Source organism: Pseudophryne corroboree, chromosome 1 (assembly GCF_028390025.1).
Source record: "Pseudophryne corroboree isolate aPseCor3 chromosome 1, aPseCor3.hap2, whole genome shotgun sequence".
Taxonomy (NCBI): domain Eukaryota; kingdom Metazoa; phylum Chordata; class Amphibia; order Anura; family Myobatrachidae; genus Pseudophryne; species Pseudophryne corroboree.
In genome coordinates, this window is record NC_086444.1 from 313,151,450 (window position 1) to 314,304,882 (window position 1,153,433).

The 1,153,433-nt window shown below is 46.6% G+C and overlaps 4 protein-coding genes and 1 pseudogene across 34 annotated transcripts; 2 read left to right on the forward strand and 3 right to left on the reverse strand.

The window, feature by feature from the left end:
* Window positions 1-40,301: 40,301 nt before the first annotated feature.
* On the forward strand, window positions 40,302-71,488 carry LOC134935425 (uncharacterized). Its single transcript, XM_063930519.1, has 3 exons — window positions 40,302-40,709; window positions 40,789-41,246; window positions 71,428-71,488. The coding sequence occupies exons 1-3, from the start codon at window positions 40,302-40,304 to the stop codon at window positions 71,486-71,488; spliced, it is 927 nt and encodes a 308-aa protein (XP_063786589.1).
* On the forward strand, window positions 44,863-590,215 carry PITPNM2 (phosphatidylinositol transfer protein membrane associated 2). Of its 26 annotated transcripts, XM_063964522.1 has the most exons (31): window positions 52,904-53,279; window positions 157,008-157,094; window positions 180,406-180,558; window positions 242,857-242,896; window positions 249,833-249,910; window positions 292,266-292,449; window positions 364,573-364,787; window positions 365,211-365,332; window positions 393,229-393,462; window positions 434,152-434,481; window positions 439,011-439,106; window positions 461,876-461,980; window positions 464,650-464,717; window positions 472,355-472,447; window positions 491,764-492,008; window positions 494,402-494,591; window positions 498,218-498,337; window positions 504,728-504,939; window positions 511,679-511,854; window positions 517,439-517,609; window positions 523,120-523,269; window positions 526,521-526,685; window positions 530,049-530,261; window positions 531,879-532,027; window positions 537,381-537,497; window positions 538,850-538,966; window positions 576,782-576,930; window positions 582,750-582,899; window positions 583,150-583,333; window positions 584,254-584,382; window positions 586,453-590,215. In XM_063964522.1, exons 6-31 carry the CDS (start codon window positions 292,372-292,374, stop codon window positions 586,789-586,791), a joined length of 4,317 nt encoding a protein of 1,438 aa, XP_063820592.1. In that variant the 5' UTR covers window positions 52,904-53,279; window positions 157,008-157,094; window positions 180,406-180,558; window positions 242,857-242,896; window positions 249,833-249,910; window positions 292,266-292,371; the 3' UTR covers window positions 586,792-590,215. The 26 variants fall into 26 exon arrangements, with proteins under 26 accessions (XP_063820595.1, XP_063820593.1, XP_063820597.1 ...); XM_063964521.1 differs by lacking the exon at window positions 180,406-180,558; XM_063964524.1 differs by lacking the exons at window positions 180,406-180,558; window positions 249,833-249,910.
* A 33,157-nt stretch (window positions 590,216-623,372) lies between these two features.
* On the reverse strand, window positions 623,373-725,382 carry ARL6IP4 (ADP ribosylation factor like GTPase 6 interacting protein 4). Of its 5 annotated transcripts, none has more exons than XM_063964550.1 (6): window positions 725,289-725,382; window positions 724,101-724,291; window positions 671,916-672,272; window positions 669,555-669,672; window positions 647,564-647,684; window positions 623,373-623,708 (listed from the first exon to the last, which is right to left on the reverse strand). In XM_063964550.1, the coding sequence occupies exons 2-6, from the start codon at window positions 724,267-724,269 to the stop codon at window positions 623,655-623,657; spliced, it is 819 nt and encodes a 272-aa protein (XP_063820620.1). In that variant the 5' UTR covers window positions 724,270-724,291; window positions 725,289-725,382; the 3' UTR covers window positions 623,373-623,654. The 5 variants fall into 5 exon arrangements, with proteins under 5 accessions (XP_063820620.1, XP_063820619.1, XP_063820618.1 ...); XM_063964549.1 differs by lacking the exon at window positions 725,289-725,382 and adding an exon at window positions 725,136-725,253; XM_063964548.1 differs by lacking the exon at window positions 725,289-725,382 and adding an exon at window positions 724,924-725,113.
* Window positions 725,383-835,843: 110,461 nt separating this feature from the next.
* On the reverse strand, window positions 835,844-991,047 carry OGFOD2 (2-oxoglutarate and iron dependent oxygenase domain containing 2). 2 transcript variants are annotated; one of them, XM_063964554.1, is made up of 7 exons: window positions 990,802-991,047; window positions 931,740-931,796; window positions 906,835-906,945; window positions 899,235-899,334; window positions 878,322-878,446; window positions 849,140-849,397; window positions 835,844-839,053 (listed from the first exon to the last, which is right to left on the reverse strand). In XM_063964554.1, exons 1-7 carry the CDS (start codon window positions 990,955-990,957, stop codon window positions 838,778-838,780), a joined length of 1,083 nt encoding a protein of 360 aa, XP_063820624.1. In that variant the 5' UTR covers window positions 990,958-991,047; the 3' UTR covers window positions 835,844-838,777. The 2 variants fall into 2 exon arrangements, with proteins under 2 accessions (XP_063820624.1, XP_063820623.1); XM_063964553.1 differs by lacking the exons at window positions 878,322-878,446; window positions 899,235-899,334; window positions 906,835-906,945; window positions 931,740-931,796; window positions 990,802-991,047 and adding an exon at window positions 877,190-877,242.
* Window positions 952,405-952,523, reverse strand: LOC134948520 (5S ribosomal RNA; annotated as a pseudogene).
* Window positions 991,048-1,153,433: the final 162,386 nt, after the last annotated feature.

A 1,153,433-nucleotide genomic window follows, 5' to 3' on the forward strand; every position in this document is an offset into this window, starting at 1 on the left:
GTTTGCAGGAAATATAGGAATTAACCTAGTTGAAATTCTTCCGTGGAGCCTTCCTGGCCTCACACCATGGAACATATTTTCACCTAAACTGTGATAATGTTGTGCGGTCACCTCCTTCCTGGCTCTGACCAGGGTAGGGATGACCTCTTCCGGAATGCCTTTTTCCCTTAGGATCCGGCGTTCACCCGCCCCTGCGTCAACGCAGCTGCGGTAAGTCTTGGAACAGACATGATTCTTGCTGAATCAAGACCCTTCTTATCTCTTGAAGTTCCGGTTACCAAGTCCTTCTTGGCCAAACCGGAGCCACGAGTATAATTCTTACTCCTCTCCTTCCTATAATTCTCAATACCCTGGGTATGAGAGGCAGAGGAGGGAACACATACCCGACTGGTACACCCACGGTGTTACCAGAGCGACCCAGCTATTGCCTGAGGGTCTCTTGACCTGGCGCTTCAGGTGGGACGCCATCTTATGACCACCTTTGGTCTTTCCCACGGTTTACAATCATGTGGAAACTTCCAGATGAAGTTCCCACTTTTCCGAGTGGAATTCATTCCTGCTGAGGAAATTCAGTTTTCCACTCCCGGAATGAACACTGCTGACAGTGTTATCACATGATTTTTTTTTTTTTTTTGCTCAGCGAAAAGTTCTTGCTGTCATTGCCCTCCTGCTTCTTGTGCCGCCCCGTCTGTTTACGTGGGCGACTGCCATGATGATGTCCGACCAGATCAGCACCGACTGACTTTGAAGCAGAGGTCTTCCTAGGCTCAGAGCATTGGAAATTGCTCTTAGCTCCAGTATATTCATGTGGAGAAAAGTCTCCAGACTTGACCACATTCCTTGGAAATTTCTTCCCTGTGTGACTGCTTCCCAGCCTCTCAGGCTGGCATCCGTGGTCACCAGAACACAGTCCTGAATGCTGAATGTGCTGTCCTCTAGAAGATGAGCACTCTGCAGCCCCCACAGAAGAGACACCCTTGTCCTTGGAGACAGGATTATCTGCTGATGCATCTGAAGATGCGATCCGGACCATTCGTCCAGCAAATCCCCCTGAAAATTTTTTGCGTGAGATCTGCCTAATGGAATTGCTTCGTAAGAAGCCACCATTTTTCCCAGGACTCCTGTGCATTGATGCACTGATACTTGGCCTGGTTTTAGGAGGTTTCTGACTAGTTCGGATAGCTCCCTGGCTTTCTCCTCCAGGAGAAACACCTTTTTCTGGACTATGCCCAGAATCATTCCTAGGAACAGCAGACGTATCGTCGGAAAAACGCTGCGATTTTTGGAATATTTAGAATCCACTCGTGCTGTCATAGAACTACTTTAGATAGTGCTATTCCGACCTCCAACTGTTCTCTGGATCTTTCCCTTTTCAGGATATCGTCCAAGTAAGGGATAATTAAGATGCCCTTTTCTTTGAAGAGAATCATCTTTTCGGCCATTACCTTGGTAAAGGCCCGGGGTGCCGTGGATAATTCAACGGCAGCGTCAGAAACTGATATTGACAGTTCTGTACCACGAACCATAGGTACCCTTGTTGATAAGGGCAAATTTGGACATTGAGGTAATCCTTGATGTCCAGGGACACCATATAGTCCCCTTTTTTCCGGTTCGCTATCACTGTTCTGAGTGACTCCATCTTGATTTGAACCTTTGTATGTAAGTGTTCAAAAATTTCAGATTTAGAATATGTCTCACCAAGCCGTCTGGCTTCAGTACCACAATATAGTGTGGAAGACTAATACCCTTTTCCTAGATTGTAGGAGGGGTACTTTGATTATCACCTGCTGGAAATACAGCTTGTGAATTTTTTTCCCAATACTGCCTCCCTGTCGGAGGGAGCCTTTGGTAAAGCAGACTTCAGGAACCTGCGAGGAAAAGATGTCTCGAATCTCCAAACTGTACCCCTGGGATAATACTTTGTACGATCTAGGGGTCAACTTGCGAGTGATCCCACTGCACGCTGAGACTCTTGAGACGACCCCCCACCTCACCTGAGTCAGCTTGCACGGCCCCAGCGTCCTGCTGAGGACTTGGCAGACTCGGTGTAGGGCTTCTGTTCCTGGAAAGGGGCTGCCTTCTGCAGTCTACTTCCCTTTCCTCTATGTCTGGGCAGATATGACTGGCCTTTTGCCCGCATGCCCTTATGGGAACGGAAGGATTGAGGCTGAAAAGACAGTGTCTTTTTCTGCTGAGATGTGACTTGAGGTAAAAAGGTTGGATTTCCCAGCTGTTGCCGTGGCCCCCAGGTCCGATGGACCGACCCCAAGTACCTACTCTCCTTTATACGACCATACTTTCATGTGCCGTATGGGATCTGCATCACCTGACCACTGTCGTGTCCATAACATCTTCTGGCAGATATGGACAACGCACTTATCTTGATGCCAGAGTGCAAATATCCCTCTGTGCATCTCGCATATATATATATATATATATATATATAGACTGCATCCTATTAAATGCTCTATATCACTAAAATATTTTCAGTCAGGGAATCCGACCAAGCCAACCCAGCACTGCATTTCCAGGCTGAGGCGATCGCTGGTCGCAGTATAACCACCGTATGTGTGTATATACTTTTTAGGATATTACTCCAGCTTCATATCAGCTGGCTCCTTGAGGGCGGCCGTATCTGGAGACGGTAACGCCACATGATAAGCGTGTGAGCGCCTTATCCACCCTAAGGGGTGTTTCCCAACGCGCCCTAACTTCTGGCGGGAAAAGGTATAACGCCAATATTTGCTATCGGGGTAAACCCACGCCTCATCACACACTTCATTTTATTTTATCTGATTCAGGAAAAACTACGGTAGTTTTTTCACTCCCACATAATACCCATCTTTGTGGTACTTGTAGTATCAGAAATATGTAACACCTCCTTCATTGCCCTTAACGTGTGGCCCTAATGAGGAATACGTTTGTTTATTCACCGTCGACACTGGATTCAGTGTCCGTGTCTGTGTCTGTGTCGACCGACTAAGGTAAACGGGCGTTTTAAACCCCTGACGGTGTTTTTGAGACGTCTGGACCGGTACTAATTGTTTGTCGGCCGTCTCATGTCGTCAACCGACCTTGCAGCGTGTTGACATTATCACGTAATTCCCTAAATAAGCCATCCATTCCGGTGTCGACTCCCTAGAGAGTGACATCACCATTACAGGCAATTGCTCCGCCTCCTCACCAACATCGTCCTCATACATGTCGACACACACGTACCGACACACAGCACACACACAGGGAATGCTCTGATAGAGGACAGGACCCACTAGCCCTTTGGAGAGACAGAGGGAGAGTTTGCCAGCACACACCAAAAACGCTATAATTATATAGGGACAACCTTATATAAGTGTTTTCCCTTATAGCATCTTTATATATATGTCTATCGCCAAATTAGTGCCCCCCCTCTCTGTTTTAACCCTGTTTCTGTAGTGCAGTGCAGGGGAGAGCCTGGGAGCCTTCCCTCCAGCCTTTCTGTGAGGGAAAATGGCGCTGTGTGCTGAGGAGATAGGCCCCGCCCCCTTTTCGGCGGGCTCGTCTCCCGCTCTTCAACGGATTCTGGCAGGGGTTAAATATCTCCATATAGCCCCCGGAGGCTATATGTGAGGTATTTTTTGCCAAATAACAAGTTTCCATTGCTGCCCAGGGCGCCCCCCCCCAGCGCCCTGCACCCTCAGTGACTGCCGTGTGAAGTGTGCTGAGAGCAATGGCGCACAGCTGCAGTGCTGTGCGCTACCTTAAGAAGACTGAAGAGTCTTCTGCCGCCGATTTCTGGACCTCTTCTCTTTTCGGCATCTGCAAGGGGGCCGGCGGCGCGGCTCCGGTGACCCATCCAGGCTGTACCTGTGATCGTCCCTCTGGAGCTAATGTCCAGTAGCCTAAGAAGCCAATCCATCCTGCACGCAGGTGAGTTCACTTCTTCTCCCCTAAGTCCCTCGATGCAGTGATCCTGTTGCCAGCAGGACTCACTGTAAAATAAAAAACCTAAAACTAAACTTTTCTAAGCAGCTCTTTAGGAGAGCCACCTAGATTGCACCCTTCTCGGCCGGGCACAAAAACCTAACTGAGGCTTGGAGGAGGGTCATAGGGGGAGGAGCCAGTGCACACCACCTGATCCTAAAGCTTAACTTTTGTGCCCTGTCTCCTGCGGAGCCGCTATTCCCCATGGTCATTTCAGGAACCCCAGCATCCACTAGGACGATAGAGAAAATTCCTTATATCCGCTCATAAAGACAGAGAATAAAATATAGAGAAAAATGTTATTATTATTTATTCTTTGTATTACTCTACCATCAGAGTCCAAACACAAAAATTCAAAAATTAGAAAATTAAAAAATAAAATAGTCTCAAAAATGTGAATTCTTTACCTCAATATATTAACAACAAGATCTTAATATATGAATGGTTATTTACTAGAGAGAGCTCTAGACAGAAATCAATTGAAATCGGTTGTTAGTTTTTAAACCTCATAGGGCCAAAGCTAGGGAAACTCATTTACCGGATGACTTATATTACACAGTTGAGTTCTACTGACTCATTCAGGCCTGCAGGAAATATGCTGTTCATTTTCAGCATCCAGAAGACTTCTTGTTTACAAAGAGTCTTATATCGATCACCTCCTCGTATAATTTTTTGGATTAATTCTAGACCTGTTACGTTCAGGCATTTTGGGTCCCCATTATGATGGTCTGCATAATGTTTAGACACACTATGTGTTTGAATCTTTTTCAGAATGTTCCTGCGATGCTCAATAAATCTTGTTTTGAGCGGGCAGGTAGTCCTCCCCTCCCAATATATTCCAAATCGCATCCACAGGTCAGCATATAAATTACATAAGAGGTGTTGCAATTTATGTGAGTTTTTATCTCATAAAGTTCCCCGCCCCCCCTCCATCTATAGTGACCTTTAAAGTGAGGTTAGCTGTATAGTTACATGTTAAGCATCTATTCTGTTATGCACACCAGTGCTAACAGGAGTATACCGGTGTATGAACAGAGAGGGATGCGAGGCAAAACGAACTCACAGACAGTATAACACAACATACACAGGAGGTGATGGAATAACTAATACAAAATGAACGGGGAAGCCCAAAGGCTCAGGAATTGGGTGTCTCCCTAGTGTCAGGAATGCTCAGATGAAATAGAGCGGACAATGAAGCGAGATGTAGTGATTTAACATGTGGAGCACCCAAAATGATGTTGCTAAGAGCAACAGGAAAAACCCCAAAGGGTTACCAACGGGTGTGGGAATAAACTCCTTGGTCAGAGATAGAAACATAGACACAAGGAGAGTATCCACAATCCTAACCCCCACTTGCAGGGCACAGGTTCAGCTTACTGCCACTAAACTGACACCTGGACGCCCTGCACAGTGAGGGAGGATTAAGCAAGCAGGTCTGAGAGTACAGCCGCAAACCTGCTGGGTCCCAGAATAGCAAAAGAACCCCAGCAGGTTAAACAACTGACTCCAGTCTTACTGCTAGGTCCGGATTGGCAGAATGAAGTACCGAATCCCAAGGCCTATTCGCAGTAAGCAACAAGTAAATACAAAGTCACACAGTACTAGCTAACTCTCTGGAACTGACTAACAAACAAAGATTCAGCAGCATTTGCCTAGCCTGAGAGGATGGTTTATATAGCAGGTGCTGTCCACGCCCCACTCAGACCTCACAGACTGTGAGCACAAAACCAGCGCCGGATTCCCTGCCGTGCACAGAGCCTGTAACCACTACACAGTAAAAACCCGGACCGGAGTATCAGCTGCGCTCAGGTTACTTCGCTAACACTTGCCTCCCGGTTGCCATGGCGACGTGGCAGTACAGAACAGGAGATCCTAACAATTTCCTCCACATTTATAGAATCCTTTTATTTTAACACTCTGCTGTGTCAGCCAATTTGTTCCTTTTTGGGTTTCCATAGACCCATTTTCCACCTCAATATTTTTGAGATAACTGGGTGCTAGTAAATTTTTGAGGGATTTATTTTTACGAAAAATAAAAGTAGGTTCCCTTGGGAGGATATTGACTATTATATTGTCTTGCTTTAAGATGTTATAATTCTTTGATATAATTTTTCTTACGTCAGTATGGCAACTGTTATAGGTCGAAATAAACAATATATCATTATCTAATCCATGCACTCATCATCTCTCGCATTTATTATTGTAATAGTCTCCTTACTGGTCTTCCCAAACATAGGCTCTCACCACTTCAATCCATTTTAAATGCAGCTGCGAGGCTAATCTTCCTCGCCAGACGTTCTTCATCTGCTGATCCGCTCTGTCAGTCCCTCCATTGGTTACCGGTATTCTACCGTGTCAAATATAAAATATTTTTACTTACATACAAGGCTATTAACCAAACTGCACCATCATACATCTCCTCACTCATCTCAAAATAAAATATCTCCCTACCAGACCCCTCCGCTCTGCACAAGACCTGCGTCTCTCATCCAGATGTATTACCTGTTCCCACTCAAAATTACAGGACTTTACCCGGGCTTCACCCACTCTGTGGAATGCCCTCCCACGCATAATAAGACTCTCCACTAGTCTCCAAACCTTTAAACGTTCCCTGAAAACTCATATCTTCAGACAAGCCTACCAAATTCATGACCCACACACATAACCTTCAATGCTTCCCTATCCAGTTACATCCCCTCTGTACAGTCCCCATAACCTCACATTTTGTCTTCCAACATTGCTGGGTGATCATATCATACAACCCACTAAGAACCTAGCAATCTGTGGAACCATTATGTAACAGGTTGCATCTATCCTTGTGTATCAATACCTATTTCCCTCTAGATTGTAAGCTTGCGAGCAGGGCCTTCCCACCGCTATGTCTGTCTTTGCCCTGTTATGTTCTATAACTGTTGTTCTAATTGTAAAGCGCAACGGAATATGCTGAGCTATATAAGAAACTGCTAATAAATAAAATAAATAAAATTATTTGAATTCTCATTTCTTTTTCTCTGTTCACCCTTCAAAGGAATTAGAAGTTGTTCCCTCTCTATATTTCTTACCTCATTCAATGCATTTTATACTAAATAACTTGGATACCCTCTGTCTAAAAAGGAATCTGTCATAATATTCGCTTGTTTATTAAAAGAAACCATATCTGAACAGTTTCTCCGTATACGAAGTAATTGACTTTTGGGGATGCTTTTCTTCCATGATGAGTGATATGCACTCTTGAAATGTAAATAGGCATTAGTGCCTGTTTCTTTTATATAATTGCATGTAGAGCTCTTATCATCTTTAACCTCTACCGAGACGTCCAAAAAACTAATACAGGAAGTATTGAATGAATGTGTGAATGTGAGGTTGTAGGGGTTACTATTAAGGTAAGTGACAAATGAAAGTGCTGAGGTATAATCCCCATCCCAAATAATAAATAAATCATCTATATAATGGCCATAGAGGACCAGGTGCGTGCCGAACCCCCCCACCCCCACCCCCTCCACACACACACACGAGCTGGTCTTCAACTTCGCCCATGTAAAAGTTGGCGTAGCTCAGCGAGATCCTGGTCCCCATGGCCGTTCCCATCACTTGTAAATAAAAAGTGTTCAAAAATAAAAAATAGAGATACAACATCAGATAGCCCTAGAAATTATAGAAATAGAGGGAGACAACAGAACCGACCTCAATTTCTTTTTCATCCACTAGGGGTCACTGGAGTACTCTAGGGATAAGGACGGTTCCACAGGAACTAGGCACTGAATAATTAAAATTTGAGACTACATCCCCCCTCCATATCCCAGAGTACCTCAGTGTTTTTTCGGTGCTCACCGAGCAACTAGGCTTGTGGAAGTTGGTCCACAATTATTATTTTTTTATTTTTTTTGTTTGAAGCCACATCCCTTTCCCCCTTCCAGGAAGGCGAGGGTCTGGGATAGTGAAAGCTGCAGAAGCAGCTGTGGGTGTCGGACCTCTCTAGAAGAGCTCCCTCACTACCACATGCAGGACTCCTGCAGTAAAAGGCTGACAGTGCTTACAAAGAAGCCCCGTCATTGCCCTCACCACAGGGTCCAGGTATGTTGAACGGGGCGGTCAGCTCACGCTGCCGCCCCGCTGTGTGGGATACTGTGTGTGTGTGGCCACCAGCCGCTGCCTTCAGCCGCCCGCCGCCGCTTCCAGCGCCGCTGTTTATGCTGTGTCCTCCGCCGCTCTTAGCCGCGCTGGCCACGTTGATTTACGCATAGGCCGCTTCACGGCTCTATGCAGCGCGCTCCCCGGCCCTCGATGCCGCTTCCGGCTCCCTCTCCACCATAGCCCGGCTCCGTGTATAGAGAACGGTACACGGAGCACAGGGGGAGAGGGGGGGGGGGGGGGGGCACACAGGCTCCATAGCCTAGTGAGTAATTTTGCTGCCACAGTGATGTTCCCTGCACACAGAATGTCAGGGTCACTGGATAAAATCTCATGTTCAACTCTTGTTGATAAAAGAAAGTATGTTTACTAGAATACAGCAGCGCTGCATATGTATTACAATAGGCTATTAAGTCTTTGTTAAACAGGATACATGTTATATGTGCAGGTTTGAATGCAACATAGTATGTTTATTAAATCTGCTTACATAATTATAAGTCTGCACTTTGTGTTATACTGTGAGCATGAGGCCATATTTAACCATGCTTCCTGTTGTTTTTCCTGTTGTATTTCCAGAACTTCCTGTATTACATCTCTCCTCCCTTGAAGGCACGGGGGTGTTAAGGGGAATTTGGGATCAGGCATATTGCTGGCGTGCACTGCACTTGGCCAGATATATATTTATAGAGACACCTTAGTGCTATTTACTGGGTCGCGCAAGTTGTATTTTTTGTATTGTCTGTCTGCATAATGAGTAAGACACCAGCAAAGACTAAAAAAGCAGTTTCTCTACCATGTCTGTAACAGTGTATTCATGGATCTACACTCACTTCTCTTACTATTATTCTTATCATAACTGTTTATAATGATATTATCCCAAAGACTGTAAATCTGAATCATGGCTGTGGTCAGCCAAATACTGGCTTTGTTCACTGTTGTAAAGTAAGATGTGTTATACAATTGGTCAGCACATGGTGATTATAAAACAGTATCTGTGGAGCTCTGCAAGCATTGTGAGTTCAGGCTCACCTGCAGCAGCTTTGCTTAAATCACTTAGCCACACCACAATTGAATACGCCCGATCTCATCTGATCTTGGAAGCTAAGCAGTGTTGGGCCTGGTTAGCCACCTGGGAATACAAGGTGCTGTAGGTATTTTTAAATCTACAGCCACACCACACTGGATACGGGACCCATTAACTAAGCTGCGGTTAAGCAGCAGACATCTCAGGTTTTTAAGCCTGTGAGTGGTCACATTTAGTTTTAGACTTCTAAGAATTATTATACCTCTGAATCAGGATATATCTGGATATATGTATATGGGTATATAATATATGTGTGTATGTGTGTATGTATGCATATATGAAATATATATATATTTATAAGGTCTGAGTATGTGTGAATATACATTGTTGTATATGTATGTATATATATATATATATATATATATATATAATATGCTGACATTAAAAATCTATTTTGCAATAAGCAAGACTACAGTGGCGCAGTTGGTCGGCACACAGTGCTTATTAAACAGTATCTGTTGAGCACTGCAAACATTGTGAGTTCAGGCCTCACCTCCCCAGATCCCCAGTGGCCTAATGGATAGGACACTGCCCTCCTAAACCAGGGATTGTGGGTTCAGGTACCATCTGGATTGCAAGTCACTACAGCAACCATTTCATCACCAGAGTTGATGTTTAAACAGCAGCTTTGCTTATTATTTTTACAGGTGTCTCTGTAGCCAAGTGGTTAGGCTTCCCGCCCACAGTGAACATTGTGATTGCATGGACACTGGTTCAGATCCTGGTTTAACAGGTGTAATATAAAAATAAAATAAAACAATAAATGAAATAAAAACATGGTAGGACACCATTTTTAACGTTACTTCCTGGTTCTTTGCCAGAGGTTGCTGCCCTACAACACTCAGCCTCTGGGAGAGCGAGGGGGTTGTTAGGAATTTAATTTATTAATTGTTTTTGACAGCGTGTCTCTACAGGAAGATTCACTATTGCTGGTAACCACATGCACGGTAATGCAGGTTTATACACAGATTACTTCCGTGGTGTACTTACTGGTCGGGGTACATGATCACTAAGTCTAATGCATAATCAAACAAGCAGCTTTGCTGCAGAGTCGGTCACACAGCGTGTCGGACAAATACGACTGCACAGACAGACCCTTACCGGTCCTCTTTGGGGGGAATGCGGGCGCATATACTGCCTGGGAAAAAAAAAAAACATTTTTTTTTTTTTACTGTTTCAGCTAGATTGTTGCGGTCGATTCTCCACCAACCCTCATAGCACCAGGCCAGTACGTCAGTTTCTCAGCGAAGGCTGAACAATTTCCAATGAGAGCCAATTGCAATTATTGGGCGTTTAACTACCTATCGGAGTGTACCCTACACAGCAGTAGGGCTGTTGCTTCGTCCTGCTTTGGTAAGGGTTTGAGGTAACAAGGCTGTGGTGCCAGGGCATTCCAGTTCAGGTTTGCCCTAAATAAAGACCACCTTACACTTCTTGTTGCCTACAGCTTCTGTGACGTTGGCAGATTGGTTCTTGCGTTTCAGCTTCGCTAGTGGTGCACAACGTCCACTTTGGCTACGTTCCAAACGAGAATAGATCGCAGACCAAGTGGGGGGGAAATCTGATTTCCTACCATTGTCTGCGCGATTTCCTGAATGATTCCGTCTCAACGACTTCAATTCCTAGGTATGTTTCTCGATACGGTAAATCAAAGAATTTACCTACCCGAACAGAAGTACAGGTCATTTGTCATCTGGTACAATTAGTGCTCAAGCCACGCACAGTCTCGGTTCATTTGTGCATTCGCCTATTAGACACAATGGTGGCGGCTTTCGAAGAGCTTCAGTTCGGAAGACTTCACTCACGTCCTTTTTAACTGGATGTGCTCGCACAATGGTCGGGCTCGCTTCTGCAGATTCACCGCAGGGTGAGGTGGTCTCCAAGGGCCAGGGTGTCTCTACTCTGGTGGCTCAAAGTACAGAATCTAACCGCAGGGGAACGGTTCAGCGCCTGGAATTGGATTATTCTCACGGCGGACGCGAGTCTCAGAGGTTGGGGAGCTGTAGTTCAAAATTTTCAGCTCCAGGGTCTCTGGGCGGATCACGAAAGATTGCTGTCTATAAATGTCCTGGAACTCCGGGCAATTTACAATGCGCTACGACAAGCAGTGCACATGCTGCAGGCTCAGGCCGTCCAGGTGCAGTCAGACAATACGACGGTGGTCGCATACATCAACAAACAAGGAGGAACGAAAAGCCGCATGGCAATGCGGGAAGTAGCTCGAGTCCTCAATTGGGCCAAGGTGATTTTCCGGGAGTGGACAACTGGGAGGCAGATTATCTCAACTGTCGGGATTTTTATCCAGGATGTGCATTAAATCCAGAAGTGTTTCACACGCTGGTCCAGAAGTAGGGTTACCCGCAAGTGGACCTGATGGCATCTCGCCACAATTATCAAACGCCCCAGTTCGTGTCCAGAACGAGAGATCCAAAGGCAGTGGCGGTGGATGCTCTCACAATCACGTGGCCATACAGTCTCGTGTATCTGTTCCACCGTTTTCCGCTGCTCCCTCTGTTGCTAAAACGGATCAAAAGAGAGTCCGTCACAGTCATACTAGTGGCGCCTCATTGGCCTCGGAGAGCTTGGTTTTCGGATCTCCGCGGTCTACTCGCGGACGTTCCTTGGCTGCTCCCACTGCGTCAGGACCTGTTACAACAGGGTCCGTTCTTTTTCTCCGATTTAGCGCGGCTGCGTTTGACGGAGTGGCTGTTGAGACAGCCCTCTTAAAAAGAGAGGGCATTCCAGAATAGGTTATACCAACCATGTTACGAGCTAGGAAGCCGGTTACTTCAGCTAATTATTACAGAATTTGGTGTGCCTATATAGGTTGGTGTGAAGTTCGGAAGTTTCCGACATCATCTTTCAAGTTATCCCGTCTTTTGTTATGTCTACAGATGGGGTTAGATGGAGGTCGGCGTTTATCCACACTAAAGGTGCAGATATCTGCGTTGTCAATTTATTTAAAAAAAAAGATTGGCTCTATTGCCGTCGGTACACACCTTTATGCAGGGTGTCCTCAAAGTACAGCCTCCATTTCACTCCACTTACTGCGCCATGGGACTTGAATCTGGTTTAGATTTCTTATAGTATTTTTATTTCGGACCCTTACAACAAGTGGACATTAAGTTTCTCACTTGGGAAACAATTTCTCTCCTAGTCTTAGCTTCGGCAGGGCGGGTTTCAGATTTGGGTGCCTTGTCATGCAAGCCACCGTATTTAGTGTTTCATAATGACAGAGCGGAACTTTGGACGAATCCCGCTTTCCTACCAAAAGTAGGGTCCTCTTTTCACATCAATCATCCAATAGTAGTTCCTGTGTTAACAGGAGATTCTGGAATTTTGGTTGTGGTACGCGCATTATGCGTTTATGTATTCCGAACGTCTACAGTTCCTAAGACGGATACGTTGTTATCCTCTATGATGCGACCAGGATGGGTTGGCCACCTTCTAAGCAGACCTTATCCAGATGGATAAAACTGACCATACGTCAGGCTTACCTTCATGCTAGGTTACAGCCGCCTACATCAGTAACAGCTCATTCCACACGTTCTCCGAGAATGTCATGGGCAGCTGGTCGTGGAGTTCTACGACACAGCTTTGTAGTGCAGCTACATGGTCTTCAGTGCACATGTTTGTGCGCTTTTACAAGTTTGATACTTTTGCGGCATCAGCATCTAGCTTTGGCCGTCTAGTGTTACAGGTGCCAAACAGCTCTCCCGCCCACGGGGGGAAACTTTGGTACGTCCCTAGAGTACTCCAGTGACCCCTAGTGGATGAAAAAGAAAATAGGATTTTGGTACTTACCAGGTAAATCCTTTTCTTTGAATCCATAGGGGGCACTGGACGCCCACCCAGAGCAGTTTTACCTGGCTTGTCGTAAGTTCAGGGGATCTTATGGTAACACACTCTCACCGACTGGTTCAAATTAGCAAGTTTATAGGGTTGGTGTCAACTGAAAGTTGTCAGTAACGTTATGTGTCAACTTTATTGTTGTCCGTTTGTTATATGTAATTCTCCATTAACCTCTATAGCTCCTGTTCGGCTCAGTAAAAAAACACTGAGGTACTCTGGGATATGGAGGGGGGATGTAGTCTCTAATTTTAATTATTCAGTGCCTAGTTCCTGTGGAACCGTCCATATCCCTAGAGTACTCCAGTGCCCCCTATGGATTTAAAGAAAAGGATTTATCTGGTAAGTACAAAATCCTATTATTTCAATAGAGAACGAACACTAGAGAAAGGAAACAAAGTTGAAGCAACAGATCAGAAAAGAACATTAGAACTAGGAGCAAGGCCGAAATCAAAAGACCTAGTTCTATCACATACTACAGAGAATTTTTTAGAACTGCGAAGACAGGGAACCCCAAGGTAAAAAAGCGGTATATAAGAGAATAAAAGATTCAAACACATAGTGTGTCTAAACATTATGCAGACCATCATAATGGGGACCCAAAATGCCTGAAAGTGACAAGTCTAGAATTCATCCAAAAAAACGATACGAGGAGGTGATCGATATAAGACTCTTTGTAAACAAGAAGTCTTCTGTATGCTGAAAATGAACAGCATATTTCCTGCAGGCCTGAATGAGTCAGTAGAACTCAACTGTGTAATATAAGTAATCCGGTAAATGAGTTTCCCTAGCTTTGGCCCTATGAGGTTTAAAAACTAACAACCGATTTCAATTGATTTCTGTCTAGAGCTCTGGTATCCGGACTCCAGGTCGACAACAAAAAGGTCGACACACCTTAGGTCGACGCCAATCGGTCGACACACATTAGGTCGACATGGACAAAAGGTCGACATGGACAAACGGTCGACAGGAACAAGGTCGACATGGAAAAAGGTCGACATGAGTTTTTCACAATTTTTTTCTTTTTTGGAACTTTTTCATACTTAACGATCAACGTGGACTACGATTGGAACGGTAAAGTGTGCCGAGCGAAGCGGTAGCGGAGCGAAGGCACCATGCCCGAAGCATGGCGAGCGAAGCGAGCCATGCGAGGGGACGTGGTGCACTAATTGGGGTTCCCGGTCACTCTACGAAGAAAACGACACAAAATAAAAATAAAAAACTCATGTCGACCTTTTTCCACGTCGACCTTGTTCCTGTCGACCTTTTGTCCATGTCGACCTTTTGTCCATGTCGACCTAAGGTGTGTCGACAAATTGGCGTCGACCTAAGGTGTGTCGACCTTTTTGTTGTCGACCTGGAGTCCCAGACCCAGAGCTCTCTCTAGTAAATAACCATTCATATATTAAGATCTTGTTAATATACTGAGGTATATAATTCTCATTTTTTAGACTATTTTATTTTTTAATTTTCTAATTTTTTTATTTTTGTGTTTGGATTCTGATGGTAGAGTAATACAAAGAATAAATAATAATAAAAAACTTTTTATATTCTCTGTCTTTATGAGCGGATATAAGGAATTGTACATTCATAATGCTGATTAATTGTGTGATGATACTTACCTGATGTACTATAATGACTTTGTAATTGAAATTATAAGGATGTGAATATGAAGGTTTAATAGAACACTAGAAGGGGAAAAGTATCTGTTTCAAAGATAAATTATCACCTAACCCGATCACATGATCGCGTCTAGATATTAACATATCCAAGGGTAGTTCTGCCCATCTGTAAATGGATTGGATGACGTGGATCATGTAATATAGTAGTCACGCAGAACGTCACCCACTAGAAGGGATTGACGTTTGGCGATGCAAGATGTTGGTCACGGAACGCCGGTCACGTGTTCCCGCCTGCACAGATAGATTGGAGGAGAATCAGGGCCACTAATAAACATCTCTATAGTAGGAAAGCATTAAATGCAGTTCACAGACCGGAAGTTTGGGAAGTCCGCGTGCGTTCCAGCACCCGCGGTCTGGGTATACTCGGAATACTTATTGATAAAAGGTACTAAATATATTAAATATAGAAAATTGACATATAGTTTTGCCTCTGAGTCTGTTTATATTAAATACAATGAGGATTTTTAAAAGTATTTCATATTCAAAGAGATGGATTGTCTAACCATGTGTAATGAATTGAGTAATTAACTCAGGTATAAATACACTGCTAGTTGAGATATGTGGTCACCTTTGAAAAAGCAGCAGTTCAGCTGTGAAACGCGTCAGGTGTATGCCTCTTTGCCACCCTTATCTACCACTACACTCATCATTGCCTGAACCACTGTGGACCCTGCAATATCAAATTGGACATTTTCCACTGATTAAGGATCGGACTTTCTCCAAAGCCACGCACTACTGGTGAGGACTTTCCTGTTTTTTTGCAATATCAAATTGGAATTGATAATCCTCCAGCGTTGGAATCTCCAATACCGGTCCAGGGACTGTGCAACAGCCCCAGGAGAATGGACACTCAGCTTATGCAGTTTTAAGGTCCTATGGAAAAAATTGGAACAGGCAAGATATGATAAAATCATATGGTGACTAGAGGCTTATATGTTGCAGTGTAATAATATTATGACTGAATTTTAATCTTAATTTTAAACGTTGTTTATATGAATTTTATTAAAAGTATTGATATTAAAATAATCCATCTCATCTAGCGCTGTCTTATTGTTGTTTTGTATGTATCTAATAATATAGGTGTGACTAACCTATTCCAGGCAGCTGCTTATACACATAATTGGAAACACACCCCTAGCGCCCCTTTCTAACTTAGGTTGGTACATCTCCTTTTTTGCAACAATGCACAAGTTGGAATATAATCAAAACACAATCACTATACACATGCAACAATGTACAGGGTGTAATGAACAACAAGAGTGTAAGTACAAATTATTTCAAAATGCATCATTGCACAAGGCGGATAAAATAAAGAAATGCAGGTAAGACCTGACAATGCTAAATTCCTTTGTCGTATAAACAACCCTTTATGAAGTCTAAGAACACTGTACGCTGTTTGCTTAAGAAGTACCGTAATGGTACGCTAGTTGCGTAACGATCGCTCAGCCGTAGGCGAGACGCTCAAGCGTCACGTTCGCTCACGGCCCAGTGATCACAGGACACGTTATTGGCTATGACTAGAGTAACGATTCGCTATGGCGTGGCTTACGCTCAAGACCACGAGGTCACCAGCGGCGCAGACGCTCACAATGCTATACCTTTATGTCTAAACCTTATACCAATGAAATACACAGAATACCTTAATGTGAATACAGGGTGTACGTGCAACCTTGTGTAACCTGACTAACTACAAAGCTGCTTGAGCGTCACCGACGCTCAAGTGAACACTTAACACTATAGAAAATACACAGATACTGGTTTAGGGTCCGAAGCCTATTAACTGTATTATATCTAATATACTTGTAAAAAGGGGATAACAGTACAAATGATACACTACAATATAACAAAGACTTCCTAACCACAGAACTAAACAATAAATACAAAAAGACAATACTACACTGACCTAAATGCAATACAATACAATGCTATAATACTATGAGAGATATAAGAGAAAAGAGGAGAGAGAGAGAGAGACGGAGAGAGATGAGAGAAATTGGCTCACAGTAAGACAATGATTACGGAGAGAAAACTTACGCACAAAGGGTATGATCGCATGCGCCTCGATATCCAGCTCCCGGCTATCAGCAGATAACCGTTGATGAGAGAGTGAGAGTTGGATATGGTCGGCCTGCCTATTTATGCCCCACACACAATGCAATCTCATGGTCCTACAATCCCATTGTCCATTGGCCGAAGGAATTCGGCCCTGCATCATAACAAAAGGTCATAGGGTGATTCATACAGGTGGGCTGTGACGATTTCCAACAGCTCAGGTGGGTGGGAAACTGTGTTTCCCGCCGCATACCTGAGTATGTGTAAATAATAGAAATGGACATAAACTTCTTATGTCCATAACTATTCGCACGAGCGATTAATACGCTCCAAACCAACACCGGAATATTACTAATTAAATACTCTTCCGATGGGTACCAAACACGGCTGTATGATTCCTGTCAGACCCTTCGTACAATACAAAGAGGGATTCCTTTAAACAGGGACCTTCTATTTTAACCAAACTTTCAGAATCTATCAAGGGGACCATGATCTACAAACTACATTAATTGTGAACATTTGTAACGAATGAGTCGCACGCTACGACTACATAAACTCTACCGCAAATACGCATACCGCGCCTGCGAGTGCACGCTATCGCGGGTATGCGCCTTCACGGGAGAGCGTACGCATGCGCAGCGCGGACCAGTGTGCGGTGCAAATATGGCAACGTGCATAGAGACATTTTTCTGACTTTGACAGTCCACCCTTTGGCAGTCAATAATAACTGCCACCTTCTACAATATTTAAGGAGAAAAATGTAAGTCAGGGGTTAATTGATTTCCATGGTTGGGTAGGGGAGAAGAGTGGAGTAGGTGTGAAGAGGGTATGACCTAGTGAGAAAGCAGAAGCATGTGTGTATGAGTCCATGTTTGGAGGGTCATGTATCATCGTGCCGTACGTGTGGTAAATCAAGCTTCGAGGTATTGCGAAGTATACATTTGAATTCCTTCTTATCCTGTGGTACAGGTCTGTGGATGGGCTGTCAAACTCTACCGAGCTCATTTCGGCTGTGGTTGTAACAAAATGGGGATGCACATTTTAGTTGATGATACATGAATGGGGGAGGTATGTGGTTGCTGATATCTGTGCCTGTATTCCCTATCGTCTATGTGTGTCGTTACCTGAGGGTTGTAGAGATGAAGATAAAGAACACTTACGAAAAATGCAATGATATTCTATGTCAGGGAAATGTACATCTGTTGTTGAAGTTGTGTTCGGTATCTGTTGAGAGTCGTCTTCTTTGCGCTGTTTTGCTCCTTAGGCATGAGCAACAAGCTTTGTCAGTGCCATCAGATTTACAAAAATGTTGGGCTAGCGTGAGTTTAAAAATACTAGGGAAACTGGGGATCCATGGCAAAGTTCATCAAGTGTCCATATTTAAAGTTGTCAAATCTTCTTCTTTGGTGCTTGTCTGTTGTCTGTATAGCGTCTCGTCAACTTCCTCGTCCAAGGGGGTCTTTGTATCTTGGAGAAAAGCAGAAAAACAGGTGAAAGAAACGGACCGTATAATCGCATTTTCATCACATTCTGGTTTCTATCATTGGGTCATAAATCAAATCCAGGTTAATTACAGTTTCCTCGCTCCTCAAGCTCATCACTTTTGTACTTTGTTTGCACCTCATTAAAGCCTGCCCGCATCTAAATATCAATCCAATCGATATAATGACACCCAAGATACATAGTAGAAACTTTCCAACATCCATTATGACTCCTTGAGCCCAGTCTCCTAAACCGGAGAACCAATTTCGCGGGTTCAACCATGACACCCAACCAGTCAGCTCATTACCCACAGCAGCAAGGGTGAGATTGTGTTTTCGACGAAATTCCCACTTCAATTGGAGAATATCGTCCATCTTTTGGTCTATGACCTCTACCGGATCCTCGGTGCTATTTGTGATATACGTGCAACACTTTATGCCGTACTGTGTTGCCAATGTAACACAATATCCGCCTGTTACTGCTGTAAGATAATTAAGAACCATCCTATGCTGAACTAGTTCTGTTTTGTAAGCTTGAAGTTCTCTTCCAGTGTATCTAAACGTGTCATCATACATTTCAGTGATATTATCTAACAAATTGGCGAGTGCGGAAATGTATCTATAATTCATCACACCTCGAGCGGTGCGAGTGAAATCTAACGCTACCAGAACCTGAATCCCGGTGGATTCATGGATAAGATCAGAGGCCGGATGCTCTAACCTTTCTGACAGTTGTCTTTTAACTCGGTGCTCGTAATGAGTGTGAGTATAAGGAGCTTGGGCACCACGGTGTATGTCCTTCATTTTGTCATGTGTAACAGTCATCACTTCAGGCAATACTTTTCCAATATAACACAATCCTTCAGAGTTTGGGGCAAGCCACTTGTACGCCTTTCTCCCGCATATGAAATATGCATCATCGGGGAGAACATAAGGGACGGAGAAGGACATGACCATGTTACAAACCTTCCAGGTGAAATCTCCTGACCCTAATTCTTCCATCTGCTTAATGCACGTATCAGTTTGTACGATATGTGCACAGTATCCTGGTGATACCTCTCCAACTCTAGTAATCCTATTTCCTAAGGTATATCGATACCGAAAAGATTTTCCTCTACTGGCTATATGGCGTACGAGCTCTGTATCTGTAGGCATTCTATCTGCTCTGTGTGAAAAGGTCATGGTAAAGTTGCTCCATGACACTTCCCAATTTCCCGGTTTTCTGGGATTGGAGATGTTAAAACATATGAGGGACCTATCCACATGGTATTGGTGGAGCTTCAAACTAGGAGGGCTGGAGATGTTAAACCTCCGGTCCACCGGTCTCCCACCACTTAGCTCAAGTACCTCCCCTAACGTTAAAGGAAATGGTACTAGCCCTGATTTGCTGTGACCCTGAGGTACTTGAGAGCATACCCAACAATCTGTTTGGTTTAACACGTTACCCACTAAGGAGTGATAGTCACTCAATGGATGCCGGTCCATATGGATATTAAAACTGGATTGGCATTTCTTTATGCACCCATCTTCAACCAGATTATCACAGAGCCTACAGATACAATTTTCTTCAGCTAACAATCCATCACAATTTCTTCTATCGGATCGTTTTCTGATACTCGCCTTTGCTTGTTGGTTTGGTTGATCTTGGAAAACTACGCCTCCATCATCATAATCGGAACCCATTCCAGAACCTCTTTCGACCTCTATGGTACTCTCGCCGGAACAGACTGCTCTGGTCAACATCATGGTTAACATCAAAATCCGGATCACAGTCTCTTGGGGCAAGTCCATCTTTGAGGAGGAAATAGAGAAGAATGAGAAGGGGGAAAAAGAAATTTTAAGGGAGAGGGGCTGGGAAGTGGAGAAAAACAATAAAAGGGAGAAGGGAGTCGACAACTGCTTTCGGTCTTCAAGGCTCAGGTGCCACCTCAGTCCTCCTGGAACAGACACTCCAGTGATACAACCTCTACCGTCTGTTCCTTATCACGGGACTTCTCTGGATCAGCAACCTTTTTGCAGTGGGATGAATGGACCCAAGTCTCTCTCTCAGCAACCTTCAATGCTGTGGTGCTAGTCAATAAGACCTGGTATGGTCCTTCCCATCTATCAATAAGACAACCTGAGCGTAGAAAATTTCGTATCATTACATAATCCCCAGGTTCAATGTCATGACAATTACTACCTGGTAAATCAGGAATCACCAACTTCAGATTATCATTTTGACTCCTCAACTGCTTACTCATGTTAATCAAGTACTTTACAGTTACTTCATTGTTACATTTCAAATCATCCTGAGGGTTAATCATGACATGCGGTTGTCGACCAAACAAGATTTCAAAAGGAGACAGATTAAGGGGGGACCTGGGAGTGGTTCTGATGCTATACAAAACAATGGGTAAAGCTTCTGGCCACGTCAATCCTGTCTCTGTCATTACTTTACTCAATTTATTTTTAATAGTGCTGTTCACTCTTTCGACCTTCGCACTCGCCTGTGGACGGTACGGAGTGTGCAGCTTACTATCAATTCCCATCAACTTACACATTCCTTGAAAGACATCACCTGTAAAATGGGTACCCCTATCACTTTCAATGATTCTAGGGATACCATATCTACATACAAATTCCTGCACAATTTTCTTAGCTGTAAACATGGCAGTATTTGTAGCTGCTGGAAATGCTTCGACCCAATTCGAGAAAACATCTATACAGACAAGTACATATTTCAAATTTCGACATGGGGGTAATTGAATGAAGTCAATTTGTATTACCTGGAAAGGGCCGCCGGCAGGTGGGATATGGGATGGTTCTGTAGGTATTGCTTTTCCAATATTCTTTCTCAGACAGGTAAGGCATGACATTGCTCTTTTACTCGCATGAGAGGAGAATCCTGGGGCGCACCAGTATGCTCTTACCAATTTGCACATCCCCTCCTTGCCTAGATGAGTCAGCCCGTGAGCTGCTTCAGCCAGACATGGAAGGTATGCCCTGGGGGCCACTGGTTTACCATGTCCATCCGTCCAGAGCCCTGAGGACTCCTGGCCATATCCCTTTGCCCTCCAGACTGCTCTTTCCTGTGTGGAACACAAATTCTGCATCTCACACAACTTCTGTGTGTTGATGGTATTAAATACCATCAGTTGTGTGGTGTCTGTCCGTATGGGGGTAGCAGCTGCAAGCTTTCCGGCCTCGTCTGCTCGGCTGTTACCAAGGGATACTGGGTCTTGGCTATATGTATGTGCTTTACATTTGATAACAGCCACTCTGTCGGGTTCCTGTATCGCTGTTAGAAGCCTTTTTATATAAGCTGCATGCGCTATCGGTGTACCAGCCGCCGTCATGAAATTTCTGAGCCGCCATAAGGCTCCGAAATCATGTACTACCCCGAAGGCGTATCTAGAATCGGTGTAGATATTGGCTGACTTACCCTTAGCCAATTCACATGCTCTGGTTAGGGCGACCAGTTCAGCAACCTGGGCTGAGTGAGGTGGGCCTAGCGGTTCCGCTTCTATGGTGCCTTGGTCATCTACGACTGCGTATCCAGTACACAAGTCTCCCGAGTCTGACTGTCTATGACAACTACCGTCCGTGTAGAACGTGAGTTCTGCATCTTCCAGTGGATTGTCACTGATGTCAGGCCTTGCGGTAAAATTTTGGGTCAAATATTCCATACAATCATGTGTATCTTCCTTTGCATTAAATCCTCCTTCCCCATCACTCTCACCTCCCACCCTTTGTGCCTGACCAGGCACACCTGGGAGAAATGTTGCAGGGTTTAATGCGCTGCATCTCCTTATGGTGATGTTTACTGGGGCCATTAATGCCAATTCCCATCTTGTAAACCTTGCTGATGAGACGTGTCTGGTTTGGGCAGAATTCAATAAGGCAGATACCGCATGCGGTGTATGGATTGTGAGGTTGTGGCCTAGCACGACATCTTCGCTTTTTGTCACTAGCAATGCTATCGCCGCAACGCTACGCAAGCATGTGGGGAGGGATCGCGCTACCGTGTCTAGCTGGGCGCTGTAGTATGCAATTGGCCTGCTGGCGTCACCGTGTTTTTGTGTTAGTACACCTGCTGCGCACCCAGCACTTTCTGTTCCGTATAGTTCAAAGGGTTTCCCATAGTCTGGCATACCTAGTGCTGGTGCCTGCGTTAGACACTGTTTGAGTCTCTCAAATGCTGTTTCGGATTCGTCTGTATGCGAAATCCGATCAGGTTTGTTTGAAGAGACCATTTCCTGCAAAGGTAGCGCCAATATGGAAAACCCTGGGATCCAATTACGGCAATACCCACACATTCCTAGAAACGTCCTGATCTGTTGCTGGGTTTGTGGCAGTGTCATGTCTCTAATGGCTTGGATTCTATCAGCGGTCAGGTGTCTCAGTCCTTGTGTTAGACAGTGTCCCAAATATTTTACCTTAGTTTGGCATAATTGCAACTTGTCTTTGGAAACCTTGTGACCTGTGTCTGAAAGATGAAACAGGAGCTGTTTCGTATCTTTCAGAGAAGCTTCCAATGAATCAGAACACAGTAGTAGATCATCCACGTACTGTATCAACACTGATCCACTCTCCGGTTGGAAAGACTGTAAACAATCATGCAAAGCCTGAGAAAATATACTTGGACTATCTATGAAACCTTGGGGTAACCGAGTCCACGTGTATTGGACTCCTCTGTATGTGAATGCAAACAAATATTGGCTGTCAGGGTGCAGAGGTACCGAAAAGAATGCGGAGCAGAGGTCAATAACAGTGAAAAATTTGGCAGTGGGAGGAATTTGCATTAGGATGACAGCTGGATTAGGCACTACGGGGAACTGACTCTCAACTATTTTGTTAATCCCCCTTAGATCCTGCACTAGCCTGTAACCCCTCCCCCCACTCTTTTTAACAGGGAAGATGGGACTATTTGCTGTGCTGGACGTTCTTACTAGAATGCCCTGTTGTAGCAAGCGCTCTATTACTGGGAAAACTCCTAACTCCACCTCTGGCTTCAGAGGATACTGTGGGATTTTTGGAGCTATCCTACCATCTTTTACTTGTACAACTACTGGAGCTACGTTTGCCATTAATCCAGTGTCCTGTCCATCTTTTGTCCAAAGTGACTCTGGTATCTGAGATGTCATCTCTTCTACTTGGGATGGGTTCCTATTTGTCATAATGGAATGTGACATTAATTTTGATGGGGAGTCTAACATGTCTCGTACTTCCTGAGCGTGATTCTCAGGGATGTCCAAGAATACACCTTCAGGAGTACAATAAATGACGCAACCCATTTTACATAGTAAGTCTCTTCCCAGGAGATTAGTTGGTGCCGATGCAGCCAGCAAAAAGGAATGCTTGGTATGCAAAGGCCCTATTGTAATCTCGGCTGGTTTGCTAACAGGGTAGTGCTGGACTACTCCTGTTACTCCCATGGCTGGAATTGTCCTACCAGTGGTTCTCATGCCCACTGTCGAATTTATCACTGACTTGGCCGCCCCTGTGTCTACAAGAAAGTTTAAAGTTTTACCAGCTACATTGATTGCAATCTCTGGTTCGCTTCCAAGACTAGCAATCAACTTAACTGGGTGCAGATTACAGGTATGGCCACACCCCTATTGGGTATGCTGACCTCCCTGAATCCTGCTGGCAGCGACTACTTGTGCGGGGGTTAGCTGGGAACTACCAGAGGCATGCCAATCTCTGTTCGGGGGATATCTTTTTGTTTCCCCTGTATGTGGCTCAAAACTCCGCCTCTGTGGACCCTGCTCCCAATGTTGTGTGTCGTGTCGTTGTCTAGGGGGTTGAAAAGATCTTTGTACATTCTTTGTTCTACATTCTCGTGCAAAGTGTCCCGGTCTGTTACAAGAAAAACATGTTATTACACTTGCCTTACCCACAGGATTCGGTGGTACATACGCAGGCTGCCTTGTGGTCAGCGCCTGTATACTTACGGACATCAACTTATCACTTTGCGACTCCCTGTGCCTAGTGATGTTTCTGTCGTGATCAATAGCAGCCTCTCTCAATGTGGACACTGACAGACCTCGCCAGCATGGTTGCGTGGTCTGTACCCTAGCTTTTAATGTTTCTTTCAAACCATCCATCAGTACAGATACTGCTACTTCTCGATGGTTTGGGTTGGTCTTAATGTCTTCTATACCAGTGTACTTTGCCATTTCTAATAGTGCCCGGTGAAAATATTCTGTTGCCGTTTCGGACTCCTTTTGCTTAATGGAAAATATTTTATTCCATTTAACAACGGCTGGGAAATACTCCTTTAGCTGTAAATTTATCCTTTTTACATTATCCTTGTTGTACACGTCTGTAAGCGGTACATCTTTATCCAATGCACAGTCAGCTAAAAATTGAGTTGCGTCAACATTGGAAGGTAAACAAGCTCTTAGCAGTATCTGCCAATCCTTGTTGTTGGGTTCTACAGTGTTACCTAGATCCCTGATGTATTTTTGGCTAGCAACTAAGTCCTTTCTGGGGTCAGGAAATTCGGACACTATTGTTCTTAATTCCATTCTGGAAAATGGAGTGTACATGGCAATGTTCCTTATGGGAGTGGTTCCAGACACATCTGTTTTTCCATTGGGAACTGCTATCACCCTTACAGGAGCAATTCTAACAGCCTCTTCCTGTGTAGATTCTACTGCTTGTTGTGGTACAATTGTTTCAGTGTAGTGCATGGTGCCGTACTTACCCGTTGACACGACCTCACCTATCCCTCCGCTAGGGGCTTTCACTAATCTCGTGGGTGTCGCTGTGCCTACTGTGGTCTCTGCTATGGTGGCTGCAAGAGAGAGAGCTGAAATTGTTGCTGAATCGTCTTCTTGATCACACTCCTGAGGAAGGTTCAAAACAGGGTACATCTTGCACGGGTTAATACTTGCATGAGTTATTTGGTTAACATCATTAACATTTACAAGGTTACTAAGAGTTTTTGTTTTATAACCCAGTGCGTTTCTCTCCGTAATCAACTTCTCTCCTGCAATGTATGGTGGAGGAGGAGCTGTGGCTATCAGCTTCCTGACTGCCCCAGATCCTGCCGCCAGAGCCAAACCTCTCTGTATCTCACCTTCCTGGTGCCATAACTGTAAATAATCATGATGCTGAATTCGTCTCTTTGCTGATTTTACGAGACATATCCTCCTCCTTAAATTTTGTAACACTTCTGGACTAAAGCTACCTATTCTTGGGAATTTGTCCCTGTCTTGTACAGTCATTCTCTCCCATTCATCACATAAAGATTCGGTGTGACTTCCATATTTTTCACACATTACATATCGTGCCGACCCAACTGGTCGGTTCACAGAATCAACCTGAACCAAGGTTGATCACCCCCTACCTGAGCAACTGGCCCCCATAGTCTGCAGGTGTTGCTTAGTCCTCCTTGGATTTCTGTATCAAGGTTTTCAGCAAGCCTTTACAGACAACCAAATTACTCCACAGTAGGCCGGCGGTGGCGGTTTACCGAGTACCCCACTCACTCGCCCACCTCGACCAATACGACCTGATCACACCGACGTGGTGCTGGCGTACTCGATACAGGGCCCTACCAAAAACCTTCTGTTTACTGGAACATATGAGGGTTACCCGCAGGACACTTACTCTTTCCAGTAAAGGTGGGGTTGTTAGATAGTTCCTGAGTGACCAGCGAACTTCCCTTCCAAAAATAAAAAATTACACAAATCACGTCAGAATGTACAAATAGCGTTTGTGACCACTTTACTCTAATGGTATTAGGTCAGATTACTAACTACTGCACACAATTACGTGCGGTCCAATCGTTCAGTACATAAGCACTACTTGTTATGTACTGAAAGATCAATGGAATCGATGTTTCCGGCCGCGATTCCTTCAGCAAGAGCTTATGGCCTATATGGGTTCTGCACCAACACCCCAGGCGTTGTGCCTCTTGTACCTTTATAGCGGACCTTTTAGTACCTTGTGACCTCCTGGTCTTGTTACCTTATGACCTCCTGGTCTTGTTACCTTATGGTCCGCTATACTCTAATGCTCAAATATTATTTAACCAGGGATGCCTCCCTAGCCACCGTATATGTCACTTACACGTATGTCCCTTGACGAGTACCCGACTTTCCTTTTGGTTCCACCTTAAAGTTGTATAAACTTATGTATAAAAAACACACTCACTCAACACATGTACACTTTTGTTTCTATATCTATTTCTGCGCAGAAATTGTCTTCAGTCCAACAGTGTTACCAATTAGGAGCAGGATCTGTTAAACTAAATTTCAGATTTTTTTCCAAAAATAGATTTGCGTTATTTACCGCTTCGCGTTATCTACCGCGGTGCGTTACTTATCGCCTTTGCGCTAATTCTCGCTTTGCGCTGACTTGAGCTACGTGGGCGTAACCGGACGCTACGTTGCGTAGTGAACGCTGCGTGCGTCTGCCTTTTGGATTGCGTACGCTAGTCTTTGTTAGCGACACGTGTACGCAATGCAAAGATCCACCGTAACACAATATATACTTTTATCAATGTAAATGATCCCTGATCATCTACCGCAATCCACACTGACTGCCTTGTCTCCTAGACAAATCGTGTGTTGTTCTATACTTTAACTATTACCTTTACTATGAAATAACAGCAAATCTCTTTTTAGCACTTTCTATCAACTATAAAAATTGGCAAACAGGAATAGTGATATACGAAATTGAAAAAGCAATGCAGATATATGTATGCGTGCGTGTATACGCAAGACAGAAGAGAAATAAAACAGTTTTAAAAGACACAAGCGTTTTGTTCTTACTTCCGGTTCCCGGATTCCTTCAGCACTCTTTATCTAAGCGAAGCAGACGCTTATCCCGTCAGCACTGGGAGACAACCTCCCACCCTTTGCTGGGGGGATAATGTCTGCTGATCTACCTAGTGCAGATATGAGAAGGATAGGACGAGTCCCCAATTGTCAATGCTAAATTCCTTTGTCGTATAAACAACCCTTTATGAAGTCTAAGAACACTGTACGCTGTTTGCTTAAGAAGTACCGTAATGGTACGCTAGTTGCGTAACGATCGCTCAGCCGTAGGCGAGACGCTCAAGCGTCACGTTCGCTCACGGCCCAGTGATCACAGGACACGTTATTGGCTATGACTAGAGTAACGATTCGCTATGGCGTGGCTTACGCTCAAGACCACGAGGTCACCAGCGGCGCAGACGCTCACAATGCTATACCTTTATGTCTAAACCTTATACCAATGAAATACACAGAATACCTTAATGTGAATACAGGGTGTACGTGCAACCTTGTGTAACCTGACTAACTACAAAGCTGCTTGAGCGTCACCGACGCTCAAGTGAACACTTAACACTATAGAAAATACACAGATACTGGTTTAGGGTCCGAAGCCTATTAACTGTATTATATCTAATATACTTGTAAAAAGGGGATAACAGTACAAATGATACACTACAATATAACAAAGACTTCCTAACCACAGAACTAAACAATAAATACAAAAAGACAATACTACACTGACCTAAATGCAATACAATACAATGCTATAATACTATGAGAGATATAAGAGAAAAGAGGAGAGAGAGAGAGAGACGGAGAGAGATGAGAGAAATTGGCTCACAGTAAGACAATGATTACGGAGAGAAAACTTACGCACAAAGGGTATGATCGCATGCGCCTCGATATCCAGCTCCCGGCTATCAGCAGATAACCGTTGATGAGAGAGTGAGAGTTGGATATGGTCGGCCTGCCTATTTATGCCCCACACACAATGCAATCTCATGGTCCTACAATCCCATTGTCCATTGGCCGAAGGAATTCGGCCCTGCATCATAACAAAAGGTCATAGGGTGATTCATACAGGTGGGCTGTGACGATTTCCAACAGCTCAGGTGGGTGGGAAACTGTGTTTCCCGCCGCATACCTGAGTATGTGTAAATAATAGAAATGGACATAAACTTCTTATGTCCATAACTATTCGCACGAGCGATTAATACGCTCCAAACCAACACCGGAATATTACTAATTAAATACTCTTCCGATGGGTACCAAACACGGCTGTATGATTCCTGTCAGACCCTTCGTACAATACAAAGAGGGATTCCTTTAAACAGGGACCTTCTATTTTAACCAAACTTTCAGAATCTATCAAGGGGACCATGATCTACAAACTACATTAATTGTGAACATTTGTAACGAATGAGTCGCACGCTACGACTACATAAACTCTACCGCAAATACGCATACCGCGCCTGCGAGTGCACGCTATCGCGGGTATGCGCCTTCACGGGAGAGCGTACGCATGCGCAGCGCGGACCAGTGTGCGGTGCAAATATGGCAACGTGCATAGAGACATTTTTCTGACTTTGACAGACCGTGCCTGTGTGGAAACCCCACACCAAAACCTGAATACAAGGCTTGCTGGATCAGATCAGGAAGTCAGTCAGACAGGGTCTCAGAATCACAGGCTTGACAGGTTCTCACAGGAGCTGACAGGTTCTCACAAGAAGAACTATCACCAGTGATTTGGGAGAGGCCAGGAAGGGAATATAAATGGTGCTGCACCAATAGAACCCATGAGTCTTAATAAATAAACTCTATGCAGCTGCTCTGCTGCACGTACCTAGAGCTACAGCTGAGTTACTAATTACCCAGCAACGGGGATTGCCGTCTGCCTCTGGCATCCCCATTGCTAAAAGTCCAGCGGCTCCCAGCGCCTGATGTCAGCCTGTTGCTATGCACCTGGTGAACCAGAAGGCCGTTGCTAGGCGCCGGGCGGGGGTTAGCGTGAGGTGCGGCGTCCCGGCTCCTAAGCAATGGCCGGGACGCGCGCCTCCCGGCTCTAACAGTACTCCCCCTTGAAAAGGGATTCAGAAACCCCTAGAACCTGGTTTCTGGGAAAATCTCTTGAAGAAACCTTTTTTTAGTTCAGGAGCATAGAGGAACTTCCCAGGCACCCATGCTCTCTCCTCAGGACCGTAGCCTTTCCAATGAACTAAGTAATGTACTTGACCCTGCACAAACTTGGAGTCCAGGATTCGTTCAACAACAAACTCTTAATGTCCCCGAATCTCCTGAAACCTCTTACTTTAAATTTCTTAGAAACAAATGCTGGTTTAAATAGATAACAATGGAAGGTATTATTGGTTCTCAAAGATCTGGGCAATTGCAGATGGAAAGCAACAAGATTGATTTTCTAGATCAGGGGTGTCAAACTCAAATTCATCGGGGGCCGCATCAGCAGTTTGGTCCCCATCAAAGGGCCGGTTGTATCTGTAGGTCTATCCAAAATTTACCGCTCCACCTGCCTTATATGTGCCCAGCCATCTGCCCCCTTTTAAAGTGCCCAGCCATGTGCCCCCTTTTATAGTGCCCAGCCATGTGCCCCCTTTTATAGTGCACAGGTCCCCATTTTACACATTGCAGCAGGCACAGGTCCCCATTTTACACATTGCGGCAGGCACAGGTCCCCATTTTACACATAGCGGCAGGTACAGGTCCCCATTTTACACATTGTGGCAGGCACAGGTCCCCATTTTACACATTGTGGCAGGCACAGGTCCCCATTTTACACATAGCGGCAGGTACAGGTCCCCATTTTACACATAGCGGCAGGTACAGGTCCCCATTTTACACATTGTGGCAGGTGGTGGAAGGAGGGAGAGAGAGAGAAAGAGAGGAAGGGAGAGGGGCTGACTTACATTTGAAGCGGTTCTCGCCGCTCTTCAGCCGCCTCTCCCTCCTCGTCTACGCGGCTCCCTTCTCCCTCCTCCGACGGGGTTTCGTTGAATGACGCGTTTGCGCCGTGACGTCACGACGCAATCGCGTCATTCCGCGAAACCCCGCCCCCCCCGAGCTGGGCACTCGGGAGAAGGGGGTTTCATGGCGGCGGCACCGCGGGCCATCAGACGAGGTCTGGCGGGCCGGATTTGGCCCGCGGGCCTTGTCTTTGACACCCCTGTTCTAGATGATTTAAAATAGTCCAATGAAACGAGGACCAAATTTCTGAGATGTCTGGCGGAGCTTGATGTTTCGGGCAGATAACCAGACCATCTAGGGTATTCAATTATCTGCAAATTCGTGGCAATTTTTCACCCGAAAATTTTTCGCGCCAATCGGCCAAAAATTGCAGCGAAAACGCTCCGTTTTTCAACCTATTTAATTCCAAACGGGTTTCACGTGAAAATTCTTGCAATGAAAAGTGCAGGTGAAAATGAGGAAATCAGCCTGTACCCCAAAAAATGCTAAACTAACATAGGAAAACAGAAGAGAAGTGTGTTAGAGATCACATTAGGGAGTTTTTGGGGACTTAAATTGTGTGAAATGGCTGTTATATGCATTTTTAAAAAATGCAAAAAAATGATAGAAAGCAAGTTTTTTTGAGCAAAATAAATGCTCTCATTAAATTTGGGGTACATGAAAATGGGTATAAGTATATATTTGGGTCATTTTAGGGTACTTTGAAAAAATAAGAATTTACTTACCGATAATTCTATTTCTCGGAGTCTGTAGTGGATGCTGGGGTTCCTGAAAGGACCATGGGGAATAGCGGCTCCGCAGGAGACAGGGCACAAAAAGTAAAGCTTTAGGATCAGGTGGTGTGCACTGGCTCCTCCCCCCATGACCCTCCTCCAAGCCTCAGTTAGGATACTGTGCCCGGACGAGCGTACACAATAAGGAAGGATTTTGAATCCCGGGTAAGACTCATACCAGCCACACCAATCACACTGTACAACCTGTGATCTGAACCCAGTTAACAGTATGATAACAGCGGAGCCTCTGAAAAGATGGCTCACAACAATAATAACCCGATTTTTGTAACTATGTACAAGTAATGCAGATAATCCGCACTTGGGATGGGCGCCCAGCATCCACTACGGACTCCGAGAAATAGAATTATCGGTAAGTAAATTCTTATTTTCTCTATCGTCCTAGTGGATGCTGGGGTTCCTGAAAGGACCATGGGGATTATACCAAAGCTCCCAAACGGGCGGGAGAGTGCGGATGACTCTGCAGCACCGAATGAGAGAACTCCAGGTCCTCCTTAGCCAGGGTATCAAATTTGTAGGATTTTACAAACGTGTTTGCCCCTGACTAAATAGCCGCTCTGCAAAGTTGTAAAGCCGAGACCCCTCGGGCAGCCGCCCAAGATGAGCCCACCTTCCTTGTGGAATGGGCATTTACATATTTTGGCTGTGGCAGGCCTGCCACAGAATGTGCAAGCTGAATTGTATTACACATCCAACTAGCAATAGTCTGCTTAGAAGCAAGAGCACCCAGTTTGTTGGGTGCATACAGGATAACAGCAAGTCAGTTTTCCTGACTCCAGCCGTCCTGGAACCTATACTTTCAGGGCCCTGACAACATCCAACAACTTGGAGTCCTCCAAGTCCCTAGTAGGCGCAAGGCACCACAATAAGCTGGTTCAGGTGAAACACTGACACCACCTTAGGGAGAGAACTGGGGACGAGTCCGCAGCTCTGCCCTGTCCGAATGGACAAACAGATATGGGCTTTTTGAGAAAAAACCCACCAATTTGACACTCGCCTGGCCCTGGCCAGGGCCAAGAGCATGGTCACTTTTCATGTGAGATGCTTCAAATCCACAGATTTGACTGGTTTTAAACCAATGTGATTTGAGGAATCCCAGAACTACGTTAAGATCCCACAGTGCCACTGGAGGCACAAAAGGGGGTTGTATATGCAATACTCCCTTGACAAACTTCTGGACTTCAGGAACTGAAGCCAATTCTTTCTGGAAGAAAATCGACAGGGCCGAAATTTGAACCTTAATGGGCCCCAATTTGAGGCCCATAGACACTCCTGTTTGCAGGAAATGCAGGAATCGACCGAGTTGAAATTTCTTCGTGGGGCCTTCCTGGCCTCACACCACGCAACATATTTTCGCCACATGTGGTGATAATGTTGTGCGGTCACCTCCTTCCTGGCTTTGACCAGGGTAGGAATGACCTCTTCCGGAATGCCTTTTTCCCTTAGGATCCGGCGTTCCACCGCCATGCCGTCAAACGCAGCTGCGGTAAGTCTTGGAACAGACATGGTACTTGCTGAAGCAAATCCCTTCTTAGCGGCAGAGGCCATAAGTCCTCTGTGAGCATCTCTTGAAGTTCCGGGTACCAAGTCCTTCTTGGCCAATCCGGAGCCATGAGTATAGTTCTTACTCCTCTACGTCTTATAATTCTCAGTACCTTAGGTATGAGAAGCAGAGGAGGGAACACATACACCGACTGGTACACCCACGGTGTTACCAGAACGTCCACAGCTATTGCCTGAGTGTCTCTTGACCTGGCGCAATACCTGTCCCGTTTTTTGTTCAGACGGGACGCCATCATGTCCACCTTTGGTATTTCCCAACGGTTCACAATCATGTGGAAAAACTTCCCGATGAAGTTTCCACTCTCCCGGGTGGAGGTCGTGCCTGCTGAGGAAGTCTGATTTCCCAGTTTCCACTCCCGGAATGAAACACTGCTGACAGTGCTATCACATGATTTTCCGCCCAGTGAAAAGTCCATTGCCCTCCTGCTTCTTGTGCCGCCCTGTCTGTTTACGTGGGCGACTGCCGTGATGTTTTTCCCACTGGATCAATACCGGCTGACCTTGAAGCAGAGGTCTTGCTAAGCTTAGAGCATTATAAATTTACCCTTAGCTCCAGTATATTTATGTGGAGAAAAGTCTCCAGACTTGATCACACTCCCTGGAAATTTTTTCCTTGTGTGACTGCTCCCCAACCTCTCGGGCTGGCCTCCGTGGTCACCAGCATCCAATCCTGAATGCCGAATCTGCGGCCCTCTAGAAGATGAGCACTCTGTAACCACCACAGGAGAGACACCCTTGTCCTTGGATATAGGGTTATCCGCTGATGCATCTGAAGATGCGATCCGGACCATTTGTCCAGCAGATCCCACTGAAAAGTTCTTGCGTGAAATCTGCCGAATGGAATTGCTTCGTAGGAAGCCACCATTTTTACCAGGACCCTTGTGCAATGATGCACTGACACTTTTCCTGGTTTTAGGAGGTTCTTGACTAGCTCGGATAACTCCCTGGCTTTCTCTTCCGGGAGAAACACCTTTTTCTGGACTGTGTCCAGAATCATCCCTAGGCACAGCAGACGTGTCGTCAGGATCAGCTGCGATTTTGGAATATTTAGAATCCATCCGTGCTGTTGTAGCAGTATCCGAGATAGTGCTACTACCACGAACCTGAGGTACCCTTAGTGAGAAGGGCAAATTTGGGACATGGAGGTAAGCATCCCTGATGTCCCGGGACACTATATAGTCCCCTTCTTCCTGGTTCGTTATCACTGCTCTGAGTGACTCCATCTTGATTTGAACCTTTGTAAGTGTTCAAATTTTTTTAGATTTAGAATAGGTCTCACCTAGCCTTCTGGCTTCAGTACCACAATATAGTGTGGAATAATACCCCTTTCCTTGTTGTAGGAGGGGTAATTTGATTATCACCTGCTGGGAATACAGCTTGTGAATTTTTTCCCATACTGCCTCCTTGTCGGAGGGATACCTTGGTAAAGCAGACTTCAGGAGCCTGCGAGGGGGAAACGTTTCGACATTCCAATCTGTACCCCTGGGATACTACTTGTAGGATCCAGGGGTCCTGTACGGTCCCAGCGTCATGCTGAGAGCTTGGCAGAAGCGGTGGAAGGCTTCTGTTCCTGGGAATGGGCTGCCTGCTGCAGTCTTCTTCCCTTTCCTCTATCCCTGGGCAAATATGACTCTTATAGGGACGAAAGGACTGAGGCTGAAAAGACGGTGTCTTTTTCTGCAGAGATGTGACTTAGGGTAAAAACGGTGGATTTTCCAGCAGTTGCCGTGGCCACCAGGTCCGATGGACCGACCCCAAATAACTCCTCTTCCTTTATACGGCAATACACCTTTGTGCCGTTTGGAATCTGCATCACCTGACCACTGTCGTGTCCATAAACATCTTCTGGCAGATATGGACATCGCACTTACTCTTGATGCCAGAGTGCAAATATCCCTCTGTGCATCTCGCATATATAGAAATGCATCCTTTAAATGCTCTATAGTCAATAAAATACTGTCCCTGTCAAGGGTATCAATATTTTTAGTCAGGGAATCCGACCAAGCCACCCCAGCTCTGCACATCCAGGCTGAGGCGATCGCTGGTCGCAGTATAACACCAGTATGTGTGTATATACTTTTTATGATATTTTCCAGCCTCCTGTCAGCTGGCTCCTTGAGGACGGCCCTATCTATAGACGGTACCGCCACTTGTTCTGATAAGCGTGTGAGCGCCTTATCCACCCTAAGGTGTGTTTCCCAACGCGCCCTAACTTCTGGCGGGAAAGGGTATACCGCCCATATTTTCTATCGGGGGGAACCCACGCATCATCACACACTTCATTTAATTTATCTGATTCAGGAAAAACTACGGTAGTTTTTTCACATCCCACATAATACCCTCTTTTGTGGTACTTGTAGTATCAGAAATATGTAACACCTCCTTCATTGCCCTTAACGTGTGGCCCTAATAAGGAATACGTTTGTTTATTCACCGTCGACACTGGATTCAGTGTCCCTGTCTGTGTCTGTGTCGACCGACTAAAGTAAACGGGCGTTTTAAAACCCCTGACGGTGTTTTTGAAACGTCTGGACCGGTACTAATTGTTTGTCGGCCGTCTCATGTCGTCAACCGACCTTGCCGCGTGTTGACATTATCACGTAATTCCCTAAATAAGCCATCCATTCCGGTGTCGACTCCCTAGAGAGTGACATCACCATTACAGGCAATTTCTCCGCCTCCTCACCAACATCGTCCTCATACATGTCGACACACACGTACCGACACACAGCACACACACAGGGAATGCTCTGATAGAGGACAGGACCTACTAGCCCTTTGGAGAGACAGAGGGAGAGTTTGCCAGCACACACCAAAAACGCTATAATTATATAGGGACAACCTTATATAAGTGTTTTCCCTTATAGCATCTTTTTTTTTTTTTTTTATATATTTCTAACGCCAAATTAGTGCTCCCCCTCTCTGTTTTAACCCTGTTTCTGTAGTGCAGTGCAGGGGAGAGCCTGGGAGCCTTCCCTCCAGCCTTTCTGTGAGGGAAAATGGCGCTGTGTGCTGAGGAGATAGGCCCCGCCCCTTTTTCGGCGGCCTCGTCTCCCGCTCTTAACGGATTCTGGCAGGGGTTAAATATCTCCATATAGCCCCCGGAGGCTATATGTGAGGTATTTTTAGCCAAAAATAGGTTTTCATTGCCTCCCAGGGCGCCCCCCTCCCAGCGCCCTGCACCCTCAGTGACTGCCGTGTGAAGTGTGCTGAGAGGAAATGGCGCACAGCTGCAGTGCTGTGCGCTACCTTAAGAAGACTAAGGAGTCTTCATGCCGCCGATTCTGGACCTTCTTCTTGTTTCAGCATCTGCAAGGGGGCCGGCGGCGAGGCTCCGGTGACCATCCAGGCTGTACCTGTGATCGTCCCTCTGGAGCTAATGTCCAGTAGCCAAAGAAGCCAATCCATCCTGCACGCAGGTGAGTTCACTTCTTCTCCCCTAAGTCCCTCGTTGCAGTGATCCTGTTGCCAGCAGGACTCACTGTAAAATAAAAAACCTAAGCTAAACTTTTCTAAGCAGCTCTTTAGGAGAGCCACCTAGATTGCACCCTTCTCGGCCGGGCACAAAAATCTAACTGAGGCTTGGAGGAGGGTCATGGGGGGAGGAGCCAGTGCACACCACCTGATCCTAAAGCTTTACTTTTTGTGCCCTGTCTCCTGCGGAGCCGCTATTCCCCATGGTCCTTTCAGGAACCCCAGCATCCACTAGGACGATAGAGAAAAAGTGGAAACAGACCGATTACTCCCATCTGCAAGCCTAAAAACATCTGTCCCACTCATAAAGCACCCCAATATACCTGTCCCATACCTTGAATCCCAATTTCCATCACTTTATACTTTTTCACCCCAAAAATGACATGTCATTATTGGCCAATTAAAAATAATTAAAAACTTCAACGTGCCTAATTAGTCATTAAGGGGGGTGTCCCAGGAGTTCTGTACCATATCCAAACATTTTTACCTTAAAATAGTGACTTTTTCCAACTTTTCACCTGCTTCAGAATAGGTGAAGTGAAATTAGTGAAAAAATGATAACCGATAAATTTTCCCGAAAAAATTGAATAGGCTGTAATTGCGTTTTGCGGGAAAAGTCCGGTTTTTCGCGCGAAAACCGGACTTTTCACGCAAAAAGTTCGTTATCGCTCCTACTTTGAAAAAACAGGGTTTCCAAAATCTGTCAGCAAATCTCTTAAGGTGTGTACACACGGTAAGATATTTTCTTCCGATTCTGACTATATAGTCAGAATCGGAAGAAAATATAGTGCAGATCGCAAGGTGACAGTCACCTTGCGATCTGTATCCGATCCCGATGCGCGTCCCCGCGCGGTCGGCATCGCAAGAAAAGATAGACCGAGCTGGCAAGTCAATCCTTGCTAGATCGGTGTCCTATCTAGTTCATATCGCAAGTGTTTCTAGTACCTTGCGATATGAGCTTGCGATGCCGATCAGCGTCATGTGGCCACTCCCCGCCGGTCTATTCTCTTCACAGCGCGGAGGAAGGAAGAAAGAAGAAGCAGCAGCAGCGGCAGCACGTGGAGGAGAAAATCCAAGGACACGTAAGTATATCCAGCGGGGTTGGGGGGCAGCACTGGGGACTGTGGGGCACTGGCACTGTGGGGCAATGTAACCTGGCACTGAGGGGCATATCTGGCACCGTGGGGCAATGTAACCTGGCACTGGGGGTCATATCTGGCACTGTGGGGCAAAACTGGCACTGAGGGGCATATCTGGCACCGTGGGGCAATGTAACCTGGCACTGGGGGTCATATCTGGCACTGTGGGGAAAACTGGCACTGAGGGGCATATCTGGCACCGTGGGGCAATGTAACCTGGCACTGGGGGTCATATCTGGCACTGTGGGTCAAAACTGGCACTGAGGGGCATATCTGGCACAGTGGGGCAATGTAACCTGGCACTGGGGGTCATATCTGGCACTGTGGGGCAAAACTGGCACTGGGGGGGCATATCTGGCACCGTGGGGCAATGTAACCTGGCACTGGGGGTCATATCTGGCACTGTGGGGAAAACTGGCACTGAGGGGCATATCTGGCACCGTGGGGCAATGTAACCTGGCACTGGGGGTCATATCTGGCACTGTGGGTCAAAACTGGCACTGAGGGGCATATCTGGCACAGTGGGGCAATGTAACCTGGCACTGGGGGTCATATCTGGCACTGTGGGGCAAAACTGGCACTGGGGGGGCATATCTGGCACCGTGGGGCAATGTAACCTGGCACTGGGGGTCATATCTGGCACTGTGGGGCAAAACTGGCACTGGGGGGGCATATCTGGCACTGTGGGGCAATGTAACCTGGCACTGGGGGTCATATCTGGCACTGTGGGGCAAAACTGGCACTGAGGGGCATATCTGGCACCGTGGGGCAATGTAACCTGGCACTGGGGGTCATATCTGGCACTGTGGGGAAAACTGGCACTGAGGGGCATATCTGGCACCGTGGGGCAATGTAACCTGGCACTGGGGGTCATATCTGGCACTGTGGGGCAAAACTGGCACTGGGGGGGCATATCTGGCACCGTGGGGCAATGTAACCTGGCACTGGGGGTCATATCTGGCACTGTGGGGAAAACTGGCACTGAGGGGCATATCTGGCACCGTGGGGCAATGTAACCTGGCACTGGGGGTCATATCTGGCACTGTGGGTCAAAACTGGCACTGAGGGGCATATCTGGCACAGTGGGGCAATGTAACCTGGCACTGGGGGTCATATCTGGCACTGTGGGGCAAAACTGGCACTGGGGGGGCATATCTGGCACTGTGGGGCAATGTAACCTGGCACTGGGGGTCATATCTGGCACTGTGGGGCAAAACTGGCACTGAGGGGCATATCTGGCACTGTGGGGCAATTTTTCTGGCACTAGGGGGGCACCGTATCTGGCACTGGGGGGGCACCGTATCTGGCACCGTGGGGCAATGTATCTGGCACTGTGGGGGCTCTCCCACATGCGGCTCTCCCCCCTCCTCCGCCGGCTCCGTCCTCCCACTGACAGGAGCAGCGGCATGGCCCTGCAGTGTATGCGGCTCTCCCCAGCAGCAGCAGGTTAGTCTCTCTCTCTCTCTCTCTCTCTCTCTCTCTCTCTCCTGTGGATGTGTGATGTGTTAAGTTTTTTTTGGATTTTTTTACAGGTACCCCTACCCTATTGGATTCTACTGGACAAGTGGACGTGACCGGCGTGGGATGTAGGTAAGTAATCTGTCTCTCATTTTTACAGGTACCCTATTGGATTCTACTGGACAAGTGGACGTGACCGGCGTGGGATGTAGGTAAGTATGTGTGACTGTGTAAGTGTGTTTTAATAAATGTTTACTGTCACGGTGTGCGAGTTGTGTTTTTATTTGGGTATTTTTTTTGTTGTAGACCTACAGGTACCAGCGAACCCGTTATTTCCCTGCATGCTGGTACTTGAGGTTCTCCAAGTACCAGCGAGCGGGGGAGGCTTGCTGGGCCTTGTAGTTCCACAACAAAAGACAATATTCTCTTCTTTAAACACATGACTATCAGCCTCCCATCCACCGCCCACGGATGGGGGGGACAGCCTCGGGCTTCACCCCTGGTCCTTGGGTGCCTGGAGGGGGGGTGACCCCTTGATTTAAGGGGTCCCCACTCCTAAAGGGAACCCCGGCCAGGGGTGACTAGTTGGGGGGGTAATGCCACGGCCGCAGGGACCTCCATAAATGGTCCCCCGGCTGTGGCATTATGTCCCTGGCTAGTGGAGCCCGGTGCTGGTTTTAAAAATATGGGGGACCCCTACATCTTTTGTCCCCCGTATTTTTGGAACCAGGCCCGGACTAAGAGCCCGGTGCTGGTTGTCGAAATACGGGGAACCTCTGTCCATTTTTTTCCCAGTATTTTAACAACCAGGACTGGCTCAAAGAGCCCGAGGCTGGTTATACTTAGGAGGGGGGACCCCACGCATTTTTTTTTTGAACTTTTTTAACACATTCAGACCCTTCTCCATTAAGTTAATGGAATCCCTGGACAACAAAATTGCATTCATGTCCTCCTCCCACTCCCTTCCCATACAGTAATTGTTATTGTTTCTATAAAAATGTACAATATATTACAAGTATGATGAGCAGGCAGGCCTGGAGATGCAAATTAGTGGCGGAGGGCTGGGTCAGTTGATGGTGGGCGACTTCGTAAGCCATTGGTGGTGGCAGCAGGCATTGGCTCATAGGCAGTAGTGGGCATTGGCTCGGCGGCGGTAGGGGTCATCTGCAGGATTCGTCGAACATTATGGCTGTAGTGCCTCACCAGCCACTGACCTCACCGCACGCCACTGGTAAAAAGTGGACTCTTGCCTGTCGTGATGTATAAAATGGGGACAATTGCCTGCAGTAATGTATAAAATGGACATTCTGCCCTGATGTATAAAATGGGGACACGTGCCTGCCATAATGTGTAAAAAGGGGGACACTTGCCTGCAGTAATGTATAAAATGTGGACTCTTGCCTGCCATAATGTGTAAAATGCGGACTCTTGCCTGCCGTAATGTGGGGATTTCATGTATCAAGGGCATTGCGGAGTGTGGCTTAATATGGTGCAGGGGGCATTACTGTGTGGGGCTTAAGATGGTTGAATTTTTATTTCCCTATGGTGGGCGTGATCTGTTGGTACACGGTCAAATACTGGGGTTTGAGGTAGTTTTTTCAGATGAGGCACGCCCATTAAAATGAGGCCAGCACATTCAAATAATGAGGACACGAACCCTTGCCGGGGGGGATGCTGGCGACACATTAAGGGATGCATTTTTGGGGTAGATAGATACATATATATATATATATATATATATATAGAGAGAGCGAGAGAGATAGATATAGATATATAGAGATAGATATATAGAGATAGATAGATAGATAGATAGATAGATAGATAGATATATAAATAGTATTTTTAGGCTTTTTGTATGTGACGGTTGTATTTTGTCGGCTAATTGTGTTATTTTATTTTCAACCAGCAATGTCATCTGCGGAGTACCGCCAATTCTGGTCAGGATTCATTGATCTGTACCGTCAGAACGAGTGCCTGTGGCGTGTCAGGAGCCCGGACTATGCCAACAGAATCAAGCGGAATCGGGCATATCAGCAGCTTATTGAGTACAGTAGAGGCAAAAACTCTGATGTTGATGTCGATTGGGTGAAGAAAAAAATTTCAAATTTCCGAACAGTGTTCGTGAAGGAACGCAAGAAGGTGCAAGATTCACAGCGATCCGGAGCCGGGACTGATGAGGTCTATAAACCGACGCTGTGGTACTATGACCAAATTCAGTTCATTATAGAGCAAGAGGCGCGGGTAAGGTCACGGGACGCTCTAGATCCAGAGTCTCCAGTTCTTGTCGAAGAGGAGGCCCAGGAGAGTCTGGATCTGGTAAGTACACACACATTTGTTTCATATGCCACCCACCAATTTTGACATAGACCTAATTTTTGTTTTTCTTATATTGCAGGATGCTACCCCGGAGCTGGAGGTGGAGCCTACCACAGGCCAAGGGGCAGAAGTGGAGGAGCCGGTAGCGGAGCCGGTAGCGGAGCCGGTGGCACCCCCACAGGCGCGCCCAGGAAGACCGAGGCGCACGGCAAGGAGGACCACTTCTGCAGCCTATAGCACCCCCTCTGGCTCCCAGCAGTTTTTTCAACGCGCTGAGGAGGTTTTGCATAGGCCCCCGGATGCCGAACAACAATTTGGCAATTTTATTGCATCGGAAATGCGCCTGATGACGGATGATCAAAAATTCATCGTCCAACGGTTAGTCAATGAGATTGTCTCACGTGGCAGGCGCCAAACACTGGTGTCGGCGTGTGAGATAGTGCCAACTGACCCTTGGTATCACCCAAATTTGTCCCGTCCCCCCTTCCCAAACAACCCCCCCATGGAGCATGCGCCGGTAAACCCCCCTCAGCAACCGTACTTTTTTCCGTCGGGAGCCACACAGCCCAGCCCCTCCCTCCAATCTAGCACCTCGTCCAGTGGCATGTACTCTGACATGCAGAGTACACAGTCCTCTGTGCTGGGCGACCCACGCTTTTTTCATTTATAATTAGTTTTTTGGACCCGGTTTTTTAGTTTTGTTAGAAAAATCTGCTGGTGACCTTATCCTACGCTCTTGCTCAAAGTGAACTGTATTGAGGTCATTAGTACTGCAGCGTCGGTTTTGTGTCCTCACTGTCCCGGACTACGGATCGTTGTAAAGACTGCACTTCTTGTGTTCCTTCCAGACTGTTTGGAAATTTGATGATGTTCTTCACCCAAGGCAAAATTGCACTGTTTACCTCTACTGTACTCGGATATGCCCGTTTCCTGTTCTGTTGGCATAGTCCCTGTCCAAAGGCACTCGTTCTCATGGTACAGCTTATGAATCCTGGCCAGAGTTGGCGTTGGCATTTAATATTTTTATAAATTTTACGAAAAAACAAACTGTGTGGTGTATTTTTTTTAAAAAAGGTAAAGGGGTTTATATTGTGTTATCGGCAGGTAGTAAAAACTACATGTCCCAGCAAGCCTCCCCACATGCTGGTACTTGGAGAACCACAAGTACCAGCATGTAGAGAATTAAAAGGCCTGCTGGTACCTATAGTTCCACAACAAAAGAAATACCCCAAGAAAGACAAAACACACACACCGTGAAGGTAAAAGTTTATTGACACACACACTAACACACTCGCACATACTTACCTAGTGTCCCACGCAGCCCCTCGGTCCTCTTGTCCATGTAGAATCCATAGGTTCACTGGAAAAAAATGTCAACAAAAATCAGCCACAGAGCAGAAATGCACTGTTTTAAAAATGGCTGACAGTCGAAAAAGACACTCCCCCCAACCCTGTAATGCCATCCCACTATTATAATGAGATAGTCAAAATCTCACATAAGCCGAAATCTCACATAAGCCAAAATCTCACATAAGCCAAAATCTTAAGCACACAAACACAGATCTCAAGAAAAGTTAGTCAAAATCTGTCCTATCTGGCCTCCGGGGAGTTCAAGGGAAATCTCAAGAAAAAATAGGACATAGCAAGGATCTCACCGTGTGTACACACCTTTAGACCGGGCTGCCGCATCCTCCAAGGCTTGATGTACTTCCCTCCAAATCCTCCTGAGGCGACACATGGGAGAAAAAGAAGAACTAGACTGTTGTGAAGGAGTGAAAGTATTAAATTTAGGATGAATACTGGAAACACACAAGAAAGGAGACATAGAAGTTGAAGAATGTTCAGAATTATTATACGCAAATTCTGCAAAGGGTAGGTGGTCAAGTCAATCATCCTGGTATTTAGAGATATAACATCGTTGATATTGATATTGATCCAACGATTGTTTAACCCATTCTGTCTGACCATTGGACAGTGGCTGATACCCTGACGAGAGACTGATATTGATCCCCAGTTCCGCACAAAAAAATCTCCAGAAACGGGCTACGAATTGAGAGCCTCTATCCAAGACAATGTCTTGTGGTAGGTCATGAATACGGAATATGTGTTGAATGAACAATGAGGCAAGGTCCTTAGCATTAGGCAGTTTAGACAGGGGAATGAAATGAGCCATTTTACTAAAATGATCAATTACTACCCAGATGACCGAGCATTTGGAAGATCTTGGCAGGTCCACAATAAAATCCACTGACAAATGGGTCCATGGCTTGGAGGGTACAGACAGAGGAAGTAATTGTCCAGAAGGTCAAGAACATGAGGAGACTTGTTTTTGGCACAGGCATGACAGGCCCTAACAAACTCCTGAACATCTATCTTGATGGTTGGTCACCATACTGAGCCAGAGAGAAGGTGCAAAGTCTTATTAACCCCTGGATGTCCTGAGGTCTTGTTGGAATGGAACTCAGATAACACGACTGATCTGAGTTTCTCTGGAATGAACAGAAGTCCTGAAGGAGTCTCAGATAGGGCCTGTGTCTGTGCTGACTAGACTTGAGAGGCAAGATTCATGGTTAGACCAACAAGAATGCATCCTGGGGTAAGAATCGGCTCCGGACGCTTAGGGACTTCATGGTAAGACAGAAAACTCAGGGATAAAGCATCAGCTTTGAGGTTTTTGGAGCCGGCCTATAGGTAATTACCCACACTCCCTTCCTCCATCCCTACATTCCTCCTTCCCTGTGACCCCCACACCCACTCTCCCTATCTCTCTCCCTCTTACAACACATCCTCCCTCTTCCCTCCGTCCCGACAGTTACACCAAATCTGACATCACAAAGGCTGTTTGTGATTTAAGTCTGCAACATGATCAGATTACCAAACAATGGCTAAAGGGGGGTACTCACGGAGCGACATTCTAAGCAATCTGACTAGATTGCTTAGAATTTCAGCATTATCGCTCCGTGTGTACTCCCTACAGCGATAGCAATGCGCAGCCCCGCGCATCGCTATCGCTGCTGCTAGATTGGCCTGCATGCACGTCTCCCCCCGCACGCTCAGCACACATCGCGCTGTGCTGAGCGGCGGGAGAGATGTGTGCTGAGCGGTTCGCTCAGCACACATCTCTCCTGCATCAGCCCGTCTATATGGGCCTTTACACAGTAAAGCTGTGACATCACAATGGCAGTTTACAGAGACCAATTTATTGCCATCCCTCAGCATACTGCCCCTCTACTGCTCACACTGCCCTCATCAATTCTCATCTCACTGCTCTCCCCCCTACAGTTTACTACCCCACTACTGATCACACTGCTTCCATCAAACTCACACTGCTCCATCACCCCCACGGGTCACTGCCCCCCTACTGCTCTCACAGCCCTACTTACACCACACACTGCTCCCCTCAGGCCTCACATGCCCTATACACACACACACACACACACACACACACACACACACACACAACATGATTCATCCCCAACACACACACACACACACAGACCCCTTCACCCCTTCACTCCCATAGACTGATTACCTTACAAGCAGCAAAGTAGTTCTCTCTGGTGGGCCGAGGATCTGCCTCACATGCTTAGTGGGAAATCTGCCACTGGCATTTTTATAGTGTAAGCCTGTCACTAGGGATGGCCATCGACCATCGATGATTCAAAATAATCGATGATTCAAAATCATGGATGGTCTATGGCCGATGTTGAATACTTTTACCATTGATGTGGGAGAACCAGATGGTTTTCTGCCATCGATGGTTCAGTGCTACTGAATTATTTTTTTTTTCTGAAAGTGTCAGGGCACGGAGCTTAGCCCCACCCCCTGACACCCACTAAGGCATGCACCCGGACCCTGATTGGCCTGCATTTTATTACAAAGCAATGCAGGGATGACCATCAATGGGTAAAACCATTGATGGATCCCTTGCAGGTAGTTTTACACCATCAATGTTATCCATCAATGGTATCATTGATGGGGACCATTGATGGATAACCCACCGATGGCCATCCCTACCTGTCAGTCACATGATTGTAACACCCCGTTATTTGAGGTAATATGCTGACACTGTAAATTTCCAGCAGCCTCGGCAGCTGCTTAAGAGGTCAGGAGACGGTCACATGGCCAGTGTGAGGGGTGAGGCCAGTGACAGTTGGAGGGGAGCAGTTGGTCAGATATGTGAGGGAAACGGCTCACGCTCAGTGGAGTCTTACCTCAGGAACAAATGGGCCCCTGCTGGCTGAGGTAGTGAGATGAGCCGCTCCAGCGCTGTATGTGAGGAAACAGATGAAGGCCATGGAACAGGTATTTGTTCCAGCCCTCTGCTCCACACTTAACTGCTCTGTCACAGTCACTGATTTGGTAAGAGAAATCAAGCCCCTGCTTATCCCGGCTATATTACTGAATCAGTGGCTAGCCTTCAACTCCGCCCCAGGGACTGACTGTAAATGTGGCTCAGCTCCACCACAGATTGTTATAAAAATACAAGTTCCCCATAGATGTCTCTGACATATAATACCCCTTTCACATTGCAAAAATAACCCGGTATCGACCCGGAAATATGGGTCAGTGTGTGATGTGAAAGGGCCCCATGAGAATTCCTGGGGCGCCTGACCCGGTAAATTCAACGCGGGTAATAAGAAGGGTTATTCCCGGGTTGAATACCAGGTCAGTGGCAGCTTAAACGGATTTCACCTGGTTACTACATAGGGAAAGGCGGCGCGGAGATGAGCTCATCTCCCAGCGCCGCCTCCACCCCCACTGCCGGCTCCGTTCCCCCCCACTATGGCAACTGACCTGGCATATTGCTGGGTCGGAAAGCCAGAGCAGAGGTTCCAATGCCGGATCCCGGGAAGGACCCGTTTCCAATACCCGAGTGGGATCCGGCACTGGAGATCTGAAAGGGGTATAAGTGGTACTACAGCACAGCCTTAAGCTCCGTTCCTGCTGCTGGCTATAGGGGGTTATTCCGAGTTGATCGCTAGCTGAAAATGTTCGCTGCGCAGCGATGAGGCTAAAAAATGGCACTTCTGCGAATGCGTATGCGGCGCAATGCGCACGCGCAACGTATTTTCACAACGGCAGATGTAGTTTCACACAAGGTCTAGCGAAGCTTTTCAGGCGCACTGCTGACCGCAGAGTGATTGACATGAAGTGGGTGTTTCTGGGTGTCAACTGACCGTTTTCAGGGAGTGTTCGTTAAAACGCAGACATGGCTGGGCGAACGCAGGGCGTGTTCGTGACGTCAAAACAGGAACTGAACAGTCTGAAGTCATCGCAAGCGCTGAGTAGGTCTGAAACTACTCTGAAACTGCACAAAATTATTTTGTAGCCGCTGCGCGATCCTTTCGTTCGCACTTCTGCTAAGCTAAAATACACTCCCAGTGGGAGGCGGCATAGCGTTTGCAGGGCTGCTAAAAACAGCTAGCGAGCGAACAACTCAGAATGACCCCCACAGAACACAGTTCTTCTCAGCTCTTTGAGGTAAGTGTATGGTACCCACACTTATCATGTGGGAATAACGCTTCGTGCTTCCCCTCTTTACGGAGGCAAAGCAGGACGCAGCAGTGCCGAGATATATCTTCAATGGAAAATATTGGCTGCCGAAGTGGGGGAGTGAAAACTCCCCCTCCGGCGATCGCTGTCAGTTCCCTACAGCACAACAGCAGCTGTGTATCTCCCCCAGCCGGCTCCAGTGAGCGAGTGAGTTCTCACAACTCACACGAGATCTCACATGCAGCCTGGAGCCATCAGCAGCTGCAGCCAGGGACAACGCTGTCCCTGGCTGTGGTGTATGGCCAACAACACCCGCAGCTGTCGAAAACGATAGCTGCAGGTGTTGGAACAGATAGCAGCACCGATAATGACAGGGGTGCATAGCGCCCCTGTCACTCAGCACACACCGCCGCTGTCATGCATGGGGGAGAATCGGTATCAGTGCACATAGGTGGGTGAAAAGTGGTATCAGTGCACACAGGGCCGGCTCCAAGCCTACTAGCACCCTGTGCGAGAAAATGTAAAAGCGCCCCCCAACCCCTATGCGCGCTTCGGGAAAAGTGGGTGTGGCCTCCTGGGAAAGTGGGTGTGGCCTCGTAACTTCATATTATTAAACTATAAATAAATATATTTTTTCACACCCCCTCTATGCACACAATTAGCAGCCTTATGCAGAACAGCCACAGTAGTGTTCCTTACACACAATGTCTCCAGTGTAGTGCCAGCTACACATGACATGCCCCGCAGCAGTGCCAGCAACACATGACATGCCCCGCAGCAGTGCCAGCTACACATGACATGCCCCGCAGCAGTGTCAGCTACACATGACATGCCCCGCAGCAGTGCCAGCTACACATGACATGCCCCTCAACAGTGCCAGCTACACACAATAGACCCCCAGCAGTGCCAGCTACACATGATAGTGTTCACGTTTTAGGGCAGGGTGCTGATCACAAGGAGGGCACATTTTTAAGTAAGGAGGGCAAAATGATGTACATACTGTAATGCTTGGTGCTCCTCCACCCACATGCTGAAGCAGGGACAGTGCGCGCCGAAGGCGCGCAGCAAAAATTTAGGGCCGTTGATTCGTGGGGAAGGTGCATGACCACAGAGTAGTGGCAATTCGCATTACACCACATAGTAGTGCAGCTAATACACATTGCACCAGGTAGAACCTCCTATACACTTTGCGCCAGGCAGAGCACGTTAGACACTTTGCGCCAGGCAGAGCACGATAGACACTTTGCGCCAGGCAGAGCACGATAGACACTTTGCGCCAGGCAGCGCACGATAGACACTTTGCGCCAGGCAGCGCACGATAGACACATTGCCTAGCCACAGACGCCTAGTAGATACACTACATGATATGCCCCCCAGCAGTGCCAGCTACACGTGACATGCCCCCCAGCAATGCCAGCTACACGTGACATACCCCCCAGCAGTGCCAGCTACACGTGACATGCCCCCCAGCAGTGCCAGATACATAAATGGCCACACAGTGCAGATATGCCCCCAGTGCCAGATACATAAATGCCCCCACAATGCCAGATACATAAATGACCACACAATGCCAGATACATAAGTGCCCCCACAGTGCCAGATGCATCAACAGGGCCGAAACTAGGGGGGGGCTAGGGGGGCAGGCGACCTGGGCGCCGGATTGGAGGGGGCGCCGAGACCCCCTAACACCCGCCGCGGCACTTTTATAACGTTGAAACCCCCTTCTCCCGAGTGCCCAGCTCGGGGGGCGGGGTTTCGCGGAATGACGCGATTGCGTCGTGACGTCACGGCGCAAACGCGTCATTCCACGAAACCCCGCCGGAGGAGGGAGAAGGGGGAGCCACGCAGACCGGACGAGGAGGGAGAGGCGGCTGAAGAGCGGCGAGAACCGCTTCAAATGTAAGTCAGCCCCTCTCCCTTCCTCTCTCTCTCTCTCCCTCCACCACCGTCCTGCCGCAATGTGTAAAATGGGGACCTGTGCCTGCCGCAATGTGTAAAATGGGGACACTTTTTCCTGCCGCAATGTGTAAAATGGGGACCTGTGCCTGCCGCAATGTGTAAAATGGGGACACTTTTTCCTGCCGCAATGTGTAAAATGGTGACACTTTTTCCTGCCGCAATGTGTAAAATGGGGACACTTGCCAGCGTACTGTGTAAAATGGGGACACGTGCCTGCCGCAATGTGTCAAATGGGGACACTTTTTCCTGCCGCAATGTGTAAAATGGGGACACTTGCCAGCGTACTGTGTAAAATGGGGACACGTGCCTGCCGCAATGTGTAAAATGGGGACACTTTTTCCTGCCGCAATGTGTAAAATGGGGACACCTGTCTGCCGCAATGTGTAAAATGGGGTCACCTGTCTGCCGCAATGTGTAAAATGGGGACACTTTTTCCTGCCGCAATGTGTAAAATGGGGACACCTGTCTGCCGCAATGTGTAAAATGGGGTCACCTGTCTGCCGCAATGTGTAAAATGGGGAATGGGGACACTTGCCTGTCGTACTGTGTAAAATGGGGACACTTTTTCCTGGATATGAAATTCATGTTAGAAAAGGCAATTTTTCAGGTAAAAAAGTTCTGAAAGAGATATATATATATATATATATATATATATATATATATATATATATATAATATTTTTATTCATGTATTTATTTATTTTAATTCTTTTTATTATTATTTTTATTTATTTATTGTAAAAGAATTTTTTTTTATTGCCGGGGGGGGGGGGGGGGGTCAAATGACTACCTTGCCCCGGGTGACAAAAATCCTAGTTTCGGCCCTGGCATCAATGACCCCACAGTGCCAGATACATAAGTGCCAGATACATAAATGCCCCCAGTGCCACAAAACATAAATGCCCCCACAGTGCCAGATAAATAAATGCCCGCCGTGCCACAAACCATAAAAGCCCCCACAGTGCAGATATGCCCCCACAGTGCCAGATACATAAATGCCCCCAGTGCCAGAAACATAAATGCCCCCACAGTGCAGATATGCCCCCACAGTGCCAGAAAAATAATGCCCCCACAGTGCAGATATGCCCCCACAGTGCCAGAAAAATAATGCCCCCACAGTGCAGATATGCCCCCACAGTGCCAGAAAAATAATGCCCCCACAGTGCAGATATGCCCCCACAGTGCCAGAAAAATAATGCCCCCACAGTGCAGATATGCCCCCACAGTGCCAGAAAAATAATGCCCACAGTGCAGATATGCCCCCACAGTGCCAGAAAAATAATGCCCCCACAGTGCCAGAAAAATAATGCCCCCACAGTGCAGATATGCCCCCACAGTGCCAGAAAAATAATGCCCCCACAGTGCCAGAAACATAATGCCCCCACAGTGCAGATATGCCCCCACAGTGCCAGAAAAATAATGCCCCCACAGTGCAGATATGCCCCCACAGTGCCAGAAAAATAATGCCCCCACAGTGCAGATATGCCCCCACAGTGCCAGAAAAACAATGCCCCCACAGTGCAGATATGCCCCCACAGTGCCAGAAAAATAATGCCCCCACAGTGCCAGAAAAATAAACGGCCCCACACAGTGCCAGACAGATTTTAACTTACCTGTCTGTCACTGACACTGCGGTGCTGCTGGGAGCCGGGAATACTGCTGTGGGCGGGCCGCGGACGGAGGAACAAAACTGTGTGCGCGCTATGCACGCTGCGCGGCGCCGGCGTCCAACGTCAGACGCCGGCGCCGCACAGCGCGCTGCATAGCGCGCACACAAGCGGCCGGGAGTCGGAGTCGGACACACAGAGGCTGGCTCCAGGCAGGAAAATGGCGGCCGCAGCGTGCGGCGCCCTGTAAGAGTGGCGCCCCGCGCGGCCGCTCTAGTCGAACATGCCTGGAGCCGGCCCTGAGTGCACATACGTGGGTGAGAAGCGGTATCAGTGCACATAACGTGGGGGAGAAGCGGTATCAGGGCACATAACATGAGGGAGAAGCGGTATCAGTGGACATACAGTAATGTGGGGGAGAAGCGGTATCAGTGCACATAACATGGGGGAGAAGCGGTATCAGTGCACATAGAGTGGGGGAGAAGTGGTATCAGTGCACATAACATGGGGGAGAAGCGATATTAGTGCACATAACGTGGAGGGTTTTGCCCAACTGCTAACAAAATTGCTGCTGCGATCAACTCAGAATTAGGCCCATAGGGGGTAATTCCAAGTTGATCGCAGCAGGACATTTTTTAGTAGTTGGGCAAAACCATGTACACTGCACGGGGCAGATATAACATTTGCAGAGAGAGTTAGATTTGGGTGGGTTATTTTGTTTCTGTGCAGGGTAAATACTGGTTGCTTTACTTTTACACTGTAAATTAGATTGCAGATTTAACTCACCACACCCAAATCTATCTCTCTCTGCACATGTTATATCTGCCTCCCCTGCAGTGCACATGGTTTTGCCCAACTGCTAACAAAAATCCTGCTGCGATCAACTCAGAATTACCCCCAATAAACTTCCTCTTATAGCAGATATATGCGCCATGTGGGGGAATGTAATAGGGTGTGAAAATCAGGAAGTGAGAGATTTGGTGAGCGTTCTCCTGTGTTTTTTTTTTAAAGTAGCAATAATTTGCACCAGATTGATTTTGCCATGTAAAGGATTGCCACATTTTGTGCACAACCAGGCCCGGCGCTACCCGCTCAGCAAAGGGAAGCAGTGCAGGTAGGCGCCAGGGAGGAGAGGCGCTTTCCCTGCACTGCATCCCCGCTGCTGCGCCGTCCTGTTCCCCCTGCTGCCAGATGCTGTGCCTATCACTGTATGACAGGCAGCGGCGCCGGCAGATTAAAGCCTCCTCTCCTCTCCCTTTGACATTCTCTACGGTAACAGTTGTCCTCCCCCAGGCGGCGCTGCCATACGCTACCCATTGTTTTCTCCCCGGGCCTCCCCTCGCTGGAATTACACTTGCTCCGCCTCTTTTCCACCGCGGCCACTCAGACATCCCGAGCTGTGGCATGTGCGCATGCACATGAAAATAGCAAAGGGGGAGCGCGGCATCAGCGACGCTGAGACCTGAGTTGCCGTGGCGGAGCAAGTGTAATACCAGCAAGGGGAAGCCCGGGGAGGAGCAGGAGGGTGGGTGTAGGAAGCAGTGGGAGGGTGGGTGTGTAGTGAGCATGTAAGGTACAGGAAGGGAAGGTGCCGGTGGGTGTAGCGAGCAGAGGGAGGATGTCAGGAGCAGAGAGTGTGGGTGTAGGTAGCAAAGATAAACACTTACTACTTACGGGCGGGCCGCGGGCACCAGCCATGGACACACACACACTAACCGCGTTGGCAGCATTTCAAACGTAGCGCTGGCCGCCAGCCAGTCAGAACTGGCAGTCCGGCAGCCAATCAGGGGCAGCGGCTACTGCCGCTTCCCTGATTGGCTACCGGTCTGCCAGCTCTGATTGGCTGGCGGCCGGCGCTACGTTTGAAATGCCGCCAGCGTGGTCAGTATGTGTGTGTCCATAGCTGATGTAACTCCCTCGCTGACAGCCGGGCAGTGCTGAGCTATAGTGCTCAGCGCTGTCCGGCAAAACTGCGCATGCGCACTCTAATCCCGTGAATCCCGGGATTGGAGGCTCCAATCCCGGGATTCAAATCCCGGCATTTTTGGGTCCAAATCCCGGGATCCCGCCGATCCCGATCCCGGGATTGGCCTCCCTACTGCGTAATGTGTAAAATGGGGACTCTCGTCTGCGTAATGTGTAAAATGGGGACACTTGCCTGCCGTACTGTGTAAAATGGGGACTCTCACCTGCATAATGTGTAAAATGGGGACACTTGCCTGCCGTACTGTGTAAAATGGGGACTCGCGCCTGCGTAATGTGTAAAATGGGGACTCTTGCCTGCCGTACTGTGTAAAATGGGGACACTTGCCTGCTGTACTGTGTAAAATGGGGACTCTTGCCTGACGTAATGTGTAAAATGGGGACTTTTGATGTTTGTTTTTTTTCCCCTGTGGTGGCTGTGATGATATCAGATGAGACCACGCCCATTTTAATGAGACCACGCCCATATCAATGAGGCCATGCCCCCTTGCCGGGAGCGCGCCCATGCTTTTTATTTTTATAGCTATGGGGGGGGGGGGGGCGCTTTTTTATGTAAGGGGGGGGGGGGCGCATTTTGAAATCTCGCACTGGGAGCCAAATTGGCTAGAGACAGCCCTGGACCAAATCCTTTTATTCAACGGCGCTGTCCCTTTGTAAAGTATGGGAGGGCGCAAATTGTAGTTTGCAGGGGGGCGCCGAACACCCTAGCACCGGCCCTGCGCACAGCATCTATTCACCGCTGCTCTGAACTAAGCAGAGCAGCACGTGATAGGGAGCCTACCAACTGCATTCCCAAGGCCCCCCCCCCCCCCCCCCAGCCCGCGGGAGGGAAAGCAGAACAGACCCAAAAGAAAAGACCTGTCCCACAAATATCGGGACGATTGGCAGGTATGATACCCCGTTCTCTCGACTTCTCCTATGACGATAAGTTTAAGATAAATTTTTATATTTCTTTTATGTAACAGAACTAAATAGTAGGTAGATTATATATCGTTACCATATATGAGTTAAAAGGAGATAGCTTATTTTGTAGTATATCATGTTGCAGCCTCGTTTTGTCGCCAATAGGTGATGAGCTGACAGAAGCAGTCACTGCAGTACCAGGTTTCGCTCAGTAGATGTCGCTGTAACTCCATCCATCCCGCCCATGTGCTCCGCACCCCTCCCTGCCTCAGTGAGGGAATGTGATGCAGACTCCGTGTCAGCACTGTGGGCCAGGCTTCCTATTCATACCGAAGCTGTCAAACCAGTCCCCAGTGCCCGAATAAACCGCGCTTCCTCTCCCCAAAACACGGCGGCAAGGGGTTAGGTAGCCGGGGACTGCCATTGCTTTGCAATGCGAGCCTTTTCCGGCAGGAGGAAGCGTGCACTGCTGGAAGACGGCGCTGTGTAGCTGGTGCTGCGGGATGGGGTGCACGGATCTCCCGGGGGTGCCCACACCGTGTGTCCACTGAGCGCCCTGCACGGTGTAGGCCTGTGTGTTGCTTGCTAGGACGGGCAGGAGCGGTTCCCGCTGGCAGAGCGAGGTAGGTGCATCACTGCCCGCACACCGTGCACGTACCCTGCTGCTGCGCCGCCGTGTACCCACTGCACCGGGCACCCTCCCCTCACTCCCGTGCATGTACACAGCATCCATGGCACCATGTCTGGTACAGACCTTTCCATCTGTGGTGTGACATGATGCAGCATGCCTGTCACAGGGGCTGCTGTGGTAGTGCAGCCATGTCTGCCACAGACTCCTCTCCAGTGTGTGTCATCACTACATGCCATGCAGTGTTATCATTTAGCACCATCATGAATAATGTTATATAGCCTCCCCTATGTAGGAATCCAATCCATATGTGTCATGAGATGCATCCCTGACAGAGATTGTGGTATGGGGATTCAGAGATGTACATTTAATTCATTCTCCATGGATCTGGGGGCCGGCATTCCCTAGTATGTACACATCAGACAATAAAATGAGGATTTTCAGTATGTACTGCTAATAATGCAGGATATGTATGTATGTCCCTTCACATCCTCATTGGTGGCATCTGTGGTGTTAGCTGTGCCCCTGGTGTATTTATGTCTATAATCCACATTTCAAGATTTTGTGTAGTTTAAAATAATAAGCAGAGGTGCCCAGTATTTTTCTTTGTGATTTGTAAGTGAGAGAGAACCTTTATCGTCTTTATCAAATCTTTTTTTATTTGCATTTTTTTTATTGCTTTAATTAAAAATAGAGCATTGCATTGTGATTTGTCATAGAGAGAATATTCTTGTATCCTTGCTCTTGTTGTTGACTAACAATTCATCTTTTCCTTCAAAGTATACTGTGTGTGAAGATTTTCCATGTCACCTAGACTAAAGCTTTGGCCACTTGATGCTGCTGCCAGGCACTTACTGACCTGCTTTATTTCATTGTGTAATATTTTCCTTTGTGGTTTTAATGTGTTCATAATTTACAACAAAATGAAACAAGAAGATTGCTTACATAGTTAAGGAGTCAGAGCTGTGACCCTCACTCTCTTGCTGGGTATGAGCAGAATGTTGTATACTGTGTTACTGGAGAAAGGAAGCAAGTTATGTCATGTTAAGTACATATACTGCATCCAAATGACTGGCTCCAAAATATGTTTGTTTTTGCTTGTTTTGTGGATGGCTGGTAGCTCAGTGTATTTGCTCATCAGACTAAAAGTAGGTTGAAGCTTGTAAATTATATATTTACTTTAAATAAGGTATAATATATATAATGTTTCCCATTTTGCATTACGTTGGATTTGTGTTAGCCATTAAACAATGGGTAAGATTGTCAACAGTCTGGATATCCAATTTGGTAAATATGGGCGGTAGCCACTTATGGTTGGTCTATAGAGCCATTCAGTTCTGTACATTTTCTTAATCTGAGGGTCTGACAGGCAATATTTATTGGGTGTGTAGTCTGCAATCAATATGTTTTCATAATATGTGGATCTCACAAAATATGTCCCGCTCCACTTCATTTGTTGAGATCATGGGATGTACAAATTCTATTGATTGCACAGGTATGCAGTAGGCTGGCTTTTCCTGGCAGATTTTACATACTGGGGATGTTCACAGTGGCCAAATAGCTTGTAAAATTGAGATTGTATGGGTTTGTTTTATTAACATATATTCTTCATACAGCAACATCATATTTCACACTGTTTTACAGCTAGGCATCAATCTCTAGATCAGTGGTTCTCAATTTTCCACCTGAGAACCCCCTGGCAGTCTATTTGTGTTCTCTTGGTCCTCAATATTTACATATAATTGATATTAGATAAAATATTTAGGTGTTGCACTATATAAAAGCAATAAATGTGCTATAAATAAGAATTAGAAAAAAAGAAATAATAGAATGAATTTTACATATGTATAGTTGACAATAAAACTATAGTACACGTATGCTTTCTTTTACAAGGATACAGGGATAGAGCGTCATTTCTGTGATGCATGGGGCTAGAGATCCCTAGGATGTTGCTTTCCCAGTTTGTTGTATTATCACCTGGATGCCTCGCCTTGCCATTACAGAAAAGTTATTCGGAATATCACATGGAGTATTCCAGGTAATACTGGTACTAGTACTCCAGGTTGAGAATCGCTGCTCCTGAGTAACCTTTCCTTCCTTGTTACATAGGCTGTGTGTGTAAAACTCCACCCAAAACAGAGATGGCCATCGAGGTGTTTACCATCGATGGTTACCATAGATTGTGAATTGGTAAGTAACCATAAATGGTTGCGATCTATTCAATGGCTGTCCATTGATGGTTTCACCAACTGATGGTCATCCCGATTCTTTCAATGACTTGCCCATGGGCCAATCAAAACATTGGGCGTGGCTTTGCAAGTGTTGGGGGATGAGCTATGCTCTGTGTCTTGGCACCTTGTAAAAAAAATATTGGGTGATTCTGTACATTGATGGTGAAAAACCATCTGGTTCTCACCCATCGATGGCAAAAGTACTCAATATCGTCCACAAACCATCAATGATTTGAAATAGTTGATTGTCATCCCTAACCCACCCATGACCCATGCAAGATTAAAAAACAAAAAAACAAACACAAAACCCATTAGGCTCTGTTACAGCAAGTGGCACCCCTAGACAACTGCCTTAAGAGCCTAGTGGGAAGTCCACCCTTGCTTTTAGGCAAAAGTTCAACTATCATTGCATCTGCGCAACTTCTGAAATGACCGAGAACTCGCGCTTTTGTGGGATAGGAGGCAAGCTGAGTCCACTCCCTCTTAACAAAACTGTCACTAAAAATGTGTCCTCTACAACCCTTTTACTTAAGTAATTTCAGCAAAATCCATGCTCTGTAAAACTAGGACTACTTGCATTTTTGATTACATAAGTAACTTTTGCTGCCAAATTCTTGACCTGATGTTGTCATAGAAACATAGAATTTGACGGCAGATAAGAACCACTTGGCCCATCTAGTCTGCCCCTTTTTTTTATCCTTTAGGCCAGGGCTGGCCAAACCGGTCCTCGAGATCTACCAACAGTTCATGTTTTCCAGGCCTCCTGGAGATCTGTAGAATTGTCAGTTAGGAATGAATGCAGCACATCTTAATTAGTAATGACTACACCTGTGCACCAGCTAGGTGGTCTGGAAAATGTGAACTGTTGGTAGATCTCGAGGACCGGTTTGGCCAGCCCTGCTTTAGGCAATTTCAACCCTTTTTGAACCTTAATTCCTTGTAAGGCTATTTTTATGCCTATACCAAGCATGTTTAAATTGCTCTACGGTCTTAGCCTCTACCACCTCTGATGGGAGGCTATTCCACTTATCCACTACCCTTTCTGTGAAGTAATTTTTCCTTAAATTTCCCCTGAACCTCCCCCCCCCCCCCCCCCCCCTCCAGTCTCAGTGTATGTCCTCAAGTTCTAATACTTCTCTTCCTTTGAAGAATGTTTCCCTCCTGAACTTTAAGACCCTTGATATATTTGAAAGTGTCTATCATGTCCCCCCTTTCCCTTTTCTCCTCCAAACTATACATGTTAAGATCTTTTAGCCTTTCCGGGTAAGTTTTGTGATGTAGGCCATGCGCCATTTTAGTTGCCCTTCTTTGTACGCTCTCTAATGTATTTATATCCTTCTGGAGATATGGTCTCCAGAACTGGACACAGTATTCCAGATGGGGCCGTACCAATGACCTATACAGTGGCATTATCACTTCTTTTTTCCTGCTACTGATTCCTCTCCCTATGCAACCAAGCATCTGACTTGCCTTTCTCATTGCTTTGTTGCATTGCTTTCCTGCCTTCAAGTCACTTGAAATAGTGACTCCTAAATCCCTTTCCTCCTCAGTAGTTTCTACTATAGTACCCTTGATACTATATTTAGCCTTTGGGTTTTTGAGACCCAAGTGCATGATTGTGCATTTTTTTAGCAATAAACTGTAGTTGCCACGTTCTTGACCATTTCTCAAGCCTACCTAGGTCATCAATCATTTGTTTTACCTAGTGTTTGAAGATCAGCCCATACCACTTCAGTTATATAACCCAGTGGACACTAGTAGAAAATATCTACACATCAAGTTTCAATTAATTGATTAGGACCCTTAGTAATGATGGTCTGTAGATTGGGGGGAATATATAAGTTCATGAATTGATCTGTTGTTCATCGAATCATGGTTGTTTAATTGAATATTTTAATTTTTTGTTCTGTGCTGCAGCATATATATGTAAGAATTGAGCTTTTTTAAAAATAAATCATATGTAATTTTTATTGATATATTGATGTGGTCTCCATTGATTGGTGCAGACAGCGCCCCTCTTTATTTGCAAGGGGTTTTCTCCTATGCAAATTAGTGTGTTTTTTGGTGGAATATAAGGAATACAATTATCCTTATAATTGGGGCGGCAGCCTGCACCATCATTTAACCTCCATTTCTCGGTCAGTACCAGCGCTTGGGAGTGTACACCCTTGTTCACACAGTAGGTGGGACAGGAGTGTATACATTTGGTATTCCACTTATCCACTACCCTTTCTGTGAAGTAATTTTTCCTTAAATTTCCCCTGAACCTCCCCCCCCCCCCCCCCCCCTCCAGTCTCAGTGTATGTCCTCAAGTTCTAATACTTCTCTTCCTTTGAAGAATGTTTCCCTCCTGAACTTTAAGACCCTTGATATATTTGAAAGTGTCTATCATGTCCCCCCTTTCCCTTTTCTCCTCCAAACTATACATGTTAAGATCTTTTAGCCTTTCCGGGTAAGTTTTGTGATGTAGGCCATGCGCCATTTTAGTTGCCCTTCTTTGTACGCTCTCTAATGTATTTATATCCTTCTGGAGATATGGTCTCCAGAACTGGACACAGTATTCCAGATGGGGCCGTACCAATGACCTATACAGTGGCATTATCACTTCTTTTTTCCTGCTACTGATTCCTCTCCCTATGCAACCAAGCATCTGACTTGCCTTTCTCATTGCTTTGTTGCATTGCTTTCCTGCCTTCAAGTCACTTGAAATAGTGACTCCTAAATCCCTTTCCTCCTCAGTAGTTTCTACTATAGTACCCTTGATACTATATTTAGCCTTTGGGTTTTTGAGACCCAAGTGCATGATTGTGCATTTTTTAGCAATAAACTGTAGTTGCCACGTTCTTGACCATTTCTCAAGCCTACCTAGGTCATCAATCATTTGTTTTACCCCTCCTGTTGTGTCTACCCTGTTGCATATCTTTGTATCATCTGCAAAAAGGCATACTTTCCCTTCAATACCATTTGGAATGTCATCAACAAAGATATTAAAGAGAACTGGACCAAATACAGATTCCTGGGGTACTCCTCTGGTAACATTTCCCTCCATAGATTGCACTCCATTTACTACAACTGTCTGTTTCCTATCCTGCAACCAGGTTCTTATCCATTTAACTGTTTTAGAATCCACCCCCACACTTTCAAGTTTATTTAGCAGTCTGCGATGTGGGACAGTGTCAAATGCCTTACTAAAGTCTAGATATGCTACATCTACAGCTCCCCCTTGTTCTATCAAAAATTGTTTGGCATGATCTCCCACCAGTAAATCCATGCTGTTTTGGATCCTGTAAGTTGTTTGATTTAAGATATTCCACAACTCTTTCTTTGAATAGTTTTTCCATTACTTTCCCTACTACTGATGTAAGGCTTACTGGTCTGTAGTTACTTGCTTCTTCCTTGCTTACACTGTTGTGCAGTGGAACTACATTTGCTCTTTTCCAGTCCTCTGGAATGGAACCTGTATTTAGTGACTGGTTAAATCATTCTGTTAAAGGTGTAACCAGCACAACTTTTAGCTCTTTTTGTATCCTTGGGTGTATCCCATCTAGCCCCATTGATTTATCCACTTTTAGTTTTGAAAGTTCTGTTAGGACCTTCTCCTCTGTAAATGTACTTTCATCTACCTTATTTTTATGACTGTCCTTGCAACTTAACTGTGGCCCTTCCCCTTCTCCTTCAGTAGAAAATACTTGTTTAGGTGATCTGCTACTGCCTTGTCTCCCTCCACCAAATGCTCAATCTCTGTCTTAAGTCTTATTATTCCTCCATTTGATTTTCTCCTTTCACTTATATACTTAAAAAAAGTTTTGCTCCCTTTATCTACTGACTGGGCCATTTTCTCCTCAGCTTCTGCCGTTGCACGTCTGATCACTTTCTTAGTATCCTTCCCTCTGTCAAGATACACCTCTTTGTCGTTATTATTTGGAGTCTGTGTGTATTTCCTTAAAGCCATCTTTTTTGCTTTCACACTAGTTGATACTTCTTTTGTGAACCACACTGGCTTCCTTTCTAAGTTCTGTTGCACTTAGTATTGCACTTTTCAGTTTTCCTACCTCTCCTGCACTCCTTCCAAGTTCCTCCAGTCCGCCAATGAATCACTTAAACATCTCCCCATTTTTGCAAAGTCAGCATTTCTAAAATCCAACACCTTTGTTTTTATGTGACAGGAGTTGGATTCTGTCTTTATATTAAACCATACTGCTTGATGATCACTGGATTCCAGGTACTCGCCCACATATATGTCAGAGTACATGCTACAATAATATGTACTCCTAACAATGAGAATTTTTTGACCCCTTTTCAGTGTTGCCTTGTGCACCATAGACATGTGCACATAACGCCCACTCACCATCAGAAGAACGTGCGTTGGTACTTTGTCCTCCACACCTACTTCAATGTAGCTATGTATTTTAAGTAAAATATGTTTTCTCTAACGTCCTAGTGGATGCTGGGGACTCCGTCAGGACCATGGGGAATAGCGGCTCCGCAGGAGACAGGGCACAAAAGCAAGCTTTTAGGATCACATGGTGTGTACTGGCTCCTCCCCCCATGACCCTCCTCCAAGCCTCAGTTAGGTTTTTGTGCCCGGCCGAGAAGGGTGCAATCTAGGTGGCTCTCTTAAAGAGTTACTTAGAAAAAGTTTTTAGGTTCTTTATTTTCAGTGAGTCCTGCTGGCAACAGGCTCACTGCATCGAGGGACTTAGGGGAGAGATTTTCAACTCACCTGCGTGCAGGATGGATTGGATTCTTAGGCTACTGGACATAGCTCCAGAGGGAGTCGGAACACAGGGCTCGCCCTGGGGTTCGTCCCGGAGCCGCGCCGCCGACCCCCCTTGCAGACGCTGAAGATGAAGAGGTCCGGAACCAGGCGGCAGAAGACTCTCAGTCTTCATCAGGTAGCGCACAGCACTGCAGCTGTGCGCCATTGTTGTCAGCACACTTCACACAGCGGTCACGGAGGGTGCAGGGCGCTGGGGGGGGGGCGCCCTGGGCAGCAATGTATAATACCTGTATGGCGAAAAATACATCACATATAGCCCTTGAGGCTATATGGATGTATTTAACCCCTGCCAGATATCTAAAACTCCGGAGAAGAAGCCCGCCGAAAAGGGGGCGGGGCCTATTCTCCTCAGCACACAGCGCCATTTTCCCTCACAGAAAGGCTGGTGGGAAGGCTCCCATGATCTCCCCTGCACTGCACTACAGAAACAGGGTTAAAACAGAGAGGGGGGGCACTGATTTGGCGATATGTATATATATTAAAATGCTATAAAAGGAACACTTATATAAAGGTTGTCCCTGGATAATTATAGCGTTTTGGTGTGTGCTGGCAAACTCTCCCTCTGTCTCCCCAAAGGGCTAGTGGGTCCTGTCCTCTATCAGAGCATTCCCTATGTGTGTGCTGTATGTCGGTACGTGTGTGTCGACATGTATGAGGAAAATATTGGTGAGGAGGCGGAGCAAATTGCCTGTAATGGTGATGTCACTCTCTAGGGAGTCGACACCGGAATGGATGGCTTATTTATGGAAATTACGTGACAATGTCAACACGCTGCAAGCCGGTTGACGACATGAGAGGGCCGGCGAACAAATTAGTATCTGTCCAGGCGTCTCAAACACCGTCAGGGGCTGTAAAATGCCCATTTACCTCAGTCGGTCGACACAGACCCAGACACGGACACTGATTTCAGTGTCGACGGTGAAGAAACAAACGTATTTTCTTTTAGGGCCACACGTTAAGGGCAATGAAGGAGGTGTTACATATTTCTGATACTCCAAGTACCACAAAAAAGGGTATTATGTGTGAGGTGAAAAAACTACCTGTAGTTTTTCCTGAATCAGATAAATTAAATGAAGTGTGTGATGATGCGTGGGTTTCCCCCGATAGAAAATTATTGGCGGTATACCCTTTCCCGCCAGAAGTTAAGGCGCGGTGGGAAACACCCCTCAGGGTTGATAAGGCGCTCACACGCTTATCAGAACAAGTGGCGGTACCATCTACGGATAGGGCCGTACTTAAGGAGCCAGCTGATAGGAGGCTGAAAAATATCCTAAAAAGTATACACACACATGCTGGTGTTATACTGCGACCAGCGATCGCCTCAGCCTGGATGTGCAGAGCTGAGGTGGCTTGGTCGGATTCCCTGACTAAAAATATTGATACCTTTGACAGGGACAGTATTTTATTGACTATAGAGCATTTAAAGGATGCATTTCTATATATGCGAGATGCGCAGAGGGATATTTGCACTCTGGCATCAAGAGTAAATGCGATGTCCATATCTGCAAGAAGATGTTTATGGACACGACAGTGGTCAGGTGATGCAGATTCCAAACGGCACAAAGATGTATTGCCGTATAAAGGGGAGGAGTTATTTGGGGTTGGTCCATGGGACCTGGTGGCCAGGGCAACTGCTGGAAAATCCACCGTTTTTTACCCTAAGTCACATCTCTGCAGAAAAAGACACCGTCTTTTCAGCCTCAGTCCTTTCGTCCCTATAAGAGTCATATCTGCCCAGGGATAGAGGAAAGGGAAGAAGACTGCAGCAGGCAGCCCATTCCCAGGAACAGAAGCCCTCCACCGCTTCTACCAAGTTCTCAGCATGACGCTGGGACCGTACAGGACCCCTGGATCCTACAAGTAGTATCCAAGGGGGTACAGATTGGAATGTCGAGAGGTTTCCCCCCTCGCAGGTTCCTGTAGTCTGCTGTACCAATGTCTCCCTCCGACAGGGAGGCAGTATTGAAAACAATTCACAAGCTGTATTCCCAGCAGGTGATAATAAAATTACCCCTCCGACAACAAGGAAAGGGGTATTACTCCACACTATATGGTGGTACTGAAGGCTAGGTGAGACCTATTCTAAATCTGAAAAATTTGAACACTTACAAGGGTTCAAATCCAGATGGAGTCACTCAGAGCAGTGATAGCAAAGAACAAGGGGACTATATGGTGTCCCGGGACATCAGGGATGCTTACCTCCATGTCCCAAAATTTGCCTTTTCTCACCAAGGGTACCTCAGGTTCGTGGTACAGAACTGTCACTATCAGTTTCAAGACGATGCCGTTGGATTGTCCAAGGCACCCCGGGTCCTTACCAAGGTAATGACCGAAAGGAGGATTCGTCTTCAAAGAAAATGGACGACCTCCTGATAAGAACAAGGTCCAGAGAACAGTTGGAGGTCGGAGTAGCACTATCTCAAGTAGTTCTACGACAGCACGGGTGGATTCTAAATATTCCAAAACCGCAGTTGTTCCGACGACACGTCTGCTGGTCCTAGGGATGATTCTGGACACAGTCCAGGAAAAGGTGTTTCTCCCAGAGGAGAAAGCCAGGGAGTTATCCGAGCTAATCGGGATCCTCCTAAAACCAGGAAAAGTGTCAGTGCATCATTGCACAAGAGTCCTGGTAAAAATGGTGGCTTATTACGAAGCGCTTCCATTCGGCAGATTTCACGCAAGAACTCTTCAGTGGGATCTGCTGGACAAATGGTCCGGATCGCATCTTCAGATGCATCAGCGGATAACCCTATATCCAAGGACAAGGGTGTCTCTCCTGTGGTGATTACAGAGTGCTCATCTTCTAGAGGGCCGCAGATTCGGCATTCAGGATTGGATGCTCGTGACCACGGAGGCCAGCCTGAGAGGCTGGGGAGCAGTCACACAAGGAGTGTGATCAAGTCTGGAGAATTCTCTCCACATAAATAAACTGGAGCTAAGAACAAATTTATAATGCTCTAAGCTTAGCAAGACCTCTGCTTCAAGGTCAGCCGGTATTGATCCAGTGGGATAACATCACGGCAGTCGCCCACGTAAACAGAAAGGGCGGCACAAGAAGCAGGAGGGCAGTGGCAAAACTGCAAGGATTTTTCGCTAGGCGGAAAATCATGTGATAGCACTGTCAGCAGTGTTCATTCCGGGAGTGGACGACTGGGAAGCAGACTTCCTCAGCAGGCACGACCTCCACCCGGGAGAGTGGGAACTTCATCGGGAAGTTTTCCGCATGATTGTGAACCGTTGGGAAAGACCAAAGGTGGACATGATGGCGTCCCGCCCGAACAAAAAATGGGACAGGTATTGCGCCAGGTCACGAGACCTTCAGGCGATAGCTGTGGACGTCCTGGTAACACCGTGGGTGTAACAGTCGGTGTATGTGTTCCCTCCTCTGCTTCTCATAACCAAGGTATTGAGAATTATAAGACATAGAGGAGTAAGAACTATACTCGTGGCTCCGGATTGGCCAAGAGGGACTTGGTAACCGGAACTTCAAGAGATGCTCACAGAGGACTAATGGCCTCGGGAGCTAAGAAGGGATTTGCTTTCAGCAAGTACCATGTCTGTTCCAAGAGGAACCGTGGCATCGGCCTTTAAGAAAGGACCTGCTCCAGCAGGGACCTTGTCTGTTCCAAGACTTACCGCGACTGCGTTTGACGGCATGGCGGTTTGAACGCCGGATCCTAAGGGAAAAGGCATTCCGGAAGAGGTCATACCTACCCTGGTCAAAGCCAGGAAGGAGGTGACCGCACAACGTTATCACCACATGTGGTAAAAATATGTTGCGTGGGTGAGGCCAGGAAGGCCCCACGAAAAAATTTCAACTAGGTCGATTTCTGCACTTCCTGCAAACAGGAGTGTCTATGAGCCTCAAATTGGGGTCCATTAAGGTTCAAGTTTCGGCCCTATAGATTTTCTTCCAGAAAGAATTGGCTTCAGTTCCTGAAGTCCAGACGTTTGTCAAGGGAGTATTGCATATACAGCCCTTGTGTGCCTCCAGTGGCACCGTGGGATCTCAACGTAGTGTTGGGATTCCTCAAATCATATTGGTTTGAACCACTCAAATCTGTGGATTTGAAATATCTCACATGGAAAGTGACCATGCTGTTGGCCCTGGCCTCGGCCAGGCGATTGTCAAAATTGGCGGCTTTGTCTTACAAAAGCCCATATTTGATTTTCCATTCGGACAGGGCAGAACTGCGGACTCGTCCCCAGTTTCTTCCTAAGGTGGTGTCAGCGTTTCACCTGAAACAACCTATTGTGGTGCCTGCGGCTACTAGGGACTTGGAGGACTCCAAGTTGCTAGACGTTGTCAGGGCCCTGAAAATATATATATATATATAATTCCAGGACGGCTGGAGTCAGAAAGTCTGACTTGCTGTTTATATTGTAGGCACCCAAAAAGCTGGGTGCTCCTGCTTCTAAGCAGACTATTGCTCGTTGGATTTGTAGTACAATTCAGCTTGCACATTCTGTGGCAGGCCTGCCACAGCCAAAATCTGTAAATGCCCATTCCACAAGGAAGGTGGGCTCATCTTGGGCGGCTGCCCGAGGGGTCTCGGCTTTACAACTTTGCCGAGCAGCTACTTGGTCAGGGGCAAACACGTTTACTAAATTCTACAAATTTGATACCCTGGCTGAGGAGGACCTGGAGTTCTCTCATTCGGTGCTGCAGAGTCATCCGCACTCTCCCGCCCGTTTGGGAGCTTTGGTATAATCCCCATGGTCCTGACGGAGTCCCCAGCATCCACTAGGACGTTAGAGAAAATAAGATTTTACTTACCGATAAATCTATTTCTCATAGTCCGTAGTGGATGCTGGGCGCCCATCCCAAGTGCGGATTGTCTGCATTACTTGTACATAGTTATTGTTACAAAAAAAAAAAAATCGGGTTATTATTGTTGTGAGCCATCTTTTTTAGAGGCTACTTCATTGTTATCATACTGTTAACTGGGTTCAAATCACAAGTTGTACGGTGTGATTGGTGTGGCTGGTATGAGTCTTACCCGGGATTCAAGATCCTTCCTTATTGTGTACGCTCGTCCGGGCACGGTACCTAACTGAGGCTTGGAGGAGGGTCATGGAGGGAGGAGCCAGTACACACCATGTGATCCTAAAAGCTTGCTTTTGTGCCCTGTCTCCTGCGGAGCCGCTATTCCCCATGGTCCTGACGGAGTCCCCAGCATCCACTACGGACTATGAGAAATAGATTTATCGGTAAGTAAAATCTTATTATAATAATACAAATATATATACTAATACATGATCTTGTCAATCATCATTAAATCCAGAAAAGTATTAGGGATCCTTAACCAGACCCAAACTTGTGTTAACTTTTTAGTGCAAAAATAAGTAGTATATTTGGCATAACCTATATCAGTGATGGCTAACCTTGACACTCCAGCTGTTGCTGAACTACACATCCCAGCATGCCCTGCTACAGTTTTGCTATTTGGCCATGCTAAATCTGATGCAGGGCATGCTGGGATGTGTAGTTCAACAACAGCTGGCGTGTCAAGGTTAGCCATCACTGACCTATATACTTCATTGATGTCACAGGAGCCGAAATGGCCATGCTCTTGGCTTCTTTAACCCTCCGTCAGGCGCACCTCTGGGACTCCCGGGCTCAGGCGCAGTGCGCCTGACAGGTGCCTGTTAGAAAATAGTCATTAGCATCTAATTAACTAAATTCTAACGCTCTTAAAGTGATCAATGACCTTCATTAGGACGTACAAAGAGAGAAATTGTAGGTTTTATGGGCCATATCTGCAGGAAATCTGAAGCAAAAAAGAGAAACACGAACATGAGTATAAGTTTGGGCGCAGTGTGCCTGAGAGGCCCCCCTGGACAAACCTACATACTTCCGCAAAATATCCACAACCTTTGTAATTTTCATTCATAAAATGAGCAAAATAAACAATAGATGAAAATAAAAGGAAAAAACGAGCCTTCAAAAGTCGGAGGAGTTTGGGCGCAGTGTGCCTGAGAGGCCAGGAGGGTCACTACTGCACTCCACGCAGGCGGCAGGAAAACTGACTAGGGAGGTTTAGAACAGCACCTAGAGATAGGAAGGTACTAGGAGGGACAGGCCCCTGCGCCCCCTTGGGACAGAGAGGGAAGCGAGAACAGTTTTGCGGCGCCTGTCAGGCCAGCTGTGCCTGGCTGAGGGTTAACTGCATTCAATTCTAGTAGGACACTTTCCCCAAAAGTGTCAGAGAAGAAGCATTAGCTGCAATGTTTTCATTAGCTATGTATATAAATAATACTCTCTCTCACCGCGCGGGCATTGAAATCAGGTATTCAGCGTACCTTCTTAAAGTTTGCTATGCTATTTAATGCTGATAGTCCAAAAATGTGTCTGTGAATAAACCTCTACAACCCCCCCCGCCCCACCCCACCCCACCCTTTCAAATAAGCGTTCCATTTGTTTCTTTTTGCAGCTGTCATAAGCATTAACACTCAATATTTAATACACTTTACTGCATGGAGGTTTTAAGAACATTCTGTTGAAAGCGAGAATAAAGCAAGCACATTGTTTTGCTTTGGCTTTTAACAGGCATTTTTCTTATTTCAATGCCTGTGTATACAGTTCCTAACACAGCTTCAGTGGAATTTCAGCATATAACCTAAACAACGTATTTTACATTCAGAGTTCACGTCACAAGATTTCAATTGGGAGATTATGTATATACAATATGCATTTGACTAGGGGCAGAGCAGTTTCTGCTCAGTGTTGGAGCTTGTTCACACGTGTGCTCTGGTGAAAATGTTTAAAAACTTATGAAAAATACTGTGCTTTATGCATGTTTTAATGTTGCATTTACAGCGTGTCTTCTATGTGTTGTCTGTGCATCGTGCTACCACTGCAGATTCTGTTTGTAGCAGTACACTCATTTTAGTCTGAACTCAGAATATTTGGACCTAGAATTCAAAAATTTTGAATGCAGTGGTGGGAGCATTGTCACGAGGGGTGGTCTTCAGTATGCCGACTGACGGGATCCCGGCGCACAGTATACCGGCGCCGGGATCCCGACAGCCGGCATACCGACACTTATTCTCCCTCGTGGGGGTCCACGTCACGAGAAACCATCCAGTGTTTGTCATGTGGTTTCTAAGTATTAATTAGTGGCTGGAAACTATCAAACCGTGCAATGTTGCATTATATGTAGGTATAGTTGCAGTAGAGCTTGCACAAACCAGTTACTGAAGTAAATTTATGCAGATTACTTTAAATGAACAAACTTTTATAATCATCACAAACGTACATAAATGTCCTCTTTCCTCAGCTTGCACATTTCTCCCCAGCATGCAATGGCAGCTATGCTGTTCTACCATTTGGGATGTGTAGGCTAGCATTAAAGGTTACTGACTTGAGTTTCCTTTTAATAGCTGGATGAGGAATTTGTATATATAAATGCAGGTATGTGTAGAAAGTAAACATTGAATGCATTCTTTACCCACCATGTAGGGAACCTCAATCCCTAATTATAAAAACTATGATTTGTCTAATGCAGGGCTTGACAAATCCCAGGGGCCAGGTAGCCATGGCCCCTAGATTTTGCTGCCTGGCTACCAGATTTTGGAGGGAGGAAGGAAGCATTTCTTGCACAAGAGTGCATGTGCTGAGTGTCTGTCCCGGCCTGCGCTGACTGCTGTGCCTGTCTTTCCCACCCTGCTCTTTCTGCTGTCTCCAAACTCTGGCTGCATAGATATCTCCAATAAGAGGGTCTATGCGTGGCCAGGGATTTCTGGCTTCGGAGGGTTAATGATGTGGCCACAGGGTAGGAGGGATTGTTTACCTGGGGGAGGCTGCGGAGTGGTTGTTTGCCTGCAAGTACCCCCTTGTTTGTGTTGCCATGGGGTTGGTTGCCCGTGCGGGTTAGCTACTCATGAATATGGCTTCGGAGGGGGGGGGGGGGGGGTTGTTGATTACCTGGGGGGTAGCTGCACTGCAGTGTGGATGCGGAGGGCTGGTATGCCACAGGATATCCCCTTGGTTGTATGGCCTTGGCAGTTGGTTTGCCTGGGGGAGGAGTGGGGGAAACTGCTCAGTAATATGGCTCGGGGTGTGTTTGTGTTTAGTTTTGAGGGGGGTAGGGAGTTGTCGTGGTCAGGCCCCTATACTTTCATCCTGGCTCTTAGATTTTAGAAACATTTGTCAAGCCCTAGTCTAATGTGTTTAAAAAATATGTCCATGGAAAGGTTTTCGATGGTTATGTTGTTTGTGAGTTGCTGGTAGACTGAAATGATATATTAATAGTTACTTATACTGCGCTAGCACATTCCGTTGTGCTTTACAATTGGGGTTAAAGGTGACTCCAAATATTGTCACTTTGGTTTCAACTATTATAACCAAAATTTGTCTCGCTGTTTCTGTTTAGAGCAGTGTTTCCCAACCTCTGTCCTTAAAGCACACAAGCAGTCCAGGTTTTAGTGATGCTCATATGGTTAAATCAAAATATCTGAGGCACAAACTAAGTCACCTGTGCTCATGTATCGCTATCCTTAAAACCTGGGCTGGTAGTGTACCTTGAAGGCCATGGTTGGGAAACTGGTTTATAAGGTCTCCCTTCTTGTTGTCCCTCAAGTCCACTCACTGCCGAGTGTAATCTTTGCTCCTACCCTCTCCTTCACCCCCTCACAATCAAAATGTCTCTCACAGTGGGGAAGGCATGACTGTAAAAGCAATGGGAGACTTTCTGCCATGCTGACCATTCAGCCATTGGGCTCTGTCAACTATGGATGGATGATAGTTACTTTAAAATGTCATCTGGCAACATGTCTACATTGACAGAATGTCAACAGTAGGGTTAGCCTGCAGGGGGAGGGTATGGTTAGGCTGCGGGCATTGGGGGCTGGTTGGGGTAATAACAAATACCAGAATGCCGGAGGGCTGGAAGTGACGGTCACGTAACTGCTGAGATTCGGATTCGGAAGTCGCGATGCAGCCGCCAGAAGCAGGTATATCACACCCAAACGGGATGAAATGTCAATTTTCAATCAGTGTCTACATGATGAATATCTAAATTATATGGTCAATAGCAACATTATGACTATGTCCACATACAGTATATCACCCCCACCCCCCCTCCCAGATGAAAACACATCACAGGACCCTGTTCAGATTCAAACTCATGACTCTGGCACATTGAAGCAGCAATGCTAACCATTGCGACACCATGATGCCCCTTAAGATGAAACAAAATAATGCATCAGAACATAGAGATATGACTACATTGTTTCTATGCGTCGGGCATGTGTGACTAGTGGTCAGGAGACCGCCGGTCACATAAACGTATCCCGTTTCTATAAATATGTATGTATCAGTATTAAACGTACAGTGTTATATTTTTAGTTTACACAGTTTATTAATCTGTAGCATTTCAGAGTTTATTAATCTGGTAGAGTCGATAAACTTTAATGATCGATGCCATGGATGCGCTAATAAACTCATCTGAAACATTATGCAATTATTCTGGCAAACACTTGTCCCTGCAAGATTAGCAGATGTATCAGGGCTATTTGACTGTTCCTAAAAACACAGGCAGCATTTGCAATATATGTTGTAAAACAGGATACATCGGTCAGGCTATGCTCAAGGAACCATACTTATTGCAAAACACCCATAACAGATTGTTGCTGTGCAGCTTTCACTTTACGAAAAGGAAAGCCTTATTATTTGTATTAGTTATACACTAATGTACCTGAGTGAGTTGCATGGTTTTACATAGTGACAGATAATTTAACCTTTTAATTGTTGCAGAGAAGACAACTAGTAAAAAGGGACATTATGGACCTTGTTAAACAGACAGGATGGAAACAAATCCTATTAAGCTCCATGTGTGATAAACCAAATTTAAAATGCAGCTAATTGCATGGGATTAGCTTTAACGTTTAAATAAAACCTCACATGCATGAAAGGCCATATATAGTGATTCAAAACAGAAGTCATTTTTCATTATGATGCCGCTGTTTTTTCCAATGCTTTGTTAGTGTTGAGTAAAATATCCATGACAAATTTTCTGCAGCACTCCCTTTAGGGTTGCAAAGGGATAAATATTCTATTTATCGTGTGTATGGAACCCACAATTAAAAAAACAAAACAAAAAAACCTGTTGTAAATAAAACAAATAATAATTATTTATTTACTAACTTTTTAGCCAGATTGGGTGGGCAGGAAGTGACAGTAGCTTGCTTATATTATGTGAACAGTGGAGCAGACATTTTATTTAATAGTTTGAAACAATTTTATGAAATCAGCGTCTATAAAATCCACAGGGACTTGGTTGCATTACTGTTGCATGGGTATGGTGCACTGCGTTCCTCATTTTCCCCAGTAATTGTTAGTTCTTAGTAAATTAATTAGAGGAGAGTACAGACTCTGGGGTCAGGGGCTGGAGAAGGTACTGACTGGTGGGTAAAAGGTGGGTAGGTGCCAGACAGTAGAATAGGAGGCAGAGGACAGATAATGTATATGGTGCACAGAAAGAGAAACAAAAGTAAATTAAAGATGGGGGTGATACACGATGGTATGATATGTTGACAGTCAGAATGTCAACGTGGGAATGTCAACTTGATCATAATGTTGACAATTCACCATGTCTACATTCATCATGAAGACACTGATGAAGTCTTGACATGTTAAAATGCTGAAATATCATCCCTGGGCGCAGTAGTGACTTACCTGCTCCAGCGGCGTCTTCCGAGTTCCAGTTGTCATGAGAGAGTGACTTCCTGTGTAGACCTCTGACAGAGTGGTGGTTTCGTTGAATATTCTCTTCTAATCCATAACTATAACCCTCCCCATCTAGTGCATAACCCTAGCCACCTCCCCCCTCCCAGCCTAACCCTAAGCTCCCGTTAGAGCCTAAACCCTAACCCTCCTGTCCCGCAGCCTAACACTAATGTCGACATTTCACATGTCAACATTCTGAGAATGTTGTAAGGTTTTGAGTGGATATTTTTACAAAGTCAGCATTGTGACAGTCAACATTGTGTTGCCAACATGGTTAATGTTGACCTAATGACTACATCCCATACAAGTAGCAGAAAAAAAGGGAACTGAAGAGCAACACAGGTGCGAAGAAGAAGGGGAGGGAAATTTATATACATCCCATTTTTTGGCTATATTATTAAAGAAAAAGGGTGAGGGCAAAGCCAGGTGATGATGGGCAGAAGGATCAAAGTAGGAAGAAGTAAGGCAAATTAATCTTCTGAGACCAGCAGATAGAAAAGGGAAGATGGAGGTAGTCCTGTCCGGGTGAGACAAGCGGGCAGAAGATTAAAGTGTAATAAATCCAGAAACTTGCTTGTAACAGTGCTCAGGTTCTGTACCTACGAGGTAGAAGGCATCAGAAGATACATAGAGACAATGATCAGACGTGAGGCAGAGTAGCCAATGATGACCAAGGAATCGGAAAGCAGTTCAGATATAAATAACATGAGGTGTTTCAAATGTGGGAGTGTCCAGGCGAAACTAGGATGGGTGGATATGGGACAAATGGGAAATAAGGTAAGAGATGGAGGACAAACACTGGAGACCGCCATGCTGTAAGAAGCTGGAGCATATATCACTTTGGAAGAGACAAACCATATGAGAGGCATAATTATGTGTGCCTGGTGTTGTGGTGCTTATTAGAATACAGATTGTGCCAGAGAAGAAGCAGTAGGATCGTGTGATCATGTTTGATACAATGCACAGGAGTTGTCTCCATGATATTGTTCATACCAGAATTTCTCTGACGTCCTAGTGGATGCTGGGGACTCCGTAAGGACCATGGGGATAGACGGGCTCCGCAGGAGACATGGGCACTTTAAGAAAGAATTTAGGTTCTGGTGTGCACTGGCTCCTCCCTCTATGCCCCTCCTCCAGACCTCAGTTTGATACTGTACCCAGACGAGCTGGGTGCTTTTCAGTGAGCTCTCCTGAGTTCGCTGAGAGAAAGTATTTTGTTGGGTTTTTTATTTTCAGGGAGCTCTGCTGGCAACAGACTCCCTGCATCGTGGGACAGAGGGGAGAGAAGCAGCCCTACTCTCTGAAGCTAGGTCCTGCTTCTTAGGCTACTGGACACCATTAGCTCCAGAGGGATCGTACGCAGGATCTCACCCTCGCCGTCCGATCCCAGAGCCGCGCCGCCGTCCCCCTCGCAGAGCCGGAAGACAGAAGCCGGGTGAGTATGAGAAGCAAGAAGACTTCAAATCGGCGGCAGAAGACTCCGTTCTTCACTGAGGTAACGCACAGCACTGCAGCTGTGCGCTATTGCTCCCACACACCTCACATACTCCGGTCACTGTAAGGGTGCAGGGTGCAGGGGGGGGGCGCCCTGGGCAGCATTTGGATCCTCTTTTTGGCAAAAGTAAACACATATACAGTTGGGCACTGTATATATGTATGAGCCCCCGCCAAGAAAATGCATATTTAAGCGGGACAGAAGCCCGCCGTCGAGGGGGCGGGGCTTCTTCTTCAGCACTCACCAGCACCATTTTTTCTCCACAGCTCCGCTGAGAGGAAGCTCCCCAGGCTCTCCCCTGCAGATTCACGGTAGAAGAGGGTAAAAAGAGAGGGGGGGGCACATAAATTAGGCGCAAAAAACACAATATAAACAGCAGCTACTGGGTTAACATTAAGTTACTGTGTTATTCCTGGGTTATAGCGCTGGGGTGTGTGCTGGCATACTCTCTCTCTGTCTCTCCAAAGGGCCTTGTGGAGGAACTGTCTTCAAAAAGGGCATTCCCTGTGTGTGTGGTGTGTCGGTACGCTTGTGTCGACATGTCTGATGAGGAAGGCTATGTGGAAGCAGAGCGGGAGCAAGTGAATGTGGTATCTCCGCCGACGGCGCCGACACCTGATTGGATGGATATGTGGAAGGTTTTAAATGATAATGTTAATTCCTTGCATAAGAGGTTAGATAAAGCTGAAGCCTCAGGACAGTCAGGGTCCCAACCCGTGCCTGATCCTATGTCACAGAGGCCGTCAGGGTCTCAGAAGCGCCCACTATCCCAAATTGTTGACACAGATACCGACATGGATTCTGACTCCAGTGTCGATGACGATGATGCAAAGTTACAGCCAAAGTTGGCTAAATCACTCCGATATATGATTATAGCAATTAAGGATGTTTTGCACATCAAAGAGGAAACTCCTGTCCCTGACACAAGGGTTTATATGTATAAGGGAAAGAAACCTGAGGTAACTTTCCCCCCCTCACACGAACTGAATGAGTTATGTGAAAAAGCTTGGGAATCTCCAGATAAAAAAATGCAGATTTCCAAACGGATTCTTATGGCGTATCCTTTCCCGCCAACGGACAGGTTACGATGGGAATCCTCCCCTAGGGTGGACACAGCTTTAACACGCTTATCCAAAAAGGTAGCCCTGCCGTCCCAGGATACGGCTACCCTCAAGGATGCTGCTGATCGCAAACAGGAGGGTACCCTGAAGTCCATTTATACACATTCAGGTACCTTGCTCAGACCGGCAATCGCGTCGGCCTGGGTCTGTAGTGCAGTCGCGGCATGGACTGATACCTTATCAGAGGAGTTGGATACCCCAGATAGGGATACTGTTTTATTGACCCTGGGGCATATTAAAGACGCTGTCCTTTATATGAGAGATGCTCAAAGAGACATTAGTCTACTGGGTTCTAGAATAAATGCTATGTCAATTTCTGCCAGAAGGGTCCTGTGGACTCGGCAATGGACAGGTGATGCCGACTCAAAAAGGCATATGGAGGTTTTACCTTACAAGGGTGAGGAATTGTTTGGGGAGGGTCTCTCGGACCTGGTCTCCACAGCTACTGCTGGAAAGTCAATTTTTTTGCCATATGTTTCCTCACTGCCTAATAGAGCACCGTATTATCAAATGCAGTCCTTTCGATCACAGAAAAACAAGAAAGTCCGAGGTGCGTCCTTTCTTGCCAGAGGCAGGGGCAGAGGAAAGAAGCTGCACAACACAGCTAGATCCCAGGAACAAAAGTCCTCCCCGGCCTCTGCAAAATCCACCGCATGACGCTGGGGCTCCACAGGCGGAGCTAGGCCCGGTGGGGGCACGTCTTCGAAATTTCAGCCACAAGTGGGTTCACTCCCAGTTGGATCCCTGGGCAATAGATATTGTGTCTCAGGGATACAAGCTGGAATTCGAGGAGATGCCCCCTCACCGATACCTCAAATCGGCCCTGCCAGCTTCCCCCCACGAGATGGAAATAGTGTTAACTGCAATTCACAAATTGTATCTTCAACAGGTGGTGGTCAGGGTTCCCCTCCTTCAACAAGGAAGGGGTTATTATTCGACCATGTTTGTAGTCCCGAAACCGGACGGTTCGGTCAGACCCATATTGAATTTAAAATCCCTGAACATATACCTGAAAAGGTTCAAGTTCAAGATGGAATCGCTGAGAGCGGTCATCGCAAGCCTGGAAGGGGGGGATTTTATGGTGTCTCTGGACATAAAGGATGCATACCTTCATGTCCCCATTTATCCACCTCATCAGGCGTACCTCAGATTTGTGGTACAGGATTGTCATTACCAATTTCAGATGTTGCCGTTTGGTCTCTCCACGGCACCGAGAATATTTACCAAGGTAATGGCGGAAATGATGGTACTCATGCGGAAGCAAGGAGTCACAATTATCCCATACTTGGACGATCTCCTCATAAAAGCGAGATCAAGAGAGCAGTTGCTGATCAGCGTAGCACTTTCTCTGGAAGTGTTACGGCAACACGGCTGGATTCTAAATATTCCAAAGTCGCAGTTGGTTCCTACGACTCGTCTGCCTTTCCTGGGCATGATTCTAGACACAGACCAGAAAAGGGTTTATCTCCCGATGGAGAAAGCTCAGGAACTCATGACACTGGTCAGGAACCTATTAAAACCAAAACAGGTGTCAGTGCATCACTGCACTCGTGTCCTGGGAAAGATGGTGGCATCATACAAGGCCATTCCCTTCGGCAGGTTCCATGCAAGGACTTTTCAATGGGACTTACTGGACAAGTGGTCCGGATCACATCTTCAGATGCATCGGTTAATCACCCTATCCCCCAGGGCCAGGGTGTCACTCCTGTGGTGGCTGCAGAGTGCTCACCTTCTCGAGGGCCGCAGATTCGGCATTCAGGACTGGGTCCTGGTGACCACGGACGCAAGCCTCCGAGGTTGGGGTGCAGTCACACAGGGAAGAAATTTCCAAGATCTGTGGTCAAGTCAAGAGACTTGCCTTCACATCAACATCCTGGAACTAAGGGCCATATACAACGCCCTACGTCAAGCGGAGACCCTGCTTCGCGACCAACCGGTTCTGATTCAGTCAGACAACATCACCGCAGTGGCTCATGAGTGGCGATGGCGGAAGCCACCAGAATTCTTCGCTGGGCGGAGAATCACGTAAGCGCACTGTCAGCAGTGTTCATCCCGGGAGTGGACAACTGGGAAGCAGACTTCCTCAGCAGACACGACCTCCACCCGGGAGAGTGGGGACTTCATCAGGAAGTCTTCGCACAGATTACAAGTCGGTGGGAACTGCCACAGGTGGACATGATGGCATCCCGCCTCAACAAAAAGCTACAGAGGTATTGCGCCAGGTCAAGAGACCCTCAGGCGATAGCTGTAGACGCCCTGGTGACACCGTGGGTGTTCCAGTCGGTCTATGTATTTCCTCCTCTTCCTCTCATACCCAAGGTGCCGAGGATAATAAGAAAAAGAGGAGTGAGAACAATACTCATTGTTCCAGATTGGCCACGAAGGACTTGGTATCCAGATCTGCAAGAAATGCTCACAGAGGACCCGTGGCCTCTTCCTCTAAGACAGGACTTGTTGCAACAGGGGCCCTGTCTGTTCCAAGACTTACCACGGCTGCGTTTGACGGCATGGCGGTTGAACGCCGGATCCTAGCAGAGAAAGGCATTCCGGATGAGGTCATTCCTACGCTGATAAAGGCTAGGAAGGACGTGACAGCTCAACATTATCACCGTATATGGCAAAAATATGTTGCTTGGTGTGAGGCCAGGAATGCTCCTACGGAGGAGTTCCAGCTGGGCCGTTTCCTTCACTTCCTACAGCCCGGAGTGAATTTGGGCCTAAAATTGGGTTCCATTAAGGTCCAGATTTCGGCCCTATCCATTTTCTTTCAAAAGGAGTTGGCTTCTGTACCTGATGTTCAGACGTTTGTAAAGGGAGAGCTGCATATTCAGCCCCCTGTTGTGCCTCCAGTGGCACCTTGGGATCTTAACTTGGTGTTGAGTTTCCTGAAATCCCACTGGTTTGAACCACTCAAAACGGTGGAGTTGAAATATCTCACGTGGAAGGTGGTCATGCTATTAGCCTTGGCTTCGGCTAGGCGTGTGTCAGAGTTGGCGGCTATGTCACATAAAAGCCCCTATCTGGTTTTCCATGCGGATAGAGCAGAATTGCGGACCCGTCCACAATTTCTGCCGAAAGTGGTTTCATCCTTTCATATAAACCAACCTATTGTGGTGCCTGTGGCTACTACTGACTTGGAGGATTCCGAGTTACTTGATGTGGTCAGGGCTTTGAAGGTTTATGTAGCCAGAATGGCTAGGGTCAGGAAAACAGAGTCTTTGTTTATCCTGTATGCTTCCAACAAGCTTGGTGCTCCTGCTTCAAAGCAAACTATTGCTCGCTGGATCTGTAACACGATTCAGCAGGCTCATTCTGCGGCTGGATTGCCGCTGCCGAAATCAGTTAAGGCCCATTCCACTAGGAAGGTGGGCTCTTCTTGGGCGGCTGCCGGAGGGGTCTCGGCATTACAGCTTTGCCGAGCGGCTACTTGGTCAGGTTCAAACACTTTTGCAAAGTTCTACAAGTTTGATACCCTGGCTGAGGAGGACCTTGTGTTTGCTCAATCGGTGCTGCAGAGTCATCCGCACTCTCCCGCCCGTTTGGGAGCTTTGGTATAATCCCCATGGTCCTTACGGAGTCCCCAGCATCCACTAGGACGTTAGAGAAAATAAGATTTTACTTACCGGTAAATCTATTTCTCGTAGTCCGTAGTGGATGCTGGGCGCCTTCTGCAATACTTGTATATAGTTATTGCTTCAATAAGGGTTAAGTTATGGTTGCATCAGGGTTTGACCGGATGCTCTGTTATTTGTCATACTGTTAACTGGTTGTTATCACATGTTATACGGTGTGATTGGTGTGGCTGGTATGAATCTTGCCCTGGATTACCAAAATCCCTTCCTTGTACTGTCAGCTCTTCTGGGCACAGTTTCTCTAACTGAGGTCTGGAGGAGGGGCATAGAGGGAGGAACCAGTGCACACCAGAACCTAAATTCTTTCTTAAAGTGCCCATGTCTCCTGCGGAGCCCGTCTATCCCCATGGTCCTTACGGAGTCCCCAGCATCCACTACGGACTACGAGAAATAGATTTACCGGTAAGTAAAATCTTATTTTTTCATCAAAAATTTGTGTTTCACTTTACTTTTGATTAATATCATTGGAACTCCATTCAGTTGAATGTGATTAGAAAGAAACACAATATGCTTTATTATAAATCACAAAGATGAATTTGGCTATTAGTCAGTGTTTTTTGTTTTACTGCATTTTTCATTTGCTTTGCTTATATCCAAAATGCCTGCGAACTATGTGAGAACTACATAAGTACTTGTGAATGGGCCAAGGGCACTGCTCGTTGTGCATACTGTTGCCTGCCCTCCGCTGGGATTTAGGGTTTTATCTGCGGAGAAGGTTTATAGTCCCCTACAGTAGTTCTGTAATTGGGCAATTATTCTGAGTGGAGAAGAATGCTGCACGTTTACTCAGAACAGAATAGTAATTGTGTAATTAAAATTAATTTTCAGTTGATTGTCTGCCTTGCTTTCCAAGTGTGGCTCAGGATTATATTTTGTAATGCCAGAATAAGCCTTCTTTATTTACTGTATAGTTTTTCACGTAGACTTATATTAATTATATTAAATCTTTTTTTTTTTTTTCTATTTTATTTATTCAGGGGGATGGGGCTTGTTTTTCCCGCAGCTGCAGAGCTGACAGTCTGTTTTTTTTTTTTTTTTTTTTTTTAATACTTGGCTAATTTTTAAACACACTAGTAATCATTTGTGATCACTAGTGTGCTACAGGTCTCCCTTATCGCCACAAATTAAGATGAGCAGAGTACTTTCTCAGTTTTCTTTTTAATGTGCAGCACATACTCACAGTATGCAGTCCTATTAGCCAGGTTATTGAAATAATTTTACAACAGACTTTGTCAAATGGACAGCACGATTGATTTCTGGCATTTTACCTCAGGCATCCTTATTTCAGTCGTTCTATTAGAAAAATAAAATAATATGACTGAACACATTAAAAAGACAGAAATATATCCGCATAATAAATGACCGTATATATTTGGGCACAGATGTTTCCTATGCCTATCCTTTTTGCGCATATGGTGGGAGGCACCTGGCGTGATTCCCCTGCTGTGAACTTTTTCCTAAATGTTACTATTTTTTTGGGTGAATTTTGCACCTTAGTTCACATAGTGTACTAGGTCGCAGAGGAATTAGTATAAAGTCGCCTATAAAGCATAATGATGCATATAGTACAGGTTACTCATATCGGACCGGTCTTTTGCCTTATTATACAGCCTGAATACTTTTTCCTCAATTTTGCTCCTGTTTCCGCAGTTTTGATACTTTTTCCTCACTTTTGCCTTTTATCTCGCTTAGGGCGGAATCCTATTACATGCAGTGATTTACCGCACGTTAATAACAGGCTTTTCAGCCTGATAATGCTGTCGGGCTATCCAGTTACAGCAAGTTTTTACCGTGCTGTGAATCACCTGTTATTGGGCGATAAAACATTGGATCTGTGATAAGATCGTGGGTCCATGTGTTACCGTCCGAAAACTGGTCTCCTGGGGCTGGTTATCAGGGTTTCTGATTTGCCAGCCTGAGGCACGAGATTAGCCCCAATAAGCTGGCTCGAGACGTGGTTTATCTGGGATTTTGTTTCACCTGCCTCAGGCAGGCAAAGCAAAATCCCCGAAAACGGGGATGTCTCTACCAAAAACACACAGGTTTCACTGAACCTGTGTGTTTTCGGGTGCAAAGGTTTTATTCAGGTAACCTAATTGGATATGGCAAAAAAAATAAAAGAAACGCCTGGAAAAATCGCAGGTTTTCCACTCATGATGCTTTTTCGTGGGTAATTTAATACCCCCCTTTGTCTTCAAAACAGCAGGGAGGTTGTTCCAAACATCTTTGAGAACTAACCATAGATCTTCTGTGGATGTAGGCTTGCTCAAATCCTTCTCTCTTCATGTTATCCCAGGCAGACTCGATGTTGAGATCAGGGCTCTGTGGGGGCCATATCATCACTTCCAGGACTCCTTGTTCTTCTTTACGCTGAAAATAGTTCTTAATGACATTGTCTGTATGTTTAGGGTTGTTTCCTGCTGCAGAATAAATTTGGAGCTAATCAGACACCTCCTTGATGGTATGGCATGATGGATAAGTACCTGCCTGTATTTTTTTAGCATTAAGGATACTATTAATCCTGACCAAATCCCCAACTCCATTTGCTGAAATGCATCCCATAATTTGCAAGGAACCTCCAGCCATTCTTCACTGTTGCCTGCAGACACTCGTTGTTGTACTGCTCTCCAGCCTTTCGGTGAACAAACTGCTTTCTGCTACAGCTAAATATTTCATATTTTGACTCATCAGTCCAGAGCACCTGCTGCCATTTTTCTGCACCCCAGTCCCTGTGTTTTCGTGCATAGTTGAGTCGCTTGGCCTTGTTTCCACGTCGAAGGTATGGCTTTTTTGCCACAATTCTTCCTGGCCAAACTTTTCCGAACAGTAGCTGGGTGTACCTGGGTTCCAATGGCTTCTGCCAGTTCTGAGGTGATGGCACTGCTGGACATCTTCTATTTTCAAAGGGAAGTAAGCATGATGTGTCTTTCATCTGATGCACTAAGTTTCCTTGGCTGACCACTGCGTCTATGGTCCTCAATGTTGCCCGTTTCTTTGTGCTTCTTCAAAAGAGCTTGCCCAGCACATCTTAAAACCCTGGTCTGCTTTGAAGTCTTTGCCTGGTAGAGACTTTGCTGATGCAGTATAACTACCTTGTGTCTTGTTGCTGTGCTCAGTCTTGCCGTGGTGTATGACCTATGACATAAACTGTATTCTACAACCTTACCTTTGTAGCAGAGTTTGGCTGTTCCTCACCCAGGTTTAAACCTCCTACACAGCTGTTTGCGTCTGTTTCAACCTACATATGAAAATGACCTGTTTGGAATAATTAGTTAGTCATACACTTGATTATAATCTTACAAAATCCCTGACTTTGTGTAAGTGTACCTAGAAGAATTGATGCTATTTTGAAGGGAAAGGTGGTCATACTAAATTTTGACTTTAATCAGATTTCTTCTCTGTTCATTCACTTTGCATTCTGTTAGTTCATAAAAATAAACTATTAAGGGGTAATTCAGTTAGCTGCGGTAAATTAGCCGGCAGCTTTGGGGATTTCTTTTCTCCTGTCTGAAAAATAACCCATTTTAGTGGCCGCGAACGCGAAAATAAATTGAATTGCCCGATGCCGTGATCGGGCAAAATATCACAGTAAAGTCCTGTTTGTTTTTATCGCGGATGTGCTTACCTTATGTAATTGAATTCCCCCCTATCTTCTATGTTTTAATCGCTTAATTTACAATTTTTCCCTTGAAAACCATTCATAAAATTATTATTTAAATTTTTTTTTTACATTTAATATCATTTTAAAAAATAATTTTCTCCAAATATTTAAATATTATTTCTCATACGTCCTAGAGGATGCTGGGGATGCTTCAAGAGCCATGGGGTATAGACGGGATCCGCAGGAGACATGGGCACACTATAAGACTTTGAATGGGTGTGAACTGGCTCCTCCCTCTATGCCCCTCCTCCAGACTCCAGTTAGATTCTGTGCCCAGTGAGACTGGATGTACACTGAGGAGCTCTCCAGAGTTTCTCAGAAAAAAGACTTAGTTAGGTTTATTATTTTCAGGGAGACCTGCTGGCAACAGGCTCCCTGCATCGTGGGACTGAGGGGAGAGAAGCAGACCTACTTCTTTGAGTTCAGAGGCTCTGCTTCTTAGGCTACTGGACACCATTAGCTCCAGACGGTTCGATCACTTGGTGCGCCTAACTGCTTGTTCCTGGAGCTGCGCCGTCACCCCCTCACAGAGCCAGAAGACAGAAGCCGGGTGAGTAAAGGAAGATCAGAAGACTTCAGTGACGGCAGAAGACGGCTTTTGAGGTAACGTGCTGCGCGCCATGCTCCCACATGAGAACGGCACTGCAGGGCGGGGGGGGGGGGGGGCGCCCTGGGCAGCATAGGACCCTCAAATAGCACTGGCAGATGTGTAAACAGTGCCTAGGCACTAATTACGGACCCCCACCAGTATAAATATGTAATTTAAGCGGGACTGAAGCGCGCCATTAAGGGGGCGTGGCTTAGCCCTCACAGCTCTGACCAGCGCCATTTTCTCTTCACAGAAGCTGCAGAGAACACTGAGCCTGGCCTCCCACACTACTGTACAAGTAACAGGGTGCAAAATGGGGGGGGGGGGCACAAGAAATTGGGTGCTGATTATTTACATAAAAAAGCGCTAACAGGTCTGGACAGTCTTTTACTCGCTTCAGTACCGGGATAGGCGCTGGGTTGTGAGCTGGCAGAACTCCCTCTGTGCTCTCTTACAGGCTTTGTTGTGGGTCTGTCTCCTATAGCCCAGTGTGGTTGTGGGTGTCGGTACGTGTGTGTCTACATGTCTGAGACTTAGTGCTCTTCCCAGGAGGAGGCTGGAGTGGGGACAGAAAAGACCGTGAGAGTGACCGTGTCGGCACCGCCGATGGATGATTGGGTAAATATGTTGGGTGTTCTGAATGCAAATGTGGCTCGGTTGTCTAAGAGATTTGATAAATCTGTGTCTAAGATCCAGACATGGAGAAAATCCATGGAGGATGCATTGCCACAAGCTCAGACCCCTTCGGGGTCACAGAAACGTGCTTTTACCCAGATACAGATACCGACACGGACTCTGATTCCAGAGTCGACTATAGTGATGCCAGATTGAATCCAAAACTGGCTAAGAGCATTCAGTACATGATTGTGGCAATAAAAGAAGTGTTGCATATAACAGAGGACCCTGCTGTTCCTGATACTAGGGTCTGTATGTATAAAGGAAAGAAACCTGAGGTAATGTTTCCTCCCTCTCATGAGCTGAATGTTCTTTTTGAAAAGGCTTGGGAAAATCCTGACAAGAAGATACAGGTTCCCAAAAGAATTCCAGTGGCATATCCGTTTCCATTTGGGGACAGGGAAAAGTGGGAGTCAACCCCCACGGTAGACAAAGCTTTATCGCGTCTATCCAAAAAGGTGGCGCTTCCGTCTCCTGACACGTCAGCCCTGAAGGATCCTGCGGATCATAAGCAGGAAAATACACTAAAATCCATTTATGTCACTACAGGTTCGTTGCTTCGGTGTGGGTGAGTGGCGCTATTGAAAAGTGGGCAGATAACTTGTCATCTGAGATACCCTAGACAGAGATAGCGTGCTTTTGACTCTGGGTCATATCAGGGACGCTGCAGCATATTTAAAAGAAGCTGTAAGGGATATTGGCCTTTTGGGGTCAAGGGCCAATGCCATGGCAGTCTCGGCTATGAGGGCATTGTGGATTCATCAATGGAATGCTGATGCTGACTCTAAGAAGGCTATGGAGTCGTTACCATTTGACGGTAGTGTCTTGTTTGGTGACAGCCTCACTGACCTGGTATCTACGGCTACCGCGGGTAAGTCGTCATTTTTACCTTATGTTTCGGCCCAATAAATACAAGAAAGGACGAGGGTCCTCCTTCCTTGCTGCGAGAGGAAGAGGAAGGGGAAAAAGGTCACAGGCTGTGGCAAGTTTCCAAGAGCAGAAGTCCTCTCCGGCTTCTACCAAATCCACCGCATGACGCTGGGGCTCCTCTGTGGGAGTCCGCACCGGTGGGGGCACATCTGAAACTCTTCAGTCAGGTCTGGGTGCACTCGGACCTGGATCCTTGGATATTAGAAATAGTAGACCAGGGGTACAAATTAGAGTTTCAGGACGTGCCCCCTCACAATTTTTCAAATCGGCCTTGTCAGCTTCTCTTCCAGAAAGAGAGGTTGTATGCGCTGCGATACTAAAGCTGTGTCAAAATCAAGTCATTGTCACGGTACCCCCGTCACAACAAGGGGAGGGTTTTTATTCGAGTCTGTTCGTGGTACCAAAGCCGGATGGCTCGGTCAGACCGATTCTGAACCTAAAATCCCTCAATTTCTTTCTAAAAAAAAAAAAAATATTCAAATTCAAGATGGAATCTCTCCGAGCAGTGATCTCCAGTCTGGAGGATGGCGATTTTATGGTGTCGGTCGACATAAAGGATGCCTACTTACACGTTCCCATATATCCTCCACATCAGGCATACCTGAGGTTTGCTGTTCAGGATTGTCATTACCAATTTCAGACGTTGCCGTTTGGTCTGTCCACGGCTCCGAGGATTTTCACCAAGGTTATGGCGGAAATGATGGTTCTCCTGCGCAAGCAGGGAGTCACAATTATCCCGTACTTGGACGATCTCCTGATAAAGGCGAGATCCAAGGAACAATTGCTAAAAAACGTTGCACTCTCTCTGACGATTCTGCAACAACATGGTTGGCTCCTAAACTTGCCAGAATCACAGTTGGTTCCAACGACACGTTGTCGTTCCTGGGTATGATTCTGGATACAGAATTACAGAGAGTTTTTCTTCCAGTGGAAAAGGCTCTGGAAATACAGAACATGGTAAAACAAATTCTGAAACCGGCAAGAGTGTCGATTCTTCAATGCACTCGGTTGCTGGGGAAGATGGTGGCGGCCTACGAGGCCATTCAGTATGGCAGGTTCCATGCCAGGGTGTTTCAGTGGGACCTGCTGGACAAGTGGTCCGGGTCTCACCTGGACATGCACCGGAAAATACTCCTATCTTCCAGGACCAGGATCTCCCTTCTGTGGTGGCTGCACAGTTCTCACCTTCTGGAGGGACGCAGGTTCGGGATTCAGGATTGGATCCTGGTGACCACAGATGCAAGTCTCCGAGGCTGGGGAGCAGTCACATGGGGAAATTTTCAGGGAAAATGGTCAAGCCAGGAAGCTTGTCTGCACATAAACATTCTGGAATTAAGGGCCATTTACAACGGCATTCTGCAAGCGGATCATCTTCTTCGCGGTCTGCCCGTCTTCATTCAGTCAGACAACATAACAGCAGTGGCGTGCATAAACCGCCAGGGCGGAACAAGAAGCAGAGCGGCAATGGCCAAGGCCACGAGAATTCTTCGCTGGGCGGAGAAACATGCGAGCGTTCTGTCAGCAGTCTTCATTCCAGGAGTGGACAACTGGGAAGCAGACTTCCTCAGCAGACACGATCTCCATCCAGGAGAGTGGGGTCTTCATCAAGAGGTCTTTGCAGAAGTGACAAGTCGTTGGGGAATTCCTCAAATAGACATGATGGCGTCCCGCCTCAACAAGAAACTTCAGAGATATTGTTCCAGGTCAAGGGACCCTCAAGCGATGGTGGTGGACGCCCTAGTGACACAGTGGGTGTTTCCGTCAGTATATGTGTTCCCTCCACTTCCACTCATTCCAAAGGTGATAAAGATGATAAGAAGAACAAGGGTTCAGGCGATCCTCATTGTTCCAGACTGGCCAAGGAGGGCCTGGTATCCCGATCTTCAGGAATTACTCATAGAAGATCCCTGGCCTCTTCCTCTATGAGAGGACCTGTTACAACAAGGACTGTGCGTGTATCAGGACTTACCGCGGCTGCGTTTGACGGCATGGCGGTTGAGCGCCAAATACTAGCCCGGAAGGGTATTCCCAGTGAAGTCATTCCCACACTTCTTCAGGCTAGAAAAGAAGTAACGGCAAAGCATTACCACCGTATTTGGAGGAAACATGTGTCTTGGCGTGAATCCAAGAAGGCTCCTGCGGAGGAATTTTAGCTGGGGCGTTTGCTCCATTTTTTGCAAGCTGGTGTGGATGCGGGCCTAAAGTTGGGCTCAATTAAAGTATAAATTTCGGCCTTATCAATTTTCTTTTAGAAAGATTTGGCCTCCATTCCAGAAGTTCAGATCTTCGTGAAAGGCGTACTGCACATCCAACCTCCCTTTGTGCCCCCAGTGGCGCCATGGGATCTGAATGTGGTGTTGCAGTTCCTGCAATCTCATTGGTTTGAACCTTTGCGTAAGGTTGAGTTAAAATTCCTTACTTGAAAAGTGGTCATGTTGTTGGCCTTGGCTTCCGCAAGGCGGGTATCTCAATTGGCGGCTTTGTCTCACAAAAGCCCCTATTTAATCTTCCATGCTGATAGAGCGGAGTTGAGAACTCGTCAGCAATTTCTGCCAAAAGTGGTTTCATCGTTTCACGTAAACCAGCCTATTGTGGTGCCAGTGACTACTGACGCTTTGGCGGAATCGAAGTCTCTCGATGTGGTCAGAGCTTTAAAAATCTATGTCGCCAGAACGGCTCAAATTAGGAAAACAGAGGCTCTGTTTGTCCTGTGGGCTTCCAACAAGATTGGGGCTCCTGCTTCCAAGCAGACTATTGCACGTTGGATCTGTAATACGATTCAGCAAGCTCATTCTACGGTAGGATTGCCATTACCGAAATCTGTGAAGGCCCATTCTACCAGAAATGTGGGCTCATCCAGGGCGGCTACCCGAGGGGTCTTGGCATTACAGCTTTGCCGAGCTGCTACTTGGTCGGGATCAAACACTTTTGCGAAGTTTTACAAGTTTGATACCCTGGCTGAGGAGGACCTCTTGTTTGGTCAATCGGTGCTGCAGAGTCATCCGCACTTTCCCGCCCGTTCTAGAGCTTTGGTATAAACCCCATGGTTCTTGAAGCATCCCCAGCATCCTCTAGGACGTATGAGAAAATAGGATTTTAATACCTACCGGTAAATCCTTTTCTCTTAGTCCGTAGAGGATGCTGGGCGACCGTCCCAGTGCGGGCTGTGTCTGCAGTTTGGTTATGGTTACGCTCATGTTGAGTTAAGTTCAGTCAGTCTGTGACTGATGTTGGTCATGCCGTTGCATGCGTTGTTGTTGAATGCCATGTTGTACGGCGTGTTTGAGGTGTGAGCTGGTATGTATCTCACCTTAGTTTAAAAAACATTAGATAAATCCTTTTCCTCGAAATGTCCGTCTCCCTGGGCACAGTTCCTATAACTGGAGTCTGGAGGAGGGGCATAGAAGGAGGAGCCAGTTCACACCCATTCAAAGTTTTATAGTGTGCCCATGTCTCCTGCGGATCCCGTCTATACCCCATGGTTCTTGAAGCATCCCCAGCATCCTCTACGGACTAAGAGAAAAGGATTTACCGGTAGGTATTAAATATTATGCACATCTGCAGACTTTATCTCTTTGTCAAAAACTGGGGAAGCCAGTGGGGTGGCTCGGATGTGATCTGACCATGCCGTTTAAGTGATTAAAGCATTCATACTTTGCAGCACTTCCGTGTTGCAGGTCCATAATTTTTTTCACACCTGCCTGTAACTTTTACACGGTATAGTCTATATATATATATATATATATATATATATATATATATATATATATATAATGTTTTTTTTTTCTCTATTGCTAAATAATGATTGTTAATGTTTTGCTGTATGACAGCTTCACGCTGGCCTATTAACTCAGCATGCTGCTCCATAAAGTTTTATGTTCAAATTGATAAGTGGTAATGTGTGCAGCTATCTTATCAGAGCTTAATTGCCCCAGCTCACTTCTTGCTTCTGTACGTTTCCTGTGTTTGTGAGCTTTATATTTGACAACTGCAATTCTAATGTTACTTGGAGACTGATTTATGTTCCATTGTTGACTATTTTTCTCATTAGATTTGAAAGTCTTTTAGGAATGCTTTTTCTTCCTGATTTAGCATGAACCTGTTACCATTAGGTAAAAAAATTTTCATTGTGTAATTCATTTTATATTTCTCTAACGTCCTAAGTGGATGCTGGGGACTCCGTAAGGACCATGGGGAATAGCGGCTCCGCAGGAGACTGGGCACATCTAAAGAAAGCTTTAGGACTATCTGGTGTGCACTGGCTCCTCCCCCTATGACCCTCCTCCAAGCCTCAGTTAGATCTCAGTGCCCGAACGAGAAGGGTGCACACTAGGGGCTCTCCTGAGCTTCTTAGTGAAAGTTTTAGTTTAGGTTTTTTATTTTCAGTGAGACCTGCTGGCAACAGGCTCACTGCATCGAGGGACTAAGGGGAGAAGAAGCGAACTCACCTGCGTGCAGAGTGGATTGGGCTTCTTAGGCTACTGGACATTAGCTCCAGAGGGACGATCACAGGCCCAGCTTGGATGGGTCCCAGAGCCGCGCCGCCGGCCCCCTTACAGAGCCAGAAGGCAGAAGAGGTCCGGAAAATCGGCGGCAGAAGACGTCCTGTCTTCAACAAGGTAGCGCACAGCACTGCAGCTGTGCGCCATTGCTCTCAGCACACTTCACACTCCGGTCACTAAGGGTGCAGGGCGCTGGGGGGGGGGCGCCCTGAGACGCAATAATAAACACCTTGGATGGCAAAAAATGCATCACATATAGCTCCTGGGCTATATGGATGCATTTAACCCCTGCCAAAATACATAAAAAAACGGGTGATAAGGCCTCCTCAGCACACTGGCGCCATTTTCCCTCACAGCTCCGTTGGAGGGAAGCTCCCTGACTCTCCCCTGCAGTCACTACACTACAGAAAGGGTTAAAAAAGAGAGGGGGGCACAAATTAGGCGCAGTATTAACTATACAGCAGCTATAAGGGGAAAAACACTTATATAAGGTTATCCCTGTATATATATAGCGCTCTGGTGTGTGCTGGCAAACTCTCCCTCTGTCTCCCCAAAGGGCTAGTGGGGTCCTGTCCTCTATCGGAGCATTCCCTGTGTGTGTGCTGTATGTCGGTACTTTTGTGTCGACATGTATGAGGAGAAAAATGATGTGGAGACGGAGCAGATTGCCTGTAATAGTGATGTCACCCCCTAGGGGGTCGACACCTGAGTGGATGAACTGTTGGAAGAAATTACGTGACAGTGTCAGCTCTGTATAAAAGACAGTGGTTGACATGAGACAGCCGGCTACTCAGCTTGTGCCTGTCCAGACGTCTCATAGGCCGTCAGGGGCTCTAAAGCGCCCGTTACCTCAGATGGCAGATATAGATGCCGACACGGATACTGACTCCAGTTTCGACGGTGAAGAGACAAATGTGACTTCCAGTAGGGCCACACGTTACATGATTGAGGCAATGAAAAATGTTTTACACATTTCTGATAATACGAGTACCACCAAAAAGGGGTATTATGTTCGGTGAGGAAAAACTACCTGTAGTTTTCCTGAATCTGAGAAATTAAATAAGGTGTGTGATGATGTGTGGGTTTCCCCCGATAACAACTGATAATTTCTAAAATGTTATTGGCATTATATCCTTTCCCGCCAGAGGTTAGGGTGCGTTGGGAAACACCCCCTAGGGTGGATAAAGCGCTCACACGCTTGTAAGGGTTCTATCCTCTCCTGAGATGGCCGCCCTTAAGGATCCTGCTGATAGAAAGCAGGAGGGTATCCTAAAATGTATTTACACACATACTGGTGTTATACTGCGACCAGCAATCGCCTCAGCCTGGATGTGCAGTGCTGGGTTGGCGTGGTCGGATTCCCTGACTGAAAATATTGACACCCTAGATAGGGACAGTATATTTTTGCCTATAGAGCATTTGAAAGATGCATTTCTATATATGCGTGATGCACAGCGGAATATTTGCCGACTGGCATCAAGTCTAAGTGCGTTGTCCATTTCTACCAGTAGAGGGTTATGGACACGTCAGTGGTCAGGTGATGCGTATTCCAAACGGCATTTGGAAGTATTGCCTTATTAAGGGGAGGAGTTATTTGGGGTCGGTCTTTCAGACCTGGTGGCCACGGCAACAGCTGGGAAATCCACGTTTGTACCCCAGGTCGCCTCTCAACATGAGAAGACGCCGTATTATCAGGCGCATTCTTTTCGTGGATAAGCGGGCAAAAGGTTCCTCATGTGTGCCCCGTGACAGAGGGAGAGGAAAAAGGATGCAGAAATCAGCCAGTTCCCAGGAACAGAAACCCTCTCCCGCCTCTGCCAAGCCCTCAGTATACGCTGGGGCTTTACAAGCAGAATCAGGCACGGTGGGGGGCCCGTCTCAATGAATTTCAGCGCGCAGTGGGCTCACTCGCAAGTGGACCCCTTGATCCTGCAGGTAGTATCACAGGGGTACAAATTGGAATTCGAGACGTCTCCCCCTCGCCGGTTCCTGAAGTCTGCTCTACCAACGTCTCCCTCCGACAGGGAGGCAGTATTGGAAGCTATTCACAAGCTGTATTCCCAGCAGGTGATAATCAAGGTACCCCTCCTACAACAGGGAAAGGGGTATTATTCCACGCTGTTTGTGGTACCGAAGCCGGACGGCTCGGTGAGACCAATTTTAAATCTAAAATCTTTGAACACTTACATAAAAAGGTTCAAATTCAAGATGGAGTCACTCAGAGCAGTGATAGCGAACCTGGAAGAAGGGGACTATATGGTATCTCTAGACATCAAGGATGCTTATCTCCATGTCCTAATCTACCCTTCTCACCAAGGGTACCTCAGGTTTGTGATACAAAACTGTCATTATCAGTTTCAGACGCTGCCGTTTGGATTGTCCACGGCACCACGGGTCTTTACCAAGGTAATGGCCGAAATGATGATTCTTCTTCGAAGAAAAGGCGTATTAATTATCCCTTACTTGGACGATCTCCTGATAAGGGCAAGGTCCAGGGAACAGTTAGAGGTCGGAGTAGCACTATCTCAGGTAGTGCTACGTCAGCACGGGTGGATTCTAAATATCCCAAAATCACAGCTGATTCCAACAACACGTCTACTGTTCCTAGGGATGATTCTGGACACAGTCCAGAAAAAGGTGTTTCTCCCGGAGGAGAAGGCCAGGGAGTTATCCGAGCTAGTCAGGAACCTCCTGAAACCAGGACAAGTGTCAGTGCATCAGTGCACGAGAGTCCTGGGAAAAATGGTGGCTTCTTACGAAGCGATTCCATTCGGAAGATTCCATGCAAGAACTTTTCAGTGGGATCTGCTGGACAAATGGTCCGGATCGCATCTTCAGATGCATCAGCGGATAACCCTATCTCCAAGGACAAGGGTATCTCTCCTGTGGTGGTTACAGAAGGCTCATCTTCTAGAGGGCCGCAGATTCGGCATTCAGGATTGGATGCTGGTAACCACAGATGCCAGCCTGAGAGGCTGGGGAGCAGTCACACAGGGAAGAAATTTCCAGGGCTTGTGGTCAAGCATGGAAACGTCTCTTCACATAAATATCCTAGAGCTAAGGGCCATTTACAATGCCCTAAGTCAAGCAAGGCCTCTGCTTCAGGGTCAACCGGTATTGATCCAGTCGGACAACATCACGGCTGTCGCCCACGTAAACAGACAGGGCGGCACAAGAAGCAGGAGGGCAATGGCAGAAGCTGCAAGGATTCTCCGCTGGGCGGAAAATCATGTGATAGCACTGTCAGCAGTGTTCATTCCGGGAGTGGACAACTGGGAAGCAGACTTCCTCAGCAGACACGACCTCCACTCGGGGGAGTGGGGACTTCATCCAGAAGTCTTCCAAGTGATTGTAAACCGTTGGGAAAAACCAAAGGTGGACATGATGGCGTCCCGTCTCAACAAGAAACTGGACAGATATTGCGCCAGGTCAAGGGACCCTCAGGCAATAGCGGTGGACGCTCTGGTAACTCCGTGGGTGTTCCAGTCGGTATATGTGTTCCCTCCTCTTCCTCTCATACCAAAAGTACTGAGAATCATAAGAAGGAGAGGAGTAAGAACGATACTCGTGGCTCCGGATTGGCCAAGAAGAACTTGGTACCCGGAGCTGCAAGAGATGCTCACGGAGGACCCGTGGCCTCTACCTCTAAGGAAGGACCTGCTCCAGCAGGGACCTTGTCTGTTCCAAGACTTACCGCGGCTGCGTTTGACGGCATGGCGGTTGAACGCCGGATCCTGAAGGAAAAAGGCATTCCAGATGAAGTCATCCCTACCCTGATCAAGGCCAGGAAGGATGTAACTGCAAAACATTATCATCGCATTTGGCGAAAATATGTTGCGTGGTGTGAGGCCAAGAAGGCCCCTACGGAGGAATTTCAACTGGGTCGTTTCCTACATTTCCTGCAAGCAGGATTGTCTATGGGCCTAAAATTAGGATCCATTAAGGTTCAAATTTCGGCCCTGTCGATCTTCTTCCAGAAAGAACTGGCTTCAGTGCCTGAAGTTCAGACGTTTGTCAAAGGGGTACTGCATATACAGCCTCCTTTTGTGCCTCCAGTGGCACCTTGGGATCTCAATGTAGTTTTAGGGTTCCTAAAATCACATTGGTTTGAACCACTTGCCACAGTGGATTTGAAATATCTCACATGGAAAGTGGTAATGCTGTTGGCCCTGGCTTCAGCCAGGCGCGTATCAGAATTGGCGGCTTTATCCTATAAAAGCCCTTACCTGATATTTCATTCGGATAGGGCGGAATTGAGGACTCGTCCTCAATTTCTCCCTAAGGTGGTTTCAGCGTTTCACATGAATCAACCTATTGTGGTACCTGTGGCTACTAGGGACTTGGAGGACTCCAAGTTGCTGGACGTAGTCAGGGCCCTGAAAATATATGTTTCCAGGACGGCTGGAGTCAGAAAATCTGACTCGCTGTTTATACTGTATGCACCCAACAAGCTGGGTGCTCCTGCTTCTAAGCAGACGATTGCTCGTTGGATTTGTAGTACAATTCAACTTGCACATTCTGTGGCAGGCCTGCCACAGCCAAAATCTGTAAAAGCCCATTCCACAAGGAAGGTGGGCTCATCTTGGGCGGCTGCCCGAGGGGTCTCGGCTTTACAACTTTGCCGAGCAGCTACTTGGTCAGGGGCAAACACGTTTGCTAAATTCTACAAATTTGTGACCCTGGCTGAGGAGGACCTGGAGTTCTCTCATTCGGTGCTGCAGAGTCATCCGCACTCTCCCGCCCGTTTGGGAGCTTTGGTATAATCCCCATGGTCCTTACGGAGTTCCCAGCATCCACTAGGACGTCAGAGAAAATAAGAATTTACTTACCGATAATTCTATTTCTCATAGTCCGTAGTGGATGCTGGGCGCCCATCCCAAGTGCGGATTGTCTGCAATACTTGTATATAGTTATTGTTACAAACAAATCGGGTTGTTTATTGTTGGAAGCCATCTTTTCAGAGGCTCCTACGGTTATCATACTGTTAACTGGGTTCAGATCACGAGTTGTACGGTGTGATTGGTGTGGCTGGTATGAGTCTTACCCGGGATTCAAGATCCTTCCTTATTATGTACGCTCGTCCGGGCACAGTATCTTAACTGAGGCTTGGAGGAGGGTCATAGGGGGAGGAGCCAGTGCACACCAGCTAGTCTAAAGCTTTTACTTTTTGTGCCCAGTCTCCTGCGGAGCCGCTATTCCCCATGGTCCTTACGGAGTTCCCAGCATCCACTACGGACTATGAGAAATAGAATTATCGGTAAGTAAATTCTTATTGTTTCCAGGAGGGCTGGAGTCAGGAAATCTGACTCGCTGTTTATCCTGTATGCACCCAACAAGCTGGGTGCTCCTGCTTCTAAGCAGACTATTGCTCGTTGGATTTGTAGTATAATTCAGCTTGCACATTCTGTGGCAGGCCTGCCACAGCCAAAAATCTGTAAATGCCCACTCCACAAGGAAGGTGGGCTCATCTTGGGCGGCTGCCCGAGGGGTCTCGGCTTTACAACTTTGCCGAGCAGCTACTTGGTCAGGAGCAAATGCGTTTGTAAAATTATACAAAATTGATACCCTGGCTGAGGAGGACCTGGAGTTCTCTCATTTGGTGCTGCAGAGTCATCCGCACTCTCCCGCCCGTTTGGGAGCTTTGGTATAATCCCCATGGTCCTTACGGAGTCCCCAGCATCCACTTAGGACGTTAGAGAAAATAAGAATTTACTTACCGATAATTCTATTTCTCATAGTCCGTAGTGGATGCTGGGCGCCCATCCCAAGTGCGGATTGTCTGCAATACTTGTACATAGTTATTGTTACAAAAATCGGGTTATTATTGTTGTGAACCATCTTTCAGAGGCTCCTCTGTTATCATGCTGTTAACTGGGTTCAGATCACAGGTTATACGGTGTGATTGGTGTGGCTGGTATGAGTCTTACCCGGGATTCAAAATCCTTCCTTATTGTGTACGCTCATCCGGGCACAGTATCCTAACTGAGGCTTGGAGGAGGGTCATAGGGGGAGGAGCCAGTGCACACCAGATAGTCCTAAAGCTTTCTTTAGATGTGCCCAGTCTCCTGCGGAGCCGCTATTCCCCATGGTCCTTACGGAGTCCCCAGCATCCACTACGGACTATGAGAAATAGAATTATCGGTAAGTAAATTCTTATTTTTTATTGTCTTGGTTATTTATTTAGTATGATCTATGATCCTTCTCTGGTGTTAAGGCTGCTACACACGGGGTTGTGTGCCCAGAGATGTGTGCTGAGCGATCTAGCACGAACGCACAGCACACATCTCTCCCCCCACTCAGCGCGATATGTGTTGAGCAAGGGGGGACCGCTCCAAATTTAGAGGCGGCGTTAGCGACGCGCGGGACTGAGCATCGCTGTCGCCGGCACCCTTCACACGGAGAGATCCATGCTGTAATTCTAAGCAATCTAGTCAGATTGCTTAGAATTTCTGCATGGATCTCTCCGTGTGTATCCCCTTTAGGTGCTCACTGATATTAGAGCTGACAAGAAATGAGAATAAAGGGGGGTACACACTAGGTGATTTCAGCCTCAAAAAACAAACGATAACAACATAAATGTCATTATTGTTAATTTTTAGGCTTATATCGTCCAATGTGTATGGGAGTATTATTGGTGAATGATGAACGATGCGCGCTCCCGCACGCCGTTCAGCGATCACCAATATTGAGCTGACATGCAGCTCAAACCGTCAATATCGGGCTGAGCTGCATGTTTGGGAATGCCGGCGGTGACGTCACTGAACGTTATCGTTGAACGATAACGTTCAGTGTGTATGCACTATCTCGTTGAACACTACATTGTTCAACGATATAAATGTTCACCGCCGGCAATTCCCCGTCGCATAGTGTGTACCCGCCTTAAGGATGCAGATTTGTCCAAAGGGGATCTGGTCAGGAACCCGGCAGTCAAAATATTGATACCGGAATCCTGACACCACTCGGAATGCCGATGAATGGCGGTAAGGGTTAGGCTGGTGGGAGGGAGGGTTAGGTACCCCCGGGGAAGGCTATGGTTAGACTTTGGGTGTGGATGGGTTAGGTGTAGGCTGCGGGGAGGGAGGGTTAGGCACACCCGGGAAGGGTTAGGATGGGGGGAAGGGAGGGTTAGGTACCCCGGGGACGACTGTAAGGGCTAAGCTTTGGGTGTGGGAGGGTTAGATTTAGGCTGCGGGGAGAGAGGGTTACGGTTAGGCTGTGTGTGTGTGGGGGGGGGGTAGGTTTAGGCTGTTAGAAAGGTGGGTTAGGGATCAGGGTTAGCTTAGTTAATTAGTTTGTGTTTATGTTGGTATTTTAGACATCGGGATGCCGTTGTTGGTATTTTATTGATCAGTTACCCAAACACAACTGGTGGCAGCTGTATTACGGACTGAACTAATATTAATGATACATATATCAATTCATTTGGAGCTAGTGACTACACTGAGATATAGTAAAGACACTTTGTGCATTATGCCTTAGTGACGTTGATTGTTCCTAGTGAATAGATAAATGTCTGTGTAAGTGATGGGTACATATTAAACTGATAATATCACATACGTTTTTATCCCTTTTAAATAGCAAGTTGATCACCTTCTTACACATGTATCTGATAGTCATTGTTCTTATCTATACTTCTACAGATCATTATCTCCTTTTAAATATATCTGGAAGGTAAACAATAATGTATATGAAACGGTCATAACTCTCAGCATGTAATGTGACGGCAAAGGGAGGAGAAGTAGGGGGAGGATGTCATAGTGCACAGAGCACACCTAAAACACACTGGCCCTCATTCAGCTTCAGTAGCAGTTTTGCTAAAAAAAAAAGCAAACCTGCTACTGCTTACAATCGCATGCTGGGGGGCGCCCAGCACAGGGCGGGGCCGTCCAGCATGTTAATCGCCACCCAGCAATATGATCACAATTCAATATGAAATCGCCAATTAGTGGTAGCCCCCTGCATATGCAGCCAAGCTGCGTATGCAGGCACCCCACTGTCATGTTTCTTGTCACAGGAAACGTAGGCAACATCTTCGGGCGGGATCAAAGTAAAGAAATCGAGTAACTTCACTCCTTGGCATAACTATGTTGCACTCCAGGTGGTGCAGATTTAAAATGGGATCAGTATGATTTGCTGATGGCTGGGATGCCAGCGGTCAGTATATCAACAGCGGCATTCTGTCCATCAAAATCATGTTAGCCCCCCAGGAAGCCCCCAAACCCTCACCTTTTCCCTACCCTAACCCTCCCTTGTGGTGCCTAACCCTAACCCTCACTGCTTGGTCCCTAACCCTCACTTCCCCGCTGCCTAAACCTAACCCTAACCTCTCTTTCTATGTGCCTACTCCTAACCCTCCCCCCATGGGTGCCTAACTCTAACCTTTCCAGTGCTGCAGCCTAACCCTAACCACCCTTCTGCAGCCTAAACCTACGGCAGTGCGTCCCGCGCTCAGGACGATCGGTATGCTGGCTGTCGGTATTTTGACGCATTTGGTGTCGGTATAGTGATTCCTTGTTTCTGTCCGCCCTCAGGATCCCGGTGTCTGTATATTGACCGGCGGGATCGCGTTTGTCGGGAAGATATCTGCTTCCCTTTAAAATATGTAGAGATTTGGATTTGGGAGATGAGTGCCTTCACTCAAATCTAAATTGAAAATGTAAAAAGCAGGCCGTATTCACACACCTGTCATACGATATATCTAATACTATCCTGCCAACGGGGAGGCTGCCGGGAGGTTGGAGGATATCTTATATGACATGACGGACTGCCATGTTGTATAAGTGTATGGGGCCCTTAAGGCTAGACTACTAGGCTAGGCTAGGACATGTGGGGCCCTACTATAAGATACTCTGGAAAATCTGAATTCTCAATAGCAGTCTGAAGAAACAAACCAAGGTAAAAAGGTAATTCCCAAGAGTATATGGCTTCTTTAAAAACTTGATAATATTGACAGCAACAAAACAGTTACTTTCTAATTTGCTTTTTAAAGAATGTCCTCCAGTGCATTTTTTAATGCACACTTCATTTTGTCTTTTTTTTGTAAGTAATATAATCCTTGTGTTTTATTGTATTGCTTTAAAAGTAATCGTATTCAATTTTTCTCTTACATCCTAGAGGGTGCTGGGGACTCTGTAAGGACCATGGGGTATAGACAGGCTCCGCAGGAGACATGGGCACTATAAAGAACTTTAGAATGGGTGTGCACTGGCTCCTCCCTCTATGCCCCTCCTCCAGACCTCAGTTAGATCCTGTGCCCAGTGGAGACTGGGTGCATTACAGGGGAGCTCTCCTGAGTTTCTCTGAAAAAAGAATTTTGTTAGGTTTTTTTATTTTCAGGGAGCACTGCTGGCAACAGGCTCCCTGCATCGTGGGACTGAGGAGAGAGAAGCAGACCTACTTAAGTGATAGGCTCTGCTTCTTAGGCTACTGGACACCATTAGCTCCAGAGGGTCGGAACGCAGGTCTCACCCAATCCGTTAGTCCCGGAGCCGCACCGCCTTCCTCCACGCAGAGCCGGAAGATAGAAGCCGGGTGAGTATTAGAAGAAAGAAGACTTCAAAGGCGGCAGAAGACTTCAGTTCTTCTCTGAGGTATTGGTCCCACACACAACACACACTGCAGGCACGGATGGGTGAAGGGCGCAGGGTGGGGCGCCCTGGGCAGCAATAATAAACCTCTAGGACTGGCTAATATATTATATAGGCTGCGGAGGCAGTAGATATACAATCCCCCGCCAGTGTTTGTAAATTTGAGCGGGGCCGAAGCCCGCCGCTGAGGGGGGCGGAGCTTGGTACCACAGCACTAACCAGCGCCATTTTCTCCACAGTACACTACAGAGACGCTGGCTCCCCGGACTCTCCCCTGTTGAACACAGTGGTAGAGGGCATAAAGAGGGGGGGGCACTTATAATTGGCGCAGTGAGTGTATATTGTTATATATATATATATATATATATATATATAAAAGCGCTGTTTATCTGGGAATTGTTTCCAGTGTCAGTTGGCGCTGGGTGTGTGCTGGCATACTCTCTCTCTGTCTCTCCAAAGGGCCTTATTGGAGAACTGTCTCCAGATAGAAATTTTCCTGAGTGTGTGGGGGTGTCGGAACGTGTGTGTCGGCATGTCTGAAGCGGAAGGCTCTTCTAGGTAGGAGGTGGAGCAGATGATTGTGGTGTCTCCGTCGGCAACGCCGACACCTGACTGGTTGGATATGTGGAATGTTTTAAATGCAAATGTGGCTTTATTACATAAGAGGTTGGACAAAGCAGAGTCCAGAGATAAAGCAGGGAGTCAATCCATGGCGTTAACTGTGTCACAGGGCCCTTCTGGGTCTCAGAAACGCCCACTGTCCCAAGTAGCAGACACTGATACCGACACAGAGTCTGACTCCAGTGTCGACTACGATGATGCTAGGTTACACCCAAGGGTGGCCAAAAGTATTCATTATATGATTATTGCAATTAAAGATGTTTTGCATATCACAGATGACCCCTCTGTCCCTGACACAAGGGTACACATGTTTAAAGAAAAGAAACCTGAGGTAACTTTCCCCCCATCTCATGAGCTGAATGAGTTATTTGAAAAAGCTTGGGAGACTGCAGATTCCCAAGAGAATTCTTATGGCGTATCCTTTCCCGGCTAAGGACAGGGTACGGTGGGAATCCTCGCCAAGAGTAGACAAGGCGTTAACGCGCTTGTCCAGATACAGCAGCCCTCAGGGATTCTGCTGTTCGCAGGCAGGAAACTACTTTGAAGTCAATTTATATACATACGGGTGCCTTGCTCAGACCGGCAATAGCGTTGGCTTGGGTTTGTAGCGCTGTAGCAGCTTGGACAGATACCTTGTCAGCTGACATTGATACCCTGGATAGGGATACCATTTTATTGACCTTGGGTCACATTAAAGACGCAGTCCTATATATGAGAGATGCTCAGAGAGACGTTGGCCTGCTGGGTTCGAGAGCCAACGCCATGGCGATTTCTGCCAGGCGACCCCTGTGGACCCGCCAATGGACGGGTGATGCCGACTCAGAGGCATATGGAGGTTTTGCCTTACAAGGGTGAGGACTTATTTGGAGAAGGTCTCACGGACCTGGTTTCCACGGCTACTGCAGGTAAATCTACTTTTTTACCTTATGTTTCCTCACAGCAAACGAAAACGCCACAATATCAGATGCAGTCCTTTCGGCCGCATAAGTCCAGAAGAGGTCGGGGATCTTCCTTTCTCGCCAGAGGTAAGGGTAGAGGGAAAAGACTGCCTGCTACGGCTAGTTCCCAGGAGCAGAAGTTCTCCCCGGCTTCTACTAAATCCACCGCATGACGCTGGGGCTCCACTGAGGGAGTCCGCCCCGGTGGGGGCATGTCTTCAACTCTTCAGCCACGTCTGGGTTCAATCAGAGTTGGATCCCTGGGCAATGGAAATTGTATCCCAGGGTTACAAGCTGGAATTCGAAGACGTGCCTCCTCACCGGTTTTTCAAATCTGCCTTACCAGCTTCTTCCCCAGAAAGGGAGGTAGTTTTAGCTGCAATTCAAAAACTGTGTCATCAACAAGTGGTTGTCAAGGTTCCCCTACTTCAACAGGGGAAGGGGTACTATTCAACCCTGTTTGTGGTTCCGAAACCGGATGGCTCGGTCAGACCCATTCTGAATTTAAAATCCCTAAACCTGTACTTGAAAAGGTTCAAATTCAAGATGGAATCGCTCAGGGCAGTTATCGCCAGCCTGGAAGGGGGGGATTTTATGGTATCACTAGACATAAAGGATGCATACCTTCATGTCCCCATATATCCGCCTCATCAGGCGTACCTGAGATTCGCTGTACAGGACTGTCATTACCAGTTTCAGACGTTGCCGTTTGGGCTTTCCCCGGCCCCGAGGATTTTCACCAAGGTAATGGCGAAAATGATGGTGCTCCTGCGCAAGCAGGGAGTCACAATTATCCCGTACTTGGACGATCTCCTGATAAAAGCAAGATGGAGAGAACAATTGCTGAAAAGCGTGTCGCTCTCCCTAAGCGTGCTGCAGCAACACGGCTGGATTCTCAATCTACCAAAGTCACAGTTGGTTCCAACGACCCGGTTGACTTTCTTGGGCATGATTCTAGACACGGAACAAAAGAGGGTTTTTCTCCAGGTGGAAAAAGCCCAGGAACTCCAGAACTTGGTCAGGGACCTGTTGAAACCGAAACGTGTGTCGGTCCATTACTGCACGCGAGTTCTGGGGAAATTGGTGGCGTCTTCCGAGGCCATTCCCTTCGGCAGGTTCCATGCGAGGACTTTTCAGTGGGACCTTCTGGACAAGTGGTCCGGGTCCCATCTACACATTCATCAAAAGATCCGTCTGTCCCCCCGGGCCAGGGTGTCTCTCCTGTGGTGGCTGCAGAGTGCTCACCTTCTAGAGGGTCGCAGGTTCGGCATTCAGGACTGGGTTCTGGTGACCACGGACGCGAGCCTCCGAGGATGGGGAGCAGTCACACAAGGTAGAAACTTCCAGGGACTATGGTCAAGCCAGGAGGCTTGTCTACACATCAACGTACTGGAATTGAGGGCCATATACAACGGCCTGCGTCAGGCGGAGAATCTTCTTCGCGACCTACCGGTTCTGATTCAGTCAGACAACGTCACAGCCGTGGCTCATGTAAACCGCCAAGGCGGAACAAGAAGCAGAGTGGCAATGGCGGAAGCCACCAGGATTCTTCGCTGGGTGGAAAATCATGTAAGCGCTTTGACAGCAGTCTTCATTCCGGGAGTGGACAACTGGGAAGCAGATTTCCTCAGCAGACATGATCTCCATCCAGGGGAGTGGGGACTTCATCAAGAAGTCTTTGCAGAGATAACAAGTCTGTGGGGGCTTCCGCAAATAGACATGATGGCGTCACGTCTCAACAAGAAGCTTCGGAGGTATTGTGCTAGGTCAAGGGACCCTCAGGCAGTAGCAGTGGACGCCCTGGTGACACCGTGGGTGTTTCAGTCGGTCTATGTGTTCCCTCCTCTTCCACTCATCTCAAAGATATTGAGAATCATAAGAAAAAAAAGAGTGCAGACAATACTCATTGTTCCAGATTGGCCTCGAAGGGCCTGGTATTCGGATCTTCAGGAAATGCTCACAGACGATCCGTGGCCTCTTCCTCTCAGAGAGGACCTGTTGCAACAGGGGCCCTGTCTGTTACAAGACTTACCGCGGCTGTGTTTGACGGCATGGCGGTTGAACGCCGAATCCTAGCTGGGAAGGGCATTCCGGAAGAAGTCATCCCTACTCTGATAAGGGCTAGGAAGGAGGTGACGGCGAAGCATTATCACCGTATCTGGAGGAAGTACGTTTCTTGGTGTGAAACCAAGAATGCTCCTGCGGAAGTTTTCCATCTGGGCCGTTTCCTCCACTTTCTGCAGACAGGAGTGGATATGGACCTAAAATTAGGCTCCATTAAGGTACAGATTACGGCCCTATCAATTTTCTTTCAGAAGGAATTGGCTTCTCTCCCAGAAGTCCAGACTTTTGTAAAGGGAGTGCTGCACATACAGCCTCCTTTTGTGCCTCCAGTGGCACCATGGGACCTTAACGTGGTGTTACAGTTCCTGAAATCTCACTGGTTTGAGCCACTTCAAACGGTGGAATTAAAATTTCTCACTTGGAAGGTGGTCGTGTTGTTGGCCTTGGCATCTGCAAGGCGGGTGTCTGAGTTGGCGGCTTTGTCTCACAAAAGCCCCTATCTGATTTTTCATGTGGATAGAGCGAAATTGCGGACTCGTCCTCAATTTTTGCCTAAGGTGGATTCATCGTTTCATATGAACCAACCTATTGTGGTGCCTGTGGCTACGGGGGACTTGGAGGATTCCAATCAAAAATGTTTAATTAAAAAAAGACTAAATTTACATTCCAAGCTCCACCCTGATTTGGTTCTTTGGTTTCATTACTTGTCACATGGTATTGACAACCATGTTACTACTCTTGAGCATAGCTGTGAAGTCGTTACTTGTGTTTAGATTTTCAGCTATAGTAATTGTGAGAATGTTATCTATAAACTGTCCTCTTATTTCATGGTGGCCACATTGTGATTGATCTCTCCTACTAGCCTGTCTTTCTAATGATACTTGTGACCCCGCACAGCGATGTGTACATGGTTTATTGATTATGGTCATTGCAAGGCTACTTATACAAATCTTTTTGTAGTTGTGCTCAAAGCCAAACTTGCCATATTTTATCTGTTACACTGACCTGCATTGCCTTTACCATGCATGGGCTTTAACGCTCCTCATTAATTTTTAGGAATTGACTGTAAATATATAAAATATGTTCCTAATGTTAGTCTATCGGCTACTGGTATTTAGTCTTACAGTCTGAGATAGGAAAGTTCACCTCACCCTTTCTTGATGTGCACATTATACAGTATTCCTCTGTACACCTTATTTGTATTGATGGCCAATATTTTATTAATAGATCTTAAGGCGCCTGCAGCTGTTGATCCTATATGTCACTGTAGAACACAATAGAAATCCCATAGCTAAACCTGTGGCATTTTCTATGCACAGTCCGCTATATGTACTCATCTTATGTCTCTTCCATATATTCTCTTGGAAAATATGCATTTTGAAAGCCTGAATGATAATGACATTATAATAAATCTTATTGAAGCTTTTCATTTTCCTGTCTTTATCCCATAATTAAAAAAAAAAAAAAAAGTGGTACTTTATTCTCCCAAATTGCTTCTGAGATTCCAGATGAGATTGTTTCAGATTCTTAATAATAGGTGGAATAATACATTATTAAAATGACCAAATTTTTTTCCAACATGCCTACTTCTCTTGATGAGACTCCATTTTGTCTTTTTAAGTTTTATCATTTATAAGTTTATTCTTCTATTTGTCAGTGTGTGTGGGAAATACATACCATTATCTGGCATAATAAAACATTTCAATGTTTTATATCGGCAAATATCTTTATTGACTTTGTTTTCCATTATAATCCCCCCCCCCCCCCTCCCCTCACACTTCCTTCCAAGTCGATGTAATTGTATTTAATTGAAACTATTAGGAACATTTTGAGGACAATGCATTACTTATTGAAATGTGCATCTTACTAATTTGGGATACATTTAAAAAGATCGTTAAAACCAAAAGAAGTTTCTTTATCTCAGAGGATTTGAAGAGCTGAAAATTTTTGAGGTAATGGATTGAGGAGATATTGTAGGAAGATTTCCCTTCTGCAATCAGGAATTGTTAGGTTGCACCAGTTTGTGCTCTGTACTCGGGAAGCTTGCAGTTGTCCGTGTACCATGAGCAATAATACCAGCACATTAATGTTAGTTGCTCAGTGGCTTTTAAAAAATATATATAGACAAAAATAAATAAAACCCATACCCACTAGCGTTGGCCTCCACAAATCCCAGGGGCCAGGTTGCCATGGTCCCTAGATTTTTGCTGCCTGGAGACCAGATTATGCACGGAGGAAGGAAGCAGATCCTCGTCGGCCCCAGCGGAGATTTGTGGACGTGTCTGTATTGCAGTGGCTGTTTCATGTATAGGAGTGCATGTGCTGAGTGTCCGTCCCGGCCTGCACTGACTGCTGTTCCTATCCGTCCCAGCCTCCGCTGACTGCTGTTGTCTGTTTCAACCTGCCCTGTTTGCTGTCTCCAGACTCTGGCTGCATAGAGTTAGAGGGGGTAGTTAAATGGCCACAGGGGCGGGGATTGTTTGCATAGGGGACTGGTTACGGAGGATTGGCTTGCCTGGGGGTACCCCCTCAGTTGTGGGGGTTGGTAGCCCGGGGGGAGGGGTGTTAGCTGCTCATTAATTTTCCCGGGGAGTTGGGGGGGGGGGGGGGTTGTTTGCTAGTGGGTTAGTTGCACAGCAATGTGGCTGTGGGGGAAGGGGTTGTTCATTTTTATTTTTCATTTGGGGGGGGGGGGTATGCGGTATGGTGGTCTGGCTCCTAGCACTGCATTCTGGCACTTTCATTCTGACTCCTAGGTTTTAAGATAAAATTGGATTTTAATTACCTACCAGTAGATCCTGTTCTCTAAGTGCGTAGAGGATACTGGGAGTCCATTTAGTACCATGGGGTATAGACGGCGCCACTAGGAGCCTTGGGCACTTTAAGAATTTGATAGTGTGGGCTGGCTCTTCCCTCTGTGCCCCTCCTACCAGACCAGTGTCGGACTGGGGCATGAAGGGCCCACCGGGGGCATGCTGCTGCTTTAAAGATGTAGCCAGGTTCCACAGACGCTGACTGACAGGGACGCACAGCTCCTCCGGAGAGATTCTAGATTACCTCAGCGGTACCAGTGGGTCATAGGGGGAAAGCGCTCACTAGTGTACTAAGTCCCCAAGCATAACATCCCATTACTTTATGGCACTGGAAACAGATTATTGAAATGTTAAAGGCTCAAATGAAAACACAAACTACGCATCTTTTTTAATACTAAAAATAATCATAAATTACCAAAATACGGGCCTTATTCCAGTTTTTAGCAAACCAAATAGGTAAGCAATTGGGCAAAACCATGTTGCACTGCAGGTGGGGCAGATGTAACATGTGCAGGGAGAGTTAGATTTGGGTGGGGTGAATTCAAACTGAAATCTGAATTGCAGTGTAGAAATTAAACAGCCAGTATTTACCTTGCACAGAAACAATATAACCCACCCAAATCTAAATTTCTCTGCACATGTTACATCTGCCCGACTTGCAGTGCAACATGGTTTTGCCCAATTGCTTACTTTTTTAGTTTGCTAAGAAACCTAAATAACCCCCTACATCTATTACCTAGTTATGATTGGTGGTCAACAATTTAGTAAGGGAGGGGGGATAGTAGTTTATCAGTATACCAAACAAAGGGGGTGATTCAGTTCAGCGTGATGCGATTGACCAGTTAAAAATTATCTCCAGTCAATTTTGGAATGCAATGCCAATCTCTCCGAATAAGTTTCACAGCAAATTTGCATTTTTTCCCTCACTCCCATTCTCTGCAGGGAAAAAGGTTGAGAAAATCTTTTTTTTTTCTTTAAAGTCAAAATGCTGGGACACAGTGCAGAACCTCTGGTACATCTCTGATACTTAATAATAAGGTACTTGGAGGCATTTAAATAGCATAATATAGCCAGTACTGACATGACAGTTTTCAGGTGAATTTTTCTTAAATGCTCAAACATGGGGTACCGGTTTGTGGAGGTGTTTGTGAACTTGCAGGTGTGAGATTTTTCCAACAATTTGCAAACTTAAAATTCTGAAAAAGACATTAAATAACATTTTCTGTACCCCAAGATACTGTATTCAGGGGCGATCGACTGGTCAACCGTGGACATGCAACCAGTCGATCGCGATCCGCTGCCCATCCACAGAGGTGAGGAGAGTGCTGCGCGCGCCTCTCCGGCGGTGACGGCAGAGTGTATATATCAAATCAGGCGCCAGTTCATTAGACAATCCGAGCTCGCTGACGGGCTCCTGATTTGAGATATGCAGGCTGCCGTCACAGCCGGAGACCAGACTGAGGGCCCAGGGCAGGACGGCAGGCAGGAGAGGTGCACACTGCGCTCTCCTCATTACAGCAGCAAAACGGTGAGCAGCACTATGGGGGCATATGTGGCACTGTGGGAGCATATGTGGCACTGTGGGGTTATATCTGGCACTGTGGGCACATGGCACTGTGGGGGGCATATCTGGCACTGTGGGGGGCATATCTGGCACTGTGGGGGGCATATCTGGCACTGTGGGGGCATATGTGGCACTGTGGGGACATATCTGGTACTGTGGGCACATGGCACTGTGGGGGCATATGTGTATCTGGCACTGTGGGGGCATGTGTATCTGGCACTGTGGGGGCATATGTGTTTGAGGCTTTTACCTGTGGAGGCCAATGCGTAATTTCGTGCGAGACAGTCATTATACCCTGTGCAGCAAGGCTACACCCCTTTTTTGTTATACCATGCCCCCTTTTTGTTATATCACGCCCCTTTTTTGGTCGCTATTATCCCACCTAGGTAGATCACAAAAGCTTTTCAGCTTTCAAAGTAGATCACCGACTCAAATAGTCTGGCCACCCCTGCGTGTATTTAAGTTGCGGACAAACACTTGCTGCCTACCTTGAGTCCTGTTGGAGAAAGTGCGCTATATATATATATATATATATATATATATATATATAAAAATTACTTTTATTATTATTATTATTATTATTATTATTTTTCCCCATTACTAAAAATGTTTAAAAATCAACCATTTGATACTGTTGGCCACTTTTGTGGTTAGGGTGATGCAAATGCCAAATTGCTTTCTCACAAATATTTAAAATGCCCGCTCTAATATATATTGTAAACGCCTGCACCTCTTATTACCATGTGCCATGAATGTACACTATACATAACAAAACAGTGCATCCCATAAGAGAAAACAATACACCCACACATTATCTAAGTTCCAAAGCTCATTGATGTATATATACATTTGTTATCAAAAGGATATGGATTCAAAATATATTACAATGTACAGTATACACAGTTACATGGATACAATAGCACAGTCATCAGTTAATACAAAATACATACAGTTACATACAGTTACAGGCCAGCATACAATACCATTCCCTCAATGCATCTTATAGCTCTCTCTCTCTCTCTGTAAAATCATGCAGGAACTGGTCTGCCAGTAACTCCATCATCCTCTGGTACCAAACAGCAATTGCCTTCCTGTGTGATCAGCAATGTGTTATCTAGTTTGGGGGAGGGGACTTTCTCATTCATGATGAGTCACTGGTTTGTTCGTATGTAAAACAGGTGCAGCCTTGGGAACGTCTGAGGGGCTGGCCTGAGCTTCCTGTCCACTACCTGTTTGGAATATCTATTGTTTTAATAAAAGTGATTTTAGCTTTTATACATTTAATCATAATTATTTGTTGCAATGTCCTACAACTTAATAACAAGTGTCAAATGAATCTACACATTAATCTGGTTGCTTTAATAGTAAATATGACAGGTCTATCTTGCTTCGTTCAAATAATACACATACATGACATTACTTCATTATATAATTTTAAATTATCATGATGTCTGGCGCTTGATATTATTATAATTATGTACTGCATGAAAATAAGTGTCGAATCCATCTCTGTGGCATGTCCGTGTAAATGCGTGTGTTACCATATATTGCTGTGCTCGCTGCGCGTATTTGCAAGTATAGCGACTCATAATGTGTGTAGTTTGTATGTTCTTTTTATGTAATATTTTTGACTTCGACAGTCCACCCTTTGGCAGTAAACAATAACTGCCATCAATTATTAACATAAGAAAAAAAAATATTTCATACAATAATCGGTGACCTAGACACAAGTATGTATTTATTTCGCAAATCAGACACTTGACTATATTTGGGGAAGACAGGGAGGAGGACGAGACATCCTCTATATGCACTCGGCGGTCACAGGACCACTGGTTGGGTGTGGGACAACATTCAACCTATAAGAGTATGCTGGGACAGTGCTTTGGCCTATAATGTCTGATTTGCGACGAACATTTCACACATACATGTACCTACGTCTTTGTACACTGATGTTTGGATTCGATTGAGGTTCTGCTGGGTAGATGAAGAAGACACAAACAAATCGTGACAGTGACATATAAAATTTTCATGATCTACATATTCCTATCATTTTCTGAACATTGTTTCCATTTCTGGAACGTATGCTAGGTCTGTTTAATAATTGAACAAGGGTTATAAGTAGTGTCCTTCCTAAATAACATAAACCTTCTGAGTTCGGGGAGAGCCACTCATAAACCTTTCTTCCACATATATTAATGAGCTCTTTATCTGCAATGTGTGAATAGCCATTGTCTGATTGTTCCTGATTACCTCTGAACTCCATAACTACTAGACCTTTGATTTTTGTCTGATTTTAACAAACTGATCGGCTAATCCTGGGATCCTATAAGGAAATCACTCCTTCCTCCAGAACCAGTTCCAGTCCCACACTCGACTCCTCATAAAAAAACCTCGCAAAAATAGAATATCCTGGAAAAAAAATTTTGTCAGCGGGAAAGAGAGAAAAGAGAAATAGAACAAAACAACTCTTGTTCATAACAAATCAATTACAATGTCTTGTCTTTCTGCAATCCTTTAGTACGCTCAGGTAGTGTTCAACAGTGCCGCCTCTCAGTCTTCACGGAACATAGTCTCTGGTGATACTTTTGCGATCTCACTCAATTTACGAGTTCATTGCGGATTACCGACTTTCCTGCAGTGGGAATCGTGGACCCATGTCTCTCTCTCGGCTACTTTCACTGGGATAGTGCTGTCAACAAAACTTGGTATGGTCCTTCCCACCTGTCTATTAGGCAACCTGAGCGTAAGAACAGTCACACAGTCTCTTGGTTCACAATCAAGACAGTTAGTATTTGGCATACCAGCAATCAACAGTTTAAAGTTCTTTTGTCAAGTTCTCAAATGCTGGCTCATCTCAATAAGGTACTGTACTGTCACCTCATTGGTGTATTTCTGATCATTGTGCGGATCAATCATGACATGAGGTTGGTTTCCAAAAACAACCAAAAAGACACAAATACCAAAACAAAAACAAATTTTAAAGAGGGTGATTCGTCAAGTGAAGATTTGGGAGTGGTTCTGATGCTACATAATACTAGTGGCAGTATCTATGATCACAATAGTACAATTTCAAGCTTTGCTCCTACTTCTAGGGGTACCATTATCTACACACAAATTTCTGCGCAATTTTTCTTTGCTGTAAACACAGCAGCATCCATGGCGGCAGGAAATGCCTCTACCCAGTTTGAGAAAACCTCAGTGCACACCAATACATAACAATAATTCCTAAAGGGTGTTAACTGTACGACGTCGATTTGTATTTCCTGAAAAGATCCGTCTGCAGGAGGGATATGGGACGGCTCTGTTGGTATTGCTTTACCAATATTCTTACCTGCATGAGAATAGAATCCTGGCGCACACCAGTAGGCTCTCATCAGCCTGCACTGCTCTTTGCCTAGATGAGTCAGACCGTGTGCCACCTCAGCTAGACTTGGAAGGTATGCTCTGGGGGCTACTGGCTTACCGTGTCCACCTGTCCACAGTCCTGAGGACTCCTGGCCATACCCCTTTGTCCTCCAGACTGCCTTTTCCTGTAGGGAACACAATTTTTTTAATTTTAATTTACTATTGTGTGTTTGCAATGTAGAGTACCATGAGCATAACTCAAAAAATAAAAATAAAAAACATCTCTAGAGGAGAGAAAGAAGAAGAAAATGAAAAAGAAAATGTCAGGTTTGCCATTCACCAACAGGCATATCAGTGTCTATACAAAATTTCCCTTCACCAGTATTCCCATTCTCCACCCTTTGTGCATGACAAGGCACACTGCAGTAATACTGGTGTCATCGTGCTGTTGAGATATACTGGGTTTGGGCAGAACTCTGAAGAACCTAGGCATGTGGAGTTTGAACTGTACTTGGGTCCATGTATTGTACCACCCTGTGTGAATGCAAAAGATGAAGAGGAAACTGTAGAGAAACAGAATAGAGGTTGGTGACAGATGAGTTTGTAGAGGTGAAGAAGATTTTTTAAAAATTTGACAACTGGATTGGGCACTACGGGGAAGTGATTCTCTACTTGGTCTACTCCCCTTAAAAAAAAATTCTGTGTTTGTCGTATCGCTATTGGGACTATCCCAGCCATCAATCCAGTGTCCTGTCCATCCTAAGTTCATAGGGAACCCGGTATCTGTGAGATAATTTCCTCTACCTGTGATGGACATGAATCTAGAACCATGAAATGTAATATTAGTCTTCGTGGGTGTCTAACATACTTTGTACTTCCTGAGCGGGAGCACAGTATATGTATATCATATCTAACAAAATTAAGTTAATCAGGGGCCATTTCTGCTAGGAAAAAGAAGCAAAAGTTTAGAGGCCCCATCTTAACCCCAGCAAGTTTTGTCAAAGGGTAATGTTGCATTTATTTTGTTCTTCCCATTAGCCGAATCTGTGTTTTCTATATGGCTTATGATTCCTTACTATATGTCCCTTGGTCCCGTCTATGTGTTTAATAATGTGGCTTGTGTTTTCTGTCTAGGGGATCTATATTGACTATGTGTCCTACTACTCCTACAATCTCTGGCAAAATGCCCTTCCTTCTTACAAGTGTAACATATTATTGACCATTAGGGATCTGGGGTTTGGACTGATGGGTCTTTCCTGTATGTGCCAGTATACTTACCGTCCTCAACCTCTCCACCTGTTGTTCTCTGCGCCTCGCACTATTCTTATGATGTTCAATAGCACACTTATCTAAGATTAGCTACTGTGACCCCTTTCCAGTTTTGCAAAGAAGTCTACACCCTGACACTCAATGCCTTATTGAGCCCGTCCATTTGCACAGAGACAGCCACCTCCCATTTGCCGAATTAGTGTTTACCAGTGATCTTATCCAGATGGAGAGTTTTCTATTACTGCAAGAGACAAAAAAAAAAAAGAAAAAAGTTTAACAAGCTTCTAGGTCATGCGAAGTATTCATTCAATCCTTCTCATCCCGTATTAAGGGTCTGTACATGGTCCAACAAACATTTCCGAGCTCATCTTGACTAGGGGCATTACTAGGAATGAATACTTCTTATATGGTAACTGAAAGAAATACCCTGGGGTTACCTTGTCTCTGTCCGCTTTCCTACTGGCAAATACTAATGTGTGGCAGGTTTTTCTCCATTTCTGACGTTACTTTCTTGATTTTTTTTTTGTTTTATATTTTTTTGGGGGGGTTTTACTATATATGTACACGAATGATACCATACTTACCTGTTCCACTGGTCTCAGCCACTTCCCCCACAGGCTACTGCTCTTCTTTTACCGGTTGGATACTCCTCTGGGTGCGTGAGAAATGGCTGAAAACAATCAGGTCACCTTCTCCTAAATAAAACTTCAATATTCATTAGTACATATATAGGTTACAGTCATATTTTTCATATTTTTATTACTTTCTATAGTTTGCTGGCCGTAACTGCTTCCACATCTACATATGGCGGTGTACTTGCATTCTCTCTTTTTTTTTTTACTTGTTTATTGTTGCTACAAGTTCAAACAGTTCTTATATTTCCATTCTTGTCTTATATGACTTTGGTTAGACATACCACCTGCAATACCTTAGGATCAAACTCACCAACCCCTCTTGCTGCCACAGGTTTAAACACCTTGTATGTCTGACCCTTTGTTTTCTGGATTTTATCAGACATATCCTTATCCTTAAGTTCTGCAGTACCTCCGGTTCAAAGCTGCCCACCTTAGGGAATGGTACCCTATCTTTGTCAGTCATACGTAACCATCCATTTCAAAAAGCCTCTGTGTGTGAACCATATTTTTCACACATAATAAACCTTGCTGACCCTCTCGTTCGCAATTCTGACCTTTTCGGTCCCATTTCAGCCTGAACCCTAGCTACCAAACGCCCACTGCTTGTGCAATTGGATCCCATTGCAGACTTTTTGCCAATAAACGCAATCCCCAATGCACACCGCAGATAGACGGTGAAAGACACCTAGCGCTTTCACTCGCTCCTTCTCCGCTGAGTACCACGACTCACTCCAATAGTGAACACCGCGTACCCAGTGAGGCCCTATTGGTTTCTATTTACTGGAAGTGTTAGGAGTGACTTACCTTTTCCAGTAAATATCCGCCGCTGGAGATTTTTCTGAGAGAGACCAGCGAAAACTCCCTATACACTTATACACAAATCACGCTTGCGTATGCTCTATACAGCGCTAATGATACCGCGATTCTACGCAAAAAGCTCGTAAAAAGGGTATCACGTTGCGCTATATATCGCACCCACAAACGCGCGGTCCAATCGCACAGCGTATAGGTACTTGTTACCTATCTGCTGTACAACCACGGGTCGATGTACAAACTGCGACCCTCAGCTCGGAGCGTAACAAAAAACCTTTTTACTTCAATACTACACAATGCACAATTCCCTATTACGCTCCTCTGCAAATTTCACGATTTGCGTATTTAAATCTATATTAACGTGAGTAGCCGCCTCACACCACCAAGCCTCCACTTACTTGGTGTAACACGGGACCCGATTTCCGGGGTTCAAATCCACTCACTCCTACATTCGCTCACTCAAATACACTTTGTTTTTTTCTGTACAGAAAATTTTAATTCATTTAGATAGGCAGCTTTACCCCAGAGGTAATACAGTGTAAGCAAAAGTTTTATACTAATCTGCTTTAGAAACCGAGTATTTTTATGCTATTGTATTAAATGTCTACTATCCCACCTTTGAACTAAACGACACTATTGTGTAATTTGTACTTGGCGCCCGCACTCTTACGCACTTTGCGTAAACACGCGACCGTGTGTGTCTCTTACGCTGCGTGCGCAGTCCTGTACTTTGTCCGAGACACGTGTACAAAACCCTGCGTCCGCAATAAAACAAATCACACAGCTCTATAAATGTGAACAATACAAATTACTATTGCCCACTAGACACAACTTGTTCTGTATAAACTTTTATGCAGACCTGCGTTTGTGTCTTTACACTAACTTCCTTAAAATACTGTTATTTCAAATTTACCTATATAGCAACAAATGTATCCTATTTCACACAGATCTATAATGACTCTAGCAATAATCAATAATTTAAATGATATGATTCAGATTAGATAGCCATCTTGCAGAACATACACTGATATAAATATACACATAATTATAATAATATTATATATATATATGTAGTGTTCATTCTAGCACCCTGCACCTTTCAAAATCTGTGCAGTTCCACTGTCCTGCCTGGGGTGTCACTCTATGCTGTGGTGCTTCTCAGCACACTCTGATCTGTTACTCAGTGCTGTGATACAGACCTGTGTGTGCTGAGAAGCACCACAGCAGAGAGCGACACCTCAGGCAGGAAAGAGGAACTGCACAGGATTTGAAAGGTGCAGGGTGCTAGAATGAACGCTATATATGTATCATTCACTAGCCTTCTATGTGACTCATTTACCCATTCAGTGCTTCTAATTTGCATATCAAAGCTATTTGGTTTTCACTGCTAAGAAAAAACAGTTACACAGGTTAATTTGCATTTCAGTGGCTATCCTCCCTGTAAGCAGATTCTACAAGTCTTGGAAGGAAAAAAAACAAAACCAACTCTTTCTTTCCTTTTTCTATCTGTGTGCAACCCCCTCACTTGATGTAAAGTAATTACGCACAGACAAGAAGGACAGGAAAAAAAAACTTATCTCACCATTTACTCTCACTAGGCCCAACTGAAACTATTTGTAATTGACTATGGCATGGGTTAAATAAATGCATTGGTAACTCATAAATTGTGCTTGATGTGACCAAGGAAACTGATTGTTCTGAGCAGACTGAAAATCAGCTATTTAGAAATCGACCTTCCTAAAATGGCCACTGCTCCTCCCCCTTCCACATCCATGAGGTTTACACAAAATGGTGGACAGGCCATGTGGTTAGTCTAAAATGGAGGACAGACCATGCGGCTTCCTTTGTCACAAAGAAATCACACATTATACAAGCACCAGAAGTTATTTTAGGCCTGAGTTAAAAAAAAAAAAAACGATATCAAGGCTATGCAGCAACTTTTAAATGTACTTTTAAACCTACTTAACAGATAAACAATCCAATCTGAATCAAACACAATATGACATATTTGAACTTTGTTTTGCAACAATAAAAAGACATTTTAGCATCTTAAATATTATGAGAAACGCATTTTCCCTTGAAATTCCATATCATTGGCTTACTGATAACACAACAATACACGTGGATGTTATTCATCAGCGTCGCAATGCGTCCATCGGAGCCAGTCGATCACAGCCGCGTTTGTAATGTGCAGTGCATCATTAAGACCATGATATCCCGTAAGAGCCCTCATCTGTAAATGCCAAATTGCTTTCTCACAAATATTTAAAATGCCCGCTCTCATATATATTGTAAACGCCTGCACCTCTTATTACCATGTGCCATGAATGTGCACTATACATAGCAAAACACTGCATCCCGTAAGAGAAAACAATACACCCACACATTATCTGAGTTCCAAAGCTCATTGATGTGTATATATATATATATATATATATATATTTGTTATTAAAAGGATATGGATTCAAAATATATTACAATGTACAGTATACACATAGTTACATGGATACAATAGCACAGTAATCAGTTAATACAAAATACATACAGTTACATACAGTTACAGTTACAGGCCAGCATACAATACCATTCCCTCAATGCATCTTATGGGGTATATGCAATTAGCGGCGAATCGCGGCAATTTTTTGCCCGTTTTTTAATTCGACACAATTCGACCGTCGAATTCCGGCATATTCAATAAAAAACGTATTCGACAGTCCCGCTGTCGAAAAACGGCCGATTTGACGGATTTTGATCCGATTTTTTTAAAAAAACGGAAAAAAAATTGCGTGGGGTCCCCCCTCCAAAGCACAACCAGCCTCGGGCTCTTCGAGCCGGTCCTGGTTCTAAAAATCCGGGGGAAAAAATGACAGGGGATCCCCCGTATTTTTAAAACCAGCACCGGGCTCTGCGCTTGGTGCTGGTGCAAAAAATACCTTTCTGTGACAGCAGTCACGGGGGGGTCTCTGCATTCGGGGAAAGTGGTCCCATGTGTAAACATGGGACCCCTTTCAGTCCGTTTGGTCCGGGTGTTCGTTTTTTTTTTTGTGCCAAATACGTGGATTATAATCTGGACACTGGATCAGGTGAGTATAATTTTATTCACAGGTACACGTGGATTCTACTTGGACAAGTGGACAGAGGTCGGCGTGTGAACATAGGTAAGTATGTATGTGTCGACGTGTGAAATAAAGTTTTACTGTCACGGTGTGCGTGTCCTGTTTTTATTTGGGTATTTTTTTCCCAGTAGAACTACAGGTACCAGCGGGCACGTTTTTCTCCCGCATGCTGGTACTTGTGGTTCTCCAAGTACCAGCTTGCGGGGGAGGCTTGCTGGGACTTGTAGTACTACTGGAAAAAACAATATTCTTTCAATTTTCTCAAGGCTATCAACCCCCCATCCGCAGCCCTTGGATGGGGGGGACAGCCTCGGGCTTCACCCCTGGCCCTTGGGTGGCTGGGGGGACGACCCCTTGATTGAAGAGGTCCCCACTCCCCCAGGGTACCCCGGCCAGGGGTGACTAGTTGGATATTTAATGCCACGGCCGCAGGGCGCTGTATAAAAGTGACCCCCGGCTGTGGCATTATCTGTCCAGCTAGTGGAGCCCGATGCTGGTGTAAAAAATACGGGGGACCCCTACTCTTTTTGTCCCCCGTATTTTTTGCACCAGCACCAGGCGCAGAGCCCGGTGCTGGTTTTAAAAATACGGGGGATCCCCTGTCATTTCCCCCCCCGGATTTTTAGAACCAGGACCGGCTCGAAGAGCCCGAGGCTGGTTATGCTTAGGAGGGGGGACCCCACGCAATTTTTTTTCTGATTTTTACCATTCCATTTAAAAAATAAATAAAAAATAATAATTTTAAAAATATATCAATAATACTTGTGCCTCCAAAAACAAATTAAGTACCTAATCCCTTCTAATATAAATAGATATGCTATTACCAATAAAAAAAACACCAAAAAAAACATGTTTTTAAATTTTTTTATTAAATTCCGCAACCAAAGTGTGGCGGATTGAAAATGACTAATTTAGTGTCTAAAAGCACTGTTGTCGAATTTCCAAACTTCAATTGAATATACTTTTGGCGAATTGCCGCATTTGTACCATTGCAAAAATGTCGAATTTGACAAATGTCGAATTTCAAAAAGTCGAATTTGGAAAGTCCGTTTTTTTGACGGAAAGTACTGAATTGCATTGTCGATTTATTTATTTTTGGCGAAAATGTCCCGTTTTTCGACATTTTCGGGAATTCAACCGCAATTGCATATACCCCTATATCTCTCTCTCTGTAAAATCATGCAGGAACTGGTCTGCCATTAACTCCATCATCCTCTGGTACAAAACAGCAATTGCCTTCCTGTGTGATCAGCAATGTGTTATCTAGTTTGGGGGAGGGGACTTTCTCATTCATGATAAGTCACTGGTTTGTTCGTATGTTAAACAGGTGCAGCCTTGGGGACGTCTGAGGGGCTGGCCTGAGCTTCCTGTCCACTACCTGTTTGGAATATCTATTGTTTTAATAAAAGTGATTTTAGCTTTTATACATTTAATCATAATTATTTGTTGCAATGTCCTACAACTTAATAACAAGTATCAAATGAATCTACACATTAATCTGGTTGCTTTAATAGTAAATATGACAGGTCTATCTTGCTTCGTTCAAATAATACACATACATGACATTACTTCATTATATAATTTTAAATCATCATGCTGTCTGGCGCTTGATATTATAATTATGTACTGCATGAAAATAAGTGTCGAATCCATCTCTGTGGCATGTCCGTGTAAATGCGTGTGTTACCATATATTGCTGTGCTCGCTGCGCGTATTTGCAAGTATAGCGACTCATAATGTGTGTAGTTTGTATGTCCATTTTTTGTAATATTTTTGACTTCGACAGTGATTTCCCCACTATTTTTATCCACTCAATGATCGCACATTATAAATTACCATGGATAATGGATCCCCCGGAGGCTATCCAATTATCCTTGACAAAGCTGGCATTTATGGGGGTGGGCTGGGTTGTTTTGCCTCACGCAAAGCAAATTCCTGTATAACCAGCCCTTGGAGACCCCCTTTTTTTTGTAAAAAACACATTGGAACGGGAATCTGTATCCCGGATCCCTTGTGTTTTCGGCCGTAAGAAATTGTATAGCCCAATAACGACCATCGGGCTAAAATTGTGATATTAGTCTTTTTTTTTTATTTTTGCCCCAAAATTACCGCTGCTAATAGGATACCCTTTTTAGAATGTTAAACATAAATAGGCAAATGGCTTCGGAGATTAGGGAGGCCATACATTTAAATTACTGTTTTAGTCAGTCAATTTAATCCACTTATTTTCTTTACATATTTAAATGGAAAAGAGACACTGTTTTTGTATTCATTTTGTTACCTGTCTGCAGTCTATACTTTCTAGTAACACTATGGAAGGGAGCAAAAATCATATCTGCTGCTTCAAGGAGGAACACTTGTTGATAAATTCCTGGGTTTCCTGGCATACTTGCCTACCTGACCCTCTCCATGAGGGAGAAAATGCTCTGTTCCTGGACTTTCCTGGTAATGTATGATTGCCATCACCTGTGGTGAAACACCTTTCTTATCAATTAACTAGCTTACCACAGGTGATGGCAATCATACATTACCAGGAAAGTCCAGGAACAGAGCATTTTCTCCCTCATGGAGAGGGTCAGGTAGGCAAGTATGTTTCCTGGTTTAAATTCCACGTCAAAATTTGTACTTAAAATGAAGTGGTAAATAGGTACATTAATAATATCCTGCATCAAACCTATTCTGAAGTTTTGATGGAATAGAATACAACCTATCATTTTAAAGGGATTGAGGTCAGGTGACCGGCGGGAGGGATCCCGGTGGTAAGCATATTGACATCGGGATCCCAGCCGCCAGGATGCCGTCAGGGGGACGAGTGCAATGAAGCCCCTTGTGTGTTCTCGCCACGCTGCGGGCTCTGGACACCCATTAGTGGGAATAGCCCTGGGCCCCCTATGGCATCCTGGTTGCCGGGATCCCGGCGTCTGTATGCTGACCGCCGGTCACCTGACTACATCCTATTGTAAAGGCTGTTATTTTACTATTGAGTATTTTGACAGTCTTTCTCCCTGCTGGTGGACCAGGAATTCTTGGGCCTGCTCAAATCCATTTTCAAGGAATTCATATGCCTCGGAGTAGAAGATTGCTTGGCAATCAATAGCAAGTTAAGGGATGAGATCATAGCTTTTGAAAGGGCCCACAACAACAGTGAGACTTAAGCTGTGCCAGGGGTCTGGCAATGTGTGCTCCGAGTGACATGTATGCAAATATTCAAAGGAGCTCAAACTTCTGTTGCAGCTGCCCCATGAAGTATAACTATGTATCATGTGATCTCCAAGCGCTGCCCTCGTCGCGTCACTGGCAACGTCACCAACCCGGCAATATGCCGGGATGGTGACACCGGTGTAAAAGGGGGCTGACGCTGGTCGCAGCCGGGTAGCTCCCGTGTCAGGGCTCCCGGCTGCGACCCGCTTTCTTTGGTCTAAAAGCGGTATTAGTTGCAGTGTGGTTACCATGTGCTTTATGCATTTGCGTAATGGTTCCTGATGCATTTAGAACTTACTGATTGTGAGGAGTGATTAAATATGAACTGAATTGTTTCCCCCTCTGTGGCTAGAAACATGTAATTCCCAACACATTTAGTTCTGCAAACCGTGTGGTAGATGTGATGATATTCCTTTTAAGGCAGTGCACATAAACAGCACTGACCTTTAGGGAAGAATGTGAATTAGGCAAAGTGCTTATCCAGATACAGCAATACTGCAACTTCCTTTTGTTTCCAAAAAAGATTAGATTTTCTAAATATCATGGAATGCAAATCCTAAAATATATGTAAAATGGATTGGATCACTGCACTAATTTTTCTGTGTACAAAGTATGTTCAAGTATCTGTTGCCATCATGTCAGTCAAGCTGTAAATGCTCAGCTCCATTTTAATAATGACCATTACTTTGCTGTGTCTCATCAGGAAGGATATTCTAGACCATGTTTCCTGTTTAGTCAGACATTTCTCTGCCCCTATTGAAATTAGAGCAGTTTATTGGTGCTTAGGGAAAAGGATCATTAACCTGTTGCTGCCTGGTATACATCTGTGCGCACTGCACAGGACATAACCCAGTATTCTTCTACAGTGTTTTAAAATGACCTATTGCTAACTGGGGCAGTGAAGCTCCATTTATACAAAGCAACTGCATAGAGTAGACACAGCCATGTTTGAGAAGTTTATTAGCTACACAAACAGTAGCACTAAATGTAGATTGCTCATGTACATTGCTGCTTATTCCACTTGGCAAACACACAGACGGGGAGAGTGGGAGATGGAGGAGGAAATAAAGCAGAAAATACAGTGACTAAATTTGGAAATTTCAGTGGTTTACTTTCAAATATATTTTCAAACGTATTTCTGTCATTGCGGTAAAATATTTAATAAAAGTCTAGAGCTGACTTATACTGCCTATATTGCTTTCTGTGGATTGCTATAGGCCAGAGTTTCCCAAATTCCGCCATTACCAGGTCTTAAGGATATCCATGCTTAAGTCCAGATAGTTAAATCAAATTGACTGAGGTACTGATTGTCACCAGTGCTCAAGCATGGTTATCCCTAAAACATGGACTGTAATGGCGTAGTTTGAGAAAGTCTGCCATATGATGAGGATCCAAACCTGATTAGCCTAATGGCGTCTACCTGGCTAAGGACACACCCCACACTCACATGTCTGGCATTCACTGATACAGGTAATGAGAACCATGTGCTTTTACCCCCCAATATGCCCCTCTTCAGTAGGGACAGAATGCTCTGCTCCTGGACTTCCCTCTTAATTTATGATTGCCATCACCTGTGCTGAAACACCTTTCTTATCCATTAACCTGTTCAACATAGGTGTCTGCAATCATAAATTAAGAGAAAAGTCCAGAAGCAGAGCATTTTGTCCATCATGGAGAGGGTCATGTTGGGAGGTATGCATGTGCTGACCCTAGGTGACTGCATGCTTCTCATCGCCTGTATTAGTGAATGATAGACATAGGGGTGTAAGGGAGGGGGAGGGGTGTGTCCTTAGCCAGGTGGACGCCATTAGGTTAATCTGGTTTGGATCATGGCTGTGTAGTTCTATATGCCATCCAAATATTGCACTGCAAATATGGTGGATGTCTATGCCCATATAGACATATATTACATCATGCATACACTATACCCAGGATAGAAGTCATTATACTGACATGTTATCTGTGCAACTCTGGATAGAAAAATGTTAGAATGAGCCATTTTTATTGCACAGAATGTAGTGTGACCACTATGTTCCCTGCAGAAGAGTGGACTTAAATAAGCTTTCCTACGGAAGGCTGTGTATTTAATGTTTTGCTCTTTTTATTATTATTATATTTATAGGGCGCCACAAAAGGTACTCTGTACATTAGAACAATGCACAACATTACATTACAGTAACCAAAACTAAAATGGAGCACAAATTATTTAGCACCACAACTCTCAATGTATAATACAGTTGGGATGTTAGGTAAGCAAAGGAGTAAGCAGCGTATTACTAGGGGCGTATAGCTGTTGGGAGCAATGAATGGCTATGATCGAGAGGAGATGGGGGTTAGATGGTCTCTGAGTAGGTGAGGGCTGTGCGAGAGAAGAGGGCTGTGAGAATAGGAAGGAAGAGGGCCCTGTTCCAGGGAGCTTGCAATCTAGAGGAAGAGGGGAGACAGACAGATGACATGAGGTGCGAGCAAGGAAGGGGGTCTGGGGGCAGGAAGTAAGCAGCAAAGATGACCAAGACACAAGACAGGGGGTGGGAAAAGCGACCTTGAGACTTGGTTATGTGGAGGAAGGGTACGCTTTGAGGAACAGGGGGGTAGTCAGTGCCCATTTGATGCTTTGAGGGCGGGAGCTTGTTCCAGTGAAGTGGTGCGTGAGCTTGACTTAGGACACACGGTTTGATAGGTCTACCTCTCAGGTAGGACAGAAACCTGCGGAAAGTAAGTGTGTGAGTACGTATGTATATATAATATACCCCTTTTCCACTAGCTCTAAATACCCGTGTTTTTTTCTAGTGGAAACTGCCCCCCTGCAATTCTCGGATCAAGTGATCTGGGAATCCTACCCGGGTAGCTTGCCAGGTTGAACACCGTGTTCAACCCGGTAAGCTGTGTAGTGTAAACGGAAGCCATGTCGATGTGACACGGCTCCCGTTCACACTCTATGGAAGGGCGGCGCTGGGAGATCATGTGATCTCCCAGCGCCGCCCCTGCCACATCACCAGCGGCGTCACCAACCCGGCAATATGCCGGGTTGGTGAGCACAGTGTAGAAGGGGACTCTAGCACGGGTGCAGCTCCTCAGGCTCCCAACAGCGACCCGTGCTAGATAGTGGAAAAGGGGTATTAGAGAGAGAAGGTGAAGGTCCGGCACTCTTATAATCCACAATATAGGTGCCCAGGTGCCTTTCAGTGAAAATTCACAACAGAGGAGAGAGAGGGAATGGCACTCACGGGTTTTCAATAAACTGGTAAGTATAGTCAGCACGACTGTGGAGCAATCTGTCAACGTTTCATTAATACAAAATTTTGTATTAAATTAAACGTTGACAGATTGCTCCGCAGTCGTGCTGACTATACTTACCAGTTTATTGAAGACCCGTCTCTCTCACACACACACACACACACACACACACACACACACACACACACACACACACACACGCCAATCCCGGGTATCGGGATTGAAAAATGGTCAATCCCGGGATTGGCTTTCAACTGTTTCCGGCCATCCCCCACGCCCCTCCCCACCTGCCCCGCAGACATTAAAAAAAGTACAAACCTGCACAGCTGGGTAGCTGGTGAGGAGGCGGCGGCAGGGGAGTGCAGGGGAGCCGGTGGTTGAGTGCAGGGAAGCCGGGAGGAGGCGGCGGGTAAGTGCAGGAGGAGCCGGCAGGAGGAGGCGGGTAAGTGTAGGGGGAGCCGGGAGGAGGCGGCGGGTGAATACCGCCGTACCTTCCTGCTCTGCGGCTGCTGACAGCGCAGCGTGACCTCACAGGCACAGGTCACGCTGCGCAGGGGGAGCCGAGAGGAGGGAGCCGGGCAGTGTTTGAGCGTCCTGAGGACGCTCAACGCTGATCCCTCAATCCCCGGGATTGGAGCCTTCAATCCCGGGATTGAATCCCGTCCATTTCTCTAACGTCCTAAGTGGATGCTGGGGACTCCGTAAGGACCATGGGGAATAGCGGCTCCGCAGGAGACTGGGCACAAAAGTAAAGCTTTAGAACTACCTGGTGTGCACTGGCTCCTCCCCCTATGACCCTCCTCCAAGCCTCAGTTAGATTTTTGTGCCCGAACGAGAAGGGTGCACACTAGGTGGCTCTCCTGAGCTGCTTAGTGAAAAGTTTAGTTTTAGGTTTTTTATTTTCAGTGAGACCTGCTGGCAACAGGCTCACTGCATCGAGGGACTAAGGGGAGAAGAAGCGAACTCACCTGCGTGCAGAGTGGATTGGGCTTCTTAGGCTACTGGACATTAGCTCCAGAGGGACGATCACAGGCCCAGCCATGGATGGGTCCCAGAGCCGCGCCGCCGGCCCCCTTACAGAGCCAGAAGACAGAAGAGGTCCGGAAAATCGGCGGCAGAAGACGTCCTGTCTTCAACAAGGTAGCGCACAGCACTGCAGCTGTGCGCCATTGCTCTCAGCACACTTCACACTCCGGTCACTGAGGGTGCAGGGCGCTGGGGGGGGGGCGCCCTGAGACGCAATAAAAAACACCTTGGATGGCAAAAAATGCATCACATATAGCTCCTGGGCTATATGGATGCATTTAACCCCTGCCAGAATACATAGAAAAACGGGAGATAAGGCCGCCGATAAGGGGGCGGAGCCTATCTCCTCAGCACACTGGCGCCATTTTCCCTCACAGCTCCGTTGGAGGGAAGCTCCCTGGCTCTCCCCTGCAGTCACTACACTACAGAAAGGGTTAAAAAAGAGAGGGGGGGGCACTAATTACGCGCAGTATTAAAGATACAGCAGCTATAAGGGGAAAAACACTTATATAAGGTTATCCCTGTATATATATAGCGCTCTGGTGTGTGCTGGCAAACTCTCCCTCTGTCTCCCCAAAGGGCTAGTGGGGTCCTGTCCTCTATCAGAGCATTCCCTGTGTGTGTGCTGTATGTCGGTACGTTTGTGTCGACATGTATGAGGAGAAAAATGATGTGGAGACGGAGCAGATTGCCTGTAATAGTGATGTCACCCCCTAGGGGGTCGACACCTGAGTGGATGAACTGTTGGAAGAATTACGTGACAGTGTCAGCTCTGTATAAAAGACAGTGGTTGACATGAGACAGCCGGCTACTCAGCTTGTGCCTGTCCAGACGTCTCATAGGCCGTCAGGGGCTCTAAAGCGCCCGTTACCTCAGATGGCAGATATAGACGCCGACACGGATACTGACTCCAGTGTCGACGGTGAAGAGACAAATGTGACTTCCAGTAGGGCCACACGTTACATGATGGAGGCAATGAAAAATGTTTTACACATTTCTGATAATACGAGTACCACCAAAAAGGGGTATTATGTTCGGTGAGGAAAAACTACCTGTAGTTTTCCTGAATCTGAGAAATTAAATGAGGTGTGTGATGATGCGTGGGTTTCCCCCGATAACAACTGATAATTTCTAAAATGTTATTGGCATTATATCCTTTCCCGCCAGAGGTTAGGGTGCGTTGGGAAACACCCCCTAGGGTGGATAAAGCGCTCACACGCTTGTAAGGGCTCTACCCTCTCCTGAGATGGCCGCCCTTAAGGATCCTGCTGATAGAAAGCAGGAGGGTATCCTAAAATGTATTTACACACATACTGGTGTTATACTGCGACCAGCAATCGCCTCAGCCTGGATGTGCAGTGCTGGGTTGGCGTGGTCGGATTCCCTGACTGAAAATATTGATACCCTAGATAGGGACAGTATATTTTTGCCTATAGAGCATTTAAAAGATGCATTTCTATATATGCATGATGCACAGCGGAATATTTGCCGACTGGCATCAAGTCTAAGTGCGTTGTCCATTTCTACCAGTAGAGGGTTATGGACACGACAGTGGTCAGGTGATGCGGATTTCAAACGGCATTTGTAAGTATTGCCTTATTAAGGGGAGGAGTTATTTGGGGTCGGTCTTTCAGACCTGGTGGCCACGGCAACAGCTGGGAAATCCACGTTTGTACCCCAGGTCGCCTCTCAACATGAGAAGACGCCGTATTATCAGGCGCAGTCTTTTCGTGGACAAGCGGGCAAAAGGTTCCTCATTTCTGCCCCGTGACAGAGGGAGAGGAAAAAGGCTGCAGAAATCAGCCAGTTCCCAGGAACAGAAACCCTCTCCCGCCTCTGCCAAGCCCTCAGTATGACGCTGGGGCTTTACAAGCAGAATCGGGCACGGTGGGGGGCCCGTCTCAATGAATTTCAGCGCGCAGTGGGCTCACTCGCAAGTAGACCCCTGGATCCTTCAGGTGATATCTCAGGGGTACAAATTGGAATTCGAGACGTCTCCCCCTCGCCGTTTCCTAAAGTCGGCTTTACCGATGTCTTCTTCTGACAGGGAGACAGTTTTGGAAGCCATTCACAAGCTGTATTCCCAGCAGGTGATAATCAAGATACCCCTCCTGCAACAGGGAACGGGGTATTATTCCACACTGTTGTGGTACCGAAGCCGGACGGCTCGGTGAGACCGATTCTAAATCTAAAATCTTTGAACACTTACATACAGAGGTTCAAATTCAAGATTGAGTCACTCAGAGCAGTGATTGCGAACCTGGAAGAAGGGGACTACATGATGTCTCGGGACATCAAGGATGCTTACCTTCATGTCCAAATTTACCCTTCTCACCAAGGGTACCTCAGGTTTATGGTACAGAACTGTCACTATCAGTTCAGACGCTGCCGTATGGATGGTCCACGGCACCCCGGGTCTTTACCAAGGTAATGGCCGAAATGATGATATTCCTTCGAAGGAAGGGAATTTTAGTTATCCCTTACTTGGACGATTCCCTGATAAGGGTAAGATCCAGGGAACAGTTGGAGGTCGGTGTAGCACTATCTCAGGTAGTGTTGCGGCAGCACGATTGGATTCTCAATATTCCAAAATCGCAGCTGGTTCCGACGACTCGTCTTCTGTTCCTAGGGATGATCCTGGACACAGTCCAGAAAAAGGTGTTTCTCCCGGAGGAGAAAGCCAGGGAGTTATCCGAGCTAGTCAGGAACCTCCTAAAACCGAGCCAAGTCTCAGTGCATCAATGCACAAGGGTTCTGGGTAAAATGGTGGCTTCCTACGAAGCAATCCCATTCGGCAGATTCCACGCAAGAACTTTCCAGTGGGACCTGCTGGACAAATGGTCCGGGTCGCATCTTCAGATGCATCAGCGGATAACCCTGTCACCAAGAACAAGGGTGTCCCTCCTGTGGTGGTTGCAGAGTGCTCATCTTCTAGAGGGCCGCAGATTCGGCATTCAGGACTGGGTCCTGGTGACCACGGATGCCAGCCTGCGAGGCTGGGGAGCAGTCACACAGGGAAGGAATTTCCAGGGCTTATGGTCAAGCCTGGAGACATCACTTCACATAAATATCCTGAAGCTAAGGGCCATTTACAATGCTCTAAGCTTAGCAAGACCTCTGCTTCAAGGTCAGCCGGTGTTGATCCAGTCGGACAACATCACGGCAGTCACCCACATAAACAGACAGGGTGGCACAAGAAGCAGGAGGGCAATGGCAGAAGCTGCAAGGATTCTTCGCTGGGCGGAAAATCATGTGATAGCACTGTCAGCAATTCCGGGAGTGGACAACTGGGAAGCAGACTTCCTCAGCAGACACGACCTCCACCTGGGAGAGTGGGGACTTCACCCAGAAGTCTTCCACATGATTATAAACCGTTGGGAAAAACTCGACAGGTATTGCGCCAGGTCAAGGGACCCTCAGGCAATAGCTGTAGACGCTCTGGTAACACCGTGGGTGTACCAGTCAGTGTATGTGTTCCCTCATCTGCCTCTCATACCCAAGGTACTGAGATTGATAAGATGGAGAGGAGTAAGCACTATATTCGTGGCTCCGGATTGGCCAAGAAGGACTTGGTAACCGGAACTTCAAGAGATGCTCACGGAGGATCCGTGGCCTCTACCTCTAAGAAGGGACCTGCTCCAGCAAGGACCCTGTCTGTTCCAAGACTTACCGCGGCTGCGTTTGACGGCATGGCGGTTGAACGCCGGATCCTGAAGGAAAAAAGGCATTCCGGATGAAGTCATCCCTATCCTGATCAAAGCCAGGAAGGATGTAACCGCAAAACATTATCACCGCATTTGGCGAAAATATGTTGCGTGGTGCGAGGCCAGTAAGGCCCGACGGAGGAAATTCAACTGGGTCGATTCCTACATTTCCTGCAAACAGGAGTGTCTATGGGCCTGAAATTGGGGTCCATTAAGGTTCAAATTTCGGCCCTGTCAATTTTCTTCCAAAAAGAACTAGCTTCAGTCCCTGAAGTTCAGACGTTGTAAAAGGGGTACTGCATATACAGCCTCCTTTTGTGCCTCCAGTGGCACCTTGGGATCTCAATGTAGTTTTTTGGGTTCCAAAGGTCACATTGGTTTGAACCACTTAAATCTGTGGAGTTAAAATATCTCACATGGAAAGTGTTCATGCTGTTGGCCCTGGCCTGGGCCAGGCGCGTGTCAGAATTGGCGGCTTTATCCTGTAAAAGCCCTTATCTGATTTTCCATTCGGACAGGGCGGAATTGAGGACTCGTCCTCAGTTTCTCCCTAAGGTGGTTTCAGCGTTTCACCTGAACCAACCTATTGTGGTGCCTGCGGCTACTAGGGACTTGGAGGACTCCAAGTTGCTAGACGTTGTCAGGGCCCTGAAAATATATGTTTCCAGGACGGCTGGAGTCAGAAAATCTGACTCGCTGTTTATCCTGTATGCACCCAACAAGCTGGGTGCTCCTGCTTCTAAGCAGACTATTGCTCGTTGGATTTGTAGTACAATTCAGCTTGCACATTCTGTGGCAGGCCTGCCACAGCCAAAAATCTGTAAATGCCCACTCCACAAGGAAGATGGGCTCATCTTGGGCGGCTGCCCGAGGGGTCTCGGCTTTACAACTTTGCCGAGCAGCTACTTGGTCAGGAGCAAATTTGTTTGTAAAATTCTACAAAATTGATACCCTGGCTGAGGAGGACCTGGAGTTCTCTCATTTGGTGCTGCAGAGTCATCCGCACTCTCCCGCCCGTTTGGGAGCTTTGGTATAATCCCCATGGTCCTTACGGAGTCCCCAGCATCCACTTAGGACGTTAGAGAAAATAAGAATTTACTTACCGATAATTCTATTTCTCGTAGTCCGTAGTGGATGCTGGGCGCCCATCCCAAGTGCGGATTGTCTGCAATACTGGTACATAGTTATTGTTACCAAAAAATCGGGTTATTGCTGTAGTGAGCCATCTTTTCTAGAGGCTCCTCTGTTATCATGCTGTTAACTGGGTTTAGATCACGAGTTGTACGGTGTGATTGGTGTGGCTGGTATGAGTCTTACCCGGGATTCAAAATCCTTCCTTATTGTGTACGCTTGTCCGGGCACAGTATCCTAACTGAGGCTTGGAGGAGGGTCATAGGGGGAGGAGCCAGTGCACACCAGGTAGTTCTAAAGCTTTACTTTTGTGCCCAGTCTCCTGCGGAGCCGCTATTCCCCATGGTCCTTACGGAGTCCCCAGCATCCACTACGGACTACGAGAAATAGAATTATCGGTAAGTTAATTCTTATTTCTTGGGCCTAAATCCCGGGATCCCGCCAATCCCGATCCCGGGATTGGCCTACACACACACACACACACACACACACACACACACACACACACACACACACACACACACACACACACACACACACACACACACACACACACACACACACACACACACACACACACACACACACACACACACACACACACACACGAAAATTGGCTCACACTGACTGTGTTTGCAAGAATATTGGGGTAGATGTATTAACCCGGAGAAGGGATAAAGCAGTGATAAGTGCAGGGTGATAACGTGCTAGCCAATCATTACAGGTTTGAAAAAAGACAGGAGCTGACTGGCTGGTGCGTTATCATCTTGCACTTATCACTGCTTTATCACTTCTCCAGGCTTACTTCATCTGCCTCATCGGTTGTAAGCTCCATTGGGGAGGGACTGATGTGAATGGCCAAATATTCTCTGTAAAGCGCTGCGGAATATGTGTGCGCTATATAAATAACTGGTAATAAATAATTTATATATGAATGTGAGTTATAATGTCTGTCTGTCCACAATAATAGTGACATTTGTCTCTAGGCCCGCACAGAAAAAGAAAAACATGCCAAGATTATAGCACAGCCACTGCCAAAGATGGGACTTGGAAGTCTGACAATCATGGGATACTGTTCAGATCACTAAAACTATTAAAGCGATTTTTGAAGAAGGATACTTGTAATAAGAAATATGATCAGTTATTAAGCACAATATTTGCTAAGAGACTTAACTGGGATAAGCTAATCTCAGGGAGACTTAACTATGTAACATTGTAAATTTTCTTATTCTTTCCCTTTAGTTCTCTATTCTAAAACAACACTTGTGGTTTTCCATAATTCCCTCCACTCCCCTCATCCCCAGGCTCACCCTTTACATAAGCAAGGTGTCAGCATTGAAGGTGGGTAATAAGTGCTTGGCGTTGCCGTTGCTATAGGGATCCCATGTGGTGTTACTGTTACATTTGCTCATGACTTGTCTACATGACCTCATGCAGTTAAGATAACAATAAAGAGGGTACAGATAAGCAAGTTCTGGTTTATGTCACTACAATGCTTGTGTTGCCAAAAATAGCCATAGTTTATTTCTGGTGAGGGAGGAATTCCTTTAACATATGATATTGCTCTGTCTTCTCCTTGACTCTAAGCAGATTTTCTTCAACCACACAAATGAAGTACTAAATCAGACACAGATGTTTTTATGGCCTGCTACCACATGGTGAACGTATTCAGGGCTGTGCAGCACCTTCTATGCAGATTGCGGTCGTGGACTTTTTGACAGTGACGACCTAAAAAAGAAAATATATTTTCTCTTACGTCCTAGAGGATGCTGGAGTCCACATTAGTACCATGGGGTATAGACGGGTCCACTAGGAGCCACTGGCACTTTAAGAGTTTGAGAGTGTGGGCTGGCTCCTCCCTCTATGCCCCTCCTACCAGACTCAGTGTAGAAAATGTGCCCGGAGGAACTGGTCACAGCTCGGGGAGCTCCATAGGAGTTCTTTAAGTTTTATTATTTTAATTAGAGTTTAGGCACAGGGAGACTGCTGGCAACAGCCTCCCTGCTTCGTGGGACTAAGGGGGGGGGGGGGGATGTAGTGTCCGCCCTGCGGGGTCTGAGCCACTAGCAGGACAGCTCCTGAGGGGATCGAACGTTCCCCGCCACAGGGGATCGCTTACCCCAGCAGCATGCCGCCACCCCCTTACAGAGCCAGAAGATCAGTGGCGAGTTAGTCACCGCCCCCCCTAGCAAGCGGGGAGCCAGTGTGAAGATGGCGGCAACAGGGTATGGAGCGCAGTACTAACTGCGCTCCGGGGCTCAGCGGTACATAGTGAGGGGCGTCCTCAGCCAGCGCCTACACCCTACACTGACCGCCAAGCCTGTCAGGGTCCCAGGATCGCTTCCAGTACATTTCCTCAGGCCAGTATAATCTTCAGAAGAGCGGGAAGACAGCGCCATGTAAGGGGGCGGAGCGTCTCAGAGCGGACCCAGCAGCGTTCAGCGCCATTTTCCTGCCTGCAGAAGCGTTGTCAGTGAGAGCTGTCCCTCCAAATCAACTCCAGCTATCTTTTTACGGTACGAGGGGGTTGTAGAAGGGGGGGAGGCTGTGTACAGACTGTGTAACCTATTAAGGTGCACAGTCAGCTCTGGTTAGGTGTCTCCCTATCTATTAGCGCTGTGTGCGGGGTGGCTCCAATCTCTGTGTCTCTCTTGTCATTCTTAGGGGGGAAACTGTCTGCCCCTTCCCTGTGTGTTTGTGGAGTGTCTGTGGTCTCCATTGAGCTATGTCCAGGGACTCTGTGTCATATGCTGATGAGGATATGTCCTCTCAGTATGATCCCATTCCATGTAATCAGGATTGCACTGTGTTAGCGCAGGTCCCAGCAAGGGAGCCTGAGTGGTTAGCCTCTATTAAAACTATGATTTCTCAGATTTCTACTAGGGTTGCACAGAATGAGTCTGCAACTCAGGTTTTACAGAACTCTATGGCAGTTTGGTCCGGTTCTGTTACCTCAGGGCCCCCCTCTGTATGTTCCCACAAACGTCCTCTTGCCCAGATTATGCAAGATGACACGGATACCGATTCTGACACAGCAGACGGTGATGGGGATGTGCTGCGGGGGGCGGCATCTCTTGCAAAAGGGGTGCAGTTGATGATAGAGACCATTAGAGATGTGTTGAATATTGCTGATACAACACCTGAGCAGGTTGAGGAGGCTTACTTCACTGACAATAAGAAAGCCTTGCTAACCTTCCCTGCATCTATGGAATTAAATGCTATATTTGAGAGCCTGGGAAAACCTGGAGAAAAAATTTCAGCTCTCTAGAAAGGTTCTGGTTGCTTTCCCTTTCCCTGAGGAGGATAGGATAAAAAAATGGGAAAACCCACCCATAGTTGACGCGTCTGTATCCAGACTCTCAAAGAAGGTGGTTTTACCTGTTCCAGGATCTACCGCGTTACACTATGCTCAAATCCATATACACGGCTTCAGTGGCGATACTCCGTCCTACTATTGCCTGTGCATGGATTTCCAAAGCTATAGTAAAGTGGTCAGACACATTACTTGAAGGTTTGGATACAATGGATAAAAGTAACGTGTTGTTTTTACGTAACATTCAGGATTCTGCAGGATTTATGGTGGAATCCATGAAGGACCTGGGTTTCATGGCTGCAGGGATATCTTCCATGTCTGTCTCAGCTCGTAGAGGACTTTGGCTGCGCCAGTGGTCTACCGACGTGGAATCCAGGAGAGGTGTGGGGACCCTACACTACACAGATCAGGCTCTCTTTGGGGATGCGTGGATTTCTACGGCTACAGCGGGTAAGTCACCTTTTCTTCCCTCAGCTGCACCTGCCATGAAGAAACATTTTTCTTCAGCTGCATCTCAATCCTTTCGGGCTGCTAAAAGAAGAAAGGCCAAGCCGTCCAACACCTTCTTTAGAGGTGGTCGGCCAAAATCCAAGAAACCTGCTGCTGCGGGTTCCCAGGAACAGAAGCCTGCTTCAGGTACGCCAAAGTCCTCAGCATGACAGTGGTCCGCGCGGCCTGGAGGTGGGGCCTGTGGGGGCGAGTCATTTCAGTCACGTCTGGGTGTCGTCCGGTCTGGATTCCTGGGTGCAAGATATTGTGTCCCAGAGGTACAGGCTGGAGTTTCAAGATCTCCCTCCTCACCAATTCTTCAAATCAGGCTTGCCAGCATCGCTGGCGGACAGGGCTATCCTACAGGAAGCCATCCAGAAGTTGGTGTAGCCACAGGTCATTGTACCAGTTCCACACCATTTGCAAAACAAAGGTTACTATTCGAACCTTTTCGTGGTACCGAAACCGGATAGTTCAGTCAGGCCCATTCTGAACTTAAAATCGCTAAACCCCTTTCTGAGGGAGTTCAAGTTCAAAATGGAGTCTCTGAGGGCGGTGATATCAGGTCTGGATGAGGGGTATTCCTGGTATCCCTGGATATCAAAGATGCGTACCTCCACATTCCGATTTGGCCGCCGCATCAAGCTTTTCTCCGATTCGCACTGTTAGACAGTCACTATCAGTTTCAGGCACTGCCATTCGGCCTCTCCACAGCACTGAGGGTCTTCACCAAGGTGATGGCGGAGATGATGGTTCTCCTCCGCAGACAGGGGGTGAACATAATTCCATATCTGGACGATCTGCTGATAAAGGTATCGTCCAAGGAGAAGCTGTTGCAGTCTACGACCCATCTACTCAGGGAACACGGTTGGATCCTGAATCTTCCAAAATCACATTTGGAGCCGATCAGGAGGTTGTCCTTTCTGGGAATGATCCTTGACACGGAAATGCAGAGGGCGTTTCTTCTGGAGGAGAAAGCGTTGGTGATACAAACAATGGTCTGGGATGTCCTGAAGCCAGCCCGGGTGTCAGTTCATCAGTGCATTCGCCTTCTGGGGAAGATGGTGGCCTCTTACGAGGCTCTGCAGTATGGGAGGTTTCATGCTCGGCCCTTCCAACTGGATCTACTGGACAGGTGGTCGGGATCTCATCTACACATGCACCAGAGAATACGTCTGTCGCCAAAGGCCAGGATTTCACTCCTCTGGTGGCTGCAATTACCTCACCTTCTGGAGGGCTGCAGGTTTGGGATTCAGGACTGGATCCTTCTAACCACGGATGCAAGTCTCCGGGGCTGGGGCGCAGTCACTCAAGGGGAGACCTTCCAAGGAAGGTGGTCAAGTCTTGAAGCCGGCCTACCAATAAACATTCTGGAACTAAGAGCCGTCTACAACGGTCTTTCCCAAGCGGCCCATCTTCTGCAAGATCGGGCCATTCAAGTGCAGTCGGACAATGTAACGACAGTAGCTTACATCAATCGACAGGGCAGAACAAAGAGCAGAGCTGCAATGTCAGAGGTAACAAGAATCATCTTCTGGGCAGAAAAACACGCGTTGGCGCTGTCAGCAGTCTTCATTCCAGGAGTAGACATCTGGGAAGCAGACTTCCTCAGCAGATACGATCTCCATCCGGGAGAGTGGGGACTCCATCCGGAGGTGTTCAAGGAGGTAACAGATCTGTGGGGTGTACCTCAAATAGACATGATGGCCTCTCGTCTCAACAAGAAGCTTCGGCGGTATTGTTCCAGGTCGAGGGACCCGCAAGCCATGGCGGTGGACGCCCAGTGACTCAGTGTTGTACGTGTTTCCTCCACTTCCACTTATTCCAAGAGTTCTAAAACTCGTAAGGAAAACAAGAGTTCAGGCGATCCTCATTGCTCAGGACTGGCCAAGGAGGGCTTGGTACGCGGATCTTCTGGATCTACTGCTAGAAGAGCAAAGGCCTCTTCCTCTTCGGGAGGACCGTCTGCAGCAGGGGCCGTTCGCTTATCAAGACTTACCGTGGCTACGTTTGACAGCATGGAGGTTGAACGCCAGATATTAGCTCGGAAAGGCATTCCGAACAAGGTTATTCCTACCCTTATACAGGCTAGGGAAGGAGTATCTTGGTGTGAGTCCAAGAAGTTTTCTATGGTGGAGTTTCAACAGGGATGATTTCTCCTCTTCCTGCAAGCAGTTGTGGATATGGGCCTGAGGTTGGGATCAGTAAAGGTCCAGATTTCGGCCCTATCCATTTTCTTCCAGAAACAGTTGGCTTCCCTTCCTGAGGTTCAGACTTTTCTGAAAGAAATTTTGCACATCCAGCCTCCCTATGTGCCGCCCAGGGCCGGCGCTTCCACTAGGCAGCTGCCTATGGGCGGCGGTACCTGAGGGCGGCCTGCTACAGCTGCCTAGAAGAAAAAAATCTCTGAAATAGCTTTCTATTGGCGGCAGGAGCAGTGTATGTGACCACACAGCTCCTCAGGGAGTCAGGCACAAGTGACTCCCAGCCTACAAATCAGCACCAGGGAGAGAGGGTGCAGCGCTGACAGCCTCAGTCACAGGCACCAAAGGAGGGCAGAGCATCTGTACCCGCCCGTCGATGTCAGCTCCTGGAGAGGCGCAAGTTTGCAGTGTTCTCGCCGCCGGCCGGAGGAAAAGAAACTCAGCCGAGGTGAGGGAAGATACCGTCGCTGACGCCCGCCGCCGCCAAGAATCCACCGCCACCCCCCCCCCCCCCGGCTCGTACAGCGCAAGAGACAGCAGTTCGGTATACTGTGGCCCCCTATTCTGCGGCCCCCCTTCTCCCCGATTTTCCCCAGGTCCTCTGTTACCTCCCCTCATGTCCCCAGGTTGTGTGACACTGACAACCTGTGTTCCTCCTCCCCCTCTCCACCCCGTCATGTTCCCATGATCCGGGATGCTCCCCCCCTCATGTACCCAGGTCATGTGTTTCTCCTCCCCCTCATGTCCCGTGGCACCCCCTCCCCCCTGATGTGCCCAGCTCCTGTGTCCCTTCTCCCCTCTCCACCCTTATGTCTAGTGTCACGCTCCCTCTCACCCCTCATGTCCCTATGTTCTGTGACACCCCCTTCCCCCCTCAGGTGCCCAGGTCCTGTGCCCCCCCCCCCCCTTAAAGTCCCCAGGTCATGTGTCCCTCCTCGCCCTCTCCACCCCCCTCATGTCCCCATGTCCAGTGACACCCCCTTAGGTGCCCAGCTCCTCTGTCACCCCCCCCCCCCTCAAGTCCCCAGGTCCTGTGTCCCCCCTCCCACTCTCCACCCCCTCATGTCCCATGACACCACCTCCCCCTCAGGTGCCCAGGTCCTGTGTCACCCCCCCTTTAAGTCCCAAGGTCATGTGACACCCCCTTCCCCCCTCCAATGCCCAGGTCCTTGGTCAACCCCCCTCAAGTCCCCAGGTCATGTGTCCCTCCTCACCCTCTCCACCCCCCTCATGTCCCGTGACACCCCCTTCCCCCGACTCAGGTGCCCAGCTCCTCTGTCACCCCCCCTCAAGTCCCCAGGTCCTGTGTCCCCCCTCCCCCTCTCCACCCCCTCATGTCCCATGACACCCCCTCCCCCCTCAGGTGCCCAGGTCCTGTGTCACCCCCCCCCCCCTCAAGTCCCCAGGTCATGTGTCCCCCCTTCCCCTCTCCACCCCCTCATATCCCCATGTCCTGTGACACCCCCTCCCCCCTCATGTCCCCAGGTCCTGTGTCCCAACTCCCCCTCTCCACCCCTCTCATGTGCCATGGCCCTGTGTCAATACCCTTAATCCTGTGTCCCTCATGTCCCCAGGTCTTGTGTCCCTCATGCCTCCAGGTCTTGTGCCCACACACCCCATTATCCGTGTCAACCTCTCCCCCTCATATGCACAGGTCCTGTGTCTCTCCTCGCCTTCCCCCCTCATGTGCCAAGGTCCTGGGCCACACCCACTCATGTTCAGTGTCCCTCTTCCCAACTCCCCATCGCCCTCATGCAGGGCCGTAACTAGGTGTGTACTAGTGGTGTGTTGCACACAGCGCATCTGCACTGTGGGCGCATCCGCTGGCACAAACACAGGGCCGGCTGCATCAGTAACGGATTCACCTCTAAGCAATTTAAGCATGTGCTGTCCGCTGACAGGGCTGTTTGTTGCTGCCTGCGGTGTGGCTAGGTGCCGGCATCCTCTCCCCTGCATCCTCCCATGTATACCCGCCACGTCCCTGCCGCCGCATCCCTCTCCCCTCCCCAGCGTCAAGAGTCAGACCCTGGCCCCAATACCCGGAAGCAGCGCGGACTGCTGCTTACCAGGCTGGAGATGCGCGGCACACAATTAAGCACCCCGCGGTGCTGATCATATGCACTTAACCCCTGGACGGTACTGCAGCTCAGCGCTGTCTTACAGCTCGGGACCTGCTCAGGAGGTCGCCGGGCTGCTAGCTGCAGAAGAGGAGCCTGGTAAGTATGAGGCTGCCATGTCTCTCTCTCAACATTTCTCCCCCCTCGCTTTCTCTCTTACATGCCTCTTCCCTCCCCATGTCTCTTCCCCTCCCCTTCCCTCACCTCTTCCCCCCCATGCCTCTCCTCCCTCCCCATGCCGTAATGTGTTAAAAGGGGGACGCAGTCTGCCGTAATGTGTAAAAAGGGGGCGCTGTCTGATGTAATGTGTAAAAAAAAGGGACGCTGTCTGTCATAATGTGTAAAAAGGGGACGCTGTCTGCCGTAATGTGTAGAAAAGGGGACGCTGTCGACCGTAATGTGTAAAAAGGGGACTCAGTCTGCCCTTATGTGTAAAAAGGGGATGCAGTCTCCCGTTATGTGTAAAAAGGGGGGCGTTGTCTGCCGTAATGTGTAAAAAGGGGATGCTGTCTGCCGTAATGTGTAAAAAGGGGACGTTGTCTGCCGCTATGTGTAAAAAGGGGACGTTGTCTGCCGTAATGTGTAAAAAGGGGACGCAGTCTGCCGTTATGTGTAAAAAGGGGACGTTGTCTGCCGTAATGTGTAAAAAGCGGGACGTTGTCTGCCGTAATGTGTAAAAAGGGGATGCTGTCTGCCGTAATGTGTAAAAAGGGCACGCTGTCTGACGTAATGTGTAAAAAGGGGACGTTGTCTGCCGTAATGTGTAAAAAGGGGATGCGCCCTGCCATAATGTGTAAACGGGGCTCTACCTGGTGTAGTGGCGCTACAGTGCATCGTAATTTGAATGATGGCGACTACTGTAATATGTAATATGAATTGGTATTATTGTGTGGCCACACCCCTTCCCCATGAAGCCACGCCCCTATATTTTTTTGAGCGCGCCTATGGCGCGCACTGCACCTGTTTTGCATAGACGGGGGGGGGGGGGGGGGGGCTGATGACCTACCTTGCACACAGCGCTAAAATGTCTAGTTACGGCACTACCCTCATGTCCGCATATCCCGTGTCATTCCCCCTCGTACCCAGGTCCTGTGTCCCTCCTCCCTCTCCCACCACCCCGCTGATGCCCCAAGGTCTTGTGTCCCTCTCCCCCTTCATGTGCCCAGATCCTGTGTCACAGCTTCACCAGCTTATCCATCCCTGCGACTCCTTGTGGAAGCATGGGCAACCAACAGGAGACCCACTAACAACAGAGTCCCTGAGCAGAACCATATGGACTCAGGTTAGTGTGATTGTGACTGTACTGGTCACACTGAGTGCGTCCTCCCCTGTGGCTGGAGCCTGGTCTGGTGGGGGTACTGCCGACTCTAGAAACGATTAATATTAACAGGGGACTATGGACTGTATGTATGCCATTGTTTCCCATGCAGGACACCAGTAGTGACTGCAGGTACCAGACACACGCACACAGCATTCCAGGATGACAGCACTACACAGCATCGGCACTGTCGGCAGTGCCTGGCTGAAAAATAAGTATGGGGGAGAAGGCGGGCAGGAGGCTGAAGTTTTGCCTAGGGTGCTAAGAAACCTTGCACCGGCCCTGGTGCCGCCTACGGCACCCTGGGATCTTAACGTGGTTTTGCAGTTTCTCCAATCGGATTGGTTTGAACCTCTGCCGGAGGTTGAGGTCAAGTTTCTCATGTGGAAGACTGTCACTTTGTTGGCCTTAGCTTCTGCTAGACGTGTGTCGGAGTTGGGGGCTTTATCTTGTAAGAGCCCCTACTTGATCTTCCATGAAGATAGAGCTGAGCTCCGGACACGTCAGCAGTTTCTTCCAAAGGTTGTGTCGGCATTTCATATCAACCAACCTTTTGTGGTGCCAGTGGCTACTGACTCCTCAATTTCATCAAAGTCCTTGGATGTTGTAAGGGTTCTGAAAATCTATGTGAAGAGGACTGCTCGTCACAGAAAGTCGGACTCTCTGTTCGTCCTGTATGATCCCAAGAAACTTGGGTGTCCTGCTTCTAAGCAGTCAATATCTTGCTGGATCAGGTTCACTATCCAGCATGCGTATTCTACGGCGGGATTGCCGTGTCCTACGTCTGTTAAGGCCCACTCTACTCGTAAGGTGGGTTCTTCCTGGGTGGCTGCCCGGGGTGTCTCGGCTTTACAGCTTTGCTGAGCGGCTACGTGGTCTGGGACGAACACGTTTGCAAAGTTCTACAAGTTCAATACTTTGGCCTCTGAAGACCTGAAGTTTGGTCAATCAGTTCTGCAGGAGCCTCCGCGCTCTCCCTCCCGTTCTGGGAGCTTTGGTACATCCCCATGGTACTAATGTGGACCCCAGCATCCTCTAGGACGTAAGAGAAAATAGGATTTTAATTACCTACCGGTAAATCCTTTTCTCGTAGTCCGTAGAGGATGCTGGGCGTGATCCTGCAGTGGTTACTTAGTTCAGTACTGCTTAGTTCTTGGTTAAGTACTGTTTTGTTACTTGGTAAGTAATAATCGTTCAGACGTTGCTGATGTTTCAAGCTAGTTAGCTTGGTTTGCCTTGTGTGTGAGCTGGTGTGAATCTCGCCACTATCTGTGTAAAATCCTTCTCTCGAAGTTGTCCGTCTCCTCTGGCACATTTTCTACACTGAGTCTGGTAGGAGGGGCATAGAGGGAGGAGCCAGCCCACACTCTCAAACTCTTAAAGTGCCAATGGCTCCTAGTGGACCCGTCTATACCCCATGGTACTAATGTGGACTCCATTATCCTCTACGGACTACGAGAAAAGGATTTACCGGTAGGTAATTAAAATCCTATTTTTTTACTCCAGTAAACAACTCCTAATCTGTGTTGACGTTTCGCTGAATTGCACACATTTGTGTACCTGTGTGGGTTTATCTACGAGCTAGCCTCATGGGATCAGTACGTAATCCCGCTGGACGGGATCCCGGAGGTCGAAATACCGACGCCGGAATCCCGACCACACAATCCCGACAGGGGTGGCGAGCGGAACGCAGCCCCTTGCGGGCCCGCTTCGCTCGCCACGCTGCGGGCACGGTGCCTCGCTACGCTCGGCACACTATTATATTCTCCCTCTATGGGTGTCGTGGACACCCACGGAGGGAGAATATGTCGGGATTGTGGCGGTCGGGATTCCGGCGTCGGTATTTCGACCGCCGGGATGTTGACCGCATCCCAGTCTCATTGTGCTTTACAGAACATTCCAGTAATAGCAGTCAACCTGTAAAAGCCTAGCTCTCAAGATCATTGTCTGAAGGAGCTGCAGGAATAAAACGCCAGGCTTGTTTTGTGCAAATACAGACTTAGAGCTAGGATATCAACAGTCGCCATTCTGCTGTGTTGTGGCTGGGATTGGAATGGGATCCTTTAAGGCCAAATACTGCTGGCAAAATGCTACATGCCAAATGTCTAACAAGTTAAATATTTTGTAGAACAGTTTTGAAAATGACACTGATTTCTAGTGACTACATTTTACACTGTGCTGTATGATTAGCATTAAACGTGTAACAACAGGCAGAGATTTTAGAGACTCTAGAAGAGATATATAGAGAAGATGCAGTGTTAGTAAACAATTGGCAATGAAGATACCTCCGCCTGTCTCATTCATTGTATGGAAGCAGTCACATTATGTTTAAGGAAGGCTGATTAGCAGAGAGTAACAGCAGGGTAGATATGCTGTACGGTTACATACAGTTTTTATATACTGGGCAGCCTCCCAATAGATAGGGTGGAGAAATATGCAGTAAAATAATAAAAAAACGTGTAAGGCAAACATAGCTATTTGGACTGATGCAGTTAAATGTAATCCACCTGTGGGGAGTATCCTGTGTGTAATCGCACTGCGCAAGATTTGCTTGGGACTCTTTGTAAGGAATCATAAATGTTCCCCCAGCTCTCACAATATCTAAAAACTTGAAATAAAATGCTGGGGGACTGGAGACAATGACTAGGTTCTTCTCTACTTTGCTTTATACAGCTAAAGCCAACATTGAACATATGTAATCAATAAAGGCAATAAAACAAAAAAAACTTTATCTGGGCGTTTGAGACTTGGACCTGTACAAAGCATCTTTTCAGGAGTCTGAAAATGTAGATGATGGCAATCATCGTTTCATATTGTCCAATTTGAGCCACCTGCAGATATTCAATCAATTTTGGTCCATTTTACGACCACATATCATGCTTTTTATTGTGTTACTGTCACAAGAAGAGTGCACCCTGTGCTGCCTTGCAGTGCACTCTCTCACCTCTCCCACTCCGTCCCGGCACGTCAGCGTTCCCATGGTGGTGGCTGCTGGTTTCTGTCCATCTGTAACCTTGGCAGCCGCGCTGGTCGGCTTCCCAGGTGGAGCAGGCGCTACCATCTCAGTCTCTATCATATGACTTGTGGGAGCACCAATGGAATCTGGTTGGAAGCAGCATCAGCAGTGCGCAGCCAATTGCCTGAGACCCAGGAGTATAAAGTCCCTTCAGATGCACTTCCTGTTATCAGTGCTTTGTTGTCTGTGACGTGCTGAGACCTACACTGAGTATCTCTCTGGCTAATGTTCAGCTGTTTGACTCTAGTGCGCCTATCACCCTCCAGTGTCCCTGCATAGCTGGTACTGCAGCATCCCATTGCTCCTGCTTATCTGGTGCTGCAGCATCTTAGTAATCCTACATAGCTGGTACTGCAACATCCCAGTTCTCCTGCTTAGCTGGTACTGCAGCAGCCTAGTAATCCTACATAGCTGGTAATGCAACATTCCAGTGCTTTGGCTTATCTGGTACTGCAACAACCCAGTAACCCTGCATAGCTGGTACTGCAGCATCCCAGCATCAAAGTCTAAGTAGCCGTTGCTGCTCCGCATCCCGGCAATCCTGCATAGCTGGTCCTGCTCCACATTCCAACATCAGTCTAAGTAGCCAGTACCAGTGGCGTCAAAAGCTGGGTGCGCCCCCAACCCGGGTGTCACCAGCCAATGGGTGACACCACAGTGCCGGCTCCTGCTCAGTGACAGGAGCCAGTTGCTGCACTGTAACATTATGTGCAGCACTCTGCTTCTGTTACTGTATGGGAGCCGGTACTGCAGCCACAGCACTTCCCGGGGGCAGCCTGCACTTCCCGAATCCCCAGAGTGACAGAAAACGGGGGTTGGGACTTGAAGCCCTACCCCTTTTTTGCCGCTGCATTGTGTATCACTGTGGCAAGTGACGCATCTAGCCAGTACTGATCTGCATCCCGGCAATCCTGTATAACATCTACTGTTTCGCATGCCAGCATCAGATTTTAAGTAGCTTATTGTAACCCGACAACCTTGTATAGCTGGTACTGCTCCACATCCCACCATCCAAGTCTCAGTTGCTGGTCGTTTTCCAGTTATCCAGCATAGCTGGTTCTGTTCTACATTCTAGCATCAAGTAATTACAAAGTCACTTCATCTCTCACTACACTCCCATGTTGCATGAGGAGAAATTATATCAAGCCATCTAGTTTTCTAGCCAAACTTCCACACTCCACTCCCACGGCAACTCCTAGTCTGAATCCACAAATCAGACTAAACTTGGGAGTTACCGTCTGCACACTGGTGTCTATGGACTTGATTCAATTCAGCACAACTTGAATAGCTACGGGAAGGTGGTCCCGGAGCTATTCAATTCAACGTGCCGCTATGTTGGAGAATGCTGGTTTTCTCGTCTTAGACATTGGGCGGTATTCAATTTGTTCCGCCCCCTTCCACACCCGTTCTGTTTCTGCTGACGGGTGAGGTATAATCATTTCAGCTCGCTGCACCCGATGTAGCGAGGCGCCCTAACCCTTTATGCAGCTAAACCAGATTACTATGGGCGCGAAATGTGGGTTAACGGGGATCACTACAGAAAAGAGATTGGGCGTGATATATCATTTGAATACCGCCCTTTGTGTTTAGTCATGAGAGCCGGCAAAACCAGTACTTTTGTTGGATTTCTGCTCGCACCCCAGAAGTGGTGCGAGAAGAAATCCTCTAGTCAGGCATGACGTTGCGCTGAATTGAATAGCTCTGAGTGCTCCTTCCCGGCGCTATTCAATTAGCGCTAAATTGAATCAAGCCCTTTGAACAGCAGGGGTTAACACACTAGGGGGTCTAACCTATTAGCAGCGGTCATTTTTTCCACTTAGAAAAAAACAGTGTTTTATCTGCATTTTTTACCCGATGGTCATTATCAGGCTATACAATGCCCATTTTTGCCGTGAAATGCTTGACAGACGCATTTTATCTGACAGCCTGACACCCATGTAGATTTAATGGGCATACAGTGTGAGATATATCACAATGTATTGCCACCATACAGTATTTGGGTTCTTTGCCTGGGGAAGAGAGATTTAATGTTCCTCCACTGTGAAAGAACAGGGGAAATGGTTGTCATTGACAGTGTATATACTTCTTGATGCAGCCGATTTGCAACTTTAAAAATATTGCTTCCGACGGCAATGCTGAATGATTCGGCATGTCTGGCCAGATATTACCATATCGGTCACACACATACAAGGTACAATTATCTGGTCGATCTGTTGATATCAGGCGAATCACTCAGATAATTGTAAAATATATGCCCACATTCGCAACACACCAGGCTTATTTTTTCAGTCTGTGGTGGTTTCCTCGTTAAATATTCTCTCATAGAAAACTCAGTGGTTATTTTTTCTTCCCACCATTCTGCTTTTCCAGTGGTTGTTTAGTATGCCTGCCAATGCCTTCAGTCAGTCAGGGTTAGCCGAACAGGTGATGGGATTTTCATGTGGATAACAACTAACACTCCTGGTTTAGTAACTTGGATGGTATCTTAATTTTTACCCTTTACCTGACCCAAATGGATTGGCTTGTGGACTAAGCCGGTGCTCCTTCGACTATACCCTAACAAAAATGGCTGCCGCATATCCTCCACTTTGTTTAGGAGATAAGTATTAAGTATTGGATTGTAAATTCTGTTTTATATAAATGGCATGAATCTTACCTATGAGCAGCTGTCACTGAGTCATGCAGATCCATAGTTCAGCCAGTTTCAAGCTAAGCCTTGTCACATGCAGCAGATACATTATATTTAACTGGAAGTATCAGAAGGTTAGGTATTGTAATAGCTGGATTTCTATTCCCACACGAGAGCCTTCGTTCCAGTACAGACGCAAAAGTCATGTAGAAAATATTGGTGTCTGACTATATTTAGCTTTTGTGTCTATTGCTGGAAAGGCAGTTAGAGGGGAAAAAAACTGCTATCTTGCTCATGCTATGAGGTCACTGGTCCCATTGGGTTAGTAGCGCTCTGCAGAATTATCCCAGAGGGCCTATGCTGGGAATACTCTCTCTGCTCCCTTTAACCTACTATTCTCTCTGCAGTGTCCCTGTAAAGAATGTCTAATATTAGTATGCTGTCATTTTCTTTAATTTTTTTATTATACGTCTCAATTTCTATGCAAAACATACAAAAAAAAATTTTTTCTTTTTTTTTTAATCTAGTTTTCTTCCTTCAGAGAAAGCAGCCAGATGGCTCCAAGCTTTGGTTTTAGCACAGAGCTGAAAGGGATGAGACGCCAACTCAGTCAAATCAGTTAGTGTGCTGCCTGAGCAGATGTTAGTTTATGTGAGGGTCAAGGGGGAAAACGTGTTTATTTCTGTTATCGGGTAGAAAAAGCTGCCTGCTAACAAAATAAAAGCAAATTTTACTAAAGCTAAAATTGACTTTTTAAATACCTCTTTTAAATATCATTGCCTCACACAACCAGAAATATTTAATCCTTATATAAGGAATGATGGCTGCCGACATGCAAGTTGTGCAGCTCTGCATCTATGACGTGTTGATTTGATTTCGAGAGGTAATTCTGTTTTAAAGCAGACATCTTTCTTAAGGGGATTGCCTTCATTTATTTGTACAGAATGCGGTTAATATACAGCCTGTCTGGATCCTGGCACTCAGGATACCGACGCTGGAATCCCTACAGCTGGGGAAATGCTGGCGGTCAGAATACCGACCGTAGCCCGGTATTTCCACTCGGGTGGTGGGTCCGCGCCACCACCCGAGTGGGAATATAACCGGTCCTGAATCGTGGCGAGCCAACTCACTGCTGGGGTTCCGGCTGTCGGTACACTGACAGCCGGCATCCAGTATACTGGTTTCCCGTATGTATTCCATTTGCACTAGAGAGCTTTTGAGTTCCTTTTAGCCCACCTCACTCTTATTTTAATGGTTATTCTATATTGGTTGTTTTGCTGATTCTCCAATGTCTAAATCAAATGTGTGTAACTGGACCTTTTTCAAAATAAAATGCAAGCCGTGTTTTGTATTTGTTAATATTGTTGGGAGCCATTTTTTGGATGATTATATGTCTGTAATCTCTATGAGCTTGAAGTCCTTTTGTATGTACCATTGTCCTATAATGTGTTACAATAACGTCTGTTTTTCTATTTGTCCCGCTACTAATATTCCTTCCTATGCAGTCAGGTTCTGCTGATTAGATGGGTACTGGTGAATGGTGTTCTGTTTAGACTTCAGTGATCTATAAAAACAGCAACAAATAATAAAGAATAGGCCAGTGTCAGTTTGCGATTGTTCCGGAATATGTAGAGTCTTGGTTATTGTCCATGTTTTTACATGACCCTTGGGGTACTTAGTATACCCTTCCCCTTAAGGTTATGATGAAAAATAAATAGAGCAGTGGTAATATTCTTTCCATGGCTTGGAGTCATTAATATGGGTGCTGAGAAATTGCAGGATGGAGGGACAGTTCCTTCCTGTCTGAGAACATACATTTTTTAGTTTGTTCCACTGTACCAGCAATCTGCGTATTCATTTCCATGCTGTCAGAGTCGCATGATGGACTTCCTGTCTGTCTATTAACACCCAGTGACTGATGGTCACTACATGTCTTTTCTCTCTTACACACATTTGATTCTACATCTTTATTTATGAGAACTAAACTTAGCATAGCTTCTGTGCATTTTAATGCTCAAACTAACTGCAAGAATGTACTCCTGACTGATTTAACAGTTGACGGGTTCCAGTCCATGTCAGGCATACAGTGGTCCCCTAACCTTTGATTGACGTCTCACTGGTTTTCTCTACTAATCATCTCTACAATTACACCTTTTAATACTCTTACACCTAAGTGTCCTGTGTTAAATATGTTTTTCCACCATTCTATGCATATAAAGCAATCTCACCTCCTTTTTATCCCGGCTGTCGGGATCCTGTCAGTCAGAATACAGATTCCGGAATCCCGACACTATACAGAATGCCAACACTGGCATCCAGAATAGGTTCACCATGCTGGCACTGGAATCCCGACAGCCAAGATGCCTAATGACAATCCACCGGGATGCAGGACAGGTAAGCCAGAGGGGGATGGGGGGGGGGGGGGGGGGGGGGGGTTGGGGGAGTGTTTAGGCATAGGCTGCGGTCTTGAGGGCTAGGGTAGACTGCAGGGGGGGGGGGGAGGGGTTTAGGTTTAGCCGCCACCGCCAAGGGTTAGGTTTAGGCTGCGGGTAAGGGGGATTAGGGGGCCAGGGGAAAGGTAAGTATACTTATCTTCCCCTGTCGGGTATCCAATCTCTGTTTTGCCGTGGTTGGTATTCTCACCGCTGGCATCCCACATTCCGGCAAATCAAATCTAACCCCTTTTTCTCTGACGTCCTAGTGGATGCTGGGAACTCCGTAAGGACCATGGGGAATAGCGGCTCCGCAGGAGACTGGGCACAAAAAGAAAGCTTTAGGACTACCTGGTGTGCACTGGCTCCTCCCCCTATGACCCTCCTCCAAGCCTCAGTTAGATTTTTGTGCCCGACCGAGCAGGGTGCAATCTAGGGGGCTCTCCTGAGCTTCTTAGGAAAAGTTAGTTTTAGGTTTTTTATTTTCAGTGAGACCTGCTGGCAACAGGCTCACTGCATCGAGGGACTAAGGGGAGAAGAAGCGAACCTGCCTGCTTGCAGCCAGCTTGGGCTTCTTAGGCTACTGGACACCATTAGCTCCAGAGGGATCGAACACGGGCCCAGCCTCGGAGTCCGGTCCCAGAGCCGCGCTGCCGGCCCCCTTACAGAGCCAGAAGCAAGAAGAGGTCCGGAAAATCGGCGGCAGAAGACATCAGTCTTCATCAAGGTAGCGCACAGCACTGCAGCTGTGCGCCATTGCTCCTCATGCACACCTCACACTGCGGTCACTGATGGGTGCAGGGCGCTGGGGGGGGGGGCGCCCTGAGCAGCAATATTAACACCTTGGCTGGCAAAAATACATCACATATAACCCCCAGGGCTATATGGATGTACATTAACCCCTGCCAGAATCCATAAAAATGCGGGAGAAAAGTCAGTGAAAAAGGGGCGGAGCTATCTCCTTCAGCACACTGGCGCCATTTTTCCCTCACAGCTCCGTTGGAGGGAAGCTCCCTGGCTCTCCCCTGCAGTTAATACACTACAGAAAGGGTTAAAAAGAGAGGGGGGGCACAATTTAGGCGCAGTATACAATATATGCAGCTATAAGGGAAAAAACTTTTTTATAGGTGCTATCCCTGTGATATATAGCGCCCTGGTGTGTGCTGGCATACTCTCCCTCTGTCTCCCCAAAGGGCTTTGTGGGGTCCTGTCCTCTATCAGAGCATTCCCTGTGTGTGTGCTGTGTGTCGGTACGGCTGTGTCGACAGGTATGTGGAGGATAATGAGGTGGAGGCGGAGCGAATGCCTGTAAATATGTTGTCACCCCCTGCGGGGTCGACCCCGGTGTGGTTGAACTTATGGAAGGATTACGTGAAAGTGTCAACTCCTTACATAAAAGGTCGACGACACAGAACAGCCGGCTACTCAGCTTGTGCCTGTTCCAGCGTCTCAAATGTCATGGGGGGCTCTAAAATCGCCCGCTACCTCAGATAACAGACACAGATGTCGACACGGATACTGACTCCAGTGTCGACATCGATGAGACTGGTGTACCCTCCCAATAGGTCCACCCGTTACAGGATTGAGGCGATGAAAAATGTATTACACATTTATGATTATACCCCAGGTACCACATAAAAGGGTATTGTGTTTGGTGAGAGAAAACTATTAGTAGTTTTTCCTGCATCTGAGAAATTAAATGAGGTGTGTGAGGAAGAGTGGTCTTCCCCCGGTAAGAAATTGATAATTTCTAAAACAGTTCTTGGCAGCGTACCCTTTCCCGCCAGAGGATAGGTCACGCGGGGAAACACCCCATAGGGTAGATACAGCGCTTACACGCTTATCAGAAAAGGTGGCACTACCGTCTCCGGATAGGGCCGCCCTGAAGGAACCTGCTGATAGAAAGCAGGAGGTTACCCTATAAGATATAGTCACACACTAGGGCATCATATTGCGACCAGCCGTTGCTTCGGCATGGATGTGCAGTGCTCCCGCTGCGTGGTCAGATTCCCTGTCGGAAAATAACTATGGATAGGGACAATATTTTGCTGAAAATAGAGCATATAAAAGACGTGGTCTTATACATGCGTGATGCACAGAGAGATATTTGCCGGCTGGCATCAAAAATAAGCGCTAGGTCCATTGCCGCCAGACGGCGGTTATGGACTTGGCAATGGTCAGGCGATGCCGACTCGAATCGGCACATGGAAGTTGCCCTATAAGGGGGTAAAACTGTTTGGGGATGATCTTTCAGACCTCGTTTCCACAGCTACTGCTGGGAAATCAATTTTTTTGCCACAGGCTACCCCACAACAAAAGAAAGCACCGTATCATCAAGTACAGTCCTTTCGGCCCCAGAAAAGCAAGAGGGCTAGAGGCTCATCTTTTCTGCCAAGAGGCAAAGGTAGAGGAAAAGGCTGCAACACACAGCTAGTTCCCAAGAGCAGAAGTCCTCCCTGCGTCCGGTAGGTCCACAGCATGGTGCTGGGGCTGCTCAGGCGGACCCGGGTACGGTGGGGGCCCGTCTCAGATATTTCAGCGGACAGTGGGCTTTCTCACATGGATCCCTGGGTCCTTCAAGTAGTATCTCAGGGGCACAGGCTGGAGTTCGAGACGTTCTTCCCCCCGCCGTTTCCTAAAATCTGCCTTACCGGCACCTCCCTCTGCCAGGGAGACGGTGTTGGTGGATATTCAACACTATAATCACAACAAGTGATTGTCAAGGTGCCCCTCCTTCAGCAAGGAAGGGGTTACTATTCCACAGTGGTTGTGGTACCGAAACGGTTCGGTGAGACCCATCTTGAAATGAAAATACTTGAACTTTTATATCAGAAGATTCAAGTTCAAGATGGAATCGCTCAGGGCGGTTATTACGAGCCTGGACGAGGGGGATTACAGGGTCTCCCTGGACATCAAGGATGCGTACCTGCATGTCCCCATTTACCCTCCTCACCAGGGGTACCTCAGATATGTGGTACAGGACTGTCACTATCAGTTCCAGACGCGGCCGTTGGAGTTGTCCACGGCACCGAAGGTCTTTACCTAGGTAATGGCCGAAGTGACGATACTCCTTCGCAAGAAGGAAGTTTTTATTATCCCGTACTTGGACGATCTCCTGATAAAGGCGAGGTCCAAAGAGCAGTTGGTAGTGGGGGTAGCACTCTCTCGGGAAGTGCTACAACAGCACGACTGGATTCTCAATATTCCAAAGTCACAGCTGGTCCCGACGACACGTCTTCTGTTCCTGGGAATGTTTCTGAACGCAGACCAGAAAAGAGTGTTTCTTCCAGTGGAAAAAGCCGAGGAGTTGTCATCTCTAGTCAGAGACATCCTAAAACCAGGACAGGTGTCGGTACATCAATGCACACGAGTCCTGGGAAAAATGGTAGCTTCGTACGAAGCATAATTCCATTCGGAAGACTCCACGCAAGGACGTTCCAGTGGGACCTGTGGGACTAATGGTCCGGGTCCCATCTACAGATACAACAGCGGATAACCCTGTCAGCAAGAAGCAGGGTGTCGCTGCTGTGGTGGCTGCAGAGGGCTCATCTACTAGAGGGCCGCAGATTCGGAATACAGAACTGGGTCCTGGTGACCAAGGATGCCAGCCTTCGGGGCTGGGGTGCAGTCACACAGGGAAGAAATTTCCAAGGAGATTTCGCTTCACATAAATATTCTGCAGCTAAGGGCCATTTACAATGCCCTAAGCCAAGCAAGGCCCCTGCTTCAGAACCAGCCGGTACTGATCCAATCAGACGACATCACAGCGGTCGCCCATGTAAACAGACAGGGCGGCACAAGAAGCAGGATGGCGATGACAGAAGCCACAAGGATTCTCCAATGAGCGACCTACACCCAGGAGAATGGGGACTTCATCAGAAGTTTTCCAAATGCGGTTAAACCGTTGGGAATGACCACGGGTGGACATGATGGCGTCCCGCCTCAACAAGAAGTTGAAAAGATATTGCGCCAGGTCAAGGGACCCTCAGGCGATCGCTGGGGACGCTCTAGTGACACCGTGGGTGTACCAGTCGGTTTATGTGTCTCCTCTTCTACCTCTCATACCCAAGGTACTGAGAATAATAAGAAGGCGAGGAGTGAAAACCATACTCTGGGTTCCGGATTGGCCATGAAGAGCTTGGTACCCGGAACTTCAAGAGATGCTGGCAGAGGACCCTTGGCCTCTGCCGCTCAGACAAGGCCTGCTGCAGCAGGGACCCTGTCTGTTCCAAGACTTGCTGCGTTTGACGGCATGGCGGTAGAACACCGGATCCTAAAGGAAAAGGGTATTCCGAAGGAAGTCATCCCTACCCTGATCATAGCCAGGAAGGATGTCACCGCAAGACATTATCGCCGCGTTTGGCGAAAATTTGTTGCTTGGTGGGAGGCCATGAAGGCCCGACGGAGGAATTTCAACTATGTCGATTCCTGCACTTCCTGCAAGCAGGGGTGACGTTTGGACCTCAAATTGGGGTCCATCAAGGTCCAGATTTCGGCTCTGTCGATTTTCTTCCAGAAAGAACTGGCTTCACTGCCTGAAGTTCAGACTTTGGTTAAAGGAGTACTACATATTCAGCCTCCTTTTGTGCCTCCTGTGGCACTTTTTGGATCTCAACGTGGTGTTGGATTTCCTAAAGTCGCATTGGTTGAGCCACTTAAAACCATGGAGCTAAAGTATCTCGCGTGGAAAGTGGTCATGCTGTTGGCCTTGGCCTTGGCCAGGCGTGTGTCAGAATTGGCGGCTTTGTCATGTAAAAGCCCTTATCTGATTTTCTATATGGATAGGGCAGAGTTGAGGACTCGTCCTCAGTTTCTCCCGAAGGTGGTCTCAGGTTTTCACTTGAACCAACCTATTGTGGTGCCTGCGGCTACTAGGGACTTGGAGGATTCCAAGTTGCTGGACGTAGTCAGGGCCCTGAAAATTTTATTTTTCCAGGACGGCTGGAGTCAGGAAAACTGACTCGCTGTTTATCCTGATGGCACCCAACAAGCTGGGTGCTCCTGCTTCTAAGCAGTCTATTGCGCGCTGGATTTGTAGCACTATTCAGCTGGCGCATTCTGCGGTAGGATTACCGCAGCCTAAATCAATAAAAGCCCATTCCACAAGGAAGGTGGGCTCATCTTGGGCGGCTGCCCGAGGGGTCTCGGCTTTACAACTTTGCCGAGCTGCTACTTGGTCAGGAGCAAACAGGTTTGCAAAATTCTATGAATTTGATACCCTGGCTGAGGAGGACCTGGAGTTCTCTCATTCGGTGCTGCAGAGTCATCCGCACTCTCCCGCCCGTTTGGGAGCTTTGGTATAATCCCCATGGTCCTTACGGAGTTCCCAGCATCCACTAGGACGTCAGAGAAAATAAGAATTTACTTACCGATAATTCTATTTCTCGTAGTCCGTAGTGGATGCTGGGCGCCCATCCCAAGTGCGGATTGTCTGCAATACTTGTACATAGTTATTGTTAACTAATCGGGTTCTTGTTGTGAGCCATCTATTCAGAGGCTCCTCTGTTATCATGCTGTTAACTGGGTTTCATATCACAAGTTGTACGGTGTGATTGGTGTGGCTGGTATGAGTCTTACCCGGGATTCAGAATCCTTCCTTATTGTGTACGCTCGTCCGGGCACAATATCCTAACTGAGGCTTGGAGGAGGGTCATAGGGGGAGGAGCCAGTGCACACCAGGTAGTCCTAAAGCTTTCTTTTTGATCCCAGTCTCCTGCGGAGCCGCTATTCCCCATGGTCCTTACGGAGTTCCCAGCATCCACTACGGACTACGAGAAATAGAATTATCGGTAAGTAAATTCTTATTTTTTTTTACAACTGTCTTGTCTAAACTATGTTTAACTGAATAATTATGTTTCAGTCATAATTATCATTGTGACACCAATTTGTAATACTGTAGCTACAAGCTCTAAACTGTCGCTATATAATGAGGGCTGTCACTGTATATCAATCAAATGTACATTACCTATTAAGCCTGTGATACTAAAAGGAATACCAGTGTTGTTGGTGCTGCTAGACTGTCCCCCCTCCCCTTACCCAGGTATTAAGTTTAGAGGTGTCTCTACCTATGATTAAGATGTTATCGTCCTCATACCCCACACTATTGTTTGTCAGTAACAGAAGATCGTAAATAAGGAATCTAGACTTCCTCACTCACCAATTGGGCTCTGAACTCCAGTGCAGCTGGTGAGTAACCAACCTTCAATTTGGCTTTCCTCATATGATTGGAGGCACTGCTGTGTGACATGCTATGGTTGGGTGCCCTGCTGTTTTGCTTACTATGGATTAGAGGCCCTACTTTGAGATATACTATCAATCGGAGGCGCTCTTTACCTGGGCCCAGGCCTGTTGGAGGTGCCCACAGGGGTTCTTGGTCTCGCTGCCGCCATCTTCCCACTTTGTATACAGCAGCACTCGGGTGGGAAGAGAGAGGAGCAGTACACAGCAGCCTCTCTCCCCAGCCCAGCAAACACGCTGCTGTGTACTGCGTTGGGGAGAGAGGCAGCTCCTCTCTCTCCCCTCCCAGAAGCAGTCACTTCTCTCTCATCCTGCAGGATGTGTGGGGTGGGGGGATTCGGGGTGAGCGTTCACACCTAATCGCTCGCCTGTGCAGCGCATGGCCGTACAAAGACTAATATTTCGGACGTTTCCTAAGGAAGGGGGCTGGCCGCACCTCACTGCATTAGCCACGTCCTCTCCCAGTACCTGGGCCCAGCACAGCTGTTGGCACCCCTGTCTCCGCCCATTTCCTGGCCACAGCTAATCCTCTGCAGGCTGTGGGTTTACAAAGCAGGAAGTTCATGCTGTCTTTGCCTGATTATTGTGTTCAATCCTTTGATAAAACCTTCAGTTAGTGTTTTTTTTATTGGATTTCCTGTACTGATGTCCCTTGCTATGTTCTTGACTACATCTCTGCTTAATATTTTGGTTATTTACCTGTTTGCAACTCTGCCTGACCAAAGTTCTAATCTGAATTTGGAGCTTAGCCCTGTTAAACCCATAGCTACCATTCATTGGGATTGCAGCAGAGAGTCATATCTTTCTGATGCAGACATGATCAAGAACCATGTCTTTCTGATAGACTTGATCGAGACAACTGTCTTTAGTACTGTATGTTAAAATATAATTTCATTAGCCATTGATTTGTATGGTAAAATGCAAATAGTTTCATTGTTAAACCTGAAATAAGCCTAAAACATATTTCTGATTACTTGTAATAGAACATAAGCTATACTAATTTTTAAAACAATGACATATTCTAAATAAATAAATGTATTTGAATCTATTAGATGTGTTCATGGCATGCTACAGTATTTTCTTGACAGTCTGTCCTACACCAGGTCAATAGCTTTGATCAAAAAATAATGTACCCTGTTAACTGTGTTCTGATGCTCATTTTTATTAAGACATACGAAACCTTGAAGCTGTATTCATTTTTATTTTTGGTGTATGCTCTCTGTATCCTTTCTGTTTTTATTAACATGGAATCGCTTGTGAATTTGTATGTAAACTAGTGCACGGATTGCAACCGATCAGATTAAAGCAATCTTTTTTTAGTATAGTTTAGAACAAGTTAGACCTTGTTGTAGTGGTAGATTGTGTTATATCGTTTTCCCATGCCTTCTGAAATGTTCTACGTGTGCTATAATGTACCTTTCTCATAGCTTGTAAGTAATTTCTTTTGTTTCAAGAGAGCGATTAAATTTGACGCGAGAGAGGGGCAAGTTGCCATTGTAGAAATGCTGCCAGCGCCACCACAACTCACCCCCGGCTTGCCACGGAATTGTGGATTTTTGTACGCAGCCCTATGGGGCTGCAAAAAAAATTCTACAAGTCCTGAGGTATTGTCGGTGCAGCATACAGCCACGCATCTTTGCAGCCATGAGTAATTTGCGGCTAATTTAATCAACACCTCATAATCTGCTTTATCCAACAATTAAAGCTAATATGTGATTATGACATTACCTATTATTTTGCATAACTATTACCCTTACAAGGCTAAAGGTGCCTATAAAACAGACCGATCTGTCCATTCAGCCCAAGAGCCTAACCATGTCCGTTTTGCGCATACATACAGTGGTGCTTGAAAGTTTGTGAACCCTTCAGAATTTTCTGTATTTCTGCTGAAATTTGGCCTAAAACTACCTCAGATTTTCACACAAGTCCTAAAAGTAGGTAAAAATTTTCTTGAGGAAAATGATCCCATATCACATATCTGTAAGGTGCAAAAGTATGTGAACCTTTGCTTTCAGTATCTGGTATGACCCCCTTGTGCAGAAATAACTGCATGTAAAAGTTACTGTTAATTGATTAGTCCTAAACATCGGCTTGGAAGAACTTTGCTCCATTCCTCTGTACAAAACTGCTTTAACTCTGTTATGTTGGTGGGCTTCCTTCCATGAACTGCTCGTTTCAGGTCCTTCCACAGTATTTTTAATGGATTAAGCTCAGGACTTTGACTTGGCCACTCCAAAACTTTACATTTATTCTTCTTTAACCATTCCTTGGTCTACTGACTTGTGTGCTTTGGGTTATTGTCTTGCAGCTCATGGACAGATGTCTTGAATATTCTGGCATAATTGAGAATTTATTGTCCCATCAGTGATGGCAAGTCGTCCTGGGCTAGATGTAGAAAAACAGGGCAAAACCATGATACCACCACCACGTTGTTTCACAGATGTTATGAGGTTTTTTATTCTGGGAAGCAGTGCTCTCCTTTCTCCAAACATAACACTTCTCATTTAAACCAAAAAGCTCTATTTTGGACTCATCTGTCCACAAAATAATGTTCCAATAGATTTCTGGGTTGTCCATGTGATCTTTAACAAACTGCAGACGGGCAGCAAAGTTCTTTTTGGAGAGCAGTAGCTTTTTCCTTGCATCCTGCCATGCACACTGTTGTTGTTCAGTATCCTCCTGATGATGGACTCATGAACATTTACATTAGCTAATGTGAGAAAGGCCTTTAGTTGCTTAGAGGTTACCTTGGGTTCCTTTGTGACCTTGCAAACTATTAAACGCCTTGCTGTTGGCGTGATCTTTGTTGGTTGACCACTTCTGGGGAGGGTAATAATGGACTGGAATTTCCTCCATTTTGTACACAATCTCTCTGACTGTTGATTGGTGGAGTCCAAACTCTTTTTAGAGATGGTTTTGTAACCTTTTCCAGCCTGATGAGTATCAACAAATATTCTTCTGAGGTCCTCAGAAATCTTCTTTGTTCTAGACATGAAACACTTACACAGACATGTGTTGTGAACATCAGACTTTAATAGATACCTGTTCTTTTAAAAAGACAGGTTGTTCAGTCACACCTGACTGTCATCCCATAGATTGAAAATACCTGGCTCTAATTTCACCTTCAAAATATCTGCTAAGCCTAAAGTTTCACATACTTTTGCCACTCACAGATATGTGATCTTGGATCATTTTCCTCAAAAAATAAATAAAAAAAATGAGCACATGTAAAATGTTTTGTGACATTTGTTTGATTCGGTTCTTTTTTTAATCTACTTTTAGGACATGTGCGAAAATCTGAGGTAGTTTTAGGCCAAATTTCAGCAGAAATTTAGAAAATTCTGAAGGTTCACAAATTTTCAAGCACCACTGTATGTATGGAGATGTCTGATGGGCTTGCTGCTTGGGCTTGATTTCTATGGGCATGATAAGACATGGTCATAGTTAAATTATCTTATTAAGATCTGAAAGACCCCAGTGAAATGCTGAATCAGGGATGTCGGTCACAGGCACACTATGATTTGCAGATAGTTGGGTCAGAATTGTGTTGTTTTTTTAAAGAGACAAAAACAGCAGCTGTACCTTGAAGAACCATTCATCACGGTAAAGTCAGATAATCTTGTTGAATACAGCTATTGTCTGCACTGGAAAGTAGTCCTGTGGTTAAAGTAATACCTTAAGGCCCATACACAATGGGCGATTTTGAGCTGAAAGCAGCTTACTTTTGGTTTGTTGAGCTGTTTTCAGCTCAAAGCTGCCCAGTGAGTATGGACAAGCGATGAGCAGTGAGCGCTGATGCACGCTCCCGCATCATCGCTGGCGGCCGCCGTTCATCTATTGGTATTACCATCTACTGGTATTACTTATGGAAAGCCGCTCACCCCCGCTGACATTACTGGGCAGCGGGGAAAAGCGCTCAGTGTACACACTGAGCGCTTTTCAGCCCAGCAATGTCAGCGATCATCGCTGTTCATACACACTGGGCAAAAACGCTCAGTGTGTATGGACCTTAAATCAATATTGTGAGTGATTTTAGTATTGAGGCTGTAGTCTGTTCTGTTGTGTGCAGATAGCATTTTTTTTTTTTTTTACAAAAGTCAAAATGTTTCTTCATTGAATAGTTCCTCCTTCAGTCACAATGGTTTGTCACGTTCCATTTTGATTCTAACATGTTTCCACATTATCACTAATTAAATGACATTGTTGCCTAATTGAGCGGCACACAAGATCTCTCTAGGTGTGACACCATGCAATACAGTGCTGTTGCAAGACACAGTGGATCCACACAAGGACATTCCAAGACAATACAGTGGAGGGAAACATGAACTTTGTAATTATTCTACTGTGATTATGTGTCCACTTAAAAACAGTATTGCAAAGAACAAAATGAAGAGGGCATAGGCTTTATCTCTTCCAGGCCCTCCTTGTAGCTGTTCCTGCTTCCTTCCTTCGCAATATTCAAAAAGCCCTTGTTAACTTTATTTGGAACCCACGTATTGCTGCCAACATCTTGAAAAGACCGGTCTCCGTCGGCGGCAGGGGTCTCCCTGATATTAAACTCTACTATCTGGACTCTAATTTCTCCCATATCGTAACATCCTACGCTACCTCTGGCTCTGTTTTCTGGCTGGATATTGAATCCGCCTACCTTAACCCCCCAGATCTGACCCCCATGTGGGGTCTATCCTCCACATCCTGACCCCCAGCATCCAAACTACTTCCCATCATCAAATTTAACCTTAGAGTCTGGGACTGTTACTCTGTGAAGATGAACCTTACCTCCTTTCCCTCACCCTTGACCCCTATTCGGCAGAATCCCCTGTTTCTCCCTGGATCCTCGGTTATGAGATTCCATACTTGGACTCAGCTTGGCTTTAAATTCCCAGCTGATTTTTCCAACCAGGGCCAGTGGTTATCCCTGTCTAATCCTCAACAGAAAACCCCTTCAAGAACACTCAACACCTTTGAATTACTACAAATTCGACACTTTTTATGCTCTTTACCCTCACTCACAGTACTTCGTGACCTTACCCCCTTTGAAAATATTTGTAAAAAATGCCACCTCTCCAAAGGCTTAATCTCCCAGCTTTATGCCCTCCTAGATTCCAGCCTTCCCTCTTCCAGTCCCCATGAAACTGCCTGGGAACGAGATCTAGGACCTCCCCCTGGAAGTTGAGGATTGGGACGACATGAGACTGGGGATAGCTAAAAGCTCTATTGTAACCAGTATCAAAGAGGCAGCATACAAGATTTATTATCGCTGGTATTATACTCCTGACAGACTCCGTAAACTTTTCCCGTCCTCTTCTCCGAATTGTTGGAGGGACTGTTGTTGCAGAGGTACTATGCTCCAAATATGGTGGACCTGTTCGATCATCGTCTCCTTTTGGAACTTGGTCCATACCCTCCTGAATTTCCTTCTGGAACCCCCTGTGCCAAAAGATCCCTGGATTTTTCTACTCTGTTACCCCCCCCCCCCCCCCCCCCCCACATATTACAGTACCTCCATGACAGAGGTCACGCTTTTGATCATGTTTGGGCTCCTTGGTTGCTTGCAGAGTGTAGGTCATCACCCCACCCCCTCTTGTTGTTCATTTTCACCGTGGACGTCAACTTCTGCTTAATCTCCTTCTTCTTGCTTCTGCTTCTGCTTCCCTTACGGTTATCTCCTATTTCTACTTTCTACCTTTTTCTCTTCTCCTTTTTTTTTTCTTATTTGAAAGATTTCTGTACATTTGTCAATGTGAGACTGTATCGTGGTCCCCCCCCCCTCCCTCCTCCCTCCTATTCCTCCTCACCCTCCTTTTCCCCTCTCTTTACATTTGATACTTTACTGATGTTCTTTTGTTTATACTTTACCTTACAAATAACATGGTCAATATTGGGCTTTGGTTGCCCAACTGTTTTTTCTTTTCCTTTTTGTATTATCTCTCCATTTTGTCTGACCATATAAAATAAAGAATTATAAACAAAAATGAACAGGGAATTGGGATCTTGTAAAAAAATATTTATAAATGAATACATTTTGTAAAAAATACTTCTAGTAACATACAGTATACTGTATCGGATTGGTGTGCTTTTTGTGTGTGTGTCTTGTTGGGAAACAGAATGAACAGATATTAGTGTATGTGGTATCAGTATATATATTATCAGCAATGTTAATGGTGGACAGGTTTTATGAGGTAGGGCTGTGCCAGTTTGACTAGTCTTTGTCCAGCCATTTGGCTAGTTTTTACAATCTAGGAACAAGGGTGCAGGTGCACCACACACCATTAAATTATAATTATAACAACCATCATATCCGAGGTTCTTGACATCAACTGATTGGGTGTTTACCTTTTTTTTTGCCTTCCTTTTTCTTTCCTATTTTCTTTTTTTTTCTTCTTTATCTTACTCAGGCAAATAAAGAAACATGCTAACATGCGTTTATTTCTTATGTACTGAAAATAGGTACCTTGATACTAATGCATGTTTGCTTGGTATAAACATATGGTAAATTAAATTCTGTATCCAGCCATAAATTGCATTTTAAAAATGTTCTTCTGTTTTTTTTTTCCAGCAGAGTGAGGACAACATGAAGGAAATTCTTATGTTGGTGATTTCTCCAGATGCCCTCTGCACCTAAAGAGTAGGAGGAGCCTATTGGGTAAATTGCTATTAAACACTATATTTATGCCTTGAAGATTGTATGTCAACACATATCCCCAGTCCTTTCCTGTTCTTTTTCTGTCTTATGCTGTATCTTGCCTGTGCAGCTGGACATGTTCTGTAACCAGATTACATCCATTTGGTATGATATTTCCAGATATTCCTCTGCTGCCTCCTGCAGAGCCTGTTATATGTCAATCATGCGCTGTTTATTTTCGGAGAATTTCACGATAATTATATTTAATTAAATTTCCCTTGTGTTGAAATCTATTTTTGATTGCAAGGTCACAGTGGACAGCTACTGCTGTATAGTTATCTGTTATCTGTGTATCTTCTGCTGGAAGGTATGCAAGAACAACACATAACAGCAACGAACCAAAACCCACCTAAAACCTATGTGTGTATATACAGGTGAGTGTGTGTGTGTGTGTGTGTGTGTGTGTGTATATATATATATATATATATATATATATATATATATATATATATTTCTCTGACGTCCTAGTAGATGCTGGGTACTCCGTAAGGACCATGGGGAATAGACGGGCTCCGCAGGAGACTGGGCACTCTTTAAAGAAAGATTAGGTACTACATCTGGTGTGCACTGGTGTGCACCCTCTATGCCCCTCCTCCAGAACTCAGTTAGAATCTGTGCCCGGCCAGAGCTGGATGCACTTAGTGGGCTCTCCTGAGTTCACTATAAAGAAAGTATTTGTTAGGTTTTTTATTTTCAGTGAGATCTGCTGGCAACAGACTCACTGCTACGTGGGACTTAGGGGAGAGAAGCAAACCTACCTACCTGCTTGCAGCTAGCTTGTGCTTCTAAGGCTACTGGACACTCTAAGTTATGCTTTTGCCTTCAAGAAGCACTCTCCTCAAAGGTTTTTCTCTGACGTCCTAGTGGATACTGGGAACTCCGTAAGGACCATGGTGAATAGATGGGCTCCGCAGGAGACTGGGCACTCTAAAAGAAAGATTAGGTACTATCTGGTGTGCACTGGCTCCTCCCTCTATGCCCCTCCTCCAGACCTCAGTTAGAATCTGTGCCCGGCCAGAGCTGGATGCACCTAGTGGGCTCTCCTGAGCTTGCTAGAAAGAAAGTATTTGTTAGGTCTTTTATTTTCAGTGAGATCTGCTGGCAACAGACTCACTGCTACGTGGGACTGAGGGAAGAGAAGCAAACCTACCTGCGTGCAGCTAGCTTGTGCTTCTTAGGCTACTGGACACCATAAGCTCCAGAGGGATCGAACACAGGGCCGACCTCGATCGTCCGTTCCCGGAGCCGCGCCGCCATCCCCCTTGCAGAGCCAGAAGACGGAAGATTCCGGAGAAAATCGGCGGCTGAAGACTCCGGTCTTCAATAAGGTAGCGCACAGCACTGCAGCTGTGCGCCATTGCTCCCACAGCACACCACACGCTCCGGTCACTGGTGGGTGCAGGGCGCTGGGGAAGGGCGCCCTGGGCTGCAATTAGTATACCTTGAGTGGCAAAATGCACATAATACAGTTCTAAACTGTATATGTGCCTAATCCCCCGCCATAATTATTATTAAAAAAGCGGGAGAAGCCCGCCGCTGAAGGGGCGGGGCTATTTTCCTCAGCACAGCCAGCGCCATTTTCTCTTCACAGCTCCGCTGGAAGGACGCTCCCCAGGCTCTCCCCTGCAGTATACACTACAGAAAGGGTAAAAAAGAGAATGGGGGCGCATAAATTTAGGCGCAAATTGTGATATAAGCAGCTTTTGGGGGAAAATTCACTTTGTGTATAGTGTAAATCCCTCTGTTATATAGTGCTCTGGTGTGTGCTGGCATACTCTCTCTCTCTGTCTCTCCAAAGGACTTTGTGGGGTCCTGTCCTCAGTCAGAGCATTCCCTGTGTGTGTGTGCGGTGTGTCGGTACGGCTGTGTCGACATGTTTGATGAGGACGCTTACGTGGAGGCGGAGCAGGTGCCGATAAGTGTGATGTCGCCCCCTGTGGGGCCGACACCAGAGTGGATGGATATGTGGAAGGTATTAACCGACAGTGTCAACTCCTTGCATAAAAGATTCGATGACGCAGCTTTGGGACAGCCGGCATCTCAGCCCGCGCCTGCCCAGGCATCTCAGAGGCCATCAGGGGCTCAAAAACGCCCGCTACCTCAGATGGCAGACACAGATGTCGACACGGAGTCTGACTCCAGTGTCGATGAGGATGAGACAAATGTACAATCCACAAGGGCCATCCGATGCATGATTACGGCAATGAAAAATGTGTTGCACATTTCTGACATTAACCCGGTTACCACAAAAAAAGGTATTATGTTTGGGGAGAAAAAGCAGGCAGTGACTTTTCCCCCATCTGATGAGCTAAATGAATTGTGTGAAGAAGCGTGGGGTTCCCCAGATAAGAAACTAGTGATTTCTAAGCGGTTACTAATGGCGTATCCTTTCCCGCCAATGGATAGGTTACGCTGGGAGACATCCCCTAAGGTGGACAAGGCGCTCACACGCTTATCAAAAAAGGTGGCACTGCCTTCTCAGGATACGGCCGCCTTAAAGGAGCCTGCAGATAGAAAGCAGGAGGCTATCCTGAAGTCTGTGTATACACACTCGGGTACTATACTGAGACCTGCAATTGCTTCAGCATGGATGTGTAGTGCTGCAGCAGCGTGGTCTGATTCCCTGTCTGATAACATTGATTCCCTTGACAGGGACACTATTTTGCTAACCGTAGAGCATATTAAAGACGTAGTCTTATATATGAGGGATGCACAGAGGGACATTTGCCGTCTGGCATCTAGAATTAATGCAATGTCCATTTCTGCCAGGAGAGTATTATGGACTCGGCAGTGGACAGGTGATGCTGATTCTAAAAGGCACATGGAAGTTTTGCCTTATAAGGGTGAGGAAGCTGGGAAGTCGACTTTTTTACCTCCGGTTCCCTGACAGCCTAAGAAAGCACCGTATTATCAAGTACAGTCCTTTAGGCCTCAGAAAGGCAAGCGGGTTAGAGGCGCGTCCTTTCTGCCCAGAGGCAGGGGTAGAGGGAAAAAGCTGCACCAGACAGCCAGTTCCCAGGAACAAAAATCCTCCCCTGCTTCCACTAAGTCCACCGCATGACGCTGGGGCTCCACAGGTGGAGCCAGGTGCGGTGGGGGCCCGTCTCCGGAACTTCTGCGACCAGTGGGTTCGCTCACAGGTTGATCTCTGGGTTCTACAAGTGGTATCTCAGGGATACAAGCTGGAGTTCGAGACGTCTCCCCCTCGTCGTTACCTCAAATCAGCCTTGCCAGCTACTCCCAAGGACAGGGAGGTAGTACTGGCGGCAATTCACAAGCTGTACCTCCAGCAGGTGATAATCAAAGTTCCCCTCCTTCAACAGGGACGGGGTTACTATTCCACAATGTTTGTGGTACCGAAACCAGACGGTTCGGTGAGACCCATTCTAAATTTGAAATCCTTGAACACTTATATAAGGAAGTTCAAGTTCAAAATGGAATCGCTCAGGGCGGTTATTGCAAGCCTGGAAGAGGGGGATTATATGGTATCACTGGACATCAAGGATGCTTACCTACATGTCCCCATTTACCCACATCACCAGGAGTACCTCCGATTTGTGGTACAGAACTGCCATTACCAATTCCAGACGTTGCCGTTTGGTCTGTCCACGGCACCGAGGGTATTTACCAAGGTAATGGCCGAAATAATGATAATCCTTCGAAAGAAGGGAGTTATAATTATCCCGTACTTGGACGATCTCCTTATAAAGGCGAGGTCCATGGAGCAGTTGTTGGTCGGAGTAGCACTATCTCAGGAAGTGCTGCAACAGCATGGCTGGATTCTGAATATCCCAATGTCGCAGCTGGTTCCTACGACGCGTCTGCTGTTCTTGGGTATGATTCTGGACACAGAACAGAAGAAGGTGTTTCTCCCGGAGGAGAAGGCCAAGGAGTTGTCATCTCTGGTCAGAGACCTCCTGAAACCAAAACAGGTGTCGGTGCATCACTGCACGCGAGTCCTGGGAAAGATGGTAGCTTCTTACGAAGCAATTCCCTTCGGCAGGTTCCATGCAAGGTTCTTTCAGTGGGATCTGTTAGACAAGTGGTCCGGATCGCATCTTCAGATGCATCGGCTGATCACCCTGTCCCCGAGGGCCAGGGTGTCTCTGCTGTGGTGGCTGCAGAGTGCTCATCTTCTCGAGGGCCGCAGATTCGGCATACAGGACTGGGTCCTGGTGACCACGGATGCATGCCTCCGAGGTTGGGGGGCAGTCACTCAGGGAAGAAACTTCCAGGGACAATGGTCGAGTCAGGAGACTTCCCTACACATAAATATTCTGGAACTAAGGGCCATTTACAATGCCCTAAGTCAAGCAAAACCCCTGCTTCAAAACCAGCCGGTGCTGATTCAGTCAGACAACATCACGGCGGTCGCCCATGTAAAGCGACAGGGCGGCACAAGAAGCAGGATGGCAATGGCAGAAGCCACAAGGATTCTCCGATGGGCGGAAAATCACGTGATAGCACTGTCAGCAGTGTTCATTCCGGGAGTGGACAACTGGGAAGCAGACTTCCTCAGCAGGCACGACCTCCACCCGGGAGAGTGGGGACTTCATCCAGAAGTCTTCCAGCTGATTGTAAATCGTTGGGAAAGGCCACAGGTGGACATGATGGCGTCCCGCCTCAACAAAAAGCTAAAAAGATATTGCGCCTGGTCAAGGGACCCTCAGGCGATAGCTGTGGACGCTCTAGTGACACCGTGGGTGTACCAGTCGGTTTATGTGTTCCCTCCTCTTCCTCTCATACCAAAGGTACTGAGGATAATAAGAAAGAGAGGAATAAGAACTATACTCATCGTTCCGGATTGGCCAAGAAGAGCTTGGTACCCGGAACTACAAGAAATGATCTCAGAGGACCCTTGGCCTCTGCAGCTCCGACAGGACCTGCTACAGCAGGGGCCCTGTCTGTTCCAAGACTTACCGCGGCTGCGTTTGACGGCATGGCGGTTGAACGCCGGATCCTGATGGAAAAGGGCATTCCGGTTGAAGTCATTCCTACGCTGATAAAAGCTAGGAAGGATGTGGCAGCTAAACATTATCACCGCATATGGCGAAAATATGTTGCTTGGTGTGAGGCTATGAAGGCCCCAACAGAGGAATTTCAGCTGGGTCGATTTCTGCACTTCCTACAGTCAGGAGTGACTATGGGCCTAAAATTGGGATCCATAAAAGTCCAGATTTCGGCCCTGTCTATTTTCTTTCAAAAAGAACTGGCTTCACTACCTGAAGTTCAGACGTTTGTTAAGGGAGTGCTGCATTTTCAGCCCCCTTTTGTGCCTCCAGTGGCACCTTGGGATCTCAACGTTGTGTTGGATTTCCTAAAATCACATTGGTTTGAGCCACTTCAGACCGTGGAGTTGAAATATCTCACGTGGAAAGTGGTCATGCTTTTGGCCTTGGCATCGGCTAGGCATGTGTCAGAATTGGCAGCTTTGTCATGTAAAAGCCCCTATCTGATCTTCCATATGGACAGGGCAGAAATGAGGACTCGTCCCCAATTTCTCCCTAAGGTGGTATCAGCGTTTCATTTGAACCAACCTATTGTGGTGCCTGCGGCTACTCGGGACTTAGAGGCTTCCAAGTTGCTGGACGTAGTCCGGGCCCTGAAAATCTATGTTTCCAGGACGGCTAGAATCAGAAAAACTGACTCGCTGTTTATCCTGCTTGCACCCAACAAGCTGAGTGCTCCTGCTTCTAAGCAGACTATTGCTTGCTGGATCTGTAGCACGATTCAACTTGCACATTCTGCGGCTGGACTGCCGCATCCTAAATCAGTAAAAGCCCATTCCACGAGGAAGGTGGGCTCTTCTTGGGCGGCTGCCCGAGGGGTCTCGGCTTTACAACTTTGCCGAGCTGCTACCTGGTCGGGATCAAACACGTTTGCAAAATTCTACAAGTTTGATACCCTGGCTGAGGAGGACCTAGAGTTTGCTCATTCGGTGCTGCAGAGTCATCCGCACTCTCCCGCCCGTTTGGGAGCTTTGGTATAATCCCCATGGTCCTTACGGAGTACCCAGCATCCACTAGGACGTCAGAGAAAATAAGAATTTACTCACCGGTAATTCTATTTTTTGTAGTCCGTAGTGGATGCTGGGAGCCCGTCCCAAGTGCGGACTTATGCAATACTTGTATATAGTTATTGCTTAACTATAGGGTTATTGTTCTGAGCCATCTGTTTAATGAGGCTCAGCTGTTGTTCATACTGTTAACTGGGTATAGTTATCACAAGTTGTACGGTGTGATTGGTGTGGCTGGTATGAGTCTTACCCTGGATTCCAAATCCTTTCCTAGTAATGTCAGCTCTTCCGGGCACAGTTTCCCTAACTGAGGTCTGGAGGAGGGGCATAGAGGGAGGAGCCAGTGCACACCAGATGTAGTACCTAATCTTTCTTTAAAGAGTGCCCAGTCTCCTGCGGAGCCCGTCTATTCCCCATGGTCCTTACGGAGTACCCAGCATCCACTACGGACTACGAGAAATAGAATTACCGGTGAGTAAATTCTTATTTATATATATATATATATATATATATATATATATATATATATATATATATATATATATATGTGTGTGTGTTTGTATACATTACATTATATATATATATATATATATATATATATAAAATGTAATTTACATAAAATTTTCATGAATTCACCATGTGATCCACTGAACACTCTACGAGATGCAATAGTATATCCAAGATGATTCTATGAAAGCATTGGAGGTGGGAATATGTAGCCCCGAGAAGCATTGTGGGCGAAAGGTGTCAGTTGTGCAGTGGTGTTGGAACACTAGCAATGGCACAGCATCTCGCATCCACTGTTGCCATGCTAAAGCTGGGCATACACTATATAGTAATCTGGCAGATCATATGCCAGATCTGGCCGGTTGGAATGAAAATCTGGTAATGGATGAGTGCAATTGACAACTGACCATTTGTTCCCAAACACTAGAAAATGGACGAAAACTATTCTTCATACAATTTGGTTAAATCACAATCACAAATTGGTTTAATTCAAACTAGCGTGTGCAAGCTCTGGGATGCCCACTTTCAGCACTGGGTACGCAGTAGCACCGACTGTGGTTCCAGACAGTCCACCCTCACATCTAGCATCGACACTTGTTAGGCGCTGTGTCAACCAGCACTTTGCCTCTCTATCTCTGATACCAACGCCTCCATACAGAACAGCAACTTTGTGCGTACAGTCTGGGTAATGCATGAGCCATAGGGGTTTTCAGAAAAACAAAATTGTGCATGCAGAGTATCAAATAATCATTCAAATACACAAATATCGGCATTGCTTACAGTTCACATCTGAATCAGGCCCAATGTGGAGAAGTTGCCCAAAGCAACCAATCATATTTTAACTCATGTCAAAGACTGTGCTAGATAAATGACAGAAGCTTATTGGTAGCTTTGAGCAACTTCTCCATTTAATCTCTCTCCGAAGCTTGATACATCTCCCCCTAAATGTATTCTACATTATAGCCCGCAGTGTATACCCAGCTGGTTATGTAAACTAGCACAAACACCACAACGATGATTCTTGTTTATATAGCTTTGCATATTTTGCTGTGCTTTTTTCTGAGAATATTTCATAGGCCCTCATTCCGAGTTGTTTGCTCGCTGCTAATTTTAGCAGAATTGCTAATAGGCTAAAATCCGGCAGTTCTGCGCATGCGTATGCACAGCAGGGCGCACACGCTAAGCAATTTGACACAAAACTATGCTATTTTACTCACGGGCGAACAAAGGTTTTCAATCGCTCTGCTGATCGTAGTGTGATTGACAGGAAGTGGGTGTTTCTGGGCGGAAACTGGCCGTTTTCAGGGAGTGTGCTAAAAAACGCAGGCGTGCCAGGTAAAAACGCAGGAGTGGCTGGAGAAACGGAGGAGTGGCTGGCCGGACGCAGGGCGTGTTTGTGACGTCAAACCAGGAACTAAACGGACTGAGGTGATCGCAATCTAGGAGTAGGTCTGGAGCTACTCAGAAACTGCAAGGAAATACTTAATAGCAGAATTGCTAATCTTTCGTTAGCAATTCTGCTATGCTAAGATACACTCCCAGAGGAGGGCGGCGGCCTAGCGTGTGCAATGCTGCTAAAAGTAGCTAGCGAGCGAACAACTCAGAATGAGGGCCATAGTTCAGTAGGAATTCATACCCAATTGAAGGCTACAGTTTATGGGGGTCATTCCGAGTTGATCGCTCGCTAGCAGTTTTTAGCAGCCGTGCAAACGCTATGCCGCCGCCCATTGGGGAGTGCATTTTAGCTTAGCAGAAGTGCGAACGCATGTGCAGCCGAGCTCTGCAAAAACAGTTTGTGCAGTTTCAGAGTAGCTCTGAACCTACTCAGCGCTTGCGATCACTTTAGCATATTCGTGTCCAGATTTGACGTCATACACCCACCTAGCGAACGGCCAGCCACTCCTGTGTTTTTTTGGGCACGCCTGTGTTTTTGCAAACACTCCCTGAAAACGGGCAGTTGACACCCAGTAACGCCCTCTTCCTGTCAATCTTCTAACGGCCACCAGTGCGAAGAAAAACTTCACTAGAACCTCAGCACAACCACAAAGGGCTTTATACCCGTGCATTGCGCGTGCGCATTGCGGGGCATGCGCATAAATGCCGTTTCTCTAACGTCCTAGTGGATGCTGGGGACTCCGTCAGGACCATGGGGAATAGCGGCTCCGCAGGAGACAGGGCACAAAAGCAAGCTTTTAGGATCACATGGTGTGTACTGGCTCCTCCCCCTATGACCCTCCTCCAAGCCTCAGTTAGGTTTTTGTGCCCGTCCGAGAAGGGTGCAATCTAGGTGGCACTCTTAAAGAGTTGCTTAGAAAAAGTTTTTAGGTTCTTTATTTTCAGTGAGTCCTGCTGGCAACAGGCTCACTGCATCGAGGGACTTAGGGGAGAGAATTTCAACTCACCTGCGTGCAGGATGGATTGGATTCTTAGGCTACTGGACACCATTAGCTTCAGAGGGAGTCGGAACACAGGTCTCGCCCTGGGGTTCGTCCCGGAGCCGCGCCGCCGACCCCCTTGCAGATGCTGAAGATTGAAGAGGTCCGGAACCAGGCGGCAGAAGACTTTTCAGTCTTCCTCAGGTAGCGCACAGCACTGCAGCTGTGCGCCATTGTCTGTCAGCACACTTCCCACAGCGATCACGGAGGGTGCAGGGCGCGGGGGGGGGCGCCCTGGCAGCAATGTAGAATACCTGTATGGCGAAAAATACATCACATATAGCCCTTGAGGCTATATGGATGTATTTAACCCCTGCCAGACTTCACAATCTCCGGAGAAGAAGCCCGCCGAAAAGGGGGCGGGGCCTATTCTCCTCAGCACACAGCGCTATTTTCCCTCACAGAAAGGCTGAGGGGAAGGCTCCCAGGCTCTCCCCTGCACTGCACTACAGAAACAGGGTTAAAACAGAGAGGGGGGGCACTGATTTGGCGATATACATATATATTAAATGCTATATGGGAGGAACACTTATATAAGGGTTGTCCCTGTATAATTATAGCATTTTGGTGTGTGCTGGCAAACTCTCCCTCTGTCTCCCCAAAGGGCTAGTGGGTCCTGTCCTCTATCAGAGCATTCCCTATGTGTGTGCTGTATGTCGGTACGTGTGTGTCGACATGTATGAGGAAAATGTTGGTGAGGAGGCGGAGCAAATTGCCTGTAATGGTGATGTCACTCTCTAGGGAGTCGACACCGGAATGGATGGCTTACTTATGGAATTACGTGATAATGTCAACACGCTGCAAGTGGGTTGACGACATGAGACGGCCGGCGAACAAATTAGTACCGGTCCAGGCGTCTCAGACACCGTCAGGGGCTTGTAAAAACGCCCATTTACCTCAGTCGGTCGACATAGACCCAGACACGGACACTGATTTCAGTGTCGACGGTGAAGAAACAAACGTATTTTCCTTTAGGGCCACATGTTAAGGGCAATGAAGGAGGTGTTACATATTTCTGATACTCCAAGTACCACAAAGAAGGGTATTATGTGTGAGGTGAAAAAACTACCTGTAGTTTTTCCTGAATCAGATAAATTAAATGAAGTGTGTGATGATGCGTGGGTTTCCCCCGATAGAAAATTATTGGCGGTATACCCTTTCCCGCCAGAAGTTAAGGCGCATTGGGAAACACCCCTCAGGGTGGATAAGGCGCTCACATGCTTATCAGAAAAATATCCTAAAAAGTATACACACACATGCTGGTGTTATACTGTGACCAGCGATCGCCTCAGCCTGGATGTGCAGAGCTGAGGTGGCTTGGTCGGATTCCCTGACTAAAAATATTGATACCCTTGACAGGGACAGTATTTTATTGACTATAGAGCATTTAAAGGATGCATTTCTATATATACGAGATGCGCAGAGGGATATTTGCACTCTGGCATCAAGAGTAAATGCGATGTCCATATCTGCAAGAAGATGTTTATGGACACGACAGTGGTCAGGGGATGCAGATTCCAAACGGCACAAAGATGTATTGCCGTATAAAAGGGGAGGAGTTATTTGGGGTCGGTCCATGGGACCTGGTGGCCACGGCAACTGCTGGAAGATCCACCGTTTTTTACCCTAAGTCACATCTCTGCAGAAAAAGACACCGTCTTTTCAGCCTCAGTCTTTTCGTCCCTATAAGATATCTGCCCAGGGATAGAGGAAAGGGAAGAAGACTGCAGCAGGCAGCCCATTCCCAGTAACAGAAGCCCTCCACCGCTTCTACTAAGTTCTCAGCATGACGCTGGGACCGTACAGGACCCCTGGATCCTACAAGTAGTATCAAAGGGGCACAGATTGGAATGTCGAGGCGTTTCCCCCCTCGCAGGTTCCTGTAGTCTGCTGTACCAATGTCCCCCTCCGACAGGGAGGCAGTATTGAAAACAATTCACAAGCTGTATTCCCAGCAGGTGATAATAAAATTACCCCTCCTACAACAAGGAAAGGGGTATTGTTCCACACTATAGGGTGGTACTGAAGCCAGAAGGCTAGGTGAGACCGATTCTAAATCTGAAAAATTTGAACACTTACAAGGGTTCAAATCCAGATGGAGTCACTCAGAGCAGTGATAGCGAACTGGGAACAAGGGGACTATATGGTGTCCCGGGACATCAGGGATGCTTACCTCCATGTCCCAAAATTTGCTTTTCTCACCAAGGGTACCTCAGGTTCGTGGTACAGAACTGTCACTATCAGTTTCAGACGATGCCGTTGGAGTGTCCAAGGCACCCCGGGTCTTTACCAAGGTAATGACCGAAATGAGGATTCGTCTTCAAAGAAAATGGACGACCTCCTGATAAGAACAAGGTCCAGAGAACAGTTGGAGGTCGGAGTAGCACTATCTCAAGTAGTTCTACGACAGCACGGGTGGATTCTAAATATTCCAAAACCGCAGTTGTTCCGACGACACGTCTGCTGGTCCTAGGGATGATTCTGGACACAGTCCAGGAAAAGGGTGTTTCTCCCAGAGGAGAAAGCCAGGGAGTTATCCGAGCTAATCGGGATCCTCCTAAAACCAGGAAAAGTGTCAGTGCATCATTGCACAAGAGTCCTGGTAAAAAATGGTGGCTTATTACGAAGCGCTTCCATTCGGCAGATTTCACGCAAGAACTCTTCAGTGGGATCTGCTGGACAAATGGTCCGGATCGCATCTTCAGATGCATCAGCGGATAACCCTATATCCAAGGACAAGGGTGTCTCTCCTGTGGTGATTACAGAGTGCTCATCTTCTAGAGGGCCGCAGATTCGGCATTCAGGATTGGATGCTGGTATCCACGGAGGCCAGCCTGAGAGGCTGGGGAGCAGTCACACAGGGAAAAAATTTCCAGGGAGTGTGATCAAGTCTGGAGAATTCTCTCCACATAAATATACTGGAGCTAAGAGCAAATTTGTAATGCTATAAGCTTAGCAAGGCCTCTGCTTCAAGGTCAGCCGGTATTGATCCAGTGGGATAACATCACGGCAGTCGCCCACGTAAACAGATAGGGCGGCACAAGAAGCAGGAGGGCAGTGGTCAAAACTGCAAGGATTTTTCGCTAGACGGAAAATCATGTGATAGCACTGTCAGCAGTGTTCATTCCGGGAGTGGACGACTGGGAAGCAGACTTCCTCAGCAGGCACGACCTCCACCCGGGAGAGTGGGAACTTCATCGGGAAGTTTTCCGCATGATTGTGAACCGTTGGGAAAGACCAAAGGTGGAAATGATGGCGTCCCGCCCGAACAAAAAACGGGACAGGTATTGCGCCAGGTCACGAGACCTTCAGGCGATAGCTGTGGACGTCCTGGTAACACCGTGGGTGTAACAGTCGGTGTATGTGTTCCCTCTTCTGCTTCTCATAACCAAGGTATTGAGAATTATAAGACGTAGAGGAGTAAGAACTATACTCGTGGCTCCGGATTGGCCAAGAGGGACTTGGTACCCGGAACTTCAAGAGATGCTCACAGAGGACTAATGGCCTCGGGAGCTAAGATGGGATTTGCTTTCAGCAAGAACCATGTCTGTTCCAAGAGGAACCGTGGCATCTGCCTCTAAGAAAGGACCTGCTCCAGCAGGGACCTTGTCTGTTCCAAGACTTACCGCGACTGCGTTTGACGGCATGGCGGTTGAACGCCGGATCCTAAGGGAAAAGGCATTCCGGAAGAGGTCATACCTACCCTGGTCAAAGCCAGGAAGGAGGTGACCGCACAACGTTCTCACCACATGTGGTGAAAATATGTTGCGTGGGTGAGGCCAGGAAGGCCCCACGAAAAAATTTCAACTAGGTCGATTTCTGCACTTCCTGAAAACAGGAGTGTCTATGAGCCTCAAATTGGGGTCCATTAAGGTTCAAGTTTCGGCCCTGTAGATTTTCTTCCAGAAAAAATTGGCTTCAATTCCTGAAGTCCAGACGTTTGTCAAGGGAGTATTGCATATACAGCCCCTTGTGTGCCTCCAGTGGCACCGTGGGATCTCAACGTAGTGTTGGGATTCCTCAAATCATATTGGTTTGAACCGATCAAATCTGTGGATTTGAAATATCTCACATGGAAAGGGACCATGTTGTGGCCCTGGCCTCGGCCAGGCGATTGTCAGAATTGGGGGCTTTGTCTTAAAAAAAAAAAGCTCATATTTGTTTTTCCATTCGGACAGGGCAGAACTGCGGACTCGTCCCCAGTTTCTTCCTAAGGTGGTGTCAGCGTTTCGCCTGAAACAACATATTGTGGTGCCTGCGGCTACTAGGGACTTGGAGGACTCCAAGTTGCTAGACGTTGTCGGGGCCCTAAAAATATATATATATATATATATATATTTCCAGGACGGCTGGAGTCAGAAAGTCTGACTTGCTGTTTATATTGTATGCACCCCAAAAGATGGGTGCTCCTGCTTCTAAGCAGACTATTGCTCGTTGGATTTGTAGTACAATTCAGCTTGCACAGTCTGTGGCAGGCCTGCCACAGCCAAAATCTGTCAATGCCCATTCCACAAGGAAGGTGGGCTCATCTTGGGCGGATGCCCGAGGGGGTCTCGGCTTTAAAATTTTGCCGAGCAGCTACATGGTCAGGGGGGAACACGTTTGTAAAATTCTACAAATTTGATACCCTGGCTGAGGAGGACCTGGAGTTCTCTCATTCGGTGCTGCAGAGACACCCGCACTCTCCCGCCCGTTTGGGAGCTTTGGTATAATCCCCATGGTCCTGACGGAGTCCCCAGCATCCACTAGGACGTTAGAGAAAATAAGATTTTACTTACCGATAAATCTATTTCTCGTAGTCCGTAGTGGATGCTGGGCGCCCATCCCAAGTGCGGATTGTCTGCATTACTTGTACATAGTTATTGTTACAAAAATCGGGTTATTATTGTTGTGAGCCATCTTTTTTAGAGGCTACTTCATTGTTATCATACTGTTAACTGGGTTCAGATCACAAGTTGTACGGTGTGATTGGTGTGGCTGGTTTGGGTCTTACCCGGGATTCAAGATCCTTCCTTATTGTGTACGCTCGTCCGGGCACAGTACCTAACCGAGGCTTGGAGGAGGGTCATAGGGGGAGGAGCCAGTACACACCATGTGATCCTAAAGCTTGCTTTTGTGCCCTGTCTCCTGCGGAGCCGCTATTCCCCATGGTCCTGACGGAGTCCCCAGCATCCACTACGGACTACGAGAAATAGATTTATCGGTAAGTAAAATCTTATTTTTTTTCACCTGATCGCTGCGCTGTGAAAATCGGCAGCGAGCTATCAACTCGCAATGACCCCCTAAATTCTATACCACAGAAACAATAAGGTCTATTTTGTCAGCAGACAATTTACAGTATGTTTTTGGACTGTAGAAGAAAACCGGAGCACCGAGAGGAAATGAATACCATCTACACACAGATTGTGCCCTAGTCAGAATAGTATCTAGGGCCCCAGCATTGTGAGGCAGTAATACTAGCCACTGTAATCAGTATACAAGTGCCAGTTACTGCAAATACTAGCCTTTCTCTGGCAGGGTCCACAGGTTATCCACAGGATAACAATGGGATATGATGAAGCGACAGCGGATTTGCACCAATCGGTCAAAGCTTTTCCGGCCTCCCAGCATGCAACGGGCCCGTCCATATATCCCGGTCTCCTTGCTCAGGCAAATCAGTTTTTTGTTTGGTGCGGCAGGATCCGGACCATGGTCAGAGGGCTGCTGGTTTTTAGCAGCCCTAAGCTTTCTTATTTTATTTTTATAGTCTTACTATTTTTTTGAGTGATCTTTCTAAACCTCGTCTTATACGTACCTTAGAAAGAGTCGCTGCAACAACTCTCTGCCGGGTCGCGACAACGCTTACCCACGAGTACAGTGCTGTTTCGGCGGACGTCTGTGTCGGATATACTAGCAGGTCCAGCAGACGTTACCAAGCTGTGGCCGGAGCACGGGGAGAAGTTAAGGCATCGGTTCCGCTTAGAAGGGCAATACGTACACAGCCGCACTGTTTTGGGAGGAGACCACCAAACAGTCGCTGACGCGGCTGCCACCTCGGGTGCACCAGCGCTAGGTCTTAGGGATCAGAGGCTCCAGGAATAGTATGAAGCCGCGATCCCTTGGGTTGGTGTCTGCAGTGGGGAGCAGAAGCTCTCCTGGTCGCCCCTCCCCCCGGTTCATGGCCAGTTTACTCTGAGTCTCCTGCCATGAACTGTTTCCCGCTTCCGTCTCAGACGCCGTACACGTAGGGGACCCAGTCGCAGCATAGGCGGCAGTGTGACCGGTGCGTCTGTGTTCACAATAGGTTCATGGAGCGGCAGTGTACAATAGTAGCGTCTGGATCCACTCAGCGTTTGCTAACGTATTGATCGGTCCTGGAAGCAAGGTGATTCTCCCTGTATCCCACTCTACTGAGTACGGGTTATACAGCACTAGGGCCCTCATTCCGAGTTGTTCGCTCGCTAGCTTCTTTTAGCAGCAGTGCAAACGCTAAGCCACCGTCCTCTGGGAGTGTATCTTAGCTTAGCAGAAGTACGAACAAAAGGATCGCAGCGCTGCTACAAAAAAATCTGTGCAGTTTCAGAGTAGCTCGAGACCTACTCCTAGCTTGCGATCACTTCAGACTGTTTAGTTCCTGTTTTGACGTCACAAACATGCCCTGCATTCGGCCAGCCACGCCTCCGTTTCCCTAGCCACTCCTGCGTTTTTATCTGGCACGCTTGCGTTTTTACTAACACTCCCCGAAAACGGTCTGTAACCACCCAGAAACACCCACTTCCTGTCAACCACTCTGCGGTCAGCAGTGCGACTGAAAAGCGTCGCTAGACCCTGTGTAAAACTGCAATGACTTTTGTGAAAGTTCGACGCGCGTGCGCACTGCGTACCATACGCATGTGCAGAAGTGCCGATTTTTAGCCTGATCGCTGCGCTGCGAACAACGGCAGCTAGCGATCAACTCGGAATGACCTCCTAAGTCTCTATTTACCCTTTGAGTACAAATAGTTAGATAAGTGCCTATTGCATTTGAGTCTGTATACATTTACTGTTGTTTCTTTCGAATTGCGTCTGAATGTGTTAGATCTGTTTAAACATGATGCAGTAATATGTTCTCCTACATACTTAAAATATAGTTGTAGTTTATGATGTGCTCATATTGCTTATTATACTAATGTATAACGTGACTGACTGCTAGTGTGATTGCTGACTTTACTATATTTCTGTCAGTTTGTTTATTCTGATCCTCAATGCTGGTGCATGGGTAGGGTCAGATTGTATGTCACTTTAAGAAAAAAGTAAAGTGATTACAGTCACAAATTATGTAGTACACTGTGGAAGTGTTGATTATTTATCATGTCTTAGAGCGGCATAAGGCCAGCCATGGCTTCAGCTTGGATGGCAAAGGCAGTGGCTGCCTGGGCTGATGCATTGGAGGGGGATTTGTCAATAGCTTTTAGAGAACAAAAATCCCATATAGCTCATATAAAACAGGCTGCAATGTTCCTGGAAGAAGCAGCATTGGATATGGGTACTATTGCCTCCAGGGCATCAGCTTCAACAATAGCTGCTCGCAGAGTAGTTTGGCTACGTACGTGGAAAGCTGATTCAGAATCTAAGAAGGTTTTTCAATCATTGCCCTTTTCTGGAAATATTCTTTTTGGTAAAGAATTGACAGATATTTTGGAGTCAGAAGCAGACTTCAAGAAGGTCAAGTTTCCTTCCACGTACAATTTCAAACCTAAAGTTCCGGCTTTTCGGCCCTTTCGGTCTCAAGGAAAAGCTAAAGGAAAAAGTGATGGCAAGCAGGCCCAATACAACAAGTCTGGTAAGACTAAAAAGCATTGGGCTACCAGAGGACCGGTTGGGAAAACAGATAATAAACCATCAACCTGATGGTGCGGGCCTCCACCTGGGGGACCCCAGGGTGGGGGGCCGACTTCTTTAGTTTGCACAGATCTGGCAGCAGTTTAAAACAGATGCCTGGGTGCAGGACGCGGTATCTCTAAGTTATGCTTTTGCCTTCAAGAAGCACTCTCCTCAAAGGTTTTTTTGTAGAGACGAAGGCCAGGGCTTTGTTAGAAGCAGTTCAGAAATTTCTTCAGTCAGGAGTAGTCATTCCAGTTCCTCCTGCACAACGAGGACAGGGTTTTTACTCCAATCTGTTTTTAGTTCAGAAGCCAAATGGGTCATTTCGGCCCATTCTCAATCTTAAAGTACTGAACAGATACATTTGTGTACCTCCGTTTCATATGGAGACATTACGTTCCATTAGTTTGGCCATGGAGCCAGGGGATTATATGGTATCCCTGGATATACAGGATGCTTACCTACATGTTCCTATAGCACTGTCCCATCAGTGCTATCAGGTTCGCTATCCTCCAACAGCATTTTCAGTTCCAGTCCTTACCTTTTGGGTTATCCACAGCTCCCAGAGTATTTACCAAGATTATGGCGGTAATGGCAGGTTATCTTCGCCAGCAGGGGATAAGAATATTTTCATACCTCGATGATCTTTTATTCATGGCATAGACGCAGGATTTGCTCTTATGTTATCTACAACAGACAACGTGTCTGCAGAACCACGGGTGGCTCATAAATTGGGCAAAATCGTCTCTGGTTCCGTCACAACGGATGACTCACTTGGAGGCTGTACAGGATTCAAGTCTTCAGCGAGTAATAGGAACAAGATATCAAAGGTCCAGTCAAGGATTCAGCACTTGTTACACAGTCAAAAGGTACCATTTCCTCAGCAATGCGCGTGATGGGTTTGATGGTGTTAGCGTTCGACATGGTGGAGTATGCACAATTCCACTCGAGGCCTCTGCAGCGTCTGATTCTTACCAAATGGAATGGGTTGCATCAGACAGTAAAAACACAGACTATGTTTCTTATGATAGAAGTAAGAAGGTCATTAGCCTGGTGGCTAAAGACATCCCATCTGGACAAGGGGAGACCCCTTTGGATATCAGATTGGGAAATTATGACGACAGCCGCCAGTCTCCAGGGCTGGGGAAGCAGTATCAGGAAGGTTGTATTTTTTCAGAGGCAATGGACCAAGGAAGAAAGTTGCCTGCCAATAAACATATTGGAACTTCGGGCCATATACATGGCACTGATTCAGGCAAAGGACATTCTTCGGGGAAAACCAGTCCAGATCCACTAGGACAATGCGATGACAGTAGCGTACCTCAACCATCAGGAAGGAACTCGCAGCCGAAAAGCGATGAAGGAGGTAAGTCACATACTAAAGTGGGCAGAACTTCATCATCCAGCCTTGTCCGCAATGTTCATTCCGGGAGTTCTAAACTGGGAAGCGGACTTTCTCAGTCGACACGCCATTCAGGCAAGCAAATGGGCTTTACACCCGGAGGTCTTCCAGACTCTAGTAGACAAGTGGGGGTTGCCAGAGATAGATCTCATGGCGTCCCAGCTGAACAACAAAGTGCTTGCATATGTGTCAAGAACAAAGGATCCCAGAGCGATCTTTGTGGATGCCCTGTCGGTGAGATGGAATTTTCATCTGGCTTATGTGTTTCCTCCAATCACCCTATTACCCAGGGTGGTGAGAAAGATAAAGCAAGGAAAAGGTGCCGTGATACTAATAGCTCCGGCTTGGCCCAGTAGACATTGGTACACAGATCTGCAAAGGATGTCGATGGATGTTCCACTTCTGCTCCCTCAACGTCCAGATCTACTGATGCAGGGTCCTTGTTATCACAGAGATCTGGATCAACTGTCTTTGACAGCGTGGCTCTTGAAACCTCTATCCTGAAGTCAAGAGGATTCTCACAACAGGTAATTCAAACTATGCTCAGAGCAAGGAAACCTTCATCTCGCATTTATCACCGAATATGGCAAACCTATATTCATTGGTGCAGTGAACGGAAAATGGACCCTAAGTATTTCAGAGTTTCCAGGGTCTTAGCATTCCTTCAGGCAGGAATGAATAAAGGTTTGAAGGTTGAGAGTGCAAGTGTCTGTATGGTTCCAAAAGAAAATTGCCAATTTACAGGATATGCATATTTTTTTCCAGGGAATGCTGCGCATTCAACCTCCTTTTGTTCCTCCTACAGTGCCTTGGGACTTAAGTCTAGTCCTGAAAGCCCTTCAAGTTGCCCCGTTTGAACCACTTAATAAAGTGGATCTTAAATGGTTGACAGCTAAAGTTTTCTTTCTAATGGCTATGGCATCAGCTAGAAGAGTATCAGATTTAGGGGCATTATCATGTCATTCCCCATTTCTGATTTTTTTTATCCAGATAAAGTAGTTCTCAGAACTAGATCTGGGTATCTTCCGAAGGTGGTGTCTAAATTCCACCTTAATGAAGAAATTGTAGTCCCGGCTTTCCAGATGCATCGCTGGACGTGGTCCGTGCATTAAGGATCTACGTGGATCGCACCAGTGCCATCAGAAAGACAGATTCTCTCTTCATTCTCTACGGATTTCACAAGAGAGGATGGCCTGCTGATAAGCAGACACTGGCAAGATGGCTTCGGATTAGGATTTCAGAAGCATATTCTCAGGCCGATCTCCCGGTTCCGGATAATGTCTCTGCTCACTCTACTTGTAAGGTAGGTCCATCATGGGCAGCACAACGTGGTGCTTCAGCAGAACAGATATGTAAGGCAGCCACATGGTCTTCCATTAACACATTCAATAGACATTATGCCTTGGATACCTTTGCCTCTCATGACGCCGAATTCGGGCGAAGGATTCTCCTGTCCAATCAGGAACATCCCCATCACTAAATTGCTTTGGGAAATCGCATTGTTATCCTGTGGATAACCTGTGGACCCTGCCGGAGAATTATACGTTATGGTAAGAACTTACCATTGATAACGGTATTTCTCCTAAGTCCACAGGGATCCCACCCTGACGCACCTGATTTGAGGATCCTTTTACTCACTAACCTCTTCCTCCTTGTACGGAAGGGTGTGCATATGTGTTCTTATTGCCTGATTAGGGCAATCTATGATGCTCCTGCCTTGAGCTTTGGAATACAACTGATTTGCCTGAGTAAGGAGGCGGGGATATATGGACGGGCCCGATGCATACTGGGAGGCCAGAAAAGCTTTGACCATTTGGTGCAAATCCGCTGTCGCTTCATTATATCCCATTGTTATCCTGTGGGCTTAGGAGAAATACCGTTATCAACGGTAAGTTCTTACCATAACGTATATTTTCCCACACAGTATGATACAACCAGTCCATCTTCATGTATCTGCAGCTTATCTCTTCAGGTCATCTAGTGCCTCGAACATACACTACTTCAGCATACTCTAGATGACCTGAAGAGAGATGCTGACAATACATGAATAAGACTTGTGTGGGCAAAGGATGGTGAATAGCTATAGTGCTTTAAAGCTATAGCTCTCTGTTATGAGGCATTTCAGAGATTGCTTATCTGTAGTGTCGTTCAGTAAAGGTAAACATAAGAGCATCTGCTATGATCCCAACTTTACCACAATTATCTTCTGTTTTTAGTACTTCCTGAACCTTTTCATTATATAGTTGTCAAAAATATTACATCATACGTGGTATTTGTAATTACTTTTGTCAGCTTTATATAGGGCAACTTTTATGTTTCGTAGTCTTCTAATGTCAAATATACTGAACAAGTGTTACGTCTAGGTTATCCCTAAAACATTGTACTTATGAAGTATACTAGTCTCTTTTGTTTATTTAAACAAAGTTTTATTTGTTTGGCTTTTCATTTATTTATATAAATTCGCCAATTAAAATCCAAGCAAAACATGGGGAGAACATATAAGCTTCACACTGATATGGTCCTGATCAGGAATCGAACTCATTAACTTAGGGGGTCATTCCGAGTTGATCGCTAGCTGCATTTGTTCGCAGCGCAGCGATCAGGCTAAAAAATTGCATTTCTGCGTATGCGGCGCAATGCGCATGCGCAACGTACGGGCACAACGAACGATGTAGTTTTGCACAGGGTCTAGCGATGCATTTCAGTCGCACTGCTTGCCGCAGAGTGATTGACATTAAGTGGGCGTTTCTGGGTGGCAACTGACCGTTTTCAGGGAGTGTGCGGAAACACGCAGGCGTGCCAGGAAAAACGCAGGCGTGGCTGGGCGAACGCAGGGAGGGTTTGTGACGTCAAATCCGGAACTGAATAGTCTGAAGTGATCGCAAGCGCTGAGTAGGTTTTGAGCTACTCTGAAACTAAACATACATTTTTTATAGCCGCTCTGCGATACAACCGTTTGCACTTCTGCTAAGCAAAAATACACTCCCAGTGGGCGACGGCATAGCTTTTGCACGGCTGCTAAAAACTGCTAGTGAGCGATCAACTCGGAATGACCCCTTAGTGCTGTGAGGCAGCAATGCTAACAACTGTGCTGTCCATGCTGCCCGTGTAAAACCTAGCTGCATAGCTCACATACTTTATTTATTTATTTATTGTTAACAGTTACTTATATAGCGCAGGTATTTTCTGTTGAACTTTACAATTAGGAACAAATAGTAATAAAACAATAGCGTGCAAGAATAGACAGACAAAGAAATTAGGGCAAGCTTACAATCTATAGGGCGATTCTCCAGGCAGTGAACATAAAGTGCCGTGCATCACACGCTTTTATTTTTTAATTTTTACTTTTAAACTGGTCTGTTAAGACATTGTTGTTATATGAAAACTTAATTGCTTAGTAGCAATACCTTACCCTATAATTAAGACCCACTAAAATCTTGGTATTTTGGAGAAGTATGTCATTTGAATTTGTGTAGCTGTCCCGTGCATCACGGAGAATCGCCCTATAAGGAAATAGACATTGACACACAAGTGCTACATATTGCATATTGGTCCAATTAGATTGCAGAGGTTCTTGTTGGGCTGTATAATCCAGACACACAGGAATGCTGACCTATGGTCAACATGATGTAAACGTTAAAGAGAAAATATGTCAAATTATGTGTGGACTGTATAGAGGGAATGGAACTGGGTAGGATAGCTTCTGGAAGTTATGTGGGCAGTTGAGGAATTTGATCTGCGTGCCTGAAGAGGTGAGGTTTGGTTTGGAGACCTGTGGAAAGTCTCATTGTGCGTGGGAGAGCATTCCGCAGGATAGGTGCAGCCGATAAAAGTCCTGTAACCGCGAATGGGTGCAGGTATTGTGTGTGGGAGATAGACGCAGATCTTATGCTGATCAGAGAGGTTGAGCTGGGAGATACTTATAGATAAGTGAAAAGATACACTGTATGTTTGTAAAGTTTTGTGTAAAATAATTTTCTATTGAATTCAGTAGAGTACAGATAAGCAATGACGGGCAGGGCAGAGCAGTAGACGATGAATGGTTAGCAAGGAAGACCAGCCTCGCTGCTGCATTTAAAATGGATTGTGGTGGTGAAAGTCTGTTTTGGGGAAGACCTGTAAGGAGACTATTGCAGTAATCAATGCTGGAGATAATAGGAGCATGAATTCGAGTTTTTGCAGTGTCGTGTAAGATACGGGTATATTCCGAATAGGTTTTTTTAGATGTATGTAACTATTTGTAAACAGATTGAATGTGGGGAACAAAGGACAGTTCAGAGTCAAGAATGACAGCTAGGCAGTGAGCTTATGAACAGTGATAGAGATATCAGGTTGTTAAGTACTATTAGATGGTGGAAATATTATTAATTCTGGTTTTGAAAGATTAAGTTTGAGGTGTCTATATGACATCCAAGATGAAGTGAAAGAAAGACAATTCAGTAACACGTACTAATACAGATGGTGACAAGTCTGGAGAGGATTGGTAGACTTGAGTATCATCCGCATACACATGATACTGATAACTTTGCTAAGAGATGTGTAAAGATTGAGAAAAGCAGAGGACTTAGGACATAGCTTTGCAGTACTCCAAGTGATAGAGGTAGCAAAAAGGAGATGGAATCCGAGAAACAAACACAAAACATGATTAGATATGTAGGCTGAGAACAGGATTGGGTTGTGCTCTGAAGACCTAGGGATTGCAGTGTTTGTATGAAAAGAGAGTGGGCAACATTGTCAAATTCAGCACTGACTTCCCTCACTTGACTGCATCAAGCAAGGGATGACACCTCCTAATATGAATATACATTATAATATTTAATATGTATAGTTGTACCTACATTTGTCTAGCTGTATTACCGTAATTTTTACCTTTGCATTCTCTGTTTTGAAAGAAATGTATCTTAAGAGCCTGTGCTGATCGCTCTAAAGTATACAGAGGTTTTAAAGTTTAAACCTCTTAATTATACTTTCGATTGGATTTTAAAGGGTTTTGTTGATGGGCTTGCTTTAATTGCCTGCTGAATAATTCACATGTACCTTTTTTATCCCTGCTGTAAATTAACTATGAAGTCGGTGCTCTGTGCACATGTTGTGCAGACCAGAGTGAGCAGGGTGCTGTTGACACAGGTGCCCAGGTTATCAGACATTGATGGTCTAGTCTAACACGGAACAACAGGCATACACAGCCTCCTTCCTGAAGCTGGCACTTGTTCTGTATACCCAGTAAGTAATGGTGTATTAACTCTCATTTTTGTAGTTGTCATTTTAAAACAGAATAAGGAATGTTCAGACTACTGTAGCCTGCAGATTTATGCTTTGTGGTTAGAGTATTTGTAGCTAATCCCCTCCTAATTTATTATGTGATCAACTACTCTTGAACAGCTGGCGTTGTGAATATGCCATCTATGGATTGGAAGGATGAATATCAAAAACCATTAACATATACAATTAGTTTGAAGTTAAGTTTCCACCAGCGTTATTGAATGGATTAACCTACATTTCATTCTGTTACAGGAAGTGGTTTCATTCTCGTCACAAATACTTTACTTTTAAGAGTTTTAAATACTTTCCATTTTTGTTTTATTTTTCAAAACAACTGTTTGTCTGTGATCACACTTGCTCAATAACCATCTGTACTAATCGTCGCTAATAATAATTACTATATAACAACATTATTATTATTTTTTTTGGTCTTTTCCTGTATTTCTTTTTGTATTGGTTAATTTTCCTCTGTGCTTGTGGTGTAAAACAGCTTTGTATAATGTTTACACATAAGCGTGGCTGCCTTACAGTGTATCATAATAACAGAATAACGAAAGCTGGCTCCATCTGTCACCAGTAACGCTTCATGTGACATTGGTTTTGTTACGTTCTAAGGCTGTAATTAAATTGCTAAGTATAATAGAGTATTATGCGTTTTCAGGTCAGTCCGTGCAAATTTTCTTTTTGTACAAGTATGTTTTGTTGTGTTGGTATTAAGTATTTTTGAGAGATCACTGTCTTTGGTTGTTACTGAAGTTTATGTAAATATATTGTCTACATTGAGCGCAGCAGAGTGGATTTTGGCAGTGTTGTATTTACTGTTTATACAAGCTAGAGTCATGTCTTTGGAGCTCTGTTCTGGGATCAGCTGGAAATGGGTTTATGCAAATTGTATTTTTTGTCCTTTTCCTTTTGATACATGATCTTGTCAACCACCTATTTTTCTAAGATAAGTAGCATGTCTGTTGGAGAGGGCATAGACAGGTATATATGTACTGACGGGTCTAGATTAAACTAAAAAAGCTGGGCATAAACTATACAATTATCTGGCAGGTCATCTGCCAGATCTAGCTGGTTGGAATGAAAATCTGGTAATGGATAAGAGCAAATAATCGTTCATTTGCTCCAAACACTGACAAACTGTCATTCATACATATTGGTTAAATCACAGGGCCTAATTCAGAGTTGATCGCAGCAGCACATTTGTTAGCAGTTGGGCAAAACCATGTGCACTGCAGGGGAGGGGGGGGGGGGGGGCAGATATAACATGTACAGAGAGAGTTAGATTTGGGTGGGGTGTGTTCAAACTGAATTCTAAATTGCAGTGTAAAAATAAAGCAGACAGTATTTACCCTGCACAGAAACAAAATAACCCACCTAAATCTAACTCTCTTTGCAAATGTTCTATCTGCCTCTCCTGCAGTGCACATGGTTTTGCCCAACTGCTAACAAATTTGCTGCTGCAATCAACTGTGAATTATCCCCACAGATCAAACCAATTTGTCTGAATGACCGTTTTTGTCCATTTCCCAGTGTTTCGGAGCAAATGGTCGATTGTCATTTGCTTTCGTTCATTACCAGATATTCGTTCCAACCAGCCAGATCTGGCAGATGATCTGCCAGATAATTGAATAGTGTATACCCAGTTTAACGTTTTAATACATGCATAGCAGTGATTGGGCTGAACCCAAAAAAAAGTATGTTCCAGGGACCCCTCACTTTTAAAAATTGGGGTCCTACCTGTCCTTTTCTGGGTCCCATCGGAATGAAGGTTTTAATTAGTATTATTAATGATTCAAATGTAAAAACACAGAATTGATTTGGACACTAGAAAAGTTTTGGAAGGGGAGGATTGGGTGACAATGCTGCTGTGCTGTGTAGCATACAGGACACTCTGCACCAAGCTGTAACTAGTCATTTTGGCGCCCTTTGGCAGAAAGTGAATTAGTGCTCCCCCACCCACACTGAAAATCAGTGACCGTGTGTGGCGAAAGCGTGCAGCAAAAAATTAGGGGCATGGCTTTGTTGGGAAGGGGCGTGGTCACATAATAGTACCAATTCACATTACACCACACAGTAGTGCCGCTTAGCTTATACACATTGCACCAGGTAGAACCTCCTATTCACACTGAGCCAGGTAGAGCACGTTATACAAATTGCGCCAGGTAGAGCACGTTATACACATTGCACCACACATTGCGCCAGGTAGAGCATGTTATACACATTGCGCCAGGTAGAGCACGTTATACACATTGCGCCAGGTAGAGCACGTTATACACATTGCGCCAGGTAGAGCATGTTATACACATTGCGCCAGGTAGAGCACGTTGTACACATTGCGCCAGGTAGAGCACGTTATACACATTGCGCCAGGTAGAGCACGTTATACACATTGCGCCAGGTAGAGCATGTTATACACATTGCGCCAGGTAGAGCATGTTGTACACATTGCGCCAGGTACAGCACGTTATACACATTGCACCAGGTAGAGCACGTTATACACATTGCGCCAGGTAGAGCACGTTGTACACATTGCGCCAGGTACAGCACGTTATACACATTGCACCAGGTAGAGCACGTTATACACATTGCGCCAGGTAGCAATTATATGATTAAAAAACAGGACAACATTATTAAATTCATTTTATATATGTAATAGTTTTATGGTGCTGCTATAATAGGAGCCCCAGACTGGATTTAGACACTACAAAAGTGTTGTGGGGGAGGGGGCGAGAGGGTGACAATGCTGCTGGGCTGTTATCATACCGGAAGTATGCGTTCAGGATCCTGGCTATCGGGATCCCAGCAGCCATAATAACGACGCTGGCATCCCGAGGAGATCAGGATCCCGACGACAATATCCTGACAGTCAGGATCCCGAAGGTAAGTATGCACTGCCGCCGCAGGTTTAGCGTGCGGGAGGGGGGCTTAGGATATGGTGTTGAGGAGGTTAGGCTGCACAGAGGAGGGATAAGGGTTAGGCACTAAGAGTGGAGGGTTAGGTTTAGGCTGCTGGAAAGGGAGGGTTAGGAGGGTAGGGTACCCTCTGCACCCTTGTCGGCATTGCTGCGATCAGGATGCTGATGTCGGTATACTGAACGCTGGCATCCCGATCGCCGACTTTTTTGACACTTGGTACAGCCACTGGATTCGAGTCATGCTGCCTGTAATTTATGTGCTGAATGATCTGTGCTGGCTGTCTTTGCAGTAACCAACAAAGATAACCAGCACGGTGAGTGTCACTGAAGTTGATTACTCAGCACATAAATTACAGGCAGCATGACTCGAATCCAATGACTGTACCGAGTGTCTTGTATGCTGCGCAGACCAGCAGCATTGTCACCCTCTCGCTCACCCCCACCCCGTGCAAAATTTTTGTACTGTTTAACAACCCGTTTTCTGGTGCCATGCAGCCCCCATCTCCGCCTTCCCACCATCGGATGTCACCGATATGAGCAGCCGCCACCGCAAGTCCAGTCACCCGCTACTAGGCCGCTCACCCTTCCTCACAGCACTTACAGTACGCGGTCACGGCGCTCTTATTCCCCCCCCCCGCGCAGCAAAGTGTAGCGATGCAGAGACGTCTTCACTCTCTGCCCGGCCCCTGTGAAGCCGCAGCACGTGATCAGGAGGGGTGGCCGCCGCCAGAGAACTGTTAAGGCTCCACCTTCGTCCTCTCTTTACAGGAAGCTTAAAGACAGCGAGTGATTTGCTGCAGTGGAACATGTCCCCGGGGACCCACAGAGTTCAGAAAAGTGAGTCCCTAGCCCACAGAACTGGGTAAAATACGCGCTATAGCGCATATTTGCGAACACTGCATAGGCTTTGGCACTCCTTAGAATGAGTACTGAGCAATCTTATGAGAAGGGAGGTGTATTAAACCTCTACGATAGGGGGCTGGCAGTGGTACTCGTCAATCATGTGTTGTAGCCTATGGGGTGTATTCAATAAGTGTCGGAAGCTGCCGTCTTGTCGGAAAGACGGCAGCTTCCGACAGATTTAGGTTGAAAGGTGTTTAGACCTATTCATTAGAGGCTGTTTTTTTCTGACAAGTCAGGAATTCCCGACTTGTCGGAAAACACGTGGATCGGCGGAATAACTGCGGATCCATGTGCTTTTGTCGGAAACAAGGCCAAATCCGACAGGTTTTGTCCTGTTTCCGACAACCTCAATCCGACTGTTAAAAACGTCGGATTGAGGTGAGGTGACGGGAGCAGGGCGAGGGAGAGAGAGTGCTTATCGGCGGGAGCAGCTTGCGCAGCGGACGCTGGAAGACACGACTACTCTCTGACGTCCCCCCGGCCAGGCACCTCTCTCCCGGCAGCACTCTGTGTGGCTATCTGCAGCTGTCCCCCCGGCCAGGCACCTCTCTCCCGGCAGCGCTGTGTGTGGCTATCTGCAGCTGTCCCCCCGGCCAGGCACCTCTCTCCCGGCAGCGATCTGTGTGGCTGTCTGCAGCAGCTCCCTGTGATCTCACACAGACGGGAGGGAATGGCCAAATCCGACAGTCGGATTAGGCTCAAATACGACAGTCGGATTTGGCCACTCTATTGAATAGGGGTTGTCGGACACATTCCGACAAATGCATGTCGGAATGGATCCGACTCTTATTGAATACACCCCTATGGCTGGCAGGGGACGTGTTAGTAAGAAAAAGGTATCTAAGGTGCTGTTTGTGTAGGACAAATTCTCTTTGTCCGGGTTTCTCACCCTCCCTACCCTTAGTTTAGGTTTGCGTAGCTTCATTGTGGAACAAAAAAAACGGCAGTTTCACCAGTCCGTGTGCAGACGGTTATTTGAGGTGCACCCCCTCCCATGACTAGTAGTTAGCTGTACCACTCTGACGGAGGGAGGGGGGGGGGGGGCAGTATCACCACCTGACAGGTGAGTAGTCAAGTCGAGTCGATACCTTCTTGTTTGATTGTACTTGTGTTATATATGCACACTGGGTGATATACTCGTGCAATGCTTGTTTTGTTGTGGTCTGAGCATTGCAGACTGGAGATTTCTGGCAGTGCTTTCTTTGCCACCATACATCTTTAATACATCTCTAATACAAAAAATTATTTAATGCCTTAAATAAATTTGCTAACAGTTTCTCTGGCAAATCTATGTCTCCGTGTCTTATTTTACAAGAGTTTGGGTTATTGATTGATGCACCAATGACACACCTCAGCCAGTAGAAGGTTTATGTGTGGTGTGTTGCCTACTTTGTTTCAATTTTCTTTACTATGCTATATAGACAACATACTTTTATCACTAGAAAGCTGGCTTGATCCCCACGTCAAAACTGCAAATAAACTCCTATGACCCTTGTAACGTCTTAGATTTTGACTATCGTAGGCCTTCCATTAATGAACTTTGCAAGCGTTTCTAATGGGCCCTACACACTGGCAGATTTCACTGAACGATATGAACGTTCTCGTTCATTAATGAACGTGAACTAGTTCATATCATTCAGTGTGGAGGCAGCAACGATGAACGATGCACGGCCCCACGCTCGTTCATCATTGGTGCCCCGTCGCTTATGCATGCACGCCAACATGGACAATCTTGTCCATATTAGCATGCACTGCTATGATTCCGGGTGACGGGGGGAGTAAAGAAACTTTACCCCCCCCATCGCAGGGGGGCGTCGGGCACCTCGGCGGCACATCGCCATATGTGTAGGGCCCTTTAGGCAGTCTGATATTGCTGTCTGTACGGCTCACACAGCTCCTTGCATGGGAAAACCATCACTCTTACTAAGGGTGAGGTGACATTTCAGATTTGTATAATTTATTTACTTTGTACTGATCTGGAATATAATCTAAATACTTTTGTATGTGTTTATGCAAATCCTTTCATTTTCACATTATGAATAAATTATACATTATATTAGACCCGTTTTGGCCAAAGCAGGAGCCGTGATGTATCACAGAGCATATTTCCTTCTGTGGATCTATGGATAGGTGACTGTGAATCGTGTGAACAAACTGACAGCTGCTGATTGAGAGACTCTGCTTGCTGAAGTGCAATACATGATTAGGAGCAGATTCTAGCCTAGTAAATTAGTATATTGATCACAGACTGCGTCCTGCAGAACAGCTTTTCTATCTAGCAAGTTTGCTGCAAATACTCCTCATAATTACATCACAGCCTCTTGTAAGACTGCAACAATTAACCACCACAAATGTCATGCAATCAATTAATGCTCCCAATTAGATTATATACTAATGTTGAAACATTTATAGTGCATTATGTAAGTACAGTCTTTTGTCACCGTATTGGTGCTTACCAGCACTGAATGAGTTAAATGGGACATAAGTAACTCTTAAGGGCTTATTTATGAAACAGAGAAAAGTGTGGAGAAGTGAGCCAGTGGAGAAGTTGCCCATGGCAACCAATCAGTGCTCCATATAATTTTATAGAATGCACTTTATAAATTTTGCCTCAACACTGATTGGTTGCCATGGGCAACTTCTCCACTGGCTCACTTCTCCACTCTTTTTATCACTGCTTCATAAATCGACCCCTTAGCTTTAAAAGTTTTTCCTAAACTATTCATGCATGAAGATTAGCACCCTAGGTGAGATTAGTACACATCAGCCTTTCGATTTTCCAATGTATTATACATAATCACATTTTCAATGGTACAGATTTATTTTTTGTTCCATGTGATAATCTCTAGATTATATATACTGCGGTTGCTCCGGTTTCTTCCCACAATCCAAAAATAGACTGTCCTGCTAATTTGCTCATGACAAAAAAATTGACCCTAAATATGTGTTTGTAAATGTGGTAGGGAATATAGAATAACTGGGGCAGGAACTGTTGTTAATGGCCAAATATTCTCTGTAATGTGCTGCACAATATGTATACATATGTGACACTTCTGGTGTTTTAGTAGAGTGGAATTGTGCCAAACAGGCTATTCTGAATAAAGCTAAAACTGGGCTTAAAGAGTTCTGGTGGTACTGCAGATGGGCATAGCCCATACTGGAAAAGAGAATCTTATCTGCTGCAGGTCTGCAGCCCTTGGCTCTGTATTATGCTGCGGCATAGTTGTATTATAGGAAGACTAGGTGAATCATTGCGCCTTACGGGCGCTCTTCACACCGTCGTAAGGGGCTACCCTTAACCCTTGTACGCCCTTGAGGTGTGCATTATTTGTATTATATGGAGTATTACCTCCAATCATAATTGAGTGATTAAATATTGCACGGACAAAGGGCGTGTGATGGTTAAGGGGTCATGGCCCTTTGCAACGGCGTGAACAGCGCACGCAGGGCCTGATGAATCACCTAGTAGGTACTGTGGTTGGGGGAATGGCGGATGGGTGAGGGGGCACGGGGGTGCCACGGGTGGGGGAGGGGTGGATGCGGGGGTGCCGTGGGTGCAGTGGTGCCACAGGTGGGGGCGGGTGCGTGAGTGCCACAGGTGGGGGAGGGGCGGGTGCGTGGGTGCCGCGGGTGGAGGTCCGGAGCCACCGCTGGTGCTGCGGGTGGGGGAGTGGCCGGGGTGCTGCGGGTGGGGGAGGTGGTCTGGAGCCGCCAGGGAGTGTGTGGGGGTGCCCGCGGATGGGGCCCGGAGGAACTGCGAGTGGGGGAGGGGCGGGTAATGCTTCTCCTGCTGGAAGCAGCTAAACTGCTGTCCGCCCTTTGGCAGTGGCTCTCCCGGAGACTCGCACAGCAGCCAAGCATCCAGTCACTATTGTTAGCGCCGGTGTCCCAACGCGCCGCATTACAGGGAAGAAGATGCACTCAATAAACTACAGCTCCCAGCAGGCCTTAGCGCTAAGGGTTGCTGGGAGCTGTAGTTTATTTAGTGCGTGTACTTTCCTGTAATGCGGCGCGTTAGGACATCGGCGCTAACAATAGTGACTGACTCGCTGAATCAATGTAAAAGGTGAGAGTGCTGTGCAGTGTCAGTGACACTGCACACCCACTGCACTGCACAGCACTGTCACCTTTTACATTGATTCAGCGTCCAGACATTACCCTCCGCGATATCACCCACTCTATCCGTTACATTAGCCATCTCGGGGCTTCCAGGCCGGCAGCCCAGGTGCTGTGTTGCGGAGTCAGGGCCTCTGTGGATCTGGGCGCGGCTGTGGCGGGGAGGCACTTCTGTGACATCACGCACAGAGGTGGCTCAGAGAGTATGCGTCGCAGGTAGGGCTTTGAAAGCCTTCCGCTGCGCCGCTTTCATACACATCTATGCCTGTGCCTGCAGCAGCTTTTGTTCCACCTGCGCCGAGGCTAGGGAGTGGGGATTGTTGATGCCGGAGGGGGCAGGCGGACTGGCAGCAGGATAAAGGACGCTGCAGTAAAAGTCCCCCCCCCCCCCCCCCCCCCCCCTTATCTACAGCGCAGAGACTTGCTGCAGATGCAGTGGCATACCCTCCCAACTGTCTATACCGATTTTTGGCTCTCCCAACTTCTATTGAAAGTATAGGAAAAGGGGCGTGACCATGCCACTTTACCCATGGTCACTCCCCCTTTTCGAATTTGTAGCGATTTTTATGTGTAAATTGTTGGAGGGTATGTTGCTGCAGATGCAGTGGGCCTATTTTGGGGTGTGGACCTGGAGCTGCAGCTCCATCAGCCCCATTGTTAGCTGCTCTGGGAACACACAGCAGCAAAGGGCAGAGCCTTCCATTGGATGTAACCTGTGTGGGAGGGCGTTTCTCGCCCAATCAGCTGTGGACCTAGTGTGATAGACCTGCTGCTAACCCAATGAGAGCTCCTAGCCATGCCCAGCGTTATCCACACAGTCACAGAGTGACAGATCTGGGCTATTATATAGGAGATGTTACACCCCAAGAAATGGCAAGCAGGAATGTGTATAGAGTTTCTGCATTCTGTAGCACAGCTCATGTTATATGTTGTTTCTACGTCTTTGTTGTAATGCAAAGTAACTAACTTTTTAAATTTACATATACATAATTTACATCATATACAGCATTAGTTTTCTTCTAATAACTGTTATTTATGTACATCCTTCTCCTTAGGCAATAGGGGTAAAGAATATTCTGTAATACTTCCTGTTTGCTTATTAGGATTAAATAGGAAGCATATCAATATCATACATTTGTTACTGGATGTGGAGGTGTATTTTGCTTGTTCTAGCTTCTCCAAATAACACCGGCTTTGCATAGCACAGGTGGCTGTTTTGTCTGTGTTTACACGGCGCAGTGACAGCTTATGAGAAGCAATATTTGCTCTAATTGAAAAAACCGCATTGTTTTTTAAGACTACATACACTTTGCATTAGCTGGAATTGATAATTAATGTGTTAATAATTCAGGAGCCAGCAAGAACAAACAAACTAAGAACATCCTTTGTGTCCACTCAAATGATCATCTTCTTCCTATGGCAGGAAGTTTGCATTTCACTCACTTAAAAAACTATCCTGGCCTAAAATGCCTGGTCTGACGTTATAATAAAGCAGTGCGACAGAGCATTTATGAAAACTTGTGCAGTTATCGGAACACAAAAGTGTGCTGCATGTCTTTGTATCAGCAGTAGCCTATGCAATAAAGATTGCACACAAAAAAATATAGCAATATGAAAATTTGCCTGCCATTCACACAGCGTAGGGATGGTGTTACAGGAAAAGTAAGAACTGGCTCATAACATGCTGTTATTGTAAGCTGTTACTGTCCTGAGTCAAGTAAGTCCGTACACAGAGGGGTAGATGTATGAAACAGTGGTTGCTGATACCGCTTCTCCCCCATGTATGATGGAAGAGATGTGTGGTACATGATCGGGGTGCTATGTGCCCTTATCATTATTGGTGCTGCTGTATTTAAGATAGCATGCCGATGTGCCCTCCAATGTATAAACGGTCAGTGGAACTGACCGCTCCGACTCCTGCAGGTGGTGTTACTCCATCACCACAGTATGGATAGCACTGTCCCTGGCTGCGGGGTCTCCGGGCTGCATGGGAGATCTCGCAATAATAGTGAGGGATCATTTAACAGAACCACTATGTCTAATTGCAAACATTCTACTTGCTGAGTCCTTCTAATACCCAAATAATTTCTCTAAGTAGCATTGTTTGTGTTTTTACATTTATGTATTTTGGGTATTGTAGAGATAGACTATTTTGTCATATGGTTTTGTCCTTGGGGATCTCTGGGGTTTGATTGTAATTAGTGCTGGGATTAGGGTATTATTTTCTTCAAAGCACTAATTAATTGCTGAAACTTTTTGGGGTTTAAATGGGAAAAGAAAACTGAAATGGTATGAAAAATGGAAATGTTTATTTCTACATCAAAATAGTTTCTGGTTTAATGGTTTTAATGGTTTAAAAAGTTTAATGGTTTAAAATCTATGGGGTATATGCAATTGCGGTCGAATTCCCGAAATTGTCGAAAAACGGGACTTTTCCGCCAAAAAAAAAAATTCGACAATGCAATTTGTCCGTCAAAAAAACGGACTTTCAAAATTCGACTTTTTGAAATTCGACATTTGTCAAATTCGACTTTTCTGCAATGGTACAAATGCGGCAATTCGACAAAAGTATATTCAATTGAAGTTTGGAAATTCGACAACAGTGCTTTTAGACAGTAAATTCGTCATTTTCAATCCGCCACACTTTGGTGGGTGAATCTAATAAAAAAAATTTAAAACATGTTTTTTTTTGGTGTTTTTTTTATTGGTAATAGCATATCTATTTATATTAGAAGGGATTAGGTACTTGGTTTGTCTTTTTGGGAGGCACAAGTATTATTTATATATTTTTAAAAATATATATATTTTTTATTTTTATTTTTTTAGATGGAATGGTAAAATCCCAGAAAAAAATGGCGTGGGGTCCCCCCTCCAAAGCATAACCAGCCTCTGGCTCTTCGAGCCGGTCCTGGTTCTAAAAATCCGGGGGAAAAATGGACAGGGGATCCCCCGTATTTTTAAAACCAGCACCGGGCTCTGCGCCTGGTGCTGGTGCAAAAAATACGGGGGACAAAAAGAGTAGGGGTCCCCCGTATTTTTTACACCAGCATCGGGCTCCACTAGCTGGACAGATAATGCCACAGCAGGGGGTCACTTTTATACAGCGCCCTGCGGCCGTAGCATTAAATATCCAACTAGTCACCCCTGGCCGGGGTACCCTGGGGGAGTGGGGACCCCTTCAATCAAGGGGTCCCCCCCAGCCATCCAAGGGCCAGGGGTGAAGCCCGAGGCTGTTCCCCCCCATCCAAGGGCTGTGGATGGGGGGCTGATAGCCTTGAGAAAATGACAAGAATATTGTTTTTTTCCTGTAGTACTACAAGTCCCAGCAAGCCTCCCCCGCAAGCTGGTACTTGGAGAACCACAAGTACCAGCATGCGGGAGAAAAACGGGCCCGCTGGTACCTGTAGTACTACTGGGGAAAAAATACCCAAATAAAAACAGGAGACACACACCTTGAGAGTAAAACTTTATTTCACACCTGCCGACACACACATACTTACCTATGTTGACCCGCCGACTGCCACGTCTCCTGATCCGACGATCCGGGGTACCTGTGAATAAAATTATACTCACCTCAATCCAGTGTCCAGATATAAATCCTCGTACTTGGCAAAACAAATAAACGAACACCCGACCAAGCGGACTGAAAGGGGTCCCATGTTACACATGGGACCCCTTTCCCCGAATGCAGAGACCCCCCCCCCCCCCCGTGACTGCTGTCACAGAAAGGTCTCTTAAGCCAATCAGCGAGCGCAACGTCCGGGCACTCTGCTGATTGGCTGCACGTCTGAGCTGTCAGACAGCGCATCGCAAAGCCTCTCCATTATACTCAATGGTGGGAACTTTGCGTCAGCGGTGAGGTAACCCCACCGCTGACGGCAAAGTTCCCACCATTGAAAGTAATGGAGGGAGCTGTGCGATGCGCTGTCTGAGCTCACACGCGCATACAGCCAATCAGGTGAGTGCAACGAAGTAGCGCTTCCTGATTGGCTGAAGGGACCTCTGTGACAGGAGTCGCGTGGGGTCCCGGCATTCGGGGAAAGGGTAAACATGTGTAAACATGGGACCCCTTTCAGTCCGCTGGTCCGGGTGTTCGTTTATTTGTTTTGCCAAGTACGAGGATTTATATCTGGACACTGGATTGAGGTGAGTATAATTTTATTCACAGGTACCCCGGATCGTCGGATCAGGAGACGTGGCAGTCGGCGGGTCAACATAGGTAAGTATGTGTGTGTCGGCAGGTGTGAAATAAAGTTTTACTCTCAAGGTGTGTGTCTCCTGTTTTTACTTGGGTATTTTTTTTCCAGTAGTACTACAGGTACCAGCGGGCCCGTTTTTCTCCCGCAAGCTGGTACTTGTGGTTCTCCAAGTACCAGCTTGCGGGGGAGGCTTGCTGGGACTTGTAGTACTACAGGAAAAAACAATATTCTTGTCATTTTCTCAAGGCTATCAGCCCCCCATCCGCAGCCCTTGGATGGGGGGGACAGCCTCGGGCTTCACCCCTGGCCCTTGGGTGGCTGGGGGGGACCCCTTGATTGAAGGGGTTCCCACTCCCCCAGGGTACCCCGGCCAGGGGTGACTAGTTGGATATTTAATGCCACGGCCGCAGGGCGCTGTATAAAAGTGACCCCCGGCTGTGGCATTATCTGTCCAGCTAGTGGAGCCCGATGCTGGTGTAAAAAATACAGGGGACCCCTACTCTTTTTGTCCCCCGTATTTTTTGCACCAGGCGCAGAGCCCGGTGCTGGTTTTAAAAATACGGGGGATCCCCTGTCCATTTTCCCCCCGGATTTTTAGAACCAGGACCAGCTCAAAGAGCCCGAGGCTGGTTATGCTTTGGAGGGGGGACCCCACGCAATTTTTTTTCGTGTTTTTTCCCGTTTTTACCCGTTTTTTAAAAATCGGAACAAAATCCGTCAAATCGGCCGTTTTTCGTCAGCGGGACTGTCGAATCCGTTTTTTATTGAATATGGTCAATTTCGGCACCCACTTGCCGAAATTAGACGGTCGAATTAAAAAACGGCCGAAAAATTGCCGCGATTCGCCGCTAATTGCATATACCCCTATGAATCTACAGTATAATGTCACTATTTTTTGACCATTAGAAAAGGGGGTCAAACCAAACCTACTTGTAGGAAGAGAGGTGTGAAATGACAGTTTTTCTGTCGTAAACAAGAGTTCAGTGTCTGCAACTGTTTTTGTTGAATTGGGTTTAAAACTTCCAAGCTCCCAATTGATAGACCATTGTGTCTGGTCTGGAATTGCATAGGTTAATGTGTTTCAAACTAGCCTCCAGACTGCTTTAAATATCCTTGTTGAAATACAGTATGTCACCATTGCAAATTTCATGCAAAATGTTCTATATTTGGTGCTGTAACATTTAATCTTTCATTCCCCAGTATGTCTAGTGATGAGTTCCAGGCTTTTAAAGTTGAAATTAATATTTCAGCATCCCCATAGCCCTCCCTACTTTGCAGAGATCTGAGACAATGCTGAATATAACTGTTCCCACGACAAGCACCCAATGCAGATCAATAGAATCTTTCCAGTCATGTTGGAATTAAGGAAGGTAGAGAAATCCTAATTACTGGCATAGAATGGTCTGTTCTGCATTATCATCAATATAGTTTGGCCCTCTGATATTCCAATATAGATATACTGTAAATACAGGCCAGCATTGGACAGGAAAGTCTAATAACAAGTATTAACTGGAAGCTTTTATCTTACAGGCTGACCAGTCATGTTATATTTGCGTATCTTAAAACCAGTGCATGTACTGTATATTGTAGAGCTGAAGAATACAGTTTATTTGCTCAAAATGCTGATGTTAAGTGTATAAAAAATATATTAATAAGTTACAGGTCTTCCTTAACTCTAATGATATACAGTATACATGTATACACATGCTTCCACATAATAAAAATATATTTTATTATTTCTCTGACGTCCTAGTGGATGCTGGGTACTCCGTAAGGACCATGGGGAATAGACGGGCTCCGCAGGAGACTGGGCACTCTAAAAGAAAGATTAGGTACTATCTGGTGTGCACTGGCTCCTCCCTCTATGCCCCTCCTCCAGACCTCAGTTAGAATCTGTGCCCGGCTCGAGCTGGTTGCACACTAGGGGCTCTCCTGAGCTTCTAGTAAAGAAAGTATTTGTTAGGTTTTTTATTTTCAGTGAGATCTGCTGGCAACAGACTCATTGCTACGAGGGACTTAGGGGAGAGAAGCGAACCTACCTGCTTGCAGCTAGCTTGGGCTTCTAGGCTACTGGACACCATTAGCTCCAGAGGGATCGAACACAGGCCCAGCCTCGGTCGTCCGGTCCCGGAGCCGCGCCGCCGTCCCCCTTGCAGAGCCAGAAGCAAGAAGAACATCCTGGAAATCGGCGGCTGAAGACTCCGGTCTTCATTAAGGTAGCGCACAGCACTGCAGCTGTGCGCCATTGCTCCCTATGCACACCACATACTCCGGTCACTGATGGGTGCAGGGCGCTGGGGGGGGGGGGCGCCCTGGGCTGCAATTAGAGTACCTTACTTTGGCAAACAGCAAATAATATAGTCTAAAAAACTATATATGTGCAAAAATCCCCTGCCATAACATAAATATAAGAGCGGGAGAAGTCCGCCGAGAAGGGGGCGGGGCTATCTCCCTCAGCACACTGGCGCCATTTCTTCTTCACAGCTCCGCTGGAAGACAGCTCCCCAGGCTCTCCCCTGCAGTTTCCAGGCTCAAAGGGTAAAAAAGAGAGGGGGGGGCACTAAATTTAGGCGCAAACTGTAATGTAAAGCGGCTATAGGGAAAAATCACTTTGTGTTAGTGTAAATCCCTGATTATATAGCGCTGTGGTGTGTGCTGGCATACTCTCTCTCTGTCTCCCCAAAGGACTTGGTGGGGTCCTGTCCTCAGTCAGAGCATTCCCTGTGTGTGTGCGGTGTGTCGGTACGGCTGTGTCGACATGTTTGATGAGGAGGCTTATATTGGAGGCGGAGCAGGTGCCGATAAGTGTGATGTCACCCCCTGCGGGGTCGACACCAGAGTGGATGGATATGTGGAAGGTATTAACCGACAGGGTCAACTCCTTACATAAAAGGCTGGATGACGTAACAGCCGTGGGACAGCCGGCTTCTCAGCCCGTGCCTGCCCAGGCATCTCAAAGACCATCAGGGGCTCACAAACGCCCGCTACCTCAGATGGCAGTCACAGATGTCGACACGGAGTCTGACTCCAGTGTCGACGAGGATGAGACATATACACAATCCACAAGGGGCATCCGTTGCATGATTACGGCAATGAAAAATGTGTTACACATTTCTGACATTAACCCAGGTACCACTAAAAAGGGTATTATGTTTGGGGAGAAAAAGCAGCCAGTGTTTTTTCCCCCATCAGATGAGTTGAATGAAGTGTGTGAAGAAGCGCGGGGTTCCCCCGATAAGAAACTGGTAATTTCTAAAAAGTTACTGATGGCGTACCCTTTCCCGCCAGAGGATAGGTCACGTTGGGAGATATCTCCTAGGGTGGATAAGGCGCTCACACGCTTGTCAAAAAAGGTGGCACTGCCGCCTCAGGACACGGCCGCCTTGAAGGAGCCTGCTGATAGAAAGCAGGAGGCTATCCTGAAGTCTGTATATACACACTCAGGTACTATACTGAGACCTGCAATTGCTTCAGCATGGATGTGTAGTGCTGCTGCAGCGTGGTCTGATAACCTGTCAGATAATATTGATACCCTCGACAGGGATACTATTTTGCTAACCATAGAGCATATTAAAGACGTCGTCTTATATATGAGGGATGCACAGAGGGATATTTGCCGGCTGGCATCTAGAATTAATGCAATGTCCATTTCTGCCAGGAGGGTATTATGGACCCGGCAGTGGACAGGTGATGCTGATTCTAAAAGGCACATGGAGGTTTTGCCTTATAAGGGTGAGGAATTGTTTGGGGATGGTCTCTCGGACCTCGTATCCACAGCAACAGCTGGGAAATCGACATTTTTACCTCAGGCTCCCTCAAAACCTAAGAAAGCACCGTACTATCAGGTACAGTCCTTTCGGCCTCAGAAAGGCAAGCGGATCAAAGGTGCTTCCTTTCTGCCCAGAGGCAGGGGGAGAGGGAAAAAGCTGCACCAGACAGCCAGTTCCCAGGAACAAAAATCCTCCCCTGCTTCTACTAAGTCCACCGCATGACGCTGGGGCTCCACAGACGGAGCCAGGTGCGGTGGGGGCGCGTCTCCGGAACTTCAGCGACCAGTGGGTTCGCTCACAGGTGGATCTCTGGGTTCTACAAGTGGTATCTCAGGGATACAAGCTGGAATTCGAGGCGTCTCCCCCTCGCCGTTACCTCAAATCAGCCTTGCCAGCTACTCCCCAGGACTGGGAGGTAGTACTGGCAGCAATTCACAAGCTGTACCTCCAGCAGGTGAAAATAAAAGTTCCCCTCCTTCAACAGGGACGGGGTTACTATTCCACAATGTTTGTGGTACCGAAACCAGACGGTTCGGTGAGACCCATTCTAAATTTGAAATCCTTGAACACTTATATAAGGAAGTTCAAGTTCAAAATGGAATCGCTCAGGGCGGTTATTGCAAGCCTGGAAGAGGGGGGATTACATGGTATCACTGGACATCAAGGATGCTTACCTACATGTCCCCATTTACCCACCTCACCAGGTGTACCTCCGTTTTGTGGTACAGGACTGCCATTACCAATTCCAGACGTTGCCGTTTGGTCTGTCCACGGCACCGAGGGTGTATTCCAAGGTAATGGCCAAAATGATGATACTCCTTCGAAAGAAGGGAGTTATAATTATCCCGTACTTGGACGATCTCCTTATAAAGGCGAGGTCCAAGGAGCAGTCGTTGATCGGAGTAACACTATATCAGGAAGTGCTACAACAGCACGACTGGATTCTGAATATCCCAAAGTCGCAGCTGGTTCCTACGACGCGTCTGCTGATATTGGGCATGTTTCTGGACACAGAACAGAAGAAGGTGTTTCTCCCGGAGGAGAAGGCCAAGGAGTTGTCATCTCTGGTCAGAGACCTCCTGAAACCAAAACAGGTGTCGGTGCATCATTGCACGCGAGTCCTGGAAAAGATGGTAGCTTCTTACGAAGCAATTCCCTTCGGCAGGTTCCATGCAAGCAACTTTCAGTGGGAACTGTTAGACAAGTGAGGATCGCATCTTCAGATGCATCGGCTGATCACCCTGTCCCCGAGGGCCAGGGTGACTCTGCTGTGGTGGCTGCAGAGTGCTCATCTTCTCGAGGGCCGCAGATTCGACATTCAGGACTGGGTCCTGGTGACCACGGATGCAAGCCTCCGAGGTTGGGGAGCAGTCACTCAGGGAAGAAATTTCCAAGGACGATGGTCGAGTCAGGAGACTTCCCTACACATAAATATTCTGGACCTAAGGGCCATTTACAATGCTCTAAGGCAAGCAGAACCCCTGCTTCAAAACCAGCCGGTGCTGATTCAGTCAGACAACATCACGGCTGTCGCCCATGTAAACCGACAAGGCGGTACAAGAAGCAGGATGGCGTTGGCAGAAGCCACAAGGATTCTCCGATGGGCGGAGTATCACGTGCTAACACTGTCAGCAGTGTTCATTCCGGGTGTGGAAAACTAGGAAGCAGACTTCCTCAGCAGGCACGACCTCCACCCGGGAGAGTGGGGACTTCATCCAGAAGTCTTCACGCAGATTGTGAACCGTTGGGAACGGCGCAGGTGGACATGATGGCGTCCCGCCTCTACAAAAAGCTAAAAAAGTTTTGCGCCAGGTCATGAGACCATCAGGCGATAGCTGTGGACGCACTAGTGACACCGTGGGTGTACCAGTCGGTTTATGTGTTCCCTCCTCTTCCTCTCATACCCAAGGTACTGAGGATAGTAAGTAAGAGAGGTGTAAGAACTATACTCGTAGTTCCGGATTGGCCAAGAAGAACTTGGTACCAAGAACTACAAGAAATGATCTCGGAGGACCCATGGCCTCTGTCTCTCAGACAGGACCTGTTACTGCAGGGGCCCTGTCTGTTCCAAGACTTACCGCGGCTGCGTTTGAAGGCTTGGCGGTTGAACGCCGAATCCTAACGGAAAAGGGCGTTCCAGATGAAGTGATTCCTACGCTGTTAAAGGCTTGGAAAGACGCTGCCTGAAGTTCAGACGTTGTTAAGGGAGTGCTGCATATTCAGCCCCCTTTTGTGCCTCCAGGGGCACCTTGGGATCTCAACGTAGTGTTGGATTTCCTAAAATCACATTGTTTTGAGCCACTTCAGAACGTGGAGTTGAAGTATCTCACGTGGAAAGTGGTCATATATATATTTGGCCTTGGCTTCGGCTAGGCGTGTGTCAGAATTAGCGGCTTTGTCATGTGAAAGCCCTTATCTGATCTTCCATAGGGACAGGGCAGAATTGAGGACTCGTCCCCAATTTCTCCCTAAGGTGGTATCAGCGTTCCATTTGAACCAACCTATTGTGGTGCCTGCGGCTACTCGGGACTTGGAGGCCTCCAAGTTGCTGGATGTAGTCCGGTCCCTGAAAATCTATGTTTCCAGGACGGCTAGAGTCAGAAATTCTGACTCGCTGTTATCCTGCATGCACCCAACAAGCTGGGTGCTCCTGCTTCTAAGCAGACTATTGCTCGCTGGATCTGTAGCACGATTCAACTTGCACATTCTGCGGCTGGACTGCCGCATCCTAAATCAGTAAAAGCCCATTCCACGAGGAAGGGGGCTCTTCTTGGGCGGCTGCCCAAGGGGTCTCGGCATTACAACTTTGCCGAGCTGCTACCTGGTCGGGGTCAAACACGTTTGCAAAATTCTTCAAGTTTGATACCCTGGCTGAGGAGGACCTTGAGTTTTCTCATGCGGTGCTGCAGAGTCATCCGCACTCTCCCGCCCGTTTGGGAGCTTTGGTATAATCCCCATGGTCCTTACGGAGTACCCAGCATCCACTAGGACGTCAGAGAAAATAAGAATTTACTCACCGGTAATTCTATTTCTCGTAGTCCATAGTGGATGCTGGGAGCCCGTCCCAAGTGCGGACTCTCTGCAATACGTGTATATAGTTATTGCTTAACTAAAGGGTTATTGTTATGAGCCATCTGTTAATGAGGCTCATTTGTTGTTCATACTGTTAACTGGGTATAGTTATCACAAGTTGTACGGTGTGATTGGTGTGGCTGGTATGAGTCTTACCCTGGATTCCAAATCCTTTCCTTGTAGTGTCAGCTCTTCCGGGCACAGTTTCCCTAACTGAGGTCTGGAGGAGGGGCATAGAGGGAGGAGCCAGTGCACACCAGATAGTACCTAATCTTTCTTTTAGAGTGCCCAGTCTCCTGCGGAGCCCGTCTATTCCTCATGGTCCTTACGGAGTACCCAGCATCCACTATGGACTACGAGAAATAGAATTACCGGTGAGTAAATTCTTATTTTTACACTTAAACATATTTATAAACAGGCTACTACTATTTGTAATGATTAGGATAACAGAACATAAGGCATTTTCCATTATTCGATGTACCATGCCTATAATATATGGTAGGACCCAACCTTTTCCAACGTAGTCCCTGGCAATCTGCTCTCGTTATCTGTTGACATGTCTGGGGTATTACATTATCACAACAGCAACATTTAGATTTTTTTCTTTGTTTTCTCACTTTTCAGGATAAAACAAGCCCCCTGTACTGCATATGTCTAAAATTTAGTAAAATGCGATATCGATCAATCAAGTCGAAGCTAGGAACTAGGTTATACTACGTACAAAAGTAAAACAATAAATACAGTATTAAAATATATCTTTAAAAATCTAGTGAATGATCTCAGATATTTTATATACAGCAACCTATACTTTAGGAATAATAATAATTTTATTTATATAGCGCTCTTTCTCCAACAGGACTCAAGGCGCTTAACAGATACATAGCATAATATAGTACAGAAAATAATGAAGTACATTTTCATAAAATACAGAAGCATGAAGATACTAAAAGGGACATTATGGAAATGCTTGAGTAAACAGGAAAGTCTTGAGTCTACTTTTGAAGGATTCTATAGTTGGGGCCTCTCGCACTGTGCGAGGAAGTGAGTTCCATAGAGTCGGAGCCGCATGACTAAAAGCTCGACCCCCAGATGAATTATGGGAGATTCTAGGTACTGCTAGACTGTTTAGCGGGGCAGATGTATTAACCTGGAGAAGGGATAAAGAAGTGATAAACCACTCATAAGCATAAGGTGATAATGCACCAGTCAATCATTATGGAATTGAAAAAAGACAGGAGGAAGTACTATTTGTAATATACACTGCAATGACATAGTTGTGTGTTTAGTTGACTTCACATACATCTATAAAGCTATTTTTATCATAAAATGCTGCATATTTAGCGTTTGAAGGTATCCGGATGATAGTTCGACCCTAATTAGGTCAACATGGTCAATAGGTTGACAGTGCTCATGGTTAACAGGTTCAAATAGTCAACACACAATTTTTTTGTTTTTAAACAAAATTCAACTTTTCCATACTTTGCCATACACGCAGACTATGATTGGTAATAGTAACCTGCTTGAAGCATGGCGAGCAATTTGATACACTAATTGGGGTTCCATGTACTTTGACAGAGAAAATTACACCAATATTTTTTTCTTTTAAATGTTATGTCGACCATTTTTCATGGTGTTCTTTTCATGTGTCGATCTTTTGTACCTGTTTCCTTTCCAGTTTCTAGCTTTTTACCTGTCAACCAAATGACCCTGTGCGACCTTTACCATGTTGCCCTTATAGGGTCAGCTTATTGACTGTCGACCTAATTAGGGTTGACCTAATGATCCCTACCTTCTTTGATGTAGACATTTAGATTTGCATGTTCTTGCTGTCCTTTTTGTGCTCATAGCTAGTACACACACTTTTTTTAATGGGTACATATAGATGATCACATATACTGTATCTGCAGTGTAGTGCATTCTCTCCGTCAGTGTTATTGATGCTTGTTCTTCAGATGGTGTACAATACTCTAGTGAACACTTCTTGTCTTTCTACGTAAAGTGTAGATCATGCGCATGTGAGTTGATCAGACCCCTTGTGCGTTTAGTTATTTAATTTCCTTTCAGTTCCTTCATGTCAGAATTTAATGTCATGTGCATAAAGCCTGTTTGTGTTTTCCTAATGAAGAAGAGAGTGCTTAATGACACAATGGCACGGCATTTACAGTCTGATGACTCCACTGTGCCCAGATGAATAGCTGTAATATATCTATTATTGGAAAATTATTCTAATCATGAATTTGCGGGAAGAGTGACCATGGTTCAGAAAGACAATAATGCTGATGACATAAAGGGATTAATAGAGAGTTGGGGGTCTATTTACTAAGCTTTGGATGGAGATAAAGTTCATGGAGATAAAGTACCAGCCAATCAGCAAATACCTGACATGTCACAGACTGCGTTTGAAATATGACAGTTAGGAGCTGGTTGGTTTTTACTTTATCTCCATCCAAGGCTTAGTAAATAGACCCCTATTTCACAAACTGGGCACGTGTTATGCTTTAAATAATGGACAGATTGTTTAAGCCCATACATTATGCTGAAGCGTACACATGCGGGCTGGTTGGCACCAGTAGACTATATACAACTGGTTTATTTCGGGCATAGAGTATTCCCCATGCTCTAAAACCTAAGTTTTTAACTATGGTTTGCTTGCATATTATACATTTACATTAGCCATCAATAAAACGCAAAAATACTCCCTAATACTGCAGAAACAGCGCTACGTCTCATGTACAACTTTTTTTTTTTATGCTCACAAAACATAATCTATGCTTGAGCAACAAAAGAAGCAGCTATCAGTGGTGCATTTGCAGTCAGCCAGTCGCAGGCTCTCATCTATCATCATCTGGTACAGTATTTGCACCTGACCCTATCCACCTGCAAGTAGTACAACTTTCCCAAGCATATGTATATGCATCTGTGTCCTGGTCTGCACAATTGTGCAAACATGCCTGTAGTGTACTCTACTTACGCTAGGACGCTCCTACCCAACTATTTACGGTCAGCCAGGTGCAAGTGTCAGAATCGTAATCTGCGTAGGCTCATATGTAAGATGTAATATACAACGCAGGCTGGCATTTAGATCCTAAGGATCAAATTATTTTTACAGTATTTCTCTATCGTCCTAGAGGATGCTGGGGACTCTGTAAGGACCATGGGGATAGACGGGCTCCGCAGGAGACATGGGGACTTTAAGAACGTTTTTAGACCTGGGTGTGCACTGGCTCCTCCCTCTATGCCCCTCCTCCAGACCTCAGTTTGATACTGTGCCCAGAGGAGCTGGGTGCTTTTCAGTGAGCTCTCTTGAGTTTGCTGATAGAAAGTATTTTGTTAGGTTTTTTATTTTCAGGGAGCTCTGCTGGCAACAGACTCCCTGCATCGAGGGACTGAGGGGAGAGAAGCAGCCCTACTCTCTGAGTGCAGGTCCTGCTTCTTAGGCTACTGGACACCATTAGCTCCAGAGGGATTGGTACGCAGGATCTCACCCTAGCCGCCCGTCCCAGAGCCGCGCCGTCGTCCCCCTCGCAGAGCCGGAAGATAGAAGCCGGGTGAGTATGAGAAGAAAAGAAGACTTCAGAGGCAGCAGAAGACTTCATGATCTTCACTGAGGTAACGCACAGCACTGCAGCTGTGCGCCATTGCTCCCACACACCTCACATACTCCGGTCACTGTAAGGGTGCAGGGCGCAGGGGGGGGGGCGCCCTGGGCAGCAATATAAACCTCTTATTTGGCAAAAGGAGCATATATACAGCTGGACACTGTATATATGCAGGAGCCCCCGCCAATTTTACACTTTTAGCGGGACAGAAGCCCGCCGTCGAGGGGGCGGGGCTTCTCCCTCAGCACTCACCAGCGCCATGTTTTTCTCCACAGCACCGCTGAGAGGAAGCTCCCCGGACTCTCCCCTGCTTATACCACGGTAGAAGAGAGGGTTTTAAAGAAGAGGGGGGGGGGCACATAATTCGGCGCAGATAATAACAGCGCTACTGGGTAAACATTAAATTGCTGTGTTTTTTCCTGGGTCATATAGCGCTGGGGTGTGTGCTGGCATACTCTTTCTCTGTCTCTCCAAAGGGCCTTGTGGGGGAATTATCTTCAGATGAGCATTCCCTGAGTGTGTGGTGTGTCGGTACGTGTGTGTCGACATGTCTGAGGTAAAAGGATCTCCTAAGGAGGAGATGGAGCAAATGTGTGTGTGAGTGGTGTCTCCGTCGACAACGCCGACACCTGATTGGATATGTGAAATTAAGTGCTAAGGTAAATTTATTGCACAAAAGATTAGAGAACAGACGGTGAATCTACACATGTCTGTCCCTGTGTTGCAGAGACCTTCAGAGTCTCAAAACGCTCACTATCCAAAATAATAGACACTGATATCGACACAGAGTCTGACTCCAGTGTTGACTACGATAATGCAAAGTACAGCCAAAACTGGCAGCAAAGTATTCAATATATGATTATTGTAATAAAAGATGTTTTGCATATCACTGATGACTCATCTGTCCCTGACACGAGGGTACACATGTTTAAGGGGAAGAAAGCTGAGGTAAATTTCCCTCCTCTCATGAAGAAAAAGAGCGGGAATCTCCAGACAAGAAGCTGCAGCTTCCCAAAAAGAATTCTCAGGGAGTATCCTTTCCCTAATGGGGCCAGGATACGATGGGAATCTTCCCCTAGGGTGTACAAGGCATTGACACGTTTACCCAAAAAGGGTAGCGCTGACTTTACAGCTATCCTCAGGGATCCTGCAGATAGCATGCAGTAAAAGTACTTTGAAGTCCATTTACACACATTCTGGTACACTACTCAGACCGGCGATTGTGTCGGCATGGGTTTATAGCGCTGTAGCAGCGTAGACAGATACCTTATCAGCGGAGATTGAAACCCTAGATAAGTATACCATGTTATTGTCCCTAATGTATCTATTTATATATATATATATATATATATATATATATGTGTAAAAGATGTTGTCTTTTATTTATATATATATATATATATATATATAAGACATGCCCAAAGAGACGTTAGTCTACTGGGTTCTAGAGTCAACGCTATGTCGATTTCTGCTAGACGTGTCCTGGGGAACATGCAATGGACAGGTGATGCCGACTAAAAGAGGCATATGGAAGGTTTACCTTACAAGGCTGAGGAATTGTGTGGAGAAGGGCTCTCGGACCTGGTCTCCACAGCTATAGCTGGTAATTCTGATCTTTTGCCTTATATTCCCTCACAGCCTAAGAAAGCACGACATTATCAAATGCAGTCCTTTCGGTCGCAGAATAACAAGAAAGTACGAGGAGCGTCCTTTCTTACCAGAGGTAAGGGCACAGCTAGTTCCCAGGAACAGAAGTCCTCGCCGGCCTCTACTACATCCACCGCATGACGCTGGAGCTCCACTAAGGGAGTCCGTCCCAGTGGGAGCACGTCTTCGACTCTTCAGCCACATCTGAGTTCACTCACAGGTGGATCCCGGGGCAATAAAAATTGTTTCTCAGGGTTACAAGCTGGAATTCGAAAGGTGCCTCCTCGCCGGTTTTTCCTTATCGGACCTACCGGCTTCTCCCCCAGAAAGGGAGATAATATTAAATACAACTCACACATTGTATCTACAACAGTTGGTGCTCAAGGTTCCCCTCCTGCAACAAGGAAGGCGATATGACTCAACCTTGGCTGTAGTCCCAAAACCGTACGGTTCGGTCAGACCTATTTTAAAATTAAAATCTCTGAACCTATACGGGAAAAGGTTCAAATTTAAAGTGGAATCGCCCAGAGCGATCATCGCCAGCCTGGAAGGGGGGGGATTTGATGGTGTATCTAGACATAAAGGCTGCATACCTTCATGTTCCCATTTATCCACCCCATCAGGCGTACCTGACAATTGCGGTACAGGATTGTCATTACCAATTTCAGGGTAATTGGCGGAAATAATGGTGCTCCTACGCAAGCAAGGAGTCACAGTTATCCCATACTTGGATGATCTCCTAATAAGGGCGAGATCAAAAGAGCAGTTGTTGAACAGCTTGTCACTTTCGCTGAAGGTGTCACAGCAACACGGCTGGATTCTCAATTTCCAGAGGTCACAGTTGGTTCCTATAACTCATCTGTCCTTCTTGGGTATGATTCTGGATACAGACCAGAAATGGGTTTACCTTCAGATAGAGAAGGCCCAGGAACTCATGACTCTAGTCAGGGACCTATTGAAACCAAGAACGGTGTCAGTGCATCACTGCACTCGAGTCCTGGGAAAAACATTCCCTTCGGCAGGTTCCATGCGAGGACTTCAAATGGGACCTACTGGACAAGTGGTCCGGGTCACATCTACAGATTCATCAGTTGATCACCCTATCCCCCAGGGCCAGGGTATCTCTCCTGTGGTGGCTGCAGAGTGCTCACCTTCTAGAGGGCCGCAGATTCGGCATTCAGGACTGGATCCTGGTGACCACGGACGCGAGCCTCCGAGGCTGGTGAGCAGTCACACAGGGAAGAAATTTCCAAGGTCTTTGGTCAAGTCAAGAGACTTGTCTTCACATCAACATATTGGAACTAAGGGCCATATACAACGCCCTACGTCAAGCGGAGACCTTTCTTCGCGACCAACCGGTTCTGATCCAGTCAGACAACGTCACCGCAGTAGCTCATGTAAACCGTCAAGGCGGCACAAGGAGCAGAGTGGCGATGGCGGAAGCCACCAGAATTCTTCGCTGGGCGGAGAATCATGTAAGAGCACTGTCAACAGTGTTCATTCCAGAAGTGAACAACTGGGAAGCAGACTTCCTCACCAGACATACGTCCTGGAGAGTGGAGACTTCATCAGGAAGTCTTCACACAGATTGCAGTTCGGTGGGGACTGCCACAGATAGACATGATGGCGTCCCGCCTCAACAAAAAGCTGCAGAGTTATTGCGCCTGGTCAAGAGACCCTCAGGCAGTAGCGGTAGACGCCCTAGTGACAACCGTGGGTGTTCCAGTCAGTCTATGTATTTCCTCCTCTTCCTCTCATACCCAAGGGTTGAGAATAATAAGAAAAAGGAGGAGTGAGAACAATCCTCATTGTTCCAGATTGGCCACGAAGGATCTGGTATCCGGATCTACAGGAAATGCTTACAGAAGATCCGTGGCCTCTTCCTCTAAGGCAGGACCTGTTGCAACAGGGCCCATGTCTGTTCCAAGACTTACCGCGGCTGCGTTTGACGGCATGGCGGTTGAACGCCGGATCCTAGCGGAAAAAGGCATTCCGGATGAGGTCATTCCTACACTGATAAAGGCTAGGAAGGACGTGACATCTAAACATTATCACCGTATATGGCGAAAATATGTTTCTTGGTGTGAGGCCAGGAATGCTCCTATGGAAGAATTCCATCTGGGCCGTTTCCTTCACTTCCTACAAACTGGAGTGAATTTGGGCCTAAAACTTAGGCTCCATTAAGGTTCAGATTTCGGCCCTATCCATTTTCTTTCAAAAAGAATTGGCTTCTCTCCCAGAAGTTCAGACTTTTGTGAAGGGAGTGCTGCATTTTCAGCCTCCTTTTGTACTTCTGGTGGAGCCCTGGGACCTTAAGTCACACTGGTTTACTTTGAACCACCTAAAACGGTAGAGTTAAAATATCTCACTTGGAAGGTGGTCATGTTATTAGCCTTGGCTTCGGCTAGGCAAGTGTCGGAATTGGCGGCTTTGTCTCATAAAAGCCCCTATCTGGTTTTCCATGTCGATAGAGCGGAGTTGCGGACACGTCCTCAATTCCTGCCTAAGGTGGTATCATCCTTTCATATGAACCAGCCTATTGTGGTGCTTGTGGTTACGCGTGTCTTGGAGGACTCCCAAGTCCCTGGATGTGGTCAGGGCTTTGAAAATTTACGTAGCCAGAACGGCTAGAGTCAGAAAAACAGAATCACTGTTTGTCCTGTATGCTGCCAACAAGCTTGGCGCTCCTTCAAATCAGACTATTGCCCGCTGGATTTGTAACACCATTCAGCAGGCTCATTCTACGGCTGGATTGCCGTTGCCTAAATCGGTTAGGGCCCATTCCACTAGGAAGGTGGGCTCTTCTTGGGCGGCTGCCCGAGGGGTCTCGGCATTACAGTTGTGCTGAGCTGCTACTTGGTCAGGTTCAAACACTTTTGCTAAGTTCTAAAAGTTTGATACCCTGGCTGATGAGGACCTCATGTTTGCTCAATCGGTGCTACAGAGTCATCCGCACTCTCCCGCCCGTTTGGGAGCTTTGGTATAATCCCCATGGTCCTTACGGAGTCCCCAGCATCCTCTAGGACGTTAGTGAAAATAAGATTTTAAACCTACCGGTAAATCTTTTTCTCGTAGTCCGTAGAGGATGCTGGGCGCCCGTCCCAAGTGCGGACTACTTCTGCAATACTTGTATATAGTTATTGCTTCAATAAGGGTTATGTTATAGTTGCATCGGTCCTGAACTGATGATATGTTGGTTTCATACTGTTAACTGGGTAGTTATCACAAGTTATACGGTGTGATTGGTGTGGCTGGTATGAATCTTGCCCTTGGATTAACAAAATCCTTTCCTCGTACTGTCCGTCTCCTGGGCACAGTTTCTCTAACTGAGGTCTGGAGGAGGGGCATAGAGGGAGGAGCCAGTGCACACCCAGGTCTAAAGACTTTCTTAAAGTGCCCATGTCTCCTGCGGAGCCCGTCTATCCCCATGGTCCTTACGGAGTCCCCAGCATCCTCTACGGACTACGAGAAAAAGATTTACCGGTAGGTTTAAAATCTTATTATTTAACAATGGTCAAAACTACTTTTTCTTTATTGAAATATAAAAGTACAAAGAAAAAATACAGTGATGCAAATCAGACCAATTCTTTCTGAAGACACAAAAGTGCTTTTCTCAAAAGAGTGAGGTGGGTTGTATTCATAGCTGCAGAATACACTTTTTGGCTACAGTCGACACAGCTAATAACAATTTGCGTGCCCCCTGCACAACTCGTGTGCCCTCAGGTAGAATACCAAAAATATACCACCTAGGGGAGAGAGGTAGAAAGTTGGGAATGGTATCGGAATCCCTGCAGTCAGAATCTCTACAGTTGGAATGGCGACAGCGGCATCCTGACATTCAGAATCCCGACGGATCCTGGTAAGTATTTTAACCCTATCCCTAATCCTAACTGACTCCTCCCGCAGCCTAACCCTAACAGCCCCCGCCCCCCCCCCCCCCCCCCCCCTACTTGCAGCAGCCTAACCCTCCCCCTAGTGCCTAACCCTAACCCAAGTACTTGTAGGGATGGCTGCATTACAGATAATTAATCAAGTGGCAGTTAACATAACTAAACACTTGAGCCCAAGTATTTCAGAAGAAAGTATCACGGACATCCCCAGAGACTGTGCATCAAGTTGGCTCTTAGAGACCCATATCTGGGACAGGAGTGATCCTCTGCCAGTCCTATCAAGTATCTGTGGTGGAGCAGAAAGATAAGTCCTATGAAATATATCGAGAAAAAGTTCTACATATGACGTTGCTGGGATTACTTTAACAGCAGTAGCCAATGTCCGCAACAACGTATGTGTAATATATATGTAATGTATGTGTGGTTAGGGACGGGAATTGATCTCTCCCCTGTGCTGCTAATCCTGTTTTTAATGTGTCATATTGTAGTGGAGTGTGGAGGAAGGAGTAATGCACAGATATGGCTTTGTGAGAAGGATTTCCAGTCAATAATAGTCGGTCTAGCGGATTGTTGCGGTCATCTGAGGACAGCACGCAGTTTCAGGACTTCTGCCTGTGACACAGCAAAATATATGAAGTCACCTATGCATTATTAAATTAACCCAGAAAACGTGAATTGTTGGTGGGTGCTTGAGGACTGGAGTTTATAACCTCTAGTGTAAGGGTTAGACACAGATTTAGTTTGATAGACCCAACAGCAAAGAGTAGTGACATGAGGTTCCTGTCAACTTGTTACATGAAGGTTGTCATGTGAAATGTTCATACAGCTGTATTTGTTTCATGGTTTGTTTGTTTTAAGCTAATAGTTATTTGGGTATTTTTTTCCAGTAGAACTACAGGTACCAGCGGGCCCGTTTTTCTCCCGCATGCTGGTGGTACTTGTGGTTTTCCAAGTACCAGCTTGCGGGGGAGGCTTGCTGGGACTTGTAGTACTACTGGAAAAAACAATATTCTTTCAAATTTCTCAAAGCTATCAGCCCCCCATCCGCAGCCCTTGGATGGGGGGGACAGCCTCGGGCTTCACCCCTGGCCCTTGGGTGGCTGGGTGGGGGGACCCCTTGATTGAAGGGGTCCCCACTCCCCCAGGGTACCCCGGCCAGGGGTGACTAGTTGGGTATTTAATGCCACGGCCGCAGGGCGCTGTATAAAAGTGACCCCCGGCTGTGGCATTATCTGTCCAGCTAGTGGAGCCCGATGCTGGTGTAAAAAATACGGGGGACCCCTACGCTTTTTGTCCCCCGTATTTTTTGCACCAGGCGCAGAGCCCGGTGCCGGTTTTAAAAATATGGGGGATCCCCTTTCATTTTCCCCCCGGATTTTTAGAACCAGGACCGGCTCGAAGAGCCCGAGGCTGGTTATGCTTTGGAGGGGGGACCCCACGTCATTTTTTTTCGGGATTTTACCATTCCATTTAAAAAAAAAAAAAAAAAAAATATTTTTAAAAATATATAAATAATACTTGTGCCTCCAAAATAGACAAACCAATTACCTAATCCCTTCTAATATAAATAGATATGCTATTACCAATAAAAAAAAAACAAAAAAAAACATGTTTTAAATTTTTTTTATTAGATTCCCCCACCAAAGTGTTGCGGATTGAAAATGACGAATTTACTGTCTAAAAGCACTGTTGTCGAATTTCCAAACTTCAATTGAATATACTTTTGGCGAATTGCTGCATTTGTACCATTGCAGAAATGTCGAAATTGACAAATGTCGAATTTCAAAAAGTCGAATTTTGAAAGTCCGTTTTTTTGACGGAAAGTACTGAATTGCACTGTCGATTTTTTTTTTTTGGGGCGAAAAAGTCCAGTTTTTCGACAATTTCGGGAATTCGACCGCAATTGCATAATACCCCATTGTCCTCACCTGGTAAAACAGTTAATAGATGAACAATAGGATAATACTCTGTATACATTGCTACTGAACCCTGGTTCTAAAGGTCTGTGCAGATGTGTTTCTTTCAAAGTTTTTTTAAAATTTTATTAGACCAACCTAACCATACAGCAACTATGACTGCAATCTTACAGGTTTTTCAAATTATATTATTAAAGTAAAACCTTGGTGGTCTTGGCTAAATAACTACTGCCAACCTTCTATGTGAAGATTGTTCTAAAGATTACACAATGCTCTCTCTCTCTGATAACTGTGCCAAAATGTTTCTAGTCAAGCTGACTATTTTTATGTTACAATAAAGTTTTTGGGAAAAACATTTCCTAGATTACAACATGCATGGACCATCTTTCGGTTTATTGGCCCTGATAATATGCATGCATGCATGTCAAACAAACTTTATTTGGGAGTCTGCCAGTGCAGCTTTTGAAGGCGAGCCAAGCTGAACACTTTAGATTCATTTTTGCTTCACGTTCTTTCAAGTGGGGATTGGCAGGCTGGTTTATTGGAATTACTTTATTATTTAACCCCGTCATTACATCAAGCTAGAAAGGATAGTTCTAAACATACAGATATTTTCCTCCTCTCAAACTACAAGCAATGCCATGACTTTATTTGCACAAAAGTAAACTACCACTAAGCAGAAGAATGAGTGCTTCTCTTTTTTTCCCCATTTTGCTTATGCAGTGTGTATAAAATAGAGTTATACCAATATGCTAGTCAAATGTAAACAGGTCTGCTCAGGAAGGGGTTAAATATGTGCCATGACTCAATATGCAAAGCAATGTTTTGATTGTAAATGGGTTCTATTTTCACTTTAGCAGGGATATACTCTCGAGTACTTAACCTAAAACTTCCAGTCTGCCAAAAGCTGGTAGATGTTTCTCAATAGGAGCTGTGGAATCGCTAATTGCCTGCTGCTGGGTCAAGAAGTCTTTATCTTTCAGTTCTGTCCTGATGAAAGGAGATTTGTTTAGCCTTTTGTAGTGTTTTTTTATTTTTTACATTTATAGTCACTTTTATTTAAAAAAAATAAAATAAAATCCAGAAGTGTTACGTACAATAAAACATTCTTTTTGTTTAAAGAAAAAAAAAAAAGCTTTTCTTATTATACAGTGATTATCTATTGAGGCACTTCCTGTGAGCCAGCATATTCCTGCGCGTTTCACCCCAGCAGTTGCTATGTATTTAGCACACAGCTGGTGCTATGCACTTAAAAGACTGAAATAAAATCCCACACGGTGGAGAAAATAATTAAGGGGCGTGCACTATACCTGTCTCTCTGCTCTTGTCACGGCCTGGCCATTAGGATTCAGAGGTACTGTAATTGCTTGAACTTACCAGCTGCAATATAAATATCACAGAGCTGCATGCCTTGTAATCGGCTTAGGTGCGTAGGAAGAGGAGATGGGAGAGAAGGGGGAAGTTTGTGGATGGAAAAGTGCTATAGATACAGCTGCATCAAATGAGAAGACTAGAGGGAAGGATTCATTTATGAAGATGTGGAGTTATCATGTAAGAGATCAAAGCACAGTATTCTATTTATAGGTGTGTAATAAGGTGCAGGAAATGTATGGGTCAATTTTTATGTATATACACAGTACTCCTTATACAGATGCCATTTTATTGAAAGGGTGCTTCAGTTAGTGGTAGAATAATTAACCATGTAGTTGCTGAGTGGGAGCAGGGGTTAATAATACACCAGTCACAGCTTGACTTCTTATTGTTAAAGGATAATGGTGATTGGCAAGCAGGTCATTATGGGAGCTATACATCCAACAGATGCTTTGGAAAATGTGGTCATTATAGTATCATGAGGATGGACTGTTTTTTCTTTGTTGTTTTTTTTTTTTTTTAAATTTAGTTGTTTGTTTTTTAACTTCCCTGTATTTGCTAATTAGTACATAGTTACCAATATTTTAAAATCCTTTCCGGAGTCACTTTGTGCTGAGCAGAGGTACAGTATTTAAGCGTGACATACACTGTACTGACTCAGGTGACCTTTGGGGCATATAGTGCCCATCATTTTATTGCATTTTAAATACTCATCGTCATCACACATTTAACAATTAAAATTGTACGATAAAAATAGATTGTAAAAATGGTATTAAATACAGAGTAATAGTAGTAACATTGTAAATTTGATCAGAATAAAATTAAATTGAACAAATGTTTACAATCTGAGACTGTCTCTGGCATTTGAGAACAAAGGTGATTATAGTGTTTACGGATATCGTTTGCCCTTCTTAAAGCTGGCCACACACGAGGCAACTCGCAAACGAGGCAATGTCGTTAACGATTTATCTTGAACTCCCCCGGCAGCTTCCCGGCAGTACTGGACAAACAATCTCGTGCACAAAGTGTTTATTATTGACAAATGACTTAACGAGATATACCAGTCAGAGCTGATCTGTTTCTAACGAAAATTGACAGATTTTCCCTGCGGTAGGGAAGATCTGAAGATACGACCAATTTCCGTGGGACCGTTATCGTTCGTAGATACTGCACGATTTTGAACAATTTATTGTTCCGATGCGTCAAAGTCTTGCAAATCGTTCAGAAAATCGCCTTGTGTGTGGTGAGAGCGGAAATCTGTGAGATGCCACCTTTATATACATATGCCTAAATTAGGGTTTTGGTGGTGTGTTGTTCTTGTATTCACCACGACATGACATGGCTTTTCTTGCTATGTTCACACGGGCATGGCATCTTTTTCTCCCTTGTGTTATCTGGCGAAATAAACTGGCAGACTAACTACAGTACTGCCTTTTTTCTGTGTGTTGTTTAGCACCACACAATTAGAACATCCCTTTTTCCAGCCACTAAAACCGTGTTTTTATGAGTCATGATGTTAGGGTCCCCAAAAAGAGGACACTCATATCTCAAGAAAGAGCTATATAAAGGTCTTCAAAGCTCTTGTAGTCCATTAGTTATATATTATAGCTGACATCTGTAACGGAAGCGCCTGATTGAATAGCGGCTACGATGACCAGTCAGATACATCACAATCTCTCCACTGAGCGCGGTCTATGTTCAAAGTTCTGCTACTTTTATACCAGCGCTAAGCGGCAATACGCACACTGTAGCTCTTCAACTACAAAAGGTAGCTGTGGAAATTTTACATTCAGATATTTTTAATACATCACTTAATCCAGTGCACTGTTTAATATATACAGTATAATAATAATTGATGCCTCATTTTAAATTATTCTGCACATTTAATGATCTTCTCCTAAACACTGTAATTTACGCCATGATATCACTGTAGGTCACTAGACGACCTAGGAAGGTGCATGTAATAAAGTATGATGAGACCCTTTCTGATCACATCAATGCTCATTGTTAATTACTGATTCCTAAGGCCACAGTCTGTATTTTAGGAGCCAACAAGTTCCAGCAGTCTAATTTATTGTAGTAGATATCTTCATAAATTCAGATTGTTATTCAGACTAGAAGTGTTAATAAAGAAAGCTACATTCATTTATTGCTTACTGCTGTGAAAATGAATAATTAAGCTTTGCTTTCCACGTTATTCTTTTTAAGTGATATATTTTTTTTCCTTAAAATTTTGTTTCATAGCTCTTCCAAACTCCAGTGCCATGATGTCCAGGTAGTGTTCCAAAAAATGGGCACACTATACAAAGTCATTAACCCAATATGTACATCCAGTATGGCCTATGATTATTATTATTATTATTATTATTATTATTATCATTTATACATCACCAGCATATTTCATTACACTATGCAAATGAGAACTAAGCAATAATAAAATGAACCTGGGTAAATAACATACCAAATGAGAGGTAAGAAGGCCCGGCTTGCAAGTTTACAATTTATAGGCGAAATTCACCAAGCCATTGAGTTTACCAATGTCTGACTTACTTGCGGAAGAAGTGTGTTGCATCACCTCTGCACACGTCGCCATACTTGATGGTGGTAGAAAACGCTGTTCTTTACACTACTGAGCTCACAGCTGAGTGTTGCCGGATTGATGAGTAATTTATGCACTGCAGCCTAACTATGGGGGATATTTATCGAAGCTTGGAGAGAGAGAAAGTTACAGAAAAATGACAGGAGCTGATTGGTACTTTATTTCTCTCCACGTTATCTCCCTCCAAGCTTTGATAAATATCCCCTTATATCCCTGCCCATTAATCACTACTAGCTGAAATTTACGGTTGCCTGTTTTGCCATGTACGTTCAAAGAATATGCAGGTAATGGAATTATGGATTATGCACTTCCACACCCTGTTTATACATCTGTGTTTGCATCACTTTGTGTATATATACACAAACTGTATAGGATGTTTCGTGTATAACAGCATTTATTATTAGTGGTCATTCCCATTGTGCTGTGAAGAAGGTATGGCAGTATGGATGGTGTAATGATTAGCATTACTCACAGCACTGAGGTCATGGGTTCAGTTCCCATCATGGCCCTATCGTGTGTGGAGTTTGTATATTCTCCCCGTACTTGCGTGGAATTCCTCCGTGTACTCTGGTTTCCTCACAATCCAAAAATATACTGGTAGGTTAATTGGCTCCCAACTAAATTAACCCTAGTATGAATGTGTACATGTGATAGGGAATATAGATTGTAAGCTCCACTGGAGCAGGGACTGATGTGAATGGGCAAAATATTCTCTGTAAAGCGCTACGGAATATGTGTGCGCTATATAAGTTACTGGTAATAAATAGTAATAATAAATTCCCTCTTTGGTACTACGCTTTGGTGACCTCTTCTATTGAACAGAGCGGTTAGGTAGCCGTATTCCACATCCATCTGATATTTGTCACTGTGTCCACAATCTCTACCTTGCATCACTTCTCAGGATATGTTTGATGGCTGCTGTGTAACTCCGTGTTATACCCGCATCTCCAGCCTAGTCTCTTTCTCCATGGCAACTTAGCTCTATGATTTTCTGGAGAGAAAAGAATCTATTTTTTTCTTTCTCTATTTTTGAACATGGCTCTTACATCCTCAGTAGCATGCATGGTTTGTTATTCCCCTCACGACTGATGAGCACGAAGGGTAAGGATGACAAGTGATGACGGGGAAGCCTAAAGCAGAGGAGGGGGCAAACTCTGTGTGGTGCATTAGCCTGCCAAACACAAGGTAATGTATTGCTAACTTCAGATTAAGCATGCTTGGTGCTGAATAAGCAGCGTTCCATCGTCTCTGGCACAATGTTAATCCATGTAGAGCTAGGAGTAGCCTGCTTGAAAAATGTATCTCTGTGTGTTGGCCTGTCACGAGTAAGTTGGTTTATTGAATATTTTAACCCTTTATTTGCAGCTCTGACAGCCCAAATTATATTTACTCTCCTCCGGCCATTGTAACCATTGCAGTGAATGATTCAGTTATGTGTACTTCATTGCTTTGAAACAGCAGATTGAAAACGTGTATGCTACCAGAGCAATAAGCTCCAGGCGTGTGTACCAGCTTCAGGGTCCTTTAAAACCCAACCCAATGAACACATAAAGGACGGTTCTTGCTGTTGCTTTTGCTTTCACCCTGTTTTATGTTCATGTGTTTGAGTGCATACAGAGCCTAAAGCATAGTGTATTCTACATCTTCATCTCTTGATTTGCTATGTGTGCCTTTTGAATTTGCATATATTTTCTTTGGTTGCGATGCTGATTGTATTTTCCTAATTATTAGTATTGTTTGTTTATTTATTTATTTATTTGGGGGGGGGGTGATTACTTATAAAAGCTGATTGGCTGGTACTTTATCTCCGTCCACTTTGTCACTCTTCAAGGTTTAGTACATAGGCCTCTATGTGTACAGTCTCGTCAGACAGTTCTCAGACTAATGCTAGTTACACATACCATGATGTGGCACCCTATGGAACAGTGTTGTGCCAGAAAACAACCGTTATGCCCAGTCATTATCCATTTTGTAATCTAGTACCTAGAGTTGTTTTTGTTTATTTGCTACAGATGCTCCTGATTTCCACCCTCTTTGGGGGGTATCCTATTAGCCCTAATAATTTTTTTTATGAAAAAAATGGGCTGATATCATGATTTTAGCCAGATGGTAATAATTGGGCTATCTTATTACAGACTGTTTTGTTAGCCTGAAAAATGTGCAGTGATCGCCCGCTAACACATGGGATCCAGGATTAGTTCCCGGACCCATGTATTTTCACAGGTCTGAATGGCTGCCTATCGGGGGGGGGGGGCGCTCATTTCACCCAGCGGGTGAAATGAGCAACCAGCTAGATTGCCAGGCCAATCTAGCACCAGTGGGGCCGCACATCGCTATCACTGTGGGGGGGTACACATGGACAGATCATGCTTAAAATATAAACAATCTAGTCAGATTGCTTAGATTTAATTGTGCATACACTGTTCAAGTATCACCACAATCAGCAGATAAACAGCTGGTCTGGCTGATAATTGAACAGTGTATTGCCGTGACTGAGGTGTCCTTATCGGACATGCTAAATTTGTCCAGCATCAGATCTAATGATTGGTTGGCAGCATCGGGCAGTGTATGAGCTGCTGCAGCCGACTTCCTCCCATTCTACTTTGTGCCTCCACAGGGGAGGAACATACATATCGTGACCATACAATGTGAAATATCTTGGTGTATGGCAATGTTATCTAATGGTATCAGCAGTCGGGATGTAATGAAGTCCAAGTTCGGCGGCCGTGCGGGGTTACCGGACAAACGCAGACTTTATTTTAAAGGGGCAATGATTTAAAAATCATGGTTTAGTCTTGTCAATTATTTCCCCCACGGCCGTCGAACTCTGACTTCATTACATTCTGACAATTTATCTCACAATCATTGGACCAGATGTACTAAGCCTTGAAAGTGATAAAATGGAGAGTGATAAAATACCAACCAATCAGCTCCTAACTGCCATGTTACAGGCTGTGTTTGAAAAATGACAGGAGCTGGTTGCCCAGTATAACCACCAACTATGGTCTGTAAATACCAAAACACATGATTTTGCTTTCTCTTTTGGATGAAAAGGTTTCCAGACATCCCTGGGAACAATATACTGGAAGTGCAAAAGAATCTGGAAGTATAACAAGAAGACCTAAGTAACTTCACTTCTATTGCACAGACACTACAGTAACAATACAGCTTTGTGTTGAAAATATAGTGGTCACAATTTTTTAAACAAAGAACCTTTTACATATGGATTTGTGGAATTTATAATATACTAAGAAAACTAGAATTTTGGAAAGAGTTCAGGCTCGGCAAGTCTGGACTCCCATGGAAATTACACCCATTGGATTCACATTGTTTCCCACTCAGAATCCTCATATTTGGAATACTCCAAGAATCATTGTTCCTGATTCAGAGATATACACTAATGCATTCGCAGCTGTGATCCCGTACACAGCGGATGTGCGAAAATATGCTAATGCTGCAGCCGCTTGGAAATGGATTGTGATGCCCACTAGTGGCCTCTCAAATCTCAGCATCTGTGTACAGACACTCAGGGGTAGCCGCATATCCTCTGTTAAGCGACCATTCTAGTAACCCTATGGTTACGCAGAATGGCCGTGGGAACTGAGTCATTGGTGTCTGCAGATACAGGCTAGACATAGACCGAAACTGTTGTGACACATCTGCGTTTTTGCTGCCGCTCCCCTTAACCACCCTAAATGTCCCCTAACTGCTGATTACTATGTAAATTCCTCACTGCAAGCAGCATCACTAAGGTACCTTGGTGTGTGACTGTGACGCATGCTCAGTCAGCTGTTAATTGCTCAACTGCGTAAATATCTGCATTGCGTACAGTTCTGTATCAGGTAGAGTTGAGGGTTGTTTTTTGTTGTTTGCAGAAGAGAGAGAGAATGTACAAGCTTCACACACTTAAGGCCTTATTGGGAATTTGAGACAGTAATGCTAACCATTACACCAACCATGCTGCTGAGTAACTTGTGCATCAGCCCTTAAATATGCTTATCTGTACAGGCATCTCCAAACCCTAAAGTTTTTACATAATTGGACCCATGCTGAATTGAGCCTCATGCTACATTGGCGTTCAATTATGCACTTTATAAGTGTTATTATTAACCTTTACATAGCGCCAGTATATTTCATTTACAATTGGGAATACCATAATAAAACAAAACTGGGTATTAACAGAGAGGTAAAATGGCGCTGTTCACAGGTTTTCAAGCTATAGGGAATTTAGGGCTTCTTTCAGTATGGATTGCAGTTGCTACTGGATGTACACTGATTGCGATTGCCTCTAGCCAAACCCACAATCTCATCTGCGTACATTCTCTCAAAATTATGAGACAAAACACATCTCTTATATATCGATATCAGCACAAAACTTGTATGGTTTGTTTCTTTTTCAGTCAGAATAATGTTAGGCAGGCATTAAGGGTCATAGGGGCAGATGTATTAACCTGGAGAAGGCATAAGGAAGTGATAAACCAGTGATAAGTGCAACAGCCAATCAGCTCTAATATGCAAATTGGCAGGAGCTGACTGGCTGGTGCGCTTATCATCTTGCACTTATCACTGGTTTATCACTTCCTTATGCCTTCTCCAGGTTAATACATCTGCCCCATAGTGTAAACACAATACATGCATCTAAAATGTTAAAGCAAGCTACTTACAATTGTAATAACCACACTGTGCTAAAATGAGCATACACATGACAACATACATACCTAAAGGAAAATATATTTTTGTAGATTTAAAAAAACCTTATTTAGTTAGTTAGGCATGCTGCACACTAAACCTCATCCCCTGCATCACTGAAAACACCATCGGCTGCCTGCGATTTTACAATCATTAACTTGACCATCTGAACTTTTGCTGCTGCCTTCGGTATTTCCACTGCGGTGATCTCAAGTTAGTCAGTCTGTGCTGTCGAAGCGTTTGCGATTTTTGCAATATGTTTAGCATATATTGCGAATGCAACGTCCATGACACACTATTTCATGCCCCTCATAGCAGAAATTACGTACCTATCCCACTGACACGCCTCCACAACTCTTTTTTTTTTTAGTTGCTTAACGCGAACGCTACTGTGTTCGCAGATACCTAGGTAGGAATAAGGAAATCAGATTTGGAGCATGCGCACTGTCTTCTGTTGGTTGTGTACGCATGCGCGGTGTGCGCAGTTATTCACATTTGCAACTGATGTTGAATGTGGGCCTTAATACATTAGGTCAAGCATTCCCAACCACGGTCCTCAAGGCACACCAACAGAGCAGGTTTTAGTGATATCCAGGCTTCAGCACAGATGGTTTAATCAAAATAACTGAGGTACTAATTAAGTCACTTGTGTTCAAGCCTGGATATCACTAAAACCAGGACTGTTAGTGTGCCTTGAGGACCGCGGTTGGGAAACACTGCATTAGGTGCTACCTACTGCACACTTGGTGTTCACTGTAGGATTTTTTGGTCAAGGTGCTGATCGCTGCAGATTTTAGTTTTGAAGTGCAAAGTTTTGTATACAACATGTCGCTACAGCGATGTGGCATATTTTAAATTTTAGGTACTAGTTAGTGGCATAGTATTATATATACAGTATATAATATTAAATCCTACCCATTCCAACTCGTACATGTCCCTTCAATGCCCATTAGACCACCTCACATGTCTCTCAGCCCACGTCACATGCCCCTGCAATGCCCATCATACCACGCTACATGTACTTTCAGTTCCCATCAGTTCTCCCCTTATTCCATCAGACCAAATCACATCTCCTCCAATCCGTCAGATGACGTTACCCCGACTGCAACATTGTGACGTTAACACAGTGTATTGCTCATGCTGAAAGAAAGCCAGTCTGTCAGTCACAGAGGTCGGGCCTGATCTTGTGGTTCTTGGAGAGGTGGCAATACTTCGGGCTACACTATACGGCTCTATGTACCGCCTGTTGGTGTAGTCTTGTTTATGGATTTGTATAGTAGTAGAAGTATAGGTAGCCAATATGAGAACTGACAGAGCGGAGCATCAGTAGAAGAACTCTACGAGAATAATCAGTCTAGCTGTTGCATTCAAAATAGAGTGTAGGGTGTTTCTTTATGAAGAGTATGTAAAACGCGACACTTCTGAGCGTGTTTATGCCCGATATTTAAAAGGGCAATGCTTTTACTAGCTGTGTCTTGATAATAAAAGCAGTGCCTTTTAAAAACCAGGCGTAAATATGCTTGTAAGTCAAGTTTTACCAACAGACTCTTCATAAATAAACCTCAGGGGTTGAAAGTCTCCTATGGGTAGGACCAGTTAAGAGGCTATTGCAGTGGTCAATGCGTATGGCAATGCGAGCATGGATTAAAGTTTTTGCAGTGTCTTGTGTGAGTTGTTGAGTATAAGAATACTGTATTTGCGTTTCCACATAAAAAAAAACTAAGTTGTGCACATACTGTACACAGAGTTGGATGATTTTCAAGATGCGTGAAGCTCTGCATGAGTAGCAGAAGGCTAGAGAAAATGGAAATTGCTCAATCAGTTTATAAGTGACATCAGGTGCTACAAGGAGAGGGATTATCTAGAAAAGGTATACACACAGAAAATTCCCCTAGGAACCTGCTGTGAACCAGTAAAAAAAAAAAGAAAACATGTTGCTATTGTAATTGTAAATAAAATGCAGCCACAGCTATGGAGATGCTGCAAATTTATGGTGCTCATAGTGCTTAAATGCTGCCTTTGCAAGAAAATCATGGAATGAGTGAAGATCGATAAGGAGGCAGGGGAACAAGAATAGGTAAAAGGATTGGGAGTGGATTTTTACAATCTTCATTTATTAATGAATCTAAACAATTACTCTACAAAATGTACTGAAGCGTATTCACAAAGAGGGATGGGCACTGTTTGAGGCAATTTGCCATCTAAAATAGGGTGGTAAGAGGGAAAGAAAGCACGTTTTTTGGAGTCATCTGGGGGTTTCTGCTGCCATGTGTTGATATGGGGTTGATGCTTATGTGGCTAAACACACATTTATACTTTGTGGAGTGATGGAGGTAGATGAAGGATTTACAGAATGGAGGTACAATGATGCCGTAAGCTTGTTACTGTGATAATTAGATCACATACTGCTTACTGAAATATACAGGCCTGTCTCAACGACATTTTTCCAAATTACCCTAAATTCCCAATTGCTGTCTTTACAGTACAAGTCCTTTCTCTGTTAAGAATGACTGACTATTATAGCAGTGTCTATAAAACCCAGTGATATGTGAGAGCACATACTCTCGATATACCTCCCTTTCCATCGCCACATCTGCATGTTTACGCCTGCTTTTCACAGCTTGCTGTGCATTATGATAAAAACACTTTTTTTGTTTTTAATGACTGATGCAAATTAGTGTAACAACTTAATTAATTAGTCTCGTAAAGTGTTTGTAGTTTTGCTGACGGATGTCTATTCCCTATCTCACGTGTGGCTCACTGCCTTTAATAACTAGATATTCACATATTTGTAATAAATATATGTAAGATTTTGATAAAAAATACAGATAACAAGAAAAATAAATAGCCCCTGGCTGAGTACTAACCCTTTTTCAGGTCTGTAGTGTTCAACCTGGCAACCAGATGAAGCAATATCAGAAAATATCTGGAGAATCGAGACAAAATGGATTGAATTTAAATTAAGAGTACATTGGACATCCCCCTCTCTCTGAAGAAATGGACTGGAATCCTTCAGAAAGGAAGGTTATATTATTTATGTGTGAGCTATAAAGAAGTAGCTGTTGTCCCTTATTGAGTATTTTCTTTTTCCTACTCTCTCACTTCAGCACCCCCCCCCCCCCCCTTTCTATTTCTGTTTTTCTCACTTTGACACACTTACAGGTATATGCAATTCACGGCGAATCGCGGCAATTTTTCGCCGTTTTTTAATTCGACTTAATTCGACAGGTGAATTCCGGAAGGTGGCTGCCGGAATTCACCATATTCAATGAAAAACGGATTCGCCAGAACCGCGGGCGAAAATCGGCCGATTTGGCGGATTTTGCCGCGATTTTAAAAAACGGGAAAAAACGTGAAAAACCCGGAAAAAAAAATGGCGTGGGGTCCCCCCTCCAAAGCATAACCAGCCTCGGGCTCTTCGAGCTGGTCCTGGTTCTAAAAATGCGGGGAAAAATTGGGCAGGGATCCCCCGTATTTTTAAAACCAGCACCGGGCTCTGCGCCTGGTGCTGGTGCCAAAAATACGGGGGACAAAAAGAGTAGGGGTCCCCCGTATTTTTAACACCAGCATCGGGCTCCACTAGCTGGACAGATAATGCCACAGCCGGGGGTCACTTTTATACAGTGCCCTGCGGCCGTGGCATCAAATATCCAACTAGTCACCCCTGGCCGGGGTACCCTGGGGGAGTGGGGACCCCTTCAATCAAGGGGTCCCCCCCCCCAGCCACCCAAGGGCCAGGGGTGAAGCCCGAGGCTGTCCCCCCCCCATCCAATGGGCTGTGGATGGGGGGGCTGATAGCCTTTTGTGATAATGAAAAGAATATTGTTTTTTCCAGCAGTACTACAAGTCCCAGCAAGCCTCCCCCGCAAGCTGGTACTTGGAGAACCACAAGTACCAGCATGCGGGAGAAAAACGGGCCCGCTGGTACCTGTAGTACTACTGGAAAAAAAATACCCAAATAAAAACAGTACACAGACACCTTGATAGTAAAACTTTATTACACACTACCGACACACACATACTTACCTATGTTGACACGCCGACTGCCACGGTCTCCGACGATCCGAGGGTACCTGTGAAAAAATTATACTCACCTTCCAGCGTCCAGAGGTACATCCACGTCCAGAGTATAATCCACGTACTTGTTAAAAAAACAAACCGCAAATACCCGCTCCATACCGGACTGAAAGGGGTCCCATGCTGACACATCAGACCCCTTTCTCCCGAATGCCGGGACATCACGTGACTCCTGTCACTGAAGTCCCTTCAGCCAATCAGGAAGCGCTACTTCCGTGGCGCTCACCTGATTGGCTGTGCGCTGTCTGTGCTGTGACAGCGCATCGCAAAGCCGCTCCATTAGTTTCAATGGTGGGAACTTAGCGGCTAGCCGGGGGGTTACCCGCGGTCAGCCGCTGACCGGCGGGTGACCTCACCGCTAGCCGCTAAGTTCCCACCATTGAATATAATGGACGGGGCTGTGCGATGCGCTGTCACAGCACAGACAGCGCACAGCCAATCAGGTGAGCGCAACGAAGTTGCGCTTCCTGATTGGCTTTAGAGACCTTTGTGTGACAGCTGTCACTGACAGGTCTCATTCGGGGTAAGGGGTCTCATGTGTCAGCATGGGACCCCTTTCAGTCCGGTGGTCCGTGTGTCCGTTTTCTTTTTTTGCCAAGTCCGTGGATTTATCTCTGGACCCTGGCTGAGGTGAGTATATTGATCTTTTCTTTTCAGGTATCCGTGGATTCTACATGGAGAAGAGGACCGATGTCGGCGTGTGAACATAGGTAAGTATGTGTGTGTCGGCAGTGTGTAATAAAGTTTTACTTGTCACGGTGTGTGTGTACTGTTTTTATTTGGGTATTTTTTTTCCAGTAGTACTACAGGTACCAGCGGGCCCGTTTTTCTCCCGCATGCTGGTACTTGTGGTTCTCCAAGTACCAGCTTGCGGGGGAGGCTTGCTGGGACTTGTAGTACTGCTGGAAAAAACAATATTCTTTTCATTATCACAAAAGGCTATCAGCCCCCCCATCCGCAGCCCATTGGATGGGGGGGGACAGCCTCGGGCTTCACCCCTGGCCCTTGGGTGGCTGGGGGGGGGGACCCCTTGATTGAAGGGGTCCCCACTCCCCCAGGGTACCCCGGCCAGGGGTGACTAGTTGGATATTTAATGCCACGGCCGCAGGGCACGGCATAAAAGTGACCCCCGGCTGTGGCATTATCTGTCCAGCTAGTGGAGCCCGATGCTGGTGTTAAAAATACGGGGGACCCCTACTCTTTTTGTCCCCCGTATTTTTGGCACCAGCACCAGGCGCAGAGCCCGGTGCTGGTTTTAAAAATACGGGGGATCCCCTGTCAATTTTTTCCCCGCATTTTTAGAACCAGGACCAGCTCGAAGAGCCCGAGGCTGGTTATGCTTTGGAGGGGGGACCCCACGCCATTTCTTTTTAGGATTTTACCGTTCCAGCAATAAAAAATAAAAATAAAAAAAAATAATATTTTTAAAAATATATAAATTATATTTGTGCCTCCAAAAAAAAAAAAAAAAGTACCTAATCCCTTCTAATATAAATAGATATGCTATTCCTAAAAAAAAAACACCAAAAAAAACATGTTTAAAATTTTTTTTATTGTTTTCACCCTCCAAAGTGTGGCGGATTGAAAATGACGAATTTGCTGTCTAAAAGCACTGCTGTCGAATTTCCAAACTTGAATTGAATATGCTTTGGTCGAATTGCAGCACTTGTATCATTGCAAAAATTCGAATTTCAAAAAGTCGAATTTTGAAAGTCCGTTTTTTGGTCGGAAAGCACTGAATTGCATAGGCGAATTTTTTTTTTTGGGCGAAAATGACCCGAAATTCGACAATTTCGGGAATTCGACCGCAATTGCATATACCCCTTAGAACCTTATTCCGCTTCAGTTGCAGTTTTTCGTTTTTAGCAAAATTGCAACTGGCTGTGATTGCGTGCTGGGGTCTGCCCAGCACAGAGCAAGGCCGCTCAGCATGCAAATACCTGGCAGCGATGTGATCGCAACAGCAGGCTGGGCATGTTTTTACTTGCAGTAGGTGCTCGTGATGTCACGCGGCCTCTCCGAAAACTGTGACGCCCTACCCCCGTTTTCCCCGCCTTGCTCCCGCACCACCGAGTCGACGCCCACCCGCCAATGTCAGTCATGTTGCGGTTGTATCGTGCCGGAATATGACCGCAATATACCAGCCCATGCACACACATTGCTGCCAAAGCACATGCGCACTACAGCACGGGTTGGGAGAATGCGAACGCAACGCATCTCCGACCCGTGCTGATTAAGTCCCTTAGGCCAGAATTCTAATAGCCGTGGTAGATTACTGCAGGCTTACTGATCCCCCTAGGTTATTCAGTTAGCTCCCAAGCCAGGAGTTATTGGGGATTTTGATTCACCTGCCTCAGCGGGTCAGAAAAAAAAAATCTCCAATAACTAATGAGTTACTGGTGCCGCAACCCTTTTTAATGCATAAAACTCTTCACGGATTCTATGTGTTAAAATTCGTCAACCTGTGTTAACATGCTACTTTAATAAGCGTTAACAAGGCTATTAGCTGCAAAAAGTGAGTGCAATTGAATAACCTCAGGTGTTAAAGCCTGAGTCTACCTCCCTTTTTCACTCGTTGTGAATTACGGCTTCTGCGGGGAAATCAATTACCGGTGAAAATGCTTTTTCACTGTAATAAGATGCGAAATTACGGCAAATCGCCGTACATTTGCCAAACGCGTATTCAGTTGTCTGCAAAAAACGTTTTCGCAGTAAATTTACTGCGTACTTCAATTCATCAGCTGAGCAGGTGATAAACTTGGGAAATCCCTATTTTAAGTTAAAAATGTTGGGATTTGGTTCTGAACTCCTGGGACAACCCCCTGATTGACTAATTAGGCACTTAGAAGTTCGGGATCCTGGCGTCAAAATACAGATGCCAGAAATCCCAAACACTCTTCTTGCAGGATGCGCTCACATCCTGCCACGGGAGGTGGGAGGTTAGGTTTAGGCATTAGAAGGGGGTGTTAGGGTTAGTGTGCAGGGATGGGAAGGAGGCGGTTAAGGTACCGGGGTTAGGGTTAGGCACTTACAATGGGATGTTAGGGTTAGGCACAACCGGGCAGGGTTAGGGTTGGGCACCCACAAGAGAGGGTTAGGGTAGGGGCAGGGGAGGATTTATGGTACTTTTTGGGGGCCTGTTGATAGTCTGATTGTTGGGATCTCACTGCCGGTATTCTGTCCATTGGAATATCATACCGAATCCGCACCTCTGTCTCGCTCTATTTCCTTCTCGCTCTCCGGCTTCTGTTTTTCGCTCTTCTCCCCACTCTGTTTCTTACAGTACAGTCCCTCCTCCCAGGCTCCTGTCTTCATCTAGCTGTCAAGTAAAAAGTGTCCCACAATGGCGCAACCAGAAATTCCAGTCCAAGAAGCACCCCAAAGTTCCAGAAAAAGTCTTTTACTCTTTAATTTTGGTTCTTATGCAAGGAGATAGATTTTTTTTCTCTCTCAATTTCTGTTAGGGTAAAATGGATTCACTTTGTGAGACGTGAAGTTTTAAAATGCACAATAAACCGTCTTCAATATCTACTCTCAAAAGCAAACAGAAGAAAAGCAAGAGTTTTTCCCTAATATATTTTTTGTTTTGTAATACTTACTATATGCTAATCACCATTCATTGATTCCTAGTTGCATATAAGATGACTAAAGGTGGGTACACACTAATAGATATATCTGCAGATCAATTGATCTGCAGATATATCTATGGACGGATCGGGCAGTGTGTTGTGCATACACACTGCCCGATCCGTCTGGGACTGATGCCAGTTCAGCTGTCAATCACCGCCGGCCGCCGCAGCATGTGTACGGGCGGTCACCCGACCGCCCCGTACACACACAGCGACGCGCCAATATATCGGTAGATATATTGGCCATCGGCTGTGCTGCGTGGCCGACGCGATACGTCTGTGAACGACGGAGTTCACAGACGTATCGGTCGTACACACTGGCCGGCGGTTCTGCGATATATCGGCCGTTCAAGAGAACGGCCGATATATCGACCAGTGTGTACGGGCCTTTAGACTCACTAATAAATCATAGGAGAAGAGGAGGCTAGTACCGATGAAATTAAAAAAAAAACACAACTTCCCCCCCCAAAAAATACAAAAACAAACAAAAAAACAACAAACCCCAAACCCAGTGACAAATAAAGATTGTGGCGGATGATCCATCTACAGAGCATCCTGCGCTCGTTGCAGCGGCACAGACTGCACTAACCTAGTTAGGTAACATTTCCAAAATAGCTAAAAACTATTTCAGGACAACAGCAAGTATTTATACATATACATTCTACAGATGCAAGGCTTCACGAGGAACAAAACATGTTTTTAATGAACTGTTTTAGGCCATGACCAGACTTGACAGGAATGCGCACATACCTAGAACAGAATGAAAAGTCTCTACTAAATTATTTTTCAACTCAACACAGAATTTCAGTCACATTAGTATGGTCATATTCAATGCAACAAAAGCAATTAATGTGTTTGTTGTTACAGTTATGGATTTTATTTCTAGTATTGACTATTGCACATCTGGCAGTTAAGCATGCGTTACTGCACAAACATTAGATACATTTAGATAGCATTAACGTAACATTCTTGTCTGTTGTATTAATGTCATGTAAGTTTTTACCCCCTTTATTTTAGGGGGAAAATACATTAATGCATAAATAGCGATTCCTCCATTTTGTACAGTAATTAAAGGTTGTTTTGTTGAATGCAAATCTAGCCCTTTCATACCCCTTTAACACCAAGCTTTTGACCCACATTATTACTGGGGCAATCCAGGTCCTGGCTCGCTGTGAAAGAGTAAACCCGAGTTGTATTACTCATAAATCCAACCCTGGTCGCGACCCTGCACTGACCCAGATAGCCAGCTATATGAGCGGTGCGACCTGGGTCACTCTCTAAAATGAACAGAGAAGCGGATCACCGGCGCTAGGAGATAATGTCATCTCCAAGCTCCGGCAATATCCAGCCTGCAGTGTGAACACTGTCATGCAGCTATGACACGTCTTGAAACAGTGTTCAATAACCTGGGTCAGGCCCGGGATTGTGAAGGCAAAGGGGTATCAGTGAGCTGTCTCTTTAATAATTTTTACCTTTAAATGATATGTGAAACTTATACCCCTTTCACACCGCCATTGCCGGATCCCACCCGGGAATTGGAAACTGCTCCGGTGGTATCCGGCACTGGACACTGCTGCTGGCTTCCCCAACCTGGCAATATGCCGGGCAGGTTGCTATAGCAGCTGGGGGTGGAGCCGGCAGCGGAGGCGGCGCTAGGAGATGAGATCATCTCCGCGCTCCTCTCCCTGTTGTAGTAAACGGGTGGGAGCCCGTTTACGCTGCCAATGACCCGGTATTCAACCCATGTATAACACTGCTTTATTCCCGTGTTGAATTGCCGGGTCAGGCGACCCGCGATTTCGGCTATGCCCCTTTCACACCACATGCCGACCCATGTCGACCCGGCAATATGCTGTGTCGATACCGGGTTATTTGTGCGATGTGAAAGGGGTATTAGTATCTTGTCATTTGGATATTCAATTTATGATTTTACACTTGTGGGAGCTCAAATAATATCTGGTTTAATACATCAGCATTGAATCTCACCCATGATGTTCTAAAGTGTTACTTCTTTTCTATCATACTTGCCAAATTCTGACCGCTTTAGAGTACAGGAAAATAGTTCAAGCTATCTACACCTATCTCAGACTTTAGAAAGCTTTGTCTGGATTCTGGGGATAATTCAGATGTGATCGCTAGGTGCGTTTTTTGCAGCACTGCGATCAGGTAGTCACCGCCTACAGGGGGAGGGTATATTTTGTGTGCAGGTGTGCGTTCGTAGAGCTGCACAAACAGCAGTTTGTGCAGTCTCTGCTCGTCCCAGGACTTACTCACACGCTGCGATAATCGGGGCTGGAGCCGATGTCAGAAACCCTCCCTACTAACGCCTGATCCCTCCTGCGTTTTCCTGGACACTCCTAGAAACGGTCAGTTGCCACCCACAAACGGCCTCTTCCTGTCAGTCACCTTGCGATCGCCCGTGCGATCGTTTTTTTTTGCACCATCCCGTCACTATGCACTGATGCCCGCTTCAGTCGTCCGACGTGCCGGCGCATTGCGGTGCATGTGCAGTACAGCCCTGATCGCCTGCTGTGCGAAAATGCACAGCAGCGATCATGTCTGAATTACCCCCTTTGTCTGTAGGAGGCAGTCATCTAAACTTTGTTGTAAGGCCCTGAAAGTAACTACCACCCTATGGCTCATTCGTGACATTGTTGTGTGTTGACACCTCATGACTTTTGAATTTCTGTTAATTGGTCTCTCTTGAAACAGTTAAATACAACATTTGTGTTTGAATTTTAGGTACACTTTTATATAGCCAAAGAAAGAAAAAACCTGAGGACCCCAACATTCAGTAATTTATGGATAAAAATACAAAGTGGTAGATTTAATCCCATTTAGTGGGAGATACATAAAACCTTATATAGAGGACAAGTGGGGAAGTTGACCATACTACTTATCAGTTTCTAGCTATCATTTATCAAGTACATGCTATAGTGATAGCTTAGAATCTGATTGGTTGCTTTGGCCTTCTCCACCTGTTTTCTTTAGACTTTTTGATACATTTGCACCATAACGATTTATATGTGACCCACAAATATTAATTTACTCAAGAGTGTGGAAATGATAATGAAGCCAGAGAAAAGAATCTTCTGTGGGGCCCCTTAGATGTTGTTGTCCCGGTGCTAATCACTCTCCCCTAAAAAACAGCCCTGTCTTCTTAAAGGTATTTAATAAATTGTTTCTGGGACCATAGACATAACACTAAATCTTTTTGATTGCAAAATATGGACACTTAAAGACATGTACAGATTCTTCTCACAATGGGGCACATTCAACATTCCTTTTTACTTTTTAAGGAATGAAGTAATGAACCCATTCATTGTAAAGGTAGCACAGGAGACATTACTAACCTATCCTGCTTACCTTTCACTCCCAATCCAGTCCACAATCCCCATACACTAGTATGGGCACATCTTTGCATCAAACTCTGAAAAATGAAAGTTTACAGAGTTTGACTGAGGGAAACCTACTCCATCTTCAGCTGGTGTTCATTCCCAGAGCCCTGCTCCAAGTCCAGGTAGCGAAGAGGGATCCGTTGGGTTCCCATTCACCAGTGTACAGATCCTTCCGCACTTACCAGCCTGCCCGAGCGCATTTGATAACTCAGTTCACGCCTGTCAACTAACACTGCTTTTTGGAGCAATATTATATTGCTCTGTTAATTTGGTAGCCAACAATTGGGTATCTGCATTTCGTAGTGAGTTGGATACCTACGTAGCGTGGACATTAGGGGCCTATTATTGCATATTCTCCTCCATTTCTCCAAATAGCAATGCTTAACCTCCAGATTACATAGTCTGTGTTGTTTTTGGCTGAGATAATTGTGACCTGTCAAAATTATATTGTTGTGGCATATGACAAAGGTCACATAAGAGCTGTGTATATTTCAGAGCTTAAGTATTAGCTGTTCAGCAGTATAGGTCTGGTGTATCTATCTTTCTGTATGCAATGCTACAATACAGTAATAATCTGCAGACCTGCCATGAAAGTTAAGCTGTGAGGTTGTGGCTCATGCAGCTTTTTAGTTTGAGCAGTTCCTATTAGAGAAATATCATCATTCTCTTGTGGTTGAAACAAACTGTGTGTCCATCCACTCTGAATAACAGGCTACAATCCCTGACAGCATGCACATGACTCATCTGGGTGACCTTGCAGGCAGTTCTGTGAACAGAAGCGTAGATCTTTCAGATCTTTGATCTCTAAGCATTGTGTTTTGCTTGCAAGATGTGAAAAAAATCCTAAATATAGTGCATATGCTTGTGTTTCTCTTGTCTATGGATGACTGGAGAGCAGAGGATTTAGAAAGCTCCATTTGAGTGTTCTGGTGCTTAAAATGGTTACTATAATGCTAATATGGTGCCTTTCAGGAAGGTCGCTCTTATCCTTTCCCTTGTAATTATAATGTTGGTAGTACTTTTTAAAAGGAGGTTTATTCCATCCTCCTAACAGTGGGATTATGGCCTATTGTCTAGCGAGCACTCATCAATTCTGTACAGAATTAATCTGAACAGCTCAACAAGCATGCCTCAGAGATTAGGTGGGAAATTACTGCTGGGAAGGAATATGTGATATTTCAGTACTATTGCTATCAAACAACCTCAGAAATGCAACATCATCCCTAAGTGCTTTGCTCCTATTCAGCAGTGACCAAAACCATTTCTACTGCTGGGATTTTCAGAGTGACTGGAAAACATGATGAAATGCTTCTTGGCAGTAAAAGGTTGGAGAATTTAGGAGCCTGTAATTATTCCACATGATAATTATTGTCACTGCCAAAGGCCAGGCTGACACATTTAACCATTTTATTACCAGGCTTGAGACACTTATTACAGTCTAGTGTTGATAGTAATGTGTGCTGTTTTAAAATTCTATATGTGTGTACTTAACAAAAGAAAACAAAATCCTGTGGTACTGGTTTATTTGAAAACCAATTCCCATCCTCAGTTGGATCTGGCATATCCTACTATGGTTCTGTATTATAGCAGAAGCACATGAACACGCTCTGGGTTTTTTTTTTTCTTTGTTTGTTTTTTTGCTCCTTTTAGCCTAATGATGGACAAAGATGGGTGTGATCTGTATAGAGTTGACACTGAAACCTAAATGTTTATAATATGGAGAGAGAGAGTGAAGAACAGTGAACCTAGGACCTAGCATTGCAGCGGAGTTCCATATAATAGAGAATGCAGAAAAGTCTTTAGTCGGGTATGGGTCGTTGGATAGACACAACTTAGGTCGACAGTCATTAGGTCAACCATGGAAGGTAGACAGGGAGAATAGGTCGACGTGGGTTTTTTGACTGTTTTTGGTGTTGTTTTCTTCGTAAAGTGACGGGGAACCCCAATTAGTGCACCGTGTCCCCTCGCATGGCTCGCTTCGCTCGTTCCAATTGTAGTCCACGTGGATCGTTAAGTATGAAAAAATCCAAAAAATGAAAAAATAAAAAATAAAAATTTAAAAACTCATGTTGACCCTTTGACCTCTCGACCCAATGACCATGTCGACCTTCAGCGGTCGACCTAATGACTGTCGACTTAAGCTGTGTTGACCTAACAACCGTATCCCCTTTAGTCTATAGAAATGAGGCAAAGCAGTAGAGTGCTATAAATAGACAAGCACCAGCCCCACCTCCTAAACCCATGATGCCATTGCATCACATCTAGGGGAGTGCTGCCGGCTCTGGGAAGTACAGTTCTGCCAAAGCGCTAAGGATTCTCTGGGCAGCTCCACAGGCTGCAAGGTGCCTTCCCAGAGTGTCCCTTGGTTTCTCCAGGTGTCTCTGCAGTAGCTCTATAGCAGGCCTGGCCAACCTGTGACTCTCTAGCTGTTGTGCAACTACAAGTCCCAGCATGCACTGCCACAGTTTTGCTATTAGGAAATTCTTAAACTCTGGCAGGGCATGCTGGGACTTGTAGTTGCACAACAGCTGGAGAGCCACAGGTTGACCAGGCCTGCTCTATAGGCTGCAGGGTGCTGTTCCATAAACCCTGCAAGCTCCATGCTGGTGCCATGGGGCAATGATGGTGCACCCTGTGCAGCGGCAATGACTCGCACATCCGTAGTTAAGGCCCTGAACAAAGAGCTTGTTGGAGATGTGAAAAGGCAGAGAGGTCAAATTCAGCAGGTTTAGCAGTGATCAAATTGACCACAATAGTCACAATTCCTTTTTCTCTATCGTCCTAGTGGATGCTGGGGTTCCTGAAAGGACCATGGGGGGGAATAGCGGCTCCGCAGGAGACAGGGCACAAAAAGTAAAGCTTTAGGATCAGGTGGTGTGCACTGGCTCCTCCCCCTATGACCCTCCTCCAAGCCAGTTAGATTTTTGTGCCCGGCCGAGAAGGGTGCAATCTAGGTGGCTCTCCTAAAGAGCTGCTTAGAAAAGTTTAGCTTAGGTTTTTTATTTTACAGTGAGTCCTGCTGGCAACAGGATCACTGCAACGAGGGACTTAGGGGAGAAGAAGTGAACTCACCTGCGTGCAGGATGGATTGGCTTCTTTGGCTACTGGACATTAGCTCCAGAGGGACGATCACAGGTACAGCCTGGATGGTCACCGGAGCCTCGCCGCCGGCCCCCTTGCAGATGCTGAAACAAGAAGAAGGTCCAGAATCGGCGGCATGAAGACTCCTCAGTCTTCTTAAGGTAGCGCACAGCACTGCAGCTGTGCGCCATTTCCTCTCAGCACACTTCACACGGCAGTCACTGAGGGTGCAGGGCGCTGGGAGGGGGGCGCCCTGGGAGGCAATGAAAACCTATTTTTGGCTAAAAATACCTCACATATAGCCTCCGGGGGCTATATGGAGATATTTAACCCCTGCCAGAATCCGTTAAGAGCGGGAGACGAGGCCGCCGAAAAAGGGGCGGGGCCTATCTCCTCAGCACACAGCGCCATTTTCCCTCAGAAAGGCTGGAGGGAAGGCTCCCAGGCTCTCCCCTGCACTGCACTACAGAAACAGGGTTAAAACAGAGAGGGGGGGCACTAATTTGGCGTTAAAAATATATAAAAAAGATGCTATAAGGGAAAACACTTATATAAGGTTGTCCCTATATAATTATAGCGTTTTTGGTGTGTGCTGGCAAACTCTCCCTCTGTCTCTCCAAAGGGCTAGTAGGTCCTGTCCTCTATCAGAGCATTCCCTGTGTGTGTGCTGTGTGTCGGTACGTGTGTGTCGACATGTATGAGGACGATGTTGGTGAGGAGGCGGAGCAATTGCCTGTAATGGTGATGTCACTCTCTAGGGAGTCGACACCGGAATGGATGGCTTATTTAGGGAATTACGTGATAATGTCAACACGCGGCAAGGTCGGTTGACGACATGAGACGGCCGACAAACAATTAGTACCGGTCCAGACGTCTCAAAAACACCGTCAGGGGTTTTTAAAACGCCCGTTTACTTTAGTCGGTCGACACAGACACAGACAGGGACACTGAATCCAGTGTCGACGGTGAATAAACAAACGTATTCCTTATTAGGGCCACACGTTAAGGGCAATGAAGGAGGTGTTACATATTTCTGATACTACAAGTACCACAAAAGAGGGTATTATGTGGGATGTGAAAAAACTACCGTAGTTTTTCCTGAATCAGATAAATTAAATGAAGTGTGTGATGATGCGTGGGTTCCCCCCGATAGAAAATATGGGCGGTATACCCTTTCCCGCCAGAAGTTAGGGCGCGTTGGGAAACACCCCTTAGGGTGGATAAGGCGCTCACACGCTTATCAGAACAAGTGGCGGTACCGTCTATAGATAGGGCCGTCCTCAAGGAGCCAGCTGACAGGAGGCTGGAAAAATATCATAAAAAGTATATACACACATACTGGTGTTATACTGCGACCAGCGATCGCCTCAGCCTGGATGTGCAGAGCTGGGGTGGCTTGGTCGGATTCCCTGACTAAAAATATTGATACCCTTGACAGGGACAGTATTTTATTGACTATAGAGCATTTAAAGGATGTATTTCTATATATGCGAGATGCACAGAGGGATATTTGCACTCTGGCATCAAGAGTAAGTGCGATGTCCATATCTGCCAGAAGATGTTTATGGACACGACAGTGGTCAGGTGATGCAGATTCCAAACGGCACAAAGGTGTATTGCCGTATAAAGGAAGAGGAGTTATTTGGGGTCGGTCCATCGGACCTGGTGGCCACGGCAACTGCTGGAAAATCCACCGTTTTTACCCTAAGTCACATCTCTGCAGAAAAAGACACCGTCTTTTCAGCTTCAGTCCTTTCGTCCCTATAAGAGTCATATCTGCCCAGGGATAGAGGAAAGGGAAGAAGACTGCAGCAGGCAGCCCATTCCCAGGAACAGAAGCGTTCCACCGCTTCTGACAAGCTCTCAGCATGACGCTGAGACCGTACAGGACCCCTGGATCCTACAAGTAGTATCCCAGGGGTACAGTTTGGAATGTCGAGACGTTTCCCCTGCGCAGGCTCCTGAAGTCTGCTTTACCAAGGTCTCCCTCCGACAAGGAGGCAGTATGGGAAAAAATTCACGAGCTGTATTCCCAGCAGGTGATAATTAAATTACCCCTCCTACAACAAGAAAAGGGGGTATTATTCCACACTATATTGTGGTACTGAAGCCAGAAGGCTAGGTGAGACCTATTCTAAATCTAAAAAAATTTGAACACTTACAAAGGTTCAAATCAAGATGGAGTCACTCAGAGCAGTGATAACGAACCGGGAAGAAGGGGACTATCTGGTGTCCCGAGACATCAGGGATGCTTACCTCCATGTCCCAAATTTGCCCTTATCACTAAGGGTACCTCAGGTTCGTGGTACAGAACTGTCACTATCAGTTTCAGACGCTGCCGTTTGGATTGTCTACGGCACCCCGGATCTTTACCAAGGTAATGGCCGAAATGATGGTTCTTCTTCGAAGAAAAGGCGTCTTAATTATCCCTTACTTGGACGATCTCCTGATAAGGGCAAAGTCCAGGGAACAGTTGGAGGTCGGAGTAGCACTATCTCGGATACTGTTACAACAGCAGGGGTGGATTCTAAATATTCCAAAATCGCAGCTGATCCCGACAACAAGTCTCCTGTGCTTAGGGATGATTCTGGACACAGTCCAGAAAAAGGTGTTTCTCCCGGAAGAGAAAGCCAGGGAGTTATCCGAGCTAGTCAGGAACCTCCTAAAATCAGTGCATCATTGCACAAGGGCCATGGTAAAAAAATGGTGACTTCCTTCGAAGCAATTCCAGTCGGCAGATTTCATGCAAGAACTTTTCAGTGGGATCTGCTGGACAAATGGTCCGGATCGCATCTTCAGATGCATCAGCGGATAACCCTATATCCAAGGACAAGGGTGTCTCTCCTGTGGTGGTTACAGAGTGCTCATCTTCTAGAGGGCCGCAGATTCGGCATTCAGTTTTGGATGTTGGTGACCACGGAGGCCAGCCCGAGAGGCTGGGGAGCAGTCACACAAGGAAAAAATTTCCAGGGAGTGTGATCAAGTCTGGAGATTTTTCTCCACATAAATATAGCTAAGGGTAAATTTATAATGCTCTAAGCTTAGCAAGACCTCTGCTTCAAGGTCAGCCGGTATTGATCCAGTGGGATAAAACATCACGGCAGTCGCCCACGTAAATAGACAGGGCGGCACAAGAAGCAGGAGGGCAGTGGCAAAAACTGCAAGGACTTTTCGCTGGGCGGAAAATCATGTGATAGCACTGTCAGCAGTGTTTCATTCCGGGAATGGAAACTGGGAAGCAGACTTCCTCAGTAGGCACGACCTCCACCCGGCAGAGTGGGAACTTCATGGGGAAGTTTTCCACATAATTGTAAACCGTTGGGAATTACCAAAGGTGGACATGATGGCGTCCCGTCTGAACAAAAAACGGGACAGGTATTGCGCCAGGTTAAGAGACCCTCAGGCAATAGCTGTGGACGTTCTGGTAACACCGTGGGTGTACCAGTCGGTGTATGTGTTCCATCCTCTGCTTTTCATACCTAAGGTACTGAGAATTATAAGACGTAGAGGAGTAAGAACTATACTCATGGATCCGGATTGGCCAAGAAGGACTTGGTACCCGGAACTTCAAGAGATGCTCACAGAGGACTTATGGCCTCTGCCGCTAAGAAGGGACTTGTTTCAGCAAGTACCATGTCTGTTCCAAGACTTACCGCAGCTGCGTTTGACGGCATGGCGGTGGAACGCCGGATCCTAAGGGAAAAGGCATTCAGGAAGAGGTCATTCCTACCCTGGTCAAAGCCAGAAAGGAGGTGACCGCACAACATTATCACCACATGTGGCGAAAATATGTTGCGTGGTGTGAGGCCAGGAAGGCCCCACGAAGGAATTTCAACTCGGTCGATTCCTGCATTTCTTGCAAACAGGAGTGTCTATGGGCCTCAAATTGGGGTCCATTAAGGTTCAAATTTCGGCCCTGTCGATTTTTCTTCCACAAAGAATTGGCTTCAGTTCCTGAAGTCCAGAAGTTTGTCAAGGGAGTATTGCATATACAACCCCCTTTTGTGCCTCCAGTGGCACTGTGGGATCTCAACGTAGTTCTGGGATTCCTCAAAACACATTGGTTTAAAACCAGTCAAATCTGTGGATTTGAAGCATCTCACATGAAAAGTGAACATGCTCTTGGACCTGGCCTGGACCAGGCGAGTGTCAAATTGGTGGTTTTTTTTTTTTCTCAAAAAAGCCCATATCTGTTTGTCCATTCGGACAGGGCAGAGCTGCGGACTCGTCCCCAGTTCTCTCCCTAAGGTGGTGTCAGTGTTTCACCTGAACCAGCTTATTGTGGTGTCTTGCGCCTACTAGGGACTTGGAGGACTCCAAGTTGATAGATGTGGTCAGGGCCCTGAAAATATAGGTTCCATGACGGCTGGAGTCAGGAAAACTGACTTGCTGTTATCCTGTATGCACCCAACAAACTGGGTGCTCTTGCTTTTAAGCAGACTTTTGCTAGTTGGATGTGTAATACAATTCAGCTTGCACATTCTGTGGCAGGCCTGCCACAGCCAAAATATGTAAATGCCCATTCCACAAGGAAGGTGGGCTCATCTTGGGCGGCTGCCCGAGGGGTCTCGGCTTTACAACTTTGCCGAGCGGCTATTTAGTCAGGGGCAAACACGTTTGTAAAATCCTACAAATTTGATACCCTGGCTAAGGAGGACCTGGAGTTCTCTCATTCGGTGCTGCAGAGTCATCCGCACTCTCCCGCCCGTTTGGGAGCTTTGGTATAATCCCCATGGTCCTTTCAGGAACCCCAGCATCCACTAGGACGATAGAGAAAATAAGAATTTACTTACCGATAATTCTATTTCTCGGAGTCCGTAGTGGATGCTGGGCGCCCATCCCAAGTGCGGATTATCTGCATTACTTGTACATAGTTAAAAAAATCGGGTTATTATTGTTGTGAGCCATCTTTTCAGAGGCTCCGCTGTTATCATACTGTTAACTGGGTTCAGATCACAGGTTGTACAGTGTGATTGGTGTGGCTGGTATGAGTCTTACCCGGGATTCATAAATCCTTCCTTATTGTGTACGCTCGTCCGGGCACAGTACCTAACTGAGGCTTGGAGGAGGGTCATAGGGGGAGGAGCCAGTGCACACCACCTGATCCTAAAGCTTTACTTTTTGTGCCCTGTCTCCTGCGGAGCCGCTATTCCCCATGGTCCTTTCAGGAACCCCAGCATCCACTACGGACTCCGAGAAATAGAATTATCGGTAAGTAAATTCTTATTTTCTTAAGAATAAGAGTACCTTGAATAATGATGGAAAGATACTAATGGAAGGGGAAACATTACAAGATGTTTGGAAAATGGATAAGCTCTGAGGAGGATGAATAATTTCTAAGCCTTAATAGGATAGTTGTATTTCGGGCGGAGAAGAGCGAACAGATGAAGAGAATGTGCCAGAGGGTGCAGGAGTTGGGCAGGTTGTTGCTTCAGGTAGGAAGAAAACATTTTTAAATCAGACAATCTTGTCTTAAAGTTGGAAGTCAAATTGTTGTTAGTGAGATGGTTGGTGTGGGAATACCTGTGAGGAGTTTTAAATTTAGACAGAGCAGAAATTAGAGCTTGTAGGGATATTTGTTTGGCAAAAGTACAGATCATTTAACAGTATATCTGAGGAATTCATCAGAAACAAGAGTTTTCTTTCAATGACTTTCTACTTGGAGATAGAATTTTTGGCAGCAGTACTTTTGCCTTAAGTGTCATATCTGACGAGGTTGACACTGTGAAAGAAGATAGCTGGAGTCACTCCATCAATTAGGAGCGCACGATCATTACAAAAAAATGTATACATTTGAGGAGAATTACTTGCCATGAGGTGTAACTTGTTGAAAAAGGATAGAACTGTTATGTTTGAAAGGGTTTGTTTTGTTTTCAAGGTTAAAATGGGGAAGGGGAGATGGCAGGTGATCAGTTGATGGTTTGACAGAGGGAAAATAATTGTTAGGAAAACAGGGAAAGTTGGCAGCACATTGAGGAGGTGATCCATGAGAATCACTGATCACAGCAACACGCAGAGATGAAGGGATGAAAGTCTGGGTCGTATATACTATAAATAATGGGATTTCTGAGTTAAAGGACAGGTAGGAAACTTTTGATGTGCAATGTGAGGAATAGGGGAATCCAATCATACCTCCTTGTGTGCTTCTAGGCCTGGAGGTGACACTGGAGTGGAGACCAACATGTGAAAGTTCTGCAGGTGAGGCAGTATCTCATTGGGATAGTTGTGTTTCTGTTATTACTGGGAGGTTGAGGTTTTTTTTTGTTTTTTTTTGTTAGGAAAAGGTCATAGATGGAAATTAGTGTGTTACAGACAGGGCATGCATTCCATAGGGCTCATTAAAGGATTTTGAAAGTAACACGAGACAGATGATATGTTTGAGGCTTGCTGGATATTTATAGTTACGTGTATGAGAGATGTTGGGATTTAGCTTTGTCAGGAAACATTAATTAGAGTCTAGTGGAGTAGTGTTGTCGCAGTATGAATAAAGTTGTGTGATAGGTTGTAGTGTTTTGTAATTCTAGGTACAATTCCGTAGAAAAAAGACACTTTACATATCAGTGCTATTAACCAGGCATGTCTGACTACAGAGGACCGGATTCAAAGATTTTCATTAATGGCACCTCCACTGGATCTTTGTACGCAGCGGCTGTGCTAAAATATGCAAAGACTGCATGACGCATCTCAAGTAAAAAGGCGCCCGCTGCCAGCTTCCCTGCTCCGCTCCACTGCTGTGTCCAAAGGTGCAGCATCGGATCAGCTACGTGAACATTGAAGATCTGATTAACACTCAGGTTACTTAGATTGTCCCACAAAATCACCTTACTGGGCCCAGTTAGTTGCGTCCACTGGGCACTGGCTGCGGCATGCCCAGAAATTAGAATCAACACAACTCCGTTTTCTTGAACCCTCCCTGTTTCTGCCCCCACACGCCAGTAAAATTTCAGTCATACTGATTTACATAAATATCAGACTTATGTAAATCTCTGGATCAGGCCCAGAGTTGGCCAAATGAATGCTAGAAGGAAATATATGTATGTTTTATCTAATTTGCTATGCGAAAAGTAATTCCTCCTTTTTGGGGCTAATAAGGCTTGTTTTATTACAGACACACTATGCTTTCTCTCTTATGAAGTCTTGCATAGAGTATTGCTTGCAATCAGAGCTTAAAATGGTCCCTGAGAGGGGGTGAAACTCATTTAGCCCGCCACCTAACACCCCCCCTCACATTAAGCGCAGCCAGGGCCAGTGCTAGTGTTTTCGGCAACCCCCTGCAAATTAGTGCCCTACTTCCTATACTTTATAAAGGCACGTTAATCTCACAAAGACGCAGCGTGGTCACACAATTAAATTCAAATTTACACCACACAGTAGCACAATCTTATTCACATTACACCGCATGTAGTGCCTCTGATTCATATTATACCACATAGTAATGCCCCTTATTATGATTACGTTACTCAGTAGTGCCTTTTATTTATGTTGCCCACAGTAGTAGTGCCCCTTACACATAATGTCCTCAGTTGTAACGCCCCTTACACACAATGACCATAGTATTGCTGCTTAGACACATAATGCCCAGAGTAGTGCCCTTTTGCACATCTCTGCTTCTGTCACTCCAGCAGCTCACCGCCTGTGTCCCTCTAGCAGCTTTATGCCCTGTATCCCTCCAGACCCATCTCATCTTGTCTTCAAGATGTGCAAAGCCTGCTCCTCTTCATGGCTCTTCTTCACTTCAGCAGTGGTGACAGCATGACATCACATACACCGTGCCGGAAAAGGAAGCCACTGGGATCTGAGGAGGGGATGAATGCTGTCCAACAGACACAGCGTGTGTGAGTACTAGGAAGGGTGGGCTGTAGATGTAGGAGGACCATGGAGCCACCAGGACCTGAGGAAGGTGGAGGTGGCTGCAGCTAATCAGTAACCCTACCATTATAGGTGGTGGCACTCGGTTCCACCTCGTTCGCCCCTCACTTTAACACCTGCTTACAATCGGGGTGCTAGTCCCTTTGATAATTTGACCTCTGGGTGGCATCATTGTGATATGTTGAGCAGTAGATTTGTCCATGTTTATAAACATGGCATGTTTTTCTGTAATTCATTCATTGACATGCAGTGCATTTGATCTATTACTAATATTTATTTATTGACAACAAGATACAAAACAGGATACACAGAGAATTTGATTCATGATAATAAATTAGGATCTTATAATCTACTACAGACGCACATCAGGGCCAGTGCACCTGGTGGAAACACACATAAACATGGTTAGGACACATTAACTCCACACAAATTGATGATTAAACCTAGCATTGCAGTACCACAATGCTAACAACTGCAAATATGGTACAAGCAGGATTCCATATGGGTAATTGTGTACAGAATGGCATAGAATTACATTTCAGATCTGTAAATTACCATAGGATTACCTACTTGTTTGAACATAGTGATGTGTTTGTATGTTTATCATCAAGAAAATGTGTTGAAATCCACAGTGTTGTGACAGCTAAAGATATATCCTGTATAGTGCTGTATGTGATAGATAGATATATATATATATATTAGAATGACGGACTTGTATCCTTTCAGAACTGTGTATTGTAGTCTCTACCACTCAGAGGGCAGGTCTATCCTAATGTTTCTTCCGAGTTAGATCTATATCTATGCATAGAAAGGCTTTGTTCTTTTTAAATGTCACTTCCTTTTTTAGTTCTGATTGCTTCTATTGTGGGTCCCAGCTGAAAGTCACCACCTGACAGCCTCATCTTTTGTTTTATTATATTTAATTTTTATGGTGCCTCTAAAAGGTGGGAGAAGCTATTTAGAGTCACCATTATTATGTCCATGAGTTTTACATCGACTGTGTCTAGAACAGCAACCTTTTCATTGCAGGTATTGTCTTAGGGAGTTTGTTTTCTTTAACCTTTCACGTTTTGGCATTGCTAACACCTCTGTATAATGTTGTAATGTGCTTGAGCAAAATGCAGATCCTGCTTTTAGCAAACAGAATTGCTAACTGCATTACACAAGACAGATTTTGTGCTGAGCACTTACAATTACAGTAACTGTGTTTTTATGACTGTTCCCATTACCATAATTAATAGTCCTTTTAGGCTAATCCTTTTGGAGGCATTGTGCTTTTGCAAATGTTTACTTAATATAGAACTTTGTTGCACAATGGAGCTGCGAGATGCTAGAATTGTAGATTAGCCCATGAAAAGCACTGTATGCCTGCATAATAGCAGTTTTACAAAGATGTTACTTTTCTCACAAATACCTTTTAGTTTGATATGTTGGACAGAATTTTTAATTTGTGCTTCTCAATTTTTTATCCTATGTGTCCAACTACCTCTCGGCCATCTCCACCTGGATTCTCAAGGTTAACACCTAGAAATCGGACCTTATTATCTTCCCCTCTGGTAATGTCAATAACTTTCCACACATCTTCCTCACAGGATATAACATTTCTCCCTCCCCTGTTCTCCCTGCATGTAGTATTGGTGTCTTCCTTGACTCTCCCATTAGTTTTTCACCTCACACCCTGTACCTGTCATAGTAGCATAACTAAAGTCTTAACTAAACTCCTGGTCCTCTTGCTGATACCCCTTTCACACTGACAAATATTTCCCGGGTTAGTGCACATGAACGTGCATCAACTCGGGATGCGGTGCAGTGTGAATGTGTCCTACCCAGTGTTCTGTACATGGGACTGTAAAAATGCCTCTGATTGGAGCTTTCTTGGGCTCAGAAAAGATGATGTAATCATCCAGAGCCTGGGAAAGCGGAGGAGAAGCCCTGAAAAGCATTGAGTGGAGGAGACAGGCAACATGGCGACCTGGACAAATCAAGAGATCAGAGAGCTGCTCAGCATAAGGGGGGAGTAGGAAATCAAGAGACAGATAACAGGCTGCAATGCTGTGAGCAGGCCCCACCCCTCCCTTTGCTTGCCTATTGTGATCTCATCTATGTGAGGAAGAAAAATTTCCATTTTCTCTATCGTCCTAGTGGATGCTGGGGTTCCTGAAAGGACCATGGGGAATAGCGGCTCCGCAGGAGACAGGGCACAAAAAGTAAAGCTTTACGATCAGGTGGTGTGTACTGGCTCCTCCCCCTATGACCCTCCTCCAAGCCTCAGTTAGATTTTTGTGCCCGGCCGAGAAGGGTGCAATCTAGGTGGCTCTCCTAAAGAGCTGCTTAGAAAAGTTTAGCTTAGGTTTTTTATTTTACAGTGAGTCCTGCTGGCAACAGGATCACTGCAACGAGGGACTTAGGGGAGAAGAAGTGAACTCACCTGCATGCAGGATGGATTGGCTTCTTTGGCTACTGGACATTAGCTCCAGAGGGACGATCACAGGTACAGCCTGGATGGTCACCGGAGCCTCGCCGCCGGCCCCCTTGCAGATGCTGAAACGAGAAGAAGGTCCAGAATCGGCGGCAGAAGACTCCTCAGTCTTCTTAAGGTAGCGCACAGCACTGCAGCTGTGCGCCATTTCCTCTCAGCACACTTCACACGGCAGTCACTGAGGGTGCAGGGCGCTGGGAGGGGGGCGCCCTGGGAGGCAATGTAAACCTATTTTTTGGCAAAAAATACCTCACATATAGCCTCCGGGGGCTATATGGAGATATTTAACCCCTGCCAGAATCCGTTAAAGAGCGGGAGACGAGCCCGCCGAAAAAGGGGCGGGGCCTATCTCCTCAGCACACAGCGCCATTTTCCTCACACAGCTCCGCTGGTCAGGAAGGCTCCCAGGCTCTCCCCTGCACTGCACTACAGAAACAGGGTAAAACAAGAGAGGGGGGGCAAAATTGTGGAAAAAATATATATATTAAAGCAGCTATACAGGGAGCACTTATTATAAGGCTATCCCTGTCATATATAGCGCTTTTGGTGTGTGCTGGCAAACTCTCCCTCTGTCTCCCCAAAGGGCTAGTGGGGTCCTGTCTTCTTTAAGAGCATTCCCTGTGTGTCTGCTGTGTGTCGGTACGTGTGTGTCGACATGTATGAGGACGATATTGGTGTGGAGGCGGAGCAATTGCCAAATATGGGGATGTCACCCCCTAGGGAGTCGACACCAGAATGGATGGCTTTATTTATGGAATTACGGGATAGTGTCAACACGCTAAAGCAGTCGTTTGACGACATGAGACGGCCGGACAATCAATTAGCACCTGTCCAGGCGCCTCAAACACCGTCAGGGGCTGTAAAACGCCCGTTACCTCAGTCGGTCGACACGGACCCAGACACAGGCACTGATTCCAGTGGCGACGGTGACGAATCAACCGTATTTTCCAGTAGGGCCACACGTTATATGATTTTGGCAATGAAGGAGGCGTTACATATTGCTGATACTACAGGTACCACAAAACAGGGTATTATGTGGGGTGTGAAAAAACTACCTATAGTTTTTCCTGAGTCAGATGAATTAAATGAGGTGTGTGATGAAGCGTGGGTTGCCCCCGATAAAAAAACTGCTAATTTCAAAGAAGTTATTGGCTTTATACCCTTTCCCGCCAGAGGTTAGGGCGCGCTGGGAAACACCTCCTAGGGTGGACAAGGCGCTCACACGCTTATCAAAACAAGTGGCGTTACCCTCTCCTGAGACGGCCGCACTTAAAGATCCAGCAGATAGGAGGATGGAAAATATCCAAAAAAGTATATACACACATACAGGTGTTATACTACGACCAGCTATAGCGACAGCCTGGATGTGCAGTGCTGGGGTAGCTTGGTCAGAGTCCCTGATTGAAAATATTGATACCCTGGATAGGGACAATGTTTTACTGTCTTTAGAGCAAATAAAGGATGCATTTCTTTATATGCGTGATGCACAGAGGGATATTTGCACACTGGCATCACGGGTAAGTGCTATGTCCATTTCGGCCAGAAGAAGTTTATGGACGCGACAGTGGTCAGGTGATGCGGACTTAAAACGGCATATGGAAGTTTTGCCGTATAAAGGGGAGGAGTTATTTGGTGTTGGTCTATCGGATTTGGTGGCCACGGCTACAGCCGGGAAATCCACCTTTTTACCTCAAGTCACTCCCCAACAGAAAAAGACACCGACTTTTCAACCGCAGCCCTTTCGTTCCTTTAAAAACAAGAGAGCAAAGGGATATTCATATCTGCCACGAGGCAGAGGAAGGGGGAAGAGACTGCAACAGGCAGCTCCTTCCCAGGAACAGAAGCCCTCCCCCGCTTCTACAAAAGCCTCAGCATGACGCTGGGGCTTCCCAAGCGGACTCGGGGGCGGTGGGCGGTCGTCTCAAGAATTTCAGCGCGCAGTGGGCTCACTCGCAGGTAGATCCCTGGATCCTGCAGATAATATCTCAGGGGTACAGGTTGGAACTAGAGACGGATCCACCTCGCCGTTTCCTGAAGTCTGCTTTACCAACGTCCCCCTCCGACAGGGTGACGGTCTTGGAAGCCATTCACAAGCTGTACTCTCAGCAGGTGATTGTCAAGGTACCTCTTTTACAACAAGGAAAGGGGTATTATTCCACTCTATTTGTGGTACCGAAGCCGGATGGCTCGGTAAGACCTATTCTAAATCTGAAATCCTTGAACCTGTACATAAAAAAGTTCAAGTTCAAGATGGAGTCACTCAGAGCAGTGATAGCGAACCTGGAAGAAGGGGACTTTATGGTATCCTTGGACATCAAAGATGCGTATCTCCACGTTCCAATTTACCCCTCACACCAGGGGTACCTCAGGTTCGTCGTACAGAACTGTCACTATCAGTTTCAGACGCTGCCGTTTGGATTGTCCACGGCACCTCGGGTCTTTACCAAGGTAATGGCCGAGATGATGATTCTTCTTCGAAGAAAAGGCGTATTAATTATCCCATACTTGGACGATCTCCTAATAAGGGCAAGGTCCAGAGAACAGCTAGAGATGGGATTAGCACTGTCTCAAGAAGTGCTAAAGCAGCACGGGTGGATTCTGAATATTCCAAAATCCCAGTTAATTCCGACAACACGTCTGCTGTTCCTAGGGATGATTCTGGACACGGTTCAGAAAAAGGTTTTTCTCCCGGAGGAAAAAGCCAAGGAGTTATCCGAACTTGTCAGGAACCTCCTAAAACCAGGAAAGGTGTCTGTACATCAATGCACAAGAGTCCTGGGAAAAATGGTGGCTTCTTACGAAGCAATTCCATTCGGCAGATTCCACGCAAGAATTTTCCAGAGGGATCTGCTGGACAAATGGTCAGGGTCGCATCTTCAGATGCACCAGCGGATAACCCTGTCTCCAAGGACAAGGGTATCTCTTCTGTGGTGGTTGCAGAGTGCTCATCTATTGGAGGGCCGCAGATTCGGCATACAGGATTGGATCCTGGTGACAACGGACGCCAGCCTGAGAGGCTGGGGAGCAGTCACACAAGGAAGAAACTTCCAGGGCGTGTGGTCGAGCCTGGAAACGTCTCTTCACATAAACATTCTGGAACTAAGAGCAATCTACAATGCTCTAAGCCAGGCAGAACCTCTGCTTCAAGGAAAACCGGTGTTGATCCAGTCGGACAACATCACGGCAGTCGCCCATGTAAACAGACAGGGCGGCACAAGAAGCAGGAGTGCAATGGCAGAAGCTGCAAGGATTCTTCGCTGGGCAGAGAATCATGTGATAGCACTGTCAGCAGTGTTCATCCCGGGAGTGGACAACTGGGAAGCAGACTTCCTCAGCAGACACGACCTTCACCCGGGAGAGTGGGGACTTCATCCAGAAGTTTTCCACATGCTTGTAACCCGTTGGGAAAGACCAATGGTGGACATGATGGCGTCTCGCCTCAACAAAAAACTGGACAGGTATTGCGCCAAGTCAAGAGACCCGCAGGCAATAGCTGTGGACGCGCTGGTAACGCCTTGGGTGTACCAGTCGGTGTATGTGTTTCCTCCTCTGCCTCTCATACCAAAAGTATTGAGAATTATACGGCAAAGAGGCGTAAGAACGATACTAGTGGTTCCGGATTGGCCAAGAAGGACTTGGTACCCGGAACTTCAAGAGATGATCACGGAGGATCCGTGGCCTCTACCTCTGAGAAGGGACTTGCTTCAGCAGGGTCCCTGTCTGTTTCAAGACTTACCGCGGCTGCGTTTGACGGCATGGCGGTTGAACGCCGGATCCTAAAGGAAAAAGGCATGCCGGAAGAAGTAATTCCTACCTTGATTAAAGCAAGGAAGGAAGTAACCGCGCAACATTATCACCGCATTTGGCGAAAATATGTTGCGTGGTGCGAGGATCGGAGTGCTCCGACGGAGGAATTTCAACTGGGTCGATTCCTACATTTCCTGCAATCAGGATTGTCTATGGGTCTCAAATTGGGATCTATTAAGGTTCAAATTTCGGCCCTGTCGATTTTCTTCCAGAAAGAATTGGCTTCAGTTCCTGAAGTCCAGACCTTTGTTAAGGGAGTACTGCATATACAGCCCCCTGTGGTGCCTCCAGTGGCACCGTGGGATCTCAATGTTGTTTTGGACTTTCTCAAATCTCATTGGTTTGAACCACTAAAAAATGTGGATTTGAAATATCTCACATGGAAAGTGACCATGCTACTAGCCCTGGCTTCGGCCAGGAGAGTGTCAGAACTGGCAGCTTTATCTTACAAAAGCCCATATCTGATTTTCCATTCGGACAGGGCAGAACTGCGGACTCGTCCACATTTTCTCCCTAAGGTGGTGTCAGCATTTCATCTGAACCAGCCTATTGTAGTGCCTGCGGCTACAAGCGACTTGGAGGACTCCAAGTTGTTGGACGTTGTCAGAGCTTTAAAAATATACATTTCAAGGACAGCTGGAGTCAGGAAATCTGACTCACTGTTCATACTATATGCTCCCAACAAGTTGGGCGCTCCTGCGTCTAAGCAGACTATTGCTCGCTGGATTTGTAGTACGATTCAGCTTGCACATTCTGTGGCAGGCCTGCCACAGCCAAAATCGGTAAAAGCCCACTCCACAAGGAAGGTGGGTTCTTCTTGGGCGGCTGCCCGAGGGGTCTCGGCATTACAACTCTGCCGAGCGGCTACGTGGTCGGGGGAGAACACGTTTGTAAAATTCTACAAATTTGATACCCTGGCTAAGGAGGACCTGGAGTTCTCTCATTCGGTGCTGCAGAGTCATCCGCACTCTCCCGCCCGTTTGGGAGCTTTGGTATAATCCCCATGGTCCTTTCAGGAACCCCAGCATCCACTAGGACGATAGAGAAAATAAGAATTTACTTACCGATAATTCTATTTCTCGTAGTCCGTAGTGGATGCTGGGCGCCCATCCCAAGTGCGGATTATCTGCAATAATTGTACATAGTTATTGTTACCTAAATCGGGTTATTGTTGTAGGGAGCCATCTTTCAGAGGCTCCTCTGTTATCATACTGTTAACTGGGTTTAGATCACAGGTTGTACGGTGTGATTGGTGTGGCTGGTATGAGTCTTACCCGGGATTCATAAATCCTTCCTTATTGTGTACGCTCGTCCGGGCACAGTATCCTAACTGAGGCTTGGAGGAGGGTCATAGGGGGAGGAGCCAGTACACACCACCTGATCGTAAAGCTTTACTTTTTGTGCCCTGTCTCCTGCGGAGCCGCTATTCCCCATGGTCCTTTCAGGAACCCCAGCATCCACTACGGACTCCGAGAAATAGAATTATCGGTAAGTAAATTCTTATTTTTAATTACATACATATGTATTTGCAGGGATTTCCCGGGATCAGTGTAAACGGGGCTGTCCCGGGTGGATCCCAGGTCTAAGTGCAGTGTGAAAGGGGACATTCCCGGGTTGTGTCCCAGGATGCGTTCGGGAACACATTCCCGGGTGTGACCCGGCTCTGTCAGTGTGAAAGGGGTATTAGTAACTCCCAACTAGGCTTCTGTAGTTTCCTCCTCATTGGCCTCCCCCAAACCTGCTTTTCCGCATCCAGAATAATACAGCTAATCTTAGCTCCACTTTTGCTGCCACACTCTTGAAATCTAGTTGCTGGCTCCGTTTTGCTTCCAGAATAAGATTCAAGCTGCTCACAATCACCTTGTAGACCTTCACCAAGGCCTCCTCTCCATACGTCTCTGACCTTGTTGCATGATCATTCGGCTCGCCTCTCACCTACTGTATATCACTCTGAACCCTTTATAACCTATCTCCAAGGCTTTTCCTGTGTTTCTCTCCACCTATTGATTTCCTTGCCTCGTCCTACCAGTGTCTTTCCAAGCATCAATATTACTTAATTTCTCTACCACATTCTTTCATGCCCCATTTGCACCTACTTTCTGTCATTACCCCTCCCTTCTAGAAAGTACGCATTGATGGGATATGTCATGTCTGTCTCCCTTGTATGACCAAGCTTTCATGCTGAATCACTCACTCTCACACTCAGGAATTGATGTATCAAGCAGTAGAGAGAACTGACAAGTGGAGAAGATGCCCATACCAACCAGACTAGATGGGCCAAGAGGTTCTTATCTGCCGTCAAATTCTATGTTTCTATGTAACTAATTGGCTACCTATAATTGTTTTTTCTCTAACGTCCTAAGTGGATGCTGGGGACTCCGTAAGGACCATGGGGAATAGCGGCTCCGCAGGAGACTGGGCACAAAAGTAAAGCTTTAGAACTACCTGGTGTACACTGGCTCCTCCCCCTATGACCCTCCTCCAAGCCTCAGTTAGATTTTTGTGCCCGAACGAGAAGGGTGCACACTAGGTGGCTCTAATGAGCTGCTTAGTGAAAAGTTTAGTTTTAGGTTTTTTATTTTCAGTGAGACCTGCTGGCAACAGGCTCACTGCATCGAGGGACTAAGGGGAGAAGAAGCGAACTCACCTGCGTGCAGAGTGGATTGGGCTTCTTAGGCTACTGGACATTAGCTCCAGAGGGACGATCACAGGCCCAGCCATGGATGGGTCCCAGAGCCGCGCCGCCGGCCCCCTTACAGAGCCAGAAGACAGAAGAGGTCCGGAAAATCGGCGGCAGAAGACGTCCTGTCTTCAACAAGGTAGCGCACAGCACTGCAGCTGTGCGCCATTGCTCTCAGCACACTTCACACTCCGGTCACTGAGGGTGCAGGGCGCTGGGGGGGGGGCGCCCTGAGACGCAATAAAAACACCTTGGATGGCAAAAAAATGCATCACATATAGCTCCTGGGCTATATGGATGCATTTAACCCCTGCCAGAATACATAGAAAAACGGGAGATAAGGCCGCCGATAAGGGGGCGGAGCCTATCTCCTCAGCACACTGGCGCCATTTTCCCTCACAGCTCCGTTGGAGGGAAGCTCCCTGGCTCTCCCCTGCAGTCACTACACTACAGAAAGGGTTAAAAAAGAGAGGGCGGGCACTAATTACGAGCAGTATTAAAGATACAGCAGCTATAAGGGGAAAAACAGTTATATAAGGTTATCCCTGTATATATATAGCGCTCTGGTGTGTGCTGGCAAACTCTCCCTCTGTCTCCCCAAAGGGCTAGTGGGGTCCTGTCCTCTATCAGAGCATTCCCTGTGTGTGTGCTGTATGTCGGTACGTTTGTGTCGACATGTATGAGGAGAAAAATGATGTGGAGACGGAGCAGATTGCCTGTAATAGTGATGTCACCCCCTAGGGGGTCGACACCTGAGTGGATGAACTGTTGGAAGGAATTACGTGACAGTGTCAGCTCTGTATAAAAGACAGTGGTTGACATGAGACAGCCGGCTACTCAGCTTGTGCCTGTCCAGACGTCTCATAGGCCGTCAGGGGCTCTAAAGCGCCCGTTACCTCAGATGGCAGATATAGACGCCGACACGGATACTGACTCCAGTGTCGACGGTGAAGAGACAAATGTGACTTCCAGTAGGGCCACACGTTACATGATGGAGGCAATGAAAAATGTTTTACACATTTCTGATAATACGAGTACCACCAAAAAGGGGTATTATGTTCGGTGAGGAAAAACTACCTGTAGTTTTCCTGAATCTGAGAAATTAAATGAGGTGTGTGATGATGCGTGGGTTTCCCCCGATGATAACTGATAATTTCTAAAATGTTATTGGCATTATATCCTTTCCCGCCAGAGGTTAGGGTGCGTTGGGAAACACCCCCTAGGGTGGATAAAGCGCTCACACGCTTGTAAGGGCTCTACCCTCTCCTGAGATGGCCGCCCTTAAGGATCCTGCTGATAGAAAGCAGGAGGGTATCCTAAAATGTATTTACACACATACTGGTGTTATACTGCGACCAGCAATCGCCTCAGCCTGGATGTGCAGTGCTGGGTTGGCGTGGTCGGATTCCCTGACTGAAAATATTGATACCCTAGATAGGGACAGTATATTTTTGCCTATAGAGCATTTAAAAGATGCATTTCTATATATGCGTGATGCACAGCGGAATATTTGCCGACTGGCATCAAGTCTAAGTGCGTTGTCCATTTCTACCAGTAGAGGGTTATGGACACGACAGTGGTCAGGTGATGCGGATTTCAAACGGCATTTGGGAGTATTGCCTTATTAAGGGGAGGAGTTATTTGGGGTCGGTCTTTCAGACCTGGTGGCCACGGCAACAGCTGGGAAATCCACGTTTGTACCCCAGGTCGCCTCTCAACATGAGAAGACGCCGTATTATCAGGCGCAGTCTTTTCGTGGACAAGCGGGCAAAAGGTTCCTCATTTCTGCCCCGTGACAGAGGGAGAGGAAAAAGGCTGCAGAAATCAGCCAGTTCCCAGGAACAGAAACCCTCTGCCAAGCCCTCAGTATGACGCTGGGGCTTTACAAGCAGAATCAGGCACGGTGGGGGGCCCGTCTCAATGAATTTCAGCGCGCAGTGGGCTCACTCGCAAGTAGACCCCTGGATCCTTCAGGTGATATCTCAGGGGTACAAATTGGAATTCGAGACGTCTCACCCTCGCCGTTTCCTAAAGTCGGCTTTACCGATGTCTCCTTCTGACAGGGAGACAGTTTTGGAAGCCATTCACAAGCTGTATTCCCAGCAGGTGATAATCAAGGTACCCCTTCTGCAACAGGGAACGGGGTATTATTCCACACTGTTGTGGTACCGAAGCCGGACGGCTCGGTGAGACCGATTCTAAATCTAAAATCTTTGAACACTTACATACAGAGGTTCAAATTCAAGATTGAGTCACTCAGAGCAGTGATTGCGAACCTGGAAGAAGGGGACTACATGATGTCTCGGGACATCAAGGATGCTTACCTTCATGTCCAAAATTTACCCTTCTCACCAAGGGTACCTCAGGTTTATGGTACAGAACTGTCACTATCAGTTCAGACGCTGCCGTATGGATGGTCCACGGCACCCCGGGTCTTTACCAAGGTAATGGCCGAAATGATGATATTCCTTCGAAGGAAGGGAATTTTAGTTATCCCTTACTTGGACGATTCCCTGATAAGGGTAAAATCCAGGGAACAGTTGGAGGTCGGTGTAGCACTATCTCAGGTAGTGTTGCGGCAGCACGATTGTATTCTCAATATTCCAAAATCGCAGCTGGTTCCGACGACTCGTCTTCTGTTCCTAGGGATGATCCTGGACACAGTCCAGAAAAAGGTGTTTCTCCCGGAGGAGAAAGCCAGGGAGTTATCCGAGCTAGTCAGGAACCTCCTAAAACCGAGCCAAGTCTCAGTGCATCAATGCTCAAGGGTTCTGGGTAAAATGGTGGCTTCCTACGAAGCAATCCCATTCGGCAGATTCCACGCAAGAACTTTCCAGTGGGACCTGCTGGACAAATGGTCCGGGTCGCATCTTCAGATGCATCAGCGGATAACCCTGTCACCAAGAACAAGGGTGTCCCTCCTGTGTTGGTTGCAGAGTGCTCATCTTCTAGAGGGCCGCAGATTCGGCATTCAGGACTGGGTCCTGGTGACCACGGATGCCAGCCTGCGAGGCTGGGGAGCAGTCACACAGGGAAGGAATTTCCAGGGCTTATGGTCAAGCCTGGAGACATCACTTCACATAAATATCCTGAAGCTAAGGGCCATTTACAATGCTCTAAGCTTAGCAAGACCTCTGCTTCAAGGTCAGCCGGTGTTGATCCAGTCGGACAACATCCCGGCAGTCACCCACGTAAACAGACAGGGTGGCACAAGAAGCAGGAGGGCAATGGCAGAAGCTGCAAGGATTCTTCGCTGGGCGGAAAATCATGTGATAGCACTGTCAGCAATTCCGGGAGTGGACAACTGGGAAGCAGACTTCCTCAGCAGACACGACCTCCACCCGGGAGAGTGGGGACTTCACCCAGAAGTCTTCCACATGATTATAAACCGTTGGGAAAAACTCGACAGGTATTGCGCCAGGTCAAGGGACCCTCAGGCAATAGCTGTAGACGCTCTGGTAACACCGTGGGTGTACCAGTCAGTGTATGTGTTCCCTCATCTGCCTCTCATACCCAAGGTACTGAGATTGATAAGATGGAGAGGAGTAAGCACTATATTCGTGGCTCCGGATTGGCCAAGAAGGACTTGGTAACCGGAACTTCAAGAGATGCTCACGGAGGATCCGTGGCCTCTACCTCTAAGAAGGGACCTGCTCCAGCAAGGACCCTGTCTGTTCCAAGACTTACCGCGGCTGCGTTTGACGGCATGGCGGTTGAACGCCGGATCCTGAAGGAAAAAAGGCATTCCGGATGAAGTCATCCCTATCCTGATCAAAGCCAGGAAGGATGTAACCGCAAAACATTATCACCGCATTTGGCGAAAATATGTTGCGTGGTGCGAGGCCAGTAAGGCCCGACGGAGGAAATTCAACTGGGTCGATTCCTACATTTCCTGCAAACAGGAGTGTGTATGGGCCTGAAATTGGGGTCCATTAAGGTTCAAATTTCGGCCCTGTCAATTTTCTTCCAAAAAGAACTAGCTTCAGTCCCTGAAGTTCAGACGTTGTAAAAGGGGAACTGCATATACAGTCTCCTTTTGTGCCTCCAGTGGCACCTTGGGATCTCAATGTAGTTTTTGGGTTCCAAAAGTCACATTGGTTTGAACCACTTAAATCTGTGGAGTTAAAATATCTCACATGGAAAGTGGTCATGCTGTTGGCCCTGGCCTGGGCCAGGCGCGTGTCAGAATTGGCGGCTTTATCCTGTAAAAGCCCTTATCTGATTTTCCATTCGGACAGGGCGGAATTGAGGACTCGTCCTCAGTTTCTCCCTAAGGTAGTTTCAGCGTTTCACCTGAACCAACCTATTGTGGTGCCTGCGGCTACTAGGGACTTGGAGGACTCCAAGTTGCTAGACGTTGTCAGGGCCCTGAAAATATATGTTTCCAGGACGGCTGGAGTCAGAAAATCTGACTCGCTGTTTATCCTGTATGCACCCAACAAGCTGGGTGCTCCTGCTTCTAAGCAGACTATTGCTCGTTGGATTTGTAGTACAATTCAGCTTGCACATTCTGTGGCAGGCCTGCCACAGCCAAAAATCTGTAAATGCCCACTCCACAAGGAAGATGGGCTCATCTTGGGCGGCTGCCCGAGGGGTCTCGGCTTTACAACTTTGCCGAGCAGCTACTTGGTCAGGAGCAAATACGTTTGTAAAATTCTACAAAATTGATACCCTGGCTGAGGAGGACCTGGAGTTCTCTCATTTGGTGCTGCAGAGTCATCCGCACTCTCCCGCCCGTTTGGGAGCTTTGGTATAATCCCCATGGTCCTTACGGAGTCCCCAGCATCCACTTAGGACGTTAGAGAAAATAAGAATTTACTTACCGATAATTCTATTTCTCGTAGTCCGTAGTGGATGCTGGGGGCCCATCCCAAGTGCGGATTGTCTGCAATACTGGTACATAGTTATTGTTACCAAAAAATCGGGTTATTGCTGTAGTGAGCCATCTTTTCTAGAGGCTCCTCTGTTATCATGCTGTTAACTGGGTTTAGATCACGAGTTGTACGGTGTGATTGGTGTGGCTGGTATGAGTCTTACCCGGGATTCAAAATCCTTCCTTATTGTGTACGCTCGTCCGGGCACAGTATCCTAACTGAGGCTTGGAGGAGGGTCATAGGGGGAGGAGCCAGTGTACACCAGGTAGTTCTAAAGCTTTACTTTTGTGCCCAGTCTCCTGCGGAGCCGCTATTCCCCATGGTCCTTACGGAGTCCCCAGCATCCACTACGGACTACGAGAAATAGAATTATCGGTAAGTAAATTCTTATTTTTTTTTCTCTGTTTAACTTCAGTAAATTTTAATGTGTTGTTATGCTGAATTGTTTTCACACTCTAGAAATAAATAGACGAATTCAGGAAAGGGGCAAAAACTTTTTTTCCCCCCACGGTATCTAAGAGAGGTCTTTCCAGCGTGACAGAGTCTGTGGTACCTTATAAATAAATGTTGATAATGATGGTTTACTGTGTAAAAACGGGCAATATAAAAAAATATTTGTGACTGTTAAAATATAAATCGGGCCGCTATCATTCTGGTGGCTAGTATACAAAGTAGAGTGCATTTTGTGCTAACTACACAAACCCAAGCTAATAGTTGCATAATATGAGTCCACCAGAACTTGTCAGTAGCTTCTACCTTACCATTCCCAGCACTGGTTTCTGATACTGTCTGCCAGATTCATAATTCTTTGTGCGGGATACATCCCAATGGCCTATTACTACTTACTGCCTATGGAGGCGCAAGCAGAAATCAGTCTACCATCATTGTGCTTATGTGGCTAATTGAATCTCACCCTATGAGCATATCAGAGCATGATAGAATATAGCTGTATTTAAATGAATGCCCTCAGTGGTTCTGTCCCTAGCAACAACCTAGCAACAGAGCGATGTCTAGCCACTATACACTTTGTGGTGCGCAGTCATTGTTAATTGCATTGGCTGCTTTCATGGCTCCCAGCTTTCCTTGTGAAGACTCCATTTACCAGGTGTTTGCTCATGTATTCATCTTGTATGGTTATTTTGTCTCTTACTACATATTGGATGCATTATGTGAGGCTGACTGCTTTTCATGAGAATACATCTTAATGACCTCTCAACCCTGCCTGGCATATTTGAAGTTTACCTGTTGCCTATTCACAATGAAGACCAACATTTCTTTGGTAGAATCAATAATGAATTTAAAAATAAAATCTCTTGTATATATTGCTACTAAAGGTTTAGAATAAATTGTTAATGTGCTGTATGTCAATGATTTTGAATGTGTGGCTGACTTTTGAATGAATATAGTAGTGTGTAATTGGCAGATTTCTTAATTCTGTGTTTTGCTTTTTTCTGTGTCAGGCTTAATTCCAAATTACAGATGTGTCCTCTTACATCCTTGCTGCAGTCACACTAAACAGCCCTTAAAATCGCACCATGCCGAGGCAGGACTCTGTAGCTCTGAGCGTCTTTTTTTTTTTTTTTGCATTGTTTCCCGCAAAAATTGTGTCTTATTTGCAGTGGGATGCACAAGCAGATCCTGCTGATTAAAATGATATGCAGCATGCCTATATTCTAGGTGTGACTGCGACTGTATCTGCATCTGAAATGCCACATTACAGTGTTTTCCAGAAAACACTGTAGCACAGCATTTTGGTGTATGGGTCATTAGGTCAACCACGCTTAGGTCGACAGTGACTAGGTCGACAGTCATTAGGTCGACATGAGTTTTTTTTGGGTGTTTTCTTCGTATAGTGACGAGGAAACCCCAATTAGTGCACCGTGTCCCCTCGCATGGCTCGCTTCGCTCGCCATGCTTCGGGCAAGGTTACTATTCCCAATCGTAGTCCACGTGGATCGTAAAGTATGAAAAAGTTCAAAAAATGTAAACAAATGTGGAAAACGCATGTCGACCTTGTACATGTCGACCTAATGCATGTTGACCAATAATGGTCGACCTAGTGACCATATCCCAGCATTTTGTATGCAAATACAGTCGCAGTCACACACAGAATATAGGTATGCTGCATATCAATTTAATCAGCAGAGCAGGTAAAAATTACAAAGAAGATGCTCTGTGCTACAGAGTCACACGACATTCACGCGTTACGTGTAACACGACTTGTAGCGCAGAAGCAAAGAAGTAAGAGGATACATCTGCAAGTTCCATGGTATTTAATTGCTCCTTCAGGATAATTGCTGTTTTGATGCTATGACAGTGACGCTTGCTAATTTAATGCCTACTGTATCTTGTATGTTAACACACCTATAATTTTAAAACCATATACTTGAATTGCTATTTTTTTCAATCAAATTAACTGTCATCATTAGATTTAAAAATAAATCAGCAGGTGGCATTTTTTTTTTCTTCGTGTGACTGTGAATGTCATTTCATATAAAATACATTAGCGTTCGTATAGATTTGCGCATAAACTAATTTCTAGATGCAAATATAATTTTTTTGGTACTGTGAGTACTCACTTTGCCTTTTTAGATTTGGACACATTTTGTGCTTACACCAGTGGTTCCCAAACTTTTTGGAGTCACAGCGCCTTAGAGCATCAGAATTGTTTTCACGGCACCTTTAGGCCAAAAGTTTCTTTTTTTTTTTTAACATAATTTTTATTCGTGGGATCACAAAAAACAAACAGGAACCAACAGATGGCAATTAGAGCATAATACATTACAAATACAACCTAACAGTTGGTACGTATAAAGAGAACCAAGAAAAAATGATCCATTTTTGAACCAAAGAGCGGGTATAATAAAACAGAAAGAATGGCAGTCGGCCGAAAGTCCAACCGACTTATATTGAGGAATAGTATAGGAGAAGGTATAAAAAGGGAGAGAGAAAGAGAAGAGAGAAAGGAAGATACAGAAAGATAGAATAAGATAGGGTAAAGTCCCCGGGAGGGTTCCATTAGATATAGCACAGGACATTATTGAAAGGTGAGGAGGCATGTTGGGTAGTCAGCCATGGACTCCATATTTTATCAAATGACTTAGAGGAGCAATTAATGATACTAGTCATATAGTCCATACGGTAAACGTACCAGATGCGGGCGATTATAGATTGTATGGAGGGCAGAGTAGGGTTTTTCCAGTCTGCAGCCAATTGACATGTCATTGCAGAGACTATATGACGCAGCAGTTTATTTTGATGGTTTGTCAGCGTTGGCAGGTTTAAGGGGAGGAGAATGTATTTAGGATCATAAGGAATAGGAATCCGTGATAAATTAGTAATAAGATTAATCACCTCTCCAAATATTCACTATTTTAGGGCACGACCACCATATATGTAGGAAAGAGCCCTCTGCGCCACATCCTCTCCAACATCTATCCGATGTATCCGGGTACATTCTGCTTAAGTGAGATGGTACATAATACCATCTATATAATAATTTGTAAACATTCTCTTTAATTCTAACGCAGATGGAGCTAGATGCTGCGTTACCCCAGGCTTCAGACCATTCCTCATCATCTAAGGCCGAGCCTAGATCCAGTTCCCATGCCCTCTCGTGAGGATCACGTTGAGAGGGTGATTCCCCATCGAGAGTGGCATATAAGAGGGAAATTAAACCTTTGGTTGAGTGTCGTCTGAAACATACTGCCTCGAACGTAGTCAGGGGTCTGCTAGAGAGGACGTGGCTAGGCCAAAAGTTTCTTATTGAGAAATTTAGAAAGTAATATTAAATTAAATAAATTGTGTTTTATATGTCATCCTTAGGTTCAGTTGTGTGGTGAGGGACAGTATTTGCTTCTGTTTGTCCACATTTTATGATTGACAGCCACCAGCTCTGGTTTTGCTATTACATTGACCATAAATAATTTGAGTTGGTCCTGCACCACCAATCCAAGGCACCCTTGCAAGTGTCCCGAGGCACCCTAGGGTGCCTAGGCACACAGTTTGAGAACCGCTGGCTTACACTTTTGATAGGTGAATTGGAGTATGATTTGGGCATAAAAGTTTTGGCAAAGTACATTGTACAAGTAATTTAATGATCCTTCCCAGACACTTGCTTTGCTCTATCTGTTTTGGCTACTTTTAATTTAGATATAGTTTGAACAAAAAATTTAATGATAGCTGTAATCTCCTAAACCAGAATTTCCAAAACGCTGCCATTATAGTGCAGGTTTTAATGATACTCATGACTAAGTCCAGATGGTTAACTTAAATTGACTGAGATACTAATTAAGTCACCTGTGCTCAAGCATGGATAGCCTGAAAATCTGGACTGTAATGGCGGCGTTTGGGAAGCTTTGTCCTGAGCAATAGAAATACTTTGTACAGGCTGCAGTTTTTTGACTGTAGAAACAGAACCTTGGACGGTGACATCACAGAGAGCAAAATTGACATTATGGCCCAAATGTATTAAGCCTTAAAAAGTGATACTGTGGAGACGGATAAAGAGTGTTAAATGTCCAGCCAACCAACTCCTCACTTTTCAAGCACATCTTGTGACATAGCTAGGAAGCTGGTCATTTATCACTCATCCGTCTACACTGTATCACTTTTTAATGCTTAATACATTTGGGTCTGTGGGGCAGATGTGCAGATGTATTAAGCCTGGAGACGTGATAAAGCAGGGATAAGTGGAAGGTGATAACATACCAGCCAATCAGCTCCTAACTGTCAATTTACATATTGGAACTGACTAACTGGTGCGTTATCATCTTGCACTTATTACTGCTTTATCACTTCTCCAGGCTTAATACATCTGCCCCTATGTTCCTTATTATTTCAGCTTTTACTCACTCTTTCCAAGAGTTATGGGATGTGAGTTTTTTGGTGTTGTAGAGGTGAAGAAATTTTCACACTTTAAAGTGGAACTAACTACATGCCAAAATGAGAGGAAATCATTCTGAAGTCCTTTCTGTGAGATATGGCAATATACAATCTCTGACGTCTGGCAATTAACGACCTTGTCAGCAACTAAGTTTGCTAAGGTATCTTCCTTCCTTGTCCTTCCTGCCTTCTTTCCTTGTCCTTCCTCCCTCTCTTCCTTTCTCTCCTTTCCTCTCCCTTATCAGAAAATAGACAATTGGTAGTTGTGTAGATTCTCATTGTGCTTCTCGCAGTTTATAAACCTGTACTTGTACCTGACACTCTTGTGTACCCTTATTGCCTGTTTATTTACCTTCATGTTCTCTTCCCCTTTTCTCTGACGTCCTAGTGGATGCTGGGAACTCCGTAAGGACCATGGGGATTAGCGGCTCCGCAGGAGACTGGGCACAAAAAGAAAGCTTTAGGACTACCTGGTGTGCACTGGCTCCTCCCCCTATGACCCTCCTCCAAGCCTCAGTTAGATTTTTGTGCCCGACCGAGCAGGGTGCAATCTAGGGGGCTCTCCTGAGCTTCTTAGATAAAAGTTAGTTTTAGGTTTTTTATTTTCAGTGAGACCTGCTGGCAACAGGCTCACTGCATCGAGGGACTAAGGGGAGAAGAAGCGAACCTGCCTGCTTGCAGCCAGCTTGGGCTTCTTAGGCTACTGGACACCATTAGCTCCAGAGGGATCGAACACAGGCCCAGCCTCGGAGTCCGGTCCCAGAGTCGCGCCGCCGGCCCCCTTACAGAGCCAGAAGCAAGAAGAGGTCCGGAAAATCGGCGGCAGAAGACATCAGTCTTCATCAAGGTAGCGCACAGCACTGCAGCTGTGCGCCATTGCTCCTCATGCACACCTCACACTGCGGTCACTGATGGGTGCAGGGCGCTGGGGGGGGGGGGGCGCCCTGAGCAGCAATATTAACACCTTGGATGGCAAAAATACATCACATATAACCCCCAGGGCTATATGGATGTACATTAACCCCTGCCTGAATCCATAAAAATGCGGGAGAAGTCCGCGAAAAAAGGGCGGAGCTATCTCCTCAGCACACTGGCGCCATTTTTCCCTCACAGCTCCGTTGGAGGGAAGCTCCCTGGCTTTCCCCTGCAGTTAATACACTACAGAAAGGGTTAAAAAGAGAGGGGGGGCACAATTTAGGCGCAGTATACATATATATATGCAGCTATAAGGGAAAACACTCTTTATAGGTGCTATCCCTGTGATATATAGCGCCCTGGTGTGTGCTGGCATACTCTCCCTCTGTCTCCCCAAAGGGCTTTGTGGGGTCCTGTCCTCTATCAGAGCATTCCCTGTGTGTGTGCTGTGTGTCGGTACGGCTGTGTCGACAGGTATGTGGAGGATAATGAGGTGGAGGCGGAGCGAATGCCTGTAAATATGTTGTCACCCCCTGCGGGGTCGACACCGGTGTGGTTGAACTTATGGAAAGATTACGTGAAAGTGTCAACTCCTTACATAAAAGGTCGACGACACGGAACAGCCGGCTACTCAGCTTGTGCCTGTTCCAGCGTCTCAAATGTCATGGGGGGCTCTAAAATCGCCCGCTACCTCAGATAACAGACACAGATGTCGACACGGATACTGACTCCAGTGTCGACGTCGATGAGACTGGTGTACCCTCCAAATAGGTCCACCCGTTACAGGATTGAGGCAATGAAAAATGTATTACACATTTATGATTATACCCCAGGTACCACATAAAAGGGTATTGTGTTTGGTGAGAGAAAACTATTAGTAGTTTTTCCTGCATCTGAGAAATTAAATGAGGTGTGTGAGGAAGAGTGGTCTTCCCCCGGTAAGAAATTGATAATTTCTAAAACGGTTATTGGCAGCGTACCCTTTCCCGCCAGAGGATAGGTCACGCGGGGAAACACCCCATAGGGTAGATACAGCGCTTACACGCTTATCAGAAAAGGTGGCACTACCGTCTCCGGATACGGCCGCCCTGAAGGGACCTGCTGATGGAAAGCAGGAGGTTACCCTATAAGATATAGTCACACACTAGGGCATTATATTGCGACCAGCCGTTGCTTCGGCATGGATGTGCAGTGCTCCCGCTGCGTGGTCAGATTCCCTGTCGGAAAATAACTATGGATAGGGACAATATTTTGCTGAAAATAGAGCATATAAAAGACGTGGTCTTATACATACGTGATGCACAGAGGGATATTTGCCGGCTGGCATCAAAAATAAGCGCTAGGTCCATTGCCGCCAGACGGGGGTTATGGACTTGGCAATGGTCAGGCGATGCCGACTCAAATCGGCACATGGAAGTTGCCCTATAAGGGGGTAAAACTGTTCGGGGATGGTTTTTCAGACCTCGTTTCCACAGCTACTGTTGGGAAATCGATTTTTTTGCCACAGGCTACCCCACAACAAAAGAAAGCACCGTATCATCAAGTACAGTCCTTTCGGCCCCAGAAAAGCAAGAGGGCTAGAGGCTCATCCTTTCTGCCGAGAGGCAAAGGTAGAGGAAAAAGCTGCAACACACAGCTAGTTCCCAAGGGCAGAAATCCTCCCTGCGTCCGGTAGATCCACAGCATGGTGCGGGGGCTGCTCAGGCGGACCCGGGTACGGTGGGGGCCTGTCTCAGAAATTTCAGCGGACAGTGGGCTCTCTCACATAGATCCCTGGGTCCTTCAAGTAGTATGTGCAAAGAATAAATTACCGAGGTAATTTGTCCGGCGCTGTTAAGAGGATATGCTTGTCCTTTACAGCTGCTGTTTAAAGGGATAGTTAGTCCCTGAGTGAATGATAAAAATAGAGATATATACAGCGCTAATAACAAACTGGATATGGGGAATTAATAATCACTGGAATCATTTTCGATACTTGGAAACCAGCCTAGAAGTCCACCAGCAAATTGGGAAAAATAGCGGATGTCCATAAGGCGCAGAAAGATCCAGCAATCTAACAGGACTCAATTCAGTCCGGATCAAACACCACAAAGATCTGCCTTTGCATTTGGACCTCACCTGCTAAGCACTGAAAACTGCACCCTAGGACTGTGGCTACTATTCCAAGGACTCGTACCAGTGTACTTATTCGGCTTCCTCGTGTGGTAAATTATCAAAACAAAAATTGCTGTGCCTGCCCTATAGATATATTTTTTTTCTGATTTTTTTTTATTGGTAAAGTAATATCTTTTTTATAATGAATTTAGTTGTTGCAACAATTTTTTACAATAAATTGTGATCATTAATTCCCCATATCCAGTTTGTTATTAGCGCTGTATATATCTCTATTTTTATCCTTCAAGTAGTATCTCAGGGGTACAGGCTGGAATTCGAGACGTTCTTCCCCCCGCCGTTTCCTAAAATCTGCCTTACCGGCACCTCCCTCTGCCAGGGAGACGGTGTTGGTGGATATTCAACACTATAATCACAACAAGTGATTGTCAAGGTGCCCCTCCTTCAGCAAGGAAGGGGTTACTATTCCACAGTGGTTGTGGTACCGAAACGTTTCGGTGAGACCCATCTTGAAATTAAAATACTTGAACTTTTATATCAGAAGATTCAAGTTCAAGATGGAATCGCTCAGGGCGGATATTACGAGCCTGGACGAGGGGGATTACAGGGTCTCCCTGGACATCAAGGATGCGTACCTGCATGTCCCCATTTACCCTCCTCACCAGGAGTACCTCAGATATGTGGTACAGGACTGTCACTATCAGTTCCAGACGCGGCCGGTGGAGTTGTCCACGGCACCGAAGGTCTTTACCTAGGTAATGGCAGAAGTGATGATACTCCTTCGCAAGAAGGAAGTTTTTATTATCCCGTACTTGGACGATCTCCTGATAAAGGCGAGGTCCAAAGAACAGTTGGTAGTGGGGGTAGCACTCTCTCGGGAAGTGCTACAACAGCACGACTGGATTCTCAATATTCCAAAGTCACAGCTGGTCCCGACGACACGTCTTCTGTTCCTGGAAATGTTTCTGAACGCAGACCAGAAAAGAGTGTTTCTTCCAGTGGAAAAAGCCGAGGAGTTGTCATCTCTAGTCAGAGACATCCTATAACCAGGACAGGTGTCGGTACATCAATGCACACGAGTCCTGGGAAAAATGGTAGCTTCGTACGAAGCATAATTCCATTCGGAAGACTCCACGCAAGGACGTTCCAGTGGGACTAATGGTCCGGGTCCCATCTACAGATTCAACAGCGGATAACCCTGTCAGCAAGAAACAGGGTGTCGCTGCTGTGGTGGCTGCAGAGGGCTCATCTACTAGAGGGCCGCAGATTCGGAATACAGGACTGGGTCCTGGTGACCACGGATGCCAGCCTTCGGGGCTGGGGTGCAGTCACACAGGGAAGAAATTTCCAAGGAGATTTCGCTTCACATAAATATTCTGCAGCGAAGGGCCATTTACAATGCCCTAAGCCAAGCAAGGCCCCTGCTTCAGAACCAGCCGGTACTGATCCAATCAGACGACATCACGGCGGTCGCCCATGTAAACAGACAGGGCGGCACAAGAAGCAGGATGGCGATGGCAGAAGCCACAAGGATTCTCCGATGGGCGACCTACACCCAGGAGAATGGGGACTTCATTCAGAAGTTTTCCAAATGCGGGTAAACCGTTGGGAATGACCAGGGGTGGACATGATGGCGTCCCGCCTCAACAAGAAGTTGAAAAGATATTGCGCCAGGTCAAGGGACCCTCAGGCGATCGCTGGGGACGCTCTAGTGACACCGTGGGTGTACCAGTCGGTTTATGTGTCTCCTCCTCTACCTCTCATACCCAAGGTACTGAGAATAATAAGAAGGCGAGGAGTGAAAACCATACTCGGTGTTCCGGATTGGCCATGAAGAGCTTGGTACCCGGAACTTCAAGAGATGCTGGCAGAGGACCCTTGGCCTCTGCCGCTTAGACAAGACCTGCTGCAGCAGGGACCCTGTCTGTTCCAAGACTTACCGCGGCTGCGTTTGACGGCATGGCGGTAGAACACCGGATCCTAAAGGAAAAGGGTATTCCGAAGGAAGTCATCCCTACCCTGATCATAGCCAGGAAGGATGTCACCGCAAGACATTATCGCCGCGTTTGGCGAAAATTTATTGCTTGGTGGGAGGCCATGAAGGCCCCGACGGAGGAATTTCACCTATGTCGATTCCTGCACTTCCTGCAAGCAGGGGTGACGTTTGGGCCTCAAATTGGGGTCCATCAAGGTCCAGATTTCGGCTCTGTCGATTTTCTTCCAGAAAGAACTGGCTTCACTGCCTGAAGTTCAGACTTTGGTTAAAGGAGTACTACATATTCAGCCTCCTTTTGTGCCTCCTGTGGCACTTTTTGGATCTCAACGTGGTGTTGGATTTCCTAAAGTCGCATTGGTTGAGCCACTTAAAACCATGGAGCTAAAGTATCTCGCGTGGAAAGTGGTCATGCTGTTGGCCTTGGCCAGGCGTGTGTCAGAATTGGCGGCTTTGTCATGTAAAAGTCTTATCTGATTTTCTATATGGATAGGGCAGAGTTGAGGACTCGTCCTCAGTTTCTCCCAAAGGTGGTCTCAGGTTTTCACTTGAACCAACCTATTGTGGTGCCTGCGGCTACTAGGGACTTGGAGGATTCCAAGTTGCTGGACGTAGTCAGGGCCCTGAAAATTTTATTTTTCCAGGACGGCTGGAGTCAGGAAAACTTACTCGCTGTTTATCCTGCATGCACCCAACAAACTGGGTGCTCCGGCTTCAAAGCAAACTATTGCGCGCTGGATCTGTAACACGATTCAGCAAGCTCATTCTGCGGCAGGGTTACCGCATCCTAAATCAGTAAAAGCCCATTCCACAAGGAAGGTGGGCTCTTCTTGGGCGGCTGCCCGAGGGGTCTCGGCTTTACAGCTTTGCCGAGCTGCTACTTGGTCGGGGTCAAACACATTTGCTAAGTTCTACAAGTTTGATACCCTGGCTGAGGAGGACCTTGCCTTTGCTCATTCGGTGCTGCAGAGTCATCCGCACTCTCCCGCCCGTTTGGGAGCTTTGGTATAATCCCCATGGTCCTAACGGAGTTCCCAGCATCCACTAGGACGTCAGAGAAAATAAGAATTTACTCACCGGTAATTCTATTTCTCGTAGTCTGTAGTGGATGCTGGGCGCCCATCACAAGTGCGGACTCTCTGCAAAACATGTATATAGTTATTGCTTAACTAAAGGGTTATTGTTATGAGCCATCTGTTACTGAGGCTCAGTTGTTGTTCATACTGTTAACTGGGTATGGTTATCACAAGTTGTACAGTGTGATTGGTGTGGCTGGTATGAGTCTTACCCTGGATTCCAAATCCTTTCCTTGTTGTGTCCGCTCTTCCGGGCACAGTTTCCTTAACTGAGGTCTGGAGGAGGGGCATAGAGGGAGGAGCCAGTGCACACCAGATAGTACCTAATCTTTCTTTTAGAGTGCCCAGTCTCCTGCTGAGCCCGTCTATTCCCCATGGTCCTTACGGAGTTCCCAGCATCCACTACGGACTACGAGAAATAGAATTACCGGTGAGTAAATTCTTATTATTCCATTTGTTCAGGTGGATTCACCACTAAAGATATAAAGGCTCTAAGTAGGGTCTGAATAAGAAGCCATTCTTAAGAAGTACTTATTTCTCATATGATGAGCCTATTTATATTTAAAGGTGGCTCATAATATAATTTATGCAGAATCACTGATATAAGATCCATTCCTACTATAAATAAAAATTTTTTTTTGTTTTTTTACCCCTGATGAAGTCTAACAGACGAAACGCGTTGGGTTTGTCAGCCATTAGCTTGTGATCCGGTTGGTGGAAATACTCCCTTTGTTGAGCTCACACCTTCTTAAGGTGAGGGAGTCTACATATCCACAACACTTACTGGACACTCTTCTTTACTGATGGAATTATTAAAAAATGGTTTCTGTATAATATCTTTGAAAGATCTTATGTAAACGATTTTTTATGAATATTTTGTTATTAAATATTTTATTCTAATTGGCCTTGGGTGACTTTCTGGTGAAGGGTTATCCATTTTAGGAACCCAGAAAATTTCGTCCTGCACAGTATAAGATATACCCACTGGGAAGGATTTCCGTCAAATCTAAACAATCAATACAGCGCACTCAGGAATTGCTTTTTCTGTTCTATGTTAATTTGAGATTTGGCAAAGGTGATCTCACCTGTGGTGCTGCTTTCCTTTTGAGAGCAAGGTAATGGTTCTACCAGCACCTTTTTAAGCTCTTTTATAGCCTTGGATGTATCCCATCTGGCCCCATATATTTGCCCACTTTCAGCTTTGAGAGTTCTGTTAGGACCTTCTCCTCTGTAAATGTACTTGTTTCATTTTCCTGAATATCCCTGCAACTTAACTGTGGCTCCTTCCCCTCTCTTTCAGTAGTGAATACTGAGCAAAAATAATAATTAAGATGATCTGCTATTACATTGTCTCCCTCAATAAGACTCCCAGTATCTGTCTTTAGTTTTATTATTCCGCCTTTTGGTTTTTCTCCTTTAGCTTGTATACCTAAAAAAAGTTTTGCCTCCTTTACCCACTGACTGGGCCATTTTCTCCTCAACTTGTGCCTTTGCACATCTGATTATCTTCTTAGTCTCCTTTGTAATGAAACCATGGCAGTCATGTATCATTTCAGCAATACGCAACTAAATTGTTCCTAAACATTAATGGGCTCCTTTCACCTACATACAGTGGACGCAATCATCTTCTGGGTAATCCATTACCCCAGAGACTGCCCAGTGACGTCTGTTTCATCCTCAATTGGTCGGATTTAGTCTTATGAATATTTATTCTCTACTTGGTGTAGATGTCGCCAATATTTTAAGATAATTTAACACACCCAGTGTCGAACTGGGGAGGGCCCACTGGGAGAATACAGTAGTAAGGGGGGGGGGGGGGGGGGGGCATGCTTACCTCCAGAGGTGGAGTGTCCAGCCACCACAGAGACTTAGTTAACCATTAGTCTGGGCCCATGATACTGATAGTACATGCATGATAATGTACCAGCAATGCATAGTAGAAAATACACCATATTCCTGTGCAGTATAATTTACAGATGCATAATTCAAGTGCACAGTCTGCAACCTGATCAATACAGGAGGTTCACCTGGGGTTTCCCCTGTACCCCTATTGGACAGTCTGACCAAAACATACTTTAGATACACTATAGAGGTGGTCGACCTGTAATACTTCCCTTTCCTTGTCTTGCATTAATGCCCTGTGTCTGTCTGTACGGGCTATTGTTTCAAAGTAGTAACTTTGGGCCGCTTGTGATCCACTAGTTGTGCTTGATAAAAACCCATATCTGAGTAATTTGGGATTAAATATTGGACACAGATCTGGTTGTTCTGCAATCCGCTGGATATGCCTGTTTGTGGGTAGCGGTAGAACAGTACTTGATTTATGTGCCGTATTTAACAAATATGTAGATTATTCAGGCAGTACATTTTTTGACTATTGAAAGTGATGGATGTTGTGATTAGGAAAGAAATCTCATATTGAATAGCAAATATAACGAGGTGTAAGTGTCCAGCTCCTTTTTTTCTGTACATACTGTATGTGTGTCTAAATGCAATCCTCCAACTATTTCTTTAGGTTCATAATAGCATTTAGACAATCTCCGAAAATGTACTCCAAATAGCTTTTGCAAGTAAATACATATTTAACTGTTGATGCTCTTCTCATTTGTTTCTCCAAAGACATAGCGTATTGTCAATACCCTTTTTACTGAAACTTCGTATTTGCTTGAATGGGAAGTTCAGAGGGAGGAACGTTTGAAAATACTGATAAAATAAGCTGCAGAAAGAGCGATTAGAGTTCCTTGGGGGCCAGCCTGATCTGGTAGAACCCCAGATATGTTATTTTTGCATTCGCGTTTGACTAATGGGACCCATACACCTCCTACAATTCCCCATTCTGCCGATGGCTGGTTTGGGGGATCAGAGAAATTCAACGTGTTGTATATACCCGTCTCGCCGATTTGGACCAGAAAATGCTGTTTTTCACCGATCTGCCGAAGGATCGCCAATCATCGATGGCCACCAATTTGTGTTTTTGATCCGCGGATCAGATTAGCATTGGGAAATTGCGGGGCTGATGTATGGCCCTACATAAGGTATGAATTAACTCCTGTACAATTGAGGAGCTAGTTAATCAAATCCAGATTTCAAAAGGATCTTTTAAAGTGCCAAGGAGGATGTGCATCCATCAATAGGAATGAATAAATAATTTGCTGCTGGCAGTATTTTTTTTTTTTTTTAAGGGCATTGGTTACTTAGCTCTTGGTATTTGTCCAGTCCTGGCTTAACGTAAAGCTGCATTACCCCCTGGAGAGCTATAGTGCCACATCTGAACAAGGCATTGCTCTATGCAGTTATTGTTCTGGTGGTTCCATGGTCAGTCTCAAAGCAATAGCTGTGCGACACTTTGCAGGGTTTGATTGGACAACTAATATTAAGCCAGCCAGTGACATTGTGGCTTGTGCATGACCCTATTACAGCGGGTTCACTAAGACCACCCTATTACAGCCACCTGCAGCCACTGATAATGAAAATGCTAACCATTATTGCTCTAGTGCAGATTTAAAAAAACTAAAGCTATGTTTCAGTTTTTGGGTGGAATCCTCCTGTAAGAAAAATAACCCATGTTTAATGCTGTACCATAAATCTTTGGTTCTGGTTGCTGTATTTTGTCAATGCATTGTGAATTGTATTCATTGATTAAAATGCAACAGATATTGTGGTCTTTAAAGTAATTTATATGTTTATGCGGTGTTAGCACATTATCTAATTTCTTGTGTCTGCTACTAGCTTTCCAGTGAAATGGAAAAACCCTGTGATGTACTTATCTGAAGATTGCAGTCGCCTCACTTAGAATTGCTGTGCTAAACTGTATAATTGTGCTGTTTTTCATGTGGTGTTTGCCCCTACGTACCCATTCAAGGACAAGCATGTGTCCAATTAAATGGACTGGCATCTAGTGCTGTGCTGCCCCCATGCCAGTGCTCATCTCTGACTGCAGTTGAAACCCGCTGCTGCTTCAAGCAATTAGACATGTCTCATCCAATGCAGATGATCCCAGGGAGACCCAATTTAGCATATTATCCTGTAATTAATCTCCTGTACGTACTGTGTGTTTAGGGCTAGAATACAAGGGTACAAATCTGGTGACGCTGTCAGCAATTACATCGGCACCTAGAGCACATTTAACGCGATAACCTTTTATAGGCAATGTAGCTCACAGGGAGTTAATTTTGCTGCCAAGGTAACCATTTGCTGAAAAGCAATAAAAAAAAAACAACAACTTGTAACATTCTATTTATGAGAGAATAAATATTCAAGAGTAATGCTTCAACAGTTTCCTGCAGTTCCAAGTTGTATTTCATGGCCTGATCGTTCCCAAACAGCCTGGTAGAAACCATATTATTGTCCCTTGTAATTCTCTGCTGGGAGCAGCATGCTAGCGTTGACCTGTGACACAACGCCAGCCTTCCATTCACCAGTTTATAGTGGTTGGTAGTACACAGAACCCACAACTCAGCTGTCTGACGGTGTCATTGGCTTCGAAGTGGTAAACCCTGAGCCAGCTGTGACAGCTTATGATCCCAAGAATATTAAGTTATCTCCCACACGTCAACATTAAAACATGAATGTGAATAGGCATATACTTTTCTTACAAACTGTTTTAAACCTTTTTGCTTTACGAAAAGTTGACTAGCTTTTTTTATGTTGTATTAATTACTAACATTTCAGAGATTAGTATCCCAGGTCACAAAATGCTGCTGTGCTGACTAATTCAACTCCGATTTACCCCTTTGTAATTAATTGCACAGCTAATTTTGACTGGGTGCTGGTTTGTCAAAAGGAGTTATGTGCTCTTTGGCCACATTGATAGCTGCTGGCTAGATCACTAAGAAAGAAACATTTGGTATGGGACAAAATGATTGGTTAAAGAGATGGATGGAAGGGTAAAAAAGAATAAAATGTTCAAGCCTGTATTGAGTGTGCATTAGAGCATGCAGACAGGTTAAATGATGCTTCTCTGGGTTAAGGCTATTTTATAAATTATTTTTGGACACCTTTGTCTGTACTGCAAATAAAAACAAGGTTTCTAACAGTCTGTAGAATCCACAGTTTCCACTCTCATTCCACTCTGCTCCATGTGACGTCAAATCATATCTATTAATGGAAAAAAGATTAAGCAGTATAATCTCTGCCCTTTTTATTATTTATCTCCATGACAGTTTTTTCGGTGCTTGGAAACAGTGATTCTTCTCAGAAAACTTTCAATAAGCGCTTCCATTACATACTGTATATTAGCTGTGTCTGATTTTGCCACTGATTAAGGATGTGTTTCCAGTGTCTAATTCAATTGTAACTTAATTTCAACTGGTTTTAGGAAATAAGGGAATATGTTTTTTTTATTTTATTGTGGTCTTGAGAAACAGGATTGTGCGCAGATTCGATGGGCACCAATCATTGACATCTCCGGAGAGAGAGTCGCAGAGACAGAAAGAGGTGACGGACTACGAAAAAATAAAAACACAGACAAAAGTGCTTGCGTTTAAATTTTTTGTAAATTATTAACAAATTATACTTTTATATTTACATTTTAAAATGGTGGCTCTCCATGCCACAACCCACCTGTTCAGTTGATGTAACCATTTCCCGTCCAGGACAGTTAGTTTACTATATACCCTACTGCAAGGAAAGTGCATCCACTAAGCCTAAAACTTATCAAACTACCATTCTTTGCTGCCACACACATACACACAGACCCAAACACTCACTAATAAACCATACACGAAAAGGGTGCATGGGTGCATGGGCGGATTTAGCTGTGAGGCCGCCCCTAGACATAACAGTAATGGCCGCCCCTCGCCTGCCAATTTTTTTTTCATTTATATTGATTGGTTATAAGCCCTCGTTTGATGATAGCCAATTTAATAGAATAATAAAGAAAAAGTCACTACCCTTAAGTTAAGAATGCAGCAGTACAAGGGGAGGGCACTGTGAGGACGTGTACCTGGCACTGGAGGCATATCTGGCACTGCGGGCATTTCTGTATCTGGCACTGGGGTCATCTCTGTATCTGGCAAAGGGGGCATATCTGGCACTGTGGGGGCATTTCTGTATCTGGCACTGGATGCATATCTGGCACTTTGGGGGACATGTGTATCTGGCACTGGGGGCATATATGTATCTGGCACTGAGGGCATATCTGGCACTGTGGGGGCATTTCTGTATCTGGAACTGGGGGGGGGGGGGGGCAATGTATATCTGACACAGTGGGGGCATTTGTGTATCTGGCCCTGTGGGGGCAATATGTATCTGGCACTGTGAGGCAATGTATATCTGGCACTCTGGGGGCATTTGTGTATCTGGCACTGTGGGGCAATGTGTATCTGGCACTCTGGGGGCATTTGTGTATCTGGCACTGTGGGGCAATGTGAATCTGGCACTGTGGGGGCAATGTGTATCCGACACTCTGGGGACATTTGTGTATCTGGCACTGTGGGGCAATGTGTATCTGGCACTCTGGGGGCATTTGTGTATCTGGCACTGTGGGGAAATGTGTATCTGGCATTATTGGGGTCATGTGTATCACGCCCCCATTTTCATTGGCCACGCCCCATGCGGCATTTGGCCACAACCATTTTTTTGGCTCACGCACAGTACCTATAAAACATTTTTTCTACTTGCACCATTGGACAGTACCAACACAAGCATCCATGTGCCACCCTTAGGCATGTGCCTCACATGCCTAATTGGAAATTCACCACTGCGTGGGTGGGGAAACTGGAACAAAGGCAGTTCTTCTGTCTCACGCCACTGTTAACTACAAAAACTATTCCCCACTTAACTTCTGTTGGCTGTTAAAAAGTAAGATGACTGCCTAAAAGGGCAAACAACCAGCATATTATTAAAGGGACAACGCTCAAACTCCTCGTGGTTAATTGACTTTCACGCTTATACTGTCAGCCTTCAGTGGAACTTATGTTCAGCTCCTCCTTAATTGTACATGTACTGTAAATTATTCCTCCCCTCTAAGTATATGTGATTTTATTCTCCAGTGATACTGTGCTTAATCCTTTTTGTCTTTATTCAAACAGCATGATATCAATACCTCTTTTTTTATTAGCTATTTGCATAAGTGGGAAGTTCACATAGGATCCAGTGTTTGTCTACACTACTTCTTGTTTGAACAGGCAAGTGGCAGGAGAGCAAGGAAAGTGGTGATACAAACACAGGGGAACCAAGTTATTCTTGGAAGATAATTCCAGTGCTATTGTTTGACTAAGATGTCAACTTACTGATTTATAATTGAGGAGCAAGTTCATCAAATCTAGACACCAACATGGTCTTTTAAGTAGCTAGGGGAGATCAGTATACAGTGAATTAATAAAAGAAAGGAATTGGCAACTAATAAAAGGAAGTTAATGTGCTGGCAGAAATTTTTTGGAGGGGAACATTGGTTCCTTAGCTCGAAGTGGCTAAACCTGTGTAAAATAATGGGTGCGCTGTGTTTGGGTACACCAAAGCATGACTTTTGGGTGTATTTCTGTCTGCCACCTCCCTCCCCTTAGACCCTTATGCTGCGTATACAGTACATGGCCATTAGTACTGTGTTTAGCAGTGTAAAGTGACTAAATACTTTGGATGCTGCGAGCTGAAATGTCTGCACCCCCCCCCCCCCCCCCCCCCCCCCCCGCTGCATGCCCATTAAAATAATAATTGAATATGTCCCATCAGGTGTCTCTTACTTACAGATGCCCCAAAAACAATTTGTACATATTTAAAGAAAAGTTGATTTTATGGTGGTTAGTGTTATGGTCATAGTATTTCAAACTATGAGGTTAGGTATTATTCTAATGTAGTGGGTCCCAAACTTTGTTAAGCCATGCCATCCTAGAGCAGGGTTAGCCAATTTTTTGGAGTGGGCGATCTACTTATAAAGCTGTAAAGTGGCCGTTTTTTCATGTGGTGACTCTCTCACCCAAAATCACACATTGCAGCCAATTCAGTTTTCTCTAACGTCCTTGAGGATGCTGGGACTCCGTAAGGACCATGGGGAATAGACGGGCTCCGCAGGAGATAGGGCACTTTAAGAAAGCTCTGGATTCTGGGTGTGCACTGGCTCCTCCCTCTATGCCCCTCCTCCAGACCTCAATTTTTACACTGTGCCCAGAGGGAAATGGGTGCACTGCAGGGAGCTCCCCTGAGTTCTCTGCCTAGAAAGCATTTTTGTTTGGATTTTTTTCAGGGAGCACTGCTGGCAACAGGCTCCCTGCATCGAGGGACTGAGGAGAGAGGGGCAGACCTTCTTAAATGATAGGCTCTGCTTCCTCGGCTACTGGACACCATTAGCTCCAGAGGGGGTGAACACAGGTTCGTCCTGGGCGTTCACTCCCAGAGCCGCGCCGCCGTTCTCCTCACAGAGCCAGAAGAAACGAAGTCAGAAGACGTCTCAGGCGGCAGAAGCCTTCAGAGCTTCACTGAAGTAACGCACAGCACTGCAGCTGTGCGTCATTGCTCCACTACACCTCACACACTCCGGTCACTGTAAGGGTGCAGGGCGCTAGGGGGGCCCCCTGGGCAGCAATATAACACCTCTCTTATGGCAAAAGACGATATACATGTACAGGTGGGCACTGTACATGTATATAAAAGAGCCCCGCCATTTTTTAATAACTTTGAGCGGGACAGAAGCCCGCCGCCGAGGGGGCAGGCTTCTCCCTCAGCACTCACCAGCGCCATTTTCTCTCCACAGCACCGCTGAGAGGAAGCTCCCCGGACTCTGCCCTGCTTTACACACGGTGAAAGGGGGTTTGAAGGAGAGGGGGGGGGGCACATAATTGGCGTTTTATTACTACTCAGCGCTTCTGGAAAAGGGCATTCTGTGTTTTTTTTCCAGGGGTATAGCGCTGGGGTGTGTGCTGGCATACTCTCTCTCTGTCTCTCCAAAGGGCCTTAAAGGGGATACTGTCTTCAGAAAAGAGTTTCCCGGTGTGTGTGAAGTGTGTCGGTACGCGTGTGTCGACATGTTTGACGAGGAAGGCTCGCTTAATGTGGAGGGGGAGTGCTTGAATGTCATGTCGCCGTCGGCAACGCCGACACCGGAATGGGTGGATATGCTGAATGTCTTAAATGCAAATGTCAATCTATTGCATAAAAGGTTAGACAAGGCTGAAGCTAGGGATCAGTCAGGTAGCCAGACCATGCCTGTCCCTGTGGCGCCAGGACCTTCGGGGTCTCAGAAGCGCACCATATCCCAGATCGATGACACAGATACCGACACGGATACTGACTCTAGTGTCGACTATGAAGATGCAAAATTACAGCCGAGGGTGGCAAAAGGTATTCAGTACATGATTATTGCCATTAAAGAGGTTTTGCATATTACTGAGGAACCCCCTGTCCCTGACACGAGGGTACACATGTATAAAGGGAAAAAGCTTGAGGTCACCTTTCCGTCCTCATTTGAGCTGAGCGAATTGTGCGAAAAGGCTTGGGAATCTCCAGATAGGAGACCACAAGTTCCCAAAAGGATTCTTATGGCGTATCCTTTACCACAAACGGATAGGATACAATGGGAATCTTCGCCTAAAGTAGACAAGGCGCTGACACGCTTATCCAAAAAGGTGGCACTGCCTTCTCAGGATACGGCTTCCCTCAAGGATCCTGCTGATCGCAGGCAGGAAATTACCATGAAGCACATTTACACTCATTCAGGTACTATTGTTAGACCGGCTATGGCGTCGGCCTGGTTTTGTAGTGCTGTTGTGGCATGGGCAGATTCCTTATCTACGGAGATTGACACCTTAGATAGGGATGCCATTTTAATTACCATAGAGCATATCAGAGATGCTGCCTTGTATATGAGAGATGCTCAAAGAGACATTTGTTTATTAAGCTCCAGAATAAACGCTATGTCTATTTCTGCTAGGCGGCTCTTGTGGACCCGACAGTGGATGGGAGACGCCGTTTCAAAGCGGCATATGGAGTCCTTGCCTTACAAAGGGGAGGAGTTGTTTGGAGACGGCCTCTCGGACCTTGTCTCTACTGCTACGGCTGGTAAGTCGAATTTCTTACCTTATGTCCCCCCGCAGCATACAAAAAAGGCACCTCATTATCAAATGCAGTCTTTTCGTTCCAATAAGAGCAAGAAGGTACGGGGATCGTCCTTTGTTGCCAGAGGAAATGGCAAGGGAAAAAAGCTGCACTCAGCTAGTTCCCAGGAGCAGAAGTCCTCCCCTGCATCTGCAAAGTCCACCGCATGACGCTGGGGCTTCCCGGGGGGAGGCAGATCTAGTGGGGGCTCGTCTTCGGTTTTTCAGCCACGTCTGGGTTCACTCGCAGGTGGATCCCTGGGCATTAGAGATTGTTTCTCAGGGATACAGGCTGGAATTCGAAGACTTGCCTCCTCACCGGTTTTTCAAATCGTCTCTACCGGCTTCCCCGTCAGAGAGGGAGATAGTGTTGGCAGCAATCCAAAAATTGTATATTCAACAGGTGATTGTCACAGTTCCTCATCTCCGGCAAGGAGAGGGATATTACTCAACCCTGTTTGTGGTCCCGAAACCAGACGGTTCGGTCAGACCCATTTTAAACCTAAAATCCCTGAACCTGTACTTGAAGAGGTTCAAGTTCAAAATGGAATCACTCAGGACGGTCATCGCCAGCCTGGAGGGGGGGGGGGGATTGGATGGTGTCCCTGGACATAAAGGGTGCTTACCTTCATGTTCCGATATTCCCCCCTCACCAGGCGTTCCTGAGATTTGCAGTGCAGGACTGTCACTACCAATTTCAGACGTTGCCGTTTGGGCTTTCCACGGCCCCGAGAATTTTCACCAAGGTAATGGCGGAAATGATGGTGCTCCTGCGCAGGCAGGGTGTCACAATTATCCCATACTTGGACGATCTCCTCATAAAGGCGAGATCTCGGGAGAAGTTGCTGGACAGCGTGTCTCTGTCCATGATGACGTTGCAGTTACACGGCTGGACTCTCAATATACCGAAGTCCCAGCTAGTCCCTACAACGCGTCTGACCTTTTTGGGCCTAATTCTAGACACAGACCAGAAAAAGGTTTTTATTCCGATCGAAAAGGTTCAGGAGCTCATAGCCCTAGTCAGGAACCTATTAAAGCCAAAAAAGGTTTCAGTGCATCATTGCACACGGGTTCTGGGATAGATGGTGGCTTCATACGAGGCCATCCCCTTCGGCAGGTTCCATGCAAGGACTATTCAATGGGACCTCTTGGACAAGTGGTCTGAGTCCCATTTACAAATACATCAAAGGATCACCCTGTCTCCCAGGACCATGGTATCTCTCCTGTGGTGGCTGCACAGTGCTCACCTACTAGAGGGTCGCAGGTTCGGCATTCAGGACTGGGTCCTGGTGACCACGAACGCAAGCCTCCGAGGCTGGGGAGCAGTCACACTGGGAAGAAATTTCCAAGGTCTCTGGTCAAATCTAGAGACTTGTCTCCACATCAACGTCCTGGAGTTGAGGGCCATATACAACGCTCTGCGTCAAGCGGAGGAATTGCTTCGGGGAAAACCGGTTCTGATTCAGTCAGACAATGTCACGGCAGTGGCTCATATAAACCGCCAAGGCGGAACAAGGAGCAGAGTGGCCATGGCAGAAGCGACCAGGATTCTACGCTGGGCGGAAGGCCATGTAAGCGCACTATCAGCAGTGTTCATCCCGGGGGTGGACAACTGGGAGGCGGACTTCCTCAGCAGGCACGACCTGCATCCGGGAGAGTGGGGACTTCATCAAGAAGTCTTCGCACAGATCACGGGTCGGTGGGGACTGCCTCAAATAGACTTGATGGCATCCCGTCTCAACAAAAAGCTAAAGCTGTATTGTGCCAGGTCAAGGGACCCTCAGGCGGTAGCGGTAGACGCTCTGGTGACATCTTGGGTGTTCAGATCGGTCTAGGTGTTTCCTCCTCTTCCTCTCATACCCAAGGTGTTGAGAATAATAAGAATAAGCAGGGTCAGAACAATCCTCATTGTTCCAGATTGGCCACGGAGGACTTGGTATCCGGAGCTGCAAGAGTTGCTCACAGAAGATCCGTGGCCTCTTCCTCTAAGGCAGGACCTGCTGCAGCAGGGGCCCTGTCTGTTCCAAGACTTACCGCTGCTGCGTTTGATGGCATGGCGGTTGAACGCCGGATCCTAGCGGAAAAAGGGATTCCGGAGGAGGTCATTCCTACCCTGATCAAGGCTAGGAAAGACGTGACGATGAAACATTATCACCGTATATGGCGAAAATATGTTTCTTGGTGTGAGGCCAGAGCTGCTCCTACGGAGGAGTTCCATATGGGCCGTCTACTTCACTTCCTTCAAACAGGAGTGAATTTGGGCCTATAATTAGGGTCCATAAAGGTCCAAATTTCGGCCTTATCCATTTTCTTTCAAAGAGAATTGGCCTCTCTTCCTGAAGTACAGACTTTTGTGAAGGGAGTGCTGCATATTCAGCCTCCCTTTGTACCTCCGGTGGCGCCTTGGGATCTTAACGTGGTGTTACGTTTCCTCAAGTCACCTTGGTTTGAACCACTCAAAACAGTGGAGTTGAAATACCTCATGTGGAAAGTGGTCATGTTGTTGGCATTAGCTTCGGCAAGGCGTGTTTCAGAATTGGCGGCTTTATCACATAAAAGCCCATACTTTTCACGTGGATAGGGCAGAATTGAGGACTCGTCCTCAATTTCTGCCAAAAGTGGTCTCATCTTTTCATGTGAACCAACCTATTGTCGTGCCTGTGGCTACACGGGACTTGGAGGATTCCGAGTCCCTGGATGTGGTCAGGGCTTTGAAGATTTAGGTGACCAGAACGGCTAGGATCAGGAAGTCTGAAGCTCTGTTTGTTCTGTATGCGGCCAACAAGGTTGGCGCTCCTGCTTCAAAGCAGACTATTGCTCGCTGGATCTGTAACACGATTCAGCAGGCGCATTCTACGGCAGGATTACCATTGCCTAAATCGGTTAAGGCCCATTCCACTAGGAAGGTGGGCTCTTCTTGGGCGGCTGCCCGAGGGGTCTCGGCGTTACAGTTGTGCCGAGCAGCTACTTGGTCGGGGTCAAACACCTTTGCAAAGTTTTATAAGTTTGATACCCTGGCTGAGGAGGACCTCCTGTTTGCTCAATCGGTGCTGCAGAGTCATCCGCACTCTCCCGCCTGTTTGGGAGTTTTGGTATAATCCCCATGGTCCTTACGGAGTCCCAGCATCCTCAAGGACGTTAGAGAAAATAAGATTTTACTTACCGGTAAATCTATTTCTCGTAGTCCGTAGAGGATGCTGGGCGCCCGTCCCATGTGCGGACTTCTTCTGCAAGATTTGTTTATAGTTATTGCTTACATAAGGGTTATGTTATAGTTTATCGGTTGACCCGAGGCTATGTTGTTATTCATACTGTTAACTGGGTAGTTTATCACAAGTTATACGGTGTGATTGGTGTGGCTGGTATGGATCTCGCCCTTAGGTTTACAAAAATCCTTCCTCGTACTGTCCATCTCCTCTGGTCACAGTTTCCCTAACTGAGGTCTGGAGGAGGGGCATAGAGGGAGGAGCCAGTGCACACCCAGAATCCAAAGCTTTCTTAAAGTGCCCTATCTCCTGCGGAGCCCGTCTATTCCCCATGGTCCTTACGGAGTCCCAGCATCCTCTACGGACTACGAGAAATAGATTTACCGGTAAGTAAAATCTTATTATTTTTGCGCCCCCTGCTGGGCGTCTTTAGCCATGGGCGTCTATCAGAGCTATTCAATTCTTACTCTGATCAGAAGCCGATTGCTAGTTAAGGCGATGTCAGCTCAGGGTTTATCTGCACAAAGTGGCTAAATCCGTCTCAAACTACGGACTTTTTAGCACATTTTTTTCTTGTATTCCCGGGGGGTGCAAGAAAAAAATGTGTCTGCCGCTGCTAATGGGTGTCTAACGGAGCAACAATTGCATAGCTCCGATAGATGCCCATTCCTTCAGATGGTCAGCAGGTGGCACGCGCCACATTTGAATCACCCCAATTGGCCTCAACACTAATAAATACACTGCCGCACATAGGAAAGGTACAGAGGAGGTACTGCTAAGCAGGAAGACCTTACCTACATGATCCTGCCAAAGTCATTGACTGTCAAAGTGCAGTGAGTTGAAATAATATGGTAATTTGCAGGCAAATATATCACCATGACAAAACAAAATAGAAAACTATTTAAAAAATATACTAATTTTAAAACAATCCCATAAATATTTGACTGCTTACCTGTCTTGTCAATTATAAACACATTACACCACTCAGATGCATATTCGCAGGCATATAGGACTGGTTTAATGTTGCTAAATTATAGTTACTGGTCAGTATGATGTGTTGTGAAATGTAGCACACTAAGTACCAACCAATCAGCTCATAACGGTCCATTTCCCAAAACAGCCTGTAACATGGCAGTTAGCAGCTGATTGGCTGCTACTTTACCACTCTTCGTGGCTTAGTGCAGCTAGACTGTTTACAAAAAGGGAATAACCGTTTCGAAGCCAGCCACTATTTTCAGAGAAAGAGAATGCAGCCACAATACAGTCTTACAGGTGGGCACCATTACATTATCCATGGTCACAGACATCACCATGACATGAAGGAAAGGGTTTAAATAGCAAATGAAATTAGACATGCCCATGGGGTTGCTTTGATAATTTATTGTTTATGTCTGTAATGAAAATAGCTTTGGCATTGCATTCATTTAGAGGTAATTATCCAATTAGCACATTCTCTATATCCCAGATCTAACTGTGTAGAATATGACAAGTCGGAAGGGCCTTGAGTCAACTAATTTCTTGCTCCCTGTGTAAATGCATGTGAAGAGGCAAATATCATCACACATGCTGTAGTATTTGGCCTTCCACAAGGGCCTATACATCCTGTAGCATGTGCATGCTTCCTTTTAGTGGTGTTTACATGTACCTCTCCCATATTACAGTATTTAGCCTGTTTGCCTTTATTTGGCAGCTACAAAGACGAGGGACATTTAATTGTTTGAGAACGTTTCTTCTAATTCTTTTATAGCATAGATGCAAATCCTGCAGGTTGTATGAGGCCAGCATGAAATATAATTGCAACATTTTAAGGATGTCCTCCAGTAGATTTCAGGTGAGAGATCTTGGCTTCTATTGGAGGGCTTTATGGCGAGAGATGTGCAAAGGTTTGCTTCTGCTGCTTCATTGTCACCACAGAAGAGAGGCAAGTAGATTGATTATAGGATAGGCAAGTAGAGTGGTGATGACAACGAAGACAGTGGGATTTAGGACTGGGGATAATTCAGACTTGATCGCTAGGTTGCGTTTATTGCATCCCTGCGATCAGGTAGTCGCTGCCTACAGGGGGAGGGTATGGTGTGTGTGTAGGTGTGTGTGATTGCTTTTGCTGCAGTGTCTGCTCAGCCCAGGACTTACACAGCTGATGCGATGATCGGGGCCGGAGCTGACGTCAGAAACCCTCCCTCCAAACGCCGGGTCCCTCCTGCGTTTTCCAGGACACTCCGTGAAAACTGTGAGTTGCCACGCACAAACGGCCTCTTCCTGTCAATGTCCTTGTGATCGCTGGTGCGTTTGGAATTTTAGCACCATCCCGTCGCTGACCGGCGATCTCCATTGCTGCAGTCCATTACACCTGCACATTGTGGTGCATGCGCAGTTCAGATCTGATTGCAGGCTGTGAGAAAATGCAGCCTAGCGACCAGGTCTGAATCGGCCCCTAGATGTGCTATAAGAGAGGGCAGCTGTGTCTTTTAGTTAGGGAGGGAGAAATGTGTTATGCGAAGGGACATGGCGCATCCCCTGTGTGATGTGATGTTGGACTGTAACTCCCTTATATTAAGTCATTTTGCACTAAATACTGTATCTGTGTGAGAGCAGAAACACATATTCTCACAGGGGGTCATTATGCAATGACGACACTTGGGATCCCGAAGTTGGACAGACCAACAGGGGAGAGTGTGGGTTTTCTCCCACCTCCCCTACCCCCTAACCCTCGGTACCCGCCGCCTAACCCTAACCTCCCTCCTTAGTGACTGACCCTATCCCCCCCCCCCCAGAGGTGCCTAAACCTAACCCTCCTCCCCCCGCAGCCTCACCCTAACCTCCTGCGTGGGTACCAAACCCTAACCCTCCTTCCCTGCAGCCCATCCCTAACCTAAAACCACACACACACACACACACACACACACACACACACACACACACACACACACACACACACACACACACACACACACAGCCTAACCCCCAGGTCTGGCACCTAAACCTAGCCCGGCGGTCTATACTTACTGTTGGCGTCTATCTCCTGGCTCTTTCGGAGTTCTGCCTTCCTTTAATATGCAGCAATTAGGTTGAATACCATCATCAGAGTATACAGTGTTTCCATTTACAAGTTCCTCACTTTCTGGTCTTGACTAGTTTTTTTTCCTGGTCAAAATTTCAAATTTTATGAAAAAGTACAGGGAAACAAATAGTCATGAGTGTAAATGGAAGCGCAGAGTTTATACGAGTTACAGTAGGGTTACAGTTGGAGCCTGAGCATAAGAATTGCTACAGTATGTGCAGTGCAGCATTTCTACAGGTTCTCTTTACACCTCTGCTGAGGTTCCCCTGCAGTAGACTGACTAAAGCCAATTCCTGATTGGTTACTGTACTTTGTAAGGTTGATCCTGTTAGTTTATTTGTTTTTCTCAGACTGATTGGCTGCCAATGAATCAAGGCATTATTTATTACACTTTATATCGCCCCAGCATACTCAGTTATACTTTACATTCATGAATTTACAGAGTAATAAAACAAGTGTGAGGTACAGATGTGACCTCATTAGCGTTTTTGTCACCATTTGGCACAAGATGCTTGGTGTAACTTAGATGCTCAGCCATTGGTAGCAATTCATATTTTTTCCTAAATGTTGTTCCTAATTTCCATCGTAGACACATACAGTATAAAGCCATTTACAATGTACCAGGGACACTATATTAGTTCTTCTGTCACAAAGGAATTGGTATAAAGTCTCGCATTAAGCATAAAGATAGGAGGCATGGCACAACTGCTTGTATCAGAACTCTGTGATTTGCCCTTTTTTTTTTTTTTTTTTTAATCACAGAATTGGGACTTAAAGGGTCCATGCAGTACACCAGGCATGTATCTGGGCAGTTCCCTATTCCTGTTTGGATCTGAGAAATCCAACTAGTTGAAAATCCTCTAATCGCTGATTCCAGCCCCAAAAAATTATTGGGATTTCCAAATCAGGCATTTTTAACAGGATGGGATTTGCTGATTCCCCGATGGATTAGGGATATTCGATGTCAGTTGATCATCGGATTGACTAGCAGATTGGATTAACAGAACGAGTAATCACGGCTCATTTGTGTGGTCTGCATTACTGGCATACAGAAGTACATGTAATGCCAGCCTCAGTAGTCTGTGTACCCTTACATTGCAGTTTTGTTGCAATGCTGATGTGAGTAAAACCCAGTACACATTAGGCAATCCCTGCCAATGTTGGCTGCGGCAGGGTGCCGCCATCGGTAAGTGCATACACACTTGCCGATTCCGGTGGGGATGGGAGTGATGGGGGGTCCATGCTGCAGCATGGCTTTTGTTGACAAGGACCTACCTTGTCTGTATATGTTCAGACGAGGGAGGGGGTCGTTAACGGTGCGTGACATTGAGTGTACACACTGGACGAGATTGTAAAAGATCTCGCTCAGATCGGCCCTTCTGAGGGAGATCTTTCACTTTATCATCTAGTGAGTATGGAGCTTAAGACATATTTAAAGAGAAAGATGCTTGGCATGGCTAATTCGAAAGTCCATTGCACGAGAAGTGGAGCTACAGTATATAGTGTAATTTGAGCAAAGGTGTATGTGGACACATCTAAGAGTCTTAATCGCAGACTTAAATTCTATAAAATTCTCATATTCCTTCACACTCCCGCCCGGCCACTTAGCTACACAAATGAACGCAGCCTCTCCTGCCTGCGGATTACCTCCTCCCACTCCCGCCTCCAGGATTTTGCACATGCTGCTCCCTATCTCTAGAATTCTATACTTCTCCCGATCAGACTCTCCAACTGCCTACAAAACTTCAAAAAGGCTCTCAAGACACACTTAATTATCAAACTCAGCTGTCTCTCCTAATCCTAACCCTCTGTTCCACGCTCTCTATATACCCCATCTGTGTCACCCCATCTGTCCCTCCTTTTAGAATGTAAGCTCTTGCGAGCAGGGCCCTCTACCCTTATGTGCTTTTCCTTCTCGCAAGTCACATGTAAAGTGGTTGCAATTCCAGTCACTTCCTGTAATCTGAAATCCATGTGATCATCTGCCTAGATCCTGAGTTGGTCTCATCTATGCAACGGAACCACCCCCATGCCTCCACAGTTGTCTCTGGCCCCTCCTTGGCGCAGATCTGACATCGGACAGATTTCTGCATACTGTTATCACTTAATAGGCTGCAACTCTCAATACATGCCTACACTTCTCCTACATGCGAACATCCCAATGCCACCTCGTAGCGCTCATTCATTTGTAAATGAGAAGCTCTATATGATGCATACAGAGCTTTTCTGTAAGTTGCATGTGCTATTTGATTAAAAAAAAACAAAAGACTCCATTCAGAATTGCGTGCAACTCTTAGCCAGGCCCTGTGTTTCTGCCTGTAACCCTTAATTGGCAGCAGCTTGTCATTTGTAGATTGTAAATTCATGTGGGCAGAGCGATCACTTCCATTTTCAAAGTTGGATTTGTTTTCAAGTTATGATCTGGTTTTGGACATCAATGTACAATATGTTTATGCTGTATAAATGATATGACTGTGCTTTGTGTGGTATTCATAATCTGATATTAAAATATCAGCTAGGAGACAACAGCTTTTCTTCACAAGAATGGTGTAATATTAATAAGCAGTCCATGCTTAGGTATTGATCGGAAAGGAAACATTGTTTTAAGATGAGAATAGCGTGGGCTGTGAGGCAACTCCTGCGCTCTGTAAAGTCTCCAGTAAGGATATTGATTGCAAGGAGAGAAAAGCTTGGCGCTCACAGTACATGGCCCATACCTAATCGCTGCACAGAAAATACATCAGGCTCCGGAATATTGATTTACAGACTGTTCTCATGTCTCTGCAACGCCTGCGACTGCTGCGTTCCACAGCTGTGAATTTACATCTTAGCTTTTTCTGTAGGAGTTGGAATGTTTCCACCTGTCTTGAAACAAAAATGCAAACAAATTACAATATTTTTTCTTAATGTCTTTCTTATTAAAAATAACTATTACATGGATATAGGGGGTTATTCAGAGATGAACGCAGCCAGATCTGCGTTCATCTCTGCACATGCTGAGGGCCACCCAGCATGTGGAAGTCCGCCTCCCGATGCGTCCGCAATCTAATTACGAACGCATCCTATCTAAGGTTGACCCCTTGCAGCACAGCCTGCGCTGTCAGCCGGTCAGCGGGCATTTTTTTTATTGGAGTGGCTGCGTCCCTGCCCGCTTCCGTTCCCCCTTTGCCCCGCCCATATGCTGCGCTGCTGCTCCAAAAACGCCCACCATTGTCAATCACATTGCGGTCGCATCTGTTCGGGATGGGACCGCAATGTGTGAGTCTGTCCTCTTCACTCTGCCAATGCACGCTGCCTGTCCTGCCTACTGATTACCCACTCCAAGATTTTGCACGTGCTACTCCTTTTCTCTGGAATTCTCTACCTCTCTCCCTCATACTCTCCACCTCTCTACAAAACTTCAAACGGGCTCTCAGGACCCACTTCTTCACCAAACCCAGCCGTCTCTCATCCTGAGCCCTCTGTCCCATGCTCACTTTCTACCCCTGTCTGTGTGACCCTCCCCTTTAGAATGTAAGCTTTCATGAGCAGGGTCCTCTTCCCTCATGTGCTTTTTGTCTCTTACTTAACCTATCTTCTTTTCAATCCATCCTTTGACGGAACAAAATCCCCCAGTTTTCTGCCACCCTGATACTTATTTCAGTGTTGTCTGCTGATGCAGCTATGTTTATACCCTGTTCTTGTCCTATATTGTATTGTATTGAATTGAAAGTCACTGTTTCTTGTTTTGTTTAGCTGCTTAATGGTAGAGCCGGCCCTGATTATTGACATTCACATGCAGAGCCCGCCCTAGGTATAGGTAAACTAGGCAAATGCCTAGGGCATTTGGGCACAAGCAGCTTCTGCTGATTAAAATGATATGCAGCATTTCGTATGCAGATACAGGCACAGTCTCACACAGAATATAGGCATGCCACATATTTTAATCAACAGTAGCCGTTTGTGCATCCTAGCCACATAGTAATGCAAATAAGACACATTTTCGTCAAAAAAAGGCTCCTGTCATTGGCAGAGCTGCCAGCAGACTCACACCAGGCATCTCCTGCTGCATTGCGTATTGAGGCAATATGTATGAGGACACATCTGTATCCAATCAGAGGCAGAAGTCACAGTGTTAGTGGCCATGTGAGTGCTGTGTACGGGTGGGTTGGTTTTGCCGTAGTGTTCGGCATATGTGTAAGTGGTATTATGTGTCTCGTGTATAAATGCATTAATGTGTGGCAAATATATAATGGGCACTATGTGTGTCATTATGTGTATAAGTGCACTAATAATGTGCGGCATATGTGAAAGGGACATTATGTGTATAAGGCAATTAAAAAAGGTTGACATAATGTGTAAGGTGCATTATGTTTATAAGGACATTAATAATGTGTGTCACATATGTAAGGGGCATTACTGTATGGTATTATGTGTATAAATGCATTACTAATTTGTTGCGTTATGTGTATAAGGTGCTCTACTGTGTGGCGCAGTGTATAGAATGGGCACTACTGTGTGGTTTAATGTGAATAAAGAGCAATAGGGTGTGGTGTAATGTGAATAAGGAGCAATTCAGTGTGATGTAATGTGAATAAGGGGCGCTACTGTGAGGAGTAACGTATATAAGGTAAAGTGGTACTACTGTGTGATGTAACGGGAATTAGGGACACTATCGCATGATAAAATGTGAATAAAGTTGCACTACTGTGTGGCGTAATTTTAATTGGGGGTACTATTGTGTGGCCATGCCCCTTCCCAGCAAGAACACACCCCTTTTTGGGCTGTGCGCCAAATGTGCTCACTGTTCCTATGTAAAATATAGTGGGTAGGAACATTAGGACTGCTATGGGTGAGGGGTGATGGGGCGGGGAAAGGGGTGTAGGGTCAGAGGCGGTGCTAGGGGGCACCAGCCAAAATCTTGCCTAGGGCATCATATTGGTTAGGACCGGCTCTGCACGCATGTACATGAAACAGTTCCCAACACAACTAACTATATTTGACATTCACTTTACAATTGCTATGCAGTTAACAAAAGATATTTATTCTCTGTTACAGTATCAGTCATCTTCTTTAAAAGGATATTAACAGTGGCCATCAACACTGTTCTTCATAATCACAACTTTATTCATTTCTGTTCTGACAAATTCCTTAAACATGTGCCATTTTTTTATTTTACGTATTAGTGTATTACATTTTCTCCCAGAGGTGCTCATTAACGGCTGCATGTCTCTGTATTTTGTTGAAATTATATTCTGTCATATACTGTTTCTAGCAACTATAAAATACTTGAAAGGAAAATGAAAGCAGGTGCCATGTAATTTTTTCAGAAGCCTTTTTTTATTTTCTATGGAGTATGTCAAGGAAATCAGTTCCCAGTGCAATAAAAATAAATTGCACACATTTTTCCTGGTGAGGGGGGCATACTATGCAATTTTTCCAAGTTCTAAATAAAGGCTTTTAGTGTCTTTCCTTTATACAGCATTAGATTTTTGTTCACCAGAATTGCTACAATATCTGGTTCCTGTAGTGTTCTCCTGATGCTTATGACCTGGATGCAGCAGCTCTGTCTTTCCATTTGTATTTGTACCAGTGAATTTCAATATCTTTATCAATCACTTTGCTAATGTTAAAAAACTTACTTACTGTAATACCCTCCATTTGTCATTAATGGACAACCTAGGGGGTCATCGCGAGTTGATCGCTCGCTAGCAACTTTTTGCAGCGCTGCGATCAGGTTAAATCTCCGCAAAACTGCGCATGCACTGCAATGCGCAGGCGCGTCATACGGGTACAAAGAGGATAATTTCTGGCCGATGGAATTAACGAAGAAACCATTCGCACAGCCGATCGCAAGGTGATTGACGGAAAGAGGGCGTTTGTGGGTGTCAACTGACTGTTTTCTGGGAGTGTTTGGAAAAATGCAGGCATGTCCAAACGTCTGCAGGGCGGATGTCTGACGTCAATTCCGGGACCAGTCAGGCTGAAGTGATCGCAGCGGCTGAGAAAGTCCAGAGCTACTCAGAAACTGCAAAAAAAAATATTTTGTGCCGTCGGCTGCAACAGCGTTTGCACACTTTCAAAGTGAAAATACACTCCCCCATAGGCGGCGACTATCTGATCGCAGCGCTGCAAAAAGTTGCTAGCGAGCGATCAACTTGGAATGACCCACCTAGTTCCTATACATGTATATTTTAGGTTATTATAATATTATCTGTTGGCCAGCAAGGTAGACTACTGATATGTTCTGCTAACCTGACATTGTGATCTCTGCAGTAAGAAGGTAGAGATGTTTGCTTAAAAGATGCCTGATAAACATAAGGGAACATCCCCAGGAGGGAAAACTATTTTCGGGAGCTAAAAATAATGCTGGAGCAGAAAGGTCACAAAACTTGGAGCTGAGCGTACTTAACTCTTTTATGCCTCAAAATACTGATGCCTGTAACAATAAGCCTCAAACAAGAAGGCTATGTTTTGATGACATGTAAGCTTCTGCATAGAAAAATTGCATGCAGTACTGTGTGTGTGTCTATATATATATATATATATATATATATATATATATGTTGGAAAAGCGAATAAGATCGGCGCGACCACAGGTGGTAAATATTCTTAGCGACTACGTATTTTCTCAAAAAACAATACGGGGTTTATTGTAAGGAACGTTTAAGACAAATGTAAATGAAAGGGACAACATAAAAACAAGTGCTTTAAAAACCGTAAAAAAAAAAAAACCAAATGGCACATAAAAGACAAGTAAAAAATAGTGCTAAAATTCATGCACTGCAAAATTGAGACTATTTAAAAACAGCTAGAACTTAAAATATGTAAAAGATGCATATAAAAAATTCATATAAAAAAAGCAGCTTAACTGAGGATTCAATAGTAGCAGGATTCACCCAACGCGTTTCGTCTGGTCTGACTTCATCAATTTTAGCACTATTTTTTACTTGTCTTTTATGCGCCATTTGTTTTTTGTTTTTTTTTTGTTTTTTTTACGTTTTTTAAAGCACTTGATTTTATGTTGTCCCTATCATTTACATTTGTCTTAAACGTTCCTTACAATAAACCCTGTATTGTTTTTTGAGAAAATACGTAGTCGCTAAGAATATTTACCACCTGTGGTCGCTCCGATCTTATTCGCTTTTCCAATATTAATTTATCCCGTACAAGTGCAGGCTTCACTTAAGATCTAGCAGACGCCCCATACACAAAAAAAAGGGGAGTGGCATATAGTGACTAGAGGTTTTTTGGGGTAACCTATAAACTGACATACTGTGAAAAAAAATTCTCTACTGCATTTTTTGGCGCTGTTTGTTCACCCTATACACATATATATATATATATATATATATATGTGTGTGTGTGTGTGTAATATTTATAGACTTTTTTTACTGCTACATTCCATGCAGATTGCTGCAGGCCGTGTATATATGGAGACGGGTATCTGGTTTCTAGGTCGTCCACTATTGGTCGACAGTAACTAGGTTGACAGGTCAGAAGGTCGACATGAGTTTTTCACATGTTTTTCTTTTCTTTCATACTTTACGATCTACGCGGACTGTGATTGGGAATAGTAACCTGTGCCGAGCGCAGCAGTAGCGGAGGGAGGCACCTTACCCGAAGCATGGCGAGCGGACACAGTACACTAATTGGGGATCCCCGTCACTTTACGAAGAAAACGAGACCAAAAAAACATTAAAAACTCATGTTGACTGTTGACCTGTCGGCCTAGACCCTGTCGACCTACAGACTCAGTCGACCTAGCATCCCTGTCGACCTAGTCACTGTCGACCCTCCATACCACACCCGTGGAGACATACCAATAACTGTACTAAGGAGAGAGTTGCTATACTCTTTATCAGTCACACTCTCCTTTTTCTAAAAGATTATACCTGTGGTTTTCAAACTGAGTGCCGGGGCACTATATTGGTGCTTCAGGACCAATTCAAATTATTTATGGTTAATATAATAAGCAAAACCACTGCTAGTGGCTGCCAATCATATGTGGACAAACCAAAGCAAATCTTGTCCCTCACCACACAGTTGACCCTAAGGATGACATGTATACCCCATTTTACATAATATAATATTTATTTCTAGATTTCACAATAAGAAACTTTTGGCCTAGGGGTGCTGTGAAAAAAATTCTGATACTGCAGGGCGCCATAATTCACAAAAGTTTGGGAACCATTGATTATATCATACTAAAGTCAATGGGCGGATTTCAGGTCTTATCACGGGTCCCCAATCAAATGGACTGAGGTCCTATTTAAGTCACCTGTGCCCAAGCATGGTTAGCCTTAAACCCTGGACTGTTAGGGTGCTTTGAGGACTGAGTCTGGTAACCTCTGCTATAGGCCAAGCCCATTAAGAGGTATATACAATTAGGGTCGGATCCATTCCGACATGCATTTGTCAGAATGGATCCGACAACCCCTATTCAATCTCATCTCAATTCGACTTTTAAAAAGTCGAATTGAGATGAGTGACCCAGAGGAGGAGGAGGGGTGGGGGGTGGAGCCGCGGGGAGACCAGTGGGGACAGCCGCTGGCAGACGGAGGAGATCAGTGCTACAGTAGCGCTGCAGGAGGATGTCACACAGCTGCCAGACCTCACGGCAGTGTCCACCCGTCTCCAGCAAGCTTGACCTCACTTGCTGGAGCCGGGCGGACGCTGCCGCGAGCGGCGCGGCTGTGACACATCCTGCTGCAGCGCTGTGCTGTAGCGCTGCTCTCCCCTGTATGCCCGCGGCTGTCTCCCGTCTCCCTGCTGCTCCCCCCCCCCCCCCCCCCTCCTCCTCTGGGTCCCACATCTCAGTCCGACATTTTTTTATGTCGGACTGAGTTGGTCGGAAATGGGGCCAAATCCTGTCGAATTTGGCCCCGTTTCAGTCAAAAGTACGTGAATCGACAGCTATACCGCCGATTCACGTACTGTTCGACAAGTCGAATTCCACGACTTGTCGAATAGGACTGAATAGGTCGAATCACGATTCGACCTTAAAAAGTCGAAAACTGCCGTCTTTTCGACAGACGTCAGTTTTCGACACCAATTGAATATACCCCTATGTGTTTAGAGTTTGTTTCTCAATTTTTACCAACATTTGCATTTTGTTAATCTTTAGTATAATTTTAGCAATTTGTATATTTAATTTACTTTGCGTTTTATATCCATTTGGTACAATATATGGATACAAATGCACAGTATCAGTACTAGTATCAGGTAGTATCAGGCTTTGCATCCCCTTGTAAAATATGCTGCTACTGAACTTTGGACGACCTTTTCAGAATGTGTTAATTTGCTTTTAATAGTGAGATTATGAACATTTTGTTAATTGATCTTGACATTTGAAACAGGAACATTGTAGCCCTGATTTATTTACATATGTGCTAATTTCCTTCAGGTCACCATAAAGTGTTCTGAGCACAGTTGTCTACTCTCTGAGTATGTCCAGGAGGCTTCCGAATTTTTGGGGAGCTCTCCCTGTCTCCTCAGAGAGTAGACCATCCTGCTGGTTCTGCTCACTCCTCCTATGAAGTGAGCAGCTTGAGGACTTGATGATATGATTTGTGGCATCACAAGCTCCATCCCTCACATTTGGGTCTTGCTGTCCAGGGTACATGGTCATTAATAACAGCAGCAGGAAGTTCCCCTTGTGACTAGATTACCTGTCAGGTGTCTGATTCCACTGCATAGCACAGTTCACATGTTTTTATTCAGTAGTGCACTGTGGGAATTTACAGACTGGAGAAGACATGTCTCCATGACATTCCCTCCACAAGGCGGATGGAATAACAACTTTGTCATATATCTGTCTTGTTGTTTCAGGTTTCCCCCAAATGACTTCCCTGGCAGTCATTTAGACACTTCTAAGCCAAGTTTCTCTGGTGACTGATTCTGGCAGATTCGGAGGGGCAGAGATTTCTTCTTCAAGATGCTGATTAAGGAATATCGTATCCCACTTCCTATGACGGTGGAGGAATACCGGATTGCACAACTCTACATGATCCAGGTTTCTGAATTATTTTCTGTTTTGTATGTGGTACAGATCTTAGAATTAGATTTAAACTCATATTCCGTGGTACATAATATGCAAAGAAAATTCTTGATTTATAATCATTCTTTTTGATCTGTCTTTAAATGCAGTGTATTTTTCTGTCTTGTATATATGATGTTGTACTGTATACTTTTTTTTAACATTCCTGTAAGTTTATTGTATGCCTGTTACAGAGCCTTTTCTCAACTATTTGTAGTCTTTTTCTCATAGAGGGAGCGTCTCAAAATTAGACACTATGGGATCGATCCTATCGTCCACGAAGGGTGCGATGTGCCGTTGTCGCTGCGTTTAAACGTCACCCGATCGCACCAAAGTACTCTGAGCCCTACAGGGCAGCGAGCACTTTTGTGAGAATTTAGGCTGTGCTGTAAAGTGCGGCCACTGGCGTAATGATATGCACCTAATAGGATCGACCTCTAAGTCACACTATACTCAATAGCAAGTTTATTTATAGGGCTGCAAAAAAAATGGAATATGTATGAAGTCATAAAAGTTTCCTTGCTATACTGCTCTTTGTTAGTCGTCCTATTTTGGGCCTGAGATTTAGATGCATGCGACATGATTATGGGGTTTATTTTCTTTTCAGTGGTTTTGCACATCTCTCTTAGGGTAAAGCAGCTGTAAATATTACAAAATAAAATGGCACAGGTGAAGCAGCTTGTCACTTAAATAGATGACGGACTCTGACACTTACGGTGTTCTTATTGTAAAATGGTTGATACAGTTTAAAGGTATTTCTCTAACGTCCTAGTGGATGCTGGGAACTCCGAAAGGACCATGGGGAATAGCGGGCTCCAAAGGAGGCTGGGCACTCTAGAAAGATTTAGGACTACCTGGTGTGCACTGGCTCCTCCCACTATGACCCTCCTCCAAGCCTCAGTTAGATTTTGTGCCCGGCCGAGGTTGGATGCACACTAGGGGCTCTCCTGAGCTCTTAGAAGAAAGATAGTCTTAGGTTTATTATTTTCAGTGAGACCTGCTGGCAACAGGCTCACTGCAGCGAGGGACTAAGGGGAGAAGAAGCGAACTCGCCTGCTTGCAGCCGGATTGGGCTTCTTAGGCTACTGGACACCATAGCTCCAGAGGGATCGACCGCAGGCCCAGCCTTGATGTTCGGTCCCGGAGCCGCGCCGCCGTCCCCCTTACAGAGCCAGAAGCAAGATGATGGTCCGGAAAATCGGCGGCATGAAGACATCAGTCTTCACCAAGGTAGCGCACAGCACTGCAGCTGTGCGCCATTGCTCCTCTCACACTTCACACTCCGGTCACTGAGGGTGCAGGGCGCTGGGGGGGGGCGCCCTGAGGCAGCAATAAAAACACCTTGGCTGGTAAAAATACCTCAATATATAGCCCCAGGGCTATATATGAGGTAAATACCCCTGCCAGAATCCAGAAAAAAGCGGGAGAATAGGCCGCGGAAAAGGGGCGGAGCTATCTCCCTCAGCACACTGGGCGCCATTTTTCCCTCACAGTTCCGCTGGAAGGAAGCTCCCTGGCTCTCCCCTGCAGACTACTACAGAAAAGGGTAAAAAAGAGAGAGGGGGGGCATTTAATTTGGCGCAGTATATAGTTTATATTAAAAAGCAGCTATAAGGGACATAACTCAGTTAGTCCCTGCCTTATATAGCGCTCTGGTGTGTGCTGGCATACTCTCACTCTGTCCCCCCAAAGGGCTTTTGTGGGTCCTGTCCTCTATATTGAGCATTCCCTGTGTGTGTGGAGTGTGTCGGTACGGCTGTGTCGACATGTTTGATGAGGATAATGAGGTGGAGGCGGAGCAGATGCCTTTAGAAGGGATGTCACCCCCTGGGGGGCAGACACCTGAGTGGATGTGCTTATGGAAAGAAATGAGTGCACGTATAGACTCATTACATAAGAAATTTGACGACATGCCGACTGCGGGACAGCCGAGTTCTCAGCTCGTGCCTGTCCAGGTGTCTCAAAAGTCATCAGGGGCTCTGAAACGCCCGCTATCTCAGATGGCACAAGTAGATGTCGACACGGATACTGACACCAGTGTCGACGACGAGGAGTCAAATTTAATGCCCATGAAGGCCATTCACTGCATGATTGAGGCAATGAAAGAGGTGTTAAATATCTCTGATTTACATCCAGGTACCACAAAAAAGGGTATTATGTTTGGGGAGAAAAAACTACCTGTAGTTTTTCCCCCGTCAGATGAATTAAATGAAGTGTGTGAAGAAGCGTGGGCTTCCCCTGATAAGAAATTGGTAATTCCTAAGAAGGTACTAATGGCGTTCCCTTTCCCGCCAGAGGATAGGTTACGTTGGGAAACACCTCCTAGAGTGGATAAAGCGCTCACACGTTTGTCTAAAAAGGTGGCACTACCGTCTCAGGATACGGCCGCCCTTAAGGAACCTGCTGATAGAAAGCAGGAGGCGATCCTGAAGTCTGTATATACACACTCAGGCATTATACTTAGACCAGCTATTGCGTCAGCATGGATGTGCAGTGCTGCCGCTGCGTGGTCGGATAAACTGTCAGAAAATATTGACACACTAGACAGAGACACGATTCTGCTAACAATTGACCATATCAAAGACTCAGTCTTATATATGAGAGATGCACAGAGGGAAGTCTGCCGGCTGGCATCTAAAATAAGTGCATTGTCCATCTCTGCTAGGAGATGCTTATGGACTCGCCAGTGGACTGGAGATGCAGATTCCAAAAGGCACATGGAAGTTTTGCCTTATAAGGGGGAGGAATTCCCAGCAGGTGATAATCAAGGTACCCCTACTTCAACAAGGCCGGGGTTACTATTCCACACTATTTGTGGTGCCGAAACCGGACGGTTCGGTGAGACCCATTTTAAATTTGAAATCCTTGAACACATACATAAAAAAATTCAAGTTCAAGATGGAATCGCTCAGGGCGGTTATTGCAAGCCTGGAGGAGGGGGATTACATGGTATCCCTGGACATCAAGGATGCTTACCTGCATGTCCCCATTTACCATCCTCACCAGGAGTACCTCAGATTTGTGGTACAGGATTGCCATTACCAATTCCAGACGCTGCCGTTTGGACTCTCCACGGCACCGAGGGTATTTACCAAGGTTATGGCGGAAATGATGATACTCCTTCGAAAAAAGGGAGTTTTAATTATCCCATACTTGGACGATCTCCTAATAAAGGCACGATCCAAGGAACAGTTGTTAGTGGGAGTAGCACTATCTCAGGAAGTGCTGCGCCAGCACGGCTGGATTCTGAATATCCCAAAGTCACAGCTGGTCCCGACGACACGTCTAATGTTCCTGGGAACGATTCTGGACACAGTCCAGAAAAAAGTGTTTCTCCCGGAGGAGAAAGCCAGGGAGTTGTCTTCTCTAGTCAGAGACCTCCTAAAACCAAAACAGGTATCGGTGCATCACTGCACGCGGGTCCTGGGAAAGATGGTAGCTTCTTACGAAGCAATTCCATTCGGCAGGCTCCATGCCAGGATTTTTCAGTGGGACCTGTTGGACAAGTGGTCCGGATCGCATCTTCAGATGCATCGCTTGATAACCCTGTCCCCAAGAACCAGGGTGTCTCTTCTGTGGTGGCTGCAGAGTGCTCATCTTTTGGAGGGCCGCAGATTCGGCATACAGGACTGGGTCCTGGTGACCACGGATGCCAGCCTACGAGGCTGGGGGGCAGTCACAAAGGGAAGAAACTTCCAAGGACTATGGTCAAGTCAGGAGACTTCCCTTCACATAAATATTCTGGAACTAAGGGCCATTTACAATGCCCTAAGTCAAGCAAAATCCCTGCTCCTACACCAGCCGGTGCTGATCCAGTCAGACAACATCACGGCAGTCGCCCATGTGAATCGACAGGGCGGCACAAGAAGCAGGATGGCAATGGCAGAAGCCACAAGGATTCTCCGATGGGCGGAAAATCATGTACTAGCACTGTCAGCAGTGTTCATCCCGGGAGTGGACAACTGGGAAGCAGACTTTCTCAGCAGGCACGACCTCCACCCGGGAGAGTGGGGACTTCATCCAGAAGTCTTCCAAATGATTGTAAATCAGTGGGGTCGTCCACAGGTGGACATGATGGCGTCCCGCCTAAACAAAAAACTAGAGAGGTATTGCGCCAGGTCAAGAGACCCTCAGGCGATAGCTGTGGACGCTCTAGTGACACCGTGGGTGTACCAGTCAGTTTATGTGTTCCCTCCTCTACCTCTCATACCAAAGGTATTGAGAATAATAAGAAAGCGAGGTGTAAACACAATTCTCGTGGTTCCGGATTGGCCAAGAAGAGCGTGGTACCCGGAACTTCAAGAGATGATCTCAGAGGACCCGTGGTCTCTGCCGCTCAGACAAGACCTGCTACAGCAGGGGCCCTGTCTGTTCCAAGACTTACCGCGGCTGCGTTTGACGGCATGGCGGTTGAACGCCGGATCCTGAAGGAAAAGGGCATTCCGGAGGAAGTCATTCCTACGCTTATTAAAGCTAGAAAAGAGGTTACAGCAAATCATTATCACCGCATATGGCGGAAGTATGTTGCATGGTGTGAGGCCGAAAAGGCCCCAACAGAGGAATTTCAACTAGGTCGATTTCTGCATTTCCTGCAAGCAGGAGTTAATATTAGAGATGAGCGCCTGAAATTTTTCGGGTTTTGTGTTTTGGTTTTGGGTTCGGTTCCGCGGCCGTGTTTTGGGTTCGAACGCGTTTTGGCAAAACCTCACCGAATTTTTTTTGTCGGATTCGGGTGTGTTTTGGATTCGGGTGTTTTTTTCAAAAAACACTAAAAAACAGCTTAAATCATAGAATTTGGGGGTCATTTTGATCCCAAAGTATTATTAACCTCAAAAACCATAATTTACACTCATTTTCAGTCTATTCTGAATACCTCACACCTCACAATATTATTTTTAGTCCTAAAATTTGCACCGAGGTCGCTGTGTGAGTAAGATAAGCGACCCTAGTGGCCGACACAAACACCGGGCCCATCTAGGAGTGGCACTGCAGTGTCACGCAGGATGTCCCTTCCAAAAAACCCTCCCCAAACAGCACATGACGCAAAGAAAAAAAGAGGCGCAATGAGGTAGCTGTGTGAGTAAGATTAGCGACCCTAGTGGCCGACACAAACACCGGGCCCATCTAGGAGTGGCACTGCAGTGTCACGCAGGATGGCCCTTCCAAAAAACCCTCCCCAAACAGCACATGACGCAAAGAAAAAAAGAGGCGCAATGAGGTAGCTGTGTGAGTAAGATTAGCGACCCTAGTGGCCGACACAAACACCGGGCCCATCTAGGAGTGGCACTGCAGTGTCACGCAGGATGTCCCTTCCAAAAAACCCTCCCCAAACAGCACATGACGCAAAGAAAAAAAGAGGCGCAATGAGGTAGCTGTGTGAGTAAGATTAGCGACCCTAGTGGCCGACACAAACACCGGGCCCATCTAGGGGTGGCACTGCAGTGTCACGCAGGATGTCCCTTCCAAAAAACCCTCCCCAAACAGCACATGACGCAAAGAAAAAAAGAGGCGCAATGAGGTAGCTGACTGTGTGAGTAAGATTAGCGACCCTAGTGGCCGACACAAACACCGGGCCCATTTAGGAGTGGCACTGCAGTGTCACGCAGGATGTCCCTTCCAAAAAACCCTCCCCAATCAGCACATGATGCAAAGAAAAAGAAAAGAAAAAAGAGGTGCAAGATGGAATTGTCCTTGGGCCCTCCCACCCACCCTTATGTTGTATAAACAAAACAGGACATGCACACTTTAACCAACCCGTCATTTCAGTGACAGGGTCTGCCACACGACTGTGACTGATATGACGGGTTGGTTTGGACCCCCCCCAAAAAAGAAGCAATTAATCTCTCCTTGCACAAACTGGCTCTACAGAGGCAAGATGTCCACCTCATCATCACCCTCCGATATATCACCGTGTACATCCCCCTCCTCACAGATTATCAATTCGTCCCCACTGGAATCCACCATCTCAGCTCCCTGTGTACTTTGTGGAGGCAATTGCTGCTGGTCAATGTCTCCGCGGAGGAATTGATTATAATTCATTTTAATGAACATCATCTTCTCCACATTTTCTGGATGTAACCTCGTACGCCGATTGCTGACAAGGTGAGCGGCGGCACTAAACACTCTTTCGGAGTACACACTTGTGGGAGGGCAACTTAGGTAGAATAAAGCCAGTTTGTGCAAGGGCCTCCAAATTGCCTCTTTTTCCTGCCAGTATAAGTACGGACTGTGTGACGTGCCTACTTGGATGCGGTCACTCATATAATCCTCCACCATTCTATCAATGTTGAGAGAATCATATGCAGTGACAGTAGACAACATGTCCGTAATCGTTGTCAGGTCCTTCAGTCCGGACCAGATGTCAGCATCAGCAGTCGCTCCAGACTGCCCTGCATCACCGCCAGCGGGTGGGCTCGGAATTCTGAGCCTTTTCCTCGCACCCCCAGTTGCGGGAGAATGTGAAGGAGGAGATGTTGACAGGTCGCGTTCCGCTTGACTTGACAATTTTGTCACCAGCAGGTCTTTCAACCCCAGCAGACTTGTGTCTGCCGGAAAGAGAGATCCAAGGTAGGCTTTAAATCTAGGATCGAGCACGGTGGCCAAAATGTAGTGCTCTGATTTCAACAGATTGACCACCCGTGAATCCTTGTTAAGCGAATTAAGGGCTCCATCCACAAGTCCCACATGCCTAGCGGAATCGCTCCGTGTTAGCTCCTCCTTCAATGTCTCCAGCTTCTTCTGCAAAAGCCTGATGAGGGGAATGACCTGACTCAGGCTGGCAGTGTCTGAACTGACTTCACGTGTGGCAAGTTCAAAGGGCATCAGAACCTTGCACAACGTTGAAATCATTCTCCACTGCGCTTGAGACAGGTGCATTCCACCTACTATATCGTGCTCAATTGTATAGGCTTGAATGGCCTTTTGCTGCTCCTCCAACCTCTGAAGCATATAGAGGGTTGAATTCCACCTCGTTACCACTTCTTGCTTCAGATGATGGCAGGGCAGGTTCAGTAGTTTTTGGTGGTGCTCCAGTCTTCTGTACGTGGTGCCTGTACGCCGAAAGTGTCCCGCAATTCTTCTGGCCACCGACAGCATCTCTTGCACGCCCCTGTCGTTTTTTAAAAAATTCTGCACCACCAAATTCAAGGTATGTGCAAAACATGGGACGTGCTGGAATTTGCCCATATTTAATGCACACACAATATTGCTGGCGTTGTCCGATGCCACAAATCCACAGGAGAGTCCAATTGGGGTAAGCCATTCCGCGATGATCTTCCTCAGTTGCCGTAAGAGGTTTTCAGCTGTGTGCGTATTCTGGAAAGCGGTGATACAAAGCGTAGCCTGCCTAGGAAAGAGTTGGCGTTTGCGAGATGCTGCTACTGGTGCCGCCGCTGCTGTCCTTGCGGCGGGAGTCCATACATCTACCCAGTGGGCTGTCAGTCATATAGTCCTGACCCTGCCCTGCTCCACTTGTCCACATGTCCGTGGTTAAGTGGACATTGGGTACAACTGCATTTTTTAGGACACTGGTGAGTCTTTTTCTGACGTCCGTGTACATTCTCGGTATCGCCTGCCTAGAGAAGTGGAACCTAGATGGTATTTGGTAACGGGGGCACACTGCCTCAATAAATTGTCTAGTTCCCTGTGAACTAACGGCGGATACCGGACGCACGTCTAACACCAACATAGTTGTCAAGGCCTCAGTTATCCGCTTTGCAGCAGGATGACTGCTGTGATATTTCATCTTCCTCGCAAAGGACTGTTGAACAGTCAGTTGCTTACTGGAAGTAGTACAAGTGGGCTTACGACTTCCCCTCTGGGATGACCATCGACTCCCAGCAGCAACAACAGCAGCGCCAGCAGCAGTAGGCGTTACACGCAAGGATGCATCGGAGGAATCCCAGGCAGGAGAGGAATCGTCAGAATTGCCAGTGACATGGCCTGCAGGACTATTGGCATTCCTGGGGAAGGAGGAAATTGACACTGAGGGAGTTGGTGGGGTGGTTTGCGTGAGCTTGGTTACAAGAGGAAGGGATTTACTGGTCAGTGGACTGCTTCCGCTGTCACCCAAAGTTTTTGAACTTGTCACTGACTTATTATGAATGCGCTGCAGGTGACGTATAAGGGAGGATGTTCCGAGGTGGTTAACGTCCTTACCCCTACTTATTACAGCTTGACAAAGGGAACACACGGCTTGACACCTGTTGTCCGCATTTCTGGTGAAATACCTCCACACCGAAGAGCTGATTTTTTTGGTATTTTCACCTGGCATGTCAACGGCCATATTCCTCCCACGGACAACAGTTGTCTCCCCGGGTGCCTGACTTAAACAAACCACCTCACCATCAGAATCCTCCTGGTCAATTTCCTCCCCAGCGCCAGCAACACCCATATCCTCCTCATCCTGGTGTACTTCAACACTGACATCTTCAATCTGACTATCAGGAACTGGACTGCGGGTGCTCCTTCCAGCACTTGCAGGGGGCGTGCAAATGGTGGAAGGCGCATGCTCTTCACGTCCAGTGTTGGGAAGGTCAGGCATCGCAACCGACACAATTGGACTCTCCTTGTGGATTTGGGATTTCGAAGAATGCACAGTTCTTTGCTGTGCTGCTTTTGCCAGCTTGAGTCTTTTCATTTTTCTAGCGAGAGGCTGAGTGCTTCCATCCTCATGTGAAGCTGAACCACTAGCCATGAACATAGGCCAGGGCCTCAGCCGTTCCTTGCCACTCCGTGTCGTAAATGGCATATTGGCAAGTTTACGCTTCTCCTCCGACAATTTTATTTTAGGTTTTGGAGTCCTTTTTTTTCTGATATTTGGTGTTTTGGATTTGACATGCTCTGTACTATGACATTGGGCATCGGCCTTGGCAGACGACGTTGCTGGCATTTCATCGTCTCGGCCATGACTAGTGGCAGCAGCTTCAGCACGAGGTGGAAGTGGATCTTGATCTTTCCCTAATTTTGGAACCTCAACATTTTTGTTCTCCATATTTTAATAGGCACAACTAAAAGGCACCTCAGGTAAACAATGGAGATGGATACTAGTATACAATTATGGACTGCCTGCCGAGTGCAGACACAGAGGTAGCCACAGCCGTGAACTACCGTACTGTACTGTGTCTGCTGCTAATATAGACTGGTTGATAAAGAGATGTCTATGTAACTATGTATGTATAAAGAAGAAAGAAAAAAAAACCACGGTTAGGTGGTATACAATTATGGACGGACTGCCTGCCGAGTGCAGACACAGAGGTAGCCACAGCCGTGAACTACCGTACTGTACTGTGTCTGCTGCTAATATAGACTGGTTGATAAAGAGATGTCTATGTAACTATGTGTGTATAAAGAAGAAAGAAAAAAAAACCACGGTTAGGTGGTATACAATTATGGACGGACTGCCTGCCGAGTGCAGACACAGAGGTAGCCACAGCCGTGAACTACCGTACTGTACTGTGTCTGCTGCTAATATAGACTGGTTGATAAAGAGATGTCGTAGTAGTATGTATGTATAAAGAAGAAAAAAAAACCACGGTTAGGTGGTATACAATTATGGACGGACTGCCTGCCGAGTGCAGACACAGAGGTAGCCACAGCCGTGAACTACCGTACTGTGTCTGCTGCGACTGGATGATAAATGATATAAAAAATATATATATATCACTACTGCAGCCGGACAGGTATATATTATATATTATATAATGACGGACCTGCTGGACACTGTCTGTCAGCAGAATGAGTTTTATTTTTATAGAATAAAAAAAACAACAACACACAAGTGAAGTCACACGACGAGTGTTTAACTTTTTCAGGCAATCACAATATAAGTATACTACTAACTATACTGGTGGTCAGTGTGGTCAGGTCACTGGTCAGTCACACTGGCAGTGGCACTCCTGCAGCAAAAGTGTGCACTGTTTAATTTTAATATAATATTATGTACTCCTGGCTCCTGCTATAACCTATAACTGGCACTGCAGTGCTCCCCAGTCTCCCCCACAATTATAAGCTGTGTGAGCTGAGCAGTCAGACAGATATATAATATATATAGATGATGCAGCACACTGGGCTGAGCCTGAGCAGTGCACACAGATATGGTATGTGACTGAGTCACTGTGTGTATCGCTTTTTTCAGGCAGAGAACGGATATATTAAATAAACTGCACTGTCTGGTGGTCACTCACTATATAATATTATGTACTCCTGGCTCCTGCTATAACCTATAACTGGCACTGCAGTGCTCCCCAGTCTCCCCCACAATTATAAGCTGTGTGAGCTGAGCAGTCAGACAGATATATAATATATATAGATGATGCAGCACACTGGGCTGAGCCTGAGCAGTGCACACAGATATGGTATGTGACTGAGTCACTGTGTGTATCGCTTTTTTCAGGCAGAGAACGGATATATTAAATAAACTGCACTGTCTGGTGGTCACTCACTAGTAAACTCTCTGCACTCTCTACACTTCTACAGTACTCCTCCTAGTCCTAAGCTCCAGTAAATCTCTCTCTCTTATAATCTAAATGGAGAGGACGCCAGCCACGTCCTCTCACTATCAATCTCAATGCACGTGTGAAAATGGCGGCGACGCGCGGCTCCTTATATAGAATCCGAGTCTCGCGAGAATCCGACAGCGTCATGATGACGTTCGGGCGCGCTCGGGTTAACCGAGCAAGGCGGGAGGATCCGAGTCTGCTCGGACCCGTGAAAAAAACCATGAAGTTCGGGCGGGTTCGGATTCAGAGAAACCGAACCCGCTCATCTCTAGTTAATATGGGCCTAAAACTAGGCTCCATTAAAGTACAGATCTCGGCTCTGTCGATTTTCTTTCAAAAAGAACTAGCTTCAGTACCTGAAGTTCAGACATTTGTGAAAGGAGTGCTGCATATTCAGCCCCCATTTGTGCCTCCTGTGGCACCTTGGGATCTCAACGTGATGTTGAGTTTCTTAAAATCACATTGGTTTGAGCCACTAAAAACCGTGGATCTGAAATATCTCACGTGGAAAGTGGTCATGTTATTGGCTTTGGCTTCAGCCAGGCGTGTGTCAGAATTGGCGGCTTTATCATGTAAAAGCCCTTATCTGATTTTCCATATGGATAGGGCAGAATTGAGGACTCGTCCCCAATTTCTCCCAAAGGTGGTGTCAGCGTTTCACCTGAACCAGCCTATTGTGGTGCCTGCGGCTACTAGGGACTTGGAGGACTCCAAGTTGCTAGACGTTGTCAGGGCCCTGAAAATATATGTTTCCAGGACGGCTGGAGTCAGAAAATCTGACTCGCTGTTTATCCTGTATGCACCCAACAAGCTGGGTGCTCCTGCTTCTAAGCAGACTATTGCTCGCTGGATTTGTAGTACAATTCAGCTTGCTCATTCTGTGGCAGGCCTGCCACAGCCAAAATCTGTAAATGCCCATTCCACTAGGAAGGTGGGCTCATCTTGGGCGGCTGCCCGAGGGGTCTCGGCTTTACAACTTTGCCGAGCAGCTACTTGGTCAGGAGCAAACACGTTTGCAAAATTCTACAAATTTGATACCCTGGCTGAGGAGGACCTGGAGTTCTCTCATTCGGTGCTGCAGAGTCATCCGCACTCTCCCGCCCATTTGGGAGCTTTGGTATAATCCCCATGGTCCTTTCGGAGTTCCCAGCATCCACTAGGACGTTAGAGAAAATAAGAATTTACTCACCGGTAATTCTATTTCTCGTAGTCCGTAGTGGATGCTGGGCGCCCATCCCAAGTGCGGTTTATCTGCAATACTTGTACATAGTTATTGTTAACTAAATCGGGTTATTGTTGAGCCATCTGTTGAGAGGCTCAGTTGTTTCATACTGTTAACTGGGATTCATATCACGAGTTGTACGGTGTGATTGGTGTGGCTGGTATGAATCTTACCCGGGATTCAAAATCCTTCCTTATTGTGTACGCTCGTCCGGGCACAGTGTCCTAACTGAGGCTTGGAGGAGGGTCATAGTGGGAGGAGCCAGTGCACACCAGGTAGTCCTAAATCTTTCTAGAGTGCCCAGCCTCCTTCGGAGCCCGCTATTCCCCATGGTCCTTTCGGAGTTCCCAGCATCCACTACGGACTACGAGAAATAGAATTACCGGTGAGTAAATTCTTATTTTTTATTGCACAAAATCAATAAAAAACTATTGGATTTAAAAAAAATAATAGATTACAGACTCAGACAGGCCTCTTGTTTGCTGATCCAAAATTCATGGGAACTTATCCTGTAAATTCACTGGGATCTAGACATACCACTGAGGTACAAGGCACAATGGTACATTGTGCCGCACAAAAGGCAGTACAGGTACTAAACATATGCATGATATACTGCACATCATCACCTCGCAGCGCTAATTAAATTAAATTCAACTTGTATCATGCATGAAGAATGGAAAGGGCAGAAATAGGCCTCAGCTGTAGGCTCCATGGTTACTGGTGACATCAGTCTGCATGGCGCAAACCTAGCTGTGCAGGGTGTGCGGCGAGTATTGTCCTAAACTAAACCCGAAGGACTGCTGCTATAGCCAAGTTTCCAAGGTAACTGATGCTGAACACGGATTCTGATGTAAGAATGAAGCCTGTGATTTGTGTGACTGGTAGTGCTGAGGAAAGGAAGGAGGAGAAGGAGTTAGCAGCTATGGCACATATAGTGGGAGTCATGATCTCTCTCACAAATGGGAGGTGGGGTGGGGGTGGGGGGGGGGGGGGGGTTGTTTGTGTTCATTTGTAGTGTCAGACAGCTGTGCCTGGAGGAATTAATGTTGTTAGAATTCTTATGAGCCGGGCGCTCCCTACCCTTTGTTTTTATGTGTGCAATTATTTTGTCTCGCTAGTATGTCTGTGTTTCATGTACAGTATGTCCCTTCTGTCCAGAGCAGTGAGGTGTCACCTTACAGATCAGCAATAATTCTATTGCTTAGGATCTGTTTATTTCAACCATAGCTCTATTTGCACATGCTTTGGTGGCCACAGATGTGATATTGCATAGGCTGCTGAATTTGGCAGTAGTTTGCTGGCCCTAGTAGGTGTCAGGGATCATTTACAACTTCAGAATCTGCATGGGACATACACACATGCTTTATGTTTCATATAAGTAACAACTATTTCTCAGATGTGCAGTGAGAAAGGGCTCAAGTGCACAGTAGTCCTTTTTGCTTTCTTTCTCAGCCAATGTTAAACATGCTATAACTTGTTGTTAAGCAGCTACTGTTGTTTATTATTAGCAGTGTGCTGCTGTAGGGCTGGAATGATATTCACCCTCTGGTCACTGCTGGCAGCAGGGTGTGACATATCTATATTCGGATGGGGAGAGCACTAGATACCACTACAAATGAGGTCTACAGTATATAATCGCTGGTACATTTCATTTGATAAAACTAATTAAAACAGATTCATTATTTAAAGGTAATTGTCCACATCATTATTTAAAGGCAATAATCCACAGCATCAAATGGGCATAATTGTTCTACATGAAACGGAGGCTCCTTGTTTGTCTATCTCTTTGGCCCTGGTAGGAATTCTTATATCGTACCCTTTGCAGTTACGTCGTGTTATGACTTGTTATGTAACTACAGTCTGCTGTGATCTTCTGTAACAGCAATAAACCTTTTATAGACTTTTATAGGGGCCTATATTGGACAGAAAATATTTGAGAATGGCATGTCTTTGGAGGATCTACAGTATACAGTATGCTGCTATGGTCTTTGTTCTATGAAACTCTCCCAGCAGTTACAATTTGAGCCAGATGAAGAGTATGTCTTACCCATTGCAGAGCCTAGAAATGACAGAGAGTAAAGGCCCCCATCCACTAGTCCGATTAGGGCACTTTTCTTCAGATTTCGACAAATCTGACCGAAAAATCTGAAGAAAAGTGTCACATCGGATGGCTCTTCCGATCCAATGCGCAGTCCCGTGTCAGATATGTCTGAACTACAGATCTTTGAGGCTGCCCCAACTATTTATCTGAATCTGAAGAACTCAGGTGCACATCGGATTGTTTTTTTTTTACTTCAGATGTATCTGATCAGATTCATCTGAAGTCATTTGACTGGCATCTCCCTGGCCACTCACACCCACCACAGAACGCGGCAGTATCAGCAGCTATTTCAGGTCAATCACATATAGCATGTGTGCATCAGATATATCTTATGCGATCTGTTGGCACACGATAGATCGCATCAGATATATTTGAAGTGAATGTAGTGAAAATTAAAGCCAGGGTCCGATCCGATTCCCGGGAGAGTTCAAGAGAAATCTGATGCGATCTGCAGTTCAGACAAGTCTGAGTAGTGGATGGCCACCTTTAGCCTTTTACTAATGCCAGGTCTGTGAAATGTGAATCATAGTCCAAGGCACTGCCGTTGTGTTATTCCAAACAACAAAACTGCATTTCTCTAACGTCCTAAGTGGATGCTGGGGACTCCGTAAGGACCATGGGGATTAGCGGCTCCGCAGGAGACTGGGCACAACTAAAGAAAGCTTTAGGACTACCTGGTGTGCACTGGCTCCTCCCACTAAGACCCTCCTCCAGACCTCAGTTAGATTCTTGTGCCCGGCTGAGCTGGATGCACACTAGGGGCTCTCCTGAGCTCCTAGAAAGAAAGTATATTTAGGTTTTTTATTTTACAGTGAGATCTGCTGGCAACAGACTCACTGCAGCGAGGGACTAAGGGGAGAAGAAGCGAACCTACCTAACAGGTGGTAGTTTGGGCTTCTTAGGCTACTGGACACCATTAGCTCCAGAGGGATCGACCGCAGGACCCGACCTTGGTGTTCGTTCCCGGAGCCGCGCCGCCGTCCCCCTTACAGAGAAAGAAGCATGAAGAGTCCGGAAAATCGGCGGCAGAAGACTTCGGTCTTCACCAAGGTAGCGCACAGCACTGCAGCTGTGCGCCATTGCTCCTCATGTACACCTCACACTCCGGTCACTGATGGGTGCAGGGCGCTGGGGGGGGGGTTCCCTGAGGGCAATATATGACACCTTGGCTGGCAAATCTACATCATATATAGTCCTAGAGGCTATATAGATGTAAAATAACCCCTGCCAGTATTCCAGAAAAAGCGGGAGAAAGTCCGCCGAAAAGGGGGCGGGGCTTCTCCCTCAGCACACTGGCGCCATTTTCTCTTCACAGTGCAGCTGGAAGACAGCTCCCCAGGCTCTCCCCTGTAGTTTTCAGGCTCAAAGGGTTAAAAAGAGAGGGGGGGGGCACTAAATTTAGGCGCAATATATGTATACAAGCAGCTATTTGGGGAAAAATCACTCAGTTATAGTGTTAATCCCTGCATTATATAGCGCTCTGGTGTGTGCTGGCATACTCTCTCTCGGTCTCCCCAAAGGACTTTGTGGGGTCCTGTCCTCAGTCAGAGCATTCCCGGTGTGTGTGCGGTGTGTCGGTACGGCTGTGTCGACATGTTGGATGAGGAAGGTTACGTGGAGGTGGAGCAGAGGCCGATAAATGTGATGTCGCCCCCTGTGGGCCGACACCAGAGTGGATGGATAGGTGGAAGGTATTAACCGACAGTGTCAACTCCTTACATAAAAGGCTGGATGACTTAACAGCTGTGGGACAGCCGGCTTCTCAGCCCGCGCCTGCCCAGGCGTCTCAAAGGCCATCAGGGGCTCAAACAACGCCCGTTACCTCAGATGGCAGAGTCGACACGGAGTCTGACTCCAGTGTCAACGAGGTTGAGACATATACACAATCCACTAGGAACATCCGTTACATGATCTCGGCAATTAAAAATGTGTTACGCATTTTCTGACATGAACCCAAGTACCACATAAAAGGGGTTTTATTTTTGGGGAGAAAAAGCAGCCAGTGTTTTGTTCCCCCATCAGATGAATGAATGAAGTGTGTAAAGAAGCGTGGGTTCCCCCGATAAGAAACTGGTTATTTCTAAAAAGTTACTGATGGCGTACCCTTTCCCGCCAGAGGATAGGTCACGTTGGGAGATATCCCTTAGGGTGGATAAGGCGCTCACACGTTTGTCAAAAGGTGGCACTGCCGTCTTAGGATACGGCCACCTTGAAGGAACCTGCTGATAAAAAGCAGGAGGAGATCCTGAAGTCTGTATTACACACTCAGGTTATATACTGAAACCTGCAATTGCCTCAGCATAAATAGTGCTGCTGCAGCGTGGTCTGATACCCTGTCAGATAGTATTAATACGCTAAGACAGGGATAATATTTTGCTAACATAGAGCATATTTAAGACGTTGTCTTATATATAAAGGATGCACAGAGGGATATTTGCCGGCTGGCATCCAGAATTAATGCAATGTCCATTCTGCCAGGAGGGTATTAGAAACCCGGCAGTGGACAGGTGATGCTGCATTTAAAAGGCACATGGAGATTCTGCCTTATAAGGGTGAGGAATTGTTTGGGGATGGTCTCTGGGACCACGTATCCACAGCAACAGCTGGGAAGAAAAATTTTTACCTCAGGTTTCCTCACAAAAGCCTACGAAAGCACCGTATTTTCAGGTACAGTCCTTTCGGCTTCAGAAAAGCAAGCGGGTCAAAGGCGCTTCCTTTCTGCACAGAGACAAGGGAAGAAGGAAAAAGCTGCACCAGTCAGCCAGTTCCCAGGATCAGATATCTTCCCTCGCTTCCTCTGAGTCCACCGCATGACGCTGGGGCTCCACAGGTGGAGACAGGTGCAGTGGGGGCGCGTCTCGGGAACTGCAGGGACCAGTGGGCTTGCCCACAGGTGGATCCCTAGGTTCTGCAATTAGTATCACAGGGATACAGGCTGGAGTTCGAGACGACTCCCCCTCGCCGTTGCCTCACATCAGCCTTGCTTGCTGCCCTCGGAGAAAGGTGGTACTGGCGTCAATTCACAAGCTGTACTTCCAGCAGGTGAAATCAAGGTACCCCTCCTTTAACAAGGCCGGGGTTACTATTCCAAAATGTTGTGGTACCGAAACCAGACGGTTCGGTGAGACCCATTCTAAAATTGAAATCCTTGAACACTTATATACGAAGGTTCAAGTTCAAAATGGAATCGCTCAGGGCGATTATTGCAAGCCTGGAAAATTTCAGGGTATCACTGGACATCAAGGATACTTACCTGCATGTCCCTATTTACCCTCTTCACCAGGTGTACCTCAAAATTGTGGTACAGGATTGTCATTACCAATTCCAGACGTTGCCGTTGGTCTGTCCCCGGCACCGAGGGTATTTACCAAGGTAATGGCCGAAGTACTTATCCCGTACTTGGACGATCTCCTTATAAAGGCGAGGTCCAGGGAGCAGTTGTTCGTCGGAGTAGTACTATCTCGGGAAGTGCTACAACAGCACGGCTGGATTCTGAATATTCCAAAGTCGCAGCTGGTTCCTACGACGCGTCTACTGTTCCTGGGTATGGTTCTGGACACAGAACAGGATAAAAAGGGTTTCTCCCGGAGGAGAAGTCCAAGGAGTTGGCGTCTCTAGACGGAGACCTCCTAATACAAATACAGGTATCGGTGCATCAATGCACGCGAGCCTTGGGAAAGGTGGTAGCTTCTTACGAAGAATTTCCATTCGCCAAGTCCCTTGCAAGGATCTTCCAGTGGGATCTGTTGGACAAGTGGTCCGGGTCGCATCCTCAGATGCATCGGCGGATAACCCTGTCTCCAAGGGCCAGGGTGTCGCTGTGGTGGTGACTGCAGAGTGCTCATCTTCTAGGGGGGCGCAGATTCGGCATACAGGACTGGGTCCTGGTGACCACGGATGCCAGCCTTCAAGGCTGGGGGGCAGTCACACAGGGAAGAAACTTCCAAGGCCGGAGTGGACAACTGAGAAGCAGACTTTCTCAGCAGACACGACCTCCACCCGGGAGAGTGGGGACTTCATCCAGAAGTCTTCCAAATGATTGTACACCGTGGGGAAAGGCCACAGGTGGACAGGATGGTGTCCCGCCTCAACAAAAAGCTACAAAGATATTGCGCCATGTCAAGGGACCCTCAGGCGATAGCTGTGGACGCTCTGGTAACATCGTGGGTGTACCAGTCAGTGTATGTGTTCCCTTCTCTGCCTCTCATACCCAGGGTAATGAGAATAATAAGAAGGAGAGGAGTAAGAACTATACTCATTGTTCCGGGTGGCCAAGAAGAGCTTGGTACCCAGAACTCCAAGAAATGATCTCAGAGGACCCATGGCCTCTGCCGCTCAGACAGGACCTGCTGCAGCAGGGGGCCTGTCTGTTCGAAGACGTACCGCGGCTGCGTTTGACGGCATGGCGGTTGAACGCCGGATCCAGAAGGAAAAAGGCATTCCGGAGGAAGTTATCCCTACGCTATTTAAAGCTAGGAAAGATGTGAACGCAAACCATTATCACCGCATATGGCGGAAATATGATTTCTGCACTTCCTACAAGTCAGAGGTGACTAGGGGCCTAAAAATTGGGTTCCATTAAGGTCCAGATTTCGGCTCTATCGATTTTCTTCCAAAATAGAACTGGCTTCACTGCCTGAAGTTCAGACTTTTGTTAAGGGAGTGCTGCATAGTCAGCCCCCGTTTGTGCCTCCAGTGGCACCGTGGGATCTCAACGTAGTGTTGGATTTCCTGAAGTCGCATTGAGTTGAGCCACTTAAATCCGTGGAGCTACAATACCTCACGTGGAAAGTGGTCATGCTGTGGGCCTTGGCGTCGGCCAGGCGTGTATCAGAATTGGCGGCTTTGTCAAAAGCTCTTATCTGTATTTTATATGGATAAGGCGGAATTGAGGACTCGTTCCCAATTCCTTCCTAAGGTGGTAGCAGTTTTTCATGTGAACCAACCTATTGTGGTGCCTGCGGCTACTTGGGACTTGGAGGATTCCAAGTTTCTGGACGTAGTCAGGTGTCACAACTGAGGGCCTGAGCTGACGAAAGGCAGCCTCAGTTGTAGGGGCTGAGATGTACCGGAACCTGGGAGGTTGTATCAGACCCCTGGACATGTAAGTAACATGAATAATAACTGCCCGAAGGCGTGACCACGACAACTTGGATAAAAGTCAATGATGTTTATTATGACAACTCCGCAACACAGCAGCAGTAAAAGAAAACGTAAAAGTCAGCAAAGAATAAATACAGTTCCTGGGTACTACAGGATGGCAGGAGCCACAGGGCACTGGTAGTGTGAGATAGTTCTTATGATCTTCTAGATGGAAAGTCCTTACCAGGCCCGACTGTAGCAATGGAGATAACCCAGGATTGTGCCAGCTGGTGTTCCAGGAAAAGCTGGGTTGCTGAAGATAAAACAGCTGCTGTGGATACTGGCTGGAACCAGACTGTTGTTAGCACGGAGTGGATACTGGCTGGAACCAGTTAAATAATAAATGAACTTGGGAGCGATGAAATATGAACTGAAATGTAGAACTTGAGAGCGGAGAAATAATAATACCGGTGGAGAGTGGTAAAGTGTAGAAAGGACACCGGCCCTTTAAGGGAAGCTGTACTCTGCTGGAAGCTGAGCTGGAAGCAGGTAATGTTGTAGCTGGAAACAGATGAATCCACAATGGATTGGAGAGTCAGGCTACACCGCAGGTGGAATGCTGGTGCGGGTCTCTATGGTGGAAGTCTTGAGACAGGAGCTGGAACCTGGAAGACAATCACAGGAGAGAGACAAACAGGAACTAGGTTTGACAACCAAAGCACTGACGCCTTCCTTGCTCAGGCACAGTGTATTTATACCTGCAGCAAGGAAGGGATTGGCTAGGCAATTATGCAGATTATCAATACTGAGAACAGATTGGTGGAAATGATCAGCTGACAGAATCCAAGATGGCTGCGCCCATGCAGACACTTGGAGGGAAGTTTGGTTTGTAATCCATGTGGTAATGAAAACAGTAATGGCGGCGCCGGCCACCGGAGACAGGAGGCGCCAGGCTGACAGATGCACATCCAACCACGCGGACACAGCGGAGGCCGCGGCTGACGTAATCGCCACTCAGACACTCTGCATGCAGAAGTTCAGGGACGGCGGCGGAGGCCGCGGGAGACGCCATGCCAGGTGTAATATGGCGTTTACTGTGACAGCGTCCCAGAGTGACAGGAGAGGATACAGGAATGTACACATCAGGATAACAGATGGGATCCGGTCCTGGAGCGCTGAGCCAGCCTTAGGAGGCATCTGATGGGTAAGAAATGGCGTCCAGATACCCGGATCGTGACAGCACCCCCCCCTTTAGGAGTGGCCCCAGGACACTTCTTTGGCTTTTGAGGAAACTTGGAATGGAATCTCCGGACCAAGGCAGGAGCATGGACATCAGAAGCATTGGTCCATGAACGTTCCTCAGGACCATAACCCTTCCAGTCAATAAGATATTGTAGTTGACCGTAACGGTGACGTGAGTCCAGAATCTTGGCCACTTCATACTCAACGCCTCGTTGAGTTTGGACTTTCGGAGTTGGAGGAAGTGAGGAATGAAACCGATTCAAGATCAGCGGTTTCAACAGGGAAACATGGAATGTCCTGGGTATTTTTAAGAAGGGAGGCAACTGGAGTCTGTAAGCAACAGGATTGATGACTTGTTCAATCTTGAAAGGACCGATATAGCGAGGTGCAAACTTCATACTGGGAACTCTTAACCTCAAATTCTTCGTGGATAACCATACCCGATCACCCACCTTGAGAGCAGGAACTGCTCGACGCTTCTTATCCGCAAACTTCTTGTACCTGAACGATGCCTTGAGCAGAGCTGATCGTACGCTCTTCCAGATATTGGCAAACTGATGCAAGGTGATATCCACTGCGGGAACAGAAGTTGCTGGAAGCGGTTGGAACTCAGGGACTTTAGGGTGGAATCCAAAGTTAGTGAAGAATGGTGTTGAAGCAGATGAAGAATGATACTGGTTGTTATGACAGAACTCGGCCCAGGGAAGTAATTGAACTCAGTCATCTTGAGAGGAGGACACATAGATGCGGAGGAAGGCCTCCAAGTCCTGATTCACCCTCTCGGTTTGACCATTGGTCTGAGGATGGTAAGCCGTGGAAAACTTTAGCTTGACTTGGAGGACTTGACATAAACTTCGCCAGAATTTGGCTGTGAATTAAACTCCTCGATCTGAGATAATTTCTTCAGGAAGACCGTGGAGTCGGAAGATCTCTTGTATGAATACTTGAGCCAACTTGGAAGCTGACGGAAGACCGGTGAGAGGAATGAAGTGTGCCATCTTGGTGAACCGGTCAACTACCACCCAGATGGTATTGAACTTGTTGCACATGGGTAAGTCTGTAATGAAATCCATCGACAAGTGGGTCCATGGTCGACGGGGAACGGATAGTGGAACCAGTTGCCCCGCAGGCGACTGGCGGGATACTTTATGTTGGGCACACTTTGGGCAAGATGCAATAAACTCCAAGACGTCCTTTTTCAGAGTTGGCCACCAATAGGACCTAGAGATAAACTCCAGGGTTTTTTGGATACCTGTATGTCCGGCAAAACGGGAAGCATGGGCCCAATGCATGAGCTTCTTCCTTAGCATCGGCTTCACAAAACTTTTCCCTGATGGGGGCGTAGAGTCCATCCCTACCGTGGAGAATGCCAACGGATTTATAATAGGATGCTTGTCTGAAGACTCTGACTCATTTTCTTGCTCCCATGAGCGGGAAAGGGCATCGGCCTTGCGATTCTGAGAGCCCGGACAGAACTGGAGTTTAAAGTCGAACCTGGAAAAGAAAAGTGCCCATCTGGCCTGACGAGGGTTGAGACATTGTGCGCCCTTCAGGTATAAAAGGTTCTTGTGGTCTGTAAGTATGGTGATTGAATGAGAAGCTCCCTCCAACAGATACCTCCACTCTTCTAGAGCGAGCTTGATGGCTAGCAACTCCTGGTCGCCAATGGCATAGTTGCGCTCAGCTGGGGAGAACTTCCGGGAGAAGAAACTGCAAGGGTGTAAATGGCCATCTTTAGCCCTCTGAGATAACACCGCTCCTACTCCAACGGAGGAGGCATCCACCTCTAAGATGAAAGGAGAGTCGATGTCAGGCTGTTTCAGAACAGGCGCAGAGATGAACCTTTGTTTTAAAAGATGAAATGCTTGCATGGCTTCTTCAGACCACTTGGACGGGTTAGCACCCTTCTTAGTGAAAGCAGTAATAGGCGCCACAATGGTGGAAAAGTCTCGTATAAACTTTCGGTAATAGTTGGCGAACCCTAAGAACCTCTGGACCCCTTTGAGGGTTAAGGGTACCGGCCAATTTTGGATTGCTTGTAGTTTCTCAGGATCCATCTCTAGTCCGGAACCGGACACAATGTACCCTAGAAACGGAATGGACTTGACTTCAAAGACGCATTTTTCTAATTTGCAATAGAGATGATTGACACGGAGACGGGACAGAACCTCTTTAACCCAAAAACGATGTTCCTCTAAATCGTTGGCAAAAATGAGGATATCGTCTAGATAGACCACGACATGACGGTATAGAATGTCTCTGAAGATCTCATTGACAAAATGCTGGAAGACAGCTGGAGCATTGCTCAATCCGAAGGGCATGACGAGGTACTCATAATGTCCGTCACGGGTGTTAAAGGCGGTCTTCCACTCGTCACCCTCACGGATCCGGATGAGATTGTATGCACCTCGCAAGTCCAGCTTTGTAAAGATGGTAGCTCCGCTAACTCTGTCAAAGAGCTCAGTAATCAGGGGTAAAGGATAACGGTTCTTGATGGTAATGTCGTTCAAACCTCTGTAGTCGATGCACGGCCGCAGACCACCATCTTTCTTTTTTACAAAAAAGAAGCCTGCGCCGGCTGGAGAAGAAGAAGGTCGAATGAACCCCTTTGCTAGGTTCTCTTTAATATATTCCTCCATAGAATGCGTCTCAGGCAGAGACAACGGATAAGTTCGGCCTCGAGGTGGAACCTTCCCTGGAACGAGATCAATCGGACAGTCCCATTCTCTATGAGGAGGAAGGATATCAGCAGAAGCTTTACTGAACACATCCGTGAAATCTTGATATGGAGGAGGTGGAACATCAGACGACCTGGGGGAGGAAGAACAGACAGGCAATACTTTAAACAAACATGTCTCAGCACAGGAGGAACCCCATGCCAGGATTTGCGTAGTCGTCCAATCAATTGTAGGATTGTGAAGACGGAGCCATGGAAGGCCCAGGACCACAGGATGTGTGGCTCTTGGAATCACTAAAAAAGAAATAAGTTCGGAATGAAGAACTCCCACTCTCAGACGAACTGGTAGAGTCCTTAAAGAAATAACTGCATCAAAAATTTTGCTGCCATCCACGGCAGTTAAAGAAATGGACGAAGGAAGTCTCTCGGTGGGTAGGGACCACCGTTTAACATAGGCTTCGGTAATAAAGTTCCCAGCTGCTCCGGAATCAAGGAGGGCAATGACGTTCCGATAACGTTGAGCAACTTGAAGCGAGACTGGGAGATTACAATCTTGAGGAGATGGAGAGGAGATCATTACTCCTAGCCGGCCCTCTCCTTGGCGAGCTAGGATTTGGAGTTTCCCGGATGTTTGGGACAGGCATTAATGGTGTGAGACGGAGCTGCACAATAGAGACAGAGAGACTCGGAGAGACGTCTTCGGCGCTCAGCAGGAGTTAAACGGGAACGGCCAAGTTGCATGGGCTCATCTTTAGATGGTGACAGTTGACGAGGAGGAGGAGCAGAAGATTTTGGAGCAGATGATCTTCCACGCTCAGTTGCTCTCTCTCTGAAACGTAAATCAACTTTCGTGCAGAGTGAGATTAGCTCATCTAACTTAGAAGGTAAGTCTCTGGTAGCTAACTCATCTTTAATACGCTCAGATAAGCCATGCCAGAATGCAGCATACAGGGCCTCGTCGTTCCATGCCAGTTCGGATGCCAGGATCTGGAACTGTATCAGATATTGTCCTACAGTACGTGACCCCTGGCGTAAACGGAGAATCTCGGATGAAGCTGAGGTTACCCGGCCTGGCTCGTCGAAGATGCGCCTGAATGTTGACACGAAGGCAGTGTAGGAAGATAGCAGGGTGTCGGACCTCTCCCATAACGGTGATGCCCAATCAAGGGCTGAGCCACTGAGAAGAGAAATAATGTAGGCAATTTTTGTACGGTCACTGGGAAAATTGCCAGGTTGTAGCTCAAACTGAATCTCACACTGGTTGAGAAATCCCCTGCAGAATCTTGGAGATCCGTCAAATTTTGCTGGCGTTGGAAGATGAAGACGTGGAGCAGAAATGGGTAAGGTGGGTGGGGTTATAGCTGGAGTCACTGTGGTTGACGCACCAGACGCGCCTGATCCACGGAGAGTTGTCTGAATCCCATCCAGCCGAGTAGAGAGATCCTGGAGACAGCGGATGATGTGGCCCTGTGCAGCCTCCTGATGTTCTAGTCGGGCTGCCAGTTTTTGCATCGGCCTGGCCGCTTGATCCTGGTCTCCGGCTGGATTCATTAGGTCAGTGCTTACTGTCACAACTGAGGGCCTGAGCTGACGGAAGGCAGCCTCAGTTGTAGGGGCTGAGATGTACCGGAACCTGGGAGGTTGTATCAGACCCCTGGACATGTAAGTAACATGAATAATAACTGCCCGAAGGCGTGACCACGACAACTTGGATAAAAGTCAATGATGTTTATTATGACAACTCCGCAACACAGCAGCAGTAAAAGAAAACGTAAAAGTCAGCAAAGAATAAATACAGTTCCTGGGTACTACAGGATGGCAGGAGCCACAGGGCACTGGTAGTGTGAGATAGTTCTTATGATCTTCTAGATGGAAAGTCCTTACCAGGCCCGACTGTAGCAATGGAGATAACCCAGGATTGTGCCAGCTGGTGTTCCAGGAAAAGCTGGGTTGCTGAAGATAAAACAGCTGCTGTGGATACTGGCTGGAACCAGACTGTTGTTAGCACGGAGTGGATACTGGCTGGAACCAGTTAAATAATAAATGAACTTGGGAGCGATGAAATATGAACTGAAATGTAGAACTTGAGAGCGGAGAAATAATAATACCGGTGGAGAGTGGTAAAGTGTAGAAAGGACACCGGCCCTTTAAGGGAAGCTGTACTCTGCTGGAAGCTGAGCTGGAAGCAGGTAATGTTGTAGCTGGAAACAGATGAATCCACAATGGATTGGAGAGTCAGGCTACACCGCAGGTGGAATGCTGGTGCGGGTCTCTATGGTGGAAGTCTTGAGACAGGAGCTGGAACCTGGAAGACAATCACAGGAGAGAGACAAACAGGAACTAGGTTTGACAACCAAAGCACTGACGCCTTCCTTGCTCAGGCACAGTGTATTTATACCTGCAGCAAGGAAGGGATTGGCTAGGCAATTATGCAGATTATCAATACTGAGAACAGATTGGTGGAAATGATCAGCTGACAGAATCCAAGATGGCTGCGCCCATGCAGACACTTGGAGGGAAGTTTGGTCTGTAATCCATGTGGTAATGAAAACAGTAATGGCGGCGCCGGCCACCGGAGACAGGAGGCGCCAGGCTGACAGATGCACATCCAACCACGCGGACACAGCGGAGGCCGCGGCTGACGTAATCGCCACTCAGACACTCTGCATGCAGAAGTTCAGGGACGGCGGCGGAGGCCGCGGGAGACGCCATGCCAGGTGTAATATGGCGTTTACTGTGACAGCGTCCCAGAGTGACAGGAGAGGATACAGGAATGTACACATCAGGATAACAGATGGGATCCGGTCCTGGAGCGCTGAGCCAGCCTTAGGAGGCATCTGATGGGTAAGAAATGGCGTCCAGATACCCGGATCGTGACATCAGGGCCCTGAAAAGTATATGTTTCCAGGACGGCTGGAGTCAGGAAAACTGACTCGCTATTTATCCTGTATGCACCCAACAAGCTGGGTGCTCCTGCTTCTAAGCAGACTATTGCTCGCTGGATCTGTAGCACGATTCAACTTGCACATTCTGCGGCTGGACTGCCGCACCCTAAATCTGTGAAAGCCCATTGCGGATTGTCTGCAATACTTGTATATAGTTATTGCCTAACTAAAGGGTTATTGTTGAGCCATCTGTTGAGAGGCTCAGTTGTTATCATACTGTTAACTGGGTATAGTATCACGAGTTATACGGTGTGATTGGTGTGGCTGGTATGAGTCTTACCTGGGATTCAAAATCCTTCCTTATTGTGTCAGCTCTTCCGGGCACAGTATCCTGAGGTCTGGAGGAGGGTCTTAGTGGGAGGAGCCAGTGCACACCAGGTAGTCCTAAAGCTTTCTTTAGTTGTGCCCAGTCTCCTGCGGAGCCGCTAATCCCCATGGTCCTTACGGAGTCCCCAGCATCCACTACGGACTACGAGAAATAGATTTACCGGTGAGTAAAATCTTATTTTTTTCTTCTCACAGTTGGCTAATGCAATGAATGAGCATTAAGTAAATGACTGTAACCACCTGAGTGTGGTACCATCTCCTGATCTATATCTGTACGCACCAGAGGCCTCTGGAAGCAGAGCGAATGCAATAAATTCAGTGTCAGATTTAATTAACAAAAGCGTCATTACCAAAGCCCAGGCCGATCCTGGCTGCAGCAGGAGTGGGACTGTAGCTCGTGTGGCTTCATGTACCCCAGTTATTTTTATTCTTTATATTGCCAACTGTGCCCCTGAACCACACAAGTGGAAGAGATCTTTCTATATATATATATATATATATATATATATATATATATATATACATATATATATATATATACATACACATATGCCTGCACTTGATTCAGTTCTCATGGTTTAATAACATACTGTGTAGAGTTAGTGGCTCAAGCAGCAACAATGGTTTTAGAAGATGGCTTGGATGTCAGCCTAATGTGGGCACATGGGTGCTGAGCTCTGACTCCTGGATGCTGCTCTTCCAATTAGCAGATTCCTGGGCGAGATGGCAAAGGGAAGGGGAGTACGCTGCCATATGTTAAGGGATGCAACAAAATCGGTGTGTGCGGAGAGGATATGATACATGGAACGGAGAATAAATAAACTGGTTAGAGTATATGGAGGATATTCTCATATATGTGTTTTTGTATCCAGTGGACACTTTATAAAGAAATGATGGTTGGTAGTATAGCAGGTTTAGACCAGTGCTCTAGTGGGTCCTTGTCTTTCGCAAACTTTGATATTAAAAAAAATATCTTAAATCTAGGAATAACCTTCATACTGGCACATGTTGTATACAGATTGATCTGTAGACTACACATGTAATGCACTCAGTCCATGAGAGCCACAAAAGGGAAGAAGTTACATCTCCTATTTCTGCTCATCCAGGAGCATCAGCAGTTCAAATTCATAGTAGCTCGTGATTCACTCGGCCTGTAATTCTCAATTGAGGTCAAAACATTTTTAGCAGGTGTGTAGTTTTATTGGGATCATTGTCCTAACTTCCTTGTGTGGTGCACCTTGCTTTCAGCTGAGGCTCCCTCTCTTTCCAATGAAAGGTGTACTACCTATATAGAAGTGGTAGTTGCTCATGACAGGGGATCACATTTAGTGGATATTCAAAGGGTATGCGGTTAATATACCGCCCGTCGGGATTCCAAACTCAGCCCCGTATTCCCACTCAGGTGGTGGGTCCACGGCACCACCCGAATGGGAATATAATCTGTGGCGTGCAAAACTCGCCACCGGGCCTAATGCATGTCAACCGCAGCAAGCCCGTGAGGGGACGCGCTGCGCTCGTTGCCAGGATACTGACAGCCGGCATCCCAACAGCCGGTATATCATATGTATTCCGTTCACAGGGTTCACCATACAGCATTATTTATGCCCCCTGCACTATTGGCCTGCTGGTTAATCAGTAGAAGCCTTAATTGTACATTAATTTGTAGAAAGGGTCCACATACTAAGAACTTTCTTTAACTAAGATCTGGAGTTGGTTGAATCCAAATCATGATTTTCTTGTGTTTTTACAAATAGTCTTTTTGAGTCCAGGTATTAAAAAACCACATAGGCCTGGATTTAATGAAGTCAGAGTGCGGGATGCCAGCAGAACTCTGCCATTTATTTTAAAGGGGTAATAATGTACAAAGCTAAACCATGCACCTTGTACTTTATTGCCCATTTAAAAAAAAAAAAAAGTCTGAGTTAAGGTGTGTACACACGGTGAGATCCTTGCTATGTCCGATTTTGACTATGCGATTTCCCTTGAACTCCCCCAGAGCCCAGATAGCACAGATTGTACAGATTTTGACTATCTTTGCTTGAGATTTTGTCTATATACGATTTTGACTAAGTACCAATTTTGACTATACTTTGTACTAGATAGTACACTAGATAGTCAAGATTGACTTGCCTGCACCTCTATCTAGCCTAACAATACAGACCCCACGGGAGCGCACATCGGGATCGAATCTGTATCGCAAGCTGCCTAACACCTTGAGATGTGCACTAACTTTCCTTAAGATTTTGACTATATAGTCAAAATCTTACAGATTTATCTCACCGTGTGTACACACCTTAAGGCTGGCATCCCGCACGGCCGCTGAACTTGGACTTCATTACATCCCACCCCTATGTTGAATCGTCCATTGAATGAACAGTTAAGGGTGTTCTCTTGTTTAAGAGGATGGTGTATGTAGCACATACAACAGAAATAAAATTTTGAGGTATGTGCCATCAGCACTATTTTGTCTTTTTGAAGAAATTGTGGGTTTTAAAGATTGTAATAAAAGTTTACAACCAAAAAAAAAACAGAAGAGGTGCAGAAATTACCGGTGATTGAACACACAAAGCCGGCAAATGAACACACAAGACCAGTGAATGAACACTGTAGCTTACATTAATAAAATAAAGGGGTCCAAACAGCTTACATAGGTGTTATGTTATTTCAAAGTGCAATATACTACACGTAGATTAATAATAATTGGAGAAAAAGATAATTTGATGTTTAAATGTTATTAAGCTTCTTTTTAAGTATTTCTAAAACACTGTATACTTCATATACTCTTGAACCAGTTATACTTGGTGTTTAGTTTTTCCTTCACAGTGTTATTGTCATACCAAATCCTGTCCTCTTTCTAGGCCCATTCCCTAGAAATCATGCCTGAAATGGACATGGTGCCTACTTCAACTTGGTTATTGAATGTATCTTTCACTATTCCTGAATAAAACTTTCCCTCCTATTCTACAATAACAAAATTGTTAATATACTGTATAAATTTTGAACACGTATTTGCCTCCATTTATATTATTTTTATTAGAGTTCTTACTGAAATTCTCAGGGGGTAATTCAGTTGTTTTTAAGCTCGGTGGTAAGTAATGGGACGGTGGTAAGTAATTGCCCGACGGAGCAATTAAATTGTTTTGGTTGCCCATTAATTATCGCACTAGCATATAATGGTTTAACTCCTCTAAAGTCCTGCTTAGAGTTCCCAAACTTGCCAAAACATGGATGTTTTGTACATTTCTGCTCTACACCTCAGGAAGCTTTGAGCAGCTAATTGATTCCCCGGGAACTATTCAGTTAGCCCCGATACCCGTCATTTATCGGTTTATCTGGCGTAATCCCCAAAAAGCAGCCATAAGAGCCGACAATAACACATGGGGGTATATAATAATAATTTTATTTATATAGCGCTCTTTCTCCAATAGGACTCAAGGCACTTAAGAGATGCATAGCATAATATAGTACAGAAAGTAATGGAGTACAAAAAAGCTTTTCATAAAATACAGAAGCATGTAGATACTAAAGAGACATTATGGAAATGCTTGAGTAAACAGGAAAGTCTTGAGTCTACTTTTGAAGGATTCTATAGTTGGGGCATCTCGCACTGTGCGGGGAAGTGAGTTCCATAGAGTCGGAGACGCATGACTAAAAGCTCGACCCCCAGATGAATTACGGGAGATTCTAGAGATTACTGCTAAAAGTCCTTCATCTACAGATCGCAGTAATCGAGTGGGCAGTATGGGGTCAGAAGTTGCTTCAGGTACCTTGGGCCCTGGTCATGTAGTGCTTTGAAACACTGTAAGCCAATCTTGAAGATGATTCGCCATCTTACAGGCAGCCAGTGAAGGAAGTAGAGTATGGGTGTTGTGGCTAGAACGGGGCTGGTCGTTTAACAGGGGTAATTTCTCTGACGTCCTAGTGGATGCTGGGAACTCCGTAAGGACCATGGGGAATAGCGGCTCCGCAGGAGACAGGGCACATCTAAAGAAAGCTTTAGGATCACCTGGTGTGCAGTGGCTCCTCCCCCTATGACCCTCCTCCAAGCCTCAGTTAGATTTTCTGTGCCCGACGAGAAGGGTGCACACTAGGGGCTCTCCTGAGCTCTTTGTGAAAGTTTTAGTTTAGGTTTATTATTTTCAGTGAGACCTGCTGGCAACAGGCTCACTGCATCGAGGGACTAAGGGGAGAAGAAGCGAACTCACCTGCGTGCAGAGTGGATTGGGCTTCTTAGGCTACTGGACATTAGCTCCAGAGGGACGATCACAGGTTCAGCCTGGATGGGTCACCGGAGCCGCGCCGCCGGCCCCCTTACAGAGCCAGAAGAGCGAAGAGGTCCGGAAAAATCGGCGGCAGAAGACTTTCCTGTCTTCAGATAAAGGTAGGCGCACAGCACCGCAGCTGTGCGCCATTGCTCTCAGCACACTTCACACTCCGGTCACTGAGGGTGCAGGGCGCTGGGGGGGCAGCGCCCTGAGACGCAATAAATCAATAGAAAACCTTTTATGGCTAAAATAAATGCATCACATATAACTCCTGGGCTATATGGATGCATTTAACCCCTGCCAAAACATACAAGAAAACGGATGATAAGGACGCCGAGAAAGGGGCGGAGCCTATCTCCTCAGCACACTGGCGCCATTTTCCCTCACAGCTCAGTTGGAGGGAAGCTCCCTGGCTCTCCCCTGCAGTCACTACACTACAGAAAGGGGTTAAAAAAGAGAGGGGGGCACAAATTAGGCGCAGTATAAACAATACAGCAGCTATAAAGGGAAAAACACTTATATAAGGTTATCCCTGTATATATATATAGCGCTCTGGTGTGTGCTAGCAAACTCTCCCTCTGTCTCCCCAAAGGGCTAGTGGGGTCCTGTCCTCTATCAGAGCATTCCCTGTGTGTGTGCTGTGTGTCGGTACGTTTGTGTCGACATGTATGAGGAGAAAAATGATGAGGAGACGGAGTAGAGTGTCTGTAATAGTGTGGTCACCCCCTGGGGGGTCGACACCTGAGTGGATGTACTGTTGAAATTGCGTGACAGTGTCAGCTTTGTATAAAAGACAGTGGGTTGACATGAGACAGCCGGCTACTCAGCTTGTGCATGTCCAGACGTCTCATACAGGGGCTCTAAAGCGCCCGTTACCTCAGATACAGACGCCGACACGGATACTGACTCCTGTGTCGACGGTGAAGAGACAACCGTGATTTCCAATAGGGCCACACATTGCATGATTGAGGCAATGGAAAAAGTTTACACTCTTCTGATAATATAAATACCACCAAAAAAAGGGGTATTATGTTTGGTGAGGAAAAACTTCCTGTAGTTTTCCTGAATCTGAGAAATAAAATGAGGTGTGTGATGATGCGTGGGTTTCCCCCCGATAACAATTGATAATTTCTAAAAAGTTATTGGCAGTATACCTTTTCCCGCCAGAGGTTAGGGTGCGTTGGGAAACACCCCCTAGGGGGGATAAGGCGCTCACACACTTGTAAGAACAAGGGCTCTACCCTCTCTGGAGATGGCCGCCCTTAGGGATCCTGCTGATAGAAAGCAGGAGGGTATCCTAAAATGTATTTACACACATACTGGTGTTATACTGCGACCAGCAATCGCCTCAGCCTGGATGTACAGTGCTGGGTTGGCGTGGTCGGATTCCCTGACTGGAAATTTGATATCCTAGATAAGGACAGTATATTATTGCCTATAGAGCAATTAAAAGATGCATTTCTATATATGCATGATGCACAGCGGAATATTTGCCGACTGGCATCAAGTATAAGTGCGTTGTCCAATTATACCAGTAAAGTGGTCAGGTGATGCGGATTCCAAACGGCATTTGGAAGTATTGCCTTAACAAAAAAGGGGATGTACCCCAGGTCGCCTCTCAAAATAAGATGCCGTATTATCAGGCGCAGTCCTGGTTGGCAAGCGGACAAAAGAGTTCCTCTTTTCTGCTCGTGACAGAGGGAGAGGAAAATGGCTGCAGAGATCAGCTAGTTCCAAGGAACAGAAACTCTTTTCCGCCTCTGCCAAGCCCTCAGTATGACGCTAGGGCTTTACAAGTTCAGGCACGGTGGGGTCCCGTTCTCAATGAATTTCAGTGCGCAGTGGGCTCACTCGCAAGTAGACCCCTGGATCCTTCAGGTAATATTTCAGGGGTACAAATTGAAATTCGAGACGTATCCCCCTCGCCGTTTCCAAAGGTCTGTTTTACCGACGTCTCCCGCTGACAGGGAGGCAGTTTTGGAAACCATTCACAAGCTGTATTCCCAGCAGGTGATAATCAAGATACCCCTCCTGCAACAGGGAACGGGGTATTATTCCACACTATTGTGGTACCGAAGCCAGACGGCTCGGTGAGACCGATTTTAAAATCTAAAATCTAAAATCTTTGAACACTTGCATACAGAGGTTCAAATTCAAAATTGAGTCACTCAGAGCAGTGATTGCAAACCTGGAAGAAGGGGACTACATGATGTCTCGGGACATCAAGGATGCTTACCTTCATGTCAAAATTTACCCTTCTCACCAAGGGTATTTCAGGTTATGGTACAGAACTGTCACTATCAGTTCGGACGTTGCCGTAGGGATGGTCCACGGCACCCCGGGTCTTTACCAAGGTAATGGCCGAAATGATATCCCTTCGAAGGAAGGAAATTTTAGTTATCCCTTACTTGGACGATTCCCTGATAAGGGTAAGATCCAGGGAACACTTGGAAGTCGGTGTAGCACTATCTCAGGTAGTGTTGCGGCAGCACGATTGGATTCTCAATATTCCAAAATCGCAGCTGGTTCCGACGACTTGTCTTCTGTTCCTAGGGATGATCCTGGACACAGTCCAGAAAGAAGGTGTTTCTCCCGGAGGAGAAAGCCAGGGAGTTATCCGAGCTAGTCAGGAACCTCCTAAAACCGAACCAAGTCTCAGTGCATCAATGCACAAGGGTTCTGGGTAAAAATGGTGGCTTCCTACGAAGCAATCCCATTCGGCAGATTCCACACAAGACTTTCCAGTGGAACCTACTGGACAAATGGTCCGGGTCGCATCTTCAGATGCTTCAGCGGATAACCCTGTCACCGGGGACAAGGGTATCCCTCCTGTGGTGGTTGCAGAGTGCTCATCTTCTAGAGGGCCGCAGATTCGGCATTCGGGACTGGGTCCTGGTGGCCACGGATGCCAGCCTGCGAGGCTGGGGAGCAGTCACACAGGGAAGGAATTTCCAGGGCTTATGGTCAAGCCTGGAGACATCTCTTCATATAAACATTCTGGAACTAAGGGCCATTTACAATGCCCTAAGTCAAGCGAAACCCCTGCTTCAGGGTCAGGCGGTATTGATCCAATCGGACAACATCACGTCAGTCGCCCACGTAAACAGACAGGGCGGCACGGGAAGCAGGGGGGCAATGGCAGAAGCTGCAAGGATTCTTCGCTGGGCGGAAGATCATGTGATAGCACTGTCAGCAGTGTTCATTCCGGGAGTGGACAACTGGGAAGCAGACTTCCTCAGCAGACACGATCTACACCCGGGAGAGTGGGGACTTCATCCAGAAGTCTTCCACATGATTGTGAACCGTTGGGAAAAACCAAAGGTGGATATGATGGCGTCCCGCCTCAACAAAAAACTGGACAGGTATTGCGCCAGGTCAAGAGACCCTCAGGCAATAGCTGTGGACGCTCTGGTAACACCGTGGGTGTTCCAGTCAGTGTATGTGTTCCCTCCTCTGCCTCTCATACCAAAAGTACTGAGAATTATACGGCAAAGGGGAGTAAGAACGATACTCGTGGCTCCGGATTGGCCAAGAAGAACTTGGTATCCGGAACTTCAAGAGATGCTCACGGACGAACCGTGGCCTCTACCTCTAAGAAAGGACCTGCTCCAGCAGGGGCCTTGTTTGTTCCAAGACTTACCGCGGCTGCGTTTGACGGCTTGGTGGTTGAACGCCGGATCCTGAAGGAAAAAGGCATTCCAGATGAAGTCATCCCTACCCTGGTCAAGGCCAGGAAGGACGTAACCGCAAAACATTATCACCGCATTTGGCGAAAGTATGTTGCGTGGTGGGAGGCCAAGAAGGCCCCTACAGAGGAATTTCAACTGGGTCGTTTCCTCCATTTCCTGCAAACAGGACTGTCTATGGGCCTAAAATTAGGGTCCATTAAGGTTCAATTTTCGGCCCTGTCGATTTTCTTCCAAAAGAAACTGGCTTCAGTGCCTGAAGTTCAGACATTTGTAAAAGGGGTACTGCATATACAGCCTCCTTTTGTGCCTCCAGTGGCACCTTGGGATCTCAATGTTGTGTTGAGTTTCCTAAAGTCACATTGGTTTGAACCACTCACCACTGTGGACTTAAAATATCTCACATGGAAGGTGACGATGCTGTTAGCCCTGGCTTCAGCCAGGCGTGTGTCAGAATTGGCGGCTTTATCATATAAAAGCCCTTATTTAATATTTCATTCTGACAGGGCAGAATTGAGGACTTGTCCTCAATTTCTACCTAAGGTGGTTTCTGCATTTCACATGAAGCAACCTATTGTGGTACCTGCAGCTACTAAGGACTTGGAGGATTCCAAGTTGCTTGACGTGGTCAGGGCCCTGAAAATATATGTTTCCAGGACGGCTGGAGTCAGAAAATCTGACTCGCTGTTTATCCTGTATGCACCCAACAAACTGGGTGCTCCTGCTTCTAAGCAGACGATTGCTCGTTGGATTTGTAGTACAATTCAGCTTGCACATTCTGTGGCAGGCCTGCCACAGCCAAAAATCTTAAAATGCCCACTCCACAAGGAAGGTGGGCTCATCTTGGGCAGCTGCCCGAGGGGTCTCGGCTTTACAACTTTGCCGAGCAGTTACTTGGTCAGGAGCAAATACGTTTGTAAAATTCTACAAATTTGATACCCTGGCTGAGGAGGACCTGGAGTTCTCTCATTCGGTGCTGCAGAGTCATCCGCACTCTCCCGCCCGTTTGGGAGCTTTGGTATAATCCCCATGGTCCTTACGGAGTTCCCAGCATCCACTAGGACGTCAGAGAAAATAAGAATTTACTTACCGATAATTATATTTTTCGTAGTCCGTAGTGGATGCTGGGCGCCCATCCCAAGTGCGGATTGTCTGCAATACTGGTACATAATTATTGTTACCAAAAAATTCGGGTTATTGTTGTAGTGAGCCATCTTTTATAGAGGCTTCTCTATTATCATGCTGTTAACTGGGTTCAGATCACAAGTTGTACAGTGTGATTGGTGTGGCTGGTATGAGTCTTACCCGGGATTCAAAATCCTTCCTTATTGTGTACGCTCGTCCGGGCACAGTATCCTAACTGAGGCTTGGAGGAGGGTCATAGGGGGAGGAGCCAGTGCACACCAGGTGATCCTAAAGCTTTCTTTAGATGTGCCCTGTCTCCTGCGGAGCCGCTATTCCCCATGGTCCTTACGGAGTTCCCAGCATCCACTACGGACTACGAGAAATAGAATTATCGGTAAGTAAATTCTTATTTTTTCCGGGGCTAATTGTCCTACCGGGGGCTATCCTATTACCCCCGATAAGCCAGCACGAGCGGTGGCTTATTGGAGGTTACCTGAAGCTGCACCGGGTGCCGGCTCCTGACAGCGCCCGGTGCAGCGCTGCTCCTCCAGCCCCCCCCCCCGGTCACATGGCCGCTCCCCCGTCATGTGACCGCTGCCGGGGGCAGAGGAGAGGGGGGATGCGGTCACGGCACTACCACGGCTTCTCTGCTGGGGGTCACCACGCCTAGGACAGCTTCTGGATGCCTGCAATCCCAGCCTGCTGCAGGTTGTCCCGCACATCAGGGATTTTGTTTTGCCTCAGGCAGGCGAAACCAAATCCCACGAAATAGCCACATTTCCGTGCGAAGACGGGGCTGTTTCTACCGAAAACACACAGGTCTCACTGAACCTGTGTGTTTTCGGGAGAAAGGGAATTTTTTTTACAGGTGATCAATCTGGATAGCTCATCCCAGATCCCATGTGTTATCACACAAAAACACATCTTCCAACCCCCCCCCCCCCCTCCAAAAAAAGAAAAATTTAATTGAATAGCCCGATAATGACCATCCCATTTTTTGGGGGGGCTGAAATATTATCAGGTCTAATTGAATACCGACCATAGTGTCTATCCAGCTAATGTGCCACTAATACTAGCTTCCAAAGCAGCAGACAATCTTTCTTTGCTGTACCTGAACTGCTTATAGACTTTGGCCAAATATTAGTCCCCAAAATCCATCTGTTTGTAAAAATTGAATAGGCCTATTATACTTGTAAACTCTGGAAAAAATAGAACCCATAGTTTTTTACCTCATTCGCAGATTATCACATTGTAACTTTCAAAGCCTTTACACATGCAGTATGTATTGAGGTATAAGCACTGTATATTGTTATTTTATAAGGTTTTTAATACAAATTAGGTAGTGCATTACCTTAGTATTTTGATGGAAAAGCAGCTCAAAATCATTCAAACCACAATCTATTTGCAACCAAGCGATGTAAGTTCAGGATCAAATCAGAATCCAGATAACATAAGAAGGCTTCAAAGCTTAAAATTAAACGGTTGTTATGAATATGTGAGAAAATTAAAGCTTGTTTTAATACTTTAAACCTGAATATGTTCATTCACTGGTAGCGTTCATTCACTGGCTGATTCACCCTAATGCTGGGTATACACAGTCAAATAAACTGCCTGTCAAAGTTGTCTCAAACGTGCACCTAAGCTGAGCACCTGGCATGGTGGGCACCGATTTACCTATCTGCAGTCGGAGACCAGAAGCAGCAGAGATTCTTCTGCTGAGCTGGTCCTCTTCTACCTCTGCTGATCGCATGGAGCCTGCTGCATGGTAGTGAGTTTTTTTTAATTAATGTGTTTTTCTTTAAAGAGGATGTGACCACACCTCCGTAATTAGGTCACGCCCCCAACTTTACCGGGATCCGTCTGCTCCTTCTGTGTATGGCTTCTGCCTCATCAGCAGTCTGCAGCTGGTTCAGAGGAGGTAACTACTGTGGTGGCGGTGATGTACCTGTTTGTGTGTGTTTTTGACTGTGTGTGTCTGTGTGTTTTTGTTGCCCATGCGCTGAACCATCAAGTGGTGCAGTGTACTGTGTGTGTGTGTGTGTGTGGTCCAAACATATATAAGATCCAAAAATATACAGCACTAAGGGGGCCATTTATTATGGATTTACATATTTAATGCGATCTGGGAGGGATATTACCACCCAGGGCGATCCTAACACCTAAATGTATGATTGTGCACACGCAGGAACAGGGGAGCCCGTCCCTACGATTTGCTGAGGTAGCTGCCAGGGCAGCTGTGCATGCACGGTCAGCTAAAACTGCACAAGTACAGAGGCCACTTCCATGGAGGTAAAGCTGTGGGGGCCAATATCGGGAATGCTTCGCATTCCAGATATAGATAATTGGGCAACATCGCATCCTCTATAGAAACCTATGGGGGATGTGGCTGCTGCGGAAAATTGGAGGGATCGCAGCAGGTATTTTTTATATATATATATATATATATATATATATATATATATATATATATATATATATTTTTTTTTTTTCCCCTGTGGACTGCCACTGTGGACACATCCTTTGGGGGCGGAGCATGCCACGCCCCCTTGACAGCGATGCATGGCGAATACTTCTTCAGGCTATAATCTTCCTGAAACTAGTTTTCAAAAGTAGGCAAGTATGGTGTACACTGAGTTTCAATATGTTGACTTTGTGTCTTGGTGTCAGTCACAGACTATACTGGGAGCTATGCTGGGAGCTCTACGTGTGATATGCTGTACTGTATTCCAGCATGGCTCATGGTCGGATCTCCTTACAGTCCTGTGCTGGTTCCAGGAAATAGTTCTCTGCTACTTAGAATCCTTCATTGCTCTGCCATTACCACATCATTATTACATACTGTACAAGCAGAGAGAAGCGTTAACAAATATTTTCCCATCTGTTGGAATAAAATAAGAATTAAATAGTTGTAGCATTATACTATGGACCACTTAAATTTCTCATTTACCATTTCCTTAAGCTTATGTCCAGACTAATAGTTTTATGTGTTTACCTGTTGCAGGGCCGGCTCTAGGCATGTTCGAATGGAGCGGCCGCGCAGGGCGCCACCCTTAATGGGCGCCACGCGCTGGCGCCGCCATATTCGAAGCTGGAGCCGGCCCTGTGTGTGCAGCATTGGCCCGTCCGTGTGTGCGCTATGCGCGCTGCGCGGCGCCGGTGTCTAACGTCAGACGCCGGCAACGCGCATAGCGAACACAAGTGGCCGCCCGCCCACCCGGACCCGCACCCTCACTCGGCCGCCCGCCTGCACTGCCGTTCTCGGACAGCAGTACTCCTCCCCCTCTCAGCGCCGCAGGTATTTGGGGGGGGGCACATTTATGGATCGCACTGTGGGGGCATTTATCTGGCACTGTGGGGGCATTTATCTGGCACTGTGAGGGCATTTCTGGCACACTGGGGGCATTTCTGGCTCTGTGGGGGGATTTCTGGCTCTGTGGGGGGCATTTCTGGCTCTGTGGGGGCATATCTGGTACTGTGGGGGCATATCTGGCACTGTGGGGGCATATCTGGCACTGTGGGGGCATATCTGGCACTGTGGGGGCATTTATCTGGCACTGTGGGGGCATTTATCTGGCACTGTGGGGGCATTTCTGGCACACTGGGGGCATTTCTGGCTCTGTGGGGGCATATCTGGCACTGTGGGGGGCATTTCTGGCTCTGTGGGGGCATATCTGGCTCTGTGGGGGCATATCTGGCACTGTGGGGGCATATCTGGCACTGTGGGGTCTTTTATGTATCTGGCATTGTGGGGGCATATCTGGCACACTGGGGGCATATCTGGCACACTGGGGGCATATCTGGCACTGTGGGGGCATTTATCTGGCACTGTGGGGGCATTTATCTGGCACTGTGGGGGCATGTATCTGGCATTGTGGGGGCATATCTGGCATTGTGGGGGCATATCTGGCACTGTGGGGGCATATCTGGCACTGTGGGGGCATATCTGGCACTGTGGGGGCATATCTGGCACACTGGGGGCATTTATCTGGCACTGTGGGGGCATTTATCTGGCACTGTGGGGGCATTTATCTGGCACTGGGGGCATTTATCTGGCACTGGGGGCATTTCTGGCTCTGTGGGGGCATATCTGGCACTGTGGGGGCATTTATGTATCTGGCACTGTGGGGGCATATCTGGCACACTGGGGGCATATCTGGCACTGTGGGGGCATTTATCTGGCACTGTAGGGACATTTATCTGGCACTGGGGGCATTTCTGGCTCTGTGGGGGCATTTCTGGCACTGTGGGGGGCATATCTGGCTCTGTGGGGGCATATCTGGCTTTGTGGGGGCATATCTGGCTCTGTGGGGGCATATCTGGCACTGTGGGGGCATATCTGGCCCTGTGGGGGCATTTATGTATCTGGCATTGTGGGGGCATATCTGGCACTGTGGGGGCATATCTGGCACACTGGGGGCATATCTGGCACACTGGGGGCATATCTGGCACACTGGGGGCATATCTGGCACTGTGGGGGCATTTATCTGGCACTGTTGGGGCATTTCTAGCACACTGGGGGCATTTCTGGCTCTGTGGGGGCATATCTGGCACTGTGGGGGCATTTATCTGGCACTGTTGGGGCATTTCTGGCACACTGGGGGCATTTCTGGCTCTGTGGGGGCATATCTGGCACTGTGGGGGGCATATCTGGCTCTGTAGGGGCATACCTGGCTCTGTGGGGGCATATCTGGCACTCTGGGGGGCATTTATCTGGCACTCTGGGGGCATTTATCTGGCACTCTGGGGGCATTTATCTGGCACTGTGGGGGCATTTATCTGGCACACTGGGGGCATTTCTGGCACTGTGGGGGCATATCTGGCACTGTGGGGGGCATTTCTGGCTCTGTGGGGGCATATCTGGCACTGTGGGGGCATATCTGGCACTGTGGGGGCATATCTGGCACTGTGGGGGCATTTATGTATCTGGCACTGTGGGGGCATATCTGGCACACTGGGGGCATATCTGGCACTGTGGGGGCATTTATCTGGCACTGTGGGGGCATTTATCTGGCACTGTGGGGGCATTTATCTGGCACACTGGGGGCATTTCTGGCTCTGTGGGGGCATATCTACACTGTGGGGGGCATTTCTGGCTCTGTGGGGGCATATCTGGCTCTGTGGGGGCATATCTGGCACTGTGGGGGCATATCTGGCACTGTGGGGGCATTTATGTATCTGGCATTGTGGGGGCATATCTGGCACACTGGGGGCATATCTGGCACTGTGGGGGCATTTATCTGGCACTGTGGGAGCATTTATCTGGCACTGTGGGAGCATTTATCTGGCACTGTGGGGACATTTATGTGGCACTGGGGGCATTTATCTGGCACTGTGGGGACATTTATCTGGCACTGTGGGGGCATTTATCTGGCACTGTGGGGGCATTTATCTGGCACTGTGGGGGCATTTATCTGGCACTGTGGGGGCATTTATCTGGCACTGTAGGGACATTTATCTGGCACTGTGGGGGCATTTATCTGGCACTGTGGGGACATTTATCTGGCACTGTGGGGACATTTATCTGGCACTGGGGGCATTTATCTGGCACTGTGGGGGCATTTATCTGGCACTGGGGGCATTTATGTAGCACTGTGGGGTCATATCTGGCACTGTGGGGGCATTTATCTAGCACTGTGGGGGCTTTTCTGTATCTGGCACTGTGGGGGCTTGTCTATATCTGGCACTGTGGGGGCTTTTCTGTATCTACATATCTGGCACTGTGTGGCCATTTATGTATCTGGTATTGCTGGGGGGCATGTCATGTGTTGCTGGCACTGCTGGGGGGCATGTCATGTGTAGCTGGCACGGCTGGGGAGCATATCATGTAGTGTTCCCGCTAGGCGTCTGTGGCTAGGCAATGTGTCTAACGTGCTCTGCCTGGCGCAAAGTGTCTAACGTGCTCTGCCTAGCGCAAAGTGTCTAACGTGCTCTGCCGGACGCAAAGTGTCTAACGTGCTCTGCCTGGCGCAAAGTGTCTAACGTGCTCTGCCTGGCGCAAAGTGTCTAGGAGGTTCTACCTGGTGCAGTGTGTATTAACTGCACTACTGTGTGGTGTAATGCGAATTGCCACTATTATGTGGCCACGCACCTTCCCCACGAAGCAACGCCCCTAAATTTTTGCTGCGCGCCTTCGGCGCACACTGTCCTTGCTTTACCATGTAGGTAGATGAGCAACAAGCATTACAGTATGTACATCATTTTGCCCTCCTAACTTAAAAATGTGCCCTCCCTGCCCTAAAAAGTGAACACTATCGTGTAGCTGGCACTGCTGGGGGGCATATTGTGTGTAGCTGGCACTGCTGGGGGGCATATCATGTCTATCTGGCACTGCACATTGTGTATCTGGCACTTTACTGGAGACATTATGTGTATCTGACACTATACTGGAGACATTGTGTGTAAGGAACACTACTGTGGCTGTTATGTGTAAGGCTGCTAATTGTGTGCGTAGAGGGGGGTGTGAAAATATATTTATTTATAGTCTAATAATATGAAGTTATGAGGCCACGCCCACTTTTCCTGGAGCGCGCCATTGGCGCGCTTTTACATGCTTTCGCTCAGGGTGCTAGTAGGCCTGGAGCCGGCCCTGCCTGTTTGTATACTAAACAACATATATGTCTGGGCACCTCAGTGTCTGCCCACTGCTCTATTCCTCCCCCTTTGTATCCTCAACACTATCACACGCCGCTCTGCACTGTCTGCTGCTCTCCTGTTCATTTCCACCCCCTTTCCTGGCTGCTCATTTGTTCCACCTCCTATCCCCAACGCTGCATCCTGGCCTCACTCCATGCTCTCCATGGGGGTCATTCCGAGTTGTTCGCTCGCAAGGCGATTTTAGCAGAGTTACACACGCTAAGCCTCCGCCTACTGGGAGTGAATCTTAGCTTCTTAAAATTGCGAACGATGTATTCGCAATATTGCGATTACAAACTACTTAGCAGTTTCAGAGTAGCTTCAGACTTACTCGGCATCTGCGATCAGTTCAGTGCTTGTCGTTCCTGGTTTGACGTCACAAACACACCCAGCGTTCGCCCAGACACTCCCCCGTTTCTCCAGCCACTCCCGCGTTTTTTCCGGAAACGGTAGCGTTTTTATCCACACGCCCATAAAACGCAGTGTTTCCGCCCAGTAACACCCATTTCCTGTCAATCACATTACGATCGCCGGAGCGAAGAAAAAGCCGTGAGTAAAAAAACTATCTTCATAGCAAAATTACTTGGCGCAGTCGCAGTGCGAACATTGCGCATGCGTACTAAGCAGAAAAACGCTGCGATGCGAAGAAAATTACCGAGCGAACGACTCGGAATGAGGGCCCATGTTTCTTGGTTCTCTTCCTCTCCTGCTAGGATCTGGATCTGTCCTTCCTCCCTCTAATGTTCCACCCTGGCCCGACCCCCATACTCGCCACATTCCCAGCGGCCCGGGTCTTTTTCCTCATCTGGATCTGTCCCATCTCCCTAGCAGTCAGAGCTGTCAGAGGGGTGGCACAAGCCCCGGCTCCCACTGCGCATGTATGTTGGAGACCAGACAAAATTTTGCCGATTGGTATAACATTTTGGCATGATTCATAAAATCACATCACACAATTAATTTGGTTACTGAGTAAATACCCCCCCCTCCAAATATCATGTATTGCATCACTATAAAATTACATTTGTCATGTGATTTAATGTGTAAAGCTGGGTACACACTAGACTATATTTTAAACTAAATTGTCAATAACGACCGGTTGTGATAATTTGGTAATATTGTTCACTGTGTACACACTATAATGTTAGTGATGCATGACCCCGTGGGTAGTTAGCGACCACCCCTGGGAAATTGTGAGCCAGTATCGTTCCCGGTGCATGTCGTCTGTTATGTAGCCAGCGTATAGATGTGTCCTCATACATCATTGCTGCAGTCGCGCAAAACAGCCCCTTCAGGTCCCGCATGACTCTCTGCTAGCGTTGGTCGTCTTTTTTGCCGGAAATGCATCTTGACTGCAACTCAATGCAGCTAGTACGCACCAGGAGACTTTACAGATTCATTTGATATAGGACTTGTATATCTGTGCACGGGACCTAGCGGCTCACTCGCCCCTGGCATCTCAAGCAGCGTGGTGTATTGAGGCTAGATGTATGACAACACATCTGTCCAGAAAAGAAGAACAATCTACATGAAATCATTACTACAGGAGAGCAAAATCACACACTCTTCTTGGAGTTCCTGTCAACCACACCACATGCACCTGCCTGGACACTCTCTATTGAACTGTTAAGGTTCAATGATCTATGAGCGTCGTTGCCTGGTGTTTCCCAGGCGGTCGGCAGCAGTGCATACACACTGAGCATTATGCAAACGATATCGCTCAGTGATGTCACACCGCGACTGGGCTGTGTATGCAGTTTTTGGACGACAGTTCAAATTGAACTGCATGCACGGCCGACAGCAAGAATCGTTAATGACCAGCGGGGCTGCGCATCGCTTGGCAAAGGCGGCATACACATTTAGCAATTATTTAACCGGCGTTGCTCAGGAAGAGTCAAAACGAGCGATGTTTAATTAATCCAACCATTCCTCCTACTAAGCCCCCACCCTGTTGATTATTTCCTCTGTTACTCTCCAGTATCTACTCTGAACCTGTCCCACCTCCCCAGTTCTCTCATGTACCTTAGACTTAGTGCTTCGTTACCATATGTGTCTACTTAGATAAATGCTTTCCCTGCCATTGCACACTGCCACATCAACTGGTCTAGCTTAATTATATCTAGCGAATTGGTTTGCTATGTCATATGGGTGGTCATTCCGAGTTGTTCGCTCGTTGCCGATTTTCGCTATGCTGCAATTTGTTGCTAAATGCGCATGGTACGCAGAGCGCATGCGCTTAGTTATTTAACAAAAAACTTAGTAGATTTGCTGGTGTTCGTGCGTCGCTTTTCAGTCGCACTGCTGATCGGTGAATGATTGACAGGAAAGGGGCGTTTCTGGGTGGTAACTGAGCGTTTTCCGGGAGTGTGCTAAAAAAACGCAGGCGTGTCAGGGAAAAACGCTGGAGTGTCTGGAGAAACGGGGGAGTGGCTGGCCGAACGCAGGGCGTGTTTGTGACGTCAAACCAGGAACTAAACGGACTGAGCTGATTGCAATCTAATAGTAGGTCTGGAGCTACTCAGAAACTGCAAGAAAATATTTAGTAGCAGTTCTGCTAATCTTTCGTTCGCTATTCTGCTAAGTTAAGATATACTCCCAGAGGGCGGCGGCCTAGCGTGTGCAATGCTGCTAAAGGCAGCTAGCGAGCGAACAACTCGGAATGAGGGCCATGGGTTGTACACCTTACCACCTTGAGGGGAAATCGGATGTCTAATCCTATTTAGAGCCTGTAGAGCCTGGAGCTTGCGAGCCAGCATTTTCCCTGGCCTATTACCAGTCAAGTAAATTTTCGGCCTCAGCCTATTTAAAGCAAATTGGGTCCGTCTCATAAGGAGTTTCTGAAGCTGGCCTCGAATATCATTTAATTCCTTACTTAGGGCCCTAGAGGGGCAGAGCTTATTCCTATTCTCAACCTCTTTAAGTTTAGAGTCCAAGTCCTGTTGCTGTTAGATAGCCTGTCTTTTAATTCTAGCACAGGCATGAATCGCCGTGCCCCGCACAACTGCCTTAAGGGCACACCAAAAAGTATAGATTCCATATAAAGGGAGATGCAATCATTGATCGCTTTTTTAGATATAGGGTCCGATAGAAGGTGGAGTGTTGCAAAGTCCTTTTATCGCAAAGAATAAGATCTATGCGAGAGTAGGAATTATGCACCGGAGAGAAATACGTATAATCTCTACCAGTTGGATTCTGAACTCTCCACAAGTCATATAGGTCATATTCTGCCAGCAAATTACGGAAGGCTATGGATGGGCCAGCTAGAGCTGCAGACGTCTGGGAAGGAGACGGAGTATATCTGTCTAATTTTGGATCGAGCACTAAATTATAGTCACCTTGACGAAGCTTCGCAATAGCCGAGCAAACTATTCTAAGGAACGGGACTTGGTTAGGATTGGGAGCGTAGAGAGAAACTATCGTGAATAGTTTGCCCTCCAATTTTCCAATTAGAATGAGGAAACGACTTTTGTTGTCGGCTGATTGGGATAGCAGTTCAAACGAAACAGAGTTCCGAAAAAGAACAGCCACTCCATTTCGCTTGAAGGGGCCATTAGCAAAAAAGCCACCTGGGTATCTCTGGTCCATGGGCTGGCTGGGCATAGGGCCAGTGCAATTTAGGTGTTCCAGGGCCACATGACTGCAGATTCCCTGAGAAAAACTGGGCCGCTTGATTAAGTCTGCACCCCAGGCTGAAAGTTGCCAGCCAGTCCCTGCTTCGGTCTTTTAGAGCCGGGGGACCTGTTGACGAAAAGTGTGTTTCCTGCAGAGCAACTATGTCAGCCCTGTGTTTATGAAAAGTGGACAAGGCTAGCCTGCATTTATTGGGGAAGTTTAGCCCTTTAACATTCAGTGAGTGTACTCGCACCATTTAAAATAGAAAAAAAGCAGAAACAGTGACATCCCATATGGGATTGGGGGGACAAACTAGGGAAAAAAAGAGGAGAGGACAGGTAGGAAAAACCAAATGCCACACTATTTTAATTGCACATGTGCATTTATCATTCTGGTGAATTGTATTTCCCTGTCATGTCTGATGCTGAATTACTTTTTGAATTCAGTACAGTTGTTAATTTTATTTATACATTTATCATATTCTCAGTTGTATTTACTTTACTTTTATCTACACTGTCATCATGTATGTCATAATTGTCAGGCGCTATGGAATCTGGCGACATATCGTCTAGCGTATACCCAGTTTTACTCTGGTTTGTCACTCAAGCACATCCATGAAAGGGAGAGTTATCTTTGTCCAATATCTTTCATTCAGGCATATTGAGGGTTTGATATGTATATATTGTTTGTTCTGTGTAATACTTCTTGTTAATGTGCATCTTTAATTTGTCATGAAGATAACAGAAAATGTTGGTAGTCATGCATTCGCTTGATGAAATAAATCACACTAGAAAGGAGAGGCTATATCGGATAATTAGTCAGATATACACAACTACCTAATACCCAGTGACTCTTGAGCTAATTGGAATTAAATCTCCAGCATGCTGTCAGCTACTAAAGTAGATCTGGCCTATCTGAGCTTGCTGGGTCTGAGAGCCACAGTGGATTCATAATGCCTGCTTCACATATTTGTTACTGGGTTCTGTTTTTGTGTTTTCCTTCTTACCTATTCTTATAGTGAGTTGCTTCCAAGCTAAACTATATCAACCTAATCCCATCAGGCCACTAGACTACGTACACGTTGGCAGTTTCTTTTTTACATGGATAACAATATACAGTGGAAAAGTTGACTTTGCATATACAAATGTGTCAAATTACACAGATTCTGTTCTAACTTTAAAGGGGCAAATTCAACTGAAAGCAAGTCTCCAACACATTTTTCCGCTTATGCCGATTCTGCTTGCACTGCCATTGGCTGGGCCCAAATCATCCTCTGTTGGGTAACTGCTGCCAAAATGTGCTCAACTGAATCTGCCTATAAGGGGCTGTGCATGCACCTATGTTTTGCAGACAGATCTTATGAGTTTTAACACTGTGTGTGCTCTGTTACCATGCACATCTACATCATCTATGGCAATTCTAAGTTGTATGCATCTCAGTCACATCTCCACTTGCAGCTGAATGGGCATAACTGAGTGGCAACATGGTGTCATGGTAAGTAAGCGCATGTAGATGGAATTGCTGGCTGTGCAGAGTTGTCTGCTTACAGATGGATCTTTTGAACCAACGGTAAGACTGGTGAAAGTGTGTACTAATGATGACAACTATTTAGCCAAGTGTATGGATGGGGACAGTGCAGTTGGATAGATGCACACAACTTGGCATACAGGTAAATATACTCATTTAGTTAATGCATTGAGAGCATAATTTCGACCAAATTGCTTACAGTGCTGAATCGTCTCCATGCGTTTACTGTATGTCTTCAAGGTTCTGCCATGGTGACCTCAGACATATCCAGGCCCATGTAGATCACCTGCCAAAATCTTTCTGTTCTGTTTACATATTTTAGAATGATCGTATCTTACATAGTCAGGCCAGTTTATCAAGATCTCTAATACCCCTTTCACACTGCCAGCAATAGCCCTGGTTGTTCCACGTGAACACGCAGCACCCGGATTTTTGCACACTGTGAAAGGGTCTAGTTGAAATAACCTGGGTTGAGCGACCCAGCATTTCAACCAAGGTAGCGACCAGGGTTGAACACAGGTTCAACCTTTGTTGCAGTGCAGTGTAAAGGGGAAATCCGGGTTGATGCGACCCAGGACCCGTTTACATCATAGGAAAGCCGGCACTTGGAGGTGATCTCATCTGCAAGTGCCGGCACCGCACACATCACGGTATAGAGATCTTAATAAACATCTACATGGGCCTGGGTTTGTCTGAGTTCGCTGTGCCAGAATCTTGAAAACATACAGTGATGCAGCCCACCAGTCTGAAAGTGGTCAAAACCGAGTCACACCCATGTTGGACCCGTGTACAAAATCCCGAGTGCGACCCGGCTTAGCAGTGTGAAAGGGGTTTAAGTTGGCCAACCACTTCTGCACTTGTGTAACCAGTTTAAAGCTGTTTAGATGTTGGTGTATTATGGATAAGCACAAAGTAAAATATAATCACAACATTGTTTCTGCTGCAGGGTACACTGGGCTCCACAAGTCTGGACAATGGGGTGTAGAGTAGGATCTTGATCCGAGGCACCAACAGGCTCAAAGCTTTGACTGTTCCCAGAATGCACAGCGCCGCCTCCTATATCACCCCGCCTCCCAGCACAGGAGCTCAGTTTGTCAGTTGGTGCTGCAGTAAGCAGGCACTTAACAGAGGGGCTGCTCCAGGCAGTCCTAAGAAAAGCTTTTTATGAGGTAAAAAGTGAAGACTTCAAGGGCAGCAGCGGTGGTAAATGTCTTGTGACATTCACTGCTGCAGCTCCAGCTCTCCCGAGCGGCGCTGTACACTCCCGAGCCCTGGTTGCCAGGTACCTACAGCGGAGGCTCCGGTTTTCTTCATGTTAGACACACACGGCTGGGGCTCTCCAGGATGCGCTACGGGAGGTGGTAAGTGGGTCCCGCTCGCGATCCGGCGCGGTCAGTGGGAGACGGGACGCGTGCGCTGGCGGTGGACACTGTGGATACAGGCGATCCCACTAGATCACCAGGGCATGGGCGCAGGTCAGGTTTTCTCTTAAAACCGATTTTAATATTGCCCACAGTACCCGGTGGTTTTGCCAGCAAAGGGGATAAGGCTTAGACCTGAAGCCCCTCCCCCAGCCCCAGGGCTCCATTTCCAGCAAGTGTTCCCGCCCTGGAGCTGTATCTCTGTCTTTTCCTCACTCCCTGTCAGTGTCTGCAGCGCCATTACTCCTCAGCTCACTGTTCCTGGGACTGCATGGGCAAATCCTCCTATGTAAAGCCACCTGGTTGTCAGCGCTGTGCCTTTACATGACACTTAACACTCCCTATGTCCCGCCTGTGGCTCCTTGGGACTTGTCGGTGGTTTTGGAGGCGTTGCAGGAGCCTCCGTTTGAACCCCTTGGTTCAGCTGATATTAAGTGGCTTTCCCTTAAGGTGGTGTTCTTGCTGGCTATTGACCCTGCTTGAAGAGTGTCGGATTTGGGTGCCTTGTCTTATAGTTCCCCATATCTGATTTTTCACCGTGAGCGGGCGGTTCTTAGGACTCGTCCCGGATATTTACCTAAGGTGGTTTCTTCGTTCCACCTTAATCAGGAGATTGTGGTTCCAGCTTTTGTCTCTCCTGATTGGTCTCCCAAAGAGTGGTCTTTGGATGTGGTACGGGTTCTCCATATCTATGTGAAGAGAACTGCTTCTATTCGAAAGTCTGATTCTCTCTTTGTTTTGTTTTGGATTTCACAAACGTGGCTGGCCTGCTCACAAGCAGACCCTGGCCAGGTGGATTAGAATGGTGATTGCGCATGCTTATGTGAGGGCTGGTCTGTTAGCTTCTGTACATATTACGGCCCGTTCTACTCGGTCTGTTGGACCTTCTTGGGCGGCCCAACGTGGTGCGACCCTTGATCAATTGTGCAAGGCGGCTACGTGGTCCTCCTGGAACACGTTCATAAGGTTCTATGCCTTCGATACTGCCGCTTCCCAGGATGCTTCCTTTGGACGCCGGGTTCTTGTGCCCGCTACAGTGCGTCCCCTCCCATAAGGAACTGCTTTAGGACATCCCCATTGTCCAGACTTGTGGAGCCCAGTGTACCCCGCAGCAGAAAACGAGTTTTATGGTAAGAACTTACCTTTGTTAAAACTCTTTCTGCGAGGTACACTGGGCTCCACAAGGCGCCCACCCTGACGCACTTAGCTTCTTTGGGTTGGTATGGCATTAGCCGCTGACACTTCTCCTGTCGTGAGAGTGTGGTGTATGTGGCTACTAACCGTTGTCGTGTCTTTTGCTGCTACTGCATTGGGCTGGTTAACTAAAAACTGAGCTCCTGTGCAGGGAGGCGGGGTTATAGAGGAGGCGGTGCTGTGCATTCTGGGAACAGTCAAAGCTTTGAGCCTGTTGGTGCCTCGGATCAAGATCCTTCTCTACACCCCATTGTCCAGACTTGGGGAGCCCAGTGTACCTCGCAGAAAGAGTTTTAACCAAGGTAAGTTCTTACCATAAAACTCGTTTTTTGGTGGATTACGGTGAAATCCCATACTGCAGTGAATGGGTTAATAAATGAGAAACTTTCTGTCACACTCCTATGTTTTTTTTGTCTTTCCCTTCTTCATTCATCTCCCACATCCCCATCAAGGCAAGCCAAACAGATGTCTTTTTATAGATGCTGTCAGTTTGGAAGTGTATGTTTTCCCTTCTGTTATGATAACTTGTCAAATCTCTACTCGACAGAATTGAATCCGGCATCTGCAGTAGTACAAGTTTTGACAAGTTACAAAAGTCGCTTATTAATAGAGGACTAAGCAATGTATTGTCACTCCTGGTTTTAGCTAGACAGTACCATAATATTACAGGAATATTTTGGAAACTATTAGATGAAGACTGGATTTTCTGCCAGTGTCACATGGGACATTGCATATGTAAATGCGGCATAAAGTAGATCCTCTGGTTTGGACAAATGTGATATATATTTTTATAAAATGGCATGATATAATGACAGAAAACTCACTAACATGACTGGACACACAGTTCCCAACTTAACCGCATAGTTCACACGACCATACCACACTAAACAATCCCAACTGTCAACAACAGCATCACACTCCCTGCCTCGCTGAGAGCAGCACATCACACCACCTCGCTGGCAGCAGCGCACACCACCTCGCTGGCAGCAGCGCACCAAACAACGGACCCACTCTAACGCTGGCTGTGGGTCACGGACATAAGTCACGTGACCGTCGTTTGCGTTTCACTGTCCATAGCTGGTATTATCCCACTGAGCATTTTCTCTGGCTCATAACGGCGGCTGCACTCTGATGTGAGCTGCATGTCACAGACGGAAATCATGTGACTGGCACTCACGCTACATGACCTACGGCTGGGGTCATCTCCATGGAAACTGACTTCCCATTTGATGGGGACGCAAATTATGGGCCACGGATCGGGAATCACGTGACCCCGTTTGCGTTCCAGGTCCCAAAACGCGGGAATTGTTTAATATGAAATTTAATTAAGTATTTGTATCATCAAAGAAATCAGATGACCTATGTTATAATTGCCTCTGAGTCTATATACCAATAAGTTACTAGTACACTAAAATGTTTTATTGTTATAATGAAGTTTTTAACAGATGGATTGTCCTAATCATGTGACCCTTATTGACCAATTAGGTTAGGTATAAATATACTGCCAGCTCACTTTATGAGTTACCTTTGAAAAAGCAGCAGGTTTAAGCTGTGAAACGCATCAGGTGTGCTCCCTGTTCACCCCACTTCATTGGATGGACTTCATCTTTGCCTGAACCAACTGGACTTTTTCAAACTCCACTGGATTCTTACAAAGGATTGGACTACACCTAAAAGCCACCGTAGCTCTGGTGAGGACCCTACAGTCAATACAGCTTTTATTGTGGGACTACTATTCCTCCAACGGTGCCAGTGTATCATTTACCTCTCCCAGGACTGCGCTGTCAGTCACATCAGTTACCAATGGAACTTGCACATATTTATGTCTGGGACTTCATAGGAACAGGCACAAGTCAAAAAATATCCTAGGGTGACTATTAGCATCATTGTTTTTTATTGTATGTATTTTAACATTTTTAGATTAACTTTTATCAATTTCTGACAATCCATCTGTGTTATTAGTTAAGCGCTACCTCCTATTCTTGTTTTTGTTTCTCTATGTATATAGGTCTGACTCACCTATTCCAGGTAGCAGCTCTTTTCTATTAGAAACACAGTCCCAGTTGCGCCCGTTTTACCTCTTGGTAGTTTTCTTCTTGACAATTTTTGTCAAGAGCCCATAAACTACCAGTATATTTTTAGATTGTAGGAGGAAACACGCAATATACAGACACAGTTAGGGCCATGAGGGGAATCAAACTCACAACCTCAGTGCTGTGAGGCAGTAATGCTAACCGTCACACCATCCGTACAGTACAAATAGTTGAAATTAAACAGCCTATTCTGAACAATTTTATTCTCCTATTCTTTTTCATCCTATTTCATTTTCTTTTACTAATGGTTTCTATTATATCTTGTGTGTGTCATTAAATTTGTTTCATTTTTATCAGCAAGTTCCGTATGAGTTGCAAATTGATTTAAGCAGACACCTGTGTATTTATCAATTTTTATTCATTATCAATTAAGCATACATTAAGCGCAGCACATTTGTATATATTTAATCCTATTTCATCACAAACAAGGCCATTTTATAAAATAGATATACCACTTTTTGGGTATGCATGCCTTGGGTAAAATTTAACGTATAGCAAATATGCATTTTGAAAAACCCATAGATCATTTTTATAAAGCAATTGAATCAAGATCCGGAGCTAATTTCTCATAGGAGCTCAACAGGTTAGACAACTTCAGACTCTGTAATTTCTCTCTCTATCTCTATGCCTTCCGGTAGTCACTATATAGCTGCATAGGTACCTACAGAATATTTAATCTATTTTCAGGTGGTATACTCCTGACCCAGGGGCTGAATGTCACAACTCTTCACGCTTGTTGTCATATTTCTTTTGTTATAACTGTAATGTTTTAAAAGACCTGGTTATTACAGATAGGTCTTGATTTCATAGATCAAGTTTATTACTTTCATTTTAATACGTATGTTAAGATTATTGTGCGGCCCTATTGAAAGGCCAGAGATCCACCCGATGCAACCCCAAACTGTATCAGGTTGTTTATCACTGTTTTGTAGCAATGGTTCTCCCTGCATAAGCTTTGCAAATAAACCTGCCCATACAAAGTCTGATACGGCATGATTGGTCAACTACCAAATAGCTGTGCTGTTGTGAAGTCTGACACATAGTGTATCAGATGGTTCACAGAACCTCAGGCTACAAATTGACTGTGAAGAAGCTCTTTGTTTCAGATAGAGTTACACTGTCCGTACGTCAGTACATAAGCACCTAACCTATTTTCCCCTCTTTTCTGATAAATTGTGTTTTTCTTGGATTGGATTTAAATAGGATGATCTCCCAAATCTGCCGTACGTGCTAGGATGAAGGCCTAATTTTGACAAAATAGAACAAATTGACCATCATAATCTGTTTATCACAAGGTCTTTCCTTACAGTGAAGGTCAGCAAATAAACATTGTTACAGATTAGTAAATATATGGAGTGTAGTGAAAAGGGATTGCTTCAGAGTGCTGCATTATTGTTTTTGGCAAACAAACAAAAAGTCCTGCAGTACTGTAATATTTACATCAGATTACTGGGTTGGGCTGAAAAGCCGGCGGTCAGAAGACCAACCATGGCATCCCGTTGTTTAGAATTCCGACAGCGGTCGGGAAGCAAGCTACCCCTTACCCCCTAACCCTACCTTACTACAACCTAACAGCAAACAGCTGATGACAGACAAAGTAGAGCAGGAGTGGCCAACCAGTCATGTGTGCACAAAAATGAGGCATGGCCTTGAGCCAGCTAGGCCACTCCCCTGGTATAAAACACATTGAAAAGGCCAGATCCAAAATAAAATACATTGTAATAGCCAGATCCACAAAAAAAAAAAAACACTGAAAAGCCAGATCCACATAAAATACATTTTAAAAGTCACATCCACATAAAATACGTTGAAAAAGCCAGATTAACATAATACACTTAATTTCCCCCATGTGTCACTCCAGTCACCCCATGCCACTGTAGCAACCCCTTATGTTGTCACTCCAGCCGCTACATGTATCCAGCAGCTCCCGCTCCAAACCCACGGTGATCTGTGCTGAGGTACCTATAGTTTCCCTCTGCTTGCCGGTGGGTGTCTCACCTAGTATCTGGCTCCCTCAGTCCCCATAGTTCTGCTGGCGCTGCATGCCTGCCTGGAGCGCAGCAGTTTCCAGATTTTTGGTGGTCACCTCATTTAAATAAAGAAAGCACTGCATGTGGCTTGAGAGCCGCGGGTTGCCCACCGCTGAAGTAGAGGAAAGTTTGTTTGAAGCCATACGGAAGTGAACTTCTGGTAACAAACGTTGGAATCTCCATTCTATTGCTTTTCACAGCACGAAACACTTAGCTAAAGTCTTAATACAGAACCCAGTTACAGCCAAATAGCATTGAAGTTGGAAGACTTACTGGCTCACCTAGTTCATGCTGCACTATTAGAAGGTCCTGTTCAGTGCCAGATTAATAATGGGGCAGATGGAAATACAGAAGCAGTCCTCCACATAAAAATAAGTCCCTTATCATGACAGCATGGTGATGATCAGCTGCCCAGCAGAACACACAGTCGGCCTTAAATCATAAGTATTACAATTGCTTTTCTAGTTTTCTCACAACATTCAGTAATTTTCCTTTTTATCTCTGTATAAGGAGACAGTGTCATTCAGCACTGGTCACAGCTCCTCCTAGTCTCAGGACCCTTTAACATTCAGCCCTCTGTTCCAGTTGCCCTCAATCTGGTCCTGGTCCTATTAGCATCTACCAACTTCAGTTATTTAGATATTCTGCCTTTATCATGACTAATTTAGGCTCGGAGTAAATTTATCAAGCTGCTGTAGAACTCTTTCCCTTCAAGCCGCTGAATTTATTGTGTAGCAGTTTGGAGAGTCAATTCTAAAGGTTTCTTACCTATTTAAGGAAACATTGTGTTATATCTGTAATGCAAACCTGAATTAGTGCAGTTGATGGGTGTTTCAGGACTGAGGGGGACATTTACTAAGCAGTGATAAGAGCGGAGAAGTGAGCCAGTGGAGAAGTTTAATTGTTTTTGTCCGCGGCTGCCACTAGATGGCACACGTTGGTACAGTTCAATTGTTGCCCTGTTTGTGGGCAAACAGACCCCGGGGGGACACATTTCAGCTTGCAGCCTCCTAAAGTGGCCTGCTGAAAATGTGCCAAAAGCACTGCTTTTAGCAGCTAAATCTGGTACTTTTGGATACACACGCGGTACTCGCGACCTACTGTATGTGTGGAACAATTGAATTGCTGCAATGGGTACCCATTGTGTTTGAGCACCCAGAAAACAATTGAATTCCCCCGATAGTGTAAATTTTTTGCATATTTTGTAACCATTGCTGCTATGGGTTGGGTCTGATGAGCCGGCAGTCGGGATGCCGGCATAAGATACCGACTGAGGCATCCCAATGGTCAGAATACCGACTGGGGCAAGGTAGTATATATACCTTTTCCCAGTGCCCCCTAACCCTAGCCCTCCCTTTACGCAGCCTAACCCTAACTCTCTACCACCACAGCCTAACCCTAACCCTCCCCGGTGGTCCCTAAACTTAACTACCCCTTCCCTTGTGACCCTAGTTGGGATGTCGGGGCTGGCATTCCGAGCAGTGTTGGGATTCTGACTGCCGGGAACCTGGCCACAGGGATCCTAACCGGATCCCGTTGCAACACAACATTGACACCAATTACCGAAATAGGTTTTGCAATCAAATGATTTTTATTTTTTGATCATAGTATAATTTAAGCATTTATTTAACACATGTTTATTATATAATGTTGTTTGATGTCTATATGACATAATTGTTATATTTAAATTGAAAACAAGAATCCTGGTCAGTGTGGCATGCTATAATGTTTGTTGTCCCATGGCTATGTAGAACTGACAATATTTTGTATACTACAAATACCAGATTAAGAGTTTTTCAGCTTTTGCTCACAATCACACTATACTGTACAATGTTATAACATACAAAACAATCAACTTCAGTTACATTTACTATAAAGGAATTAAAAAAACAAAACATGGGTATACTGAACCTAAATTTGCATTAAGGTCGGTATCCTGTTACCTACGATTAAGCATCGGAAGCGATGTGATTTTTTTCGATGCTTCACCGATATTTTTTTTATGGGTTAAAAAATTAGATCTCCCGTAAAAAAAAATGTTTTTCATGCGAAAGTACACAGGTTCAGGGGAACGTTTGTTCTCGCCGCTGAGTACCCAAAAAGCTGGAGCTTATCTCTGATAAACAGTGGTCATCCCTCCAGTCAGTTCCTCACGCCTGCCACAGCAGCAGCAGCCGGGGACTACACGGAGGGCACTCGGGAGCCGGCATTCAACCCAAGACCCACAGCGTTATACCTAACCTCTTACTCCGCCCCAGATGCACTGTCCAGGCAGGGATCATGTGACGCGGGAGCAAGAACTGCTGGAAGCTGCATGTAATGGAACAGCAGGAACCAGAGCTGCCGGGTAACCACTTGTGCTGAGTCAGGTGACAATCCGTGATAATCTGCGCTCATGCTGGCTTATCAGTGCTAATAGGATAGCTCTGGCCGATATCATTACCCACGGTAACACAGGTAATTGTATATCCCCATAAGTCTCACAAATGTAACATAGTATCTGAGGTTGAAAAAAGACAATTGTCCATCGAGTTCAACCTATTTGTGGTGTCCTCTGCATGATGATTTGACTAAATAGTAACTATAATGCATGACTATGCACCATACCCCTGGATATCCTTATCCAATAGGAATTTATCTAACCCATTCTTAAATGTGTTGACAGATTCCGCCATTACAACTCCCTCGGGCAGGGAATTCCAAACACGTATTGTCCTTACCGTGAAAAAGCCTTTACGCCGTATTGTGCGGAATCTCCTCTCCTCTAACCTGAGCGAGTGTCCACGAGTCCTCTGTGTTGATCTAACCAAAAACAGGTCCCGCGCAAGCTCTGAGTATTGTCCCCTTATATATTTGTAGATGTTGATCATATCCCCTCTTAGTCTCCGCTTTTCCAATGTAAACATGCCTAGTCTATCAAGCCTTTCCTTGTATTCCATCGTCTCCATGCCCTTAATTAGTTTGGTCGCCCTCCTTTGTACCTTTTCAAGCTCCAGGATATCCTTTTTGTAGTACGGTGCCCAGAACTGTACACAGTATTCAAGGTGTGGCCTCACTAGTGATTTATATAATGGGAGTATAATACTCTCGTCCCTAGCATCAATACCCCGTTTTATGCATGCTAATATCTTATTAGCCTTCTTTGCTGCAGTCCTACTTTGGGTACTACTGCTTAGCTTGCTATCTATGAGGACACCTAAGTCCTTTTCCAGTACAGAATCCCCTAGTTTTACCCCATTTAGTAGGTAGGTGTAATTTTTGTTCTTGTTACCACAGTGCATTACCTTACACTTGTCTGTGTTGAAGCGCATTCTCCATTTGGCTGCCCATGCTTCTAATTTAACTAAGTCGTTCTGAAGAGACTCGGCATCCTCCTCTGTATTTATAGCCTTACACAATTTGGTATCATCTGCAAAAATTGACACCATGCTCTCTAGACCTTCTGTTAGGTCGTTAATGAAAATATTGAACAATAGCGGTCCTAATACTGAGCCTTGCGGCACACCACTTAGCACTTCAGTCCAAGTTGAAAAATATCCATTAACCACAACGCGCTGCTTCCTATTATCTAACCAGTTTTTGACCCAAGTGCATATTGTGCTTCCTAGCCCTGATTCTTGTAGCTTGTATATAAGTCTCATGTGTGGTACAGTATCAAACGCTTTGGCAAAGTCTAAAAAGATTACATCCACGTCTTTACCCTGATCTAGGTTTGCGCTTACTGTTTCATAAAAGCCAAGTAAGTTGGTTTGACAGGATCTGTCCTTCATAAACCCATGTTGATTCCTTTTAATGACCTTATTGGTTTCAAGGAACTTCTGAATACTATCTCTTAGAATACCATCCAATACTTTCCCCACTATAGATGTAAGACTAACTGGTCTATAATTACCTGGTTCAGCTTTACTTCCCTTTTTGAATATAGGCACTACTTCCGCTATACGCCAGTCTTTGGGAACCATACCTGATATAACTGAATCCTCAAAGATCAGAGATAGCGGTTTTGCCAGTTCAGAGTGAAGCTCCATTAGAACCCTTGGATGAATACCATCGGGCCCTGGTGATTTATTAATCTTTAAATGTTTTAATCGGTGACAGACTACTTCCTCGCTTAAATAAGTACCTATCAGTGTGATATTGTCCTTATTGAGATTGTGTGTCAGTCCCTGAATTGGGTCCTCTCTAGTGAATACTGTTGAAAAAAACTAATTTAGTGTGTTCGCTATGTCATTATCATTTTTGCTTAAGACTCCCAACGTGTCCTTCAAAGGGCCTATACTCTCCTTTTTTAATCTCTTGCTATGTGTCAGTGAACCTGCCTGTGGCCTGCATTCCCACCTCTATATTCTCACAAGGATAGTGTGGTACCTCCACGGACTCAAGTTCTGATGCTGTGGAGAAAGTATAACTTTGATATGTATATCGAGGAGGTAGTTATTTGAGCAATATTCACAAAGTCAACCACAGTATGCTGACACATAATGCATTGTTTGGAAGTAAGTATACACTTTCTGTATAGTCCAACCAGTGCAGCCTTTAGGCACAAATCTACTACAATTATTGTTTATGCTGACAGTACTAATTTTATGCTGGCCATACATCAGGTCGATATCATGTACGAATACACAATATCAACGTGTCGATTGATGCATTGTGTGCACATCGTGCATGTTTTATGCACGATTGCGATGCGATGCATGACCCCCACAGGTCGCATGTCGCATCAAATGATCATATGTGCAGCCCATATTATCTGTCGTAATTGTATGCATGTCGTATCATGCGGCAGATGTATTAACCTGGAGAAGTCATAAAGAAGTGATAAACCAGTGATAAGTGCAAGGTGATAAACGCACCAGCCAATCAGCTCCAATATGTAAATGAACAGTTAGGACCTGATTGGCTGGTGCGTTTATCACCTTGCACTTATCACTGGTTTATCACTTCCTTATGCCTTCTCTAGGTTAATACATCTGCCCCCATGTTTGTTGTACATACGATGCATCATACGATTTTAAGTGGCATTTCTCTGGACTTTTTATTTATTTATTTTGGTGAGGTACACCATAGATCGCTTAACGACCCGTCGTGTGTCCAGAGCTGCCGGGGGAACTGAAGGGAAATTGTGCCTGAAATTGAATCAGATACTGGTCGCATTAGTTAAAGCGTTGTAATTGTGTTGCCAGTATAAGTTAAAACCTCATGTTTACTTACTGCTGACACAATTACAATACTTTAACTACCATTAGTACTGTGTCTGCATATTCTGCTCAACATTATACCAGTGCACATCATACCAGTGCCAATATAGCACTTTATTGTTTTACCCCAATAATTTGTAACACTGGAATCATAAAAAAATGGAAGCATAATAGAGTACATACAGAAATAAATTAATAGTACATCCCCTGTGCTAATTTCCACATGTTAATCTCCCTACTCCAGTTTCAGGGAACACTGAAGCTTTATAGGTGCTATGAGTTTACCTCTGCTATGAGTTGACCTCTGTCTATATCATTGTTAAAATGCTGTTCATTGATCCATTTTGTTTGCGTCAATGAGTAGTATCACAGTTATATAACTGTTTTATTATGTATTATTATTATTCTTTATATGGTGCTACGTTTCTGCAGTGCCAATCAACGTACATAAATAAGCGAAACAATAAAACAGTGAGTTACAGTTCAAGATGTTGCAGGACAAGGACATGGTTTATAAGTGTTACTGCATCAGTGGTCATAGGGGCTAATTCAGTAAGAATAGCAAATTTTGCTAATTAGCAGAGTTTGCTATCCTTTTCCTAGCATGCTGGGGTTCACACAGCATGCTGACCGGAGCCTCCCCACCCTTCAACAAACAGAAATTGCGAGTGATCGCAGTTTCTGCTTGTTAGCAGAAATACTGGAAGCCTCCTGTGGGCGCAGCTTAGCTGCGCCCACAGGAGACCCGCCGCCTTCTCCCTGATCACAGCGGCTGCATGTGACATCACGCAGCCGCTGTGATCATGCCCACGACACGCCCCCGTTCGTGCCGCCCCGTCCCTCCCCCACAACGCTCTGTATCCTCCCTGGATACGGAGCGTTGCCCCCCCTGCCCTGCGACTGCCTCTGCCTGATTGAAGCATGGCGAGCGAACACAGTGCACTAATTGGGGTTTCCCGTCACTTTACGAAGAAAACGACACCCAAAAATAAACTCATGTCGACCTTTTTCCATGTCAACATTGTTCATGTCGACCTAGTCACTGTCGACCAATAGGTGTCGACCTAGACACTGTCAACCCTGAGTCCCATACCCATGTAAATAGTATTGAGAAGTAGGTCAGTATCTTGTGTATTGTACACTATATTGCTGCAAACTCACCGATTCCTGGCTTGGTTGGCAGATCAGCACTATAGGAACTTGAAGTCTGCAACATATATTATGCATAGCTTCTTATATCTGATGGTTGAGTATTGAGGTCAGTACTCTTTTTAGTTTATAAATAGCCTGAATCTAAAAATAACGTATTGAAGCGCAGAGCAAGCAAATTACATATTTACATAAAACTCAAATAAGAAATATTGGCCACGTATAGCTGGCTAACCCTGGTTATATATTCTGAAGCCTTTTTTAAATGTGAGCTCAACATAATTTACTTTTTAGAATTGTTGATCAATGATGCACAACCTTTACCATTTACGTATACATAAGTGTTTAACAAGAAAATTGCATACCACTCCATAGATTTTAAAAGGAAAATCATATCTATTCAGTAGCTCAACCTTCAACCAATCAAGATAGCATTAATAATTCCACCAATAATCTATCAATTATCAATTCTATGTTTTTTTATGTTAAAGCTGTTGAGAGCGCAGCACTCTCGCTCTCCTATGCTGCACTCGCTCAGGGCACTAGAACCCAGGGGTGTAGAGCAGGGGTGGGGAACCTTTTTTCTACCAAGGGCCATTTAGACATTTATAAAATCCTTCGGGGGCCATACAAAAATTATCAACTTAAAATTAGCCTGCCCCTAGTAGTTATGCCCCAGTAGATATGCCCCCAGTAGTGCACTGCTAGATACACATATGCCGCCACAGTGCCAGATACACATATGCCGCCACAGTGCCCGATACACATATGCCGCCAGTAGTGCACCGCCAGATACACATATGCTGCCACAGTGTCAGATACACCTATGCCGCCACAGTGCCAGATACACATATACCGCCAGTAGTGCACCGCCAGATACACATATGCCGCCACAGTGCCAGATACAGATATGCCACCACAGTGCCAGATACAGATATGCCACCACAGTGCCAGATACAGATATGCCACCTCAGTGCCAGATACAGATATGCCCCCACAGTGCCAGGTACACACATGTCCCCACAGTGCCAGATACAGATATGTCACCACAGTGCCAGATACAGATATGCCACCACAGTGTCAGATATAGATATGTCACCACAGTACCAGATACACACATGTCCCCACAGTGCCAGGTACACACATGTCCCCACAGTGCCAGATACAGTATGCCCCCACAGTGCCAGATACAGTATGCCCCCACAGTGCCAGATACAGATATGTCCCCACAGTGCCAGGTACACACATGTCCCCACAGTGCCAGGTACACACATGTCCCCACAGTGCCAGATACAGATATGTCACCACAGTGCCAGATACAGATATGTCACCACAGTGCCAGATACAGATATGCCACCACAGTGCCAGGTACACACATGTCCCCACAGTGCCAGATACAGTATGCCCCCACAGTGCCAGATACAGTATGCCCCCACAGTGCCAGATACAGTATGCCCCCACAGTGCCAGATACAGTATGCCCCCACAGTGCCAGATACAGATATGCCACCACAGTGCCAGATACAGATATGCCACCTCAGTGCCAGATACAGATATGCCCCCATAGTGCCAGGTACACACATGTCCCCACAGTGCCAGATACAGATATGTCCCCATAGTGCCAGGTACACACATTGCCAGATACAGATATGTCACCACAGTGCCAGATACAGATATGCCACCACAGTGCCAGGTACACACATGTCCCCACAGTGCCAGATACAGTATGCCCCCACAGTGCCAGATACAGTATGCCCCCACAGTGCCAGATACAGTATGCCCCCACAGTGCCAGATACAGTATGCCCCCACAGTGCCAGATACAGATATGCCCCCGCCCTGCTCACCGCTGCTGCTGGCCTTCACCTGCCCCTTTGTGCTGCTGTGTGTGACAGGGGAGGAGAGTGCAGCGTGCACCTCTCCTGCCCCTTTGAGCTCAGTCCGGCCGCGGCGGCGTGTGTCATCTGTAGGGAGGAGAGCGCAGCTATGTCCACTGTCCAGCGGCGGCGTGTAGGATCTCAAACCAGCCGCCAGTTCGTACGCCAATAAGAACTCACAGACCGGCAGCGCGGCTCCTGATTGGCTGCCGGTCCGCGAGCTCTGATTGGCTCACGAACCGGCGGCTGGTTTGAGATCCTACACGCCGCCGCTGGACAGTGGACATACTGTAGCTGCGCTCTCCTCCCTGCAGATGACACACGCCGCCACGGTCAGACTGTGCTCAAAGGGGCAGGAGAGGCGCACGCTGCGCTCTCCTCCCCTGTCACACACAGCAGCGGGTGGCCGGGCCGGATCAGTTGGCTTTGCGGGCCTTATACGGCCCGCGGGCCGGAGGTTCCCCACCCCTGGTGTAGAGGGAGGTCCAACCTGATGCGTTCCTGCACATATGCATACTGCAGCCAATTTTACTGTGTAAGAATATCAAAGAACTGCACATGCAGTGCTTAGCTCCTGAAGTGACACTTATGAGCCTCAATACCCTGTGTTAGATACCCAGGGACGGCAACAGAAATATTGGGGCCCGGTACACTCATATTTTTGGGCCCCCATCCTCAGATGTAGGTACAGGCCGGCCGGCCACTTGCTCATTACCCCCATCTCTCTCCAGCCTCACGCCTCACCTGTATTGCTCGGCTTCCCCCATGGCTCTCAGCCCCCCCCCCCCCCCATTCCTCTGTGCCTCTCAGCCTGTCCATTCTCACGTGTCTCTCAGCTTCACCATTCCCCTGTGTCTCTCAGCCTCCTCATCCCCTTGCAGCTCAGCCTTCCTGTGTCTTCCAGAATCTCCCTGTGTCTCCGCCACCAGACCCATATCTCCCCAGTCGACACTTACTTCCTGCTGCATGCACTGCTGAATCTGCTGTTCCATCTTCAGAGGTGGATCGACTCCTCTGCTCACTGTCCAGCAGCGCGGCGTCATGTGCGCTTCTATATATTCTACATGCAGCATAGAAACATAGAATGTGACAACAGATAAGAACCATGTGGCCCATCTAGTCTGCCCATGTACACACACACATTTACACACTAGTGTTCATTTTTTTCAGGAGTTAATTAACATAGATTGTGGGTGGAAACTAGAGCACCTGGAGGAATCCCACGCAAACACAGGGAGAATATACAAACTCCGCACAGTTAGGGCCGTGTTCGTAATTAAACCCATGACCTCAGTGCTGTAAGGTACTAATGCTAACCATTACACCAGCCGTACAGACCATGCATTTGTAACTTATGTCAAACAAAGATGTTTTAGAACAGAGGTTCTCAAACTCGGTTCTCGGGGGCCCACAAAGTGCATGTTTTGCAGGTCTGTGGACCTTTTAAAATGTGTCAGTGAGTAATTAATACACCTGTGCACCTGCTGGGTTACCTGCAAAACATGCACTGTGTGGGCCCCCGAGGACAGAGTTTGAGAACCTCTGTTTTAGAAGAATCAAACTATTTGTGCAACAGTATGGTGGGTGATTCCCTTTTTTATGCTAAATTGACTTTAAATACACTTATAAATATGCAGTTCAAAAATTAGTACCCTATCACCCCACCCTTCACCATCTCCCAGAAGCATACTTGCCTACCTTGCTGCCCCCTCTTACGTGGGGGAAGTGAGCAGTCCGGGGAGCGTGACGTCACGATCGCCTCATCGTGGCTCGGCCCCCCGCTATACAGTGCCGATAAACTAGGCACTGTATAGCGGGGGCGGAGCTACGATGACGCGATTCAGCACGAATGGCGTCATTGGATCCCCTCGACCGCCCACTTGTTCTCTGCTGTGGGTGGCTGGGGGGGGGGGGGAGTGAAGAGCCTGACAGGGAAAATGGGAGGCTTGTCCACACATCTGCCACACATCTGGGGTGGCTGTGAGGGACGCCCAATTTTCGGGGGAGCCTCCCGGCCATTCCGGGAGGGTATGCAAGTATGCCCAGATGACGCCTCTGCTCTGGTATTTTGATAACAGAGTGGATGCGGGCACATCCCATCATTGGTTGTCCGTCCCCCTCACTTCTGGGTGTGGTCATCTGAGTATGAGAAGGATTAATGCATTTAAACTTATTATGATATCAGCATTCCCCTCCGATGTGCAACCTGTATAAAAGCGTTCTGCCTTTATACATACCATATTCTCACTTCCTACTAATACAGTAAGTAGAGTGACTGTATTATCCACAAAATAACAGCAAAATGGATAGCTAAATGTCAGGGCAGACAATCCATACAGAGACTATTGCAAAAAAACAACCTAAAAACAGTGCTGTGTACATACAGATAACTTCAGCCTCATTGCTGTAATGCCCTACTGCAGCAATGCTGCTCCTCATGTAAAGCGCCATCCATCACACTTGTCACCACACCGACTCGCCCCCTCCATACCTTCACAAAGTTCTCCAGATACATGACCAGCAGCTCCAGGATACCTGCCACAGATCCAGTTGCAATGTAGTGGGGACACCCTGTCCCGCAAGCTCTCGCAGTTGTCCCCATCACCGGTTACTTTACAGCTCCTTGGGGCTGCTGAGGAGTGAGGACAAGAATGGCGCAGAGCTCTCCCCGGCCCCTGGTGCAGCTAGCAGATCAAGCTCCACCCGCTGTGTGCAGCAAGCACGCTGGACCAACATGAATCTCTCTAGCGTGGCACAGGCAAGGGACACAGGAACTGGACTTCGGAGATTCCTGAGGGACCGGGGGCCCTCGGAATCTCGGGGCCCACTACAAGTGTACTCTTTGTCCCCCTCTGTCGCGGGGCCGGTAGATACCTCTGCTGTTACCCTGTACCTGCTGCTTACCAATAAACAGTGTGTGACCATCACTTTCACATCCGCTGTGTACCCTATTGTGACCACCACTCCAATAAGCTATATGTCAGCTAAAGATATGTATATTATTCATTTATTTTTTAACCGTTTTACAGTTGTGTGAAAAATTGGAAATTGTTTAGTTTGACTTTCCCTCCTTTCTGCGCAAGGCCCCTTGTATCAGTAAGAATTTCTCTCTTTCAATTCAAGTTTTTTAGTGTAGAGATGATAGCATAGTGTTTAGAAATTGTTTGCTTCACTATTCACTTGATAATTTATTTGTAAGTTGCTTGGACCTTTAGGAAACAAAGCAATTATCACTATTTTCTCCTTTATTCAAGTATAATTTTTGCTTCTTTTTTTTTTCAATAATAATTTTTTATTAATTTCCAAATATAGAAAAAAGAACAAATAAATGCACACAAACAGAGATCGTATAAAGAGCACAACATTGAGCTAATACATGAGACACGATCGTACACGACAAATCTTGATTCATAAGCTCAGTTCACTAACAGTGTGTATAATTTCTCTTAACTGTCAACCATAGATAGAACCATAAGAAATAATAAAATAGAGAGCTCAGTAGAGAGCGGAAAAGAGAGAGACATTACAAGACAGCGACACACGAGGGAAGAAGTATAGACAAAGAGAAGAGAACATATATGTCAGGGGAGTATCTTACTCAGATAATGTAACATAAAGATAGAAAGAGGGTATCTGTCACATACGGGTATTATCAGATTCTGGAGAGTTTAGAACTGCCGTGTCAATGGGATCACTAAATATTACGGAGTGACCCCGTCTCTCCCGGAATTCACTCCATTTAAACCATCTCATATAAATAGAGGAAGGTGATGAAGAGTACATACATCCCGCTGTTTCAAAAAGGAAATGCTTATGGGTATTATTAATAGCCGTCTGAATGTGAGGAATGGACTGTGATTTCCACAATTGGCCTATCGCTGCCTTAGCTGATATTAAGACGTGACCTACAATATACCTGTCTCAGCTGAGGAGAGCGTGAGGAGAGTAGTGGAATAAGGCAAACATTGGATCTAGTGGCACAGTCGTTCCCACCACTTCCCCCAAAAGAGAGAACACTTCCGTCCACAGAGGCCTCAAGACTGGGCAATCCCAAAAAATATGTAGAATGGTACCCACATCACCACAGTTTCGCCAGCATAGCTGGGAGGTCGAGGGCCAGATACGGTGAAGCCGCTGCGGAGTGAAGTACGCCCTATTGCATAATTTATAGAACATTTCTGAGTGCTGGAGACATTTAGAGATTTTAAAGCACAGTGAGGAAATTGTATCCCACTCTTCCTCTCGAAGTACAATAGAAAGATCCTTCTCCCACTTAATCTGCCCAGGTAGTTTACCGGTTTTATTCAAAAGAACAATATACTGATACCATCTGGATATCCCACCCCCTATGACCAGGGGAAGACAATCTAGAGAGCATAATAGCAGGTAGAGGAAGGGGACTACTAGACCTGTCAACATACGAATGGAGCCAATGGCGTAGTTGTAAGTACTTGAAAAAATCATGCTTTGATATCCCAAATTGAGACTGAAGTTGAGAGAACGGGCTAAAACCATCATTCAAAAAAAGATCTTTCAGTCTCACAACTCCAGCGTCAATCCAGGTGTCTAATATAAGATCAGGGATAGTACAAGCAACAGTTCTGATAGAAAGATCCGCTGCAGGTAATGCAATAGTTGGGTCAGACACAACCACTGAGTGCCATAGCTTCAAAGTACATCTAATCGCGTCCCCAGGACCCGTCCATTTCGGAACTCTATGTATAGGCAATAGAAATAGATCTGTAATATTAATCGACCCTAAGAAGGCTTTTTCAATAACCACCCATGGTTTGGGGGAGTGAGCGACATGCCAATCACGGGCCTGGCTAAGAAGGCAGGCCGAGTGATATGCATCTAAGTTAGGGTAAGCAACCCCACCAAAGCCCTTGGGCAATGACCAAACCTGCCTAGAGATACGCGGTCTAGATCCCTTCCAGATAAAGTGTGATAGCAGTTTATTAGCCCTAACACTAAGAGGTTTAGGGAAATGGCGGGGGATGGCCCGAAATAAGTAAAGGAGTTTCGGTAACAGTACCATCTTAGTTGCAGAGACACGCCCAAGCCAAAAGATTTCATGTAAAGACCACTCTTTAATCAATTTTTCGAAGGCGCTAAACAAAGGTGTGTAGTTACAGTCATAAAGATCTCTGTCATGCGATAGATGTATACCTAAATATTTAATAGTTGTCACTTGCCAAGCATATCTGTAGCTATCCTTAAGTAAGGCCAGGATATGTGGTGGGATATGGAGCGGTAGAGCCTCCGTTTTGGAAGTATTCAATTTATAGTATGATAATCTGGAATACTTATCTAATATGGCATGGAGACCGGTAAGGGAGGATTCAGGGTTGGTCAAACAGAGTAGAATATCATCTGCGAAAAGGTTGACTTTATGACTCAATCCCCCTATCTCGGGTCCCGAGACCCCCGTATCAGACCTAATAGTCTCAGCCAGGGGTTCAATAGCCAGAGCAAAAATAAGGGGAGACAAAGGGCACCCCTGTCTGGTGCCGTTTAGAATATCGAAACCCCTGGACAGACACCCATTAACATACACCTTGGCAGAGGGGGCAGAATATAAAGCAAAAATGGAATCCAGAAACCTTCCCTGGAAGCCAAACTTACCCAGGACTGATCTGAGATACCCCCAGTGTAACCTATCAAACGCCTTCTCAGCGTCCAACGATAGGACGAGGAGGGGCGCTTTATTAGCATTACAATACTCCATGACATTGTAAACTCTCCGAGTGCTGTCCGGGGCCTGCCTGCCCGGGACGAAGCCAACCTGATCAGCAGCTATAAGGGAAGGCAATAAAGGGCAAAGACGGTTAGCGATAACCTTAGCAAAAAGCTTTACGTCTGTATTCAACAAAGCTATCGGTCGGTAATTTTGAACGGATGTGGGAGATTTACCCGGCTTAGGGATAGCCACTATCCGCGCTTCAAGCATCTCTTTCGGGAACCTCCCAGCCTCCGACGCCTCGTTAAAGACAGCCAATAACACTGGTGCCAAATCTGCTTTATAAGTTTTATAGAAATTAGATGGAAATCCGTCTGGGCCCGGCGCTTTATCTCGTGGAAGACTGTCAATAGCTGCCTCAAGTTCAGGAATAGTCCAGGGAGAGCTGAGGGACAGGCAGGCCTCGGAGTTCAGTGTCGGTAGGGATAGATTTTTTTAAAATAACTGGATTTCAGCTTCAATGGGTTGGGGAGTATCAGGATCCGACTGTAGGTTGTAGAGTCGGGAGTAATACTCTGCAAAAGTGTCTGCTATACTATAAGGGTCAGAGACTCTTGAGCCTGTAGGAGAATAAACAAAGTGAAGTCTGGCCTTAGCTCGCCTGCCTCGCAGTTTCCGTGCCAAGAGACGCCCTGCCTTATTTCCAAATACATAAAATCTCTGATTTAATCTAGCGAGATTGCATTGTACTTCCCGAAGAGAAAAAACGTTCACCTTTTCCCTTGCGGCAAGCAAAAGCTTAAAGGCAGTTCTATTCTGCGGGTCAGCCTTATGTGCTAATTCTAATTTTGCAACTTCGCTTTCAGCTAATAAACGTTCAGCATTTTGAGAACACTTCAGCCGCGAAGCGGCCTGAATGGCTGCCCCCCGCAGTACCGCCTTACAAGAGCACCAATTATTAAAGACCGAAGTATCTTCGGGTTTGTTAGTTTCTAAATATAACTGTAAGGTTTGATGTATGGCAAGTGAAGCCTCTCGATGGCATAACAGGAAATTTCCTAGTCTCAAGGGCCCGGAGAAACTTTACGGGCCCTAATCTCCCACACCACCCTCAGCGGAGAGTGGTCAGACCATGACATCGGCAATATATTAATTTTCGTGATGGACGGTAGTGACATTTTGTCAGTCAAAACGAGATCGATTCTAGAATATGAGGAGTGGACATGTGAATAAAAAGAGTAGTCTCTAACTGTCGGGTGTTTAGTTCTCCACGTATCATAGAGATCGTACTCTCCTAGCAATTGGCGAAGCCCAAGGGTATTAACAGGGGAAGTTCCGGGTTTAGTTAAGGGGCTTCTGGTGGGGAGAGATCTGTCAACAGAGGGGTCTACAACTAAGTTGAAGTCCCCCAATATCATAACGGCACCTTGAGCATGCTTCTGTATCAGGGAAAATAGTTTCCTACAGAAGGAAAGTTGACCAGAGTTGGGTGCATAACATAAGGCCAAGGTAACAGTAGTATCTTCTAGCTGTCCAATTAAAATTAAATACCGTCCTTCGGGGTCTACGATTTGGGATTCTAGAGTGAAAGGGCAGTCACGAGAAATTAGTATAGCCACTCCGGCCTTTTTTTGCGGGGCCATTAGCCATGTAACAGGTAGGGAAATGATTATCATAGAGTCTAGGGGGGTCTAATTTCCTAAAATGAGTTTCCTGGATAGCGACCACATTCGCCTTCATTTTATAGAAGGAAGACAGGGCCAATCTACGCTTCTGCGGGGAATTCAATCCCTTAACATTCAGTGATACCAATTTAACCATAACAAACCATCCAGGAGGAGGAGCATCCGCTGAAACCTAAAAATGCAATTAAGAGAGCACAATACCCTGAACACACAATGAAAAAAGAAAGAGGCATGGGGGAGACGAGACACAAGGGGAGACACACAGAAGGAAACAAAGAGAAAAAAGAGAAAAGCACAACACACAAAACAAAGAAAGCCGACTCCGTGCAGAGACAAAGTCATAGTAAAGCGCCAAAACATACAGCGCCTCACACAACAAAATCGGGAGGTTAGTGGCCACCCTCCCCGCAATCAAGTAACCAAAAATTTGTAAACATTATAAACAAACAATCGCACATGGCATATCAAAGGAATGTCGTTAAGAATGGAATAATAGGCTAATTTGTAATGAGTCACAGGATCCCGGAATCGGCAAAGAGTAATACTGTAATTACACCAACAAGACGGCCCAAAAGGAAACATACAAACCAGACCAGGAACCTGTGAAACAATAACAATCGTTAAAGAGAAAAAACCCCGCCAAACAATGGTATAAGAGGTATTAAGCATGAAATAACAAGGCAATTAACTATATCAAGCACTGAATTTAGTGCCATCTTATAGAAACAGCGCTAGTCCTATAAAAGGCCATTCTCGGCAGGGAAAGTACCGCAGTAGTGAGGGCCTACTTCCCAACCATCGACCAGTAATTTTTGTTTAGTAAACCAGTTAGGCATTTTGGAGATAGTATAGATGGGGTGAAAAAGGTGGTTTATGAAAGAGGTGTCAGTCGATGTATGTGGAGAGCTATACAGTATTAGGTGTCTGACGTCTGTCAACATATCTGGTCACATACATATCTAAATGTGTCATGTAGCACACAGTATCTCCAACACAAAGCATATTATGGTACATTCAGTGTAACTAATAATTGCTAGCCAACATATACTCTCTGCACCCATTTGCCAGACACATTTTTGATCTGTAGAAATAAGTGTAATCAGTTGTAGGGTGTTTACAGTGGGTTTTAATGTGGTATTCTGCATGCTCTGATTCATATGACTTGCAATGACCTTTTCTATGTAACATGTACTGTAAGGTGCATTCTGGGGGCTGCTTCCTTCGGTGTACCAGCAGAACAGTCTTATGGCTAATCTGTTTTTGCATGGTGTAGGACAGGTCCCACTGCCTGAGAAAACATAGTGCATTTTTATGAGTAGATATAAATTGCAAACTGATCTGTATTTCTGTTTGTCATAGTCTAATGGTGACCATACATTTGGACGACCAGCATCCTCCATTTTCCTTTGCAGCTCCCAGGCAGCTCCAGAAGTATGATAGATTGTTAGGTCAGGAAAAGTACCTAACAATCTCTCGTACAAGCTGTGAATCACCGCTACCCAGATCGCCTGATCTTATGTGCAGCACATAAGATCAGAGTATCCAGCATACGACCCGTAGGACCACGCATCAGATCATCATCGTTAGTGAAGTGCAAACGATTTGCACTTTCACTTACGATATATCACTATTGGCCGCATTGGCCTGATTGGTCTTTCAGGTGTGTGGGGGGCTTAACTGTTAAACAATGCAATACATGATGTCATTCATGAAAGTTACTCTAGTACATCTAATGGTGAGCTGGGTTTGTAGTTTACAGAGTATCTCTGCTGTTTGTACAATGTACAGTAGCCAGAATGCCCCATGGCACAATTACTGTGAAGGTTTTCAGGTTTGGTTAAGCTATGTGTATGATTTATAATGCATTTATATGGATTGAAACGTGAATTGGATACAATCTGATAAAGTGACCAGGGGCGGCAATGCCATCTATATATTATTGCACCATCTATGTCACCACAACAGCTATCCACATCTCTCTAATTTAACCTCGCCCCCTCCACACACACACACACACACACACACACACACACACACACACACACACACACAGTCCTTTGGCCTCCATCTTGTGCAGAGCGCTTTTCTGTTCATCTAGTCCATAATAGGAAGTTTCATTTTGTTGGGGTCTTGTTTACTTGGGTTCCTCTATCAGTGTTATGCTTGATCTCCAGTGCTGACAAGAACATCTATGTTATTCAGTACTGGCTTTTTGACCACTTCTATGGATAAGATAAGAATGATAATTCTACTGTGTCTGTGTGCCTGGCAGAGTCTCTTCTTGCTTCTTATTTGTCTGTATGTTTTCCAGCTCAATAGCTGTTTACGGAAAGTCTGTCCTGACTGAAATCACATATTACTATTCCCTTCTTAGCCTGGGTGCATCATTGCTCCCTATGACACTTCAGCCAGATGTCTTGCTGGTTTCGGGTCTTCTTCACATGTCTTAACAACATTTTTCAGTTAGATCACATTTTTATATGAAATTTAAAATAATACTTAGAAAATAGACTTTATTGCCTTAAATGGCCAAGGAGTTTGATTTATTTTATTTTTTTGGAACTAATTGGCTATTTCAGGTAAGGTCTAGGTTATTCTGGTGTGGGTAAGTGATATAGATTAAGATCCAGTCAGGCGATGCTGGAGGTTCGCTGATTAGTCACATTCTCAGAGAGATGGTGTAGCCAGGGTGATCTATAAAAAAAATAGTCACTGCTTGTTTTGGGAGGATTGGTTTTTGCCTTACATTACTAAATTCCTATGCAACCTTGTAATATTGTTAATTTGAGTAAAACAATTTAGTACTTACTTGCATTTTTTTGATTTTGCAGAAAAAGAGCAGAGAGGAGACATGCGGGGAGGGCAGCGGAGTGGAGATCTTAGAGAACAGACCATACATCGATGGTCCTGGGGGTTGTGGTCAGTACACACACAAGGTCTATCACATTGGCATGCACATCCCCAGCTGGTTCCGCTCCATCCTACCTAAAGCTGCACTGCGGGTGGAAGAAGAGTCTTGGAATGCGTATCCCTATACAAGAACCAGGTACCAGTGCTCGTAAATACCATTGTGGCGGGAAAGCATTTCCAGTCACCCCCAATGGGCTGATTACAAATCCATATTAGTGAAATATGTGTGAAAGTCATTATCAGTTTCTGGATCATATGTTTGTTCAAGCTTCCCGATACTGATTACTCCACAGTAACAACTATATTGATATATTCATGGGCCAGGGCTGTTCCTTTGAATCATCCATTCTGTTTTTTGAGGTTTTCTCTCACTATCCCATTCAACTTACTGTATTACATTATTTATGCTTTTGAACGTTTATTTTTCGCATAAGTGTGTGGTTATAACATTTACAGCATATTGCCATCTTTATGTAAGTGCTTGTATTTTAGTATGTTTTTCAGGCTGGGTTTATATAATTTGCGCATTTTAATTACCAATAAATGTACTTTCTCCCAGGTACACGTGCCCTTTTGTGGAAAAGTTTTCCATAGATATAGAAACGTTCTATAAGTCTGAGTGTGGTGAGCTAGCCAACGTGTTCAACCTTTCCCCTGCTGAAAAAAGACAGACAACGTTGGGTAAGTGGGATTATCGATCAATTAATTTGTAATTAAAGAAAATGGTCACTGGCAAGGATAGTATTGAGCAACCTACCTGCACACATCTGTTTTACAGGAGCCTCGTGTAACTACTCTTACCTAGGCCTTATTGACTAATTAAGAACCAACAAGTTTGATACAGTAAAGTATTGTAGACTAATGAACCCAGTAAATAGAGTATGTTTAGACCTTATACACATGTCCATAATATTATAGCGTTGATGAGTGTTCCTATAGAGAACCTTACAGTACATAGGTCCCGATTTAGGGGGTAATTCCAAGTTGATCGCAGCAGGAAATTTTTTAGCAGTTGGGCAAAACCATGTGCACTGCAGGGGGGGGGCAGATATAACATTTGCAGAGAGAGAGGTAGATTTGGGTGGGTTATTTTGTTTCTGTGCAGGGTAAATACTGGCTGCTTTATTTTTACACTGCAATTTAGATTGCAGATTGAACTCACCACACCCAAATCTAACTCTCTCTGCACATGTAATATCTGCCTCCCCTGTAGTGCACATGGTTTTGCCCAACTGCTAAAAAAATTCCTGCTGCGATCAACTTGGAATTACCCCCTTAATGTGGTTGATAATGCAAACACAACTGCAACATGATAAAAGCTACAGCAGCCAGGAAATGTTCTGAAACACCCAGCGGCGGCCTCTCAGATCCAAGCAACTGTGTACAAATACACGGCGGTGGTCGCAGATCCTCTGATAACCTACAACCTGGGTAACCCTATGGGGAATGGCTGCGGGAACTGAGGCGCTGGTCCTTTGTTTTGTGAATACACGATCACAGAAGTATGCAGATACATGCCCCAGAAACGGTCACAACACGCCTCCATTTTTTCCACCACTCCCGGTACCTCCCACAAAACGGGTCAATCCCTCGTGAATAAAACCTCACTGCAGGCATAGTCGCGTTTGATTACAGTTCAATCACTGGACGTGCGCATTGTGACTAAGACATATTCGCAGTCGTCTGATAACCCCACTGCGTAAATATCGAAATAGCGGTTACATCTGAATCATGCCAGTAATACAGTATCCTGCATATTAACACTGGGATGCATTAGTGAATGCCTCGTTAAAGCAAAGACAAATTAAATGATTTTGTTAATACTTTAACTAGCTTATGTTTCTTAGGGCCCATGTGCCCAGTGTGATGATATTCTGCTTTAGAAGATCCGTGTTTTAGTAGTGGCGTCTCTTAGGAAAGATTTGTTATATGACCTCACCATACCAGATCTTGCTTGTGATAGTTTTGTCAATGTGGGCTGTAGGGATATATGAAATTATTTTTACATATAAAGACTCAAGAATCTATGTTGTAAATGGTAAACCATAGATGATTATTAATTAAAAAAAATATATATATTGTAAAGAATTTTCTCTAACGTCCTAGTGGATACTGGGGTTCTGTACTTTAGTACCATGGGTATAGATCAGGTCCACTGGAGCCTGGCCCTTTAAAACCCTTAGTGTGTGTATATGTGTGCTGGCTCCTCCCCTCTATGCCCCTCCTACCAGACCTCAGTTTAGAAAAATGAGCCCAAGGAGCTGGGTGCATTTCTCTGGAGCTCCAGAGAGTTTCCTTTAATTTTTAGTTGTTATTTTCAGGTAGTTCTGGTTGGCAACCAGGCTACCTGCTTCGAGGGACTTAGAGGAGGGACCGAATCAACCTCCTGAGGGTTAATGGTTCGTAATCCCAGCTGACAGGACATTGAGCTCCTGAGGTGCTGATCACACATCGTTAGTATGTGTGCCCACGCCAGCAGCTAGCCGCCACGCTCTAACAGATGCTGAAGATCAAGGTGCAGTGAGTGTTACACCAGGGTCCCGGTTAGCGGGTCCCCGGTGCAGTTTTGGAGGCATGTCGCGAGCCACGAGCTGCGGTGCCCGCCGTGGACAAAGCTGACTCAGGGCTCATGTGTTCTGCTTGTAACTCTACCCCTTCATCAGCTTATGTGTGAGCAGTGTTCCTTATCTCCTCAGGGACACAGTTCACAGGCACCTGACTGGCTAGATAATTTTAAAAGCGTGATTCAGAATGTTAATTCAGAATTAGCTGCTGCTAAAAAGGAGAGACAGGCGTTAAAGCAGTCTATTGATTGTATGGCAAAAGCAGCAGATACCAGGAAGGTTTCTCAGCCCCCTCTGTTGGTTTCACATAAACGCTCACTGCCACAGGTGCTCCAGTCTAATTCTGATTCTGATCAGCCCGATGTGGATAATGATAGGGATGAGGACAGCCCTCATATTTGCTGTAAGTGAGGTTCTGCACATACCGGATCAGGAGTCAGAGCCATATGAGGAGTTGTACTTTTAATGTTAGACCAAAGTCCTCAGCGACTTTTCCTGTGTCTAAAGAGTTAAACTCCCTGGTCAGGGAAGCATGGTTAAACCCTGATAAGAAATTTAAAATTCCTCAGAGGTTTTTAGCTACCTTTCCCTTCCCAGCTGAGGACACGAAGGTATGGGAAAACCCCCCATCTGTTGATACATCTGTGTCCAGACTGTCTAAGAAATTGGTACTGCCGGTCCCAGCGGCTATATCCCTAAAAGAGCCAGCTGACCGTAAATTTGAGACCACTCTCAAGGCAATTTATACGGCGGCAGGCGTAGCACAACGCCCCACAATAGTTTGTGGGTTGATTTCCAGGGCAATGGTCAAGTGGTCTGATAGTATTATTAATGGTTTGACAATCTGCCCCAGGATGAGGTAATTACTCTGCTGCAACACATACAGGATGCTGCTAATTTTTTGGGCGAGGCTATAAAGGAATTGTGTAAGATAAATGGCCGCACTACTGCTATGGCAGTATCGGCACGCAGAGCTCTGTGGTTACGTCAATGATCGACTCCAAAAAGGGGGTTGGAAAATCTTCCCTTTACAGGTGATGCCTTGTTTAGGAACGAATTAAATAAATGGATTTCCCAGGCAACGGCAGGTAAGTCTACCTTTCTGTAGCGGGGTACACTGGGATTCCACAGGGAATTCATCAGGGTGTAGAGTTGGATCTTGATCCGAGGCACCAACAGGCTAAAGCTTTGACTGTTCCCAGGATGCACTGCACCGCCTCCTCTATAGCTTCGCCTCCTGGCACTGGAGCTCAGTTTGTAAGTTGGTGCCTGCAGAGCAGGTCACTAACAGGTGGGGCTGCGCTAGGCAGTCCTGAAAAGAGCGTTTTAAGAAGACTTCAAGGGCCGCAGCACTGTTTGTCATTCTGACATTCTGTGCTGTGACTCCATCACCTCCCCAGCAGCGCTGTATACTCCCACGGCCAGGTTCCCGGGTATTTGCGCCTCCGCTGCATCGGTCATCAGGCACACCACCGCTGACGCTCTCCAGGATCGCGTGGCTGCACATCAGGGAGGAGGTAAGTTGGGACCAGCCGGTAAATCGCGGTCACAGGAGACGGACCGCGCCACTGACGTGGACACTATATTGCACAGGGACCCCACTATATCCACCAGGGCAGGGAGCACAGGTTGGATTTAAGAAAATTCATTTTACATAGGCTCCACAGTACCCGTGGTGAGGACTAGCATAGGGGGTAAGGCACTGACCTGTATCCCCTCCCCCAGCTCCGGACACCATCTACTGCTGGTGTTCCCACCCTGGAGCTGCATTTCACTCTCCCTCACTCCCTGACTGAGATTTTGGCGCCATCAGCACTAATAGCTGAGCTGATCTGCAGGGCACTGTCTCCTCTGTAAAGCTGCCTGTCTCATCAGCGCCGTGCATTTACAGATACTTAAGTATTCTACATGTCATTTTAGACAGTGTTAGTTAAGAACAAGTGTACTGCTATCTGAATATTTAGTATAAGTATTCTGTGATATACATCCAGTATCTACTGTGCATTGTTATATCTATATTCATACATATCTATATGTAGTTTTACTAGTCCAGTGCAGTTTTATTGTTTATCTGTAATAACTTCTGCATTGTACCAGTGACTGAGTGTGCCTGTAGCTGCTGTGTGGATTTCTTTCTCATGTATCACACTACTTGCTATCACTATATTCTGTACCCTGGGGGCCTTGGTGCATCAGGGTCTCATATATATACGTTATGGTAAGAACTTACCGTTGATAACGTGATTTCTCTTATGTCCACAGGATAACATTGGGATATTGTCGAGCGACAGCGAAAATGGCACCAACACGGTCACGAGCTTTCTGGCCTCCCAGGATGCATTGGGGCCTCCACTATATAGTCCCGCCCACTGACTCAGTCAGATCAGTTCTTTCCACAGCGATTTTAGGCAGGAACATTAGGTAGAGACCTGTACAGGCGATAAGAACACACATGCACACCCTTCCATACAAGAAGGAAGTGGTTTTAGTGATTGTCTAGATCCTCAAATCAGATGCGTCAGGGTGGGATCCCTGTGGATACCTGTGGACATAAGAGAAATCACGTTATCAATGGTAAGTTCTTACCATAACGTATATTTCTCTGACGTCCTAGTGGATGCTGGGTACTCCATAAGGACCATGGGGAATAGACGGGCTCCGCAGGAGACTGGGCACTCTTAAAAGAAAGATTAGGTACTATATCTGGTGTGCACTGGCTCCTCCCTCTATGCCCCTCCTCCAGACCTCAGTTAGAATCTGTGCCCGGCCAGAGCTGGATGCACCTAATGGGCTCTCCTGAGCTTACTAGAAAAGAAAGTATTTGCTAGGTTTTTTATTTTCAGTGAGATCTGCTGGCAACAGACTCACTGCTACGAGGGACTGAGGGGAGAGAAGCAAACCTACCTGCTTGCAGCTAGCTTGTGCTTCTAAGGCTACTGGACACCATTAGCTCCAGAGGGATCGAACACAGGGCCCGACCTCGAACGTCCGTTCCCGGAGCCGCGCCGCCGTCCCCCTTGCAGAGCCAGAAGACGGAAGATTCCAGGAGAAAATCGGCGGCTGAAGACTCCGGTCTTCAATAAGGTAGCGCACAGCACTGCAGCTGTGCGCCATTGCTCCCACAGCACACCACACGCTCCGGTCACTGGTGGGTGCAGGGCGCTGGGGGGGGGGGGGGGGGGCGCCCTGGGCTGCAATATGTATACCTTGTTGGCAAAATGCACATAATACAGTTATAAACTGTATATGTGCCTAATCCCCCGCCATAAATATTATTAAAAAAGCGGGAGAAGCCCGCCTCTGAAGGGGCGGGGCTATCTTCCTCAGCACAGCCAGTGCCATTTTCTCTTCACAGCTCCGCTGGAAGGACGCTCCCCAGGCTCTCCCCTGCAGTATACACTACGAGAAGGGTAAAAAAGAGAGGGGGGGGCACATAAATTTAGGCGCAAAAGGTGATATAAGCAGCTATTGGGGGAAAATTCACTTTGTATTAGTGTAAATCCCTCTGTTATATAGCGCTCTGGTGTGTGCTGGCATACTCTCTCTCTGTCTCCCCAAAGGACTTTGTGGGGTCCTGTCCTCAGTCAGAGCATTCCCTGTGTGTGTGCGCGGTGTGTCGGTACGGCTGTGTCGACATGTTTGATGAGGACGCTTACGTGGAGGCGGAGCAGGAACCGATAAGTGTGATGTCACCCCCTGCGGGGCCGACACCAGAGTGGATGGATATGTGGAAGGTATTAACCGACAGTGTCAACTCCTTGCATAAAAGGTTCAATGACGTAACAGCTTTGGGACAGCCGGCATCTCAGCCCGCGCCTGCCCAAGCGTCTCAGAGGCCATCAGGGGCTCAAAAACGCCCGCTACCTCAGATGGCAGACACAGATGTCGACACGGAGTCTGACTCCAGTGTCGACGAGGATGAGACAAATGTACAATCCACAAGGGCCATCCGATGCATGATTACGGCAATGAAAAACGTGTTGCACATTTCTGACATTAACCCGGTTACCACTAAAACGGGTATTATGTTTGGGGAGAAAAAGCAGCCAGTGACTTTTCCCCCATCTGATGAGTTAAATGAATTGTGTGAAGAAGCGTGGTGTTCCCCAGATAAGAAATTAGTGATTTCTAAGAGGTTACTAATGGCGTACCCTTTCCCGCCAACGGACAGGTTGCGTTGGGAAACATCCCCTAGGGTGGACAAGGCGCTCACACGCTTATCAAAAAAGGTGGCACTGCCGTCTCATGATACGGCCGCCTTAAAGGAGCCTGCAGATATAAAGCAGGAGGCTATCCTGAAGTCTGTGTATACACACTCAGGTACTATACTGAGACCTGCAATTGCTTCAGCATGGATGTGTAGTGCTGCAGCAGCATGGTCTGATTCCCTGTCAGATAACATTGATTCCCTTGACAGGGATACTATTTTGCTAACCATAGAGCATATTAAAGACGTAGTCTTATATATGAGGGATGCACAGAGGGACATTTGCCGGCTGGCATCTAGAATTAATGCAATGTCCATTTCTGCCAGGAGAGTATTATGGACTCGGCAGTGGACAGGTGATACTGATTCTAAAAGGCACATGGAAGTTTTGCCTTATAAGGGTGAGGAATTGTTTGGGGACGGTCTCTCGGACCTCGTATCCACAGCAACAGCTGGGAAGTCGACTTTTTTTACCTCAGGTTCCCTCACAGCCTAAGAAAGCACCGTATTATCAAGTACAGTCCTTTCGGCCTCAGAAAGGCAAGCGGGTCAGAGGCGCGTCCTTTCTGCCCAGAGGCAGGGGTAGAGGGAAAAAGCTGCACCAGACAGCCAGTTCCCAGGAACAAAAATCCTTCCCTGCTTCCACTAAGTCCACCGCATGACGCTGGGGCTCCACAGGTGGAGCCAGGTGCGGTGGGGGCCCGTCTCCGAAACTTCAGCGACCAGTGGGTTCGCTCACAGGTGGATCTCTGGGTTCTACAAGTGGTATCTCAGGGATACAAGCTGGAGTTCGAGACGTCTCCCACTCGCCGTTACCTCACATCAGCCTTGCCAGCTGCTCCCAGGGAAAGGGAGGTAGTACTGGCGGCAATTCACAAGCTGTACCTTCAGCAGGTGATAATCAAAGTTCCCCTCCTTCAACAGGGACGGGGTTACTATTCCACAATGTTTGTGGTACCGAAACCAGACGGTTCGGTAAGACCCATTCTAAATTTGAAATCCTTGAACACTTATATAAGGAAGTTCAAGTTCAAAATGGAATCGCTCAGGGCGGTTATTGCAAGCCTGGAAGAGGGGGATTTTATGGTGTCACTGGACATCAAGGATGCTTACCTACATGTCCCCATTTACCCACCTCACCAGGAGTACCTCAGGTTTGTGGTACAGGACTGCCATTACCAATTCCAGACGTTGCCGTTTGGTCTGTCCACGGCACCGAGGGTATTTACCAAGGTAATGGCCGAAATGATGATACTCCTTCGAAAGAAGGGAGTTATAATTATCCCGTACTTGGACGATCTCCTTATAAAGGCAAGGTCCAAGGAGCAGTTGTTGGTCGGAGTAGCACTATCTCAGGAAGTGCTGCAACAGCACGGCTGGATTCTGAATATCCCAAAGTCGCATCTGGTTCCTACGACGCATCTGCTGTTCTTGGGCATGATTCTGGACACAGACCAGAAGAAGGTGTTTCTCCCGGAGGAGAAGGCCAAGGAGTTGTCATCTCTGGCCAGAGACCTCCTGAAACGCACGCGAGTGTCTGGGAAAGATGGTAGCTTCTTACGAAGCAATTCCCTTCGGCAGGTTCCATGCAAGGATCTTTCAGTGGTATCTGTTAGACAAGTGGTCTGGATCGCATCTTCAGATGCATCGGCTGATCACCTTGTCTCCGAGGGCCAGGGTGTCTCTGCTGTGGTGGCTGCAGAGTGCTCATCTTCTCGAGGGCCGCAGATTCGGCATTCAGGACTGGATCCTGGTGACCACGGATGCAAGCCTCCGAGGTTGGGGGGCAGTCACTCAGGGAAGAAACTTCCAAGGACAATGGTCGAGTCAGGAGACTTCCCTACACATAAATATTCTGGAACTAAGGGCCATTTACAATGCCCTAAGTCAAGCAGAACCCCTGCTTCAAAACCAGCCGGTGCTGATTCAGTCAGACAACATCACGGCTGTCGCCCATGTAAACCGACAGGGCGGCACAAGAAGCAGGATGGCGATGGCAGAAGCCACAAGGATTCTCCGATGGGCGGAGAATCACGTGCTAGCACTGTCAGCAGTGTTCATTCCGGGAGTGGACAACTGGGAAGCAGACTTCCTTGGCAGGCACGACCTCCACCCGGGAGAGTGGGGACTTCATCCAGAAGTCTTCCAGCTGATTGTAAATCGTTGGGAAAGGCCACAGGTGGACATGATGGCGTCCCGCCTCAACAAAAAGCTAAAAAGATATTGCGCCAGGTCAAGGGACCCTCAGGCGATAGCTGTGGACGCTCTAGTGACACCGTGGGTGTACCAGTCGGTTTATGTGTTCCCTCCTCTTCCTCTCATACCAAAGGTACTGAGGATAATAAGAAAGAGAGGAGTAAGAACTATACTCATCGTTCCGGATTGGCCAAGAAGAACTTGGTACCCGGAACTACAAGAAATGATCTCAGAGGACCCTTGGCCTCTGCCGCTCCGACAGGATCTGCTACAGCAGGGGCCCTGTCTGTTCCAAGACTTACCGCGGCTGCGTTTGATGGCATGGCGGTTGAACGCCGGATCCTAATGGAAAAGGGCATTCCGGTTGAAGTCATTCCTACGCTGATAAAAGCTAGGAAGGATGTGACAGCAAAACATTATCACCGCATATGGCGAAAATATGTTGCTTGGTGTGAGGCCATGAAGGCCCCAACAGAGGAATTTCAGCTGGGTCGATTTCTGCACTTCCTACAGTCAGGAGTGACTATGGGCCTAAAATTGGGATCCATTAAAGTCCAGATTTCGGCCCTGTCTATTTTCTTTTAAAAAGAACTGGCTTCACTGCCCGAAGTTTAGACGTTTGTTAAGGGAGTGCTGCATATTCATCCCCCTTTTGTGCCTCCAGTGGCACCTTGGGATCTCAACGTAGTGTTGGATTTCCTAAAATCACATTGGTTTGAGCCACTTCAGACCGTGGAGTTGAAGAATCTCACGTGGAAGGTAGTCATGCTGTTGGCCTTGGCCTCAGCTAGGCGTGTGTCAGAATTGGCGGCTTTGTCCTGTAAAAGCCCATATCTGATTTTCCATATGGACAGGGCAGAATTGAGGACTCGTCCCCAATTTCTCCCAAAGGTGGTATCAGCGTTTCATTTGAACCAACCTATTGTGGTGCCTGCGGCTACTCTGGATTTGGAGGATTCCAAGTTGCTGGACGTAGTCCGGGCCCTGAAAATCTATGTTTCCAGGACGACTAGAGTCAGAAAAACTGACTCGCTGTTTATCCTGCATGCACCCAACAAGCTGGGTGCTCCTGCTTCAAAGCAGACTATTGCTCGCTGGATCTGTAGCACGATTCAACTTGCACATTCTGCGGCTGGACTGCCGCATCCTAAATCAGTTAAAGCCCATTCCACGAGGAAGGTGGGCTCTTCTTGGGCGGCTGCCCGAGGGGTCTCGGCTTTACAACTTTGCCGAGCTGCTACTTGGTCGGGATCAAACACTTTTGGCAAAATTCTACAAGTTTGATACCCTGGCTGAGGAGGACTTTGAGTTTGCTCATTCGGTGCTGCAGAGTCATCCGCACTCTCCCGCCCGTTTGGGAGCTTTGGTATAATCCCCATGGTCCTTACGGAGTACCCAGCATCCACTAGGACGTCAGAGAAAATAAGAATTTACTCACCGGTAATTCTATTTCTCGTAGTCCGTAGTGGATTCTGCAATACTTGTATATAGTTATTGCTTAACTATATGGTTATTGTTCTGAGCCATCTGTTAAATGAGGCTCAGTTGTTGTTCATACTGTTAACTGGGTATAGTTATCACAAGTTGTACGGTGTGATTGGTGTGGCTGGTATGAGTCTTACCCTGGATTCCAAATCCTTTCCTAGTAATGTCAGCTCTTCCGTGCACAGTTTCCCTAACTGAGGTCTGGAGGAGGGGCATAGAGGGAGGAGCCAGTGCACACCAGATATAGTACCTAATCTTTCTTTTAAGAGTGCCCAGTCTCCTGCGGAGCCCGTCTATTCCCCATGGTCCTTACGGAATACCCAGCATCCACTACGGACTACGAGAAATAGAATTACCGGTGAGTAAATTTTCTCTGGCTGGGTCCACAGGATTATCCACAGGATAACATTGGGATTCCCAAAGCCATTTTAGTGGTGGGGACGCTCCTGATTGCACAGGAGGACCTTTCGCCCGAAGTCTGCGTCATGAGAGGCAAAAGTATCCAAGGCATAATGTCTGATGAATGTGTTCATGGAAGACCACGTGGCTGCCCTACATATCTGTTCTGCTGAAGCACCCTGTTGTGTTGCCCATGAAGGACCTACCTTACGTGTAGAGTGTGCAGAGACATTAGCCGGAATAGGGAGATCTGCATGAGAATAAGCTTCTGATATTACCATTCGGAGCCATCTCGCCAGCGTCTGTTTACTAGCAGGCCATCCTCTTCTATGGAATCCACATAGAATGAAGAGAGAATCCGTTTTCCTGATGGCACTAGTATGATCTATGTAGATTCTCAAAGCCCGGACCACGTCCAGCGACGCTTCTCCCGCAGATAGTCCCGATACCTGAAAAGCTGGGACTACAATCTCTTCATTCAGGTGAAACTTTGATACCACCTTTGGAAGATAACTAGATCTCGTTCTGAGAACTGCTTTGTCTGGAAAACAACTTAGGAAAGGAGACTTACAAGATAATGCTCCTAAATCTGACACTCTTCTGGCTGACGCCATTGCCAGTAAAAAAAGAACTTTAACCGTTAACCACTTAATATCTGTTCTCTCAAGTGGTTCAAACAAAGGACCCTGGAGAAATTTAAGAACTAAATTCAAATCCCAGGGAGCTGCAGGAGGAACAAATGGAGGTTGAATATGTACTACTCCTTGGAAAAACGTACGTACATCCTGTAGGTCAGCAGTCTTCTGCTGAAACCATACAGTCAACGCTGAATCTTGCATCCTCAAGGAAGCAACCTTCAACCCTTTATCCAATCCTGCCTGCAGGAAATCCAAAATCCTAGCTACTTTAAAAGATCTCAAATTGTAATTTTTTCCAGTACACCAGTGAATATAGGCTTGCCATATTCTATGATACACACGAGCCGAAGAAGGCTTTCTTGCTCTAAGCATGGTTTGGATTACTTGCCTTGAAAATCCTTTAGCCTCTAAGATAGAGGTTTCAACAGCCACGCCGTCAAAGACAGGCGATCCAGATGACTGTGACAACAAAGGACCCTGCATTAACAGATCTGGACGTTGAGGGAGCAGTATCGGTGCTTCCACGGACATTCTCAACAGATCTGTGTACCAATGCCTTCTTGGCCAAGCTGGAGCTATTAGAATGATTGCTCCTTTTGCCTGTTTTATCTTTCTCACTACTCTGAGTAACAGAGATATTGGAGGGAACAGATATGCCAGCTGAAACTTCCATTCTACTGACAGTGCGTCTACCAGGACCGCTCCTGGGTCCCTTGTTCTTGATCCGTATCTCAGAACTTTGTTGTTTAGACGAGACGCTATAAGGTCTATCTCCGGTAGACCCCATTCACCAGTGTCTGAAACACTACTGGGTGTAGTGCCCATTCGGTTTCCTGAATGGTGTGCCGACTGAGAAAATCCGCTTCCCAATTTAGTACACCCGGGACAAATACTGCCGACAATGCCGGGAGATGGAGTTCTGCCCATTTTAGAATGGGGATTACTTCCTCCATCAGACTCTTGCTGTGAGTTCCTCCTTGATGATTGAGGTATGCTACTGCCGTCGCATTGTCTGAGCGGATCTGGACTGGTCTTCCTTGTAGATTGTCCTTTGCCTGAACCAGAGCCAAGTAAATGGCTCTTATTTCTAACAGATTTATCGGCAGGCGACTTTCCCTTGCGGTCCATTTTCCTTGGAACCATAGGCTTCCGAGTACCGCCCCCCAGCCTTGCAGGCTGGCATCTGTTGTCAGGACTTGCCACTCTTTTATCCAAAAGGGTCTCCCCTTGTTTAAATGGTCTGTCTGTAGCCACCACGCTAGAGACCTTTTTACATTTAGTGGAATCTTTATCATCTGCTTCTTTATCGTTTGATGATTTCTGTTCCATTTGGTCAAAATAAGGTGCTGCAACGGTCTGGAGTGGAATTGCGCATATTCCACCATGTCGAAGGTTGATACCATCAGACCCAACAGTCGCATTGCTGCATGGACTGACATTGTCTGGGCTTGCAACGCTTCCTGAGCCATGACCTGCACCTTGACTATTTTTTTCTCTGGTAAGAGAACTCTCTGTAGGTCTGAATCCAATATGGCTCCCAAATGAACCATCCGCTGTGACGGATTCAGGGACGACTTCTCCCAATTTATGAGCCACCCGTGTCTCTGTAAACAAACTATTGTCTGTTGGAGATGGCTCAACAGTAAATCTTGCGACTGTGCTAAGATTAATAGGTCGTCTAGGTATGGGAATATTCTTATCCCTTGTTTGCGCAGACAAGCTGCCATAACCACCATAATCTTGGTAAACACCCTGGGTGCTGTAGCTAGCCCGAAAGGCAGAGCTTGGAACTGGAAATGTTCCTGGAGGATGGAAAACCTGAGGTAACACTGATGTGACAGTGCTATAGGCACATGTAGGTAAGCATCCCGTACATCCAGAGATACCATGTAGTCTCCCGGTTCCATAGCCAACATTATGGAGCGTAACGTCTCCATGTGGAACTTCGGGATCCATATGTAGTTGTTCAACATTTTCAGATTTAGAATTGGTCGATATGACCCATTTGGTTTCTGGATTAGAAATAGATTGGCGTAATACCCCTGTCCCTTTTGTGATGGAGGCACTGGGACAATCACACCTGACTGCAGTAATTTTTGGACTGCTTCTTGCAGGGCATTGGCCTTCGACTCTATACGAGACGGGCTGGTGCAAAAAAATCTTTGAGGAGGCTGCCTCCTGAATGGGAACCCATACCCCTGAGATACTACCTTCTGCACCCAGGCATCTGTTGTTGACTGTTGCCATATGTGTGCAAATTGACTCCTCTTTAACTTTCGCTTTGCTTTGCCAACGAAAAGAGCTAAATTTTAAACCCTTGGACTTAGGGTTATAAGCAGCCGGAAATCTGACCTTTTTCGATTCAGCCTCTGATTCTAGAATATCCGATAAAGGTTTTCCAAATAATATATTACCCACGAAAGGCAATGCTTCCAATTCTTTCTTGGACTCCGCATCCACCTTCCAGGTCCGTAGCCAAACTGCTCTGCGAGCGACTACTGTCAAGTCTGAAGCTTTAGAAGCAACTGTGCTTACTTCAATTGCTGCTTCTTCTAAATACTGGGCAGATTGTCTTAAACGGCAAAAACGATCCTCTTGCTCCCTAGTAGGAGAGGGGGTGTCATTCTCTAGTTCCTCTATCCATTCGCCCATTGCCTTTGCTACACAGGCCGAAGCCATAGCAGGTCTTGCCACTGCTCCTACAAGAGAAAAAATATTTTTCAATAGGCTCTCTACCCTTCTGTCTGTGACATCATTCAATGAGGTAGATGACAGTGGTAAAGCAGATTTATGCACGAGTCGCAGAACATGTGCATCTACTTTTGGAGGAACTTCTCTCTTCGAACAATCCACAGCAGGAAATGGATAATAAGAATCCCATCTCTTAGGAATCTTATACTATTTACTGGGCGCTGCCCAAGACTCATCCATCATTTCCGTCAACTCATCTGACGCTGGAAATTCAGCTTTCACTGATTGTTTGTTTAAATACAGGTGCTTTTGCCTTTAACGCTGTCTTGGCTGGCTCTTCCAAAGAAAGCACAGCCTTCACTGCATTAATAAGTTCAGCTACATCTTCTGAACTAAAGCTCTGCGACTGATCATCATACGGAGTTGAATCTATTGTTTCCGCATCATCATCCGATGTATCATCTTGTGTAGTCTGCCATACAGAAGTATCTGTCTTATTCTTACCTGCCCCTTGGTTGCTTGTAGAAGCTACTGGAACCAAACCATAGGAAGGGAGCTGCATGTATGGGTTCATAGTGTAACCTGACCCTTGAGGTGGTGCTACCGGAGCTAACCTGTCCGCTATTGAAGACAGAGTCTTTGCGAACATATTCCATGGTGGCTACTGGAGGTTGAACTAACTCCTGTTTTTTACTTCGCTGAAAAGCGAAACAGTTTGCACACAAACCCTCATAAGTGACCAATTGATTCATATCAATTACCCCTGACTTACAAGATAAGCATGTTAGGGTTATAGGAGTGCTTGGTAAATTCTCCTCATCACTTTTGCCGCTCATAGACATGGTATTAACCTGTTATCGACTACACACTTTGTGACTGAAAAACACCCTATATGTCAGTATATAGAGGTGAGATCAATCTGACCACAGTGCACCTGATTTGAGGGTCAGAACAGGACTGACATTACACAGAAAAGTCAGCACACATACTAGCAGTCAGTCACATGTTAAAGCATTAGACATTGTCATATGAGAATACAACTTCCATAATAACTTAAACATAAGTAGGAAAACTGTACTTCTGTTTTAACTGGTTCTAATTTCAACATAACATGCAGAAAACACAGTAATATACAGGTCTCATATGCAATAGGTACTAAAAAATTAACAATGCATACTAAGAAGTAGAGAGAATTTTTAGTACTGTATACCCTGCCTCCAGAGAGCGGGATACAGGGAGACTCACCGCACTTCCATATCCAAGCAAATACGCTCGTAAGACGCTGAGTGGATTCAGACGCTACTGGTGTACACTGCCGCTCTTGGTAACTGATAACGGACACCGACGGACACAGACGCTGAGCGACTTCCACGTGTATGCAGACGCTAAAGGCCTGCGACTCGGTCTGGGCGGGTTTATATCTAGTGTACACAACTGCAGCGTCTAAGCTGCGACCGAGTACCCTCGTGGTAGCGTCTGAGCCGGAAGTGAGGTCATTCAGTTCATGAAACGAGAGACACGCGGGAACTGGCCATGAACTCGGAGGAGGGACGGCCAGGAGAGCGTCTGAAACCCCCTGTTGACTTAAACTCCCAGGATCGCGGCCTCACTTAGTCCTGGCGCCTATGATCCCCAGAGCGTAGCGCTGTCACACCGGGATGTTCGGCGCATCAACACACTGTTTGTAGTCTCCACCAAATCAGTGTAGCTGTGTCCTGACCCCTCTAGTAAGAGGAAGTCCATAGACTCACCGTCTCCCCATGCTCCGGCCAGAGCCTGGTTATGTCTGCTGGACCTGCTAGAACATCCGACATAGACGCCCGTCGAGACAGCACTGATACCCGAAGGTAAGCATTGTTGCGACCCGGTGGGGAGTTGTTGGAGCGACTCTTTCTAATATGCGTTTAAGACGCTGTTAAGAGAAGTCGCTCTAAAAAACATTATAGTAAGTCTATAAAAATAAAGTAATGAAAACTTGAGGCTGCTTTCACAGCAGCCCTGTGACCATGCGGCTTCCTGCCGCACCAAGCAAAAAACTGATCTGACTGAGTCAGTGGGCGGGACTATATAGTGGAGGCCCCAATGCATCCTGGGAGGCCAGAAAGCTCGTGACCGTGTTGGTGCCATTTTCGCTGTCGCTCGACAGTATCCCAATGTTATCCTGTGGATAATCCTGTGGACCCAGCCAGAGAAATATATATAGTGCTACACAGTATATACGGTTTGGTATTTTTTTTACTGTGTATTTCAGTCACCTCATATCGCTTGGATCCTCTGTTTGTGCCCTGTATTTACTGTCACATAACACAGGGGGTTATTTGCAGGTTTTGTGTTTGTCTGGCTATATTGTACTGGTACACTCTAAGGCTACATTCCCTATAATGTCTGCCACACAGGGCGGGAAATCCGCGGACGCTTCAGCACCATGCAGTGCTGGCAGCAAGGATTTACCTGAGGGGGAAGTTTTAGCTGATGCCATCCACCTCCCAGTCAACCCGCAGCACCTGTGGCCAATCAGGACCCACTTTGGGCAGCGTTCACAAGTAAGCTGAGTACGCTTGTGACCCGTCTTACGCCCCCCTGTGGGCCCTCCTGTGCCATTACAGCCACATATTGTCCCTGTAGTTAATCCGCCCTGGGCGGACACTCTGTCTACCCAGTTACAACAATTAAATCAATCTTTGGTTAGACAAAAGTCTACCCCACGCCCCTCTGGGGCCAAGGGGTCATCTAAGCGGGCCATTTCTTCCTCACAATCCACTAATATTTTGGATAATTCTTCTGATGAGGATGGGGAATATACTGATCCGTCAGACACTGATACAGTCACTTCTGATGAGGAATCTACAACCCAGGTTGAGGTTCCTGACCTTGTGGAGGCTATTAAGCTGATTCTCCAAATAGATGATGAGATCGAGCCCACTACTGCATCTAAGAAACCTGATAAGTTCAAACGTCAGAAGGTTACTAAAGTAGTCTTACCAAATTCTTACCATTTAATTGACATACGTCAGGAATCCTGGTAGTCTCCAGAAAATAAATTTTGCCTGTCTAAAAAGATGCTAGCTTGTTATCCTATCCCTGCGGAGTTGAATAACAAGTGGGAAACTCCACCGCCGGTGGACTCTCATGTCACCCGTCTTGTGGTGTCATCTACTCTGCTTGTCACCACCGTCACCTGACTGAAGGAACCGACGGATAAGCGTGTGGAGGATTGCCTGAAGTCTATTTACTCTCTTACCGGTGCTGTACATAGACCTACTATGGCAGCCTCCTGGGCTGCAAAAGGAATTGAAGCATTGGTTCAGGCAATTGAGGATCAGCTGCTTCAGGATTTTTCTGACACTGCCAGACAATATCTGTCTTATATTAGCACAGCCTCCCACTATATTCAGGAGGCGGTTTCTGAGGCAGGAGTTATGGCGGCCAAAGCGTCTACTACGTCTATCTTGGCTCACCGAATTCTGTGGCTGAGGTCCTGGAAGGTGGACCTGGACTCCAAAAAGACCTTGGAGGTGTTCCCTTTTAAGGGAGACATCCTATTTGGGGAGGATCTGAACAAGATTGTGACTGACTTGGCGACTGCTAAGACTGCATTTCTCCCAAGTACTAATCTTTCTGCTCCGAAGGCTAAGAGTACCACTTTTCGTTCCTTTCGACCTCCAGGGAAAGCAAAATGTCAGGCGTACCCAAGACAGGCTCGTGCTTCCCAAACCTAATCAATCCTGGGCTGTCCGTCAGCCTGCTTCCAAACAAGACAAACCTGCAGCATGAATGGGCGGGCATCCCCCTGGGGGACCGACTTCTGCAGTTTGCCCAGGCCTGGTTAAAGACCACTTCGGACACCTGGGTGCGGGAAGTTGTCTCTCACAGGTATGCAATCTCTTTCTAGAGACGTCCCCCTCGCCAGTTCTGCTCAACGGTTATCCCTTCGGATCCATTGAAAGCGCAAGCTCTACACTTGGTTGTACAATCCCTCATGGACACAGGAGTGGTCGTGCCGGTACCTCTGTCCCAGAAAGGCAGGGGATACTATTTGGCCCTGTTTCTAGTTCCGAAGCCAAATGGGTCCTTCCGGCCTATACTCAACCTCAAATCATTGAACAAATTTGTGAGTGTGCCAAATTCCGTATGGAAACTCTGCGCTCTATTGTACTGGCCATGGAACCCGAAAACTATATGGTATCCTTGGACATACAGGATGCTTACCTGCACATACCTATTGCCATATCACATCAGCAATATCTATGAGGGCCTTCAACATAGTTTGAATAACCGCCTCAGAGAATCCCTTGGCCCTCAGGAGTGAAGCTGAATATATTGGCAACCTACATTATCAATTCCAGGCCCTGCCATTTGGACTGGCCTCGGCTCCTCGGATCTTCACCAAGGTCATGGCCATGATGACGGCCCTTCTCCGCCGTCAGGGAATCGGGATCCTGCCGTATCTGGATGACTTGCTGATCCTGGCGAACTCCCAAGATATTCTCCTCAGTCATCTGGAACTGACAGTCCAATACCTACAAGCCCGCGGGTGACTCATCAACTGGAAAAAGTCCTCGCTGTTCCCTGCTCGGAGCATAGTGCAACTGGGGGCACTGCTGGACACACACAGCCAGCGATTGTTTTGTCTCCAGATAAAGTCCTGAAACTTCAGGACAGGATCAGATACTTCCTGTCTCGCCGAAGAGTGTCGATACACTCGGCTATGCAAGTACTAGGCCTCATGGTGTTGGCATTTGACATTGTGGAGTACACTCAATTTAATTCCCGCCCTCTGCAGAGGGTAATCCTTTCCAAGTGGGACAGCCTGCCTCATTGGATCAGGTCTCAAATGATCTCCTTGACTCCGGAGGTACGTCTGTCGCTGAGCTGGTGGCTACAGGACCAACAGTTGAGCAGGGGCCGTCCCTTCTGGATCTCCAACTGGGTCCTCCTGACAACGGACGCCAGACTGCGAGGTTGGGGCACGGTGTTGGAGCAACACTCTCTCCAGGGTCGGTGGACCAAGGAGCAATCTCCTCCCGATAAACATTCTGGAATTGCGGGCAGTTTTCAATGCGTTGACACTGGCCCTGCCTTTGGTACAGAACAGGCCTGTTCAAGTACAATCAGACAACACCACCATGGTGGCATACATAAATCATCAAGGCGGCACTCGAAGCCGTATGGCAATGCTGGAGGTATAAAAAATCCTCCATTGGGCGGAATGTCATCTGGTGGCAAGTGTTCATTCCCGGAGTCCTCAACTGGAAAGCAGATTTCCTCAGTCAGGATGTTCACGCCGGAGAGTGAAGTCTTCATCCGGAAGTCTTTCAACTCCTGGTGGACAAGTGGGGCCTACCAGATGTAGACCTGATGGCATCTCGACAAAATCACAAGGTTCCGGTCTTCGGATCATGGACAAGGGATCCTCAAGCAGCATTCGTGGACGCACTTGCTATTCCATGGAACTTTCGGCTGCCATACGTGTTCCCTCCAGTGTCACTCCTGCCCAGGATACTACGGAAGTTTCAAGCAAGAAAGAAGAATGCTACTTCTAGTCGCTCCAGCGTGGCCTAGGCGACATTGGTTTTCAGACCTGCAGGGTCTATTGATAGAGCGTCCTCTTCTACTTCCTCAATGTCCAGACCTCCTCGTTCTGGGCCCTTGTGTCTATCCGGACCTGGCCAGACTGGCTTTAAAGGTGTGGCTCTTGAAGTTTCACACCTGAGGGCCAAGGGATTCTCTGAGGCGGTTGTTCAAACTATGTTGAAGGCCCACGAAAACCGGCTTCTGCACTGATTTATTCCAGGTTCTGGAACTCTTACTTTACATGGTGTGCTGCTAAGAATTATGATGCCTATTCAATCAGAACTTCCACGCTTTTGGCTTTTCTGCAACAAGGCCTAGATTTAGGCCTTTGTCTGGCCTCCCTCAAGGTTCATATATCTGCCTTGTAGGTGTGGTTTCAGAGAAAAATTGCGTCTATTCCTGACGTTCATACTTTCACTCAGGGTGTTTTTTATGGATTCAGCCTCCCTATGCCCCTCCTGTGGCTCCATGGGATCTGTCTGTTGTCTTAAATGCCCTACAAGAGTCTTCATTTGAACCTCTTGAGTCTGTGGACCTTAAATGCCTTACGCTTAAGGTCTTGTTTCTGCTGGCTATTGCCTCTGCTAGGAGGGTGTCGGACTTAGGCACTTTATCCTGTCGTCCATCCTTTCTGATTTTTCACCGTGACCGGGCAGTTCTTATTCTAATTGCCCCTGATTGGCCTCGACGGGCGTGGTACTTGAACCGCCTAACCATGTCTCTGGAGGATCCCTGTCCTCTTTCGCTCCAAAATGATCTTCTTCAACAAGGTCCGTTCCTCTATCCAGACTTACAGGCTACATTTGACGGCTTGGAAGTTGAGAGGGAGATTCTAGCAAGAAAAGGTCTTCCCTCCCGGGTTATTTCCATCATGGTCCAAGCCAGAAAGATGGCGACGTCAAAACCGTATCATCATATCTGGAAGAAGTATGTGACTTGGTGTGAAAGTAGAAAGGTGTCTCCCATGGAATTTAGAATTGGACGTTTTCTACTTTTCCTGCAAGCGGAAGTGGATATGGGCCTACGCTTAGGCTCCATCAAAGTCCAGATTTTGGCGCTCTCTATTTTCCTCCAGAAACAACTTGCCATGTTGCCGGAAGTACAAACTTTCCTAAAAGGCGTTCTTCATATGCAACCACCCTTTGTACCTCCCACTGCTCCGTGGGATCTTAATATGGTTTTGTCCTTTCTTCAATCGGACTGGTTTGAACCCTTACGGAGAGTTGAGTTAAAGTTTCTCACCTGAAAAATGGTGATGTTATTGGCATTGGCGTCTGCAAGACGTGTCTCTGAATTGAGGGCCTTACCCTGTAAGAGCCCTTATTTGATTTTTCATGCTGACAGGGCGAAACTCAGGACCCATCCTCCGTTTTTGCCAAAGGTGGTTTCAGCTTTTCATGTCAATCAACCCATTGTGGTTCCGGTGTTGTCTGATGCTTCCATTGGGCCAGAGTCCTATGATGTAGTGAGGGCTCTGATAATTTATGTTAAGAGGACAGCTCTTCATTGGAAATCTGATTCGCTGTTTGTCCTTTATGATGTCACCAAGATTGGTCGTCCAGCTTCCAAGCAATCCATTGCTTGTTGGCTTAGGTTGACCATTCAACAGGCTTATACTTCGTCGGCTCTGCCTTTGCTGACGTCTATTCAGGCCCACTCGACGAGATCGGTGGGCTCTTCCTGGTCGGCTGCCCGGGGTGTCTCAGACTTACAGTTGTGCCGAGCTGCTACTTGGTCTGGTTCGAACACTTTTGTGAAATTCTATTGGTTCGACACCTTGGCCAAGGATGACCTCCAGTTTGGTCAGGCGGTTTTACAGGGGTCTCAGCACTCTCCCACCCGTTTGGGAGCTTTGGGACTTCCCTATGGTACTTAAAGCTTAGCACCCAAGTATCCACTAGGACGTTAGAGAAAATAGGAATTTAATACCTACCGGTAATTCCTTTTCTCGTAGTCCGTAGTGTATACTGGGCGGCCGGCTCAGTACTTCGATACCTGAGTAAGTATTTGGTGGGCCCGCCGTTGCGGTCTCTTTATGTTGTTGGGATAACTGTGCTATCCTGGTTGGGTTGGTGTTGCTATCCTCTGTTCTGGTTAGCGCCCTCCTTTTTGGCTATGATTGTGTGTTGGGTTGTTGCCTCACCGCTGTTGTATTTATTCCTTCTCTCGTGGTATGTCCATCTCCGCGGGCACAGTTTTCCTGGACTGAGTCTGGTAGGAGGGGCATAGAGGGAAGGAGCTAGCACACACATACACACTAAGGGGTATATTCAATTGACGTCGAAAGCTGCCGTCTGTCGAAAAAACTGCAGTTTTCGACTTTTTTTTAGGTCTGAAGGGGTTCCAACCTATTCAATTTATTCGACAAGTTGAGGTATTCGACTTGTTGAAAAGCACGTGGATCGGCGGAATAGCTGTCGATCCATGTGCTTGTGTCGAAACGGTTTTGGCCCCCTTTTCGACCATCTCAGTCCGACATAAAAAAATGTCACACTGAGATGTGTGGCCCAGAGGAGGAGAGGGGGGAGAGCCACAGGGAGACGGGGGACAGCTGCGGGCATATAGGGGAGATCAGCGCTACAGCACAGCGCTGCAGCAGTATGTCACACAGCCGCGCCGCTCACGGCAACGTCCACCCGGCCCCAGCAAGTGAGGTCACGCTTGCTGGAGCCGGTTGGACACTACCGTGAGGTCGGGCGGCTGTGTGACATCCTCCTGTAGCGCTACTGTAGCGCTGATCTCCTCCATCTGCCGGCGGCTGTCCCCGCTGGTCTCCCCGCGGCTCCCCCCCCCCACCTCTCCTCCTCTGGGTCCCTCATCTCAATTCGACTTGAAAAAGTCGAATTGAGATGAGATTGAATAGGGGTTGTTGGATCCATTCCGACAAATGCATGTCGGAACAGATACGACGCTAATTGAATATACCCCTAAAGGTTTTAAAGTGCCAGGCTCCAGTGGACCTGATCTATACCCATGGTACTAAAGTACAGAACCCCAGTATCCACTACGGACTACTAGAAAAGGAATTTACCGATAGGTATCAAATTCCTATTTTTTTCTTTATTGTAGCTAATCAACAGTACATATGTGCTACACAATGTACAGCGACAAGTAAAGACAGGAATCTGTGCAGAAATTCCATTCATAGGCAGATGTACCTTGGAAACATTATGGGGCACAGCCGTGAAATCCAAAAGCGAAGTTCAGATTAGGTCATGTAAGCAGAAGAAAGATAGCAACCCGGTTACCTCATAAAATAACGAATGCACTCTACGAACTACAATATGGAGGGCAAAGTTAAAGCTCAAATCACTGTAAAGTAATTCAGAATATCATTATTGGTGCAGGCATAATCATAGGGTGACAAATATGCTCTATGAAAAAATATCATTGTGAATTTGGCTTAAGTGAAAATAGCTATGGAATCTGATAATGTTTTGGGAGGGATTCCATTGTCATAGTATTGGAATTTTATCTACCACTCAGTTTTTCCTAATTAAACTACCAAATGGCCTAAAGAGGTAATGGGCAGGCTGTAAAAGTAGAGCTTGCAAAGGGTTAGCCCAGTCTGAAGCTGTATATTGGTGTCCTGTATATTGGTGGGCTGGAATAATGGGCAATCCAAATGGCCTCAAAATACTACTCAAAAAGCGCTTTACATTTGCATAAGAACAGCACAAGATACAACATAAGCCTAACAGGAAAGTGGACTAAGCATTTGGGTTGTATTTTTATTTTTGTTTTATTGTGGACTAAAGGGACATTAATGAAATGTGTGAATAAACGGGTAAATATTGAGTCTGTTTTTGAAGGATTCTTTTGAACTGTGTGACGAAACAAGTTCCATATACTTGGGGCTACAAAGCTAAAATCCTCAAATAAATGAGGGGAGGTTCCAGGTACTGCTAATAGTCAATCATCTGCTAATAGATGTAAGCGATTTAACCCTTGCATTCGGATAATTAAATAGGTGGAAGGTCCACCTTGCCCTAAAGCTACAGGGTAGAGCTGGATCAGTTCTACCTTGCTCTGAAATGGGCGGCGTAGCATCATGAAGTCCCAGTGTATTCCGGTTCCAGTGGATATCGCATTTTTTCGAATTCGGAGACATAATAGCATTCATATTGAATGTGAAGTAACAGCAATTGCCTGCCTGGCAATCAAATCATGTTGTACCTGGGCACAACAGCAAAACTGGCATGGATATAGCTTTAGAAGGAGGGAATACCTGCTTCATAGAAAAACATCTCTAAAATATATATGTACTATCTTAAAAAGGCTCCTGAGAATGTTTTGAAGTCTGAGCTGCCATATTAAGGTGTTTGTCTAGACGCAGGTAAAGAACCATGGAATGGAGTTGTGTGTGTGTGTGGGCTTTATTTTTTCCCATCTATATCCTTTTACATCTACCTATTTTGATTTCGCTAAAGTAAGTTATGCACATTGCACATGTGTAGCCTACAAATTATTTTATTCAACACAATGGACACAAAAATAAAGCAAAGTAAAATAGTGTTTTGGTATTATGAAACATTTCCATTGCATTTTTTTAAGTGGTATCTGACAATCTATGAATTCTCTGGAAAATAAATAAATGTTTGTGCTATTTTCAGCAAAAAATATTTGCAGAAGACACTTTTTGTTTTCAGTAATTTGTTTTTATTTTGGGGACTTAGTTAACTTGCTGACAGTCAGAAGTTTGACAAGCCTCAAGATGACACCATGATGTCAACAAGTGTGAAATGCTACTTGCAGCATTATATGCCCACTGGCAGTACAATGGCCTTGTTGATTAATTACCATTGTGTTGACAGTTGTACTGTCGGTGCACGTAAAATGTTGTAGGTAGCCGACATCACAGTGTCTGCGTTCCAATGTCCCCATAATGCTTGCCGACATTCTGATTGTTGAAAAGCCATATGTATCCCTTATTTTGGTGTTTGTAGCTTTCCTTTTGTGACTGCAACATATACATTTTCACACATACCATAATTGGAGTTCAGTTATCCCTTTACACTTTTACCAGTTTACATGACAGCACTCGAGCTCCTTTGCAAAATGTACCAAGCATAAACGCTCTTATATGTGTTTATACGTGGCAGAGAAATCATCAGAGGCTCTGGTTTTCTGAGTGTAACAGAGAGTCAGCTGTTACTCTAGAATTGTAGGGGCAGATTGAGACCACAGTGAGCTATACTGACATGTACAGGCGGCAGGCCAAAGCTACTTTGAAGCTTTAGTTTTTAAATTACCCAATGGCCAAACCTACAGTATATGAAACACAGCACTCTGGCAAAGTCAGTTCCAAAGATAACTCGGTCAGATGGCTTTAGATTACATTGTTCTGGGCTTTCAGCAGTTGTCATCTTTTGCTAGTACAATCTTCATGAGAAAGTGGTGCACTTTGGGCCCCTGGCTACTACACCACACGTCCTTTACATAATCTGACACTCTAAATTACTATCTGTACATGTTTATCAGTCTGGAAAATCTGCAGAAGTTCATTTATAATGCAGTTCTAAAAACAATACTTTTTAACGATAATGCAATAGCTCTTAATGGTCACATAATGTTCTTTAATTAATATGTGTGTTATTATTGTGATATTTCGTTTGTCAGCAGTATGGATTGCTTATTGATTACTGCTGCTCTCCAACATTACATTTAACGTCATGCTGCACTGTACCATTCAAAGCTGCACCAGGCTCCAGAGAACCAACTAATGACCATTTAGCAACCACGGGTTATGGACCTTTTTTTATTGGCCAGATGTCTTTATCCCTGCAAATGCCATTCAGATACACACTGATTAGCACCCAGGCAGGCAGTTATAAGAAAAACATTATTCCCCTTCCCTAAAGCTGGTTGCCATGGCAGGAGATAGATGCACGCTGACATAAAAAAGGAATGTGACGCAGTCGGCTGAACCCAGTAGCACAGTTTGATAGGAGCATTCTGAATTATTCTTTCTCTAGGTGACAGTAGAAAAGCAAAGCTTGCTAATTTTAGCCTACACTGCATTTCTAGTGGGTGGGCAGGTGAAGTACAGGCTGAAGATAAAAGAAGAAAAAATAAGAAGGAAAATGATCCCCAGGAAAAAGAAGCCTGAATGATTTCCATAGCATGTTAAAAATAAAACCGCCTGTATCCTTTTGAAGTGTGCAGTGTGAGGAGACGAGTTAACAGCACCAGGCCTGCTCTGTATTCTTGAAGGTTTCATGCAGATTCCTATTCCATAGTAAATGTCACTGTTATAAACAGTTTAAATATCAGTTGCTCAAACTAAATAAAATACCATGAACCTCAAGCAATATTAACATCAGTTGCTACAACAAAATAAATAAAAATATGTTAAAATATCTGTAGTTCAGAGATCACATGATTAAAGGAATGTTAAACTACTGGACAAATTCCCCTTTCTAGGTTTTGTTCTGTTTGTTTTAATAATTTATTAAAGCAATGTTTCGTTAGACTGACCACATAGAGTACAGTCGTACTGCCCGCGGCAGGCACACTTGGGCAAATATGTGGGTGACAAAATTTGGCAAGATCCAATAGTTGTGGTTGTATCATTTTTGAACCACACGTGGGGCGTATTAATGTGCTCAAAAGATGACAGTGTTCAAAAGATGTGCTCAAAAGATTAATGTGCTCAAAAGGTGACAGAGTATTGAGCCACGCTATTACGATTGTATTGTTATCTGCCATTTTGGGGCTACACATATGACCATATCAGCCTTGTTACACAACATTAGTAATCATCAAATTATTATTCAAATGAGATTTGTGATCTCCTTATTCTGCTTTTAAAAGTTTATCTCCTTTTTATTTATTTATTTAATATTTTATTGTATGACTGCATTTCACAAATACAAAAAGTCAAAAATCATAACATAATTGTAGAAATACAAAAATAAACTATACAATATTGCAAACCAAGAAGAATATTGAGAGTCCACTACAATAAGGTGGGGAGCAATTGCCAAACAGAGTATTGTCCACGCATACAGAGCATAGTGTCACTGAAACTTAAATAAACTAAAGCAAGGGTTACCCAAAGATAATACTTCCATATTATACCAAGCGGTCAGGGGAACGGCTGACCTGAGTGATTCCTTCATCTGAGGGACAATGGTGTGAATATATGGATGCCAAATGGAAAATAATTTTTCCACCCCCTTGTCTTTATTCACGGCCATTACCAACCAGTCAATAATGAAACAAATGACACTCTGGGGTGTAAAATAGCTAAGGTTAATTTGTCAGAACAAATCCATTGGGATAATATGGGTTTCTTTGCAGCTGTCGCAATTTTTGCCAGTAGTTGGTGTGTGCCATTAGGGAGTCGGGATTAACGTGGCGAGGTAACGATATCCCACATAGCCCATTTGGGATACATGTCAAATATTATCCCCAGTGTTGTGTCAATATACTGTAAGTGTTGACAAGATCACAGAATTTTTGCACTTCCCCACAGATTCACATGCAATGCATTAAGTCCACGTCCGGTTGTGTACACTTAAAGCAATTGGAGTTTGTGGAAGCTCCAGTAATAAAGCTCAATTCAGGAGTGAAATAGGCACGATGCAATAATTTATGGTGCATTTCCGCATATGATGCCGAAATAAATTGTTTATTTAGTTTAACAAAGGATTTAAGAATGATGGGCATGGACATGGCAGGAAATGTGTTATTCCATTTGGCTAATCCAAGTGTCTCTGCATCCAAACATAGGAAACGTCGTACAGTATATGAGGAACATGAGCAAAACAGCACATCATCCAATTTACATCCCTTGTCTGGGCCAGGAAGTTTGGCTATCAAAGTGCTAACGTAGCTGCGTATTTGAAAATAAACACTCATAAGAATAAACAGCCATATATAGTTTATCTCCTTTTCAGTAAGTGCAGGGATGATGACTTTAATCAGCAATATTATCAGTGCAGTGAGTGACAGGACTGTTCATTACAGATGTATTTCTTGCAAATGTTTGTACCTAATGTTTCCAAGCTGCTGTACTTAATTAAAGCCTTGCCAATAATTGTCCCTACAAACTTTCTTTCTACACTATATTTTATATGCAGGTACATTTATATGGCATGGTAAAAAAAAAACCCCAGGAACAAAGTACTTTTATTGCTATATCTCAAACAATTGTTTAAGTCTCCCCATATTGAATAAAAATGACCATGCTACTCGGCTAAGCCTTATGCACTCTTGTCGTGTTGGTCTTTGGGAAAAAATGGGTTAACATGAAGATTGCTTTATTGGGCAGTACAGATTTAGCCCTGCCTTCCTGGGAGTCTCAGCCTTCCTCTGTCTACACTATTCTGACTGTTCAATTCTTGTCAAGGATATGAGACAAACTATGTTGAACCTAGGTAGATTATTTCATATTGTAAGTAAACTTAAGACTCACCCAATTTGACTGTATGAGCACATACAACCACAGTAGGCTTAGGCTTTCTCCTTGTTGTATGGCATAATTCTGTCACCTTATCCTCAATCAGGTTCCTGGAACCTCGTAACTGATTGTAATCTGTGTTCACTTGTATTGACACACATCAGCAGACATCATAGGCTCCTTCACACAACATTATAAATGTCTGTGTTTTTGTTTGGTAACTATACACAGAGCGGTTTTCCAGTTTAAACTTCAGTGTGTTTGATATATAATGTAGTTACTAGTACATGCATGTTAAACAAATATCTTACAATATGCCTCCCATCCTAAAGATAACGCAGTCCATATTCCTTAGGAAGACTTCAACTACTTTTTAAATGCATCTTCTTCCCTCTTATGGTTTCTCTTTACTGTTACAGATCCAATTGACATTGTGAAAGACCCAATACCCCCACACGAGTATAAGCCAGAAGAAGACCCCAAAGTGTACAAGTCTGTGAAGACCAAGAGAGGCCCCTTGTCTGATGACTGGATAGAGGAGCAAAGGAATGACATTGGGAGATGCCCGATCATGTGTGCCTACAAGCTGTGCAAAGTCGAGTTCCGTTACTGGGGCATGCAGTCTAAAATTGAGCGATTCATACATGATGTTGGTGAGTAATCAATAATTGTCCATCTACTTAAGGTGGGTACACACTGATGGATATATCTGCCGATCAATTGATCGGCAGATATATCTATGGATGGATCGGGCAGTGTGTTGAGCATACACACTGCCCGATCTGTCAGGGACTGACATCATGAACTGGGCGGGCGTGTACACACGCCCTGTTCAGCTGTCCCTCACCGCCGGCTGCCGCAGCATGTGTACGGGCAGTCGGCCGACCGCCCGTACACACACAGCGACGCGCCAATATATTGGTAGATATATTGGCCGTCGGCTATGCTGTGGGGCCGAGGCGATATGTCTGTGAACGACGGAGTTCACAGACATATCGCCCGTACACGCTGGCCGACGGACCGGCAATATATCGGCTGTTCAAGAGAACGGCCGATGTATCGGCCAGTATGTACCCACCTTTAGAGTTTACTCTGAGGTCATAGGACAAATAAGTGATCTGAATGATGTTCTTTTACTGCTAAGGGGGGTATTCAGTTAGTACAGTTATCTCGCCTAGCACTAGCGCGGCCAACGGGATTATTGCAGTCGCATCGATTAGCTATGCTACCTGAATAACCTCCTGTATGTACAGTATGTGTGCTATAATCCATTACACAATCCTCTGCCTCCTCTCACCTGGAATGTGATACATACATGTGTCTTCCTACTCCGTTAAATAAAAATTCTCTAACGTCCTAAGTGGATGCTGGGGACTCCGTAAGGACCATGGGGAATAGCGGCTCCGCAGGAGACTGGGCACATCTAAAGAAAGCTTTAGGACTATCTGGTGTGCACTGGCTCCTCCCCCTATGACCCTCCTCCAAGCCTCAGTTAGATCTCTGTGCCCGAACGAGAAGGGTGCACACTAGGGGCTCTCCTGAGCTTCTTAGTGAAAGTTTTAGTTTAGGTTTTTTATTTTCAGTGAGACCTGCTGGCAACAGGCTCACTGCATCGAGGGACTAAGGGGAGAAGAAGCGAACTCACCTGCGTGCAGAGTGGATTGGGCTTCTTAGGCTACTGGACATTAGCTCCAGAGGGACGATCACAGGCCCAGCTTGGATGGGTCCCAGAGCCGCGCCGCCGGCCCCCTTACAGAGCCAGAAGGCAGAAGAGGTCCGGAAAATCGGCGGCAGAAGACGTCCTGTCTTCAACAAGGTAGCGCACAGCACTGCAGCTGTGCTCCATTGCTCTCAGCACACTTCACACTCCGGTCACTGAGGGTGCAGGGCGCTGGGGGGGGGGCGCCCTGAGACGCAATAATAAACACCTTGGATGGCAAAAAATGCATCACATACAGCTCCTGGGCTATATGGATGCATTTAACCCCTGCCAAAAAAACGGGAGATAAGGCCGCCGATAAGGGGGCGGAGCCTATCTCCTCAGCACACTGGCGCCATTTTCCCTCACAGCTCCGTTGGAGGGAAGCTCCCTGGCTCTCCCCTGCAGTCACTACACTACAGAAAGGGTTAAAAAAGAGAGGGGGGCACAAATTAGGCGCAGTATTAACTATACAGCAGCTATAAGGGGAAAAACACTTATATAAGGTTATCCCTGTATATATATAGCGCTCTGGTGTGTGCTGGCAAACTCTCCCTCTGTCTCCCCAAAGGGCTAGTGGGGTCCTGTCCTCTATCAGAGCATTCCCTGTGTGTGTGCTGTATGTCGGTACTTTTGTGTCGACATGTATGAGGAGAAAAATGATGTGGAGACGGAGCAGATTGCCTGTAATAGGGATGTCACCCCCTAGGGGGTCGACACCTGAGTGGATGAACTGTTGGAAATTACGTGACAGTGTCAGCTCTGTATAAAAGACAGTGGTTGACATGAGACAGCCGGCTACTCAGCTTGTGCCTGTCCAGACGTCTCATAGGCCGTCAGGGGCTCTAAGGCGCCCGTTACCTCAGATGGCAGATATAGACGCCGACACGGATACTGACTCCAGTGTCGACGGTGAAGAGACAAATGTGACTTCCAGTAGGGCCACACGTTACATGATTGAGGCAATGAAAAATGTTTTACACATTTCTGATAATACGAGTACCACCAAAAAGGGGTATTATGTTCGGTGAGGAAAAACTACCTGTAGTTTTCCTGAATCTGAGAAATTAAATGAGGTGTGTGATGATGCGTGGGTTTCCCCCGATAACAACTGATAATTTCTAAAATGTTATTGGCATTATATCCTTTCCCGCCAGAGGTTAGGGTGCGTTGGGAAACACCCCCTAGGGTGGATAAAGCACTCACACGCTTGTAAGGGCTCTATCCTCTCCTGAGATGGCCGCCCTTAAGGATCCTGCTGATAGAAAGCAGGAGGGTATCCTAAAATGTATTTACACACATACTGGTGTTATACTGCGACCAGAAATCGCCTCAGCCTGGATGTGCAGTGCTGGGTTGGCGTGGTCGGATTCCCTGACTGAAAATATTGATACCCTAGATAGGGACAGTATATTTTTGCCTATAGAGCATTTGAAAGATGCATTTCTATATATGCGGGATGCACAGCGGAATATTTGCCGACTGGCATCAAGTCTAAGTGCGTTGTCCATTTCTACCAGTAGAGGGTTATGGACACGTCAGTGGTCAGGTGATGCGTATTCCAAACGGCATTTGGAAGTATTGCCTTATTAAGGGGAGGAGTTATTTGGGGTCGGTCTTTCAGACCTGGTGGCCACGGCAACAGCTGGGAAATCCACGTTTGTACCCCAGGTCGCCTCTCAACATGAGAAGACGCCGTATTATCAGTCGCAGTCTTTTCGTGGATAAGCGGGCAAAAGGTTCCTCATTTCTGCCCCGTGACAGAGGGAGAGGAAAAAGGCTGCAGAAATCAGCCAGTTCCCAGGAACAGAAACCCTCTCCCGCCTCTGCCAAGCCCTCAGTATACGCTGGGGCTTTACAAGCAGAATCAGGCACGGTGGGGGGCCCGTCTCAATGAATTTCAGCGCGCAGTGGGCTCACTCGCAAGTAGACCCCTGGATCCTACAGGTGATATCTCAGGGGTACAAATTAGAATTCGAGACGTCTCCCCCTCGCCGTTTCTTAAAGTCGGCTTTACCGATGTCTCCTTCTGACAGGGAGACAGTTTTGGAAGCCATTCACAAGCTGTATTCCCAGCAGGTGATAATCAAGATACCCCTCCTGCAACAGGGAACGGGGTATTATTCCACACTGTTGTGGTACCGAAGCCGGACGGCTCGGTGAGACCGATTCTAAATCTAAAATCTTTGAACACTTACATACAGAGGTTCAAATTCAAGATTGAGTCACTCAGAGCAGTGATTGCGAACCTGGAAGAAGGGGACTACATGATGTCTCGGGACATCAAGGATGCTTACCTTCATGTCAAAATTTACCCTTCTCACCAAGGGTACCTCAGGTTTATGGTACAGAACTGTCACTATCAGTTCAGACGCTGCCGTATGGATGGTCCACGGCACCCCGGGTCTTTACCAAGGTAATGGCCGAAATGATGATATTCCTTCAAAGGAAGGGAATTTTAGTTATCCCTTACTTGGACAATTCCCTGATAAGGGTAAGATCCAGGGAACAGTTGGAGGTCGGTGTAGCACTATCTCAGGTAGTGTTGCTGCAGCACGGTTGGATTCTCAATATTCCAAAATCGCAGCTGGTTCCGACGACTTGTCTTCTTTTCCTAGGGATGATCCTGGACACAGTCCAGAAAAAGGTGTTTCTCCCGGAGGAGAAAGCCAGGGAGTTATCCGAGCTAGTCAGGAACCTCCTAAAACCGAGCCAAGTCTCAGTGCATCAATGCACAAGGGTTCTGGGTAAAATGGTGTCTTCCTACGAAGCAATCCCATTCGGCAGATTCCACGCAAGAACTTTCCAGTGGGACCTGCTGGACAAATGGTCCGGGTCGCATCTTCAGATGCATCAGCGGATAACCCTGTCACCAAGGACAAGGGGTCCCTCCTGTGGTGGTTGCAGAGTGCTCATCTTCTAGAGGGCCGCAGATTCGGCATTGAGGACTGGGTCCTGGTAACCACGGATGCCAGCCTGCGAGGCTGGGGAGCAGTCACACAGGGAAGGAATATCCAGGACTTATGGTCAAGCCTGGAGACATCACTTCACATAAATATCCTGAAGCTAAGGGACATTTACAATGCTCTAAGCTTAGCAAGACCTCTGCTTCAAGGTCAGCCGGTGTTGATCCAGTCGGACAACATCACGGCAGTCACCCACGTAAACAGACAGGGTGGCACAAGAAGCAGGAGGGCAATGGCAGAAGCTGCAAGGATTCTTCGCTGGGCGGAAAATCATGTGATAGCACTGTCAGCAGTATTCATTCCGGGAGTGGACAACTGGGAAGCAGACTTCCTCAGCACGACCTCCACCCGGGAGAGTGGGGACTTCACCCAGAAGTCTTCCACATGATTATAAACCGTTGGGAAAAACTCGACAGGTATTGCGCCAGGTCCAGGGACCCTCAGGCAATAGCTGTAGACGCTCTGGTAACACCGTGGGTGTACCAGTCAGGGTATGTGTTCCCTCCTCTGCCTCTCATACCCAAGGTACTGAGATTGATAAGATGGAGAGGAGTAAGCACTATATTCGTGGCTCCGGATTGGCCAAGAAGGACTTGGTAACCGGAACTTCAAGAGATGCTCACGGAGGATCCGTGGCCTCTACCTCTAAGAAGGGACCTGCTCCAGCAAGGACCCTGTCTGTTCCAAGACTTACCGCGGCTGCGTTTGACGGCATGGCGGTTGAACGCCGGATCCTGAAGGAAAAAAGGCATTCCGGATGAAGTCATCCCTATCCTGATCAAAGCCAGGAAGGATGTAACCGCAAAAACATTATCACCGCAATTGGCGAAAATATGTTGCGTGGTGCGAGGCCAGTAAGGCCCGACGGTGGAAATTCAACTGGGTCGATTCCTACATTTCCTGTAAACAGGAGTGTCTATGGGCCTGAAATTGGGGTCCATTAAGGTTCAAATTTAGGCCCTGTCAATTTTCTTCCAAAAAGAACTAGCTTCAGTCCCTGAAGTTCAGACGTTTGTAAAAGGGGTACTGCATATACAGCCTCCTTTTGTGCCTCCAGTGGCACTTTGGGATCTCAATGTAGTTTTGGGTTCCAAAAGTCACATTGGTTTGAACCACTTAAATCTGTGGAGTTAAAATATCTCACATGGAAAGTGGTCATGCTGTTGGCCCTGGCCTGGGCCAGGCGCGTGTCAGAATTGGCGGCTTTATTCTGAAAAAGCCCTTATCTGATGTTCCATTCGGACAGGGCGGAATTGAGGACTCGTCCTCAGTTTCTCCCTAAGGTGGTTTCAGCGTTTCACCTGAACCAACCTATTTGTGGTGCCTGCGGCTACTAGGGACTTGGAGGACTCCAAGTTGCTAGACGTTGTCAGGGCCCTGAAAATATATGTTTCCAGGAGGGCTGGAGTCAGGAAATCTGACTCGCTGTTTATCCTGTATGCACCCAACAAGCTGGGTGCTCCTGCTTCTAAGTAGACTATTGCTCGTTGGATTTGTAGTACAATTCAGCTTGCACATTCTGTGGCAGGCCTGCCACAGCCAAAAATCTGTAAATGCCCACTCCACAAGGAAGGTGGGCTCATCTTGGGCGGCTGCCCGAGGGGTCTCGGCTTTACAACTTTGCCGAGCAGCTACTTGGTCAGGAGCAAATACGTTTGTAAAATTCTACAAAATTGATATCCTGGCTGAGGAGGACCTGGAGTTCTCTCATTTGGTGCTGCAGAGTCATCCGCACTCTCCCGCCCGTTTGGGAGCTTTGGTATAATCCCCATGGTCCTTACGGAGTCCCCAGCATCCACTTAGGACGTTAGAGAAAATAAGAATTTACTTACCGATAATTCTATTTCTCATAGTCCGTAGTGGATGCTGGGCGCCCATCCCAAGTGCGGATTGTCTGCAATACTTGTACATAGTTATTGTTACAAAAATCGGGTTATTATTGTTGTGAGCCATCTTTCAGAGGCTCCTCTGTTATCATGCTGTTAACTGGGTTCAGATCACAGGTTATACGGTGTGATTGGTGTGGCTGGTATGAGTCTTACCCGGGATTCAAAATCCTTCCTTATTGTGTACGGCACAGTTCCTAACTGAGGCTTGGAGGAGGGTCATAGGGGGAGGAGCCAGTGCACACCAGATAGTCCTAAAGCTTTCTTTAGATGTGCCCAGTCTCCTGCGGAGCCGCTATTCCCCATGGTCCTTACGGAGTCCCCAGCATCCACTACGGACTATGAGAAATAGAATTATCGGTAAGTAAATTCTTATTTTCCACAAAGCAGACTCTGGGGGAGTTTTATAAAGTATGGAGATATGGAGAGATATAATGTGGAGACAGAGACCAATTGGTTTCTGTCATTTTACAGGCTGTGTTAGATAAATGACAGAAAGTGATTGTCCCTCTGTGTGTTCCTTTCTGCCATGTGTCTAAGCTCTCTACCTGCAATGAGCTATCCTGTTGCGGTACACTATTACTAAAAGAGGAGAATGGTGGATGGCTTATAGTTTAGTTTTCTCTAAATAGTTTGAAAAGTAAATAGCCTTTTCTAAATCCTTTCTTTGTGTTTGTTTTATCATGGTTTATATGTTTAGCAATGTTTTGTGTGCATGTGCAACAGTGAGGTCTTTTTTTTATTTTATTTAATCTTAGACCATGATGACATAGAACGTATATAAAACATTATTTTTTTCCATTGATTATTGGCTTACAATCACAAAAACTTCAGATTTGTGACCATGCGGTTAGTCTTCGGTGCCAGTTTACCAAATGCTCTAAATCACAATAAGAATTTAACAGAGCAACAAGTGGGAAAAGTTCTCAGTTTCGATGTCTGTACCTTTCACGAAAACCCAAATATTAGCTCTGTAGAACAACATCCACCAATACGGGGACAGGGTTCAAAGTATAGTATAAAGCTGTCCTAAGTGGGGGCGTGGCTTGGATCGGCATGGAGTAGCTGTGTGCAGCCTTAGCTCTCCACTAAAATCCTGCAAACCCATCCTTTTTACCCCAACCTGTGGATCCTGTTCCCTGCCAGCTGGCCCCTGAATGTGTGCTGCCTTTGCTGCTGCCCTTGCTGATCCGGTGAGCGGCGCGGGTGTGCTGTTGTGGACCTTCCAGCGTGGTCTCCGGCTCCCTACCCCTCCGACGGCCGCCGTCGGAGCTCCGGGAGCGGCGCGTGTCCGCGCACCCGGCGGTGTCTGAGCGCTGGTCCTCCGGCTGGGGGACTACAGAGAGGAGGGCCCTGTCGTCTGCTGGGTCCAGTGGAGGTGCATGCCTGGGGCCCCACTGCGGTGACGCTGGAGACCGAGTACGGGCGAAAAAGCCCGCGAAAAGCCGCCATTTTCAGTCCTGCTGCTCCTTCTCCCCCTGAGGTGCTGTGCGGTGCGATGACTGTGGTTGCCATCCTGTTTCCCTCTTGGGCTTAATACCTGTCCACAGTGCCCTTTCTTGGATGGACTGTATATATTTCACTGGAGCCAGCTGCCCTACATTAGCTGCCTGTTATCCTGTGGGGACAGCTTGGGTGCCCCTGACTCAGCTTTCACTCTGCTGCAATTTCTACAACATACACCTGCTTCCTGATTATCTGCAGTGTGCCCACATACTTGCTCCGTTTATTGGGGTGCCATCTCTGTCCTGACTCTTGTGCAGAACCTGCTGTAATACTCCTCCGGATCTGCATTCCCGTTCAGGGATACCATGGTGAGGGGAGGACAGAGTGCAGCTAACGCTGCTGCGAAACTGGAGAAATTTGCCAGACCACAGCAGGCACCCACTTCGACAAAGCGGGGTGAGGCCGGCCCGCCCTCGCCGACGGCCGAGGGGGACACCTCTGACCATGATGAACAGGTGCATTCTACCCAGCAAATATTGCAGGCAATTTCTGCGTCCGAGCAGAGGGTCACGGACCGGATTGGGCAAGTACAAATGGATGTTTCTCTGCTAAGGCAGGATATGCAGAAGATCCGAGAGCGAGTGGGTGAAACTGAACATCGGATATCGGCTTTGGAGGATGCTGCTCCACCCTTGCAGTTGAAGGTGGCGGACCTGTCTACCCAAGTGACATCTATGCAGGCTAAAATGTCAGATATAGAAGGGAGATTGCGGCGCAACCATGTCCGGTTTGTCGGGCTCCCCGAGAGAGCGGAGGGCACCTCCCCGGAGTCATTTCTTGAAGGGTGGCTTATTGATCTATTTGGCAAGGAGGCATTTACCTCTCAATTTGCGGTGGAGAGGGCGCACAGGCTTCCACCTAGGCCGCCGCCGCCGGGGGCCCCGGCTAGAACATTTATTGCACGCTTCCTGCATTTCAAGGACCGTGATGCGGTGCTCCGTCTGGCCCGAACAAAGGGCCCTATTCAACAAGATGGACATAATATTTCCGTATTTCCTGATTTTGCCCTGGAGGTGCAAAAGAGCCGATCTCAATTTATTCACGTCAAGCGTCAGCTCAGAGACCGCAATATACAATATGCTATGCTATTTCCAGCCAAGTTGCGGGTGGTGCTTAACAACACCACTCATTTTTTTACATCTCCTCAAGATGCTGGTGCATGGCTGGAACGTCAACCACGTTCTCCTTGATGATGTGTTGTTGCTCAGATGTTGATTTCATTCTTCTTGCACCGCTGTTTCTATTTATCTGATGCATATTTCTGTGAATATAAATGCACTGTGGGGATATATGCGATGTGGGGCGAATAGAAATGGGGCAAAATTATGGTATTGCTTGCTATGCATCGTTATGATATGGCGGTAACGGTCAGCCCCACATTGTTTTACTACTGTTTGATGCTTTATAATGGGGCATGTGCCTAGCTATGTTGTTTTTTCTTTTTTTTTCAGGGTTGGGGTACTACTTCTTTCTACAAGTTGTGGAGAGCTCTTGCCGAAAATAGTGTAGGGGCTTTTCCTAAGGTTCTTTGGTTAGGCCCTTATCCCTTAGTTTGGTTACTTAATGGGAGTTATGGGATCCAGGTATGCCTTAAGTTTGCGAGGTGATACAGGGTGGGTGCGGGGGGGGTTAGTTTGTTTTTTTCTAAGCCATCACTTTTTAGTTCTGTGCGTACTGTGCAATGACACGCTATATCCGTACGATACTGCTCTGTGCTCTTTTGTCTCCTGGGGCGTAGGGGGACTGGTTGCTCTTGTCCCTGTTTATTGTTTGTTCAGCCTTGCTCTGCTGCGATGCCAGGTTTTGCTGTATGTCTCTTTAATCTATCCTGTTGCACCTTCCTTCTATAATTTCCATGTCTGCTGTTTCTGAGGGGCTTCGTCTGCTCAGCTGGAATGTTCGGGGATTGAATGAGAAAATTAAAAGATCGTTGGTCCTGACTCAGGTTAAAAAATACCAGGCGGACATAATTTGTCTTTCTGAAACACATTTGCATGGAGGTAGGGTGTTGGCACTTAAAAAACCATGGGTTAGTCACGTGTATCATTCCACTTTCTCTAGCAGTGCCAGAGGCGTTTCTGTAATGATTAGAAAGTCCGTACAATTTCACCTGGATGACTGTGAAACTGACCAATATGGCAGATACGTCTTCCTACGAGCCCATATCAACTGCAGATTGTTCCATGTATTAGCAGTATATGTCCCCCCGCCATATAATAATGAGGTTCTCCGTCATGCTGCCCGATTCCTGGCCCGGTCCCCTGCTACCCCTGTAATATGCCTAGGGGATTTCAACAATGTTATGGATGGTGGTATGGACAGGTGGAGGGAGTCTGTTGCGTCCTCCCCTCCCCTAGCGTCCCCTACCCCGTTCGCAAGACTGGTGGGGGAGCTGGGGCTGGAGGATGTATGGAGATGTCGTAATCCCACAGCTACTCACTTCTCCTGTCAGTCCGCTACCCATCATGCTTTTTCCCGTATTGATTTGGTTTTGGTTTCTCCTGATCTGTCCCCGGACGTGCTGGCGGTAGATTATCTCCCTAGGGGTATATCGGATCACTCTCCTGTTTTAGTTACAGTTAATATTGGTTGGGAGCGGGGTGCAAAAATGTGGAAGCTTAACCCCTTTTGGTTGACTTTGCTGGGGGAGGGTGCAGACCTGATTGCCGCTTGGGAAGGGTTCCAGGAAGACAATTTACTATTCAGTGATCTGCCGCTAAAACATGATGCTTTTAAAGCGTTTTTGCGAGGCTCCTTTATAAAGCGGATCTCTGAAGTTAAAGCGTTTAGTAAGAGGGAAGAGGTGCGGTTGGAATCTTTGTGCCGGCAGTTGGAGTGTCAATACCTTATTACCCATCTGCGATCTGATGAGCTGTTGTGGAAGAGCGCGCAGAGCGAGTGGTCGGATTGTTTATTTGAGAAATCCAGGCGTAGACTCCTTTTTGCAGGACATGAGCAGTATTTTCGGGCGGAGATGAATGGCAGCTACTTGGCTTTTTTGGCCCGGTCCGATTCCCCTAGAACTGTAATTCAGTGTGTGAAGAACTCTGCTGGCCAATTGTGTTACTCTGGATCAATGGTGGCGGAGACGTTCCGTAGTTATTATTCCTCGCTCTATGCCTCCCGAGCCAGTTACTCTGACGATCAGCTTCGGGATTTTTTGGCCCAGTTGACCTTGCCATGCTTGTCCCGGGAGGACTCGGGGGCTTTGGATGCACCTATCACGTTGGAAGAAGTGGAGGCTGCGATCCTGTCTCTCCCGGCGTCTAAGGCACCGGGATCCGATGGGCTTCCGGGGGAAGTCTATAAAAAATACAGTACGTTTTTTGCCCCCTATCTCCTACAATTGTTTGACTTACTCTTAGAGGGTAGGGCTCTCCCGCGCTCTATGGCCGAGGCCAATATAATTGTCCTGTTGAAACCAGGGAAGGACCCCCTGCTCCCCGAGTCTTATCGACCCATTTCCCTCCTCAATACTGATGTCAAGATACTGGCAAAAATCTTGGCATCTCGATTGAATTTGGTAATTGCAACAATAATTCACCCGGACCAGACTGGCTTTATGCCAGGTAGGTCCACGGCCCAAAATTTGCGTAGACTGTTCTGTCATCTCCAGAGGGGTGATGTGGTGGGGTCGGACGCGGTGGTGGTGTCCCTTGATGCGGCCAAAGCGTTCGACTCCGTAGAATGGAGGTACCTGTGGGGGGTGCTGGAGAAATTTGCTTTTGGCCCTCGATTTATTAGCTTTATCCAGTTGTTGTATTCCTTGCCTGTGGCTCGGGTGACGGCTAATGGTTTCACGTCTGAGCTTTTTGCGTTGGAGAGGGGCACTCGACAGGGTTGCCCCCTATCTCCTGCACTGTTTGCAATCGCCGTGGAGCCGTTGGCCGGCCTGCTGCGCAGTAATGGTAGGGTCAGGGGCGTTGAGATTGGGGGTCATGTGGATGTGGTAGCGCTATACGCGGATGACATGCTTCTTTTTTTGCAAGACTCTGATGACTCCCTACAAGCAGTGTTACAGGTAGTGGAAAATTTTGGTATCTTTTCCGGTCTACTAATTAACTGGGACAAATCCCACGTTTTCCCCATCTCTGGCCTTCTCCCGGAAAATACACAGGGGGCGTATCCTTTGCAATGGACATTGCGGTTCAAGTATTTAGGCATCTGGATTACTCCTATGGCGCGTAGCTATGTGGCCCAAAATATTGACCCCATTCTAGCGACATTTAAAGAGAAGGCTCATAGCTGGAAAAAACTACCGTTGTCTGTCCTGGGTCGGGTTAATCTATTTAAAATGGTAATGCAGCCAAAATTCCTTTATGCTCTACACAATTCTCCGGTATACCTCCCCAAGAAGATCTTTACTGTTATAGAGGGCGTTCTGTCCTCATTTATATGGGGTGGCAGGCCAGCGAGAGTCTCTATCAGGACATTATGCAGATCTCAGATGTCCGGCGGGGCAAGTCTCCCTGATCTCAGACTATACTATGTAGCGACTCAGCTGTCTCATCTGAGTGAATGGATCGGGGATTCTCTAGGTACTACGGTGAGGGGGTTTCTGGCTGAGCGGGCGGAGTGCTCTCCTACTTTCTCTCTTTCTCCTCTTCAGCTTCTCCTCTCTGGTCTCTCAGCGCCTGGCTTGCCTCCCCTGTTGCGTCAAGCCTTGCTCATCTGGCGCTATGCACACACATTGTATGATTGGGAGGGACATGATGCCGGTACTCCATTGTGGTTCAATAGTGCATACCCTGAGCTATATGAGATGTCGCTAGATAATATATGGATTGCTAGGGGTGTCGTGGCGCTGGGTCAGCTGTACCACGATGGAGTGCTGAAGTCATTTCAGCAACTGAAGATCGAATTTGATGTACCTAATACTGCTCTGTTCCGGTATTTTCGGCTTAGACATGCTGTACAAACTCAATTCCCTCATGGCCCACCACTGATTGTTGACTCACCTGTTAGGACGATGCTTACTTCTCTGAGTCAGAGGGGGAGGGTGTCTACCATATATGCTGCTTTAAATAATAGAAGCTACCCCGATCTATTAAATAATCTCCGTATTAAATGGGAGACTGATTTGGGGCGCTTGTCCCATGAGCAGTGGCTCCAGATTATGAGCTCCCTTAGATACGCTACGCCGTGTATGAGATATAAGCAGGTTTTTTTCTATATTTTACACAGGGCCTATCGTACTCCAGTTACTATGCAGAGGGCTGGTCTTAGGGAAGATTCTAACTGCCCCAGGTGTCGGGCAGCCGATGCCGGATTTTGGCACTTACTGTGGGATTGCCCTGAGATTTCCCTTTTTTGGCGTAAAGTGTGGAGTGATGTGATCATGACAGCACCGTCCCTCCCTACATTAGATCCTGGTATATGCTTGTTTGGGTTAGATCTTGAGGAAACACACTCTGTCTTACTGTATAAATATGTCCTGTGTCTCACTACGCTGGCAAAAGTTGTTATTGCTAGGGTCTGGTTCTCGGCAGATGTGCCTAGGGTAGAGCACTGGAGGGCGTTGGTGAACGAGGTAATTCGTCATGAGAGGCATATGTATAAAATACGGGGTTCCACCTCTCGATTTACGGAGATGTGGGATCGCTGGAGTAGCACATGGCTGGGCGGGCAGGTATTGAGCACTTGAGCGACATTCGTAATATTATTGATATTCTATGTCGTGTACACATATGCGAAAAGAATTAACACGCACACCGAACTGTGATCTGAAAATACCTGTTTATTGATGGCAATTGTTATAGTTTATTTCAATGTTGTTGTTTTGTCTTGTTGTGTCAATGTGTTACAAAACTCAATAAAAAATTACTTGATTTAAAAATAAAAATAAAGCTGTCCTAAGTGATTTCTTGGACATATTCCCAATATGTATCATTTGGAAGATGTCTAATGTGTAATTGCTTTATATTATGACAGAGATGTGCAAAATCATTATGAAATGTAATTGTTAGGAAAAATCTGCTCTGGGCACCTGGAAGGAAAAACTCCAGCCTATCCAGATTTACTGTTTATAAGAGTTGTGTGGCAACACTTGATGCTGATCAATGGAAATATCCAAAACCAAATAGTTCTATGCTATCATCTGATGTTATAGTGAGTGCTTACATAAACTATGAAAAAGTTCAAATTGTATTATTGGGAAGAGTAAAATCTTTTAGTCTTATCTATCTTTATATTACGGATGCCAAATCTGGATAGCAGATTACATGAGCAAGACAGACTCCCATTACGATCATTGTTAAAAGAATTATCATTTAAAAAGATAAAACCTTAGTGCAGTAACACAGCCATGGAAATTTTAATTTCATATATGGTGTCCTGCCTTCTGAAGAGGTGATGCAAATGATCAGATACAGAAAAGTTCTCTGTGATCAAGATTGTACTATTCTGGTCCAGATGAATTCGATATTCAGACCTTTTAGAAATGAACTACGTCTATTAATGCATCTGTATTATCAATTATTATTATTATTTTTAATAACTTGAACTCGGCAAGGGAACTTCCATACTTAAGGGACTTCTCTAATCCATTTTTCAAAATATCAGTCATACACATAGGAGTGGGGTAACACTTTTTCTATATTGCTAGACACACACACATACATACATAGAGAGCAACACGCGCAATACTATACCAAACATTAGTCGTAAAGAACTGACTGCGGAGCAGTGAAAAATTGAGCAATCACGCTTCATTGTCTGAAGGATGGGCCTGGGCTTGGGTGTGGTATCGAAGGTTGACCACACTTAGGTCGACCACTATTGGTCAACAGTAACTATGTCGACAGGGTCTCTAGGTTGACAGTGTATCTAGGTCGACAGGTCAAAAGGTCGACATGAGTTTTTTTAAATAAAAAATTGTGTCGTTTTCACCGTACAGTGACCGGGTACCCCAATTAGTGCACCACGTCCCCTCGCATTGCTTGCTTCGCTTGCCATGCTTCGGGCACTGTTCCTAATCGTAGTCCACATGGATCGTAAACTATGAAAAAGTTCCAAAAAAATATGTTTTTTTGGAAAAACTCATGTCGACCTTTTCATCTGTCGACCTAGAACATGTCGACCTAGTTGCTGTCAACCAATAGTGGCCAACCTAGACACTGTCCACCTATGTCTTGTCGACCTAGAGACCAGATACCCTGGGCTCGGTGGGGGCTGTAAGAATGCTTCCTGCTCAATAGCATACTGACATATCATCCATGCCTCTGTGCCTGAGCTTCATGAATGCATAGACGCGAACTCCTGCGGTCATGCTTCAAATTTTACCCCGGCAGTCATACTTCAAATTCTACCCATACAGTCATGCTTCAAATTTTACCCCGGCAGCCATGCTTCAGATTCTACCCCCGCAGTCATGCTTCAGATTCTACCCCCGCAGTCATGCTTCAGATTCTACCCCCGCAGTCATGCTTCAGATTCTACCCCCGCAGTCATGCTTCAGATTCTACCCCCGCAGTCATGCTTCAGATTCTACCCCCGCAGTCATGCTTCAGATTCTACCCCCGCAGTCATGCTTCAGATTCTACCCCCGCAGTCATGCTTCAGACTCTACCCCCCGCAGTCATGCTTCAGATTTTACCCCCGCAGTCATGCTTCAGATTCTACCCCCGCAGTCATGCTTCAGATTCTACCCCCGCAGTCATGCTTTAGATTGTACCCCCGCAGTCATGCTTCAGATTCTAACCTCGCAGTCATGCTTCAGAATCTACCCCCGCAGTCATGCTTCAGAATCTACCCCCGCAGTCATGCTTCAGAATCTACCCCCGCAGTCATGCTTCAGATTCTACCCCCGCAGTCATGCTTCAGATTCTACCCCCGCAGTCATGCTTCAGAATCTACCCCCGCAGTCATGCTTCAGATTCTACCCCCGCAGTCATGCTTCAGATCCTACTCCATAAAATATCCATGCTTTTAGAATGAGATGTCCAGAAAGCACATATGGTTGTGATGATTTAGGTGTCCACATACTTTTGACAGTGTAGTGTACACACAAAATACTACAAATAATCCATCAAGCATAACAACAATTTAAACATGCTTGGGATAAGCATATGAATATCCTTACAAAGAACTAAGAATCAAAAATAGGGTTGAGGTTCCTGAAACGTAAAAAAATAAAAAAAGGGGTAGACTAGGCGGACCAAGTGGTTCTTATCTGTCATCAAATTCTATGTCTCTATAACATTTTAAGCACCTAGTAATGATTTTATGGACTTATTCAGACCTGGACACAGCCAATGCGTTCGCACGCAGCTGCTGTATCCAGAGGTTCTGCACACGCGCATCGACTATAGTGCGCATGTGCGACCCCCCACCATGCAATTGCATCCTAGAAGGATGTGATCGCATAATGAATGACAGGTGACGTATGCTCAGGGGCGGCAACATGGCGTTGGGGGGAGGAGAGCAGGAAATGCAGGCGTGTCATAGCCGTTTTTGGGGCCGGACGATGACATCACCAGTGTTTCCTGCAATTGGAAACATAGCGGCGGTACCCCTGCAAACGCAGCCAGGCTGAACAGGCAGGGGTCTACCTCTATTCGATGCGATTGCAATTGAATTGTGATCACATCGCAGGGCGGTGCCACACATGCTGGGCAGCCTTGCCCTGAGCTGGGCAGCCCCCAGCATGTGAGTAGTATGGTCGCAGACCAACTCTGAATAACCCCCTTAGTAATGTTTATTATTATTATTGCAACTTATCTCAATGACATGGGGTACCTCTATTGTTCAGTGTTTCGTTGCTTGTCTCTAGCTTGTTTGACAGTGATTTGAGAAGTAGCTCTTATTACAACCAGCTACTTATTTCTAACAATGAAAAAATGTGTACGGTTACTAGCGTTTGAGGAATGCAATATTTTGTTGACATTTCAGTGATTTACAACTCGTCTTAAAAATATGCAAATTTGCAACTTGCCCAACAAAATTTGTAGAAGCCTCCCCTTGCTTGCTTTTTTTTTTTCCAATCATCACTTTCCCTTTTTTAGATAATATACAATTACATATATATGTATATATGTATACATATATACAAAAATATAGGAGATCTTACCACCGTCGCAGGGGGTTCAGTGACTTGAGTCCAGAGATAATCGGTGGCTGAACTCTTTGCAACAGCATTAGATCAGCTGCTGCCTGACCCCGCTATGCTGTCAGTGCAAGCCAAAACTCTGTTTCATTGCGCATGCACATTCCCCTGCACATGCTTAATAGTGTACAGCGAAAACTCTGAACAAGTTGCCCGACCCCCCTTTCTGATTTTGCTATGTGCCTCGGTAGATGACTAATGTGAAAGTTAATGGCAGCCATGAAAATGCTTAGGGGCAGAATTAGCAATGAGCGGTATTCTTGCTATCACTCATAAATGATAAATGGTTTTCCAGCCAATCAGCTCCTGTCATGTGTCTGGAAACACAACTGGAGCTGATTGGTTGGAGTACCATTTAACATTCGTAACTGGTGATAATTAGAATATTAGTCAATGTTGTTTTCCCCTTATTAATTTTCTTTTTCGTCCACTAGGGGGCACCGGACCAAAGGCTTAACGCTTGGGTATAGGCTGGCTGGGAGCAGACAGGCACCAAAAGGGTTACTTTTAAATACCCAGCAGGCCTTGCCTCCCTATATCCCGCCCCCACCGACAGGCCCGACAGTTTTTCTTTTGGTGCCGCAGGAGCAGCACCATTTTTTAGAGATGGCTATTAAAACAGCCATGGTTACTTTTTCTGCAAGATTTTTTCTTGAGCGCGGCAGCGCAGTGCCCAGAGCGGCATGCTGGCGCACTTAGAGCCCAGCATGCTGCTCCAGTACCCGGACTACGCGGTGGCAACGTCTGTAATGTGGCCGGGGTCTTCCACCGGGGGAGGATACCAACATGCTCATTAGCCTCCCCCACAGCTGCAACGGGTTCCGAAGGGTGAGTTGACCGGCTCCTGCGACATGCGGCGAGCCCCTCCTGCTGAAAGGAGCCAGCAGGGGTGCAGATGAGTGGGGGCCCAGTTTGCTGCTCCTTTTTTCCACTAGACCACCAGGGCATCAGCCAGCAGGGTAGGTGGGCATAGCCCTGGGGTATTACATAGAGGTGGTTGGGTGCCAGTCTGCAGCCCCTCCCCCGACCCAGGAGAGACCAGTTGCTTGCTCAAGGTCTGCCCCTGGGCTATATCTCCTCCCTCCTCTCCCAATCCCTCCCCTTCAACGCTTGGCAGCCATTTTAGAGCACATGCTGGCTGGGAGTTGATGAGAGAGGAGGATCTGGCCACTGTCTCCCCTGTACCCTGCTTCTGCAGCCTGGTTCAGTCATTTTCTCCTGCCTGCTGATATCACAGGACAGTTGAGTAGCTTGGCCCCTCTTGTTCTGTTGCATTTAAGTGGCTGAGTAACTGTGTGTGTGAGTGTTTTAAGACTGTGTGGAGCTTGATAGCACGATTCTTATACAGGACTTAATTCAGCATAGGTTTTTCCTTGAATATGCAGCAGGTGGCTCCGCAAATGGCACCGCCATCAACTTCGGCGCAAGGTCAGTCATGTATATATCCGCCACCACAGGTGGACCCCCCATGGGTTAACACTCTAGCACAATCAGTCCAGGGATTATCTCAGGTCTCTGCTTCTATGCAACAATTTTTATATAGAGGTAAGCGTCCCAGGCTGACGCACACTTCTAGCAGAACAGAACTGCTACCCCACGCTTAGAGGTGGGTTCGGGTTCAGACACCCCAAATTCTGACCAATAAAGTAGGTCAGGGGAAACTGATCCGGACGCAGCCTCAGATCTAGAGGATTCTCTTTCTATTGCAGAAGTAGAGGCCCTAGTCAAACAAGTGAGACTGGTACTGGATACTGAGCAAATAGATCCTGCACCAGCCTCTAAGACTCCAGTTTTTAAGAAACCTAAAATGGATTCAGCACAGTTTCCTTCCTCTGCGCAGTTGGAAGATTTACTGGAGGCAGTATGGGCTAAACCAAATAAACGGTTTCAGCTCTCGAAAAGGTATCAATCATTCTATCCGTTCCCGGCTAAAGAGAGGTCCAAGTGGGAACCCCTCCCACCAGTGGACACGCATGTAGCGTGCATAGAGTGTTCCTCGGTTCTCCCAATTCCGGATACTTCATCTCTTAAAGATTCCACGGATCACAAATTAGATACCTTTCTTAAGACAGCATATTCTCATTCTAGAGCTGTAACCAGACCGGCATTAGCTTCAGCATGGGTAACCAAAGCAGTTTCCTGTTGGGCTGACCAGCTTCAACAGGGCATATCCTCCTCAGTTAGTAGGAAACAACTACTGACACTGGTAGCTCATATTCAAAGAGCAACCACATATCTGTCGGAAGCAGCTCTAGACACGGCCGCGCTTACATCTAAAGTCTCTGCTTCTACAGTGGCAGCAAGACGATCCTTATTGTTGCGTTCTTGGAGAGCGGACGCTTCCTCCAAAAAAGCTATGGAAGGTCTTCCGTATGCAGCAGATACCATATTCGGGAAAGAACTGAACTATATCGTCACTCAGGTGGCTACTGCTAAGACGGCTTTTCTCCCATCAGCAACAGCCCCCAAGCATAAAACTACCTTTCGTCCCTTTTGTGTCCAGGGACGAGCTAAGGGCCAGGCCTCCTTCCGTTACCAGGCCCAAGCAAAGACCACCAAGCCTCACACAAAACAACCATGGGCTACGAGACGCCCAGCCGCCAAACAAGCCAACAAACCTGTAGCGTGATAGGGCGGGCCCTCCTCTGGGGGATCCCAGAGTGTGGGGCCGACGTCTGTCTTTTGCTTCAAAGTGGTGGGACATCACGACGGACACCTGGGTCAGGGAAGTCGTGACACAATGATAGACCTTGACATTTTGGCGCCGTTTCCAACAGAGGTTCTTCACCACGTGGATTCCGAGGGATCTCGGAGAGGCAGAGTCTCTACACAAATCAATCGGCTCTCTTCTCGCCTCCTGCATCATTATTCCGGTACCCCGACCCCAGAAAGGACGGGGGTTTTACACGTCGCTCTTTCTGGTCCCGGAACCGGATGGTTCCTACTGCCCTATTCTCAACCTCAAGAAGTTGAACCTCTACCTGTGAGTCCCCAAGTTCCGCATGGTATCCCTCAGAATGATCATCCTGGCGCTGGAAATGGGAGACTATATGGCATCCCTGGACATACAGGATGCATATTTGCATATCCCAATTCGTCCAAGTCATCAAAAGTTTCTCAGGTTTGCAGTCCAGGACAAACATTTCCAATTAAGAGCTTTACCATTTGGTCTATCCACGGCTCCAAGAGTCTTCACGAAAGTTATGGCAGTCATCGCAGCACGTCTTAGACGCAGCGGAATCAGAGTCCTGCCCTACCTGGACGATCTCCTACTACAAGGACAATCGCAACAGATGCTTACACTTCACATTCAGTCAACAATGAAGATGTCATCTCATGGTTGGAGGATAAATTGGAAAAAATCATTGTTGACGCCTTCTCGGACAATCCTTCACTTAGGGACGCTCCTCAATTCCACAGAACAGCACATATTTTTGCCACTGGAAAAACTCATGGTCATTCAATCCAGAATTCGAATACTCCTCCATCAGCGCACGGTTTCAGTCCATGCTTGCATGAGAGTACCGGGCTCGATGGTGGCAGCATTTGATATGGTGGAGTACGCACAGTTCCATTCTCGTCCTCAACAATTGGAAGTTCTTTGCAAGTGGAACGGTTCTCATCTCCACATCCGATCACAGACCGTAACACACTCTCCGGAGGTTCGACTGTCCTTAACATGGTGGTTCATTCGGAACAACCTAGACAAGGGTCGCCCCTTTGGATTCAGCACTGGACCGCGGTCACCATAGATGCCAGTCTTCGAGGCTGGGGAGCGGTATCGGAGTCCCACACGTTCCATGGTCACTGGACTCCTCAAGAGAGCTCGCTCCCCATCAATGTACTGGAATTGAGGGCAATCCTCAACACACTACGCTCAGCACAATCTCTGTTCAAGGGTCACCCAGTCAAAATCCATTCGGACAACGCAACAGCGGTAGCTTACATCAATCGACAAGGGGTACTCGCAGTCGAGGAGCCATGCGAGAGGTATCCAAGATATTCCAATGGGCAGAATAAAACCTTCCAGCTCTGTCAGCAATCTTCATCCCAGGAGTGCTCAACTGGGAAGTGAATTTCCTAAGTTGACAGGATGTGCACTCTGGGGAGTGGATGCTACACCAAGAGGTGTTCGAACAGTTGGTGTCCAAGTGGGGGATGCCAGACATAGACCTCATGACATCCCGACACAACAACCAAATAAGTAAGTTCGGCTCTTGGACAAGAGATCCACAGGCATGTGTAGTGGACGCCTCACGGCTCATTGGTCATTTCACCTGATATACGTCTTGCCACCAACCTCCATGATTTTCAGTCTACTCAGGAAATTCAAACAGGAAGGCGGCGAGATGATGCTGGTAATTCCAGACTGGCCATGTCGCCCATGGTACGCGGACCTGCTAAGTCTGTCCATAGACAAACCGTGGCGCCTCCCTCTACGCCCGGACCTTCTGTCTCAAGATCACTGTGTACACCCCGATCCTCAACGCCTCGCTTTGGCGGCCTGGCTATTGAGACATCTGTCCTAAAGACTAAAGGATTTTCCAAGCGGGTCATCAAAACTATGCTCAATATCAGGGAATCTTCATCGGCTAGGATCTTCCACCGGATTTGGAAAACGTATTTCTCCTGGGGTGTCAGTCGTGGTTTTAATCCGCGCTCTTTCAGGCTGACTCACTTGTTGTCGTTTCTTCAATATGGCCTGGATTTAGGCCTCAGGTTATCATCACTAAAAGTTCAGGTTTCAGCACTGTCAGTGCTGTTCCAGCGACAACTGGCACTGAGTCTTGTTGGACGCTCGCAGAAGCGGTTATCATGCGTCCAAACAAACCTTAGCCAGTTGGCTGTGGTTGATTATTCACCATGTCTATTCCATGGCGAACCTTCCTACCCCTTCAGGGGTCAAGGATATTCCACAAGGGCTGTGGGAGCCTCCTGGGCAGTTTCGCATGGGGCCTCAGCTGAACAGCTATGTAAGGCTGCCACGTGGTCCTCTGTCCAGACTTTCATCAAATTTTATGCGCTCGACACCTTTGCGTCAGATGACGCAGCCTTGGGGCGAAGGGTGCTGAATGCAGTCCAGGAGTGTTTCCCCCCTTTTCGGGGGTGGGGACAGCTGTAGCACGTCCCAGCGTTAAGCCTTTGGTCCGGTGCCCCCTAGTGGACGGAAAATAAAATAAAATGTATGTCTTACCTTGTTAAAACCTTTTCTTTGAGTCCATAGTGGGCAACGGATGCCCTCCCTGTCACGCCTGTCCTGCAGGATTGGGTTCTTGTGTAGGTTGTGTGCTATCATCCTTCATCGCAGTTGTGTTCTTCCTTCCTCTTTCTGCCGCTCCTGCTTCTGGCTTGTTATAATAAACTGGCGGGCCTGTCGGCGGGGGCAGGGTATATTGAGGCAAGGCCTGCTGGGTACTTAAAAGTAACCCTTTTGGTGCCTGTCTGCTCCCAGCTAGCCTATACCCAACGTTAAGCCTTTGGTCCAGTGCCCCCTATGGACTCAAAGAAAAGGATTTAACAAGGTAAGACATAAATCCTATTTTCTCTAACGTCCTAGTGGATGCTGGGGACTCCGTAAGGACCATGGGGAATAGACGGGCTCCGCAGGAGACTGGGCACTCTCAAAGAAAGCTTAGGTACTATCTGGTGTGCACTGGCTCCTCCCTCTATGTCCCTCCTCCAGACCTCAGTTTGAATCTGTGCCCGGACGAGCTGGGTGCACCTTAGTGAGCTCTCCTGAGCTTGCTAGGAAAGAAAGTATTTTGTTAGGATTTTTTATTTTCAGAGAGATCTGCTGGCAACAGACTCTCTGCTACGTGGGACTGAGGGGAGAGAAGCAGCCCTACTCACTAGAAGATAGGTCCTGCTTCTTAGGCTACTGGACACCATTAGCTCCAGAGGGATCGTACACAGGAACGCACCCTTGGTCGTCCGATCCCGGAGCCGCGCCGCCGTCCCCCTCGCAGAGCCAGAAGACAGAAGCCGTCGTCAGAAGCAAGAAGACTTCGAAATCGGCGGCAGAAGACTCCAGTCTTCATATGAGGTAGCGCACAGCACTGCAGCTGTGCGCCATTGCTCCCACACTAAACCCACACACTCCGGTCACTGTAGGGTGCAGGGCGCAGGGGGGGGTGGGGGGCGCCCTGGACAGCAATTAGGTACCTCTTGGCAAAAGCAGCATATATACAGTTGGGCACTGTATATATGCATGAGCCCCCGCCATTATTTTTACGCAAAACGCGGGACAGAAGCCCGCCGCTGAGGGGGCGGGGATTCTTCCTCAGCACTCACCAGTGCCATTTTCTCTCCACAGCTCCGCTGAGAGGAAGCTCCCCAGGCTCTCCCCTGCAGAATCACGGTAGAAAGAGGGTAAAAAGAGAGGGGGGGGGCACATAAATTTGGCGCAAAGACAGTATATACAGCAGCTACTGGGTTAACACTAAGTTACTGTGTGACTCATGGGTAATATAGCGCTGGGGTGTGTGCTGGCATACTCTCTCTCTGTCTCTCCAAAAGGCCTTGTGGGGGAACTGTCTTCAAATAGAGCATCCCCTGTGTGTGTGGTGTGTCGGTACGCTTGTGTCGGCATGTTTGACGAGGAAGGCTATGTGGAAACAGAGCGGGTACAAATGAATGTGGGGACGGCGCCGACACCCGATTGGATGGGTATGTGGAAGGTTTTAAATGATAATGTTAATTCCTTGCATAAAAGGTTGGATAAAGCTGAAGCCTTGGGACAGTCAGGGTCTCAACCCATGCCTGATCCTACAGCGCAGAGGCCGTCGGGGTCTCAGAAGCGCCCACTATCCCAAGTTGTTGACACAGATATCGACACGGATTCTGACTCCAGTGTCGATGGCGATGATGCAAAGTTGCAGCCTAAAATGGCTAAAGCCATCCGCTACATGATTATAGCAATGAAGATGTGTTACACATCACAGAGGAAACTCCAGTCCCTGACAAGAGGGTTTATATGTTTGGCGAAAAAAGGCAAGAGGTAACCTTTCCCCCTTCACATGAGTTAAATGAGTTATGTGAAAAGGCTTGGGAATCTCCAGATAGAAAACTGCAGATTTCCAAACGGATGCTTATGGCGTATCCTTTCCCGCCAACGGACAGGTTACGCTGGGAATCCTCCCCTAGGGTAGACAAAGCTTTAACACGCTTATCCAAGAGGGTAGCCCTGCCGTCACAGGATACGGCCACCCTAAAAGATGCTGCGGATAGAAAGCAGGAGGGTATCCTGAAGTCCATTTATACACATTCAGGTACCCTACTAAGGCTGGCGATTGCGTCGGCCTGGATGTGTAGTGCTGTAGCAGCATGGACAGATACCTTATCTGAGGAACTTGATACCTTGGACAAGGATACTATAGTACTGACCCTGGGGCATATAAAAGACGCTGTCCTATATATGAGAGATGCCCAAAGAGACATTAGCCTACTGGGCTCTAGAATAAATGCAATGTCGATTTCCGCCAGAAGGGTCCTGTGTACTCTGCAATGGACAGGCGATGCCGACTCAAAAAGGCACATGGAGGTTTTACCTTACAGGGGTGAGGAGTTGTTTGGGGACGGTCTCTCGGACCTGGTCTCCACAGCTACGGCTGGAAAGTCAAATTTTTTGCCATATATTCCCTCACAACCTAAGAAAGCACCGTATTATCAAATGCAGTCCTTTCGATCACATAGAGGCAAGAAAGTCCGAGGTGCGTCCTTTCTTGCCAGAGGCAGGGGTAGAGGAAAGAAGCTGCACAATACAGTTAGTTCCCAGGAACAGAAGTCCTCCCCGGCTTCCTCTAAATCCGCCGCATGACGCTGGGGCTCCACAGGCGGAACCAGGCCCGGTGGGGGCGCGTCTCCGAAATTTCAGCCACAAGTGGGTTGACTCACAGGTGGATCCCTGGGCTATAGAGATTGTGTCTCAGGGTTACAAGCTGGAATTCGAAGTGATGCCCCCTCACCGTTACCTCAAATCGGCCCTGCCAGCTTCCCCCATAAAGAGGGAAATAGTGTTAGCAGCAATTCACAAATTGTATCTCCAGCAGGTGGTGGTAAAGGTTCCCCTCCTTCAACAGGGAAGGGGTTACTATTCAACAATGTTTGTGGTACCGAAACCGGACGGTTCGGTCAGACCCATATTGAATTTAAAATCCCTGAACATATACCTGAAAAGGTTCAAGTTCAAGATGGAATCGCTCAGAGCGGTCATCGCAAGTCTGGAGGAAGGGGATTTTATGGTGTCTCTGGACGTAAAGGATGCTTACCTTCATGTCCCCATTTATCCACCTCATCAGGAGTACCTCAGATTTGTGGTACAGGATTGTCATTACCAATTCCAGACGTTGCCGTTTGGTCTGTCCACGGCACCGAGAATATTTACCAAGGTAATGGCAGAAATGATGGTGCTCCTGCGAAAGCAGGGAGTCACAATTATCCCATACTTGGACGATCTCCTCATAAAGGCGAGGTCCAAAGAGCAGTTGCTGATCAGCGTAGCACGCTCTCTGGAAGTGTTACAACAGCACGGCTGGATTCTGAATATTCCAAAGTCGCAGCTGATTCCTACGACGCGTCTTCCCTTCCTGGGCATGATTCTGGACACAGACCAGTAGAAGGTTTTTCTCCCGACGGAGAAGGCTCAGGAACTCATGACACTGGTCAGAGACCTCTTAAAACCAAAACAGGTGTCGGTGCATCACTGCACGCGAGTCCTGGGAAAGATGGTGGCGTCATACGAGCCCATTCCCTTCGGCAGGTTCCATGCGAGGACCTTTCAATGGGATCTGTTGGATAAGTGGTCCGGATCGCATCTACAGATGCATCGGCTGATCACCCTATCCCCCAGGGCCAGGGTGTCTCTTCTGTGGTGGCTGCAGAGTGCTCACCTTCTCGAGGGCCGCAGATTCGGCATTCAGGACTGGGTCCTGGTGACCATGGATGCAAGCCTCCGAGGGTGGGGGGGCAGTCACACAGGGAATAAATTTCCAGGGTCTGCGGTCAAGTCAGGAGACTTGCCTTCACATAAATATCCTGGAACTAAGGGCCATATACAACGCCTTAAGTCAAGCGGAGACCCTGCTTCGCAACCAATCGGTGCTGATTCAATCAGACAACATCATCGCAGTGGCTCATGTAAACCGCCAAGGCGGCACAAGGAGCAGGGTGGCGATGGCGGAAGCCACCAGAATTCTTCGATGGGCGGAGAATCACATACGAGCACTGTCAGCAGTGTTCATTCCGGGAGTGGACAACTGGGAAGCAGACTTCCTCAGCAGACACGACCTCCACCCGGGAGAGTGGAGACTTCATCAAGAAGTCTTCACGCAGATTGCAAGGCGATGGGAACTGCCACAGGTGGACATGATGGCATCCTGTCTCAACAAAAAGCTACAGAGGTATTGCGCCAGGTCAAGAGACCCTCAGGCGATAGCTGTAGACGCACTAGTGACACCGTGGGTGTTCCAGTCGGTTTATGTGTTTCCTCCTCTTCCTCTCATACCCAAGGTGCTGAGAATCATAAGAAAAAGAGGAGTGATAACAATACTCATTGTTCCGGATTGGCCAAGAAGGACTTGGTATCCAGAGCTACAAGAAATGCTCACAGAGGACCCATGGCCTCTACCTCTAAGACAGGATCTGTTACAACAGGGGCCCTGTCTGTTCCAAGACTTACCGCGGCTGCGTTTGACGGCATGGCGGTTGAACGCCGGATCCTAGCAGAAAAAGGCATTCCAGATGAGGTTATTCCTATGCTGATAAAGGCTAGGAAGGACGTGACGGCTAAACATTATCACCGTATATGGCGAAAATATGTTGCTTGGTGTGAGGCCAGGAATGCCCCTACGGAGGAATTCCAGCCGGGCCGTTTCCTTCTCTTGCTATAGTCGGGAATGACTTTGGGCCTAAAATTGCGGTCCATTAAGGTCCAGATTTCGGCCCTATCCATTTTCTTTCAAAAAGAACTGGCTTCTCTTCCTGAAGTTCAGACGTTTGTAAAGGGAGTGCTGCATATTCAGCCCCCGTTTGTGTCCCCAGTGGCACCTTGGGATCTTAACGTGGTGTTGAGTTTCCTGAAATCACACTGGTTTGAGCCACTTAAAACCGTGGAGTTAAAATATCTCACGTGGAAGGTGGTCATGCTATTAGCCTTGGCTTCGGCTAGGCGTGTGTCAGAATTGGCGGCTTTGTCATGTAAAAGCCCCTATCTGGTTTTCCATATGGACAGGGCAGAATTGCGACTCGTCCACAATTTCTGCCAAAAGTGGTGTCATCTTTTCTTATGAACCAACCTATTGTGGTGCCTGTGGCTACTCGTGACTGGGAGGATTCCGAGTTACTAGATGTAGTCAGGGCTTTGAAGATTTATGTAGCCAGAACTGCTAGAGTCAGGAAAACTGAGTCGCTGTTTATCCTGTATGCATCCAACAAGCTGGGTGCTCCTGCTTCAAAGCAAACTATTGCTCGCTGGATCTGTAACACGATTCAGCAGGCTCATTCTGCGGCTGGATTGCCGCTTCCAAAATCAGTAAAAGCCCACTCCACAAGGAAGGTGGCCTCTTCTTGGGCGGCTGCCCGAGGGGGTCTCGGCATTACAGCTTTGCCGAGCGGCTACTTGGTCAGGTTCAAACACTTTTGCAAAGTTCTACAAGTTTGATACCCTGGCTGAGGAGGACCTTGTGTTTGCTCATTCGGTGCTGCAGAGTCGTCCGCACTCTCCCGCCCGTTTGGGAGCTTTGGTATAATCCCCATGGTCCTTACGGAGTCCCCAGCATCCACTAGGACGTTAGAGAAAATAAGATTTTACTTACCGGTAAATCTATTTCTCGTAGTCCGTAGTGGATGCTGGGCGCCCGTCCCAAGTGTGGACTTCTTCTGCAATACTTGTATATAGTTATTGCTTAAATAAGGGTTATGTTATGGTTGCATCAGGGTTATCTGATGCTCAGTTGTTGTTCATACTGTTAACTGGGTAAGTTTATCACGAGTTATACGGTGTGATTGGTGTGGCTGGTATGAGTCTTACCCTGGATTCCAAAATCCTTTCCTTGTACTGTCAGCTCTTCCGGGCACAGTTTCCTTAACTGAGGTCTAGAGGAGGGACATAGAGGGAGGAGCCAGTGCACACCAGTATCCTAATTCTTTCTTAAAGTGCCCTGTCTCCTGCGTAGCCCGTCTATTCCCCATGGTCCTTACGGAGTCCCCAGCATCCACTACGGACTACGAGAAATAGATTTACCGGTAAGTAAAATCTTATTTTTTATACTTAAGACTGTAGTGTCATGAGTGAAGTGTCATTTTGTTATCTTATGCGATTTATAGTTTAACCTGTAAGTATTTCTGTTGTTTTAACAAGTGGTAAAATAACTCGGGTTCTTTAGCCTATGGTGTTGCATACCTCTAGGTACCAATCTTGTATTATGGGCATAAGTTTACTAATAGCATCCAGCAAAATATTAACATCATTTATACACTCATGGCTACTAAAAACACGCTAAAGCAACGGCAAAGAACAACAAGCTGGATTTAGGCCCATTAGAGGATGCAGTGACCATATTTTCGCTATCAGGCAAATACTGAAATCACACATACAATCAAAGATAGACCTTTTTATAGTTTTGTTGCCTTTAAATGTGCCTTTGACATTGTGAATCTGTTTGGTGTGCCCTTGAGGTGTTTCAAGCTCTCTATAACAATGGATCAAACAAAGTAAAATATGCGGACCACATGTCCCAACTATTTACAGTTTCAACTGGTATCAGTCGAGGTTGTGTAGTATTACCCATGCTCTTCTATGCCAAGACCAACCCACAATTGAATCCTATATTAAAAGACAGCGTTTAAAGTGGTTCGGACATGTCTGCAGAATGGAGCTTAAAAAAATACCTTACCAGTGCCTAAATAATACACACCCAGATGAATGGAAAATAGCATGTGGTGCGCCAATTAAAACCTGGATAAAGCAGATTGTCCAAGACTTTCAACCATTGCGCTTCCATATTCATGATGCCAAGCAATCCGCTGTAAACCGATCCCAGTGGCGTGCGATTATTAGAGATTCCCTGCCTTTGGCTGTCTCAGTGCTGGCAAACTTACCCTAAGTAAAGCCTAAAGTGATTATTCAGTACGGATTGCAAATTCAGGGTTTTTTAGCAGAATTTGCAATCCTTTGACTCGCATGTTGGGGGTTGCCTATCACAGGGCAAGGCCACCCAGCATGCAGCCCACCACCCACCCACTGAGATCACACTGAAATTGTGATTGCGCCGCAATTACAGCGTGATCGCTGAAATTGTGGATAACTCCTACCGGAGCAGCCTGGCTGCGATGGCAATAGACCCGCTGCAATTTTTTAGGTCGGAGCGGTTGCATGTGACGGCGCGATTCCGGTGGCGGTATTTCCCAGCCTGTGGGCAGGAAAACAAGACATAAGGTCATGTCTGCAAAGCTTAATATCTAAATGGGTTGACACAAATGAGGGTGACACAGAGTGGGTAAGTAGGTTGTGAAATGGAGAACAGTAGGACATGATTTAGGAGGATGACTGCTAGAAGATGGAAAAATTTGTTTTTATTCCCTGAGAGTGCGGTTTTCAAACTACAACAATACCAGTTACATTGTGTCTTAAAATAAATAGCAGCTGAACCCTATTTACATCTCCACTTAGACTTTCAGTCTAATATTGTGACCTTTCTGTGCTAACATCTCTCTTTGGACTAGACAAAAATATTTCTGTAGATGCCGTGTTTTATGTCATGTGCACTACATTAAGCAAGATATGTGCTGTGGACATCTTCTGCTATCTTTCATTAATAAATAGCAGCCATCCCGATTCCCTACATGATGTGTTATAGTCTATTTGTATGACTCTTCTAGCTCTGTGCATTCACATCTCCTGGGAAATTGTGACATTTCTACATTTGTACATAAATCGTTTCTTACATTTATAAGAGCAGTTGACTACCAATCAGAATCTTAGATTTGTTTTCTAACAATTAACTGATGAGCTTTAGAGGGCTTCTACACCTTTTATGATACAAGATCCCCTTAATGGTCATTGCTAGTTTATTTACACTAACCTAACAAGTTATCTACAGTATTGCTGATCAAGTAATGTAGATCCTGCTACGTGTGCAAGCCGGAATGACAACTATTTGACCTTCTATATACACCGGAGTTTCCTTGCAGCTCTCCTGCCTTGGTACTCTGAGGTACTCTATTTAATAGCACTTCATAGTTAAACCTAGTATCTTAAAATTATTTATTATTTTGGTAAACCCCCATAATGTGCCCATACACCCCTAGAAAAACCTTGTCCCATAACGTAAGGCCATGTCTATGATATTTCTTTTACTTTCATTGCTGAAGGTGATCTATTTCCAAGTCTTGACTTCACTAACCAGAATAGAAGGAGGGAGATGATGGGGTGCTGGTTTATGATAGGGGGTGGGTTATCCAAAAGATAATTTGTTTTACATTGAATTTGTTTTGTAGACTGTAGTAGGTATGAGCAGTAAATATTTAGAATGTAGTAGGTATGAGCAGTAAATATTTGGACCTCCTTAATAAAAGCTTGTTGTGGTAGAATTAAAATAAAGAATCAGTGTGTTTACACTATATTAACACCAGCAAGATTCCGAACGTTATCCTGGCCTTAGATGTGGAGAAGGCTTCATGAGCAATTAAGTCTCTCTATTCCTGGCCCTCATCGTCCGTTAGGACGAATTATCTGTACTCCTCACGGTTTGATCTAGGAAATGGGACAAGACAGGGATGCCCACTCTCCCCCTTCTTTTTGCATTAAGTATTGAACCATTAGCGTTTCCCCTACTTGTTATGCCTGTTCCAAATGCTCCCTGTCGCAGTCCTAGCTGTGGCTCTGGTCTCCGAGCTCCATGCAATCCCTTTGTAATAGTTTTATCTGGACAAATTGCAGACCTCATACTCACAGATTTTGGCAAAGCTGGTGTCCGTGGGAGGCCTTGGCCTCCCAATACTTCAATCCTACTACTGTGCAGCCCAACTCAACAACGTCCTATCGTGGCACTTGGACGCCGGATGTAAGAGATGAGTGGATCTTGAAACTTGTGGGAGGGTTGACAATATAATTTGGCTTACTAAGCCTCTCAAACTAGCCTTGACTTACCTGGTTCCTACTATTTGGTTTACTCTAGCAGTGTGAGATAGACTTTGTGTGACCCATGAGTTGGCCCCTCACCCCTTTCACATGTCCCCACTTTGGAATCACTCTTTACTTCCTTCACGGTGTAGTGATCCCATGCTACCATTTTGGCTGGGGCTTCAGATTGATGTGAATGGTAAATCTGCTCCAACTCAATTTGCAGATCTTCAGTCTTGCTGCTTCATCCCTTCCTTGCAGTGATTGCAAAAACGCGCTACGGCGAGTATTTTACCCAGAAACAGCGACCTGGGACCCACTTTTAGAAGATTAGGGGGTCCACGGGACGCGCTCATCTGGATCTGTGTGGCACCGTGCTAGCCAGTCAGAGGACTCAGGAGGTGACTGGCTGTTTCCTCAGCCAATCACCTCCTGTAGCAGCAGCGGAGACAGGGTAAGCGTGCAGCAGGGAGGAGCAGCCAATCACAGCCTACGGTGTCTCCCGCCAGTCCGGCACGGTTTGAATCCCCCTCACCGCGGCGCTGACCTGGGCTGGGCTCCGCCGCCAGTACCATGAATCTGTGCTGCAGCACTGGCAGACTGGCCCCGCTCACCCTGCACTGCTCCACCTCCTCCCCACTGCTCGCTGACCCTGTCTCAGCCGCCAGCACCAAGAAACTGGCCCCGCTCACCCGGCACAGCGTCCTCCTCCACAACGGTGAGTGCTGCTCCACATCTGCCCTGTGCCCCCAGCCCGGTGTCCATCCCCTCCTCCCCCAAGCGGCATGTGTGCCCAGGCTGCAAAAGGCTGTGTGTGGTTGTGGTGGATGGGCTTGCTGTAGGGGTTCCCACAACGCTGTCGGGGGGGGGGGGGGGGTCTGTGGAGGTTACTGCAATGTGTCTCAGTGCTTTACCTGGTGCAATGTGTCTCAGTGGTCTACCTGGTGCAATGTGTCTCAGTGCTTTACCTGGTGCATTGTGTCTCAGTGCTTTACCTGGTGCATTGTGTCTCTGTGCTCTACCTGGTGCAATGTGTCTCAGTGCTCTACCTGGTGCAGTGTGTCTCAGTGCTTTACCTGGTGCAATGTGTCTCAGTGCTCTACCTGGTACAATGTGTCTCAGTGCTCTACCTGGTACAATGTGTCTCAGTGCTCTACCTGGTACAATGTGTCTCAGTGCTCTACCTGGTGCAATGTGTCTCAGTGCTCTACCTGGTGCAATGTGTCTCAGTGCTCTACCTGGTGCAGTGTGTCTCAGTGCTTTACCTGGTGCAATGTGTCTCAGTGCTCTACCTGGTGCAGTGTGTCTCAGTGCTTTACCTGGTGCAGTGTGTCTCAGTGCTTTACCTGGTGCAGTGTGTCTCAGTGCTCTACTTGGTGCATTGTGTCTCAGTGCAATACCTGGTGCAATGTGTATCCGTGCAATACCTGGCGCAATGTGTCTCAGTGCAATACCTGGTGCAGAGTGTCTTAGTGCTTTACCTGGTGCAATGTGTCTCAGTGCTCTACCTGGCGCAATGTGTATAATGTGCTCTGCCTGGCGCAATGTGTATAATGTGCTCTGCCTGGCGCAAAGTGTATAACGTGCTCTGCCAGGCGCAAAGAGTATAACGTGCTCTGCCTGGCGCAAAGAATATAATGTTCTCTGCCGCGCAAAGAGTATAACGTGCTCTGCCTGGCGCAATGTGTATAAGTTCTCTGTCTGGCGCAAAGTGTAGAACGTGCTCTACCTGGCGCAAAGTGTCTCAGTGCTTTACCTGGTGCAGTGTGTCTCAGTGCTTTACCTGGTGCAGCGTGTCTCAGTGCTTTACCTGGTGCAGCGTGTCTCAGTGCTTTACCTGGTGCAGTGTGTCTCAGTGCTTTACCTGGTGCAGTGTGTCTCAGTGCTTTACCTGGTGCAGTGTGTCTCAGTGCTTTACCTGGTGCAATGTGTCTCAGTGCTTTACCTGGTGCAGTGTGTCTCAGTGCTTTACCTGGTGCAGTGTGTCTCAGTGCTTTACCTGGTGCAGTGTGTCTCAGTGCTTTACCTGGTGCAGTGTGTCTCAGTGCTTTACCTGGTGCAGTGTGTCTCAGTGCTTTACCTGGTGCAGTGTGTCTCAGTGCTTTACCTGGTGCAGTGTGTCTCAGTGCTTTACCTGGGGCAGTGTGTCTCAGTGCTTTACCTGGTGCAGTGTGTCTCAGTGCGTTACCTGGTGCAGTGTGTCTCAGTGCAATACCTGGTGCATTGTGTCTCAGTGCAATACCTGGTGCAATGTGTATCAGTGCAATACCTGGTGCAATGTGTCTCAGTGCAATACCTGGTGCAATGTGTCTCAGTGCTTTACCTGGTGCAATGCGTCTCAGTGCTCTACCTGGCGCAATGTGTATAATGTGCTCTGCCTGGCGCAAAGTGTATAACGTGCTCTGCCAGGCGCAAAGAGTATAACGTGCTCTGCCTGGCGCAAAGAATATAATGTTCTCTGCCGCGCAAAGAGTATAACGTGCTCTGCCTGGCGCAATGTGTATAAGTTCTCTGTCTGGCGCAAAGTGTAGAACATGCTCTACCTGGCGCAAAGTGTAGAACATGCTCTATCTGGCGCAATATGTAGAACGTGCTCTACCTGGCGCAGTGTGTATAGGAGGTTCTACCTGGTGCAATGTGTATAAGCTGCACTACTGTGTGGTGTAATTTGAATTGCCACTACTATGTGTCCACGCCCCTTCCCCATGAATCAACGGCCCTAAATTTTTGCTGCAAGCCAAAGACATGTACGATGGGGAGCACCAATTCGCATTCTGCCTTAGGATGCCAAAATGTCTAGTTACAGCTCTGGTGCAGTGTCCTGTATGCTACACTGCCCAGCAGCATTGTCACCCTATCCTCCCCCTTTCAACACTTTGTAGTGTCCAAATCATGTCTGTGTTTTTATATTTTTATAATAAGATTAATGAAAACCTTCATTCCGATGGGACCCAGAAAAGGACAGGTAGGACCCCAATTTTTAAAAGTGAGGGGACCCTGGGACCCACTTTTTTTTTTAACTCAGCGCGATCACTATCCTTGTGTCGCCACCAATATTTGCAGATTATTAATTTTATTAATTCTCAGCTTACATCTGTGCAGATGCTGTTCCCGTTTGAACATCTGTGTGTATATTCGGTTGGCCAACATCTCTGTACTGTATCACTCCATTTTGGCCCCAACTTCCCAGCATCAGGTACCCCAAGAATTGACCTGGAAGGCTGACTTGTCAGCCTCGGTTGAAAATGAGGGATAGAACACCATTAGATCTTGAAATGCTAGAGCTTCAATTAGTGTCATTATAAGGGGAAATGTGCTATAAGCTATTCTCATAGATGGTACTTGGTGCCGTTTTAGGGCCTAATTCTGAGTTGATCGCAGCAGCAAATTTGTTAGTAGTTGAGCAAAACCATGTGCACTGCAGGGGGGACAGATATAACATGTGCAGAGAGAGTTAGATTTGGGTGGGGTGTATTCCAACTGAAATCTAACTTGCAGTGTAAAAATAAAGCAGCCAGTATTTACCCTACACAGAAACACTATAACCCACCCAAATCTAACTCTCTGTGCAAATGTTATATCTGCTCCCCCTGCAGTGCACATGGTTTTGCCCAATTGCTAACAAACTTGCTGCTGCGATCAACTCGGAATTACCCCCTTAACTCCATGCTGTAATTCCATCAACTTCCAGTTCCTGGAAGATGTTGAAGTCGTTGTGGAAAGCATAGTACGTTTTTCTCTAACGTCCTAAGTGGATGCTGGGGACTCTGTAAGGACCATGGGGAATAGCGGCTCCGCAGGAGACTGGGCACAAAAGTAAAGCTTTAGAACTACCTGGTGTGCACTGGCTCCTCCCCCTATGACCCTCCTCCAAGCCTCAGTTAGATTTTTGTGCCCGAACGAGAAGGGTGCACACTAGGTGGCTCTCCTGAGCTGCTTAGTGAAAAGTTTAGTTTTAGGTTTTTTATTTTCAGTGAGACCTGCTGGCAACAGGCTCACTGCATCGAGGGACTAAGGGGAGAAGAAGCGAACTCACCTGCGTGCAGAGTGGATTGGGCTTCTTAGGCTACTGGACATTAGCTCCAGAGGGACGATCACAGGCCCAGCCATGGATGGGTCCCAGAGCCGCGCCGCCGGCCCCCTTACAGAGCCAGAAGACAGAAGAGATCCGGAAAATCGGCGGCAGAAGACGTCCTGTCTTCACCAAGGTAGCGCACAGCACTGCAGCTGTGCGCCATTGCTCCTCAGCACACTTCACACTTCGGTCACTGAGGGTGCAGGGCGCTAGGGGGGGGCGCCCTGAGCAGCAATAAAAACACCTTGGCTGGCGAAAATACATCACATATAGCCCCCAGGGCTATATGGATGAATTTTAACCCCTGCCAGAATCCATAAAAAAGCAGGAGAAAAGTCCGCGAAAAAGGGGCGGAGCCTATCTCCTCAGCACAAAGAGAGGGGGGCACTAATTAGGCGCAGTATTAACAATACAGCAGCTATAAGGGGAAAAACACTTATATAAGGTTATCCCTGTATATATATAGCGCTCTGGTGTGTGCTGGCAAACTCTCCCTCTGTCTCCCCAAAGGGCTAGTGGGGTCCTGTCCTCTATCAGAGCATTCCCTGTGTGTGTGCTGTGTGTCGGTACATTTGTGTCGACATGTATGAGGAGAAAAATGATGTGGAGACGGAGCAGATTGCCTGTAATAGTGATGTCACCCCCTAGGGGGTCGACACCTGAGTGGATGAACTGTTGGAAGGAATTACGTGACAGTGTCAGCTCTGTATAAAAGACAGTGGTTGACATGAGACAGCCGGCTACTCAGCTTGTGCCTGTCCAAACGTCTCATAGGCCGTCAGGGGCTCTAAAGCGCCCGTTACCTCAGATGGCAGATATAGACGCCGACACGGATACTGACTCCAGTGTCGACGGTGAAGAGACAAATGTGACTTCCAGTAGGGCCACACGTTACATGATTGAGGCAATGAAAAATGTTTTACACATTTCTGATAATACGAGTACCACCAAAAAGGGGTATTATGTTCGGTGAGGAAAAACTACCTGTAGTTTTCCTGAATCTGAGAAATTAAATGAGGTGTGTGATGATGCGTGGGTTTCCCCCGATAACAACTGATAATTTCTAAAATGTTATTGGCATTATATCCTTTCCCGCCAGAGGTTAGGGTGCGTTGGGAAACACCCCCTAGGGTGGATAAAGCGCTCACACGCTTGTAAGAACAAGGGCTCTACCCTCTCCTGAGATGGCCGCCCTTAAGGATCCTGCTGATAGAAAGCAGGAGGGTATCCTAAAATGTATTTACACACATACTGGTGTTATACTGCGACCAGCAATCGCCTCAGCCTGGATGTGCAGTGCTGGGTTGGCGTGGTCGGATTCCCTGACTGAAAATATTGATACCCTAGATAGGGACAGTATATTATTGCCTATAGAGCATTTGAAAGATGCATTTCTATATATGCGTGATGCACAGCGGAATATTTGCCGACTGGCATCAAGTCTAAGTGCGTTGTCCATTTCTACCAGTAGAGGGTTATGGACACGACAGTGGTCAGGTGATGCGGATTCCAAACGGCATTTGGAAGTATTGCCTTATTAAGGGGAGGAGTTATTTGGGGTCGGTCTTTCAGACCTGGTGGCCACGGCAACAGCTGGGAAATCCACGTGTGTACCCCAGGTCGCCTCTCAACATGAGAAGACGCCGTATTATCAGGCGCAGTCTTTTCGTGGACAAGCGGGCAAAAGGTTCCTCATTTCTGCCCCGTGACAGAGGGAGAGGAAAAAGGCTGCAGAAATCAGCCAGTTCCCAGGAACAGAAACCCTCTCCCGCCTCTGCCAAGCCCTCAGTATGACGCTGGGGCTTTACAAGCAGAATCAGGCACGGTGGGGGGCCCGTCTCAATGAATTTCAGCGCGCAGTGGGCTCACTCGCAAGTAGACCCCTGGATCCTTCAGGTGATATCTCAGGGGTACAAATTGGAATTCGAGACGTCTCCCCCTCGCCGTTTCCTAAAGTCGGCTTTACCGATGTCTCCTTCTGACAGGGAGACAGTTTTGGAAGCCATTCACAAGCTGTATTCCCAGCAGGTGATAATCAAGGTACCCCTCCTGCAACAGGGAACGGGGTATTATTCCACACTGTTGTGGTACCGAAGCCGGACGGCTCGGTGAGACCGATTCTAAATCTAAAATCTTTGAACACTTACATACAGAGGTTCAAATTCAAGATTGAGTCACTCAGAGCAGTGATTGCGAACCTGGAAGAAGGGGACTACATGATGTCTCGGGACATCAAGGATGCTTACCTTCATGTCCCAATTTACCCTTCTCACCAAGGGTACCTCAGGTTTATGGTACAGAACTGTCACTATCAGTTCAGACGCTGCCGTATGGATGGTCCACGGCACCCCGGGTCTTTACCAAGGTAATGGCCGAAATGATGATATTCCTTCGAAGGAAGGGAATTTTAGTTATCCCTTACTTGGACGATTCCCTGATAAGGGTAAGATCCAGGGAACAGTTGGAGGTCGGTGTAGCACTATCTCAGGTAGTGTTGCGGCAGCACGATTGGATTCTCAATATTCCAAAATCGCAGCTGGTTCCGACGACTCGTCTTCTGTTCCTAGGGATGATCCTGGACACAGTCCAGAAAAAGGTGTTTCTCCCGGAGGAGAAAGCCAGGGAGTTATCCGAGCTAGTCAGGAACCTCCTAAAACCGAGCCAACTCTCAGTGCATCAATGCACAAGGGTTCTGGGTAAAATGGTGGCTTCCTACGAAGCAATCCCATTCGGCAGATTCCACGCAAGAACTTTCCAGTGGGACCTGCTGGACAAATGGTCCGGGTCGCATCTTCAGATGCATCAGCGGATAACCCTGTCACCAAGGACAAGGGTGTCCCTCCTGTGGTGGTTGCAGAGTGCTCATCTTCTAGAGGGCCGCAGATTCGGCATTCAGGACTGGGTCCTGGTGACCACGGATGCCAGCCTGCGAGGCTGGGGAGCAGTCACACAGGGAAGGAATTTCCAGGGCTTATGGTCAAGCCTGGAGACATCACTTCACATAAATATCCTGAAGCTAAGGGCCATTTACAATGCTCTAAGCTTAGCAAGACCTCTGCTTCAAGGTCAGCCGGTGTTGATCCAGTCGGACAACATCACGGCAGTCACCCACGTAAACAGACAGGGTGGCACAAGAAGCAGGAGGGCAATGGCAGAAGCTGCAAGGATTCTTCGCTGGGCGGAAAATCATGTGATAGCACTGTCAGCAGTATTCATTCCGGGAGTGGACAACTGGGAAGCAGACTTCCTCAGCAGACACGACCTCCACCCGGGAGAGTGGAGACTTCACCCAGAAGTCTTCCACATGATTATAAACCGTTGGGAAAAACTCGACAGGTATTGCGCCAGGTCAAGGGACCCTCAGGCAATAGCTGTAGACGCTCTGGTAACACCGTGGGTGTACCAGTCAGTGTATGTGTTCCCTCCTCTGCCTCTCATACCCAAGGTACTGAGATTAATAAGATGGAGAGGAGTAAGCACTATATTCGTGGCTCCGGATTGGCCAAGAAGGACTTGGTAACCGGAACTTCAAGAGATGCTCACGGAGGATCCGTGGCCTCTACCTCTAAGAAGGGACCTGCTCCAGCAAGGACCCTGTCTGTTCCAAGACTTACCGCGGCTGCGTTTGACGGCATGGCGGTTGAACGCCGGATCCGGAAGGAAAAAAGGCATTCCGGATGAAGTCATCCCTATCCTGATCAAAGCCAGGAAGGATGTAACCGCAAAACATTATCACCGCATTTGGCGAAAATATGTTGCGTGGTGCGAGGCCAGTAAGGCCCGACGGAGGAAATTCAACCTGGTCGATTCCTACATTTCCTGCAAACAGGAGTGTCTATGGGCCTGAAATTGGGGTCCATTAAGGTTCAAATTTCGGCCCTGTCAATTTTCTTCCAAAAAGAACTAGCTTCAGTCCCTGAAGTTCAGACGTTTGTAAGAGGGGTACTGCATATACAGCCTCCTTTTGTGCCTCCAGTGGCACTTTGGGATCTCAATGTAGTTTTTGGGTTCCAAAAGTCACATTGGTTTGAACCACTTAAATCTGTGGAGTTAAAATATCTCACATGGAAAGTGGTCATGCTGTTGGCCCTGGCCTGGGCCAGGAGCGTGTCAGAATTGGCGGCTTTATCCTGTTAAAGCCCTTATCTGATTTTCCATTCGGACAGGGCGGAATTGAGGACTCGTCCTCAGTTTCTCCCTAAGGTGGTTTCAGCGTTTCACCTGAACCAACCTATTGTGGTGCCTGCGGCTACTAGGGACTTGGAGGACTCCAAGTTGCTAGACGTTGTCAGGGCCCTGAAAATATATGTTTCCAGGACGGCTGGAGTCAGAAAATCTGACTCGCTGTTTATCCTGTATTCACCCAACAAGCTGGGTGCTCCTGCTTCTAAGCAGACTATTGCTCGTTGGATTTGTAGTACAATTCAGCTTGCACATTCTGTGGCAGGCCTGCCACAGCCAAAAATCTGTAAATGCCCACTCCACAAGGAAGGTGGGCTCATCTTGGGCGGCTGCCCGAGGGGTCTCGGCTTTACAACTTTGCCGAGCAGCTACTTGGTCAGGAGCAAATACGTTTGTAAAATTCTACAAAATTGATACCCTGGCTGAGGAGGACCTGGAGTTCTCTCATTTGGTGCTGCAGAGTCATCCGCACTCTCCCGCCCGTTTGGGAGCTTTGGTATAATCCCCATGGTCCTTACGGAGTCCCCAGCATCCACTTAGGACGTTAGAGAAAATAAGAATTTACTTACCGATAATTCTATTTCTCGTAGTCCGTAGTGGATGCTGGGCGCCCATCCCAAGTGCGGATTGTCTGCAATACTGGTACATAGTTATTGTTACCAAAAAATCGGGTTATTGCTGTAGTGAGCCATCTTTTCTAGAGGCTCCTCTGTTATCATGCTGTTAACTGGGTTTAGATCACGAGTTATATGGTGTGATTGGTGTGGCTGGTATGAGTCTTACCCGGGATTCAAAATCCTTCCTTATTGTGTACGCTCGTCCGGGCACAGTATCCTAACTGAGGCTTGGAGGAGGGTCATAGGGGGAGGAGCCAGTGCACACCAGGTAGTTCTAAAGCTTTACTTCTGTGCCCAGTCTCCTGCGGAGCCGCTATTCCCCATGGTCCTTACGGAGTCCCCAGCATCCACTACGGACTACGAGAAATAGAATTATCGGTAAGTAAATTCTTATTTTTTCACACATGGTGGTCTTGCCCTAGCATTAGCTCCTCTTGGGACCAAGTGTGTAATTTGATCTCCAATATGACCGGTCTGTTCGTTTTGCAAGATGTAACTGTAGTGCTCCTGAATGCTTCAATTCGGTCCACTAATAAGCATCAGGAAAAGTTAATAGTTCATATCTGCAATGTCGCAAAGTCTTTTAATAGACATAAACTGGAAGTCTCAAGCAGCACCCGCACTGGCAGCCCTCCAATGCCAATATATGCCTTGTGACCTCTATGGAATACATTACGAGTTTACAAAACAATTCTATGGCTTCCTTTCACAAAGTCTGGTTCCTGTGGTTTCATCATTATTTTCCACATCTTCTTGCAGGGGTGTAGCTATGTGACCGGTGGTCACAATACCGGCAGCTACATCCCGAACCGTCACTATCCCGACGGTCAGCATGCCAACCAACAGGGACTATTCCCACTGCGCTCACCCCCCCCCCCCCCCCACCCCCACCCTCCCACACATACCCAACCCCTTCCTGCACTCTGCTATCTCCTTTTTCTTCTTTTTCCTTTTTCTTTTGTCCTTTTTTTTTTATTTCATTCTCCTTCCTTTTTTTATTTGTATTAGTTTGGTACTGTTATTAAATTGCCTGTAGTTATACCCCTTTTAACTGATTTACTGTCTCGCTTTGTTTATATTTTTTGGCTGTCAAAAATAAAAACATAGTTTTGAAACAAATATCAATGTGTTTAGTACATATAATTTTTTATAATCTTTTTAATACTGTTATTTTATTCATGATTGGCAGGTCTCCGAAAAGTTATGGTTAGAGCACATAGGCAAGCCTGGTGTTGGCAAGATGAATGGTATGGTTTAACCATAGAGGACATCAGACAGCTGGAGAAAGAAACTCAACTGATGCTGGCCCAGAAAATGGCACAGTTTAGCCTAAATGAAAATGAAGGCGAACAACACGGAGCCAAGGAATCTCCTGGAGAAAAAGATTCAGAGGCAAAGGTCATCACCTCTATAGAAACCGTTGATGAACCAAGTGGAATGACAGAGTCACTATCAGGAAGAGGATTGACCAAGCAGTGGTCCACTTCCTCCAGATCTTCTAGATCTTCAAAGAGGGGAGGTAAGGGCAGCAGTTCTTTAATTCTTCTTGGAATCTGATTTCCAGTACAAACTTACATCAGCTCTAATTGTTCTTTCTATTCCACACATTCTTCTAGTCTATGAAGACATATGCTTGAACAGTATCTAGAATTCTAAATGAAGCAAACATCCAAACTTGAAGCTAACATAAAAATGCTCTATGGCTTGCTTACAAAAGCTTATATTTAAGCTCCCTATACATTATTATGAAAAATACCTCTTAGAACTTCCTTTGTAGAAGTCCATTCCCGAATTCCTGCTGATGTCCATGAAAGCAGTGATAACACCATCCTTATTCGGTTTCCTTTCTGTTGAGAGTGCAAGATACAGTAGCAACTTTTTTGTGTAGGTGTCTGGGGATTTTCATTTAGAAACTTTGGTACACAGATGTCCCTAGATGCCCAGCACCATTGCTAGTAACTGTAAAGAAAATCATTACTACATACAGTCCCTGATGAAAGAGGAGGTAATTTCAAGGGTAATAGTGCAGAAAGCAGCATGTGAAGTCCTTGTATTTTCACAATGAGTAGATAATCATTATATATTAGGCCAGAAAAGAGAGAAAAAAAAATAAGCAAAAGTATGTTTGTGTTTCTACCATTGAGTTGTACCTTACATCTTGCGGAATCACGTTCTGGTAAGTCCTCAGCATAGCAACATTTCAAGATGAGTTTGTGTGCGTGATTTGTAAATTTTGTTTTCCTATTTTGATACTCAAGGTATCAAAATGCATTTAATTGTAGGCTTTGTCTCTTCAGTGCTTGATTTGACATGCTGCGCTACCTGTTAATAATATTGCACTAAGGGGGTGATTCAGACTTGATCGCACACAGGCGTTTTTTTGCAGTGCTGCGATCAGGTAGTTGCTGCCTACAAGGGGAGGGGGTAAACGATGTGCAGAGGTGCGATCGCTTGTGCAGAGAGCTGCACAAACAAAAGTTTGTGCAGTCGCTGCACAGCTCAGGACTTACTCAGCCGCTGCGATGATCCGGCTAGGAGCTGACGTCCGGAATCCTCCCTCCAAATAACTGGGCACACCTGCGTTTTTCCGGACACTCCCAAGAAACGGTCAGTTGACACCCACAAACGGCCTCCTCCTGTCAGTCTTCTTGCGATTGCGGTGCGATCGCTTTCTTCATAAAATACGTCGCTGTCCGGCGATGCCCCTCACCGGTGGCCGTTGCGCCTGCGCATTGTGGTGCATGCGCAGTTCAGTCCCGATAGCACCGCTGCAAAAAAATCTAGCGTGCGATCGGGTATGAATGACCCCCTAAGTCATGTAGCTTCATCATAAATGCTTTCATGACATCAATGGGGACGCGCAACAAGTGTGAATTCACACTGCATATTGTAGTGTTCCCTCTAGAAATTGTAGAGGGCAGGGCCCCGGACTGCGTGGCATATGTGTGTGGGCGTGTCCATGCAAAATAGGGGGTGTGACCATGCAACATCATTTAAGTGGGCGGTGCAGCCCACAGACGTTACTACAGGGGGCGTGGGTGGGCGGCTGTGGCACTGTTGGGGGCGTTCCAGCACCTACGGAGGTGCTGGGCTTCCCCCAAGCTCTCTCCCATAGCGTGAATGGATGACGTGTGCATGCGCAGTCCCGGGCAACAGGGGGGGCAAAGGGGACACCCATCACAGGCCCCGATGTTGTGAGGGGCCCGAAGGTCCAGCAGTGGCAGCAGCATGGATCATGGATTTAAATAATCACAAAGATTCCGTCATCGCGGCGGACACGACCCGCCCGCTGTGTTTTAAAACTGGATTCACCAGAGGGACCTCGGTGAAAGACGACACAGCTGCTCTGCAAAGCGCCAGATGCTGCTCAGCCACAATCCGCAGCCTGTCACTAAGCGCTGCAGCCAAGCTTTATTAGACTCTGACAGCATTGGCAGGTGAGTTAGGAAAATACTCACTGCCGCGGTATCACCTGTGCCAGCATACAGCAAAGTATGGATCGGTAAGCTCCTTATATTCAAACAACGCTATCACCGGGCCAGCGAGACATAGCATCATATTTGTATCGCATACAGATATACCAACAGCGAATACATACAGTAATTTATGCTACAGCACTTCTTTGGAGCGGAACAGTATATGAACAGTTTTATATTCATATAATGTTTCAGATATTTTTGTCACGTAACATCTTTTTAAAAACTTTTTCTTTTTATTGATATGACATTGGATGCCATATGAGGATGCAGTTGTGTAGATGTTTTATTGAATTAACAGTCGTATTCTGTATATACTCCATTTTTATTAGAAAAGAGTAGTATATAAAATAAAACCACATTATTAAAATACAAATGCGTTTCTGGTCACCTGGTAATTTAGTCTTATAGCGCAAATGCGTTTCTGGTCACCTGGTAATTTAGTCTTATAGCGCAAAAAGTAATTGTTCTATATTTTCTTTTAAAACTTACTAGTAGCACTTCTTGTTGTTCAGCGGCCTCCCTGTGGTAATAACATCTCACTGTCCGCCCCCAGCCGAGCCCCAGGTCAGTTCTCCGGAACTCCAGCAGCCAGTCGTGCACTGACGTTGCGACTCTGTGTCCTCCTCTCCTCCCCACCCGCCCTGTCTGGGCTGTGAGGAGCGGGACTGTGGCTAGAAAGACTGCCAGGCCAGTGCGCAGACACACTCAGGCAGGCTGGCTGGCTGGCTGGCAGCTTCTTCTGGGGACTCGGAACCTGTAGTGGATAGCGGTGCGGTGGCTGTGTGTTGATGGTAAGTGTGTGCGTTTGGTTTTCCAGGAGTTTGGGTTTAGTTTAGGCACATGTCATGGATGGGGGGTGCCCGCAGAAATATCAGTGTACCAGGCCCCAAGATTTCTGTTGCCGGCCCTGCGCATGGCAACTTTACACGCTAGGAGGGCAGAAAGCAGACGGCGGCTTTAGCAGGGCGCCGCAGAAAGGGCAGGGCGGATTTTGCCCTTAAAAATCGGGCAGGGCGCGGCTCCCTGCTAAAACAGCCTAGCGTGAACACTAATATTTCTTCTAATGACCTTACTCTCCCTTCTCATTCCAAGTTTCAGGAAAGAAATAAGAGATCTGTAATTGCACTTCTCCACATTCATTCATCCATAGATACTTTTATTCTAGTTTCTCTAGCTCTACCTCTGCCTCTCTCTCTCCCATTTCTGTCAAGAAAAGCCGTACACATTTAAGCCTACATCGGCAATTAAATCTCCCAAATGAAATGGAACTGTGTAAACAACTTAGTCGTCATATATCAAACTGACCATCTTCGTTAGCTGTACAGGAGAAACAAATGCAAACAATTCAAAGGAAAATTCTAATTTAGCTTGCACTGAAAAGCCTCTTTCTAGAGTCTGATTCAGCAGCTCGTGACCTGTATTGTACAGGCGGCATTTTAAAGGTGAATTATGATTCAAAATTGATATGCATGAGTGGAGAAGTAGAACACATTGCTTGCTCCCCGCTGCCTTTCTTCCAAAGAATAAACGGTAAAAATTCAAGAACATAGCAGCATGAGGCTTATGCAAATAGCAAGGACAGCCCAATAATAACCTGTTCACTGCTGGACAGATTTCACTCCCACCATCCTTTTGTATTTGTATGGACACAGCAAAACTATCGGAATAGCATTTGTGGAAATGGTTTGTGAATTCTGCCCCTCAAAAATGGTAGGGAGCATGGTCAGCTGAGTACAGTAGTAGAATAATTGGCACCTTAAAGATGAAAGGTCAGTTACGTGCAGACACAACTTCATTCTGTACCATCCTCCCAATTGTAGCAGAACAGAATGTTGTAATACTGCAATTGCATGTACTTTTTATAGCTGGTATAGTGATGCTTCTCCCATGCATTGTACTTAGAGCTGGTCGCTGTATCCGGTGAGGTGCCCTCTGACGACGCGTTTGTGTATTAGCACTGTGTGAGAAATGATTGGCTACCTCAATGCAAGCAAACACTAGTTACCGCAGCAGTGGATTTAGCTACACTGGAAATACTTTTTTATGTCACCCTAGTTTAAATGCATTGTACTGTAGAAGCTTGATGTTATAAAAATGACTAGCCCTGAATAAGAACTGCATCAAACAAAAGCATTCATTAGGAAAAAAGGTTTAAAATAGTAGCCTATTATATTCACTCACTGTAGCAATTCTCTTGTCACCCCAAAACTCACATTCCCTACTAACATATAGGGCACCTTTGTTGTCTGGTTTCTTCTCCCCGATATTATTTTTTGCTCTCTTTAAGATGATATTCAGTATAATAGGTACTGAGAGATGATATACAAAGACTGTGGAACAAATATTACGGACGATAAGTAATACACGACATTTCTCAATGTGTCGGTATCAAGAGAGTATGATTTAGTTATCTATTATTTGGTGGGGGGGGGAGTTCTGCAATTCGTTTAAATACTTAAAAATACCATATGAACATTTGTTTTTTTATAATAAATTCTCTTCTTGCTGTGGAATAGAAAATACTGTGAATTCAGCTCTTTAAGTTTCCTTTTCTGTCTTTCACTCACAGCGAGCCCATCCCGGCACAGCATATCAGAATGGAGGATGCAGAGCATCGCCAGGGACTCGGATGAGAGCTCCGATGATGAGTTTTTTGACGCTCATGGTAAGTGGTCCAAGATCATTAGATGGCATAGTAAGCAATGCGCTTTCATTAATGGTGAGATATTAGTTTAGTAAATAATGTGTGCTAAATCTTAATGCTTTGTGAATTTACTTTTAAAAAATGTCTTCAACGACCAAAAACTTCAAAATGAAATAAGATTTTATCTAACAGATTCAAACATCACCTAGATGTAAATTCCTAGAGTGTGTTCGCTCTGAAGATAGTTTTTGATCATGGTGAGATACTTTTCCCTTTGATCTTGTGCTTTCCTGTTTGTAAATGAATAAGTCATATAAGGAAGCTTCAGTATAGGGAGCCTCTCAGTGCCTGAAAAGGATGAGTGCAGGGGGCACAAAACATCTCATAATCTGTTAGCTACTTGATGACGACTGGATTATTACCCTTTCATGAGCAGACCAAGGGGTATATTTACAAGAGGGCAGTTTACCAAAGCCACCAATCATCAGTAGTTTTAAAAACGGCAACAGTAATCAGTGCTGATGATCGCGGCTTTAACATTCTGCTTATTAGTAAAGCTACCCTCAATTTCTATTTGCAACAGTTTAAATGGTACAGTAATTACTTTTCTTTCTTTTTTTTTCAAATATGTTTATTAAAAGATATAAACAACATAAAAGTCTGTAAGTACATTCTTGCATACAGGTCGGCAAGTAGGCAACACATAAAACATATGGAAAGCTCCATTGGAGGACAAAGTAAATTTTAAACATAAATAGAAGTATACATATGCATACAATTATAACGAGAAATAGGAGGGATCGTATAAAAACAATTTACAAACAGTTCCAGTTTGCAAAAGAACATCAAATATTAGCTTGGGGTGGACAGAATGATTCATTACAGAAGTGCATATCTTTTGAAATGAACCATTGTCTAGAAAGGCGAGAAGCCTCTCTCCAACGTAGTCAAATTGTATCAGGATGTGAGACGTACTATACCCCGAAGAAATTCTCTTTCTTCAATAGACAACGTAGGGTAGCCAAATATCAAAAAACGTTTGTGATCTAGATTCCAGATCTAAAGAACAGTCTATCCACTCCATCCTGTAAACATGAGCTAATCTGCAACATGAGAGACCTAGGGATGGGGGTAGCGTGAATCCATTGGGACAAAATAGTTTCTTTAGCCACTACTGCTATCTTAGCAAGCAAAAGCTTAGTGCCTGGAGTGTGTTGTGAAGGTGGGTGTCGAGTATAGTAATTCCACAGTGCCCATGGCATTGTTAGGTTAAAAGAGATATGGAGGGCATTAGCTACATAATTTTGGACATTAACCAAGAATGTTTGGACTACCGGACAAGACCAGAGACAATGGAGAATATCAGCGGCAGGGAGGCAACACTTAAAACAGTTAGTCATCTGCCACTCCCGTTATGAACCGTAGTTTTGGGGTATAGTATGCCCGGTGGAGGATCTTAAATTGCATTTCAGCAAACGATGAAGAAAGTAACTGTTTATTCAGTGTGACTGAGGCCAATAGTTTGTAGGGGAAGATTAGGGGAGGAATCTTTCCACTTTGCCATACCTGTAGATAGTGCAGTAAGGTCAATTCTCGTCCTAACTTGGTCATATAATAAAGAGGTAGGAAAGGAGGTACCTAATCGGGTTTTTATTAGTATATCAAACACTAAATAATGGTTTGAATGATTTAGATCAGTTAATAGTCTAGTCACAAAACTGCGGGCTTGGAAATAGGCAAATATGGGGATATGGACATCAGAAAACAGCTCCTTGAGCTTTTCCAGGGTGTGGGTGGTGGAGAAACTATCATCCATCAAGTGAAATGCCAAACGGAGTCCATGGAGATGCCAAGTCCAGAAAATCTCATGTGGTTCACCCTGTTGAAAATCACGATTATATAGTATTGGTGAAAATACAGTGCGAATATGGGATAATCCCAATCGTTTACGGGATAGACGCCATGCCATACAGGGCGTGCACAATAATGGGTTATCTATGACCTCTACAGGAAGAGAGGGTGAAGAGGTATGCAAAATAGAAATCAAAGAGTTGTTAAGAAAGTCCCGTTCAATACTCAAATTAACAAAAGTAGAGGTTTCACCTATCCAGTCCAGCGCATACCGCAGATTAGAAGCTATAGCATAGTCTTGTATGTTGGGGAGATTAATGCCCCCCCAGCGATACTGGCTGTTGCAATTTCAAAAGCAATATCCGAGGGCGCTTATCTGCCCATATGAATTTGGATAAAGCCGCATTAATAGTGGCAATATCTTTTTTTGTTCAATAAAAACGGCAGCATCTGGACTGGGTATAGAAATCTGGGAAAAGAGACCATCTTAAATGGCATCTCCCAATATATGATAATGGTAGATGTTTCCATTTTTCAAAATCTTTTAACATTTGAGTTACAAAGTGAGTATAATTGAGAGAGTATATTTTGGTAGGATCGCTAGGAAATCTCAGACCCAGGTATAATAAATGATCCTGGGCCCAGCGAAAAGGGAAAGAGTTACCCTATCCTGACTTAGCTACAGTATGTAATGCTAGAGCTTCTGTTTTAGTGAAGTTAACAGTGAAACCTGAAACCAATTGAAAATCAGCTAAAATATTTTGTAAGGAAGAAAGTGCCTGTTTCAGGTTGCTAAGATACAAGAGTAGATCATCTGCGAAGGCCGATACTTTAACCTTCGTATCACCCAATCTAACACCATGCCACGTACTATCCTTAAAAAATACTTTTTCATTTTTAAATGTATCCAAAATTTTTTACATTTGTTCTGCATGGGAGAACATGCACTAAAACAAATATAATCCACTTAGCCACTATTTTTTTATTGTTGTACAGTGTATTTAAGTATGTTTGATAAAATTACAGTATAGACTAAAAGTGCCTCACCAGTAAACAGGTGCAAAACACTTGTATGCAAACGTGTTTACTGCAGTAACGCCAAACAGCAGCTCTTGGCGCACCAGGTCATGTGAGAATCTTCTAGCGTCTTTGTGTTGATTACTTTGATATGACACTTGTATATCTGTGTGCAACTGAGTCTCTGATCTGTATACGAATTGCTACAATGCAGCAGCTTTTTCCAATACACGTTCTGTTCCGTATGCAGACTCAGTCACACACAATATACAAGTGTTATATATCAAATTAATCAGATCAGTCTCCTCGTGTGTTTTAGTCTCACTGTGTTGCAACTTAGATGCATTTTTGGCAGTGAAAGACGCCCGTTATTAGTTGCACGGGGCCTGACGGCTCACTCACGCCAGGCATCTCGCACTCCATGGCGTATTGAGGCTAGATGTATGAGAACTTGACAGTGTCACCATTCACAATGTCGACATGACAAAGTTGATATTGTGAATGTTGACAGATGATATTTCATGATTTTAGGGTTAGGATAGAGTTAGCTGTAGTTAAGGATAAGATTTGGGTTAGTTTACATGTCAATGCAAAAGCGCATGGTCGACATGCCGACTATCGGCTTTTTGAATGTCAGTTTTCTCTAACGTCCTAGTGGATGCTGGGGACTCCGTAAGGACCATGGGGAATAGACGGGCTCCGCAGGAGACAGGGCACTTTAAGAAAGAATTTGGATTCTGGTGTGTTCTGGCTCCTCCCTCTATGTCCCTCCTCCAGACCTCAGTTAGAATCTGTGCCCGGACAAGCTGGGTGCTACTTAGTGGGCTCTCCTGAGCTTGCTAAAAAGAAAGTATTTTGTTAGGTTTTTTATTTTCAGAGAGATCTGCTGGCAACAGGCTCTCTGCTACGTGGGACTGAGGGGAGAGAAGCAGCCCTACTCACTGAAGATAGGTCCTGCTTCTTTGGCTACTGGACACCATTAGCTCCAGAGGGATCGTACACAGGATCGCACCCTTGGACGTCCGATCCCGGAGCCGCGCCGCCGTCCCCCTCGCAGAGCCAGAAGACAGAAGCCGGTGTCAGAAGCAAGAAGACTTCGAAATCGGCGGCAGAAGACTCCAGTCTTCATATGAGGTAGCGCACAGTACTGCAGCTGTGCGCCATTGCTCCCACACTAAACCCACATACTCCGGTCACTGTAGGGTGCAGGGCGCACGGGGGGGGGCCCTGGGCAGCAATTAGAGACCTCTTTGGCAAAAGTTAGCATAATAGTTGGGCACTGTATGTATGTATGAGCCCCCGCCAAAATTGTACATGAAAGCGGGACAGAAGCCCGCCGTCGAGGGGGCGGGGCTTCTTCCTTATCACTCACCAGCGCCATGTTTTTTCTCCACAGCACCGCTGAGAGGAAGCTCCCCAGTCTCTCCCCTGCAGTTACACGGTAGAAGAGGGTAAAAATAGAGGGGGGGCACATAATTAGGCGCAAAAATCAATATAAACAGCAGCTACGGGGTTAACATTAAGTTACTGTGTTATTCCTGGGTTAATAGCGCTGGGGTGTGTGCTGGCATACTCTCTCTCTGTCTCTCCAAAGGGCCTTATGGGGAAATTGTCTTCAGATGAGCATTCCCTGAGTGTGTGGTGTGTCGGTACGTGTGTGTCGACATGTCTGAGGTAAAAGGCTCCCCTAAAGAGGAGATAGAACAAATATGTGTGTGTGAGGGTGTCTCCGTCGACGACGACGACACCTGTTTGGATATGTGTAATTAAGTGCTAAGGTGAATTTATTGCACAAAAGATTAGAGAACAGACAGGAAATCTACCCATGTCTGTCCCTATGTCGCAGAGACCTTCAGAGTCTCTCAATGCTCACTATCCAAAATAATAAACACTGATATCGACACGGAGGTTGACTCCAGTGTCGACTACGATAATGCAAAGTTACAGCCAAAATGGCTGAAAAGTATTCAATATGATTAAGGTAATAAAAGATGATTTGCATATCACTGATGACTCATCTGTCCCTGACACAAGGGTACACATGTTTAAGGGGAAGAAAGCTGAGGTAAATATCCCTCCTCTCATGAGAAAAAGAGCGGGAATCTCCAGACAAGAGACTGCAGTTTCCCACAAAGAATTCTCAGGCAGTATCCTTTCCCCACTAGGGCCAGGATAGGATGGGAATCTTCCCCTAGGGTGTCACGTTTGCCCAAAAGGGTAGCCCTGACGTAACAGCTATTTTTAGAGATCCTACAGATAGCGTGCACATTCTGGTACACTACTCAGACCGGCGATTGTGTCGGCATGGGTTTATAGCGATGTGGCAGCGTGGACAGGTACCTTATCAGCAGAGATTGAGACCCTAGTATGTATATAGATATATATATATATATATATATATATATTAAAGATGCTGTCTTAAGAGATATGTATATATATAAAACATGCCCAAAGAGACATGAGTATACTGGGTCCTAGAGTCAAAGCTATGTCGATTTCTGCTTGACGTGTCCTGTAGAATATGCAATGGACAGATGATGCCGACTTAAGAGGCATATGGAAGGCTGAAGATTGGGTGGAGAAGGGTTCTCGGACCTGGTCTCCACAGCTATAGCTGGTAATTCTGATATTTTGCCTTATATTCCTGCACAGCCTGGGAAAGCACGACATTATCAAATGCAGCCTTTCGAATAAAGAAACAAGAAAGTCCGAGGTGCGTCCTTTCTTGCCAGAGGCGGGGGCAGAGGAAAGATGCTGCACAACGCAGCTAGTTCCCAGGAACAGAAGTCCTCCCCGGCCTCTACAAAAATCCACCGCATGTCGCTGGGGCTCCACAGGCGGAGCTAGGCCCGGTGCGGGCACCCCTTCGTAAGCTCAGCCACAAGTGGGTTCACTCCCTGTTAGATCCCCGGGCAATAGATATTGTGTCTCAGGGATACAAGCTGGACTTTGAGAAGATGCCCCCTCACCGACGGCCCTGCCGGCTTCCCCCCACGAGAGGGAAACAGTGTTAACAGCAATTCACAAATTGTATCTTCAACAGGTGGTGGTCAAGGTTCCCCTCCTTCGACAAGGAGAGGGTTATTATTCGACCATGTTGTAGTCCCGAAACCAGAGGGTTCGGTCAGACCCATATTGATTTTAAAAGGTTCAAGTTCAAGATAGAATCGCTAAGAGCGGTCATTGCAAGCCTGAAAGGGGGAGATTTTATGGTGACTCGGGACATAAAGGATGCATATCTTCATGTCCCCATTTATCCACCTCATCAGGCGTACCTCAGAATTGCGGTACGGGATTGTCATTACCAATTTCAGACGTTGCCGTTAGGTCTCGCCACGGCCTTGAGAATATTCACCAAGGTAATGGCGGAAATGATGGTGCTCCTGCGGAAGCAAGGTGTCACTATTATCACGTACTTGGACGATCTCCTCATAAAAGCGAGATCAAGAGAGCAGTTGCTGAACAGCGTATCACTTTCTTTGGAAGTGTAACGGCAACACGGCTGGATTCTATATATTCCAAAGTCGCAGTTGGTTCCTACAGCTCATCTGCCTCTCCTAGGCATGATCCTAGACACAGACCAGAAAAGGGTTATCTCCCGATAGAGAGAGCTCAGGAGCTTGTGTCACTGGTCAGGAATCTATTAAAACCAAAACAGGTGTCATTGCATCACTGCACTCGAGTCCTGGGAAGGAGGGTGGCATCATACGAGGCCATTCCCTTCGGCAGGTTCCATGCGAGGACCTTCCAATGGGACTTACTGGACAAGTGGTCCGGATCACATCTTCAGATGCATCGGTTAATCACCCTATCCCCCAGGGCCAGGGTGTCTCTCCTGTGGTGGCTGCAGAGTGCTCACCTTATCGAAGGTCGCAGATTCGGCCTTCAGGACTGGGTCCTGGTGACCACGGATGCAAGCCTCCGAGGGTGGGGGGCAGTCACACAGGGAAGAAATTTCCAAGGGCTGTGGTCAAGGCAGGAGACTTACTTTCACATCAATATCCTGGATCTAAGAGCCATATACAACGCCCTAAGTCAAGCGGAGACCCTGCTTCGCGACCAACCGGTTCTGATTCAGTCAGACAATATCACCGCAGTGGCTCATGTAAACCGCCAAGGCGGCACAAGGAGCAGGGTGGCGATGGTAGAAGCCACCAGAATTCTTCGCTGGGCGGAGAATCACGTAAGCGCACTGTCAGCAGTGTTCGTTCCGGGAGTGGACAACTGGGAATCAGACTTCCTCAGCAGGCACGACCTCCACCCGGGAGAGTGGGGACTTCATCAAGAAGTCTTCATGCAGATTGCAAGTCGGTGGGAACTGCCACAGGTGGACATGATGGCATCCCGCCTCAACAAAAAGCTGCAGAGATATTGCGCCAGGTCAAGAGACCCTCAGGCGATAGCTGTGGACGCACTGGTGACACCGTGGGTGTTCCCGTCGGTCTATGTATTTCATACCCAAGGTGCTGAGAATCATAAGGAAAAGAGGAGTGAGAACAATACTCTTTGTTCCGGATTGGCCAAGAAGGTCTTGGTATCCAGATCTGCAAGAAATGCTCACAGAGAACCCGTGGCCTCTGCCTCTAAGACAGGACTTGTGCAACAGGGGCCCTGTCTGTTCCAAGACTTACCACGGCTGCGTTTGACGGCATGGCGGTTGAACGCCGGATCCTAGCAGAAAAAGGCATTCCGGATGAGGTCATTCCTATGCTGATAGAGGCTAGGAAGGAGGTGACGGCTCAACATTATCACCGTATATGGCAAAAATATGTTGCTTGGTGTGAGGCCAGGAATGCCCCCATGGAGGAATTCCAGCTGGGCCGTTTTCCTTCACTTCCTACAGGCGGGAGTGACTTTTGGCCTAAAACTGGGTTCCATTAAGGTCCAGATTCGGCCCTGTCTATTTTCTTTCAAAAAGAACTGGCTTCTCTTCCTGAAGTTCAGACGTTTGTAAAGGGAGTGCTGCATATTCAGCCCCCTTTTGTGCCTCCAGTGGCACCTTGGGATCTTAACGGGGTGTTGAGTTTCCTGAAGTCACACTGGTTTGAGCCACTCAAAACGGTGGAGTTAAAAATAAGAATTTACTTACCGATAATTCTATTTCTCGTAGTCCGTAGTGGATGCTGGGGACTCCGTAAGGACCATGGGGATTAGCGGCTCCGCAGGAGACTGGGCACATCTAAAGAAAGCTTTAGGACTATCTGGTGTGCACTGGCTCCTCCCCCTATGACCCTCCTCTAAGCCTCAGTTAGGATACTGTGCCCGGACGAGCGTACACAATAAGGAAGGATTTTGAATCCCGGGTAAGACTCATACCAGCCACACCAATCACACTGTACAACTTGTGATCTGAACCCAGTTAACAGCATGATAACAGAGGAGCCTCTAGAAAAGATGGCTCACTACAGCAATAACCCGATTTTTTTGGTAACAATAACTATGTACCAGTATTGCAGACAATCCGCACTTGGGATGGGCGCCCAGCATCCACTACGGACTACGAGAAATAGAATTATCGGTAAGTAAATTCTTATTTTCTCTAACGTCCTAAGTGGATGCTGGGGACTCCGTAAGGACCATGGGGATTATACCAAAGCTCCCAAACGGGCGGGAGAGTGCGGATGACTCTGCAGCACCAAATGAGAGAACTCCAGGTCCTCCTCAGCCAGGGTATCAATTTTGTAGAATTTTACAAACGTATTTGCTCCTGACCAAGTAGCTGCTCGGCAAAGTTGTAAAGCCGAGACCCCTCGGGCAGCCGCCCAAGATGAGCCCACCTTCCTTGTGGAGTTGGCATTTACAGATTTTTGGCTGTGGCAGGCCTGCCACAGAATGTGCAAGCTGAATTGTACTACAAATCCAACGAGCAATAGTCTGCTTAGAAGCAGGAGCACCCAGCTTGTTGGGTGCATACAGGATAACAGCGAGTCAGATTTCCTGACTCCAGCCGTCCTGGAAACATATATTTTCAGGGCCCTGACAACGTCTAGCAACTTGGAGTCCTCCAAGTCCCTAGTAGCCGCAGGCACCACAATAGGTTGGTTCAGGTGAAACGCTGAAACCACCTTAGGGAGAAAACTGAGGACGAGTCCTCAATTCCGCCCTGTCCGAATGGAAAATCAGAAAAAAGGGCTTTACAGGATAAAACCGCCCATTCTGACACGCGCCTGGCGCAGGCCAGGGCCAACAGCATGACCACTTTCCATGTGAGATATTTTAACTCCACAGATTTAAGTGGTTCAAACCAATGTGACTTTTGGAACCCAAAAACTACATTGAGATCCCAAAGTGCCACTGGAGGCACAAAAAGAGGCTGTATATGCAGTACCCCTTTTACAAACGTCTGAACTTCTGGGACTGAAGCTAGTTCTTTTTGGAAGAACCTGACAGGGCCGAAATTTGAACCTTAATGGACCCCAATTTCAGGCCCATAGACACTCCTGTTTGCAGGAAATGTAGGAATCGACCCAGTTGAATTTCCTCAGTCGGGCCTTATTGGCCTCGCACCACGCAACATATTTTCGCCAAATGCGGTGATAATGTTTTGCGGTTACATCCTTCCTGGCTTTGATCAGGATAGGGATGACTTCATCCGGAATGCCTTTTTTCCTTCAGGATCCGGCGTTCAACCGCCCTGCTGTCAAACGCAGCCGCGGTAAGTCCTGGAACAGACAGGGTCCTTGCTGGAGCAGGTCCCTTCTTAGAGGTAGAGGCCACGGATCCTCCGTGAGCATCTCTTGAAGTTCCGGTTACCAAGTCCTTCTTGGCCAATCCGGAGCCACGAATATAGTGCTTACTCCTCTCCATCTTATCAATCTCAGTACCTTGGGTGTGAGAGGCAGAGGAGGGAACACATACACTGACTGGTACACCCACGGTGTTACCAGAGCGTCTACAGCTATTGCCTGAGGGTCCCTTGACCTGGCGCAATACCTGTCGAGTTTTTCCCAACGGTTTATAATTATGTGGAAGACTTCTGGGTGAAGTCCCCACTCTCCCGGGTGGAGGTTGTGCTGAGGAAGTCTGCTTCCCAGTTGTCCACTCCCGGAATGAATACTGCTGACAGTGCTATCACATGATTTTCCGCCCCGCGAAGAATCCTTGCAGCTTCTGCCATTGCCCTCCTGCTTCTTGTGCCACCCTGTCTGTTTACGTGGGTGACTGCCGTGATGTTGTCCGACTGGATCAACACCGGCTGACCTTGAAGCAGAGGTCTTGCTAAGCTTAGAGCATTGTAAATGTCCCTTAGCTTCAGGATATTTATGTGAAGTGATGTCTCCAGGCTTGACCATAAGCCCTGGATATTCCTTCCCTGTGTGACTGCTCCCCAGCCTCGCAGGCTGGCATCCGTGGTCACCAGGACCCAGTCCTGAATGCCGAATCTGCGGCCCTCTAGAAGATGAGCACTCTGCAACCACCACAGGAGGGACACCCTTGTCCTTGGTGACAGGGTTATCCGCTGATGCATCTGAAGATGCGACCCGGACCATTTGTCCAGCAGGTCCCACTGGAAAGTTCTTGCGTGGAATCTGCCGAATGGGATTGCTTCGTAGGAAGCCACCATTTTACCCAGAACCCTTGTGCATTGATGCACTGAGACTTGGCTCGGTTTTAGGAGGTTCCTGACTAGCTCGGATAACTCCCTGGCTTTCTCCTCCGGGAGAAACACCTTTTTCTGGACTGTGTCCAGGATCATCCCTAGGAACAGAAGACAAATCGTCGGAACCAGCTGCGATTTTGGAATATTGAGAATCCAATCGTGCTGCCGCAACACTACCTGAGATAGTGCTACACCGACCTCCAACTGTTCCCTGGATCTAACCTTTATCAGGGAATCGTCCAAGTAAGGGATAACTAAAATTCCCTTCCCTCGAAGGAATATCATCATTTTGGCCATTACATTGGTAAAGACCCGGGGTGCCGTGGACCATCCATACGGCAGCGTCTGAACTGATAGTGACAGTTCTGTACCATAAACCTGAGGTACCCTTGGTGAGAAGGGTAAATTTTGACATGAAGGTAAGCATCCTTGATGTCCCGAGACATCATGTAGTCCCCCAAGGAGGAACAGGAGGAGCACTGCCAGAGCCCTGCAAAATGACCTCCAGCAAGCCACAAATGTGCATGTGTCTACTCAAACGATCAGATACAGACTCCATGAGGGTGGTATGAGGGCCCGACGTCCACAGGTGGGGGTTGTGCTTACAGCTCAACACCGTGCAGGACGTTTGGCATTTGCCAGAGAACACCAAGATTTGCAAATTCGCCACTGGCGCCCTGTGCTCTTCACAGATGAAAGCAGGTTCTCATTGAGCACATGTGACAGACGTGACAGAGTCTGGAGACGCCAAGCAGAATGTTCTGCTGCCTGCAACATCGTCCAGCATGATCGGTTTGGCAGTGGGTCAGTAATGGTGTGGGGTGGCATTTCTTTGGGGGGCCGCACAGCCCTCCATGTGCTCGCCAGAGGTAGCCTGACTGCCATTAGGTACCGAGATGAGACCCTCAGACCCCTTGTGAGACCATATGCTGGTGCGGTTGGCCCTGGGTTCCTCCTAATGCTTGACCTCATGTGGCTGCATGACGAAGGCATTGATGCTATGGACTGGCCCGCCCGTTCCCCAGACCTGAATCCAATTGAGCACATCTGGGACATCATGTCTCGCTCCATCCACCAACGCCACATTGCACCACAGACTGTCCAGGAGTTGGCGGATGCTTTAGTCCAGGCCTGGGAGGAGATCCCCCAGGAGACCATCTGCCACCTCATCAGGAGCATGCCCAGGTGTTGTAGGGAGGTCATACAGGCATGAGGAGGCCACACACACTACTGAGCCTCTGCCAAACCGGTCATGCTGGAGGATGTTGCAGGCAGCAGAACGTTCTCCTTGGCGTCTCCAGACTCTGTCACGACTGTCACATGTGCTCAGTGAGAACTTGCTTTCATCTGTGAAGAGCACAGGGTGCCAGTGGTGAATTTGCCAATCTTGGTGTTCTCTGGCAAATGCCAAACGTCCTGCACGGTGTTGGGCTGTAAGCACAACCCCCACCTGTGGGCATCGGGCCCCCATACCACCCTCATGGAGTCTGTATCTGATCGTTTGAGTAGACACATGCACATTTGTGGCTTGCTGGAGGTCATTTTGCAGGGCTCTGGCAGTGCTCCTCCTGTTCCTCCTTGCACAAAGGCGGAGGTAGCGGTCCTGCTGCTGGGTTGTTGCCCTCCTACGGCCTCCTCCACGTCTCCTGATGTACTGGCCTGTCTCCTGGTAGCGCCTCCATGCTCTGGACACTACGCTGACAGACACAGCAAACCTTCTTGCCACAGCTCGCATTGATGTGCCATCCTGGATGAGCTGCACTACCTGAGCCACTTGTGTGGGTTGTAGGGAGGTCATACAGGCACGTGGAGGCCACACACACTACTGAGCCTCATTTTGACTTGTTTTAAAGACATTACATCAAAGTTGGATCAGCCTGTAGTGTGTTTTTCCACTTTAATTTTGAGTGTGACTCCAAATCCAGACCTCCATGGGTTAATAAATTTGATTTCCATTGATAATTTTTGTAAAGAACAAAGTATTTAATAAGAATATTTCATTCATTCAGATCTAGGATGTGTTGTTTAAGTGTTCCCTTTATTTGTTTGAGCAGTGTGTTTATATATATATATATATATATATATGTAATCTCTCTCAAATACCACTGACTCATCAAAAAAATCTCCTGAACCATAAGAAATTTAGACGTAGGCACCCACAAAATTCCACTTGCTAAGGGATTGAAAGGGGTGAAATAATTTCCCCCTCACAGAGGAGAGTTAAGACAGCCCACCCAGGGCGGGCTATAAAGAATGCATGGTGCTGGCGATACAAAGTTGTGGAGGGGGGAGGTCACAATCCTTTGTTACTGGACTTCCTTCCAGTGGCAGTTGCAGAGCACTCCATTATTCAAATACGGGAATTATATCAACTGCCACCCCTAAACACTGTCAAACATCGCTGAGTGTGGCTCCCCTATTTTAATAATGGCCTGCTCTAAAACTGCCACTGGCAAGGAAGTGCAGTCTTATGGTTCAGGAGATTTTGAGATGAGTCCGTGGTATTTGCCAGATATATACACACACACACATATATATATATATATATATATACACCCACACAAGTGTTGTTAGCCGGCACTCCGTTTTTATATAACCTGCGTCTGTGCCCTCCTAGAAGCGGATCCATGGATTCGAACAATGTATATGTAACATAAGGCAGCACTCAAACGACCTAGAAAAAGACTCCCGGAGTTTTAAGTCAACGTTTCAGAGTTTATGCTTGAACCCTAACGAAAGGGTTCAAGCATAAATTCTGAAATATATATATATTTCACATATAAGTGCTTAACCAACCTATTTCCAGTCAGGAGAGAATAGTGTCTCAATTATCAGAGGTTAACCTGTCACTTGAACTAAACACTGCCGAACCTCTCAGAGAGCAATAGGAGGAAAGGAGAGATAGATATTTTGACTCAAGTGCATTGAGGGAAAGCTTGATACTCAGCAACTGCTTATCTGCTGTGTAAAGGGTACTTACGGCTCTCCCAGTGAATTTTAAGTGTTGTGTGAAAATCTTTACTTTTTTACTTCAAAGGTGGAGCCCTAAGGAGAGTGAGAAGCTAAGCAAAGAGACCTAGGGCCCTTTGGAATAGAGTCCGCCTCAGGGGCAAACGCAGGATTTTACTGGGGGGGTATCCGTACAGGGTTGTTTAGAGTAAATGCAGGTTTCGTAGGGGAAGGGGTGGTGGGTGAGTTTCACACATATTACATAGAACACATTCATGTACACACACATAGAACACATACAAAGACAACCATATAACACATACACCTACACACACACACACACACACACACACACACACAAACACATATACAAATACATACAAATACACACACAGAACACAAACTCATAGAACACACCTACATATACACACACATAGAACACAAACACATAGAACACATACACACCTACATATACACACACACACACACACACACACATACAAAGTAATCACACATACACAAAGACACACATATAACACAAACACACAGAACAAGAACACACCTACATATACACACATATAACACTTACATATGTGATGCCCTGACGGTATGCCCCATGCTGGTGCTGTAGCCGGGCGAGGTGTGCTACCGCCGTTTAAGAGGATCTAATTGGGGACAAACAGACACTCTCCTAGTGTGGAGCGCGTGGAGAGACAGTCAACTGGGCACCAGGATAGCTGCCAGTGCGCAGTCAGTGCCGGTAAGAGCTGCACGGGCTGCAGTACAATGAGCAATCAGCTCCGAGGGTACCTGTAGGGAAAACTCTGCTGCTAGCTGGCGCTCCGGTCCTGACTCCCCAGTGAAAGTGATGATCCGGGACCGCAGCCGAGTAAAAGAAAAAAAGTTGGGCCATCAGTAGGGGTTTCTGGGTACTGAGAACACCCCCCCTCCCCCCCACTGCGTGCACTACTGAGCATATCCCTGGAAACCTTACATATTTAATATACAGTGGTTGGAGCTTGGCCTCTCGTCCCAGCATTTACAACACTGAGCAGGGCAGCATCAGAGGTGGGATGGGGCAGAGAAGAGGGCGGATTATTCTCCTCAGCGCCAACCTTTTGACAGCATCTATTCGGGACCGCGGCTGACTAAAAGAAAAAAAAAATTGGTCCATCAGGGGGATTTCTGGGTACTCAGAACCCCCCTCCTGTGTGCGCTATTGAGCCTATCCCTGGATATCTTACATATTTAATATACAGCGGGCGGAGTTCGGCCCACCGTCCCAGCATTTACAGTACTGAGCAGGGCAGCACCAGAGGTGGGACGGGGCAGAGAAGAGGGTGGATTATTCTCCTCAGCGCCAGCCTTTTGACAGCCCTGGAGGTGCGCCCTGACAAATATTGGCCGCAGCGGATGGTGCATGTGCTGTTGTAAGTCTAAATTTGCCAGAAAGTCCTTCAAAATGAAAGTTATAGCATGGGAATACTTGAAATTCCGTAGCGAAGCACGGGTATTCAGCTAGTGTTAATATATAAGCAATACCAAACGCCACAAACAACACTATTCCTATACTATACTTAAATATTTATAAACAGAAGAAATGTAATATGCTAACACTTGCAACAGTAATACACATTCACACCATAGCATCCCCTACACATTACTCTAGCCCCCAAGTGCACTGCCTTGGAATAATCCTGGACTCCTCCCTCTCCTTTAAACCACACATTCAGCACCTCTCACAAACCTGCCATTTTCATCTAAAAAAATATTTCCAGGATCAGACCCTTTCTGACCCAGGATGCTCTAAGACTCTTATCCACTCACTGGTCATCTCCAGACTGGACTACTATAATCTCCTCCTGACTGGCCTTCCTGACAAATACCTCTCTCCACTCCAATCTATCCTCAATGCTGCTGCCAGGCTCATTTTCCTCACCAAACGCACTACCTCTCCTCTCTTACTAGACCTTCACTGGCTCCCCTTCCCTTTCAGAATCCATTTCAAGCTTCTCACACTCGCTTACAAAGCCCTCGCCCACGCCTCTCTCATTTACATCTCTGACCTTATCTCCCTTTACACTCACACCCGTCCTCTCCACTCTGCTAATGCACACCATCACTCCTGACTACTGATTACTTCCTCCCACTCCGACCTCCAAGATTTTTCACGTGCTGCTCCATTTCTCTGGAATTCCCTACCTCTCCTTCTCAGACTCCCCACCTCTCTACAAAACTTCAAACGGGCTCTCAAGTCACACTTCTTCACCAAACCCAGCCATATCTCATCCTAACCCTCTGTTCCACGCTCTCTATGTACCCCATCTCTGTCACTCCTGTCTGTCTACCCCTCCCCTGGTGTACTAGTGCCTGCAAGCGTACTCGCTGTGACAGTCTGGGTTACTTGAAACATCTTATGTAAAAGCAGATTGGGGTGTAACATCCAGGTGATAACGGTGTCCTAGGGAATTTAGCCCCATTCTAGCATCATAATAGGACCCTGATAACAAAAAGAAAGTCTGTCCCTGTAAAAAAAAAAAAAAAATAAAGTGTAATCTGGTTATATTGTCAGTTTTAAATTTTTCATAAACCATAATATATGAGAAATGCGGATCACGTTTTCACTATTGTATAGCTTGGTGACCAAAAATAAACTGAGGTATGTATGATCTTGATGCGACATCAGGGAGAGGCGCAGTAAAGGAAAGCCAGACGCTTAACACTCAGCGTGTGCAGTGTGCAGGCTCTTCAAGTTCAAAGTGTATGTGTATATATATAATATATAATGTGTGTGTGTGTATATATATATCTCAGGACCAGCTGCTTCTCCCATTGGCAGGAATAAAGGTGTCAAAATATAATTAATATTGTTTTTACAGTGGAACTACAGGTCCCAGCAAGCGTAACCCGGCATGTCTGCACTTGGAGAACCACACGATTAGAGTCAGGTGCTCTCAGCCAATCTGCTGATGGTGCCATACAAACTGTTCCGCTGATTGACTAAGAGCGTTGTTATATGTGCGGACAGTGGCGGGCCTACATTTTTGGTGCCCTGATGCTTAAACTGTTATGGGGGTTCCTTCAAAAACAACAACAATAGGGCAACATTGGCCCAGGAGCTGCTGGGATTTGTGCTCTATAAATAGCATGCAACATGTATACATTTTAAACTGCAATTCACAACTTGGGAATTGTAGTTTAGGGGCCCCAAAGCTTAAGCTTCATTAGTTTCAATGTAGGTACGCCACTGGGTGCAGTTAAACATTATTTCTCTAACGTCCTAAGTGGATGCTGGGGACTCCGTAAGGACCATGGGGAATAGCGGCTCCGCAGGAGACTGGGCACATCTAAAGAAAGCTTTAGGACTATCTGGTGTGCACTGGCTCCTCCCCCTATGACCCTCCTCCAAGCCTCAGTTAGATCTCTGTGCCCGAACGAGAAGGGTGCACACTAGGGGCTCTCCTGAGCTTCTTAGTGAAAGTTTTAGTTTAGGTTATTTATTTTTAGTGAGACCTGCTGGCAACAGGCTCACTGCATCGAGGGACTAAGGGGAGAAGAAGCGAACTCACCTGCGTGCAGAGTGGATTGGGCTTCTTAGGCTACTGGACATTAGCTCCAGAGGGACGATCACAGGCCCAGCTTGGATGGGTCCCAGAGCCGCGCCGCCGGCCCCCTTACAGAGCCAGAAGGCAGAAGAGGTCCGGAAAATCGGCGGCAGAAGACGTCCTGTCTTCAACAAGGTAGCGCACAGCACTGCAGCTGTGCGCCATTGCTCTCAGCACACTTCACACTCCGGTCACTGAGGGTGCAGGGCGCTGGGGGGGGCGCCCTGAGACGCAATAATAAACACCTTGGATGGCAAAAAATGCATCACATATAGCTCCTGGGCTATATGGATGCATTTAACCCCTGCCAAAATACATAAAAAAACGGGAGATAAGGCAGCCGATAAAGGGGCGGAGCCTATCTCCTCAGCACACTGGCGCCATTTTCCCTCACAGCTCCGTTGGAGGGAAGCTCCCTGGCTCTCCCCTGCAGTCACTACACTACAGAAAGGGTTAAAAAAGAGAGGGGGGCACAAATTAGGCGCAGTATTAACTATACAGCAGCTATAAGGGGAAAAACACTTATATAAGGTTATCCCTGTATATATATATAGCGCTCTGGTGTGTGCTGGCAAACTCTCCCTCTGTCTCCCCAAAGGGCTAGTGGGGTCCTGTCCTCTATCAGAGCATTCCCTGTGTGTGTGCTCTATGTCGGTACTTTTGTGTCGACATGTATGAGGAGAAAAATGATGTGGAGACGGAGCAGATTGCCTGTAATAGTGATGTCACCCCCTAGGGGGTCGACACCTGAGTGGATGAACTGTTGGAAGAAATTACGTGACAGTGTCAGCTCTGTATAAAAGACAGTGGTTGACATGAGACAGCCGGCTACTCAGCTTGTGCCTGTCCAGACGTCTCATAGGCCGTCAGGGGCTATAAAGCGCCCGTTACCTCAGATGGCAGATATAGACGCCGACACGGATACTGACTCCAGTGTCGACGGTGAAGAGACAAATGTGACTTCCAGTAGGGCCACACGTTACATGATTGAGGCAATGAAAAATGTTTTACACATTTCTGATAATACGAGTACCACCAAAAAGGGGTATTATGTTCGGTGAGGAAAAACTACCTGTAGTTTTCCTGAATCTGAGAAATTAAATGAGGTGTGTGATGATGCGTGGGTTTCCCCCGATAACAACTGATAATTTCTAAAATGTTATTGGCATTATATCCTTTCCCGCCAGAGGTTAGGGTGCGTTGGGAAACACCCCCTAGGGTGGATAAAGCGCTCACACGCTTGTAAGGGCTCTATCCTCTCCTGAGATGGCCGCCCTTAAGGATCCTGCTGATAGAAAGCAGGAGGGTATCCTAAAATGTATTTACACACATACTGGTGTTATACTGCGACCAGCAATCGCCTCAGCCTGGATGTGCAGTGCTGGGTTGGCGTGGTCGGATTCCCTGACTGAAAATATTGATACCCTAGATAGGGACAGTATATTTTTGCCTATAGAGCATTTGAAAGATGCATTTCTATATATGCGTGATGCACAGCGGAATATTTGCCGACTGGCATCAAGTCTAAGTGCGTTGTCCATTTCTACCAATAGAGGGTTATGGACACGTCAGTGGTCAGGTGATGCGTATTCCAAACGGCATTTGGAAGTATTGCCTTATTAAGGGGAGGAGTTATTTGGGGTCGGTCTTTCAGACCTGGTGGCCACGGCAACAGCTGGGAAATCCACGTTTGTACCCCAGGTCGCCTCTCAACATGAGAAGACGCCGTATTATCAGGCGCAGTCTTTTCGTGGATAAGCGGCCAAAAGGTTCCTCATTTCTGCCCCGTGACAGAGGGAGAGGAAAAAGGCTGCAGAAATCAGCCAGTTCCCAGGAACAGAAACCCTCTCCCGCCTCTGCCAAGCCCTCAGTATACGCTGGGGCTTTACAAGCAGAATCAGGCACGTGGGGGGGCCCGTCTCAATGAATTTCAGCGCGCAGTGGGCTCACTCGCAAGTAGACCCCTGGATCCTTCAGGTGATATCTCAGGGGTACAAATTAGAATTTGAGACGTCTCCCCCTCGCCGTTTCCTAAAGTCGGCTTTACCGATGTCTCCTTCTGACAGGGAGACAGTTTTGGAAGCCATTCACAAGCTGTATTCCCAGCAGGTGATAATCAAGATACCCCTCCTGCAACAGGGAACGGGGTATTATTCCACACTGTTGTGGTACCGAAGCCGGACGGCTCGGTGAGACCGATTCTAAATCTAAAATCTTTGAACACTTACATACAGAGGTTCAAATTCAAGATTGAGTCACTCAGAGCAGTGATTGCGAACCTGGAAGAAGGGGACTACATGATGTCTCGGGACATCAAGGATGCTTACCTTCATGTTAAAATTTACCCTTCTCACCAAGGGTACCTCAGGTTTATGGTACAGAACTGTCACTATCAGTTCAGACGCTGCCGTATGGATGGTCCACGGCACCCCGGGTCTTTACCAAGGTAATGGCCGAAATGATGATATTCCTTCAAAGGAAGGGAATTTTAGTTATCCCTTACTTGGACAATTCCCTGATAAGGGTAAGATCCAGGGAACAGTTGGAGGTCGGTGTAGCACTATCTCAGGTAGTGTTGCTGCAGCACGGTTGGATTCTCAATATTCCAAAATCGCAGCTGGTTCCGACGACTTGTCTTCTGTTCCAAGGGATGATCCTGGACACAGTCCAGAAAAAGGTGTTTCTCCCGGAGGAGAAAGCCAGGGAGTTATCCGAGCTAGTCAGGAACCTCCTAAAACCGAGCCAAGTCTCAGTGCATCAATGCACAAGGGTTCTGGGTAAAATGGTGGCTTCCTACGAAGCAATTCCATTTCGGCAGATTCCACGCAAGAACTTTCCAGTGGGACCTGCTGGACAAATGGTCCGGGTCGCATCTTCAGATGCATCAGCGGATAACCCTGTCACCAAGGGTTATCCGCTCATCTTCTAGAGGGCTCATCTTCTAGAGGGCCGCATCTTCTAGAGGGCCGCAGATTCGGCATTCAGGACTGGGTCCTGGTAACCACGGATGCCAGCCTGCGAGGCTGGGGAGCAGTCACACAGGGAAGGAATATCCAGGACTTATGGTCAAGCCTGGAGACATCACTTCATAAATATCCTGAAGCTAAGGGACATTTACAATGCTCTAAACTTAGCAAGACCTCTGCTTCAAGGTCAGCCGGTGTTGATCCAGTCGGACAACATCACGGCAGTCACCCACATAAACAGGGTGGCACAAGAAGCAGGAGGGCAGTGGCAGAAGCTGCAAGGATTCTTCGCTGGGCGGAAAATCATGTGATAGCACTGTCAGCAGTATTCATTCCGGGAGTGGACAACTGGGAAGCAGACTTCCTCAGCACGACCTCCACCCGGGAGAGTGGGGACTTCACCCAGAAGTCTTCCACATGATTATAAACCGTTGGGAAAAACTCGACAGGTATTGCGCCAGGTCCAGGGACCCTCAGGCAATAGCTGTAGACGCTCTGGTAACACCGTGGGTGTACCAGTCAGGGTATGTGTTCCCTCCTCTGCCTCTCATACCCAAGGTACTGAGATTGATAAGATGGAGAGGAGTAAGCACTATATTCGTGGCTCCGGATTGGCCAAGAAGGATTTGGTAACCGGAACTTCAAGAGATGCTCACGGAGGATCCGTGGCCTCTACCTCTAAGAAGGGACCTGCTCCAGCAAGGACCCTGTCTGTTCCAAGACTTACCGCGGCTGCGTTTGACGGCATGGCGGTTGAACTCCGGATCCTGAAGGAAAAAAGGCATTCCGGATGAAGTCATCCCTATCCTGATCAAAGCCAGGAAGGATGTTACCGCAAAAACATTATCACCGCAATTGGCGAAAATATGTTGCGTGGTGCGAGGCCAGTAAGGCCCGACGGTGGAAATTCAACTGGGTCGATTCCTACATTTCCTGCAAACAGGAGTGTCTATGGGCCTGAAATTGGGGTCCATTAAGGTTCAAATTTCGGCCCTGTCAATTTTCTTCCAAAAAGAACTAGCTTCAGTCCCTGAAGTTCAGACGTTTGTAAAAGGGGTACTGCATATACAGCCTCCTTTTGTGCCTCCAGTGGCACTTTGGGATCTCAATGTAGTTTTGGGTTCCAAAAGTCACATTGGTTTGAACCACTTAAATCTGTGGAGTTAAAATATCTCACATGGAAAGTGGTCATGCTGTTGGCCCTGGCCTGGGCCAGGCGTGTGTCAGAATTGGCGGCTTTATCCTGAAAAAGCCCTTATCTGATGTTCCATTCGGACAGGGCGGAATTGAGGACTCGTCCTCAGTTTCTCCCTAAGGTGGTTCCAGCGTTTCACCTGAACCAACCTATTTGTGGTGCCTGCGGCTACTAGGGACTTGGAGGACTCCAAGTTGCTAGACGTTGTCAGGGCCCTGAAAATATATGTTTCCAGGAGGGCTGGAGTCAGGAAATCTGACTCGCTGTTTATCCTGTATGCACCCAACAAGCTGGGTGCTCCTGCTTCTATGCAGACGATTGCTCGTTGGATTTGTAGTACAATTCAGCTTGCACATTCTGTGGCAGGCCTGCCACAGCCAAAAATCTGTAAATGCCCACTCCACAAGGAAGGTGGGCTCATCTTGGGCGGCTGCCCGAGGGGTCTCGGCTTTACAACTTTGCCGAGCAGCTACTTGGTCAGGAGCAAATACGGTTGTAAAATTCTACAAAATTGATATCCTGGCTGAGGAGGACCTGAAGTTCTCTCATTTGGTGCTGCAGAGTCATCCGCACTCTCCCGCCCGTTTGGGAGCTTTGGTATAATCCCCATGGTCCTTACGGAGTCCCCAGCACTTAGGACATTAGAGAAAATAAGAATTTACTTACCGATAATTCTATTTCTCATAGTCCGTAGTGGATGCTGGGCGCCCATCCCAAGTGCGGATTGTCTGCAATACTTGTACATAGTTATTGTTACAAAAATCGGGTTATTATTGTTGTGAGCCATCTTTCAGAGGCTCCTCTGTTATCATGCTGTTAACTGGGTTCAGATCACAGGTTATACGGTGTGATTGGTGTGGCTGGTATGAGTCTTACCCGGGATTCAAAATCCTTCCTTATTGTGTACGCTCGTCCGGGCACAGTATCCTAACTGAGGCTTGGAGGAGGGTCATAGGGGGAGGAGCCAGTGCACACCAGATAGTCCTAAAGCTTTCTTTAGATGTGCCCAGTCTCCTGCGGAGCCGCTATTCCCCATGGTCCTTACGGAGTCCCCAGCATCCACTACGGACTATGAGAAATAGAATTATTGGTAAGTAAATTCTTATTTTAATAAACTATGGACTATTTGGGGGAGATTCTACTCTCTGCAATAGCTGTAAGGTGCATCTTGGAATGGTCATACAAAGGCACTTTGTGACAAGTAAAGTCACTAACTTTTTCTTGCACCCAGTAGAGGTGTGCAGGGAAATTAGCAATGTTTGGGTACTGCAATATACAATGATGTGCCCTGCAGAAGATCGTGAATTGAATCTCGTATGATTAAGAGTTTGTGTAGCCACCTTTTGTGGCTTAGTCTGCTGAAGAAATGTTCCTTGTGGGATGCTGAACTAGTAACTCTGGGCTTCATGTACTGTAGTCATACTGCATATCTCCTACTTGTACTCTAGAATGTGATTAGCATTTTCAGCAAGCCTGTGATTGACATATAACATTTGGACTATGAAGCTGTTGGTACAGTATTGTGGGTACACTTGTGAATATGGCTAGATTTAGTCTGTCTGATCTTTTTCTTGGTCTTGTTTTTTCTTTATTATCCTTGTGTTTAGAAGATTTGTCAGACAATGAGGAAGTGCTACCTAAAGAAATTACAAAATGGAGCTCAAATGACCTCATGGACAAGATTGAAACGGCTGAGACTGACGAATTACGAGGTAATAATAAAGATTTTCTATCAATGGAAAATGAAACCACAGCTTTCATTGTGCCTAAAACAAGCAATACAGTATGTTATAAGAGCTAACAGGGAGTTGGTTAAATGCAGTTTTTTTTATATTTACATGTGAATATAAAATCATCTGAACTGTGAGGGAAAGCATTTACAAAAACAAAATAGCTCATTGCATCTTATAGTACAGTGGCTATACTACATGAACATGGAATCATATTTGATTATAAGAAAGGCAGAGATTAAATATAAGATGCTTGTATTTTGTAGGTCATGTGATGTTAGCATTTACATTTCTTTGCTGCGGAAGTTTATTTTTCAGGCAATACTTCATGGTATTACTTCACTGGATTCTTTTTTTTTTTTTTTTTTTTTTTTTATAAACATTTTTTATTGAGACACTATAACATCACAAATCTGACCGAAGGTTATGGCCAGAGCAGAAATTACGAATAGAAAGGAACATTGCTACAGAAAAAAGAAAAGTCATAATATTTGAGTAAAACATTACTTGTAGAAACCAATCTGAGTCACTGTAGTATATTTTAATCTAAATGGTGAATATGGCGATTCCCGGAGTGAATGTTTGCCTGGTATACCCTATTCGGCCAGATCCACAGGTGGATCCTAAGCTGCGAGTCTCGTGAGGTACCAGGTAGTATTTTTAAGACTAAAATGAATTTGCTGCCTCGTAGTAAGAGAAAGGGAAGCAATATATGAGTCCCAGAGAGTAAAGAAACGGTTCAACCTGTTTACCTTTATTTACAATAGCTTCTACCCAGTCCATTTTGAATAGAAAATTAAGCTTGGACAAGAATAGGGGGATTTGTGGGGGGGTGGCATCAATCCAACCCAGAAGTATCGTCTTTTTCCCTGCCGTGCTAAGGGCTAAAAGCAATTGTTTAATTTCTAAAGTCATACGGAGTGAAGGTTCAGAAACCCCCAAAATAGCCCATTCAGGGTTGAAAGGCACATATGTGACAAGTTTAGCCTCAGCATAACGCCAAATGAGATGCCAGAAAAACTGTATGATGGGACAGGCCAAAAGACAATGATAGTTAGCGGCTTCCGCTTGGTGACACTTCAGACGGGTATGTGTGTCAGTGGTTCCCATGCGGAAGCGCCGAATAGGGGATAGATAAGTACTATGGTATATGTTCAGGAAAAGTTCAGTGTACATACTAACTTTTAGAACTTATCGTGAATATAAAAGGGACTTTTATCTTCACTGGATTCTAATTCTTTTACTTTTATTTTATTTTTGTTTTGTAATCTATAAAAATGACCAAACTATGCATCTCATAAAGGAATCTGTTGTAGTGACAACTGAACATGGACTCATTTTCGTAAAGATACTGTTTGTGGTATCGGGAGGGGGGGGGGGGGGGGGGTTCATGAAATAGCAATAAAGAGAGAAGGTGGGGTAAGTGGGAGCGACACATTTTTTAGTGCTAATGTATGTTAATTTCAAATGACTCCATTAAGTTATGTACTTTTTATATAATGGACCTGGTTCACTACACCTTTAAGTGTCCAACAAATAAAAATTTCTGTCTATCGATATCTTTTAGTAGAATTAAGAAAACAAAAAACAAACACAGAAAAATCTGACCGTATAAGGTTACTAAACATTCTAGTTTTTGTTTTTAAAATCAAAATGTAACATAAGGACACCTTTAACTCTTTCAAAGAAACAGTTTCAATATAATGTATGTCCATAACATAAGGAAATTGATACAAAGAAAAGTGTATTTTACATCTGCAATCGTACTGTCTGTGCTCAAAAACATTCCAAAGTATACAGTAAGTACTGTAATATACAGTTCAAGCACTTTTATTCAAAATGTATTAAATATTCTTGTAATTAGCTGAAAATGAAGGCAGTAAGTGTGTAAATGGAGGGTATCCGGTTGATAGATCTACATTAAAAAGGTCTACAGCAGTGGTTTTTAAACTCTGTCATCAGGACCCCAAACAGTTGGTGTTTTCCAGGTCTTCTCACAAAATGACAAGTGAAATAATGAACTCCACCTGTGGATCATCTAAAATGTGTCTGTGAGTAATGTATGCACCTGTGCTCTTCCTGGGTGACCTGGAAAACGTGAGCTGTTTGGAGTCCTGAGGACAGAGTTTGAGAACCAATGGTCGAATACAAATGATCGACATGTATTAGATTGACAGGTCAACATGGTGAAAAGATCGCTGTGTAAAAGCTAGACAGCACAAAAAGGTTGGCATTGCAATGGTTTAACACACACCTGGTCCACGCAAGTTTTTTTTTCTTTTTTTTACTTTTTTCATCCTGTACCGACCATGTCGACTACAATTGGGGATAGTAACCTGCCAGAAGTGTGGCGAGCAACCATTTTTGCGTAAACCATGACCACGTGGACCTTTTAATCCTGTCAACCTTTTTCATGTCTACCATTTGGAGTCAAGCTTTTGACTGTAGACCTTTGTAATGTAGATCTATTGAACCACACCCAAATGGAAAACTCTTCCGTGTTTGAAATGTAAGTCTATTTTTTTTCACATTATTTCTCTTGATATTTTTTCTCTGTTACATTGGTTATAATTGCATTATAACACAAATAATCTGGTATAAACGTCTGCAATAAGTGTTAATATGGTTTTGCTGCAATACTTCCTCTTTAGATGATTCCTATCAAGAAACTGCAGAATATGCTGTCAGTTCCAGTGTGGAGGGATTAAGTATAATGGAGGTAGGTGTGTCAGAGTGTACCTGGGTTACCTTGTCCTGGCCCAGATTATTTCATGAATGTCTGATGAAATTGTGTCTTTCCAGATATGTGCCTTTTGGCTCCATGTTATTCCCAGATGTTGTATAATAGGGTTGTTTTGTCATAGGAACTGGCTTTGGACACTGAAAGACTTGGACATCATTGCTCGGTGGTTTTCAACCTATGTTTTGCATGTTATTTACATGCAATAGAGGCAGACACTTTATGGTCCATTTTAAGTGTAAAGAAAATAGTTACAATAAATACGCACTGCCCCCTCTGTCCGTGGCAGAATTTGTTTATTAACTGCATAGGCAAAACAGAGTAATTATAGAGCTCCTTAACAAAATGTAACATAGAAAATGGCAAACGCCCTGTAAATGAATCAGTTAAACCGGCCATAACTGGGCTATGTTTGATTAATCCGTAAAATATTCATTACAAACATTCTAATCCTTGAAAAAAATGTGTTATTGCAATTGATAGACAATCATAATAACAGTACACCTATGCACAATACATCACACAGCTTGTGGCAGGTAAGTAGTGTATTGTGCAGTACTTGACGGTGATGCTTGTGGTTTTATCTGGCACTGATTGCTCCTCACATTGGTTTAATGAAGTCTGTATCTCATCAGCCTACTTCACTAATCTGAATCAATGCAACTGGATTCATCAGTCAACTACTGTACATGTGGCCAAATAGCATTTCCATGTTTCACGTCTATCGCTATCCTCTGTTCTACAATAATTCAGCTAGTATGGCTTTTTTTAGGTTCATAAATAATATGTTTATTTAACAGTTACATTTTATACGAAGCATACACTGTAAAATATAGTATGGACTTATCTGATGATTTCTTTGTGGGTGGCCTTCTAATGAGGCAGGCTGGGAAACATTAAACTAGATGAGTGGTGTGACGCCTTCATTGTTGTCAGTGGCTGAATGTCTTTGAACATGATAGGATATGAATACAGTTAACACAATGTATACATTTTACACTCTCTCTCTCTCTCTCTTTCTCTCTCTCTATGGGTGCTAAATTAAATCACATATCCACTAATTCATTTCAGTATCCCTCAGATAACTGACTGTCCCAGCACACCCACAGTTAATATTTAAATGAAGTAAAAATAAATCTGACATGTAGCAGTCAGGCTTAATCCCTTAAACCAGAATATTCATTTTACAGATTGTCATACTTCTGTTATGTTCTTATATATCTTGTGTGCCTGGTGAGTTATGCTAATCTGTAAGTGGAATATTCCGTTTTATTGGTCTACTTCCAAGCACTGTCAGAGTTATTTGTTTATCCGAGATGTGTACTTATTTATGTTAGCAATTTGCGCTGCTCCATTCCTGTTTCAGGCATTGGAAGACTTAGGTCAGTCCGCTCTATAACAGTCGTCCATTTTTATCACTGGCACTGTGCTAGAATGCTCTTGACTTTATCTGTCTCATCTTCTCTCTTTCCCTAACGCTTTCTGCATATTATTTTGTATAGATTACACCGTTGCTCACTTTAATATGGGCTATTTATAATTCTGAATTGATAAAGCCAGAGAGACATTCATCATGAAAGTCCCAGTATCGTGACTTTATAGAGGAGTAGTTCAGCTCTCGTATTTTGCATGCATCTTGCGCCTGCGTTTTCCTTCCTATTAACAATTCAGTTTCTGGAGGAAAGTGAGCAGTATGCATTATTAGAATCCTGCTGAGAATGCAGGCTTTGCTGGATGCAGTAATAATCCAATAAGAACGATTAGATTTGCTTAGTGATGGCCATGCACACATGTATATGTAACTCGCTGCGAAGATTAACACCATTTCTCTAACGTCCTAGTGGATGCTGGGGACTCCGTAAGGACCATGGGGAATAGACGGGCTCCGCAGGAGACATGGGCACTTTAAGAAAGAATTTAGATTCTGGTGTGCTCTGGCTCCTCCCTCTATGTCCCTCCTCCAGACCTCAGTTTGAATCTGTGCCCAGACGAGCTGGGTGCTGTTCAGTGAACTCTCCTGAGCTTGCTGTAAGAAAGTATTTTGTTAGGTTTTTTATTTTCAGGGAGCTCTGCTGGCAACAGACTCCCTGCATCGTGGGACAGAGGGGAGAGAAGCAGCCCTACTCTTTGAAGCTAGGTCCTGCTTCTGAGGCTACTGGACACCATTAGCTCCAGAGGGATCGTACACAGGATCTCACCCTCGTCGTCCGATCCCAGAGCCGCGCCGCCGTCCCCCTCGCAGAGCCGGAAGACAGAAGCCGGGTGAGTATGAGAAGCAAGAAGACTTCGAAATCGGCGGCAGAAGACTCCGTTCTTCACATGAGGTAACGCACAGCACTGCAGCTGTGCGCCATTGCTCCAAACACACCTCACATACTCCGGTCACTGTAAGGGTGCAGGGCGCAGGGGGGGGGGGGGGGCCCTGGGCAGCATATGGACCTCTGTTGTTAAAAGTACTCATATATACAGTTGGGCACTGTATATATGTATGAGCCCCCGCTAAAAAGATATGTATTTTAGCGGGACAGAAGCCCGCCGTCGAGGGGGTGGGGCTTCTCCCTCAGCACTCACCAGCGCCATTTTTTCTCCACAGCTCAGCTGAGAAGAAGCTCCCCAGGCTCTCCCCTGCAGTTCACGGTAGAAAAGGGTAAAAGGAGAGGGGGGGGCACATAATTAGGCGCTAAAAACACAATATACAGCAGCTACTGGGTTAACATTAAGTTACTGTGTTATTCCTGGGTTATATAGCGTTGGGGTGTGTGCTGGCATACTCTCTCTCTGTCTTACCAAAGGGCCTTGTGGGGGAACTGTCTTCAAAAAGGGCATTCCCTGTGTGTGTGGTGTGTCGGTACGCTTGTGTCGACATGTCTGATGAGGAAGGCTAGGTGGAAGCAGAGCGGGAGCAAATGAATGTGGTGTCTCTGCCGACAGCACCGACACCTGATTGGATGGATATGTGGAAGGTTTTAAATGATAATGTTAATTCCTTACATAAAAGGTTAGAAAAAGCTGAAGCCTCAGGACAGTCAGGGTCCCAACCCATGCCTGATCCTATGTCGCAGAGGCCGACAGGGTCTCAGAAGCGCCCACTATCCCAAATTATTGACACGGATACCGACATGGATTCTGACTCCAGTGTCGATTACGATGATGCAAAGTTACAGCCAAGATTGGCTAAATCCATCCGTTATATGATTATAGCTATTAAGGATGTGTTGCACATCACAGAGGAAACCCCAGTCCCTGACAAGAGGGTTCATATGTATGGGGAAAAGAAGCCGCAGGTAACTTTCCCCCCTCACACGAGCTCAATGAGTTATGTGAAAAGGCTTGGGAATCTCCAGATAAAAAACTGCAGATTTCCAAAAGGATTCTTATGGCGTATCCTTTCCCGCCAACGGACAGGTTACGCTGGGAATCTTCCCCTAGGGTGGACAAAGCTTTGACACGCTTATCCAAGAAGGTAGCCCTGCCGTCACAGGATACGGCTACCCTCAAAGATGCTGCAGAGAGAAAACAGGAGGGTACCCTGAAGTCCATTTATACACATTCAGGTACCTTACTGAGTCCGGCAATCGCGTCGGCCTGGGTGTGTAGTGCTGTAGCAGCATGGACGGATACCTTATCTGAGGAACTTGATACCTTAGACAAGGATACTATAATTATGACCCTGGGGCATATTAAAGACGCTGTCCTTTATATGAGAGATGCTCAAAGAGACATTAGCCTACTAGGTTCTAGAATAAATGCTAAGTCGATTTCTGCCAGAAGGGTCCTGTGGACTCGGTAATGGACAGGTGATGCCGACTCAAAAAGGCACATGGAGGTTTTACCTTACAAGGGTGAGGAATTGTTTGGGGAGGGTCTCTCGGACCTGGTCTCCACAGCTACGGCTGGAAAGTCAAATTTTTTTGCCATATGTTTCCTCACAGCCTAAGAAAGCACCGTATTACCAAATGCAGTCCTTTCGATCACAGAAAAACAAGAAAGTCCGAGGTGCGTCCTTTCTTGCCAGGGGCAGGGGCAGAGGAAAGAAGCTGCACAACACAGCTAGTTCCCAGGAACAGAAGTCCTCCCCGGCTTCCACTAAATCCACTGCATAACGCTGGGGCTCCACAGGCAGAGCTAGGCCCGGTGGGGGCGCGTCTCCGAAAATTAAGCCACAAGTGGGTTCACTCCCAGTTGGATCCCTGGGCAATAGATATTGTGTCTCAGGGATACAAGCTGGAATTTGAGGAGATGCCCCCTCACGGATACCTCAAATCGGCCCTGCCAGCTTCCCCCTTAGAGAGGGAAATAGTGTTAACTGCAATTCCCAAATTGTATCTTCAACAGGTGGTGGTCAAGGTTCCCCTCCTTCAACAAGGAAAGGGTTATTATTCGACCATGTTTGTAGTACCGAAACCGGACGGTTCGGTCAGACCCATATTGAATTTAAAATCCCTGAACATGTACCTGAAAAGGTTCCGGTTCAAGATGGAATCGCTGAGAGCGGTCATTGCAAGCCTGGAAGGGGGAGATTTTATGGTGTCTCTGGACATAAAGGATGCATACCTTCATGTCCCCATTTATCCACCTCATCAGGCGTACCTCAGATTTGTGGTACAGGATTGTCATTACCAATTTCAGACCAAGGTAATGGCGGAAATGATGGTACTCCTGCGGAAGCAAGGGGTCACAATTATCCCATACTTGGACGATCTCCTCATAAAAGCGAGGTCAAGAGAGCAGTTGCTGATCAGCGTAGCACGTTCTCTGGAAGTGTTACGGCAACACTGCTGGATTCTAAATATTCCAAAGTCGCAGTTGGTTCCTACGACTCGTCTGCCTTTCCTGGGCATGATTCTGGACACAGACCAGAAAAGGGTTTATCTCCCGATAGAGGAAGTTCAGGAACTCATGACACTGGTCAGGGACCTATTAAAACCAAAACAGGTGTCAGTGCATCACTGCACTCGAGTCCTGGGAAAGATGGTGGCATCATACTAGGCCATTCCCTTCGGCAGGTTCCATGCGAGGATCTTTCAATGGGACTTACTGGACAAATGGTCCGGATCACATCTTCAGATGCATCGGTTAATCACCCTATCCCCCTGGGCCAGGGTGTCTCTCCTGTGGTGGCTGCAGAGTGCTCACCTTCTCGAGGGCCGCAGATTCGGCATTCAGGACTGGGTCCTGGTGACCATGGATGCAAGCCTCCGGGGGTGGGGAGCAGTCACACAGGGAAGAAATTTCCAAGGTCTGTGGTCAAGTCAGGAGACTTGCCTTCACATCAACATCCTGGAACTAAGGGCCATTTACAACGCCCTACGTCAAGCAGAGACCCTGCTTCGCGGTCAACCGGTTCTGATTCAGTCAGACAACATCACCGCTGTGGCTCATGTAAACCGACAGGGCGGCACAAGGAACAGGGTGGCGATGGCGGAAGCCACCAGAATTCTTCGCTGGGCGGAGAATCACGTAAGCGCACTGTCAGCAGTGTTCATCCCAGGGGTAGACAACTGGGAAGCAGACTTCCTCAGCAGGCACGACCTCCACCCGGGGGAGTGGGGACTTCATCAAGAAGTCTTCGCACTGATTGCAAGGCGGTGGGAACCGCCACAGGTGGACATGATGGCATCCTGCCTCAACAAGAAACTACAGAGGTATTGCGCCAGGTCAAGAGACCCTCAGGCGATAGCTGTAGACGCCCTGGTGACACCGTGGGTGTTCCAGTCGGTCTATGTATTTCCTCCACTTCCTCTCATACCCAAGGTGTTGAGAATCATAAGAAAAAGAGGAGTGAGAACAATACTCATTGTTCCGGATTGGCCAAGAAGGACTTGGTATCCAGATCTGCAAGAAATGCTCACAGAGGACCCGTGGCCTCTTCCTCTAACACAGGACTTGTTGCAACAAGGGCCCTGTCTGTTCCAAGATTTACCGCGGCTGCGTTTGACGGCATGGCGGTTGAACGCCGGATCCTAGCGGAAAAAGGCATTTCGGATGAGGTCATTCCTACGCTGATAAAGGCTAGGAAGGACGTGACAGCTCAACATTATCACCGTATATGGCGAAAATATGTTGCGTGGTGTGAGGCCAGGAATGCCCCTACGGAGGAATTCCAGCTGGGCCGTTTCCTTCACTTCCTACAGTCAGGAGTGACTTTGGGCCTAAAATTGGGTTCCATTAAGGTCCAGATTTCGGCCCTATCCATTTTCTTTCAAAAAGAGCTGGCTTCTCTACCTGAAGTTCAGACGTTTGTGAAGGGAGTGCTGCATATTCAACCCCCTTTTGTGCCCCCAGTGGCACATTGGGATCTTAACGTGGTGTTGAGTTTCCTGAAATCCCACTGGTTTGAACCACTCAAAACGGTGGAATTGAAATATCTCACTTGGAAGGTGGTCATGCTACTAGCCTTGGCTTCGGCTAGGCGTGTGTCAGAATTAGCGGCTTTGTCACATAAAAGCCCCTATCTGGTTTTCCATGGGGATAGAGCAGAGTTGCGGACCCGTCCACAATTCCTGCCAAAAGTGGTTTCATCTTTTCATATAAACCAACCTATTGTGGTGCCAGTGGCTACTACTGACTTGGAGGATTCCGAGTTGCTTTTTGTGGTCAGGGCTTTGAAGGTTTATGTAGCCAGAACGGCTAGAGTCTGGAAAACAGACTCTTTATTTATCCTGTATGCTTCCAACAAGCTTGGTGCGCCTGCTTCAAAGCAAACTATTGCTCGCTGGATCTGTAACACGATTCAGCAGGCTCATTCTGCGGCTGGAATGCCGCTGCCAAAATCAGTTAAGGCCCATTCCACTAGGAAGGTGGGCTCTTCTTGGGCGGCTGCCCGAGGGGTCTCGGCATTACAGCTGTGCCGAGCGGCTACTTGGTCAGGTTCAAACACTTTTGCATAGTTCTACAAGTTTGATACCCTGGCTGAGGAGGACCTTGTGTTTGCTCATTCGGTGCTGCAGAGTCATCCGCACTCTCCCGCCCGTTTGGGAGCTTTGGTATAATCCCCATGGTCCTTACGGAGTCCCCAGCATCCACTAGGACGTTAGAGAAAATAAGATTTTACTTACCGGTAAATCTATTTCTCGTAGTCCGTAGTGGATGCTGGGCGCCCGTCCCAAGTGCGGACTTCTTCTGCAATATTTGTATATAGTTATTGCTGCAATAAGGGCTATGTTATTGTTGCATCAGGGTTGAACTGATGCTCTGTTGTTGTTCATACTGTTGACTGGGTAAGTTTATCACAAGTTATACGGTGTGGCTGGTATGAATCTTGCCCTGGATTACCAAAATCCTTTCCTGGTACTGTCAGCTCTTCCGGGCACAGTTTCTCTAACTGAGGTCTGGAGGAGGGACATAGAGGGAGGAGCCAGAGCACACCAGAATCTAAATTCTTTCTTAAAGTGCCCATGTCTCCTGCGGAGCCCGTCTATTCCCCATGGTCCTTACGGGGTCCCCAGCATCCACTACGGACTACGAGAAATAGATTTACTGGTAAGTAAAATCTTATTTTCTCTTAATCATTTTATAGGGTAGTTGTTTTACTTTTCACTCTTTTGCTTGTACCTGCAGTTTCTTGTTTCCAAACCAATATGGAGACTGAGTTGTGTTTGTGCTTTTCTGTGCAGAGGCACACAGCTGTTCTCCATGCACAAGTCATTCCCAGCATTCCAGCTGTCACTGTCACAAATGTCATTACGAGTTCCACAGCACTGACTGCAGTAAGTACAGTAAGGAGTGGCGACTGTAGGTCAGACCCGGTGTGTGTTCTGTTTGCAAAACATTGAGTAGGTACTAAGCCGTGGCGAGGCAATAAAACAGCTTGATGCATATGTCTATAAATGTAAAGGAAATAACAAAAGCTTTGTCTGTTTTATTAACTTGTATCTTGCCTGCGTGCTGCATGTTTTGATATGCATTTAAAGGTGGTGAACTTAGCAGGCTTTCACAATAAAACTGGGCACTGTTTTCTGTGATCACATTGCTTATTGTCACATAGTAGATGTGTTCATGCCTTTATTAATACTCCTAACATGGCTGTATGTTTCTGACCTTTCCAACCTGGGTTAGTTCATTAAGATGTCTTACACTGGTAGTTAGGGACTGTTGAAGTCTGGCATATGCTGAACGTGCTCAGGCTTTATATATGGATTTGTTTTGTTGCACGTGTTGCCAGTTGCAAAGTGATTTCACGCTGATTGCTGGAGTGAGACTGTGTGTGCTGCTGTTTATCTCAAGAGATAGAGATCCTGCTGAGATACTGTCACAATATACCCTAAAAAGGATCACTAAACCACTAAAACTGAAGATTGATCCATGAAGGTAAAGTGCCCTGTTCAGTGTTACCCTGACATTCCACTGCAGCTCTTTTAAAAAGTAAAATACATTGTATTACATTCCCATAGTGCTCTAATGAGATCTGAAGCCAGTCACAGAGATTTGTGCTGCTGACATCACTGGCCTTACCTCTGTGTGTGAATCTACCAATCCACACTGTGCATTTGTGCAAGGCATGCCTGTGAGTCACTGTCTGCCTCTTCTAACATGGCAACCTGCTGCACGACGGACATATGTAAAGAAGTCATTTCATGTGTATTTTTTATCTTTGAAATACATTTCCACTGACCTAACATTTAGCCACATATTTTCTCTCCAGTCAATCCAAAATGATGTTGCCACTCTTGTGTACATCACCCACCACTATTCTGCTGCTTCTCACTCCAGACTGACTGCCTGCCTACATTATCTGTACTCCTCATCCCATGTTTTCTAAACAAATCACAAGCTAATTTATCAATGTTAGTTAGGAAAGATTATTACACGGATGCCTACAATAGTCTTCCAATAAATCCAGTTACAGTTGTATAGGGTCAGGTATGATATTTTTGTAACAGACATATTTTATATGTTTAAAGTACAATATACTGTACATGTATTTGATGATTTTGAATACGACACTGTAATGTAACATTTCCTGTTTCTTTTGCTAACGTGTGCCGTTGCGGCCCACATAGGATTTAGGGTTCCACCAGAGCCTTCATATTCTGTCCAAATAAACTAAAATCAGTAATCCTGTATAGGTCTTTTTCTCTTTTTTTAGTAAGTCTTCTTTTCTTTAAATGGCGAGTTAATTACATTTTTATGGATTTGCTATCCTTTTTACTAATCATCTCCTTTTAAAAACTCTACGGAGGGCATGACCAATATGGCCTCCAGTTTCAAACACCGATTCTGAGCTCTGCCTGCTCTGGAAGAGAGAGGAGGAAGATTTTATAGTGCACAGAGTGTTCCAAAGCCTCTCTCCTCACTACATCATGTGCTATGTCACTGTGGCTGCACATAACACTACAGTTATAAACAGTGGTGCAAGTAGAAAAAATGTCTTATGGGTACTGTGTGCGCGCGCGCGCAAAAAAAGGGTGTGGCCAAATGCCACATGGGGCGTGGCCAATGTAAATGGGGCGTGATACACATATGGGGGAGGGGCAGATACACGTATGACCCCAATAGTGCTAGATACACGTTGCCCCACAGTGCCAGATATACATTGCCCCACAGTGCCAGATACACATTGACTAACAGTGCCAGATACACATTGCCCCACAGTGCCAGATACAAAAATGCCCCCAGAGTGCCAGATATACATTGCCTCACAGTGTCAGATACACGTTGCCCCACAGTGCCAGATATACATTGCCCCACAGTGCCAGATACACATTGCCCCACAGTGCCAGATACACAAATGCCCCCACTGTGTCAGATATACATTGCCCCCCGTGCCAGATACACAAATGCCCCTACAGTGCCAGATATGCCCCCAGTGCCAGATATCCCCCAGTGCCAGGTATACATGCCCCCCCAGTGCCAGATATCCCCCAGTACCAGGTATACATGCCCCCCTGTGCCAGATATCCCCCAGTGCCAGGTATCCCCCAGTGCCAGGTATATATGCCCCCCAGTGCCAGATATCCCCCAGTACCAGATAGAAATGCCCCCCCCAGTGCCAGATATCCCCCAGTGCCAGGTATACATGCCCCCCTGTGCCAGATATCCCCCAGTGCCAGGTACATATGCCCCCCAGTGCCAGATATCCCCCAGTGCCAGATAGAAATGCCCCCCCAGTGCCAGATATCCCCCAGTGCCAGGTATACATGCCCCCCTGTGCCAGATATCCCCCAGTGCCAGGTATATATGCCCACCAGTGCCAGATATCCCCCAGTGCCAGATAGAAATGCCCCCCCAGTGCCAGATATCCCCCAGTGCCAGATAGGAATGCCCCCCCCCCCCCCCCCCCAGTGCCAGGTATAACATGCCCCCCCCCCCCCTTCCCTGCTCACCGCTGCCCGCTGCCGTCCAGTGTGAGGGAAGGAGAGCGCAGCCTGTGCCTCTCCTTCCCCTCAGTCTCCGGCGGGTGTCTCACAGTTTAATTCAGCAAAGATCCGTGAGCCAATCAGAGCTCGCACCGCGAGCTCTGATTGGCTCACAGATCGGCGCTGAATTAAACTGTGAGACACCCGCCGGAGACTGAGGGGAAGGAAAGGCACAGGCTGCGCTCTCCTTCCCTCACATCAGCGGCGGTGCGAGGAGCGGCGGCCCGTCGGTGTGGGTACGGCGTACCCACGGCTAAATTCTTACGGGTACGCCGTACCCACCCGTACCCGCCCACTTGCACCACTGGTTATAAATCATTAATATTAACTTGAAAAACCAAACCACTGAAAAATGGAAATGACCAAGTTTATTCTTTATAGTCACCACAGTGATTTATTTTAATAAATACGTCATTTTTTTCCAGATGACATTGCTTGTTTAACCACTTCAGAGAATATTTTTTCAAAAATGTTCCTAAATTGTAAAAAAATGTAATTGCAAATTATGTACATAATAGCTATGACAAGCTAATTATTATTTCTCTTACGTCCTAGAGGATGCTGGGGACTCCGTAAGGACCATGGGGTATAGACGGGCTCCGCAGGAGACATGGGCACTATAAAGAACTTTAGACTGGGTGTGCACTGGCTCCTCCCTCTATGCCCCTCCTCCAGACCTCAGTTAGAGCAACTGTGCCCAGAGGAGACGGACAGTACGAGGAAAGGATTTTGTTAATCTAAGGGCAAGATTCATACCAGCCCACACCATCCATACCGTATAACCTGGAATATACGAACCAGTCAACAGCATGAAACAAACAGCATCAGTCAAGACTGATCAAAACTGTAACATAACCCTTATGTATGCAATAACTATATACAAGTCTTGCAGCATGTTGTACGCACTGGGACGGGTGCCCAGCATCCTCTACGGACTAGGAGAAAAAGATTTACCGGTAGGTTTAAAATCTTATTTTCTCTTACGTCCTAGAGGATGCTGGGGACTCCATAAGGACCATGGGGATTATACAAAAGCTCCAAAACGGACGGGAGAGTGCGGATGACTCTGCAGCACCGAATAAGCAAACATGAGGTCCTCATCAGCCAGGGTATCAAACTTGTAGAATTTAGCAAAAGTGTTCGAACCCGACCAAGTCGCCGCTTGGCAAAGCTGTAATGCCGAGACGCCCCGGGCAGCCGCCCAAGAAGAGCCCACCTTCCTAGTGGAATGGGCCTTTACTGAATTAGGTAACGGCAATCCAGCCGTAGAATGAGCCTGCTAAATCGTGTTACAGATCCAGCGAGCAATAGTCTGCTTAGAAGCAGGAGCGTCAACCTTGTTGGCTGCATACAGGACAAAAAGAGACTCTGTTTTCCTAACCCTAGCCGTTCTGGCTACATATATTTTCAAAGCCCTGACCACATCAAGGGACTCAGAATCCACCAGGTCCCTTGTAGCCACAGGCACCACAATAGGTTGGTTCATATGAAAAGAGGAAACCACCTTAGGCAAAAATTGAGGACGAGTCCGCAAGTCGGCTCTGTCCACATGGAAAATCAGATAGGGTCTTTTGTGAGATAAAGCCGCCAACTCAGACACTCGCCTTGCAGATGCCAAGGCCAACAACATAACCACTTTCCAAGTGAGATACTTTAATTCCACGGTTTGAAGAGACTCAAACCAGTGAGACTTAAGGAACTGTAACATCACGTTAAGGTCCCATGGTGCCACTGGGGGCACAAAAGGAGGCTGGATATGCAGCACTCCCTTCACAAAAGTCTGGACTTCTGGTAGAGAAGCCAATTCCTTCTGAAAGAAAATAGACACGGCCGAAATCTGTACCTTGATGGAACCTAATTTTAGGCCCAAATTCACTCCAGTCTGTAGGAAGTGGAGAAAACGGCCCAGATGGAATTCTTCCGAAGGAGCATTCTTGGTCTCACACCAAGACACATACTTCCTCCAGATACGGTGATAATGTTTCGCTGTCACCTCCTTCCTAGCCCTTATCAGAGTAGGAATGACCTCATCCGGAATGCCCTTTTCAGCTAGGATCCGGCGTTCAACCGCCATGCCGTCAAACGCAGCCGCGGTAAGTCTTGGAACAGACAGGGCCCCTGTTGCGACAGGTCCTCTCTGAGAGGAAGAGGCCACGGATCTTCTGTGAGCATTTCCTACAGCTCCGGATACCAGGCCCTTCGAGGCCAATCTGGAACAATGAGAATTGCCTGTACTCCTTTTCGTCTTATGATTCTCAATATTTTTGAGATGAGAGGAAGAGGAGGGAACACATAGACCGACTGAAACACCCATGGAGTCACCAGGGCGTCCACTGCTACCGCCTGAGGGTCCCTTGACCTGGCACAATACCATCATGTCCATTTGAGGCAGTCCTCACTGACTTGCAATCTCTGCAAAGACTTCTTGATGAAGTCCCCACTCTCCTGGATGGAGATCGTGTCTGCTGAGGAAGTCTGCTTCCCAGTTGTCCACTCCCGGAATGAAGACTGCTGTCAGAGCGCTTACATGATTTTCCGCCCAGCGAAAAATGCTTTGTTATATATATATATATATAGTTTATCCAAACGGGGCACTCTGGATGTGAATAAACTACTTTAAACTAGTGATGAGCACCGGAATTTTTTCGGGTTTTGGTTTTGGGTTCGGTTCCGCGGCCGTGTTTTGGGTTCGAACGCGTTTTGGCAAAACCTCACCGAATTTTTTTTGTCGGATTCGGGTGTGTTTTGGATTCGGGTGTTTTTTTCAAAAAACCCTAAAAAACAGCTTAAATCATAGAATTTGGGGGTCATTTTGATCCCAAAGTATTATTAACCTCAATAACCATAATTTCCACTCATTTTCAGTCTATTCTGAACACCTCACACCTCACAATATTATTTTTAGTCCTAAAATTTGCACCGAGGTCGCTGGATGACTAAGCTCAGCGACCCAAGTGGCCGACACAAACACCTGGCCCATCTAGGAGTGGCACTGCAGTGTCACGCAGGATGGCCCTTCAAAAAACTACTCCCCAAACAGCACATGACGCAAAGAAGAAAAAAAAGAGGCGCAATGAGGTAGCTGTGTGAGTAAGCTAAGCGACCCTAGTGGCCGACACAAACACCTGGCCCATCTAGGAGTGGCACTGCAGTGTCACGCAGGATGGCCCTTCCAAAAAACACCGCCCAAACAGCACATGACGCAAAGAAGAAAAATAAGATGCGCAATGAGGTAGCTGTGTGACTAAGATAAGCGACCCTAGTGGCCGACACAAACACCTGGCCCATCTAGGAGTGGCACTGCAGTGTCACGCAGGATGGCCCTTCAAAAAACTACTCCCCAAACAGCACATGACGCAAAGAAGAAAAAAGAGATGCGCAATGAGGTAGCTGTGTGACTAAGATAAGCGACCCTAGTGGCCGACACAAACACCTGGCCCATCTAGGAGTGGCACTGCAGTGTCACGCAGGATGGCCCTTCCAAAAAACACCCCCCAAACAGCACATGACGCAAAGAAAAAAAGAGGCGCAATGAGGTAGCTGTGTGACTAAGATAAGCGACCCAAGTGGCCGACACAAACACCTGGCCCATCTAGGAGTGGCACTGCAGTGTCACGCAGGATGGCCCTTCCAAAAACTACTCCCCAAACAGCACATGACGCAAAGAAAAATGAAAGAAAAAAGAGGTGCAAGATGGAATTGTCCTTGGGCCCTCCCACCCACCCTTATGTTGTATAAACAGGACATGCACACTTTAACCAACCCATCATTTCAGTGACAGGGTCTGCCACACGACTGTGACTGAAATGACGGGTTGGTTTGGACCCCCACCAAAAAAGAAGCAATTAATCTCTCCTTGCACAAACTGGCTCTACAGAGGCAAGATGTCCACCTCATCATCATCCTCCGATATATCACAGTGTACATCCCCCTCCTCACAGATTATCAATTCGTCCCCACTGGAATCCACCATCTCAGCTCCCTGTGTACTTTGTGGAGGCAATTGCTGCTGGTGAATGTCTCCACGGAGGAATTGATTATAATTCATTTTAATGAACATCATCTTCTCCACATTTTCTGGATGTAACCTCGTACGCCGATTGCTGACAAGGTGAGCGGCGGCACTAAACACTCTTTCGGAGTACACACTTGTGGGAGGGCAACTTAGGTAGAATAAAGCCAGTTTGTGCAAGGGCCTCCAAATTGCCTCTTTTTCCTGCCAGTATAAGTACGGACTGTCTGACGTGCCTACTTGGATGCGGTCACTCATATAATCCTCCACCATTCTTTCAATGGGGAGAGAATCATATGCAGTGACAGTAGACGACGTGTCCGTAATCGTTGTCAGGTCCTTCAGTCCGGACCAGATGTCAGCATCAGCAGTCGCTCCAGACTGCCCTGCATCACCGCCAGCGGGTGGGCTCGGAATTCTGAGCCTTTTCCTCGCACCCCCAGTTGCGGGAGAATGTGAAGGAGGAGATGTTGACAGGTCGCGTTCCGCTTGACTTGACAATTTTTTCACCAGCAGTTCTTTGAACCCCAGCAGACTTGTGTCTGCCGGAAAGAGAGATCCAAGGTAGGTTTTAAATCTAGGATCGAGCACGGTGGCCAAAATGTAGTGCTCTGATTTCAACAGATTGACCACCCGTGAATCCTTGTTAAGCAAATTAAGGGCTCCATCCACAAGTCCCACATGCCTAGCGGAATCGCTCTGTGTTAGCTCCTCCTTCAATGTCTCCAGCTTCTTCTGCAAAAGCCTGATGAGGGGAATGACCTGACTCAGGCTGGCAGTGTCTGAACTGACTTCACGTGTGGCAAGTTCAAAAGGTTGCAGAACCTTGCACAATGTTGAAATCATTCTCCACTGCGCTTGAGACAGGTGCATTCCACCTCCTATATCGTGCTCAGTTGTATAGGCTTGAATGGCCTTTTGCTGCTCCTCCAACCTCTGAAGCATATAGAGGGTTGAATTCCACCTCGTTACCACTTCTTGCTTCAGATGATGGCAGGGCAGGTTCAGGCGTTTTTGGTGGTGCTCCAGTCTTCTGTACGTGGTGCCTGTACGCCGAAAGTGTCCCGCAATTCTTCTGGCCACCGACAGCATCTCTTGCACGCCCCTCTCGTTTTTTAAATAATTCTGCACCACCAAATTCAAGGTATGTGCAAAACATGGGACGTGCTGGAATTTGCCCAGATTTAATGCACACACAATATTGCTGGCGTTGTCCGATGCCACAAATCCACAGGAGAGTCCAATTGGGGTAAGCCATTCCGCGATGATCTTCCTCAGTTGCCGTAAGAGGTTTTCAGCTGTGTGCGTATTCTGGAAAGCGGTGATACAAAGCGTAGCCTGCCTAGGAAAGAGTTGGCGTTTGCGAGATGCTGCTACTGGTGCCGCCGCTGCTGTTCTTGCGGCGGGAGTCCATACATCTTCCCAGTGGGCTGTCACAGTCATATAGTCCTGAGCCTGCCCTGCTCCACTTGTCCACATGTCCGTGGTTAAGTGGACATTGGGTACAACTGCATTTTTTAGGACACTGGTGAGTCTTTTTCTGAGGTCTGTGTACATTTTCGGTATCGCCTGGAACCTAGATGGTATTTGGTACCGGGGACACAGTACCTCCAACAAGTCTCTAGTTGGCTCTGCAGTAATGATGGATACCGGAACCACGTTTCTCACCGCCCAGGATGCCAAGGCCTCAGTTATCCGCTTTGCAGCAGGATGACTGCTGTGATATTTCATCTTCCTCGCAAAGGACTGTTGGACAGTCAATTGCTTGGTGGAAGTAGTAAAAGTGGTCTTACGACTTCCCCTCTGGGATGACCATCGACTCCCAGCAGCAACAACAGCAGCGCCAGCAGCAGTAGGCGTTACACGCAAGGATGCATCGGAGGAATCCCAGGCAGGAGAGGACTCGTCAGAATTGCCAGTGACATGGCCTGCAGGACTATTGGCATACCTGGGGAAGGAGGAAATTGACACTGAGGGAGTTGGTGGGGTGGTTTGCGTGAGCTTGGTTACAAGAGGAAGGGATTTACTGGTCAGTGGACTGCTTCCGCTGTCGCCCAAAGTTTTTGAACTTGTCACTGACTTATGATGAATGCGCTGCAGGTGACGTATAAGGGAGGATGTTCCGAGGTGGTTAACGTCCTTACCCCTACTTATTACAGCTTGACAAAGGCAACACACGGCTTGACAAATGTTGTCCGCATTTCTGTTGAAATACTTCCACACCGAAGAGCTGATTTTTTTGGTATTTTCACCAGGCATGTCAATGGCCCTATTCCTCCCACGGACAACCGGTGTCTCCCCGGGTGCCTGACTTAAACAAACCACCTCACCATCAGAATCCTCCTGGTCAATTTCCTCCCCAGCGCCAGCAACACCCATATCCTCCTCATCCTGGTGTACTTCAACACTGACATCTTCAATCTGACTATCAGGAACTGGACTGCGGGTGCTCCTTCCAGCACTTGCAGGGGGCGTGCAAATGGTGGAAGGCGCATGCTCTTCACGTCCAGTGTTGGGAAGGTCAGGCATCGCAAACGACACAATTGGACTCTCCTTGTGGATTTGTGATTTCGAAGAACGCACAGTTCTTTGCTGTGCTTTTGCCAGCTTGAGTCTTTTCATTTTTCTAGCGAGAGGCTGAGTGCTTCCATCCTCATGTGAAGCTGAACCACTAGCCATGAACATAGGCCAGGGCCTCAGCCGTTCCTTGCCACTCCGTGTGGTAAATGGCATATTGGCAAGTTTACGCTTCTCCGACGACAATTTTATTTTAGATTTTTGAGTCCTTTTTTTACTGATATTTGGTGTTTTGGATTTTACATGCTCTGTACTATGACATTGGGCATCGGCCTTGGCAGACGACGTTGATGGCATTTCATCGTCTCGGCCATGACTAGTGGCAGCAGCTTCAGCACGAGGTGGAAGTCGATCTTGATCTTTCCCTATTTTTGGAACCTCAACATTTTTGTTCTCCATATTTTAATAGGCACAACTAAAAGGCACCTCAGGTTAACAATGGAGATGGATGGATACTAGTATACTTATGGATGGACGAGCGACTGCCGACACAGAGGTAGCTACAGCCGTGGACTACCGTACTGCGTCTGCTGCTAATATAGACTGGATGATAATGATATGAAAAATATATATATATCACTACTGCAGCCGGACAGGTATATATTATATAATGACGGACCTGCTGGACACTGTCAGCACTGCAGACTCCTAAAGTAAGCTACTAGTATCGAGAAGATAGAAAAAAAAAACACAACAGGTAGGTGGTATACAATTATGGATGGACGAGCGACTGCCGACACAGAGGTAGCTACAGCCGTGGACTACCGTACTGCGTCTGCTGCTAATATAGACTGGATGATAATGATATAAAAAATATATATATATCACTACTGCAGCCGGACAGGTATATATTATATAATGACGGACCTGCTGGACACTGTCAGCACTGTAGACTCCTAAAGTAAGCTACTAGTATCAAGAAGATAGAAAGAAAAAAAAAACACCACAGGTAGGTGGTATACAATTATGGATGGACGAGCGACTGCCGACACAGAGGTAGCTACAGCCGTGGACTACCGTACTGCGTCTGCTGCTAATATAGACTGGATGATAATGATATAAAAAATATATATATATATCACTACTGCAGCCGGACAGGTATATATTATATAATGACGGACCTGCTGGACACTGTCAGCACTGCAGACTCCTAAAGTAAGCTACTAGTATCAAGAAGATAGAAAAAAAAAAACACAACAGGTAGGTGTGGTATACAATTATGGTTGGACGAGCGACTGCCGACACAGAGGTAGCTACAGCCGTGGACTACCGTACTGCGTCTGCTGCTAATATAGACTGGATGATAATGATATAAAAAATATATATATATCACTACTGCAGCCGGACAGGTATATATTATATAATGACGGACCTGCTGGACACTGTCAGCACTGCAGACTCCTAAAGTAAGCTACTAGTATCAAGAAGATAGAAAAAAAAAAAAAAACACCACAGGTAGGTGGTATACAATTATGGATGGACGAGCGACTGCCGACACAGAGGTAGCTACAGCCGTGGACTACCGTACTGCGTCTGCTGCTAATATAGACTGGATGATAATGATATAAAAAATATATATATATCACTACTGCAGGACAGGTATATATTATATAATGACGGACCTGCTGGACACTGTCAGCAGAATGCGTTTATAGAATAAAAACACCACAAAACGAGTGTTTAACTTTTTCAGGCAGACAATCACAATATACTGGTGGTCACTGGTCAGTCACACTGGCAGTGGCACTCTGGCAGCAAAAGTGTGCACTGTTAATGTACTCCTGCTATAACTGCTCCCCAGTCTCCCCCACAATTAAGCTGTGTGAGCAGTGAGCACTCAGCACAGTCAGATATACATAGATGATGCAGCACACTGAGGCTGAGCACAGATATGGTATACTGTGTCACTGTGTATCGTTTTTTTTCAGGCAGAGAACGGATTATATTAAATAATAATAAAACTGCACTGGTGGTCACTGGTCAGTCACTAGTAAACTCTGCACTCTCTGAGTACTCCTAAGCTCCAGTAAATCAAGTGTCTCACTCTCACTCTCTATCTATTTCTATTCTAAACGGAGAGGACGCCAGCCACGTCCTCTCCCTATCAATCTCAATGCACGTGTGAAAATGGCGGCGACGCGCGGCTCCTTATATAGAATCCGAGTCTCGCGATAATCCGACAGCGGGATGATGACGTTCGGGCGCGCTCGGGTTAACCGAGCAAGGCGAGAAGATCCGAGTCTGCCTCGGACCCGTGTAAAAAGGCTGAAGTTCGGGGGGGTTCGGATTCCGAGGAACCGAACCCGCTCATCACTACTTTAAACCATAGCTTCTTTGGCAAGCTGTGGTTTAAAGTTGTTTATTCACATCCAGAGTGCCGCCGTTTGGATATACTGCATGGACGGGAACTATGAACTGGTTCAACTTTGGGTAAATGCAGTTTATTTCAAAAACATAAATGATATAAAACCATATCAAAATAAACGTGTTACAGTATAAATAATATTATTATTTAAGTCCTCAAGAAGCTTTATATGTAAGGGTATAGCCCAGTCTCTGTCTCATTAATATGGGAATTAATCCCCATATATGTTTCTCCTGTAAGGGTAAAAAGAGCTCCCACTAATGCTGTTTGAGAAAAGTATATATCACCAAAAGTCTTGCGGTAGTGCCTAGATCCCTAGAAGTAGTCTTAAAAGGTGCGGAAGGGAGTGTATTGTGGGCTTACTAGTAAGCACTGGACCATGAAAGTGTGGTCTAGTTTATTATGCCCACCTTACAGCGGTCCAGATTGTCCTGTGTCCTATGTAGCCTTGTCTTTGTTACACACTGCAACTCTGGATGTGGGGACACAGTCTGGGAATCTCTAAGCAGCGACTGGATGGTGCTCCACTGATGCTGTGTCCCAGCTGTGATCTCTGGAAGTTATGGCTTCTGGACGTCTTCACCTCTTCCAGCAGCTCCTGTTGTCAGTGCGCAGTCTTGGGGGTCTTAAATTAGTGTAAGGATGTAATTTCTGCCTTCCGGGTAGGCACTCTGAGCTAGGGGAAATCGGAACTGCACAGACACCCTTATTTTAAACATAATACCAAGGCGCTACCATGCTGAGAATTGTAGTGTCATGCAGGTGCACACTCTGAATGAGCTGAAAAGCTCTAGTGTACAACTGTACATATATATGTTGTTACTTAGTGTGTAGTCTTCTTAGTGACTTTACAATTTTTGTGGGAGGTGATGGTGATCCAGTTAAAGCCTTACTGGCTGTCCCACGCTACTGTCAGAAGTGGGGCCTTTTCTCTGCTTGCATTTGTCTGGTGCATGCACAGTAGAGGCCTCTACTCTGCAGTAGAGTGATGAGCAGGGGCCTTGGGAGGATCATATTGTTTCTCTGCACCCATAGGAACTTAATCTGATTTTCTCCCATTTAAACTTCGGTAAATTACTGCATTTTGGGAGCAGAGCCTAGTGACTGACAGCCCGACCCCAAGCCCCGAAGTGGTAACCAGCATCTCCTCTCTGTGCTTCTCCCTCTGAGAGATGAGACTTCAAAAGTAGGCGACTATGCTACACTTGTGTTTCTAGTGGAGAAGTGAGAAGAAGCACTTTACAATCATAAATTCATTTGAGACTGCTGCAAATCTTGTTAAGAAAAGCCATAAAAGTATGCTAAATTCATATAACTATTTCAAACAGTAACATATAGTCATTTTGATAAGTAATCTTACAGAAAACAGCTTTTGTGAGGAAAATTAATTAGTTCCTAAACCTAATTACCGCTCCTGTGCTTCACATCAGCATTGCTTATGTCCAGTACTCTGCTGTCCTATACCATTTGTGCGTATTATGTGTTTGGACATGAGCAGACTGCACCCAGAAAGAATGCTTGTCTATTCTTTTCACAACTTCCTTGTCAACCATAGTTACATTCAGTCAGTTACGTAAAAGACAAACCCAACCTTAGTCATTAAAATTTGCAATCTTTGTAATATACAGTGAGTTTATCATGGAACATAATCTCAGCAGAAATCATAGTTTTTTTATAAATATATTAGGCTATCAATAGAGAGAGATTAAACAGAGGCACGGCTATATTACAGTCACACCCGGTCATTAGTAGAGAAAAGTGGCCAAGAAAACTCTTTGTGCTGTCAGTTTCTACAGAACAGATGTGTTTCTTCATGGCAGCAAATTTCTTATCTGTTGCTTTCCATGTTCTTCTAAATTACAGACTGTAGCCCATATAAACACATCATCCTTTTTGTGCACAGAAAATGTTAACTGTTTGGACTTTGATTTATCATTTAGCTGCAGAAATTCAGCTGCCTTTCTGCAGAACCGCTCATGTCTAAGTACCGTATATACTCGAGTATAAGCCAACTTTTTCAGCATTTTTTTTTGTGCTGAAAAAGCCACCTCGGCTTATACTCGAGTCAGCTTTAGTGCCAGATATGCCCCACAGTGCCAGGTGTGCCAGATATGCCCCACAGTGCTAGATACTTACCTCCGTCGCTCCCGCGCTGTTTTCTGAAGGAGGGACACCGAGAGCGCAGCGCGCGGCTCTCCTGTGTCCCTCCTGCATCTCCAGCGGCAGCGGCGTCTGAGTGGTAAAGGAAGTGCACGAACCGGCACTTCCTTTAACACACGCCGCTGCCGCCGGAGATGCAGGAGGGACACAGGAGAGCCGCGCGCTGCGCTCTCGGTGTCCCTCCTTCAGAAAACAGCGCGGGAGCGACGGAGGTAAGTATCTAGCACTGTGGGGCATATCTGGCACACCTGGCACTGTGGGGCATATCTGGCACACCTGGCACTGTGGGGCATATCTGGCACACCTGGCACTGTGGGGCACATCTGGCACTGTGGGGCACATCTGGCACTGTGGGGCATATCTGGCACTGTGGGGCATGTCTGGCACTGTGGGACATATCTGGCATATCTGGCACTGTGGGGCATATCTGGCACTGTGGGGCATATCTGGCACTGTGGGGCATATCTGGCACTATGAGATCTGTGTACGGGTAGAGCTGCATTTCCCACCCTAGGCTTATACTCGAGTCAATAAGTTTTCCCAGGTTGTTGTGGTAAAATTAGGTGCCTCGGCTTATATTCGGGTCGACTTATACTCGAGTATATACGGGTAGCTCAACCTGTATCTGTCTGTCTGTCTGTCTGTTTATGGGAAAATCTAACACATGACCTATTTACATTGTCATTATTTATTCTAGAAAACAACATGTCTACATGATTAATTCACGTGAGACATAAGTAGACCACATAGTTCATTAGCCTCTAGAACCACCTGTAGTAGTGATAACTAATAGTAATCTTTTTCTCTATTTTTGCATCGTAGTTGAGGAATTTTGTCCAACACATCATTACAAATGTTTGAGGGAATTTATTTATGTGCAGCTTCTGTATCCAATCATAGGCTCTATTTTTAGACTTTACTAAAGCTTTCGATATGGTACCTCACATGAGACTTATCTATAAATTGCGAGAACTAGGGCTAGAAAACACAATATGTACTTGGGTTAGAAATTGGTTGTATAATAGGGAGCAGCAAGTGGTGGTGATAAATGGCACTTTTTCAAAATGGACTGACGTAATAAGTGGGGTGCCACAAGAGTCTGTACTTGGACCACTATTGTTGAACATTTTCATAAATGATCTAAAAGTAGGTCTAGAGAGCATAGTGTCTATTTTTGCAGACGATACCAAACTGTGTAAGGTTATAAACTCGGAGGGGGATGCCGAGTCTCGTCAGAATGACTTATTTAAACTGGAAGCATGGACAGCAAAATGGAGAATGAGGATCAATATACAGTAGACAAATGTAAGGTAATCACTTCCGTAACAAGAACAATAATACTACCTACATACTAAATGGGTAATAACTAGGGGATTCTATACTAGAAAAAGATTTAGGTGTTCACACAGATAACAAACTTAGCAGTTGTACCCAAACTAGGAATGCAGCAAATAAAGCAAACAAGGTATTAGCATGCATAAAGCGGGGAATTGATGCAAGGAATGAGAATTTTATACTCCCATTATATTAATCATTAGTGAGGCCACATCTTGAATACTCTGCACAATTATGGACATCCTGGAACTAGAAAAGGTTCAGAGACGGGCGACCAAATTGATAAAGGGTATGGCTACTCTCGAATACGAGGAAAGGCTTGCTAGGCTAGGCATGGCATGTTTACACTGGAAAAAAATAGATTAACCCCTTCAGTGGTATGCACGGAAATCTTCCGGGCTAGCCAACGCTAACAGCACTGGCTACCCCGAAAATTTCCGTGCTTACTACCTCCTGATTCCATGGGGACAGCTGTGCAGCGTGCACGGCGCCCGGGAATCAGCATACTACATTATGGAATTTAGCCCACCCCCCAGACTCCTATGGGCCGGGGGTCGGGCTTAGCTGTAAAATGGCTTATGCTGATTTCCCGTGCGCTCCAAGGCAGCTGGAAATCAGGGCTGGGGTGATAACCTCGCCCTGCCCCGAAACTCGCCCCTCCTGCACCTTCCCCTGCTCCCACACCAATTTAAAAACACCCCCCCCCCCAGGGTGTGTTTTTAAATTAAAAACTCACCACTGAAGGGGTTAAGAGGGGACATAATTAACATTTACAAATATATAAGGGGACAATACACAGAGCTAGTGGGGGATTAGTTTTTGGTAAAATCAACACAAAGGACACGTGGACACCCGCTTAGGTTAGTGGAGAGGAGATTTCACACTCAGAGATGGAAAGGTTTCTTCACAGTAAGGACAATACGTATTTGGAATTCACTGCCTGAGAGAGTGATAATGGTGGACTCGGTCTTTGCTTTTAAGAATGGGCTGGAAAAATTCCTACTGGATAAGGATATACAGGGTTATACTGGGTAAATCATGCACTATAGTGAAAAAAAAGGAATAGACATAACAGCTAAACATTCACCACAGTTAAAAGTTAGTCTTAAGAATATATAAAGAGATCACTAACAGGTTGAACTCGATGGACAAATTGTCTTTTTTCAACCTCAGAAACAATTAATGTGGCTGCAGTATGGAATTGCCTCTTCTAAAGCTTTGATTTATTTTTAGTAACTTATCTATAGATTTGTTTGTGTGTTTATTATCATTGACCCTTTACATGATGCCATCACAGCTAAGCTTCAGTTGTCCAAAAGATGACTTACATTTTGCTCTAGAATACGCTGACATAAAGAATATTAGTGGCTGCAAAATTGCCATTGCTCCACCACAGTTACTAATGGTATGCGCTTCTGCCATTCACGTGCAGGGTTTTCCAGACATTAAGTTATGCAGTCAGATCTCCTGCCATTGTCTGTTCAGCTGATTTTGTTCCATGATAAAATTACAAATTTAACTATGGAAATGTTTCCAAGGTACATTGAGGTACAAAACATGCATGTACTCCCAAGGCCTGATCACCCCACCCGATTACTCTTGAGGCTGCTTCTGCTTTAGATGGCTTTATATACAGGTCTGAGTGTCATTTTATTTGTTTAATAGTGAAAAGCCGGTCAAAATGATGGACACCAGGGCCGGATTATATTAAGAGGGCGGCTGCTTCTCATACAGGAGCTGCTGTTCCTGGAAGTCCTACTGCCGGGAGCTCGGGCTCTATCATGCGGTGTGTGTGTGTGTGTGTGTGTGTGTGTGTGTGTGTGTGTGTGTGTGTCATCTAAGCTCACTTCATTCTTCAATAAAGAAAACATTTGCTTAAAAAGAAAAATCACAAATCTATGTTTCATTCAGAGTTACTGTAACTTGTCAAAGCCAAACCACATTGCAGTGTGTTATCTTTGGAGAGATGGGTCTTTCCTTCAATAAAAGCTGTTCTTGTTCGTTCTTTTTCTGAACAAACAGAAGTTATGAGGTTTAACATTTACCAAAGCTGGTAAATTACTGTAGTAAAAATATGTAGAAACATTGTTTGGAAATGGCCTTGTAACTTTTTCCAGATTGAGGAGCAGCAACAGTGGCGTCTCTGACATCTCTGCAGGTGCCACTCCTCCTTGGAATCCTGGTAACACAAACCTAAATGGTGCAGGCCACACACACACACTTATATATGTATATAATATCAATCAATCAAGGTGGATGCACTTCCTGAAGATCTAAGCGACGAGGTATACGTGCTTACCAGCACCTGACTCAAATGTACTTATTTACTGATATGGAAGCAATGGCTTTTTCATATTTGCCTGTTGGTTTGTTAAATAACTGTAAAATCTGGTATGGGTTACACTATGTGTTACATTTGATTATATTCATCAAATTTAAGTACTTGATGAGGCCATGTTGTGGGTTGTAATTTTGGATTTTTAGATTTAAAAACTAGATTTGAAATAGGATATACATTTTTTTTTTTTTAGCAGACGTTTGTATATATTTATATTTTTTCTTAGAATAATGTGTTTTAAAAGTTGATGCCAGGTTATTTTTTTCAGTTTGTATGGTGGTGATATATCTAATTTCATTTACATCTTTAGGAATCCTTCCATTCACAATTGGCAATGATTTCCTTGTTTGCTCTAGAACAGCTGATTTTTACTAAGTAAAGTACTCACGGTGACGGTTTTCTATACTCCCTATACATCAAGTTGCACCAGTGATGCAGCATATGCTGTAGTTAGTTGATATTCGTGATTTCTATATTATGTATTCCAGCCGAATCCAGTGCAAGTGGGCAGTTAACTTATCCAGAGGAGAAACACAATTGTTTAATTAAGTTTCATTTCATGTTTAACATAATGGGAGGAATTCAAATGTTTGAAAAGTTAGTTGGGTGTCTGTTTTTTACTATCTAATAGACAGGAAAAAACAGACACCCAACAGACTTTTCAAACATTTGAATTCCCCCCAATGTGTATGTCTGTTTTGTGTTTACACAACAGTCTCTACAATTACTGTTTAGGTTGTTGAAATTTCGAAAGCATTTTGTAGTGTGGAGAGCATTTTTCTGCGAGCTAGAACAAGCTTTGGCATCCCAAGGTTTTTCGGCTGGCTGGCAGCATTGCAGCAGTAGTGTGGGAAGAAGATCCTTGGCTTAACCTAGCTACAAAAAAAATATTATTTTTTTCCCTTATTATCTTTGAAGTAGAGTATTAAAAAAATAGACAAACTATTTATAAAGTAGAATAAAATAAATGCCCAAGGGCCAGAATGCTGTAGTTGGGAGCAGTAGTGGATTCTGCCTCTATTTCCTGGAGACTCTGCCGGCCTGAAATGTGCATATGCGCAGGATCATTATCCCGCACAATGGTACAAATCAACAAATAGGCTTCTAGGGACTGTGTCAGCTGTAGCATGGAGAAGTTATGGTGTGTACACGGTGAGATCCTTGCTATGCCCGATTTTCACTTTGCAATTTCCCCTGAACTCCCCGGAGCCCAGCACCACCGATTTTGACTAAATTTTCTTGAGATATGGACTATATGTGTGCTTACGATTTTGGCTTATGTGAGATTTAATTGACATGTGAGATGAACTAGATAGTACACCGATCTATCAAGGATTGACTTGCCTGCACAGTCTATCTTTTCTTGTGATACCGACCTGGCGGGACCGCGCATCGGGATCACAAGTGGCATAACACCTTGCGATTTGCACTAACTTTTCTTCCGATTTTGACTATATATTCAAAATCGAAAGAAAAAATCTCACCGTGTGTACACACCAATAGTTAGGGCTGCTGTAATAGCAGGGGAGTGGCTCACTGCTAATTACAGACCTGACTGGCATTATGTGATTAGCAAGGAGCGATTCCAATGGGAAGTCATTGCCACTATAAGGCTGTCACAGGGGTGGTGGATTTTACTGGGGGCCTGCAGTCCCTAGGTAAAATCTGACACTAGTTAAAAGTGGTGTTTGTTTTTTTTTTTTTTTTTTTGTTTCTTGTGCTTAACATATTCTTTGGAAATATTTATTTGGATTAGGTATCTTAATGGTTGCATGCCATCTGTTGTGTTAAATATTAATGATGTAAGTCAATACCTGTCACAGCTGGGAACATGTTTCTATATATGGACCTGTTTGTAATAATGCTTATGTTTAATGCAGGATGAATCTGCACAAGCTTCCCTGCAGCCGTGTAAAGTCCATGTACTAATCCTGGTGCTCCATGGGGGTAATATCCTGGATACAGGCAGTGGAGATCAGAATTCCAAGCAGGGTGACGTCAATACCATCAAGTCTGTGTTTGACACTGTAATGAGGGTACATTACCCAGCAGCATTAGGACACATTGCCGTTAGGCTCGTTCCCTGCCCAGCAATCTGCTCAGAAGCGTTCTCATTGGTATCTAAGTAAGTGTCTCTGTTAGTCTTCCACCTTTCATATTTCGCCTCTAGACTTTGTTCCCACTTCTCTTCCTCAGCTGTCTTTAACCTAATCCCTTTATTTCTGCTACTTGCAATTTTGTATTCAAATCGGTTTAAATTTATTTTTATTTTTTTGTGTGTTCATTATTTTGAAGGTATAATAAAAAAAGGCTAAAACAGTGGTTCTCAAACTGTGTGCCGTGGCACCCTGGGGAGCCTCAGGACACTTGCTGGTATGCCTTGGATTGGTGGTCCAGGACCAATTCAAATTATTTATGGTCAGTGTAATAGGCAAAACCAGTGCTTGTGGCTGCCAGTCATAAATTATGTGGACAAACAGACGCAAATCTTGTCCCCCAACACATAACTGAACCTAAGGATGACATATAAACACAACTTACTTAATTTAATATTTCTTTCTACATTTCTCAATAACAAACTTTTAGCCTAGGGGTGACATGAAAAGAATTCTGATACTCTAGAGCGCCGTGATTCAACAATGTTTAGGAACCACTGGGCTAAAATGATCTATCATTATAATGGTGTATTTTGCTCATCACCTCATGGAGTGTTTTATGGTTTTTACACACAAGAAGCTGCTATATAGCACCTGGTGCCTTCATCCGAGTTAGCAGTCACTGCAATTTTAGTGGTCATGAAAGCAGAGATCATTTATCTCTAAGGTATACAAAATTACACTATGGGGGCAATTCATTTCCAAGCGAAGGTGGCGATTTGCCATTTGAACATTGTGGGAATGCTCATATCGGCGGATAATTGTCACCCCAATATTCTTGATTATACCTAGCGCCTATTTAGGTATGCGCTTTTCCTCTGACATCGCGATGGCACATTGCTCGCAAATAAATTGCTCCCATATATTGGCATTTTCCTGAAAGACCATGGAAGCTGCTTGTTGCTGAAAAGTATAAATTAGGACAATTTATTTCAGAGCAGTATGCCATCACACGTGTGGTTGTGCACTTGGATTTGCAGTAGAGCAACATCGCTCATGGGTGTACACCTTATGGGTGTATGTGGTGAACGGAGTGATGCTGTGGTCGCAATGTCCTGTTATTATGATTGATCCCACAATGTTCCAACAGCGTTTCTCAGAATTAAACTCTTCATGCATATAGGCCATTACAGTGGACAGCTATTTTTAAGTCATTATCTACTATAGAAACTATCTTTTGACAACACTATTGCGTTGTGTGCTCTTAGAAGCTTTACCTAACTTAGAAGGTATGCCACCTAGTGGCAGTTTTTAATTCCTACAAAAACAATAAGGGCAAAATAAAATGGCTGAGAAAGGTTCACCTAAGCACTTCAGGGATTTCTGTAAAATATTTTTATCAAATATAGCAGAGCAGGTACAAAAAATACATTTAAGGAATATAACGTTTAGGCCATACTATCGTAGATGTTTTGATCAAATATTCAATTTATTTTTTTCACTTGATGTAAAATGATATATCCACTTGTGTGCGTGCAAGGCTTATCCTGGCATAGAGGCCTAACCTAATTATTTTCATCATATACTAGCCATATATTGTATGCCAGTTTTGACAGCTGATAGCATTATATGTATCATTATATTTTCTCTTATCTTATGTAAATTGTAATTTATATAAATGATTCTCTTTAGTAGCAGCTGAGGTAGTAGTGGCGGGTGCTGTATTAATATTGTTTTCATTTTAGCCACACATCTAGAGCATTCTAGCAAGTTAGGTACAGAGTAGTATAACATGCACAAGGGGGGAGTGGATCTCATGGGTCAGGATGTGGTGATGTGCCCACACAGATGCATCAACAGGAGATGTTACATTTGGGTGTTTTCACTTTCTTGATGTTTGTGTAAATGCATGGCGGCCGTGTCAAATGTCTGTATTCAAGGACTAGAATCAGGGCCTAATTCAGATTTGGAAGTAAAGCCTATGGTTTGCATAGAAATCCGATATTTATGGGACTAGGCAGGTGCAAGACCCATCCTGCGCAAGTGCAGAACAGGTCTTGCCATATCGCTCACAGCCCTCTGTCAATCACAGCATGATTGACATGCTGCAGTGTTTGGGGAATGGAGCACTTTTACCCGGAGCTTTATCCGTGCTGTCATTGAATCTGCCCCTAAATGTTCACAACTAGTGTTCTTACAAAAGTCACTGGTGTCCCAGGAAACAAAATACAAAATAGATAGTAAGCTTGATTGTACAAGAACATGGTGACTAAACAACTCTGTGCACAGTGCTGTGTAAAATGTACAGTAAATATAATAATTTTTTTCCATAATGCAACAAGAGTACACATACTCCCGGTGACGAGTTGTGGCACAGAGGACTAGTGTTAGTAAATCTGACTTTTTTTTTTCTTGTCTGCAGCTTGAGTCCGTACAGTTATGACGAAGGCTGTTTGTCTAACAGCCAGGACCACATTCCCCTAGCAGCCCTGCCACTGCTGGCCACGTCCTCCCCACAGTATCTGGAAGCTGTAGCAATGGTTATTCACCGTGCCAACCAGGTTTTTTCTGAATTCATCAAGTCGCAGGAGGGCATGTCCTTCACTGGGCAGGTGAGTCAGAGGAAGATGTTCATTCTTTTTTGTAGTGTGCTGAGACCTCTCAATAACTGAAATGAGTTTCTTCTGTATAGCCAGGGCGAATATCTGGGTTTTCAAGTTTTACCAAATGAGTTCCGTTATAATCGGCTTAGTATGTTAGTTATTCTGTATATTGTTATGCTCTAAACCAGTGGTTCTCAAACTCGGTCCTCAGAACCCCAAACAGTTCACGTTTTCCAGGTCACCTATCAGGTGCACAGATGTATTCATTACTATATTTAAAAAAAAAAAAAATCCACAGGTGGAGCTAATTATTTCACTTGAGATCTGTGAGGAGACCTAAAAAACATGCATTGTTTGAGGTTCTGAGGACAGGTTTGATGCCGTAAACACTTTTGACTAGTTCACTAAACTATTTTCACTCTCCCAGATCATCGTACATTGACGCCATGGTAGATGGGTGGGTGATAAGTATTTATTAGACAGTAGGTCCCCAATGCTGAGTGTCTTGCTTCCCCTTACCAAGGTACAGTTGAATATACAGGCTAAAGAAGTGGAAATGTTGCTCAGTCCTGCATAATCTATAATGTGTAGGCCTCATTAATATAAGGCTGAGGGATTGAATCCATTATGCCAGTAGACATTTGGCAGATTGCTTTACATGACAGAATATGTTAATATCCAAGTTTGTAGAAAATAGAGCACCAAATGCAGCAGTTTTAGTACATAGGTATGTTCAGGTAAATTATCTATGCGATGAACCACTTTTTAAAGTCAACAAGTAGCAGTGCTTTAATTGTACAAAACACAACTACATACAGTGCCTTGCTAAAGTATTCACCCCCCTTTGCATTTTTCATGTTTTGTTGTCTCACAACCTGAATTAAAATGGATTGTTTGAAGGTTTGCATCATTTCATTTACAGAACATGCCTACAACTTTGAAGATGTGTTTTTTTTTATTGTGAAGCAAACAACAAATAGGACAAAATAACAGAAAATCTTCAGCGTGCATAACTATTCACCCCCCTAAAGTCAGTACTTTGTAGAGCCACCTTTTGCACCAATTACAGCTGCAAGTCGCATTGGATAAGTCTATATGAGCTTACCGCATCTTGCCACTGGGATTTTTGCCCATTCCTCAAGCCAAAACTGCTCCTTCTCCTTCATGTTGGATGGTTTCCGCTTGTGAACAGCAATCTTCAAGTCTGACCACAGATTCTCAATTGGATTGAGATCTGGGCTTTGACTAGGCCATTCCAACACATTTAAATGTTTCCCCTTAAACCACTCAAGTGTTGCTTTAGCCGTATTCTTCTGGTCATTGTCCTGCTGGAAGGTGAACCTCCGTTCCAGTCTCAAATCACAGGCAGACTGAAACAGGTTGATGCTGCCACCACTATGTTTCACTGTGGGGATGGTGTTCTTGGGGTGATGGGATGTGTTGGGTTTGCGCCAGACATAGCGTTTTCCTTGGTGACCGAAAAGTTCAATGTTAGTCTCATCTTACCTGTGCACCTTTCTCCATACATGGAGTTGTCCACATGCCTTTTGGCAAACTCAAAACGTGCCTTCGTATTTTTAACACTAAGTAATGGCTTTTTTTTCTGGCCACTCTTCCATAAAGCCCAGCTCTATGGAGTGTACGGCTTATTGTGGTCACATGCAGAGATACACCAGTCTCTGCTGTGGAACTCTGCAGCTCCTTTAGGGTTACCTTTGGTCTCTGTGCTGCCTCTCTGACAAATGCCCACCTTGCCCGGTCTGTGAGTTTTTTGGTGGCCGGCCCTCTCTTGGCAGGTTTGTTGTGGTACCATCCATGTTCTTTCCTTTAGAAGATGATGGATTTGATGGTGCTCCGGGGGAACATCAAAGATTTGGATATTTTTTTATAACCCAACCCTGACTTGTACTTCTCAACAACTTTGTCCCTGACTTGTTTGGAAAGCTCCTTGGTCTTCATGGTGTGATGTCTCTTGCTTAGTGGTGGTGCAGCCTCTGGGGCCTTTCAGAAAAGGTGAGTTTATACTGGCTGATCATGTGACACTTAGATTGCACACAGGTGGACTTCATTTCTCTAATTATGTGACTTCTGAAGGTAATTGGTTGCACCAGAACTTTTGAGGGGCTTCATAGCACAGGGGGTTAATAGATATACCAATTTTCAGATTTTTATTTATAAAATGTATTTTATATATACATTTTTCTCATTTCACTTCACCAACTTAGACTATTTTGTGCATATCCATCACATAAAATTCAGATAAAAAAAATAAAAAAAAGTACAGGTTGTAATGTAACAAAACATGTAAAAAGCCAAGGGGGTGAATAGCAAGGCACTGTAGGACATTACTTTGTTGTTGATTTTGTTAAATATAAAATTTAAATGATCATTTTTGGTATGGTTTTGTATGTAGTCCTAGCTATCACATCTGGTACTCATAAGATTACTTTTGCAATACACCTCATGGTTACCTGTTATTGTACTTGTAAGGAGGCCCGCTGTCACATGGGGCTGAGGACTAAACATTGCCAGCATTCCTAGGGAAACATGAGGGGTGATTCAGACCTGATCGCTGGGCTGCAAACTTTGCTGTCCTGCGTTCGGATTGTTGCCGCCTCCAGGGGCAGTGTAAATTCGCTGTGCAAGTGTGCGATGCCATGTGTACACAGAGCTACAAAAATCCACTTTGTGCAGTCTCTGCAGCGCAGGACTTGCTCCTACAGTGCGATGAGGACAGGCCGATCGGGGCCCTGAGCTGACATCAGACACCCTCCCTGAAAACGCTTGGACACACCTGCGTTTTTCCGGACACTCCCAGTAAACGGTCAGTTACCACCCACGAACGGCTTCCTCATGTCAATCACCTTGCAAACGCCCATGCGATCGGATTTTTCGCACCATCCCGTCGCTGATGGCCGATGCCCTTTGTTGCTGCCCGACGTGCGTGCGCATTGTGGTGCATGAGCAGTTACTAGCTGATTACCAGCAGTGATCAGGTCTGAAGCACCCCCATAGTCCTCAGTTTGCTAATTATTGGTGCTCAGGTTATGGATTTTTTTTGTTTGCTCATTGCAAACATATACTTGAGTAGTATGTTTGCCAACAAAGATTTTGGAGAAGAAAAGCATCGTCATGTTCTTTTAAGCAGCAGAAAATCAATTGCAATAACTATCGCTTTAAGAGAAAAAAGAAAGATGGAAGTAATCATCATTATAATTGCTATCAAAGTCTCTGTTGGATTTAAATCCTAAACGAATAAATCAGAATACAATATTTCAGGCACTGAGTAATTCCAGGCTTGGGAACAACGTCATAAAATGCATTAAAATAGAATCTTGGTTCTATCAAGGTGAAGTCACTAGACAAATGGTGCTAATGTCATACGGAAAATATTGCATGTGCTTTTGAAGTTTTGCTCAAATCCATTATGATATCATATGATATATAGCTCTGTTTAACCTCGTTCTCGCAATACAAAGAAAATGGGAAGAATATTTTGTGGGACATTTCTCAAGATTGTCATCTCCGGTTTGATGACGGATAGGAGCTGTTCACAGCTCACCTATTTGTTAATGACTTAAAAACTCTATGAACACCTTGAAGCTGTTTAAGTTGAAGTCCTCCTCTGTTTTTAGGTGTGTGTAGTCGGTGACTGTGTTGGAGGAATTTTGGGATTTGATGCCTTATGTTACAGCAATCAGACTGTGTCCGAGAGTCAGAACAGCAGCCGCAGAGGAAGTGTTGTGAGCGTTCAGGTATCATACGCATTTCTCTTCTAATGTTTTTATAACACAAAGCTTGGTGCTATATTTTTGCATGTTATGTTTGATAAAACATGTACATAAATCAGGCTTAGATAACATGTAGTTCTTCAGTAGTGGCTGACAGTGCATGATGCAGCATCTAGTTACACAAAACACACAAGGTCTACGTCAGCCCTATGATCATTCATGGCAGCTTATGGATTCCTATCCATATCATACATAGGATATGTCATCATTAAATACTACTGGCATAAAAAAGAAAACAATGTATGTGGAAACAGGCTACAATGGTTGTGGTAAGGGCCGGACTGGGACTAAAACTAGGCTCTGGCATGTAAAGCACATAGGCCCACCTTGATGTCAGCAACTGGCCACTGGCATAGACACCTCCCCTTACTATTGCTGACTCCTCCTACTTTTTAATGTATACATAAAAAGCATTGCCCCCCCCCCACCTTCTCTCTCAATATAAAGAGTGTGTGCCGACAGCACGCGGCAAAAAAAGGGCTAGCAAGTGGCGTGTCCACACAATAGTGTCACCAGTTCAAAATATGCTACACAATAATCCCTCTTATAACACATTATGCCACACAGTAATTCCCTGTACACATTATGCCACACAGTAGTAGTGCCTCTTTTTACACAGATATACCACTTACACATTATACCACTTACAGTAATGCCCCTTACACATTATGCTACTTACAGTAGTGCTCCTTACATATTTGACCACACATAGTAATGCCCCTTACACATTATGCCACACACAGTAATGCCTCTCTTACATGATGCTACACGGTAGTAGTGCTCCATATACACATTATGCTACACTGAAATGTCCCTTACACATTATGCCACATACAGTAATGCCCATTACCCATTAAGCCACACACAGTAATGCCCCTTATTACACGTAATGCCACACAGTAGTAGTGACCCTTATACCCTACACATTATTCCACACAAAGTAGTGCCCCTTACACATTATGCCACACACAGTAGTGCCCTTTACACATTATGCCACACAGTGCATAGCACACAGGAGCTCTGACAGCACGAGTGTACCTGTTGCATAGCATTCTACACTGCTGCACATACGCACTAATGCTTTCAGTCTGGCACCTCCTGACATCAGCAGAAAAAGTTTGTACAGTATGTGTGGCATATGCCATAGCATGCAGAGACATTTGCACACCTAAGTACTGGTGACCGTAAAAGGAATCTTCAGAGCAGTTATACTTCCAAGTGCATAAGGTTATAGCTAAGCATGATCAAATACTGTAGTCAAAGGTTATAGAAATGACTCTTCTTGTAATCTCCTTGCCTAACATTTTACAGAAATAATAACACCCTAGCTAAACAAGGTATGACGGCAAAAGGAGAGAAAAGAACTGTACAAAACATAAACCTCTAGTTTGCCTAGAAAAGCACCACCCTACAAAGATGAGGTCTAAGAACTTGATTTGAATAAATAGGAGTGCTAGCAGTGTGGGTGTGTATGGCTGTAGTGGTGGTAGTGTTAGACCTGATAAAAATGCAGATATATAATATAGAATGTAGATAAAATTAGAATAAAATGAAATATATATATATTTTTTTAATAATTCAAAAATAAATAAAATAAAAGTATTCTGAAAAATAAAATTAAAATATAATTAAAATATACAGATAAAATGGTCAAAAAAAATGTAAAAGGTATGAGGGATGTCCCTAGAAATAGTAGAATGAATGTAAGAAAGAGGATCAAACCACGTGAAGGCAGAGCTTGAGATGGTAGCTGCAAGATGATAGAGTGTGATAGTGGTGTGAAGTCATGTGGCAGTGTAAAAGGCAGGGGTTAAAGGATAAGGAAAAAGGTGGTAGAATGAGTGGAACAAATCGCGAGTGGAGGCGGAGGGTGCCAGGGCCAATCGGGTGAAGATTAGCACTGTAGGGATAAAGTGGGGTAGCTGAAAAGGACTGGTGTATGATGTGGAGACAGAGGGATCGGAGTGCTGCACCACTTGAGAGGGGTGCTGTGTGGGTAAGAGATCAGAGTGTGTCCGGTAGGTGCTGGGGAAGAGGTAACCGCTCAAGGATCAGATGCTTGAGAGGGAAAGAGAGTGGACTGGAGCAACGTGGAGCGGTGCAGCGTGAGACGGAATGTGTATGAGAGTAGGAAAGGAGATGACGGGTGGAGGGAAGGAAGGGGACATGGAGCCTAATTCAGACCTGCTCGTAGCCCTGCAAAATTTTGAAGTGCTACGATCAGGCACACTGATATGCGGGGAGACGCCCAGCACAGGGCTACTCCGCCCCTCATGTCATGCCCCCCCCCCCCCCCCCGCAGAAGTATTGCACAGCTGCAATGCTTTTGCACTTCAGGAGTAGCTCGTCGCTGCCCGGGTCGCAGCGACTGCTCGTGACATCACACAGCCGCTGCGGCCCGCTCCCCACACGGTCCGACCACGCCTGCGTTGGCCGGACGCGCCCACAAAACGGCGGCCAAGCCGCAACCGTGACGTCCCCTCCCGCCCAGCGACCGCCTCTGCCTGTCAATCAAGCAGAGGCAATCGCTATGCAACGACAACCGTCGGCTGTCAGCCATGTGCACTTCTGACCTGATCGTTGCGCTGCGATGAACGGCAGCGAGCGATCAGGTCAGAAAGACCCCCATGGAGAGAGGAGGGAGGAACGGTGCAGGGGTAAAGAGGGGGAGGAGTCACAGACTGGAGCTACGTGGAGCCTGAATTGGACATTGTAGGTGGATTTAAAAAAAGGGGACATGAAGATCAAGGGAGAGTCCGGAGAAGTGTGGATGTGAGAGACGGGAAGGAGGAGGAAAGAAGGCAGTAAATGCATGTGAATATAACACTTAACACCGGACTTGATGCTGCCCACGCCAAGACAGGTATAAAACCTGCCACATGTTCTCACCTCGGCTCCTCATGCCAGTGACTGTGTCTCACCAAATAGAAATACGGAAACAAATAATCTTTTGTGGCTTTGGTTTTGTCAGTGAATATCCTGCTCACAAATGCATTACATTAGTCAAAGCAGATTCCATTATACCATAGTAGCACTATGGAAAATAAACATCAACTTGCTGATTTCTCTCCTTAATTCCAAGAGTCATTCTGCCTGATCACTTGGGATCAGTTCACATTAAGAAACTCATCAAATCTTTGCCATGTAGATGCTTTAGATATTGTAGTTGAATTCTCAGTCGCCCTGTATTTGTAGAGCCTGTTTGGGAATAAGTTCTGCTTCTGAAGAAAAACCTCATTATGCTATGATCAGCTTAGATGGTAATGGGGTTTCCTAGCAAGCGGTCTATTTACTATGAATGGGAGGCATATTTGATTAAGCAGAAACATACCTAAGAGCAGCAATCTGTTTCCCCTGGCTGTGATGTAGCTGGAAATGCTGAAATGTACATTATAAGCCCTATGGGTGACCTGAGCACGGAGTATCTGTGCAATGAAGCCACTTCTCAGACATTCCTGCAGTGTCTCTGTGCATTAGGATTACAGCAAGCATAGCACAATGCAGGTGGGTATGCAGCTAAAATACCGTCCATCGGGATCCCGGCTGTCTCAATAGTGATGCTGGGATCCCGATGGGTACTATATCACTGCCTGAATACCGGCAAAGTAGGTGATTCCCCACAGAGGGAGAATAGAATCTGTGACAAATGAAGCTCACCGCCGAGCCCGCAGCGTGGCAGTCACAGCGAGCCCACAAGGAACTTTGTTGCGCTCACCCACCTGCCGGCATTCTGGCGCACGGGATGCCAGTGTCGTTATACTGACATTTGGCATATCATACTGTTCCTTGCATGTGTGTGCTGGACCATTCCATGTGACTCCCGTTAAAAATGAAGCTGAAATTCAACATTTTTAAAAAATCTGACAACATTATATGGGGTAGGTAGTCATAATTAATGCAGAACAAATGTACTCTTAGTAGTTCAGTTTTATATGCGTGACTCATTTTACAACAGAATGGATATAGGAACTGAGGGATCGTGTATATTTATTTAAACCTTGCTCTCCTAATTATTTTTACAATATGATTGTTATACTACAGTATATACTTATAAGACCCTAAACTTATGATTGACACACAAACAAAAAACTGATTGTTAACCAAACTATACTTAAAATAAGTTTTGACATGTGACTCAAGTTACATATGAACGTAACTCGCGTTACATTTCTATCCCCAGTCACAGGGCTCTGATACAAATTACTCAATCCTGTAAATTCCACGCGAGTTAATCAATGTACTGTATGCCTGTTTATCTTCCTGGTTAACAGTGAAGATGTATAAATTATTTCATCTGGTGATGATGGTCATTTCCAGTTGCTGCCAGCTTGCTCTATGTGCTCACTAAGTGTTCACCATCTCTTAGCCGTTTTTGCATCCACTTCAACAACTTCCATATATGTTCAGTGTTTACACACATGGGAAATCGATAATTATATTGATTTTCAACACCGTATACTATGATTTTTTTACGACATCCATACATACTAAAATGTTAGCAGTTATGTGAAATTTAATTTTAATTTATTGTGTCCATGTGTGGATCGTTGGGTCGACAGTAACTAGGTCGGCTACTATTGGTTGACAGTGACTAGGTAGAAACCTGAGGTAGGTCGATACAGTCATTAGGTCAACATGGAGAAGATCGACATTGGTTTTTATTTTATTTTTTTAAACTAAAATTGTATAATTTTCTTTGCAAAGTGACCGTGAACCCCAATTAGTGCACCGTGTCCCCTCGCATGGCTCGGTTACTATTTCCTCTCATAGTCCACATGGATCGTAAAATATGAAAAACTTCAAAAAATTCAAACAAAAATGTGAAAAACTAATGTTGACACCTTTGCCATGTCGACCTAATGCATGTCAGTTAATAGTGCTAGACCTAATGAGTGTTCACCTAAGTGTTGTCAACCTAAAGACCGGATACCATTGTCTCCTATGTTTCATGGAAAGACCCTGCTGTGTTTTCTATACATTACATGTTATTGTAATCAACAATAAAAAAAATATTTTGTGAATACACATAAAAACAAATTGAGTCGCTCAGTCAATTCATGAGTACTGTAGCAACCGGTGCCTCGGAGTGCTGGTGTAACTGTGAACCAGAAAATATAAAGAAATCCTATCCTTCCAATCGCCACCAGCATGAAGACATCATAAAACTGCACCTGATCTAGTAATAAAAAAGGCAGACGTCACAGATGCAAATATATGGAAAGTTGTTCACAGCTTGCTTCTGCTGATCGTAATGCAAATACATTAGAAGATTTGTTTTAACAAAATATGTCTGTAAGGAATATGCATCTGTTAGCAAAGGAAGTAGTAACAAAGGACAAGGGGCCATAAATTGGGAGAAGGAGGAAGTTCTAGTACACCATGAGCAAACTGTATGATGGTCAGTCTTTTTCATCCCTGTAAGGATAACTTTGCATCGGTCATACTGTGTGTTTTATTTTGCCTTCCTCTGGATCAGTGCAACACGTGATGGTAACAATGGAAGTAAGCGCTTAGTGCGCTAATTATGAGACACTGAATCACGGTTAAAAATACCTATCTATTATTATGTTTTAATTTTGTTATTTTTTGTTTCTCTAATTACTAGCAGAATATACATACTGTTTTGTAATAAAATAATTGTTTTATATCCTCACGGACAGCGCTTCTATTTTCTACTATATACAACACGTGATGAACCTATGCATTTTTTCAACCTCATTAACTATTATATTGCCCTGATTAACCTCTCTATCCATCTGTGCCCATAAACAGGCTTAACATTACTTAGTTTTCTTTATCATACTTTACGGCCATTTTACAGCTGTTTCCTCATGATTTTAGTACATACTTGATAACTTTTGCAGGGAGGCCTATCAGAAATATGTCTGGGGACAATTCAAGTGAGAGAAGCAGGGGTTTGCTACGAATTTCATCATTGCGTCCTTGCGTCTGGCTTTGTTTGCCACAGTTTGCTGCATTACTGCTCGGTGAGGACCGTGATTAAGTGATCTCGAGCACATTGAGTCCTCATACCCTTTTCCTAGCCCATTTCACAGGAGAGGTTGGTGGCATGCTGAAGAGTAACCCATTGTACAGAGAACCAGCAGAACTACCTCAAATTCAGGCGTCTCCCAGAAGTTTACTCTTCATCAGGATTATGCTCTTCTCAGAGCCACCATCAAGGGAAGATTAGATTAATAGTCCTGAAAGCTAATTCCTTATTGCAGCGATATATGGTAATGAGAGTGATGATTTTCAAGATCCACTTGACCACCAATGATAATGAGTAACCAAATCCATTAAGGCAAATCACAGATCATTTACTACTCATATCTGACATACTTTTTATTCCAGGACACAGACCTCCTGTCTCCAGGCATCAGCGTCAACAACAGTTACTGCTCCAGCAGTACAAACTTGGAGACCAGTCGTCACTTGAGCCGGAGTAATATCGACATACCTCGGAGCAATGGTGAAGATCCAAAGAGACAACTGCCACGTAAGAGAAGTGATTCCTCAACATATGAGCTGGACACCATCAAACAGCATCAAGCTTTCCTCTCTAGGTATGTGATTATACCTCTGACAGGTGATAGTGGCTGTGGCCTTGGTAGAGATAAGTAAATGTAGATTATTGCAGTTTTGATTATTTTTTTTTATGTACAATTTATTTTCAAATGTTGTCATGTTCTAATCCTTTTTATACCAGAACAGAAAGTTGACATAGTTTTGTGGCACACATATTAGAAAAGACCATTGTGATGGATAAAAATGCATTTATGAAAGTGTGGCCCTATTGTTTGCCTAATAGATAAATTAAGTCTAACAATTTAGCAGAATAGGTAAGAATGTTACAGTATTTTTTTCAGCCAATAATTTATTATACCTTCCTCTGCCTCGATCTCCTCTTTGACTTTGTAACCATTTTATATATATATATATATACATATACATAATTTAGTAACAACTTACGTGCCCTCTTCACTCTTCTTAACAGCAGTGTATAGAATAGTTACATCAACTGTTCCAGACATGATTGTAAAATATTAAAAATTATATGAGGACTAGCTGGGACCATATATATCAGACAGGTATTGGGAAAATTCCTCGTTCTGCCGATGCATGGGTATCGTAGAAATCCAACGTGTTGGAAAGCCTCGACTCATCAATTCCGACCCAAAATGATCGACATTAGAGTAGTATTTTTAACATGTAATATTTTGCCGATTCCTCCATCAGATCGTTTATGATGATTGCAGTTTTGATTGCCTATCAGCATTATCAGAATGCGGAATTCGCCCATATATGTATGAGCCCCATAACACTGCTCTTTTTCTCAAATATACTGTATTGTTTGGTATTTTAATTACTAGAGTGAATTTTATTTTCCTTCTGATTAAGAGGACATTTTATTATCCCTATTTTGGCTTCTCTTTCACTATAGAGTTACATATCATCTCTATCCGCACCATCACTACCTGAGGCCTAGATCTTGTTGGTTTCTTCTCTATTCATTCAGCAACCGCCTTATTTTTAGGCTTCAGTGCATCATAGGACAGTCATGGATTTTGCTACTGGAAGTGTAATGCTCTGCTAAATTCTGATCTAAAACCAAAAATAAATGGGTGTGAGTCAGCACAACACCAAGAAACAACTACCACCAGCATACAAAGAGATGTTTTCCGCAAATATTACCAGAAATAGGTTAGTACTGTAGTTGGTTTCTTAGGAGCTAGATCTTTATTGTATCATGTTTTTCATAATGTTGAATCACATAAAATAAAACATAAATAACAATAATATAGTGTAGTAATTTCAATAAAAGTGATTCACACAAGTTACAGTATATAAATGACAATGTGTGGATATTATTCCCAATAACCAATATATAGAGATCACTCCACTCAATTGGACAGCCGCTTAACACAAAAAGGATAATTACTTCAAGAAGGTTTTTTTTGTCCTAGCTGTATCCATACTATTTGCCATAAATTCTCAGTACATCCTACGGTGTTGTACTAGTTCCCTTTCCCTTTTCACATATCCATGAGAACAACGTAATTCATCATATATGGATACATCTGGGACAAAGACACATCATTAAAGTGATGATGCATGCTTTTTGCATAAGAAGCTGTCCAATTGAATGGAGCGATCCGTCTGTAGCCGCGACGTAACCAGGCGACCTCTGTCGCTGGGCAATGTCGCGCACGTGCACAGCGGCCACCGTGCATGCGCATTCCGCACCAGTTTGCACCGCAGCGAAAAACCGCTGCGTGCGAACGGGTCGGAATGACCCCCAATATCCACAGAATGTAATTTACATACACCAATATAAATTACTACAATATAATATGTTTTCTTTTATGTGGTTCAACATTATAAGAAACATGGTACAATCAAGATCTAGCACCTGAGAAGACGACTACTAAACTCTTTCTGGTACATTCTTAGACTTCATTTATCTGTGAGGCGAACAATAGGACAGCTTGGTATATTAATCTTTTAACAGTTATTTGGAATATTTATGTATAATTTTATTGCTAGGAAGCAGGTGCTTGTTATGAACTGAGCAAATCTCCAGATTACAGCAGTGTTCCAGTTCTTTGCTTAATATATAGGGCAACACTAGCCTGTATTACATTCAGCCCTTCTTCATCTGTGTTGCTTATCTCTGGGACTCCAAACCCTCTACCTCAGCAGAGATGCAGTAAACTAAACCGTTCCAAATGCGGCTGTGATATGAGCCATGTTATTTCATATTAATATATATTACTATATATATATATGTATATATATATATATTTAGCATTTTCTTATCGCATAATAGAGTTACGATCATCAGGGTGTCATTGTTTTTGTTTTCTCCATTGTGTGCATCAAACACATTATTCAATGTGTTGTTCGTGTTAAACATTTTGATTGTTGCATATTCAGGGTACTCTGCAATACATAGTTATAAATCATTACTAGAAATACAGAATACTTAAATAATTATTGTGCAGATATTTAAATATACGTGACTATATGTAAAGTTGAAAATAAAAGGTGAGTACTTCAGTCAAATCATCAGCTGAAATATAGTAATTTATATGAATGTAGGTTGACTTACTGTACTGCTAGTGAGATTATGAGTAGCTCAGCAAGAGCATTCACTAGTGTTCTGCTGAATGAGTAGCATGTCCTTGGAATAAGTGTTCTGCACATGAAGTTGAGTAAACTTTAAGGGAGATTTATATTGATACACTTTCCATAGATATTAAGACACAGATTAGGAATTGATTCCATGTTTCTATGTGACTGCTTGGTTAGAGACACAGTTATTGCTGGAGAACCCCCTATTCCTTTAAAATGATATATATTTATTCTTTGATAACAGTAGACCTGTCTTTTTTCCTTTCCTATACCCATTACCTTCCTCTTTCCTCCTTTCCTTGTAGTACCTATCCCCTCCTTTATCTCTTTTACGCTTATATTGTTTGTCCCGAACATGTCTGTATGTTGTAATGCTGTTGGAACTGGTTACACAGGTTGGTTTTGTCTTTCAAATCCTAACATAGGTGTCGGAACAGGGGGAGCCCCCCCAAGAAAAGAATATTTGAGTGGCGGCAATGTACTGGGTGACTGGGCACAGTGTGGCCTTAATCTAGATTTACCACGGGCAGTATCAGGATGGAGATACAGTAATCCCCTTTCTGGCCTGTCCACCTCCTCCCTCCCCTCAGCCCTCCGCCATCCTCCCAAGGCCTTCCTCCACCTTGCAACCAGCTCCAACCCCTACTGTGTATGTTTATTTACTGTGAGCTGGCCCCTCCTTTGGGACCAGCCCTGTGCCCTTCTCACCTCCCACTTCATATGTTCCTCCCCTCTTCCCGCTCAGATCCCCCTTCGTCCTCTCCCAAAGATAAATAAATAGAGATATCTATATAACTCTAGATATATCTCTGTCAGGTGGGTAGTGTGGCGGGTAAGTCCAGCTGCACCTGAGGGAGCGACATTCAGCAAGTTAGGAGTGCCAAAATTAAATTAAAACTTGGACCTACTGTACAGTCTAGAAACGTTGTGGCACCCCTGACTCCTAGTAACATCAATATTACATTGTCTAGATTTGTTATGTCACGTGTATTGTTTTTGACATACTCTTCATTCTGCTATCTGTTTCCTTGCTTATCTCAATAATAAAAATCTTTAATTTAAACAAAATGAAAATAAATAGTAAGGTCGGTATTTAGTAACTTGCAATGTGATCATATCAGGTTTCTGTGCTTTGTTTTGCTTGATTGTAAACTAAATAATTTTCTAAATGCTTAACCATACATCATAGCACATGGTTTTAAATTGTAAGGCTTTAAACTGTCATCCTAAGGGGTATATGCAATTAGCGGCGAATCGCGGCAAATTAACGGCCGTTTTTCAATTCGACACAATTCGACAGTCTAATTTCGGCAAGTGGGTGCCGAAATTGACCATATGCAATAAAAAACGGATTCGACAGTCCCGCTGCCGAAAAACGGCCGATTTGACGGATTTGTTCCGTTTTTTTAAAAACGGGAAAAAACACGGAAAAAAATGGCGTGGGGTCCCCCCTCCAAAGCATAACCAGCCTCGGGCTCTTCGAGCTGGTCCTGGTTCTAAAAATCCGGGGGGAAAATGGACAGGGGATCCCCCGTATTTTTAAAACCAGCACCGGGCTCTGCGCCTGGTGCTGGTGCAAAAAATACGGGGGACAAAAAGAGTAGGGGTCCCCCGTATTTTTTACACCAGCATCGGGCTCCACTAGCTGGACAGATAATGCCACAGCCGGGGGTCACTTTTATACAGTGCCCTGCGGCCGTGGCATTAAATATCCAACTAGTGACCCCTGGCCGGGGTACCCTGGGGGAGTGGGGACCCCTTCAATCAAGGGGTCCCCCCCCCCAGCCACCCAAGGGCCAGGGGTGAAGCCCGAGGCTGTCCCCCCCATCCAAGGGCTGCGGATGGGAGGCTGATAGCCTTGAGAAAATTTAAAGAATATTGTTTTTTTCCTGTAGTACTACAAGTCCCAGCAAGCCTCCCCCGCAAGCTGGTACTTGGAGAACCACAAGTACCAGCATGCGGGAGAAAAACGGGCCCACTGGTACCTGTAGTACTACTGGAAAAAAAATACCCAAATAAAAACAGGAGACACACACCTTGAGAGTAAAACTTTATTGCACACCTGCCGACACACACATACTTACCTATGTTGACCCGCCGACTGCCACGTCTCCTGATCCGACGATCCGGGGTACCTGTGAATCAAATTATACTCACCTCAAACCAGTGTCCAGATATAAATCCTCGTACTTGGCAAAAAAAGAAAACGAACAGCCGAACCAGCGGACTGAAAGGGGTCCCATGTTTACACATGAGACCCCTTTCCCCGAATGCCGGGACACCACGTGACTGCTGTCACCGAGGTCCCTTCTGCCAATCAGCGAGCACAACGTCCTGGCACTCACCTGATTGGCTGCACGTCTGAGCTGTCAGACAGCGCCTCGCAAAGCCTCTCCATTATACTCAATGGTGGGAACTTTGCGTCAGCGGTGAGGTCACCCGCGGTCAGCGGCTGACCGCGGGTAACCCCACCGCTACCCGCAAAATTCCCACCATTGAAAGTAATGGAGAGGCTTTGCGATGCGCTGTCTGAGGTCACACGCGCATACAGCCAATCAGGTGAGTGCAACGAAGTAGCGCTTCCTGATTGGCTGAAGGGACCTCGGTGACAGGAGTCACGTGGTGTCCCGGCATTCGGGGAAAGGGGTCTCATGTGTAAACATGGGACCCCTTTCAGTCCAGTCCGCTGGTTCGGCTGTTCGTTTTCTTTTTTTGCCAAGTACGAGGATTTATATCTGGACACTGGATTGAGGCGAGTATAATTTGATTCACAGGTACCCCGGATCGTCGGATCAGGAGACGTGGTAGTCGGCGGGTCAACATAGGTAAGTATGTGTGTGTCGGCAGGTGTGCAATAAAGTTTTACTCTCAAGGTGTGTGTCTCCTGTTTTTATTTGGGTATTTTTTCTCCAGTAGTACTACAGGTACCAGCGGGCCCGTTTTTCTCCCGCATGCTGGTACTTGTGGTTCTCCAAGTACCAGCTTGCGGGGGAGGCTTGCTGGGACTTGTAGTACTACAGGAAAAAACAATATTCTTTAAATTTTCTCAAGGCTATCAGCCTCCCATCCGCAGCCCTTGGATGGGGGGGACAGCCTCGGGCTTCACCCCTGGCCCTTGGGTGGCTGGGGGGGGGGACCCCTTGATTGAAGGGGTCCCCACTCCCCCAGGGTACCCCGGCCAGGGGTGACTAGTTGGATATTTAATGCCACGGCCGCAGGGCGCTGTATAAAAGTGACCCCCGGCTGTGGCATTATCTGTCCAGCTAGTGGAGCCCGATGCTGGTGTAAAAAATACGGGGGACCCCTACTCTTTTTGTCCCCCATATTTTTTGCACCAGCACCAGGCGCAGAGCCCGGTGCTGGTTTTAAAAATACGGGGGATCACCTGTCCATTTTTCCCCCGGATTTTTAGAACCAGGACCGGCTCGAAGAGCCCGAGGCTGGTTATGCTTTGGAGGGGGGACCCCACGCCATTTTTTTCCGGGATTTTACCATTCCATCTAAAAAGTAAAAAAAAAAAAAAAAAAAAAGTAAAAAAAATATATAAATAATACTTGTGCCTCCCAAAAAGACAAACCAAGTACCTAATCCCTTCTAATATAAATAGATATGCTATTACCAATAAAAAAAACACCCAAAAAAACATGTTTTAAATTTTTTTTATTAGATTCACCCACCAAAGTGTGGCGGATTGAAAATGACGAATTTACTGTCTAAAAGCACTGTTGTCGAATTTCCAAACTTCAATTGAATATACTTTTGTCGAATTGCCGCATTTGTACCATTGCAGAAAAGTCGAATTTGACAAATGTCGAATTTCAAAAGTCCGTTTTTTTGACGGAAAGTACTGAATTGCATTGTCGATTTTTTTTTTTTTTTTGGCGAAAAAGTCCCGTCTTTCGACAATTTCGGGAATTCGACCGCAATTGCATATACCCCTAAATCTTCAGCATGGGAGGTATACAAACCATCTCATGCCTGGGATAAACACAGGTCCTCAGAATGAACAACTAATATGTGACTGAACTTCCAAGCAGGTAATATAAGGCATAAGTTTCTTGTGACATTTGTAATAATGTAATCATGCACCTCATCTTTCACTGCATATATTGCCTTGAAGTCTGCTTGTTTTACACCCTTAAAGAACATCTTTGCCTGTTTTCATTGCAGTTTACACTCAAGCGTCCTCAGAAATGATCCAGGCTCCCGAAGATCTAGCAGCTCCACAATGCTGGATGGAGGCAGTATTGGAAAGTTTGACTTTGAGATCACTGATTTCTTCATGTTTGGATCGCCTCTTGGACTGGTTCTGGCTTTAAGGAAAACCGTGATTCCTGCTCTCGACAGTAAGTGTAAGATAAGAAGAGTGGACTGTTCAGTCATTAAAGGTTACATTGAAACTTTTACATTGCTAGACAGCGTGGTAGTAAGCAATATAATGTTTAGACTTAGTATATGTTTTATATTTGATGAGATGCACAACAGAAATCAAGGACTTACTGAGAAATGCTGTACAGGGCTATATATGTACAGATCATATATAGCAAAGAACGGTCATAGAGTTATAGAAGTCGTATGTACCAGCAATGTTACATTTATGAAAACTGTAAGGGCCAGTATGTTAAATTCCCTAAGTGACGTTACACACCCAGTCCACACTGTATTTCAGATAGACAAATAGGTGAATGGATTCTCCTCAGACTTGCGCACGCACACACACACACACACACACACACACACACACACACACACACACACACTTGAATTTTATGAAAATTGCTAAAGTATAAAACATAGCACTGTAAACCAATCTTGTCATTATAGTAGAGCTCACTAATGGCTTTAATCTTGAAAAACTGTTCCATTTCAGCAATTTGGATTGCTTTTTACTATGACAGCTATTTGTTTGTTGCTTTAATCTTTTGTTTCATTGGATGGATACACTTGAAACTTTATCATTCCTGACACTTAATCCCATATTTCAAGGCAATTAGAAAGTTCTACAAGAACTACAAGAGCTTTTACCTGTAAATCTAGGTACAGTATGGTGAAGGAGCAGTACGCTAGCTCATGTAGATTTTATGCACAGTGAAACTTTGAAAAAAACCTTCTCATTCAGAAAACCCCAAATCACTAGCATTCTGGATAATAGGCCCCATTACAAAATTTAACCTGATTGTGTGTGTGTGTGTGTGTGTGTGTGTGTGTGTGTGTGTGTGTGTGTGTGTGTGTGTGTCCATGTGACAGGGAATAAAGATTGTAAGCTCTACTGGGGCAGGGTCTAGCAGCTATATAGCCAAAACCGAAGCGGACAGCTCTACTGGGGCAGGGTCTAGCAGCTATATAGCCAAAACAAAAGCGGACCCTGCAACAGCTATTACATTTGGGCCAGATAAGCATCTGCCAGTTAAGCCAAGTGTCTGAATCAGTAGGCTTCTCGTAGTGACGTAGTCTATTGAGTAAATTATAGTACTCTCAGGCAGGTAGCAAACATCTACCAATCAGATTTATGGACATGCCCGAAAATTATCAAAAAATATGTTATTAAGTACGGTTCATGTAACCCATTTCTGGCCTTGAGCATACTTACCCACTTATTGAATCTCCTCTCTGGGAGACATGGTATAAATGGGTCCTCACGGCAGGAGATGAGGCTGTGATCACACAGTTTGTATACCCCAATCCCCACTGCTGGGGGCCATATACATTCCGGGAGAGGAGGAGGAGGGGAGTGAGTAATGGGTTCATCATATAGCTAGCCATACACTCTTCTAGAAAAGCATGTAAGTGGACCTGACTATACCTTATTTAACTGTAATATTATATCATAATTGCATATAGTAGATATTTGTTTCACAGATGTTAACATTTTAAATAATTATTCTTTTATTTATAAATCGTTAACCTATTCCACAGCACTATATGTGGTGACAGTATCAGATAGTAAAGCAATCCAGGGACAGAATGAAGGAAGAATTGCCGCATCACACCCCTCACATTGTGACTCATCTATGCCAGTGTATAGTAATCCTCATTAATGTCATATTCTGGATTTTATGGATGTTACAGTCAGCCATTTATATTTAATTGGTGCTGCCTGGCCACTGGCTTACTGTTTAAGGGCCTTAATATAGACACCCTTGGTGCTCTCTACTGACTCCCATAATGATGGCTTGTCTCACCCAGGAATCTGCACAGGAGGCAGCTGCTAGTGCCGTATATTTTGTTTGCCTTCCCCAGGAACCTGCATGTACTGTATTATGCTGTTCTCCTGCAGGTTCCAGTTGAATTCTTTATATTGTTAATTCAGTAGTGCGAGGTAGATAGTTTCAGATGTCCCTGGAACGAACATGTAGTACCAGGGTAAGATATATAGGGGTATATGCAATTGCGGTCGAATTCCCGAAATTGTCGAATTTCGGGTCATTTTCGACCAAAAAAAAAAATCGCCTATGCAATTCAGTGCTTTCCGACCAAAAAAACGGACTTTCAAAATTCGACTTTTTGAAATTCGAATTTTTGCAAATTCGACTTTTCTGCAATGATACAAGTGCTGCAATTCGACCAAAGCATATTCAATTCAAGTTTGGAAATTCGACAGCAGGGCTTTTAGACAGCAAATTCGTCATTTTCAATCCGCCACACTTTGGAGGGTGAAAACAAATAAAAAAATTTTAAACATGTTTTTTTTTGTGTTTTTTTTTCTGGGAATAGAAGATCTATTTATATTAGAAGGGATTAGGTACTTTTTTTTTTTTTTTTTTGGAGGCACAAATATTATTTATATATTTTTTAAAATATAATTATTTTTTTAATTTTTTTTTTAATGCTGGAACGGTAAAATCATAAAAAAAAAATGGCGTGGGGTCCCCCCTCCAAAGCATAACCAGCCTCGGGCTCTTCGAGCTGGTCCTGGTTCTAAAAATGCGGGGAAAAAATTGACAGGGGATCCCCCGTATTTTTAAAACCAGCACCGGGCTCTGCGCCTGGTGCTGGTGCCAAAAATACGGGGGACAAAAAGAGTAGGGGTCCCCCGTATTTTTAACACCAGCATCGGGCTCCACTAGCTGGACAGATAATGCCACAGCCGGGGGTCACTTTTATGCCGTGCCCTGCGGCCGTGGCATTAAATATCCAACTAGTCACCCCTGGCCGGGGTACCCTGGGGGAGTGGGGACCCCTTCAATCAAGGGGTCCCCCCCCCCCAGCCACCCAAGGGCCAGGGGTGAAGCCCGAGGCTGTCCCCCCCCATCCAATGGGCTGCGGATGGGGGGGCTGATAGCCTTTTGTGATAATAAAAAGATATTGTTTTTTCCAGTAGTACTACAAGTCCCAGCAAGCCTCCCCCGCAAGCTGGTACTTGGAGAACCACAAGTACCAGCATGCGGGAGAAAAACGGGCCCGCTGGTACCTGTAGTACTACTGGGAAAAAAATACCCAAATAAAAACAGGACACACACACCGTCGACAGTAAAACTTTATTTCATACGTCGACACACACATACTTACCTATGTTCACACGCCGACATCGGTCCTCTTCTCCATGTAGAATCCACGGATACCTGAAAAGAAAAGTTCAATATACTCACCTCAGCCATGGTCCAGAGATACATCCACGTACTTGGCAACAAAACAAACCGCAAATACCCGACCACCGGACTGAAAGGGGTCCCATGCTGACACATGGGACACCTTTCCACGAATGAGACCTGTCAGTGACAGCTGTCACAGACAGGTCTCTAAGCCAATCAGGAAGCGCAACTTCGTTGCGCTCACCTGATTGGCTGAGCGCTGTCTGTACTGTGACAGCGCATCGCACAGCTCCCTCCATTATATTCAATGGTGGGAACTTAGCGGCTAGCGGTAAGGTCACCCGCCGGTCGGCGGGTGACCCCACCGCTACCCGCAAAGTTCCCACCATTGAAAGTAATGGAGCGGCTTTGCGAGGCGCTGTCACAGTACAGACAGCGCTCAGCCAATCAGGTGAGCGCCACGGCAGTAGCGCTTCCTGATTGGCTGAAGGGACATCAGTGACAGGAGTCACGTGATGTCCCGGCATTCGGGGAAAGGGGTCTAATGTGAAAGCATTGGACCCCTTTCATTAGTCCGCTGGATCGGTGTTCGTTTTTTTTTTTTTTGCCAAGTACGTGGATTATCTCTCTGGACCTGGATGTACCTCTGGACGCTGGAAGGTGAGTATAATTTTTTTACAGGTACCTCGGATCGTCGGAGACCGTGGCAGTCGGCGTGTCAACATAGGTAAGTATGTGTGTGTCGGTAGTGTGTAATAAAGTTTTACTGTCAAGGTGTCTGTGTCCTGTTTTTTTTGGGTATTTTTTTCCCAGTAGTACTACAGGTACCAGCGGGCCCGTTTTACTCCCGCATGCTGGTACTTGTGGTTCTCCAAGTACCAGCTTGCGGGGGAGGCTTGCTGGGACTTGTAGTACTACTGGAAAAAACAATATCTTTTTATTATCACAAAAGGCTATCAGCCCTCCCATCCGCAGCCCATTGGATGGGGGGGGACAGCCTCGGGCTTCACCCCTGGCCCTTGGGTGGCTGGGGGGGGGGGACCCCTTGATTGAAGGGGTCCCCACTCCCCCAGGGTACCCCGGCCAGGGGTGACTAGTTGGATATTTGATGCCACGGCCGCAGGGCACGGCATAAAAGTGACCCCCGGCTGTGGCATTATCTGTCCAGCTAGTGGAGCCCGATGCTGGTGTTAAAAATACGGGGGACCCCTACTCTTTTTGTCCCCCGTATTTTTGGCACCAGCACCAGGCGTAGAGCCCGGTGCTGGTTTTAAAAATACGGGGGATCCCTGGCCAATTTTCCCCCGGATTTTTAGAACCAGGACCAGCTCGATGAGCCCGAGGCTGGTTATGCTTTGGAGGGGGGACCCCACGCCATTTTTTTTTTCGGGTTTTTCCCGTTTTTTACTGTTTTTTAAAATCGCGGTAAAATCCGCCAAATCGGCCGATTTTCGCCCGCGATTCTGGCGAATCCGTTTTTCATTGAATATGGTGAATTCCGGAAGCCACCTTCCGGAATTCACCTGGCGAATTTGGTCGAATTAAAAAACGGCGAAAATTGCCGCGAATTCGACCGCAATTGCATATACCCCATAATGTCAGAGGAGAGTCTCAGGGGTGGTTTAACATGAGAGGTTTTATATTCAGCCACTGAGCAGAGAAGGTATCCTCAGACTGAACATTCAAACCGGGGATGTCCTTTTCTAACACACGTCTGCCAACCTTAAGAGGTGTTATTCAGTCTGGTAGTATGAGGTAGAGAATTCAATGCATTTGGTCATCTTTTAGGAGTGGGCATTCATTTTCCCCTTCTTTTTTCTTCCTTGCTTCACCTTACATGACTTGCCCTTCACATTGCGTGCAAATACGACTGAGGTGTTTGTTGTCAAAACACTAGTAAGCATGAAGAGAACTGCACAGAAATCAAATCACTTTGAACACAATGGATAATATTTTCTGTTTTCTTTACATCTGAGATTAGTTTTGATGTGTTTCCATGTAAGGGGCTGACTATCCCTATTTCTAGCAGCTGCTTGGTCAAACCACCCTAAGCAGTGCCTGAATAGAGCCGTCTTGGTATCTGTCTTTTTAGCTTTGGTGATTGTTCATATAAACAAGAATACTTTTACCAATGGGCAATTATATGTTCATGCTGGAGTCTTGTGTTTAATTATGTGGACATTTATTTTATGTTTTTGACCTGTTACTGTGTTTAAGTGTTACTGTACACAATAGTTTATAGTTCTGAAAGAGAGTCACGTAACAACAACCTTTGTCATCTTTAGAACTGTGTTTCTTTTTTTTTTTTATAAATAGCAATGTCTTTACACGTATGTGGCTTTATGAACTTTCACTGCTCTGATTTTCTCCCTCTGCTGTTTATTTGTGCTATTGCCAGTTTTCCAGCTCAGACCTGGCTGCCAGCAGGTTTACAACCTGTTCCACCCAGCTGACCCCTCTGCATCACGCATTGAACCACTTCTGGAGAAGAAATTTCATCTGCTGCCGCCCTTCAATGTCCCTCGATACCAGAGGTTCCCACTGGGGGATGGCAACTCTGCACTTCTGGGTAAGTAACAGTGGCTGGCTTTATATTGTCCTTTCCTATCAGTATTAAAACATATCAGCTGTTTTCTCTCTTAAGGTTTTGAACGCATGTTTCTTATCAGTAATGGAATATCCAGTAAAAGCTAGACTATGGCCTTTTTGTTTTTAGATATGAGCAGTGTCTGCATTAATCTGCAGAGCCATAGGGCCTGATTCAGTTTATGTTTATGTACATATCCGAAGGTGGGGCGCCTGCATAGGAACTGTTCTGCGCATGTGCAGAAAGGTCCTGCATATTCGCACACAGTGACCCCAAGCTGCAGCCCGATTGACAGGGTGGGCATGGGGGTTTAGCGGAGTTGGCCAGCATTTCCGAAAACGGGCATATTGGACCAATTTTTTGGGAGTGGTGAGGCTAGGGTCTGAGTCTCCAAATACAGATTTCCTGGCCACTGCAACGTGAATAGCCCAGCCATTCTGCATTACCAGAGGAATACTCAGATGGCTGATGTTCACGCAAGTGATCCAAGTTTGCTTCGGACGCAGCAGCAGATCACATCAAGGCGCTTCCCGCTGTTTTTGCATATTTTCGTACATCATATGCGTCCATAGACATAGCTGCTGTACAAACAGCACCCATCTCTGAATCAGACCCACAGTTTGAGCTACAACTACTACCTGTATATTTCTGCTCTTGTATACAAGTGTGATTTATCTTACTTGAGGTATTTTATTTTCTCTATGGTCTTTATGGATGAATAAAGTGTGGCATTTCAATCCAGAGAAACCTTACTCTATAGAATTGACAATTTGACAAAGCGAAAACTACAGTGCCATCTAGATGGACGTTTAAATGAGGCAATGTTAGTACATTAAATTTACTGCACAACCAAAGTCTTATAGTATATACATTTTGCAGAAGTGGTGTTACATTGCCCCTTTTTATATAAAATATATATATTTAGTAGTGCTAATTCACAAAGATTTGTACTAAGTGCTGTAATGTCCATAAATATTCACTGAAAGAAATATATAATTTTTCAAATTATTCCTGGCTTAAAACTAAAATATGAAAGTGTAATCTTTAGAATTTCCTGTTGTCACGTTGTTCCTGGCACACTCTCACAAAAGACACATGTATTTTAAAGATAAAAGTTGGGGATGCTGCCACCTAAATCCGGTGGACCATATTTATGAAGCACACTGAATGTGCCATGTTAAATACCATGATTTTCCACTCTTGCATCTAGATGATCTGCCCAGCATGCATTAAGGTGCATGGCTTCCCTGTGCTCTGGGTACATGACAACGCAAGCTAGCGGTGTGCTTTGTTTAGCAGGGGGGACATATCAAGGTCCAACCTCTTACCACTTGTTGTGGAGTAAAAATGGTGGTGAACACTTTTCCATTACATAAAGGACTCTCCTAAATGCATCCACTCTTTGTACTTAACCTTTATACAAGTGCTTCTTAAATTTTAGCCTCAAGACACCCTAACAGTCCAGGTTTTAAGGATACTCATGCTTGAGCACAGGTGACTTAATTAGTACTTCAGTCATTTTAATTTAATCATCTGTGCTCAAGCGTGGATATCCTTAAAACCTGGTCTGTGTGTCTTGAGTACTACTTTCAGACGTTCTATTTTATATCACTTCAGAAATCACACTCCATAAATTAAATCTTATTTTGACACTACTATGTAAAATTAGCCACATGGTAATTTTACTTTCTACTTTGCAAGGACGCTCCTTTCTGCACCCAACTCCTTCTATCAGCAGGAGCAATCTTCTGGTACTATGCAGACTCTGGTATCTTCCTTCATAAACCTTTGCACGTTGACAAGTGGCAAGGGTCACCTGTGTAAATGAAGAAGCATATTGCTGCCAAATAGGATTTTGCGTGCATCGTGAATGAGTCCCAAGGATACATTTTGTGGCCTGAAACAATATATTAGAATTCAGTCTAACCATACATTAGAATGAATGACATCCATGAGGCATAGAACCCTAGAGGTGTACCTAGTCCTCGCTGACACTGCTAATTCCTAGTGAATGAAGCCTCACTCATATAACTGAATCCTGTTCTAGATTGACCAGTTTCAATGTCATGAATATGGTTGCACTTAGAGAATTACTTGGCTATATTCTGTGCAAATGATGGGCACACAGGCAGGGCCGGCTCGAGGGTTTGAGCGCCTCGGGCGGTCAATAGGGGCGTGGCTTCATACAGGGTGTGTGGTCATTTATGCCCCCTGTACAGTAGTAGCGCCGATTAAATGATGTGCGGTGCGCGATGACGTCATCGCGCACCGCACAGTAAAGGTCCTCTCCACGAAGGGAAACTAGACGCTACGCGTCTAGTTCCCTTCACGGCGGGGGGCACACTGCACAGCAGCAGCGGATCTTGCCATGGTGCGGCGCCCTCCGGAAGGCGGCGCCCCGGGCAAAAGTCCTGCTTGCCCGTGGCAAGATCCGCTACTGCACACAGGTATATACAATGTATACTTCTATATACAGTACACATAGTTTCTGTGTCGGTCTTGCTTTATAAATGGACATCTATACCATATAGAGACAGTTGGCCTTTAGCTGAGGTGTCACTTTAAGGCCACATATCTATAGCATCTTGGTATACAAGTAAGTACTTGATATGCATTAATTTCCCATACAATATGCTTATGACAGACACACTATATATGTGTTTGTCTATATATATATATATATATATATATATATCTATATATATATATATATATATATATAATCTATTTATCTATGCATAAAAAACAAATAAGAGGGCGCTCTATCGTGCATGAAAAACGCTTAATATACAGACAGTTTTGCACACTAAAACTGAGCATAAGGCATTGCTCGTACCGTATATAAAATCACTGTGGGCTAAAACCACATGGCATAGTACATCACCATAGAGGTGTAATCCACAGCGTGCTGCTCCTGCATGTGCCAGGACCTGCACACCGCACCATCGATGATCTCCAAACGGCAGCGCACCGAGAACCGGAGCCACAGGACGCACACAGATAGACCACCATTTGGGGATCATCGGTGGAGCGGTGTGCAGGTCCCGGCACATGCAGGAGCAGCCCGCAGTGGATTACACCTCTGTGTTGATGTACTATGCCATGTGGTTTTAGCCAACACTGTTTTTATATACAGTACGAGCAATGTCTTATGCTCAGTTTTAGTGTGCAAAACTGTCTGATTATTGAACGTTTTTCATGCATGATAGAGCACCCTCTTATTCGTTTTTTATGCAGATTCATTATTTTCAGGGATTAAGGAGGTGCCGCTGATCCAACATAAGACGGATGGATCATTCATATTCATGAAAATTGGTTCTAGAAATAAGGACTTTTAAATATAAAAAGACTGTCTTCTGTTTATTCAGTACACTATAGTAGTGGCTGTTTGGTAAACTAAGCGCATAGTGTTTTTTTTTTTTTTTTATATATATATATGTGTGTGTGTGTGTGTGTGTGTGTGTGTGTGTGTGTGTGTGTGTGTGTGTGTGTGTGTGTGTGTGTGTATTTACATACATTTCACAATTGTCAGTATGTATAGTACTTGCTTTTCAACTTCTGCAAGAGAATTGGTAAAGTTATGTGATTAGGCAGGTTAATAAGTCCAATTTTGAGCTCATCCTGTTATAATATTTATCGGTCAAAAAATTGAGTAAAGGAAAGTGACTTATCACAGTTTTATAGACAACACGGCCACCATGCCTGACGTACAAAACATTTATTGTACGTCAGAATAGTTTTCTTTGTTGTCATTATACTGTACTACTCAGCACCTATTATTTTCCCAAGCTTTGTTTCTTTATTCCTCTCAACTGTGGATTGTTGCGAATTGGGACAGGGAGTGTAGTCATGTTCTGTTGCAACCCCATGTGTGTGCCTAGAGGATTTGAAGCACTATGCAGCACTCCCCCCCCCCTCACCTCCAATCTAACATTCATACATTGCCACGCATACCTTCTTGTTCCCCACTACTCAACTATGCAGAGCATTCTTGAGCAGGAAATACCACCCAACTTTATGATCCTGTAGATAGAGCACACCTAATCAGGACTGTCCAGCCTAAATCAGGACTGTTGGGAGGTATGGCCGAACCATTCCTGAGAATGTAGACCATCAACTTACTAGGCACCAGTGACAGCACTGAGGCATTTATATTAGAAGAAGGATTATATGTGCACAGATCTCATTGCCTTTGTAGGTAGTGCTGTTTACATATAGGTCTTTCATCAGTTATGTCTTATTGGGCAAAGCAGAATGTTAGGATTAACTAACGTACTAGAGGTTTAGTGTAATTGTTTAAATAGTTGCATATACTTTATATATACCGTTGTCATGACATACATACATACATACATACATACATACATACTGTACATACATACATACATACATACATACATACATACATACATTCATATATTCATTAATTCATTTATACATACATACATAAATATAGTTATTCATACATACATACATACATACATACATACATACATACATTATAATATTCTAAATTAGCTGTGTGCAGAGGAAAGCATCTATCATGCTAAACTGTTTCATCAAAGACAAGACACATTTACAATACATTAATAAATTATTTAGTGACCTATTGTGTTTGTGTTTTTAGAATTGCTAACTTGTTGTTGATCTTTAGTGAAATTTCCTCTCTCATTGGGTGCTCTAAAGCTCATGGTATTTACTGACATTGCACCTAATTATACTTAAGTCACACTTCTGTATATACTATAATAACCTTCCAGGAAAGTATTTCACATGTTTGTTATGTCTCGGGTCATACGGAAATTCAGAGGCTTATGACATTGTTATTACTCATCCATTATTCAAACTATGTTATAAACATTTATGTGTGTGTCACCATCATATTCCACAATGCTTTACAATTGGGGACAAACACAGTATTAATAATATGCCACATAGCCTTCAAAAAAAAAAAAAAAAAAAAAGCTTATTTGTGTGCTGTATTGTTACATTGAATGTTATAACTATTCAAATTGTTTATAAATATGCTGTCTGCCTGTTATATTGGTTTGTATGTGTATGTGTCAGCCTATGCAAACACATCACAAAGCGACTCTGTAGCGCTGTACAGTCAGGCAGACAACATGAACAGCAATTCTAGTATGTACATTAAAAGCAAAAGGAGAGGACTGTGCAGTCTTGGCCTATAAATCTAGTTAGCACAGAACATTGCCTAGTCTGTAACATTGCTGCTAATTAGCAGCTATACTAGAGAAAGGGATATCAAATGTGCACAGCATGAAAGCTGTGGTAAGAAAACTGGTGCCTCCATTGGAAAAGGCTATCACAGGGTAAGTCTTAAACCCATTATTTGCATCAAACTGGGAAATTTGCTTTTCAACAGGTAGAGTAGAGTGCTGATTGATGTATGTTCTCTGTTACATTGTCCGGTTATATGTTTGTAGCGTTTTTGTCCTTTTTTTTTTTTTTGTTTCCCTCTCATCAACATCTAGTTGAGGCTGTGCAGAACAACCCCATCCTTCTCATGGAAGGCAGCCCAGCGGTTGCTCTCCAACGTCAAGATGGCATCATCGAAACCAGTATCCCTGTTCCTGTCCTAAGCTGCCAAGACACTTCCAGTAAACAGGCCACTTGTGCTGAGTGTGTGTATCCTCCCCTCCTATTGTCTTTTCTGCTTTGCATCATGATCCTGAACTGTGCGCTGTCTCACCCGAAAGCTTTTCTGCAAAGTGCTGACGTGTGAGTCAGGCTTCAGATCTTTCACTGATAGCACCAAAGAGCTACAAACCTGGCATATTTATAGAGATTCCTCATTTCCTCTCTTGCTGTCAGCGCTCATGCTAGAATGTATAATTAGTCATACAGTAACGACTTAAAACAAAAGGCTGCTAATGGCCAAAGATTATTTAAAATGCAGAACTTCACAATATATGTTCATCACTAAAACACCATTAGAATTAGAATTATTCCATTAATAACCTATTAAAATGCTTCTGTCTGCCACTAGACTTAGACAACATTGCTTCTAAATGTTTCTAAAGCTAGTAGCACGTCTTAATTCACATTTAAGTTAATCCGTGCTGAAAGTCCGAACAATAGATACAGAATGCTGCTAGTAATTTACATACATGAAGCTAAAATTCAAAGAAAAGCTTTCGGATGAAATGATTCAAGGAGGGTTGGAGCAAAAGCTTTGAATTGATCTATGACTTGCATGGCTGCTTTGATTCTATCAAGTAGGAATGACCAAACTCAGAGCTTTAGCTCTCATAAGCGGTTAACCAGTTGTAATTGCTATTGTCATCTTGTCTGCTCTCCATTGCTATACATTTGGCTTTTCTTGTTTGTCTGCATTTTTTTTTTCTTTTTATCTAAGATAACATACAGAAATATCTCTTTGTTTTTGGCCATCTAGTGTCTTATAGTTGGCACTCAACTTCTTTCCACAGTTTGTGAAACTTCTCTGTGTTTGTATCGCTTTGTGACAAATACAGATGTGTCCTCATACACTATTGCCGCAATAGCATCAACACCTCTTCTTGCCATGCCAAGTCCCGTGCGGTTATGCTTGCACCGATTGTCTTTTTTTCTTGAGAGTGCACTTTCATTGCACAAATGAAACAATTTGATGCAACAAAACCACTTAACAAGACTGTACTAATTAATTTGATATGTAACGCTTGTACATCTGTGTGCAGATGAGTCTGAATCTGTATACAAAATGTTTCAATGCTGTATCTTTTTTCACATCAAGTTCCATTGTGCTTCATCTGTGACTTTATACTTGTGTGGTTAAAGCTTTAGGCCATTGGTACAGATTGAGTGGTATTTTGCTGCATCGGCTTTGTGAATAATATGCAAATGGTAAGAAAATGTCTCTGCACTGCTCTGTGTGGCTCACTCGTGCCAATTGGCATTTTGAAGGGATGCAGTCAATATACCGGCTTTTGGGATCCCAGCGATCAGGAGACCAACGCGATATACCTGCAGCCGGAATACTGACCTCCACCGGGTATTCCCACTGAGTGGGAATTGAACCTGTGACGAGCGAATCGAGACACCGGTCCAGATGCGTGGCGAGCGCAGTGAGCCCGCGAGGGGACTCTCTGCCGGGTTTCCGGGAGAAGGGATGCCGCTCTCAGTATAGTGACAACCGGAATCCCGTCAGCTGGGATATCGCATGTATCCCATTTTGAGGCTTGGTGTATAAGGACACATCTATACTTAGTGATGATTTTTTCCATGTAAGGCTCCCGATCTGGCTCGAGAGAATGGACCACTGATTAAGCTAACACTTGATTTATTTCAGGTTTCAGGGACTATATACAGGTATTCTAAAAAAAAGAAAATAATAAAACAGCCCTTTTTTTTTTTTTTTATTAACACCAAATATGCTGAAATTTAAAATAAAAAACTATATAAAAACTTTTAAGTTTTCAAATAATAATACTGTAGAAAATGTAGTTTAAAGAGAAGTAGAAAACTACTCTTATCCATGAACAGCAAATTCAGATATATAAGACTTAAATTATTAATATAAAATATCTCTCCCGAGTAGACAGAGTGCTTTTAAATATATATTTTATACAGGTTGGGGCTGGACGGGATCCCGGTGGTCAGCATCCCGGCCGCAGAATACCAGCAGGGGGTGCGAGTGCAACGAAGCCCCTTGCAGGCTCACTGCGCTCGCCATGCTGCGTTTGCCACAGGTTCTATTCTCACTCTATGGATGTCGTGGACACCCACGAGTGGGAATAGTCCCTTCTAGTTGGCATTGTTAGTGTTCGGGATGTGGGGGGGGGGGGGGGGCTGTCGGTCACATAACTACATCCCAATTTATACATATAATAGTATCATACATTTTAAATTACAAAACTAAAAAAAATTTGTCTTTATGAACCAAATCAATATCAAAATAAAAGCAAACTGATCGTATCTATTGATATGGCTCATTAAAATCCATTGTTATTAATGAGATGTAAATAAAATGTATCTGTAGTAAGCACCCAGTGGCTACATTGTTAGTGCTATGAACATGACATAATAGAACATATGGCTCTTTCAATACAGAAATGTAGATTGTACTGAATTGTGTTCCACCGAACTGGAAACATCCTCTCTTAGATTTGTTATGCTATGGACATTCGAAGACTGTAGCCATAAACACTACAGGCCATAAGCATAAAAGTTCCTGAGGCTCTGTAAGCTGTATTGTTACAGTTCATTCATTCTAGGGCCAGTCACAGTATCTCAACAGGACATCTCAAGTTTTATAAAGTACCATATGAAACCGATCAATTTTCCTTCCCGCTGTGTTTTATCCCTCCAATTTACAGAGCTTTAGCGACAATTTTCCCTTCCCATTTCTTCTGTTCTAACTCCTTTTACTCTTGCTATATATATGTATATATGCATACTGTATGTTTCTATATGTATATATGTGTACATAGACAAGTCTGTGTGTGCGTGTATATATATATATATATATATATATATATATATATATATAATGTACATACATATGTATATAAAAATGTAAGTAGTAAAACCTTTCTACATTGCTTTGTAAAGGAATGTTTTGTAGCCCAGCCTGGAAACCAATGTCTTCACATTTGCCTTTCATTGGCTCCTTCAAGCATTGGAATGAAATAGACATTGGTTTTATATTTCATTGGCTTGTCTTTGTGTGGGTTTGACAATTAAATGCATCTTTTTTTGTGTTCCTGAATGCTTTACAACATGCACATCTGAGGTGTTGCATCTTCATCCTTCCTAATGCCTTTTTGTTTTCTTGTCCTGTTTGGGTCAAAAATTTTAATTTCATTTTTGTTTTGTTTGTTTGTTTTTCTCCCTGTTCTCCTGTTTTGTTTTTTTGTTTTCTTCGGTTTCATAGCGGATGTTGTTCAGTTTCATGGTGCAGTCTTCGTGGAAAATGCCTCCCCTTCCTCCCCCATAACAGCTCCCCACTTCAGGGGGTACAGAAGAGCAAGTGAAATCAGCATTGCAAGTCAGGTCTCTGGAATGGCCGAAAGTTACACGGCTTCAAACATAGTCAACAGTAAGTGCCTTGTTGCCTGACAGGTGTGACCAAGGATTCAGTGCCATTTGTAGCCAGTAGGTCATAGACCGCATTAGAAATATTCATGTTATTTTGAAGTTGAGGTTTTACGACACCAGCCCTGTCAGTAGTATATCACTTGAATCCCATCACATTTTATTAGTATTGAAATAAGTTTTTTTGCAAGAATATTTTAGTCACTAAAAAGCCATTGATTTTAGGCCAGTAAAATTCTGATCACTGTTGTGTCCAAACAAATGTTGCCTGTTTGAGACCATGCTGATGTTTAATTATCTGTTTACTTCTATAAAAATGTTGATATACAATTGATTAATGATTAAAATATAAATAAAATATTGCTGCTGCCATTTTGTTGTAGCCAGTGATTTGATACTTAAGTTACTCCCCACAAGCTGAGCAGATTGGGCTGGTGTTTTGCATCATTGTTACAGGTGAACCATGCTACTTCCTGCTTGGCAAATGATGTCTCCCACATGCTTTTAATGTGCAGAATAATTTACCAAGTTCCAGCTGTTTTCAGTACACTGTACAATTGGGGGTTTGGTTTTGGGCATATCTGGAAGCCTAGCTCTGATCTTCTGCTTTTTTTTCCGATGAAATGTAATATTGTGTTTTTTGACACTAACATATGTATGCCTGTTCCCTACAACTGTGCGCATGTTCATATACTGTATGTAGACATCAGTTTTCACACATTCATGTTCTTTGTTGTATGATAGTTCTGTGTTTTCAGTTGCATTGCTTCCTGCTAGTTCCTATTACAGATGTAGTCACTGGAGCATTTCTATCCCATGTACAGACTCTACACACGGGGAAGCTGCAGAATCCATTTACTTTCTCTAATGAGAGAACTAGCAATATTGCTTAATTTTTTAACTAGATGACCTGCAGAGCTGCCTTACTTCCTTAAACTACAGTATAGGACCTGCAGAGCTGCTTCACTTTCTCTAAGTAGAGGACTAGCATAGCTGCTTTCTTTCTCAAAGTACAAACCCTGCAGAGCAGCTTTACTGTCTCTAACTAGAAGACCAGCAGAGCTGCTTTACTGTCTCTAGCTAGAAGACCAGCAGAGCTGCTTTACTGTCTCTAGCTAGAGGACCAGCAGAGCTGCTTTACTGTCTCTAACTAGAAGACCAGCAGAGCTGCTTTACTTTTTCTAACTAGAGGACCAGCAGAGCTGCTTTACTTTCTCTAACTAGAGGACCAGCAGAGCTGCTTTACTTTCTCTAACTAGAGGACCAACAGAGCTGCTTTACTGTCTCTAACTAGAGGACCAACAGAGCTGCTTTATTTTCTCTAACTAGAAGACCAGCAGAGCTGCTTTACTGTCTCTAACTAGAAGACCAGCAGAGCTGCTTTACTGTCTCTAACTAGAAGACCAGCAGAGCTGCTTTACTGTCTCTAACTAGAAGACCAGCAGAGCTGCTTATCTTTCTCTAACTAGAGGACCAGCAGAGCTGCTTTACTGTCTCTACCTAAAGGACCAGCAGAGCTGCTTTACTTTCTCGACCTACAGTAGATGACCTGCAGAGCTGCTTTACTTCTCTAGCTAGAGGACCTGTGGAGCTGCTTTACTTTCTCTAGTTAGAGGACCAGCAGAACTGCTTTGCTTTCTCTGTCTAGTTGACCTGCAGAGGTACTTAACTTCTCTAACTAGAGGCCCTTTGGAGCTGGTTTACTTTCTCTAGTTAGAGGACCAGCAGAGCTGCTTTACTTTCTCTAGTAGAGGACCTACAATGCTGCATTGCAGAGGTGTCCTCATACACCTAGCCTCAATATGCCATGAGGCACATGGCGCAAGTGAGCCACGCTAATTGCTGTAGTGTCTTTTTTTCACCCAAATTTGCATCTTACAACACAATGTGACAAAATCACTTCACAAAACTACACTGATAAATTTTTATATGCGACACTTGTATATCTGTATGAGACTGAGTCAGTATCGAACCACAATGGAACATGTTGTGTAAAAATACGCAGCCGTTGCATCGTAGCTTTTTGTATAGAGATTGACTTATTCGCACACAGATATACAAGTGTCGCTTGTCAAATTGGAGTGTCATGAGCGGTTTTGTCATATTGAATAAGAAGCACGTTTGGGCGAAAAAGACGCTTGGCACAAACCGAGACGCACTAGGCTTGGCACGCAGAGAAGAGCTGTTTGACACGACTGGAGCAACAGTGTATGAGGACACATCTAACCTTCTCTAACTAGAAAACGTGCAGAGTTGCTGTACATATCATCACATTTCTATCCATCTGCATGAATCCTTCTGTACATCCTAACAGCCGCATGCCGTAGATCAGAGGGAAGCTATCAGCAAAAAAAATCATTATCTGCATTTTTGTTTTAACAACCTGGAGCTATTTGAATATGTTCTCCAACAAGCACTTCTAACAGCAACAAGCGTTTTGGTGATAGTTACCCTTTTCATGTTACTAGTGATGATAGGGTGGGAAGTTTGTTGTAAGCCCACAAAATTATTTGCTTTCTGGTACCAACAATTCTGAAAGAAAGAAAAATTGGACACCCCATGCTTCACATTAGTATGCCAGCAGCTAAGAAACAACTATTATTTGTTTAATATGTCAGAGAAAGAGGTGTAAGGCAGAAAGTAAGCAGGGGCTCTGACATTTATCATATAAAAGAGAGTTCTTCATTGATTGCTTAACTCTATGAAATAAAGCTATAACTACACAGACATAATATTGTAGCCGGGGTAAATGCCCTCTCTGAACTACCCTAAACCTTACTGTGGTTTATATTTATTGCCAAAGGTTACTCTCATATTGAGAGGGAATCATTCTATCACAGATCATTCTGATTCTAGTATTCTGTTCTGCTGTGTTGCACAATAAAGTGAAATAGTCACTGTTGTAGAGAAGAGATACCATCTAGCACTCCAAGTATGGAAGTTTTCTTCTTCACTCCAAAATATCCTTTTTTTCTTTTTACTACTCTATAAGGCCATGTAACCCTTTTATCTGCCAAAAGCACCCAAACCCCACTGGCACTGCCGGTCACACAACAAACATTTGCATAGAATCTGTTCCAGATGTGAAGAACACTTGTGGACTTATAAGGAACACGTGCAATACTGGCACCATTGGCTGGGAAAATAAAAATGTGTCACATTTATGTAGTTTTATTCACTTTTGTCTTCCAGCAAAATGCATTTAAAATACAAATCCAGGCATAAGGAACACACAGTGCTGCAAGCATGGTGTATGACAAGAGACGCATTTAATTTTTACAGCCATGTTCTGCTGGAAAACAAAGTAAACGTGATGTGGGTTTGCATGCTCTGTGGTGTTAATTGGTGTGTTTGCTTTGTTCCTTAGAAACAAAAAATCATCTTAACAATTCCAAAAAGCTAAGTCTTCTGTCACAGCTTGCTCTCCCTTACAAACCTAACACAAAAACAAGCGCCCCTACAAAACACAATCAGTACCATACTGAGCAGAGTCACATAGGAAGAATGCTAGAGGTGGGGGATTGGAAGCACAGCATCATCCCAGGGATCCAAGACTCGGACATCTCCAAAGGTATTGCAGGTAGAGAGGCTTCCCTGCTATTATTAACCCATCCAATGGGCAGAATGGCATCATCTAACCCCTCTTCAGGCACATTTATTTTGAGTCATTGAGTCACCTTACTGCAAGGTGTTAAGAAGTGAAGAAAGGGGACTAAGCTGTCATACATTTCAAGTTTTACATTTGACATACTTCTTACAACTACAAATCATGGTCATTATATTCTTTTTTACAAATCACTTTCATTTCAACATCTGAAAACCTACGTCTCTGGTGTTATATTACCTTGTATTTAATATTCAAGATTTTCATGTAAAAACATATTTACAGTATTTTTGATTTATACTGAAAGGGAGGTGGTTATAGAAGTTTTGCACCTTTTGCTCGCTAAGCGTGTGTTTACATATAATTCTGTAACTTGCCATCTGGGTAATATTTCCGCCAGCTTTCCTCTTATGACATTTTAGAATATGCATCAGTGGAGATGTTAGATATACTTATAGTATTGCTTTATAATGGAGGAACAAATATGGTTCCAAACTAAAACACTTGAGCTATTAATTAACTAATATTATGCCTGCAAATTCTAACTGCATCACTGAACTTTAACCAGTACTATTGCTTTACTAAGGCCTGTATGATCAGAAATAATCACCAAAAAGTAAGACTTGAGTACTGATGATTGGTCTTTGTCTTGTAGCAGCAAATATTGGTGGACAGCTTACTTATCTAATTCTGATGTTGTGCATCACAGGACAACTCTTTGTTTGGTCACCAATCACTTCTATTGTACTTAGACAATATTTTCTCTCAAACTATAACTTCTCCAAATTTTAGTTTAGCCGAATTCTTCCCAGACACCAAGCACATCCATCCATAGAGTGCTCTGTTTGTATTCTTTCCACAGTATTAAGCTACCTAAACAACTGATACAAAGAGACTGCACCATGCATCCAATACCGAGACTCTTACCAGAGTAAATTTGAAAGAGAAACGAACCTGTGGAACAATATATTTTTGGTGATGATTTCTCTTTAACAGTGGTGACGCTACGGGTGAAATGTAATTATATGGGTTGATAACAAACTTGTTTGTAACATTTGTTGGAGATCTCAAAGATTTTCCTTTATGTGTTCATGCTGATCTTATTCCTGAAACTAGTCTGCTAGCATTGGTGGTTGGTCAGAAGGTTGCATGTAGAATCAAGATAAGTAACACTTAGGGTACTGCCGCGCATTGCTCTGGGTTTGCTATGAAATGTCTCTATTTGAGAAAACTGCAGATGCATGTGACGCATGTTTTGAAATCGGATTTGCTTCCTTTGTTATTACTAGCCTCATGTTCGTCGTTTTATAACTATACAGATCTTATTCATCTATCATACCCACACTAGAGGCAGCCATTTTGTGGGCTGGATAAATATCAGTAATAATGCAGCCTATTACTATCACTGTGCAATTAACGCATTTCCGACGCAGTGATTTCACGTTTTACTTTGTTAGGCTGCTTTCCTGGGAGAATTGGATCAGCCCAAAAATGTCTGTCAGCACTTTTATTGACCACTGCTCTTCTTCCTATTATCACTCTATCATATTCTTTTGGTAAGGTAAAAGAGGTAACCTAGTTCTCTCTTGTTAGTTGCAGCAAAGTGGTGGGGTACAAAAAGGATGGACTATGCTCTGTATTGTCCGGATGCCCTCACTGCGTTCCCCACAGTTGCTCTTCCTCACCTTTTCCATGCCAGTTATTGGGAATCCACAGATGTTGTTTCATTCCTATTAAGACAGGTAAACAATAAGCTGGTGTTATGAAGTTCTTCCGTTTTATCATCTTTCCTTTGTTAAGTAACTACATGTTTACAGGCCCAAAATAGTTTAGTTATCAGTGGGGCGTATTTTTCTATAATTTGTTAAAAAAAAAAAAAGTCATTTTGCAGAGAAAACCTTATTTCTTTTAACGTTTGTTATACAAGGAAAATTAATTAATATAAATTAATAGTTATAGACTCCAGGGAAATAATGCTGTCTGTGATCAATTTACTGAGTAATAATTTATATTGCTTAGCTTATTAAACAGTGATGTTTGAGCAAAGCCTCTCACACATGGCAGCAGAAAACACAAACCATACAGATAGCATGTCTTTTTATTTAGTCCCACCAGCATCTTCTGTAAAAACTACAGTTATGAATCAGTTTGTCGACCACTATTGGTCGTCATGGGGAAAACATCGACACAGCAAAAAGGTCGTCATGAGACAGGCCGACACATGAAAAGGTCGACATGAGTTTTTCTAATATTTTTGGTGTCGTTTTCTCCATAACATGACCAGGAACCCCAATTGCATGACGCGCTTCGCGGGTTACTATTCCCAATCTTAGTCCACCTGGATGGCCTCGCATTCACACACACACCCCGACCTGGGGGTCGCCATGGGGGTGGTGTTGGGGTCCTTTTACCTTCTAGTTACTCCTACCAACTCATACCACCAGAACCATCCCTTACATTCTCTACATTTGAGGTCCATACTATACGCCTCTTCCAACCAGTCCATCTTAGAGTAGCTGTCATTTACCGCCCCCCTGGCGTTGCTTCCAAATTCATCGACAACTTTGCTTCCTGGCTTCCTCACTTCCTCTCTTCTGACATATCCTTCCATTATCCTAGGCAATTTCAATATCCCTATTGACATCCCCACACAATCCCCTGCCTCTAAACTCCTTAACCTCACCTCTTCACTTGGTCTCTCACAGTGGACCTCCTCACCCTCCCATGTGAATGGGAGCTCACTGGATCTGGTCTTCACTCACCGCTGTGATATTTCTGATTTTTCAAATTCCCCATTTCCGCTCTCTGACTATCACCTGCTCTCCTTTAACCTATCTCTCTTGACTTCCCCGTCTCTACCTCCCAAGGCTACCATCACTAAGCGTAACATTGAAGCTATTGACACCACATTCCTTTCCTCCCTGTTTGACTCACTTCTCTCTCCTATTCTCTCTCTCTCATGCCCTGAACAAGCCACTTCCATATACAATGCATCCCTTACTTCTGCTCTTGACTCTGTTGCTCCACCAACCACTATTCACCCTCGCAAATTAACACCTCAACCCTGGCACACCAAATGCACCAGATATCTGCAAAAATGCTCACGTACTGCTGAGTGACACTGGAGGAAATCACGCTCTAAGGCAGACTTCCTCAATTTCAAACTTATGCTCTCATCCTTCAGTGCTGCCCTTTCTCTTGCTAAACAGTCATACTTCAAGAACCTCATCTCCTCCCAGTCTTCCAACACCCGGCGCCTCTTTGCCACTCTCAACTCACTCCTCTGCCCACCTCGTCTCCCTTCCTCACTCTCTGCTCTTGACTTTGCCACTTACTTCACATCCAAAATTGACTCCATACGTAAGGACATCACATCACACCAGACCATCAGTAGCCAGCTTTCCCCCATCCCTTACCACCCCTCCCCATCCCTCCCACCTACTCTGACCTCTTTCTCCCATGCAACTGGAGAGGAAGTCATGGCCCTCATTCGTTCCTGTCCTCTCACCACCTCCCCACTTGACCCTATCCCCTCTCGCCTCCTCCACTACCTCTCTCCTTCTGCTTGTTCCCACCTTTCCCACCTTCTCAATCTCTCCCTCTCATCAGGCACTGTCCCCTCTGCCTTCAAGCATGCACTCATCTCCTATTCTTAAAAAACCTACCCTTGATCCAAACACTCTCTCCAACTACCGACCCATCTCTCTCCTCCCTTTTGCCTCCAAACTCCTTGAGCATATTGTCTACAACCGCCTTACTGCCTTTCTTTCCTCACACTCACTACTTGACCCATTCCAGCAAGAAAAAACAGTATAGCAAATACTGGGCGCTGATAATAATTACAATGATGTTGAATATCAATGATTTAGGACTGCTGCTTCACCCAGAGGTCACTGCCAACCTCACAAACAAATACACAAAGATATATACAAAATAATGAAGCGCTGTCCAAATCAATATATATTTAAAACATGTAACATTTAATTAACAATTACAAGACAAACATAAATCACACGGCCGGTGTTTGTTCTGATATCACTTAAAACATATATAATATATATGGTAAATAATGTAGCCACTCCGGAATAATTATGCTTAATTGGTGGGCTGAATGTTAGTAGCCATTAGCATGCCATAATGGAAAGCGAAGAAAGTTTAAAAGCATGAAACTCTTTCAGCTGATAATTTGATTATGGTTCAAAGCTTGAAATTTGTTAGTAGCAAGCGTATTAGTGCAGGAATCTCCTTGCTTAATTGTAACAATTGCAGACAGTTTTTAGTATATTATTGTACTTATCGGTCCAGCGTGGCCACGCTAAACAAACAGCAGCTTGGCGTGTCTTCAGACCGTAGTGTGGTTTAGCCGGGGTGACGTCTCACTCCTTGTACTCCAGCCAGGTCCTCACGCTTGCGGTGCTGGTTGTAAGCAACAATTGATCCCAGCCGAGGATGGCACTCCTCTAACGCGTTTCCCCGCCTTTGTGCAGCTCGGCGGCTTCTTCAGAGAGAATAAATGAATGAATTTATTCTCTCTGAAGAAGCCGCCGAGCTGCACAAAGGCGGGGAAACGCGTTAGAGGAGTGCCATCCTCGGCTGGGATCAATTGTTGCTTACAACCAGCACCGCAAGCGTGAGGACCTGGCTGGAGTACAAGGAGTGAGACGTCACCCCGGCTAAACCACACTACGGTCTGAAGACACGCCGAGCTGCTGTTTGTTTAGCGTGGCCACGCTGGACCGATAAGTACAATAATATACTAAAAACTGTCTGCAATTGTTACAATTAAGCAAGGAGATTCCTGCACTAATACGCTTGCTACTAACAAATTTCAAGCTTTGAACCATAATCAAATTATCAGCTGAAAGAGTTTCATGCTTTTAAACTTTCTTCGCTTTCCATTATGGCATGCTAATGGCTACTAACATTCAGCCCACCAATTAAGCATAATTATTCCGGAGTGGCTACATTATTTACCATATATATTATATATGTTTTAAGTGATATCAGAACAAACACCGGCCGTGTGATTTATGTTTGTCTTGTAATTGTTAATTAAATGTTACATGTTTTAAATATATATTGATTTGGACAGCGCTTCATTATTTTGTATATATCTTTGACCCATTCCAGTCTGGCTTCCGTCCTCTCCACTCCACTGAAAGTGCCCTTACAAAAGTATGCAATGACCTCCATGCTGCTAAATCTAAGGGACACTACTCTCTACTAATTCTACTTGATCTCTCTGCTGCTTTTGACACTGTGGACCATCCTCTCCTACTGCAAATCCTTCACTCCATTGGTCTGCGCGACACTGCCCTCTCTTGGCTGTCTTCCTACCTCTCTGACCGTTCATTCTCTATCTCTTCTCATGACTCCACCTCCCCCTCACTTCCACTAACTGTAGGTGTACCCCAAGGTTCTGTCCTTGGTCCTCTCCTCTTCTCTCTCTATACGTCCTCACTAGGTAAGCTCTTTAGTTCTTTTGGTTTCCAATATCATCTCTATGCTGATGACACCCAAATCTATCTTTCCTCTCCAGACCTCTCCCCTGACCTCCTCACTCGTATCTCCAACTGTCTCTCTGCTACCTCTTCCTGGATGTCCCAGCGCTTTCTTAAACTTAACATGTCTAAGACCGAACTGATCATCTTTCCTCCCTCCCGCATAACCTCACCTCCTACAATCTCATTATCTATTGATGGCACTACTATCTCCTCTAGCCCCCAAGTGCGCTGTCTTGGAGTAATCCTTGACTCCTCCCTCTCCTTCAAACCACACATTCAGCACCTCTCACAAACCTGCCGTTTTCATCTAAAAAATATTTCCAGGATCAGACCCTTTCTGACCCAGGATGCTACTAAGACTCTTATCCACTCACTGGTCATCTCCAGACTGGATTACTGTAATCTCCTCCTGACTGGCATTCCTGACAAACACCTCTCTCCACTCCAATCTATCCTCAATGCTGCTGCCCGGCTCATTTTCCTCACCAAACGCACTACGTCTACCTCTCCTCCCTTACTAGACCTTCACTGGCTCCCCTTCCCTTTCAGAATCCATTTCAAGCTTCTCACACTCGCTTACAAAGCCCTCACCCACTCCTCTCCCATCTACATCTCTGATCTTATCTCCCTTTACACTCCCACACGTCCTCTTCACTCGGCTAATGCACACCATCACTCCTGACGACTGATTACTTCCTCCCACTCCGACCTCCAAGATTTTTCACGTGCTGCTCCATTTCTCTGGAATTCCCTACCTCTCCCCCTCAGACTCTCCACCTCTCTACAAAACTTCAAATGGGCTATCAAGACCCACTTCTTCACCAAGCCCAGCCAAATCTCATCCTAACCCTCTGTTCTACACTCTCCATGTACCCCATCTGTGTCACCCCTGTCTGTCTACCCCTCCCCTTTAGAATGTAAGCTCTCACGAGCAGGGCCCTCTTCCCTCATGTGCTTATCCTTTCTTACTTTAATAATCTTCAACTGCATCAACTCCAGCAGTCTTCTGCCACCTGATACTTATTCCAGTGTCATCTGCTGATGTAACTATGTTTATTTACCCTGTACTTGTCCTATACTGTCATCAACTGTAAGTTGCTGTTTTCCTGTTTGATTATTCATGTACTCTGTAATTGGGCGCTACGGAACCCTTGTGGCGCCATATAAATAAAGGATAATAATAATAATAATAAAGTATGAAAAAGTTAAAAATAAACAAAAATGATTTTAAAAAAACTCATGTCGACCTCTTCATGTGTTGACCTGTCCCGTGTCAACCATGTCCATATCAACCAGTAGTGGTTGACCTATTGACTGATGACCTAAGCATTGTCGACCCACCATTCGGATGCCATAAACTGCAGAGGTCTCGCCTGTTGGGAAACTAAAGATCCCTGTACACTAAACTTTCAATACATTGTTAAACTATTAAAAAGCAGCAAATATAGCAAACACAATTACTGTTAATGAGTGTAACATGTAAAGTAAAACGCAGAATTGATAATTGCTGAACCATTTTTCCAGAGTACGTTTTGAAAATCATTTGGATTATGAGATATGGTATGAAAAATTCTGTTTATGTAAATTTCAGGTCATGAGACATGAAACTGCAAGCGTTTTGGAGTTGGTTGGAAAAGAAGTATCTGTGTTCAGTCCATCTAAGCCAAGGGAGAAATGGTTGAGAAAGCGAACGCATGTGAAACTGCGGGTAACTGTAGTCCATAGCACTTTATCATTATTCACACAGGTCTCATCTTTGTCAGATACTTGGCGATTCTAAGGTAAAGCTGATGGGTTTTCTTTGATTATCTTCTGAGTACCATGATATTAGAGAGAATTTTATAGAAGAAATGAAAGTTTTGTGTGGTGCTATAATGCTAGAGGTAGCCATCCAAGTGCCACTGACAGAACACTTCTGCTGCTATCTCATAGAAACAATATTATATATTATATTATAAGGTTCTATATTGCAACAGTGTTGATACACAAGAATGGGTAAATCAAATGCATATAGAGTTACTATATAAGAATAGATTGGAGTATACTATTCTTAAATCAAATGCATGAAAATGTAAAATAATGCATTTGGGACACAGAAATCCAGAAGCAGAATTATTGGTAATATCTAGAGATGGGTTACATGTTAACCCGGCGGGCGGGATGCTGGCTGTCAATATCACAACAGCGGTATCCTGCCCGCCACAATGCCAGCAGCGGAGCGAGCGCTAAGTGTCCCCTTGTGGGCTCGCTGCTCTCGCCATGCTGCGGTCCCGGTGCCTCGCTGTGCTCGCCACAGGATCTGTTTCCACTCTATGGGTGTCATGGACACCCACGAGTGGGAATAGCCCTGTGCGTGGAGATTTTAGCGTCGGTATCCTGAACGCATTTTAACTGCATCCCCTAGAGATGTGTGGGTTCTGATTTTCTCGGTTAACACCAAAATTAACGTGAGTTCGGATTTATCCTGATTTTTTTTATTGGCTATCCAAAACACGTGACAGCCGAGAGCCTCACATCTCTAGTAATATCAACAGCAAGAAAGGAAGTTACCTAGAGTCGTAGTTGCAGATAATACAGTATAAAGGTAAGCAAGCAGTGGTGTCAGGCAGAAAATGCAGTGGTTGTGTAGGAAGAGATACTGTATTAGTGGCATTTTGTAAGTCACCAGTAAGACCTCACCTCATGGTGTACAATCCTGGAGGTACTATCTCCAGAAGACATTAATCATCTTGAAATAAATTAGGAAGTACTTAGAAATTAACATGCACAGTTCAGGAGAGAGGATTTATATGTGTTATTACAGAAACATTCATATATATTGAGAGTATAATTAGCATTGAGGAAGACAACAAATCCACCTTAAATACATACACCGGGAAATAGGACAGACTAGATGGGTTCTTTTCTATCATATTCTTATTCTAAGTAACTAGTGATTCAGTAGTATTAGAGATGAAGTAGGGGTCACATTGCCAAATGTACACTGTAAAATGATTGCTAAATGTACACTGTAAAATGAATGTTGTTAACCTTGGAACTCTTGGGTATCCCACCTTACAGAATGTTGCTGCCAACCACAGGATTAATGATGCTGTAGCCAATGAAGATGGACCTCAGGCGCTCACTGGGAGGTTTATGTACGGCCCTCTGGACATGGTCACACTCACAGGCGAAAAGGTCGGTTATGTGGGCATTCTGTTCTATAATTGCTTAGTGAACTCAACTATTTGATCATATACAGTATTTTTAACCTTATTTTACAGCTGCATTACTGTGTTGCTTTTTACTACTGTTTTCTAGCTTTTATTATAGCTAGGATGTATTTTTTTGTCTTCTATTGTATGCTAGCACCTTATCTTGTGCTCACCCAAGATTCAAGTTCAGAACATGGGACACCTGGGTTACTATAACTAAACTACTTTAGAACATTATTCAACTTGTTCAGAACATTAAAACGTTTAGCCTCACGGGCTAGTTCACTTGCCACAGGTTCCCAATAGATGTTCATGTGGATAGTGTTCTGAGCGAGTTCATTTATGGGGGGTGGGTCCCATGTTCTTTATTTACTATATATGTAATAATTATTTACTACTTTTCTGATGTAAAGAAAATATTTATTTTCCCCCTAATATGCTATTCCAAAAAAAGCTCTAATCACTAGAAATATTATACATTTCTCTGACGTCCTAGTGGATGCTGGGGACTCCGTAAGGACCAAGGGGGAAAGCGGCTCCGCAGGAGACTGGGCACATCTAAAGAAAGCTTTAGGATCACCTGGTGTGCACTGGCTCCTCCCCCTATGACCCTCCTCCAAGCCTCAGTTAGATTTCTGTGCCCGACGAGAAGGGTGCACACTAGGGGCTCTCCTGAGCTCTTTGTGAAAGTTTTAGTTTAGGTTTATATTTTCAGTGAGACCTGCTGGCAACAGGCTCACTGCATCGAGGGACTAAGGGGAGAAGAAGCGAACTCACCTGCGTGCAGAGTGGATTGGGCTTCTTAGGCTACTGGACATTAGCTCCAGAGGGACGATCACAGGTTCAGCCTGGATGGGTCACCGGAGCCGCGCCGCCGTCCCCCTTACAGAGCCAGAAGAGCGAAGAGGTCCGGAAAAATCGGCGGCAGAAGACGATCCTGTCTTCAGATAAGGTAGCGCACAGCACCGCAGCTGTGCGCCATTGCTCTCAGCACACTTCACACTCCGGTCACTGAGGGTGCAGGGCGCTGGGGGGGGGCAGCGCCCTGAGACGCAATAAATCGATAAAAAACCTTATATGGCTAAAATAAATGCATCACATATAACTCCTGGGCTATATGGATGCATTTAACCCCTGCCAAAACATACAGAAAAAGGATGATAAGGACGCCGAGAAAGGGGCGGAGCCTATCTCCTCAGCACACTGGCGCCATTTTCCCTCACAGCTCAGTTGGAGGGAAGCTCCCTGGCTCTCCCCTGCAGTCACTACACTACAGAAAGGGGTTAAAAAAGAGAGGGGGGGCACAAATTAGGCGCAGTATATAACAATACAGCAGCTATAAAGGGAAAAACACTTATATAAGGTTATCCCTGTATATATATATAGCGCTCTGGTGTGTGCTGGCAAACTCTCCCTCTGTCTCCCCAAAGGGCTAGTGGGGTCCTGTCCTCTATCAGAGCATTCCCTGTGTGTGTGCTGTGTGTCGGTACGTTGGTGTCGACATGTATGAGGAGAAAAATGATGAGGAGACGGAGTAGAGTGTCTGAAATAGTGTTGTCACCCCCTAGGGGGTCGACACCTGAGTGGATGTACTGTTGAAATTGCGTGACAGTGTCAGCTTTGTATAAAAGACAGTGGTTGACATGAGACAGCCGGCTACTCAGCTTGTGCATGTCCAGACGTCTCATACAGGGGCCCTAAAGCGCCCGTTACCTCAGATACAGACGCCGACAAGGGTACTGACTCCTGAGTCGACGGTGAAGAGACAACCGTGATTTCCAATAGGGCCACACATTGCATGATTGAGGCAATGGAAAAAGTTTACACTTTTCTGATAATATGAATACCACCAAAAAAAAAAAAAAAGGGGTATTATGTTTGGTGAGGAAAAACTTCCTGTAGTTTTCCTGAATCTGAGAAATAAAATGAGGTGTGTGATGATGCGTGGGTTTCCCCCCGATAACAATTGATAATTTCTAAAAAGTTATTGGCAGTATACCTTTTCCCGCCAGAGGTTAGGGTGCGTTGGGAAACACCCCCTAGGGTGGATAAAGCGCTCACACGCTTGTAAAAACAAGGGCTCTACCCTCTCCTGAGATGGCCGCCCTTAAGGATCCTGCTGATAGAAAGCAGGAGCGTATCCTAAAATGTATTTACACACATACTGGTGTTATACTGCGACCAGCAATCGCCTCAGCCTGGATGTGCAGTGCTGGGTTGGCGTGGTCGGATTCCCTGACTGGAAATATGATATCCTAGATAAGGACAGTATATTATTGCCTATAGAGCAATTAAAAGATGCATTTCTATATATGCATGATGCACAGCGGAATATTTGCCGACTGGCATCAAGTATAAGTGCGTTGTCCAATTATTCCAGTAAAGTGGTCAGGTGATGCGGATTCCAAACGGCATTTGGAAGTATTGCCTTAAAAGAGGGGATGTACCCCAGGTCGCCTCTCAAAATAAGACGCCGTATTATCAGGCGCAGTCCTGGTTGGCAAGCGGACAAAAGGGTTCCTCTTTTCTGCTCGTGACAGAGGGAGAGGAAAATGGCTGCAGAGATCAGCCAGTTCCAAGGAACAGAAACCCTTTTCCGCCTCTGCCAAGCCCTCAGTATGACGCTAGGGCTTTACAAGTTCAGGCACGGTGGGGTCCCGTTCTCAATGAATTTCAGTGCGCAGTGGGCTCACTCGCAAGTAGACCCCTGGATCCTTCAGATAATATTTCAGGGGTACAAATTGGAATTCGAGACGTATTCCCCTCGCCGTTTCCAAAAGTCTGTTTTACCGACGTCTCCCGCTGACAGGGAGGCAGTTTTGGAAGCCATTCACAAGCTGTATTCCCAGCAGGTGATAATCAAGGTACCCCTCCTGCAACAGGGAAAGGGGTATTATTATTCCACACTATTGTGGTACCGAAGCCAGACGGCTCGGTGAGACCGATTTTAAAATCTAAAATCTAAAATCTTTGAACACTTGCATACAGAGGTTCAAATTCAAAATTGAGTCACTCAGAGCAGTGATTGCAAACCTGGAAGAAGGGGACTACATGATGTCTCGGGACATCAAGGATGCTTACCTTCATGTCAAAATATACCCTTCTCACCAAGGGTATTTCAGGTTATGGTACAGAACTGTATCAGTTCGGACGCTGCCGTAGGGATGGTCCACGGCACCCCGGGTCTTTACTGAAGTAATGACCGAAATGATGATATTCCTTCGAAGGAAGGGAATTTTAGTTATCCTTTACTTGGACGATTCCCTGATAAGGGTAAGATCCAGGGAACAGTTGGAGATCGGTGTAGCACTATATCAGGTAGTGTTGCGGCAGCACGATTGGATTTTCAATATTCCAAAATCGCAGCTGATTCCGACGACTTGTCTTCTGTTCCTAGGGATGATTCTGGACATAGTCCAGAAAGAAGGTGCTTCTCCCGGAGGAGAAAGCCAGGGAGTTATCCGAGCTAGTCAGGAACCTCCTAAAACCGAACCAAGTCTCAGTGCATCAATGCACAAGGGTTCTGGGTAAAAATGGTGGCTTCCTACGAAGCAATCCCATTCGGCAGATTCCACGCACAGTGGAACCTTCTGGACAAATGGTCCGGGTCGCATCTTCAGATGCTTCAGCGGATAACCCTGTCACCAGGGACAAGGGTATCCCTCCTGTGGTGGTTGCAGAGTGCTCATCTTCTAGAGGGCCGCAGATTCGGCATTCGGGACTGGGTCCTGGTGGCCACGGATGCCAGCCTGCGAGGCTGGGGAGCAGTCACACAGGGAAGGAATTTCCAGGGCTTATGGTCAAGCCTGGAGACATCTCTTCATATAAACATTCTGGAACTAAGGGCCATTTATAATGCCCTAAGTCAAGCGAAACCCCTGCTTCAGGGTCAGGCGGTATTGATCCAATCGGACAACATCACGTCAGGCGCCCACGTAAACAGACAGGGCGGCACGAGAAGCAGGAGGGCAATGGCAGAAGCTGCAAGGATTTTAGCTGGGCGGAAAATCATGTGATAGCACTGTCAGCAGTGTTCATTCCGGGAGTGGACAACTGGGAAGCAGACTTCCTCAGCAGACACGACCTTCACCCGGGAGAGTGGGGACTTCACCCAGAAGTCTTCCACCTGATTGTAAACCGTTGGGAAAAACAAAAGGTGGACATAATGGCATCCCGTCTAAACAAAAAACTAGACAGATATTGCGCCAGGTCAAGGGACCCTCAGGCAATAACGGTGGACGCTCTGGTAACACCGTGGGTGTACCAGTCAGTGTATGTGTTCCCTTCTCTGCCCCTCATACCAAAAGTACTGAGAATCATAAGAAGGAGAGGAGTAAGAACTATACTCGTGGTTCCGGATTGGCCAAGAAGGACTTGGTATCCGGAACTTCAAGAGATGCTCACGGACGAACCGTGGCCTCTACCTCTAAGAAAGGACCTGCTCCAGCAAGGGCCTTGTCTGTTCCAAGACTTACCGCGGCTGCGTTTGACGGCATGGCGGTTGAATGCCGGATCCTGAAGATCCCTACCCTGGTCAAGGCCAGGAAAGACGTAACCGCAAAACATTATCACCGCATTTGGCGAAAATATGTTGCGTGGGGTGAGGCCAAGAAGGCCCCTACAGAGGAATTTCAACTGGGTCGTTTCCTCCATTTCCTGCAAACAGGACTGTCTATGGGCCTAAAATTAGGGTCCATTAAGGTTCAAATTTCGGCCCTGTCGATTTTCTTCCAAAAAGAACTGGCTTCAGTGCCTGAAGTTCAGACATTTGTAAAAGGGGTGCTGCATATACAGTCTCCTTTTGTGCCTCCAGTGGCACCTTGGGGATCTCAATGTTGTGTTGAGTTTCCTAAAGTCACATTGGTTTGAACCACTCACCACTGTATACTTAAAATATCTCACATGGAAGTGACGAATTAGCCCTGGTTTCAGCCAGGCGTGTGTCAGAATTGGCGGCTTTATCATATAAAAGCCCTTACTTAATATTTCATTCTGAAAGGGCAGAATTGAGGACTCGTCCTCAAATTTTCTACCTAAGGTGGTTTCTGCATTTCACATGAACCAACCTATTGTGGTGCCTGCGGCTACTAAGGACTTGGAGGATTCCAAGTTGCTTGACGTGGTCAGGACCCTGAAAATACATGTTTCCAGGACGGCTGGAGTCAGAAAATCTGACTCGCTGTTTATCCTGTATGCACCCAACAAACTGGGTGCCCCTGCTTCTAAGCAGACGATTGCTCGTTGGATTTGTAGTACAATTCAGCTTGCACATTCTGTGGCAGGCCTGCCACAGCCAAAAATCTTAAAATGCCCACTCCACAAGGAAGGTGGGCTCATCTTGGGCAGCTGCCCGAGGGGTCTCGGCTTTACAACTTTGCCGAGCAGTTACTTGGTCAGGAGCAAATACGTTTGTAAAATTCTACAAATTTGATACCCTGGCTAAAGAGGACCTGGAGTTCTCTCATTCGGTGCTGCAGATTCATCCGCACTCTCCCGCCCGTTTGGGAGCTTTGGTATAATCCCCATGGTCCTTACGGAGTCCCCAGCATCCACTAGGACGTCAGAGAAAATAAGAATTTACTTACCGATAATTCTATTTCTCGTAGTCCGTAGTGGATGCTGGGCGCCCATCCCAAGTGCGGATTGTCTGCAATACTGGTACATAATTATTGTTACCAAAAAATTCGGGTTATTGTTGTAGTGAGCCATCTTTTCTAGAGGCTCCTCTATTATCATGCTGTTAACTGGGTTCAGATCACAAGTTGTACAGTGTGATTGGTGTGGCTGGTATGAGTCTTACCCGGGATTCAAAATCCTTCCTTATTGTGTACGCTCGTCCGGGCACAGTATCCTAACTGAGGCTTGGAGGAGGGTCATAGGGGGAGGAGCCAGTGCACACCAGGTGATCCTAAAGCTTTCTTTAGATGTGCCCAGTCTCCTGCGGAGCCGCTTTCCCCCTTGGTCCTTACGGAGTCCCCAGCATCCACTACGGACTACGAGAAATAGAATTATCGGTAAGTAAATTCTTATTTTTTCATTATTATATATAAATATAGAAGTAAGTGGAGGATCAAAGGCGATAAGCATAGCCACTCAGAAAGAACAAACAATACAATATGGTCCTTTATATCTGTAATCGAGCCAACTTTTTCCCTCACGGTTAATGGAGGATTCGACGAACCATATAACAAAAAAAAGAGAGAAAAAGACAAAAAAACAAAGTGTAGTATAGCTTTCTCTGACGTCCTAGTGGATGCTGGGAACTCCGTAAGGACCATGGGGAATAGCGGCTCCGCAGGAGACTGGGCACAACTAAAGAAAGCTTTAGGACTACCTGGTGTGCACTGGCTCCTCCCTCTATGACCCTCCTCCAGACCTCAGTTAGAATTTTGTGCCCGACTGAGCTGGATGCACACTAGGGGCTCTCCTGAGCTCTTAGAAAAATAAAGTTTATTTTAGGTTTTTTATTTTCAGTGAGATCTGCTGGCAACAGACTCACTGCTACGAGGGACTAAGGGGAGAGAAGCGAACCTACCTGCTTGCAGCTAGCTTGGGCTTCTAGGCTACTGGACCCCATTAGCTCCAGAGGGATCGAACACAGGCCCAGCCTCGGTCGTCCGGTCCCGGAGCCGCGCCGCCGTCCCCCTTACAGAGCCAGAAGCAAGAAGAGGGTCCTGGAAATCGGCGGCAGAAGACCTCGGTCTTCATCAAGGTAGCGCACAGCACTGCAGCTGTGCGCCATTGCTTCCCATGCACACCTCACACTCCGGTCACTGATGGGTGCACGGCGCTGGGGGGGGGCGCCCTGGGCTGCAATATTGAGTACCTTGGCTGGCAAATAACACATAATATAGTCATAGAGACTATATATGTGTAAAATACCCCTGCCAGATATACATAGAAAAAAGCGGGAGAAGTCCGCCGAAAAAGGGGCGGGGCTATCTCCCTCAGCACACTGGCACCATTTTCCCTCACAGCTCCGCTGGAAGGATCGCTCCCAGGCTCTCCCCTGCAGTTTCCAGACTACATAGGGTCAAAAAGAGAGGGGGGGCACTAAATTTAGGCGCAATATTGTGTATACAAGCAGCTATTGGGAAAAATCACTCAGTTATAGTGTTAATCCCTGTGTTATATAGCGCTGTTGGTGTGTGCTGGCATACTCTCTCTCTGTCTCCCCAAAGGGCTTTGTGGGGTCCTGTCCTCAGTCAGAGCATTCCTTGTGTGTGTGCGGTGTGTCGGTACGGCTGTGTCGACATGTTTGATGAGGAGGCTTATGTGGAGGCGGAGCAGGTGCCGATAAATGTGATGTCACCCCCTGCGGGGTCGACACCTAAATGGATGGTTATGTGGAAGGAATTACGCGACAGTGTCGACTCCTTACATAAAAGGTTTGACGACATAGCAGATGTGGGACAGCCGGCTTCTCAGCCTGTGCCTGCCAAGACGTCTCTAAAGCCATCAGGGGCTCTAAAACGCCCGCTACCTCAGATGGCAGACACAGATGTCGACACGGATACTGACTCCAGTGTCGACGATGATGAGACTAGTGTACATTCCAATAGAGCCACCCGTTACATGATTACGGCAATGAAAAATGTGTTGCATATTTCTGATATTACCCCAGGTACCACAAAAAAGGGTATTGTGTTTGGGGAGAAAAAACTACCAGTGGTTTTTCCCCCATCTGATGAATTAAATGAAGTGTGTGAAGAAGCGTGGGCTTCCCCCGATAAGAAACTGGTAATTTCTAAAAAGTTACTAATGGCTTACCCTTTCCCGCCAGAGGACAGGTCACGTTGGGAGACATCCCCTAGGGTGGATAAAGCGCTCACACGTCTGTCAAAAAAGGTGGCACTACCGTCTCTGGACACGGCCGCCCTAAAGGAACCTGCAGATAGAAAGCAGGAGGCTATCCTGAAGTCTGTATATACACACTCAGGTATTATACTGAGACCGGCTATTGCTTCAGCATGGATGTGCAGTGCTGCAGCTGCGTGGTCAGATTCCCTGTCGGAAAACATTGATACCCTAGACAGGGACACTATATTGCTAACCGTAGAGCATATTAAAGACGCTGTCTTGTACATGAGAGATGCACAGAGGGATATTTGCCGGCTGGCATCTAAAATAAACGCAATGTCCATTTCTGCCAGGAGAGGATTGTGGACTCGGCAGTGGACAGGAGATGCAGATTCTAAAAGGCACATGGAAGTATTGCCTTACAAGGGTGAGGAGTTGTTTGGGGATGGTCTCTCGGACCTTGTTTCCACAGCGACAGCTGGGAAGTCAGCATTTTTACCCCATGTTCCCTCACAGCCAAAGAAAGCACCGTATTATCAGGTACAGTCCTTTCGGCCCCAGAAAGGCAAGCGGGTTAGAGGCGCGTCCTTTCTGCCCAGAGGCAGAGGTAGAGGGAAAAAGCTGCAACATACAGCCAGTTCCCAGGAACAAAAGTCCTCCCCCGCTTCCTCTAAGTCCACCGCATGACGCTGGGGCTCCACAGGCGGAGCCAGGTACGGTGGGGGCCCGTCTCAAGAACTTCAGCGATCAGTGGGCTCGCTCACGGGTGGATCCCTGGATTCTACAAGTAGTATCTCAGGGGTACAAGCTGGAATTCGAGACGTCTCCCCCTCGCTGTTTCCTCAAATCTGCCTTGCCGACAGCTCCCCCGGACAGGGAGGCAGTGCTGGAGGCGATTCACAAGCTGTATTCTCAGCAGGTGATAATCAAGGTACCCCTCCTTCAACAAGGACGGGGTTACCATTCCACAATGTTTGTGGTACCGAAACCGGACGGTTCGGTGAGACCCATTTTAAATTTAAAATCCTTGAACACTTATATAAGAAGGTTCAAGTTCAAGATGGAATCGCTCAGGGCGGTGATTGCAAGCCTGGACGAGGGGGATTCCATGGTATCACTGGACATCAAGATGCTTACCTGCATGTCCCCATTTACCCTCCTCACCAGGAGTACCTCAGATTTGTGGTACAGGACTGTCATTACCAATTCCAGACGTTGCCGTTTGGTCTGTCCACGGCACCGAGGGTATTGACCAAGGTAATGGCCGAAATGATGATACTCCTTCGGAGAAAGGGAGTTTTAATTATCCCGTACTTGGACGATCTCCTTATAAAGGCGAGGTCCAGGGAACAGTAGTTGATCGGTGTAGCACTAGCTCGGGAAGTGCTACAACAGCACGGCTGGGTCCTGAATATTCCAAAGTCGCAGCTGGTTCCTACAACGCGTCTACTGTTCCTGGGGATGGTTCTGGACACAGAACAGAAAAAAGTATTTCTCCCGGAGGAGAAGGCCAAGGAGTTGTCATCTCTAGTCAAAGACCTCCTAAAACCAAAACAGGTGTCGGTGCACCACTGCACGCGAGTCCTGGGAAAGATGGTGGCTTCTTACGAAGCAATTCCATTCGGAAGGTTCCATGCAAGGATCTTTCAGTGGAATCTGTTGGACAAGTGGTCCGGATCGCATCTTCAGATGCATCGGCTGATAACCCTGTCTCCAAGGACCAGGGTGTCGCTGTTGTGGTGGCTGCAGAGTGCTCATCTTCTAGAGGGCCGCAGATTCGGCATACAGGACTGGGTCCTGGTGACCACGGATGCCAGCCTTCGAGGTTGGGGGGCAGTCACACAGGGAAAAAACTTCCAGGGACTATGGACAAGTCAGGAGACTTCCCTACACATAAATATTCTGGAACTAAGGGCCATTTACAATGCCCTAAGTCAGGCAAGACCCCTGCTTCAACACCAGCCGGTGCTGATCCAGTCAGACAACATCACGGCGGTCGCCCATGTAAACCGACAGGGCGGCACAAGAAGCAGGATGGCAATGGCAGAAGCCACAAGGATTCTCCGATGGGCGGAAAATCATGTGTTCGCACTGTCAGCAGTGTTCATTCCCGGAGTGGACAACTGGGAAGCAGACTTTCTCAGCAGACACGACCTCCACCCGGGAGAGTGGGGACTTCATCCAGAAGTCTTCCAAATGATTGTACACCGGTGGGAAAGGCCACAGGTGGACATGATGGCGTCCCGCCTCAACAAAAAGCTAAAAAGATATTGCGCCAGGTCAAGGGACCCTCAGGCGATAGCTGTGGACGCTCTGGTAACACCGTGGGTGTACCGGTCGGTGTATGTGTTCCCTCCTCTGCCTTTCATACCCAAGGTACTGAGACTAATAAGAAGGAGAGGAGTAAGAACTATACTCATTGTTCCGGATTGGCCAAGAAGAGCTTGGTACCCAGAACTTCAAGAAATGATCTCAGAGGACCCATGGCCTCTGCCGCTCAGACAGGACCTGCTGCAGCAGGGGCCCTGTCTGTTCCAAGACTTACCGCGGCTGCGTTTGACGGCATGGCGGTTGAACGCCGGATCCTGAAGGAAAAGGGCATTCCGGAGGAAGTTATCCCTACGCTTATTAAAGCTAGGAAAGAAGTGACCGCAAACCATTATCACCGCATATGGCGGAAATATGTTGCGTGGTGTGAGGCCAGGAAGGCCTCAACGGAGGAATTTCAGCTAGGTTGATTTCTGCACTTCCTACAGTCAGGGGTGACTATGGGCCTAACATTGGGTTCCATTAAGGTCCAGATTTCGGCTCTATCGATTTTCTTCCAAAAAGAACTGGCTTCACTACCTGAAGTTCAGACATTTGTTAAGGGAGTGCTGCATATTCAGCCCCCTTTTGTGCCCCCAGTGGCACCTTGGGATCTCAACGTGGTGTTGGATTTCCTAAAGTCGCATTGGTTTGAACCACTTAAAACCGTGGAACTAAAATATCTCACGTGGAAAGTGGTCATGCTGTTGGCCTTGGCTTCGGCCAGGCGTGTGTCAGAATTGGCGGCTTTGTCTTGTAAAAGCCCTTATCTGATTTTCCATATGGATAGGGCGGAATTGAGGACTCGTCCCCAATTTCTCCCAAAGGTGGTTTCAGCGTTTCATTTGAACCAGCCTATAGTGGTGCCTGCGGCTACTCGTGACTTGGAGGACTCCAAGTTGCTGGACGTAGTCCGGGCCCTAAAAATCTGTTTCCAGGACAGCTGGAGTCAGAAAGACTGACTCGCTATTTATCCTGCATGCGCCCAACAAGTTTGGTGCGCCTGCTTCAAAGCAGACTATTGCTCGCTGGATCTGTAGCACGATTCAACTTGCACATTCTGTGGCTGGACTGCCGCATCCTAAATCTGTAAAAGCCCATTCCACGAGGAAGGTGGGCTCTTCTTGGGCGGCTGCCCGAGGGGTCTCGGCTTTACAACTTTGCCGAGCAGCTACTTGGTCGGGGTCAAACACATTTGCTAAATTCTACAAGTTTGATACCCTGGCTGAGGAGGACCTAGAGTTCGCTCATTCGGTGCTGCAGAGTCATCCGCACTCTCCCGCCCGTTTGGGAGCTTTGGTATAATCCCCATGGTCCTTACGGAGTTCCCAGCATCCACTAGGACGTCAGAGAAAATAAGATTTTACTCACCGGTAAATCTATTTCTCGTAGTCCGTAGTGGATGCTGGGCGCCCGTCCCAAGTGCGGATTGTCTGCAATACTTGTATATAGTTATTGTTTAACTAAAGGGTTATTGTTGAGCCATCTGTTGAGAGGCTCAGTTATATTTCATACTGTTAACTGGGTATAGTATCACGAGTTATACGGTGTGATTGGTGTGGCTGGTATGAGTCTTACCCGGGATTCAAAATCCTTTCCTTATTGTGTCAGCTCTTCCGGGCACAGTATCCTAACTGAGGTCTGGAGGAGGGTCATAGAGGGAGGAGCCAGTGCACACCAGGTAGTCCTAAAGCTTTCTTTAGTTGTGCCCAGTCTCCTGCGGAGCCGCTATTCCCCATGGTCCTTACGGAGTTCCCAGCATCCACTACGGACTACGAGAAATAGATTTACCGGTGAGTAAAATCTTATTTTAAATGGTAAATTTCCATATGCTTGCTATATGTATGGCGCCCATGAACGGGGAATAACTGCCTAAATGATTCTTATCTAGTTTATAAGTATCAGACACCCTCTTTCTCTCAGCCTCGGGTTGTTCTGTTCAGTTGGGCTGGGTGGAAGTTGGGATTCTCATTTATCTCTTTGAATGTCGTTACTGGCTGGGGTGTGCTAGGGGTAAGCACGCCGTGTTTGAAGTTAGCCTTATGGGTTTATATATTGCTGGAAGTTCTTTTCTCTGACGTCCTAGTGGATGCTGGGGACTCCGTCAGGACCATGGGGATATAGCGGCTCCGCAGGAGACAGGGCACAATAATAAAAGCTTTAGGATCAGGTGGTGTGCACTGGCTCCTCCCCCTATGACCCTCCTCCAAGCCTCAGTTAGATTTTTGTGCCCGACGAGAAGGGTGCAATCTAGGTGGCTCTCCTGAGCTGCTTAGAATAAAAGTTTAAGTTAGGTTTTTTATTTTCAGTGAGTCCTGCTGGCAACAGGCTCACTGCTACGAGGGACTTAGGGGAGAGAAGAAAACTCACCTGCGTGCAGGATGGATTTGCTTCTTAGGCTACTGGACACCATTAGCTCCAGAGGGAGTCGGAACACAGGTCTCACCCTGGGGTTCGTCCCGGAGCCGTGCCGCCGACCCCCCTTACAGATGCCGAAGTTGAAGAGGTCCAGAAACAGGCGGCAGAAGACTTTCAGTCTTCATAAGGTAGCGCACAGCACTGCAGCTGTGCGCCATTGTTGTCAGCACACTTCACCAACAGTCACCAACTGTCACTGAGGGTGCAGGGCGCTGGGGGGGGCGCCCTGGGCAGCAATGTATAATACCTTTTGATGGCTAAAATACATCACATATAGCCCTTGAGGCTATATGGATGTATTTAACCCCTGCTAGATCTCACAAACTCCGGGAGAAGAGCCCGCCGAAAAGGGGGCGGGGCCTATTCTCCTCAGCACACGGCGCCATTTTCCTGCTCAGCTCTGCTGTGAGGAAGGCTCCCAGGCTCTCCCCTGCACTGCACTACAGAAACAGGGTTAAAACAGAGAGGGGGGGCACTTATTTGGCGATATGATTACATATATAAAAATGCTATAAGGGAAAACACTTGTATAAGGGGTTGTCCCTGTATAATTATGGCGTTTTTGGTGTGTGCTGGCAAACTCTCCCTCTGTCTCCCCAAAGGGCTAGTGGGGTCCTGTCCTCTGTCAGAGCATTCCCTGTGTGTGTGCTGTGTGTCGGTACGTGTGTGTCGACATGTAGGAGGACGATGTTGGTGAGGAGGCGGAGCAAATTGCCTGTATTGGTGATGTCACTCTCTAGGGAGTCGACACTGGAATGGATGGCTTATTTAGGAATTACGTGATAATGTCAACACGCTGCAAGGTCGGTTGACGACATGAGACGGCCGGCAAACAAATTAGTACCTGTCCAGGCGTCTCAGACACCGTCAGGGGCTTGTAAAAACGCCCATTTACCTCAGTCGGTCGACACAGACACGGACACTGACTCCAGTGTCGACGGTGAAGAAACAAACGTATTTTCCTTTAGGGCCACACGTTTCATGTTAAGGGCAATGAAGGAGGTGTTACATATTTCTGATACTACAAGTACCACAAATAAGGGTATTATGTAGGGTGTGAATAAACTACTTGTAGTTTTTCCTGAATCAGATAAATTAAATGAAGTGTGTGATGATACGTGGGTTTCCTCCGATAGAAAATTATTGGCGGTATACCCTTTCCCGACAGAAGTTAGGGCGAGTTGGGAAACACACCTTAGGGTGAATAAGGCGCTCACACACTTATAAAAACAAGTGGCGTTACCGTCTCCAGATACGGCAGCCCTCAAGGAGCCAGCTGATAGGAAGCTGAAAAATATCCTAAAAGTATATACACATATACTGGTGTTATACTACGACCAGCAATCGCCTCAGCCTGGATGTGCAGCGCTGAGGGGGCTTGGTCGGATTTCCTGACTGAAAATATTGATACCCTTGACAGGGACAAGATTTTATTGACTATAGAGCATTTTAAGGATGCATTTCTATATATGCGAGATGCGCAGAGGGATATTTGCATTCTGGCATCAAGAGTAAATGTGATGTCCATATCTGCCAGACGACAGTGGTCAGGTGATGCAGATTCCAGACGGCACATGGAAGTATTGCCGTATAAAGGGGCGGTCCATCGGACCTGGTGGCCATGGCAACAGCTGAAAAATCCACCTTTTGTTACCCCAAGTCACATCTCAGCAGAAAAGGACACAGTCTTTTCAGTCTCAGTCCTTTCGTCCCCATAAGGGCAGGCGGGCAAAAGGGCCAGTCATATCTGCCCAGGGGTAGAGGAAAGGGAAGAAGACTGCAGCAGGCAGCCCATTCCCAGGAACAGAAGCCCTCCACAGCTTCTGCCAAGTCCGCAGCATGACGCTGGGGCCGTACAAGCGGACTCAGGTGCGGTAGGGGGTCATCTCAAGAGTTTCAGCACGCAGTGGGCTCACTCACAAGTGGACTCCTGGATCCTACACGTAGTATCCCAGGTGTACATTGGAAATTCGAGACGTCTCCCCCTCACAAGTTCCTGAAGTCTGCTTTACCAACGTCTCCCTCCGACAGGGAGGCAGTATTGGGAACAATTCACAGGCTGTATTCCCAGCAGGTGATAATCAAAGTACCCCTTCTACAACAAGGGAAGGGGTATTATTCCACACTATATTGTGGTACTGAAGCCAGACGGCTAGGTGAGATCTGAAATATTTGAACACTTGCATACAAGCGTTCAAATCAAGATGGAGTCACTCAGAGCAGTGATAGCGAACCAGGAAGAAGGGGACGATATGGTGTCACTGGATATCAGGGACGCTTACCTACATGTCCAAATTTGCCCTTCTCACCAAGGGTACCTCAGGTTCGTGGTACAGAACTGTCACTATCAGTTCAGACGCTGCCGTTTGGATTGTCCACGGCACCCCGGGTCTTTACCAAGGTAATGGCCGAAATGATGATTCTTCTTAAAAGAAATATGGACGCTTTCCTGATAAGGGCAAGGTCCAGAGAACAGTTGGAGGTCGGAGTAGCACTATCTTAAGTAGTTCTACGACAGCACAAGTGGATTCTAAATATTCCAAAATCGCAGTTTTTTCCGACGACACGTCTACTGTTCCTAGGGATGATTCTGGACACAGTCCAGAAAAGGATGTTTTCTCCCGGAGAAGAAAGCCAGGGAGTTATCCGAGCTAGTCAGGAACCTCCTAAAACCAGGAAAAGTATCAGTGCATCATTGCACAAGGATCCTGTGAAAAATGGTGGTTTCTTACAAAGCGATCCCATTCGGTAGATTTCACGCAAGAACCTTTACGTGGGATCTGCTGGAAAAATGGTCCGGATCGCATCTTCAGATGCATCAGCGGATAACCCTGTCTCCAAGGACAAGGGTGTTTCTTCTGCGGTGGCTGCAGAGTGCTCATCTATGAAAGGGCCGCAGATTCGGCATTCAGGACTGGGTCCTGGTGACCACGGATGCCAGCCTGAGTGGCTGGGGAGCAGTCACACAAGGAAAAAATTTCCAGAGAGTGTGATCGAGTCTGAAGACTTCTCTCCACATAAATATACTGGAGCTAAGGGCAATTTACAATGCTCTAAGCTTAGCAAGACCTCTGCTTCAAGGTCAGCCGGTATTGATCCAGTGGGACAACATCAAGGCAGTCGCCCACGTAAACAGACAGGGCGGCACAAGAAGCAGGAGGGAAATGGCAGAAACTGCAAGGATTCTTCGCTGGGCGAAAAATCATGTGATAACACTCTCAGCAGTGTTCATTCCGGGAGTGGAAAACTGGGAAGCAGACTTCCTCAGCAGGCATGACCTCCACCCGGGAGAGTGGGGACTTCATCGGGAAGTCTTCCACATGATTGTAAACCGTTGTGAAAAACCAAAGGTGGACATGATGGCGTCCCGCCTGAACAAAAAACTAGATATTGCGCCAGGTCAAGGGACCCTCAGGCAATAGCGGTGGACGCTCTGGTAACACTGTGGATGTACCAGTCAGAGTATGTGTTCCCTCCTATGCCTCTCATACAAAAAGTACTGAGAATCATAAGAGGGAGATGAGTAAGAATGATACTCGTGGTTCCGGATTGGCCAAGAAGGACTTGGTACCCGAAACTTCAAGAGATGTTCACGGAAGACCCGTGGCCTCTACCTTTAAGAAAGGACCTGCTCCAGCAGGGGCCTTGTCTGTTCCAAGACTTACCGCGGCCGCGTTTGACGGCATGGCGGTTGAACGCCGGATCCTGAAAGGGCATTCCAGATGAAGTCATCCCTACCCTGGTCGAAGACAGGAAGGATGTAACCGCAAAACATTTTCACCGCATTTGGCGAAGATATGTTGCGTGGTGTGAGGCCAAGAAGGCCCCTACAGAGGAATTCCAACTGGGTCGTTTCCTACATTTCCTGAAAACAGGACTGTCTATGGGCCTAAAATTAGGGTCCATTAAGGTTCAAATTTCGGCCCTGTCGAATTTCTTCCAGAAAGAACTGGCTTTAGTGCCTGACGTTCAGATGTTTGTAAAAGGGGTACTGCATATACAGCCTCCTTTTGTGCCCCAGTGGCACCTTGGGATCTCAATGTTGTTTTGAGTTTCCTAAAGTCACATTGGTTTGAACCACTCACCACTGTGGACTTAAAATATCTCACATGGAAGGTGACGATGCTATTAGCCCTGGCTTCAGCCAGGCGTGTGTCAGAATTGGCGGCTTTATCATATATAAAGCCCTTACTTAATTTTTCATTCTGACAGGGCAGAATTGAGGACTCGTCCTCAATTTCTCCTTAAGGTGTTTTCTGTTTTTCATGAACCAACCTATTGTGGTACCTGCGGGTACTAGGGACTTGGAGGACTCCAAGTTACTTGACGTTGTCAGGGCCCTGAAAAATATGTTTCCAGGAAGGCTGGAGTCAGAAAATCTGACTCGCTGTTTAGCCTGTATGCACCCAACAAGATGGGTGCTCCTGCTTCTAAGCAGACGATTGCTCGCTGGATTTGTAATACAATTCAGTGTACACATTCTGTGGCAGGCCTGCCACAGCCAAAATCGGTAAAAGCCCATTCCAAAAGGAAGGGGGCTCATCTTGGGCGACTGCCCGAGGGGTCTCGGCTTTACAACTTTGCCGAGCAGTTACTTGGTCAGGGGAAAACACGTTTGCTAAATTCTACAAATTTGATACCCTGGCTGAGGAGGACATGGAGTTCTCTAATTCGGTGCTGCAGGGTCATCCGCACTCTCCCGCCCGTTTGGGAGCTTTGGTATAATCCCCATGGTCCTGACGGAGTCCCCAGCATCCACTAGGACGTCAGAGAAAATAAGATTTTACTTACCGATAAATCTATTTCTCGTAGTCCGTAGTGGATGCTGGGCGCCCATCCCAAGTGCGGATTGTCTGCAATACTTGTACATAGTTATTGTTACAAAAATCGGGTTATTCTTGTTGTGAGCCATCTTTTCAGAGGCTCCTTCGTTGTTATCATACTGTTAACTGGGTTCAGATCACAGGTTGTACGGTGTGATTGGTGTGGCTGGTATGAGTCTTACCCGGGATTCAATATCCTTCCTTATTATGCACGCTCGTCCGGGCACAGTATCCTAACTGAGGCTTGGAGGAGGGTCATAGGGGGAGGAGCCAGTGCACACCACCTGATCCTAAAGCTTTTATTATTGTGCCCTGTCTCCTGCGGAGCCGCTATATCCCCATGGTCCTGACGGAGTCCCCAGCATCCACTACGGACTACGAGAAATAGATTTATCGGTAAGTAAAATCTTATTATTCCTTGGACGGTGGAGGCGAGTTGATACCTCTTGTCCTGTTATGTTTCTTTTTTTTCCATGTGTTGTTACCCTCTTTGTGTCTTGTCTTGTCCCCCCTGTATGTTTGCTCAAGTGTCGCGGTGGAATGAGCAGCGGTGGCTGGACCACTACTTCCTTTATGTACTCGTCATTACTTCAGTGGGTTTGTTTAGATTAGCTGCATGTCGTCTCTAACAATTAGCACATGGAATGTGGGGGGTATTAACTTCCCGGCTAAGAGAAAAAAAAAATCCTTATGTATCTGAACAAGCTGCGCATGGATATAGCGTTCTTGCAGGAAACGCACCTCCTCCCTCTAGAGATAGCCAAACTTAACACACTTTGGTGGTCAGTGTTGGCCTCGGCCCCATACTCCTCTAAGGCACGGGGGGTGGCCATACTGATTAGACAGTCATTATCTCATACTGTTCATTCTGTAAAGGTTGACCCACAGGGTCGGTATGTTATTGCAGACGTTACAGTAGATTGCACACGCTTATTGCTATGTAACATATATGCTCCGAATAACTGTCCCAAAGCGTTCTTCCTAGATATGTTGAACAAATTGTATGGTCATACAGATTCTAACATTGTGTTAGGGGGGGATTTCAATGTGGTTTTGTCTCATGTTTTAGATAGGAATGTGGCTTCGAGTCGGGGGAATAGCACCCCGAAAGTTGGTGTTCAGTATTTAACACGCGGTCTGCGGGTGGTGGATGTGTGGAGGGTGTGCTCAGAGCCGGCCATAGGCATAGGCAAACTAGGCAATTGCCTAGGGCATTTGATATGCCTAGGGGCATCAGCAGCTTCTGCTGATTAAAATGATATGCGGCATGCCTATATTCTGTGTGTAGCATTTCATATGCAGATACAGCAACAGTCTCACATAGTATATAGGCATGCTGCATATCATTTTAATCAGCAGAAGCTGCTTGTGCATCCTAGCCACATAGCAATGCAAATAAGATGCATTTTTATAAAAAAAAAAAGGTGTGCCTGACGTTAGCATTGAGGCAAGATTTATGAGGGCACATCTGTATCCAAGCAGAGGCAGAGGTCACAGTGTTAGTGGCAGTGTGAGCGCTGTGTGCATGTGAGTGGGTTGGTTGTGCAGTAGTATTCAGAATATGTGTAAGGAGCATTATGTGTGTCATGTAAAAATGCATTATTAATGTGCAACATATGTGTAAGGGGCACTGTGTGTCATTATGTGTATAAGGGCACTAATAATGTGCGGCATATGTGTAACAGGGTACTACTGTATGTGTGTCATTATGTGTATAGGGGCACTAATAATGTGCAGCAAATGTGTAGGGGGCACTATGTGTGTCATTATGTGTATAAGGGCATTAATAAAGGTTGTCATAATGTGTAAGGCGCATTATGTTTATAAGGACATTAATAAGGTGTCTCATGTGTAAGGGGCATTACTGTGTGGAATTATGTGTATAAATGCATTACTAATGTGTGGCATTATGAGTATAAGATGCTCTACTATATGGCGTTGCATATAGAAAGGGCACTACTGTGTCGTCTTATGTGAATAAAGAGCAATAGGGTGTGGTGTAATGTGAATAAGGAGCAATTCAGTGTGATGTAATGTGAATAAGGGGCTCTACTGTGAGGAGTAACATTTATAAGGTAAAGTGATACTGCTGTGGGATGTAATATAAATTATGGACACTATCGCATGATCAAATTTGAATAAAGTTGCAGTACTGTGTGGCGTAATTGGAATTGGGGTTACTATTGTGTGTGGCCATGCCCCTTCCCAGCAAGAAGATGCCCCTTGCCAGCAAAAACACACACCTTTTTGGGCCGTGCGCCAAATGTGCGAACTGTTCCTATTTAAAATATAGGGGGTACAAACACCAAAATTAGGACTGCTATGGGTGAGGGGTGGTGGTGCTGGGAAAGAGGTGCAAGGTCAGAGGCGGAACCAGCGGTGGTGCTAGGGGGCACCAGCCAAAATCTTGCATAGGGCATCATATTGGTTAGGGCCGGCTCTGGGTGTGCTATCCGCTAGAACGGGATTATACTTGCTTATCAGCTGCATATGGTACGCTCTCCCGCATTGACTACCTGCTGTTGTCAGAACATATGTTCCCTAAAGTCATGGATGCTAGGATCGAAGCTATTAGCATTTCTCTGACGTCCTAGTGGATGCTGGGAACTCCGTAAGGACCATGGGGAATAGCGGCTCCGCAGGAGACTGGGCACAAAAGTAAAGCTTTAGGACTACCTGGTGTGCACTGGCTCCTCCCCCTATGACCCTCCTCCAAGCCTCAGTTAGATTTTTGTGCCCGGCCGAGAAGGGTGCACACTAGGGGCTCTCCTGAGCTTCTTAGTGAAAGTTTAGTTTTAGGTTTTTTATTTTCAGTGAGACCTGCTGGCAACAGGCTCACTGCATCGAGGGACTGAGGGGAGAAGAAGCGAACTCACCTGCGTGCAGAGTGGATTGGGCTTCTTAGGCTACTGGCCACCATTAGCTCCAGAGGGACCGAACACAGGCCCAGCCTCGGAGCTCGGTCCCAGAGCCGCGCCGCCAGCCCACTTACAGAGCCAGAAGCAAGAAGAGGTCCGGAAAAATCGGCGGCAGAAGACATCAGTCTTCAACAAGGTAGCGCACAGCACTGCAGCTGTGCGCCATTGTTACTCAGGCACACTTCACACTTCGGTCACTGAGGGTGCAGGGCGCTAGGGGGGGGCGCCCTGAGCAGCAATGTAAACACCTTGGCTGGCATAAATACACCACATATAACCCCCAGGGCTATATGGATGTATTTTAACCCCAGAACTCACCAAAAAGCGGGAGAAAAGGCCGCCGAGAAGGGGGCGGAGCCTATCTCCTCAGCACACGGGCGCCATTTTCCATCACAGCTCCGCTGGAAGGACGTCTCCCTGACTCTCCCCTGCAGTCCTGCACTACAGAAAAGGGTAAAAAAGAGAGGGGAGCACTAATTTGGCGCAGTTTTGATACTAACAGCAGCTATAAAGGGAAAAGCACATTTTATAGTGGTATTCCTGTCTATATATAGCGCTCTGGTGTGTGCTGGCATACTCTCCCTCTGTCTCCCCAAAGGGCTAGTGGGGTCCTGTCCTCTATCAGAGCATTCCCTGTGTGTGTGTGGTGTGTCGGTACGATTGTGTCGACATGTTTGAGGAGGAAAATGAGATGGAGGCGGAGCAATTGCCTATTATAGAGTTGTCACCCCCTAGGGAGTCGACACCTGAGTGGATGAGCTTATGGAAGGAATTGCGTGACAGTGTCAGCTCTTTACGACAGACAGTTGACGACATGAGACAGCCGGCTACTCAGCTTGTGCCTGTCCAGGGGTCTCAAACGCCATCAGGGGCTTTAAAACGCCCGTTACCTCAAATGGCAGACACAGACACGGATACTGACTCCAGTGTCGATGATGAGGAGACAAACGTGACCTCCACTAGGGCCACACGTTACATGATTGAAGCAATGAAAAATGTATTGCATATCTCTGATAATACAAGTATCACTAAAAAGGGTATTATGTTTGGTGAGAAAAAACTGCCTGTAGTTTTTCCTGTATCCGAGGAATTAAATGAAGTGTGTGATGAGGCGTGGGTTTCCCCCGATAAAAAACTGATAATTCCTAAAAGGTTATTGGCATCGTACCCTTTCCCGCCAGAGGATAGGGCACGTTGGGAAACACCCCCTAGGGTGGATAAAGCGCTCACACGCTTGTCTAAACAGGTAGCACTACCCTCTCCTGATACGGCCGCCCTAAAGGAACCTGCCAATAGAAAGCTGGAGAATATCCTAAAATGTATATACACTCACACGGGTGTTATACTGCGACCAGCAATCGCCTCAGCCTGGATGTGCAGTGCGGGCCTGGCGTGGTCGGATTCCCTGACTGAAAATATTGATACCCTAGATAGGGACAGTATATTACTGACTATAGAGCATTTGAAGGATGCATTTCTATATATGCGTGATGCACAGAGGGATATTTGCAGACTGGCATCAAGAGTTAGCGCGCTGTCCATTTCTGCAAGAAGAGGTTTATGGACGCGGCAGTGGTCAGGTGATGCGGATTCTAAAAGGCACATGGAAGTATTGCCTTATAAAGGGGAGGAGTTATTTGGGGTAGGTCTATCAGACCTGGTAGCCACGGCAACTGCTGGAAAATCCACATTTCTCTAACGTCCTAGTGGATGCTGGGGACTCCGTCAGGACCATGGGGAATAGCGGGCTCCGCAGGAGACAGGGCACATCTAAAAAGCCTTTTAGGTCACATGGTGTGTACTGGCTCCTCCCCCTATGACCCTCCTCCAAGCCTCAGTTAGGTTTTTGTGCCCGTCCGAGAGGGTGCAATCTAGGTGGCTCTCTTAAAGAGCTAGTTAGAAAAGTTTTTTTTTAGGTTTCTAATCAGTGTCTCCTGCTGGCGACAGGAGCACTGCAACGAGGGACTTAGGGGAGAGACTTGCAACTCACCTGCCTGCAGGAGGATTGAAGTCTTAGGCTACTGGACACTGAGCTCCAGAGGGAGTCGGAACACAGGTCAGCCTGGGGTTCGTCCCGGAGCCGCGCCGCCGATCCCCCTTACAGACGCTGAAGAACGGCAGAACGGAGGTCCGGAAACAGGCGGCAGAAGACTTCAGTCTTCATAGAGGTAGCGCACAGCACTGCAGCTGTGCGCCATTGTTGCTACACGGCTCACGGATCTCGGTCACGGAGGGTGCAGGGCGCTGCGGGGGGCGCCCTGGGCAGCAATATAGAGTACCTTAGAGGCAAATAAATACATCACATATAGCCATTAAGGCTATATGTATGTATTTAACCCAGGCCAGTTTATTAAAAAAACCGGGAGAAAAGCCGCCGAAAAAGGGGCGGAGCTTATTCTCCTCAGCACTCGGCGCCATTTTCCTGCACGGCTCCGCTGGTGAGGAAGGCTCCCACGACTCTCCCCTGCACTGCACTACAGAAACAGGGTAACAAAGAGAGGGGGGGCATAAATTGGCGATATAATTATATATTGAGAGCGCATATATAGAAACAACACCTTCTAGGGTTGTTATATACAGTATAGCGCTTTTGGTGTGTGCTGGCAAACTCTCCCTCTGTCTCCCCAAAGGGCTAGGAGGGTCCTGTCTTCAATAGAGCATTCACTGTGTGGCTGCTGTGTGTGTCGGTACGTGTGTGTCGACATGTATGAGGACGAAGTTGGTGTGGAGGCAGAGCAATTGCCGATGATGGTAATGTCACCCCCTAGGGAGTCGACACCGGAATGGATGGCTTTGGTTATGGAATTACGTGATAATGTCAGCACATTACAAAAGTCAGTTGACGAAATGAGACGCCCGGCAAACCAGTTAGTACCGGTTCAGGCATCTCAGACACCGTCAGGGGCTGTAAAACGTCCCTTACCTCAGTCAGTCGACACGGGTACCGACACAGATGAATCTAGTGTCGACGGTGAGGAAGTAAACGTATTTTCCAATAGGGCCACACGTTATATGATCACGGCAATGAAGGAGGCTTTGCAGCTCTCTGATACTACTGGTACCTCAAAAAGGGGTATTATGTGGGGGGTTAAAAAACTGCCTGTATTTTTCCCAGAATCAGAGGAATTGAATGATGTGTGTGATGAAGCGTGGGTTACCCCGGATAGAAAATTGCCAATTTCAAAGAAGTTATTGGCATTATACCCTTTCCCACCAGAGGTTAGGGCGCGCTGGGAAACACCCCCTAGGGTGGATAAGGCGCTCACACGTTTATCAAAGCAAGTGGCGTTGCCGTCTCCTGATACGGCCGCCCTCAAGGATCCAGCAGATAGGAGGCTGGAAACTACACTGAAGAGTATATACACGCATACTGGTGTTATACTGCGACCGGCAATAGCCTCAGCCTGGATGTGCAGTGCTGGGGTAGTGTGGTTGGATTCTCTGACTGAAAATATTGATACCCTGGATAGGGACAGTATTTTATTGACTCTAGAGCAATTAAAGGATGCTTTTCTTTATATGCGAGATGCTCAGAGAGATGTTTGTACTCTAGCATCAAGAGTAAGCGCAATGTCCATATCTGCCAGAAGAAGTTTATGGACGCGACAGTGGTCAGGTGATGCGGATTCCAAGAGGCATATGGAAGTATTGCCATACAAGGGAGAGGAATTGTTTGGGGTCGGTCTTTCGGACTTGGTGGCCACGGCAACTGCCGGCAAATCCACTTTTTTACCTCAGACTCCTTCCCAACAGAAAAAGACACCGTCTTTTCAGCCGCAGTCCTTTCGCTCCTATAAAAAGCGACCAAAAGGACAGTCTTATCTGCCGCGAGGCAGAGGAAAGGGTAAGAAAGGGCAGCAAGCAGCCCCTACCCAGGAACAGAAGCCCGCCCCGGTTTCTACAAAGCCATCAGCATGACGCTGGGGCTGTACAAGTGGACTTAGGAACGGTGGGGGGTCGGCTCAAAAATTTCAGCAATCAATGGGATCACTCACAAGTAGACCCGTGGGTCCTGCAGATAATATCTCAGGGGTACATGCTGGAGTTCGAAAGGTCTCCTCCTCGCCGGTTCCTAAAGTCTGCTTTACCAACGTCTCCCTCAGAAAGGACGTTGGTTTTGGAAGCCATTCACAAGCTGTATTCTCAGCAGGTGATAGTCAAGGTACCCCTCCTACAACAGGGAAAGGGGTATTATTCCACACTATTTGTGGTACCGAAACCGGACGGTTCGGTAAGACCTATTCTAAATCTGAAATCCTTGAACCTGTATATACAGAAATTCAAGTTCAAGATGGAGTCACTCAGAGCAGTGATAGCAAACCTGGAAGAGGGGGACTTCATGGTGTCCTTGGACATAAAAGATGCTTATCTACATGTCCCAATTTACCCTTCACACCAAGGGTATCTCAGGTTCGTGATACAAGACTGTCATTATCAGTTTCAAACGCTGCCGTTTGGTTTGTCCACGGCTCCTCGGGTCTTTACCAAGGTAATGACCGAAATGATGGTTCTTCTACGAAGAAAAGGCGTATTAATTATCCCGTACTTGGACGATCTCCTAATAAGGGCAAAGTCCAGAGAACAGCTGGAAGCCAGTGTGGCACTATCACAAGTAGTGCTTCGGCAACATGGGTGGATTCTAAATCTTCCAAAATCTCAATTGACTCCGACAACACATCTGTTGTTTTTGGGCATGATTCTGGACACGGTTCAGAAAAAGGTATTTCTCCCAGAGGAGAAGGCAAAGGAGCTATCCGAACTTGTCAGGAACCTCCTAAAACCAGGAACTGTGTCAGTACATCAATGCACGAGAGTCCTGGGAAAAATGGTGGCTTCGTACGAAGCGATTCCTTTCGGCAGATTCCATACAGGACTGGGTCCTGGTGTCTACGGATGCCAGCCTACGAGGTTGGGGAGCAGTCACAAAGGGAAGAAACTTCCAGGGTGTGTGGTCAAACCTGGAAAAGTCTCTTCACATAAATATACTGGAGCTAAGAGCGATATACAATGCCCTAAGCCAAGCAAGACCTCTGCTTCAGGATCAGCCGGCGCTGATCCAGTCCGACAACATCACGGCAGTCGCCCACGTCAACCGACAAGGCGGCACGAGAAGCAGAAGTGCAATGACGGAAACTGCACGGATTCTGCGCTGGGCGGAGAATCATGTCGTAGCACTGTCAGCAGTGTTCATCCCGGGAGTGGACAACTGGGAAGCAGACTTCCTCAGCAGACACGACCTTCACCCGGGAGAGTGGGGACTTCATCCAGAAGTTTTCAACATGATGGTGAACCGTTGGGAAAAACCAAAGGTGGACATGATGGCGTCTCGCCTCAACAAAAAGTTGGACAGGTATTGCGCCAGGTCAAGAGACCCACAGGCAATAGCTGTGGACGCTCTGGTAACACCATGGGTGTACCAGTCAGTATATGTGTTCCCTCCTCTGCCTCTCATACCAAAGGTACTGAGAATTATACGGAAAAGAGGAGTAAGAACAATACTGGTAGCTCCGGACTGGCCAAGAAGAACTTGGTATCCAGAACTTCAAGAGATGCTCACGGAGGATCCGTGGCCTCTACCTCTAAGAAGGGACCTGCTTCAACAGGGACCTTGTATGTTCCAAGACTTACCGCGACTGCGTTTGACGGCATGGCGGTTGAACGCCGGATTCTAAAAGAAAAGGGCATTCCTGAGGAAGTTATTCCGACTTTAATTAAAGCCAGGAAAGATGTGACCGCACAACATTATCACCGTATTTGGAGAAAATATGTTGCGTGGTGTGAGGCCAAGAAGGCTCCAACGGAAGAATTTCAATTGGGTCGATTCTTACATTTCCTGCAAGCAGGATTGTCTATGGGCCTAAAATTGGGGTCCATTAAAGTTCAAATTTCGGCCTTATCAATTTTCTTCCAGAAAGAATTGGCGTCAGTGCCTGAAGTACAGACTTTTGTAAAAGGTGTACTACATATACAACCCCCAATAGTGCCTCCAGTGGCACCGTGGGATTTGAACGTGGTTCTAAATTTTCTCAAATCTCATTGGTTTGAGCCTTTAAAATCGGTAGATTTAAAATACCTTACATGGAAGGTAACCATGCTATTGGCCCTGGCTTCAGCCAGGAGAGTTTCAGAATTGGCGGCTTTGTCGTACAAAAGCCCATATCTGATTTTCCATTCGGACAGGACAGAATTGCGGACACGTTCTCAATTTCTCCCTAAGGTGGTTTCGGCTTTTCACTTGAACCAGCCTATTGTGGTGCCTGCGGCGACTAGCGACTTGGAGGACTCCAAGTTACTGGACGTTGTCAGAGCATTGAAAATATATATTTCAAGGACAGCTGGAGTCAGAAAATCTGACTCGTTGTTTATATTGTATGCACCCAACAAGATGGGTGCTCCTGCGTCTAAACAGACGATTGCACGTTGGATATGTAGCACAATCCAACTTGCACATTCTGTGGCAGGCCTGCCACAGCCTAAATCTGTAAAGGCCCACTCCACAAGGAAAGTGGGCTCATCCTGGGCGGCTGCCCGAGGGGTCTCGGCATTACAACTTTGCCGAGCAGCTACGTGGTCAGGGGAGAACACGTTTGTAAAATTTTACAAATTTGATACTCTGGCTAAGGAGGACCGGGAGTTCTCTCATTCGGTGCTGCAGAGTCATCCGCACTCTCCCGCCCGTTTGGGAGCTTTGGTATAATCCCCATGGTCCTGACGGAGTCCCCAGCATCCACTAGGACGTTAGAGAAAATAAGATTTTACTTACCGATAAATCTATTTCTCGTAGTCCGTAGTGGATGCTGGGCGCCCATCCCAAGTGCGGATTGTCTGCAATGTTTGTACATAGTTATTGTTACAAAAATCGGGTTATTACTATTGTTGTGAGCCATCTTTTTAGAGGCTACTTCGTTTTGTTATCATACTGTTAACTGGGTTCAGATCACAAGTTGTACGGTGTGATTGGTGTGGCTGGTATGAGTCTTACCCGGGATTCAAGATCCTTCCTTATTGTGTACGCTCGTCCGGGCACAGTACCTAACTGAGGCTTGGAGGAGGGTCATAGGGGGAGGAGCCAGTACACACCATGTGACCTAAAAGGCTTTTTAGATGTGCCCTGTCTCCTGCGGAGCCCGCTATTCCCCATGGTCCTGACGGAGTCCCCAGCATCCACTACGGACTACGAGAAATAGATTTATCGGTAAGTAAAATCTTATTTTTTACCCCAGGTAGCTTCTCAACCTAAGAAGACGCCGTATTATCAGGCGCAGTCCTTTCGGCCCCATAAGGGCAAGCGGGCAAAAGGCGCCTCATTTCTGCCCCGTGGCAGAGGGAGAGGAAAAAGGCTGCAACAAACAGCCAGTTCCCTGGAACAAAAGCCCTCTCCCGCCTCCGCAAAGTCCTCAGCATGACGCTGGGGCTTTACAAGCGGACTCAGGCACGGTGGGGGCCCATCTCAAGAAGTTCAGTGCGCAGTGGGCCCACTCGCAAGTGGACCCCTGGATCCTTCAGGTGGTATCTCAGGGGTACAAATTGGAATTCGAGACGTCTCCCCCTCGCCGTTTTCTAAAGTCTGCTTTACCGACGTCTCCCTCAGACAGGGAGGCAGTATTGGAAGCCATTCACAAGCTATATTCCCAGCAGGTGATAATCAAGGTACCCCTCCTACAACAGGGAAAGGGGTACTATTCCACACTATTTGTGGTACCGAAGCCGGACGGCTCGGTGAGACCAATTTTAAACCTAAAATCCTTGAACACTTACATACAAAGGTTCAAATTCAAGATGGAGTCACTCAGAGCAGTGATTGCAAACCTGGAAGAAGGGGACTATATGGTGTCTCTGGACATCAAAGATGCTTACCTACATGTCCCAATTTACCCTTCTCACCAAGGGTACCTCAGGTTTGTGGTACAGAACTGTCACTATCAGTTTCAGACGCTGCCGTTTGGATTGTCCACGGCACCCCGGGTCTTTACCAAGGTAATGGCCGAAATGATGATACTCCTTCGAAGGAAGGGAGTTTTAGTTATCCCTTACTTGGACGATCTCCTGATAAGGGCAAGATCCAGGGAACAGTTGGAAGTCGGAGTAGCACTATCTCAGATAGTGCTGCGCCAGCACGGTTGGATTCTCAATATTCCAAAATCGCAGCTGATCCCGACGACACGACTTCTATTCCTAGGGATGATCCTGGACACAGTCCAGAAAAAGGTGTTTCTCCCGGAGGAGAAAGCCAGGGAGTTATCCAAACTAGTCAGAAATCTCCTAAAACCAGGCCAAGTCTCAGTGCATCAATGCACAAGGGTCCTGGGAAAGATGGTGGCTTCTTACGAAGCAATCCCATTCGGCAGATTCCACGCAAGAACCTTCCAGTGGGATCTGCTAGACAAATGGTCCGGGTCGCATCTTCAGATGCATCAGCGGATAATCTTGTCACCAAGGACAAGGGTGTCTCTCCTGTGGTGGTTGCAGAGTGCTCATCTTCTAGAGGGCCGCAGATTCGGCATTCAGGACTGGGTCCTGGTGACCACGGATGCCAGCCTGAGAGGCTGGGGAGCAGTCCCACAGGGAAGAAATTTCCAGGGCTTGTGGTCAAGCCTGGAGACATCACTTCACATAAATATCCTGGAGCTAAGGGCCATCTACAATGCTCTAAGCCTAGCAAGACCTCTGCTTCAAGGTCAGCCGGTGCTGATCCAGTCAGACAACATCACGGCAGTCGCCCACGTAAACAGACAGGGCGGCACAAGAAGCAGGAGGGCAATGGCAGAAGTTGCAAGGATTCTTCGCTGGGCGGAAAATCATGTGATAGCACTGTCAGCATTGTTCATTCCGGGAGTGGACAACTGGGAAGCAGACTTCCTCAGCAGACACGACCTCCACCCGGGAGAGTGGGGACTTCACCCAGAAGTCTTCCACATGATTGTGAACCGTTGGGAAAAACCAAAGGTGGACATGATGGCGTCCCGCCTCAACAAAAAACTAGACAGGTATTGCGCCAGGTCAAGGGACCCTCAGGCAATAGCTGTGGACGCTCTGGTAACACCGTGGGTGTACCAGTCAGTGTATGTGTTCCCTCCTCTGCCTCTCATACCCAAGGTACTGAGAATCATAAGAAGGAGAGGAGTAAGGACTATACTCGTGGCTCCGGATTGGCCAAGAAGGACTTGGTACCCGGAACTTCAAGAGATGCTCACAGAGGACCCGTGGCCTCTACCTCTAAGAAAGGACCTGCTCCAGCAGGGACCCTGTCTGTTCCAAGACTTACCGCGGCTGCGTTTGACGGCATGGCGGTTGAACGCCGGATCCTGAAGGAAAAAGGCATTCCGGATGAAGTCATCCCTACCCTGATCAAAGCCAGGAAGGATGTAACCGTACAGCATTATCACCGTATTTGGCGTAAATATGTTGCGTGGTGCGAGGCCAGGAAGGCCCCTACAGAGGAATTTCAACTGGGTCGTTTCCTGCATTTCCTGCAAACAGGACTGTCTATGGGCCTAAAATTAGGGTCCATTAAGGTTCAAATTTCGGCCCTGTCGATTTTCTTCCAGAAAGAACTGGCTTCAGTTCCTGAAGTTCAGACGTTTGTCAAGGGGGTACTGCATATACAGCCTCCTTTTGTGCCTCCAGTGGCACCTTGGGATCTCAATGTAGTTTTGGGGTTCCTAAAATCACATTGGTTTGAACCACTCACCACTGTGGACTTAAAATATCTCACATGGAAAGTGGTAATGCTGTTGGCCCTGGCTTCAGCCAGGCGTGTCTCAGAATTGGCGGCTTTATCCTATAAAAGCCCTTACCTAATTTTTCATACGGACAGGGCAGAATTGAGGACTCGTCCTCAATTTCTCCCTAAGGTGGTTTCAGCGTTTCACTTGAACCAGCCTATTGTGGTACCTGCGGCTACTAGGGACTTGGAGGACTCCAAGTTGCTGGACGTAGTCAGGGCCCTGAAAATATATGTTTCCAGGACGGCTGGAGTCAGAAAATCTGACTCGCTGTTTATCCTGTATGCACCCAACAAGCTGGGTGCTCCTGCTTCTAAGCAGACTATTGCTCGTTGGATTTGTAGTACAATTTAGCTTGCACATTCTGTGGCAGGCCTGCCACAGCCAAAATCTGTAAAAGCCCATTCCACAAGGAAGGTGGGCTCATCTTGGGCGGCTGCCCGAGGGGTCTCGGCTTTACAACTTTGCCGAGCAGCTACTTGGTCAGGGGCAAACACGTTTGCTAAATTCTACAAATTTGATACCCTGGCTGAGGAGGACCTGGAGTTCTCTCATTCGGTGCTGCAGAGTCATCCGCACTCTCCCGCCCGTTTGGGAGCTTTTGTATAATCCCCATGGTCCTTACGGAGTTCCCAGCATCCACTAGGACGTCAGAGAAAATAAGAATTTACTTACCGATAATTCTATTTCTCGTAGTCCGTAGTGGATGCTGGGCGCCCATCCCAAGTGCGGATTGTCTGCAATACTTGTACATAGTTATTGTTACAAAAATCGGGTTATTATTGTTGTGAGCCATCTTTTCAGAGGCTCCTCTGTTATCATGCTGTTAACTGGGTTCAGATCACAGGTTGTACGGTGTCATTGGTGTGGCTGGTATGAGTCTTACCCGGGATTCAAAATCCTTCCTTATTGTGTACGCTCGTCCGGGCACAGTATCCTAACTGAGGCTTGGAGGAGGGTCATAGGGGGAGGAGCCAGTGCACACCAGGTAGTCCTAAAGCTTTACTTTTGTGCCCAGTCTCCTGCGGAGCCGCTATTCCCCATGGTCCTTACGGAGTTCCCAGCATCCACTACGGACTACGAGAAATAGAATTATCGGTAAGTAAATTCTTATTTTCGGACCATGCCCTATGTTGGATTAAACTGTCAGTGCACGTGGATAAGGGCCCGGTGAGGCAGTGGCGGTTCCCGGCGCATCTGGCTAATTCACTGAAATTTCGTAACATGTTGGAAGCGGCATAGCTAGATTACAAGAGTAATAATGCTAGTTGTGAGTTTGAGAAGCCTCTGACGTTCTGGCAGGCGTCTAAGCCCGTCATGAGAGGGGTTATTATGTCTTACTGTGCACACAGGGATAGGCAATTAGATGGCTCATACTTGGAAGCCCAGGCTAACTTGACGACTTCCTTTCAAAGGTTTAAGCAATCATCAACCCCAACTAATAGGGCTGATTATAATAACAAAAAGGCCGTTTTTGATAATATTCTGAACCACTTGGAAGCCAAGCACACCTTTTATAGGAATGCCTCCTTTCATAGATATAGTAATAAAACGGGTAAATTAATGTCCTTCTTATTGAAAGGGCATCACTCTTCGGTAATTAAATCCCTCCGCACTAGTGACGGTACTAGGGTCCGAACTAATGCCAAGATTACGGAGGTGCTGAGTTCTTTTTACTCCCAATTGTATTCTCAGCCTCCTAGTAATCTGCCCAATAAAGAGGCCTTTTGGGCTAATATGAGTTTACCTCAGATGTCTGACAGTCAGCCCTCATCCCTTATGGCACCCATCTCGGGGGAGGAGGTGGAGAGGGTGATTAAGGCACTGAAAACTGGAAAGGCGCCGGGACCGGGACATATCCGGGACACATTGCAGGTATTTTTTAATGAATTGCTCTCTGGTCAGGCCCTGTCTAGTTTCTTTAACTCAGCGTTCCTTAGGGTGTTGCCGAAGGGTAGGGATCCGGAACGCCCCGAATCTTATGGGCCCATCTCCCTGCTTAATACGGACTATAAGTTGTTTACCAAGATATTAGCTGACAGAATGAAACTTATATTGCCCTCTATTGTCCACCCAGATCAGTCGGGATTCATTTGGGGCCGTCAGGCGGTTGTCAATATCAGAAAAGTTTTAACAGTAATGCAGAGGTTACAGTCTTCCTCAGATATGGACACCCAGAGCCGGCCTTAACCAATATGATGCCCTAGGCAAGATTTTGACTGGTGCCCCCTAGCACCGCCACTAGTTCTGCAGGAGATGCCTGGCATGAGTCAGCTGGCAGCTCTGCTAACGTCAGGTGCCTTTTGTTTATGAAAATGCATCACATTATTTGCATTACTATGTGGCTAGGATGCACAAGCAGCTTCTGCTGATTAAAATTATATGCAGCATGCCTATATTCTGTGTGCGACTGCGGCTGTATCTGCATAAGAAATGCTATATTACAGTGATTTCCAGGAATACACTGTAACGTAGCATTTTGTATGCAGATACAGCCGCAGTCACACACAGAATATAGGCATGCTGCATATAATTTTAATCAGCAGAAGCTGCTGGTGCCCCTAAGCATACCAGATGCCCTAGGCATTTGCCTAGTTTGCCTATGCCTATGGCCGGCTCTGCGGACACCAATGTTATCCTATCGCTTGATGCCGAAAAGGCATTCGATATGGTGACTTGGGACCATTTATTTGATACCCTACATAGGTTTGGGGCCCCGTCTGCCTTTGTAGATGTGTTGGCCCGCTTATACAAAGACACTGCCACACAGGTATTAGGAAATGGCTATATTTCTTCCCCCTTTTACATTCAGAGAGGCACCCGCCAGGGCTGCCCCCTATCCCCACTACTTTTCGCTCTGGCCCTGGAGCCACTGGCGATAACCCTCCGTGACGCGTCTTCCTTTAGAGGCATTTTTGTGGGCAGGCTGGAGGTTAAGATAGCACTGTTTGCTGATGATATGTTGCTATTTATCGCTGACCCCAGCAGATCAATAGGACCTATAGTTTCCATCATTGACAGCTTTGGATCCTTTGCGGGTTACAAGGTTAATCTTTCCAAATCGGAACTAATGCCTCTATCGGGAGATGCGTCTTCTTTCAATATGCATCCGGTTTTATCCCAGTTTCCTAGGACCCAGAGGGCTCTTAAGTATTTGGGGATAATGATTCCCACGTCACTGGAACTGTTATATGCAGTTAATGTTGCACCGGTCCTGACGGCTGTCCGTGTCCTCCTAAACGGGTGGGTTAATTTGCCTTTGTCCTTGCTGGGTAGGGCCACGGTCCTTAAAAGCGTGGTGTTCCTGAAGCTCTCATATATTTTGCAGATGCTGCCATTACGCCTTACAAAAAAAGACTGTAAGTCTGTAAATTCCATGTTCTCTAAATTTCTATGGGGAGGGAGGAAACCTAGGATTTCTTATGCTAAACTTCAGTTGCCACGGGCGGAGGGGGGGCTGGGGATTCCAGACTTGGAAGTGTTCAGTAGAGCAGTGATGTTCCGTTATGTTACAGACTGGTTATGACGGCGTTCCTGTTTTACCAATTATATGTTGGAGGAGGAACTGTTGGCCCCCTTTTTCCCCAGCGCTCTCCTTCACACCCCAAAGAACAAACTGCCGGCATTACTTAAGACGAATATTATTCTTTCTGATACTCATGGAGCCTGGCACTATTCCAATTCTAAATTACATAGACACCCGACCTCCTCCCGTTACACAACTTTCTGGGGGAACCCTTGCTTCAGTCCTGGGCTGGAAAATGCTAACTTTAAGCAGTGGCGGGAGCGGGGAATTTTGTCTATTAGAGATGTATTTGACCCTGGTGGACGGCATATGCTGTCCTTTGAGGAATTGAAGTCCAGATATGGTATATCGAATTCAAATTTTTATATGTACCTGCAAGCCCGACATTTTGTCACTACTATGGCTGCCCCTATGTCCTCGCCAGACATACCGGATCCGATAGCCACTCTCCTCACTCTCACGAATGCCTCTACTTATCGATTACCATACTATTATGATCATTTACGGTGCAGGCGGAAAAGCTGTGGAACCGTACGGTTTCTAATTGGGAGGGGGATATACCGGATTTCCCTGCGCAGCCAATCCTACTGAAATCCTGTCAGTTTACATTTAAATATTTACACTCAGCTCAGCTTCAGGAAGTGTATTTTAAGTTACTACATAGGGCTTATATAGCTCCAGCCCAAAGAGCACATATGATCCCGGACGGGACTAGTGAATGCTTAAAATGCCGCGTGTCAAGGGCCTCCTTCTTTCACTGCTTTTGGACATGTCGGAAAATTGCTACGTTTTGGAACAAAGTTATTGTGTTCATTAATCAAACTCTCTCATTGGGGGTTGTCAGAGACCTCATAGCCTGTTTATGCAACTGTTTTGAGGGCTGGCCTCTTGGCCCTGATAGGAGGCGAGTCACGCCCATTCTCACGGTGGCTAACAAAGTTATTCTGAATCATCGGACGAAAAAGTCGTCTCCCTCTTTAGGGGAATTAAAAAATGTGCTTTTACGGGTTCTCTATTTTGAGCGCCAAGCCACCTTGCCATACATTGAGAGGGGTGTTGCTCGCTTTTATTCGAAATGGGAGCTTTACATTGACAGTCTAGACATTGCTACGCAGGGCCATATTGAAAGGCTCTTTGTAAATACCTCCTGGATTCTTTATAAACGTGTAGATGCTAATTGATATAAGTATACACCTTGCTGTTTTGAGGTTGATGAGTTCATAGATTGTTTGTACTGTATGTACTCCACGCGACTACGGAGTGAATTGTCTTGTCTTGTCTCCCCCCTTCCCCTCTCCCTTCTTGTTTTTCCCCATATCATTTTATCATTTTCCCCTTATCATTTTATGATGGACACATTTTCAGTGGTGGCGAGATTCTATACTTACCTCATTCAGTGATACAAAACCACCTTTTCTTTTTCCGAACACATGGATATCTTATTCTGAAATTTACCATTTAAAGCTATATTACACATTGGGGGTAATTCCAAGTTGATCGCAGCAGGAAATTTTTTAGCAGTTGGGCAAAACCATGTGCAGTGCAAGGGGGGCAGATATAACATTTGCAGAGAGAGTTAGATTTGGGTGGGTTATTTTGTTTCTGTGCAGGGTAAATACTGGCTGCTTTATTTTTACACTGCAATTTAGATTGCAGATTTAACTCACCCCACCCAAATCTATCTCTCTCTGCACATGTTATATCTGCCCCCCCTGCAGTGCACATGGTTTTGCCCAACTGCTAACAAAGTTCCTGCTGCGATCACCTCAGAATTACCCCCATTGTTTTGGGTTTGTTTTTTTCTCGTTTTTTTTGTTATATGGTTCGTCGGATCCTCCATTAACTGTGAGGGAAAAAGTTGGCTACATTACAGATATAAAGTACCATATGGGCTGTATAATCTGGATTGTTTGATCTTACAGTGTGGCTATAGTTGTCGCCTTTGATCCTCCACTTACTTCTATATCTATCTCTACTTCTATATCTGATTGGACAGATATTCAGTGGTTAGGATCGGGCTGACTTCTCCTGTGCGCCCAGGTTTATTCATTCAATCATTACTATATATATGGTATTCATTATTTTATGTCTGAAAATGTTCTAGATTCTGTTTAACATGACAAACCTATTTTCTACTGTTTTGTACATTAATTGTTTATTGTAATATGAGTTGTAAGGAACAGATGTTTGTAAGATGAAACAGACTATGGCCTGAGTTAAGCGAGGTATCTATATCTGTGGTGCTTACATGTCTAACTGAAGACGGGGGTAAGCAAGGGGTTGCTGTATGCTGATTGTCCATTATTGATCTGGTGCATTAATCCTGCAGTACATAATGCAGGACTGTATTGATCACCACTCCATTGGCTTTGCAAAAAGGTTATCCAATAGAAAAAATGGCACAGATCACACAATTCATGAACAGCACGGGATAACACCATGCATAATGGTGTGCAGGGACAGTCGTGTATGAGCCTAAAGGGATTCCAAACACCTACAAAAACAGTAAACACAACAGTCACAAGATGCAACACAAAGCAGGATTTGCAGAATAATTTTACCTACAGATCATTTAGAATCAAAGAATTTGACAGCAGATAAGATCCATTTGGCCCATCAACTCTGCAATTTTATGGTGTTAGGTTATTAGAATTAGGGGTTTGGTTAGTGTTAGAGTATTGGGGTCAAGGACAGTTTAAGGGTTGGGGTGTTAGGGTAGTATAATTACCTTTGTCTGTCTATCTATGGTCTATCTACCATCCGGATACTAACAGTTTGTGTGATGTAGTCTATTACGGAGCAGTGCTGATGCAACTAAGATATAATATGATCTAGTATTCTGTCGTATTATATCTGAGAACCATCAGGACAGATTAGAAAGATTGTAAGAGTCTGTTGCCAGAAACCAATAGTGGGAGCCCATGGAAATTAGTCCAGAAAATGCTCTACCAAGGCAAATTTTTTTTTTTTTTAATCAAGTGTTTTTTTTAGTTTTTAAGATAAACATAGAGGGCATCTGTTTAAACTCTGTGCTGTATTGCAGTACTTGTTGCTAGCTAATATGCTTCTGTTTTTAAAAAACAAAACAAACAAACCCTTAGCTACATATACTAATAACATCTATATATATATATAGCTATATCTAACACAAGTGGCATTATGCAGTCTTGTTTGTAACAGTCCTTCCTGACCCTGTCCAAGCCAGTCTAAATATGTTGCTCATTATGATTTTATGCAAATTAATACCATTTTGAGTAATTGGAGCCGCAGAGCCGGCCCTAGGCAAATGCCTAGGGCATTTGGAATGCCTAGGGGCACAAGCAGCTTCTGCTGATTAAAATTATATGCAGCATGCCTATATTCTGTGTGTGACTGCCGCTCTATCTGCATACAAAATGCATTAATAATGTGCGGCATTACGTATATAAGGTGTACTACAGTACTTTGTGGCGTAATGTATAGAAAGGGCACTACTGTGTGGTCTAATGTGCATAAAGAGCAATATGGTGTGGTGTAATGTGAATAAGGGGCACTACTGTGTGGTTTAATATGAATAAAGAGCAGTATGGCGTGGTGTAATGTGAATAAGGGGCACTACTGTGAGGAATAACGTGGTACTACTGTGTGATGTAACGTAAATAAGAGACACTATTGCATGATCTAATGTGAATAAATACTGTGTGGCGTAATTTCACCTGGGGGCACTATTATGTGGCCATGCCCCTTCCCAGCAAGAACATGCCCCGTTTTGGGCTGCGCACCGAATGTGCACACTGATCCTACTTAAAATATAGGAGGTAGGAGCACCAAAATGAGGACTGCTATGGGTGAGGGGTGCAGGGTCGGAGGCGGAACTAGCGTCTGTGCAAGGGGGCAACAGACAAAATCTTGCCTAGGGCCAGCTCTGTGGAGCCGTATCATTGATGTGTAAGGCACCACCACAGTGCGGGGAAAGTAGCCACATAAAGTAGGGCCACGCAGGCTACAAGATAAATGCAGATGTGGAAACAAATTGTTGGGAGGGCGTCCAGTCTGTTAGAGGGAAGCGGCACAGCTGAGCCAGTATTTCAGTAGTGAAGAGGATAAAACAGGGCTTTTCGGATCAATGTGGCAGGGAGGACTCAAACACAGATTTGTCAATACAGTACCTACAGGTAAGCTTCTGTAAAGAGTACGTTTTTAACACTTTCATCTCCAGGTCACTTGGCTCAATAAGGATAACAGCGTGCTTCAATTTTTTTTTAGCATACTCACCTTATAAAAACCTTTGCCTTCCTCTAGGTTGATATTCATATTATGACCCAGCCTCCGTCTGGAGAATGGGTTTACTTTGATACTGAAATAACAAACAGCAGTGGCAGGATTTCTTACTTGATCCCTGAACAGAAAAGACTTGGAGTTGGAGTGTATCCCCTGAAAATGGTTGTCAGGTATTGTGACTTCATACTAATTTATTATACATTTTATTTACATTCAAGAAAGATCAAAAGCGTAAACATTAAAACAGGACATTTTAGTAAAATTATAGTAAACCGTATCTGCTCATTGCAACATGGCACGAACTGTATGGGTATTATAGCACTAACTCTTTCTTCAACGCAATGTACTGTACATGTGCTGTACCCAAAGTGGTATAGTGACCATTCTATAAGCAGTATGAGTATAACATTGGGCCTAATTCAGACCTGATTGCTAGCATGCGATTATTGCACTGCTGCGATCAGATAGTCACCGCCCATAGGGGAGTGTATTTTCGCTGTGCAAGTGTGCGAACGCATGTGTAGCAGAGCTGTACAAACAGATCTTGTGCAGTCTCTGCGCAGCCCAGGACTTACTCAGCCTCTGTGAACACTTCAGCCTGTCCGGGACCAGAATTGACGTCAGACACCCACCCTGCAAACGCTTGGACACACCTGCATTTTTCCAGACACTCCCTGAAAACAGTCGCCCGTGCGAACGGATCTGTCGCACAAACCCATCGCTGAGAAGCAATCTGCTTTGTACCTGTGCGACACGCCTGCGCATTGTGGTGCATCAGCAGTTTGGACCTGATAGCCAGCTGTGCGAAAATGCACATCAGTGATCAGGTCTGAATTACCCCCATTGTACCCTACACATTCACGTCCCCCTGACCAGTGCCTCCACCCAGGGCTGTAACTAGGTGTGTGCCAGCACAGTTGCCCTGAGGGCGCAACGGCCAGCGGCATGTAATGAGTCAAATTGACTCATTACATGCCGCCTCTGTTGTGTGCCGCGCTCGGCGCTGGAGAGGAGCGAGCAGCAGCCGCGCCGGGCAGCGGAGGAGGAGGAGGTATGGGGACTGAAGCCGCAGCAGCGCTATGTCATTGGTAGTAAGCGCCGCTGCAGCAGTCCCCTCTCCTTTCGTATAGGCTGCCCGGCGCTGCTGTGAATGCTGGGATGCGGTTCCTCCATCTCAGCATTCACAGCGGCGCCGGGCAGCCTATACGGAAGGAGAGGGGACTGCTGCAGCGGCGCTTACTACCAATGACATAGCGCTGCTGCGGCTCCAGTCCCCCTCCCTCCTCCACCTTGTCCGATGCCTGCACCGAGGGAGCTGCCAGCACGAGGAGCCTGTCAGCGGGGAGATGGTTAGTATATCTCTCTTTCTTTCTTTCTCTCTCTCTCTCTCAGGGGGACACCGTCTGCCGTAATGTGTAAAAAGGGGGACTGGCTGCTGCAATGTGTAAAAAGGGGGAACGCTGGCTGCTGTAACGTGTATAAAGGGGGACACAGTCTGCCATAATGTGTAAAAAGGGGGACTGGCTGCCGCAATGTGTAAAAAGGGAGACGCTGGCTGCTGCAATGTGTATAAAGGGGGGCACCGTCTGCCGTACTGTGTAAAAACGGGGACGCTGTCTGCCGTAATGTGTAAAAAGGGGACGCTGTCTGCTGTAATGTGTAAAAAAGGGGGACGCTGTCTGCCGTAATGTGTAAAAAAAGGTGACGCTGTCTGCCGTAATGTGTAAAAAAGGGGGGCGCTGTCTGCCGTAATGTGTAAAAAAGGGGACGCTGTCTGCCATAATGTGTAAAAAAAAGGGGACGCTGTCTGCCATAATGTGTAAAAAAAAAAGGGGGACGCTGTCTGCCGTAATGTGTAAAAAAGGGACGCTGTCTGCCGTAATGTGTAAAAAGGGGACGCTGTCTGCCGTAATGTGTAAAAAGGGGACGCTGTCTGCCGTAATGTGTAAAAAAAAAAAGGGGATGCTGTCTGCCGTAATGTGTAAAAAAAGGGGACGCTGTCTGCCGCAATGTGTAAAAAAAAAAAGGGGATGCTGTCTGCCGTAATGTGTAAAAAGGGGGACTGTCTGTAATGTATAAAAGGGGCTCTAACTGGTGTAGTGGCGCTACTGTGCAGCGTAATTTGAATAATGGAGACTACTGTGCACCATAGTATGAATTGCTATTATTTGTGGCCACGCCCCTTCCCCATGAAGCCACACCCCTATATATTTTTCGCGCACCTAAGGCGCGCACTGCCCCTATCTTGCATGGGGGGGGGGGGGGGGCAATGCCGTTTCTTGCACACAGCGCTAAAATGCCTAGTTACTGCACTGCCTCCACCTTTATTATTTTTCCTGGAACAATATATGATTGATAGAGACTATTCATTATACAGGTTGAGTATCCCTTATCCAAAATGCTTGGGACCGGAAGACTTCTGGATATCGGATTTTTCCGTATTTTGGAATAATTGCATACCATAATGAGATATCATGGTGATGGGACCTAAATCTAAGCACATAATGCATTTATGTTTCCTATACACCTTATACACACAGCTTGAAGGTTATTTTAGCCAATATTTGTAATAACTTTGTGCATTAAACAAAGTGTGTATACATTCACACAATTCATTTGTGTCATATACACCTTATACACAAAGCCTGAAGGTAATTTAATACAATATTTTTAATAACTTTGTGTAGTAAACAAAGTTTGTGGACATTTAACCATCAGAAAACAAAGGTTTCACTATCTCACTCTCACTAAAAAAAAATCCGTAATTCAGAATATTCCGTATTTCGAAATATTTGGATATGGGATACTCAACCTGTAATATGTACAATTGACTTAAAAACTATTTCTATGCTGCCTGAGTAGCGCATACCCTATTCTGCAGTCCACACTAGTGGCCACTGTTATTACACCAGCACTGGATGTATTCTTACTGATAGCACTAACAAAAGACTCCATCGAAACCGGTTCCCTGGTTGTCAAATGACCATAACATGGCCAAGATGGTGTTTCTAGCAGATAGAGCAAAGTCATGCTTTGTCTTACTTCCCACTCCCTATGTACTTTTCTGCTGGACAGAACCATTTTATTTTATGTTGTAGGATTATTTTATTATTCTGGGTGGGCATTTTATTAGTGATGAGCGGATTCGGTTTTACTCGGTTCTCAAAACCGAATCTTATTGGCTATCCAAAACACGTGACATCAGTGAGCCAATAAGATTCGGTTTTGAGAACCGAGTAAAACCGAATCCGCTCATCACTACATTTTATTAGGTACACCTGCTTGTTATTGTAAATATATCATGAGCCAATCATGTGGCAGCAACTCAATACATAAAACCACAGAGACATGATCAAGAGGTTCATTAATTGTTCAGGAAAAAAACTCCGGAATGGAGAATAAATGTTACATAAATGATTTTGACCATGGAATGATTGTTGGTGTCTGACAGGGTGATTTGAGTATTTTAGAAACTGCTAATCTCCTGGGATTTTCATGTACAACAATCTCTACAGTCTGGCTGGTTGAAGCTGACAATAAGGCATTACATAACTATGCATTACCACCGTTGTATGAAGAAGAACATCTCTGAATGTGCAGCAGTGGAGGGGCTGCAGCAGCAGACTACAATGGGTCTCCTGCCAGTTAAGATCAAGAAATATAGGCTACAGAGGGTATAGATTCACCAAAACTGGTCTATTGAAAAGATGTGGCCTGGTATGATGAATTTTGATTTTTACTGCAACATGCAGATGGCAGGGTCCGTATTTGGTGTAAATATGAATTCATGGAGCAATCCTGCGGGATCTGTTCAATTTGCATTCTTGCAGGCGGGATGCCGCTGTTGGGATATGGACAGCCGGGAAATCGTATGTATTCCTATCCTGCCTTGTGTCAACAGTTCAAGCTGATGGTGCTGGTGCAGTGGTGTGGGGGAATGTTTTCTTGGCACACATTAGACCACATAATACCAATTGAGCATCTTTAAATGCGGTAGCCTGAGTGTTTTTATGGACATAAGCATCCCGTTATTACAGTCTACCCATTCTGCTTCCAGCAGGTTAGTGCACCATGTCACAAAGCACACATCTTCTCTCTCTAGGAACTTGACAGTGGGTTCAGTTTAGTTCAGTGGTCTCCACAGGGATCAGATCTCATTTAGAGCATCTTTGGGAACTTGTAGAATTAGAGATTCACAGCATGAATGTGCAGCCAACAGATTTGTAGATCTGTGTTATTCTGTTGTGTCAGCTCTAAGGAATGTTTCCAGCACCATACTGAACCATGCCATAAAAGAAGAATTCAGACTTGTTGGCATAGGGTGATCCTGCGCAGTGCTAGAGAGGTGGACAGGTGTACCTATAGTGGCCACTGAGTGTACTTACTCCTTAGTTGCTGTGATTTGTGTTTGCTGTCAGAGAATCGTTGTGTCCACATTGAGTGTACTGTATATACGTATCTTCTGACAGAAACACCATATGGTAAAAGTGACTAGATATGTGCAGAATTAATGTATCTGTTGTTTACACACAGCTGAGAGAACCATTGTTTGGGCTGAGTCTGTGTTTATAGCAATGCAGCTAGAAACTAGTGATGTCACTGCTCCTAGCGAACTATAGGAATCTATATTGTGTGTAAGCAATTTGATTCCAGCAAACACCAAGCTGAAGAGCGTATTTGCACAATGAGAAGTCGATGTATGCGCTACATAGTTTTGCACACAAACTGGCTCATTTATGTTGCTTGTAGAATAATGGTAATTGCACTGTAATTCACTTGTCTTGTGTCTGTACACAAGATGGTAATTGTCCTGTGTATTAAACGTTTTACCAGAGACATGCCTCCCAACCATACTTATTTTGCTGTGACAGTCCCAATTTGAGGCTCTTGTCTTGCCATCAGTATGTCCATTCATTGTTATGTAGAAGAGCGTTGAATGGTGGCATGGCCCAATCTTCTTCTTTTTAAGTGTTGGTGGAGGTATGCTACAAACTTACATGTACTTGGTGAATAAATGTCTCTGGTTTTATTATAGATACAGATGTGTCCTTATACATCTTTGCTACTCACGCCAAACAGCCCAGTGAGATTCTGCTAGCGTGGGGTGTAGTTTTTGAAGAAAAATGTGTCTTAATCTCAACACAATATGACTAGGATGCACCAAGAGACTGTGCTGATTCTTTTGATATGAGGCACTTGTAAATTTATGTGTGACTGAGTCTCTGTATCTGCATCTGAAGTGCTACAATGTAGCGGCTGCAGCTTTGTCCATGCAAAGTTCTGTTGTGCTCCGTATACAGGCTCAGTCACACACACATATACAAGTGTCACATATCAAATTAATCAGTACCGTCTCCAGTACGTCCTAGTCACATCACATTGCGACTAATATACAATTTCATTAAAAAAAAGACACACGACGCTAGTGGAGGACCTGTCGGCTCACTCACGCCTTGCATCTCCTGCTGTGTGGCATATTAAGGCTAGATGTATGAGGACACATCTTTACATTTAGTGTTTAGGACATAGGGGTTAATTCCTGTTTGTAAGCAATGCTAATGTTCACGCAACAAAGCGATTATCAGCACACTGTGCAAGTGCCGTGATCGCACTGCACATGTGTCATGGGACCGCTTTGGGGAGGTAACAGGGAGTGGCAACAAAAATGCAGTCGTATCTGGCTGTTTTCTGTATATGGCGTCACCTGCATCGCTACTGCTGTGTCCAGTCTTCATAGCAATAGGGCTACCCTAACAGTCACTGTTCCCCGTTATTGCGTATAGGCTGCATATGTGTACATATGCGTCTACTTTTCTGAGCGGCAGCTTCACCTGCGATGATTAGCAATTCTGTAGCCTACAAATTCGCAGCTGCATAAGCAAGTGTGTACAAACATGAATTAGGCCTATAGTTCTTGTGTGGTGTATAGAAGGAAGTGGGTACAGTTACTGAAACATTTCTCACATTGCCACTTTATTTTCCTGTCTAGGGGGGACCATACGTTTGCAGACAGCTACCTCCACGTTTTACCGAGAGCAACAGAGTTTGTAGTGTTCAGCATCGACGGATCGTTTGCTGCCAGTGTATCTATTATGGGCAGTGACCCTAAAGTCCGAGCAGGAGCAGTGGATGTAGTGAGGTCTGTTTATATAGATTGCAAAGGCTTAAGGGAGATGTATCAAGCCTTCTAAAGACTGGAGAAGGGGCCCATAGCAACCAACCAGATTCTATCTGCCATTTATCTAGTACATTGTATAAAACAATAGATAGGTGCTGATTGGTTGCTGTGGGCCACTTCTCTACTCTTTAGAAGGTTTGCTGCATGCTATCTTGGTCAGCTATCCAGCAGTACACAATGCCCTCCTAATATCTCCTTCATGTTCCTCTAGGCACTGGCAGGATCTTGGCTACCTCATTATCTATGTGACAGGCAGACCTGACATGCAGAAGCAGAGGGTGGTGGCATGGCTGGCACAGCACAACTTTCCCCATGGCATTGTGTCATTCTGCGATGGATTGGTTCATGACCCTCTGCGGCACAAAGCAAACTTTCTGAAAATCCTGATCCAAGATGTAAGCTCTGTACAGTAACCCAATGCACTACCCACTGTCCTGTTACTAATACACGTGTTCATACTCCTTGTATGATCAGGCCATGTCCCCAGGGTCACCTCACATGTCCTGCGTCAGTGAAGGTACAGTAGATGTGTTCTGGAAAGGGAATCTCGCACACGTGTAATGTTGGGAGCAGTCTATACATGACTGATTTATACATTACACACATTGCACAGTGATCATTTCATGTTCTCTTTAGTAGTGTGGCCAGATTATTACACAGGCACAGAATGCAGAGTACACATTAGATATATTACATATACACACAAAAGGAAAATAGCATGGCACGTCACCACATCTCTGATAATCTAACTTATTTATACAGCGTTTTTAACTCACTGATATATGACCAGAACTATCTCCCTTATGTTATCCTCATATCATCCCCATCATGAAGGCTATTCATTTATCCTCTCTACTTATGTTCTTGCCATGGGCTGATTAACAGTTGCACGCAAATTGCCCACAATCGCACTCACACTGTGTGCATGGGACAAAATGTGGGTATTTGCAACTTCCATGCATCTATGCGACCTGCCCCTTTCTATGCCAGCTTCATCATCAGTGTGCACCTACATTAGCCCTATACCTGGTCTGTATGTACACCCCCCACCCCCCATTGCTGCCCATTTAGCCCACACACCTGCACGTGCCATTGTAAACTGAGGCGCATATGACTGAGGCGCCTGTAGATGTGTGTGCTCGGCTATGGAGCATGTAGAGTGTGGAAAGTATCCAGATATATCCGCAACTCTGCATCGATCCATATACATACACACTTACTGTAGCAGCTTTATCTACGTCATATATGAATTATAAGAGGCAGAAATGTGCATGTTGTATAAATGTTTCCATTTCTATTCTGTTCTTTTTCACAGATTCACATGAAAATCCATGCAGCATATGGCTCCACTAAGGATATCTCTGTGTACAGCGCCATAGGTCTGTCACCACTGCAGATTTTTATTGTAGGTCGACCCACCAAGAAGTTACAACACCAGTGTCAGGTAATATGTTTGGAACTACATTACAATGATATTTTGTATAACTAAATTTTTAATGTATTGCTAATAAGTTCAAGTGCATGTTAGCATTTTGAAAGTAATTGAATTTACCCTGTAATAAGATTATTCTATCTTGACTAACAACAGGTCTTTATAACTGCATTCAGCATATAGACAACAATGTCCATACACAAAATATAAGAACATGTCTTGAGATCTAAAACCGGTAAAGGTACTGTACACATACAGCCAAAGAACAGGATCTCCAGTACAGGATAACAGAAGGGACACTTGTGATAATATATATACAGTCTGACAATGAGAAACATTCTAGACAACTATTGCCAGTGCCCAAAACAAGTAAAGTCATACTGTGTAATGGCATACCATGATAAGGTTAGCAGTCCCCAAATCCTGACCTCTGTGTTGACAAACATGGCAACAGTTGTATTTTAAATTATCGTATATCCTTTCATATACCTACCATATACCAGACCACTGCTTCCCCTCACGGCCTTTAGGCTATGCCTCATATTAGTCATACTGTCCCAACATCAGCTGTTAGATGGCGGGGCTGGCAGAAGCATGTGTGATGACATTTCTGCATCTAAAGGGCAAATCAGCTGAAATGCATTGCCAAGATGTCGAGGTGTACAGTGACAGGTTTGGTGCACTGCCTGTGATAATGGCAGGACAGACATTCCAGAAGAGCAGCTGTCCAGCCTGCCAGGCATGTTCACCACAGGTAGTGCAGCAAACCTGTTTACGTGACATGACGTTATCACGCTGACTTTCATCTGCTGATGTGCTCTTTAGACACAGAAAAATCTTATCAAAGCATTGAGCACAGAGACATAAAGGGCCGGTATTGGAGTCTCATGCAAAGCCCGCCACATTACTTGACTGAAAATAAGCGAGAATCCCAAACTGTTTTCAGCTGCACCTGTGTGGCTTTATCGCCTCTGTACAGATACAGCACACTTATTCTACATGCATACACCACAGTACTGCCCAGTTACACCCATTTACCTGCACATGACGATCCGGCCAATCAGGAAGAAAGGTGCTATTCATGCCACAATGTAAACACTAAATCAGACCCAAATGCCGTTTCTTGCTTACACACAGGTCAGGCAGCCATTTTGTTTCCTGAACTAATACAATCCATAGGAGCCAATAACATTACTGAGCACACAGACGGGAAACCGAGGGCAACTAGTTATCCTTCTGATAGGGATGTTCTCTCTCTATGCTATGAGCACTCCAGTACAACATATGGTTTGATTTTAACCAACTTGTTACATGGAGTCAGGTTACAGAGTATTTTAATGGTAATTTAAGACATTGTCAGATGTCTAAATGGATGGTCTTCAGTTTGCCGACCAGCATACCGGCGCCGGAATCCTGACCGGCGGCATACCGACAGCTTTTCTCCCTCTTAGGGGTCTACGACCCCCCTGGAGGGAGAATAGATAGCGTGGCGCACCACCGTGCCCGCAAGGGGCTCATTTGCGCTCGCCCAGCTGTCGGTATGCCAGCGGTCGTGATTCCGGAGCTGGTCATGCTGGCCGCCGGGAGCCCGACCGCCGGCATAACATACTACACCCGTCTAATTATGTGCTTATATTTCAGTGTATAATTGCAATCTGCTTACTTGAATATTAACTACATTTGTGAGAAGCACCCCAGCTCACAATATGCCAACACAGAAATGCTTTAGTAGTGCCCCAGCCCACAATATGCCACTAAAGTAGCGCCCCAGCTCATGGTAGTGTCTCAGTCCTCACTATGCTGCCACAGTACGGCCCCAGTTCCACACTCTTCCTACTCTTTGCTATATGCTGCTCTGGACGATAGGATTTTGAGCTGGTCCTGGTAGAAAGATGTACTGTGTACACTTTTAGGAAGAAAAACATACTGTATATTCACAGTAATCAAGAGCCTCAAAGATAGGGCTCATGTTGAGAACATTGCTACATTTCTGTGTGGATAGCCCATTTGAAAGCATGACCCAAAATAAGTGCAGCAATTTACTGAACATTGCCTCTGCCAACATATGTATTTCTCTTGCAGTTTATCACGGAAGGCTATGCCTCTCACCTTGCCCAACTGGAATACAGCCACCGATCTCGGCCTGCCAAGAATACCAACAGGATAGCATTGCGGAAAGGGAGCTTCTGTCTCCCTGGTCAGACAGATTTTCTGAGGAAGAGAAATCATTTGCTTCGTACTATCTCATCACAACCCACAGGTAGCAGCAACCACAAACCAGAGAGAACACAAAGTCAGTCTGAGAGTGACCGGGATCGGGAAAAGGAACGAAGCCAAAGAAGTATGAGTATTGCTGCAGGATGCTGGGGAAGGAGTGCGGCCACCGGCAAGCTGGAATCTGGCGTTTTAAGTCAGAAATGAGCTCCCACACACCCTGAACATTTTCTTGTGCGCTTTTGCTCTTGCCACTTCAAAGGTAGGGGGAAACCAAGGGACAGAGGCAGAACTTTGTTGGAGAGACAGACATAATAAAATGGTGCTACTATATACCAACATTAGCAAAGACGGTGACCAGAAGTGTTGAACTGCAGGCCTTAAAAAGGGTACTGATGCCCAGAACCACAGAGGGGGACAAATCAATTCATACGTAGCCCAATGTTTTTATTTATTTTTATTATTTCTTAAGCAGGTTCAATGACTTACTGATGTAAATAAACACCTCCTATACCTTACCCATCTCTGAAAAGAATGCACAGCACATGGACGGTAAAACATGGGAAGAGAATTGTCTTTTTCCTGAAAGCTAATAGTCCATTGAATACTCGGACTAGAGGCAGCCTCCACAGAACAAGCTGGACACCACGGCAAACAGTGGCTCAGTCCTGCCCTTCTCCTCTTTCTGTCTTCTAAACCAAGGCACAACAGGTTAAGAAATGAAAACATTTTTTGTGGAAAAGAAAAAAAAAACACTTTTCATGTAATGACAATATTCTAAAATCTCTGACAGTCTGAATTGCTCATTTCAGCATATTGTGGACTGATCCTGTAAAGAACACGTCAATGAACAGACATGAAAGCACTGCGCAGGTGTACTTACCTGTTACCTTGGATGATCAGAGGACAAGTCCAAACCATTAACCTAAAGTCCTTTTGTAGCTAAAGTTCATAAGATCCTGTAAGTGTCCCGTTTTGCTGCTTTTTGCGTGTAGTTGCTCAACTGTACAACCTCATTGTTTTCTTTGCACTGATAATTTTTAGATTGGAGATCTGTTACCATCTCATGTAGCTACACATCCTTACCTGTAGTGCATGGTAATTTATATATTGCTAAGCTGGGGGATAAATATTTTTTGTGCTGTTGTTTCTCCCCAGTACGCGGAATTATGTAGGCGTGCCAAATAAATAAATATAGTAGCGTAGAAGGCCATATCTCAATTTTCTCAGCTCCTCCATTAACTGAGGTGACACTACTTACAGATGCATGGAAAGTTGCTGGAACAATATCTACTCTTCTCGCTCAAAGACTGATAAACACCTTGTGCTAAAAGTAAGTTGCAAACATTATTCTAAAACAAAGCTCTTTTCCTAGCACTTAATCCAATCAAATCAACCACTTTTTACTAGGTGATGCTATGTAAAGAGAACAGTATATGGCTGTACAAGCTCTAGCACTGTGATATTCCACGATTGTCACCCATACAGGTGGCCAGAAAGCCAAAAAGGGAATTCTTTCAGCTTCTATGTGATATAATTGTTTAGAATGCGTATGTACCCAATAAGTACAGTATCCTTCTGACTTTGATGTATACTCTGCCCTGGCTCACCAGGGAATGGGTTGTAATGCCAGATGAAGATAAGATGACCCTGTACAAAGTAATCTGCACCTTTCTGCCTGCACAAGAATACAGCAAAGTATTGCACTGCTCTCCCAATATAAGCTAGGCCCTGTCTCTGCTAAAAGCTTGTGTCAAATAGACATTTTGAAATATGACATTGCACACTGCAGTATACATAGGTTTGATCTTGTTGATATGGTCCCAGGAAACCTTTTCTGTTTGTTTTTTAAAGACAAATAATCTTTATACTTATGCATTAAATGTTAGAATTGCCTTGCAGTGTATACATACTAGTGGAAATTGCCTACCACTGTAATAACGCAGACATTACCTTGTAACACTCCTATTATAAAGCACACAGTAGATTCTGCATATTATAAGGTCTGAGGCTATATACCATGGACCAGGGAGGTCTTAGTATTTATCCTTGCTACAGAATGAGCTGTATTCCTAATTGGGAAAATTAGACATACATGACGCACTTGAGTGTAAAGAATTAGATATGGCCTTTAAAATACTAAATGCGAGCAAAGAGAAAAATGCACAACGGGAGGAAATGTATGTACATTTATTTTACTGTGCAAAGGATGATTACCTATTGTGTGTAGATATTGTACAACATACAAATGTAAATGTTCAGAAAAGTGGTTATATAAAAGTGAAAGTTATTTATTTATGTAGAAAATGTCTTGGGTGGGGAGATCCTCTGGAGTTTTTAATGAATATTACAAAAAAAAAAAATTAATAAAAAGTAGCTTTCTGTTTCAGGCATTATGTACAAACCCGTTCAATTAAAGGACCAAGTATAATGTAATTGGTATTTGCAAGTGCAATATTCTAGATTCACGCACATAGTTCCATATTTCCCTTGTAGATCTGACAATCATACTATGTAGATCTCTCATACTATATGTCTGCTCTTTGTCAAGCTTTTGGAAAACAGCCTGCTTCTCGTGACTAGGGATTTTTGCCACGTGGAAATAACAAATGAATATTTAGTTATGACTGCAATAGTATCAGATTATGCAGAAATGTGGGCTTGTTCTTTGAGATTCCACCCTGGAAAAGTTTAAAGAGAGAGACATTCAGCTCCTCACATTACTCATAAAATGCAATGTTATTACCATGTTAGTTTGTATCCATTTCCAAAAGCAATATTCAAAATCAGCTTTTAAATGGAGTTGAGGCCAGTTTATTCTGAAGTAGCCGTGTGTGTAACTAGGTGAAAATGCCTATTCTTTATCAGTTTGATCTACTATTGTTTATTGTCTCTATTGCTTCAGAAAGCACCTATCCACCTATGTCCATTTCTCTTTCTGAGAAGTTGTATCCTTTGATTCAACATCTTAGTCTCAAATAACCAAATAGAAAAAAAAAACTAAGTTTACAATGTTAGAAAAATACAACAAATGAAAACCAGAAGTCCCCATGATATACTGTACCGATTTCAACCCTTTTACTGGTAGCTGGCTGTTGTAGACACCACTAGGATTTACAGGGTTAAAGGCAACCTGCCTCCCTGTGTATAGAATCCAGCACTTTCTCAAGCCCGGACAGAAAGGTTTTTCACCTTTGCTGCATTTCCTAGAAGTTCCAGTAGCCTTACATTTCTCGTATTATCGCCAGGAGTATAACCTTGACTGTCCGTTTTCTATGTAATAATATTTTATTTATAAGAGATGTTTGTTAGGAATAACAATGAAAGATGATGTGGAGATGTACAAGAAAGACTTGCACAAGACTATGAACTCTTCCAGATGTCTGTCTGCTGCTCCCTGGTTTTCATTTCTTGTATTACTTTGTGTGTACAAATACTATTTTGGCTATATGTGTGTTAATGTGTTTTAGGCCTCTTTTCTGTGCAGTACCCATTGTACATTACACAGATTAAAAATTTGAGAAGGCTATCGAATCAAATGACTCTTCTGCGACGTGTAGGAGATGGAAGAGAAACAATACTCAGAAAATAAAATATACTGGCTGTCAAAGTTGGTCTCAGATTTTTCAAACCGGTTTTTGGAGCTTTCTTATGGTGGTGGTTGGCGGGATGGTGCGGTTCACTTTCATCTTCTTTGGAAAGATCCCCAAAATTTACTATACAGAGAGAACAACTAGACTTGAAACACAAATTATTTATTTAATAGAGCTACTTATAAAATGTACAAATATGTATGTAAAAGTCGGCGGAGTATATTGGAACTGAAGATATAGTTCCTGTTGGGAATCCCAAAGTATCTGATAACAATAATGATGGATTTAATTAAAATGTATTCCCACTATTCACCAATGGGGCAGATTCAATTAGCCACTGGGTTTACCCGATGGCTAAAGCTCAGCCCTGAGCTACAGCATTTGATTGTCACTATACCAGCATTAAATGCACCCTCTGTGGCTTACTACGCTGGGTAACCCATGGATTCAAGGTGTTAGCTGCGAGTTTAACATGGAAAAACTGCCTAATAGCTGAATAGCTCCGGGCGATAAATCTGGAGCTTAACCCATGCAGTAAACCCTGTGGGTAATTGAATCTTCCAGTATAATGTGCCAAAAAATGTAATCCAACCATTTCTCCAAAGTAATGAACTAATAACGAAAAATAAGATTTTGTATTAGTATTCACCCCCCTGCTATATTCATAGTTTAAGCCCACCTGTGTGCAGCTACAGTGTGCCACGTGATTGCAGCATAAATACACCTGTCTCTGTTAGCTCCACTGCCGAGTTAGGGCATTTCCAACCAAAGAAATACAAGTAAGACAACAGTTCATTCATAAGTATCAATTAGGAATATGGCCTGTGTGCAGCCTCCATGCGGGTCCCTGTCTAATTGCCAGGTAGACTCTGTCACCAAGGCTGGCTGGGCAGGGTGCCATTTGCCCCCCCGGGCCAGTGCAATTTAAGTGTTCCAGGGCCACTTGACTACAGATACCCAGTGGAAAGATGGGCCACTTGCTTGAGTCTGCCCCCCAGACTGAAAGTTGTCAGCCAGCGCCTGTCTGTCACTATGCCAGAGGCTACTACACATGCGCAGGTCTTTGGGAACAAGGTGCCCGTGTCATGTTCCCAGTGATTTCTGTTGTGCAGGGTAAGCTGTGTGGACCCCTGCACCCATTATAGATACACATATGCCCCGACGCACAGTTTAGTTCATCATAAAAACTAGTATAAATACAAATACGGTAAATCTGCCTAGAAGAGAATTTACTCCAAAACTGAGTTAGTGAGAAGAGCAGTAATTAGAAAAGCCAAAAGCAACTGTAAAGGAGTTCCAGTGATGGCAGTAGCTGTGCACAAGACAACAATAGCATGCACACTTCATAAGTCTTGGTGTATGGAAGGGTGGTAAGATGAAAAATACCTCCCATCAAAGCCCGGCTACAGTTTGCTCAAAGACATGTGGGAGACCTGATCATGTGGTGGAAGATTCTGTGGCCTGATGACACTAAACTGACCTCTTCAACCACAATACTAAGCGCTATACTTGTCACAATCCTAACACTGCGTATCACAATGAAAACGCCATCCCTACAGTGAGGCATTGTGGTGGCACCCTCATGTTACAGGTACGCCTTTCTGCGGCTGGCACATGAAAAGCTCATAAAAGTAGTGGCAAATGAATGTAGTAAAGTACAGAGATCCTAGAGGAAAACGTGCTGCAGACTTTAGGAGCAAGTACTTGGACACGGAAGATTTACCTTCCAATATGACAATGACCCAAAGCATACAGTAGAAGCCACACTGAACGTATCTCAACAACAGCAAAGTTAATGTCCTGGAGCAACCTAGTCATAACCCAGATATTAAACCAACTGAGCATCTGTGGCAACATTTACATATTGCTGTCTACCAACTATCTGCATCAAACCTGATGGAGCTAGACCAATTTTCCCAAGAAGATCGGGCTCCAATTCCAATGTCTAGATGTGAATAAATGTTAAATGCAAACTACTAAAAGAAACTCAGAGCTATAATTGCTGCTCTACTAAGTAGTAACTCTGGATGGTTAATACTAATGCAATCACTTATTTTAGTTTTTTTGTTCCTAATTCATTTTGACAAATGACTGGAATAAAACATTTGTTGAGACACTATCGAGTACACTGAGCTAATTAGTGGGAATAAACTGCCATGAAATCCATGATGGTTCCATGTTGTAAAAGAACAGATTTCCTGCGGCAGGTGAGTACCTTTTATAGCCACTGTACACTTTTTTATTTTTTTAAACTCTAGGGTTTCTTTAAATTTCCTGTTATTTCTGTACAGAAAGGACCTGGTCGGGAATCGGGTGTGTGTGCTCCTGTATACAGGTTGTACGCATCTTGCATTGTGCCCATCTCCTAGCCTTATAGTAGGTGCAAAAGAGAAGTCTATATGCAGGCGTATTTATACTCCCCCCTCAACTCTGCAGAGCCGCAGTACCAGCAAACGCTCTGAGAACAGGCCGTTATGCCTCTTTAGGCGTGCTTCCGTATACTCTATTCCAGAACATATGCACTAAGAAATAAAGGAACATACGCTGAGCAAAGAGACGCACATTTAGCGTCAAGCCCAAAGATTGCATCACACAGCCTAGATGACCCATCAACACCCTAATGGGAATTTGTAAATGCGCTCGTCAGCCACACTGTTGCACACGTTTGACAGATGCACCAGGAAGAGACTATTTTGTCTCACAGGTAGGTACACTTGTATCTGGTTCCACAATGGACCTCTGTTAACTGGTCATTCAACCTGTATGATCTAATGCACTATTGCTATGTAGTTACATATTATACCATATCATTGGAACATGCTATCCTTAGCCTTGCACTTAAGACAGTAAATTCTCTCAGTACAAAGTAGGACATTAGGGATTCTAATACATTTGGATTAAAATGACGTGACTGGTAATCTGGCTTCTGGTTTTATGTTGTCACAGCCATAAATCTCTGCTGCCTGGTAGTATGTGGTCACAGCGATGACCAGGCCTGAGCCAGCAGCAGGTCTGTACTGCCTGAGCCCCAGAGAGGGCGGGCTCAGACAGCTTGCCAACATCAACCCACCATCTCTTTTCTTTCTGCAATTATTATTTTAACTGGACATCTCCCTAAGGAAACATACTGTACTCATTATAGTGTGCTATTGTATGCTATTCTCAATTCATAGCAAGGTGAATTGAGTATCTTATTTCAAACACAAACTATATTCATATCCATCTTCTTTCTCTTTCATCCACTAGGGGACAGTGGAGACATATTACACTGGGGTATAGATGGGAACGGGTAGTCAGTGGGAGCTGGCACTTGACATTTTTTTAGAAGTGTGAAGACTCTTCCCACTCTATGCCCCAGCAGCCCTCAGTCTTAAGGGGGGTACTCACGGAGCGATCGCTGCTTAAAATCTAAGCAATCTGACTAGATTGCTCAGATTTTAAGCATGATCGCTCCGTGTGTACCCCCTACAGCGATAGCGATGCGCAGCCCCACGCATCGCTATCGCTGGTGCTAGATTGAACTGCCATGCGGGTGAAATGAGCGACCCCCCCATCTCCCCCCCCGCACGCTCAGCACACATCGCGCTGTGCTGAGCGGCGGGAGAGATGTGTGCTGAGCGGTTCACTCAGCACACATCTCTCCCGCATCGGTGGGAGCCAGTCACACTAGGCTTAGCTTCTGCTTTTATAGATTCTTTTGTTTTTTTTCCTTCATCAGTCCAGACGTCAGGAAGGCTCCATTTCACACTTATTATAGAAGTGGAGTTCGTGTCTCTGGCGACCTGACTGCACAGTCAGGGGAAGGACTGTCAGACCTGCCACTGTGCCTACTGCGCACATGAGGTTCAAGCGCCTGTGGGGAGTAGCAGATTAGCGCAGTCTCCGCTGCCCGCATTCCCTGCACCCCTTCCCCCCCTCCCCGGACTTCGTCATCTTCCTTCTTTTTTTCATCTACCCTGGGCAACAGGCCAAGTCAGTGGATAGACTAGTGAAGATTATAGTTTCTTCTGCTGGAACTGCTTCCGCAGTGCCCCTTCGTCGTCCAAAGAAGCGTCCCATACCGACAATCCTCCAGTCAGATGAGTTGGAAACTCCTATCCTAGGAAGATGAGAAGGTAAGAGAACTTGGAGAAGTATCAGAGAGTAAGAGGCACAAGGGGTTGAATTATTCATTCTGGCGATCTGTCAAATCTTGAGGTTCAGGTTAGGGTGGTACCTGAGTCTCCAGACTTTATTTGGTATGAAACAAAGGTCTTCAGTGGTTTTTCCTTTCTCTAACGTCCTAGTGGATGCTGGGAACTCCGTAAGGACCATGGGGAACAGCGGGCTCCGAAGGAGGCTGGGCACTCTAGAAAGATCTTAGACTACCTGGTGTGCACTGGCTCCTCCCACCATGACCCTCCTCCAAGTCTCAGTTAGATTTCGTGTCCGGCCGAGGTTGGATGCACACTAGGGGCTCTCCTGAGCTCTTAGAAAGTTATAGTCTTAGAATTTGTTATTTTCAGTGAGACCTGCTGGCAACAGGCTCACTGCAGCGAGGGACTAAGGGGAGAAGAAGCGAACTCGCCTGCTTGCAGCCGGATTGGGCTTCTTAGGCTACTGGACACCATTAGCTCCAGAGGGATCGACCGCAGGCCCAGCCTTGATGTTCGGTCCCGGAGCCGCGCCGCCGTCCCCCTTACAGAGCCAGAAGCAAGAAGATGGTCCGGAAAATCGGCGGCATGAAGACTCTGTCTTCACCAAGGTAGCGCACAGCACTGCAGCTGTGCGCCATTGCTCCTCTCACACACTTCACACTCCGGTCACTGAGGGTGCAGGGCGCTGGGGGGGGCTCCCTGAGGCAGCAATAAAAACACCTTGGCTGGCTAAAATACCTCAATATATGGCCCCAGGGGCTATATATGAGGTAAATACCCCTGCCAGAATTCCATAAAAAACGGGAGAATAGGCCGCGAAAAAGGGGCGGAGCCTATCTCCTCAGCACACTGGCGCCATTTTTCCCTCACAGCTCGGCTGGAGGGAAGCTCCCTGGCTCTTCCCTGCAATTCTACAGTACAGTAAGAGGGAAAAGAGGGGGGGGGGCATTAAAATTGGCAATGTATACAGTATATTATATAAAAGCTATTAGGGACATAACTCAGTTAGTCCCTGTATATATATAGCGCTCTGGTGTGTGCTGGCATACTCTTACTCTGTCCCCCCAAAGGGCTTTTGTGGGTCCTGTCCTCGTTTAGAGCATTCCCTGTGTGTCTGCGGTGTGTCGGTACGGCTGTGTCGACATGTTGAATGAGGAGGCTTATATGGTGACAGAACAGAGGCCGATATATGTGATGTCGCCCCCTGTGGGGCCGACACCAGAGTGGATGGATAGGTGAAAGGTATTAACCGACAGTGTCAACTCCTTACATAAAAGGGTGGATGACGTAACAGCTGTGGGACAGCCGGCTTCGCAGCCCGCGCCTGCCCAGGCGTCTCAAAGGCCATCAGGGGCTCAAAAACGCCCGCTCTCTCAGATGGCAGACACAGATGTCGACACGGAGTCTGACTCCAGTGTCGACAAGGTGGAGACATATACACAATCCACTAGGAACATCCGTGACGTGATCCCGGCAATAAAAAATGTGTTATACATTTCTGACTTTAACCCAAGCACCTCTAAAAATGGGTTTTAGGTTTGGGGAGAAAAAAACAGGCAGTGTTTTGTTCCCCCATCAGATGAATAAATGAAGTGTGTGAAAGCGTGGGTTCCCCCGTTAAGAAACTGGTAATTTATAAAAAGTTACTGATGGCGTACCTTTTCCCGCCAGGTGGATAAGTTACGCTGGGAGATATCCCCTAGGGTGGATAAGGCGCTCACACGTTTGTCAAAAAAGGTGGCACTGCCGTCTTAGGATACGGCCACTTTAATAGGTACCTGTTGATAAAAAACAGGAGGCTATCCTGAAGTCTGTATTTACACACTCAGGTACTAGACTGAGACCTGCAGATAGTGCTGCTGCAGCGTGGTCGGTGACCCTGTCAAACAGGGATACTAGTTGGAAAACATAAAAACATATTAAAGACGTCGTCTTATATATGGGGGATGCACAGAGGGATATTTTGCCGGCTGGCATCCAAAATAAATGTAATGTCCATTCTGTCAGGAGGGTATTAGAGACCTGTCACTGGACAGGTGATGCTGACTTAAAAAGCGCATAGAGAGCCTTATAAGGGTGAGGAATTATTTGGGGATGGTCTCTGGGACCTCGTATCCACAGCAACTGCTGGGAAGAAATAATTTTACCTCAGGTTTCCTCACAGACAAAGGTACAGTCCTTTCGGCTTCAGAAAAGCAAGCGGGTCAAATGGCGCTTCCTTTCTGTACAGAGACAAGGGTAGAGGGAAAAAAGCTGCACCAGTCAGCCTGTTCCCAGAATCAAGATTCTTCCCCCGCCTCCTGTGAGGCCACACCATGACGCGGGTGCTCCACAGGTGTAGCCAGGTACGGTGGGGGGCCGTCTCAAAAATTTCAGCAATTAGTGGGCTCGCTCACAGGTGGATCCCTGTTTCTTTCAAGTAGTATTTCAGGGGTACAAGCTGGAATTCGAGATGTCTCCCCCCAGCCGTTTCCTAAAATATGCCTTGCTGACAACTTCCTCAGGCAGGGAGGCTGTGCTAGAGGCAATTAATAAGCGGTATTCCCAGCAGGTAATACTCAAGGTGCCCCTACTTCAACAAGGACGGGGTTACTATTCCACACGGGTTGGGGTACCGAAACCGCATGGTTCGGTGTGACCCATTTTATATTTAAAATCCTTGAACACAAAAATTCAAGTTCAAGATGGAATCGCTCAGGGCGGTTATTCCAAGCCTGGACGAGGGGGATTACATGGTATCCTGGGACATCAAGGATGCTTACCTGCATGTCCCCATTTACCATCCTCGCCAGGAGTACCTCAGATTTGTGGTACAGGATTACCATTACAAAGTCCAGACACTGCCGTTTGGACTGTACATGGCACCGAGGGTGTTTTATCAAGGTAATGGCCGAAATGTTGATACTCCTTCAAAAAAAGGGAGTTGTAATTATCCCGTACTTGGACAATCTCGTTATAAGGGCGAGGTCCAAGGAGCAGTTGGTAGTCGGGGTAGCACTATTTTGGAAAGTGCTACAACAGCATGGTTGGATTCTAAACAGTCCAAAGTCACAGCTGGTTCCTATGACACGTCTACTGTTCCTGGGGATGGTTCTGGACATAAACCAGAAATAGTGTTTCTCCCGGAGGAGAAAGCCAAGGAGTTGTCATCTCTAGTCAGAGACCTCCTGAAGCCAAAATAGGTAGCGGTGCATCATTGCACGCGAGTCCTGGGAAAAATGGTAGCTTCCTACGAAGCAATCCCATTAGGCAGGTTCCATACAAGAACTTTTCAGAGGGACCTGTTGGACAAGTGGTCCGGATCGCATCTTTCGATGCATAGGCTGATAACCCTGTCTCCAAGGACCAGGGTATCTCTACTGTGGTGGCTGCAGAGTGCCCATCTTCAAGAGGGCCGCAGGTTCGGCATACAGGACTAGGTCCTAGTGACCATGGATTCCAGCCTTTGAGGCTGGGAGGCAGTCACACAGGGAAGAAATTTCCAGGGACTTTGGTCAAGTCAGGTTATTTCCCTACACATAAATATTCTGGACCTGAGGGCCATTTACAATGCCCTGAGGCCAGCAAGGCCTCTGCTTCAAAACCAGCCGGTACTGATCCAATCAGACAACATCACGGCAGTCGCCCATGTAAACCAACAGGGCGGCACAAGAAGCAGGATGGCGATGGCAGAAGCCACAAGGATTCTCCGATAGGCGGAAAATCATGTGTTAGCACTGTCAGCAGTGTTCATTCCCGGAGTGGACAACTGGGAAGCAGATCTTCTCAACAGACACGACCTCCACCCGGGAGAATGGGGACTTCCTCCAGAAGTCTTCCAATAGGATTGTACACCATTGGGAAAGGCCACAGGTGGACATGATGGCGTCCTGCCTCAACAAAAAGCTATAAAAGATATTGCACCGGGTCAAGGGACCCTCAGGCGATAGCTATGGACGCTCTGGTAACACCGTGGGTGTACCAGTCGGTTTATGTGTTCTCCCCTCTGCCTCTCATACCAAAGGTACTGAGAATAATAAGAAGGCGAGGAGTAAGAACGATACTCGTGGATGGCCAAGAAGAGCTTGGTACCCAGAACTTCAAGAATTATATCAGAGGACCCATGGCCTCTGACACTCAGACAGGACCTGCGGCAGCAGGGGCCCTGTCTGTTCCAAGACTTACCGCGGCTGCGTTTGTCGGCATGGCGGTTGAACGCCGGATCCTGAAGGAAAAGGGCATTCCGGAGGAAGTCATTCCTACGCTTACTAAAGCCAGGAAAGAGGTTACAGCAACTCATTATCACCGCATATGGCGAAAAATATGTTGCATGGTGTGAGGCCGAAAGGGCCCCAACAGAGGAATTTCAACTAGGTCGATTTCTGCATTTCCTGCAAGCAGGAGTGACTATGGGCCTTAAATTGGGTTCCATTAAGGTACAGATCTCGGCTCTGTCGTTTTTCTTTCAAAAAGAACTAGCTTCAGTACCTGAAGTTCAGACATTTATAAAAGGAGTGCTGCAGAGTCAGCCCCCGTTTGTGCCTCCTGTGGCACCTTGGGATCTCAACGTGGTGTTGAGTTTCTTAAAATCACATTGGTTTGAACCACTAAAAACCGTGGATCTGAAATATCTCACGTGGAAGGTGGTTATGTTATTGGCCTTGGCTTCTGCCAGGCGAGTATCAAAGTTGGCGGCTTTGTCTTGTAAAAGCCCTTATTTGATTTTCCATATGGATAGGGCAGAATTGAGGACTCATCCCCAGTTTCTCCCAAAGGTGGTGTCAGCGTTTCACCTGAACCAGCCTATTGTGGTGCCTAGGCTACTAGGGACTTGGAGGACTCCAAGTTGCTAGACGTTGTCAGGGCACTGAAAATAGATGTTTCCAGAACGGCTAGAGTCAGAAAATCTGACTCGCTGTTTATCCTATATGCACCTAACAAGCTGGGTGCTCCTGCTTCTAAGCAGACTATTGCTCGTTGGATTTGTAGTACAATTCAGCTTGCACATACTGTGGCAGGCCTGCCACAGCCAAAATCTGTCAATGCCCATTCCACAAGGAAGGTGGGCTCATCTTGGGCGGCTGCCCGAGAGGTCTCGGCTTTACAATTTTGCCGAGCAGCTACTTGGTCAGGGGCAAACACGTTTGCAAAAATTCTTCAAATTTGATACCCTGGCTGAGGAGGACCTGGAGTTCTCTCATTCAGTGCTGCAGAGTCATCCGCACTCTCCCGCCCGTTTGGGAGCTTTGGTATAATCCCCATGGTCCTTACGGAGTTCCCAGCATCCACTAGGACGTTAGAGAAAATAAGAATTTACTCACCGGTAATTCTATTTCTCGTAGTCCGTAGTGGATGCTGGGCGCCCATCCCAAGTGCGGTTTATCTGCAATACTTGTACATAGTTATGGTTAACTAAATCGGGTTATTGTTGAGCCATCTGTTGAGAGGCTCTATTGTTTCATACTGTTAACTGTGTTTCATATCACGAGTTGTACGGTGTGATTGGTGTGGCTGGTATGAGTCTTACCCGGGATTCAAAATCCTTCCTTATTGTGTACGCTCGTCCGGGCACAGTACCTAACTGAGGCTTGGAGGAGGGTCATGGTGGGAGGAGCCAGTGCACACCAGGTAGTCTAAGATCTTTCTAGAGTGCCCAGCCTCCTTCGGAGCCCGCTGTTCCCCATGGTCCTTACGGAGTTCCCAGCATCCACTACGGACTACGAGAAATAGAATTACCGGTGAGTAAATTCTTATTTTTTCTCTTATGTCCTAGAGGATGCTGGGGACTTCGTAAGGACCATGGGGTACAGACGGGCTTCGCAGGAGACATGGGCACTATAAAGAACTTTAGATGGGTGTGCACTGGCTCCTCCCTCCATGCCCCTCCTCCAGACCTCAGTTAGATCCTGTGCCCAGAGGAGACTGGGTGCACTACAGGGGAGCTCTCCTGAGTTTCTCCGAAAAAGAATTTTGTTAGGTTTTTTATTTTCAGGGAGCACTGCTGGCAACAGGCTCCCTGCATCGTGGGAGTGAGGGGAGAGAAGCAGACCTACTTAAAGGATAGGCTCTGCTTCTTAGGCTACTGGACACCATTAGCTCCAGAGGGTCGGAACGCAGGTCTCACCCTCGCCGTTCGTCCCGGAGCCGCGCCGCCGTCCTCCTCACAGAGCCGGAAGATAGAAGCCGGGTGAGTATAAGAAGAAAGAAGACTTCAAAGGCGGCAGAAGACTTCAGATCTTCTCTGAGGTAACGCTGCGCGCTATTGCTCCCACACACAACACACAGCGGGCACTGAAGGTTGCAGGGCGCAGGGGGGGCGCCCTGGGCAGCAATACTAAACCTCTAGGGACTGGCTAACATATATATAGGCTGCGGAGACAGTATATTATATAATCCCCCGCCAGTATTGGAAATTTGAGCGGGACCGAAGCCTGCCGCTGAGGGGGCGGAGCTTGATCCTCCAGCACTAACCAGCGCCATTTTCTCCACAGCACACTGCAGAGAAGCTGGATCCCCGGACTCTCCCCTGCTGAACACGGTGACGGAGGGCAAAAAAGGGGGGGGCACTTTTAATTGGTGCAGTGAGTATATATATATATATATATATATATATATATATATATATATATATAAAAGCGCTGTTTTATCTGGGAATTTTGTTTCCAGTGTCAGTTGGCGCTGGGTGTGTGCTGGCATACTCTCTCTCTGTCTCTCCAAAGGGCCTTATTGGGGAACTGTCTCCATATACATATATCCCTGAGTGTGTGGGGGTGTCGGTACGCGTGTGTCGGCATGTCTGAAGCGGAAGGCTCATCTAAGGAGGAGGTGGAGCAGATGATTGTGGTGTCTCCGTCGGCAACGCCGACACCTGATTGGTTGGATATGTTGAATGTTTTAAATGCAAATGTGTCTTTATAACATAAGAGATTGGACAAAGCAGAGTCCAGGGATAGAACAGGGAGTCAATCCATGGTTTTGACTGTGGCGCAGGGCCCTTCAGGGTCTCAGAAACGTCCCGTCCCAAGTAGCAGACACTGATACCGACACGGATTCTGACTCCAGTGTCGACTACGATGATGCGAGGTTACACCCAAGGGTGGCCAAAAGTATTCATTATTTGATTATTGCAATAAAGGATGTTTTACATATCACAGATGACCCCTCTGTCCCTGACAAGAGGGTACACATGTTTAAGGAAAAGAAACCTGAGGTAACATTTCCCCATCTCATGAGCTGAACGCGTTATTTGAAAAGGCTTGGGAAACTCCAGACAAGAAACTGCAGATTCCCAAAAGAATTCTTATGGCGTATCCTTTCCCTGCGCAGGACAGGTTACGGTGGGAATCCTCACCCAGGGTGGACAAGGTGTTAACGCGCTTGTCCAAAAAGGTGGCGCTACCGTCTCCAGACACGGCAGCCCTCAAGGATCCTGCTGATCGCAGACAGGAAACTACCTCAAAATCAATTTATACACATACGGGTGCCTTGCTCAGACCGGCAATAGCGTCGGCTTGGGTTTGTAGCGCTGTTGCGGCTTGGACGGATACTTTGTCAGCTGACATTGATACCCTGGATAGGGATACCATTTTATTGACCTTAGGCCACATTAAAGACGCAGTCTTATATATGAGAGACGCTCAGAGAGACGTTGGTCTGCTAGGTTCGAGAGCCAACGCCATGGCGATTTCTGCTAGGCGAGCCCTGTGGACCCACCAATGGACGGGTGATGCCGACTCAAAGAAGCATATGGAAGTTTTACCTTACAAAGGTGAGGATTTATTTGGGGAAGGTCTTGCGGACCTGGGCCCTCATTCCGAGTTGTTCGCTCGCTAGCTGCTTTTAGCAGCATTGCACACGCTAAGCCGCCGCCCTCTGGAAGTGTATCTTAGCTTAGCAGAATTGCGAACGAAAGATTCGCATAATTGCGAATAGAAATTTCTTTGCAGTTTCTGAGTAGCTCGGGACTTACTCTGCCACTGCGATCAGTTCAGTCAGTTTCGTTCCTGGTTTGACGTCACAAACACACCCAGCGTTCGCCCAGACACTCCCCCGTTTCTCCAGCCACTCCCGCATTTTTCCCAGAAACGGCAGCGTTTTTCCGCACACACCCATAAAACGGCTAGTTTCCGTCCAGAAACACCCACTTCCTGTCAATCACACTCCGATCACCAGAACGATGAAAAATCCTCGCTATGCCGTGAGTAAAATACCTAACTTTTGAGTAAAATAACTAAGCGCATGCGCTCTGCGAACCTTGCGCATGCGCAGCAAGCGACTAATCGCAATATAGCGAAACTCGGCAACGAGCGAACAACTCGGAATGAGGGCCCTGGTTTCCACAGCTACCGCGGGTAAATCTACTTTTTTACCTTATGTTTCCCCACAGCAAAAGAAAACGCAGCAATATCAGATGCAGTCCTTTCGGTCGCATAAGTCCAGAAGAGGTCGGGGCTCTTCCTTCCTCGCCAGAGGTAAGGGTAGAGGGAAAAGACTGCCAGCTACGGCTAGTTCCCAGGAGCAGAAGTCCTCCCCGGCTTCTACTAAATCCACCGCATGACGCTGGGGCTCCACTGAGAGAGTCTGCGCCGGTGGGGGGGCATGTCTTCGACTCTTCAGCCACGTCTGGGTTCAGTCAGATGTGGATCCTTGGGCAATGGAAATTGTATCCCAGGGTTACAAGCTGGAATTCGGAGACGTGCCTCCTCGCCGGTTTTTCAAAACGGTTTTACCAGCTTCTTCCCCAGAAAGGGAGATAGTTTTAGCTGCAATTCAAAAAATGTGTCAACAACAAGTGGTTGTCGAGGTTCCCCTAGTTCAACAGGGTAAGGGGTACTATTCAACCCTATTTGTGGTCCCGAAACCGGATGGCTCGGTCAGACCCATTCTAAATTTAAAATCCCTAAACCTGTACTTGAAAAAGTTCAAATTCAAGATGGAATCGCTCCGGGGAGTTGTCTCCAGCCTGGAAGGGGGGGATTTTATGGTGTCACTGGACATAAAGGACGCATACCTTCATGTCCCCATATATCCCCCTCATCAGGCGTACCTGAGATTCGCTGTACAGGACTGTCATTACCAGTTTCAGACGTTGCCGTTTGGGCTTTCCACGGCCCCGAGGATTTCACCAAGGTAATGGTGGAAATGATGGTGCTCCTGCGCAGGCAGGGGGTCGCAATTATCCCGTACTTGGACGATCTTCTGATAAAAGCGAGATCGAGAGATCAATTGCTGAAAAGCGTGTCGCTCTCCCTGAGAGTGCTGCAGCAGCATGGCTGGATTCTAAATCTACCAAAGTCACAGTTGATTCCAACGACTCGGCTATCTTTCTTAGGCATGATTCTGGACACGGAACAGAAGAGGGTTTTTCTCCCAATGGACAAAGCCCAGGAACTCCAGAACATGGTCAGAGACCTGCTAAAACCAAAAAGAGTGTCAGTCCATCAATGCACTCGAGTACTGGGAAAAATGGTGGCGACCTACGAGGCCATCCCCTTCGGCAGGTTTCATGCGAGGACGTTTCAGTGGGACCTTCTGGACAAGTGGCCGGGTCCCATCTTCAAATTCATCAGAAAATAAGCCTGTCCCCCAGAGCCAGGGTGTCTCTCCTGTGGTGGCTGTAGAGTGCTCACCTTCTATAGGGGCGCAGATTCGGCATTCAAGACTGTGTTTTGGTGACCACGGACGCGAGCCTCCGAGGATGGGGAGCAGTCACACAAGGAAAACATTTTCTGGGACTATGGTCAAGCCAGGAGGCTTGTCTACACATCCACGTACTGGAATTGAGGGCCATATACAACGGCCTACGTCAAGCGGAGAATCTTCTTCGCGACCTACCGGTTCTGATTCAATCAGACAACGTCACAGCCGTGGCTCATGTAAACCGCCAAGGCAGGACAAGGAGCAGAGCGGCAATGGCGGAAGCCACCAGGATTCTTCGCTGGGCGGAAAATCACATAAGCGCGTTGGCAGCAGTCTTCATTCCGGGAGTGGACAACTGGGAAGCAGACTTCCTCAGCAGACACGATCTCCATCCAGGAGAGTGGGGACTTCATCAAGAAGTTTTTGCAGAGATAACAAGTCATTGGGGACTTCCTCAAATAGACATGATGGCGTCACGCCTCAACAAGAAGCTTCGGAGGTATTGTGTCAGGTCAAGGGACTCTCAAGCAGTAGCAGTAGACGCCCTGGTGACACCGTGGGTGTTTCAGTCGGTCTATGTGTTCCCTCCTCTTCCACTCATCTCAAAGATATTGAGAATCATAAGACGAAAAAGCGTGCCGACTATACTCATTGTTCCAGATTGGCCTCGAAGGGCCTGGTATTCAGATCTTTAGGAAATGCTCACAGAAGATCCGTGGCTTCTTCCTCTCAGAGACGACCTGTTGCAACAGGGGCCCTGCGTGGCTTCTCTCCCAGAAGTCCAGACTTTTGTAAAGGGAGTGCTGCACATACAGCCTCCTTTTGTGCCTCCAGTGGCACCATGGGACCTTAACGTGGTGTTACAGTTCCTAAAATCTCACTGGTTTGAACCTCTTCAAACGGTTGACTTAAAATTTCTCACTTGGAAGGTGGTCATGTTGTTGGCCTTGGCATCTGCAAGGCGGGTGTCCGAATTGGCGGCTTTGTCTCACAAAAGCCCCTATCTGATTTTCCATGTGGATAGAGCGGAATTAAGGACTCGTCCTCAATTTTTGCCTAAAGTGGTTTCATCGTTTCATATGAACCAACCTATTGTGGTACCTGTGGCTACGGGTGACTTGGAGGATTCCAAGTCCCTTGATATGGTCAGGGCCTTAAAAATTTATGTAGCCAGGACGGCTCGGGTTAGGAAAACAGAGGCACTGTTTATCCTGTATGCAGCCAACAAGGTTGGCGCTCCTGCTTCTAAGCAGACTATTGCTCGCTGGATCTGTAACATGATTCAGCAGGCTCATTCTACGGCTGGATTGCCGTTACCAAATTCGGTAAAGGCCCATTCCACTAGGAAGGTGGGCTCTTTTTGGGCGGCTGCCCGAGGCGTCTCGGCATTACAGCTTTGCCGAGCGGCGACTTGGTCGGGTTCAAACACTTTTTTGCTAAATTCTACAAGCTTGATACCCTGGCTGATGAGGACCACATGTTTGCTCAATCGGTGCTGCAGAGTCATCTGCACTCTCCCGCCTGGTCTGGAGCTTTGGTATAATCCCCATGGTCCTTACGGAGTCCCCAGCATCCTCTAGGACGTAAGAGAAAATAAGATTTTAAACCTACTGATAAATCTTTTTCTCCTAGTCCGTAGAGGATGCTGGACGCCCGTCCCAGTGCGGACGTATTTCTGCAAGGCTTGTATATAGTTATTGCTTACATAAGGGTTATGTTACAGTTGAGATCAGTCTTTGGCTGATGCTGTTTTTTGTTCATACTGTTGACTGGTTGCGTATATTCCAGGTTATACGGTGTGGATGGTGTGGGCTGGTATGAATCTTGCCCTTAGATTAACAAAAATCCTTTCCTCGTACTGTCCGTCTCCTCTGGGCACAGTTCTCTAACTGAAGTCTGGAGGAGGGGCATAGAGGGAGGAGCCAGTGCACACCCATCTAAAGTTCTTTATAGTGCCCATGTCTCCTGCGGAGCCCGTCTATACCCCATGGTCCTTACGGAGTCCCCAGCATCCTCTACGGACTAGGAGAAAAAGATTTACCGGTAGGTTTAAAATCTTATTTTCCCAACAGCCAGATGACTAATTGTCGGTGGCATGGAAGCACCCGAACAAGCTTTTCCAAGTGCTGAGACGTTTTCTAACTAGCCGTTTCCTGTATCTATGATGGAGAAATGGGAAAATCCACCTCCGGTGGACTTATCTGTTTCCAAATTGTCTAAGAAAACGACATTATGGGTCCAGGGGGCGACGTCTCTTAAGTATCTGTCAGAACGTAAGTTGAAAACAACTCTGAAATCCATATATACTGCTGCAACGTGTTGCTTAGACTGGCACTTGTGGGTTCTTAGGCCAACAAGGCGCTAGAGCATTAGGCTGAAAAGTTGGTTAAGGGTCTGGACTCGGGGGTCCCTTCAGCTGACCTGATGGTTCTGGCAGAACACATCCGTGAATAGGCAGCTTACTTGGGGGACGCCTCCCGAGATATCAGCCAGGTAAGTTTTAGGATCTCTGCATCGGCCATTGTGGCTCGTAGGGCTCTTAGGATGCATTCTTGGCAAGCGGATGTGGAGTCAAAATGGGCTGTGGAGGCCTTGTCATTCTCAGGTGAGACTCTCTTTGGGCCCAAATTGGACAAGTGGATCCAGTAGGCAAAAGGAGGTAAATGCACTTTCCTTCCATCTGTTACTCCTCTGCCCAGAAAGTCCTATACTGGACCTTCTTTTCGCTCCTTTCGGGCCCCACAGCCTTTTTCATGATCAAACCAGAGGTGCTGCCACTCAGAGGGGGCCTGGGTAGTCGCCAGGCCTCTGCCCATCGCTAGGAACCCAATCCTACAGGCAAGCCTGTGGCATGATTGGCTTCCTTCCCACCTGAGATCTCCTATGGTGGGTGACTTTTTCAGGACACGTGGTTTTAGATGTCCAGGGATGTATGGATTAGCAACCTAGTCTCCAGAGGATACAAAATAGACTTTGCCTTTTCTCTTCCAACTCTTTACCACCAGTCTGACAGTACAGCAGACAAGAAGTTGATTCTACAAAAGGCGATCCAGTCTTTACTAGATTCAGCTGTGTTGATGCCGGTACCGATCCAGCAGAGAGGTCAGGTGTTTTACTCCAATCTGTTTGTGGTTCCTAAGCCTGATGGTTCAGTCAGACCCATCCTGAATCTGAAATCGTTGAATCAGTATTTAAAATCCTACCGATAGAAGATGGAATCGCTACACTCCGTGATAGCGGGTCTGTAGCCAGCAGATTTTCTAGTTTCTCTGGACATAAAGGATGCGTATCTGCACATCCCAATTTTTGAACCACTCCAGGCCTTCCTGAGTTTCGCAGTCCACCAAGGCCATTTTCGGTTCTGGACACTGACTTTTGGCCTGTCCTCTGCACCCTAGATATTCAACAAGGTCATGTCTGTCATGATTGCACATCTCAGATCCCTGGGGGTGACTATTATTCCCTATTTGGACAACCTACTGATCAATGCAAGTGCTTCCCTGATGTGCAGGCAACATGCTTTCCTGAAGTACAGGATTTTAGAGCAACACGGTTGGATAGTCAACTTCAAGAAATCCAACCTCCTTCCGTCCCAATGTCTATGTTTTCTGGTTATGATCCTGGACACAAGGAAACTCTGAGTTTTCCTTTCAGAGGAGGCGGCCTAGAGCAGTTGTCGGTTGGTTCAGATGGTCTTCTGGCCAAAGTCGGTGCACCTCTGCATTCGTCTAGTAGGCAAGATGGTGGTGGCATTCAAGGATCTCCAGTATGGTCAGTTTCATTCTTGCCTCTTCCAGCTGGATCTCCTGGCGCAGTAGTCTGGATCTCACCTACAGCTTCATCGAACGGTTCGAATGTCTCCAGCGACCAGGGTGTCCCTACTTTGGTGACTTCAGTTGGATAATCTCACAGTAGGACAGAGATTTGGAGTATGGGCTTGGATTGCTCTGATGACCGATGCCAGTCTAAGAGGTTGGTGGTTCTGGACCATCCGTTCCAGGGTCATTGGTCTGTCCACAAAAGGGTACGGTCCATAAATGTGTTGAAGCTCCAGCCAATCTACAATGCTCTGCTGGCAGCCTCCCATCTTTTCCACGATAGGGCGGTGTGAATCCAGTTGGACAACGCTGCGGCCGTCGTTTATGTCAACAGGCGGGGTAAAACTTAAAGCTGCAATGCCATGCGCGAGGCCGCACAAATTGTGCTATATATGTGTATGTATATATATATATATATTATATAGAGAGAGAGAGGCTGAACTTCACGAGGTGATTCTGTCGGCGGTCTTCATCCTCTAAATGGACAATTGGGTGGTGGATTATCTCAGTCGCCAGGACCTTCATTCCGGAGAATGGGCTCTTCACCCAGATGGGTTCCAAGCTCTTGTCCAGCACTGGGGTTGTCCCCAGGTGGATCTCATGGCGTACCTGATGAACCATCAACTTCCCTGGTATGTGTCCAGGACGCTGAATCCAGCAGTGGAGCCCTTGGACGCCCTATCAGTCCCCTGGACTTACGACCTGTTTTAGCTTTTATCCTTCCCGTGCGCTCAAACAGATCAAGCGGGAGTCCGCTATTGTCATTGGGGGCACTAAATTGGTTTTCGGATCTACACATGCTCCTCGCAGACGATCCGTTGCTTCTGCCCCTTCACAGCAGGGCCCATTCGTGCACCCTAACTATACGCATCTGCGTTTAACTGGGTGGCTGTTGTGGCTGCAATCCTAATGCATAAAGGCATTCCGGAATCTGTTATTCCCACCATTTTCCGTGCCCGGAAACCTGTCACGTCTGCTCGCTACCATTGCATTTGGAAAACCTATTTGTCTTGGTGAGAGGGTCGTGGTTTACTGACACCATCTTTCAGTCTGTCCTGCCTGTTGTTTTTCTGCAGGTAGGGCTGGATGCGGGCCTTCATTTAGGGTCGCTTAAGGTTCAGGTTTCCGCATTATCCATTTTCGTCCGATGCTGGCTGGCGCTTCTGTCCGAGGTTCAGACCTTGCTCCAAGGTGTACTCTGGGTTCAGCCGCCTTTTGTTCCACCCACTGCTCCCTGGGATCTGAATTTGGTACTAACTTTTCTGCAGTCATCCTTCTTTGACCCACTGGAAGAAGAGAACTTCAAGGTCCTGTCCTGGAAAATGGTCTTCCTTTTGGCTTTGGGTCGGCGAGTTTGAATTGGGTGCTCGGTCATGTCAGCCACCATATCTGGTCTTTCATGAGGATTGGGCGGAGCTAAGGGCACATTCAGCCTTTCACATTAACCAGCGTATTGTGGTTCCGTCATTGATGGTGGACTCTTGTGCACCTTCTACGTTGGATGTTTTTCGGGCCTTGCATATTTTACGTAGCCCGGACAGCATCCTTACGTAAATCCGATGCATTGTTTGTTTTGTGCAATGCACTCAGAGGGGTTGGTCTGCTTCCAAACAAACGCTGGCTCAGTGGATGCAGCTAGCCATCCGTCAGGATTATTTGAGTAATGCTCAGCAGTCTTTTTTGTCTATTTTGACGCACTCCACACTGCAAAATTGTCATGCAGCCACTTGGTCCACGGTACATACTTTTGTCTGTTTTTCTAAGTTTGATACTTTTGTGGCCTCTGCTTCTAGCTTTGGCTGTCTTGTTTTGCAGGTTCCTCAGAGCTCTCCCGCCCGTGGGGAAACTTTAGGACATTTCAGGTGTAATATGTCTCCAGTGTCCCCTAGTGGATGAAGGAGAAAGTGGGATTTTGGTACTTACTGATAAATCTGTTTCTCTAATGCCACAGGGGACAGTGGATGCCCTACCTGCGCAGTTTCACCTGCCATGTTGTTGTGTTATTGCTGTTGCGTGTTCTACTCTGTTATTCCTCTGTTCCTGTCTCCTCTTAGCCCATTTCTTAACTGAGGGCTGCTGGGGCATAGAGGGTGAGGAGTCTTCACACTTCTACAAATGTTTAAAGTGCCAGCCCCCACTGATCACCCATCTATTCCCCAGTGTAATATGTCTCCAGTGTCCCCTGTAGAATCAGAGATACGGATTTATCGGTAAGTACCAAAATCACACTTTCATGTAACTTAATTATAATCATCCCCATTGCATGATCAGTAAGTAATTACAAACTGTAAAATGTACTGTACATAAAGTAGTGTTCCTTTGTGAATAATGGCCACATACACACTATGCTGTTAAATGTGAGCAGATGAAGATCACTGTCCAACTACTAATAATCCTAAGCATAGCCAGGAGCAGTTACGCCCCTGTATGTGCTAAATCTCCAGATCTCACCCAATGTTATTCAGCAAGTGTATGGCCAAACTGAACAGCAACAGAATATGTGTGGCCAGCTTCAGTCTGTGTCAGTCACAGCAGGTAGTGGATTGTAAGCAGCAATCTGCAGCCATGTTTTCTGATTAAAAATGTTATCATCATAATCATTCAAGTTTAATTTCCTGTTTACAGATGACTGTCATCTCTAGGGCAGCACATTAGTTAATGTTTCAGACAAAACAGCCTTGCTCCCTTTCTTAGCAGTCATCCTTCCTGCAGCAGTGTCACGGACAATGAGGTGCTAGCAGGCTCCGCTCTGTCCTGCCAAGACATTAATGTAGAGGCTCTTCCAGCTGATAGATGAGAACCTGAAGTGAAAGCTTGATTGTTTGACAGAAAACACCTCATCCAAACATCTCTATCACTGGAAACGACAGAACATGTTGCTCCAATGACAAGTTGGCCAGAATGTTCCCAGTCAGCGAAACAAAAACCTGCTCATTAGCTCTTATGTCTGTTCTATATACTGTTCACTAGCTCAGCCTCATGGTCTCAGTAACTAACGTACAGAACAGTGATCTAATTCACTTTCAGCTCTGCGCTTTCTAAACTAAACAGTATTGGAGATGAGCTTATGTGCATTTAGTCACTATATCAGTTAAAAAAGTTTATTCATTTTAATAAATTTTAAGGAGAAAATCCATCATCTTCACACATTCTGTTTAAATGATATTTAATAGCTACAGTATAGGGTGGCCAATTCTAGGATTGGGATCGGCGGGAATCCGGCCTAAAATTGTCCGGGTTTCAATCCTGGGAATGGAGCTTCCAATCCCGGGGATTTCGGGATTGGCCAGCAACCTAGTTTTTTTTTTATATGCCGGGCAGCGTTGAGCGTACTCCGGATGCTCAGATGCTGGCCAGCTCCCCTGTGGCTCTGGCTGGTCGCACTGCTCAGCGTGACGTGAGGTCAGAAGTCACGCTGTGCAGCCTTCCCGGCACTACCCACAGTAGACTCTGGTGAATGCCGCTTAACAGCACGCTGGAGATTGACCCAGCAAGCACGGTCTTCAAAAGGCAGGAGGGGTCAGAGAATATGGATCTGCCCCTGCTCTTGGGATGCTCCCAAGATGGCGACAAAAAAAAAAGAAAAACGGGCATCAGGAGCCTGCAGAAGATTGTACTCTCTGAAACAGCCCCATCAGAACCGGAGCCTGAGCTGGGCTGTGCCTCCCAGCACTACTCCCATAGGCTGTGGCGGCCATACATTAAAGCCATGGCTTCTGGAATGCAGTGGTATCCAGCAAGGGCACCAGAGCATCCTCACACAAAAAAAAGAGAGACTATAAAATAAGAATTTACTCACCGGTAATTCTATTTCTCGTAGTCCGTAGTGGATGCTGGGAACTCCGTAAGGACCATGGGGAATAGACGGGCTCCGCAGGAGACTGGGCACTCTAAGAAAGAATTAGGACTACTGGTGTGCACTGGCTCCTCCCTCTATGCCCCTCCTCCAGACCTCAGTTAGGGAAACTGTGCCCGGAAGAGCAGGTACAATAAGGAAAGGATTTGGAATCCCGGGTAAGACTCATACCAGCCACACCAATCACACCATACAACTCGTGATACTATACCCAGTTAACAGTATGAATAACAACTGAGCCTCACGAACAGATGGCTCATAACAATAACCCTTTAGTTAGGCAATAACTATATACAAGTATTGCAGACAATCCGCACTTGGGATGGGCGCCCAGCATCCACTACGGACTACGAGAAATAGAATTACCGGTGAGTAAATTCTTATTTTCTCCGACGTCCTAGTGGATGCTGGGAACTCCGTAAGGACCATGGGGATTATACCAAAGCTCCCAAACGGGCGGGAGAGTGCGGATGACTGCAGCACCGAATGAGCAAACTCAAGGTCCTCCTCAGCCAGGGTATCAAACTTGTAGAATTTTGCAAACGTGTTTGATCCCGACCAGGTAGCAGCTCGGCAAAGTTGTAAAGCCGAGACCCCTCGGGCAGCCGCCCAAGAAGAGCCCACCTTCCTTGTGGAATGGGCTTTGACTGATTTAGGATGCGGCAGTCCAGCCGCAGAATGTGCAAGTTGAATCGTGGAGCAGATCCAGCGAGCAATAGTCTGCTTAGAAGCAGGAGCACCCAACTTGTTGGGTGCATGCAGGATAAACAGCGAGTCAGTCTTTCTGACTCTAGCCGTCCTGGAAACATAGATTTTCAGGGCCCGGACTACGTCCAGCAACTTGGAAGCCTCCAAGTCCCAAGTAGCCACAGGAACCACAATAGGTTGGTTCAAATGAAACGCTAATACCACCTTAGGGAGGAATTGGGGACGCGTCCTCAATTCTGCTCTGTCCATATGGAAGATCAGATAGGGGCTTTTACAGGACAAAGCCGCCAATTCTGACACCCGCCTAGCCGAAGCCAAGGCCAAAAGCATGACCACTTTCCACGTGAGATATTTTAATTCCACGGTCTGAAGTGGCTCAAACCAATGTGATTTTAGGAAATCCAACACAACGTTGAGATCCCAAGGTGCCACTGGGGGCACAAAAGGGGGCTGAATATGCAGCACTCCCTTAACAAACGTCTGAACTTCAGGCAGTGAAGCCAGTTCTTTTTGAAAGAAAATAGACAGGGCTGAAATCTGGACTTTAATGGATCCCAATTTTAGGCCCATAGTCACTCCTGACTGTAGAAAGTGCAGAAATCGACCCAGCTGAAATTCTTCTGTGGGGGCCTTCATAGCCTCACACCAAGCAACATATTTTCGCCATATGCGGTGATAATGCTTTGCTGTCACCTCTTTCCTAGCCTTTATCAGTGTAGGAATGACTTCAACCGGAATGCCCTTTTCCATCAGGATCCGGCGTTCAACCGCCATGCCGTCAAACGCAGCCGCGGTAAGTCTTGGGACAGGGCCCCTGCTGTAGCAGGTCCAGTCTGAGAGGCAGAGGCCATGGGTCCTCTGAGATCATTTCTTGTAGTTCCGGGTACCAAGTCCTTCTTGGCCAATCCGGAACGATGAGTATAGTTCTTACTCCTCTCTTTCTTATTATCCTCAGCACCTTTGGTATGAGAGGAAGAGTAGGGAACACATAAACCGACTGGTACACCCACGGTGTCACTAGAGCGTCCACAGCTATCGCCTGAGGGTCCCTTGACCTGGCGCAATATCTTTTTAGCTTTTTGTTTAGGCGGGACGCCATCATGTCCACCTGTGGCCTTTCCCAACGGTTTACAATCAGTTGGAAGACTTCTGGATGAAGTCCCCACTCTCCCGGGTGGAGGTCGTGCCTGCTGAGGAAGTCTGCTTCCCAGTTGTCCACTCCCGGAATGAACACTGCTGACAGTGCTAGCACGTGATTTTCCGCCCATCGGAGAATCCTTGTGGCTTCTGCAATCGCCCTCCTGCTTCTTGTGCCGCCCTGTCGGTTTACATGGGCGACCGCCGTGATGTTGTCTGACTGAATCAGCACCGGCTGGTTTTGAAGCAGGGGTCTTGCCTGACTTAGGGCATTGTAAATGGCCCTAAGTTCCAGAATATTTATGTGTAGGGAAGCCTCCTGACTCGACCATTGTCCTTGGAAGTTTCTTCCCTGCGTGACTGCCCCCCAACCTCGGAGGCTTGCATCCGTGGTCACCAGGACCCAGTCCTGTATGCCGAATCTGCGGCCCTCTAGAAGATGAGCACTCTGCAGCCACCACAGCAGAGACACCCTGGCCCTCGGGGACAGGGTAATCAGCCGATGCATCTGAAGATGCGATCCGGACCACCTGTCCAACAGATCCCACTGAAAGATCCTTGCATGGAACCTGCCGAATGGAATTGCTTCGTAAGAAGCTACCATCTTTCCCAGGACTCGCGTGCAGTGATGCACCGACACCTGTTTCAGTTTCAGGAGGTCTCTGACCAGAGATGACGACTCCTTGGCCTTCTCCTTCGGGAGAAACACCTTCTTCTGTTCTGTGTCCAGAATCATACCCAGGAACAGCAGACGCGTCATAGGAACCAGCTGCGACTTTGGAATATTCAGAATCCAGCCGTGCTGTTGTAGCACTTCCTGAGATAGTGCTACTCCGACCAAAAACTGCTCCCTGGACCTCGCCTTTATAAGGAGATCGTCCAAGTATGGGATAATTATAACTCCCTTCTTTCGAAGGAGTATCATCATTTCGGCCATTATCTTGGTAAATACCCTCGGTGCCATGGACAGACCAAACGGCAACGTCTGAAATTGGTAATGGCAGTCTTGTACCACAAAACGGAGGTACACCTGGTGAGGTGGGTAAATGGGGACATGCAGGTACGCATCCTTGATGTCCAGTGATACCATGTAATCCCCTTCTTCCAGGCTTGCAATAACCGCCCTGAGCGATTCCATTTTGAACTTGAACCTTCTTATAGAAGTGTTCAAGGATTTTAAATTTAGAATGGGTCTCACCGAACCGTCTGGTTTCGGTACCACAAACATTGTGGAATGGTAACCCCGTCCCTGTTGAAGGACGGGAACTTTTATTATCACCTGCTGGAGGAACAGCTTGTGAATTGCTGCCAGCACTACCTCCCTGTCCGGGGGAGTAGCTGGCAAGGCTGATTTGAGGTAACGGCGAGGGGGAGACGTCTCGAATTCCAGCTTGTATCCCTGAGATACCACTTGTAGAACCCAGGGATCCACCTGTGAGCGAACCCACCGGTCGCTGAAGTTCCGGAGACGGGCCCCCACCGCACCTGGCTCCACCAGTGGAGCCCCAGCGTCATGCGGTGGATTTAGTGGAAGCAGGGGAGGATTTCTGTTCTTGGGAACTGGCTGTATGGTGCAGCTTTTTCCCTCTACCCCTGCCTCTGGGCAGAAAGGACGCGCCTTTAACCCGCTTGCCTTTCTGGGGCCGAAAGGACTGTACCTGATAATACGGTGCTTTCTTTGGCTGTGAGGGAACCTGGGGTAAAAATGTCGACTTCCCAGCTGTCGCTGTGGAAACGAGGTCCGAGAGACCATCCCCAAACAATTCCTCACCCTTGTAAGGCAAAACCTCCATGTGCCTTTTAGAATCCGCATCACCTGTCCACTGCCGAGTCCATAATACTCTCCTGGCAGAAATGGACATTGCATTTATTCTAGATGCCAGCCGGCAAATATCCCTCTGTGCATCTCTCATGTATAAGACTACGTCTTTAATATGCTCTATGGTTAGCAATATAGTGTCCCTGTCAAGGGAATCAATATTATCAGACAGGGAATCAGACCACGCTGCTGCAGCACTGCACATCCATGCTGAAGCAATAGCAGGTCTCAGTATAGTACCTGAGTGTGTATACACAGACTTCAGGATAGCCTCCTGCTTTCTATCCGCAGGCTCCTTTAAGGCGGCCGTATCCTGAGACGGTAGTGCCACCTTTTTTGACAAGCGTGTGAGCGCTTTATCCACCCTCGGGGATGTCTCCCAACGTACCCTGTCCTCTGGCGGGAAAGGGTACGCCATTAGTAACTTTTTAGAAATCACTAGTTTTTTTTTATCAGGGGAAGCCCACGCTTCTTCACACACTTCATTTAACTCATCTGAAGGGGGAAAAACCACTGGTTGCTTTTTCTCCCCAAACATAATACCCTTTTCTCCTACACTGCTTCATGGCAGCCCTTACTCTTGGGAATTGTATCCCATTCCTAAACTTAGACAGGGAATCCTCTCAACACTTTAGGACCACCCACCTTGGGTGTATAGCCCTGCTCCTCCCCTTCCTCCATTAGTCTTTTTTTCCTGTCTCCTAGCTTGACAGGGGATTATGTGTTTTGTTTTTGAGAACGTTTACCTCTATTCCCAGTAATACGCCTCTGTGTAGCCGTACTGGAAGAGGGTGGCTCCCTGGAGAAGGCAGAGTGTGCTTGGGGCGGTTGTAAGTCCCCGCTGTTCAGCTTAAGGTGTCCGCCCGCTGTATTTGCTGCTGGTCCCTCTCCCTAGCGCCGCTGTCTGAAGCAGTCTCCCCGGGTGCTTTGTTCCGCTAGCCGCAGCGCCTGTATCTCCGGCGAGACCGGAAGTGCGGGTGGCCGGAAGGGCAGCGGGGCGAAGGGGAAGTGCGGCTGGTGGGCGGAAGCGCTGTGAGAGACAGCGTGCGGCGGTTGGCGGGCGGAAGTGCTGGGGTGGCCGTCCTGTAGGCTGGGACGGTCTGCTCAGCGCCGCTCTCTATGATTCTTTTGGAGCTTAAATAATGGCGCTGCACACTAGGAGTGAGAGTCTCCTATGAGCTGGGCAGGTGTATGCTTACCAGCAGGATGGATAGAGAGCCTTCTCCCCATAAGCCGATGAGTGCCCGGAAGAGGTAAGTCCTCATAGAGGATATGTTCTTTTTTCAGGTTTTGATTTTTTCTGCGTGGTTAGGATTTTAATGTAGTGCTACTGATGTTCATTTTTTAGTGTGTCTCCTCCTAAGAAGAGGCTATGCAAGAAGAGGCATATGGATATACAGTGTGCAGCATGTGATAAGATCTTTTCTTCTACTGAGAATGTGAAGTTCTGTGAGGACTGTATACAGAGTGACATTCAGCAGGCCAGTCAAACCAGTCAGATTCAGGAATTGAAGGACTGGATGAAGAGGTCTTTTGTTACGTGAGAACAGCTGGCTGATTTGCAGGGAAATAAGAGATCTAGATCCCTGGCTAGTATTGACTCTCAGGACGAGTCAGCCTCTTTGTATGCTGATTATCAGGTTTCCTCTAGTTCTGGGTCAGAAGAGCAGGAGGAAGTTAGAGAGTTTAATTTGGATCTCGTTGACAGTCTCTGAAAGAATATATTTAAGACTATGAACTATAGGCAAAAGGATAAAGGAGATGAAGATAAGGATGTTTTGTTTGGAGATAAGTCCAAAAGGAGCAGATATTTTCCGGTTCACAGAGCATTGAAGGATGTAGTGTCTAAGGAGTGGCAAAACATCGATAAGAGACTTGGAAGTATTAAACAAGTGGATCGGATGTTTCCGGTAGAAGATGAGCAATTTCTGGGCTGGTGCACAGTGCCTAAGATTGATGCGGCAGTGGCAGAAATGGTGTCTAAAACTACGATTCTGTTAGAGGACGGAGCTGTCCTTAAGGATGGCATGGATAAGCGTATGGAGAGTGCGCTGAAAAAATTACATATATCCTCTGCAGTATCCTTAAGATCCAGTGTGGCTGTTGCATCTGTTTCCAGAGCTTTGAGAGTTTGGGGATCAGTGTTGTCCACAGATGTTGAAGAGAAAATCTCAAGGCAATATTTGCAGAGAAGCCTGGGTATTATGCTCAAGGGCATAGAGTATCTGTGCGAAGCTTCTTTGGATGTGTTAGATTTCGCAGCGAAATCCATGGCGGCAGGTGTTATGGCTAGAAGAGCTTTGTGGCTTAGATCATGGTCGGCGGACATGCATTCCAAGAACCGGTTGGTGTCATTACCGTATGAGGGTTCCCTATTATATGGAAATAAGCTTGAGGCTATTATACAAAAGATGTCAGGGGGTAAGTCAGCGAGGCTGCCTCAGGACAAGAGGAATAAATTTCCGTTTCCTTCTTCTAAGCAACAATTTAAGGAAGCGAGAAGTTATAGGCCAGGGCGAGCTTATATGGGAAGGTATTCCTCGGGGACGAATAGGCAGTCCTTTCGCCAGGCCTATAGGAGAGGTGGACGAAGACAATGACTGTCGCAGAGTTCCGGTATCCTTTCCGGTGGGAGCCAGGCTCCAGAAGTTTGCCAGTCTCTGGCAGTATTCAATTCAGGACACTTGGGTACTGGATGTGGGCATATCTAGACGATCTACTAGTGTGCGGAGAGTCAAAACAGGAAGTGACGCTGCAGATCCTACAAGAACATGGCTGGTTAATAAATTGGAAGAAAAGTCAACTAGAACCAAGACAAGAAATTCAGTTTCTCTGAGCACAGGTGGATACTGCCAATTATACAATAGGTCTTTCAGAAGAAAGATGCTCGAAAATTCGGAGTCTGGCTTCTTTGCTAAGAGAATGCAACAGTGTGACTCTGCGTCAGGGGATGAGCCTTTTGGGTATGATGGCCTCCTCCATAGACGTGGTCCCGTGGGCGAGATGGCGGATGAGGGGCCTTCAGCTAGAGATACTAGGCTATTGTCGGAGACTTTATTCACTGAATCATCGCATAAGGTTAGGCCAAGGGGCAAAACGTTCCCTAGGCTGGTGGATGGAAACAGAACTGGTCGACAGGAAGACGACTTTGTCGGATCGTCACTTCCTCATTCTAACAACAGATGCAAGTGCAGTCGGTTGGGGGGCGCACCTGTTTCAACAGAACTGCCAAGGAAGGTGGAACCACGAGGAGAGAAGATTATCCTCAAACCACAGGGAAATGAGAGCTGTGTGGAAGGCGATGAAATATTTCCAGAAGCAGTTACAGGGGAAACATCTCAGGATATTTTTAGACAATGTAGCAGTGGTAGCCTATCTCAATCGGCAAGGAGGCACCAGAAGTCATGTATTAATGGAAGAGGTATCAAACATACTTCATTGGGCGGAACGTCATCTCGAATCCCTATCAGCACTACATGTTCCCGGAGTAGACAATTATGTGGCAGATTTCCTCAGCAGACAAGAGGTGTTACCAGGAGAGTGGGAATTGAACGACGCAGTGTCCGATCAGATTGTACAGAGGTTCGGCCAGCCATAGGTGGATCTGATGGCCACACACATCAATACGAAGGTTCCTCTGTTCTTCTCCCGATATCATCTCCCAGGATCAAGCGGGGTGGATGTCTTCTCTCTCCCATGGGGGTTCAGACTAGCATATGTTTTTCCTCCGTTTCCAATGATTGCACGTATTCTAAGGAAGATCAGAGAAGAGAGGGCGCAGGTCATAATAGTTCTTCCATATTGGCCGAAGAGAGCGTGGTTTCCTTCAGTACTGAGGATGGCAGCAGGGGAACCTTTGACGTTGCCACTAATAACGGACCTGTTGCATCAGGGTCCATTGCTGCACCCGAATTTGCGACAACTGCATTTGACGGCATGGAAATTGAACGGCAATTATTGAGAGATAAAGGGTTGTCTGAGCAAGTTGTTAATTTGCTGATTCAGTCGAGAAAGAAGGTATCCTCTAAGATCTACTATAGAGTCTGGAAAACTTTCATTTCCTGGTCGGGCTCAAGATTTAACCCACAGAAAGCAGAGACATCGCAGGTCCTTCAATTCTTGTTTGATGGATTTCAGAAGGGACTGGCGGTATCTACGATCAAGGTCCAGATAGCAGCACTGAGTGTCCTATTGGAGAGAAGATTATCTGATGAGAGCTTAGTGAGGAAGTTCTGTCAGGCAATTAAAAGGATAAGACCTCGCTTCAGGTCGGTGGTCGCTCCGTGGGATCTGAATTTAGTTTTAAATTCATTAATGTTGTCTCCGTTTGAGCCATTGCAGGACGTCTCGGTTAAATTTCTAACTTGGAAAGTAGTGTTCCTGGTAGCCATTACATCAGCCAGAAGAGTTGGAGAGCTACAGGCCCTGTGGTCGGAGGAGCCCTACCTTAATTTCCTCCCGGGTAGACTTGTGTTAAGGACTAATCCAGATTTTTTGCCCAAAGTAGTGTCAGATTTCCATTTGAATCAGGACATCGTGTTACCATCATTCTACCCACATCCGCAGAATGAGGAGGAGAAGAGAATGCATAGTTTGGATTTAATCACAGCAATTTCAGTGTATCTGGACAGAGTGGAAGAGTTCCGTAAGACGAAACACCTGTTTGTGTTATATTCAGGTGCAAGGAAGGGTGAGAAACCTACGAAACAGACCATCTCCAGATGGATCACAGAACTCCTGGCGTTTATTTACAAACAGAATGATCAGGAGGTTCCGGAGCAGCTAAAGGCACACTCTACCAGGGCCATGGCAGCTTCCTGGGCTAAGAAGGCAAGGCTTTCGGCGAAGGATATATGTGCAGCAGCCACATGGTCTTCTATGCATACATTCTCCAGTCATTATGCGGTGGATGTTATTGAGGCACACTTTGGAAAACGTGTCTTTGATGCAGCGTTGAATTAAACAAATTATAATTTTCAGCATTGACAAGATGTCTGTGGTATTTTTTATTGCCCTCCCTATATTGAGTGTTGGTATATCCCAAGAGTAAGGGCTGCCATGAAGTAGTGTAGGCGAAAAAAGCAAATTATACTTACCGATAATTTCATTTCTCCGAGGTACTTCATGGCAGCCTACAATATACCCTCCCTTAGTATAGTATAAATATAGCCTGGTCACAGGAGACACTCAAAAGATTAATGGAGGAAGGGGAGGAGCAGGGCTATATACCCAAGGTGGGTGGTCCTAAAGTGTTGAGAGGATTCCCTATCTAAGTTTAGGAATGGGATACAATTCCCAAGAGTAAGGGCTGCCATGAAGTACCTCGGAGAAATGAAATTATCGGTAAGTATAATTTGCTTTTTTTAGTGGTACCTGGGTTAATGTCAGAAATGTGCAACACATTTTTCATTGCCGTAATCATGCAACGGATAGCCCTAGTGGAATGTACATTAGTCTCGTCGTCGTCGACGACACTGGAGTCAGACTCCGTGTCGACATCTGTGTCTGCCATCTGAGGTAGCGGGCGTTTTTGAGCCCCTGATGGCCTTTGAGACGCCTGGGCAGGCACTGGCTGAGAAGCCGGCTGTCCCACAGCTGTTATGTCATCGAACCTTTTATGTAAGGAGTTGACACTGTCGGTTAATACCTTCCACATATCCATCCACTCTGGTGTCGACCCCGCAGGGGGTGACATCACATTTATCGGCACCTGCTCCGCCTCCACATAAGCCTCCTCATCAAACATGTCGACACAGCCGTACCGACACACCACACACACACAGGGAATGCTCTGACTGAGGACAGGACCCCACAAAGTCCTTTGGGGAGACAGAGAGAGAGTATGCCAGCACACACCACAGCGCTATATAAACAGGGATTTACACTACACAAAGTGATTTTCCCTATAGCAGCTATAATACACAGTATTGCGCCTAAATTTAGTGCCCCCCCCCCCTCTTTTTTACCCTATTGAGCCTGGAAACTGCAGGGGAGAGTCCTTCCAGCGGAGCTGTGAAGAGGAAATGGCGCCAGTGTGCTGAGGGAGATAGCCCCGCCCCTTTTTCGGCGGGCTTCTCCCGCTCTTTATATTAATATTATGGCAGGGGATTTTTACACATATATAGTTTATTAGACTATATTATGTGTTTTTTTGCCATTTTAAGGTAATCTAATTGCAGCCCAGGGCCCCCCCCCCCAGCGCCCTGCACCCATCAGTGACCGGAGTATGTGGTGTGCATGGGGAGCAATGGCGCACAGCTGCAGTGCTGTGCGCTACCTTAATGAAGACCGGAGTCTTCAGCCGCCGATTTCCAGGACGTTCTTCTTGCTTCTGGCTCTGCAAGGGGGACGGCGGCGCGGCTCCGGGACCGGACGCCCGAGGCTGGGCCTGTGTTCGATCCCTCTAGAGCTAATGGTGTCCAGTAGCCTAGAAGCCCAAGCTAGCGGCAAGCAGGTAGGTTCGCTTCTCTTCCCTAAGTCCCTCGTAGCAGTGAGTCTGTTGCCAGCAGATCTCACTGAAAATAAAAAACCTAATAAATACTTTCTTTACTAGGAGCTCAGGAGAGCCCCTAGTGTGCAACCAGCTCGAGCCGGGCACAGATTCTAACTGAGGTCTGGAGGAGGGGCATAGAGGGAGGAGCCAGTGCACACCAGTAGTCCTAATTCTTTCTTAGAGTGCCCAGTCTCCTGCGGAGCCCGTCTATTCCCCATGGTCCTTATGGAGTTCCCAGCATCCACTAGGACGTCAGAGAAATGAGCTAACACTCCTAACCAAAAAAATCTTTGTGCCTCTCCTTGGACACTAAATAAAAAATTGAGGTGGTACGGGTGGGAGAGCTTCAGCTTTATTAGATAATTTTTTTAGTGCCAACTACTCAACCCCTTCTTTAAACCTACAGTCTGAAGGGTACCCCAGATAGGACGAAGACAAAGGAAAGGTGCCTGGTGATGCTGCTCTCCAGTAAGCACAAGTGAAAGAGCAGCCTTAAACAGTATCAGTCACTACCTATCACAAGGGCTTCCTTACTACTCTTAGCACACTGCTTTTCTGTTCGCTTTCCCCACTGGTTCCAAACTTAAAATCTTCTCCCCAGAAGAGCTGGATGCATTAAGGTGCTGCTTGTCCCTACTGTACAGCCTTGTAGCCAATAAAGATGTTGTAAATAACGCCTCTTGGTGCTAAGTCAAGTTTCACACAATAATGGGACGTTCCAGAGAATAAAAATGCATAAATGATACTCAATCTATGGGATGATATTCATTCAAATTGGCAAACGTTAATGATTACAATGCGATAAGCTTCCACGGTCCGTTTCTCTTTAACTATATACTACACCAACTATATACTATTTGTGAGTACGTATTTTAGAGTCTTCAAACACTGTAAATGGTAAAAATATATAATAGGAGTGCAGGGTAATGAAGATGGGGACTCAGCCTTTTCTTTATAGCAAAGGATGATAGCATACCATACTCACACTGAGGTGAGACATGCAGTGCATATAAAGGTTTCTTTAACTGTAACTTTGCTTCACCACGTGCAATGATAAAACCAGTATTCATTCCAAACAGTGCCTTGTCACCGGTATAGTCAGCTTACCATACCCACAGTCAGTGAGGCTGTTTCACTCCTATAGCAGTTTCTTTGGGGAACAGACCAGTGTCCCTATGATTTGTCCCACCCCTTCATTATAACCAGAATGTGGTATGTAAAAAGAAGGATAACTGAGTCAGTGCTAAGTTTTCCACTATGTATTTAAAATGAGAAGACAATGCAACAAAAATAGTTAAAAACATATGAATGGTGCATGAGAAGATAAAAGCAATATATGACCTGTGGGCGAGTTGCCGGCTGGACGCCATTCAGGAACATATAAAACACTATCACTCACTGTAGAGTGGAGCAGAATGCCAACACTCTCTGTAAATCCAGTGTTTAACCTCAGCAACTATTCACAGCCTGCAAAGCTCCTAGATGTCCGGAATTCTCGAGCAATGAGGAATTCGATTATTTGTGGGGATTTTATTACAATTTGGACCAAAAATGTATGAAATAATACTACTCCATTATGGGTGAATAAAATAAAGTGTTAAAAATACCTATTTATTTTTTCAAATAAGTGTCTTTATTTAATATGTCATGAATATACAACATTTAAAGATTTAACGGTTCCTGTTACACACATCATGTCCAATAATTTTATTATTTTAAACACAACCATGGAAACATCACACAGTGAAAACCACACATGACCAAGACACTGTAGATGGCACAGACTACAACAGGGCATACATCTATAGACAGGCGCAATCCCAAAGTGGTCCAATGACAAGATATGTACTCTGCAGATACAATGAATTGTAACACCCACAAGGTATCGGCCTTTAGAACATCCCAGATGTCATCTGAAAAGTGAAGCCATCACTAGCTGTTGCTTGCTGTAGGGGAAGATAAAAAGGACAATGTAAGCAATGGGCTAGGAGTCCCAAATTATCTAGTGGCAATGAGCTCTCCCTACCACTTTGTTACAAAGGTATTTTTTTTTCTTTTTTTACTCATATTTATTACGTTTTCAACAGTAAAGCACATGGGGGTCAATCCAATTACTTGCGAAAGGGGCAAGTTGCCGTAGCAGCTGCATGTAAATGCCGGCAACAGCACCGTAAATTCACTCCCCTAGTGGCCCGATCGTGCATTTTTGTATGCAGCTCTATGGGGCTGCTTATAAAAGTGCGGCATACAGTGGAACTTACTCGCGCTGCGACGAACTCACGGATAACTGGATTGAGCCCAAAGAGATAGGCACACAAACAAAAAAATACAGTTGACACAATATTGACTTAAGAATGATGCACTATTAGACCAGCAACGATAATTAACATAGACAAGTAATAATCAATAAAAACAGTACATATAGAATAAAAAATAGGAATTTAATACCTACCGGTAATTCCTTATCTTCTAGTTCGTAGTGGATACTGGGGTCTTGTACTTTAGTACCATGGGGTATAGATCAGGTCCACTGGAGCCTGGCACTTTAAAACATTTAGTGTGTGTGTATGTGTGTGCTGGCTCCTCCCCTCTATGCCCCTCCTACCAGACTCAGTCTAGGAAAACTGTGCCCGAGGAGACGGACATAACATGAGAGAAGAACAATACAACAGCGGTGAGGCAACAAGCCAACACACAACCATAAACGAAATGAGGGCGCTAACCAGAACAGAGGATAGCAACACCAACCAAACCCGGATAGCATGGCTATCCCAACAACAAAACTGGACCACAACGTCGGTCCAACCCAATACTTACACAGGTAAGTAGGAACGAAGCACTGAGGCGGGTGCCCAGTATCCACTACGGACTAGGAGAAAAGGAATTACTGGTAGGTATTAAATTCCTATTTTCTCTTACGTCCTCGAACCAGACCAAGTTGCAGCTCGGCACAATTGTAGGACATCGATACCCCAGGCAGCCGCCCAGGAGGACCCCACTGACCTCATAAGTGGGCCTGAATAGACGTCGGCAAGGGCAGAGCAGCCGAAGTATAGGCCTGTTGAATGGTCAACCTGAGCCAACGAGCAATAGATTGCTTAGAAGCTGGCCGACCAATCTTGAAAGCATCATAAAGGACAAACAGCGAGTCAGATTTCCGATGACGTGCCGTCCTTTGACATAAATCTTCATAGCCCTCACCACATCTAAGGACTTAGGGCCCACAGAAGCGTCAGACAACACTAGAACCACAATAGGCTGGTTCACATGAAAAGCTGACACCACCTTCGGCAAAAACTGAGGACGGGTCCTAAGTTCTGCCCTGTTTTCATGGAAAATCAAATAAGGACTCTTGCAGGACAAGGCACCTAATTCAGAGACATTCCAGGTTGACGCCAATGCCAATAACACCGCCGTTTTCCAGGTGAGAAAGTAAAACTCCACCCTATGTAAGGGTCCAAACCAATCCGATTGGAGAAAAGACAGAACCACATTGAGGTCCCAAGGAGCCGTGGGAGGTACAAAGGGCGGTTGCATATGAAGAACACCCTTCAGGAAAGTCTGTACTTCAGGCAACATAGCAAGCGGTTTCTAGAAGAAATAGAGAGCACCGAAATCTGGACTTTGATGAAGCCTAAGCGTAGGCCCATATCCACTCTCGCTTGCAGGAAAAGTAGTAAAATGACCAATTCTAAATTCCACAGGAGGAACCTTTCTACTTTCACACCAGGAAACATACTTTTTCCAGATACGATGAAAATGTTTCGACGTTGCCATCTTCCTGGCCTGGACCATGGTGGAAATAACCCGGGAGGGAAGACCTTTTCTTGCTAGAATCTCCCTCTCAACTTCCAAGCTGTCAAACGTAGCCGCTGTAAGTCTGGATAGACGAACGGACCTTGCTGAAGAAGATTGTCTTGGAGCGGCAGAGGCCAGGGGATCCTCCAGAGCCAAGGCCCGGTGGTCCGAGTACCACGCCCGTCGAGGCCAATCCGAGACATTGAGAATTGCCAGAACGCTTTCCCTTCTTAGCCTTTTTAGCACCCTCGGGATTAGCGGTAGAGGAGGGAACAGGTACACGAACCGATACGCCCATGGTGTCGTCATAGCATCCACTGCTACGGCCTGCAGATCCCTCGTCCTGGAGCAGTAACGGCAGAGCTTCCTGTTGATACGAGACGCCATCAAATCTATGTGCGGACAGCCCCAACGGCGGATCAACTGTTGAAACACCTGGGGATGCAGGTCCCATTCCCCTGGATGGAAGTCATGCCTGCTGAGGAAGTCCGCTTCCCAGTTGTGCACTCCTGGAATGAATATGGCTGAGATGGCCCTTGCGTTGGCCTCCGCCCAGAGAAGGATTTTTGACACCTCTTGCATCGCCGCTCTACTTCTTGTTCCTCTTTGTAGGTTTATGTACGCCACCGCCGTGGCATTGTCCGATTGAACCTGGATCGCCTGACCTTCCAGGAGATGGGAGGCTTGTAGAAGAGCATTGTAAACTGCCCTGAGTTCCAGGATGTTTAACGGTAAATTTGATTCCTGAACTGACCAACCCTTGGAACTGGGCCCCTTGGGTCTCCGCTCCCCAACCCCGAAGGCTAGCGTCCGTTGTCAGTAGAATCCACGGGTGGATGTTGAAATATCTACCCTCTAGTAGGTGAGGAAGTTGAAATCACCATAATAGAGAAATGTGGGCTTTCCGAAAGAGGGTCACTTCCTGATGCATATGCAGGTGAGAAACCGACCACTTGTCCAGCAGATGCAGTAGAAAAGGCCGGGCATGAAACCTTCCGTATTGGATTGCCTCGTAAGCAGCCACCAATGATGCAAAGATGGATAGACACCCTGCAGGGGCTGAATATGGAGCAGACCATAGCCTGGATAGCCAAGGCCTTGTCCATTGGGAGAAACACCTTTTGAGATACCGTGTCCAGTACCATTCCCAAGAACTGAATACATTCGGTCGGCTCCAGGTGAGATTTCTGGAAATTCAGGATGCACCCATGATCTGTGAGAAGGTGAGTTGTCAGATCGGTGCTGTGTAGCATATGTTCCCTGGACACATCTTTTAGTAGGAGATCGTCCAAGTAGGGGACTATGTTGACTCCCATCATACGCAGTTGCAGCATCATCTCCGCCATGACCTTGGTGAAGACCCTCGCAGCTGTGGATATACCGAAGGGTAAGGCCTGAAATTGGAAATGGTCGTCCAATATGGCAAACCTGAGGGAAGTCTGATGAGGAGGCCACACCGGAATGTGAAGGTAAGCATCCTTGACATCCAGAGACACCAGGAACTCCCCCTCCTCCAGAGAGGACACCACCGTCCTCAGGGACTTCATGTTGAATTTGAACACCTGCAGATACGGGTTGAGAGACTTCAGATTCAAGATGGGGCGCACCGAACTGTCTGGTTTGGGAACGACAAAAAGACTGGAGTAAAAACCCCTGTTGCGTAATGGAGGAGGTACAGGAACTACCACCCCTGTCTGCAAGTTTTTGAATAGCCTCTTGCAAGGTAACTTTTGCTGCGGGTAAAGCTGGTAAGCCCGACTTGAAAAACCTGTGAGGAGGTAGAGATTGGAATTCCAGCCAGTATCCATGGGAAATGAGGTCCCTCACCCAAGGATCCCGGCAGGACTCCGCCCACACGTGGGCGAAGTGTTGGAAGGCGAGCACCTACCTGAAAGTCGCCTCGTCGCTGGGGCCAACCGTCAGCGGAAGGTTTAGCGGCAGGGGATCCAGTGGTTTGGTCCAGGGAGACAGCAGGTGCAGGTTTACGGGACTTACCCGAGGTCCTCTGGAAGTGGTGGAGACCCCTTGGCCCGTGCCTCTGAACCTTGCCACACAAAAGGAGGTCCTCTGGAAGTGGTGGAGACCCCTTGGCCAGTGTCTCTGAACCTTGCCACACAAAAGGACTGCAAGGAGGGTCCGGTGTAAGAATGTCTAACAGGTAGTGCAGCTGACGGCAGGTAGGTAGACTTGCCTGCCGTTGCCTGGGAGATCCACTTATTCAATTCGTCTCCAAACAAGGCATCACCTGTAAAGGGAAGATTTTCCACACCCTTTTTGGAATCAGCGTCTGCCGCCCATTGACGTAACCATAAAGCTCTGCGCGCTGAGACCGCCATAGCAGTAGTGCGGCCATTAATTTTACATAACTCCTTTATAGCCTCGCTCATAAAATTTGCAGCATCCTGTATATGTTGCAGCAGGGTAACTACCTCATCCCGGGGCAGACCATCTAAACCATTAATAACATTGTCAGACCACTTTACCATAGCCCTGGAGATCCACCTGGAAACTATTGTGGGGCGCTGTGCTGTATTGGCTGCTGTATAAATGGCCTTGAGCGTTGTCTCAATTTTACGGTCAGCAGGTTCATTTAGGGATATAGCCCCAAGGACAGGCAGAACCAATTTTTTTTGACAGTCTGGATTCAGATATATCGACCGACGGGGGGTTTTCCCAGGCCTTCCTATCCTCAGCCGGAAAGGGGAAAGGTAGATAAAAACCTCTGAGGAATTTTAAATTTTTTATCAGGGTTTACCTAAGCCTCCCTGGCCAGAGAATTTAACGCCTTAGACACCGGAAAAGGTAGCTGAACTCTTGGGTCTTACATTAAAATACAACTCCTCATTTGGTTCAGCCTCGCGGTCCGTTATGTGAAGGACCTCTCTTATGGCAAAAATTAGGGCCTCCACCCCAGGGGACAGAGAGCTGTCCTCATCCATATTATCATCATACACATCTGGCTGATCAGAATCAGACCGTAAAACCTGTGGTAGTGAGCGTTTATGTGAAGCCACTAGAGGGGGCTGCAAAACCTTCCTGGAATCTGCTGCCTTAGCTACACAGTTAATTGAGTGTTTGAACATCTGTCTCTCCCTTTTAGCTGCAGCTAATTCAGAATTTACATTTTGAATCATGCTCTTAAAACTATCCAACCAGTCAGGTGCCTGTGAGCTAGGTCCTTGAAGAGACAAGGAACACTGCTCACACGAGAGACCCCGCTGAAGACTGGGTAGAATTACAAGCAGCACACATAACCAAATCTACAGACATTATCCAGTAAAAAAAACAGCGCAGCCAAATGTCTTACACCCCACACAGACCCTAGAGAGCCCTTTGGAGTGACACAGAGGAGCGGATCCAGCGCACAGAAAACAGCAGAACAATGTGTGTAAATGAGTGTATGCAGTAACAGTGCAGTGGTGCTACCGCTGGCGCGCTCCCCCCTGGCTATGACCCCTTGGTACCGGTTCAGACAGACTGTAACATCGTGGGTCCTGGAAGGAGTAGTGTGCATGCAGCCTTGAGGATCCGCAGCAGCAACGAAATGACGCCTTCACGCTGCTAGTCCCGCTCCGGGAAGCCCCATCCCTCATAAAGGCACGCGGTCCCTCACAGTTTATACTGGCCACAAGTGTAAAAAACACATTAAAGGGGGCGTGGCCTGGCTTCTGAGGCAGCAGGACGTGTGGAGCTGGAGCTCCTGCACGGGCCTTAAATTCCTGCCCTTCCTGCACCCCTACGGCCCCCCATCCTCCCTGCTGGGGTCCCCTGGCCTGACCTGCGGAGTCCGCGGAGTCAGCAGACACCTCCTGTGTCTGTGCGGGTTGCGGCCTGCCGGTCACGGAGAAGCCGGGGCCTCTCCTACTGTCGGACGCCGGGCCGCGGCTGCTGGTTCCGGTGTGGTGGTCCGTGTCTCGCCGGCCGGATCCCCGTCTCCTATCCGGCTCCTCCGGGCTGCCCTGGACCTCCTCTGCCTCTTCACCCGCTCGGAGTGCGGCATCCACAGCGCCCCAGGTCTCCGGCCTCCTCCGCTTCCGGAAGCCGGGATCCGACGCCGCACGGTCTGAGGTAAGAGCCGGGGGTGCCGTGCGGCTGGGGGGAGAGCTGCGGACAGCCGAGCACTCGCACTGCTGTGGCTCTCTACGGGCTGCGCCGGCCTGCCCGTGGCCTGTGCCCCTCTGTCCCCCTTCCTTGGCCTCTCTGTGTGAGCCCTCAGGGCGCTGCTGTCCCCGGCGGCCTGTGTCTCCTCAGCAATCCGGCGACCCCCGGAGCCTGCAATTTACCGGGCCTTGGGCCCCCTGCACTGGCCCCCCTCCTGGGGCCCTTCGGAGCCCGCATCTCAACTGACCTCTGGCCCTCCACACTCCTGCCACCCCTGTGGGCCCCTGCTCCGTCCGGCGCCTGTGACGACGCCTTCCACTGCTGGGGCCTGACACCCCTGTTCGTTTACCGGAGTTCGGCATCATCCCGGTCACTGGCTGGTCCGTGTCAGGGCCTCATCCTCGCAGACCTTGCATACGGGCAAACATACGGATTACACCAGCCCATCTTCTGCGATCTATGATTGGCTGTCTCCCCTCCGGGATCACGTGGGCCTTTCTAACTGTCAGAACCCCTCGGCCCTGTCCCACCCACGCTGCCTTGCTGGCCGCGCCATGATATCTCTCTAATACCCCCGCCTTGCCCCCCCTGGGCCTGAGCCTTACTGCTGGAGCGCCTTCTCTACCTCCCTTTCTGCCGACTACCCCCCTTCTCAACCGTACAAGATGCCCAGAGGTGGCAAAAAATCACAAGGATCTGATCTCACTCCATTCCTTACTAAAAAGAGCACCCCCGCCAAGAACTGGCCCGATGCTCCTGAACACCCCCATGGTCCCTCCGACTCCGATCCCGATGACGACGATCTCACACTCCTTATCCGCAGGGACTTTCTCTCCCTCCTCAAAGAGGTGTGAGATGTCAAGACCTCTGTTCGGGCTCTCCACTCCCTGAAGTCTGATATCGCCGAAATTGGCTCCAGAACGGATCAACTCGAGCGGCGAGTGGAAGAGGTGGTGACGTTCCAGCAAACTGTCAAGACCAACTTCCATCAACTTCGCCAAGATATTGCCCAATTGCGGGAGGAGCATGAGGACCAGGACAATAGGGCGAGGAGAAATAATCTCAGGATTCGGGCTATTCCTGAAGACGTTGAAGCGGCCCACCTTGAACTTTACCTTAAACGCCTCTTCACCTTCCTGTCACCTGATACCCCCGAAGACCATCTTCTCCTGGACCGAGCACACCGAGCCCTCCGACCCCGCTCCCAAGACTCTTCCCAGCCTAGAGACGTCATTCTCCGAATGCACTACTTCACCGCGAAAGAGTCCGTCATGAGAGAAGCACGGCGACTGGGGTCTGTGTCCTTCCAAAATGTCTCCCTGCAGATCTTCCAGGACTTATCCCCCCTGCGCCGGCCTGCCCGTGGCCTGTGCCCCTCTGTCCCCCTTCCTTGGCCTCTCTGTGTGAGCCCTCAGGGCGCTGCTGTCCCCGGCGGCCTGTGTCTCCTCAGCAATCCGGCGACCCCCGGAGCCTGCAATTTACCGGGCCTTGGGCCCCCTGCACTGGCCCCCCTCCTGGGGCCCTTCGGAGCCCGCATCTCAACTGACCTCTGGCCCTCCACACTCCTGCCACCCCTGTGGGCCCCTGCTCCGTCCGGCGCCTGTGACGACGCCTTCCACTGCTGGGGCCTGACACCCCTGTTCGTTTACCGGAGTTCGGCATCATCCCGGTCACTGGCTGGTCCGTGTCAGGGCCTCATCCTCGCAGACCTTGCATACGGGCAAACATACGGATTACACCAGCCCATCTTCTGCGATCTATGATTGGCTGTCTCCCCTCCGGGATCACGTGGGCCTTTCTAACTGTCAGAACCCCTCGGCCCTGTCCCACCCACGCTGCCTTGCTGGCCGCGCCATGATATCTCTCTAATACCCCCGCCTTGCCCCCCCTGGGCCTGAGCCTTACTGCTGGAGCGCCTTCTCTACCTCCCTTTCTGCCGACTACCCCCCTTCTCAACCGTACAAGATGCCCAGAGGTGGCAAAAAATCACAAGGATCTGATCTCACTCCATTCCTTACTAAAAAGAGCACCCCCGCCAAGAACTGGCCCGATGCTCCTGAACACCCCCATGGTCCCTCCGACTCCGATCCCGATGACGACGATCTCACACTCCTTATCCGCAGGGACTTTCTCTCCCTCCTCAAAGAGGTGTGAGATGTCAAGACCTCTGTTCGGGCTCTCCACTCCCTGAAGTCTGATATCGCCGAAATTGGCTCCAGAACGGATCAACTCGAGCGGCGAGTGGAAGAGGTGGTGACGTTCCAGCAAACTGTCAAGACCAACTTCCATCAACTTCGCCAAGATATTGCCCAATTGCGGGAGGAGCATGAGGACCAGGACAATAGGGCGAGGAGAAATAATCTCAGGATTCGGGCTATTCCTGAAGACGTTGAAGCGGCCCACCTTGAACTTTACCTTAAACGCCTCTTCACCTTCCTGTCACCTGATACCCCCGAAGACCATCTTCTCCTGGACCGAGCACACCGAGCCCTCCGACCCCGCTCCCAAGACTCTTCCCAGCCTAGAGACGTCATTCTCCGAATGCACTACTTCACCGCGAAAGAGTCCGTCATGAGAGAAGCACGGCGACTGGGGTCTGTGTCCTTCCAAAATGTCTCCCTGCAGATCTTCCAGGACTTATCCCCCCTCACCCTGGCCAAACATAGAGACTTTAAACCCATTACTTCCCTGCTCTCCCAGCACAATGTCAAGTACCGCTGGGGTTTCCCATTCCGTATCCTGGTTTGGCATCAGGGAAAGCTATTAACAGCCAGAAACCCATCCGAGGCTCAAACGCTGCTCTCCAAGCTGGGTATCCACACCGACGAACAGGACCCCTCTGCATCCTCTCTGCCTCCCCGGACACAGCGAAACCCGCCTCCGCCCCCCCGCTCGGAGTGGTTCACGGTTCCAGCATCTTCGGCCTCTCGGGCTCCTCCTCCTCCAGTTCCCTGATGGACTTGTAGCTCTCTGAGTTGATATACCTTGCCTATACTTGTGTCGACCTTTCCTGGTCGTACTCCCTATCCGGGGAGCTGTTTACCTTTAGATCTCCCATGTTCTCACTTCCCGATCCCTTAGTCGGTTCTTAACTGTTATGATGTTACCCCTTGTTACAGTGTGATACTCTGATTCTTGTTTCCATTTTCTTGTTTCTTCTTTCTCCAGCTCCTTCTTTTCTCTCTTCTTCAATTTCTCTCAGGTCCTTCCAGGGGGGGCCTGCCTCTTGGTCATTGCTAAGCGGTTAGTGATGCATCGTCTGGATGCCAAGCTGCGCCCCCTTAGGGCTCCGAGCCCTCTTGCTGACCTAGGTGCCCTCCCGACACCTAGCACCCCTTCCCCCTGTCAGCGCCACCGGTCCTGGCCTCTACCGCCGGACGACCACCTACCCTCCCCCCCCTCCCTCCCGGTTTCTTTTCCTTCCCCCCTCCTTTCTGACCACGCTATCTTCTGTTTTGCTTCTCTGTCATCTACTATTCTTCCTTTCCGCCCTACTTCTCGTACTCGGCGCTCCCCCTATTCTGCCTACCTCTTTGCTGCTTGCCCATGGCCCTCCGGGGACTCTTTTAATGTGAAGGGCCTGAATAGCCCCCAAAGGAGAGGTAAGCTCTTTGCCTCCCTTAAACTCCATAGGGGTGACCTGGTCTTCCTTCAGGAGACTCATTTTCTACATGATGCCCACCCTACCCTACAATGTAAACCGTACCCGGACGCGTTTCATGCCTGTGACCATTCGGCCAAAAAAACGAGGAGTCGCAATCTTATTTGCCCATCACCTCACCTTTGAACTCCTCGACTCCCACGCTGATAAGGAAGGCCGGTTTCTTGTGTTGGTGGGGAAACTCAATAACAAACTATGCACCCTAGCCAACATCTATGCCCCTAACCAGAGACAAGAGTTGTTCTTTGCGAAACTAGATACGCTTCTTACCCAAGTCCGACAGGGCGACCTCATACTAGCTGGAGATTTCAACTCTGTGTTAAATCCAAACATAGACCGCTCTCCCTCTCTGCTTCCCCGTCGGACTCTCTCCGCTCTAGATCCCTCCTCCGTCTCATGCGATCCCAGCTTCTCTACGACTCCTGGAGGATAAAAGACCCCTCAGCGCGTGACTACACCTTCAATTCTGCTCCTCATAATTCTTACTCCCGCATCGATATGATCATGCTCAGCCACGAACTTGCCTTGAATCTCCACGCTGCCCATATACACCCACTGATCTGGTCTGACCATGCCCCTATCTCTTGCGACCTCTCGGGTCTTCTCGACTTGGCGCCTTAACGACTCCCTTCTTCACAACCCGGAGATCCGCTCCCATCTTCGGGATAAGCTTTTTGACTATTTTACCCTGAACGACTCCCCCGACACCTCCAGGTCCACTCTCTGGCTGGCACACAAGGCGGTCCTTCGTGGGCATATCATCAACCTAGCCTCGAGAGCCAAGAAACAATCTCTCACCCAGTTCAACAGACTTTCTATTAAACTCCACACCCTTGAGACCCAGCACAAGGCGTCCTCCGACCAGGCCATCTTGTCTGAACTTCGTACTGTTAAGGCGGAACTTGATCACCTACTCTCCAAACGGGTGGCTAAACGTCTCAAATGGCTTCGCCAGTCTTTTTATGAGAAGGGGGATAAGGCGGACAAGATCCTGGCGGCACGACTCCGCTCCGCTAGAGCCAAAACTAATATCATTTTTATTAGAGACCCTCTTAATCGCTTAGTCCATGACCCTACCGCTGTTAGGGCTGCTTTCCAATCCTATTACAATGACTTATACAATCTGCCACCCTCCCCGTCTGGTCCCCCCTCCCAGTCCCACTCTGACCTGGTTTCTCACTTTCTCTCAGCCTCTAACCTGCCTTGATTGCCTCGAGACACCATGGACCATCTTAACAGCAAGATCTCGGTGGAAGAAATTGCCCAGACTATTCTCTTGCAAAAGATCGGTAAATCTCCTGGCCCGGATGGGTTCACAGCTCTCTACTACAAACAATTCTCTGATCTCCTCTCCCCCCACCTTCAATCCCTGTTTAATAAGATTATCCATGGCGACTCCTTTCCACCTGAGATGTTAGAGGCCAGAATTGTGGTGATTCCTAAGGAAGGCAAGGACACCCTCAACTGCGCTAGCTACCGCCCTATATCTCTCCTGAACCTGGACCTTAAAATTTTTGCTAAAATCCTAGCTAACCGCCTTAACCCGTATCTCCCTTCCCTTGTCCACTACGACCAAGTGGGGTTTATTCCGGGCCGCCAGGCGAGGGATAACACCAGACACGCTATTGATCTTATACACATCTCGAACTCCAGGGGATCCCCCACTGTCATGCTCTCCTTGGATGCTGAAAAAGCTTTCGACCGGATCTCCTGGAGTTTTTTGAGAGCCGCCCTGGAGGCCTATGGCTTGTCGGGTGTCTTTCTCACTGGTGTTCTGGCACTATACTCCACCCCCTCCGCCACAGTCCTAATCAATGGTGTCCCGTCTGCCCCGGTCCGCATATCGAATGGCACGCGTCAGGGTTGCCCTCTGTCGCCATTGATATTCGCCCTTGTTATTGAGCCGCTCGCCTCCCAAATTAGAGCTCACCAGGGTATACATGGTATACCAGTGGGCCGTACCGATCCCAAAATCTCCCTCTTTGCAGATGACGTTCTACTTTCCTTGACCCAGCCCCTTATCTCGCTCCCGAATCTATTTTCAGTCCTCCATTCTTATAGCCTTGTATCAGGCTACAAGATCAATTATTCCAAATCCGAGGCAATGTTGCTCCATGTACCCCACCGAGAAGCTGAATCCCTTCGCACTAATTTCAATTTTAAATGGCAGCCTACAAAGATCAAATACCTGGGGATTTACTTGACCTCCCGCTACGACTCTCTCTTTAGGGAAAACTTTCCACCCCTCCTCACCAAAACGCTCGCTGACCTGACGTCCTGGAAGAGTCTTTTTATTTTGTGGCTGGGCAGGATCATAGCGGTTAAACTGAACATAATCCCCAAATGGCTCTACCTTTTCCAGACCCTCCCTGTGACAGTCCCGGCCTCCTTTCTTCGTACTACCCAGCGTACACTCGTGCGTTTTATCTGGAACCACAGACCTCCCCGGATTGCTGCCAACACCCTGAAACGGCCGACCTCCGCTGGCGGTAGAGGTCTTCCGGATATCAAACTCTACTACCTGGCCTCTCACCTCTCCCATGTTGTCGCCTCTTATGCCCCTCCGGGATCCGTATCCTGGTTAGATATCGAAGCAGCCTATATCAACCTATCGGACCTGACCCCCTTGTGGGGCCTGCCCTCTACCTCCCGACCCCCGGTTTCCAAACTCCTCCCCACGATCAAATTTAACCTTAAAATTTGGGACTCCCACCCTCTGAAGATGGGTCTCACCACTACCCCTTCACCCTTGACCCCTATCTGGCAGAACCATATGTTTCCTCCTGGATACTCAGCTACAAGATTCCGTACATGGATAACGCTGGGCTTTAAATTCCCATCTGATTTTGCCGATCGGGGGCAAAGGCTGTCCCTCCCTGACTTACAACAGAAGACCCCCTCGCACTCACTTAACCCCTTTCAATTCCAACAAATCCGGCACTTCTTGGGCTCTCTGCCCTCCTCCGCCCTGCTTCGAGCCCTCACTCCCTTGGAAAGCTTATGCAAACACTCTCACCTCTCCAAAGGCTTAATCTCTCAACTTTACTCCCTTTTACTGGATTCTTCCCTTCCCCCCTCTTGGCCCCACGAGCTCGCATGGGAGCGTGATCTTGGGCCCCCTCCGGAGAGTGGAGACTGGGAGGACATGAGACTGGGGATTGCTAAATGCTCCATTGCCACTGCTTTCAAAGAGACGGCTTACAAAATCTACTACCGTTGGTACTACACCCCGGATAGACTTAACAAACTCTTTCCGTCTGTTTCCCCTGCTTGCTGGAGGAACTGCGGATCGAGAGGCACTATGCTACATATATGGTGGTCCTGCCCGTCCATCATTCCCTTTTGGAATCTAGTCCACTCCCTCCTTGTTTCCCTTCTAGATTCCCCCGTGCTGAGGGATCCCTGGACCTTTCTGCTGTGTTACCCTCCCCCGATGCTTGATAAATTCTCCCGAAAACTGACTACACATATTCTAACCTCGGCAAAATCACTGATAGCCCTTAATTGGAAAAACCCATCTCCTCCCTCTCTCTTCTCCCTTAAAACCAAAATTTGGCATATTGCATCAATGGACAAGATTACGTATTACCTTCATGACCGAGGTCATGTTTTTGAGCAGGTTTGGGCCCCCTGGCTCGCCGCTGAAAGTGGACCGCCGTCTCCCCCCTCTTGTCCCTAGCTCCTCCCGTAGACCCATGGGCATCGCCTACTGCTCTTTCTCCATCTCCTCTTCATCCTTTTCTTCTTCTCTCTCTTCTTTCCTCCTCTTTCCCTCCTGCTTCCTATTTTCTCTCGTCTTCCACTTGCCCTCCTTCTCTACCTTTTTTCTGAACTCATTATTTTCAGCATATATACTGTGATTGGATTACTATATCGTGGTCTCCCCTTTCCCCCAAATTGGATACATGATTACTGATGTTTTATTTTTGATTACTTTTACTGTTTATTCTAAAATTGTGGCTTCTGTTGGACGTTGGTCTTCCTGACCGCTTGTCCCCCCTCTCAATGTTTGTTTACCTATTTTATTTTGCCGCGCAAAATAAAGAATAAAAAAAAAAAACACATTAAATATTGGCTGCAGCAGTTCACACAAGGCTTCAGAGATAGTGAGCACTGCGGGCTTGTAGCCCAGACCCAGTGTAGTCCGTGGCGGGCACCGTGGCTACGGGCCAGTGACCGCCACTTTCTTGCCGCCAACACTGCAGCGGGGACCCCGGTGTAACACTCACCGTTCCTGGTCTTCGGCATCTGTTAGAGGGTGGCGGCTAGGTGCTGGCGTGGGTACACATACTAACGATGTGTGATCAGTACCTCAGGAGCTCAGTGTCCTGTCAGCTGGGATTACGAACTATTAACCCTCAGGAGGTTGGTACGGTCCTCCCTCTAAGTCCCACGAAGCAGGTAGTCTGTCTGCCACACAGAGCTACCTGAAAACAAGAAACTAAATCAAAAGTAAAGAAAAAAATCTCTGGAGCTCCAGAGAGATGCACCCGGCTCCTTTGGCACATTTTTCTAAACTGAGTCTGGTAGGAGGGGCATAGAGGGGAGGAGCCAGCACACACATACACACACTAAAGGTTTTAAAATGCCAGGCTCCAGTGGACCCGATCTATACCCCATGGTACTAAAGTACAAGACCCCAGTATCCACTAGGATGTAAGAGAAATTGAAGTAACAGACAAGCTAGAGTAAGATGTAAAAAGGAGAGTTATTGTAGACTTACCATTATTAACTCTCTTTCTGCGAGGTACATTGGGTTCCAGAGGGAAACATCAGGGTGTAGAGTGGATCTTGATCCAGAGGCACCAACAGGCTAAAGCTTTAGGCTGTCCCAGGATGCATTGGGGCCTCCTCTATAACCCCAGCTCCAGGCACTGTGAGCTCAGTTTCGTTAACCAGTCCAATGCAGGAGTAGGTAAGAGAGAAGGTAGATGTTAGTCACATAGAACCACATTCTCACGACAGGAGAAAGAACCAGCGGCTAATGCCATACAAACACATAGAAGCTAGGTGCGTCAGGGTGGGCGCCCTGTGGAAACCGATGTACCTCGCAGAAAGAGCGTTATACCTCCCTTTTCTGCAGCAGGTTACATTGGTTTCCACAGGGAAACATCGGGGATGTCCTAAAGCAGTTCCTCAAGGGAGGGGACGCGCCTTAGCGGGTATGAGAACCCAGCGTCCAAAGGAAGCATCCTGGGAGGTATCAAAGGCATAGAACCTAATAAACATGTTCGCAGAGAACCAGGTAGCCGCCTTGCACAATTGTTCTGCGGACGCGCCACGGCGTGCTGCCCAAGAAGGTCCAACAGACCGAGTAGAATGGGCATTAATAGCAGCAGGAGCTGGGAGACCAGCCTGTGCATAAGCTTGTGCAATCACCATTCTAATCCATCTGGCCAAGGTTTGCTTATTCGCAGGCCAGCCACTTTTGTGAAAACCAAACAAAAAAAAAGGCAATCTAACCTCCTGATAGAGGCAGTCCTCTCCACATATATAAGGAGAGCCTGTACCACATCCAAAGACCTCTCTTTAGAGGACAAATCAGAAGAGATAAAGGCCGGAACCACAATCTCTTGGTAAAGGTGAAAAGATGACACCACCTTAGGGAAATAACCAGGGCGAGTTCTAAGAACTGCCCAGTCACAATGAAATATTAGAAAGGGTGGACGACAGGACAATGCGCCTAAGTCCGACACCCTTCTTGCAGAGGCAATAGCCAGTAAAAACAAGACCTTGGCCAACCATTTAAGGTCTACCATCTCAAGAGGTTCAAATGGAGACTCTTGCAGGCCATTCAGGACAACAGACAGATCCCATGGAGCCACAGGAGGGACATAGGGAGGCTGAATCCATAAGACACCCTGAGTGAATGTATGAACATCAGGTATAGAAGCAATTTTTCTCTGAAACCATACCGACAAGGCAGATATGTGAACCTTGAGGGATGCCAGACGAAGGCCTAAGTCCAGGCCTCTTTGCAGAAAAGCCTGAATTCTGGAAGTTCTGAAGCTGTATGCATCAGAATTATTATCAGCATACCAGGTTAAGTAAGAATTCCAGACCCTGTAATAAATCCGAGCAGATGCCAGTTTGTGGGCTTTTAACATAGTTTGGATGACTGCCTCAGAGAATCCTTTGGCTCTCAGGTGAGATGCCTCAAGAGCCACGCCGTCAAAGCCAGCCTGGCCAGGTCAGGATAAAGACAAGGGCCCTGTACGAGGAGGTCTGGGCACTGAGGAAGTAGAAGAGGATGCTCTGTTGATAGACCCTGCAGGTCTGAGAACCAATGCCGTCTGGGCCACGCTGGAGCGACTAGAAGTAGAAATCCTTCTTGTTCGAACTTCCGCAGGACCCTGGGCAGGAGTGACACTGGAGGGAACAGGTAGGGCAGCCGAAAGTTCCATGGAATTGCCAGTGCATCCACGAACGCTGCTTGAGGATCCCTGGTCCTTGATCCGAAGACCAAAACCTTGTGATTGTGTCGAGACGCCATCAGGTCTACGTCTGGTAGGCCCCACTTTTCCACTAGGAGTTGAAAGACTTCTGGATGAAGACTCCACTCTCCGGCGTGCACGCCCTGGCGACTGAGGAAGTCCGCTTCCCAGTTTAAGAAGCCCGGCATAAATACTGCCCATATTGCTGGTAGATGGCATTCTGCCCAACGAAGGATTTTTGACACTTCCATCATAGCCATGCGGCTTCGAGTGCCGCCTTGATGGTTTATGTATGCAACCGTAGTGGCACGGTCTGACCGTACTTGAACCGGCCTGTTCTATACCAGAGGCAGGGCGAGAGTCAATGCTTTGAACACCGCCCACAACTCCAGAATGTTTATTGTGAGGAGTGACTCCTCCTTGGTCCAGCAACCCTGAAAAGAGTGTTGCTCCAACACCACACCCCATCTCCTCAGACTGGCGTCCGTTGTCAGCAGGACCCAGTCGGGGATCCAGAAGGGACGGACCCTGCACAATTGCTGGTCCTGTAGCCCCTTGGCCAGCGACAGACATACCTCCGGAGTCAAAGTGATCATGTGAGATCTGATCCAATGAGGTAGGCCGTCCCACTTGGAAAGGATTAACCTCTGCAGAGGGCGAGAATGAAATTGAGCGTACTCTACCATGTCGAATGCCGACACCATCAGGCCAAGTACTTGCATCGCCGAGTGTATTGACACTCTGGGGTGACAAAGGAAGCATCTCATCCTGTCTTGAAGTCTCAGGACTTTCTCTGGAGACAGAAACAGTTGTTGACTGTGTGTGTCCGGGAGTGCCCCCAGGTGCACCATGCTCTGGGGGCACTCCCGGACACACACAGTCAACAACTGTTTCTTCCAACTGATGAGCTACCCGTGGGCTTGTAGGAAGCTTACCGTCAGTTCTGGGTGACTGAGGATGACATAGTGGGAGTCTGCCAGAATCAGCAAGTCGTCCAGATACGGCAGGATCCTGAATCCCTGGCGACGGATATGGGCCATCATTACGGCCATGACCTTGGTGAAGATCCGAGGAGCCATAGCCAGTCCAAATGGGAGAGTCTGGAACTGATAGTGGAGGTTGCCACTAGCAAACCGCTGATACTGCTGATGCGACATGGCAATAGGTATATGCAGTTACGCATCCTGTATATCCAGAGATACCATATAGTCTCCGGGTGCCATAGCCAGTATAATCGAGTGCAGTGTTTCCATAAGGAACTTGGACACTCTCACAAACGTGTTCAGTGATTTGAGGTTGAGTATAGGCCGGAAAGACCCATTGGGTTTCGGAACTAGAAACAGGGTCGAATAGTAGCCTCTGCCTCTCTGGACCAGAGGAACCAGCACTACCACTCCTGTATTCAGGAGAGAACTCACAACCTTTTACAAAGCTTGCGCCTTTAACGGATCCGAAGGTATAAATGTGGTGCAAAACTGGCAAGGGGGACGACTCTTGAAGGAGACTGCGTATCAGTGAGAGACAACTTCTCGCACCTATGCATCTGAAGTGGTCATTAACCAGACCTGGGTGAACTACAGAAGTCAGCCTCCCACCCTGGGGTCCTCCAGAGGGAGGCCCACCCCGTCATGCGGCAGGCTTGTCTTGTTTAGAAGCAGGCTGACGGGCCGCCTAGGACTGTTTTGCCTTGGGCTTAGTGGTTTTGGAAGCACAAGATTGTCTCAGGTATGCCTGACCCTTTGCTTTCCCTTGAGGCCGAAAGGAACGAAAAGTGGTACCTTTAGCCTTCTGTGCAGAAGGATTAGTATTTGAGAGAAAGGCAGTCTTGGCAGCCGCCAATTCAGACACAATTTTATTTAGGTCTTTCCCAAACAAAATGTTCCCCTTAAAGGGGAGTACCTCCAAGGTCTTTTTGGAGTCTAGGTCCACCTTCCATGACCTCAACAAAAGAATATGGCGAGCCAGGACAGATGTAGTCAACGCCTTGGCTGCCAACACACCCACCTTAGAGAACACCTCCTGAATGTAATAGGCAGCAGTGGTAATGTGAGACAGGTATTATCTGGCAGTGTCAGATATATCCTCGGGCAGCTCTTCCCATAATGCCTGAACCCATGCTTCAATTGCTTTTGCAGCCCAAGAGGCTGCAATAGTGGGTCTATGTACAGCATCTGTAAGGGAGTAAATAGATTTCAGGCATCCCTCCACATGCTTATCTGTCAGTTCATTCAGTGAATGACAGTGGTGACAGGCAGAGTGGATCATACCACTAGGCGGATGACATGAGAATCCACAGGCAGTGAATTCTCCCACTTGTTGCATAACTCTGCAGGGAGAGGATGGCAAGCCAAGGCCCGTTTAGACAGAGGGGATTTCTTCCCTGGAGTAGATCAGGGTTCCTGCCTGATGTCCACCAAATGGTCAGAATGAGGTAATAGATTTTAACCACCTTCTGCCGTTTAAACTTTATCAGTTTTCTTAGCCACAGTAGTGAAATCCTCATCATCAGTGATTTGTAGAATTTGCTTAATAGCAACCACAAGGGCAGGGACAACAATTTGCAATGGAAAATCCTCATCAGAAACACCTGATTTAGTGTCTGACAGGACAGTATGCTCCCCCAGCTATTCAGATGAAACATCTGAGAGATTGTGAGGAGGAAGCAGCCCGCTTAGATGACCCAGAGACACTAGAGTGACCTGGAGTAGATTTTTGTCTGACCAACAAATTATTTAATTGCTGCAACAGGTTAGACAAATTTTCCGCCCAAGGCGGATTATCCATAGAGACAATTTGTGGCTGTAATGGCACAGGTGGTCCCATAGGGTCATAAGACATTCTACCAGAGTACCCAGTAGGTTTGTGAACGCAGCCCAGGGTGGCTCCTGATTGGCTACAGGAGCTGCGGACTGACTGGGAGATGTATGATACAATAGTACACAGACCATCATACACAGCTTCCCCCTCTGGTAAACCTTTGGCGCATGCTCTGCATGATGCAGGAGCGTCCACAGACTTACTGCCCTTCTTGTTAGACATTGTACACAAATGCAACAGAGCAAATTAGTACAATAAAGCCCGAGTACAATACCTGCAAATAAATACGTTAGTATGTGACTGTAGACACAGTACACAACACCAGCGAATAAATCCGGTATTATGTTACTGTATACACGTAATGGGTAAATACTGTGACACACTATATATATGACCCTGACGCACCTAGTCCCTTAGGGTACAGAATGTAGTGATAGATATGGGAAACAATTAAAGTGAAATCACACAGCAGATACAGGTACACACAGTCGCAGGCAATGCAGATAATTATTATGACAGTAAAACTGCACTGGACTAGTATATGTACAGCTATATATATATATATATATATATATATATATTTATTTTGTAACACTGTAAGGGAACAAGGTGCCGTTTCGTGGGGTAAATGGCAGCTATGCAGCAGCTGAGGAATCACACAAGTCCAGTGTGTGGTGTAACTGGCCACGACCAATTTTATTAAACAGAAAACAAAACAAACATCAAAAGAAAATACCTTGCCTGTCTGGCACTAACTAAACATAAGACGTTCCTAACTGTCTCTAAACAAAACACAGAGTTTTCCAACCAACACTGTATGGCTCACTTGTGTAAGGAAGCGTATTTCTCTCACAGATATCCTGCAGTCTTCCCTGGCAGTTTGCACACACTAATCAGGCTAGCAGCCCTATAACCCACTTACACAGCTGAAACCCTGATCAGCCCTCTGTGAGGACAAGACCCAAACTGGGCCCAATGTCTGGAACTTGCCCTATCTCTCTTTCAGGGCCCTTATCCAGCTTTTCCAATAAACTGAAAAGGTTCTGACAAAACAAAACATTTCCCTAATACATGTAAGACAAGAACCTGGGACAAACATACCTGCCCTCAAACACTATTCCAGTGTTCTTGTCACAATATATATATATACAGGTTTAGTATCCCATATCCAAATATTCCGAAATACGGAATATTCCGAAATACGGACTTTTTTGAGTGAGAGTGACATAGTGAAACCTTTGTTTTCTGATGGCTCAATGTACACAAACTTTGTTTAATACACAAAGTTATTAAAAATATTGTATTAAATGACCTCCAGGCTGTGTGTATAAGGTGTATATGAAACATAAATGAATTGTGTGAATGTACACACACTTTGTTTAATGCACAAAGTTATAAAAAATATTGGCTAAAATTACTTTCAGGCTGTGTGTATAAGGTGTATATGTAACATAAATGCATTCTGTGCTTAGACTTAGGTCCCATCACCATGATATCTCATTATGGTATGCAATTATTCCAAAATACGGAAAAATCCGATATCCAAAATACCTCTGGTCCCAAGCATTTTGGATAAGGGAGACTCAACCTGTATATATATATATATATATATATATATAACACAGCACGGTCCTAGACCAGAGGTATATATCAGAACACTTGTACAATATATCCTGTAATAGGTACACTTTTTCTTAACTAACGCTGTCTATATAAAAGACATGTTGAATACTCAAGTGTTTTTAAAGTCACAGTGCTGTATACAGGCGGCTTTACAAGGGAGACCTTGCCCTGCAGTCCCAGAGACTAGCCACAACTATGCTTATAAAATGGCGCCCAGCGTCTCAGTCAGGGAGTGAGGGAGAGTGTGAGGCAACTCCAGGGCGGGAAATCTGCAGTAGATGTCGCCCTGGGCCGGGAAGAGGCTACAGGTCAAGCGCCAACTCCCCTATGCTGGGCTTCCACCCTAGGTACTTTCGAGCCTTATTAAATGGGGCGTTAATACACCCGACCTGTGCTCTATTGCCCTGATGCTCTAGTTGGGTCCCTGTTCGATGACAGTGTCCACGTCAGCACCGCAACCCATCTCCCTGGGTCGTGGACGGTACGCGATTTAATGGTGGATCCCACCTGGGGGCCCTCTTACCTCCTCCCCATAGCAGCCACGCAAACCAGTAGTGAGACTGCGGCCGTGCGCCTAAAGCCGGAGCGTCTCCACTGCAAGTACCCGTGAACAGGCCGTGAGAGTACGCAACACCACTTGGGAGGTGAAGGGCAGCGCTTAAGTGTCATCATGACATACAGCATTGACAGCCCAGTTTTGAAGAAATTTTCAGTCATTAAAAGCTTTTTCAGGGCTGCCCAGCGCAGGCCACCTATTAAGTGACCTGCTGCTGCAGACACCAACTGAAACTGAGCTCACAGTGCCTGGAGGCGTGGTTATAGAGGAGGCCCCAATGTATCCTGGGACAGCCTAAAGCTTTAGTCTGTTGGTGCCTCTGGATCAAGATCCACTCTACACCCCGATGTTTCCCTGTGGAAACCAATGTAACCTGCTACAGAAATACATATATGTAGTGTAGAGGCGACGGGAACGAGGGTGTACTTACCACACTGCCATAGGGACTATACTATGTCAAACTTCAACGGACACTTTTGTTCCGTACACAGAAATCTTTTGTGAGAAACAACTGAGTCAGCCTGACCTATCCAGCAAGGAAGATAAAGTGGCTTGCTTCCCAGGCACCTTATCGCAAGTGGCCAGTGTAAGTAAAATAAAAACATATTTGCAAACAACTGTTGAGGACATCAGTAGATCCAAGACCAAAATAGCATATTTTCAGGTCAGCTAGGCATATTCTAATCCCAGAAGCAGCCACGCAGTCCAAGACCTGAGACCAGAACTCAGCAATGAAGGGATAGAACCAAGGCTGATGCCACAAATCAGCAGCTGACTCTGTCTGGACACTTTTGGGTTGCTCCAGTGCCGTCCGTGTTCCTGCTGTGCAGTAACCAAGCCTGCAGGGTCCTGCTCATGCTTCAGGATCTCAGGCACTTTGTGTCTGCAAATTACACTTGTGCTGCAGGGTCTCTGGCAGTTCTGTGTCTGCGGATTACACTTGTGCTGCAGGGTCTCTGGCACTGTGTCTGCAGATTACACTTGTGCTGCAGGGTCTCTGGCAGTTCTGTGTCTGCAGATTACACTTGTGCTGCAGGGTCTCTGGCAGTTCTGTGTCTGCAGATTACACTTGTGCTGCAGGGTCTCTGGCAGTTCTGTGTCTGCAGATTACACTTGTGCTGCAGGGTCTCTGGCAGTTCTGTGTCTGCAGATTACCCTTGTGCTGCAGGGTCTCTGGCAGTTCTGTGTCTGCAGATTACCCTTGTGCTGCAGGGTCTCTGGCACTCTGTGTCTGCAGATTACACTTGTGCTGCAGGGTCTCTGGCAGTTCGGTGTCTGCAGATTACCCTTGTGCTGCAGGGTCTCTGGCAGTTCTGTGTCTGCAGATTACCCTTGTGCTGCAGGGTCTCTGGCACTCTGTGTCTGCAGATTACACTTGTGCTGCAGGGTCTCTGGCAGTTCGGTGTCTGCGGATTACACTTGTGCTGCAGGGTCTCTGGCACTATGTCTGCAGATTACACTTGTGCTGCGGGGTTTCTGGCACTCTGTGTCTGCAGATTACACTTGTGCTGCAGGGTCTCTGGCAGTTCTGTGTCTGCAGATTACACTTGTGCTGCAGGGTCTCTGGCAGTTCTGTGTCTGCGGATTATACTTGTGCTGCAGGGTCTCTGGCACTCTGTGTCTGCAGATTACCCTTGTGCTGCAGGGTTTCTGGCACTCTGTGACTGTAGATTACACTTGTGCTGCGGGGTCTCTGGCACTCTGTGTCTGCAGATTACACTTGTGCTGCAGGGTTTCTGGCACTCTGTGTCTGCAGATTACCCTTGTGCTGCAGGGTTTCTGGCAGTTCTGTATCTGCAGATTACACTTGTGCTGCAGGGTCTCTGGCAGTTCTGTGTCTGCAGATTACACTTGTGCTGCAGGGTTTCTGGCAGTTCTGTATCTGCAGATTACCCTTGTGCTGCAGGGTTTCTGGCAGTTCTGTATCTGCAGATTACACTTGTGCTGCAGGGTCTCTGGCAGTTCTGTGTCTGCAGATTACACTTGTGCTGCAGGGTCTCTGGCAGTTCTGTGTCTGCAGATGACACTTGTACTGCAGTTTCTCTGACAGCCCACTACCTGCGGGGTCCCGATTGTGCTTCTGACTTCAAGGTCTCTGGTGCCCTGTACCTGTGGGGTCCCACTTCTGCTGCAGGGACTCTGGCAGCTCTGTGTCTGCGGGGTCTCGCTTCTGCTGCAAGGTCTCTGTCGGCTCTGTGATTCCCGCTGGCTTTATCCTTCTCTGGCCTCCTACAGCTGCAGAGATCTGTAGCCAGAGACCGCGCTCACAGCGAAGGGACTTATTGAACGTACTGTATTTAAAATTCCAGCCTATCACCACGGACCAGTGACACCACTGGGACAACAAGCACTTTAAGTCACTAACCATAGTGAACTGATTGGTAGCATTCTCTTGAATATTGGTTCAGCCTACAAATCTGGCTGCCACCACTGCACGTCATGGTTAGTTTAAGGGCTACAAGTAAAGCCTGTGAGTGACAGCGGAGTTTAGAATGCATTGTTTTAACCATTGGTAAGTAACACTATTACAGTTAAAGTAGTCAACTTGCCTCATTGGCTTTAGGAAAGCAATGTGTTATATGAGGAATAACATAACCCCACTGTATATTCTAAATAGTATAAGTCACTGAAGATGAGTGACCTTGCATTATTCTCAACCTTTTGACTATTTTCAACCATAAAATTTTTTTGCTAACGTCTACTATCCTTTAACTACGCCTCTAGTACAGATCAGGTTGTAAGAAATAAAATGGTGTTCTATTTAGTCTTCAGAAGAAAAAACATTTGACAGATCTTTGATTTTAATGATACCTGTATCTCTGAAATGAGACCGGTGTAAATCTTCAAAAGAATTATGCAAACCTTATTGATCTCCTTGTGCCGGTCTTTGCTTACGATTTCTTCAAGTACTTCACCATCCCCTTTAATGAGCCTAGACATGAAAAGAGCTCAACATTAATCGTATGTCTTCAAAGTGCAGTACACCATATTTATTTTTCTTACTGCCTTTTTTTTTTATAAGGTTTTGTTTGGGTAAGGGTCTATAAAAACTTTGTACAGGACAGAATGGTGAGGGGATTTAAAACACAGAATTTACTATCTGCAAAAGTGCACTGCCTTAGAAGACTGTACATATATTACTGTAAAATGAGGAATATATCTGGAAAGTCGGCAGCTTTAATGAGCATATAGGAACCATGTGATGAGCAGAGGAAGCATTTAATGATGTCTCTTGGGAATGGCCATTGCCCTTTAGATCAAAATGTGCCACAAGAATACCAGGCTCTGTTCTAGCTTAGGTATCTAGTTATCCTGTACAATTCTCTTTAGCCTGAAATTTCCTGTAAAAGTAGGTCATATCCTGTCATATATACATTAATCAGGACTACAGCAACTGGTTCATTATACAAATACAATACAGTCAATGCATTTTCCCAGTCAGCTCCATATGTCTCACTGGCTGTATTATAACAATTACATTGGAAGTACAGCAAAGTAAAAAATGGTGATATGTTCCTGAGAGGGGTAATTTAAATTTCCTATCTTTGAATTGTTTACTTAAAATAAATAGATCAGAAATAGCTCACAGAATGTAAATGTCCCTCTTGCAAGCAAATTTAAACGTCCATTTACTGTGCTAAACAAGTACTTAACTTATAAGTTTACTAGAACTAGCAACATCATGCTACAGTGACGGACCTAGAGCTCAGTGATCCGCATTCTCATAAATATTATCTTATTGCAAAATTAACAATCTATGGGACCGATTCAATTGTTTTCTGCGCCTCCTGCTGGGCGTTTTCAGCAATAGGCATCTATTGGAGCTGTTCAACTGTTGCTCCAATCAAAAGCCCATTACCAGCTAAGGTGTCTGACATCTCCAGGCATAGCTGCGCAAAGCTGCGAAACCTATCTAAAGTACTTGAATGGGTGTCCAAAGTCCGGGTTTGATCACCCAGGCTACGGACTTTTTAAACACATTTTCTCTTGCATCTCCTAAGGCTACAAGAAAAAATGTTACTCCCACAGCTAATGGGCGTCTATCGGAGAAACAACTGATGCCCGTTCCTTCAGATGGTCAGCAGGTGGTGGTGAAAATAGGATTTTAATTACCTGCCCGTAAATCCTCTCTCGTAGTCCGTAGAGGATACTGGGGTCCACATTAGTACCATGAGGTATAGACAGGTCCACTAGGAGCCATGGGCACTTTAAGAATTTGATAGTGTGGGCTAGCTCCTCCCTCTATGCCCCTCCTACCAGACTCAGTGTAGGAAATTGTGCCCGAGGAGACGGACATACTTTGAGAGAAGGATATAAAAGGATAGTGGTGAGATTTCGAACCAGCACACACAAACTAGAGGAAAGCCAAGCTAACCAAACTTGAAACCAGGAACAGCAACCGCTGAACCAACAATACTTAACCAAGTAACAGTGCAGGAAGAAACGAAGCACTGAGCGGGGGCCCAGTATCCTCTACGGACTACGAGAAAAGGATTTACCAGTAGGTAATTAAAATCCTATTTTTTCTTACGTCCTAGAGGATACTAGGGTCCACATTAGTACCATGGGGATGTACCAAAGCTCCCAAACCGGGTCCTGCAGAACTGATTTACCAAACTGAAGGTCCTCAGAGGCCAAAGTATCGAATTTGTAGAACTTAGAAAACGTGTTCGAACCTGACCAAGTAGCTGCTCGGCAGAGCTGTAAAGCCGAGACACCCCGGGCAGCCGCCCAGGAAGAACCCGCCGACCTAGTAGAGTGGGCCTGTACAGACTTTGGACACGGCAAACCCACTGTGGAATAAGCATGCTGGATAGTAAGCCTGATCCAACGTGCAACAGTCTGGTTTGAAGCAGGACACCCAATTGTATTGGGATCATAGAGAACAAACAGCGAGTCCGATTTCCGGTGACGAGCTGTCTGTTTCACATAGATCTTCAAAGCCCTCACAACATCCAAGGACTTTGCAGTAGCCGAGGTGTCGGTAAGCACCGGGACCACAATAGGTTGGTTGATATGAAACGCAGACACCACCTTTAGAAGAAAGTGCTGACGAGTTCTGAGTTCAGCTCTATCTTCATGAAAAACCAAATAGGGGCTTTTGTGAGACAATGCCCTCAGCTCCAACACACGCTTCGCAGAAGCCAAGGCAAACAGTGTGACAGCCTTCCACTTAAGAAACTTAACGTCAATGTCCTGTAAAGATTCAAACCAATCCGATTGCAGGAACTGCAACACCACGTTGAGATCCCAAGGTGCCGTAGGAGGCACAAAGGGAGGTTGGATGTGCAGAACCCACTTCAAAAATATTCGAACCTCAAGGAGAGAAGTCAATTGTTTCTGGAAGAAAATGGATGAGGCCGAAATCTGGAGCTTTACGGAGCCCAGACGTAGGCCCACATCCACACCTGACTGCAGAAAAAGGAGAAAACGCCCCAACTTAAATTCCGCCGCATGAATTTTCCTGTTCTCACACCAAGAGACGTATTTTTTCCAAATACGGTGGTAATGTTTAGATGTTACCCCCTTTCTAGCTTGGATCAGAGTTGGAATAACCCTATTGGGGATCCCATTCCGGGCTAGAATTTGAAGCTCAACCTCCATGCCGTCAAACGGAGCCGTGGTAAGTCTTGATAGACAAATGGCTCCTGTTGGAGAAGGTCCTCGCGAAGAGGTAGAGGCCACGGGTCCTCCAGGAGCATCTCCAGTAGATCCGCATACCAGGCCCGTCTTGGCCAGTCTGGAGCAATTTGAATTGCTTGAACCTTTTCCCTTTTTATTCTTTTGAGAATCTTTGGGATCAAAGGGAGTGGTGGAAACACGTACACCATCTGGCAGACCCATGGAGTCACCAGAGCGTCCACCGCCACTGCTTGTGGGTCCCTCGACCTGGAACAATACCGCTTGAGCTTCTTGTTGAGGCGAGAGGCCATCATATCGATTTGTGGCATTCCCCACCGACGTGTCAAGCACCCAAACACCTCCAGGTGCAGGCCCCACTTTCCCGGGTGGAGGTCGTGTCTGCTGAGGAAGTCTGCTTCCCAGTTGTCTACTCCCGAGAAATAATATCGCGGACAACGCAAGAGCGTGTCTTTCTGCCCAGAGTAGAATCCTTGTTACCTCTGACATTGCTGCTCTGCTCTTCGTTCCGCCTTGTCGGTTTATGTACGTTACTGCCGTCAGAATTGTCTGACTAAACCTGAATGGCCTGATCTTGAAGAAGATGCGATGCCTGTAGAAGGGCATTGTGTATGGCCCTTAGTTCCAGAATGCTGACCGGAAGAATGGCTTCCTGACTTGACCATTTTCCTTGGAACTGTTCCCCCTGGGTGACTGCTCCCCAACCTCTGAGGCTTGCGTCTGTGGTTAGCAGAATCCAATTTTGAATCCTGAATCTCCGGCCTTCGGTCAGATGAGAAGTCTGAAGCCACCACAGAAGAGAAATCCTGGCTTTTGGCGACAGACGGATCCTCTGGTGCATGTGAAGATGCGATCCGGACCATTTGTCCAACAGATCCAGCTGGAAGGGCCTTGAGTGGAACCTTCCGTACTGCAGCATTTCGTAAGCTGCCACCATCTTTCCCAGAAGGCGAATGCATAGATGCACCGATATCCGGGTTTTCCTTAGAACATCCCGCACCATCGACTGGATTACCAATGCCTTTTCCAGCGGAAGGAATACGTTCTGTGACTCCGTATCCGGTATCATTCCCAGGAACGGAAGTCTCTGTGTTGGTTCCAGATGAGATTTTGGTAGGTTCAGAATCCACCCGTGTTCCTGGAGTAGACGGGTTGAGAGGGCAATGTTATCTAACAACTTCTTCCTGGAAGGTGCTTTTATCAGCAGATCGTCCAGGTACGGAATTATGTTCACCCCGTTTGCGGAGGAGAAACATCATCTCTGCAATTACCTTGGTAAACACCCTCGGTGCCGTAGAGAGGCCAAATGGTAGGGCCTAGAACTGATAGTGACAGTCCTGTAAGGCAAACCTTACATAAGACTGATGAGGCGGCAAAATCGGAATATGAAGGTACGCATCCTTGATATCCAGAGACACCAAGAATTCCCCCTATTCCAGACCTGAGATCACCGCTCTCAGAGACTCCAGTCTGAACTTTAACTCCCGTAGGTACGGGTTCAACGACTTGAGATTTAAAATAGGCCTTACCGAACCATCCGGCTTCGGAACCACAAACAGGTTGGATAATAACAGGTTGGATAATAACCTTGGCTTTGCAGCTGAAGTGGAAGAGGAACAATGACCTGAGTCCGTACCAGTTTTTGAATTGCTTCCTGTAAAGTCATACTTGCTTCTTGAGAAGCTGGTAAGCCTGATTTGAAGAATCTGTGATTTGGGAGTTCCTGAAACTCCAGTCTGTAGCCCTGAGACATAAAATTTATGATCCAGGGATCCTGGCAAGACAATGCCCATCTGTGACTAGCTGGGGGAGCTGCGGAAGGAAGGTATGTAGACTTACCCGCTGTAGTCTTGGATATCCACATATCCAGTTTATCTCCAAAAAGGGCTTCCCTTGTGAAAGGTAGGTTTTCCACGCCTTTCCTGGAATCCGCATCTGCAGTCCACTGGCATAGCCACAAGCCCATGCGTGCCAATACTGCCATAGCAGTGGAGAATGCATTGGGAAAACCAATTTCCTTTATGGCCTCCACCATAAAGTTAGCCGAATCCTGTAGGACCGTGGTTGGGAATGCCTGCTGTATATGCTGAAGGAGTAAAATGATCTCCCCCCTGAATAAGGAATTTAACCCGTCAATTAGATTACCTGACCATTTTGCAATGGCACTAGAGATCCATGCACAAGCTATAGTGGGTCTCTGGGCCACCCCCACAGCTGTGTACATAGATTTGAGAGTAGTCTCAATCTTGCGGTCTGCAGCATCCTTCAAGGAAGCTGCCCCAGGAACGGGTAAAAATAAGATTTTAAACCTACCGGTAAATCTTTTTCTCCTAGTCCGTAGAGGATGCTGGGGACTCCGTAAGAACCATGGGGTATAGACAGGCTCCGCAGGAGACATGGGCACTATAAAGAACTTTTAGTATGGGTGTGCACTGGCTCCTAACTCTATGCCCCTCCTCCAGACCTCAGTTAGAGAAACTGTGCCCAGAGGAGATGGACAATATGAGGAAAGGATTTTGTTAATCCAAGGGCCAGATTCATACCAGCCCACACCAATCACACCGTATAACCTGGAATATACGCAACCAGTTAACAGTATGAACAAAACACAGTATCAGTCAAAGACCGATCCCAACTGTAACATAACCCTTATGTAAGCAACAACTATATACAAGTCTTGCAGATTTAGTCCGCACTGGGACGGGCGCCCAGCATCCTCTACGGACTAGGAGAAAAATATTTACCAGTAGGTTTAAAATCTTATTTTCTCTTACGTCCTAGAGGATGCTGGGGACTCCGTAAGGACCATGGGGTTTATACCAAAGCTCTAAACCGGGCGGAGAGTGCGGATGACTCTGCAGCACTGATTGAGCAAACGCGAAGTCCTCTTCAGCCAGGGTATCAAACTTGTAGAATTTTGCAAAAGTGTTTGAACCCGACCAAGTAGCTGCTCGGCAAAGCTGTAATGCGAGACGCCACGGGCAGCCGCCCAAGAAGAGCCAACCTTCCTAGTGGAATGGGCCTTTACCGAATTTGGTAACGGCAATCCAGCCGTAGAATGAGCCTGTTGAATCGTCTTACAGATCCAGCGAGCAATGGTCTGCTTAGAAGCATGAGCGCCAACTTTGTTGGCTGCATACAGGACAAACAGAGCCTCTGTTTTCCTAACCCTAGCCGTCCTGGCTACATAAATTTTTAAGGCCCTGACTACATCCAGGGACTTGGAGTCCTCCAAGTCATCCGTAGCCACGGGCACCACAATAGGTTGATTCATATGAAATGAAGAAACCACTTTAGGCAAAAATTGAGGACGAGTCCTCAACTCTGCTCTATCCACATGGAAAATTAAATAGGGGCTCTTGTGAGACAAGGCCGCCAATTCGGACACCCGACTTGCAGATGCCAAGGCCAATAACATGACCACCTTCCAAGTGAGAAATTTTAATTCCACCGTTTGAAGAGGCTCAAACCAGTGAGATTTTAGGAAACTTAACACCACGTTAAGGTCTCAAGGCGCCACAGGGGGCACAAAAGGAGGCTGGATGTGCAGCACTACCTTCACAAAAGTCTGGGCTTCTGGGAGAGAAGCCAATTCCTTCTGAAAGAATATAGATAGGGCCAAAATCTGTACCTTAATGGAGCCTAACTTCAGGCCCATATCCACTCCTGTCTGTAGAAAGTGGAGAAAACGGCCCAGATGGAAATCTTCCATAGGAGCATTCTTGGCTTCACACCAAGATACATACTTCCTCCAGATACGGTGATAATGTTTCGCCGTCACCTCCTTCCTAGCCTTTATCAGAGTAGGGATGACTTCCTCCGGAATACCTCTCCCAGCTAGGATTCGGTGTTCAACCGCCATGCCGTCAAACGTAGCCGCGGTAAGTCTTGGAATACGCAGGGCCCCTGCTGCAACAGGTCCTCCCTGAGAGGAAGAGGCCACGGATCTTCTGTGATCATTTCCTGAAGATCTGAATACCAGGCCCTTCGAGGCCAATCTGGAACAACGAGTATTGTTCTTATGATTCTCAATATTTTTGAGATGAGAGGCAGAGGAGGGATCACATAGACCGACTGAAACACCCATGGTGTCACTAGGGCGTCTACCGCTACTGCCTGAGGGTCCCTTGACCTTGCACAATACCTCCTCAGCTTTTTTTTGAGGCGTGACGCCATCATGTCTATTTGAGGAAGTCCCCAATGACTTGTTATCTCTGCAAAGACTTCTTGATGAAGTCCCCACTCTCCTGGATGGAGATCGTGTCTGCTGAGGAAGTCTGCTTCCCAGTTGTCCACTCCCGGTATGAAGACCGCTGACAGAATGCTTACGTGATTTTCCGCCCAGCGAAGAATCCTGGTGGCTTCCGCCACTCTGCTCCTTGTCCCGCCTTGGCGGTTTACATGAGCCACGGCTGTGATGTTGTCTGATTGAATCAGCACCGGTAGGTCGCGAAGAAGATTCTCCGCTTGTCGTAGGCCGTTGTACATGGCCCTCAATTCCAGCACGTTGATGTGTAGACAAGCCTCCTGGCTTGACCATAGTCCCTGAAAATTTCTTCCTTGTGTGACTGCTCCCCATCCTCGGAGGCTCGCGTCTGTGGTTAACAGAACCCAGTCCTGAATGCCGAACCTGCGACCCTCTAGAAGGTGAGCACTCTGCAGCCACCACAGGAGAGACACCCTGGCCCTGGGGGACAGGCTTATCTTCTGATGTATTTGTAGATGGGACCCTGACCACTTGTCCAGAAGGTCCCACTGAAATGTCCTCGCATGGAACCTGCCGAAGGGGATGGCCTCGTAGGCTGCCACCATCTTCCCCAGAACTCGAGTGCATTGATGAACCGACACTCTTTTTGGTTTTAGCAGGTCTCTGACAATGTTCTGGAGGTCCTGGGCTTTTTCCATTGGGAGAAAAACCCTCTTCTGTTCCGTGTCCAGAATCATACCTAGCAATGATAGTCGAGTCGTTGGAACCAATTGTGACTTTTGCAGATTGAGAATCCAACCGTGCTGTTGTAGCACTCTCAGGGAGAGCGACACGCTCTTCAGTAATTGATCTCTCGATCTCGCTTTTATCAGGAGATCGTCCAAGTACGGGATAATTGTGACTCCCTGCCTGCGCAGGAGCACCATCATCTCCGCCATCACCTTGGTGAAAATCCTCGGTGCCGTGGAAAGCCCAAATGGCAGCGTCTGAAACTGGTAATGACAGTCCTGTACAGCGAATCTCAGGTACTCCTGATGAGGAGGATATATGGGGACATGAAGGTAGGCATACTTCATGTCCAGTGATACCATAAAATCCCCCCCTTCCAGGCTGGAGATCACTGCCCGGAGCGATTCCATCTTGAATTTGAACTTTTTCAAGTACAGGTTTAGGGATTTTAGATTTAAAATGGGTCTGACCGAACCATCCGGCTTCGGGACCACGAACAGGGTTGAATAGTACCCTTTCCCCTGTTGTACCAAGGGAACCTTGACAATCACCTGCTGCAGACACAGCTTTTGAATTGCAGCCAATACTACTTCCCTCTCCGGGGAAGAAGCTGGCAAGGCCGACATGAAAAATCGGCGAGGGGGCACCTCTTCAAATTCCAGTTTGTAGCCTTGGGATACAATCTCCATCGCCCAAGGATCCACGTCTGACAGAACCCAGACCTGGCTGAAGAGTCGAAGACGTGCCCCCGCCGGTGCGGACTCCCTCAGTGGAGCCCCAGCGTCATGCAGTGGATTTAGCAGAAGTCGGGGAGGACTTCTGCTCCTGGGAACTAGCCGAAGCAGGTGTTCTCTTTCCTCTACCCTTACCTCTGGAAAGGAAAGAGGAGCCCCGTCCTCTTCTGGCCTTATGCGACCGAAAGGACTGCATCTGATACTGTGGAGTTTTCTTTTGCTGTTGGGGAACAAAAGGTAAAAAAGTAGATTTACCCGTGGTAGCTGTGGAAACCAGGTCCGCGAGACCATCCCCAAACAAAACTTCACCCTTGTAAGGTAAAACCTCCATATGCTTCTTTGAATCTGCATCACCCGTCCATTGGCGGGTCCACAGAGCTCGTCTCGCAGAAATAGCCATGGCGTTGGCTATGGAACCAAGCAGCCCAACGTCTCTTTGAGCGTCTCTCATATATAAGACTGCGTCTTTAATGTGACCTAAGGTCAGTAACATGGTATCCCTGTCTAGGGTATCAAAGTCAGCTGATAAGGTATCTGTCCACGCTGCAACTGCGCTACAAACCCATGCCGATGCTATCGATGGCCTGAGCAAAGCACCCGTATGCGTATAAATAGATTTTAAAGTAGTTTCCTGTCTGCGATCAGCAGGATCCTTGAGGGCTGCCGTGTCTGGAGATGGTAGCGCCACCTTCTTGGACAGAGACGTTAAAGCCTTGTCCACCCTGGGCGAGGATTCCCATCGTACCCTGTCCTGTACAGGGAAAGGATACGCCATAAGAATCCTCTTCGGAATCTGCAGTTTTTTGTCTGGAGTTTCCCAAGCTTTTTCAAATACTTCGTTCAGTTCATGAGAAGGGGGAAAGGTAACCTCAGGTTTCTTTTCCTTATACATGCGCACCCTCGTGTCAGGGACAGAGGGGGTCATCAGTGATATGCAAAACATCTTTTATTGCAATAATCATATAATGAATACTCTTGGCCACCCTTGGGTGTAACTTTGCATCATCGTAGTCGACAATGGAGTCAGAATCCGTGTCGGTATCAGTGTCTGCTATTTGGGATAGGGGATGTTTTTGAGACCCTGAAGGGCCCTGTGACCCAGTCCAATCCGTGGATTGATTACCTGCTTTTTCCCTGTACTCTGCTTTGTCCATTCTTTTATGTAATAAGATCACATTTGCATTTAACATATTCCACATATCCAACCAATCATGAGTCGGCGTTGCCGACGGAGACACACCAATCATCTGCTCCACCTCCTCCTTGGACGAGCCTTCCGCCTCAGACATACCGACACACACGTACCGACACCCCCACACACACAGGGATATATCTATAAGGGAACAGTTCCCCAACAAGGCCCTTTGGAGAGACACAGAGAGAGAATGCCAGCACACACCCAGCGCCAACTTACACTGGAAACAAATTCCCAGAAATAGCGCTTTTATATATAATAATCGTGTAATACACTCACTGCGCCTTACAAGTGCCCCCCCTCTTTTCAGCCCTCTGTGTTCAGCAGGGGAGAGTCCGGGGAGCCAGCTTCTCTGCAGTGCTCTGTGGAGAAAATGGCGCTGGTTAGTGCTGAGGGACCAAGCTCCGCCCCTCCAGCGGCGGGCTTCGGTCCCGCTCAATTGTATAAAAAATGGCGGGGGATTTAAATATTAACTGCCTCCGCAGCCTAATATCTATATAATGTCCGTCCAGTGGTTTATATTGCTGCCCAGGGCGCCTCCCCTGCGCCCTGCACCCATCAGTGCCTGTCAGTGTGTGTAGTGTGTGGGAGCAATGGCGCGCAGCGTTACCGCTGCGCGCTTACCTCAGTGAAGATCTGAAGTCTTCTGCCGCCTTGAAGTCTTCTTTTCTTCTTATACTCACCCGGCTTCTATCTTCCGGCTCTGTGAGGAGGACGGCGGCACGGCTCTGGGACGAACGGCTAGGGTGAGACCTGCGTTCCGACTCCCTCTGGAGCTAATAGTGTCCAGTAGCCTAAGAAGCAGAGCCTATCACTGAAGTAGGTCTGCTTCTCTCTCCTCAGTCCCACGGCGCAGGGAGCCTGTTGCCAGCAGTGCTCCCTGAAAATAAAAAACCTAACAAAATTCTTTTTCAGAGAAACTCTGGAGAGCTCCCCTGTAATGCACCCTATCTCCTCTGGGCACAGGATCTAACTGAGGTCTGGAGGAGGGGCATAGAGGGAGGAGCCAGAGCATACCCATTCTTAAGTTTCTTTATAGTGCCCATGTCTCCTGCGGAGCCCGTCTATACCCCATGGTCCTTACGGAGTCCCCAGCATCCTCTAGGACGTAAGAGAAACTATCTTACATGACAGTCTAGAAACCGATGCGTCAATAATCGGTGGGTTTTCCCATTTCTTTCTGTCATCCTGAGGAAACGGGAAGGATGCGAGTAGCCTTTTTGGGACCTGAAACTTCTTGTCAGGATTCACCCAAGTTGCTTCAAATAGGGAATTTAATTCCTTAGATGCAGGAAAAGTAGCTGAGGATTTCTTTATTACATTAAAATAAGATTACCCCTCGTCCTCTGACACCTTATCAGGAATGTGCAGGACATCTCTAATAGCTTCAATCAGGGCTTGTATTCCCTGTGATAAAGCTGCATCTCCCCCTACCGAGTCCACCTCACCCACCTCTGGGTCTGATACATCATCATCATCATCGGTATCAGCCTGCATAATTTGGGCCAGAGTACACTTCTGTGAACAAATAGCAGGGGTCTGAGACGCCGGAATGACCACTGAATCTGTATTCATCAGGTCATCTACAGATTGCCTTAAATATTGAGTCTCCTTTTCATTTTGGGATAATTTGTTTGAACTATTTGAAATCATCCCTTTTAATGAATCTAACCATGCAGGTTCTGATCCACTAGCCTGAGAATGTCCACTAGCCTGAGAATGTGTACTGTCCTGAGTACACTGTATTTTTTAATTGATTTATATATGTTGTATGTTTCACATAATTTTGCATAATTTGCACATTCAATATATCTATGTCATTTGTCTATGGGTATATTGAAACACTTAAGATGAAATATGGTAATCACTTTGTTTATGTGCAGTAATCAGCAGCGGACGCGGCGCTGCCCCCCAGGCAACGGGAGAGGACGTACATGGTTTGAAGGTATCCTTGGTAACCGACTAACAGGAAATACGTCAGTATGCAATCCCTCCTACTACCGGCCGGGCGGGAGCAGCGGACGTCCTCGTGCTGAACTGCACTCGTATGTATAAAGGTAAGATGGACACATTGGTTAGCTATGTTTCTAGTTTTTTTCACTGGTATATACGTCCTGACGAAAAGGCCTGCGAGCCTTGAAACGTTGACGCCTGTTTAAGACACCATGATTTTCTAATACACCTGCCTGATTTGGAAATTTGGGAGTGCCGCCTGGTTCTTTCTGGTAAAGACATTGGTAACTATTAATATTTGGGAAGGCACCCCATTATTATACAGCATTTATCCTGAGTGCCAAGCTACAGTGCATTCTATTATATATGTATATATATATATATATATATATATTCCCCCCCCCCTCTTATGTCCTAGAGGATACTGGGGTCCACATTAGTACCATGGGGTATAGACGGGTCCATTAGGAGCCATGGGCACTTTAAGAATTTGATAATGTGGTCTGGCTCCTCCCTCTATGCCCCTCCTACCAGACTCAGTTTAGAAAATGTGCCTGGAGGAGCCGTCACGCTTGGGAAGCTCCTGAAGAGTTTTCTGCATTTATTTTCTATTTTATTATTTTCAGGCAGGTCTGGTTGGCATCAGACTGCCTGCTTCGTGGGACTTAGGGGGGAGAACGGCCCAACCTCCCTAGGGTTAATGGTCCCGTTCCCCGCTGACAGGACACTGAGCTCCTGAGGGACCTATTCGCAAGCCCCACCCGGTGAACGTACAGACCCGCAGCACGCAGCCACCCCTAACAGAGCCAAAAGACTGAAGAGTGGTGAGTAGGTGGCCGGCGTCTCGGTTAGCGGGTTGCTGGCTGTAATGGTGGCATAAGGGTAGGAGCGCATCGCTGCATGCACGCTGCGCTCCAGGCTTCAGATGCACGGTGTGACCGCTGTGAGGTGCGGCTGGAGCCACTACTATCACCCACAAACTGGCATACCTTACAGGGGTTTTCTCTAACGTCCTAGTGGATGCTGGGGACTCCGAAAGGACCATGGGGAATAGCGGCTCCGCAGGAGACTGGGCACAAAAGTAAAAAGCTTTAGGACTACCTGGTGTGCACTGGCTCCTCCCCCTATGACCCTCCTCCAAGCCTCAGTTAGGATACTGTGCCCGGACGAGCGTACACAATAAGGAAGGATTTTGAATCCCGGGTAAGACTCATACCAGCCACACCAATCACACCGTACAACTTGTGATCTGAACCCAGTTAACAGCATGATAACAGAAGGAGCCTCTGAAAAGATGGCTCACAACAACAATAACCCGATTTTTGTAACAATAACTATGTACAAGTAATGCAGACAATCCGCACTTGGGATGGGCGCCCAGCATCCACTACGGACTATGAGAAATAGAATTATCGGTAAGTAAATTCTTATTTTCTCTAACGTCCTAGTGGATGCTGGGGACTCCGAAAGGACCATGGGGATTATACCAAAGCTCCCAAACGGGCGGGAGAGTGCGGATGACTCTGCAGCACCGAATGAGAGAACTCCAGGTCCTCCTCAGCCAGGGTATCAAATTTGTAGAATTTAGCAAACGTGTTTGCCCCTGACCAAGTAGCTGCTCGGCAAGGTTGTAAAGCCGAGACCCCTCGGGCAGCCGCCCAAGATGAGCCCACTTTCCGTGTGGAATGGGCTTTTACAGATTTTGGCTGTGGCAGGCCCGCCACAGAATGTGCAAGCTGAATTGTACTACAAATCCAACGAGCAATCGTCTGCTTAGAAGCAGGAGCACCCAGCTTGTTGGGTGCATACAGGATAACAGCGAATCAGATTTTCTGACTCCAGCCGTCCTGGAAACATATATTTTCAGGGCCCTGACTACGTCCAGCAACTTGGAATCCTCCAAGTCCCTAGTAGCCGCAGGCACCACAATAGGCTGGTTTAAGTGAAAAGCTGAAACCACCTTAGGGAGAAACTGAGGACGAGTCCTCAATTCTGCCCTGTCCGTATGAAAAATTAGGTAAGGGCTTTTATAGGTTAAAGCCGCCAATTCTGAGACACGCCTGGCTGAAGCCAGGGCTAACAGCATTACCACTTTCCATGTGAGATATTTTAAGTCCACAGTGGTGAGTGGTTCAAACCAATGTGATTTTAGGAATCCCAAAACTACATTGAGATCCCAAGGTGCCACTGGAGGCACAAAAGGAGGCTGTATATGCAGTACTCCCTTGACAAACGTCTGAACTTCAGGAACAGAAGCCAGTTCTTTTTGGAAGAATATTGACAGGGCCGAAATTTGAACCTTAATGGACCCTAATTTGAGGCCCATAGACAGTCCTGTTTGCAGGAAATGCAGGAAACGACCCAGTTGAAATTCCTCTGTAGGGGCCTTCCTGGCCTCGCACCACGCAACATATTTACGCCAAATACGGTGATAATGTTGTACGGTTACATCCTTCCTGGCTTTGATCAGGGTAGGGATGACTTCATCCGGAATGCCTTTTTCCTTCAGGATCCGGCGTTCAACCGCCATGCCGTCAAACGCAGCCGCGGTAAGTCTTGGAACAGACATGGTCCCTGCTGGAGCAGGTCCTTTCTTAGAGGTAGAGGCCACGGGTCTTCCGTGAGCATCTCTTGAATTTCCGGGTACCAAGTCCTTCTTGGCCAATCCGGAGCCACGAGTATAGTCTTTACTCCTCTCCTTCTTATGATTCTCAGTACTTTTGGTATGAGAGGAAGAGGAGGGAACACATACACTGACTGGTACACCCACGGTGTTACCAGAGCGTCCACAGCTATTGCCTGAGGGTCCCTTGACCTGGCGCAATATCTGTCCAGTTTTTTGTTGAGGCGGGACGCCATCATGTCCACCTTTGGTTTTTCCCAACGGTTCACAATCATGTGGAAGACTTCTGGGTGAAGTCCCCACTCCCCCGGGTGAAGATCGTGTCTGCTGAGGAAGTCTGCTTCCCAGTTGTCCACTCCCGGAATGAACACTGCTGACAGTGCTATCACATGATTCTCCGCCCAGCGAAGAATCCTTGCCACTTCCATCATTGCCCTCCTGCTTCTTGTGCCGCCCTGTCTGTTTACGTCGGCGACTGCCGTGATGTTGTCCGACTGGATCAACACCGGCTGACCCTGAAGCAGAGGTCTTGCCTGACTTAGGGCATTGTAAATGGCCCTTAGTTCCAGGATATTTATGTGAAGTGACGTTTCCATGCTTGACCACAAGCCCTGGAAATTTTTTCCCTGTGTGACTGCTCCCCAGCCTCTCAGGCTGGCATCCGTGGTCACCAGGACCCAATCCTGAATGCCGAATCTGCGGCCCTCTAGGAGATGAGCACTCTGTAACCACCACAGGAGAGACACCCTTGTCCTTGGAGACAGGGTTATCCGCTGATGCATTTGAAGATGCGATCCGGACCATTTGTCCAGCAGATCCCACTGAAAAATTATTGCGTGGAATCTGCCGAATGGAATCGCTTCGTAAGAAGCCACCATCTTTCCCAGGACCCTTGTGCATTGATGTACTGACACTTGGCCTGGTCTTAGGAGGTTCCTGACTAGGTCGGATAACTCCTTGGCTTTCTCCTCCGGGAGAAACACCTTTTTCTGTACTGTGTCCAGAATCATCCCTAGGAACAGCAGACGTGTCGTCGGAATCAGCTGCGATTTTGGAATATTTAGAATCCATCCGTGCTGTCGTAGTACTACTTGAGATAGTGCTACTCCGACCTCTAACTGTTCTCTGGACCTTGCCCTTATCAGGAGATCGTCCAAGTAAGGGATAATTAAGACGCCTTTTCTTCGAAGAAGAATCATCATTTCGGCCATTACCTTGGTAAAGACCCGGGGTGCCGTGGACAATCCAAACGTCAGCGTCTGAAACTGATAGTGACAGTTCTGTACCACAAACCTGAGGTACCCTTGGTGAGAAGGGCAAATTGGGACATGGAGGTAAGCATCCTTGATGTCCAGAGACACCATATAGTCCCCTTCTTCCAGGTTCGCTATCACTGCTCTGAGTGACTCCATCTTGAACTTGAACCTTTTTATGTAAGTGTTCAAGGATTTCAGATTTAAAATGGGTCTCACCGAGCCGTCCGGCTTCGGTACCACAAACAGCGTGGAATAATACCCCTTTCCCTGTTGTAGGAGGGGTACCTTGATTATCACCTGCTGGGAATACAGCTTGTGAATGGCTTCCAATACCGCCTCCCTGTCGGGGGGAGACGCTGGTAAAGCAGACTTCAGGAACCGGCGAGGGGGAGACGTCTCGAATTCCAATTTGTACCCCTGAGATACTACCTGCAGGATCCAGGGGTCCACTTGCGAGTGAGCCCACTGCGCGCTGAAATTCTTGAGACGGGCCCCCACCGTGCCTGAGTCCGCTTGTAAGGCCCCAGCGTCATGCTGAGGACTTGGCAGAAGCGGGGGAGGGCTTCTGTTCGTGGGAAGAGGCTGTCTGCTGCAGTCTTTTTCCCCTTCCTCTGCCCCGGGGCAGATATGAGTAGCCTTTTGCCCGCTTGCCCTTATGGGGACGAAAGGACTGAGCCTGAAAAGACGGTATCTTTTTCTGCTGCGAGGTGACTTGGGGTAAAAAGGTGGATTTTCCAGCCGTTGCCGTGGCCACCAGGTCCGATAGACCGACCCCAAATAACTCCTCCCCTTTATACGGCAATACTTCCATATGCCGTTTGGAATCCGCATCCCCTGACCACTGTCGCGTCCATAATCCTCTTCTGGCAGAAATGGACATCGCACTTACTCTTGATGCCAGAGTGCAAATATCCCTCTGTGCATCTCGCATATATAGAAATGCATCCTTTAAATGCTCTATAGTCAATAATATATTGTCCCTGTCCAGGGTATCAATATTTTCAGTCAGGGAATCCGACCAAGCCACCCCAGCACTGCACATCCAGGCTGAGGCGATTGCTGGTCGCAGTATAATACCAGTATGTGTGTATATACTTTTAAGGATATTTTCCAGCTTCCTATCAGCTGGTTCCTTGAGGGCGGCCGTATCAGGGGACGGTAACGCCACTTGTTTTGATAAGCGTGTGAGCGCCTTATCTACGCTAGGGGGTGTTTCCCAACGCGCCCTAACCTCTGGCGGGAAAGGGTATAATGCCAATAACTTTTTAGAAATTAGCAGTTTTTTATCGGGGGAAACCCACGCTTCATCACACACCTCATTTAATTCATCTGATTCGGGAAAAACTACGGGTAGTTTTTTCACACCCCACATAATACCCTTTTTTGTGGTACTTGTAGTATCAGAAATGTTCAAAACCTCCTTCATTGCCGTGATCATGTAACGTGTGGCCCTACTGGAAAATACGTTTGTTTCCTCACCGTCGACACTGGAGTCAGTGTCCGTGTCTGTATCGACCTGAGGTAACGGGCGCTTTAGAGCCCCTGACGGTGTTTGAGACGCCTGTACAGGTATTAACTGATTTGCCGGCTGTCTCATGTCGTCAACAGTCTTTTGTAAAGTGCTGACACTATCACGTAATTCTTTCCATAAGACCATCCAGTCAGGTGTCGACTCCATAGGGGGTGACATCACTAACACAGGCAATTGCTCCGCCTCCACACCATTTTCCTCCTCATACATGTCGACACAACGTACCGACACACAGCACACACACAGGGAATGCTCTGATAGAGGACAGGACCCCACTAGCCCTTTGGGGAGACAGAGGGAGAGTTTGCCAGCACACACCAGAGCGCTATATATATATACAGGGATAACCTTATATAAGTGTTTTTCCCTAATATAGCTGCTGTATATATTTATATGCCAATTTAGTGCCCCCCCTCTCTTGTTTTACCCTGTTTCTGTAGTGCAGGACTGCAGGGGAGAGTCAGGGAGCCTTACTCCAACGGAGCTGTGAGGAAAAAATGGCGCCAGTGCGCTGAGGAGACAGGCTCCGCCCCTTTTTCGGCGGCCTTTCTCCCGCTTTTTTATGTAAAAATTGGCAGGGGTTAAATACATCCATATAGCCCAGGAGCTATATGTGATGTATTTTTTGCCAAAAAAGGTGTTTTTATTGCGTCTCAGGGCGCCCCCCCCCCAGCGCCCTGCACCCTCAGTGACCGGAGTGTGAAGTGTGCTGAGAGCAATGGCGCACAGCTGCAGTGCTGTGCGCTACCTTATTGAAGACAGGACGTCTTCTGCCGCCGATTTTCCGGACCTCTTCCGTCTTCTGGCTCTGTAAGGGGGACGGCGGCGCGGCTCTGGGACCCATCCATGGCTGGCCCTGTGATCGTCCCTCTGGAGCTAATGTCGAGTAGCCTAAGAAGCCCAATCCACTCTGCACGCAGGTGAGTTCGCTTCTTCTCCCCTTAGTCCCTCGGTGCAGTGAGCCTGTTGCCAGCAGGTCTCACTGAAAATAAAAAACCTACTTTAAACTTTTACACTAAGCAGCTCAGGAGAGCCCCTTAGCCTGCACCCGTCTCGTTCGGGCACAAAAATCTAACTGAGGCTTGGAGGAGGGTCATAGGGGGAGGAGCCAGTGCACACCAGGTAGTCCTAAAGCTTTTTACTTTTGTGCCCAGTCTCCTGCGGAGCCGCTATTCCCCATGGTCCTTTCGGAGTCCCCAGCATCCACTAGGACGTTAGAGAAAACCCCTGTAAGGTATGCCAGTTTGTGGGTGATAGTAGTGGCTCCAGCCGCACCTCACAGCGGTCACACCGTGCATCTGAAGCCTGGAGCGCAGCGTGCATGCAGCGATGCGCTCCTACCCTTATGCCACCATTACAGCCAGCAACCCGCTAACCGAGACGCCGGCCACCTACTCACCACTCTTCAGTCTTTTGGCTCTGTTAGGGGTGGCGGCGTGCTGCGGGTCTGTACGTTCACCGGGTGGGGCTTGCGAATAGGTCCCTCAGGAGCTCAGTGTCCTGTCAGCGGGGAACGGGACCATTAACCCTAGGGAGGTTGGGCCGTTCTCCCCCCTAAGTCCCACGAAGCAGGCAGTCTGATGCCAACCAGACCTGCCTGAAAATAATAAAATAGAAAATAAATGCAGAAAACTCTTCAGGAGCTTCCCAAGCGTGACGGCTCCTCCGGGCACATTTTCTAAACTGAGTCTGGTAGGAAGGGCATAGAGGGAGGAGCCAGACCACATTATCAAATTCTTAAAGTGCCCATGGCTCCTAATGGACCCGTCTATACCCCATGGTACTAATGTGGACCCCAGTATCCTCTAGGACATAAGAGGGGGGGGGGGAATATATTATATATATATATATATATATAATAGAATGCACTGTAGCTTGGCACTCAGGATAAATGCTGTATAATAATGGGGTGCCTTCCCAAATATTAATAGTTACCAATGTCTTTACCAGAAAGAACCAGGCGGCACTCCCAAATTTCCAAATCAGGCAGGTGTATTAGAAAATCATGGTGTCTTAAACAGGCGTCAACGTTTCAAGGCTCGCAGGCCTTTTCGTCAGGACGTATATACCAGTGAAAAAAACTAGAAACATAGCTAACCAATGTGTCCATCTTACCTTTATACATACGAGTGCAGTTCAGCACGAGGACGCCCGCTGCTCCCGCCCGGCCGGTAGTAGGAGGGATTGCATACTGACGTATTTCCTGTTAGTCGGTTACCAAGGATACCTTCAAACCATGTACGTCCTCTCCCGTTGCCTGGGGGGCAGCGCCGCGTCCGCTGCTGATTACTGCACATAAACAAAGTGATTACCATATTTCATCTTAAGTGTTTCAATATACCCATAGACAAATGACATAGATATATTGAATGTGCAAATTATGCAAAATTATGTGAAACATACAACATATATAAATCAATTAAAAAATATTAAAACCCGGAATATCAGAATACTTCATCATCAAAGCTATAAATATTATATATAGCACAATTATTTCAAATCCTAACCAAAGCGCTACCTTTACATTTTCATAATGTGTATATTTTAATATTACATCAATATAAGAACCATAGAACTAGAGAAATATATTCCAAGAGATTTTTTTCATTAAGTCCTCGGGGCGAAATAGTATCTAAAATGTGTATCCATTTTGACTCACACTGACTGAGACGCCTTTTACGATCCCCCCCACGAATGTCATTGGGGATATGATCTACTATCTTATATCTTAAGGAGGATAGAGTATGTTGAGCCTCCTTAAAGTGGCGTGCCACCGGCTGATCGCAATCTTTATTTTCTAATGCAGCTTTTATTGCAGAGCGATGTAAGGCCATACGCTCTCTAAACGTGCGAATAGTTTGACCTACATAATATAGCCCACATGGGCACATTATGATATAGACAACAGCGTCTCAGTCAGTGTGAGTCAAAATGGATACACATTTTAGATACTATTTCGCCCCGAGGACTTAATGAAAAAATCTCTTGGAATATATTTCTCTAGTTCTATGGTTCTTATATTGATGTAATATTAAAATATACACATTATGAAAATGTAAAGGTAGCGCTTTGGTTAGGATTTGAAATAATTGTGCTATATATAATATTTATAGCTTTGATGATGAAGTATTCTGATATTCCGGTTTTTAATATTTTTTAATTGATTTATATATGTTGTATGTTTCACATAATTTTGCATAATTTGCACATTCAATATATCTATGTCATTTGTCTATGGGTATATTGAAACACTTAAGATGAAATATGGTAATCACTTTGTTTATGTGCAGTAATCAGTAGCGGACGCGGCGCTGCCCCCCAGGCAACGGGAGAGGACGTACATGGTTTGAAGATATCCTTGGTAACCGACTAACAGGAAATACGTCAGTATGATGCAATCCTTCCTACTACCGGCCGGGCGGGAGCAGCGGGCGTCCTCGTGCTGAACTGCACTCGTATGTATAAAGGTAAGATGGACACATTGGTTAGCTATGTTTCTAGTTTTTTTCACTGGTATATACGTCCTGACGAAAAGGCCTGCGAGCCTTGAAACGTTGACGCCTGTTTAAGACACCATGATTTTCTAATACACCTGCCTGATTTGGAAATTTGGGAGTGCCGCCTGGTTCTTTCTGGTAAAGACATTGGTAACTATATATAATAGAATATATATATATATTCTTCATAGGCTCCTGCATGGCTTCATGGATCTGGACCAAACGTGGTACACATACCCTTCAACTTAAATTACTGGTGAGGTTCAAACTAAAATAAAATAAAAAAAATACACCCCTTTCGGGGATAGGGCCATATAGCTTATATATAAAATTACTTGGTCTGTTTGCTTGTGTGTCTGTCCAGTTATGCATTTGGACGCCCCTTCACTAATTGGGATGAAACTAATGTGAGGTGGTCCAGTTGGATCCTGGACAGGTTGTAGGGTAGTTAGGGACCCAATTGGACCTCACGGCGGAATGCGCTTAGCAGAACTTTGACCCAGGAAGCCTGTTCTGGCCCCTCCACTGGATGGATTTGAAAGAAAACTTTACAGTGGTAACATTGATTCCCAGAAGACATACTAGGGCGTTGGGGTCCCAGTTGGACCTCCCCTTGGTGTATGCTGACCAAAACAGTCACCCGGGGGGCCTGTTCGGAGCCTGCCACTGTATGGATTATGAAGAAAACTTCACAGAGTGAAAACAATGCATCCCAGAAGACATACTAGGGAGTCTGGTTGGTCAGGCCTCACGGTGGAATGCACCGGGCAGAACTGTGACCCAGGGTCCCTGTTCTGGGCATTCCACTAGATGAATTTGGAATAAAACTTCACAATGTGGTAACATTGGATCCCAGAAGACATACTAGGGGGGTTGGGGTCCCCAGTTGACATCCCGTTGGTGTAGGCTAAGCAGAACTGTGACCCAGGAAGCCTGTTCTGGGCCTTCCACTGGATGGTTTTGGATGAAAACTTTAATGAACTGTAATAACCATAATTCAAAGACCTGAAATAACTGACTGAAATAACCATAAATCAATATACTAAAATAACTGACAGAAATTCAGGTGGGAAGACAAAAAATGTTGTGTATCCAAAAACCTTTGCATAGCAACATTTATAACAGAAGGCAAACTTTAAACCCATCACGTAATGAAAAAGTGATTATAAAACTCAACACAAAGAAAATCTGGGGATCAGTGCTACTGGCGACACCCCAAAAACAAAAACGACACTGAACAGTTACCTTATGGGTGTGTTGGAAGAGCTACTAAGCTACTAATTATTTTAATATGTTGACAATTACATCCAACTTATTCATAACTTAACAACTGGAAAATGTAAACCCGGGCAACGGCAGGTACTTCAGCTAGTATAATCAATATCAACAATTCATGAAATAAAATGTGTTGCAGTTTATAACACACAAATAACCTACCTCATTCTTCCAGTCTCTGGGTCCAATACTTTCCGGATAACACTCTGCCGTGCATCCCACTCTTCCTTAGTCATTGGTTTCATTGCTTGTATGCGAGTCTTTTGTTCATCAGTCAAAACTGATATGCAAAAAGCAACAACAGTCCACATATAAATAGTTGAATCATTTACTATATTTTTCAGGGGCATACACAAATAACTAAAGTTACAAAGTTTAAGTAAAATAGCTATTTTTGTTGAGCTATTAAAAAGAAAAAAGAAAACTCTGCGCTAAAATGTACACTGTATCAGACTAGAGTGTGCAGTCTGTCATGTAAAGTAATTGACTCAGTAAGACTCCAAAAGTACATACTGTAAAAATCAGTTTATATTCAATAATCTTTAAAAAGTAACAGATTCTAACAAGCAAGCAGCATATACTTTGCAACAATTATCTAATCTGTATTAACCACAATAATTGGTATAACAAACAATATATTAAAACTAGTTGGTTGGTTCTGTTTGGTAAATAAAATTAACAACACTGGCGTCCCAGTGATTAATTGAATAGAAAGTCCCGCAAAAAGTGGTCACAGCTTTATAATAAAAAGCTTAGGGAGATGGTGATGTATAATTACCCATGTGCTGGTTCCTCAGATATTCTGTAGACAGGGTCCATATAATGATTGTGCACAAATAGGTGAATTGTACTTGTGAAGCTGATTAGAAGACTACCGTTCTGTTAACAGATTGCACTGCTCCGAAAGACAGATAATCGCTGGTATAAAACCCTGTTGGTAAAACCTCCAAAGACTCTCTCCACGTCACGGGTGTTAAACCTCACAGCGGGGGCCAATAGTATTCACTCGATGAGGGCAGACGGAGTCCTGGACATCAGCGGTATATTGAGAAGAACGGAGACAGTGTTACAGCTGGTAGCCGCCGGCTGGAGCGCCCGGTGTGTAGCAAACCGTAGTAGGTTAGAGCTGTGGAGAGCCGTATGTGGGCTCAATTAGCGGGTTGAAACCAAACAACTGAACATAGAAAGTGGGCGTCAACGCGTTTCGTCTCCTTGGTAACCGGAGACTTCCTCATTCGTCTCATCGAGTGAATACTATTGGCCCCCGCTGTGAGGTCTAACACCCGTGACGTGAAGAGAGTCTTTGGAGGTTTTACCAACAGGGTTTTATACCAGCGATTACCTGTCTTTCGGAGCAGTGCAATCTGTTAACAGAACGGTAGTCTTCTAATCAGCTTCACAAGTACAATTCACCTATTTGTGCACAATCATTATATGGACCCTGTCTACAGAATATTTCAGGAACCAGCACTTGGGTAATTATACATCACCATCTCCCTAAAGCTTTTTATTATAAAGCTGTGACCACCTTTTGCGAGACTTTCTATTCAATTAATCACTGGGACGCCAGTGTTGTTAATTTTATTTACCAAACAGAACCAACCAACTAGTTTTAATATATTGTTTGTTATACCAATTATTGTGGTTAATACAGATTAGATAATTGTTGCAAAGTATATGCTGCTTGCTTGTTAGAATCTGTTACTTTTTAAAGATTATTGAATATAAAATGATTTTTATGTACTTTTGGAGTCTTACTGAGTCAATTACTTTACATGACAGACTGCACACTCTAGTCTGATACAGTGTACATTTTAGCGCAGAGTTTTCTTTTTTCTTTTTAATAGTTCTTAATTGTTGGCAACCTAGCAAGTTGCCTTACTCAGCTGCTATGTTTCACTATTAAACCAAGTATTAATTGTAATTAGCGCCGGGAGAAAATCAGTGAGGGACACTTGTCCTGTTCTGTTTTTTTAATATTTTTGTTGATCTGTTAAATAATCACTGCGATCGTTAACAGTTTGCACTTTAGTTGTATCAAACTGAGTGTTTTGGGCACTCCCTCTGGAAGAATCTTCATATTTTACACATTAGGTGGGTACACATGCACTGCACTGTATCTGGCTAGAGTGCGATATAGTGCACTATATTGCACCGTGTGTATGCACTATATTGTATGCAATATAGTGCGGTGAGAACTCCAGCAGGTCGGATCCGATCTGCTATATTGGATGAACATGTAGCTCAATTATGTCTAAATAGTATACTATCTAGTGTATATTGTACCGTGTGTATGTAACGTACGATATTGTATCCAATTTGTGTCATCACAATAAAGTGAGAAGCCATATCTTATGCTAAACCTACTGTGCTAAATCTTATGCTAGATCTTACCGTGTGCATGCACTAATTTGTTTGTTCAGGAGCTCAGGGAAATAGTGTAAGATATCTTAACTTAGCCACAATCTTACCGTGTGTACCCACCTTTAGCAAGAAGATATAGCAAAGATCAATCCTCTTTACCTGGACCGGTGTCTTCCAGGGGTTCCTTTTTCCACAGATCTAAAGAGGGTCCAGGATGGGATTCTTCTGTCCTGCAAAATACCTCCTGGCCTTTCACCTTTGTTATATTTTTCTTTAGATCTGTAGTGCTTTTCTTTTTCAACTTTTTTTTCTTCCCCTTTTTGAGTTTTGATTTCTTTTTGTGGTGGCTCCTGTGTTTCAAATGGTCACTTGAGTGTTCTGTAGAAGAACTTGATGATGATGATGTACTGGAGCTCTCTGAAGATGACCTAGCCTTCTTCTTTCTCCTTCTCTTGCTCTCTGAAGAGGAAGATGACGATGATCTGCTACTTTTCCTCTTCCTCTTCTTTCTTTTCTCTGAAATAAACACAACATAAAGGAAAGAAAAGTATTAATGCAATAGCTGTGTTGTAAACAACCCTAAACTATATTCAGTGTAGTCCACAAGTATAAGATTTTATAGAGTATAGAGATTTTATAGAGATAATGCTGACTACAGTATACATGGAAAAAGGAGATAAAGAAAAGAGGGAGCTAGATTTAATATTTATTAGATTTTAAATTACATGTAAAACTCTACATCATCTTACAAAAAGCAAATGGCTTCATGCACATCGATGGAAGTAAACAGTTACATATTTTATTACCCACAACAAAGTTGCATAAAACAAGTTGCATAGGACTGCCTGACTCTTTCATGACTTCCCTCACTTATAAAGCCGGCACAGGCATCTTCACATGCAACTACAGTATGTAGGCAATAAGAGGTCACTGTACAAAATGACCTACATACAGTATATTTTCTGCATATTAATAGAGAAATGACATCTGCTAATAAACATTGGAGAAACATTTTGTTCAGGGTACATATATATATATATATATATATATATATATATATATATATGTGCCAGAGAGGAATGGGCGCACTTGGGTTGTTTTTCCACCCAATATTCAATGGGGAAAAACAGCAGTCTCCCTAAGATATTTACTCCTAATTCGTGAGCATAAAACCACATTTAACATGTTCCATGTAAAATTTATTACAGCATAAAAGCAATGATACAAAACGGTATAGTATCTCTTCTTGCAGATAACACCATATAGTACAGAGGACCAGTTGAAATTACTTTGATAGATTCCTCCTTCTCCTTTGACAATTCGGAGATTTGATGTTTATGAACAAATAACCCGACGCGTTTCGTCTTACTCTAAGACTTCATCAGGGGTATGACTCTAGTGCTTGATAAATACTGTTAGTGCATCAATGAAATGGCAATTACGTATTCTGGATACTTGAAAAAAAAAAAACACACCGGTGGGGTACACAGGTGAAAGTTAGATTAAGCCTTATGGTTAAGTGCTTGAATAACAAGTTCAAACGCATAGGCCTGAACACAAGTTCAAATAGGTATGTGACCTTATGATTCAGGGATTTGGATAACAAGTTCAAATACACAGGTCTACCACAATTTCATATGCGTGTGTAACCTTACCAGTAGCTACAATAGCTTCAAGTCACAACCAGTGTAATAGTCTTAGAGTAAGACGAAACGCGTCGGGTTATTTGTTCATAAACATCAAATCTCCGAATTGTCAAAGGAGAAGGAGGAATCTATCAAAGTTATTTCAACTGGTCCTCTGTACTATATGGTGTTATCTGCAAGAAGAGATACTATACAGTTTTGTATCATTGCTTTTATGTTGTAATAAATTTTACATGGAACATGTTAAATGTGGTTTTATGCTCACGAATTAGGAGTAAATATCTTAGGGAGACTGCTGTTTTCCCCCATTGAATATTGGGTGGAAAAACAACCCAAGTGCGCCCATTCCTCTACTGGCACATATTTGTATCTTTTTAGTCCCTCCTAACAAGGGACTTAGTGGAATTTGACAGCCTTAACCCAATCCTTTCTCACTTTAAGTTTAATAGCGCAAAAGGGAGAGTATCTGTTTTGTATATATATATATATATATATATACATACACACACACACCATCATGGCCCAAAGCATTTTAAAGATGAAAAAACATTAACTGAAAACAAGCTGTAGAATGTTCAAGCCCATTACATATAGTATTTTTTTCTGGTGATACTCAGCAGTATGGGAAAGTTGCACCTTTTCCTTTTGATGTAATTTATTTTACACTCTTAAGTTCCAAAAACGGAAAAAAATTGGTACGATAATTTATGAAAATAGTAAAATAAGTATTTGAAGGCATACCCAGTTGAGGTACATATGGATTGTCTACTCTCACTATGTCACACAGGAGGAAGATGGCTTTAAATAGCATTTCAACCATGTCAGCTTTCTCATGTCTACATAGTCACTTTCAACATAGTGACTGTAGACTCGCAAACAGGATCCTACCCAGTGTACGATAGCTACTATACATCATGTTTTATATTGCAATTGTGAGTACCGGTACCGTTTTTTCCCATAGAAAAAAAAAAGTTCCAAGTAAACATACACACACTATATGGACAAAATAATTCAGACGCCTGACCATTACACCAACAGGGACTGTAATGACATTATATTAAAATATATGTATTTGAATAGAGAGTTGGTCCCTCTTTTGCAGCTATAACAGCTTCCACTCTTCTTGGAAAGCTTCTCACAAAATTTGGGAGTGTTTCTGTGGACATTTGTACCCATTCATTGTGTAGAGCATCTATGAGGTCAGGCACTGATGTTGGACGAGTAGGCCTGGCTCGCAATCTCCGTTCCTGTTCATCCCAAAGGTGCTCAATTGAGGTCAGGGCTCTGTGTGGGCCAGTCAAGTTCATCCACACCAAACCATGTATTTATATAGTCCTTGATTTGTGCACTGGATCACAGTCATGTTGGAATAGAAAAGGGCCTTCCCCAAACTGTTGTCACAAAGTTGGAAGCATAACATTGTCCAAAATGAAGCATTAAGAATGCCCTTTACTGGAGATAAGGTGCCTAGCCCAAATCCTGAAAAACAACCCCATACCATTATCCCTCCTCCACCAAACTTCACAGTTTGCATAATGCAGGCAGGCAGTAACGTTCTCCCGCTACCTGCCAAATCCAGACACGCCCATCTGACTTCCAAACAGAGAAGCATGATTTGTCACTCCACAGAATATGTTTCCACTGCTCCACAGTCCAGTGTCCTTTACACCACTCCATTCGACGCCTGGCATTGGGCTTGGTGATGTGAGGCTTGCATACAGCTGCTCGGCCATGGAAACCCATTCCATTAAGTTCCTGCTGCACTGTTTTTGTGCTTACATTAATGCCAGTGGAAGTTTGGAATTTTCCAGCTATGAACTATCAGCAGAGCAATGTCGACTTTTACGCACCATGCACCTTAGAAGTAGTTGACTTTTAAGTGGTCTTCCGCTTCATGGCTGAGATGCTGTTGTTTCTAAATGCTTACACTTTCTAATAATGGGGGTCATTCCGAGTTGATCATAGCTGTGCTAAAATTAGCACAGCTACGATCATCTTTGCTGACATGCGGGAGGACGCCCAGCACGGGGCTAGTCCGCCCCGCATGTCAGTCCAGCCCCCCTCGCAGAAGTGCAAAGGCATTGCACAGCGGCGATGCCTTTGCACTTCAGGAGTATCTCCCGGCCAGTGCAGCTTTAGCGTGCTCGCCGGGAGCTACTCCTCGCTCCCTGGCCCGCAGCGGCTGCATATGACGTCACGCAGCCGCTGCAGCCCGCCCCCCATTCGGTCCGGCCACGCCTGCCTTGGCAGGACCGTGCCTACGAAACGGCGGCCAAACGCCGCCATTTCGCCCCCTCCCGCCCATCCATCGCCTCTGCCTGTCAATCAGGCAGAGACGATCGCTGTCCTACTACGGCCTTCGGCCATCCCGCAGGCGCACAACGGCGTATGCGCAGCAGGGACCCGTTCGCTCTGCTGCATTAAAACGTGCTGCATTAAAACGCAGCGAGCGAACGGGTCGGAATGACCCCAATATCACTTACAGCTGAGCGTGGAATTTCTAGCAGGGATGAAATTTCACGAACCTCTTGAAGTCACTGAGCTCTTCACAATGACCCATTTTGTATCACAAATGTTTACGAATGGAGACTGCATGGCTAGGTGCTTGATTTTATACACCTGTGGCAACAGGTCTCATTGATACACCTGAATTCATTAATTAATAGGTGTGGCCAGATACTTTTGTCCATAATATCTATCTATGTGTATATATATATTTTTTTAATACCAAAAATAAAAACAGTGTGCTAGTGTTACCATAGGTGACCTGCTTTGAGCATGCGGGGTAGGTATGTCCAACAAAGTCCCCAATATCACTTATCAAGTGAAAGAAAACGCAAAAAAGTCCAGGGATTATCAGGTCTGCAGCTCCCCTCTGAATATAGCCTGGGATCTACGGCACTGTATAAATCTAAGTAAATAAGAACAAGTAGGGGGTGCTCTATCCTGCATGTAATGCTTTATTCACAAACAGCAGTTTAAAAACAGGATTTTAATTACCTACCGGTAAATATTTTTCTCGTAGTCCATAGAGGATACTGGGGATCCATTTAGTACCATGGGGTATAGATGGGTCCACTAGGAGCCTTGGGCACGTTAAAATTTGATAGTGTGCGCTGGCTCCTCCCTCTATGCCCCTCCTACCAAACTCAATCTAGAAAGCTGTGCCTAAGGAGACGGACATACTTTGAGAGAAGGATAGAAAAGGAAAGTGGTGAGATTATGAACCAGCACACACAGAACAATAGGAAAGCCATGCTAACCAAACTTGAAACATGAACAGCAACAGCTGAACAAACCAGAATACTTAACCAAGTAACAGTGCAGGAAGAACGAAGCACCGGGCGGGCGCCCAGTATCCTCTACGGACTTCGAGAAAAGGATTTACTGGTAGGTAACTAAAATTTTATTTTCTCTTATGTCCTAGGGGATACTGGGGATCCATTTAGTACCATGGGGAAATACCAAAGCTCCTAAACTGGGTGGGAGAGTGCTGAGGTTCCTGCAGAACTGATTGGCCTCTGAGGGCCTTCAGTTTGGTCAAAGTATCGAACTTGTAATACTTTGCGAACGTGTTCGAACCTGACCAAGTAGCTGCTCGGCAGAGCTGTAAAGCCAAGCCCAAGAAGAACCCACCGACCTAGTAGAGTGGAACTGTGCAGATATTGGAACCGGCAGTCCTGATGTGAAATAAGCATGCTGGATCGTGAGCTTGATCCAGCGTGCAAAAGACTGCTTGAAGCAGGACACACAATTTTGGGGGTCATTCCGAGTTGATCGCTAGCTAAAAATGTTTGCTGCGCTGCGATTAAGGAAAAATCTGGCACTTCTGCGCATGCGTAGCAGTGCGCACGCGTGACGTACTTTCACAATGGCCGATGTATTTTTACACAAGGTCTAGCAAAGCATTTCAGTCACGCTGCTGGCGGCAGAGTGATTGACATGAAGTGGGCGTTTCCGAGTGTCAACTGACCGTTTTCAGGGAGTGTTCGAAAAAACGCAGGCGTGCCAGGAAAAACGCAGGCGTGGCTGGGAGAACACAGGGCGTGTTTGTGACGTCAAATCCAGAACTGAACAGTCTGAAGTCATCGCAAGCGCTGAGTAGGTCTGGAGCTACTCTGAAACTGCACAAACATTTTTTGTAGCTGCTCTGCGATCCTTTCGTTCGCACTTCTGCTAAGCTAAGATACACTCCCAGAGGGCGGCGGCTTAGCGTTTGCACAGCTGCTAAAAACAGCTAGCGAGCGATCAACTCGGAATGACCCCCTTTATTGGGATCATAGAGAACGAACAGAGAGTCGGATTTTCTGTGATGAGCTGTTCTCTTCACATACACCTTCAAAGCCCTCACAACATCCAAAGACTTTGAAGTAGCAGAGGTGTCAGTCACAGCAGGAACCACAATAGGTTGGTTGATGTGAAAAGCGGACACAACCTTAGGAAGAAATTGCTGACGAGTTCGGAGTTCAGCTCTGTCCTCATGGAAAATTAAGTAGGGACTCTTGTGAGACAACACCCCTAGTTCCGACACACGTCTTGCTGAGGCCAAGGCCAACAGTGTGACAGTCTTCAAACGTAAGGTACTTTACGTCAGCCTCCTGTACGGTTCAAACCAGTCCAATTGGAGGAACTGCAGCACCAAACTGAGATCCCAAGGTGCCGTGGGAGGCACAAAGGGAGGCTGGATGTGCAGAACACCTTTCAAGAACGTCTGGACCTCAGGGAGAGAAGCCAATTGTTTCTGACAGAAAACAGACAAAGCCAAAATCTGGACTTTAACAGAACCTAGGCGTATGCCAACATCCACTCCTGACTGCAGAAAAAGCAGGAGACATCCCAGATGAAATTCCACCGCAGAATATTGTCTGGTCTCACACCAAGAGACATACTTCTTCCATATACGGTGGTAAAGTTTAGATGTTACCCCTTTCCTGGCTTGGATCATAGTCGGGATGACCTTGTCAGGAATCCCTCTCCTGGCTAGGATCAGCTGTTCAACCTCCATGCCATTAAACGTAGCCGCGGTAAGTCCTGATAGACGAACGGGCCCTGTTGCAGAAGATCCTCGCGAAGATGCAGAGACCACGGATCTTCGAGGAGCATCTCTAGAAGGTCCGCGTACCAGGCCCTTCTTGGCCAGTCCGGAGCCATGAGTATTGCTTGAACCTTTTCCCTTCTTATTCTTTTTAGAATTGTTGGGATCAGAGGAAGTGGAGGAAATGCGTACACCATCTGGTAGACCCACGGAGTTGTCATAGCGTCTACAGCCACTGCTTGTGGGTCTCTTGACCTGGAACAATACTGCTTGAGATTCTTGTTGAGACACCCCACCGACGTGTCAAGCATCTGAACACCTCCGGGTGAAGGCTCCTCTCCCCCGGGTGCAGGTCGTGTCTGCTGAGGAAGTCTGCTTCCCAGTTGTCTACTCCCGGAATGAAGACCGCCGACAATGCCACGGCGTGTTTTTCCGCTCAGAGGAGAATTTTTGACACTTCTGACATTGCTGCTCTGCTTTTTGTTCCGCCCTGTAGGTTTATGTACGTTATTGCCGTTACATTGTCCAACTGGACTTGAATGGCCTGATTCCGAAGGAGAGATGAGGCCGGCAGAAGGGCATTGTAGATAGCCCTGAGTTCCAGGATGTTTATTGGAAGGACGATTTCCTGACTTGACCATCGTCCTTGAAACTGTACCCCCTGGGTGACTTCTCCCCAACCTCTGAGGCTTGCATCCGTGGTTAGCAGAATCCAATTCTGAATCCTGAACCTCCGACCCTCGATGAGGTGAGAAGTCTGAAGCCACCATAGAAGGGAGATCCTGGCTCTTGGCAACAGACAAATCCTCTGGTGCATATGAAGATGCGATCCGGACCATTTGTCCAATAGATCCAGCTGGAAGGGCCTCGCATGAAACTTCCGTACTGAAGCGCCTCGTAAGAGGCCACCATTTTACCCAGAAGGCGAATACACAGATGCACCGAGATCCGGGTTGGCTTCAGGACAGCCCGAACCATCGACTGGATTTCCACAGTCTTCTCCCAGGGAAGGAACACCCTCTGAGATTCCATGTCCAGTATCATTCCCAGAAAGGAAAGCCTCTGGGTCGGTTCCAGGTAAGATTTTGGTAAGTTCAGAATCCACCCGTGATCCTTGATCTCTGGTTGAGAGGCGAATACTGGCCATCAACTGCTCCCTGGACGGTGCCTTTATCAGAAGATCGTCCAGGTAAAGAATTATGTTCACTCCCTGTTTGCGGAGTAGAAACATCTCTGCTATCACCTTGGTGAACACTCTCGGTGCCGTAGAGAGACCAAATGGCAGGGCCTGGAACTGGTAGTGGCAGTACTGCAGTGCAAACCATAGATAAGCCTGATGAGGCAGCCAGATCAGAATGTGAAGGTATGCATCCTTGATATCCAGAGACACTAGGAATTCCCCTTCCTCCAGACCTGAGATCACCGCTCTCAGAGACTCCATTTTGAATTTGAACACTCGTAAGTACGGGTTCAATGATTTGAGGGTCAAAATCGGCCTTACCGAACCGTCTGGTTTCGGTACTACAAACAGGTCCTTTGTTTTGCAGATGAGGTGGAACTGGAACAATGACCTGAGTCTGTACCAGTTTTTGAATGGCGTCTTGATTTTAAGAATCTGTGAGGTGGGAGCTAATGAAACTCCAGTCTGTAGCCTGGGGAAATAAGATATATGTCCCAGGGATCCTGGCATGATGTTGACCAGATGTGACTGAAAAATTTCAGTCGGGCTCCCACCTGCCGGTCTTCCAGGCATCGCGGTCCACCGTCATGCTGAAGGCTTGGAGGAAGCAGAACTTGTGCTCTGTTCCTGTGAACCTGCAGTTGCTGGCTTTCATAGTTTAACTCTAGCGCCTCTGGTGGCTGTAGAAGAACCTCTGGTTTATCCCTTAAACTTGGCAGTCCGAAAGGACTGTAGATTAGGTCCTGAGTAAGCCTTCCCGGCTAAGGGAGCTACAGAAGGAAGATACGTGGACTTACCCACAGTAGCTTTGGAGATCCATTTGTCTAGTTCATCTCCAAATAAGGCCTCTCCTGTGAGGGGTAGGCCTTCCATGCCTTTCACTGATGTAGCCATAAGCCTCTGTGTGCTGACACTGCCACAGCAGTGGTACGTGCATTAAGTAAGCCTATTTCTTTTATGGCTTCCACTATAAAATCTGCAGAGTCCTGTATATGTTGCAGGAGTAAAATAATCTCCCCCTTGGGCAAGGTACCTAACCCCTCAATTAGGTTACCCAACCATTGTGCGAATGCCTTAGTAATCCACACACATGCTATAGTGGGTCTCTGTGCCACCCCAACAACTGTATACAAAGATTTGAGTGTATTCTCAATTCTATGATCAGCCGTGTCTTTTAGGAAGGGACAGGCAATACAATTTTCCGTGACAGCCTGGATACTGATGCATCCACTATCGGTGGATTTTCCCATTTTTCCTATCCTCAGGAGGAAAGGGAAAAGATGATATCAACCTTTTAGGGATCTGAAATTTCCTATCAGGATTAACCCACGGTTCTTCAAATAGGGTATTTAGTTCCTTTGACACAGAAAAAGTGGCTGAGGATTTCTTTTTTATATTAAAATAAGACTCATCTGTCTCCTCTGTTACCTTATCAGGGATATGCAGGATGTCTCTGATAGCTTCTAGAAGAGCCTCTATTCCCTGTGACAGAGTAGTCTCCACCACCTCTGCGTCCACCTCCCCCTCCTCCATGTCTGACCCGTCATCACCAGAGTCAGACTGCAGGATATGAGCCAAGGGACATTTTTGCGGACAAATGGCAGGGGACTGAGACGGTCATCAATTGTCTTAAGTATTGCGTCTCTTTCTCATTGCGGGACAATTTAGAAGAGATATTAGAAATCATTCCCCTAATGTTATCCAGCCAAGCTGGCTCTGCCCCACTAGCCTGGGAGGGTACACTGTACTGAGTATACTGCAGTGAACCCCCTGGAGAAGAGGAACACTGTGCCTTACATGAAACACACTCTTTGTCTGACATACTGTGACAGTGACAGCACACACACACAGGAAAAGGTTAAATGCACAATTAACCCACAAAGAGCCCTTCAAGAGAGACACAGAGATAGCCTGGAGCCAGCACACAGCGCCCTTACTGCTAATGCCAAGCTTAGCCGGGGCGCAGACTAAGTACTCAGATTGGGGACTTAGTACACTAGTAAGCGCTCTAATCTGGAATCTCTCCGGAGGAGCTGCACGTCCCTGTAAGTCAGCATCTGTGTCCACTGCAGAGGGAAAATGGTGCTGGTGAGCTTCTGGATCCGCTCATAGTGAAGCCCCGCCCGTCACTGGTGCGCGGTCTTCCCGCTTTTTTTATACTGGCTGAGGTAATTTTTAGTGCTTAAAATGGAGTCAGTCGCCTTTTAAGTCTGTAATGCCAGTCTGGGTACTGTGTACACCCGAAGTGTACTTAAGACCCAGTTCACTCCCTCAGAAGCGGTGTGTTCGCACTGTGTACTAAGTCTGGAGACTCCACCACCCCCGTAGTAGCCGTGTGTCTCTGTACCTTCATGCCGCTAACTGGGACGCCGGCTTAGTACTCACCACTCTTCTATCTTCTCGCTCTGTTAGGGGTGGCAGCGTGCTGCGGGAAAGTACGCTTGCCGTGGTGGGGCATGTGAATAGTTCCCTCAGGAGCTAGTGTCCTCTCAGCGGGGAACGGGACCATTAACCCTTCAAGAGGGAGGAGCCAGCGCACACTATCAAATTCTTAAAGTGCCCAAGGCTTCTAGTAGACCAGTCTATACCCCATGGTACTAAAAGGATCCCCAGTATCCTCTAGGACGTAAGAGAAACAGCACCAATTACTGGCAGCGATTGCTCATATCCTTTAAAATAACACTTTATACCATGATATTATACAGCACCACAGCGGATTCACTCCAACACACTGCAAGACACTACAGACACAAGGAAGCATCATTTCAACGAGGTCAATGACAAAACATGTTAGGGTGTGGCCTGGGAGACGCTGCCCTGTTCATTCCCCTGTGCCTGTGGTCTTCGGGTCCCGGTGTGCTGCATCTGTTGCTGATGACCGGTGGTACGGTTTGAAGGTCACGGCATATTCGGCTGCAGTATGTTGAGTGAATCCATGGTGGTGCAATATAATATCATGGTACAAAAACCACAGTGTTCTTTTACAGGGTTCGAGCAATATCTGCCAGCACTTGGTGCTGTATATACTACTGTTTGCGTATAAAATGTTTCATGCACCATAGCGCACACCCTAGGTGTTCTTATATCTCCTATATAATAGCCCTGTGATTCTGTGCCTGGGTTTCTAACGCTGGGCGTGGCTAGGAGCTCTCATTGGGTTAGTGACAGGTCTATCACACCCAGCCCACAGCTGATTGGCCGAGAAACGCCCTCCCACACAGGTTACATCCAATGGGAGGCTCTGCCCTTTGCCTGCTGTGTTTTCAGAGCAGGATTAGCAATGGGACTGATGGAGCTGCAGCTCCAGCCCCACACCCCAAAATAGTCCCCCTGCATCTGCAGCAACATACCCTCCAACAATTTACACATAAACATTGATGCAAATTCGAAAAGGGGGCGTAGCCACGAGTACAGCTGTGTGGCCACGCCCCTTTTCCTATACTTTCAATGGAAGCTTGGAGAGTCAAAAACCGGTACAGACCATAAAAAAAAAGGTCCTGTACCTGCCAAAATGGTCCAGCTGGAGGGTATGCCACTGCATCTGCAGCAAGTCTCGGTGCTGTAGATAGGGGAAAAAACAATCCTTTTACTGCAGCGTCCTATGGAGGTCATTCCAAGTTGATCGCTAGCTGCATTCGTTCGCTGTGCAGCGATCAGACAAAAACTCGGCACTTCTGTGCATGCATATGCAGCGCAATGCGCACGTGCGGCTTACTATTACAACGAACAATGTAGTTTTACACAGGGTCCAGCGATGATGCTTTTCAGTCGCATAGGCAGCCGCAGAGTGATTGACAGGAAGAGGGCGTTCCTGGGTGTCAACTGACCGTTTTCAGGGAGTGTTCGGAAAAACGCAGGCGTGGCTGGCCGAACGCAGGGCGTGTTCATGACGTCAAATCAGGAACTGAATGGTCTGAAGTGATCGCAAGTGCCGAGTAGGTCTGAAGCTGCTCTGAAACTGCACAAAAAATTTTTGTAGCCGCTCTCCGATCCCTTCGTTCATACTTCTGCTAAGCTAAAATACACTCCCACTGGGCGGCGGCGGCATAGCGTTTGCACGGCTGCTAAAAACTGCTAGCGAGCGATCAACTCGGAATGACCACCAATGTCTTGCTGCCAGTCCACCTGCCGCCTCCGGCATCAACAATCCCCACTCCCTAGCCGCACCGCAGGTGGAACAAAAGCTGCTGCGGCCACCAGCATAGATGTGTATGAAAGCGGCGCAGCGGAAGACTTTCATAGGCCTCCCTGCGCCGCATACTCCCTGAGCCCCGGAGCCTCCTCTGCGTGTGATGTCACAGAAGTGCCTCCCCACCACAGCCGCACCCAGATGCCCAGAGGCCCTGACTCCGCAACACAGCACCTGGCCTGGAAGCCCCGAGATGGTTAATGTAGCGGATAGAGAGGGTGATTTCGCGGAGGGTAATGTCTGGACGCTGAATCAATGTAAAAGGTGACAGTGCTGTGCAGTGCAGTGGGTGTGCAGTCAGGGCCATTGCTAGAGTGTTCGGCGCCCCCCTGCAAACTATAAATTTGCACCCTCGCATACTTTACAAACGCACAGCGCACATAATGACCCCTGTAGTAGAGACACTTACACATGTAATGCCCCCTGTACCAGAGACGCTTACACATGTAATGCCCCCTGAACCAGTGACGCTTACACATGTCACGCCCCCCCCCCGTACCAGTGACGCTTACACAAGTAACACCCCCTGTAGCAGTGACAATTACACACGTAATGCCCCGTGTAGCAGTGACGCTTACACACGTAAGGCCCCCTGTACCAGTGCCGCTTACACATGTAACGCCCCCTGTACCAGTGATGCTTACACACGTAACACCCACTATACCAGTGACGCTTACACACGTAATGCCCCCTCTCCCAGCACCGTTTACACACATAACGCCCCCTGTACCAGTGTCGCTTACACACGTAACGCCCCCTGTACCAGTAACACTTACACACATTATGCAGCAGTCACACATACACACACACATATATACAAACACACACATACATACTGTACATACATTACACACATACACAGTCACACATATATACAGTATACACAGACACTGTATATATACACACACACATTCACTCTCTTTCCTGACACTTATCTAATGAAGTCTGGCTGGCCGAAGCTGTAGCAGATCATCCTCCTGCTGCAGCATGGTCCCGTGTAGCTCCGCCCCTTACTCCCATCTAGCTCCGCCCACTTTGGCTCCCTCCCGGCCACTGAATGTCACACAGGGGAGGGGAGGGGGGAGAGGAGGTTTTGTGCTGCTGGCGCCGAGGGGGAGAGGAGGCTTTGTGCTGCCGGCGCAGAGGGGGAGAAAAGGTTTTGTGCTTCCGGCGCCGCTGCATGTGTGTAGTGTCACTGACACTGCACAGCACTCTCACCTTTTACATTGATTCAGCAAGTCACACAGTTCTGCCAGCCAGTCACTATTGTTAGCACCAGTGTCCCAACGCACTACATAAACTACAGCTCCCAACAGCCCTTAGCGCCGAAGCATTCCGCCCCTTAGGGCTGCTGGGAGCTGTAGTTTATTGCGTACATCTTCTTTCCTGTAATGCGGCACATTGGGACACCGGCGTGAACAATAGTGACTGGCTGCTGTGCGAGTCTCCGGGAGAGCCACTTCCAAAGGGAGGACAGCAGCTTAGCTGCTGACAGGAGGAGAAGCAGGATAAGCATTACCCTCCACTCCCTCACTCACAGTATCTCCGGGCCCCATCCGTGGCACCCCCACACCCCCTCCAGCGCCCGCGATAGCTCCGTACCCCCTCCCCCACCCGCAGCGACCCCGCAGCCGTACCTCCCGCCACACCACCCCATCCACCCCCACCCGGGGCAACCCCGCAACTGCTCCTCCCCCACCCGCAGCGCCTCCGGACCACCACCCGCGCCACCCACGCACCCTCCCCCACCTGCGGCACCACTGCAACCGCCCCTCCCATGGCACCCCAGGATCCCATCCGCCTCTTCCCCGCACCCCCTACTCCCCCAACCAAAGCACCTACTAGGTGATTCACCAGGCCCTGCGTGCGCTGTTCACGCCGTTGCAAGGGGCTTCCACCCCTTAACCATTGCACGCCCTTTGTCCGTGCAATATTTAACCACTCACACAATTATGATTGGATGTAATACTCCATATAATAAAAATATTGCACGCCACAAGGGTGTGCAAGGGTTAAGGTGGCGTAGCCCCTTACGACGGTGTGAAGAGCGACCGTAGGGCACGATGAATCACCTAGTATATATATATATATATATATATATATATATATATATATAAAAATAGGATTTTAATACCTACCGGTAAATCCTTTTCTCTTAGTCCGTAGAGGATGCTGGGGTCACTTCAAGAACCATGGGGTATAGATGGGATCCGCAGGAGACATGGGCACTTTAAGACTTTCAAATGGAGTGACCTGGCTCCTCCCTCTATGCCCCTCCTCCAGACTCCAGTTTAAGGAACTGTGCCCAGGGAGACGGACATTTCGAGGAAAGGATTTATTGTTGAACCACGGTGAGCATCTTACCAGCTCACACCTCAAGCATGCCACAGAACGTGGCGTCCAATAGAACACAAGCCAACGGCATGAAGAATTTGCAGCAATATGCTGGCAAAAATCGTAACACAACCTGTGTGTAACCACAACCAATAACTGCAGATACAGTACGCACTGGGACGGGTGCCCAGCATCCTCTACGGACTAAGAAAAAATAATTTACAGGTAGGTATTAAAATCCTATTTTCTCATACGTCCTAGAGAATGCTGGGGTCACTTCAAGAACCATGGGGTTTATACCAAAGCTCTAGAACGGGCGGGAGAGTGCGGGTGACTCTGCAGCACCGATTGACCAACTTAAGGTCTTCATCAGCCAAGGTGTCAAACTTGTAGAACTTTGCAAAATGTGTTTGACCCCGACCAAGTAGCCGCACGGCAAAGTTGTCATGCCGAGACCCCCCGGACAGCCGCCCAGGATGAGCCCATCTATTTAGTAGAAAGTGCTTTCACCGATACCGGTAACGGCAATCCAGCCATGGAATGAGCGTGCTGAATGGTGTTCCGGATCCAGCATGCAATGATCTGCTTGGAAGCAGGACACCCAACCTTGTTGGGAGCATACAGGACAAACAGAGCCTCTGTTTTCCTAATCTGAGCCGTTCTGGCGACATAAATCTTCAACGCTCTGACCACATCCAGAGATTTTGACTGAGCGAAGGCGTCAGTAGCCACAGGCACCACAATAGGTTGGTCGATGTGGACAGAGGAAACCACCTTCGGTAGAAATTGCTGACGTGTCCTCAATTCAGCTCTATCTTCCAGGAAGATCAACTAAGGGCTCTTGAGAGACAAGACCGCTAACTCAGACATCTGCCTTGCAGATGCCAAGGCCAATAGGATGACCACTTTCCAAGTGAGGAATTTCAACTCCACCTTCTGTAAAGGTTCAAACCAATGTGATTGAAGGAACTGCAACACCACATGACGATCCCAAGGTGCCACTGGAGGCACAAATGAAGGTTGGGCGTGCAACACGTCTTTCACGCAAACTGAACTTCTGGAAGGGAAGCTAATAGTTTCAGAAGGAAAATTTCCAATGCTGAAAACTGGACCATAATGGAGTCCAACTGCAGTCTGCATTTCCCCCAGCCTGTAGGAAACGGAGAAAACGCCTTAACTGAAACACTTCCGTTGAAACTGTCTTGGATTTACACCAAGACATATATTTTCTCCAAAAACGGTGGTAATGTTTAGACGTTACTCCTTTCCTGGCCTGAACAAGAGTGGGGATGACTTCCTTGGGAATACCCTTTCGGGGTAGGATTCGGCGCTCAACAGTCATGCCGTCAAATGTAGCCGCGGCAAGTCTAGGTACACGCCCGGTACCTACCGTAGTAGGTCCTCGCGAAGAGGAAAAGGCCCAGGATCTTTTAATGAGCAACTCCTGAAGATCTGAGCACCAAGCCCTCCTTGGCCAATCTGGGGCAGTGAAAATTGCCCGAACCCTTGTTCTTCTTATTATCCCGAGAACTTTTGGGATAAGTGGAAGTAATACACTGACCGGAATAGTCACTGGGTTACCAGAGCATCTACTGCTATTGCCTGAGGGTCTCTTGACCTGGAACAATTTTTCTGAAGTTTCTCGTTGAGACGAGAAGTCATCCTGTCTACTGGAGGAACCTTGAAGAGGCTGCTGACCTCTTCCCTTTTCTCCTTCCTCTACCTGCAAAGAAAGAAGGGGGAATCCGTATCTATCGGGCTGACATGACTGCATCTGACAATTATGCGTCATCATCCGTTGTGAGGGAACATAGGCCCAGAAGGTAGACTTACCCGCGGCATCTGCCGAGATCAAATTAACTAGGTCGTCACCGAACCGGGCTTCACCTTCATCGGGAAGAGACTCCATCTCTTCTCGAAGTCAGCCTCAGCATTCCATTGGTGAATCCACAATGCCCTCCTAGCCGAAACCGCCATGGAATCGGCCCGTGAACCCAAGATTCCTCTATCCCTTGCAGTCACACGAAAGCATGCTGCAGCGTCCTTGATACGACCCAACGTAAGGAGTATCCCATCTCTCCCCAGGGTATCTATAACGGATGACCAGGCAACCGACCATTTTTGACTACTACTACTCCCCATGTAATGGCCAGGTCTAACTGACGTACGCGTGAACACATAACTAGAACATAACAAAAACTTCCTACATATGATCCGCTGTGACTGGGCCCCGTGTAGAACAGGGGGTGACACCCACTTTATTCTATCCGCGGCGGGAAAAGAATAAACAATCGGAATCCTCTTGAGGATTTGAATCATCTTGTCAGGTCACCTTCTCGAACAGAGCGTGTAGCACATTAGAGTGAAGAATGTTACTTCAGCAGTATTATAAATAAATATATATATATATATATATATATATATACACACTGTATAAACATATAAATATAGATATATATACATACATACATACACACACTTACATACATACATACATATATATATATACATACATATTGTCACACCCCGCGGGCAGCGGCGGCCGCGCTTACCGCTGCGGGTGTCCTGGATGGCCTGGCGTCTCTCCCCTCCGGCGGCCTCGGGGGTCCGGCGTCGGGTCGGCGGGTCTCTCCGGCGGCTCCCGGAGCGAGGGCGCCGCCATGCTGCTTTAGATTAGGTAGGCGGAGCGGGGCTGACGTCATCTGCCCGCTCCGCCAATCAGACCAAGGCGGGAGGTTCAAAGCCAGACGCCGAGCAGGGAGCCGGCGCCTGTGTATCATCGTTCTGCTTGTCTGAAGCAGTGATTTCCAGAGCTCCCTTGTTCCTATTTTCCGCTGTGTCTCCAGTGTCTCCAGTGTCTCCAGTGTCTCCAGTGTTCCAGTGTCTCCAGTGTCCCAGTGTCTCCAGTGTCTCCAGTGTCCCAGTGTCTCCAGTGTCTCCAGTGTCCCAGTGTCTCCAGTGTCTTCACGCACCTCCGTGCCTCCAAGCGCCCGAGCGCCATCACGCACCTCCGTGCCTCCAAGCGCCCGAGCGCCATCACGCACTTCCGTGCCTCCAAGCGCCCGAGCGCCATCACGCACCTCCGTGCCTCCAAGCGCCCGAGCGCCATCACGCACCTCCGTGCCTCCAAGCGCCCGAGCGCCATCACGCATCTCCGTGCCTCCAAGCGCCCGAGCGCCATCACGCACTTCCGTGCCTCCAAGCGCCCGAGCGCCATCACGCACCTCCGTGCCTCCAAGCGCCCGAGCGCCATCACGCACCTCCGTGCCTCCAAGCGCCCGAGCGCCATCACGCACCTCCGTGCCTCCAAGCGCCCGAGCGCCATCACGCACCTCCGTGCCTCCAAGCGCCCGAGCGCCATCACGCACTTCCGTGCCTCCAAGCGCCCGAGCGCTATCACGCACCTCCGTGCCACCAAGGCGCCTGAGCGCCATCAGCACCTCAGTACCTCGGCACCTCAGTGCCTCTGTTCCTCAGCACTCCGGTGCCTCAGCACCATAGAACCTCAGCACCTCGGAGCCTCTGCACCTTAGTATCGCAGAACTCCAACACCTCAGTACCTCGGTGTCTCAGCACCTCAGTGCCTTCAGCACCTCAATAATACCAGCATCTCTGTACCTCAGCACTCAGCACTTTCACTAGTCTTGTTTTTCAGGAGACCTTCATCATTCCTCCGTGCTTCCTGCTTACCGTCTTCATCCTGTATGAAGAAGACCTACATCCGGCCATCTCTATTGCGACCCAGTAGCGGTTCCTCTTCCCTGTCACCGGAAGAAGCCCCGAGTCCACAACACCCTTCGACCAGGTCAGTGATAGTATACACAGGCCACATGGACCCGGGGAATCGGAACCCAGAAGCAAGTGCCATCCAGGATCTGGTTTCCCGTGTACAGAGTCAGGAAGCGGCGCAAAACCAGGTGATGCGGTATCTCCAAGAGCTATCCGGCAGGTTGGATCAAATTCAGGTTTCCCTGGCTTCAGTAGTTCCAGTTCCAGCTCCAGTACCCACTCCGGCAGTCGTTCCTGTTAATGCTCACGCAGTGTCCGGTACCAGGTCACGCCTTCAGCTTCCCACTCCCTCTCGCTACAACGGCAACCCGAAGAATTGCCGTGGTTTTCTTAACCAGTGCGAGGTGCAGTTTGAACTCCTCGCACACAATTTTCCCACGGATCGATCCAAAGTAGCATACATTATTTCCTTGCTTGAGGGTTCAGCGTTGGAATGGGTGTCTCCTTTATGGGAGCGATCTGATCCTTTGGTTTCCAACTACACTAATTTCATCTCATCTTTCCGCCGGATCTTTGATGAGCCTGGCAGAACGGCCGCTGCCTCTTCAGATCTTCTTAGAGTTCGACAAGGCTCTCGTTCAGTGGGTCAGTATGTGATTCATTTTCAGACCATAGCTTCCGAATTGCGCTGGGATAATGATGCCTTACGGGCCGCTTTCTGGAACGGGCTGTCCGACCGTCTTAAAGACGAATTGATTACAAGAGATTTGCCAGATTCCTTGGAACAGTTGATCTCGCTCTGTGTGAAAGTGGATCTCCGCATGCAGGAACGAGTTGGCGAACGTTCTCGGTCTGATCGGTGCAGATTCCGGGCTCCTCCGTCTAAACCATCGGTTACGACAGCTCCAGACGAACCCATGCAAATTAATCGGTCTCGACTGTCTCCAGAGGAGCGACAGCGTCGGCGTGAGAACAAACTTTGCCTCTACTGTGGAGCCGCGGATCACTTCCTCAAGTCTTGCAAAGCTCGCCCGGGAAACGGGCAATCCTAGCCTGTTCCGGGGAAGTCAAGCTGGGTGTGGTTTCTCAATCTTCTCCAGAAGTGGACTGTTTACTCTCAGTATCTTTGTCTACTAAAACAAAAGTCAAGACCGTTATGGCTCTTTTGGATTCAGGTGCTGCAGGGAATTTTATTTCTCTTTCCTGCGCCCAGAGTTTGGGTTTGAAATTACAGTTGGTCGAACGACCTATTACTATTACAGCCATTAACGGGGTTCAAATTCCTAACGCCTTGATTACGAGTCAGTCTGAGTCAATTCAGCTACAAGTGGGAGCTTTACATCATGAACAACTGAAGTTTCTAGTTATTCAGGAAATGTCTCACGATCTCGTTTTGGGTTTTCCCTGGCTCAGGCTACACAACCCTCATGTCGACTGGGGGTCGACACAAATAATTTCTTGGAGTCCTTTCTGCCGATTGAATTGTCTTACTCCTGTCGTTCCACTCCGTGCGTCGGCCAAGTTGGACGTGGAGTTAGTTCCTGAGGCTTATCGAGAGTTTTTGGATGTCTTCTCGGAACAGGCGGCTGATAAATTACCTCCGCATAGGGCTTGGGACTGTCCCATTGAGCTCATTCCTGGGAAAATACCGCCTCGAGGTCGCACTTATCCTTTGTCGGTTCCAGAGACACAAGCTATGTCTGAGTACATTAAGTCGAATTTGCAGAAGGGCTTCATCCGTCCCTCCACTTCTCCAGCGGGAGCTGGCTTCTTCTTTGTAAAAAAAAAAGATGGAGGGCTGAGACCATGCATCGACTATCGTGGTTTAAATGAAGTCACCATTAAAAACAAGTATCCTCTGCCGCTCATCACAGAGCTTTTTGATAGAGTGCGTGGAGCTCGAGTATTTACTAAGCTTGACTTAAGAGGAGCATACAACTTGATACGTATTCGTCAAGGAGATGAGTGGAAGACGGCTTTCAATACGAGAGATGGGCATTATGAGTACCTGGTAATGCCATTTGGCCTCAGCAACGCTCCCGCTGTCTTTCAAGGATTCATTAATGAAGTCTTTCGGGATATGTTGTATCTGAATGTAGTAGTCTATTTGGATGACATTTTGATTTTTTCTAAGAATCTTTCTGAGCACCGACTACAAGTTAAGGAAGTACTCCTTCGGTTGCGCAAGAATCATCTTTATGGCAAGATCTCCAAGTGCACCTTTGAGGTTCCTTCTATTTCATTTTTGGGCTACATTATTTCTGGAACTGAATTGCGTATGGATCCGGAGAAACTTTCGGCCATCCGGGATTGGACTCAACCTCTTTCCTTAAAAGCAGTGCAACGATTTCTAGGATTCGCAAATTATCGGAAATTTATAAGAGGTTTCTCTACCATCGTGGCACCTATTACGGCTCTGACTAAAAAAGGGGCTGACCCAAGCAATTGGCCTTCTGAAGCAATAGCAGCGTTCAAACAGTTGAAGACCGCCTTTATATCTGCTCCCGTACTTCAGCAGCCAGATTTCCTAAAACCATTCTTTTTGGAGGTTGATGCTTCCACGGTAGGCATAGGTGCTGTACTCTCGCAATACGCCTCAGATGGGAAGTTGCATCCGTGTGGGTTTCATTCTCGCAAGTTCTCCCCTGCTGAACTAAATTACACCATCGGAGACAAAGAGCTACTGGCAATTAAATCTGCGTTGGAAGAATGGAGGTATCTTCTGGAGGGTGCTAAACACTTAATCACAATTTTTACGGACCACAAGAATTTACTGTATCTAAAGACGGCCCAATGTTTGAACCCCCGTCAGGCGAGATGGGCGCTCTTCTTTACCAGATTTTCCTTTATCATCAAGTATCGGGCTGGAATTCTAAATACCAAGGCGGATGCCCTATCCCGTTCAGTGATGGCTTCCGATGAGGAGAATACTATGGGGAAGGCATTAATCCTCAGTCCCATCTCTATTTCTGCAGCTCCCACTAGGTTGGGCCCTCCTCCGGGAAGAATGTCGGTACCAGTTAAATTTCGACCGAGACTGTTGCAGTGGGCACACACTTCTAAGTTTTCTGGTCATCCGGGAATTCAGAAAATGTGGGAATTTCTGCGAAGATCATACTGGTGGGACACTATGAAAAAAGATGTTCAAGAGTATGTCAATTCGTGTCCTCAATGTGCTCAGCACAAAACTCCACGTCTGCCGCCTACGGGTTTGTTGCATCCTTTGTCCATTCCTAAAAAGCCTTGGACTCATATCTCGATGGACTTTGTTACTGAATTACCACTCTCTAAGGGTCATAACACCATTTGGGTGATCATTGACCGATTCTCTAAGATGGCACATTTTATTCCGTTGACCGGATTACCCTCCGCTTCCAAGTTGGCCCTGTTATTCATCCAAGAGCATTTCCGCCTGCACGGGTTACCTCTGGAAATAGTCTCAGATCGGGGAGTACAGTTTACAGCGAGATTCTGGAGAGCCCTCTGTTCAACTCTACAAATTAAGCTCAAATTCTCTTCTGCTTACCATCCACAGACTAATGGGCAAACTGAACGCGTCAATCAGGATCTAGAGACTTTTCTCCGTATTTACCTTTCCCCTTCTCAAGATAACTGGGTGGAGTTGTTACCGTGGGCTGAGTTTGCCCACAACCATTTTTATCATTCTTCTACTGGTGAGTCTCCATTCTTTATTAATTATGGATTTCATCCCCAAGTTCCGGAGTTGCCCATTTGTCCTCCAGAAGAAGTTCCTGCTGCAGCCTCAACTCTTCGACATTTCACTCAAATTTGGAGCCGAGTTCATGCCAATCTTAAGAGGGTTTCCGGTCGCTATAAATTCTTTGCGGATAGGAAACGACGAGCAGCTCCTCAATATAAGGTTGGTGACAAGGTATGGCTCTCTACCCGCAATCTTCGTTTGAAAGTACCCACCATGAAATTTGCCCCAAGGTTCATTGGTCCTTTCTCAGTGCGGCAAGTCTTGAACCCGGTCGTTTGCAAATTGGAGTTGCCTTCCCACCTTCGAATTCCAAACTCCTTCCACGTCTCTCTCCTCCGCCCCCTCATTCTAAATCGGTTCCACTCAGCATCTCCTAGGCCAACTACTACTGTGTCTGAAGCTGGGACAGAATTTGAAATCAAAGCTATTCTTGACTCTCGTTATTTTCATAAGAAATTACAGTACTTGGTAGAATGGAAAGGTTATGGTCCTGAAGAGAGAAGTTGGATCAATGCTACTGAGGTAATGGCTCCCCGACTGGTTCGAATCTTCCATTCCAGACATCCAACTAAACCCGGAAAGTGTCCAGGGGCCACTCCTGGAGGAGGGGGTACTGTCACACCCCGCGGGCAGCGGCGGCCGCGCTTACCGCTGCGGGTGTCCTGGATGGCCTGGCGTCTCTCCCCTCCGGCGGCCTCGGGGGTCCGGCGTCGGGTCGGCGGGTCTCTCCGGCGGCTCCCGGAGCGAGGGCGCCGCCATGCTGCTTTAGATTAGGTAGGCGGAGCGGGGCTGACGTCATCTGCCCGCTCCGCCAATCAGACCAAGGCGGGAGGTTCAAAGCCAGACGCCGAGCAGGGAGCCGGCGCCTGTGTATCATCGTTCTGCTTGTCTGAAGCAGTGATTTCCAGAGCTCCCTTGTTCCTATTTTCCGCTGTGTCTCCAGTGTCTCCAGTGTCTCCAGTGTCTCCAGTGTTCCAGTGTCTCCAGTGTCTCCAGTGTCCCAGTGTCTCCAGTGTCTCCAGTGTCCCAGTGTCTCCAGTGTCTCCAGTGTCCCAGTGTCTCCAGTGTCTTCACGCACCTCCGTGCCTCCAAGCGCCCGAGCGCCATCACGCACCTCCGTGCCTCCAAGCGCCCGAGCGCCATCATGCACTTCCGTGCCTCCAAGCGCCCGAGCGCCATCACGCACCTCCGTGCCTCCAAGCGCCCGAGCGCCATCACGCACCTCCGTGCCTCCAAGCGCCCGAGCGTCATCACGCATCTCCGTGCCTCCAAGCGCCCGAGCGCCATCACGCACTTCCGTGCCTCCAAGCGCCCGAGCGCCATCACGCACCTCCGTGCCTCCAAGCGCCCGAGCGCCATCACGCACCTCCGTGCCTCCAAGCGCCCGAGCGCCATCACGCACCTCCGTGCCTCCAAGCGCCCGAGCGCCATCACGCACCTCCGTGCCTCCAAGCGCCCGAGCGCCATCACGCACTTCCGTGCCTCCAAGCGCCCGAGCGCTATCACGCACCTCCGTGCCACCAAGGCGCCTGAGCGCCATCAGCACCTCAGTACCTCGGCACCTCAGTGCCTCTGTTCCTCAGCACTCCGGTGCCTCAGCACCATAGAACCTCAGCACCTCGGAGCCTCTGCACCTTAGTATCGCAGAACTCCAACACCTCAGTACCTCGGTGTCTCAGCACCTCAGTGCCTTCAGCACCTCAATAATACCAGCATCTCTGTACCTCAGCACTCAGCACTTTCACTAGTCTTGTTTTTCAGGAGACCTTCATCATTCCTCCGTGCTTCCTGCTTACCGTCTTCATCCTGTATGAAGAAGACCTACATCCGGCCATCTCTATTGCGACCCAGTAGCGGTTCCTCTTCCCTGTCACCGGAAGAAGCCCCGAGTCCACAACACCCTTCGACCAGGTCAGTGATACATATACACATATAGACCCCTTTGTTCGAAACAGCAGGGTCCACAGTGACGTTAATACGTCCTTATTATGTACTAATCATGTACTAAATGCTCTTTTTTTTGGACCTCATCAGGAAGCATTATGGTCGACACAGGAATTAGCATCTGTGTCGGTATAAGGGAGTAGTAACTGGGCAAAATAACCTGTTTGTGACCCCGAGGGGTCTGAGGGAAACATAGGTATGAACAAGACATCCATAGATATTCCTGTGTCTCTTACACCGACTTATTCAACCTTACTATATATATATACGTATATACATAGCCCTTTCTGATATGCATCACATTAATATGCAATTTTTTACCCAGTCATATATCGGTGGTGCCGACAGGGCCACCCACCCGCAACTGTGTCCCTAATATAGTTTTCACTTGGGAAAAAACCATCCATCCACCTACATGTTGACACACATGTACCAAGTACCATCAGGAGTCGGCCGTGCCGACAGGGTCACTCCCACGAACGTTTGTGGGAAGCACTCCGCTTCAGACATGCCGACACACGTGTACCAAACATGTCAGAAAGACACAGAGTTTGCCAGCTCATAACCCAGCGCTTAATCAACAGTTCTGAAAATTCTAGAATGCCCCCAAACCTGCAGCGCTTTTATATTACACATATATTGCACCATTTGACTGTGCCCCCCCCCCCCCCCCCCACTGTTTTGCACCCTGATACATTCAGCAATGTGAGGAAGGTCCAGTGTACTGCAATAGAAAATGCCCCCGCATTGGCGCGCTTCAGTCCCGCTATTTTAGTTAACATTTTTATACTGCCGGGGGTTAGGACAGTGCCCCAGCACCTATGTCCCCTGTTGCCAGTCTTATAATTGAGGTACAATAACTACAATTATATGCACACACAGGCGTAAGGCTCAGCCTAAAGATCTTATTACTTCTGTGTGTGAATATTAATTCAGGCGCAAAATGCTTATTCAATACACTTTACTAGTCATCAAGAACATAAAAAAATAAAACTAAAAGCAGCTCCCACTTGGTAATCTGAAGTAATACCAATTATTAAACACAAATAATACATATAAGAGAAGAGAGCGCATAAAGTTTTATATGGTTTTATTACACTTTTAAAATACTAAAAAATCTCTAGTTTAACATTAATAAATGCATATATTGCTAAAGTGCTGATTGAACCACTAAAAAAATGATCACTATAGTGCTGCTACAGATGAATTATCAGTCCATACCAAACCACCTTAGTCCATATAATTGTATTTAGTAGCAGCTGCCACTTAGTATCAACTCGAGTTCCAAGATTGATTTTGTTTCCACTTAAGTGGTTGAATTGTAGCCAACTGTCCCACACACGAGAGAAGCACTCGTTTAAATGAACCGTGGTCTTTGAAATGAATGAATGCTGCAGCACTAGTTGTACTTTATGAAATAATCTGAAGGACCACTTGAGATAAATCTTTCACATATGCAGGATAGTTTTGATGCACATAGGATATCCTTCCATCCACTGACACAAGTGTTATAGCGTATATTGCAGGAATAAAATCTGCTATTCGTTTAAAACACTGTTTCTCACCTCGCTGCGGCCCAGGTTACACTTTCCACGCTGCCTGAGAGCCACTCACAGCCGTGGCATCCCGCTGCCGATTGCTCCGGTGTTGGCGTCTGGCTCGCCCCTCGCCAGGGTCAGATGACACAGACCGCGATACAGCTCCCAGCCACGGTTACGTACCGCTGAGCCTCCCCCTTTGCATGCATCCAACTTCTCTCAGCCGGAGCCCGTATGGCTGCAGTCGGTGGGAACATGTAGATTGACGTACCGCTGGACTTTTAACCTGCTGGGGCCGTAACGCTTCTCACCTCCGGAGTACGGACGGACAGTATCGGTGGTTGTCAGAAATGGCCAGTTCACAGATCCTGCAACAGTGTGGTCCGTATCACAGTCCCATATGGATTTGAAAGCACAAGAGCAAGACACTCTTAACGCGTTTCTCCGTTGTGAAATTGTAACGGTTTCCTCAGAAGATAACCACCTGTATTTGGCACCCTTATTTAAACAGAGTCTCCTCCAATCGCATGTTCCTGTTCATTATAAGGAACAGGTGTGCTACAGGTGTATATGCATAAACATTTCTCTATATATGACCAGCCAAATATATTTCAATCAACAATTTGCAGGAAATATATCCCACATATTCAAACCAAACAATTAATATATTATACAATCACATATACATATATATTTTTTTACTTTAATAATGACAACACATGAGGAATATAAACTACCATAGTTTTGTCAATATAAAGGATAAGTGGATGAATAATACTTTCCTGGCTATCCACCTAGGGTTTAGCCTAATGAAGAGAGCCTCTGACTCACAATCAGTCGTCCTAGGTTCAAATCCCACTCAATCCCCACTATAAACTTTCATTTTCTTGTATTTATAATTTAATCTATAATATCCACTTATCTCTTATCTATAATACATTACAGACTTTACATAAAAAAAATTAAATTTATTTCCCCCCCCCCCCACATTTTACCAACAAAAATACCAAATAATACCAAAACAAGACTATTCCTTTGTACCTGGTTACAGATAGATACTTCCACTCAATGGACTCATGGCCTATCTAACTCCTAAGGTATTTTCTAATGGTTTTATAAACAGACAGAGAAAATAAGAATTTACTTACCGATAATTCTATTTCTCGTAGTCCGTAGTGGATGCTGGGAACTCCGTAAGGACCATGGGGAATAGCGGCTCCGCAGGAGACTGGGCACAAAAGTAAAAGCTTTAGGACTACCTGGTGTGCACTGGCTCCTCCCCCTATGACCCTCCTCCAAGCCTCAGTTAGGATACTGTGCCCGGACGAGCGTACACAATAAGGAAGGATTTTGAATCCCGGGTAAGACTCATACCAGCCACACCAATCACACCGTACAACCTGTGATCTGAACCCAGTTAACAGCATGATAACAGAGGAGCCTCTGAAAAGATGGCTCACAACAATAATAACCCGATTTTTGTAACAATAACTATGTACAAGTATTGCAGACAATCCGCACTTAATATGGGCGCCCAGCATCCACTACGGACTACGAGAAATAGAATTATCGGTAAGTAAATTCTTATTTTCTCTGACGTCCTAGTGGATGCTGGGAACTCCGTAAGGACCATGGGGATTATACCAAAGCTCCCAAACGGGCGGGAGAGTGCGGATGACTCTGCAGCACCGAATGAGGGAACTCCAGGTCCTCCTCAGCCAGGGTATCAAATTTGTAGAATTTAGCAAACGTGTTTGCCCCTGACCAAGTAGCTGCTCGGCAAAGTTGTAAAGCCGAGACCCCTCGGGCAGCCGCCCAAGATGAGCCCACCTTCCTTGTGGAATGGGCTTTTACAGATTTTGGCTGTGGCAGGCCTGCCACAGAATGTGCAAGCTGAATTGTACTACAAATCCAACGAGCAATAGTCTGCTTAGAAGCAGGAGCACCCAGCTTGTTGGGTGCATACAGGATAAACAGCGAGTCAGATTTTCTGACTCCAGCCGTCCTGGAAACATATTTTCAGGGCCCTGACTACGTCCAGCAACTTGGAGTCCTCCAAGTCCCTAGTAGCCGCAGGTATCACAATAGGCTGGTTCAAGTGAAACGCTGAAACCACCTTAGGGAGAAATTGAGGATGAGTCCTCAATTCCGCCCTGTCTGAATGGAAGATCAGATAAGGGCTTTTACAGGATAAAGCCCGCCAATTCTGACACGCGCCTGGCCGAGGCCAGGGCCCACAACATGACCACTTTCCATGTGAGATATTTTAACTCCACAGATTCAAGTGGTTCAAACCAATGTGACTTTAGGAACCCCAAAACTACATTGAGATCCCAAGGTGCCACTGGAGGCACAAAAGGAGGCTGTATATTATGCAGTACCCCTTTTACAAACATCTGAACTTCAGGAACTGAAGCTAGTTCTTTCTGGAAGAAAATTGACAGGGCCGAAATTTGAACCTTAATGGACCCCAATTGTAGGCCCATAGACACTCCTGTTTACAGGAAATGCAGGAATCGACCTAGTTGAAAATTCCTCCATCGGGGCCTTACTGGCCTCGCACCCCGCAACATATTTTCGCCAAATGCGGTGATAATGCTTTGCGGTTACATCCTTCCTGGCTTGATCAGGGTAGGGATGACTTCATCCGGAATGCCTTTTTCCTTCAGGATCCGGCGTTCAACCGCCCTGCCGTCAAACGCAGCCGCGGTAAGTCTTGGAATAGACAGGGTCCTTGCCGGAGCAGGTCCCTTCTTAGAGGTAGAGGCCACGGGTCCTCCGTGAGCATCTCTTGAAGTTCCGGGTACCAAGTCCTTCTTGGCCAATCCGGAGCCACGAGTATAGTTCTTACTCCCCTCCGTCTTATAATTCTCAGTACTTTTGGTATGAGAGGAAGAGGAGGGAACACATACACTGACTGGTACACCCACGGTGTTACCAGAGCGTCCACAGCTATTGCCTGAGGGTCCCTTGACCTGGCGCAATACCTGTCCAATTTTTTTGTTTAGGCGGGACGCCATCATGTCCACCTTTGGTTTTTCCCAATGGTTTACAATCATGTGGAAGACTTCTGGGTGAAGTCCCCACTCTCCCGGGTGGAGGCCGTGCCTGCTGAGGAAGTCTGCTTCCCAGTTGTCCACTCCCGGAATGAGCACTGCTGACAGTGCTATCACATGATTTTCCGCCCAGTGAAAAATCCTTGCAGCTTCTGCCATTGCCCTCCTGCTTCTTGTGCCGCCCTGTATGTTTACGTGGGCGACTGCCGTGATGTTGTCCGACTGGATCAGCACCGGCTGACCTTGAAGCAGAGGTCTTGCTTGGCTTAGGGCATTGTAAATGGCCCTTAGCTCCAAAATATTTATGTGAACTGATGTCTCCAGGCTTGACCACAAGCCCTGGAAATTTCTTCCCTGTGTGACTGCTCTCCAGCCTCGCAGGCTGGCATCCGTGGTCACCAGGACCCAGTCCTGAATGCCGAATCTGCGGCCCTCTAGAAAATGAGCACTCTGCAACCACCACAGGAGAGACACCCTTGTCTTTGGTGACAGGGTTATCCGCTGATGCATCTGAAGATGCGATCCGGACCATTTGTCCAGCAGGTCCCACTGGAAAGTTCTTGCGTGGAATCTGCCGAATGGAATTGCTTCGTAGGAAGCCACCATTTTTCCCAGGACCCTTGTGCACTGAGGCACTGACACTTGGCCTGGTTTTAGGAGGTTTCTGACTAGTTCGGATAACTCCCTGGCTTTCTCCTCCGGGAGAAAACACCTTTTTCTGGACTGTGTCCAGGATCATCCCTAGGAATAGAAGGCGTGTCGTCAGGATCAGCTGCGATTTTGGAATATTGAGAATCCAACCGTGCTACCGCAGCACTATCTGAGATAGTGCTACCCCGACTTCCAACTGTTCCCTGGATCTTGCCCTTATCAGGAGATCGTCCAAGTAAGGGATAACTAAAAACTCCCTTCTTTCGAAGGAGTATCATCATTTCGGCCATTACCTTGGTAAAGACCCGTGGTGCCGTGGACAATCCAAACGGCAGCGTCTGAAACTGATAGTGACAGTTCTGTACCACAAACCTGGGGTACCCTTGGAGAAGGTTAAATTGGGACATGTAGGTAAGCATCTTTGATGTCCAGAGAGACCATATAGTCCCCTTCTTCCAGGTTTGCAATCACTGCTCTGAGTGACTCCATCTTGAATTTGAACCTTTGTATGTAAGTGTTCAAGGATTTTAGATTTAAAATTGGTCTCACCGAGCCGTCCGGCTTCGGTACCACCAATAGTGTGGAATAGTACCCCTTTCCCTGTTGCAGGAGGGGTACCTTGATTATCACCTGCTGGGAATACAGCCTGTGAATGGCTTGCAATACTGTCTCCCTGTCTGAGGGAGACGTCGGTAAAGCAGACTTTATGAAACGGCGAGGGGAAGACGTCTCGAATTTCTTGAGACGGGCCCCCACCGTGCCTGAGACCGCTTGTAAAGCCTCAGCGTCATGCTGAGGACTTTGCGGAGGCGGGAGAGGGCTTTTGTGGGAATTGGCTGTTTGCTGTAGCCTTTTTCCTCTCCCTCTGCCACGGGGCAGAAATGAGGCGCCTTTTGCCCGCTTTATGGGGCCGAAAGGACTGCGCCTGATAATACGGCGTCTTCTTAGGTTGAGAAGCTACCTGGGGTAAAATTGTGGATTTTCCAGCCGTTGCCGTGGCCACCAGGTCTGTTAGACCTACCCCAAATAACTCTTCCCTTTTATAAGGCGATACTTCCATATGCCTTTGGGATCAGCATCACCTGACCACTGTCTTGTCCATAACCTTCTTCTGGCAGAAATGGACAGCGCACTTACTCTTGATGCCAGTCAGCAAATATCCCTCTGTGCATCACGCATATATAGAAATGCATCTTTTAAATGCTCTATAGTTAGTAATATACTGTCCCAATCTAGGGTATCAATATTGTCAGTCAGGGAATCCGACCAAGCCACCCCAGCACTGCACATCCAGGCTGAGGCGATTGTTGGTCGCAATATCACACCCGTGTGAGTGTATATACATTTTAGGATATTTTACTGCTTTCTGTCAGTAGGTTCCTTAAGGGCGGCCGTATCCGGGGACGGTAGTGCCACCTGTTTAGACAAGCGTGTGAGCGCTTTATTCACCCTAAAGGGTGTTTCCCAACGTGCCCTATCCTCTGGCGGGAAGGGATATGATGCCAATAACTTTTTTATCGGGGGAAACCCACGCATCATCACACACTTCATTTAATTCCTCAGATGCAGGAAAAACTACAGGCAGTTTTTTCTCACCCAACATAATACCCTTTTTAGTGGTACTGGTATTATCAGAAATGTGTAAAAACATTTTTCATAGCCTCAATTATGTAACGTGTGGCCCTACTGGAAGTCACATTCGTCTCTTAATCGTCGACACTGGAGTCAGTATCCGTGTCGGCGTCTGTATCTGCCATCTGCGGTAACGGGCGTTTTAGAGCCCCAGATGGCTTTTGAGACCCCTGGACAGGCACAGACTGAGTCGCCGGCCGTCTCATGTCATCAATCTTTTGTAAAGAGCTGACACTGTCACATAATTCCTTCCATAAGCTCATCCACTCAGGTGTCAACTCCCTAGGGGGTGACATCTCTGTTACAGGCAATTGCTCCGCCTCCACCTCATTTTCCTCCTCATACATGTCGACACAACGTACCGACACACAGCACACACACAGGGAATGCTCTGATAGAGGACAGGACCCCACTAGCCCTTTGGGGAGACAGAGGGAGAGTATGCCAGCACACACCAGAGCGCTATATATATATATATACAGGGATAACCTTATATAAGTGTTTTTCCCCTTATAGCTGCTGTATTGTTATACTGCGCCTAATTAGTGCCCCCCTCTCTTTTTTAACCCCTTTCTGTAGTGTAGTAACTGCAGGGGAGAGCCAGGGAGCTTCCCTCCAACGGAGCTGTGAGAGAAAATGGCGCCAGTGTGCTGAGGAGATAGGCTCCGCCCCCTTCTCTGCGGCCTTTTCTCACGTTTTTCTGTGGAATCTGGCAGGGGTTAAAATACACCCATATAGCCCTGGGGGTTATATGTGGTGTATTTATGCCAGCCAAGGTGTTTTACATTGCTGCTCAGGGCGCCCCCCCCCTAGCGCCCTGCACCCTCAGTGACCGGAGTGTGAAGTGTGCCTGAGTAACAATGGCGCACAGCTGCAGTGCTGTGCGCTACCTTGTTAAAGACTGATGTCTTCTGCCGCCGATTTTTCCGGACCTTTTCTTGCTTCTGGCTCTGTAAGGGGGCCGGCGGCGCGGCTCCGGGACCGAGCTCCGAGGCTGGGCCTGTGTTCGGTCCCTCTGGAGCTAATGGTGTCCAGTAGCCTAAGAAGCCCAATCCACTCTGCACGCAGGTGAGTTCGCTTCTTCTCCCCTTAGTCCCTCGATGCAGTGAGCCTGTTGCCAGCAGGTCTCACTGAAAATAAAAACCTAAAACTAAACTTTTCACTAAGAAGCTCAGGAGAGCCCCTAGTGTGCACCCTTCTCGGCCGGGCACAAAAATCTAACTGAGGCTTGGAGGAGGGTCATAGGGGGAGGAGCCAGTGCACACCAGGTAGTCCTAAAGCTTTTACTTTTGTGCCCAGTCTCCTGCGGAGCCGCTATTCCCCATGGTCCTTACGGAGTTCCCAGCATCCACTAGGACGTCAGAGAAAACAAATATACTAAAACTAAGACAGTTTAAAAGAAAGTATAAAGGAATAAACAAGGAGGAGGAGAATAAGGAGGCAGGCATACTATTATTCTTACAGACTGAGCTCATATAATATTCACCTCTATATTGTCGTTGAGTCCCAAAAAAAGGGATAATGAAAAAGAGGAGGAAAAAGAGGAAAAGAAAAATAGAGAGGCAGGCATGCTGTTATTTTTACGGACTAAGCTCATATATTATTAATTTCTATATTATCGTTGAGCCCCAAAGGGGATAATGAACCCAGGGAAAATATCCAGAACGCCTCCCTCTTACAAAGACGATTGAATCTATCCCCACCCCTAGCTGTGATGGGTATATGCTCGATACCCTGTAATTTCAAGCCATCCATTTTACCCAAATGCTTTTGTTGAAGATGCCTAGACAGACTATGTGTTTTTACTCCTTTCACTATATTTCGCCTATGTTCTAAAAATCTTGTATTGAGCTTTCGAGTGGTTCGTCCTTCATATTGAATACCACATATGCAAGTTATCAAATAAATTACATATGTGGCATTACAATCAATGCGACTTTTGATCTCAAAATGAGTGTCATACGTAGTGGAATGAAAACAAGTACTCTTATGCTCTAGATGCTTACAGGTCATACATCCCGCCCGTCCACATCTAAAGCAACCCTTTTTTAGTGAATTAGAACTAAGCCAAGTTTGTCTTGTCTTTTCTACTGGAGCAGAACCCACGTAGTGACTAGGTGTCAAAAAGCTTTGCAGATTCCGTGCCTTTTAAACACTATCTGAGGTTCTACTTCTAGCATTGGTGCTAATATTTTATCTGCTTTCAGTATAAACATATTCTTTTTCAACAAATGTTTGATTTCTCCTGAGCTTGAGTTGAATTTTGTAATAAACCGAAGTTCAGCATTCTCTTTAGAGTCACTACATTTGATTTTGTTAGGGATAAGAAGAGATTCTCTATCTACTACTCTGGCCTGTTCTTTTGCTTTCTCTAGAATATCCACAGGGTACTCCTGTTCAAGGAGTGCAGTTGTGAGATCATGTGCTTGCTGGTTATAATCCGCAATATCTGAACAATTTCGTCTATGCCTCATATATTGGCTTCTTGGTATATTTCTAAGCCATGGTTGATAGTGACAACTAGAATAGCTGTGAGTGTCTCTCAGGCAGCGGGGAAAGTGTAACCCGGGCCGCAGCGAGGTGAGAAACAGTGTTTAAAACGAATAGCAGATTTTATTCCTGCGATATACGCTATAACACTTGTGTCAGTGGATGGAAGGATATCCTATGTGCATCAAAACTATCCTGCATATGTGAAAGATTTATCTCAAGTGGTCCTTCAGATTATTTAATAAAGTACAACTAGTGCTGCAGCATTCATTCATTTCAAAGACCACGGTTCATTTAAACGAGTGCTTCTCTCGTGTGTGGGACAGTTGGCTACAATTCAACCACTTAAGTGGAAACAAAATCAATCATGGAACTCGAGTTGGTACTAAGTGGCAGCTGCTACTAAGTACAATTATATGGACTAAGGTGGTTTGGTATGGACTGATAATTCATCTATAGCAGCACTATAGTGATCATTTTTTTAGTGGTTCAATCAGCACTTTAGCAATATATGCATTTATTAATGTTAAACTAGAGATTTTTTTAGTATTTTAAAAGTGTAATAAAACCACATAAAACTTTATGCGCTCTCTTCTCTTATATGTATTATTTGTGTTTTATAATTGAGGTATATATGCTGCCCAGGGCACCCCCCCCTACCCCCCCCCCCCCCCACGCCCTGCACCCTGGAGTGCCTCTGTGTGCGGGAGCATGGCGCGCAGCGTGCGATCGCTGTGCGGTACCTCGGAAGCCGTCACTGAAGTCTTCTTTGCTTCTTCTACTCACCTGTCTTCTGACTCTGCAAGGGGAGTGACGGCGGGCTCTGGGAATGAACTCCTAGGCGTACCTAGTGTTCCAAACCCTCAGGAGCTAGTGGTGTCCTGTAGCCAAAGAAGCAGAGCCTTTAAACTCACTAGAAGTAGGTCTGACTTCTCTCCCCTAAGTCCCACGAAGCAGGGAGACTGTTGCCAGCAGTCTCCCTGAAAATAAAAAACCTAATAAAAGTATTTTTCCGAGAAACTCAGTAGAGGTCCTCAGAGTGCAACCAGTCTGCCTGGGCACAATTCTAAACTGGAGTCTGGAGGAGGGGCATAGAGGGAGGAGCCAGGTCACACCATTTGAAAGTCTTAAAGTGCCCATGTCTCCTGCGGATCCCGTCTATACCCCATGGTTCTTGAAGTGACCCCAGCATCCTCTAGGACGTATGAGAAAATAAGAATTTACTCACCGGTAATTCTATTTCTCGCAGTCCGTAGTGGAAGCTGGGAACTCCGTAAGGACCATGGGGAATAGACTGGCTCCGCAGGAGACTGGGCACTCTAAAGAAAAGATTAGGTACTATCTGGTGTGCACTGGCTCCTCCCTCTATGCCCCTCCTCCAGACCTCAGTTAGGGAAACTGTGCCCGGACGAGCTGACATTACAAGGAAAGGAAATTTGAATCCAGGGTAAGACTCATACCAGCCACACCAATCACACCGTACAACTTGTGATAACCTTACCCAGTTAACAGTATGAACAACAACTGAGCCTCACTCAACGGATGGCTCGTAACAATAACCCTTATTTAAGCAATAACTATATACACGTATTGCAGAAAGTCCGCACTTGGGACGGGCGCCCAGCATCCACTACGGACTACGAGAAATAGAATTACCGGTGAATAAATTCTTATTTTCTCTGACGTCCTAGTGGATGCTGGGAACTCCGTAAGGACCATGGGGATTATACCAAAGCTCCCAAACGGGCGGGAGAGTGCGGATGACTCTGCAGCACCGAATGAGCAAACACAAGGTCCTCCTCAGCCAGGGTATCAAACTTGTAGAACTTTGCAAATGTGTTTGAACCAGACCAAGTAGCCGCTCGGCAAAGCTGTAAAGCCGAGATCCCTTGGGCAGCCGCCCAAGAAGAGCCCACCTTCCTTGTGGAATGGGCTTTTACTGATTTTGGATGCGGCATCCAGCCGCAGAATGAGCCAGCTGAATCGTGCTACAGATCCAGCGAGCAATAGTTTGCTTTGAAGCAGGAGCACCCAGCTTGTTGGGTGCATGCAGGATAAACAGCGAGTCAGTCTTCCTGACTCCAGCCGTTCTGGAAACATATATTTTCAAAGCCCTGACTACGTCCAGTAACTTGGAGTCCTCCAAGACCCGAGTAGCCGCAGGCACCACAATAGGTTGGTTCAAATGAAACGATGATACCACCTTTGGGAGAAATTGGGGACGAGTCCTCAATTCTGCCCTGTCCATATGGAAGATCAGATATGGGCTTTTACATGACAAAGCCGCCAATTTTTTACACACGCCTAGCCGATGCTAAGGCCAACAGCATGACCACCTTCCACGTGAGATACTTTAGTTCCACGGTCCTAAGTGGCTCAAACCAGTGGGATTTCAGGAAATCCAACACCACGTTAAGATCCCAGGGTGCCACTGGTGGCACAAAAGGGGGCTGAATATGCAGCACTCCCTTAACAAACGTCTGAACCTCAGGCAGTGAAGCCAGTTCTTTTTGAAAGAAAATGGATAGGGCCGAAATCTGGACCTTTATGGACCCCAATTTTAGGCCCATAGTCACCCCTGACTGTAGGAAGTGCAGGAATCGACCCAGCTGGAATTCCTCTGTAGGGGCCTGCCTGGCCTCACACCAAGCAACATATTTTCGCCATATACGGTGATAATGCTTTGCTGTCACGTCTTTCCTAGCCTTTATCAGCGTAGGAATAACTTCATCCGGAATGCCTTTTTCAGCTAGGATCCGGCGTTCAACCGCCATGCCGTCAAACGCAGCCGCGGTAAGTCTTGGAACAGACAGGGCCCTTGTTGCAGCAGGTCCTGTCTGAGAGGCAGAGGCCATGGGTCCTTTGTGCGCATTTCTTGCAGTTCCGGGTACCAAGTCCTTCTTGGCCAATCCGGAACAATGAGTATTGTTCTTATTCCTCTCTTTCTTACTATTCCCAGTACCTTGGGTATGAGAGGAAGAGGAGGTAACACATATACCGACTGGTACACCCACGGTGTCACTAGGGCGTCCACAGCTATCGCCTGAGGGTCCCTTGACCTGGCGCAATATCTTTTTAGCTTTTTGTTGAGGCGGGACGCCATCATGTTCACCTGTGGCAGTTCCCATCCCTTTGCGATCTGTGTGAAGACTTCTTGATGAAGTCCCCACTCTACCGGGTGGAGGTCGTGTCTGCTGAGGAAGTCTGCTTCCCAGTTGTCCACTCCCGGAATGAACACTGCTGACAGTGCTTGCATGTGATATTCCGCCCACCGAAGAATCTTTGTGGCTTCCGCCATTGCCATCCTGCTTCTTGTGCTGCCCTGGCGGTTTACATGGGCGACCGCCGTGATGTTGTCTGACTGAATCAGTACTGGCCGGTTTCGAAGCAGGGGCTCTGCTTGACTCAGGGCTTTGTAAATGGCCCTTAGTTCCAGTATATTTATGTGTAGAGAAGTCTCCAGACTTGACCACAGCCCTTGGAAGTTTCTTCCCTGAGTGACTGCGCCCCACCCTCGGAGGCTTGCATCCGTGGTCACCAGGACCCAGTCCTGTATGCCGAACCTGCGGCCCTCGAGAAGGTGAGCACTCTGCAGCCACCACAGAAGAGACACCCTGGCCCTTGGGGACAGGGTGATCAGCCGATGCATCTGAAGATGCGATCCGGACCACTTGTCCAACAGATCCCACTGAAAGATCCTCGCATGGAACCTGCCGAAGGGAATGGCTTCATATGAAGCCACCATCTTTCCCAGGACTCGCGTGCAGTGATGCACCGATACCTGTTTTGGTTTCAGGAGGTCCCTGACCAAAGATGCTAATTCCTGGGCCTTCTCCACCGGGAGAAACACCTTCTTCTGTTCTGTGTCCAGAATCATGCCCAGGTAAAGCAGACGCGTCGTAGGAATCAGCTGCGACTTTGGAACATTCAGAATCCAGCCGTGCTGTTGCAACACTTCCTGAGAGAGTGCTACGCTGATCAACAACTGCTCCCTGGACCTCGCCTTTATGAGGAGATCGTCCAAGTACGGGATAATTATAACTCCCTTCTGCCGAAGGAGTATCATCATTTCGGCCATTACCTTGGTAAATATTCTCGGTGCCGTGGACAGGCCAAACGGCAACGTCTGGAACTGGTAATGACAGTCCTGTACCACAAACCTGAGGTACTCCTGGTGAGGTGGGTAAATGGGGACATGCAAGTAAGCATCTTTGATGTCCAGCGACACCATAAAATCCCCCTCTTCCAGGCTTGCAATAACCGCTCTGAGCAATTCCATTTTGAACTTGAATTTCTTTATATAAGTGTTCAAGGATTTTAAATTCAGAATGGGTCTCACCGAACCGTCCGGTTTCGGTACCACAAACATTGTGGAATAGTAACCCCTTCCCTGTTGAAGGAGGGGGACCCTGACAATCACTAACTGGAGGTACAGCTTGTGAATTGCCGCCAGTACTACCTCCCTTTCCATGGGGGAAGCTGGCAAGGCTGATTTGAGGTAACGGCGGGGGGGAGTCGCTTCGAAGTTCCCGCTTGTATCCCTGAGATACAATTTGTATAGCCCAGAGATCCACCTGTGAGCGAACCCACTGGTTGCTGAAGTTTCGGAGACGCGCCCCCACCGCACCTGGCTCTGCCTGTGGAGCCCCAACGTCATGCGGTGGACTTAGTGGAAGCAGGGGAGGACTTTTGTTCCTGGGAACTGGCTGCATGGTGCAGCTTCTTACCTCTACCACTGCCTCTGGCAAGAAAGGATGCGCCCCTGACCCTCTTGCCTTTTTGGGAACGAAAGGACTGCATTTGATAATACGGTGCTTTCTTAGGCTGTGAGGAAACCTGAGGCAAGAAAGTCGACTTTCCAGCTGTCGCTGTAGACACGAGGTCCGACAGACCGTCCCCAAACAATTCCTCACCCTTATAAGGCAATACCTCCATGTGTTTTTTAGAATCAGCATCTCCTGTCCATTGCCGAGTCCATAAGACCCTCCTGGCAGAAATGGACATAGCATTAATTCTAGAGCCCAGCAGGCAAATGTCCCTCTGAGCATCCCGCATATATAAGACGACGTCTTTGATATGGCCCAGGGTTAGCAAAACAGTATCTCTGTCGAGGGAATCTATGTCGTCTAACAGAGTATCTGTCCACGCTGCTACAGCACTACACATCCAGGCTGAAGCAATAGCAGGTCTCAGTAGAGTACCAGATTGTGTATAAACTGACTTCAGGATAGCTTCCTGCTTTCTATCCGCACGCTCCTTTAGGGTGGCCGTATCCTGAGACGGCAGGGCCACCTTTTTAGATAAGCGTGTCAGTGCCTTGTCCACCCTAGGGGATGTTTCCCAACGTAACCTGTCCGTTGGCGGGAAAGGGTACGCCATCAGTAACCTCTTAGAAATCACTAATTTCTTATCAGGGGAACTCCACGCTTCTTCACACAATTCATTTAATTCATCAGATGGGGGAAAAGTCACTGGCTGCTTTTTCTCCCCAAACATATAAACCCTCTTGGTATTAACAGGGTTAATCTCAGAAATGTGTAATACATCTTTCATTGCAATAATCATGTATCGGATGGCCTTGGTCATTTTAGACTGTAAATGTGCCTCACCATCGTCGACACTGGAGTCGGACTCCGTGTCGACATCTGTGTCAACCATCTGAGATAGAGGGCGTTTATGAGCCCCTGACGGTTTCTGAGTCGCCTGGGCAGGCCCGGGCTGAGACCCCGGCTGTCCCAAGGCTGCAGCGTCATCAAACCTTTTATGTAAGGAGTTTACATTGTCATTTAAGACCTTCCACATATCCATCCAATCAGGTGTCGGCCCCGACGGGGGCGACACCACACTTATCTGCCCTTGCTCCGCCTCCACGTAACCTTCCTCATCAAACATATCGACACAGCCGTACCGACACACCGCACACACACAGGGAATGCTCAGACTGAGGACAGGACCCCACAAAGTCCTTTGGGGAGACAGAGAGAGAGTATGCCAGCACACACCACAGCGCTATATAACACAGGGATTCTCACTGATAATAAGTGATTTACCCAATAGCTGCTTTATATGTCTTATTTGCGCCTAAATTTATGTGCCCCCCCTCTCTTTTTAACCCGTCTTGTACCTGGATACTGCAGGGGAGAGCATGGGGAGCTGCTTCCAGCGGAGCTGTGAAGAGAAAATGGCGCTGGTGTGCTGAGGAAGAAGGCCCCGCCCCCTCAGTGGCGGGCTTCTGTCCCGCTTTTTGTGTGAAAAAATGGCGGGGGTTTTTACATATATACAGTGCCAGACTGTATATATGTATTTTTATGCCAAAAGGTACTTCAATTGCAGCCCAGGGCGCCCCCCCCAGCGCCCTGCACCCTACAGTGACCGGAGTGTGTAAGTGTGCTGGGAGCAATGGCGCTACCTTGATGAAGACAGAAGTCTTCAGCCGCCGATTTCGTCGTCTTCAAGCTTCTGTTCTTCTGGCTCTGCGAGGGGGACGGCGGCGCGGCTCCGGGAACGGACGATCGAGGACAGGTGCCTGTGTTCGAACCCTCTGGAGCTAATGGTGTCCAGTAGCCTAAGAAGCACAAGCTAGCTGCAAGCAGGTAGGTTTGCTTCTCTCCCCTTAGTCCCACGTAGCAGTGAGTCTGTTGCCAGCAGAAGCTCACTGAAAATAAAAAACCTAATAAATACTTTCTTTACTAGTAAGCTCAGGAGAGCCCGCTAGGAGCACCCAGCTCTGGCCGGGCACAGATTCTAACTGAGGTCTGGAGGAGGGGCATAGAGGGAGGAGCCAGTGCACACCAGATAGTACTTAATCTTTTCTTTAGAGTGCCCAGTCTCCTGCGGAGCCCGTCTATTCCCCATGGTCCTTACGGAGTTCCCAGCATCCACTAGAACGTCAGAGAAAATAATTATTTACTTACCGATAATTCTATTTCTCGTAGTCCGTAGTGGATGCTGGGGACTCCGTCAGGACCATGGGGATTAGCGGCTCCGCAGGAGACAGGGCACAAAAGTAAAAGCTTTAGGACTAGGTGGTGTGCACTGGCTCCTCCCCCTATGACCCTCCTCCAAGCCTCAGTTAGGATACTGTGCCCGGACGAGCGTACACAATAAGGAAAGATTTTGAATCCCGGGTAAGACTCATACCAGCCACACCAATCACACTGTACAACTTGTGATCTGAACCCAGTTAACAGCATGATAACAGAGGAGCCTCTGAAAAGATGGCTCACAACAATAATAACCCGATTTTTGTAACAATAACTATGTACAAGTATTGCAGACAATCCGCACTTGGGATGGGCGCCCAGCATCCACTACGGACTACGAGAAATAGAATTATCGGTAAGTAAATTCTTATTTTCTCTGACGTCCTAAGTGGATGCTGGGGACTCCGTCAGGACCATGGGGATTATACCAAAGCTCCCAAACGGGCGGGAGAGTGCGGATGACTCTGCAGCACCGAATGAGAGAACTCCAGGTCCTCCTCAGCCAGGGTATCAAATTTGTAGAATTTTGCAAACGTGTTTGCCCCTGACCAAGTAGCAGCTCGGCAAAGTTGTAAAGCCGAGACCCCTCGGGCAGCCGCCCAAGATGAGCCCACCTTCCTTGTGGAATGGGCATTTACAGATTTTGGCTGTGGCAGGCCTGCCACAGAATGTGCAAGCTGAATTGTACTACAAATCCAACGAGCAATCGTCTGCTTAGAAGCAAGAGCACCCAGCTTGTTGGGTGCATACAGGATAAACAGCGAGTCAGTTTTCCTGACTCCAGCCGTCCTGGAATATATATTTCTCTATCGTCCTAGTGGATGCTGGGGTTCCTGAAAGGACCATGGGGAATAGCGGCTCCGCAGGAGACAGGGCACAAAAAGTAAAGCTTTTCCGATCAGGTGGTGTGCACTGGCTCCTCCCCCTATGACCCTCCTCCAGACTCCAGTTAGATTTTTGTGCCCGGCCGAGAAGGGTGCAATCTAGGTGGCTCTCCTAAAGAGCTGCTTAGAGAAAGTTTAGCTAGGTTTTTTATGTTACAGTGATTCCTGCTGGCAACAGGATCACTGCAGCGAGGGACTGAGGGGAGAAGGAGTCAACTCACCTGCGTGCAGGATGGATTGGCTTCTTGGCTACTGGACATCAAGCTCCAGAGGGACGATCACAGGTACAGCCTGGATGGTCACCGGAGCCGCGCCGCCGGCCCCCTTGCAGATGCTGAAGACAGAAGAGGTCCAGAATCGGCGGCTGAAGACTCCTGCAGTCTTCTAAAGGTAGCGCACAGCACTGCAGCTGTGCGCCATTTTCCTCTCAGCACACTTCACACGGCAGTCACTGAGGGTGCAGGGCGCTGGGAGGGGGGCGCCCTGGGAGGCAAAATGAGTACCTATAAAGGCTAAAAATACCTCACATATAGCCCTAGAGGCTATATGGAGATATTTAACCCCTGCCTGATTTCTCAAAATAGCGGGAGACGAGCCCGCCGGAAAAGGGGCGGGGCCTATCTCCTCAGCACACGGCGCCATTTCCTCTCACAGCTCCGCTGGTCAGGACGGCTCCCAGGTCTCTCCCCTGCACTGCACTACAGAAACAGGGTAAAACAGAGAGGGGGGGCAAATTTATGGCGATATTTTTATATAACAAAGCAGCTATAGGGGAGCACTTATTATAAGGCTATCCCTGATATATATATAGCGCTTTTGGTGTGTGCTGGCAAACTCTCCCTCTGTCTCCCCAAAGGGCTAGTGGGTCCTGTCTTCATTAGGAGCATTCCCTGTGTGTCTGCTGTGTGTCGGTACGTGTGTGTCGACATGTATGAGGACGATATTGGTGTGGAGGCGGAGCAATTGCCAAATATGGGGATGTCACCTCCTAGGGGGTCGACACCAGAATGGATGCCTTTATTTATGGAACTACGGGATAGTGTCAACACGCTAAAGCAGTCGTTTGACGACATGAGACGGCCGGACAATCAATTAGTGCCTGTCCAGGCGACTCAAACACCGTCAGGGGCTGTGAAACGCCCTTTGCCTCAGTCGGTCGACACAGACCCAGACACAGGCGATGACTCCAGTGGTGACGGTGACGAATCAACCGTATTTTCCAGTAGGGCCACACGTTATATGATTTTGGCAATGAAGGAGGCGTTACATTTAGCTGATACTACAGGTACCACTAAACAGGGTATTATGTGGGGTATGAAAAAACTACCTATAGTTTTTCCTGAATCAGAAGAACTAAATGACGTGTGTAATGAAGCGTGGGTTGCCCCTGATAAAAAGCTGATAATTTCAAAGAAATTATTGGCATTATACCCTTTCCCGCCAGAGGTTAGGGAGCGCTGGGAAACACCTCCTAGGGTGGACAAGGCGCTAACACGCTTATCTAAACAAGTGGCGTTACCCTCTCCTGAGACGGCCGCACTTAAAGATCCATCAGATAGGAGGATGGAAAATATCCAAAAAAGTATATACACACATGCAGGTGTTATACTACGACCAGCTGTAGCAACTGCCTGGATGGGCAGTGCGGGGGTAGTTTGGTCAGAATCCCTGATTGAAAATATTGATACCCTGGACAGGGACAATATTTTACTGTCGTTAGAACAAATAAAGGATGCATTTCTTTATATGCGTGATGCACAGAGGGATATATGCACACTGGCATCACGGGTAAGTGCTATGTCCATTTCGGCCAGAAGAGCTTTATGGACGCGACAGTGGACAGGCGATGCGGATTCAAAACGGCATATGGAAGTTTTGCCGTATAAGGGGGAGGAGTTATTTGGAGTCGGTCTATCAGATTTGGTGGCCACGGCTACAGCCGGGAAATCCACCTTTCTACCTCAAGTCACTCCCCAACAGAAAAAGGCACCGACTTTTCAACCGCAGCCCTTTCGTTCCTTTAAAAATAAGAGAGCAAAGGGCTATTCATATTTGCCACGAGGCAAAGGTTGAGGGAAGAGACAGCAACACGCAGCTCCTTCCCAGGATCAGAAGCCCTCCCCGGCTTCTACAAAAGCCTCAGCATGACGCTGGGGCTTCTCAAGCGGACTCGGGGACGGTGGGCGGTCGTCTCAAAAATTACAGCGCGCAGTGGGCTCACTCGCAAGTAGATCCCTGGATCCTGCAGATAATATCTCAGGGATACAGGTTGGAATTAGAGACAGATCCACCTCGCCGTTTCCTGAGGTCTGCTTTACCAACGTCCCCCTCCGAAAGGGAGACGGTGTTGGAAGCCATTCACAAGCTGTACTCTCAGCAGGTGATAGTCAAGGTACCTCTTCTGCAACAAGGGAAGGGGTATTATTCCACTCTTTTTGTGGTACCGAAGCCGGATGGCTCGGTAAGGCCTATTCTAAATCTGAAGTCCTTGAACCTGTACATAAAGAAGTTCAAGTTCAAAATGGAGTCACTCAGAGCAGTGATAGCGAACCTGGAAGAGGGGGACTTTATGGTATCCTTGGACATCAAGGATGCGTATCTCCACGTTCCAATTTACCCCTCACACCAGGGGTACCTCAGGTTCGTTGTACAAAACTGTCACTATCAGTTTCAGACGCTGCCGTTCGGATTGTCCACGGCACCTCGGATCTTTACAAAGGTAATGGCCGAGATGATGATTCTTCTTCGAAGAAAAGGCGTATTAATTATCCCATACTTGGACGATCTCCTAATAAGGGCGAGGTCCAGAGAACAGCTAGAGATGGGATTAGCACTGTCTCAAGAAGTGCTAAAACAGCACGGGTGGATTCTGAATATTCCAAAATCCCAGTTAATGCCGACAACTCGTCTGCTGTTCCTAGGGATGATTCTGGACACGGTTCAGAAAAAGGTTTTTCTCCCGGAGGAAAAAGCCAAGGAGTTATCCGAGCTTGTCAGGAACCTCCTAAAACCAGGAAAGGTGTCTGTACATCAATGCACAAGAGTCCTGGGAAAAATGGTGGCTTCTTACGAAGCGATTCCATTCGGCAGATTCCACGCAAGAATTTTCCAAAGGGATCTGTTGGACAAATGGTCAGGGTCGCATCTTCAGATGCACCTACGGATAACCCTGTCTCCAAGGACAAGGGTGTCTCTTCTGTGGTGGTTGCAGAGTGCTCATCTATTGGAGGGCCGCAGATTCGGCATACAGGATTGGATCCTGGTGACCACGGACGCCAGCCTGAGAGGCTGGGGAGCAGTCACACAAGGAAGAAACTTCCAGGGAGTATGGACGAGCCTGGAAACGTCTCTTCACATAAACATTCTGGAACTAAGAGCAATATACAATGCTCTAAACCAGGCAGAACCTCTGCTTCAGGGAAAACCGGTATTGATCCAGTCGGACAACATCACGGCAGTCGCCCATGTGAACAGACAGGGCGGCACAAGAAGCAGGAGGGCAATGGCAGAAGCTGCAAGGATTCTTCGCTGGGCAGAGAATCATGTGATAGCACTGTCAGCAGTGTTCATCCCGGGAGTGGACAACTGGGAAGCAGACTTCCTCAGCAGACACGATCTTCACCCGGGAGAGTGGGGACTTCATCCAGAAGTCTTCCACATGCTGGTAACCCGTTGGGAAAGACCAATGGTGGACATGATGGCGTCTCGCCTCAACAAAAAACTGGACAGGTATTGCGCCAGGTCAAGAGATCCGCAGGCAATAGCTGTGGACGCGCTGGTAACGCCTTGGGTGTACCAGTCGGTGTATGTGTTTCCTCCTCTGCCTCTCATACCAAAAGTATTGAGAATTATACGGCAAAGAGGCGTAAGAACGATACTAGTGGTTCCGGATTGGCCAAGGAGGACTTGGTACCCGGAACTTCAAGAGATGATCACGGAAGATCCGTGGCCTCTACCTCTAAGGAGGGACTTGCTTCAGCAGGGTCCCTGTCTGTTTCAAGACTTACCGCGGCTGCGTTTGACGGCATGGCGGTTGAACGCCGGATCCTAAAGGAAAGAGGCATGCCGGAAGAAGTCATTCCTACTTTGATTAAAGCAAGGAAGGAAGTAACCGTGCAACATTATCACCGAATTTGGCGAAAATATGTTGCGTGGTGCGAAGATCGGAGTGCTCCGACGGAGGAATTTCAACTGGGTCGATTCCTACATTTCCTGCAATCAGGATTGTCAATGGGTCTCAAATTGGGATCTATTAAGGTTCAAATTTCGGCCCTGTCGATTTTCTTTCAAAAAGAATTGGCTTCAGTCCCTGAAGTCCAGACCTTTGTTAAGGGAGTGCTGCATATACAGCCTCCTGTGGTGCCTCCAGTGGCACCGTGGGATCTAAATGTGGTTTTGGACTTCCTAAAATCTCATTGGTTTGAACCACTAAAAAAGGTGGATTTGAAATATCTCACATGGAAAGTGACCATGCTTCTAGCCCTGGCTTCTGCCAGGAGAGTGTCAGAATTGGCAGCTTTATCTTACAAAAGCCCATATCTGATTTTCCATTCGGACAGGGCAGAACTGCGGACTCGTCCGCATTTTCTCCCTAAGGTGGTGTCAGCATTTCATCTGAACCAGCCTATTGTAGTGCCTGCGGCTACAAGTGACTTGGAGGACTCCAAGTTACTGGACGTTGTCAGAGCATTAAAAATATATATTGCAAGGACAGCTGGAGTCAGAAAATCTGACTCGTTGTTTATATTGTATGCACCCAACAAGATGGGTGCTCCTGCGTCTAAGCAGACGATTGCTCGTTGGATCTGTAGCACAATCCAACTTGCACATTCTGTGGCAGGCTTGCCACAGCCTAAATCTGTAAAGGCCCACTCCACAAGGAAGGTGGGCTCATCTTGGGCGGCTGCCCGAGGGGTCTCGGCATTACAACTTTGCCGAGCAGCTACGTGGTCAGGGGAGAACACGTTTGTAAAATTTTACAAATTTGATACTCTGGCTAAGGAGGACCTGGAGTTCTCTCATTCGGTGCTGCAGAGTCATCCGCACTCTCCCGCCCGTTTGGGAGCTTTGGTATAATCCCCATGGTCCTTTCAGGAACCCCAGCATCCACTAGGACGATAGAGAAAATAAGATTTTACTTACCGATAAATCTATTTCTCGGAGTCCGTAGTGGATGCTGGGCGCCCATCCCAAGTGCGGATTATCTGCATAAGTTGTACATAGTTATTGTTAACTAATTCGGGTTATTGTTGAAGGAAGCCATCTTTCAGAGGCTCCGCTGTTATCATACTGTTAACTGGGTTTAGATCACAAGTTGTACGGTGTGATTGGTGTGGCTGGTATGAGTCTTACCCGGGATTCAAAATCCTCCCTTATTGTGTACGCTCGTCCGGGCACAGTACCTAACTGGAGTCTGGAGGAGGGTCATAGGGGGAGGAGCCAGTGCACACCACCTGATCGGAAAAGCTTTACTTTTTGTGCCCTGTCTCCTGCGGAGCCGCTATTCCCCATGGTCCTTTCAGGAACCCCAGCATCCACTACGGACTCCGAGAAATAGATTTATCGGTAAGTAAAATCTTATTTTTCAGGGCCCTGACAACGTCTAGCAACTTGGAGTCCTCCAAGTCCCTAGTAGCCGCAGGCACCACAATGGGTTGGTTCAGGTGAAACGCTGACACCACCTTAGGGAGAAACTGGGGACGAGTCCGCAGTTCTGCCCTGTCCGAATGGAAAATCAGATATGGGCTTTTGTGAGACAAAGCCGCCAATTCTGACACTCGCCTGGCCGAGGCCAGGGCCAACAGCATGGTCACTTTCCATGTGAGATATTTCAAATCCACAGATTTGAGCGGTTCAAACCAATGTGATTTGAGGAATCCCAGAACTACGTTGAGATCCCACGGTGCCACTGGAGGCACAAAAGGGGGTTGTATATGCAGTACTCCCTTGACGAATGTCTGGACTTCAGGAACTGAAGCCAATTCTTTCTGGAAGAAAATCGACAGGGCCGAAATGTGAACCTTAATGGACCCCAATTTGAGGCCCATAGACACTCCTGTTTGCAGGAAATGCAGGAATCGACCGAGTTGAAATTCCTCCGTGGGGGCCTTCCTGGCCTCACACCACGCAACATATTTTCGCCAAATGCGGTGATAATGTTGTGCGGTCACCTCCTTCCTGGCTTTGACCAGGGTAGGTATGACCTCTTCCGGAATGCCTTTTTCCCTTAGGATCCGGCGTTCAACCGCCATGCCGTCAAACGCAGCCGCGGTAAGTCTTGGAACAGACAGGGTCCTTGCTGAAGCAAGTCCCTTCTTAACGGCAGAGGCCATGGGTCCTCTGTGAGCATCTCTTGAAGTTCCGGGTACCAAGTCCTCCTTGGCCAATCCGGAGCCACGAGTATAGTTCTTACTCCTCTCCGTCTTATAATTCTCAGTACCTTGGGTATGAGAGGAAGAGGAGGGAACACATACACTGACTGGTACACCCACGGTGTTACCAGAGCGTCCACAGCTATTGCCTGAGGGTCCCTTGACCTGGCGCAATACCTGTCCAGTTTTTTGTTGAGGCGGGACGCCATCATGTCCACCTTTGGTTTTTCCCAATGGTTCACAATCATGTGGAAGACTTCCGTGTGAAGTCCCCCCTCTCCCGGGTGGAGGTCGTGCCTGCTGAGGAAGTCTGCTTCCCAGTTGTCCACTCCCGGAATGAACACTGCTGACAGTGCTATCACATGATTTTCCGCCCAGCGAAGAATCCTTGCAGCTTCTGCCATTGCCCTCCTGCTTCTTGTGTCGCCCTGTCTGTTTACGTGGGCGACTGCCGTGATGTTGTCCGACTGGATCAGCACCGGCTGACCTTGAAGCAGAGGTCTTGCTAGGCATAGAGCATTGTAAATTGCCCTTAGCTCCAGTATATTTATGTGGAGAGAAGTCTCTAGACTTGACCACGTTCCCTGGAAATTTCTTCCCTGTGTGACTGCTCCCCAGCCTCTCAGGCTGGCATCCGTGGTCACCAGGATCCAATCCTGAATGCCGAATCTGCGGCCCTCTAGTAGATGAGCACTCTGCAGCCACCACAGAAGAGACACCCTTGTCCTCGGAGACAGGGTTATCCGCTGATGCATCTGAAGATGCGATCCGGACCATTTGTCCAGCAGATCCCACTGAAAAGTTCTTGCGTGAAATCTGCCGAATGGAATCGCTTCGTAAGAAGCCACCATTTTTCCCAGGACCCTTGTGCAATGATGCACTGACACTTTTCCTGGTTTTAGGAGGTTCCTGACTAGCTCGGATAACTCCCTGGCTTTCTCCTCCGGGAGAAACACCTTTTTCTGGACTGTGTCCAGAATCATCCCTAGGAACAGCAGACGTGTCGTCGGGATCAGCTGCGATTTTGGAATATTTAGAATCCACCCGTGCTGTTGTAGCAGTACCCGAGATAGTGCTACTCCGACCTCCAACTGTTCCCTGGACTTTGCCCTTATCAGGAGATCGTCCAAGTAAGGGATAATTAAGACGCCTTTTCTTCGAAGAAGAATCATCATTTCGGCAATTACCTTGGTAAAGACCCGGGGTGCCGTGGACAATCCAAACGGCAGTGTCTGAAACTGATAATGACAGTTCTGTACTACGAACCTGAGGTACCCTTGGTGAGAAGGGCAAATTGGGACATGAAGGTAAGCATCCTTGATGTCCAGGGACACCATATAGTCCCCTTCTTCCAGGTTCGCTATCACTGCTCTGAGTGACTCCATCTTGAATTTGAACCTTTGTATGTAAGTGTTCAAAGATTTCAGATTTAGAATAGGTCTCACCGAGCCGTCTGGCTTCGGTACCACAAATAGTGTGGAATAATACCCCTTTCCCTGTTGTAGGAGGGGTACTTTGATTATCACCTGCTGGGAATACAGCTTGTGAATTGCTTCCAATACTGCCTCCCTGTCGGAGGGAGACGTTGGTAAAGCAGACTTCAGGAACCTGCGAGGGGGAGACGTCTCGAATTCCAATCTGTACCCCTGGGATACTACCTGTAGGATCCAGGGGTCCACTTGCGAGTGAGCCCACTGCGCGCTGAAACTCTTGAGACGACCCCCCACCGCACCTGAGTCCGCTTGTAAGGCCCCCGCGTCATGCTGAGGACTTGGCAGAAGCGGTGGAGGGCTTCTGTTCCTGGGAAGAGGCTGTCTGCTGCAGTCTTTTTCCCTTTCCTCTACCCCGGGGCAGATATGACTGGCCTTTTGCCCGCTTGCCCTTATGGGGACGAAAGGACTGAGGCTGAAAAGACGGTGTCTTTTTCTGCTGAGAGGTGAGTTGGGGTAAAAAGGTGGATTTTCCAGCTGTTGCCGTGGCCACCAGGTCCGAAAGACCGACCCCAAATAACTCCTCCCCTTTATACGGCAATACTTCCATATGCCGTTTGGAATCCGCATCACCTGACCACTGTCGTGTCCATAAACATCTTCTGGCAGAAATGGACATCGCACTTACTCTTGATGCCAGGGTGCAAATATCCCTCTGTGCATCACGCATATATAGAAACGCATCTTTTAAACGCTCTATAGTCAATAAAATACTTTCCCTGTCAAGGGTATCAATATTTTCAGTCAGGGACTCCGACCACGCCACCCCAGCGCTGCACATCCAGGCTGAGGCAATCGCTGGTCGCAGTATAACACCAGTATGTGTGTATATACTTTTTAGGACATTTTCCAGCTTCCTATCAACTGGCTCCTTGAGGGCGGCCGTATCAGGAGACGGTAACGCCACTTGTTTTGATAAGCGTGTGAGTGCCTTATCCACCCTAGGGGGTGTTTCCCAACGCGCCCTAACTTCTGGCGGGAAAGGGTATAATGCCAATAATTTCTTAGATATCAGCAATTTTTTATCGGGGGAGACCCACGCATCATCACACACTTCATTTAATTCTTCTGATTCAGGAAAAACTACGGGTAGTTTTTTCACACCCCACATAATACCCTTTTTTGTGGTACTTGTAGTATCAGAAATATGCAAAGCCTCCTTCATTGCCGTGATCATGTAACGTGTGGCCCTACTGGAAAATACTTTGTTTCTTCACCGTCGACACTGGAGTCAGTGTCCGTGTCTGTGTCTGTGTCGACCGACTGAGGTAATGGGCGCTTTAGAGCCCCTGACGGTGTTTGAGACGCCTGGACAGGCACTAACTGACTTGCCGGCTGTCTCATGTCGTCAACAGTTTTTTGTAAAGTGCTGACACTATCACGTAATTCCTTAAATAAGACCATCCAGTCAGGTGTCGACTCCCTAGGGGGTGACATCACTAATACAGGCAATTGCTCCGCCTCCACACCATTTTCCTCCTCATACATGTCGACACACGCGTACCGACACACAGCACACACACAGGGAATGCTCTGATAGAGGACAGGACCCCACTAGCCCTTTGGGGAGACAGAGGGAGAGTTTGCCAGCACACACCAGAGCGCTATATATGTATAGGGACAACCTTATAAATAAGTGTTTCTCCCTTATAGCTGCTATATATGTTTTTATATGCCAAATTAGTGCCCCCCCCTCTCTTTTTTACCCTGTTTCTGTAGTGCAGGACTGCAGGGGAGAGTCAGGGACACGTCCTTCCAGCGGAGCTGTGAGGGAAAATGGCGCTTGTGTGCTGAGGAGATAGGCTCCGCCCCCTTCACGGCGGCCTTTCTCCCGCTTTTTATGAGGTAAAATGGCAGGGGTTAAATACATCCATATAGCCCAGGAGCTATATGTGATGTATTTTTTACCATAAATAGTGTTTTCATTGTGTCTCTGGGCGCCCCCCCCCAGCGCCCTGCACCCTCAGTGACCGGAGTGTGAAGTGTGCTGAGAGCAATGGCGCACAGCTGCAGTGCTGTGCGCTACCTTTCTTGAAGACAAGATGCCTTCTGCCGCCGATTTCTGGACCTCTTCACTCTTCTGGTTCTGTAAGGGGGCCGGCGGCGCGGCACCGGGACCCATCCATGGCTGGGCCTGTGATCGTCCCTCTGGAGCTAATGTCCAGTAGCCAAGAAGCCCAATCCACTCTGCACGCAGGCGAGTTCGCTTCTTCTCCCCTTAGTCCCTCGATGCAGTGAGCCTGTTGCCAGCAGGACTCACTGAAAATAAAAAAACCTAAGTCTATACTTTTATTCTAAGCAGCTCAGGAGAGCTACCTAGATTGCACCCTTCTCGGCCGGGCACAAAAACCTAACTGAGGCTTGGAGGAGGGTCATAGGGGGAGGAGCCAGTGCACACCACCTAGTCCTAAAGCTTTTACTTTTGTGCCCTGTCTCCTGCGGAGCCGCTAATCCCCATGGTCCTGACGGAGTCCCCAGCATCCACTTAGGACGTCAGAGAAATAATATATATATATATATATATATATATATATATATATATATATATATAAGAGAGCAAGCTTGATAAAAAGTCTTGAGCAGACCCGAAACGGTGCTGTTTCCTGCTCTCTATAAACACAAGTTGTTTATGCATTCAGACTGTTTCCAGAGTGCCGTTCCTATATTTGTTCTGGCACCTGAAAGAAGATCTAAACCGCTAGAGTGCCCACCTCTACCTTCTTACTGTATATTTAGGGGTATATTCAATTAGGGTCGAAAGGTGCCGTCTGTCAAAAACACGGTAGTTTTCGACTTTTAAAGGTCGAATCGTGATTCGACCTATTCAATCCCCAGCATTTTTATTCGACTTGTCGAATAGTACTTGAATCGGCGGTATCGCTGCCGATTCACGTACTTTTGAGGGAAACGGGGCCAAATACGACAGGATTTGGCCCCGTTTCCGACCATCTCAGTCAGACATAAAAAAAAAGGAGAGGGGGAGAGCCACGGGGAGACGGGGGACAGCAGCGCCGGAGGAGACGGGAGAGCCACGGGCACAGGGGGACAGCAGTGCCGGAGGAGACAAGGAGGATACGGGAGAGCCACAGGCACAGGTGGGGGCAGACGGGGAGAGCAGCGCTACAGCAGCGGGCAGCGTAGCCGGAGGATGTCACAACCGCCGCTCACAGTAGCGTCCACCCGGCTCCAGCAAGCGGGACCTCGCTTGCTGGAGCCAGGTGGACGCTTCAGTGAGCGTCGGCTGTGACATCCTCCGGCTATGCTGCTGTAGCGCTGCGCTCCCGGCTCTCTCCCCCCATCTCCTCCGGTGCTGCTCTCCCCCTTTTTTTAAAGTCGAATTGAGATTGCTTTGAATAGTCCAGGTCGGATCCATTCCGACAAATGAATGTCGGAATGGATCTGACTTCAATTGAATATACCCCTTAGACTGTACACCCACAGGTTGGAAGAGTAGCAGTGTGTGTCACAAACCTTTCCTAGAGGTATCAGCATGATATTTGGCAAGAGACTTGTGCCTCCTTTCAGGGGAAGAGCTACTGCTGTCTCTATGTCTAGAGGATGATGTCTTTTTTGCTGCTTTGTGGTTAGATACGGCACGGCTCCTACTTTGGTGTCTTTTCTTTGTCCGAGTGTCCTCCATGATGAATTCTTATCAAGCAGCACTGTAAATCAAATATAACGTAATATAGTATGTTACTGAAAATCTGATAGTTTTAAATATATATAAATTTGCCATAGTTACAGGCACAAAGCACATCTTATACACATTTGAGAAGACAGAATCAAATTCAGGGAACAGGGTGGAAGGGCAGAACCAACATATTGGGTAATAATGTGATATATGGGATAATGTGCTTCCATTATACCTTATAACAATACATATGATAGAGAACATGTGTCTTACAATATCATTTAATTTCCAACAGGATAGACAGCATATGGAAGACTGATTTATCAGTGGTGACTATGTTCTTTATTGTATTCAAATAATTTGGGACGTTAAACTGTGTAGATGGAGGCGCACAGCTCATAACATTCTCAGTATGGACTCCATTACATTTCATAGCTGGAAACCAACAACTATCTCTGTGTTTGGATGCTATTATATGTAAATAATTTAATATAACATACAGTATCCTATAAATAGTTTTTAGCAGCTTGGGATGAGATGAATCAATTAAACAAAGGGTCGTTAGGAAGAGCAATATGAGCAAAGAGAAGAGCCAACAACATAAACAAAAGGTCATGGGTTGTGCACACCAAAATAACGTCCTTGCCTAACAGTATTCCTCACCAGATGCGGCCAATGCATTATATTACATTATATACTGCACACACACCACGTGGATCTCACATTACAAAATCGGTGTGAATTAATAATTATTGGGGTTCCCGTGACTTTATGCTGCTGCCATGTACTAAGAATGAGCCGGCCAGCGGCAGCGCAACAAGCCCTCCCACTGCGCATGCGCAGTGCTGCACCGTCCCCGCTCCCTTGCAACCAACCGGTGCTGGCTGGCTGTCACCCCCTCCCTCAGAGGCAACAGCACCGAGTATACGAGGTGTGAGAGGTGCGAGCAGTCACCCGCCGCGGTACAAAATATATAGTATATCATATATGTATAACGTTTATATGTTGTTGTCATCAGCTTCATCTACCTGATCAGTTCCTTGTGTTACACTCATAAGCGTCCCAAGCAACAAACTAAACTCTTACAGTTCCGGGGTTCTTCTGTAAAGGCAGGTAGTTCACTTACTTCAGAAGAGACTGGGGTAATCCTCTCTCTCTCTCATATACACACACACATTACTTACATGTAGAGAGAGAGAGATTATATTAATATTTTTATAGAGAGATAGATATAGAAAGAGATATTTTGAGAAAGAGAATCCTGCAATAATAGTTTCCATTATTCTCATGATTCCTCTGACTGAAATCTTACAATACCGAACCCACAGGAGTGCGCATCGGGACCGAATCTTTATCGCATGCTGCCTAACACCTTGAGATATGCAGATGCACTAACTTTCCTGAAGATTTTGACTATATAGTCGAAATCTTAAGGGTCCTACACATATGGCGATGTGCCGCCGAGGTGCCCGACGGCCGATACGGCCAGCGGGCGACCTGGCGGCGGGGAGGGAGTGAAGTTTCTTCACTCCCCCCTTTCACCCGGCTCCATAGCAGTGCATGCTAATATGGACGCGATTGTCCATATTGGCCTGCATGCATAAGCGACCTGGCACCAACGATGAACGACCGTGGTGCCGCGCATCGTTCATCATTGCTGCCTCCACACTGAATGATCCTTAATGAACGAGAATGTTCATATCGTTCAGTGAAATCTGCCAGTGTGTAGGGCCCATTACAGATTTATCGTGTACGCACCTGTTTATTTCTGTTAGTAATTATTTATCTCAGCAAATGATACAATGACTTCAAAAGTATACAATGCAGTGGTGAGCATTTCTTGCTAATACAGAAAATATATATCAGGAGATCGGGTGCAGATACTATGTGTCCGTTCATTTTAATAGCCTAGCCACTGTGTAATTCATCTAACTGTGTTGCATATATAATCTAGTGCCGTACCTATCCAAGGGCCGAGGTTCAAGCTATTATCGCCACCGCTGCGGGCGCCACTGATCTCACAGCCGGAGACGGCTTTATTACAATCAGTGAACAGCCACGCGGGTGGTCTCCCAGATGGGAGCCGCGGGTAGCGGCTTCACGCTGGGACACGCTGCAAAGGGGAGGCATAGATAGAGATAGCCACCAGCCTTCACAGGAGACGACACACACGTGTGGAGGGTCCCGTAGTGGACACCGCCGTGGGTGAGCAGTAATCCTTGGGAGACACAGAATAGTCACACTGTGGAGATTCAACCACAGTGTGCTGACAGCCACGTGTGTGGGGATATAGGTTAGCTTCCATTACACTGTGCCAGCGTTTGATGCTGAAATTTCTCTCTATGTGACTACATGTGAATTATCGCTGATGACCAGTGTATTTATGAAATAAAAGTCACAGATGATCACACTGTAAATTCTACATCTCATATGTGCAACACAATGGTGATATAGCACCAACAAAATATTAGGCACAGGCCAGTGCAGAGCCGGCCTTAGCTATAGGCAGGCTAGGCATTTGCCTAGGGCATTCAAGCATGTCTAGGGGCATCCAAGCATGTCCCTGCAGCATCTCATGCTGAGAGGGACAGTCCGCAAACTAACTGTTACTTTCCAAATGTATTCAATCAGTACTTGTATACACTGCTGTTTACATTTGTCAAAAAAAATGCACACTGTGCCTTAAACTTCCTCTGACATGCTTGAATGCCCCTGACTTGTGAGACCTCAGACAGACAGCAGAAGCCCAGTAAATGCAATTCCTGGACCTGTGACATTTTTACTGACTATATAAGGTTATTACTGGATGGCTTCTTATGATAACACATGTGTATTTTGGAAGACTGCTTCACAGAAACCTGACATCACCTATACTGCTTGTGCACATGGGGGAGGGGGACCCTGCCATCCTGTGTGTGTCCCTTATCCCTGTGCAAACCCCAGGTGTCTGCAGGGACATAACATGGGCAGTGTTCTCCCCACACTTTATTTCCTAGTCAGTCCATACCGTAAAATTCCCCTGCCATCTAGCACTGTAACGTGGTCAGTAAGTTGCGTTGTGCTATTTCTATATGAAACATCAGTGCAGCGTGACTTTCAGACACATCAGACTGGAGGGCAGAGCATTTAGCTCCCACAGTATAAAGTAAAGTGCATGCAGTTAACGGGAGTAACAGACACCAGCAAACACACTGAATAGTGAAGAGAATGGACAGTTTCTACATGTTTGATACTGATCTTTTTGTATAACCAGCAAGTGTGGCAGTATCTGTGGCAGTATATGTGTATTATGGGCATTACTAATGTGGGGCATATGTGTAAGGTGCATTACTGTGTGGCATTATGTGTATTATGGGCATTACTAATGTGGGGCATATGTGTAAGGTTCCTTTACTGTGTGGAATTATATGTATTATGGTCATTACTGTGTGGCATTGTGCAGAGTTGAACTGGCCCACAGGGTAACCCCCCGGTGGGCCCCACTACCTGAGCGTTGCAGGTACAGATGCAGAACTAGCGGCGGAGCTAGGGGGCACCAGACAAAATTTTGCCTAGGGCATCAAATTGGCTAGGGCCGGCTCTGGGTCAGTGCTATATTGAACAAGAGCACTATGATTTATTAACACAGCACAGATCAATCAATAGGTACACAGATCTAATTGATCAAATGTGAATTAATTAAGCCCCGATGTGAACCACATATCTGTTAGACTGAAAATTGTGGACATCTTGTGACAATAAGTGAGAATAATCTTCATCACACTCCACTACACAGTAACACTGTGCTGATTTAAGTTAAAGAATATATACTGGTGACACTCCCTGAAGTTATCATTATCATTGGATACCACAAGGCACAACAGTTGAGTCCTTGAACGGACACGATTAGGAGATACAGGGTAGACATACTGTGGAGATATAAACCACAGCGTACAGACAGATATGTGTGTGGGGATTTAGGTTGGTCTGTATTACACTGTGCCAGCATCTGACACTGAAATCTCTCTCAATCTGAGTATATTTGAATTACTGCTGACGACCAGTGTACTTATGGAATAAAAGTCACAGATGATTATACTATGAATCTTATATTTGATATGTAAAACATAATTGCGACATACCATCAATAAGATATAAAGCACAGCTCAGTGCTATATCCAACAGAACACTGTGACTTATTTCAATATACACATGGGGGGTAATTCCAAGTTGATCGTAGCAGGATTTTTGTTAGCAGTTGGGCAAAACCATGTGCACTGCAGGGGAGGCAGATATAACATGTGCAGAAAGAGTTAGATTTGGGTGGGTTATTTTGTTTCTGTGCAGGGTAAATACTGGCTGCTTTATTTTTACACTGCAAATTAGATTGCAGATTGAACACACCACACCCAAATCTAACTCTCTCTGCACATGTTATATCTGCCTCCCCTGCAGTGCACATGGTTTTGCCCAACTGCTAACAAAAATCCTGCTGCGATCAACTTGGAATTACCCCCATAGATCGCATAGACACAGTGCGATTTATTTAAGCCTCTGTGTAGATTTTATATCTGTTGCACAGAAAATTGTGGTCAACCTGTGATAATAAGTGAGAATAATCTCTGTCACACAGTCTCCATCACACAGTGACACTGTACTCAGGGCCGGTGCTAGAGTGTTTGGCGCCCCCCTGCAAATAATAAATTTGCGCCCTCTCATCCGTAAAAAAGGGATAGCGCGCACTGCAAAAAAGGAGTGTGGCCACACAAGGAAGCGGCGTGACCACAAAGGTACCCACAATTCAAATTACGCCACACAGTATTACAATCTTATGCACATTAACCCAAACGTAGTGTCCCTGATTCATATTATGCCACATAAGAGTGCCACTTATTCACATTTAAAATCGATGACAGGGCCAGTTCTAGATCTTGAAGACCTCAGGGCAACAGTTCCCTCTGGCCATGCTCAGAACAGGGACAGTGCGCACCGAAGGCGCGCGCAAAAAGTATAGGGCCACAGAATAGTGCCAGTTCACATAACCCCGCACAGTAGTGTCCATTAGTCACATTATACCACACAGCAGTGTCCGTTAGTCACGTTACACCGCACAGCAGTGCCCGTTAGTCACATTACACCGAACAGCAGTGTCCGTTAGTCACATTACACCGCACAGTAGTGTTCGTTAGTCACATTACACCGCACAGTAGTACCCTTATACACCTTATGCCATACAGGAGAGACGCTATTACACGTTACGCCAGAGTAGAGCCCATTATACACATTATGCCAGGTACAGCCCATTATACACATTATGAAGGTCATTGAGACCCCACTGCAATTGCGGCCCTCAGCGCAGTTTGCCAGTGCAGCAAACTGTGCATGCACAGTAGGCATGAGGCCACACACATTGCGTACACTTCCCCAATGGATGCGACCACAAAGTGATTGATAGGCGACAGCGTAGTGGAGTTAAGTTGTTGCTGGGGTGACGCTGGAAAAATGGGGGCAGGCCGGGACGTCACACGCAGCCGCTCCCCCCAAAAAATGGCTGCTGACCAGGCTGCACTGCCAGGGGTCAACCTTAGATCAGATGCGTCCTCAATCAAATTTCGGATGCATCGGGAGGCGGCGCCACACATGCTGGGCGGCCTTGCCTTGTGCTGGGCGGCCCTCAGCATGTGCAGAGATGAACGCAGATCCGGCTACCTATGCATCCATCTGCGTTCATCTCTGAATAACCCCCTATGCCAGGTACAGCCCTTATTCCCTCCACAGTGCAGCCCCGTTACCTGCAGGAGGTCCCGGCTCAGGCGCTGCTCCTCCTCTTCCTTCTCTGCCTCCAGTTTCTTGCAGGCTCTGTTACTTCAGCAGCAACGGCTGTAGGATGTCAGTAGTGATGCCGAGGGGGGGGGGGGGGGGGGATTTGGAGGGAGCAGGTGCTAATTTCCCGGGCCTGGGACTTGCCTGGTCTGCAGCACTCCCACCACCATCCCTCTTTACTAGGCAGCAGCATAAGGCTCTCATCCTGGGAGCACAGCACATGCCGCTAATGCTGAGCCTCTGCCTGTTCCTGTACCGGTGGAGGAGGTGGGGGGTGGGGGGGGAGTGATCACACTAATCACCCTCCCACACCGAAATGACCCTGGCTGAGGGGCTGAGGGCTGGGGGCACAGGGATCATCAGGCACTATAAAGATTTTTTTGTTTTACGCTTTCCATAAGGGGACGTGACCACGCCTCCCGCTATTAGGCCACACCCCCAATACAATTCGGAGCGCAAGAGGTCGGCGGCGGCAGCGGAGCTGTGAGAGGGGGTGAGTATGCACAGTGCGTGCTGCCTGCTGCAGTCTCACTCTGGAGGAGGAGGGGGAGGGAGCCGCGCTACCCGCTGCCAGCGGCCCTACCTGTCATCCAGTCTGACATGCACTGCGGCTGCCGGCAGCAGCAGGGTAGCAGAGCAGGGAGAGCGCCTCTTCACCTCAGCGCCTCCCTGCATTGCATACCCTTGCTGAGCGGGTAGCGCCGGCTCTGACTGTACTGATGTAAGTAAAAGAAACACAATGGTGATACTCACGGAAATAATTATTATCGTTGGATACTAGAAGGCACCATAGTTAAGTCATAAGGTCCACCATAAAACTATCCGTAATAAAAGGTGCATTATGAGCCAGTGATGCGCACACTGCAAGCAGAGTACTTGATAAGGATAGTGGTGGTACCAGTGCCGTAACTAGGCATTTTAGCGCTGTGTGCAAGAGACGGCATCGGCGCCCGCCTCTCATGTAATATAGGGGCAGTGCTCGCCGCAGGCGCACGCAAAATATATAGGGGTGTGGCTTCATAGGGAAGGGGTGTGGCCACAAAATAATACCAATTCATACTATGGTGCACAGTAGTCTCCATTATTCAAATTACGACGCACAGTAGCGCCACTACACCAGGTAGAGCCCCTTTTACACATTACGGCAGCCAGTCCCCCTTTTTACACATTACAGCAGTGTCCCCCTTTTTACACATTACAGCAGACAGCGTCCCCCTTTTTACACATTTCGGCAGACAGCGTCCCCTTTTTGCACATTACGGCAGATAGCGTCTCCTTTTTTTACACATTTCAGCAGACAGCGTCCCCTTTTTGCACATTACGGCAGATAGCGTCCCCTTTTTACACATTACGGCAGACAGAGTCCCCTTTTTACACATTACATCAGACAGTGTCCCCTTTTTACATATTACGGCAGACAGCGTCCCCTTTTTACACATTATGGCAGACAGCGTCCCCCTTTGTACACAGTACGGCAGACAGAATAGATAGATAGATATATATATAGATAGATAGACAGAGACAGATAGACAGACAGACAGATAGATACTTACCATCTCTCCCCGCTGGCTCAGGCAGTCAGGCTCCTCGGTACTGGCAGATTACAGGCAGGGGAGAAGGAGGAAGAGGGAGGGGGACTGGAGCCGCAGCAGCGAAGTGTAATTGGTGGTGGCGCCACTGCAGCTGTCCCTCTCCTTCCGCATTGGCTGACCACCGCCACTGTGAATGCTGGGATGAGGGAAGCGCATCCCAGCATTCACAGCACCGCCGGCCAGCCAATGCGGAAGGAGAGGGACTGCTGCAGTGGCGCCGCTACCAATTACATAGCGCTGCTGTGGCTCCAGTCCCCCTCCCTCCTCCTCCTCCGTTGCCTCCGGCGCTGCTGCTCTCCTCTTCTCCAGCGCGGTGCACACAGCTCAGGTGGATTGTAATGAGTCAATTTGACTCATTATAAGCCGCTGACATAGAATGCTGGCCGTTGCGCCCTCAGGGAGCGACTGCGCTGTGTACCAGGCACACCTGGCACACACGTAGTTACGGCTCTGGCTGCACTGCGGATCTGTACAAAAGACTTCGTACACCAATCATCTATTGCAACAGATCAGCATTTTACATCACAATTAAAGCGCTAAAACAATGCTTTTTTGTAATTTTTATATTTAATGGTGTCTTCAAAACCTCATTTGGCTTATTGAGATTTCTTATTGCAATAAATTAGTATAACTGGATATCATTATCTGGTAGATTTGTATTTTACATTTAGCTACTAATACATAGATGAAAATAGGAAATTAAGAGAAAATACAGCTTTTAAATTATATTTTCATTGCAGGGATATTTTTATTCAATTAAATAACATGTGGGCTTGGTAATGCTGCAGAGAATCTGCAGAGACCTTGGATAACCTAAGATACACAAAAATAAAACTATTTAGTGAAGTGTTTTCACAATTTAGAATAGATTTCAACAAATTCCTTTTATAACTCAAGATTTGAAGAGTCTTCTATTTTCTCCAGTTGTTTGGTAGTGGTTAAAATGTGACACTGATAGAGAATCAGTGGTGCAGGGGGCAGATATGTGGGTAACCAAGAGGGTGGGGGGCATTGGCAGGGTCCTAATTAGGGTGGTGCAACATCTACCTATGACAGGGTGCGCTGTTACTCTGCACTTGTCAATTGTTTCAGATATTTTCAGTAGCTTACTCATGTCACCTCTGTCTCCTCCGTGGATGACTCACCCTCCCATAATATCAGTCACAACCTTCTGGATTTTAGCCACACATTTTAAATTCTGTCATACAGATGTATCCATGTGCATCTTACAGCAATGCGGCATGTTGCTTCACGAAATGCTGCATGGCGTGCCAGGCTGCAACTATGAAGCGATTGCCGACTTCAAATAGTCACAGCCTGGCATGCCATGCAGTATGCCGTAATGCAACATGCCGCATCGCAGTATGATGAGCATGGCTACATCTGTACTTGGGATCCCAACACACCACCTGCTACATTGCAGGTAGATACTTACTTACTATTAGCTCCTACACAGGAAGCATTGCAGAGCCGTAACTAGACTTTTTGGTGCCCTGTGCCGTTAAGAGAATTGGTGCCCCCGTGCATAATTTTCCAATTGGGACATAAGGCGCATGCTTCATGGGGAAGGGGCATAACAAATTGATCCCAAAGAAAGCCCTTGCTATAATCCCCCTTACCACACATTTATAAAACACTGCAGGGCTGGCATCAGAAATAGTGGGGCCCTGGATTGACATATTAGGCAGACAACTAGCCCTTCCCCCCGGCTCACACCAGGTAAATGCTGCCGGCACTGTTTCTCCATAGCTACCTGCCTGTCCGCCAGTTGTATGGCACCAATCCAGGAGGGGACCCTCTACCACTATCCATATCCCACAATCCCAGATACCTCACAGTCCTGCAATGTTTGCCCCTTAAGGTGCTGAACAACGATCTGCCCAGTGCTGTCGCTGGCTTTCACCACCATCTGGCCTACAAATGGGGAGACCACAGAGCAGACCTCCTGGCATCTCCCATTGTATAACTGGAACAAACTACTTCCATGGCCAGTCATTTGGTTGGTTTGGTCATCTACTGGAGGGGCATGGCCAAAGAGTTTTAGGGCAATAGAGATGAAGAAATTATAAATGGAGCATAGTTTGTAGCACTGAAGAAAGAGCACAAGGATGGGGAGGGAGAAGTAGAAAGATGTGGCAGGATTACCGCCACCCAGAAGAAGTTGTAAAGTAGTAGGAGGAGGATATATGAGTAAGATTTATGGGTGAGGGGTGTATTGTGGCAAGAGTAGGTGGGTGTGGGGGTATAGCTAAAGGTGGCAGAAAATACCATAAGAAATGGGGCACCTATGGGGATGAACTGATTAAGGTGGAGACAAGTAGGTGAAGGGGATAATGGCCTGGTTAGGAAGGGGTGGAGGAGGAGGTGATTTCTGTGGTAGGAGTAGGGAAGCTGTAGCGCAGGGGTGGGGAACCTTTGGCCCTCCAGCTGTTGTTGAACTACACATCCCAGTATGCCTGGCAACAGTTGTAGCATGGCCAAATACCAAAACTGTAGCAGGGCATGCTGGTATGTGCAGTTCAACAACAGGTGGAAGGTCAAAGGGTTCCCACCCCTGCTGTAGAGGAAGGAATGTGGAGCAATGATACAAAGTGATGGGACATAGAAGAAGCAAGGTATGGTAGATCAGTAGGGGGACACTGAAGTATGACAGAGCTTGAGGAATAAAAATGTATTGTGAGTGCCAGATTGTGTATGTTAGTGAGGAAGCTGGAAACAGAAAGCAGGATATTTCTTTGCTGCAGACATGTGAGCAGAGAAGCAATGACTGCAGATGGAGAAAGTGGTAGGAGAAACTGAGGAATGAAGCAAATGCATGGTGGTCTTACTCCTGCTCGTACTTTTCATGTGTTACAGCGCTACTTCTGATACTCTATCAAGGGAAAGCTAACAGCTCTGCAGCCCGCAGGAAACCTAGAAAGTCTGTCACAAAATTCCATAAGTTCAGGCTGTAGTGTAGACTCACTCACTGATCACCTCCTCCCTTCATAGCTACTGTGTTCTCATTCCTCACATGTGCTGCCGACCACCCTGCAGCCTGCCTAGTACTGCATTTTTGCCTCTAACATTCCCAATTTCAACCCTTATCTGCAGCAGGCAAATGTAGAGTCAGCCCTGGATCCTCACACAGCACTGTTTTCAGCTAAGAGATTGCGTATTCTTGAGGACCAGGTACTGGTGGACACACTGATACAGAGGTTGCAGTGTGGGTCACTCCGCCAGTGACCTGCTCAGCGGCAGGAGTTGGCCCTCTGAGGGGGTTGGACACTTTGTATCGGTGTTGAGCAGCCAGCCATGTACACTTGAGAGACCAAGGTGGCGGCATTTTGAATATGGCACCAGCCATAATCTAATCGGAGCTCGCTGACTGACTGACAATCAGGATCCTCCGCTGAGGTCACTCCTCGTTGGCTGCCAGTGTGCAAGATCTGATTGGCTTACGGCCGGCATCAAATTCGAAATGCTGCCGGCTCTGTTTCTCCATGGGCAGCCGTACACCAGCTTGCTGCCCAGCTTTAAATCATGGGTAGGCCCCACATCCTGTGTGGGCCCGGGACTCCTGTTCTTGCTGACCCACTTCATGGCAGCCCTGATACCTGAGCTCAACATATTTGAGAGCCAACTATTTTATAAAGTTTTCTTGCAGTGGGACAAAGACAACTTAAACAACCTTAAAATACACATAGAAAAGTAAAATAAATAATCTATCTTGTCACATGCAAGTATAGCAGCAGCCTCTATACTACTTACACAGAGGGACAGGACTCAGGAGGACTGTGTGTGTGTGTCTCCAGTACTAAATGCTATCATCAGATATCAAGTTACAGAGGACTAAGACACATCAATCTTGACTGCTGTGTATGGAGGGGAGGAGGGAGAAGTTGGGATCACTGGGCCATGTATAGCTTTCACCCCTTCATATCTCTCCTCTGGTTGCAAAGCTATATCGGCAGCTCTTGAAACCTGATAATCCTGTGTCTTTGCACTGCACGCTCTGCTACTCACATTCTAGCTGCCAGGTTCTTCCTTCTGCTGCTGCAGTAGATGGAGAGCGAGTGATGTCAGTGTGCTCCGGCCCGGGGGACATGGGGTACACTGGGGCAGATGTATTAACCTGGAGAAGGCATAAGGAAGTGTTAAACCAGTAATATGTGCAAGGTGATAAAGGAACCAGCCAATCAGATCCTAACTGTTAATTTACATCTTGGAGCTGATTGGCTGGTGCCTTTATCACCTTGCAGGTTAATACATCTGCCCCAGTGTCCCCTGCGCCACCCATTAATCCTGCTCTGGCTGTTGCCATAAATATTACTGCATTACTTAACAAAATGCAGGTTGAGGAATGATTCAATACAAAAAAAAAAAACTCTAGGCATGGGGCTACTTTTAAATGCTATGCAGGGTCGTAGCTAGAACTTTGTGGGCCCCCACCCTACTGTTTCTAGAGAGACACCTCTCTTCACATCAATTGTTTATTTTATGGTCCATAGTAGTGTCCTAGTTAATTTTATGCCCCACCATAGTATTGCCATAGTTCATATTATACCACACAATGGCCCCAGTTCATTTTATATCACATTGTAGTGCTACCGGAAGACATTATGCCAAACAGTATTAACTTTTCTCATATGTCCTAGAGGATGCTGGGAACTCCAAAAGGACCATGGGGTATAGACGGGATCCGCAGGAGACATGGGCACACTATAAGACTGTGAATGGGTGTGAACTGGCTCCTCCCTCTATGCCCCTCCTCCAGACTCCAGTTAGACTCTGTGCCCAGAGAGACTGGACACACACTAGGGGAGCTCTACTGAGTTCTCTGAAAAGACTTTATGTTAGGTTTATTATTTTCAGGTAGACCTGTTGGCTACAGGCTCCCTGCATCGTGGGAGTGAGGGGAGAGAAGCAGACCTACTTCTTCTGAGTTCAAGGGCTCTGCTTCTTAGGCTACTGGACACCATTAGCTCCAGAGGGTCTGATCACTTGGTTCGCCTAGCTGCTCGTTCCCGGGGACGCGCCGTCACCCCCCTCACAGAGCCAGAAGAAAGAAGCCGGGTGAGTATAGGAAGAACAGAAGACTTCAGTAACGGCAAAAGACTTCAGAGTCTCGGAGGTACCGTGCAGCGGTCGCGCTGGGTGCCATTGCTCCCACACACAAGCGGCACTACAAGGGTGCAGGGCGCAGGAGGGGCGCCCTGGGCAGCAATATACCTCATAAATAAAGCCTGGCAAAGCTGTATACAGTGCATAGGAACTGTATACGGACCCCCGCCAGTATAAAAATGTAAAAAAATAGCGGGACTGAAGCGCGCCGAGAAGGGGGCGTGGCTTAGCCCTCACAACTCTATACAGCGCCATTTTCTCCTCACAGAGACGCATGCCCTGCCAAAACACTGTTGGACAGCTAACAGTGTAAAACGAGGGGGAGCACAGTGGTTTAGTGCAATATAGGTGTAAAAATGAAGCACTATATACATATAATGAGCGTGTGGTTAATGAGTTGTTAACAGTTTCTGTGTTTTCCCTGTCAGATCTACCCATTATAGCGATTAAGTACATGTGTGTCGACATGTGTGAGTGCTCTGCCACAAACAGCTATGGGAATCCCTCTGTCGGCATTGCCGACTCCTGATGGTACTTGATTCAGTAGATGAAGTATACCAAAAAAGAAGAGGAAAAGACTCTCGTTTTTTGGGGGGCACTCATTGAAAAATATTGCATAAAATCTAACTTTTATTAATTACCATTAAAAGCTGTTGCCACCAACCAGGACTGGGACAAAAACATACACACATAAAGATAAAAATGAGAAAACAATAGAAAACCAAAAAAAAATGTCAAAAAAACCACACCTAGGTTTGCGTGTGGTATGAACACGCCATGGGGAGATATGCCTGACGCAGTCAGGGCCAATATGATAAATACTGACACTAGTTCCTGCAACAGTAAGCCTTAACAGTCCCCTAACAGAAGGAGACAAATAGTGGGCTGGTATAGTCGGCTAACACAGGAAACAGAAACACTGTAGATAGATTTACCATCAATACTTCAGTCTCTCGTAATAAATGCTACTGGCGTAGAGTAAATAAGTAACAATGATGGTTTAGTGTGTGTTCAAACTTCATGGTAAGTGCAGTCTCCCCATAGATTGCATGTAATTGGTTCCTATAAAGAGGTAGTAGCGAAATAATCATAGTATTTATTCAGGATCTAGGATATAAATATCCATAATATAAACAAAAAATAATAATAATAATCTTGTAAATGTTACAGTGCAACAATTACTGTAACATTTACAAGATTATTATTATTATTACTATCTTTTGTTTATATTATGGATATTTATATCCTAGATCCTGAATAAATACTATGATTATTTCGCTACTACCTCTTTATAGGAACCAATTACATGCAATCTATGGGGAGACTGCACTTACCATGAAGTTTGAACACACACTAAACCATCATTGTTACTTATTTACTCTACGCCAGTAGCATTTATTACGAGAGACTGAAGTATTGATGGTAAATCTATCTACAGTGTTTCTGTTTCCTGTGTTAGCCGACTATACCAGCCCACTATTTGTCTCCTTCTGTTAGGGGACTGTTAAGGCTAACTGTTGCAGGAACTAGTGTCAGTATTTATCATATTGGCCCTGACTGCGTCAGGCATATCTCCCCATGGCGTGTTCATACCACGCGCAAACCTAGGTGTGGTTTTTTTGACATTTTTTTTTGGTTTTCTATTGTTTTCTCATTTTTGTATTTATGTGTGTATGTTTTTGTCCCAGTCCTGGTTGGTGGCAACAGCTTTTAATGGTAATTAATAAAAGTTAGATTTTATGCAATAATTTTCAATGAGTGCCCCCCAAAAAACGAGAGTCTTTTCCTCTTCTTTTTTGGTATACTAGTGTTCACTCTCAGGGGTGCACCTCCACATGAGTTACTGCTATAGTATCCTTCAATGAAGGATTAAATTCTAAACTACTGTGGTTTTTTCCAATTCATTCAGTGTCATATCATATTTCACCACCTGTGCTCAAGTTTCCCATATCCCCTTTCTCCCTCTTCAGTAGATGAAGTGTCAGCATGTCGGTAGTTGTAAGCTTTTCCAAAGTAAACACCAGTGCCGTAACTAGGCATTTTAGCGCTGTGTGCAAGAAACGGCATTGGCGCCCCCCCATGCAAGATAGGGGCAGTGCGAAAAATATATAGGGGCGTGGCTTTATTGGGAAGGGGTGTGGCCACACAATAATACCAAATCATACTACAGTGCACAGTAGTCTTCATTATTCAAATTACGCTGCACAGTAGCGCCACTACACCAGGTAGAGACCCTTTTTACACATTACGGCAGCCAGTCCCCCTTTTTACACATTACGGCAGACAGCGTCCCCCATTTTACACATTATGGCAGACAGCGTCCCCCTTTTTACACATTACGGCAGGCAGCGCCCCCCTTTTTACACATTACGGCAGACAGCGTCCCCCTTTTTACACATTACGGCAGCTGAGTCTCCTTTTTTTGCATATTACGGCAGCAGAGTCCTCTCTTTATACAATACGGATACAGTCCCTATTTTTACACATTACGGCAGCAAAGTACCCTTTTTTGCATATTACAGCAGCAGAGTCCCCTCTTTACACATTGCAGCAGCTGTCCCCATTTTTACACATTACGGCAGTACAGTCGGAAAGGGGTAGAGAGAGAATGAGAGTGTGTGTGAGGTGGCACTGTTTAAGGACTTATAAATCACAACTAAAGAAACAAAAGAGCCAGCACACACAGCAGTCAGAGAGATCCTCCCCAATCTGCCTGCCCAGCTACCTGTTTTTCTGGGGTGGGCTGAAGAATATGGTGACCTGGCTCACAGATGACATCACCGCACGCTCCCCGCCGGGGATCTAACACCGCGATCTCTCTTCCTTGGCGGCTGCAGATCTCAAATGGAAGGAGCCAAGGGCGGGGAGGACAGGATCCCCCCCTCCTCTTGAAGCCCTGGAAATCTTCCTCCGTTCTGGCCTCAGGCCGCGGCCATCTGCGGCATACTTTAATGACAACTTGAAGCTGCGGGCGGCAGCAGCAGCGCCGGTCACCGCCGGGGGATCTGACACAGCGATCTCTCGTCCCCAGCGGCTTCTCTAGGTCTCAAATGGAAGGAGACAGGGGCGGGGAGGATAGGATCCCCCCTCCTCTTCTAGTGCTAGAAATCTATCTCCGTTCTGGCCTCAGGCCGCGGCCATCCGCGGCATACTTTAATAAGATCTTGAAGCTGTTGGCAGTGGCGGTGGTTGAGTGTCAGTATACCAGCGGCCGTGCGGGTGTGCTGCTAGATGGTGCGCCCTCAGTGCATTTCCGCTGTGGGCAAGGCACCATTAGCACACACCTAGTTACGGCCCTGGGTGGTACAATAAAACCATTCACAGGAGCCCGTGGCGTAAGTAGAAATTTTTCTACCCCAAGCCAAAAATTCTTCGTCGCCCCCCCATTCCCCATCCCCCATAAATGGCACTATTAAAGGGACAAACATGCTTGCGCCACAAAAAGGGGTGTGGCTTCGTTGGAATGGGCGTGGTCTCACATAAAGGGGCGTGGCATTGCTGGAAAAGACTACCTTATACCCCAGTTTTGCAACCTGCACGCCCAGACATTGGCCACCACAGGAAAGAAAAAGAATCCTGATTCATGCCCCTTACATTATTTGTCATTTTTCCTCCTTATAGTAATGCCCAGTATACATTATGCCACATACTGCAATGGCCCTTAGACATTATGCCGCACACAATAATGCACATGACACAATATGCACACACCATAATGCCCCCGACACATTATGCCACACACCGTAATGCCCCCGACACATTATGCCACACACCGTAATGCCTGTGACACATTATGACAGGAATCGCAATGCCCGTTATACATTATGTTACACACTGCAATGCCACTGATACATAATAGCACATACAATGCCTGTGACACATTATGACACACACTGCAATGACCCTGAGACATTATACCACATACCACAATGCCCGTGATATAGTATACAACACACCGTAATGCCTGACACATACCGCAATGCCCGTTATACCCTATGCCACACACCGCAATGCCCGTTATACATTATGCCACACACTGCAATGACCCTGAGACATTATACCACATACCACAATGCCCGTGATATAGTATACAACACACCGTAATGCCTGACACATTATGACACACACCGCAATGTCCGTGATACATTATGCCGCACACTGCAATGACCCTGAGACATTATACCACATATCACAATGCCCATGATATAGTATACCATACACCGTAATGCCTGTGACACATACCGCAATGCCTGTTATACCCTATGCCACACACCGCAATGCCCGTTATACATTATGCCACACTGCAATGCCCCTGAGACATTAAACCACATACCACAATGCCCGTGATATAGTATGCCACACACCGTAATGCCTGTGACACATTATGACACACACCGCAATGTCCGTGATACATTATGCCACACACCGTAATGCCCATTACACATTAAGTCCTACAGTAAGGCTTCTAATTACTTTTAAATTACCTGCTCGTTGCCAGGGGTTTCATGCTCTTGGTTCCATGCACGGTACCAGGGGTTTTCATGCTCAGAGTGTCATGCTCGTTGCCAGGGGTTTCATGCACTGGGTTTCATGCTCGTTGCCAGGTGTTTCATGCACTGGGTGTCATGCTCGTTGCCAGGGGTTTCATGCATGGGGTGTCATGCTCGTTGCTAGGGGGTAGTGCTTGTTGCTAGGGCTGTGCTCCCAGTGCCACATATGTCCCCAGTGCCAGATATTCCCCCACGGTGCCAGGTACTCACATGCCCCCAGTGCCAAATATAGCCCCTCCCCCCATGTGCCAGGTACACATATACCCCCCCCCCAAGTTCCACATATGCCCCCAGTGCCAGATATTCCCCCACAGTGCCAGGTACTCACGTGCCCCCAGTGGCAAATATAGCCCCCCCCATGCCTCCAGTGCCAAATATAGCCTCCCCCCCATGTGCCAGGTACACATATACCCCCCCAGTGCCACATATGCCCCCAGTGCCAGATATTCCCCCACAGTGCAGGTACTCATGTGCCCCCAGTGGCAAATATAGCCCCCCCCATGTGCCAGGTACACATACACCCCCTCAGTGCCATATATGCCCCCTCAGTGCACATATGCTCCCCCAGTGCGTGCCCCCGCTCCCCCTCTGTTTTGTGTTGGAGGGACACGGAGGGCACAGCGCGCGCCTCTCCTGTGTCCCTCCTGGGTCTCTGGCGGGTCTGTTAAAGGAAGTGCCGGTTCGTGAGCCAATCGGAGCTCACGAACGGCACTTCCTTTATTAGACCCGCCGGAGACGCAGGAGGGACACAGGAGAGGCGCGCGCTGTGCCCTCCGTGTCCCTCCAACACAAAACAGAGGGGGAGCGTGGGGGAGCGGGGGCACGCACTAGGGGAGCATATGTGCACAGAGGGGCATATATGGCACTGGGGGGGGGTGTATGTGTACCTGGCACATGGGGGGGGGGCTATATTTGGCACTGGGGGCACGTGAGTACCTGGCACTGTGGGGGAATATCTGGCACTGGGGTCCGTGTCCCTCCTTACAGCAGGGAGGGTTAGTGAGAACAGATTGACATGTGGACGCTCGTCCGCATGTCAATCTGCGCTAAATCAGTGGCGGCGCCCCCGCAGCCCCTCGCCCCCAAGCCACAGTAGTTACGCCACTGACAGGAGCTATTAATCCTGAGATACAAATGTAACAATGAAATACACTTAACAGTTGAAGACTGCAACAAATATTGCAACACTGTTCAAGACTATTAAAGTCAGTGAATAAAGAGTAAAACACAGTGGCAAAGCTTTTTTAATTCACTTTATTATGTTTTTCACACAAATTAATACACCTGCACAATATTTCGCTTATGTTTTAATGAGAATAATAAAAGTTAAATTTTAATATCATTGGTCATCTATCGTAAGGATATTTGACTATAAGAGAAGATATAAGTCTGTGTGTGCCCACAACAGGGAATACCTTTTTCTGCCTTGTCTTGTACGTATACGCCATTCCCAGGAGCACCTCCCTACATATTTAAAGTATATACATATATACATTACTGAATTAAAGGGGAAAGGACACATATCTATATATAACAAAATCTAAATGTTATTAGAGGGTGTCAGTGCGACCTCTTTATCTAGTTTACTAATACAGAAAATAAACCAGAGGCAGGAGACCACAAAAGAAAAAGGCTACTCAGGAGATAATGGGGGGACCAGGAAGGACCCACTGCCACAAAGCACAGTTGGTCATTGGAAGGGTGGCATTGGAATTGTTGCCACCATTGCTTACGATGGCATGCAAGCAATGATTGTAAACCATTCAGTGGTTTAGCCACTAATGTCCAATCGTGCACATGCGCACAGAATCAAGAATAGTTTTTGCACATACGCAGTTAGCACGGTCAATGAATTACGCCATAAAACATTGTTTAAAACATTGGTTAAACCCATTGGATTGGGAACAAGTGCCAACCATCGCATTAAGGTACTCAAATAAAAAAAAAAGTAGCCTAAAAAAAAGAATTTATGTTTTTGCAAAACACTGCATTCCGGTGGCTCCTCCCACTATTGCTCTGATTGCTGACCCCATCTCGCTGTGGCTGCACACCACGGATGACTCCGGCCAGCGTTTTTCATTAAGCGCCTTCACTCCGCTGTTGGCGGCGGCTGCCGCGTACGGACACTACAGCTGCAGTGAGAGAATCTCCATCATTACACCTGGAAGCCTAAACCGACACCGATGCACACCAGGTACAGCAGCCCTGTCGGTAGCATTTAACGGCACTGGACGGCTTACTCCCTCCTGCACATTGGTGGGCAAAATAAAGGATTTGCACCAGCCCACGGGAGACTCCAGGAATCAGTTTCTCACGGAGAGTCATTTGAAAGCACATGCTAACAGTCCCTTTTCAAGTAACTTGCTACAGTTGCTTCTTCATTTAAAAAGGGACCTTAGTGGATCACACCGGGGACGCCCGGTACTGACAGCCCAGGAGAGGTAATTCGTTATCTTATCTAATTATACAACTCACTGCCGGGACTTTCCATATATCTCAAAGTACATGCTGCCTCTGTACTTATAGAGAATGTGCAGTCATAATTCGTTGTGAATATTTACTTCATAGTAATTAATGACTTGATTGTCATATGTTTGTCAATTTTAATTATTTCTTTCTTCATGTCTCATGAGATTATTGATTATTTATTTATCATTTAATAATCGTCATCTGTTACATATTATTTAGGGTCAGCTCAGAGTATTCTTATACTTATTTTTTAAGATATCGTATTTACATCATATTGGTATTTTAAATAATAAAAAATTTTTATTCTTTATTATGTATTTGTCAGCTCTCCATTTTTAGGGTTATTTTTTATTAGCATCATTAGCGCAGCCAATTTTCCTCTTTTTGATTCCGGTGGCCACCCCTACCACAAAATTGGCCATAAGAATCAGAAGGAACAAGACCTGCATGCACCTATCACCCAGAAAGACCCAGGAATATAAGAGAAATTGGCTTTATCAATAGAGCTAGTAAAACTTCAGGTGGATCGAATAGCTAAGGAGAGTGTTTGTACCAAAGTAGACTACTCTTGTAGGTCTAGTAAAGAGCTCAACTGCGTGTAAAATTATTTGAAACTAGAAATTACTATCATACATGCAATATAAATGTGTAGTAGTTTTTCCAGGCGCAGATCACCAAGCTTTACTGTATTGAGCCTTACCTGCAGCTCCCCAAGCCTTACTGTAATGAGTCCTACCTGATCTGCAGTTCCCCAAGACCAGGGCCGTCTTTTCGTATGGGCTCAATAGGCACTTGAGTCTAAGGGCCACAGTCTGATAGCTGAGGGTCCACTTTTTCCAGGGGTACCAGATTTTTGAAATCGGCCATGGGGAACCGGGGATATCCGACTTCTAAGCACTGGTCCCCATCTGAGCATGTTAATTGCTTTTCCCAGCCAGATATCTCAGGTTCTGTTTGACTTAGTTTTTTCTGAGAGTATACTCCAAAATCTGAGACTCTCCCCTTTCAGTGGACACTGGCAGCTTGTCTTCACTATGCCCAGAATCAGAGATATCAGCCTTCCAGCAGCTGGTCCCTGCTCCAGCTCCACATGCCTGGTATGCAGTTCTATATTTTTATCGGTGGATTGCTCTGGCTCCTGAACTCTGAACCCCAAGTCCCCAATACCTCCTGAAAGGTGGAACTCTCTAGTATTTTATCCCATTGAAAGCTAAGAAATCTATTTCCAGGAACTGGAGATATCTGCAGTCAAGCAAGCTGCCCTTCCACTGGGAAAATAAGGGCCCTCATTCCGAGTTGATCGGTCGCAAGGCGAATTTAGCAGAGTTACACACGCTAAGCCTACGCCTACTGGGAGTGTATCTTAGCATCCTAAAATTGCGACCGATGTATTCGCATTATTGCGATCACAAACTACTTAGCAGTTTTAGAGTAGCTCCACACTTACTCTGCCTGTGCGATCAGTTCAGTGCTTGTCGTTCCTGGATTGACGTCAGAAACACACCCAGCGTTCGCTCAGACACTCCCCCGTTTCTCCGGCCACTCCTGCGTTTTTTCCGGAAACGGTAGCGTTTTCATCCACACGCCCCTAAAACGCCGTGTTTCCGCCCAGTAACACCCATTTCCTGTCAATCACACTACGATCGCCGGAGCGAAGAAAAAGCCGTGAGTAAAATCCTATCTTCATAGCAAAGTTACTTGGCGCAGTCGCAGTGCGACTATTGCGCATGCGCACTAAGCGAAATTTCACTGCGATGCGATGAAAAATAACGAACGATCAACTCGGAATGAGGGCCAAGATTTTAAACCTACCGGTAAATATTTTTCTCCTAGTCCGTAGAGGATGCTGAGGACTCCGTAAGGACCATGGGGGATAGACGGGCTCCGCAGGAGACATGGGCACTATAAAGAACTTTAGAATGGGTGTGCACTGGCTCCTCCCTCTATGCCCCTCCTCCAGACCTCAGTTAGAGAAACTGTGCCCAGAGGAGATGGACAATACGAGGAAAGGATTTTGTTAATCTAAGGGCAAGATTCATACCAGCCCACACCATCCACACCGTATAAACTGGAATATACGCAACCAGTTAACAGTATGAACACAAAACAGTATCAGCTAAAGACTGATCTCAACTGTAACATAACTCTTATGTAAGTAACAACTATATACAAGCCTTGCAGATTTTGTCCGCACTGGGACGGGCGCCCAGCATCCTCTACGGACTAGGAGAAAAAGATTTACCGGTAGGTTTAAAATCTTATTTTCTCTTACGTCCTAGAGGATGCTGGGGACTCCGTAAGGACCATGGGGATTATACCAAAGCTCCAGACCGGGCGGCGGGAGAGTGCGGATGACTCTGCAGCACCGATTGAGCAAACATGGGGTCCTCCTCAGCCAAGGTATCAAACTTGTAGAATTTAGCAAAAGTGTTTGAATCCGACCAAGTAGCTGCTCGGCAAAGCTGTAATGCCGAGACACCTCGGGCAGCCGCCCAAGAAGAGCCCACCTTCCTAGTGGAATGGGCCTTTACCGAATTTGGTACCGGCAATCGAGCCGTAGAATGAGCCTGCTGAATCGTGTTACAGATCCAGCGGGCAATAGTCTGCTTAGAAGCAGGGGCACCAACCTTATTGGCTGCATACAGGACAAACCGTGTTTCTGTTTTCCTAACTCGAGCCGTCCTGGCTACATAGATTTTTAAGGCCCTGACTACATCCAGGGACTTGGAATCATCCAAGTCACTCGTAGCCACAGGCACCACAATAGGTTGGTTCATATGAAATGAAGAAACCACCTTAGGCAAAAATTGAGGACGAGTCCTCAACTCTGCTCTATCCACATGGAAGGTCAAATAGGGGCTCTTGTGAGACAAGGCCGCCAATTCGGACACCCGCCTTGCAGATGCCGAGGCCAACAACATGATCACCTTCCAAGTGAGAAATTTAAATTCAACCGTTTGAAGAGGTTCAAACCAGTGAGACTTCAGGAACCGTAACACCACGTTAAGGTCCCAAGGTGTCACTGGGGGCACAAAAGGAGGCTGGATGTGCAGTACTCCCTTTACAAAAGTCTGGACTTCTGGGAGAGAAGCCAATTCCTTCTGAAAGAAAATAGATAGGGCCGAAATCTGTACCTTAATGGAGCCTAATTTTAGGCCCATATCCACTCCTGTCTGTAGAAAGTGGAGAAAACGGCCCAGATGAAAATCTTCCGTAGGAGCATTCTTGGCTTCACACCAAGAAACATACTTCCTCCAGATACGGTGATAATGTTTTGCCGTCACCTCCTTCCTAGCCTTTATCAGAGTAGGGATGACTTCCTCCGGAATACCTTTCCCAGCTAGGATTCGGCGTTCAACCGCCATGCCGTCAAACGTAAACGCGGTAAGTCTTGGAACTCGCAGGGCCCCTGTTGTAACAGGTCCTCCCTGAGAGGAAGAGACCATGGATCTTCTGTGAGCATCTCCTGAAGATCTGAATACCAGGCCCTTCGAGGCCAATCTGGAACAATGAGTATTGTTTTCACCCTTTTTTGTCTTATGATTCTCAATATTTTTGAGATGAGAGGAAGAGGGGGGAACACATAGACCGACTGAAACACCCAAGGTGTCACCAAGGAGTCCACCGCTACTGCCTGAGGGTCCCTTGACCTGGCACAATACCCACGAAAGCTTCTTGTTGAGGCGTGACGCCATCATGTCTATGTGAGGAATTCCCCAAAGACTTGTTATCTCTGTAAAAACTTATTGATGAAGTCCCCACTCTCCTGGATGGAGATCGTGTCTGCTGAGGAAGTCTGCTTCCCAGTTGTCCACTCCCGGAATGAAGACCGCTGACAGAGCGCTTACGTGATTTTCCGCCCAGCGAAGAATCCTGGTGGCTTCCGCCATTGCCACTCTGCTCCTTGTCCCGCCTTGGCGGTTTACATGAGCCACGGCTGTGACGTTGTCTGATTGAATCAGAACCGGTAGGTCGCGAAGAAGATCCTCGGCTTGTCGTAGGCCGTTGTATATGGCCCTCAATTCCAGTACGTTGATGTGTAGACAAGCCTCCTGGCTTGACCATAGCCCCTGAAAATTTCTTCCTTGTGTGACTGCTCCCCATCCTCGGAGGCTCGCGTCCGTGGTCACCAGAACCCAGTGCAGAATGCCGAACCTGCGACCCTCTAGAAGGTGAGCACTTTGCAGCCACCAGAGGAGAGACACCCTGGCCCGGGGTGACAGGCTTATCTTCTGATGTATTAGTAGATGGGACCTGGACCACTTGTCCAGGAGGTCCCACTGAAACGTCCTTGCATGAAACCTGCCGAAGGGTATGGCCTCATAGGCTGCCACCATTTTCCCCAGAACTCGAGTGCATTGATGAACAGACACTCTTTTTGGTTTTAGCAAGTCTCTGACCATATTCTGGAGGTCCTGGGCTTTTTCCATCGGGAGAAAAACCCTCTTCTGTTCCGTGTCCAGAATCATGCCTAGGAATGATAGTCGAGTCGTTGGAATCAATTGTGACTTTGGCAGATTGAGAATCCAACCGTGTTGTTGTAGCACTCTCAGGGAGAGCGACACACTCTTCTGCAATTGATCTCTCGATCTTGCTTTTATCAGGAGATCGTCCAAGTATGGGATAATTATGACTCCCTGCCTGCGCAGGAGCACCATCATCTCCGCTATCACCTTGGTGAAAATCCTCGGGCCGTGGAAAGCCCAAACGGCAACGTCTGAAACTGGTAATGGCAGTCCTGTACAGCGAATCTGAGGTACGCCTGATGAGGAGGATATATGGGGACATGAAGGTATGCATCCTTTATGTCGAGTGACACCATAAAATCCCCCCCCTTCCAGACTGGAGATCACAGCCCGGAGCGATTCCATCTTGAATTTGAACTTTCTCAAGTACAGGTTTAGGGATTTTAGATTTAAAATGGGTCTGACTGAACCATCCGGCTTCGGGACCACGAACAGGGTTGAATAGTACCCTTTTCCCTGTTGGACTAGGGGAACCTTGACAATCACTTGCTGTTGATACAGCTTTTGAATTGCAGTGAACACTACTTCCCTCTCTGGGGGAGAAGCTGGCAAGGCCGACTTGAAAAATCGGCGAGGGGGCACCTCTTCGAATTCCAGTTTGTAGCCTTGGGATACAATATCCATCGCCCAAGGATCCACGTCGGACAGAACCCAGACCTGGCTGAAAAGTCGAAGACGTGCCCCCACCGGTGCGGACTCCCTCAGTGGAGCCCCAGCGTCATGCGGTGGATTTAGTAGAAGCCAGGGAGGACTTCTGCTCCTGGGAAATAGCCGTAGCAGGCATTCTTTTCCCTCTACCCTTACCTCTGGCGAGGAAAGATGAGCCCCGACCTCTTCTGGACTTACGCGCCGAAATGACTGCATCTGATACTGTGGAGTTTTCTTTTGCTGTGGGGGAACAAAAGGCAAGAAGGTAGATTTATCCGCGGTAGCTGTGGCAACCAGGTCCGCGAGACCTCCCCCAAATAAAACTTCACCTTTGTATGGCAAAACCTCCATATGTTTCTTTGAGTCGGCATCACCCGTCCATTGGCGAGTCCACAGGGCGCGCCTAGCAGAAACCGCCATGGCGTTGGCTCTCGACCCCAGCAGCCCAACGTCTCTTTGAGCATCCCTCATATATAAGACTGCGTCTTTAATGTGGCCTAAGGTTAATAAAATGGTATCCCTATCTAGGGTATCAAGGTCAGCTGACAAGGTATCTGTCCAAGCTGCAACTGCACTACACACCCATGCCGATGCTATTGCCGGTCTGAGCAAAGCACCTGTATGCGCATAAATAGACTTTAAAGTAGTTTCCTGCCTACGATCAGCAGGATCTTTGAGGGCTGCCGTGTCCGGAGACGGTAGCGACACTTTCTTGGACAGGCGTGTTAAAGCCTTGTCCATTCTGGGTGAGGATTCCCAACGTACCCTGTCCTGTGCTTTTCAAATAACTCGTTAAGTTCATGGGATGGGGGAAAGGTTACCTCAGGTTTCTTTTCCTTATACATGCGCACCCTCGTGTCAGGGACCGAGGGGTCATCTGTGATATGCAAAACCTCTTTTATTGCAATAATCATATAATGAATACTTTTTGCCACCCTCGGGTGCAACCTCGCTTCATCGTAGTCGACACTGGAGTCAAAGTCCGTGTCGGTATCAGTGTCTGCTATCTGGGAAAGGGGACGTTTTTGAGACCCAGAAGGGCCCGGTGACCCAGCAGAAGCCGTGGATTAACTCCCTGCTCTTTCCTTGGACTCTGCTTTGTCCAATCTCTTATGTAATAAGGTCACATTTGCATTTAAAATATTCCACATGTCCATCCAATCATGAGTCAGCGTTGCCGACGGTGACACCACAATCATCTGCTCGACCTCCTCCTTAGCTGAGCCTTCCGCATCAGACATGCCGACACACTCGTACCGACACCCCCACACACACAGGGATATAGTTATAAGAAGACAGTTCTCCAATAATGTCCTTTGGAGAGACAGAGAGAGAGTATGCCAGCACACACCCAGCGCCAACTGACACTGGAAAATAATGTCCCAGATAACAGCGCTTTTATATTAGATTACTGTGTAATACACTCACTGCGCCTTACAAGTGCCCCCCCCCCCCTCTTTTCAGCCCTGTGTCACCGTGTTCAGCAGGGGAGAGACCGGGGAGCCAGCTTCTCTGCAGATCTCTGTGGAGAAAATGGCACTGGTTAGTGCTGAGGGACCAAACTCTGCCCCCTCCGGCGGCGGGCTTCGGTCCCGCTCAAAATATTTCAAACTGGCGGGGGATATAAAGAATTACTGCCTCTGCAGTGTCAATGCCAGATCCAGAGGTTTTATTGCTGCCCAGGGCGCCCCCCCTGCGCCCTGCACCCATCAGTGCCCGCTAGTGTGTGTAGTGTGTGTGGGAGCAATGGCGCGCAGCGTTACCTCAGTGAAGATCCAAAGTCTTCTGACGCCTTGAAGTCTTCTTTTCTTCTTATACTCACCCGGCTTCTATCCAGCTCTGCGAGGAGGACGGCGGCGCGGCTCTGGGACGAACGGCGGGGGGAGACCCGCGTTCCGACTCCCTCTGGAGCCTAAGAAGCAGAGCCTATCACTTAAGTAGGCCTGCTTCTCTCTCCTCAGTCCCACGATGCAGGGAACCTGTTGCCAGCAGTGCTCCCTGAAAATAAAAAACCTAACAAAATTCTTTTTCAGAGAAACTCAGGAGAGCTCCCCTGTAGTGCACCCTATCTCCTCTGGGCACAGGATCTAACTGAGGTCTGGAGGAGGGGCATAGAGGGAGGAGCCAGTGCACACCCATTCTAAAGTTCTTTATAGTGCCCATGTCTCCTGCGGAGCCCGTCTATACCACATGGTCCTTACAGAGTCCCCAGCATCCTCTAGGACGTAAGAGAAATGATGAATATTAAGCCCACTCCACTATCCACCCCTCCCCTGCGTATTAAACACCCACTAACACCCTGGAAGTCATGTACCTGGGCCCCTTCATTCAGCCCAATAGCCCCTTCTACAGTTTAGTGTTCTACCTCCCGCCCAATCTTCCACCATGTGTGCAGCAAAGGAGTAATTAGCAGAAATTCCTGCTCCAGGTCCTACATGCTGAGCGGAAGATAGAACACCCCCTACCTCCCGTGAGACAGCAAAGCTGCTGCTGATAGCACCCCCACCCCTACCGCTGCAGGATGGGTAGGGGCCCCAGTACATTGCTTTGCTCAGGGGCCTGCACTGCTGTTAAGATGGCCCTGCCCAAGCCTTACTGTACCAAACCTTACCTACAGCTCACCAAGCCTTACTGTACCAAGCTTTACTGTACCAAGCCTTACCTACAGCTCACCAAGCCTTACTGTACCAAGCTTTACTGTACCAAGCCTTACCTACAGCTCACCAAGCCTTACTGTACCAAGCTTTACTATACCAAGCCTTACCTACAGCTCACCAAGCCTTACTGTACCAAGCTTTACTGTACCAAGCCTTACCTACAGCTCACCAAGCCTTACTGTACCAAGCCTTACCTGCAGCTCACCAAGCCTTACTGTACCAAGCTTTACTGTACCAAGCCTTACCTACAGCTCACCAAGCCTTACTGTACCAAACCTTACCTACAGCTCACCAAGCCTTACTGTACCAAGCCTTACCTGCAGCTCACCAAGCCTTACTGTACCAAACCTTACCTGCAGCTCCCCAAGCCTTACCGTACCGAACCTTGCCTGCAGCTCCCCAAGCCTTACTGAACAGACCCGTACCGAGTCTTACCTGCAGCTCACCAAGCCTTATGTCCAGTCTTTACTAAAGTAATCAACAATGTTGTCTCTGCTAATCTAAGGGTCACTTCTCCATGCTCCTGGACCCCTCTGCCAATTTTGTGACAGTTAACCACCCTCTCTTCCTGCACATTCAACACTTCCTTGTCCTTTGTGGTACTGTTCTCATTTGCTTTATTTTCTAACTTTCCAACCACTCAATCTGCTGTCTCCAGCTCCCATTGTAGACCAACAAGGCTCCATCTGTGGCCCTCAGCTGATTTTTGTTGTAATTCTACTCCTTTAGTGAATCTTATTATCTTCTTCAGACTTGGGTAAACTACTTTACTGATTATGACAAAATCTCCCCCTTCTTGTGGGCTCAACTCTATTCCTACTGTCTCTTTATTGATGCCCCAACTTTTCCTAAAACTCCCAGGAGTCTGCAAACTTCCCTACATCTGTCTCACTACACTGTCTCCTGGTCCTTATTTCCACAGCAAGGATGAACTCAACATCTTCATCAAGTCCATTACCACCCTATCCTGTTGCTTGCACTTTTGAGATAGCACTAGACCCTTTTTCATCTGTGACACCAGCTGAACTCATCATCCACTCGCTCTTGATATCCAGCTTCAATTACTGCAAACTTCTGGCTGGCTTTCCGCTCACCCATCTCTTTCCTCGTTAGTCATCCTCAGTGTTATAGTGAGAATGACTTTCCTCAACACTGCTCAGCTCACCCTCACAAAGGGGTCTGTTCATGAAGCAGTGAAAAGAGTGGAGAAGTTGCCCATGACAACCAATCAGCTGCTCTGTATAAGTTTATAGTATGCAAATTATAAATGTTACTTCAATGCTGATTGGTTATTGTCCACTGGCTCACTTCTCCAGTTTTCACTGCTTCATGAATAGACCCCAAAGCTTTCAGTCAGTCCTTCCCCTGTACAGCTCTGACCTCAGTTACTCCTCACTTCCTCCTTCCCACTCCACTATGCCAATGACCAGTGCCTCAGCTCCCCTCTGATAACCACATACCTGTTTCTCAAGGCCACCAGCTTCCCACCTAACTACATTCTCACTAACCTGCCCACATCCCTCCATGTTTTTAGTGTTTTGTCCACGCCCTCCCATTAGATTGCACGTCACACATATATGTCCTCCCTCTTCCTGCCTAGTCCTTCTACTTCCAGCTGGACATCCTGGTATCATGTTCCTTGGTACAACTTGTTTATTATCTACCTTACTTATTATATCTTATATACTGTAGTGTGCTTAATTTATCGCCATGGTTGCATGTAAGCCTCTTGAATATCCTATAGTGCTGAATATCTGTTCCTTCTGCAATATGCTTTACTTCATTCCCTGTACAACAGGGCAGATTTTTATGGTATACAGGTTGAGTATCCCATATCCAAATATTCCGAAATACGGAATATTCCAAAATACGGACTTTTTTGAGAGAGAGTGAGATAGTGAAATCTTTGTTTTTTGATGGCTCAATGTACACAAACTTTGTTTAATACACAAAGTTATTAATAATATTGTATTAAATGACCTTCAGGCTGTGTATATAAGGTGTATATGAAACATAAATGAATTGTGTGAATGTACACACACTTTGTTTAATGCACAAAGTTATAAAAAATATTGGCTAAAATTACCTTCAGGTTGTGTGTATAAGGTGTATATGTAACATAAATGCAGTCTGTGCTTAGATTTAGGTCCCATCACCATGATAGCTCATTATGGTATCTAATTATTCCAAAATACGGAAAAATCCGGTATCCAAAATACCTCAGGTCCCAAGCACTTTGGATAAGGGATACTCAACCTGTATTATAAAAAAAAAACATAACTTATTTTCCATTATTTGTACTAATAAAGTAGTTGCTGTCCTACATTGTCTTGTACTGTAAGTCACTGTTTTCTTGTTTTTCTCATTTGTTTATGTACTTGTGGCACAATATAAATAAACCACAATACTAAAGGCCCATACACACTTGACGATAAAACGAACGACGTCGTTCATTTCAGCCCACATCAACGACGTCGTTCATTATATCGTCAAGTGTGTATGCATCAGACGACCACCGATGCGCGGCCCCGCGGGACGTTAACGTCCATCGTTTATCTGTGGAGCATGTATGCTCAATTTCCACTATGGTCGTTACTGACCATAGACGTCGTTGAATGTGTATGGTGTCAACGACGAACGTCGAAGCCACTCCCCGGACACACCCAGCGTCATTACACTGGACTCGTGCAGCGGAGCAAGACAGCACCAAGAAGGAGCAGGAGATTTTATAGCTGTTGGTAAGTTGGCTGCTTGTTTTCTACAGTGTGGGGGTGGGGGGGGGGGGGGGCATGGGGTTGGCGGCAGGGGGCTGTCTGTTTGGCACTGTGGGGGCATGTATTTTTTGGCACTGTGGGGGCATGTGTTTTTTTTTGGCACTGGGGGCATGGTTTTTTTTGGCACTGTGGGGGCATGTTTTTTTTGGCACTGTGGGGGCATGTGTATTTATTGGCACTGTGGGGGCATGTGTATGTATTGGCACTGTGGGGGCATGTTTATTTTTTGGCACTGTGGGGGCATAATTATTTTTTGGCACTGTGGGGGTATGTGTATATGTTTGCACTGTGGGGGCATGTGTACATTGGCACTATGGGGGTATGTGTATACTGTATGTTTGCACTGTGGTGGCATGTGTACATTGGCACTGTGGGGGCATGTATATATGTTGGCACTGTGGGGGCATGTGTACCAGGGACGTGCAGTCAGGGGAGGCAGTGCCTCCCCTGTCATAATGATTGAAATAATAAAAAGATGATAAAAAGTCTGTGATAAATATCTTCATTTATTATTTCTCTGACGTCCTAGTGGATGCTGGGACTCCGTAAGGACCATGGGGAATAGCGGCTCCGCAGGAGACAGGGCACAAGAATAAAAGCTTTAGGATCAGGTGGTGTGCACTGGCTCCTCCCCCTATGACCCTCCTCCAAGCCTCAGTTAGATTTTTGTGCCCGAACGAGAAGGGTGCAGGCTAGGTGGCTCTCCTGAGCTGCTTAGAATAAAAGTATATTTTAGTTTTTTTATTTTCAGTGAGTCCTGCTGGCAACAGGCTCACTGCATCGTGGGACTAAGGGGAGAAGAAACGGACTCACCTGCGTGCGGAGTGGATCGGGTTTCTTAGGCTACTGGACATTAGCTCCAGAGGGACGATCACAGGTTCAGCCTGGATGGGTCCCGGAGCCGCGCCGCCGGCCCCCTTACAGAGCCAGAAGAGCGAAGAGGTCCGGTGAAATCGGCGGCAGAAGACGATCCTGTCTACAGACTAAGGTAGCGCACAGCACCGCAGCTGTGCGCCATTGCTCTCAGCACACTTCACACTCCGGTCACTGAGGGTGCAGGGCGCTGGGGGGGAGCGCCCTGAGACGCAATATAACAGATAATACCTTAGGTTGGCTAAAGAATACATCACATATAGCTCTTGGGCTATATGGATGTATTTTAACCCCTGCCATTTTTTACAGAAAAAGCGGGAGATAAGGACGTCGTGAAGGGGCGGAGCCTATCTCCTCAGCACACAAGCGCCATTTTCCCTCACAGCTCCGCTGGAAGGACGGCTCCCTGACTCTCCCCTGCAGACTTGCTACTGAATCAGGGTAAAAAAGAGAAGGGGGGGCACTATTGGCAGCTAAAAACTATATAAACAGCAGCTATAAGGGAATAACACTTATATAAGGTTATCCCTGTATATATATATATAGCGCTTGGTGTGTGCTGGCAGACTCTCCCTCTGTCTCTCCAAAGGGCTTGTGGGGTCCTGTCCTCTATCAGAGCATTCCCGGTGTGTGTGCTGTGTGTCGGTACGTGTGTGTCGACATGTATGAGGAGGAAAATGATGTGGAGGCGGAGCAATTGCCTGGGTTAGTGATGTCACCTCCTAGGGAGTCGACACCTGACTGGATGATCGTATTAAAAGAATTAAGTGATAATGTCAGCACTTTGCAAAGAACGGTTGATGACATGAGACAGCCGGCAAATCAATTAGTGCCTGTCCAGGCGTCTCAGACATCGTCAGGGGCCCTAAAACGCCCGTTACCTCAGTGGGTCGACACAGACCCAGACACAGATACTGAGTCTAGTGTCGACGGTGAGGAGACAAACGTAATGTCCAGTAGGGCCACACGTTACATGATCACGGCAATGAATGAAGCATTGAACATTTCTGACACTACAAGTACCACAAAGAAGGGTATTATGTGGGGTGTGAAAAAACTACCAATAGTTTTCCCTGAGTCAGATGAGTTAAATGAGGTGTGTGATAAAGCGTGGGTTTCCCCCTACAAAAACTGCTAATTTCTAAAAAATTATTGGCACTATATCCTTTCCCGTTAGAGGTTAGGACACGTTGGGAAACACCCCCTAGGGTAGATAAGGCGCTCACACGTTTATCTAAACAAGTAGCGTTACCGTCTCCTGATACTGCCACCCTCAAAGAACCAGCAGATAGAAGGCTGGAAAATATTCTTAAAAGTATATACACACATACTGGTGTTATACTGCGACCAGCAATCGCTTCAGCCTGGATGTGCAGTGCTGGCGTCGCGTGGTCGGATTCCCTGACTGAAAATATTGATACCCTGGATAGGGACAATATACTGTTAACTATAGAGCATTTGAAGGATGCATTACTATATATGCGTGATGCACAGAGGGATATTTGCACCCTGGCATCAAGAGTAAGTGCTATGTCCATTTCTGCCAGAAGAGCGTTATGGACGCGACAGTGGTCAGGCGATGCGGATTCCAAACGACATATGGAAGTATTGCCGTATAAAGGGGAGGAGTTATTTGGGGCTGGTCTATCGGACCTGGTGGCCACGGCAACGGCTGGAAAATCCACCTTTTTACCCCAGGTCACTTCACATCAGCAGAAAAAGACACCGTCTTTTCAAACTCAGTCCTTTCGTTCCCATAAGTACAAGCGAGCTAAAGGCCATTCCTTCCTGCCCCGGGGCAGAGGAAGGGGAAAAAGACTGCACCATGCAGCCGCTTCCCAGGAGCAGAAGCCCTCCCCTGCTTCTGCCAAGTCTTCAGCATGACGCTGGGGCTTTACAAGCAGACTCAGACATGGTGGGGGCTCGTCTCAAGAATTTCAACGCGCAGTGGGCTCACTCGCAAGTGGACCCCTGGATTCTACAGGTGGTATCGCAGGGGTACAAACTGGAATTCGAGGCGTTTCCCCCTCGCCGGTTCCTGAAGTCTGCTCTACCAAAGTCTCCCTCCGACAGGGAGGCAGTTTTGGAAGCCATTCACAAGCTGTATTCCCAGCAGGTGATAATCAAGGTACCCCTCCTACAACAGGGAAAGGGGTATTATTCCACGCTGTTTGTGGTACCGAAGCCGGACGGCTCGGTGAGACCAATTTTAAATCTGAAATCCCTGAACACTTACATAAAGAGGTTCAAATTCAAGATGGAATCACTCAGAGCGGTGATAGCAAACCTGGAAGAAGGGGACTATATGGTGTCTCTGGACATCAAGGATGCTTATCTCCACGTCCCAATCTACCCGTCTCACCAAGGGTACCTCAGGTTTGTAGTACAAAACTGTCATTATCAGTTTCAGACGCTGCCGTTTGGGTTGTCCACGGCACCTCGGGTCTTTACCAAGGTAATGGCCGAAATGATGATTCTTCTTCGAAGAAAAGACATCTTAATTATCCCTTACTTGGACGATCTCCTGATAAGGGCAAGGTCCAGGGAACAGTTAGAAGTCGGAGTAGCACTATCTCAGGTAGTGTTACGTCAGCACGGGTGGATCCTAAATATTCCAAAATCGCAGCGGATTCCAACGACACGTCTACTGTTCCTAGGAATGATTCTGGACACAGTCCAGAAAAAGGTGTTTCTCCCGGAGGAGAAGGCCAGGGAGTTATCCGAGCTAGTCAGGAACCTCCTAAAACCAGGCCAGGTGTCAGTACATCAGTGCACGAGGGTCCTGGGAAAAATGGTGGCTTCTTACGAAGCGATTCCATTCGGAAGATTCCATGCAAGAACGTTTCAGTGGGATCTACTGGACAAATGGTCCGGATCGCATCTTCAGATGCATCAGCGGATAACCCTGTCGACAAGGACAAGGGTGTCTCTTCTGTGGTGGCTGCAGAGTGCTCATCTACTAGAGGGCCGCAGATTTGGCATTCAGGATTGGGTCCTGGTGACCACGGACGCCAGCCTGAGAGGCTGGGGGGCAGTCACACAGGAAAAAAAAAATTTCCAGGGCTTGTGGTCAAGCATGGAAACATCTCTTCATATAAACATTCTGGAACTAAGGGCCATTTACAATGCCCTAAGTCAAGCGAAACCCCTGCTTCAGGGTCAGGCGGTATTGATCCAATCGGACAACATCACGTCAGTCGCCCACGTAAACAGACAGGGCGGCACGAGAAGCAGGAGGGCAATGGCAGAAGCTGCAAGGATTCTTCGCTGGGCGGAAAATCATGTGATAGCTCTGTCAGCAGTGTTCATTCCGGGAGTGGACAACTGGGAAGCAGACTTCCTCAGCAGACACGACCTTCACCCGGGAGAGTGGGGACTTCACCCAGAAGTCTTCCACCTGATTGTAAACCGTTGGGAAAAACCAAAGGTGGACATGATGGCGTCACGTCTAAACAAAAAACTAGACAGATATTGCGCCAGGTCAAGGGACCCTCAGGCAATAGCGGTGGACGCTCTGGTGACACCGTGGGTGTACCAGTCAGTGTATGTGTTCCCTCCTCTGCCTCTCATACCAAAAGTACTGAGAATCATAAGAAGGAGAGGAGTAAGAACGATACTCGTGGTTCCGGATTGGCCAAGAAGGACTTGGTACCCGGAACTTCAAGAGATGCTCACGGAAGACCCGTGGCCTCTACCTCTAAGAAAGGACCTGCTCCAGCAGGGGCCTTGTCTGTTCCTAGACTTACCGCGGCTGCGTTTGACGGCATGGCGGTTGAACGCCGGATCCTGAAGGAAAAAGGCATTCCAGATGAAGTCATCCATACCCTGGTCAAAGCCAGGAAGGATGTAACCGCAAAACATTATCACCGCATTTGGTGAAAATATGTTGCGTGGTGTGAGGCCAAGAAGGCCCCTACAGAGGAATTTCGACTGGGTCGTTTCCTCCATTTCCTGCGAACAGGACTGTCTATGGGCCTAAAATTAGGGTCCATTAAGGTTCAAATTTCGGCCCTGTCGATTTTCTTCCAGAAAGAACTGGCTTCAGTACCTGAAGTTCAGACATTTGTAAAAGGGGTACTGCATATACAACCTCCTTTTGTGCCTCCAGTGGCACCTTGGGATCTCAATGTTGTTTGAGGTTCCTTAAGTCACATTGGTTTGAACCACTCACCACTGTGGACTTAAAATATCTCACATGGAAGGTGACGATGCTGTTAGCCCTGGCTTCAGCCAGGCGTGTGTCAGAATTGGCGGCTTTATCATATAAAAGCCCTTACTTAATTTTTCATTCTGACAGGGCAGAATTGAGGACTCGTCCTCAATTTCTCCCTAAGGTGGTTTCTGCTTTTCACATGAACCAACCTATTGTGGTGCCTGCGGCTACTAGGGACTTGGAGGACTCCAAGTTACTTGACGTTGTCAGGGCCCTGAAAATATATGTTTCCAGGACGGCTGGAGTCAGAAAGTCTGACTCGCTGTTTATCCTGTATGCACCCAATAAGCTGGGTGCTCCTGCTTCTAAGCAGACTATTGCTCGTTAGATTTGTAGTACAATTCAGCTTGCACATTCTGTGGCAGGCCTGCCACAGCCAAAATCTGTAAAAGCCCATTCCACAAGGAAAGTGGGCTCATCTTGGGCGGCTGCCCGAGGGGTCTCGGCTTTACAACTTTGCCGAGCAGCTACTTGGTCAGGGGCAAACACGTTTGCTAAATTCTACAAATTTGATACCCTGGCTGAGGAGGACCTGGAGTTCTCTCATTCGGTGCTGCAGAGTCATCCGCACTCTCCCGCCCGTTTGGGAGCTTTGGTATAATCCCCATGGTCCTTACGGAGTCCCAGCATCCACTGGGACGTCAGAGAAAATAAGATTTTACTTACCGATAAATCTATTTCTCGTAGTCCGTAGTGGATGCTGGGCGCCCATCCCAAGTGCGGATTGTCTGCAATACTTGTACATAGTTATTGTTAACTAAATCGGGTTATTGTTGTTGTGAGCCATCTTTTCAGAGGCTCCTTCGTTGTTATCATACTGTTAACTGGGTTCAGATCACAAGTTGTACGGTGTGATTGGTGTGGCTGGTATGAGTCTTACCCGGGATTCAATATCCTTCCTGATTATGTACGCTCGTCCGGGCACAGTATCCTAACTGAGGCTTGGAGGAGGGTCATAGGGGGAGGAGCCAGTGCACACCACCTGATCCTAAAGCTTTTATTCTTGTGCCCTGTCTCCTGCGGAGCCGCTATTCCCCATGGTCCTTACGGAGTCCCAGCATCCACTACGGACTACGAGAAATAGATTTATCGGTAAGTAAAATCTTATTTTTAATCATTTCCCCCCTGTGTATGTGGCTGCGTGTGAGGGTGGGAGGCAGCGGGAGAGGTGCCTGCTGCTGCTAACGTTAAAGTCTGGGCAGCGGGGGGCGAGCAGGGGGCAGTGTGCAGCAATGGGCTGTGAAAGCCCATTGAAAAAGAATGGTGGAAGCGGCACCTTTACTGGTGCCTCAATGACAGGGGCGTGCATTCAGCCCCGATGAATGCATGCCCCTGTCAGTCCCCCAGATGTGATTGGCCCAGTGGATACAGTGCTGGATCCGCTGTCCAATCACTAGCGAGCCGCATACTAATTCCCCCCCCCTCCCCGACTGCAGCAGGTCCCATGGGCTGTGTGGGTGCCCGCTGCAGCCGCCGTCGCTGACTGACACTAGAGGTCATAATTGATCTCTAGTGTCTGAGCGGCGCTACTATGGGAGAGACGTCATGACGCCTCTACCATAGTAGAGAGGAGTCGGCGGCCAGAGACGGAGGGCAGCACAGCATGAGCGGTAAGTATTGTCTGTGTATTTTTTTTTTTTTAATGTGTGTGTTTGCGGCGCTACGGGGTCACCAGCACAGCTAGGGGGCACTGCTACAAGGGGCACAGCAACTGGGGGCACTGCTACAAGGGGCACAGCAACTGGGGGCACTGCTACAAGGGGCACAGCTACAGGGGTCACAACTACTGGGGACACAGCTACTGGGGGTACAGCTACAGGGGGGCACAAGTACAAGGAGATAATTGTGGCCAAGCCCCTTCCCTATGAAGAAGCCACGCCCTGGGCGCCACAAGGTCTAGAACCGGCCCTGTGTCCAATCACCCACAGGCGGCGCTGGAAGCGGAAGTGGCGGCGCCTGAGACTGAGTTCCTCCTCCGGCGCGACGCTTGTGTGCAGTGGCCGGGTAGGAATCCCCCCCCCTCGTTCCTCCTCCAGTGCCTGCTCTGTCCTCCCAGCCAGCAGCATGGTGGGCGAGTTTGTAAGCCATTGGCGGTCGCAGCGGGCATCGACTCAGAGGCAGTAGCGGGCATTGGCTCGGCGGCGGTAGGGGTCATCGGCAGGATTCGGCGGACATTATGGCTGTAGTGCCTCACCAGCCACTGACCTCACCGCACGCCACTGATGTGTACATTGGTACTGTGGGGGCATGTGTATTTTCTGGCACTGTGGGGGCATGTATACATGTTGGCACTGTGGAGATTGAATATATATATATATATATATATATATATTCATACAATGGTGCGGCACTCATGCTGATCTCAGAAATAAATGGACTGTAGTCCTTCTTGCTTCAACTTTTCAATTTATTTCGTCAAATTGTCATCAGGAAGTAATTTAACAATACAAAAACCACATTTATATAGACATACCACATAAAGGAAAAGCATACCTCACGCGGGAAAATCTCCCCCGACACCGGTGTGTGAATAATTCTGACATCATCAATCTCAGACAGAGGTCGATCTCTATGACCTCATCGTAATCGGTTGTCATAGTAACTACCCGAGTAATTATGTCAGCCGTCAAGCTATTTCAGTGAGGGCACCTGCGACAGCTAATTCCAAGGCTCACATGGAGTGCCGGACCACAGCCGCCTTACATACGAGTAGACACCATAGAAGTGAGTACTCAGTCAAGGCACCCAACCATTTTTTCATCTGATATGCTTTGAAGGAATTGTGCTTTCTGGACATTCAGGTTATGTCCGTGGTTTTTAACACGTTTCATTGTTGACGGTGATTGAAGCTACTTACTTATGCTACGTGTATGCTGTAATTATGGCTGAAGGTGGAGGAGAGAATGTTGATTTCATCTCACAATTATGCCAAGGATAATGCCAAGGATAATCTTTACACCTTCTCTGAATCTGAGATTGAATCTATATTATATGATACAGCTATTAATGATGAAACAGAATCTGTTACTCCTGAAATCATCTATAGAGACTTGCTACGTCTCAAGAAAAAGGAGATTGACTTTTACTTGCATGGAGTGTCTCTTAGCGATTATTATAAAAGCAAAATGATCCCAAGGGGATTTAGGATTCGAAATTGTCCTACAATAGGACGGTTTGATCCACAATTCTATAAACGTTGGGTTGGCATTCTTAACCGGTGCTCACTGGACCTCATGATATTAGTGGTGGAACAATCAACAAAAGAGCTACAACTGGTTAAAGAAAAAATCGTCAAATTTGAAACCAGTCATTTATCTACACTCACCACGGATCAGAGTATTGATTGGCTTGACCGGCTTAAACAACAAATTGCCACATACAAACGTGAATTACTACAATTTAAGAAGGAGAAACGCACAAAAGTAGAAAATGATTATGATACACACTCGGTTTATCGTTGGTTAAGTGGGAAACCACATGCTGAACCACAACGTCCCTTCTTTAGACGCAATAATAAGAAAAAATCTGCCTATAAGAAACTGACACGCTTTGAAACGGATTCGTCTTTGGAGAATGAAGGGTCAAACAGTGAGGATGCACAAAGACAACAGCGTAGAAAGTTTGAAAGTTCTTTGGACACACGTTCCAGATTAACACCTTCTAGCCCTTTAGGAAAAACACGAGAAATAGAACGAGACGTGGAGGACAATCCAAAAGGCAGCACCAGACGACGGGGCAGACCGCCGGCGAACAAGAAAGTATAATATTTAATTTGTCATCGTATAATTTGAGCAAAAGTGAAATCTCAGTACTATCAAAGGGTCTGTCTTTTGTACCTAGTACAGGACTTGATACATTACAATGGAACACTGAAAAATATGAACTGGCAAGGAGTTTGCGTCTTAAATAATTTTTTGGACCTAGTGATAATGGTTCACTGTCTATTCCACAACCATTGAGGCAGTTTAAACAAAAGTCAAAATTTGACCCGATATCTCATAATCATAGCATTAAAACATATATGCGTGTATTAGAGCATGAGACAAATACCGATTTGAGATGTAGTAAGAATGTATACCATCCTAATTTAACCCCCTCAGAGAGGGATGCTTTAAAGACCTTGTCACAGAATCAGAATCTGGTATTTAGGCAGGCTGATAAGGGAGGAGTGTTATGCACACCAGTGCCAGCAGGAATGTACTGGTGTCTGAACGGTGAGGGATGCAAAACAAATGAACTCACAGACAGACTGGGGAATATGACATTACATACACAGAAGGTGATAGGGTAACAAAATAAACACAAAGTGAACAGAGAAGCCCAAAGGCTAAGAAACTGGGTGTCTCCCTAATATTAGGAATGCTCAGATGGAAAGAAGCAAGATGTAGTGATTTAATACGTAGAGAACCCGAAATGCTGTTGCTAAGGGCAACAGCAAAACCCTAAAGGGTTACCAACGGGTGTGGCAGTAAACTCCTTGGTCAGAGATGGAATAATAGACACAAGGAGAGTCTCCACAATCCTAGTCCTCACTTGCAGTGCACTGGTTCAGCTTACTGCCACTAAACTGACACCTGAACACCTTGCACAGTGAGAAAGGATTTTGGCAGGCAAGTCTGAGGGGTAAATTTACTAAGATTCGTATTTTCCCGTTTCAGGTCAAAGTTCAATCACGAATGACATCGAAAGTGTAAAACTGCAACTTTTTGAATTGATTACGACTAATTTACTAAGCTGTCGTATTCGGGTTTTTCTTTTGTTCCGATGTCGATGTCATTCGTGGTTTTTTTTCTATTTTTACGGCAGTGATTAGCAAAACACTGCCGACTTTTTTTACAATCAATCTCGGCCGGATCTGTGTGATCCGTGCTGGGTTTTTTTTTTTTTTTTAATTAAACACTGTAAAATAATAAAAAAAAATGCGTGGGGTCCCCCCTCCTAAGCATAACCAGCCTCGGGCTCTTTGAGCCGATCCTGGTTGCAAAAATATGGGGGAAAAAATGACAGGGGTTCCCCCATATTTAAGCAACCAGCATCGGGCTCTGCGCCTGGTCCTGGTCCCAAAAATACGGGGGACAAAAAGAGTAGGGGTCCCCCGTATTTTTAAAACCAGCACCGGGCTCCACTAGCTGGACAGATAATGCCACAGCCGGGGGTCACTTTTATATAGTGCCCTGCGGCCGTGGCATCAAAAATCCAACTAGTCACCCCTGGCCGGGGTACCCTGGGGGAGTGGGGACCCCTTCAATCAAGGGGTCCCCCCCCCCAGCCACCCAAGGGCCAGGGGTGAAGCCCGAGGCTGTCCCCCCCCATCCAATGGGCTGCGGATGGGGAGGCTGATAGCCTTTGTTGTCAAAGAAAAGATATTGTTTTTAGTAGCAGTACTACAAGGTCCAGCAAGCCTCCCCCGCATGCTGGTACTTGGAGAACCACAAGTACCAGCATGCGACGGAAAAACGGGCCCGCTGGTACCTGTAGTACTACTACTAAAAAAATACCCAAAAAAAGACAAGACACACACACCGTGAAAGTATAATTCTATTACATACATACACACATACATACATACTTACCTTAAGTTCCCACGCAGGTCGGTCCTCTTCTCCAGTAGAATCCAAGGGGTACCTGTTGAAGAAATTATACTCACGAGATCCAGGGGTCCAGGCTCCTCGGGAAATCCAGGGGTAATCCACGTACTTGAAAAAAAAAAAAAAAACGGTGTCCCGACCACGAACTGAAAGGGGACCCATGTTTGCACATGGGTCACCTTTCCACGAATGCCAGAAACCCACTTTGACTTCTGTCTAAGTGGGTTTCTTCAGCCAATCAGGGAGCGCCACGTTGTAGCACTCTCCTGATCAGCTGTGTGGTCCTGTCCTCACTGACAGGCAGCACACGGCAGTGTTACAATGTAGCGCCTATGCGCTACATTGTAACCAATGATGGGAACTTTCTGCTCAGCGGTGACGTCACTTTAGGTCAACCGCAGGGCAGAAAGTTCCCATCATTGGTTACAATGTAGCGCATAGGCGCTACATTGTAACACTGCCGTGTGCTGCCTGTCAGTGAGGACAGGACCACACAGCTGATCAGGAGAGTGCTACAACGTGGCGCTCCCTGATTGGCTGAAGAAACCCACTTAGACAGAAGTCAAAGTGGGTTTCTGGCATTCGTGGAAAGGTGACCCATGTGCAAACATGGGTCCCCTTTCAGTTCGTGGTCGGGACACCGTTTTTTTTTTTTTTTCAAGTACGTGGATTACCCCTGGATTTCCCGAGGAGCCTGGACCCCTGGATCTCGTGAGTATAATTTCTTCAACAGGTACCCCTTGGATTCTACTGGAGAAGAGGACCGACCTGCGTGGGAACTTAAGGTAAGTATGTATGTGTGTGTGTATGTATGTAATAAAATTATACTTTCACGGTGTGTGTGTCTTGTCTTTTTTTGGGTATTTTTTTAGTAGTAGTACTACAGGTACCAGCGGGCCCGTTTTTCCGTCGCATGCTGGTACTTGTGGTTCTCCAAGTACCAGCATGCGGGGGAGGCTTGCTGGGCCTTGTAGTACTGCTACTAAAAACAATATCTTTTCTTTGACAACAAAGGCTATCAGCCTCCCCATCCGCAGCCCATTGGATGGGGGGGGACAGCCTCGGGCTTCACCCCTGGCCCTTGGGTGGCTGGGGGGGGGGACCCCTTGATTGAAGGGGTCCCCACTCCCCCAGGGTACCCCGGCCAGGAGTGACTAGTTGGATTTTTGATGCCACGGCCGCAGGGCACTATATAAAAGTGACCCCCGGCTGTGGCATTATCTGTCCAGCTAGTGGAGCCCGGTGCTGGTTTTAAAAATACGGGGGACCCCTACTCTTTTTGTCCCCCGTATTTTTGGAACCAGGACCAGGCGCAGAGCCCGATGCTGGTTGCTTAAATATGGGGGAACCCCTGTCAATTTTTTCCCCATATTTCTGCAACCAGGATCGGCTCAAAGAGCCCGAGGCTGGTTATGCTTAGGAGGGGGGACCCCACGCAATTTTTTTTAATAAAATAACAACTTTCCCACCCCTTCCCACTGATATACATGCACGGATCTCATGGATCCCTGCATGCCTATCCAATCACGGAAAAAAAAAGTAGGTCTGTTTTTTTTTAGCACTTTTTTACGAGTTGTAATTTTTCACGGCAGTGTTTTTTTTTTTTTTGCTGTGCACTTCTTAGTAAATGACCGAGATTCATACTTAAACAGCCGCGTTTTGACCGATGGTGTATTCATTCGTGATTTTTTTCTTGGACTTCAAAATATTACGAATGCCCTCATCACTGCCGTGATTATTGCTTAGTAAATTACCGAGATGACACTTTGATGAAAAAACGGCATCTCGGTCAAAATCGGGAGCTTAGTAAATTTCTCCCTGAGAATACAGCCGCAAACTTGCTAGGTTCACAGAATAGCAAAAGAACCCCAGCAGGTTAAACGACTGACTCCAGTCTTACTGCTAGGTCTGGATTGGCAGAGTGTAATACCAAATCCCAAGGCCTATTTGCAGTAAGCAACAAACAAATACAAAGTTTACACAGTACTAGCTAGCTTTCAGGAACTGACTAACCAACAAAGATTCAGCAGCATCTGCCTAACCTGAGAAGAGGGTTTATATAGCAGGTGCTGTCCACGCCCCACTCAGACCTCACAGACTGTGAGCACAAAAACCAGCACCGGATCCCCTGCCGTGCACAGAGCCTGTAACCACTGCACAGCAAAAGACCCGAACCGGAGTACCAGCTACGCTCAGGTTACTCCGCTAGCACTTGTCTCCCGGTTGCCATGACGACGTGGCAGCACAGAGCAGGAGACCCTAACAAGGAGCTTTGGTCCTGCAGGATTGGCAGGACTATAATTGTGAAATATTACGTCAACTGGGTGACACAGAGGTATATGAGCGATTACATAGAAATCCTTTAAATTTATGTAGACAACAGTTGTCTGATTTGTTGTGCATGGCTTTAGACTGTGGTTTGATTACAGAGGAAGTAAAAGAGCTTCTGATTCCAGCCCATCCGGTCATACCGATTTTTTATACTATTCCAAAAGTCCATAAAGGGTTAAACTCTCCACCTGGGCGTCCGATAGTATCGGCACAAAATTCTTTATTCCAACCAGTGGCGACTTTATTGGATGCTCTGTTGCAACCTCTGATTCAACAAGAAAGTTCCTTTTTACTTGACACTACATCATTTCTTAAAAAACTTGGAGGTCTGACCAAATTTGATAATGATTATTGGTTAGTGTGTTTAGATGTGGTAAATTTATACACCTCTATCCCACATGATTTAGGCCTTGAGGCGGTTGAGAAATTTTTACGTGCCAAAAGTGATTTTTCCACAGACAAAGTGACGATTATTCTTCAATTGTTTGATTTAATTTTGAATAATAATTTTTTCTTATACAATAATCAATTTTATTTGCAAGTAAAAGGCTGTGCCATGGGTAGCTCCATGGCACCGGCGTATGCCAATATAGTTATGTTTATGATTGAGAACGCTTTATTCTTTGCAGATAATAACATAAGTAGACACATTATACAATACTCAAGATTTATAGATGATTTATTTGTGATTTGGCAGGGGGATGTGTCGATTTTAGTATCATTAATTGAGGCACATAATTTATCAATCAGTCCAATTAAATTCACACATACAGTGTCTCAGAACACGATTAATTTTTTGGATGTTAAAGTTCCGATTCTTGAGGGTAACATCCAGTGCTTAAAGTGGTCCTAGAGAGGTGGTGGAGCTCACCCCCCCATGGGTGCCACACCCCTAGCCACTCCCACACAGCAGATGCCACACCCCTAGCCCCTCCCACCTGGCAGATGCCACACCCCTTAGATGGGGCACATAGCACACTTGTCCTCCTTCATACATGGGGGAAGGGGGTGGTGGTATCAGCGCACACCACTTCTCCTACAAAACGTCTAATCTTACATCTACAGCAAAACTCCTTGTGGCATGCAAATGAAAATAGAAAACGCATATTTTAAAACATGTCCACAAAACCGGAAACCACTGATCATTTCTCAGGATCGGCCTCTGATGAGATTCTTGGATGTGAAGTGAAATTTCATAGCTTCCCACTTAACACTATCTACTGGTGCCATAACGCGGCAGCTAATAGTGACGTTACCAGCCTGGGGTCTCAGATATTACAGCACTGGAAATATGCAAGTGTGGAGCTACTGGATCAAATAAGGTTTGAGGTAAAAATATGGTAAAAAAAAATGGCAGACTAGATGGGCCAAGTAGTTCTTATTTGCCGTCACATTCTGTGTTTCTAATGTGTACTCTATTACAGGTTATACTTTCAGCCATTTCACAGACACAACAGACAGCAATTAGGCATTTGTAGAGAATGGTCTAGTGAGGGCTCTGAATAAATAGGGGGTCTCAGGCAGAGGCGGATTGGCCATAGGGTCTATAGGGAAGATTCCCGGTGGGCCGACGCACCCGTGGGGCCTGTTTTGTTTGAGGACATGTGGTCCTATTTATAGATATAATGAATAAGCTCCAAAATAATTTGCATATATGAAAATGACTTTGCCACTTAGCCTGTGATTGCAGATGATCTAGTGTATGCTCTGTCTGCCTGCTTGGCTGACATATAAGATTGAGTGAATAGTGATTGGGATACGGTTGGTGTAATAAGCAAGAAAATATATTTTTCTAAAGAATGATATAGTTTCCTAAATTCTGAAGGTGTATCATATAATGTACTCATAATATTTCATTTTATTTCCTTTTAACTCCCCCCTTGATGCTGGACATGCCCACTATCTGGAAAGTCTTCAGGGGAGGGTGCTGCTGCCATGGCCCATGGCTAGACCTTACACCTCTGGTGCTGCCCATGTGGGGCCACTAGTACAAATTTTTCCAGGGCCGCTTTTTGTTCCCAATCCGCCCCTGGTCTCAGGTACCACCAGCAAGTAAGACTACCTCTGCCTTGTGTCTGTCACTCACTACCTGGCCTAAGATCTGCTCTATACACATCCAATTGTCATTTCATTAATCACAACAAAGAAGCAGACTTGTATACTGTATGAGACCTGCAGAGCACTCTTACACAAAGTAGACAGTCAGAAACAGGTGCAATACATGACTATAGTGTATGCGATTCCTAGCACACATAAACAATAGTTTGAAGACACAGGTACATTAAAACGCTGAAAATTATATATAACACTATTTAATTTCTTTATGGTTCTATTATATAATAAATATACATGGTATTACAGTAGGCAACTGGCAGCTTGAAATCTGTTAATATTGGTTATTTAAATCACTGTTAGTGCGTAATACAGATTGTACGATAGAAAACTTCTAGGTCTGCCATTAAATGTGTCTGCTCTGCTGGCCAAACAGATAGAACAAGGGGCCTCATTCAGACCTGATCGCATTGCTGCAAAATACACTGTCCTGTGATCGGATAGTCGCCGCCCAGGGGTAGTGATAATTCGCCCAGTGCAAGTGTGCGAATGCATGTGTACGTTGCACGAAAATTCCCCTGAGTCAGCGGACAGCTGGAAATCCGTTCTCATCACACTCACCATCTAATGATTTTCACATTCTGGGCAGTGGGAGTCATTCCGAGTTACTGCTCGTGCGATCAACTAGACGCCACCTATGGGGGAGTGTATTTTAGCATAGCAGGGCTGCAATTGCTTGTGCAGCCCTGCTATGCTAAAAAAGTTTCCTGCAAAACAAAACCAGGGTCAGACCTATTTACCCTGTGCGACGGATCCAGCGACGAAGGTCTCGAGTTTGACGTCAGACATCCGCCCTCCAAACGCCTGGATCTGCCTGCGTTCGCCTCACCACACCTTGGAAACAGTGAGTAGACGCACCGGAATGCCTCCTCCCTGTCAATCTTCTTGCGATTGCGCTAGCGATCACTTTCTTCTTTGTTCTGGCCGCTGCCCGGCAACGGCAGGCGCCACACAGCCGCAGTTCCGACCCGTTCGGCACCACAGCGAAGAACCGCTGTGTGCGAACGAGTCGGAATGACATCCTGTGTGTGCAGTCTGTGCATAGCTCAATACTTACCCCTCCAGTGCAAAGAAACCAGGCTAATCGGGGCCGGCGGTGACGTCACATACCCTCCCTGGAAACGCTTAGGAACGCCTGCGTTTTTCCTGACACTCCCTGAAAACGGGCAGTTACCATCCACAAATGTTCACTTATTGACAATCACCTTGCGAACGCCCGTGCAATTGAAATTTTTGCACCATCCTGTCACTGCTGTCCGTCGAGCATGCGCATTGCGGTACATTCGCATGCGCAGTAGTTTGATAATCGCAGCTGTGTGAAAACGCACAGCAGCAATGAGGTTTGTAAAATATTGGGTGGAAGACAGCAATGTAGCATCACTCACTCTGCCATATATGATATTAATCACCAACAGAGAGTCATGTCAATGTTATCTTCAAATATATTTACATAGACAGCTGAGAGTGAAATACATAAATATTGCATGGTGGTTTTTTTTTTAAATTACTTTACATGCGTGATTGAGGTAGTCTCAGTCTCCTCAACATCCGCGTGGCTGGAAACTTAAGTCAGGGCGGCTACTCTATTCCCTGCAGACGCGCCATGACGTCATTCACTCCCTCCAGCGGCACAGGCTCTGGAGGAGGCGGGGCAGGTTGTCAATCATTCCCGTCAGCACCGCCCTCCCACCACCACATCATTGATACAAATGGCCCGGAACTTGAAGCAGCGTGAGGGGGAGCCAAGCGGGGTCGTACGGACAGTGTGAGTGACAGCCTGCAGCGTAATAGATGTTGTGGGCGGGCGGCGGAGGCGGGATAGCAGCAGCAGTGTGATAATAGTGTTTGTTCTCTGTACTCTGATTGCTGACTAGTACTTAATATAGGCTGCCTGTGTGTAGTTAAGGTGGGTGGGCGGAGGCGGAACTGGTTCCGCCTCCAATTAGAACTGCCGGAACGCAGTTCTGCCCCGTTCCGGCCCACTTTAACCCCTGGTAACATCCACACAAGTTTATACGTGAAACCCACAGACAGGAATACATTTTTGAAAGCACAAAGCTGCCATCCCAGAGCAATGATTAATAGTTTACCCTATTCTCAAATGATTCACATATATAGGATCAATAGTAATTGTAAGATAGCAGAACGGGAAATCGATTTATTAATACAGAAATTTATTGCTCGAGGGTATAATAAAAAATCACTATTAATTGATAAACAACGTGTGCTATCTATGGATAGATTTTCTTTGTTAAATAAAAAAAACAGAAAGAAAACATATTACAAAAAATCTCCCATGGGTGAGCACATACAATACCTCTTCGGAGAGTATAATTAAAGCAGCCAAAAAGAACTGGCACATCATTCAGAGCGATACACATCTGGGGTTGCAGGATCATAAGATAATGCCTTGTTATTAACGAGACAAAAGCTTAAAGGACATATTAGTAAAAACTGATATGACAGGACCAACGGTCCAATTAGGTATCCTTGGCCCTAAAAAAACTGGTTGCTTTAAATGCACTTGTGTGACCTGTCAGTTTTTATTAACAGGGGACGTTTTTTATCATCCTCACACGGGGGCTCCCTATAAGATAAACCATCATTTCACCTGTAATTCCTGTTTTGTGATCTACCAGATAGTGTGCCCATGCGGCCTTAGTTATATTGGCAAAACAGAGTCGAAATTTAAAGAACGCATGGGTAATCACAGAGCGGCAATCCGTGCAGCAATAGCATCGGGCACTGGTGAGCAACCAGTAGCTCGTAATTTTGCGGAGAAAAAACACACATTATCTAGTTTAAGGTACCGCATGATAGATACTGTTTTGCCTAGTGCACGTGGAGGCAATAGATCTTTAAGTGGTTACGTCTTGAGGCGAGATGGATACATAGATTAAATGTACTATCACCAAAGGGGTTAAATGAATGTATCACATACTCCAATTTACGATAACAACAATAGCGAGGTTATATTAATATGGAAATAGTTGTTGTTGCTGTGAGCATTTAGGTGTAACATCAATAGCCTCTTAAAATCCGCCTTATAGACATTGTTTTTTTATGTTTGATTTCTGACAAGCATAGTTAGGACTTTGATTCTGAAGACGGTTAATTAGATACAGCTGCAAATTACTTCTTGATACTTCTTGATAAATAAGAACGAGCTAGTTAGTGACGGTTTTTAAGGAGTTGTAATAAATTACAGTTCATATATTGCATCAGTTTCATATTATTTATATTATAATATAACAACAGTATCAAATTTTATTATAGGCTGGCAGCTTGTCAGTTCTTTCTTGCGATTGTTGAAGTTATATTCATTCCATGCTTATATCATTCACCCGCATAGGAGGTAGCTTCTTTTAGTCCGTGTAACAATGTATCTTTTTTCTTTTCTTTGTTTATATGAGTGACACTATAGGTGATTAGTGAAGGCTTTTATGTTTTTTTATAAATGTTAGTCAGGTATATTCATATCTGACGGCTGACATAATTACTCGGGTAGTTACTATGACAACCGATTACGATGAGGTCATAGAGATCGACCTCTGTCTGAGATTGATGATGTCAGAATTATTCACACACCGGTGTCGGGGGAGATTTTCCCGCGTGAGGTATGCTTTTCCTTTATGTGGTATGTCTATATAAATGTGGTTTTTGTATTGTTAAATTACTTCCTGATGACAATTTGACGAAATAAATTGAAACGTTGAAGCAAGAAGGACTACAGTCCATTTATTTCTGAGATCAGCACGAGTGCCGCACCATTGTATGAATATCAAGCTATTTCAGTGAGGGCACCTTCGACAGCTAATTCCAAGGCTCACACGGAGTGCTGGACCACAGCCGCCTTATATATATATATATATATATATATATATATATATATATATAAAAAAAAATTAATTTGTTTTCTTTTTAATTCCTTTTTTTTTTTAACAGCTATGTCTATTGAAATCACAGACCATGATTTCTGGACTGGATTCATTGAATTATACCGAAGCCATGAGTGTCTCTGGAGAGTTAGGTCCAAGGAATATGTCAATAGGGAGAAGAAGTTGAAGGCATACCAGGAGCTCATAGATTACAGTAAAGGCAGAAACAGTCAAGCGGACATCCAGTGGGTTAAGAAACGAATCCAAAACTTCCGAACAGTGTTCCACAAAGAACACAAGAGAGTGATCGAGTCTCAACGTTCCGGTGCAGGGTCTGATGAAGTTCGCAGACCATCACTGTGGTACTATAACCTGCTCATGTTCACCCTGGAACAAGAACCCAGGACGGAGTCAGTGTGCTCAGCTATGCCGGACTCTGTTACTGGATGTTGAGACTTGTGACTGTCAGAATCCGTTTGGATTTCCCTTTGTGAGAACATATTCGCAGGGACTGATGTTCACGGTACAATAGCAATTTTATTAAAGCAGTGTACAACTGTAAACAATAAGTTTAAACCAGGAATAATTAGAGAACACAAAATGAAAGGGAGAACTGAGGGGACATGGGATGCCAGGAGACTGTGAATACACGGGATGCCAGGAGACTATGGGGTATATTTACTAACATTCGTAATTTTCGGAAAAAGGTCAAAGTTCAATCACGAATGACATCGAAAGTGTAAAACTGCAACTTTTTGAATTTATTTTACGACTAATTTACTAAGCTGTCGTATTCGGATTTTTCATTTGTTCCGATGTCGATGTCATTCGTGTTTTTTTTACCTTTTTTACGGCAGTGATTAGCAAAACACTGCCGACTTTTTCAAAATGAATCTCGGCCGGATCTGTGTGATCCGTGCTGGGGTTCATTTTTTTTTTTTTTTAAATAAACACTGTAAAACGGAGAAAAAAAATGCGTGGGGTCCCCCCTCCTAAGCATAACCAGCCTCGGGCTCTTTGTGCCGAACCTGGTTGCAGAAATATGTGGAAAAAAATGACAGGGGTTCCCCCATATTTAAGCAACCAGCATCGGGCTCTGCGCCTGGTCCTGGTTCCAAAAATACGGGGGACAAAAAGAGTAGGGGTCCCCCGTATTTCTAAAACCAGCACCGGGCTCCACTAGCTGGACAGATAATGCCACAGCCGGGGGTCACTTTTATATAGTGCCCTGCGGCCGTGGCATCAAAAATCCAACTAGTCACCCCTGGCCGGGGTACCCTGGGGGAGTGGGGACCCCTTCAATCAAGGGGTCCCCCCCCCCAGCCACCCAAGGGCCAGGGGTGAAGCCCGAGGCTGTCCCCCCCATCCAATTGGCTGCGGATGGGGGGCTGATAGCCTTTTGTGAAAATGAAAATATATTGTTTTTAGTAGCAGTACTACAAGGCCCAGCAAGCCTCCCCCGCATGCTGGTACTTGGAGAACCACAAGTACCAGCATGCGGCGGAAAAACAGGCCCGCTGGTACCTGTAGTACTACTACTAAAAAAATACCCAAAAAAAGACAAGACACACACACCTTGAAAGTAAAGATTTATTACATACATCCACACAAACATACAAACATACTTACCTATGGCCCCACGCAGGTCGGTCCTGTTCTCCAGTAGAATCCAAGGGGTACCTGTTGAATAAATTATACTCACCAGCTCCAGGGTCCCAGGCTCCTCGTAGCATCCATTTGTAATCCACGTACTTGAATAAAAGAAAAAAAACGGACACCCGAGCCACGCACTGAAAGGGGACCCATGTTTTCACATGGGTCCCCTTTCCCCGACTGCCAGAAACCCACTCTGACTTCTGTCTAAGTGGGTTTCTTCAGCCAATCAGGGAGCGCCACGTTGTAGTACCCTCCTGATCGGCTGTGTGCTCCTGTACTGACTGACAGGCAGCACGCGGCAGTGTTACAATGGAGCGCCTATGCGCTCCATTGTAACCAATGGTGGGAACTTTCTGCCCTGCGGTTGACCGAAAGTGACCTCACCGCTGAGCAGAAAGTTCCCACCATTGGTTACAATGGAGCGCATAGGCGCTACATTGTAACACTGCCGTGTGCCGCCTGTCAGTCAGTACAGGAGCACACAGCCGATCAGGAGGGTGCTACAACGTGGCGCTCCCTGATTGGCAGAAGAAACCCACTTAGACAGAAGTCAGAGTGGGTTTCTGGCAGTCGGGGAAAGGAGTCCCATGTGAAAACATGGGGCCCCTTTCAGTGCGTGGCTCGGGTGTCCGTTTTTTTATTTTATTCAAGTACGTGGATTACAAATGGATGCTACGAGGAGCCTGGGACCCTGGAGCTGGTGAGTATAATTTATTCAACAGGTACCCCTTGGATTCTACTGGAGAAGAGGACCGACCTGCGTTGGGCCATAGGTAAGTATGTTTGTATGTTTGTGTGGATGTATGTAATAAATCTTTACTTTCAAGGTGTGTGTGTCTTGTCTTTTTTTGGGTATTTTTTTAGTAGTAGTACTACAGGTACCAGCGGGCCCGTTTTTCCGCCGCATGCTGGTACTTGTGGTTCTCCAAGTACCAGCATGCGGGGGAGGCTTGCTGGGCCTTGTAGTACTGCTACTAAAAACAATATATTTTCATTTTCACAAAAGGCTATCAGCCCCCCATCCGCAGCCAATTGGATGGGGGGGGCAGCCTCGGGCTTCACCCCTGGCCCTTGGGTGGCTGGGGGGGGGGGACCCCTTGATTGAAGGGGTCCCCACTCCCCCAGGGTACCCCGGCCAGGGGTGACTAGTTGGATTTTTGATGCCACGGCCGCAGGGCACTATATAAAAGTGACCCCCGGCTGTGGCATTATCTGTCCAGCTAGTGGAACCCGGTGCTGGTTTTAGAAATACGGGGGACCCCTACTCTTTTTGTCCCCCGTATTTTTGGAACCAGGACCAGGCGCAGAGCCCGATGCTGGTTGCTTAAATATGGGGGAACCCCTGTCATTTCCCCCCCCATATTTCTGCAACCAGGGTCGGCTCAAAGAGCCCGAGGCTGGTTATGCTTAGGAGGGGGGACCCCACGCATTTTTTCCCCCGAAAATAACCACTTTCCCACCCCTTCCCACTGATATACATGCACGGATCTCATGGATCCGTGCATGCCTATCCAATCACGGGAAAAAAAAGCAGGTCTGTTTTTTTTTAGCACTTTTTTACGAGTTGTAATTTTTCACGGCAGTGTTTTTTTTTTTTTTTTGCTTTGCACTTCTTAGTAAATTACCGAGATTCATACTTAAACAGCCGCGTTTTGACCGATGGTGTATTCATTCGTAATTTTTTTCTTGGACTTCCAAAAAATTACGAATGCCCTCATCACTGCCGTGATTTGAGTTTAGTAAATTACCGAGATGACACTTTGAAGAAAAAACGGCATCTCGGTCAAAATCGGGACCTTAGTAAATATACCCCTATGAGTACATGAAAACGGTGTAGACTGTGGAAACACTTGAGACACTGTGGACTGTGGGGCACTGTAGCAGGATCACAGGATAGCACTGTGGTAGAGTATGCAACGTAGCAGGATAACAGGATTGCACTGTAGCAGGATCACAGGATAGCACTGTGGTAGAGCATGCAACGTAGCAGGATTGCACTGTAGCAGGATCACAGGATAGCACTGTGGTAGAGTATGCAACGTAGCAGGATAACAGGATTGCACTGTAGCAGGATCACAGGATAGCACTGTGGTAGAGTATGCAACATAGCAGGATAACAGGATTGCACTGTAGCAGGATCACAGGATAGCACTGTGGTAGAGCATGCAACGTAGCAGGACAACAGGATTGCACTGTAGCAGGATCACAGGATAGCACTGTGGTAGAGTATGCAACGTAGCAGAATAACAGGATTGCACTGTAGCAGGATCACAGGATAGCACTGTGGTAGAGTATGCAACGTAGCAGGATAACAGGATAGCACTGTGGTAGAGTCTGGCAGTTCTATGGATGATTTAGCAGTAGAGACCAGCATAACCAGGACCAGGAACTGAGACAACCTTGACACGATGAACTGGCAACTGGGAGCCTGTGTGGCTGGCCTATATAGTGAGTTCAGGTGCTGCTCACAGCTGTGGTAAACAGCTAAATACCAAGCTGCAGATACAGAGCAGAGAGTGCTGAGCACCAGAGCAGAGAGCGCCACCCCAGGCATGGAGGTGAAACTGCATGGATCGTGACAGTGACCTCTTGTGTTCTTTTGTTGGTCACTGTTCGGAAAATGGATTCTATTCTTGACCCTATGGATGTCGCTTTACTGGTTTTGACTTTATTGTACTCTATATGCTCCTGGTTTGCCTTTTTTGTTAAGGCATCCCTATTGACATATTCTTTTCTCCAGAGACACTCAGCGGGCTGGTATGCTCAATGAATCCAGTCCAGAAATGTTATTTTTTTAAGTTATTATAAAAAAACAAAAAAACAACAAAGTGTTGAGTGTTAATTTACACCCTGTCTAGGGCTACAGTGTGATGGTGTGGGGGTGTTGGAGTGGGGCATCTAGGGGTATAAATTAAGATTTTATGGGTGAAGTGGTACATTTTCTATTTAGACAACATGCTGCCTGAGCTGTTTGTGTTTGTTTTGTAAAAAAAAAATCACATGGTAAACTGACATGGAATGACCCCTATATGAGGATGTGGTGATCCTGTGTTGAGAACAGACAACCACAATACACGCAGTGAGTCTGCAAGTAGACTCTTTGCGCTTATTCCACTGCCGACATTCAGGCAGGTGGGATGCTGCTGTCCAGTGGCGGAACTAGCGAGCAATGGGCCCAGGTGCAACAAAATGCTTTGCCCCCCCCCCCCCCCCACATCCACCCCCACACACATCCCATCCAAGTCCACCCCCTCACCCCTGGAGAGGATCTGGTGAGGGGGACCTGCTCAGGGCCAGAGAAATGGATACCTAGCAACAGTGCCGTAACTAGACATTTTAGCACTGTGTGCAAGAAACGGCATCGGAGCCCCACCCCTGCATGCAAAACAGGGGCAGTGCGCGCCGTAGGCGCGCGCAAAAATACATAGTGGCGTGGCTTCGTGGGGAAGGGGTGTGGCCACAAAATAATACCAATTTATAAAACGGTACACAGTAGTCTCCATTATTCAAATTACGCCGCACAGTAGCACCACTACACCAGGTAGAGACCCTTTTACACCTTACAGCGGACAGATTCCTCTTTTTACACATTACAGCAGACAGCGTGCACTTTTTACACATAACGGCAGACAGCGTGCCCTTTTTACACATAACGGCAGACAGCGTGCACTTTTTACACATAACGGCAGACAGCGTGCCCTTTTTACACAACGGCAGACAGCGTGCCCTTTTTACACATAACGGCAGACCGCGTGCCCTTGTTACACATAGCGGCAGACAGCGTACACTTTTTACACATAACGGCAGACAGCGTGCCCTTGTTACACATTACGGCAGACAGCATCCCCTTTTTACACATAACGGCAGACAGCGTCCCCTTTTTACACATTACGGCAGACAGCGTGCCCTTGTTACACATTACGGCAGACAGCGTCCCCATTTTTACACATTACGGCAGGCAGATTCCCCATTTTTACACATTGCGGCAGGCAGATTACCCCTTTTTACACATAGCGGCAGGCAGATTACCCCTTTTTACACATAGCGGCAGGCAGTCCCCCATTTTTACACATTGCAGCAGGCTGATTCCCCCTTTTTACACATTACGTCAGGCAGTCCCCCCTTTTTACACATTGCGGCAGGCTGATTCCCCCTTTTTACACATTACGTCAGGCAGTCCCCCCTTTTTACACATTGCGGCAGGCTGATTCCCCTTTTTACACATAGCGGCAGGCAGTCCCCCATTTTTACACATAGCGGCAGGCAGGCCCAAGAAAAAAGAAAGAGAAAGAAAGAAAAAGAAAGAAAGAAAGAAGAATTATACTTACCCTCTCCGTCGGCTCAGGCTCCTCGGTGCAGCCGCGTCAGACGATTCCCGGGCAGTAGAGGAGGTGGAGGACGGAGGTGAAGAAGGGAGCCGCAGTAGCGCTTTGTTACTGGTGGAGGCGCTGCTGCTGCTGCCCCTCTGCTTCCCTATAGGCTGTTCTCGGAAGACAGCCTATAGTGAAGCAGAGGGGCAGCAGCAGCAGCGCCTCCACCAGTAACAAAGCGCTGCTGCGGCTCCCTCCTTCACCTCCCTCCTCCTCTTTCCCCCGTCCGTGCCGCTGCTCCTCTCCTCTCCGGGCGGCTGTGCGCTGCGGGCAGCGGTTGCCTGCAGCGCACAGCGGCATGTAATGAGTCAGTTTGACTCATTACATGCTTGGGCCCCTGGACAGAGGCGGGCCCCAGTGCAACGCACTGCTTGCACTGCCGGTAGTTCCGCCTCTGCTGCTGTCAGTATTTTAACAGCCTTCATCCCAACTGACAGTAATGAATCCCAACACATGCAATGTTAAATGCTTGTAACTACCATGTTATAAGCTAACCTATGACACATGCAAAGCAGTAGATGAAAACATAAAAGTAATATTATTGAATAATAAAACACACAATTGCAAATGTGAAAAATTATTAGAATAATTTTTAAAAGTTAATATTTAATTAATACAATACAATACAATAACAGCAGGTGTAAAAGAAGAATTTATTATTTAACCTGGCCTTTATTATATCATTTCATCCTGCCAATCCACTGCCCCATCTCCATTGAAATAGGCCAGGTATTCTTCCCTGACCCTTTTCGCATCTGTAGGGTTCACTACTGTAGCTTCTGGTCTACATACAGGTGTGAAACAGGTATTGCTCACAATTTCTGTAGGCTCTGGCCGTGCTGGGTTGCGAGGTGGCATCTTCTTTTTTCTAAGTAGATTGTGCAGGGCACAACATGCTAACACCACCCAATTAATTTTATCTACTCTCAAGTTTATTGCAGTGTGGAAAATACGGAACCTATTCTCTACTGTCCTGCGTGCCCTTGAAAGATGATAATTGTATACCCTCTTCTCTGTTGTTAATCCTCTTTTAGGATAAGGTTTCATTACATGCTCATGCAAAGCAAAAGCCTCATCAGCAACAAAGACAAAGGGGGTCATTCCGAGTTGTTCGCTCGGTAAAAATCTTCGCATCGCAGCGATTTTCCGCTTAATGCGCATGCGCAATGTCCGCACTGCGACTGCGCCAAGTAAATTTGTTATGCACTTAGGATTTTTACTCACGGCTTTTTCTTCGTTCTGGCGATCGTAATGTGATTGACAGGAAATGGGTGTTACTGGGCGGAAACAGGCCGTTTTATGGGCGTGTGGGAAAAAAAGCTACCGTTTCCGGAAAAAACGCAGGAGTGGCCGGAGAAACGGGGGAGTGTCTGGGCGAACGCTGGGTGTGTTTGTGACGTCAAACGAGGAACGACAAGCACTGAAATTATCGCAGATGCCGAGTAAGTCTGGAGCTACTCAGAAACTGCTACGAGGTGTGTAATCGCAATATTGCGAATACATCGTTCGCAATTTTAAGATGCTAAGATTCACTCCCAGTAGGCGGTGGCTTAGCATGAGCAAATCTGCTAAAATCCGCTTGCGAGCGAACAACTCGGAATGACCCCCAAAGTTCAAGCCATTTGTGCAATGTGAGGCAGGTGGAAGTTCGAGGCTTCTTGATACGAGTCTCTCGTAAAATAGGGTGTCCTTAAAGGACCCCCCATCAGATGCACGGCCATTTTTTCCAACGTCAACGTACAGGAAATTGTAGTTTGCATCAACTATGGCCATCATCACAATACTAAAGTAACCCTTGTAGTTGCGATACAAGGACCCAGAATTCACAGGTGGGATTATCCGGATGTGCTTCCCGTCTATGGCTCCTCCACAGTTGGGGAAATTCCACCGTTCATTAAAATCAGCAGCAATATTAAGACAGTCCTCCTCAGTTGAGGGCAACTACAGAAAAATATAGCAAAAAAAAAAAATGAATATATAAATTTAATCCTTGATATATATTCGACATACATGCAAACATAGCCAGGATTCTAACTCATTGCCTGTGACCTTGCACTCAGACAACCTATTCATTGAGGTATTTCTCCTTGCATAAAAAGGTTGGTAGATGTAATAAACTAGCTAATGAACACTGCTTGAGTCTCACCTTGTTCCTTGTGTAACTATGAGCAGCATTGCAGTTGTGCAATTCTATGTAGTGAGTGGCTATTGGATGTGTGACTGTATACTACATAGAACTGCACAATTAGAATATGTTAAATTCTTTACATTCTAAATAACATCTAAAAGCTATCAGTTTCTGCACAGGGACAAATATCCAAATGAGTAGGGCTTTTCATTAAAATGCAACAGGCTACAAAAATCTTGGGGTATATTTACTAAGCTCACGATTTTGACCGATTTTTTTTTTCTCAAAGTGTCATCTCGGGAATTCACTAAACAGAAATCTCGCCAGTGATGAGGGCATTCGTATTTTTTTGGGAGGGCAGAGAAAAAAAATACGAATGAATACAACACCGGTCAAACACGCCTGTTATTTTATACAACTCGGTAATTTAATAAGAATTCGTATTCACACTCACTGCCGGCAATAGCCAAACACTGCCGGTAAATGTTACAATTCGTTAAAAAAAAAACTGTTTTCAAATAGACCTGCTTTTTTTATCCGTATTCTGATAAGCATGCACGGATCTCACTGATCCGTACATGCCTATCAATGTGAAGGGGTGTGAATGGGTTATAAATCGAAAAAGAATTGCGTGGGGTCCCCCCTCCTATGCATAACCAGCCTCGGGCTCTTTGAGCCGGTCCTGGTTGAAAACATACAGGGGGAAAAATTACTGGGTTCCCCCCATATTTAAACAACCAGCATCGGGCTCTGCGTCCTGTCCTGGTTAAAGAAATACGGGGGACAAAACACGTAGGGGTCCCCCATATTTTTTAAACCTGCACCGGGCTCCACTAGCCAGAGAGATAATGCCACAGCCGGGGGACACTTTTATTGTAACCAATGATGGGAACTTTGCGGTCTGCGGTTAACCGCAAAGTTAATTGGGGTCACTCTTGTGGGTGACAACCGATGTTATTCTAGTTTATTCTCCCACCAAATCCCTACAAATACAAATCTTAGTAAATATACCCCCTTGAGTCTGACTGTATATTATAAGGGGGAGGGGGGGGGGCAGGACTTTATAAAGGGGAGCAGCAAATTATGTTTGAAGGAGAAAACATATAGTAAAATGTTCTTACCTTAAAGTACTGCTGTCTAAGGACGGAGTATATAGCTTTGCAGGTCTCTGGAATTATGACCCCCAAAGCCTGCGGTGAGATGATAGCCCCGAATTTCAGGTCCTGCAAGGTCCTGCCAGTCGCCAGGAATCGAAGGGTTGCAATAAGCCTTTCGTGAGCAGGTATAGCCCTGCGCAGCTTTGTATCCTGCCTTTCGATTTTAGGCCTCACCAGAGCCAACAACTCCGTGAACGTGGCATCATCCATGCGCAAGAAGTTCCGGAAGTCGTCCGGGTTGTTCTCGCGGATTTCAGAAAGAAGCACTGTGTGAGAGAGTGCATCCCTCCGCAAAAGCCACTGCTTTGACCAGCAAGAGCGAAACCTTCTCCGTTTCTGCAACCTCTCCCTCTCAGCTAACAATGCTACTCCAGCAACTGCTACCATCACTTTGTAATGAAAGGGATCCATCACCAAATAAAGATGTAGGCACACTCTGGTATAAGGCAAGCCAAAATCAAAGTACAGATAAAATAGCAGTATGAGAATGTTCAGCTGGTATAAACCAAACCAAACTAGGCAAACAGCATGAATGCATATATTTTAAAATGGCCGATATTTATTCCCTCAATATGTCCTGCCCACTTTCCACTATTTATGCCAGCCCTGTGTTTATTCTTTATCCAAATGACAGCCCTGTTCCCAGCCCATTATTTAAATAAACTGTCCAGCTTGGATGCTTTAACTATGAATGGTCGTTGGTCGTTTGTGTAGTGTGTATGCTCATGTCGTTTGCTCAGCTGTTCAAGGGAAGTCGTTGACGACGTGTGCATCGTCAAGTGTGTATGGACCTTAAGAATTGTGCAACAAAGCTTATTGTAATGCAGTACCCCTCCCCCTATAATGCAGTAAACAACATGGTATGTGCTCTTTTGTTTATGTCACAAAAATTATTATAATTTTATATAATACACATTGGGCCTGATTCAGAGATTTACGTAAATTTGATATTTACGTACATGTCAGATGTTACTTGATCTGCGCATGTGCAGGTTAGGTATTGTGATGTCACTCTCAGGGCCCTATACGCCATAGTATTATTGATATGCTGCTGGTGGTTGAGGCGGTAATGGGCAATCTTCCTGAATACGGCGGCTTGTCCAGCCAGTGGCTGCATCCACAGCTTCAATGCTTCAGGCGGCGTTAGGTCACCAGACATCCTGAGTGACCTGCGGCTACTCGCAATTGCTTACACTACCTGCTGGTTTTGCATAATTTAGCACAGCTGTTCCATGCAAAGAGACAGCGGATGTGCATTAGTGTCCACCTTTGAATCACCCCCATTAAGTTGTTGTTTTTTTACATATGTTTCTACAAAATAATACTGCTTTAATGTAGGTAATTATCCTTTCTGAATAGAATAAAGAAATATAAAAATATCTATTTTCTTAAGGAAGCACAGACAAAATAGCAGTGTGACTTCCCAAAGTGGAATTAAAGTAGGCCTGGTGCTGGAAATGATGATGGACCTATTGTGCACTGTAAAAAATTGCCATTACAAAGGGCAATAATCAAATAAGTACCTTAACAGAAAATATATGCCATGCAGCCATGAACAATTTAAAATATAGGCGTACCATTATTTGTTGAGCAATATAGTATGCACAGAGCCAAAATATAATGCTCCGTAGACCACATTAAGTGCCTTCATTTGAAACCTAGTAATCAAGGAGAGAGCTATAGTTGGATAACCATCTAAGAACAAATCCCATGTTGGTCCTTTCGTGAGATTAATATACAGAATAAAATGCATTCTTGTTACTGGTATGGTATACACACTATAGGTTGACAATAAAAAGGCCTAGCCAATAGGTCGACCACTAATGGTTAATATGCAATAGGTCGCAATGTAAAAGGTCGACAATGCTTATAGTCGACGTACAAAATTATGACAGGACACAACTTTAATTTTTTTTTGCATTTTGTGTCACATTTTCCACATGGACTACGATTGGGAATAGTAACCTTGCACGCAGCATGGCAAGCAAGCCATCCAAGGGGAAGTGGTACACTATTTGGGGTTTTTGCGTCAACCTTTTCCATTGTCTGTTGACATAATGATCCTGTCAACCTTTTGACCATGTCAACGTAATGATCCATATCCGAATAGTATACTAAGCAGATCGTCCTCTAGTGACTAGTATACAATACAAACACCACTTTAGTAGATTACACAATGCTGATCCTGTTTTGGTGGCAAAAATGAGAAGCCTGTTCTTGTAACTAGTATACAATATAGACAATGTTGAAATGCTTACTAGACAATAACTCAGTTTTCTGGTAGCTAGCTTACTGAGCTGATATTCCCTTTTTTTATGTCTAGCATATGATGCAGAGCCTGTTATTTGCTAGTTTGTATATCGTATAGATCTCCATTCTGTGATAGACAGTATACTGGGCAGGAGTCGTATACACTGTATGATAGTACAGCACCTGTTGTCTCCCTTAGAAATGAGCTAGCTGAGCAGATGAGCTTCCCTTCACCTATGCTTCACTGCCTGAGCCTATTTTACAAAGAGTCTCCTCTAGCTTCTCTCATCAAGTCAGCTCTGCGGGACGTCTTGGTTTTATTTGAGATCTGTAACATATGACCAAGAATGACAAGTAGTAGGTAAATAAGGAGTGTGCACATATTTATGGAACGGGCCATGGAAAATTGTAAATTGTAAACTTATAGGCAAAAAAGGATGTAAAACAGGTTCCTATTTGTCGTAGTCATTTACATTTAAGTACAGCATGTACGTGTGGTGTCTGTGACTATGCACAGTGGGTCTGATTCGGACTCAAAGCTGGTGTCAGATGCAGTCAAGTGATCTCTTTTCTACTGTGCATGCGTCCGTCCACAGTTCATGTGCAGTTGCATGAACATTGTCATTTGGGTAACCCTTAGGTTACTCAGGATGAGTGAAAAATGTACACTGCTGACACCAGAGAAGCTTCCCTCCATAATCCCCCAAACACCCATGGCACTGTGATTGCAGAATGAGATTTGCGCAGAGCCGTAACTAGGTGTGGGCGAGAGGGGCATTGCACACAGCGCAATGCACTGTGAGGCGGAAAAATATCTGCATGCACCCACCGGGCCACCCACAGTACCGCTCGCCATCGCCGCTATTTAGCTGCAGCGCTGCCCGAGGACCAGGTGCCATGCTATACATCCCCCTTCACCTCCCCCACCCCAGACTGGGCTGCTCCGCTCACCAGTGGACTCTGGAGGACGAGGACTGTGTCACCCGGCGGCAGCTGATCTTGGGGGAGGAGGCGGATCATCCTCTTCACCAATCCTTTCTCCCCTCAGCTGTGCCGGGCATGACGTCATCATGCGTGCCCACACAGCGTTCGGTGCCTGACAGGGCCGGGGGAGCTGCAGCCGCGGAAGAGCCAGGTATGGTACGCTGCTAGTAATAGAGCGGCGGATATGCCGCCAATGCTGCTACCTGGCCTCGCAGTGCAGGACATGGCTGCGATGTAGGGTTACTGCCAGCTGATGACCCTTCCCCTGTGTGACAGTGCCCTTCCCCTGTGTGACAATGACCCTTCCCCTGTGTGACAGTGCCATGTGTGCTGGGCTGCTGCCCTGGGCTGCTACCCCCGGGGCTCTCTGACTGATGCCCCTGGCATGCTGGGGCTCTGGCGACGTGTAGCCACATTGGCTGTCTGCCATAATGTGTAAAATAAGATTTTACACTTACCGGTAAATCTATTTCTCGTAGTCCGTAGAGGATGCTGGGACTCCGTAAGGACCATGGGGAATAGACGGGCTCCGCAGGAGACATGGGCACTTTAAGAAAGATTTTAGACTCTGGGTGTGCACTGGCTCCTCCCTCTATGCCCCTCCTCTAGACCTCAGTTACAGAAACTGTGCCCAGAGGAGATGGACAGTACGAGGAAAGGATTTTTGTTAATCCAAGGGCAAGATTCATACCAGCCACACCAATCACACCGTATAACTTGTGATAAACTACCCAGTTAACAGTATGAACAAACAACATAGTCTCGGTCCAAACCGATGAACTATAATATAACCCCTTATGTAAGCAATAACTATATACAAGTCTTGCAGAAGAAGTCCGCACTTGGGACGGGCGCCCAGCATCCTCTACGGACTACGAGAAATAGATTTACCGGTAAGTGTAAAATCTTATTTTCTCTAACGTCCTAGAGGATGCTGGGACTCCGTAAGGACCATGGGGATTATACCAAAGCTCCCAAACGGGCGGGAGAGTGCGGATGACTCTGCAGCACCGATTGAGCAAACAGGAGGTCCTCCTCAGCTAGGGTATCAAACCTATAGAACCTTGCAAAGGTGTTTGAACCCGACCAAGTAGCTGTTCGGCACAACTGTAATGCTGAGACCCCTCGGGCAGCGGCCCAAGAAGAGCCCACCTTCCTAGTGGAATGGGCCTTAACCGATTTTGGCAATGGCAATCCTGCCGAAGAATGTGCTTGCTGAATCGTGCTACAGATCCAGCAAGCAATAGTCTGCTTTGAAGCAGGTTCGCCAACCTTATTGGCTGCATACAGGATAAACAGCGCCTGTCTTCCTGACCCTAGCTGTTCTGGTCACATAAATCTTCAAAGCCCTGACCACATCAAGTGACTCGGAATCCTCTAAGTCTCGCGTAGCCACAGGCACGACAATAGGTTGGTTCATATGAAAAGATGAGACCACTTTACGCAAGAATTGAGGACGAGTTCTCAATTCTGCCCTATCCACGTGAAAAACCAGATAGGGACTTTTATATGACAAAGCCGCTAATTCCGAAACACGCCTTGCAGAAGCTAAGGCCAACAACATGACCACCTTCCAAGTGAGATATTTCAACTGCACTGTTTTGAGTGGTTCAAACCAAGGTGACTTGAGGAAACTTAATACCACGTTAAGATCCCAAGGCGCCACCGGAGGTATAAAAGGAGGCTGAATATGCAGCATTCCCTTCACAAATGTCTGTACTTCAGGAAGAGAAGCCAATTCTTTTTGAAAGAAAATGGACAAGGCCGAAATTTGAACCTTTATGGATCCTAATTTTAGGCCCAAATTCACTCCTGTTTAAAGGAAGTGAAGTAAACGGCCCAAATGGAACTCCTCCATAGGAGCAGTCCTGGCCTCACACCAAGAAACATATTTTCGGCATATGCGGTGATAATGTTTCGATGTCACGTCCTTCCTAGCCTTAATCAGGGTAGGAATGACCTCCTCCGGAATACCCTTTTCCGCTAGGATCCGGCGTTCAACCGCCATGCCGTCAAACGCAGCCGCGGTAAGTCTGGGAACAGACAGGGCCCCTGTTGCAGCAGGTCCTGCCTTAGAGGAAGAGGCCACGGATCTTCTGTGAGCAACTCTTGCAGATCCGGATACCAAGTCCTTCGTGGCCAATCTGGAACAATGAGGATTGTTCTCACTCTTCTTTGCCTTATTATTCTCAATACCTTGGGTATGAGAGGCAAAGGAGGGAACACATAGACCGATCTGAACACCCATGGTGTCACCAGAGCGTCTACAGCTACCACCTGAGGGTCTCTTGACCTGGCGCAATATCGCTTTAGCTTTTTGTTGAGACGGGACGCCATCATGTCTATCTGAGGCAGTCCCCACCGACCCACGATCTGTGCGAAGACTTCGTGATGAAGTCCCCACTCTCCCGGATGCAGGTCGTGTCTGCTGAGGAAGTCCGCTTCCCAGTTGTCCACCCCTGGGATGAACACTGCCGACAGTGCGCTTACATGATTCTCCGCCCAGCGAAGGATCCTGGTTGCTTCTGCCATAGCCACTCTGCTCCTTGTGCCGCCTTGGCGGTTTACATGAGCCACTGCTGTGACATTGTCCGACTGAATCAGAACCGGATTGTCCCGAAGTAATGCCTCCGCTTGACGTAGGCCGTTGTATATGGCCCTCAACTCCAGGACGTTGATGTGGAGACAAGTCTCTAGAGTTGACCAGAGACCTTGGAAATTTCTTCCCAGTGTGACTGCTCCCCAACCTCGGAGGCTTGCGTCCGTGGTCACCAGGATCCAGTCCTGAATGCCGAACCTGCGGCCTTCCAGGAGGTGAGCACTGTGCAGCCACCACAGGAGAGATATCCTGGCTCTGGGAGACAGGGTGATCCTTTGATGCATTTGTAAATGAGACCCGAACCATTTGTCCAGTAGGTCCCATTGAAAAGTCCTCGCATGGAACCTGCCGAAGGGGATGGCCTCGTACGAAGCCACCATCTTCCCCAGGACACGTGTGCAGTGAAGCACTGAAACCTTTTTTGGCTTTAATAGGTTCCTGACCAGAGCTATGAGCTCCTGAGCCTTTTCCATCGGAAGAAAAACCTTTTTCTGTTCTGTGTCCAGAATCAGGCCCAAAAAGGTCAGATGCGTTGTAGGAACCAGCTGGGACTTCGGAATATTGAGAATCCAGCCGTGCTGTTGCAACGTCCTCACAGACAGTGACAAGCTGTCTAGTAACTTCTCTCGAGATCTCGCCTTTATGAGGAGATCGTCCAAGTATGGGATAATTGTGACACCCTGCTTGCGCAGGAGCACCATCATTTCCGCCATTACCTTGGTGAAAATTCTCAGGGCCGTGGAAAGCCCAAACGGCAACGTCTGAAATTGGTAATGACAGTCCTGTACCGCAAATCTCAGGAACGCCTGGTGAGGAAGAAAAATCGGAACATGAAGGTAAGCATCCTTTCATCCTTTATGTCCAGGGAAACAATCCAATCCCCCCCCCCCCCTTCAGGCTGGCGATGACCGCTCTGAGCGATTCCATCTTGAACTTGAACTTTTTCAAGTACAGGTTCAGGGATTTCAGATTCAAAATGGGTCTGACCGAACCGTCCGGTTTCGGAACTACAAACAGGGTTGAGTAATACCCCTTTCCTTGCTGGAGAAGAGGAACCTTGACTATCACCTGTTACAGATACAATTTTTGAATTGCAGTTAACACTAACTCCCTTTCTGACGGAGAAGCTGGCAGAGCCGATTTGAAAAACCGGCGAGGAGGCATCTCTTCGAATTCCAGCCTGTATCCCTGAGAAACAATCTCTATTGCCCAGGGATCCACCTGTGAGTGAACCCAGACGTGGCTGAAAAATCGAAGACGTGCCCCCACTTGAGCTGACCCCCCCAGGGAAGCCCCAGCGTCATGCGGTGGATTTTGCAGACGTAGAGGAGGACTTCTGCTCCTGGGAACTAGCTGTGTGCAGCTTTTTTCCCTTGCCTTTACCTCTGGCAAGAAAGGACGATCCACGTACCTTTTTGCTTTTATTTGAACGAAAGGACTGCATGTGGTAATGAGGTGCCTTCTTAGTATGTTGTGGGGGAACATAAGGTAAAAAATTCGATTTACCAGCCGTAGCAGTAGAGACAAGGTCCGAGAGGCCTTCTCCAAACAACTCCTCCCCCTTGTAAGGCAACGACTCCATATGCCGCTTTGAGTCGGCATCCCCCGTTCACTGTCGGGTCCACAAGAGTCGCCTAGCAGAAATAGACATAGCATTTATTCTGGAGCTTAGTAAACAAATGTCTCTTTGAGCATCCCTCATATATAACGCAGCATCCTTGATATGCTCTAGGGTCATTAGAATGGTATCCTTATCTAGGGTCTCAATCTCCGTAGACAAGGAATCTGTCCATGCTGCGACAGCACCACAAACCCATGCCGATGCCATAGCCGGCCTAACAATAGTACCAGAATGTGTGTAAATGTACTTCATGGCAACTTCCTGCTTACGATCCGCAGGATCCTTGAGGGTAGCAGTATCCTGGGAAGGCAGTGCCACCTTCTTGGATAAGCGTGTCAACGCCTTGTCTACTTTAGGCGAAGATTCCCATCGTATCCTGTCCTTTTGTGGGAAGGGATACGCCATAAGAATCCTTTTGGGAACTTGTAGTCTCCTGTCTGGAGATTCCCAAGCCTTTCCGCACAATTCGCTTAGCTCAAATGAGGACGGAAAGGTGATCTCAGGCTTTTTCTCTTTATAGATGTGTACCCTCGTGTCAGGGACAGGGGGTTCCTCAGTAATATGCAAAACCTCTTTAATAGCAATGATCATGTAACGAATACCTTTAGCCACTTTTGGCTGTAATTTTGCATCCTCATAGTCGACACTGGAATCTGAATCCGTGTCGGTATCTGTGTCAGTGATCTGGGATAATGTGCGTTTCTAAGACCCAGAAGGTCCCGGTGCCACTGGGACAGGCATGGTCTGACTACCTGACTGATCCCTAGCCTCAGTCTTGTCTAATCTCTTATGCAATAAATTTACATTAGCATTCAAGACATTCCACACATCCATCCAGTCCGGTGTCGGCGTTGCCGACGGCGACCTGACATTCATGCACTCCCCCTCCTCCTTAGGCGAGCCTTCATCGTCAAACATGTCGACACACACGTACCGACACACTCCACACACACAGGGAAACTCTTTTCTGAAGACAGGTTCCCCTTTAGGCCCTTTGGAGAGACAGAGAGAGAGTATGCCAGCACACACCCCAGCGCTATATGACCCCGGAGAAAACCACAGACTGTTTACCCAGTAGCGCTGCTGTAATGTATAATCGCCAATTATGTGCCCCCCCCTCTACTTTAGAACCCTCTTTCACTGTGTGTCAAGCAGGGGAGAGTCCAGGGAGCTTCCTCTCAGTGGTGCTGTGGAGAGAAAATGGCGCTGGTGAGTGCTGAGGGAGAAGCCCCGCCCCCTCGGCGGCGGGCTTCTGTCCCGCTCAAACTTTGTAAAACATGGCGGGGCTCTTTTATATACATGTACAGTGCCCACCTGTACATGTATATAGGTAATTTTGCCATAGGAGAGGTATTCATTGCTGCCCAGGGCGCCCCCCCTGCGCCCTGCACCCTTACAGTGACCGGAGTGTGTGAGGTGTATGGGAGCAATGGCGCACAGCTGCAGTGCTGTGCGTTACCTCAGTGAAGCACCCGAAAGACTTCTGCCGCCTCAGAGTCTTCTTTCTTATTTTCTTCCGGCTCTGTGAGGAGAACGGCGGCGCGGCTCTGGGATGAACGCCCAGGACGAACCTGTGTTCCACTCCCTCTGGAGCGAATGGTGTCCAGTAGCCGAGAAGCAGAGCCTATCATTTAAGTAGGTCTGCTCCTCTCTCCTCAGTCCCTCGATGCAGGTAGTCTGTTGCCAGCAGTGCTCCCTGAAAATAAGAAAAAACCTAACAAATAAGCTTTCTTAGGGGGGCATAGAGGGAGGAGCCAGTGCACACCCAGAGTCTAAAGTCTTTTTTAAAGTGCCCATGTCTCCTGCGGAGCCCGTCTATCCCTTATGGTCCTTACGGAGTCCCAGCATCCTCTAGGACGTTAGAGAAAAAGGGGACGCTGTCTGCTGTAATGTGTAAAAAGGAGACACTGTTTGCCGTAATGTGTAAAAAGGGGACTCTGTCTGCCGTAATGTGTAAAAAGGGGACGCAGTCTGCCATAATGTGTAAAAAGGGGACGCAGTCTGCCATAATGTGCAAAAAGGGGACCCAGTCTGCCATGTGTAAAAAGGGGACACTGCCGTAATGTGTAAAAAGGGGACGCAATCTGCCGTAATATGTAAAAAGGGGACGCTGTCTGCCGTAATGTGTAAAAAAGGGGACGCTGTCTGCCGTAATATGTAAAAAGGGGACGCTGTCTGCCGTAATGTGTAAAAAGGGGGACGCTGTCTACCGTAATGTGTAAAAGGAGGACGCTGTCTGCCGTAATGTGTAAAAAGAGAGACTGTCTGCCGTAATGTGTAAAAGGGGCTCTACCTGGTGTAATGGCGCTACTGTGCAGCATAATTTGAATAATGGAGACTACTGTGCACCGTAGTATGAACTGGTATTATTTTGTGGCCACGCCCCTATATATTTTTTGCGCACCTACGGCGCGCACTGCCCCTATCTTGCATGGAAGGGGGGGCGCCAATGCCGTTTCTTGCACACAGCGCTTAAATGCCTAGTTACGGCACTGGATTTGCGCATACGCAGATCTTACACCATCAGAGATGTACATAAACCATCGGGTTTGTGTACATCTCTGAATAAGGCACACATCATGAGGCTGGTTCAAGTTTCAATGGTGCATCTAAATACGCATGACGTATTTAAGCTCTGAAGATGCTCAAACTGGGTGTCTCAGTCCTTGACATTCAGACGCACGTATGTACACCAGACCGGAGAAGGGCTCGTAGCAACATTTGCATAACGTCGCAGAATCAATACCACCAAAAGGCACACAGACGCTGAATCAGACCCAGTATGTAGACACAGGGCAGAGATTTAGTAAACTCTCTCATTAGTAATATGTATTCTATGGTTTGCAAATATATTCTCAGCCAACAAAAGCAAAACGATGATGGTTTTCATACTTGTAAGGGTAAGGAAATAACTGGTTTACTCATGTGTGACATGTACTGTCTATGTAAATTACTAATGAAGGTTATTTCTTTTGCAAATGACTGTACAATTTGCATGTATGCAGTGTGCTTATTTTGCCACCTTCTAACACACTGTACAGACTATTCCCTACTCTAAATATAAGAAAACAAATACATACATTGATCAGAAATATAAACATCATGCCACTTTCTAGTTAGAATGTATTACACGTAGGCAGCCAAGCTAGTAGGAGCCGAGCTGTAATCTCTCCTCAGTCTAGTATAAATATAATGCAATGAATAATAAGCCACAAATACCACTCCTAGAAGGTACAGGTTGAGTATCCCTTATCCAAAATGCTTGGGACCAGAGGTATTTTGTATATGGGATTTTTCCGTATTTTGGAATAATTGCATACTATAATGAGATATCATGGTGATGGGACCTAAATCTAAGCACAGAATGCATTTATGTTTCATATACACCTTATACACACAGCCTGAAGGTAATTTTAGCCAATATTTTTTATAAATTTGTGCATTAAACAAAGTGTGTCTACATTCACACAATTCATTTATGTTTCATATACACCTTATACACACAGCCTGAAGGTCATTTAATACAATATTTTTTAATAACTTTGTGTATTAAACAAAGTTTGTGTACATTGAGCCATCAAAAAATAAAGGTTTCACTATCTCAGTCTCACTCAAAAAAGTCCGTATTTCGGAATATTCCGTATTTCGGAATATTTGGATATGGGATACTCAACCTGTACCAGAATCCCAGGTACTCAAGCATTTATCAGCCCTAATAAGAAAAACGGTTCCGGTATGAATGGTCGACCATTGTCAAAGTCGAAAAATATCATGATGCATACCCCTTGTACTAACCCCTCATGCACAGTCCCCCGTGCGTACACATACCCGCAAGTTGCGTAAGATCGCTCCGGCAATCGTGCGCATGAGATGTGTATTTACGGCAAAGTTGGTGAGCGTGTAGCGTGCGACTCGATCGTAGCATATTTAACCCAAATAGTGCATTTTGTAGTTAATATTCCTCTAGACCATGTCAGCGAGTATGATTAGTTTAAACTGTTCCTGGACAGAGAGATTCCTCTTTGCATGATAGGAAGGGTCAGATAAAGGTTGAAAGGTGGTGTCTAGTATCCAACTGTAGGGTATTTTAAGAGTAACATTCCGGTGTTAGTTAGGAAAGGATTGCTCGCTCCTGCGTATAGTTATGTACAGAAGTAGATTATGAACATTAACTGTATTTGCTGTAAATTACACATGCGGCGGGAATCCTGAGGATACCTCCCACCAGAGCAGTTGGGGAAAGACACAGCCCACCTGTTCAAATCCACCTACGACCTTTGCTGTAATGTAGAGACACATCCCTGTGTCCAATGAACAATGAGATTACAGGTACCATTGTAGTGTGAATGTATGTTGTGTATCCTACCCGTTTGATAGATAGACAGTGTCTAGTTAGACAGTCAATAGATAGACACCATATATTAGACAGACATTAGGTCGACAGGGTCAAAAGGTCGACAGGGTCAAAAGGTCGATATGGAATAGGTCGACAGGTCAAAAGGTCGTCCTGGTCAAAAGGTCGACATGAAAATTGTCGACATAAAAAAGATAGACAAATGTTGTTTTTTTTTAAATGTAACATGTTTTTTGGATTATTTCATACTTTCTCTATCCATGTCGGCATAGAGTTGGTTATAAACCTTGTGGCGAGCGCAGCGAGCCACCGTGCCCGAAGCATGGCGAGCAAAGCGAGCCCCGCGAGGGTATGCCTTTCTACAATTGGGGGTCCCAGATGACAAAACTATCCACACAAACCACAAAAATGCAAAAAACATGGTGTCTACCTTTTTCATGTTGACCTTTTGACCCTGTCGACCTTTTGACTTGTCGACCTTTTCCATGTCGACATATTGACCCTGTCGACTTTTTGACCCTGTCGACCTAATGTCCATCTAACATATGGTGTCTATCTATTGACTATCTAACTAGACACTATCTTTCATACCGGAACCGTTGTGTATATAAAGACCACTGTTGCCTGGCCAGCCTGATGTCTCTGAAGGCTTTCTACCTGAACAGCTGAGGACTGGATTCCAGGTCGCGCATGCGAAAGATACCCCACGTATGTATATTCTCTGTAGCCATTGTTCGCCATTGTTCGTCTTATTCTCTGTTATTCTGTTAGATTTCTGTGTTAGCTTGTAGTGTATAACTTGTATTGTTTTCCCCTTTTTTTCTCTGAATAATCCACGGCAGTGTTAGAGCTGCTGTGGTTTTAACCAAACCCGGTGTTGTGTTTTCACTTTCCTGCAAAGGGCTCTCTTAGCGTCTCAATCGCTCAAACAGCATACACATTGTTAAGGTTTTTAAGCGTTACATCATTACAGTATTTGACTACTAAGGTTTAGAGTATAAGTATATTCTTACTGTGTTTTATTAACAAGGTTTAAAGGTTATCTACTGTGTGTGCGCCCGCTGTGTGTATTCCGTACACTCAGCGCAGCGTGTGTACGCCAAGTGCTTACCACATGCGGGACTCTGTATGCAAATAGCGTACAAAGTGCGTAGCACGTGCACGTGGTCTAGCGGCCATAGCGGCTCCACGGTAATAGTGTATAGCTTTATGTTTAAAGATAATAATTGACATTATCAATTGGGGAGCTCGTCCGGTTCTCCTCATATCCGCAGCCTAGCAGGACAAGGCAGACTTTTATCTATAAGCAAAGGGCGGGAAGGTAGTATCCCCTGTTAGCCGTTTTGTGGTCGGGGATACATTAGTGCTGATTAGATAAGCGTCTGCTCCGCTTGGTTTGAAGGGATGCTGGTGGGATCCGAAAGGTAAGAACGTAAAGCTATTGTTTTAAAAGCTGTTAAATTTCTGTTTGGTGCCAATTGCGCACGCAACACACGTAACACACGCACACACCTGTATTTTATTTGTGTACTCTGCATATCTATTCACTTGTTGCCATTAGCATTGATTACTAGATACATTTTGACCCGTGCTGAAAGATTTGTTGCTATTTAGTTAAAAATATGGAGTAATATTTAAGGGAGTACATGTAAAACACACACGCAGCCTGGCCCAGTTATAAAGGTTTATACAGGAGATACTGTGTGGTGTTAGTAAGCGATTATAGTTGAATATCGTTTACATTTATAGAAGCGTGTTATTTGTGTTACTGCGGGCGTATCCGGCCTTTGTACACGTGTCTCGGACAGCGTGCGAGACTGCGTACGCAACGCAAAGGCCTACACACGTGGCGTGTACAGATACGCCCACTAAATACAAATCACATGATAGTATTGTTTTAGTTTAGGCGAGACGGTAGCCACGCGATAATAGCACAAATTGATCAGTATCCAATATTTAGTTTAAAAAAACCTTTTTTTTCTGTATTACCTCTGGGGAAAGCTATCAGTTAACAGGAAAGGATTTTTCTGATCAGAAAACTATAGAATGATAGTGTGGGCTGAAAAAGGTATGAGTGTATTGAACCCCGCTTGGTGGTCTTGGTGATCTTGGTGAAGCACGGTCTAGGTGAAAACGTGCGAGCACGGTCCAGGTGTACACGTGCGACGGAGTGTGATAAAAGTTTTTGTGGTATTGCGCTCCGGCTGTTGTGGAGCACAGTAGGGAGACTCCAATGATCCTACCATTTATGGATAACAAGTGTCTATAAGTGGTACGATTGGACCGCACGATTGTATGGGCAACACGTGACGCAACGTGATACGAGGTTTTGCATATTTGTGCGTAAATCTTGTCATCATACGCGTTGTAGGGAGCACATGCAAGCGTGATTTGTGTAAAGTAAAGGTTTAGGGAATTTTCGCTGGTCTTTCAGGAAAATCTCTAGAGGTAGGGCCTGCAACGGCTACACGTGTCTGCTAGAAGGCGGACTGGGGATGCTCGGAGCAGAAGAAGTTCAGTGGAAGAGCTTTAAGGATTTCCACCGTAGACTACTGTGTTTGGTGCATTTTAGGAAGTTTTTCTGTGTTAAAAAAGGTCCATAATGGAAGCCAGGTGCACAACACAGGGACGTTTCTCAGCCAGGGTTCAGGCAGAGATTTTCAGACCCCGGGGGTCTGCTCGGTTAGTAATGCTGGGGAAGTATGGTCCCCACACTGAGACCTTTTCTGATGAATGGACACGAATGACTGTGGGGAATTTAGCATCATTTCCTGGGATAGGTAGTTTTGACTCAGAGGTATTGCATAATCTAAGGCTTAGGATCTGTCTGATAAAATCCCAAAAACAGAGGATCAGACACACAAACTGTTTACATTTATGGCAACGAGAGAGTGATATACAGAGGGAACTAGCTTACACAGCTGGTTCTAACCCTAGCAGGAAACTGATAGCAATTGCACAACCACCGTACATAACAGGAGAGATGATGGCTACAGAGAATGGCATACTGGTATATGATAATAATAGTGCACTTAATAAATGTATTAATGACAATAAGAATAAATGTAATAAATGTATTAATGACGATAGGAGTAAAACTGATAAATGTATAAATTCTAACCCGTGCAAGTTGCACCCCATGTTAAACTTCCCTCAGGATTACAAGCAAGAAAGTGAGCCCAGCACGATGTCGGCACTTTCTCCAGCAGCCACCATACAAAACACCCAGGTGGGCACGGCCCAATTGGTAAGGGCAGTAGAAAAGCCTCCTAACGGAGGGTCAGGTGAGGTCGTGTCCACAGGTAAGTACGGTATTGTACATTATGCACAGACAATTGCCCCTCACATTGTAGAATCAACCCAGAGTGATGTAATTGAACTTAATCCTGTCAGGGTGATTGCAGTCCCAAATGGAAAGACTGACGCTCTGGGAGTCACTCCCGTCAGGAACATTGCAATGCATTGTCCCTGGTCCCGGACAGAATTAAGGACAATTATGTCTGAATTTCCCGATCCCAGGAGAGATCTAGCCGCATGTCAAAGGTTTATTAAAGAACTAGGTAACGCCGCCGAACCCACAAACAAAGATTGGCGAACAGTGCTACGAGCATGTCTACCCTCCAATATTGACCCTGCGAAATTCATCACTGATTGTAAATTAGACGCAGAGGTACCTCTCACTGAAGAATACACTCAGGAGAATGTACGACAAATCAATCTGCAATTAGGAGTATATTTCCCAACTGTTGTCAAGTAGAACAAAATTTTCTCCATTAGACAAAAAGAAGGTGAAACTGCTTCTGACTACTTCCATCGAGCACTGGAGGAAATGGCTAGATACACTGGGGTCGTGGACATTGAGGAAAATATGCATCATAGAGAGGTAGCGGTGTCCGTATTAATGGAAGGTTTAAAAGAAACGTTGAGAACCAGAGTACAAACCACTCAACCTAACTGGAGAGGTATCTCGGTGGCTGCATTAAGAGAGTCCGCTGTTAAGCACGATCGGAACATCAGTAAACACAGGGAGTCACAGGGGGGTAAGCTGATGACAATAAGTATAAAAGTCCTGACAACGAAGCCACATCAGCCTAAACCCCAGACCCCTGTTGGTAAGTCGTATGTGGTAAAATGTTGTAACTGCCAGAGGGAAGGACATTATGCACGGAGTTGCAGATTTAGAGACCCACATAAGGTATATCGACCCCCTAGACCTGAACATGACACACTGTATGACGCACGTAATTGTAATCAGGGATCATATAGGAAAAATTTTGGGCCGCACCTGTAATTTGCAGCCAGTGAAGTTGATTATTAGCCTAGGTAGTAAACCTGAGGTCACAGTTGATGTAATTGGTAGGTCATTCCTTGTAGACACAGGGGCGGCCAGGTAAACTCTGTGATTTATCTTTAAATGTTTCCTCTTTATCTCTGACGTTCACCAGCAGAACTACAGCTCAAACGTCACATGTCTACTTGGTCTTTTCAGAGGTCTGCCCAACCCCAGTATATCTTACCAGCATCATTGTGCCTGGCCATGCACAGAGGGTGGAGAGTGGAAATACTGGTGGGGGAGACTGTGCAGAGATACCGATAGACATGTTGGTGTGACAGCCTGATGGTGAACGGAAATCTGACAATTTTTCTCTCTTTCTATTATTCTCTCTCTTTTTGTTTTTTCATGTTCTAATGATGGTATGTCACACAACAGTTGAACAAATGGTAATGCAAGATTTATGCTCCTTACAGAAAGGTCGCTGATTTGGAAAGAATATCGTATCACTGGAGTGTCCGTTTTGGGAAGACTGAGAGGCAGCACTGTTGAGACGGCATCTGAGCAAGAAGAACAACAAGACTAGAGGACAATTATCGTACCAGTTTTCTTTCCCTTCTAATTATTTTCTTTACCTCCCATTACCACTCTTTCTTTCTCCTCCTGCAAGATGGACTTACCCCAAGAGACTGCGTTCCGGGGTTTCCTGTTGACCCTGTTGTTGACCAGAACAGTCTGTTTCGGTGAGAGTACCAGAGAGGTCGAGAAAGGATCTGGAATGGGTTCTGATGACAAGGACGGATTCGTAGAATTCCAAGAGCAACACAACCACCGAGCAAAGGCGAGTATCAGAAAACGATCTGGTAGTCATGACACTAGAAGACATTGTGAAGGATTGTTAGCTGAGGAAAATTGTATCTGTAGGAATTGTGAAAACATAGTTGAGGACGGGTGCATCCAGAGATGTCAGTCCAGCCTTAATATCAACATGGACCATCATCCATTGAGTGACTATCACTCATTAGTGGGTAAGGTTTTAAACCAAACAGAATGCTGGGTGTGCTCACAAGTACCTCAAGGTCAGAGCAAGTCAGGACTAGTGCCATACTCTTTAACAATAGGTGAGGTACTTGAATTAAGGGGTGGGAGACCGGTGGACAAGAAATTTAATATTTCTAGGCCTCCTAGTTTGAAGCTCCACCAATATCATGTGGATAGGTCCTTAGTATGTTTTAACATTTCCAATCCCCGAAAGCCGGGAAATTGGGAAGTGACATGGAACAACCAAACCATGGCATTTTCACACAGAGCCGATAGAATGCCCGTAGACTCAGAACTTATATGCCAAATAGCCAACAGTGGGAGATATTTTCAGTATAGGTACACTCTAGGAAGTAGGACCATGCGGGTTGGAGAAGTATCTCCAGGATACTGTGCGCATATCATACAGCCTGATACGTGTACTGAACAGATCAGAGAGTTAGGGATAGGATTTTTCACCTTGAAGGTTTGCAATATGGTGATGTCATATTCTGTCCCATATGTCCTCCCCGATGATGCATATTTCATATGTGGGAGGAAGGCGTATAAGTGGCTTGCCCCAAACTCAGAGGGATTGTGTTACATTGGAAAAGTGTTGCCAGAAGTAATGACCATTACCCATGATAAGATGAAAGACGTTCACCGCAATGCTCAAGCTCCTTACACTCACACTCACTACGAACACCTTGTTAAGAGACACCTTATAGATAGGACAGAGCACGCAGCCTCTGATTTGATCCACGAATCCACCGGGATTCAATTCCTACTTGCGTTAGATATTACCCGTACCGCCAGAGGAATTATAAATTTTAGGTATATTACTGCGCTAGCGAACCTGATAGACAATATCACCGAGATGTATGATGACACCTTCAGGTATACTGGGAGGGAATTGCAAGCTTACAAAACGGAACTGATCCAGCACAGGATGGTTCTCAATTACATCACAGCGGTGACAGGCGGGTATTGTGTCACCCTAGCAACTCGGTATGGTGTGAAGTGCTGTACGAATATCACAAACAGCACTGATGACCCAACCGAGGTCATAGATCAAAAGATGGACGATATCTTGCAATTGAAGTGGGAGTTCCGAAGGAGACACAACCTTACCCTTACTGCTGTGAGTAATGACTTGACCGGCTGGGTTTCATGGTTGAACCCACGCAATTGGTTCTCAGGTTTAGGAGAATGGGCTCAAAATGTTATCGTGAATGTAGGGAAATTTCTCCTTTGTATCCTGGGAGTTGTCATAATGATTGGTCTGATATTTAGATGTGTTCGGATTTTAATACATTGCAAGCGCAGTACCAAATTGATGAGTTTAAAGGAGCGAGGGCATTGTTACAACAACTGGTTTAATTTATGACCCATCAATCGAGACAATGTTGTGATAAGACGTGATTCCACGGTCCGTTTCTTTCACCCATTTCTCCTTTGTTTTTCTCCAAGGTAAAAAGACATCCACTCGGAAGAAGATTTTGATGCACACTTCTACAGACCTTTGATGAGCATTTCTACAGACCTTTGATGAACATTTTCACAGACTTTGCGAGACACTTTAGAGACTTTAACTTTCTATGGACACTTGAAAAACTTTGCTTACCACCCACAGCAAAGATACACCTATCCGGACAAGACTTCAACAAGACATCTAAGGACAATTACACACATTATCATATGAATGTATTTATAATACATGTTTCTTATCTTCATATCTACGATCTTCAGGTAGTGACACACATAGTCGACAGGTGATATAGGTACATATATTAGCACTCACATATTTTCCCCCTCCATGTATCATCAACTAATGTGCATCCCATTTGTTGGAACAAAAAGCCGAAAAGAGCTCGGTAGTGTTTGTTAGCCCACTTACAGACCCTTAATACGGGATAAGAAGGATTTAATGTATACTTCGCAATACCTCGAAGCTTATCTAGAACATGTACGGCACAATGATACATGACCCCTCAGACATGAATTTCATACATACATGCTTTTACTATCCCACTAGGTCATACATTTCCCACCTTCTCCTCTCCTCCCTCCACCCAATCATTTATAGGTATTTCATTGTATTGTATATTTTTCTGCTTAATTGTTTAGATAGTGGCAGTTATTGTTGACTGCCAAAGGGTGGACTGTCAAAGTCGAAAAATATCATGATGCATACCCCTTGTACTAACCCCTCATGCACATGCACGCTGCTCGTGCACCTGGTCCCCCGTGCGTACACATACCCGCAAGTTGCGTAAGATCGCTCCGGCGATCGTGCGCATGAGATGTGTATTTACGGCGAAGTTTGTGAGCGTGTAGCGTGCGACTCGATCGTAGCATATTTAACCCCAATAGTGCATTTTGTAGTTAATATTCCCCTAGACCATGTCAGCGAGTATGATTAGTTTAAACTGTTCCTGGACAGAGAGATTCCTCTTTGCATGATAGGAAGGGTCAGATAAATGTTGAAAGGTGGTGTCTAGTATCCAACTGTAGGGTATTTTAAGAGTAACATTCCGGTGTTAGTTAGGAAAGGATTGCTCGCTCCTGCGTATAGTTATGTACAGAAGTAGATTATGAACATTAACTGTATTTGCTGTAAATTACACATGCGGCGGGAATCCTGAGGATACCTCCCACCAGAGCAGTTGGGGAGAGACAGAGCCCACCTGTTCAAATCCACCTATGACCTTTGCTGTAATGTAGAGACACATCCCCGTGTCCAATGAACAATGAGATTACAGGTACCATTGTATTGTGAATGTATGTTGTGTATATAAAGACCACTGTTGCCTGGCCAGCCTGATGTCTCTGAAGGCTGTCTACCTGAACAGCTGAGGACTGGATTCCAGGTCGCGCATGCGAAAGATACCCCACGTATGTATATTCTCTGTAGCCATTGTTCGTCTTATTCTCTGTTATTCTGTTAGATTTCTGTGAGATTTCTGTGTTAGCTTGTAGTATATAACTTGTATTGTTTTCCCCTTTTTTTCTCTGAATAATCCACGGCAGTGTTAGAGCTGCTGTGGTTTTAACCAAACCCGGTGTTGTGTTTTCACTTTCCTGCAAAGGGCTCTCTTAGCGTCTCAATCGCTCAAACAGCATACACATTGTTAAGGTTTTTAAGCGTTACATCATTACAGTATTTGACTACTAAGGTTTAGAGTATAAGTATATTCTTGCTGTGTTTTATTAACAAGGTTTAAAGGTTATCTACTGTGTGTGCGCCCGCTGTGTGTATTCCGTACACTCAGCGCAGCGTGTGTACGCCAAGTGCGTACCACGTGCGGGACTCTGTACGCAAATAGCGTACAAAGTGCGTAGCACGTGGTCTAGAGGCCATAGCGGCTCCACGGTAATAGTGTATAGCTTTATGTTTAAAGATAATAATTGACATTATCACCATGTTATGGTCGACAGTCATTAGGTCGACCACTATTGGTCGACATTGACATGGTCGACATGAACACATGGTCGACACATGAAAATGGTCGACACATGAAAAGGTCGACATGAGTTTTTTTACTTTTTTTGGTGTCGTATTTTGCGTAAAGTGACCGGGAACCCCAATTAGTGCACCGCGTCCCCTCGCATGGCTCGCTTTGCGCATGGTGCCTTCGCTCCGCTACCGCTTCGCTCGGTACAGATTACCGTTCCAATCGTAGTCCACGTGGATCGTAAAGTATGGAAAAGTTCCCCAAAAGAAAAAAAAGTTAAAAAACTCATGTCGACCTTTTCATGTGTCGACCAATAGTGGTCGACCTAATGACTGTCGACCATGTGAACGGATACCAAGAAAAACATGGTGTCCAGCAGTAACGGACAGGTATCGGGTTAGTGTCTGTTATTTGCAAAGATAAAGAGGGCTAAGGCAGGTACACACTACTCGATATTTGGAGCGATATTGCTCATTTTCCCACTTCTGAGCAATATAGTTTGTAATATCGCCCAGTGTGTACGCACTATGTAGTGAACGATGCGCGCTCCCCTGGGTCGTTAGTAAGGTCTTCTGTCGTCTGTACATTCAGGACAATTTTGGCTATGTCGTTGACGATAAGGTGCATATCATTCAGTGCGTATGCTATGAACGACAAACGTCCCCCATTAAATTCCTACCCAGTAGCTGAAAAACCCTAGTATCAGATGACTCCTGTATGTTGTTGGTCGTTCAGTGTGTACACTCAATATTGTTTGTCTCCAGGAAGTTCAAGGGAAATCGTTCACCGATATTGCTCATAGAGTTTATCGTCTAGTGTGTATCCAGCTTTGGTTGTAAATTTGTGCACAATCAGTACCTAAATAGTTAAAACATAACTTTTATTATTCTTTAAAATATCAGTTGTCCCTCTAGAACATAGAAAAATATACAACCATATAGAGAGAATGTGCAAAAATAGCGAATAAATTATTACAATTCTAAATTGCCCAGAAACTGAATGAGGTTTTGCTTACTAGTTACCGGAATCTACAAGGTTATATCGAAGAGAAAAATTCTGATAACAGAACTAATGTTTAGAATTACAAAATATGTGTTTGAACATATACAAATATATATGTCTGTTTAGGCTCCATGTCAGATTTGTGTTAGAATATTGGGGGTATTAATTGCAAAAGTGATTGTAGTTTTTACATCAAAATTTATAGTCATACACTTGTGTGGTTAACGCTCCCATTTTCCAAAGAGGCAGGTACTGCGTATAGTCAAAATAAATAAATAAATAAAATAAGATTTTACTCACCGGTAAATCTATTTCTCGTAGTCCGTAGTGGATGCTGGGAACTCCGTAAGGACCATGGGGAATAGACGGGCTCCGCAGGAGACTGGGCACTCTAAGAAAGAATTAGATCTACTGGTGTGCACTGGCTCCTCCCTCTATGCCCCTCCTCCAGACCTCAGTTAGGGAAACTGTGCCCGGAAGAGCTGAAACAATAAGGAAAGGATTTGGAATCCCGGGTAAAACTCATACCAGCCACACCAATCACACCGTACAACTCGTGATACTATACCCAGTTAACAGTATGAATAACAACTGAGCCTCACGAACAGATGGCTCATAAGAATAATCCTTTAGTTAGGCAATAACTATATACAAGTATTGCAGACAATCCGCACTTCGGATGGGCGCCCAGCATCCACTACGGACTACGAGAAATAGATTTACCGGTGAGTAAAATCTTATTTTCTCTGACGTCCTAGTGGATGCTGGGAACTCCGTAAGGACCATGGGGATTATACCAAAGCTCCCAAACGGGCGGGAGAGTGCGGATGACTCTGCAGCACCGAATGAGCAAACTCAAGGTCCTCCTCAGCCAGGGTATCAAACTTGTAGAATTTTGCAAACGTGTTTGATCCCGACCAGGTAGCAGCTCGGCAAAGTTGTAAAGCCAAGACCCCTCGGGCAGCCGCCCAAGAAGAGCCCACCTTCCTCGTGGAATGGGCTTTGACTGATTTAGGATGCGGCAGTCCAGCCGCAGAATGTGCAAGTTGAATCGTGGAGCAGATCCAGCGAGCAATAGTCTGCTTAGAAGCAGGAGCACCCAACTTGTTGGGTGCATGCAGGATAAACAGCGAGTCAGTCTTTCTGACTCTAGCCGTCCTGGAAACATAGATTTTCAGAGCCCGGACTACGTCCAGCAACTTGGAAGCCTCCAAGTCCTGAGTAGCCGCCGGCACCACAATAGGTTGGTTCAAGTGAAACGCTGATACCACCTTAGGGAGGAATTGGGGACGCGTCCTCAATTCTGCTCTGTCCATATGGAAGATCAGATAGGGGCTTTTACAGGACAAAGCCGCCAATTCTGACACCCGCCTAGCCGAAGCCAAGGCCAAAAGCATGACCACTTTCCACGTGAGATATTTTAATTCCACGGTCTGAAGTGGCTCAAACCAATGTGATTTTAGGAAATCCAACACCACGTTGAGATCCCAAGGTGCCACTGGGGGCACAAAAGGGGCTGAATATGCAGCACTCCCTTAACAAACGTCTGAACTTCAGGCAGTGAAGCCAAGTCTGTTTGAAAGAAAATAGACCGGGCTGAAATCTGGACTTTAATGGATCCCAATTTTAGGCCCATAGTCACTCCTGACTGTAGGAAGTGCAGAAATCGACCCAGCTGAAATTCTTCTATGGGGGCCTTCATAGCCTCACACCAAGCAACATATTTTCGCCATATGCGGTGATACTGCTTTGCTGTCACCTCTTTCCTAGCCTTTATCAGCGTAGGAATGACTTCAACCGGAATGCCCTTTTCCATCAGGATCCGGCGTTCAACCGCCATGCCGTCAAACGCAGCCGCGGTAAGTCTTGGGACAGGGCCCCTGCTGTAGCAGGTCCAGTCTGAGAGGCAGAGGCCATGGGTCCTCTGAGATCATTTCTTGTAGTTCCGGGTACCAAGTCCTTCTTGGCCAATCCGGAACGATGAGTATAGTTCTTACTCCTCTTTTTCTTATTATCCTCAGCACCTTTGGTATGTGAGGAAGAGGAGGGAACACATAAACCGACTGGTACACCCACGGTGTCACTAGAGCGTCCACAGCTATCGCCTGAGGGTCCCTTGACCTGGCGCAATATCTTTTTAGCTTTTTGTATAGGCGGGACGCCATCATGTCCACCTGTGGCCGTTCCCAACGGTTTACAATCAGTTGGAAGACTTCTGGATGAAGTCCCCACTCTCCCGGGTGGAGGTCGTGCCTGCTGAGGAAGTCTGCTTCCCAGTTGTCCACTCCCGGAATGAACACTGCTGACAGTGCTATCACGTGATTTTCCGCCCATCGGAGAACCCTTGTGGCTTCTGCCATCGCCATCCTGCTTCTTGTGCCGCCCTGTCGGTTTACATGGGCGACCGCCGTGATGTTGTCTGACTGAATCAGCACCGGCTGGTTTTGAAGCAGGGTCTTGCCTGACTTAGGGCATTGTAAATGGCCCTTAGTTCCAGAATATATATGTGTAGGGAAGCCTCCTGACTCGACCATTGTCCTTGGAAGTTTCTTCCCTGCGTGACTGCCCCCCAACCTCGGAGGCTTGCATCCGTGGTTACCAGGACCCAGTCCTGTATGCCGAATCTGCGGCCCTCTAGAAGATGAGCACTCTGCAGCCACCACAGCAGAGACACCCTGGCCCTCGGGGACAGGGTGATCAGCCGATGCATCTGAAGATGCGATCCGGACCACTTGTCTAACAGATCCCACTGAAAGATCCTTGCATGGAACCTGTCGAATGGAATTGCCTCGTAAGAAGCTACCATCTTTCCCAGGACTCGCGTGCAGTGATGCACCGACACCTGTTTTGGTTTCAGGAGGTCTCTGACCAGAGATGACAACTCCTTGGCCTTCTCCTCCGGGAGAAACACCTTCTTCTGTTCTGTGTCCAGAATCATACCCAGGAACAGCAGACGCGTCGTAGGAACCAGCTGCGACTTTGGAATATTCAGAATCCAGCCGTGCTGTTGTAGCACTTCCTGAGATAGTGCTACTCCGACCAACAACTGCTCCCTGGACCTCGCCTTTATAAGGAGATCGTCCAAGTATGGGATAATGAGAACTTCCTTCTTTCGAAGGAGTATCATCATTTCGGCCATTACCTTGGTAAATACCCTCGGTGCCGTGGACAGACCAAACGGCAACGTCTGGAATTGGTAATGGCAGTCTTGTACCACAAACCGGAGGTACACCTGGTGAGGTGGGTAAATGGGGACATGCAGGTACGCATCCTTGATGTCCAGTGATACCATGTAATCCCCTTCTTCCAGGCTTGCAATAACCGCCCTGAGCGATTCCATTTTGAACTTGAACCTTCTTATATAAGTGTTCAAGGATTTTAAATTTAGAATGGGTCTCACCGAACCGTCTGGTTTCGGTACCACAAACATTGTGTAATAGTAACCCTGTCCCTGTTGAAGGAGGGGAACTTTTATTATCACCTGCTGGAGGAACAGCTTGTGAATTGCCGCCAGCACCACCTCCCTGTCCGGGGAGTAGCTGGCAAGGCTGATTTGAGGTAACGGCGAGGGGGAGACGTCTCGAATTCCAGCTTGTATCCCTGAGATACCACTTGTAGAACCCAGGGATCCACCTGTGAGCGAACCCACCGGTCGCTAAAGTTCCGGAGACGGGCCCCCACCGCACCTGGCTCCACCAGTGGAGCCCCAGCGTCATGCGGTGGATTTAGTGGAAGCAGGGGAGGATTTCTGTTCTTGGGAACTGGCTGTATGGTGCAGCTTTTTCCCTCTACCCCTGCCTCTGGGCAGAAAGGACGCGCCTTTAACCCGCTTGCCTTTCTGGGGCCGAAAGGACTGTACCTGATAATACGGTGCTTTCTTTGGCTGTGAGGGAACCTGGGGTAAAAATGTCGACTTCCCAGCTGTCGCTGTGGAAACGAGGTCCGAGAGACCATCCCCAAACAATTCCTCACCCTTGTAAGGCAAAACCTCCATGTGCCTTTTAGAATCCGCATCACCTGTCCACTGCCGAGTCCATAATACTCTCCTGGCAGAAATGGACATCGCATTTATTCTAGATGCCAGCCGGCAAATATCCCTCTGTGCATCTCTCATGTATAAGACTACGTCTTTAATATGCTCTATGGTTAGCAAGATAGTGTCCCTGTCAAGGGAATCAATATTATCAGACAGGGAATCAGACCACGCTGCTGCAGCACTGCACATCCATGCTGAAGCAATAGCAGGTCTCAGTATAGTACCTGAGTGTGTATATACAGACTTCAGGATAGCCTCCTGCTTTCTATCCGCAGGCTCCTTTAAGGCGGCCGTATCCTGAGACGGTAGTGCCACCTTTTTTGATAAGCGTGTGAGCGCTTTATCCACCCTTGGGGATGTCTCCCAACGTACCCTGTCCTCTGGCGGGAAAGGGTACGCCATTAGAAACTTTTTAGAAATCACGCTTCTTCACACACTTCATTTAACTCATCTGAAGGGGGAAAAACCACTGGTTGCTTTTTCTCCCCAAACATAATACCCTTTTTAGTGGTACCTGGGTTAATGTCAGAAATGTGCAACACATTTTTCATTGCCGTAATCATGCAACGGATAGCCTTAGTGGAATGTACATTAGTCTCGTCGTCGTCGACACTGGAGTCAGACTCCGTGTCGACATCTGTGTCTGCCATCTGAGGTAGCGGGCGTTTTTGAGCCCCTGATGGCCTTTGAGACGCCTGGGCAGGCACTGGCTGAGCCGGCTGTCCCACAGCTGTTATGTCATCAAACCTTTTATGTAAGGGGTTGACACTGTCGGTTAATACCTTCCACATATCCATCCACTCAGGTGTCTACCCCGCAGGGGGTGACATCACATTTATCGGCCCCTGCTCCGCCTCCACATAAGCCTCCTCATCAAACATGTCGACACAGCCGTACCGACACACCGCACACACACAGGGAATGCTCTGACTGAGGACAGGACCCCACCAAGTCCTTTGGGGAGACAGAGAGAGAGTATGCCAGCACACACCACAGCGCTATATAAGACAGGGATTTACACTACAAAGTGATTTTCCCTATAGCAGCTATAATACACAGTATTGCGCCTAAATTTAGTGCCCCCCCCCTCTCTTTTTTACCCTATTGAGCCTGGAAACTGCAGGGGAGAGCCTGGGGAGCGTCCTTCCAGCGGAGCTGTGAAGAGGAAATGGCGCCAGTGTGCTGAGGGAGATAGCCCCGCCCCTTTTTCGGCGGACTTCTCCCGCTCTTTTTATTAATATTATGGCAGGGGATTTTTACACATATATAGTTTATTAGACTATATTATGTGTTTTTTTGCCATTTTTAAGGTACTCTAATTGCAGCCCAGGGCGCCCCCCCCCCAGCGCCCTGCACCCATCAGTGACCGGAGTATGTGGTGTGCATGGGGAGCAATGGCGCACAGCTGCAGTGCTGTGCGCTACCTTAATGAAGACCGGAGTCTTCAGCCGCCGATTTTCTCCTCGGAATCTTCCGTCTTCTGGCTCTGCAGGGGGACGGCGGCGCGGCTCCGGGACCGGACGACCGAGGCTGGGCCTGTGTTCGATCCCTCTGGAGCTAATGGTGTCCAGTAGCCTAGAAGCACAAGCTAGCTGCAAGCAGGTAGGTTTGCTTCTCTCCCCTAAGTTCCTCGTAGCAGTGAGTCTGTTGCCAGACCTCACTGAAAATAAAAAACCTAATAAATACTTTCTTTACTAAGAGCTCAGGAGAGCCCCTAGTGTGCAACCAGCTCGAGCCGGGCACAGATTCTAACTGAGGTCTGGAGGAGGGGCATAGAGGGAGGAGCCAGTGCACACCAGTAGATCTAATTCTTTCTTAGAGTGCCCAGTCTCCTGCGGAGCCCGTCTATTCCCCATGGTCCTTACGGAGTTCCCAGCATCCACTAGGACGTCAGAGAAATATATATATATATATATATATATATAGTCCCATGGATCCGGCTCTCCTGTAACCTTATAGCTGCACCGGGTGCCTCCGTAATTTCTTAGAATAGATAAACAGCAAGCGTGGCACTCCAAGTGACTTGGTCAATAAAAGCTCTTAGACAGGCAGATGGTGAAATACAACGTTTCAATCAACGTTTCAATGCCGCTTTTATTTGGGCAGTCAGGTCTGTAACGACCAGATGCATTATGGGACGTATGGGATAGAGATTAGGTCTGTTTTCACTGAACCAGTTTTATTGGTGAGTAGCCCTGTCAATCATGTCAGTTTGGTCTGTAACGACCAGATGCATTATGGGATGTATTTACAATTAAGGTTTTTTTTATCCCTTATAGTGTATTATAAAAGTTCACTTTAGACTTCCGGTTCCGGCAGCGGCATGAACGGCTGCTGATCACTTCAGCTCCGCTGTCCGGGCCCCCTCACTACCGATTTCACGGCGCTAGCCGCCTCCATAACACTGCCAGCCACCACCGATTATCAGGGGAAGAGTCCGGTACATGGACAAGTATCTTACCGCCATGCCGTCCTCCAAGAACCGCGGAGCTAAGGACAAGGAGAAGCGCCGGGCGGATTCCAAGATGGCGCCGGACGCCAGCACAGTCACAGCGTGCTCCTCTCCTGCCATCCTGCCTCAGCGTGTCCGCTCTCCCGGGATCGAAGCACAGCACTTCTCAGAGGGTGAGTCTCCCCCCCGCTCCCCTACATTATCAGATACAACAGACAGGGTGATCCCACATATGGACCGCCCTGTTACTTATGGGGAAATGGTGCAGGCAGTTAGACTGGCTATTGATCCCCTTCTGAAAGCACAGACTGCTCAAATTAATCAGCAACTGGCATCACTCTCACAGAGAGTTCTAGATACCGAACATAGATTGGGGGAGAATTTTGCAGACGTCAGCTCTTTAAAACAACGAGTCTCTGCACAGGCAAATGAAATACATCAGCTGCACAATAAGGTACAGGATTTGGAGAATCGTTCACGCAGGCAAAATCTAAGAATTGTAGGTCTACCTGAGGGGGTCAAAGGTCAAGCGCTCTTTGATTTTATCCGAATCACCTTGCCATCCTTGCTCAAAGTAGCTGACAGATGCCAGGATTTAATAATAGAAAGAGCACACAGACTGGGGCCGCAGCGCCAACAAGAGGGAGCGCGTCCACGCGCTGTTATTTTTAAAAGCCTTAATTATCTACATAAAGAATTGCTCTGGACAGCATCACGCAGATGCAGAGATCTGACATGGAATGGAAACAAGATTCTCATTTTCCAGGACTACTCTGCGGAGTTATCCAAGGCGAGAAAGGATTTCGCTCCTATCTGCTCGCAACTAGTGCAGGACGGATGTAAATTTGCACTTCTTTACCCGGCACGCCTGCGTATCTATGATGGGTCATCCTTCTTGGACTTCCTAACCCCAGCTGACGCAAAGGCTTATCTCCAGGAATATGCTGAGAATGCTCGCTCAAGATCACACATGTCTGAATGTGAATGAAATGTATGATTATGAGTTGTCTTCTTTCCACTGATCTAACATTAGATTTTTGTTATCTGTGCAATTATTAATGCTTATCGTGCTAAGCTATATTGCCTGATGTGCACTTCGCTTATCTCCCCTCCTCCCCTACCCCACCACCCCCCTCTATGACCTAAGGCTCTAATTAGGAGCCCAGTGCATTAAGCTGGCAGGCTCCACATGATGTTCACGTGAGGCGCCCCGGTGTAGGAGTGCACATGATATAGTGCTTCCGGTATAGGAGCACGGATCTTATCTTCTAACAGTTTGTCGAGGAGAATTCCTCATTAGGAATGCTTATATGTAGGTTTGTTAGTTGGTTTTTTTTTTTTTGTCCCCAGTTAGCCTCCCCCCCCCACCACCTCCCCCTCCCACACCTCTTATGCTGCCTGAAAATGTCCTTAGAATACTGCCTGTGGGGTTATGTCACGTCACTCCTTTTTCTAGATGACACAGACACTTAAACTAGGCTGCTGGAATGTAGGTGGCATAAACTCGCCCCAAAAACGGAAGCGCATTTTAATCTATCTCCGTAAATTACGCTTTGACCTAGTATATATACAGGAAACCCACCTTACCCCACCTGAAACCCTGAAACTAAATATGCTAGGATGGGTGGTGCTCGCCTCGGCCTCCTATAATTCCAAAGCAAGAGGGGTGGCTATACTGGCGAGACGACACTTTCCTGTGGAGGTGTCTGATGTAATTTCGGACCCCCTTGGCAGATATGTCTCTTGCACTTTAAAGATTGAACATCAGCTATTCTATTGCATGAATGTATACGCTCCTAATATTTATGAAAGAAAGTTTTTCGAACACATCATAACCATCCTAACTCCACGTCTACATATGTTTGTTTTGCTAGGAGGTGACTTTAACCTGATCTCAAACATACACCTAGATAGACAACAACCGCGCACTGGCAGAAGAAAACTGCCCACTCTGGGGGTACCAGAATTAGCACGACAACTGCTACTACTAGATCTGTGGCGTATATTACACCCCACGGATAGAAATTTTACATGCCTATCTGCTGCCAAGCATACAATGTCACGTATTGACTATATATTAGTTTCCACCAAACTCTTATCAACCACGCTCATAGCTGATATGGAGCCAATACATTTATCAGATCACGCATTGATCTGGATTCAAATCCAACTCTCACGGGATAAGGGCAGCTATATCAACTGGAGATGCCCATCCACTTTGGCAACCTCCTCCAAGCTGAAGCAGGCGGTTCTAGATGCATGGGCTACTTATGACACACATAACGCAGACACTAAACAAACACACCCCATCATCTTCTGGCAGGCTTCCAAAGCTACTATAAGGGGTGAGATTATCTCACACTCTTCTACAATTAAAAAGCAATTAACTAAACAATATTTAGAAGCACATGATCTGATCTCTAGGACGTTCCTCTCATTTGCAGCCAAACCCACCCCACAAAATAGATCCGCTTATCAAAAGGCCAAATTAATTCATGAACAGGTATTCATTAAGATGGAGATGTCCTACTCCTTTTCCAGAGATGCTAAATTCCACAAATTTGGAAATAAGTCGGGCAAGCTCCTATCAAACATGCTCCAGGGTACCCGCCCCCCCTCCATAATCCATCCGCTAAAAACAACTAATGGTGGTCTTACCACGGATAATGCACAGATAGCGCAAGTATTACTTGACTATTATCAAAAACTATACTCGGCCCCGTACTCTGACACAGTCCAGGAAACTGAGTTTTGGGAAAACCTAGCACTGCCACAGTTGACTACAGATAAAAGCCTAACCCTGATTTCTGAGATATCACAGCAAGAAGTAAGGGACGGTATAGCACATCTTAAAAGGGGAAAAGCGCCAGGCCCAGATGGCCTCACGGCGGATTACTACAAATTACTGGCAGATCACATTGTACCAATTTTGACTAAAGTTTATAACACAATTCTCTTCACTAACGCACTTCCCATCTATTTTAACAGAGCACTCTTAAGACTACTGCCGAAACCAGGAAGGGACCTCTCTGATCCAGGTTCCTACCGTCCTATCTCACTCCTCAATTTAGATTATAAAATCATGACCAAGATCTTAGCAGATAGATTGAAACCCCTTTTACCGACCCTAATACACACCGACCAGACGGGCTTTATCCAAGGTAGGAATCCAGTTACCAATATCAGGAAGATTTTGGCTGCGGTGAGTGATTCCCAGGGTGCCATGTCAAACTCAGGGAGGGCAATACTGTCTCTTGATGCAGAGAAAGCTTTTGACATGGTACACTGGGATCACCTATTCCGTTCCCTCTCCAAATTTGGCTTCCCAATACAATTTACACACTTCCTCCAAACCTTATATACAGACTCAGCATCAAACATACTATGTAATGGCACTCTATCCGGCCCTTTCCCCATTTTGAGGGGCACTAGACAGGGATGTCCCCTATCCCCCTTACTATTTGCGATTGCATTAGAACCCCTAGCAGTCGCCTTGAGACAATCCCCCCTCTACCAAGGCATATCGATAGGCTCGGCTGATCTTAGACTATCGCTTTTTGCGGACGATATGCTGCTCTTTCTATCACACCCAGAGCATTCAATCCCTACAGCCATCTCGATCATATCCAAATTTAGCTCCTTTTCGGGTTACAAAATAAATATTAACAAATCTGAATTATTAGTTCTAAGGGGCCCGCCACCTAGTTTACCTCAAACGGACGATATATCATCGATCAAACTAGCCGTCTCCCATATTAAATATTTAGGCATCCAGATCCCACATACCCTTGCGAACCTTTATAAGCTGAATTTCCACCCGATCCTGTCGTCACTAGAAAAGTATCTCAAACAGTGGCATGATTTACCTCTATCCCTATTAGGTAGAGTGGAAGTTATAAAATCCATCCTTCTCCCAAAACTAACCTATATTATGCAGCTTTTACCTATCAAAATAACTAAGGCAGACATTAAGTCCCTCAATAGTGCCTGTACGAAGTTTATCTGGCAATCTAAAAAACCGAAGATAGCTCTCAAAAAAATGTGTCTCTCCAAAAAGGATGGCGGGTTGGGTTTCCCTGACCTATCATTGTACACTCAAGCCATACACTTCCGATATGCCATGGATTGGCTACTAGAACGCAGTCAATACACAAATTATGAAGTGGAATGCGCCTTGTTTACTCCATTATCCCCAGGGGCCTTATTACATGTTCCCAAATCGGCCATAGACAAACGGATTTACAACCATGTTTTTCTCAGAGATACTCACTCAGCCTGGCATACTATACACACCTCGCTTGGTAGGGACCCCAGTTATTCCCAGTGGCTACCAATGGGGGGCAACCCTATATTTAGCCCGGGCATCGAAAACGCTGCCTTTCAACGTTTTCGACAAAAAGGCCTGAAAGCTATATCCCAGGTGTTCGACCCAGGGGGTCACATTATCCCATTCGTGCGACTACAGGCTACTTACAGTATCACACCTGCGGATTACTATGCTTATGCCCAACTAACACACTATGCTCTCACCCTCCCTACCCTACCTAAACAACATTCACCTTTAGACCCATTGGAGCACATTTTCCTTAAATGTACATTAAATAAATATAAACCAAGGATCACTTATGAAACTTTATTAAAACTTAATAAGGATCCCACATGGAAACAAATTGAGAGGCCCTGGACAACAGATTTTCCCACAGACATACAAGATGACACTACTCTTAAACATTATCACTCAGTGCTAAAGACAGTACGATCCTCGGTGCTCCAGGAGGTTCATGTGAAAACCACACACAGGGCATACATTTCTCAGGGGCAACGCAGCCATTATGTGCCGGAAGAAAGTGGTAACTGCCCAAAGTGCAGGATTTCATCAGCGACGTTCATACACAACTTCTGGACATGTGGTCATGTGAAGAAATTCTGGTATAAGGTACTACACCATCTCAATGCCATTTTCACCATGCAATTGACATTACATCCCCTCCCACTTTTATTTGCCAACTTTGACGTTTGGGATCTCGGTACTCGGAGACGACAACTCATTCCTATTTTGACTATGATAGTCACTGTAGCTAAAAAAATCATCCTAAACTCTTGGATTAAACATAGGTCTCCTTCATTGAGGGAAGTGATTAACTTACTTGAGAAATATATGGCATTCGACAGGTATGACGTACTGTCTGAGTATTGTAATGGGTCAGTAGGATTTCACAAGAAATGGGGCTTATATATAGAATCTACCCAAAGGGAAAACCCCAAGATATGGTGAGGTAATGATAGGGAAACACCTCATTCCAGTTACTGTTTTCCGCTTTTCTCCATGGTGAGCTGGGATTTACTGACACCCCTAGCCAGGCTCAATTTAATAATCAATCAAGAAGAGAGGTATGCTGACTCTTATGGGATAGGCTATACTCACCTATAGGAATGGTTCTTATACGCTATACTTCTCAGGAATATAGGCAGCACCCCTAGTTAATCCCACCCCCCCCCCCTTTTTTCTCTCTCCCCTTCCCCCTTACACCCCCTTTGTTAAAATTGTTTATATTTACACTCTGTATGTTTCTGAGGTTTATGAATATATTATGAGACTACCTAACTGTGTTGTAGAACATCACCCAGGCTTAGATGTCAAGCTTCAAACTCACCAATTATAGCGATTCATCTAAAATGTCTTATTTCTTAAGGGACTAAATCTACATACCTCTAGATGATTCCTCCATCAGCTCCCTGACGAAATATTATCCAGTTTGACTGTGTTTTGCTTTTAAGAGATGACGAACTTATGTTCATGACTCTATCTTTTATAAGTCTATCATGTACAACACTGCGAAACTTTGTTATATGAAAAACTTTGTGAAAACTTAATAAACACATTTGAAAAAAAAAAAAAAAAAAGTTCGCTTTAAGGCCATCAATTTTCTCACTTTAATGTTTAATCACTGTAACGATTTCAGCTAGTAACATAGGACTTATTCCAATATTATTTAAGGTTTTTAATACCCCAATCACTGCATTAGGGGAAGTGAGGTCACCTACTGTTTCCTATTTAAGGGTAAGTCACAGCACACAGCCTCATTACACTGGTTGTGACTTGAAGCTATTGTAGCTACTGGTAAGGTAAGATTCATTATTTATTATTTGTGAGCACCGCTTTTAAATATGGCTCCATTTAGCACTTTATGTGAATGGAATCCCTTGTTTTCACTATGTCCTGCTTATTTTGTAAATAGGGGGTGTTATTATGACTATTAGTAACAATATGAAAGTTTTTTAATATTATCTTATGAGATGATGAGAATTAACTCAATGTTCTGAATTTATTTTTAATACATTTTATACCCCCTTGGGGAACTAATTTCACGTAGGATTTAATCGAATTAATGAATTTTCGAAACTAGTGTATCCTTCTCCCCCCCCCCCCCTTTCTAAAGGGAGTTTATTAAATTAAAACTTCTCACACACCTGTTATGAGCAAGTTCTCTGTCTCAAGAATCATATTCCTCTAATTTACCAGGTTACACACGCATATGAAATTGTGGTAGACTTGTGTATTTGAACTTGTTATCCAAAATCCCTGAATCATAAGGTATGTGTTTCAATCTACTAGCACATTAACCAATTTAAATAAAGGCTGTTACGTTATATATCTCTAATTAGTGAATATTAATAATTTTTGTTAGGTCGCATACCTATATGAACTTGCGTTCAGGCCTATGCGTTTGAACTTGTTATTCAAGCACTTAACCATAAGGTATGTGTTCAATGTACAGATATATTCATTTATTTGTTATTATTGAGCCCAGTATTATGCAGAATATGTTATTAATTGTTGTTAGTACTAAAAACGTATATTTTCCCAATTAGGCTTAATCTAACTTAATCTAAATTTCACCTGTGTACCCCACCGGTGTGTGGTTTTTTCAAGTATCCAGAATACGTAATTGTTTTTTTCAAGTATCCAGAATACGTAATTGCCATTTAATTGATGCACTAACAGTATTTATCAAGCACTAGAGGTATGCCATATGTAATTATGTTCTTGTGATGATGAACTCCTCTTTATGTGTCTTTTTCTTTCTCTTTGGTATAATTGTGAATTATTTGTTCCGAGATTGTATCACATAATTGTTTTCCTTGGGTGTATTTGAAGATCATCCTCCTTGTATGTTATACCATATGTGTATGTATATTTTTTTCCTCACATATATATATATATATATTTATTTTGCCCATGTTTTAAGTTCTGTCTTGCATTTTTCCTCGTTTATTGACATGTTCCCTCATATTATTGTTTTAATCAGGATAATATTCTGATATAATATTTTATATATATATTTTTTTAGACATACCCCTGATGAAGTCTTAGAGTAAGACTAAACGCGTCGGGTTATTTGTTCATAAACATCAAATCTCCGAATTGTCAAAGGAGAAGGAGGAATCTATCAAAGTTATTTCAACTGGTCCTCTGTACTATATGGTGTTATCTGCAAGAAGAGATACTATACCGTTTTGTATCATTGCTTTTATGTTGTAATACATTTTTACATGGAACATGTTAAATGTGGTTTTATGCTCACGAATTAGGAGTAAATATCTTAGGGAGACTGCTGTTTTTCCCCATTGAATAATGGGTGGAAAAACAACCCAAGTGCGCCCATTCCTCTACTGGCACATATATATAGTCGCATGGATCCGGCTCTCCTGTAACCTTATAGCTGCACCGGGTGCCTCCGTAATTTCTTAGAATAGATAAACAGCAAGCGTGGCACTCCAAGTGACTTGGTCAATAAAAGCTCTTAGACAGGCAGATGGTGAAATACAACGTTTCAATGCCGCTTTTATTTGGGCAGTATACCTGAGGAAAATGCCCAAATAAAAGCGGCATTGAAACGTTGTATTTCACCATCTGCCTGTCTAAGAGCTTTTATTGACCAAGTCACTTGGAGTGCCACGCTTGCTGTGTATGTATGTATGTATGTGTATGTGTGTGTGTATATATATATATATATATATATATGTATGTATGTATGTATGTGTATATATATATATATATATATATATATATATTATAGCAAAAATAGAGAAGAGTTACTGCAACCAGCGGCAGCGAAGGATATGACTAAAGTCATTCCGTGGGTTAACGAGTTCTCAACCAAGAGTGAGGACATTAAAAAGAAGGCACGAAAGTTATGGCCCATGGTTACCTCTGACCCAGATCTAAAGATCTTTCAGGATAAAAGATTGATGCCAAGCCACAGGAGGGGTAGAAACATCAGGGACATCGTTGTTAAAACGGATATGTCCAAATTAAAACCAACCCCGGTAAAGAATTTTTTAACACTTAAGAATGGATGCTACAAGTGCACAGGTTGCACCACGTGTTCCCACATGTCACCTGGAGACCATATTGTCCACCCATATACAGGGAAGAAATTCCCGATCAGGTGGCCACTGACGTGTAGCACCAAGTTCGTGGTTTATGCCATCATATGCCCATGTGGGCGTTACTATATCGGCAAAACAGAGTGCCAGTTCAAGATAAGGATGGCACAACACAGGCAGGCAATCCGCAATGCTCTGGCCACAGGCAATGGGGATCAGCCAGTGGCCAGGCATTTTCTGGAAAATAGGCATGGCAACATTTAAACACAGGATCATTGATCACGCGCCAATATTGCCTAGAGGGGGCAACCGTGGACAACAGTTACTGAGACTGGAGTCCAGGTGGATCCACAGGCTAAATACCTTGAAACCGGGGGGTCTGAACGATAGCCTGGGTTTGATTAATTTCCTGTGAACACAGGTAGGAAACTAAATTGAGGGGAATGCTATCTCTTAGTGAAAAGGTCCCAATTACATACAAGATGGGATACACAGAAATGGTATTCACAAATGGAGAGAGTGGAGTCACAAAAGGAGAGCAAGATAAGGCCAAAAAAGTACATCCTATTAGTAGCGAAAATGTCAAATGTATCATAGTTCAATGACACGATAATTTAGATGTGGGTTTTGCACAATATTATATATGAGCTAACATCCATCCTGTCATCGATTAATTATTATTTTTTGATGCATGGGTCTTAATTACTAGGTGTTTAGTCATAGGAGGTAGTAAATGGGTTAATGTGAACACTCAATTAATATGTAGAGGAAATGTATTTTTTATCAAATGTAAGTTTTAAATGTATTTTTTTTAATATATATTACAATTCAAGTTAACACAAGAAGGCAGCTAGCTGTTATCTGCCACAGTTTTAATCATGCATGAAAAGCACGTTTTTACTGGAAATACACTAAGGGGATGTTTAAGTGTTCACTTTTTCTCTCTCCCCTCCAGCGTTGCCATGGTTACGTGGCCCACGGAACAACGATACGCCACTTCCGTCCTAGACGTCATACACAGTACACTGGACAGGAAGTGCGGCTGGCGTGGCTGCGGCGGACGCTTGCGGGGAAATCAGAAGAGGAGGGGGGTAAGTGTGTATTTATTGTTCACGATTGTCACTGTGTGTTTGCCCTGAAGACGGGGAGGTGGTCCCCGAAACGTTGACCTCACTAATACAGCTTTTCACTGTTTTCCAAGTCTCTGAGTGCCGCCTCTGATTTTTTTGATGGGTACATATCAGGGATAGGATCCCTGGGGAAGGCACCGGAGCGAGGTACACCCTGAGGGGGAGGACTGGAGTGCCGGAGTTTCTCGTTTACATACAAATAGTCCTTGCACGCCAGGCAGGCGTAAGGGACTACTCAGGGCACCCGGTAATTATTTTTTCAGCATACGACCACCCTGCTTCATCGGGTCTGATTTTACTAGCACGAGCACTTTACAAGCACTGATTTTTTTTGCACAAGAATATTGCACCAGCATCAATGCACGTTTGCACTTGACAAGATGGCTACGTCTGCACAGGAAAGTGGAGACCTCACTTCATTCCTGCTCCATTGTGATACGTATGACACACTGAGTTTTTCTGATATAGAAGCAGAAAGAATTCTACACAAGGAACCAGCGTTCACAGAGTCGGTTGTACCCTCTGGTGAGGATATCCAGCGAGAATTGTTCCGTTTAAAAAAACGTGAACTTGATTACCTGTGTCAGTCGAAAAAAATATCATGCTTCACATTGCCTTGTACTAACCCCAATGCACGTGCCCGCTGCTCGCGCATCGACTCCCCCGTGCGTACGCATCCCCTCAGGTTGCGTAAGGGGGACGCCTGCGCACGGAGATGTGTATTTACGGCGGTGTTTGTGAGCGACTAGCGAGCGACTCGATCGCAGCATATTTAACCTTTTTATAGTGTGTTTTGTAGATATTATTCCCCTTAACAATATCAGCAAGTATGGTAAGTTTAAAACTTCTTGGACCTGAGAGATTCCTCTTTACATGCTAGGAAGGCTCAGACAAAGGTTGGAAGGTAGTGTTTAGTATCCAACTGTAGGGTATTAAAAGGGTATTATGCCTATGATAGTTAGGAAAGATTCGCATATTCCTACGCATAGTTATGCGCAGAAGTAGAAAATAAGATTAATTGTATTCCGAATAAATTACACATAAGTGCAGGGTAGGTGAATGGAATTCAGTCATTTCTTTCCCACAGACTGAATACAATAGCCGTATTTACACTAAGCTTTGAGATTCTATGAAGAGGGCTTACACCTTTGTTTATGAATAGGACCAGGTTTCTCTCCAGAATAATGAGGGCTGAGTTGTCAATTGTCTCAACTGAAGGAGGGGACAGTGGGGTGAACAAAGCCCAGAGACAGAGTTTGTTTGGAAGAGCCAAAACAATAGCTTTCCACAATATAACCAGACAAAGAGGAATTTAGAATACTAACAAGTCCTAGCCATCGCCCACTTCTTGAACTAACCAATGATCCCCGGTGCAGTACATGTCCCACCCCCTAAACAATGGAAAGAGAGCACACAGTATCTATTGTATTATGTCTTGAGCTAGTGAATAAATATAGCTTGCAATAGGTTTGGTCACACGAGACTCTGCAATGCTTTCTCCTTGATAAGCTGAGGACTGAATTCAGGTTGCGCCGGCGAAGTCATTCCCACGTGTGTAAGTTTCTCTGTGACCATCTTGTTCTCCTTCTGTGTTAGCCATTTACTCTCTCTCTCTGTTATTGTTTGCGATTGTGCCACTATTGTATATTCATGTCTAGTTACTCTGTTTAGATATTAATGTTAGTTTTGTAGTGTGTAAGCTGTACTGTTTACTTTTTGCATTTGAACGTATCTCTCATAAAGGTGTTGGAAACCTCACTAGGTATTGTGTTTACCATTATATTGCAAAGGGTATTCTGAGCGTCTCATATCGCTCAAACTGCTTTTATATTATCAAGGTCTATAAGCATTATATCATTACAGTATTACAGTACTAAGGTTTTACAGTATAAGCATATCCTTTCAGTGTGTTGCTAGCAAGGTTTACTGAGTGTCATTCTGTGAGCGTCTGCGCCGCCCGTGTTCTCGTGGGCACAGCGTCTGCTACGCTATAAGCGTACCATTACGGTACTTCATACGCCAATTGCGTACTGAGTCTGGTACAAATATATAGTGAATTTTATAAGGTAAAGAATAGGCTTTATCAATTGGGGACATATCCGCAGTCAAGCGAAACCAGGCAGACTTTATCCGTCAGCAAAGGGCGGAAAAGGTAGTATCCCCTGTATTCGTGTTTGTGGTTGGGGATACGGTAGTGCTGATCAGATAAGCGTCTGCTTCGCTTGGTTTGTAGGGATGCTGGTGGAATCCGGTTCCAGAAGGTAAGAACGTTAAGCTATTGTCTTTTTAAATCTGGTTTTAATTTCTATTTGGTGCCAACTGCACATGTAACACACGCACACACCTGTACTCTGCATATCTGACCATATTGTTGCGGAACGGGGTTCGAATGAGTCATATCGTGTTTGATTCAGATTGGATTGCTTGTCTGTTTAAATAGGTTTAAAAGTATTTTTAATCGCTCTGCATAGCTTGATAGTTTTATTTTTAACCCATGCCTAAAATAACTTCAGGGCCTTGTATGATGATTTTCTTTGTGACAAAAGAAGCCGCATGGTCTGTCCTCCATTTTGTGTTACCCTCATGGATGTGGAAGGGGGAGGAGCAGCGGCCATTTTGGGAAGGTAAAAAAAAATGATTTTTTTTTTTCTGAATGGCTGGCTGATTTTCAGTTGACTCAGGAATAATCAGCCGTCCTTTGTAAAAAAAATCACCATTTGAGTTTCCAATGCATTTATTTAATCCATATCATAATCAATTATAAATAGTTTAGATGGGGTTTAATGTAAGTTAATAGTAAAATGAATATTTGATTTAAGAGCGATGCGCAGATAGAACGGGGTTTTGGTTTTTTTTTGTTTCTTTGCCTCAAGGCTTCTGGGATTCTCTGCTTGTTGTGGGATGGCCATTGAAGTGCAAGTTAACCTGTGTGGCTGGTTTTTTTTCCCCAGCAGTGAAGAGACTCACCCTCACACACAGTCAAGGGCACATTCATATGCAAATTAGAGAAGTGAATGGGTCTCATAGATGTAATAGTGATTAGTACATAGATGTAATATTATATGTGTGTGTTTACATTAATGTATGTTATTAGATTAATTTAGAATTGTATTGTATCTGTGTATTTTCACCTATCTACCTTCCTGTTTGCCATTTGCATTTGATAACGTGCTGAGAAAGATTTGTTGCTATTGATAGTTAAAAATAAAATTAATACTTAAGGGAGTAATTATAAAAACACGCACACAGCCTGGCCTAGTTAAAGGTTGATACAGTGGAATCTGTGTGGTGTTCGGTAAATGATTATAGCTAAATATCATTTGCATTGATAGACACGTGTTATTTGTGTTACTGCGGACGTGTCTGGCCTGTGTACACGTGTCCCTAACAAAGGGCGGGACAAGCGTACGCGACGCAAGGGCCTACACACGTAGTGTATATTACGCAACTGAGCGTACGGGTACGCCCACTTAATACAAATCACACGATCGCATTGTTTTAGTAAGGCGATACGGAAGCAACGCGATAATAGCGCAAGTTAATCTCAGTGTCCAAAATTTTAATCCTACTCTAGTTGCAACTCCTCTGGGACTAGCCTGTGTTACCTGAGTGAAAGGAATTTTCTGTACAGAAAAAGAGTATATGAGGTGAAAGTGTGTGTGTGTATATGTATATATAATATATATATATATATATACATATATACACACATATATATATACACACATAATTTCTCATTTTGGTTGGAACCCCAGGAAATTGAGTTCTCGTGAGGTACATCCGTGAAAGTGATAGCACGTGGTGGCTTGGGAGGCATCCCTTGTTAATATTGAAATAAGAGCATTAGAAGTATAGCAGACTAGGAAGCCTACTGTAGATACAGACCAGGAGGTCCAGGTACAGCAGACTAGGAAGTCCGCTAGAGAGAGTAAGTTCCTGACAAGGTAAGGTCAGAGGAAAGAGGCACAACCCCGGGAGGGTTGGTGCAATACCCATATAGGCCATTACGCTCTGGCTGAAAGGAATTCGCAGCCGCTATTATCGATTCCGCTGGTCGTAAGGCGCATAAGTATAGTTACTTATACGCAGTGCGACTGTACCGCATGTAATTGTGTGCATTAGTTTGTTACCTTGATACCCACTAAAAATTTGCTGTGGGATCATAAACGCTATTTGTACATTCTAACGTGATTTGTGTAGATTTTTATTTTATTTTAAGGGAGGTTCACTGATCACTCGGGAATTCTCTAACAACCGATACTTGCTGGGGAAGGGTAGCATACTCCCACGCGCCCCAGTAAATAAAGGTTCATAGGGGCCCTAGGTTGGATACGCAGCTCTGTGACAGTGATTGCAGTATTGGCCAACGTGGGTGGAAGCACTCGGTTGAACTTTCACCGTCGGCTTACCCCGGGCAACTTGGTTTTTGTAAGGGTTCGCTGAAGACCCTGATTTGAAGGTCAGAGGTAGTGAAAGCAACACCTGCAAAGATGGGGGCCAGTTGTTCAGGTAAGGGACGATCAACCCAGGTTCAGGTTGATTTAGTAACCCGGCCAATAGCGTCGGCAAGGTATATCATGTGTGAAAAATACGGATCACACACAGAGGTTTTGTGCAATGAATGGGAAAGAATGACTGTACATGACGGGGAAGAGTTCCCAAGAGTAGGCAGTTTTAGTCCTGAGGTGTTACAAAATTTAAAGAAAAGGATATGTCTAATAACATCTGCAAAACAGAGGATTAGGCATTATGATTGTTTACAGTTATGGCAACGGGAAGGTGAGATACAAGGAGGATTAGCCTACACAGCTGACTCTCACTTTGGTAAGAAAAATATGGCAACAGGAGAACAAATGGCTGCAGAGAATGGCACACTGGTATATGATAATTGTGCACTTAGCAACTGTATTAATAATGATAATAAATGTAATAATAATAGAGGTAAAACTGATAAATGTACAAATTCTAACCCGTGCAAGTTGCACCCCATGTTAAACTTCCCTCAGGATTACAAGCAAGAAAGTGAGCCCAGCACGATGTCGGCACCTTTTCCAGCAGCCATCATACAAGACATCCAGGTGGACACGGCCCAATCGGTAAAGGCAGTAGTCAAACCCCCTAACGGAGGGTCAGGTGAGGTCGTGTCCACAGGTAAGTACGGTATTGTATGTCATACACAGACAAATGCACCTCATAAAGTAGTAGTTTATGTATTAATGGATGGTTTAAAGGAAGTGTTGAGAACAAGGATACAGACCACTCAACCAAACTGGAGAAATATCTCGGTGGCTGCATTAAGAAAGTCCGCTGTTGGGCACGAGCGGAACATCAGCAAACACAGGGAGTCACAGGGGAGTAAGCAAATGACAATCAGTAGACAGGCCCTGACAACGAAGCCACATCAGCTTAAGCCCCAGACCCCTGTGGGTAAGTCAAAGGTGTTAACTTGTTATAACTGTCACAAAAAGGGACATTTTGCAAGAGATTGTAGATTGAGAGATATACAAAAGTCATATAAAACCCCTAGCCAACGACATGAAAAATGAAATTGTAATCAGGTACCATATATGTAAAACTTTGAGCTACACCTATAATTTGCAACCAGGATAGTTGGTCATTAGCCTTGATAGTAAGCCTGAGGTTACAGTCAATGTAATTGGGAGGTCATTCCTTGAAGACACAGGGACGGCCGGGTAAGATTTGTAATTTATCTGTAAATGTTTCTTTTTCCCATCTCTGACGTTCACCACGACAGCTCCAACGTCACATGACCACTTGGTCTTTTCAGAGGTCTACCCAACCCCAGTATGTCCTACCAGCATCGTTGTGTCCTGGCCAGGCACAAAAGGGTGGAGTGTGGAAATACTGATGGGGGAGATTGTGCAAAGATACCAATGGATGTGTTGATGTGACAGCCTGATGGTGTACGGAAGATCTGAAATGTTTTTTGTTGTGTCTTATGTAACATATATATATATTGTTCTCTCTCTTTAGTTTTTTCTCATGTTTTCATGCTTTACAGATGGTATGTCACACATCAGTTAGACAAATGGTAATGCAAGATTTATTCTCCTTACAGAAAGATCGCTGAGTCGGAAAGAATATTGCATCACCGGAATGTTCGTTTGGAAGACTGAGAGACAGCACCTTTGAGATGACGACAGAGCAAGAAGAACAACAAGACTAGAAGACAAGAAAGAAAAAAAATCATCGTAACATTTTTCTTTCCCCTCAATTATTTTCTGTACCCCCATTACAAATTTCTTTCTCCTCCTGTAAGATGGACTCGCCCCAAGAGACTGCAGTCCGTGTTTTCCTGTTGACCAGAGCAGTCTGTTTCGGTGAGAGTACCAGTGAGGTCGAGAAAGGATCTGGAATGGGTTCTGATGATCAGGATTGATTCGTAGAATTCCAATAGCAACATAATCACAGAGCAAAGGCGAGTACCAGAAAACGATCTAGTAGCCATGTTATTGATAGACATTGTGAAGGATTGTTAGCTGAAGAGAACTGCATCTGTAGGCATTGTGACAGTATAGTTGAGGATGGGTGCATCAAGAAATGTCAGTCCAGTTTTAATATCCACATGGACCGGCATCCATTGAGTGACTATCACTCCTTAGTGGGTAAAGTGTTAAACCAGACAGACTGTTGGGTGTGCTCTCAAGTACCTCAAGGTCATAGCAAATCAGGACTAGTACCATTCCCTTTAACGACAGGAGAGGTACTTGAGTTAAGTGGTGGGAGGCCGGTGGACAAGAGGTTTAATATCTCTAGTCCTCCTAGTTTGAAGCTCCACCAATATCATGTAGATAGGTCCTTAGTATGCTTTAACATTTCCAATCCCCGAAAGCCAGGAAATTGGGAAGTGTCATGGAACAACCAAACCATGACATTCTCGCACAGAGCCGACAGAATGCCCATAGACTCAGAACTTATACGCCAAATAGCCAACAGTGGAAAATATTTCAAGTATAGGTACACCCTAGGAAATAGGATCATGCGAGTTGGAGAAGTATCACCAGGATACTGTGCACATATCATACAGCCTGATACGTGTACTAGACAAATGAGAGAGTTAGGGATAGGACTGTTTTCATGGAAGGTTTGTAACATGGTTATGTCATACTCCGTCCCATATGTTCTCCCCGATGATGCATATTTCATATGCGGGAGGAAGGCGTATAAGTGGCTTGCCCCAAACTCAGAGGGATTGTGTTACATTGGAAAAGTACTGCCTGAAGTAATGACTATATCCCATAACAAAATGAAAGACATTCACCGCGGTGCCCAAGCTCCTTATACTCACACTCATTACGAGCACGTCGTTAAAAGGCACCTGATAGAGAGGACAGAGCATCCTGCCTCTGATCTGATCCATGAATCCACCGGGATTCAATTCCTACTCGCATTAGATATCACTCGTACCGCCAGAGGAGTGATAAATTATAGGTATATATCTGCGCTAGCGAACCTGTTAGACAATATCACCGAAATGTATGACGACACGTTCAGGTATACTGGGAGAGAGCTACAAGCCTACAAAACAGAGCTGGTTCAGCATAGGATGATTCTCAATTACCTCACAGCAGTGACAGGCGGGTATTGTGTTACCCTAGCAACTTAGTATGGTGTAAAGTGCTGCACGTATATTACAAACAGCACTGAGGACCCGGCTGAGGTCATAGACCAAAAGATGGATGACATTTTGCAATTGAAGTGGGAGTTCCGAAGGAGACACAACCTTACACTCGCTGCAGTGGGTAATGAGCTGACCGGCTGGGTGTCATGGTTGAACCCACGAAATTGGTTCTCTGGTTTAGGAGAATGGGCCCAAGGCATTATCATGGATGTAGGGAAATTTCTCTTGTGTATTCTGGGAGTCGTCATATTGATTGGTCTGATATTTAGATGCGTTCGGACTTTAATGAAGTGTAAACGTAGTACCAGAGTGATGAGTCTGAGGAGCGAGGACACTAATACCAATTGGTTTAATTTACGACCCAACGATTGAGACAATGTTGTGATGAAAATGTGATTCCACGGTCTGTTTCTTTCACCCGTTTCTCCTTTGTTTTCCTCCGAGGTACAAGGACATCCACTTGGAAGAAGAATTTCACAACCTCTTTTATACAGACCATTGATGAACAGTGTCACAGACACCCAATACTTTTAGTGACTTTAACTATCTACTGGAAACCCAATACTTTAGAGCAGGCCTGGCCAACCTGTGGCTCTCCAGATGTTGTGAAACTACACATCCCAGCATGCCCTGCCACAGTTTTAGCATTCCCTAATAGCAAAACTGTGGCAAGGCATGATGGGACTTGTAGTTTTACAACAGCTGGAGAGCCACAGGTTGGCCAGGCCTGCTTTAGAGACTGTAATTTTATGGACACTGGAAAAGTTTTTGTTCGCCACTTACAGCAAAAGCACCGCGAGACATCAGACAACACGTACATCAGACAAGACATCAACAAGACCTCAATCGGCGACTGTCTACTAAAACTCACATAGTTATATGACTGCATTTATAACGCTTGTTTCTTATCTTCATCTCTACAACCTCCAGGTAGTATCCCACATAGTCGACAGGTGATTCTCACATATTAGCATCCACATACTCTCCCCCTTCATGTATCATCAACTAATGTGCACCCCATTTGTTGCAACCAAAAGCCGAAAAGAGCTCGGTAGAGTTTGACAGCCCATCCACAGACCCTTAATACGGGATAAGAAGGATTCAAATGTATACTTAGCAATACCTCGAAGCTTGATTTAGAACACGTACGGCACGATGATACATGACCCCTCAGACATGGATTTCATACACACATGCTTTTACTATCTCACTAGGTCATATCTTTCCCACCTTCTCCTCTCCTCCCTTTACCCAATCATAAAAAGGTATTTACATGATGACATATATTTTTCTGTTTGAATTGTTTAGGAAGTGGCAGTTATTGGTGACTGCCAAAGGGTGGACTGTCAAAGTCGAAAAAAATATCATGCCTTGTACTAACCCCAATGCACGTGCCCGCTGCTCGTGCATCGACTCCCCCGTGCGTACGCATCCCCTCAGGTTGCGTAAGGGACGCTCCGACGTCGCCTGCGCACGGAGATGTGTATTTACGGCGGTGTTTGTGAGCGACTAGCGAGCGACTCGATCGCAGCATATTTAACCTTTTTATAGTGTGTTTTGTAGATATTATTCCCCTTAACAATATCAGCAAGTATGGTAAGTTTAAAACTTCTTGGACCCGAGATTCCTCTTTACATGCTAGGAAGGCTCAGACAAAGGTTGGAAGGTAGTGTTTAGTATCCAACTGTAGGGTATTAAAAGGGTATTATGCCTATGATAGTTAGGAAAGATTTGCATATTCCTACGCATAGTTATGCGCAGAAGTAGAAAATAAGATTAATTGTATTCCGAATAAATTACACATAAGTGCAGGGTAGGTGAATGGAATTCAGTCATTTCTTTCCCACAGACTGAATACAATAGCCTTATTTACACTAAGCGTTGAGATTCTATGAAGAGGGCTTACACCTTTGTTTATGAATAGGACCAGGTTTCTCTCCAGAATAATGAGGGCTGAGTTGTCAATTGTCTCAACTGAAGGAGGGGACAGTGGGGTGAACAAAGCCCAGAGACAGAGTTTGTTTGGAAGATCCAAAACAATAGCTTTCCACAATATAACCAGACAAAGAGGAATTTAGAATACTAACAAGTCCTAGCCATCGCCCACTTCTTGAACTAACCAATGATCCCCGGTGCAGTACATGTCCCACCCCCTAACCAATGGAAAGAGAGCACACAGTATCTATTGTATTATGTCTTGAGCTAGTGAATAAATATAGCTTGCAATAGGTTTGGTCACACGAGACTCTGCAATGCTTTCTCCTTGATAAGCTGAGGACTGAATTCAGGTTGCGCCGGCGAAGTCATTCCCACGTGTGTAAGTTTCTCTGTGACCATCTTGTTCTCCTTCTGTGTTAGCCATTTACTCTCTCTCTCTGTTATTGTTTGCGATTGTGCCACTATTGTATATTCATGTCTAGTTACTCTGTTTAGATATTAATGTTAGTTTTGTAGTGTATAAGCTGTACTGTTTACTTTTTGCATTTGAACGTATCTCTCATAAAGGTGTTGGAAACCTCACTAGGTATTGTGTGTTTACCATTATATTGCAAAGGGTATTCTGAGCGTCTCATATCGCTCAAACAGCTTTTATATTATCAAGGTCTATAAGCATTATATCATTACAGTACTAAGGTTTTACAGTATAAGCATATCCTTTCAGTGTGTTGCTAGCAAGGTTTACTGAGTGTCATTCTGTGAGCGTCTGCGCCGCTCGTGTTCTCGTGGGCACAGCGTCTGCTACGCTATAAGCGTACCATTACGGTACTTCGTACGCCAATTGCGTACTGAGTCTGGTACAAATATATAGTGAATGTTATAAGGTAAAGAATAGGCTTTATCACCTGTACCACAGCCGGACCTTGTCCGATTATTACAGAACAAAACAGTTACCGAGGCGCTTCAGAGTTCACAATATTCCTACTATTGGAAGGTACAGTATGGAATTTTGCAAGAAATGGATCGCTGTACCAAACAAATGTTCCATGGACTTGATACTCCTAGTGGTGGAGGAATCCACTAAGGAGCTGGAGCGAACCAAAGAGACCATATGCAAATTTGAGATGGAACATGCCACAGCCTTATCCCTGGAACAATCCAAAACTTGGATGACAAAACTTAATGAGCAGGTGGAGCAATATAAAAACAACCTCTTGAAATTCAAGAAAGAGAAACTCCGAAAAGTACAGATGGATTGTGCCCAACACCGGGTATACACCTGGTTGGGCAATACCAAAATGGAGAATATCAGGAGGAAACCCACCCGCAATCCGAGATTTAGAAGCAGAGGTAGGCAATACGACACCTCAGCCAGTGACTCAGAAGAAGTCAACACATCCTCGGCCATATCTTCAAGTGAGAGAACCCCTTTAGGGGTAAAGACCCGGGCAGAAGTGGCGGCTCGGGGAGGAAAAGGAGGCAAACGCGACGGGGAGGACAAAACCAAAGACAAAGGCAAGACCAAAGCCACCAAGGGGAAGACATGCTAATTTTCAATTTGTCCTCGACCCCCCTTATACCCGTAGAGGTGAGGGTCCTTAACAAGGGGTTGTCGTATGTCCCCACTAACTTTGGTAATGACTTTGGATGGTTGGTTGATTCATTCAAATTACACCGTACCCTAAAGATCAAGGAACACTACAGCAAGATTCCTCCTAGTAAAGACAAAACAACACTACCATCAAGGATTCAGAGTCTGGGGCCCAAGTCGCGTTTTGATCCGATTTCCCAAAATCCCTCTTTAAAAACTTTCCATAGGATGCTGGAAACAGCAGGAAAAGAAGCAGGTCCTCATAGATATCACAATTTACAAAAAGAGGAACGCATTGCTCTGAAAAGACTGGGTAATCGTAAAGACATCGTTATTCGTAACGCGGACAAGGGAGGGGCCGTAGTAGTACAGGGTGTTGCAGAGTATAAGGCAGAATGTTATCGATTGTTGAGTGATCAGGACACTTATTGCAGACTGAGTTCTGATCCATCACAAGAATACAGAATGCAATTGGTGAAACTGATACAGGAGGCGCAGGATGAGGGGGTTATAACAGCAGAAGTTGGTAGAAAGCTGTGCCCAGAACATCCAGTAACACCAATATTTTACACAATCCCCAAGATACACAAGAACGCACAGAGGCCTCCGGGCAGACCAATCATATCTGTCCGGGGGTCTCTGTGCGAGTCAGTCGCTGTGTATTTGGACACTTACCTGCAACCCTGTATCCAGAACACAGTCCTCCCACTTAAAAGATTCTAGTATGTTGCTTAGAAAATTCCTGTCTATCAAAGAAGTACCAACAGATGTAATTCTAGCAACACTAGACGTCACAAGCCTCTACACATGCATACCCCATGCACAGGGATTGCAGGCTGTGAGGCAGTTGATAACGGGTAATATACATTATGAGGGACCAGATGTTGATTTTTTTCATTGCCTTGTTGGAATTTACTTTGACCCACAATTTCTTTATTTTTGATGGGGGTTATTACAGACAGCGAACGGGGTGTGCCATGGGTTCATCGGTGGCACCCTCGTTTGCAAACTCCTACATGTGGGAGGTGGAGAGAGAGCTTTTTTTCGCGGATAAAGAAATGGCGGATCGTCTGTTTATCTACTACCGATACATAGACGATCTATTGCTATTTTGGAAGGGCACAGAGCAGACACTAAGCAATGTGGTGTCGACACATAATGCTACAACTAGCCCTATAAAATTTACCGTAACAAGCAGCAGCTCAGAGATCTGTTTCTTGGATATCCACATTAAAATCCAAGATAAACAGATAGTTACTGGCCTGTACAAGAAACCAACAGGCCGCAACACTATGTTGAGGTATGACAGTTTCCATCCTCCGGCGACGGTCAAAGGTCTCCCCTATTCCCAGTTCCTAAGGGTATGCAGAGTTAATAGTGACAAAAAAGAGATGTTAACCCAATTAGATGAGATGGAGCAAAGATTTCTCCAAAGGGGTTATCCCCGAAAGTTACTGCGGGCAGCTAAAGCAAAAGCCGCAGACAAAAATAGAGAAGAGTTACTGCAACCAGCGGCAGCGAAGGATATGACTAAAGTCATTCCGTGGGTTAACGAGTTCTCAAGCAAGAGTGAGGACATTAAAAAGAAGGCACGAAAGTTATGGCCCATGGTTACCTCTGACCCAGATCTAAAGATCTTTCAGGATAAAAGATTGATGCCAAGCCACAGGAGGGGTAGAAACATCAGGGACATCGTTGTTAAAACGGATATGTCCAAATTAAAACCAACCCCGGTAAAGAATTTTCTAACACGTAAGAATGGATGCTACAAGTGCACAGGATGCACCACGTGTTCCCACATGTCACCTGGAGACCATATTGTCCACCCATATACAGGGAAGAAATTCCCGACCAGGTGGCCACTGACGTGTAGCACCAAGTTCGTGGTTTATGCCATCATATGCCCATGTGGGCGTTACTATATCTGCAAAACAGAGTACCAGTTCAAGATAAGGATGGCACAACACAGGCAGGCAATCCGCAATGCTCTGGCCACAGGCAATGGGGATCAGCCAGTGGCCAGGCATTTTCTGGAAAACAGGCATGGCATGGCAACATTTAAACACAGGATCATTGATCACGTGCCAATATTGCCTAGAGGGGGCAACCGTGGACAACAGTTACTGAGACTGGAGTCCAGGTGGATCCACAGGCTAAATACCTCGAAACCGGGGGGTCTGAACGATAGCCTGGGTTTGATTAATTTCCTGTGAAGACAGGTAGGAAACTAAATTGAGGGGAACGCTATCTCTTAGTGAAAAGGTCCCAATTACATACAAGATGGGATACACAGAAATGGTATTCACAAATGGAGAGTGGAGTCACAAAAGGAGAGCAAGATAAGGCCAAAAAGTACATCCTATTAGTAGCGAAAATGTCAAATGTATCATAGTTCAATGACACGATAATTTAGATGTGGGTTTTGCACAATATTATATATGAGCTAACATCCATCCTGTCATCGATTAATTATTATTTTTTGATGCATGGGTCTTAATTACTAGGTGTTTAGTCATAGGAGGTAGTAAATGTTAACACTCAATATGTAGAGGAAATTTATTTTTTATCAAATGTAAGTTTTAAATGTATTTTTTTTAATATATATTACAATTCAAGTTAACACAAGAAGGCAGCTAGCTGTTATCTGCCACAGTTTTAATCATGCATGAAAAGCACGTTTTTACTGGAAATACACTAAGGGGATGTTTAAGTGTTCACTTTTTCTCTCTCCCCTCCAGCGTTGCCATGGTTACGCGGCCCACGGAACAACGATACGTCACTTCCGTCCTAGACGTCATACACAGTACACTGGACAGGAAGTGCGGCTGGCGTGGCTGCGGCGGACGCTGGCGGGGAAATCAGAAGAGGAGGGGGGTAAGTGTGTATTTATTGTTCACGATTGTCACTGTGTGTTTGTCCTGAAGACGGGGGGGTGGTCCCCGAAACGTTGACCTCACTAATACAGCTTTTCACTGTTTTCCAAGTCTCTGAGTGCCGCCTCTGATTTTTTTGATGGGGGTATATATATATATATATATATATATATATATATATATATAGTGGCAGGGACAGCATAGTTCCACATGGAGTTAATGTGGAACATCAGGCTTTCCCAGGTTTAGCAGGGCTGAAGGGTCCAGTCCCGATTTTGCCTCAATCTGTTGTCAGGCAGAAGCTGGGCTAATTTACAACACCTGCAATTTGCCTTTAAGTATGGGTTCAGTGAACAGAGACATTACTGTCACAATATATCTAACGTGAAATAATATAAGTTCCTATTTAGCACAGCAGATAAATGGTATACAGCTTTAGTACTAGCCTAACAATATATACAACAGATATAAACTTTGCATTGCTTGCCTATAGTTTCCTCTTCTAATACATTTACTGTATTTGTCAAATTAGTGCATCATTTGACACACAAACTCCAGGATAGTATGATATTAATGTGGCTTACACACTCCCTTCATGTCTTTAATCTGGTTTCTCAACCTGAATTATGTTTGTTCAATTTATTCAACACCGGGAGCAATAAAGATTGCTTTCCATTAGTTGTTTGTAAGGTAGATTGAGATAGTATCAATGAAAACTCATAAACAGATTATGTTTCAGCCTTATATTACTTTTATAAAAGGCATAATTATTCTGCTAGAATCATCTGTAAATTATTCAGTGATTGTGGGTGACCTAGGGCCTGACTGAAAGATGGATTCAGTTTGTACAGCAATTGCGTCTGTGGATGCAGCTGCTGTCTGAAAATATGCTAATGCTGATACGTCCCAGCAAGGTAGCACCTCTTATGTTTAAAATTAGTGTGCAGTCCTACACCCCCCCTACCTGTGTATGAATGTACACTTGAAAGTGAGACCCTTCTACCTGGACCAGCACCTCACCCTCCTACCCTTAGGTGTTTTTAATTAGTATAGGTCCTTGCATTTGCTATCTACATGTTACCATGGGACTATGATAGGTAAGACCTGGATAAATTTGAATAATATGTCAGTATTAGGGATGTTAGGGAACCACCTGATGTGGTCACCGTAACATGGTAGGTAGGCCCCCATTTTTGGCCAAATATTGTGCTAAGAACCTCAATTTACTCTTTGTTAAATTGTAGATATTATTACAACTGATTTGATTAGCACTGTCCTGGGGAGGGTTATGGTTAGGCTCCAGGGGGAGGTTAGGGTTAGGCACTAGAGGGAGGTATAGTAGGGAAATATTCACCAAAATACTGTAGAATTGAAGGTCTGAGCCAGACGTAACTGTCCTTTGCAGCCGTCGGGAGCAGGTAAGTGACCGCTGGTCCACCAGGGATGATATGCCAACATTTCATCACTGACTACACAATGAATGTTGAAATTATGCCCATGCCGTCACTGACTTTCAACATATCATACCCAACTCAAAAAATACAGTTTATTTCTTTAGTGCATAAAGTTTAATGAGCTTAAAGGGACTGAAAATAGTTCAGAGAGATATATATCTTCGATACAAAGAAAACAAGAATAAGATTCTTCATAGCTTCAATCAGAAACTTGGGGGGACATGTACTAAGCAGTGATAAAAGTGGAGAAGTGAGCCAGTGGAGAAGTTGCTCATGGCAACCAATCAGCATTGACGTAACATTTCTAATTTGCATACTATACAATTGTACAGAGCAGCCGATTGGTTGCCAATGCCATGGGAAATTTCTCCACTGGCCCACTTCTCCACTTTTATCAGTGCTTAGTACATGTCCCCATAGAAACATAGAATAAGACGGCAGATAAGAACCACTTGGCCCATCTAGTTTACCCCCCCTTTTTTCTTTTCTTCTTTTAACAGTTTTATCTCAAACCTTATTTGATCCTTATTTCTTTGTAAGGCTATCCCTATGTCTATCCCATACATGTTTAAACTGCTCTACTGTCTTAGCCTCTACCACCACTGATGGGAGGATTCCACTTGTCCATTACTCTTTCTGTGAAGTAATTTTTCCTCAAATTTCCCCTGAACCTACCTCCCTCCAGTCTCAGTGCATGTCCTAGTGTCCTATTGCTCCTCTTCATTTGGAGAATGTTTCCTTCCTGGACTTTGTTAAAACCCTTGATATACTGTATTTGAAAGTTTCTATCATGTCCCCCCTTTCCCTTCTCTGCTTTAAACGATACATATTGAGATTTTTTAATCTTTCTGGGTATGTTTTGTGATGTAGGCCATGCACCATTTTACTTGCTCTTTTTATGTACAGACTCTAATGTATTAATATCCTTTTGAAGATATGGCCTCCAGAATTGAACACAGTATTCTAGATGAGGCCGTACCAATGACCTATACAGTGGCATTATTACTTCTTTCTGCTGCAGATTCCTCTCCCAATGCAGCAAAGCATCTGACTAGCCTTCCTCATAGCTTTGTTACATTGCTTACCTGCCTTTAAGTCACCTGAAATAGTGACTCCTAGATCCCTTTCCTTCTCAGTAGTTTCCAGTATAGTGCCATTAATACTATATTTAGCCTTTGGATTTTGTAGACCCAAGTGCATGATTTTGCATTTTTTGGCATTAAACTGTAATTGTCACACTCTTGACCATTCCTCTACTCTACCTAGATCCTCAATCATTTGTTTTACCCCTCCTGGTGTGTCTACCCTGTTGCATTTCTTTGTGCCACCTGCAAAAAGGCATACTTTCCCATTAATGCCATTTGCAGTGTCACCAATAAAGATATTACAAAGCACTGGTCCAAGTACAGATCCCTGGGGTACTCCACTGGTAACATTTCCCTCCTGTGAATGCACTCCATTTACTACAGCTCTCTGTTTTCTATCCTGCAACCAAGATCTTATCCATTCAACAATCTTAGTATCCAATCCCAAGCTTTCGAGTTTATTTAGCAGTCTGCGATGTGGAACAGTGTCAAAAGCCTTACTAAAGTCTAGATAAGCTATATACACGGCTCCACCTTTATCCATCACTTTAGTCACACAGTCAAAAAAAGTCAATAAGGTTTGACATTATCTCCCCCCATTGAATCCATCCTGTTTGGGATCCTGTAGATTGCTGGATTTGAGATAATCTACAACTCTTTCTTTTAAGTGTGTTTCCATCAATTTCCTTACTACTGACTTAAAACTCACTGGTCTGTAGTTGTTTGGCTCTTTCTTGCTTCCACTTTTGTGCAGTGGGACTACATTCACTCTTTTCCAGTCCTCTGGAATTACTCCTGTAGCTAATGACTGGTTGAATAATTCTGTTAATGGTGCTACCAGCACCTCTTTAATCTCTTTTAGTATCCTTGGATGTATCCCATCTGGCCCCATAGATTTGTCCACTTTCAGCTTTGAGTGTTCTGTTAGGACCTTCTCCTCTGTAAATGTGCTTGCTTCGTTTTCCTGAATATCCCTGTAACTTAACTGTGACCCCTTCCCCTCTTTCAGTAGTGAATACTGAGCAAAAATTATTATTAAGATGATCTGCTATTACATTGTCTCCCTCAACATGACTCCCTGTCTTTAGTTTTATTATTCCACCTTTTGTTTTTGTCCTTTCGCTTATATACCTTTAAAAAACTTTTGCCTCCTTTACCCGCAGTTTGTGCCTTTGCAAATCTGATTACCTCCTTCTGTCTAAAAAGGTATATCTCTTTGTCTTCATTATTTTGTGTCTGCTTATATTTCCTAAAAGCCATTTTTTTTGTTTTCACAATACTTGCTACTTCTTTCGCAAACCACACTGGCTTCCTTTTCCTTGTGCGTTTCCTTACACTTTTGATACAAAGGTCTGTTGCCTTTAATACACATTTTTTAATGTTTCCCACCTCTCCTGCACTGCTTCCAAGTTCCTCCACTCTGTCAAAGAATCACTTACACATTTTCCAATCCCTACAAAATCAGCCTTCCTGAAATCTAACACCTTTGTTTTTGTATGGGATGAGTCAGTCTCTGTCTTTATACTGAACCATACTGCTTGATGATCCCAAGTTTTCACCCACTTTTATGTCAGATATTCTGTCTCCATTTGTATGTATTAAGTCTAATATTGCGTCTTTCCGAGTGGGCTCCCTCAGCAATTGGTGGAGGTATGCCCCCAGCAGTGAATTTGAAGTCCCTACTTCTAGTGGAACTAGCAACAGACACCTCCCAGTTTACATCAGGAAGATTAAAGTCTCCAAAGATTATTACCTCTCCTTTTAATGCCATTTTAATTATGTCCTGCAATAGGTCCTTGTCCAGTTCCTCTTTCTGACCTGGTGGCCTGTATATCACACCAATACGAATAATCGACTTCTCCCGTTTCTTTAGTTGAGAAGTTACAAATTAGTGAGAATATTTGAAGCCAGCCTAATATAGCAATACAGTAACATGCCATTTAGATTAAAGTACAAACATCCACAGTATCTCCTCTGTCTTCTCTTTTCACCACTGTAAATCCGTCTCCTTCTCCGATTGTCTCAATGAGCTGGGGCTTGTTGTCGCACATGGGACAGAGTTTGTTGCGTATGGATGAGGATCTCATCCATATAATAAGATTCCACCGTTCACCAGAAGTAATGGGGAGGGCGCCGTGAACATGTTGCCCTCTGTGTAATATTCCCTGACCAATGAGGTGTTCGACCTCTGTATATGTTCTCTCATTGGCTGGCACCTGGACAAACCAGAAAAAAAACACTTTATTGTTCTGCCATACATGTATGAGAAATGTTATATTCAAAAATATACAGCTTGCTATAAAATTAAGCAATGTATTACCAGTAATGGCACTGTTCACTTGGAATCATTATACAGTGTTAGAGAAAACAGTAAGTACAAACTATGCTAACAACTGGAAATATGCAAAGAAAATAATTTCTACTGGAATTTTATGTCTATTGGTTTTATAGAACAGTTCACATATACAACGTTCACAAATACTGTATAATGTAATATTATGTAACAGTTAAAAATGTATCCTGTCTCCTAATAGCAAATATACTCAGAATTTGCAGGATAAATTAAACTATTCTGACATTTGAGCTGTATTATTTACCCATTTATCCTGCATCAGCTTGGTTAAATAGTGCTTGTTAACTGCAGTGGACGAACCGTCATGACCAGAAATCGCCCACTTGTGATTCCTGAGCTTCAGAGAATGGAGAGAAGCGGAGGACACACCGCAGGATCCAGCACTGCTCATCCTAACTTTAAAAAGGAGTGTTATGGTAGACTTACCATGGTTAACACTCTTTCTGCGCGGTACATTGGTTCCTCAGGAAAACATCGGGGGTGTAGAGTGGATCTTGATCCAGAGGCACCAATAGGCTAAAGCTTTAGGCTGTCCCAGGATGCATTGGGGCCTCCTCTATAAACCCTGCCTCCAGGCACTTGAGCTCAGTTTTGTTAACCAGTCAAATGTAGGAGCAGGCAAGAGAGAAGGCAGATGTTAGTCACATAGAACCACATTCTCACGACAGGAGAAGGTACCAGCGGATAATGCCATACAAACCAATAGAAGCTAGGTGCGTCAGGGTGGGCGCCCTGTGGAACCAATGTACCTACAGAAACAGTGTAAACCATGGTAAGTCTACCATAATACTCCTTTTCTGCAGCAGGATACATTGGTTTGCACAGGAAAACATCGGGGATGTCCTAAAACAGTCACTCAAGGGAGGGGACGCGTCTTAGCGCGTGTGAGAACCCAGCGCCCAAAGAAAGCATCCTGGGAGGCGGAAGTATCAAAGGCATAGTACCTAATAAACGTGTTCACTGAGGACCATGTAGCCGCCTTTCACAATTGTTCTGCAGACAAGCCACGGCGGGCCACCCAAAAATGTCCAACAGACCGAATAGAATGGGCTTTAATAGCAGCAGGAGCTGGGAGACCAGCCTGCACATACGCTTGTGCAATCACCTTTCTAATCTATCTGTCCAAGGTTTGCTTACTCGCAGGCCAGCCACGTTTGTGGAAACCAAACAAGACAAAAAGGGTATCTGACCTCTGGAGAGCCCTTACCACATCCAAAAGACCGCTCTTTGTAGGACAAATCTGAAGAGATAAAGGCTGGAACCAAAATCTCTTGGTTATGGTGAAAAGAAGAGACCACCTTAGGTAAATAACCCGGTCAAGTTCTTAGAACTGCCCGGTCACGATAAAATATCAGAAAGGGTGGACGACAGAACAAAGCGCCTAGATCTGACACACTTCTTGCAGAGGCAATAGCCAGCAAGAACAGGCTATTTCAGGTTCACTGACTCGAGAGGTCCAAATGGAGATGCTTGCAGGGCATTTAGAACAACAGCCAGATTCCATGGAGCCACCGGAGAAACATAGGGAGGCTAAATCCGAAGAACACCGAGTGAAAGTATGAACATCAGGAATAGACGCAATTTTCCTCTGAAACCATACAGACAAGGAAGAAATGTGAACCGTGAGGGTGGCCAGACAAAGACCTAGGTCAAGGCCTGATTGCAGAAAAGCCAGGATTCTGGACGTTCTGAATCGATATGCATCATATTTCTTATCAGCACACCAGGTGAAGTAAGAATTCCAGACCCTGTAATAAATCCGGGCAGATGCCGGTTTGCAGGCTTTCAACATAGTCTGGATAACCACCTCGGAAAATCCTTTGGCCCTCAGGAGTGATGCTTCAAGAGCCATGCCGTCAAAGCTAGTCTGCCCAGGTCTGGGTAAAGACAAGGGCCCTGTACCAGAAGGTCCAGGCGCTAAGGAAGGAGAAGGGGTCTCCCTGTCGATAAACCCTGCAGATCTGGGAACCAATGCCTTCAAGGCCATGTTGGAGCGACTAGAAGTATTATTCCTCCTTCTTGTTTGAACTTTCGTAGTACCCTGGGCAGGCGTGACACTGGAGGGAACACGTAGGGCAGCCGAAAGTTCCATGGAACCGCCAGTGTATCCACGAATGCTGCTTGAGGATCCCTGGCCCTTGATCCGAAGACCGGTACCTTGTGATTTTGTCGAGACGCCATCAGTTCTACGTCCGGTAGGCCCCATCTGTCCACTAGAAAATGAAAGACTTCTGGATGTAGACTCCACTCTCCGGCGTGCAAGTCCTGGCGACTGAGGAAGTTGGCTTTCCAGTTTAGGGCACCCAGAATGAACACTGCCGATACGGCTGGCAGATGGCGTTTCGCCCAACAAAGGATTTTTGACACTTCCATCATTGCCATGTGGCTTCGAGTACCGCCTTCATGGTTTATGTATGCCAACGTGGTGGTGTCATCTGACCATACTTGAACAGGCCTGTTCTGTACCAGAGGCAGGGTAAGAGAATTCATTGAACACAGCCCTCAACTCCAGAATGTTTATTGGGAAGAGTGATTCCTCCTTGGTCCAGTGACCGTGAAATGAGTGTTGCTCCAACACCTCACCCCATCCCCTCAGACTGGTGTCCGTTGTCAGCAGGACCCAGTCGGGGATCCAGAAGGGACAGCCCCTGTTTAATCGCTGGTCCAGTAACCACCAGATCAGTGACAGACAAACCTTCAGAGTTAAAGTGATCATCTCAGATCTGATCCGATGAGGTTAGCCATCCCATTTGGAAAGGATTAAAGGATTTGCAAAGGTTTCTTTGAACCTCTGTAGTGGGCGGGAATGAAATTGAGCGTACTCTACATGTAGAATACAGACACTATAAGGCCAAGTACTTGCATCGCCGAGTGTATCGACACTCTGGGGCGAAAAAGGAAGCATCTTATCCTGTCCTGAAGCTTCAGGACCTTTTCTAAAGGCAGAAAATAGGATTTTGGTACTTACCAGATAAATCCTTTTCTTTGAAGCTACAGGGGGCACTGGAGTACTCTTAGGATATGGATGGGGCGTTAGCAGGGATAGGCACATTTAAATTAGTAACCCTCCACCCCCCCCTCCATACTCCCAAGATACCTCAGTGTTTTTTTTACTGAGCCAAGTAGGAGCGAAAGAGATGAACAATGGAGAATTACATATAACATTATAACATAACAGACAAATAGAAAGTTGACACGACAATAGATAAAAATCACCTTAACATTTCAACAAGTCGGTGAGAATGCGTTACCATAACATCTACTAAACTTACCACAAGCCAAGTGAAACTGCTCTGGGTGGGCGTCCAGTGCCCCCTGTGGATTCAAAGAAAAGGATTTATCTGGTAAGTACCAAAATCCTATTTTCTTTTTCATCCACTAGGTGTCACTGTAGTTCTCTTGGGACGTACCAAATTTTTCCCCTTGGGCGGAGAGCTGGTTGGCACCTGTAACACTAGACAGCCAAAGCTAGATGCCGATGCCGCAAACGTATCAAACTTGTAAAAGCGCACTGATGACCATGTAGCACTGATGACCATCGTGTGCACTGATGACCATGAAGCTGCGCAGCAAAGTTGCGTTGTAGAAGCTCCATGACCTGCTGCCCATGATGTTCCCACAGAACGTGTGAAATGTGCTGAAACGGATGCAGGCGGTTGCAGACTAGCATGAAAGTAAGCTTGACGAATGGTCAGCTTAATCTATATAGCAAAGGTCTGTTTGGAAGCTGGCCACCCTATCTTGACTGCATCGTAGAGAACAATGTATCCGTTTTACATATTGTTGATGTTCGGGCTACATAAATGCAAAGTGGGCGTACCACATCCAAAGTAGCTGGAAAAACAAGAACTACGATTGGTTGATTGATGTTAAAGAAAGATACTACCTTCGGTAGAAAAGCGGGATTCGTCCGAAGTTCCGCTCTGTCATCATGCAACACCAGATACGGTGGCTTGGATGACAAGGCGCCCATTTCTGAAACACGCCTTGCTGAAGCTAAGGCTAGAAGAAACATTGTTTTGCAAGTTAGAAACTTAACATCCACTTGTTGTAAGGTTTCAAAAATTGAAGACTACAAAAAAATCTAAAACTAGATTCAAGTCCCATGGTGCTGCAGGTGGTATAAATGGAGGTTGAACTCTAAGGACACCTTGCAGGAAAGTGTGAACTGTTGGCAAAAGGGCCAAACGGCTTTGAAAGAAAATTGACAAGGCAGAGACCTGCACCTTTAGTGTAGCTAAACGTAGTCCTCCATCTAACCCCGCCAGTGAAAATAGTAAAAGACGGGATAACATGAAAGAAGATGTCGGAAACTTCCGAGCTTCACACCAACCTATATAAGCTCGCCAAATCCTGTGATAATGAGCTGCTGTAACTGGCTTTCTAGCACGTAACATGGTTGGTATAACCGTCTGTGGAATGCCCTCTTGTCTTAAGAGAGCAGTTTTAACAGCCACCCCATCAAACGAAGCCGCTCTAAATCGAGGTAAAGAAACGGACCCTGTTGCAAAAGGTCTGGACGCAGCGGAAGCGGCCACGGATCGTCTGCGAATAGACCGCGGAGATCCGAGTCCCACACTCTCGGAGGCCAATGAGGTGATACTAGTATGACAGTTGTGGACTCTCTGATGATCCGCTTTAGCAACTGAGGAAGCAGCGGAAACGGTGGAAATAGATACACGAGGCTGTACGCCCACGCTACTGTCAAAGCATCCACTGCCTTTGGATCTCTTGTTCCGGACACATACTGGGGTGTTTGACTATTCTGGCTATATGCCATTAGATTCACCTGTGGGTAACCCCACCACTGGACCAACAGCTGGAACACCTCTGGATTTAAAGCCCATTCTCCTGGATGAAAATCCTGACGGCTGAGATAATCGGCTTCCCAGTTGTCCACTCCTGGAATGAACACTGCCGACAATATCACTTGGTGATGCTCGGCCCAATTCAGGATTCAAGCAACTTCTCACATGGCCATGCGACTTAGAGTCCCTCCTTGTTTGTTGATGTATGCGACTGCTGTTGCGTTGTCTGACCGAACTTGAACAGTCTGAGATTGGAGAATGTGAACTGCCTGTCGCAGCGCGTTGTAAATTGCCCTGAGTTCCAGGACATTTATTGACAGTAATCTTTCTCGGTCTGACCATAGGACCACTGCTCCCCAACCGCTGAGACTTGCGTCCATCGTCAGAATTATCCAATTCCATACTCCAAACCTTTTTCCCGCGGTGAGATTGTGTATGTGGAGCAACCAGAGTAGTGATACTCTGGCCCGTGGAGACAACCGCACCATCTGATGAATTTGTAGATGAGAGCCTGATCACTGTGCGAGAAGATCCAGTTGAAAAGGACGCGAGTGAAACCTTCCGAACTGAAGTTCTTCGAAAGACGCCACCATCATTCCTGACAGTCTAATGCATAAATGCACCGAGACTGTCCATGGTTTGAGCACTAACTGTACCAGATGGCCAATACTTTGTGCTTTCTGTTCTGGCAGGTAAATACGTTGATCTACCGTATCCAGAATCATTCCTAGGAATTGAATTCTTTGAGACGGGACCAGGTTTGATTTCTTGAAGTTGTCAATCCAACCGTGCTGAACTAGTACATTGTACGTTAGTAAGGCATGTTGAAGTAGTATTTGTGGAGACGGAGCTTTGATGAGGTCGTCTAAGTACGGAAATATTATCACTCCCAGGGATCTGAGATGAGCTATCATCACAGACATCACCTTTGTGAATACCCGTGACGCTGATGAGAGGCCAAACGGTAGTGCCTGAAATTGATAATGGTTTTGTTGTACTGCAAACCTTAAGTACGCCTGATGCGGTGGCCAAATTGGAATGTGTAAGTACGCATCCTTGAGATCCAGCAAAATCATTAATTCCTGTGGTTCTAAACCTGCAATCACTGACCGCAGGGATTCCGTCTTGAATCTGTAGTAAGTGACGTACTGATTGAGCCCCTTCAGGTTCAATATCGGTCTGACCGAGCAATCCGGCTTCGGTACTACAAAAAGATTGGAATAATAACCTTGACCTTGTTGGTGAACTGGTACCTGAATCAAAACTGCTGAATCTACGAGAGACCGAATCGCGGTCTGCAGAACCGCCTTTTTGTCTCCTGACACAGGTAGGCCTGTCTTGAAAAACCGCATTGGTGGTAGACAATCAAACTCTATTTTGTAACCTTTGAACACTAAATTGCGGATCCAGCCATCTGTGGATGTCTGAAACCACGCCAAAGAAACATCTGAAGGCGTGCTCCCAAAACTGAAGATCCGAGATGGGCTGGAAGCCCGTCATGTCACTGGCTTGTCAGCGGCCTTTTTATTATTTATTAGCAGTTTCTTATACAGCACAGCATATTCCGTTGCGCTTTACAATTAGACGACCTGATGACGGTTAGTGGTTTGTTGAAAACCAAGTCCTCTACCACGTCTACTCTGTATGGTTGTTCCTCTAGCACGTCCTTGAAAGGCCTGAGGTCTAAAAGATTTGAACACTGGTCCAGCGTATTTCCATTTAGGAACTGGTGCGGGCAATGGCAGGAAAACAGACTTTCCCCCTGTAGCCTGAGAAATTCATTTGTCCAATTCAGGACCAAATAACATATCACCAGTGTAAGACAATGCTTCTATTTCTCGTTTTGACTCTGCCTCGGCTTACCAAGAATGCAGCCAAAGCACCCGTTGGGCCGAAACTAGTGAAGCTGAAAGCCGAGAACTAACCTGGCCGACGTCCATAGAAGCCGTACCTAAATACACAGCCGATTCACAAATGCATCAGACATGCTGAACAGATGTCTCCTTTTTATCTTTGGAAATTGATTGGTGAGTGTCCTCTATTTGAGACCCTCAGCAGGGTCTTGAAGATAACCTTGTATGTATGTATGTATGTATGTATGTATGTATGTATGTATGTATGATATATATATATATATATATATATATATATATATATAAATAGACTTCAGGCATCCCTCCACATGCTTATCTGTCGGTTCCTTAAGTGAGGTGACAGGTGTGACAGGCAGAGTGGATGACACCAAAAGGCGGGTGACGTGAGAATCCACCAGCGGTAAATTTTCCCACTTGCCACATAACTCCTCTGCAGGGAGAAAATAGCGAGCCAAGGCCAGTTTAGGCAGAGGGAATTTCTTCCCTGGAGTAGACCAGGGTTCCTGTCTGATGTCCACTAAATGGTCAGAATGGGGTAACAGAGTTTTAACCACCTTCTGCTATTTAAACATATCAGTATTCTTTGCCACAGTACTGGAATCCTTGTCATCAGAGATTTGTAGGATTTGTTTAATAGCAACCACTAAGGCAGGGACATAAATCTGCAAGGGAGAATCCTCATCAGTAACACCAGATTCAGTGTCTGACAAGACTGTATGCTCCCCCTCCTCTTCAGAAGAAACATATGAGAGGTATGTGGACTGTGAGGAGGAAATAGCCCGCTTAGATGACCTGGGATGGATTTCTGTCTAACCAAGGACTGATTTAATTGTTGCAGCTGGATAGATAAATTTTCCGCCCAAGGCGGATTAACCGTAGGGACAATATGTGGCTATAGTGGCACAGGTAGTCACATAGGGGGCATAAGGCGTTCTACCAGAGTACCCAGTAGGTTAGTGAATACAGCCCAGGGTGGCTCCTGAGTAGTCCCAGGAGCTGCGGACTGACTAGGACATGTATGACACATAGTACATAGACCATCATACAAAACTTCCCCTTCTGGTAATTCCCTGGAGCATGTTCTGCATGATGCAGGAGCTTCCACTGATTTACTGCCCTTTCTGTTAAGACATTATGTAAAAAATGCAACAATAGACTTAGTACGATAAAGCCAGACAAAATATAATACCTGCAAATAAATCTGGTATTATGTGACTGAGTACACAGTAGAATATGTGTATTGGATAAATACTGTGACGCAATATATTAGCAGACCCAGATGCACCTTGCCTTTTAGGGTACAGAATATAGTAACAGTTATATCTGGGAAACACTGAAAGTACAACCACACAGCAGATACAGGCACACACAGTCACAGACAATGCAGAAATTATTAGACCGAAGGTATATATCAGAATACTCGTACAATAACAGGTACACTTTTTCTTAACTAACGCTGTCTGTATAAAGACATGTAGAATACTCAAGTGTTTGTAAAGTCACAGTGCTGTATACAGGCGGCTTTACAAAGGAGACCTTGCCCTGCAGTCCCGGAGACCAGCCGCAACTATGCTCAGAAGATGGCGCTCAGCGTCTCAGTCAGGGAGTGAGGGATAGTGTGAGGCAGCACCAGGGCGGGAAAATCTGCTCAGAGATGGCGCCCTGGACCGGGGGAGACGCTACAGTTCAAGAGCCACCTCCCCTATGCTGGACTTCCACCCCGGGTACTGTGAGTCTTATTAAATGGGGTGTTAGTACACCCGACCTGTACTCAGATGCCCCGGTGGTCTAGTGGGATCCCTGCTCGGAGACAGTGTCCACGCCAGCGCCGCGACCCATCTCCCTAGGTCGTGGACGGAATGCGATTTAATGGCGGGTCCCGCCTGGGGAACCCTCTTGCCTCCTCCCAGTAACAGCCACGCGAACCAGGAGAGCGTCTGCGACCGTTTGCCTAAGCAGGAGCGTCTCCGCCGCAAGTACCCGGGAACTGAGCCGTGGGAGTATGCAACACCCCTTGGGAGGTGATGGAGCTGCAGCGCTGATGTGTCACCCTGACATACAGCGCTGACAGCCCAGAGAAGAAATCTTCTTAGAAGCTTTTTCAGGGCTGCCCAGCGCAGCCCTCCTGTTAGCTTCAGTGCCTGGAGGCGGGGTTTATAGAGGAGGCTCCAATGCATCCTGGGACAGCCTAAAGCTTTAGCCTGTTGGTGCCTCTGGATCAAGATCCACTCTACACCCCCAATGGTTTCCTGTGGAAACCAATGTATCCTGCTGCAGAAATAACTGTAACTTGAAACACAATCACATAGGTGCATCCAGCCTCATAGTGCATACTGGCTAATGCCATCGTTTAACACTTGTATGCAGAGGCGGATTGGCCATAGGGCTCACAGGGAAGATTCCCGGTGGGCCGGCTCACCCATGGGGCCTGTTTTGTTTGAGGACATGTGGTCCTTTTTATAGACATAATGAATAAGATGCTAAATAATTTGCATATATGAAAATTACTTTGCCACTTAGCCTGTGATTGCAGATGATCTAGTGTATGCTCTGTCTGCCTGCTTGGCTGACATATAAGATTGAGTGAATAGTGATTGGGATACAGTTGGTGTAATAAGCAAGAAAATATATCTTTCTAAAGAATGATATAGTTTCCTAAATTCTGAAGGTGTATCATATAATGTGCTCATAATATTTAATTTTATTTCTTTTTAACTTCCCCCTTGATGGTGGACATGCCCACTATCTGGAAAGTTTTGGGGGGAGGGTGCTGCTGCCATGGCCCATGGCTAGACCTTACACCTCTGGTGCTGCCCATGTGGGGCCACTAGTACAAACTTTTCCAGGGCCGCTTTTTGTTCCCAATCCGCCCCTGCTTGTATGGATAGTTTAAATAGTGCATATCATCTACACTCAAAGTGCCTTATGTCTAGTAAATGTATATGCTCTATTCTCATGCAATTTCAGCCTAAATGATTGATACTATTTATGCGACTGTTAAAATGGTATCAAAACTGTCATGTGTGTGCAGTAAGCACTCTCATTTATTATCAGTAAGACTGTACTGTGTGTGCTTAAATTATACATTGATTTGATTGCACGTGAATGGACCAAAATATATCTTGGTGGAGCTTTCTTCACAGTTTGAGATGAGACCTAGCCATTATATCTATTGATCAATATAAAATAACATTTGTATTATTTTTTTCTATTATGCTTTTTTGAATTATCTACTGTAGATTGAAAACAATTCTCTTGAGAACTCACCTCTCTCATGTCTGAAAAATACAGGTTGCCATCTGTGAACTCTTTCCCCAGCGAAACATTCAAAGTAACCTCAGAGTTGTCATAGTGGCAGCTTAGATCTAAGTCTTTGTGCAGAGAGTACTGTACTGCAAAGGCTTTGTGGCTGTCCAGGCAGCTCCCTCCCCAATCCGGATATAACAGGGAGGCAAGAGGCCGTAGATATTTCTCACGCAATGGAGTAATGAGCGAGTCGTCTAATCCAAGCTCATTCAGAAGGACCTATGCAAAAGAAGAACAACAGCAACTGAAATAATGTGTACAAAACCTACAATAGCCTACCTATTTGCCACGTAAATGTAAGACATCCCAGTTACAACGGAAAACTTTTAATTGTATTAATACTATAGGGTATATTTACTTAAAGTCGATTTTGGTCAATGTTTGGTCGACTTTTGATCGATATTGTATTTCGGGGTCTAAAGGCCCACACACACTAGCCGATTTTGAGCTCAAAGTAGCTCACTTTTGACGTTTTGAGCTACTTTCAGCTAAAACTCGGCCAGTGTGTACGGCCGGAAGATGAGCGGTGAGCGCTGATGCCCGCTCCCGCATCGCAGGCCACCGACGTCGTCCGTCAGGCTTTTTTACCAGCCGAGTGAACCACTTTCCACAGTCTCCTACTGTGGAAAGTGGTTCACCCCCGTGAACATCGCTGGGCACAGTGAAAATCGCTCAGTGTGTATGCACTGAGCGATTTTCCTGCCAGCGATGTTCACATCATCGCTGTGCATACACATTGGGCCCAGTTTGTAAGGACCTTAAATCACACATTTACCAACAGATGATTTCTGTCATCGTTTCAATTTTTCCCCCCCAAAAATCATGTTAGTAAAAGTGTGATTTAGACCCCGAAACACAAAATGAATCAAAAATTGACCCATCATTGACCAAAAATCAATCAACATCGACCAAAATAGACTTAGTAAATATACCCCCAAGTGTTTTGGAGGGGGTTTTATCAAAGCTCGGTCGGAGATAAAATTGTGAGAGATAAAGTACTAGCTAATCAGTTACTACCTTACATTTTACAGGCTGTGTTTAAAAAATGACAGTTATGCTGGGTACACCCTAGACATGTTTTGAAAGATTTGCTGATTTCCGATGGATCGTAATGACAAATCGTTCTCTCACTGTTATCTCTCTCTAAGCTTTGATAAATACCCCCCCTGGTGAGAGAATTTGTAGCCAAGACATGAGCAGCTCTGCGCCTGGTCCTGGTTCCAAAAATACGGGGGACAAAAAGCGTAGGGGTCCCCCGTATTTTTGAAACCAGCACCGGGCTCCACTAGCTGGGGAGATAATGCCACAGCCGGGGGACACTTTGATATCGGTCCCTGCGGCCGTGCCATTAAAACCCCAACTAGTCACCCCTGAACTTTGGGAACTTTGCGGTCAGCGGTTGACCGAAAGTAACCTCACCACTGACCGCAAAGTTCCCACCATTGGCTACAATGGAGCGCATAGGCGCTACATTGTATCTGTGCCGTGTGCTGCCTGACAGACACTACAGGAGCACACAGCCAATCAGGAGAGTGCCACGACGTGGCGCTCCCTGATTGGCTGAAGGGACCCTCTTTGACAGGAGTCAGGGGGGGTCCTGGCAGTCGGGGAAAGGGGTCCCATGTGTAAACATGGGACCCCTTTCAGTGCGTGGTCGGGTTTCCGTTTTATTTTTTTGCCAAGTACGTGGATTATTCAAAGGTCGGATTCTACACTGGATTATGTGAGTATAATTTTTTTCACAGGTACCCCTAGGATTCTACATGGAGAAGAGGACAGAGCCTCGTGGGAACATAGGTAAGTATGTGTGTATGTTGGTGTGCATGTATGTAATAAAGTTGTACTGTCACGGTGTGTGTGTCCTGTTTTTATTGGGGTATTTTTTTAGTAGTAGTACTACAGGTACCAGCGGGCCCGGTTTTCCACCGCATGCTGGTACTTGTGGTTCTCCAAGTACCAGCTTGCGGGGGAGGCTTGCTGGGACTTGTAGTACTGCTACTAAAAACAATATTCACAATTTCTCACAAAGCTATCAGCCCCCCATCCGCCGCCCTTGGATGGGGGGGGGGGGGGGGACGACGACAGCCTCGGGCTTCACCCCTGGCCCTTGGGTGGCTGGAGGGGGGGGACCCCTTGATTGAAGGGGTTCCCACTCCTCCAGGGTACCCCGGCCAGGGGTGACTAGTTGGGGTTTTAATGGCACGGCCGCAGGGACCGATATCAAAGTGTCCCCCGGTTGTGGCATTATCTCCCCAGCTAGTGGAGCCCGGTGCTGGTTTCAAAAATACGGGGGACCCCTACGCTTTTTGTCCCCCGTATTTTTGGAACCATGACCAGGCGCAGAGCCCGGTGCTGGTTGATTAAATATGGGGGAACCCTGTCATTTTTTTCTCCATATTTTTTCAACCAGGACCGGCTCAAAGAGCCCGAGGCTGGTTATGCTTAGGAGGGGGGACCCCACGCAATTTTTTTTTCAGATTTTACACTAAACAGACCCTTTCCCATAGATAACCATGCACAGATCTCACTGATCCGTGCATGGTTATCCAAACTCGACTGGAAAAAGCAGGTCTATTTTATTGCTGCTTTTTTTAACGAATTGAAAACAAACAGACCTGCACTTGAGCACTCAGAAACTAACACCCAAATACGAATGAATAGTGAATGCCCGTATTCTATGAAATAACAGCCGCGTTTGACCGATGGTCTATTCATTCGTATTTCTGAACGTTGTCATTCAAACCATTACGAATAGTCCAAACACTGCCGAGATTGGTGCTTAGTGAATTCCCGGATTGGGACTTAGAAAAAAAAAACACAAATCGGACAAACTTGGATTCTTAGTAAATACTGGCCCGGGTCTGTTTCTGGGGCAGGCGAAACAAAATCCCCTATGACTGCGGACAACCTGCAGTGTCCCATGCTTGCTGCAGCAGCAGCAGGCTGGGATTGCAGGCATGGCGCCGCAGCCCAGAACTTAAATTACCGGGGCTAAATGGATATCTCCCAAAGTGTTCAAAGCTAAGTCAGGTATAGTATGTTGGTTATTATACCAAGACTATTCTACCAACCAGTATACAACACAGAGCCTGATAGGGACTGTACATCGCAAAGTCCATTATAGTGGCAAATATGGCAAAAATACTGTACTTTGTGGCTGCAACTTGTGGCTCACAGCTATTAGAGTTCCACAAAAGCATGATACTTTCCACAAATACCAGCATGACTATCAACCGCTGATGGTTAGGGAAATTGGAAAATTGCTGTTCCATAATCACTGTGTAAGATCTATTTTAAACAACTAGTTATTCACCAGAACTCTGACTGGCCAGTGGCAGAAACTAAAGGCCCATACACACTGGGGCGATTTTGAGCTGAAAGCAGCTCACTTTTGGTGTGTTGAGCTGCTTTCAGCTCAAAGCCGCCCAGTGTGTATGCACAAGCGATGAGCGCTGATGCTCGCTCCCGCTTCATCGCTGGCGGCCGCCATTCATCTACTGGTATTATTAGTAGATGAACGGCGGGGTAAGTGGCTTTCCAAAGCTTCCTGCTATGGAAAGCCGTTCATCCCCGCTGACATCGCTGGGCAGGGGGGAAAAGCGCTTAGTGTGTATGCACTGAGCGCTTCTCAGTCCAGTGATGTCAGCAATCATCGCTATGCATACACGCTGGGCAAAAACGCTCAGTGTGTATGCACCTTAAGCTATTTATACAGGTACTATGGTTTTCTACCCCGAACAACAGTCTTGTACAAGTGTGTCAGTAGCTGTCCAAAATCAGGTGAAAACAGCTACAGTATATGAACTTGCAGCTTGGTTATTTTCCCTTTATAGAGCTTTAGAGGGTTGCAGTACAATAAGAGTGTCGGGGCCTCAAATAATTGCTAACCTTGCTATCCCAAAACAATGACTCTGATTATATAAAACCAAAAAAAAAATATATATCACACAATTCACATTTTATCATTTAAGGTAATCATAAAATAAAAAGATGGTAAATATAATTCACTTAGCATACACCTGTGTTTATCTTAGGTATGTTTACATTTATTTTTGTCTAAGCACCTATTATAATATGTTCTAACATTATTCTCGAGCTGCCCATGACTACTCAGAGACTGCGTACCCAATTCTCAGAATGTCACATGTCCTGCTTAACAGTCCGCTCTTGAAACCCTTCATGTACTTAGGGGGAGATGTACTAAGCAGTGAAAAGATTGGAGAAGTGACCCAGTGGAAAAGTTGCCCATGGCAAACCATACTTGAGTTACAGGCCCAGTCGTGAAAGACACCACAATGGACAGATGGATATCCAGTGATCGCAAAAACGTGATATGGCACGCATTTTACCCAAGAATTGATGGTGGGGACTCAAAAATAAAAAAACGCAGGGTCCCTCAGGACGCGCTGTGACCAGCAGCGCTGTCATGCGCTGTCAGTTTCTGTCTCCACGGCAGCTGAGGGAGGAACTTGGAAGGGGAGGAGACCACAAAGGGTGTGTTCTCCCGCCCCGCCTCCCCTTACCGTCTGCTCCGTGTGCACACCGCCCCCTCTCCTGCCAGCCCCTCCCACTAAGACTCGCCGGCCCCACCCCCTTCTGTGTCTGTGTAGCGCCGGCCAGAGTAACGGGCAGTGGCGGTTATCAGCGCTCCTCCCGGTGCAGTCCGGCCCATCCTGAGCACCAGTAGGTCCCAGTGTGAGCGGCGTCCGCACAGTACTCCATGGCATACAGTCAGGGGAGTGGAAACAAGAAGGTCTGCTACTATTATGATGGTAAGAGGAGAGCACAGAGCCGGGGTCAGCACCGGCCAGCGGGAGGCGGCTAATAAAGCTAAAATATTTATCTTAGAACATTCACTATATATTGGTAAGAGACTCAGTACGCAATGGGAGTACGGGGTACCGTAAGGGTACGCACTTAGCGTAGCAGACGCTAGGCCGTGGTCGAGACGCACGAGCGGCACGTTCACTCACGGCTTACACTGGGTATCGAGCACGCTATAGGCGGTCCGAGTACCGTAATGCTACGCTACTAGCGTAGCGGACGCTGTGCCCACAAGAGGAACACGAGCGGTGCAGACGCTCACAGGATGACACACAGTAAACCTTGTATGCAACACAATGAAAGGCTGAGCCTATACTGTAAACCTTGGTTTTGTAATGTGAACACAATGCAATGCTAATTAACCTCTATTATATAAAAGCCGCTTGAGCGATTGAGACGCTCCGAATACCCTCAGTGATGTAATACACACAATACCTTGCTAAGGTTCCAAAACCTTTACTAACGAGATTTAGTTATGTTAAAAGGGAAAATACAGTTAACATCTTATACACTACAGACTAACATCAATATCTAAACATAATAACTACACATATACAATATACAACAGCGTAACAATAACAGAGAGAGAGAGAGAGAGTATGGCAAATACAAACAGAGAACAAGTTGGTTACAGAGAAAAACTTACACACTGGGGAATGATCGCTGCGCAGTCCTGGTCACCAGCTCTCAAGTTAGTCAGTGATGAAAACCTTTTGTGGAGAGTAGACTGAGCTGGCCCAAACTGGCTGCTTTATATACACTGCATACAGTACACTACAAAGGGGCCTACAATCTCATTGTTCATTGGACACAGGAATCTGCCTTCACATTATAACAAAAGGTCATAGGTTGATTCAAACAGGTGGGCTGCGACTATTTCATACTGCTCAGGTGGGAGGGAATCTCAGGATTCCCGCCGCATGGATAATGAATTGCAAATGCAGTAAATGTCCATAAACTTCTTATAACCATAACTATTCGCAAGAGCGATTAATCTCTTTCAAACCAACACCGGAATGTTACCAATAATATACTCTACCGTTGCATACTAAACACCACTGCTCAAAACCTGTCTGCCCCTTCGTATCATGTAAAGAGGGATTTCTCTGTCCATGAACCAGTTACACTAAACAAACTTACTGATATTATTAAGGAGACCATAACCTACAAAATACACTATTTGGATTAACTATGTGACAATTGAGTCGCCCGCCAGACGCACACAAACTCTACCGTAAATGCACATACCACGCGCTTGAGCGCATGTCCGTGGATGCGCCGTCATGCAACTGCGAATATGCGCACGCACGGGAGAGAATGTGCACGTGCAGCGGGCAAGCGCATGGGGTTAGTACAAGGCATGAGAATAACGATATTTTTCGACTTTGACGGTCCACCCTTTGGCAGTCACCAATAACTGCCATTTCCTAAACAAAACAGAAAAATATATGTCATCATGTAAACACCTTTTTATGATTGGGTAAGGGGAGGAGAGGAGAAGGTGGGAAAAGTATGACCTAGTGAGATAGTAAAAGCATGTGTGTATGAAATCCATGTTTGAGGGGTCATGTATCATCGTGCCGTACGTGTTTTAAATCAAGCTTCGAGGTATTGCGAAGTATACATTTGAATCCTTCTTATCCCGTATCAAGGGTCTGTGGATGGGCTGTCAAACTCTACCGAGTTTTTTTCGGCTTTTGGTTGCAACAAATGGGGGAGCACATTTAGTTGATGATACATGAAGGGGGGGGAACATGTGAGTGCTAATATGTGAGAATCACCTGTCGACTATGTGAGATGCTACCTGGAGGTTGTAGAAATGAAGATAAGAGACAATCGTTATAAATGCAGTCGTAAACTATGTGAGTTTAAATAAACAGTCGCCGATTGAGGTCTTGTCTGATGTCTTGTCTGATGTACATGTTGTCTGATGTCTCTCGGTGCTTTTGCTATAAATAGCGAGCAAAAGCTGTTCCATTGTCCATAAAATTACAGTCTCTAAAGTATTGGGATATCGTAAAAGTTAAAGTCACTAGGGATATTGGGGGCTTGTAGCATAGTTCATCAATGGTCTGTATGAAAGAGGTTGTCAAATTCTTCTTCCAAGCGGATGTCTTTGTACCTTGGAGGAAAACAAAGGAGAAACGGGTGAAAGAAACGGACCGTGGAATCACATTTTCATCACAACGTTGTCTCTATCGTTGGGTCATAAATCAAATTAGTTGTTGTTATTACAATGTCCTCGCTCCTCAGACTCATCACTCTGGTACTACCTTTACACTTCGTTAAAGCCCGAACGCATCTAAATATCAGGCCAACCAATATGACGACTCCCAGAATACACAAGAGAAATTTCCCTACGTCCATTATAATACCTTGGGTCCATTCTCCTAAACCAGAGAACCAATTTCGTGGGTTCAACCATGACACCCAACTGGTCAGCTCATTACCCACAGCAGCGAGTGTGAGATTGTGTTTCCTTCGAAACTCCCACTTCAATTGCAAAATGTCATCCATCTTTTGGTCTATGACCTCGGCCGGGTCCTCGGTGCTGTTTGTAATATACGTGCAGCACTTTACTCCATACTGAGTTGCTAGGGTAACACAATACCCGCCTGTCACTGCTGTGAGATAATTGAGAATCATCCTATGCTGAACCAGCTCTGTTTTGTAGGCTTGTAACTCTTTCCCAGTGTACCTGAACGTGTCGTCATACATTTCGGTGATATTGTCTAACAAGTTCGCTAGCGCAGATATATATTTATAATTTATCACTCCTCTGGCGGTACGAGTGATATCTAACGCGAGTAAGAATTGAATCCCGGTGGATTCATGGATCAGATCAGAGGCCGGATGCTCTGTCCTCTCTATCAGGTGCCGTTTAACGACGTGCTCGTAATGAGTGTGAGTATAAGGAGCTTGGGCACCGCGGTGAATGTCTTTCATTTTGTTATGGGATACAGTCATTACTTCAGGCAGTACTTTTCCAATGTAACACAATCCCTCTGAGTTTGGGGCAAGCCACTTATACGCCTTTCTCCCGCATATGAAATATGCATCATCGGGGAGAACTTATGGGACGGAGTATGACATTACCATGTTACAAATTTTCCATGTGAAATCTCCTAACCCTAACTCTCCCATCTGTCTAGTACACGTATCAGGTTGTACGATATGTGCACAGTATCCTGGTGATACTTCTCCAACTCGCATGGTCCTACTTCCTAGAGTATACCTATACCGGAAATATTTTCCACTGTTGGCTATCTGGCGTATAAGCTCTGTGTCTATGGGCATTCTATCGGCTCTATATGAAAATGTCATGGTTTGATTACTCCATGACACTTCCCAATTTCCCGGCTTTCGGGGATTGGAAATGTTAAAGCATACTAAGGACTTATCCACATGATATTGGTGGAGCTTCAAACTAGGAGGACTAGAGATATTAAACCTCTTGTCCACCGGCCTCCCCCCACTTAACTCAAGTACCTCTCCTAGTTAAAGGGAATGGTACTAGTCCTGATTTGCTATGACCTTGAGGTACTTGAGAGCATACCCAACAGTCTGTCTGGTTTAACACTTTACCCACTAAGGAGTGATAGTCACTCAATGGATGTCGGTCCATGTGGACATTAAAACTGGACTGACATTTCTTGATGCACCCATCCTCAACTATATTGTCACAATGCCTACAGATGCAGTTCTCTTCAGCTAACAATCCTTCACAATTCCTTCTATTGTCAATGCTACCAGATCGTTTTCCGATACTCGCCTTTACTTGGTGATTATGTTGCTCTTGGAAAACTACGCCTCCATCCTGGTCATCAGAACCCATTCCAGATCCTTTCTCGACCTCCATGGTACTCTCACCGAAACAGACTGCTCTGGTCAACATCATGGTCAACAGGAAAATCCGGATCACAGTCTCTTGGGGCAAGTCCATCTTATAGGAGGAAAAGGAGAAAAATAAGAAGGGGGAAGGAGAATAGGAGGGGGATGGGAACTGGAGAAAATAACAAAAGGGAAAAAGAAATCTGGCTCGACAAACGCCTCCGGTCTTATTATTCTCAGCGCTCAGGTGTCGTCTCAACCTTCCCGGAACAGACACTCTAGTGATACAACCTCTACCGTCTGTTCTTTATCACAGGACCTCTCTGGGTCAGCAACCTTTTTACAATGAGACGAATGGACCCAAGTCTCTCTCTCGGCAACCTTCAATGCTGTCGTGCTGGTCAATAAGACTTGATATGGTCCTTCCCATCTGTCAATAAGGCAACCTGAGCGTAGAAAATTCCGTATCATTACATAATCCCCAGGTTCAATGTCATGACAATTACTGTCTGGCAAATCAGGAATCACCAACTTTAGATTATCATTCTGATTCCTCAATTGCTTGCTCATCTTAACTAAATACTTTACAGTGACTTCATTGTTACATTTCAAATCATCCTGGGGGTTAATCATAACATGGGGTTGTCGACCAAACAGAATTTCAAAAGGAGACAGATTAAGAGGGGACCTGGGAGTGGTTCTGATGCTGTATAATACGATTGGCAAAGCTTCCTGTTTCAGCCATTACCTTGCTTAATTTGTTTTTAATAGTGCTGTTTACTCTTTCCACTTTCGCACTCGCCTGGGGGCGGTACGGAGTGTGCAGCTTACTATTAATTCCCATCAACTTACACATTGCTTGAAAAACTTCACCTGTAAAATGGGTACCCCTATCACTCTCAATGATTCTAGGGATACCGTACCTACACACAAATTCCTGCACAATTTTCTTTGCAGTAAACACAGCGGTATTTGTGGCCGCGGGAAATGCTTCAACCCAATTTGAGAACACGTCAATACAAACCAATACATATTTTAAATTTCTACAAGGTGGCAATTGTATGGAAAGGACCATCTGTAGGAGGGATATGGGATGGCTCTGTTGGTATTGCCTTTCCGATATTCTTCCTCAAGCAGGTGAGACATGTCATCGCTCTTTTACCCGCATGGGAAGAAAATCCTGGGGCGCACCAATAAGCTCTTACCAACCTACACATTCCTTCTTTGCCTAGATGAGTCAGTCCATGTGCCGCTTCCGCTAGACTTGGAAGGTATGCTCTGGGTGCCACTGGCTTACCCTGTCCATCTGTCCAGAGTCCTGAGGACTCCTGGCCATATCCTTTTGACCTCCAAACTGCCTTTTCTTGTGGTGAACACAAATCTTGCATTTCATATAATTTCTGTGTGTTTACAGTATTAAATACCATCAGTTGTGTGCTGTCTGTCTGTATGGGGTTACTGGCTGCTGCTTTAGCAGCTTCGTCTGCTCAGCTGTTACCAAGTGATACCGGGTCTTGGCTATACGTGTGAGCTTTACACTTGATAACAGCCACTCTGTCGGGTTCCTGTATCGCTGTTAGAAGTCTTTTGATGTGGGCTGCATGTGCTACGGGTGTGCCAGCTGCCGTCATGAAATTTCTGAGGCGCCATAGGGCCCCGAAATCATGGACTACTCCGAAGGCGTACCTAGAATCTGTGTAGATATTGGCTGACTTGCCTTTAGCCAGTTCGCATGCTCTGGTTAGGGCAACCAGTTCAGCAACTTGTGCTGAGTGTGGTGGGCCTAGGGGTTCCGCTTCTATGGTACCTTGGTCATCTACGACTGCGTATCCAGTACACAGGTGTCCCGAGTCCGTCTGTCTGTGACAACTGCCGTCAGTGTAGAAAGTAAAATCTACATCTTCCAGTGGGTTGTCACTGATGTCAGGCCTTGCCGTGAAATTTTGGGCCAAATATTCCATACAATCATGTGTGTCATTTTCCTTACTAAATCCTCCTTCACCATCACTCTCATCCTCCACCCTTTGTGCCTGTCCAGGCACACCTGGGAGATATGTTTCAGGATTTAGTGCGCTGCATCTCCTTATGGTGATGTTTACGGGGGCCATCAACGCCAATTCCCATCTTGTAAACCGTGCTGATGAGACGTGTCTGGTTTGGGCCGAATTCAGTAAAGCTGACACTGCATGTGGTGTATGAATTGTGAGGTTGTGTCCTAGCACTACATCTTCGCTTTTACTTACTAGCAATGCTATTGCTGCAACACTTCGCAAGCATGTGGGGAGGGATCGCGCTACCGTGTCTAGCTGAGCGCTATAGTAGGCTACCGGCCTGCTGGCATCACCATGCTTCTGGGTTAAGACACCTGCCGCGCACCCAGCACTCTCTGTTCCGTACAGCTCAAAGGGTTTTCCATAATCTGGCATGCCTAATGCTGGTGCCTGCGTTAGGCACTGTTTAAGTCTCTCAAATGCCATCTCAGACTCGTCTGTGTGCAAAATCCGATCAGGTTTGTTTGAGGAGACCATCTCCTGTAAAGTCAAGGCCAGTATGGAAAAACCTGGGATCCAGTTAAGGCAATACCCACACATTCCTAAAAACTTTCTAATCTGTTGCTGGGTTTGTGGCAGGGTCATGTCACGAATTGCTTGAATTCTATCAGCGGTGAGGTGTCTCAGTCCTTGTGTCAGACAGTGGCCCTCATTCCGAGTTGTTCGCTCGGTATTTTTCATTGCATCGCAGTGAAAATCCGCTTAGTACGCATGCGCAATGTTCGCACTGCGACTGCGCCAAGTAACTTTACTATGAAGAAAGTATTTTTACTCACGGCTTTTTCTTCGCTCCGGCGATCGTAATGTGATTGACAGGAAATGGGTGTTACTGGGCGGATACACGGCGTTTCAGGGGCGTGTGGCTGAAAACGCTACCGTTTCCGGAAAAAACGCAGGAGTGGCCGGGGAAACGGTGGGAGTGCCTGGGCGAACGCTGGGTGTGTTTGTGACGTCAACCAGGAACGACAAGCACTGAAATGATCGCACAGGCAGAGTAAGTCTGGAGCTACTCTGAAACTGCTAACTCGTTTGTAATCGCAATATTGCGCGTACGTCGGTCGCAATTTTAAGAAGCTAAGATTCACTCCCAGTAGGCGGCGGCTTAGCGTGTGTAACTCTGCTACATTCGCCTTGCGAGCGAACAACTCGGAATGAGGGCCAGTGTCCCAAGTATTTTACCCTGGTCTGGCATAATTGTAACTTGTCTTTGGAAACCTTGTGTCCGGTGTCTGAAAGATGAAACAGGAGTTGTTTCGTATCTCTCAGAGATGATTCCAGTGAATCTGAACACAGCAGTAGGTCATCCACGTACTGTATTAATATTGATCCACTCTCAGGTTGAAAAGACTGTAAACAATCATGCAAGGCCTGTGAGAAAATACTTGGACTGTCAATGAAACCTTGTGGTAAGCGAGTCCAGGTGTACTGAACTCCTCTGTATGTAAATGCGAATAAGTATTGACTGTCAGGGTGCAGAGGTACCGAGAAGAAGGCGGAGCAGAGGTCAATCACAGTGAAAAATTTGGCAGTGGGAAGGATTTGCATAAGGATGACAGCTGGATTTGGCACTACGGGGAATTGACTCTCAACTATTTTGTTGATCCCTCTTAGATCCTGCACTAATCTGTAACCCCTCCCCCCACTCTTTTTAACAGGGAAGATGGGACTATTGGCAGTGCTGGACGTTCTTACCAGAATGCCCTGTTGTAGCAAGCGCTCTATTACAGGGTAAACTCCTAACTCCACCTCTGGCTTCAGAGGGTATTGTGGGATTTTTGGAGCTATCCTACCATCTTTTACTTGTACAACTACTGGGGCTACGTTTGCCATTAATCCAGTGTCTTGTCCATCCTTGGTCCAAAGTGATTCCGGTATCTGGGAAATCATTTCCTCTACCTTGGACGGACACCTATTTACAACAACAGTGTGTGACATTAATCTTGTTGGGGAATCTAGCATATCCTGCACTTCCTGAGCGTGGTTTTCGGGTATATCCAAGAACACACCCTCAGGAGTACAATATATGACACATCCCATTTTGCACAGTAAATCTCTCCCTAGGAGATTAGTCGGAGCCGATGCAGCCAGCAGAAAAGAATGCTTGGTATGCAAAGGCCCTATCGTAATCTCTGCAGGTTTGCTTAAAGGGTAGTGCTGTACTACTCCTGTTACTCCCATGGCTGGAATTGTTTTACCAGTGGTTCTCATGCCCACGGTCGAATTTATCACTGACTTGGCTGCCCCCGTATCTACAAGGAAATTTAGAGATTTACCAGCAACATCAATTGTGACCTCGGGTTCACTTCCAAGGCTCGCAATTAATTTCACTGGCTGCAGATTACAGGTGTGGCCCCACCCCTATTGTATGTGGTGACCTCCCTGTATTGCGCTGGCAGCTATTACCTGTGAAGGGTGTAAATGGGAACTATCAGAGACTTGCCAGTCTCTTCTTGGGGGATACCTTTTTGTTTCCCCTGCGTGTGGCTCATAACTCCGTCTCTGCGGTCCTTGATCCCAATTTCGTGTGTCATGTCGTTGTCTAGGGGGTTGATATGAGTTTTGTGCATTTTTAAATCTACAGTCTCGTGCAAAATGTCCCTCTTTATGACAGTAATAACAAGTTACCACATTTGACTTACCCACAGGGGTCTGAGACTTATGCTGAGTTGGCCTTGTGGTAAGGGCCTGTATACTTACAGCCATCAGCTTATCACTCTGCGACTCCCTGTGTCTGGTGATGTTCTGATCATGATCAATAGCGGCCTCTCTCAAAGTAGCCACCGACAAACCTCGCCAACATGGTTGGGTGGTCTGTACCCTCGTCCTCAATACTTCCTTTAAACCATCCATTAACACAGATACTGCTACTTCTCTATGATTCACATTTGTCTTAATGTCTTCTATCCCTGTATACTTAGCCATTTCCTGTAGTGCCCGATGAAAATAATCAGCAGCTGTTTCTCCCTCCTTTTGCTTGATGGAGAAAATTTTGTTCCATTTAGCAACAGCTGGGAAATTTACTCCCAGCTGCAAATTAATTCTTTTCACATTATCTTGATTGTACTCCTCAGTAAGGGGTACTTCTTCATCTAGTCTACAGTCAGTTATGAAACTCGCTGAGTCGACATTGGAGGGTAAATATGCCCTCAGCAATGTCCGCCAATCTTTGTTATTGGGCTCCACAGTATGTCCTAGCTCTCTAATGTACTTCTGGCTTGCAACTAGATCTTTCCTAGGATCAGGGAATTCAGACACCATTGATCTTAATTCCGTTCGGGAAAAGGGGTAGTGCATGGCAATGTTTCTGACAGGAGTGATTCCTGAAGTGTCAGTTTTCCCATTTGGTACTGCAATTACCCTAACGGGATTAAGTTCAATAACATCATTCTGAGTAGATTCTACAACATGTGGTGTAATGGTTTCAGCATAGTGTACAGTGCCGTACTTACCAGTTGATACAACCTCACCTGTCCCTCCATTAAGGGCCTTTGATACTGCTCTTACTGGTTGGGACGTGCACACTGTTGTTTCTGCTATGATGGCTGCTAGAGAGAGTGCAGATATTGTTGTGGGTTCATCCTCTTGGCCACAATCCTGGGGAAAGTTTAAAACAGGGTACAGCTTGCACGAGTTAGTATTAGCATCAACAATCTTAGTTACATTATTCTTAACATCTATACAGTTACTAAGTGCATGTTTATCATACACCAGTGTGCCATTCTCTGTAACCACTTTCTCTCCCGTTATGTATGGTGGTGGTGGTGCGGTGGCTATCAGTTTTCTGATAGGGTTAGATCCAGCCGCTTGAGCCAATCCTCTCTGTATTTCACCTTCCTGTTGCCATAATTGTAAATAATCATAATGTTTGATCCGTCTCTTTGCAGATTTAATGAGACATATCCTTCTCCTTAGATTTTGTAACACCTCGGGGCTAAAACTGCCTACCCGTGGGAACTTTTCCCCGTCATGCACAGTCATTCTTTCCCAGTCATCGCACAAAACCTCTGTGTGTGAACCGTATTTCTCACACATGATATACCTTGCCGACCCGATTGGTCGGTTTACTAAATCAACCTGGACCAGAGTTGATCGCCCCCTACCTGAACAACTGGCCCCCATCTTTGCAGGTGTTGCTTTCGTTACCTCTGACCTTCAAATCAGGGTCTTCAGCGAACCCTTACAAAAACCAAGATGTCCGGGGTAGGCTGACGGTGAAAGTTTACCGAGTACCTCCGCTCACTCGCCCACGTCGACCAATACGCCCACACACTGCCTTAGCGCTGGCGTACTCAACCTAGGGCCCCTGCGACCTGAACCTCTATTTACTGGAACGTGTGGGTGTGATCCGAAGAGCACTTAACCCTTCCCAGTAAACATCAGTTGCTGGAGAATTCCTGAGTGACCAGCGAACCTCCCTTAAAATAAAAAAAATTACACAAATCACGTTAGAATGTACAAATAGCGTTTATGACCCCTCTAGCGTACGCAAATGGTACTGGGTCAAGTTACTAACTAATGCACACAATTACATGCGGTACAATCGTTCTGCACATAAGCAACTAATCTTATGTGCGGAACGACCAGTGGAATCGAAAATTGTGGCTGCGAATTCCTTCAGCCGGAGCTTAATGGCCTATATGGGTATTGCACCAACCCTCCTGGTGTTGTGCTTCTTGACTCTATCTATAGCGGACTTCCTAGTCCGCTGTACCTAGACCTCCTGGTCTGTCTCTGGACCTCCTGGTCCGTTATCTCTAATGCTCTTATTTTAATATGTTTAACAAGGGATGCCTCCCAAGCCACCGCGCTGTCACTTTTACGTATGTACCTCACGAGAACTCGATTTCCTGTGGTTCCACCCAAAAATGAGAAACTTATATATATATATATATATATATATATGTATACACACTCTTTCACCTCATATACTCTTTTACTTTCGTTTCTGCGCAGAAATCCCTTTCATTCAGTATCACAGTCTAGTCCCGAAAGGAGTTACAACTAGAGAAGGATTATTTACGCTAAAATTTAGGACACTGAGATTGACTTGCGCTATTATCGCGTTGCCTCCGTATCGCCTACTAAAACAATACTATCGTGATTTGTATTACGTGGGCGTACCCAGGGGTTAAAGTGAGCCGGAACGGGGCGGAACTGCGTTCCGTCAGTTCCACTTGGAGACGGAACGCAGTTCCGCCTCCTCTGGCTCACCTAACCCGGCGATGTGTCCCCCGTCGCTGCAGGGAGATGACTCTTCCCGCACAGCGGCAGCCGGACGCAGGAGCTCAGTACTGAGCTTCGCCTTCCGGCTCAGTCAGTGCGCGCTATGGGAGAGACGTCATGACGTCTCTCTCATAGTGTAGAGGAGCGGGCGACGAGAGGACTGCAGCTGCCGGACACGGAGCGGGGCTTGGTAAGTATGGTGTGTGCTGTGTTTTTTTTATTTTTTTTATTTGTGTAGCAGCTGGGGGGCAAACTACTGAGAGGTCATTACTACGGGGGCATTATTACTGGGGGGGCAAACTACTGAGGGGCATCTACTGGGGTCATTACTACTAGGGGGCATTTACTGGGGGACATTACTACTGGGAGCAAACTACAGGGGGCAAACTACAGAAGGGCATTACTACTGGGGGACAGACTACTGAGGGGCAGTACTACTGGGGGACATTACTACAAGGGGGCAAACTACAGGAGGGCATTACTACTGGGGGGCAAGCTACTGAGGGGCATCTACTGGGGGGCATTACTACTGGGGGACATTACTACAGAAGGGCATTACTACTGGGGGACAGACTACTGAGGGGCAGTACTACTGGGGGACATTACTACAAGGGGGCAAACTACAGGAGGGCATTACTACTGGGGGGCATTTACTGGGGGACATTACTACTGGGGGACATTACTACTGGGGGGCATTACTACTGGGGGACATTACTACAGGAGGGTATTACTACTGGGGGGGCATTACTACTGGTGGGCAAACTACAGAGGGGCATCTACTGGGGTCATTACTACTGGGGGGCATTTACTGGGGGACATTACTACTGGGAGCAAACTACAGAAGGGCATTACTACTGGGGGACAGACTGAGGGGCAGTACTACTGGGGGACATTACTACAAGGGGGCAAACTACAGGAGGGCATTACTACTGGGGGGCAAGCTACTGGGGGGCCTTTACTGGGGGGCATTACTACTGGGGGACATTACTACAGAAGGGCATTACTACTGGGGGACAGACTACTGAGGGGCAGTACTACTGGGGGACATTACTACAAGGGGGCAAACTACAGGAGGGCATTACTACTGAGGGGCATCTACTGGGGGGCATTTACTGGGGGACATTACTACTGGGGGGCATTACTACTGGGGGACATTACTACAGGAGGGTATTACTACTGGGGGGCAAACTACAGAGGGGCATCTACTGGGGGCATTACTACTGGGTGCAAACTACAGGGGGCAAACTACAGGAGGGCATTACTACTTGGGGCATAACTACAGTGGCATTACTACTGGGGGCGTAACTACAGGGGTTAAACTACTGGGGGCATTACTACTTGGAGGCATTACTACTGGGGGCTAAACTACAAGGGGGCATAACTACAGGGGCTAAACGACTGGGGGCATTACCATTAAGGGCATTACTACTGGGGGCACTACTAATGAGGGCATTGTAAAGGGGGCACTTCATAAGGGGCATCAATCCTGGGGTCATAAGGGGCACTGCTATTGCGAGCATTGCATAAGGGGCACCACTACTATGGGCTCTATATAAGGGGCGCTACCACTGTGGGCATTGTATAAGAGGTGCTACTGCTGTAGGCATTATGTGTATTATGGGGTGCTACTACTGTGGGCGTTATTACTATTGTATAACACGCCCCTTTTTTGAGACCACGCCCCTTTTTGCGGCGCGCGCAATACCTTTGTTGAATTGCCACCGTGGGAAGGGGGGTGAGTTCCACCACCTCTCTAGGACCACTTTAAGCACTGGGCGTACCCATACGCTCCGTTGCGTAATATACGCTACGTGCGTCAGCCCTTGCGTCGCGTACGCTTGTCCCGCTCTTTGTTAGGGACACGTGTACACAGGCCAGACACGTCCACAGTAACACAAGTAACACGTTTATATCAATGTAAATGATCTTTAACTGTAATCATCTACCAAGCACCTTGTATCTTAGGCAAGCCGTGTGCGTGTTTTACAAATTACTCCCTTACGTATTAATTTTACTTTTAACTACCAATAGCAACAAATCTTTCTCAGCACGTTATCAATGATAAATGGCAAACAGGAAAGCGAGATGTGAAAATTACACAAATGACAAATGCAGGTGTGTGCGTGTGTTGCGTACGCAATGCGTATCAAACAGAAATAAAACAGTTTTAAAAGACAATAGCGTACTGTTCTTACCTTCCGGTTCCGGATTCCACCAGCACTCCTACAGCGTAGCGATGCAGACGCTTATCTAGTCAGCACTACCGTATCCCTCACCACCAACACGGATACAAAGGGATACGCCTTCCCGCCCTTTGCTGACAGATAAAGTCTGCTTGTGTTCGCTAGAGCGGATATGTAGAGGACGGACGAGCCGCCAATTGATAAAGCTAAAATATTTATCTTATAACATTCATAATATATTGGTAAGAGACTCAGTACGCAATGGGCGTACGGGGTACCGTAAGGGTACGCACTTAGCGTAGCAGACGCTGGGCCGTGGTCGAGACGCACGAGCGGCACGTTCGCTCACGGCTTACGCTGGGTATCGAGCACGCTATAGGCGGTCCGAGTACCGTAATGCTACGCTACTAGCGTAGCTGACGCTGTGCCCACAAGAGGAACACGAGCGGCGCAGACGCTCACAGGATGACACACAGTAAACCTTGTATGCAACACAATGAAAGGCTGAGCCTATACTGTAAACCTTGGTTTTGTAATGTGAACACAGTGCAATGCTAATTAACCTCTATTATATAAAAGCCGCTTGAGCGATTGAGACGCTCCGAATACCCTCAGTGATGTAGTAAACACACAATACCTTGCTAAGGTTCCAAAACCTTTACTAACGAGATTTAGTTATGTAAAAAGGGAAAATACAGTTAACATCTTATACACTACAGACTAACATCAATATCTAAACATAATAACTACACATATACAATATACAACAGCGTAACAATAACAGAGAGAGAGAGTATGGCAAATACAAACAGAGAACAAGTTGGTTACAGAGAAAAACTTACACACTGGGGAATGATCGCTGCGCAGTCCTGGTCACCAGCTCTCAAGTTAGTCAGTGATGAAAACCTTTTGTGGAGAGTAGACTGAGCTGGCCCAAACTGGCTGCCTTATATACACTGCATACAGTACACTACAAAGGGGCCTACAATCTCATTGTTCATTGGACACAGGAATCTGTCTTCACATTATAACAAAAGGTCATAGGTTGATTCAAACAGGTGGGCTGCGACTATTTCATACTGCTCAGGTGGGAGGGAATCTCAGGATTCCCGCCGCATGGATAATGAATTGCAAATGCAGTAAATGTCCATAAACTTCTTATAACCATAACTATTCGCAAGAGCGATTAATCTCTTTCAAACCAACACTGGAATGTTACCAATAATATACTCTACCGTTGCATACTAAACACCACTGCTCAAAACCTGTCTGACCCTTCGTATCATGTAAAGAGGGATTTCTCTGTCCATGAACCAGTTACACTAAACAAACTTACTGATATTATTAAGGAGACCATAACCTACAAAATACACTATTTGGATTAACTATGTGACAATTGAGTCGCCCGTCAGACGCACACAAACTCTACCGCAAATGCACATACCACGCGTTTGAGCGCATGTCCGTGGAGGCGCCGTCACGCAACTGCGAATATGCGCACGCACGGGAGAGAATGTGCACGTGCAGCGGGCAAGCGCATGGGGTTAGTACAAGGCATGAGAATAACGATATTTTTCGACTTTGACACGGCACAGCAGGGTAGTCTTAGGCCTCTCCCGTACACCACCGTGCACCCGCTCCTCTGCGAGACCCAGGCTTCGTTTGGCCCGGTCCTGCACTACAGGTGACAGATGGAGGACGCAGTGCTATTGGGTCCGAGCTAAAATCCGGAGTCGAGCCTTTGCCTGCCCACAGGTCCCCTCTCTCAGTGCCTTCCTCCAAAATTTGTGTGCAAGATCCCTGGTGGTGGCTGCACCGTTCATAGCATCCTTCTGGCTGCGCGACTGCTGTGACTGACAGTGTGCTCTGTGGTCATGGCCTCCTCCTTGTTCTGTGGCATTAGCTAAAGTTGTTCTGAGGGAGCAGAATGCTTGTTGTGTGATGAATTAAATCCCTATACATTACACTGTGTTCCTGCAAACATTGTTTTTGTAGTGTCTTTAGCATAACTATCATTGATTAAATTATGTTATTTCAGTCATACTGTATTGAATGATGGCATTAGCATATTATGAATGTACATTACTACCTCCTGTCTTCTGAAAGATGGATTATTTTGTTTAAGTGCTTTACCTGGCGCAATGTGTATAAGGGGGTTCTACCTGGTGCAATGTTTATAACGTGCTCTACCTGGTGCAATGTGTATAACGTGCTCTACATGGTGCAATGTGTATAATGTTCTCTACCTGGTGCAATGTGTATAGGACGTTCTACCTGGTGCAGTGTGTACAAGCGACACTACTATGATGTGGCCACGCCCCTTCTCCACAAAGCCATGCCCCTAAATTTTTGCTGCACGCTTTGCTGTATGAGAGGGGGAGAACCAATTCAGTTTCTACCAAAGGGCACCAAAATGTCTAGTTACATCTCTGGTGCAGTGTCCTGTATGCTACACAGCCCAGCAGCATTGTCACCCCATCCTCCCCCTTGCAGCACTTTTGTAGTGTCAAAATCAAGTCTGTGTTTTTATATTTGCATCATTAATAAAATTAATAAGAACCTTTATTCCGATGGAACCCAAAAAAGGACAGGTAGGACCCCAATTTTTAAAAATGAGGGGTCCCTGGGACCCACTTTTTTTTGGGCTCAGCGCGATCACTGGACATCCTAAGAATGTCAGTGTACCACAACAGTCTCTCATGCTATGAACAGTACTCATGTCACTTTTTTGCGAATGCATGAAGCATCACTCCCAGAGGAAATAAAAAAAAAAAATGACTGAAAATTCTGCCAACAGTCATGTTGTCGACCAGGAATGACTGTGTCCTTGAGCAGAAGTACTCCACCTTGTGGTTCAACCAGGATGCCATCAAGATTACATCTGGCTGACCGTATCATTTATAATTTATTGGATTAAGCTCCTTTAAAAAGTGTTCTCAAATGCTCTATCCATACCATCCCTATAAGCAGCTGCATTTGAAATAGGAATATGTTGGCCTTAGACAACTGCACAATACAGTCATCCATGTTAGGTGGAGTTTTCCATGTATCCATATACTCCCTTGGAGTAACATGCATGAACACCTGTTAGAAGGTGTATCCTTTGCACAATGATGAGGACAGCTTTGCGTAAACCAGGCATACATGCAGCAGGTTCGAAGCTGGATGTGTCTGAAGAAGAGTAATTTACGGCCATATTTACGACCAACTCTGCATCAGCCCCTCAGAGTTTGCTGTAGAGGTCATTGTCAGTACACATCTGAAATCATTCAGAGGGATGGTGCAGTTTATGCTGCCTGGTGTCAGCTGCTTCCCGCAGAGCCCAGCGTTTGAGTAGCCAGCATTCCTGAGGACAGCCCCTTAGTGCAGTGACTACACCTAGTTTGGAGTCTGTGTGCTGGAACAAGAAGGCACTGCTCCAACAACATGTAATATGCCACTGCTGTATACTACCTTTGTCGACAGTGAAGGCGATCCAGTGCGGAGAACAATTATTCCATACTTTTATGATTAAACTGATACTGTAATATCAGGATAGATTCTAGTTCCTTAAGATTTAGTTTTTGTATGATCACACAAGTCTTTAATACAAAAGGCTTTTAAAAAAAAAAAGTAAAAAAAAAAAAGTACCCCATATGCCATGGGCCATGTGGAATTATTACTCTCCATCACTCACTCCTAAACCAAAGGCGGGTGTTCACCTCCTTTTGGCTAAGATAGCAGCCACGGCTAAAAAAAACTATCTTATCCCAATGGATACACCCTGACCACATCTCCATGTCACATATGCTACCCAGGTTACTTTAGGTGTACCATATGGATTGGGTCGAGTGTACTTTGGATGTGGAATCAAGAGCATCCAAGTTCTTTGATGTATGGCTGCCATATATTATCATTTTATCAGATACGGAAAAGGATAGCATCAGGAAATTTGTTAGATTAACCACATGGTACAACATGTATGTGTTGGAAAATGGGATTTCCCCGTTTTCTCTAACGTCCTAAGTGGATGCTGGGACTCCGTAAGGACCATGGGGAATAGCGGCTCCGCAGGAGACAGGGCACAAAATAAAAGCTTGAGATATCAGGTGGTGTGCACTGGCTCCTCCCCCTATGACCCTCCTCCAAGCCAGTTAGATTTTTGTGCCCGGCCGAGAAGGGTGCAAACTAGGTAGCTCTCCAGAGCTGCTTAGAATAAAAGTTTAGTTAGGTTTTTTTATTTTCAGTGAGTCCTGCTGGCAACAGGCTCACTGCATCGTGGGACTAAGGGGAGAAGAAGCGAACTCACCTGAGTGCAGAGTGGATTGGGCTTCTTAGGCTACTGGACGTTAGCTCCAGAGGGACGATCACAGGTTCAGCCTGGATGGGTCACCGGAGCCGCGCCGCCGTCCCCCTTACAGAGCCAGAAGAGACGAAGGTCCGGTGAAAGCGGCGGCAGAAGACATCCTGTCTTCAAGACTAAGGTAGCGCACAGCACCGCAGCTGTGCGCCATTGCTCTCAGCACACTTCACACTCCGGTCACTGAGGGAGCGCCCTGAGACGCAATATAACACACATATACCTTAGCTGGCAAAAGGAATACATCACATATAGCTCCAGGGCTATATGGATGTATTTTTCCCCCTGCCATTTTACACAAAAAAGCGGGAGTTAAGGACGTCGTGAAGGGGCGGGGCCTATCTCCTCAGCACACTGGCGCCATTATTCCCTCACAGCTCCGCTGGAAGGACGGCTCCCTGATTCTCCCCTGCAGTACTGCATCTGATTCAGGGTAAAAAAGAGAAGGGGGGGCATTTTGGCAGCAAATAACTAGATTAACAGCAGCTATAAGGGATTAACACTTATATAAGGTTATCCCTGTATATATATAGCGCTGGGTGTGTGCTGGAAGACTCTCCCTCTGTCTCTCCAAAGGGCTAAGTGGGGTCCTGTCCTCTATCAGAGCATTCCCGGTGTGTGTGCTGTGTGTCGGTACGCGTGTGTCGACATGTATGAGGAGGAAAATGAGGTGGAGGCGGAGCAGTTGCCTGTGTTAGTGATGTCACCCCCTAGGGAGTCGACACCTGACTGGATGATTGTGTTTAAGCAATTAAGTGATAATGTCAGCAATTTACAAAAAACTGTTGACGACATGAGAAAGCCGGCAAGTCAATTAGTGCCTGTTCAGGCGTCTCAGACACCCTCAGGGGCCCTAAAACGGCCGCTACCTCAGTGGGTCGACACGGATCCAGATACAGATACTGAATCTAGTGTCGACGGTGACGAGACAAACGTAATGTCCAGTAGGGCCACACGTTACATGATCACGGCAATGAAAGAGGCATTAAACCTTTCTGACACTACAAATACCTCAAAGGCGGGTATTATGTGGGGTGTGAAAAAACTGCCAATAGTTTTTCCTGAGTCTGAGGAAATAAATGAGGTGTGTGATAAAGCGTGGGTTTCCCCCGATAAAAAACAGCTAATTTCTAATAAGTTATTAGCACTATACCCTTTCCCGCCAGAGGTTAGGGCACGGTGGGAAACACCCCCTAGGGTAGATAAGGCGCTCACACGTTTATCTAAACAAGTAGCGTTACCGTCCCCTGATACGGCCACCCTCAAAGAACCAGCTGATAGGAGGCTGGAAAATATCCTGAAAAGTATATACACACATACTGGTGTTATACTGCGACCAGCAATCGCATCAGCCTGGATGTGCAGTGCTGGAGTCGCATGGGCGGATTCCCTGACTGAGAATATTGATACCCTGGATAGGGACAATATTCTGTTAACTATAGAACATTTAAAGGATGCATTGCTATATATGCGTGATGCGCAGAGGGATATTTGTACCCTGGCATCAAGAGTAAGCGCAATGTCCATCTCTGCCAGAAGAGCATTATGGACCAGACAGTGGTCAGGGGACGCAGATTCCAAACGGCACATGGAAGTATTGCCGTATAAGGGGGAGGAGTTATTTGGGGCTGGTCTAACAGACCTGGTGGCCACGGCAACGGCTGGAAAATCCACCTTTTTACCCCAGGTTACTTCACATCAACAGAAAAAGACACAGTCTTTTCAAACTCAGTCCTTTCGTTCCCATAAGTACAAGCGAGCAAAAGGTCACTCTTTTCTGCCCAAGGGCAGAGGAAGAGGAAAAAGGCAGCACCATGCAGCCGCTTCCCAGGAGCAGAAGCCCTCCCCTGCTTCTGCCAAGTCTTCAGCATGACACTGGGGCTTTACAAGCAGACACGGTGGGGGCCCGTCTCAAGTATTTCAACGCGCAGTGGGCTCACTCGCAAGTGGATCCCTGGATTCTACAGGTAGTATCACAGGGGTACAAACTGGAATTCGAGGCGTTTCCTCCTCATCGGTTCCTGAAGTCTGCTTTACCAAAGTCTCCCTCCGACAGGGAGGCAGTTCTGGAAGCCATTCACAAGCTGTACTCCCAGCAGGTGATAATCAAGGTACCCCTCTTACAACAGGGGAAGGGGTATTATTCCACACTATTTGTGGTACCGAAGCCGGACGGCTCGGTGAGACCAATATTAAATCTAAAATCTTTGAACACTTACATAAAAAGGTTCAAATTCAAGATGGAGTCACTCAGAGCGGTGATAGCGAACCTGGAAGAGGGGGACTATATGGTGTCGCTGGACATCAAGGATGCTTATCTCCACGTCCCAATATATCCTTCTCACCAAGGGTACCTCAGGTTTGTAGTACAAAACTGTCATTATCAGTTTCAGACGCTGCCGTTTGGATTGTCCACGGCGCCTCGGGTCTTTACCAAGGTAATGGCCGAAATGATGATTCTTCTACGAAGAAAAGGCATCTTAATTATCCCTTACTTGGACGATCTCCTGATAAGGGCAAGAACCAAGGAACAGTTAGAAGTCGGAGTGGCACTATCTCAGGTAGTGCTAAGTCAGCACGGATGGATTCTAAATATTCCAAAATCGCAGCTGATTCCAACGACACGTCTACTGTTCTTAGGAATGATTCTGGACACAGTCCAGAAGAAGGTGTTTCTCCCGGAGGAGAAGGCCAGGGAGTTATCCGAGCTAGTCAGGAACCTCCTAAAACCAGGACAGGTCTCAGTGCATCAGTGCACAAGGGTCCTGGGAAAAATGGTGGCTTCTTACGAAGCGATTCCATTCGGAAGATTCCATGCAAGAACTTTTCAGTGGGATCTACTGGGAAAATGGTCCGGATCGCATCTTCAGATGCATCAACGGATAACCCTGTCGCCAAGGACAAGGGTGTCTCTCCTGTGGTGGCTTCAGAGGGCTCATCTACTAGAGGGCCGCAGATTTGGCATTCAGGATTGGATCCTGGTAACCACGGATGCCAGACTGAGAGGCTGGGGAGCAGTCACACAGGGAAGGAATTTCCAGGGCTTGTGGTCAAGCATGGAAACATCTCTTCATATAAACATTCTAGAACTAAGGGCCATTTACAATGCCTTAATTCAAGCAAAACCTCTGCTTCAGGGTCAGGCGGTGTTGATCCAGTCGGACAACATCACGTCAGTCGCCCACATAAACAGACAGGGCGGCACGAGAAGCAGGAGGGCAATGGCAGAAACTGCAAGGATTCTTCGCTGGGCGGAAAATCATGTGATAGCACTGTCAGCAGTGTTCATTCCGGGAGTGGACAACTGGGAAGCAGACTTCCTCAGCAGACACGACCTTCACCCGGGAGAGTGGGGACTTCACCCAGAAGTCTTCCACCAAATTGTAAACCGTTGGGAAAGACCAAAGGTGGACATGATGGCGTCACGTCTAAACAAAAAACTGGACAGATATTGCGCCAGGTCAAGGGACCCTCAGGCAATAGCAGTGGACGCTCTGGTAACGCCGTGGGTGTACCAGTCAGTGTATGTATTCCCTCCTCTGCCCCTCATACCGAAAGTATTGAGAATCATAAGAAGGAGAGGAGTAAGAACTATAATCGTGGTTCCGGATTGGCCAAGAAGGTCTTGGTACCCGGAACTTCAAGAGATGCTCACGGACGAACCGTGGCCTCTACCTCTAAGACAGGACCTGCTACTGCAGGGGCCTTGTCTGTTCCAAGACTTACCGCGGCTGCGTTTGACGGCATGGCGGTTGAACGCCGGATCCTGAAGGACAAGGGCATTCCAGAAGAAGTCATCCCTACTCTGGTAAAAGCCAGAAAGGAAGTAACCGCAAAACATTATCACCGCATTTGGCGTAAATATGTTGCGTGGTGTGAGGCCAAGAAGGCCCCTACACAGGAATTTCAACTGGGTCGTTTCTTGCATTTCCTGCAAACAGGACTGTCTATGGGCCTAAAATTAGGGTCCATTAAGGTTCAAATTTCGGCCCTGTCGATATTCTTCCAGAAAGAACTGGCTTCAGTACCTGAAGTTCAGACATTTGTGAAAGGGGTGCTGCACATACAGCCTCCTTTTGTGCCTCCAGTGGCACCTTGGGATCTCAATGTTGTGTTGAGATTTCTAAAATCACACTGGTTTGAACCATTGTCTACGGTAGATTTAAAATATCTCACGTGGAAGGTGTCGATGCTGTTGGCCTTGGCTTCAGCTAGGCGTGTGTCAGAATTGGCGGCTTTATCATGTAAAAGCCCTTACCTAAATTTTCATTCTGACAGGGCGGAATTGAGGACTCGTCCTCAATTTCTACCTAAGGTGGTTTCTGCATTTCACATGAACCAACCTATTGTGGTACCTGCGGCTACTAGGGACTTAGAGGACTCTAAGTTGCTGGACGTTGTCAGGGCCTTGAAAATATATGTTTCCAGGATGACTGGAGTCAGGAAAACTGACTCGCTGTTTATCCTGTATGCACCCAACAAGCTGGGTGCTCCTGCTTCAAAGCAGACGATTGCTCGTTGGATTTGTAGTACAATTCAGCTTGCACATTCCGTGGCAGGATTGCCACAGCCAAAATCAGTAAAAGCCCATTCCACAAGGAAAGTGGGCTCATCTTGGGCGGCTGCCCGAGGGGTCTCGGCTTTGCAACTTTGCCGAGCAGCTACTTGGTCAGGGGCAAACACGTTTGCTAAATTCTACAAATTTGATACCCTGGCTGAGGAGGACCTGGAGTTCTCTCATTCGGTGCTGCAGAGTCATCCGCACTCTCCCGCCCGTTTGGGAGCTTTGGTATAATCCCCATGGTCCTTACGGAGTCCCAGCATCCACTTAGGACGTTAGAGAAAATAAGATTTTACTTACCGATAAATCTATTTCTCGTAGTCCGTAGTGGATGCTGGGCGCCCATCCCTAGTGCGGATTGTCTGCAATACTTGTATATAGTTATTGTTACAAAAAATTCGGGTTATTATTGTTGAGCCATCCTTTCAGAGGCTCCTTTAAATTTATCATACTGTTAACTGGGTTCAGATCACGAGTTGTACGGTGTGATTGGTGTGGCTGGTATGAGTCTTACCCGGGATTCAATATCCTTCCTTATTATGTACGCTCGTCCGGGCACAGTATCCTAACTGGCTTGGAGGAGGGTCATAGGGGGAGGAGCCAGTGCACACCACCTGATATCTCAAGCTTTTATTTTGTGCCCTGTCTCCTGCGGAGCCGCTATTCCCCATGGTCCTTACGGAGTCCCAGCATCCACTACGGACTACGAGAAATAGATTTATCGGTAAGTAAAATCTTATTTTGACATGGTCTCTATTCAACTTTGTCTTGCTGAACAAATGCTTTTACTTCTTGTTGTATATTTTGAAATATTATGGAGAATTGACAGAATATGATATACTCAACCAAACTTCCTAGATTGTACCCTATTACTATCGATCATATCTTTCCTATAGTATCACATGTGCCTGCCTTGCACTGTACAGTATTAATGTTTTCCTTTATATGCCTCAATAAATATATATATATATATATATATATAAAAAAAAAAAAAAGTACCCCATAGTTATTCATAGTGTTTGGACGTCCCTTTGGCAAGTGTGATCTTTCAAAGTATTGTAATAAGCGATTTATGTATTATCCCTTTTTTATCTTCGGAAATTGCACATTTTTATTAGAAATGAGCGGATTTGGTTTTACTCGGTTCTCAAAACGGCATCTGATTGGCTATCCAAAACACGTGACATCCATGAGCCAATAAGATGCCGTTTTGAGAACCGAGTAAATCCGAGTAAAACCGAATCCGCTCATCTCTAATTTTTATATTCAGTTTACAACCAGGTGCAAAATCTAACATCCAGAAGATATTATGCCATGTGTGTTTTTTTGTCTTTTCAACATGCCTCTTGGGAGCGTTCTGTTTGAGGAGGAGCACAGTTAATTGTAAACTAACTGTTCTAGAGACTAGGAACATCTGACACCTACCATGTTACATTTTTGTCCATGTGGAGAGACATGTGTTTTTTTTTGGGTTGGTCAGGCTGCACCTTAACCCATGGTTCCCTCAATAGTTGTCATTCTCTGCTCTACCCTCTCTTTATTCCACTACATTCAGTCCCTTTCCAAAACCTGACACTTAAAGCATTGTAACATCTACAGGATCTCCAGAACAATTATTCCATACTTTTATGATTAATCTGATACTGTAATATCAGGATAGATTCTAGTTCCATAAGATTTAGTTTTTGTATGATCACGCAAGTCTTTAATACAAAAGGCTTCTTTTTTTTTTTTAAAGTACCCCATATGCCATGGGCCATGTGGAATTATTACTCTCCATCCCTCACTCCTAAACCAAAGGCGGGTGTTCGCCTCCTTTTGTCTAAGATAGCAGCCACGGCTAAAAGAAACTATCCTATTCCAGTGGATACACCCTGACCACATCTCCATGTCACATATGCTACCCAGGTTACTTTAGGTGTACCATATGGATTGGGTCGAGTGTACTTTGGATGTGGAATCAAGAGCATCCAAGTTCTTTGATGTATGGCTGCCATATATTATCATTTTACCCTATTACTATCGATCATATCTTTCCTATTGTATCATATGTGCCTGCCTTGCACTGTACAGTATTAATGTTTTCCTTTATATGCCTCAATAAATATATATATATTAAAAAAAAAAGTACCCCATAGTTATTCATAGTGTTTGGACGTCCCTTTGGCAAGTGTGATCTTTCAAAGTTTTCAAGTTCTTCTACAAGGTCACTGCAAAACTGTGGAATAAATACTGGGAAGCGGTAGATTCTCTTTCCTAAGGAAGAAAAAAGAAAAGAAATGGGAACAAAGGTTACAGAGTAATAATATGTATATCAATACGTATTTCGTTATTATTAATGGTTACTTATTAAGTTTGTCATAGCAATATATTTGAAATTTCTTTCAAATAATAAAAAACTAAAAAAAGTATTATTAACATTACTTAGCCATAGAACCATTTTATCTATTATACTCGTTAAATTCTTGTCCATACTAATAAAAACTGCTCTTCTTCTCGAGATATGATAAAGAAAGGCATTCTGTTTTAGAAATGGTGGGAAATTGAGATTATAAAGGTAATAGCCTGCAGGAGAAGACAGATATAATCAAAGCTTGTCTCTTCAAAAGAAACTATCAAAAATAAAACAAACTCTGGCTGCAGGAAAAGCTGACCGCATAGGAAATTATTTGGTGATTTTTACCTCAACAATTGGTTGACAATCTAATAGTTAGCCATCTAAACATACAAACAGTTGCATGTATGTAACATACATTAATTGTCTCTTAACCACCAACTGGCTTTCTCCAACACGGTTGTAACCCATGCGTCTGTGGCATCTGCGCTCTTCCCTCGGCTGTAACTGAGGAAATGTGTATCTACAGTGCAAGACATGACTAGACACTTTAAAAATATGTGCTGTCAGCTCCCGCCCTACCAAGCAACTAATGTTAGTTGCAGATAGAGATCTAGGAGCCTCAGTATGATGCGCTTGGTAACCTGATTTCTGCAGTGGTCACTGATAGAGATGGGGGTTCTGATGTCGCAATTGGTGTGTCTGGGATGAAGCATTGCAGCTTAGATGAGATGACCTAACTGACTGATTATTTGCTTGTATCATTTCACCATCTTGTGAGCATACTTCCAGGGTGGAGTGTTTTTATTATAAGGATCTCTTGCTTCCTGATTTTTGATGGAAGTGCACATCTTACAGTATTGTAATAAGCGATTTATGTATTATCCCTTTTTTATCTTCGGAAATTGCACATTTTTATATTCAGTTTACAACCAGGTGCAAAATCTAACATCCAGAAGATATTATGCCATGTGTGTTTTTTTGTCTTTTCAACATGCCTCTTGGGAGCGTTCTGTTTGAGGAGGAGCACAGTTAATTGTAAACGAACTGTTCTAGAGACTAGGAACATCTGACACCTACCATGTTACATTTTTGTCCATGTGAAGAGACATGTTGGCTCTTTTGGTTGGTCAGGCTGCACCTTAACCCATGGTTCCCTCAATAGTTGTCATTCTCTGCTCTACCCTCTCTTTATTCCACTACATTCAGTCCCTTTCCAAAACCTGACACTTAAAGCATTGTAACATCTCCAGGATCTCCAGGGGTTTATACAATAGTGATGGCCTACACCCATCTTCAAGGAGAACCAGAATACAAAGTGAGAAGTTTGGATTCTTCATCAGGAACTATTTAAACTAGCAGAATAAAGAAATCTGCTTGCCCAACCAAAAGGTAGAAAAGGAAGAATTATACACAGCAACAGAAAACAATGCAGATCAAACCAAATAAACATAGGCAGAGAGATGAACATACCGTAGCTAGGATTAGGAGATGCACAAATTAGAGCTGTGTGTGCAAATGCTAGGAGTTTAGTTACTGATCTGGATACTGTGGCTATTACGGAGTCATGGTGCAATGAAAATCATGAAGGGGACATAGTTATACTGTACCTTGGTATACTTTGTTTAGAAAGGAAAGAGTGGGAAGAATCAGCAGAGCGGTAGCAATGTTGGTGACATTTTTTTTTATAAATACTAGCATGATACAAAGCATTGAAGAAAAAACAGAGGCCCTGTGGGTGACCATAGAAACAGAGGAGAAGGTGATTCTTCATAGTGGGTGATCTACAGACCACCAGGTCAGGAAGAGGGACTGGACAGGGATCTATTGCAAGACATCCCTATAACTGCATTAAAAAGGAGAGGTAATAATAATTGTAGACTTTAATCTACCTGATGTAAATTTGTCTGTTGCAAGTTCCACTAGACGTAGGAACATTCTGAATTATTTGCAGGTAGCATCCCTCCAGCAATTGGTTAGGGAGCCTACCTGTAAAGATGCAATATTAGACTTAAGTGTTACAAATGGTGACAGAATATCAGCCGTAAATATGGGATGCAACCATCAAGCAGTATGGTTTAGGACCGATTCAATAGCTACAGGAGTAATTCCAGAAAACTTGAGAAGAGCGAATGTAGTCCCACTGCACAAAATGGGAAGCAACTAGCAAACAGTGAGCCTTACCATCAGTAAAGTAAGGAAATTGAAGGAAACACTTAAAAGCAAGCTGCAGAGTAATCTAAAATTCAGCAATTTACAGAATACCAAACTGCATGGATTTACTGAGGGAAGGCAAGAGGGGAGATTAAATGCTGTTTACTTTTTTGACTGGCTGACTAAAGTAATAGATCACGGTGGGGGGAAGGGAGGGAAGATGTAGTTTAACTAGATTATAGTAAGGCTTTTGACTGTCCCACATCACACACTGTTAAATCAACTTGAAAGCTTGGGAATGGATTCTCAGATGGTTTATCGGATAACATCTGGGTTGCAGCATTGTAAACAGATGGTTGTCGTAAATGGAGTACCTACCTTCACATGAAGAAAATGTTACCACATGATATTGCAAATGGTATTAATGAGAAATGATGCCCTTTTGTAGATGACACAAAGGTGTGCAACAGGGTAGAAACTAGGAGGGTGAAACAAATAATGAATGTTCTAGGTAGACTAAAGGAATAGTCAAGAGCCAAAAAAATGCAAAATCATGCATTTGGGTCTCAAAAACCCAAAGGGTTTATAGTAGGAATGCCACAATAATGGAGACTACTGAGGAGGAGCGGGATCTAGGAGTCACTAACTCAGGAGACTTAAAGGCAGGCAAGCAATGTAACAAAGCAATAGTTGCATATAAAAAGGAATCAGTTGCTGAAAGAAGTAATAATGCCACTGTATAGGCCATTGGTACGGCCTCATCTAGAATACTGTGTTCAGTTCTGGAGGACATATCTCTAATCTAGAAGGATATACAGTAAATATATTAGAGACTATACAAATAAGGGCAACTAAAATGGTGCACGGTCCACATCACAAAACATACCCGGAAAAATGAAAAGATCTTAATACTGTATGTATAGTTTGGAGCAGAGAAGAGAAAGGGGGGACATGACAGATACTTTCAAATATATCAAGGATTTTAACAAGGCACAGGATGTACAATTCTTCAAAGGATGAGAAGTATTAGAACAAGAGGACATGCACTGAGGTAGGTTCAGGGGAAAGTTTAGGAAACATTACTTCGTACAGGGGCGGTTTATGACTTGAGGGGGTCCAGGGCACTTGAGACAGGGGGGCCCTATCTCACTGCTGTGCCCGCTGCGGGTTCGGGGGGGTGGCCTAATCGCGTCCTGTGTGACCACGCCCCTTATGCAAATTACAGTGTTCGCTTTTTGGGGAGACATTTTGGACACTCAGCTAGGTATACATTTAGAGGGGGGAGCTCACCCCTACACACCCGCACAGGCAGGAGAAACCAGCCTCCCTGCAACACCACAGACCAGCCAGCACACAGCAGCGTGTGCCGACTGTAGTGTAGCACAATGCTGCTGCTGCTGCTGGCAGGACGGGGAGAGCAATGCTGCTGCTGGCAAGATGGGGAGAGCTTCAGAGCTGGGACAGAGCTGCTCCAGCAGGGGGGGGGAGGAGGGGGGGGGGGGGGGGGGCAAAACTATGGGGCCTGGGGTTTGTACCGCTCTGTCTTCATAGAAAGGATAGTGGACAAGTAGAATAGCATCCCATCAGAGGTGGTAGTGGCTAAAACAGTAGAACAATTTAAACATGCTTGGGATAGATATAAGGATATATTCTAAAATAACGAAAAATCTATTAGGTTTTAAGTTTATTATAAGGTTACAAAAGGGGCAGTTGAACCCATTTCTCCCCTTATTGATCCATTATGACCAGGCAGGATTTATCCCGGGCTGCCAGGCAATAGATAACACCAGATGTGCTGTTGATCTTATCCATATATCAAACTCCAGGAGATCCCCTACTATTTTACTTTCCTTAGTTGCTTAAAAATGCATTCAACAGGATCTCCTGGAGTTTCATGAAAGCTGCTCTTGAAGCCTTCAGCATGTCTGCTGACTTCCTCACTGGTCTCCTGACACTGTACTCTGTCCCCCTCTGCTACGGTCCTGATCAATGGTGTACCTTCTGTCCCGGTCCACGTCAGTAATAGCACAAGGCAGAGTTGCCCGTTATCCCCCGATTTTCACCCTTATAATTGAAATGCACACTTTTCAAATTAGATCCCATCCTGATATTCAAGGTGTGCAAGTGAGCAACACCAATCAAGATTTCTCTTTGTAGAGGATATTCGTCTATCCCTTACCCAAACCGGAGGGTGTGCAAGTGAGCAACACCAATCAAGATTTATCTTTGTAGAGGATATTCGTCTATCCCTTACCCAACCGGAGACTTCTCTCCCTAATCTTTTCTGTCCTTCGGTCCTATAGCACTGTCTCAAGCTATAAGATAAAATATTCAAAGTAAGAAGCCATGCTACTTCATGATCTCCTTTGGAACGTCAAAAACATCGGAACTAATTTTAGCGTCAAATGGCAACCCAAAAAGTTCAAGTACTTTGGCATTTGCCTAACTCAGGGGTGGGGAACCTTTGGCCCTCCAGCTGTTACTGAACTACACATACCAGCATGCCGTGCTACAGTTTTGCTATTTTGCCATGCTAAAACTGTTGCAGGGCATGCTGGGATGTGTAGTTCAACAACAGCTGGAGGGCCGAAGGTTCCCCATCTCTGGCCTAACCTCTCACTAGAATTTTCTCTTTTATGAAAATTTGCTGCCTCTGTTCTCCAAAATGCAGGCCGATTTGACATCCTGGAATAGACTTCTTATCTCGTCGCTGAATAAAATCATAGCCATCCAGATGAAAGTGGCTCTATCTTTTTCAGACCCTCCAAGTAGCTGTTCCCACTTTCTTTCTCAGTAATATTCAAAAAGCTGTTGTCCGCTTTATGTGGAATCACAGACCCCCACGAATTGCAGTCAAAGTCCTAGGAAGGTTGATTCCAGGAGGTGGTAGAGGTCTTCCTGACGTCAAACTCTACTATCTAGCTTCCCATTTCTGCCAGATTATTGCTTCCTACTCTCGCCGAGCTCTACTTTCTGGCTTGACACTGAATCGGCTTAGGTTAGTTTCCCAGATTTGACCCCCCCAATGGGGCCTATCCTCCGCACATCGTCCCCCAATTCCCACACTGCTCCCCACTGTCAAATTTAATATCAAACTCTGGGATTTCTACTATCTCAAAATGAATCTTACCTCCCTAACATCTCCATTAACCTCTATTAGGCACAATCCCGTTTCCTCCTGGATCCTCTACTGCAGAGGTTCTCAAACTCTGTCCTCAGGACCCCACACAGTGCATGTTTTGCAGGTAACCCAGCAGGTGTACAGGTGTATTAATTACTCACGGACACATTTTTAAAGGTCCACATTTGGAGCTCATTATGTCACTTGTGATTCTGTGAGGAGACCTGCAAAACATGCACTGTGTGGGGTCCTGAGGACAGAGTTTGAGAACTTGTGCTCTACTGTTAGGTTCCGTAGTTGGACACGGGTAGGGTTTAAATTCCCCGCAGATTTTTCCAACCAGGGTCAATGGTTATCCCTGTCAGAAATACAACAGAAAACCTCTTCGTAGGTACTTAGCCATATGAATTCCTTTAAATTTGCCATTTCTTACACTCCCTGCCCCCAATCTGTGTGAACATTGCTCCTTATCTAAGGGTTTGATTTCCTAGCTTTATGCCCTGGTTCTAGATGCCACTTTTCCCTCTCTGAGGTCCCATGAAACTGCTTGGTAATGGGATCCTGTACCCCCTCCAGATGATGAGGCCTGGGGTGACATGAGACTGGGGATAGCTAAACGCTCTATCGCAACCAAAATAAAAGAGACTGCATACAAAATGTATTATCATTGGTATTATACTCCTGAGAGAATTAATAAAATGTTAACGTCCGTCTCCCCTGTTTGTTTGCGAGGTTGTGGCTGCAAGGGTACTATGATCCATAAATGATGGACCGGTCTGAAAATTGGTCCCTTCTGGGACTTGTTTCACGGTCACCTGAATTCTCTCCTGGATGCTTCAATACCGAAAGACCCCTGGATATTTTTGTTGTGCTACCGTCCCCCAGACCTTGACAAATTCTCCAGAAAATTGCCCGTGTACATTTTGGTGGTGGCAAAATCCCGGATTGCTCTAAACTGGAGAAAGACCCGCTTCTCATTGCACTTAAGACCCAGATTTGGCATGTTGCAACTATGGAGGAAATAACTTATTACCTTCATGATCGAGGACATTGTTTTTACCAAAGTTTGGGCTCCCTGGATGCTTGCTGAGCATAGACCCACACCCCCTTCTTCTTGAGTGTTAACCTTTTAACTAGATTCATGGGCAGCGAATACAGTTTCCTCTTCATTTCTTTGTTTCCAACCCCTATGCCAGTGGTTCACATACTGTGTGCCGTGGCACCCAGGGGTGCCTCAGGACACTTGCAGAGGTGCCCAAGGTTGATGGTCCAGGACCAACTGAAATTATTTATGGTCAGTGTAATAGGAAAAACCAGTGCTGGTGGCTTCAAATCATAAATATGTGTACAAACAGAAGCAAATGTTGCCCCTCACCACATAACTGACCCCAAGAATTACATATAAACACAATTTACTTAATTTAATATTACTTTCTAAATTTCTCAATAAGAAACTTTTGGCCTGGGGGTGCCGTGAAAAAATTCTGATGCCCTAAGGCGCAGTGATTCAAAAAAGTTTGGGAACCACTGCCCTATGCTGTTTTCTTTTTTTTGGGATGCTTATTGTATTTCTACCCTTACAATATTGTTTGGTGCCCCCACTCCTCTTCTCTTGAGCTCCCGTATATCCCTCTCCCTTTCACCAATCACCTAACTTTTGTTGTTTTCTAATTGTTTATCTACCGCCATTAAAATGTGGTCTGTATTTGTGCTTTTGTTGCCCTTTATTCTGTATTTGCTCCTATATGACTGACCATTCAAAATAAGGGCAGACAAGATGGGCCAAGTGGTTCTTATCTGCTGTCAAATTCTATATATCTAGGATAACGAGTTTTATGGTAAGAACTTACCTTTGTTAAAACTCTTTCTGCGAGGTACACTGGGCTCCACAAGCATTGGACAATGGGGTATAGAATAGGATCTTGATCCGAGGCACCAACAGGCTCAAAGCTTTGACTGTTCCCAGAATGCACAGCGCCGCCTCCTATATCACCCCGCCTCCCAGCACAGGAGCTCAGTTTTTAGTTAACCAGCCCAATGCAGTAGCAGGAAAAGAGACGACAACGGTTAGTAGCCACATACACCACACTCTCACGACAGGAGAAGTGTCAGCGGCTAATGCCATACCAACCCAAAGAAGCTAAGTGCGTCAGGGTGGGCGCCTTGTGGAGCCCAGTGTACCTCGCAGAAAGAGTTTTAACAAAGGTAAGTTCTTACCATAAATCTCGTTTTCTGCTGCGGGGTACACTGGGCTCCACAAGGATTGGACAATGGGGATGTCCTAAAGCAGTTCCTTATGGGAGGGGACGCACTGTAGCGGGCACAAGAACCCGGTGTCCAAAGGAAGCATCCTGGGAAGCGGCAGTATCGAAGGCATAGAACCTTATGAACGTGTTCCCTGAGGACCACGTAGCTGCCTTGCACAATTGATCAAGGGTCGCACCACGTTGGTCCGCCCAAGAAGGTACAACAGACCGAGTAGAATGGGCCGTAATGTGAGCAGGAGCAGACAGACCAGCCCTCACATAAGCATGTGCAATCACCATTCTAATCCATCTGGCCAGGGTCTGCTTGTGAGCAGGCCAGCCACGTTTGTGCAATCCAAACAAAACAAAGAGAGAATCAGATTTTCGAATAGAAGCAGTTCTCTTCACATAGATACGGAGAGCCCGTACCACATCCAAAGACCGCTCTTTGGGAGACAAATCAGGAGAGACAAAGGCCGGAACCACAATCTCCAGATTAAGGTGGAACAAAGAAACCACCTTAGGTAAATATCCGGGACGAGTCCTAAGAACCGCCCGGTCACGGTGAAAAATCAGATATGGGGAACTACAAGACAAGGCACCCAGATCCGACACTCTGCTAGCAGAGGCAATAGCCAGCAAGAACACCACCTTAAGGGAAAGCCACTTAAGGTCAGCTGAACCAAGGGGTTCAAATGGAGGCTCCTGCAACGCCTCCAAAACCACCGACAAGTCCCAAGGAGCCACAGGCGGGACATAGGGAGGTTGGATACGCAACACACCCTGAGTGAAAGTGTGAACATCAGGTAAAGTCGCAATTTTTCTCTGAAACCACACCGATAAAGGCAGAAATATGAACCTTGAGGGAGGCCAGACGCAGGCCTGAATCTAGGCCTTGCTGCAGAAAAGCCAAAAGTTTGGCTGTACTAAACTTGGAAGCGTCATAATTGTTAGATGCGCACCAAACAAAGTAGGAATGCCAGACCCGATGATAAATCCGAGCAGAAGCCGGTTTCTGGGCCCGCAACATAGTTTTAACGACCTCTTCAGAAAAACCCTTAGCCCTCAAGACGGAAGCTTCAATAGCCACGCCGTCAAAGATAGCCGGGCTAGGTCCTGGTAGACACAGGGACCCTGAATGAGGAGGTCTGGGCGTTGTGGAAGTAGAAGTGGACGCTCCGACGATAGGCCTTGCAGGTCTGAGAACCAGTGCTGTCTGGGCCACGCCGGAGCTATGAGAAACAGATTTCCTCTTTCTTGCTTCAACTTCCGAATTACCCTGGGCAGGAGTGACACCGGAGGGAACACGTACGGCAGCCGAAAACCTCCACGGCACCGCCAGCGCTTCTACAAATGCTGCTTGAGGATCCCTTGTCCTTGCTCCGAAGACCGGAACCTTGTGATTGTGTCGAGACGCCATCAGATCTACATCTGGAAGACCCCACTTTTACACTAGGAGTTGAAACACTTCTGGATGGAGGCCCCACTCGCCGGCATGCACGTCCTGACGACTGAGAAAGTCCGCTTCCCAATTCAGGACTCCCGGAATGAATTTTGCCGATATGGCCGGTAGATGGCGTTCCACCCAACGTAGAATCCGTGAGACTTCCTTCATTGCCAAATGGCTTCGAGTGCCGCCTTGATGATTTATGTAAGCCACTGTGGTGGCGTTGTCCGACTGTACTTGAACAGGATGGTTCTGAATTAAATGCTGGGCCAGGTTCAACGCATTGAAGACCGCCCGCAATTCCAGAATGTTGATCGAGAGGAGAGATTCCTCCTTGGTCCACTGACCCTGAAGGGAGTGCTGCTCCAGCACCGCGCCCCAACCTCTTAGACTGGCATCTGTCGTCAACAGGACCCAGTTGGATATCCAGAACGGACGACCCCTGCACAATTGTTGGTCCCGGAGACACCAAAGCAGCGACAGACGGACCTCCGGAGTCAATAAGATCATTTGAGATCTGATCCGGTGAGGCAGGCCATCCCACTTGGCTAGAATCAGCCTCTGGAGGGGGCGAGAGTGGAATTGAGCATACTCCATCATGTCGAATGCTGATACCATGAGGCCCAGCACCTGCATTGCCGAATGTATCGACACTTGCAGACAAGAAAGGAAGCAACGAATCCTGTCCTGAAGCTTCAGGACTTTCTCCTGAGACAAGAACAACCTCTGGTTGTGAGTGTCCAACAGCGCTCCCAGGTGCACCATGCTCTGAGCAGGGACCAGGGAGGATTTCTTTCAGTTGATGAGCCACCCGTGGGCTTGTAGAAACTGGACCGTCATATCCAGATGACGCAGGAGAAGATCTGGGGAATTTGCCAGGATTAACAAGTCGTCCAGATATGGCAGTATCCTGACCCCTTGACGGCGGAGTACCACCGTCATCACCTGCCATAACTTTGGTGAAGACTCGCAGAGCCGTTGTTAAACCAAAAGGTAATGCCCGAAACTGGTAATGGATGTTGCCAATAGCAAACCTCAGGTATTGTTGATGTGACACTGCTATAGGAATATGCAGGTAAGCATCCTGTATGTCCAGGGAGACAATGTAGTCCCCAGGTTCCAAGGCCAGAGCTATAGAGCAAAGGGTTTCTATACTGAACTTGGAAATCTTCACAAACCTGTTCAATGCTTTGAGGTGAGAATGGGCCGGGAGGACCCATTCGGTTTCGGGACTAGAAACAGCGGAGAATAGTACCCCCGGCCCCTCTGAGCAAGAGGCACTTGTACTACGACTCCTGTATCCAGGAGGGTCTGTACCACCGAGTGTAGAGTTTTTGCCTTTGTCTGGTCCAAAGGGACGTCTGTCTGGCAAAATCGATGAGGGGGTCGGTTTTTGAAGGCTATGGCGTAACCTCGAGTGACGACTTCCCGTACCCAGGCATCTGAAGTGGTCTTCAACCATTCCTGGGTATACCCTAGAAGCCAGCCCCCCACCCTGGGATCCCCCGGGGGGAGGCCCGCCCCGTCATGCGGCAGGCTTATCGGTCTTGGCAGCTGGCTGACGGGCAGCCCAGGCTCTTTTGGGCTTCGGCTTACCAGGTTTGGAAGTGCGGGCCTGCTTATGGTACGCCTGACCTTTTGCTTTACCTGAAGGACGAAAGGGGCGAAAGGACGTACCTTTAGCCTTCGACACAGAAGGAGCGGTATTAGGCAGACAGGCAGTTTTGGCAGTAGCCAAGTCAGCCACTATCTTATTTAAGTCCTCCCCAAACAGAATATCTCCCTTGAAAGGGAGTACCTCCCGGGTTTTTCTAGAGTCCAGATCCACAGACCAGGATCTCAGCCACAATATCCGGCGAGCCAGGACTGACGTAGTAGAGGCCTTGGCTGCTAGGATACCGGCATCAGAAGCCACCTCTTTAATATATCGAGAAGCTGTGACAATATATGACAAGCATTGTCTAGCATGGTCAGAGGAGATTTCAGCTTCTAACTCCAAGGCCCATGCTTCAATAGCCTCTGCAGCCCATGTAGCTGCAATAGTGGGCCTTTGTGCAGCACCCGTGAGGGTGTAAATCGCTTTCAGACAACCCTCCACACGTTTATCTGTAGGCTCTTTTAGAGACGTGACGGTAGTGACAGGTAGAGCTGAGGAAACCACCATCCTAGCCATATGTGAGTCCACTGGAGGAGGCGTTTCCAAATTCTTAGACAGCTCTGGCGCGAGGGGATAGCAAACCAGCATCTTCTTTTGAGAACAAACTTCGTACCCGGGTTTTCCCAGGGTTCCTGACGTATATCCACTAGGTGATCAGAGTGAGGTAAAACTTGTTCAACCACCTTCTGACGCTTGAACCTATCTGGTTTCTTAGGAGGGACGGATGGCTCGGGATCATCCATAATCTGCAGAATTAACTTAAAAGCCTCCAAAAGATCAGGATCATCCACATGTGAACTACCCTCCCCATCAGCCATATCTGAGTCAGAACCTGTGGGGTCAGAACATGTGCCATCTTCATCAGACGAGGTGTCAGTGACGGCAGTGGATTGTGAGGAGACAAGCGTTCGGTTAGAGGACCTCTTGGACTTAGGCGAGCGTTGGTCAGACTTTTTAGTAGTCAAGGACTGGTTCAACTTCCTTAATTGAGCAGATAAATTGTCCGCCCACGGCGGGTTAGCTGCAGGGATTTGAGCTGAGGAAGCCGCTGAGGGAGCATCAAGGCGGAGAAACGCGTATTCGAGTGACCGTGGTAATAGATTTCTACCTCCGGACCGCTGTAACACGGGGTCAGCAATACTATCACACAGTGTAAACTGCAATGCGGGCTAATACCAGCAGAGGGAGCCTGAGCACTGTGAGCAGAAGCACATGATGATTGATGTCTGCAATTACTAAAGGAGAGCCGTAACAGCAAAGAGTCCAGCACTGGAGGTGAAATCAATATCCGTATGATAAATACCTGTGAAGGTAAAGAATATATATGTGTGCACACATTATTAAGAATCCAAGTAAAATTGGGACAATCTGAAGATTTATACACCTATTAATTGAATCAATCTTGGATCACAGAGATTATGAAATGAAAGGATTTTTTATACCTTACTGGGACATATTGATGTAATGTGGACATTACCCAGCTAAATTGGTTTTAATATAAGCCTCAGATCCGGATACAAATAAGCCTCTTAGGTTTTTTGGTTGTGATATTAATTAATATGCTGTAGCATGTATTGTATATGATGAAATTCTTTTTATCTGTGCTTATCTAGAGTACTATTTTTATAAATATGAACGTTATGGTAAGAACTTACCGTTGATAACGTGATTTCTCTTATGTCCACAGGTATCCACAGGATAACATTGGGATATTGTCGCGCGACAGCGAAAATGGCACCAACACGGTCACAAGCTTTCTGGCCTCCCAGGATGCATTGGGGCCTCCACTATATAGTCCCGCCCACTGACTCAGTCAGATCAGTTCTTTCCACAGCGATTATAGGCAGGAACATTAGGTAGAGACCTGTACAGGCGATAAGAACACACATGCACACCCTTCCATACAAGAAGGAAGAGGTTTTTAGTGTTTGTCTAGATCCTCAAATCAGATGCGTCCGGGTGGGATCCCTGTGGATACCTGTGGACATAAGAGAAATCACGTTATCAACGGTAAGTTCTTACCATAAAGTTCATTTCTCTGGCTGGGTCCACAGGATTATCCACAGGATAACATTGGGATTCCCAAAGCCATTTTAGTGGTGGGGACGCTCCTGATTGCACAGGAGGACCTTTCGCCCGAAGTCTGCGTCATGAGAGGCAAAAGTATCCAAGGCATAATGTCTGATGAATGTGTTTATGGAAGACCATGTGGCTGCCCTACATATCTGTTCTGCTGATGCACCCTGTTGTGCTGCCCAAGAAGGACCTACCTTACGTGTAGAGTGTGCAGAGACATTAGCCGGAATAGGGAGATCTGCATGAGAATAAGCTTCAGATATTACCATTCGGAGCCATCTCGCCAGCGTCTGTTTACTAGCAGGCCAACCTCTCCTATGGAATCCGTAGAGGATGAAGAGGGAATCTGTTTTCCTGATGGTACTAGTACGATCTATGTAGATTTTTAAAGACCGGACCACGTCCAGTGACGCTTCTCCCGCAGATAGTCCCGATACCTGAAAAGCTGGGACTACAATCTCTTCATTCAGGTGAAACTTTGACACCACCTTTGGAAGATAACTAGATCTCGTTCTGAGAACTGCTCTGTCTGGAAAAAAACTTAGGAAAGGAGACTTACATGATAATGCTCCTAAATCTGACACTCTTCTGGCTGACGCCATTGCCAGTAAAAAAAGAACTTTAACCGTTAACCACTTAAGATCTGCTCTCTCAAGTGGTTCAAACAAAGGACCCTGGAGAAATTTAAGAACTAAATTCAAATCCCAGGGAGCTGCAGAAGGAACAAATGGAGGTTGCATATGTACTACTCCTTGGAAAAAAGTACGTACATCCTGTAGGTCAGCAATCTTCTGCTGAAACCATACAGTCAACGCTGAGACTTGCACCCTCAAGGAAGCAACCTTCAACCCCTTATCCAATCCTGCCTGCAGAAAATCCAAAATTCTAGCTACTTTAAAGGCTCTTGGATTGTAATTTTTTCCAGAACACCAATGAATATAGGCTTGCCATATTCTATGATATACACGGGCCGAAGAAGGCTTTCTTGCTCTAAGCATGGTTTGGATTACTTGCTTTGAAAATCCTTTAGCCTCTAAGATAGAGGTTTCAACAGCCACGCCGTCAAAGACAGGCGATCCAGATGACTGTGACAACAAGGACCCTGCATTAACAGATCTGAACGTTGAGGGAGCAGTATCGGTGCTTCCACGGACATTCTCCACAGATCTGTGTACCAATGCCTTCTTGGCCAAGCTGGAGCTATTAGAATGATTGCTCCTTTTGCCTGTTTTATCTTTCTCACTACTCTGGGTAACAGAGATATTGGAGGGAACAGATATGCCAGCTGAAACCTCCATTCTACTGACAGTGCGTCTACAGGACTGCTCCTGGGTCCCTTGTTCTTGATCCGTACCTCGGAACTTTGTTGTTTAGACGAGACGCCATAAGGTCTATCTCGGGTAGACCCCATCTGTTCACCAGTGTTTGGAACACTTCTGGGTGTAGTGCCCATTCGGTTTCCTGAATGGTGTGCCGACTGAGAAAATCCGCTTCCCAATTTAGTACACTCGGGACAAATACTGCTGACAATGCTGGGAGATGGAGTTCTGCCCACTTTAGAATGGGAGTTACTTCCTCCATCAGACTCTTGCTGTGAGTCCCTCCTTGATGATTTAGGTATGCTACTGCCGTCGCATTGTCTGAGCGGATCTGGACTGGTCTTCCTTGTAGATTGTCCTTTGCCTGAACTAGGGCCAAGTAAATGGCTCTTATTTCTAACAGATTTATCGGCAGGCGACTTTCCCTTGCGGTCCATTTTCCCTGGAACCATAGGCTTCCGAGTACCGCCCCCCAACCTTGCAGGCTGGCATCTGTCATCAGGACTTGCCACTCTTTTATCCAAAAGGGTCTCCCCTTGTTTAAATGGTCTGTCTGTAGCCACCATGCTAGAGACCTTTTTACATTTACTGGAATCTTTATCATCTGCTTCTTTATTGTTTGACGATTTCCGTTCCATTTTGTCAAAATGAGATGCTGCAATGGTCTGGAGTGGAATTGCGCATATTCCACCATGTCGAACGTTGATACCATCAGACCCAACAGCCGCATTGCTGCATGGACTGACATTGTCTGGGCTTGCAACGCTTCCTGAGCCATGACCTGCACCTTGACTATTTTCTTCTCTGGTAAGAGAACTCTCTGTAGGTCTGAATCCAATATGGCTCCCAAATGAACCATCCGCTGTGATGGATTCAGGGACGACTTCTCCCAATTTATGAGCCACCCGTGTCTCTGTAAACAAACTATCGTCTGTTGGAGATGGCTCAACAGTAAATCTTGCGACTGTGCTAAGATTAATAGGTCGTCTAGGTATGGGAATATCCTTATCCCTTGTTTGCGCAGACAAGCTGCCATAACCACCATGATCTTGGTAAACACCCTGGGTGCTGTAGCTAGCCCGAAGGGCAGAGCTTGGAACTGGAAGTGTTCCTTGAGGATGGCAAACCTGAGGTAACACTGATGTGATAGTGCTATAGGCACATGTAGGTAAGCATCCCGCACATCCAGAGATACCATATAGTCTCCCGGTTCCATAGCCAACATTATGGAGCGTAACGTCTCCATGTGGAACTTCGGAAACCATATGTAATTGTTCAACATCTTCAGATTTAGAATTGGTCGATATGACCCATTTGGTTTCTGGATTAGAAACAGATTGGAGTAATACCCCTGTCCCTTTTGTGATGGAGGTACTGGGACAATCACACCTGACTGCAGTAATTTTTGGACTGCTTCTTGCAGGGCATTGGCCTTCGACTCTATACGAGACGAGCTGGTGCAAAAAAATCTTTGAGGAGGCTGCCTCCTGAATGGGAACCCATACCCCTGAGATACTACCTTCTGCACCCAGGCATCTGTTGTTGACTGTTGCCATGTGTGTGCAAATTGCAGGAATCGGCCCCCAACCCTGGAATCCTCCAGGCGGAGGCCCGTCTCTTCAGGCTGAGGGCTTTTGTTCAGGTTTGGAAGCTGGCTTTTTGCTAGCCCACTGCTTCTTACCCCTGGATTTAAACTGGGGTTGTTTAGGCTCCTCTTTACCTTTCGCTTTGCTTTGCCAGCGAAATGAGCGAAATTTTAAACCCTTGGACTTAGGGTTGTAGGTAGCCGGAAATCTGACCTTCTTCGATTCAGCCTCTGACTCTAGGATATCCGATAAAGGTTTTCCAAATAATATATTACCCATGAAAGGCAATGCTTCCAATTCCTTCTTGGACTCCGCATCTGCCTTCCAGGTCCGTAGCCAGACTGCTCTGCGAGCGACTACTGCCAGGGCTGAAGCTTTAGAAGCAACAGTGCCTACATCAATGGCTGCTTCTTCTAAATACTGGGCAGATTGTCTTAAACGGCAAAGACGATCCTCTTGCTCCCTAGTAGGAGAGGGGATGTCATTCTCTAGTTCCTCTATCCATTCGCCCATTGCCTTTGCTACCCAGGCCGAAGCCATAGCAGGTCTTACCACTGCACCCACAAGAGAAAAAATATTTTTCAATAGGCTCTCTACCCTCCTGTCTGTGACATCATTCAAAGAGGTAGATGACAGTGGCAAAGCAGATTTGTGCACGAGTCGCAGAACATGTGCATCTACTTTTGGAGGAACTTCTCTCTTCGAACAATCTCCAGCAGGAAATGGATAATAAGAATCCCATCTCCTAGGAATCTTATACTTTTTACCGGGCGCTGCCCAAGACTCATCCATCATTTCCGTCAACTCCTCTGATGCTGGAAATTCAGCTTTCACTGACTTTGTTCGTTTGAATACAGGTGCTTTTGCTTTTAACGCTGTCTTGGCTGGTTCTTCCAGAGAAAGCACAGCCTTTACTGCATTAATGAGTTCAGCTACATCATCTGAACTAAAGCTCTGCGACTGATCATCATACGGAGTTGAATCTATTGTTTCCGCATCATCATCCGATGTATCCTCTTGTGTAGTCTGCCATACAGACGTATCTGTCTTAGTCTTACCTACCCCTTGGTTGCTTGTAGAGGCTACTGGAACCAAACCATAGGAAGGGAGCTGCATGTATGGGTTCATAGTGTAACCTAACCCTTGAGGTGGTGCTACTGGAGCTAACCTGTCCGCTATTGAAGACAGAGTCTTTGCGAACATATTCCATGGTGGCTCTACTGGAGGTTGAACTAACTCCTGTTTTTTACTTCGCTGAAAAGCGAAACAGTTTGCACACAAACCCTCATAAGTGACCAATTGAATCATATCAATTACCCCTGACTTACAAGATAAGCATGTTAGGGCTGTAGAAGTGCTTGACAAATTCTCCTCATCACTTTTGCCGCTCACAGACATTTTTTCTGATATTGACTACACAATTTTGTGACTGAACCACACCCTATAATCAGTATATAGAGGTGAAATCAATCTGACCACAGTGCACCTGATTTGAGGGTCAGATCAGGACTGACTTTACACAGAAAAGTCAGCACACATACTAGCAGTCAGTCACATGTTAAAGCATTAGACATTGTCATATGAGAATACAACCTCCATAATAACTTATACATAAGTAGGAAATTTGTACTTCTGTTTAACTGGTTCTTTTTCAACATAACATGCAGAAAACACAGTAATATACAGGTCTCATATGCAATAGGTACTAAAAATTAACAGTGCACACTAAGAAGTAGAAGGAATTTTTAGTACTGTATACCCTGCCTCCAGGGAGCGGGATACAGGGAGACTCACCACACTTCCATATCCAAGCAAAGACGCTCGAAAGACGCTGAGTGGATTCAGACGCTACTGGTGTACACTGCCGCTCTTGGTAACTGATAACGGACACGGACGCTCACCAACGGACACGGACGCTGAGCGACTCCACGTGCATGCAGACACTAAAGGCCTGCGACTCGGTCTAGGCGGGTTTATATCCAGTGTACACAACCGCAGCGTCTAAGCTGCGACCGAGTACCCTCGTGGTAGCGTCTGAGCCGGAAGTGAGGTTATTCAGTTCATGAAACGAGAGACCCGCGGGAACTGGCCATGAACTCGGAGGAGGGACGGCCAGGAGAGCGTCTGAAACCCCCTGTTGACTTAAACTCCCAGGATCGCGGCCTCACCTAGTCCTGGCGCCTATGATCCCCGGAGCGTAGCGCTGTCACACTCGAGATGTTCGGCGCATCAACACGCTGTTTGTAGTCTCCACCAAATCAGTGTAGCTGTGTCCTGACCCCTCTAGTAAGAGGAAGTCCATATACTCACTGTCTCCCCATGCTCCGGCCACAGCCTGGTAACGTCTGCTGGACCTGCTAGAACATCAGACACAGACGCCCGTCGAGACAGCACTGTACCGCGAAGGTAAGCGTTGTTGCGACCCGGTGGGGAGTTGTTGGAGCGACTCTTTCTAATACACGTTTAAGACGCTGTTAAGAGAAGTCGCTCAAACAAAAACAGTAAGTCTATAAAAATAAAGTAATGAAAACTTGAGGCTGCTTTCACAGCAGCCCTGTGACCATGCGGCTTCCTGCCGCACCAAGCAAAAAACTGATCTGACTGAGTCAGTGGGCGGGACTATATAGTGGAGGCCCCAATGCATCCTGGGAGGCCAGAAAGCTCGTGACCGTGTTGGTGCCATTTTCGCTGTCGCACGACAATATCCCAATGTTATCCTGTGGATAATCCTGTGGACCCAGCCAGAGAAAAAAGAGATTGAATATAAAACCGGTTGTGAAATAATATAATAGTATAGGAATTGTGGTGGAAGCAGCGCTCTTGGTATACTCCCGAGATTGTATCCCGGGGGGTATGTTTTTATATCTTTGTTTTGTATAAGGAATGCAATTATCCTTTAACTAAAGAGCAGCAGTATCCACTAATTATATGGGAAAAAATCTCCTCCATTGGTAAACCCCAGCGCCCATTCTTTGTGCACACCGGAGTCCTTGTGTGTTAATCAGGGAATACGGTGTGTGCAAATATATGTGTTTTGTGCAGGGATCACATACGGTTGTACCGGCATTGGGGGTCCCATAGGGGGTGTTAGTTTATGAACTAGCGTATGCAGAAGTGTGGAAAAAGCGGCCGACGGTGGGTCAGTATGTGCCTCCGCTGCCACAGTCCCACTGGGGGGCAAGGAGCCCCCAGAACTAGAGCCCACAGCTGCTATATTCTCCTCATATTTGTCTGTGGCTTCAGCAACACCAGCAGTGTGTTCCGCCCCAGAACCGTTGCCCTCAGAAGCAGACATGATATAACTTTTCAGTATGAGGTAACACAGTACAATTATCATCAGCACTATACCTCTAAACCCAAACCCCTGCGCAGTGTAGGCAGCACTAGCAGAGATAAAGGAGAGATATGGTGACTAAATCACAGAAAAAAATACATAATACAGTATATCTTTGTGAAAATCCTATATTAGATAACACCTGACGCACCAAGCCCCCTCAGGTTATGGAATATAGGGATAGCAAGATGAGTGAAAGACACAAAATGGACACCACTCAGCTATCAAATGCACACACAGAAAGTCACAGTTTGTACAATGCAGAGGTTATTACTGACAATAATACTGCACTGGACTAGCTTACACAGCTATATAACAATAGATATAACAGTACACAGTAAGAACTGGATGTATATCACAGGGTAATTGTACTATAAAACCCTGACTAAATGCACTCTTTCTTAACTATCACTGTCTAAAAAGGCAGGTAGAATACTTAAGTGTCATGTAAAGGCACAGCGCTGACAACCAGGCGGCTTTACATAGGAGGATTTGCCCAAGCAGTCCCAGGAACAGTGAGCTGAGGGATAATGGCGCCGCAGACACTGACAGGGAGTGAGGAAAAGACAGATATGCAGCTCCAGGGCGGGAACACTTGCTAGAAATGGCGCCCTGGGGATGGGGGAGGGGCTTCAGGTCTAAGCCTTATCCCCTCTGCTGGCAAAACCACCGGGTACTGTGGGCGATATAAGAATTGGTTTAGAGAGAAAACCTGACCTGCTCCCATGCCCTGGTGATCTAGTGGGATCGCCTGTACTGCCACAGTGTCCACCGCCAGCGCACGCGGCCCGCCTCCCACTGACCGCGCTGGATCGCGATAAAGACCGGGTCCCACAAGCGGGAGCCACTTACCACCTCCCGATGCGCGGCCACGCGATCCTGGAGAGCCCCAGCCGTGTGTGTCTAACGTGAAGAAAACCCGAAGCCTCCGCTGTAGGTACCCGGCAACCAGGGCTCGGGAGTGTACAGCGCCGCTGGGGAGAGCTGGAGCTGCAGCAGTGAATGTCACAAGACATTTACCACCGCTGCTGCCCTTGAAGTCTTCACTTCTTACCTCATAAAAAGCTTTTCTTAGGGCTGCTTGGAGCAGCCCCTCTGTTAAGTGCCTGCTTACTGCAGCACCAACTTACAAAACTGAGCTCCTGTGCTGGGAGGTGGGGTGATATAGGAGGCGGCGCTGTGCATTCTGGGAACAGTCAAAGCTTTGAGCCTGTTGGTGCCTCGGATCAAGATCCTATTCTACACCCCATTGTCCAATCCTTGTGGAGCCCAGTGTACCCCACAGCAGAAAAGGCCGTTTCTCAACCTGTAATCACAAAAACCATCATTCCCACCACAATCATCACTCACCTAGATTACTAATATGTACACCTCTCTGGCTTTCTGAACTCCACCTAATTCCTCCAGTCCATCCTTGACTCTGCTGCCAAGACTTATTTATTCAGTAAAGATTACTACAATTTCTCTTAACTTCCCAACCTCTGCTTTCCCCATAACTATTCCCCTCTCTGTGTACGCCCATCCCCTAGAATGTGAGCTCTTGCGAATAGGGCCATGTCCCCATTATATTCTCTTTATAATTATACAATTTGAACACTGATCTTACCTATATTAGTACCTATGCAGTTTGCTGTATGTGTTATCTCCATGTACAGCAGTGTTTAACCCTTTTGGTACTCTATAAATAAAAATGTTAATTATTATTATTTTAATCTTAAAGTCAACTCAAATGATGGAAGTACAGATTATGTCACCAATATTTACACTACCTGGAATGGAGTTAACGTGGTTTAAGAGACCTTCCAGACTTGCATTGGGAGACATACAGAAATGCACAGCTTCCAAAAATTCTTCTGATAAAAAGGTTTCCTTGTAATGATAAAATTAATAAAACTAATTATCAGACAGTTTTCAGATTAGTACATCTGCACAATAAGCAATTCAACAATTTTTTTTCCTCTTCCTCATTTACCTTGTATTTTCTATACAATATTTACTGTATGTAAATCTTTTCTCTCAATGTATTGTATCGCAAATTCTGATGTACTCTACCATTTCTGCTGGAATTATACACACACGATTGTATTTGTTGTAATATGCCTATGTAATTTGTTTATTAAGAGAAAAAAAAATTAGATAGATTATTTTATAACGTCTGTATGAGCGACAGACTGCTAATAAAGCAAACATGGCCTGTTCTACAAGTTCTGCTCCCATATTTACCATCTTTTCCAAAATAAAATCATTTCAGATGCAATAACTAATTACTATTACAGGTGTTTATTTCTCAGAAACTTTTTTTTTTCTTTTTAAGCAATGTGTTTATTGAAGATCAAGGCAGTCCAATAAAAACAAAACACACATTAAAATGATATATATTGAGGCATTATGTCTGAAACCAGAATTAGGCGAATATTGGAAACAAAGGCTAAATCGGCCAATAACAAATATGTGACACCGCAAGACCCAATTTTCATTTACATCAACAAAGGAGATGTCTAGAAACAGACAGAAAACGATAGACTAAAGGAAGGGAAGGAAGGAAAGACAGGAAAAGTAAATGGTGTGGCTAGAACCATTAAAGAGAAGAAAAGAAGGAAAGGGACAGAGAGCACTTGAGAGAGAAAATGAATGTAAGAAGAGAAAAAAAGGGGGTGGGGGGAGGGTTACGTGAAAGGAGAACTAGCTTTAAAGAAAGACAGCCAGGGGCCCCATATTTTGTCAAAAGATTTAGAGGAATGTTTAATAACACCGGTCATATACTCCAAGCGATGAACTGAACAAACCCTAGTGATAACTGAGGTAAGGGTAGGTGGGAGGGACTGTTTCCAATCAGCTGCCAGTTGACAAGTGGCTGCCGAGAGGACATGCCTAATAAGTGTATTCTGATAGTAGGTAGCTTCTGGGAAGGGCAATGGTAGGAGGAAAAATTTAGGATCTAGGGGAAGCGAGAGATGAAGGAGGGAAGAGAGAAAGTTCCTAATATCAGACCAGAAAATGGAGAGCTTGGGGCAGCTCCACCAAATGTGGAGTAATGAGCCTTACAGCCTGAAACCTCGCCAGCACTGATTAAGAGGCCTCGGGAAATATCCTAGCTATCCTGGAGAGAACCATCTATAAAGAATTTTGTAGACTTTGTTTTTATTCTAACACATAATAAGAATTTACTCACCGGTAATTCTATTTCTCATAGTCCGTAGTGGATGCTGGGGACTCCGTAAGGACCATGGGGATTAGCGGCTCCGCAGGAGACTGGGCACAACTATAAAGAAAGCTTTTAGACTACTGGTGTGCACTGGCTCCTCCCACTAAGACCCTCCTCCAGACCTCAGTTAGGATACTGTGCCCGGAAGAGCTGACACAATTAGGAAGGATTTTGAATCCCGGGTAAGACTCATACCAGCCACACCAATCACACCGTATAACTCGTGATACAATACCCAGTTAACAGCATGATAACAACTGAGCCTCTCAACAGATAGCTCAACAATAACCCTTTAGTTAAGCAATAACTATATACAAGTATTGCAGACAATCCGCACTTGGGATGGGCGCCCAGCATCCACTACGGACTATGAGAAATAGAATTACCGGTGAGTAAATTCTTATTTTCTCTAACGTCCTAAGTGGATGCTGGGGACTCCGAAAGGACCATGGGGATTATACCTAAGCTCCCAAACGGGCGGGAGAGTGCGGATGACTCTGCAGCACCCAATGAGAGAACTCAAGGTCCTCCTCAGCCAGGGTATCAAATTTGTAGAATTTTGCAAACGTGTTTGCCCCTGACCAAGTAGCAGCTCGGGGGGCAGCCGCCCAAGAAGAGCCCACTTTCCTCGTGGAATGGGCTTTCACTGATTTAGGATGCGGCATTCCAGCCGCAGAATGTGCAAGCTGAATCGTACTACAGATCCAGCGAGCAATAGTCTGCTTAGAAGCAGGTGCACCCAACTTGTTGGGCGCATACAGGATAAAGAGCGAGTCAGTCTTCCTGACTCCAGCTGTCCTGGAAACATAAATTTTTAGGGCCCTGACTACATCCAACAACTTGGAAGCCTCCAAGTCATTTGTAGCCGCAGGCACCACGATAGGTTGGTTCAGATGAAAAGCTGATACCACTTTGGGGAGAAACTGGGGACGAGTCCTCAATTCTGCCCTATCCATATGGAAAATCAGATAAGGGCTTTTACATGACAAAGCCGCCAATTCTGAAACACGCCTGGCCGAAGCCAAGGCCAACAACATGACCACTTTCCACGTGAGATATTTCAAATCCATGGTTTTCAGTGGCTCAAACCAATGTGACTTTAGGAAATCCAACACCACGTTGAGATCCCAAGGTGCCACTGGAGGCACAAAAGGGGGCTGAATATGCAGCACTCCCTTAACAAAAGTCTGAACTTCAGGTAGTGAAGCCAATTCTCTCTGGAAGAAAATCGATAGAGCCGAAATCTGGACCTTAATGGAACCCAATTTAAGGCCCATAGTCACCCCTGACTGTAGGAAGTGCAGGAACCGGCCCAGCTGAAATTCTTCCGTTGGGGCCTTCCTGGCCTCACACCACGCCATATGCGGTGATAATGGTTCGCGGTTACTTCTTTCCTAGCTTTTATCAGCGTAGGAATGACTTCCTCCGGAATGCCCTTTTCCTTCAGGATCCGGTGTTCAACCGCCATGCCGTCAAACGCAGCCGCGGTAAGTCTTGGAACAGACAGGGCCCCTGCTGCAGCAGGTCCTGTCTGAGCGGTAGAGGCCATGGGTCCTCTGACATCATTTCTTGAAGTTCCGGATACCACGCTCTTCTTGGCCAATCCGGAACAATGAGTATAGTTCTTACTCCTCTTCTCCTTATTATCCTCAGTACCTTTGGTATGAGAGGAAGAGGAGGGAACACATAAACCGATCGGTACACCCACGGGGTTACCAGAGCGTCCACAGCTATCGCCTGCGGGTCTCTTGACCTGGCGCAATATTTTTCTAGCTTTTTGTTTAGGCGGGACGCCATCATGTCCACCTGTGGTTTTTCCCACTGGTTTACAATCATTTGAAAGACTTCTGGATGAAGTCCCCACTCTCCCGGGTGGAGGTCGTGCCTGCTGAGGAAGTCTGCTTCCCAGTTGTCCACTCCCGGAATAAACACTGCTGACAGTGCTAACACGTGATTTTCCGCCCATCGGAGAATCCTTGTGGCTTCTGCCATCGCCGTCCTGCTTCTCGTGCCGCCCTGTCGATGTACATGGGCGACCGCCGTGATGTTGTCTGACTGGATCAGTACCGGCTGGTTTTGAAGCAGGGGTTTTGCCTGACTTAGGGCATTGTAAATGGCCCTTAGTTCCAGAATATTTATGTGCAGGGAAGTCTCCTGACTTGACCATAGTCCTTGGAAGTTTCTTCCCTGTGTGACTGCTCCACAGCCTCGAAGGCTGGCATCCGTGGTCACCAGGACCCAGTCCTGTATGCCGAATCTGCGGCCCTCTTGAAGATGAGCACTCTGCAGCCACAACAGCAGAGACACCCTTGTCCTTGGAGACAGGGTTATCAGACGATGCATCTGAAGATGCGATCCGGACCACTTGTCCAACAGGTCCCACTGAAAGGTTCTTGCATGAAACCTGCCGAATGGAATCGCTTCGTAGGAAGCTACCATTTTTCCCAGGATCCGTGTGCAGTGATGCACCGACACCTGTTTTGGTTTTAGGAGGCCTCTGACTAGAGATGACAGCTCCTTGGCCTTCTCCTCCGGGAGAAACACTTTTCTCTGTTCTGTGTCCAGAACCATCCCTAGGAACAGCAGGCGTGTCGTAGGGACCAGCTGTGACTTTGGAATGTTTAGAATCCAGCCGTGCTGTTGTAGCACTTCCCGAGATAGTGCTACCCCCTACCAACAACTGCTCTCTGGACCTCGCCTTTATCAGGAGATCGTCCAAGTACGGGATAATTAAAACTCCCTTTCTTCGAAGGAGTATCATCATTTCCGCCATTACCTTGGTAAAGACCCTCGGAGCCGTGGAGAGACCGAACGGCAACATCTGGAATTGGTAATGACAATCTTGTACCACAAACCTGAGGTACTCCTGGTGAGGATGGTAAATGGGGACATGTAGGTAAGCATCCTTGATGTCCAGCGATACCATGTAATCTCCCTCGTCCAGGCTTGCAATAACCGCCCTGAGCGATTCCATCTTGAACTTGAATTTTTTTATATATGTGTTCAAGGATTTCAAATTTAAAATGGGTCTCACCGAACCGTCCGGTTTCGGTACCACAAACATTGTGGAATAGTAAGCCCTTCCTTGTTGAAGTAGGGGCACCTTTACTATCACTTGTTGTGAATATAGCTTTTGAATTGCCTGTAACACTGCCTCCCTGCCTGAGGGAGTGGTTGGCAAGGCAGATATGAGGAAACGGCGGGGGGGAGACGTCTCGAATTCCAGTTTGTACCCCTGAGATACTATTTGAAGGATCCAGGGATCCACCCGTGAGCGAGCCCACTGATTGCTGAAATTTTTGAGACGGGCCCCCACCGTACCTGGCTCCGCCTGTGGAGCCCCAGCGTCATGCTGTGGACTTAGAGGAAGCGGAGGAGGACTTTTGCTCCTGGGAACTGGCTGTATGCTGCAGCTTTTTCCCTCTACCTCTGGGCAGAAAGGACGCGCCTTTAACCCGCTTGCCCCTATTGGGCCGAAAGGACTGTACCCGATAATACGGTGCTTTCTTTGGTTGTGAGGGAACATGGGGTAAAAATGTAGACTTCCCAGCTGTTGCTGTGGAAACGAGGTCCGAGAGACCATCCCCGAACAATTCCTCACCCTTATAAGGCAGAACTTCCATGTGTCGTTTGGAATCTGCATCACCTGTCCACTGCCGAGTCCATAACCCTCTCCTGGCAGAAATGGACATTGCACTAATTTTGGATGCCAGCCGGCAAATATCCCTCTGTGCATCCCTCATGTATAAAAGTGCGTCTTTTATATGCTCTACGTTTAGCAAAATAGTGTCCCTGTCTAGGGTATCTATATTTTCTGACAGGGAATCTGACCACGCAGCAGCAGCGCTGCACATCCAAGCTGAAGCTATAGCCGGTCTCAGTATCACACCTGTGTGTGTATATATAGATTTCAGGATAGCCTCCTGCTTTCTATCAGCAGATTCCTTCAGGGCGGCCGTATCCGGAGACGGTAGTGCCACCTTCTTTGATAAGCGTGTGAGCGCTTTATCCACCCTAGGGGATGTTTCCCAGCGTGACCTATCCTCTGGCGGGAAAGGGTACGCCATTAGTAACCTCTTAGAAATTACCATCTTTTTATCAGGGGAAGCCCACGCTTCTTCACACACTTCATTTAACTCTTCAGATGGAGGAAAAGCTACTGGTAGTTTTTTCTCTCCAAACATTATACCCTTTTTTGTGGTACCGGGGGTAACATCAGAAATGTGCAACACATTTTTCATTGCCTCAATCATGTAACGTGTGGCCCTACTGGAAGTTACATTAGTCTCTTCGTCGTCGACACTGGAGTCAGTATCCGTGTCGACATCTGTGTCAACCATCCGAGGTAGCGGGCGTTTTAGAGCCCCTGATGGTTTTTGAGACGCCTGGGCAGGCACAGGCTGAGAAGCCGGCTGTCCCACATTAGGTATGTCGTCAAACCTTTTATGTAAGGAGTCGACACTATCATGTAATTCCTTCCACAGCACCATCCACTCAGGTGTCGACCCCGCAGGGGATACATCACATTTACAGGCATCTGCTCCGCCTCCACATAAGCCTCCTCATCAAACATGTCGACACAGCCGTACCGACACACCGCAAACACACAGGGAATGCTCTGACAGAGGACAGGACCCCACAAAGCCCTTTGGGGAGACAGAGAGAGAGTATGCCAGCACACACCAGAGCGCTATATAACACTGGGATCCCACTATCAATGAGTGTTTTCCCAATAGCTGCTTTTTTATATATATTACAGGTTGAGTATCCCATATCCAAATATTCCGAAATACGGAATATTCCGAAATACGGACTTTTTTGAGTGAGAGTGAAATAGTGAAACCTTTGTTTTTTGATAGCTCAATGTACACAACCTTTGTTTAATACACAAAGTTATTAAAAATATTGTATTAAATGACCTTTAGGCTGTGTGTATAAGGTGTTTATGAAACATAAATGAATTGTGTGAATGTAGACACGCTTTGTTTAATGCACAAAGTTATAAAAAATATTGGCTAAAATGACCTTCAAGCTGTGTATATAAGGTGTATATGAAACATAAATGCATTATGTGCTTAGATTTAGGTCCCATCGCCATGATATCTCAATATGGTATGCAATTATTCCAAAATACGGAAAAATCCGATATCCAAAATACCTCTGGTCCCAAGCATTTTGGATAAGGGATACTCAACCTGTACATATATCTATATATCTATACTGCGCCTAAATTTAGTGCCCCCCCTCTCTTTTTTACCCTTCTGTAGTATTCTCAGACTGCAGGGGAGAGTCAGGGAGCTTACTTCCAGCGGAACTGTGAGGGAAAAATGGCGCCAGTGTGCTGAGGGAGAAGCCCCGCCCCCTTTTCGGCTGACTTTCTCCCGCTTTTTCTGTGAAACTGGCAGGGGTAATTTTACATCTATATAGCCTCTGGGACTATATATGATGTATATTTTGCCAGCCAAGGTGTTATTTATTGCCCTCAGGGCGCCCCCCCCCCAGCGCCCTGCACCCATCAGTGACCGAAGTGTGAGGTGTACATGAGGAGCAATGGCGCACAGCTGCAGTGCTGTGCGCTACCTTGGTGAAGACCGAAGTCTTCTGCCGCCGATTTTCCGGACCTTCTTCGTGCTTCTGGCTCTGTAAGGGGGACGGCGGCGCGGCTCCGGGAACGAACACCAAGGTCGGGTCCTGCGGTCGATCCCTCTGGAGCTAATGGTGTCCAGTAGCCTAAGAAGCCCAAACTACCACCTGTTAGGTAGGTTCGCTTCTTCTCCCCTTAGTCCCTCGCTGCAGTGAGTCTGTTGCCAGCAGATCTCACTGAAAATAAAAAACCTAAATATACTTTCTTTCTAGGTGCTCAGGAGAGCCCCTAGTGTGCATCCAGCTCGGCCGGGCACAAGAATCTAACTGAGGTCTGGAGGAGGATCTTAGTGGGAGGAGCCAGTGCACACCAGTAGTCTAAAAGCTTTCTTTATAGTTGTGCCCAGTCTCCTGCGGAGCCGCTAATCCTCATGGTCCTTACGGAGTCCCCAGCATCCACTTAGGACGTTAGAGAAATAGAGCTTATCAGAAACTTTTTAATCAGCAAGGATTATTGCCACTGAGAAATAAAGTGGAGAACACACACTCATGTTAAGACTACACAAAAGGGATGGAGTTACCTGTAAAACGTACACCTCCGGGTGCAGTGGTTTATAACAAAGTGCAATATCTGCTTTCCTTTGCATTGATTCCTCAGCTAACTTCAATCTTCTCTGCATTTCTTTCTTAACCTGAAACAAGAAATCAAACGGATAAAATTAAAATAAACACTCTGTGAATTTATTAAAATTAGGTGCTTAGTACATTGGAGAGCCTAGGCTGTCTTTTATTAGAATTCTAGACTTGCTGAGCGACTTTGGTAAAGTGTCAGGATTTGAGGTGAATTTAGATAAATCGTGTAGATGTTTTTGGTGCCATGTAACTAAACCTACATGAATCAGACGGATTTCTCTGCCTTGGGCAAAAAAACACAGTTTATTTAGGTATCAAGCTCACAAAATACCCATCGGAATTATAGTGTGTTAACATTAAAAAGGCAATCTCAGCGATCTCATCTGAATTGGAGGGGTGGCAGTGATAGCAAAAGCGCATTATAGCGCTTATTGTACCCGACATTGAGGAGCGAGGACTCATTTTTTCAAAATGGATGAGTCCCCGGGGACGTGCTGCACTGGGATAGGCTACAAATTTAATAATTGATGTCTTCCTTGTGCGGCTGCAGAGAGGACTATATAAGTGGAGGAAGAGCCAGCCGGGCAATGGAGACATCATTCATTAAATCTGTAGCGAATCCCAGTGGAGCGCATCCCTGGGGACCCAACCATTCTAAAAAAGTACATATGCTGCCAGCAGGGAGCCGTGCACAAGAGTTAAAGCGCTCCGCCTCCATCCGCCCGCACACTGGTCCCTCCCATGGCGAGCAGCAGCTATAGCCTACGCTGACATTGGAGAGCTGATGGAATCCTGATTTCTGTGGCCTCAGTGCCGCCCCACAGTTCTCAATAGACTGCACTGCTGTGCCACCGGCAAAGGGGATCTGAGAAGAGAGAGCCACCTGAGTGCACTGCTCCTGGATCGGATCCAGACAAGCCGATGCCTTACCTTTTGGGGACCCCTAACAGAGGCCTGGCATACACAAGGTGGCGGGCCGCTGCAAGCAGGACATTGTTGCAGAAAGAACAAAAGAGGGGTAGCAGAGAAGGTACAGAGAAGGCAGTGTGTGGCTGTAGAGCCAGAATAGCCGTGATTGCATGGCAGTAGTGAGGGTGCAGGGATTGCAATGTGTGGCTGTAGTGGGGGTGCAGCGATTACGCCATGTGTCTTTAGTAAGGGTACATCGATTGCAGTAAGGGTACATCGATTGCAGTAAGGGTGCAGTGATTGCAGTGTGTGGCAGTAGTGAGGGTGCAGTAATTGCAGTGTGTGCTGCAGTGGGGGTGCAGTGATTACAGTGTGTGTCTTTAGTAATGGTGCAGCAATTGTAGTGTGTGTCTTTAGTAAGGGTGCAGTGATTGTAGGGAGGGTGCAATGATTGCAGTGTGTGGCTGTAGTGACAGACAAGTGAGCTAGGATCGTATTTTTGCCTAAGTGTTAGTACACTTAAAGCAATGAACACTACTTGCCCCAGTACTGCCCCAACTGCTATCTACTCTTTACCCTTTCCTACTCCCAGTACTACCTACCACTAAACTATTACTTATCCCCTCCTTTCCCCCAGCTGCTATCTAACCTTAGCCCCTCATTGCCCCCGACACTGCCTGCCAATAGACCCCTTCCTTGCCCCTCAGCACTATACCAACCACCATTTCCATTTACCCCCTTCCCTACCGCCAGCACTGCCTGCCCTTACCCCTTCTACCCTATCTTCTCTTTGCCTCTACCTATAGCTCTAACCAGCTTCTCCCTGCCTCTCCCCCCATAATATGTAATGGGATCCAGGAACAATGGAGTAGGACCCCAATTTTTTAAAATGGGTCCCTGTGACCCACACATTTTTTTTGCTTGGCGTGATCAGTGTGTGGAATCCCTTGTTGCTCTCTTACCTTGGCAGAGCCAATCTAATTAAAATGCCCACTTTCGGGGGGCGTGGTCTAGCTGGATATGGAGTAGGACGTGATCTCCTAGCTCCCCAGCCTAAATTCTCCTGTAAGGTATCCTGTTGCCCTGAGTGAATGCCCACTGGGCCCTGCACAGCTATCTGAAGGGCTACTGACTACTTGAGGTGTGCTGCTGGATGATTCTGTGCGCTCCTCCCTGGATAATAGGCATTTACAGGTGCTGCGCTGTGCTGGCCGGGATCGACCGCCGCCATCTTGAAATTCTCCTGCCTGAGCTCGTGGCTCTGATTGCACCCCCCAACTGACCTGATTTGCCCTGCTGGTGCCTGGAGCACGGACCGCGGGACCCCGCCGCTGAGAGCGCCTGGCGATTTGGCCCACTCCTGCGCTGGATTCCCCCGAGGAGCTACTGCTCGTGAGTGTCCGGCGGGCGCCATATTGCGGTTGGCGGTGGCGGCCTCCGACCGCTCTGTGGCCCTGCCTGGCCGGATTGATTGGCTGCCCTGTTCTCACCTGGGGGGGTGGCCCGCGGTATCCACTGCTCTGCGCGAGCTGTGTCCTGGTCCCCCCTCTGCACCGACTTTCCTGGACAAGGGTGCCGGATATATGAGGCTGTCGGGCGCCATCTTGTGATTGGCGGTGAGCGCGGCTCTGCTCCCGCCTGAACTCCTCCTGCTACCTGGCTTGGCTGGCTTAAACTGTGTGCCTGGATCGCTGTGGGCCTCTACTGTGTGGGAGTTCTCCACAGTATTCTTATATTGACCCCTGAAGAGTGAGTGCAGTTTTATATGGCTCTGCTGCAGCTTGCTGGTCTTTAATATATACAGTGCTGAGAGTTGTGGGGTTGCGCGGGCTGGTGGTCACGCTCCTGCATCTACCCCCCCCTCCCCCACGCTCCTGTGCTGCATATTTCACTGCTGGCACTTCACGCGGCTCATCTACTGCAGTGCATATCCCTGAACTGGCACTAATACACCACTGCCTCCCTTTTCTACATTGTGCCTGTCCTGTGATTTATAACATAGCTTTCATTCATCTAGACCTGTTCTATCAACCTGATGGTCCGTAGACGTCGTTCCTCTGCTGCGGCCCGTTTAGCACAATTTGCTCACGTAGAACGCACTCCTGTTTCTCCTGCATCTTTTGCATCGCCGCCGGCCCCCTCCTCTTCCCCCTATCCAGCATGGCGGAGGCTGCTGAGGTTACTATGTCTCAACTTTTGCAAGCCATTACGGATTCTGAGAAGCGGCTTGCGGATAGAGTGTCGGAAGTTCATATTGACATTTCGTTTATACGCCAAGATATGCAGAAACTCCAGGACAGAGTTGGGGAGACTGAGAACCACATTTCTTCGCTGGAAGACTCCTGCACACCTGTCCCCGCCCGCCTTACTTCCCTGGTAACGGAGATGTCTGCGTGCAAGCTTAAATTGATGGATATCGAGGGGCGCCTCAGACGGCATAATGTTCGTTTTGAGGGCCTACCAGAAAAGGCAGAGGGTTCTCAACCGGAACAATTCCTGGAGTCCTGGCTGCTATCCACATTCGGCAAGGATGCGTTTACCCAACAGTTTGCTATTGAAAGGGCCCACCGTGTTCCTACTCGCCCTCTTCCCCCGGGCGCACCGCCTAGGACCTTCATCGCTAAGATTCTTCACTACAAGGACAGGGATACTATTTTGCGACTTGCTAGGATTAAGGTCCCGCTGGAGCATGGAGGTCAGAGGATCGCTGTGTTTCTGGAATTTTCAGCTGAGGTCCAGAAATCCCGTGCGAAGTTTACGCAGGGTAAGCAGCGACTTCGTGCTCTTCAACTACAATATTCTATGTTATATCCTGCTCGTCTCCGGGTGGTGTCTGGCAACCGCACTCATTTCTTCGATACTCCGAGAGAAGCATCTGCATGGATTGATCTACAACCTCGACCTCATGCTGCTCCACCCTGAGGAACTTTTATACATATATATGTGTTTCATATTTGAATGTTGTGTCTTTCTGGGAAAGTTTTCTTTTTGCCAGGGCTGGTGAATGCTTGATATGGGCAAGTTTCTTTTGATGTTAGGCTGGGGACCTCATGTCCTTAAGGTTATGGGGTTTAGTTGCCCCACAGATAGTTTATTTTAGGTTTATTGATTCTCTTCTAGAGTCAATTTAATGTTTGGGAATAGGTGTACCTATGTTTGGGTTGGTATGCGGGGAGGGTTTTGTTATTTTTCTTATCATTGTCTTTTGTATTTTTCTGTGTGTTTTTTTTTGTGCTATATTATTTTGAACGTGCTGAATTATGGATACCTTCTTTTTGTGCAGGCGATGGCGGGTACCATGCTGGAGTGCGGTTGGCTTACTGTTGTTATACTCGAATACTATATGCTACTATGGTGAACGTTTTCTCATGGAACGTAGAGGCCTTAATGATAAGGTTAAACGTTCCCTAGTTTTAAAATATGTTAAGTCTCAAAATCCTGGTTTGGTTTGTCTTATGGAGACGCATCTTATTGGTAGTCGTGTTCTTTCACTTAAAAAGCCTTGGGTGAGGTGGGCGTTTCACTCCACTTTCCATTCTAATTCCAGGGGAGTAGATAAAGACAACCTTTCTGTCAAACTGACAGGTGGCACACACCCTTTCTCCTAGGCTCCGCCCCCTTTAATATTAAATGAGTGTTTGATATCGCTTTAATATAAAATTTAATATAAAATTTAATATTAAATTTATAGTGTTCGATATTAAACCGTATTAAAAATTGTCGCGTAACACCAGTCGCAGAGTGTCACGTAACATCAGCCACAGAATGCGCAATAAATCTGTATCACAAACCAGCTTGTGATGAAAAAATTCACTATTTTGATTAGTCTGTACACTTTCAAACATGACTTTGTTATAGTTCACATGTTATAGGTCACACATTCAAACAATTTAAACGTCACGCTTGGTACACACAGTACAGCTTTAAAAATCCACAGATCTACGGACTACAATATGACCATGTCCATTTTCTTAGATGTACGGAAGCATCACACATGGCACTAATTTAAAAACATATTGATTTTAATGGCCATGAGTGATAAATGATGACAGCACATTTTAAAAATCCACAGATCTACGGACTACAATATGACCATGTCCATTTTCTTAGATGTACGGAAGCATCACACATGGCACTAATTTAAAAACATATTGATTTTAATGGCCATGAGTGATAAATGATGACAGCACATTTTAAAAAAAGCAGCTTGTTATCTCTGTAGAAGAACATTAGCGCCACCTACAGGTTTATGTGCTGACTCAAATCGGATTTTTCCGTATTTTGGATTAATTAGATATCATAATGAGATATCATGGTGATGAGTCCTAAATCTAAGCACAGAATGCATTTATGTTACATGTACACATTATACACACAGCCTGAAAGTAATTTTAGCTACAAATCAGTAAGCCAGTGGATATTTATGGAATCATAAAATAATTTGTATTCATGTACATTAGTTCATAAGAACTTCTGTATAATGCTTTTTAGGAATTAATTTTGTTATTAAATAATTTTATAGGCTTTTTATGATTTTGTTATTGCATTTATGTTACATGTACACATTATACACACAGCCTGAAAGTAATTTTAGCTACAAATCAGTAAGCCAGTAGATATTTATGGAATCATAAAATAATTTGTTTTCATGTACATTAGTTCATAAGTACTTCTGTATAATGCTTTTTATGAATTAATTTTGTTATTAAATAATTTTATGGGGTTTTTATGAATTATTTTTGTTATTAAATAATTTTATTCTAATTGTTTGTTTGGGTGACTTTTTTTTTTTTTTTTGGTGATTGGTTATCCGCTGTAGGAATCCAGAAAACCTCATCTTCTACAGTATAAGATATACCCATTTGGAAGGACAGCCATTCAATCTATACAAGAACTTTAGAGCACTCAGGAATTGTTTTTTCTGTATATATATATATATATATATATATATATATATATATATATATATATATATGTATATATAAGTATTTGGTATGTTTTTGAAGCGCTGAGTATGACGTGTAAGGTACCGCTAACAGATTATATCTTTATTGTAACTGAAAAGAATGATTACATTTACTAATGTATAAACCAAAGATTATATGTTTAAAAACCCCGCCCCAGCATCTTGGAAATGTGGGACGGCATACCACAGGTTGGTGGGGGCCATATGGCTCACAGCCATGGCTATAAGAATAGGACACAGCACTGAAGTGGGACAGAGCACTGAGAAGGAATTTCAAACGAACTCGCATCGCTATACACACGTGAAGACATTATGGTAAGTGTTATTATTATTATTATTTATTATTATTATTATCATTATGGATCTAGCATGTTATATTTTTTTATTTTACAAATATGGCTGTGAAATAAGTATAATTGTCACTCACTGAAGGCTGTTTAAATATGTGGTAATCATTTTGGGAATGCACCGACACAGTATTTCATGTAAATCGTTTGACTAATCTCATGTTTATACAAATTGCATATTTTTTATTTTACAAATATAGCTGTGAATTAATGTGAGTAAAGTGCAAACAAGTTGTATAAAATGTTAGGAAGCGCTTCCTAACATTTCATATTCCATTTTTGCACTTTAATCTACAATTGGTATTTAGTAAGTACCATTGGGAGCCGCTTAGTATTGTTAGTAAGTACCATTGGGAGCCGGTTAGTATTGATTAAATTAATTAATTTTGTGTATGATAAAACGCGCAGGCTAGTTGATCATACGAGCACCAGGCATTTCTTTTGGTTTTTAATTATTGTGACTGCCTGAAGGTTGTTTAAATATGTGGTAATAGTGCCATCTAGTGGTTCATTTTGGGAATGCACCGACACTGTATTTCATGTAAATCGTTTGACAGATATTAATCGTATCTCATTTTCATTATTGGTTCAGAGACAGACAATGCAGAACATCAACAGCAAAGATGATTTCATGTGTAGATCCGGTTCTGATGATGATGATTTGCCAAGTTATCAAACGACCCATGGTAAGCTATGTCTATAAATACCATTGACACGTTTTTATTTATATTTAAAGTTTAAATAGTATGAAATTATAGTCAATGTCTACAATTTGTTCATTTTTACTTATTTTTAAAAGTTTAAATAGTATGAACGTACAACAGTCTGGATACATTGATAAGTAATTATTAAATAATTATTTTCTCATTTTTATTTCTCCCTATTTATTTCTCCCAATTTAATGACAGTAATCACAGACACAGAGAATTTCGATTCGGTTGGTGATAGCCCATTTGGCTTAGATTTCAGCGTTATACCCGATTTTACTAATATTTTGGAATTGGCTCCAGCCTGTGAGTAACATGATATTTTTTTTTATTTTTTATTTATTTATTTTTTATTATTATTTTTATTTATTTATTTATTTATTTTTCCACGGCTAAAGAATTAAAAATAAACCTTGTACAGTTGTGCTGATTTGTTGTCAACTGTACACACTTTATATTCGAAATAATACATCTCTTTTCCATGTTATTCTAATTTTATACCGTATGTAATATTTATTTTTTCATTTTTTCACCGGCTAAAGATTCCACAAAAATGGATGATGCGACGGCTGACGGTATTCTACGGGACATATTGAACAAACCTGAATATTGTCACAACGCCGCTATACAGACCAGCAATGTTGTTGATGAGCGACCGTTTTTCCCCCACGCGACAGGGGGTCGGGCTAAAACATTCGAATATAAAGCAGGTGTGTAATCAAGCACTGTTATATGGTATATTGTTATGCTGTGATTTAAATGCTGATTTACGTGCATCAGCGTTTATATTTATTTTATAATATATGTATTACAGACGACGCTGTAGCAAGGCGATATGATCCTACGATACCAACAGGCCGTGATACAGTCGCGCAAATACACAGGCCTAGTACAAACGGGAAAACATCAAAACGCACAACCGCCGCTGAAACGGAGAACCACCAATTCGCAGCAGCAGGTGTGTAATCAAACACTGTTATATGGTATATTGTTATGCTGTGATTTAAATGCTGATTTACGTGCATCGGCGTTTATATTTTATAATATATGTATTACAGATGACGCTGTAGCAAGGCGATATGATCCTACGATACCAACAGGCCGTGATACAGTCGCGCAAATACACAGGCCTAGTACAAGCGGGAAAATATCAAAACGCACAACCGCCGCTGAAACGGAGAACCATCAATTCGTAACGCCGTCGATTGTACATAACAGCCTAAAGGATGTTGCTAGGTCATCGGTTATGGTGGTGCATAACGGCTGTATCAACCCGAACAAACGAAGGCCGGCTCGACCAAGAACGAATGAGAGAAGTCATAATTCAGCATTTACAGATCTTAAAAGAAAATTGTCATATTCCGAAAATGATAAGCCGCAACGGAGAAGGATCGCGTTACAAACTGTATCAAGCGTAAGTAACGATGTTGCTGTAACATCAAAACACACAGCGTTTAACACTGCAGACCGGGATGTCGCTGGTAATACAAAGACTGTAAAGGTTAAGAGGGCATCGCGTCTCTCAAGAAGTAATGTTAAGCAATTGCCGCAATCAGCTGTAATCACAATTCCAGATACACAGGTTTGTTCTGAAACAGAAACAAGGCACATAGCAGGCATTGGTTTGTTATCAAATATTGACTCAAGAAGTAATGTTAAGCAATTGTCGCAATCCGATGTCATCACTATTCCCGATACACAGGATTGCTCTGAAACAGAAACAAGACACACAGCTGGTAATCCTGTGATATCAGATATTGATGACATAAATGGGCAAGAGCTTATTACAAACGGTGTAGAGTCAACGACACAAGATCCGCAGAATAGTTCTGATGAAGTATTATCAGCCGTTGCAGGAATTCCTGGTAATACTACAACGGTTGATTGTGTAACATCAATGCCCAATATTTTTACAACGACAGCCATGGTACACGCATCGGCTGATGCTTGTGCACCGGCGCGAGGGATAGCGCCCGACATAGTTGATGAATGTCAAAATACAGAACAATTAGGCCAAGACGCCGAAATACAATTTTACGCGTTGTTGGGTAAGATACGGGAAGATGTTGAGAACATGAGGGCGTAAAAGCCGGATATTTGTTAAAACACATTAAAGGTGTGAGCCACGGTAGTAAATGTAAACAAGACATTGTTAAAGAAGTTGTTGAGACGTATATGAATGTCATGTCAAAATACATAGATTGGTCAGTTAAGACAACTGAATTTATTAAAGCCAACATACATCATTTTGCAGAAATAAATTAAACTGAGCTGTGACTAGGCATGTTAGGCAATGGTTTGAAACGTGTTTTAAATTTAAATGCCTGTAAAAAAAAACCACGAATTAAACCTTGTTTAACATACAAGAACTCACAGTTATTCCGACGTGCAAAGGTGAAACAGGCTGTAACAACATTAACCAGATTGAGAAAGCGCAAGCGGCACAGGGAACATGTGGTAGGCGGGAAGCAGAGTGCGATGTATGTAGATTTAGATCAATCGCCACCCCAAGCATTACCGATTGACGAATCACAGACTGACAATATTGAGCGCATTACAAGCCCCATATATGATGATGCAGGCGGTGTTGAGTCACCCGGTAATGACGAAGGTCGGCAACATGTATATTTAGAGGCAATTAACAGTTATGAACGACAACGACCGCATTTCAGAGCCGTTGAGTACCACAATCACTATCGGTTTGTTAATTTGGACAGGGTTACATCATTTGTAGAGGGGGTTCGATCCATTCATACTGCTATACAGGCCATGCTCGATGGTGTCCTTGCGGGCGTGGATCCTGCCGACCGCGTTCAGCTTAGATTGGAGGGGGGTGGGTTACACAACGCCATCTATTCGCATCGTAAGCCGCAAGAAACATTAGACGCTGCCAGTTTTTTGAACCAGATTACAAACACGCTTCAAAGTAACGCTGAATTCTTATTATCCACAGGCTTAAGATTTGTGATCAGTATTTTTAGGAACAGGTCAGGGCGTGGTTTGACCGGTAGAAGTTTACACCGCTTGCCCCAAAGTTTAATAATAAATAAAAGAGGTATCTCTATGACTTTAGACGCATAGGTAATAACCTGTGTTTGGCCGCTAGCGTCTGTAAACTTCTGGATAAAGGTAACAATGCCAATGATCATGTAATACAGGAGAGAGTGATCCAACTACATAAAGCTTTGAACCTGCCGCTTGATAAAGCGGTCAGCTTTAGCGATGTTGCAATTTTTGAAAATTATTTAAATGTTTCGATCAATCTCCTCTATTACAATCAAGGGGATTGGAAATACTACTGTACGGACAGCCGTTACAAAGACACGCTGTTTGTGCTATATCACGATTGTCACTTTTATGGGATACTCGATATCAAAGCGTTTCTTGGAGCCCGATATTATTGCATCCGTTGTCATAGCGCTTACCATCATAGAAATAATCACGATTGTCTTTTCTTTTGTAAGGCTTGTCACAGGCCGGATTGTATTGACGATGGTGTGACGGCTTTAAGGTGTTCGGTGTGTAGGGTATTTTGTCGATCAAACGAGTGTTTAGAGCTACACAAAGCTTTAGCTCTTGATCACAAAATATCCTGTCTTGAGCATGTATATTGTGACAAGTGTTGTCTCTACAGGCGAACAGATCATAACTGCCGAGGCCTAAAGTGTCCCATTTGTAAGGTGTTCGTTGATGGGTTTTCGAACCATTTGTGCTATATACAAACCATCAAGCCGGAAGAGCCCACAAAGAAATACATCTTTTATGATTTTGAGTGTATGCAGGAGATGGGTGTGCACATACCAAACTACTGTTACGCTTTAACATTAACGGGGGAGAAAGACTGGGAGTATAAGGGTGTTGCTTGTATCGAAGACTTTGTAAAGATGTTCATGAAACCAAAATTTGAGCATTACACATTCATAGCCCATAATGCAGGTCGCTATGATGCGTATTTTGTGCTGCGCCAGCTGATTAAGGAGAAATTAAAGATGGAATTATTATCTAGAGGCGGCAACATAATGTGCATCACGGTAAAAGATTTGAAGATAAGATTTATCGACTCTTTAAATTTTTTACCCATGCGACTTAGCAAGTTACCAAAGGCGATGGGGTTTGACGGTACCAAAGGTTATTTCCCACATTTTTTTAACACAGCTGATAACCAAAATTACATAGGCGCTATGCCATCAATAGAGTATTTTGGTCCACAATACATGATGCCTGATGAATTATCTGAGTTTACAGCCTGGTATAAACAGCATGTACACAAACCGTTTAACTTTCAAAAAGAGCTCGTACGATATTGTAAAGAAGATGTGAAAATATTACAAAAAGCTTTTGATGCTTTCAGATCGGCTGTTATAGCCATGACAGAACAGGAATTTCTAATAACAAAGAAAAAAAAAAAGGTTGTGGTTAAACGTCACATCGAAGCTTTTCAATTAGTCACATTGGCTTCCGTATGCATGGCCATGTACCGTTGTAAATTTTTACAGGAAAAGACACTGGCCCTTGTACCGGGTGATAACTATCACAAGACTCAGAAGCGTTACTCAACGCCAGCCATACAGTGGTTAATGTACATAGAACACAAAGAAGGTGTGAGTATAAGACACGCTTTACAAGGGGGTGAGAAGAAAGTTGGTAAATACAGCCTGGATGGTTACGCCGTGATTAACGGCACACCCACTGCATTTGAATTCCAAGGTTGTTTTTATCACGGCTGTGGTGCTTGTTACAACGCCGATGATAAAAACAAACTGACTAAAACGACCTACGGTCAATTACACCACAAGACGCAGGTAAAGTTGCACTACCTTAAATGTTGTGGATTTCAGATACGTGAAATCTGGGGTTGTGAATGGAAGTCTATGCTAGATTCTGATGCGGATCTACAGGCTTTTCTGAAGGGTAAAGAATTACCCGAACCCTTGGAGCCACGTGATGCTCTTTATGGCGGGCGCACAAACGCCATAAAGCTGTATCACAAAACAGGCTGTGATGAAAAAATTCACTATTTTGATTTCACCAGCCTGTACCCATATGTTAACAAAACCAAAACGTATCCTATACAGCAACCACGCATTATTTATAAGGACTTTGGTGATGTCACAAAGTATTTCGGTTTTGCCAGGGTTAAAGTTTACCCGCCTCGTGGCCTATTCTTTCCGGTTCTGCCGGTTAAAATGGGCGGCAAGTTAACGTTTCCATTATGTCGCACATGCGCTGAGTCTGGACAGACTGAGCCGTGCGTTCATGATTCAGAAAAACGTGCACTCATCGGTACATGGTGTACCGTGGAACTAAACTTGGCTGTAGAAATGGGGTACATGGTGTGTAAAATCTATGAGGTGTGGCATTTTGATGAGAGCTCTGACAAATTGTTTTCAGGATACATTAAAACGCACCTCAGGGATAAACAAGAGGCCTCTGGTTATCCCGAATGGTGTACAGATGCCGAGAAACGGCAAGAGTATATAGACGCCTATCAAAAAAATGAAGGCGTGTCTTTACGACCCGGTCACATAGAAATCAACCCCGCTAAAAGACAAATTTCAAAATTGTTTTTAAATTCCTTATGGGGTAAATTTGGTCAACGTAGCAACATGCCCAATACGTGTCTAGTGACCGATCCCGACAAACTTTTTGAATACGCGTTCTTACCGTACTATGACGTGTCCGCTTTGGACTTTGCTGACGATGATACAGTTATGGTAAATTGGAAGTATGCCAAAGATCATTACACCAGGGGCGCAATTTCAAATGTAACTATAGCCATCTTCACAACGGCTTATGCCCGTGTTGAACTGTACAAACTACTGTATAGATTACAAGATAGATGTCTTTATCACGACACAGATTCTGTAATTTTTGTCAGTAGACCCGGTGACTGGAGCCCGCCATTGGGTGATTATTTAGGCGAGTTGACCAGCGAACTACCCACAGGCACCCATATAACAGAATTTGTCTCAGCCGGTCCCAAGTCATACGGCTATCGACTAAACAACGGAAAGACCTGTTTAAAAGTTAAAGGTATAACGTTCAATGTTGATAATGCGCAGCACGTTAACTGTGACAGCCTGAAAGAACTGGTCTTAGATTACCCTTTAAACCCCGAAGGCGATGACCAGAAAAAGGTTGTGATCCGTCAACCCGGTATAGTACGTGTGAAAAAGTACTGGCAGATAGAGACGCGTACTTTGCAGAAGACGCAAAAGGTGTGTTTATACTAAACGGGCTCTTACGGACAACTTCACAACACTGCCGTTCGGCTATTAAGATGGACACCAGATTTCAGCACCCTTTCTCATGTATTTTAGCGGGTCCGTCCAATTCGGGTAAAAGTTATTTTGTGAAAACGCTGTTGCAACACGCTGCAACACATATGACTCATGTACCTGATAATGTTGTTTGGTTTTACACCTGTTGGCAACCTATATATGACCAACTTCTGTGTGATTACCCCGGTACGCGTTTTATAGAGGGCTTACCAGAGTCTTTTAGCGATGATCAACTTTTTCCCCCTGATAAGATTAATTTAACAGTGATTGATGATTTGATGGACGCGGCAAGTAATAATTCTGAGGTTGAGAAAGCTTTCACAAAGTAAGTACACCATCGTAATCTCAGTATCCTGTACCTTGTCCAAAACATATTTTGTCAAGGTAAAAAGAGCAGAACTATACATTTAAACACAAAATATATGGTCCTGTTCAAAAACCCCAGGGATAAAATGCAGGTGGGCATTCTGGCTAGACAAATGTACCCATCGAAACATAATTTTTTTCTCGAATCCTATGAATCAGCGACGGCAGCCCCTTACGGGTATTTACTGGTTGATTTAAGAAACAACGCTCTTGACGATTATCGTTTACGAAGCGGCTTATTCCCACCAGACACGCCTGTCGCTTTTGTCATTAAGAAGCGTGGTTCTATAAAGCTATAACCGTACAACCTTTAGTCATTTGTTGTCATTCTAACAACGGTGAACATGTCGGGGCGGATAAGACGTAATTGGGTGCTTTTAAAAACGTTAATTAAAGCAACACCAATCCAAAGAAATGCTATTTTATCCAACGCTTCAAACGATTTAGTCACGGCTATTTGTGAGATAGCGCTCAACACGCTTAAAGGTAAAATACCGCTGTCTCAACGACAGTTGAACTACCTTAAAAAGAAGCGAGCGCTTATAAAATCACTTTGTAATAAGAAATGTGCCATTGGAAAAAAGAAGAGGTTGGTTAAACAGTCGGGTGGTTTTATCGGTTCGCTGCTTGGTTTTGCTATACCGCTAATTACAGGACTATTGTCTAATCGCTGATGGAGTACGCTGAGAAAATGTATCTGGTGCCTCAGAATCAGATAGACCGTTTACATAATAAACCGAACAGCGACGACATACGTAAAACAGCAACGCACGGTCTAGATGTAGAGATCGTGAAAATACTACAGAATAATGATTTATCAGAATATGAAAAAGCAAAGCGATATACAATGTTGTTGCAGAGATACCTGGTGTTGAGTAAACAGGCTGATAGTGAAATGTCAACTTTAGCTCTTTTATCACCCGTTGCAAAATCTGTTGATGAATCAAATAACACGACACAACCTATTGCGCCCAATGCTGTTTATCATGAGCTTTTGAGCGGTGTTAATGACCGGTATAAGAAAAACTGTGAAATACTATTGAGTAAAATGACACGCTCTAAACACATCACAGACTGGAACAGTAAAGGGGAGTTTCTGTACAAAGGCATCGCTGTGCCTGGTTCCAACATGTTAGATTTAATAAGAAGCATCACGCAAAGTAACGGTGTGTCGATCCGTAATATGCCGAACGGGTGGCCTGAATTTATGCGGGCAATGTCTGAATTAAATATTCCCTCAACCGTCATAGCCAATGCGGCAAATAGAATGTGGTTAGAACGCTTAAAAGCTGAGAAGCAGGAGGACTCTGATGGCGCTGTGACATCGCCCATGTCGCTACAAACCCTTAACAAAGGTCAAATAAATGTTTTAACCCCCCCAGGTTTAACAACACCGCACGGTTACTTACTGCCTAGGAAAAGATCCGTAAATCTATTTCAGGATTCACAGTGGCTGAAACTATAACATATAACTAATTTATAATATTTTTATACACTGTATTTTGTGTTGGTATTTTGCGCCACAATGTTTAACTTATGTCAATAATATTTTATGTAATGTTTTAAATGCTTCTTTACCGTGTTATATATATATATATATATATATATATATATATATATATATATATATATATATATATATATCAATAAAATATGCTTATGCTTTATAAAACAACGTTTTGTTCTTTGTTTCTATTGCTGTAAACGGAAGAAATTTCAAGCACGCGATATAAAGTTTAATAAACAACGTTGTTTATTAGAAAAACATCATAGATATGATGTGTTGTACATAAAACGTATCAAACAGAATGTTGATTACAAGTTACACAAACAATACAACGTTGTGCGTAACACGCTTCACACACAACGTTGTGCGTGAAACGTTTTATGTACAACGTGCCATAGTTATGACGCGTTGTACATAAAACGCTTCACGCACAGCGTTGGTTACAAGTTACACAATTCTGTATATATCTATATGCATAATGACTCAGACAATGGCTTCTTGGGAGTCGTCTTACAAAATTTGAAACAAAACAATCATTACGTTTTGTGCCATCACTAAAACGGTCCAGTACATCCACATATTTGTATTTTTTACACATGTGAAATATAAAGTATATGCAATATTGACCGCAAACGGTGCTGTTAAAATTTTGCAACTGCTTATTTTGGTGATAAACACTTTTTGAATTCAAGTTTAAAAAATGTATTATTGCTTTTGGGAATAGGGGGCTGTCAGGGGCTAACCCGTAAGAATCAAAAAAGTAACATTCACGCTGTTCGTTAAAATAAGCGGCCAACCAGTGCTCACCCGGCTGCCCGCTGCTATGCGTATTGATTACAAACGCGCAGGGATATTGCGACAGTTTACTGACCGGTAACATATCGCACGGATACGTTCCTTTAAAAATATGCCTTGTGCTTTGCACGGCGTACAGAATACAGTTTATCTGTAATGTGTTCATTTTTTCAGCAGCGTAGTGTTAGTTTATTTCATTTATAGATAATCGTACAGCACATCGCGCCTTTGATTAATCTCGATGTTATCAAATAGAGCGTATATTATCACATTGACTGTCCAGTCCAACGCTTCTGCAAAGCGGAATTCGGCACGTAGATTGCCTGTTCTTATCAGGGAAAGGTGTTCTCCACACTCCTGTTCTGGTGAAAGGTCAAAAGCAAATAGCGTGTAGCCCCTGAGGTACCCTTCGCGGTCAATCAGTATACCATTGTCAGATTTCTGCTTATTTGTGATCTGTATGAGTGACATATACTCTCTTACAGCATTACCGCGTTCATAATCGGGTTGAAATGGCTTGGCGGGGTGCGGCGTTCCATCCAGATAAAGGGACGCAAAACTTTCATTTTTATGTTCAAAGCAAAGGGGGTTCCGGTTATGGATTCCTGAAAATGATTCGTTATCCACAAAACCGACTATAACTGTTTTCGGCACTTGTCCTAAAAATAGATTTTCTAGATTAAATACTCTACTGCCTGTTGGTACGCTGTAGATTTTCATCCCAACGCGGTCAATCGCGTATTTCGCGTTACCGTTTAACAGGGCCTGCGCGTGCCCAATCCGCACGGCCGGTGAGACCTGAACTCTTTTCACGAACAGGGATGCCGCTGTGATCTGTATTTTAAAGGCATCCGCCTCAGACGACATTAAGCAGAATGCGTCTTTGTTTCTGGTTAGTTTAATCTTCAGATCAACGGCGTTTAAAATGAGTTTATGTTGATGGAAAAGGTCGCAGTGAAGCGGTCCTAGCAGTTCAACAGTGCGACTCTGCGCTGTTGCTCCTGCTCGTTTTTTTAAACCCGTATTCGGTCCATCCAGCGCCGTGTTGTTAAATTCACCATCCGCATCTTTGTAAAATAATCCTGTTGTGTGTTTTGTTGACAATGCATCCGAGCTGTAATTCAATATAGTCTCAATGTACGCGCGGTATGCGTAAAGTTTGTTGGATTGTGATATGAGCCTGTCGCCCAAAGTTACATCCACTTGGTTGAATAAAGTCGCTATTGGGTAATTAATAAGTGCGACCCGCGCACCTTGCGGTATCGGCGTGTTATCGGTTCGTACGATCTTGCATGTCACGTACAACAGCGTGTTGTTCAGATCGTAGTAGTGTTCACCGCTGGCTGCTATATAAAATTCAAGCGGAGCTGTGTCGGATAACGCCGCTAAAGGTTGAACTTCGACGTATAAACTTTTCTCTATGCTAGTTTGTGTCGGGGGCACGTCAAAAAGATCCAGCTCTGTTTTTGCACATTCAACGGATTCGTGGTGTATGAAAGACATGTTTAAAAAATATCACCAACGGCGCTCTTCGGCTTTCTCTTCTTCTTTGAGTTGCGTCGTCTCTGTTTTTTATTTAAAAAGGGTATGTCCCAAGGCGGAAGCGTTATCATACGCTTCCGTTTTCTTTTAGACACGCCTTTTCTTGTATATATTAGTCCTGAACCGTCTTGCTTTGCTTGGTTCGCCTCGTGTATCTTATTCACCACGGCCGTTGTGGCTTGCCCGATAACATCTTTCGCTATATTACGAACAGCTGTCTTCATATGCGGTTTAGCCAACTCTAAACCTCTCCGGAAAAGAGGAACAGCTTTTCTGAAAAGACTTCGAAAAATACCGCCTAAACCGCAGCCGTACATGTATGCGCTGCCGTGAAAACCTGGTAATCCATTACCGGCTTGAGATTTATAATAATGCGCATAGAGGCCCGGATCGCCATAATTTTTAACAGCGACCATTCTGCTTAGTTAATAAAATTCAGTTTTGCGGCGTCTGAAGTGTAGCTTCACGATCGCTTTCCCAAACTTAAATGCCATGTTCTCGTTTTGGTCGTTCTTTATCTCTATGGCTATCGTATCAAAATGTGTTTTGCACAATGGTACGTAATCGGGTTTCTCGTATCGTATTGTGACAACCTCATTGTTATAACCCTTCATTTCAACAGTGCGAAGTAGCGGCACATAACTATCCCCGACCCGTTGGTGTTCGATAATGTCTGTGTACACGTACATCGTATATTGGCCGCCTTTGATGTCGGCGCATGGTTTAGAAATATTAGTTTTAGGCTGTAAACCCAGTATCCATGTCAGCTTAGAACCGGCGTGGATTTGATACAACAGTTTACTGTCGCATGTTACAACGCGTGCAAATGGATCATACGTTAGTCTTAATCCAACGTCCAGTTTCAGTTGTACAATTTCAGCGTTGATTACGTTCAGTAACGCTTCGATTGTTTCATAAAAACCGGGTTTAATGCACAAACTCGCGACTCTCGCCACCGGCTGGTCCGCCGTTCCATCCCATGATAATTGCAGTCTACAATCTTGTAAATCCAATGTATTCCACGTATGCGGGTATTGTATCTCAGTAAGTGCTACTTCCCATTCGCCATTTAAGTCTATCGGTTTAGCCAACTTTGTCGTATAGTTAGAAATCTTATTTTGCGGGAAAGTAACAGCCGATGCGTTGCTGGGTAAGGTTATGTAGAACGCCTTGTCATCCATCGCTCGTCTTGTTTAGATACTGATGAGCTTTATATGTCTTTTATCACCGATGCTGCGACCCAACTGTTAAATTTTGCGGGGTACCCGCGCCACTTGACAAACGCGTATTTACGGCCTCTGACCGTCTTATTTTTTAAAATCTTTTCCACTTTGTAAACTCTGTTATAGTTTTTTGGTATGCTTTGAAGCTCTTCGGGGTAAAAACTACCTGTTATAACTTCACTGTACAGATCTGCCAACTTATAAAGCGGTTTAGCCCTTTAGTGTTCACACTATGTACAACAAAAATCTCCTCAGAAAAGCTCTGTTCGTAACCTTTCTGAAATATGTCCTTATATTTAGAAATACGGACATGGTCACCGATTCCTAAACAAACGGGGGTTTTCTTACTTCTAAAGTAATCACTGTAGGTCGTTTTGAAGACACTCAATGCGTTAGAGTCATTCACATCGTTTGGAGCGCACTTAATCGTTCTATGGTATGTGTTATTATAGCTGCGTATGAAGTCTTGTAAAACGTCTATATATCTGTAGGTATTCTTTGCCGTGAAATAGCGCCACATGCGTGTTTTTAAAGTCCTATTGAAGCACTCTATAACAGCCGCTTTCACATCGTTATTGGTCGTGAAATGATTTATACCGTATTTTTCTAACACCTTTTTTAGGTTTCTGTTTAGAAACTCTTTACCATTATCGGTTTGTAGCTTCATCGGCACATCACCGCGCTGGAATATTTTTTCAAAAGCATTAGCGACTGTTGCTGCGTTCTTAGCTGTCAGACTTTCACCCCAAACCCTCTTACTGAATATATCGATGATTGTTAATATGTATTTAACGCCATCGTTGTATTTTGACAAATCTATCAGCGAGACCAAATCGCATTGCCACTGTTGGTTTATACCCGATACACAAATCATGTTCCTTTTATAGTTTTTTCTTGCTGGCTGGTGCAGCGTGTAGGCGTCTTGTTCTTGTAACCACTTTCTTACGTCGGATCTTTTAAATTTATTTTTAACCGACCCATAATATTTATCAATGCCGCTAAAACTACCTGGTTTTAACACTGTGTAATATGCATCTTTCAACCGCTTGATTTGACGCGCTGCGTTGCGTGACATTCTGCGACTGGTGTTGCGTGACACTCTGCGATTGGTGTTACGCGACAATTTTTAATACGGTTTAATATCGAACACTATAAATTTAATATAAAATTTTATATAAAATTTTATATTAAAGCGATATCAAACACTATCATTTAATATTAAAGGGGGCGGAGCCTAGGAGAAAGGGGGTGTGCCACCTGTCAGTTTGACAGAAAGGTTGTCTTTATCTACTCAGGGGCGTTTCATTGTTAATTCATAAAAGTCTGAATTTTGTTTGTACTAAAGTCCAAATTGACCCATTAGGATGCTATGTGTTTTTAGCTGGTACTATACACGGCTCCGCATTTGTGTTACTTGCTATATATATTCCTCCTCCTTATAACTCTGAAATTTTGGTGAAGGCCTGTGCTTTAATGCAGGAATTTCCCTCCGCCCCGGCTGTGTGTATTGGTGATTTTAATGCTGTTTTGGATGAGGCTGCTGATAGATGGAGGCCTGTTGCCCAAGTCGTTGCTCCTAGACCCACTGCCTTTGCACGTATGATTTCTGAACTTGGACTAGTGGATGTTTGGCACTTACGTAACCCCACTGACAGTTGTTTTTCCTGTTTCTCAGGCTCGTATGGGGTATTTTCCTGTATTGATATGGCACTGCTTACACGCTCCCTACTCCCCTGTGTTTCCTCAGTGAGATACTTAGCACGTGGGATTTCTGATCACTCCCCTATTTTGTTATCTATAGGTTTTGATATACCCAGGGGGGCGTGATTCTGGAAGTTTAATCCTTTCTGGCTGACCCAGATGGGTGCAGCCTATAAACTAGAGGTTCCTTCTTTAAGCCCTGAGTCACGACAATTTTTGGATACCCACTTTATGTTAGAGGAGATTAAAAGTGCCATTATGTCTTTTCCCAATAATAAGGCCCCAGGGGTTGATGGTCTGGGTGGTATTCATGTGACCGCCGGTCAGCTGACCGACAGTCACATGACCTCCTCCACCATCCCGACAGCTCGCTATCCCGATGGTCGGCATGCCGACCAACAGGGACTATTTCCACACGTGGGAGTCCACGACACCCATAGAGTGGGAATAGAACCCGTGGCGACCGCAGGTTGCCGCCGAGCCCGCAGCGTGGCGAGCGCAGCGAGCCTGCAAGGGGCTTGCTGCACTCGCCCCTCCCCGCCGGGATCCCGGCGTCGGTATGCTGCCGGGATCCCGGTGTCGGTAAGCTGACCGCCGGTCAGCCGAACTACACCCGATGGTCTCCCTATCGAACTGTACAAGACCCATTTGGATTTTTTTGCCCCTAAACTTCTGTTGTTTTTTGAGTTGCTGTTACAGGGTGGCATTCTTCCCCCTTCTATGGCAGAGGCACTGGTGGTACTAATACCGAAGCCGGGTAAAGATCCCCTTCTTTTAGACTCGTACCGTCCTATCTCCCTATTGTCAACTGACATAAAAATTCTTGCCAAACTTTTAGCGCTCCGGCTTAATACTGTGGTCCTGGAGCTAGTACATTGTGATCAAACTGGCTTTATGCCGGGCAGATCTACCACCATCAATATCAGACGATTATTTACGTATATGCAGTTGGCGGGGGATGATTTGGACGGCGCGATTGTGGTTTCTCTCGATGCTGCCCCTGCTTTTGATTCCGTAGAATGGGTTTATCTCTGGGAGTCCCTTGCCAGGTTTGGGGTAGGCCCGAAATTTTTGTCCTGGGTTAAACTTTTATATTCCTGTCCAGCTGCAAGAGTTGTGGTTAATGGCTTTACTACTGAATCTTTTCAGTTGCAGAGGGGTACTCGTCAGGGGTGTCCTCTGTCCCCGCTACTTTTTGCTCTTGCTGTGGAACCTTTTAGCCTGCGCAGTTAGAGCTGCAGAGAATATAGCGGGGCTCTGGGTTGCGGGCCAGGAAGAAAAGATTGGGCTGTATGCAGACGACATGATTTTATTCTTAAAAGATGTATCCCCCTCATTGCCTGCCCTTTTGGAATTGCTACGGGAATTTGTTTTTTTTTTAACGTATCTGTATTAACTGGAGCAAATCTGTGGTGTTTCCGTTAAGTCCCTCTACTTTACCCCCATCCTCCTATGACCTTCCCCTCAAATGGTGCACTCAATTTAAATACCTTGGTATTCAAATCTCTCACTGCCCTAAAGATTTTGTTGTCCTGAATCTGACCCCTCAGATTGATAATCTGCGTATGAAGGCACGAATCTAGCAGAAACTCCCTTTAACTGTGACGGGCCGTGTAAATATTATCAAAATGATTATCCAACCCAAATTTCTTTATATACTGCAGAATTCACCGGTTTATATCCCTGCCTCACAATTTTTGTTGATCTCCCGATATATTACTTCCTTTATCTGGGGTGCTAGGCGGGCACGTATTGCATATAAAACGCTTAGTAGACCCAGAGCTGGGGGTGGCCTGGCCTTGCCGGATATATGCTTATACTATCTGGCTGCCCAACTAGTACAACTTTATGAATGGGTTACTCCGGGGGATTATGGGAGCCTTCCTGTGGCTCTTTTAGACAGGGCTGGTCTCTCGTTCTCTCCATTGCAGTTTTTATTAGCTAATACTCCGTTGACCTCTCTCCCCCCATTGTTACAACAGGCTCGTAGAGTATGGTTGGCGGCTGAGAAGCTGTTGGGAGATCCCACAGTGGACCCCTGCTCTCCACTTTGGAATAATATAAATTTCTCCGAGCTCTTTAAAATGGAGGGTGGCTTGATTTGGATTTCGTATGAGGTGTCTGCATTGGGACAACTTTACCAGGATGGGGTACTCCATAGTTATGAGTACCTATCCACTACATACTACATCCCTAGACAATATTTTTTTCGTTATTTACAGCTCCGGCATGCTCTGACGGCACAGTGGCGGGGCTCTGCTCCACAACTTTCTGAATCCCCTGTTCATAAATTAATTCGTACTTTGCCTTCTCGTGGGAGGGTCTCGGCTTCGTACTCCTCCCTTCTCTCCTCTTCTGGATTGGTTGGGCTGTCCACCCTCAGGGCCAAATGGATGCATGATTTGGGTGAAATTAGTGAGGAGGATTGGAGTCATATGTTGGCTTCCCCGCGTGCGGCCTCGGCGAGTGCTAGATTCCAGCAGATACAGCTTTATATTTTACATAGGGTCTACTGGACTCCTTCTCGTCTGTTTAAATTTGGAGGCTCGACCTCTGATAAATGCCCGAAATGCTCCGCTCCAGCTGCTGGGTTCTGGCACTTGCTCTGGCAATGCCCGTGGGTGTATGCTTTTTGGGAAGATGTCACGTTATCTATAGCCCGGACGGGTGTTCGGATCCCGTTGTTGACTCCGCGTATCTGTATTTTTGGTCTTGATTAGAGGGACTGCCTCCCACTTCACTCCTGCCTTTAAGTGAATATTGTTCTAGCATTGGCCTCGAGTGTGTATCGCTCGCACCTGGATGGCTCGTGCTCCTCCACCATCTGCTGAATGAGTTGCCCTTGTAAATTCTACCCTTTCCCATGAACGATTTATGTACACTAAACGTAACTCTCTATTGAAATTTGAGAAGATTTGGGCTCTTTGGAGGAACTCTCCGTACTCTATTGACCCCCTGCTTTAAATAATGAGTCTGTGTGTTGATTGCAGTGGTGTGCTGCTTCTGGTACCGCCCGGCCCGCCTCCCTCCATTTTCTTCTCATGTATTCTAGCACGATACCTGATCTTCTTGATTACTCTTCTATATCTGTTATGTGTTCTGATGAGTGGATGTGACTGTGTCCGTGTCCTATAGTCACATAATGCACTTAATATGTAGAAGAACTACTTACAAAGCACAAATTTGATTTTGTAACCGTTTATTAGAATTGTTTGTTATAATGTTCTTTTTTTTTTTTCCTATATTTTCTCTTGCAAAACAATAAAAAAAATACCTGATTTAGAAAAAAAAAGTCCACTTTCCCCACACCTGTTGTTTACCCTAGGGGGTGCGAGCTGAAATGCTGGTGCCAGCAGCTGATCGCACCTGAATGGAGAATCAATTGAATAGCTCTGTGGGCGCCATCTACTGGCTGCCAACGCTTCAAACAATTGAATCTCGACCACTGTGGGGTGTATTCAATAACGGTTGGAAGCTGCCGTCTTGTAGGAAAGACGGCAGCTTCCGACAGAAATAGGTCGGAAGGGGTTCCGACCTATTCAATAGGGGCTGATTTTTTCCGACAAGTCGGGAATTCCCGACTTGTCGGAAAACACGTGGATTGGCGGAATAGCCGCTGATCCACGTGCTTCTGTCGGAAATGGGGCCAAATCCGGTTTTTGCCCCCTTTCCGACAAACTCAACCCGACTTGAAAACAAGTCGGATTGAGGTGAGGAGACAAGCGGTGCTGCGGGCGGCTGGGGAAGCAGAGATCGACGGCCGGCGGGGGAGCTGGCTGTGGGGGGACATGTCTGCGGCGGCGGGGGGAGGCGCTGCAGGGAGAGAGGTGCCTGGCCGCCAATCTCTGCTCCCCTTCGCGGCCCGCAGGCACCTCTTTTCCTGCAGCGCCTCCCCCCGCCGCCCCAGACATGTCCCCCCGCAGCCAGCTCCGGACGCCGATCACTGCCCCCCCCCCCCGCTCGCTGCCCAGCTTACCCCCGCCGCCAACCCGCTCACCACCGCCATCTACACTCCTGGCCGCTGCTGTCAGCGCATCCGAAGCCGCTGACAGCAGTGGCAGGACAGGACCCTGTGTACAGCCAAATCAGACAGTCGGATTTGGCCGTCCACTGAATAGGGGTTGTCGGATCCATTCCGACAACTGCATGTCGGAATGGATCTGACTCTTACTGAATATACCCATGTTCTTGACACGGAAATGGACTAAACCTTGGAATACCAGCCAATCAGGTCCTAACTGCTATGTTACAGGCTGTGTTTGAAAAGTGACACTTAGGAGCTGATTGGTAGTTCATCTCTTTCCACGGCTTAGTACATCTGCCCCTGTGAATTATTCCCAGGGCTGATTAGTAAAAACTGTAGAAAAAGACAGACACACAATTTTTTGGGAATATTTGAACAAATCATTTGTAAGAACTGAAGGACTGCAGGCTTTCACTATATTAGAGACAGTTGGTAGTTATGCTAATTATATACCGGTAGTTACTGAATAAATATATTACAAATACCTTTTCCAGAACATGCGCAAATTTCTCAGGAGTACGACATCCTCTATCTTGCAGTGCCTTTGGACAAACAGTAAAACATGCTGATTTTAATGGAAGAATTTTACACATCATGCAAATGTTTTTGTACATATCATAATAAATCACTCTCGGGAGGGAACGATTCAAGTGTTATTTGGGGCACCCACAGTAATGGGCACCGTCGGAGCAATTGTTGCTCTGATTGGGTGTCCATTATTTTTGATGTGACCACAAGCACAGGGTTTAGCCACACAAATCGGCTAAATCTAAATAAAATACTGGACATAGGGCGCGGAAATTCCCACTTAGGTGCCCAAACAGGACATTTTTCACACATTTCAGCTTGCCAACTCAGGAGATGGTGGTGGACTCAAATCAATAAGTTTAAAAATGGATTAGATAAATTCCTAGCGGAAAAAAATATCCAAGGATACAGCATTTAGTCAGATAAAAAAAAAATTGAATTTTACTTACCGGTAAATCTATTTCTCGTAGTCCGTAGAGGATGCTGGGACTCTGTAAGGACCATGGGGAATAGACAGGCTCCGCAGGAGATAGGGCACTTTAAGAAAGCTTTGGATTCTGGGTGTGCACTGGCTCCTCCCTCTATGCCCCTCCTCCAGACCTCAGTTAGGGAAACTGTGCCCAGAGGAGATGGACAGTACGAGACAGGATTTTTGTAAATCTAAGGCGAGATTCATACCAGCCACACCAATCACACCATATAACTTGTGATAAACTACCCAGTTAACAGTATGTACAACAACATAGCCTCGGTCCAACCGATAAAACTACAACATAACCCTTATGTAAGCCATAACTATATACAAGTCATGCAGAAGAAGTCCTCACTTGGGACAGGTGCCCAGCATCCTCTACGGACTACGAGAACTAGATTTACCGGTAAGTAAAATCCTATTTTCTCTAACGTCCTAGAGGATGCTGGGACTCCGTAAGGACCATGGGGATTATACCAAAGCTCCCAAACGGGCGGGAGAGTGCGGATGACTCTGCAGCACCGATTGAGCAAACAGGAGGTCCTCCTCAGCCAGGGTATCAAACTTATAAAACTTCGCAAAGGTGTTTGACCCCGACCAAGTAGCTGCTCGGCACAACTGTAATGCCGAGACCCCTCGGGCAGCCGCCCAATAAGAGCCCACCTTCCTAGTGGAATGGGCCTTAACCGATTTAGGCAATGGCAATCCTGCCGTAGAATGCGCCTGCTGAATCGTGTTACAGATCCAGCGAGCAATAGTCTGCTTTGAAGCAGGAGCGCCAACCTTGTTGGCCGCATACAGAACAAACAGAGCCTCAGTCTTCCTGATCCTAGCTGTTCTGGTCACATAAATCTTCAAAGCCCTGACCACATCCAGGGACTCGGAATCCTCCAAGTCCCGTGAAGCCACAGGCACGACAATAGGTTGGTTCATATGAAAAGATGAGACCACTTTTGGCAGAAATTGAGGACGAGTCCTCAACTCCGCCCTATCCACGTGAAAAACCAGGTATGGGCTTTTATGTGATAAAGACGCCAATTCTGAAACACGCCTTGCCGAAGCTAATGCCAACAACATGACCACTTTCCAAGTGAGGTATTTCAACTCCACTGTTTTGAGTGGTTCAAACCAAGGGGACTTGAGGAAACGTAATACCACGTTAAGATCCCAAGGCGCCACCGGAGGTACAAAAGGAGGCTGAATATGCAGCACCCTCTTAACAAAAGTCTGTACTTCAGGAAGAGAGGCCAATTCTTTTTGAAAGAAAATGGATAAGGCCGAAATTTGGACCTTTATGGACCCTAGTTTAAAGCCCAAATTCACTCCTGTTTGAAGGAAGTGAAGTAGACGGCTCAAATGGAACTCCTCCGTAGGAGCAGCTCTGGCCTCACACCAAGAAACATATTTTCGCCATATACGGTGATAATGTTTCGATGTCACGTACTTCCTAGCCTTGATCAGGGTAGGAATGACCTCTTCCGGAATCCCTTTTTCCGCTAGGATCCGGCGTTCAACCGCCATGCCGTCAAACGCAGCCGCGGTAAGTCTTGGAACAGACAGGGCCCCTGCTGCAGCAGGTCCTGCCTTAGAGGAAGAGGCCACGGATCTTCTGTGAGCAACTCTTGCAGCTCCGGATACCAAGTCCTCCGTGGCCAATCTGGAACAATGAGGATTGTTCTGACCCTGCATATTCTTATTATTCTCAACACCTTGGGTATGAGAGGTAGAGGAGGAAACACATAGACCGATCTGAACACCCAAGGTGTCACCAGAGCGTCTACCGCTACCGCCTGAGGGTCTCTTGACCTGGCGCAATACCGCTTTAGCTTTTTGTTGAGACGGGATGCCATCATGTCTATCTGAGGCAGTCCCCACCGACCCGTGATCTGTGCGAAGACTTCTTGATGAAGTCCCCACTCTCCCGGATGCAGGTCGTGCCTGCTGAGGTAGTCCGCCTCCCAGTTGTCCACCCCCGGGATGAACACTGCTGATAGTGCGCTTACATGGCCTTCCGCCCAGCGTAGAATCCTGGTCGCTTCTGCCATGGCCACTCTGCTCCTTGTTCCACCTTGGCGGTTTACATGAGCCACTGCCGTGACATTGTCCGACTGAATCAGAACCGGTTTGTCCCGAAGCAATTTCTCCGCCTGACATAGGGCGTTGTATATGGCCCTCAACTCCAGGACGTTGATGTGGAGACAAGTCTCTAGATTTGACCAGAGACCTTGGAAATTTCTTCCTAGCGTGACCGCTCCCCAGCCTCGGAGGCTTGCATCCGTGGTCACCAGGACCCAGTCCTGAATGCCGAACCTGCGACCCTCTAGTAGGTGAGCACTGTATAGCCACCACAGGAGAGATAGCCTGGTCATGGGAGACAGGGTTATCCTTTGATGCATTTGTAAATGGGACCCGGACCATTTGTCCAATAGGTCCCATTGAAAGGTCCTCGCATGGAACCTGCCGAAGGGGATGGCCTCGTATGAAGCCACCATCTTCCCCAGAACCCGTGTGCAATGATGCACTGAAACCTTTTTTGGCTTCAATAGGTTCCTGACCAGGGCTATGAGCTCCTGAACCTTTTCCATCGGAAGAAAAACCCTCTTATTGTCTGTGTCTAGAATCAGGCCCAAAAAGGTCTGACGCTTTGCAGGGACTAGCTGGGACTTCGGTATATTGAGAATCCAGCCGTGCATTTGCAACGTCTTCATGGACAGAGACACACTGTCCAGCAACTTCTCCCGAGATCTCGCCTTTATGAGGTGATCGTCCAAGTATGGGATAATTGTGACACCCTGCTTGCGCAGGAGCACCATAATTTCCGCCATTACCTTGGTGAAAATTCTCGGGGCCGTGGAAAACCCAAACGGCAACGTCTGAAATTGGTAGTGACAGTCCTGTACTGCAAATCTCAGGAACGCCTGGTGAGGGGGGAAAATCGGAACATGAAGGTATGCATCCTTTATGTCCAGGGACACCATCCAATCCCCCCCCTCCAAGCTGGCGATGACCGCCCTGAGTGATACCATTTTGAACCTGAATCTCTTCAAGTACAGGTTCAGGGATTTTAGATTTAAAATGGGTCTGACCGAACCGTCCGGTTTCGGGACCACAAACAGGGTTGAGTAATATCCCTCTCCTTGGTGGAGATGAGGAACTTTGACTATCACCTGTTGAATATACAATTTTTGGATTGCAGCTAACACTAGCTCCCTCTCTGACGGGGAAGTCGGCAGAGCCGATTTGAAAAACCGGCGAGGAGGCATGTCTTCGAATTCCAGTCTGTATCCCTGAGAAACAATCTCTAATGCCCAGGGATCCACCTGCGAGTGAACCCAGACGTGGCTGAAAAATCAAAGACGTGCCCCCACTTCATCTGCCTCCCCCCGGGAAGCCCCAGCGTCATGCGGTGGACTTTGCAGATGCAGGGGAGGACTTCTGCTCCTGGGGACTAGCTGCGTGCAGCTTTTTTCCCTTGGCTTTACCTCTGGCAAAAAAAGACGATCCCCGTACCTTCTTGCTCTTATTGGAACGAAAGGACTGCATCTGATAATCGGGTACCTTCTTAGCATGCTGCGGGGGAACATAAGGTAAAAAATTCGATTTACCGGCCGTAGCAGTAGAGACAAGGTCCGAGAGGCCGTCTCCAAACAACTCCTCCCCCTTGTAAGGCAATGACTCCATATGCTGCTTTGAGTCGGCGTCTCCCGTCCAGTGTCAGGTCCACAAGAGTCGCCTAGCAGAAATAGACACAGCGTTTATTCTGGAGCTTAGTAAACAAATGTCTCTTTGAGCATCTCTCATATACAAGGCAGCATCTCTGATATGCTCTATGGTCATTAAAATGGCATCCCTATCTAAGGTGTCAAGCTCCGTAGATAAGGAATCTGCCCATGCCACGACAGCACTACAAACCCAGGCCGACGCCATAGCCGGTCTAACAATAGTACCTGAATGTGTGTAAATGTGCTTCATGGTAATTTCCTGCTTGCGATCAGCAGGATCCTTGAGGGAAGCTGTATCCTGAGAAGGTAGTGCCACCTTCTTGGATACGCGTGTCAGCGCCTTGTCTACTTTAGGCGAAGATTCCCATCGTATCCTATCCTTTTGTGGAAAGGGATACGCCATAAGAATCCTTTTGGGAACTTGTAGTCTCCTATCTGGAGATTCCCAAGCCTTTTCGAACAATTCGCTTAGCTCAAATGAGGACGGAAAAGTGACCTCAGGCTTTTTCCCTTTATACATGTGTACCCTCGTGTCAGGGACAGGGGGTTCCTCAGTGATATGCAAAACCTCTTTAATGGCAATAATCATGTAACGAATACCCTTTGCCACCTTCGGCTGTAATTTTGCATCTTCATAGTCGACACTAGAGTCAGTATCTGTGTCATCGACCTGGGATATGGTGCGCTTTTGAGACCCCGAAGGTCCTGGCGCCACAGGGACAGGCATGGTCTGGCTACCTGACTGATCCCTAGCTTCAGCCTTGTCTAACCTTTTATGCAGTAAATTTTAAGACATTCAGCATATCCACCCAGTCCGGTGTCGGCGTTGCCGACGGCGACCTGCCATTCAAGCACTCCCCCTCCACATTAAGCGAGCCTTCGTCAAACATGTCGACACACTTCACCCACACAGGGAAACTCTTTTTCTGAAAGGCCCTTTAAGGCCCTTTGGAGAGACAGAGAGAGAGTATGCCAGCACACACCCCAGCGCTATACCCCTGGAAAGAAACAGAATACTTTTCCCCAGTAGCGCTGTGTAGTAATAAAACGCCAATTATGTGCCCCCCCCCCTCCTTCAAAACCCCCTTTCACCGTGTGTAAAGCAAGGGAGAGTCCGGGGAGCTTCCTCTCAGCGGTGCTGTGGAGAGAAAATGGCGCTGGTGAGTGCTGAGGGAGAAGCCCGGCCCCCTCTGCGGCGGGCTTCTGTCCCGCTCAAAGTTATTAAAAAATGGCGGGGGCTCTTTTATATACATGTACAGTGCCCACCTATACATGTATATAGTCTTTTGCCATCAGAGTGGTGTTTATATTGCTGCCCATGGCGCCACCCCTGCGCCCTGCACCCTTACAGTGACCGGAGTGTGTGAGGTGTGTGGAGCAATGACGCACAGGTGCAATGCTGTACATTACCTCAGTGAAGCTCTGATTTCTTTTCTTCTGGCTCTGTGAGGAGAACGGCGGCGCGGCTCTGAGAGTGAACGCCCAGGACGAACCTGTGTTCACCCCCTCCTCTGGAGCTAATGGTGTCCAGTAGCCGAGGAAGCAGAGCCTATCATTTAAGTAGGTCTGCCCCTCTCTCCTCAGTCCCTCGATGCAGGGAGCCTGTTGCCAGCAGTGCTCCCTGTAAATAATAGAGAAAAAATCCAAACAAAAATGCTTTCTAGGCAGAGAACTCAGGGGAGCTCCCTGCAGTGCACCCATTTCCCTCTGGGCACAGTGTAAAACTGAGGTCTGGAGGAGGGGCATAGAGGGAGGAGCCAGTGCACACCCAGAATCCAAAGCTTTCTTAAAGTGCCCTATCTCCTGCGGAGCCCGTCTATTCCCCATGGTCCTTACGGAGTCCCAGCATCCTCTAGGACGTTAGAGAATTTTTTTTTACTACAGGTTGAACTCGATGGACAGTTGTCTTTTTTTCAACCTCAACAACTATGTAACTATGTAAGAATGTTCAGAATTACAACAACATCATATTCCAAAGTATATAAATTTGTATATTTGTCATTCTAACTATTTAGGCTAGAGGACAAACAGTCATAAGGAACACTAACTAGCTGTATTCACTCACGGTAAACCAATCTGTAACTCATTTGGGGCTATATAGATGACCATAATGGTATGTAGGCTCAATAGATTTAGGGGGATACTTGAAAAATTAGAATACTGCCTGAAAACTGGTGTTTTTCGGGGATAGCCTATACATTTTTATTTTTTATACATAGGCTCCTATATGATCAAACAAAGTGAGCTGGACCCAACCAGATACATTACTATACAGGTAATGATACAATTGTGTTGCATTAGTTTTAAAGGGAAAGGATGATTCTCTCATAGTTCATTTTGCTATAAAGAACCTCTACAAAGCATATACACACATACAATATATGTACAGTGCATCCGGAAAATATTCACAGCACTTTTTCCACATTTTGTTATGTTACAGCCTTATTCCAAAATGGAATAAATTCATTTTTTCCCTCAAAAGTCGACACACAATACTCCATAATGACGTGAAAACTTTTTTTAAAAAGATATTTGCAAATTTATTAAAAATAAAAAAACTAAGAAATCACATGTACATTAGTATTCACAGCCTTTCAAACGAACCTCAAAATTGAGTTCAAATGCATCCCGTTTCCACTGATCATCCTTGAGATGTTCCTACAGCTTAACTGGAGTCCACCTGTGGTAAATTCAGTTGATTGGACATGATTTGGAAAGGCACATACCTGTCTATATAAGGTCCCACACTTGACAGTGCATGTCTGAACACAAACCAAGCATGAAGTCAAAGGAATTGTCTGTAGACCTCAGAGACGGGATTGTCTCGAGGCACAAGTCTGGGGACAAGTACAGAAAAATAACTGCTGCTTTGACGGTACCAATGAGCACAGTGGCCTCCATCATCTGTAAATGGAATAAGTTCGGAACCACTAGGACTCTACCTAGTGCTGGCCGGCCGTCTAAACTGAGCGATCGGGGGAGAAGGGCCCTAGTAGAGAAGAACCTTCCAGAAGGACAACCATCTCTGCAGCAATCCACCAACTAGGCCTGTATGGTAGAGTGGCCAGACGGAAGCCACTCCTTAGTAAAAAGCACATGGCAGCCCACCTGGAGTTTGCGAAAATGCACCTGAAGGACTCTCAGGCTGATGAGAAACAAAATACTCTGGTCTAAGGAGACAAAGATTGAACTCTTTGGCGTGAATGCCAGGCGTCATGTTTTCAGGAAACCAGGCACCACTCATCACCAGGCCAATATCATCCCTATAGTGAAGCATGGCGGTGGCATGTTTTTCAGCGGCAGGAACTGGGAGACTAGTCAGGATAGAGGGAAAGATGAATGCAGCAATGTACAGAGACATATTGGATGAAAACCTGCTACAGAGCGCTCGACCTCAGACTGGGGCGATGGGTCAACTTTCAGCAGGACAACGACCCTAAGCACCAGGGGCGTATCTACTGTTTGGCGAGGATGGCACTCGCCAGGGGCGCCGGCCGAGAGGGGGCGCTGCCAGGCTGTACCACCCGCGGCCCAGAGCCGGATTAAGGAGGGGGGGGGGGCCCTGGGGGTAAGCACCCCAGGCCCCCCTTTTTAAAAGGGTCCCCAGCCGGCTCACCTTAACAGCAGCGCAGCGGTGGATTGCAGAGCACGGGGACAAGGAGACACTGGCGGGCGGGAATGGATCCACATGTGAAACAGCCTGACAGGTCAATGAAGCGTGTAGCGGCAACAAATGGCGCCGTATACAGCCACGTATAGCGCCACCTCCTGCTGCTGCCTGTTTCTCTGACCTGTCAGGCTGTTTCAACTATGGCTGCCCGCCCACCAGCACCTCCCGCTCCTTTAGCTGCTGTGTAAGAGCCCTGTACAGAAGGAGAGAGAGAGCCATGTTAAGGTATCTTCAGCTGCCGCTGGTCTCCCGGTTGGGGCAATGTGGGGACGGTGTGTCTCCGGGACAAGGAAGCAGCCCGTGTCTTGTGTGAGAACTGGTCTTGGTCTGGGAGCTTGACTCGAGTGAGCGATGCACTGGGTGTTACTACGTTTGGAGGAAAGGGAGTGTGTATTGCAGCCCCCAGTAACCCGGACTCCCTGCCCCAGTCCAGGGATACTACCCCATATAGCACTGTCACTGGCGGGGCAGCTGCTCACCACTGCTTAAGCTGAGACACAAAAGTAATGTACTATTCTGTGATTTTAGAATTTTGTTTGTCAAAGGTAAAAATAAGATTTTACTTACCGATAAATCTATTTCTCGTAGTCCGTAGTGGATGCTGGGACTCCGTAAGGACCATGGGGAATAGCGGCTCCGCAGGAGACAGGGCACAAAATAAAAGCTTAAGGATCAGGTGGTGTGCACTGGCTCCTCCCCCTATGACCCTCCTCCAAGCCTCAGTTAGGATACTGTGCCCGGACGAGCGTACATAATAAGGAAGGATATTGAATCCCGGGTAAGACTCATACCAGCCACACCAATCACACCGTACAACTTGTGATCTGAACCCAGTTAACAGTATGATAAACGCAAGGGAGCCTCTGAAAAGATGGCTCACAACAATAATAACCCGAATTTTTGTAACAATAACTATATACAAGTATTGCAGACAATCCGCACTAGGGATGGGCGCCCAGCATCCACTACGGACTACGAGAAATAGATTTATCGGTAAGTAAAATCTTATTTTCTCTGACGTCCTAGTGGATGCTGGGACTCCGTAAGGACCATGGGGATTATACCAAAGCTCCCAAACGGGCGGGAGAGTGCGGATGACTCTGCAGCACCGAATGAGAGAACTCCAGGTCCTCCTCAGCCAGGGTATCAAATTTGTAGAATTTAGCAAACGTGTTTGCCCCTGACCAAGTAGCTGCTCGGCAAAGTTGTAAAGCCGAGACCCCTCGGGCAGCCGCCCAAGATGAGCCCACTTTCCTTGTGGAATGGGCTTTTATTGATTTTGGCTGTGGCAGGCCTGCCACAGAATGTGCAAGCTGAATTGTACTACAAATCCAATGAGCAATCGTCTGCTTAGAAGCAGGGGCACCCAGCTTGTTGGGTGCATACAGGATAAACAGCGAGTCAGATTTTCTGACTCCAGCCGTCCTGGAAACATATATTTTTAAGGCCCTGACAACGTCAAGCAACTTAGAGTCCTCTAAGTCCCTGGTAGCCGCAGGTACCACAATAGGTTGGTTCATGTGAAATGCAGAAACCACCTTAGGTAGAAATTGAGGACGAGTCCTCAATTCCGCCCTGTCAGAATGAAAAATTAAGTAAGGGCTTTTATATGATAAAGCCGCCAATTCTGACACACGCCTGGCTGAAGCCAAGGCTAACAGCATCGACACCTTCCATGTGAGATATTTCAAGTCCACAGTGGACAGTGGTTCAAACCAATGTGACTTTAGAAAACTCAACACCACGTTGAGATCCCAAGGTGCCACTGGAGGCACAAAAGGAGGCTGTATGTGCAGCACCCCTTTTACAAATGTCTGAACTTCAGGTACTGAAGCCAGTTCTTTCTGGAAGAAAATCGACAGGGCCGAAATTTGAACCTTAATGGACCCTAATTTTAGGCCCATAGACAGTCCTGTTTGCAGGAAATGAAGGAAACGACCCAGTTGAAATTCCTCTGTAGGGGCCCTCTTGGCCTCACACCACGCAACATATTTACGCCAAATGCGGTGATAATGTTTTGCGGTTACGTCCTTCCTGGCTTTGACCAGAGTAGGAATGACTTCTTCTGGAATGCCTTTTTCCCTCAGGATCCGGCGTTCAACCGCCATGCCGTCAAACGCAGCCGCGGTAAGTCTTGGAACAGACAAGGCCCCTGCAGTAGCAGGTCCTTTCTTAGAGGTAGAGGCCACGGTTCGTCCGTGAGCATCTCTTGAAGTTCCGGGTACCAAGTCCTTCTTGGCCAATCCGGGACCACGAGTATAGTTCTTACTCCTCTCCTTCTTATGATTCTCAGCACTTTTGGTATGAGAGGCAGAGGAGGGAACACATACACTGACTGGTACACCCACGGCGTTACCAGAGCGTCCACTGCTATTGCCTGAGGGTCCCTTGACCTGGCGCAATATCTGTCCAGTTTTTTGTTTAGACGTGACGCCATCATGTCCACCTTTGGTTTTTCCCAACGGTTTACAATCAGGTGGAAGACTTCTGGGTGAAGTCCCCACTCTCCCGGGAGAAGGTCGTGTCTGCTGAGGAAGTCTGCTTCCCAGTTGTCCACTCCCGGAATGAAAACTGCTGACAGTGCTATCACATGATTTTCCGCCCAGCGAAGAATCCTTGCAGCTTCTGCCATTGCCCTCCTGCTTCTCGTGCCGCCCTGTCTGTTTACGTGGGCGACTGACGTGATGTTGTCCGATTGGATCAACACCGCCTGACCCTGAAGCAGAGGTTTTGCTTGACTTAGGGCATTGTAAATGGCCCTTAGTTCCAGAATGTTTATATGAAGAGATGTTTCCATGCTTGACCACAGGCCCTGGAAATTCCTTCCCTGTGTGACTGCTCCCCAGCCTCTCAGGCTGGCATCCGTGGTTACCAGGATCCAATCCTGAATGCCAAATCTGCGGCCCTCTAGTAGATGAGCACTCTGCAGCCACCACAGGAGAGACACCCTTGTCCTTGGCGACAGGGTTATCCGCTGATGCATCTGCAGATGCGATCCGGACCATTTGTCCAGTAGATCCCACTGAAATGTTCTTGCATGGAATCTTCCGAATGGAATTGCTTCGTAAGAAGCCACCATTTTTCCCAGGACCCTCGTGCACTGATGCACTGAGACCTGGCCTGGTTTTAGGAGGTTCCTGACTAGCTCGGATAACTCCCTGGCCTTCTCCTCCGGGAGAAACACCTTCTTCTGGACTGTGTCCAGAATCATTCCTAGGAACAGTAGACGTGTCGCGTTGGAATCAGCTGCGATTTTGGAATATTTAGAATCCACCCGTGCTGACGTAACACTACCTGAGATAGTGCTACTCCGACTTCTAACTGTTCCCTGGATCTTGCCCTTATCAGGAGATCGTCCAAGTAAGGGATAATTAAAATGCCTTTTCTTCGTAGAAGAATCATCATTTCGGCCATTACCTTGGTAAAGACCCGAGGTGCCGTGGACAATCCAAACGGCAGCGTCTGAAACTGATAATGACAGTTTTGTACTACAAACCTGAGGTACCCTTGGTGAGAAGGGTATATTGGGACGTGGAGATAAGCATCTTTGATGTCCAGAGACACCATATAGTCCCCTTCTTCCAGGTTCGCTATCACTGCTCTGAGTGACTCCATCTTGAATTTGAACCTTTTTATGTAAGTGTTCAAGGATTTCAGATTTAAAATTGGTCTCACCGAGCCGTCCGGCTTCGGTACCACAAACAGCGTGGAATAATACCCCTTTCCTTGTTGCAGGAGGGGTACCTTGATTATCACCTGCTGGGAATACAGCTTGTGAATGGCTTCCAAAACTGCCTCCCTGTCGGAGGGAGACTTTGGTAAAGCAGACTTCAGGAACCGACGAGGGGGAAACGCCTCGAATTCCAGTTTGTACCCCTGCGATACTACCTGTAGAATCCAGGGATCCACTTGCGAGTGAGCCCACTGCGCGTTGAAATTCTTGAGACTGGCCCCCACCATATCTGAGTCTGCTTGTAAAGCCCCAGCGTCATGCTGAAGACTTGGCAGAAGCAGGGGAGGGCTTCTGCTCCTGGGAAGCGGCTGCATGGTGCAGTCTTTTTCCTCTTCCTCTGCCCCGGGGCAGAAAAGAGTGGCCTTTTGCTCGCTTGTACTTATGGGAACGAAAGGACTGAGTTTGAAAAGACGGTGTCCTTTTCTGCTGATGTGGAGTGACCTGGGGTAAAAAGGTGGATTTTCCAGCCGTTGCCGTGGCCACCAGGTCCGATAGACCAGCCCCAAATAACTCCTCCCCTTTATACGGCAATACTTCCATGTGCCGTTTGGAATCCGCATCCCCTGACCACTGTCGCGTCCATAACGCTCTTCTGGCAGAGATGGACATAGCACTTACTCTTGATGCCAGGGTGCAAATATCCCTCTGTGCATCACGCATATATAGTAATGCATCCTTTAAATGTTCTATAGTTAACAAAATATTGTCCCTATCCAGGGTATCAATATTCTCAGTCAGGGAATCCGACCATGCGACTCCAGCACTGCACATCCAGGCTGAGGCGATTGCTGGTCGCAGTATAACACCAGTATGTGTGTATATACTTTTTAGGATATTTTCCAGCCTTCTATCAGCTGGTTCTTTGAGGGTGGCCGTATCAGGAGACGGTAACGCTACTTGTTTAGATAAACGTGTGAGCGCCTTATCTACCCTAGGGGGTGTTTCCCAACGCGCCCTAACCTCTGGCGGGAAAGGATATAATGCTAATAATTTTTTAGAAATTAGCTGTTTTTTATCGGGGGAAACCCACGCTTTTTCACACACCTCATTTATTTCCTCTGACTCAGGAAAAACTATTGGTAGTTTTTTCTCACCCCACATAATACCCTTCTTTGTGGTACTTGTAGTGTCAGAAAGGTTCAATGCCTCTTTCATTGCCGTGATCATGTAACGTGTGGCCCTACTGGACATTACGTTTGTCTCGTCACCGTCGACACTAGACTCAGTATCTGTGTCAGGGTCTGTGTCGACCCACTGAGGTAACGGGCGTTTTAGCGCCCCTGACGGTGTCTGAGACGCCTGGACAGGCACTAATTGATTTGCCGGCTGTCTCATGTCGTCAACAGTTTTTTGCAAATTGCTGACATTATCACTTAATTGTTTAAATACAATCATCCAGTCAGGTGTCGACTCCCTAGGGGGTGACATCACCAACACAGGCAACTGCTCCGCCTCCACATCATTTTCCTCCTCATACATGTCGACACACGCGTACCGACACACAGCACACACACCGGGAATGCTCTGATAGAGGACAGGACCCCACTTCGCCCTTTGGAGAGACAGAGGGAGAGTCTGCCAGCACACACCCAGCGCTATATATATATACAGGGATAACCTTATATAAGTGTTACTCCCTTATAGCTGCTGTTAATATATTTATTTGCTGCCAAACGTGCCCCCCCTTCTCTTTTTTACCCTGATTCTGAAGCAGGACTGCAGGGGAGAGTCAGGGAGCCGTCCTTCCAGCGGAGCTGTGAGGGAAAATGGCGCTTGTGTGCTGAGGAGATAGGCTCCGCCCCTTCACAACGTCCTTATCTCCCGCTTTTTCTGTGTAAAATGGCAGGGGTAAAATACATCCATATAGCCCAGGAGCTATATGTGATGTATTCTTTTTAGCCACCTAAGGTATATACTGTAATATTGCGTCTCAGGGCGCTCCCCCCCCAGCGCCCTGCACCCTCAGTGACCGGAGTGTGAAGTGTGCTGAGAGCAATGGCGCACAGCTGCGGTGCTGTGCGCTACCTTAGTCTGAAGACAGGATCGTCTTCTGCCGCCGATTTCACCGGACCTCTTCGTCTCTTCTGGCTCTGTAAGGGGGACGGCGGCGCGGCTCCGGTGACCCATCCAGGCTGAACCTGTGATCGTCCCTCTGGAGCTAATGTCCAGTAGCCTAAGAAACCCGATCCACTCTGCACTCAGGTGAGTCCGTTTCTTCTCCCCTTAGTCCCACGATGCAGTGAGCCTGTTGCCAGCAGGACTCACTGAAAATAAAAAATCCTAAACTAAACTTTTATTCTAAGCAGCTCAGGAGAGCCACCTAGATTGCACCCTTCTCGGCCGGGCACAAAAATCTAACTGAGGCTTGGAGGAGGGTCATAGGGGGAGGAGCCAGTGCACACCACCTGATCCTTAAGCTTTTATTTTGTGCCCTGTCTCCTGCGGAGCCGCTATTCCCCATGGTCCTTACGGAGTCCCAGCATCCACTAGGACGTCAGAGAAAATAGGATTTTAATACCTACCGGTAAATCCTTTTCTCCTAGTCAGTAGAGGATGCTGGGGACTCAAAGGACCATGGGGTATAGACGGGATCCGCAGGAACTTGGGCACACTAAAAAGACTTTGACTGGGTGTGAACTGGCTCCTCTCTCTATGCCCCTCCCCCAGACCTCAGTTATAGGAACTGTGCCCAGGAGAGACGGACATTTCGAGGAAAGGATTTTTGTTAAACTAAGGGCAAGAAACATACCAGCCCACACCACAAACATACCGTACAACCGGAGTAGCATGAAACCAGATAACAGTATGAACTAACAACAGCAACAAGCTGAACTTACCGATACACAATGCACGTGTAACCGAAAATAACCAGTAGTAACTTAACAGCAAGGAACAGTCCGCACTGGGATGGGCACCCAACATCCTCTACGGACTAGGAGAAAAGGATTTACCGGTAGGTATTAAAATCCTATTTTCTCTTACGTCCTAGAGGATGCTGGGGACTCCAAAAAGACCATGGGGTCTATACCAAAGCTCCAGACCGGGCGGGAGAGTGCGGACGACTCTGCAGCACCGATTGAGCAAACACGAGGTCCTCATCAGCCAGGGTATCAAACTTGTAGAACTTAGCAAAAGTGTTTGAACCCGACCACGTAGCTGCTCGGCAAAGTTGAAGTGCCGAGACCCCTCGGGCAGCCGCCCAAGATGAGCCCACTTTCCTGGTAGAATGGGCCTTTACTGATTTCGGCAACGGTAGCCCAGCCGAAGAATGAGCTTGCTGAATCGTATTACAAATCCAGCGAGCAATAGTTTGCTTAGAAGCAAGATTTCCAATCTTGTTGGAAGCATACAGGACAAACACAGCCTCTGTCTTCCTAGTAAGAGCCGTCCTGGCGACGTAAATTTTCAAAGCTCTTACAACATCCAGAGATTTTGGGACCGCCACAGCATCCGTAGCCACAGGCACCACAATAGGTTGGTTAATGTGAAACGAATAGACCACCTTCGGCAGAAATTGTTGCCGGGTCCTCAATTCCGCTCTATTCGAATGGAAGATCAAATATGGGCTCTTGTGAGACAAGGCCGCCAACTCAGAAACTCGCCTGGCAGACAACAGAGCCAAAAGCATGACCACTTTTCAAGTGAGAAACTTTAACTCAACCTTACGCAAAGGCTCAAACCAGTGAGACATAAGAAACTGCAACACCACTTCAAGATCCCACGGCGCCACGGGTGGCACAAAAGGAGGATGGATATGCAGCACTCCCTTCACGAAAGTCTGAACCTCAGGAAGGACGGCCAATTCCTTTTGAAAGAAAATAGATAAGGCTGAAATCTGCACTTTGATGGAACCCAATTTCAGGCCCGCTTCCACGCCTGCCTGCAAAAAATGGAGGAAACGACCCAAGTGAAACTCCTCCGCAGGAGCTGCTTTGGATTCACACCAAGACACATATTTTCTCCAAATACGGTGATAATGTTTCGCCGTGACCTCATTCCTAGCCTTAAGGAGAGTGGGAATGACTTCCCCTGGAATACCCTTCCGAGCTAAAATCTGGCGTTCAACTTCCACGCCGTCAAACGCAGCCGCAGTAAGTCCGGAAACAGGCAGGGCCCCTGCAGTAACAGGTCCTCTCTTAGAGGAAGCGGCCAGGGATCTTCCACTAGTAATTCCTGAAGATCCGGATACCAGGCCCTCCGTGGCCAATCTGGAGCGACGAGTATTGTCTGAATCCTTGTTCGTCTTACGATCCTCAGCACCTTTGGAATGAGAGGAAGCGGAGGGAAAACATACACCGACTGAAACACCCACGGAGTTACCAGGGTGTCCACAGGACAGGCTTGGGGGTCCCTTGACCTGGAACAATACTTTGGAAGTTTCTTGTTGAGGCGAGACGCCATCATGTCTATCAGAGGAGTTCCCCAACGCCTTGTCACGTCTGCAAATACTTCTTGATGAAGAGCCCACTCTCCTGGATGGAGATCGTGTCTTCTGAGGAAGTCTGCTTCCAAGTTGTCCACGCCCGGGAGGAAGACTGCTGACAGAGCGCTTACGTGCTGATCCGCCCAGCGGAGAATTCTTGTGGCTTCCGCCATTGCCGCCCTGCTCCTTGTTCCGCCTTGGCGGTTTACGTACGCCACCGCTGTGATGTTGTCCGACTGGATCAGGACCGGAAGACCCTGAAGAAGACTCTTCGCTTGCAGGAGGCCATTGTAAATGGCTCTTAACTCGAGAACATTTATGTGGAGAGAAGATTCCTGGCTTGACCATTTTCACTGGAAACTTCTTCCCTGCGCGACCGCGCCCCAGCCTCGGAGACTTGCATCCGTGGTCAGCAGGACCCAGTCCTGGATTCCGAAACAGCATCCCTCTAGAAGGTGAGAGCCTTGCAGCCACCACAGGAGAGAGATCCTGGCCCTGGAAGACAGACTTATTTCCGGTGCATGTCAAAGTCAGAAAAATATCACTATGCACACTGCCATATTTGCACCTCATATGTGTCCCTGCTGCGCATGCATGCGCTCTCCCGTGCGTGCGCATACTCGCTGTTGCGGGCACCCGCAGGCGCACGGTATGCGCATTTACGGTAGAGATTGTATGCGTCTAGCGGGCGACTCTTTCGTTACATATTTTCACATATAATGTATTTTGTAGATTATGGTCCCTTTGATAGAATCTGAAAGTTTGGTTAATGTAGAATGTTCATGTACGGAGAAATCCCTCTTTGTTTGATACGAAGGGTCAGACACGAGTAATACAGTGGTGTTTAGTATCCATCGGAAGAGTATTTAATTAGCAATATTCCGGTGTTGGTTTGGAGCGGATTAATCGCTCGTGCGAATAGTTATGGACATAAGAAGTTTATGTCCATTTACTATTATTTGCACTTACTTAGCCATGCGGCGGGAAACCTAGTATCCCACCCACCTGAGCAGTTGGAAATAGCCACAGCCCACCTGTATGAATCAACCTATGACCTTTTGTTATAATGCGAAGCCGAATTCCTGTGTCCAATAAACAATAAGAATATAGGGACCATTGTACTGTATTGTGTGCAGTGTATATAAGGGTCACCGTCCCCAGGCCAGCCGGTACTCTCTCTTCAACAGTTATCGCTGATAATTGGAGGACTGGATTCCGGTTGCGCCTGCGTGTGTTCCCCGTATGGTATGTTTCTCTGTTGCCACTTTGTTACCCGTATGTAGTTAGCCATTCACACTTAGTCTCTGTATTTGTAATACGATCGTTCTCTATTGTGTATGTTACTGTCTAGATACTTTGCTAGAATTATATGTTAGTTTGTAGCGTATGACTTGTGAACTGTTTCCCCTTTTGAAGTAACTTTAGACATGTGTTAGTAAAAGGTTTTGGACCCTTAAAACGGTAGTGTGTATTCGTTATATTGCAAGGGGTAATAGGAGCGTCTCGATCGCTCGAACAGTTTTAGTATCTATAAGGTTAAACAGCGTTGCATAACTACAGTGGTTCTAGTACAAGGTATACAGCATAAGAATATCTTTCCAGCGTGTTACATACAAGTTTTACTGATTGTTATCCAGTTAGCGTCTGCGCCGCTCGTGATCTCCTCGTGGTCCCGAGCGTCCGCTACGCTAATAGCGTAGCATTACGTTAGTCGCTCAACTATAGTGTGCCCGATACCACCAACGTATTCTCGCGAGCGTTTGTGTCGCTCGAGCGGCTCGCTCCCGATTTAGCGTCCGCTACGCTAAGAGCGTACCCTTACGGTACCTCGTACGCCAATTGCGTACTGTGTCTCTTAACCTCTTAGAGTGTTTTAATAAGGTAATCAAATCAGCATTCTCAATTGAGGGCTCGTCCGTCCTCCACACATCCATCCGCACTAGCTAAAACAGACTTTATCTGTCAGCAAAGGGCGGGAACGCAGTATCCTTTCGTATCCGTATTGGTGGTGAGGGATACAGTAGTGCTGGCTAGATAAGCGTCTGTTTCGCTACGCTGTAGGAGTGCTGGGGTGGAATCCGGAACCGGAGGTAAGAACAATACGCTATTTACCTTTTAAAACTGTTTATTTCTGTTTTTGCATACGCACGCACACATCTACATTGTTACAGCTCACTTTCTTGTTGCCATTAGAAATTGATTATTAGATACATGCTGAGGAATTTGTGCTATTTAGTTAAAAATACAAAAGAAAATTGTTAAGGGTTTAAGTGTAAAGAACACACACACAGCATAACAAATACTGTGTGGTGCACTGTAAACGATTTCTGTTGAGTATTGTTTACATTGATAGAAGCGTGTTGATTGTGTCGCTGTGGGCGTATCTGCACTCTGTGCATAAGTGTCTCGGACAACGTGCAAAAGCACGTACGTGACGCAAAGGCATACGCACGTGGCGTGTTTTACGCAACGGAACGTACGCATACGCCCATTGAGACTCAAATCACACAATAACCTTGTTTAGGGTGGGCGGTATAGTATAGCCACCTGGTAAATAGCACACAGTTGTTCAGTTCAAGTTTACTAAAAGTATTAGTGAAAAGAAAACCTTTTTCTACTGCAAAACCCAGGGATTGGACTCCTACCTGTATGAAAGGAATTTCTGTACAGAAAGATTAAAAGTGTATCTGATTGAAAAGGAGTGAGTGTGGAATTTAAGGTATTATTTTTGTGAACCCACAAATCGGGATCCCGTCGGAGACCACATCAGGTGAGTGGACACTTGGTGGCGTGGGACTGGCTTGCCCGCGTTAACATTATATAAGGTAAAGGAGCAAGTAGTTTCCGCAGACAAAAGGACTGCGAGGTATTTAAGCGCAGCCCCGGGGGTTTTGCGTAGCACCCATATAGTCAAGGTAAAGCTCCGGCTGAAGGTTTCGCAGCCTAAACAACCGATTCCATTGGTCGTAAAGCGTATAAATATTTAGTTACTTATACGCAGTGCGACTGTACCGCACGTGATTGTGTGCATTTAGTTTGTTACCTTGATACCCATTAACAATTTATTGTGGGATCATAAACGCTATTTGTACATTCTAACGTGATTTGTGTAGGTATTTGTTATTTTAAGGGAGATTCGCTGTTCACTAAGCAAATCTCCAACAACCAATATTTGCTGGGGAGGGTAGCATACTCCCACACGCCCCAGTAAATAGAGGTTATCAGAAAGCAGAAGTGAGTGAAGGCACTGGTTAAACTTTCACCGTCGCCTTACCGCGGGCAAATTTGGTCTGTTTGTAAGAATTAGCTAAGACAGCAATAACTACAAACGATGGGGGCCAGTTGTTCAAAGAAGGGACGTCCAACAAGGGTTCACGTTGGTGGTTGCTGGCCCAAAGGGTCCGCACGGTATATAATGTGTGAAAAATACGGAACTCACACACAGGTATTATGCAACGAGTGGGAACGTATGACAGAGGATGATGGGGAACAGTTTTCCCGGGTAGGCAGTCTGAACCCTGAGGTATTGCAGAATTTAAGAAAAAGGATAGGTCTAATCAAATCTGCAAAGCAGAGGATCAGACATTATGATTGTTTGCTGATATGGCTACAGGAAAGTGAAAAACAACAAGAATTAGCTCAAAAAGCAAATTCCTATCCTGGTAGAAATCTAATAGCAACGACACCACCACCATATATATCGGGGGACAAAGTGGCTGCAGAGAATGACATGCGGGTTTGTGATAAGGGTGCACTTAATAAATGTATTAGTAATGACAAAATTAAGATGAAAATAAATGCAAATGTTGATACTAATGCTAACCCATGCAAGTTGTATCCTATGTTAAACTTCCCCCAGGAATACGACCAAGAAGATGAGCCCACTACGATTTCAGCTCTCTCTCTAGCGGCCACCATAAGCGATACTCCAGTAGGCATCGCCCAACCACCAAGGGAGGCATCAAAAGCCCATAGCTCAGGGACAGGTGAGGTAGTGTCTACAGGCAAGTACGGCACTGTACAATATGCTGAAACTAGTGCACCTCACACTGAAGAATCAAACCAGAGCGAAGTAGTTCAGATTAACCCTGTTAGAGTAATAGCGGTCCCCAATGGTAAGACTGACACAAATGGAGCCACACCCATTAGAAATATTGCAATGCACTGTCCCTGGTCACGAGCAGAATTAAGAACAATTTTGTCTGAATTTCCTGATGGAAAATGTGGTCTTAGGAAAAGAACGAAAGACAAAGAGCTGCTATATGTCTTTTCCAGGGCACACTTTGAAAAATATATGATTAGTTATAAAAATGTGGGTGAATTAATACGTAACTTTTATTGTGATATACTTACTAAGAGGGAGGAAGCGAATAAACAAATTTGAGGCGAAAAAATGTTTGTTTAGGAGGGCGAAAATATGTTTACTCCCTTTATGTATCAAACAAAGAAATTTTTTTTCCTTTTGTTTCTGAATTGAATAGATATTAATGGGAGTAAATAGGCTCCATGGGGTTGAGTTATGCCATACCTGAGTATCCAAGTCAAACAGAAGACCCGAAAGTGCACACAGAGCTGGAACGGCTTATTGATATGAGAATAAAATACCTACGGTACCTAGTATTCCCTGGTGGTCTCCCAACCGGGTACTGACCAGGCCCTGCAGTGTATGGCTTCCAAGATCAGACGAGGTTGGGCATACTCAGTGCGGTTTGACCGTAGGTGAGTGAGTCTCAAATTATATGCAGTCAATTCCAGTGTGTGGTTATTTCGGGCAAATATAATAACTGAGATGCTCTAATGATAATTGCTCCCCTAAAAATGTAAGGGGAGATGAGGATGGTACTGTGCAGTGGAAAAATAGACCTTTTTCAATTTGGTATTTGTTTAAACCCTTATAGGGATCTATCATTAGTGATCCCTAAGGGATGGTGTCTCCACTGAGTATTCGTGAAAAGTCACATCACAGCTATGTATTCAAATCGCATAAAATATATCACATTTCTCAAAAAATAATAATAATGACATATGCTGTTAGTTGTGCTTGGTATCAGAATAGCAGTGACACTTACTAGATAAATCAAATAACCCCTTGAAATGAGCACAAATGGTATTTACAGCTACATGCTGAAGTCCGTCTGTGTATAGAAAAAATGTGTTAGCCCCACTGTGTCCTTGAGTTTGCTAAGGCACAGTGGAGGAACACTGTGCTCATATAGGGACCCCCCTGGTGGAAAAATGAAAAAACTGATTGCGGTGTTTAAATTAGCTGGGTACCTCGCTGGGTTGTATATTTCAAACCTTTTGTCCAGATGTCTGTACACATTGGTGGGCAGTGCAAGATCCGAGGCGTCCAGTGGGTATGAGTAGCAGTTTTTCAGCCAGGGAGGATCCGGGTTGTGGAGCCGATGTTCACGGTCCGCGCAACCGGAAGTTCGGGCGCCGGGACCGGAAGTGAACGTACGTTTCGCTCTGGGAGCTTGATCACCTGATCCCAGGAAAGATTTAGCCGCATGCCAAAGGTTCATTAAGGACCTAGGAAATTCCACTGAACCAAACAACAAAGATTGGAGAACACTACTGCGGGCATGTCTGCCCTCTAGTGTTGACCCTATTAAGTTTATAGCTGACTGTAAACTAGATCAGGAGGTTCCCCTTACGGATGCATATAATCAAGAAAATGTAATCAGAATCAATCTGCAACTGGGAATATATTTCCCAGCCGTAGTAAAATGGAATAAAATATTCTCCATTAAACAAATGGAAAGGGAAACTGCCCCCGAATATTTCCACAGAGCATTAGAGGAAATGGCTAAATACACTGGGATCATGGACATTGAGGCAAATATACACCATAGAGAGGTAGCGGTGTCCGTACTGATGGACGGTTTAAAGGAGGTATTAAGGAGTAGGGTACAAACTACTCAACCCAACTGGAGAGGTATGTCGGTGGCCGCCTTAAGAGAGACTGCTGCTGGGCACGACAGGAATATTACAAGACACAGGGAGTCACAGAGTGATAAACTGATGGCAATAAGTATCCAGGCCCTCACAACAAGGCCGCCTCAGTCCAGATCACAGGTCCCTGGTGGTAAGCCGCATGTGGTAAAATGTTACAACTGTAGCAGGGAAGGACATTTTGCACGTAACTGTACAAATAACTCACATAATGCACATAAAAACCCTAGACAACGGCAGGACATACGAAATTGGGATCAGGGACCACAGAGACGGAGTTATGAGCCACATGCAGGGGAAACAAGAAGGTATCCCCCAAAAAGAGACTGGCAAGTCTCTGATAATACCCACTCACCCTCTCCACAGGTGATAGCCGCAACTGCAATGCAGGGGGGTCACCATATCCAATAGGGGTGTGGCCATACCTGTAATCTGCAGCCAGTAAAATTGATTGCAAATCTTGGAAGTGAACCCGAGAATGCAATAAATGTAGCTGGTAAATCATTAAACTTTCTTGTAGATACGGGGGCGGCCAAATCAGTGATAAATTCGACAGTGGGCATGAGAACCACTGGTAAGACAATACCAGCCATGGGAGTAACAGGAGTAGTCCAGCACTACCCTGTTAGCAAACCAGCCGAGATTACAATAGGGCCTTTACATACCAAGCATTCCTTTTTGCTGGCTGCATCGGCACCGACTAATCTCCTGGGAAGAGATTTATTGTGTAAAATGGGGTGCGTCATTTATTGTACTCCTGAAGGTGTATTCTTGGACATACCTGAGAATCACGCTCAGGAAGTGCGAGACATGTTAGACTCCCCATCAAAATTAATGTCACATACCATTATGACAAGTAGGACTCCATCCCAAGTAGAAGAAATGACATCCCAGATACCAGAGTCACTTTGGACTAAAGATGGACAGGACACTGGATTAATGGCAAACGTAGCTCCGGTAGTTGTACAAGTAAAAGATGGTAGGATAGCTCCAAAAATCCCACAGTACCCTCTGAAGCCAGAGGTGGAGTTAGGAGTGTATCCCGTAATAGAGCGCTTGCTACAACAGGGCATTCTGGTAAGAACGTCCAGCACTGCCAATAGTCCCATCTTCCCTGTTAAAAAGAGTGGGGGGAGGGTTTACAGGCTAGTGCAGGATCTAAGGGGGATTAACAAAATAGTTGAGAGTCAGTTCCCCGTAGTGCCAAATCCAGCTGTCATCCTTATGCAAATCCCTCCCACTGCGAAATTTTTCACTGTTATTGACCTCTGCTCCGCCTTCTTTTCGGTACCTCTGCACCCTGACAGCCAATACTTGTTTGCATTCACATACAGAGGAGTCCAATACACATGGACTCGATTACCACAAGGTTTCATAGACAGTCCAAGTATATTTTCCCAGGCTTTGCATGATTGTTTACAGTCTTTCCAACCAGAGAGTGGATCAGTATTAATACAGTACGTGGATGATCTACTACTGTGTTCTGATTCAGTGGAAGCATCCCTGAAAGATACGAAACAGCTCCTGTTTCATCTTTCAGACACAGGACACAAGGTTTCCAAAGACAAGTTACAATTATGCCAAACTAAGGTAAAATATTTGGGACACTGTCTAACACAAGGACTGAGACACCTGACCGCTGATAGAATTCAAGCAATTAGAGACATGACTCTGCCACAAACCCAGCAACAGATCAGAACATTTTTAGGAATGTGTGGGTATTGCCGTAACTGGATCCCAGAATTTTCCATTCTAGCGTTACCTTTGCAGGAGATGGTCTCCTCAAACAAACCTGATCGGATTTCGCATACAGACGAGTCCGAGATGGCATTTGAGAGACTTAAACAGTGCCTAACGCAGGCACCAGCATTAGGTATGCCAGACTATGGGAAACCCTTTGAGCTGTACGGAACAGAAAGTGCTGGTTGCGCGGCAGGCGTCCTAACCCAAAAGCGCGGTGATGCCAGCAGGCCGGTAGCATACTACAGCGCTCAGCTAGATATGGTAGCGCGATCCCTCCCCACATGCTTGCGAAGCGTTGCTGCGATAGCATTGCTAGTAACAAAAAGCGAAGATGTAGTGCTAGGTCACAACCTCACAATTCATACACCACATGCAGTGTCAGCCTTGCTAAATTCTGCCCAAACCAGGCACGTCTCATCAGCGCGGTTTACAAGATGGGAATTGGCACTAATGGCCCCCGTAAACATCACCATAAGGAGATGCAGTGCATTAAATCCTGCAACATATCTCCCAGGTGTGCCTGGACAGGCACAAAGGGTGGAGGATGAGAGTGGTGGGGAAGGAGAATTTAATACAAAGGAGGACACACATGATTGTATGGAATATTTGACCCAAAATTTTACCGCAAGGCCTGACATCAGTGACAACCCACTGGAAGATGTAGATCTAACTTTCTACACGGACGGTAGTTGTCACAGACAGTCAGACTCGGGAGACTTGTGTACTGGATACGCAGTCGTAGATGACCAAGGCACCATAGAAGCAGAACCGCTAGGCCCACCTCACTCAGCCCAGGTTGCTGAACTGGTCGCCCTAACCAGAGCATGTGAATTGGCTAAGGGCAAATCAGACAATATCTACACCGACTCTAGATACGCATTCGGGGTAGTCCATGATTTCGGAGCCCTATGGCGCCTCAGAAATTTCATGACGGCAGCTGGTACACCGGTAGCGCATGCAGCCCACATAAAAAGGCTTCTAACAGCAATACAGGAACCCGACAGAGTGGCTGTTATCAAGTGTAAAGCACACACATATAGCCAGGACCCGGTATCACTTGGTAACAGCCGAGCAGACAAAGCTGCTAAGTTAGCAGCCGGTACCCCCAGACAGACAGACACCACACAACTGATGGTATTTAATACCATCAACACACAGAAGTTGTGTGAAATGCAAAATTTGTGTTCCACACAGGAAAAGGCAGTCTGGAAGGCAAAGGGATATGGCCAGGAGTCCTCAGGACTCTGGACGGATGGACATGGTAAACCGGTGGCCCCCAGAGCATATCTTCCATGTTTAGCTGAGGCAGCTCACGGGCTGACTCATCTGGGCAAGGAAGGAATGTGCAAGTTGGTAAGAGCATATTGGTGCGCCCCAGGATTTTCATCCCATGCAGGTAAGAGAGCAATGTCATGCCTTACCTGTTTGAGAAAGAACATCGGAAAGGCAATACCAACAGAACCATCTCATATCCCACCTGCAGGCGGCCCTTTCCAGGTAATACAGATTGACTTCATTCAATTACCCCCTTGTCGAAATTTGAAATATGTACTTGTTTGTATAGATGTTTTTTCAAATTGGGTCGAAGAATTTCCTGCGGCCACAAATACCGCTATGTTTACTGCTAAGAAAATTGTGCAGGAATTTGTATGTAGATATGGTATCCCTAGAATTATCGAAAGTGATAGGGGTACCCATTTTACAGGTGATGTCTTTCAAGGAATGTGTAAGTTGATGGGAATTGATAGCAAGCTGCACACTCCATACCGTCCACAGGCGAGTGCGAAGGTGGAAAGAGTGAACAGCACTATTAAAAATAAACTGAGCAAAGTTATGGCAGAGACAGGATTGACATGGCCAGAAGCTTTACCCATTGTACTGTACAGCATCAGAACCACTCCCAGGTCCCCTCTTAATCTGTCTCCCTTTGAAATCTTGTTTGGTCGACAACCGCATGTTATGATTAACCCTCAGGATGATTTGAAGTGTAACAATGAAATGACTGTAAAATACTTGATTAACATGAGTAAACAGTTAAGGAATCAAAATGATAATTTGAAGTTGGTGATTCCTGATTTACCAGATAGTAATTGTCACGACATTGAACCTGGGGATTATGTAATGATACGGAATTTTCTACGCTCAGGTTGCCTTATTGACAGAGGGGAAGGACCATACCAAGTCTTATTGACTAGCACTACAGCATTGAAAGTTGCCGAGAGAGAGACTTGGGTTCATTCGTCCCATTGTAAGAAGGTTGCTGATCCAGAGAGGTCCCGTGATAAGGAACAGACGGTAGAGGAAGTTGTATCACTGGAGTGTCTGTTCCAGGAGGACTGAGGCGGCACCTGAGCATTGAAAATCACAAGATCAAAAGCAGTTGTCGATTCCCTGTTCCCTTTTATTGTTTTTCTCCACTTCCCATCCCCTCTCCCTCAAATTATTTTTTTCCCCCCTTCTCATTCTTCTTCATTTCCTCCTATAAGATGGACTTGCCCCAAGAGACTGTGATCCGGATTTTCCTGTTGACCATGATGTTGACCAGAGCAGTCTGTTCCGGCGAGAGTACCATGGAGGTCGAGAAAGGTTCTGGAATGGGTTCTGATGACAAAGATGGAGGCGTAGTTTTCCAAGAACAACTTAATCAACAAGTAAAGGCGAGTATCAGAAAACGATCCGATAGCATTGACAATAGAAGGAATTGTGAAGGATTGTTAGCTGAAGAAAACTGTATCTGTAGGCTCTGTGACAACGTAGTTGAGGATGGGTGCATTAAGAAATGCCAATCCAGTTTTAATATCCACATGGACCGGCATCCATTGAGTGACTATCACTCCTTAGTGGGTAGTGTGTTAAATCAAACAGATTGTTGGGTATGCTCTCAAGTACCTCAAGGTCATAGCAAATCAGGACTGGTACCATTTCCTTTAACGATAGGGGAGGTACTTGAGCTAAAGGGTGGGAGACCGGTGGACAGGAGGTTTAATATCTCCAGTCCTCCTAGTTTGAAGCTCCACCAATATCATGTGGATAGATCCCTAATATGTTTTAACATTACCAATCCCCGAAAGCCAGGAAGTTGGGAAGTGTCATGGAGCAACCAAACCATGACCTTTTCATATAGAGCAGATAGAATGCCGACAGATACAGAACTTATACGCCACATAGCCAGTAGAGAAAAATCTTTCCGATATAGGTATACCCTAGGAAGTAGGATTACAAGAGTTGGAGAGGTATCACCAGGATACTGCGCACATATCGTACAAACTGATACGTGTACTAAACAGATGGGAGCATTAGGGTTAGGAGATTTCACATGGAAGATGTGTAATATGGTTATGTCCTACTCCGTCCCATATGTTCTCCCCGATGATGCATATTTCATATGTGGGAGGAAGGCGTATAAGTGGCTTGCCCCAAACTCTGAAGGATTGTGTTATATTGGAAAAGTACTGCCTGAAGTAATGACTGTATCACATGCCAAAATGAAAGATATTCACCGTGTTGCCCAAGCTCCTTATACTCACACCCATTACGAGCACGTAGTTAAACGGCACCTGATAGAAAGAACAGAGCATCCGGCCTCTGACATGATCCATGAATCCACCGGGATTCAGTTTCTAATCGCGTTAGATTTCACTCGCACCGCCAGAGGAGTGTTGAATTATAAATACATATCTGCGCTCGCAAATTTGTTAGATAATATCACAGAAATGTATGATGACACGTTTAGGTATACTGGAAGAGAACTTCAAGCTTATAAAACAGAACTGGTTCAGCATAGAATGGTTCTTAATTATCTCACAGCAGTGACAGGCGGATATTGCGTCACACTGGCAACGCAGTACGGCGTGAAATGCTGCACATATATTACGAATAGCACCGAGGACCCGGTCGAGGTCATAGACCAAAAGATGGACGATATTCTCCAATTGAAGTGGGAATTCCGCAGGAGACACAATCTCACTCTTGCTGCTGTAGGTAATAAGCTGACTGGTTGGGTGTCATGGTTGAACCCGCGAAATTGGTTCTCTGGTTTAGGAGAATGGGCTCAAGGAGTCATAATGGATGTTGGGAAGTTTCTTCTATGTATCTTAGGTGTTGTCATATCCATTGGCTTGATATTTAGATGCGGTCAGGCTTTAATGAAGTGCAAACGAAGTACCAGGGTGATGAGTTTAAGGAGTGAGGAAACTGTAATTCCAATGGATTTAATTTATGACCCAAATGTAGAAACAATGATGTGATGAAAATGCGATTTCTACGGTCCGTTTCTTTCACCTGTTTTTCTGGTTTTTCCAAGGTAAAAAGACCCACTTTTGACGAGGAATTTGATGATCCTGTATACAGACAACTGATGGATTAAAGAAGAAGTTTTGACAACCTTATACACAGATATTTGATGAACAATGCCATAGACCCCCAGTTTCCCTAGAAATTTTAAAATTACGCTAGCCCAACACTTTTGTAAGCCTATGGACATTGACAAAGCTTTTTGCCCACACGCCTTTTGGCAAAAGCACAAAGAAGACTGCATTCAACAGACACCGAACAAGACTTCAACCGACAAATGTTCATTAACCTGACATAGAATACCACTGCATTTACCGTAATTATGTCTTTTCTTCATCTCTACAACCTTCAGGTAATTACACACATAGTCGATAGGGAATACAGGCACAGATATCAGCAATCACATATTCCCCCATTCATGTGTCATCAACTAAAATGTGCTCCCCATTTTGTTGCAACCAAAATCCGAAAAGAGCTCGGTAAAGTTTGACAGCCCATCCACAGACCCGTACCATGGGATAAGAAGGAATTCAAATGTATACTTCGCAATACCTCGAAGCTTGATTTAAAACACGTACGGCACGATGATATATGACCCCCCAAACATGGATTCATACACACATGCTTCTACTATCCCACTAGGTCATACCCTCTTAACACCTTCTCCTCTCTCCTCCCTTACCCAACCATGGAAATGTATTAACCCCTGACATATATTTTTCTCGTTTTGAAATGTTTTAGGAAGTGGCAGTTATTGTTGACTGCCAAAGGGTGGACTGTCAAAGTCAGAAAAATATCACTATGCACACTGCCATATTTGCACCTCATATGTGTCCCTGCTGCGCATGCGTGCGCTCTCCCGTGCGTGCGCATACTCGCTGTTGCGGGCACCCGCAGGCGCACGGTATGCGCATTTACGGTAGAGATTGTATGCGTCTAGCGGGCGACTCTTTCGTTACATATTTTCACATATAATGTATTTTGTAGATTATGGTCCCTTTGATAGAATCTGAAAGTTTGGTTAATGTAGAATGTTCATGTACGGAGAAATCCCTCTTTGTTTGATACGAAGGGTCAGACACGAGTAATACAGTGGTGTTTAGTATCCATCGGAAGAGTATTTAATTAGCAATATTCCGGTGTTGGTTTGGAGCGGATTAATCGCTCGTGCGAATAGTTATGGACATAAGAAGTTTATGTCCATTTACTATTATTTGCACTTACTTAGCCATGCGGCGGGAAACCTAGTATCCCACCCACCTGAGCAGTTGGAAATAGCCACAGCCCACCTGTATGAATCAACCTATGACCTTTTGTTATAATGCGAAGCCGAATTCCTGTGTCCAATGAACAATAAGAATATAGGGACCATTGTACTGTATTGTGTGCAGTGTATATAAGGGTCACCGTCCCCAGGCCAGCCGGTACTCTCTCTTCAACAGTTATCGCTGATAATTGGAGGACTGGATTCCGGTTGCGCCTGCGTGTGTTCCCCGTATGGTATGTTTCTCTGTTGCCACTTTGTTACCCGTATGTAGTTAGCCATTCACACTTAGTCTCTGTATTTGTAATACGATCGTTCTCTATTGTGTATGTTACTGTCTAGATACTTTGCTAGAATTATATGTTAGTTTGTAGCGTATGACTTGTGAACTGTTTCCCCTTTTGAAGTAACTTTAGACATGTGTTAGTAAAAGGTTTTGGACCCTTAAAACGGTAGTGTGTATTCGTTATATTGCAAGGGGTAATAGGAGCGTCTCGATCGCTCGAACAGTTTTAGTATCTATAAGGTTAAACAGCGTTGCATAACTATAACTATAGTGGTTCTAGTGGTTCTAGTACAAGGTATACAGCATAAAAATATCTTTCCAGCGTGTTACATACAAGTTTTACTGATTGTTATCCAGTTAGCGTCTGCGCCGCTCGTGATCTCCTCGTGGTCCCGAGCGTCCGCTACGCTAATAGCGTAGCATTACGTTAGTCGCTCACCTATAGTGTGCCCGATACCACCAACGTATTCTCGCGAGCGTTTGTGTCGCTCGAGCGGCTCGCTCCCGATTTAGCGTCCGCTACGCTAAGAGCGTACCCTTACGGTACCTCGTACGCCAATTGCGTACTGTGTCTCTTAACCTCTTAGAGTGTTTTAATAAGGTAATCAAATCAGCATTCTCAGCATGTGTAGGTGCGAACCGGACCATTTGTCCAGCAGGTCCCACTGAAACACCCTGGCATGAAACCTGCCAAACGGAATGGCCTCGTAAGCCGCCACTATCTTCTCTAGCACTCGAGTGCATTGATCGACACTCTTGTCGGTCTCAAAAGCTCCTTGACCATGGTCTGTATTTCTAGAGCTTTGTTTTTCCGGAAGAAACACTCTATGAAGCTTCGTGTCTAGGATCATGCCCAGGAAGGGCAGCCGAGTCGTCGGAATTAACTGAGACTTTGGCATATTTAAAATCCAACCGTGATGTTGCAGAACCGTCAGGGAGAGTTCCACATTCTTAAACAATTGTTCCTGTGACCTCGCCTTTATTAGGAGATCGTCCAAGTACGGGATAATTGTGACCCCTCGCTTGCGAAGGAGTACCATCATTTCTGCCATAACCTTGGTGAAAACCTTCGGGGCCGTGGAAAGTCCAAACGGCAACATCTGAAATTGGTAATGACAATCCTGCACCGCAAATCTCAGGAAGGCCTGATGCGGAGGATAAATCGGGACGTGTAAGTAGGCATCTTTTATGTCGACTGACGCCATAAAATCCCCCCTTTCTAGGCTGGAGATTACAGCTCGAAGAAATTCCATTTTGAACTTGAAAGTTTTCAAGTATGGATTGAGGGATTTTAGGTTCAGAATCGGTCTGACCGAACCGTCCGGCTTCGGTACGACAAAGAGGCTCGAATAGAACCCTTCCCCCTGTTGGGACAGGGGAACGGGAACAATGACCCTCTGTTGACACAACTTTTATATCGCAGCATTTACTACTTCTCTTTCTGGAAGAGAAACTGGCAAGGCCGATACGAAAAAGCGGCGGGGGGGTCATCTCCTGAAACTCCAGCTTGTACCCTTGGGACACTATGTCTAAGACCCAAGGATCCAGGGCCGATTGAAACCAGACCTGACTGAAGATTCGGAGACGGCCCCCCACTGGCACGGACTCCCGCAGGGGAGCCCCAGCGTCATGCGGTGGACTTGGTAGAGGCGGGGGAGGACTTTTGTTCCTGGGTGCCTGAACCTGCAGGCGACTTCTTTCCCCTTCCTCTACCCTTCGAAGCGAGGAAGGACGAGCCCCTTCCTCATTTGTATTTGTTAGGCCGAAAGGACTGCATCTGTTGATGGGGCCCCTTTTTCTGTTGTGTGGGAACATAAGGAAGAAAAGATGACTTACCCGCAGTAGCGGTAGACACCAGGTCAGCCAGGCCGTCACCAAACAAGACACTACCTTTGAAGGGGAGAGCTTCCATATTTTTCTTGGAGTCGGCATCAGCATTCCATTGATGGATCCACAGCGCCCTCCTGGCCGAGACCGCCATGGCATTGGCTCTTGATCCCAAGAGGCCAACATCTCTAGCCGCATCCTTTAGGTAATCTGCAGCGTCCTTGATATAACCAAGAGTCAAAAGAATATTATCTTTATCAAGGGTATCCATATCAGAAGCTAATTATCAGCCCATTTAGCAATAGCACTACTCACCCATACCGACACCACAGCAGGTCTGAGCAATGCACCAGTATTAACGAAAATGGATCCTTGAGAGCAGCCGTGTCAGGGGACGGTAGCGCCACCTTCTTGGACAAACGGGACAGAGCCTTGTCGACATTTGGAGACGACTCCCATTTTTCCCTGTAATCAGAGGGGAAAGGATACGCCATAAAAATTCTCTTGGGAATCTGCCACCTCTTCTCCGGCGACTCCCAGGCTTTTTCACAAAGAGCATTCATTTCATGAGAGGGGGGAAACTTCACCTCAGGTTTTTTCCCTTTAAAGAGGCAAACCCTTGTTTCCTGAACAGTAGGTTCGTCAGAGATATGTAAATCATCTTTAATAGCCACAATCATGTACGGAATACTCTTAACAACCCGTGGGTGTAAAGTAGCCTCATTAAAGTCGACATCGGAATCCGATTCCGTGTCGGCATCTGTATCTACCATCTGGGTAAAAGAACGTTTTTGTGACCCTTAGGGGGTCTGCACCTGAGCCAAAGCATCTTCCATGGATTTTATCCATGTTTGAGTCTGAGAATCAGATTTATCAAGCCTCTTAGACAATAAAGCCACATTAGCATTAAGTGTACTTAACATAGTAACCCAATCAGCAGTCGGCTGTGCCGACAGAGCCATCTCCAGCCCCTTTTCTGCACCCCCAGTAACCTCCTCCGGGGAGGAACACTCAGCCTCAGACATGCCGACACGTAGTACCGACACCCCCACACTCACACTGGCCAATAAAGGGGACAGCCTACAGGGAAGCCTGGAGAGAGAAACACAGAGGGAGTATGCCAGCTCACACCCCAGCGCCTATATGCTACACACCGATAATATATATAAGTAGCGCTGAAATACACAAAAAAGCACCAATTTATCTGTGCCCCCCGTTTAGCTCCCTTTTACTTGTGAGGAGCATGGAGGTCCCGGGCCAGCGTCTCTGCAGCGGCTGTGAAGAGAAGAAAATGGTGCTGGTGAGCTGTGCGGCTAAGCCCCGCCCCTTCCTGGCACGCTTAAGACCCGCTCAAATTTGAAAATGTATACTGGCGAGGGTATTATATACGGCGCCCGGGCACCGAATATGCTTTTAGCCAGCCTGGATGACCTCAGTAACTGCTGCCCAGGGCGCTCCCCCCCAGCACCCTGCGAGTGCCGTTGGTGACGTGTGTGGGAGCATGGAGCGCAGCGCTACCGCTGCGCTGTACCTAGTTACTGAAGTCTTCTGCCATCACTGAAGTCTTTTGTTCTTCTAATACTCACCCGGCTTCTTTCTTCTGGCTTCTGTGAGGGGGGTGACGGCGCGGCTCCGGGAACAAGCAGCTAGGCGAACCAAGTGATCGAACCCTCTGGAGCTAATGGTGTCCAGTAGCCTAAGAAGCAGAGCCCTTGAACTAAGAAGAAGTAGGTCTGCTTCTCTCCCCTCACTCCCACGATGCAGGGAGCCTGTAGCCAGCAGGTCTCCCTGAAAATAAAAAAACCTAACAAAAGTCTTTCTAGAGAAACTCAGTAGAGCTCCCCTAGTGTGTGCCCAGTCACTCCTGGGCACAATGTCTAACTGAGGTCTGGGGGAGGGGCATAGAGGGAGGAGCCAGTTCACACCCAGTCAAAGTCTTTTTAGTGTGCCCAAGCTCCTGTGGATCCCGTCTATACCCAATGGTCCTTTTGGAGTCCCCAGCATCCTCTAGGACGTAAGATAATTTTTTTAAAATTCTATAACAAAAATGGAGAGTTGCTGAAACTATTATGTCAATTAATTGATAATAGTATTAGATATGTTAATAAAAAAAATCAAATGCACTACCATGTGTCAAGTAAATATGGAAGTATTAGTGGTCAAGTAAATGTAAACCTATTTCTGCCAAACATGGATGGAGACAGCGCTGTCATTTCGAATTTGGTGCTGGCCGCAAACCAATCGCAGCATGTGGTCTATCAGCCAAACCACAGCGGCTGGTCTGCGAGCTGTGATTGGCATGCGTCCGGCGCCGAATTCAAAATGCCACCAGCAACCACTGTCTTTCATTTCATAGCTGGATGCTGTCTGCGATCGGCAACCAGTCACCTTGGTGTTACTCGCAAGCAGGGGGTCCTCGGAGGTAGCAGATGCAGCAGCATCAACGTCCTCCTCCCTCCCCAGGTGCGTATCTCGGTGGATGGCCCTCACCACCATGCCAAGGTCCACTGCCTTCCCTGCACTGTGTCCCTGCCACTCCATCTTTCCCTGTTCTTTGCCCCATGCCCTGTGCACCCCCATTTAAGACCAGACTGTCCTTCCTTGTGACACCCTCACACCAAGTTTAGTAATCTCATGCCCATTAGATCCAGCCCTCCCTGTCCTGCACTTGCCTTTGTCCTAGTCCTCCCTGCCATGTGCCCAACAGGTACATCCCTCCCTGCTGGGAATCTTCTTTTCTTAAAAATTGGTTTAAACAACAAATTTATGCCTAATGTAATGTGAATAAGGAGTGCTACGGTACGGTGTAATGTGAATAAGGAGCGATAGAGTGCTGGGTAAGAGGAGGAAATAAATAAGATTTTACTTACCGGTAAATCTATTTCTCGTAGTTCGTAGTGGATGCTGGGGACTCCGTAAGGACCATGGGATAGACGGGCTCCGCAGGAGACATGGGCATTTGAAGAAAGAATTTAGGTTCTGGTGTGCACTGGCTCCTCCCTCTATGCCCCTCCTCCAGACCTCAGTTAGAGAAACTGTGCCCAGAAGAGCTGACAGTACAAGGAAAGGATTTTGGTAATCCAGGGCAAGATTCATACCAGCCACACCAATCACACCGTATAACAAGTGAAAACAACCAGTTAACAGTATGATAAAACAACAGAGCATCAGGTCAACCCTGATGCAACTATAACATAACCCTTATTGAAGCAATAACTATATACAAGTATTGCAGAAGAATTCCGCACTTGGGACGGGCGCCCAGCATCCACTACAGACTACGAGAAATAGATTAACCGGTAAGTAAAATCTTATTTTCTCTAACGCCCTAGTGGATGCTGGGGACTCCGTAAGGACCATGGGGATTATACCAAAGCTCCCAAACGGGCGGGAGAGTGCGGATGACTCTGCAGCACCGATTGAGCAAACACAAGGTCCTCCTCAGCCAGGGTATCAAACTTGTAGAACTTTGCAAAAGTGTTTGAACCTGACCAAGTAGCCGCTCGGCAAAGCTGTAATGCCGAGACCCCTCGGGCAGCCGCCCAAGAAGAGCCCACCTTCCTAGTGGAATGGGCCTTAACTGATTTTGGCAGCGGCAATCCAGCCGCAGAATGAGCCTGCTAAATCGTGTTACAGATCCAGCGAGCAATAGTTTGCTTTGAAGCAGGAGCACCAAGCTTGTTGGAAGCATACAGGCAGGATAAACAAAGACTCTGTTTTCCTGACCCTAGCCGTTCTGGCTACATAAACCTTCAAAGCCCTGACCACATCAAGTAACTCGGAATCCTCCAAGTCAGTAGTAGCCACAGGTACCACAATAGGTTGGTTTATATGAAAGGATGAAACCACTTTCGGCAGAAATTGTGGACGGGTCCGCAATTCTGCTCTATCCGCATGGAAAACCAGATAGGGGCTTTTATGTGACAAAGCCGCCAACTCTAACACACGCCTAGCCGAAGCCAAGGCTAATAGCATGACCACCTTCCACGTGAGATATTTCAACTCCACCATTTTGAGTGGTTCAAACCAGTGGGATTTCAGGAAACTCAACACCACGTTAAGATCCCAAGGTGCCACTGGAGGCACAAAAGGGGGCTGAATATGCAGCACTCCCTTTACAAACGTCTGAACTTCAGGTAGAGAAGCCAACTCTTTTTGAAAGAAAATGGATAGGGCCGAAATCTGGACCTTAATGGAACCCAATTTTAGGCCCAAATTCACTCCGGACTGTAGGAAGTGAAGGAAACGGCCCAGCTGGAATTCCTCCGTAGGAGCATTCCTGGCCTCACACCAAGCAACATATTTTCGCCATATACGGTGATAATGTTGAGCTGTCACGCCCTTCCTAGCCTTTATCAGCGTAGGAATGACCTCATCCGGAATGCCTTTCTCTGCTAGGATCCGGCGTTCAACCGCCATGCCGTCAAACGCAGCCGCGGTAAGTCTTGGAACAGACAGGGCCCCTGTTGCAACAAGTCCTGTCTTAGAGGAAGAGGCCACGGGTCCTCTGTGAGCATTTCTTGCAGATCTGGATACTAAGTCCTTCTTGGCCAATCTGGAACAATGTGTATTGTTCTCACTCCTCTTTTTCTTATTATCCTCAGCACCTTGGGTATGAGAGGAAGAGGAGGAAATACATAGACCGACTGGAACACCCACGGTGTCACCAGGGCATCTACAGCTATCGCCTGAGGGTCTCTTGACCTGGCGCAATACCTCTGTAGCTTTTTGTTGAGGCCGGACGCCATCATGTCCACGTGTGGCAGTTCCCACCGACTTGTAATCTGTGCGAAGACTTCCTGATGAAGTCCCCACTCTCCCGGGTGGAGATCGTGTCTGCTGAGGAAGTCTGCTTTGCAGTTGTCCACTCCCGGGATGAACACTGCTGACAGTGCGCTTACGTGATTCTCCGCCCAGCGAAGAATTCTGGTGGCTTCCGCCATCGCCACTCTGCTCCTTGTGCCGCCTTGGCGGTTTACATGAGCCACTGCGGTGATGTTGTCTGACTGAATCAGAACCGGTTGGTCGCGAAGTAAGGTCTCCGCTTGACGTAGGGCATTGTATATGGCCCTTAGTTCCAGGATGTTGATGTGAAGGCAAGTCTCTTGACTTGACCACAGACCTTGGAAATTTCTTCCCTGTGTGACTGCACCCCAACCTCGGAGGCTTGCATCCGTGGTCACCAGGACCCAGTCCTGAATGCCGAATCTGTGGCCCTCGAGAAGGTGAGCGCTTTGCAGCCACCACAGTAGTGACACCCTGGCCCTGGGGGACAGGGTGATCAACCGATGCATCTGAAGATGTGACCCGGACCACTTGTCCAGTAGGTCCCATTGGAAAGTCCTTGCATGGAACCTGCCGAAGGGAATGGCCTCGTATGACGCCACCATCTTTCCCAGGACTCGAGTGCAATGATGCACTGACACCTGTTTTGGTTTCAATATGTTCTTGACCAGAGTCATGAGTTCCTGGGCCTTCTCTATCGGGAGATAAACCCTCTTCTGGTCCGTGTCCAGAATTATGCCCAAGAAGGGTAGACGAGTCGTAGGAACCAACTGCGACTTTGGAATATTGAGAATCCAGCCGTGTTGCTGTAACACTTTCAGTGAAAGAGATACGCTGTTCAGCAACTGCTCTCTTGATCTCGCTTTTATGAGGAGATCGTCCAAGTACGGGATAATTGTGACACCTTGCTTCCGCAGGAGCACCATCATTTCCACCATTACCTTGGTAAAAATCCTCGGGGCCGTTGAGAGACCAAACGGCAACGTCTGAAATTGATAATGACAATCCTGTACCACAAATCTTAGGTACGCCTGATGAGGTGGATAAATGGGGACATGAAGGTACGCATCCTTTATGTCCAGTGACACCATAAAATCCCCCCTTCAAGGCTTGCGATGACCGCTCTAAGCGATTCCATCTTGAACTTGAACCTTTTCAAGTATAGGTTCAGAGATTTTAAATTCAATATGGGTCTGACCGAACCGTCCGGTTTCGGGACTACAAACATGGTCGAATAATAACCCCTTCCCTGTTGAAGGAGGGGAACCTTGACCACCACCTGCTGAAGATACAATTTTTGTATTGCGTTTAACACTATCTCCCTCTCATGGGGGAAGATGGTAGGGCCGATTTGAAATACAGGCGAGGAGGCACCTCTTCGAATTCCAGCTTGTAACCCTGAGACACAATTTCTATTGCCCAAGGATCCACCTGGGAGTGAACCCACATGTGGCTGAAATTCCGAAGACGTGCCCCCACCGGGCCCGACTCCGCCAGTGGAGCCCCAGCGTCATGCGGTGGATTTTGCAGAGGCCGGTGAGGACTTCTGTTCCTGGGAACTAGCTATGTTGTGCAGCTACTTTCCTCTGCCCCTACCTCTGGCAAGAAAGGACGCACCTCGGACTTTCTTGTTTCTTTGTGAACGAAAGGACTGCATTTGATAATGCGGTGCTCTCTTAGGCTGTGAGGGAACATAAGGCAAAAAATTTGACTTTCCAGCTGTAGCTGTGGAGACCAGGTCCGAGAGACCTTCCCCGAACAATTCCTCACCCCTGTAAGGTAAAACCTCCATATGCCTTTTTGAGTCGGCATCACCTGTCCATTGCCGAGTCCACAGGACCCTTCTGGCAGAAATCGACATAGCGTTTATTCTAGAACCCAGTAGACTAATGTCTCTTTGAGCATCTCTCATATATAGGACAGCGTCTTTTATATGCCCCAGGGTCAGTAATACAGTATCCTTATCTAGGGTATCCAATTCCTCAGATAAGGTATCCGTCCATGCCGCTACAGCACTACACACCCAGGCCGACGCAATTGCCGGTCTTAGTAAGGTACCTGAATGTGTATAAATGGACTTCAGGGTAACCTCCTGTTTGCGGTCAGCAGCATCTTTGAGGGTAGCCGTATCCTGGGACGGCAGGGCTACCTTTTTGGATAAGCGTGTTAAAGCTTTGTCCACCCTAGGGGAGTATTCCCATCGTAGCCTATCCGTTGGCGGGAAAGGATACGCCATAAGAATCAGTTTGGAAATCTACATTTTCTTATCTGGAGATTCCCAAGCTTTTTCACATAACTCATTCAGTTCGTGTGAGGGGGGAAAAGTTACCTCAGGCTTCTTTCCCTTATACATATACACCCTCGTGTCAGGGACAGGGGTTTCCTCTGTGATGTGCAAAACATCCTTTATTGCTATAATCATATATCGAAGGGATTTAGACAATTTTGGCTGTAACTTTGCATCATCGTAATCGACACTGGAGTCAGAATCCATGTTGGTATCTGTGTCAACAATTTGGGATAGAGTGCGCTTATGAGACCCTGACGGTCCCTGCGACAGAGGGGCAGGCACGGGTTGAGACTCTGACTGTCCCCATGCATCAGCCTTGTTAAATCTTTTATGCAAGGAATTAACATTATCATTTAAAACCTTCCACATATCCATCCAATCAGGTGTCGGCGAAGACACCACATTCATTTGCTCCCGCTCCTCTCCCACATAGCCTTCCTCATCAGACATGTCGACACAAGCGTACCGACACACCACACACACACACACACACAGGGAATGTCCTTTCTGAAGACAGTTCCCCCACAAGGCCCTTTGGAGAGACAGAGAGAGAGTATGCCAGCACACACCCCAGCGCTATAATATCCCAGGAATAACACAGTAACTTAATGTTAACCCAGTAGCTGCTGTATGTATAGTTTTTGCGCCTAATTATGTGCCCCCCCCCCCTCTCTTTTCAACCCTCTTCTACCGTGTATCAGCAGGGGAGAGCCCGGGGATATTCCTCTCAGCGGAGCTGTGGAGAAAAAATGGCGCTGGTGAGTGCTGAGGGAGAAGCCCCGCCCCCTCGACGGCGGGCTTCAGTCCCGCTTATACAGTAATTTTGGCGGGGGCTCATACATATATACAGTGCCCAGCTGTATATATGTGTACTTTTGCCAACATGAGGTCCCAAATGCTGCCCAGGCCCCCCCCCCCCCCTGCGCCCTTACAGTGACCGGAGTATGTGAGGTGTGTGGAGCAATGGCGCACAGCTGCAGTGCTGTGCGTTACCTCTAGTGAAGATCATGAAGTCTTCTGCCGCCTGTGCAGTCTTCTTTTCTTCTCATACTCACCCGGCTTCTATCTACCGGCTCTGCGAGGGGGACAGCGGCGCGGCTCTGGGACGGATGGCGAGGGTGAGATCCTGCGTACCAATCCCTCTGGAGCTAATGGTGTCCAGTAGCCTAAGAAGCAGGACCTAGCTTCAGAGAGTAGGGCTGCTTCTCTCCCCTCAGTCCCTCGATGCAGGGAGTCTGTTGCCAGCAGAGCTCCCTGAAAATAAAAAACCTAACAAAATACTTTCTATCAGTAAACTCAGGAGAGCTCACTAAAAAGCACCCAGCTCCTCTGGGCACAGTATCAAACTGAGGTCTGGATGAGGGGCATAGAGGGAGGAGCCAGTGCACACCAGGAACTAAATTCTTTCTTAAAGTGCCCATGTCTCCTGCGGAGCCAGTCTATCCCCTTGGTCCTTACGGAGTCCCCAGCATCCTTTAGGACGTTAGAGAAAATGGTGCTGAACGCTGCTGGGTCCGCTCTGAGAAGCTCCGTCCCCTTTCATGGCGCTGTCTTCCCGCTCTTCTGAAGATTATACTGGCCTGAGGAATTGTGCTGGCAGCGATACTGGGACCATGACGGGCTTGCTGGACAGTGTAGGGTGTAGGCGCTGGCTCAGGGCGCCCCTCACAGCGCCGCACCATGTACCACTGAGCCCCGAAGCACAGTTAATACTGCGCTTCCTACCCTGTTGCCGCCATCTTCACACCGGCTCCCCGCTTGCCAGGGGGGACGGTGACTAACTCGCCACTGATCTTCTGGCTCTGTAAGGAAGTGGCGGCATGCTGCTGGGGTGAGCGATCCCCTGTGGCGGTGAACGTTCAATCCCCTCAGGAGCTCAGTGTGCTGTCAGCGGAGATAGTGGCTCAGACCCTGCAGGGCGGACACTACTCCCCCCCCCCCCCCTTAGTCCCTCGAAGCAGGGAGGCTATTGCCAGCAGCCTCCCTGTGCCTAAACTCTAACAAAAATAATAAAGCTAAAAGAACTCCTATGGTGCTCCCCTAGCTGTGACCGGCTCCTCCGGGCACATTTTCTAAGCTGAGTCTGGTAGGAGGGGCATAGAGGGAGGAGCCAGCCCACACTCTCAAACTCTTAAAGTGCCAGTGGCCCCTAGTGGACCCGTCTATACCCCATGGTACTAATGTGGACCCCAGCATCCTCTAGGATGTAAGAGAAAGTAATTTAAATAATTATTTCAATTAAGCTCCAGCCTCTCCCAGTAGGGTTTTCCTATGTTCTGCAGACAATGAGGCTGATGCAGAATTGGACGCTAGATATCAGGTATGGTGACTTACAAGATATGCGGTGGCGGCTCCAAGGCCCCCTTATAAGAACGCTGCCTGTGGTATGAGGCGTGGATGCACACAAAGATTGAGAGCATGGGCGGAAGGAGAGCACGGGCGCGCGGTGTGACACCATTACGTCACACCGCGAGGGGACGTCAGTCCCATCCTGGGAGGCCGCCGGCCAGTAAAGTACACTAATGGGCCATACACACTGATAGATCCGCCGCCGAGCTGCCCGGCGGCGGATACGGCCGACCCGGCGGCGGGGAGGCAGTGACGGGGGGTGGGGGAGTTTCTTCACTCCCCCTGTCACCCAGCTCCATAGCAGTGCAGGCAAATATGGACGATCTCGTCCATATTGGCCTGCATGCACAAGCGACGGGGCACCAGCGATGAACGAGCACGGGGCCGCGCATCGTTCATCGCTGGTGCCTCCACGCTGCACGATATGAACGAGTTCTCGTTCATTAATGAACGAGAACGTTCATATCGTGCAGTATCATCTGCCAGTGTGTAGGGCCCATAAGTCAGTGTATATTATCGGAGGGTGGCGGGCGCAGCTAGAGGCACAGGAGTGAGTTGCAGGCTGGGCTCCAATCACATGCTCGGCGATAACTGTGCTGCAGCAGGCATGGTGTGTGGGGTGGACATTAGAGGGTGCCTGTGCGCACCAGGCACCCCCTGTGCGCACGCCTATGCTCACACTACTTTCCCCCCACATGATTTCCTTTCTCTCTCTACTCTTTTGACAATCCACTTCTCAAAGCAAGACATATCTGCTAAGCCCCATCTTAAATCTATAGCCTCATGGGTATTTCTATAAGCCTTTCCCTTGTGGCTGGCATAGGACCTGTGCAAGAGGGTCACTCCCAGTTGTATCAATGCAAGAGGGCTATATCTTATAATTGAAACATACGAACACACCACATAGCTGCCCCACACAATACTGCTAGAACTTTGCTAATGTTGAGTCGGCAATTTTTATTAGGCATAACAGACTGCATTTAAAAAAATTTTTTTTTTATATATATATATATATATATATATATATATATATATATATATATATATATATATATATATAAAAACAGAATCAAAGTTGTCTGCACTCACAGTTAAACATGAGGTTGCTGGGGTGTCACTCAAATTCCATTGGGTCAGGGCACATTCCTTTTCCCATGAATAAATATAAATCCTGTATGGAGTGCACTCACCAGACTGTTATTAGAGCCAGCAGGGGTTTTATTGAAGCATCATATACAACATCACACCACCGACGTTTCGGTCCTGTCTGGAACCTTGACAAAGGTCCAGATAGGACCGAAACGTCGGTGGTGTGATGTTGTATATGATGCTTCAATAAAACCCCTGCTGGCTCTAATAACAGTCTGGTGAGTGCACTCCATACAGGAGATAGATAGATATATATATTATATATATATATATATTAGATTTTAAACCTACCGGTAAATCTTTTTCTACTAGTCCGTAGAGGATGCTGGGGACTCCGTAAGGACCATGGGGTATAGACGGGCTCCGCAGGAGACATGGGCACTCTAAAGACTTTAGAATGGGTGTGCACTGGCTCCTCCCTCTATGCCCCTCCTCCAGACCTCAGTTAGAGAAACTGTGCCCAGAGGAGTCGGACAGTACGAGGAAAGGATTTTTGTTAATCTAAGGGCAAGATTCATACCAGACCACACCATCCACACCGTATAACATGGAATATACGCAACCAGTTAACAGTATGAAACAAAACAGCATCAGCCCGGAACTGATCAAAACTGTAACATAACCCTTATGTAAGCAAAAACTATATACAAGTCTTGCAGCATTTAGTCCGCACTGGGACGGGCGCCCAGCATCCTCTACGGACTAGGAGAAAAAGATTTACCGGTAGGTTTAAAATCTTATTCTCTCTTACGTCCTAGAGGATGCTGGGGACTCCGTAAGGACCATGGGGATTATACCAAAGCTCCAGACCGGGCGGGAGAGTGCGGATGACTCTGCAGCACCGATTGAGCAAACATGAGGTCCTCCTCAGCCAAGTTATCAAACTTGTAGAATTTAGCAAAGGTGTTTGAACCCGACCAAGTAGCTGCTCGGCAAAGTTGTAATGCCGAGACACCTCGGGCAGCCGCCCAAGAAGAGCCCACCTTCCTAGTGGAATGGGCCTTTACCGAATTTGGTACCGGCAATCCAGCCGTAGAATGAGCCTGCTGAATCGTGTTACAGATCCAGCGGGCAAAAGTCTGCTTAGAAGCAGGGGCGCCAACCTTATTGGCTGCATACAGGATAAACAGTGCCTCTGTTTTCCTAACCCGAGCCGTCCTGGCTACATAAACTTTTAAGGCCCTGACTACATCAAGAGACTTGGAATCCTCCAAGTCCCCCCGTAGCCACAGGCACCACAATAGGTTGGTTCATATGAAACGATGAAACCACCTTAGGCAGAAATTGAGGACGAGTCCCCAACTCTGCTCTATCCACATGGAAAATCAGATAGGGGCTTTTGTGAGACAAAGCCGCCAATTCGGACACCCGCCTCGCAGATGCCAAGGCTAACAACAGGCTGGATGTGCAGCACTCCCTTTACAAAAGTCTGGACTTCTGGGAGAGAAGCCAATTCCTTCTGAAAGCATATAGATAGGCTCCATTGAGGTACAGATTTCGGCCCTAACTTCAGGCCCATATCCACTCCTGTCTGTAGAAAGTGGAGAAAACGGCCCAGGTGGAAATCTTCCGTAGGAGCATTCTTGGCGTCACACCATGAAACATACTTCCTCCAGATACGGTGATAATGTTTCGCCGTCACCTCCTTCCTAGCCCTTATCAGTGTAGGGATGACTTCCTCGGGAATACCTTTCCCAGCTAGGATTCGGTGTTCAACCGCCATGCTGTCAAATAAAACCGCGGTAAGTCTTGGAACACGCAGGGCCCCTGCTGCAACAGGTCCTCCCTGAGAGGAAGAGGCCATGGATCTTCTGTGAGCATCTCCTGAAGATCTGAATACCAGGCCCTTCGAGGCCAATCTGGAACAATGAGTATTGTCTGCACTCTTTTTCTTCTTATGATTCTCAATATTTTGGAGATGAGAGGAAGAGGAGGGAATACATAGACCGACTGAAACACCCATGGTGTCACCAGGGCATCTACCGCTACAGCCTGAGGGTCCCTTGACCTGGCACAATACCTCCGAAGCTTCTTGTGGAGGCGTGACGCCATCATGTCTATTTGAGGAAGTCCCCAAAGACTTGTTATCTCTGCAAAAACTTCTTGATGAAGTCCCCACTCTCCTGGATGGAGATCGTGTCTGCTGGGGAAGTCTGCTTCCCAGTTGTCCACTCCCGGAATGAAGACTGCTGACAGAACGCTTACGTGATTTTCCGCCCAGCGCAGAATCCTTGTGGTTTCCGCCATTGCCACTCTGCTCCTTGTCCCGCCTTGGCGGTTTACATGAGCCACGGCTGTGACGTTGTTTGATTGAATCAGAACCGGTAGGTCGCGAAGAAGATTCTCCGCTTGTCGTAGGCCGTTGTATATGGCCCTTAATTCCAGTATGTTGATGTGTAGACAAGCCTCCTGGCTTGACCATGTTCCCTGAAAATTTCTTCCTTATGTGACTGCTCCCCATCCTCGGAGGCTCGCGTCCGTGGTCACCAGAACCCAGTCTTGAATGCCGAACGTGCGACCCTCTAGAAGGTGAGCACTCTGCAGCCACCACAGGAGAGACACCCTGGCCCTGGGGGACAGGCTTATTTTCCGATGAATTTGAAGATGGGACCCGGACCACTTGTCCAGAAGGTCCCACTGAAATGTCCTCGCATGAAACCTGCCGAAGGGGATGGCCTCGTAGGTCGCCACCATTTTTCCCAGTACTCGAGTGCATTGATGGACTGACACTCTTTTTGGTTTTAACAGGTCTTTGACCATGTTCTGGAGTTCTTGGGCTTTTTCCATCGGGAGAAAAACCCTCTTTTGTTCCGTGTCCAGAATCATGCCTAAGACAGATAGCCGAGTCGTTGGAACCAACTGTGACTTTGGTAGATTTAGAATCCAGCCATGTTGCTGCAGCACTCTCAGGGAGAGCGACACGCTTTTCAGCGACTGATCTCTCGATCTCGCTTTTATCGGGAGATTGTCCAAGTACGGGATAATTGTGACTCCCTGCCTGCGCAGGAGCACCATCATTTCCGCCATTACCTTGGTGAAAATCGTTGGGGTCGTGGAAAGCCCAAACGGCAACGTCTGAAACTGGTAATGACAGTCCTGTACAGCGAATCTCAGGTACGCCTGATGAGGGGGATATATGGGGACATGAAGGTATGCATCCTTTATGTCTAGTGACACCATAAAATCCCCTCCTTCCAGGCTGGAGATAACCGCCCGATGCGATTCCATCTTGAATTTGAACTTTTTCAAGTACAGGTTTAGAGATTTTAGATTTAGAATGGGCCTGACTGAGCCATCCGGTTTCGGAACCACAAACAGGGTTGAATAGTACCCCTTCCCCTGTTGAACTAGGGGAACCTTGACAATCACTTGCTGTTGATACAGCTTTTGAATTGCAGCTAAAACGATCTCCCTCTCTGGGGGAGAAGCTGGTAAAGCCGATTTGAAAAATCGGCGCGGAGGCACCTCTTCGAATTCCAGCTTGTATCCTTGGGATACAATTTCCATCGCCCAAGGATCCACGACTGATTGAACCCAGAAGAGTCGAAGACGTGCCCCCACCGGGCGGACTCCCTCAGTGGAGCCCCAGTGTCATGCGGTGGATTTAGTAGAAGCCGGGAAGGACTTCTGCTCCTGGGAACTAGCCGTAGCAGGCATTCTTTTCCCTCTACCCTTACCTCTGGCGAGGAACGAAGAGCCCCGACCTCTTCTGGACTTATGCGACCGAAAGGACTGCATCTGATAATGTGGTGTTTTCTTTTGCTGTGGGGGAACATAAGGTAAAAAAATAAGAATTTACTTACCGATAATTCTATTTCTCGTAGTCCGTAGTGGATGCTGGGGACTCCGTCAGGACCATGGGGATTAGCGGCTCCGCAGGAGACAGGGCACAAAAGTAAAAGCTTTAGGATCAGGTGGTGTGCACTGGCTCCTCCCCCTATGACCCTCCTCCAAGCCTCAGTTAGGATACTGTGCCCGGACGAGCGTACACAATAAGGAAGGATTTTGAATCCCGGGTAAGACTCATACCAGCCACACCAATCACACTGTACAACCTGTGATCTGAACCCAGTTAACAGCATGATAACAGCGGAGCCTCTGAAAAGATGGCTCACAACAATAATAACCCGATTTTTGTAACAATAACTATGTACAAGTATTGCAGACAATCCGCACTTGGGATGGGCGCCCAGCATCCACTACGGACTACGAGAAATAGAATTATCGGTAAGTAAATTCTTATTTTCTCTGACGTCCTAAGTGGATGCTGGGGACTCCGTCAGGACCATGGGGATTATACCAAAGCTCCCAAACGGGCGGGAGAGTGCGGATGACTCTGCAGCACCGAGTGAGAGAACTCCAGGTCCTCCTCAGCCAGGGTGTGCCCCTGACCAAGTAGCAGCTCGGCAAAGTTGTAAAGCCGAGACCCCTCGGGCAGCCGCCCAAGATGAGCCCACCTTCCTTGTGGAATGGGCATTTACATATTTTGGCTGTGGCAGGCCTGCCACAGAATGTGCAAGCTGAATTGTACTACACATCCAACTAGCAATCGTCTGCTTAGAAGCAAGAGCACCCAGTTTGTTGGGTGCATACAGGATAACAGCAAGTCAGTTTTCCCGACTCCAGCCGTCCTGGAAACCTATATTTTCAGGGCCCTGACAACATCTAGCAACTTGGAGTCCTCCAAGTCCCTAGTAGCCGCAGGTACCACAATAAGCTGGTTCAGGTGAAACGCTGACACCACCTTATGGAGAAACTGGGGACGAGTCCGCAGCTCTGCCCTGTCCGAATGGACAATCAGATATGGGCTTTTGTGAGACAAAGCCGCCAATTCTGACACTCGCCTGGCCGAGGCCAGGGCCAACATCATGGTCACTTTCCATGTGAAATATTTCAAATCCACAGATTTGAGCGGTTTAAACCAATGTGATTTGAGGAATCCCAGAACTACGTTGAGATCCCACAGAGCCACTGGAGGCACAAAAGGGGGTTGTATATGCAGTACTCCCTTGACAAACTTCTGGACTTCAGGAACTGAAGCCAATTCTTTCTGGAAGAAAATCGACAGGGCCGAAATTTGAACCTTAATGGACCCCAATTTGAGGCCCATAGACACTCCTGTTTGCAGGAAATGCAGGAATCGACCGAGTTGAAATTTCTTCGTGGGGCCTTCCTGGCCTCACACCACGCAACATATTTTTGCCACATGTGGTGATAATGTTGTGCGGTCACCTCCTTCCTGGCTTTGACCAGGGTAGGAATGACCTCTTCCGGAATGCCTTTTTCCCTTAGGATCCGGCGTTCAACCGCCATGCCGTCAAACGCAGCCGCGGTAAGTCTTGGAACAGACATGGTACTTGCTGAAGCAAGTCCCTTCTTAGCGGCAGAGGCCATGAGTCCTCTGTGAGCATCTCTTGAAGTTCCGGGTACCAAGTCCTTCTTGGCCAATCCGGAGCCACGAGTATAGTTCTTACTCCTCTACGTCTTATAATTCTCAGTACCTTAGGTATGAGAAGCAGAGGAGGGAACACATACACCGACTGGTACACCCACGGTGTTACCAGAACGTCCACAGCTATTGCCTGAGGGTCTCTTGACCTGGCGCAATACCTGTCCAGTTTTTTGTTCAGGCGGGACGCCATCATGTCCACCTTTGGTCTTTCCCAACGGTTCACAATCATGTGGAAGACTTCCCGATGAAGTCCCCACTCTCCCGGGTGGAGGTCGTGCTGAGGAAGTCTGCTTCCCAGTTGTCCACTCCCGGAATGAACACTGCTGACAGTGCTAACACATGATTTTCCGTCCAGCGAAGAATCCTTGCAGTTTCTGCCATTGCCCTCCTGCTGCTTGTGCCGCCCAGTCTGTTTACGTGGGCGACTGCCGTGATGTTGTCCCACTGGATCAATACCGGCTGACCTTGAAGCAGAGGTCTTGCTAAGCTTAGAGCATTGTAAATTGCTCTTAGCTCCAGTATATTTATGTGGAGAGAAGTCTCCAGACTTGATCACACTCCCTGGAAATTTTTTCCTTGTGTGACTGCTCCCCAGCCGTTCAGGCTGGCATCCGTGGTCACCAGGACCCAGTCCTGAATGCCGAATCTGTGGCCCTTTAGTAGATGAGCACTCTGCAGCCACCACAGAAGAGACACCCTTGTCCTTGGAGACAGGGTTATCCGCTGATGCATCTGAAGATGCAATCCGGACCATTTTTCCAGCAGATCACACTGAAAAGTTCTTGCGTGAAATCTGCCGAATGGAATCGCTTCGTAAGAAGCCACCATTTTTCCCAGGACCCTTGTGCAATGATGCACTGACACTTTTCCTGGTTTTAGGAGGTTCCTGACTAGCTCGGATAACTCCCTGGCTTTCTCCTCCGGGAGAAACACCTTTTTCTGGACTGTGTCCAGAATCATCCCTAGGAACAGCAGACGTGTCGTCGGAGACAGCTGCGATTTTGGAATATTTAGAATCCACCCGTGCTGTCGTAGAACTACTTGAGATAGTGCTACTCCGACCTCCAACTGTTCTCTGGACCTTGCCCTTATCAGGAGATCGTCCAAGTAAGGGATAATTAAGACGCCTTTTCTTTGAAGAAGAATCATCATTTCGGCCATTACCTTGGTAAGGACCCGGGGTGCCGTGGACAATCCAACCGGCAGCGTCTAAAACTGATAGTGACAGTTCTGTACCACGAACCTGAGGTACCCTTGGTGAGAAGGGCAAATTGGGACATGGAGGTAAGCATCCCTGATGTCCCGGGACACCATATAGTCCCCTTCTTCCTGGTTCGCTATCACTGCTCTGAGTGACTCCATCTTGATTTGAACCTTTGTATGTAAGTGTTCAACTATTTCAGATTTAGAATAGGTCTCACCGAGCCGTCTGGCTTCAGTACCACAATATAGTGTGGAATAATACCCCTTTCCTTGTTGTAGGAGGGGTACTTTGATTATCACCTGCTGGGAATACAGCTTGTGAATTGTTTCCACTACTGCCTCCCTGTCGGAGGGAGACGTTGGTAAAGCAGACTTCAGGAACCTGCGAGGGGGAGACGTCTCGAATTTCCAATCTGTACCCCTGGGATACTACTTGTAGGATCCAGGGGTCCACTTGCGAGTGAGCCCACTGCGTGCTGAAACTCTTGAGACGACCCCCCCCCACCGCACCCGAGTCCGCTTGTACGGCCCCAGCGTCATGCTGAGGACTTGGCAGAAGCGGTGGAGGGCTTCTGTTTCTGGGAATGGGCTGCCTGCTGCAGTCTTCTTCCCTTTCCTCTATCCCATGGCAGATATGACTGGCCTTTTGCCCGCTTGCCCTTATGGGGACGAAAGGACTGAGGCTGAAAAGACGTTGTCTTTTTCTCCTTTATACGGCAATACTTCCATGTGCCGTTTGGAATCTGCATCACCTGACCACTGTCGTGTCCACAAAACAACTTCTGGCAGATATGGACATCGCACTTACTCTTGATGCCAGAGTGCAAATATCCCTCTGTGCATCTCGCATATACAGAAATGCATCCTTTAAATGCTCTATAGTCAATAAAATACTGTCCCTGTCAAGGGTATCAATATTTTCAGTCAGGGAATCCGACCAAGCCACCCCAGCGCTGCACATCCAGGCTGAGGCGATCGCTGGTCGCAGTATAACACCAGTATGTGTGTATATACTTTTTAGGATATTTTCCAGCCTCCTATCAGCTGGCTCCTTGAGGGCGGCCCTATCTGGAGACGGTACCGCCACTTGTTTTGATAAGCGTGTGAGCGCCTTATCCACCCTAAGGGGTGTTTCCCAACGCGCCCTAACTTCTGGCGGGAAAGGGTATACCGCCAATAATTTTCTATCGGGGGAAACCCACGCATCATCACACACTTCATTTAATTTATCTGATTCAGGAAAAACTACAGGTAGTTTTTTCACACTCCACATAATACCCTTTTTTGTGGTACTTGTAGTATCAGAAATATGTAACACCTCCTTCATTGCCCTTAACAAGTAACGTGTGGCCCTAAAGGAAAATACGTTTGTTTCTTCACCGTCGACACTGGAGTCAGTGTCCGTGTCGACCGACTGAGGTAAAAGGACGTTTTAACGCCCCTGACGGTGTTTGAGACGCCTGGACAGGTACTAATTGGTTTGCCGGCCGTCTCATGTCGTCAACCGACCTTGCAGCGTGTTGACATTATCACGTAATTCCTTAAATAAGCCATCCATTCCGGTGTCGACTCCCTAGAGAGTGACATCACCATTACAGGCAATTGCTCCGCCTCCTCACCAACATCGTCCTCATACATGTCGACACACACGTACCGACACACAGCACACACACAGGGAATGCTCCGATAGAGGACAGGACCCCACTAGCCCTTTGGGGAGACAGAGGGAGAGTTTGCCAGCACACACCAAAAACGCTATAATTATACAGGGACAACCTTTATATAAGTGTTTTTCCCTTATAGCATTTTAATATATATATATAGTCATATCGCCAAATAAGTGCCCCCCCTCTCTGTTTTAACCCTGTTTCTGTAGTGCAGTGCAGGGGAGAGCCTGGGAGCCTTCCCACCAGCATTTCTGTGAGGGAAAATGGCGCTGTGTGCTGAGGAGAATAGGCCCCGCCCCCTTTTCGGCGGGCTTCTTCTCCCGTTTTTCTGAGACCTGGCAGGGGTTAAATACATCCATATAGCCCCCAGGGGCTATATGTGATGTATTTTTAGCCAGAATAAGGTACCATCATTGCTGCCCAGGGCGCCCCCCCCAGCGCCCTGCACCCTCAGTGACCGCTGCTATGAAGTGTGCTGACAACAATGGCGCACAGCTGCAGTGCTGTGCGCTACCTTATGAAGACTGAAAAGTCTTCTGCCGCCGGTTTCTGGACCTCTTCACTTTTCGGCATCTGCAAGGGGGTCGGCGGCGCGGCTCCGGGACGAACCCCAGGGTGAGACCTGTGTTCCGACTCCCTCTGGAGCTAATGGTGTCCAGTAGCCTAAGAAGCCAATCCATCCTGCACGCAGGTGAGTTCACTTCTCTCCCCTAAGTCCCTCGATGCAGTGAGCCTGTTGCCAGCAGGACTCACTGAAAATAAAAAACCTAACAAAACTTTTACTCTAAGCAGCTCTTTAGGAGAGCCACCTAGATTGCACCCTTCTCGGCCGGGCACAAAAATCTAACTGAGGCTTGGAGGAGGGTCATAGGGGGAGGAGCCAGTGCACACCACCTGATCCTAAAGCTTTTACTTTTGTGCCCTGTCTCCTGCGGAGCCGCTAATCCCCATGGTCCTGACGGAGTTCCCAGCATCCACTTAGGACGTCAGAGAAAGTAGATTTACCCGCGGTAGCTGTGGAAAACAGGTCCGCGAGACCTTCCTTAAATAAAACCTCACCCTTGTAAGGCAAAACTCAACATGTCTCTTTGAGTCGGCATCACCCGTTCATTGGCAGGTCCACAGGGCTCGCCTAGCAGAAATAGCCATGGCGTTGGCTCTTGAACCCAACAGTCCAACGTCTCTCGAAGCGTCTCTCATATATAAGACTGCGTCTTTAATGTGACCCAAGGTCAATAAAATGCTATCCCTATCTAGGGTATCAATGTCAGCTGACAAGGAATCTGCCCAAGCTGCTACAGCGCTACAAACCTAAGCCGACGCTATTGCCGGTCTGAGCAAGGCACCCGTATGTGCAGAAATTGATTTTAAGGTAGTTTCCTGTCTGCGATCAGCAGGATCCTTGAGGGCTGCCGTGTCTGGAGACGGTAGCGCCACCTTTTTGGACAAGCGCGTTAAAGCCTTGTCCACCCTGGGTGAGGATTCCCACCGTAACCTGTCCTGCGCAGGGAAAGGATACGCCATAAGAATTCTCTTGGGAATCTGCAGTTTCTTGTCTGGAGTTTCCCAAGCTTTTTCAAATAACGCGTTCAGCTCATGAGATGGGGAAAAGGTTACCTCAGGTTTCTTTTCCTTAAAACATGCATACCCTTGTGTCAGGGACAGAGGGGTCATCTGTGATATGTAAAACATCTTTTATTGCAATAATCATATAATGAATACTTTTGGCCACCCTTGGGTGTAACCTCGCATCATCGTAGTCAACACTGGAGTCAGAATCCGTGTCGGTATCAGTGTCTGCTACCTGGGACAGGAGACGTTTTTGAGACCCTGAAGGGCCCTGTGACACAGTCAAAGCCATGGATTGACTCCCTGTCTTATCCCTGTACTCTACTTTGTCCAATCTCTTATGTAATAAAGACACATTTGCATTTAAAACATTTAACATATCCAACCAATCAGGTGTCGGCGTTGCCGACGGAGACACCACAATCATCTGCTCCACCTCCTCCTTAGATGAGCCTTACGCTTCAGACATGTCGACACACACGTACCGACACCCCCACACACTCAGGGATATATCTATATTGAGACAGTCCCCCAATAAGGCCCTTTGGAGAGATAGAGAGAAAGTATGCCAGCACACACCCAGCGCCACCGGAATAAAATCCCAGTTACTACAGCGCTTTTATATAAATATATAAATACACTCACTGCGCCAATTAAATGTGCCACCCCCCCCTCTTTTTTGCCCTCTGTAACCGTGTTCAGCAGGGGAGAGTCCGGGGAGCCAGCTTCTCTGTAGTGTGCTGTGGAGAAAATGGCGCTGGTTAGTGTTGGAGGATCAAGCTCCGCCCCCTCACCGGCGGGCTTCGGTCCCGCTCAAATTATTTATACCGGCGGGAGGTTTTCAATATACCGCCTCTGCAGTGTCTAATCTATTTGCCAGTGTCCCTTGAGGTTAATATTGCTGCCCAGGGCGCCCCCCCTGCGCCCTGCACCCTTACAGTGCCCGCTGTGTGTATATGTGTGGGAGCAATGGCGCGCAGCGTTACCTCAGTGAAGATCTGAAGTCTTCTGCCGCCTTTGAAGTCTTCTTTCTTGTTAATACTCACCCGGCTTCTATCCTCTGGCTCTGTGAGGAGGACGGCGGCGTGGCTCCGGGACGAACGGCAAGGGTGAGACCTGCGTTCCAACCCTCTGGAGCTAATGGTGTCCAGTAGCCTAAGAAGCAGAGCCTATCATTCAAGTAGGTTTGCTTCTCTCCCCTCAGTCCCACAATGCAGGGAGCCTGTTGCCAGCAGTGCTCCCTGAAAATAAAAAACCTAACAAAAAGTCTTTTTCAGAGAAACTCAGTAGAGCTCCCCTGCAGTGCACCCAGTCTCCTCTGGGCACAGGATCTAACTGAGGTCTGGAGGAGGGGCATAGAGGGAGGAGCCAGTGCACACCCATTCTAAAGTCTTTAGAGTGCCCATGTCTCCTGTGGAGCTCATCTATACCCCATGGTCCTTACGGAGTCCCCAGCATCCTCTAGGACGTAAGAGAAAAAAAAAATAAGAATTTACTTACCGATAATTCTATTTCTCGTAGTCCGTAGTGGATGCTGGGGACTCCGTCAGGACCATGGGGATTAGCGGCTCCGCAGGAGACAGGGCACAAAAGTAAAAGCTTTAGGATCAGGTGGTGTGCACTGGCTCCTCCCCCTATGACCCTCCTCCAAGCCTCAGTTAGGATACTGTGCCCGGACGAGCGTACACAATAAGGACGGATTTTGAATCCCGGGTAAGACTCATACCAGCCACACCAATCACACTGTACAACCTGTGATCTGAACCCAGTTAACAGCATGATAACAGCGGAGCATCTGAAAAGATGGCTCACAACAATAATAACCCGATTTTTGTAACAATAACTATGTACAAGTATTGCAGACAATCCGCACTTGGGATGGGCGCCCAGCATCCACTACGGACTACGAGAAATAGAATTATCGGTAAGTAAATTCTTATTTTCTCTGACGTCCTAAGTGGATGCTGGGGACTCCGTCAGGACCATGGGGATTATACCAAAGCTCCCAAACGGGCGGGAGAGTGCGGATGACTCTGCAGCACCGAATGAGAGAACTCCAGGTCCTCCTCAGTCAGGGTGTGCCCCTGACCAAGTATCAGCTCGGCAAAGTTGTAAAGCCGAGACCCCTCGGGCAGCCGCCCAAGATGAGCCCACCTTCCTTGTGGAATGGGCATTTACATATTTTGGCTGTGGCAGGCCTGCCACAGAATGTGCAAGCTGAATTGTACTACACATCCAACTAGCAATCGTCTGCTTAGAAGCAAGAGCACCCAGTTTGTTGGGTGCATACAGGATAACAGCAAGTCAGTTTTCCTGACTCCAGCCGTCCTGGAAACTATATTTTCAGGGCCCTGACAACATCTAGCAACTTGGAGTCCTCCAAGTCCCTAGTAGCCGCAGGTACCACAATAAGCTGGTTCGGGTGAAACACTGACACCACCTTAGGGAGAAACTGGGGATGAGTCCGCAGCTCTGCCCTGTCCGAATGGACAATCAGATATGGGCTTTTTTGAGACAAACGCCGCCAATTCTGACACTCGCCTGGCCGAGGCCAGGGCCAACAGCATGGTCACTTTCCCTGTGAGATATTTCAAATCCACAGATTTGAGCGGTTTAAACCAATGTGATTTTAGGAATCCCAGAACTACGTTGAGATCCCACAGTGCCACTGGAGGCACAAAAGGGGGTTGTATATGCAGTACTCCCTTGACAAACTTCTGGACTTCAGGAACTGAAGCCAATTCTTTCTGGAAGAAAATCGACAGGGCCGAAATTTGAACCTTAATGGACCCCAATTTGAGGCCCATAGACACTCCTGTTTGCAGGAAAAGCAGGAAACGACCGAGTTGAAATTTCTTCATGGGGCCTTCCTGGCCTCACACCACGCAACATATTTTCGCCACATGTGGTGATAATGTTGTGCGGTCACCTCCTTCCTGGCTTTGACCAGGGTAGAAATGACCTCTTCCGGAATGCCTTTTTCCCTTAGGATCCGGCGTTCAACCGCCATGCCGTCAAACGCAGCCGCGGTAAGTCTTGGAACAGACATGGTACTTGCTGAAGCAAGTCCCTTCTTAGCGGCAGAGGCCACGAGTCCTCTGTGAGCATCTCTTGAAGTTCCGGGTACCAAGTCCTTCTTGGCCAATCCGGAGCCACGAGTATAGTTCTTACTCCTCTACGTCTTGTAATTCTCAAAACCTTGGGTATGAGAAGCAGAGGAGGGAAGACATACACCGACTGGTACACCCACGGTGTTACCAGAACGTCCACAGCTATTGCCTGAGGGTCTTTTGACCTGGCGCAATACTTGTCCAGTTTTTTGTTCAGGCGGGACGCCATCATGTCCACCTTTGGTCTTTTCCAACGGTTCACAATCATGTGGAAGACTTCCCGATGAAGTCCCCACTCTCCCGGGTGGAGGTTGTGCCTGCTGAGGAAGTCTGCTTCCCAGTTGTCCACTCCCGGAATGAACACTGCTGACAGTGCTATCACATGATTTTCCGCCCAGCGAAAAATCCTTGCAGTTTCTGCCATTGCCCTCCTGCTTCTTGTGCCGCCCTGTCTGTTTACGTGGGCGACTGCCGTGATGTTGTCCCACTGGATCAATACCGGCTGACCTTGAAGCAGAGGTCTTGCTAAGCTTAGAGCATTGTAAATTGTCCTTAGCTCCAGTATATTTATGTGGAGAAAAATCTCCAGACTTGATCACACTCCCTGGAAATTTTTTCCCTGTGTGACTGCTCCCCAGCCTCTCAGGCTGGCCTCCGTGGTCACCAGCATCCAATCCTGAATGCCGAATCTGCGGCCCTCTAGAAGATGAGCACTCTGTAACCACCACAGGAGAGACACCCTTGTCCTTGGAGATAGGGTTATCCGCTGATGCATCTGAAAATGCGATCCGGACCATTTGTCCAGCAGATCCCACTGAAAAGTTCTTGCGTGGAATCTGCCGAATGGAATCGCTTCGTAATAAGCCACCATTTTTCCCAGGACTCTTGTGCAATGATGCACTGACACTTTTCCTGGTTTTAGGAGGTTCCTGACTAGCTCGGATAACTCCCTGGCTTTCTCCTCCGGGAGAAACACCTTTTTCTGGACTGTGTCCAGAACCATCCCTAGGAACAGCAGACGTGTCGTCGGAAACGGCTGCGATTTTGGATATTTAGAATCCACCCGTGCTGTCGTAGAACTACTTGAGATAGTGCTACTCCGACTTCCAACTGTTCTCTGGACCTTGCCCTTATCAGGAGATCGTCCAAGTAAGGGATAATTAAGACGCCTTTTCTTTGAAGAAGAATCATCATTTCGGCCATTACTTTGGTAAAGACCCGGGGTGCCGTGGACAATCCAAACGGCAGCGTCTGAAACTGATAGTGACAGTTCCGTACCACGAACCTGAGGTACCCTTGGTGAGAAGGGCAATTTGGGACATGGAGGTAAGCATCCTTGATGTCCAGGGACACCATATAGTCCCTTTCTTCCTGGTTCGCTATCACTGCTCTGAGTGACTCCATCTTGATTTGAACCTTTGTATGTAAGTGTTCAAAGATTTCCCATTTAGAATAGGTCTCACCGAGCCGTCTGGCTTCAGTACCACAATATAGTGTGGAATAATACCCCTTTCCTTGTTGTAGGAGGGGTACTTTGATTATCACCTGCTGGGAATACAGCTTGTGAATTGTTTCCAATACTGCCTCCCTGTCGGAGGAAGACGTTGGTAAAGCAGACATCAGGAGCCTGCGAGGGGGAGACGTCTCGAATCTCCAGTCTGTACCCCTGGGATACTACTTGTAGGATCCAGGGGTCCACTTGCGAGTGAGCCCACTACGCGCTGAAACTCTTGAGACGACCCCCCACCGCACTTGAGTCCGCTTGTACGGCCCCAGCGTCATGCTGAGGACTTGGCAGAAGCTGTGGAGGGCTTCTGTTCCTGGGAATGGGCTGCCTGCTGCAGTCTTCTTCCCTTTCCTCTATCCCTGGGCAGAACTGACTGGCCTTTTGCCCGCTTGCCCTTATGGGGACGAAAGGACTGAGGCTGAAAAGACGGTGTCTTTTTCTGCTGAGATGTGATTTGGGGTAAAAAAGGTGGATTTTCCAGCTGTTGCCGAGGCCACCAGGTCCGATGGACCGACCCCAAATAACTCCTCCCCTTTATACGGCAATACTTCCATGTGCCGTTTGGAATCTGCATCACCTGACCACTGTCGTGTCCATAAACATCTTCTGGCAGATATGGACATCGCACTTACTCTTGATGCCAGAGTGCAAATATCCCTCTGTGCATCTCGCATATATAGAAATGCATCCTTTAAATGCTCTATAGTCAATAAAATACTGTCCCTGTCAAGGGTATCAATATTTTCAGTCAGGGAATCCGACCAAGCCACCCCAGCGCTGCACATCCAGGCTGAGGCGATCGCTGGTCGCAGTATAACACCAGTATGTGTGTATATACCTTTTTAGGATATTTTCCAGCCTCTCAGCTGGCTCCTTGAGGGCGGCCCTATCTGGAGACGGTACCGCCACTTGTTTTGATAAGCGTGTGAGCGCCTTATCCACCCTAAAGGGTGTTTCCCAACGCGCCCTAACTTCTGGCGGGAAAGGGTATACCGCCAATAATTTTCTATCGGGGGAAACCCACGCATCATCACACACTTCATTTAATTTATCTGATTCAGGAAAAACTACAGGTAGTTTTTTCACACCCCACATAATACCCTTCTTGTGCTACTTGTAGTATCAGAAATATGTAACACCTCCTTCATTGCCCTTAACATGTAACGTGTGGCCCTAAAGGAAAATACGTTTGTTTCTTCACCGTCGACACTGGAGTCAGTGTCCGTGTCGACCGACTGAGGTAAATGAGCGTTTTACAGCCCCTGACGGTGTTTGAGACGCCTGGACAGGTACTAATTTGTTTGCCGGCCGTCTCATGTCGTCAACCGACCTTGCAGCGTGTTGACATTATCACGCAATTCCTTAAATAAGCCATCCATTCCGGTGTCGACTCCCTAGAGAGTGACATCACCATTTCAGGCAATTGCTCCGCCTCCTCACCAACATCGTCCTCATACATGTCGACACACACGTACCGACACACAGCACACACACAGGGAATGCTCTGATAGAGGACAGGATCCCACTAGCCCTTTGGGGAGACAGAGGGAGAGTTTGCCAGCACACACCAAAAACGCTATAATTATACAGGGACAACCTTTATATAAGTGTTTTTCCCTTATAGCATTTTAATATATATATACATATCGCCAAATAAGTGCCCCCCCTCTCTGTTTTAACCCTGTTTCTGTAGTGCAGTGCAGGGGAGAGCCTGGGAGCCTTCCCACCAGCATTTCTGTGAGGGAAAATGGCGCTGTGTGCTGAGGAGAATAGGCCCCGCCCCCTTTTCGGTGGGCTTCTTCTCCCGTTTTTCTGAGACCTGGCAGGGGTTAAATACATCCATATAGCCCCCAGGGGCTATATGTGATGTATTTTTAGCCAGAATAAGGTACTATCATTGCTGCCCATGGCGCCCCCCCCCAGCGCCCTGCACCCTCAGTGACCGCTGCTATGAAGTGTGCTGACAACAATGGCGCACAGCTGCAGTGCTGTGCGCTACCTTATGAAGACTGAAGAGTCTTCTGCCGCCGTTTCTGGACCTTCACTTTTCGGCATCTGCAAGGGGGGTCGGCGGCGCGGCTCCGGGACGAACCCCAGGGTGAGACCTGTGTTCCGACTCCCTCTGGAGCTAATGGTGTCCAGTAGCCTAAGAAGCCAATCCATCCTGCACGCAGGTGAGTTCACTTCTCTCCCCTAAGTCCCTCATAGCAGTGAGCCTGTTGCCAGCAGGACTCACTGAAAATAAAAAACCTAACAAACTTTTACTCTAAGCAGCTCTTTAGGAGAGCCACCTAGATTGCACCCTTCTCGGCCGGGCACAAAAATCTAACTGAGGCTTGGAGGAGGGTCATAGGGGGAGGAGCCAGTGCACACCACCTGATCCTAAAGCTTTTACTTTTGTGCCCTGTCTCCTGCGGAGCCGCTAATCCCCATGGTCCTGACGGAGTCCCCAGCATCCACTTAGGACGTCAGAGAAATATATATATATATACACACACACACATACGTGCCCACACATACACTGGCGGCATGTATAACAGAGGCACATACCCTCTCATAGTCCCGGTAGAACTGCGGCACGTCTGTGTAGCGCACATGCAGTCGGTATTCCTGCAGGTATATGTTATCGGCATAGAAGCAGGCGCAGTTGTAGCGGCGGGGCGCCGCAGCTGTCATGGTGCGGGGTTCGGTAGACACCTGCATCATACTGCGTGCACACCGTCACATCGTATCCCTGACACAAGAGTACACACTCTGACTGCCCACAAGTACTGACTGCACGCAGCAGTATCATGATTACACACCCAGTGACTGACAGCAGCACCGGTTTCCGGCCCCGCCCCCACCTGCTGCTGCTGCCCGGGTGTGTAGGGACAGGCAGCCAGCAGCACGCATCGCCTGTACTGTACTCCGGCTGCTGTGCTGTCCCGTGTGTGTGTGCGGAGCGCAGCGGCTCCCCTCCCTATTACACCGCTTATGTGATATACTGTAACTGCCCCCTCCTCCTTCTCTCAGTGTAAGAAAGCAATAATAGCACACGTGCTGCTGTGGCCGCTGCGTGCTCAGTGCGGACTGCTGCATGGATGACGGTCCCTTGTGTGCCGGTGTCACAGTAAATGAGCCCCCGGGAAACAGCTCCCCACGTCTAGCACTCACTACAAGAGAACTTAGGCAGCCCGGCAGCGGGAGCTGATGGCGCCTCGCCTCCCATACACTGTGCCCGGTGCCCACCCCATTGCAGATAAGTGGCCCTGCCGAGACTAGGGGCCCGGGCGCCTCCCCCGCTGGCCATGGATCCCCTGCAGGTGGCGGAGGAGGTGGTGGAGTCCAGCCCTAACAAGCTGGAGGATATATACAGGCTGTTGGCTGAGGGCTCCTTCCCGGCGTCCTTCTGCTCCATCAAGAAGAAGAACCTGAGGAGATATGCCCGCAAGTTCCTCCTGGAAGGTGACTGACATCATGCATGTCCTAGTGATGCCTACACTCCACTGTGCTACCCTGCTGGAGCACAGTAAACTCACTACTCCCTTATGTCCTGCACTGTCATTGCTTCATCATCAGTTAGGCTGTGAATGGCTGGTACTTTATCTCCACCCGAGGCTTAGTAAATAGACCCCACAGGCTGAAACAATCTGTGGGCACATGGGTAGCGTATTATGTGTAACATCAGGGAGCTTTCTCTAATGTCCTAGTGGATGCTGGGAACTCCATAAGGACCATGGGGAATAGCGGGCTCCGAAGGAGGCTGGGCACTCTAGAAAGATTTATGACTACCTGGTGTGCACTGGCTCCTCCCACTATGACCCTCCTCCAAGCCTCAGTTAGATCTTGTGCCCGGCCGAGGTTGGATGCACACTAGGGGCTCTCCTGAGCCCTTAGAAAGAAAGTATAGATTTAGGTTTTTTATTTTCAGTGAGACCTGCTGGCAACAGGCTCACTGCAGCGAGGGACTAAGGGGAGAAGAAGCGAACTCGCCTGCTTGCAGCCGGATTGGGCTTCTTAGGCTACTGGACACCATTAGCTCCAGAGGGATCGACCGCAGGCCCAGTCCTTGGTGTTCGGTCCTGGAGCCGCGCCGCCGTCCCCCTTACAGAGCCAGAAGCAAGAAGAGGTCCGGAAAAACGGCGGCAGAAGACATCAGTCTTCACCAAGGTAGCGCACAGCACTGCAGCTGTGCGCCATTGCTCCTCATGCACACCACACACTCCGGTCACTGAGGGTGCAGGGCGCTAGGGGGGGGGGGGGGCGCCCTGAGCAGCAATATAAACACCTTGGCTGGCAAAAATACATCAAATATAACCCCCAGGGCTATATGGATGTATATTAACCCCTGCCAGATTCCATAAAAATGCGGGAGAAAAGTCCGCGAAAAAGGGGCGGAGCCTATCTCCTCAGCACACTGGCACCATTTTTCCCTCACAGCTCCGTTGGAGGGAAGCTCCCTGGCTCTCCCCTGCAGTCTACACTACAGAACAGTGTTAAAACAGAGAGGGGGGGCACTAAATTTAGGCGCAGTATAAATTATATAAAAGCAGCTATAGGGGACATAACTCAGTTAGTCCCTGCATTATATAGCGCTCTGGTGTGTGCTGGCATACTCTCACTCTGTCCCCCCAAAGGGCTTTTGTGGGTCCTGTCCTCATTGGAGCATTCCTTGTGTGTGTGCGGTGTGTCGGTACGGCTGTGTCGACATGTTTGATGAGGAGACTTATGTGGAGGCGGAGCAGATGCCGATAAATGAGATGTCGCCCCTGTGGGCCGACACCAGAGTGGATGGATAGGTGGAAGGTATTAACCGACAGTGTCAACTCCTTACATAAAAGGCTGGATGACGTAACAGCTATGGGACAGCCGGCTTCTCAGCCCGCGCCTGCCCAGACGTCTCAAAGGCCATCAACGCTCCCTCAGATGGCAGACACAGATGTCGACACGGAGTCTGACTCCAGTGTCGACGAGGTTGAGACATATACACAATCCACTAGGAACATCCGTTACATGATCCCGGCAATATAAAATGTGTTACACATTTCTGACATTAACCCAAGTACCACTAAAAACAAAGGGTTTTATGTGTGGGGAGAAAAAGCAGGCAGTGTTTTGTTCCCCCATCAAATGAGTGAATGAAGTGTGAAAAAGCGTGGGTTTCCCCGATAAGAAACTGGTAATTTCTAACAAGTTACTGATGGCGTACCCTTTCCCGCCAGAGGATAAGTTACGCTGGGAGATATCCCCTAGGGTGGATAAGGCGCTCACACGTTTGTCAAGGTGGCACTGCCGTCTTAGGATACGGCCACTTTGAAGGTACCTGCTGATAAATAGCAGGAGGCTATCCTGAAGTCTGTAATTACACACTCAGGTACTAGACTGAGACCTGCAGACTGCTGCAACGTGGTCTGTACCCCTTTCAAACAGGGATACTATTTTGCGAACATAAGACGTCGTCTTATATATGAGGGATGCACAGAGGAATATTTTGCCGGCTGGCATCCTGAATTATTGCAATGTCCATTCTGTCAGGAGGGTATTGGAGACCCGACACTGGACAGGTGATGCTGACTTTAAAAGGCACATAGAGCCTTATAAGGGTGAGGAATTGGTTGGGGATGGTCTCTGGGACCTGGTATCCACAGCAACAGCTGGGATGAAAATATTTTACCTCAGGTTTCCTCACAGCCTAAGAAACGCACTGTATTATCAGGTACAGTCCTTTCGGCTTCAAAAAAAGCAGGCGGGTCAAACGAGGGAAGAGGGAAAAAGCTGCACCAGCAGCCAGTTCCCAGAATCAAAATTCTTCCCCTGCTTCCTCTGAGTCCACCGCATGACGCGGGGGCTCCACAGGCGTAGCCAGGTACGGTGGGGGGCCGCCTCAAAAATTTCAGCGATCAGTGGGCTCGCTCACAGGTGGATCCCTGGATCCTTCAAGTAGTATCTCAGGGGTATAAGCTGGAAGTCGAGGCGTCTCCCCCCCGCCGTTTACTCAAATCTGCCTTGCCGACAACTCCCTCAGGCAGAGAGGCTGTGCTAGAGGCAATTCACAAGCTGTATTCCCAGCAGGTGATAGTCAAGGTGCCCCTACTTCAACAAGGACGGGGTTACTATTCCACACTGTTTGTGATACCGAAACCAGCTGGTTCGGTGAGACCCATTTTAAAATGGAAATCCTTGAACACTTACATAACAAAGTTCAAGATGGAATCGCTCAGGGCGGTTATTGCAAGCCTGGACGAGGGGGATTACATGGTATCCCTGGACATCAAGGATGCTTACCTGCATGTCCCTATTTACCTTCCTCACCAGGAGTACCTCAGATTGTGGTACAGGATTGCCATTACCAATTCCAGACACTACCGTTTGGACTGTCCACGGCACCGAGGGTGTTTACCAAGGTAATGGCAGAAATGATGATACTCCTTCAAAAAAAAGGGAGTTTTTTATTTATCCCATACTTGGACGATCTCCTTATAAAGGCAAGGTCCAGGGAGCAGTTACTGGTCGGAGTAGCACTATCTCAGGAGGTGCTACAACAGCATGGCTGGATTCTGAACATTCCAAAGTCACAGCTGGTTCCTTCCACTCGCTTACTGTTCCTGGGGATGATTTTGGACACAGAACAGAAAAAAGTGTTTCTCCCGCAGGAGAAAGCCAAGGAGCTGTCATCTCTAGTCAGAGACCTCCTAAAACCAAAAAGGGTATCGGTGCATCGTTGCACACGAGTCCTGGGAAAAATGGTGGCTTCATATGAAGCAATTCCATTCGGCAGGTTCCATGCGAGGACCTTACAGTGAGACCTCTTAGATAAGTGGTCGGGATCGCATCTTCAAATGCATCAAATGATAACCCTGTCTCCAAGGACCAGGGTGTCTCTACTGTGGTGGATGCAGGGTGCTCATCTTCTAGAGGGCCGCAGTTTCGGCATACAGGACTGGGTCCTGGTGACCACGGATGCCAGCCTTCAAGGCTGGGGAGCAGTCACACAGGGAAGAAACTTCCAGGGCCTATGGTCAAGTCAGGAGACTTCCCTACATATAAATTCTGGAACTGAGGGCCATTTACAATGCCCTAAGTCAGGCAAGACCCCTGCTTCAAAACCAGCCGGTACTGATCCAGTCAGACAACATCACGGCAGTCGCCCATGTGACCCGACAGGGCGGCACAAGAAGCAGGATGGCAATGGCAGAAGCCACAAGGATTCTCCGATGGGCGGAAAATCACGTACTAGCACTGTCAGCAGTGTTCATTCCGGGAGTGGACAACTGGGAAGCAGACTTCCTCAGCAGACACGACCTACACCCGGGAGAGTGGGGACTTCATCCAGAAGTCTTCCTGCTGTTGGTAAACCGTTGGGAAAGGCCACAGGTGGACATGATGGCGTCCCGCCTCACAAAAAGCTAAAGAGATATTGCGCCAGGTCAGGGGACCCTCAGGCGATAGCTGTGGACGCCCTAGTGACACCGTGGGTGTACCAGTCGGTTTATGTGTTCCCTACTCTGCCTCTCATACCAAAGGTACTGAGAATAATAAGATGGCGAGGAGTAAGAACGATACTCGTGGTTCCGGATTGGCCAAGAAGGGCTTGGTACCCGGAACTTCAGGAAATGATATCAGAGGACCCATGGCCTCTGCCGCTCAGACAGGACCTGCTTCAGCAGGGGCCCTGTCTGTTCCAAGACTTACCGCGGCTGCGTTTGACGGCATGGCGATTGAGCGCCGGATCCTGAAGGAAAAGGGTATTCCGGAAGAAGTCATTCCTGCGCTTATTAAAGCCAGGAAAGATGTTACGGCAAAGCATTATCACCGCATGTGGCGGAAATATGTTGCATGGTGCGAGGCCAAAAAGGCCCCAACAGAGGAATTTCCACTAGGTCGATTTCTAAATTTCCTGCAAGCAGGAGTGAATATGGGCCTGAGTCTAGGCTCCATTAAAGTACAGATCTCGGCTCTGTCGATTTTCTTTCAAAAAGAATTAGCTTCAGTACCTGAAGTTCAGACATTGTGAAAGGAGTGCTGCATATTCAGCCCCCGTTTGTGCCCCCTGTGGCACCTGGGGATCTCAACGTGGTGTTGAGTTTTCTTAAAATCACATTGGTTTGAGCCACTAAAAACCGTGGATCTAAAATATCTCACGTGGAAAGTGGTCATGTTATTGGCATTGGCTTCAGCCAGGCGAGTGTCAGAATTGGCGGCTTTATCATGTAAAAGCCCTTATCTCATTTTCCATATGGATAGGGCAGAATTGAGGACTCGTCCCCAATTTCTTCCTAAGGTGGTGTCAGCGTTTCACCTGAACCAGCCTATTGTGGTGCCGGCGGCTACTAGTGAATTGGAGGACTCCAAGTTGCTAGACGTTGTCAGGGCCCTGAAAATATGTTTCCAGGACGGCTGGAGTCAGAAACTCTGACTCGCTGTTTATCCTGTATGCACCCAACAAGCTGGGTGCTCCTGCTTCTAAGCAGTCTATTGCTCGCTGGATTTGTAGTACAATTCAGCTTGCAAATTCTGTGGCAGGCATACCACAGCCAAAATCTGTAAATGCCCATTCCACAAGGAAGGTGGGCTCATCTTGGGCGGCTGCCCGAGGGGTCTCGGCTTTACAACTTTGCCGAGCAGCTACTTGGTCAGGGGCAAACACGTTTGCAAAATTCTACAAATTTGATACCCTGGCTGAGGAGGACCTGGAGTTCTCTCATTCGGTGCTACAGAGTCATCCGCACTCTCCCGCCCGTTTGGGAGCTTTGGTATAATCCCCATGGTCCTTACGGAGTTCCCAGCATCCACTAGGACGTTAGAGAAAATAAGAATTTACTCACCGGTAATTCTATTTCTCGTAGTCCGTAGTGGATGCTGGGCGCCCATCCCAAGTGCGGATTGTCTGCAATACTTGTAAATAGTTATTGTTAACTAAAGGGTTATTGTTGAGCCATCTGTTGAGAGGCTCAGTTGTTTTCATACTGTCAAACTGGATATAGTATCACGAGTTGTACGGTGTGATTGGTGTGGCTGGTAAGAGTCTTACCCGGGATTCTAAATCCTTCCTTATTATGTCTGCTCGTCCGGGCACAGTGTCCTAACTGAGGCTTGGAGGAGGGTCATAGTGGGAGGAGCCAGTGCACACCAGGTAGTCATAAATCTTTCTACAGTGCCCAGCCTCCTTCGGAGCCCGCTATTCCCCATGGTCCTTACGGAGTTCCCAGCATCCACTACGGACTACGAGAAATAGAATTACCGGTGAGTAAATTCTTTTCTCTATCGTCCTAGTGGATGCTGGGGTTCCTGAAAGGACCATGGGGAATAGCGGCTCCGCAGGAGACAGGGCACAAAAAGTAAAGCTTTAGGATCAGGTGGTGTGCACTGGCTCCTCCCCCTATGACCCTCCTCCAAGCCTCAGTTAGATTTTTGTGCCCGGCCGAGAAGGGTGCAATCTAGGTGGCTCTCCTAAAGAGCTGCTTAGAAAAGTTTAGCTTAGGTTTTTTATTTTACAGTGAGTCCTGCTGGCAACAGGATCACTGCAACGAGGGACTTAGGGGAGAAGAAGTGAACTAACCTGCGTGCAGGATGGATTGGCTTCTTGGCTACTGGACATTAGCTCCAGAGGGACGATCACAGGTACAGCCTGGATGGTCACCGGAGCCTCGCCGCCGGCCCCCTTGCAGATGCTGAAACGAGAAGAGGTCCAGAATCGGCGGCAGAAGACTCCTCAGTCTTCTAAAGGTAGCGCACAGCACTGCAGCTGTGCGCCATTTTCCTCTCAGCACACTTCACACGGCAGTCACTGAGGGTGCAGGGCGCTGGGAGGGGGGCGCCCTGGGAGGCAAATGAAAACCTAATTTGGCTAAAAATACCTCACATATAGCCTCCGGGGGCTATATGGAGATATTTAACCCCTGCCAGAATCCGTTAAGAGCGGGAGACGAGGCCGCCGAAAAAGGGGCGGGGCCTATCTCCTCAGCACACAGCGCCATTTTCCCTCACAGAAAGGCTGGAGGGAAGGCTCCCAGGCTCTCCCCTGCACTGCACTACAGAAACAGGGTTAAAACAGAGAGGGGGGGCACTAATTTGGCGTTAGAAATATATAAAAAAGATGCTATAAGGGAAAACACTTATATAAGGTTGTCCCTATATAATTATAGCGTTTTTGGTGTGTGCTGGCAAACTCTCCCTCTGTCTCTCCAAAGGGCTAGTAGGTCCTGTCCTCTATCAGAGCATTCCCTGTGTGTGTGCTGTGTGTCGGTACGTGTGTGTCGACATGTATGAGGACGATGTTGGTAAGGAGACGGAGCAATTGCCTGTAATGGTGATGTCACTCTCTAGGGAGTCGACACCGGAATGGATGGCTTATTTAGGGAATTACGTGATAATGTCAACACGCGGCAAGGTCGGTTGACGACATGAGACGGCCGACAAACAATTAGTACCGGTCCAGACGTCTCAAAAACACCGTCAGGGGTTTTAAAACGCCCGTTTACTTTAGTCGGTCGACACAGACACAGACAGGGACACTGAATCCAGTGTCGACGGTGAATAAACAAACGTATTCCTTATTAGGGCCACACGTTAAGGGCAATGAAGGAGGTGTTACATATTTCTGATACTACAAGTACCACAAAAGAGGGTATTATGTGGGATGTGAAAAAACTACCGTAGTTTTTCCTGAATCAGATAAATTAAATGAAGTGTGTGATGATGCGTGGGTTCCCCCCGATAGAAAATATGGGCGGTATACCCTTTCCCGCCAGAAGTTAGGGCGCGTTGGGAACACCCCTTAGGGTGGATAAGGCGCTCACACGCTTATCAGAACAAGTGGCGGTACCGTCTATAGATAGGGCTGTCCTCAAGGAGCCAGCTGACAGGAGGCTGGAAAAATATCATAAAAAGTATATACACACATACTGGTGTTATACTGCGACCAGCGATCGCCTCAGCCTGGATGTGCAGAGCTGGGGTGGCTTGGTCGGATTCCCTGACTAAAAATATTGATACCCTTGACAGGGACAGTATTTTATTGACTATAGAGCATTTAAAGGATGCATTTCTATATATGCGAGATGCACAGAGGGATATTTGCACTCTGGCATCAAGAGTAAGTGCGATGTCCATATCTGCCAGAAGATGTTTATGGACACGACAGTGGTCAGGTGATGCAGATTCCAAACGGCACAAAGGTGTATTGCCGTATAAAGGAAGAGGAGTTATTTGGGGTCGGTCCATCGGACCTGGTGGCCACGGCAACTGCTGGAAAATCCACCGTTTTTTACCCTAAGTCACATCTCTGCAGAAAAAGACACCGTCTTTTCAGCTTCAGTCCTTTCGTCCCTATAAGAGTCATATCTGCCCAGGGATAGAGGAAAGGGAAGAAGACTGCAGCAGGCAGCCCATTCCCAGGAACAGAAGCGTTCCACCGCTTCTGACAAGCTCTCAGCATGACGCTGAGACCGTACAGGACCCCTGGATCCTACAAGTAGTATCCCAGGGGTACAGATTGGAATGTCGAGACGTTTCCCCTGCGCAGGCTCCTGAAGTCTGCTTTACCAAGGTCTCCCTCCGACAAGGAGGCAGTATGGGAAACAATTCACGAGCTGTATTCCCAGCAGGTGATAATTAAATTACCCCTCCTACAACAAGAAAAGGAGTATTATTCCACACTATATTGTGGTACTGAAGCCAGAAGGCTAGGTGAGACCTATTCTAAATCTAAAAAAATTTGAACACTTACAAAGGTTCAAATCAAGATGGAGTCACTCAGAGCAGTGATAACGAACCGGAAAGAAGGGGACTATATGGTGTCCCGAGACATCAGGGATGCTTACCTCCATGTCCCAAATTTGCCCTTATCACTAAGGGTACCTCAGGTTCGTGGTACAGAACTGTCACTATCAGTTTCAGACGCTGCCGTTTGGATTGTCCACGGCACCCCGGGTCTTTACCAAGGTAATGGCCGAAATGATGGTTCTTCTTCGAAGAAAAGGCGTCTTAATTATCCCTTACTTGGACGATCTCCTGATAAGGGCAAAGTCCAGGGAACAGTTGGAGGTCGGAGTAGCACTATCTCGGATACTGTTACAACAGCAGGGGTGGATTCTAAATATTCCAAAATCGCAGCTGATCCCGACAACAAGTCTCCTGTGCTTAGGGATGATTCTGGACACAGTCCAAAAAAAAAAAGGTGTTTCTCCCGGAAGAGAAAGCCAGGGAGTTATCCGAGCTAGTCAGGAACCTCCTAAAATCAGTGCATCATTGCACAAGGGCCATGGTAAAAAAAAATAAAAAAAAATGGTGACTTCCTTCGAAGCAATTCCAGTCGGCAGATTTCATGCAAGAACTTTTCAGTGGGATCTGCTGGACAAATGGTCCGGATCGCATCTTCAGATGCATCAGCGGATAACCCTATATCCAAGGACAAGGGTGTCTCTCCTGTGGTGGTTACAGAGTGCTCATCTTCTAGAGGGCCGCAGATTCGACATTCAGTTTTGGATGTTGGTGACCACGGAGGCCAGCCCGAGAGGCTGGGGAGCAGTCACACAAGGAAAAAATTTCCAGGGAGTGTGATCAAGTCTGGAGACTTTTCTCCACATAAATATAGCTAAGGGTAAATTTATAATGCTCTAAGCTTAGCAAGACCTCTGCTTCAAGGTCAGCCGGTATTGATCCAGTGGGATAAAACATCACGGCAGTCGCCCACGTAAATAGACAGGGCGGCACAAGAAGCAGGAGGGCAGTGGCAAAAACTGCAAGGACTTTTCGCTGGGCGGAAAATCATGTGATAGCACTGTCAGCAGTGTTTCATTCCGGGAAGGGAAACTGGGAAGCAGACTTCCTCAGTAGGCACGACCTCCACCCGGCAGAGTGGGAACTTCATGGGGAAGTTTTCCACATGATTGTAAACCGTTGGGAATTACCAAAGGTGGACATGATGGCGTCCCGTCTGAACAAAAAACGGGACAAGTATTGCGCCAGGTTAAGAGACCCTCAGGCAATAGCTGTGGACGTTCTGGTAACACCGTGGGTGTACCAGTCGGTGTATGTGTTCCATCCTCTGCTTTTCATACCTAAGGTACTGAGAATTATAAGACGTAGAGGAGTAAGAACTATACTCATGGCTCCGGATTGGCCAAGAAGGACTTGGTACCCGGAACTTCAAGAGATGCTCACAGAGGACTTATGGCCTCTGCCGCTAAGAAGGGACTTGTTTCAGCAAGTACCATGTCTGTTCCAAGACTTACCGCAGCTGCGTTTGACGGCATGGCGGTGGAACGCCGGATCCTAAGGGAAAAGGCATTCGGGAAGAGGTCATTCCTACCCTGGTCAAAGCCAGAAAGGAGGTGACCGCACAACATTATCACCACATGTGGCGAAAATATGTTGCGTGGTGTGAGGCCAGGAAGGCCCCACGAAGAAATTTCAACTCGGTCGATTCCTGCATTTCCTGCAAACAGGAGTGTCTATGGGCCTCAAATTGGGGTCCATTAAGGTTCAAATTTCGGCCCTGTCGATTTTTCTTCCAGAAAGAATTGGCTTCAGTTCCTGAAGTCCAGAAGTTTGTCAAGGGAGTATTGCATATACAACCCCCTTTTGTGCCTCCAGTGGCACTGTGGGATCTCAACGTAGTTCTGGGATTCCTCAAAACACATTGGTTTAAAACCAGTCAAATCTGTGGATTTGAAGCATCTCACATGAAAAGTGAACATGCTCTTGGACCTGGCCTGGACCAGGCGAGTGTCAAATTGGTGGTTTTTTTCTCAAAAAAGCCCATATCTGTTTGTCCATTCGGACAGGGCAGAGCTGCGGACTCGTCCCCAGTTCTCTCCCTAAGGTGGTGTCAGTGTTTCACCTGAACCAGCTTATTGTGGTGTCTTGCGCCTACTAGGGACTTGGAGGACTCCAAGTTGCTAGATGTGGTCAGGGCCCTGAAAATATAGGTTCCAGGACGGCTGGAGTCAGGAAAACTGACTTGCTGTTATCCTGTATGCACCCAACAAACTGGGTGCTCTTGCTTCTAAGCAGACTTTTGCTAGTTGGATGTGTAATACAATTCAGCTTGCACATTCTGTGGCAGGCCTGCCACAGCCAAAATATGTAAATGCCCATTCCACAAGGAAGGTGGGCTCATCTTGGGCGGCTGCCCGAGGGGTCTCGGCTTTACAACTTTGCCGAGCGGCTATTTAGTCAGGGGCAAACACGTTTGTAAAATCCTACAAATTTGATAACCTGGCTAAGGAGGACCTGGAGTTCTCTCATTCGGTGCTGCAGAGTCATCCGCACTCTCCCGCCCGTTTGGGAGCTTTGGTATAATCCCCATGGTCCTTTCAGGAACCCCAGCATCCACTAGGACGATAGAGAAAATAAGAATTTACTTACCGATAATTCTATTTCTCGGAGTCCGTAGTGGATGCTGGGCGCCCATCCCTAGTGCGGATTATCTGCAATACTTGTACATAGTTACAAAAATCGGGTTATTATTGTTGTGAGCCATCTTTCAGAGGCTCCGCTGTTATCATACTGTTAACTGGGTTCAGATCACAGGTTGTACAGTGTGATTGGTGTGGCTGGTATGAGTCTTACCCGGGATTCATAAATCCTTCCTTATTGTGTACGCTCGTCCGGGCACAGTATCCTAACTGAGGCTTGGAGGAGGGTCATAGGGGGAGGAGCCAGTGCACACCACCTGATCCTAAAGCTTTAATTTTTGTGCCCTGTCTCCTGCGGAGCCGCTATTCCCCATGGTCCTTTCAGGAACCCCAGCATCCACTACGGACTCCGAGAAATAGAATTATCGGTAAGTAAATTCTTATTATTATTACAGTGTGTGGATTCGGGCTGCTGTACTATGTGCATGAACAAAGAAAATTACTGAAACATTTGTACGATTTAGCAGTCAGTCTGGGTGCATGGCTGGCACTGGTATGGGTCGTTGGGTCGACATGGTAACTAGGTTGACATGGTCGTTAGGTTGACCTGTACTAGGTCGACAGATGAAAAGGTCGACATGAGTTTTTTTTGGGGGAAATTTGTTTGTAATAGGAACCAGATCTGTAGCGTTAGGTATGCGTGACCGGTGGCCTGGATCCCGGCAGTCTCCATACAGATGCCAGGATCCCGGCTGCCAGAATGCCGGCAGGGGGAGGGGGGGAGGGCGAGCACAACTAAGCCTCTTGCAGGCTCGGTGGCTCGCTGCACTTGCCACAGGTTCTATTCCCACTCTATGGGTGTTATGGACACCCACGAGTGGGAATAGTCCTGGGCCCCCAGCTGGGATCCTGGTGTCGGTATGCTGACTGCCCAGATGGTGACTACATTCCGATCTGTATCCCTATTAAGCCATTACTTATACCAGACAGAAGAGTTTTGCCTTGTAAATGACTGCCTCTTTAAAAAAACAGTCAAAGGTTGTCCGGCATCCCGCACCTCTGGCAAACTTGGGCGCCCTTACATTCCGCAGTATATGTGGGTTTGCATATTACTTTCTCATTCATCCACTAGGGGACTCTGGAGGATCATTATGGGGGGTGGGGGTGGTATAGATGGTCGGGTGGAGCCGGGCACTTTAAATTCTTTAGAATTGTGACTGGCTTCTCCCCTCTATACCCCCCCAACAGACCAGTTTTTAAAATGTGCCTGAGGGAGCCGGTCCTCTCTCTGGGCTTCTCCAGAGATATTTTCTATTCTTAGACTGAGGACAGACAGGCAGCCTACTGCCCCTGCCTGTCTGCTACGTGGGAGCTGTCAGTGGGACTTTGGCACAGTTTCTTTAAACTGCAGCCATTGTCCCGGCTACAGGGACATCCGTCTCGGTGGTACTTGTACAGCGCTGCGTGCAGTGTCTGCTAGGGTCCCCACAGCCAGTGCCCAGCTGGCCAGCAAGGCAGGCGGTGAGTATTTCATGGAGCTCAGACTAGCAGAGTCTCCAGAGCAGCTTCCTGCAGGGCACTGTGTCTCCCCGCGCTGAGGGGCAGATTTATTAACCCTGGTGAAGTGATATAGTGGAAGGTGATAAATGACCAGCCAATCAGCTCCTAGCTTCCATGTTATAGGCTGGGTTTGAAAAAATAGGATTTTAATACCTACCGGTAAATCCTTTTCTCTTAGTGCGTAGAGGATGCTGGGGACTCCAAAAGGACCATGGGGTATAGACGGGATCCATAGGAGACATGGGCACTTTAAGACTTTAAATGGGTGTGAACTGGCTCCTCCCTCTATGCCCCTCCTTCAGACCTCAGTTATAGGAACTGTGCCCAGGGAGACGGACATTTCGAGGAAAAAGATTTTTGTTTAACTAAGGCTGAGATACATACCAGCTCACACCACAACACACAGTACAACATGGCTTTTTAAGAAAATAACAGCATGAACCAAAAACAGCAACAGGCTTAACATAACCGAAACAGAACCTTTGTGTAACAAAAGCAATAACTATCAACAAGTACTGCAGACACAGTACGCACTGGGACGGGCGCCCAGCATCCTCTACGGACTAAGAGAAAAGGATTTACCGGTAGGTGTTAAAATCCTATTTTCTCATACGTCCTAGAGGATGCTGGGGACTCCAAAAGGACCATGGGGTTTATACCAAACTCCAGACCGGTCGGGAGAGTGCAGACGACTCTGCAGCACCGATTGAGCAAACATGAGGTCCTCATCAGCCAGGGTATCAAACATGTAGAACTTAGCAAAAGTGTTTAAACCCGACCAAGTAGCTGCTCAGCAAAGTTGAACCGCTGAGACTCCTCGGGCAGCTGCCCAAGATGAGCCCACCTTCCTGGTAGAATGGGCCTTTACCGACTTCGGTAACAATCCAGCCGTAGATTGAGCATGCCGAATCGTATTACAGATCCAGCATGCAATAGTCTGCTTAGAAGCAGGAGCCCCAATTTTGTTGGGAGCATACAGGATAAACAGAGCCTCTGTTTTTCTAATCTGAGCCGTTCTGGCGACATAAATTTTCAAAGCTCTGACTACATCGAGATACTTCGAATCAGCCAAGGCTTCAGTAGCCACAGGCAGCACAATAGGCTGGTTCATGTGAAACAAAACCACCTTTGGCAGAAATTGTTGACGAGTTCTCAATTCCGCTCTATCCACATGGAAGATCAAATAGGGGCTCTTGTGAGACAAAGCCGCTAATTCCGACACCCGCCTTGCGGACGCCAAGGCCAAAAGCATGACCACTTTCCAAGTGAGAAATTTTAACTCAACCTTTCGTAAAGGTTCAAACCAGTGTGACATAAGAAACTGCAACACCACGTTAAGGTCCCATGGTGCCACTGGGGCACAAATGGAGGTTGGATGTGCAGCACTCCTTTCACGAAAGTCTGAACCTCTGGAAGGGCGGCCAATTCTTTTTGAAAGAAAATTGATAAGGCCGAAATCTGCACTTTAATGGAGCCTAACTTAAGGCCCGCATCCACAACGGCTTGCAAAAAATGGAGAAAACGACCCAGCTGAAATTCTTCCATAGGAGCCTTCCTTGATTCACACCAAGACACACATTTTTCTCCAAATACGGTGATAATGCTTCGCCGTTACTTCCTTTCTAGCTTTAAGTAGAGTGGGGATGACTTCACCGGGAATACCTTTTCGAGCTAGGATTTGGTGTTCAACCACCACGCCGTCAAACGCAACCGCGGTAAGTCCTGAAACACGCACGGCCCTTGCCATAACAGGTCCTCTCTTAGAGGAAGAGGCCAGGGATCTCCTATGAGTAATTCCTGAAGAACCGGATACCAGGCCCTCCGTGGCCAATCTGGAACTCTGAGTATCGCCTGAACTCTTGTTCTTCTTATAATTCTTATCACCTTTGGAATGAGTGGAAGTGGAGGGAACACATATACCGACTGAAACACCTACGGTGTCACCAGGGCGTCCAATGCACTGGCTTGAGGGTCCCTCGACCTGGAACAATATCTCTGAAGCTTCTTGTTGAGGCGAGACGCCATCATGTCTATTTGAGGAATTCCCCAATGATTTGTCACTTCTGCAAAGACTTCTTGATGAAGACCCCACTCTCCTGGATGGAGATAGTGTCTGCTGAGAAAGTCTGCTTCCCGGTTGTCCACGCCCGGAATGAAGACCGCTGACAGAGCGCTTGCATGTTTTTCCATCCAGCGGAGAACTTTTGTGGCCTCTGCCATCGCCGCTCTGCTCTTTGTTCCACCCTGGCGGTTTATGTACGCCACTGCTGTTATGTTGTCCGACTGAATCAGGAAGGGCAGACCGCAAAGAAGATGTTCTGCTTGTAGAAGGCCGTTGTAGATGGCTCTTAATTCCAGAATGTTTATGTGCAGACAAGCTTCCTGGCTTGACCAGTTTCCCTGGAAATTTTCCCCCTGTGTGACTGCTCCCCAGCCTCGGAGACTTGAATCCGTGGTCACCAGGACCCAATCCTGGATCCCGAACCTGCGTCCCTCTAGGAGGTGAGAACTTTGGAGCCACCACAGGAGAGATACTCTGGTCCTGGAAGATAGGCTTATTTTCCGGTGCATGTGCAGGTGAGACCCGGACCACTTGTCCAACAGGTCCCACTGAAACACCCTGGCATGGAACCTGCCAAGCGGAATGGCTTCGTAGGCTGCCACCATCTTCCCAGCACCCGAGTGCATTGATGAATCGACACTTGCCGGTTTCAGAATCTCCTTGACCATGTTCTGGATTTCCAGAGCTTTTTTTCCCTGGGAGAAACACTCTCTGCAGTTCCGTGTCCAAGATCATGCCCAAGAATGACAGCCATGTTGTCGGAACCAACTGTGACTTTGGCAAATTCAGGATCCAACCATGTTGTTGCAGGACTGTCAGTTAGAGCGCAACGTTTCTTAGTAACTGCTCCTTTGATCTTGCCTTTATCAGGAGATCGTCCAAGTATGGGATAATTGTAACACCCTGCTTGCGCAGGAGCACCATCATTTCCGTTATTACTTTGGTCTTTCCACGGCTCCGAGGATTTTCACCAAACGGCAATGTCTGAAATTGGTAATGACAATCCTGAACAGCAAACCTCAGGTAAGCTTGATGTGGAGGATATATTGGGACATGTAAGTAGGCATCTTTTATGTCGACTTACGCCATAAAATCCCCCCCCCCCCCCCCTTCCAGACTGGAGATCACTGCTCGGAGAGATTCCATCCTGAATTTGAATTTTTTTTTTAGGTAGAAATTGAGGGATTTGAGGTTCAGAATCGGTCTGACCGAGCCATCCGGCTTCGGGACCACGAACAGGCTTGAATAAAATTCGTCTCCCCATTGTGACAGGGGGACCGTGACAATAACTTGCTGCAGACACAGCTTTTGTATCGCAGCGCATACTACTTCCCTTTCCGGAAGAGAAGCTGGTAAGGCCGATTTGAAAAATCGGTGAGGGGGCACGTCTTGAAACTCCAGTTTGTACCCTTGGACCACTATTTCTAGCACCCAAGGATCCAGGGCCGAACGAGCCCAGACCTGACTGAAGAGTTGAAGACGTGCCCCCACCGGTGCGGACTCCAGCAGCGGAGCCCCAGCGTCATGCGGTGGATTTGGCAGCGGCCGGGGAGGACTTCTGCTCTTGGGAACTTTTTTCCCCTACCTCTAGCAGCAAGGAAGGAGGACCCTCGTCCTTTTTTGAATTTTAGACCGAAAGGACTGCATCTGATAAAGAGGCGTCCTCATTTGTTGTGCAGGGACATATGGTAGAAAAGATGACTTGCCCGCGGTAGCTGTAGATACCAGGTCCGCGAGGCCCTCCCCAAACAAAACACCACCTTTATACGGCAGAGCCTCCTTAGCCCTGTTAGAGTCCGCATCACCATTCCATTGATGAGTCCATAATGCTCTCCTAGCAGAGATTGCCATGGCATTGGTCCTTGATCCCAAGAGGCCAATATCTCTCGCAGCCTCCCTTAGATAGACTGCAGCGTTCCTGATATGACCCAGTGTCAAAAGAACGCTATCCCTATCCAGGGTGTCCAAGTCAGATGACAAGTTATCTGCCCACTTTTCAATTGCACTACTCACCCATGCCGATGCCACGGCAGGTCTGAGCAGCGTACCCGTAGTGACATAAATAGATTTCAAAGTAGTTTCCTGCTTACGATCCGCAGGATCCTTTAGGGCCGCCGTGTCAGGTGATGGAAGCGCCACCTTCTTGGACAGCCGTGCTAGAGCCTTGTCCACATTGGGGGTTAACTCCCACGTTTTCCTATCCTCAGAGGGGAATGGGTATGCCATAATAATTCTCTTGGGAATCAGTAACTTTTTGTCAGGAATTTCCCAAGCCTTTTCAAAAAGAGTGTTCAGTTCATGAGAGGGAGAAAACTTTACCACAGGTTTCTTTCCTTTAAACATACAGACCCTTGTCTCAGGAACAGCAGGGTCTTCCGTGATATGTAACACTTCTTTTATTGCCACAGTCATGTACTGAATGCTCTTAGCCAGTTTAGGATTCAACCTGGCATCACCATAGTCGACACTGGAATCCGAATCCGTGTCGGTATCTGTGTCTGCTATTTGGGTAAACGGACGTTTCTGTGACCCTGAGGGAGCCTGCGTTTGGGATAAAGCATCTTCCATGGATTGTCTCCATGTTTGGTTCTGAGCCTCAGATTTATCCAATCTCTTATTTAATAAAGCCACATTTGCATTCAAGGCACTCAACATATTTACCCAATCCGCAGTCTGCGGTGCCGACAGATTCACTCCCCCACACTGTTCTGTCCCCACTCCAGCCTCCTCCTGGGAAGAGCCTTCAGCCTCAGACATGTCGACACACTTGTACCGACACCACTATCACACTGGGCTATAGGGGACAGACCCACAATAAGGCCTATTAGAGAAACACAGAGGGAGTTTTGCCAGCTCACACCCAGCGCCTATCCCGGTCTGAAAGTATATATAATGCCCCAGACCTGTCAGCGCTTTTTATAAATAATAATCAACACTAAATCTGCTGTGCCGCCCCCCCCCCCCCCCTGTTTAGCACCCTGTTACTTGTCACAGAAGTGTAGGAGGCCAGGACCAGCGTCTCTGCAGCTCACTGTGGAGAGAAAATGGCGCTGATTAGAGCTGGGAGGACCAAGCCCCGCCCCCGTAATGGCGCGCTTATGTCCCGCTATTTTTTTTATACTGGCGGGGGTCTGTATACAGTGCCTATGCACTGTATATTACTTTTGCCAGGCTGAATTTGTGGTATTATTGCTGCCCAGGGCGCCCCCCCTGCGCCCTGCACCCAAGTAGTGCCGCTTGTGTGTGGGAGCAATGGCGCGCTGCGCAGTACCTCTGAGACTGAAGTCTTCTGCCGTCTTTAGTGAAGTCTTCTGTACTTCGGTTACTCACCCGGCTTCTTTCTTCTGGCTCTGTGAGGGGGACGACGGCGCGGCTCCGGGAACGAGCAGCTAGGTTATACCAAGTGATCAGACCCTCTGGAGCTAATGGTGTCCAGTAGCCTAAGAAGCAGAGCCTTTAACTCACAGAAATAGGTCTGCTTCTCTCCCCTCAGTCCCACGAAGCAGGGAGCCTGTTGCCAGCAGTGCTCCCTGAAAATAATAAACCTAAAAAGTAGTATTTTTCAGAGAAACTCAGGAGAGCTCCCCTAGTGTGTGTCCAGTCTCTCTGGGCACAGAATCTAACTGAGGTCTGGAGGAGGGGCATAGAGGGAGGAGCCAGTTCACACCCATTTAAAGTCCCCATGTCTCCTGCGGATCCCGTCTATACCCCATGGTCCTTTTGGAGTCCCCAGCATCCTCTAGGACGTATGAGAAATGACAGTTATGAGATGACTCGCTGGTGCGTTATCACCTTCCACTTTATCACTTCACTAGGCTTAATAATTCTGCCCAAGTACCGTAGCCGCTCTATACTGCGGAAGTACTTCAGCGCTGGCCACTTGGAGACAGATCACTTTTGAAATTCCCGCTGGGCGCCGGAGGCAGGTGGCGGAGCTATGATCCGGAGAGGTGATCGACGAGTAGCAGCTTCCTTATCTCTCACGCTCTGTACAGCGGCGGTACTTCAGCGTCCACCGCTGATGGAGGAGCACTTTCAAATTTCCCGCTTAGAGCAGGGCACCATAGGGGGTGGGGGGGTTTATCTAGGCTGGTCGGTGCCATTAAAGACGCTGCTGGAGGTTACTGAAGAGTGTGTCTCTGCAGTGGAAGTGCTCTCAACAGACCTTGGAGGCTCAGCGGTGATCTAGTATCTTAAGATACCGAGGGTATAGAGAGGGGGAGTTCTTAGAGTCATATTTAGTGATTCATTTATAATAAACGCCTCTTTAGGGTTACACTGAGTTGTAACTAGCTATATTGGGCGGCTGTGACTAGTCCTCTCACTTATTCTGCCTCTTTTCTCTATTGTTTTCTGTCTATTTCTATTTTAGTTACTACTGCAACTGTTGTTTTACTTTTCCGACACTGACAATATGACTGGCAGAGGCACTTCTTCTAAAGCTTCTCAGAAGCTTTATGCTTGTAAGAAGTGCTCTGCAAAATTCACACAACATAATGAAAATTCATTATAGTGTGCAAATTGTGATACATCTACCCCAGCAGAGAATCCTGCCGTTTTACAGGATACTACTCCAACTTGGCTAGCTCAATTCTGGTGTCATGTCAGATCTGTCAGCAGAGCTGGCTGCTTCTCGTAAAGACAGAGAAGCATCCAGATCTCAGGCTTCCCTGCCCGAACCAGAGTGGGCACACTGTTTAGCCAGGTCACTGGAGAAGTTACGTAAATCCATGGGAGCATCTAGATCCCCCATCTCTTTACTACACATGCAGTCTCTAAAAAGAGACCATTACCCACGGTTTTACAGTCGAATGACTCAGACACTGAAGATATGCCTCCGTTAGAGGAGGGAGAGGTTCCCCAGGAATCAGATACTGAAATATTTCAGGATGACGCGGAAATTGAATCAAAGGGCTTAGATGCTCTCATACTGGCAGTGCGACAGGTGTTGCAGATTCAGATCCGACTCCTCCGCAGCCTTCCTTTTTTGCTAAGAAGCAACGGAGTGCAATCTCCTTTCCTGTTTCTGCGGAGATAGACGATAACTTTGCGCTAGCGTGAAAACATCTCCAAAGCTACGGGAGGTAAGTGGACGTTTCTTCCCTCTGCAGCTCCACCTCCTAGGAAGACTTATTCTGGGCCATCCTTTCGTGTTCTGTCAAAATTCAGAGGACGTACCAGAGGGGGAGCCACCTCTTTCCGAGGTGGCAGAGGCCGCGGTCGTGCCGCAACCACAACTACCTTACAAGCGGACCCTAAACCTGCCACTCAGCCCGCCACATGACGGACTCCCCTCCCTCCTGGGGGATCCCAGGGTGGGAGCTCGTATGCTGATATTCAGTCAAGTTTGGTTGAAAACCTGCACAGACGCCTGGGTAAGAGACATCATTGCACAAGGATACAAACTCGATTTTCAGTTCAACCCTCCTCTGAGATATTTTACAAAAGGTTTACCAGTTTCACAGTAGCATCAGGATTCTCTTCTCCTGGTAATACAAACACTCCAGTAGAAGGGAGTCATAGGGGTATATTTACTAAGGTCCCGATTTTGACCGAGATGCCGTTTTTTCATCAAAGTGTCATCTCGGTAATTTACTAAGCAAAAATCACGGCAGTGATGAGGGCATTCATAATATTTTGGAAGTCCTAGGAAAAAATCACGAATCAATACACCATCGGTCAAATACGCCTGCAATTTGCTAGAAATCGGGAATTTACTAAAAAGTGCAAAACACAAACACTGCCGACAATAGCCAAACACTGCCGTGATAAAATACAAATCGTGAAAAAGTGCTAAAAAAAAACAGACCTGCTTTTTTATCCCGTGTTTGTATAGGCATGCACGGATCCATGAGATCCGTGCATGTTTTTCAGTGGGAACGGGGGGGAAATGTTATAAATTTTCTGAAAAAAAATTGCGTGGGGTCCCCCCTCCTAAGGCAAACCAGCCTCGGGCTCTTTGAGCCGATCCTGGTTGCAGAAATATGGGAAAAAAATGGACAGGGGTTCCCCCATATTTAAGCAACCAGCATCGGGCTCTGCGCCTGGTCCTGGTTCCAAAAATACGGGGGACAAAAAGAGTAGGGGTCCCCCGTATTTTTTAAACCAGCACCGGGCTCCACTAGCTGGACAGATAATGCCACAGCCGGGGGGTCACTTTTATACAGTGCCTTGCGGCCGTGGCATCAAATATCCAACTAGTCACCCCTGGCCGGGGTACCCTGGGGGAGTGGGGACCCCTTCAATCAAGGGGTCCCCCCCCCCCAGCCACCCAAGGGCCAGGGGTGAAGCCCGAGGCTGTCCCCCTCATCCAATAGGCTGCGGATGGGGGGCTGATAGCCTTTGTGAAAAGTGATTGATATTGTTTTTAGTAGCAGTACTACAAGGCCCAGCAAGCCTCCGCCGCAAGCTGGTACTTGGAGAACCACAAGTACCAGCATGCGGCGGAAAAACGGGCCCGCTGGTACCTGTAGTACTACTACTAAAAAAATACCCCAATAAAGACAACACACACACCTTGAAAGTATAACTTTAATACATCCATCCACACCTCCATATACACATACTTACCTTATGTTCCCACGCAGGTCGGTCCTCTTCTCCAGTAGAATCCATGGTGTACCTGTAGAAAAAATTATACTCACATAATCCAGTGTTTTCGGCTCCTCGGTAAATCCTTTTGTAATCCACGTACTTGAAAAAATAAAAAAACGGATACCCGACCACGAACTGAAAGGGGACCCATGTTTTCACATGGGCCCCCTTTCCCCGAATGCCAGAAACCCACTCTGACTGATGTCTAAGTGGGTTTCTTCAGCCAATCAGGGAGCGCCACGTTGTGGCACCCTCCTGATCGGCTGTGTGCTCCTGTACTGTCTGACAGGCAGCACACGGCAGTGTTACAATGTAGCGCCTATGCGCTTCATTGTAACCAATGGTGGGAACTTTCAGGTCAGCGGTGAGGTCACTTTCGGGCAACCGCTGACCTGAAAGTTCACACCATTGGTTACAATGGAGCGCACAGGCGCTACATTGTAACACTGCCGTGTGCCGCCTGTCAGACAGTACAGGAGCACACAGCCGATCAGGAGGGTGCTACAACGTGGCGCTCCCTGATTGGCTGAAGAAACCCACTTAGACATCAGTCAGAGTGGGTTTCTGGCATTCGGGGAAAGGGGGCCCATGTGAAAACATGGGTCCCCTTTCAGTTCGTGGTCGGGTATCCGTTTTTTTATTTTTTCAAGTACGTGGATTACAAAAGGATTTACCGAGGAGCCGAAAACACTGGATTATGTGAGTATAATTTTTTCTACAGGTACACCATGGATTCTACTGGAGAAGAGGACCGACCTGCGTGGGAACATAAGGTAAGTATGTGTATATGGAGGTGTGGATGGATGTATTAAAGTTATACTTTCAAGGTGTGTGTGTGTTGTCTTTATTGGGGTATTTTTTTAGTAGTAGTACTACAGGTACCAGCGGGCCCGTTTTTCCGCCGCATGCTGGTACTTGTAGTTCTCCAAGTACCAGCTTGCGGGGGAGGCTTGCTGGGCCTTGTAGTACTGCTACTAAAAACAATATCAATCACTTTTCACAAAGGCTATCAGCCCCCCATCCGCAGCCTATTGGATGGGGGGGACAGCCTCGGGCTTCACCCCTGGCCCTTGGGTGGCTGGGGGGGGGGGACCCCTTGATTGAAGGGGTCCCCACTCCCCCAGGGTACCCCGGCCAGGGGTGACTAGTTGGATATTTGATGCCACGGCCGCAAGGCACTGTATAAAAGTGACCCCCGGCTGTGGCATTATCTGTCCAGCTAGTGGAGCCCGGTGCTGGTTTCAAAAATACGGGGGACCCCTACTCTTTTTGTCCCCCGTATTTTTGGAACCAGGACCAGGCGCAGAGCCCGATGCTGGTTGCTTAAATATGGGGGAACCCCTGTCCATTTTTCCCCCCATATTTCTGCAACCAGGATTGGCTCAAAGAGCCCAAGGCTGGTTTGCCTTAGGAGGGGGGACCCCACGCAATTTTTTTTTAACATTTAAACTTTATTTTATTTTTTTAACAAAGTGCACAATGAAGCCCAGCACGGATCTCTCAGATCCGGCCGAGATTCATTGTATTAAAGTCGGCAGTGTTTTACAAGTCACTCACGTAAAACACTGCCAAAAAAACCGAATGACATCGACATCGGAAAACCCGAAAATGCAGAATACGGCAGCTTAGTAAATTAGTCGTAATCAATTCAAAAAGTTGCATATTTACACTTTCGATGTCATTCGTGATTGAACTTTGACCTCAAACGGGAAAACACGAATCTTAGTAAATTTACCCCATAGTTCCAGTACCTTTACACCAGCAAAAACAGGGATTTTATTCCAGTTTATTCATAGTACCAAAGCCGGAAGGCTCGGTAAGACCCATTCTGAATTTGAAAAGCCTCAATCCTTTTTCTCTTACGTCCTAGAGGATGCTGGGGTCCAATTTAGTACCATGGGGTATAGATGGGTCCACTAGGAGCCACTGGCACTTTAAGAGTTTAATAGTGTGGGCTGGCCCCTCCCTCTATGCCCCTCCTACCAGACTCAGTTTAGAAAATGTGCTTGGAGGAGCAGGTCGCAGCTAGGGGAGCTCATAGGAGTTTTCTTAGTTTTATTTTTTTTTCTTAAAGTTTAGAGTTTGTTGTCTCTGCTTCGTGGGACTTAGGGGGGTGGGGTAGGAACCAACTTAATAGGGAGTTAATGGTTCTCTATCTCCGCTGACGGGACACTGAGCTCCTGAGGGTGATGATCGCAAGCCCACGAGGCGACCGCTCACTCCCGCAGCACGGCCGCCACCCCCTAACAGAGCCAGAAGATATTAGGAGTATGGCGGCACAAGGGTTGGAGCGCAGCTCTGAGGGGCTGCGCTCCGGTATGGCTCGGCATCATCTCTGCATGTAGATGCTGGAGGGGTGTCCTGAGTCGGCAGGGTAACCCTACACTGGTCATAGCGTTAACAGGGGCTAATCCCGCTGTTAACATATAAAATCCTCAGGACAGTTTAAATAAGTGTGTAAAGGCGCGCGCCAGGTCATGGGGCGGGGTTTCCTCTCAGAGCAGATCCAGCATTCACCAGCGCCATTTTCTCCCTGCAGATTACACAGAACACTGACAGGGAGCGCCCTCCTCATAACTCCAATGCCTCATGGTTCCAGGGTGTTATAGACAGGGGAGGAGTGTGATAACAGTACTAACTGCTCTATTAAAGGTAGTTAGTTAGCTCCGGGCTTTTATCATAATAACTGCCTACAGGGCGCGGTGTGGCTGTCTCTTTATACTCTGTGACTCTCTGAAGGTGCTCTGGGGGAAACTGTATCTGACATTTTCCTGTGTGTGTGTGTGTAAGTGTATATATCTCACGTTACCATGTCTAAGGACTCTGTGTCCTGCGCTGCGGAGTGTTAATCTTCTCCAGAGGAGTCTATTGCATGTACTCAGGACTGCAATATGCTTTCTCAGCCTTTTGAATCCGAACCCGCATGGGTGGATTCTTTAAGGGTAATGGTATCCCAGATCTCAACGAGGATGTCACATACTGAGAAAGAGACTCAGTTTTTGAGGAAGACTGTGGAGGGGTTGCAATATCCAGCCCCCCACTACTTCGTCAAAAACCCCACCTGCATACCCGTAAAAACGTCCACTTGCCCATATAATGCAAGCTCTACACGAATACCGACTCTGATACAGGAGACGGTGATGAGGATATGCAGGGGGGGGATGCATCCCTTGCTAAAGGGGAGCAATTAATGATTGAAGCCATTACTGAGAAGGTACATGAGCAAAAAGAAGAGACTTATTTTACTGTAAATAAGGAATCCTCGCTTACCTTCCCTGCTTCTAAGGCGTTAAACTCCTTGTTTGAAAAATCCTGGGAAAACACAGAGAAAAAATTGCAAATTCCTAAAAGAATTCTCATTGCTTTCCTTTCCCTGAAGAGGACAGGAAGAAGTGGGAAAACCCACCTATAGTAGACGCTTCTGTATCTATATTGTCTAAAAAGGTGGTTTTACCTGTCCCCGGTTCAACCGCCTTAAAGGAGCCGGCTGACCGTAAGATTTAGACTACGCTCAAATCACTATACACTGCTACAGGTGTGGCTTTAAGGCCCACTATTGCTTGTGCGTTGATTTCTAAAGCTATAGTAAAGTGGTCAGGCACATTACTAGAGGAATTAGATTCTATGGATAGGAGTGACATTGACTTGTTTTTACAGGATTCGGCAGGTTTCATGGTGGAAGCCATGAAGGACATTGGCCTGCTTAATGCAAGGGCTACTTCCATGGCGGTCTTGGCACACAGTGGACTCTGGTTACGCCAATGTACTGCGGATGCAGAATCCAAGAAGAGCGTGGAGAATCTACCCTTCACAGGTCAGGCCCTGTTTGGGGAAGCACTGGATTTGTGTATATCCACGGCAACTGCGGGCAAGTCGACCTTTCTTCCCTCCGCAGCTGCACCGGCTCAGAAAACCTATCCTACGCCTGCACTGCATTCCTTTCGGACCGCAAAATGTAAAAAAATACAAGGGTCTCCCCACCTTCTTTAGAGGAGGTCGGGGAAAATCCAGAAAACCTGCACCAGCAGGTTCACAGAAACAGAAACCAGGTTCTGCTTCCTCCAAGTCTAGGGCATGACGGTGGACCTCACAGCCTGGGGATCGGTCAGGTGGGAGCGAGACTAATAGATTTCAGTCATGTCTGGGCGGCATCGTTCTTAGACCCCTGGGTAAAAGATATTGTTACCCAGGGGTACAGACTGGAATTTCAGGTATTCTCATTTCAGATTCTTCAAATCAGGCTTACCAGCTTCGCTGATAGAAAGTACAATTCTGCAGGAAGCCATTCAAAAATTGGAACACACAAGTGTCATTGTTCCAGTTCCACCTCACCTAAGAAACGGGTTATTACTCAAACCTGTTTGTGGTACCGAAGTCGGACGGTCCAGTAAGGCCACTATTGAACCTAAAGTCCTTGAACCCATACTTACAAGTGTTCAAGTTCAAGATGGAGTCTCTGAGAGTGGTGGTCTCGGGTCTGGAGGAGGGGGATTTCCTGGTATCCATGGATATCAAGGATGCGTACCTTCACATTCTGATCTGGCCGCCTCACCAGGACTATCTAAGGTTTGCGATACAGGACTGTCACTGCCAGTTCCAGGCCCTGCCATTTGACCTCTCCACAGCACCGAGGGTGTTCACCAAGGTCATGGCAGAGATGATGCTCCTCCTTCGCAAGCAGGGAGTGAACATTATTCCATACCTGGACGATCTACTGATAAAGGCATCTTCTAGGGAAAGGCTGTTGCAGAGTATTGCTCTCTCAATTCAACTACTCCAGGATCGTAGGTGGATCCTAAATCTTCCAAAGTCACATTTGGAACCGACAAGGAGACTACCCTTCCTGGGGATGATACTCAACACGGAGGTGCAGAGGGTGTTTCTACCAGTGGAGAAAGCGTTGGTAATCCAGTCAATGATCCGGGATGTCTTGAAGCCAGCCTGGGTATCTGTTCATCAGTGCATTCGCCTTCTGGGAAAGATGGTAGCCTCCTACGAGGCTCTACAGTACGGAAGATTCCATGCACGGTCCTTCCAGCTGGATCTCCTGGACAAGTGGTCGGGATCACATCTTCACATGCACCGTTGGATACGCCTGTTGCCGAAAGCCAGAATTTCACTCCTCTGGTGGCTCCAAGCTTCTCAACTGCTCGAGGGCCGCAGGTTTGGGATTCAGATCTGGATCCTTCTAACCACAGATGCAAGTCTCAGAGGTTGGGGAGCAGTCACTCAGGGGGAAAACTTCCAAGGAAGGTGGTCCAGTCAGGAATCTCTCCTTCCAATAAACTTTCTGGAACTGAGGGCCATTTACAACGGCCTTCTACAAGCGGCACATCTTCTGCAAGCGCAAGCCATTCAGGTTCAGTCGGACAACGTCACAGCGGTTTCCTACATAAACAGGCAGGGCGGAACGAAGAGCAGAGCTGCGATGTTAGAGGTAACAAAAATCCTCATCTGGGCAGAAAGACACGCAGTGGCGTTGTCGGCGATCTTCATTCCGGGATTGGACAACTGGGAGGAAGACTTCCTCAGCATACATGATCTCCATCCAAGAGAATGGGGCCTCCACCCAAAGGTGTTCGCAGAGGTAACAAGTCGATGGGGCGTACCTTAAGTAGACATATGATGGCCTCTCTCCTCAACAAGAAGTTTCGGAGGTACTGTTCCAGGTCACAAGACTCACAAGCAGTGGCGGTGGATGCTCTGGTAACTCCGTGGGTGTTCCGGTCGGTGTATGTGTTCCCTCTGCTTCCGCTCATCCCAAGGATTCTCAAATTTATAAAAAGAACAAGAGTTCAGGCGATCCTCATTGCTCCAGACTGGCCAAGACGAGCTTGGTACACGGATCTTCTGGAATTATTGCTGGAGGATCCGAGGCCTCTTCTACAACAGGGGCTGTTCGCCTATCAAGATTTACCACGGCTAAGTTTGACAGCATGGAGGTTGAACGCCAGATCTTAGCTCGGAAGGGCATTCCAAACAAGGTCATTCCTACTCTGATCCAAGCTAGGAAGGGAGTAACGTCTAAGCATTACCATCGGATTTGGAAGAACTATGTGTCTTGGTGCGAATCCAAGAAGTTTCCAACAGTGGAGTTTCAACTAGGACGTTTTCTCCTCTTTCTGCAAGCGGGTGTGGATGTGGGCCTACGTTTGGGCAACATAAAGGTCCAGACAATTGGCTGCCCTCCCTGAGGTTCAGACATTCTTAAAAGGAGTTTTGCACATCCAACCACCTTTTGTGCCTCCTCTGGAACCATGGGATCTTAACGTGGTGTTGCAGTTCCTGCAATCGGATTGGTTTGAGCCTTTACAGGAGGTAGACGTAAAGTTTCTTACTTGGAAGGCGGTCACACTGTTGGCATTGGCATCTGCAAGATGTGTGTCAGAATTGGCGGCATTGTCGCACAAGAGCCCCTACTTGATTTTCCATGAGGATAGAGCTGAGCTCCGAACGCGTCGGCAATTTCTTCCAAAGGTTGTGTCGGATTTTCATATCAACCAGCCTATTGTGGTTCCAGTGGCTACTGACACCTCGTTTACCTCAAAGTCCTTTGATGTTGTACAGGCTTTAAAATTATATGTGAAGAGAACCTCTCGTCACAGGAAGTCGGACGCGCTGTTTGTCCTTTATAATCCCAACAAGGTTGGGTGTCCTGCTTCTAAGCAGACCATTTCCTGCTGGATCAGACTTACTAACCAGCATGCTTATTCTACGGCAGGATTGCCGATTCCAAAATCTGTTCAGGCCCACTCTACCCGTAAAGTGGGTTCTTCCGGGGTGTCTCGGCTCTTCAGCTTTGTCGAGCAGCTACTTGGTCAGGGTCAAACACGTTTGCTAAGTTCTACAAGTTCGATACTTTGGCCTCTGAGGACCTAAAGTTTGGTCAATCTGTTCTGCAGGAACCTCAGCACTCTCCCTCCCGTACTGGGAGCTTTGGTACATCCACCATGGTACTAAATTGGACCCCAGCATCCTCTAGGACGTAAGAGAAAATAGGATTTTATATACCTACCGGTAAATCCTTTTCTCGTAGTCCGTAGAGAATGCTGAGCGCCCGCCCAGTGCTTCGATTTCCTGCATTGTTACTTGGTTAAGTATTGTTGGTTCAGCCATTGCTGAATCGTTTCACGTTGGTTAGCTTGGCTTTCCTTTTTGTTATGTGTGAGCTGGTGTGACTCTCACCACTATCTGTATTTCCTTCTCTCGAAGTATGTCCGTCTCCTCGGGCACAGTTTCTAGACTGAGCCTGGTAGGAGGGGCATAGAGGGAGAGGCCAGCCCACACTATTAAACTCTTAAAGTGCCAGTGGCTCCTAGAGGACCCGTCTATACCCCATGGTACTAAATTGGACCCCAGCATCTACAGACTACGAGAAAAGGATTTACCAGTAGGTATATAAAATCCTATTTTTACGGGCGCCATATTGAGAGGATGCTTGAAGAGAGAGCTCCGTACTCTCATTGCTTAATATAGGTATTACACCCGTTAGAATCCCTCCCTTATGCCCCTACACTACCCCTCTACCGTGAGGAAAAATCGCTGCGGTGATCGAGCGGGTCCGCATAATCGGGGAGCACGTCTCCATGCTCCTGCGGGTTGCGGCCTGTCCTCGCCTATCAAACCGGGGACTGTGGTGGCGGGAGCGGCTGGAGCTACATCTGACCGCTCGCTGTGGTGATCCGGAGGAGAGCTGGAGATTGAAGCGGTCTCTGCCTGGATGCGGCGGCTCATGTTGGGCCTGGTTTCGCACGAGGGAGCAGCCTGGGGCCGGTGAGTGGAGTGGGGTCTGCGGAGAAGCCCAGAAGCAGATGCGGCGGCGGCCATCTTAACTGTGGGCACTACAGGCTACAGATACCAGAATACACTGGACAATCAAGCAGCCTGGCAGCCGACATAAACCCCTGTCTAGTGGCTCTAGTGCTTGTATCCTCCAGTCTCAGACTACCTGCAGGCTCCCATACTGCTAGTGGTTCTCTAAGGCAAACAGGCACAGACTTCTGCTGCATCTCTTCCTACCTCATTGGTATATACATAACTCTGCCTTACCAAAGGTACAAAGATCCTTAAGCTCTCCTATATTGTCACTGTGAATTTGCTCTAAGTACTCTATCTTTGCCGCACTGTTTTTTACCTAATGATGCTGCCCTGATCACCTTATATCCCAACCCAGAGCGTTATTCTCTATCAGTGGGTAATCTGATATTACTCTTTTGCTAACTATAACTACTAACTACAGAAAAGATCTTGCTGTATTATGAGCCGTGTTGCACTGAAAGCTAAGAAAAAAGGGCTTCAGGAAATTTCTCACCACTTTCTTCGACAAGAAAAGCAGCTCTCACCTCGATCTAATTGCCCATCTCAGCCTCACCCCTGCTACTAGGGGTGATATTCAGGCCCTTCAGGCTCTTATAATGGACCTCAAGGAATCTTTTACCACTGCCTTGGAAAAGGCTGTAGGTGAACTGAAAGCAGATATGACTGACCTTTCATCCCGTACCGCTTCTCTTTAAACTCAAGTAGAACGGGTCCAGGAAGTCCAAGAACATATTGGCAATGATATGAACTATTTCTGCACCGAATTGGACCTCTTCAGGGACAAGAATGAAGATTTGGAGAATCTTGAAAAACGGAACAGCCTCCGTATTCGCAACGTCCCGGAAACGCTGACCCCCGGTGAGCTAGAACCCTACCTCCTACGTTTGTTTCAGGATCTGGCCCCTTCCACCATAGCAAAACGCAGGGACCTGCGCTCAGTGACTGCTTTGCTCAGAGAAAATGAATATGAATATAAATATAAATGGGGATTTCCATTCCGTCTTCAAGTAGAGATTAAGGGGAAGCCCTATTACATAAAGACACCGGATGAAGGAAAGGATCTGCTTCGTAGATTGAACCTTAACTTATCCTCTGGTCCGTCCCGCCAAGATGCTCACGCCTAGGATGCGCAGTCTTGAATGTTTTTGATGCAGATCTATTTGTTGGTTTTCTGTTGTTTACTATTATAGGTTGTACGATATGTATCGTGCTCTGCACTGTTTAGGTACCTTACCTTGCTTAATACAAGTTTCGCTATATGTTGATATTTCCCTTGGTTATAGTTAATACCCACTCTTTTCTAAAAAGCAATGTAGCGTAAATGCTCTGGGTGGGATATGTTGGCCCACCTCCAAGCCTCATCACCCCCAATTTTAGGGATTATTGCATTTGCAGTTGTGAATTTTGAATTTGTGACTCGGGTTTATCCCCGACTTTTGAATCCCACACTCAAGCTCTCCCCTTTTTTATAGGAGCTCACTTGTGTTAGTTCCTGTCAGCCTTATTTTTGGCTGTATCAACTACCCCCCCCCCCCCCCCCCCTTGTTTTTGCTTCACTCTTGTTTTCTAGTTGTGATTATATTATTCTAATACAGTTCAGCCCCCCCCCCCTTTTTTTTTTTCTTTCTTTCCCTCCATTCTCTGTCCTTTGACCATGCCGTTTACATGTCTTACCATTAACACTCAGGGCCTTAATACTCCACAGACGCGCTCTCACTTGTTCCATTCATTAAAACGCCTTCGGGGCGACTGTATTTTTCTCCAGGAAACCCACCTCAAATCAGGGAGTCATCCCTCCTTAGCCTCCAAACACTACCGAATGTATATTATTCTAACAACGCCTCTAAACGGAATGGAGTGGCCATACTGCTCCGATCCACGTTTCCTTTCGTGCTTTCTGACTCCAGAAGTGATCCTGAGGGTCGATTTCTTATCCTTAAGGGAAAATTGGGACATGAGGTGACTTTTTAGATAACATCTATGCCCCTAACTCAAGCCATTCCCAGTTTCTCTAACGTCCTAAGTGGATGCTGGGGACTCCGTAAGGACCATGGGGATTAGCGGCTCCGCAGGAGACTGGGCACAACTACAAAGAAAGCTTTTAGACTACTGGTGTGCACGGGCTCCTCCCACTAAGACCCTCCTCCAGACCTCAGTTAGATTCTTGTGCCCGGCCGAGCTGGATGCACACTAGGGGCTCTCCTGAGCACCTAGAAATAAAGTATATTTAGGTTTTTTATTTTCAGTGAGATCTGCTGGCAACAGACTCACTGCAGCGAGGGACTAAGGGGAGAAGAAGCGAACCTACCTAACAGGTGGTAGTTTGGGCTTCTTAGGCTACTGGACACCATTAGCTCCAGAGGGATCGACCGCAGGACCCGACCTTGGTGTTCGTTCCCGGAGCCGCGCCGCCGTCCCCCTTACAGAGCCAGAAGCACGAAGAAGGTCCGGAAAATCGGCGGCAGAAGACTTCAGTCTTCACCAAGGTAGCGCACAGCACTGCAGCTGTGCGCCATTGCTCCTCATGTACACCTCATACTTCGGTCACTGATGGGTGCAGGGCGCTGGGGGGGGCGCCCTGAGGGCAATAGATAACACCTTGGCTGGCAAAATATACATCATATATAGTCCCAGAGGCTATATAGATGTAAAATTACCCCTGCCAGTATCACAGAAAAAGCGGGAGAAAGTCCGCCGAAAAGGGGGCGGGGCTTCTCCCTCAGCACACTGGCGCCATTTTTCCCTCACAGTTCCGCTGGAAGGAAGCTCCCTGGCTCTCCTCTGCAGTCTGAGAAAACTACAGAAGGGTAAAAAAGAGAGGGGGGGCACTAAATTTAGGCACAGTATATATATATATATATATATATATATATATATATATATATATATATATATATATATATATATATATAAAAAGCAGCTATAGGGAAAACACTCATTGATAGTGGGATCCCAGTGTTATATAGCGCTCTGGTGTGTGCTGGCATACTCTCTCTCTGTCTCCCCAAAGGGCTTTGTGGGGTCCTGTCCTCTGTCGGAGCATTCCCTGTGTGTTTGCGGTGTGTCGGTACGGCTGTGTCGACATGTTTGATGAGGAGGCTTATGTGGAGGCGGAGCAGATGCCTGAAAATGTGATGTCACCTCCTGCGGGGTCGACACCCGAGTGGATGGTGCTGTGGAAGGAATTACGTGATAGTGTCGACTCCTTACATAAAAGGTTTGACGACATACCTAATGTGGGACAGCCGGCTTCTCAGCCTGTGCCTGCCCAGGCGTCTCAAAAACCATCAGGGGCTCTAAAACGCCCGCTACCTCAGATGGTTGACACAGATGTCGACACGGATACTGACTCCAGTGTCGACGACGAAGAGACTAATGTAACTTCCAGTAGAGCCACACGTTATATGATTGAGGCAATGAAAAATGTGTTGCACATTTCTGATGTTACCCCCGGTACCACAAAAAAGGGTATAATGTTTGGAGAGAAAAAACTACCAGTAGCTTTTCCTCCATCTGAAGAGTTAAATGAAGTGTGTGAAGAAGCGTGGGCTTCCCCTGATAAAAAGATGGTAATTTCTAAGAGGTTACTAATGGCGTACCCTTTCCCGCCAGAGGATAGGTCACGCTGGGAAACATCCCCTAGGGTGGATAAAGCGCTCACACGCTTGTCGAAGAAGGTGGCACTACCGTCTCCGGATACGGCCGCCCTGAAGGAATCTGCTGATAGAAAGCAGGAGGCTATCCTGAAATCTATATATACACACACAGGTGTGATACTGAGACCGGCTATAGCTTCAGCCTGGATGTGCAGCGCTGCTGCTGCGTGGTCAGATTCCCTGTCAGAAAATATAGATACCCTAGACAGGGACACTATTTTGCTGAACGTAGAGCATATAAAAGACGCACTTTTATACATGAGGGATGCACAGAGGGATATTTGCTGGCTGGCATCCAAAATTAGTGCAATGTCCATTTCTGCCAGGAGAGGGTTATGGACTCGGCAGTGGACAGGTGATGCAGATTCCAAACGACACATGGAAGTTCTGCCTTATACGGGTGAGGAATTTTTCGGGGATGGTCTCTCGGACCTCGTTTCCACAGCAACAGCTGGGAAGTCTACATTTTTGCCCCATGTTCCCTCACAACCAAAGAAAGCACCGTATTATCAGGTACAGTCCTTTCGGCCCAATAGGGGCAAGCGGGTTAAAGGCGCGTCCTTTCTGCCCAGAGGCAGAGGTAGAGGGAAAAAGCTGCAGCATACAGCCAGTTCCCAGGAGCAAAAGTCCTCCCCCGCTTCCTCTAAGTCCATAGCATGACGCTGGGGCTCCACAGGCAGAGCCAGGTACGGTGGGGGCCCGTCTCAAGCATTTCAGCAAGCAGTGGGCTCGCTCACGGGTGGATCCCTGGATCCTTCAAATAGTATCTCAAGGGTACAAACATGAATTCGAGACGTCTCCCCCCCCCGCCGTTTCCTCAAATCTGCCTTGCCAACCACTCCCTCAGGCAGGGAGGCAGTGTTACAGGCAATTCAAAAGCTGTATTCACAACAAGTGATAGTAAAGGTGCCTCTACTTCAACAAGGAAGGGGTTACTATTCCACAATGTTTGTGGTACCGAAACCGGACGGTTCGGTGAGACCCATTTTAAATTTGAAATCCTTGAACACATATATCAAAAAATTAAAGTTCAAGATGGAATCGCTCAGGGCGGTTATTGCGAGCCTGGACGAGGGAGATTACATGGTATCGCTGGACATCAAGGATGCTTACCTACATGTCCCCATTTACCATCCTCACCAGGAGTACCTCAGGTTTGTGGTACAAGATTGTCATTACCAATTCCAGACGTTGCCGTTCGGTCTCTCCACGGCTCCGAGGGTCTTTACCAAGGTAATGGCGGAAATGATGATACTCCTTCGAAGGAAGGGAGTTTTAATTATCCCGTACTTGGACGATCTCCTGATAAAGGCGAGGTCCAGAGAGCAGTTGTTGGTAGGGGGTAGCACTATCTCGGGAAGTGCTACAACAGCACGGCTGGATTTTAAACATTCCAAAGTCACAGCTGGACCCTACGACACGCCTGCTGTTCCTAGGGATGGTTCTGGACACAGAACAGAGAAAAGTGTTTCTTCCGGAGGAGAAGGCCAAGGAGCTGTCATCTCTAGTCAGAAGCCTCCTAAAACCAAAACAGGTGTCGGTGCATCACTGCACGCGGATCCTGGGAAAAATGGTAGCTTCCTACGAAGCGATTCCATTCGGCAGGTTTCATGCAAGAACCTTTCAGTGGGACCTGTTGGACAAGTGGTCCGGATCGCATCTTCAGATGCATCGTCTGATAACCCTGTCTCCAAAATCAAGGGTGTCTCTGCTGTGGTGGCTGCAGAGTGCTCATCTTCAAGAGGGCCGCAGATTCGGCATACAGGACTGGGTCCTGGTGACCACGGATGCCAGCCTTCGAGGCTGGGGAGCAGTCACACAGGGAAGAAACTTCCAAGGACTATGGTCAAGTCAGGAGACTTCCCTGCACATAAATATTCTGGAACTAAGGGCCATTTACAATGCCCTAAGTCAGGCAAAACCCCTGCTTCAAAACCAGCCGGTACTGATCCAGTCAGACAACATCACGGCAGTCGCCCATGTAAATCGACGGGGCGGCACGAGAAGCAGGACGGCGATGGCAGAAGCCACAAGGATTCTCCGATGGGCGGAAAATCACGTGTTAGCACTGTCAGCAGTGTTCATTCCGGGAGTGGACAACTGGGAAGCAGACTTCCTCAGCAGGCACGACCTCCACCCGGGAGAGTGGGGACTTCATCCAGAAGTCTTTCAAATGATTGTAAACCAGTGGGAAAAACCACAGGTGGACATGATGGCGTCCCGCCTAAACAAAAAGCTAGAAAAATATTGCGCCAGGTCAAGAGACCCGCAGGCGATAGCTGTGGACGCTCTGGTAACACCGTGGGTGTACCGATCGGTTTATGTGTTCCCTCCTCTTCCTCTCATACCAAAGGTACTGAGGATAATAAGGAGAAGAGGAGTGAGAACTATACTCATTGTTCCGGATTGGCCAAGAAGAGCGTGGTATCCGGAACTTCAAGAAATGATGTCAGAGGACCCATGGCCTCTACCGCTCAGACAGGACCTGCTGCAGCAGGGGCCCTGTCTGTTCCAAGACTTACCGCGGCTGCGTTTGACGGCATGGCGGTTGAACACCGGATCCTGAAGGAAAAGGGCATTCCGGAGGAAGTCATTCCTACGCTGATAAAAGCTAGGAAAGAAGTAACCGCGAACCATTATCACCGCATATGGCGAAAATATGTTGCGTGGTGTGAGGCCAGGAAGGCCCCAACGGAAGAATTTCAGCTGGGCCGGTTCCTGCACTTCCTACAGTCAGGGGTGACTATGGGCCTTAAATTGGGTTCCATTAAGGTCCAGATTTCGGCTCTATCGATTTTCTTCAAAAATAGAACGGACTTCACTGCCTGAAGTTCAGAATTTTGTTAAGAGAGTGCTGCATATTCAGCCCCCTTTTGTGCCTCCAGTGGCACCTTGGGATCTCAACGTGGTGTTGGATTTCCTAAAGTCACATTGGTTTGAGCCACTGAAAACCGTGGATTTAAAATATCTCACGTGGAAAGTGGTCATGTTGTTGGCCTTGGCTTCGGCCAGGCGGATTTCAGAATTGGCGGCTTTGTCATGTAGAAGCCCTTATCTGATTTTCCATATGGATAGGGCAGAATTGAGGACTCGTCCCCAGTTTCTCCCCAAAGTGGTATCAGCTTTTCATCTGAACCAACCTATCGTGGTGCCTGCGGCTACGAATGACTTGGAGGCTTCCAAGTTGTTGGATGTAGTCAGGGCCCTAAAAATTTATGTTTCCAGGACAGCTGGAGTCAGGAAGACTGACTCGCTTTTTATCCTGTATGCGCCCAACAAGTTGGGTGCACCTGCTTCTAAGCAGACTATTGCTCGCTGGATCTGTAGTACGATTCAGCTTGCACATTCTGCGGCTGGACTGCCGCATCCTAAATCAGTAAAAGCCCATTCCACAAGGAAGGTGGGCTCTTCTTGGGCGGCTGCCCGAGGGGTCTCGGCTCTTCAACTTTGCCGAGCTGCTACTTGGTCAGGGGCAAACACGTTTGCTAAATTCTACAAATTTGATACCCTGGCTGAGGGGGACCTTGTTCTCTCATTCGGTGCTGCAGAGTCATCCGCACTCTCCCGCCCGTTTGGGAGCTTTGGTATAATCCCCATGGTCCTTACGGAGTCCCCAGCATCCACTTAGGACGTTAGAGAAAATAAGAATTTACTCACCGGTAATTCTATTTCTCATAGTCCGTAGTGGATGCTGGGCGCCCATCCCAAGTGCGGATTGTCTGCAATACTTGTATATAGTTATTGCTTAACTAAAGGGTTATTGTTGAGCTATCTGTTGACAGGCTCAGTTGTTATCATGCTGTTAACTGGGTATTGTATCACGAGTTATACGGTGTGATTGGTGTGGCTGGTATGAGTCTTACCCGGGATTCAAAATCCTTCCTAATTGTGTCAGCTCTTCCGGGCACAGTATCCTAACTGAGGTCTGGAGGAGGGTCTTAGTGGGAGGAGCCAGTGCACACCAGTAGTCTAAAAGCTTTCTTTGTAGTTGTGCCCAGTCTCCTGCGGAGCCGCTAATCCCCATGGTCCTTACGGAGTCCCCAGCATCCACTACGGACTATGAGAAATAGAATTACCGGTGAGTAAATTCTTATTTTTTCAATAAGTTTTTTCATATCCTCTCGGAATTTAGAAGTGGTAAAACACTTTTCTCTAACGTCCTAGTGGATGCTGGGGACTCCGTAAGGACCATGGGGAATAGACTGGCTCCGCAGGAGACAGGGCACTTTAAGAAAGAATTAGGACTACTGGTGTGTACTGGCTCCTCCCTCTATGCCCCTCCTCCAGACCTCAGTTAGAATCTGTGCCCGGCCGAGCTTTGTGCACTTTAGTGAGCTCTCCTGAGCTTGCTAATAAGAAAGTATTTTGTTAGGATTTTTTATTTTCACAGAGATCTGCTGGCAACAGGCTCTCTGCTACGTGAGATTGAGGGGAGAGAAGCAGACCTACTTAACTGCGGATATGTCATGCTTCTTAGGCTACTGGACACCATTAGCTCCAGAGGGATCGAACACAGGAACGATCCTTGGTCGTCCGATCCCGGAGCCGCGCCGCCGTCCCCCTCGCAGAGCCAGAAGCCGGCGTGTGAAGCAAGAAGACGTCAAAAGCGGCGGCAGAAGACTCCAGTCTTCATATGAGGTAGCGCACAGCACTGCAGCTGTGCGCCATTGCTCCCACATCAAACCCACACACTCCGGTCACTGTAGGGTGCAGGGCGCAGGGGGGGCGCCCTGGGCAGCAATTAAGTACCTCTTGGCATAAAAGGGCATATATACAGTTGGGCACTGTATATATGCATGAGCCCCCGCCATTATTTTACACAAAATCGCGGGACAGAAGCCCGCCGCTGAGGGGGCGGGGCTTCTTCCTCAGCACTCACGAGCGCCATTTTCTCTCCACAGCTCCGCTGAGAGGAAGCTCCCCAGGCTCTCCCCTGCAGATTCACGGTAGAAAGAGGGTAAAAAGAGAGGGGGGGGGGCATATAAATTTAGCGCAATATCAGTATATACAGCAGCTACTGGGTAAACACTAAGTTACTGTGTAATTCCTGGGTCATATAGCGCTGGGGTGTGTGCTGGCATACTCTCTCTCTGTCTCTCCAAAAGGCCTTGTGGGGGTTCTGTCCTCAAATAGAGCATCCCCTGTGTGTGTGGTGTGTCGGTACGCTTGTGTCGACATGTTTGACGAGGAAGGCTATGTGGAAGCAGAGCAGGTGCAGATGAATGTGGTGTCTCCGCCGACGGCGCCGACACCTGATTGGATGGATATGTGGAAGGTGTTAAATGATAATGTAAACTCCTTGCATAAAAGGTTGGATAAAGCTGATGCCTTGGGACAGTCAGGGTCCCAACCCATGCCTGATCCTACAGCGCAGAGGCCGTCAGGGTCTCAGAAGCGCCCACTATCCCAAATTGTTGACATGGATATCGACACGGATTCTGACTCCAGTGTCGATGGCGATGATGCAAAGTTGCAGCCTAAAATGGCTAAAGCCATCCGCTACATGATTATAGCAATGAAGGATGTATTGCACATCTCAGAGGAAAACCCTGTCCCTGCCAAGAGGGTTTATATGTTTGGGGAGAAAAGGCAAGAAGTGACTTTTCCCCCTTCACATGAGTTAAATGAGTTATGTGAAAAAGCTTGGGATTCTCCTGATAGGAAAATGCAGATTTCCAAACGGTTACTTATGGCGTATCCTTTCCAGCCAACGGACAGGTTACGCTGGGAATCCTCCCCTAGGGTAGACAAAGCTTTGACACGCTTATCTAAGAAGGTAGCCCTGCCGTCACAGGATACGGCCGCCCTAAAAGATCCTGCGGATAGAAAGCAGGAAGGTATCCTGAAGTCCGTTTATACACATTCAGGTACCCTACTAAGGCCGGCAATTGCGTCGGCCTGGATGTGTAGTGCTGTAGCAGCATGGACAGATACTCTGTCTGAGGAGCTTGATACCTTGGACAAGGATACTATATTGCTGACCCTGGGGCATATAAAAGACGCTGTCCTATACATGAGGGATGCCCAGAGAGACATTTGCATACTGGGCTCTAGAATAAATGCATTGTCAATTTCTGCCAGAAGGGTCCTGTGGACTCGGCAATGGACATGTGATGCCGACTCAAAAAAGCACATGGAGGTTTTACCTTATAAGGGGGAGGAATTGTTTGGGGACGGTCTCTCGGACCTAGTTTCCACAGCTACAGCTGGGAAGTCAAACTTTTTGCCATATATTCCCTCACAACCTAAGAAAGCACCGTATTACCAAATGCAGTCCTTTCGATCACAAAGAGGCAAGAAAGTCAGAGGTGCGTCCTTTCTTGCCAGAGGCAGGGGTAGAGGAAAGAAGCTGCACAATACAGCTAGTTCCCAGGAACAGAAGTCCTCTCCGGCTTCCACTAAATCCACCGCATGACGCTGGGGCTCCACAGGTGGAGCCAGGAGCGGTGGGGGCGCGTCTCCGAAATTTCAGCCACCAGTGGGTTCGCTCACGGGTGGATCCCTGGGCTATACAGATTGTGAATCAGGGATACAAGCTGGAATTCGAAGTGATGCCCCCTCACCGTTACCTCAAATCGGCCCTGCCAGCTTCCCCCATAGAAAGGGAAGTAGTGTTAGCGGCAATTCACAAATTATATCTCCAGCAGGTGGTGGTAAAGGTTCCCCTCCCTCAACAGGGAAGGGGTTACTATTCCACAATGTTTGTGGTTCCGAAACCGGACGGTTCGGTCAGAACCATATTGAATTTAAAATCCCTGAACATTTACCTGAAAAGGTTCAAGTTCAAGATGGAATCGCTCAGGGCGGTCATTGCAAGCCTGGAAGAGGGGGATTTTATGGTGTCTCTGGACATAAAGGATGCTTACCTGCATGTCCCCATTTATCCACCTCATCAGGAGTACCTCAGATTTGTGGTACAGGACTGTCATTACCAATTCCAGACGTTGCCGTTTGGTCTGTCCACGGCACCGAGAATATTTACCAAGGTAATGGTAGAAATTATGGTGCTTCTGCGAAAGCAAGGAGTTATAATTATCCCATACTTGAACGATCTCCTCATAAAGGCGAGGTCCAGAGAGCAGTTGCTGATCAGCGTAGCACACTCTCGGGAGGTGTTACAACAGCACGGCTGGATTCTGAATATTCCAAAGTCGCAGCTGATTCCTTCGACGAGTCTGCCCTTCCTGGGCATGATTCTTGACACAGACCAGAAGAAGGTGTTTCTCCCGGAGGAGAAGGCCCAGGAGCTCGTGACTCTGGTCAGAGACCTCTTAAAACCAAAACAGGTGTCGGTGTATCTATGCACGCGAGTCCTGGGAAAGATGGTGGCATCATACGAAGCCATTCCCTTCGGCAGGTTCCATGCGAGGACCTTTCAGTGGGATCTGTTGGACAAGTGGTCCGGATCGCATCTTCAGATGCATCGGCTGATCACCCTATCCCCCAGGGCCAGGGTGTCTCTTCTGTGGTGGCTGCAGAGTACTCACTTTCTCGAGGGCCGCAGGTTCGGCATACAGGACTGGGTCCTGGTGACCACGGATGCAAGCCTCCGAGGGTGGGGGGGGCAGTCACTCAGGGAAGAAACTTCCAGGGGCTGTGGTCAAGTCAAGAGACTTGTCTGCACATCAATATCCTGGAACTAAGGGCCATATACAACGCCCTGAGTCAAGCGGAGCCTCTGGTTCGCAACCAACCGGTGCTGATTCAGTCAGACAACATCACCGCAGTGGCTCATGTAAACCGCCAGGGCGGCACAAGAAGCAGGGTGGCAATGGCAGAAGCCACCAGAATTCTTCGCTGGGCGGAGAATCACGTGCAAGCACTGTCAGCAGTGTTCATTCCGGGAGTGGACAACTGGGAAGCAGACTTCCTCAGCAGGCACGACCTCCACCCGGGAGAGTGGGGACTTCATCAAGAAGTCTTCACACAGATTACAAATCGATGGGAACTGCCACAGGTGGACATGATGGCATCCCGCCTCAACAAAAAGCTACAAAGGTATTGCGCCAGGTCAAGAGACCCTCAGGCGATAGCTGTGGACGCACTAGTGACACCGTGGGTGTTCCAGTCGTTTATGTGTTTCCTCCTCTTCTTCTCATACACAAGGTGCTGAGAATCGTAAGAAAAAGAGGAGTGAGAACAATACTCATTGTTCCGGATTGGCCAAGAAGGGCTTGGTATCCGGAACTGCTAGAAATGCTCACAGAGGACCCATGGCCTCTGCCTCTCAGACAGGATCTATTGCAACAGGGGCCCTGTCTGTTCCAAGACTTACCGCGGCTGCGTTTGACGGCATGGCGGTTGAACGCCGGATCCTAGCGGAAAAAGGCATTCCGGATGAGGTTATTCCTACGCTGATAAAGGCTAGGAAGGACGTGACAGCAAAACATTATCACCGTATATGGCGAAAATATGTTGCTTGGTGTGAGGCCAGGAAGGCCCCTACAGAGGAATTCCAACTGGGCCGTTTCCTTCACTTCCTACAGGCGGGAGTGACTATGGGCTTAAAATTAGGGTCCATTAAGATCCAGATTTCGGCCCTATCCATTTTCTTTCAAAAGGAACTGGCTTCTCTTCCTAAAGTTCAGACGTTTGTAAAGGGAGTGCTGCATATTCAGCCCCCTTTTGTGGCACCTTGGGATCTTAACGTGGTGTTGAGTTTCCTGAAATCTCACTGGTTTGAGCCACTTAAGACCGTGGAGTTAAAATATCTCACGTGGAAAGTGGTCATGCTATTGGCCTTAGCTTCGGCTAGGCGTGTGTCTGAATTGGCGGCTTTGTCATGTAAAAGCCCCTATCTGGTTTTCCATATGGACAGGGCAGAGTTACGGACTCGTCCGCAATTTCTGCCGAAGGTGGTGTCATCCTTTCATTTGAACCAACCTATTGTGGTGCCTGCGGCTACTCGTGACTTGGAGGATTCCAAGTTACTAGATGTAGTCAGGGCTTTGAAGATTTATGTAGCCAGAACGGCTGGAGTCAGGAAAACTGACTCGCTGTTTACCCTGTATGCATCCAACAAGCTGGGTGCTCCTCCTTCAAAGCAAACTATTGCTCGCTGGATCTGTAACACGATTCAGCAGGCTCATTCTGCGGCTGGATTGCCGCATCCAAAATCAGTAAAAGCCCATTCCACAAGGAAGGTGGGCTCTTCTTGGGCGGCTGCCCGAGGGGTCTCGGCATTACAGCTTTGCCGAGCAGCTACTTGGTCGGGTTCAAACACCTTTGCAAAGTTCTACAGGTTTGATACCCTGGCTGAGGAGGACCTTGAGTTTGCTCATTCGGTGCTGCAGAGTCATCCGCACTCTCCCGCCCGTTTGGGTGCTTTGGTATAATCCCCATGGTCCTTACGGAGTCCCCAGCATCCACTAGGACGTTAGAGAAAATAAGATTTTACTTACCGGTAAATCTATTTCTCGTAGTCCGTAGTGGATGCTGGGCACCCGTCCCAAGTGCGGACTTCTTCTGCAATACTTGTATATAGTTATTGCTTAAATAAGGGTTATGTTATGGTTGCATCAGGTTTGTCTGATGCTCTGTTGTTGTTCATACTGTTAACTGGGTAAGTTTATCACGAGTTATATGGTGTGATTGGTGTAGCTGGTATGAGTTTTACCCTGGATTCCAAAATCCTTTCCTTGTACTGTCAGCTCTTCCGGGCACAGTTTCCTTAACTGAGGTCTGGAGGAGGGGCATAGAGGGAGGAGCCAGTGCACACCAGTAGTCCTAATTCTTTCTTAAAGTGCCCTGTCTCCTGCGGAGCCCGTCTATTCCCCATGGTCCTTACGGAGTCCCCAGCATCCACTACGGACTACGAGAAATAGATTTACCGGTAAGTAAAATCTTATTTTAGGTGGGAATTTTAATACAGTATAACTTCCCTCGTTAGACAAATCTGGTACCCATGTTGACAGGACCAAAATCCCGGGCTCTGCGGCCCTACGTAAACACATGGCCGAGGCTGGCCTATTTGACATCTGGAGATCCCTCAATCCCTTAGTAAGGGACTATACCATTTATTCTAACCCCCATGACACCTACTCCCGTATTGATCTTTTTCTGGGGTGTACGCCCCTTTCTCAAAATGAAATCCATTCCTCCATCTCTCTTAATTCACGGTCTGATCACTCTATTCTCGAAGCTTCCTTTGGGCTCTTGGAGTCCACCTCGGGAAGGCCCTCCTGGAGACTAAATGAAACCCTCCTGAAGCTCCCTCAGTTTCAGGATATGGTTAAAGAACTCTTGCAGAAATACTTCCGTCTTAATGTGTCTGAGGATGTCCCTGTCCCCACGGTTTGGGAGGCATATAAGTCTGTGATTAGGGGACATATCATTCAATTCGCTTCTCGCCATAAGAAGTCTCAAGAAGCCTTGATTTATATCTCTTACCTCAACCATCGCTTCTCTGGATCGAGAGCATAAGAGGACACTGTCCAAAAAGAGTTTGTCTCAACTCTCCCAAAAACGGGCAGAGCTACAAATACTTCTTGCCGAACGTGTTGAGAGGAGTCTCAGATGGGCCAATCAAATGTTTTACGATAAGAGTAATAAAGCACATACCTTGCTAAGCCCGTAGACTTAGAGCTAAACGGGTTTCACAGACCATCTCTGCGATCAAAGGTCCCTCCGGTGCTCTGCTTTATAACCCTAAAGATATTAATGGTGCGTTTACTCATTATTATAAAGCTATAATTTGTCTGCCCCGTCTGACACTGAATCCCATGTTCAGGGTATTCAACAATATCTAAACTCTTGTACGCTTCCCAGTATCTCTGAATCTACGGCCCAGACCATGGATGCGGATATCACAGAAGAAGAACTTGCCTCGGCCCTTAAGCCACAGAAACCGTCTAAGGCCCCTGTCCCTGACTGTTTTACTATGTCCGTTCCCAAAATAATCCGTTCCCAATAGAATGATGGCAATTGAACTCCCAAAACAGATTGTGGAAATCCAGCTGAGTTCCTAACCCACAGACTGCAGACCGATGATGTGTATCTTCCATTTTCAGTGGCCATGCGACAATGGTATACATGCACTGTATCTCTGCAAAAGAAAAGTGTCCCTGTGAATTGCACACCTACAGGAAATGGAATAGCCTCCCAGCAGAGATGATAGCGCTTCATACAGTTAAATTAATACAGGCAATGTTATTTTTGGCATCTCCCAAAGCCACTTACAGTACATTTTACTGTGTGAGGACCATTTCCCAAAAAGCTGGAAGACGGGAGAACTGGCTTTTGGAAGTTTGCTCAGCAATTCAAAGTAAAATGTTTAAAAAGTATTTTATATAGAAAGTGTCTGATGCAGTCCTAATAGAATGTAATAGTTAACCAAACCCTTTAATGCAGGCATTCCCAACCGCGGTCCTCAAGGCACACCAACAGTGCAGGTTTTAGTGATATCCAGCCTTCAGCACAGGTGACTTAATTAGTAGCTGAGCTATTTTGATTTAACCATCTGTGCTGCAGCCTGGATATCACTAAAACCTGCACTGTTGGTGTGCCTTGAGGACCGTGGTTGGGAATGCCTGCTTTAATGTGTTTCCCGCTAAGTACTATATACATTTGTTTTTTTATGAAAGGTACGTGTATGGGGGATCAGCTGCTTGAAGGTCTGTTAGCTGGATGTAATATTAAAGCTGCATTATGATCTACCAGGTAAGTTTTAAAAAGCTCCCTACCATAGCCAAACCCCAGAGTTGGCTCCATGCAGACATTTTTTGCAGGCCCCAGGATGTAAGCGGACAGGTGTTTGGTTTTCTCACTCAACTGCCACACCTTATGCTATTTTACTAGTTCTGTATTACCTGTTGAATCGGAGAAGCTTCTGAAAAAGTAGCTAAATGTATCAGCTACTGCAGTTGTTTGCTAGGGTAGTGAGAAGCTTGGTAAAATTGGTCCAATAGGTGGTACTGGGTTTTGTTTTTTTAATATCCGTCCAAGTCTTATTTGTAGCTATTTCTAGACTTCATTTTTTTTATTATGTAAGGTAGTCTAGGTGGAATACCTTTGTTTGTATATATTTTTTATAGTAATGCTACAATGTAGTTTTCTCTGACGTCCTAGTGGATGCTGGGACTCCGTAAGGACCATGGGGAATAGCGGCTCCGCAGGAGACAGGGCACAAGAATAAAAGCTTTAGGATCAGGTGGTGTGCACTGGCTCCTCCCCCTATGACCCTCCTCCAAGCCTCAGTTAGATTTTTGTGCCCGAACGAGAAGGGTGCAGGCTAGGTGGCTCTCCTGAGCTGCTTAGAATAAAAGTTTAATTTAGGTTTTTTTATTTTCAGTGAGTCCTGCTGGCAACAGGCTCACTGCATCGTGGGACTAAGGGGAGAAGAAGCGAACTCACCTGCGTGCAGAGTGGATTGGGCTTCTTAGGCTACTGGACATTAGCTCCAGAGGGACGATCACAGGTACAGCCTGGATGGGTCACCGGAGCCGCGCCGCCGTCCCCCTTACAGAGCCAGAAGAGACGAAGAGGTGAAATCGGCGGCAGAAGACAATCCTGTCTTCAGACTAAGGTAGCGCACAGCACCGCAGCTGTGCGCCATTGCTCTCAGCACACTTCACACTCCGGTCACTGAGGGTGCAGGGCGCTTGGGGGGGAGCGCCCTGAGACGCAATATAAATGATAATACCTTAGGTGGCAAAAGAATACATCACATATAGCTCCTGGGCTATATGGATGTATTTTAACCCCTGCCATTTTTACACAAAAAAGCGGGAGATAAGGACGTCGTGAAGGGGCGGAGCCTATCTCCTCAGCACACAAGCGCCATTTTCCCTCACAGTTCCGCTGGAAGGACGGCTCCCTGACTCTCCCCTGCAGTCCTGCTTCAGAATCAGGGTAAAAAAGAGAAGGGTGGGCACTATTGGCAGCAAATGACAATATAAACAGCAGCTATAAGGGAATAACACTTATATAAGGTTATCCCTGTATATATATATAGCGCTGGGTGTGTGCTGGCAGACTCTCCCTCTGTCTCTCCAAAGGGCTCGTGGGGTCCTGTCCTCTATCAGAGCATTCCCGGTGTGTGTGCTGTGTGTCGGTACGTGTGTGTCGACATGTATGAGGAGGAAAATGATGTGGAGGCGGAGCAATTGCCTGCGTTAGTGATGTCACCCCCTAGGGAGTCGACACCTGACTGGATGATCGTGTTCAAACAATTAAGTGATAATGTCAACACTTTGCAAAAAACTGTTGACGACATGAGACAGCCGGCAAATCAATTAGTGCCTGTCCAGGCGTCTCAGACACCGTCAGGGGCCCTAAAACGCCGTTACCTCAGTGGGTCGACACAGACCCAGACACAGATACGGAGTCTAGTGTCGACGGTGATGAGTCGAACGTAATGTCCAGTAGGGCCACACGTTACATGATCACGGCAATGAAGGAAGCATTGCACATTTCTGACACTACAAATACCACTAAGAAGGGTATTATGTGGGGGGTGAAAAAACTACCAATAGTTTTTCCTGAGTCAGATGAATTGAATGAGGTATGTGAAAAAGCGTGGGTTTCTCCCGACAAAAAACTGCTAATTTCTAATAAATTATTGGCACTATATCCTTTCCCATCAGAGGTTAGGACACGTTGGGAAACACCCCCTAGGGTAGATAAGGCGCTCACACGTTTATCTAAACAAGTAGCGTTACCGTCTCCTGATACGGCCACCCTCAAAGAACCAGCTGATAGAAGGCTGGAAAATATCCTAAAAAGTATATACACGCATACTGGTGTTATACTGCGACCAGCAATCGCTTCAGCCTGGATGTGCAGTGCTGGAGTCGCGTGGTCGGATTCCCTGACTGAAAATATTGATACCCTGGATAGGGACAATATATTGTTAACTATAGAGCATTTGAAGGATGCATTACTATATATGCGTGATGCACAGAGGGATATTTGCACCCTGGCATCAAGAGTAAGTGCTATGTCCATCTCTGCCAGAAGAGCGTTATGGACGCGTCAGTGGTCAGGGGATGCGGATTCCAAACGACATATGGAAGTATTGCCGTATAAAGGGGAGGAGTTATTTGGGGCTGGTCTTTCGGACCTGGTGGCCACGGCAACGGCTGGAAAGTCCACCTTCTTACCCCAGGTCACTTCACATCAACAGAAAAAGACACCGTCTTTTCAAACTCAGTCCTTTCGTTCCCATAAATACAAGCGAGCAAAAGGCCATTCCTTTCTGCCCCGGGGCAGAGGAAGGGGAAAAAGACTGCACCATGCAGCCGCTTCCCAGGATCAGAAGCCTTCCCCTGCTTCTGCCAAGTCTTCAGCATGACGCTGGGGCTGTACAAGCAGACTCAGGCTTGGTGGGGGCCCGTCTCAAGAATTTCAACGCGCAGTGGGCTCACTCGCAAGTGGATCCCTGGATTCTACAGGTAGTATCGCAGGGGTACAAACTGGAATTCGAGGCGTTTCCCCCTCGCCGGTTCCTGAAGTCTGCTCTGCCAAAGTCTCCCTCCGACAGGGAGGCAGTTCTGGAAGCCATTCACAAGCTGTATTCCCAGCAGGTGATAATCAAGGTACCCCTCCTACAACAAGGAAAGGGGTATTATTCCACGCTGTTTGTGGTACCGAAGCCGGACGGCTCGGTGAGACCAATTTTAAATCTAAAATCCTTGAACACTTACATAAAAAGGTTCAAATTCAAGATGGAATCACTCAGAGCGGTGATAGCGAACCTGGAAGAAGGGGACTATATGGTGTCTCTGGACATCAAAGATGCTTATCTCCACGTCCCAATCTACCCTTCTCACCAAGGGTATCTCAGGTTTGTAGTACAAGACTGTCATTATCAGTTACAGACGCTGCCGTTTGGGTTGTCCACGGCACCTCGGGTCTTTACCAAGGTAATGGCCGAAATGATGATTCTTCTTCGAAGAAAAGGCGTATTAATTATCCCTTACTTGGACGATCTCCTGATAAGGGCAAGGTCCAGGGAACAGTTAGAAGTCGGAGTAGCACTATCTCAGATAGTGTTACGTCAGCACGGGTGGATCCTAAATATTCCAAAATCGCAGCTGATTCCAACGACACGTCTTCTGTTCCTAGGAATGATTCTGGACACAGTCCAGAAGAAGGTTTTTCTCCCGGAGGAGAAGGCCAAGGAGCTATCCGAGCTAGTCAGGAACCTCCTAAAACCAGCCCAGGTGTCAGTGCATCAGTGCACAAGGGTCCTGGGAAAAATGGTGGCTTCTTACGAAGCAATTCCATTCGGAAGATTCCATGCAAGAACGTTTCAGTGGGATCTACTGGACAAATGGTCCGGTTCGCATCTTCAGATGCAGCAGCGGATAACCCGGTCACCAAAGACAAGGGTGTCTCTCCTGTGGTGGTTGCAGAGTGCTCATCTTCTAGAGGGCCGCAGATTCGGCATTCAGGATTGGATCCTGGTGACCACGGATGCAAGCCTGAGAGGCTGGGGAGCAGTCACACAGGGAAAAAACTTCCAGGGCTTGTGGTCAAGCATGGAAACATCTCTTCATATAAACATTCTGGAACTACGGGCCATTTACAATACCCTAAGTCAAGCGAAACCCCTGCTTCAGGGTCAGGCGGTATTGATCCAATCGGACAACATCACGTCAGTCGCCCACGTAAACAGACAGGGCGGCACGAGAAGCAGGAGGGCAATGGCAGAGGCTGCAAGGATTCTTCGCTGGGCGGAAAATCATGTGATAGCTCTGTCAGCAGTGTTCATTCCGGGAGTGGACAACTGGGAAGCAGACTTCCTCAGCAGACACGACCTTCACCCGGGAGAGTGGGGACTTCACCCAGAAGTCTTCCACCTGATTGTAAACCGTTGGGAAAAACCAAAGGTGGACATGATGGCGTCACGTCTAAACAAAAAATTAGACAGATATTGCGCCAGGTTAAGGGACCCTCAGGCAATAGCGGTGGACGCTCTGGTGACACCGTGGGTGTACCAGTCAGTGTATGTGTTCCCTCCTCTGCCTCTCATACCAAAAGTACTGAGAATCATAAGAAGGAGAGGAGTAAGAACGATACTCGTGGTTCCGGATTGGCCAAGAAGGACTTGGTACCCGGAACTTCAGGAGATGCTCACGGAAGACCCGTGGCCTCTACCTCTAAGAAAGGACCTGCTCCAGCAGGGGCCTTGTCTGTTCCAAGACTTACCGCGGCTGCGTTTGACGGCATAGCGGTTGAACGCCGGATCCTGAAGGAAAAAGGCATTCCAGATGAAGTCATCCCTACCCTGGTCAAAGCCAGGAAGGATGTAACCGCAAAACATTATCACCGCATTTGGCGAAAATATGTTGCGTGGTGTGAGGTCAAGAAGGCCCCTACAGAGGAATTTCAACTGGGTCGTTTCCTCCATTTCCTGCAAACAGGACTGTCTATGGGCCTAAAATTAGGGTCCTTTAAGGTTCAAATTTCGGCCCTGTCGATTTTCTTCCAGAAAGAACTTGCTTCAGTTCCTGAAGTTCAGACATTTGTAAAAGGGGTACTGCATATACAACCTCCTTTTGTGCCTCCAGTGGCACCTTGGGATCTCAATGTTGTTTTGAGGTTCCTTAAGTCACATTGGTTTGAACCACTCACCACTGTGGACTTAAAATATCTCACATGGAAGGTGACGATGCTGTTAGCCCTGGCTTCAGCCAGGCGTGTGTCAGAATTGGCGGCTTTATCATATAAAAGCCCTTACTTAATTTTTCATTCTGACAGGGCAGAATTGAGGACTCGTCCTCAATTTCTCCCTAAGGTGGTTTCTGCTTTTCACATGAACCAACCTATTGTGGTGCCTGCGGCTACTAGGGACTTGGAGGACTCCAAGTTACTTGACGTTGTCAGGGCCCTGAAAATATATGTTTCCAGGACGGCTGGAGTCAGAAAGTCTGACTCTCTGTCTATCCTGTATGCACCCAACAAGCTGGGTGCTCCTGCTTCTAAGCAGACTATTGCTCGTTGGATTTGTAGTACAATTCAACTTGCACATTCTGTGGCAGGCCTGCCACAGCCTAAATCTGTAAAAGCCCATTCCACAAGGAAAGTGGGCTCATCTTGGGCGGCTGCCCGAGGGGTCTCGGCTTTACAACTTTGCCGAGCAGCTACTTGGTCAGGGGCAAACACGTTTGCTAAATTCTACAAATTTGATACCCTGGCTGAGGAGGACCTGGAGTTCTCTCATTCGGTGCTGCAGAGTCATCCGCACTCTCCCGCCCGTTTGGGAGCTTTGGTATAATCCCCATGGTCCTTACGGAGTCCCAGCATCCACTAGGACGTCGGAGAAAATAAGATTTTACTTACCGATAAATCTATTTCTCGTAGTCCGTAGTGGATGCTGGGCGCCCATCCCAAGTGCGGATTGTCTGCAATACTTGTACATAGTTATTGTTAACAAAATCGGGTTATTGTTGTTGTGAGCCATCTTTTCAGAGGCTCCTTCGTTGTTATCATACTGTTAACTGGGTTCAGATCACGAGTTGTACGGTGTGATTGGTGTGGCTGGTATGAGTCTTACCCGGGATTCAATATCCTTCCTTATTATGTACGCTCGTCCGGGCACAGTATCCTAACTGAGGCTTGGAGTAGGGTCATAGGGGGAGGAGCCAGTGCACACCACCTGATCCTAAAGCTTTTATTCTTGTGCCCTGTCTCCTGCGGAGCCGCTATTCCCCATGGTCCTTACGGAGTCCCAGCATCCACTACGGACTATGAGAAATAGATTTATCGGTAAGTAAAATCTTATTTTCTTTTAGGTGATTGTTTGTACTATGTTGGGCCAAAAAATGAAGAGAAGAGGGAGGTGCTTGTGGACCCAGAAAGAAGACACCACGTATTCTTGGAGAGCCATCTCACAGAGTCTGGTCATCATTTAGGCCAAAAGAAGACCGTGAACAGGATTCAAACCAGATATTACTGGCTTGGGGTTGTGAAGGATGTTATAGACTGGGTAAGCTAGCCTAGCTTCTTGTGAAAGCTGAAGATAGTTTCAGAATCCTGACTGTCATCCAATGACAGAATTTCTCATACGTCCTAGAGGATGCTGGGGATGCTTCAAGAACCATGGGGTATAGACGGGATCCGCAGCAGACATGGGCACACTATAAGACTTTGAATGGGTGTGAACTATCCAAAAAGGTGGCGCTTCCGTCTCCTGACACGGCAGCCCTAAAAGATCCTGCGGATCGTAAGCAGGAAAATACACTAAAATCCATTTATGTCACTACAGGGTCGCTGCTCAGGCCTGCCGTTGCTTCGGCATGGGTGAGTAGCGCTATTGAAAAGTGGGCAGATAACTTGTCATCTGAGATAGATACCCTAGACAGAGATAGCGTGCTTTTGACTCTGGGTCATATCAGGGACGCTGCAGCATATTTAAAAGATGCTGTAAGGGATATTGGCCTTTTGGGATCAAGGGCCAATGCCATGGCAGTCTCAGCAAGGAGAGCATTGTGGATTCATCAATGGAATGCTGGTGCTGACTCTAAGAAGGCGATGGAGTCGTTACCGTTTAACGGTAGTGTCCTGTTTGGTGACTGCCTCACTGACCTGGTGTCTACGGCTACCGCGGGTAAGTCGGCATTTTTACCTTATGTTCCTGCACAACAGAAGAAAACGCCTCGCTATCAGATGCAGTCCTTTCGGCCCAATAAATTCAAGAAAGGACGAGGGTCCTCCTTCCTTTCTGCAAGAGGAAGGGGAAAAAGGTCACAGGCTGTGGCAAGTTCCCAAGAGCAGAAGTCCTCTCCGGCTTCAACCAAATCCACCGCATGACGCTGGGGCTCCTCTGCGGGAGTCCGCACCGGTGGGGGCACGTCTCAGACTTTTCAGTCAGGTCTGGGTGCACTCGGACCTGGATCCTTGGATAGTAGAAATAGTAACCCAAGGATACAGATTAGAGTTTCAAGACGTGCCCCCTCACCGATTTTTCAAATCGGCCTTGCCAGGTTCTCTTATAGAAGGGGAGGTAGTATGCGCTGCGATACTAAAGTGGTGTAAAAATTAAGTAATTGTCACGGTACCCCCGTCACAACAGGGGGAAGGCTTATTCGAGCCCGTTTGTGGTCCCAAAGCCGGATGGCTCAGTCAGACCGATTCTGAACCTAAAATCCCTACATTTCTTTCTAAAAAAAAAAATTCAAATTCAAGATGGAATCTCTCCGAGCAGTGATCTCCAGTCTGGAGGAGGGGGATTTTATGGTGTCGGTCGACATAAAGCATGCCTACTTACACGTCCCCATATATCCCCCACATCAGGCTTTCCTGAGGTTTGCTGTTCAGGATTGTCATTACCAATTTCAGATGTTGCCGTTTGGTGAAAATCCTCGGAGCCGTGGATAGACCAAAGTAATGGCGGAAATGATGGTTCTCCTGCGCAAGCAGGGAATCACAATTATCCCGTACTTGGACGATCTCCTCATAAGGGCGAGATCCAAGGAACAATTGCTGAAAAATGTTGCCCTTTCACTGACGATTCTGCAACGACATGGTTGGCTCCTAAACTTGCCAAAGTCACAGTTGGTTCCGACGACACGGCTGTCGTTCCTGGGTATGATTCTGGATACAGAATTGCAGAGAGTTTTTCTTCCAGTGGAAAAGGCTCTGGAAATACAGAACATGGTAAAACAGATTCTGAAACCAGCAAAGGTGTCAGTTCTTCAATGCACTCGGTTGCTGGGGAAGATGGTGGCGGCCTACGAGGCCATCCCGTATGGCAGGTTCCATGCCAGGGTGTTTCAGTGGGACCTATTGGACAAGTGGTCCGGGTCTCACCTGGACATGCACCAGAAAATAATTCTATCTTCCAGGACCAGAATCTCCCTTCTGTGGTGGCTGCACAGTTCTCACCTTCTGGAGGGACGCAGGTTCGGGATTCAGGATTGGATCCTGGTGACCACAGATGCAAGCCTCCGAGGCTGGGGAGCAGTCACAGAGGGAAGAAATTTTCAGGGAAAGTGGTCAAGCCAGGAAGCTTGTCTGCACATAAACATTCTGGAATTAAGGGCCATTTACAACGGCATTCTGCAAGCAGAACATCTTCTTCGAGGTCTGCCTGTCTTGATTCAGTCAGACAACGTAAAAGCAGTGGTGTACATAAACCGCCAGGGCGGAACAAGGAGCAGAGCGGCGATGGCTGAGGCCACGAAGATTCTTCGCTGGGCGGAAAGACATGCCATCGCTCTGTCAGCAGTCTTCATCCCAGGAGTGGACAACTGGGAAGCAGACTTCCACAGCAGACACGATCTCCATCCAGGAGAGTGGGGTCTTCATCGAGAGGTCTTTGCAGAAGTGACAAGTCGTTGGGGAATGCCTCAACAAGAAACTTCAGAGATATTGTTCCAGGTCAAGAGACCCTCAAGCAGTAGCGGTGGACGCCCTTGTGACACCGTGGGTGTTTCCGTCGGTATATGTATTCCCTCCACTTCCACTTATTCCAAAGGTGATAAAGATTATAAGAAGAACAAGGGTTCAGGCGATACTCATTGTTCCGGATTGGCCAAAAAGGGCTTGGTATCCAGATCTTCAGGAGTTGCTCATAGAAGATCCCTGGCCTCTTCCTCTTTGGGAGGACCTCTTAAAACAGGGGCCGTGCATGTATCAAGATTTACCGCGGCTGCGTTTGACGGCATGGCGGTTGAACGCCAAATCCTAGCCCGGAAGGGTATTCCCAGTGAAGTCATTCCCACTCTTCTTCAGGCTAGAAAAGAAGTAACTGCAAAGCATTACCACCGTATTTGGAGGAAATAGGTGTCTTGGTGTAAATCCAAGAAGGCTCCTACCGAGGAATTTCAACTGGGGCGTTTGCTCCATTTTTTGCAAGCAGGTGTGGATGCAGGCCTAAAGTTAGGCTCCATTAAGGTACAGATTTCGGCCTTGTCAATCTTTTTTCAGAAAGAATTGGCCTCCCTTCCAGAAGTTCAGACCTTCGTGAAGGGCGTGCTGCACATCCAACCTCCATTTGTGCCTCCTGTGGCACCGTGGGATCTTAATGTGGTATTGCAGTTCCTGCAATTGCATTGGTTTGAACTTTTGCGTAAGGTTGAGTTAAAATTCCTTACTCGGAAAGTAGTCATGTTGTTGGCCTTGGCTTATGCAAGGCGGGTGTCTGAGTTGGCGGCTTTGTCTCACAAAAGCCCATATTTAATCTTCCATGCTGATAGAGCGGAGTTGAGAACTCGTCAGCAATTTCTGCCAAAAGTGGTTTCATCATTTCACGTGTACCAGCCTATTGTGGTACCAGGGGCTACTGACGCCTTGGCGGAATCGAAGTCTCTCGATGTGGTCAGAGCTTTGAAGATCTATGTCGCCAGAACGGCGCAGATTAGGAAAACAGAGGCTCTGTTTGTCCTGTGGGCTCCCAACAAGATTGGGGCTCCTGCTTCTAAGCAGACTATTGCGCGCTGGATCTGTAATACGATTCAGGAGGCTCATTCTACGGCAGGATTGCCGTTGCCGAAATCGGTGAAAGCCCATTCTACCAGAAAGGTGGGCTCATCCTGGGCGGCTGCCCGAGGGGTCTCGGCGTTACAACTTTGCCGAGCTGCTACTTGGTCGGGATCAAACCCCTTTGCGAAGTTTTACAATTTGATACCCTGGCTGAGGAGGACCTCTTGTTTGGTCAATCGGTGCTGCAGAGTCATCCGCACTCTCCCGCCCGTTCTAGAGCTTTGGTATAAACCCCATGGTTCTTGAAGCATCCCTAGCATCCTCTAGGACGCATGAGAAAATAGGATTTTAATACCTACCGGTAAATCTTTTTCTCTTAGTCCGTAGAGGATGCTGGGCGCCCCTCCCGATGCGAGCTGTATCTGCAGTTTGGTTATAGTTACGCTCATGTTGCGTTGAGTTCAGTCAGTCTGTGACTGTTGTTGGTCATGCCGTTGCATGCGTTGTTGAATGCCATGTTGTACGGCGTGTTTGAGGTGTGAGCTGGTATGTATCTCACCTTAGTTTTAAAATAATTAAATAAATCCTTTTCCTCAAAATGTCCGTCTCCCTGGGCACAGTTCCTTTAACTGGATTCTGGAGGAGGGGCATAGAAGGAGGAGCCAGTTCACACCCATTCAAGGTCTTATAGTGTGCCCATGTCTCCTGTGGATCCCGTCTATACCCCATGGTTCTTGAAGCATCCCCAGCATCCTCTACAGACTAAGAAAAGGATTTACCGGTAGGTATTAAAATCCTATTTTTGTTACTAATTTGTTATTTTGAGACTAGTTAACATGGAAATAAAATTGACTTAATGAAGTTTTCCAGTTGAGAGTTTTTATAACTGATTAAAAAACAAGTCCTTAGAAACATCGGTTTACTCCGAATCTGTTACTATGTAGTGGGAATTTTCCATTTAGGCATGTGAGGCACATTTTGGGGGGCGGCACTTGGATGATAGTGTTGGTACTGTCAGCCCGAAATGTACCAGTAACTGCAAAATATTTCCACTGCACTGTACCATATGCCATCTTAAATGGAGTGTAAATGGGTAACACATGCACATACTGCCCCTGTAAGATGTCCTACTTGGCAAATATGTATACATTAATTAAAACTAATAAAAATGTCATAGTGGCTTTTTCTCTTACATCCTAGAGAATGCTGGGGTCCACATTAGTACCATGGGGTATAGACTGGTCCCTTGGGAGCCATGGGCACTTTAAGAGCTTAATAGTTTGGGCGGGCTCCTCCCTCTATGCCCCTCCTACCAGACTCAGTTTTGAACATGTGCCCGGTGGAGCCGGTCACAGCTAGGGGAGCTCCTAGGGGCTATTCTAGTTTTATTATTTCTCATACGTCCTAGAGGATGCTGGGGTCACATCAAGAACCATGGGGTATAGACAGGATCCGTAGGAGACATGGGCACTTTAAGACTTTCAAAGGGGTGTGAACTGGCTCCTCTCTCTATGCCCCACCTCCAGACTCCAGTTTAGAATTGTGCCCAGGGAGACTGGGTGCACTCTGAGGAGCTCTACTGAGTTTCTCTGAAAAGACTTATGTTAGGTTTTTTATTTTCAGGGAGAACTGCTGGCAACAGTCTCCCTGCTTCGTGGGACTTAGGGGAGAGAAGTTAGACCTACTTCTAATGAGTTTAAAGGCTCTGCTGCTTGGCTACAGGACACCATTAGCTCCTGAGGGTCTGATCGCTAGGTACGACTAGATGCTCGTTCCCAGAGCCGGCCGTCACCCCCCTTGCAGAGCCAGAAGTCGGAAGACAGGTGAGTAGAAGAAGCAAAGAAGACTTCAGTGACGGCTTCTGAGGGGGTTCAGTATGGTATGCCGGCGGTCGGGCTCCCGGCGACCAGCATACCGGCGCCGGGAGCCCGACCGCCGGCTTACCGACAGTGTGGCGAGCGCAAATGAGCCCCTTGCGGGCTCGCTGCGCTCGCCACGCTACGGGCACGGTGGCGCGCCATGCTATTTTATTCTCCCTCCAAGGGGGTCGTGGACCCCCACGAGGGAGAATAAGTGTCGGTATGCCGCTGTCTGGATTCTGGCGCCGGTATACTGTGCACCGGAATCCCGTCAGTTGGCATACTGAAGTCCACCCCTTCTGAGGTACCGCACAGCGATCGCGCTGCGCGCCATACTCCTACACACAGCGGCACTACAGGGAGCGGGGGGATGGGCGCCCTGGGCAGCATATAAACCTCTATATGACACTGGCAACAAGTGACATAGTGCCGGGGCACTGTCCTAACCCCCGCCTTTATAAAAGTTTTAAAAAATTGCGGGACTGAAGCGAGCCATTACGGGGGCGGAGCTTAGCCCTCACAGCTCACACAGCCAGCGCCATTTTCTCTACACAGGCTGCAGAGACGCTGGTCCTTCCTCTCACTGCTGCATAAGTATCAGGGTGAAAAACGGGGGGGAGGGGGGGGGGGGCACAGTAAAATTGGTGCAATATATGTTGATTATAAAAGCGCTGCAGGTCTGGGGCATTATTTAGTGTTTTCAGAACCGTTGGTGAAGCGTTGCGTTGTGAGCTGGTAAACTCCCTCTGTCTCTCTCTGACAGACTTTAGGTGGGTCTGTCCCCTATATGCCCAGTGTGTCTGTGAGTGGTGAATACACGTGTGTCGGCATGTCTGAGGCGGAGTGCTCTTCCCAGGAGGAGGCTGTATTAGGGACACAAACGGCTGTGGGAGTGACCCTGTCGGCACCGCCGACTCCTGATTGGGTAAATGTGTTGAATGCTTTGAATGCTAATGTGGCTCTTATTAATAAGAGATTTGATAAATCGGAGTCTCAGAACCAGGCATGGAAGAAATCTGTGGAGGATGTATTGTTACAAGTCCAGACCCCCTCGGGGTCACAAAAACGATCATTTACCCAGTTGGCAGACACGGATACCGACACGGACACTGACTCCAGTGTCGACTATAGTGATACCAGATTAGATCCGAAATTAGCAAAGAGCATTCGGTACATGATTGTGGCGATAAAAGACGTATTGCATATCTCGGAGGACCCTCTTGTTCCTGACAAAAGGGTCTGTATGTATAAGGGGTAGAAGCCTGAGGTAACGTTTCCGCCCTCTCATGAACTGAACACTCTATTTGAAAAGGTTTGGGAAAATCCTGACAAAAAGTTTGATTCCCAAAAGGATTCCGGTGGTGTATCCGTTTCACTCTGGGGATAGGGAAAAGTGGGAGTCGCCACCCATTGTGGACAAGGCTCTTATCACGGCTGTCCAAAAAGGTGGCTCTTCCGTCCCCTGACACGGCAGCCCTTAAGGATCCGTCGGATCATAGGCAGGAAACTACATTGAAATCCATTTATGTCACCACAGGTACGCTGCTCAGGCCAGCCATTGCATCTGCGTGGTTGCGTAGTGCTATCGAAAAATGGGCAGATAACTTGTCATCTGAAATGGATACCCTGGATAGGGATAGCATTCTATTGACACTAGGTTATATCAGGGACGCTGCAGTCTACCTAAAGGACTCTGCGAGAGTTATTGGCCTCTTGGGATCACGGGCCAATGCCATGGCAGTCTCAGCTAGGAGAGCATTGTGGATTCATCAATGGAATGCTGATGCTGACTCTAAGAAAGCTATGGAGTCTCTACCGTATAAAGGTGGTGTATTGTTTGGTGACGGCCTCGCTGATTTGGTATCTACGGCTACCGCGGGTAAGTCATCATTTTCACCTTATGTGCCTGCACCACAAAAGAAAGCACACCACTATCAGATGCAGTCCTTTCGGCCCAATAAATGCAGAAAGGGCCTAGGGTCTTCCTTCCTTGCTACTAGAGGAAAGGGAAAAGGTAAGCGATCACCGGCCGTGGCCGGTTCCCAGGAGCAGAAGTCCTCCCCGGCTTCTGCCAAATCCACCGCATGACGCTGGGGCTCCTCTGCGGGAGTCCACACCGGTGGGGGCACGTCTCAAGCTCTTTAGTCAGTTCTGGGCTCGTTCGGCCCTGGACCCATGTGTTTTAGAAATAGTGTCCATGGGGTACAAACTGGAGTTTCAAGACGTTCCCCCCTCACTGATTTTTCAAATCGGCCTTACCAGCTTCTCTTCCAGACAGGGAGGTGGTATGCGCCGCAATACAAAAATTGTGTCACAATCAAGTCATTGTCAGTGTTCCCCCATCGCAACAGGGAAAAGGCTTTTATTCGAGCCTGTTCGTAGTCCCGAAGCCAGACGGCTCAGTCAGACCAATCCTGAACCTCAAATCCCTCAATTTCTACCTAAAAAAATTCAAATTCAAGATGGAATCTCTCCGGGCAGTGATCTCCAGTCTGGAGGAGGGGGATTTTATGGTGGTGGTAGACATAAAGGATGCCTACTTACATGTTCCCATTTATCCCCCACATCAGGCTTACCTGAGGTTTGCAGTTCGGGATTGTCATTGCCAATTTCAGACGTTGCCGTTTGGTCTGTCCACGGCTCCGAGGGTTTTCACCAAAGTAATGGCCAAAATGATGGTTCTCCTACGCAAGCAAGGAGTCACAATTATCCCGTACTTGGACGATCTCCTGATAAAGGCGAGATCCAGGGACCAATTAATGCAGAACATTACACTCTCCCTGACAGTTCTGCAACAACATGGTTGGCTCCTAAACTTGCCAAAATCACAGTTGGTTCCGACGAGACGGCTGTCGTTTTTGGGAATGATTCTGGACACAGAATTACAGAGAGGTTTTTCTTCCAGTGGAAAAGACTCTAGAAATTCAGAACCTGGTCAAACAAATGCTGAAACCAGCAAGAGTATCGATCCATCAATGCACTCTGTTGCTGGGGAAGATGGTGGCGGCCTACGAGGCCATTCAGTTTGGTAAATTCCATGACAGAGTGTTTCAGTGGGACCTGTTGGACAAGTGGTCCGGGTCCCATATGCACATGCACCGAAGGATAACCCTGTCTTCCAAGACCAGAATCTCACTCCTGTGGTGGCTGCACAGCTCTCACCTCCTAGAGGGACGCAGGTTCGGGATCCAGGACTGGATCTTAGTGACCACGGATGCGAGTCTCCGAGGCTGGGGAGCAGCCACGCAGGGGGAAAGCTTCCAGGGAAGATGGTCAAGCCAGGAAATTTGTCTACACATAAACGTTCTGGAGTTAAGGGCCATTCACAACGGCCTTTTGCAAGCGGAACATCTTCTTCGCAATCAGCCCGTCTTGATTCAGTCGGACAACATAACAGCAGTAGCGTACATAAACCGCCAGGGCGGAACAAAGAGCAGAGCGGCAATGGCAGAGGCCACAAAGGTGCTCCGTTGGGCGGAAAGGCATACAAGCGCTCTGTCAGCGATCTTCATTCCAGGAGTGGACAACTGGGAAGCAGACTTCCTCAGCAGACACGATCTCCATCCAGGAGAGTGGGGTCTTCATCAAGAGGTCTTTGCAGAAGTGACAAGTCTTTGGGGAATGCCTCAAATAGACATGATGGCGTCTCGCCTCAACAAGAAACTTCAGAGATATTGTTCCAGGTCGAGAGACCCTCAAGCAATAGCAGTGGACGCCCTAGTGACACCGTGGGTGTTTCAGTCGGTGTACGTGTTTCCTCCGCTTCCACTCATTCCAAAATTGATAAAGATCATAAGAAGAACAAAGGTTCAAGCGATCCTCATTGTTCCAGACTGGCCAAGGAGGGCTTGGTATCCAGATCTTCAGGAATTACTCAGGAGATCCCTGGCCTCTTCCTCTGAGTGAGGATCTGTTACAGCAGGGGCCGTGCGTGTTCCAAGACTTACAGCGACTTCGTTTGACGGCTTGGAGGTTGAACGCCGGATCCTAGCCCGAAAGGTTATTTCCATGGAAGTCATCCCCACTCTTATTTAGGCCAGGAAAGGAGTAACGTCTAAACATTACCACCGTATTTGGAGAAAATACGTGTCTTGGTGTGAATCCAAGAAGGCTCCTATGGAAGAATTTCAGTTAGGACGTTTTCTCCATTTTCTACAAGCCGCTGTGGATGCGACCCTAAAGTTGGGCTCATTTAAAGTACAAATTTCAGCCTTATCGGTTTTATTCCAAAAACAAATGGCCTCTCTTCCAGAAGTTCAGACTTTCGGAAAGTGGGCATGCTGTTGGCCTTGGCATCCGCAAGGCGGGTATCTGAATTAGCAGCTTTGTCTCACAAGAGCCCCTATTTGATTTTCCATGAGGATAGAGTGGAGTTGAGGACTCGTCAGCAATTTCTGCCGAAAGTGGTTTCATCATTCCACATGAACCAACCTATTGTGGTGCCAGTGGCTACTGACGCCTTAGTGGAATCGAAGTCTCTCGATGTAGTCAGAGCTTTTAAAATTTATGTCGCCAGAACGGCTCAGATTAGGAAAACTGAGGCTCTGTTTGTCCTGTTTTTCTCCCAACAAGATTGGTGCTCCTGCTTCCAAGCAGACTATTGCGCGCTGGATCTGTAATACGATTCAGCATGCCCATTCTACGGCTGGATTGCCGTTACCAAATTCGGTGAAGGCCCATTCTACCAGAAAAGTGGGCTCGTGCTGGGTGGCTGCCCAGGGGGTCTCGGCATTACAACTTTGCCGAGCGGCTACTTGGTCGGGTTCAAACACCTTTGCGAAGTTTTACAAGTTTGATATCCTGGCCGAGGAAGACCTCATGTTTGGTCAATCGGTGCTGCAGAGTTGTTTGCACTCTCCCGCCCGTTCTAGAGCTTTGGTATAACCCCATGGTTCTTAATGTGACCCCAGCATTCTCTAGGACGTATGAGAAAATAGGATTTTAATACCTACCAGTAAAAATCCTTTTCTCTTAGTCCGCAGAGGATGCTGGGCGCCCGTCCCTGTGCGTACTGTATCTGCAGTTATTAGTTGTGGTTACACACATGTTGTGTTACGTTTATAGTCAGCCTGTTGCTGATGATGATCATGCCGTTGACTTGCGTTATGTTGAATGCCATGTTATACGGCGTGCTTGAGGTGTGAGCTGGTATGTATCTCACCTTAGTTAAAAATTAAATCCTTTTCCTCTAAATGTCCGTCTCCCTGGGCACATTTCCTATAACTGGAGTCTGGAGGAAGGGCATAGAGGGAGGAGCCAGTTCACACCCCTTTGAAAGTCTTAAACTGCCCATGTCTCCTGCAGATCCCGTCTATACCCCACGGTTCTTGATGTGACCCCAGCATCCTCTACGGACTAAGAGAAAAGGATTTACCAGTAGGTATTAAAATCCTATTTTTTTTTAAAAGAGATTGATAGGTACAGGGAGGCTGCTGGCAACAGCCTCCCCGCTTCGTGGGACTTAGGGGGGGGGGGGGGGGGGGGAGTAGGATCCAACCCTTGAGGTTAATGGCCCCTATCTCCGCTGACAGGACACTGAGCTCCCGAGGGTGTCGATCGCTAGCCCCCGAGGTGTCCGCTAGCTCCCGCAGCACTGCCGCCACCCACTAACAGAGCCAGAAGATGCGGTGGTGAGTAGGACACCAGTGCCCCGGTAAGCGGGGAACCGGTGAGAATGGCGGCATAAGGGTGTGAGCGCACTGCTGATGCTGCGCTCCGGAGGTCTCAGAGGTACATGTGTGCGGCGCTGTGAGGGACGCCCTGGGCCAGCGCAATACCCTAAAAACTGGTCACAGAAGGCTACAGGGGCTTGTACTACTGTTACCTGCAATTTCACCTCAGGCCAGTATAATCTCATAAGTGCGGGAAGACGCACCATTTCAGGGGGCTTGGATTCTCCTCAGAGCGGATCCAGCACTCATCAGCACCATTTTTCTCCCTGCAGATCACACACACAGACGCTGACTGGGAGCGCTGATCCTCCACATAACTCCAGCTATCCTCTGCGGTACCAGGGGGTTATAGAAGGGAGGTAGAGTGTTTTGTTAACTGTTTAAAGTTAATACAGTCAGGGCCAGGCACTTATCATATAACTGCCTTCTGGGGCGCTGTGTGTGCTGGCTCCTCATACTCTGTGTCTCTCTGAAATACTCTGTGGTGTGTCTACATTTTCCTGTGTGTGTGTGTGCTCATTTATCTCACATTACCATGTCTAGGGACTCGGTGTCCTGTTTTGCAGAGTGTTTCTCCTCTCCAGAGGAGTCTATTCCATGTACTCAGGAATGCAATATACTGTCTCAGCCTTCTGAATCTGAACCACCGTGGGTGGCTTCTATTAAGGGAATGATATCCCAGCCCATAATGAGACTGAAACACAGGTTTTGAAAAAATCTGTAGAAGTTTTATCATATTCTGCTCCCACTGTCTTATCAAAATCCACTGGTATTTACACAAAAAAGCGTGCGCTTGCCCAAATTATGCAAGTTGACACGGATACCGACTGATACGGAGGACGGTGATGGGGATATGCTAAGGGGGCAGGCATCCCTTGCTAAGGGGGTGCAACTCTTGACTGAGGCTATTAGGGATGTTTTACATATTACTGAGAAGGTACCTGAGCAGGTAGAGGAGGCTTACTTTACAGACCATAAGAAAGCCTCACTTACCTTCCCTGCGTCTAAGGAATTAAACGCTATGGGGCAGATGAATTAACCTGGAGAAGGCATAAGGAAGTGATAAATCAGTGATATGTGCAAGGTGATAAAGGCACCAGCCAATCAGCTCCAATATGTAAATTAACAGTTAGTATCTGATTGGCTGCTGCCTTTATCACCTTGCACATATCACTGGTTTATCACTTCCTTATGCCTTCTCCAGGTTAATACATCTGCCCCATTATTTGAAAACTCATGGCGAAACCCAGAGAAAAAATTCCAGATTCCAAAGAGGGTTCTCGTTGCTTTTCCTTTCCCTGAGGAGGATAGGAAAAAGTGGGAAAACCCCCCTATAGTAGACGCTTCTGTATCTAGATTGTCTAAAAAGGTGGATTTACCTGTCCCTGGGTCTATCGCTTTGAAAGTACCGGCAGACCGCAAGATTGAGTCTACTCTCAATTCAATGTACACTGCTTCAGGCGTGGTGTTAAGGCCCACTATTGCCTGTGCATGGATTTCTAAAGCCATAGTAAAGTAGTCAGGCACATTACTAGAGGAATTAGATTCTCTGGAAAGAAGTGACATTGAAATGTTTTTACGTCATACAGGATTCTGCAGGTTTCATGGTGGACGCCATGAAGGACCTTAGTTTTCTGAATGCAAGGATGTCTTCCATGACTGTCTCGGTACGCAGGGGACTCTGGCTACGCCAATGGACTGCGGATTCGGAATCCAGGAAAAGTGTGGAGAACCTACCCTTCACAGGTCAGGCTCTGTTTGGGGAGGCGTTGGATGCGTGGATTTCCATGGCAACCGCGGGTAAGTCAACCTTTCTTCCCTCAGCCACTCCGCCGACGAGAAAATCTTTTCCTACATCTACAATGCAGTCCTATCGGACCACAAAGATTAAAGCCCCCTTCCACTTTCTTCAGAGGTAGTCGAGGGAAATCCAGAAAACCTGCACCAACAGGTTCCCAGGAACAGAAGCCTGGTCCTGCTTCCTAAAAATCCTCAGCATGACGGTGGACCTCCCAGCCTGTAGATCGGGCAGATGGGAGCACGACTACGAAATTTCAGTCACGTCTGGGCGTCATCAGGCCTGGACCCCTGGGTGCAAGATATTGTGTCCCAGGGGTACAGACTGGAGTTTCAAGAACTCCCACCTCACAGGTTCTTCAAATCAGGCTTACCAGCTTTGCTGGCAGAAAGGGCTATCCTACAGGACGCCATTCAAAAATTGGAAAAGACAAATGTCATTGCTCCAGTTCCACATCATCTGGAAAACATGGGTTACTACTCCAACCTATTTGTGGTACCGAAACCAGATGGTTCGGTCAGGGGAATATTGAACCTAAAATCTTTAAAACCATATTTGAGGGAATCCAAGTTCAAGATGGAGTCTCTGTGGAGGGGAAATTCCTGGTATCCTTCACATTCCAATCTGGCTGCCTCACCAGGCTTATCTAAGATTTGCGCTACTGGACTGTCACTATCCGTTCCAGGCACTGACATTTGGCCTCTCCACAGCACCGAGAGTGTTTACCAAGGTAATGGCAGAAATTATGCTACTCCTCCACAAGCAAGGAGTGAACATAATTCCATACCTGGACGATCTACTGATAAAGGCATATTCCAGGGAGAAGTTGTTACAGAGCATTGCTCTCACAACTCAACTGCTCCAGGATCATGGATGGATCCTGAACCTTCCAAAGTCGCATTTGGAGCCGACAAGGATATTATCCTTCCTGGGGATGATCCTCGACAGGGAAGTTCAGAGGGTGTTTCTGCCGGAAGAGAAGGCGTTGGTGATACAAGCAATGGTCCGGGATGTCTTGAAGCCAACCCGGTATATGTTCATCAGTGCATTCGCCTTTTGGGGAAGATGGTTGCCTCCTACGAGGCTCTACTGTACGGAAGATTTCATGCACGGTCTTTTAAACTGGATCTCCTGGACAAATGGTCGGGATCTCATCTTCACATGCACCAGCGGATACGTCTGTCGCCGAAAGCCAGATTCTCGCTCCTCTGGTGGCTGCAAACCTTTCACCTACTAGAGGGCCGCAGGTTCGCGATTCAAAATTGGATCCTCCTAACTACGGATGCAAGTCTCCGAGGTTGGGGAGCAGTCACCCAAGGGGAAAACTTCCAAGGAAGGTGGTCAAGTCTGGAATCCATCCTTCCAATAAACATTCTGGAACTAAGGGCCATGTACAACAGTCTTCTACAAGCGGTACATCTTTGAAAGATCAGACCATTCAGGTTCAGTCGGACAATGTAATGACAACGACAGGGCGGAACGAAGAGCAGAGCTGCAATGTCAGAGGTAACGAGAATCATCCTCTGGGCGGAGAAGCACGCGGTGGCGCTGTCAGCAATCTTCATTCCGGGAGTGGACAAATGGGAAGCGGACTTCCTCAGCAGACACGATCTCCATCGGGGAAAGTGGGGCCTCCACCCATAAGTGTTCGCAGAGGTGGCAAGTCTTTGGGGCGTACCTCAAATAGACATGATGGCCTCACGCCTCAACAAGAAGCTTCGGAGGTACTGTTCCAGATCGAGGGATCCACAGGCAATGACGGTGGACGCCCTGGTAACTCAGTGGGTGTTCAAGTCAGTGTATGCGTTTCCTCCACTTCCACTCATCCCAAGGATTCTCGTCACAGAAAGTCGGATGCTCTGTTTGTCCTTTATGATTCCAACAAGGTTGGGTGGCCTGCTTCTAAGCAGACGATTTCTTGCTGGATCAGGTGTACTATCCAGCATGCTTTTTCTACGGCTGGCTTGCAGTGTCCAAAATCTGTTAAGGCCCACTCTACTCGTAAAGTGGGTTCTTCCTGGGCGGCTGCCCGGGGTGTATCGGCTTTATAACTTTGCCGAGCAGCAACTTGGTCAGGGTCGAACACGTTTGCTAAGTTCTACAAGTTCAAAACTTTGGCCTCTGAGGACCTACGAGAAAAGGATTTACCGGTAAGTAACCAAAATCCTATTTTCTCTTACGTCCTAGAGGATGCTGGGGTCCACATTAGTACCATGGGGATGTACCAAAGCTCCCACAGAACTGATTGACTGAACTTCAGATCAACAGAGGCCAAAGTATCGAACTTGTAGAACTTTGCAAACGTGTTTGACTCAGACTAAGTTGCAGCTCGGCAAAGTTGTAAAGCCAAGACACCCCGGGCAGCCGCCCAGGACAAGCCCACCTTACGAGTAGAGTGGGCCTGAACAGACGTAGGACACTGCAATCCTGCCGTAGAATACGCATTCTGGATAGTGAACCTGATCCAGCGAGAGATTGTCTTGGGATCATACAGGACAAATAAAGAGTCTGATTTTCTGTGACGAGCAGTCCTCTTCACATAGATTTTAAGAGCCCTTACAACATCCAAGGACTTTGATGAAATTGAGGAGTCCGTAGCCACTGGCACCACAATAGGTTGGTTGATATGAAATGCCGACACAACCTTCGGAAGGAACTGCTGACGTGTCTGGAGCTCAGCTCTATCTTCATGGAAGATCAAGTATGGGCTTTGACATGACATCGCCCCCAACTCCGACACACGTCTAGCAGAAGCTAAGGCCAACAAAGTGACAGCCTTCCACGTGAGAAACTTGACCTCAACTTCCTGTAGAGGCTCAAACCAGTCCGACTGGAGGAACTGCAACACCACGTTAAGATCTCAGGGCGCCGTAGGCGGTACAAAGGGAGGTTGCATGTGCAGAACTCCCTTCAAAAAGATCTGAACCTCAAGGAGGGCAGCCAACTGTTTCTGGAAGAAAATGGATAGTGCCGAAATCTGGACCTTTACGGATCCCAACTTGAGGCCCATATCCACACCTGCTTACAGGAAGAGAAGAAAACGTCCCAGTTGAAACTCCACCGTAGGAAATTTCTTGGACTCACACCAAGATACATATTTTTTCCAAATACGATGGCAGTGTTTAGACGTTACTCCTTTCCTAGCCTGTATCAGGGTAGGAATAACCTTGTTCGGAATGCCCTTTCGAGCTAGTATCAATTCCGTCAAACGTAGCAGCGGTAAGTCTTGATAAGCGAACGGCCCCTGCTGCAGCAGGTCCTCCCGAAGAGGAAGAGGCCTCAGCACTTCTCGCAGTAGATCCAGAAGATCCGCGTACCAAGCCCTTCTTGGCCAGTCTGGGGCAATGAGGATCGCTTGAACCCTTGTTCTCCTTATAAGCTTTAGAACTCTTGGGATGAGTGGAAGTGGAGGAAACACGTACACCAACTGGAACACCCACGGAGTCACTGCTTGCAGGTACCTCGTCCTAGAACAATACCACCGAAGCTTCTTGTTGAGACGAGAGGCCATCATGTCGATCTGGGGTAAGCCCCAAAGATCTGTTATCTCCTTGAACACCTCCGGATGGAGACCCCTCTCCCCTGGATGGAGCTCGTGTCTGCTGAGGAAGTCCGCTTCCCAGTTGTCTACTCCCGGAATGAAGATTGCTGTGGAGCACCAACGCTCTGTCTGTTTATGTAAGCCATCGTTGTCACATTGTCCGACTGCACACTTGAACAGCCCGATTTCTTAGAAGATGGGCCGCTTGAAGAATACCGTTGTAGACGGCTCTTAGTTCCAGAATGTTTATCGGCAGGCCGGATTCCAGATTTGACCACCTTCCTTGGAAGGTTTTCCCTTGAGTGACACCTGCCCCGGAGACTTGCATCCGTGGTTAGAAAGATCCAGTCCTGAATCGCGAACCGTCCGGCACTCCAGAAGGTGAGGCAGCTGCAGCCACCAGAGGAGTGAAATCCTGGCCTTTGGTGACAAACGTATTCTCTGGTGCATGTGTAGATGGGATCCCAACCACTTTTCCAGGAGATCCAGTTGGAAGGACCGAGCGTGAAACCTCCCGTACTGCAGGGCCTCGTAAGAGGCCACCATCTTTTCCAGAAGGCAAATGCACTGATGAACCGACACCCGGGTTGGCTTCAGGACATCCCGAACCATTGTTTGTATCACCAACGCTTTTTCCTCTGGAAGAAACACCCTCTGCACTTCCGTGTCGAGGATCATTCCCAGAAAGGACAACCTCCTGGTTGGTTCCAAATATGACTTTGGAAGATTCAGGATCCAGCCATGTTCCCTGAGAAGCTGGGTCGTGAGAGCTATGGACCATAACAGCTTCTCCTTGGATTATGCTTTTATCAGCAGATCGTCCAGATATGGAATTATGTTCACCCCCTGTCTATGGAAGAGAATCATCATTTCCGCCATCACCTTTGTGAATACCCTCGGTGCTGTGGAGAGGCCGAATGGCAGGGCCTGGAACTGAAAATGACTAACAGTGCGAATCGAAGATAAGCTTGATGCGGCAGCCAAATCGGAATGTAGAGGTACGCATCCTTGATATCCAGGGATACCAGGAATTCCCCCTCCTCTAGACCTGATATCACTGCCCTTTAGAGACTCCATTTTGAACTCCCTCAGAAAGGGGTTTAGTGATTTTAAGTTCAGAATGGGCCTGACCAAACCATCCGGTTTCGGTACCACGAAAAGGTTTGAACAGTAACCTTTGTTTTGCATATGAGGTGGTACTGGCACAATGACCTGTGCTTCCACCAACTTCTGGACGGCTTCTTGCAGGACAGTTCTGTCCGCCAGCAGGGCTGGCAAGCCTGATTTGAAAAATCGGTGAGGAGGTAGATTTTGAAATTCCAGCCTATACCCCTGAGAAACAATATCTTGCACCCAGGGGTCCAGGCCGGATGACGCCCAGACGTGACTGAAATGCCTGTGTCTCGCTCCCACCGGCCCCACCTCCGGGGCGTGCAGTCCACCGTCAGGCGGAGGACTTTGGTGTACCTGAAGCAGGTTTCTGTTCCTGGGAACCTGCAGCCGCAGGTTTCTTGGACTTGGGCCGACCTCCCCGAAAGAAGGTGTTGGACGGCTTGGCCTTTCTGGGCTTGGTAGACCGAAAGGGCTATGATGTAGCTGAAGAAAAGGGTTTCTTCGGAGCAGGTGTAGCTGAGGGAAAAAAAGGTGACTTACCAGCCGTAGCCCTGGAGGTCCAGGTATCTAACGCTTCCCCAAAGAGTGCCTGACCTGTGTAGGGTAGGGTCTCCTGGATTCCGCGTCGGCAGACCACTGACGCAACCACAGTCCTCGACGAGCTGATACAGACATGGAAGAAATTCCTGCACATTTCTCCATAGTATCCAAGTCTTTAAGTAACGTGCCTGACCACTTTACTATAGCTTTGGCAATCCAAGCACTGGCAATAGTGGGACGTAGTATTGCCCCAGATGCCGTGTACATGGATTTGAGCGTATTATCAATTTTACGATCAACCGGCTTTTTCAAGGCGGTAGATCCTGGAACAGGTAAAACCACCTTTTTTGAGAGTCTGGATACTGACGCGTCAACAATAGGCGGGTTTTTCCATTTTTTCCTATCCTCCTACCGGGAAAGGAAATGCCACCAGAGAACGCTTTTAGGTATCTGGAATTTTTTATTCGGGTTTTCCCAAGCCCTTTCAAAAATAGCATTTAATTCCTTTGACGCAGGGAAGGTTAGCGAGGCTTTCTTATTTTCAGTGAAGTAAGCCTCCTCAACCTGCTCTGGTGTTGTATCAGCAATATTCAACACATCTCTAATAGCCTCTATCATCAACTGCACCCCTTTACTTTAGCAAGCGATGCTGTCCCCCGCAACATATCCCTGTCACCGTCTGCAGTGTCAGAATCGGTATCCGTATCATCATGCATGATCTGTGCAAGAGCACGTTTATGTGAATATACAGTGGGGAGCCCTGAGGTACCAGAGCTGGACCAGACTTCCATAGAGTTCTGTAAAGCCTGAGTTGCAGATTCATTTTGTGCAACCCTATTTGAAATCTGAGAAATCATAGATTTTATAGAGCATAACCACTCAGGCTCCCTTGCTGGTATCTGTGCTAAACCATTGCAATCCTGATTACATGGAATGGGATCATCCTGAGAGGACATATCCTCTGCAGTATATGACACAGAGTCCCTGGACATTGCTTAATGGAGACCACAGACACTCCACACACAGGAGGACAGACAGAGTTTCACCCCCAAGAATGGCAAGAGAGACACAGAAATTGGAGCTAACCCACACACAGCGCTTTTAATGTAAAGGGAGACCCCTACCAGCGCTGATTGTGCACCTTACTAGGTTACACAGTCTTAATGCAGCCTCCCCCCCTCTAAAAACAAACTTTACTAAAGAAGCTCTGTAGAGCTCCCCTAGCTGTGACTGGCTCCTCCGGGTACATTTTCTAAACTGAGTCTGGCAGGAGGGGCATAGAGGGAGGAGCCAGCCCACACTCTCAAACTCTTAAAGTGCCAATGGCTCCTAGTGGACCCGTGTATACCCCATGGTACTAATGTGGACCCCAGCATCCTCTACAGACTACGAGAAAAGGATTTACCGGAAGGTAATTAAAATCCTATTTTTACCTTGCTAAACCTTGCTCCCAATTGAATTCACCCTTTAGTTTGTCTTAAAACTGTGGTTGGAAACCCCTGCTCTATATAATAAAGTGCTTACATTTTAACCCCTTTCTATATTGTGTCCTAATGCAGATCAAAGTATGTGGAACATGTCAGAATGCTGAATACCACAAGTATCCATCCAAAAAATGCAAACCTGTGAAAGTGGACCATCCGTGGGAGATCTTGGGCATCTCTTTACATGGTATGTGCTAACTCTAGCATACACTGCAGTTAGGTTACCATCAGGAGAAACCATATAATTTTTTTTTTTTTTTAAATCAAGTATTTTTTTATTGTTTTGCAAAGAAAAAAAACATTACATTAAACATTTCTAACACACTACTACAAGAACAAGATTGTGCTTTTCAAGTAGCTTCATTGGATAATAGTTAGTATATGTGGACATAGGACATATCCGCTTCCACTTATCAGAACAAGCAGAACATATATAGGAGAGTGACAAAGGGATCGTATGTCGTGCCAGAGTGCGTGGGGAGAAGGGAGTGGGGGGGGGGGGGCGGCCGGTCCGCAGCAGGACCAGTGCACATCTACAATCAACACATACGGTCACCATTTAAATTGAGGGATCAATAGAGTAACGAGAGTTCTTCAAAAGAGCCCATATCCTATCAAATTTCAGTAGGGAATTTCGTTTAGTATGCATAAAACATTCATGGGAGAGAGTAGTATTCACAAGGGCAACCCATTCAGCAGATGACGGCGGAACATGAGCCATCCAGGTACGAGCTATACACACCCGGGCCAACGCCAGAACAATATTTACATAACGGCAGGAGTGAGGTGGGAGGTAGTCCCTTAGATCAAGACCAAATATGCAAATACGTGGAGTTATCAGCTGGATCCGAATACCCGTGTGAACTATAGATGTTGTGACATCCACCCAAAAAGCATGCACCCACGGGCATTGCCAGAGCAAGTGCCAGAACCCAGCAGCTGGAGCAGAGCATTTCGGACACTTATCAGAAGCCGAGCCTCCAAATTGAAACAGACGAGAAGGAGTCCAATAGACCCTATGTAAAATATATAGCTGTATCTGCTGGAATCTAGCACTCGCCGAGGCCGCACACGGGGAAGCCAGGATATGCTTCCAATCCTCATCATTAATTTCACCCAAATCTTGTATCCATTTAGCCCTGAGGGTGGACAGCCCGTCTAGTCCAGAGGAGGGAGGAGTACGAAGCAGAGACCCTTCCACGAGAAGGCAAAGTTCGAATTAACTTGTGAACAGGGGATTCAGGAAGTTGTGGAGCAGAGCCCCGCCACTGTGCCGTCAGTGCATGCCGGAGCTGTAAATAACGAAATAAATATTGTCTAGGGATATCATATGTAGTGGACAGATACTCAAAACTACGTAGTACCCCATCCTGATAAAGTTGCCCCACTGCAGACACCTCATATGAAATCCAAATTGAACTACCCTCCAATTTAAAAAGTTCGGAAAAATTTGTGTTATGCCAAAGTGGAGAGCAGGGGTCCACTGTGGGGTCTCCCAGCAGCGTCGCAGTCTCCAACCAGACCCTACGAGCCTGCTGCAATAATGGGGGGAGAGGTTAATGAAGTGTTTGCTAGTAGGAACTGCAACGGAGAAAATGAGGCCAGCCCTCTCCAAAAGAGCCACTGGTAGGTTCCCATAATCCCCTGGAGAAATCCATTCATAAAGTTGTACTAGTTGGGCAGCCAGATAGTATAAACGTATGGCAGGGCCAAGCCGCCCTCGGCTCTGGGTCTACTAAGCGTTTTATATGCAATACGTGCCCGTCTAGCACCCCAGATAAAAGAAGCAATATATCGGGAAATCAATAAAAATTGTGAGGCAGTATATAAAGAAATTTAGGTTGAATAATCATTTTAATAATATTCACGCGACCCGTCACAGCGGGAGCTTCTGCCAAATGCGCGTCTTCATACGCAGATTATCAATCTGGGGAGTCAGATTCAGGGTGACAAAGTCTTTAGGGCAGTGAGAAATTTGGATACCAAGGTATTTAAATTGGGTGCACCATTGTAGGGGAAGATCATAAGAGGATGGAGGTGATGTAGAGGGACTCAACGGAAACACCACCGATTTTCCCCAATTGATACAGATACCTGAAAAAGACCCAAACTCCCGAACCAATTCTAGAAGGGCAGGCAATGAGGGGAATATATCTTTTAAAAATAAAATCATATCGTCAGCATATAACCCAACCTTCTCCTCCTGACCCGCAATTCTGAGCCCCGCTATATTCGTTGCAGCCCTAACTGCGCAGGCCAAGGGTTCTATAGCAAGAGCAAAAGCAGTGGGGACAGAGGGCACCCTTGCCGAGTTCCCCTCTCCAGCAGAAAAGATTCAGTAGTAAAACCATTAACCATGGCTCTCGCCGCTGAACAGGAATACAAAAGTTTAACCCAGGACAAAAAATTTGGGCCTATCCCAAATCTAGCAAGGGACTCCCAGAGATAAACCCATTCCACAGAGTCAAAAGCACGGGCAGCATCGAGGGAAACCACTGTCGCACCGTCCAAATCATCCCCCGTCAACTGCATATACGTAAATAGTCGTCTGAGATTGACAGTGGTAGACCTGCCCGGCATGAAGCCAGTCTGATCACAATGCACCAGCTCCAAGACCACAGTGTTAAGCCTGAGTGCTAAAAGTTTGGCTAAAATTTTTATATCAGTCGACAGCAGGGAGATAGGACGGTATGAGTCTAGAAGGAGGGGGTCCTTACCCGGTTTCGGAATTAGAACCACCAGTGCCTCCGCCATAGAAGGGGGAAGAGTGCCATCCCGCAAAAGCAATTAAAAAATCAACAGGAGTTTGGGGCAAAAAAATCCAAATGGGTTTTGTACAGTTCAATAGGGAGACCATCCACTCCCGGGGCCTTGTTACAGAAACCATATAATTTAAAGAGAGATTTAAATAGAAAATGAATTTGTCCTCGTAAAGGACTGCTGTACCAAAAAAAAAATGTATTATGTAAAATAGCTATTAATAGTAGTCCTAATTATGGGGCAGATTTACTTCTGATTTAGGCCCGGGATGGTCACATGCTCACAGAGCTCCCATCCCTGCTACACTTGGCCAGATTTGGGGACCCCCCTCCCTGCCAGCGGCTCTCCCTGTATCCTTACCTGCTGCTGAAGGTCCCTACTGAGCAGTCCCTTAGCCGCTTACTGTGGATCGCGACCTGCTCCCATGGTGAGACTGCAGGCTGGATTGTTAAGGCCATCTGTCTCATCTAAGGAGGTTCTCGTCTGCCGTTTATGGACGTGCCTCCCACTGTGTGCTTTGTTTGTGGCTCCTGTGAAATCTGTGCCATGCCAGTGGACTGCCCCATCCTCCAAAGGACCTGCCATCTTGGGGGCCTTCGTGGTATTGAGGTTGCACACTCCATCGTGCAGCTGGCTGGGTGAGTCACCGTTTCAGGGTCTGTCTCCCTTGTACTCCTTCCACCGCTGATCCTGCTGCTGCACTGCAGGAGATGCATGCAGTTTCCGGCCTCCATAGCGGAGAAATCGGGGAGCAGCGGACCTGCCCATGACCTCCACGTGGGGTCCCCAGCTTGTTTCATTCATCGGGAGTCGGCGCCGTTGAGGACCCCAGGATCCCATGTATCTGCCCAGCTCTGCCAACACCTGCCCTCTGAGAAAAATGACAGGAGCCTATTGACTGGAGAACCATTTGTCATTCATAACAAATGATAATAAGAATATCACTCATTGTTAAATCTGCCCCTATATTTCTCTGACGTCCTAGTGGATGCTGGGAACTCCGTAAGGACCATGGGGAATAGCGGCTCCGCAGGAGACTGGGCACAAAAGTAAAGCTTTAGGACTACCTGGTGTGCACTGGCTCCTCCCCCTATGACCCTCCTCCAAGCCTCAGTTAGATTTTTGTGCCCGGCCGAGAAGGGTGCACACTAGGGGCTCTCCTGAGCTTCTTAGTGAAAGTTTAGTTTTAGGTTTTTTATTTTCAGTGAGACCTGCTGGCAACAGGCTCACTGCATCGAGGGACTAAGGGGAGAAGAAGCGAACCTGCCTGCTTGCAGCCAGCTTGGGCTTCTTAGGCTACTGGACACCATTAGCTCCAGAGGGACCGAACACAGGCCCAGCCTCGGAGCTCGGTCCCAGAGCCGCGCCGCCGGCCCCCTTACAGAGCCAGAAGCAAGAAGAGGTCCGGAAAAATCGGCGGCAGAAGACATCGGTCTTCAACAAGGTAGCGCACAGCACTGCAGCTGTGCGCCATTGTTACTCAGGCACACTTCATACTTCGGTCACTGAGGGTGCAGGGCGCTAGGGGGGGGCGCCCTGAGCAGCAATGTAAACACCTTGGCTGGCATAAATACACCACATATAACCCCCAGGGCTATATGGATGTATTTTAACCCCTGCCAGAACTCACCAAAAAGCGGGAGAAAAGGCCGCCGAGAAGGGGGCGGAGCCTATCTCCTCAGCACACGGGCGCCATTTTCCATCACAGCTCCGCTGGAAGGACGTCTCCCTGACTCTCCCCTGCAGTCCTGCACTACAGAAAAGGGTAAAAAAGAGAGGGGGGCACTAATTTGGCGCAGTTTTAATACTAACAGCAGCTATAAAGGGAAAAGCACATTTTATAGTGGTATTCCTGTCTATATATAGCGCTCTGGTGTGTGCTGGCATACTCTCCCTCTGTCTCCCCAAAGGGCTAGTGGGGTCCTGTCCTCTATCAGAGCATTCCCTGTGTGTGTGCGGTGTGTCGGTACGATTGTGTCGACATGTTTGAGGAGGAAAATGAGATGGAGGCGGAGCAATTGCCTATTATAGAGTTGTCGCCCCCTAGGGAGTCGACACCTGAGTGGATGAGCTTATGGAAGGAATTGCGTGACAGTGTCAGCTCTTTACGACAGACAGTTGACGACATGAGACAGCCGGCTACTCAGCTTGTGCCTGTCCAGGGGTCTCAAATGCCACCAGGGGCTTTAAAACGCCCGTTACCTCAAATGGCAGACACAGACACGGATACTGACTCCAGTGTCGATGATGAGGAGACAAACGTGACTTCCACTAGGGCCACACGTTACATGATTGAAGCAATGAAAAATGTATTGCATATCTCTGATAATACAAGTACCACTAAAAAGGGTATTATGTTTGGTGAGAAAAAACTGCCTGTAGTTTTTCCTGTATCCGAGGAATTAAATGAAGTGTGTGATGAGGCGTGGGTTTCCCCCGATAAAAAAACTGATAATTCCTAAAAGGTTATTGGCATCGTACCCTTTCCCGCCAGAGGATAGGGCACGTTGGGAAACACCCCCTAGGGTGGATAAAGCGCTCACACGCTTGTCTAAACAGGTAGCACTACCCTCTCCTGATACGGCCGCCCTAAAGGAACCTGCCGATAGAAAGCTGGAGAATATCCTAAAATGTATATACACTCACACGGGTGTTATACTGCGACCAGCAATCGCCTCAGCCTGGATGTGCAGTGCGGGCCTGGCGTGGTCGGATTCCCTGACTGAAAATATTGTTACCCTAGATAGGGACAATATATTACTGACTATAGAGCATTTGAAGGATGCATTTCTATATATGCGTGATGCACAGAGGGATATTTGCCGACTGGCATCAAGAGTTAGCGCGCTGTCCATTTCTGCAAGAAGAGGTTTATGGACGCGGCAGTGGTCAGGTGATGCGGATTCTAAAAGGCACATGGAAGTATTGCCTTATAAGGGGGAGGAGTTATTTGGGGTAGGTCTATCAGACCTGGTAGCCACGGCAACTGCTGGAAAATCCACATTTTTACCCCAGGTAGCTTCTCAACCTAAGAAGACGCCGTATTATCAAGGGCAGTCCTTTCGGCCCCATAAGGGCAAGCGGGCAAAAGGCGCCTCATTTCTGCCCCGTGGCAGAGGGAGAGGAAAAAGGCTGCAACAAACAGCCAGTTCCCAGGAACAAAAGCCCTCTCCCGCCTCCGCAAAGTCCTCAGCATGACGCTGGGGCTTTACAAGCGGACTCAGGCACGGTGGGGGCCCGTCTCAAGAAGTTCAGTGCGCAGTGGGCCCACTCGCAAGTGGACCCCTGGATCCTTCAGGTGGTATCTCAGGGGTACAAATTGGAATTCGAGACGTCTCCCCCTCGCCGTTTTCTAAAGTCTGCTTTACCGACGTCTCCCTCAGACAGGGAGGCAGTATTGGAAGCCATTCACAAGCTATATTCCCAGCAGGTGATAATCAAGGTACCCCTCCTACAACAGGGAAAGGGGTACTATTCCACACTATTTGTGGTACCGAAGCCGGACGGCTCGGTGAGACCAATTTTAAACCTAAAATCCTTGAACACTTACATACAAAGGTTCAAATTCAAGATGGAGTCACTCAGAGCAGTGATTGCAAACCTGGAAGAAGGGGACTATATGGTGTCTCTGGACATCAAAGATGCTTACCTACATGTCCCAATTTTCCCTTCTCACCAAGGGTACCTCAGGTTTGTGGTACAGAACTGTCACTATCAGTTTCAGACGCTGCCGTTTGGATTGTCCACGGCACCCCGGGTCTTTACCAAGGTAATGGCCGAAATGATGATACTCCTTCGAAGGAAGGGAGTTTTAGTTATCCCTTACTTGGACGATCTCCTGATAAGGGCAAGATCCAGGGAACAGTTGGAAGTCGGAGTAGCACTATCTCAGATAGTGCTGCGCCAGCACGGTTGGATTCTCAATATTCCAAAATCGCAGCTGATCCCGACCTTCCAGTGGGATCTGCTAGACAAATGGTCCGGGTCGCATCTTCAGATGCATCAGCGGATAATCTTGTCACCAAGGACAAGGGTGTCTCTCCTGTGGTGGTTGCAGAGTGCTCATTTTCTAGAGGGCCGCAGATTCGGCATTCAGGACTGGGTCCTGGTGACCACGGATGCCAGCCTGGGAGGCTGGGGAGCAGTCACACAGGGAATAAATTTCCAGGGCTTGTGGTCAAGCCTGGAGACATCGCTTCACATAAATATCCTGGAGCTAAGGGCCATCTACAATGCTCTAAGCCTAGCAAGACCTCTGCTTCAAAGTCAGCCGGTGCTGATCCAGTCAGACAACATCACGGCAGTCGCCCACGTAAACAGACAGGGCGGCACAAGAAGCAGGAGGGCAATGGCAGAAGTTGCAAGGATTCTTCGCTGGGCGGAAAATCATGTGATAGCACTGTCAGCAGTGTTCATTCCGAGAGTGGACAACTGGGAAGCAGACTTCCTCAGCAGACACGACTTCCACCCGGGAGAGTGGGGACTTCACCCAGAAGTCTTCCACATGATTGTGAACCGTTGGGAAAAACCAAAGGTGGACATGATGGCGTCCCGCCTCAACAAAAAACTAGACCGGTATTGCGCCAGGTCAAGGGACCCTCAGGCAATAGCTGTGGACGCTCTGGTAACACCGTGGGTGTACCAGTCAGTGTATGTGTTCCCTCCTCTGCCTCTCATACCCAAGGTACTGAGAATCATAAGAAGGAGAGGAGTAAGGACTATACTCGTGGCTCCGGATTGGCCAAGAAGGACTTGGTACCCGGAACTTCAAGAGATGCTCACAGAGGACCCGTGGCCTCTACCTCTAAGAAGGGACCTGCTCCAGCAGGGACCCTGTCTGTTCCAAGACTTACCGCGGCTGCGTTTGACGGCATGGCGGTTGAACGCCAGATCCTGAAGGAAAAAGGCATTCCGGATGAAGTCATCCCTACCCTGATCAAAGCCAGGAAGGATGTAACCGTACAGTATTAGCACCGTATTTGGAGTAAATGTTGCGTGGTGCGAGGCCAGGAAGGCCCCTACAGAGGAATTTCAACTGAGTCGTTTCCTGCATTTCCTGCAAACAGGACTGTCTATGGGCCTAAAATTAGGGTCCATTAAGGTTCAAATTTCGGCCCTGTCGATTTTCTTCCAGAAAGAACTGGCTTCAGTTCCTGAAGTTCAGACGTTTGTCAAGGGGGTACTGCATATACAGCCTCCTTTTGTGCCTCCAGTGGCACCTTGGGATCTCCAATGTAGTTTTGGGGTTCCTAAAATCACATTGGTTTGAACCACTCACCACTGTGGACTTAAAATATCTCACATGGAAAGTGGTAATGCTGTTGGCCCTGGCTTCAGCCAGGCGTGTCTCAGAATTGGCGGCTTTATCCTATAAAAGCCCTTACCTAATTTTCCATACGGACAGGGCAGAATTGAGGACTCGTCCTCAATTTCTCCCTAAGGTGGTTTCAGCGTTTCACTTGAACCAGCCTATTGTGGTACCTGCGGCTACTAGGGACTTGGAGGACTCCAAGTTGCTGGACGTAGTCAGGGCCCTGAAAATATATGTTTCCAGGACGGCTGGAGTCAGAAAATCTGACTCGCTGTTTATCCTGTATGCACCCAACAAGCTGGGTGCTCCTGCTTCTAAGCAGACTATTGCTCGTTGGATTTGTAGTACAATTCAGCTTGCACATTCTGTGACAGGCCTGCCACAGCCAAACTCTGTAAAAGCCCATTCCACAAGGAAGGTGGGCTCATCTTGGGCGGCTGCCCGAGGGGTCTCGGCTTTACAACTTTGCCGAGCAGCTACTTGGTCAGGGGCAAACACGTTTGCAAAATTCTACAAATTTGATACCCTGGCTGAGGAGGACCTGGAGTTCTCTCATTCGGTGCTGCAGAGTCATCCGCACTCTCCCGCCCGTTTGGGAGCTTTGGTATAATCCCCATGGTCCTTACGGAGTTCCCAGCATCCACTAGGACGTCAGAGAAAATAAGAATTTACTTACCGATAATTCTATTTCTCGTAGTCCGTAGTGGATGCTGGGCGCCCATCCCAAGTGCGGATTGTCTGCAATACTTGTACATAGTTATTGTTACAAAAATCGGGTTATTATTGTTGTGAGCCATCTTTTCAGAGGCTCCTCTGTTATCATGCTGTTAACTGGGTTCAGATCACAGGTTGTACGGTGTGATTGGTGTGGCTGGTATGAGTCTTACCCGGGATTCTAAATCCTTCCTTATTGTGTACGCTCGTCCGGGCACAGTATCCTAACTGAGGCTTGGAGGAGGGTCATAGGGGGAGGAGCCAGTGCACACCAGGTAGTCCTAAAGCTTTACTTTTGTGCCCAGTCTCCTGCGGAGCCGCTATTCCCCATGGTCCTTACGGAGTTCCCAGCATCCACTACGGACTACGAGAAATAGAATTATCGGTAAGTAAATTCTTATTATTTAAACAGTAGATCTACGTTATTATATTGTGCTTTCACAAAGTAGCATATTAAAGCAATCCAGAGATGGATGGAGATTGCAGCTAGATTATTGGGTTATTACAGAGGGAAATAATAGGATTACACTTTACTGAATATAAATATTGCATCAAAAGATTGCAAGAGCTTAATGTGAGTGTAATGAGAGAGTACATAGCCAAAAGTGAATTGTGTCTGCTTACCCAATAAAATAAGTACAAAATCTATGAAAACATAACAATTAAATGTACATAAAAGAGCTGGTTTGTGTATATAGCATGTGCAGTCTCATATGTTACAATCCAAAACTGTTTAAAATGTTACCCCATCTTTAATTAGACTTTTGTTTTAGAAAAATGTAATCAGCTATATTCTGTACAGTGCCCAGGAACAATGTTACAATAGAATTCTCACCATTCCAGGACAAGTTGAATGTTTGAACACTGTTCCGTTTGGAGGAGGTCATTTCAGATCTGATTGCTACTGTGCGTTTTAGCACAGCGGGCGATCAGATCCGAACTACGCTGGTACGTCGCACGGCTGCAACGGGGATCACCGATCAGCGACGGGTTTGTCGAAGGATCCATTTGCACGGGTGTTCGCAAGGAGATTGACTGGAAGAGGGCATTTGTGGGGTGTCAACTGACCGTTTTCAGGGAGTGTCTGGAAAAGCGTAGGGGTGTCAGAGCGTTTGAAGGGAGGGTGTCTGACGTCAAATCTGGCCCCGAACAGGCTGATGTGATCGCAACGGCTGAGTAAGTCCTGGGCTGCACAGAGACTGAAAAAAATCAGTTTGTGCAGCTCTGCTAACATGTGATCGCACACTTGCACAGCGAAAATACACTCCCCCCTGTAGATGGCGACTATCTGATCACAGGGCTGCAAAGAATGCTGCCTAGTGGTCAGATCTGAATGACCTCCAGAGTCCCTAGAAGCTAGCCTGTTTGCTAGCATTGCTGGATTTAAGCCCAGACCCTGGATTTAGGCTCCACTTATCGCAATTGCCGCACCTCCCAGTGATATCAGCCATCAATCACCGGGACGGTAGGGAGACACCCCAGTTCATATACGATGCAGACCCTGATCTTCCCTCCCACAATGGATATGATTTTCACATCGCACATTTGTACTGTTGGAGAAGCTGCTTTCCATCATATTTTTTTTTTTCCTCCTCATGAAACCCACTTAATTTGGATTTCCCACAGTTCTGAAGACTGAAGATACTAGGGCCTTTATGGCTGAAATTTTGTATTTAGAAGCCGACACTCGGTAAACAAGCCCATTAATCTCTGAGTATCCGCACCATATAAGCCATATCTGAGTACTACAGGTGCTCTTTAGAACCACATAGTGGTGTAAATGTATCTATGCACCTGCATGTATTACAGGTAGGTTCATTTCTCTTACGTCCTAGAGGATACTGGGGTCCACATTAGTACCATGGGGTATAGATGGGTCCACTAGGAGCCATTGGCACTTTAAGAGTTTGAGTGTGTGGGCTGGCTCCTCCCTCTATGCCCCTCCTACCAGACTCCTTTTAGAAAATGTGCCCGGAGGAGCCGGTCACGCTTGGGAAGCTCCTGAAGAGTTTTCTGCATTTATTTTCCATTTGTTTTCAGGCAGGGATGGCTTCGAGGGACTTGGGGGGGGGGGGGGGGGGAGGAGGAGGAACGGGCCAACATCCCTAGGGTTAATGGTCCTGTTCCCCGCTGACAGGACACTGAGCTCCTGAGGGTCTTATTCGCAAGCCCCACCACGGCGAGCGTGCAGATCCGCAGCACACCGCCACCCCTAACAGAGCCAGAAGACTGAAGAGTGGTGCGTATGTAGCCGGCGTCCCGGTTAGCGAGTCGCCTGCGGTAATGGCGGCACAAGGGTAGGAGCGCAGCTCTGCATGCACGCTGTGCTCCAGGCTTCAGGCACACTGAAACCGCTGTGAGGGGTGAGCTGAAGCCACTACTATTACCCACACTGGCACTACACTACAGGGGTTTTAACCCACTGTAGACTACATTATTCACCTCAGTCAGTATAAAAACCGGGAAGACCGCGTGCCATTAAGGGGGCATGGCTTCACTATGAGCGGATCCAGCAGCTCACCAGCGCCATTTTCCCTATGCAGCTTGATTCAGGCAGACTGACAGGAAAGTGCAGCTCTTCCACAAGGACCCTAGAGCACCTCAGTGGTACCACGTGGTCATAGCAAAGGAGAGGGAACAATATACTGGTGTTCTAAACCCTACTAAGGGTACTTAGTTTGCGACCCAGCTAAACTTGCACTTTAGCTATAGGGGCGCTGTGTGGCTGGCTCCATTTTACTCTGTGTCTCCCTAGAAGGGCTCTGTGTGGGTTAACTGTGTTTTAACCTATTCCTGTGTGTATGTGTGTGTTCTCTCAAATTTAATATGTCAAAGGACTGTGTATCATCCACAGCAGAGTGTTTGTGTATGGTTACATTCATTAAAAGGGATGATTTCAAATATTTCAAATAAATTATCCCAAAATGAGAAGGAGACGCAATACTTAAGGCAATCTGTTGATGACCTGATGAATAGAGATTCAGTGGTCATTCCAGCGTCTCAGACCCCTGCCATTAGTCCACAGAAGCATACTCTTGCCCAATTCATACAGTCTGATACAGATGATGATGATGTACCGGACCCAGAGGAGGGTGAGGTGGACTCGGGAGGGGGGGATGCAGCTTTGTCACAGGGAATACAGGCCCTAATAGAAGCTATTAGAGACGTCCTGCACATTCCTGATAAGGTGTCAGAGGACGAGGAGGAATCTTTTATTTTAATGTGAAAAAGAAATCCTCAGCTACTTTCCCCTGCATCTAAGGAATTAAATTCCCTATTTGAAGCAACTTGGGTAAATCTTGACAAGAAGTTTCAGGTCCCAAAACTGTTACTTACATCCTTCCCGTTCCTTCAGGATGATAGGAAAAAATGGGAAAACCCACCCATAGTTGACGCATCGGTTTCTAGGCTATCTCGTAAGATAGTTTTTATCTGTTCCTGGGGCAGCTTCTTTGAAGGATGCTGCAGACCGCAAGATTGCGACCACTGTCAAATCTCTGTACACAGCAGCGGGGGTGGCCAAAGACCCACTATAGCTTGTGCGTGGATCTCTAGGGCCATTGCAAAATGGTCAGGTAATCTAATTGATGGGTTAGATATCCAGGGGGGAGATAATTTTACTCCTACAGCATATACAGGATTCTGCTAACTTTATGGTGAAGGCCATAAAGGAAATTGGTTTATTCAATGCACGTACCACTGCCATGGCAGTGTCAGCACGCAGGGGCTTGTGGCTACGCCAGTGGACTGCGGACGTGGATTCCAGGGAAGGCGTGAAAAGTCTACCTTTCCCAGGTGAAGCCCTTTTTGGAGAGGAACTGAATACGTGGATATCCAAGGCTATGCCGGGTAAGTCTACATACCTTCCTTCCGCAGCTCCCCCCGGTTAGAAAATCCTACACTGCTTCAACTCTGCAGTCCTTTCGGACAGCGAAGTTTAAAAACAAAACCAAAGGTTCTTCTACGGCCTTCAAAGGCAATAGATATAAACCCAGAAAACCAGCAACTGCAGGATCAGAGGAATAGAACCCCGGTTCTGCGTCCTCTAAGCCTTCAGCATGACGGTGGACCGCACTGCCTGGAAGACAGACAGGTGGGAGGCCGTTTGAGATTCTTCAGTCACATATGGGCAACGTCATGCCAGGATCCCTGTGTCAAAGATCTTATAGCCCAGGGCTACAGACTGTAGTTTCAGGAAGTCCCATCTCACAGATTCTTCAAATCAGGCTTACCAGCTTATCAAGAAGCAAGTATGACTTTACAGGAAGCAATTCAAGAACTGGTACAAACTCAGGTCATTGTTCCAGTTCCATTTCAGCTGCAAAACCAAGGTTATTATTCCAACCTGTTTGCAGTTCCGAAACTGGACGGTTCGGTAAGACCCATTTTAAATCTCAAGTCGTTGAACCCGTACTTACGGGTGTTCAAGTTCAAGATGTAGTCTCTGAGAGCGGTGATCTCAGGTCTGGAGGAGGAGGAATTCTTGGTGTCTCTGGATATCAAGGATGCGTACCTTCATATTCCGATTTGGCCGCCTCATCAGGCCTTACAGGACTGTCGCTACCAGTTCCAGGCCCTGCCATTTGGCCTCTCTACGGCACCGAGGATGTTCACCAAGGTAATGGCAGAAATTATGTTTCTCTAACGTCCTAGAGAATGCTGGGGACTCCGTAAGGACCATGGGGAGAGACGGGCTCCGCAGGAGACATGGGCACTTTAAGAAAGAATTTAGTTCCTGGTGTGCACTGGCTCCTCCCTCTCTGCCCTTCCTCCAGACCCCAGTTTGATACTGTGCCCAGAGGAGCTGGGTGCTTTTCAGTGAGCTCTCCTAAGTTTGCTGATAGAAAGTTTTTTTGTTAGGTTTTTTATTTTCAGGCAGCTCTGCTGGCAACAGACTCCCTGCATCGTGGGACTGAGGGGAGAGAAGCAGCCCTACTCTCTGAAGCTAGGTCCTGCTTCTTAGGCTACTGGACACCATTAGCTCCAGAGGGATCGGTACGTAGGATCACACCCTCGCCGTCCGTCCCAGAGCCGCGCCGCCGCCCCCCTCGCAGAGCCGGAAGACTGAAGCCGGGTGAGTATGAGAAGCAAGAAGACTTCACAGGCGGCAGAAGACTTTGTGATCTTCAATGGAGGTAACACACAGCACTGCAGCTGTGCGCCATTGCTCCACACACCTACACATACTCCGGTCACTGTTAGGGTGCAGGGGGGGGGGGGGGCGCCCTGGGCAGCATTTGGGACCTCATTCTGGCAAATGAACACATATATACAGCTGGGCACTGTATATATGTAGGAGCCCCCGCCAAAGAAATAAAATTTAAGCGGGACAGAAGCCCGCCGCTGAGGGGGCGGGGCTTCTCCCTCAGCACTCGCCAGCGCCATTTTTTCTCCACAGCACGTTGAGAGGAAGCTCCCCAGGCTCTCCCCTGCTGATACACGGTAGAAGAGGGTTGAAAAGAGAGGGGGGGCACATAATTAGGCGCAAAAAAGTATATAAACAGCAGCTACTGGGTTAACATTAAGTTACTGTGTTATTCCTGGGTTATATAGCGCTGGGGTGTGTGCTGGCATACTCTCTCTCTCTGTCTCTCCAAAGGGCCTCGTGGGGGAACTGTCTTCAAAAAGGACATTCCCTGTGTGTGTGGTGTGTCGGTACGCTTGTGTCGACATGTCTGATGTGGAAGGCTATGTGGGAGAGGAGCGGGAGCAAATGAATGTGGTGTCTCCGTCGACGGCGCCGACACCTGATTGGATGGATATGTGGAAGGTTTTAAATGATAATGTCAATTCCTTGCATAAAAGATTAGACAAGGCTGATGCATTGGGACAGGCAGGGTCTCAACCCTTGCCTGATCCTATGTCGCAGGGACTGTCGGGGTCTCATAAGCGCCCACTATCCCAAATTGTTGACACAGATACCGACATGGATTCTGACTCCAGTGTCGATTACGATGATGCAAAGTTACAGCCAAAGTTGGCTAAATCACTCCGATATATGATTATAGAAATTAAGGAAGTTTTGCACATCACAGAGGAAACCCCTGTCCCTGACACAAGGGTTTATATGTATAAGGGAAAGAAACCTGAGGTAACTTTTCCCCCCTCACACGAACTGAATGAGTTATGTGAAAAAGCTTGGAAATCTCCAGATAAAAAACTGCAGATTTCCAAACTGATTCTTATGGCGTATCCTTTCCCGCTAACGGACAGGTTACGATGGGAATCCTCCCCTAGGGTGGACAAAGCTTTAACACGCTTATCCAAAAAGGTAGCCCTGCCGTCCCAGGATACGGCTACCCTCAAGGATGCTGCTGATCGCAAACAGGAGGGTACCCTGAAGTCCATTTATACACATTCAGGTACCTTGCTCAGACAGGCAATCGCGTCTGCCTGGGTGTGTAGTGCAGTAGCGGCATGGACTGATAACTTATCAGAGGAGTTTGATACCCAAGATAGGGATACTGTTTTATTGACCCTGGGGCATATTAAAGACGCTGTCCTTTATATGAGAGATGCTCAAAGAGACATTAGTCTGCTGGGTTCTAGAATAAACGCTATGTCGATTTCTGCCAGAAGGGTCCTGTGGATTCGGCAATGGACAGGTGATGTGGACTCGGCAATGGACAGGTGATGCCGACTCTAAACGACATATGGAGGTTTTACCTTACAGGGGTGAGGAATTGTTCGGTGAAGGTCTCTCGGACCTGGTCTCCACAGCTACGGCTGGAAAGTCAATTTTTCTCTAACGTCCTAGTGGATGCTGGGGACTCCGTCAGGACCATGGGGAATAGCGGGCTCCGCAGGAGACAGGGCACATCTAAAAAGCTCTTTAGGTCACATGGTGTGTACTGGCTCCTCCCCCTATGACCCTCCTCCAGGCTTCAGTTAGGTTTCTGTGCCCGGCCGAGTAGGGTGCAACCTGGATGGCTCTCTTATAGAGCTGTTTAGAAAAGTCTTTTTTAGGTTTAAACTAATCAGTGATACCTGCTGGCGACAGGATCACTGCAACGTGGGACTTAGGGGAGAGACTTGCAACTCACCTGCGTGCAGGAGGATTGAAGTCTTAGGCTACTGGACACTGAGCTCCAGAGGGAGTCGGAACACAGGTCAGCCTGGGGTTCGTCCCGGAGCCGCGCCGCCGATCCCCCTTACAGACGCTGAAGACGGCAGAGACGGAGGTCCGGTGACAGGCGGCAGAAGGCTTCTAAGTCTTCATAGAGGTAGCGCACAGCACTGCAGCTGTGCGCCATTGTTGTCTCACAGGCTCACTGACACGGTCACGGAGGGTGCAGGGCGCTGCTGGGGGCGCCCTGGGCAGCAATATAAATACCTAATTTGGCAAAAGAAATACACCACATATAGCCATTAAGGCTATATGTATGTATTTTAACCCAGGCCAGTATTAAAAAACCGGGAGGAAAAGCCCGCCGAGAAAGGGGCGGAGCTTATTCTCCTCAGCACACAGGCGCCATTTTCCCTCACAGAAAGGCTGAGGGGAAGGCTCCCATGCTCTCCCCTGCACTGCACTACAGAAACAGGGTTATAACAGAGAGGGGGGGCAATGATTTGGCGATATAAATATATATTAAATGCTATAAGGGAGGAACACTTATATAAAGGTTGTCCCTGTATAATTATAGCATTTTGGTGTGTGCTGGCAAACTCTCCCTCTGTCTCCCCAAAGGGCTAGTGGGTCCTGTCCTCTATCAGAGCATTCCCTGTGTGTGTGCTATAGGTCGGTACGTGTGTGTCGACATGTATGAGGAAAATGTTGGTGAGGAGACTGAGCAAATTGCCTGTAATAGTGATGTCACTCTCTAGGGAGTCGACACATGAATGGATGGCTTACTTATGGAATTACGTGATAATGTCAACACGCTGCAAGCCGGTTGACGACATGAGACAGCCGGCGGACAAATTAGTATTGGTCCAGGCGTCTCAGACACCGTCAGGGGCTTGTAAAAACGCCCATTTACCTCAGTCGGTCGACAGACACTGACACGGACACTGACCCCAGTGTCGACGGTGAAGAAACAAACGTATTTTTCCTTTAGGGCCACAAGTTACATGTTAAGGGCAATGAAGGAGGTGTTACATATTTCTGATACCACAAGTACCACAAATAAGGGTATTTTGTTGGGTGGGAATAAACTACTTGTAGTTTTGCCTGAATCAGATAAATTAAATGAAGTGTGTGATGATACGTGGGGTTCCTCCGATAGAAAGTTATGGGCGGTATACCCTTTCCCGCCAGAAGTAAGGGCGAGTTGGAAAACACACCTTAGGGTGGATAAGGCGCTCACACGCTTGTAAAAACATGGCGTTACCGTCTCCAGATACGGCCGCCTCAAGGAGCCAGCTGATAGGATGCTGGAAAATATCATAACAGTATATACACACATACTGGTGTTATACTACGACCAGCAATCGCCTCAGCATGGATGTGCAGCGCTGAGGGGGCTTGGTCGGATTTCCTGACTGAAAATTTTGATACCCTTGACAGGGACAAGATTTTATTTACTATAGAGCATTTTAAGGATGCATTTCTATATATGCGTGATGCGCAGAGGCATATATTGTATTCTGGCATCAAGAGTAAATGTGATGTACATATCTGCCAGACGAAGACACGACAGTGGTCAGGTGAGGCAGATTACAGACGGCATATGGAAGTATTGCTGTATAAAGGGGCGGTCCATTGGACCTGGTGGCCATGGCAACAGCTGAAAAATCCACCTTTTGTTACCCCGAGTCACATATCGGCAAGAAAGGACACAGTCTTTTCAGTCTCAGTCCTTTCGTCCCCATACGGGCAGGCGGGCAAAGGCCAGTCATATCTGCCCAGGGGTAGAGGAAAGGGAAGAAGACTGCAGCAAGCAGCCCATTCCCAGGAACAGAAGCCCCTCACAGCTTCTGCCAAGTCCGCAGCATAACTCTGGGGCCGTACAAGCGGACTCAGGTGCGGTAGGGGGTCATCTCAAGAGTTTCAGCACGCAGTGGGCTCACTCGCAAGGGAACTCCGGGATCCTACATGTAGTATCCCAGGTGTACATTAGAAATTCGAGACGTCTCCCCCTCACACAATTCACAGGCTGTATTCCCAGCAGGTGATAATCAAAGTACCCCTTTTACAGAAGGGGGTAGTATTCCACACTATATTGTGGTACTGAAGCCAACCGGCTCGGTGAGATCTGAAATATTTGAACACTTACATACAAGCGTTCAAATCAAGATGGAGTCACTCGGAGCAGTGATAGCGAACCAGGAAGAAGGGGACGATATGGTGTCACTGGATATCAGGGACGCTTACCTACAGGTCCAAATTTGCCCTTCTCACCAAGGGTACTTCAGGTTCCTGGTACAGAACTGTCACTATCAGTTCAGACGCTGCCGTTTGGATTGTCCACGGCGCCCCGGGTCTTTACCAAGGTAATGGCCGGAATGATGAATTTTCTTAAAAGAAACATGGACGCTTTCCTGATAAGGGCAAGGTCCAGAGAACAGTTGGAGGTCGGAGTAGCACTATCTTAAGTAGTGCTACGACAGCACGAGTGGATTCTAAATATTCCAAAATCGCAGCTTTTTCCGACGACACGTCTACTGTTCCTAGGGATGATTCTGGACACAGTCCAGAAAAACGTGTTTCTCCCAGTGGAGAAAGCCAGGGAGTTATCCGAGATAATCGGGATCCTCCTAAAACCAGGAAAAGTGTCAGTGCATCATTGCACAAGAGTCCTGGTAAAAATGGTGGCTTATTACGAAGCAATTCCATTCGGCAGATTTCCCGCAAGAACTCTTCAATGGGATCTGCTGGACAAATGGTCCGGATCGCATCCTCAGATGCATCAGCGGATAACCCTATATCCAAGGACAAGGGTGTCTCTCCTGTGGTGATTACAGAGTGCTCATCTTCTAGAGGGCCGCAGATTCGGCATTCAGGATTGGATGCCGGTGACCACGGAGGCCAGCCTGAGAGGCTGGGGAACAGTCACACAAGGAAAAAATTTCCAGGGAAGTGTGATTAAGTCTGGAGAATTCTCTCCGCATAAATAAGCTTAGAGCAAATATATAATGCTCCAAACTTAGCAAGACCTCTGCTTCAAGGTCAGCCGGTATTGATCCAGTGGGATAACATCACGGCAGTCGCCCACGTAAACAGAAAGGGCGGCACAAGAAGCAGGAGGGCAGTGTCAAAACTGCAAGGATTTTTCGCTAGGCGGAAAATCATGTGATAGCACTGTCAGCAGTGTTCTTTCCGGGAGTGGACGACTGGGAAGCAGACTTCCTCAGCAGGCATTACCTCCACCCGGGAGAGTGGAAACTTCATAGGGAAGTTTTTCAGCATGATTGTGGACCGTTGGCAAAGACCAAAGGTGGACATGATGGCGTCCCGCCCGAACAAAAAACGGGACAGGTATTCCGCCAGGTCTTGAGACCTTCAGGCGATAGCGGTGGATGTTCTGGTAACACCGTGGGTGTACCAGTCAGTGTATGTGTTCCCTCCTCTGTTTCTCATAACCAAGGTATTGAGAATTATAAGACATAGAGGAGTATGAACTATACTAGTGGCTCCGGATTGGCCAAGAGGGACTTGGTACCCGGAACTTCAAGAGATGCTCACAGAGGACTAAGGGCCTGGGGAGCTAAGATGGGACTTGCTTCAGCAAGTACCATGTATATTCCAAGATTTACCGCGGCTGCGTGTGACGGCATGGCGGTTGAATGCCGGATCCTGAAGGGAAAAGACATTCCATAAGAGGTCATACCTACCTTGGTTAAAGCCAGGAAGGAGGTGACCGCACAACGTCATCACCACATGTGGTGAAAATATGTTGCGTGGGTAAGGCCAGGAAGGCTCCACGAAGGAAATTCAACTAGGTCGATTTCTGCACTTCCTGAAAATAGGAGTGTTTTGAGCCTCAAATTGGGGTTCATTAAGATTTAAATTTCGGCCCTGTAGATTTTCTTCCAGAAAAAAAAATTGACTTCAGTTCCTGAAGTCCAGATTATAAAGGGTGTATTGCATATACAGTTTTTTTTTGTGCCTCTAGGGGCACCGTGAGATCTCAACATAGTGTTGGGATTCCTTAAAATCATATTGGTTTGAACCGCTCAAATCTGTGGATTTGAAATATCTCACATGGAAAGTGACCATGCTGTTGACCAATATCTCACATGGAAAGTGACCATGTTGTTAGCCCTGGCCTCGGCCAGGCGATTGTCAGAATGGGCGGCTGTGTCTTACAAAAGCCCATATTATAATTTTCCATTTGAACTGGGACTCGTCTCCAGTTTCTTCCTAAAGGGGTGTCAGCGTTTTCACCTGAAACAACCTATTGTGGTGCCTGAGGCTACTGGGGACTTGGAGGACTCCAAGTTACTAGACGTTGTCAGGGCCCTAAAAATAAATATATATATATATATATATATATATATATATATATATATAGTTAGGACGGCTTGCTGTTTATATTGTATGCACCCAACAAGCTGGGTGCGTCTGCTTCTAAGCAGTCTATTGCACGCTGGATTTGTAGTACAATTCAGCTTGCACATTCTGTGGCAGGCCTGTCACAGTCGAAATATGTAGATGCCATTCCACAAGGAAGGTGGCATTCATCCTGGGCGGCTGCCCGAGGAGTCTCGGCATTATAACTTTGTCGAGCAGTTACGTAGTCAAGGGAGAACACGTTTGTAAAATTTTACAAATTTGATACTCTGGCTAAAGAGGACCTGGAGTTCTCTCATTCGGTGCTGCAGAGTCATCCGCACTCTCCCGCCCGTTTGGGAGCTTTGGTATAATCCCCATGGTCCTGACGGAGTCCCCAGCATCCACTAGGACGTTAGAGAAAATAAGATTTTACTTACCGATAAATCTATTTCTCGTAGTCCGTAGTGGATGCTGGGCGCCCATCCCAAGTGCGGATTGTCTGCAATGTTTGTACATAGTTATTGTTACAAAAAAAAAAATCGGGTTATTACTATTGTTGTGAGCCATCTTCTTAGAGGCTACTTCGTTTTGTTATCATACTGTTAACTGGGTTCAGATCACAAGTTGTACGGTGTGATTGGTGTGGCTGGTATGAGTCTTACCCGGGATTCAAGATCCTTCCTTATTGTGTACGCTCGTCCGGGCACAGTACCTAACTGAAGCCTGGAGGAGGGTCATAGGGGGAGGAGCCAGTACACACCATGTGACCTAAAGAGCTTTTTAGATGTGCCCTGTCTCCTGCGGAGCCCGCTATTCCCCATGGTCCTGACGGAGTCCCCAGCATCCACTACGGACTACGAGAAATAGATTTATCGGTAAGTAAAATCTTATTTTTTTGCCTTATGTTCCCTCACAGCCTAAGAGAGCACCGCATTATCAAATGCAGTCCTTTCGTTCACAAAGAAACAAGAAAGTCCGAGGTGCGTCCTTTCTTGCCAGAGGGAGGGGCAGAGGAAAGAAGCTGCACAATACAGCTAGTTCCCAGGAACAGAAGTCCTCCCCGGCCTCTGCAAAATCCACCGCATGACGCTGAGGCTCCACTGGCAGAGTCGGGGCCAGTGGGGGCGCGTCTTCGGAATTTCAGCCACATGTGGGTTCACTCCCAGGTGGATCCCTGGGCAATAGAAATTGTGTCTCAGGGTTACAAGCTGGAATTCGAAGAGGTGCCTCCTCGCCGGTTTTTCAAATCGGCCCTAGCGTCTTCCCCCCTAGAGAGGGAGATCGTGTTAAATGCAGTACAAAAATTGTATCTTCAGCAGGTGGTGGTCGAGGTTCCCCTCCTTCAACAGGGAAGGGGTTATTATTCGACCATGTTTGTGGTTCCGAAACCGGACGGTTCGGTCAGACCCATATTGAATTTAAAATCTCTGAACCTATACTTGAAGAGGTTCAAGTTCAAGATGGAATCGCTAAGAGCGGTCATCGCCAGCCTGGAAGGGGGGGATTTTATGGTGTCACTGGACATAAAGGATGCGTACCTTCATGTCCCCATTTATCCACCTCATCAGGCGTACCTAAGATTTGCGCTACAGGACTGTCATTAGCAATTTCAGACGTTGCCGTTTGGTCTCTCAACGGCTCCGAGGATTTTCACCAAGGTAATGGCGGAAATGATGGTGCTCCTGCGCAAGCAGGGTGTCACAATTATCCCGTACTTGGACGATCTCCTCATAAAAGCGAGATCAAGAGAGCAGTTGCTGATCAGTGTAGCACTTTCTCTGAAAGTGTTACGGCAACATGGCTGGATTCTCAATATCCCAAAGTCGCAGTTGGTTCCTACGACTCGTCTGCCTTTCTTGGGCATGATTCTGGACACGACCCAGAAAAGGGGTTATCTTCCGATAGAAAAAGCCCAGGAACTTATGACTCTGGTCAGGAACCTTTTGAAATCAAGACAGGTGTCCGTGCATCATTGCACTCGAGTCCTGGGAAAGATGGTGGCCTCATACGAGGCCATTCCCTTTGGCAGGTTCCATGCGAGGACTTTCCAATGGGATCTGTTGGACAAGTGGTCCGGATCACATCTACAGATGCATCGGTTGATCACCCTGTCCCCCAGGGCCAGGGTGTCGCTCCTGTGGTGGCTGCAGAGTGCTCACCTAGAGGGCCGCAGATTCGGCATTCAGGATTGAATTTGGCATTCGGCTTGCGTCCTGGTGACCACGGAACGCAAGCCTCCGAGGTTGGGGAGCAGTCACACAGGGAAGAAATTTCCAGGGTCTTTGGTCAAGTCAAGAGACTTGTCTGCACATCAACATCCTGGAACTAAGGGCCATATACAACGCCCTACGTCAAGCGGAGGCCTTACTTCGCAACCAACCAGTTCTGATCCAGTCAGACAACATCACCGCAGTGGCTCATGTAAACCGCCAAGGTGGCACAAGGAGCAGAGCGGCAATGGCGGAAGCTACCAGGATTCTTCGCTGGACGGAGAATCATGTAAGCGCACTGTCAGCAGTGTTCATTCCGGGAGTGGACAACTGGGAAGCAGACTTCCTCAGCAGACACGACCTACACCCGGGAGAGTGGGGACTTCATCGAGAAGTCTTCGCACAGATTGTGAGTCGGTGGGAACTGCCACAGATAGACATGATGGCGTCCCGCCTCAACAAAAAGCTACAGAAGTATTGCGCCAGGTCCAGAGACCCTCAGGCAGTAGCGGTAGACGCCCTTGTGACACCGTGGGTGTTCCGGTCCGTCTATGTATGTCCTCCTCTTCCTCTCATACCCAAGGTGTTGAGAATAGTAAGAAGAAAAGGAGTGAGAACAATCCTTGTTGTTCCAGATTGGCCACGACGGACCTGGTATCCAGATCTGCAGGAAATGCTCACGGAAGATCCGTGGCCTCTTCCTCTAAGGCAGGACCTGTTGCAACAGGGACCCTGTCTGTTCCAAGACTTACCGCGGCTGCGTTTGACGGCATGGCGGTTGAACGCCGGATCCTAGCGGAAAAAGGTATTCCGGTTGAGGTTATCCCTATGCTGATAAAGGCTAGGAAGGAAGTAACAGCAAAACATTATCACCGTGTATGGCGAAGATATGTTTCCTGGTGTGAGGCCAGGGATGCTCCTACGGAAGAATTCCATCTGGGCCGTTTCCTTCACTTCCTACAAACTGGAGTGGATTTGGGCCTTAAATTAGGCTCCATTAAGGTCCAGATTTCGTCCCTATCCATTTTCTTTAAAAAAGAATTGGCTTCTCTCCCAGAAGTTCAGACTTTTGTTAAGGGAGTACTGCATATTCAGCCTCCGTTTGTGCCTCCAGTGGCGCCTTGGGACCTTAATCTGGTCTTGGACATCCTAAAGTCACACTGGTTTGAACCACTGAAAACGGTGGAGTTGAAATATCTCACTTGGAAGGTGGTCATGTTATTAGCCCTAGCTTCGGCTAGGCGAGTGTCGGAATTAGCGGCTTTATCACATAAAAGCCCCTATCTGGTTTTCCATATGGATAGAGCGGAATTGCGGACACGTCCTCAGTTCCTGCCAAAAGTGGTTTCATCCTTTCATATGAACCAACCTATTGTGGTGCCTGTGGCTACACGGGACTTAGAGGATTCCGAGTCCCTTGATGTGGTCAGGGCTTTGAAGATTTATGTAGCCAGGACGGCTAGAGTCCGAAAAACAGAAGCACTGTATGCAGCCAACAAGCTTGGCGGCCCTGCTTTAAAGCAGACTCTGGCTCGCTGGATCTGTAACATGATTCATCAGCAAGCGCATTCTACGGCTGGTTTGCCGTTACCAAAATCGGTCAAGGCCCATTCCACTAGGAAAGTGGGCTCTTCTTGGGCGGCTGCCCGGGGGTCTCGGCACTACAGCTGTGTCGAGCTGCTACTTGGTCGGGTACAAACACCTTTGCAAAATTCTATAAGTTTGATACCCTGGCTGAGGAGGACCTCATGTTTGCTCAATCGGTGCTGCAGAGTCATCCGCACTCTCCCGCCCGTTTGGGAGCTTTGGTATAATCCCCATGGTCCTTACGGAGTCCCCAGCATCCTCTAGGACGTTAGAGAAAATAAGATTTTACTTACCGGTAAATCTATTTCTCGTAGTCCGTAGAGGATGCTGGGCGCCCGTCCCAAGTGCGGACTTCTTCTGCAATACTTGTATATAGTTATTGCTTCAATAAGGGTTACGTTATTGTTGCATCGGGCGTGAACTGATGCTATGTTATTGTCATACTGTTTACTGGATTGTTATCACAAGATATACGGTGTGATTGGTGTGGCTGGTATGAATCTTGCCCTTGGATTAACAAAAATCCTTTCCTCGTACTGTCCATCTCCTCTGGGCACAGTTCTCTAACTGAGGTCTGGAGGAGGGGCAGAGAGGGAGGAGCCAGTGCACACCAGGAACTAAATTCTTTCTTAAAGTGCCCATGTCTCCTGCGGAGCCCGTCTCTCCCCATGGTCCTTACGGAGTCCCCAGCATCCTCTACGGACTACGAGAAATAGATTTACCGGTAAGTAAAATCTTATTTTCTGCTCCGCAAACAGGGAGTAAACCTAATACCATACCTGGACGATCTGCTGATAAAAGCACCATCTAGGGAGAGGTTGTTAGTCAACATTGCCCTCTCAACCCGACTACTCCAGGATCACGGATGAATTCTGAACCTACCAAAATCTCATCTGGAGGCAACGCGGAGGCTTCTGTTCCTGGGGATGATACTGGATACGGAGTCACAGTAAGAAAGTGTTCCTTCAGTTGGAAATGGCATTGGTGATCCGGTCGATGGTGTCGGATGTTCTAGGACAAACCCAGATATCTGTACATCTATACATTCGCCTTCTGGGAAAGATGGTAGCCACTTACGAGGCGCTGCAGTATGGAAGGTTTCACGCAAGGCCCTTCCAGCTGGATCTGTTGGACAAATGGTCCGGATCGCATCTTCACATGCACCAGAGGATCCATCTGTCGCCACAAGCCAGGATATCTCTTCTGTGGTGGCTTCAGACTACTCACCTGACCGAAGGACGGAGGTTCGGGATTCAAAATTGGATTCTGCTAACCACAGACGCAAGCCTCAGAGGTTGGTGAGCAGTCACCCAGGGGGAACAGTTCCAAGGAAAATGGTCAAGTCAGGAAGCCATTCTTCCGATCATCATTCTGGAACTAAAGGCCATATACAATGCCCTTCTACAGGCATCTCATCTTCAAGATCGAGCCATTCAGGTTCAGTCGAACAATGTAACGGCGGTAAGATATATAAACCGACAAGGTGGAACGAAGAGCAGAGCAGCAATGTCAGAGGTAACAAGGATTCTCTTCTGGGCAGAGTGGGGCCTTCACCCGGAACTGTTCGGGTGCTTGACACGTCGGTGGGGAATTCCATAAATCGACATGATGGGCTCTCGTCTCAACAAGAAGCTCAAGCTGTGTTGTTCCAGGTCGCGGGACCCACAATCAGTGGCGGTGGACGCTCTGGTAACTCCATGGGTCTACCAGATGGTGAACGTGTTTCCACCACTCCCATTGATCCCAAAGATTCTCAAAAGAATAAAAAAGGAAAAGATTCAAGCAATTCTCATTGCTCCGGACTGGCCAAGAAGTGCCTAGTTTGCGGATCTACTGGAGATGCTCCTAGAGGATCCGTGGCCTCTACCTCTTCGCGAGGACCTTCTCCAACGGGGGTCGTTCGTCTATCAAGACTTGCCACGGCTACGTTTTTGCAGCATGGAGGTTGAGCATCAAATTCTAGCCCGGAAAGGGATCCCGGATAAGGTTATTCCAACTCTGATCCAAGCCAGAAAGGGAGTAACATCTAAACATTACCACCGTATTTGGAAAAAATGTCTCTTGGTGTGAGAACAGGAAATTTCCTGCGGTGGAATTTCAATTGGGATGTTTTCTCCTTTTTCTGCAGTCAGGTGTGGATGTGGGCCTACATTTGTGCTCCATAAAAGTCCAGATTTTGGCCTTATCCATTTTCTTCCAGACACAATTGGCTTCTCTCCCTGAGGTTCAGACATTTTTGAAGGGGATTCTGCACATCCGACCGCCCTTTGTGCCTCCTATGGCACCTTGGGACCTCAATGTGGTGTTGCAGTTCCTGCAATCGGATTAGTTTGAGCCTTTACAGGACGTCGACATCAAGTTTCTTACGTGGAAGGCCGTCACGCTGTTGGCCTTGGCTTCTGCAAGGTGTGTCGGAGCTGGGGGCATTGTCTCACAAAAGCCCCTATTTGATTTTTTTATGAAGATAGGGCTGAACTCAGAACTCGTCAGCTATTTCTTCCAAAGGTGGTGTCTGCGTTTCATATCATTCAGCCTATTGTGGTTCCGGTGGTTACTGACACCTCTGCTACAGATGGGTCAACGGTTATCTTGACTAGTTTGCTGCGCCTAGGCACAACATGGTTTATTAACATAAACCCTTCATCTATTGTTCTCAGCTGCAATACAGTACAGAGAACAATACAGCAGGGGATTAAGTCCGACTGCCCAGCCTCAGTTAATCCTATTAAAGGTCAAGATAAACATGGACCCATCTGTACTTCAAAGTCTTTAGATGTTGTGAGGGCTTTCAAGATCTATGTGAAGTGGACAGATCGCCACAGAAAATCTGACTCGCTGTTTGTTCTCTATGATCCTAATAAAGGGGGTAATTCCGAGTTGTTCACTCGTTGCCGATTTTCGCTATGCTGTGATTTGTTGCTAATTCCGCATGCGTAAGGCACACAGGGCGCATGCGCTTAGTTATTTAACTAAAAACTTAGCAGATTTGCTGTGGATTCTGCGGCGCTTTTCAGTCGCTCTGCTGATCGGTAAATGATTGACAGGAAAGGGGCGTTTCTGGGTGGTAACTGAGCATTTACCGGGAGTGTGCTAAAAAAACGCAGGCGTGTCAGGGAAAAATGCGGGAGTGTCTGGAGAAACGGGGGAGTGGCTGGCCAAACGCAGGGCGTGTTTGACGTCAAACCAGGAACTAAACAGACTGAGCTTATCGCAATCTGTGAGTAGGTCTGGAGATACTCAGAAACTAAGAATTATTTATTAGCAGTTCTGCTAATCTTTCGTTCGCTATTCTGCTATGCTAAGATACACTCCCAGAGGGCGGCGGCCTAGCGTGTGCAATGCTGCTAAAAGCAGCTAGCGAGCGAACAACTCGGAATGAGCGCCAAAATTGGGTGTCCTGCTTCAAAGCAGACAATAGCACGCTGGATCAGGCTTACTATCCAGCATGCTTATTCCACGGCAGGTTTGCCTTGTCCAAAATCTGTACAGGCCCACTCTACTAGGTAGGTGGGTTCTTCCTGGTCGGCTGCCCGGGGTGTCGGCTTTACAGCTCTGCCGAGCAGCTACTTGGTCAGGTTCGAACACGTTTGCTAAGTTCTACAAGTTCGATACTTTGGCCTCTGAGGACCTTCAGTTTGGTCAGTCAGTTCTGCAGGAACCTCCGCACTCTCCCACCCGGTTTGGGAGCTTTGGTACATCCCCATGGTACTAATGTGGACCCCAGTATCCTCTAGGACGTAAGAGAAAATAGGATTTTAATTACCTACCGGTAAATCCTTTTCTCGTAGTCCGTAGAGGATACTGGGCACCCGCCCAGTGCTTCGTTTCGTCCTGCATTGTTACTTGGTTAAGCATTGTTGGTTCAGCAGTTGCTGTTTCTGGTTACAAGTTTGGTTAGCTTGGCTTTCCTCTAGTTTGTGTGTGCTGGTTCGTAATCTCACCACTATGCTTTTATATCCTTCTCTCAAAGTATGCCCGTCTCCTCGGGCACAGTTTCCTAGACTGAGTCTGGTAGGAGGGTCACAGAGGGAGGAGCCAGCCCACACTATCAATTTCGTAAAGTGCCCATGGCTCCTAGTGGACCTGTCTATACCCCATGGTACTAATGTGGACTCCAGTATCCTCTACGGACTACGAGAAAAGGATTTACCGGTAGGTAATTAAAATCCTATTATTTTTTTTTAAGAGCTCTACCCTGATAGCTTCCTCAAATGAGCAGTTTATCCATCTAGTAGTCTAAATAAGGTTATGCCTTGTATTTCGAGCGTAATTTCTAATGCAACAAAATCATGTGACCAAGAAACCCAAAATAACCGAATGCTCAACACATGCAGTTATCTTTAATTACTTTCTAGCTAAACATTAAATGGTATCCCATATATGGCAATCCATTTATCGTTTGACTACATATATGAATGATTTTGCTTCCAATGGCATTCATTTCATAGTCCATGTGAAAAAAAACACATATCCCCCTGCTTTATAGTAGCTGCCACAGTCATAGAAGAAACCAATGCAACTTCTAGTTAGTAAAATAGGAATGTTTTATTTTTATTTTATATGTCAAGGTTACATTTGTAAATTATAATTTGCTATTTTTTTTTTCCTGTATTTATCAGGTCCGTTTCCTCCAAGTTCTCAACTCAATACTTACGTAATAACCGTAACCGACTTCTTTACAAAATGGACAGAAGCCACTGCAGTCCCAAGAAATGATGTTATGTGTGTTGCCAAAGTGTTGGCTTCCATTTACTACAGGTTTGACTATAAATGCATGTTTGTGCTATTGTATAGATTTATATGGAATTGTAATATTTTAAAACATTATGTAGAAAGAAAAGAATGTCCATGAAGTTCAAACACAACAATATTTATAACCGTTATAAAAATGGGATTTTGGTACTTACCGATAAATCCTTTTCTCTGAAGCCACAGGGGACACTGGAGCATGCTGACACTGGGGTATAGATGGGTGGCTACAGGGAGCCTGCCACTTTAAATTTTAAATAAGTGTGAAAGCTCCTCCCCCTCTATCCCTCTCAGCCCTCAGTTAAGAATTAGCCAAGAGGAGTAGAAAGCACTAGAACGGGGAGAGAGAAAAACACACACAAACTATTAACTTTCAAACTTGAACAACGACAGAGGCAGGTGAACAGCGCTGGGCGGGTGTCCAGTGTCCCCTGTGGCTTCAGAGAAAAGGATTTATCTGTAAGTACCAAAATCCTATTTCTCTGACGTCCTAAGTGGATGCTGGGGACTCCGTCAGGACCATGGGGAATAGCGGCTCCGCAGGAGACAGGGCACAAAAGTAAAAGCTTTAGGATCAGGTGGTGTGCACTGGCTCCTCCCCCTATGACCCTCCTCCAAGCCTCAGTTGGGTTTTTGTGCCCGGCCGAGAAGGGTGCAATCTAGGTGGCTCTCCTAAAGAGCTGCTTAGAGTAAAAGTTTTATTAGGTTTTTTATTTTCAGTGAGTCCTGCTGGCAACAGGCTCACTGCAACGAGGGACTTAGGGGAGAAGAAGTGAACTCACCTGCGTGCAGGATGGATTGGCTTCTTAGGCTACTGGACACTAGCTCCAGAGGGACGATCACAGGTACAGCCTGGATGGGTCACCGGAGCCGCGCCGCCGACCCCCTTGCAGATGCTGAAGAGAGAAGAGGTCCAGAAATCGGCGGCTGAAGACTTCTCAGTCTTCATGAGGTAGCGCACAGCACTGCAGCTGTGCGCCATTGCTCTCAGCACACTTCACACCAACGGTCACTGAGGGTGCAGGGCGCTGGGGGGGGCGCCCTGGGCAGCAATGAAAGTACCTATACTGGCTAAAAATACATCACATATAGCCTCTGGGGCTATATGGATGTATTTAACCCCTGCCAGGTTGTCAGAAAAACGGGAGAAGAAGCCCGCCGAAAAGGGGGCGGGGCCTATTCTCCTCAGCACACAGCGCCATTTTCCCTCACAGAACTGCTGGTGGGAAGGCTCCCAGGCTCTCCCCTGCACTGCACTACAGAAACAGGGTTAAAACAGAGAGGGGGGGCACTTATTTGGCGATATGCTTATATATTAAGATGCTATAAGGGAAAACACTTATATAAAGGTTGTCCCTGTATAATTATAGCGTTTTGGTGTGTGTTGGCAAACTCTCCCTCTGTCTCCCCAAAGGGCTAGTGGGGTCCTGTCCTCTATCAGAGCATTCCCTGTGTGTGTGCTGTGTGTCGGTACGTGTGTGTCGACATGTATGAGGACGATGTTGGTGAGGAGGCGGAGCAATTGCCTGTAATGGTGATGTCACTCTCTAGGGAGTCGACACCGGAATGGATGGCGTATTTAGGGAATTACGTGATAATGTCAACACGCTGCAAGGTCGGTTGACGACATGAGACGGCCGGCAAACAAATTAGTACCTGTCCAGGCGTCTCAAACACCGTCAGGGGCTTTAAAACGCCCATTTACCTCAGTCGGTCGACACAGACACGGACACTGACTCCAGTGTCGACGGTGAAGAAACAAACGTATTTTCCTTTAGGGCCACACGTTACATGTTAAGGGCAATGAAGGAGGTGTTACATATTTCTGATACTACAAGTACCACAAAAAAGGGTATTATGTGGGGTGTGAAAACTACCTGTAGTTTTTCCTGAATCAGATAAATTAAATGAAGTGTGTGATGATGCGTGGGTTTCCCCCGATAGAAAATTATTGGCGGTATACCCTTTCCCGCCAGAAGTTAGGGTGCGTTGGGAAACACCCCTTAGGGTGGATAAGACGCTCACACGCTTATCAAGTGGCGTTACCGTCTCCAGATACGGCCGCCCTCAAGGAGCCAACTGATAGGAGGCTGGAAAATATCCTAAAAAGTATATACACACATTCTGGTGTTATACTGCGACCAGCGATCGCCTCAGCCTGGATGTGCAGCGCTGGGGTGGCTTGGTCGGATTCCCTGACTGAAAATATTGATACCCTTGACAGGGACAGTATTTTATTGACTATAGAGCATTTAAAGGATGCATTTCTATATATGCGAGATGCACAGAGGGATATTTGCACTCTGGCATCAAGAGTAAGTGCGATGTCCATATCTGCCAGAAGATGTTTATGGACACGACAGTGGTCAGGTGATGCAGATTCCAAACGGCACATGGAAGTATTGCCGTATAAAGGGGAGGAGTTATTTGGGGTCGGTCCATCGGACCTGGTGGCCACGGCAACAGCTGGAAAATCCACCTTTTTTACCCCAAGTCACATCTCAGCAGAAAAAGACACCGTCTTTTCAGCCTCAGTCCTTTCGTCCCCATAAGTGCAAGCGGGCAAAAGGCCAGTCATATCTGCCCAGGAATAGAGGAAAGGGAAGAAGACTGCAGCAGGCAGCCCATTCCCAGGAACAGAAGCCCTCCACCGCTTCTGCCAAGTCCTCAGCATGACGCTGGGGCCGTACAAGCGGACTCAGGTGCGGTGGGGGGTCGTCTCAAGAGTTTCAGCACGCAGTGGCCTCACTCGCAAGTGGACCCCTGGATCCTACAAGTAGTATCCCAGGGGTACAGATTGGAAATTCGAGACGTCTCCCCCTCGCAGGTTCCTGAAGTCTGCTTTACCAACGTCTCCCTCCGACAGGGAGGCAGTATTGGAAACAATTCACAAGCTGTATTCTCAGCAGGTGATAATCAAAGTACCCCTCCTACAACAAGGAAAGGGGTATTATTCCACACTATATTGTGGTACTGAAGCCAGACGGCTCGGTGAGACCTATTCTAAATCTGAAATATTTGAACACTTACATACAAAGGTTCAAATCAAGATGGAGTCACTCAGAGCAGTGATAGCGAACCAGGAAGAAGGGGACTATATGGTGTCCCTGGACATCAGGGATGCTTACCTCCATGTCCCAATTTGCCCTTCTCACCAAGGGTACCTCAGGTTCGTGGTACAGAACTGTCACTATCAGTTTCAGACGCTGCCGTTTGGATTGTCCACGGCACCCCGGGTCTTTACCAAGGTAATGGCCGAAATGATGATTCTTCTTCAAAGAAAATGGACGATCTCCTGATAAGGGCAAGGTCCAGAGAACAGTTGGAGGTCGGAGTAGCACTATCTCAAGTAGTTCTACGACAGCACGGGTGGATTCTAAATATTCCAAAATCGCAGCTGTTTCCGACGACACGTCTGCTGTTCCTAGGGATGATTCTGGACACAGTCCAGAAAAGGGTGTTTCTCCCGGAGAAGAAAGCCAGGGAGTTATCCGAGCTAGTCAGGAACCTCCTAAAACCAGGAAAAGTGTCAGTGCATCATTGCACAAGGGTCCTGGAAAAATGGTGGCTTCTTACGAAGCGATTCCATTCGGCAGATTTCACGCAAGAACTTTTCAGTGGGATCTGCTGGAAAAATGGTCCGGATCGCATCTTCAGATGCATCAGCGGATAACCCTGTCTCCAAGGACAAGGGTGTTTCTTCTGCGGTGGCTGCAGAGTGCTCATCTACTAAAGGGCCGCAGATTCGGCATTCAGGACTGGGTCCTGGTAACCACGGATGCCAGCCTGAGAGGCTGGGGAGCAGTCACACAGGGAAAAAATTTCCAGGGAGTGTGATCAAGTCTGGAGACTTCTCTCCACATAAATATACTGGAGCTAAGGACAATTTACAATGCTCTAAGCTTAGCAAGACCTCTGCTTCAAGGTCAGCCGGTATTGATCCAGTGGGACAACATCACGGCAGTCGCCCACGTAAACAGACAGGGCGGCACAAGAAGCAGGAGGGCAATGGCAGAAACTGCAAGGATTCTTCGCTGGGCGGAAAATCATGTGATAGCACTGTCAGCAGTGTTCATTCCGGGAGTGGACAACTGGGAAGCAGACTTCCTCAGCAGGCACGACCTCCACCCGGGAGAGTGGGGACTTCATCGGGAAGTCTTCCACTTGATTGTGAACCGTTGGGAAAGACCAAAGGTGGACATGATGGCGTCCCGCCTGAACAAAAAACTGGACAGGTATTGCGCCAGGTCAAGAGACCCTCTGGCAATAGCTGTGGACGTTCTGGTAACACCGTGGGTGTACCAGTCGGTGTATGTGTTCCCTCCTCTGCTTCTCATACCCAAGGTACTGAGAATTATAAGACGTAGAGGAGTAAGAACTATACTTGTGGCTCCGGATTGGCCAAGAAGGACTTGGTACCCGGAACTTCAAGAAATGCTCACAGAGGACTCATGGCCTCTGCCGCTAAGAAGGGACTTGCTTCAGCAAGTACCATGTCTGTTCCAAGACTCACCGCGGCTGCGTTTGACGGCATGGCGGTGGAACGCCGGATCCTAAGGGAAAAAGGCATTCCGGAAGAGGTCATTCCTACCCTGGTCAAAGCCAGGAAGGAGGTGACCGCACAACATTATCACCACATGTGGCGAAAATATGTTGCGTGGTGTGAGGCCAGGAAGGCCCCACGAAGAAATTTCAACTCGGTCGATTCCTGCATTTCCTGCAAACAGGAGTGTCTATGGGCCTCAAATTGGGGTCCATTAAGGTTCAAATTTCGGCCCTGTCAATTTTCTTCCAGAAAGAATTGGCTTCAGTTCCTGAAGTCCAGAAGTTTGTCAAGGGAGTACTGCATATACAACCCCCTTTTGTGCCTCCAGTGGCACTGTGGGATCTCAACGTAGTTCTGGGATTCCTCAAATCACATTGGTTTAAACCGCTCAAATCTGTGGATTTGAAATATCTCACATGAAAAGTGACCATGCTGTTGGCCCTGGCCTCGGCCAGGCGAGTGTCAGAATTGGCGGCTTTGTCTCACAAAGCCCATATCTGATTGTCCATTCGGACAGGGCAGAGCTGCGGACTCGTCCCCAGTTTCTCCCTAAGGTGGTGTCAGCGTTTCACCTGCACCAGCTTATTGTGGTACCTGCGGCTACTAGGGACTTGGAGGACTCCAAGTTGCTAGATGTTGTCAGGGCCCTGAAAATATAGGTTTCCAGGACGGCTGGAGTCAGGAAAACTGACTTGCTGTTATCCTGTAGGCACCCAAAAAACTGGGTGCTCTTGCTTCTAAGCAGACGATTGCTAGTTGGATGTGTAGTACAATTCAGCTTGCACATTCTGTGGCAGGCCTGCCACAGCCAAAATATGTAAATGCCCATTCCACAAGGAAGGTGGGCTCATCTTGGGCGGCTGCCCGAGGGGTCTCTGCTTTACAACTTTGCCGAGCTGCTACTTGGTCAGGGGCACACCCTGGCTGAGGAGGACCTGGAGTTCTCTCATTCGGTGCTGCAGAGTCATCCGCACTCTCCCGCCCGTTTGGGAGCTTTGGTATAATCCCCATGGTCCTGACGGAGTCCCCAGCATCCACTTAGGACGTCAGAGAAAATAAGAATTTACTTACCGATAACTCTATTTCTCGTAGTCCGTAGTGGATGCTGGGCGCCCATCCCAAGTGCGGATTGTCTGCAATACTTGTACATAGTTATTGTTACAAAAATCGGGTTATTATTGTTGTGAGCCATCTTTTCAGAGGCTCCGCTGTTATCATGCTGTTAACTGGGTTCAGATAACAGGTTGTACAGTGTGATTGGTGTGGCTGGTATGAGTCTTACCCGGGATTCAAAATCCTTCCTTATTGTGTACGCTCGTCCGGACACAGTATCCTAACTGAGGCTTGGAGGAGGGTCATAGGGGGAGGAGCCAGTGCACACCACCTGATCCTAAAGCTTTTACTTTTGTGCCCTGTCTCCTGCGGAGCCGCTATTCCCCATGGTCCTGACGGAGTCCCCAGCATCCACTACGGACTACGAGAAATAGAATTATCGGTAAGTAAATTCTTATTTTCTCTAACGTCTTAGAGGATGCTGGGGACTCCGTAAGGACCATGGGGATAGACGGGCTCCGCAGGAGACATGGGCACTTTAAGAAAAACTTTGACTCTGGGTGTGCACTGGCTCCTCCCTCTATGTCCCTCCTCCAGACCTCAGTTTGATACTGTGCCCAGAGGAGCTGGGTGCATTTCAGGAGCTCTCCTGAGTTTCCTGTTAGAAAGCACTTTTGTTAGGTTTTTTATTTTCAGGGAGCCTGCTGGCAACAGACTCCCTGCATCGAGAGACTGAGGAGAGAGAAACAGACCCACTTCTCTGAGTTTCAGGGCTCTGTTTCTTAGGCTACTGGACACCATTAGCTCCAGAGGGATCGGTACGCAGGTCTCACCCTCGCCGTACGTCCCAGAGCCGCGCCGCCGTCCTCCTCGCAGAGCCGGAAGAAAGAAGCCGGGTGAGTATGTGAGGAAAAGATCATCACAGGCGGCAGAAGACTTCAGATTCTTCACGGAGGTAACGCACAGCACTGCAGCTGTGCGCCATTGCTACCATTCACCCACACACTCCGGTCACTGTCAGGGTGCAGGGCGCAGGGGGGGGCGCCCTGGGCAGCAATTTAAGACTCCTATATGGCATTTTAGTGTATATACACGTACAGCTGGGCACTGTACATGTATATAGAGAGCCCCCGCCATGATTTGAAATATTTAGAGCGGGACAGAAGCCCGCCGCCGAGGGGGCGGGGCTTCTCCCTCAGCACTCACCAGCGCCATCTTTTCTCCACAGCACCGCTGAGAGGAAGCTCCCCGGACTCTCCTCTACTTGACACACGGTGAAAGAGGGTTTTTAAGTAGAGGGGGTGGGGGGGGGGCACATATTTGGCAAAATACATATTACAGGCGCTACTAGGTAAACACACTGTGTTTTCTCTATCGTCCTAGTGGATGCTGGGGTTCCTGAAAGGACCATGGGGAATAGCGGCTCCGCAGGAGACAGGGCACAAAAAGTAAAGCTTTACGATCAGGTGGTGTGTACTGGCTCCTCCCCCTATGACCCTCCTCCAAGCCTCAGTTAGATTTTTGTGCCCGGCCGAGAAGGGTGCAATCTAGGTGGCTCTCCTAAAGAGCTGCTTAGAAAAGTTTAGCTTAGGTTTTTTTATTTTACAGTGAGTCCTGCTGGCAACAGGATCACTGCAACGAGGGACTTAGGGGAGAAGAAGTGAACTCACCTGCGTGCAGGATGGATTGGCTTCTTTGGCTACTGGACATTAGCTCCAGAGGGACGATCACAGGTACAGCCTGGATGGTCACCGGAGCCTCGCCTCCGGCCCCCTTGCAGATGCTGAAACGAGAAGAAGGTCCAGAATCGGCGGCAGAAGACTCCTCAGTCTTCTTAAGGTAGCGCACAGCACTGCAGCTGTGCGCCATTTCCTCTCAGCACACTTCACACGGCAGTCACTGAGGGTGCAGGGCGCTGGGAGAGGGGCGCCCTGGGAGGCAATGTAAACCTATTTTTTGGCAAAAAATACCTCACATATAGCCTCCGGGGGCTATATGGAGATATTTAACCCCTGCCAGAATCCGTTAAAGAGCGGGAAACGAGCCCGCCGAAAAAGGGGCGGGGCCTATCTCCTCAGCACACAGCGCCATTTTCCTCACACAGCTCCGCTGGTCAGGAAGGCTCCCAGGCTCTCCCCTGCACTGCACTACAGAAACAGGGTAAAGAGAGGGGGGGCAAAATTGTGGCAAAAATATATATATTAAAGCAGCTATACAGGGAGCACTTATTATAAGGCTATCCCTGTCATATATAGCGCTTTTGGTGTGTGCTGGCAAACTCTCCCTCTGTCTCCCCAAAGGGCTAGTGGGGTCCTGTCTTCTTTAAGAGCATTCCCTGTGTGTCTGCTGTGTGTCGGTACGTGTGTGTCGACATGTATGAGGACGATATTGGTGTGGAGGCGGAGCAATTGCCAAATATGGGGATGTCACCCCCTAGGGAGTCGACACCAGAATGGATGGCTTTATTTATGGAATTACGGGATAGTGTCAACACGCTAAAGCAGTCGTTTGACGACATGAGACGGCCGGACAATCAATTAGCACCTGTCCAGGCGCCTCAAACACCGTCAGGGGCTGTAAAACGCCCGTTACCTCAGTCGGTCGACACGGACCCAGACACAGGCACTGATTCCAGTGGCGACGGTGATGAATCAACCGTATTTTCCAGTAGGGCCACACGTTATATGATTTTGGCAATGAAGGAGGCGTTACATATTGCTGATACTACAGGTACCGCAAAACAGGGTATTATGTGGGGTGTGAAAAAACTACCTATAGTTTTTCCTGAATCAGATGAATTAAATGAGGTGTGTGATGAAGCGTGGGTTGCCCCCGATAAAAAACTGCTAATTTCAAAGAAGTTATTGGCTTTATACCCTTTCCCGCCAGAGGTTAGGGCGCGCTGGGAAACACCTCCTAGGGTGGACAAGGCGCTCACACGCTTATCAAAACAAGTGGCGTTACCCTCTCCTGAGACGGCCGCACTTAAAGATCCAGCAGATAGGAGGATGGAAAATATCCAAAAAAGTATATACACACATACAGGTGTTATACTACGACCAGCTATAGCGACAGCCTGGATGTGCAGTGCTGGGGTAGCTTGGTCAGAGTCCCTGATTGAAAATATTGATACCCTGGATAGGGACAATGTTTTACTGTCTTTAGAGCAAATAAAGGATGCATTTCTTTATATGCGTGATGCACAGAGGGATATTTGCACACTGGCATCACGGGTAAGTGCTATGTCCATTTCGGCCAGAAGAAGTTTATGGACGCGACAGTGGTCAGGTGATGCGGACTCAAAACGGCATATGGAAGTTTTGCCGTATAAAGGGGAGGAGTTATTTGGTGTTGGTCTATCGGATTTGGTGGCCACGGCTACAGCCGGGAAATCCACCTTTTTACCTCAAGTCACTCCCCAACAGAAAAAGACACCGACTTTTCAACCGCAGCCCTTTCGTTCCTTTAAAAACAAGAGAGCAAAGGGATATTCATATCTGCCACGAGGCAGAGGAAGGGGGAAGAGACTGCAACAGGCAGCTCCTTCCCAGGAACAGAAGCCCTCCCCCGCTTCTACAAAAGCCTCAGCATGACGCTGGGGCTTCTCAAGCGGACTCGGGGGCGGTGGGCGGTCGTCTCAAGAATTTCAGCGCGCAGTGGGCTCACTCGCAGGTAGATCCCTGGATCCTGCAGATAATATCTCAGGGGTACAGGTTGGAACTAGAGACGGATCCACCTCGCCGTTTCCTGAAGTCTGCTTTACCAACGTCCCCCTCCGACAGGGTGACGGTCTTGGAAGCCATTCACAAGCTGTACTCTCAGCAGGTGATTGTCAAGGTACCTCTTTTACAACAAGGAAAGGGGTATTATTCCACTCTATTTGTGGTACCGAAGCCGGATGGCTCGGTAAGACCTATTCTAAATCTGAAATCCTTGAACCTGTACATAAAAAAGTTCAAGTTCAAGATGGAGTCACTCAGAGCAGTGATAGCGAACCTGGAAGAAGGGGACTTTACGGTATCCTTGGACATCAAGGATGCGTATCTCCACGTTCCAATTTACCCCTCACACCAGGGGTACCTCAGGTTCGTCGTACAGAACTGTCACTATCAGTTTCAGACGCTGCCGTTTGGATTGTCCACGGCACCTCGGGTCTTTACCAAGGTAATGGCCGAGATGATGATTCTTCTTCGAAGAAAAGGCGTATTAATTATCCCATACTTGGACGATCTCCTAATAAGGGCAAGGTCCAGAGAACAGCTAGAGATGGGATTAGCACTGTCTCAAGAAGTGCTAAAGCAGCACGGGTGGATTCTGAATATTCCAAAATCCCAGTTAATTCCGACAACACGTCTGCTGTTCCTAGGGATGATTCTGGACACTGTTCAGAAAAAGGTTTTTCTCCCGGAGGAAAAAGCCAAGGAGTTATCCGAACTTGTCAGGAACCTCCTAAAACCAGGAAAGGTGTCTGTACATCAATGCACAAGAGTCCTGGGAAAAATGGTGGCTTCTTACGAAGCAATTCCATTCGGCAGATTCCACGCAAGAATTTTCCAGAGGGATCTGCTGGACAAATGGTCAGGGTCGCATCTTCAGATGCACCAGCGGATAACCCTGTCTCCAAGGACAAGGGTATCTCTTCTGTGGTGGTTGCAGAGTGCTCATCTATTGGAGGGCCGCAGATTCGGCATACAGGATTGGATCCTGGTGACCACGGACGCCAGCCTGAGAGGCTGGGGAGCAGTCACACAAGGAAGAAACTTCCAGGGCGTGTGGTCGAGCCTGGAAACGTCTCTTCACATAAACATTCTGGAACTAAGAGCAATCTACAATGCTCTAAGCCAGGCAGAACCTCTGCTTCAAGGAAAACCGGTGTTGATCCAGTCGGACAACATCACAGCAGTCGCCCATGTAAACAGACAGGGCGGCACAAGAAGCAGGAGTGCAATGGCAGAAGCTGCAAGGATTCTTCGCTGGGCAGAGAATCATGTGATAGCACTGTCAGCAGTGTTCATCCCGGGAGTGGACAACTGGGAAGCAGACTTCCTCAGCAGACACGACCTTCACCCGGGAGAGTGGGGACTTCATCCAGAAGTTTTCCACATGCTTGTAACCCGTTGGGAAAGACCAATGGTGGACATGATGGCGTCTCGCCTCAACAAAAAACTGGACAGGTATTGCGCCAGGTCAAGAGACCCGCAGGCAATAGCTGTGGACGCGCTGGTAACGCCTTGGGTGTACCAGTCGGTGTATGTGTTTCCTCCTCTGCCTCTCATACCAAAAGTATTGAGAATTATACGGCAAAGAGGCGTAAGAACGATACTAGTGGTTCCGGATTGGCCAAGAAGGACTTGGTACCCGGAACTTCAAGAGATGATCACGGAGGAACCGTGGCCTCTACCTCTGAGAAGGGACTTGCTTCAGCAGGGTCCCTGTCTGTTTCAAGACTTACCGCGGCTGCGTTTGACGGCATGGCGGTTGAACGCCGGATCCTAAAGGAAAAAGGCATGCCGGAAGAAGTCATTCCTACCTTGATTAAAGCAAGGAAGGAAGTAACCGCGCAACATTATCACCGCATTTGGCGAAAATATGTTGCGTGGTGCGAGGATCGGAGTGCTCCGACGGAGGAATTTCAACTGGGTCGATTCCTACATTTCCTGCAATCAGGATTGTCTATGGGTCTCAAATTGGGATCTATTAAGGTTCAAATTTCGGCCCTGTCGATTTTCTTCCAGAAAGAATTGGCTTCAGTTCCTGAAGTCCAGACCTTTGTTAAGGGAGTGCTGCATATTCAGCCCCCTTTTGTGCCTCCAGTGGCACCTTGGGATCTCAACGTGGTGTTGGATTTCCTAAAGTCACATTGGTTTAAGCCACTGAAAACCGTGGATTTGAAATATCTCACGTGGAAAGTGGTCATGTTATTGGCTTTGGCTTCGGCCAGGCGTGTTTCAGAATTGGCGGCTTTGTCATGTAAAAGCCCTTATCTGATTTTCCATATGGATAGGGCAGAATTGAGGACTCGTCCCCAGTTTCTCCCCAAAGTGGTATCAGCTTTTCATCTGAACCAACCTATCGTGGTGCCTGCGGCTACAAATGACTTGGAGGCTTCCAAGTTATTGGATGTAGTCAGGGCCCTGAAAATTTATGTTTCCAGGACAGCTGGAGTCAGAAAGACTGACTCGCTCTTTATCCTGTATGCGCCCAACAAATTGGGTGCACCTGCTTCAAAGCAGACTATTGCTCGCTGGATCTGTAGTACGATTCAGCTTGCACATTCTGCGGCTGGATTGCCGCATCCTAAAACAGTAAAAGCCCATTCCACGAGGAAAGTGGGCTCTTCTTGGGCGGCTGCCCGAGGGGTCTCGGCTCTTCAACTTTGCCGAGCTGCAACTTGGTCAGGGGCAAACACGTTTGCAAAATTCTACAAATTTGATACCCTGGCTGAGGAGGACCTTGAGTTCTCTCATTGGGTGCTGCAGAGTCATCCGCACTCTCCCGCCCGTTTGGGAGCTTTGGTATAATCCCCATGGTCCTTACGGAGTCCCCAGCATCCACTTAGGACGTTAGAGAAAATAAGAATTTACTCACCGGTAATTCTATTTCTCATAGTCCGTAGTGGATGCTGGGCGCCCATCCCAAGTGCGGATTGTCTGCAATAGTTGTATATAGTTATTGCTTAACTAAAGGGTTATTGTTGAGCTATCTGTTGAGAGGCTCAGTTGTTATCATGCTGTTAACTGGGTATTGTATCACGAGTTATACGGTGTGATTGGTGTGGCTGGTATGAGTCTTACCCGGGATTCAAAATCCTTCCTAATTGTGTCAGCTCTTCCGGGCACAGTATCCTAACTGAAGTCTGGAGGGCATATACAGCCCCCTGTGGTGCCTCCAGTGGCACCGTGGGATCTCAATGTTGTTTTGGACTTTCTCAAATCTCATTGGTTTGAACCACTAAAAAATGTGGATTTGAAATATCTCACATGGAAAGTGACCATGCTACTAGCCCTGGCTTCGGCCAGGAGAGTGTCAGAACTGGCAGCTTTATCTTACAAAAGCCCATATCTGATTTTCCATTCGGACAGGGCAGAACTGCGGACTCGTCCACATTTTCTCCCTAAGGTGGTGTCAGCATTTCATCTGAACCAGCCTATTGTAGTGCCTGCGGCTACAAGCGACTTGGAGGACTCCAAGTTGTTGGACGTTGTCAGAGCTTTAAAAATATACATTTCAAGGACAGCTGGAGTCAGGAAATCTGACTCACTGTTTATACTATATGCTCCCAACAAGTTGGGCGCTCCTGCGTCTAAGCAGACTATTGCTCGCTGGATTTGTAGTACGATTCAGCTTGCACATTCTGTGGCAGGCCTGCCACAGCCAAAATCGGTAAAAGCCCACTCCACAAGGAAGGTGGGTTCTTCTTGGGCGGCTGCCCGAGGGGTCTCGGCATTACAACTCTGCCGAGCGGCTACGTGGTCGGGGGAGAACACGTTTGTAAAATTCTACAAATTTGATACCCTGGCTAAGGAGGACCTGGAGTTCTCTCATTCGGTGCTGCAGAGTCATCCGCACTCTCCCGCCCGTTTGGGAGCTTTGGTATAATCCCCATGGTCCTTTCAGGAACCCCAGCATCCACTAGGACGATAGAGAAAATAAGAATTTACTTACCGATAATTCTATTTCTCGGAGTCCGTAGTGGATGCTGGGCGCCCATCCCAAGTGCGGATTATCTGCAATAATTGTACATAGTTATTGTTACCTAAATCGGGTTATTGTTGTAGGGAGCCATCTTTCAGAGGCTCCTCTGTTATCATACTGTTAACTGGGTTTAGATCACAGGTTGTACGGTGTGATTGGTGTGGCTGGTATGAGTCTTACCCGGGATTCATAAATCCTTCCTTATTGTGTACGCTCGTCCGGGCACAGTATCCTAACTGAGGCTTGGAGGAGGGTCATAGGGGGAGGAGCCAGTACACACCACCTGATCGTAAAGCTTTACTTTTTGTGCCCTGTCTCCTGCGGAGCCGCTATTCCCCATGGTCCTTTCAGGAACCCCAGCATCCACTACGGACTCCAAAAAATAGAATTATCGGTAAGTAAATTCTTATTTTTCCTGGCTCATATAGCGCTGGAGTGTGTGCTGGCATATTCTTTCACTGCCTCTCCAAAGGGCCTGGTGGGGAACCTGTCTTCAGAAGGGCTTCCCTGTGTGTGTGTGCGGTGTGTCGGTACGCGTGTGTCGACATGTCTGAGATTGAAGGCTCATCTAAGGAGGAGGGGGAGTGTATGAATGCTAGGTCTCCGTCAGCAGTGCCGACGCCTGACTGGATGGATATGTGGAATGTTTTGAGTGCAAATGTTAATTTACTGCACAAAAGATTAGACAAAGCTGAAGCTGGGTTACAGTCAGGGAGTCAACCCATGCCTGTCCCAATGTCGCCTGGACCTTCGGGGTCTCAGAAGCGCCCACTATCCCAAATAGCTGACACAGATACCGACACGGACTCAGACTCCAGTGTCGACTACGAAGATGCAAAATTGCAGCCAAGGGTGGCAAAATGTATTCGATATATGATTATCTCTATAAAAGATGTTTTGCATATCACTGAGGAACCCCCCTGTCTCTGACACGAGGGTGCACATGTTTAAGGGAAAGAAACCAGAGGTCACCTTTCCTTCCTCACATGAGCTGAACGATTTATGCGAAAAAGCGTGGGAAACTCCAGACAAAAAACGGCAGATTACCAAAAGGATTCTTGTAGCGTATCCTTTCCCGTCACAGGACAGAATACGGTGGGAATCCTCTCCTAGAGTGGACAAAGCTTTAACACGCTTATCAAAAAAGACAGCGCTTCCATCCCAAGATACAGCTACCCTCAGGGATCCTGCTGACCGCAAGCAGGAGGTTACCTTGAAGTCCATTTACACACATTCTGGTACGTTACTCAGACCGGCTATTGCGTCGGCCTGGGTTTGTAGTGCTGTAGCAGCATGGACCGATTCCTTATCAGCAGATATTGAGACTCTTGATAAGGATACCATTTTAATGACCCTAGGGCATATAAAAGATGCTATCCTATATATGAGAGATGCTCAAAGAGACATTAATTTACTGGGTTCCAGAATAAACGCTATGTCTATTTCTGCTAGGCGTGGCTTATGGACCCGGCAGTGGACAGGTGATGCCGACTCCAAGAGGCATATGGAGTTGTTGCCTTACAAGGGTGAGGAATAGTTCGGAGACGGCCTCTCGGATCTCGTCTCCACGGCTACGGCAGGTAAATCAAATTTCTCTGACGTCCTAGTGGATGCTGGGACTCCGTCAGGACCATGGGGAATAGCGGCTCCGCAGGAGACAGGGCACAAAAGTAAAAGCTTTAGGATCAGGTGGTGTGCACTGGCTCCTCCCCCTATGACCCTCCTCCAAGCCTCAGTTGGGTTTTTGTGCCCGGCCGAGAAGGGTGCAATCTAGGTGGCTCTCCTAAAGAGCTGCTTAGAGTAAAAGTTTTATTAGGTTTTTTATTTTCAGTGAGTCCTGCTGGCAACAGGCTCACTGCAACGAGGGACTTAGGGGAGAAGAAGTGAACTCACCTGCATGCAGGATGGATTGGCTTCTTAGGCTACTGGACACTAGCTCCAGAGGGACGATCACAGGTACAGCCTGGATGGGTCACCGGAGCCGCGCCGCCGACCCCCTTGCAGATGCTGAAGAGAGAAGAGGTCCAGAAATCGGCGGCTGAAGACTTCTCAGTCTTCATGAGGTAGCGCACAGCACTGCAGATTTTACTTACCGATAAATCTATTTCTCGTAGTCCGTAGTGGATGCTGGGACTCCGTCAGGACCATGGGGAATAGCGGCTCCGCAGGAGACAGGGCACAAAATTTAAAAGTTTGACCACTAGGTGGTGTGTACTGGCTCCTCCCCCTATGACCCTCCTCCAAGCCTCAGTTAGGTTTTTGTGCCCGTCCGAGCAGGGTGCAATCTAGGTGGCTCTCCTAAAGAGCTGCTTAGAAAAAGTTTGTTAGGTTTTTTATTTTCAGTGAGTCCTGCTGGCAACAGGCTCACTGCAACGAGGGACTTAGGGGAGAAGAAGTGAACTCACCTGCGTGCAGGATGGATTTGCTTCTTAGGCTACTGGACACTAGCTCCAGAGGGACGATCACAGGTACAGCCTGGATGGGTCACCGGAGCCGCGCCGCCGACCCCCTTGCAGATGCCGAATAGAGAAGAGGTCCAGAAACCGGCGGCAGAAGACGTCTCAGTCTTCATGAGGTAGCGCACAGCACTGCAGCTGTGCGCCATTGCTCTCCGCACACTTCACACCAGCGGTCACTGAGGGTGCAGGGCGCTGGGGGGGGCGCCCTGGGCAGCAATGTAATATACCTATTCTGGCTAAAATATATCACATATAGCCCCTGGGGCTATATGGATGTATTTAACCCCTGCCAGGTTCCAAAAAAACCGGGAGAAGAAGCCCGCCGAAAAGGGGGCGGGGCCTATTCTCCTCAGCACACAGCGCCATTTTCCTGCCCAGCTCCGCTGCGAGGAAGGCTCCCAGGACTCTCCCCTGCACTGCACTACAGAAACAGGGTAAAAACAGAGAGGGGGGGCACTTATTGGCGATATTTATAATATTTGAGCTGCTATAAAGGGAACACACTTTTTAAGGTTGTCCCTATATATATTTATAGCGCTTGGGTGTGTGCTGGCAAACTCTCCCTCTGTCTCCCCAAAGGGCTAGTGGGGTCCTGTCTTCTATCAGAGCATTCCCTGTGTGTCTGCTGTGTGTCGGTACGTGTGTGTCGACATGTATGAGGACGATGTTGGCGTGGAGGCGGAGCAATTGCCTGTAATGGTGATGTCACCCCCTAGGGAGTCGACACCAGAATGGATGGCTTTGTTTATGGAATTACGGGATAGTGTCAGCACGCTACAAAAGTCGGTTGACGACATGAGACAGCCGGCAAACCAGTTAGTACCTGTCCAGGCGTCTCAGACACCGTCAGGGGCTGTAAAACGCCCTTTACCTCAGTCGGTCGACACAGACCCAGACACTGACACTGAATCCAGTATCGACGGTGAAGAAACAAACGTATTTTCCAGTAGGGCCACACGTTATATGATCTCGGCAATGAAGGAGGCTTTGCATATCTCTGATACTGCAAGTACCACAAAAAGGGGTATTATGTGGGGTGTGAAAAAAACTACCGATAGTTTTTCCTGAATCAGAGGAACTGAATGAAGTGTGTGATGAAGCGTGGGTTACCCCAGATAGAAAACTGCTAATTTCAAAGAAGTTATTGGCATTATACCCTTTCCCGCCAGAGGTTAGGGCGCGCTGGGAAACACCTCCTAGGGTGGATAAGGCGCTCACACGCTTATCAAAGCAAGTGGCGTTACCGTCTCCTGATACGGCTGCCCTCAAGGATCCAGCTGATAGGAGGCTGGAGAATACATTAAAAAGTATATACACACATACGGGTGTTATACTGAGACCAGCAATCGCCTCAGCCTGGATGTGCAGTGCTGGCGTGGCTTGGTCGGAGTCACTGTCTGAAAATATTGATACCCTGGATAGGGACAGTATTTTACTGACTATAGAGCAGTTAAAGGATGCATTTCTTTATATGCGAGATGCACAGAGAGATATTTGCACTCTGGCATCAAGAGTAAGTGCGATGTCCATATCTGCCAGAAGAAGTTTATGGACGCGCCAGTGGTCAGGTGATGCGGATTCCAAACGACATATGGAAGTATTGCCGTATAAGGGGGAGGAATTATTTGGGGTCGGTCTATCGGATCTGGTGGCCACGGCAACGGCCGGAAAATCCACCTTTTTACCCCAGGTCACCTCCCAGCAGAAAAAGCCGCAGGCTTTTCAGCCGCAGTCCTTTCGTTCCTATAAGAACAAACGAGCAAAAGGACATTCCTATTTGCCCCGAGGCAAAGGAAAGGGTAAGAGACTGCAACAAGCAGCTCCTTCCCAGGAGCAGAAGCCCTCCCCGGCTTCTACAAAGGCGTCAGCATGACGCTGGGACCTTACAAGCAGACTCAGGGGCGGTGGGGGGTCGCCTCAAACATTTCAGCGCACAGTGGGCTCACTCGCAGGTGGACCCCTGGATCCTGCAGGTAGTATCTCAGGGTTACAGGTTGGAATTCGAGAAGTCCCCTCCTCGCCGTTTCCTAAAGTCTGCTTTGCCAACGTCTCCCTCCGACAGGGCGACGGTATTGGAGGCCATTCACAAGCTGTATTCTCAGCAGGTGATAATCAAGGTACCCCTCCTACAACTGGGACAGGGGTATTACTCCACGCTATTTGTGGTACCGAAGCCGGACGGCTCGGTAAGACCGATTCTAAATCTAAAATCTCTGAACCTGTACATACAAAAATTCAAGTTCAAGATGGAGTCACTCAGAGCAGTGATAGCGAATCTGGAAGAAGGGGATTTTATGGTGTCCTTGGACATCAAGGATGCTTACCTTCATGTTCCAATTTGTCCTTCACACCAAGGGTACCTCAGGTTCGTGGTCCAAAACTGTCATTATCAGTTTCAGACGCTGCCGTTTGGATTGTCCACGGCACCCCGGGTCTTTACCAAGGTAATGGCCGAAATGATGATCCTTCTTCGAAGAGAAGGCGTCTTAATTATCCCTTACTTGGACGATCTCCTGATAAGGGCAAGATCCAGAGAACAGCTGGAGGTCGGAGTAGCACTAACCCAAGTAGTGCTCCAACAACACGGGTGGATTCTGAATTTTCCAAAATCCCAACTGATCCCGACGACACGTCTGTTGTTCCTAGGGATGATTCTGGACACTGTTCAGAAAAAGGTATTTCTTCCGGAGGAGAAAGCCAGGGAGTTATCCGATCTAGTCAGGAACCTCCTAAAACCAGGAAAAGTATCTGTGCATCAATGCACAAGAGTCCTGGGAAAAATGGTAGCTTCTTACGAAGCGATTCCATTCGGCAGATTCCATGCACGAACTTTTCAGTGGGATCTGCTGGACAAATGGTCCGGATCGCATCTGCAGATGCATCAGCGGATAAAATTGTCCACAAGGACAAGAGTGTCTCTGCTATGGTGGTTGCAGAGTGCTCATCTGTTAGAGGGCCGCAGATTCGGCATACAGAACTGGGTCCTAGTGACCACGGATGCCAGCCTGAGAGGCTGGGGAGCGGTCACACAGGGAAGAAACTTCCAGGGCGTGTGGTCAAGCCTGGAGACGTCTCTTCACATAAATATACTGGAGCTAAGAGCAATCTACAATGCTCTAAGCCTGGCAAAACCTCTGCTTCAGGGTCAGCCGGTGTTGATTCAGTCGGACAACATCACGGCAGTCGCCCACGTAAACAGACAGGGCGGCACAAGAAGCAGGAGGGCAATGGCAGAAGCTGCAAGGATTCTCCGCTGGGCAGAAAATCATGTGTTAGCACTGTCAGCTGTGTTCATCCCGGGAGTGGATAACTGGGAAGCAGACTTCCTCAGCAGACACGATCTGCACCCGGGAGAGTGGGGACTTCATCCAGAAGTCTTCCACATGATTGTGGTCCATTGGGAAAGACCAATGGTGGACATGATGGCGTCCCGCCTCAACAAAAAACTGGACAGGTATTGCGCCAGGTCAAGAGACCCTCAGGCAATAGCTGTAGATGCTCTGGTAACACCATGGGTGTACCAGTCAGTGTACGTGTTTCCTCCTCTGCCTCTCATACCAAAAGTACTGAGAATTATACGGCAAAGGGGAGTAAGAACGATACTCGTGGCTCCGGATTGGCCAAGAAGAACTTGGTACCCGGAACTTCAGGAGATGCTCACGGAAGATCCGTGGCCTCTACCTCTAAGACGGGACCTGCTTCAGCAGGGACCGTGTCTATTCCAAGACTTACCGCGGCTGCGTTTGACGGCATGGCGGTTGAACGCCGAATCCTAAGGGAAAAAGGCATTCCGGAAGAGGTCATCCCTACCCTGGTAAAAGCCAGGAAGGAGGTGACTGCACAACATTATCACCGCATTTGGAGAAAATATGTTGCGTGGTGTGAGGCCAGGAAGGCCCCGACGGAGGAATTTCAACTGGGTCGATTCCTACATTTCCTGCAAACAGGATTGTCTATGGGCCTCAAATTAGGGTCCATTAAGGTTCAAATTTCGGCCCTGTCGATTTTCTTCCAAAAAGAATTGGCTTCAGTTCCTGAAGTCCAGACTTTTGTAAAAGGAGTACTACATATACAGCCCCCGGTTGTGCCCCCAGTGGCACCGTGGGATCTTAATGTAGTTTTGGATTTTCTCAAATCCCATTGGTTTGAGCCACTCAAATCGGTGGATTTGAAATATCTTACATGGAAAGTAACCATGCTACTGGCCCTGGCTTCAGCCAGGAGAGTGTCAGAATTGGCGGCTTTATCGTATAAAAGCCCATATCTGATTTTCCATTCGGACAGGGCAGAACTGCGGATGCGTCCTCACTTTCTGCCTAAGGTGGTTTCAGCGTTTCACCTGAACCAGCCTATTGTGGTGCCTGCGGCTACTAGCGATTTGGAGGATTCCAAGTTGCTGGATGTTGTCAGAGCATTGAAAATATATATTTCAAGGACGGCTGGAGTCAGAAAATCTGACTCGCTGTTTATACTGTATGCACCCAACAAGTTGGGTGCTCCTGCTTCTAAGCAGACGATTGCTCGTTGGATTTGTAGCACAATTCAACTTGCACATTCTGTGGCAGGCCTGCCACAGCCTAAATCTGTCAAGGCCCATTCCACAAGGAAGGTGGGCTCATCTTGGGCGGCTGCCCGAGGGGTCTCGGCATTACAACTCTGCCGAGCAGCTACGTGGTCAGGGGAGAACACGTTTGTAAAATTCTACAAATTTGATACCCTGGCTAAGGAGGACCTGGAGTTCTCTCATTCGGTGCTGCAGAGTCATCCGCACTCTCCCGCCCGTTTGGGAGCTTTGGTATAATCCCCATGGTCCTGACGGAGTCCCAGCATCCACTAGGACGTCAGAGAAAATAAGATTTTACTTACCGATAAATCTATTTCTCGGAGTCCGTAGTGGATGCTGGGCGCCCATCCCAAGTGCGGATTGTCTGCAATACTTGTACATAGTTATTGTTACAAAAAAATCGGGTTGTTATTGTTGTGAGCCGTCTGTTCAGAGGCTCCTACGTTTGTCATACTGTTAACTGGGTTCAGATCACAAGTTGTACGGTGTGATTGGTGTGGCTGGTATGAGTCTTACCCGGGATTCAAAATCCTTCCTTATTGTGTACGCTCGTCCGGGCACAGTATCCTAACTGAGGCTTGGAGGAGGGTCATAGGGGGAGGAGCCAGTACACACCACCTAGTGGTCAAACTTTTAAATTTTGTGCCCTGTCTCCTGCGGAGCCGCTATTCCCCATGGTCCTGACGGAGTCCCAGCATCCACTACGGACTACGAGAAATAGATTTATCGGTAAGTAAAATCTTATTTTTTTTGCCATATATTCCCTCACAACCTAAGACAGCGCCTCATTATCAAATGCAGTCCTTTCGTCCCAATAAAAGCAAGAGAGCACGTGGATCGTCCTTTCTTGCCAGAGGTAAGGGCAGAGGGAAAAAGCTGCATACCACAGCCAGTTCCCAGGAACAGAAGTCCTCCCCGGCCTCTGCTAAATCCACCGCATGACGCTGGGGCTCCCCTGAGGGAGTCAGCTCCTGTGGGGGCACGTCTTCGACTGTTCAGCCACGTCTGGGTCCACTCACAGGTGGATCCATGTGCAATAGAAATAGTTTCCCAGGGTTACATGCTAGAATTCGAAGAAGTGCCCCCTCGCCGGTTTTTCAAATCGGCCCTACCGAAACAACTCCTGGAAAGGGAGATAGTTTTACAGGCAATTCACAAATTGTGTCTGCAACAAGTGGTGGTAGAGGTTCCCCTGCTTCAAAGAGGGCAGGGGTACTACTCAACTCTGTTTGTGGTTCCGAAACCGGACGGTTCGGTCAGACCCAATTTGAATTTAAAATCCCTGAACCTTTACTTAAAACGGTTCAAGTTCAAGATGGAATCGCTCAGGGCGGTCATCGCCAGCCTAGAAGGGGGAGATTTTTTTGTATCTCTGGACATAAAGGATGCATAACTGCATGTCCCCATATAGCCTCCTCATCAGGCGTACCTGAGATTTTCGGTACAGGATTGTCATTACCAATTTCAGACGTTTCCGTTTGGGCTTTCCACGGCCCCAAGAATTTTCACCAAGGTAATGGTGGAAATGATGGTGCTCCTGCGCAAGCAGGGTGTCGCAATTATCCCGTACTTGGACGATCTCCTCATAAAAGCGAGATCAATGGAGAAGTTGCTGAGCAGCGTATCACTTTCACTGAATGTGTTACAGCGACACGGCTGGATTCTCAATATTCCAAAGTCACAGCTGAATCCTACAACTCGTCTGCCCTTCTTGGGCATGATTCTGGACACAGACCAGAAAAGGGTTTCTCTATCGTCCTAGTGGATGCTGGGGTTCCTGAAAGGACCATGGGGAATAGCGGCTCCGCAGGAGACAGGGCACAAAAAGTAAAGCTTTAGGATCAGGTGGTGTGCACTGGCTCCTCCCCCTATGACCCTCCTCCAAGCCTCAGTTAGATTTTTGTGCCCGGCCGAGAAGGGTGCAATCTAGGTGGCTCTCCTAAAGAGCTGCTTAGAAAAGTTTAGCTTAGGTTTTTTATTTTACAGTGAGTCCTGCTGGCAACAGGATCACTGCAACGAGGGACTTAGGGGAGAAGAAGTGAACTCACCTGCGTGCAGGATGGATTGGCATCTTTGGCTACTGGACATTAGCTCCAGAGGGACGATCACAGGTACAGCCTGGATGGTCACCGGAGCCTCGCCGCCGGCCCCCTTGCAGATGCTGAAACAAGAAGAAGGTCCAGAATCGGCGGCATGAAGACTCCTCAGTCTTCTTAAGGTAGCGCACAGCACTGCAGCTGTGCGCCATTTCCTCTCAGCACACTTCACACGGCAGTCACTGAGGGTGCAGGGCGCTGGGAGGGGGGCGCCCTGGGAGGCAATGAAAACCTATTTTTGGCTAAAAATACCTCACATATAGCCTCCGGGGGCTATATGGAGATATTTAACCCCTGCCAGAATCCGTTAAGAGCGGGAGAGGAGGCCGCCGAAAAAGGGGCGGGGCCTATCTCCTCAGCACACAGCGCCATTTTCCCTCACAGAAAGGCTGGAGGGAAGGCTCCCAGGCTCTCCCCTGCACTGCACTACAGAAACAGGGTTAAAACAGAGAGGGGGGGCACTAATTTGGCGTTAGAAATATATAAAAAAGATGCTATAAGGGAAAACACTTATATAAGGTTGTCCCTATATAATTATAGCGTTTTTGGTGTGTGCTGGCAAACTCTCCCTCTGTCTCTCCAAAGGGCTAGTAGGTCCTGTCCTCTATCAGAGCATTCCCTGTGTGTGTGCTGTGTGTCGGTACGTGTGTGTCGACATGTATGAGGACGATGTTGGTGAGGAGGCGGAGAAATTGCCTGTAATGGTGATGTCACTCTCTAGGGAGTCGACACCGGAATGGATGGCTTATTTAGGGAATTACGTGATAATGTCAACACGCGGCAAGGTCGGTTGACGACATGAGACGGCCGACAAACAATTAGTACCGGTCCAGACGTCTCAAAAACACCGTCAGGGGTTTTAAAACGCCCGTTTACTTTAGTCGGTCGACACAGACACAGACAGGGACACTGAATCCAGTGTCGACGGTGAATAAACAAACGTATTCCTTATTAGGGCCACACGTTAAGGGCAATGAAGGAGGTGTTACATATTTCTGATACTACAAGTACCACAAAAGAGGGTATTATGTGGGATGTGAAAAAACTACCGTAGTTTTTCCTGAATCAGATAAATTAAATGAAGTGTGTGATGATGCGTGGGTTCCCCCCGATAGAAAATATGGGCGGTATACCCTTTCCCGCCAGAAGTTAGGGCGCGTTGGGAAACACCCCTTAGGGTGGATAAGGCGCTCACACGCTTATCAGAACAAGTGGCGGTACCGTCTATAGATAGGGCCGTCCTCAAGGAGCCAGCTGACAGGAGGCTGGAAAATATCATAAAAAGTATATACACACATACTGGTGTTATACTGCGACCAGCGATCGCCTCAGCCTGGATGTGCAGAGCTGGGGTGGCTTGGTCGGATTCCCTGACTAAAAATATTGATACCCTTGACAGGGACAGTATTTTATTGACTATAGAGCATTTAAAGGATGCATTTCTATATATGCGAGATGCACAGAGGGATATTTGCACTCTGGCATCAAGAGTAAGTGCGATGTCCATATCTGCCAGAAGATGTTTATGGACACGACAGTGGTCAGGTGATGCAGATTCCAAACGGCACAAAGGTGTATTGCCGTATAAAGGAAGAGGAGTTATTTGGGGTCGGTCCATCGGACCTGGTGGCCACGGCAACTGCTGGAAAATCCACCGTTTTTACCCTAAGTCACATCTCTGCAGAAAAAGACACCGTCTTTTCAGCTTCAGTCCTTTCGTCCCTATAAGAGTCATATCTGCCCAGGGATAGAGGAAAGGGAAGAAGACTGCAGCAGGCAGCCCATTCCCAGGAACAGAAGCGTTCCACCGCTTCTGACAAGCTCTCAGCAGGACGCTGAGACCGTACAGGACCCCTGGATCCTACAAGTAGTATCCCAGGGGTACAGATTGGAATGTCGAGACGTTTCCCCTGCGCAGGCTCCTGAAGTCTGCTTTACCAAGGTCTCCCTCCGACAAGGAGGCAGTATGGGAAACAATTCACGAGCTGTATTCCCAGCAGGTGATAATTAAATTACCCCTCCTACAACAAGAAAAGGGGTATTATTCCACACTATATTGTGGTACTGAAGCCAGAAGGCTAGGTGAGACCTATTCTAAATCTAAAAAAATGTGAACACTTACAAAGGTTCAAATCAAGATGGAGTCACTCAGAGCAGTGATAACGAACCGGGAAGAAGGGGACTATATGGTGTCCCGAGACATCAGGGATGCTTACCTCCATGTCCCAAATTTGCCCTTATCACTAAGGGTACCTCAGGTTCGTGGTACAGAACTGTCACTATCAGTTTCAGACGCTGCCGTTTGGATTGTCCACGGCACCCCGGGTCTTTACCAAGGTAATGGCCGAAATGATGGTTCTTCTTCGAAGAAAAGGCGTCTTAATTATCCCTTACTTGGACGATCTCCTGATAAGGGCAAAGTCCAGGGAACAGTTGGAGGTCGGAGTAGCACTATCTCGGATACTGTTACAACAGCAGGGGTGGATTCTAAATATTCCAAATTCGCAGCTGATCCCGACAACAAGTCTCCTGTGCTTAGGGATGATTCTGGACACAGTCCAGAAAAAGGTGTTTCTCCCGGAAGAGAAAGCCAGGGAGTTATCCGAGCTAGTCAGGAACCTCCTAAAATCAGTGCATCATTGCACAAGGGCCATGGTAAAAAAAAATGGTGACTTCCTTCGAAGCAATTCCAGTCGGCAGATTTCATGCAAGAACTTTTCAGTGGGATCTGCTGGACAAATGGTCCGGATCGCATCTTCAGATGCATCAGCGGATAACCCTATATCCAAGGACAAGGGTGTCTCTCCTGTGGTGGTTACAGAGTGCTCATCTTCTAGAGGGCCGCAGATTCGGCATTCAGTTTTGGATGTTGGTGACCACGGAGGCCAGCCCGAGAGGCTGGGGAGCAGTCACACAAGGAAAACATTTCCAGGGAGTGTGATCAAGTCTGGAGACTTTTCTCCACATAAATATAGCTAAGGGTAAATTTATAATGCTCTACGCTTAGCAAGACCTCTGCTTCAAGGTCAGCCGGTATTGATCCAGTGGGATAAAACATCACGGCAGTCGCCCACGTAAATAGACAGGGCGGCACAAGAAGCAGGAGGGCAGTGGCAAAAACTGCAAGGACTTTTCGCTGGGCGGAAAATCATGTGATAGCACTGTCAGCAGTGTTTCATTCCGGGAATGGAAACTGGGAAGCAGACTTCCTCAGTAGGCACGACCTCCACCCGGCAGAGTGGGAACTTCATGGGGAAGTTTTCCACATGATTGTAAACCGTTGGGAATTACCAAAGGTGGACATGATGGCGTCCCGTCTGAACAAAAAACGGGACAGGTATTGCGCCAGGTTAAGAGACCCTCAGGCAATAGCTGTGGACGTTCTGGTAACACCGTGGGTGTACCAGTCGGTGTATGTGTTCCATCCTCTGCTTTTCATACCTAAGGTACTGAGAATTATAAGACGTAGAGGAGTAAGAACTATACTCATGGCTCCGGATTGGCCAAGAAGGACTTGGTACCCGGAACTTCAAGAGATGCTCACAGAGGACTTATGGCCTCTGCCGCTAAGAAGGGACTTGTTTCAGCAAGTACCATGTCTGTTCCAAGACTTACCGCAGCTGCGTTTGACGGCATGGCGGTGGAACGCCGGATCCTAAGGGAAAAGGCATTCAGGAAGAGGTCATTCCTACCCTGGTCAAAGCCAGAAAGGAGGTGACCGCACAACATTATCACCACATGTGGCGAAAATATGTTGCGTGGTGTGAGGCCAGGAAGGCCCCACGAAGAAATTTCAACTCGGTCGATTCCTGCATTTCCTGCAAACAGGGGTGTCTATGGGCCTCAAATTGGGGTCCATTAAGGTTCAAATTTCGGCCCTGTCGATTTTTCTTCCAGAAAGAATTGGCTTCAGTTCCTGAAGTCCAGAAGTTTGTCAAGGGAGTATTGCATATACAACCCCCTTTTGTGCCTCCAGTGGCACTGTGGGATCTCAACGTAGTTCTGGGATTCCTCAAAACACATTGGTTTAAAACCAGTCAAATCTGTGGATTTGAAGCATCTCACATGAAAAGTGAACATGCTCTTGGACCTGGCCTGGACCAGGCGAGTGTAAAATTGGTGGTTTTTTTCTCAAAAAAGCCCATATCTGTTTGTCCATTCGGACAGGGCAGAGCTGCGGACTCGTCCCCAGTTCTCTCCCTAAGGTGGTGTCAGTGTTTCACCTGAACCAGCTTATTGTGGTGTCTTGCGCCTACTAGGGACTTGGAGGACTCCAAGTTGCTAGATGTGGTCAGGGCCCTGAAAATATAGGTTCCAGGACGGCTGGAGTCAGGAAAACTGACTTGCTGTTATCCTGTATGCACCCAACAAACTGGGTGCTCTTGCTTCTAAGCAGACTTTTGCTAGTTGGATGTGTAATACAATTCAGCTTGCACATTCTGTGGCAGGCCTGCCACAGCCAAAATATGTAAATGCCCATTCCACAAGGAAGGTGGGCTCATCTTGGGCGGCTGCCCGAGGGGTCTCGGCTTTACAACTTTGCCGAGCGGCTATTTAGTCAGGGGCAAACACGTTTGTAAACTCCTACAAATTTGATAACCTGGCTAAGGAGGACCTGGAGTTCTCTCATTCGGTGCTGCAGAGTCATCCGCACTCTCCCGCCCGTTTTGGAGCTTTGGTATAATCCCCATGGTCCTTTCAGGAACCCCAGCATCCACTAGGACGATAGAGAAAATAAGAATTTACTTACCGATAATTCTATTTCTCGGAGTCCGTAGTGGATGCTGGGCGCCCATCCCAAGTGCGGATTATCTGCAATACTTGTACATAGTTACAAAAATCGGGTTATTATTGTTGTGAGCCATCTTTCAGAGGCTCCTCTGTTATCATACTGTTAACTGGGTTCAGATCACAGGTTGTACAGTGTGATTGATGTGGCTGGTATGAGTCTTACCCGGGATTCATAAATCCTTCCTTATTGTGTACGCTCGTCCGGGCACAGTATCCTAACTGAGGCTTGGAGGAGGGTCATAGGGGGAGGAGCCAGTGCACACCACCTGATCCTAAAGCTTTACTTTTTGTGCCCTGTCTCCTGCGGAGCCGCTATTCCCCATGGTCCTTTCAGGAACCCCAGCATCCACTACGGACTCCGAGAAATAGAATTATCGGTAAGTAAATTCTTATTTTTTCTTCCGACGGAAAAAGCGCAGGAACTCATGACTCTAGTCATGAACTTGTTGAAACCAAAACAAGTGTCAGTGCGTCATTGCACTCAAGTTCTGGGAAAGATGGTGGCAACATACGAAGCCATTCCATACGGCAGATTCCATGCAAGGACCTTCCAATGGGACCTATTGGACAAATGGTCCGGGTCGTATCTGCAATTGCATCAGAGGATCACCCTGTCCCCCAGGGCCAGAGTATCTCTCCTGTGGTGGCTAAACAGTGCTCACCTTCTAGAGGGCCGCAGGTTCGGCATTCAGGAATGGATCCTGGAGACCACGGACGCGAGCCTCCGAGGTTGGGGAGCAGTCACACAGGGAAGAAATTTCCAAGGACTTTGGTCAAGTCAAGAGACTTGTCTTCACATCAACGTCCTGGACCTAAGGGCCATATACAACGCCCTACGTCAAGCGGAGATCTTACTTCGCAATCGACCAGTTCTGATCCAGTCAGACAGCATCACCGCAGTAGCTCATGTAAACCGCCAAGGCGGTACAAGAAGCAGAGAGGCAATGGCGGAGGCCACCAGGATTCTTCGCTGGGTGGAGAATCATGTAAGCGCTCTGTCAGCAGTGTTCATTCCGGGAGTGGACAACTGGGAAGCAGACTTCCTCAGCAGACACGATCTGCATCCGGGAGAGTGGGGACTTCATCAGGAAGTCTTCGCGCACATTGCAAGTCGGTGTGGACTACCCCAAATAGACATGATGGCATCCCGTCTCAACAAAAAGCTACAAAGGTATTGCGCCAGGTCAAGAGACCCTCAGGCAGTAGCTGTGGACACCCTAGTGACACCGTGGGTGTTCCAGTCGGTATATGTGTTTCCTCTTCCTCTCATACCCAAGGTGTTGAGGATAATAAGAAAAGGAGGAGTGAGAACAATTCTCATTGTTCCAGATTGGCCACGAAGGACCTGGTATCCGTATCTGCAAGAAATGCTCACAGAAGATCCGTGGCCTCTTCCTCTAAGGCAGGACCTGTTACAACAAGGTCCCTGTCTGTTCCAAGACTTACGGCGGCTGCGTTTGACGGCATGGCGGTTGAACGCCGGATCCTAGCGGAAAAAGGTATTCCGAATGAGGTTATTCCTACGCTAATAAAGGCTAGGAAGGACGTGACATCTAAACATTATCACAGAATATGGAGAAAATATGTTTCTTGGTGTGAGGCCAGGAATGCTCCTACGGAGGAGTTCCACCTGGGCCGTTTTCTTCACTTCCTACAAACTGGAGTGGATTTGGGCCTAAAATTAGGCTCCATTAAAGTTCAGATTTCGGCCTTATCCATTTTCTTTCAAAAGGAATTGGCCTCATTACCTGAAGTACAGACTTTTATGAAAGTAGTACTGCATATTCAGCCTCCTTTTGTACCTCCGGTGGCGCCTTGGGACCTTAACGTGGTGTTAAGTTTCCTTAAGTCACATTGGTTTGAACCACTTAAGACAGTGGAGTTGAAATATCTCACCTGGAAGGTGGTCATGTTGTTAGCCTTGGCTTCGGCTAGGCGAGTCTCGGAATTGGCGGCTTTATCACATAAAAGCCCCTATCTGGTTTTCCATATGGATAGAGCGGAATTGCGGACCCGTCCTCAATTCCTACCTAAGGTGGTCTCATCCTTTCATATGAACCAACCTATTGTGGTGCCTGTGGCTACACGTGACTTGGAGGATTCAGAGTCCCTTGATGTGGTTAGGGCTTTGAAAATTTACGTGGCCAGAACGGCTAGGATTAGGAAAACAGAAGCACTGTTTGTCCTGGATGCAGCCAACAAAGTTGGCAGCCCTGCTTCAAAGCAGACTATTGCTCGCTGGATCTGTAACACGATTCAGCAGGCGCATTCTACGGCAGGATTGCCGTTACCGAAATCGGTTAAAGCTCATTCCACTAGGAAGGTGGGCTCTTCTTGGGCGGCTGCCCGAGGGGTCTCGGCACTACAGCTGTGCCGAGCCGCTACTTGGTCGGGGTCAAACACCTTTGCAAAGTTCTATAAGTTTGATACCCTGGCCGAGGAGGACCTTATGTTTACTCAATCGGTGATGCAGAGTCATCCGCACTCTCCCGCCCGTTTGGGAGCTTTGGTATAATCCCCATGGTCCTTACGGAGTCCCCAGCATCCTCTAGGACGTTAGAGAAAATAGATTTACCGGTAAGTAAAATCTTATTTCTCGTAGTCCGTAGAGGATGCTGGGCGCCCGTCCCAAGTGCGGACTTCTTCTGCAAGACTTGTATATAGTTATTGCTTACATAAGGGTTATGTTATAGTTTCATCGGTCTTGGACTGATGCTATGTTGTTTTTCATACTGTTAACTGGGTAGTTTATCACAAGTTATACGGTGTGGCTGGTATGAATCTTGCCCTTGGATTACAAAAATCCTTTCCTTGTACTGTCCGTCTCCTCTGGGCACAGTTTCTCTAACTGAGGTCTGGAGGAGGGGCATAGAGGGAGGAGCCAGTGCACACCCAGAGTCAAAGTCTTTCTTAAAGTGCCCATGTCTCCTGCGGAGCCCGTCTATCCCTATGGTCCTTACGGAGTCCCCAGCATCCTCTACGGACTACGAGAAATAGATTTACCGGTAAGTAAAATCTTATTTTTCTCAGTCAGCCACTAAAGGCCACTGGAACATGCTGACACTGAGGACGTCCCAAATCTTTTTCCCCTCTGGGCTGGAGATCGCTCTACACCCATGATGTCCACCTGTGGGCAACCGCACTGTCACACTAGTGCTTTTGAAAACTTCTGGGTGTAGAGCCCATTCTCCCAGATGAAGATCCTGGCGACTGAGGAAGGCAAAGGACTCCTTAGTTAGAAGAACAGGCGCTTATTGTGAAATTACTGCACCAAGCAGCTGCCACAAAAACAGGAGAGTCACTCCTGTGTTACACAAAAGAACCAAGAAATATTTCGGCAGCGCTACTAGTGAAGTGATTGGAGTGAAACAATTTTAAATAGTATAACAATTTATTAAAAAAACAAAAATAAATAGATTTTAGCAATTAATCTCCTCACAATTCATAAAAATAAATTAAAATACATTCACCGCATTCAGTATTATTCTATGAATAATGGGGTCACTCGGTGTCTGTTCCTGTAAAGTATGCCCAGAAATGTCCACTATTCCCATAGAGGTAAGATTATGATAGCACAGTTCGGTTATTTGAATAATTACCGGTCACCGTTTTAGAGGTGGAAAGGCTTCCATACATGAGAGTCCATGTTAGATTTAAAATGTCCTTATTTGTGTTGGTGAGTGCTGGAAAAGTCCTCTGGTTGCTGCACAGCAGATTGGTAGTGGATCCGGGATTGGTTCAGACACACGCTGGTGATCTCAAAAACTGAAGTGGTGTAAAGCAGGGGGGTCCTGCTTTACACCACTTCAGTTTTGGAGATCACCAGCGTGTGTCTGAACCAATCCCGGATCCACTACCAATCTGCTGTGCAGCAACCAGAGGACTTTTCCAGCACTCACCAACACAAATGAGGACATTTTAAATCTAACATGGACTCTCATGTATGGAAGCCTTTCCACCTCTAAAACGGTGACCGGTAATTATTCAAATAACCGAACTGTGCTATCATAATCTTACCTCTATGGGAATAGTGGACATATCTGGGCATACTTTACAGGAACAGACACCGAGTGACCCCATTATTCATAGAATAATACTGAATGCGGTGAATGTATTTTAATTTATTTTTATGAATTGTGAGGAGATTAATTGCTAAAATCTATTTTTCTCTGACGTCCTAGTGGATGCTGGGACTTCCGTAAGGACCATGGGGAATAGCGGCTCCGCAGGAGACTGGGCACAAAAAGTAAAAGCTTTAGACTAGCTGGTGTGCACTGGCTCCTCCCCCTATGACCCTCCTCCAAGCCTCAGTTAGATTTTTGTGCCCGAACGAGAAGGGTGCATGCTAGGTGGCTCTCCTGAGCTGCTTAGAAGTAAAAGTTTAAATAGGTTTTTTATTTTCAGTGAGTCCTGCTGGCAACAGGCTCACTGCATCGTGGGACTAAGGGGAGAAGAAGCGAACTCACCTGCGTGCAGAGTGGATTGGGCTTCTTGGCTACTGGACATTAGCTCCAGAGGGACGATCACAGGTTCAGCCTGGATGGGTCCCGGAGCCGCGCCGCCGGCCCCCTTGCAGAGCCAGAAGAGCGAAGAGGTCCGGAGAAATCGGCGGCAGAAGACGTTCCTGTCTTCAGATAAGGTAGCGCACAGCACTGCAGCTGTGCGCCATTGCTCTCAGCACACTTCACACTCCGGTCACTGAGGGTGCAGGGCGCTGGGGGGGAGCGCCCTGAGACGCAATAAAACATGTTTAAACCTTATATGGCTAAAGAAATACATCACATATAGCTCCTGGGCTATATGGATGCATTTCACCCCTGCCAGTTTTCCTAAAAAAAAAGCGGGAGAAAAGGCCGCCGTGAAGGGGGCGGAGCCTATCTCCTCAGCACACAAGCGCCATTTTCCCTCACAGTTCCGCTGGAAGGAAGGCTCCCAGACTCTCCCCTGCAGTCCTGCTATAGAATCAGGGTAAAACAAGAGAGGGGGGGCACTATTGGCAGCTAATATAAAACAGCAGCTATAAAGGGAGTAACACTTACATAAGGTTATCCCTGTATATATATATAGCGCTCTGGTGTGTGCTGGCAAACTCTCCCTCTGTCTCCCCAAAGGGCTCGTGGGGTCCTGTCCTCTTTCAGAGCATTCCCTGTGTGTGTGCTGGGTGTCGGTACGATTGTGTCGACATGTTGTCACGATCCGGGTATCTGGACGCCATTACTTACCCTTCAGATGCCTCCTAAGGCGGGCTCAGCGTTCCAGGACCAGATTCCGCTGTTCCTGAGTTTCCACATGCAGAGTGTCAGAGTGGTGTTTTCATCAGCCGCGGCCTCCGCTGTGCCCGCGTGGTTAAATGTGCATCTATCAGCCTGGCGTCTCCTGTCTCCGGTGGCCGGCGCCGCCATTACTGTTTCCCAGACCACATGGATTACAAACCAAACTTCCCTCCAAGTGTCTGCATGGGCGCAGCCATCTTGGATTCTGTCATCTGATCATTTCCACCAATCTGCTGTTTGTATTGTTGATTTGCATAATTGCCTAGCCAACCCCTTCCTTGCTGCAGGTATAAGTAAGCTGTGCCTGAGCAAGGAAGACGTCAGTGCTTTGGTTGTCAAACCTAGTTCCTGTTTGTCTCTCTTCTATGATTGTCTTCCAGGTTCCAGCTCCTGTCTCAAGACTTCCACCATAGAGACCCGCACCAGCATTCCACCTGCGGTGTAGCCTGACTCTCCAATCCATTGTGGATTCATCTGTTTCCAGCTACAACACTACCTGCTTCCAGCCTCAGCTTCCAGCAGAATACAGCTTCCCTTAAAGGGCCGGTGTCCTTTCTACACTTTACCACTCTCCACCGGAATTATTATTTCTCCGCTCTCAAGTTCTACATTTCAGTTCACATTTCATCGCTCCCAAAGTTCATTTATTATTTAACTGGTGCCAGCCAGTATCCACTCCGTGCTAACAACAGTCTGGTTCCAGCCAGTATCCACAGCAGCTGTTTTACCTTCAGCAACCCAGCTCTTCCTGGAACACCAGCTGGTACAATCCTGGGTTATCTCCATTGCTACAGCCGGGCCTGGTAAGGACTTTCCATCTAGAAGATCATAAGAACTATCTCACACTACCAGTGCCCTGTGGCTCCTGCCATGCTGTAGTACTCAGGAACTGTATTTATTCTTTGCTGACTTTTACGTTTTCTTTTATTGCTGCTGTGATGCGGAGTTGTCATAATAAACATCATTGACTTTTATCTAAGTTGTCGTGGTCACGCCTTCGGGCAGTTATTATTCATGTTACTTACATGTCCAGGGGTCTGATACAACCGCCCAGGTTCCGGTACATCTCAGCCCCTACAACTGAGGCTGCCTCCCGTCAGCTCAGGCCCTCAGTTGTGACAGTAAGCACTGACCTAATGAATCCAGCCGGAGACCAGGATCAAGCGGCCAGGCCGATGCAAGAACTGGCAGCCCGACTAGAACATCAGGAGGCTGCACAGGGCCACATCATCCGCTGTCTCCAGGATCTCTCTACTCGGCTGGATGGGATTCAGACCACTCTCCGTGGATCAGGCGCGTCTGGTGCGTCAACCACAGTGACTCCAGCTATAACCCCACCCACCTTACCCATTCCTGCTCCACGTCTTCATCTTCCAACGCCAGCAAAATTTGACGGATCTCCAAGATTCTGCAGGGGATTTCTCAACCAGTGTGAGATTCAGTTTGAGCTACAACCTGGCAATTTCCCCAGTGACCGTACAAAAATTGCCTACATTATTTCTCTTCTCAGTGGCTCAGCCCTCGATTGGGCATCACCGTTATGGGAGAGGTCCGACACCCTGCTATCTTCTTACACTGCATTCGTGTCAACATTCAGGCGCATCTTCGACGAGCCAGGCCGGGTAACTTCAGCTTCGTCTGAGATTCTCCGTTTACGCCAGGGATCACGTACTGTAGGACAATATCTTATACAGTTCCAGATCCTGGCATCCGAACTGGCATGGAACGACGAGGCCCTGTATGCTGCATTCTGGCATGGTTTATCCGAGCGTATTAAAGATGAGTTAGCTACCAGAGACTTACCCTCCAAGTTAGATGAGTTAATCTCACTTTGTACGAAAGTTGACTTACGTTTCAGAGAGAGAGCAACTGAGCGTGGAAGATCATCTGCTCCAAAATCTTCTGCTCCTCCTCCTCGCCAACTGTCACCAACTAAAGATGAACCCATGCAAATTGGCCGTTCCCGTTTAACTCCTGCTGAGCGCCGAAGACGTCTCTCCGAGTTTCTCTGCTTGTACTGTGCAGCTCCGTCTCACACCATTAATGCCTGTCCCAAACGTCCGGGAAACTCCAAATCCTAGCTCGCCAAGGAGAGGGCCGGCTAGGAGTAATGATCTCCTCTCCATCTCCTCAAGATTGTAACCTCCCAGTCTCGCTTCAAGTTGCTCAACGTTATCAGAACGTCATTGCCCTCCTGGATTCCGGAGCAGCTGGGAACTTTATTACCGAAGCCTATGTTAAACGGTGGTCCCTACCCACCGAGAGACTTCCTTCGTCCTTTTCCTTAACTGCTGTGGATGGCAGTAAAATTTTTGATACAGTTATTTCTCTAAGGACTCTACCAGTTCGTCTGAGAGTGGGAGTTCTTCATTCCGAACTTATTTCACTTTTAGTGATTCCAAGAGCCACACATCCTGTGGTCCTGGGCCTTCCATGGCTCCGTCTTCACAATCCTACAATTGATTGGACGACTACGCAAATCCTGGCATGGGGTTCCTCCTGTACTAAGACATGTTTGTTTAAAGTGTTGCCTGTCTGTTCCTCCTCCCCCAGGTCGTCTGATGTTCCACCTCCTCCATATCAAGATTTCACGGATGTGTTCAGTAAAGCTTCTGCTGATATCCTTCCCCCTCATAGAGAATGGGACTGCCCGATTGATCTCGTTCCAGGGAAGGTTCCACCTCGAGGCCGAACTTATCCGTTGTCTCTCCCCGAGACGCATTCTATGGAGGAATACATAAAAGAGAACCTAGCAAAGGGGTTCATTCGACCTTCTTCTTCTCCAGCCGGCGCAGGCTTCTTTTTTGTAAAGAAGAAAGATGGTGGTCTGCGGCCGTGCATCGACTACAGAGGTTTGAACGACATTACCATCAAGAACCGCTATCCTTTACCCCTGATTACTGAGCTCTTTGACAGAGTTAGCGGAGCTACCATCTTTACAAAGCTGGACCTGAGAGGTGCATACAATCTCATCCGGATCCGTGAGGGTGACGAGTGGAAGACCGCATTTAACACCCGTGACGGACATTATGAGTACCTCGTCATGCCCTTCGGATTGAGCAATGCTCCAGCTGTCTTCCAGCATTTCGTCAATGAGATCTTCAGAGACATTCTATACCGTCATGTCGTGGTCTATCTAGATGATATCCTCATTTTTGCCAACAATTTAGAGGAACATCGTTTCTGGGTAAAGGAGGTTCTGTCCCGTCTCCGTGTCAATCATCTCTACTGCAAATTAGAGAAATGCGTCTTTGAAGTCAAGTCCATTCCGTTTCTAGGGTACATTGTGTCCGGTTCCGGACTAGAGATGGATCCTGAGAAACTACAAGCAATCCAGAATTGGCCAGTACCCTTAACCCTCAAAGGGGTCCAGAGGTTCTTAGGGTTCGCCAATTATTACCGAAAGTTTATACGAGACTTTTCCACCATTGTGGCGCCTATTACTGCTTTCACCAAGAAAGGTGCTAACCCGTCCAAGTGGTCTGAAGAAGCCATGCAAGCTTTTCATCTTTTAAAACAGAGGTTCATCTCTGCACCTGTCCTGAAACAGCCTGACGTCGACTCTCCTTTCATCTTAGAGGTGGATGCCTCCTCCGTTGGAGTAGGAGCGGTGTTATCTCAGAGGGCTAAAGATGGTCATTTACATCCTTGCAGTTTCTTCTCACGGAAGTTCTCCCCAGCGGAGCGCAACTATGCCATTGGCGACCAGGAGTTGCTAGCCATCAAGCTCGCTCTAGAGGAGTGGAGATATCTGTTGGAGGGAGCTTCTCATTCAATCACCATCCTTACAGACCACAAGAACCTTCTATATCTAAAAGGCGCACAATGTCTCAACCCTCGTCAGGCCAGATGGGCACTTTTCTTTTCCAGGTTCGACTTTAAACTCCAGTTCTGTCCGGGCTCTCAGAATCGCAAGGCCGATGCCCTTTCCCGCTCATGGGAGCAAGAAAATGAGTCAGAGTCTTCAGACAAGCATCCTATTATAAATCCGTTGGCATTCTCCACGGTAGGGATGGACTCTACGCCCCCATCAGGGAAAAGTTTTGTGAAGCCGACACTAAGGAAGAAGCTCATGCATTGGGCCCATGCTTCCCGTTTTGCCGGACATACAGGTATCCAAAAAACCCTGGAGTTTATCTCTAGGTCCTATTGGTGGCCAACTCTGAAAAAGGACGTTTTGGAGTTTATTGCATCTTGCCCAAAGTGTGCTCAACATAAAGTATCCCGCCAGTCGCCTGCGGGGCAACTGGTTCCACTATCTGTTCCCCGTCGACCATGGACCCATTTGTCGATGGATTTTATTACAGATTTGCCCATGTGCAACAAGTTCAATACCATCTGGGTGGTAGTTGACCGGTTCACCAAGATGGCACACTTCATTCCTCTCACCGGTCTTCCGTCAGCTTCCAAGTTGGCTCAAGTATTCATACAAGAGATCTTTCGACTCCACGGTCTTCCAGAAGAAATTATCTCAGATCAAGGAGTTCAATTCACAGCCAAATTCTGGCGAAGTTTATGTCAAGTCCTCCAAGTCAAGTTAAAGTTTTCCACGGCTTACCATCCTCAGACCAATGGTCAAACTGAGAGGGTGAATCAGGACTTGGAGGCCTTCCTCCGCATCTATGTGTCCTCCTCTCAAGATGACTGGGTTCAATTACTTCCCTAGGCCGAGTTCTGTCATAACAACCAGTATCATTCTTCATCTTCTTCAACACCATTCTTCACCAACTTTGGATTCCACCCTAAAGTCCCTGAGTTCCAACCGCTTCCAGCAACTTCTGTTCCCGCAGTGGATATCACCTTGCATCAGTTTGCCAATATCTGGAAGAGCGTACGATCAGCTCTGCTCAAGGCATCGTTCAGGTACAAGAAGTTTGCGGATAAGAAGCGTCGAGCAGTTCCTGCTCTCAAGGTGGGTGATCGGGTATGGTTATCCACGAAGAATTTGAGGTTAAGAGTTCCCAGTATGAAGTTTGCACCTCGCTACATCGGTCCTTTTAAAATTGATCAAGTCATCAATCCTGTTGCTTACAGACTCCAGTTACCTCCCTTCTTAAAAATACCCAGGACATTCCATGTTTCCCTGTTGAAACCGCTAATCTTGAATCGGTTTCATTCCTCACTTCCACCAACTCCGAAAGTCCAAACTCAACGAGGCGTTGAGTATGAAGTGGCCAAGATCCTGGACTCACGTCACCGTTACGGTCAACTTCAGTATCTCATTGACTGGAAGGGCTATGGTCCTGAAGAACGTTCTTGGACCAATGCCTCTGACGTCCATGCTCCTGCCTTGGTCCGAAATTTCCACGCAAAGTTTCCTTTAAAGCCTAAGAAGTGTCCTGGGGCCACTCCTAAAGGGGGGGGTGCTGTCACGATCCGGGTATCTGGACGCCATTACTTACCCTTCAGATGCCTCCTAAGGCGGGCTCAGCGTTCCAGGACCAGATTCCGCTGTTCCTGAGTTTCCACATGCAGAGTGTCAGAGTGGTGTTTTCATCAGCCGCGGCCTCCGCTGTGCCCGCGTGGTTAAATGTGCATCTATCAGCCTGGCGTCTCCTGTCTCCGGTGGCCGGCGCCGCCATTACTGTTTCCCAGACCACATGGATTACAAACCAAACTTCCCTCCAAGTGTCTGCATGGGCGCAGCCATCTTGGATTCTGTCATCTGATCATTTCCACCAATCTGCTGTTTGTATTGTTGATTTGCATAATTGCCTAGCCAACCCCTTCCTTGCTGCAGGTATAAGTAAGCTGTGCCTGAGCAAGGAAGACGTCAGTGCTTTGGTTGTCAAACCTAGTTCCTGTTTGTCTCTCTTCTATGATTGTCTTCCAGGTTCCAGCTCCTGTCTCAAGACTTCCACCATAGAGACCCGCACCAGCATTCCACCTGCGGTGTAGCCTGACTCTCCAATCCATTGTGGATTCATCTGTTTCCAGCTACAACACTACCTGCTTCCAGCCTCAGCTTCCAGCAGAATACAGCTTCCCTTAAAGGGCCGGTGTCCTTTCTACACTTTACCACTCTCCACCGGAATTATTATTTCTCCGCTCTCAAGTTCTACATTTCAGTTCACATTTCATCGCTCCCAAAGTTCATTTATTATTTAACTGGTGCCAGCCAGTATCCACTCCGTGCTAACAACAGTCTGGTTCCAGCCAGTATCCACAGCAGCTGTTTTACCTTCAGCAACCCAGCTCTTCCTGGAACACCAGCTGGTACAATCCTGGGTTATCTCCATTGCTACAGCCGGGCCTGGTAAGGACTTTCCATCTAGAAGATCATAAGAACTATCTCACACTACCAGTGCCCTGTGGCTCCTGCCATGCTGTAGTACTCAGGAACTGTATTTATTCTTTGCTGACTTTTACGTTTTCTTTTATTGCTGCTGTGATGCGGAGTTGTCATAATAAACATCATTGACTTTTATCTAAGTTGTCGTGGTCACGCCTTCGGGCAGTTATTATTCATGTTACTTACATGTCCAGGGGTCTGATACAACCGCCCAGGTTCCGGTACATCTCAGCCCCTACAACTGAGGCTGCCTCCCGTCAGCTCAGGCCCTCAGTTGTGACACATGTATGAGGAGGAAAATGATGTGGAAGCAGAGCAATTGCCTGTGTTAGTGATGTCACCCCCTAGGGAGTCGACACCTGACTGGATGGTCGTATTTAAAGAATTACGTGACAGTGTCAGCACTTTGCAAAAAACTGTTGACGACATGAGACAGCCGGCAAATCAATTAGTGCCTGTTCAGGCGTCTCAGACACCGTCGGGGGCGCTAAAACGCCCGTTACCTCAGATGGTCGACACAGACCCAGACACGGATACTGAATCCAGTGTCGACGGTGAGGAGACAAACGTAATGTCCAGTAGGGCCACACGTTACATGATCACGGCAATGAAGGAGGCATTGAATATTTCTGACACTACAAGTACCACAAAAAAGGGTATTATGTGGGGTGTGAAAAAACTACCAGTAGTTTTTCCTGAATCAGATGAATTAAATGAGGTGTGTGATAAAGCGTGGTTTTCCCCCGATAAAAAACTGCTGATTTCTAATAAATTATTGGCACTATACCCTTTCCCGCCAGAGGTTAGGGCGCGTTGGGAAACACCCCCTAGGGTAGATAAGGCGCTCACACGCTTATCAAAACAAGTGGCGTTACCGTCTCCCGATACGGCCGCCCTTAAGGAACCAGCTGATAGAAGGCTGGAAAATATCCTAAAAGGTATATACACACATACTGGTGTTATACTGCGACCAGCAATCGCCTCAGCCTGGATGTGCAGTGCTGGAGTGGCTCGGTCGGATTCCCTGACTGAAAATATTGATACCCTGGATAGGGACAGTATATTATTAACTATAGAGCATTTAAAGGATGCATTACTATATATGCGAGATGCACAGAGGGATATTTGCACCCTGGCATCTAGAGTGAGTGCGATGTCCATTTCTGCCAGAAGAGCGTTATGGACGCGACAGTGGTCAGGTGATGCGGATTCCAAACGACATATGGAAGTATTGCCGTATAAAGGGGGGGAGTTATTTGGGGTCGGTCTATCGGACCTGGTGGCCACAGCAACGGCTGGAAAATCCACCTTTTTACCCCAGGTCACCTCTCAGCAGAAAAAGACACCGTCTTTTCAAACTCAGTCCTTTCGTTCCCATAAGGGCAAGCGGGCAAAAGGCCACTCATTTCTGCCCCGGGGCAGAGGAAGGGGAAAAAGACTGCACCAGGCAGCCTCTTCACAGGAGCAGAAGCCCTCCTCCGCTTCTGCCAAGTCTTCAGCATCACGCTGGGGCCTTACAAGTGGACTCAGGCACGGTGGGGGGCCGTCTCAAGAGGGATATTTGCACAGAGGGATATTTGCACCCTGGCATCTAGAGTGAGTGCGATGTCCATTTCTGCCAGAAGAGCGTTATGGACGCGACAGTGGTCAGGTGATGCGGATTCCAAACGACATATGGAAGTATTGCCGTATAAAGGGGAGGAGTTATTTGGGGTCGGTCTATCGGACCTGGTGGCCACAGCAACGGCTGGAAAATCCACCTTTTTACCCCAGGTCACCTCTCAGCAGAAAAAGACACCGTCTTTTCAAACTCAGTCCTTTCGTTCCCATAAGGGCAAGCGGGCAAAAGGCCACTCATTTCTGCCCCGGGGCAGAGGAAGGGGAAAAAGACTGCACCAGGCAGCCTCTTCACAGGAGCAGAAGCCCTCCTCCGCTTCTGCCAAGTCTTCAGCATCACGCTGGGGCCTTACAAGTGGACTCAGGCACGGTGGGGGGCCGTCTCAAGAATTTCAGCGCGCAGTGGGCTCACTCGCAAGTGGACCCCTGGATCCTGCAGGTAGTATCACAGGGGTACAAATTGGAATTCGAGACGTCTCCCCCTCGCCGGTTCCTGAAGTCTGCTCTACCAACGTCTCCCTCCGACAGGGAGGCGGTAGTGGAAGCTATTCACAAGCTGTATTCCCAGCAGGTGATAATCAAGGTACCCCTCCTACAACAGGGAAAGGGGTATTATTCCACGCTGTTTGTGGTACCGAAGCCGGACGCCTCGGTGAGACCAATTTTAAATCTAAAATCCTTGAACACTTACATAAAAAGGTTCAAATTCAAGATGGAGTCACTCAGAGCAGTGATAGCGAACCTGGAAGAAGGGGACTATATGGTGTCTCTGGACATCAAAGATGCTTATCTCCATGTCCCAATCTACCCTTCTCACCAAGGGTACCTCAGGTTTGTGGTACAAAACTGTCATTATCAGTTTCAGACGCTGCCGTTTGGATTGTCCACGGCACCACGGGTCTTTACCAAGGTAATGGCCGAAATGATGATTCTTCTTCGAAGAAAAGGCGTCTTAATTATCCCTTACTTGGACGATCTCCTGATAAGGGCAAGGTCCAGGGAACAGTTAGAGGTCGGAGTAGCACTATCTCAGGTAGTGCTACGTCAGCACGGGTGGATCCTAAATATCCCAAAATCACAGCTGATTCCAACAACACGTCTACTGTTCCTGGGGATGATTCTGGACACAGTCCAGAAAAAGGTGTTTCTCCCGGAGGAGAAGGCCAGGGAGTTATCCGAGCTAGTCAGGAAACTCCTAAAACCAGGCCAAGTGTCAGTGCATCAATGCACGAGAGTCCTGGGAAAAATGGTGGCTTCTTACGAAGCGATTCCATTCGGAAGATTCCATGCAAGAACTTTTCAGTGGGATCTGCTGGACAAATGGTCCGGATCGCATCTTCAGATGCATCAGCGGATAACCCTATCTCCAAGGACAAGGGTGTCTCTCCTGTGGTGGTTACAGAGTGCTCATCTTCTAGAGGGCCGCAGATTCGGCATTCAGGATTGGATGCTGGTGACCACCGATGCCAGCCTGAGAGGCTGGGGAGCAGTCACACAGGGAAGAAATTTCCAGGGCTTGTGGTCAAGCATGGAAACGTCTCTTCACATAAATATCCTGGAACTAAGGGCCATTTACAATGCCCTAAGTCAAGCAAGGCCTCTGCTTCAGGGTCAGTCGGTATTGATCCAATCGGACAACATCACGGCAGTCGCCCACTTCAACAGACAGGGCGGCACAAGAAGCAGGAGGGCAATGGCAGAAGCTGCAAGGATTCTTCGCTGGGCGGAAAATCATGTGGTGGCACTGTCAGCAGTGTTCATTCCGGGAGTGGACAACTGGGAAGCAGACTTCCTCAGCAGACACGACCTCCACCCGGGGGAGTGGGGACTTCACCCAGAAGTCTTTCAAGTGATTGTAAACCGTTGGGAAAAACCAAAGGTGGACATGATGGCGTCCCGTCTCAACAAAAAACTGGACAGATATTGCGCCAGGTCAAGGGACCCTCAGGCAATAGCGGTGGACGCTCTGGTAACACCGTGGGTGTACCAGTCGGTGTATGTGTTCCCTCCTCTGCCTCTCATTCCAAAAGTACTGAGAATCATAAGAAGGAGAGGAGTGAAGACTATACTCGTGGCTCCGGATTGGCCAAGAAGAACTTGGTACCCGGAACTGCAAGAGATGCTCACGGAGGACCCGTGGCCTCTACCTCTAAGAAAGGACCTGCTCCAGCAGGGACCTTGTCTGTTCCAAGACTTACCGCTGCTGCGTTTGACGGCATGGCGGTTGAACTTCGGATCCTGATGGAAAAAGGCATTCCAGATGAAGTCATCCCTACCCTGATCAAAGCCAGGAAGGATGTAACTGCGAAACATTATCACCGCATTTGGCGAAAATATGTTTCCTGGTGTGAGGCTAAGAAGGCCCCCACAGAGGAATTTCAACTGGGTCGTTTCCTGCATTTCCTGCAAGCAGGACTGTCTATGGGCCTAAAATTAGGATCCATTAAGGTTCAAATTTCGGCCCTGTCGATCTTCTTCCAAAATGAACTGGCTTCATTGCCTGAAGTTCAGACGTTTGTCAAGGGGGTACTGCATATACAACCTCCTTTTGTGCCACCAGTGGCACCTTGGGATCTCAATGTAGTTTTAGGGTTCCTAAAATCACATTGGTTTGAACCACTCACCACTGTGGAATTAAAATATCTCACATGGAAGGTGGTCATGCTGTTAGCTCTGGCGTCAGCCAGGCGTGTCTCAGAAATGGCGGCTTTGTCATATAAAAGCCCTTACCTAATTTTTCATTCAGACAGGGTAGAATTGAGGACTCGTCCTCAATTTCTTCCTAAGGTGGTTTCAGCGTTTCACATGAACCAACCTATTGTGGTGCCTGCGGCTACTAGGGACTTGGAGGACTCCAAGTTGTTGGACGTAGTCAGGGCCCTGAAAATATATGTTTCCAGGACGGCTGGAGTCAGAAAATCTGACTCGCTGTTTATCCTGTATGCACCCAACAAGCTGGGTGCTCCTGCTTCTAAGCAGACGATTGCTCGTTGGATTTGTAGTACAATTCAGCTTGCACATTCTGTGGCAGGACTGCCACAGCCAAAATCTGTTAAAGCCCATTCCACAAGAAAAGTGGGCTCATCTTGGGCGGCTGCCCGAGGGGTCTCGGCTTTACAACTTTGCCGAGCAGCTACTTGGTCAGGGGCAAACACGTTTGCAAAATTTTACTAATTCGATACCCTGGCTGAGGAGGACCTGGAGTTCTCTCATTCGGTGCTGCAGAGTCATCCGCACTCTCCTGCCCGTTTGGGAGCTTTGGTATAATCCCCATGGTCCTTACGGAAGTCCCAGCATCCACTAGGACGTCAGAGAAAATAAGAATTTACTTACCGATAATTCTGTTTCTCATAGTCCGTAGTGGATGCTGGGCGCCCATCCCAAGTGCGGATTGTCTGCAATACTTGTATATAGTTATTGTTACAAAAAAATCGGGTTGTTTATTGTTGTGAGCCATCTTTTCAGAGGCTCCTACGTTTATCATACTGTTAACTGGGTTCAGATCACAGTTTGTACAGTGTGATTGGTGTGGCTGGTATGAGTCTTTCCCGGGATTCAAAATCCTTCCTTATTATGTACGCTCGTCCGGGCACAGTATCCTAACTGAGGCTTGGAGGAGGGTCATAGGGGGAGGAGCCAGTGCACACCAGCTAGTCTAAAGCTTTTACTTTTTGTGCCCAGTCTCCTGCGGAGCCGCTATTCCCCATGGTCCTTACGGAAGTCCCAGCATCCACTACGGACTATGAGAAACAGAATTATCGGTAAGTAAATTCTTATTATTTTTGGTTTTTTAATAAATTGTTATACTATTTAAAATTGTTTCACTCCAATCACTTCACTAGTAGCGCTGCCGAAATATTTCTTGGTTCTTTGGCGACTGAGGAAGTCTGCTTCCCAGTTGTCCACACCTGGAATAATCACAGCGGAAAGAATGACATTGTTGCATTCGGCCCAACGTAGAATCCGTACAACTTCCTGCATTGCTGTTCAGCTGCGAGTACCGTCCTGTTTGTTTATATAGGCAACAGCAGTCGTGTTGTCTGACTGAATTCTTACAGCCCTTGTGTGGAGAACGTGGGCGCCGTCCAGTAGCGCATTGTAGATTGCTCTCTGTTCCAACACATTTATCGGTAACTGAGATTCCTGAGGTGATCTACGACCCTGATACTGCAAATCCAGTACCACTGCACCCGATCCTCTGAGCCTGAAATCAGTCGTCGGAAAACAACCCAATCCCATATACTGAATCTCCTGCTGGCTGTGAAGTTGTTCATCTAAAGCCACCATAGGAGTGACACTCTGGTTCGAGGAGTTTAACGTATCAATTGATGAAGGGTTAAGTGAGACCCCGACCATTGATGCAATAGGTCCACTTGAAAGGGACGGGAATGGAAGCGACCAAACTGTAGGGCTTCGAAGGCCGCAACCATCTTCTCCAACAAGCAAATGCACAAGTGTACCAAACTGTTTTCTGCTTGAGTAGTTTCTGAACCATAAGACCGATACTCTGTGCTTTGTCCTCTGGTAGGAATTCTTTCTAAGCACTCGTGTCCAGTATTGATTATCCAGCCGTGTCTTACTAAGACGTTGTAAGCTAACAGAGTATGCTCCTGGAGAAGAACTTCAGATGGCACTTTTTTTATTAGCAGATCATCCAAGTAAGAGATGATTGTAACTCCCAATGATTTGAGATGAGCAGTTATGACTGACATGATTTTGGTAAATAATCTGGTAGCTGTAGAAAATAATAGATCACGGGGGAGCTGTAGATGTAGCATATCTAGACTTTAGTAGGGCATTTGACACTGTCCCACATCGCAGACTGCTAAATAAACTTGAAAGTGTGGGTGGTGGATTATAGAATAGTTAAATGGATAAGAACCTGGTTGCAGGATAGGAAACAGACAGTTGTAGTAAATGGAGTGCAATCTATGGAGGGAAATGTTACCAGTGGAGTACCCCAGGGATCTGTACTCGGACCAGTTCTCTTTAATATCTTTGTTGGTGACATTGCAAATGGTATTGAAGGGAAAGTATGCCTTTTTGCAGATGATACAAAGATATGCAACAGGGTAGATACACCAGGAGGGGTAAAACAAATGATTGATGACCTAGCTAGGCTTGAAAAATGGTCAAGAACATGGCAACTACAGTTTAATGCTAAAAAATGCAAAATCATGCACTTGGGTCTCAAAAACCCAAAGGCTAAATATAGTATCAAGGGTACTATAATGGAAACTACTGAGGAGGAAAGGGATTTAGGAGTCACTATTTCAAGTAGTGATGAGCGGGTTCGGTTTCTCTGAAACCGAACCCCCCCCCCCCCCCGAACTTCACCTTGTTTACACGGGTCCGAGGCAGGTTAGAACCTTCCCGCCTTGCTCGGCTAACCCGAGCGCGCCCGAACTTCGTCATCCCGCTGTCGGATTCTCGCGAGATTCGGATTCTATATAAGCAGCCGCGCGTCGCCGCCATTTTCTCACTCGTGCATTGGAGATGATAGGGAGAGGACGTGGCTGGCGTCCTCTCCGTTTATTGTAGAACTAGAAGTTGATTGGTTTATTGCTTTTGCTTAATTGTGGGGAGGATTGGGGAGCAGCTGTTAGGAGGAGTGCAGTGCAGAGTTTTGCTGATAAGTGACCACCAGTTTTTATCCGTTCTCTGCCTGAAAAAAACGCTCCATACCATATCTGTGCTCAGTGTGCTGCATAATATATCTGTGCTGAGTGCTCACACTGCTTAATTGTGGGGACTGGGGAGCAGCTATAGCAGGAGCACAGTGCAGAGTTTTGCTGACAGTGACCACCAGTGTACGTTGTCTGCCTGAAGAAAAACACTCCATATCTGTGCTCAGTGTGCTGCTTTATTGTGGGGACTGGGGACCACCAGTATAATTAATATTATATAGGAGGAGTACAGTGCAGAGTGCACTGCTGTACCTACATCTGTGTCGTAATCCATTAAGTATACTATCCATCTACATTCTATACCTGTGGTGCATTTTAGTTTTGCAGTTTGCTGACAGTGTCCACCAGTATACTATATATAGCAGTACGGTAGGCCACTGCTGTACCTACCTCTGTGTCGTCACTCGTCATCCATTAAGTATACTATCCATCTACATTCTATACCTGTGGTACATTTTAGACAGTTTTGCAGTTTGCTGACAATGTCCACCAGTATACTATATATATACTTATAGCAGTACGGTAGGCCACTGCTGTACCTACCTCTGTGTCGTCACTCGTCATCCATTAAGTATACTATCCATCTACATTCTATACCTGTGGTGCATTTTAGACTGTTTTGCAGTTTGCTGACAGTGTCCACCAGTATACTGTATATATACTTATAGCAGTACGGTAGGCCACTGCTGTACCTACCTCTGTGTCGTCACTCGTCATCCATTAAGTATACTATCCTTCTACATTCTATACCTGTGGTGCATTTTAGTTTTGCGCAGTAAATATAGTAGTAGGCCATTGCTATTGGTACTGGCATATAATTCCACACATTAAAAAATGGAGAACAAAAATGTGGAGGTTAAAGGGAAAGATCAAGATCCACTTCCACCTCGTGCTGAAGCTGCTGCCACTAGTCATGGCCGAGACGATGAAATGCCATCTACGTCGTCTGCCAAGGCCGATGCCCAATGTCATAGTAGAGAGCATGTAAAATCCAAAACACGAAAGTTCAGTAAAATGACCCAAAAATCAAAATTAAAAGCGTCTGAGGAGAAGCGTAAACTTGCCAATATGCCATTTACGACACGGAGTGGCAAGGAACGGCTGAGGCCTTGGCCTATGTTCATGGCTAGTGGTTCAGCCTCACATGAGGATGGAAGCACTCATCCTCTCGCTAGAAAAAAGAAAAGACTTAAGCTGGCAAAAGCACAGCAAAGAACTGTGCTTTCTTCAAAATCACAAATCCCCAAGGAGAGTCCAATTGTGTCGGTTGCGATGCCTGACCTTCCCAACACTGGACGGGAAGAGCTTGCGCCTTCCACCATTTGCACGCCCCCTGCAAGTGCTGGAAGGAGCACCCGCAGTCCAGTTCCTGATAGTCAAATTGAAGATGTCACTGTTGAAGTACACCAGGATGAGGATATGGGTGTTGCTGGCGCTGGGGAGGAAATTGACAAGGAGGATTCTGATGGTGAGGTGGTTTGTATAAGTCAGGCACCCGGGGAGACACCTGTTGTTCGTGGGAGGAATATGGCCATTGACATGCCTGGTCAAAATACAAAAAAAATCAGCTCTTCGGTGTGGAATTATTTCAACACAAATACGGACAACAGGTGTCAAGCCGTGTGTTGCCTTTGTCAAGCTGTAATAAGTAGGGGTAAGGACGTTAACCACCTCGGAACATCCTCCCTTATACGTCACCTGCAGCGCATTCATCATAAGTCAGTGACAAGTTCAAAAACTTTGGGTGACAGCGGAAGCAGTCCACTGACCACTAAATCCCTTCCTCTTGTAACTAAGCTCCTGCAAACCACACCACCAACTCCCTCAGTGTCAATTTCCTCCTTACCCAGGAAAGCCAATAGTCCTGCAGGCCATGTTACTGTCAAGTCTGACGAGTCCTCTCCTGCCTGGGATTCCTCCGATGCATCCTTGAGTGTAACGCCTACTGCTGCTGGCGCTGCTGTTGTTGCTGCTGGGAGTCGATCGTCATCCAAGAGGGGAAGTCGGAAGACCACTTGTACTACTTCCAGTAAGCAATTGACTGTCCAACAGTCCTTTGCGAGGAAGATGAAATATCACAGCAGTCATCCTGCTGCAAAGCAGATAACTCAGGCCTTGGCAGCCTGGGCGGTGAGAAACGTGGTTCCGGTATCCATGGTTAATTCAGAGGCAACTATAGACTTGATTGAGGTACTGTGTCCCCGGTACCAAATACCATCTAGGTTCCATTTCTCTAGGCAGGCGATACCGAAAATGTACACAGACCTCAGAAAAAGACTCACCAGTGTCCTAAAAAATGCAGTTGTACCCAATGTCCACTTAACCACGGACATGTGGACAAGTGGAGCAGGGCAGACTCAGGACTATATGACTGTGACAGCCCACTGGGTAGATGTATTGCCTCCCGCAGCAAGAACAGCAGCGGCGGCACCAGTAGCAGCATCTCGCAAACGCCAACTCGTTCCTAGGCAGGCTACGCTTTGTATCACCGCTTTCCAGAATAGGCACACAGCTGACAACCTTTTACGGCAACTGAGGAAGATCATCGCAGAATGGCTTACCCCAATTGGACTCTCCTGGGGATTTGTGACATCGGACAACGCCAGCAATATTGTGCGTGCATTACATCTGGGCAAATTCCAGCACGTCCCATGTTTTGCACATACATTGAATTTGGTGGTGCAGAATTATTTAAAAAACGACAGGGGCGTGCAAGAGATGCTGTCGGTGGCCCGAAGAATTGCGGCCACTTTCGGCATTCAGGCACCGCATACAGAAGACTGGAGCACCACCAAACATTCCTGAACCTGCCCTGCCATCATCTGAAGCAAGAGGTGGTAACGAGGTGGAATTCAACCCTCTATATGCTTCAGAGGATGGAGGAGCAGCAAAAGGCCATTCAAGCCTATACATCTGCCCACGATATAGGCAAAGGAGGGGGAATGCACCTGACTCGAGCGCAGTGGAGAATGATTTCAACGTTGTGCAAGGTTCTGCAACCCTTTGAACTTGCCACACGTGAAGTCAGTTCAGACACTGCCAGCCTGAGTCAGGTCATTCCCCTCATCAGGCTTTTGCAGAAGAAGCTGGAGACATTGAAGGAGGAGCTAAAACAGAGCGATTCCGCTAGGCATGTGGGACTTGTGGATGGAGCCCTTAATTCGCTTAACCAGGATTCACGGGTGGTCAATCTGTTGAAATCAGAGCACTACATTTTGGCCACCGTGCTCGATCCTAGATTTAAAACCTACATTGTGTCTCTCTTTCCGGCAGACACAAGTCTGCAGAGGCTCAAAGACCTGCTGGTGAGAAAATTGTCAAGTCAAGCGGAACGTGACCCGTCAACATCTCCTCCTTCACATTCTCCCGCAACTGGGGGTGCGAGGAAAAGGCTAAGAATTCCTAGCCCACCCGCTGGCGGTGATGCAGGGCAGTATGGAGCAAGTGCTGACATCTGGTCCGGACTGAAGGACCTGCCAATGATTACTGACATGTCGTCTATTGTCACTGCATATGATTCTCTCACCATGGAAAGAATGGTGGAGGATTATATGAGTGACCGCATCCAAGTAGGCACGTCAGACAGTCCGTATGTATACTGGCAGGAAAAAGAGGCAATTTGGAGGCCCTTGCACAAACTGGCTTTATTCTACCTAAGTTGCCCTCCCTCCAGTGTGTACTCCGAAAGAGTGTTTAGTGCAGCCGCTCACCTTGTCAGCAATCGGCGTACGAGGTTACTTCCAGAAAATGTGGAGAAGATGATGTTCATCAAAATGAATTATAATCCATTCCTCCGTGGAGACATTCACCAGCAGCAATTGCCTCCAGAAAGTACACGGGGACCTGAGATGGTGGATTCCAGTGGGGACGAATTAATAATCTGTGAGGAGGGAGATGTACACAGTGAAAGGGGTGAGGAATCGGAGGATGATGATGAGGTGGACATCTTGCCTCTGTAGAGCCAGTTTGTGCAAGGAGAGATTGATTGCTTCTTTTTTGGTGGGGGCACAAACCAACCAGTCATTTCAGTCACAGTCGTGTGGCAGACCCTGTCGCTGAAATGATGGGTTTGTTAAAGTGTGCATGTCCTGTTTATACAACATAAGGGTGGGTGGGAGGGCCCAAGGACAATTCCATCTTGCACCTCTTTTTTCTTTCAGTTTTCTTTGCATCATGTGCTGTTTGGGGACAATTTTTTGGAAGTGCCATCCTGTCTTGATTGACACTGCAGTGCCACTCCTAGATGGGCCAGGTGTTTGTGTCGGCCACTTGTGTCGCTTAGCTTAGTCACACAGCCACCTTGGTGCGCCTCTTTTTTTTCTTTGCATCATGTGCTGTTTGGGGACAATTTTTTGGAAGGGCCATCCTGTCTTGATTGACACTGCAGTGCCACTCCTAGATGGGCCAGGTGTTTGTGTCGGCCACTTGTGTCGCTTAGCTTAGTCACACAGCCACCTTGGTGCGCCTCTTTTTTTCTTTGCATCATGTGCTGTTTGGGGACAATTTTTTGGAAGGGCCATCCTGCCTGACACTGCAGTGCCACTCCTAGATGGGCCAGGTGTTTGTGTCGGCCACTTGTGTCGCTTAGCTTAGCCATCCAGCGACCTCGGTGCAAATTTTAGGACTAAAAATAATATTGTGAGGTGTGAGGTATTCAGAATAGACTGGAAATGAGTGGAAATTATGGTTATTGAGGTTAATAATACTATGGGATCAAAATGACCCCCAAATTCTATGATTTAAGCTGTTTTTTAGGGTTTTTTGAAAAAAACACCCGAATCCAAAACACACCCGAATCCGACAAAAAATTTTCGGTGAGGTTTTGCCAAAACGCGTCCGAATCCAAAACACGGGCGCGGAACCGAACCCAAAACCAAAACACAAAACGCGAAAAATTTCCGGTGCACATCACTAATTTCAAGTGACTTAAAGGCAGGAAAGCAATGCAACAAAGCAATGAGAAAGGCAAGTCAGATGCTTGGTTGCATAGGGAGAGGAATCAGTAGCAGGAAAAGAGAAGTAATAATGCCACTGTATAGGTCATTGGTGCGGCCTCATCTGGAATACTGTGTCCAGTTCTGCAGACCATGTCTCCAGAAGGATATAAATACATTAGAGAGTGTACAAAGAAGGGCAACTAAAATGGTGCATGGCCTACATCACAAAACTTACCCGGAAAGGCTAAAAGATCTTAACATGTATAGTATGGAGGAGAGAAGGGAAAGGGGAGACAAGATAGAAACTTTCAAATATACCAAAGGTTTTAACAGAATTCAGGATGGAAACATTTTTCAAAGGAAGAGAAGTATTAGAAATCGAGGACATACACTGAAACTGGAGGGAGGCAGGTTCAGGGGAAATTTAAGGAAAAATTACTTCACAGAAAGGGTAGTGGATAAGTGGAATAGCCTCCCATCAGAGGTGGTAGAGGCTAAGACTGTAGAGCAATTTAAACATGCTTGGGATAGGCATATGAATATCCTTACAAAGAATTAAGGTTCAAAAAGGGTTGCGATTACCTAAAGGATAAAAAAATGGGCAGACTAGATGGGCCAAGTGGTTTTTATCTGCCGTCAAATTCTATGTTTCTATGTAGACAGTCCGAATGGTAAGGCTCTGAATTGAAAATGGTCCTGTTGTATCGCAAATCTGAGAAATGTTTGGTGCCAGATCAGGATATGTAGGTACTGTAGGCATCCTTTACTGTATATCCAGAGATACTAGATATTCCATGGGTTCTAAGCTTGCAATGACCAAAGTGATTGATTTTCATCTTGAATCGGTAATAAACCAGAATCTGATTCAGGGACTTTAAATTCAGGATTGCTCTTACCGATCCATCTAATTTTGGAACTACAAAAAGATATGAATAGAAACCCTGCTTCCTTTTGTGAAATGGAACAGGCATTAACACTGCTGAGTTCACCAGGGATTTTCTTGCACTATGGGCAAACCTGTTGTGAAAAATTTGGCTGGCGGTAAAACTTTGAAATCTAGGACCTAATTCAGATCTGATTGCAGCAGCAATTTTGTTAGCTAATGGGCAAAACCATGTGCACTGCAGGGGGTGCAGATATAACATGCAGAGAGAGTTAGATTTGGGTGGGTTATATTGTTTCTGTGCTGGGTAAATACTGGCTGCTTTATTTTTACACTGCAAATTAGATTGCAGATTGAACACACCACACCCAAATCTAACTCTCTCTGCACATGTTATATCTGCCTCCCCTGCAGTGCACATGGGGGGTAATTCCAAGTTGATCGCAGCAGGATTTTTGATAGCAATTGGGCAAAACCATGTGCACTGCAGGGGAGGCAGATATAACATGTGCAGAAAGATTTACATTTGGGTGGGTTATTTTATTTATGTGCAGGGTAAATAGTGGCTGCTTTATTTTTACACTGCAAATTAGATTGCAGATTGAACACACCCCACCCAAATCTAACTCTCTCTGCACATGTTATATCTGCCTCCCCTGCAGTGAACATGGTTTTGCCCAATTGCTAACAAAAATCCTGCTGCGATCAACTTGGAATTACCCCCATGGTTTTGTCCATTAGCTAGTGATCAGATCTGAATTAGGCCCCTAGTTTGTATCCCCATGGATACGAGATTGCGAGCCCACAGATCCGTGGACAGGAGAAACAAAGCATCCTGAAAATTTCGAAGGTGGGTCCCCACCGTGGATACTCCCATGTGGGAGGGGAGCCCGTCATGCAGGTTAAGGTTCCTAGTGTTGGGCAACTAGTTGCAGTTTACCATGTCCTCTACTGCTGAGGTGTAGCCTTTCCTCTTCTTCGAAAGGACTGTTCTGTCCAAAAGGAAGTCCCCGCATAGGTACGTCTTGTATGTGTAGTCCTCCCGTGGCCTAAGAAATCCATTTGTCTAATTCCTTACCAAAAAGGAACTCTCTGGCAAATGGAAGAGCTTCTACAGCCCTCTTGGATTCTGCATCCACCTGTCATGAACGCAGTCACAATGCTCTCCTAGCTGCGATAGCAGATGCAGATATTCTGAAATTAACCTGACTAATAGCTTTAGCTTCACCTAAGTAAATTGCAGATTCTTTTAATGCGATCTACCAAAATAATCACTTCGTCACCCGGAACCCCTGCCTGTAGATCCTTGAACTTTATAGCCCAGTGTTCTACTGCCTTATTGACCCAGAAGCTGACTAGTGTCTGCCTAAGCGACACTCCAGCCGCCGTAAAGATTGATTTTAAAGTAGTATCTAATTTTCTGTCAGACTGGTCTTTCAGAGTCGTAGTTCCCGGGACTGGTAACGCCGTCTTCTTTGAAACCGATGAATCCACCTGTGGTGGGGATTCCCATTTTCCTGTCATCGAGGTTGGAAAAGGGTAATTTGCCTGGGATCTCTTCGGCATATGAAAATGTTTATCAGGGTTTTTCCAAGTCTCTGACCATTATTCATCGAGTTTTTGAGAGAGAGGATAGGTGACCAATGAACATTGCTTTTTACCAAACAACGTTGTGTCTGGCAAATCCGATGCTACTGTGTAAGATATGTTTAATATCTGTTGCACTGTCAAAATAAGGATTTCTACCCCATGGCCCTCATTCCGAGTTGTTCGCTCGCTAGCTGCTTTTAGCAGCATTGCACACGCTAGGCGGCCGCCCTCTGGGAGTGTATCTTAGCTTAGCAGAATAGCGAACGAAAGATTAGCAGAACTGCTAATAAATAATTCTTGGCAGTTTCTGAATAGCTCCAGACCTACTCACAGATTGCGATCAGCTCAGTCCGTTTAGTTCCTGGTTTGACGTCACAAACACGCCCTGCGTTCGGCAAGCCACTCCCCCGTTTCTCCAGACACTCCCGCGTTTTTCCCTGACACGCCTGTGTTTTTTTAGCACACTCCCGGAAAGCGCTCAGTTACCACCCAGAAACGCCCCTTTCCTGTCAATCATTCACCGATAAGCAGTGCGACTGAAAAGCGCCGCAGGATCCACAGCAAAACTGCTAAGTTTTTAGTTAAATAACTAAGCGCATGCGCCCTGCGTGCCTTGCGCATGCGCATTTTGCAACAAATCACAGCATAGCGAAAATCGGCAACGAGCGAACAACTCGGAATGTCCACCCATGTGCGGAATCCTGAGGAGATAAATCATCCGATTCCGAGATCTCACGATCGTCCTCATCTACTTCGTCTTGGGACATGAGTTTTTCCCCTGACTCACCCGATTGTAGGACCTGAGGCAAGGGCCTCTTCGTTATCTGTTGTAAAGATGCCTTAAGGTGTCCATACACTAGACGACCTGTAAATGATGTATTCTCATTAACGGTTTCCCTTGAACTCCCCCAGCAGCTCCCCGGCAGTCCTGGGCAAACAATATAGTGCAATATACATAAGTTACATTTTAAGATCTGGGAGTGGCTACAACCAGGAACATGCTGACGTTGACGATAGCTTTAGATCTTCCCTGCAGCAGGGAAGATCAGTAGCTCTGACCAGCGGGACCACGCATCATGATCGTTATCGTTCACAGACACTGAACGATTTGCACTATTATGAACGATTTGTAGTTCCGATACGTTGGAAACGGCTAAATCGCTCATAATATCGTCTAGTGTATGGGCACCATTAGACTGTTTCGTAGAAGGTACTAGACCAGTGCTTCTCAAACTGTGTGCCGTGGCACCCTGGGGTGCCTTGGGTCACTTGCAGGGGTGCCTTGGTTTGGTGGTCCTGGACCAATTCAAATTATTTATGGTCAACGTAAAATGCAAAACCAGTGCTGGTGGCTGTCAATCATAAAATGTGGACAAACTGAAGCAAATCCTGTCCTTCACCACACAACTGAACCTAAGGATGACATATAAACACAATTTACTTCATTTAATATTTCTTTCTAAATTTCTCAGTATTGAAACTTTTGGCCTAGGGGTGCAGTGAAAAATATTCTGATACTCTAGGGCGCTGTGATTCAGAAAAGTTTTGGAACCACTGATCTAGACTTTGTTAGACATACTACCAACTTGGCAAGACCAGCAACCCAAGGCGGTTCAGCAGCAAAACAAGTGGAAGGTGATCTGGACACCTGTGTGAGATCAGCAGCCTCACGAAACGTACTCATTGCAGCAAGTTCACTATGTAATTGAGAGAGCTACTGCCCAAGGGAGGGAAATGATGTCCTGAGAGGATCCTGTCCACCGGCATTTCATACCGATCTCCAAAACACACCCAAACACAGTCGAGTTTTGTAGATATAGACCTAGGGGGTGATTCAGATCTTATCGCTGCTGCGCGTTTTCGCCCAGTGGGCGATCAGATCCTAAGAGCATGCGTATGCACTGCAATGCGCACGCACGTCAAACAACAAAGGGCATCGCTGGTCAGCGACGGGATGATGCAAAAAAACAGTTTGCAAGGTGATTGACAGGAGGAAGCCGTTTGTGTGTGTGGTAACTGACCATTTACTGGGAGTGTCTGGGAAAAACGCAGGCATCCCAAGCGTTTTCAGGAAGGGTGTCTGACGTCGGCTCCAGCCTAGATCAGCCTCTTCTGATCGCACTCTAGGAGTAAGTCCTGGGCTGCGCAGAGACTGCACAAAGTGGACTTTAGCAGCTCGGGGTACACATAGGATCGCACACTTGCATGGCACATATACACTTCCCCTGGAAGCAGCAACTGTCTGAACGCAGGACAGAAAAATTAGCAGCCCAGCGATCAGATCTGAATTGCCTCCCTTAGCAAACAGAGCCTGTGCCCCAGTATCAGGATATGAAGGATGTAAGACAAGCAGGTGAATGTAATATGAAACCACTCTGTCTAGATCACTTAATAAAAAATGATAACGGCATAGCGTATAAATTAAACAACTTTTTCTCATCTGTATTTGCAATAGAGGACCAGATGTATGAACTAACACCCAACCTCAATAAGGATAATGTCCCACTGCTTAGTGGTTATTTAAGTGAGGAGGAAGTCTGTGACCGATTGAAAAAAATTAAGATTAATAAGTCACCTGGCCAGACGGTATTCACCCAAGGGTTCTCATTGAGCTACACTCCGAATTAGCAAGACCTCTATTTTTAATCTTCAATGATTCACTTACATCAGACATGGTTCCCAAAGACTGGCGTATAGCGGAAGTAGTGCCAATCTTCAAAAAGTGAAGTAAAGCTGAACCAGGCAATTATAGACCAGTTAGTCTTAAATCTATAGTGGGGAAAGTGCTAGAAAGCATTCTAAGGGATAGTGTACAGAAGATCTTTGAAGCCAAAAAGATTATTATTAGGAACCAACATGCATTTGTGAAGGATAGATCATGTCAAACAAACTTACTAGGCTTTTATGAAACAGTTAGTGCGAACCTTGATCAGGGTTAGGTGGTAGATTGGAAATTGGACTGAAGTACTAAGTGGTGTGCCACAAGGGTCTGTACTTGGACCACTATTGTTCAACATTTTCATAAATGATCTAGCAGAAGGTCTAGAGAGCGTGGTGTCAATTTTTGTAGACGATACCAAACTATGTAGGGTTATAAATTCTGAGGGAGATGCTGAGTATCTCCAGAACGATTTATTTAAACTGGAATCATGGGCAGCAAAATGGAGAATGAGTTTCAATACAGACAAGTGCAAGGTAATGCACCTTGGTAGCAAGAACAAAAATAACACCTACATACTAAATTGGGTGATTTTAGGGGACTCCGTACTGGAAAAAGATTTAGGTGTTCACATAGATAACAAACTTAGCAGCAGCACCCAATGTAGGATAGCAGCAAAAAAGGCAAACAAGGTACTAGCATGCATAAAGAGGGGTATTGATGCAAGGGATGAGAGTGTTATACTCCCACTATATAAAGCCCTAGTGAGGCCCCATCTGGAATACTGCGCACAATTTTGGGCCCCTTACTACAAAAATGATTTCCTGGAACTAGAAACGGTTCAGAGGCGGGTAACCAAACTAATTAAGGAGATGGAGATGCTGGAATACCAGGAAAGACTTGCAAGGCTTGACATGTTCACACTGGAAAAGAGGAGATGAAGAGGGGACATGATCAACATTTATAAATATTTAAGGGGACAATACACAGAGCTTGCGGGGGACCTGTTTTTGGAAAGATCAACACAGAAGACACATGGACACCCACTTAGGTTAGAGGAGAGAAGATTCCGCACACAGAGGCAAAAAGTTTTTTTCAGAGAAAGGACAATACAAGTTTGGAATTCCCTGCCTGAGAGAGTAGTAATGGCAGACTCGGTCAATACTTTTAAGAATGGGCTAGAGAAATTCCTAATTGATAAGGATATACAGGGTTATGCTGGATAGATCACGTACTATAGTTATAATAAAATGAGGAAATACAACACAACGGCCCATTTTTATCAACGGATATTAGGCCTGAAAATAATATGGAGTAGGAGAACACGATGGACAAATTGTCTTTTTTCAACATCATAAACTATGTAACTTGTAACTATGTAACTTGGAAATTAAGCACAAATTGCTTTGTGTGTACACCCCATAGCGATGGCGATGCGTGGTCCTGTGCGTAGCCTTTTTTTTTTTTTTCTTTTCTTCTTTTTTTTTTTGCTTAGCGTACGTCGCTGCAGGGGCATACACACATTGAGATTTGTGCTTAACTTTTGTGCTAAGCGATTTAGACTAGACCATAGGTTCTCAAACTCGGTCCTCAGGACCCCACACAGTGCATGTTTTGCAGGTCTCCTCACAGAATTGCAAGTGAAATAATTAGCTGCACCTGTGGGCCTTTTAAAATGTGTCAGTGAGTAATTAATACACCTGTGCACCTGCTGGGTTACCTGCAAAACATGCACTGTGTGGGCTCCCGAGGACCGAGTTTGAGAACCTCTGGACTAGACGATTACCCTTGAACTTCCCGGTGTCTAGATTGCCCATACACACGTAGCAATGTTTCTAAGCCCAAAAAAAAGGTTATTTTAAATTGTGGGTTGGTATTATAGGAGGGACGTAGATCGCTATCGCTTATTCTATATACACGGAGCGATTTGAACTCGCTTGCTAAGCGATCTGACTAGATTTTGACTGCATGCATGCAGATAGGAGCCGGTGATTGCGACGCACGGCACTGCGCTTCGCCATTGCTATGGGGTGTACACACGGAGCAATTGGTGCTTCATTTCTAAGCGATCTAGACAGATCGCTTAGAAAAGGGGAAACAAAAATTGCCTCGTGTGTATGGGTGATCTAGACATCGGGAAGTTCAAGGGAATTCGCCTAGTCTAAATCGTTTAGCACAAAAGTTAAGCACAAATCTCAACGTATGTATGCCCTTAGGGGTCTATTTACTAAGCCGATGATGGAGATAAAGTACCAGCCAATCAGCTCCTAACTGTCATTTTTCAAACACACTCTGTGACCTGGCAGTTAGGAGCCGATTGGCTGGTACTTTATCTCCGTCCACTTTGTCTCCATCCAAGGCTTAGTAAATAGACCCCTAAGTTCTACAGTGAAGAAAGGGGTAATTCAGATCTGATCGCTGGGCTGCGTTTTTTACTGCCCTGCGACCAGATAGTCGCCGCCTACAGGGGGAGGGTATAAGCTGTGTGTAAGTGTGCGTTCGTTTTGGTAGCAGAGCTGTACGAAAAATAATTTTGTGCAGTCTCTGCACAGCCCAGGACTTACTCAGCCGCTACAATGTCTTGCTGTGGATCGGGGCTGGAGCTGACGTCAGACACCCTCCCTGGAAACGCCTGATCCCGCCTGCGTTTTTCTGGACAGTCCTGTAAAACGGTCAGTTGCCACCCACCTCTTCCTGTCCATCTTCTTGCAAACGCCCGTGTGTTCTGAATTTTTGCACTATCCCGTCGCTAGGCACCGATGCCCGGTGAAAACACACAGCAGCGATCGGATCTGAATTACCCCCAGAAAGAGAGAAGATTGCAACCTTATTAGCACACTGCTGGAGCTAAGGGAGTCTGGCCCTGATTGACAGGGAAAAGCCCGCTCTTTACTGGCTACACTCCCCTCTGCCTGTATTACAGGGACCCAATGTGGAACCTGAAATAAGATAAAAATGCTGTGAATTAGCACTATAAAGTTGGGCATGCACTATACAGTTATCTGGCAGATGATCTGCCAGATCTAGTTGGTTGGGATGAAAATCTGGTAATGGATGAGAGCAAATGACAATCAGATCATTTGCTCCAAAAAACTTACAAATGAACAAAACTTGTCGTTCAGATAAATTGGTTAAATCACGGGTTTAACCAATTTGTATGAACTACAGTTTTTGTTAGTTTTCCATTGTTAGGGAGCAAATGGTCGATTGTCATTTGCTCTCATCGATTACCAGATTTTCATTCTAACCAGCCAGATCTAGCAGATGATCTGCCAGATAATTGTATAGTGTATGCCCAACTTAAAGGTGTGTACCCACGATGAGATAAATCTGTACGATTTTGACTATATAGTCAAAATCTTAAGGAAAGTTAGTGCACATCTCAAGGTGTTAGGCAGCTTGCGATATCGATTCGATCCTGATGCGCACTACCGTGCTCAGGCAAGTCTATTGACTATCTAGTACAAAGTATTGTCAAAATTGGCACTTAGTCAAAATCGTACATAGACAATTTCGAAAGTACAGATAGTGCAGATTTTGGCTATCTTGTCTCTGGGGGAGTTCAAGGGAAATTGCATAATCAAAATCTGGAAACGACTGCTGGCTGTAGCCTTAATAATAAACATCCGCCGCGCCAAACAGTCCGTTTCCTCATTATGTGAGAGGGAGGGGGGAGGATATGCCGCTGTGTTCCCCTGTCTATTGTGTGCACTCTGATGAGGGTTCACTACGATATGCCGGCGGTCGGGCTCCCGGCGACCAGCATACCCGACCAGCATACCGTCGCCGGGAGCCCGACCGCCGGCTTACCGACAGTGTGGCGAGCGCAAATGAGCCCCTGCGGGCTCGCTATGCTCGCCACTCTACGTGCACGGTGGCGCGCTACGCGCGCAACTATTTTATTCTCCCTCCAGGGGGGGTCGTGGACCCCCACGAGGGAGAATAAGTGACGGTATGCCGGCTGTCGGGATCCCGGCGCCGGTATACTGTGCGCCGGGATCCCGTCAGTCGGCATACTGAAGACCACCCCTCTGATGAGGGAATAAGTTACTCACCACTGCTGAACGCCTCAGGACCGCAGCTGTCTGATGTGGGTCGCAGCACTTCTCATATAAGCGCTGTTAATCCCTCTCCCACGCACCGAGGAGAACCAGGGACCCGGACCCCACTTCTCACATAAGTGGGGAAGGGTTATCATGAGGCCAAGAAACAAAAAGGAGAAAAGAAATCAAATAAAAATAAATCCAGGCTGGAGCTCACTCAAGTGTGACCAGCTCCCTCGGCACAATTCTAAAACTGAGGGCTCCCTGTGCCGAGGGCTCCCTCGGCACAATTCTAAAACTGAGACACTTCTTTTAAAATGTAAAATGCCAGGATCCCTATAGCCACCCGTCTTTACCCCAGTGTCAGCATGTTCCAGTACCCCCTAGTGGCTGACTGAGAAAATATAAAAATATCCTGTAAGTAAATATTCAGACTACAGTATGGGAAAAAAGCACTGAGGACACAGGATTGAGAACATTTGTTTTGTTTGTCTTTTTCTATGTTCTGTATTTGTATTATGACATCTGCAGTCAAAGTTTAAAAGTATTTAATATACTTCAGTAAATGGGCACATACTGTATCGGCAGTCACAAAAATAACTTTACAGATTCTTCATTCCATCCATACCTCCCTTATAAAATTCAAAATGCTGGAAGGTAGATTAATAAGGGGTGTGATATGACAACCGGCATCCCAAGTGCCGGTATTTCATAAGACCAACCTAATTGTCAGAAGTGTGTGTGTGGGGGGGGGGGGTTAATATATACAGATATAGCCTCGTCGTCTAGCGTGGCTACATCGCAAACGTGCAGTGTAAACAGATGCTTCCATTCATAAGAAAGGGGCGCGCCAGACGCTCCCGTGGCATGACACGGCGTGGATGTAGCCATGATGAGCGTGGCTGCATCTGTAGCATACTTTATAGTATTACATATTATTATATTTTTGGTGTTTTCATGTTCCCATCTACTTCAGAGAGAAATCTTTGAAGAAGAGGAGACCTTCACCATAATTCAATAAATTTTGAACTATTTGCTATCATATTTTCCTGGGGCGCTTTTGATCTAATAATGCATTGTTTATTAATGTCACCTGATTGGGGAGGTTTCAGGTTGTTGAATTGGGCAGACTCAGCGGTTATGGTTCACCAGAGTTCCCCCTCGTTATTACATGATGGTTTACATGATTGATTTACCAATACTTATCACTTTTTGGTCTGAATCGGCAATTGATAAAACCCATATATTGCCGTTATTTATTTTCTTCTTTTTTCACACAGTTGTCTGCAAAACACAGAACTGGCACAAATGATTGCTGATTATGGGTCCCATTAAAGCGTAGACCATAAATAATCATATATATACTTCTGATGATTGCGCAGTATAATATATAGTTATTGTACAAGTTTTGTTTTTTTGTGTTACTATGTTCTTCGTGTGCATGTTATAGAATGCCCTAAGCTGCATGCTGATTGGCTCTAATAACCTTACTTGGTTTGAAAGATATATTCACATATTCCCAGATCTTAAGTTTGCAATATGGTAGTATAAATGTATTTATTTTTTTCATATATCCATAAATGTGGGCGATTTGTTCGTATCCGATTTATCTTTTTTTTTTTTTTTTTCAATGCAGATTCGGTGCTGCAAAAAACATTTATTCCAATGAAACCTGGGACTTCTGTGAGGAGGTATGACACATGGTAACATAGCAAGGATTGGTATTAAAAGGAAAAAAAAGTGGAACATAACACTCCTATGTGTTCTTGTACAAAGAAAAAACTGTAAGCACCTAAAATCTTCTCTAGACCAAAACTACTACTTCAAATGTGATGATGGCTTTTGTCAAATTCGATATCTAGAACACTCTCCGGACCACCACTGCTTTCATCTAACATTCTTTTTAAATACAATATAAATCCACCTGCTTTTGGGCGGATGACGGTCATTGGGTCGACCACGTTTGGTCGACATACATTAGGTCGACATGGAAAAAGGTCGACATGAGGTTTTTCCCCAAAAAATTTATAATTTTATTTATTTTTTCTTCATTTTTTTGACCTTTTTCATACTTAACGATCCACATGGACTACAGTTGGGAACGGTAACCTGTGCCGAGCGCAGCGAGGAACCTTGCTTGAAGCATGGCGAGCAAAGCGCACTAATTGGGGTTCCCAGTCACTTTACGAAGAAAACGACACCAAAAAAAGTCAAAAACCTCATGTCGACCTTTTCCCATATAAACCTAGCACTTGTCGACCTAATGACCATGTCAACCTTGTGATCATGTCAACCTAATGCATGTCGACCAAACGTGGTTGACCCAATGTGTGTCAACCTAACTCATGTCGACATAATCAACCACCCTCCTTTTGGGTACCAGCCGCAGTCATGGTAATGCTGCAAGTTTCTCTCTTGGAGGGCACTGATGCATATATCTAAAGTACGGTGGTGTATACATTCAGATTACATTCTGAAATTATCATTTGCTGTAATTTATTTATTTTTTTCTCTTCAGAGACCTTTCTTTCTGATTCACAGTACTCAATATCTATGCAACGGTCAAACTTATGCTGACCGTTCGTTCGTTCTAGCACTGCACAAGTGCTAGTCTTCTAAAGCTTAGGCATCTACATCACTCGGGTGTGATATAGAAGATATACAATGTCTAGGTCGACCCCATACGGTCGACATGCATTAGGTTGACAGGGTGAAAAGGTCAACACAAAAATGGTCAACACACCATTTTAATTTTGGGGTTATTGCGGATAGTTTTTCCATCCCGGAAATGCGTTCCCTTGCGGGCTTGCTTTGTTCGCTACGTTTT

Bases quoted from the DNA above. Each gene is read 5' to 3' on its own strand.
- LOC134935425 (XM_063930519.1), top strand. From the start codon at position 40,302: ATGTCATCTGCGGAGTACCGCCAATTCTGGTCAGGATTCATTGATCTG. The intron at 40,710-40,788 runs GTAAGTACACAC...CTTATATTGCAG, and splicing joins CCCAGGAGAGTCTGGATCTG to GATGCTACCCCGGAGCTGGA. The intron at 41,247-71,427 runs GTACTTTTTTCC...ATATTATTAAAG, and splicing joins GTAAACCCCCCTCAGCAACC to AAAAAGGGTGAGGGCAAAGC.
- PITPNM2 (XM_063964525.1), top strand. From the start codon at position 292,372: ATGCTGATTAAGGAATATCGTATCCCACTTCCTATGACGGTGGAGGAA. The intron at 523,270-526,520 runs GTGTGTATCCTC...TCGGTTTCATAG, and splicing joins ACAGGCCACTTGTGCTGAGT to CGGATGTTGTTCAGTTTCAT. The intron at 584,383-586,452 runs GTAATATGTTTG...TTTCTCTTGCAG, and splicing joins AGTTACAACACCAGTGTCAG to TTTATCACGGAAGGCTATGC.
- ARL6IP4 (XM_063964550.1), bottom strand. From the start codon at position 724,269: ATGGAGGACACTCGGACAAAGAAAAGACACCAAAGTAGGAGCCGTGCC. The intron at 672,273-724,100 runs GTTTGTGACACA...TGTTTATTTCAG, and splicing joins TGCTGATACCTCTAGGAAAG to AGAAAAGAAAGAAGAGGAAG. The intron at 669,673-671,915 runs GTAAAGAGGATT...TTTGCATATCAG, and splicing joins CCTGGAAGACACCGGTCCAG to TTTTGACTGATGAACAAAAG.
- OGFOD2 (XM_063964554.1), bottom strand. From the start codon at position 990,957: ATGATGCAGGTGTCTACCGAACCCCGCACCATGACAGCTGCGGCGCCC. The intron at 931,797-990,801 runs GTATGTGCCTCT...GTTTGTCCAAAG, and splicing joins TCTACCGGGACTATGAGAGG to GCACTGCAAGATAGAGGATG. The intron at 849,398-878,321 runs GTACTTTTTTTT...TCTTTTGCATAG, and splicing joins ACACTATGAATAACTATGGG to GTCCTTCTGAATGAGCTTGG.